The 954,587-nt window shown below is 38.0% G+C and overlaps 4 protein-coding genes and 2 non-coding genes across 6 annotated transcripts; 4 read left to right on the top strand and 2 right to left on the bottom strand.

Annotated features, from left to right (window-relative positions):
- Positions 1-16,779: 16,779 nt before the first annotated feature.
- On the bottom strand, positions 16,780-40,988 carry GPR180 (G protein-coupled receptor 180). Its single transcript, XM_063392302.1, has 9 exons — positions 40,744-40,988; positions 38,333-38,491; positions 34,934-35,128; positions 31,435-31,615; positions 31,192-31,241; positions 27,505-27,662; positions 21,221-21,412; positions 20,792-20,869; positions 16,780-19,136 (listed from the first exon to the last, which is right to left on the bottom strand). Exons 1-9 carry the CDS (start codon positions 40,889-40,891, stop codon positions 18,978-18,980), a joined length of 1,320 nt encoding a protein of 439 aa, XP_063248372.1. The 5' UTR covers positions 40,892-40,988; the 3' UTR covers positions 16,780-18,977.
- Positions 40,989-41,113: 125 nt separating this feature from the next.
- On the top strand, positions 41,114-59,298 carry TGDS (TDP-glucose 4,6-dehydratase). The gene is made up of 12 exons (XM_063392304.1): positions 41,114-41,459; positions 42,821-42,887; positions 43,268-43,336; positions 44,979-45,069; positions 46,013-46,155; positions 52,237-52,335; positions 53,165-53,224; positions 54,736-54,779; positions 55,045-55,210; positions 55,770-55,828; positions 57,742-57,839; positions 58,200-59,298. The coding sequence occupies exons 1-12, from the start codon at positions 41,383-41,385 to the stop codon at positions 58,298-58,300; spliced, it is 1,074 nt and encodes a 357-aa protein (XP_063248374.1). The 5' UTR covers positions 41,114-41,382; the 3' UTR covers positions 58,301-59,298.
- Positions 59,299-63,451: 4,153 nt separating this feature from the next.
- On the top strand, positions 63,452-63,524 carry TRNAF-GAA (transfer RNA phenylalanine (anticodon GAA)). The gene has a single exon. It is a non-coding gene; the product is annotated as a tRNA-Phe (tRNA).
- An 11,716-nt stretch (positions 63,525-75,240) lies between these two features.
- On the top strand, positions 75,241-92,893 carry DCT (dopachrome tautomerase). The gene is made up of 8 exons (XM_063393539.1): positions 75,241-75,541; positions 83,354-83,653; positions 85,055-85,155; positions 86,505-86,671; positions 88,253-88,432; positions 88,537-88,672; positions 90,092-90,293; positions 92,204-92,893. The coding sequence occupies exons 1-8, from the start codon at positions 75,241-75,243 to the stop codon at positions 92,383-92,385; spliced, it is 1,569 nt and encodes a 522-aa protein (XP_063249609.1). The 3' UTR covers positions 92,386-92,893.
- Positions 92,894-114,944: 22,051 nt separating this feature from the next.
- GPC6 (glypican 6) lies at positions 114,945-842,136 on the bottom strand. The gene is made up of 9 exons (XM_063392301.1): positions 841,695-842,136; positions 619,760-619,918; positions 442,442-442,833; positions 312,286-312,451; positions 185,991-186,121; positions 177,446-177,589; positions 125,495-125,631; positions 116,451-116,626; positions 114,945-116,015 (listed from the first exon to the last, which is right to left on the bottom strand). Exons 1-9 carry the CDS (start codon positions 842,080-842,082, stop codon positions 115,813-115,815), a joined length of 1,896 nt encoding a protein of 631 aa, XP_063248371.1. The 5' UTR covers positions 842,083-842,136; the 3' UTR covers positions 114,945-115,812.
- On the top strand, positions 323,960-324,143 carry LOC134549244 (U2 spliceosomal RNA). The gene has a single exon (XR_010080048.1). It is a non-coding gene; the product is annotated as a U2 spliceosomal RNA (small nuclear RNA).
- Positions 842,137-954,587: the final 112,451 nt, after the last annotated feature.

Below are 954,587 nucleotides of genomic sequence, written 5' to 3'. Positions count from 1 at the left end.
TGACACGCGTGGGCAGTAACTGCTGATCCTGAGTGCGGGAGAGCATCGGTAGAGGCTGCTCGTTTATTTCGGACTGATGAAGAGCTTACCTCTCGGGGAAAAAAAAGGGTGTCTATTAACTGTTTATTAATGCGTCTTAATAACCGAAATTATCTCAATAGCATAGAGCTCGGGAGTAAGAACCATTAAATCTGTTCATGTTTTAAGAGGGATCAGCCTGAACAGAAATCAATTAGCACCGCAGACAAAACCAAGCCCTTCTACAGACAAGTGTCACTGCATTTTCAGCATACTTCGGGAGTTAATCGTTAGCGCCGACCCCGTTCCTTCCTACGTTGAAACATTTCAGCATGAGGAGGCGCTGACAGCCCTCAGCGGGATAACCTTGGGAAAAGACCCCCTCACCAGGAGGGAGTTCTTTCTCCTTGGCCGTCCGTTTCACACCTGCTGAGGAAATCCCGCGCAGTCCCACCCCGCAGTTCGGGGCCAGCAGAGGAATTGGGCTGGGATACAAACGTGTCTCTTGGCCTCCGCCCCGCCTGCCGGGTGAGCGTCCCGGGGGGAGACGGGCCCGCCCCGCCGGGGCTGGACACGGGCTCTGCCGCCGGACCGCGTCCCTCGGCGCTGTTCCCGTTCACGTCGGAGCAGGTGGCGCAGCACGGCAGCGCCGGGCGCGTCCCCCTCGGGCAGCCCCAAGGGGCGGCTGCGGGTCGCTTTCCCGCACAGAGTGACTTTGCAGCCGGACCTGCCCCCCGACCCCAAGCCTTCAACCTTCCCCGGCTCTATCGGAGCAGCTGCCCGCGCTGTGGCAGCCTGACTACGAGTGTGCCGTCCGTGTCACCCTCCCCCCCGCGCCGCTGCTCGCACGACCCCCCCGTGCCCCGGGCTCCCGGGAGCAGCGGCCGCCGTGCATCCCCCGAGGCGGGCGATGCTGTGTCCCCGCCGATGCTCTGTCACGGCCCCGGCGCGCTCCTCTGGCTCCCGCCGTGGCTCCCGCGGCCTCCGTGCCAGTCCCGGCCCCGCGAAGGTCGGCCACCCTGGCGACAGACCGGGCTGACGCAGGGATTTCGGAGGGCAAAGTCGGGGGAAGCCGAGGGCAGAGATCCGTGGGTCTTTGCTGATCGCTGTGGGGTCGGCTGAGGGTGTCCGGACTGCATTCAGTGTCTCGGGGTTCCGCCCTAGCCCCGCAGAGACGGTGACCCCCGCCTCGCCCAGGGGGTGCCGCGCTGCCCCGACTGCAACCGGGGAACCCTCACTCCTTCAGGGGCTGCAGCCCGCACGGGCTTGGTTTGTTTCCTCAGAAATAAAACAAACAAACAAACAAACAACAACAACAACAAACCATCAAACCCCTGGTCCAGCCCTGTAAAGGAGTGCACACAACTTTGGGATTTCACAACTTTGTGGAACCTGTTGAGGATTTTTAATAGTAAAAAGTCATCATGGCAGCCTAAAACCGTGGGAGCAAGTCAGGAGAACTGCTATGGCAGCCTGGCAGCGGCTTCTCGGATCTGTTGGGGCTCCCCGCAGGTCTGATCTCTGCACTGTCAGCCCCTACCCTGGCTACAAGCACCTTGGACCCTCAATCACGCAAGCTCAGTTTCCCCCCTGCCCCTTGTGTGTCCCCCGTCCTTGCTCCTGCTTGGCAGAGTAGCTTTCACGCAGGAGACGGGTCTGCAGCTCCTGGCCATGCCTCAGCAGGGAGGATTTCCAGCTACTGCCTCCCTTCTGCTCCACCTGGCCATGGCACAGAGGAGGTGAGTGCCTTCCTCTCACCGAGGCACTTAGTGAGCTGGAGAGTGAGAGCCAGCGACAGGAGATGGAAAAACTCAGAGATGAAGAAAAGTGAATTTAAGGCATTCCTGCTGCAGCGGTTCCATATCTCTTATTAGTTACGGGTTAAAATAGAGACACTGTTCAGAGTGCAGAACTCCAGTGGATATTTCAGATCTGGGTCAAACGAGTGATTTCAGGCTCTGATGCTCAGCTTCAAAACGATGCCTAGCTACAACCCAGCTGCAGGAAATGGACATCAGAGGTATGTATTTCTGGGGAGCCTCCTTTGCAAATCCTGCTGTGGACTCCGTCAGCAGCTTTGGCCCCCGCCTTTCGTGAGCGACTTGAATGCACCTTCTCGAGTATCGGGCAAGAAGGTTTCATTAACACCTGCTGTTAATTGCCCAAGTCTGGCTGGTGGTTGGGCTGTGGTCATTTCTTGACGGGCCTTTCTTGACCTTGTTACTGTAATTACCGAAGAATAAAGGTATGTTTGAAATTTGTTTTTACGGCCTGAATATTCTGCATACAGGACAAATTGTACTTGTTCCTGCATCTCATCATCAGCATAATTTAACAATTAGCAAGCCAGCATTTGAATAGTTCAGGAACCAGTATTGCTGGCCATTATTGACTAAAACATTCATATAAACAATACCCATTCATATATATTTGCACAAATCAAAATCTATTGTCACATCCAGAAAAAATTGACTAAAAAAGGACAACACTAATTTTGATATTTTACTGTATTTTGAACATAACCTCAGCAATCTAAATACATCTGAAATTTTCTAAATGTAAAAGTAATCAGAAAGCAACAGCACCAGGTTTATAATGGTTACAGATAAAAGAAAATGGGGCAAATCCAGACTACAGTAAGGAAAATGGCATTTCTACCACAGATTACAGATTTCACCAGGACCAGAGGTTTTTTTTTTTTTTTTTTTTTTTTTTTTTTTTTTTTTTTTTTTTTTTTTTTTTCTGTTAATACCTTGCAATAAATTAATTCATTTCTGGGCTTCAAACTCTTTAGAGGGTCATAAATCCTGATGAAGACATGCTCCTTCTTGAGGTTGCACCTGGATCACTTTCAGGAACTTTTTTTTAAGCTCATGTGGAAGTTCCTTACTGATAATAAAGTGAAATGTTGAAGATGGTACTGGATTAAATGAAAATTTAGTCTTTCATTTGCATCTCATAAGTATTCTTGAGAATGGTCTTTTTCTGGCATGGACTAATGACAAATTTGGCTCCTGGATGACCAACTAGGACAAATTATTTAAAGATTACTACTAGAAACAATTGCTGGAGACAAATTTACTTTTCCCCCCTCTCATTTATTTGCTCTGGAATCCTCAATAGCAATTTATATTACATCGAATAAGATGTACCCAAGGCAAGTTATTTCTAAATGAGCAGGATATTTTACCTCTAGCTTGTGAGGAAGATCTCTAATTTTTGAGGGGCTCAGGTACAAGATTGTGAGGTTTTAGGGAAAGCTTAGTCTTTACGAGGCACTCTTTTTTAGGGTATTGCTTCCAAATGATGACTGGTTAAATTTTTGTGAATTTCCAAAACTCACACTTAAAAGAAAACATTCATTTCTCTTGTGCTACTTCTCTAGAAGGGGAATTAAGACTTCTACTGAAATATTTATTTATGATCAGCTGTGGAGAAGTAATGATAACCTCAGATCAAGTCTGCCTTAGTCAGCTGTTATTATACTTCTGACAAACATGCCTGTCCCCTGGGAACAGACCACAAAGCTCTGATAGAGCTGTACATCTAGTACCAAACTAGTACTAGCTACAGCTGCAACATGAGCTAATATCCCACCTTGCTAAATACCTCCTGTTGATGGCAGAAGATATTCCAACAACCTCCTCCCTGGGACGTGCCACCTGTGCCTGCTCTCTGGAGGCTTTCCATCCAGCTTGTTCAATTTATGGCCCATGGCTTTTTCTCATCCTCTTCAAAGTCTCAGCTGTCTCTGACACCTGTACCCACACTTTACTCCTTTATTTTATTATAAAGGCTTTATTCCTTTCAGGCTTTATAGAATCGCCTCTTTTACCCTCTTTACCATACCAATCCCTTCCCTGGTAACTTCAGAGAAGATGGCTTCATCTATCGCCTTCTCTAGACAGCACAGAACATCACTCTTCACTCAGATTCTGTCTTAGTTCTTGTTTTCAAAATACCTTCTCTTGTGCTGGTTTTAATGTACCAGCATTAACCCAGCATAGCTCAGAGCAATCTCCTGCCTTCTCAGGCTCTGAGCATTTCCTTCCACTGTCCTCCCTTAATTAATATTCCTACCAACATCTCTGAATCCTGACCTTCCCTTACTGTCCTTCAAACCAAACCCCAGTCAAGTTTTACATAATTTAGATTAATGTAAGTACCTTTAACAAATAGAATTTGTCTATTTTCCCTCTACTGTCTATTGTATAATACTGCACAGGTTTCTTTGGCCCATGTGACCACCTACTCTTGTGCTTTCCTTCTCTGCACTCCACACAGCTGTCAACAATTCCAGCACAACTGTTGTGCTAGCACTGACAACTGTGTGTCCTACAGCATCTTTTACCCTAACTATGGTGTTGCTATAGGAGCTTCTGCTTTTCCAGTACTTTTGATATCATCTTTATGGCTCATTGATTCCGTTTCCCTCTCAAGCATCTACATGAGCCCAGTTCTCAGGTAAGGAGCATCCTGTGAGGTTAGCTGTACACTGTGCTCCTAACCACTCCTTAAAATTGACTTCTCCAACTGTACCAGTGAAACGCTCAACAGAATGAAGGCAGTTGATGGGTTGGATGGTTGTTCATTGTGATACGAGTGATTATTTCCTCATCCTCTTTGCATGGGCCTCGTATCACACCAGGCTTGTTCACTCTCCAGTGCCAGGAAAGTGTCTCAGATTGCACACCCAGCAGAGCCAGCTGAAGAGCACAGTTTTCATTTGTCAAGACTTAAAATAAACATAGATTCAAGCACGAACACTATTTTATATATATTTATACATAACTTTCATATCAGTAAAAAATGTTTTTCTACAGCCTGGACATTTTTAGAGAAATAAATTCCTTTTAGAACATCAAAATGTAATGTTTCCAAGGGAAAAACGATATACCTTGCATCTTGCAGCCGCTGAGGTAAATGCTGTCCTTTCATGGGCTTCTTCAAGGCACTGTCCCCAGGCATCTGTGGAAGCTCCCAGAACATCTGGCTGTGAGACATTTCCTCCACCCAAACAAGCCCAGGACCATGGACCCCAAGGCATGACCCTAGAGCTTGGGCTCTGAATCCCAGCCCTGCAACAGACACTGGGGATGATCATAAAGATAGAGAGCCTGGGTTCAGATTAGTATTTTCAGGGCTGAATGCCAGGGAAGGTATTTTCCAGAATTTCACAGTGGGAAAAGATCTTCTCTGGGATACCACATAAGCTTTGTGGGACATTATTTCTTCTGCATTAAGATACATTATGAAACATGCTTGTGTCATGTTTAGACAAATGGACCACATATAGGGTTCTGACACACAGTGTTTGCCTCAGACCATTTAAGGTCCATTCCCATTTCCAAAGGTAACAGCTCCTTCCTAACCTAAGTCAAGATTATTTTGAGTGTTTTCAAGGAATTCTGACCATGGACATAAGTGCAAGCTCAAGTCCAAGGTTATTCTGCCTCTGGCTGGGGTCAAGCATGGGCTTTAAGGAAACTCAAGGAAGCTGTGAGACAGGGAGCTGAGAGTGCATGAATTCCTTCTGATGGACCAGTGCACAAGAGAAATTGATCACTGAATGGGAAGGCGTGCAGTCACACAGCTGCGACCCTCTCACAGAGTTTGGATGTACGGTATCAACAGATGCAGGAGGGGAAAAGAGACTCCCTTCAGCCCTTTTAGAAATATCTGTGCACAAAAGCTAAAGTTCTGTCACTTTGACATGGTCACCTCGCCTGCATTTTATCTGCAAGATAAATCTCTTTCCTACCTCTAGATTTTTTACAAATCCAAATGAAGACTTTCTCATCATCCTGCTGTCATTCAAAGAAGCAACATACCCTTGGAAAGCAAGGGCCTCCAAGGAATGACACTCAACCATATATAAATGTTGACTACACATATGTAAATTGTTATGTATTTAAATTATTTTCATTAATATATTGGTGTAAATAGTAATATCAAATCAAGATCTTGGTCTTGTGCATTTGTAGGATGTTTGAATTAACAGCAATACAAAACAAAATGCAAAATATTTGACATTACCAAAATGCCGTATCTGAAGATTGAGTAAATTGTGTCATTTTACTTAATATTCTTTACTCCTATCTGTTTATTTGGCATTAATTCTATTCCCTCTTAATTTTGGTGATCACATTCATCATTGATATCAACAGGAGAGGGAAAGGCATAAGCAGATGCAACATGCAGCACTCCTCTCAGAACTCCATATAGATGACAGTGTCCGTGTGCTGTATCTCCCCTGGGCAAGCCTACATTTGCATGGAGTTGTGGGTTATGGCTGGAAATGGGCCTAATTTTTGGAACTGTGTTCAAGATCTGTCCAAAACTTTTCCTTGGATTGGAAGACTCATCTCTGTGGGTCTATTCACATGATTGAGTTAGTGTTATGAGTCTTTCCCTCTGGAATCGCCAGACTGGGTTTTCCTCCTTTACCCAACTGCCCGTTTCCATAGTAAAGGGCTGCGAGACCATCTTCCCTCAGCCAGGTTTTCCTGAATTTGTCCAGAGATAAGCCGTTTTCAGGAGGGGACCACCAGAGAGCCCTACATAAGCACACTGTCAATGAGTGCAACCTCTTCTCTGTTACTAAACCAGCCTGAAAATCACGGTGTGCGTCCATGAGATGGTAAACCTTACAGAGAGGGAAGAAGAAACACTCTGACACACAGATCAGCAGTGATCTGGTAGAACGTGATTTTTTGTTGTTGTTGTTACTTAATGGATTGTTTTGGAGCTGGACCATTCTGACAGAACTGGCTAGGGATGAGGTTTTCACCGAAACTAGTTTGGGGATGAGGTTCTCACCAGTTATGTAAGGAGGTAAATGCGTGGGGATGCTGCCCTCGTGGGATGGCTGGCAGCACCTGGGCAGCAGAAGGGCCAGGCCTAACATCCCACAGTATCAGACTGTGTCTGCTCACCCCTCAGTCCCCGTGTCCGCAGGGCTTCCCGTGCTACAGAGAGCTCGCTGACTCCCCGGGAAGCTGCGGTGCGAGGCGACCACGGGCAGAGCCAGCGCGGGGGTCAAGGAGGCGGCCCCACGGCTGGAGCGCTCCGTCGCGCTGTTCAGAGCTCGGTCCCTCTGCTCGGGGCTTCAGCCCCTCCCGGCAGCAGCGGGGAGATGCCGAGGGCGGCGGAGGGGCCGGGTACCAGCGCCCCGGCCAGGACCCGCCCCGACGGCCGCCGCTCGTGTCCGCGGCAGGCGGGGAGCGCACGGGCCGTGCCCAGTCCCCGGGCGAGGGGCAGCCTGCTCCGGCCTTATCCTGAGCCTCACAGCGCCTTCCGGCCCAAATGTGCGTCTGGGGACGAGCTTTGAAAAGGTGACGGGGTGCGTGGACACGGATGTCTAGGATGAGACTTTTGTGCTGCCTCCCTCCTTGCCCCCGTTCCTGAAGAAGTGAGGCAGATCCGCCGAAGGGCTCGCTGGTCCAGCCCCTCACCCCCGCCTCCGTGGGCGATGTGCTGATAAGGCCGCGCCGGCTGCGCGCCCCACCGCCCTCCTGCGCGGCTGCTGCAGCAGCCCTGCCAGGGAGAGCTTCCACGGGCAGAGAGGTTCACAGTGTAATGAACGACTTTATCGTCGCTGGTATCTTTACAACTGCTTAGATGGCTTTTTAATTGTGGCTTAATGCATTTAATTATGACAACTCTTCCCCATTTTCAAGTATGATGTATTAATATTACAGATCATTAACATTGTTAAATTACTGTAATGACACAGAGTCCTCAGTGTCCCAGTTAGACAGAAAAAAGACCCGCTCTTCTCATTTGGCTCTTTTGTTATTTGCCTTATAGGAAATTCATGCACGATTCTTGAGTCTTTAAAGCACGTAGGAGAGGCTGCTGCTCCTGTTACTGCACCCTCCTTAAATTATTGATAGAGAAAATCCCCCACGTAAAACTTCCCGAGCCCGAGACACTGCACAGGAGTTAATATTGTCTTCCTAATATCCACTTCATCAATGTAAAAGTTAGAAAGCCTCAGCTCTTGAGCGGGTGCCCCCCCTCCCCTCCTTCATAATTAGAGCAGACCGTATTTAACATCTGCAAAATAGTCATGCTTATAAGGAATGAGAAATGCGAGAAGTTCCATTCTGTTTGCAATGGTTAGACCGTTTTAATCTCTTAACTTCAATATATGTCCTCTAGCAGGCTATACTTCTTGGATTTCATTTTTAGATCCTTAAGGCTGCATATATCTGTCAAACAGACATAATGAATTTAAAGTGCTAATGCCTAGAAGACCAGAAAAAACACTGAAATATATCCTCGGATGATTAAATTACCACCTCTAGCTACTTTACCTCCTTATGTCCAAACAGATTTCCCTTTTTACTTACCAAGTACCGGATCTGGGAGATGTGGAAGATGTAATTTCATGGTAAAAAAAAAAAAAAAAAAAAAAAGGAAAATGAAAAAAAAAAAAAAAAAAACAAACCAACCCAACCCCAAACCAACCCATGCACGGATCTTTAGACAAGCATTTTTTTTTCCTTTTTAAAAACATCGTTTGAGATATGTGCCTGTAAGATAGGACTTGCCACTGACTGGAGGTATTTTTCAATTACACCCGAGCTCCAGGGAAAGCCTGGGGTGGGAGCCCGTGACTTTGCAGCGCTCACCTAATGGCTGGGGAAAGCGGGGGGCTGAGATGCAGGCGCGTCCGACGGCGGCGGCGGCGGGAGCGGAGCTCCCCCTGCCCTGCCCTGCCCCGCTGCCCCTGCCCCTCCCGGGGCTGCCCCTGCTCCCCCGAGCGGGGCGCGGAGGGGCGGCCCGGAGCGGGTTTGGTGAGGGGATGTGGGCGCCATCTCGGCCCCGAGGGTGCCGCGCATCTGCGAGGGACCGGAGGCTCTGGGGAGAGCGGGGACGGAGGGAAGGCGAGCAGATTTGTCGCGCTTTGAAATGAAACGTTATAATCCCTCCAACAATCCTGTTGACTGTGAGCTGTAGCGCCGGGAGTACAACACGGCGGGGAAAAAAAAAGAAAAAAAGAAAAAAAAGATACATTGTTGGATAAACAGCTCCTTATAGGTAAAAACTGAATGGGCCAAATAGATGAATAAGGCGACACAATGGAAAGGGGGGGTGGTGAAAGGAAACGAGTCGGTGGCAGTGGAAGAAAAAGGTAAAAGTGAACAGAGGAGACAAAAGGAGAGAAAAGAAAAAAATGTAGATGAGTGAGACAAAAAAGCAAAGAGAAAAAGAAAAGAGAACAAGAGGGGGAAAGAAGTAATATTTTCCTTGATAAAAATGCACAAAAGGGAAGATGAACTTTGTTCTTTTTCTCTTTCTACTCTCCTCTCTCTTTCTGCTTTTCGCCTCGCAGCACGCCAGCCTAAGCTGAGAGCTGTAATGTCATTAAATTGCAAATGCTTTTTCATTTCCGACACACACTGTTTACTTATCTGGCAAAAACATATGTTGGAAGGAATCCGTTAAATTCTGCCCATTGCCTTGGGTAAAAGTGCAATGGAAACGGACCCACTGAGCTTCTTCTTTCTTCTTCTTTTAGCACTTCCCTTATCTACAAGACTGCTTCGCAGAAAACTGGCTAGTTCAATGAAAAATGAAGATACAGCAGGAGATTAGAGAAGAACACTGAGCAAAAAATTCCTGGAGAGAGGGTCACTCCATTGCAAATGATTTCACTCCTCTAGATCTGCATAAATTACTATTTTTAAGGCATCTCCAAAGTCTGTATATTTTTCTCACTCTGTCAAACATTTAATTTCACGCCCCGTGTTCTGAATATGCTAAAATGCATATCTCTGATGCACCTTTAAGCCAGAAAAACGAATGCAAAATTGAAGATAAAATGATGTGATTTGCACTACAAGCCTATTACTTGAGGTATTTACATATAGTTTACCTCTGCAGTTCTGAGAATGATTTATTAAAAAAAATCTGGATTAAGCTCGTATAAATATGTATAAATCTTTGTTTAGAAAATAGATTTTGCAGCTGTTGTGTCAAAAAGTTCTTTAAGATTCTGTGAAGAATTTTCCTTTCAACCTGCTTTAAAAAAGAGGGGGAAAGGACAGCATTTGACATCCTGCTTTGGCAGGAAGGAAAACACATACACACACACACACACACACACACACGTTCAGATATTCAGGATTTTTCTACAGATTCGTTTTGTTTGTTGTTTGTTTTTGTTGTTGGGGTTTTATTTTTTCCCATTTCACACTTATCTTCCTAAACTTCTCTGCTCACATCCTCTCCCCCTCACTCGCTGGGGCTCGGTGTCAGCCGCGCTCTGGGTTTTCCCGAGCTTGAGAAATAGCGGGTCAGGTGTAAGGAAATAATCGTGCGCTGGGGAAAAAAAATAAAAAAAGAAAAAGAAGAAGAAGAAAACAAGATATAAATCCTCGCGGGCCCCCGCAGCGGAGGAGAGGACGCCGGGCAGGCTGCTCGCCCAGCCCGGCCGTGCCGTGTCCCGCCGGCGGCCGCGGGGCCCGGGCCGCTCGCAGCCGCTCCCCCGGGGCTGCGGCCGCGGCCCACGGGCCCCCCCTGGCGGCGCCGCCCGGCCCGGCACGGCCCGGAGCGCCCCGGCTCCTCCGAGCCCCCCGAGCCCGCCGAGCCCCGCAGAGCCCCGCCGAGCCCCGCCGAGCCCCCCGAGTCCCGCAGAGCCCGCAGAGCCCCCCGAGCCCGCAGAGCCCGCAGAGCTCCTCCGAGCCCCCCGAGCCCGCAGAGCCCCGGGGACTCCGCCCGCAGCCGCCTTCCCCGGCGGACAGGCTTCCATTCGCGGGGACTTTCTTCCTCACGGAAGGGGGGAAACGTAGCTACAGAGCAGGGCGTTGAGGAGAGGTGTGGATGCTCACGGGCCCTGCTCGAGCACAGCCGTGCTTCATGGAATTAACCTGGATAGACTTCTAAGCCAGCTTTTCAGCCACCACGCCGCTTGCACTTCTTTCCCTCTGGAACACCAACAGCCGTGACTGAGGGTGAAGTGTGCAAGGAGTGAGGGCGTTTGCTTGGGAAAGTCTCATACTTGACAGGGAAGAAGAGACTTTTCAGATAACTCTAAGGTTAATTTAAGACTTGGCCACGAAATCTAGACTTTGAATAATACATGAATTGCAACAATTCCACCAGGATATGGTGACTGGGAAGCAGTGTCTTCCTGCCCTGGTTCTATCATCCTATTTTCATCTCCAGAACAGAAGCCCTAGGTTTGCTGCTTCCTCCAGCACAGAACTTACAAAGCCACAACAGCGACATCCACACACATGCATACTTGCCACACATTCTGGTCTCTAGTAAGAGACCTCAGAGATAAGAAACTGAGACTCACTGTCTACATATCTCAAGCTCAGTATCAAGCTCAGTAGTAGAAAAAGCTTTTTTTTTTTTTTTTTTTTTTTTTCCTTTGAAAATGATCAGCCCTTCTGGTAAGTGTGTGGCCATTCCCACCTTGGAAAGACTGGGCTGATGGCAGCTCTCAGCTCCTCTCCTGTCACTGAGCAAAGGCTTTGTGCTTTGTCCACTGTCAGTGCTGGGATGACAGCGGCTATTGACAGTGCCAGCACAGGTTGCTGACCTGAAGGGACAGAGACCAGGTTTGAACTCATCCCTTGCTCCCACAAAAGTAGAAAAGAGGGAAAAAACAAACATATTCAGTGCTTGAGAAGCAGCAAAAATCTTCCTGTATTGACACCATCAGTGAGAAGAGCATGGCAGTGAAGGGTCCTGAAGGCCATTGCTTCACATTTAAACAGGAGAAAAGTGAAGACAGGGAAATTCAGGGTCTTGAGAAGTGCTTTATTTTAGACAGCAAAGATCCATCTCACAGATTTCCCAGAAACAGGTCTGTTAAATATCAGGTATATAGTACCCAAACCCAGTTACTTCTAAGTGGCAGAAAGATGAAACCAAGATGTAGAGGACAACGAAGTCTCACACGTAACTCTTTAAATACATTGAGGTGGAGAGAAGCAAGGTCTCCCTGCTTCAACAGCAGAACTCTTGTTCCTCTGCAACAGTCCTTTGTGTGAGGGACACCTAGGCAGTGACCCCTCTTCAGACAGGGCTGCTTTGCTGAAGGCCCACAGGCTCAGCAGTCCAGTGAATTCCTGTAGCCCATCACCTCCATCTCACACCACTCTTCCAAAAGGAGTTTATTAATTTCTAATTCCCCAGCATATTCTGCTCTTTGTGTGTCAGGACTTTGGGTCTGTATCATCATTACTACACCAAGATTAGTGTTCTGAAGGTCTTAATTCTCACTGAAATCAGCTGGAAGTGTAACAGTTTGTCAGGGCAGTGATGGCACTAAGTAAGGTTTCTGTCGTTTGAAGTTGCTGTTATTTTGATGAAATCCCTCACCAGGGATGCTGGCTTTTTGTGAAGGAACAGACACACAGTGATGTTTGCATTGAGGGGACAGCTGCACACGTACACATGGAGGAGCCTTCAAGAACCCAAGCAGCTCTATGGAACAGGACGGGCAAGTGATCAGATCACAGCATCAAACAAATATTTGCAAAAGTGCTGCATTTATCAGAGACCTGAAAAGCCACAAATAGGGGCTCCAAGGGGACACATCAGTGATGGAGTGACAGATGGTCCATCTTCTCCTACCAGTTTGCTAATGAAAAGAGGGTGATGGAAATAACAGATAATCCTGATGATACCTAGTTTAAGAGACAGTACTACCCCATCCCTCACCATGTGGAGGATCAATGCTTTGTTACTCTAGGGAGTTTGTCACCATTTGCTTGGTCTTCCAGGGGTCAACAAAGGCTTCCTACCCCTGGCATGAAGGCTAGAGATGAGCAGCTACCATAGGTCTAGATGATGAAATGTATTGAAAGTATCTGTTGATGCTGCTCACCTTTTCTATCTTGCAAAATATAAATTGTAACCCTTCTCCAAATTCCTCCTAACTTCCTGGCCTGACACTAGCTCCAAGCAATTTTAGTTCCTTTCTATGAAAAAGCAGTAATGCAGCCCTGTCACTGGGAACTTCCCATGTTTTACACCAAACCCATTACCCTGTTGTGCTTCAGCACTATCTGACTGCAGACATTAATATCCCTGATCCGACTGAATCCTGTGTAGTCTGTCACAGGAATACACATCTGAGCTCTGGGTAGCATTGCCATATGCAGTGTAGGGAACCTTCCATATGGTTTATGAAAAGTGGTTACAGCACACGTGCAGCAGGCACTTTTCAAAGTAAAACAGATCTGTTCATTTTTATTTTCAAAATACCAAAGCAGTAAAATCATGTAATTGAGTAATCACTTGCCAAATTTCCTTTTTTTAATCTAATCTATTTTGAGTTACATCAGAGCCAAAATGCAAATTAAACTGGTAAGGTTCCAAGTTGTTTTTTTTTTTCCCTTCCCTTTTAGAAAACACAATTTAAGATAATCATAAGTAAAGAAATTTTAAAACCCCGTTTGTTTTGTATGCTGTAAACTTTGGAAAACATGTTTCAGCCTGAAGTAAATTTTCATAGGTAATAGGTTACATAGAAGTCTTATGCAAATTTTGATCTCTTCTTAACAACTCCAATGTTCATTTTATAAAATTTGATTTGAAAATAATGCTGTTGTTTTAGAAGAGGCTGGAAGGGTGAGAAACTTAAGCAGAAAAAAAGTATACACTAACAAGGTGCACACTAACCTTGATACACTCACCTTTGGCTGCAGTATCAACGAAGGAGAGATTCCTGAGATACTTTGCTTTCAGATTCCATTAATTCATTTTTGGAGTGGGTTGTTGCAGGAGCATTAGCAGCCAAACTCACTCACCAGGCTGGACAAACTCAGGAGCACTTGACCACAGGGTGACAGAGATCCTCATCATCCCACCAGAGCCTCCTGAAGTCACGCATGTCAGCGGATTAACCCGCTGAGAGATAAAGGCAGCCTTCCAGAGTACCCGCTGTGGAAACCTTCGCTCTTTGGGTTGCACATGTTCGGATTAAGTCTCTCCTTACCCAAAGGCAGACCTTGTGAAAAGCCATGTGACGTCCTTGGTTGCCTTCTACCACAGTGTTACCATCTGTTGAAAAAAATGGCACCCACTCCAGTCCTGTCTGTTTTCATGGCTTTTCCTTCCTCAAAAATACTTCCTTAAACTGGGGGCTGATTGTGATGCCTCCCAGCTCATTTTTAAGGCTGCAAAGGCATAACTTTAATTCAATTCAACTTTAAAATACTTCAAAGCAGCTGAACAATTTTGTCTTTGCTGGAACCCCCCTGCCCCTCGTGACACACTGCTGTTGTAAGGCAGTGGTCAAAGGGCAGGGATAGTCCAATCCTCAGCATGCAAAATGCAGCAGAAGACCTAGAGAAGAGAGAGGTGGAGGAATTAAAAGGCTGACAGCTTGTAAAAGACTGACCAACTTTGGAGTTGGCCTTCTAATGGGGTTCTGGCCTCTCTTCAATGTGCCTTCCCTGCCCCATCCCCAGCAGTGCCACCAGCACTCAACAAAGTTAGATGAACCTGCTTTGGTGAGGAAAACCCACTGAGAACGAAATTGTTTTTCTTTGGCTGCTGCTAAAGGCTGAATCTTTTACCAGTTTAACTCCTCAGCTCCTCACTCAAACTGTGAGTGAGTGTCAGTGCAAGGGAAGGAAGAGCAGTGTATAGCCAGGGGAACACAGACACTATTTTTGACAGCTAACAGCCCAAATTAGCTGCAATGTCAAACCTCACCCTCAGGTCTCTGATGGCTGTGGAGACTAGAAAGATGGCACAGAGGGCAAAGGAGAGACAGGAAAAGTGCAAAATCAAAACAGGCCAGGGGTAAAGAGAATACACACATACTACATGCAAAGCAGGGGCTGGACTGTGAGTGTTGATCGTGGGAACAGATGGAGAGATAGAGAAATGACACCCATTACACTCAAAATCATATGTATGAGAGAGGGGGAGAGGGGAGGGCAGAGAGAGAGCTTAGTGGGAAAGAGAATTTGCAAGGCAGGAAATAGATTTGCAGAAAATAATGGTTTAAGGAAAACTGGAATCAGAACTTATTGTTCAATGGAAAACCACAGCCTGGTTGGATCAGTATGGTTAGAAAAGAAGGATTCTTTGAGAACTGGCTTAATAGTTTCTTTTAATGTTTGACATTTGCAAGGAGAAGCTGGTCTTTGTACACTGTGCAGTCACACAAAGAGTTAAAAGGTACAGCTTAACAGTGTTGGCCAGCCCCATAAACGTTTTTTCTATCAATTAGAGGCAGAACATTGCACAGAATAAACTAAAGCCAAATCAAATAAAACTTCCTTTCAGTTCTGTAGAGGATCGAGATGCAAACAAAAAGGTTTTGATACTTCCATGGCTTTCCACTAGCACAGAAACCAGAAAGAAATATTCATTTAGATCTGGCAATAGACGTTTATCTTGTGTGGGAGGTCTTAGTATTGTAATATGTATTAGAAACTTGGTATTTTTCCAATCAAATCTTCCCACTTCCATTTACATATATTTAATTGTAAATATTCATTTTCCTACCTGAAACACTTGAAATAAATATACAATAAACACAGTCTACATGGAGGGGTAGTGAATAGCTACCCCTATTGTGATGAGCCCCAGAACTGCTCTAGCCTTCACTCTGCTGGTAAGGAGCAGAGCAGGATGAGCCCTCCTGAGAGCTTGTGGGGAGCGTTGCAGATCGAGTTGGTGACCTCACCCTTTTGTCTACTGCACTGAGATCCTCCGACCAACAAATCACAGCTGACGCAAACTGGCATCTGTGCCAGCACAAAAGGTGATGGCGGGCCAGGTGATGGCCTCTCGCAGAGAGAAGGGGATTTCTCCAGAGCACAACCAACCTCAATTTGCATTCTAGTCAATACACACTCCTACTCAGCAAGCACTGAAACACACAGGCAATAGAATGAGCAGACACGGTAACCCCAACTTTATGTAAAACAGAACAGCATAACCCAGAGAAACTCTCAGGTGAGATATTGTCCTCTGACTTAAACAGCGCTGCTCACCATGGTCAGCAGGGGCAGTGCTGCCTTCAGGGGGACCCTGCTTCAGCCCCGTGCAGCAGTGAGGTGTCAGGGAGCCTGGGACTGCTGAAGCTCTCCCCGAAAATTCCTGCTGTCGGCAGGCACAAACCCGCACGTCGTACAGACTGCGGCAATGGGTCACGGCAGGAGTGCTTCTGTCCACTGCACTCACCTAATGCAGACCCCATGTGGGGCACAGCACTCATTCTGCTCATGGATGCAAAAGCCCCAGTTTGTGACAGAATTTTTTTTTTTTTTTTTTTTTTTTTTTTGGTGAGAGAAAGCACATTTTAGAAGTGTTGTTTTCAAGTTGGGATGCATGGATTGAAGACAACTGGAAAAGGCTGGAAGCTATTTTTGCAAGATGAAGTTATGAAATCAAATTGATAGAATGGGTAACAATGTTGAAAAGCATGAACAAAGCAAGGTCTTATCAGCTGTTCTCCCAGGAGATGTAAGTTAGAAAGAAGAGAGAGACTTTTACATGCTTGAACCACTCCTCAGGCATGAGCAGAGGCAGTAAGTTTCAATGCAGACTACAGGTTAAGTATGAAGCTTTGTCCATCAGTCATACTTGAAGACTTCCCCCCTCCCCAAGATATCCTGCACCAAATTGACTAAAGTCATAGTGACACACTGCTACTGTGTGCATTAATTATTTAGTAAAACTAAACTGGTGAGCACTGGTCATCTGCTGAGACCTGGGCACCTCCTAAGAGACCCTTTATACCACTTACCATGAGAAAGTGACACTTCATTTCTACAGTTACATTAATAACAAAATTAAACTTTATTTTCAAGTAACTGGATCCAATGACAAACTAAGAAACTAATGTCACCTGTTGACTTACAGGGCAATGTGGGAAAGATGTAAAAGAAAACACCTTACGTTTTGTTCTTATGCTAATGAATCATGATTTGTTGTGGGGTATATTTATAAATGAAAAAAAGGTAAATGGTACCATAATACTGACCAAGTTAAGTCAGAAGAACGACAGGAAGAAAGACAGCACTTCTAGAGAATAAAACAAATGGAGAGCCTCTTCTGAAAGTCACATGGAGGTTTTTTTGCATAGATTAAAACTTTTATCATGACGGATCATAAACTGTAAAGTAGTACTTGTGTCTATCAGAAAATTCTATTTTAAGTGTGAATTTGAAGTCTTATACATGAGGACAGATAGAACTCTTTTACTACATTATTGGAGACTTATCAAAAACAGGATGCTTTTTTCTTGAGAAGATGAAAAGTACAGAGATAAAAAGGGAAATAAAGACTGAAGTTTGAACCAATAATATTTTTGTGTGGTTATCAGAGGAATGTAATAATTAATCTTTTAATCATTCTGAAGATTGTGTGAAATCATAATATCTCATCTTTTCCAGCCTCAACCTGCCATTCTTGATCTGAATTACAAACAATAAGACAGGAGATGATTTAATGAGCAACTTTGTCATGTTGCCATTTTGCCTTAGTCAAAGGCAAATATCTAGTTCTGCCTCTACACTGAAATGGAACAGACTTATGTTTCAACTATGCTCACAACTGAGGTAAAGATAAATGGAAAAATTAGGGCTGTTTTAAAGCTAGAACCAGTGTCTTCACATTTTCACAGAGACATCATCAAATACACACTGTTAAGAAGAAGCAAACACTGATTTACTAGAAAATAAAATCCATTTTGTGAAGAAACACACATGTATGAAGTCTAAACTAAGCTAAATCCAAAAAGAAAAAATTCACTCACAATGGCAATAGGTATGTTCTTATTATGAAAGAAAAAAGTGTCAGCATGATTTAATCATAGTCTATAAATAGGCACTTCAATAAAGTATATATTTACACTGGCTTTCTGAATGCTAGGGCATCACAAAGTAGAATGGCTTTATTACAATGGATGGAAGATGGCAACTACTTAGAACCCAGTGCCAACATGGATTATAACAAATCCAGTGAGTATTTTGTTTTTCAATTATTCATAGAAAATTTAATCCTGATTAAGTATCCTTGGGCAGGAATTCATGGGTAGTTGATGACTGAAACCAACATTTATTTGAAATGCTTCTGTTAATTTAATCTGTGTATATGGCTTAATTATGATTGAATCCTCAATGTAACAGAAATGAATTATATCAGGATTAAAATTCTAGTACCACATCACCCATTCCATTTTCTTTGCCTTTTTTTTCTCCTTTAAAAGATGCAAGGCTGCTGTTTTAATTACCTTTATGTTGCTATGTATTCTAAGCCTCAAAAACTGTTTAGACCTTGATTACTGGATGAAATTTTTAGTTACATTTGTTTTTTTAAAAAAAGGAAGATATAAACCCTATTTACATTCCCATTAGAATTTTAGCTAGTATGAACATTAGATGCAAAAAAGGCTTTTCTTTCACACCCATGATAAAGGAAAGTTTCTTGCAGTCAGTTGTGAACATTTGACACATATTTTCTAGATGATTCTCTCTCCTTTCTTTCCCCATCTTTTACACTGGTACATAAAATGCATTTTCTCTAAAGCATGGAAATAAAAACACCCTTGTACTCATCATAATGCATCACACCAATTTCACAACTGGCCTATTTTAAACTTGTTTGTGCATGTAGATGTTTTAAGAACTACATTTTATAAGACCTTTAAATCTAGTATTGACACAAAGTAAGGGTATTTTTGGTGTCCGTGAATGGGAGAGAAAAGATTAATTTGTACTCTTCTGTGACACAGCTCAGCACCACTTGTTAAACAGTATCTATAAAACTCTTCAAATTAGGGGTTTTCACACTCCACAATACTTTTAACACATTAATCTAGGAATCTTGTCAGACCAAAGGTCTGTGAAGTGCTTTGATATTATCACTCAGTTTTCCAGTGAAACCAATGTATCACACACTTGTGACAAAAATACCTTTGTATTCAAGTCATTATTGCACATTTATTACATCATGTATTCTTCCTAAACATCTCAGAAATGATGTCGATTTTTATGTCCAGAGGATACTGTTAGTGGCAATGTCACTGATGACAGTGAAGATACTTCCCAATATAGACTATGGGACAGAAAAAGTCTGTAGAGGATAACCATGGAGATGCACTGACAGAGGATAACACCTATGGTAATAATCTAGAGACAAGAAAAGAGAGAAAAAGAAATAGTAAGTGAAAAAAATCCTCTCACTAAACAAGACACAATAAATTTCTATCAGCATGAGTGCTTGAGGTTTAACTTTAAACTTTTTAATATTGCTGCAGTTACAAAAGATTTGAACATGCATTTTAAGTCCAGGAATCAGACTCTCACACCTGGGTGTTTTTAAATCAGTAGATAGCCCTGGGCAAGTCACATAACCCTTCTGGCAGTCTCTGTTCTGGGGAATTTCAGACTTGCAATTCACCACCCATGCAGTTTCACAAGCAGAGGTGATATTTAGATATTCTATTCTTACAACAAACAGAGTGAGAAGAAAAAAAAAAAGCTTGAAAACACTTTGCACTAGCACAATCATGGAGCAGAGGATAGTGATTTATCACTCTCAGTCAGATCTCTTTCAGTTCAAGTCTCTTCACCTGTAAAAGCTGTGTAAGGTTATATTTATCAAATACCTGAAGGTGTAACTCATTTCTGAGAAAGCACAAGTATTCAGTTTATGTACAGGCAGTCCTTTAAAATACATGTTTTTCCTAAATAAATATGGTATTTATTGATCATTTTATTGTATTGAGGTGCATTTGAAGAAGAAAACACAGCTGAATTATCATAGTGCAGGAACTGCAGCTGCACATCATGGTTAAAGTTGCTCCAATACAAGAGCAGAGCAATTGCAGTCCTCCTTTAATAAGCTCAAAATCTCAAAACACTGCAAAAATAGTACTTTACTGATCCTACCTCTAGAGACTGTCCTCCTGCCCTGAGGATGTTTTCATCAAGCAAAACAAAAAGTCTCTTTATTAGTAACTCTGGAGAAATCTTTTTTTTTCTGCCTAGATTTCCTTTTTTTTCGTAAACCAAACACAGTATTTGTTATTTATATTTAATAAAACATTTTTCTTTCCCTTACATATCCTCTACACAAATAAAAGCTCATTTTCTGAATATATTTGCATACAAATGCACAGATGGTTATAAGCATAAAGAAAAGAAGCAAACCCTCTGCTGGAATGAGGTAGTCAATCACCTGAGAATAGTGGTGAACTTCAGCTGAACATGGCAGGCTTCACACACCGAGTTCTCCAGTTCCCAACACATTTAGGCAATGGAGAAACTCAGTGAGTCTACCTTTGTTTTTAACTGTTTAGAGCTTACAAACCAAACAACATATTTGACAGACTTCTTGATCTAAAGAATACAGTTCAGCTACAGGTTCCCTGACCTATTTAGCCACATAAAGCTTTTAAAGGATGAAACTAAAAAGCAAACAACAAAAAAATCCACCGATTTATCTTTCTACTCCCTTTGTTAAAAGAATCCCCAAAGTGTTTTTAATTAAAAGCAAACAAGCAAACAATAAAACAAAACACCCCCTCCACATTTTCCTTTGACTTAATCTCCCCTCTCCCTCCCTTAACCTAGAAATGATTACCCTTAGATGATTCGAGCCCTGCATGTCTTTGTAAAATATGACTCACATTAGCATCAATGAGAGCTGTGTGACTAAGACTTTTCAAGTTGCTTTGGGGTCATAGGATTAACAGCCTAAGAGCATGAGTTTGCTAACAAACATTAAACATGAAGAACAACTACTATTCAAATTTCATCTCTTTTATCTTGCCTGTACATACCTTTTCTCTTTGATATTCTCTGAATATTACAGCAATGGTTGCAAGACATGGGTGGCACAGAAACCAGAGAACACAGGCCTAAAAAAGAAGATGAGTGTAAGTTGTAAAATGACTACATGCCAGCTTAGAAGAAAGAGATGACAGTTACAGGAACTACATTTACATTTCTGTCTATTTTATGAACCCATTGTTTAATTTTCAATCAACATAATGAAAACCACACAATGAAAGGTGGGATTTCTGTTTTAAAAAGCTCTATACTCCTTGTCAAATTAAAATGCCTGCTCAGAGTATGATGACAGGCTGCAGTGTAATCAAATCACACACTTTAACTCTCTTATGGAGGCAAAGAGTTTAGTGCTTCAGTCAACTGCATGCCACAATTATATTTACAGAAGAAGGGATCAGTTTGCTGGATGTAACCCTTACTTTGGCAAAGGTGATATAGAACTCCCTTTTCAGAGTGCTTCTCTCCACTGTGATAATCTGGTAGAGCCCAGTAGCCAGGGACAGAGCTAGGAAGACTCTGAGGCCGATGAGCAGCCCGCTCGCCAAGCCATGGTGTGAATGGTAGCTGTGGTGATTTGTATCTTCAAACTGCTCCCAAATTAACAAACAGCTCTGAAAGAGAACAACAGCAAAGTGCACTTCTGCAACTGGTAGGAACAGAGTCTCACTTCTTGGATTCTGTAACCTTTAGAAAACCTGACAAATTGAAGTTTCCTCCAATTTGGATAGAGGGAATGTAGCACCTTAGAAAAAATATCTGAATCACCAGCATGCTTGTCCTACTCTGCAGGAAGACCACTGAAATGATTTCACAGAGCTACAGGGAGGTGTCTCCTTTCACTTGTGATCCACAACCTGTAAAGCTTGTTTCAAAGGCAGGCGACTACGCCTTTTCTTTCAAAATCCTAACAGGATTCACTTTTCTTTTCAAAGATGGGGAAGTAAGAGGGTGGTGCTGCTGCCCCTTTTATACAATAGCCTTAAGGCTCAAGCATTCACCCAGGTTGAACTTAGATCTCCCACAATTCCCTTCTTTGCCTAAAGGATATCCAATTCACATCTCCCACCTCCTTGGAGAGTGCTGCAACTGCCAGGCTATAAGGTGTTCTTGGGTGGGCCACTCTCCACCCCTTCTATTGAAGCTGTGCCATTGTGGAGAAAAGAATTCAACATCAGCTAGGTCAGAAACTGTGAGCGAGCCTGACTCTGCAAACACCTGGCTCAGAAACCTCCTAGGGTCTAGGGAAGGGAGTGCCACAGCTTCCAAAAGCCATTCCAACATCTGGCCCAGCACTCTAGCCGACAGATAAGGACATAAAAGATAGTAACCCCTTCCTTAACTCCCAGCATTGTGTCCATCTGCTGTAGAATCCAATTTTCTGGGAGCACTGTGAGAAACAATATTGATATTCTCCAAGGAAAAACAGACTAACAAGTGCCTAGTTTCTGAATCTTGTGAAGAAGGCAAGAGCCAACCAGTTGCGTAAAAAAACGTGTCTCGCTGAAGAACACCTTTTGAAGACTTTGGGAATGCTAACATTATCAATTAGAATACATGAAGTTTAGACTCTCAGAGCATCATGTAGCAGCTCAATGGCATTTTAGAACCTGAAGGTACACTGGAATCCAGTCCACCTACTGCACATATCTAACTTGCGCTGAGGCTTCAGGTGCCTAATAAAGCAGGCTTTCTGAAGAAAGGCAGGCAAATTTGATTTATGAGTGTACTAGCTCTGAAGGCCTTCAGAAGCAGACACTGTATGGCTCAATTTAGAAATATAAATTAGTCAGATTCCTTTCTGAACACATTCAAAGGCTTTCTCACTACATAAAGACAAAAAGGTTACTAATATTAACTTTTCAAAACATGTGTAATTCACCTGTGCCTTCCAAAGGTGGGTGGCCTTGATTCTCATCAGTTGAGTATTAGAATAATTTTTGCTTCAAATATCCTCAGAGTAGTCTCCTGCTCTCCCCTTCCCTTACCTAGGGGGACACAGCCCTGTCATTTCACACCTGCTGTCACTTCAGTCACTCCTCAACCACCTGGATGGAAAATGGAATGATGGGGGAGGGTCAGATGTAAAATATGAGCGTCTTTAACATCCCTGACTACTAGCGCGCAATCTGACCAACAGGATTTAAATGTTCTCATCATAATGCTCAGAAAAAGAGTAACTTTAAGCAAATATCTTCAAATGATTGAGTTACTTGACTGAGAATTCTGTCAAAGAGTAAGACTGAAGAAAGACTAAACTGCTCATGAATCGCTGAGGTACAGCACAGTGCTTGGTAACATGTCTATAGCATTAGTTTTGGCATGAAATTGATGAATTCCTATCACAGAAGTTATTTCAGTCCAGTTAGAACATGCTCAGACAACAAAAAAGGGTTCTACCAGTTACAGAATCACTGCAGTCTTGTGAGCATTTTCCCTTTTGATATTTACATTTGGGAATGGCCAAAACATTTAACTTCCCAGACTGTACGTATTCTGCTTGAGAAAGTAAATGACCCCCTGAATCTAGGTACAGAATCTTCCCAACTCAAGCAAGCATATGGGGGGGAAGCCATATGGGCTGACAGAGACAGAACTATGCTACTGCTCTAAGAAGAAAATATCACTTGGATCTACTTTACCTTAAAAACCAGAGCTCATGAAGGCCTAAATTTTCCTTAGTCTACACCAAGAGTAACAGCAAAGAAGGAAGCCACTTTCATGGGAAGATGACAAAGAGCTGGAGTAAAGGAATCATGAGAACAAAGCCCAAATCCACATAGGATAATAGTGTCTGACAGCAGAGTGTGTTCTGGACCAGCCCTTTAAGGAGAGTAAACAACACAACATTAGTTGATCAAAGGCTGTGTATGGTGACAGGAATGTGAGATCACAGAAGTCCAGTTTCCTTCAGCTTCCTTAGATTATTCCAGTATAAGCAGAAGGCAGAGGAGTTAGACAGACGGAACTGTCAGTGCAACACAGTGTAAACTTGGACAAAGTAAACGCATCATTGCCCTTACTATGAGCTGGGGCTGTTCTCACCTGGGAAAAGCAGGATCCTATAAAAGAAAAAACTGTACTATTAAGTGTTTCTAGGTAAAAATGGATTAGACAATCTCTTCTCAAAGAAGAACAACTTTCATAGGCAAGAATGATATTGAAGTTAACATCTCTTTAGTTGTGAAATTAAAAAAAAAAATAATTGAGAAATCAAGGTCAAGGAACACTAAAGTCCCTTACCTTGACCACAGAAAGGCAAGTATCAGCTCATTTAGCTGCAATATTAGGAACAAACAAAAACATTAGACATCAGCCTGCTGAAGCAGACATCAGAGACGTCTTTTGCTGGCAGTGAGCAGAACTATGTTTGAGCTCTGAGAAGAAATCAGGGGGGACAATTCTAATTGTTATCCAGAAGAACGACTGTGCTGAGGCCGTAGATGAACTGGACAAGAGAGGAAGCTGAAGAGCTGACTCACACCATGCTATCTATGTCCAACATTCAAGTCACAACTGCTTCTTCATAAGATGAAACAGAATGACCATCTCCCAGTTTACATAATACTCTGTTCAAAATGCCTGACTTTACCTGTATATAATCCTGACCTATCCTGGCTCACAGCAGACACCAACTACTGTCCAGTACTGGCCTTCCTCTTCAAATACTAGAGAAATGATGGCCATGGGTATCATCCCGATGTACCAGATATACAAGCTGAACCTCTACATCCATATGAAGAAGAACCAGACACTCTTCCTCTATGTCATGAGGAAACAATTATGGTAGAACTCCTCCTTCCCTTCAAGATGCCAACACTGACTTTATGACAAGTCAAGATAATGTATCAATCTCCAGCAAAGACAGGTTCTCACGGGACAGATCACCCCTGAGAGGCAAGGGGAAGGGGGAAGCAAAAGGGAAATTAGATGGAGCAGCAAGGCAAACTAGCTGTTTCTGACCATATCTAGTACTCAGTTATCTGATGTCACACAATGCCAAAAAAATGGTTTAGATATAAGGTCAGAGGTGAAGCACATTCCGAGCACACCTAAGAACCCCTGCGTAGGGTGATGTCTAAGGCAGTAAAATTCTATGCCATTTGGATCAGGTTCAGAGCAGTCAGCTATCTTTCCAGATTCACTGCCTCCAGTCTGGTCAGCCCTGAAAGCTGAAACTGCTCAGGTCTATGTCATGGGGAGGGCCTGCCATCAATAAAGTTCTGTACAAGGTTTGTGCCTCAGCAGCAGAAAGTGGAATTTTTAATGAATGCACAGCAGCCTGGGAATCTTTTGTTCTGTGGCTGAAATAAGGAACAAGTTAAGGCAAAGGGAGATGCTAAATGGCAGACTTGTCCCTCCTTTGAGATGTTACCTCTTTGCAGCTGCAAAGACCACAAGACATTTGCTGACTAGGAGGCTGTGTCAACCTGACACTGAAGGCAACCCATAAACATAGCCCCAAAAATTGCTAGTGCTTCTGAAAGAACAAAAAGAAAAAAATCCATAGCATCAGTACAAAGAGGAAAAAAACCCCAGAAAATCTGCTGAGTAATTTTGAACGACTAGTAGGCAAAAAGGCTCAGGCAGCTTGCCAGTCAGAACTGCATTTATGTTTAAGAATAACATATTTTCTCAGGCTGTCCACTTTCTTGAATTTCCTGAAGATGAGATGAGGACAGGTATGGGAGAATGTCAATAAAAATGACATGGTGCAATCTCCATCTGCTACATTAGGTTAATGCACATAGTTTCCAGCAGCCTGCACAGCAAGCCCTCAGACCATCTCTGATTATCCACATAAAGTTTGTCCAAGCTCTGGCATAGGAGGAAGCTGGTTCTCCCATAAGAATCTCTAGGAAAGATCAAAACAGGGAGAAGGTTGTTCTATGTTTTTAGTCATTAAAAGGGCCCACTGATTGTTTACAGCAGGTCAAACACCCACGTCAATCTTGACAGAGCAGTGAACAACTGACTAATCCAGAGATGAACTCTCAAACTCAGCACCTTCAATAGAGGTGATAAAGTCTAAATCTTGTTTCCCTGAGCCCAATAGCTGCACTCTCTAATAATAAGAACAAATCTGGCAGAAGGTGTATTTCATACGTACTGAACCATGAGATGGAAAATACCCTCTCCAGAAGGAATATTCTTGGTGTGAGGGAAATGTTGCTGGAGACAGTAGGTACTGACATGGGGCTGCAAAACCATTTAGGCAGTGACATATTCCAATATCCACATTGTGTTCCTACAAGACTCCTGCTGAACCCAGCATTCCCAATGGTACCAGGAGGAGATGTAGTAGAGCTGGGCCTTACTGGTGAAAAGTAAAATAGACAACTTTGTACTAATGCTCCAGTGCTGCTCCAAGAGCCAAAAGATGGGCAATGAACCCATCTTGGGGGAAGCAGCTGAGATGTATGATGGCTGCCCCACTTTTACCATAAGTAACAACCAAAATAAGATCAAGCTTATTATACTGAGAGTCTTTTCTATGTATAGTAAAAGGAAACAACAAAAACTTTCCAGTCTCAAGTGGCAGAGTACTAACACACCCATACATATGCACAAGTGCAGAGGCATGAATGAAACTAAATACTTCAGAAGTCTCCTTTACTACCAGCATGTAAAATTTCTGGTGCTGGATAGGTTCATTCCACCTTACTTTGACACCCATCTTTATATTTCAACAGTCCCACTGACCTTAACAAGCCTTTGGTTATAGTCTTAATTATCAAGAAATGCCAGCTCCTAGCTATTCTTCATGTTCTAGAAGTCCACTTATTTAGTTTAGAAGCAGCACTAATTACAGATACTACTCAAACAGCACAAAAATCTTCAGTATAATCTCTTCCTCATTACTGTCTCTAGTTTCTCCCTGCCTTTCTGTTTCTCAATGGTTTTCAGATTCTCTTGTCTTTATGATGTGATTTAAAAAAATTTGTTTACAAAAGGCACCACCAGGGTTGAATGATTTCCATTACAATTTACTTTTAAGTTACTGGTTTACTTAACTTTCTAATTTATACTAATGGAAAATATTTGAATGAAATTATGTGTCAGACCATTTGTATATTTGCAAGACCAATCCTGCACATGAACCTTTCAAGAATTCCCTTCCTTATATTGATTGAAAGGACCATTAGACATTCTATTTGAGTGCTTCCAAAAGGAGGGCACTGATGATTTCCTTTTCTTCATGACAAAGACTTTGTCACAGCAGCTTTTCTTGTCTTTCCTCCCATGCTATTGGTTGTCAACCTGCATAATGTAGTTCAAAATGCCTCAGTTGTACTGATTACAACTACTTATAGGACCACATTACAAATCTGATCAATCAAATGACTGTGCAAAAAAAGTATTTTTTTTACTTTTTTCAGTCTAGGTTGTCCCACTAATCTGGTTTGCAGTATAATGCTACAAACAATTGGCACAATCAGGAGTTTGGAAAAACTGTGGGAACTTCTTAAGTGGTTTTACTGCTAGACAAAAACACACTGTGAAGCTACATCTTAAATTGTTAAAGTAAAGAGAAGGTGGTGTTACCTATTAGACATACTGGGTGCACATTATGCTGTGGGCTTTTTTCCAGTCTTGATACTCTCTCCCTCATAAAATTAAAATACAGAAATTATTTGGTTCACAGTTCTGTCATACTTAATAGCAGCTGTACACTTCAGTGTAAGAATGAATATGAAATACAAACCTGTGTAACAACAACTACTACAGCAATGCCAGTAGATGCTGGACTGGAATCCCACTGAAGAGGTCTGCCATGAGATTTCTTCATTCTGCCTATTGTCCAACCCATACACAGACTCAGCAATAAATACAGCATTTGTATCTGTGAGACTATGTCACAGCCTGTTGAAAACAAAAGAAAAATGAATACAATTACAACAAAATGAAAGTTTTGGTTTTTTTCCCATATCAAAGAGAAATGCTTTATATACCCGCAAACAAAGGATGGATGCTTATGCCTCTGGACCACTTTTAATTTTGATGAGTTAGATTAGATGGGATTGCTTTGCCACAACATGTGGCTATTTTGTGGAGTTTTCAGTGACCAAACAGATCACTATCAGCTTTCCTGTAGTTATGCAAGAACACGGGCATAGTGCCACATCATTCCAAATCCCACTCTTGTGTCAGAGTAGTCTGGGCTCAGGAGTCCATCTGCATAAACAGACTTATAAATGCTAAAGAACTAAAATCATATGTATGTTAATCATAGTGCAAATATGTAGCATGATGAAATGAACTCCTTTCTTTGCTCTGAGGAACTTTTGTTCAAAAATCAGATAGTTACATTGTACTTTGAATTAATTGCACTTTGTCTTGAGGATGTAGTAGCTTCCAGAAGAAAGCACATATATTTAGGACAAATTCCACTCTGAGATACTTAAAGGGGGAAATATAATGAATAACCCTAACACAAATTTCATTTAGATCAACAACTCCTCTGTTTTTCATTTTATTAAATGCAAAGTACTTTTGCCTCATTTTGCTATGTCCATTTTTACCTCTGTTTGGGGACAATTAACACTTACTCCATAAAGTTACATTCTTAATCAGTGTCTCAAACTTGTGTTTGAAGCTGCATCAGAACAAAGAAAACTTTAAGCTAGAATATATTAAAGCCTTTATTTGTAGCCTTGCTGCAGCACTACTGACAGCAGAAAAAACTGAAGATTTCAGGTAATTGTTAGCTTTAGACCTGGTAAGTTCTTGACTTAATGAACAATTTTAAAGTTGGTGTTGGAATCTGACTCATTGTACAGGTGTATCAGAGATGTAAAAGAAAAATTGATTCTTAAGCTATTCAAATGGTAAATTTGGTTAAGAAACTAGAGATTGGGCACTACACACAGCAATGCTTTCTTTTTCGCTTCATTAATATTTTAGTTAAATTAAATTTGTTCCTTACTTGTAATATTCACTTACACTATCAAGTACAAGAATAATATTTCTGTCACAAAAAAGCAAAGCTCTATTTTTATACAACTGGAGTATATTTTAAAATACAAATACCACATTTACTAAAAACACTCACTAGCACAGAAAATGTTGCCACTGTACAGAAATTAATATGAATACAAGAGAAGTGTGTGAAAAGAAGATCACCTACAATATTTCCCTGACACTCAGCAATACTAGCAAAAAAAGGGTATAAAACAGACTTCAAAATGTAACTCCTGGGATATGCTTGGTATTCTCAGAGTTTACATGCTAAATGCTTCTTAATTATTAAGACACCTTTGTTGTTTAGGATCTGCCAAGAGCTTTTAGTAAATACAAACTTGATAATTCTTTAATAAAATCAACTAGCACTGATTTCGGGGAAAAAATGATCATGGAATTATTTTCCAATGCTACCTTATTGAAAGACAGTACTCACTGAAGTAGAAGAAGAATTGTTACATGAACCAAAGACATGTTAAACCACTGTCACAAATCCAAACTAGAAAAATGACCGAATAGTTCTGTGTGTTCTAGGGAGGATTTTCTTTCTTGTCATTCCTTAAGATAACCTGCCCTATAAGATATAGCCAGCCATCATCTCTCAATCATATCATGGATACAGATACTACTCTCTTCAGTGTGGTAACAATTCAAGTGGATTCCCACATAAATTCACGTAAGACAAAAATCCACAACCAGCTTTAATCTTTGACATCCCACACACTTTGCTAGAAAGGAACATGAGTGAGAAAATTTTTAAAGATTACAACAATCCCACAATAATCAGGGTCAGTGTAAAGTCATGTTACTGAGCTGATACTATAATTGTCTGATTTCATCACAAATCATCTTTTTTGACTATTCAACGGACGTAATAATAGTCTTTGACTTTTCACATTTTATTCTTACCCAAAGTTAAAAAAACACCATTTGCAATGCTTCTGAGTGCCAGCATTATTTGTGGGATTTATCCGATTAGGTTAGATGGTTAATTAGACTGAGGATCAGCTCTTTATATGTGGTAAAGACTAAATTATACTAGGAAAATAATAACTGCTTGAAATAGTATCTGAACAGGTTTTTAGAAAGAGATTATGACCAAACTGCAATTAATAGAAATTTTAACACTTATTTTTAACTCAGATTTCTGTTGCCATATAGGAAAAATGGTACATCTTTCCCCTTCAAATTATACTACTTGCCATCAGCCATTCTTCAGAATTGTAATTCTTTTACTGTAATTCACTGAAGCTTTCCACATTTCTATTACTTCTGCTCTTTTACTGTTTACCAACTTCAGAGACAGAAAAGCTTTTGTAGCTGAATTTAAGAAATTCAGCTACTGATTCAAAAATAACATTCTTTATAATCTTTGCTTATCTAAATAAAAATGGGCTTTTTGACTACAACACATACACAAAAACAAATCTAACATGAAGCTATTCTCTCTGAAGTTCTGGCTGGATAGTTAACACTGAGGTGGAGTTATGACTACCTCCATATTCTCCATTTTATTTCATTTCATGAGATGAGAAGGAATGTTTAATAACACTGTTGCTGGAGCGGCTGCAAGGAGCTGACAGCTCAAATGGTTAAAACAAGAAAGAGGCAATTATTGTGGTGCCAGGTGCCATCAAGAGGCTGATAATCCCAACTGCAGCCTTCTAAATGAACTCTGCAAAGGGAAATATTTCTCTGTATAAGCTGTTACTCCCCAACACTATCATACCACTGCAGTACTACTTTCTTGGGGTGCTTCAATCCAATCAAAAGCAAATGTATTTGCTTGGAATGAACTCCCAATTCTTCAAATAAGGAAGGGAAAAAAACCCAAACTACCCAATAGCAATGGAGAATGAAGAATGGAACAAGATTAAGTTAGTGCATCTTGGAAGAGTAAACTATAGGAATTTAGCTTGGAATATCTATAGAGTGGAGAAAAATGCTTTGTTAGCACCAAACCTTCACAGAAGCATTTTTTTGCATCATGCTAATCATAAAATTTGTGCTGTAAAATACTTTTCCATTTAGTAGTTATTAAATTTGTTAGTGAAATGACAAATTCTATAAAATATGATTGAGTTTCCTAAAAAGCTAGACTTTCTAGATCTTACTCCACAGAACTCTACAATGTATTTTAAGATGTGCTCAGGTGACAGTCATCTCTTAAGTGTTTGTAGCAAGGACTCTTAAGACAAAACAAAAATCTTTGAAAAATCCTAAACAATATCACAGATGTGTAACTTCAAATACAGTTATTGCAAACACATAAAACAATTTTTCTTTCCGGAGGAGCAATTTTTAGTATTTTATACTAAAAATTCACTTACGAGATCCAAGATCATAGTATAGTCCAGCAACAGCATTTGCTAATGTATTATACAGATTCATGGGTAGGAATATATAAGAAACAGAGGACAGGCATACTCACATTCTGCCAGACTTCCCATAAAAGGAGCTCCTATCCCATCTCTAGAATAACTGAAAAAAACAAATAAAAACATTGTATTTTTAAGTGAGTGTGTCCTCTGTCACAAGTATATTTAGGCAATGATGGAGTTCAAAAGTAAGTCCTATACTTTGCCACAATCCCTCCCAGGCAAGTCACGCACTGATCTTTACAACACACTGTTCTTCAAGTCTCAAGACTGAAAGCAGAAAGGAGCAAAGGTACCTTGAGAAATGCAGGTAGTTGGCAAAAGCTGAACCAGCCTGCAACAGTAATGCTATTGTCAACACCTTTAATACACCATGCATAGGTCCACGCTTCCTAATTGTCTGCCACAGGGATTGTGCATATATGCAAGCACTTATGAAGTATGCTAGGACAAGCAGGAAAAAGAATTCATGTAATCCTGTGGGGAAAAAAAAAAAAAGAAAAGAAATACAGCTTAGTTTTACAAAGAAACATTGCTACTAGCAGCAAACAACAAAAAAGTGGGTTTTTTTAAAATACAATCATTGGGAAATACTTAGCAACTGTTATCCAAAAGTGGCAGTACAAATAAAATGTCTAAATCCTGGTCAATTTTATCCAAGAAAATCGGTGAATTTTATCAGAGAACTGATTATTATTTGATCTGGCAAAGTGTTTTTAATCAACAATACCTTTTCTGAGCAGAGAGGTTTGCAGCAATTACCAGACTAGTATAAAGTGATGCAGTTTCTTGGTAGACACTAAACAACTGTAGCTCATTTGATCAGTCAGAAATATATTTATGAAAGGACTCATTTTTAGCTCTTTTTGCTTGTTTGTTTCATTCTGAAAAGGCACAATCCGAGGTAAGAGAAACCCCAAACAGACTTCTATTTAATCTTTTAACCACTAGGTGTCACCCTTCCTCCGAATAAAGCAGCTCAAGAAGCACAGCTGATCAAGTCCGAAAACTTACAGATAAAGAAAAGTAGCACAGAAAACAGTAATTAGTTCTCACGCATTTTTTTTGCGCTTGTCTAAAAAAAAAAAAATTCCCAAACTTTTTTAGATTATTTATAAAACAGAACTCGTTTAATTTTCAGTCTGGCAGTAGTCTGGTAAAATGTTCCCCTAAGACCTGGGTCCTGGAAATCTTTTCTACTGTCTGTATGCTTTACAGGAGCTCCCAAAGGGTGAAAGCCAGTGAGACGTAAGCAAAAATGGGTAAACAAACATTTCCCACAGAAAACTTTTCTTTCTCAACCTCCCTTGAAATTTAGTGGTGCTCACAGAACCAGATTCTAAAAAAAGCTTTTTCTCCAGCAGCAAAATAACTCTGGTAAAAGCTTCCAGCCAGCTCCACCCAGAGACTGGGAAGAGCAAGTATACACATTACAATATCTGAGCTGAAAAACATTAGAACTGGATGAGTTCTGAACAGTAGCTAGTATTATAGCTCCTGTGACTGAAATTAAGTATTTTGGACATACACACAGGAAAATGGGAGAAAAAGAGCATAAGGTAATAAAGAGTCTCAAAAATTCCACTCTGCTTCTCTTGTACACCAATACATAAGCATGATTTATCAATGACAAAAGTATGTGCTTTAGATCAAATTTTTCTTTCTGCTTCAAAAAATGCTCACTGAAGTTGGCAAGGACTTTGTAGGGAAAAGTTATTTCTCACCATGATAAGTGAGAATCCTTGGAAAACACTTTAGGAAAATAAACTAACTTTTAACAAACACTAGGCATTTACGATAGAATGTTCCTTCCAACCATAGACAGAGTGTAGATTATTGGTTTGAGACTAAAAGGGGTTAGGAGAAAGCTACACTGAAAACCAATTATAAAAAATACAATTTTCAACCTGTCTCCTCTAGATTTCCTGACATTCAAGGAATTAGTTGACAGTCAAAGTAAAACATTGTTTGAAATATCTTACTTCAAAGCTCTTCAAAATACTACCTTTTCAGCTGCCTTTAGAAACCCTAGATTCCACTGACACCATGTTGTATGTGGAAGGCCTCTACCATATAAAATAAGATTACTTGCCAGGGATCAGAAATCATGCCCCATCATCTCTGAAGGCAAACATCTTAATCACAAGGTGACAGCCTCAAGTTCTTTTCCATATGTTCCTTATTATTCATTTAATTTTTGAGATGTCCTGTGCCAGGCCATAGCCTAAAGTAACTCAAGGGATGGAAGACCTAGCTAAAACCTCCTGCAGCTATGTAATTTTTAGTTGCCTAGATGAAATGAGCAAGAAATGAAGCCAGATCTTCTGTCTGATATCCTCTCATTCCAAGTTTCTAAGGAAAAATGGCAAAGATTATTTCCCAGAGACATATTAAAAATTAAATCAAAAAAGAGGGAGAATGAGAGAGATAAAATGCTCCTCAGCTCTTTGAAAGTAGACCAGTGCATGTAGTTTCAGAATTCATGGCAACAATACAGGTTTTAATTCTGACTCAATAGAGGTGTTCCTCTGCAACTCTGAAAGACATGGCATGTACAGCTCACCTTGCTTCCTACTTGTTAGATCTAAATACATACATCCAGCACATTTACACACCCCCTACTCAGCACATAAACTGTTCAGAGTTCTGCTTCCAAGTGCTCAGTCTTCCTACAAAATTAATACAGAGCTGAGATGCCTCTGTAAGGGGTCTCTACATCACTTTAGTGGGTCATATGATGCCCCTTGATTTAGCAATTACTCCTTTAGCTATTACTTGTCTTTGAGAGTAAGTAAATTAACCTAGAATTCACTTCTGAAGACCAAATTCACCAAATAAAAACTGGCAAGTTTGTAGAACTTAAGAAGTTAAAGAGAGAGGTTAAGTCTGATTATGAGCCTTAAAATCCAGATTATTAATGTGCTACTTTTTGCAGATTCTGCTAAATATGCCAGTGAATATTTTCATCCTTTCAAAAAACTTAGCTTTGTTCCCTCTATATTCTCTTGAGGCCACGAGTGAAGCAGGGCATTTGATTGGGAGCACGGCAATTAGGCTCATCCTCAGTGCACTGAGGTTCACTCTGTACAGGAAGGCAGACTGAGCCTACAGGGCCCTTCTCTCTCAAGAGACCCAGGTGAGTGACGTGTTGGTGAGGCCTCCCAGAGCAGTGATGCTACTCACTGCAACCAAGAGCACATTAGGCTACATTGTCCAAGCATACAATTTTATGTAGGCGTTTCTTTAGCTGCTGTCTTGAGTTTTTCTTCAGATGTTTAAAGATTTAAAAACACATTTCTTAATTATAACAAAATCAGGCATGATAAACCTAAACTACAGCCTGTGACTGAGACACTTCTAAAGACCTAAACATTGACCTGAAATCGTACTGGCAAAATGTTTTATCATGCATATACTCTTGTGACACAGAATCAAGTTACACACAGCTAAGGAATTTCACTAATTAATTGAAATCAGGTATTGAGTTCATATTTAACTGGAAGATTACAATTTCAACATGTTCAAAATACCTATCAGCCAACTACTGGAACACTGACTTTCCTTGTGAATCTACACTTCTCATTAGGCAAATTTTGGAAAGTCAGTCTAGGGAAACGAAAGGATTTTTCTGTGATGAAAGAAAATAAACTCAAGTTTACTCTTTGTAAAAACACAGAATAAGAAATATAAGAGGCTCTGCTATCCATTCCCCACACTCTTCTAAGCACAGTAAGTACTGATTTGAGTAATCAAATCCTTAACTTACAAATCTAATTTTAAGAAAAAAAATCTTACCAGATTCCCCTGCGCTAAAGTGATCTAACGGATTCCCTTCTGCATCTGGGTTTAGTAAGACCATTTCAAACTGAATATCCTCGGATTCAGAATAATTCTCTTCGCAGGTAAACTTGTCTACATAAAACACATACCATGTTTCTGGATAAGGAATCTGGGACACGGTCAGATTTTGCTCTGTGTGGTTCACAGTCACTTTGGAAGAAAACAAAAAAAAAAAAAAACAAAACACAAAAATAGGAGTAAATACTTGATTAGTTTGGTTTTAGAAAACACATCTTTGAATGAAGACAAAACTGAAATCCACAGCATCACTTACAGGTTATAAACTATACACAGTAGAAAACAGAATGAGTTTTCAAAGCTATCCATAACACCAGAGACCAGATGTCCAGCTTTTGTTTCAAATAGGTGTGGGGAAGGGTTGGTGAGGACACTGCAACTCCTCCCTGCTGGGAGGGCTGCCTCCTTCCAGAAGCCAGAAAGTGCAGACTACCTCCTTTGCTTAGCTCATTTTCATCCTCTAGTTCAGTAGTGACAGGATTAGCTATTCTGTACTATGCACCAGGTACTTCTGCAGCATAAAAAAATACCTTTGTGAAATTTATTTGATGCTGTTTTTGAAGAGATTTAGAGCACCAAACAGGAACAGCTGCATGTGAGCTCAGTAAACAACACCATGTATGCTTTAAAGGTGCAAACCAGTATTATTTTACAGGATCTTTCCCAAACTGTAACATACTAAATTTCAATTGACAGTTAAGAGCTGAAACCATGTGTACTCAAACTGCGTATTTCAAATCAGATTACATTTAAAAACAACTACGTAAGATACTCATGTTTCATCTGCTTGCTATCTTACCATTATTTTTGCCTAAAAACAACAGTTAACCAAGCCACAGTCTTTTCAAAACAAACTCTTGGTGCAAATGAAACCTGTAGCTCTCTATGTTTGGCTGGAACTGCAAAAAATGCAAGCACTGTCACATTGACTCCCGAATCTGAGTGCTAATCGGCTCAATCATTTCTCTGCAGGAGAAATAACAGAATAATTCACCTTCATAGGTAAAGATGACAGTGGCTAAGGATGAAAAAAAATTTCATTAAAAACCTACAAAACACTTTTTTTTGGTGAAAGGCCTTTCTAAATAAAAGAGCTGCAAACATACAAACTCATTTTCACTTAATATTTTGCAGACAAGATTTAGAACAAATTTCTAACTTGAAGCCTACCTGTGAAAAACTTCTGTGTAATTCCAATAAATGTGGTTCAACTACAAGAAGTTATTTTCTCTTCTCTTAAGGTATGAACTGAACAACATTCAAATCCAGAAAGAATTGTACTGTATGTGTCCTTGCAGAAACTGTCGCGAGGATTTGGACAACACATAAACCAGTATTTCATATGGTGCTTAGTCCAAATGAAGGGCAAACTGCGGCTGACAGGAGTGGCTTTACCCCCCATGTCACCTCTCAGCTGAGTTCTGGCATTGTGTTCTTTGCACCAAGAATAAGGATCCCACAGAGTGTGTTCAGTCAGTTTCCTCTCAAATCCCTAAGGTGACTTAGAGGTAGAAAAGCACCAGATTTTGCCCAAGATCAGCAACTGATTTTGCCCAAGATCAGCACCAGATTTTGCCCAAGATCAGCACCAGATTTTGCCCAAGATCAGCACCAGATTTTGCCCAAGATCAGCACCAGATTTTGCCCAAGATCAGCACCAGATTTTGCCCAAGATCAGCACCAGATTTTGCCCAAGATCAGCAACTGATTTTGCCCAAGATCAGCAACTGATTTTGCCCAAGATCAGCAACTGATTTTGCCCAAGATCAGCAACTGATTTTGCCCAAGATCACTCTGCTGTCATACAAGTCCTGACGGAGCAGAGAACAGTGAGTGCCCTGCTGGGACAGTCAGGAATGACAGCCCCACTGCCAGTCATTCCAACAGCATTCTGTGCAGCTCTGATGAAGTGCAAGGAAACCACATCCCTAGAAGAGACATTTGTGTAAGGTTACATTACGATAAATGTTACAGGAGATCAATCTGTTACTCTTGGGATTCTGACTGCACAAAGGAAATGTATTTAAAAGTGAAGCTGTAGTCACTTAAGACACATTTGAATGAAGTTTCTAATTTAATTTCTTAAAGGAAAATTTATGCTTTAAGTACCATTATGATCAAAAAATGGTACAAAAATTATTTCAGTCTGTTTGTCTTCTAGTTACATAACTCAATGCTTCAGTGTTTTACCATTCTTTCACATTTAGATGGGTACTAAAGTTAAGCTTTATCCCGATTAGCTCATCTTTGGTACTGTATTAAAAGTTTTCTAAAATGTTTTGTACATCAAAGCACAGCAGATTTGTGCTATCATGAAAATACAATTTTATTTTTATTTCCTCCACTTTGAAAAATGCCATTTCCATGGAACTGAAGAACAGGAGCCTCCTGACAAGTGAGAAATGTTCCTTCGTAAACATGAGACAAAAAGACAATCTACATATTCTATATTGGTATAACTCTTACCTCAAATATTAAAAACAGCTGAATGTGAGATTCAGTGACAAATATCAAGATATAAAAGTAAAAGGTGAAATAGCATTAAGTTATAATAGAGGCAAGTTATAAAGTAAGGCAGCATGATGGTGATTAATTTTTGCAGAAGCAAGACTTATTATGAGGTAGTGAAAGAGAAGGTTTACAGGTGCAAAATTAACCTTTTACTTTATACTTGGGCTACACACTCCCACCTTACAAGCATTTGCTTCAGAAGTTTAGAGGCAACTGCAGCAGGTTCCATCACTTTGCCTCTAATTTGTTTTTCATTCCACTGCAATGAAAGTCACAACTAAACAAGTCAAGCATTTGACTGTCCCAAACATTCAGATTCTTTAGTTCTTCAGTTTCTCAGTATAATGGTATTCTTTGTAAATTCCCTCACGTACTCAAGATAACCTATTTTACAGAAAACTTGAGATTAAAAAAAAAAAAAAAAACCAAAAAGAAAGACACTCCAAGCGGAGGTAAAAAAATAATCTCTGTACTGAATGACTAAATGAAAACTTCAGCCAGGTATGTACCCTTTCTGAGTTGTGAACATGTGAAAGCATGAAATGGAACTGGTCATAAAGTTTGGCTGTTTCCACTAAAGCCATTGTTTGTCATGGATTTCATTTTCCAGCAGCACATTAAATCGTAACTTGCAAACAAAATCTTCTGAAGTGATACAAATAAAGAAATTTTATTTCCTTGTAGTATTTTTATTTGCAGAAGGCCAAAGTCCTAGTTGATGCAAAGCCCAAATTCACTGAAAAGAATAGTCTGAACACACAGATAACTTAGCAGACTTTTAAATACACCAGTAACTCTGTAAGGAGAAAAAAACCAGCAACTCACTTGTCAGTTGAGCTTTAGAGAACTTCTCTGCACAGCTGTGATCTTGGACACTGTTCTCCAGCTTCTGCCATTCCTGTGCTTGAAAGAGGTGAAGTCTGGCTGCTTTTGCCACAGCCACTGCTGTATTCTTGATTCTGACACACAGAACAGCATGGTCACCTTGATATTGAAAAAAACAAATCAACTATTCTGTTTTGATGTCAGTTACAAACAAAAAGATAGTGTGGCACAGATTTTTTTATAAGTAGCTGCAATACAGCTTCACATTATCCTTTATCTTTTACCACTACTTCCTAATAAAAGTATTTATGGTCTTTCAAAAACAATTTCTATGTCTCTCATTTAAAAAGCAGTGAATGCACAATTCCCTGTGATGGTACTTAAACAAACCTTCAGCATAGCCCTAGTGTCATTAACCTTCTCTACTACAAACAGCCTTCCCTCCCCTCTCTTTTAAAAAAGACTTCCAGGTAATGTTTTTTCCCTTCCTCCCTCCCACTCCAAATTTTGTTTTCAAGTTAAAGACAATGCCTCAATAGTCTCAATAACTAGTTCAAAGTCTAGTATTTTATGATTTCTGTGGCATGATAAACACATCATAGGTGTAGCTCTTAAGTCTAACTCCAGAAGAACTTATGTGAATGGACTTCCACACTATGGATGGATTAGAGCTAAAATATGTTTTTATAGATGACAGATTTTAAACTGATGCAAAGAAAATCAAACTTCAAAAGTGTTCTCTAATGTGTCAATCTACCTGTAGAATCACAGAATGGCAGAATGGCCTGGATTGGAAGGGATTTAAAAGACCACCTAGTTTCCAACCCCCCTGCTGTGGACAGGGACACTTCCCATTAGATTAGGTTGCTCAAAGCCCCATCCAGCCTGTCCTCAAAAATTCCAGGGATGGGGCATCCACAACATCTTTAGGCAACCTGTTCCAGTGCCTCACTACTCCCACTGTAAATGCTTTTTTTTCCTAATATCTAATCTAAATCTACTTTCTTTCAGTCTGAAACCATTCCCCCTTGTCCTGCATCTTGACACAGAAATATTTTAGTAATTTTAAAACTAGCTCATCTGATAAAATTTATCTTGCCTGAGTAATTCCACAATCCTCAAACTTGTTTTCATAATTTCTTTCATATATTGCATAGACTTCTTTAAGCTAGAAGTATCCTAAATTAAAAGGCAGAACTTAGTGGAGAAAATAAATCAGTAAAATGATATATGAACTACAGTTTAGCTAAGATTTTGAAATATTAGGAGAAGGCTCTAAAGAAAGCTTCACTGAGACCCAAAATAGTTGTTGGTATTCATGCAGAAAGAGAAGTATTTCTATGCAAATATGCAACATCAATTTATAGAATTATATCTGAACACCTACACCACTCACCTTGAATTTTTACAGTTTTTTCTCAGATTTAAACACTGCACTTTTTTCCTTCAGATCTATTTAGAGCACTTCTACAATTAAGTTCTGGGACAGTGCTAATTAACTGCTTTCAAGTCACTTCATAAGCTATCTCCACCCTGTCTATCATTTCCCAGTCAGTGCTGGAAGGTCACACTCCAACCCTGTTTTGCTTATGTCACGTTTTCCTGCATCCCGTTAGATTTTGAAGCAATCCACACAACTGTTCTGCCATGAAGCTCAATGGAAAAGAAAAACAGCCTAAGCTACTGAAACGCTGAGCACATAGGAAAAGCAGGCTGAGCAGCACAGCCTTGCTGGCCATGGCACTCGGCATGGTTACACACGTCTCTTTCTGTAATGTAAAACTTCTCTAGCAAGCACAGAGGGTCACTGCTAGGGCTCTCTTTCAGCACGATAGTACTCAGGAATTATGCGTAAATAATTACTGACTAATAGTCAGAAATTATTACTAGCAAGGAGTTAGTAACACGAGAAAGAAAAGCCATTAGGAATAACCAGGTGAGAGTTTTACATCCTGATGCGCGGTGTCACCAAGACCACACAGCGACGTTAAGCACCGCTGCCCTTTGGTAGAGTTCCAAGAAGGAAGGAGCGATGCGTGACAACGCCTCTGTCCGCCCGGACACTCGGCCGGGAGTGTCCGCACCAGGCTGCGGGACACGAAGGGAGGCCCCGCGCTGCTCCCCTCCGTGACCCGCAGCGCGGGGCCGCTGCCAGCGCCCGGGGCCGCCCCGCCGTGCCGGGATCCCCGGCCCCGCCCCGGCGCTGGCCGGACAGCGGATCGCATCTGGTGCACGTCCCGCCAGAGGAGAGAAGCAGGAAAAGAGGGAAGGAGAGCGCGATGGAAGGACGGAGAACGGCGGGGCTGACTCCGTTTCCCACCCCGCGCCCCCTCGCAGCCGCCCCCTTCACCCCGGCCCTGCTCCAGGACGGCACAGCCGCTCCTCCGCTCTCCTGCCCTCGGAGCACCCACCGTGGAACTGGAAGCGCGCCACGGGCCGCCACGGCTCTCTGCGGGCGGCGGCGCTGGCGAAGCCGCCCCGCAGCGTCTTGCCCGCGGCGGGGCCCCAGCAGCAGCAGCCGGCGGCAGCGCTGAGCAGCCACAGCAGCCGCCACCGCATCGCCGGGACCCGCCGGACACCGGGATCCTCCTTCCCTCCTCCCGCGCTGCCCTCGCCGGGTCACGTGACGGCCCCCGCCGCGTTAGGAGCGAGCGCGAGGGCGGGGGCCGTGAGAGAGCCAATGAGGGAGCGCGCCCGCCCCTGGGGGCGTGACCGAGCGCACAGGCCCCGCCCCTTCAGCAACGTGTCCCGTTGCTGGGTCCGGCCGTAGGTTGAGAGACCGAGAGTTGCAAAAGAGACGGCCGTAAGTTGCCGCTGAATGCGGAGGCGAAACATCGGCCCTTTTCACACGCCGGGCTTCCCTCCGCTGGCGGTGGCCTCCGAGACGGTGGCGGCTTCGCTCTTGGAGCCGCGCGGGGGCGAGGAAGGCGATCTTTCAATGAGCCTCTTGCAGGCACTGCGACTCTGCCCGTGAAACCCACGGGCCCGTGCCGCGCACGCGCAGCCGAGGGGGAACGGGAGTGAGGGGCCGGTGCCGTAAAGCGAGGACGATGTCGGGGAGGGAGGGCGCCGCTGCGCCGCCGGTGTTCGAGAAGCGGGTCCTGGTGACGGGCGGCGCCGGCTTCATGTGAGTGAGCCTGCGGGGCCGCAGCGGCCGCCGGCCTCTTATCCAGGGGCGCGGGGAGCCGTGGCGGGCGGGGGTCCCGCGGTGCTGCCTCCCTTGTGCTCGTCCCGGGCCGGTTCCTCGGCGCCGCTGGGTCGGGCCGTGCTCACTCAGGGGCTGCTGGTGACTCGTCCCTGTCGTGGGTTCTGCGGTGGTGAGTGCTGGGGAGCGAGCTGGGAGGCTGCCCCGGCGGCGAGAAGGTGAAGCAGGGACCGCTCGGCGCTGGCCTCAGCCGGACGGGGCTGCCCGGAGGACGGCAGTGGGGCTGGTGAAGGGCCTGGAGCCTTACGGGGAGCGGCCTTGGGAGGAGGGAGCTGGGGTTGTTTTGTCTGGACTCTCAGGCAAAACAACCCTATCGCTCTCTTCAGCTCCCTGAAATAGGGGTTCAACCTCATCTCCCAGGCAGCGAATGAGAGGACTAGAGGACACAGTCCAAGCTGCCCCTGCGGAGGTTTAGGGTGGATGCTAGAGTTTATTCACAGAAGAGATGATTAGATATTGGACTGGGCTGCCCAGGGAGGTCAGGAGTCACTGTCCCTGCAGGTGGTCAGGACACGACTTGGCCATAGTCTAGTTAACAAGGTTGTATTTGGTCATAGGTGGGACTCGATGATCTCAGGTCTTTTCCAGCCTAAAGGGGATGCTTTGGGTTGAAGGTGGCAGGGCTTTGAGCCAGCTGCTATTTCCCGTGCTAACCCCCAGTGCTGTGGGCTCAGTTTGAGTCAGAGAAAAGGTGTGCTCTGTCTTAAGCTTGAGCCCATCAGTGTGCTTGGAGTCTGAAGCTGTGAGAGGGTTACATTTCTGTGTGTGAATAACCCCTGAAGGCTCAGAATGAGTTTCATGCACACAAGACCGTGCCAAAGAGGCAGTGCCACCCGGTTGTCTGGTTGTCACTCCTTACACCTAGCAGCAGTGTCAGAGACTTGAGTGATGGGAGTCACTGTCGTGGGTTAGGAGTGTTGACTGTTTGGTTCTCCCTCATATCTAAAATGTGAGCTTTAGAGTGCAAAAGTGTTTTACGATGGCGATTGAATGTGACTGTGGGCAGTGCTGATTTCTTTCATTGTAGCATGAACTTTAATTCTGATTAATTTCTTAACCATGTGCACTTATATATATAAAATATTAGGGTAATGTATAGAATATATATTAGAATAATGTTGGCGTGTTAAAATATCTTAGAATTTGTCTTTTGTCTGTCTTGAATATATCCCCTTCTTTCCCCAAAGACTTTTGAAAGTGCTGAATTTATTTGAAATTTGTCATCTCTTTATTACCTTAAAGCCAAGTGTATAATTGTAAAATGTTTTTCTTCTGTCCTGCAGTGCTTCACATGTAGTCGTCTCTCTTGTGAAAAACTATCCAAACTATCTGATTATAAATCTGGATAAGGTAATAGCTTGTTTTCTTTCTTTATATGGACAACTGTTTTAAGTGATTTATAATACAATCTATAACATGTTAAAATTTATGTTTATTGTTAGTTGCTAATTTTTATAGATTTTCCATTTGTTCCTCTGCAAAGAATAAAAGTCAACTGGTGTTCAGTAAAAGAATGAAGCTTTTGAAGCTCTAAACATCAGTTTAAGAGTTTTTGCAGTTAGGGTATCTGTTGGAGATTTGTGCTTTTAAGGCTTCACATCTGCTTGTGAATTAGGTTTTCTTTGAAATAAGTTTTTACTGTGTCCTCAGACTTTCTAGTGGTTAGGTTGGGTTTGAGTTAGCCTTTTTGCTTCCATGAAGCCCACTTTATTAATGTCTTGTGTCTTTAGCTCGACTACTGTGCAAGCTTGAAGAATCTTGAAACTGTCTCTGGGAAGGAAAACTACAAGTTTATCCGGGTGATAAAGCCTTCTCTTCCACAAAAAGTGACTTTTTACAGATTTTTGGTGTACTGCTTCCATGGTTTTGTCTTCAGACAGGAGATGGATTTTGATTTGTTGTTTAGATTAATATTCTGGCTTGCTAGGCTTGTGTGCTGAGGTTTCTCCTGTCTACCAAAGGCAGTGCTGGTGCTCATCTCTCTGTCTTGGCTTCTGCCCGAGGCTGCAGGACATCTGAGAAGTGCACCTCAAACAGCACCTTTTTCAGTGGTAGTAGATGTAAACTTGCGTTTTTTCTTAGATTCAGGCGAGGCTGGAAGCTGAACTTGCCCTCACCTGTTGGTGACCCCCGTGGGTGTTTATGTTTTTTGTTTTTTATTTCAGCAAGGGATTATCTCTGAGCTACTGGGATAAAAGTTGCATGAGAGGAGGGGGGCAGTCGGTGTGCAGACATGCACGAGTGTGCAGTTTCAGCATGACCAAAGGGGCTTCTTGGTTACTTTTCTAAGGTCTTGGATTGTTTCCAGTGTGCAGTGTATGTAAATGTACAAATGCCATATAAAGGCCTTGTTACCTGGGTGGATATTAACATTTAATTGCTGGGGAGAGCTTGGAGTTCCACAAGATACCCTTTAAACAGTCAGATCCCTACATGAAGCAGGGGAACAGTAACTAGGAATGACCTGGCTATACTACTTTTGAACAAGGGTAGAAATACCTTGTCACAAAATTTATATCAGTATAAATAGTTCCAACTTTTCACTGTGGGTTTTTTGTTTATTTGTTTTTTGGTGGTTTGGGGTGTGTGTTTGCATTATTTGTTTCTGGTTTTGGTTTTTAGGGAAGTTAATCACAGCTTAACAACCAAGCAGTTTACACTGACAGGAAAAATATACTGGAAAAGATAATCTCTGATGTGCAGCCTTTATGATTAGAACTGTAACACTGGTACTGAGCTTAGGAGACAGCAAGAAGGATAAACTCTCTAGTGGTAGTGTGGAGAGGAAGTCTGTTTTGGAAACTAGAACAGTAAATTTAGAAAATTTGACTAAGAGGGTGTATGAAAGATACATTTTAATCACAGCTTCTGTTGCTGTGCAGCATAGATATATACTAAGCTTGAATTCAGTTTCAGAAAATTCAGTAACTAGCTATTTAGTTCAAACTAATGTCTCTTTTTAAAAAATATGTCAAGTGAAAAATAATTCACCAGAATGAACAACAAACAGCAAAACCCTTGCAAGACATAATCTACTCCCCTTTAGTGGGAATCTGCTTCTCCTTTTGCAGTGCCACTAGATGTTCCTGCCTGCTCGCCATCCTGGAGCTCTTACTTGCTCTGGGAACTTGGCATTTCAGCCTCAGTGTTGGAGCTCCACGCTGTACTTTTGTTGTGTGTATTTCTGGACACATTGCTGTTTCTAATGTAGTAATAATATAAATTCTGAAATAAGTTTTGTTGAGGATTTTTTAAAAAATGGGTGAAGTGTTATGTATGGTCTTATTTTAGACATGGCATTGATAAATGGCCCAGAACTCAGTTGATAGTGCTGTTTGAATCCTATGTTCTCTTCACAATGGTTTATTATGTGACACTTGGTATAAAGGGGAGCTGGCTATTTTCTATCAAAAATAATTTGCCTTTTTTTTTCCTGTTTAGGGAGATATTTGTGAACCTGATTTTATAAAGCAGCTCTTTGAAACTGAGAAAATAGATATAGTTCTTCATTTTGCAGCCCAAACACATGTAGGTGAGCATTGCTGAATGTTTTGGTACTGTTTTCCGTGGCTGTACCTGCTTGAAATATATGCCAGTATACTTTTTGTCTTTTCCCTTCATATAAAGCAAGGATCCAATTTGTCTCCACAAATCACATGACTGAGTGTCTGGTGGCCTTTTTAACTCAGAGGGATTCACAGCCTTGATTTAAAAAGTGCTTCATCTAACTGTTGTCTTGTTTTCATTGTTCTTGTTTTCATTGCACATAAATAGTAACATACCCTTTTGTCTGCATTACATTTTTAAATTCTGTCTAGACTCACGTGTAGCTGACTGTGTACTGAGGGAGTCATAAAGACAGTGGAAAGGGGCTTTGTACATAGTCTGAAGTTTTTACTTAATTGGCTCCAGTGTCCCATGAAAACACAGTGTGAAAGCTGAGGGATTAGGCATAAGTCCCACTGAAATCTTGTCTCCATGCTAAAAAGAGAGAATGAGTTACAACGTGCCTATTTCAGCTGGCTGCTTTTCAGTATCACCGTTAGTAAGAATAATCCCCACCATACTCCATCCATCATGAGAAGAAATCCACAAAGAATTCTCCAGGAAAATACTTCTCAAAATTGTCAGATTTGATAGGCACATTTGATAGGTCAGGGGAACAGCTGTAAGAATCAAACCAGCTACTGATGAGTTCTTAGTCATGGGTCTGTATTGCTGCATCTTGCAACTGTCTTTGAATGACACTTTCCTTACTGTACTCAGCCCATGCTAGTTTAGATTGAAAAGTCCATAACCAACAAGCTTTTGCTCATGATTCCAGCCTCTTGTTGAGAACAAGGATTTTTGTCTTTCAGTAAGTGTAGAGGGTGCCCTCATTTAATACAGACCTTGCTATCCTGCAGCCTCCAAGTGGAACCTATAGCCCTGTCTTGCCTAAATTTAATCAGAATTGTCTGAATTTTTTAATGCAGATCTTTCATTTTGGCATGCCCTGGAATTCACCTATGTGAATGTTTATGGCACCAATGTGCTGGTTGCTGCTGCACATGAAGCCAACGTGGAGAAGTTTGTCTATGTTAGTACAGATGAAGTGTATGGAGGTAGCACTGATGAGGTGAGTTTGAAAATGCATGAGGATTTTCTGGTTTACCTGCTTTTAATAGTGAAAACAAAGTTGAGTCTAACTTTCCTTGGCCTCTTTAAGTATTTGACTTTAAGTAAGCACTGGTTGCTTCTAGAAAGCTGAATATCAAAATTGTCCTGATTTTTACTTCATAGCTTGTTTTATATTGAATGTTTATTGTGTACAGCAGTGAGATTTGGGTCATTGTTGCCTTCGATATGAGGCAATGGCGACCTGGTTTCAAAGAGTCAGCACGGCAGCTCGACGTCCTCGAGCTACTCGGGCCATCTGACACGCTGACACCAATGTGGTGGACGGCAAATGGCGGTTTATTGTATTACACATGGGGTTAAATAGTCTAAAGGGTCTTCTACTATGTCAGTGGGAGGGCAAAGGATCTAAAGGTCAGTGGTTGGTGGGAAGCTAATGGGGCTAGGAGGGGCCACCACCGAAGGGACGGGGGGAGGGTCCTTATCTTCCCGTGACATCACGTGATCTTCCGAGCGCCTGTCCCTAGCTATCACCCACACATCTCCCCCCCCCTTTTCACAAAAAAAATGAGGTAGTTAGAGGCATTGGAGAAAAGGGGTACAAGGTAGTAACTTGATAAAAAAAAGAAGGGGTTTGGAAAACTTGAGTAAATTCTGCGAAGCTGACTAGGCAGAACTTTGCAACTGGCAGTGTTCACAGTTTGGTTTACAACAATTGTTGCTGTCCTACAAATAGAATGTTGGCCCGTTCTAGGCGTGTTTGAATAAATGTGACCAGCTTGTTTAACAGGCATGGTCCAATGGCGAGAGCTAAGAGTAACATTGCCAGTGGACCTATCAATGTGGAAATTAGGGTGGTGAGCCATGGCGATTGATTGAACCAGGACTCGAACCAGCCCTGTTGGGCTTCCCTGTCTTTCTTTCTCTGAGCCAGTCTATCTCGGAGTTCTGCCATGGAGTCTCTAACGACTCCTGTATGATCAGCATAAAAGCAACATTCTTCTTTTAAGGCGGCACACAAGCCTCCTTGTTGCATGAACAGGAGGTCTAGTCCCCGCCTGTTCTGCAGGACGACTTCTGAAAGTGAGGAAACTGATTTCTCTAGGAAGGAGATGGATTTCTCGATCCTCTGCAAGTCCTCGTCGATAGTCACTTGTAATTGAGAAAGTCTTTGGTGTTGGGTCACGAGGGCTGAGACACCTGTGGCTGTACCGGCTGCTCCCAGGCTGAGCAGCATCGCGATGGTTACTCCTGTTATTATTTCTCGCTTGTGGAGCTGGCCCGGTTCCTCGGAAAGTTGACACACCTCCTCGTCTGAGCGGTACAAGACTCTAGGAACAATTAGAACTTGGATACAAAAATCATCAGAGTCATTGAATTTGGCCAGGGACACACAAGGACTCACCCTAGACCGTTGACAAACCCACATTCCGGATGCAGCTGGGATCACCTACTTATTGATCTTTTTGTCAGGTTTGACAACTTCGGTGCAAACATTTCCCTTCTGCTTGGCTAAAGTTGCACTGCCAAAGCATTTTCCCTGACCCGTGACTTGACTCAAGGTGATTCCTCTGCGGGGAGTGTCCCACTTGCACTGGTGGGGGACATCAGCTGTGGAATAACTGAATGGGATGTTTAGAGCAACTCCTTCATAGAAAGGAGGTTTAACATCGTAACAGAGCCAGCATGGATTGGTTAGGTTTGGGTTGGATTCATTCAGAGATGAAAAGGTAGCTTCTAGCATGCGGAAAATGGGATTCGGGTCAGACACGGCTAAGTGGTCTATCTGAAAGGCATCTGCATAGCTGGTCGGGGTATTGGTGACTTTTGTGGGCAAAGATTTGGGGTGGATTGTGCTTTTCCTTTTTTGTGAGTCTCTAATAATTTCTTTGGGTCCGACCGCCCGGGGCACTGGCGGCTGGAGTCTGATAATCTGTACATTCACCCATTCTTTTGGTGACTGGAGGACTACTGTCCACGTCCTGCCTGTGGCCCAGCTAGGGTGATCTGGTTGTAAAACAGTCATGTTATAATCAGTGCATGTCCGGCGTGTAGGGTCCTGATAATAGTTTTGATAGAACCCTGACCTGAAGAAGGGTTTGTTACAGCCGGTGGGTGCTCAGGAGAACTGTAAGAATTTATCGGGTTCCTGTGGGTCCCACCCATATCCTGATGGTCTGCTATCTGTAACAATGGTTTCACATCCCTAGTAGCCACAGTGGCCCTACCCCGGGTAGTTGCAGTGCCTTTTCCCTGGGTTGGAGGCTGGGCACCAGTAGGCCATGTACATGTGCATGAGATATGGGGCGTGGCGGTCTATCTTTGGTCGCCCCGGGAACAGATCGGTGATGTGGAACACAAAGGATGGGGTGCCCGGTGTGGTGATTTCTTTGAGCACTTTGTCATTTGAAAGGTGTTTCATGACCCACCTGAATGGTTGATGAGGATAATAGTCTGGGCTGGCTTGCATTCTGGCAACCAGCCCCAATAGCAAAATCATACAAAAGCATCGTTGTTGCCTGGGTCTCACTGGCGTGGGACACTTGGGTGCTCTCGGTTTGTTCCTTTTCTCTGGAATCGCTTTTACAATTGTTTGTATGTCTTTGGGATTTACTGGCGTGTATATTTTTTGTTGGTTGTCCTCTATTCTAGTAACCCTTACTGGGAATGCTTTCACTGTGGAAGCCGGTGTCCACTCAGCACAGGCTATTTTTATTTTTTCCCAGTCAGTGACCTGGGCTGGCTCATGTTGTAAACTCTTTTTGAAGTGGCTGAAAGCTTTATTAGGTTTCATTTTAAATCGTGTTGGTTCTGCTCTCTTTGTTTCTGAATCTCAATCACTGTCTGTCTGCTCTCCGGAGCTGCTGCTGCCGGTACTGTCTGACAAGGAGTCAGAGACACACTGCCAGCTCACTTCTGGGTTTGAGTGTCGTTCAGTGCGGCTCCGGCCCCGCCCCTCCTCTCGGGGGTGGCTCTGCTCCCGCCCCCCCTCTCGGGGGTGGCTCTGCTCCCGCCCCCCCTCTCGGGGGTGGCTCTGCTCTCGCCCCCCCTCTCGGGGGTGGCTCCGCTCCCGCCCCCTGGGCTTGCCCTGCCTCCTGCGGGGCGAGGTCTCTCCCCTAAATGCTGGCAGTGCTGAACGCAGCTCCCGACGGGACACGTGCTCCTCGCGCCCCTCCTGCACGTGCGTGCCTGCGGGAAACCGCGGCCCCGAGGCGCGCACGCGCTCCTCGCCGCTGTCCCGTGCATGCGGGTCTGCGGAAAACTACGGCTCCGAACCACGCGGGCGCTCTCCGCGGCTTTCCCGCGTGTGCACGTCCGCGGGGAACGGCGGCGCTTCCCCGAGCGTGCTTTCCCCACCGCTTCCCGGCGCGCACGCGCCCGCGGAAGCCCACGGCGCCGGGCCGGGCGCGCTTTCCCCGCCGCTTCCTGGCGCGCACGCGCCTGCGGAAGCCCGCGACACCGGGCCGGGCGCGCTTTCCCTGCCGCTCTCTCGTGTGCACGCGCCCGCGGGAACTCGCGGCGCCGCTCCGAACATGCACCCCCTCCCCTCCTGCTGCGCGCACGCGCCAGCAGAAGCCCGCGGCTCCTGTCCGAGCACGCATTCCTCTCCCTCTTCCCCGGCTTTCCCCTGTGCATGCGCACTGGCGCACACCCACGGCTCCGGGCTCTCCCCACCACAAACGTTCAGACCTCGCCCCTCCCCGCTGCCGCCGGCGCCATTTTCAAACCCGTACGGTGGCGGTGCCGGCCGCGTGCTCTCCTGAGCCACATGCTCGGCGTCTCTGGCCTCTTTGGCCAGTCCTTGCCAGAAAAATCGCCCGCGCTGCCGCGCCTCGGGTACCGAACCACCGATCGACGGCAAGGGGACTGGGGAGGGACCTCCGGATGCCCGGGAAGGCTCCGCGGGCGGGGGGGAAGCCGACGGGCTCGGGGTGGGGGTCGGGGGGTTCCCTGAGGGCACCGGGGGCTTTGGGCTCGGGCTCCGGGAGGGGGGAAGCGTGCTTGGCTCCCGCGGCTTCTCGCACTCGGATAAATCATTTTCAGACGCCGTTTGCGTGGTGGCCCCCACTCCCAGCTTAGGAGTGGCCAGCAAACACACACGGGCGGCACTCCAGGTCTCTTGTTCTTCCAGCGCTTTCCGTAAACTTTGCTTGACCCTCCCCCATGCTTTAAGGTGTTTCCCGCTCCCTGTGGATTCTGTATCTTCGGCCAGCGCGAGTGTACACCTCCCCCATACCTCCGAATGGAGGATTTCTACTGGGCGCTCTATCACCCTAAGCTCTAGTAATCTTGCCAAAGCAAGTTGTAAATCTCTGGGCTTGCACTCAATCTCTCACTGTCTGTGAATTACACTTACGACCTTCGCGATTGCCTCTATGAGTCTCGCTGGTCCGGGGACGTCTCCCCCGCCGAGGGTCAGTTCCTTTGGCCTGCCCCGGCCGCTGCTCCTGTCCAGGCGAAAAATCTCGACTCTCGAGCGTTTTTCTTGTTCCCGGGTTTCGGCACCAGAATGTTGCCTTCGATATGAGGCAATGGCGACCTGGTTTCAAAGAGTCAGCACGGCAGCTCGACGTCCTCGAGCTACTCGGGCCATCTGACACGCTGACACCAATGTGGTGGACGGCAAATGGCGGTTTATTGTATTACACATGGGGTTAAATAGTCTAAAGGGTCTTCTACTATGTCAGTGGGAGGGCAAAGGATCTAAAGGTCAGTGGTTGGTAAGAAGCTAATGGGGCTAGGAGGGGCCACCACCGAAGGGACGGGGGGAGGGTCCTTATCTTCCCGTGACATCACGTGATCTTCCGAGCGCCTGTCCCTAGCTATCACCCACACAGGTCATTAATAGAGATAGTATCAAAGCAGTGTATTACACAGGTTTTGTCCTGGAGCATTCATGAGACTTCAGTAATGTGCACAGCTTGACAGGCAGGGAACTGCTTTATATTCTAGCTAAAATACTAACAGAACTGTAGGTAGTGACAATTCAAACAGGAAACAATTCCTGTATTACTGTAATAAATATTCAGATGTTCCTTCTTGTTGTATGCAGATCTTTGATTTTTGAGAATTTATACCTGACCTTAATTCAGGAAATATAATTTAGCTCAGTAAAAAGGCAAATTATGCATGTTCATATTTTTAAAGGCATAAATAAAGTCAAGGAGCCTTTTGCCATAGTCCCTGGAAATATTAATGTACACCAGGAGAGTTTGATTCACTTTCTTGCTATCACAGTGTCTTTATCAGTTCCTTCAACACAACTTCCATCAGTAGGTTTTTATGACACCCAAGGATGGTTTTTTTTTGTGTGTAGACCCATGGCTTGGCTGATACCTTTGAGTGAAATTTTTCTGTCTCTGGGCATCGAAAAGAGAACTTGAATCTGTTTTTTCTTCTCTTTGTGAATCACACTAGAAGTTCTGGTAGAGTTTTTTTTGAGAGGAGGAAGACCATTTAATTCAGAGACAAACGTCAGACAAGAACAGTGTTTTAATCATGTTAAGATGATTGTTACCTATTGCACCTTGTGCAGTATCCCTCATTCTTTTGGTTTGTTTTTTTTCTCCCTTCAAGTGAGAAGTAGATTAAAGTGTCAGGATAGCCTGGAAGATACCTGTTCTGGAATTGGTCAGAATTGTTGAAGCCTTGCTTTGGAAGCTTTTGGGTTGTAATTCTACATTTTTTACAGAAATAAAGTTACAGAAAAATTTAATAAAAGACCCCTTTTATTTAGGACCGAAAGGTGAATTTGCTAGTGGTGGCCCAATTGCTCTCTGAGGCAATATGAACCTGAAAAATATTAAACCTACCTGTAGCAACAGTAATTATTTAATAAGATAAAAATCTGAGGACCTGTTGCTGTGAGGTAACTCTGTTACAAGTATAAAAATATTACTGCTGGTAATCTGCTGCCTCCCGTGTTCAATAAATAGATTGTCTTTTGTAATGGTCTTCTGTTATAAGGGGACTTTGTCAGACTGATGTGCTTAGATGTTTAGGGAATTTTATTTCTTTTGTAACTTCAAGGCTTATCTGGGCAAAAGAAATTGATTAATGCAAATTTTTCTTTTCATTTTAGGAATTCGATGAATCCTCACCAAAACGTCCAACAAATCCATATGCCTCCTCCAAAGCAGCTGCAGAGTGTTTTGTTCAGTCTTATTGGGAAAGGTACCAAGTAAGTCCATGGAAGCTTCAAAAACTCTAAAGCCTGTAATTAAGTGTCTGTATTATGTATGAAAGAAAAATCAGTACTAGTCCACACAGTGCCACCTCTTTCCTTACTGTTAGTCTTGTAGTTTGGATGTGTTAGAGAATTTCCTCCATTAAGTTGTGAAGATACACTGCAAGACAGTGGGGACAGGTCAGATGGCTTTAGTTTTTGTTTTTTAAATCTGAACTGTAGTATCTAAAAATGTGCTTTGGTAAAATGGTCAAAGAGAACATTAGGAATTGAAAAACCAGTGCTAAGCTTGCAGGAAGCACAGAAGTATTACACAGAAATAGAACATGCATAATTCAAATTGTATTAAGACTAAGCTTATAGTTAAAAAAAAAAAAAAGAAAAAGCCCTGCTAGTCAAATTTGTTTAAGCAAACACATTTAATATTTTGGATACTTTGGACTTCTGTTCTTGATATGTGATGTTTTTGCTATAAAGTGAACAAGAACAGGATGTTCACAGTATGTGAAACATATTGGAATAAGTAGGAGTAAACCAGCCTTCAGTCAGATACACATAGGCAATGTCCTGTGGTGGCTTCAGAGCAAGGGAGATTTCAAACATTTGTCACTTGTGGTGCTGGTTCACAGGCTGTGAAGGCTGGAGGCCCTTGCCTCTTTGACAAATATACAAAGAGCTTAATTCTTTAACGTTTGTAAGGGCTTGCAGATTTTTGGCTAAGCACTGTGCACGTGTTGGTTTGTTTACTGATCAGCAGGAAGCTACACATTTTTACTGGTGTATGCTTTCTTGTGTAATCACGTGTATGTTTAATGCTCTCCAGTTTCCAGTTGTCATCACACGGAGCAGTAATGTTTATGGACCGCATCAGTATCCAGAAAAAGTAAGTTAAACTGTGTTTTACTCTGAGCTTCAGTGTACCAGAATTCAGGGTTGCAGTGATGTTACTTTTTTATCATGTGCACGGGATGACTTCTTAGAAAAGCACTCTTGAAATGAACGTGTGATTATATGTTTTGATCTTACACTAACATGTCTTACCCTGAACACATATTTTTTGATTGTTGATAAAACTTCAATTAGAGACTTGTAGTTTAAATGATTTTTATGACAGCAATTTTCTTTTGTAATTTTTGTATTTTTCAAAGGATATTTTGACAGAGTTCCTCTACAAATTACATTAGCTCATGTCACATTCTGTAATTGTGAGTGTTTAATAACTGAGGGAAACATTTCGAGAAGTAAACTGAGGATACAATGTCCAGTATAGAAAGGGATGTTCCAACCTGCACAGAAAATAAGTAAGATGGAGCTACAGCATATGGAGCTATACATATAGCATAGTAAGGTGAGAAGTAGTGTAAAGTGACTTGTCTTTGCATGTGTTCATACACACCTTGCAGGGTAACTGTCTAAAAACTGGGGAGCAGGATTTTGCCTTTTTAAGTCAGTAGCAGAATCTGCTTGGTTAGTGAATGAAAATACACTGGTGAAATGAAAGTGATAATCCCATGTACTCTCTGGAGTTTGGCACTGGTGGAAAATGTAAGTGTATTTTACAGTTCTTTGGAGGTGTTTTTTAATTTAAATTGCTTTTCACCTTTCGTAGCTTTTTTTTCCCCCAATAAATTTATTTTCACCTACATATTCAGGGGATGTATTTGCCTGCTTTTGACTTACATATATTCTTCTTCACAGATCAAATTTTAGTTACTGCTGAAAACACAGCACTAGGCTACATGAATCTTTAGTTTTATCTAGTATTCCGCTCCTGTGTTTAAAGTGGGAGGTTAAATTTAATTAATTAGAATAGTTTTCTAATGGCTTCAGTTTAAGGACTTTAATAGTGGGGACAACTGTTCTGAAGTATCTGGTGCATTAGGAATGGATCGAAGCCTGTAGATGAACATAATGTAAATCTTTGTGCAGCAAGCACACAGATCAAGTGACAGTGTTTATCCACGTTACCTCAAAATTCTCTGTTGATTCACTTCCAAATTTAACTATTTTGACAACTCTTTGGTTCCAGATTTACTGCAGTTTTCTGGATGTTTAAACCTTGTTCTGAACTGTTGGCAATAATTATTTCTAGTTAGACTCTGGTGCACTGTTCTTTGCAAAAGTAATTGTAGTTCTTTTATTTTTGTAAAAATGTTACATTTGTAAAAGCCGCAAAGATAAGGTTTACAATACAATTGAGGCATCTAGTCTTACAAACAAAATCCTTGCAGTTTCTAGGCTTGATACATTCTTTCATTAGATTTAATAAAACTTAGAAGTATTTAAAGGATCTTACTAAAATACTTAATGCTACATAACTGTTGAAGTTCCTCATTCTTTGTAGAGTAACAGCTTCTAAAATAGTGGAGTAATTTTTTCTTGTTGACTCCTTAGGTTATTCCAAAATTTATATCTTTGTTGCAACAGAACAGAAAATGGTAGGTAACTCAGATTTTTTTGATAGTATTTGTTCTATAAAATTGTAATTGCAGTTTAAATATGTGCTAGTTTGTAAAATAATTACATAACTAAGTTCTGAATCACTTATTTTAATAACATGATTTCCTTAAAGTAAAGGATTGTTTGCATGCCAGCTACTTAAGGTACCTTCAGGAAACCATCTAACAGCAAAACTGAGTCCAGAAAATTGAATGCGTCTATTTGAGGACTAACAAAATTTTTTTGTCTTTTTCTTGTCTCAAGCTGTATTCATGGTTCTGGACTTCAGAGAAGGAATTTCCTTTATGCTGCTGATGTGGTAGAAGCATTCCTTACTGTCCTGAAAGAGGGGAAACCAGGGGAAATTTATAACATTGGAACCAACTTTGAGATGTCCATTGCCCAGCTTGCGAAGGAGCTAATCCATTTAGTGAGTAAACAGTTCTGATGCTTTTCTTTACCACTTTTCATTGCACATGTGAATAACTCTACAGACCTTCTGTAGCTCTGAAAGGGTTTAGGCTTGTGGTTGATGTTGGAAGACTCTTGCAGCAAAATGATGTGCTGGTGGCAGCTGGACTGTGTAAGTTTGCAGTATGGACTGTCCTGCATTGGACTCTGCTGCATTTGTTGTCCTGATTGAGACATATTCTGGCATCATGATTAATTACCATTTTTTTTCCATGCTGACTGCTTTACTTTTGGTCTGAGAATGTGGCACTATTAAAATCTAACAGTTTGATTAGGAATGTTCTGGCAGTACTCCGGATGAAGGAGACAGGTTGGAGTTGTTCTAGATAATTTTCATACTTTTGGAGGTTTGAAGACTCAGTATACAAAAGGCCATTTCTGTTTGTGGTTTATATTTTTTATTTGGTGGCGTTTTTTTCTTAACAAACTTAAATCTTGTTAAACCCCTCTATTTTTTTAAATACATGTTTAGACAGCCCAAGATGTGTGGGAGTGATCCTTGTTTTTCTTTTTGACAGATAAAGAAGACCAGTTCAGAGTCTGAAATGGAGCACTGGATGGATTATGTCAAAGACAGGTGAGGAATGTGGAGGACATGCAGGATGTGCTGCACATGCAGGATAGTTTTGTCCTGAAGGTTTTCTAAAATGCTTAACCAAATAGTTTTTTGTGGAAGTGTTTCTGCTCTAAAGGAGGGAACACTTCTGAGAGAGTAAGAGCTGTTTTGCTTCCTTTTTTTTTTTTTTTTTTTTTTTAAACTAGTGAATTTGGCATCTATGATCAGGGTTCTGTATAGAAAACAGGATTTTCCTTTATTATTTGGATCTGTAGGTCAGAATGAATGTCTTGAAGGGGAACATATAGTGCTAATCTCTGTCTTCAAACTTTCTTCACACTTCTCATTCCTGAAGTCTGCTCTGGGAAGAGGACAGGTTTTACAGAGCAACTTTCCTTCACTGTAGTTTGGACAGTTTATTCAGTGTACTTTATATTCAGCATCACTGAAGAGATGAATCCCATTGTCTCTCACTTAGCTTTAGTATTTTGCTGTTAATGTGACTAATTCAGACTTAGATGTACTTTGAAGTAAGACCCAGTCTCCACAGGCAGAAATATGTGCCTGTGGAGTGCAGTTAGCTTTTGATTTCTGTCTTAAGCTGAAGCTGCTATCTCAAAAGTAGACGTAAAGCTCTAAGGCACCAATGTTAGGGCAATGGTAAAAATGGGTAGCTGTTATACATATGCTTTTGCTGTGTGTTTTCATCCTTAATTTCAGGCTTGGTTTGGCTCTTTTCTTTTATATCCATTTCTTTACTGCAGCAACATTGGGTGTCTGCTAACTTTAGATATCACTCTCTCCAGAGTGATTAGAAATGACATGTCTACTGATAGCAGTTAAGTATTATGGCGTTTAGAATTCTCACTTGCTGTTCACATTGGGATTGTTATCATGGCAACTGAAGTGTATTTAAAAATGTGCTAACTTTTGTTTTTAAAGGGAAATGTTCTTCGGAGTGCTATCTCAATGTATTACAGGACTTTGAACAAATTGCCTTTGGCTCACATGATGTGAGTGTTCAGGAGTTCTCAGTGTAATTCAGTTTGAAATGTTTCTTCATGTGTATTGGGCCCTGTTTGCTAAATGTTTAAACATAAATGGACTTGGGAAAACTAACCACGTAGGAACACATGTTTCAGGGAATGTTGAAGTCTTAGAGAAGATTGTTAAATATAGCTAATTTATGACTATTTAATTCTATAATGAGTGACTTAAAGGTCATGGGGGTTACTAGCTACAGAAAAGTTAGTTCTGCTTCTGCTCAAGATTAGCATGTTATGCTAACAGTGATAAGTATTGGTTTGTGCCTGCACATGTACCTTGACTGTTCAGTATGCCAGTGCCAGTAGTGCAGGAATGCAAGACTGGGCTGCCTATGTGCCAGACTGCAGAAGTGAAAACTTCTGCCATGATTAAATATAAAAAGTATCTTTCATGTTGAATCTTGCAGCTTGGGATTCTACATATTCAGTATTACTAAGCTGATCTATCTAATGAGTCACTGTAATGAGGCTGCTTTGGAAAGCCCGTGTGTTTTAAATCTGAAGTATGTGTAAATTTGTGGGTTTTCAGGATGAAAAACGCAAATGCTGGTATTAGAAAACACTGGCTCTGTGTTGCAAATGCACTGATTTGCTCAAATGCGTTGGCAGTGATTTGGGTTTTGTGTTCGTTTTTGTGCCAGTAAAATACTAATTAATATTTATTCTAGTCACTTTCAAGTAGCTGACTGTACAAATTGAATTGTGTTGTTGTAGCTGCACTCAGCTGCCATGTAGTTTTTGAAGGCAATGCAACCTGTTCATGTTGATGGGAATTTTCAAATTTGAAGCATATCTAATGTTCCTTGGAAGACAGTGTGAGGTACTGCATCTCTGATTAATAAACTAGTGTAATCAGATTGTTTTTGCGTGTATTTTATACTTCATCAGGCCTACAAATGACCTCAGATATCCAATGAGTTCAGAAAAAATGCACAACTTAGGATGGAGCCCTAAAGTGCCTTGGAAAGAAGGAATAACAAAAACAAGTAAGACTGATCACTTTTACCCTGCTCTAGGAGTGATGAGAGGAGGGAAAGGGGGGGAATGGGTATAAAGGTTAGTTACTGAGAAGCTCAAGAGATTGAATGTAACACTTGAATTTTACATAAAATTGACTGCTTTCGAAATAGTGAATTTACATGACATAAAAAAGATAATCACTTTTTAGTGCTAGAGTAAGTTTTGTGTAAAGCACTTAAAAAGTGTAAACTAGATTTTTGTAATATTATGGATTAAACTCTTCCATGAAGAACAATTAGCAAGCTATTAGTCTTATATCTGTGGAATATTTGGATTTCCCTGTTATTTCTGGTCAGCTTGACTCATCAACATTCTTTCAATATTAGTTGAATGGTACAGAGAAAATTTCCACAACTGGAAAAACTCGGAGAATGCTTTGGAGCCCTTTCCTGTGACAGACCCCTTTGCCCAGCTCAGTGGTCCATAGTGTGGCACAGAACCTGGAGCTGTTTCTACCTCATATGGTCTTTTCTTCAAAGCCTGCAATCAAATGGCCACACCAGACTCCTCATGTATTCAAGATACGTGAACCATGATGAGTAAAGAACCACATTATGGCACAACTTTGGAAAGGTTTCAGCACTTTATAAGTTGAACTTCTTTGTTTCAGCTTTCAGTGCAATACTCTATTCTCCCTAGGTATTGATTTTAAAAAACTGTATGGAATGAAGAATATTTATAATGTTATAAATTAGTGTACTGAAGTAAAACCTGCCTTATTAAGAATAATTAACTGTGATTGCAGCTTTTGGGACTTGGAGTTACATTTATTTTAGTTCTGGAATTATTAATCTGTATTTGTTTGTTTTTTATATTGTAACTTGTCACTTCAAAGAATTGGGTTTTATTTTTAATCAAGTGGAGAAATTATATATTTTTTGGAGACTATAAATTGATTGACAAAAGCACCTGTATGGTTTCATCCATTTCTCTGCTGGTGCACTATTAACTTTTGTAGATGACTGATTAAACTTACCTACTCTATATCTTTAAATGCCTCTTTTTAAGGGGAACAAGGGGGGAAAGATGTCAAGAAGTAGCAGGTGTTCTCACTGAGATTTCCCGAAGCATTTCCTTAAACTTTGTCCTCTTTTTACTGTATTACTGTCTGTTACATGTTAATTCCCTTAGCTGCAATTGTAACAAACTTGAAATACTGGAACACAGTTAACATTCCAATGATCTTATTTCCTGTGATATGAAGGGTTCTTATGGAGAAAATTTTTTAAAACTCTTCTTTTACTGTGAATTGTGGGTTGGCAGACCTTAATCAATGCAGTATTTCACTATTTTTTCTGTAATAAACATTTTAAAGATAAAACAATGTTTGAGTTTTAATATAAAATTTGTAAAAAGCTCTTTAATTCTAGAAATATGTCAATGAATCTTGTTCAAAGTTGATTTAGTAATAAATATTACAGTGCACCCGGTTTCTCTTAATTAAGAAAAATACTCTGGAAAAGTAGATGGTGTTGGTTTTTTTTAAAAAAAAAATTTCTTAGCTCTTCCTCTATCCTGAAAAAATTACCTTCACTTTTTTGTCCTTGAGGTGATGTGGCAAACATAAAAGGGACCACTCTTCTTGGTTTTATCACTTCAGCTTCTGTAGTTGGCACAGTCCCTGATCCTCTGTGGCCCCTGGGCCTGCAAGCAGCAGGGAGCGGATGCTGTGGTGTACTCAGAAAAAGCTGTGTCTTTCAGAGGGTCTCAGAAATTGGGAGTTAGCTCTTGAAAGTGCTGCTAACTTCATCACACCTCTCGTGGTGCATGGTGCTGTTGATAAAATGCCACTTGTGGTTGGCCAGAGTCACTCTAAAAGAAGGCTAACCTGGAATTTTCTAGGCTTACTGCAGTGCCAGGTATGGGTTTTAAAGTCTTGGAGCCTGTTATTGAAGGTGAGTTTTCTGTGACAAAGTGGAATAATAATACTATACTTGAATTGTGTAGCAGTTGTATTTTTTGGGCTTCTGATACTTGGTTTGGGAGTAGAAGCCTCCATTTAGGACAGATAGAAGTTGCAGGACTTCCTTTGTAATGATCTGTTGCATACTTGGCTTAGCAAATGTGCTTCTGTGGATGAAGCACTGAAACGTCACTGTCAAACACACATTGCTGTTTACATTGAAATATTTCCTTAATTTTTATACCTTTCTTGATATAGAACTTCCTTACAATGTGCATCTTTCCTTATGATATCCATCTTACTGTGCTGTATTTTGCAAAAGTCAGTACCAGAAATAGCTGAAGTGCTGGAAAAACTCTGTTTTAGCTGTATTTGTGATTACTGTGACAGCTGCTTTGAGTGGGTTGCATGAAAATGTGTCTTTCACATCTTATACTGGAATACTGGCTGTGTTGTGTTTTTAAGAGCAGAGATTACAGATAACTAAAATATTACTATTTTAAATATGCATAAGCCTGAACTAAAAATATTTTAAGCTTTTGAAAATAGGTACAGTGTCTTTGTAACACTAAATATAGTGTTATGAGAAGTACACAGAAGAAAGCAGTAGGGGGTGATTATTTATTGAACAGAACTTTTGAAAGTTGTTCTTAATGTATAGATGCTGAAGATGCAAGTTTTGATATTTATGTGACTATCCAAAGAACTGATATTACCTGGAGTGGATTTTCAATAGGATCTATTAATTTTTAGTGGAAGCTGTTCTAGTTCATTTAAATGTTTCTGAAGATTTAATTCATCCAGTGTTTGAGATTTTTCTTTGTGTTACTACTTGAAAAAAAATATAAATAAATACATGCACATTTTAAAATATTGAAATATATATTTAAATATGGAGGAGGCTTTTGCTTTGAGCTACTTTGTTGTAGATCAGATTTTCTTGGCAGGTGAGTGATCTGGTAGGAACATTTCTTTCACAAGGAGATGTATTTTCTGTTAAAGAAACCAGCTTATTTTGTGTTAGCCTTCTGGCTTCTGTAGGAAGAAAAGGATAAAGGATCAACTAGTGAACTCTGTGATCAACGTGGAGAAGTGTGATGCTTTCAGGTTTTATTTCTCACTGATTTTACAGGGAAACATTCCTGCTGAAGGCAGAGGTAGTGATGTAGAATGCTGTGAACACACTAATCTTTCAGTCCATTCTCAAAGTTTGTGTCACAGAGCAAAGGCCACAACAGTAAGCAAATAAAAGGAGTAAACTTGTACGTCACTTAACTGCTAAAACTTTCTAAGGGCGAAGAGCTGGACTTTGGCAAAGGTTTTGATTGAGGTTCTATCAGGAACTTGGGAAGTTATGTGGCGATTGCCATCATTTTGCATCTCTTCTCTGGGATTACTGTTTTGAATTGGATCAGATCTTTGGGAAGCAGCTCCTAAAATCCCTTGTGCATTGGGAAGAACCAACATTACCACCTCACTGTCTTGGTGCACCACAGCTGCTATTCAGTGCATCCCTTGCCAGCAGCAAGGGAAAGGATTTGGAAGACATGGAAGTGGGCAGCTGAGGCAGGGTTGTGCAATCACAGAATCAGAGTGGTTTGGCTGGGAAAGGACCTTTAAGATCACCTAGTTCAAGCCCCCTGCCATGAGCAGGGACACAGAGCCCCATCCAGCCTGGCTTTGAGCACTGTCAGAGATGGGGCAGCCACAGCTTACCCTGGGAGCTGTGGCCTGTGGGGTGTTTGTGTTGTGTGTGTATCAGCTCCAGTTTGTGCAAGAGAGAACCCTTACTTTCTCCAAGGGTTTCTCTGTTTTGACCTGGCACTTGCTTAATTTGTGTGCTGCTTGTGTTAAGGGATGTCAGCTGTGGTTGAGGCTGGTTACAATGGCATAAGATGATGGACTAGAAAATACCTTTTGTTGTCCACTCTGTACTTCTTTAATGCAGGATAAAGATTGTGGGTGAAATTTGTTGGTATTTTTTGTTGGTTTGTGGTTTTTTTTCTCAGAATGCTCCAGTTTGCTGAAACTGTGTTCTTATGCTCATTAGGCACAAAATGGAAATACCTTTCTACAGAAGGAGGAACTTTTGATTCAAATGCCCTTGCCAAATTCTCCTGGGGGAAAAGCTGACTCTTTTATTAAATATGCTAAGTCTGAGACTGAATTGTCCTTCTCTTTTATTTAATTTGTTTTGCATTACCTTTTAGTTTTTGTTTTTATTCCCATTGCCATTTCCATTTCACCTGGCAAAACAAAGATTTCTAAATAAGAATCTGAATAACGCATTGCTCCATGGTTCCTCTGATTGTTGTGGTAATATTTGAAAACTCTTAAGTCAATAATGTTTTGACTTCTGTGCCTGCTGTGACACACTGGGAGTTTATCTGCACCAAAGATCACAGATTGTGTGAGCTGCGTCAGTAGGAGACATGCTTGTTAAGGGATTACATTCATCACTTCTCAGCTAAACAATTATTGCCAGTGGCAATGGAAAATCATGAGAAGATGAGATTTTGTATCAGTATGTTATTCACACACCTCTTAAGCACAAGTGTGGGTGGGTTTTTTTAACCTCTCCCTGATTTTTTTTTTTTTTTTTTTGAAGAGTTTTTGTTTTCAGTCACTAAACTGCTGCCTCAGTCCTCAGCCTTCATACTTCTGAAAACAGGTATTTGACTCCTGAAAACATATCAGTTCCTGGAGAACCCACAAATGTGAGACAACATGAGGAAAAATACACTCTGAAAATAAAAGGAAATAGAGTGATTTATGTTACTGAATATTCACGTGGCTGGCTTGGGCTGAGGCTGCTTCTTCCCCACTCGGAAAAGGAGGGATTTGTTGAATTCTTCTAGTACTGTGGAAGAGAATCCTTTTTATTTACTAACAGGAGGGAGCAGCAGTGGACAATTTTGCAAAGCAGCCTCTCTCCCCTCACAGTGTGCAGAAGGTGTGAGTAGGAGATGTCCCCACAGGTGGCTTTTCCTAAATAATGGGCTGTGCAAATCAACACAAACTTGAGATGTCAGTGCCCACCACAGGCGCCAACGTGGGCACTCCGGTGGATCCTCTACCTGCTCCTGTAGCCACAGGAGTGTGCAACAAGTTGCCTGTTGAAATCAGTGCCTGATCAAGTATGTGAATGTACACTATTTTTCTTATTACACTGCTTGGTCAGGATTTGTGATTTATGTGGACACAAGGAGCTTCTCCAGTGGAAGACCGTGGATGCAAGAAGGTGCAGGTGCCCTTCCTATTCATGCCTTTTTGTGACACCATCATCTCTGCACACAAGTTTGTCAGGCTTTAAAATAAAATCCTTGAAAACTGAAATCTAAAATACTGCCAATTTAATGTTCCTAAGTCCTATATAATGTTCTCTATTCTGTTCCATCCTCCAATAATCCAGGGAGCCACTGCCAAAACACCTTCATCCTGACATGTGCTATGCATAGATGTTTGTATAGGCATAATTTTGTGTTACTGCTGATTTGTCTTTGTCTTACGGCATAATTGGTTTTTTGCGAAGATCCATCATTGGCTCGTTTGTGGCATCCAGCGCCGCAGGACTAATAACATTTATTTTATTTAGATTATGGGGTGCGAGCAGCTGGGTGACAGGTATGGAAGAAGGGATTAGTGCTATCTCACCACACACACGGCACCACGGCAGCCGAAATAGCTCAGTTGGGAGAGCGTTAGACTGAAGATCTAAAGGTCCCTGGTTCGATCCCGGGTTTCGGCAGAAGCTTTTCGTTTTTTCCCGGCCCTGCCCGGGAGGTGGCGAGCGGCTGCTGCCGCCGGCGCGGCCCGCGGGCTCTGGGCGCGCTGCGGGAGCGGCCCGGCTGCCCCGGGGTCCTGCAGCGCCCGGGAACTGCCCTGCCGGGATCGTACCCACCGTGCCGCTCCTGCCGCAGCGTGCCCTGCCTTCCCGCCTCCCTTTTCAGCTGCTCTGAATTTAAGGTTTTTATTTAGGATGGAAGAAATGAAAGCGGCGATCTTCATTCCCGGTCCCTCCTCTGCCCTTCGCTATCTCACGGCGGCAGGGACGAGAGAAGAGAAAGTGAAACTGCGTGAGGAGCGGGATGACTGGGAGGGAAGGGACAGAGAGGGAAAGAGTGGCTCCAGGGGACTGGGACAGGGGCAGAACATTAGAGGTTGCTTCTTGCCAAAATGTGAAGCGCAGTTCAAAATTTCCCGGACTTCCCTATTCGTCTGCTGTCACTAGATGGCTGAAACTATTTTACTTCACAGAAAGCCAAAGGAATAGCTTCGAGGCCAGGGAATCTGATAATTAATGTCACCTAGTCTTTACCGTTCATCTCTTTCTTCCTGTTCCTTTCTTTGCTTGTAAACTGAGAAAAATAATTTGGATTTTCTGAACCATATTTTTAAGGAGAGTGTTTGGTTTTGATTTGAAGACATGAAGAGGCAGATAGTTATGGTTGTCTTTGGTAATTTTTTGCAATTTTTTCAAATATATACCTTTAATCTGGACCTGTCCTCTGTTTTACCTTTTCTTTGTGAGATCAGAGATCTTTCTTGGAACCTGGCATTTGGTAACTAAACTGTCAAGTGAGCACCCACCTTTGTTTTGGTAAGATGAAGGAATCACATTCTTTCAGTCTTTAAGATATTTTCTCCTGCTTTCAGGTAATTTTTTGGTAACATTTTTTACACACTGACATCAGAACAATACACAGAAAAAGGACTTTTAATATTGATGTCACCAGTGCAAAACACAGCAGTAAAGCATCTCCCTTACTTCTCTGTTCAGCATCTTTCATCTATTCATGAAAAGGTGTCACTGGTCCTTTTCTAATCACAGCATCACAACAAGCATTGATATTGAATTACTCGTTCAATACAAAGAGCACTCACTACAGACAAATATCTTACTGATACAAAGCAAGGGCAGTGTTATTTAGATCCTTACTGATAAGACATAAGGGGTAGTGTAAACTGCTTACATTACTATTTTTCCTAAAGATTTTTTAAGGTTTTGAAATAATATTGAGACTGCACAATTGAGTACTCAGGGACAGAAGGAAATGTTAAAATGATCACTTACAACTTCTCTGTGTGATATCAAAAATACTTTTTTTTTCTTTTTTTTTTTCTTTTTTTTTCTTTTCCAGAAGTTTTCAATTATTCATCAAAGACTTTTATGGTGCCTTGGGGGAGAATTAGGGAGGGATTAATTTCCTGCACATACATGCTCAAAGAAGCAAAACCACAGAGTGGCTGTTTACTTTTTGGCCTTTTCCACACTACTGAATAAAAGAGTCATGGTGCAAGCTTGGGTGTCGGACCTCTGACTCTGTGCTTGGCTTGTGCACTGGCACCCAGAGAAACAGCTGTGCCCCCGGTCATTTGCTATGGAGGGAAGAGCAGGACACAGTGGAGACAGCAGCCAGCTGGTGCTGCTCACCTGGGGGGCCTGCATGTGGCCCCAGGATTGCTTTTATGCACTGGTCTGGCAATACCCCCCCGTGCTGCCCTGGAGGTTTGCTCCCCTCTGCTTCTGAGTTCTTTGAGGGACAAGGAAGGGTGTGGGACACCCTCAGCCCCTCAAAGTGTTGGATTTTTAGCAGCAGTACCCAGGCACATGGATCTATTACATATATATACCTGGTAGTGTCGGAGATTTCTATTTTATAAGTAAAAATAATATTACCTGTAATGGCAATTCTGTTCTCAGAGCTTTTGTGATGGTACACAGAAATTTTGTGGAGCACCAAAATTCTAAAGGTGATAGCCATGGGGACAGTGAGAAGAAAATCTCATTAAAATGAAGAGATAACCTCAATTCTGGAATTTTTAAACTCCCGTCTGTTTGATTTTGCAGGCTTGATGCAGATTTCTAATGTGATTTGGCAGGTTCTGTGAAAATAACCTCAAGTCTTGCTGCTTTATTGCTTGTCACAGAATAGTCAGGCATTTCTTCATTCAATTGTATCTTCTTTACACAATCTTTTTTTGTTGCACTCTAGGCTACTTCTTGCCAGCAAACATTTCCATTTATTTTTCTATCAGCTTCTTCCCTCAAGATGAACCCCCTGCTAGGACACAAATACAGGCTGTCTAACCAGGCCTTTATGATTTAGTCACAAAGTTCCTTCTCTGCAACTGGGAAGCTTCTCTGCTAGTACAGATATACTTACATATGCTTTTTAAAATGTCCATCAAATACTAAAGTTGATACCTCGCAGGGATTCAGAGAAAAAAACATCTTATGTGTTTTCAGCCTAAGGCAAAGATTCAAAATCTGGTGGATTTGGTTCACATGCTTTTTCCATGGCCATCCTTGGCTCCTGTTTTAAGTGAATGAAAACTGGGGCACAAGGAGAGGATCAGGGAGAGGCATACCCCACATCCTAGCTTTGCTGCAGGCTGCAACAACTTGCAGTCACAGAATATGACAAGTAATGAAGAAGCTTAAAGCTGTACTGTGAAATAGCTCTATTTGGAATTTCTGACAGTGGTGGGACAAAGTTGCTGTGCTTGGTGTTTTCTGGAGGCTCAAGTTCAGGGGTTCTTCATGCAAAATGCTCCTCCTTTTCCTCCATGTCTCCCAAGCTGCATATGTACCTAATTTAAAAAGTCTCCCCCTGGCCCCTGAAGGAATTTCTGCACCTGGTATTTGTTACTGTCTTATCTACCTCTCAGCTGTAAAATTTTCTTGTCTTTGGATTAAAAATTGGGTTTGTTTAATAGAAAAGATTTGTTTCTGTCTCCTGACTGAAAGACTTCTGACTTTGTCTCCTTCACTGTTTACAGATATCTGGTAAATCTCATTGGGTTATGTCGTGTGACAGATACAAGAGATTTAGAAAACATGAGTCAGGAGTCACATTTAGGTTTTTTTATATTTTTCATAAGTGTGAAAAAGGCATATTGTATATGTGACTCTACGCAGATATTTACTATATGTAATCTGATAGATAGAAAAGTTATACTATATTAACATTAGAATAATGTAGTGAATGTAGTTTTGTAATTAACAATAAGTTATAGTACAATAGAAGCTGTGTATGTGTGTTATATTTTTTTGCTCAAGAAGAAAAATTCCTCAGCAGAGAGATAACATTCACAGAGGCCCCTAAACCTTACAGAGGCCTCTAAACCTTCTAGTGAAGAAGAATTTATGGCCTCTTATCCACAGAACCTAACTTTCTCAAGGACGTATGCTCTCATGTGTTCTTTTAATTAACAGAAAGCTTTTGTGACAAGAAACAGCTGAAAATTACTTGTTTTACGTAAGATATGAATAGTCATAAACTGAAGGCTTAAAAAAGAAGACTTCTCTTTGTTCTGGGCCCTTCTCCTTCCTAGCCTTTGTCTGGGAGGGAGGGGGGACAAAAGCCCGGGCTACCTTCTTTGCTCTTGTTGTCTCATTATTTGTCCTGTCTCTGAAAACTTTTTTTAAACTTTTATTATTGTATTAATATTTTTGTAACCAATTTTTATTCTTTATTAAATATTCATAAATTTCAAAAAACGAGTGATTGGCGTTTATCACAATAAGAAATCTTAGTTGCAGTCTATTTGGTTTCTGATCCTGTAGAAGAACTGGAATGGTATTTTTCAGTTTTCTGGGAAATAAATGCAGTTTAAAAATTTTCAGCTGATGATGCATTTCCAGAATCCAGTAGTTAACATTCAAGTCTTTTATTTCCCCTGTCCCCCTGTGAGTGAGCAGTTTAGGAGAGCTTTATCCTGTTAGAGTTCTGCTCAGGAACCTCATTTAAAGGAGCCTTCTTCTGATCCTGTTCCTTGGGAGTTTTGGGTTGTGGTTGTTGTTGGGGTTTTGTTTGTTTGTTTGTTTGCTTTTGTTTGGTTTTTTGTTTGTTTGTTTCCTCCTCCTTTTTAATTTTGTTTTTCTTTCCTATTCCAACCCCCCCTTTCCCTCCCCCTCCCTTTTTTTTCCTAGTGATTTATTCCAGAGTTCCTACTTTATGGTTTTCTCATGGACTCATATTCCATTGTAATGTAGAACTAGAGAATTTATGGTACAGTTACCAAGGCAAACTGGGGCAGTTAAGTGAAAACTTAGCCTTCAGTCTTGCTGTGATCATCAATGCTGTTTTTATTCCTCAGTGAACCCCAGGGGAAACATTATGGTTTTTTGCTTAAATGTACATACATCCTCTTGCTTAAAGCAAGGGAGCATTCATTACTTTGTCCAACAAAGTTCTTGGAACTTAGACCACATGACATGAGGGAGGAATACATTTTGTTCCATTTCATATTTTCTATTGGGATAAGTAGTAGCATTAGTATTTTGAATAAAAGTTGTGAGAGAAGAATATCTTCTGGAACAGGCTCTGGAAAGTTGAATGTAGGGTTCCAACGCAAACTACACTGTGACTCTGTGTGAAAAAGGCATATTGTATATGTGGCTCTATGCAGATATTTACTATATGTAATCTGATAGATAGAAAAGTTATACTATATTAACATTAGAATAATGTAGTGAATGTAGTTTTGTAATTAACAATAAGTTATAGTACAATAGAAGCTGTGTATGTGTGTTATATTTTTTTGCTCAAGAAGAAAAATTCCTCAGCAGAGAGATAACATTCACAGAGGCCCCTAAACCTTACAGAGGCCTCTAAACCTTCTAGTGAAGAAGAATTTATGGCCTCTTATCCACAGAACCTAACTTTCTCAAGGACGTATGCTCTCATGTGTTCTTTTAATTAACAGAAAGCTTTTGTGACAAGAAACAGCTGAAAATTACTTGTTTTACGTAAGATATGAATAGTCATAAACTGAAGGCTTAAAAAAGAAGACTTCTCTTTGTTCTGGGCCCTTCTCCTTCCTAGCCTTTGTCTGGGAGGGAGGGGGGACAAAAGCCCGGGCTACCTTCTTTGCTCTTGTTGTCTCATTATTTGTCCTGTCTCTGAAAACTTTTTTTAAACTTTTATTATTGTATTAATATTTTTGTAACCAATTTTTATTCTTTATTAAATATTCATAAATTTCAAAAAACGAGTGATTGGCGTTTATCACACTCTGTAATTTCAGATGCTATTTCAAATACTTGTCCTATCCTTCAGATTTTCTTAATGTGGTACACAGCCAGATCTGGATTTCCTTCTTCATATTTCTTCCCCTGTGACAGGGGCAATTTGTTGCATAGCTGAATCATTGAGATGAGAGACTCTGTCCTACCTATTGCACTTCACATTTTGTAAACTGGCATAAATCTACTCTGTATACATCAGGCCCTCCCCTACCATGGCCATTTAGTGACATTCATTTGGTATCAGTGACATTTAGAATTTCAGTGTTTGTCTGAAGTCAAACTAGTCACCCTCACGTCCTTTTAAGATGTACCTTTTAAGGTAGAGAAATTAGGACAGAAGACCTTGCCAAGATGCCTGTCTGAGAATGGAGTGTGTTGTTCCCTGGAGGTGCTTCTTTCCCTTCATAGAGTACTGGTGAACATCAGGGTAACTGAGATTTAGTTCTCTTACCTTCCAGATTCTGGCTTCCTTAAGTGAATCATAATTTATATTCTATGACAGCCTTTAAAGTAAGCCCAGGCTAGAAGCTGATGAAATAATTCTGAAGCTAAAACTGTCTTTGGATAGGTGGTCACCACAGCAGCAGTTTAATCTACCAGTCAGCATTGTGTTTGTCTAAATTATAAATGGCTTAGGATTATATTCATGTTTCTACACAATATGGACAGGAAAAAGTGTGCTTGTTTAGAAAGTAGCAGAGTCTCATAAACCAAAGGATGATACTCAGTCATGATCACTGAAGAAGTTTCTCAGACATCTTGAAATGAGGGAGTAGGATGAAAGAAAGATCTTACAAAAGAAATGGTCCTGCTCAATCATTATCTCTGACAGAAATGAATAAAACCACAGTAAAGCAACACCTGACTTAAAAGCCTAAAAATGTGTCTGCAAATAATGTTTATTTAAGGCCGTGGAAAGATCTGGCAGAGTTGACACTGGCATGTTCTGTACCAAAGCAGTGTATGAGTGTAGGACCTTCCTAGTACATGATTCAGCTAGCAAATGTCCTTAGAGAGGGGAGAAGCAAAATGCCAGCAAATTCAGAGCTTTGGATGTGTGTGTGTCTTTAAGTAGTGAGGAATTCCCACTGCAGTCAGCTCCAGACTTCTGGGAGGTGAGTTCAGCTGGGCCACAAGAAATCCATGAAGAATCTGAGGGATTCAACTGTATAAATGTAGACCTCTCATGCATATTGGGTACCTGCCACTGAAACCAAGGCTGCCTTTACAATAAATAAATATTTAGGCTAGGCCTTGCGTGGTGCAGTTCATCCCCTCTTAATGTGAGTTCAGAAAACAGGCCAAGTGAAATGCACCCTAAACCTAGCCATTTCTTAAGAAATAAGAAGATAGTACCCTGTGAAGGAAACCCTGAGTGACTGGTTAAGTGTAGATATCAGTAATCAAGAGATGTCTAACATCAGATGAGATAAGTTGTCTTCTCTGTCGCAATGAGACCTACAGGTAAGTCCACAAAATGATGCTGTGAGAAACTGGTGACACAAGGAAAGCTTGAGTAATCCAGCATCCAGACTGACAGGGTACGATTACAGCAGCCTTCTGGTTGTTGAGGAAAGCAAACTCATGGAAGACCATGAAACTGTCTTTAACTTAGGTTTAATTCCTGGCTGCATTCATCTGGTGTATTTTCCATGAGACCTGAGCAGATTGTTCTTCTCTGAGTTGCTCTTGTCTTCTCTTCTAACAGTGTGTGAACATGTTGAAGCATGTAAATTTGTTTTCAGGAAAATAATTCCAGGCATTAGAAAAGGACTGGATAAAGAATTTAAATATGAGAAGCCAGGAGATAATGAGACTGTTCATATGAAGAGGGTCTCTGTGCAATGGCAGGATCAGGAGATCTTCAGAGCTACTCAGACATTCCCAGACTTTGGCCTTATTCTTCCACATACTGACAGGGAGACAAAAGGTAAGACAGTGACAGGGCAATAGGTTGTATTGAGAGGTCTCAAAGATATAAATTTCTTAGGAGATTCAGGAAACCTAGAGCATGCACAGGTGTCTGAAAACCCCTGGTGCAAGTTTCCTTATAAAATGATCTTTCTTCTTGTTATCTCTAGAGCCATTATGAATTATCATGTAATTTGTTTTTTTCTTCTGTTGATATACTGGTTTCCATACCAGTTTATATGTAGAATGTTTTATTTTGACCAAAATTCTTTCCAAAATTCCAAAGGCTAAATACTTTTCTGGCTTGATACTAATCTGTGCTTGAGTACAGTAGAAGGCGCCTGAGAAACAATAGTGTCATTGAGAAAAAAATGTGAACTTGCTGCCTACTTACTACTCAGGAATTCTGTATTACTTGTGTGAAGTGTGTTTGGTGATTTTTTTGCCTGTACCTTTGAGTATTCTTTTTCTTTATTTCACTTGCCACAAAAATATGTGAATGTATTCACCCCAAAAATGTGTTGGCATATGGATATACTTCTTTGCCAGCCTTTGATGACAGGTTGAGAAGTTTTCTGTAGGGGGTCACCCTATGCATGAATCCAGACTACAAGGAAGCTGAATTACTGTTTTCCTGTACTTTCAGAGTAAATCCTAAACACTGCAATTAAAAATTGAACACAGTTTCAGTTGTGGTAGCTTGATCCAGTAGCTCAGATGTGTGCTGTGCTGGGTTGACCTTCTCTGGATGCCAGATACCCTCCAAAGCCACTCTGTCACTGCCCTCCTCAGCTGGATAGAGGAGAGAGAATATAGAGGAAGGCTTGTGGGTTGAGATAAGGGCAGGCAGAGGTCATTCACCAGTTACTATCACGGGCACAACAGACTCAGGGAAATTAGTATAATTTATTACCAGTCAAATCAGATTGGGACAGTGAGAAACACCTTCCCCTTATATCTCCCCCTTTCCTGGGCTTCACTCCCAATTTCTCTCCCTTCTCCCCACCAGCAGTGCAGGGAAACAGCAAATGGGAGCTGTGGTTATTCTATCCTGTCTCTTCTGTTCCTTCCTCCTCAGGGGGAGGACTCCTCACAGTCTGCCCCTGTTCTGCCTGGGGTGCCTCCTACAATCCTCCATGAATTTCCCACAGGTGTAGTCATTCAGGAACACACTGCTCCAGTGTGGGTCCCTGCAGGGTCACAGGTCCTGCTAGCAGCCCTGCTACAGCATGGGCTCCTCTCCCCACAGGTCCTGCCAGGAGCCTACTTCCCAAAGGGTCACAGCTTCCTTTAGGCATCCACGTGCTCTGGAGTGGATTCTCCCCAGGCTGCTGGTGGGTCTCTGGTCCCCTGTATACCTCCATGGGCCACAGGGTCCCAGCTGCCTCACCATGGGCTGCACCAGGGGCTGCAGGGGAATCTCTGCTCTTGTACCTGAAGCACTTCCTGCCCCTCCTTATTCTCTGACCTTGCTGTCTGCAGGGCTGTCCTTCTCACGTATTTTTTCTCCTCTCTTTGTCTGCAGTTGCCATTATACAGTAATTTCTTTTCCCCTTTTAAATCTGTTATCCCCAAAGTGCTGCCATCTTTGCTGATGGTTTCGTCCTTGGCCAGTGGTAGCTCCATCTTGGAGCCAGCTGGCTTTGGCTGTCTTGGACATGGGGGAAATTTCTAGAAGCTTCTCACAGAAGCCATCCCTGTAGCTCCCCATTGGCCAAACTTTGGCATGCAGGCCTAGTGCATGTGGATCATTTGTTCCACAGTTTGGAACGTTGGCTCATGTGCCCAGATTTGCTGCCTGAAAAATTCTTTGATGGTTCGGGGCAGTAGTATTGACACACAGCACTACCCATTTTTCAAGACATAGTGAAACACTGTAGTAAATAGAAAGTCATTCAGGATGCTAATTTATAAACTGGTATAGCGCTGATTCCGTGCAACTCCAACAACAGCTCCTTTATTTAAATGTGGTTGCGTGGGAAGAGCGGAGGAACTTCTCGATAGTGACACACCAAGGAATGGACAGTGCCTGCTGTTTTCCCAATGACTAATTGAAAGACAACTGTCTTTTTGTAATTTTGTTCAGTGTATTCTCCATGGTGTGTCATGCAACAGCAGACAACCACCATTGCTGGTGACACAGTGATGCCAGGATGTAGGATCTGTACATCCTTTTTCCGTTTGTCTGAGTGTTCCCCCTCAGCCAGGGAAGGCACTCCTAAAATGCTTTTGCATTGCTGAGGACAAAAGACTAGTGCCAGATCTGTGCCAGGGCTGCATGCTTAGTGTGCTCCCAGCATTGGAGAATTACATAGTTGGGATGGAAGGAAGTGATCATAATAAAAGCTACATGTGTGCCACTCTCCTACTCACAGTTTTATTTTCCCTGCACACGAAGTAATTGCCATGTCACCCTCTACCTGCTGTTCCTCTTCTCCACACTCCAGCTTCTCTGAAAACAGCAGGTTTCTCCTTCTTCATGTACTACATTAGAAGCCTATTTTCTTGTCTTACCTTATCTTGCCTGCCTCAGTCCCTCACCTTTCTCTGTGCTTACTCTTTCTGTCTCATATAAGGTTTCAAATAGCCGTAGGAACAATCCTATCAGTCTGAATTGAGCCAGCTTTGATTAAAATGGCTGCTTGGACAGATATTTTGCATATATACCCATCAGTTCAGAGGTTTGATTGGTTAGCTGAATCCTATCTGCATATTTTGATTTCATTTTGGTGATGCTGATAAGTGAGTGTTCACTTTGGTACAAGACATTGTCTAACACAGATTCAAAGACAGGTCCTTCACACACCAGAAAGATGCATTTTGGTGCTGAGTAGGATGAGGAGGAATGTTTTTCAGAGGGTTTTTGGACCAGTGTGTCCATTTATTACTCCTGAACTTCTTCAACACGTTTTTTCAGCAACTATTCACACTTTCTGTCTTTTTCACACATTGTGCCAAGAGCAGCAGACAAAAGCCAGTTCCGCGTAAGCTGAATCCAAAGTGAGGTGAGTTGAAACCCATTTCAGAATACATGGTATTGTTAATATGCTTAATGCCTCCATAAATGAGGTAGAATCATATTTCAGTTTGTCTATCCAACAATAAGTTTTTGATATAAAGATCTGAGAACCTAAAAGTGCCAATAACAGAGTCCATGGTGTGGATGAACTCTTTAGCTACATGATGGCAATAATTTGCTGCATAGATCAAAAACTTATTGTGTCAGAATGGTGAGGCTGAACATCCATGGAAGTATTGAGTAACACAGACACAACCATGGCTCTTTTCATTATCTATGCTTATAAAAATGGCTAAACAGCAGAGCTGGGGGAGGTGGAGAGGGAAGGGAGTGAAAGCTTTCAGTGAAGCAGGGGCAGTTGCCAGGTTTTTTTAGTATGATGGGCCTGAACTAATAGCTATTGCTTCAGACTCACAGAATCACTTATCACTATTTTTGTTTATTAATTTTAGTGCTCTTGAAGTTGCATTGAGGGCAAGAACTGCTGCATACTGGGAGCTTTTTAAAGATATTTTTGTTGTTGTACTGAACACAACCACTTAAGTGCATGTCTGGTGTGTGTATCGATCTCGTAGGCTGTCTCCTGCCAGGTGGGTAATAAATGCTCAGCTGTGACAGTTCTGAAAGTCTAACAGACAGACCACTTCTACAACAATCTCTGGTATAATGATGGGGAAAGGCCTACAAAGCAAATAAGGACCACTCACTCTTTAAAATCAATTAAATAATTTATTTTACATGTAAAAAGACTATTAGGAAGGAAAGCCTTCTCCACTTGCCACTCGGATGTTTTCAGTGCAAGCACTGAAGTTCAGCAGTTGGCAGGTGGAATCTCCATCCCAAATTTATACTACCACATTTATTAATTTTTGTTAATGGTGCTTTTCTATCCTCTGTGCTTCCAGTTAATTTTCCACTGCTACTGCTTTAATGGAAAGTATTGTCTTGCAGTGAATGAACTAAAAGAGAAGAGGCTTCCTCTTCTATTTATCATCTGTTTACACGGTTTTGATTAAAAGAATAAATGTGTTTCTCCAGCCACCTCAGCTCAAACAAGACTGTCAATTTCTCAAAGCTCATAAAAGACTTGGAGAAATAAATCTGAGGCATTCACTCTCCTGACAAGCTGCTGGAGCCTGCAGAACTTGCTTTCACACTGGCATCTTTTCTGCCCTTGATGTCATGTGCAAAACACGAGGATTTGTGCCGGGCTAATCCCTCTAATGAGGCTTTCTCCCAACCTCTATATAAACCCTACTCAAAGCCCTGGCTGCTGGGTAGGCACCACAGAGTCAAAGCACCCGTCTTTTGAGCTGTATTCAAGGCAATTAGAGGCTGGGATTAAACAAACACCCAACACCAGCATCCTCAGCAGCAAGAATTATTATCCTGGTTGGCCGGGGCATGGAGCTGTGGTGAGGCCAGGTTGTCCCACAGTACACATCTCCCTGCTCTTGGCAGTCAGGTCCAGCAGGGAGGCACAGCCTGCACCCCGCTGTAATGGGAGCCCTGGGGTGGCTCTTCTGGGCTGGGCTGGGCTACCTGAGCTGCTGCTGTCCCCCACAGGCACAGGCACAGTTTCCCCGTGTCTGCATGACGGTGGAAGCCCTGCGCCTGAAACGCTGCTGCCCGGCCTTGGGGACAGAGCCAGGCAATATCTGCGGGTCCCTGCAGGGCAGGGGACAGTGTCAGGGGGTGCAGGCAGACACTCAGCCCTGGAGTGGCCCCTACACTCTCCAAAATGTGGATGACCGGGAGCGGTGGCCCCTCAAGTTCTTCAACCACAGCTGCCGGTGCACAGGTGAGATGGGTGCTGGGGGGAGGGAATGGGGATGGAGGGGTCTGCTAACCTTGCTCCAAAGGCCAGAGACATTCCTGGTGGTATGAGGCATCAAGAAGGCTTCAAATATTAACATTATCCTAGAAGTTCTCCCATATTCATGATACTGTTAGTACTTTTTCGGAGCAGCAGAGTCAAAAAAGTGTTTTTTCTCATGTGAACTTTTGTGTTTTCCTCTTTGCCCATGGAACTGTCCCCATAGCCAATGATCCCCTTTCTCCATGAGGTTTTGGATCTTTCAGTGCTGCTTTCAAACCTCTATCACTGCTACTCAAGTGCGCTGGACCTGGATCAGTGTGCGTTGTCTGAAGATTTATTCCTCATGGACTAGCACTTTGCAGCATCACATAGCCCTGTGCACTGAAAGTCTCCCAGTGTCAGACCAGGGTGTTTCCCAACAAATGTAGTTTGTTAACTAAGTTTACATCTTACACTGATCCAAAATGTGACCAAAGAGGCCATCCCATCCTTTTCCTCCTCATTTCCAGCTGCTGCTTCTCACTGTGACTTTACACGGGCTCCTGAGTTTGCATGCTGGAGGTGAAATGGATCTGGGAGATGTGCTTGAAGGGTAACCTGGCCAGAGGGATAAGATTATAATGAGATCACTTCCCTAGTGCTAGCAGGAGGCAGTGAGCAGGAAGGTGAGCTCAGGGCAGAATAAGGTGACAGGGCCCTTTCTCAGCAACAGCCCTGGCTGAAGAGGGGTTAAAATGAGCAGGAACTGGAACCTCTGCCCAGACTTCTGTGCAGGGCTGGCAGGAGATAACACCTCTAGTAGGGTGAAATGCATAAACCAGGCACTGAAGTCTCTTTCTAGGCACATTTCAAATGAAACCTGGGATTTTTTGTTGAAAACATCAAATTGTTTGAATTTGCTAACATGAGAAGAGTAAACTGCTTTGCTTCAGCCTGATTCTTAGAACGAGCTGAACTGTTTTGCCTAAATGTATACCTTGGCTCACACTACCAAGAAAGCCCAGATCAATCTGGGAAGGCAGCACTGCAGAGAATTTCTGCCAGAGGTTAAATTTTCCAGTCCAGTTATCAACTGGCGACAGAAAGGTAATGGCAGATGACTTTAATGGATATACGGTGTTACTGGAACTCCTCAAAATAATAACAACAGACTTTATAGTATACATCAGTTTTTATCTCTTCCTTTGACTGGATTTCAAATGCTTGTGCGAAAGGACTTTTCCAGGTAGTTTGCAAAAGAAGAGAAATGGGATGCACATTTTTTTTCTTAAAGGTTCTTATATACCTCCAAAACTTAAGTCAGGTATCGCATACAGACACAGATCCTGGGTCAGAAGAACACATGGGCATGCACCAATATTTATATAGTTAAAGGAATTAGAGCATCAAAACCTGGCAGTAAATTGAAGAGCAGGTGAGACAGACATGCTCTGCATAGGCGGATGTTAATTTGCTTTTCCAAGTTGAGCAAAGCACTGGTATTTGATATTTGCAGGACTGGATCCTAAGTAACGTGAGCAGAATGTTGTGTCCTTTCCTTCAGCTTTATTTCTTCTGAGCTGGCTGCTCCCCTTGTCTCTTTAAATCCCTTGGATTCCTCTTTTTCCTTGCAGTTTTTTAAATCTAAATACACCAGTGATAAAACAGTAAGGGAAATGTATCCTCAAGAATGATTTTCAGAAAGTTTTCCTGGGTCATATTCTGCTTGAAGCTGTATGCAAAACCATTTCTGGGAGAATGCTAAGAAGTTCTCAGCTGTGTGGGATTTGAATTAGATCTGATGGTTTCACAATGCTGGTGGTCATGGCTCCGTGTCTATTAGGGGGATTTTGTGTCTCTTTTTCCACTTGGTTTAATACTCTGGTTGGTTGTCTGCATACCAGCTGTAAGTGGCATGACGTGTGGTATTTATTAGGCATCTAGAGCTATGCTACCTGTGTAACACAATGGTAGGTAACATAGGTATCAGAAATTAAATATGCTCACTCAAAGGGACATGGAATAGTGCACATCCCTGCTATTAAGGTGTCTTATTTTCCAAGTGAATGTTACATGAAAACTGCCTGTTTGGAATGGTTCCTGGATTGTGCAAATTCTCAACCCCACCAAGGCTCCTTCTAGCACTTTACCAATATAAACGGTCGTGTTCCATCTTAGCACTGTTTAATTTATAGTTTAGAAATGGTGTGCATGATACGCTGCAGGAGCTCCAACAAGCATGTAGCTGATTATTTGGTTAGACAGTACCAAGTGAACATGTCACATAGCTGATGGCTATATGGTAGGAAACTGGAGGAACTGTGAGGAACTGAGATCTTCCAAAGGTGGGATTCTGGAGTTTTCACAATAAATTTAGCTTTTTGCTAAAAACTTAGTATATAAGGAGAAAAGAAAAATGGGATCAGATTATTGTTTTTCCATTTCTGGGCTTCAGCAGATAATATGCGTTAGTATTTATTTAACTGAGAACAAATAGAACAAAATTAGAACAAAAGAAAGATCCAGCTTTGCTTCCCACTTTTTGCGCCAAGGGTCATGGTCAATAAGCAATTGCAGGTTTGTTGTCAGGATGCTGCATGTTTCACTCAATGTGTTGGTTGCAGCAAAAATGTCATCTCTAAAATATATGAGGTTATGGCATGAATGTAGTTGGAAGGTAGCAAAGAGTTTTTAGTTCTTGACTAACTTCAGTTTTGAATCCATTGGATGTGTTCTACAATACCTTTGAGTGCCCCTCATATTATTCAATTTATATAAATTCTGAAACTGAAACTAACTGATGACAGATGCTGACAGTGTGCAGTACATGTGAAAGGGAATGTGTTAATTTGTTTTTCAAGAAGGTGTACATATTGAATTAGACCAAGTGATGGATACGTGAGTCCAGCCTTGAATATTGAGACTTGTAGCTGTTTACACAACGAAGCAGTATTTCAGTGAGATAGTTAAATTTAGTTTAGAAGAAAATTGTTTTAGAAGATTTGTGAACTAAATGCTATTTTGAGTTCTAAGCAACAATGTTGTACTGCAGGGATACAGATCTGGTATAGAATTTTAAAAACTGAGTACAGAAGACTATTGTAAAAAGCCCCTGCAGTTTAGTCATGTGGTTGCTAGTACAGATTGTGACAGCGATTAAACAATGACGTAGTTTGAGTTCACTGAGGAGTTAAACATAATTATCAGTCTTTTTCTCTGCTTCCACTTTCTAAAGTTTACATATAGGCATGTGCATTATTTTTAATAGAAGTTTTTTGAGAAAAAAAAATCTTTTTGAATTCCTGGGCAACACATTCAAGCTGGGGACAGATGATTTAACATCTATTCTTTCTCAGTATTCAAACTGTCAGTTAAGCCATGTAGCTGATATGATGGTTATCCCATGAGGTAAAAATTGGGCTCTTGAAGTGGTTATAACACATGCTTCATTTACTTGTTGTAGGGTATTGTGTCTGTGGGATAATATTAAATTATAGCCATACCTTGATGACCCTATTAAATCCAGTGTAGGTACAGATCTTCCACATCCTACAGCCTGTGAGCATGTCCAAATGAAGAGCTAGAGAACAGAGAAGAGCTAACCATTTGTCCTACATGGTAGCAGTCCTGATCCCAGACTTGAGAAATTGCAGTATGCAGGTGTTTCAAATCTAATGTAACTCCTGTTTCAATGCAATAGCTAAAGAAGTCTGAAAAGGAGTCCTTTCTCCCCATCCAATAAATGTTGTGCATTAAAATGGTCTCTGTAGAAGGAGGAGGCACTGCAGCTGCTTGAATTTCATCTTGGTACATCGAAACAAGGCAGAAGATGGTAAGTGTTGAGTGGATTCATTTTTACTGAAGAAAAGTTGATGGAGTTATTAATTTGTGTTACATTTGGTGACTGCTGGCCAAAATGTTACGACTGGTGAGAGGTAGGAAATCCATGTGCTCAGGCAACCCCCAGGCTTGAGAAGCAGCTGCAGTGGTGTGTGATGACTGGTGTCAGCATACACCAGTGACGTGTATGAGCACATACCAAGTGTCAGGTCATAAGAAGTGTATCTTTCTCAGTGCCATGCCCATGGATTGACCCACTGGGAGAAGTAGCATGGCCACAGTGCCTACAGAAACAGCCAGATTCACCCAACTTGACCGAGAAAGAGCACACTAAGTATTGCTGACATTGGGTGTAGAAGACGACAGCTCCCAAGGCATGTGATCCCATCTCCAGACAGAAGGGTTAATGGAGAATACGCAGACGATTTTTTTGACCAGTGGCAGTACAAAGGACATTCCTGGAAACAGTAGAACAAGCCGGGATCATCCAGCAGTGATATGATCTCCTTCCTGTGTACTCAAATGACTTCCCACATTATATTCTCTGGTAACAGCAAGAGATGATAATAATCTCTGTTGTCGCTGGCAGAGCCTCAGGAAGGTTGTACACTGAGTTCCTATGTGTTAATCACTGAAGGTGAAAAAATGCTAAGGCATGAATCCTTGCATGTTCCTAGGGTTCCGTGTGCAAAAGGATCTTGGAAAGGTCTCACTGCCTTACAGAAAATATCTACTCTGCAGTATATCCTGCTATCATGAGATTATTTTTCCTGCTCTTGTAGAGCTGTACCATTGAAGTCCACAATCACTAGCATAGCAGGCAGGGAAGTTAAGATGTAAGAGACCAGCATTGCACAGTCCTGTCATGTGGGAAGTACACACAGCAGTAAATGAACTTTCTGGAAACAGTAATGCATGATTTCCAGATCAGTGGCTTGGACTCTTCTAGAGGTCTCTAGAAACAAATGCTGAAAGAGTGGTTTGTCTGGGTCATGAAAAAGGTGGGTCTGATTACTACAGTAATTTCTCTTTTAATTATGGGAAATCCCACAGACCTCCATCATTTGCTTGCCATTTCAGCTGCTGCATAGCGGCAGTCCTGTGATGCATGGAGTCTGTTGAAAGAAAATAAGAAAATGACAAGAAGCAAGTTTTGATATAATGAAGTGTTGTTGTTCTGTGTGTTTCTGACAATAGAACATTGCCAAATAGACATGAGGATGTGATAAAAATGTTCAATACAATCAGCAGAAATATTGCAGTGTGAAATGCCACTTTGCCTGGAAATCATCTCCTGTTTGCAAGTCTCCACTGCAGTTCTCCTCACTTAGTAAAAGCTCATGCCTCATTGAAAAGTGACTGGGGAAGTGATTGAAAGAATGGAGCCCTTGGATTCCTTCATTGATAGGGTGGTTAAGAGAGAAAATCCTGCAGAGCATCAATTGGATATAATTATCACCTGCCCAAGGGAAACAGGTGGCAAGTCATTGATCCACCTGGCTCCAGATACATACAGTTGGAGAAAACTTATCTTCCCATGAAGATAACTCATCATTTCAGGCTTTTGCAAATTTCTTCTCAGAGCCTGAGGAGGTGTATAGAGTATATCTAAAATACAGATATTCTCTGATAAAACTATTTCAGGCATCAAGACCTGTAGATTCAAAGGGCCTTTCCTGAGCGCGGAATGGGCACCATCAGAGCCTCAACAAGGGACCTAGAGTGTCTTGTTCTGGTATCAACCCAGACAACACAAACCTGGTCCTGCATTGACTTTGGTTGTGTTTGTGCTGTATTTCAGTGTGATGCTTATCCAGCACTGTGAGTAGAGGGGTCCCTTAAATGACTGAAGGAATAATTGCCAGTCTCAAAAGAGGTTGTTGACAGATCTTTTCATGGTTAATTCCTGCTTTTTGCTCCTTCTCTTAAGGATTGAATTGTACCTGAGTGTGAGGGGTCAACAGATGCTTTCCAGAAGTTCATGGTCCATGACTGAAACTTGAGCACTATACATGCCCTAATTAGGCAATGTTGCAAGATATTCTTGATATTTGTCATCTGGTCAGTTCAGGCTGGAGTCTGTGATGGGCCCTGATAGCTAGGCTGAGTCATGAAGAATGAACAACGCACAGATACTGGAATACATTGAACTGATAACAGTAACTGTACTGTTCTGATGGGACCCTGAGGATACTGTGATCAAATAAATCTTCCATGTTGCTTACCCCCTCCATATCCATAGAATCCACACAATCTGCTTTGCTTCATATAGCTATAACCTCTTGCTTTCTCTGGTGTATGTATTTATCCCCTTTGGCCAGTGCAGACTCCTGGCTTTGGCAGCTTTCCCTCATAGCTGGAACATGGCAGCTGAACCCAGCTGCTTCTACTTGCATCATGACAAAATGTAAGCCACTAATCTGGAAATTGTGCTCATGGGATGCCATTGGGATGTGTATGATACAAAACCTCATTGAAATCTTCATCCTTGTGGTCCCTAAACTTAGCACTGATCCTCAGCTTCATGACAACATGTAAATTTAGAGATCTCAGGTGCTCTGAAGCAACTGAAACCAACCTACAGTGGGTTGAAACTGCAGTAAGAGTCCTCATATCTTCTTGGCAGGTCTCACAGGAGTCCGTCACAGATGTTTACAGTTCAGCAGCCCTTACCCTAAAAGCTTGACATAAGCTTCAGAGCCTTGTTGGTAACAGCCCTTGTAACCTTGGGGGTGTTTAAATTTGGTAATAAGCCCTGTAGCTCCTGACAATCTGAAATCTTGCTTTGATGCTAACTATTGTTCTGGTCGTAGGCTCAAGTCTACAGCCTAGTGACATCTGCCCATCTGGGAATGTTTCATAAGACATTTCTCATCCCCATGTTAGTCCTGGATCTAGCAGCACCAGTGTGTGTGGTGAGCAGTGAGATTTTGTGGCATTTCAGAAAACTACTGGCGTGGTTGTCGTGGAATGAGTGTGCAGGGAGATGGAGGGGAGGTTGAGGACGGGTTAAGGAGTCAGTGCAGATTTTTGATAGCAGCATGGAAGTCCCAGAGGAACCCTGGTTGCCATTCTGCTCCCCACTGCCCTGGCAGCATTGCCCCATGTCCCACACTGCTGCAGCCTGCCAGCGCGCAGGCAGGGGTCAGGTGTGTGCTGTGGGAATGGCTGGTTGTTCCCTGGTTCCCCCAGAAATGGGGGAGCAAGGTGCAGCAGGGCCTTTCTGCTGCTGCCATGGCATGCAAGAGACCACGCTTAAAGCAAGCTCTGCTTTCCTGGGCTCTTCCATCTCATCAGAGAGTCTGACCTAATATCCTGGAGTGGACCTGATTACTTGCCTTAGGAGTGATGCCAGTGGGGAACAGCAGCACTGCAGTGTTTCTCAGGCTGGTATTGCAGCAGTATTTAATAATGCTTAAAGCGTGACCAGCAGCAACCCTGGTGCTTGTACTGGTTTGTGCTGGGCCCCAGATACACTGTTAAGAGGAACTAGTTTCACATAAGTTTTGTCCTTAAGAGAACCATTTTGTTTAGGGATTTTTTCCTGTGCTTAAGGATCCATGTGAACTGACCCTGTTTTGGGTTTGATCCTGGAAGCAGAGGAGTACTTGAGAGCCAATCGAGCAAAGCACTTCATCACCGGCTTAACCTCAATTGCTCAGCTCTCTGTTCAGTGAGAGTCCTCACGTGCCTGAGGGCTTTGCAGAGCTCTGAGCACCTCAGGGCGTCAAGCCCATTACCCAGCACTTCCCCAACTGGCTGAGTGTGATTCTTGGCCCCGCTGTGGCTCTGGGAATCGAGCCAGCCATCCTTCTGGTTAGTCAATTGGCAAAGCTGCCAGTCTGCTCAGCTGCTGTCCTTTCCAGGAACTGGCATCTCTGGGGAAGAGGAGCACTAATTCTTCATTCTTCTGCATTTCACTGTTAGTTTTCCCTGATTCATAATGCCATGACTAATTGTTCCCTCTTGATCCAGGAAACTTTGGTGGCTACAACTGTGGTGAATGCAAGTTTGGCTGGACCGGCCCCGAATGCAACAGGAGGAAGCCAGCAGTTGTCAGGAAGGACATCCACTCCCTGACAGCAGAGGAGAGACAGCAGTTCTTTGATGCTCTAGACCGTGCCAAGACAACAATTCACCCGGACTATGTCATTGCAACTCAGCACTGGAGAAGTCTGCTTGGTCCAAGTGGAGAGGAACCCCAGATTGCCAACTGCAGTATTTATAACTACTTTGTTTGGCTTCATTACTACTCAGTCAGAGACACACTCTTGGGTTAGTGCTTTCCTTTTCCAATGGGCTCTGCAGGTAAAGAAAAGGGTGAAAGTACCACTGCTGAACAAAGGTCCCAGTGGTAGGCACAGAGCTGTGGAGCAAAACAGTTGGTGGTGAGAAGCTGGTGGCCATCAGTACTCAAGGGAGATGTCCTTTGGACCTGCTATGCCCTGGTCTCCACACCCCATGGAAGCTGGAGCACACCAGTTGCACTCCTGGTGCATCCTCAGTCTGACAGGGAGCAATGCGCAGTCTTCACTTGAGTGAACTGAGGGGTGGGCAGGCAGCGACTAGCTTCACATAGATGTTCCCGGTCCTTAGCACAAGGTAGATGCAGTGGTGGTGGGAAAGGGGCTCTGCAGTGGTGAAGCTATAGGCCATGCAGAGATATTTGGGACCAGAGTGCTGTTGCTTTCTGTGCCTTTCAGCAAGTCACCAAGGATGGGATTTGCCTGACTCACCACAGTCACCTTTTAAAACCAGCCTAGCTTAGAAGTTTGGGTATCTAATCGCATATTTTCTCCCAAATTCAGATTCCTAGGCCTCCTTGCTTTTCTAGACAGAAGTACCTATACCGACCCCATTTCACAAAGCCTACTTCTTGTAGGAGGTGCACCAACCAGTATGGCTTTTCTCCCCGGCAGTCCCATGTGCAAGCTGAACAGCCTGTATCTATCTCCCTGCTGGAGGGCGACTGCTGCTCTGCTGTGGGTATCATTCAGTTTGCCCTCTGACACTGCTCCATTTTGCAGGGCTGAAGGAAGCAGCCTCTGGCCTAGCAAGAGCAAAGGTTCTTCAGGGGACAGGACAGTCATGTGGAAAGGGAAAGGGGAAACTTCTAGTGCTGCTGCAATGGTAAATAAACGCATATGTGGGTTGAAGGTTTCTAGAGTGATAAACAAATCCATATGGGGTTTGAAGCCTCTCACCTCTCACCCAGCAAAAGCACAATACAAGAAATAACAAGCACAATTTGAAGAAGGTTGGCAAAGGATTCTGGATTACTATTGGCACAGAAAACTCTGAGGTTCTCTTGATAGATACATGGTGTAAGTCTTGCAGCTGAACAAGAGAATGAGATAATGCACATATGAGCAAGGAGATAGAGTTTTGGAAAGTAAAATGGCTTTTAAAAATCAAAATCCACTAAAGTGAGAAGAAATCTTTGCAATTTCCAACTTTTTAGGGAATAGGAAGTTTTGATAAGCATTGAAGCAAATATCCACAGAGTTTGTTTTGCTTGTCCCAAGTTAAGTGATGCAGCTTCTGATATGTGGACTCTTTCAAAGGTGCAGAGATGAAGGTTCTTGTTTAACTCCACTCCAGGCAATAAAAGGAGGTGCTGTCTTTCTCTCCAGACTTGTCTGATGCCTAAATGCTTCTTTTATCTTCCCTTTGTAGGTCCTGGCCGTCCCTTCAAAGGTATTGATTTCTCCCACCAAGGACCTGCCTTTGTTACTTGGCATAGGTACCACTTGCTGTGGTTGGAGAGGGAACTGCAGGTTAGTTGAACAACCTTTCCTTTTCTTTGCACAGCTTCTCCCTTTTGCTCTGTCACTTTGTTGGGCCAGCCAAGGGTTAGCTACCTCCTAGGATAGTTTGTCACCCAAACTCCCAAGAGTATTTGCTCATTGATCATTTTCTTGTTTTGTTTTAAGTGAAATTAGTGCTTTCTGAGTGCTGAGGACTGATTGTTGCATCGTATGGCAACAATGACCATTGTGTCCAGGGAGGTACAAGCCACCGGCAGGGAAAACACAAGACAAACTTCGGTTTGTTAAGCACAAGGATCCATTTTATTTTCCCCAGGACTGGGGAGGGAAAAGAGGGTGAAGAGGATGACCAAGAGAGGGACAGGGCCTGAGTTGTGGGGTTTTATAGGGTTTTGTGGGGGTGGAGTTTTAGGGCTTGGGTCAAAGGAGGGGTTAACACAAGGAGAGTAAGAGCAGATTTCAGCCTCTTAGAAACAGGGGGATTCCACAACCATGAACAGTCATGTGAAGGTTATCATGGAGATTTTTTCCCTTCATCTCCACAACAGAGGATAGAAGATGTGAAGTAACAGTATTTATTAATAAAATTGAAGCAACGCCTTCATGTAAAATTTGGTAACAGATATAGTTGGCTGATGTTGAAGATACTGTTCCAATGAAACCAGCTCTAAATATTAGTCCCTTTAAATATGACATATTATACATTTAAAACATACATATATTTAGCAATATGCCTTTTAAATAAATACATGTTAATATGCCCGAGATTCAGTTGCAGAAGCATAGGCTCATTTCCATTTGCATGACTTCTAGATTGGCAGTGTTGCTGTATTTCAGCCTTACAGATCTCTAATGAAAATGTTTGCTTATCAAAATAGCTGCAGGATCTTGCTTGTGTGAAATCATATCTGGCAAGCAAGCACAATCAAATGCACTGTACTCCCCATTAACACAAGTTCTGATTCCTCCCCAGGGCCAGTTTCTGGAACGAAAGCCAACCGCATGCACAATTTTACCCATTACCCACTTACATCACTCAAAGCCTCTTACTTGCTTAAGGCTCAATTCATCTCTGCTCCTGCTCTCCTGCCTGATGTCTGAGTTGGCAGAAAGCCTAGCATGGCCAAAAGAAGTGCAGTCCCACAGTAGGGAACTAGGGACAATGTTTTTGCTTAGACTGATTTAATGCCACAGTCTTTTGGAAGGAGTTGGAGCGGCACTGTAAAATGCAGGTAGTTGAAATGTGAATGAAAAGCTGGATATTCAGTGAAATATACAGTCAAACAGCTTGAAGGAGTCCCTTTCTTTCTCTTTCCTTTGGAGCTGATTCCCAACTAATGCATTTCTGACCATTGCAGCGCCTGATGGGCAACGAGTCCTTTGCGCTGCCGTACTGGAACTTCGCCACGGGCAGGAACGAGTGTGACATCTGCACAGACCAGCTCTTCGGAGCACCACGGCCCGACGACCCGGGCTTGATCAGCCTGAGCTCCAGGTTCTCCCGGTGGCAAGTAGTTTGTAACAGGTAGGAGAGTATCCATGGACAAAATCTTGCTGTCATTCAGCACTGACAGCATGGGCTGCTCTCTCAGTGTGAGTGAGTGGCAGGAAAGGAGCCAAGACATCTTCTTTAAAACTGGAAATTGCCATCAGTTTATGTGTAGATGGTTCTGTATAAACTTGCTCATATTGTGGAAGTGTGCTTTTTAAAGATGATCCTTCTAGTACAGGATTTTAGTTGATATAGTTAATTGATATCAGCCAAAAAGTCTGAACAGTTTCCTTACTGGCAAGTATCTTTCTAAAAAAGAAACGCCTGTGTGTTGATTCTCTATAACATACACCCAACTGATTTCAGCAGCAGAAAAATTGTTTTGGCGTATAGGAAGCTAGAGATAGGCTGGAAAGTCTGCTACCGTATTTTGGATGAGAATTTAACCCTGATATATTTGATGCAGTTTGGGGATTGACTTTGAAATATCTGAGATTTCACATGAAAAACAGTACAGAGCCAGCCAGGAGCCTGCTGCCAGCTCCCTGTGCGAATGTGCTGACTCGTGTGAGAGCAGGGCTTTGACAGGGGCTTCAGATGCAGGATCAGGGTGCTGTAACATGAAATGCTGTTGGTTACAATACCCATAGATCATTCTTTTCTCAGCTCAGGGGCAGTGTGCAGTTAGTCAGACAGAGGTGCCAAAAGCTCAGGGTTTTTTCTGGATACCTAAAGAGATATTTGAAATTCCAGCTTTAGGCACCAGCTGGCTTTCAGTCTTGCCCATTCCTTTTCCTCAAAGTTAAAAAGGGCTTTGGTTTTTTTCTTGAAGACAGAAGTGACTAAACTTTAGCCTCACTAAGGTTAAACTGAGAAGAGCTTTTGTTTGCTTCAAAAGTTTCTGAAAATTCTATTTCATTTCACACTGAATAGATTTCTTTTTCACAAGTGTTACACTGTTTTTCTCCTCCTTCCCTCTTCCTCTCCCTGATATAGAGGATTTGCTCCCCATTAGTTACTGGGTAACCCCTGCAACAGCAGGTTGTTCTTGAAGGCCCCGAAAAAAGAGGATGCAATGCATTGCTTTTGTTTTTCCTCTAAAGAAGATGAGAGATGGCAAGTGAAAATCTGTTTTCTGTCATTTCTTGCATTTTCTCAGCTCACATTTCCCTTCACTTTTTCCCTTTTTGTTAAGAGTAAAAAAATAGTCCTTATTCAGGGGTGAAGGTTTGTCAGTTCAAAATTGAAAACTCTGTTTTACATTGCCTGACAAAAACTTCTTCTAAAGCTCTTGGGAGGGGAGAAGGCACGATGAGAGTTGTGCTTGCCTTTTCTAAAGCATCCTCTCTCTGTGTGGACAATGAACCTGGTAACTCTTGGTCTAAATGACTGATGGTCCACAGAGGATACAGGGCCACAGAAAGCCATGTCATGGTGACAGTCCTGCAATGAACTCATCTGTGGGAGTTGAACTGAGCTGCCCCAGCAGGTGTCCATCCCAAACCTCTGCTCTCGCACATGTACAGCCGAGGCCTCTCTAAACTGCATGAGAAAAAGCCAACAAACGAGTGCTCACCTTCCTCTGACTCGTGCTTCCCTCTGTTCCGTGCTCAGTTTGGATGACTACAACCGCCTGGTCACGCTGTGCAATGGGACTGACGAGGGGCCGCTGCGGCGGAGGCCGCCCCGCGGCTCCAGCGAGCAGCTGCCCACCGTGGAAGATCTCAGGAGGTGCCTTTCCCTGCAGGAGTTTGACAGACCCCCCTTTTTCCGCAATTCCAGCTTCAGTTTCAGGTTTGTCCTTGGGCTCCGCTAGATCTGGCGGGGTCACTGGTTTTGTTTATGAGTACATTTGTCAGCAAAATGTGGTCACTTGGTGGTGCTTTTGCCATCCGCAGGAATGCGCTGGAGGGCTTTGATAAACCAGATGGAGCCCTTGACTCGCCGATGCTGAGCCTTCATAATTTGGTTCACTCTTTCCTGAATGGCACCAGTGCTCTCCCTCATGCAGCTGCCAATGATCCCATCTTTGTGGTATGTCTTTTACCCCCAGTGTGACTGACAATGGATGAGGCTCAAAGACGCCTTTCTCACAAGAGATTTGCAGAACAATGTGAACAAAGTGAATTCCCTAAAAATAATTATTTAAATAGAAAAAGAGGAATCCCTTATCTTTTCTTGAACACTGTCACACCCGCATACATGTTGAATAAAAAGGAAAAATATCTCAGGGTAATTTATAAAATATAAAATAAGATTCTAGGGAGAAGAGCTGCCATTCCAAGTTATGCTGCCTTGAATCATTCAATTAAGTGGTATCTAAATCTAATGGCTTATATCACACAATTTTACAGCAACAAGATAAAGTGAAAGTGGGGATAGTTATTTTAAAGTGGTAGGTTGGGTGGTTTGTTTCTTTGTTTCAAAATTTACAAGCTAAAAGGAAGTCCATCTAATTTCAGGGTGTCTTGGGGTATAGAAAGAATGTGATTTCACTAGTGCATCAGAGTAGTGCTGCACTGCCATGAGCAGCACAAACAGCACTGAGCAAATAAAAAGCCCATAGCTGACTCTCCTTATACATCTTTCTCCCCTAGTACATTTATGCAAATTTATTCTCCTCTTTGTTAGATTAAACCACAGTGTTTACATTACATATATAAATTCTTTATATATTATATATATAATGTAGATACATTTCTTTCTTACCTTTAAGTTTTCAACCTTTTTTTTTGAGAAATTAGTCCAAATACCGATGTAGTGGTCCTTCAGATTGTTTCCTCAACAATTCTTTAATTCCTGCGTTAGTTTGTTTCTTACACAGTGAAATTCATTTCATTATGCTGTAATTTTTTAAAAAAAGATTATTTTCTATAGGATATTTTCCAAGTTTTTTCCAGGGTTGTAATTAAAAAACATGAGCACATCAGAAATTAGTTTCAGACATTTGTAACGTCTGTCTGAAACAACTTTCCTGCATTAGTTAATCTTAAATCTATAAACTCACCTGATAAAAGTCATGGGCACCTGGAGCTGCGGAGCTGGTGGCACATGCTCTAAAATGAGCATGGTGGAGTCAAATTTTCACACTTGTTCAGAGACAAGAAAGAGTAAAATAATTTTGAAAGGCACATTCACCTGAACTAGCTCAGCGGCTCCTCACCTGCTATGATTCACCTGCCCATTTGATGTCAGCTGATGTTAAACAGTCTGGAGAAAGATCTTGCTGTGAACAAGCAGCAACAAGGGTGTATAAAGCAAAATGGCCCATGCTGAAGATCTTTTTGTCTTCTCATGAGCATTCCTGATTTCCCATTCTGTATAGCCCATGTAAATTAGATCACCCTCTACTCTCTCTTTCAAAAGCTTCCTTGCGTGTTTGTTGAGTGTTTTAAAGGGAGTTGATTTCTGAAAGAGCTTAATGAATGTGCATGCCCATGCCTGGATTTGCAGGTTCTTCACTCCTTCACTGATGCCATCTTTGATGAGTGGATGAAGCGTTTCAAGCCCCCTGACGACGCTTGGCCTGAGGAGCTGGCCCCCATCGGGCACAACCGGCTGTACAACATGGTCCCGTTCTTCCCTGCGGTGACCAACGACGAGCTCTTCCAAAGCGCGGAGCAGCTGGGCTACGCCTACGCCATCCACCTGCCAGGTGTGTCCCGGGCTGCTGCTCCTGACCGAGTCACGAGACAGCGCGCATCTGCCACGGCACAGGCAGATATTAAATAAGGAACCTTTCACAAAATGCACAGATTTCTTCACCTGATCACTTCCCAACATTAATATTTGGGTACCTGGAGAGATGCACCTGGGTGTTTTTTGTTGTAAACCCCCAATTTTAAAGATTTTTCATGTCCATACCCGGGGTGTGCCTTAGTGTTTGTCTGTTCCTTTCAAATTACTTTTGACACAAATCAGACAATGACAAAATAGCAAGAAAGCAAAGTTTTTATGCACAAAATCCAAATTTTGCAACAAGATACTAAAATATTTGCAAAAGGCAGAATAATGAGAACTGCATGAGAACCATGCTTCAGATGCTTTTCCAAAGATTAAATCTGAGCAGCTTCTTTCTCCATTTCTGTATTACTTTGAGAGGCATAAGGTGCTTATCTAACCTGTGTGGGCAGGAAATTCTTCTAATTGCTTGCCATATATCTCTGGTTTTAATCTGTGGAGACTGTTTAAAGGTCTATAGATTGCAAAATACTGAAACCCTTGTCCTCAGGTTGCATTCATGCAGGGGAGCCCTGATTTGTGGAGGCATGCTAGCTGCTTCTGCAGTGCTTTTCTCAGGGACATCCCAGAATTTTCCCTGAAATTTTAAACTTCCCCTCTTACGGAGTTTACGTTTTCTTCAGTTCGGATTACTGTCCTCCTCTTCTGCTTTGCAAATGTGGATGCCCCTTTGGCATGAGGCACCCAGAGAGAAACACGGGTAGCTTGTGCTTATATTGCTTCTAACTCACACCTAAATAAATTGTTAGCTCTGTGCAGGAGTGTATCTATCCCTGCCTGCATGGCCTGTGTTCAGACAATATAGCTTTTACATCCAAACACTTCTCTTTCAGCTAAAAGGATAACTTGCTAATAGTACTTGAGGTAATCCCATTAGAAGGAAGCATATATTGACAGAAATAGAAATTAATCACATAGAAATAAACACATATTAATACATTACTGGTTCTTACTTGAAAGACGGTAAAGCCGAAAGCAATTAATTTTGGGACTTTACTAATTCTGGGGATGACTGCACTCAAACTTTTTGAAGACTGCAGATTGGGGCACAAGACTTTTAGTTGCTTTTATAGTCAGTGTGACATCTCCCTTAGCCATATGTCTCCTCTAACCTATATATCTAGATAACTTTTAAATATGTGCAGTTGTCTTGAGAGGTTTTTTTTTGGTGATTGTTTAGTTAAATGTGATTATTGCCATCTCAGTATATGTAGCATTCTTCATAAAAGGAAAGCAGGCAAGTTTTGCTTCTGAAAGCAAGACGAAAACACAAAATTCAGTTAAGTGGAGAAATGTTATTATAGGAATAAGCAACATTATCTTCAAAGACAGTGGTTCTTCAGAAATGGTTCAAAATCAGCAGATGCGGTCTGGAGCTGGCCAATACTAAGTAGTATTTTCAGTTAAAAGTTTGACAATAGGCTGCTTTGTGGTCTTTAGGAAAATCTGAGGGTTTTCTGTTGACCAAAATAGCTTGGAAGCAGCTGTCTTGAAATGTCTGTATAGAAAGAATTGCTTAGATCATTCATTTGGAGCCAATTAGATGAAAGAATGGTCTTTTTGTATTGTCAGTGTTAATCTTTCCCATTTCCAACACTTTAATTTGTATGAATTGTTGAAGTTTAAATTCAGCTGTAGACTTCTCTGGCAGGAAGCACCTCCAGCTCAGTTATGTGTTGTGTTATGAATCTTGCCTGTGGCCAGTAGGTCACTAAGGTGCAGAAGTAATTGTAATTATCAGCATGCAGGAAATATTATGTCTTCTGTGTAATTTGCAAAATTGAATTATGGGCTGCTCTCACTTCAGTCATTTCACATTTTCAGGTTCCCTTGAAGAAACCCAAGCATGGGCTGTCATGGTTGGAGCCACAATTGGAGGAGCACTTATAGCTCTGGCCGTGCTTGTTCTGCTGCTTGTACTTTTCCAGCACCGAAGACACAGAAGAGGTTTTGAACCACTGATGAATGTGAGCTTCAGCCCCAAAAAGTACATGGGAGAGGCCTAGTGCCTTCACTTTCTTTCTTTGCTTACTCTTGTAGGAAGCAACCTTGATTGTGTTACTGGTATCTTAGCTGAGACTTTATCACACACTCCTTTGGCAGCTGACTGAATTGTTCTCATTCAGGTTTTTCCCGTTATCTTGTGAATTGTATTGTGTGAAGTCTCTGGGTGCTTATGAGCAAGGCTCAAGTCAGGCTAGATTTTTCCCATTACTAAATGTTATCTGGAGTGTGTGACACATGTAAATCATCCTCTATAGATTTAGATCAAGACAGCTGAGAATCCAAATAGGAGAAAACCAGCTTGAATAACCAATAATTTTTCACCTCAATGTGTTCTTGATTTCATTTAGCAGCATTAAGATGTGCTGGAGGTTATCAATTCTAAGAGTATATTTGAATAATATATTATTTTACAGTTATCAACGAATATTCTGAATAATGTAGTCTTATTTTAAGGTTCAAAATGTTTCATGCTTTTTGACAAAATACTATAGGAACACCCTGGTTACAGTTTATTTCAGAAACATGATCAATTCTGAATGTTATTTCCAATAAAGCTGATGATGGCAATAGGTAAACTCCAACTCCTAAAATTTAAGATCAGGAGTTCTCTGACACCTAGAAATGCAGTTGTGTTTTACCTCTGTGTTAGGGACCTAGGACAGAAGTTGAATGTGGGACTTAACTTTTTTTGTTTCTGATGTGCTGTTCTATGAATATAGACTTAAACTTCCAAATTTCCTAAGTCTAGGATTCAGGACTCAAGGTAACAAGACTAAGTTAGCTTGCATTACTCAGGTGTGCAGATGGGGAATCAGGTTTGGATGTGGCAGTTACTAGACCCCATTCTAAACACTCCTTTATACATTCCCTATATATTTCTTCATTTAGGCAGAGATTTGAAGCCCATTTGTGTGGTTTTCCTGAGTTATCTTGGCACAGGTTTTTTTACATAGCAAATGACATCTTGAACAGATCCTGTCAGCTTTGGTGCTTGATATATTACATTAATGGAGTATTCAGACTTTGTGTATTGTGAGGTCTCAAATCTTATAAAACTTTTGCTTTTGTAGCCTTGAATAAAAACATCAGTTAGTAACAGTTTCTGGTATTTCTTTTACGCTTGCTCAATACCACCTATGTGGACTAGAAAGAAGATGGTTTTCAAATATACTTAGGTTATTTAGGGACCAGTATTAGCTGGTGCTGAAGACAATAGGTGAGGTCTCCAGAGATCTAGCCTACACATGTGTCACATTAGCTGACTCTGATCTGTGTCAGAAGGTAGCTAGGTCTGAGATCTCCATGTGCCTTACAAGACTATGGGTCCTCATACAGAATCACAGAAGACTTCAGGTCCAGATCATCTAGTCCAGTTCCTCTGCAATGAACAGAAACACCTTTACATCTGGTTGCTCAGAGTCCTGTTCAACCTCACCTTGAGTGTTTGCAAGGATGGGGCATCCACCACCTCCCTGGGCAACCTGTGACAGTGTCTCACCATCCTCACTGTAATAAATTTATTCCTTATGTCCACTCTAAATCTGCCCTCTTTTGTAATGAAACCATTACCCCTTGTCCTATTATAACAGGCCCTATTAAAAATGTTGTCCCTATCTTTCTTATAAGTCCCATTTGAGTACTGAAAGACTCTGCAACAAGGTCTCCCTGGAACTTTCTCCAGGCTGAACAAACCTAGAACACACACCAGTTCATGCTAAACACTAATTTAGAGAGCTGCTGTTGGATGGAGCTTGACACATTTTTGTCCTTCATGGGATCTGGGTGCCAAAATTTAGGAGGCACTCTAGACTACTATTTCCAAGGGTGGATGAGAATTTTCCTTAGGGTCACAGGGTCCCCAACCAGCTTCATCAGCCTGGAGGTTTGGATTCTGCTGTCCCAAGGGTTTGCTTTGCAAGCTGCCCTGGTTATGGACAAGTGACAGTGCAGTGGGATAGAGGAAGGAAAAAAAAGGGAGAAATGTAAAAAATGTAGCACAGCAGCTAACTTGTTAGAACAGATTCTGCCCTGGATCCTGTGGGTAAAGCAAAGGAGAGTTGTCCTCATCTGCCATGTAAACTGAGTGGTAAGATATTTTCCTTTCCAGAAGAAAAGCAATGAGGGGATTAGATTGATGCTATACACATAACAAGTACTAGGGTCAAAGACCCATGCATTCCTCTTTTCACTGTCTGGAGCTTAGTTTGGTAATTAGGGCTTTAAAACTGCGAGTGGACTTAAGAGCTGCTTATAAATATCTGCAGCTGTATCGAGAGCACCACCTGCCCTCTCGTGGCTTACTGGAATATTACTGGTGACACTAGAAAGCTCTTTTTCTCCCTCCTAAAAAAGTACAGTATTGTTCTAGCAACCAAGAAAAGTTGTGTACTTGGTGAAGGGAAGAAACACAAGTCAACGTTATGTGAAATGCTTCAAAACAAAGGAAATTTGGCTCAGGCACTTTAAATAATGGATGGAGGAAATCCTGCAACAAGTCTGATTGTAAAGGTTGGTTTTACATGTTTTGATATTCTATTCATTCCAAACAACACAAGATGCATTTTTTTTATTGCTGGTTTATGCAGGTGTTATTAAATATCTACTGTCTCTTGTTTCATAAGTTGTCCTGAGGCTGCTGGGGTGAGATGAAGAGGGGTGCTCAAAGGCTCCCACAGATGCCTAAACTGAGTAAAAGAATGCTGAAAACATAGCATCCCCAATCTCCACAGCACACAAAGCCCAGTACACCCTGGGATTTTCATCCTACAAATCAGTGCAAAGCATAACCTCAGCTGGTGCCCATAGACTACCTCTGCCCTTCACTATTCTGTTTCACCCTGATAATTAAACAGCCACCCAGCCCAACACAGGGAGGAAAGATGAAGGATCAGCACATCTGTCTTTGTGTGCTTTTGGCTCAAGGCACTTTGCTAATAGATGGGAGGTGCACTGCTGAATGCCTTCAAGCTGAGATGGGTGTAATCATCACCATTCCTGCTCCCCTTTAAAATAATTCCTACTGAACTGCTGCTTTCTTCTGAGAAAATGCACACAGAAGCTACAAATTAGATATTTGAGCTTCGGATAAGAAGTACTCAAAAACATCCCTTCTTCAGTCTTTTTTGTTAGCTAGACCCTTGCAGCTTTCAGCTTTGCATGTATAGCTTCTGAGTGGATGATCCTTCTGAGGAGTTAAATGCTCTCTGGTCACCAGTCAATTGCTCTCTCACCTGGCTGTACTGGATCTGTGGGAAGCTAATGCCCTTTCTGAGTCGCTCAGTAGATTAGGTGCCTAAATTTTGACACTGCAGTAGGCTGATGAAAGCCACATCATCTCTGTCAGTCATGGCCTGTGCTTTTGTGAAAATGATTACCATGAAAATATTCTTAAGGAATTAGTGGGAACTTGTTTTCTGAATTAAATCTCATTGCTCTCTGTTTAGCTAAATGCTTGAAATGAAATTGGTTTGCCCTGATTTAGGAAAGAAGTGACATGGCTATTATTAGCCTCATGGCTATTATTGTAAAATTTTAAGTTGCAATACCATTTTGGGGCAGACACATGCCTATGCTTGTGATGGCAGAAAAGAGAAAGAAATGAAGCAGATTGAAAGACTGTCAGCTAAATTTAGTAGAGAAGGTATACACTTTCAGAGCCATCAGCATGTAGGCTGATAGCTACCAGGAAGGAAACTGTTTTTCCTGAAATACTGGCTGTGCCCTGTTGTGCAGAGCATGCAGCCAGTGACGTGCCCTGCACACAGGTGCCTGCACAAAGTCAGGTTATGAACAAAGCTGTGTCTATGATCCTGCTCTGCTTCAGTGCTCCTGCAGTTGAGAGACAGCAGATATTCATAATCCAGGCTTTTTACTGAAACTAAGCTTTCCAAGACCTGGGTGGCCAGACAAAATGGTACCAATGCTGACCATCTTTTTTACTCACCATCTTCTTCTTGTGAAGCAGCATTCACCTTCCCTTCTATAGGCTGAAAGACCATGAACAGCAAAAGTATCTCTACATTGGGCTTCAAATTAAGACAACATTTAAACCATGGGACCATACAGATCAAAAACAGTGCTCCAAGACCAGCAGGGTATGGATGAAATATGAAATCTCCATTTATTCACCTAACTGCAGAATCTGCAGGTTATTTTGCTGGTCCTGATCTTCTTCACGAATCTCATCTGCACTTATGATGATGCAACTATTGCCATGTGTTCCCACTTCAGAAGTCTCGTTTGTCCTTGGGCCAGGACAGGTGGGTTTTGCAGGATAGTAACAAAGCTAGTAAATCTGACTGTGAGGGTGAGAAACCTCAACACACCAATCTTTTCAATAGAGACCAAATAAGCAGTCAAGTCTTTCCACATCACATAAGCCATCCCTGTTTGTCTCTCCTGCTTTCACTGTCTTGTTCTCTCTGTCCTGCTGACAAACTGATGAACCCTGGAGCAACTTCAACAGGCAGGAGGGAAAGAAAGTATGGGTGGACTGCAGCCATTGGCCTTGGCAGCACTTCCAAGTGCCTGAATAAAGGAGGCAGTCATGGAGTCTCCAGCCCTTATTTCTGTCCTCAGGCTTTCTCACAGACTAGATTAAAAAGATCCTTTCTAGCACCAGCGTTTTGCCTGTCATGGATCTCCTGTGGCTCCTGATTTTCTGTGGCTGTGTAGCAGAGAGTTCATCTGTCTGTTCTGGAAATGGTGAGTTATGTTATGTGGATTTATGACTAGCAGACAAATGCTTAAATGGTCAGTGGTAAGGCCACAAAATCTCCCTTGCAGCTTCCTTCACTGGGTGATTTCATTGCTGCATCCAGGCTGCTTCCAGACCTGTTTCCCTGCCATCCATCTCTGTTTGGTCTATTCTCTTATCAGATTTTTTTTATTTCTCACTTAGAAGAAGGTCTCCTGAGGTTTCATTCATTTTTTCCCCTCCCACATGCCTTCTACTTGAAAACACCTTTCAGTGGCTTCATATTTATGTGAAGGCATTATTGTTCAAGTGCCTGTAAGAGTTTCACCGTTGCCTCCTCTGCCTGAGTTAACTGAGAAGCTGCTAAGCACGTTAAATGCTCAGAAGCTGTTCTTGTCAGCAATAAGGCTGGTGACTGGCTTTGCTGGGGCAAGTTGTCACCAACTCCAGACAGAGCCTGAAGTGCTTATTAAACCTTTTCATTGGGTTTCTTTTTTTATTTTCACCAGAGACCTCCAAACTCCAGCCCAGTTTGTACTGGGCTGGAGTTTGGAAAATTTTTGGGCTGGAGTTTGGAAAATTGAGCAAATTTTCTCACTCTCTTTGGTGCTGCCATCCCGTGGTCAGGAGCTGCTCGGGATGGATAGACCTTGGCAGGGAGCTGCTCCTTCCCGTGGTGCTGCAGAGGCTGTGCGGGGCCGGGGCATCGCCAGCAGACCCGGCGTGCTCAGCCCTTGCAGGCGCACATCAAACCCACTCACAGTCCCAGGACCGACGCCAGCAGCGGGTCCGTGGTCAGCAGGTGCACGCCGTGCTCCCGCCGGTCCCCTCGGCTCGGTGTCCGGCAGGGCTGGGAGCAGCAGCCTCGCCGGGAGCAGCTCCGGGGCTCTTGGGATGCGGGGCACATCCCGGGGGGAGCCCGGAGCCGCGGCGGGCGGCACAGCCTGCTCGCCGTGCAGATGTGCACAGCCCTCCGTGTGCCGAACCCCGCGGGTTTGGAATGCAGCTCGGAGCTTTGAAAAATACCTCTTGTGAAGGCAAAGCACAATCCTTCCCGAGGAAAGAAAAAGCTGCACTTTTTAACGGAAGGAAAAGCCCTTCTTGTTTTCCTCCACATGTAATCCCAGGATAAGTTGATTTTGCGAAAGCAATGAGAGCATTTGTTTTAATACAGATTTTGTTGTTTTTAAATCAACCCCTCAAATAAAAATATTTGATCAGAAACATGGCACATATAGAGAGAGATTACAGAGCTCAGTGCTCATTTGCACTCTGTCTATCTGCTGGTAAGGAAGAACTATACCCTGGTGGCTGTGCTAGGACAGACAAACATAAAAATAAAAGGTATATTTCTACTTAAAGTTGAAAAGGGAGGAAAAAAGTGGTACTTTCTGTTTCAGTCTTGCCTATATCTAAATTTTTTAGATTGGTCTTGGGATTGCTAGTTGTGTTTTTGTGATGTATACTTGTGTTATTCAGACAGATGAATTTGTGTCAGCTCATCACAACAGCCTGTCTCATGCTCATTTTTGCTTTAGTTGCTGTCAGTCTCTCAATATTGCTATGGTTTTTATCTGGAAAGCACATCTCTAGTAGCACTTTACAAAATTGCTCTCTCTTCTTTTCTCTAATATTCCATGATTTATTTCATTTGGAAGCAAGGTAGGGGCAGGTTTTACAGAGCAAAGTGAACAGGAATGGGAATTTATTGAGCAACAAAATGACTACTTGGAATATTGCCTTTGCCTGAAAAGTGTCAGTAAATTCAGTTTGCAGCCAGGGAATGTCAGACTTTTTTCCTTCCATGTTTCATGGAATGTCTTGTGGAGCTGCTTGCCGTAGAATAGAATCCCTTAGTTTTCAGTGGTGCCTGTGGCATTGTTAAGGATCTTTGAAATTGTTTCAGGGAGGAGTCTCTCAAATATTTCAGTATTTCAGGGAACAACAGTTGGGGAAAGAAAAAAAACCTCCAGTCTGAATTTCTAGCATATTTGCATTGCAGTGCAGGATGGTCCCAGTTCTGTTTTCTGCTGGGAGGTGCCCAGAGATTTCACTTCTGTTTGTTCTTCTAGAGACTTTTCCAATCTCCCTCCTCTCTTCCACATTTTTTGCCTTGTCCTTTTGGCTCTTTCTGCCTTGTTTGTTAAACTTATCTATTAATATTCATTCCAGTGGGGGCAAATAGAATGATGCTTAAACCTAGGCTGTATTTTAAAGAAGACTCATAAATTGAATAGCACAAATAATTGTCCCATTGTCCCAAAACAAACTAACCATTTCTTTTGTGTATACTTTGCTGTTTTAAGTATAGTCAGGGTTACAATTGAAAGACAGAAGTTTTCAACATCTAATAAAGAGTGTGTGAAGAGTTTCTGTATTTATAGTTTTATTGATTGTTTTGAATTAATATCTCTATCAGAATAAATGCATTGTTGAAGAAAATCAGTAACCAAAAAAAAGAGAAACTTCATCACAAAAATTAAAATCAGGAGCCACATTAGGCATCTTCATCTGTTTCACTTTAAGGATATTTTTACTGATACTCAGCTCAAATCTTTCCTCTTAATTTCATTATTCTATATCTCTTGGACTTCTTTCATTTTACTCTCTTCTTTCTCCCATGCTCCTTATCTCGTAAAATAAACTATTTGAAGTAACTGCAAGTATCAAAGTTGTCTCCTTGCAGTAGGCTGGTCTCTTCTCCAAGCCCCTCCTATCCCTGATGCTCCCTCACTGCCCCGTCCCCGGAGCTTGTGGCTGCAGGGGCTGGATGCAGCCCTGAGCTCCCTCCTTTGGGCTGGGCTGGGACAGGTGAAGCTGATGGCAGAAGTGAGCATCACCCTCACAGGAGCTGCTCAAAAATGGGCCACCCTCTCTCTTTACAGGACAGCATCATTCCTCGTGCAGATCCAAATCCCAGGGAGGAATTTTGCATTTACATGGTATTGCAAGTACTCAACACCTGCACATTCTTTATATTAGCTGGGAATCTGTATCTGATGGCTCTCTGGTATGCCTGAGCTTAGCAATGCGTCAGAAAACATTTTCTCAGGCCACAATTTTCCCTGGATTAATGTCAATAGTCATTTGGATTTATTAGTGTTTGCTATAGACACTACACAAACATTCAGGTATATGGATATGCATTTCACAGATACAAATGTAATATTAGCTTCAATAGTGTATTAAACCAAGAGAGTGCTAATGAATTCAGCAAAGTCTCAGAATTTAGTATATCAATGTAATTTTAGTGCTAAAGCTGGTGTTCCAATATCTCTAAATTGTAAAAGAACCGACCAGGACCTTTACTTTCCATTCACATAAAAGCACCTGTTGTTTTCAAATGGTTAGATGGTTGTATTTTCACTTTTTAAGATACGTTCTCACATTCCATTCTCCTTGAATTTTATTTGCATTCTGATGAGACAAAAGAATTGAAGCAGACTTGCGATGTTTCATATAGTCATGAAACAAATATCAGAAGTTTGGCAGAGAAAATTGTTGTGATAGTATTTCTAGACTAAAGAATTCAGTCATGTTTGAATAGCCAGGTAAGTTTTTGACACTTAACAGAATCAAATCCCTAGCAATTCACATTTTCATTCTGTTCCAGCAGGATTTAAAGCAAGGCACTATTAATTAACAGAATCTTCTCATAGGTGCACAGGAAAGGAATAATAATTAAAAGAAGTTATGAGTTGTCAGATAGATTTTCCATGATTCACAGAAGACTGTATGCACTTCTTCAGGTAATATCTCTTCAAGGAAGTACCAGAACTTCAAATTGTTGATTTCACTAAACTCTTCTATGACAAGTGATTGTTTTTGCCTCATTAGGAAACAGGCACAGCAAGGTTTGTCTTCTGTTAATAAGATAAAGAGTACGACAAAATTATTAGGAGCTGGAAATCATTCTTCACCTTCTTCAGAGGCTGAACACCATAAAATATTTTTTTTTCCTCCTTGAGGATTCAGTGTTTTGGTCTAGGATGGGGAACACAGCAGTGCACTCTAAAGAAAGGAGTACATTTGCCAACCCTACCCAAACAATTTCTTCATGGAATCGTTTTAAAAAAGAGCTGGTTTCTCTCACTTCAGTGACAGACACGCCCAGAAGGTGTCAGGCTTCCTCTGTCTTGGAGAGCTGGTGTGGGTAGCCAGAGGCAGGCACTGCAGTGCCACTGGAGATGCTCAGCGTGCCACGCACTGGCTCCAGCCGCTGTCCCAGGAAGCCATGCATTTCCTGCTGCTCTGCATACTTGCCAGCTGCACACAGATACCTTGAATGCAATGCAAGCTGTGACTCAAGGAGCCTCACAAAAGTGTCCACTGCTCTTTGATATATCCTAGAAAACCCATGGCATTGGGACTAGAAGATGTAAACACAGGCACTGAACCAAACACTGCCATACCCAAAATGGCAACATTGCATCTATTTAGGCAACTATATCCCTTCTCAGGGGAGATTTAGGTCACCCAAATCTAGGTTTGTACCAGGTTAGAGTGGTATTCAGCTCACCTGGATTTAGGAAATTTGTCCTCTTGCCTAAACTTAGGCCTTTAGTTTCAGTCAAAGTTCTTGAGACCATCCCATCTGGACAACTAATTGCCAATCTGAAGGATGCAGGGCTCTGCAGGTCCTGTGTCCTGTCTGCTGGCTCTGGACAGACGCCTTGGCTAACTGAAACTATTCCAAGTGATGCCAGACAGCAATATGTAGGCATCTGAATAAACCCCTTACATTTAAAACCTAATCAACAGAAGCATTTTAAAGAGGCTGCACTGACGGTTTGAAAACCTAGTATAAAATCGTTGATTCCACTGAAGGAATTAGACTAAGACAAACTAAAAAGGAGAAAGAGACGTCTCTAATTTTCCAGATCCCACATTTCTTAAAGACCAAGATTGATTTACATTTTAAGACTCCTGGACCATGGGCAGTCTTATGCAAAAAAAAAAAAAAAAGGTTTTCAACAATTTTAATAAAATACTACCATTAAATTAGCTTCTAATATGATTGACTTACAACTAATAAGTAAAAATAACAATGAAGTATTGTTAATTTTGCAAGTATTTTACGTACGGACATAGAAAGATCTCACCTTTTGCAAAAGAATAAATAAGGGACTCCTGCCTGAAATTTATCCTTAGATGTCATGACTTTAGACACTTCCACAATGTTTTCCACTTTTCTGACAGATTTTAGGGGAATATGGCTGGCACATAAATGTAGTTGAAAAAAGAATGTTGTGGAATGAAGCCCTCATAAGTTATTTTAAAGATTCATTTTACCTCATGATTCTCCAGTAGCTGACAATCATAGGATTAGCACTGCTGGTCTGCAGAGAGCAATTTTTGTTCTGCAGACAAGAAACCACAAGACGTGAGGCAGGTACTTACTTCAGATATTTATTGTAGTCCATCAGAGAATATCAAATACCTGTTTTTAAACCACCAATGTACATTGTCTTCCTAGTGAGAATGAAGGGTGATGAGAATGAGAAGAATGGATGAACATTATTTAGATTTAACAAAACTTGGATAAAAATGATTTGGACAATTTTAAGTCAGAACAGTTATACTTTTATTCTTTATATGGGAAAGCAATCTAACAAAACCAATACCATAAAAATAACTCGAATGAATAAGGCATGTCAAAGTCTTCACTGAGGTGTCAATTAGATATATACATACAGTACTGAATATTAAGTAACAGTGTAAAAGATAGTCCCACACTTTATTTCTGTTGTAATTAGTAAGTGTCACCAATGTTGTTTGAGAGATAGACACTGAGGATATAAACACAGATTTAAATGGTTAGTATCAAACTTGTTAGATGCGCTTTTCCTGGTACTGGAGACGATGGCAAACTCTCACAAGCTTCACTGGGAGGAGGACCAGAGAGGCTGGGGAAGGTGTTTCTGATCCTCCATTGCATAGTCCTCACACAGCATAAATTACATTGTCCAGGTTGCTGGAACACTTCTAAACTTTGAATTTAAATGAGTTATGTTGGGAAGCCTTACACTCAGTTACCTCACCAAAAATAACTACTTCTGATCACCTATCTCTAATACTTGGATTAATGGACTGAGTGCAAACCACCTACTACAGCATTGTGCATGTATTTAAAGATTTCTAAGATGAAGATGGTAATGAATCATTCATAGAGCTTGTCATGCCATGATGCCAGACCAAGAATGCTCTTTACTGTCAACAGAGAGAAGTCAGAACAACTTAGAGTAGATGTAGCTACAGCTGGTGGAAAGAATGTATTTCTCTATTTCTGTCTGTTGATTGTACAGGCAGTTGAAATCTCATGGCACAGGGAAGCAGAGAGTTTGACTCTGCTTTCTTGATGTCACATCTCACAGCAGTTGCTGCAACTGGACACCTATAGTAGATGGTCTACAAGTGACTTTGTGGGTTGTATCAAGAAGTCTTCCCTGACGAGCAATCTGGTATTTTTTAGCTGAGCTGTTGCTCTCTCTTCACAGAGAGTTAGTGAATTGTGGGTTCTATATTCTAATGTTTTGCCAATTATGGCAAGAGTCATATAAAGGTCAATATACCTTGTTAACTCGGAAAATCTTTTTACTTCTTATTATGAAGACAACTGGAAAAATTGTGTTTTCTGACATTTTTAACACAACGTTTTTGTGGAGATTCATTGATAAGGAGTTCCGTGATTTTGAAAAGAATATAATTTAGATCTAACAATCAGAAGTGGACTCTCATGTAATGATCAGAATTTTATGTAATTGTGTTTTAACAAAAGAAAACTCTGGTTAGTAGTCAGTGACAATCAATTAGACTTTCCAACAAGCCATTGCAAATTTAAAATATGCACATGAATAAACAGTTGAATAACACTATGAGAGAAATAACTTGCCTTACACTGTCATCAATGGAAATACATATTCATTAATATATGTATACTATAAAGCAGAGAAACTAACAAGGTATAATCTGTCTGAAAAGCATTGTGTGGATAACATTTGCAGGCAAAAGGCAGGGCAAATAAAATTAATCTTTAAGAATGCTAGTTATTGTTTCAGTCTGTTACTGAACATTACAATCCTATTCTACCTCTCAGATATGTTGTAAGCACTAAAAAAGGATTTTACAGTAGGCAGCAAAAGAAGTATTGATTTGGAAAATAAAATGTATGGCTTTTTCAAATGCCTTTGTCTACTAACATAATATTGCACTGGGCAAAATTGCCTTGGCTGAGCAGCAAGGTCTTCTAATGTCTATATTTCAGGAAGATGCAATACAAAAAATGAGTTTAACAGGAGGATATTTGTTATCTGCTAGTAATTTAAAGGTATATGAAAGAAGCAGGTGCAGCTTTACATATATATATATACATATATATGCATGTAAATGACTGCTAGTACAACCCTGACAACAAAATATCCCTGCAGTCAAACTTTTCTTACTAATGAACAGAAACACAATGGTTTACATTGTAACTGTTCTGTCATTTCCAAATATCATCTTTAACATGAAAAACTATGAGAAAAACAAGCTTAAGAAACACAGAATTCATTATGAATCTTCAGGGAAGAAATGGTATTTACATTACTGATCATTGTTTTGTGAAAACCCCATTAGCTGTTGTGCACTGGACTTGGTAAAGACTCAGGGGGAAATGGAAAAGCAATGGGCTGAGCAGTACCATCTCAGATTGCCTGGAAAATGTCAAATACTTCCCTTCTTTTTATCCACAGGGAAATCTGAATGCATTTCTACTAATCAAAACTTCCTGGAGGAAAGTATGTGGAGAGGAAAGAGATGAAAAAACCCAATTGCTGCAGGGCTAATCCATTGGGTATTGTGTCATGTCATTCTTGGGTGATGGACAGTGGCAGTATGATTATAAATCTGTAATTCAGTTAAGGGGGGGCCAGATGATATCATTAGAAGCAAGAGCCACTTTCCATGCATTATGAATTGACTTTTTAAAGAAACTCCACCAACTAGGATGATGGTTTTGATCACCAGTATTTTACTCAACTCATTTTTAAGGAACATACTTCCATAAATGTAGAAAAGTCATCATTTAACAATTACTGTAACCTGAAAGGAAGGAAGTCAGGGTTCCAAAAAGCTTTGTGAGCTTCTACAGGGGTTTTTTTTGGTTTTTTTTTTTTGTTCTTTTTCGTTGTTGTTGTGTTGTTTTTTTTGTTTGTTTGTTTTTTTGGGGTTTTTTTTGTGTATGTGTGTGTGTGCAAATAAAAACCAAGGAATAATGAAATTCATATAAGTAAAGCCTCAAAATACCATCTAGGTTGCTGTTTTTATCTGGAAAGTTGTGGGGTTTATGTGTTCCTTACTATGCCATATTATGCTCTGCAGGTTCACTCTTTTCCAGTTATTTCAGAAAATTTTAACAACACTTACAGAAATAAGTTATAAACATATTTAAAACACAAGTCCCTGCCTGGGACTCTTCTCATTAGGTCTGTGTCAAGTATTGTGTTAAATGGACCCTTTCCAATACTGTCTTATAGCATATGAGCTTGAAATTTACTCTATTTGTAAAGATACATATACATTTGTATATGCATACATAAATGTGCATACAGGGAGAGAGGTGCATCCTCACATGCACTGTGTGCATATCCCATTCTCAGAAATGCAAAAGGAAAACTAAGTGGAAGAGCAGGAGGCCTAGAATATTGGACTGAAATGGGTGTTGAAATTCACAGCAAGGGCTCTTGGTTTCTTCCACATTTCAAGTACCAACCCCCCAAGAAGTAATCTGGGGAATGAAAAAGTATTTCCTCATTGTGGAGTCTCAAGAGATGGAGGGAGATACAGATGAAGCTGTGCTTAATTATTGTTCAGCTTTTAACGAGTTATTTCTGTCATACCACTCAGCTATTTTTTAAGAGGTGTGTTAGTGGTTTGTCAGCATTGACCTGTAGGTATGAACCTTGCTTTCTCTGCTGACCTCTTTTCACTGATGAAGTAAAGGCTGAGACTGACAAACAACTAAGTGCATTAATGATTAAACCCAAAGGGTATATTTATAGCAGTTCCTCATTCTTTGAGGCACTGCATTAATTTGCTTTATGTCCTTTGGCCATGTGCATCGTAATCCTTGCTAACTGTCTGAGCTGGCTTTAGCTCAGTGCACTGCTTTTTCCAGCCTTGCAAAGACATCTGGGATTTCAGAAAAGACCTGTTTGAGCTCCATCCCTTGTGCAGATGTGCACTGAAGGCAGTCTCCTTTCCTGTTTGAAATTAGGATAGTTTGACTGCTTCCAATGTCTATAAGTAAGAATGAAAACACTGCAGCATCAGGCAGCATTTAGAACAATGACTGCATGTGGGTTGTACGTCTGGTTACACCAGGGCTGGTTTGGCCCAGAAACAAAATCATTGTACTGTGACTTCTCCAGGTGGAATTCCTCTCCAGCCTCATCACTCCAGCCCTGGTGTGAAGAAGAGGCATCACTGGGCCAACAACAACAAAAAAAAGCACAGGAGAGAGTCTGGGTGAAGTTTGGACCTCTCGTCTCACTGGTGGTATCTACCTCCAGGCACTGAAGTGAGATTTCTACATGACAAACGTTGTCATCCCAGGCAGCCTGTGCTGGGAAGGGAGGTAAGCCCCCTCCCAGGTATGGAGGTGCCCATCTCTGCTGACTGACTGCAGAGATCTACAAAGACACTGTGCTCCCTCAAGTGCTTGGTGGGATGATCAGAGGCCCTAAGTCACAGCTGATTTTCATGAAGACAGATGACACAAGAGGAAAAAGAGTCAGTTGCAAAGGACTGAGAGGGTGTAGGCATTGCCCATCAGGAGGGTCTTGGTGCTCTTGGCACTGTCACCACTTCTTGCTTCCAAGCTCTCAGTCTACAAGTGGAAAGTGCATTCGCAGCTAATAAAGCAGAGCTTTCATTGTCTCTCTGTTATAGTCAGTAATCATAAGGCTGTATATGATTGCAGTGGAAAGAAAAGTCTAGTGTTGCATCCAAAGTATTTACTATAAAAAGCTATATACAGAAATAAATTCAATTGCATTAGCCCTACAGAAAGCGATTTAAGGCATTTTGCACAAAAAATATCAGATTCTGAGAAACCTATTTCACAAGCGTATCAAAACAATTGTATATATTTTTCTATTTCTGTCTATTTCTGTGGTACAATACTTCTCTGAAGTTACAAAGCCATAAAGAATCTTTCCCTTAAAAGTTCAAACTCTGCCTTGATATACTGCTATATATATTTATACACACACACTGCCATATGCTGCTAAAGATTCTATCTTTGTAAGTAGTGCTTGGAGATGGGAGAACTTGGAATTTTTTTCTAACTTTCATTTTTATTGGAAACTCCCAAATTTGAAGCTACCATTTAGTTTCAGGTATGAGCTACAAACTGGTTTTGGGTTTTTGTTGTGCCAGATTAAGCTGAAATGTTAGAACCAGATCAGTAGAAAAGCAGGTTTAAAGTTTAATAATATTTTTTCAACCGAACCCCACTTCTGTCTAAAACTAATTTTATTCTAAACTTGATTTGCATTCAAATATCATCCTCATAAATTCACATTTAGCTATGTTAGATAGTAATCTAGAAATATAGCATAAAAACCAGAGCTAACAATTTGCATGCTTTCAAGCAATGTTCATATGTCTGGAGTCATAAAAGTTTAACAAACATGTATAAATGTCAATTGATACCTAAATCAAGAAATCTGACCTACTTAAACAACCTCCTTTCTTTGAATTTGATCAATTCAAAACAAAACTGTTAGTGGAAATCAAATGATGTTGCTCATCAGCAAAAGAAAGTAACCTGGGGGGAGTCTGTCTATGAGTGTCCATCAATTGATGTAGTTTGATTTCCGTGAACATCTGAATGTGAATTCCCCATTTGTAGATTTATGTTCGGATTAGGCAGAAGTTGAAAAGAAGCACCAGAATATTTCAGACATGCAAATGCTTTGTTTTCCCCCCTCAAGTACACACACATGTTCACAAATCATTTAAAAAGTATTCTTGGATCCTCAAACTCAACTAATAGCATGGAGCTGAAATCTGAAGTCATCTGACTACTCTTTGGGCAACTTTTTGAGACTGGTCATCACTCTGTAACTCTTAAAAAAAACCTCCTAAGATCAACCAACTCCTTAGAAACCTTCAGTGTGATCTAAAGACTGAGACAATTTATCCATAGTTACATTACATGCCTACAACGTAATATATACATGTAGCCCATGTGTGAAGTAAATGAAATGAAGCCCACAATGTTAACATAAAATAAAATGAAATAAAAAATATCCAACACTAGACCTCAAAATAATCAGTTACAGAAGCAATATGAATTGTTTCCAGAAGTTGTTGCCCATTCAGTTAATCTTGCCATAGAAAATCCACAAGTTCTTTGGCATTGGCCTTGCTGGCTCATCAGCATATCACACAATAGCAAAACAGATAGTTCAGGCTATAGTTATAAGAAAGAAGTGGAATTTTGCCACAGTTGAATGAATAACCCAAAACTCAGTCTATAAGCTCGAGTTATAGATGGAAAAAAGAATCAGCAGGATTTCTGTCAGGTAATCAAGAACATACACCCATACACAAGCATGTTTAGAATAGAGACTAAAATCTAAAGGTGGGGTTTGATAAAGCCCTATAGAAACCTCTCAAATAAGTGAACCAAATCTTCCTGTTGCTACTTCCTCTGTCTGAAAATAGAAGCTTTAGTTTCTACCAAAGGCACAGAAATCTGGTGCAGGGAGATAGAAAATCCAGTGAGCTAAAAATGACAGAAAATACAGTTCAGCCTGGAGAAGAAAATTGTCATAGCCACAATTTTTTTTTTTTTTTTTTTTTGTAATGGACTAGCTGAAATGATGAAGTACTTATTTTGAAATATTTTCAAGGCTGGGATAATACTTTGAGGTGAGGAGTGAGGAGGGGAGGGATGAGAAGGAGCACTGTCCACTTGTAACCTGGTATTTGGGGTATTTAGGGGAACATGGGAGACTTCTAAGAAATTTAGAGAATTAATGGAATTTGGGCTTTTTCCAAAGCCTCCTCTGAGTGTCATTTTCAGGCTGGAGAAAAAAACTGACTAGATACATAGTGCAATTGAGTAATTTTTACAAGACATGTGAACAATTTTTGTGACTAAATAACTTTTTAAAAATGAACATGGACTACTGACACACAGAGATCTGTCTTAGGTAGTAAGCTCTTCCTCAGACTCTGAAAGATACAGAATTACACAGTGTACCAGGAAAATGAGAAGAGAGAGAAACCTTGCAGCAGACTACCAAGGCATTCTTGACTTGTGAAGCAATATTTGTGCCTTTGCTACGTCCATGAGTAGATGGTTATAATCAGGCTACAGTGAAAATTCATAGGCAGTAGGTTGAAAAGAAGAGCTGGACAGATGTGAGGAGCTGCAGCTGTCCCTCACCTGATTTTATTGTTAATCCCTCACAGTCATATATATCTGCTGGGTCTCACTGTTGAAGTCACTCTGCCCTGACTCATTCCTCAGCTGTCTTTTGATTTATCTTGGAAAAACAAACTCCGTTGTCAACAGGGACATCTTGCTTACCCAGGAGGGCCCTTGCTTCAGGCAATCTGTGAGGGGCTCAGGAAAGCCCTGGAGAGCTACAAAAGACCTGCAGGAGGTGAGAGAAGGAGAGTTGTCTAAATGGCTAGCTTCCAACTTTGAAGAAGTCAAATTTCTTTCTAACTTCCTCAATGCTTGGAACTGAAAGCCACATATTCTGTATTATTTTCATGGAAGAAAACCTTACTGATTTATGTTTTAGTGGGAGTAGATGTGTCTTCCCTGGAAATTTGACTTTAAAACATCTTCAGAAATGCTGACAGATGGACCTCCACTATATCTAAGATAAATAGTCGACATTCTGTACATCCTTTTTGCTAATGATAAATCAACACACTCTTTCCCTATTCCCTCTCAAGAAAAAGACAACTTCTCTCAGTAATGCAGCTGTTCTGGGTTTAATAAACAAACTACACACCATATGCTTCCAACTGCTTTACGTATTAAGCCACACAGATTTCTTGGTGCCAGAAGAAAGGAGGAAAAGAGAGAAGATTTTCTTTTCATCAGTGTGAAACAAAAGCCTTTCATGTGTGTCATATTGTTAATTATCAATGCTACATAATTAAATATAAAGGTGGAATAAGAGCTGACTGAAATACCAACCCATTTTCTTGAAATTACTTGATTTAACTGTGTAGACTTTAAGCTATGGACAAACACATGTGACTTTCTTGAACTCCTGGACAGTCCAGAGACCTCAGCTGTGGGGAAACCAGGCAGAAAGACTGCAACTGCTTCAGAGTAAAGGTTGAAAACTTGCAGGTGACAATGCTAATGTCACTTCTTCTATGGACAGTGTTGTTGTTTTATTAAGAGTCAGAAATAAACCACACATTAACAGCTTCCAGAAAAAAGGGGACTTATTTTTTTCTCCCTAGTTATAGTCAAAATCTTTGTTAACGCAAAGCTCTCATTTGCTTTGTCATGGCACCAGAATTTCACACAGGTCCAATGCATTTTACCACCTCATATGATGCAAAAGCAGAACCAGAAACTAGATACTCAGCTTCGTAGGAAAAGTAAATAGGTACTGTAAGTGAAATATTCATGTTATACTGGCAAATTAACCTCAAGTGATTGGTTGGTTGTATTGGTCAGCAGATTTGAATAGGAAAGACTGTTTCAAAATATTCTGACTAAATTAATCTGAGACCATCACTCTTGTTCAATGTTAGAACTTCATTTTAAAAATGAAGTTTTTCATTCTCCCTTATGTGTCCTATACTGTTTAACAGATGAGCAAATTGTTACTATCATAACATTTATTCTTCACACACCCTGTTACTATGGTACTCTGGTCTTTATCATTATTTTATCCAAAAAGGGCCATAATTACACATATTAATGTGATCCTCACAGTCCATCTGAGTAGTTGTAATGAAAACATTGCCATGCTCAGTGCATCACCTGCCCTATTTTCTTGAAAGTAGGCATTGCTGAGTCTATTATGTTTTGACAACATAATCTCAGTACTGACACTAAGACTTAGCCTTTGACTGCTGAATTTCCCTTTAAAATTATGTCTTTTTTCAAATTTATGTAATATTCCACTGTTGTTAACTCTATCCATTCTCCTCTAGCAGGTTTGAAAATTTGTGGGTTAATATAGTAAACAGAATTGTGTGGGTCTTTGAAACGTGTATTTCTTCTTAATATCCATAATGAAATCTCTAGAAACCTGCATAATCATTCTAAAATTTTCTGTATTCAGTTTGAATGGGTTATCTTTGGAAGCAAATTAAAAACAAAAAACACATCTTGCATCAGTGCTGTAATTTATTTTTTATGTTGAAGTAATAAAAGTTTCAGTGAATAAGTATAGTTACATTTGATAATGATTCAGAATCAGTTAGTAAACTGAAGGTGACTGCCGCCTGCTGAGACACTGCACACAGAGTCCACCTCCCAAGAACAGCTCCAGCTCACAGAATCACAGGATCATAGAATGGGTCAGGTTGGAGGGGACCACAGGGGGTCATCTCATCCAACCTCCCTTCTCAAGCAGGGTCCTCCCAGAGCACACGGCACAGGATTGTGTCCAGATGGTTCTTGAATATCTCCAGTGAGGGAGACTCCACAGCCTCTCTGAGTAATCTGTGCCAGTGCTCATTCACATGCACAGTAAAGCCATTTTGCATGGAAGCAGCTCAAACTGGTTCACACATCTGTAGGAATCATTGTTCCTAAAAATCCCACAGAACTGGGATAATTTGTGCATCTGAGGCTCAGATTTTCAGAGCTTTCCATGGACAGAGTCTACGATGCCTCTTAGGGAACTGGGATAGATCAATGGTTACCAGAACACCGAGGCAGAGTTTCCTTTCCTCTTTTGCAGGAAATCTCTACCCTCTTTTTTCAAATTTTTCTGATTTTTTTTTTGAAATGCCTAAGTTTGGCCAGAGTCCAGGTAGTCTGCACTGCATTTACAGTACTATGTACTGAGTCATCAGTAGAAAAACATGCAGTACAATGAACATGAAAAATTTGGGGACGATGCAAAAGCAATATTGAAATCAGTTAATATTGAAAAGAAAAAACCTCACAGTGGTCTACAGCAATGGTTATGTAATTAATTGCATCTAATTTTTTATTAGCCTCCACTTTAAAAGAACATTACATGTGAAGATTATCTAGATTGCACAGCATAGAGAATTTACACAATCAAAGGACCTTTCCTTGGGATTTAGCTCCTTTTTCTTGAATATGTAATTGTCTTCTTTATAATTTCTTAATTTATCTGCTGCTAACAGAAGAGAAATATTTAAATTATGGCACACCAAAAAAATACCTTAGAAGAAGAGCTATTGGATGCAAAGCATGTGCAAATAGAATCACTGGAAATTATGTAGATTCTTGCAATTATGAACATGAATGCTTTTTCTTTTCTCTCCTTTATTCCCAATTTCATTTTCTCTGTAGATTTAATAGCTCTCTTAACCTCAGAAAAATGCAATGAACGAAGAGTGTATTCAACCTTTAGGGACTATTAAAGAAATGTATACACAGTACCTCATGCAAAGGCATCTCTGCCACCTGACAAAATATCACCATGCATAGTAGGAAAATAAGAGGAGAAATAATAATGTGGAAGACATAAATTTCTGGCAGAACTCCCTCAAGAACAACATTTTGGCAAACATTAGGCTGGTGTGCTGTTTGAGCGGCAGTTCATAAGATCCAGTTCAAGAAGAACAGGGCCAGCTCCTCCAGTGACGATCACCTCCAGTGAACCCCTAGTTCTCAGGGATCTAGGGATCTCTTACTGCTTGTCCAAAAATCTATGGAGGTCTGCAAATAGATGGAAGCACCCTGGACACACACCTTGGCTGCACCAGCTGGAAACAGTCACCAGACCACCTACATGTGGGTTGAGGCTAACACAAAACCCTGATGAGTCTGTCAGCTCCTTCACCAGCAGTGTGGAGCAAGCACAACAGAGGACTTGCATCAGAGGGCTTGGACATTTTTGCCTGTCAATGAGCTTTCAGATCCAGAATAATCAGATGAAAATAGAATCAGTTACCATAGAATAAACACACAACCAGAAAAATCAAAATCACACTCCTCCTGAAACAACGCTGCTGAGGATGTAGAGAGGATGTGGATATGAATAGAAAGAGATGGATCAGGGGACATTTTTAAAGAGTTCTCCTTGTAGAAAGATGCATGTGCAAGTTCAGGAAAATATTAAAAGCAAAGACCTTCTGTTTGATACCTGCTGTACCAGGGCAAAAGAAAAAGGCTATGAGAATTGGCTTAAACTTCCTGGAGACAGTAAATGCTCAATCAGAAGACCTGCTTCATGGGGAACATTTGGAGAGGCAGGAAGCACTGCTATGGCCATGTAAGACCTGTGTGAGCTGTACACTTAGACAGTGACCTACTAATCTGGGCCCAGAAAAACAGACCGCCCGTCAGGGCCAGGCTGGATGGGGCCCTGAGCAACTGTATCTAGTGAATGCATCCCTGCCCATGGCAGGGGATGGAACTAGGTGATCTTTAAAGTACCTTCCAGCCCAGCCCATTCCGTGATTCTATGATTCCATGATGCTATCATTATATTTCAAATTAAACAAATGGGGAAGAAAAGGAATTGAATACAAGTGGCTCTAAACTTATGCTTTTTGTTATTAGACATACTATATAAATAGATAGTAAATACTTTTTGGTAAAAGTGCTTAAGTATACTTTATTCTAACGTGCTGTGTGTTTTCTATTTTAATTTCATGCCTAAATCGATAGCTAATTATAATTTGACAAGAAAAAGCGATTGCAATGGATACGATCTACCTGCTCGGCTGTTAAATTGGAATGTGGTTGGCTGGCTTTACAGTGTTACCACAATTTTTGTACACCATTTCCAGAGTCAACGTAAGAACCAGGAAATAAATTTCTGGCAAATCATTTCAACACCACGCAGAATTGCCCCAAAAATCCTTTGTCTGTGGTTGATAGAAGAAGGAAGATTTTGATGTCTAATTGTTGACACCTATTTGTCCAGGATTTAAACAGCTTCCATCTTGGGTTTTATGACCAGATGGAAATTAGGAAAACTCTATCCCAGACCATAACCATTTAGACAATGATTATTAAAGCAACGTATCCTTGAAGAATCTGAGTACAATTACCATCACAATTAACATCCATATCCTCTAGGTCTATCATACAAACTCACATGCCCCCCCCCCCACTCCACCAAATACACACATATGAGAGAGGTTTTCTCCACCAACCTGCAAACCTGTTAGGAAATGGACAACTGGATATGTAAAAAATTCTCTTCTTTGATTTTCATGCTCACCAGTCATTAAAGGGTTACTTTTCAGAGCAGCAAAATAAAGAAGAGTTGGTTGACTAAACATTTTTTTTCTTATAAAGAAGTGTCAACCCTGAGCTTGTAATTAAGAAGTTAAAATCTGTGATTTATATATATTTATATATATAAAAATAGATGATCATACTAAGACTAAAAAAGTGAAAGAAATCTCCATGTCAGTACTATATATTTGTTTGATCTGAAATTTTGTAGAAGAAATCCTCATGACACTGAAATTAACTGATATGAAAGATGTAGTTAGGTGTGAAACACTATTGATCTGGCCGCTGTTAGTCTATTAGAGAATTGCTGTCTTGGTAGGGTAATGGACATGGAACAAAAAGTTCTAATCAATGTCAGAACAGTTATAAAAGAAAAAAAGATTACATCACAAGAGATTATTTTCTATCTGAACCCCTGAGGGGTCAAGAGCGTTGTTTAACATTACTATCATGGCTGGTGAGCTCACAGTGGTGAGCTAAGTGGAAACCTGTGACAATTCTATAACATGGATAAATCTTAAAAGAAACTAGGTGAAATCGTGCTACTACTCATATTTTTACTGGGCTTTAAGATTCAAATCCTAAGCAACTGTAACATGACATTCTGAAGCTAGTGGAGCTACTACCATACTAAAAGATAAACTTATTTTTCAGTTTCTCTACCTTCATACCAATCTGATGTGGTTGGCAAATGGAGTGCAAGACATTCATTTTTGAGACATACTTTTTTAGTGTTGGGGAAAAAAATTCAGCCTTCCTTCCTTTAACAGTGATCATTCTGATGACCTGAATCATCCTATAAAAGTTTCTAAAGGAAACCTGGCTGTCAGTGAAGAATGGTTGCATTTTTTTGTTCCTTTCTTGTCTTTTTTGTTTTGTTTTGTTTTGTTGATATTCTGTTGAAATGCAGCAGCCTTGAGTCAGGCTTGATTCAGAAAGAAAACTTTCTTGGTTTCTTCCCCCGTCTTTTTTCTCACTGGGGAAAAACACATACCGTAAGATCCTTTTTCCCTTTTGCAGCATAGAAGGAAATGAAGCTCAGAAAGTCTCCTGTAATAAAGGGTTGAGAAAGAATTCTCTCAAGAGTGGATATTGTCTTCAGAGATATCTGAAAAAAAGCAGGAAGCAGTTCAGTCTGGCACCTGGTACTCTTTGGGAAAACTAAAATGGGAAGCAGGTTTTGCAATACTGCTGTCTTGTAGAAAACGGCAAGTGTTTGTGGCACGGTCCATTGTCCAAGAGTATAAGAAAAGAAGGAAGTTGGCTGTTTCTGTAGGTAAAACACAGTCTCTCTGACGAGACCCAGGATTATCTCCACCGTCTCTGCAGTACGAGACTGAGGAGGATGACGAGCAATGTCTGCAGTGAGCAGCGGGGCTGTGTGGCTGAGGCCTCCACCTCCCTCCTGTCCGAGTCGACGGGCGGCGCTTCGGTGGTGACGAAATCAAACTCGGTGGGGCAGATGTCATCTGTGCAGCCGCTTCCGCTGCCTGAGCCGCTGGTTTCGTCACCTGGCACAAAGGAGTGAGGGAAACAGCGTGAGTGCTGTAGGCTACAGCTTCCATCCCTTTTCTCCCTTCCACTTGGCACCCCAGTGGGGATGAACACATTGGGAATGAGGAGGTGTTGGTGGTGCTGAATTTCATTCAGCAAAACTTCCAAAAGAAACCCACTGTGAGTTAATTAGGTGATTAAATGCTCTTCTGAAAAAGGATCAGACTGCTGGCATTATGGAAAGCCTTCAGTGTCTGGATGCATTAAACATGAAGATAAGGAAGAGAAGCAAAAGAAACAATTATATAACTGGAATTGCATGGAACAGAAAAAGCCTTTTTATGTTGTCAGCAGCACAGAGCACAAAGACCACAGAAAGTCATTGCAACAGAGCCAATTTATAAATGTGTTCCAAAATTACAGTTATGTAATGACACTTAATGGTTTCTTACTCGTATCCTGGAAGTTGACATCATTCCCATTGTACGCGTTCTTCAGTTTGTTAGTCATGACACGTAAGGCCATGATTTGTTGTCGAATGAAGGTGTCTGGCCTTGTGATGTCCACATCTACTTCTGGATTGTTGATCTGGTTGGTCAAGCCATCGTTCATAATCTCAGGCAAATATCTATTCAGCAGAATGAAAGATTACTTTGAGATGCAGTAATTCCAGAAATAAACACTGTGCAGTAAATGATGTGCTAAGAAATTCAATGTGCTGTTCTTAAACAGATCCATTAAAACGGTTTTAAAAATAGTTTTAAATTTTACTGAACCCAATAGATCTCTTTAGTAGCACAGCTGCATGGGGAGCAGAAAGGATTTAAGTTTTTCAAGCTCCTAACTCTCCATATACTCCCCAGCAAGAGCAATGACTGTGTGAACTGTGGAAAAGGTTCACAAGCCAGCAGTAAGTCACCACATATTCATATCCTCTGCTGACATGAATGGCTGCACACTAAATTAAGCATCTAACAGTGCATTCTGCTGTTTTTATTTCTTTCTGCTTAAAAATATGAAGTCCTTTGTTGTATATAGCATATTTGTTGTTCTGAGAGAGTTTAGAAGCCTATCTTGAGGCATTATGGCTTTCCTAGTTAAAAAGAACACTTAATTTTCTTCTCCAATTCTTACTTGCATCTCTTTTTTAGACCACCATGAACAACATCTCCAGCCTACATGACATCCAGGTCCATAAAAAGCATTATACTTTTACCAAACTCCAGAATTCTCTTTCATTTGGTCATTATTCCTTTAAACCAGGCTATGCTTGCATGTCTTGTGTATTTTGTGCCTAACATTTAAAGTATGGCATTTCCTATCCATCCTCAAATCTGAGTGTTTTATTCAGGCTCTTACCTTATAATTCTTTGATTACTGCAGCATTCCTTTCTCTGACCTTGAGTAATGCAGTCTTAGGCTGCACACAGGCAGCAAATGTGCTTTTGCACATCTTTCTCCTACAATCATCCTACAGTAAAAATCTCCACTACCCTTTGTTAAAGATGCACTCTTTGTCCCCTGCTGCTCTTTGTCCTCAGGAAGCTCTCCTTGTAGGTGTTTGCAAAGCTACATTTGTTCCTGCATCGAATTTCTGTTAAAATTTATCCATGCATTTTACAGCTGCCAGGCTGAAAAAGGGTTGAGATTATGTCTCTTGGCTGGCATGTTACCCCGAGAAAATAGTGTATCACAGCTTCCCTCTCTTCTCTTGTCTGTCATTATCTACTATCTTTGTCTCATATTTAGGCTGCAAGGGATTTGGGGCAGATCTACATTTTGTTTACATTCTTTATAAGGATATGATCTATTTTGTAATTAGTTTGCATACCAGGCTGTCCTGCTGATGTTTGTGGGACTCCTTGTGTGGGTATGTGCTCAGAAAATAAGTAGTGATAGCACAGTCTAGCTACTAATGACAAACTTTTATGATGCCTGGTACCAAATATAGATTGAAAGTATTTCATGTCACTCTCACTTGTGCATGCCAAATTCTCTACCAGCACTGAAGCTTGGTGTTGATGACAGCATTGTTCATATTGGTCTGCAAAAATAAATATCTCTGAAAAAAAAAAGTGAAAGTAAGGGAGATAAAAGGACTTTCTCTGTTGAAGTCATGGTGAAGGGAAAATAAGCTCTGCATTGCTGCTGGAGGTTTACAAGACAACAGATGCTTTGCTGCACCAAGGAAAGGCTTAATCTCAGCATAACAGGTCCTCGCTTTGCAAGATGAGACTCATTTACCAGCAGTGGCCTTTGAAGGCTTACATGAGAATAATTCTGGGGGTGTGTGGACATCTAAGAACCAAACATGATTGTCAAAACACCCACCACCAAGGTGCATGTTCTGTTGTTTCACTAGTACCATGATGAGAAATAACATTGCTGTGGGGATCCCATCCAGACTCCTGTGGTCAGATACACTATGGTGAGAGCACAGAGCTCCCTGCCCCAGTATGGAAAACTGCATACCATGGTGTTATGAATCACTAAAGACAGAATAGGAAATAATTCTGCAGAGCTGCCTAGTGGCAGTAGGATGGAGACCTTGGCAGGCAGGGATGCTCTGGACTGCAAAGGAACAGCATCTCCATCTGTCACACGTCTCTACAAATGAAAGGGCTGCTGTAGATAAATTACTCAACCCAGTAGTAAATCAGTGATTTCAAGGTGCACTTGATTAAAAAAAGCAAGAATGTAAGAACTGAACTACTGGCTCAGAGAGGATGACTGTCTTGCTCCATATCCTGTCCGTGACGATGGCCATAGCTGTTAGTAGCTACAAGTGATCTGAATTGCTAAATATTTATGTGGATTGCTTTCCTTGTTTATGAAGGGTTAGCAGCTCTTTATTGCAAGCTGTCCATGAGAGCGAGTCTGAAGGGCAGCTCACAGACTTTGACTGATTTGTGTTTGATTTCATTTTGTCTCACCATCAATAATAAAAGAAGAATGTACTGACTTAAAGCAATTAGAGAGTGCTCTGGTGTGTGCATTTCATGAAGGTTCGTATTTTGCACTAGTGTGCATCTTATGTCCTTCTCAGGACCATCTAACTTTAAATGGGGCGGCCCATTCAGTGATCTGGCCAGACTGTCACACACCCTGCTTTATCTGCCCAGGATCTGGTGATCCCCAAAGCATTCCTGGGAAGTGTACCTCACTTAGGTGTGTAAGGGACATGTAGGTCACAAGAAATCCATGGCCTTAACACTGCCTAATCACTAGCTGGATACTCAAATTCCCTTGGCATTTAGGACACAATAGCAAAAGAATTAGAAAGGCTGAAAACAATTTTTTAGGTTTATACACATCCCAAATCTTTTATGTTCAAATGCAAATGTCTGTGCAGAAGCAGAGTCCCACTCCCACCAGACCTAGCCACCACCAGATCCAGTCACAGCTAGTCAGGAGTTTATTCATCAGTGGAGTAGGCACAGCTGTTAGAGTCCCATGTGCCTTTGGCCAAATGACTAGTTCATTATGTTTCATCTGCTGGGATTTCCTTGCATAAACATAGACAGCTGGTGCCATTTGAATGCTCTTAGTTATCCCTCCTCTTCTTGTCACTAGCTCTGAAAGGTGAGTTCTGAAGGGTGAGCTCTGAAAGGTGAGGCTGTCTGGATCATATCCACAGGCTTGAGGGGGAGGTCCTGGACATCTGGGGCATCTAAAGTTATAGTGTGTGTCCTTAGGCAGCTGAATTGAGTCTTGAATGCCACCTTAACCACAGGGTTGTAGGCTGTTTGGCACCATGCTGCCACTCCAGTAGGATTTGAATATCCTGTAGATATTCAAGGGTCTAATTTTGCAGTTCCATGAAGGTGCCTTGACTACTTAGACCATCTACCATAGCAGTAGATAAGTGTGTTCAGGCATAGTGGAAAACTGCCTCTTGGAGTAGACTGACAGGATATTTGGGCTTTTTTCGGATACCCTAACATTGTTGCTTTAAAAAATGCCCAAGCAATTTTAGTCCAGGCTCTGGTCCAGAGGGGAGGCAGTGTCCTGTGTCACACTCATCCCAGGTGGCCTAGAGTCTGCAATGACAGTACAACTGCATAAGCAACACCTTCCTTATTGTCTCTCCCTGCATTTAAGTACCTGAATTTACGAGTTTGAATGTGTAGCTGGATTCTGCCCTCATTTTTGAACTAGTTTACCTGCTTCTTTGGGAGGGGGGAGGGGAAGAAATCAGAAAAGTCTATATTGAATGCAAGATCTTTGGATAGTTTTCCTTTCTTTAAAGGACTGATGCAGATATGAGAACATGCAGCCCAAGGTGTTTTGTGAGTGACAGCCTCGGAGAGGCAGCCCGACACATGTTCTGCCAAAAGCATTTTGATGTGTGTGGGGTAGGGTTAAGTCACACTGCGTGGGAAGCCATGTCTTGGGACCATGATTTGACAGAAGATTTGCTGCTGGCTGGGCAAAGTTGTTGAACACAGCTGCTTTTGCTGCAGTTCCATAAGTTGAGACACCCTTGTGAATTTTAAGCTTTGCTGCTGCTTCTGCTCCCCTTAATGATCTATGTATAGGCCTGGTCATTACAAGAACTGTATGCCCATTATAACTGAAGTGCCAACCCTAATCAGTGTCTGTTCTTCACATCCTCCTAGGAAAGACAAAAAAAAACCCCAAAAAACCAAACAAACAATCAAACAAACAAAACAAAACAAAACAAAAAAACAAACAAAAAACAAAACAAAACAAAAAAAAAAAAACCAAAAAAAAAAACCAAAAAAAAAAAAACAAGAGAGAAGCGAGCTTTCTCAACCCTCTGAGTATAGAGAAGCAGAACAATACTGTTTGTTTCTGGTGTTTGCTCCTTGTTCAGCTATGTCAGGATTTTTGTGTAATTTACGTTGCTTTCTAAAATATTAATGCTTTCTGTTCCTCTTAGCCTTTCCACAGTTCTTGCTTGTCTCAGCAGACACGGCAAAGATGTCTTTTGGCACATAATAGCCAAGTACCACAAAGCCTATTTAAAACCACTTCTCTTTTCCCCCTCACTTTTTTTTAATTTTTTTTTTTAATAACCTGTTCATGTTCCACGGTGTCTGCTTCCTTTTCAAGTCTAAAAATGACTGATGAATCTTTCAGGTCATGTATATAAAGCCTGTAGAATTGACACCCCCCACACATAAAAAACCCCTCCAAAAACAAAAGGAGGAATCTTCTGATTTTTATAAAGGATCTGTCTTAAAGGAAAACATTGTCCACATTTTGCTGCCACAGCAGCTGCTTACAGTACAACTGGGGCATGCCACCTAGGCACTACTGGAGTTATTCCAGGTGCACAGAATTGTAGGCAATAGAGTACAAAGCACAGCACAGGCTTACTCAGGCTGGGCTGGGTTTAGACAGTCATGTCTGGTCCAGAAAGATAAGTGCAGTGGAAAATTGGCTTGTTTGGCTAACTAATTCACCTCATCTGATTCTGTTTGCTCAGGAGGTAATCCCAGAGGATATTTTCAGTTTAGTTTTTTTCCTCCATCTTGGAGAAAAGCTTGAGGAGACACAAGGAGAGGCAGAAAATGCCTCACCACCAGTTTGTTGGAAGATACAAAATAAACTAGAGCCATCAATTAAGAATAGTGAGTTTTCACACTTGCTGAGAAGTGGTTTATTCCCGTTTTCACTAGTGGTGCTAAACAGTTATCTGTGCCTACCTCCAGCTAAAGGACACTCAACTCATTGTCACTGCAAGCTTTGCTGGACAGCAGTGAGCAACTTTCTCAGGGCAAACACTGATCTGTGAGTCTTTTTTCCCCACCTGAATTTCACCAGAAATTAAAAGCTCTCTGCCACAGAAGTAGACACTCATAGCTTTGAGCTAGATATTGAAAATTATAAGTGTTAATTTTTCCTTTTATTCCTTAGCTTTCTCTAAGTTTTTCTTTTTGTTTTATTTTTCTGTCTCATATATTATTCTGTTTCTTCTTCTGTTTGGAGGAGTGATAGGTTCCTTGTGGAAAGGAATGCAGGTCTCACCTATTCCATGGGTTATAGCTTTTCAGAGCTAGGACTTATTAATACCAGTCTATAGCCCTGGTGAGCATAAGCACAATCACTCAGATGCTTTGGTTGGAACAAGCTGGCTGGGTTGGTTGGAGCAATTCAAAGTTATTCTCTTGAGCATCACAGGTTTCCATATTTGGTTGCTGTTCTTACTTCAGTAAAAGTCGTATATTCAAGGACTAATACTTTGGACTTGGTTTAAGTCCTAAAGCCTGACTTTCCATCATTCTTGGGAAAATGTCTTAATTTCTGAAGAATACCTATTAGTGAAGATGCCCTCAGGTCTTGTTAAGAATTTAGTTGCATGTAGGGAGGGAGGTAAATTTTCAAAGTTTGATCTTAATGTTGATCCTAAATAGCTTTCAGAAATCTGTCTCTGCACATCTGGCAGAAGATGTTAATTCTTTAAACATAAAATTATGTTCATGTTCTTTTGTGAATACAAATATGATGGAGAAATCCTGCTGAGCATCTCTCTAAAAGGCACTTTGTCTGAAGTAGCTATTATTATTACCTTTAACATGGATTTTTCAAAAAAAGAGATTCATCCATCTAATAAATATTTTCTCATTTCCACAGCACTTGGTTTCTACGTGATGTGACCTGATTAAAGCCGTTCTTCGTACAGGATCAGCAAGGAGCCAAGTGCACCCTTCCAGAACGCCAAATGGATGACTCTGTTGCCCCATGATTACTTGTGAATTGGCGACCTTCAGCGGGCGACCTGGTGTCACTGTAAATTAATCATGGCAGCAAAGTGATATTTAGGGAGTGTAATAACCACAAATGACCTTGGTGTAATGCCTCCCTCAGGAGAAAGCCAGGCTCTCATTCTCTGTGATCTCAGGTTTGCAACTCTTTCCCCCTGTAAAAGCAGCATCAAAAGGTGATGTGTAAAGTGAAACATTAGGCATAATGTCTATCTGGCAATTCGAAGTTTCTAAATCTTTATTTCAAAACAGGATGTGATAAAAACTCCAGCAACAATTTCCTTTCCCAATGGTAGCCAACACCACGTTGTCTTCTTAGTTACAGTATTAATGTCTAGGAAAACAGGAGGTGGCTAAATTTCCCTTTTTTTCAATCACAGGCTTTTGTCATATTCTCTGGAATTCAACATGCAGCTCCTCATATAGCACAGGGGTGCTTATGACAGCTGACACATTGAAGACAGAGATATAGATTTATATATGAACACTGGCCAGATTTTGCTATGCTCATTCTTGTGAGCTAGTATTTGATATCAGATACTAATCAGTCTGATCAAGGAAACCTTTATTTTTTTTCATGCTGCAGTAAAAGTCTTTGTCCATCAGTCAAGAGGTGATTTTGCATTTGGAGCTAATTATTTTCAACATTGTTTTTAATACTATTTCATATACAGCCATGGCATTCTGTGGTGTTTCTCTGATTTATTACTATTGCCACCACCTGAAGCATTTATTGAATTCTGTTATTAAGACTATGATGATACATTTCTTTGTGAATGGATATTAAACAGAAAGTGGGCAGAGGAGCAGTGGCTGGACCTGCTGAAATCGCATCTTCAGGTGATATTTTGAAACTCTTGCTCTACATGCAGTGAAACATTTGTGTTCAGTTACCAAGGAGATTATTAACAGAGGACTGCTCTCCTCTCTCCAGAACATTAATCTCAGATGGCATCAGGAAAAAACCCAGGTTTCTCATAAGATAAATTCTGCAAAAGAAGGGTGACAAACTGTATGCATAAAATTTACCTCCATAACTCCCAACAAATGTGGAAGCTGTGCCAAACCCTTCAGTGCAGGAGCAGAAGAGAGATGCCAAGTATTTGCCAGATGTGGTTCACACACTAGTGTTGGCCATGGAAGCCAGGAGGAATAGACAGGTATTAAGGGATTTGACTGCTCTTTTGTAGAAAGAGTAGCACACATCTCCTACTGACGCATGCATCCCAATGTGGCTCGTGGCATTTAGTTGGGATGCTTTGAAACTCTGTTTAATTACTGGTAGTGCACTGGCCTGGGCTCATGTATTTCAAAGCTCAATAACAAGAAAGGATAAAATAGAGAAAGAGAAACTGCACATTTTTATTTCTCTCTTCACACTGTTCCTTTATGATAAATTCTGTAATAGCCAGATGCTCCTCCTAGTATTTCTCTGAATCCCCAGGGCTTTCTCTGGATCTGGGACTTAGCAACTAAGCAATGGCTCATGCTTTTGGACAGATTTGCTCACATGCATCCAAAAGTGGATTCAAGGAGCTAGCAGTATCCCAAACAGCCCCCTCCTCTTGTCTGTAAAATGAATTCCTTTGAAGGGTATGTAGTAAGGCTAGGAAAAAATTATGTGCATTCAGTATGAAACATCCCCCTGTACATTGTACTCCTTATCAAAAGGATCAGGTGATGAGATGGTGGGGTGGGTGCAATCTATTTAGGCATCTGTCCATCCATACATCCATGTAAAATGACACTGAGCACGTTTCTAAGTTTTTTTCCTATCTTATTTTCACTGGTTTTATATTTTACATAGTTGTCTCACTTTTTTTTTCTATTGTTTGTTTGTTTGTTTGTTTGTTTGTTTGTTTTTGGCTCATTTTTATATTGTCTTCATATGTATCTTCAGGTAAAAGGAAAATAAAGGTTCCAGTCCCTGAGTGCCAGAAATAGTCACTTCTCTCAAGACTCAGCTGTCACCAGACACTCAAACCTCTCCACTCCTCATGTGTACCCAAAAGCATAGGAAACAAAGCCCCTGGCATGGTCCCCGAGCCAATTCCTCCCCCTCTCAGCAGGGATAATCAGATCCTCTCCTCTGTCAGCTGATGAATCCACACTGGGACTTTTGGAGACACCTGCTCATCTGCTGGCTCCTGCTCTGCTGTAGCCTGGGCCAAGTAAACTTCAAAATTAAAACTCACAGAAAACTTGTCACAAGCAAGGGCAGATGACCACAGTTATCTATGAAGAAGTAACAGAAGGTCAAATCTTCTACACAAGATAAGTAGGAGTGCTACATTTATTCTCTGGTGGTTATTCTTCATTCCCCGCGCCCCCCACCCCAGTAAATAGCCCTAGGCTTTGCCAGCCAATAGCAACTAGAGTTGAAATTCCAATTTCTGTTTCATCCCAGTATGATATCCCAGGAGTGCAATTGCTTCACAAGCTGTCAGTCCCAACACAGGGATGCTAAATGGACCTAAAGAACTCTTTGAAATCTCAGTATAAATTATCCTTCTGGAGCTGAACCAATGCACATTTTCTGCCTTCACATGCTGACACTCTGTGCACATTTACCCTGACTCACACTCTGGCTTTAATGGCACTTTGACAATAAGTAATCTTGGCTACAAGCTGCATGTGGACAATGACTTGTTCTCCCAATTTCTCTTTCACCCTCATGAAGAGTTTTGTGAAACACCCTCAGTTTCATGATTGCCTCAGGCCAGATGGGGTTTTGGACTGGGTGGGGTGGAGAGGGGCCACCTCACCTGGCCTTGGTGTGGCCGTTCCAGCAGTCCTCCTCGACTGACGGACCGGCTGTCACTCGCTCGTCCTTGCATATTGTGTAGGGCAACGTCGACCAGAACTTTTTAGAGACCTTTAGCTTTTCTTTAATGTCTGTTACCTGATTAAGAGACAAGGAGAGGGAAAACAGATTAAAAAACATCAGCTACACTAATTATAATGTTAAACAATACATTGTTTAAATTTGTAATGGTGATGATGGTGAAGGTTAAAAAAGCTAAAGGTGCTAAAACTTAATTTCCTGTGTTTAAAAACAAGACACCCAGCATTTGAGTTCAGAACATACAAACAATCAAAGTCACCTTTTTCCACAGGCAAGACATTAATAAAAGCATGTTGCATCTTGTGCTTCCTAGTCTCGATTTGTCTAAGGTTTTCTAAATATACACCTTTTTAAGAATTAATATGCCTCACAGTCTACTGAATGTGAATTCAGTTAAACAGTGTGCATCAGATAAACCTGCCAGCTTGGTCATGTCTTAGAAAAATATTATGTAGACAGCTACACGTGCAGATTCTAAAGAAATGGTGCAGTGCTGAGCTGATGTTGAACTGATTTGAGAAACATGGGCTGAATACATTGCAGTACATTTGGATCTCAGTTACAGTGAGGAGTCATGCAGAGACTGCATTCATCTTTGCTATTATGTGTAGATAAATATCTGTAGCTGAATACAGAATCCACATGCAAGAAATGTTGGGACAGTATTGAAACAGTTTCTTTACCTTATAAATTCCTTGAACAATAATTTAATTTGGCATGATTCAGGTGGCAAGCAGGAACAAACTGAAATTCCAGCATCAACTTAATAAATAAATGCTCTGGCTAAAATTTTTTCAGTTCTTGTTTTGTGTATGGTATGCTAGAGTGGAGAAATCTACAAGAACAGATAGAAAAACAACAAAGGACAGACTACAAAGGATGAATGCTGCCACTGTTCTTATGGAAACAGATGCATTTCACATTATGTTGTAATAGGATTTAGGGGAGCTTGTTGAATAGCTTTTAAAGGAAATCACTAAGCTTTGTTCTTTAAAAAACCAAGAAATAAAAGCTTTCCATTCCTCCATTCAATTTTGAGATTGTCTTTTAGTTGTTGAGGTACAATACTGTACTCAGCTTTTATCTCTTTTATCTTTTTTTCTCGGGATGTGATAGCTCTCCTTGTAACTGGCCCATGCTGCTTTGCCATGCTTAAACTCTGTGGAATGTCACTTTATAAGCCAGGAGATAGAAACAGCTGAGGATGTTATTTCAGAAGCACTGTTTGAATTTTCATCCACAAGAAATAAGTAGGGCAGTATTTTTCTGTATGGGTTGTTGACAGTGTTTCTTGCCATGATAGACACCTTATAAATCTCCTCCACACCCCTTGCCAAGCTCTAGCTGCTTTGCTTTCACATGAGATACTAGTGGCATTTGCAAGCCTTTAAAGTCTTGATAGGGGAGCCCTGTCAAGCCAAAAAATAAATTCCAGTTTACAGGCTGTGAGCAAGGCTTTGGCAGAAGTGGAGAGGGTCTCAGGATGCCTGCCCCTTTCTCATGTCTTTGGTCCATGGGACCAGGGTTTTTGGGGCGATAGCAATCCCTCTTCTTTCTTTGCTGCCCATTTTGAGGGTAAAAACCCCAAAGTCTCTACTGGGAGAGCTAACCAGCACAAGCAACTCAGTTAAACTGCCCATTGTTCATGGTGTGTAAATTCATCCTAGGACACGGTAAGAATAGAGAAATTCTATAGAAAGTACAAGGAAGAAAGATTATATGGTGGAGGATCCATTAATATAAGTTTGGTGAACATAAAAGTCAAAGGGATAGATTTTCTTATTATTGCTTTTGTCTGGATAACTATTTACACAAGTAATCTGATTGACATTGGTGGTGAGTAATTAGCTTTCAGAGCAATAACCTCATTGCTTGCTGGAAGTTATGTAAAGCTATTCAAAACTCAGATGTTTAGAGGTACGTTCAGATTTTGCCCATAGTCAAATTAGAGCTGGTGCTCTTGGACTTGCAGACTTCTTTTTTCAACAAGTGATTCAATACCTATTGGAAAGTGGTTTTCCCTCCAACCCTTCTAAGGGCTGTAATTTGGAGTAGAAGCCTTTTTTTTTCATAGAGGCCAGCAAAAGAATGGAGAGAGATTCTCACAGCTCACATGCTGCACATGCTCTCCAGATACACACTGAAAATCAAAATGAGGACTCCCATTCCCCAGTCTCTTCTGAAGCTATTAAATGCTGTCTGCATTCTCTATATTAGATAACAAATCATTAAATTTCCTTACAGATTTTTCAAAAAAATTGTGTTAAGGAACTGCACCTGATAAAGTAAGATGGTCTTACTTTACTCAGGATTGTTAGTAAATGGCAACCAATCAAATCTTAGAGGCATCCTCCTGAGGTGCCATTCCCATTTTAGAGCCTGGGGGGAAGCAGTCATTTGCATTACTCACAAAAGGCAGCAATAGTAAAAATGACTACAGCTTAGGGAAAGGTTACCATTTACAGCCTCTCAAGATGCCTCTGATTCAGGTGCATTTTAAATTTTTTTTAAATATCCTTCAGATATTTCCCTTCACAGCCCTCTCCCACCTCACACCTTCCTATTGCATTATTTCACCATGAAACTTTACATAACTTGTGTGGACTCAGTCTCTGAAGTCTTGCCCTTTCCTGTTGTCTGACCAGAGCTCTGTTAATCCTCAGTTTTTAGCACTGGAGTTTAAACAACAGTCTAACTGGTTCCTCTAACCTTATCCTGCAACTTCCTGGAAGTGCAGTGTGGTGTCTGATGATGGCTTTGCTAAAGGAATTCTGAATAGTGATTGTTCACTTCCTCTTTTAGGGAGTAGCCTGATGGCCACTTCTGTGAGATGAATATTTGGGCAGCCAATGACTTTGGAGTACTTTTAATGTAACTTTAAATGCAGAATAGAATTAGGAGATGTAATCCCTGTGACATGTTAAACTTTTGCTTGTGGCTTTCAGAGGCTTCAGTTCTGGAATCTTGTCAAGCATGACCACAAAAATTCTCTTATTAGTCCCCATGGTTACACATGTTCATGTGCACATGGTTTTGATCGCCATCAGCATTTAAAAACTATGTAACAGATGTACACACCCTTGAAAATGAGACAAAACCCACTAAAGACTCAGTTAACATTGCTTACTTATGATTTATGAAGTCAGACTACTGTATTCCCTAGTGACCTGTGGCCTTGTAAATGATTCCTTGGTATTTCCCATTCTTTGAATTAAAGATTAACTTTCAAGCTTGGTTAGGCTTCTGTGGAAACATTTAAATATGAGACATATGCAGTTTTGATATTTTACATATTTTCTTTCCACTTGCTCTGGCAGAGATTTATAAGGATTAAGATGGCTGGATATCTCTGGCTGTAGCTAGCCTGATTTTCCCTAGTTATCTTCCTGACATAGCCTTGATATTATACTGAAATACCCCTTTTTCAGCTACTTTGAAGGTGTGAAACTTGTTCTGAATCACAATACTTTCTCGTAAGAAAAAGATACAGCAAGAACCACACACAAAGAGTTAAATTTCTAATCTATTGGAGACATAAAAAAAAGGATACTAAAATAGCCTGTCTTGATCTATAATTGCTAACAGAAGAAAGGCATTACTGTGTAAGTGAGAAAAGTTAAATATTTGCATAATTTGCAAAGAGAAATTCATATCCAGAGTTATGGGAATGGTATAGCTACACAGCCTACATTAAGAAATACAGTTTATTTCATATTTCTGAATTTCTGAATATTTCTGAATTTCTGAATATTTCTGAATATTTCACTGACTTCTTACACAGCCAAGTCAGTCACTTGTCATGCAGCTCCTCAGCAGAACTTGGAAGAGCACCCATGAGCTCAGTCCCAGGCCTACCAGCACGGGCCCAGTTATAAGCTAAATCAAGCTGACCCATGTTCCTGTCTTGACTCACCTTGCATGCCAAAGTCATGAAGTGAACTAAAAGCAAACCCATCACTTTAGTAAGAATCAGACCCTAGAATTCCTTGCTTTATTTCAGCACATTTGGATGCAGTAAGAATTCAAAGTAAGTTTTGAATATACCATGTAAAAATAAAAGTGCTGAGTACCAGTTTCATAAGGCATGAAAGACTGCAGAAAGACCCTTGCTTGTGGACAGGCAGACAATTGCCAATGGAATCATTTTGCCTTAATTTCTGGTGCAAGAATGTTTCTTTGGCAGTGTGATAAAGTGTGTTCTGAAGCAACTGGGCACAAAAAGCAAATTTTAAATGAAGAGTTTCTAAAACAATTTTTTAAAAGTAAATTCCTTTTCTTTTTCTTTTCGTCCTGCTCTGCCAAATCCTCCCCTGTCAAGACCATCTCATATTCTTTTCAGATTTATCATCCCTACCTATATAATTCCTTCTTTCAAAGATAAAAGACTAATAGAAGATGCTAAAATTGTGTTCAAAGATGGTGAAATGCACACAAACCTGACATAAGTTCAATGTAAGACATGAAATCAGATAATATGGAGTCTTTATGTTAAGAAGAAATGTTTCCATTAAGCTCTTCCCTCTACCTGATGTTTTTGAATTGCATTTTTTTCTTGTTTGTTCTGCAGTTTGGGAACATTTTCCTTTTGAAGTGAAAGCATATTCAGCTTGCCTTTCTGTCAATACCTTCTCCTTACAGATGCTCAGAGATGTCTTGATACAAAATCCATTGAGAATTAAGTCTTTGTGACCTGGAAAAACATACGTTTCTGGTTGTTCATGGGAAGTGGCTTCCCTGGGGTACTGGGGTGCCACCCCAGATGTTGTACTGTGGGTTGTATGTGGCAGCAAAGACACTTGGCAGATGTTTCAAGTGCTGCTGCTGCTTCTGATGCTTCTGATGGGGTGATGTAATTTCAGGGACTTCAGGCCGTGTATGTAAAATGTATCCTGCCAGTGCGCCACACTGACAGAACAGCTTACAGACAGTGAGTGGAAAGAGTTGTGACATTTTGTCTCAGAGAACAGACATGAAAGCAGCCATCACAAGCCCCGTTTGTGTTTGTGCAGTTCCTTTAGTCACAGACTCCTTTGCCCTTTCATTCACAAGCAACATTTAACTAATGCCACTTCATCATTCTACATTATTTTCCAGTGAAGAACCAGACAAGTTTTTTGTTTGCCTGCTGCTTGCTTTGCCCTAGAAATGTCTAAGACACCGAGCCACTCACTCAGCACCCTTGCAGTCTTTATTAAAAATAATTTAGACCTTGTATAATGGTGGGCAGCTGGATAATGGATTTGTGGGTATGGTCCTTGAGCATCTGAGCTGCACGTGGAGTTGTGAGAGGCATGCCCTTCATCATGGGCATGGCCAGGTAAGAAGAACAAACAGTTCAGCACCATCTGATTTGTGTTCTGCCGTACCAGCAGAAAGCTGCGCCAGACCTTCATACATCGATTTATGTCCATTAGGGATTTAACCTGAAAGCATGCTAAGACTAACAGCCAACAATTTGTTTAAAAGGACTAAGTTAGCAAGCACATATTATATACTGTTTCTAACTAAGTTGTTATGTTTGTATGTCTGCTCCACATGTGTGTCAGAGTCAGGGCAAGAATCATATGTCACAAGCAGCTTAGTATAGGACAGCTGGGAATTTTAATTGGCACACAGTTTTCCCTGTAAAATGGGCTTAGTGAAAAGCAGTTAACTGAGTTTTAGGTGCTGTCCCCCAAGAAAGATGTGTCTCCTGTGTGTCCTTTGTTACTTCTCTCATCTTCATATAGATATCTTGGAGGCACTAGGCATTTATGTTTAAACAACTGAACTGGGCTCCCTCTATCTCATCCACCTATTTAGCTAAAGAGGATCTCTCTTAGAGATTTTATTAAAAGCGCCTTCATTTCTCCACTGATTAGATGTAGGGAACTTAGGCACACATTTTTGTTTAGAATGGCTCATTAGGTGCCCAAAATTTCAATGCACACTAGGTACTTCAGTGATGGTGACTCACTTCAATTATAAAACAAGGGAGGCACAACTTTATTTGCTCTATATGGAATTTTTTTTCCCATACATTATACATTTCCATACTTTCTCACAAAATAAATTTAAATGCCAAGCAGTTGCCAAACCACCATGCCCTTGATAGTGGATTATTTTCAGCTGTTCAAGCAGTGAGGCGTGTGCCACATGGACTCGGCAGGATTCGAGCATCGCGTTGCCCCAGCTGCCGGGGAGCACCCTGGATTTGGGGGCCCCTCGAGATGGCAGTGTTGCTCAGTGTTTGTGCTGCTGCCAGCCCCCTCAGCACACCCGCTGTGTTTCCCAGAGAATAAGACCGTAGATTGTTCCGCTGAATATAAAACTGACAACCCTGTTATTTTAAACTCGAAAGTGACAGGCTGTTATTTTAATGAGGTCTGCCAGTGCCAAGGTTAACCAAAGCTTTATTTTCACTACAAAACATTAAGGCTGTGGTTCTAAAAAGGGGGCTGTGAAATTTTATGGTTATTGATACTTTCTCAGGGCACAGAAATTCTGAGGATTTCACCCAGGTCTTCTTGCTCAACAAATGTTTTTTGGTTTTCCACCTTTTTTTTTCCCCCTGGCTTTATGACTTTAAATGGTCCAGAGCTTTACCAGTAACTGCCTGCTCATGATTCATGTTTCTGAATCTGCAGAAAAGCAAATGACAGCTCTTCTAATCAGGAACTAATGCAGAATCCCAGTTATAAAGCACAAATGAGTGCCTGGGTAATTTGTGAAATAAAACAAATGAGCCAGGTGACTTTAAAAAGCAAGACTTTTCTCATCAGAGTATTTTAAAGTAAAATGAAAGGCTTTTTTGCTGTCATTGTCTCCGAGAGCTATCACCTCTTTGACAAGAAAAAGTTAAGACCTTTAATAACAGCAAAGAATGGCTATTAACCTTACTGGAATTCTCAGAATAACACATATATAAGTTCAGAGAGTTAGGGTGCGTTCAGCTTCCACCCTAATACTCCTACACTTATGTATCTACATTCACATCACAATCCCCAGAAACCCAGCACTGACTCACTTAAGTTTCTAGTGCCATTTGAGACACCTGCAGCGATCTGGGCAAGTCCTGTAATTTGTGATTTATATGTGACCGCCCAGGGTGCTGTCTTGGATGACCTAGTTGAATTGTGTTTCATTGAGCTTTGACCCGAAACAGGCATTTTAAAACAATCCAGGTTGCCTACTGCATGTTTTTCCGGAAAATAATTTGCGGGTCTGCATGAGGACTGACATGACCTCGCAGAGGGCTCCTTGCCATCTGTGGCCCAGGAATGCTGGTGTCACATCGTGGGTTCTCTGGCAGCAGGGGCCACTGCCATTGCTCGTGTAGGGGCTAGACAGTCACTGCTCAGAGCTGAAAGCCTTGTGCTCCAAAACAGTACAAGTAAGGCAGGCACATGCCTTTGGCATGGCTACCCTTCTGTGTCTGAACCCGCACCCTACCTCCAGCAGTCTCCACAGCCCTGCAGAGAGTGCAACGGTGTCTCACACCATCAAACGCACTTTCTCTTTTAATAAAAACAGTGACTTTTTGTTTACAGTCAAATAGAGCCTGACACAAAACTCCTCCCACATTCAACATTCATTTTGGCTGGGAGAGACAAAGGGCAGAAGTCTGTCCAATGGTGGAGCAACCTGGCCTAAATGTCCTTTCCATAAATGTGTCGTCCTTTCCATAAATGTGTCCATTTAAACTCTACATTTTGACTCCCAGTAAATAAAAACATTGTTTTCGGAAGGTAGAAGGTACTGGAAACATCAATGCCCTGAAATGGAACTCTGTAGAACCTGAAACAGCTTTCCTCTTCCCTGCAATACCTAGGAGCAGTGCTAAAAAGCTGGTCTATAAATCTGATTCAAGCAAATCCAAAGCACTCTGAGGAATCAGCTTTTTATTGCAGATAAGTATAAAAGTAGCAACAGAAATATGTTGGAATCTTAAAGATAAAATGCCAGAGGTTTTTCTGTGGCAAGGCTAAGCCGTTAAGCACTGGTTCTTTCTGAACAGTCCTTCATCTCTCCAAGCAAAAATGTTAATAGCTAATGTAAACAATTACTAATAGAGTATTTCAAGCTTACATAGACTTTCATTTGTCCTGGAAACGTTCATCTGGTACCTGTAGTGAAGTGGCTGTTTCTTCTCTTAAAACTCAAGGGTTTAAAAGGACCTGCATGTGTTACAACAGAAAAATAGCTGAAGCCTCCCAAGAGCCATGAGAAGTGTGTGATTTCAAAGGGCAACAAGAGCTGGGATAGGTCCTTTCATAACAGAGCAAGGATAATTGTACTTCATACTTGCAGTAGCCTTACATTTAACTTCACTTCTTCTAGTAGTTACTTCTTGACATAGCTCCTTTTCTTTACAAACTGAAGAAGTTCTCAGTGGACTCTCAATGATTCAAAGTCAAACTTTTCAGGCCCTCTTATCCCAGGGGTACCCCAGGTCCCACAGACTCAGCCCAAGGGAGAGGAGCTGCAGAGAGTAAGGCATTAGAACAGCAGAGTGCTCTTCTCCACATCACAGTCTAGATTAATAATTTTGCCACTATTAATGTTCTGTGGGAACACCCCAAATTTGCAGCTGTACCATGTAAACTCCTGCTTGTTCTAACATCACGATTTATTCCATCCAAAATTAATGCCTGCTAGATTTTGTCCCCCCCTAACATTTCTAGTTGCCAGTCATTCTCTTCTGGAGCTTGGTTTCAATGGCCTGGATATTTTCCTTCTGGATTATTTAAATCCAAATACATACTAATCTGCAGTATTACAAGTAGTGAATATATACAGTCAGGAAAATACGAAAAGCCAGCATACAGGCTTTGTGACATTGCATATGCTCATTGTAATGATGTGTAGTTTTGTATTTTTTTTTGCCAGATTTTCTTTCCAGACTCTCCAAGAAAGATGCCACAATTTCATTTTCAGAGTTGTTTTGGAGATGAGAAAGTTATCAATGAATTGGTGTTAAATCACATGCAAATATAATTGTTAAAACATCTAAGTGAAAATCACAAAATATTGAGAATGAAAAAGGTAATGTTTTCAGAGACACAAAGTTATGTAAAAAGATGCTTCTGGCAGGGTGAGTTGGCTCAGCAGGGGAAGTGCTTACCAGGAAAGCAATGGGAGTCAGAGAGAGCCTTGTAGTGTCAATCTGCTATGTCAATATACTAATGGCTTTCATTGCCTTCTTACTGAGCAGGGGAGCTGAGGTGGAGTTGCACTCTCTTTCCTTTCATGATAGGGTTAAGTGCCCCAGTTACTGGATCCGCACAGAACAACTGCACACAGCTTCCTCACGGCTGCCAGGGACTCAGGCAGATGCAGATAGGAGATGTAGAGGTTGGGTGTGGGTCCAGCTATTGCTGGTGTTCAAGAACCACTCTAAAAGAGGGATGAAATTAAGTCCAGATAGAAGCAAAGTAATGGGGTGTTCTCATAAGATTTTATCCTAAAGCAGCAAATATCTTATGAGACTAATCAATTCCCTGTTTTTTGCCATGGCCGAGAGGAAAGTCATGAATTTAGATATTCTTTCAAAATTGGGGCTCACTCTAATCCTGAATCAGGAAATGGGCCTCTTCTTTGGTTCTCTTTGAAGCACAAATGTGTATCTGGAGTCCTCAGTCCGAGCCCTGTGACTTGGTGAGCAGTATGAATTTAAGGTGCACAGCTCACCTCTGCCATAAATTCAATACACTGCAAAACCATTTGTGCAATCTAATCTGGCCAATTTAAAGAGCAAACACTGATGGATAAGAATGAGCACAGTTTCCAGCACTTGAGGGATACTGTGTGAATTTGAATGAGTCCTCTCTCACAAAGAGTTTTTATTCCAAGTAGAAAAATGAAGAGAAGAAAGGAATACCCCATATAGATAAAAAATAATCATATACCAAGCAAATTATTTGAAATCAGAGAGTCACTGGATAAGCAAAGCATTCCCCTATATCTCTAGTACCATCCTTACAATGAAAACTCTATTTTCCCTTCTTGAATACTGCATCAGGTAAAAAGTTTCCCCATTTCTCCAAACACGTCTACCTAACAGTAGTGATAATACAGCACAATTCAAGCTATATTTAAATCAAGCAGGTAAACACAGCTTGCAACTAGGCTTGGTGTTACTGCTCGAGTATTTGTCGTGGCTCTTGGGCAGGCTTTGTAGCTTGCCATCCATCTCCCTGCCACCACAGGCATGCTGCTGGCATCTGGGAACTCTATGTCACCACACTGCTGAGGGGGATACACCATTTCTGGATGTTGCCAAGGGAAGAGGCTTGAGTCAAGAATAAGCTGTGTATGTAAACTTGATTTTGTATATTTCCTTTTTTTTTTCTTGCACTTCTTTTTCTTTCTCCACATGTACCAGCCTTCTTTCTATGCTTGCACCTTCTCCTTCCCTTTTGTGCTAATGCAAGAGGCCCCAGCATCTCAGAGGCTGTAGGGGTTGCATGGTTCTGCTGGGGTGAGGATGCTGTCACTGGGATATTTCCAAATACAAATGGAAAATGGGAATGTATCTGTTCTGCATCTTCTGCTGTGGGCTGTAAGGGCAGGGTGGGTGGTGAAAGACAAGCTACAGGACATGAAGGAATCAATTTGCAATGGATAGCTAGTGGTCACCTCACAAAGAGCAGTAAAATATTCTTGTCTCATTCTTCCCTAGAAGCCAGGGCGGTCCCTCCTGCTCTTCACAGCTGTCTCTGAGAACAAACAGGTACAGCCGAGCTGCAGAGCTGCCTACAGCTGGCAGGCAGCCTCCTGCCAGTTACCCCTCTTGATGGAAGCAAGTAGTTGGACAGAAGATCGATGCCTGCTCCTCACACACAGGAGCTTAAAAGCAGCCCAGCTCCTGTGCCAGCCCCTCATGATAGAGGCAGCTGTGCACTGGTTTTTTGTTCGACTATTTTTTCAAAGTGCCTACCCCACCTTTGTCTGCTGGTGCTTTTCAGCCACACCAGGCATTCAGTGATCACAGGTTGTGTTCCCACGGTCAGGAGTCTATCATAAAAATAAAGGCATTATAAAAGTAATGATTGCTGCAGTTTATTTGCCTCCAAAAGCTTTGAAATCCATGTTTCAGGGGATTTACTAATAGCCACAAAACCTGGAAAATTGGATTTGTTTTACTGTATGAGTAAAGACCGCAGATTTTAAGAAACGCAGTTTCAGAGGACTGGGAGTGAAAAATCTAAAAAATTTGCAATTTTGTCTATGAAAATATCTCCGAAATTCTTCACAGTTGTCCTAGGGTGACTTTATGATGCTTGTATCTCCAATTGTCTGTTCTGTTTGTGCTGTATATTGAGTTCTGTGCATTTATGATGGTTCTGAGAGAGAAGCAGGGAGAAGGAGAAGAGTGGAGTTTGTTTTGGAGAAATGGCCTGACTCCTCCGTGTGCCGCTCCTGGACTGTGTTCATCTGCAGCACGGACAGACAGCCAGACAGAGATCTCCTTTGCTTTTAGCTAGTTTTAGCTAGCTGAGGCAAAGAGGCTTCCTGGACTGGTGGTTTTTTGTTTTTTTTTTTTTTTTTTGGTGTGTGCGTGTGTGGTTTTTGTTTGTTTGTTTGTTTGTTGTTGTGTGGTTTTTTTGTGGGTTTTTTGGGTTTTTTTTTCCTTTTTGTTGTTTTTTGGTGGGGGGGGGGTTGTTTTGTTTTGTTTTGTTTTTTTTAAATTTTTCTTGGGACTGTTTAAACCTGTTTTGGACTAAAAAACCCAGAGAGACACCAGGCCCTCACCCCTGCGGCCCACTGGGGCCCAGGATCGCATTTCCAGTGCCAGAGGGACTGATAAGAGACTGAGCAAGCCAAGATACACCCACAGCAAGGACTTTTCTCCATTTTGCTATCTCTGGTCTCTTCAGAGCAACTAAAGGTTTTATTGTTTCATATTATTCATTCTTTATGCATGTGGGCATTTGGTTAAATAAATAGTTTTTCCACTTTTCTCTGAGGAAGTTCTTTTCCCAGACCAGTTGGGGGTGGGGCCGTTTGGGTTTGCCTCCCAGAGGGACCCCATTAGGGGGTTTCCTCCCAAATTTGCCCTAAACCAGGACAGCAGTGTAGAAAAAACTCAAAATGGGAAAAAAGAATATACAGCCTCACAAAGGGTAGTGTCATAAAGGAGCTAAAGATAATAATAGAAACATTCACATTTTCTGTCTATTTTTGTTATTTTCCAGTCAGGAGCTCTTCAGCAGACAGAAGAGATTACTCTCACAGAGTCAAAGCTACCATCGATGCTGAATGCATAAAATATAGGCCACTGCCTGAAGAATATTTTCAAGATCCCATAAGGATCCTGAGCTTCATAAACTCTTTTCATTTCTTATCCTCTTAATTGGAGTATTTCAAGAGTGTCATTTGAAAATATGGGATTTGGTCACTTGGAGTAGAAAAGGATCAGGAAGGTAGTGGCATGATGTAGAAGGATCGTGGTTACCCCCTGTAGGAGTTGGTAATGTGAGGAAAGACCAAACCCTGCCACCTCTGCACTGCCTGTGAGAGTAGAGACACAAGCTTGACAGAGAAGAAATATGTGTTTGGCAAGGGAGAGGGAAAATTTCCCTTCTAAAATATTTTCCTCCAAGGGGCTCAGAGCAGTTTGAGAAGTTAAACTATAAGGAAAAATTATGAGGATTCACCTAAAGTAAAAACTCACTTAATTGTTTTAAGCATCAAATCATTCAGCGGTGGGGATTATGTTATAATTTATAACACATTTTTGAGTCGCTGCAAATTTATTTCAGTAGTTCCTTGAAAATTCCCTGACAGTAATTTATGCAGGCCAAAGTCATATTCTGTCAAATGTGTCTCAGGCTATCATATATCATCTGTCCATCAAAGCCAATAACAGTAGACACAGGGAATTTGAAAGAAAAGGAAAAAAAATAATAGAGGAACAGAAATACTTTATAACGAATAAGATAACGGTTGGGATAAAAAAGTAAACAGATGAAAATGGGTTTCAGATAGACTGTTTTTCACTGCTCTGCATCTTTGCATACAAGAGCAGCAGTTCCTAGAGGAGATCTGGTGATTGTGGAGGAAAAGGAGCAAAAGTACAATTGCTCTCAAATGTACAAATGCTCAGAGAGGAGTGGCTTGACAAATTTAAAATCCCTGTAGAAAGAAACAGCCCAGCACCAGTTTTTCTTTATTTAATTGCTATGTACAACGACATAAAGAACATGAAGCAAGTGCGGTGTTCAGGGAAAAAAATAAAAGGAAAATTATATTTATTAGTGTGCCTTTTATTCTGCACTGTTAACACTTTGCTGTTGTGTAAAAAGATTGCCACAAGGAAGAACAAGAAGCAGGAGAAGTACAGAATTCTAATTGAGTTTTTCATGCTAATCAAAATACCATGATGATTGCTCATTCATTTGGCATTTCTGCTCTCCCTGACTCAGCACTCTGAATGGCAACATCCTCCTGTGATATTTCTGAGCAATGGTCTGACCTATGGGTCATCTGCCAGCAGAGCAAACTGTTGTTGAATACCTTGCCCTAAATATCAAGCAAGCAGTTTCATTCTCTCTGGTTCATATCTTGAGCCACAAATGGGCACATATGAGGAAGACAACTTATTCAGCAGCTATGAGAAGACTTGATGAGGTTCATATTTTTTTTTTTTGTCACAGTGGTAATAACTTGCATTGGAATATAATGAAAAATTCATTACTTCTTATTTTACTGGGATATTTTTTCCTTTTCAAATTTTATCTCTATCTCATTTTCTTCTTCTCTTTGTTCAGCACAATATCTCTTTCTTCTACTGTCTCAGTTGAATCTGTCTGTCCTGCATGGTTGGGGTAACCAGGAGATTGTTGTCTGATAACCAGCTCCCAGGGTTGTGATAGCTCCAGCTTTGGTCTGTGAACACCTGAGGGGAAACATGAGTGAACCCTTGCAAGCATGCAGAGATGGGAGGTGGCTTAAGAGACTCTTCCTTGGCACCCCACACTACAAGCCTGACAGTGTGAGCATAACTAAAGGGCAGGAGATTTGTTGGGTCAAAGCATATAGGGCTGTGAAATGCAGACACTGGCTTTTGTTGGGCTTTTTGTTCGCCAAGCGTGTCCATTTTTCAGGACCAGCATATCATTCCATATGTGTACATAGACATATAATTCCCCTATACTTAATTGCTACTGCATGCCAAAATCATCTAAGTCAGATACTAAAAAATTATATTTCCATCCAGTTTTTATACCCTGGTTTCCTTTCCCAGAAACCAGGAATTACAAAAGTTTTGTGAGGTGTACAGTTGAGTCTTGACATTCTGAAGCTGGTGCTAAGCCAGAGGTGTTAGCCCAGTCTGAGCATCCACAGCAGATGGATGCCGTCGTTTAGCCTTTTTCTGTGAAGTCTGTGTGAGAAAACTCACTTTTAGGTATGTCAAGTCAGCATGCAAGAGGTTAAAGCATATTAAAAAAAGTTTCAAGAAACTTTCCCTAGAAACTAAAGTTGCCTGTAGTCATAGAGCAGATGTACTTCTTTGGAACAGCTATAAATCCTTTGAGTACCCTAATAAATACACTGCACATTCATTGGAACAATGTGCCCCATGGATTTAAACTGCATCTTATCACTTTTTCCTGAAAATAATTATCACACCTATTAGAGGCTATATTTGGGATTTTTACCCTTATACATATATCTACATTCCTCTCTCTAGACAGATATTCTGCCATGAAAGATGTGTGCATTTGCAGCCTGATTTTCTCCCCAAAGAACAGAAATAACCCTATGACTATACACTGGGGCACTGCTTACAGTAAAATCAAGGTGCCCTTGAATATGGCTGGAAGCTACAGGCACTGAAAATCCTACTTTTAAACTCTTCCAGGAGCAACACAAACCTTAGCGAACAAAATACACTTTCTAAGTGTCTCTTTTCATATCAATCCATTGGATGATCATGCCGTAATCACAAAAAAAGTAGCTGAACAAGAATTTCAGAGCAGTATAATCTTGGTGATATTTCTGTTAACTGCTTTTCCAAAACACTATGTTGGTCACAGTTGCTACTTCGGAATGACTTTCTGAGAAACATCTTGACTGAAAAAAAAAATAAAGAAAGCCAAATGAAAGCTCTATACTTCAATATTTTTTAAAGACTTGACAAGCTAGATTCAGTGATGCTGCCTAGGTTGGATTCAGATTCTTGGGACACCTTGCAGATTATTTATTTTTTGCTTCTGAATCAGACAACAGCCAGGTATCTGTGCTAGGATCTTTATTTTTCTCTGAAATTAAAAAGGAATTCAGTAAGTAGAAAATATAAAAAACCCCTCAAAACCCTGGAAAAAACCAGACTGAACAACCTTCCATAAGGATAGCACAAAAAAATGAAAAATCCACACATTATTCTTACCAAAAAGAGAAACAAGATGTTATAATAATAGGGATGGGGCAAACAATGCACAGGGCCAGCTCAAGTGAGCCCAGCAGGCAAATTGTAAATAAATTCAATTACAGAAAGAAAGACATGCCTGATAACTCTAGGAATAGAACTAAAAATTCCTTTTGATGAATGTACAATGGATACATGTAATCCTATACAACGAAGAACAAAACTACTATGTGCAGACTAAATTCATATCATGCTGAAATTAATTTTGCATTAATTTGACTCCAAACACCAAGGTTGGTTTTGCTTGAACATGATGAGTGGTAGCTTGTATTGCAGTTCAGACCAATGTTACTTTTATCACAAACAGAATTTTCCCAATACAATACTGGGAGCAGATAGCTCTGGTTGTAATCCTTAGGGACAATAAGCTAAGATATATTCTCTCAGCAGACAGATGGTTTCTAGGTGTTCGCCTCAGCAAAGGAAAAGTACTATTCAAAAAATTAGCAGTAATCCATACTTGGGGACAAAAGCATCCTAGAAAATCCAAGAGTTATTTCCCCATAACAAGCAAAATACTCACAATTCATACTGACATCCTGCAGATAGGTGTGGATGAGATGCTTCACATAGAAAAGTAATGATACTGTGAAAGGCACAAATACTCAGGTTTGCGGGAAGCTTGCAGTACAGTAGTCACAAAATGATCTGTGTATTCACTTGTAAAAAGAAAACTTGTTTATGAACAGCAAAGACAAATGAAAGCATGGCTCCTCTACCAGCAGTAATATTCATGAAGAGTATTTTGAGCTAACATGGAAATACATCACATATAAATTAGCTATGATTTTTAGTGTTTAAAATTTTAAAAATGATAGCAAATGTAAGGCATATTCCCCCTTCCTCCTGCACTGAGAAGTCAAAACAAAAGTACTAATGTCTTTCTAATGAACCCTGTTTTGTTTATCCAGAATCCAAATAACAACATACACAGGCTGAGAGTCAGCATAACCCGCTGTGTTGCAAGAAACTTAAATCAAAACTGATATTAAATCAATGTCCTGATGATTTGCTTCCCCAGAGCACTCTCACTCCCACAACAGGAAGGCTGCTGAAAATTAAAGTAATAGTGCATCACAATACGCATTTAGATTAACTTTATTGGAGCCAGGAACAGATTTTAGCCAGTATTAAGTGCTTAATTCTCAATGACTCTTGTTTTTGGGGGGCATACACATTGTCCACAGACCATCTACTTTACATGAGATGTAAGTTACATCAATGAGTACACCAATCTCACATATCTTAGGCAGGAATGCTGTTGAATGTAGTGCTTTATATGGTCTGCTAAGGGAGTTGGCATGCTAAGTTCCAGGAAGACTGAGGAGAATTGCTGGCCACAGTCCTTCTATTCAAACTGGACACAGTGCAAGATAAAATAATACCAAAATTTCAAACATACTCCATTTGATAGTTCTCCTGTATTTGAAAAGATATAAATGTAAGTATGTTTGTATAAGCACACATTTTAAACCCTAGTATCAGTAATACTAGCCAGTAGACACTGAAGACAGATCTACATTACTTCATAAAAATAGGAAATGGCACAAGCATGGGACCTCAGGTGGTTCATGGTGCTAAATTGTTAACATGTTCCTTGGAACTGTGCTCAATCACTCCAAGTACTTTCTCCATTGCAATGTCCTGGCATGGCTTGGTGGAGAGTTCATTCCAGAGATGGCTACCAGCAGGCAAGGCACATGAGACTGCATATTTATGATATCCTATGCTCTGTACAGCTCTCTAATGCTATCCTGGCAGGCTTTGCCTTCTCTTGCACAACCATACATCTTTCCTGCCACGCTCAAGGGTGCAATGACACACATGCTCAGTTCAGTGCTGCCACATGGATGGATCACGCACAGCTCTCATGTTATTTCAGATTGTTTGAACTAGAAACACACACACACAAAATCAGTATTTTCTAAGACTACAGCAACACAATGTGTGACTCACAGGAGGTCCAGGACCGAGAGGTGTGGTCTGTGGGTGCAGGCAGTTTGCTCTTGTGGAAATGAGTCCTCATCAGTGTGGACAAGGCACAGTTTACATTGCATGGTCTCAGAATGCCAGGATCATATCCCTGTTCTCTATTTAGTGGCATCAATATACCCCTATGGGTAATCCAGGTTGATATTTGCAATGCGTGTGGAAACTCCTCTGCCTAACTTGATGGATGTGGCCCAGTTGCCCAAATGTTGCCATTACTGTTGGAGATGCCCCAGAGAATGCTACCTGGATGTCAGCTGTGGTTTCAGAAGGGTGCACGACCGCTATCACACTGAAGCACTGCTGTGACACAACCTTGTGCCACATGCAGGTGTCTCACATGAGCTACGTAATTTCAAATGGCAGTAGGTACCATATTCAAGCAAATGCATTGAGGTCTGTGTGAGAAATGAAAAAGTTAGGTGCATTCTAAATGCTGAAATATCTGATACCTATGTATCTCGTGCTTGTCTGACATTGATGAACAGCATCTGGGAAGTGCTTCTTTGCCAGTATCTCAGAAGAGATGGTCTGCAGGCTGGGTACAGACCACAGATGGACACAATTAGGAAAACTGGAACTGTGAAGTTCACAGATAATTGGAAATAGAAAATGTAAGAAAAATCATGCTTACTTAAGGCAAAGTGGGGTGAAAACTTAATTGCTGCTATATTTTAATTTGGAAAGGCTAGTGGCAGGAAAAACTATCTCTGTGAACTGAATGTATTTAGCATTTTTGTTTGTGCTTTGGGGTTCACACTTAGACCACAAGAAATTCAAAACTGTGACTTCATGCTCTGAACATCTACTGAATCTTCATTGTGACTCACCCAAAACCTAAGTAAATGAATGGAAATTTTTTATTGACCTCACTGAACTTATTGTTGGGCTCTAGGTTATTTTTTCTATGTACAGTTTGATTTGTGAACATTATCTCCAGGTTTGTTTTAAGAGGGTGTCTGAGTTAATGTGCCATGTCCACATTTGCATGCTTTGGATGAATGAGCAGAGGCTTCCTGCAAAATCACTGTAACAGTCTGCTCAGGCCTGCTGAAAAACAAGGCCATTTGCTGAGAAAGCTGAGTATAGTGTTATTAGCCTAATTGTAGGCTCTAGTAAAGGAATGTGGTGTCTTCTATTAATATGTATTCTGCATCTCCTGTTTACCTGGAACAAGAGTTTGTTAGTTTGCTCACTGATTACAAACTTCATTAACATCACTCCAGAAAAGACAGTCCAATCCAGCTAGAATGAGTTCAAATATACAGACAAATAAAGATGCTTGCTATATCCTAATATGGCTATAATTTCATTGTCTTCAATGAAAGTGCTATTCCAAGAATCATGAGAACCACAGAGGTTCCTGTGGCAGTACAGGCAGCCATGAAAGAGACCGCACATCTGGTGTCTCTGCTATGAAACAGCAGGCTGTCCTTATTACATTTATAGTTCAAAGCTCCTCATGGAGGGTTAAATGCTTTAAATACTTATGACTGATACCATAATGGCAGAGTCTATAATATCTAAATGACATCATCTTAGTGTTCCTCAAAACTGAAGGCATTCCAAAGTGACAGGTACCATAAAGCTACAATTTGTCAAAAACGGACAATATAATTTTTATGCTACACTCTTGTATCTTTTCTGCCCATTATTAGTTCCAATAGAATAGACAACACTGATGATGCAGTCACAATTTAGTAATGTACTTCATCTGCCTTCCAAGCCCAAGCAAATAAGAAACTTTTTTGGTAAGTTTTAATATCTTTTAATTATAACACTGAAACAATCAGTGTTCCACTGATAAACAGTAAAACAAACTTGGATTTGTCCCTCTTGCAGTGATATGTTTGTCCATACTGAATGTAAAAGGGGTGATAGTAAAGTATGTGGAATCTGCTTTCTAGGATTGTCCAGCTGCTCAAGCTCTCAGTTCTTACATCAAGTGCAAATCAAACTGTTGGCACAGAGACCAACAACCGAAGAACACCTGGAAACTGAAGGGAGGATGTCACCTTAAATGCTAACTAACTGGAGGGATGGGACATTTCTGATCACAGGCAGGCTCATTTACAGTCCCAGACTTTATCCCAAGACATTTCAATGCATTTCCTTCATGCTACAGAGTTCATCAAGGAGGATGTTCTTGTATTAGGATGGATGAGAGGTGATGGATAAGCCCCTTTCTGGGAAGATGGGAGGTTGCATTCTCATCAGCCAGGGAAAGGAATTAAAGCTAGACTTTCCATGTGCCTGTGAATGCTGCCATAACGAGCTTTGTCATGTTTGATGTCCATTTTGGAAGACAACCTCTGCTCGTGATTCAAGGTGATGCTATGGTGAACATATACAAATATATGATCCACATTATATGTGGAGGTGTTTCCTGGTGCTGATGGGTAAAACATCAAATATGTCGAGGAAGTCAAGATCCTAAATACTAGCCTGCCCTAAGCAATGACTGCCTATTTCTAGCTAGTGGCTCTCAGATATTTTCAGCCAACAAATCACTGCTAAAGTTTACTTTCCCATGGGTAATTTTTCTTCCTTAGAAACATATTACAGAAAAAAATCCTAATGGTATTGTTTTATATGTTTCTGAGACCAAGCTTGCAGTCTGTTGGTTTAAGTACTGGAACTTGTGTCACGTGTCACAATGAGGCACAAATCTGTCCCCAGATACAAGTAATGCTAATGCCTAATTCAAAGATTTGGATTCAGCTCTGGGCTCACTCAGTGCAATCACTCTTTTTGCATCTAGCTCTACAAGATCTGATTCAAAATGCACTGGCAGATTGCTATTGGCACTGGGCCATGTCCTAATGAACAGATAGATACACATAGCCCCAAAACTCTCATTCAAGTTGTATCACTGGTGTTTCCATTGAGCAGTACTGATGAGCTAAATTACAACAAGGATAAACATTTATTTTTTGAAAATGAAGACTTTAATACCTCATTGTTTGAGAAGAAAAGAAAGAATATAAACTGAGAGAGAGAAAGTACCTAATCTCAGTAAAAGAAAAGTTTCAGCCAAGAGTCAAATAAGGTAAGTGATTTGTTTTTAAAATCTCTAAAAGGCATTGGAGCAAAGCTTAATCCTTGGACACTATGCATATATTAACCTCTACAAAGACTTTGATCAAATCCTTAAATGTCATCAGCCCCCTTTCTGTTTCTTCCGGGCCATATAACATCACACACATCACGAGAACTGACCTTTATTGTTTGCAGGCATGCCTGAGGATATTTACATCATCCACACACAGCCCACAGATACCAGTCTCTGCTCCTTACAAGATCTAAATAACTGACACTGCATGGAAAGCAGAATTGCATACTCATACAATAATTTAGATTAGAAGGAATTCCTGGAGGTCATCTGGTTCATGGCTGCCACCTCCTCTGCACATCCTCATTTGGTTCAAAGCAGGGACATCTTCAGAGATGAGTCTATCTTCAAGTCAGATCAGGTTGCTCAGGGTCTTGCCTACATCAGGTTTTAAATCTCTCCAAAGAGGGAGGTACCACAAACTCTCTCAACAACAGTCTGATCTGATACTTAGTCACCTTCACTGCACAACAACAAAAAGATTTTTCCTGCAGTGCTGCTTGTGTCCACTGTCTTTTGTTCTTTGGCCATGGAGCTACAATGAGAATATGGCTGCATATCCTTAGTATATTCTTACTCATATTCTACTTCTTTCACGAAGTAGTTGAAGGCAGCAATAATATTCTGTCTTTGCTTTCACCTCTTCATCCTGAACAGCGCTTCTCTCCTTTCCTTGTATGCCATGTGCTCCAGCCCCCTGACTATCTTGCTGTTAGAATTAGTTGGAGGTTAGTATGGGAAATCCCCTCTTTCCTATGGCAGTGAATGGATTGCTAATTGGATAGAGAACCCATTTGATTGGACATGTGCAAGAACTTATTCTTTGTATCTGCCCTCCTTTTAATTATAAGAAAAGGCATTAGCGTGCAGAATTTTGTGTGTATGTATGTGAAAGAAGATAGATAAAAAGATACTCTGAGGAATGGTTTAATTTCAACAAAGACAGCCTCAAATTGCATTCCCTAACTTTTCATAAAACCAGTCCTTAAACTACACAGATTATCATTGGTTTGAAGCTTTTTTTTTGATAACAGCAAAGGAAGTAAACCTATGACGTTCACAGTCTTGCTAGCTACTGTACATTAAACCATAAAACATAAATATTGAAAAGATGTCATATACATATATATAAATGCATACATATATATACATAAATATCTGGGTCTAAGTCTTTTTGTTGCATGTCCTGGTTTGAGGGGAAATGAGTTTTTTTCAGGAAGCTGAGGTTAAACCAATCAGTGGTTAGTGTATCACATCCCCTTTATTGGCACCTTCCGTGGCCACTGAGGGGTTGGACACGCCTCTGAGGACACAAAGGGTTAAAAGCGAGGCCTCCCAGAGGGACTTCCTCTTTCCTGGCTCTGCTTTCAGCAGAGGAGCATCCTTCTCCTCTCCCCTGCCCAGGCTGGGTGGGAGAGGGGAGCCAGGTGGGCCTGGCTGAGGTAGGCCCGGGCCCCAGGGCGGGGAAAGAGAGAGAACGGGACTGGAGCTGAGCCAGCCCCATCCAGGATGGAGGGGTGGAGAACTTCGGAGGTGCTTTCCCTCCCTCCGTCCCGTCCCGTCCGCCCCCCCTCCCCATCCTGTCTCCACCCCCCCAGGGAGAAGGTGCCGAGCTGCTGCTGCGTGTGGGAGCTGCTGGAGCCTGTGGCCTTGCTGGGAGACAAAAGCTTTTAACTCTTTCTGAGGCAGAGGAGAACTGTTCCCAGACATTGATTCTCATGGCTGGTGGTTTCAGAAGAGAGAGGGACAGCCTGGGACCGAGATGATAAAGCATGATGGAAGAGACCCCCAGATCAGCTAGAGGTGAAGAGGAGTGGCTTTTGAGCTGGACTTTTCTTGCGTAATGTTAGCCATAGACGGACCCTGAACTCTCCTGAACATAAGTAAGTCTGTATTTGGGTGGATGCATTTTGGCTCAAAACCAAAGACTTTGTGGCCTGTTCTTGAAACCCTCGGCCCCAGGGGTAAATGGGGGGGACCTGAGTCCCAATATGAGAAGATGGCTGGTTTTTGGTACTTGGCCAAACATCCTTAAAAGAGCCCTTTATGCTGTTTTGGTCCATGGACAGTGGTGAGAGCACTGGACATGGAAAGGAGGGTGTCACCCTGGCAGACTGCCCCAGGCAGGGCCATGGGTGACATGGGAACAGGGAAGGATGGACCTGTGTTTCCTGTGGGGGATCTGTGGTGCGAGAGAGACTCGTCTCTCCCTGGATGAATTGAAGATTGTTTTTTTAAGGGATGATGACTTGGATTGGGAACCCAGGGTTGTGGAAGGTTTAAGCAAGTAGATGAGGGTAATGTGCTAGTGTTAACTGTTGAGCATGTAAGGGATGGAAATTGGGGGGAGGAGAGGAAGTGTTCTGGGAGGTTTTCTTTTCTGCTTTTGGGTGTTTGGGTTTTCTTTTCTTTCCTACTGTCTGTTGTTATGTAGTTTAATAAAGTTTTCTTTCTATTTCAAGTTTTAGGCCTGCCTTGCTCTGTTCTTGACCACATCTCACAGTGGTTTATTAGGAAAAACAAACACTCATGGGTGTACTGGCATTTGGCCAGCTTCAATCCATGACATTGCACCAGCAAAATATATATCTGGGGATCAAGCACTGAAGTCCAGTGTGGTCATCCATATGTAGATATATGTTTTTCTTATTCAGACTATTCTTTGAAAGCCTTAAAAATAATATTTTGCTGTTCAGACATGAGCCCTCTCTACCCCAGACAATAACGTTAGAGTCAGGTGAAGATGAAATGGTAACAGCTAACACTTTTTTCTGAATATTTTGCGCCTGATGTTTGTGTCCTTTTGTAAAGAAGCAAGAGACTGAGAAAATAGCTCCTCTGCCACCTTTCATGTCCCTATGAAAAGTGATAAAATCAAAGTGATAGCTAATGGTCAGAATCCTTTAAATAGCTCTGTCAGGCATGCTTGAGCTATCTGACTGGTTTTTATTTTGGCTTTTTGACTCATTTATCCGTAATGGTTTGCTTTTGCATCCAGGAGGAATGTGATGCTCAATTAGGACTCAATCATGTGGTGCACTGAGAGGAAAGCTACTTATGTGTTCAGTAATTGGAGGTCTTTGACATGTGTTACCTCTGTGTGCATTTCGTTTGGCACGCAGGGGTGCAAATGCACTTGCCCATGGGAGATGTGTCCCAGCAGTGCCTGCTGGGCAGGGGACAGAGACAGAAGTGTCATCTATAAAGAGCAGAGAGTGAAGCAGGTTTCTTGTTCCTTTTGTTTTAAGATGAAACAATTCGATTTGGAATTGGCTCCCTTGCATTTCCATTTGGAAGCAGAGAAGGTGTATTTTGGGACCTCACAGGACTCACTGGAGGGTCAGGAACTTTGTAGGCAAGATGGTTTAGAGCTACACAATGGAGGACCTTGCTGTTTTCTCCCATTATTTTTCCTCAGAGCCCTCAGCAGTATGGAAACCACTGGGGATGCAGATGTGAATTGACCTGGCCATTCATAAAAAAGGAATTCTGTCTCAGATGGCTGCTGAGCAAAATCCGACACATCTTGGTTGTGCTGTCTACTGAGGAGTTCATGGGTAGACATCCCCACCTCTGAAAAAAGGAACAGAATAATCAAACTTCAGGGCTTCCATTCGTACCCTGTGGAGAAGATACTTTTGGAGACTTCCAGTTGCTGTTGTCTGCGGGCAGCATTGGCATCACAGATAGAGTGCTCTTAGACCATATACTGGTATCAAAGCATTGGCTTTGGAGTAAATTTAGGGGATGGTTTTGCTTTTGCTTTTGTCTGTGACTATGTTGGTATTGATGGAGGAGTTGGGAAAGCTGCTTGTGCTAGATATTGAAATGCTTCTGTGGAGAATTTGTGCTCTTTCACATGTACAACCAATTGGGTCTCTATCCTAGTAGCAACAGATTAGTTGACTTGATGTAAGTAGGGCCCTGAGCAACCTGATCTGACTTAAAGATAGACTCATCTCTGAAGATGTCCCTGCTTTGAACCAAATGAGGATGTGCAGAGGAGGTGGCAGCCATGAACCAGATGACCTCCAGGAATTCCTTCTAATCTAAATTATTGTATGGGTATGCAATTCTGCTTTCCATGCAGTGTCAGTTATTTAGATCTTGTAAGGAGCAGAGACTGGTATCTGTGGGCTGTGTGTGGATGATGTAAATATCCTCAGGCATGCCTGCAAACAATAAAGGTCAGTTCTCGTGATGTGTGTGATGTTATATGGCCCGGAAGAAACAGAAAGGGGGCTGATGACATTTAAGGATTTGATCAAAGTCTTTGTAGAGGTTAATATATGCATAGTGTCCAAGGATTAAGCTTTGCTCCATTGCCTTTTAGAGTTTTGCACACTTTTCAGTAACCATGAGAGAAAAGTTTGAAATAATCTGTTTGTTGATTGCTAATGGTCCTTACAATGACTCTTTTAAGTACTAAACCAATTCCAAGTCTTGGGAAATACAGGTTGGCCACAACACCAGCTGATACAAGTGTAGATGCTTACACAAATAATATCCAAACTATTTATATGTTTGAAAATGTGTATTTTTAAAGACAAGAGCTCCAAACTAAACTTACTAACCTAACAGAGGAATTAGTGCTTAGTCACAATCTCAAACAGTTAATCAAAGTACTCAGTGTTTGAAATGTAAAATAGACTTCCCTCTTTGTTTCTGTGAAGAAGAATATTGGATAGGATTGATACAAGGACAAGATGAGAAGGATGTAGTTCCATTGTATCTTTTAGAGGAAAGAACACTCTCTCCATCTAAAATGGCCTTACAAAAATTAAAGGAATAGATATTACTTGATACTGCTTTTTAAAATTGGATGCAAGCATACTTACAATGGAGTGAAAATGCAGAGAATGAAAAGTGTATCTCAGAAATGTTCTGACATTTTTTTCTGACAAAATTCTGAAGGGATTCTGAGAAAAAGGAGGTCCAGTACACAAATTTACAGTGCCAAAAAGCTGAATAACCATTAAAGACTCTATGTAGCCATAGTGATAATAAAAAATATGATGTGGAAGGAGTGTACCAGGTTTATATGTGCTGCTGGATTTATATCATGCTTTAATCTTCCTTGACATGGGAATAATAATACTGTGATAATCATCATCTTGTCTTTTGTAACTAGAAATAAAATTTGAAAAGAAATTTTAAAAATAACTTATTCTCTACGTTTTAATTCCATATATGAATGAAATAAATTTCATGTGTGTTGGTAATGTCTTCTGGAAAATTCTACCACCCAGGTGCTTTACAGACATGAAAAGTCAAGAATTTTCTATTCTCTGTGTAAGCTACTTCTTGGAAGCCTTGGAAAAGTGAAGAGAGAATGAGCGAGCAGCATTTCTTGCAGGGACTGGAGAGAGTTCTCTGAGCAGTGTTAGCGTGCCTGGGGCTTCTAACTAGACAAGACAAGGTGTGTTAGTGCTTTAGTGACAATTGAGGTATTTAGGGGATGAAAGACAGCCAATCCCATGCATTTAGAAACACTGACAGTCAGGCCAAAACAAATGCACCTTAGTATCTGCAATACCCTGCATTAAGGTAGGATGAGTAGGATGAGACTGTTCTTATTAGAAGGGTTTTGAGTTTGTTGCTTTTTTATTTTTGTTAAGAAGGGCAAGGGAAATTTCTCTTTTGTTGCAAAGCTTATATGAAAATCTTGTTGCAAATGACTCCATTCTAAAAGAACTGAAGCCCTGTGGGGGAGCTGGTGGGTAGAGGTAGCTCAGCAGGGTGGTGGCTGTGGCCAGCAGATTGTACAGCAAACACAGCTGGTGACAGCAGCTATAAAAAATAAATCCAGCTCAAAATGGCAATATTTATTCTTCTGTGATATATCTGAGATTGTCTGTCTGTGTAAGAAGAGTGTTAGAAGAAGGAGGGGGTAAAGAACTGAGAAAAAATATTTCTGGTAGGAGAATTCCATGTGTCTATGCAGAAGCCTTGATGCCATGGGTCCTGAGGAAAAGCTCAGCAAAAGCCTCCCTAAACACTCCACTCTCTGCATGGGGGTGGTCACTGCAGCTGGATTGGAGTCCTCCTGCCTCTCCTGAAACATGCTGCCAGCCTAGCTGGGAAGGAGTAACTTTGCCCTGGTTACCTGTGTATGTTACTGGTGTGATGGATCTTCGCACATTGCTTGGTGTTTTTCACAACATTAAGCATTGTGCTTGGCTCTGATGACAAATCCTCAAAAGGAAAATCACAGGGTCTCACTCAGATTTACAGTGATAAAGGTTTGCAGTCCATTCCCTTTCTCTTACAGCACTAACAATAGACTTTTTTTGTCAGCTGTGTCAATTTTATTTTTAAAAATTTAAAAATTACTGCTGGGACCACCCCAAATACCTGTCAACAGCAAATGTGTGATAAGCATCAGTGGTTGCCATCACTACCTCAAACCATTTGAATACAGAGCTGACTTTCTACTTGCAGAAAAAATTCTTAATTACACTCCTTTAGCCCTCATTTTCTTTTCAGAAGACAGAGTTATGATGACCTTCTCTTCTTGCAAGGCTGCTGTATAAACCTCGAGTCTTCATTCATATTTAGCTGAAAGGAATTTCATCAAGTACTGTGCAACAAATCAAAAACCTGCAGCAACCTGAGGATGTTTTATAGTCAATCTAGCAAGACTCTGCAGTTTTCATAGGGAGTAGTAATATATGACCTAGACAGGACCCAGACAGGGGCTTGTGAGAAAGACTGTGCAGCTTTAAAATTGCTTTGGATGTAGGAAAGAAATATGGATAATCACTGCCACCTCCTGACCCAGGGTAGTCTTCGGAGAGATAAGTACACAGCTGGAGACAAAAAACATCTGGGAGCTGGCAGCTTTTGCAGCTGGGTCATACCACTTGAAGCCAAGATTTAAGCTGTATATATAAATAAAACTTTTGAACATTGCCTTGAGTGGAGATGAGGGGATGCCTTGTTCTCCCTCCTGGGACACGGGATTTTAAGTCTTTCCAGAAGAGAAGTGTCTGGAAACAGTGTTTACTTTTTAGGCTCCAAATGACCAAAATTATTTCAACAGTAAGCCTGTAAAAAATCAAGAGACGGTTTTGCATGGTTCTGAGTATGCTGTACTTGTGAGATATTTACCTCACTTCCCAGAGGTTCTCTGTTCTCTGTTTTAGACTTCACACAGAGTAGAGCTGACTCTGTGTAGTCTGTGTCACATACAGGCTACTCATAGCCACAATAAGCTGTGAAATATGGTACAATCATCCTGCAGAGCTGTATGTTTTGCACTTACATCCCCTCTGCTGCTAATGGCTGAATGCAAATGCATCTTGGGCCTGGAGTTAGGGTGTGAGGGAGAGTAATCTTCATCAAGATGCTAATCTCTCTTCTGTTACTTAGTTCAATTATCCAGAAATAATACAATCATACAATCATGGAGTGGGTTGGGTTGAAAGGGACCTTAAAGATCATCTTGTTCCAACCCTCTGCCATTGGCAGGGACACCTTCCACTAGACCAGGTTGTCCAGGTTGCCTTGGACACTTCCAGGGATGGGGTGTCCACAGATTTTCTGGGCAACCTCTTCCAGTGTTTCATCACCCTAACAGTGAAGAATTTCTTCTTATCATCCAATCTAAATTTCTCCTGTTTTAATTTAAAACTGTTCTCTCCTTGTCCTATCAAAGTCTGCCCATGTAAAGAATTTTTCTCCCTCCTTTTCTAAAATAAAAAATAATTCAAGACCTACTTGAAGAGGCACAGTCACCCCAGAAGACCTTTTAGGGCATCTGGATGAGGACTGGTGTGGCTGTTTCAGTGTTGCACTTCAGAAGGTGAGTGGGAGATGCACTGGTTGGAGTACACAGCTCAGCAAAGCCAGATGTGTCTCAAAGGCTACCCTAAAATCTACAGTGTGGACGGTGGAGCCCCCTGAACCTAGCCAGCTAGAAATGTCGGCATAGTGGGTATGTACCCACTCTGCAAGGCAGTGGTTGAACCATTGTTAATATATTTATAGCTATTGTTAGTATATATTATATACTGAGGTGTGTAGTTGCTATGGCAAGATGACACACTTTTTTTAGGCAGAAACAGTGGACTCAAATGTATGTTTCTCCCCTCAGAAGGCAATTTGGCTACTGCCATGATTTAATCCCAGCTGGCTACTAAGTACCATCAGCTGCTTGCTCACTTCCCCTCTGCCCACCTCCTGGTGGGATGGGAGTGAAATTGGAAAAAGGTAAAGCCATGGTTTGAGATAAGAACAGTTTAATATGTGAATAATAATAACAATTTTAAAAATATGATGATGAAAAGGAAAAGGAAAGAGAGAAATAAAATGTGACAGAAATAAGTGATGTACAGTACAATTGTGCATCACCCACTAACTTATGTCCACCTCATCCCTGAACAGTGATCAGCCCCTTCCAGCCAACTTCCCCCATTTAACATCTTGAACACAGTACAGAATAGTCCTTTGGCCAGATCAGGTCACCTATCAATGCACCTTCACCACCTACTCAGCACACATATTGAAATCATACTTTTAAGTTTCTTTGGCTTTGCAATCTTTTTATTTTTTTTTCCTTGACTCATCACTGGGATCCAGCTGCTTGAAACTTTGGTGTTTCTGTGACAGAATTTACAAGTACCTGAATCCTCTACTGGAATCAGCCCATGGGGATCACTGGGCAAATGACTTTTTCAAATGGTCTCTGATTTCCCTGCACTTAGTTTGTATTCCTATATGCCCACAACACTGCAGGCGCTTTGTATAAAATTAGGTCATAAATAAAGCCTGAAAAAACATCTCTTTAATAGTGACATAAAGTTCTGTGGTTATTGCTTCTCAGTGGTTTCAAAATCAAATTTGCTTTCTATATAAATAAAATGATGTGAGATTTTTAGCTAATTAGCAGCCCTCCCTTGAAACGTGAAAGTCAAGCACTTTATTTCTAACTTGGGGATTATTTCCTGCTCTGAATGAATTGCATTACAGGCACAATAAAGAAACAACTGAGCAAGCTCAAAATGGAACTGGGGGAGTTGGTGCCTACACAGAGCATGTTGATGAAACTTTCCATATCTGTCCCATTGGCTCCAGCTGGTGCAATGGGCTAACTAACAGAGTAGCCCCGTGAGCAAGGCTGCTGAAGACGATTAGCTGCCTGCAGATCACACCTGAGACAACTTGGGTGAACTGCAAAGCTCAGGTGAGGTGCTGATCAAATATTAGATCCGCATCTAAACTGAATGAGTCTGACTGTGCTCTGGGAGGTGGCAGGTGGCCATTCAGGTGTGATATAAGACCTTAAGAATCTCCTGCATGCCTAGCTTGCAATTATAGCCCCAAATAATATAACCACCTTTGCCTGCAAAAGCAAACACAACCTCTCCACCTCAATAAAACTTGCCACGTACCTCTGTCAGCTCAAGACTGGATTACTGTAGTGTACTCTATTTAGAGTGAAATATGGAATTCACTTGAAAAATGGAGTAAGCATGGGATGTAACCACAGCCTCACTGCTTACTAAGCTGAAGGCTATGCCAAGAATGCATTACACATTACTTTGGGGTTTGCTGTATTAATATATTAGCAGTGAACCTTTTATCAAGATCTATTCCAAATTTTGCCCATTCTGCTGGGAGGAATATTCTTTCTTTTCTGAATTAACAGCCCTTGATTTGTTGATGTTACAGACAGACAGAACACAGTCTTAACCTCTTGCAAAAAACTTTCTCTCATCACCCTGGATTTTTCTAGAGATGAAAAAAGGCTGGAAAATGACAGAGGGAGAATATGACTCTTTCTAGAAAAGATCTCAGGAGTTTGGCCCTGATGCAAGGGGCAGAAACTCCCTGTATCTGTTTGACACGGCAGTTTGGTGCAGGGTTTCCTGTGACCTGAATGGTACATACACTGAGGAGTGCCAGGTATCTGGGCAAAGTATTCAGAGGATAATACTGGGATAGCAGATGATAAAAGTATGGGAAAGTATGAGGGACTGGGAGGTCAGAGATAGTTTGACTTTGTGCCAGTCTTGGGTTATGTAGCCAAAAAAAATATGTATTCTATTTCATCTGTTGAAACCAGTTGGGGAGATTTTTTTTTCCTTTATCTCTTGTAACTCCAGGGGGGAGGGGGGTGGATGCCTTCTGTGAATGGACCAGCTGTTAAAACCAGGAGAGCATTGTTCTTTATCTCTTCCACGACTCATCCTCCCTCCAGGGGGATATCTGCTGTTAATGAGCCATTAAGGCTACCACATGACTGATAAAATCAAATCATTCCATTGTGAGATGCTCCACCCAGAGGGAGGAGCCAAGCATTCCTACCTGGATAAAACCTGAGATTCAGAACAGTAGAGCATCCTCTTCTCTACTGGATTCTCAGAGGAAGACTGGACTCACCTCACCACCCCTTCAGGATCATCTCTACTCCAACAGAACCACATCTGTCATCATCTATATTCCAACAGAACCGTATCTGTCACTCCAGGAGGACTTGTACTGCTTCCAACACCATGGCCAAGAGGGTGTCAGGTTGTATCTCTGACTCTGTCAGGGTTTTCTAGGACTTTTGTTTGCTTGCTTGTTTTTTTGTATGACTGCATTTGTATTTTTAATATTCCTAGTAAAGAACTGTTACTTCCATTCCCATATTTTTGCCTGAAAGCTCCTATTTGCAAAATTGTAATAATTTGGAGGGAGGGGGTTTTACATTCTCCCTTCCAAGGGAAACTCCAGTTTTCCCTGCCAGATACCTGTCTTTCCAAACCAAGACAGTGCCCCATCTGCTGGTTTTGGGGAATGGTTCCTTATATCCTTCAACCTATGGCCATGTCTTGGAGGATATTTATTGGTGTGGGCCAAGATAGCCATGGGGAATGAATCAGCCACATAAGCAGAGTGAGTGACCCTTCATCCAGCCCTTGATCACACACAGCCTATTTTTATTCAGTGATCCAAGTAGATCCATCATTTCCATATTCAGATGAAGACATAAATCCTCAGTTACACCTCATGATTGTGTGTGTGACAGCTAACCTTTCTTGCAACAGCAGCTGGAAATTTCTACCTTGCTTCTTCCTGCTATCTCCTCAGTTCTCTTAAGCCTTTTCTTTGCAAGAAAGTCTCACATTTTTTAGGTCTGGCAGGTAGTCATTGTTCCCATGCGCATGGCCTTGCATCTGGCTCTATCAAAATATGTTTTCTCTTAACGGACAAAAATCATAGGTGATCTAGATCGCTCTCTTGGGCTGTCCCGTTCTATCAAATATATATTGTGGAACCAGTCTGTGCTACCTGCGAAGCTCATACTGAGTTTTACCAACATAAACACTGAATGCTACAAGATCTGTGGTTTTCACAAAGTTCTACAGGAACACATGGTTATATAGAAGAATACAGTTGCTTGGAAAAATGGTAATTCCCTCTATTTGCTGGGATCAGTAAGCCAGCCAGCCAGTCAGTCCAGATACTTCTTTTTGAAATTGCAGGAAGTACTTATACATCTTGAAAAATCTGTCTCCATTCTTAATACTTTTAATATATGTTTCTCCTCCATGTTTTGTACAGGAAGATTTTAAGGCAGGATGCTGTACGTTGTGACTTAAAATACCAGGGATGCATTACTAAGATAGATTACAGAACTGAACTTTGTGAAAAACAAGAGCAGACAGAGATGTTCTGAGTTGTCATCTGCAAACGGTTGCCTTCACAGCATTGTTCTCAAGTTTTGGGGTTTTTTTTGTAGATAGCTGCACAAGATTTTTGCATTTTCTACAAAACTGCTCTTTTATATAGGGATTCTGACTATGTAAGCAGCTCTATGCTTAAAAGAAATGGTGTCAAACTGTTGCCATACTTCTTTTTCTGAAGTAATTTCTAGTGGACCATTAATTTCTAGTATATATTTTAATGTCAGATCAACCTCTGTCAATAACCCTTTTGATTTGCTAATTTTATATGCTTAATATTCTTATTTTAGTTTCTCTTTCATGTCAACATTATTTTGATTTACATAATTGAGCTATCTTCTTTAAAAAAATATAATTTTATTTATTATTTTAGCAGCCAAAGCTCTTAGTAGCCCACCTTACCTTGGGAGAAAATTTTACTGTACTTTTGCAAGCTCACAATATATTTACTTTTCTCACTCATCATCTGATAACCTATTGAATGCTCTTCAGTCCTTTTGTATAACTGGGCTAAATCTGACTTTTCAAAATCATCAGGCATCTGCATTTTTGTCCCTCTGCAACTTTATTTTCTAGTGAATCCTACACTATCCTCTCTAGAGAGTTAATTTCCGCACTCTCCCCATTTCACTGCATCTGTGGGCTAAGATCTCTGGACACTGCCTTCATGCCTTCACCATTCAGATGGTTGTTTTGTTGGATACTTTTTATTTGCTTGGGTTATTTTTTTGTTTGTTTGGTTGGTTTGTTTTTCTTTTTTTTTTTTTGATTTTTTTTTTAAGGAAAAGAAATACAGGACAGAGAAAGAATAATTGAGTCATGAGGGATCAAATAAAACTCTTTACCACTACTATATTCTGGGGCCTAGCCTGGTAGTTTTTCTTCAGTAGGTTAAGAGTGCCAGGAACATCCCTGGAGACACTGAAGATTGATTGTCCATACAGACAAAGTGTGAGATCAGTTGTGGGAACAGTTTTAGCATGGGCCAGCTCTCCAGACTGATTTTTTGGCATGATTTGGGAATTGTTGTAGGCTGGGTATCATGCTCAGAAGCAGTTTTCATGAGGTCACCAAACTTGGTGAGATTTAACACCATGATTGTTTCAAGTTCTCAGCTCATAATGTTTCTAAGGGGTTCCTCCTGAGTCAGGAACTCTGTGATTACATCTCAGACAGTGGAAAGAGCCACCCTGTTGGTGACATGCATACCATGGGCAAGTTACCTAAGCTAATTTACAATTCACTCATCAAAACCAGACCCTGCACAATACATACTTGGGTAAAGCAGTGCTGTCTAACAGAAAACATCAACAGTGTGAAGTGTGTTCCTCTAGGAGACACAAAAGCTACAAATGAGAAAAAATTGACACAGGAAGCCCTGTCTTATTTGCAGAGGAATGAATGGGAAAGAGGATGGACAAGGAGCACAGCTACATCATGGCAGTGAGAGATGCTTGAGATCACCCCAACCAGGCTTGTTATAGACCTGGTGCTGGATGGCAGAGACATGTCAACTGAATTAATTTGTCCTGTGGAGAGGCAGATCAAGAGCTGCAGAATGATGCTGAGATATCTTTATTGCTTCCAGGACATGAGCTGGCAGCTTCCCACACTGTGGCATGTGAGTGGCAGGGTTACACCAGCTCACCCAGAGCTGGCTTCTGACTTTTTAGGCTATGTTACTGCAGAGCACAGAGCTGACCTGTAACACATTTTTACTTGTAAAGTTCAAAATGGGAGGGAAAAGAGCAGTGATATCTCCCTGAGAGATCAGAAACCATTAAAGATTTTGCATAAGGAGAGGAGAAAAAATAAAAGGACTTGAAAGAGATGGCAGCTTGCCAATAGTTTACTCATGGACAGTAATAACAACTGGACCCACAGGGCTAAAACAGCAGCCACAGGATGAAGCCTTGTCACAGAAAGACTCTGCTTTCCTCTGATGAAACCTCAGGCTTCTGCCCCTCTCCTACACTGTTCAGGTCTATTTTCATTTCAATAAAGTATCATGGAAGTGTACTGGACATTAGCCAGTCTCACTCTTCCCAGCTCTCCCTGTTTTACAGTACAAAGCGCTGTGCAAACTCCCGAGGCACACAACTCTCCTGCTTGTTTTGTTTTCCTCCCTGGCACTTGTAAGCCTCTTGATTAGCTGGTGGCCACAGGCTCCCCCAGCCACCATTTGGGAACACTCACCCTGAAGGATGACACCTGCTTGCCTCCAGAAACTAGAGTCACCCTGGAGTGTTGCAGCAAAAGCTCCTGATGCAGTTTTTATGAATGACTGTGAATTCTGAAGCTTGAGCTCGGAGCCTGCGAATGCGGCGTGTTGTGGCTGAACACTGACAATGAGATGATGCACAGCTTTGGCCTTAAGTGAGATTTATAGCTAGGGGTGCTCATGATGCAAAGAAAAACAGGCTCTGTTCATTTCAAACAGTTAATTGCAGACGTTGTTCTCACTTGAATAGAGGTACAGGCATGGGATGTTAAAAAAATTTCTTTCCTGGGTGCTCAAAACTTCTCTGTTTAGACTGTGAAGTTTTCAGTCTGCAAGCCTGAAAAACTCAGCTATATGAACATATGTTGTTCTTATATGATAAAAATATATCTATGCTTTTATCACATGAAAACATTCAGATAAAAACTTCCCAGATGCTCCCAATGCCTTGGATTTAACCTAATATCTTTTCTGAAAATAATGTTCTAGCCTAGCTGTGATGCATTCCCAATGAACAGCTTGTATAGTTTTCTCAATAGTGATTTCACAGAAAAAAATACTTCAGTTTTTATTGATTTAAGTAGACATCAACTAAATTCTATAGGAGGGGACACATTGAATATGCTCTTTCTTTGGGAAAAAAATGTCCAAGAGATAACACACTTTCTAACTTGCAATAAATGTTACTTACCCATAATAGTTCATTTTTTTCCAAATTCAAGTGTAATTTCATGGGCAAATTCCCCCATTTTTAGACAATAGTTTTGAACAAAAATGTATTTGAGACAGTTTGAATGTAAATGTTTTGTGTGTGAGAAAATGTACATGTGTGGTAAAATGAAGTACAGTTGGATTTAATCATAGTACTTTTAGTAATAGTCCTTTTACCTTGACACATCAGGAAATATAGATAAAGTTCTACTAAAATGGAAATACCAGCAGTGCTTTTCTTCCATGACAGGTGACACAGAAATGTTTTTGTTTAAAGTATGATTTTAACCATTTTCCTTTTGCACAAATCGGCTAAGGTCTGTAAATGAGAAACAACTTGGGTTTTATTTTAACCAGATTCACAATCCATGAAAAAGTTACTGCCTCGTAGCAGTGTAAGAAATCAACCTAATTCTGTGTCAGCCTGCTGCTCATACACAGAGAGCTCCCTGTGCAAACACACTCTAGTAAGTGAAGGCTACTCACAGTGTGAAATCCAGAAGAACCATGAGCTGGCAGCTGAGAAGCCTTGTGTTGCAGAAAAACAATAACAAGAAAATGTTGTTGAATTTCTTGAGGTGTGTGGTGAATAACAGCACATAGTGCTTCTTTTCTTGGGGGAATATGAGTGAATTCAGAGTTGTCTTGTCTCAGCAGAGAGATAATTGCTATAATTCATTAGAGAGGCTAATTTCAATTTTTCATTACTAGAGCAAAACTTTATAAACTGTGTTGAATGGAATGGGAGCTTTTATTTCCTGAGGCTGCATATGTAATCATTTTAATTCAAACAACCAGTCAAACCAGCCTATGCTGGTCATTACATCTCCTGTCTTCCTGTCTTTTTGTAGTTTAATTTCTCCATCAACTCATGCCTAGTTTTACATGTTCTTTCAATTTCTCTGTCTTGAGGCATACAGTAAAGCAAACTTATTGGTGGTGGTTGGTTTGCACAGCTTCTACAGTCTCTTTCAGAACACACCAGCCAACATCTAACATTGATCTTACATTATTTATGTTTCAGCTGTGCAAAGAGAATACTGGGAATGACTTTAAACTATGTCCTATTTTAAGACAAACCTATTTATTTTCCTCATGCCCTTGCCACATTTGCTGATCAAAGCCACTTACATCTAAACAAGTTTTGTTTCTTACAGATGCTTTGCCTGTCTTATACTACAGTACAACTGCTCTTGAAGCTGAATTTATAACTCAGCTACTGTATGCATGACTTCATTTTGTGATGGAAAAGGCAAAGGGTAAGAACTCCACTGTAGGTTCAAGAGGAAAGCAAATCTGTGTCAAAAGATTTACCAAAAAAATCTACCCAAACCTACCAATAAAATCCCTACAGGTTAAATCATTTAAATCCAGGGGAACTTTACCATTCCAACTACTACTTCTTTAAGAATTTGCTTACAAAATGCAGGCAGACAATCTGTAAAACAGCAGAAATAAAGAAGACCCAGAAAGGTGCAAAGTAACACAGCAATCAGACTGCTCTCAGAGCAATCCTGCAGTGGTCTCCAAATGGGAGTGACATTCTCCAGGACTCTTGCTTGGACTATGCAGACCCACAGATGTATTCCAGCTTCTGCAGTGCTATGCACTAAAGCAAAGAAATACCCCGTGGTGATTATATTTTAAAGCTGCACTTTAAAGAACCACCCCAAAACCAACGTACTTCGTGTTTCTGAACCTTTGAAATCTGTAAAATAGAGCTGCAATTCTACTTCAGCCTCAGATAGCAGACTACGTAGGAAGCTTGCTTTACTGTATTTTTTTTTTGCTTATTTGTTTCTAGTCCTGACCAAACCCAGATAAACAGGAAACAAAAGAGAATTATCTTACTCATATCCTCTGTGTATTTTTCAAAGAAAATGTGGTTTGGTAGCCAAAGGTCAGGGTGGTTGGGATCTAAATTAATTTCTGACTCAAGTTCTTGGTGCCAAAGCTGTATGTTTGCACAACTCTTAGATAACAAACCTATCTTCTTGTCAGGAATCCTAAAAAGAATTGTATCCATAAAAATAACTAAGAAAACAGCATGATTTTTTTCAATGCACAAAACGGTTTAATTCAATGAAGTGTGAGAGAAAAGGTAGAATCACTTTTCATTTTATGTGAACTAGATTACTCATCCTCCTTTTATGCTCTTATGCTTCTTGGGTTCAATTATTTTCAGAAGATATAACTTAACTCACATGATCCCACAGATGGCTTCCAGCCCTTTAGGAAATGTACTATGCAAGCCAAATCTCTGTGATGTTTACACTTCCTTCTGAGGTGATTTTAGCAATTTTATCTCATTTATTTTCCTACTTGGGAAAAAACCTGGCAAACTATCAAAAGGAAAATGTGCAGATGAGTGCTCTTCATGGAAACAGGGTGGATGCTTAGTACCTTCCCAAGCCAGGCTAACACTGGGTTTTCTGATTAGCTTGTTGAAATTCAAATTCACCTGATGCCTGTGGATCCTTTCAGGACTAGTACCTCTTCTGATGAAGACTGAAGTTATCTCAAGCTGTATTCTACTATGCACCCCAAAGGCCAAAAGCTGGTGACCGTGCTGGTGAAAAGCATCACCCGGGTTTTCTCCTATGTGGATAAGCCTACACAAGGCTCATGATTTTGGCCTTCCTCCCATGAGTTTGCAGTGCAGGGTAGCAGCTTGCTGCCCTGCTAGCAGCCAGCATAGTGTGCTCCACACTTAAAACTGTGGGATATGTTTACCAGGCTGCAGTGCTTATGCAGCCATCCCATATGCTGCAGACCAGCAGGTGCAGGGCACTAAGCACTGTGTTACACTGCCCATATTGTCATGGCCTTTCATACCTGAAGCCTACAGGCAAAGTAAAAATTCTATGTACAGGGAGAAAGTCAAAACTGCTTGCCCTCTTTGGCTACTGGGAATAAGAGAGGAGAACACACTCTGTGTTTCCAAGGAAAGGTCTCAAGAGTTTTAGTGTTCCCTGAACCTGTGCCTGAGCACACAGCCAATTCCCAGAACTGAAGTTCCTGGCCATCTTGAACTTCTTGGCTTGCATGTTCACACATGGAGAAACAGGCTTCTCCCTAGTGTCCCCCTCCTCCCTCCAGTGCACCTTTAGTGGAAAATGCAGCACCTTTCTCTGTTGTCATAATCCATGAAACAAGTTTTGATCCCCACACTGGCCCATGAAAACCATACTGCTTTTCTCCTTTACAAATGAACCCCAGGCATAGACAGGTACTGTAAAAGACAAAACAGGTAAGTTCCTTCAGGTTATAAATGATGGCATATGAAAGGCAACTAGGACAATTTGATTTTTCTTTGCTGGGCTAACCCCTGCAAGACTGAGTGGAGAAGATAAATAGCTGTAACTAAGTAAATATGATAGTAGTTATATAAGGCATAGAGCAAACCATATGGAATATCAGAACCTTATTTAAATAAACATACTTTCTGAACCAGAATAATATTTGAATATTATGAATAGAAATTTTAAACACTTCTTACTGTGCCTCATAACCCCATTTCCCTCTGTAATTCCTTTACACCAATATATTATCCCTACAATTTCTATCTAACAGACCCTTGCGCCCTCGCCCTATCTACTTCTAGCTGAACATCGATCTGACTTTTAATAACTGCCTTAAGATCCGTAATTTGGAGTCTTTGCTCCATCTGATTTCTGATAAGAGGCAAAGCTTGATTAACTTATCCTGATAAGTTACTATGGCAACTTCCACCACTGCAGCAAGAATGGAGTATTCACAGGTATGTTCTTATCATTGCTCTTTCCCCCCAACTATGCAATTTATTCCATTAAAACTAAATGGTGAACTGTGCAAATGAAGTCTAAGTCTTGCTGGAAATCAGTCATTGGTCTGGATTATAGTGTGAGTATTACTTTCTTGTCAGAAAACACTTCAGCAAGCCAACAGCTAGAGGAGTAAGGTCTCAAAATCAGGTAACATTGCATCCAGAAGTGCAATAAATTCTAAAGAGAACCTTAATGGTAGTCCTGTTATGTGTCACTACTAATAATGGAAAAGCACAAAATATTCCCAGTTCATTTAGAGAATGGCTACCTGGATAAGTGCAAAACAAATTTGAGGTTCTAAACATCAGACAGTCTAGTGCTTCAAATGGGGAAAAATATTTAGGTGTGTGTCTAAACTTAGCTGTGTGATCACCATGTAGCATCAGAGCCCTTCCTGAAAGCCTGATAAATTAAATTGCATTTGTTGGAGAGCTTCCAGGGTGTGTGCGGGCTCTTTTCTGGATGCAAAGTTCAGCAGCTGGCTTGTGTCCTCAGCATCCATTGAGTACCTCTAGAGTGTGGCTCGTATCCTGTAGTGAGAGTCTGGCTTTGGTCACCCTGGTCTAAGAGGCCAGAGTTAAATTTTGTGTGGTTGTAAGACAGAAATATCTTGCTCAGATCTTCCTTTTTACAATGATGCCCTTCTAATCTCTGTTTTCTCTCTGATGAAGCAAATGGTTGAGAGCAGAGAGAGTGCTATAGCATGGGAGTGAGTGGCCTTGAAATGATTATGGTGTCTTTGCCATGGGGACACATTAAGGAACAAATGACATTGAAGAATATGTCCCTATATATCACTAACTATTTTCTAGATTTCTGAAAGCATGTTTACCAGCCATATTCTTTCACATTTTAGCACAGAAATAAATCAACATTACAACCTGTGGAAAATAGGATTTCTTAAAAGTGCTTCCACAACTAGCTTGAGAATTCCAGGGGTTTTGTCCCAGAACATTACCAAGTCAATTTTCAGCTAGTCACATTCCCAAGTGAACTGCATGTTTTACAGGCAGTACTTTTTCTCCAATCCATCTTTCCCCTATATGTCTATGTCTGGCTGATTTCATGACAAAAGAGATTTTTAAGGGATCTGATTTTGCCACATTGATTTTTATCAAGCAAGGGGTCACTTGATAAAAGTATGATGAATCTAGGCCTCTCCCTGAAGGCAGAAAAGAGCTGAGTTATACATTTTCCATTTAACAATGAAGGTCTTTACCTAGGAGAGCTAAAGTTGGACTGGGAATAAGAATCTGGATGGGATTGATACAGGAGCGATCCTCTTTTCTTTCCCAACTATGTAAGCATTATAATTTGGGATACATGGGTTGCAGACAAAAACAGTCATGGTTTTCCAGTCCCACCATGACATGTGAACATGCCCTGTACCTGACAAAAGGAGGATATTCCCAGTCTCTGGGAGTCTTGCACCCTGGGAAGTGTTCCATCTCTACTGCTCTGTACTTGGAGGTGTAATTTGGATTGCCTGAGCATAAGTGACATGGGGAAGACAATGTAAACTTTCTCCTCTTTCTCTTGTGAGCAAACAGGTTGCTATTCAGATTTTGCTAACTTGGGTAATACGAATATCACACTTTACAGGAACAGCTGATTTGTTTTTCTGGATCACTCTATTCCCATAGTGCAAATGAATGGTTAGAAAAACATAGAGGCAATGAACAATGGCTGGTAATCCTGCATCTTCTGCTTCAGAAGAAAAGGTCTGAAAGATAGACCTCATTAAAGTGTTGAAGACAGGAACAGAGTTTTAATATGTGTTCAATGCCAAGCCCAGTGTGACCCCTTCTTGTCAAACCAAATCAAGTAGAAATACCATCAAGGTGTATGATAGTAATATCCTAGTCTATCAAGACCATGAGCTTCAGAAAGAAGACTCTCTGAATGAAATTCATCTCACATGATGCCAGTGTTCCTGTCTGAGCTACAGACTTCTTCTGCAGACAATGGTGAGAAACAAGAACTGAAGAGTAAAAGTGCTACTTTAATCCAACGAAGATTTTTAAAGTAGCTCAGACCAACTGTGCCCTGAAAGTGCCTATTTTTCTCTGCTGACACCAGAGGACACATTATCTGTCTGGCTCTGGGGTTAGATACCTCCATTTAGTCAACTGGATTTTGTCTGAAGAGGGAATAAGAGTTGAAAGTATTTTTATGTACAAATTATTTCTAATATTATAAATGTTCCCTGATTTTTTAAAACCCATTAACATTCATTGTGACATCACAGAAAAGGAAGCTTTTCACAGGTTCATTTATTATGCAGTGATTTTTTTTCCTCTAAATGACTGATGCTTTTTTCAGCAGAAGAAATACATTATTCAAATTCCTGCTATTTCTCCATTTATATCACACTTTAATATAGGAGCACTGTAGGTATGTTATATTAAAAACACAATGCACTTTAAACAATTAGCTTTTTACTTTACTTTCTCTAGCAGTTACTTAGGTAACACAGTTATTATTATGTACTGGATATTTTTATGGCCTTGAATGTTTCAAGAGAAAAACAACTTTCATTCTGGTCTGTTTTCATTTGGGTTCCTATATAGTATTTATGCTGCCCAAATATATAATAGAAAAGGAAAATTCTCAGCATTTTAAACAAAGGTAATTATTCTAAGGACTATTAAGAGCTGGCTGAGTATCAGCAGTGTGGTTTGCTCCCATAGAGATGAACAGTAATGTCAGCTGTCCATCAGGATCTGGCAGTGCATTAGTCTTGCCTGAATTTAAGTCTATCAGCGTGGGTATTGACATGTCAGCTGGGTGTCTAAGAACCACCACAAACAGTGGAGACATGGAGTGAGGCTCAGCTGCCTGCAGACAGATATCCACTGCCTTTGGAAACCTTCCCTCTCTTCCAGAACAGATGTCACATAGGTGCCACACCATACCTGAGACCCTCATGTGAAGTCTCCCCTGGAAAGACTGTGACCTCTTGGTCAGTGGCATCTAGACAGTTATTCAGTTTGCCAGCTGTCCCGTTTTGGTCTAATTTAAGGTCTTATGAGTAGCTCCCAGCTCCCTCATTCAACATAGATACAAATTAATTTAATGCCATGTTGGAGTCATCTAGAGCATCCAGAAGATGGAAGAACTTCTGTAAGGCCTTTATCACATCTCTTACTTCTTTGCAGATGCCTAGACAGTTTAGGGCAGGACACTTATCATGACACTTGTGTTTCAGCAAATGATTTCTGTTTGTTACTGACCCCCTTGACTAGCTCTCCACTGCTACCATGGAAGATTTACAAATCCAGCTCCACAGAGCATCTGTATTAGAGACACTGAATCAGACAGAGAAAATTCCATTTCTTTTGTACCAGAAATAACATTTGCATGACACACATTCATACAGAAGCAGTAAGACCCAAGAAAACCAACAAAGACATGTACACGGTGGTAATTTATGATTGCTGCTGCCAGATCACAAAGCCACTGGAACATGGTGAAATTGTGAGCTCTACTCAGACCCCAGTATTAGAATTAAGACTACATCTGTCCTTAATTCTAATAGTCTTAGTCACTTTCACTTTGGTAGGCCTGTGTGGGGAGAAGTCAGGTATTGACCACTCAGAAGGAGTTAGATTAACTCAGCTCTAGCCCTCTGTAACCCAAATATCTGGTCAAGCCTAAAGTTCTTCATAGCTGACAGAGAGACATTGGCACTTCCACAGAGCTGTGCATGAAACCTCTGACAGATATTTACATGACACTGGCAATTACTCTCTGAAAATGCCTGTTTTCTTAACCAGCTGTGCAAGGAGTCCAACTACTCAGTCTTCGTCCTGTAGGCAGAATTCTCTGTTACCATGTACCTCAGTACTCAGCAGTGTCCAGAACAGGATCTGTTGAAGTGTCTTGCAGATATTCTCTCATTTTCCATGTTGACAAAGCATCTGAATTGGTAATATGCTAGCTACTCCTGTTGCCCTAATGTGGACCTGTGAGGTTGCTAGGGTCTACATCCAGACCTAGGATCCAGAAAATGCTGTTGGGCTTGCTCAGAGATGCACAGTCTTGGGTTTGTCCTCTGTTAACGATGGATACAATTTGATGCAATGAATCCATGGTTTTCCCTTCCCCAGTATTATTAATCATGGCATTCCCAGCAAACATCTGTAACTAGCGACTCAAGATTTAGTGTTTACATGCAGCTCTGCATTATAGAAACATCTTTATTGCTATGCTATCCAAACAACCTAGATTGATACACTGATATGATTGAGGGATGGTGAAGATTGAAGGATGATAAGAACAGAAAAAAATACAGGAAATCTTTCCTAATGTAAAATATTCAGTTTTGACTAAAGAAGGGTCACAAAAGGGTCACTATTTGTAATGAAGATAAACATTTTTATGCCTTGTATTCTACCTCTCTTTACCCACTGTAATACATATAGAAGTCCATAAAGTACCACTTTCTGTCTATGACATTAAAGAAAAACTTATGAGATGTTCAGTTTGGGAAATCAGTTTCAGTCTACTGTAAACTACTAATTTGTTCTAACTGGAGTTCAGCACTGCACACTCCTATTACAAGTTCACAATATAACCATGTGCTGCAGTCTAACAAAAAACAAATCAAAACAAAACCAAAAAAAACCCAAAACAACCCCCCCCCGAAAAAACAAACCCCAAAAAACGCCAAAAACACAAAAACAAACAAACAAATCTGCAAAGGCTGGAGAAAATGAATTGCCAACAAAGCATAAAACATATTTTTCTTTGGAGAGTGAGGTTCACTATTTGCAACTAATTTAGGAATTACCAAAATTTTAATTTCTCTCTTTGCATCTATACTTGTACACAACTGACTTTGTTGTGGAAAGATATTTTATGTTCTGTAGTCACTTGCACAAAAAAGGACCCCCTAATTCTCTAGTGGTAGATGAACAGATAATATATCACAAATCCATTTTTTATGAAAACTTAGAACCTGTTTGCTGTGCTTACCTTAACAATGCAAGAATCCATCCCAGTGTAACACCTTCCAGGCAGTGTAACAGCTAACACTCATAGCTGTTACTGTCATATTACTTGGAAGCATCTAAATGAGCATGGTTTATGCACTGCAAGTGGCAACACAAGCCCTCGCACTCATTTTTAAACCACATTTTTTTCCTAATATGATATTGAAACACTAAATGCAGAAGATGTATATATAGTTACTATCTTTCTTTATCATGAACAAGAACATCAAGACTTGACTTTTCCTTCTGCTCAGATTCATGCACAGACATATGAAATGAAATGTGATCTATCTTCCAGCTGAAAGAGCAGTGCGAATGTATTTCCTGCTTAGATTAATCTTCCAGAGGCTGGTAATATAAACTTTCTGTATATTGGATAAAAACCTCTAGTCTTTATTGAGCAGAAGCTAAAATATCAAATGGAAGGAAGTAGGTGAAATTTACGAGGTGAAATTTCCATTGAATAGAAGTTATGCAGCCTTCAAATTAACAATTTTCATTTGAGTTTAGATATTGTTCTAGGTACTTGATGATACCATGGCAGTGAGTAAGATTAGGAGTATAAGAGCTATGTATCAATATATCTTATAGACCAAAATCTCCTTTCTGCACATCTGATTCATAGAACCTAGCTCCAATGCCAAGAATTATGGTTACATTTAGACATCTACAAATTGGATCTCTGAATTGACCATCCAGGTTCTATTCATTCTCAGAGGGGAGAAGGGGGTAATTCAGATTCTTGTCTTCTCTAAATAAGTATTTAAAGTAAGCTCTGGAGATGCTGTCTCCATCTACTAGTAAAGGAAAGAAGTGATAGCTCAAACTTTGCAACACTAGAAACATGAAAAGCTGTGACAAATCCCACTTTGTGTTTATCTGGTTTGATAGGGCACAGATGTGCAAACTTTAGCCTAGGTATCTTACTTTTCTTTACTCTAACAGCCAAGTTCAACAACAATCACATAATTTTTCAATGTACAGCAAGCAAAGACCCATGACTGTGCCATTTCTTCATCTTACTGTTTGCTGAAAGTCTGCTGTGGATTCTATCTACAGGTTTTGTGTTCCCCACCTGTCTAACAGTGATCCATAGTACCATAGTACCCCAAAGACTTTCCTGGAAATGAGATGATGACTCTCAGTGGGCCTTCACACCCATCAGGTAAAAGAAGTTCAACTAGTACTAAAAAGTTCATTTTAGGTGATCCAGCAGGCACCATGTTCCATGAGACATCATTCTTCAGACAAGGCAGAAACTGCGTGCCAGTCAAGATTTGTGCATTTGCTTTGACACCCAATTAATGTAAAGATCTGTGGTTCCTGTCATTGTTGGGGGATGGCCTTTCCTTGCCCATGCTAGCCAGGGTCTGAGCAGCAGGCAGACCCATTCCACCTGAAGGCAGAAGCAACCACTGTAACAAAGCTCTGTCTTAGCAACCGCCTCAAGCACGTTCAGAATGCCATGCATCAGATACGGCAGCATGCACAACCATTCGCCTGGGGGAGGGAATAACATCACCGTTTTAAAAAACAGGACTCTGTCAGGTCTCCCAGGAGGGTTCTGACAGCCACCATCATTCATCCACCTTTGCCACCTAGAACTGGTATTAACCATGAGGGAAAAAATGACCCCACAGACTTAAACTTAGATATTGCTGTGAGACAGAAACTGAGACTGAACAAAACTTGATACTAAGCAAACACTTATTTTTGGAGAACCAATCAAAGCCTAAATCTAACACGAAATGACCACAATGAATGTGGTAAAACATATTTATTCATTTTGCACATTGCATCCAAACACCTAATAAGAAACAGGACTGTGTCTAAACATGCAAAACGTAAAACTGGAGGAGTTGTACATTTCAGGATTAAATGCTGATTAGCATCACACAGGGTTATCAAATCCAACAGCACAGTGTTTAAGGGTTTTGGGGTAGTAGCCTGTGGGAAGCCAGTGGGCTTCTAAAACACCTGTGCAAGTCTGTCATCTTCACCCTTAAGAGCGCGACCCAAAACTCCGGAGTTAGGATGTATTTTACAGGCTCATTGTTTGTATCCTATCCTATGGCCTCAGTATACAGAAGATATTTGGAAAATTAATCTTGGAACTTCAAAAACTCTAAGACTTATACCTTCTGGATTTTATTCAGGGGTCTCTTGATAAACATCCAATCCCAGAAAAATTGTGCCATCATGGCGTGTATTTAACAGTTCAAGATTGTGGACCAAGCAGAGTCTAACAAAACTGAAATGAAAAACTCCACTTTCAGGAATGCCCTGGAGGATTCCCTGGCCAACTCAGATCAACGTCTGAATACAGTCCTGTTACTTTTAGTCTCTTATAGGTAAAATGCACAGCAGATTATATTTTTTAAGGTCATATTTTCTTTTTCATGTAGTTTTGGAGCACTGGGAAAAAAGTTGCTCACAACTGATTTCTTAGGTTACCATCATGTTTTTTTACTGTAACAAAAAACATAGCATAGTGGAATAAAAAAGCTAAAAAGAGACTTGAAGTATATCGGGATTTATTCCTAAAAAGGGTAGTTCAGGGTATTTTCCTCATGGAAATTGAGACTCTGTTTACTTTTACTTTAAGGAAATCAGAAGGAACGTTAAAAGAACATTTTCCCACAAAGTGTGACCCAGTATATTCCCCTCCCCAGGGTAAAGAGCATAAAAGGTGTTCTTTCTCAGACAGGGTGCATGCTCATTCACTAATCTATGCAGCTACTGCACTGTACATGAATGCAAATCACCCATGAATGCCATGGCCAATTTCTCAGTTGCCTGTCTCCATAGTATGCATGTATATTTTGGATTCTATGTTTAATAGTGCATCAGCTCCCTGGTGAAAAATCAAGAAAACTTCCATGTCCTCCTGAAAGGAAATGTGGAATTATTTTATACACGTCCAGCCAGGTCAGGCTGCAGTATGTTCTCAGGAGAAATTCCAGCTGAATTAAGACAGTACTGCTGTACAGTGATGTGGTGGATACAGAGGTACTTGGGGCTCAAACACAGGAAGCAGCATGGTTGTATCAGCATGGTGCTCTCTGTAGACTAATTAGTCCTGCTAAGAAGCTGGACTATTAAGTCCATGCTAAATGCAAATCTGTGCTGTGTTCCTGCCTTCCCCCTGGGCTGTGCTGAATGAGCTCTGCTGAGGAAGGCTTTTCTGTCTGGAACCAGGGACCTCTAACAGCCACAAAAACTTATGAAGCTGTAAAGCATAAGGAGATTGGCCAGCAAGACAGGGGCAGTTTCAGGGAGAGAGCCCAGGAAGGCCTGGGAGCTCATTTCCATTTCCAGGCAAAACACTCAGAGCTGAATGCTACTGCAGTGTCTGCATTGCTCCACATGTCCTTGTGTGGTTTGAGACTATGGGGATGCTTACACCAGTTTTTGGTTTATTGGAGGAATACATGGCTACTTTCTGGGGATGAGGCATCATCCTTGAGGTGAGAGAAAAATACTGGACGGCAACAGCAGCTCTGGGCACTTGGCAAAATGAAATTAGAATGAAAAATTACAGAAAGAGTTGCTAGTATTTTAGCCTACAAGACACACACATGAAGTAAAGATGGTGAAGATGAAACTTAAACAAGTGTTTTGTCCAGCATTGTACAAAGACAAATGGGAATGAAGAGAAGAATAAGAATACCAAAGCTTACACCATGTTGCATTGTCCTCCAGATAGTCCTCTGGGAAGCAAGAGGGAAACAGATTCAGGGAACAGAAAAACAAAACAAAACAAAACAAAATAAACCACATGTTATACCAAACAGGCAACCACAGAGAAGATAACGAGTCTTTATAAGCGGTTGATTTTAAATGAAAAACTTTAGATCATGCTCTACAGAAGCAGGAGTGCTCAGTCACTAAAATTATTAAATTTTTTACAATTTTTTAACTTTACTGATCTTCAGGTGTATTTGCTAGATGCCTGGATTAGGATTGGCACTTTTTGGCACTTTGTGGTAGAGGGATATGGAAAGATTTCTCTGAGCTGTTCAAATGTATACCTTAGGATGAGATGAATTGTGCTTTATAAATATGTGATCATATAAATATGAATCAATTGCCTAAACCCATGCTTAGACAACTGAACAAAGGCCTTTATTTCTCTCTGTTAACAGTAAAAGTGACAGTCACTGGACTCAAATCATGGTAGCTGATTCTAGGTATCTGCACTATGGATTTCTATACTGAATCAGAAAAGTCCTCATTTTTGCTACTGTTACAGTCAGTATAAGGTGGAGTACAGATATCTAAATGTAGGCAGAGCAAATGAATTTAGCAGTTCTGAGTTATTCCATCTTACTTGCAACCAGACCTCCTGCAACCTTGTTTTCACCTTTGGACATCTTGAAGAGCACAGGCATCTCAAGGAGCATTAGGTGACAATATTTATGTACCCAAATTTCTCAAGGTGCAACCTGCAGAGAACAGCTGGGGCTCAGTTCTGTTCTCCCACTTGTATGCCTCACAGTGAACATCCTCTAGGGTTTTCTATCCAAACTTCAGCTGCCAGTCCAGGGGAGCACAAGCATCTCAAATTACTGTTCTATCTTCCAGCTCAGTTAGATGACTTAGATACTCCAAGGCATTTCAGTCTTGTCTATCTACATGTGGATATTCCAACTGAGTCTTTTATTTCCCTGTCTTTGAGAGATATCTGTGACAGATGGGGTGAATCACTCTCCAAAGATGTGTGTCTCTCTCCATTGACTTCAGAAAGAGCCTGACTTTGGGCCCAGTGCTGTGAAGATGTCATTGAATTGTCTGAGCATAAGTATCTTGAATTGCTTGAGCTTCTGAAGTGTATTCAAGCCAGCTCCCATCTGCTGCTCCAGAAGTGTACTGGTCTCCTTAGTCTTCTGCTGGTCCTATATTTCAGATACCTTAGGATGTCTCAGATGATGCTTTTCATCCATGCTTAGACAAGTCTCTCAAGCTCTACATAACTTCCCAAATACATCAGATACTTGAAAACCACATAAGCCACAGCTTTTGGGGGAAATTTAAAATTTTCCACATTTCTTATAATTATTTTCGATCTATTTCTTATTTGTTAAGCCTTACTTGTTACAGCTATGACAATAACACAGAGAAATCACTCCCTCCTTTTGAAATGGAATAGCTGGATTAATCACATAAGATCAGGCAAGGATGAAGGAGCACTTTCTCAGATGGGCTCAGTACCTGGTGATTTCAGCATGGGCTTCTTATGAGGGCTGCTTTGTACAACATACCTGATAAAATATGCCCAACTGAATTAAGCTTATAACTGGGGATATGAGCAGGACTAAAATGGAATTGGGTTTAGATGTGCTGCATTTTTGTATAGCACTGAGATGCAGAGCAAATATTTTCTAAACTTGTTTTTTTCTGCTGTCAAAGACAAATAAAAGCAGAACAGTTTGTCACTTTGAGGTTTTTGTAACTGTATGTTTGGACTTTGTGGTGACAGTTTAAAGGCAAGTGGTCTGACAGTGATTCGGGAACACAAACTCCAGAATAGACTTCTAAAAGCATTAATATAACACTGAACAGTCTTCTGAATCACAAGAAAAGGCTTGCTTCTTATATCTATAATAATCAAAATGGTCTTTAAGTGTTTGAAAATACCAACAAAATTCTAATATTGCAGTGTATTTATATGAAGTAAGCAACAGAAGACGATCAGTGTGTAGACAAGAAAACTGCTGTGCATATGGGGTCCTCCTTAAATCCTGTTAACAATGCAAGGGTTGGGAACATCCAATGAAGCTGGTCCTCCAAGCTCTGGCTATAGTTAATGAAGAGAGATACATCACTCAGAGAATGATTCAGCTGAGGTTCTAACACAGGTTAAACAGCGTTTCTGTGAGGCAGGACTGTAGCAATTATATCCTACTGGATAAAATTACCCAAGCTGGTGTGAGATGAAGGCAGTGACCTTTCCCAAGAGCTGCTAAGGGATTACAGCTCTGAAATAAGGCTGTCTGCTCTAATCCACATAAACTACCTTTCCTAGCTCCACTGAGAAGAGCAGCCATCTCTGAATTGAGAGATGGTTTGTCCCAGCCCAGAAGGAGACAACACAATCATCACTGCCATTTGAAGATGGATTTGATACCAACACTCATCATTAACAGACCATAAATAGTAATTATTTTAAATACCATCAGCAAGAACAGGAAGTAGGAGTTGGACTTGAACATTTTTAAAATTAACAGGAACAGTACTAAACTCCTTGAGTTTTTTTCTGAAATAATGCATGAACAAAACGAGTTAAATTATATGGAAATAGGTTCCCCTTTCAAAGTCTAGAAGTTATAAAGAATTTTCTGCATTGGCAACTTTCATTAGTTTCAGCCTTTACAGGTTGGCAGCATACAACACATCTCTGCTTTATTCAGTGTGCTGCTCAGTATTTTGCAAGTTTGTATTTTTAAAAGGATATTAATGTGTTCAGAAGTATTTTTCTTATGTCAATATGTAATGTATATTAAACCTTCCTTTTTCCTTACAAAAATGCCTGAAATATTCTTATATCATTACACTAATCCAAGCTGAGCCGTGCTTCCAGCCCTTCCCTTTTTATGCTCTTCCTCCCATTTCAGATGTTTGCAACCTTTAGATTTGACAAAGCATGATTGAAACCTAAAGGCTTTGGTGACCTTTCACTTCACCTTGGCCAATCCTACATTAAGACCCAGGCCTCTGCTCTGAGCAATACAGAAGGACTGGTTCTCTGAATTTAAAGTGAAAGAATAAAATTAAGATCACATCAAATATAGATTGAGTATTGCTAGTCAGACTTTCAGCCTGAGACGTTGCACTGCACTATGATCCTGCTGTGGTAGGTTCTACAATGGAGCTAAACGTCTTCTCTGCTTCTTTTAGGATAACCAGGCTACAATATTTTCAGAAGTGCAGAGAACTAACAAATGTTGCTTTTTGCTGCAGGGTAATCCCACGTCTTGGCTAGAAATGCCATGTTATTTTCCTATTGAGTTGCCATGAAAATTGACAGAATAGAGTACATAGAGTACAGCATAGACAGAAGTGATTGGAAAGACTTGGCACTGTGAAAAACTACTTGGACCATCACATGAATCTGATGAATGACGGTGTCAAGAAGAAACCTGGGTCCTCATCTGCATTGGTATATTTGGGTGCTTTCTTTGGCAAGACAGATTAGTGCTCTGCAAGTGTGCAGCAATAAGCTGAGGGCATGTGACACAGCCTTTTTTAATTCAGAACCTCTTCAGTTTTGCTCATCGGTTTTACCTTCAGATGATTGCTGGTACTAACAGCTGCAGCAATTAGCCCTCTACAAATCTATAGATGCATAGCAGGAACATTGAAGTCTGCAATGTGAATCCGATGATTGGTAGTAAAGAAAATAGTCTTATGTTGAAGTATTTTTTTTCAAAAATGATTGAATAAGTTAAGCAAGATTAACGATCACTAAGTTTTAGTTGATTAAAGTCAGTTGTTGAGATGGATGGAAATAAAGCAGAGGTAATTTTATAATTACAGAAGTGAAACAAATCAAAGTGCCTTTGCAAGGGTGTAAGTTAAAGAATCAGTTGATAAAAATGGCCTTAATACATAACTTTTTATAAAATAAAAAAATATAAAATATCATTGTAGACCACTTTTCATACATAATTTACACTGCCAAGTACCTGAAAAAGCTTATGTGGTTTTTAGCCTCTGGGAAAGAGTTTATTCTCTTCTAACAAGTCTGGTATGTAAAAACTGAGCCATACTGCTCTCCTACAGTGAAATTCTATACCTTTTCCAATGGAGAAAAAAAGCTTTACTGAATGTTGGAACAGCTGGCAAAGAAACTATAAAGAGTGATTATAAAATTATTAAATCAGGAGATGATCACCTTCTAGTATATAGCCAAGCCTTTTGTATTAATCTGAAAATGGCATATATTTTGCCTTACCAGCCTATCCAAACTTGTGCCAGCAGCAGTTGTAGGTCGCTCCTCTGGGTTATATGGTCTAAACCGGGTATTGAAGTTTTCAGGGACGGAACGGGAAGATCTCAGGGCAGGCGCTGGTTTAGGTTGGCCACATCCTTGGAAAACCTGAAAAAGACATTCTTGGTTATATGTTGATTATATGAAAATCATAAAAAAAGGAAAGCTGGCATTTAGTAGCCTCTTTATTATTTCTTTTGTGTACTTGAAACAAGATTTGATTGACACTTTTATACAGTGAATTGAGTGCTTGACCTGCATTAAAACCCAAGTTAATAATTTAGTATTATTAATCACTTGGTGAAGGTATAGAAACATATAGGGACCTTAAAACCCCCTTAATTTAATAAGGTGATTATTATGAGACATTAATTTAATATCTGAAAGCATCTTAATTGCTGTCTTTCCAGGAAGAAAAATGCACAAAAGGATGTCTTTTGTGGCAGGACATGGTTGATAACTCTTTCCAGTTTTGTTAAAATGTGGTATTTACCCAGAATCACAGGTCATCCATAATCCCCACCTACAGCTCCTTCTACCTTGCAATCTTATTTGCAGTCTTAGAGAAAAGGTCAATGATGAAACAGTCTTGTAACTGGATAACTTTCTTATTCCCTACCAAGCTCTCCCTAGAAGAGGGGTGAGGCAGACTGAGTGGCCAGCAGTGATAATTATTTTCTTCCAGTGTGTTTGTTTTCTGGGTATAGAAAATAATGTTTGGGATTATGACATTTTTCATATACTTCCATTTGGAAAAAAAGTTTCAGTATTGTGCATCTGGTAGGTACTAAAGGACACAGAGGACACTTTTGACTGCTGGATATCAAGCATATTTCCCAGAGGCATTTTTGCACAAGCTGCACATCCAAAAAGAGGCAGAGTATCCACAGAGTTAAAATTCTCAAGTGCTCTCATGAAGCAGAATCCTACTGTTTGCCTCCATACCAACTTTTTCAGTTTTAGAATCACCGTTCTGGTTTTGTGGTCACTGTATTTTGGCTGTTTCAACATTTTGCCTCCGTTCAAAAGAAAAACAATTAAATGTCAGAATTTCTCATAAGATATATTATACAAAACCCTAATGTCATACTGCCTTGGGTTCTAAAATGTAACCAAAAAATGTGTATTCTATTTTAATCTGTTGAAACCGTTTGGGAGATATTGTTCTTTATCTCTTGTAACTCTAGAGGGGGGAAGAGGATGCAAGCTTTCTGATAATAGACCATCTGGGGCAGTGTTTGTTATCTCTTTCATCGACTTTGTCTCCCCCTCTGGGGGATATCTTCTGTTAATGGGCCATTAAGGCTCACCAGTGACATGACACATTACATCATCTCATTGTGAGATGCACCACCCAGTGGGAAGGAGCCAATCACTCCCTACCCAGAGGAATGGGGACACAGGGACCCCAGAGCAGCTGATTTTCCACTGAATTCTCAGAGGAAGACTGGACCCATCTCGCCAGCACTGGACCCCTTTTTCCTACAGGATCATCTCTACTTCACTGCTGCCAACACCCTGACAACAGGGTGTCAGGTCATATCTCTGACTGTGTCAGAGTTTTCTAGGACCTTTTTTTTTTTTTTTTTTTTTTTTTTTTTACTACTACATTTGTATTTTTTTAATATTCCTAGTAAACCACTGTTATTCCTATTCCTATATTTTTGCCTGAAAGCTGCTAATTGCAAAATTGTAATAATATAGAGGTAGGGGGGTTTTATATTCTTCATTCCAAGGGAAACTCCAGTTTTCCCCGACAGATACCTGTCTTTCTAAACCAATACACATACACAGACTCTTTCAATGATGTTGTGTTTTGATTGCAGGACCAAATTACTCCGTTTTGTGTGGCTGTGTTGGTTTCTGTGGTCAGGTTTTGGTAGCGGGGGACTACAGGGGTGGCTTTTGTGAGAAGCTGCTGTCAGCTTCCCCCATGTCCAGCAGAGCCAATGCCAGTTGGCTCCAGGACAGACACTCTGCTGGCCAAGGCTGGGCCAATCAGATACGCCTTTGTGACAACATATTTATGAAGGAAAAAAGTTATTGTGCAGATATAATTGTGGCCAGAGAAGAGCAGAGTGAGAACATGTGAGAGGAACAGATCTGCAGAAAACAAGATGAGTACAGCAGGAGGGGCAGGAGCTGCTCCAGGTGCCAGAGCTGAGATTCCCTGCAGCCCCTGGTGCAGCCCATGGTGAGGCAGCAGAGCCCTGCAGCCCATGGAGGATCACAGGGATGCAGAGATCCACCTTCAGCCCATGGAGGACACCCACACCAGAGCAGGTGGGTGCCTGAGAAGAGTCTGTGACCCCGTGGGAGGCCTGTGCTGGAGCAGGGTCCTGGCAGGGACCTGCAGACCCATGGAGAGAGGAGCCCACTCTGGAGCAGCTTTCCTGGCAGGACTTGTGACCCTGTGAAGGGACCCACGCTGGAGCAGGCTGTGCCTGAAGGACTGCACCCCGTGGAAGAGTGACCCAAATCCACGGTGCAACTTCTGTTTCTCTCAGGGTACATTAAATTTACTCTCAGTTAGGTTTCCTGATGAGGAATCATTTAGAGGCCCCAAATGATTCAAAATTTGCTGAAAGAAGCTGATTCATATTAAATATATGTCCAGTCATCAGGTCTGCTTTGGCTAATAGTCCAGCAAGTCAGCTGTTGTATGGCCATTGGGATTTTTAATTTATGAATACTGTTTGGTCTGGTTTGAGAATGCCTGTTTTAAGAGTTCAAGCCTCCCTAGTCCTGAGGATTATTGGACAATAAATTAATTTTATCAACAAAGAAAAATGATTTTAGCTTATAAAACTCTAAACCTTTCATCAGGAAAGAATCTTATTTTTCCTCTGTGAAGAAAATTCAACTAAGATTAATATTCAAGATCTGTACATTATTGTGTAGGATACTATACATTTTAAAGGGTGAAATTTATATATTAAGAACATGAATTATACTTACAGAAGTTTACTTAAGTTTATTCTGACTCGAGATAAGTTACGCACTGAAAACATTATTGTTTACTTAGATATCGATGAAATCCCATATACTCAATTATGCAACTGGGTATTTGCCTACAGAGCAGGTGACAAGGATCCAAAACATACAACTATATATGGGAAAAGGAAAGTGAGGGCACGTCTCCTTAAATGCCCCAGTGTGTGATTGTTAAACTACTTGTATGACCATGTGGTGCAACTGCAAGTCTACATAATTTATATTTCATCTTTCTTATGATGTACTGAGAAAAACACCAACAGTGCCTTTGTGGCATTTATCTTTATACAAATAGTTGCAGCAAGTGGTTTTATAGAAACAAAATTACATACAGTCAGACAATAATGGAGATGGAAATGAGACAGTAATATTTGCATCACAGAAAAGAAATAACTTGCTTTTTAAATGACCTAACAGAAATGCAGTAAGGATACAATATTAACTAAATTAATTTTGAATGCAAAAGAGACATTTTTAAAATTTGCATCCTTGTATTAAGTGACAGAACACAAAATATAAAGATGATAGCTGATATTAACAAATGCTTCCTAAGAAGCACATGAATACTTTCTTTACAATGCTACTCAGAGGTATAGAACAATTTCTCGAAAAATACTCATGTGTTTCCTTACGCATGCTGTGAATTGGTAGCATAAGCCCACTCTCTAAAAAATTGTGGACTCTGTGCAGCCCATTTCATCTAAATTTAGAGAAGGAATTCCATTTGAAATTAAGAAAGCTAAATTTAGTTGTCATCCTGTATGCGTCTACATTTAAGCTATACAAAATATGGGAGATCAAAAACTTCCTCCTGTTTCTCTCTCATCAGCATCTACAGTAGTTTGGGATGTTCTGGGATGTCCGAGACACCTGGTAAGATTTTGTAACACAAATCCATTCCCCACTGAACTGCAGTTAAAGCTCAAATGGACCAAATCTCTATAGTCAGGGATATGAACCAAGCCATGAGAACAAGTCAACAGAGCCAGTGAAGAACTAAATCTCTTGAGCTGACTAAATGGAAGTATCTACTTCAGGACTAGGATGCAGATACTGTAGAAAAAAGAGCCCTTTTCCCAGGAGAATTTGAAGTTTGGAATTTTTACGGAAGACATAGTTTGTTCTCTCTGAAGCCTTGGGTCATGCTGTTATTTAGCCATGTGCTAGTGTAGTTGTTTCCAGTTGAGTGTCTCTATATGATTCTGCTCCATTGACTCTTCAGATAGAATAGCATTGATTTTTTTACCTGAAATGCCATTATATTTTTCCTGCACAGAGCTCTGGAAAGAACACAGATAAATGAAGAGGTTTTCTTAATCTGAAACTTGTGGACTATTTTAAGAAGGACCTTGGATGTAGTCCTGTGAAGATATCCTCCTTATAAATAATGCATAGGTAGCCTGCTATGTCATGGAGCTCATTCATCCATTTAGGTGAAGTAATTGCTGAGAAGCAACATATATTTATAGGTTAAAATGGCACATCCATCAACTCGGATAAAAGCAGATTTAAGACTCACTGTGGGGAAACTCAGCTATGGGATAGACTATACAAAAGTGAAAAAATCGGATCACAGCAGCCAAATGACTCCTACAGCAGTCTAACATACCCGTATAGGACCAGACTGTTGCAGAAAATAGTTCAATATGTTGTGTTTTGAGCAGCAATGAAGACGTGATTGTGCTGATGCAACCAGATTAGGAATTTTCTCTATTTCAGGAAAAAAAAGGATGTTATATGACCTTTTGTGCTGTTTTTTGAGTTTTCTTCCACTTGTGAATGAGCAATCCCTGCAGACATTATCTAGTAAACATTCATGTTTTTAAAATGGAGCAGACGTAGCTTTTACTTTTTGACTTGAAGCAGGAATCAAAGGTGTTGGGACTGAACGCCTTGTGGGAAAATTGTGAAGGCTCTCAAAACATGCTTGTTTTGGCCAAGATTGAAATGAGCATTTATATGTTATGACTCTGAATATGACTACCTGAATTATCTCAGGGAGAATGAGAATAAGGTAAATGTATGCTATGACTAAGTCTTGGATATGAGCTGAACCTTGGGAAACAATGTACAAAATGTACAAATTTTGCCTGAGAAATAATCAATATGTTGTTGAGCACTGAATTTGGCACTATATTGTTCAAATAACAAAAAGATGTCCCTGGAGAATAACAAAGAGATTTCAATAAAGAGGAGGTCTCAGCTGCTATAAGCAGAAATTGAAGGTAAATCTCCTGCACCCTGACTTCTGCCAGAGGCAACCTTCAGGGAACATTACTCTAGTCTGCGTAGACCCAGGCTGCAAGGCCTATTCTCAAAAGTTACTGATGTCTTGGAAGGCACCTCAGGCAGCCCAGGCTGATTGTTTCACACTCTCTGTGGTTTGGTTTGTGGAAGGTAGTCTGTAAAAATGGCTGCAGGTGCTAGATGATGAATCTGTGGAAACTGGTTTTGATGATCATCATTTCCCTTGGAGAAGGGAAACTTTGGGCATACTCAGAGCACATAGATCCTTCCAGCAGAAAGGCCTTGAGGTGTGACTTTCTATACCGTCGATCTTTGTTGACAAGCATCTCCAGTTGTCCCAACTGTCAGGATAGGACCTTCCCTGAGGCAAAATAAGGAGCTTGTGTAGTTGTCATTAAGGGACATGAGACTCGTGCAAAGTGAGCAGCCAAGAAGCCTAGAGATTTGTGGTCAGACCTCCTTGACAGCCAGTGCTGAATATAAACTGCTGAGAAATACCAAGAAAACAGAGAAAGGCTGCAGTCTTAACATAGAGGATCATAACACAATACTAGCACATGTTTAATGTGAACTGTGCTAGAAGAATCGACTATAATCATCACACAAACAAGAAAAGTTAATGGCCTAGGAACTGAGATGCTCCATTTTATGCAGTGAGAGATACAGGGATGTGTCTGAGCCTGAATGTCCTTGGTCAGCAGGACAAAGATGGAAGAGGTACATGTGGTATCTCTATAATTCTCTGTCTCAGTATTGATGTGCAGCCATCAAAAGAGGAAGACAGAGGGTTTGTGTCTTCTAAGGAAATGAAAGACAAGGAGCGAACTCAAGCAATAAGCCTTGACTCTGCACTGATTAATTGTTAAGTCATTGGCTTTTTCTTGGACTTTTGGAATAGGGAAATTTTATATAACTATTTGAAACAGGAGCACTGGATTTTTGATTAAACAAGGTCTGGGTTTTCTGCCTACAAAGAGGATGAAGGAAGTGAGAGCTCTTTGAGGAAGAAAGCTTTTGTTTTCATTTTTTCCATTCCTTTTTAAAAAAAGCCAACATTATATAACATGGCAGAAAATTCTACAGAATACAGCATAGAGTCTTCTCCCAGACATCAACCAGATTTTTAGGTAGAAAAGACTGCATGTCAGTGGTGAAAAACAATCTATGTGTATGTGGGTGTTGCATGCATAACATTATTAGTGCATCAACATTTTTCCACTGTAAAAAGGCATTGACTGACTGGTGGGAAAAAACCTATGATTCCTAGTCACCACATTTTTCAGTAGATACAGTCAAATAAAAGGTACAAAATTATCTGAAGAATGAGAAAATAGAAAAGATCATGATTTCAACACCCTGCTTGAAGCTCTCTGAGTGGCATCTCAGAATAATAGGCGAGAGTGGCTTTTCTCCCACATTAGGTCTGCAATTGCATTCCACACACCCCATTACTTCTGGTGAGGTATCTGTCATTTCCACTGGAGCTCTAAGTGGTCAATATGTATAAGGGGGAAAAATTAGACCATAGAGGATGGATTCAAAGTCTGCTTGTATATCATCTCTGCAGATCTGACCTGGCATAGGAGAGAGCAGCACTACCCCCAAAAGCATTTGCCTTTTTTTTTTGTTAAGGGTAAAGCATTTCCATGTTACATGAAAAAAGATGGCTATAACCTAGGAGATCAAGGAAATCATATTTCAGGAGAATAATGGTCTACAGAGAATATACAAGGGTCCCTCGAGGGTAGACAGCTCTGTTATCTATGAAAATATAATGAAATAAATTTTGCTGATATAATTTCTCTTCTGTTCTGCAAGATTAAAAAAATATTGTCTAAGGTTTCTCTTAGAGGAAAAACTTCTGCATTTCAAATGGCATTGTTATTAATCTTTACAGCAAATAAAATATTTTTGAGGGACAGGAGAAACAGCTCTGTAGCTCTGCTACAAACAAGTAGTAAGATAAGCTCATACGGAAACATCACTAGACTCTGGCAGGGGATGAAGCTTTCCAGCTAATGGAAAAACTGTGTAAAGCAAACAAGTAAAAAGGAAAACAAAATACACCTGGGCCTGGGGTGAGGTTTAAGTGAAAAGACTTTTTGTTTCTTTTTTGAGGTAAGGGCTGAATTTGCTGAAGCTAGCCTTTAATTCCCAGAATATCTGAGAGAATTTGGTTGTTAAACACCTTGATCACTGGTGCCAGAACAAAGTCTCATCCTGCAGGATGTAGACTGCTTTTAAAATCCAAGGAACATCATGTAGGTTGAAAGCAAAAGGCATATTGAAGGAAACTCTTAGCAACCTACAGCACTGGGGTCATAAAAAGCATCTAAATTTGGGTTGACAGGAAGAGTGTAAACCTCAGGCTCCTGCTTTTTCTCCCCACTTTTTTTTTTTTTTTTCCCAGCTACAGCAGCTTCCTTCCAAGCAATGGAAAATCACAGACTTGGATGGCAGTCTGGCCAGCACCTAACTGACTGCTGGGAGTTAAATGGGAGGAGGAAGCTCCTAATGCAGATAACTTGGCAAACTGTTGACTTTAGAATTTCAGCCACAGTGCACTGATGAATATTAAGGCAAAGCCATTAATTGTTGACAGTTGGCTCAACAGCACCTGCTAGTGAATTTGTAAGATCTTATTAACATGGGGTTCAGAGGTGGTGGTCATCTGTGTATACACACATGCATGAAAAATGGAAAGGAAGAACTTGGTATCGTTAGCTCCGTTTATCTTTGTGTCAGAATCCAGACAGAACTCTATCAAACTGAGGTCTGGTAATCAGAGACCAGCCAACGTAGTATTTCCCTAGAGTGGCTATTAAAGGAGGTTAAATGGAACATTTTGTGTATTCACCTCAAACACATTGTGCTTCAGTCTGACCTAGATAAATCAAAATGTGTTTGGAAGTAAATATGTAGAATCACAGATGAGACATGAGTGGAAGTTACCAAGTGTAGTCTGCAGGATATTGCTTACAGAGTTACTGCTGGTTTTCAGCACTCTCCATTTTCCTTAAATCTCTTACAGCTATTAATTTAAAGTTTATAAATGGTAGCTTTTCCCTTCCACTTCCTTCTGAAAATTTTTTAGCTTGTTTAACAAGGTAAGGAATTCAATGGCAGTCTGGTGAACTGTTGAACAAGCAAAAATAATTTCTGGTGGTCTGAACAATATTTCTTTAAGTCTAGACAGAAAAATTGGTGGAGATGCTTTTCCCCCCACTTGTGACATTCAACAACAGAGAAGGCACGACTCACACAGTACCTTTGCTGACACCTGCATGCTGTTTTCTTGCATGTTCATGATGGCTTCAGAAATCTTGACATCAATGGGATCCATGACTGATTCAATGTTGAATGGTCCCTCTAATCTCTCCGCTACCAGAAGCATAGCATCTGTTAAAACACAAAGCAGCCATTCCCTTAAAGAAGGGACACCTTTGGGTTCCTTGGGCACACCAGCCTTGCCAGCTGCAAGCACGGGTACCAAGCACTCCTCAGCAGGAGACTGGGGGGGATGTGTGGCAGCAGCACTGTGAAGCCTGCAGGGCAGCTTCCCAGCTGTCAAAAATATCTTCCCCTACTGCTGCAACCACAAAAAGATGAATAAAGACTTTAAAAGTTAGATTACTATTAGTTGCCATAGCATTATTGAGCTTGGGGTAAAATTATTTTACACAGCTTCTTGAAGCAGCCAGTGCTCTGGAGTGTACTTATGTAATCTCCTTCCCAAGAAAAAGCAGGATGATAGAAATGAATCTCTGGGGTATGTTTTTGGAGTTTGTGTGAGATGATGAAAATTTTGAAATGATATATCAGGGTGTTATAATTAAAGCAGCTGTTCTTTCTGACCTTAATGATATCATTTTCTTGCAATATGAACAGCAGATGAATATTGGATTTCTGCCATCGTATATAGGTATAAACCATGTTTGCCTTGCTACAGTTTCAAAACATGTCTGTAAGTTGTATGCAGAAATATATCTTGTTTGTATATTTTGGATTAAAACAAAAAAGTCTACTTAACTTCCATTACAGCCCCTCTGTGAAATAATTTAATCTTTTTATGTTCATTAACAAGTGAAAACCAAGCAATTGAACAGAAATTCATGGCAATAAAAAAGGTTTTGCCACAAATCAGATGTATTTGTCTATACACAGACACAAATTTATCATAATTTATGTGGCAATAGCCATGTGATAAACTAGATTTATAGTATATCCTTTGAACATCATATTCGATCCTTGTCTCTTATGTTAGATTTAAAGTTTTCAGCAACTAATTAGCTTTAAGTAGATGACATTTGTAACTTTAACATGATAAACAAAATTCTTCACATGTTCTCTTCTTTATACATCAGACTTAAGCTCCAGAAAGTACCAAGCAGACTTTCTTCTAAAACAGACCCATGCCTGCTTTGCTGTTGTAAGCACCAGTCCCTCAGCAGCTGTGTGAAGACCCCATAGATCTGACAGCAGTGCTTGTTAGCTTTGCACTTGGCTGCAAGTCACAGCAAGGTTTGTTCCAGCATGGAAATCTCCTTCCCCATAAAAGCACAAGTGCAGGGATGTATGGGAAGAAGTGGCTGGTGTCTCACTCTAGCAGTTAGGACACACCTCCATGCACAGCCTCACCTGAGGACTGCATTATGTTGTTTATATGCTGTCAGTGCATACCCAGAAATCCCATTGAAACTGAAATTGCTTGGCATGTAGCACTTAAGCACTTCTGCAAATTTACATCTAATATATCACAGTACTTTTAGGCTGGAAAGAGTGTAATGCCAGTTATTTGGAGTGAGGTGTATAGCACATGTTGCTAACTGTGAGAAATGGTGAGATGACAGGAAATTGGTTTCAAGCAGAGCTGTTATTTTGCCTGCACATTATTTTAAAATTCTTTAGTTTATATCCTTTCCAGTGGGAAATGGTGAAAATGGGAACTACCTCTGATAAAGAAGACAGTTTTCATACACACAAAGACACACACATACACTTAGAGATTACTGCTATAAGTCAGCTGTTTTTCCACATACAAAAAAAAATTACAAAGAGAATTTGTAAGTGTGGACTCCTATGAAGTATTTTCTTCCTCATGTTCAGAATGACTTGTATAAAACATTTATGCTTTAGTATTTCACTAAAGTAATGTGTATGTGTAAAGTATGTGTAAAGTAATGAGTAATGTGATGATCTTCATTCCTATGCACCAGTACTAGATGTTGTTAGGGTACAGGCTTGGGGGTCTGGATTTTGGTAGTTTACTTCAGGCAAAGGGTTAAGATTAGGGTTACTGTATAAAAAAGTATAAATATAGATTTTGTTTGTTTGCTTGTTGGTTTTGTTTCTTTTGATTTTTTTTTGGTGGGAGTAGACAACATTTTAAGTTAAGGACAGGTGCCTCTTTATAAGAGTCAACTTTTTTAGGCAACTAGAAGGTTGGAAAAGTGTAGTGCTAAGCCCTAGTACATGTTCAGCGACTGTGCTGAAGCAGAGCTCAGTAAATGCATAATTGCTGGATATCTCTTGTGAGAATGGGTAGTGGCTCAAGTCTACTTGCTGCTCATTCTGATGACATGGGGTGCTAGTTCTGAATTAAATCTTGAAGTGAAATCTCAGCTATGTGGCAGAAGAGAAAAGTGCACCATCTTTAACTGAACAAGAACCACAGTTTAATTTTAAGAACAGCCTTTCCTCAAGCAAAGTGCCTTCATCTCCAAAATAAATAGCTCTAGGAGATGCAAACTAAAAATGTGTTCCTGGCTTAGACAGTTAGCATCTCTAGCAAGATACCCTTTAGCTAATCAGCTTCTATATTCTGGACCTTAAGCCTATCCATAGACTTAGTCTTTATATATACATATGTATATGTATATGTATATGCATATGCATATATGGCTGCCAAAGGTGAGCTTTTTGTTATGTTGAGCTTCATTCTTTGATATACTATGGTATAAGTCTGATGATGCCTTCAAGAGCCAGGGTTCAAGCTAGGTTAGAGTCAAGTTTGTATTTCAATCACATGGGTTTATGCCATTGCTCTACATAAAGGAAAGGAAGAACATAGGAGAAAATGAAAGAAAACAAAAGAAGAGAGAAAAATCAAACAGAAAATCCCTGATTGTCCATATTTAATTTCTATCTCCTTCTCTGACTTGGAATAAATCTGGACCACTCCAGGCAGTTATTCATAACATAAGTCTGTGGAGAAGCTGCCCTGAAGCAGTGAGAGGCTATAAACCAACAGTGACACTTGACATTAGAGCCTTTTGAGCTTTTATTTAGTTAGATCTTGAGGATATGCCTGGGGAGCAAGGGGTTAAGGGGAAAATATAATTTGAAATATCCACACCTTTATTGATGAAAGGTACATCTTTGTATCAGCAATTGTATTTTCATTTTGGGGTTAGGATGTAGGATAGGACTAATGCTGAAGTAGGGGCCTATACAGGGACATATTTGAAGAGGAGGAGGATTCTAAATGCTGTGACAAGAGATGCTTGAAGGGCTAAAGTAAGGCTAAATTCTTTCTGAGGCTGGCTGACACAAGTTGTGCTTCCAGTTGAGGCTTATTTTAGGGATCAGCTCAGACTAGAAGTCTTGGACAATTGCACAGTTCAGATGAGTTCTTGCACAAATGGAAAATTAATGTTTGAGGAAGTATTTTTACTTCAGTTTCAGCAGCTTTTTGGGGCCATGGCTGACTTAGCAGTGACCAGGCTGCTGGGTTATTCTTGTCTTCTTCAGGTAGGAATACTACAAGCTCAGTCAAGCAAAAGAGGACGAACAAGTGCCATTTCTATGAATGCCAAAATGATTTTCTTAGCCTCTCTGTGACTGGGCTCTTCCTTCCATCCTTTTCCTAACCACCATGCTATTCCTAACTAAATCAAACATACCTAGGTGATACCTGGCAGCCATAGACTGAGAGAAGCCTGGAAGAACAAAGTAGTCTTATCATTGTGAGTGTTCCGGCCCCTTGGGAACAAACTCACTTCTGTATTTAACTAGCTTCATACTATAAATTTTTTGAGTTAGGCCTCAGATTTAGATTAAGACTGAATTTTTCATCCATAACATTGATTTCTAGAAAGAAACACTGTACACTGTTTAAGGTGAATTGCTCTCTTGGAAAATACTTCCTCAGGTCATTAGGTTGAATTCTCTTTTTCTACCAACCCTAACTCTCACTACAGTGATGAAGTTTATTGTTCACTTGTACAGTTCCAAATGAGCACATACATACCAGCTACCCTGCGCTGGAAATGAGTGAAACAGAAGCTGTTAGGTTGAATATAGTGAAAATCAGATGAAATGTAAGAAGCTGAGCTTTATGACAGGACAGTCAAAATGTTATAATGGTCCTCACCAGACCGCAGCTCTTCAAATCTATAATCGTGTAATTGTATAACAAGAAACATAACACTGTTGTCCCAAGTAATTTTTTTCCTTCTAAAAATATTGTGAATATTATTACATGAGAAGCTGCAAAGATTTCAAAATGAAGTTCAGAAGATCTAGATGCTTTAGTCTTGAAATCTTAATTCTCAAGAACAGACCCTTGACCTGGACAAAAGCCTAGTTGAGTTCACTGTAAATCTGAGTGGGCTTAATAATTTCTCAGTCACCTCCAACAGTAGATATTGGGAACTTAATTATTGTTTGGGGTAGAAAAAAATCTGAAAACTGGGTGATTGAGCCACCTGTTTTTTAATATCATCAATATACTTGGACTGTGTTGTTCAATTACATATGTTCTTTATTTTCTCTCTTTTATATTTTTCCAAATCTGCTTTCTTAGGTTCAGTATGTTTTCTTTCTCCATATACTACAGCATTTAGCAAAAAGCTGGCATCTAGCTGCCAGCTGAGGTGAGTGGATCAGGAACTCTGTTTAGGTAAGTCATTCTTGTGCTGTGGGCTTGTCAGGGACTTGGAAACAATAGACGTGACCCATTGCTCACTTGAGGACACAGGGTTGCCAATGGTCCTGAGAAAGTGCAGAGCACATGGCACGCCAGGGTCACCACCAGTGCTGCTGCTCTCAGCCTATCCCGGATGCTGAGGAGTGAGGGGGACCTTCCCAATGCAGCAACCCCCCAAATTACTGAAGGCCTAGGGTGTACTCCAAGAGCCCCAACATGTCTCTGCCAGCTGAGCACAGCAACTCTCTTTAACTGCTTTATATTCTGTTGTCCATATTGAGAAATACCACAGGTATTTGTCAGTGGTTTTTAGAAGGATGTTGTTTCATTTTAAGCAGTATATAATAAAGAGATTCTGAAGAAATTTTTGGTTTACTTAGTAGGTTTTTTTTTTTTTTTTTAGGTTTTATAGGTGCCATTTTAATGAGAAGCACATGAGAAAACTGACCATTATGCTAAGTGATTTGCATAACTTAAAAATTCAGAAGACCAGGTGTGAATTTCAAGATATGGAAATACTTTATGAGTCCTAGGCATCCCCAGGCAAAATAATGGATAGACTAACAATACAAACAGGCAAGAAGCTGCCTCTATTTCCTTGGAAATCCATCAAGCAACCCCCTTATCTCGATACCAAAAGTGATGAGTTCCTGTTTGTCTTGTATTTCTTTCAGAGCAGTTTCCCAGAAAACGTCCTAGTGAATTCCAGATCAAAATTAAAGGAGCAGGGACAATGACACTGATTTATGAGACTTCTAACAAGTCAACCCCCTCCCTCCAAACTAGGCTGAAGTACAAAGTTCTTGCAAGAACAATCAGTGCCTCCTTTTTATTGCCCCCTTTCTATTGTCAAGAAAATGCAAAGGGGGTCTGATAGGGAAAATTTGGGAGGCTGATAAAAAAAGGCATTTCTAGGATCTCTGTTAATTTGGCTATGACATCAGTTTTTTCTTTCATGCACGTTGTTGCTCTTCTACTTCAAAATTATCAGTGAGATTCCAGCAGTGGCTGATCTTCCCCAGGGGAATCCAAAAAAGAATCTATGGATGAAGTCTATAAATGTTGTTTCTTCATGGAAACAAAGAATGGCAGGATACTAAATTGCACATCCTTCACAAAACTGTAAGGTATATTTTGTTTGGGAAAAAAAAAAAAGAGGAAGATCTTATTTTAAATTCCCTATTAACAGTTGTCTATTTTTCTTCCAGGTATGTGGTCTTACACTTATTTATGGAGCACTGCAAAGTGCTTGTTCCTAAAGCTGCTGGTGGAAAAAAAAAATAAGGGTAAGTTTTTATTTGTGAAACTTCAAAGGATTTGTCTGCAGACAAGACCATGGATTGCTGATTAAATGGTTATAAACAGAGTGAGCAACCTGTTGCAGTTGACTATGACCTTGAGAGTGGCAATGACTGTTTTGGAAAAGGATAGAACTGTTGATATGCTGAGCTGCAAGGCAGGGATCATTTGGTAGCTTACCAACCTTCTGACCAAGGGCAAGGGGAGGCAGGAATCTGGATTGTATTTACTAGGTCGTGTAGGAAAAACTCAGTGAGTTTTCCATCATGACACTAAATATAAATAATGGTCATAAAATCTTTAGAGCGTTAGATGGTAAACTAATGAAACAAATTAAAAACTAAAAATTGAAAAGTGAAATATGGGTACATATTGACTTTTTAGAAACATAATATCAGTGGAAATACATCCCTGTAATACTCTGCCAAAACTTTTATTGCTAGATTATGATTTACTAAAAAAACTCAAGAACAGGAAAGTAAACCTCTACCTCACGTTTAAGGGAGGTGATAAGAACTCTTCTCAGGAAAATAGAATAAGTCATGATAGTGATGCCAAAACTCCTGTTTTCCTTAGGGTCCACGGTCCCTTTTTCAAAATATTATTCATGTAAAAACTCTGTATGGTTCTATCTTGATGGGGCTAAACTGACACTTTACAGATTTCATGAGTATCATTAAGCTCCACATACACTTTATAGTATGGCATAATGTTATAATTTTCTACTCCCTGCTTTATGTTTTGGTTTAGTGGGTTTTTTGTTAGTCTTGTTTTTGTTTGTTTGTTTGTTTTTGTTTTATTATTTTCTTTTGTTTCATGGGAGAAGGCATTTTTCTTAAAATTCATGTTGCACTTGTGCAAAGGGGATCTCAATATTTTTATTTGGATATTCAGTTAACAATAACCAGTTCAGCTTCTCTCTGGAGATATGCAGGGAAATGACTTGTCAGTCCTTGTCTGAGCAAAACATGAGAAACTACTGGATGTGGGGTAAGATTTTTCTGGAGGTAAAGATTATCACCATACACAGCTGAACAAAGCAGGGAGCAATGGGGAGAACATGTCTGGGCTGGGTTGTTTACATGGGAGAAAACAAGGGCAAAGAAAGATGGATTAAGGTGAGCTAAGGAACAAGCATGGGAAAATAGGTGGAAGAGGGCATATGAAAGAGGCCATCTGGAAAAACTGCTGGTCAGCAAACTTGTCAGCTGGCTGATCACAGCAGTCTGCTCTATATCCTCATTAAACTCTATTCTTAACCATTTTCTGGTTGAGAATCACAGCATGGTTGTACAGAACATTCTGTGTGTATGTGTGACATGCTGCTAGCAAGCTTCAAGCCAATGATCCTGCGAGTAGGAGACCAGCAGAAAGACCTGAAGTTCCTGCTGGGGACTTGGTTTAGTCTGGGTGCAGATTCTGAATGGTCTTGAGGTCCAGGCTATGGCTCAAGGGAGTTGGTTCAGGATGTGTGTGTGTGTATGAGTACAGGGGTCTGCATGCAGCTCCCAAATGAACTGCCACAGGGGCAGCCTGACAGGGATCCATTCACCCCCTTATCCCTTCCGAACCTATCACTTCTGCACATCATCCTTGAGCATGGAGTTCTTCAAAGGAGTAGCACAGAAGGGTGCACTCCTGAAGATGTCTGACTGTACCCAGTACAACCAAGACATGGAAAACTTTATTTGAATTTCTTTTCCTGCTGTGAGCAGACTCAAAATTTTATCTGCAGGAAAAACACCTTGATCACCTTGGCTATTCTAAAGTGCTCAATCACTCTCCTTTTAAAGCTGTTTCTATGGAATACTTAGCTATTCTGGACAGAAATACTGGTATTTAAAGTACATAGTTCAGAAGGGACGAATCCAGTTTTCTGCCTTATGCCTGAAGAGCTGATGTCTGAAGGATGATATAATGAAATTATGCCACAAGTTTTTTCAGGAGGCAGTGGAATCCAGAATTGTCCCTGCCAGGTTAATTATCAGCTAATTAAATGGCAAACTTTAAAAATGAGTGTAGATAATCAGATCTAGCCTTTTATTATCTGGTTCATTTAAAGGAATGTACAGATATAAAAATTAAAATGTCATTTTTGATATTTCTGATCAGCATAGCCATGTTGGTTCTTGACAGTATCCCAGATCTTCTCTCAAAATAAAATGGAAGAAAAGGACTGTCAACAGTATGAATAAACTAAAAGAATTTTTTATTACTCCTGTTGCGTTTGTATCTGTCTCTTACGTAGAGCAGCTCAAAAAATTATGATATATGTCAGAAAAGTTATTGACACGCAACTGTCATCTTTTTGCATCTGACAGAAACAAAATTAGTTTCATTGGGTGAACTGCATTTTCACTAAATTTTTTTTTGAGTATTTCATGTAGCATACATTTTTCTTCCATGTATTGAAAAAACAGCAATATACAATTTTTCTTCTTCTATGTCTTTCTACAGCTTTGAGGGATTCTAAATAATTTATACACGTTATTGGATCATATGCTATTTTTGTTCATGTCTGCAAAAAGAAAATAGAAAAGACTATGCAAAATGGTAATCCTTGTCTACTATTCTTACTCTTCCTCTTCCTCCAGTAGCTGCATGCAAGATGTTTCTCTGAACTGGACTTTTTGCTAATATTATTGCTAAAGTTGAGGATTCTGTCTGAATGTTTGACATGCATCAACTAATAAAACATAATACATTCCTAAAATATTTGTCTTGTTGTTTTTCCCATATGCCAAGAGAGCCTTAAATGGTCTCATTGTCAGTCACAGGAAATGTTAGTAAATAAAAGCCCTAATGGTGAATGCCTGTATGCTACCTTCCATAGCTAATTTAGATTTGTATTAACATAAATTAGTGTGCATAATTCTTTTAAGATAGGTGGAGTTTGGAAAAACTGAAAAAAGTCCATTTTTCTAACTCTTTCTTGATGAGATAGGCTGAAATGGTTGAATAGAACAAATCATAGCCTGAACTTTGCTATTACATTTAAATGTATTCTTAGTAGAAATGTCCTAGGTATATAGTTTGCATTATCTTTATACAGCCAAACACATTAGAACCTCAAAGATGTTTTCAACCATTCCAAAGCCCGTGCAGAGTTACAACCCAAGATATAAATTCCTAGGTATAAATTCCCTAGAGATCTGTGCAGAAAAAATTCAAAACAGCTTTGCTCATTCTTCCGACTTTTTGAATGAAAGCTATTTCATTGTCTGCTGTACATCACTATCAGAATGTATTTCCAGCTATGTGGTGTATTTTTCTGTTGCTTAATTTAACTCAACTATTTCTAATAAACTGCTTCATATAATCTTAGTTCTATTATTTTTTTTGTTTTTACATCCTTCAGACATTTATCATGTCTTTTAGTTTGTGCTTGGTCATAGTTTCCATGTTAATTTTCTTATTCTGTTTTCATAAGTGATTTCCTCAGGTCTTTTGCCATTTTCTTTATTTCCTGTAAAAGAATTCTCGAGTACTGTGATGTCTAGAACTAATTAAACTTTTAGAGTTGTATCTCATTAATTTTGTTTTGCAGAGGTCCTTTTCGTTATGTGTCTGACTCAAAAAATTTCCTTGATTCCCTTGATGTATCTGGTTTCCTTTTCCCCTTCATTACAACTGATTTATAATTCATATTTCCCATGTCAGTCTTGACATATTTTTCAAATGTCTCCTTATAGTCAGAATTTACAGTGAATATAATTTTTACACTGTTTTTTATTTTCTTCCCCACTTCTAATTCTAAATTTTGTGCAGTAGAGCTTTTTCCAACTTTGACAGAATTTATGGTACCATTTTTAACACATAATTAATGACCTGTCCATTGTCTCTTCTGGAAAATTGGCACATATTTTACTTTTATAAGAAGTTTATTTTAAAAAACTTTCAGTTATTTCAAGAATAACTTCACCCTTTAGCAGCACCTAATCTCTTAGCATAGAATCTTATCTTAGCATCTTATTATAGCATGGATTGGATTGGAAGGGACCTTAAAAATCATCAAGTTCCAACCCCCTGCCGTGGCAGGGACATTTTTCACTTGACCAGGTTGCTCAGAGCCCCATGCAGTCTGGCCTTGAACACTTCCAGGGATGGGGCACCCACCATTTCTTTGGGCAACCTCTTCCAGTGTCTCACCACCCTCACAGTAAAGACTTTTTTCCGTAATATCTAATCTAAACCTATTTTATCTCAGTTTGAAGCCAGTTCCCCTTGTCCTGCCACTACTTGCCCTTATAAAAAGTTTTTCTCCATCTTTCATAACCTTTCTACTACATAATCTTTCTGCTTAGTGTGGTAGAATCTATGACTTTAATGTCTGCTGCAAAAACCCAGTTTAAACCCTTTAGACTGGATGTTCTTATTGGCAGTTTACTGCCTTGTGGAAGGACACTGGTTGTCATTCTATTTTTTTTCTTTTCTGTGAATATTTTTTCTGCTTCATAGTCTTTGTACACCATTACATATATGCATCTTCAGTGCTGCACTGTCAATGAATTTTTAGCTATTCTTTGGGTTAAAAGAGTCCAATGGATGCCCATCTAGATGGTGAAAATACTGGAGATAACTTTTGCTCCAGAGATATTTTTAACAGACTCCACAGGACCCTAACCCAAGACTTCCGTGTTGTTATCTTTATAATAAACTGGGATTGGGGGTAAACAGTAAGGAGAAAATGGCCACTAGTGTCACTGTTCAGGAGAGCAAATATGAAGATTGACCTAGAAAATCTGAGAAGGACCTCATAATACTGAATGACTGAGCAATAAGATGGAATCAAATGATGAGTATACGAAAACAAACAAAAAAAATCCTAATATCTTTTAGGCATCGAAGGGTTTTGAGATGACCATTGCCACTCAAAACCAAGCTTTTCAGTTCATGCTACCATAACATTGTCTTAGCAATCATCAGAAAACATTACACTGAATATTTGGAATAACTCGAGAAGGAAAAGAGCACCAAAGAGAATAGGTTTATAGTTACAAATGAATCTACAGTAAAATAAGATCACAGATAGCACATTGCAGAAGAAGTGATAAATGAAAGCTTTAAAATATGACACAAACCATAATCCAACATCATATAATCCTGAATTAGAAGAATTACCAGAGGATGCAACAGTGGCCATCCAAATTGTGGGTGACATGGGGGCTCAGTGCTTATTCCAGCACAGGAAAGGAGATGTAGAATATGAAACCAGCGATCACATTTTATTAATTTCTTTAAGTTACAATAATGATAATTTATTTATTCCAAGTATATATGGCAAATTATTCAGTGTTGATATCTTTTCAGAGATGATCTCAGTTTCTTTGGTAAATTCAACCTTTATTTCCTTTGAACCAAAGAAGATCATTGCCCGTTTCATATGGGAAACCACAGTTGCTATTAAGGTCTGAAATACAGACTTCCCAGGTACCAGTGCCAGGTTTTTGAATAGACATCCTATGGGTAACATCTTTCCTGCTACTTTGTCAGTAAGATGACTTTATGCCTTTCCTTGCCATAAATAAACAATCAACCTCTGGCCATCTTTGCTGGCATGAATCCATCCCAATGGAGCAGCTCTTAGGGAGGTGTCACACATAGTTGCACAGACAAAATTGATTTTTGCCTTTCATTTTATTGATTAATATGGAAATGTACTGCGGATATCTCATTGCATTTAAAAGCCTGCCACTATGCAGAGAATTTTGAGATGCCTAATAGCATTTTCTCCCAGCAAGTCTCAATGCAGCAAGTGAAAACGGTGGGTTTTCTTCCCCCACTGATAAATGTTTGAATCCCAAATGAATGCATACATCAAGGCTGTCACAAATCAATGCTGTTGACATGACTAATCTATTTATTGTTTTGACATTCGTCTTGAAAAGAAAGAGCAATTTCTCTATGTTTTCCTAGCTGCACTAACTATGTTACTGGGATGAAACAGAACTAATCAGTGGGATTGGGGCAACATTGTAAAAATCCTACACTTGAGCTCCGTAATACTTCCAAATTATCTGTGTCCTGATCTTTTAAATGATTGGGAGATCAAGAGTGAAAATGTTTGTCCAGTCTAGAGAAGGTCAAAGTACTATAAAAAGTTAATGTTCATGACATGAGGCCACTTTTCTGATATGCTGTAATCATCATAAATATAAACAATTACACACAGCAGTGTTTTGCAGAAAATAAAAAGTCTCTTCCCACTACAACCTTCACAGAAGGAAAAAAATACTTATAATAGATTATGAAAAATTAAAAAATGGAACATTTTCCACAGAAAGATGGCTGTCTGGCTGCACATTGCTGAGGCTTCCAGGCCAGAGGCCAGGGAATCATTGTATTAATTCGCCCCCTAAAATTTTTGATTATCTAAAATGAACATTTTCCAAAAGAAAAAAACAACAACAAAAAATTCATCTAACAGCTCCAGTTTCATGCAATGGGAATTTATGAATATGAATTAACTCTATTTCCCCATAAGACTGCAGAATGTCATAAAAATGGACTAGGAAATCTAGGGAGGTATGGGGATGTTTTGGGATCAACTCCCTATAACTTCGATTTTTAACCTGTTCTGTTTCCATTCTAAACACTTAGTAGAACAGTCCTCCTGGCTCCCTGAAAACTATCTGTGGAGATGTAGTCAGCTCTGGAGACCTCTGGAGAGGTATTCCATCCTCTCAGTTTATTTACAGGTTAAGTTTGCTGTGAACTTATTCATACTGCATCCCCTCTCTAGGAGCTGCCTGGCTGAAGCAGCAGCTTTGTGCATTCAAGCCTCTGCACAGCTCTGTCCCACCCTCCCTATCCAACTGAGCTCCTCCTCTGTCACTGGTCTGTGCTGGAGACAAGCCTTCATGAAATTCCTGATCTTTGTGTGCATCCACTGAATCCAGCTCCTCTTCTTACTAGAACAACAAATGTTGATGAAATTCTGCTATCACTCACCCAGCTACAGCCCTGGGATAGGAACACTGATTTCACTGCATCTCTTCTTGCTCCTTCCAGACATAAGCAAGAACAGGGTGCAGATCCAGTAGCACATTAGGGAAGAAATGTTAGACTCTGTCTTGTGCTGTTGTACTCACAGTTTATTGCTGTAAAAAAGTAACACTGACTTCAGATTTCTCCTAATGTGATAGTGTAAACCCAAAAAATGTAACCTCTAAATGCTATAAGCTTTAAAGAAGACATTAAGTTTATTATTAGTACTTATTCGTGCCTAGAATAGTACACGATCCAAGGCCTAATAAGGTCACAAAGCACCTTTTCAACAATTTATTTTGAAGACTGTTCATTCCTGTTCTCAGATTTTTCTGAAAGAATCAATTTTTTTTCCAGTTGACTAAGTGTGTGGAAGGAAATAACTATTATTCCCATTTCTGCACTGATATCTGTGGACAGTACTATACAGAAATGAGCATGTTTTGGCACGACAGGACTAGGTGGTAATAAAGTTGATGATTTTTTTCCTATTAAACACAATAGCCATGCCAGTTCTGGCTCTGTTAAAAATATGGGTGAAAAAAAATCAGTGTTTGTCAAATGGAATAGGACAGTATCTCTGGAGCAAATTGTTTTCCATGGTTTCAGAAGAGAAAAAAATGTGAGAAGACAGAAAAAAGAACAGCAAACACTATTCTAAAAGTTGATACAGAAATGACTGCTTTCTTAAAAAAAAAGAAAAAAAATCCTGTTTACATGTATCATATTTTTCAAGGAAAAATTGGGAAAAATGGCATAATCTGACAGCGATTTATGCTGCACTGTACACTTGATTCTATTTGCTGTGTGGGGAAATCTTTTCACAGACACTTAACATTGCTGATATTCAGTAACTTAAAAAGGTCTTCCAAGTCAAGCGTATTCTGCTTCAGTCAAAGGAAAATTTAAGATGTATTTTTTTGTCCTCACTATTTCCCACAAGCTCCATACAGAAAGATAAGAGTAAACAATATAAATAATGATGATTAACTTGGTAGTATCATGTTCCTCTACCAAACAGGAAGGAAAACCAAAAAGCTTTTACAACACATCAGCCTAGCAACATTTTTTCACCTAAAGGAGGCAGATACTATTTACATACCCCACCCTCAGGTGGTCTCTCTGCACTTGTGAGACTCAGCCTGGAGCACTGCATCCAACTCTGGGGCCCCCAATGTAAGGAAGGCATGGACCTGTTGGCGTGGGTCCAGATGAGAGCCATGAAGCTGGGGTTCATCTTGGAGAAGAGTTAGACCCTAGAGCAGCTTTCCAGTACCTGGAGGGGCCTGCAAGAAAGCTGATAGGAAATTTTCACAAAAGATGTCATGATAGGACAAGGGGTCATGGGCTTTAAACTAAACAAGAGTTGGTTTAGAATAGATATTAAGAAGAAATTTTTCCTATTAGGAAACAAGGGTAGTGAGGCACTGGAACAGGTTGCCCAGAGAAGTTGTGGATGTCGCATCCCTGGAAGTGTTCAAGTGTTGTGGTGTGGATTTCTGCTTTAAGTTTTCAAGCTAGCTTTATATTTCATTTGTGTGTTATGATTTAAATTATACATGCCATTATGTGTCATTTCTCTGTACCCTGCCTCTGTTTCTAGAACCTTCCTTGCCAATCTTCCCTAACTCAATTTATCATTTGCTGTTTTATATCATTACACTGCTTCTGCTATTCCCATTGGATCTAGTTCTGTATTCCTGCCCTAGACTCCTCCCTGAGTGCATTCTCATTGGTTGTTTGCTTTGTATCGTCCCGTCTATAAAACCCATGGCGGGACATGTGCTCCCTGTCTTTGGGGTCCAGCTTTTAGTTGTCATGCTTCAGTTATACCTGTAATAAATCTCCTTAGTTTACCCCAAGACCCGTCTCGCCTCTGCTTCATCTCTGCGCCCCAAAGCAACTGCCGAGACCACCGAAGTCCAGAGCGGGGAGGAAAAGTCTCCCCGGGGGGAATGTGTCGCACCCCAATGCTGCCTTGTGCGTCCTGGGAAACGCACGCCGCAACATTCAAGGGCAGATAGGATGGGGCCCTGAGCACCCTGGTTTAGTGTAAGGTGTCCCTGCCTATGACAGGAATATTGGAACTTAGTGGTCTTTAATATCCCTTCCAAAACAAACCATTCTATTATTCTATGATTTTTTTTTCTGGAAAAGCAAGTTAGACAACTTCCCATTTCAAAAGTGAGTTGAACTAGAACAAACCTGTCCTTTTGGTGATATTTACTCAAACCATGGAAGAGAAATATTTACTTTGATTATTTCAAATATTTCTCTCTCTCTCTATGGAAACATAACAGCCAATAAATTCAACTTACCCCTTGCCCTAACTTTATTGCTTAACTTTTTTCATTTGTTTATCTTTTTCCTGCAAATATTTGTGTGCTTCATGTTACTTTACACAAATATCTGTAAAGGTTTTCCATTCATGAACAAATTATTTTGTCTGTGGTTCAGATGAGTTTGTCACATGTCCAAGATCACATTTTCTTGATGGAAACAAAATAGAAAAATTTTACTAAAAATGTCAGTCACTTAGATTCGAAAAAGACAATATAGGAAAAGACAGTCCTTACTTTTCTGTTTGATAACAATGAAACTCACTAATTTAAAATGGAAAAGGGTCTGGCAAGAAAAGGATTTGAAAAATTCCCATACCTCTATTACACATCTTTCTACAAGGCTTTTCCTTCCTCCATTCCTATTGGAAGGCTGGAATATCTAATCAAGGACTAGAAATACATTTGCTGTGAAGTAAATGGCCAATTATTAAAAAAAAAAAAAAAGGCACGCCAGATTTGCTATAATTCATACTTGTTGTTTCCTTTAGTGTAAATGGTTTGGTAGAACTGAAAATTCTCTTCTGTTCATAAAAGCTGTTCTTTAAAACGTACTGAATAAAGATTGCAGTCACAACATGATTTCATACTTCTGGATAGCTGCCTGAAGGAACAAAGAGGCACACAGGAGTGTTCATGTGTCTCCTCAGGCACTTTGTCCTGTCCTTCTGCTATCCTGGATGCATGAAACAGTCTGGATATACATGGTGTAGTGAAAAAGAGGACTTGGATGGTATGCATGGAGGAAGATAACTTCCAAGAGAGTCCAAAAATAAGAAAGCCTTGTCCCAAGAGAGGCCAACTGTGCTGCTCAAGCTCAGGATACAGTCACAAAATCCATTAAGTCAATGGAAAAAAGGGCTTATTCTCCTCCACACCACTGAGGACAAAATTTCATCCTGCTTTGTGCCAGCACTGATGCTCATGGAATAGAGAGACTGATTCAGGCAGGCACGGAGGTGGCTGGAAACAATCTCTGCTTCATTTTCAGCATGATGTGATCTGTGCAGAGCAGACAAAAAGATGGTGGGAATGGGAAGAAGCTTGCCTTACAAAAGGCAGCTTGCATTAGAGTGGCTTCTACTGTGTTCAGAGTGGTGTTGCCATCTCTGCCAGGTTCCCCAGTGGCCCCCAGCAGCCCGGGTGTTTGCAGCAGGAGGTGCCTGCAGGCCTGGACCATGGGGGCACCCAGCAGCACGCTGGGTGGGTTGGAAGGCTCTGACCATGGGATTGCTGCTGACTCCCTCTGCAGCAACAAGTGGGACCCTGGAAAAGGATGTGCATGCTGCAGGGAGAAACATTTCCAGGAGGATGTAGTGGAAACAGCACAGTGCAGAGAGGCTGCTTTGCTGAAGTTCCGATGCAGAGGACTGCCCTGGTGCTGGAAACAGCAGCCAAAGCCAGAGCTGTTACGGCAATGTGAACCAGCTGCAAAAGAGTGGCCACAGCAAAGGGTTGACAGAATGGCACCAGAGCACTGTGAGAACAGTTTCAAGAAAAAGTTCTAGACTGTTTCTCCTCAGTTAGGCCCTTCTGCTCATCTGCTATTCCATGGTAACAACCATGTGCTTAGAAAATTCTTGGGACGTTTTGAATGCCTCCATAGAACAATTTAAAAAGAAAATATCAACAGTAAAATGACATCTTGTTGTGTTAAGACGAATATATGCCTTTCAGTGAATGCTGGATGCAAAACTGATTTGTTTTTAAAACAAAAACATGCCCATAAATCTTTCTTGGTTTGAACAGTCAATGATATTTAGTTCTGAAGAAGCAGGAAAGTGTAACAATAAATGCTGATTGGAAAGGGCATAACAAGTTATGTACTGGCTTGTGTTCTTTTCAGCTCCCTAACTTTGTTTGCTTGAGAAAGTGGTGAGCAGGTTTTGATAGTAGATTAATGGTTTCTTCTAAATGACTAAAAACCAAAATGTGTAACATAGGAGACAACTGGAGGAATCTCAATCCTGTCCACGCTAAAGAACAAAACAATTATTTATTCATGGAGTCACAGGCCATTAAAGAAATATTTATCCCGGACTTTTATATTTTTTGTTCAGTTAAAGATAGATTTTTATCTTTACTGCCACTTAGGATACGTCTAAGGGTTTCTGATATGTGATTGCTTTGTCAAGCTTCATGCTGTTTGAGAGAATCTAATTTCTTAGATAAATACTGCCATTATGCAGTTATTTATCCCTCTGCCATTAGGGCATACTCCTTGATTAGTAGGTTCATGATTTGCTTACCAAAGAGATTGCACTGTGTTGTGCATGTTCTTGAGAATCAGATGAAATACCCTTGTTCACGTTCAGCTTCATTGTTTCACACTCAGCTCACCAGTTTATATCAATCACTTCCTCACATTGTCCCTGAACTCTTAGATAAGTCATTAATAATATTAATTTTAAAAAATCGGTCTTTGTGTGCTTTGCATTTCTTTCCTTTCCCTCAAAAGTACACAGCATCAATCTCCAGTTCCATCTTACTCAAACTACTGCTTGATGGCATAGAAAATAAGACAATGATAGCCCAGTCTGGAGTGTACAGCACCTTGTCTGTTCCTACTGGTTTCCTGCAGCAAGCAGGACACACATAGTTTAGAGGAAAAAAAAGGTGTCTGATGGCAATTGCATTTTTAACTCTTGGGTCATAGATTGAAAAAACTCCTAGATATTACTGGAAGGTTTACAGTGCATTTAATTTTGTTTCAAAATTAACAGCAATTTCCTTCACATCCCATTTTCCCCTAGATATTATGTGCAAATTGAATGAGGTCACCAGAAAGACATTTTGTTTAACAAGAGTTTATCTGAGTTTGATGCAAGAGAATAAATAGACTCTTCTCTTTTTTCCAGATGGGAGAGAAGTGTGAGAGGCCACATATGCAAGGCTACTGAATTACTGCGTGAAAGTGTTTGTTTTCACAGCAAAAGACAGGTGTCTTCCAGACCTTAAGCTTTCTATAAAATCCCTCTCTACAGTGCACCACAAGGCATGTGGATAGCAAATCTTTCTCTGTTGCAGATAAACCAAGAGAAAAATTCATCCAAGACAGGGAGGGAGGGCCACCCAAAGAACCACACATCAGCTTCATCTCCCAGAAAAGGGTTGTTCCACTCTTGTTAGTCATGCCAGCAAAGGAGCCAGGGATCTACTGGAAAATGCAGCAGACTGCAGAGAACTGCAGAGAACATGGATTCGGGCTGTGTTATGGGGATAAATGTCTTGCAGCTGTTAAGTAAACCATCTCTCTAGCCAGACCTGATGAATCCTGCAGCACAGAACTGCAGAACAGAGGGCTTGCCCCAAGTAATCTGTCTTCTTGTAACAGTTTTAAAAGCTTAACAACTTTGTTGTAATGCTTTTTGTATTTCATGTTTCATGCTGTCCATAATGCACTATTAATGGCACATGAGATCCTGCCTTCAGCTGTCACCATTTGTTTTAAAGAAAAAGATCACAGAATTATAATTGCAAAGTCTGCTCTGATTCATCGGTTACTTAAAATGTGTAGTGAAGGGTGATAAAATAATTTCTTCTTTATATTGACTTTGGTGAGACCTATTTTCATCATTTAGATCACTGAGGATTTGGCTGTTTACAGTATTTCTGTAAAGAAGATTGGAGCTTTGCCCATTTGGATGTAGATATACCTGTACTTTGTAGGGCTGTGCTTTGTGTGTGCACAACTGTTTACATACTTGTGTGCACACACACATACATCTGCCAACATGTGCATACAAATTTCAGAATTGAAAGTGCAAGTAAATAAACCTTTTAGACACAAAGATGAATATTTGTCTGCAAAACCCAGTATCTGTTTGCTAGTTCCTAGTACCAAGCTACAGCAAATAAACTCAAAAGCTACAGTACATTTTTGAATTTTCACAGAAACTTCCAACTCTGTAAAAACACGGGCTCAAAAAGCCATTTAGTGACTTTTTGCTGCTGTTCACAGTTTGGCTTGGATTTATTTAATGGAGGAAATATTATTCAATTCTTTTGCTAAATTTATAATAGATGAAGGACAGGACAAGATAGATTTATCCACCTTAAATATTATTGGCATATTCTGTATGTTTGCAGGGTCTGATTTTTTATGCGGCTTAAAACTGACCAGCACATGAGTCCAGCAAAGAAACTGAGCAGACGGCTGTGTTTTCATCCCTGGATAATTAAAGGATTTTGCAAATGTGCTTTTGACTTGTACATTATTATGATTTACAACTACTACCCACAGAAAAGGGAAAACACTACCGAAAATAACGAGATAAATTATTTAATGGTTTCAGCTTCATAATTTGCAAAATGGAGCAATTATCTGCTCTAGTTCCACACATTACAGAATGGGGCAGTGGGAAATCTCTCCAGTTGGATGGCAGAATATTCCCTATCTCATAATGGAGAAGCCATCTCTTGTCAACCTCCTGCTTAGAGCTGGGAGGAGTTGCCTGGTCCTGAGAACAAGCAAAAGCTCCAGTAGCATTAGGATCTCCATGTAGGTAGACTTGCTTGCCAGGGCTGAGCCAAATATTCCATGTGAGATTAATGTTTGCTCTAGCAAATGTGCATATGTGTGCAAATGTTTTTGTGTATATATGAACCCAGTCCTGCACACATAAATCACAGTCCCACAGAATAAAGTAGATCAACATCCAAATTAAGCTCTAAAATGGAGATGAAATCACAGAATCATAGGATAGGAACCTCAAGGATCGTCAGGTCTAACTTTTCTTTGCATTATCAGAATCTAAAGCACATGGGCCAGCATCCTCTTAGCAGTATCCAACTTTGGGAAATCCACCAGTCCCCTGGGGAGATTTTTCCTATGGCTGATTCTTCTCATCGTGTAAAGCTGTGGTCTTGTGTTCACTCAGAATTTCCCCAGGAGACATTTGTACCCATTATTCCTTGTCCTTTCCATGCAACTTTTGTAAAAAGGGAGTCCATCTTCTTTGTAACCATCCCGTAAATATTGGAATGTGGTGACAAGGTCTCCTCTAAGCCTTCTTTTCCCAAGGCTGAGCAAACCCAGATTTCTAATGCTTTTCTCATATAGCAGGCGTATTATATCTGGGACATATGGAGTTTTTTGTTTGTTTGTTTTGTTTTTGGTTTGGTTGTTGTTGTGGTTGGTTTTGTTTTTTAATTGTCAAACTAGTCTTTTCTATAAAGGCTGTTTTTGCCAGCCCTTTTGTTATTCCATCCAGTTGGGAGCTGAACAACACTCTCCAGCCCAATGTATGGCTCTCAAGAGACCATGTCCAAGTATGTGCAAAAATTAAGCCATTAAGTCATTATGGATGCTAATTAATAGCCATACTGGCAGGGAAGGGAGAAGAAGTCTTCACCTAACTTCTAACTGCTCACAGAGGTTTACAGAATGTAGAGTTCTGCATTTTTTCCCCTTCAGTGGGTTTTCAGTGTAAAAAAAACACTGCAATGTAAGGGGTGAGCTGAGCACTGATAGCCCTTGTGGCTGAGCTCCAGTGCGTGTCAGTGCGTGCAGAACCCTGGACAGATGGGTGTCCATTTATCTCCCACCAAGGCTGCAGAAGTTGTTTTATGTGATAGCAGAATATTAGAACCCTAACTATACACTTCCACCTTGATTCAGAACAAGGTACAGTTCTGGTACATTGGAATAATTCCAGAAATTACTCCATTATTTTTAGAAATGCTGGGGACAAAATGTAATGCATCAGTTCTGCCTATGAAAAACAATTTAGGGCCATGAAAGGGCTCATAGAGAACAGCTTCAGGGACTGATGGATTGCTTGTGCATTATCCCTACTGATTACTGAGCACTGCATCTGGATAAGTACTTCACTTTGATTGAAGATACAAGGTGCAGACTTTGATCAAAATGAATTCAATGCTTACTCTGCAACACTTTGCCAACCACAGGCAGAAGACAATGCAAGCAGGAACTGGAATTGTGATCCATGTACAATGGAAAGCAAGAGTTGAACTTGATAATGACATTTTCCAACCTAAATGATTCTGTGATTCTGTGAAGTCAAAAGTAAAACTGTGTAACCAAGACAAATTCAAACTGGTTCATTGGTAATAGGAGATTTATTCTATTTGCACTTTAAAGTTGCTAGTATTATATAAATATCAATTTTCTTCCATGTCTTTGACGGCATAGGCACAGAATAAGCAGGTTTCTTTAGCAATGAAATGAGAATTAGAATCTCAGGGCAGTACAAGCTGCTGCTGGGTGTTTCTCTTTGATGCATCACCCTAGGAGCCAAGCTCCAGAGGGGCATCCAAAAGGCAGGAGCCCTGGGCATTAGCTACGTCTGACTATTGACACGCACTGACTGGAAAAGCAAGTGGCTTCCTGCTGGCAGTGAGAAATGCTGTTCATAAAGTTGGGCATCTCTTCCTGGCCTCCTCTCCCTCACTGCTCTTCCCACATGCATCAGGACCATGAGCGGTACTGTGACTCTCCTGAGCACCAGGTGCAGTGAGAACCCAACCCCTCCCCAGCAAGTGCTCAGGAATTTCTTAGTGTTCCTCATGCTCCTCATGCATGACTGAGCCCCAGAAGCTCAAGCCCAGCTTCCCACATGACTGGAGTGACCCTTTTGTGTGTGAGGCTGTAACCTGGGGTGGCCCCGGGGCCATCACCCTCACCCAGCACGGAGAGGGTGTGGGCAGCCTCTGCAGGTCCCCATTCCAGGACGGCTGCCATGCAGTGCCTCCCTGCACACCCCTGCTGAGCCCAAACCCATCACACCTCTTCCTCCTCCCATCTCATCTCTACCTTTCTCTTCTGCTTTGATTTATCCTGCTTAAACTTATGTGTTGAACTGAAGCACGTGGGTTTAAAACTGGACTAAATCAGCATGTATATTAAAAAAAAATCACTGACACCAATGACTGCATGGGGCTATCTTCCTTTTATTTTAGTGGTCATCATTTAGCACTTATGCTTGGCTGTGCAGGTAAACCAAGTGCTATGGCTACCTGAGCTAAGTTAGCTAGATAGAAGTGCAGGGAGACTGCTGTGAGAATGGGCTGCTCAGCAAGGCAGTGGCAAGGAGAAATTCAGCTGCCTTCTTGATTTTTTTCTGTTAAATGATTTCTTTACTCACAGGCTAATCTATTATGCAAATTGCCAAGAGAAACCCGAATTTGAAAACAACACGTGCCCTCCTCCTTTCATCAGGTTATTTTCCTCTTAAAAAAAAAAGTTTTGCTTTTTTTTGGTTTGAAGAAACAGCTATTTCTGTGGAAGAGCTGCCGACACTGGGTTCCCAATAATTTCAGTTTTAACTCGTTTTCTTTGTCTCTGCTTGTATTATCTGTTACTTAAACATGGGCTAGGTTGAGAATTTAAAAAAAAAGTTGCAAACTACTTTTTCTAATTTTTTTATGTACCACCTTGCTTTTCTGCTGTAGATTCAGCTGCCTCCTGAAACTCTTTGCAAGAGATGAAACCTCTGCTTTTTTTGTTGTTGTCCCCATCATAAGGACAAACATCACATATAATTACTTATAAGAGTAAAATTGGCCTTTCTTGGATATGTTATTAGAATGATTGGTTTTGAAGGAGGATATGAGAAGCAGAGGCTTTGACTAGAAAAAATGGAGGTATTGCAAGGGAATATAGTACAAGGAGGCTTCTTTTCAAAATGGGTGCAAATTGTAGGAGACATTTTCTAAAAAAAAATACAAAAACCCACTCAGTAGTCCTTTGAAGAGTCTTAAATTTTCTTCATGCTGAAATATAGAGGAGAGAGATAGTAAGGGCTGTAAGGACTTTATCCAAGGTACCCAAGAACAAAGCTCCAGAATGTGCAGGAGCAAGCCTTGTTATTCATTTCATTTGCTGTAAAATGGGAATGGAAATTATTCCATTGCTGACTGAAGGCAATTTTGTTTGATCATACTTACTACATACATCTTTTTTTTAGGCAATGAAATAAAGGTATCTGAAAAATGCTACAAAAAGACATAGGATTTTATTCTAGGAAAAAAAATAAGAAGCCAAATCTCTTTAGCTCTTTTAGTATTTGAATATTAAACTGCAACCATTTTAGTTTTGAATGCATACATGAAATGCTATCCTAATTTAGGAATCCGGTTTGAACAGAAAGTTTTGCTGATCAGTGAAACAGTTCAAATTCAGTAGGTAAATTTATTCTGGCACTTTGGTTCAGATCAGGGTGATTCCTTTGAAGCACATTCCTTGGCTGTCCTCGCTTGGAGTGCTTGGGTTCACTCTGCAGGGTGGGCTCAGGACACACAAACTGGCTGCCTTTGAGAGGAAGAAGGATGGGAGGATGTACTTCAGGGTCACATTCCCTGCATTCCCAGCATCACTGGACACTGGTGCTTGGGACCAGGGCACACCTTTGAAATGTGTATGCTCTGAATGTGAATGTCAGGCCCTCTGCACCAAATGGTTTGCTTCACAAATCTCCTTCTATTGGTCCACACTTCCAACACAGAATGAACATTCTGCACACAGAATTTGACCTTCAGTCAAAGGTGAGGTGTGTCAGCAGAAGCCTCTGGAAGGAGATTTCTTCCTGCCTAAACCCAGACACCATAAGCAGTCTGGCAAGGTTTCTCCTTGGATGTTTTCAGAATCATGTTTTTCACTGTCTAGATCAGGCATATAACTGTTTATGCCTGGAGCTAAGTCAATACCTAGAGTTTGGATGCAAGTTGCAATGAAGTGGAATTCAGCTTCCTTACAGACTGAGTGGTGGCAGCTTTGCTTTTGAACTCCCTTTAATCAATTAACTATTTTGAGCAAATGTGAAAATGTAAAAAAAAGTGAATATGTTGATTTGCCTACAAACTTTTCGTTTGGGCACAACAGATCAATCATACAAGTTAGATTTTTCTTCTTTCTAAAGAAAAAATTCATGAACTAGAACTTCCTTTAGCATGTATTGATGATCATAGAATAAAACCCTTTTCAGAGGTTTTCACATCTTAATTTTAATTCACACTTATGTTTTATCAAAAAAAAGTTCTATATATGCTGCATTTTTAAAGCTGTCCTCAGATACTCTTCTATTTCTGTGGTGTCCTACTTCCCTCTTTCTCTCTCTCTCTCTCTCTCTCTCTCTCTCTCCCTCTCCTCCCTCCCTCTCTCTCTCTCTCTCTCTCTCTCTCTCTCTCATGTACATATAAATATTTTATGGAAAACAGATGGTCTGGTAAAGTTGCTATCCACTTAAAAAGGCAGAAGATAAAACAGAATGCATCATATTATTCCCTAACTTATGCTCATAAAATAATTCTATTAACATCAAAGCAGGCACTCAAAGCTGTAGGATTTACTTCCAAGTACTGAAGTGAGTTACCTACACAAAGCCTAAATCATAATTATTGTTCTAGGATGACAACTGCAGTTAACCAGGGAAACCTTGCAATAAGAAAACAGCGTGCAGCCAAATGCTGTTTATACATGATCAAAGAAAATGAATATTGGCTGAAAGGGACAATCTCTCTTCCTCAGCCTGTTCATCAAGAGATGGTGACCTTTTATTCTGCATATTGAAAGGTCTTTCAAGCTGGTGAATCTTTGGAGTGCAGATCTGTTGATCTTCTGTCGGAGAATGGATGATGGCTTGGAAGCCAACTTTTAAGCTCCTGGCATTTCAATAAAAAATGATCAAAGACTTGTTTCTTTCCTTCATAAACAGTAAGTGTATCTCTTGGTTGGTTCTAATCTGAGGAGCCACCCTGAAGGTAATTTAGTCTCTTTTCTCTGTGCAATACCACCTGGACATTCCCCTAAAAACCTGGAGAATTTGAAAAATTCGCTGTGAGAAAGTGGCCTCTGAAAATAGGGCATGCAACAAGAAATCATGACTATAATAAACTAAGTCAGTATTTTTTCCACGGTCAACTCAAATGTTACTTAAATTTGAATTTTCCATCAACTGCCTATGTAGAAGTTCATCAACAACATGCACTTATGAAGGGAAAGGATGATTGTTATTTTCCACAAATAGCTTCTCAGCAAACCCTTATTTCAGCATACAGACAAATGGAAACAACTTTTTCAAAGGGCTGTTGTGAGGATAGCATTAGGAGCTGAACAAACTCATTTTTATCCTTTAAAATTTTTGTGTGAAACAATTCCTGAATTTCTGTGAGCTTTTCATGCTGATGCTGGTTTTCTCCTTTCTGAGGGAAAAATGTATGGGATCCTACTACTGTAACTTCTCCTAAAATGAGAGAACTAATGTTATATGTTTGTTTTTGAGTTGTTTATTGATCTGACAAAGTGGACATTGACAAAACTCTTTGTATCAAGACTCAGTTCAGATTTTGAAAATGTATGTGATGCCTAACTCAGAATTTGATTCAGATGTGCTCTTAACAATTTATAATAGTACTGACTATACACTTATCAAAGAGCTGAGACCACACTTTAATCTTGCTGCAACTTCTTTTGAAGTTTTCAGCAGGAGCAGTTTTTCAACTTAAAATTTTAATCTTTAAAATAGCTGGTTATATGCTATTATTTTCTTTTTTATTTTGTAACTAAAGTCTTTCTGATGAAAAAGTAACCTGCAAGCACTTTAGATTTGCTTAAAAAAAAAAAAAAGTAGTGTTTATAATGTTTGAATCTGATTCATTTCATGCTGGTTATTTGAATACATTGCACTAGTGGTCCTCAGACACTTATAAGCTGGAAGTGTATAAAAATTTTAAAAACAGGGCTATTTTTCTGCAAAATATGGATTTTTGTGTCATTAAAAAATGCTTTACAAGCTCTTTGAGGCTACCACTGCTGGAAGAAGTCCTGTTGTTAATCTTAATGCCAATGAAAACATATTTAGAGACTCACAGCACTGACTTCTAGGACAGAGATTGTAAATGCAGATTTATATTGGATGATGTGATGGGAATTGGTGAACGTGTTTGTGTGCATGTACAACACCTAGGTTGGAAACTTATTTTATTTTAGTTGGAATGCAACAAAATAAATAGGGAGAAATTTTGCTGGTTCCTGTTATAATTTAAATTGAGGTCTAAACTAAACATGTTCTCATGAAAGAGGTTTTTGAAGGATGGATGGAGTACTCAATCCTCTATAAAAAAAATACTAATTTGAAAAAAAGCTGGTCTATATATCCAAAGGAATCTGCCTGCACTAGAGATATTTTTCTGCCTCTAAAATGATGCTGTTTGAAGTTCTTCTGCACAGACTTATTTGAACTACTTGGCTCTAGTTCCTCCCTGTGTACTCACTCTTAAGAAAAATATAAATTTTTTATATGCATGTAATCCTATTTTTCTGCTGAAATATTTGCATGTGAATGGTTTTGACTCTTTCACTTTGAAGAACACTTTAAAAGTTCTTTTTTAATGAAAAGCAGCTAGTACGACTTCTTGTTAGAACCAGCAGTTTGTGAGAAGGATAGGCCAACTTTACTTGAAAAAATAATGGTGAATTTATAATAGTAAATAGTGACACTTTCCTTGGCATAACTGATCTCTTATAAAGTGTCAAAATGACAAGAAGCACAACAGGATAACACCAAGAGCACAGGAGAAGAGACAAGTTTTGAACTAATATCAGAAAGATGGTAAAAGGAGGGGAAGCAAAGGGCTGTTCTGCATGGCTGGAGAGGAAAAGTAGAAAGTTCTTACAACAGTTCCAGGCAGGCTGTGTGCAAAGAGATCATTAATATTGGTTGTGGAGTTAAGACAGCTTGGATGAGATTTCCTAGGGTGTGAAAACAAGGAAAACAATTCTAAGGAGAGATTTGGTAGGAGTCACTTCTGACTGTGACAAGTAGTAAAGCAAGAATGGAGAAAATTTCAGGGGTCAGTGCCCTAACCTGTATACATTTATATCACAAACAAAGGAACTACAACTATAGATATACCTCCAGAATTAAATCTGCCTCTGTGGAAACAAATAGCTAAACTTCTGTTGTTTTTAAGAAAGCTGGTGCTTCATTTCTGGATAATATATGTGTGCAATAAAAGTAAAAAGATTGTTATCCATAGATCACAATTAACCACACAGGACTATTTTTATTTATTTTGTGATTCTGTGTTGTATGCCAGACAATCTAAGATAACTCATAAAATATATTTATAAAAACAAAAGTAAATCAGAATGTTCTTTAACCTGCAGCTCCTGCTTGTTTTATGAGATTAAAAACTACTAGCTAAAATAATATATTTTGTTTATCTTGCAGTTTAATTATCAAAAGCTATTTAAAAATCCTCTCACTACAAATGTTAAGTAACATAACAGTATGCATTTTATAACAGCAAGATAAGCAAAAACCAAAGATAAATGATGACACTGAGTATAGCTTTTTAATTACCAAATGTCTTTTAAGATGTCTTTTGTTTCTTGAATAGAAAGTTCAAAACAAAAACAAATCAAAAAATAAGATTAAAAAATTCATTGCATATAATAAATTTTAAATGCATTGCTACTATAACTTCCTTCCACATTATTTTTTTCTATGATTTAAAAAAAACCAACGAGATTTTAGGTTGAAGGACAAACTCTATAGACTCATATATATTAAAATAATAACACATTTATATATTTCTTACTAGATGTGGGCTTAAAAGCTCTTTGAAATATTCTTTTTTAATGGTAAAACAGAGTATTAATGGAAGCAGAGTATTTGTACATTAGTACTTGAAAAATTGTTAGTTTTTTGTTTCATTGTCTCTTAAATTGTCAACTAAATCATACACATTTTAAAAGCCTTAGACTACCTGTCTCAATTATTGGCTTCTTCATATTTGACTGGAAGGTCCCTGTTACATTCAGAGGACTTATGTAACTATAGGAGAAGAGAACAAATCTGATAGCATCTAGGTAACTGAAAGTTAAATGTCCAATAAAAGTCACAGCCTGGCTAAACTCAACTTTTACATAAGGTAAAGATATGTTTGCTTTGAGGAAATAATTCATATTCCAATGTCAGCATGCTTGGCCAGCTGGGATACCTCCTCTTTCATAATATTTTCTTTGCAGATGTCATGTTAAATGGTGGATAAAATATGGTCATCTTAAAAAATGTTCTCAGATATGTTCTTAGTAGTAATACAGCTTGCTTTCCTACAGGAACACTTGAGACAACTTGTTTCCAAAGCTCTTCATGAAATCTTCCTTTTATGCTAATGCTTTAACTGTTTTATAAAGCTGGTCTTCTTGACCGTGGCAAGGTTTTAAAAATAATACAGTAAATTTAGCTGAGGAATGGACAAAAGCACTAATCTTTCTTCCACTAGCTGTAAATCAGATCTGCATGTTAGAGCATTTTACTTCTGTACCAAAAAACCCCAACAAACCCACATTTAAAAATATTGTCGATATTAGAAACCAAATATTATAGATATACAGTAAAATTATGAACTAAAATAACAAAGAACAAGATCTGAAAAATGAACATACAGATTTCATAATGTGATGTTTATAACTTTGTTTAGTGTCTTTCCTCACTTCTCAGCCTAAATCCTGTCAAATGTGCTTAAATTTATCCTGACAAAAATGGTGTGGTCCTTATGTGGTTATAAAGACATCACCAAAAAAATCAAAACAGAACAAAACAAACTCAAACAAACAAAGAAAAATTGTGTTTAACTTGCATAATAGTGTGAAAAAATAACAAGTCTTTCATTCCTGGTGCCCATGAAAATGAAGGTCGTGTATGCTTGCCTCCTGGCTCCTTTTCAGAGACATACCATTCAAAAACTCAGAAACTTCTGATTCTTATGACTAAAAAATAAGCCTGGCATGATATCAAAAAGTTTCCAGGTTTTCTATCTTGCTTCTGTAAGTTTCAGACTGCATCCCATGTACACCCAGATAAATCTCAGGCTTGCATTTGGCCCCATTCTATCCCCTGGTTTACATGGAAGGGAAATTGAAGATGTGGTCAAAGGAGAGTCATGGTGCATTGCCACAGGTCCCCAGTCTGGATGACAAAGGTCTGAGCCATTATTTGTATGGTCTGGATTTGCTGAAGGGCTGACCCACAAGGTGAAGCTGCTGTGCAGCTGCCCAGTGTGTCTGCATGCCTCTGAAACTGCTGAGAAAGTCCTTAGGGAGAACAAGGGAGGACTATTCTCCAAAAGGTATTTCAGCCAAATGCCTACAAAACAGGGCTTGAGGGTTTAATTTATTTCTACAGTTGCTAATGCAAATATGATATTGCAAGGCTAACACAGATGTCCATTTCATGGCACAAAGTATCAGAAAGAAACAAGAAACAGAAATATATCAAGTTCTGTATTGCTAAATTGCTCTGGAAAATCTCCAGTATAACAACATGGGATGCTGACAAAGTTGGTGTTTCACTTCACTTTTGTCACTTAGAGGAGCTCTCAGTTTTCAGACTCATTAGAAAACCACTCATAAAATAGATAACTTAAAGGCTCTCCTTAGTGCACTGCACTCTTGACCCACAGCAGACTTCACTCTTCACTGCTACCCTTGTTGTGTAGTAGTTTTATGCTCCACACTAACATTCACAAAGGCACAGGTTGACATGTCTGCATGGAACCATGGGATTTTGACTGGTTTCTAGAGATGAAGAGATTAAGACACATTCCTCATCTCCATTTGTGACTTCCTACACTGTCCTTCTGACACAATTTTGAAAATCTAGGTAATGCTAAGTGAAACCATTAATGCTGAATTCCAGCCAGACTAAATCAATCCATAATTAATATTTTATAGTTTTACTTCACAGTTTCGTCATGTCATATTATTCTTCAAAGGAATAGGCTGTGGGGGTCTATTCTGTACCTTTACACAAGGATTTACATTGTTGTCTCCCACTACTATTAACAGAGGAAATCACATCTATTGAAATAATATCAAAATAGAAAACAGGATGGGATATAATGCAGGAGCGTTACCAAGTTTCACACAAATGAAAGCTGATACAAAAATACTGCTTCTCACTGTATACAACACATACATAGTTGCTACACTGATTTATGTTGCATTAAATACATAAGCAGGTGGTTTAAGTTTTGTGGACGCTTAAGAAGGTTTTAGGAGCTGTAAATGGCTGTATTAGGTCAGACAAAGGTTTACATAATTTACTAAGCTGTGACAGTGAGCAGCAGCAGATGTCTAGGAAAGCATGGAAGAGCAGGTCAGACACATACAGAGGAGCATCTTTTTTATTTCAAAGCCCTTATCTGATTTTACTTTAATGTGTCCGCTTAACCTCTTTTCTAAACTCATGTAAACTCTGGAGCCACACACCATCTGGCACTAAGGTCTGAGGCTCAGCCATGACACGTGTGGACAAGCACTTCCTTCTGCTGATTTGCTATCTGCTATCTGTTGATTTAATCAGATATTTATCACCTCTTGTACTATGAGAGACAGGAAATAATTTTGTGCACATTCCCCTTGCTTCTTGGGGTTTTATAGGTCGCTGCAGTATCTCTCTGGAGATGTTTGTATTCCAAGATGAAATGTGTTGGTCCACAGAGTGATTCCTAGCATGGAAGATTTCCTATTTCTCTTTGCTCTGTTCTGTATCATATTTAGCTTTACTAAAGCTTGTTCAAGATGAGGAAGCCAAAGCTTTACAGAGTATTTAACACCAGCTAGTATTTCAGCTTAGATGCAAAGCTGAGTGATAACTTACAAGCTTCTGAGCAAGGATCTGCTTTAGAATAGAGTGTGTAGAGACACAGTGCAACCTTTTTCTTTGTATTTTGCTAGCATTATAGACCTCAGGGCCAATTTATGTGAGCAGCTGCAGTTTGTAGCTAAAGCTTTTTGCTGCCTATGTGGTGAATTATATGTTTCATAAAACACATCACACCTTCAGTGTGGTTTCATATTTTATACTGTTGATGTTTTATTTAACTATATATTATCCAAAAGACTTTCTTCTCTGTGGAAGAACTCTTAGCACTGTCTGTTTATACTCTGAAAAGGTGGTGTCATCTGAGTTCATGGGGGGGAGGTGACAGACTAGTTCTAGAAACATATGGCTGTCACTCAGGATTTATTTTCAGATGATCTCTCATGTGACACTGGAAAACATATTTCATTTTTTGGGTCAGTCTTGAACATGGAAAGGTGACAAAGACACAACTATATTTGATTCTCTCTGGTATTTAAATCTAGGGACAGTTAGCCTCAATGCTCTAAATAATCCCAGTGACAGCAAGAATACCATCAATTTGCATAAACAGCCTCTCATGGCATATGAAGTCCTATTTTCTTCAATGCGATGCTGAGAGATTGTTTTGCAAGTGACAGGCTACTTTAAGTTACACCTTAAGATTTCCTTTGTCCAGAGGTTGTCTCACCTCACCTGCAACACCAACTTGAGACTGCACTGGAGAAGAACAAAACACAAAATTGTCTAGGTCTGATAAAAACAACGTATGCAGGCTCACCTCTTCAATGTGAGTGATATTCCATTCTGCAGGAGTGATATTCAGCAGGTAAAATACACCACTCTCTCTCCAGTTACAGAAGCCTTCTGTTCCAACTGGTTTTGATGTGTACATGTTTCAGTGCCACTCATTCACACCTTGTGTGCCCTCTGCCTCCTAGGGACTAGTACAGCTGTGAGAACAGCTAGGCCATGTAGACTGCAAACCCCTTGATTTGGGCACCAGGCAGTGGTGTCAGTGCTCAGCACACACTCCTAGTTGTTTCAGCTGACCTGAGAGCACTGGAGAGTACAGCAATGATTAAACACAAAAGAAGTTCAGCCTGCTTACACGGGGAGGAGGAACACAGGGGGTGCATGCCACAGCCAAGGTGACCAATGTTCTAGCCCTTGAACTGACTGAAGAAACAGGTAGCAATTGTTTTTATTACCTGAAGTTAGACTAACAATAGTAATGATGAACACCTTTGATACTCATACCTGCTTAAAAAAAAAAAAAAAAAGTTTAGGTCTACTTTAGATTCTACTCCAAAACTGCCATGTAATAAAAAAAGTGGCAATGAATTTTCAAAGTATAATTTTTTCAATATGCATATCCATCTTAAATTTCTATTTATTATTCATATAAAATGAAACTTTGAAATACCATTAAACGATGCTCAGTGGTAACAGACACAATTATGATTAACTGAGAATTATTTACTGCTCAAGTTCCTCAGATTCAAATGCATCACATTACCATATTTATTTACTTAAACTGAGCATTTATCTACTTGTTCTTAGCATGAGCTACAGAAAACTCAGAATATAAACTTATGTTCCTCTAGCTTATCAACCATTACAATTTAATTCTCATAATAGCTGTTTCTCATCCTGTTTTGAAGAACGCGTCATTAGTTTTGTATATGATGTTCCCTCCAAGCAGACGCCATTATGAAGTGCAACATTGAGATGCTGGTCTCAGCTGGACTGTGCTCAGGAGTACTTGAGTTATGAATTAGGCTTATCTTCAAATTATCAGGTTACTCTCTTGAAATGAGAATCCTGCCTCCTTCCTCCATGACAAGGTGTCCTGTCACTCTGATGGTATTTACTAGGATAATTTTACCAATACTTTTCTTTTCATGGATGCTCTTATTTCTGGGTAATATCTGAATTTCTCCCGCCTGGTGAGTTATGCTCTTTCTACAATGGCAGGATAATTATGCTTCTATGTTTCACTAAGCAAGCAAATGCTAAGCTTCATTAAAAGCATCCAGTAAGTAAGTGATATTGTCTTTGCATGAATTTTTAAGAGGCAGTGAGATGTATCTGTATTTATCTAAGAAAAAAAGAAAAAATAATAAAACTTCTCAGACTGAGAAGTCCTAATCAAGTCTGTGAAAGATAAGTTTTTCGGTCCTGTGTTTGCAGAAATCATAGAGTATTTGTGAAATATTTGGGGGTCTTAAGTATCTCTGAATCACACTTGGGTTAGAAATGCAACAAAGAAGGTCCAAGGGTGGTCCTAGTAGGGGTCCAGACCATGATCTGGCTCCTTGAAAAAGAAGGAACAGTAAATCTGGCTGACTGAATGTTTTGCATAGATTAAAATAATACTTAAGAACAAATACTGTCAAAGCAGTTTCAGCAGACTCTATTTGGGTGCCTGAAATTTTTCATTTGAATTCAGCATCCACCATCTCCCCATGATGAACAGGCAGTCTAACTAACCAGACAGAAGGATACCTTACAACCTTACTGTCAGTGAAGCTCTGCAGATTGAATTCAGACTGGCACACTCACACCTGGTAAGATGCATGGGCTCATGCTGGGATGCAATTAGCACATATATTCTCATTTGTTACTGTCTCTTTAATCCCCATTCCTTATTATTTTTTTTTTAATCAAGTATTAGGAGACTTTCTCAAAGATGAAAATTTTCTCCGTGCTTATTTCCCTACAGACAAGAATAACGCCCAACAGTAACCTGTGTTTAGTTGCAGGAGAAATATGGCATTTCTAAAACACAAGTAAGCTCTCCATGGTATTTTGCACTATGGAAACAGGGAAAGTAGACAGGCAAAAGAAGAGAATGCTTTCATATTATTCAAGAAACATCTACCTTCTTCTACAGCTGAGCTTGGACAGACTTGAAGAGACAGTGGATGTTCAGCAGTGTTTTGGCATTGTTTGTTTGTCCCTTTTGCCATTTGATTTAAAATTCCACTTTAGAGCACCCTAGCAAAAGCATTACTTACTCTGATTTACAAGCATCAAGTATTCCATATGTATTTTTACTGATACTTATGCATACGTATATGTGAAAAAATTGGCAGTTTTCTTATTACAAATATTTAACATTTTATATGTCTTTGACATACAAACAAATGCATAAAAGATGGGGGGAATCACAATTAATATTTTGTGACTGTATCTTCATCTGCATCTCAAAAATCTAATCTAAATGCTTCTATTTAAAAAAATGACCAAATTTCACAATTCTTATGCTTTCATTCCCTATAAGGATATGTCTGGCACACTGGTGTCCCTGTAGAATTCACTGACTGAATTGGAACTCTGTTCATGAATCTCATCAACAATGTTTTTGCTTGTTATTTTATATTTTCAGTTTTTTATTTTATGAGAAGTCAGAAGAAATTTTAATTGTAAAGACATTATTGAAATATGAATTTAATTTATATTAGGTGTTATAGAGAAAATTAGGTGTTTTCAGAGAAAAATTTCCTAGCCATCTCAACAGAGATATTTCACCTCACATATGTGGGTCATTGTATAAAAATTCTGAAATAATTAATAATTTATATGGTCTATGCAAACAATTAACCAAAATTCCTCTTTCCTCTCTTTCCCTTCAGAGGTCCACCTACCTATCTATTTTTCACCAGTCTTTCTTCTGTAAAGAGTCATCTTCAAACAGTGGGAGCCAAAACTCAGGCTATGGGGATTAAAAATCTCCTGAATTCCTTAGACATTCAGTTCACTAAGGAAATTTTTACCCACTCTTCACAAATTTCACTTGTAGTGCTGAGCTCTTAGAACACTGCAAAAACAGATGTATTAAAGACAAGCACTGACAATAAGCTGTTGCACTGTATAATTTATCTTGGAATATTAGACTTGAGCAGAATCAGCATAGAGTGAGCTAATACAGACTAGATTTATCAAAAAAAAAAAAAAGCACAAGAAAAAAAAATCTATGAGAATTCTTGTATTTATTTCTGCAACTGCACACATTTTAACATCAAATGGAGGATGGCTTGGCAGCAAGACAGTCTCTCTTTATGTGTGGATGACATGCACAGCTTTTCCCTCATCCACTCAGTGGCTCACCTTGCCACAGTCGGTGATCAGGTGGGTTAAGCAGGACCTGCCTTTCACATACCTGTGCTGGCTGGGCCTGACCCTCTGGTTATTCTGCATGTGCCATGTGACAGCACTTAGAACAATCTGCTCCACGATCGTCCCTGGCTCTGGTTATGTTATGGTTACAACTTTATGGTTAACAAGTTAAAAAGAGATGCTAAGTAGGCAGAAAATTTGCTTTCATATTAGTAAAGTTATAATCCCAGTGAAATACAGAAAGCCACATTTTATCCTACAAGCAGTTCAGCAAATTTCCTTGCTTTGTTCACACAGTACATATAGCTAAATCAAAATGGACACAAGATCAAAACACTGCTGGCTTTTATTTAGCATTTGGTACAACATGAGGAAATAGCCTTTTCTGAGCAGCACTTGTCATGCAGCCCCCATGAACCCATCTACCCCATGTTAAATGTAAAGTAGTATAGATTGTATATAACAACTGTGCTGTTCCTCTTCCCATTTTCCAAAAGCGGTGCCTTATCACATAAATGAAATCATTGCCCCAGTGTTTCAAGAAGTTTAATTAAATGTATCACTTCCAATAAATTCCTTGGGCAAACGGTCTACCATAGGGGCACATAAAGGATGTGAACATTAATTGCATTTGAGATTAGCCTTGTTGAATTGAATTCTCACACAGTGATACCCTTTCTGCTTAAGCCATAAATATCAGGCATTTTTACATCCAGCTATTGGCAGGTTTACTGTAAAGTAATATTCCCACTAGACTGAAAGTCTACATGGGAAAAAGTTCACTATAGCAAAACTACCTGCCTACAAATTGCCAGCAAGGCAGGCAGTGCCTCTCTCTTGATACTCTTTACAAATGCAGCATTTCCATTCAATATCATTCCATTATAACTTCTGTATCAGAGAACTGCACATGAATAAACCCTAAAGTTTTATAAACCATCAAAAATTTCTGGGTAAAAAGCCCCCACTAACAAAAAACAAAAAAAACCCAAAACAAAACAAAAAACAAAACAAAAAAACAAAAAACCAAAAAACCAACAACAACAACAAAAAAAAAACCACAACAAAAAAACAAAAAAACCCCAAAAAACCCAAAAAACCCCAAAAAACCCACAAAAAAACCCCAAAACCACAAAAAAAACAACAAAAAAACCCAACAAAACAAAACAAAAACCAAAAAAACCCCAAAACAAAACAAAAAAAAACCCACAAAACAAAACAAAACAAACAAGCAAAAAAACCCCCCAAAAAAATCCAAACCCAAAACCAAACCAAAACAAAACAAAAAAACTCCAAAAAACCCCCCACAAAAACCAACAGAGAGGCAAAGCAAGGACACCAGGTGAAAAAATCCAATTTTCTGATAAATTAATTAAATTCCCTACTGACTGAACACGCCCATGTGGGAGAGACTGAAAGACAAATTTGCTAATTAATGTTAATGCAGGGATTGGAACAATTAGAAGAATAGGTTCACAGCAGAACATCCCTCTTTTGCTCAGTTAGTACAAGCACGGTAACTAGATCTTCGCATTTGCAAGAGCTATTGTAAATTAAACAATTCCATTAAGCACAACACAAGTAATAACATTGCAGTCCCCTTGTGGAGTGAAATGTAAAACAAGTAAGGAATAGCTGTTCTTTCTGGGTTTATATGTAATTGTGTCCCAATATCCTGAGCATCACGGGAAAACCTTCAGGGATTAGTAGTAGTGTGGCACTTTGAATAGTCTAAAAGATTATCGTGTCTGAACATCTATTCAAGGAATATTCTAATAGAGACTTAACCATTTGCAAGTAGTTGACTATTATAACTGCATTTCAGCGAATATAGTTGTAAAATAGAAAATTGGATAAACTCACCTATATGGTATTACAGACTAATGAGAGATGGGAAAGCTCCAGATGAATTAAAAGTGGCTGAATTCCCTTCACCAGTGCTTACATTCACTACTGTTAATTTTTACAATGAGACAGAAGACTGGTGACCTGCCTGACTCCTTCCTAGTTTTGATAGATCTGTTTTAAAAATTAATTCTGGATGAAGTAAGATTCCTGGCCTACTCAAGGGAATCTCACAATATCAGTTATAATTTTATTGAGTTTATTGGTTTCTATATGAGAACTAACACAGTACAAAAGACGTTTGCCAGTTTCTGATGATCCTACCATTTTATAAATTATTTCTTTAAGATTATTTATCATATATTTCTATTTTGCCACCATGCTGTCTCTTAATTACTGATCAATATGACTCTAAATATAGAGCTACTCAAATGGTAGACTACAAGGAGCCATAATGGACTACTGGATAACTAATGTCTGTTTTAACAAGTCCGTAACCATGTATTTGCTATAGGAGGTACTTTACTATGGCTCCAAAGGAGCTATTACAAGCTATTGACTTTGAACACATTCCTACCCATCTAATTATGTATTAATGTTACTGCTGTTACTGTCACAACAGAGAAAACTGAAGTAAGACAAAAAGTTAAGAACTGAAGTAAATGCAGATTTACCTAGCATTGAAAATCCTAAATGAAATGCTTCTTTTCCACTGTTTACATGTTTCTTGGTAAAAAAACATAAAATTGGTGAGCAGTTGAGAGGCAGAGGTATGACTGTTAAAGCATTCTAACACTCCATGGATTCAGTTTCCAGTAAGGCAGACAGTTGTTTTGTTTCATTCTGCATTCCTGAACAGAGGCATCACACAATTTTTTCTTTTTAATACTGAGCTGAGTGAAAGGAGCAAGTTTGTTTTCTTTTCCCATCTATGTACCGTTGCACTGATTTTCAAACTAAATCCTTACTGAGAAAAGAGATTAATTTATTTTGATTTATCTGGGTTCAATTTTCAGTAATATAAGGAAATTGGAAGCAAGGAAATTTTCATTTATTCCATTTTACAGAGAAGAATTTGCACAGCTTCAGTCCTGGCTGCATGTAAAAAAGAAAGAAATAAAAGAAAGATGTAATGAAATCTAATAGGCGAGCAAAGCTAAAATGAAGCAACAACCCTCTCCAGATGAACTAAGTATCCTTCCACCTCCCCAAAAGACAGCAAGACCTGCTTTCCTGCATTCAGGAGTTTGTATTCACATTTATAGAAATTACAGCTACTGTCTAAGGCTGATAGTGGAAACAGCAGTGGATGTATCTGCATTTTGATCCCCCAGAGAGTGGGATCAAAAACAAGCCAGAGACAGTATCATTTTGGCAGACAGCCAGCTTCTAAGTCTTTCTCTGCCACATTAAGATTCTCATAAGAAATCTTGTGGATGATGATGAGGCCATCCGTACCTGGACATCTTACTTTTCTAACACATAGCAGATGTAACCTATAAAGTGGTCAAAAGAGAGTATTTTCCAGAATTCCAGTTGTAAACTTCATCAGAAGCCTGGAAGGCAGAATGCAGAAAACTTTTTCCTTTAAATAACCACCTCCCCTCACCTGCATGTAGTTTTCAGTACCTCTAAATCAAGTCTTTTACCCAAAAACATGCAAAAATCCATATGCAGCAGGGGAGAGAATGGAAAATAGAATTTTCTAGTAAAATTACTCAAAGACTTCCTGAACTGAAAATGAATCACCTTGACAGTTACAAAAACTTAAGTAACAGGGCTTAGAAATGTCCATAGAATACATATTCTCTCAAGCTGTATCATTCTAACCCTTACCCAGAATCTTAGATGGAATCTGTCTCACTTAACTTCGGGAACCTGTAATCCAGATGTTTAGAGCTGAGCTAAACTCTTTATCTAGGCAGTGGCTAGCTGTCATTTAGAGAAACAAGCATTTTGAAAGCACAATTATTTTGACTTATTTTAGCCATCTCTATCAGGATGATCTATATTATAATATAAATACTAAAAATAAGCATAATGTGCCCAGTAATGTGGATATAGTAATCCACATCTAATTTGATTAATAATTCTTCTTAAAACAAAGTTTAAGGCATGGAAAAGGCCACAAGTTACATATCTTAAAGAACTGCACAAAGGAACATGTAAGATAGAGAGCTTTCCAAATCTCCCTTAACAGCATCTCACCCTTAATTTCACTGAAAGGTGCAGCCCACAGATCATATTGTACAAAACCATAAAACCAAAACATACCCTCTCAGGTTGCTTAAGGGCCAAGCCCAGTTGAGTTCTGAATAGCCTGTCTGAGACATCTGTTCAAGTAAAAAAGTCTATTGCATCTGCAAACATTACAAAATGTGGTGAAACAGCCATAAAACTTCTGTTAGCAACAATATTCTGCAGTCCTTCATTTGATAAGGCAGCATTCAACATAAGAAAGAAGGTGAGGAAGCATGTATGTACACCACATAGACAGAACCCCAACAATCTCTTAGTACTTCTTTGGCATAGTTTGGTAAGCTACTTAGTTTGATTCAATGTGATAATATAATTAGGTCTTTCAATTCTACGAATTAAATGAAAAAGAGACAAAAAAGACAAAAAAATTCCTTAAAGAAACGTGAGGACAGGAGGTGCTGCAGTAATTTTTTGATCAATTTGCTAAAATAACAGGTGTTATGGGTACTCAGTTATGCCTAATTGAAAAGTAGCTAGTGATAGCTAAGAGTTCAGGCAGATAGAGTCTGATATACTCAGCTCAGTATTAAACCTACTGCTGTAGCTATATTTGATGTTTATTTCACAGAAGAAGAATGCATTGCAAGTGAAAGAGCAGGAAAGAATGAGGAATTGTGGCGTAGCTGCATATCTGGAACAGCCTCAAAGAAATCACAGATACTGCAAACATAAAACCACTGACTGAAATAATTAACTAATGAAATTTCATTTCTCATTTCCCTTCCTCTGCATTGTAATACTGCATGCCCTTGAACTGCCACCTCACTCACAAGTCTTTATTGCTGGAAAAATGAAGGAATGAGACACACAAGCATGCACTTTCTATTATATATGTTATGGGTGATTCCAAACTATGCCAAGTAGTCAGAATAGGGTTGGGAAAATTCTGCAAAAGCAACACACACACACACATATACACACACACATATATATATAAAAATCAGTAGCAGAAAAGGTTTTTGCAGTATCATCAAAGCTATAGCCAAGCTAGTGGGTACAGATAGAGTCATATCTTCATCCTCTGTGGTAGAATGGCTCATTGCTTTCCACTATATATCAGGAAGGGAAATTTAGGGCAGTTAGGCATGGGTGTTCTAGGGTGGGTAACATCACCGGCAAACAAATCAAACCAAAAGAATTTGGCCCTCATTCAGACAACTGAACCTTGTAATTGCCCCTTTCAGAAGAGTTAAATAAGGACACCCGATAGTTCATGTGCATCATTCCCCTCTCCTTTCATCTCATAGAAGCAGTTTGACCAAAACAGCTTTGTGGTGATTAGGCAGAGCAGAACAGTCCTGGCCGTGCTAGAGCCAGTGATCCCCATTACACAGGAATGGGCATGCTGTGAATATTACTAAAGCATGCTGGGCTGCACAGGATCACCAGCAAGTGGATAGCAAATGACAAAATGAATATCCAGTCTGAACTGAGAATCATACAGGTTTCTGTCTGAAGCAGTAGGAACTCAAAACCCCAAAGGAATTTGGAAAAAAGTTGCAGCAACTGAACTCACTAAAGGTTTAGCAAAACTATTCAAGAAGTCAATAAAGTTCTTACAAATCTTACAAACCAATCTACAAATATTAAGGCTGCAACCACAGATTTCTTTTTCAAATTTTTTTAGTTCTTTTCTTGTAATGCAAACTAAAGAACTCTCTAAAAGACCCTTGCCTTCATGTCTCCTTTTAAGCTCTTTTTCTGATCAAGTGAAACTCCACATTAGCAAGGATTGTGTTGTAAGGTGTCATAAGGCAGTAAAGCAATTCATCAGAGCTGAATTTATAGTAAATCAAGGTTGCATGGTGTTCTGTTCTTCCAGATCACCAGGATATCAGTAACAGTATTGCCAGTGAATGAAAAAGTGCTAAGAGCTATATATAAATGATACATTTCCCAGAGCTCATATGGAAGTCATGACACCTTTGCTAGAGGAACTGCTAGGTTAAAAAACAGTCCTTTCCTGGTTGTCATACTCTTCCTGAAAAATAATTGTCTGATGAGTCAAAATGGCTTTTTCTTATTATCCCTTCATCTAACTTTGTTTGTTCTCATAGAAATATTCCCAGTCAGTGGCAGCATTGTCTAAACATGAAGCTGCATCATGCTGGTGTCTTGTATACAGAATCCAAAGGTTTTGCTTTTAATGTCAGCATGCATGAGAAAGAGGATTTTCACAGTTGCCTTGAGTGATATTTCTTAAGGTATGTGGCTTTGCTTATTATTGCTTAAAAATAACTACATCTTTTGTACATTAATGCTGAATACGAAGTGTACCTTAGGCTAGAGTTTCACTGTGGTTTTTTCACCCCTTGCACGGAAATGCTGAGCAGTGCTTCATTTGCCAAAACCCAGATGCTTCTTCCTGCTCCTCCTGTAGCCAAATGTTTGATTCGGATGGGATTTTGCATCTGTTATGGCAGTTATGGGGATTGCAGGAACTCATTAGCACTCCAGCCCTATGTCAGCAGACCTCCTCTGGGAAAGAGAGGAAAATGAGTGCCCCACAAATAATCCACAGCAGGAGGCTTCATCCCTTCAAAGATATCAAGAGAGGTATCTGTAGTTCTGTAGCTATTTCTAAAAGCATTTCTAATATACCTATCTTTTTTCTTCACAAATATGCTTAGATTATCTTCTGCCAATGAACAAGTCTGATCACTGACTTCACTGGGAATAGAAATATTGGAACATAAATCAGGAGTTTATTTTTAGGGGATCTCTTAAGGATTTGATTTACTTTAACATGAGTAATCTGTCCTGCAGACATATAAAAAATAAACTTTGAAGGCTGCTCTTCAAACTTACACCATATGTACTGGCAAAGCTCTACTTTTTTTTTTTTTTTTTTTTTTTTTTTTTTTTTCTTTTTATTGGCATCTTCTCAGCACACCACCTTGATATAAGACCATACCCAACTCCTCTCCCCCTTGATAAGACTGGCTTGTTGTTAGAATGGATACTCTCCAGGAATTTAGTACAGTTGAATATTTGTTGCAACTTTATCACATATTTTCAGCATTGACATTTTAAACTAGCATGAAAATATGAGAAGAATATATTTGTTTTCTTTAGTTTCTCCAAAATTTATTTTGAGGTACAAAGGTGCTGCCATTTGGATGTTTTTAAGTACAAATAACACATTTGTTGCCTTTTATGCTGAATAAACAGGCCAAGGTCCTATGAAATGTCAGATGTATTCTTAGCAACTGAGACATTCCTCATAAAGGATCAGTGAATCTAAGAATTTTTTTCTTATTTGGAATTAGCAGCTTTGCCTTTCCAGTCAGTTCTATTCTACATGTACAGAAGTTCTCTTCTGTTCCCCTTTGAGGTCTGTTTCTTGACAAATTTGAGATAATTTTTAAAATTTTGGTGCCATATTCCCATGGAAACAGGAATTACACTGTCATTTATTGACTAGTTTTGAGAACAGTTGTCCGACCACCATCTCTCAAAAACCAGTTGGCTAGTTGTGCCACACCAAATAGGGATTGCCAGTAGGTACTATGAAAAGTATGTGTGTTCCCTGTTCTGAGATGAAAGACATTGCAAAGCACTTAAATACACTGCTGAGAATAAATAGGACCACTGAGGAGTGAATGGTTATTTTCATACACATGCAGAAATTACACAAGTGAGTGATTGTGTAAAGCAGCTCTGCTGAGCAGAGAAGGCTGTTCAATAATAAATCCAAGAATTATTTTCAGAATTTTAGTTGTTAAATGAGTGGCAGCATTTGGCCAGATTGTTTTTGGTTTGACAGTTGTGATAAAGAATCCATTTTGTTCCAGTCCTTGTAGCAAGTTTCTTCCACTTATCCCAGCCCATGAAGCCACACAGAAAATGACCAGATATAATTCATACCACAGCCTTATGAGAGCAGAGGCTTGTTTAATTTCCAAAACCATCCTGCTTCCTGTATTATTCCTGTAATTTAATGTAATGGCTTTCTTAATGTCTCACTTGGATTCACTTCAGTAAAATGTCCTTTATCCTCCCTCCCCCCCAGTTTCCTGCTTAGAAATTGCAGATTAATGAGAATTTACATGGATGAAATGAATTCTACTCCATGAACTCTCAACTATTTGTGAGTGGTTTACAAGTTGTGGGTTAGTTGAACTGCAGATGCAGGGACACCGAGCTGGCTTCTTGCAGAGACAAGTCTGGTCTGGCAAGAATTGTATGCTACTATAGAGTGCTGTGGGATGGTGGCTTTACAGTTTGCAGGGTCAAGTTGGCCCAGAACCAGTTTACAGAGCCTAAACTAAAATCACTTGGCCTCCCTGCATCATGAAGAGTCAACCAAACCACTGTGCACGGAGCTGGTCCAAGCCTGGCACGGCTGACTTGGAGAGGAGGTAGAGTTTGATGGGCACTGCATTATAGCTCATAGAGCTTTCCTTCTCCAGGCCTCAGTGCTGCTTTCTGGCAGTGCTCCTGCTCCAAGGGATTATTGCTTCGATGGAGAGTGGGACTGCTGTACAGAGCCAGCATTGATTCAGTTCTGTGCCTGAACTGGTACACACTGCTGGAGTGAGAGTCTGGGACAGAGACACCTGAAGGGCTCTGCTAAAGTCAGCTCTAGTCTGTCTGTCTTTTTGGCTACACTAGACATGATAGTGACCTCTTTATCTCACAATTCAATTCTTTTGTATATCTCAGGTATCCTCATCTTTTTACTTGGGGTCAGCTGATGATAAATTCCTTTCTGAAACAAGCCTGGGTTTTGGGGATACTTATAAACTAATATTTGGGGAAGAAATGCTTTTTCTGAGTAAAAACTCCAATTTTCCAGTTTCTATGACATTGAAAGAGCAGTGAGTGGGACCAGCCAGCACAGTAAGGGCTACCTCAAAGGTTTCCTTTGAGTTTTCCTGCAAATTGGGAAAAATACATGGAGCCTGTCAGCCAAATAGTGCCAGGGAATTTAATGGGAGACTGCTTGTTACCACAGACCAAAGAGATCCAGACTTAGTAAAACAGGCAGTGATATTTCTTGCCTGGGAATAGCTGTCTAGCACAGGGGTAACTTGAGGATGATTGCATAAAATATCTGGCCTTAGGGGAGCTAGTCATTACTGGTCTGGAGTCTACAAAGGGACCCTCCTTATCCCCGGCTCCATAGAGGGCAGCCTGCATTCCTCTACCCCAACTATGCATCTGAAGGCTGCTCAAGAGCCATTAAAACATCTCTAAATTATACTGTTAGCTTCTGAAAATAAGTTTAAAATGTTTTTGAAGAGAAGCATATGACAGGAGGTCTTTATTTTATGGAGTTCCTGGAGATAAATGGGTCGTGCCAGAGCAGACCCAGAGAAAGTAGAATACAACCTGCTGCTTACTGACTGCCAATGAGCATTACTGCCCATTTAGGAGCACAAGAACAAAAGACAAGCTAAATTATTAACTGCATGTACTTGAAAAGACCCTTAAAGGTTACATCTTACTGCATGAAACTCTTTCATCAAACTCCACATCAGCAGCTGTATGTTAACTCTTGAACTTTTGTGCTGTGAGGCTCATGCCTCACTTCTCTAATGTTGTCACTTTTCTGATAGAGTCTTTGGTGCACTGTTGAGAGAGCATTAAAAAACATCAGTTTATTCAAAACTAGTTTCGCAAAATTCAGTTAGTGAATGATGGATCCTACATAAGTGTTGAAAAAGCTAAATGACATATGAAGGGGAAAGTTTACATGAAACAAAGGTTAACATTAATTTAATTGTTACTTTATTAGAGGCTGTAGTATACATCACATGCATTTCCAGGGGAACAAGAAGCTTTGGGAATCTTATACTATAATGTTGAATTTCAGGTATTTCTGCAACAGTGATCTCTCTACATATATCTCGAGAGATCTGAGATCTCGAATGTGCTGCATGACATTCTTTCTCTTTGTATGACATAGGTGATCTTAGAAAATACCTCTCTAAAATGATCCCTTATTTTTCAGTTTTTTTTGAAAACTTTCTAATGCATATGTTCATGATATATATAGAAAGTTTTTTCCTTTTTCCTTCCTGTGGGTATATCCTAACGTTGGAGTAAAACTTATACCCCTTGAAACTGATGCATCTTGGTGCAAAGAAAAGACTTCTGGAAGGATTATCCACTCCTGATGAATTCAAGTTTCCAGAATTTTCTGTTCTAGAGTAAAGGAAATTCAGGGAAAACCCCAAATTAAGAAAGGCCTTTGTGACTGATTTTTCAGCCTTGTTCTTTCAGCTATCAACAAAAAACCAATTTATCCCTTCTCAGCACATAATCCTCATGCTGACTGTGAAGACCTAGCAACATCAAAGTGAATACCTGCTAAAGGTACTCCTAATCCTAAAGAGAAGGATTCTTTTGTCTGAAGCTTTGCCCAGTCTTTGTGCACTGCAAAGGCAGTACCAACATCTCTAGAAGAGTGCCAGGGCATAAATTCCAGAATCTCTCATTCTTTTGGCTTTGGTTTTCCAAAGCTGTGAAGACATATAGCACTTTAGAGGAGAAAAATCATTTATACAGGGAAAGCTGCTAGGGGAAAGAAACCCAAAGTAATTCAGAGAGCTTTTTGTTTTTTCCCCAAATATTTTTTGTGAGTGCTTATCATCCAGAGCAGAATCCCAGGGAAAAGACTGCTGTATTCATCTTCAATCAGACTGACAATCTCATTTTCTGTTTGTGAATATGGTAATAATGTATTTTCTCCTGGTATTACAATGGCCTTTTCTAAGAAAGCAGTGGTAAACTTTATCTGAGGCATGTTAATGAAGTCCTTCAACAGAAGACAGACTTCATAGGAAATTCCCACCTCACTTTAATTCAGCTCTCAAAAAACAAGAGGATGAAGCGCTATATAACCTTTTGTACTTTTTAAAGTTTTATTGTTAAGTTTTGCTTTCTAAAAACAGAAGAGAATGACAAATATGAAAAAAGCCCCAACCCTCTTCCATGTGTGAAGTTAGTTCACATTGGCTGTCAGGTTTCACTCACAAGGTGGTCTTAATGATGTCTCTTCTTACAAATCTCCTCTTAAAAACAGTGTGATACCCCATTAGAACAACTTATAAATGATATGCTTAACTACCTTCCATTGAAAAAATGGAGAGGAGTGAGAAGGCTGTCAGAGATCTTAAGGAGTAGTTTAGAAGTGCTTCTCTCTGCAGTGAGGAATAGGAATTTCCATCTTCCACAGAGACTCTAAATTGCTTTAGCCTATTGGAACTACTGTACAATTTAGATTGAGTGCACAGAGCGGAGTTGTCTAGAATGACTGGAAACAAATTGCACATTTCAGAAGATTAAAGAAGCTAGTTTCCATCCCCACTTGGGGGATCAATGAGGAGATGTGCCAGGGCGTGCTATCTCAAGGAGCTTTTGCTGCGCTGCTTATCCTCAGCTGCCTGGAAGAAGGCTTTGGTCACACTCTGGCTGGGAAGGAAGTTACCTTGCTCTTTTCCCTTTAGGTTATATCTCACCTGCAGTCATTGCACATACACTTAAAATATTTTAAATTAGTGGCAATCTTCAACAGCAGGGACCCCAGCACATGCTGACAGAATATTTTACTTTCCTTGATGGGTGGCTTTTCCCAGGCTGTTCCTATCTGTGCTACCTCAGCTAAACAGCTATCAGTGCCTGACAAAATTGATGTCAAATAGCTTAGTTAATTCCAAATTACCTCCAGACTGTGCTTCGGATATGCTGTTTATCATTCTTGAAAAGAAAAGGGAGTAAAAGCAGTTTATTAATGTAAATAATTCCATTTTGTGTAAATAATTTCTTAAACATTCTCCAAACAACAATGGACTGGAAGACATGTGGGTCACTGAGAACTGGTATTGCAAGACCCTTACAATACAAAGCTTTTCATAAAAATATAAGGCTGCATCTTCAAAGCAGTAAATTTTGTCCCCACTATTTGAATGAAGAGGAATTCCAGAATCTCACTGCTCTAATTTTGCAAAGTCTTTCTTTAAGTCCCAGAAAGAAATATTGTGCCATTAGGCAGCAACTTAAATTTCTACTTTCTTTCCTTATTCCTGTTTCCCAGATAATATACTGGTTTGGTCTGGCTGGGGTGGAGCTAATGTTTCTCAAAGTGGCCCATATGGTGATGAGACTAAAACAGTGCTGATAACACACCAGTGCTTTGGCTATTGCTGAACAGTGCCTGCATGGCGTTTGGGCTTTTCCAGTTTCTCATGCTGCCTCCCCAGTGAGGTGCTGGGGTGGGCAAGGGGGTGGGATGAAACCCAGCTGGGACAAAACCCAGCTGGGACATCTGATCCAAACTGACCAGAAGGATATTCCAGGCCCTATAACGTAACACTCAGCAATAAAAGCTCAAGGAAATGAGAAGAAAGAGACATTCAAGATCTCTTCAATGGCTTCTCTATTCACAAGTAACCACCACCTATGCTGAAGGTTAGCTTTCCTGGAAATGACTAACCATCTTCCTGTGGGAAGAGAGATAGAGATAGTGCTAAAGGCAATCTTGCCCCTGATATATTGCAGTGGTGTTAATTACCAAAGAGTGGGAACAGCCTTGCCCTCAGCTATGGGTGTGATAAAAAAGTGAGTTAGCTGATAGGGTGTTAGTTTGAGTCTGCTGGCTGTGCTGTGAGGAGGAGGGGACAGGAGGTTGGGCAAGGGACAGACAGGGTCAGGTGGGTATGCTAGGGACAGGAAGGAGCCAGCTGGAACTGTGCAAGGAAGACAGAAAAAGGAGAGAACAAGCTGGAGTTGTCCATGGAAGGCTTCACAGGATCGCTATGAGAGACTTTCAGATAACAAGGTGCTGGTGCTTAAAGCCTTCTTCAGTGTCAGTCATACCTCCTTTGTCATCTTTCTACTGCTGGGATGTAGGGAGTGAATAACTTATTTTGGATTGCTTCACATGCAGCTTTGCTTCACCTATTAAACTGTTTTTATCTTCACCCATAGTTTTTCAGCTTTCCTTCCAATTCTCTTTCTGTGAATGACAGAATGGGTGGGTGCTCAGCTGTTGGCCAAGGTCATTCAAGTACCAAGAGAGACAACAAAAGAATTTTTTTTACCCTCTTCCAGGCTTTATTTTTGTAACTCTTCTTAGAGCTGGAACATATTCAACCGTTCTCCACTGGGAAAATATTCCATTTTGGACCCTTTTTCCTGATGACAAACTGTGTTTCTTTCTTTTATTTAATTTCTTCCTAGTGAGAATATTTCTACTGGTACACCCCAGGGTGCAGTTTTCTTTTTCATTGTGCTATACGAATCCCACTTAGTTTCTGATTGCTACTCCTTCTGACTGTGAATAATGCTTAGTATTTCTTCTCTGGGCAGCACAGCTCAAAGAAAGGGAAAATGTTGGTTGTTAATGTCATTACAGGTGAATTGACTCTATTAAAAGTCAAATGATTTACTACTATTTTGTTTTATACTGGCATAGACTTTGAAGGAAACATTTTGCTTACTCATGCTTTTTGAAAGAACTGTATAGTGAGGTCAGCAGTCAAATCTCTGACACGTCAGTGATGCTTTGGAGAGAGCCAAGTATGAACTCTTCAACTGTGTGCTTCAGAATTTTAACTGTCAAATTTTGTGAAAAATGTTAAACTTAGAGTGGATAATATAAATCTTATGGTGAAGGGAAAAGTGTTATGTGGCTACTATGAACAATTATGAACTACAGCATGAACCACGGTTGCTTAGTCAGTGGGTCTTGTTGGTTGTGAAGGATTTGACCTGGTATGGTGTCTCAAAAAAAATGTACAGTTGAGATACCTCTAAATTAATCTAGATTTGTTTTGTCATCCTTTCCCCTCCCCTTAGTCCATAGAAAAAGACAGGCACTGCTAAGGCACAGTTCATCTCACCTCATGTAAGTGATTAAAACTACTCTTTTTTTTTCTTTTTTTTTTTTTTTTTTTTTTTTAGGAATACAGGGTTACTTCAGTCCCAAGATAAAACCTTGATTTAGCTGAAAATTCAGACATATATACATGTAGACACCTATGTCATGGACATTTAAGTTAAGCTGTCTGAATCCAGACCTTTTAATATTAGGTGACATGAATAGTTCTTTTGGATTATTTTGCCCCTTGGGAACATTTTTCTAAATAGTCTCCATTTCCACCCTGGTTTTTTTTCTAGTTTTTATTAGATAGTTTAATAAGCTTAAACTTAGAGTGTTTTTCAGATCTGAGGATACATCTGGTTTTTTTGACACATCAACACGAAATGGTAAAGAAAGGATCAAGAGGACCAGATTCAAAATGAAAAACTTGATTCTCTTTCTTTCTGCCTCCAGCTAGGGAGGTTTCTGAGTTCTTGCTTCCTGGAACATAATTTTTTCTTGCCCTGTACTCTAGCCTTTTAATTACTTTTTATCAGGGATGAACAGAATTTCTGTCAAGCCAAGATATTTTTTTACTTGATTAAAATAAAAAGGTCATATACTTGGGAAAACTATGGAAAGACAGTTTATGGGCTGTAGCAAGTGAGTACTACTGGTATAAAATGATCATCAATTACTCATTTTCAAACAGCTATCTCACTGGATCCATTCTACCTACTATATTGTAGTGCATTTATCAACTTAATTCAGGCAGTTAGTCATTCAATTTTCTTGTTTCATTATTCTGTATAGAGGGCAATTGTTTTTTGGAATTATGGTAATAAAGCTATATTTAGATATGATTTAACCTCCCACTCCTTTAGACATCTCAGTTAAGTGTGTAAGCTGTGATCCTATTTGGTGTTCTCGATACAGATGTTCCCTCTAGACTTGGGGGAAGAAGAAATGGAGCTGTCAGGGAAATTTGGACAATAGGAGGCCTCTGTGGAAAAACTTAAATCAAGCAGGTTTGGTTTTGGCCATGGTCATTACCACAGAGAAACATAACTGATTCACTGTTTTGAATTCTAGTTCTGGCAAATCTGGTACTACTTGAAATTTATTTTAAATCTTCCTAGTTTTACTCCATTTTTGAGGTTGAAACTTTGGAAGAATTTGGGCTTTCACAACTTCTGATGTTAGTCAAAGTTACATAAAGTATATATACAGCAAAACCCTGAGAGTTTGTGTTATTCAACTGTAATTTTCTACTGTTATTTTTATCAGGATGTTGGGCTCAAAAGCAGGAGAGAAATCAATAATGGCAAGAGGTCAATCTCCTAATAATTGTACCTACTACCTATAAATTTACCCACAAATTGGCTGCTTAAATGGCTGAATTTACAAGATAAATTTAGAACTAATTTTAGGATTCATACAGTCCCTTGCAGTAGGCTAATGAACTATTGTAAAAAGCAAGCATCAGAGTTGCAGTCCTCTAGCATGACAATTTCTGCCTTGAACCCAAAACACCTTTGACAGTTTTTGTTCCTTCTCTCAGCATCTTGCACTTATTATCTCTCTCCCACTAATTATTTTGTACTTTATCTTCTAATTGCTTCCAAATTCAAGAGTTGCCTTTTTTTTTCCTTGAGACTTGTATATGTTTTTTTTAATGGAAAATGTACTCTTAAAATTTTTCAAGTGTGCTATGAGCTTCATCACTGACCTTTTGTTTTTCAGCTATATTAATTTCATACAGTCCCTTGGCAATTGCCAGAGTGTATATTTTCAGGTTTGGGCTTTTTTGTTCATCAACATTAGCCTTCTTTATTTCTGGTGTATTTTTAGCTAGATTACATGCACAACCCTTGGGCATACATTAATTTATCTTTGAATGTTTTCCATTTCCCTGTGTGTCCTTTATCTCTATTGATTTATCCTACTTGGTTTCATCCTGTGCTTTTACGTTTTTCTGAAACTCACTCTTTGAAATTTAACATCCTTTTTTTTTCCTTTTGTGGTTTTACCTGTGTCCTAATTACCATCCTAATTAGGTTATGAACACAACTGCAAAGAGCCCTTGCACTTCTGCAATCCTTTTATATTTACCACACACAGATCTAGCCAAAGATTGATTCTTTTTCTACTAAATTCTTCCTTTTCCCCTACTGCATATATAGTATAGTTCTGTGCTTTAACCACATAATTAAACATCTCTTGATTTATTTATGTAACAAGACTGAATGTACTAATTCATAACTTTAACAATTTGCTGCAGATAATGTTGTGCTTACAAGATCTATATATTGCTACATGTTTTTTCCAAATTACAGTTGTCATAAATTTGTCTAGTTTTTCTTCTTTTCCTCTGATTTAATTGTAAAATCTAATAAATTACTTCTACTACGACATTTTCAAACATAAAGTATGTTTGTACTTTTATTAAGAAAAATATTACAACTGTATCTCCCTTAAAATATTTCTAGTTATTGGGTATTTTTAAAATTTGTCTTACATTGTTATTCAAAATCGGCTCTTTGTTCCAAATGACACTTGCATGAAATTTATCTCCTCTCATCCTCCTTTGACTTCCTAATTTATCACAGTTTATATCAATACTTTGTAAACTTTTGCAGCATTCATCTGATCAATCTTTAATTTTATCACATGCTTTTTTTATTTGCATGCACCTGAAAGTCTTTGCCATGGGGACAATGTCATTGTTGTTGCTGTGTACAGGCAAAATTAAAATTTTTGAGGACTATTCTGGGCTATTGTATGGCTTTAAAGTCATGACTATTTAACTTGTAGTCATTTATGCCACCATATCAGTAGGTAAATCTGAACACTTGATGCTTTAATGCAGATTTATCACAGAAGCATAGAATGATTTGCACTGGAAGGGACATCAAAGGTCATCTAGTTATGCACAGACACAGAAAACAAACAAACAAAAAAACCCCACAAAACAATGTTCATATCTGTTTCTGCCTCCTCATTTAGGCAACTTTCCCTTGCTTACAGCAGATGGGTTCTACAAGCATATTGTTCTTGCTGTTCAGCCTCTCCCTACTGTTATTTCAGGCTAATGTACTTCAACCACTCAGTTGTTAGCTCTGTCAGTTCGAAGTGAAAGATCATTACATCTTTGAAGACCAGAAAGGATTTAAAGAAACTGAATATTTTCTAATTTCATATCTCCATCATAGTTATGACTGTATGTGCAGAAAATGAACCTATTTCTTAGAAAATTATCCTATTGCATTTTTCTTCAGATTACTCTTTTTCCACCAATACCTATAGATTCTGAGAAAAATGGTTGGATTGCCTTCTTCCCATGGACACCAATTTTAACACCACAGTTAATGATGCAGTAATTTCAAACAGTTCACCTGAAACTTTATTGCCAGCTTTATTTTGCAACAACATTGTACTGAAGTTCAGGAAATACTAAGAACGATTTGAAATCTTGCAGTCCCTCCACTGCAAGACCCAATCCAGTCCTGCAGTAAAATATTAGTATTTGAGCTTTTCAGTGACAGCTTTGTTGTCTTTATTTCCCTTTATTACGACCTACTTCAGTAAGTCCTGTGGTAGGACTGGGCTTGCAGGTGTGTGAGTATGGCTACTAATGCAGTGACCTCTCCCAGGAGAGTGGGGTAACTCTGGGAGGTGAAGAGGGAAGAAAGCAGTCACATGTGTGACTTCCTCCTTGAAATCCTGCTCACACAACTTGGTTATATCGTCTGTCCACACCACATCAGCTCGCCCCATTTATGTTCTCAGTGCAGCTGTTTCTGCACTGTGTTCTGCACACATTTATATCTGTTATAATTGCAAGTGAGTTAGACTAACAGCCAAGTAACCTGCAGGCATTTCTGGCATGAATTTGTGGTCTGCATAATATTTCTTCTCATATACAGTTGTGCTTATTTCTAGAAGGTTTTAATTCTTTACCTCTTTGGGTTTTCCTCCCAGCAGAGCACCTCTTCAAGCATCACACTGATGGGGGGTTGAAAGTTTCTATGTATCTTGGTGGCTTGGTATCTACTAAGATCTTTCATCAGCATCTTCTTTTGCTCTGTCCTCTCTTACTAGCTCTAAACCCAGGTACTCTTGATCTTATTCTTACTGTGCTCATCTTTTCCACATACCCTTGCTATGAAATGCTCGTTCTAGGCACCAGGGAATGTGATAACTCAGTTCACAAGCTCAAAAAACTATACTCCTGTCAGATACTTCAGTTAATGTAGGTACTGTATGTATCCATATTTCTCTTTAACTCTTTCTTTAGAAATTAGCACAACCTGCCCTACTTGCAAACTTTACATTTTACCAAGTCTAAAGATATATAGTTTGTCACATTATACAACTCACCAGGTTGAAGTAAAAGAGGATGAACACAATATGAAGCAATTAAGGGCTTGTGAAGAGGGCCCTCATCACACCCAGTCAGACCCCTGGTGTAATCCAATTAAATTGAATAGTTCGAAGGGAACCCCAGAGGATTAAACACACTTACCCAAGCAAACCCATTTCCTACCACTTGAGGGGTATAGCTCTGAAAAAATGCTTCTTATTAAGTTCCTAAAATGGCAATTAAGGCTAAAGGGCTAGAGAAAGATAATAAAGCATTATAGGGATTTGGCAAACTCTACCAGCCTATACTTCCCTCTTCCCCCCAGTCAAGGCCAGCTGTTTTCTAATTAACCCAATGATAGCAAGGGGTCCACAAGAGGATATCTGCTGATTAGCCAAAGAGCTCCCTTTTCTCAATGCTATTAGGCCAGTGCCTCTGAAGTCCCTGTTTTACGGAAGTCTGCAGCCATCACTGAAGTTATGTCTGTGCAATCTGCAACCACAGTACCTGTACACAAGCAAAGATGCCCAAATTCCACTAAAGCACTCAATTTATGCTGGGCAGCGATAGTTATGCAACTGAAATCATGGCAACACAGGAAAAGCATCTTTTTCCCACCCTTTTCTCAGCTTGTCTCCTCTCTTCTGATCTCCCAATATGTTTTTAAATTCTTTTTCCAACATTGTAGTGTCAGATTCCTTAGGGAAACGCTCCAGGGTGTCTGAAGAGCACCTCAGCAGCCTGTCCTCATCTGTTCCCCATTCGGACCAGAATCAGTTGTCAGGAAATCATTTGCAGATAAAAATGTTTGAAAATGCAAGGTCTCCCCTGTCTTTCCATTTGTTTTAGATTTGTAGAATCATTGAATAGTTTGGGTTGGAAGAGACGTCAAAGATCATCTGGTTCCAACATCCCTACCATGGGCAAGGACATTTTTGACTGGACAAGCTTGCTCAGAGTCCCATCCAACCTGGCCTTGAACACTTCCAGTGATGGAACATTTTTGTAAGCTGGATTCACTTAGAGGAGCAGTCAATGGAGGGAATAGAAGTTATCCTTGCAGAGAAAAAGCTACTCTGGAAAACCATTTAGCAAAGCCAAGGTTTGGACTGCCCACTGGAAATACCCACAGTATGCCTTGAATTGTTAGATTCTCTACTTAAGGGTCTACAGTTAGGGAATCAAAGCAGTTTCAGGATATGAGCAATAAAACTAGTCTATTAATGTGCTTTTAAGACTCAGGTAAAGAAAATCCACAATTTATGTGAAAGGGAGAGAAATAGATTTGCCTATCCTTGGTATGATAAGAGGCATATTGGTAAAATTCGAGATAAGAATAATTTTGTCTCTCTTAATATCATTTTTATTTCTGTGTGTTTTGTGTAGTAAAAAGTAATGTCCTTGTGCTTTAGTAAAAGGGAACACAATCTTCAAACTTTTCTTCTTATTATTACTGGAATGCCTAAGCATATGGTAACACTTTTTTTGAGCTTATGTTGACAGCTGATCTTTTATCGACAGTTTAAATAGTGAATTTGAAAGAGCATTTCTTCACCCTGTCTGTAGTCCTATCTTCTAAGATACTTTCTGAAAATCTACCCTGAACCATAGGCAAAGACTGTACAAATAATAATAGAGCTGCTTTTCTATGCTAAGTTGATTTGATTTTGTGCATTTGATTGAACCATCCCCTGAAATTTCATATGCCACTTCTCAAATAACATCTTTTTCTTCCTCAGAAGTGCTATGACAAATCCTGACCCGATAGCTTTGCAAAATGCGTAGTGCCAAAGTTGGTGCATGTAAGTCACCTGGAAATGACAGTGATAGAGAAGTCATTTTATGAAATGCTGAAACTTAGTCCTGCTATGAAATTTCACTCACTTGACAGTGTTCAGGTGTCTGGTTAGCACAGTATCTTGTATTGCTTCAGTATATCCATGGATGGCTCTAAAGTTTATATTGTTGTACATTAGACATTTAAGTCAAGGTTTCGTAGCACTAAAATTAAACACCAAAACAGTAAGGAAATCAATACACTGGATTAAATGTAAAATTAATTAGGATGCAAGAAACCTTTGGGGTTTTTTCCCTTCTTAATGATATTTGTCTACTAATAGTTTACTCTTTTCTATTTACACGCAGTCAGAACTAAAACCACATAAATTCTTCTATTTTCAGTGTGAAAATTAAGCTCCTATTGCTGCTAATGACAGCTATAAATTAAAATAGATGAGAGCACATATTTTTAAAAAATATTCTTGGTGCGGTATATTAATCTCCAGGTTTAAAATTCAGGTGCCTCAAGAAATAACTTCAGTTATGATCTCTGTCCAAGAAGGTGAAATCACAGCACATCATAGATTACAAAGCTGGTGATAATTCACTTGAAGAGCTGCAATTTTTCAATCTTGATGCCAAATGTAAATCTAGATATGTCTTTCAAGACTGTGCATTTTTGGCAATGAAAAAGTTTTCTTGCACTAGTAAGAGCCCGTATAAATCAACTTCCTCCTGTGCAAAAGTATTGAGAGCAAACATAATTTCATTTCTGTTCTATAAAGACTCATTTTAAGATTTTTCAGAGTGACTATATCTTTAAAAAGAGCAATTACTCATGTATATTGACTAAAGGGTCACAACCAATCTGAAAAGTTGAAATTTTTTTTTCAACTTCTAACTAGAAAACATTTGCAGTTTTTACAGTTGATGTTTAATAATCACAATGCTACAACTCATTTTGCCTTTTTTTTATAGATACTTTAAATGAATTTTATAGATACTTTAAATGAAAACTTTATAAAGAAATTAAAACTTTAACTAGAAATATAAAATAAATAAGGCTATAAAAAGATAATAAAATAAGAGGGGAAAGAAGTAGAGAAGCAAATCAGAAGCTGACACTTCTATTTAAATTTAAGCAGTTTTTAAAGAAGATGAAACATACAAAGAAAGGTAGTTTGAGAAATAGTTCAGACAAAATAATTGTGTGGGTGCTGCAGACTTATATAAATAAAGAGCTAAAAGGTGGAACTATAGTTGTTCAATCACTGCATTTATGGAGACCAAATTTAAATATTTTCTTCACTAGTCATGAGATCAGTGAAGATGGTAAATTTGAATTAAACTTATGAAGGCATTTGACTTGATGTTACATGACACTTTAATTAAAAAAAATTTCAAATCTCTGCAAGGGCTATTTTAAAATTATTAAAGATGGCTAAATGGTAGGTCTCAAAATGTCAATGTAAATTGGAATCGTTCTTATTCATCAGAAAATCCTTTCACTGAACTCACTTAGGGACTGTTCTTGGCACTTGGATGCATCATGTATTTATCCAAGATCTTTAAGAAGCTTTACAATTATTACTGGTATTGTGGGAGGAAGACCAGAGCCAGGATGAATGCTAAAAAGGGAGAAGGCTAACTTTCAGATGGAGGAATCTGGGGCTTGTCACTCCAGCAAGATCCAAAGGCAGGACATGCTGTGGCACATCCCAGTCTCGACCTCCCAAGGCTAAGGACCTGCTCTGTCACCTGGGGAGCCTTTTCCTTAAGGAACAGCCAAGCAGCAAAAGGGGAAAATTATTTTTCCTCCTGATCTGCACAGTTAGGGTGTAAACCTACAGCTAGAATGAAGGAAAAGTTCCCAAAAAGGCACAGTTTAAATGGAATGTATTTGTGTTTCCTCTACATTTCTTTGGAGGCTAGAATGTTATTTTCTCTTTCGCAACATCTGTCCCCTATGGAAGAAGAATTAGAACGAACAGCAGCACTGGCCTAAAATAGAAGGGAAAGGATATGTAGCTTTTCTCTATGGGAGCAGTCTACTTAATTTCAAATACAGATGTATTCTAAATAGTATAGTGGCCTATATAAATGGTTATGGCAGAACATTACTTCTGTGTTTTTTAATTTTCTGATATTTGCAGTTGTGTGATTACATAGAAATAAATCCTAAGGCTATGACTATAAATCAGCAAAGTTCAGTTTATGTGAATATCAATATTTAAAACTAGTGTTCAGCATGTCATAGTTTTATTTTTTCAGCACTATGCAAGGTTCTCAAAAAACCCTATGACATCTTTAACGAGAAAGCATTGTAGTGTCATTTTTTCAGATTTTTGTGTTTGTTAAATTGCCTTTAATCTCAACACAATCAATAATGTTCTATATCTTATAAGACTTTATTATTATTTTAAACTAAGTCAATACATTATAGGGAGTTAAAGACTAAAAAGGAGGCCTGATGAAAGTTGCAGTTGGAAGTACCTTTGAGTGTTCAAAACCACAGAAGTATCAATTAATGTGTACGACTTTCTTTTCTTTCCAAATTGCTGCTGTCACTATTCCCTTCCCAGTGTTTAGGAAGTCGTTAGGAAACATATTCATCACCAACAGACAATTTGTCAGGAATACTGTAAGAGAGACAGTTTGTACTGAAAACGAGCAGAGACCACTATTGGAAACATGACTGTCACTGTAAACACTTCTTTTCCACTTTACAATAGCATAAAAGATGTGTTAAACCTGCTCTCATTGTTTGTGGGAGCCAAGAAAGATTCTGCTCTCCCTGGAAAGTGAAACTGCCTGTCCCAGCCTTGCTGTCTGCCTCTGGATGCTCTGCAGGGATCAAATGCCCCGGGAGCAGCGCTGCTCACTCACCCCTCTGATCACTCAGATTCTGTGAAATCAGTGTAATTAAGAGAGAGGTATTAACTAATTAACATATGGGCCACATCCTTTTCTTCTCTTATTACCAGTCCCTCAAGAAATACTTCAGGTCAACTATGAAACCAGCTGATTTCTTTTTCTTTCATCACTTGGAGACTGATCTCTTTCAGTGGAAAGCAGCTCTCAGGTGATATTTCAATTGTTCACAGGGCTAGCATAGCTCTGCTGCAGTGGAAGCTTTGCAACTTTCCAACAATGAGAGTGTGGTCAGGTTAGATTTAGATGAGTATGCCTGAAAATGATGATTGCAACAAAGCTGTATTACTTGCAAGAAGTTCATAATTTTATTCTCAGGATTAAAAATTAAAAATAAAAACCAAAAAACTGACTAACAATTTCTTTTAGAAGTGATATAGACATGCTTTGCTAGAGTGAGAGATGTAAGTGTGAAATTAATCAAGCAAAATTCAGCAGTCACATATATATATAAAACATTAGGTCAGTTTAAGCTCAATATTTACTTAGAAGCTTGCTTAATGGCTTTATCATTGGTAGTTTACTTTTAATTTAGAACTGTGTTACAGCAGCCTTTCAAATATTACTTTATTATAAATTGATACATTTGTGTCAGGTATAACTAGATTCTAAATAGCTTTCAAAATATTTAGAATCTGCCTTTTGGATGCCAGACGCTATGTGCCCAAGAAATGTAATATTTCACATATTGAAGAGCCTAGAACATGTACTACATTAACATGAATTTTGACTGAAGTCACCATGTACCTAATTCTTCATTATAATGATCACACAATAGATAAAGGCTCTGTAAAGCTAAAATTTAAATTTATTTTCTTAGATGGAAAATGAAATTGTAAAATTCTGGTCTACAAAACAATGTCAGAATTGACTTCTTCCAAAAGACAAAATGAAAATCTCTTCTACAGTAAGGTGTTTTGCAATTTAGACTCTTTGATCCTAAAGTTCTTGATCAAGTGCAAATTCTTGCTTCTGATGTGTATGAGTAAAATCACTGACTATTGCAGACAGTTTGACTTTGAATAGAATTACTTGGATGCTCAAATATCCTCAAGATTGGGTCCATCTCTTGTGAAATGGAAACCAAGCAGAGATTGCTATATGAAGACATATTTAATATGAAGTTATAATTTTTTTTTTTCAAATGATGACTTTCTTTATGGAAAGAAAAGTCCCCAAACTCTAAGAAATACCATTAAGAATTCAGTGTTTTAGAGTCTATTTAGATGGTAAATCAACATCGGTTCTTTTTCCTCTGAATATTTGAGATGCATTACCTGAGGGATTATTTTCTGTCTTTAGCAGCTGGATATATTTAGATTCATCTGTTATAAAGTGTAAATTCACACAGTTCAGTATCAGGATGCAGAAGATGATAACAAAGTGCTGCTTTAATAGATGATCCACAGGAATCCTAGTATCAACAGGCAGCTGTCACATTTGCATGCATTTCTCATACCCTGCCTGGATCTGAAATGGATAGCTGCCAAAGAGAATAAATTTGCTTTCTTTCTCATCTAAGACCTTCTCCTTGTTGGTAAATAATATATTTTCATCAGGAAAGCATGAATATGTAAAACCCCTGAAAAAGATAACATATGTATTTATATAATCACTCATAGCCAGCCATATTACTGCAATAAATTATACTATTTGGTGTAATAGTGAGAATAAAATGATGATCATAATGAACAGAGAGTTTATTATTATTACTGTTCTTACTGTTCTGGCACAGCGACCATATTATTCTCATTTCAGTCATATTTTTGTCAAGGCAGATGTTGTAAAAATCATAAACCTGATGATGCATCTTGCATTTCAGAATGAACTTCAGAGAAAGTAGTACCTGTGCAGGGGATACTAAAACCAGCAGGTGACCACTCTGCTTTTCCCTTTGAACACTAGACCACTGGTAATAACCTGACTTACAGTCTCCACTGCCCTAGTGTTAAAACTGTTACTGTGGTGACACATCCCAATGTCATGGAAGGGCCAAAGATACCCCATAGTCACATGTCTGCACCAACCATGAAATTTATATTCTTCTTTTGGATGCTTGATTAGAGTACTGCAACATTTTTCCAGACTGTAGGAAAGATAACTTTGTTTTTACTCTTACTTTTATTACTTGTTTACTCTTAGTATTTATTAAAAAACCCACTCCACTGCTAGCCTACACTGACATTATCCACCTGAAACTGGTCACAGAGTGAGAGAAGAACAGAGACTTCCAAGAGCAGAGTCACGACTCCAAGATTTCCTGAAAGGCTGCTCTGTGCAGCTACTCTCACTGGCTTTGCTCTAGTGAGAACCAAATGCCCTCTTAGTCTTGCGGTAAATTCACCCCTGAAAATTTTCAGTGAGCAGCAGATATTTGACTCTCTGCATAAATTGTTCCTGATATTATAGTTGTTCATACACTGGTTCAACGTGAGACTACAGTGTCACTTTGCTAAGTGACTTGTGAGCACTTGGTCATAAAAATAATTTGCCACAAGACCTTAAAAACTGAAATAAAATCTGCACAGAATTTACAATGCAAGCATCCAAATTTCCTTTACCAAGAACACCCACACACCCTACCAAACTTTTTTTAGATGGGAGGAGCTGTGAGCATATATCTATGAAAATGTATTTTAGGAATTTGTTATGCAGATAATAGTGTGCCCCAAAAGTAATTTCAAGGTATTTACCAAGCACACAAAGCCTCGAACCCTTCTACTTGCTAAATAACTGGAATGCAGATCTTATATTTATTGAGGCAGGGATTGCATCTTTATCCTGTTGATCTGCATATGAAATTGAATGAGTAGATGCTGTATGGTCTGATTGCAAATATGGTTGTTTTAACACCTCACAAGCAGGGAAAGCAAAAAGCACTGAGCATCCAACATTTATCCTAAGTCTTATCTTGTGAACTGATAGCATCATGAGACAACTTCTGACTGCTATCCTCAGGCATAATTCCACCACTAATTATTTTTCTTATTACCAACACTTGCAATTAAAATCTTTGTAATTATAACACCATGTTTTTAGAAAATAGTTTGCATTTAGTTAATTTCTCATTACTTTATTTATTATCTCCCTTTTCACTCCCTCCCACAAATCACAATGAGATGATCTCAGAATGTATTTTCAGAGAAGTTCAACTGGTTCTTCACTTGAAACCAGTGCTGTTGTGCTCCCAGGTCCACAAGGACACCAGTGATTTTCTTGTACCCTGTTGATGCCATCTGTTGAGTGCAGAGGTCCAGTCCATTGTAGCTGCCATGCCATCTGCTCTGCACTCCTGATCTGCTCCATGTGACATGTTGGGCAGATAGCAGGCTAGCACACCGAACTGCACTGCATGAGTATTTCTTAGATTCCCTTTTCAATATGCTTTCCCATCTCAGCAACATGAATTGCCTCAGATGGCTGCAGTCAACTGGTGAATCCTAGCAGTGACCACTGAGCAATTTAGAGGAATTGTTTTAGGACAAGTCATCACTTCTGAGATTTGCTATGAATTGAAGAGGTGTAACTTATTAAAATTGGTTTATTTGGTAAAGAAGGTTGTGTACTGACTTAGGCACTGTGCATTTCATCCAGTGTTAAGAAGAGGCCTTGCTTTGGTTTTGATATGCTGGACTTGAATTAACAGGAAGAAAATTTTTGGAAAATAACATCATATATGTAGATTTTCTTTTCTGTGCCTAATTGGCACCTAAACTTCACTCAGATTTTTATTCCTCCTGGCACATGTAGTGTATTTATTCCACTTGGACTCATGAAAGCCCACCAAGGCTGTGTCCCTATCCTTCAGGTCATTCCTTGCAGCCCTTCACAGACTGTACACGTTTTCAGTACTCAGCTGAACTTTTTTTTTTTTTTTTTTTTTTTTTTTTGCAGGACTCTACTGCTGCAAAGTGCTGGCTTTTCATAGGTTTTTTTTTTTTTTACTCAAACAGTCTTATCATTTGATGACAGAAATTTATCTTCCACATACACTGTCAGTTTTACTACATTTAGCAATAGTGTACCATCCGATGACTTCAGCAATGAGCTACCAGCTTGTGACTGTGCAATGCACTGGGTGTCTGGTCATCCAAGAATTTAAAACGAGTAAGTGGTCATTATCTGCACCCAAACTATATCCATGTTGTCAGTGTCCCAAATCAAGCGCAACCTGGACACTGTGAAGTCAGTGCAGGCATCTCATACCCGCCCACATGGAGACTGGTTTCATTTGGGACTTTCAGGCATGAGCTGATCTGTGCACACAGAGAATAGACCAGACTGACAGCACATGCACAGATGGTTTTATGGACATTTTGGATTCCTACCATTTTTTCATTAGAATGTTGGCATGTATAAACGCTTCTTATTATGGGCAAATACAGAACATAGCTGTCACATAAACCTTCCCTGGCTCCAACAGTAAAGGATACTGAGGAAGATTTTTTTAGGGCAATCTTATATTGCAATACTAAAAAAAGAATCTTGGTTACAACAACTGTCCATTTGGTGTTGTGCATATTAACTGTTTACTCCTTCTGGAAAGATTAATAGTTTGAAATTTGTGTCTGGTATAAAAACACCATCCTCTGCAAAAAATGAAGAATAGAACAGAGGAGCAAGCAGTTCCAGAGGCAGACACATCTCATCAGTCTTACCCATCTATCTCCATGTACTGTGAAGGCATCCAGGGTGGACACCTTAGATGAAACATCCAGGTTTTAGATGGCTGAAAAAATTTAAAGAGATGAATCCTCCTCTAGGTGGTCCTAGCCTTTGTTCAGCTTTGAGGCATAGGATGAAGAAATTAGAATCTGCCATTCAAACAGTGGGTTAGATAAAGTCAGAGCTTTTCCTCTTGGGATATTTATTGTTCCCAAGAGTTCCTGGACTAGAGCAGAAGTCAGACCATTGGCTGGCTCTGCAGTTGCTGTCAAAAGGTGCTATGCACCATCTCAAAGGTATGGTTCTCTTCCATAAGCACTGTGCAACGGCAGTGCCTGTGACTGTGCTCTTTCTCACAGAATTGCTCTGAGTTGCTTCTTACAAGGTATGTGGGAAACACACAGTGACTGACCCGTGAAGTTAATTAACTTCGCCAGTGATACCTGAAACTACCCAAATCTACTACCTTGTATTAGTTTGGTCTTCAGAAGGAACTGCATTAGACATTTTCCTCACTTGTTTGATTAAAAAAACCCTGCTATGACGTGTAAACTAGTACCTGCTGACCATCATCAAAGAACTATCTCTTCTGGTTTTGCAGTTGCTCTTCACTATTGAAGCAACTGCACTTTTTTATCAGATAGAAATTAAGTAGACCCCTTTGTGCAAGTCTTTCTGAAATGTCTATGAAAAGCCTATGCCATATTTTCTTAGAGAAAAACCCCACTGGACAGTTTAAACATTGTGTGGTGTAAACAAACAGAAAAAATATGTGTAAGTTTTATTTTTCTCCCTCTGAGATACTTCAGTGACAGTAGAAATACCTTCATTTTGAGCAAGCTTTTTCTTGTCATTCAAGGGCTTTTTGACTGAACAGGTTAAAAACCTGTTGGAAAAAATAACTGGAGGCTTTTTAAAGAAACCCCCAACTTCCTTTCCTTAGTACACAAAACTGCCCAAACAACCAACCCCCTAAGTTACTGGAAAAAATATGCAACTTCCACAGCTAACCCAGAAAGTCTGACAGCTGACAATCTTTCAGAGGCCAAATGCCAGATTATATCAGGAATTTATTAGGTGGGCACTGAAGAAGTGCTTCCTTTCAAAGGATCTATTCTCCTGGCATTAACTTACTGTTCTGTTTTTGCTGAATTGGGGAACCTGAAGAGACTCACTGCTTTTCTGTCCCAGGTCTTGCTCAGCAGGCTGTAACTCCAAACTCCACCATCCAGAGGCTGCCTGTGCCAACTCCTTGGTGTTAGGTACAAACCAGTGATCTCTGCAGGAGACAGTGGCAGTATGAAATGGGAGGAGATGTCAATCCTTCTGTTTAGAGTTGCTCTTTTTGAAGCCAATTCATTGGGATGCATTGCTTACTCAGATGTGAATAGATGAGCACATTTAAAGCCAGATGCCAGACATCTGTGCCTGTGCAATCCACCTGTCTCTGCTGCAGAAACAAGGATAATGGGAAAAACTACCAGACCTAGCAGCTTTTGCATGGGAAATGCAACCTCTGATGAAACATACTAATTGAGTTGACTTTGGCTCTAGCAGGTCTACTGGTACAATAAAATTTATATAGTTCAGTCATGAGAAAGTAAATTTAAAAGAGATTTTGAGGAAAAGCACTCACTGTTCTCTGTGTACCTGCAGAAGGGAATCTTCTGCAGAGTTCTGTGGTAGGTGAGAATGTAAAAGGTGTAGAGAGCAAAGATCCAGTTCTGGTCTCCTCCTATTGTAACTGGGAAAGGGTATAATTGTCAGGTTTGCGTATCTATTTTCAAATAATGACCAGTAGGGAGGCAACTGGGTGAATATGATATCTTGAAAATCATGCTCTATGGGCTTTCAAAGACCTGGTGGTATCTACACTTAGTAGGAAGAGAGTTATGCAGGCATTAGTACAGCTCAGACAGCAGTATGAGAGATGCAGGCTGAAAAGATGCTGGTTTGGACCAGAAAATTAGATTATCCTTATTTTACATACTCATCTACACAAACCACATGTTTTTGTCCTTTTTTTTCCTTTCCCTGGTCAAGTAGGGCAATTCAGGAATGTGGTTTGGGCCAAATGAATAACGAGAGCCAGGGAGGGAAAGATGTGAAGGCAGAAGCACCTTCTGTGGCAATTGCCTCAGGAAAAACAATGCCACTGAATAGGTGATAAATAGCTTGTAGTAGTGGAGCTGTCCCATGACAGGATACAAATCGAGTAATTTTTGACAGCAGGGAGCGGTGAGGCGTAACTTCCCTCTGGGGCAAGTGCCCTGCATTAAACTGCAGGAACTGTGCAGGGATGTGCTGAGCCCTCCCCTCAGCTCAACAAATGTCTCTTATGGCCAGGCCTGAGTGAGAAAATGCTCCTGGCATTTTCACCAGGCAGCAAAGTGGTGGATCGACCAAGATGTGAGCTAGTTTCCAGGTCCGATCCTTCTCCATAAGAATGGAGAGAGAAAAAGAAATGCTGAGCAGACATCACCTGAGGGAGATTGGAATCAGCTCCATCTGTTGTGGAGGGATGGGAGTCAGAAAAAGAATGGAAACAGGAAAGCTAGTGCAGGCTGGAAATTTTTACTAATATGTGAGATGTAGAGTGAGAGAAAAACAATCAAAGTGGTGGTGCTGCCAGACCCGTGGCCATTGGGAGGTGCATCTCTTGGCCACTGCTTGTAATGAAATAGCAAATGAAACCAGCAGTACCTATGTGCGCTGCTGTTAATGAGTGATACTCAAAAACTGAGTCCACTTGCAATTATGGGCCTCCCAGAGATGTCACTTATCTGTACTATTTTTGCTCTGCTTAGCCCCAAGACACAAGCACTCATTGGTTTTCTATTTCTCAAGTACCTAAAAAACCACAGGCAAGCCAAAGCAATAATTTAGTTTATTATATGGCAGAGGTACACTAGTCACTTGGGTCCTCTCTAATCACCATCCTTGGCAGTATTTATCTCATTTTTGAGATATTTTTGAGATAAAAAAGATTGGATCCAAGCTATCAAAAAATGTAGCACCATAGATCTTTGGGGAAAACAGATGCAGGAAACCTTAATTTTCTTACGTGCCCAGCTAAATGACCCTCAGATAACAGAGAAGGTGCGGTGGGTAAACATTTTCCTTGGTCAGGGATGACAGTCTTGCCTTTCACACTGAACTTAGCAACTGTTCCTACCTTTTTGCATCCTCTTATCTGCCACGGTCCATTAAATGTGTGCCCACCTGCCCTGCACAGACTCTTTTCCTTCAAGCAGCACTGACAGCCATACATCATTCTCACCAGAGAAACTTGTGCAGTGCCAGGCTGCAGGATAAGGGCAGCTGACTAAGGATCAAACTTAAACCCTGCTGCATTGATTTAACATACAAGCATGTATTTATCTATCCATGTAAATACATGATAATGCACACCAACTTATTTTTCTTTATGGATCCAGAACGTACTAATTTTATAACACATTTCTTTTTAAAGAAATGGATTCACAGTTAAGGTGTATTTGAGAGACAGAAATGTTTGGTGTACTGTACACATATGAGAGCCCTTTACAGCCCAAATCAACCTGGTGTAATTTCACAGCTGGCCATACTTAGAGCAGGAAGCTGGGCAAGACCTCTTGAGGTCCTTCCCAGTCTGGGTAATGCTGTGAAACCAGCCACACACAGTAGAGATGTTCATATCTTTCTTTCGATACCTCATTAATTTGGCAAGGACAGATTATAATTTCTGCTTTTCAATTTTACTGTATGTTGTAGTTGCCTGTCTTTGAATCAATCTTCTCAAACCTGTGTCACAGAATCTCCAGTGAAAATGAACAAAACCAAACTTGGGCAATCAAACATGTCATTGTACTCGTCCCAAACAAATAAAATTAACTTGGCTGGATAGTTTTGTAAGTGACTTCAGCTTTCACCTAGGAGGACAAATTTACTTAATGACACTTTTTTTTTTTTGTATTTACAAGTATCTCAGTCTGTTTACTGCTGTGAGGAATGTGATCAACTTTCTGGGAACATGACTCATAGGTGGAGGTGTTGGAAGCTTTCAGAGCTTGGGCCTGTGTCCACCTCACACAAAGTTAGGTACCTAATTAAAAGAAAATTGAGTTTGGCTGCCTGGACATCAAAGGGATTGGGAAGCAGCTCAGCTTGAGATAGCAATATGGACATACTTCTATCCTGACAGAAGGTGCTGTCACAATCACCAGCATATCTGCCTACCATAGATCTGAACTGAAGGTGAGTATTTTTAATGTGACACAAGTAAAAGTAAGTAAATTTTCTCCTGAGCCACTGAAGCAAATTTAGAAACAAATTGTAAGTACATCATATAATAACATTGAATTAGTATGTTCATTTCACGGGCAGTTAACCTTTACGTCTCTTTAGTAATTGATTGCCTTAATACTTTGTTAATATTATTAGTTTCATTAGTTTATGATCTCTTTTCTTACCTTTGGTCTTTTATTACATTAGGTCTATAAATTTTCATAGAATTGATTAGTCACAAGAATAAAGTTATGTTCTAACACCATTATGTCCTTCATGGAAAGGAAATACTTGTTACATAGCTCTCTTCACAAGGATAATTGAAATATAGTGATTACTAATTAAATTAGTATAGCTATGCTAGCTCTGTCAAAATGTTGTGATTTATAGTTTGGGTCAAAAACAAGAGTAAAACTAAGCTAATTTTTATAGCTATGTTATTAATTAATAATACTACATTTTAATCTTTCCAGTAATGTGTCATGACCTCTAAGTATTTCATATTATGCTACTCAATCATGTAGGAAGAAAGACAACTTAATGCCATATAAGATATAATATCCTGGACAAGGAAAGAACAGGTCAGCCCAAGCATTTAGTACTATATGGTTGCATCAGAATTTGAAAGTGAGAGAAACCCTGAAAAGTATCTGTAAGGAAGAATTAACTAGTCCATGGTTTAAAAAAAAAAGTGATTTTATAATCATTTTGAGATGTGAATGAAATAACATTTTCACATAAAAAGAAAGGCACACTGAGATCAGTAATCAGATCTATTTCAATGGCTTCTTTGTTTGTTTGTTGCTGAATTTTTATCATCCAAGGGGTCTGACTGGCTTAGTTAAATTTGGTTAACTGCCTTGACTCATTTAACATTGCTAGTGTCTAATATTGCTCCTTAATTGCAAATGAGCTTGATTCCAACACCTCCTAAATTGAATGGAAATGTTCCCAGTGGCTCTGGCTGATGCTGGAGCAGTTCCATGGTTTGTATCATTTATTAGGGCATTTTGTTTCGCATCATTTTAGAAGTCTGTTACTAAATTCAAACCTTTTTTTCTGCATTAGGTTTAGTACTCCAAAATTCTGTCACTACTAAGAAACTTTGTTAAAACCTGTAGAAATATAGCTTTACTTGAAGATTAATAATACAATAGTCTTGAAATATATTGTACAGCAGATATAAATCTTGAACAATCTGCTAGAATCAAATTTCAGAGCATTTCTTATTGACCACTTCAGCTTCAATGGACAATTTTCAAATCATCTTGCATGAGTAGTTACTCAACTTGCTGCAACAACTGGCTTCAGACTAGGATTGTGACTTGTTTGCATGTTACTACTCTATTAGAATTACAGAATCACAGAATACCTTGAGTTGGAAGGGATACACAAGGATCACTGAAGTCTAACTCATTGTCCTGAACTCAACAGCCCTGAGTAACACCACACACACAAAATATTGTTTTATTGCTAATCAGGGAATGGTCACCAAGTTATATGAACTGGCTTTCACTTGTTCTATATGAAATATAATTTTGATGCTGTTTTTTCCTGCTCTCAATAGCTCAGTAAATAAGATGTTTCTTGGAGTCTCCTGGAAAAAACATCTATTATCTAAATGTACCCAGTACAACGTAATTTGTGCTAATGGCCCATAAACATATTTGAAATATGACTGATTTAATTGCTGAAATTAAGCCTATTTCTTTCATATGCCAGTAAAAGTAGCTGCTCTAAGAAAGATTCTATATGTAACATAATGTAGACTTCTATATGTAACATAATGTAGACTCTGGCCCACAAAAGTTAATTCAGAAAAATTTCTATACCATCAGAAAGAAAAAAGCCTTAAATGTATGTATTACGATGTTTGGGCAGTGACCAATATAATACATAGCAGCTGTCAATACATGCTGTAGTAGGGAAAACTCTTTAAGTTCATGTTCATAGAATGTAAACATGTTTCACTATGGGAGCTTAAGCCACAATTCTGCCCAGATGGGCCAAACTTCTTTATATGAAGCTTTACTTTTTCATTCAGACAAAAAGAGATATTAAACATTTTCAGATATTATTCATGATACTTCCTTTTCTCAAATGAAAAGTTTATCTTGTGCCGATAAACTGATGCAATTTAGCAATAACTGATTATAAAGTGAATGTAGAAAACTGGAGACCAACAGGTAACTGATTTCATCTACACTTTTTGTGACTCTTCCCTGACTTCATTAGACCTACTTCTTGCCCATAAATATGGGATCAAAATCAGATTCAGAAATACAGTCTAGATTTAATTTGCTAATTTTCAAGGAATAGCTCAAAAACTATTGAAATTATTTACATAGTAAGAAAACCATAAAATATCTAGACTTAGATGTATGGATTTGCTTTTTTCTCATCTCTAAAAAATATAGAATAGTGTTATGGTTTTTTAAATAATTGTCATAAATGTTCTAATTTGTCTATGCTGCACATTCCAGGATGAATGCCTGTACTCAGATCATAGTGTTTTCTGAAATAACAAGTAAGAAAATAAAAAAAAGGAATTATTTTTTTAGGAAACAATATAAAGTTTTTGCTGTTAGTTTAGGAAACTTTTTATTTTCATCTAGTTCACTCTTAGGATCAAGTAGAAGATCTTAAAACCTAAACTTCCAGTGAACACTTCGGAACAAGGCAGTTGTTGTCACTGGGAGTTGATTGGCAAGGAGAGAGAAAACGTGAAGCTGCTGGAGGAAATTGGGCTTTTCCAGGTTAGAAATACATCTGTTCTGGCTGGGTGTGTGGAAAGGGTGACTGATTTGTGTATGAAAAACTCCCTTTCAGAACCACCCACTGCCCTGTTTGAAGATGCAGCTTTCAGGCACTATTTTAATTACTTGTTGATCCCTAGGGGAAAGGGCTTACATGTTGAGGAATACATCTGCTGCAGGTAGCTGGCTTGCAAGCTGCACATTGAGACAAGAGTTGAGATGCAGACTGAGTTCTGGGTGGGAGCCTGAGACAAGAAGCTGGGAGCTGCCAACCTTTGAGACAACACGGGACATGAAGATGGGTGCAGGCAGCCAGGTGAATGGACACTGAGAGACACAGCGGGAGCCAAAGACTCAGGAAGATGAACGAGAGTCTTGTGTGCTTGGACTTGGAGGGGATGAAAGCCCAGGGGGTCCTCTGCTTGAGGTCCCTCCTCGGAGGCACCAGCTTGGGCTGTGTCTGTGGTACTGTGCCGAGAATAAATGGATTTCTGGAACAAGGCATCCCAGACTCTGCTGGGCAAAACCTGGTCTGACTGGGTGAGTGGGGAGCCAAGCCAGGCTCCCGTCAGGTCACTGGAGCTGCCTGCTGGGAAGGGGCACCAGTCCCAGCAGTGGAAGTCTGGCCTTGGGGAGTGTGGCAGCCAGGGAGCCTGTGAATGGCAAGAGTGGGAAGTTTCCTTAATATATAGGTGTCTGCAGAGTTGGACGAAACCCAGATGGTGAATGGGATGGAAACCTAGCCAAAAGTGTTAGGACTGCACAGTTACATATATGTAGGCTTGTAGGTAAGCAAATACCCCCAGCATTCTTGTGCCAAATCACCAGGCCTCAAACCATTAATCTAAGTGCTGCCATGAACGTGTGAGTGAATCCTGTTACAATAGAGTTTTAATACTTCTAGTAGCATTTATATATATATTTTTAAAAAGGGCTTTTTGTCAAATATTGAGGTACATACATAAACCCAAAATAAATTATCTGGCTTGACTTTGTATTAAAAAGCCTTCTAAGAAGACACTTAAAACAATTTAATGATTAAATCAGAAAGGTCAAAGGATATCCTGCAATAACATTTTAAGTCTTCTCTGGTAATTTGTGGCATATTGTACAAATCTTCTCTGCTGCACTGTGCATATACACATATGTTCTGTAACATCTGGGATAAAGCAGCTTTTGCTAGGAACACATCAGCCAAGGGATTTCTGAGATAGCATAGTTTTGTATCTGACTAAGTGAATAATTTCTGCTTTCCAAAGGTGAAAACTAGGAATGATATTTAGTATTCACTAAATATTTCTATTTTTTGAGTATAATTGTCAGTCAGTAGAAAACAGTCCAAGTATTGGTACTATTTGTACCAATTTATGTATCAATATTATTTTATGACTGTGTTCTTGTGATTCAGCTGTAGAAGACCAGAAGCTCTGAGCTGACACAGAGACATCTGACTGAATTAAGGCATCTTTTGTGTTGAGTGATAGGATCTTCCCCGTGAAAACCTCTACATTTTATAAATTACACTTACAAAAGCATGAGCATGTCAAAGCAGAAAACACACTCTAACAAGTCTCTCATTATTCTGTACAATGAAGTATTTATTAACCTAAGGGACATTACTGATCCCAGTACTTTTTAGTGATTGCAACAGATTTTCCTGATAATAAAGAATAGATTTTTCCATTACATCACTCTATAACAAGCTCTGAAGAGCAGCTAAACTGTGGTAACTTAAATCGAGATCCCTGTTGTCCTGGCTGTGTTATTGCTCATGATAGGCATTTATCTGATAGAAGTGTATTCAGCTGGAAAAGCATTTCTCGGGCCACTGAATCCTTTCCTGTTGTCCTGTGGTCCCCCAGCCCTGATTAAGATAACACTGTAATATAACATCAACTCCATTTACCTTCCAAACCACAATATCACAACCCTTCCAAACACCCTATTATAAATCTATAAATCTATACAGTAGGAGACAGCAGAAGCCACAAGCTATAATGAGCCATAGGGGAACTCAAGGTCATCACCCATGTCTGAGAGGCCTTCAGTATGAGACACTTTGTTAGCTGACAGCAGTGGATTTGGGATAATGCATCCCCTAGAGGAGGCAAGAAAGGAGATGAGTTCTCATTGTCTGATATAATCTTCTTTCCTCACTCTGTTAACCTTAAAATTGGAAATAAGGTAAGGTGGCTTCAGACTAGGCTAGCTGTGAAAGGACACAGGGCAGTGGGCTGTGAGCAGACAGATGAGCTTCACCAGCTGGAAGCCAGTCAGAAAGGAAGTGCACTGGAAAGTTCATCGCTTGACAGACTGCAAATTAATTAAATAGCAATGTTGTGATCCAATTAAACCTTGTCCCTTGCATTCTGTGCAGATACTCATGTGCCTGGGAAAAAAAAATTAAGAAAACCAGAAGAGCTGCTCATCTAAGTATAAATAGAGAATAAAAAAGTGTAAATGGAAAACATGTCGGCACAATATTTCAGCTGAAAAAGGAGTAGAAAAAGAGTATCAAGCAAGTATTACATAATGTCTTCTCAGAGGAGAACTAAGAGAAACCATAAAAGCAACTTCTTCACCAGACTTCTTACCTGCTATGACTGTCCAAACACTAGTTTGCATTTGAGAGTATTGTCTAGCTCCAGTTTGTAGCATTCCTTCCATATATTCTTATGTAATGCATTCACATTTTCCTTCAGGACTTTTCCCCCCCTTCATTATAACTGTCTAAAGTTCAAAGAGCATATTTTTCCTTGAAAAAAAAGATGCTTGTGTGTCATGGTTTAATGGGGTGGGTGGTTAAACACCATACAGCCATTCATTCCCTTCTGCCCCCAAATAGGACAGGACAGAGAATGGGGACAACAACAACAAAAAAGTAAAATCTGCAGGTTGAGATAAAGACAGTTTAACAGGAGAGAAGCATGAGGGGAAAAGAATTTGAACACCCGCACTAATGCTACAAGATACGTGATGCACAACGCGAGTGTATTGTGTGAAGAGGTCCTGTGAAGAGAACTCACCACCTGCTGGCCGATGCCCAGCCAGCTCCTGAGCAGCTGCCACCGACCTGCTTTCCCAGGGTTATGTACTGACAATGATGCCGTGTGGTGTGGGGTATCTCTTTGGCCAGTTTTGGTCAGCTGTCCTGGCTGTGACCCCTCCCAGCTTCCTGTGCACCCCCAGCTGCTCCCTGGTGGCGTGGGGTGGGAAACCTTCAAGTCCTGCACTCTGTATAAGCACTGCTCAGCAACAGATAAAATATCCCTGTGTTATCAACATTATTTCCATCCTAAATCCAAAACACAGCACTATACCTGCTGCTACGAAGAAAATTAGCTCTACTGCAACTGAAACCAGGACATTGTCTCAATTTGGGCAAGGATGGTAGTGACTTTCAGGAATATTCACTTCAAGCTAGCGTTCAGCCACTTTATCTTCACACTGTCTGTTCTGGAACAAACGATACCAAAAAAAGCCTCTTAGACACAAAGTCCTTCTGACTCTGTAAAGAAATATCACTAAATTAGCCTTCAATCATCACTGGTGAAAAAGGGGATCATCAATGCAGAAAAACAGAACCATGTTTCAATGATTTTCCTAAATCTGGATGTCTCAAAGCAAAGGCTGAGTCCCAGTGATGCTAAGAGAAAACCTTCTCTTAATTTCAGACAATGAAGAATGTGGATATAAATCTGAGCTTTCATATTCTTCAGGGAAGAAGAGTGCAGGAGGGTAAAAAAGGTGACAAACAAATAAAATCTGCTATTTAGATCCTGGAAAACAATAGAAGAAACTAACAGAGGGTTTTAAGGTAGGGCTCCAGGGAGATCGTTCCAATTTTAACACTTATTTTGGGGAATAAGTCACTTTGGACCTAATTTTGAAAGCCATATTTATTTAAGCCAGCTCAGGACCATGATGCATACAGTAGTTACACACACCAACAGAACTCTCTGACTTAAATATCTGCCCTAACACAGATCTTAATCCACTAAAGCAACAGGAATTTAATGTAACTCAAGACCAGGACCCTGTTTTTAGAACAGGTAAACAGTTATATCTACTTTGATTCACCAAGGATTGAGAATGGAGCTTACTTTTTTCAGCACTCTGTGATTTTTTTACATTAAAAAGTATTTTTTCATCAGAAAATGAACATACCTCTCTGTACTTTGCATTTTTTGTAGGAGCTGGAAGGCACAAGCATTTTAATGAAAATCACTTCACTGAAGTCATCTAGCCTTTTAGGAAGCAGCATAAATTCTTATGTGTGAGAGTTTCTGAAATGAAGAATAAAGTAGGGGAGGATATAAAAATAAACAAAGGACAAACACTGATGTTAGATTTGAAGTACAATTAAAGCATTTTGCAAATCTAGATTTTGTACCTAGCATGGTTCCAAGAAAAATATCAGAAAAACAGCTCACAGGAAGGAAGTAGGTAGCTGAGATGAGGAAGGGATATAATAGGTATAGTCAAAGATAGAGTGTTTTAACCTAAGGGCATAAAGTTTTATAGTCTCCTAAATATCCCACTACACATTCTGATTTTGATGAGGCACTATCAAACACTCTGGCAGGTGAAGACTTCTATCAATACGTGGGTAATCTGACCCTTGGGATGTTTGAAGAATTCCTGTGGAGAGAAGTATAGAACTACTCAAACTCATAGAGAACAATTACAAGGGTTTTAACCGGGTGTTAAAGATTTCTGAGCTTGTTTGGTATCACACAATAAAGCTGAAACAGAGAATTTGAATAACAGCTTGGCAGAATACTGTCCTTTCTAATCATATACTCCAGGGGAAAATTCCCAGGTAGATGCTGAACTATTTCAGAGATGATGAAAAGCACAGAAGAAAGAGTGTAGCATAGGAGGACAGTTATATTTTTATAGCGTTATTAATTAGTAATGACAAAATAATGAACCTTTAGTTTATATAAAGTTATTTAACTACAGAAGAAAGAATCCCTGTCTGGCTGCACAAGAATTAAAAAGTATTTTCCCTGAATGCAAAGGTGTGCCTATAAATACATATCTAATCTGTGTGTCTCTTTGCTTAGTAACAATACACTAAAAGATCTAGCATAGAATACAGCCATAATCTGTTCAATTACAGTGACCTGATCAATGGGTTCTTCAGGGGAAATTCAGGAAAACACTGTAAACTCATCATCTCAAACAAGTAAGTATAAAAGTTTCTTCCCACATCAGTTCATCACACATAGTTGTGTGAAAGATATTTTACAGAAGAAAAGTGAGTTTTAAAGATATTTCATGCTTTATCTGAAACATCTTTTCTCCCTTTTCAATCAGAAGATAGAGTGCCATTTTCAGCCTAGTAGCTTATGAATCAATGGCAGAAAATAATACATTATTTAAAAATCATGCTCTTATCAATAGAATCAAAAGTAGTAATTTTTGTAAGTGAGAAAATAGCAAATCTAGAATCTACTGTTTTGCAATTCCCAAATATTGCATATTCCTATTTTTAAATTATCAGATTGTTTCTTAAATGGTTTCAATCTGAGTAGACCAGGCAGTATGGAAACCAGGCTGGTAAACATGGCAGATCTCACACTGATGATATCTTTCCTTAGACTCTTAGTCTGCACCACTCAGGCACAATCTTGGATGCCTTAGCTGGAATTTACAGATAAGTACATGTCTACAATGTAGACTGGCACTGATGCAATTAAAAACAAAAAGACAAAAAGCAAAAAAAAGTAATTTTGTACCTCATTTTTGCAAAGCAAATGATCTTTGTACAGCGCAGTTTACTTTCCTGAGTCATGTTGTCTCACTGAGAGGCTTCTCTGGCTTCAAGGCTCAGGTGGTGCTGCAGTGAACAGCCCAGTGAGCATGGCAAATGCTGATGGAGTCAGGTCAAGGGACTGCCTGCTTGCCTCTAAGCTTTATGAGATGGACAGCTTGTGGATTGAGTCAGGGAGCATTGATGTAAACTGTCCATTGCCTTGCTAAATCTGGATAGATGGATGATTTTTCTCTCTGGCAATAGCTGTCGTTCTGTGGAGTAGATGCACTTGCAAGTAATTTCCCTCATGTGGAAATGTTTGCTGACCTCGACTTCTGTGCAGAGTTACCACAGAAAAGAGAAGGAGAATCATCCCAGGCTATGAAGAGGCCCAGGTTGTTTGGAGAAGTTAGAAACTGCTGATTACCAGTGCATTACAACTCTCTGTTGATTTCAGAGAAGAAAATAAAGTCCCATATTGTGCATGAATAGACATGTTATCATAAATGCACCATTTAAAAAAAATAATACCACTGATAATCCTAGAACAGGATGCACTAGCTGGAATTTAGCATTGCATTGAAGCACAAATACAATTTAGTAAACTCATCAGCAATGGCTATGTTTGGCTTCTTTGTAGTGAAGTTTTAATGTCTAGTTAAATTACAGCTCACAGCCATAGAAAGAAGCTCTCTATTATTTGAATTTTTAGAGCCTTACTATAAATTGCTAGAGGTGAGTTTTACACTAACACTATAAAAATAAAATGGAAAACCTCTAAAGTGCTACAATCCAGAAATTATGTGCATTGTTATCACGGATCTCAAATGCAACTACAGATAATTTTAAACACGTGGTAAGCTTCTCATTAAGTACTTATATTTTAGGGAGCATAACTGCTCTAAATCTTATTGTAGTCACAGAGTAACTTTGCTTTGAACATTTATGTAGGTAAACCTAGTGCTGCTCATAGTGATATTTACTGAAGTGGGATTGTTTCACAATTTGCAACTCATTAATTCTATATATAACTCAAAACAAAAAGAGATTCTTGTGTAGCTCTTTAACTCAATAGCAATACACTACTATGAAATGTCAGCTATCAACAATTGTTCCATGAGTAGCAGAACTAATGAGGTCAGTGTGTCTATCAGTTACTTTCTGGCATTTCTCTACACCCCAGCGTGCCCTGTGCTGTATTCCACACCCTCAGTCTCTGTCTCTCTTTTCCCACCACTACCTGTCTACTGAATTTAATTGAAATGGTCAATGGATATTCCATCCAGATGCTGCTGAAGGCTGACTCTGATCTGACAATATCCCAGGAACAGCCCTCAAAGGAATAAGACATCCTTAAGGTAAGCCAAAGTTTGTGGAGTTTTTAAAATTTTAATTATGTAGGGAAAAAAAAAAAAATTAGAAGGTAAGAATCAAATGGCAGAACCACAGAACAGCTCAGGCTGAAAGGGACCTTGAAAGATCCTCTGGCCCAACCTTTCATGGGAAAGGGAGACTAGATGAGATTATCTAGCATCATCTCCAAAAATGCCTTGAAAATCTCCCTGGTAAGGTTGTTCCAATGATTGATTGTTCTCAGCATACAAATTTAGTTCTTACACCAAGATAAAACCTCTTCTAGTGCAACTTGTACACACTGCTTCTTGTCTTCTCCATGAGACTACTCATGAAGGGAAAGTGTCCATCCTCTTTAGGTGAAGATTTTAGTTGAAGGTTATTTTTAAATGTTTGCAGTTATGATCATTAATTTATTGCATGGTTTTTATTTTGTTTGCAAGTCGAAGAAAAATCCCCCTTTAGATCAGATTTCTGTCAGACATTTATATAAATGTGTGAGTTAGAGATGCTGTATCCTGATTTTCAGTTTATTATTTGAGATACAATTAAAATGTGCATGGTCAGTGAAACATGAGAGCACTAATTTGAATTCCAGTAATTGCAAACAAATTTAAAACTATGCAATAAATTAATAATAACTTTGACACTACATGATGCAAAGAAAAAGAAATGTCAATGTGGGCTTCTTGGCTACCTTCTCTAAAGGAATTTGATAATATTGGTGAAGGTAGGAAGAGACAAATCATACAGTCCAACTATATGTAGTGTTTTGAAAGGAATATTGATGCTATTAATTTTTTTCAAAAAAAATTATTGAATGAGGAGAGCATACATGAGTGGACTTCAGATACAGAGAGGGTGCAAAGTGTTAAAAAAAGAAATTAATCCAATGAGAAAAGGCTGCGGGAAAGCTGAAGAGAAATTGAGATAAACACATAATGCAGGAGGTTGACTAAAAAACACCTCTCAGCAGAAAACAGTCATACATTCCATGTGCCACCCTTCTATGCCGGGTACATGGAACAGGTCCCATCTCCTCCCTGGGAGTGGGGGAGGGTGCAGTGACACAGCTCTGAGATCAGGCTTTTCTGGTCTCAGAATTGTAATCTACCTGCCCAGGGCAGATGTAGAAAATACAAGCAGGAAAGTATTTCCAGATGTCTTAATATGCTTTTCTGTGTTCAGTTCTGAATCCCTTGATCATACCATATTTGCCTCATGAAGTCTTTGCCACAGAGGAAACCAGTTGCTTACCAACACAGCTGAACTACTTTGAAATGTTAAGATAGGTGGCAACCTGGGCTTGAGGTATCCAAATCTTAAGGGATATGGGCCAGGAGATGAGTAGAGTCAGAACCTTGATGCTTAAGTCGTTAAAGTAATTAGTGGATGGACCCTCCTGGGAATTTGCCCGCAGAATAGAGGAGATGAACAGAGCTGTCAGCTCCTTAAGGACATTTTTCTCAGAGCTCCCAATTCCCAAATGGAGGAAATCAGAAAAGGAAGATGGGAGATCAGCAGGGCTGACTAAGAATATCCTGGTCAAACTAAAGTGTAAGAAGGAGCCCTCTGGAGATTGACTTGTGCATACTGGTGGGTGAAAAATTTGACATGAGTTAGCAATATGCATTTGCAGCCCAGAAAAACTTGCATTAAAAGTGTGGTTAGCAGGTTAAGGAAGGTGATTTCCTCTATTCTTCTCTTTTATACCCCATGTGGAGTAGCCATGGTTTGTTTTACTTCATCAGAAAATGTCGTTCCTCCCAGAAAAATTCCTATGAAGAATCAGTTTGAGCAAATTCATTCAAGTGATTTCTTAGGTCAGCTTTCTTAGGACATTTTTTTCTTTGTTTTCTTAACCAATTTTTTGGTTTTTGTCTCCAACACCAGATGAAAAGACAGCTAATGTCTTGGACATTACAGCAAACGGAGGGGCTCTGAAAGGCTCAGGTTTAGCTCCCTGACCTACCTGGTTATTTTGAGTTCTGTTCCTCTGCCCTCTTCTCTGTCACAGCTTCTTATATTCCTCTACTACATCACCTGTGGTGTACAAACCCCTAACACTTATTTTGGTGTTGGAAAGTATTTTAGAAATGCTTTATTTTAAAATTGGAAGCCTTTTAGAAAAATGTGAAATATTTTTAGAATTTTTTATACTATTTACTTGCATAGGAGAAACATTGTCCATGCAACGGAAACACTGAAAACAGATGAACAAATTATTAAAAGTATGAATAATTATTACTTTGTGCATTGCCAAATACTAATTTAGTGACATTGACATATCTTGCATTAAACGAAAGTATAAATATATACTCAATGGGTTCCCAACCTCATTTAGACCGGTAACTGTGAATTACAACAATAAACTGCATGGCATGGAGCAATGAATAGTCAATACAGCTCTTGGATATATTGTTTTCCAAGCAAAAAATTAGAAGTGCTGCTGCTTTGTGCCTTTTATTTCAAATATCTTTTGATAAACTACACCTCACAGATATCAGAGCAAAAGCTAGTGGTAGAAACCAACCCCAAACATTTTACACAAAAAAAAGCACAATAGCTCACAAGTGAAGAAAGAGAACTGTGGGGCATGGAAAATAAAGACATTAAATTGGACAATTTGAATGAGCAATAAGTTGTAAATCCTGATTAGCAAAGACTTTGGGATGTTCTTGACTGAAGGTCATTATTTACTGTGAAAGATTCAATTCAATTTCAGCAAAATCACACAGAGCTAACAAAACCTGAAGTCACAGCTGCCTGAAAAGAGAACCATTATTATCTTTGTACTTTAATTAGAGGAAAGAATGGTAAGGTTGTTAAATACTGCATCAGTAATCTCAATTTTCTTTTGGAATCTGATGCAACTCCTAGAATATAAATCTGGTTTGAAAAAGGGTAATATGCAAATTAGAAAATGTAAAGCATGAATCATGTTTGAGTAACTGGGTATATATACATTAGTTATTTCATAACCATTTTACAGAATCATAGGATCACCAAGCTTGGGAGAGACCTTTAAGATCACCAAGGCCGACCATTAACCCAGCACTACCTCTGTAACATCTGAACCACTAAGTGATACCACCCAGTGCCAGACCCAGACACCTCCTAAACACCTCCAGGGATGGTGGTTCCACAACCTCCCTGGGCAACATATTCCAATGCCTGACCACCATAACAGTGATTTTTTTTTTCTGATATCTAATCTGAATGCCCCTTGTCTCAGCTTAAGGCCATTTCCTCCAATCCTCTCACTGGAGACACTTCCATAAGTTTCCGTCTCACAAGTCGTTTTTTTGATGAACTTTTACATCATGATGAAGTATTTTTCTTAAATATGTTGCTTCAGTTTACACAATTTCCAAGTAAAAACTACAATGCAGAACAGAAGTGCCAGCTCTGGCAGTTTTGGATGCTTGAGTCTCATTTAAGGAAGCTAGTCCAAAGTTTAATGAATGTATCTCTACAGTTGTGTCAGTCCCCATTTTTTTTTTTAATTTTGAGGTGACTTTCTGGATCTCAGAGACTAGTTGGGATTTGCAAATGTAATTTAAGATGGTCCCAAGTTTATTGCAACTAAATTTATGGAGTGAATTGTAGCAAGTTTGTAGGAACCTACCGAATTTAGGAATACAGCCTAGAAACACACCTCTCTCTAGAGGTGACTCAAATTTAAAAAAGGCTCCTAGGTGTCCATTCAGAAGCTTCAACAGGTTTTGAATTATGCATAAATAAACATGTATCTGAGATTTTGTCTGATTTCTGCTAGACAGCTTTGGAAATACAGATTTGCTAGGCACAACAGGGGTTTGCAGTGCATTTGCTGAACAAAACTGGAAAAGTGCAAGGTAAGGTAGAATGTCTGAAGATTGATTATCCTCAATTTTTGCTTCCTAAGGAAGTCTCTGATTAATTGCTATATTTTTTATTTAGCATAATTTGTCCGAATTCAAATGCCAGATCACTGCAATGGTCTCTTTATTGTAAGTAGAAAAGCAGTATATGAAACAACATTTCAGGGTACAGACATGCTTAAGGTTCTCCAATTGGATACACTAACCAATAGGGGAAAAACCTTCAAAACCAAGCAACATTTGAGCCCAGGATATTGGAGTGAGGGAAGGCAGCTCTTAAAAACAAGATTGAGAACAGTAATTAACTGTGTGTGTAATTTTGTTATTTATACTAAAGCTAGATTATAGCACACTATTAAAAGTATACTTTCCTCTTCAGCTGGGGAGTACAGGGGAGAAACTATTGCTTTTAAAACTTGGTTTATTTCTGGGCAGGATTGCTTTTGCTTTAAATATATCAATATTCAATAATCAATCATAAACCTCCAAGATTTCTGTATTCAGTAGTGACATTCAGAATCCACAGACCAAAGTGAAAAATTATTAATTACAACAAAACTAAAATGCTTCAATATATTGTACAAAAGGAATGTATCTTTTTACTTTCCTTTTGCAATGTTCCATTCTTTTATGCAAGGTCCTCCTGCGTAAATAGGTCCTGTTGTTGTTTTGTTTCACCTTGAGACCTGTTGCCTAATAGCACTATGTATGTAGGTCTGCATAACCAAAAGCATAAAGAAATTAGAGTGCCAGAAGCTGGATTATTTTAACAGTTTCTTCCAAAACTATCACACACAAAAAGCAAGTGGTCTCAAAACCCTGCTGAGAATATGAAAGCCCAGCAATTCCATCAACTTTTTCTATTATGTCATAGCTTTGTATTTCATATTCTTCTTTGGCAAAATAGTCAATTCCTCGTATTTTAAAATGGATTTAAATGGTTGTGGCTCTCTGTAAGTAATGAATTTAACCAATGGATATAGGAGCACCTGGTCTACAGTCTTGGCTCAGCTGAAGTAAAAAGAAAAAGTTCCTTTCATTCAGTAGTTTTAGGATTTTACTCCCAATTTGTAGGTAAATGATGTTCACATTGTTTCATGACACTGCCACATATCTATTAATTCTGCTTTTTAATATGCTGTTATGTGTGCTTCTGCTCTGGGACCCAAAGACCAGGGGGAAGCATTTCCTTTGCAGCAAGAAGCAAGGGATAAATCATGAAGAAGGAGAGAGGAAGCAAGAAGGCTTATTTTGGGGGGCAAATGAATGAGGGTTTTGTGCAGGATTGCCTCCTGTGGGAGGGACCCCATGCTGGAGCAGGGAAAGAGTGTAAGGAGTCCTCCCCCAGTGGACAAAAGAGCAGCAGAGACAATGTGTGATGAGCTGATCACAACCTGCACACCCCATAGCTGCCAAGAAATTTTCTGTAGATCATTTTGAAAGGATCACTTTTCATGGGTCTCAGGAGGACTTGTTCTGAAATCTATTACCTCAGCACAATGCCTTTGACACATAGATAGCTCTGCTGCCAGCAATATGACAGCTTGTGTGGGCAAGGGTTCCAGCATCCCATCACTGAGATTTCTATCAGGGAACAGGTAAATCTACAAGGAACCTTTGAAAAACCTCCCAAGCACTTCCAGCACATATAACTGAGACACAGGAAAGATTTATTTAACATGCTTGAAAATATGAAAGTTTTTTCCTTTCAAAAAAGTTGCAATAGCAATTTAAAAATTAAATAACTCTCATGCCCCAGGATGTTTATTGCTGAATTATCCTTTCAGGATTTTGCTGGATCCTGCTGTGCCATTTCTCTCTCTAAGAAGCAATTTCTTAAAGATTTCACCATTACTTTCCTGCTGCAACAAAAATGTGTTTACTTTTTACAACTTGAAAAATGTATGTATGTGCAGAACACCTACACAGGTAGTGTTTTTCTTCTGGGGCAGAGATCTGGAGTAGAGAGAAGGAACTCACTGCTTTCTTCCTAACATGAAATATTTACAGACTGGTTCTGTGAAGAGCAGCAGCCTTTCTCTAGGAAACAGAAGTGCTGTTTCTTGGTGCTTTCTCAAAATCTGTCCACAGGTCTTGCTTTTCAGCTCAAACTGCTGCACTTGCAACACCTGGGGGATATGTGTTGTGCACCTTTCTTTCCTTGCTGCAGATGTTTACTCTGCCCTTCGACGGAAGCCTGTCTGTAACAGCGCAGAGGGGGAGGCTGGCCACCCTCCCGCAGAGGACCCGTGTCTGAAGTCACGTGTGCTTCCCAATGGAATCGCACAGGTGGATCCCAGAGGATTGCTCAGATGGACAAACACCTCTGGACATGCCCTTGTCCAGCACTGGCTCAGAGCAGGGTCAGCTGCAGCAGGTTGACCAGCACCTTGCCCTGATGAGTTTTGAATATGTATCCATAGATAGAAACTGCCTCTCTGGACAACCTGTACCAGTGTTTTACCATTGTCATAGTAAATCATTTTCTTCTTATTCTTAAATGACTGGGTACCAGAGAGAAGAGCCTGGCTCCTATTTCTTCACTTCCTCCACTTTTGGGATTTGCATAGACAGACGAGTTCAGCCCTGAGCTTTCTCTTCTATAGGTGGAACAGTCCCAGTTCTCTCAGCCTCTCCTCGTATGCTGTGCTCCAGACACTTAACCATCTCAACATCCCTTTGCTCCGGTTTATCCATGTCTCCTGTACTGCACATGGCAGTCCCAGGTGGGGCTGACCACACACGGACCAGCACAGACCCCCAGGAGCTGCCTCACTGACAGCCCCTGGTGACCAATGCCTTCTCCTGGCTTATTTCCCTGGAGCAGCAGCCAGGGCAAGGATCCCACACACTCTGCCTCTGACGAGTGCGAGCAATCAATCTGACTGTCTTGCAGCGCCTGCAGTTTTCTCTTATGAGATTTTTTTTTTTAAGCTCAAATGGCAGCATTTCTGTTTTGTTCCAAACAGCAAAGGATCTGAACTTTGAAAGCTGCCAAATTCTAAGCAGAATCCAAACTAATTATCTTCAGACATTGCTCTCTAAGGCAATTCTAAGGCCTTTCTTCATTTGTTTGACTTGGGTCACTGGCACATAATTTCGAGTCAAAGGCACTGAACTTTTATTCAGCTCACTGAGGGCTCATCCTGACCTAAGTAAGTCAAATTCTGAAGATTAACAGATTATACAAATTTAGTTTGAGTTTTATTAGGCATTTCTTAACACTATACTTCTTCAGCTACTCAGATAGATTCACACTCTCAGAAGATATGGTAATTTGCCCTTCTGCTCAGGCATCCTTGCTGCAGATGTTGTGAGACTGACAAGTGCTTTTCAGTATAGTCCCTCAAGACCCTGTAGGTTTAAACTGAATCTCAGTCTCCTAATTTATATATGCTGACTTCAGGTTCGCTGTACATAATTATATTCAGCACCCTGCCACAAAAGGGAATCAACCCAGCCATCCTCTGTTAACTACATCGCTTTACGCTCAGCACACAAAATATGTTTTGTGGTATTTTACAGATGCAACATCTAGAAAAGGCAGCAGGAAACACTTGAAATGGCCAGTGACCCAAAATACCCTGGAGAACTGAAGTGCAGGAAGCACTTGCATCCTTTTATCTTGAATAAATGCTTTCCAATTTCTTTGCTTTGATGATTTGGGATTCTGCCAATGTACAAGTTATGAGATCTAGTCAATTGTCTAATATTATTGTAAAAAGTCTGTGGTTTTTTGAAGTTCAATGTATGAATGTGGAATTTTGCCGTTTTCTGAAAAGCTCTGTATCACTCCCCACATTAGGCACAATGATGAGTCATTAACCTTAATGAACACCCCGTCTACGCAGGAGTCAAGCTCAGGAGGCCAGTTAAAGGTAGAAGAATATTTCCCCCCACTTCCCCATTTCTATAAAAGGGAACAAAAGGTAAAAACCCCAAACTTTCTTTTTGAGGCAGCAAGACAAAGCAACGGCAAACTTTTTTTTTCAGGGCAGCAAGATAAAGCAACAAAGCAGGGAATCAGAAATTATTCACAGAAGGAAAAACAAAGGAGGCTTCTGGCAAGAGTGGAGAATCTGTGCTTCATGGTCCGCAAGCTCAGCTTTGGAAAGCCTCTGGCCTGTGGAGGCCCTGGGGGAGATGCTCTGAGGCAGCACAGGGAACACAGTACCTGAGCCCAGGCAGCAAAACAAAGCAAGCAAAGTTTCTTACTGCATCCAGGCTTTTTTATCACTCACCCTGTCACGCGAAAACCAGACCTGGATGCCCACTGAGCTATGAGTGGTCAGCTATGTAAAGCAAGAGGTAAAGACATATAAAATTATGCACCCTGGATTTCAACATGCTTTGCCCAACTGTCAAGTGCCAGTCTGAAAACAAGGGTAGAAAATCAGGCTCTGCGCCGTCCTAAAGTGCAGTCATAAGGGTGCTTCCTGACCCTTTTCATTTCAGCCTCCAATTTAAATAAGTCAGCTCCATCTTTGGGTGAAAAACAGAGTACCTGACCCAATTAAGAAATCACTGCCCAAGATAACATGCAATCTGCAAGCTGAGAAACAAAAAGTAGCACCAACAGTGCAAGCACTTTTGTAGAAGTTCCTAGGGCTGCTCACTGCTTCACATGGTTTCCCGCTGTTTCCATCCTGGCTTTATCAAAATGAACTAATTTCATATGGCAGACACAAGAATAATTTCCAATTATTATTTTCAATACTATTTCATCCTTTTTATTTTATAAAGGCACATTATGTATTTATACTTGATACCATTTTAATTAATATTTTTTTCTATTTAATCTCCAGCTCTGTTGAAATTATTAATGGTAAAACAATTATGAATTAAAAAGCTGTGTGAAAGTAAGGAAATTTAAAGTTTTACTCTAAATGTGGTTTTCTTAAGCCTGGAATTGGCATTTTTTATTAAATATTCATGTGGAGAACACATGGATAAGGAAAAGAGAAAAGCAGAATAAGCTAAGTGAGTGTGATTTAACATTATATGACAGGAAAGAAAAACAGAAAAGCCCTGCCAGGACAAATGGGGGCTTCAAACCCAAATGTTAGTTCCATATTACCATCAAAGCCAAACCACAGAGGCAAATAGTTTTTGTGCTGCCATTGCTTTGCATCTAGCAATACATGCAGTACAAAAAACCACTCTTGCACTTAGGCCTAAATCCAAAAATGATACTGAGATGTTCATATCCAATTGAAATTAATGGTCCATTTAAATTGGAGGGAGGAGGAATCTCAAACCTAATGCAATGTTGAAGTACTATACATAGAGAAAGGCATCTCAGGCAGTTCAGATATCTAGCACATTGGATGACGAAGCATATTTTTCCATGTCTCTTTTCCTATATTCTCTGTACTGGTAGTGGCATCCAGGGAGCCAGACACCTGAAAATCAGATATAATGATACTCTCTGGACTGAAGTTATTTGTGCAACTTAAATTTCATATGGTTGAGTGAAAAACACCGAGAATCCTAACCTGTATGCTTTGGTGAGACTCACTGTTAGGTTTGCAAAATATGGGGATTAAGGTCCTTTAGTACATTTCTTCCATGAATTGGAAGAACCATTATTTAAAAACTGCAGGAGTAAGGCAACCTTTGCGATGAAAATGAATCCAAAATTAATTAGAAAGGAAATTATCTCAAATGTGCTACTTTCCTGACTGAATACAAAGTTTGTATCAATCCTTCTAGGCACAGACATAAGGAGCTCTGAAAAAAGAAAAAAAAAATAGATGAAGCATAGTAGAGTGTTAAAATTGGAGCATTGCTTTCATACCCATGAGATTGCTTTTTCTTTAAAGTATTCCAATTATCCTGACAGTAAAAGAAAGAACAACTACATTAGTATCATATTATTTCCATAACAGCTATCTTCAGTCACTTCTGATCTGACAAATTTCTACATATATTTTGCCTAATAAGCTTGTTTTGGTTTTTTTTGCAACCCCCTTGATGTAGTGTAAATCACACCACAATTGTTTCACTGGAGGCTTGCTATATGCATCATCCTACGTGGCCTATTGCTAAGACAGAGCATGTGGTGAGACTCCACTGTGGCAACAGCTACCAGTCCATGATGCATGAAAATCCTCAACTCCTCAATGCTAAAGATCATTGTGTCCTAAATAGGAATTCTATAATCTGAACAAACAGAAATCCCCTGCTCTTTCTGGAAGTGGTGCAGTATCAGCAATTAGCTGCTGAGTCCCAGACTGTATCCCAGAAGATGAGAAGAACAGCTGCTTTGGCACATTAATGGCCACTGGCATTATATCGTTCTGTTTTTAATTTAGGCAGCATATTGTTCTTAATTCCCCTCCAAGAGACAGAGGAATCTACAAAAATCATCAAGAAAGTTCAGTCATCTTCATGAGTGCTTGTGAGAAGGCTTTTTTTTAACCTCACCAAACCCTACCAGGCATTTTCTGCAAGGAGTCTTCCCTAAGTTGCTGGCTGCTCTTATAGAAAGCTGCTTTTATTAAGATTCAGTCATCAGCATGGTACATGTCACACTGTACGATATCCTGGGTATATCTTCCAAAACAGCAGATTCCCAAGAGAGCAACAGACAGCATCTATCTATATGGAGTCATTATGTCAAAAGACTCTATTATTAATGAGGTAAAACTGACATTGTGTAAAAATCAATACACATCGTTAAGGAGATCTGCCTGGGCTTTCAGTGGTTATAAATTCACTTTTTCTCAGCTAATGTAAATACAAGTGATATAAATATGCTAAGCAGTTCAAAATTCTTTGATGAAAGCTAAAACTAATTTGTGTGCTATATCATTCAGTCTTCTTGAATGCAATCTTATGAGCTGTAGCAATCTTGACCGGAGTTTAAAGGTATCCAGTCACTGAAATGTTCATTAAGCATTATCTCAAGAGGCAGTTCTGTTTGCTAGAATGATTTTTTTTAATTAGTGAATTACAGAACCACATAAAAACCTTCAGCTGTCGTTGCCTTCTGCTTACACCACATCTTTCTGCTGCCTAAGAACTAAATTGCTCTGTAATTGTATGCTCCACTGCAAATAAGCAAAAATGTACTTCAGGAAAGCCCTAGTGGTTCTTAAGAGGGTCAAAATAAAGATGAAGAACCAAACACCTCACAGATTAATATAACCAAGTTTTCTTTTCCATGTTTCAGAATCTCTCAATGGAAGCTTTTTGTTAAGAAAAATGATTGTTGATACCTTACGAGTCACGTGAAATCAAAGTGGCCTTCACTGAACAAAATATCCCCCCCAAAGCTGCGTGTAAAAATAATGCAAACCTCTCAGCCTGTGGAAGATAGAGAAACAGTAATTCTGTCCAGGAATTGTGCATTTCTGCTTGATCAAGCACTAAACATAGACCTGTCCTAGTACTAGTAACATATTCCAGCCAGATTTTTGGGATGTCTTGTTTGTGGTAGACTCTTATGGCTTGATTAATCATTGCTCAGTATCAGAATGACTGATTCTTGCATTCTTGTTGTCAGATGAAGGAAAGAAGCTGAGGATATTTTACTGATAATTATCTATTCATCCATTTACTTTTGCCCATTTAATAAATGGTTCAAAACTGTAGGAAAAAAAAATTAGTAGCTTCCAGAATATAACTTCTGCCTTTTGGCCATGGAAGAAGTGCTTAGCTCGATAGACTATCTGAATGCAAAACCCCTCTCGTAATCTTGCCTGCACTACTGACTGTACAAGGTTTGAGCAAAGCTGTGACATCAAAACACAGATACCTGTTGCATCAGGAAAACAAAAATGTGAACAAACCAACCAACTCCACAACTTAGACAACATCCATTTTTTCCATCATTATCAATATACACATGCCCTGAGAGGAGAGTAAAGGAAAATCATTCACACCAATTTTCTGCACTGCTTCAAAATAAATATGCAGTGACTGCAGAAAAAAAACCAAATCACACCACACTACAAAACAGCAAAGCTGGTGGAATCAAATAAGAAGCTGATTAAAAAGTACATGATCTGTAACACTTCCTGACAAAAATGATGAGGGAAAAAGGAAGAAGTGCTCTAGCAGTGTAAAGGAGGAAGATTAAGAAGCTGGGGACCTCACACAGTTTTTCAAGTCAGTTTTTACTTCTTGGGACTTAGTGACAACTTAGAATGAAAAGAAAGCCCAAGAATGCCCCACAAGGAGAGCAGTGCAGAGGTAACACCACCTTGAGCAAATGGCACTTTTCCTTGCAGCTTTGAACATTCCTTTGCCAAAGATATTTTTAAAAAGAAGGGTGCTTTGTTTCATGAACTTAGAAATTCAGTGACTCCTCGCAGAAGCTGGCAGCACCGGGATTAGGAGAAAAGGATCCCAGTTCACCTCATCTCATCAATACCTGGAGTAGAAACATCCTCTTCCCTGTTCCGATCATCATTTTTTCTTTCATATTTTAATGAGTAATGACTACACAAAATTTTGAGGATGAAATGTAAACGATGTTCTAATAAAAACTATGTCACAGGTCAATAGCTTCATGGACATAGGAAGAAAGTAATGAATTGCTTGACTTCTAATATTTGGTTTAAACTACATGAGGGTATTTTTGAGGTCAGTTAAAATGATGTTGCATCTTCACCTCATGCATGTTTGAATTAGTGGTTACATAGCCTTTAGCACAAGTATTTTGAGATCAGCTTATTTTTTCCATCTCTGATACTGTACAGTTATGAAGGGTTATGTCAAGGAAACTTTTTTTGGTCTTCTCATCTGTCAGCAGCTGATGAAGATTCTTTAGAGCAAAACACAGCTTAGTGCAAGTTCTCATCTGCTGCTGTCCTTTCCCCTCATTTTTAGGCCTTCAGAAATAATGAAGAAGAATCGGAAAATCAGTACATTTTCAGAATTAAAGGTTAGGCATGAAGATATTTTGTATACACATGTCCTTAACAGAGTTAGTGTGTGTTTACTGTTACAAAAGTAACTGTAATATTTTCCTCCTTTGTCTCAAGCACAGTAATGGTATTGTACAGGATTTCTTTTGAAAGCTCATTGAATGCTGGGAAAGCTGTAATAACTTCAATAAACAATAAATCCGAGGAAAAGATTGCGCTAGTGAACTGGACTTCAAAAAGCATTGTCTTCCTCTTCTTTGTGGATCCTTTGCTGCAAATATCCATATACTATCTTTCTAGCACAGGTCTAGTTGTCATTTCCTCAAATAACCTAAATTTCACTACATACATTATACGTAATGGGAAAAAAAATATAGTCCTGGAATAAAACTGGAATTTTCTTTACTGCAGAAGACCTAAGAGAATCAAGAAGATTTAAACAAAACAGAAGCAACAGCCTTGGTCCCTACCAATTTAGTAGCATATCCCATCCAATAAATTCTATTTAAACTTAACTCAGACTACATAAAAAGGCAAATAGTAGATTAGGTCAGATATTTTAATGGAGCATTGTAATGATTAAACTTTAAAGTATCAATTATTTTTATTTTTATAGTAACAGGAATTGCATTTCTTATTTTATCACAGAAAGTAAAGAAACTAAGAGACAAAGACATTACTTCTAACAGCTAGTGTCCTGTGTCTGGAAAGAATCAGCATCCCATTAAGCAATTATTGTTCTCATTTGGGATCCTGATAAGCTCCTAAATAGTCTGTCATTAAGATATATACAGCACATCTCTTTAATAAGATCTCTTGATTTGATGAAGCCCTTATTAATATCATCGAAGGTCCCAGAAGAACACCTTCATTTTTTTTTGAGTGTTCTGTTCAAGATTACTCTGGTGTCATTGACACTGCTCTTGGTATAATTAGGCTTGTATGCAGAGTTCTCTTCTTTGGTTTTCAAGACAGCTTAGCAGTAGTATGCATGCACCAATGTCATGATGCTCCATTTACAGGAGCAGTTTCTAGCATGAAAAGAATATATTTCTTTTCATTTTTAAAGAAAAAATTAGCACAGATTCTGATTAATCCATAATTATCTAATGAGGAGAAATTTTAGACAATGTTTTTGTAGTAAAAGCATGCCACACTTTAAAAAAGCCTATTCTAAACAGCCCTTTGTTTCAACACCCATATCCTTTTGTTCCTCCTGTTCTTCTGTTACATGATGATCACACTGCACTGATACTTTGTATTGAGAAGAATAAAATGCACTATGGAATGCTCATTCATCAGGCTGGAGTTTGGACACCTCCTCTGCTGTCCGGTGTGAGACACAGATTCCATACATTGGTTAAGCACTATATCCCAGATAAAATCCTATAAGCGGATTGCTCGATTTGGAGGGGAGGGCAGAAAAATGGAAAAGCTTGAATGGATCAGCATATGCCATTTACAGATGCTAAAAGGAGAGGGACCTCTCTGACCAGTGCCACAGCTGTGATGCACAGAAGTGGCAAGCTGTCTGAAAGCTGTCAGGTGGACGTGACAGGGGCCATGAATTGTGGTCTTTGTGGAAAATCAGGCTGCTGATACAGGTACTCAATGCATGCTTTGGTAGCTAAGCAAGCACCAAAATTTGCCCAGCCCTTCCATCCACACGAACTCTAGAATTCCTATCATTTAATTTCACATGTCCAGCAAATCCTAAAAAGACTATTAAAAATTGCTTGCAGAGTATTGTTGAAAATCTGGCCATTTCTTTGTATATTATAACAAGGTTGGGACTGTTCTAGATACCTCTTTACCTCTTTATATTAGTTTTGTGATTCAAACTGTTACATTATGTAAAGCTTAAAATGCCATTGAAAACAGGGAGAACATGTGAGAATTTATAGTACCTCCACACTGTTTGATGGCAAAAATCTCTCTGGGAAAACACTAGGAAAAAAGCGTCCATTTTAGGATAACTGCCATGGTCCAAGAAATTTTTATAGTAGCAGTGATTCAAAAATGAATTAAAAGTTACAATGTATTCAGTGCAATTTTAGACACCATTAGTCCAGACAGTATTTGTGGAGTTATGCATGAAAAGCTGTTATTTTCTTACTGCTTATCATTCAGAGTTACTTTTGCATGCATTGAAAATTTTCCATATCCTTTCCTTCCATTTTTTTTCACTTACAAAGAAGTTTTCCACCAAGAAGAAAAATGCAAACACGTGTCCAATATTTCATTAAAATACTTAACATGAGGCACTTTTCTAATTCTCTTTGACATATGCAGGGCATTTGTTCTGTTCACTCCGCATAGCTTCCAAAATGTTAAGACTCATGCAAAAATGAGTAGATAATTTAGAATACAAAAAGACAACCTGCCAATCTGACATAAGTAAAACCTGGAAGAACTGCCTAAGTATGTCACAGCCAACACAGTTAACCCTCAGTATTGTAGCCAAAGAAATGCACTTCCTGGGCTGAGTGGCAATATCCCATTCCCACCAAGAGATCTTCTGGAAGACTGAGGGGAGACCTCACAGCTGTCTCTATCCTCCTCAGGAGGGGCAGGCACTGATCTCTTCTCTGTGGTGACAATGACAGGACTGAGGGAATGGCCTGAAGTTGTGTCAGAGGAGGTTTGGGTTGGATATTGGGAAAAGGTTCTTCACCAGAGGGTGGCTGGGCACTGGAACAGGCTCCTCAGGGACGTGGTCACAGCAACAATCCTGTTCAAAAAGCATTTGGACAATGCTCTCAGGCACATTGTGTGGTTCTGGGGCCAACCTGTGCTGGGTCAGGAGTTGGACTTTGATGATCCTCTTGGGTCCCTTCCAACTGAGGACATTCTACACATCTGTGGTTCTATGATGCCATGATTCACTGCAAATGAATGTCATGAAGGTCTGCTTAGATTGCAAGGACAAAGACAAGTGGCAACTGCCACGGCACTGTAGAAAGCATTATGAAGGATGGATTTAGATTCCTTCACTAACCCTGAAGCAAGAAAATTATGCTAGATTTCCTGAGTTCCCAGAGAATGAGTGCCTTAACTTGTTTTCTCAGCTCCCTGAGGCCTTCTCAAATGAAGTAAAATCCATTCAAATGCTACATCTGGCAAACGGTTAGGGTAGCTTATTGTATACGAACTAGTTCAACTTTTGTACAATTCAGTGCTATTTGTTGCCTTTATTATTGCTAAGAATATTGCCATGGTTTAGGAGAAAAAAATGAATAAGAGGCAAGTGATCACAACCAGTAATAGGAGCAATCTTAGTGATGGAATTTTGTCTTCAGTAATTCATCTGCAAAATCTTGTACTACCTCAGGTTTGGATTACTCAGTTACTTAAAAAAAACCTTCAGTGCTTTGTTCTTTCCTGGTGCTGTACTTTGTCTGAACATTTGCTCTTTTGCTGTTCTGCTTCTGGGTTTTCCTTTAATTTCTACCAGCCATACCAGAACAGCATCAAAGATATGAAAAATTTGCATTTTTACATGAGGGCTGCAGTACATCTTTTTTTCCTCAATTAATGCAAACATGTAAAAAAAATTAAAGAGTGCCTGTGCTAGAAAAAAGCCACCTCCAGTTGTTTTGCTGTCTCATTTCTATAAATTATTGTATGATTTTCCAAATTTCTTAAAGGTGTGTGTTTTACACCTGCAAGTAAAGCATGGAAATGAAATTATATACAATCAATTCATATGCAATGTAATATTTATATTGCTGCATACAGATTTCCTTTCCATTGCTGAGGCTGCAGATGGGACTGCAGGTTCACTGTTCTGACTGTTTAAGCAGATTAGTAATATAGTCTGCTACCAATTGGTCTCAGAAAAAGAGTTTTTCAAATGGAAAAAAAAGCAATGTAGGAGTTAAAGTGCCCAAGTACTATCAGGAAATCATAATAAATATATCCCTATTTTATTTAAATAGCTAAGTGTTCTGGGTCTGGCTGGGATGGAGTTATCTTTCTTGGTAGCAGTCTTTCTGATGCTGCCTTCCAGATTCAGGACTACAGCAGTGCTGATCACCACCCACAGCTTCAGCTGTGGCTGAGCAGTGCCTGCACAGGGTGAGGCTTTCTTCACTGCTCCACTGCCCCTCGTGAGGGGGCTGGGGGTGGCAAGAGGTAACACAGCCAGGGCAGCTGATCTGAGCTGGCCAAAGAGATATCCCATTCCATATTAATTGTGCTCAGCAATAAAACTGAGCATGCTTGGAGACTGGCTGGCACCAGGCTGTCAGCGGGGATGTGGTGACTGATCATCATTGCAACAATTGGGGTGGATTTTTTTTCCTCTTTCCTTAACTCGTCTTTAATTGAACCCCAAAATTTTCTCCCTTTTCCTCTTCTGGTTTTCTCTCCTGTCTCACTATGGGAAAGGGAATGAGCTGCTACCTGGATGCTTAGCTGCTGGCAGGGATCAAATGGCAACATAAATTAACATTAAACTAGGGATCCAAGAAATGAAAATTGCCACTCTAAATGGAATCACAAAATTTCTTAAGGCATCTCTCTTTTTTTTCAAATGCATTTGATCTGTAAATTTTAGGTCTCTAGCAGTAAAATAAATACAGTTAAAACTCCTTCATCTTGAGACTAGTAAAGGAAATTATAAGTTTGGGTTCAGTTTGACACACCATTTACAACTTGCAACACTGGATCTCTGAACCTACTTTTTAAAAATTAAAATGGACATTTCTACATTAAATAAAAGCTCTACTGGGAAGAATTCATGAAGTGCTAACAATATACCTTTGAAAAGGATTACTTTACAGGTGAAAGGATAAATATGTATTAGAGCTAAGTAAAGGGGATCAGGGATGGAAAGAGAAATGTTGCTAAAGCTACACTACGTTGCAGTTATATTAACCTAAGAGCTCTGTTCCCTTTAGTCCAATTCTTGGTGTTAGAGTTAGTTTATTCTTACTGGAAAAGTAAGTACTACAGTTTCTAGTGTTACAAGTTGGTCTCATGTTACCAGGAACTCTATAAACATTGCAGCACTTTTTAAAATTTTGGCCTGTGCTTTTAACAAGGTTCTCCATGGTGGTAGGAGGCCCTGAGCAAGTACTAGTTTACAATAGTGAAGCACCAGATGTTACCAGAGCTTTGATTTTGATTTCAACAGCTTGTCAAAATACACTGTTGTTGTTGCCAGTACTCCTGCTTTTCCCAGTGATACAAAAACATCTATGACTACTGGCACTTCAAAATAATGAGTGTGGTCACAGCTACAAGTTGGTTAAAGGAAAGTAGTGCTCGGCATACCAGCCCTTTTTCTAAGTTAAGAAACATGGTTTGCTTTCAGAAAACCTAGACGCGTCCGGGCTCCCTCCCCCAATAGTAAGTTTGCAGTTGGAAGTGGATTAATGCATGTTAACAAACACCCATTTTAATCTGTGATGTCATTATACAGATGTTTGCAACTGAAGAAAACGTTTTTTGGACTCACCTTGATTAAGATACATGTCTACCATGTTGCATTTAAGCAACTAAATATTAGAAACCTATTCCAAGTGCATCAACTGGAAAACCATGAGTGTTTTACAGACAGAGCGAAAATAGGGGGAATTTTCCACCAAAAAGCTTTTCTTTCTTCCATTTTTCCATACTGAGACAGTCCAAGAACTTATCTTGGACAGTGCTTTTAATTTCTGTGACTATGACAGGAAATGTTTGCCAGAGTTTGTAGGAGAGTGGTTCCAAAATCCAGTGGTCATTTCCAGAACTGTATTTGAAATTAATTTTACACATCTTACAGATATGAAAGGTGCACATGGACACTGTTGTAGAACATCGGTAAGAAAAGTGAAGAGAGGGAAAAAACAGAGAGGGAAAGCAACCATTCTGGATAGGATACTAAATAGAGCACTAGCAGTGATACAAAGGAGGTATGCAATATCGGTAGCACTGGAAAGCAGGGTTTACAGCTTTCCAGAGGAATGAAGACAAGTGAGTTGGAGAGGCTCTGTTTAAAGAAAAGAGCAGGCTGATCTCACACAAAATTTCCTTAGTTTTAAACATAAAGGGCAGCTTTGTGACCTTGCTAGAAATATATTTGTTTACTGCTAAGATCTATACTGTCAGAGAAAACAGTCTGGTGTAAATTTTTTGCTTATAGCATAATTTAATTTTACATTTCCTTCCTTATTCAGGAGGTAGTATCAAGCATCTACAGGACATAAAATATATTTGTAGCTGTCACACAAATGGCTGAAAAGGATAAATGAAAGTACACCATTGGCCTAAGTGTGATGTACTGACCCATGCTATCAAACTTGAAAAAAAATGGTTGTTCTCCCTCCATTTACATGTGTTGATTCTAAAATCTCTCTGCAACACTCTAAAAGGATGGTTCTGTGTTTGTTTCGTAAGAATATGTCATAAAGGTTTAAAGCTGCACAGGCAAAAACTTGAAAAGCAGGAAATTTTATAATTAAAGTCACACATAAAACTGTCAATATTCTGCTGCCCCCTGTGCACACGTGGTATGACCGTTTTTAATGCCATACACACACATTATTTTTCCCAAAGCAGGTCTGTTTCATCTAATGTGCACAATGTGCACAAAGATACTCCCTCAGGAAGTGGTTTAATATTTTTGTGAAATTATAAGTCAGCCTTTGCAAGCTTTTCAGCCCATCACTCATGAACCTCGAAGTCTGTGACCAATCATTTCATCTCCAATACAACATTATGTATTTCACAGCTGGAGGAAGAGAGACAAAGTCTTTTGTGGGCAACATATGGGCTCAGCAGTAAATGAAGGGTTATCATTTAGGACCACCTGACTGGCAGACGTGTTCTGACATGACACATTTCTTTCAAATGTGATGAACAGAAGGATGTTCAGATCAGACTGTAAGCTTGCATCCTGTCTCTGACCTTGGGGAGCCAGTAGGACAGTCAGTGAGAACAGGCAAAGCCCGTGGTGATATAAATACATAGTCTTTGTAAATATCGTAATATTTTCTGAAGGATATTTCAGTCTTGAATGATGTCTGACTCTGAAACCTCTTGATAGAGAAGAGATGAAATTTTTACTTAATGGCCATCAGTTTTCTTCTATTAATTGGTTCTGGTGCTTTTTGATAACATACAATTTCTCATGTCGTAGTAAAGTGAGCTGAATTTGTGTATGGTCTTTATTACTGTTGTGAAACTATGGAGATATCAAAATAAGTACCTGGGATCTGAGGACACAATGTAGAAACCAGAAAAAAATCATGGTTTACAGAATTTCTGGACAGGATGATGGGGAAATTGCCACCTTCAGATAAATGAAAACCTTCAATGAGCTTCCAGAGCTGAATGGGTGAAACTGAGATCAAAATCTGTATTCACCACAAAACCATGGGTGCTGAATCTTTTTTAAATCAGAAACTTGATTCACTATTCTGGCAGCTTTCACAGGGAAAAGACAGCTAAAGTTACTGGTATAGAAAGAAACACTTAAAAGGGGGTCAACCTAGAACATACCCTTAATTTTTTATTTGCTGTCACTGCTTTCTGCCATTTGGTGCCTCTTTATCTGGAGCCCTGAGGTCAGTTTGAGTCTGGATGCTAGATATTAATATTCATTCAGCACCAGACCATGCTTTTTGTTGGGATTATTGGCCTGGACAAAATTTTACTGAACGCAAATTACTGCTATTACATGAACACAACTACTGCATTTGAGCTTGGCTGGTTAAATCCAATCAGAACAGCTCTAACGCACCAAAATCTGTAAATTAATGTAATTATTGCAACATTAACATACTTAGCACACCTACACATAGTTTCTTTCCTTTAAATTACTTATTAAGATTTATATTGAACCTTTTTAAACTGCTAAAGCAAATGAAGCAGGGCTGCTGCAAGTTGTCCCTGGTCATATTGGCTCCCACACTCTGAACAGCACGAGACTCTCCTTTGGAAAGAAGTTTGTGATGAATAATGGTGGGAAAAATCAGATGGTATGAATAAGTTACATTCTGATGAAAAGTGGCTTGATACTTCTCATTTTGCAACTTTCTAAATATCCTTTATGTTTTTTTATATTTAGTTGATTCTTTTTCAAATAATAAGAAGAAAACCATGAATACAAGCTCCTTCTATTCAACCACAACAGCATTCCATAATGTGCTCATTAAAAAGCACCTGGACTGTAAACTGTGGACATGCCACTACTGTGTTTTCAGTATTGCACACAATGACCTCCTCATCTTGTTTCAGTTTAATTTTGTGGGAAACTGAAATATGCAACTAAGTGTTTTTATTTTTGTGCAATGCTTACTTTGTACAGCTGAAAAAATAAGCAATGTAATAAGGGGTACCAAGTACTTAAAATGGTTCCTGCCATGGGTTTTTAAACATTTGTTGGCTTTCCATGCTTGGTAATCCATGCTAATCTGGCTCAGTGCTTTGAAAACTATTATATGTTTTTTTTACAGCCCACTTGCTAGTATTACAAATACCCTCCACAGCATACGTGTTTTTATTTTATTGCACCTTTAGGCAAATTTAAAGCAAATTAAATGATATAATTATGTTTGATTAAGGTAGCTTGGTGGTATATTTGTGTCAACTAGTTCAGTGTCGATAATTCTTTGTTTTTTGGTTTCATTGAATATGTACCAGGGATAAATAGATCTCAGAAGGTTTTGTGTACTCTGCTCTGGAGATCTACTTTGTTCAATTTAAAAGAAATGATTGCAGTATTATAGAAAAAGAGGAGAGATGTGCACACCTCTGGTGTGATTTGCCAAGACCTGAATTACTCCTCAGAGATGCCCATCTGTCTCCCTTGATTATACAGAACATTTAGGAAAACTACGTGCTAAAACAGACTCTTCAGCCTTATACCTACATTGGCAGTAGGTGTTGAGGTTGAGCTGGTGGTGATGACAGGGGCAGCTTCTGTGGGAAGTGTCCAGGGGCTGCCCCATGCCAGACACAGCTGTCTTCAACCAGCCCAGTGCAGGGCACAGCTGAACCCCTCAGCTGTGACTGCTGAACCTCGGCTAAAGCAGATCCAAGGAGGGCTGAAAATGTCAGTCAGACAAGGGGAAAAACAGCTTGGCAGAGGCCAAGGTCAGATGAGGAGAATGGAAAGGATGTGCTCCAAGCACTGGAGCAAAGTTCCCTGCAGCCCATGGGGGACCCACACTGGAGAAGGCTTTTTCTTGAAGGACTGCAGCTCATGAAGATTCCACACTGGAGTAGATAAAACACATGAGAGGGAGGTATAGGCAGAGATCAAAACTTTTACATGGACCATAGACCCTCCCCACTCCTGTTGAGTTATTCCACAAAAAAATAGAGGAGTTTGGAGTCTGAAGCTGAATATGAGGAAAGGGGAAAGGAATTTGTTGTTTCAATGTTTCTCTTTGATTCTTTCTATTCAAATCTATTTAAATTGTCAGCAAGTTAAATTAATTTGTCACATTTGGGTTTTGCCCATGATAGTAATTGAATGGAAAGCGATTTCCCCATCTTTATCTTGATCCATCAACTTTTGCATCAGATCTCTTCAGTCCTAACAAGGAGAGGGAGTGAGAAAGAGTGAGGTGGGAGTCTGGCTGCTGGCTGAGGTTAACCCACCACAGTCCCTAACCTTAAAAGGAATGATGTCAAGTAGTAAATAAGGAAGAGAAGGCATGCCAGCAACCATTTTATGAAAAGTATTTGCATAATTTTTCTGAAAAGAAAAACTCTGTGCCTAAGATTAAGGCATGCATTAAATCATTTCACTATTATTTCTGATTCAACTACAATTAGGAAATACAGCAATTTTTTACTTCTGCTAAGGCATTATTTTCCATTAAACCTATTTGTGTGACACCCCACTGAACATGAGATATGCCACAGACCAAAGATGCAATATGGGTGTCCACAAAATCATAAAGCTGGAAGACTGACTTTATCAGTTCCTTACTGTTTTAATTTTCTTGAAAAACATGATTCTGACTACTAGTACATCTGCATGCTAGCAGAAGAAATAAATGAGTTTGTGGCATGGTTGGACACGTTCTACTTAGATTACATGCTGGCCTTGAAATCAGATGCTGTAAATAAGTGAGACAGCCAGCAGGACAGCAAGGATCCCTAATGTAACTGTATACTTAAATCAAAAATGCTGAAAGGCCAAAACAAGACCCTAGCTATAGTCTAGGTCACTGTTGCTCTCCAGGTTTCCAAATCAGCTGTGTCTGTTCTCTCTTTAGTAATGACACATGTTCTTCTACCAATATTTCTACAATATAAAAGGCATAGACTCTTTGGAACTGTGGTGTGTTAACAGATGCACAATTTAGTCAGGTTTCTTTTCCTTTCCTTGATAACCTTGATGAAACATATTGCTGCTGCAACATTCCTCTGATTGCCTGTCTCATTAAGTGTGTACTGAGGAACAAGTGACAGCACTAGCAAAGATGCTTTATGGTATAAACACACGAGTATTTAAACAAGCCTTTTTACGTGCTCCAGAAATGGTTATTTTCTTCACTTATTTGCTTTTAATTAAAGATGCATCCACTTACAGGGACATTCACCATCATGATCATCATGTTACTGGCAAGGAAATCCTCATTGTGAAAGTTCTACCCTTACTAATCAGTTCCTCCTGGGGCAATTTGAGGAGAGATAACTAGAAATGAATAGAAAATCAATTCCTCATCATGTGTAAAATTTAATGATTTCGAAAGTTTCACCACTCCATGTTGGGTTTGTTCTGAAACTTAATGTCACAAGAAAGAAAAAGAACAAAACCACCATGTTATTGAGTGCCTCTACAAATGATGGACTTCTGTCCCTCATATCTAAGTGCTCCTAAGAGAACACACACTGGTACAGTTTAAAGCAAAATCGCATCTTCCCAGAAAACATTTCCATTGTAATGAACTAACATACGTGGATTACAAACACAATAAAAATAATTCCATCCAATTCTCAAATGTGTCTGGTGGTAAATGAGGCTGTGGAGTGGTAGAATGGACAAGATGGGACTGCGTGTGTTCTACCCCACCACAGATTCACTTTCTAGGGAAGGCAGTCACTTCTGTGGTGAGGATGGAGAATCTTTAGGTCTGTGCTTCTAACATCTCATGTTCCTGGGATCAGTTTTGCTGTGAGAATGAAAACAGGACTGCTAACATTTGAAATATTTTATTTTAAAATACATAATCCATCTGCAATGCCATAAGGGTTTGTAGGAGAAGCAAGAGCAGATAAAATGCTTCTTAAGACAGCCTACTTAAACATTTCTCTCCATGCAGGCGCCGCACTGATCTTAGCTATTTGCACTCAGCTCTTCTTCCAGCTGAGTTTATCCGGTGAAACTGAGGTGTGCAGATTTCACATCGGTGATGTTTTTCGCCATTGTTAAGTTCCACTGAGGTTTGCCTTGTTAAGGTTATGCCAGGCCCTTGCTTTGCAGTGCACTCAAGTGCAAGCACCACCATACGGCTGGATCGGTAATCGTGCAGAGCCGTAAAGGTTTTATTGCCACCACGTCACCTGTGAGTTATGTAGGTCAGCCCAAACAAGTGGCAAAACAACTTTTACAGCAACGTGCGCTGCTGTATTTCAGTCATGCCACCCAGAGCAACATTAAAGAAAAAAAATTTAGCAAGCTTTTAAAATAAAATGTTGTTATTGAAATTGCTTTTATGTGACCCTCCACCTACAAAGTGAGTTGCCTTGCTTGTCCACAAATCCCAAAGATTTAGGGAACTCTTTGCCTGGGTTAGGCTATGCACATATTTAGTGCACATATTTAGTGAAACTATAATGCTGTCTACTTCTTTTTATGTTTGCTACCTTATCTTTGTTGCACAGTTTAGCTTTTAAGATGTGTAATTATATATCCATGCTCATAATGACATAAAACCTTACTTTGATTCCTCACAAATCAAAATAACTTTTTCTGCAACACTGTTATTTGCAGTTGGGCTTTAAATTTCACTTGCTGCCTTGAGCTGAAATATATGTGAAAGGAGGTGCAAGGTCATCTACACAGGATATTAACATTTTTACAAAACAGGAACCATTTCTACCCATATCACACTATGCTTCCAGTCCTATGGTATTAATAAACCCTGCTTACACATTGTAGTTATATCAAAACCTATTAAAATGCCAAGGATCACTTATTCAAACTGAGCTTTTATGGTTAATCAGGAAATTTAGCATTGATTATACTGCATCTGCTTTTAAATAAAGCAAATGAAATTTGCCCACTTAAGAATCATAATAAATCCTTCTGGGACACCGAGGGGAATTAGCATATTTAATTATCCTGCAGTGGATTCTTTTTTCACTTGATATTTAAGACATATTGTATTACTGCAAAAGGTGACTACCTGCTTTATGAACTGCACAAGAGACCTGGTGTGGCTATGAGGAAGGGGACTACTTTTATTTCACACAGCTACAGGATGACAAACATTTCCTTCCACCTATTCAAAATCAGAAAGGCAGATCTATCACCTTAAGAAGAAGCTGCGAGTCTGTGGCACAGTCTGCACATCAGGTGTGGTGTTTCATCCTGGCAGCAGCGCAGCTACTTTGTAGAAGTGGAGGTGGTTCATGGCACCCCAGCTCTGAAATGTGGGAGGCTGAGGGTTCAACCCATGGCCTGCTGCCTCTGGGTCTCCCTGCTCCTCCAGAGAGCTTTCTGTGTTGAGCCCGTGGTCATGGCCTTATTGCTCATTTTCACCCCCCTGAGGCTGATTAAAAATGAAGGAAGCTGTCTTTTCCTCACCTACCCGCTATAAAGAATTTCTTAAACAAGGAAAAGGGAGTGGAGTTTTTGCTGGTGATTATTTCTGGATTATTAATTACCTTTAATTACCATGTAACACCAAGATTAAAATGCATTCTAAAACTTGACACTTCAACCTTATTAGCTTACTACAAGAGTAGGGTAGTTTCTAACAATTCTATTTATCAAAGGTAAACCGCTTATTAAGACCTTCTAATTATTAAGGTAGTGTAATCAATCTTCAGTAAAATTCCATTAGAGAGAATAAGCCCTTGAGGAAACTGCTTGTGACTCTTATGAACTTGGCCAAGTCTGAAACATATAAGAAATCTCTTTTTGACCACTGTGTGTTTGAGGTTCCTAGATTAAAATTTTCTACCTTGACTCTAGAGAAAGAAAGGCTTTGGGCTGATTCTTTATATGGTTCTGGAGTGCCTTAATCATCTTGTATATGTTGATGTTCTTATTATTCTTTTTTTAAAAAAAATATTCCACAAGCAGATAATTTGATGACAGGGAAGATAATTCATAAATGCATTAGAAAGCACAGTTTTTCTCCCAATACATTTACTGTATAAATAGTTTAGAAATACTATTCTGCCTCTAATTTGCTTCTTTACAGCATCACCTGGCCATCATTCCCCTCATGTTACTTAATCTGATGGTGTTTTCAGTATACAGATGGACTTTTTTTTACTTAGGTCATCCCCAAATTCTGTAAAAGCTTTAATTTCATCCACATTTTGAGTTTTTCACGTGTCCTGCCCTGTATGGTCCATATTGCTGGACTGGAAATCCTTTCCATCTGCAGGGGTGTGACAATTGCCAGACTGGGATGGGAGGCAAACTGGGCTTGCAGCATTGTCCCCTCCTCACCCCCAGAGCCATGCAGAGCTCTGACCTGCCTCCCAGGCTGCTGGGAGATTGTCCTCTGATAGCCTTTCCTGTGTGAAAAGAAAGTAGCAGAGTTTTGGCTCTTAAAAATCTGTCTGGGAGAAGGAGTGGAAGTAACCTGTCCAGCGTAAAAACCATAGAAATAATCAGACTTAATTCTAAACAAACCAGTGAGTTCCTTTATCCCAGATGAACTGTGACTTTCAGAATCACAGCGACTCTTTTAAAGATTTGCTCATCATGGTGACAAGTTATTCAACAGTAAGATAAAATGTTTGCTTTTGATTTCTTTTTTTTTTTTTTTTTTTTGTATTATCCAAATCAGATTGTATTTCTTTTACTTTACATCAACATTCACAGCCTGTCCTCATCCCTGCCTGCTAGCATTTACCAGATCATTCTACATTTTTCCATCTCATCAACTTTATGCCTTTCTAAACCTCAGCAGATATTTTTTCAGCTTCATATAAGCCTCCTAATAACCTGACTCAATTTATTCCTTATAATTTATCCTACAAATGAATGTTTGTTTAGTCACCCTCAGACTAACCTTACAACAGCTTCCTGCAACTTTTGGTACATACACTTCAGCATTGTTAAGAAAATAAATGTTTCGGAAAAAGTTGAATGTAAAATGATACAGAGGCATATTACGGTTTGTGCTTTCTACAGCAAATTAAACATGAAAATTATCTTTATTTTAGTGGTTCTTTTAATAAGATTTTACAGAATAAATCTCCTGCTTCAAGAAGAAATAAAAAATGAAAATATTTTCTAATTCTCCACTGCAAGAAATTGTCTTATTTTTCAGTTGACTTAAAATACATTAGAATTTTATGCAAAAAAAAAATCTACAAAAGCAACAGACAGCAATCCTTTTAACTTGCTTCCATCACAGAAACTTATTAATAAAAAACCCATTAAATATTAGAAGAGGCTGACAAAAAAGGGATTGTTTTACAGGTTCTTCAAGAGAAATTCAAGTTCTATTTTACTATGGATAGCTTTGGCCTCTTGAGCCTCAGACATCTGGAAAAAAAATGCAAATATTTATTTAGTCCCTAAGTAAAGAGTACTTAGGAAGAGTATTTTGAATATAATAGTAAAATTTTGGGATACCAAAGGAGATTTGTTTATGCTTATGTGTTTTTATAAAAGCTTAAGGTTATTTCTGCTATAGAGCTGGGCTTATATTCCTGGTGTATATTTTTAAGTTTAATTAGAAAACTATTTTTGTAGTAGATTTTTATTTGAATGAAGTCAGTTCAAAGCAAATAATCTAAATAAGACACACATACAATAAACACAACACAAGAATTTCCATTCTGTGATAATCATACATGCTTTGAGTCATCTTGTATATTTTATAACCACATTTTTACCTTCTATGGTATAGAATTTAACTCTAGTTAAAGCCAGCAACATTACACTGCAGACCTCATTAATTAGGATCTCTCAGTACTGCATACAAATAACTGCTAGATTTCTGCAGAGCTTTGCTTGGTACTTCTACACCTATTGCTACAAAAAGGAGCAATTAAGAAATCAGATGTATTGAATGAGAATTGTTGGCAAGGTACAAATAGGTACCTTTTTATTCCTTTTCCCTTTCTTCACAGCTTCACTATATTAAAAAGCATGTGTTATAAGCAGGAGTGAAAAATTCTGGACATGTTACAAAATAAAAGACCAAGGGTTATGGTATTTTATCCTTTTGCATCCTCTGTCTTCATTTTATGAGCCCCAGCTGGTACCTGCATTCTTTCCCACTGACAAAGTGATGTATTCTTTCCCCAGCATACAGACCTCTTCAGCTTTGTCATTCATATAAGTAAGGTTTTCTTATAAGCCATTTTCTGCCAAGTTAATACACCAAAGCTTTAAAGGTGGAATACAAGAGCTTTTTAAAATGTTTTAGGGTACCTTCTTTCATACTGTCAAGAGTAACTGCAATCCATTTAAGTCAAATGCTTCATATAAAAAGAAGCATTTACAGCAGCAGGGTTGTTACAGAAGCAGTTTATTTTCTGTAATGATTTTGGCCCAGCCCTTTAGTTTTCAAGCATTTAACTCATAGACAGAAGTCTTAACTTTCTCCCTGCAAAGCATAAGTGACAGCTTCTCATGTCACAGTCCTCAAAGATTGAATGACTATAAATACTTATTCAGGCCTTGTTATTTGCTTGACTTGCTTGTAATGACTTAGTATTGTGAAAATGCAATTAAATGCTGTGACTTACTACAAAGTAATGGAACATACAATTGCCATGTGGTTTAATTTGTCTGTGGAATATGACCAGTGCTTGTAATGGATGCTATTATTCAGAGACAAATGTGAATGTAAAATCACAAAGTGCAGGTAATAACTGATAGTCAGAACATCCATTCTCAGGAATAAGATCAAAGAAATATTACTATTATTATCCAATCAATTACATTAGGTTTTGAGCTGTTCTGGCTTGACAGGCAAGTGAGGTCTAAATGCTGCCATTTTAACTGCAAGTATATTGCTTCAACATGAGAAGCTGGAGAGTCCCTGAGGCCCTGCAGATGCAGCCAGTCTGTGCGCCATTTCTGTCTGGGATGGACTGGAAATGTAAAGATCTTTTCCCTAACTTCTGACTTTCTTAGGAAGGATGAAGGCACAAAGATGTATTCTGGCACCTTGGCAGGAGGCACAGTACAGAGCTGTGCTGCAGAGCACAGCTACCCACAGCATGGCCCTAGCTTTTGCCACTGCAAAAATGGGCCTGATTTGATAAAAACTTCAGTTAGCAAATTGTTTTCATCCTTCTATCTATATACTCTTTAAGATTTGTATGAGTCATTTGGTGAAGGGGCAAAAGTGTTTAGAAATTTCGTATGAGATACATGGTCCTGCTTTTCTTAATCCCATTTTGTGGAGTCTTTGGTAAGGGTGGACAAAGCCCTGTTGTTCTCTTGACCAAGCACTGAAAATTTAAGTATGAATACTCTTGGGCTAAAACATAACTGTTTACATGTCAATTTGATTTCTGAACCATCTACATTTTGGGACAAATTTTTGATCAAATCTCTCTCTGGATACCTCTATTCATTATGGCATCATTTGGCATTAACCTATCCATTTCCTTTTAAAGGAATGATCATTTTACCTATTTCAAAATGTAAAAGTTTGGGTTTCATTATTTTTCCCCAAAGACATGTCAATTCATCTGTATTTATTTGTTTCTTTAATAAGCTCTGACTGTATACCAGATGGGGAATGACAGATCTGCATATCTATGCATCATTCTGACATCTTTAAGTCTTTTTATAAAAACATAAAGTTATATTTATGAGAGCCTCTAAAATGAAAATATATCACTTTAGGTAAAATGTTTACAGTTTGCTTAACCATGTTACAACCATTTCAGAGATCCCAAAATATTTATTTTCAATATTGAACTTCTTTTTATGGTCAATCCGCTCTCTTTCAAAGCTGTTCAATTTACACAACCAGTAAATTACTTTTCCGTAATTGCTGTAATTACAGTCCTCCTTGTGCTCACTCATCTCAGAACTGTGCTACAGTTCAAAATTCTGGTAACAGAAGACCTCATGTTTATTTAGGAGGTAACATAGAACACTCTGTAAACTAAAATATCTAATTGGGAAGCTCTCTGTAGTTAATATAATGTGATGTTACTGCGATTTAAAAGGCTGTAGCATCATATCAGTTATACAAAAAACTTTTAAAGACAGTATATAGCTCAATGAAACCTTGAAATGTTAAAATTTCTTTGTATTCAAAATCAGGCTGAAATCATGGCTTTAAAAAGTGAAAAGATGCTAATAGTGTGTGGGGGGAAAGGCATCCATAAAATCTAGGTCATTCCTACAGAACATGGGAAATCCACATTTCCTGCGTAACCATTTCTGGAGAGATTGTTAATGTAACTACTGAGGAGTGCACATTGTCTATTTGACATGAAACTTGTGCTTTATCTCTCTTGGGTAAGTTTCACTGAAAATGCTATTTCCTCCTGTGCACACACTCTTGTCATTGTGTTCTAGTTCTCCCTAATATTTATGCAAGAGCAACTCAGTTGTTTAAAGCATACCTATGAGGAAATAACATTTCATTATCCAAAATAGTAATATTATGGAAGATGGAGAGGACTACTTCTTTCAAAGTTATAGCCTTTTTTTCTTGTGCATTTAATGATAGTTTTAATTTTCAGCTCCTTCAGCAATGCCTTCACTCAGTTTTGCTGTCAGCACCAATTGTCCAAACCTGCTATTAGGGTTCTGAATTCCTTACCAAAAACACCTCAAAAACACAGGGAAAAAGGATTGTCTGCAGTTCTGAGACAGGCTAGAGCTGCATTTCACAGAGCTTTCTGCACTCTTGACCTGTATTCACAACTCCTTTGCTATTTTTTCATGGATCCAGTGAAAGGAAATTATATTAAAAATGGCATTAATTTCAGGATCCAGATTAAAGCTGATCTTGTGTAATAAACTGACACATTTACTGCAAGAAACCACACAGACTTTGATTGTGTGTCATATTTCACTATTCCTTCTAATACCTTTTTATTCTCTGCTTTCTTTTCATTTTGTTACTTTTATTCACGCAGCGGCCTTCTTAAAGAGAGATTTTGCCATCTCTGTCAGCTTTACTACATATCCATGCTTATCAGCCAACTGTACTAAATTCCATAAGAAAACTTCTTTTGGTATCATTTTCCATTATTTTAATTGTTCTTTTTCTTACCTATTTCTTAATTATTTCCAGTTCATAAACATGGTTAGGCCTTTAAGACATTTTCATTAAAGTCTTTAAAATATATTTGTCCTTAACATATAGAAGGATGTAGTATACACCATATTTGCATCTTTCAGTACAGTGAGAAGTCTTTAATGAGATCACTTGAAAATTAAAATAAAACAAAATCACAATTTCTTCATACTAGAGAATGAAACAATACAAATGACAGAAATGCAAAAGCAGAAATTTATACATTTTTTTTCTCCTTTTTAAAAGGAAACTTGCGAACTAGTTATCTAACAATTATTAAAACCAGAATAATGAAGTGGTGTATATAGCAAACATTTAAAGTATTTGACAGTTTATTTTCTCTAAGGAGATGCAGGTTTTTTCACCATTGTGCTGAATATAAGCTAATGAAGGACTAAAAGCAAACCCTTAAGACGGAGCAACAGGTAAGAGCTTTTACTCCCTGGGAGTGAAAGGCTAGAAGGACATCCTACTCTCTTACCCCACACCTCATCTGTCCTTCCTGTTATGAGCACCCACAGCTTTTACTTTGGCCCTACCATGCCTTGGATGGTGATCCAAGGGGCCAATAAACCAAGACAATTCAATGAGCACACTGAAAACAAAACTGATTTAAAACAAACTAACAAAAAACAAACAAACAAAACCCCCAAAACAAACAAAAAACCCAAAACCAAACCAAAACAAAAAAACCCCCAAAAAACCCAAAACAAACAAACAAACAAAAAGTAGCAGGCAAGATTATTTTATGCTTGGGCAATGGTCCTGTTCAGAATAACACCTTATCATCATCCAAATGAGTGCAAAGGAATAGGTGCAAATATACAGCCATGTGGAGTCAAAAGGATGGACAAGACACCTTTTCAACAATGGTGACCACAGTCATCTCATGTGAAGTTAGGATTTGCATTTCTACTTGAGTTGTCCACTACTTGAACGGATGCTGCTCTGGCTGAGAATTTCAAACAAACTTTCCCTTCATGGTTCATTTTCTACAAGGTTACTAAACTGAAGAAAGCTTAAGAAGCAGGTCAGCAGAATGGAAGAAGAAGGAACACAAGGCTTGGAACGAGTTCTCTGTATTTTGACAGCTTCCAGCTCTTAGACTGGCTCACAAGGACCCTTCACCTTAAGGATGTTTCTTCAAAATGCACCTAAAGATCTAATGATGAAGATGAAATTAGCATTCACTTCTTGTCCTAAATTATTTATTTCTGCTGTAGGTTGATATAGTGGCATGTATGTTACATCAGGTAGCTGATGCTTATCCCAGTTGAAAGCCTATCCTAGCTTTGTGGCTGGATTAGCTTCCTGCTGGTCCTGGACCCAGTCAGCTCTCCCCAGGCTGGCTGCCCCATTGCCGCTGGAAAAAGCATGGCAGAAACCCATGGCAGGGACAGAAATGTGACTGACCTGTTCATGGCAGCTGGCCACAGTTTCATATCTCTGTAGCATCAAATTAATCTCTTACATCACAACCTGGCTGATACTTCAATTGACATCGCTGGCCTAGGGAGCTGTTTTTCTCTCCCTGAGGCTCTCCTCCCACCAGCTGATTCCCACCCAGCTGCTGTCCCTGCTGCGTGCTGGCAGGGCTGTCTCTGTGCAGGATCTCACGCTCAGGGCCCGTGACAGGGCACAGTGGTACACACACAGCTGGCTGCCGAGCGGGGACTGCCTCAGATGCCTTGGGCAGGGAGAGTGCCAAGTGTGAGATGCCCTGACATAGCGTGCTCACACACTGCTTTCACAGGACTGGAGGTGTTTTCTATCACACCTTCCCACTCCGTGCCAGACCATATGCTCAGCAGAAAACATGGCACCAGCCCCAGCGCCCCTCCCATGCAAGACAGTAACTGCAGTGGCAGCTCCTTGTTCCTTCACCCAGCAGTACCCACAGATGGAGGCTTTCAGGCTCTCCTTGTCTCCTCTGAGGGAGCTCAGCTGTTGTTTTCAGGCATTGTGTTGGTTCCTGAGTATCAAAAGGTGACTGGGCTACAACTACACCTCATCCTAGTGAATCCCTGAGGAGGGTTTGGCAGTTGTGAGGAAAAAGGTTTAAAAGTTTTAAAGTAAAAATCTTAAAGTAAAGTAGGGGAGTTTTGGTTTTGATGAAGATAACTAATGCAAAGAATTGAGAACACAGAGCATCTTAGGGGGGTGTTTTATTATTTTTTGATGTCTCCTAGCTCAGCGCACATCCCCTCCCTTGCCATGGTGTCAGAACCCACTGGGTCACAGAGTGAAACAAACCAGAGACAAACTCAGCTAAGCACTTACTGAGAAAGTAGAAAAGAAAGTATATGTTGTTTTATAGAGATCAGCCCTCTGGCCTCCAGTGCTGGGACTGGAATGCAGGAAAGTGCAGGGAAGACTGTCATCACTGTTTCCTGAAGCAGCATCATTAGCTCAGCTAATAATGAAGCCACACTTCGGCAACATTCACAATTTTGCACAAAAAGCATTCAAAAATGCACATCTACTCCAGTGCTTGGGCACAATCTTCATTGGTCAGCAGCTGCTCAGACCCCATGAGATCTGTATCGTTTCCTTCCTATGCTCTTTTGGATCACTACTACAGATATCATGTACACAGTGAGTTTCTGCAGAGAAAAAAGTCATTCAGCTGTCTCAGGTGACAGCTTCCTAAAGACAAAATTACCTGCAGTGATTAGAAAGTTCAGACAGTCATGATAAATTCTCTTAGTGTCCACAGAAATCTGAAAATTATGGCCTTAAAAAATAGGAATTGAACAAGCCTTTTCAGAAAGTCAGCGATGTAGAGACAGAGTCTAAATCATTCTGGGAATCTTGACATTCCTTAATAGCGGTTTATGAGGATGTAAGCCCTAAACTGTGATACTTAATCTCTTTTCAGGTTTATACTTGCAGGAATTATACATATTGGAAATCAAATGGATTAAGACTGTTATTCAACATCTCTTGCTGTGTGTTTTGCTCCTTAAACATGTCAGTCTCTGTAGGAAGAGGGAAGATGGTATTCTGCTTGGAAATATCCATTTCAGCTTTACAGATGATAGATGTGGCTGGGCCATTGGTGAACTCAGGTTACAGGACCCACCCAAGAGCTCAGGGAAACACAGATAGCAAGCTTAGGCTCAAATCTGTGCTACCATTTTATATTGTAGTTAGTATATAAACCAAATTTCAGTACCTAAACTAAATAAAACTCAAACTGCACCTTAATTGCAGCAAAAACACGTGGCAAAGCATTCTATTGATAACTGTGTTTACTTTTAGCAATAAAGCTTTTTTTTTTTTTTTTTTTTTTTTTTTATGTGGCCTGGATTTTCAACCCATGCAAACCCCTCTTTTCCAGCAAGCTTTTTTGGGAAGTGATATATTGATAAAACAAGGTGCCATTCTCACTAGGCCAACAATCTTCCACTTAATGTTCAAATAGTAGCAAGGCATGTGTGGGTCATCATGACATTCCCAAATGACAGCAATTCACCTGACAATTTGCTGCAATAGTTAGAAAATCTTTTGTGATAATCCAAGCACTCAGTCTGGTCATACAGGTGACTCCATGAATGCCGTGAAAATTTTCTAGTTTACACATGAGAAAAACAGGATAAAACCTGCTGTTTTACTGGCCTATGATCAATTAAGGAAGAAACTGTGATTCCTAAAGGCTTGTTTTTTTCATCCATCTACATTTCTTTAACTCACTAAAAGGTGACACATAGTACTTGCTTGCTGATTAATTCTTTCTTTCAAACAATAGTTTTGTAGAAAGATGTTTTGGTTGGGATGGCGCCTATTCACATTCTTGGCACTTCTCTAAAATGTATGAAGGTATTTGCTCCATTTCCCTCAAATAAATAAACTACATCTGCTATTCTTCAAGCATCAGCTTGCTGTCTCTGCTGAAACACAGCTTTTTAACATAAGAACATTTTAACATTTTAAAATTTTGTTATTTAAAATGTGTAATGCACTTCTGGGAGCTCACTCAGCTCTCATATCCTTTCTTTCACTTAATAAGAAGTATAAATAAAATACGTCCATGTATATAAGGTGGAATAGCTCAACTCTGAACCTTTTCTCTTACCTTTCATAGACATTACATATATTCTCCTATTCATTATTGAATGGGGTCACCTATAATTGTTTGAATTTGGTGATCTTGTTTAAATGCTTCAGAGAAATATTCAGTCATCCAATAGAAATCAAACAAAATAATATTTCTATCTTATCTTTATCTTTTTAAATTAGAGGAATCTGACAGATAACCAAAGCTTTGAGTAGCTATGGAATTCAGACTCGAAGGAATTTCAATAGCTACCCGCTTTCCATTGAAAATATTGATATTTCATAACTAACCTATTTGCCTTGAATCCTAACTGTTCTGCAACGTGTTCTATGGCAGTATAATAGTTATTTATTCTATTAATTTCAACAGCATTTCAGTATAAAGTAATGAAAAGCAGAGACTGCACATCCAGTAACTACTAATTCAATACCGTTTTCACTTTTTATTTTACACTTTATATTTTTACAGGGATTGAAAAGCAATTTGGTCTACAGGAAAAGCTAATTAGTTTTTTCATATTCGTATTAGGGCACTTCAATACTTGGAATAATACTTTTATGCCTGAAGGTCTTTCAGTCTACCCTGAGAAATAATCTGAACTGGAGGGAAATTTTTCAGAAAATCTACCCTCTTCCTCTGAAAAAATCCTCTCCTGTAACACAGTAAGTCAAAGATCTGAGAGTCTTTTGTCTCTTTTATAACAGCTCAGCACATATGTGTAGGATATATTGAGAGTCAGTTTCCAAGAAAAATATGTCAGCAAGTAAACTGAACTGGAATACCAAAATAATACTCGAGATAAATGAAGACTCATTTTAGATGGAACTATTTATTTTGTATGGTATTTCCAGGCCTCTCAAACTTGGGTGTAGATTTATGGAAAGACATTCAAAAATTTGAACAAGAAAGACTTCTAATAACACACAGGTTTTGTGACCAGCTTAAAAACTGAAAGATGTATTACCCTTCCTCATAAATGCTTATTATTTTCATGCATAACAAATGCAATGTTTTTCAGTTTAAACATTTGTTTCAGAAGTCCACAGAGCTGAAAGTGACAACAAAATAGAATAATTTTAGAAAAATAAGCAATGAATTGTGGCAAGTAGAAACACATTTCCTACAATGCAGATTAAGTTATACTACAAGAATCCTGTGTGCCACATGCCTTGCATATTTATTTAGAGCACTAAAAAATGAAGAAGTAAGCAAAACTGGAAAAAACCTGCCACACACCACCATGAAACTGCATAGAGAGGCATCAGCTGGAAAGGATTGCATTCTTGTCACTTACAGAGCACTATAAAGCCACAAGACCACACAATTCGGACCATTTGGACCAAATAAGACAAGAGAACAAAATGAAAAGAAAATTCAGTGTCCAACACTTTGGAAATAGAGTTTTGGTGATTGGTGGAGCCCTTTAGCCTGTCCTGCTTGGACAAACCACAAGGCAGGTTGGAAGAGAAATACTTCCATGTCAGCTCTGTCTGGACTCATGCTTGGGTTTAGCATTGCCAGTTTTTAAACAAATGTGAATCCAACTTGAAACACTATAGAAGACTACCCTTACCCTATGCACTGGACTTTATTCAGTACTTCTGCTTTAGAATTCATGGCCTATATAACTAGATATTCTAACTATCAATTTTCTTTTTGTAAGGGGAGAGAATTCTTCCACATCTTGAAACTGACAGATTTGATGAGGAGCTTGGAGGTGCTTTTACACAAAGGAAAATAAATACTTGCTTTCTTCATATCTCAGTAACAAGTAGCTTGGAAAATGAAGTAATTTCAGAATTATTTCTTTACAGATACATTCAGTATAAGTGGAATTAGATCTTCATGTATTTTTCACTGACATACTTACATTAGCAAATTATTTACATCAGTTAAAATTCTGCATGCTGTCCTTCCTGATTTAGGCCTGAGTAATTTATAATCCTTTTATTATGGTTTTATAGAAAAGTTTGATCATAATGGAAATTTCAGAGGCTTCTTAAAATGACTTGCATATTACCATAATTTTTGAACTATTAATTTATATTTACACTCTTCAAAGCAGACATCAGTTGGACAACCAGGCTCTGTATGTATTTTTCTAGTAGTTACTTTAGGAAAAAAAAACAACCACCAAATATACGCTTGTATCAATGAAAGATTGAAAGATACTGTAAGAATATATTAATAGTATATGAAGAAGAAAATCAAACTAAATATTATGAGATGCCTCAGAACTGTGTAATAATTTAAAAGTGATTGATCTGGGTGCAGTCAACATGCTAAAATGAGAATATCGGTCATTATTATCTGGAATAGAAAATTTCCGTATTACCGAAATGTGGTTTTAGCCATCAGTGTAACTTGGAGCAGCCATCTCTTATTACTGCCATGGAAATATTTTCCTGACAGAAAGTCTCCCAGGAAAAAGTAGAAAGGAAACACAAATATTTCATTTTTCTAATTTTTAATGAAAAGCTAAATAGTAAATAGTAAATGTAGTACAAAGAGGAGAACCTGATTTAAAGTATGTTGTTGCAGATATCAGCAAAATCTCAACTGATAAAATATTAATGGATTAATTTTTCCTTTGTCATAAGAAATACATAAACCCCTTTTTTGAGTGTAGAAATGAAACACAAATCACAAATTGTAGCTAAGTGTGGCCAGAACTCGCATTCCTGTTCCTAAAGTAGAGAGTGTCTACATCTGTTCATTTCCTTCTTTTCATCACTATACAAAAATCAGGCAGCTGAAGTATAACTAAAGACCACTGGATATGATCCTAGATGTTTTATTAAAAGAGTTAAATCTACTGGAAGACCTTTTGTATCATTTAATCTGTGAAATAAAAACTAGAATCTTGTGAGTGCTCTATGTTTTATTATCTCACGCTCAGGATAACTTCTTGCCTTTTGGGCACCATCCATAGTCCATCACGTATTTTAGTGATAGTGTTCATCTTATTCAGCAGCTGAATTAAGTGCAAGATCTGTTGTAACCTGTACACTGAGAGCAAAGACTGCCCTTCATCTCATTTTATAACATCATAATGAGATGCACTGCTTAGTTGAAAAATTGGAATCTCTTCTGAGGTCAGCAACAAATATCCAGCAGAACCAAAACTGCTTTCTTTATTTTTCAAGCTGCTACTTTCTCCTTCACAGTTAAATGTATTTTAAGAGTTAACAAGACAAGACAGATAAAAAGGCTCTTTGCTGCTGCAAATTGAAGTCTGATATTATGAAGGTGAGTTCCTACTGACATGGAAAGTTCTGGTGGCTAAATGAAAAATACATGTTATGGGAGTTTAAACTCCCATAGGTTAGCCTGCAATATAAATGACATTAAGGGATGTTGAATGTTATATTACAGGGCAGGTGACACTGAATAATACAGAGAAATAAGAAGAGCAGAATTTTTCATATTACCTTCTAAACACACTGAAATTTCCCAAATGCATCAGAATGCTTTTAGATTCCACTCTAGCAAAAATGCTCAACGAATTTTGGTCATACCAGCTCTGTCATAGCACTCTGCCTCAGATTAGTTCTCTTGACTTTAGAAATGGTAAGATGTTCTGTTGATAAGGCAGAGCAAATGGAAGGAGAAAAATATTTACATTTCTCCTAGTATTTCCTGCTTCTGTTAAAACATTCTTTACAAGAAAAAATGGAGGGCTGACACATTACAAGAAAGGAATCCATAGGACCCTTATCAGAAAGAAATACTTCCTGAATATCCTTTTTAAAAAAAATTGTAATCTCTCTAATGGTTTCAAGTTTTTGCTCCACTAAATATGGCACTGATATGGACTACTACCTAGGGATCTTTATCACAGTCTCTTTGCCAAATTATGAGAAATTTATAGCTCAGCCTATAAGTCTTCACCTTCTTCTATTGGCTTATCTTTAAAGAGTGTTTCCAAACAAGTGACTGAGTCTAATCTATGCCCTTGTATATCTGTGTGGCTTCACTAAGAAAAAAAGAGAACATTTTGTTTACATTAAGAACATTAATATTGTGTTAGCATTACATAATATAATATATATATTATTATATATCATAATATTTAATATTAATACAAGATTATACATTTGAGCAGGTTTTGCCACATTGCTAATAATGTTTGGAGCTTTTGGAAGCATAACATGATAATATTTGTATTGCTCAAAAAAGACCTGAATAAGCAGTCAAAAAGTAAAGAAAATTCAAATATTTAGACTGAGAGTGTCTAAATATTTGAATTCTTTTAATGAGCTGAGTTTTGGGTTGACTTTTCATTTTCAAGAAATGTGAAATTGAAACTTTCTCCAAAATTCATGAACTAAAAAAGCATAAGGAACCAATACTAAGAAATCCCCAAACTTCTCATTTAACAGAGTCTGGCAGATTAGTTATAAGAAAAAAATCACTTTTTTTTATGTGTGTGTGTGTGTATGTGTGTATTGTTCACTTGCAGCATTAGGATTTATTTGTATGGAGAAATTAAGGCTAGTTGCCAGCACTACTTTGTTACTGTATTTCAAAAAGAAATCTGGGATTCTAAACAGATAATATGCTACCCAAGACATCATAAACAGATTAGCCCTCATCAAATAATGCCTTAATATTGTAATATAAAGCAAATCAATGTCAGTTTTGCTTTGACATCATTGTGGTAAGATATCACCTTTTATTGATATTGAATAATAAAATCAGCAAAGTATTTTCAGATATAACCATGTGTTTTTGATTGTTACTTGTAGAACAAATTTGCCCTGAGTTACATTTATCTCTCCATTACATTTGCCTGAATAATGGAAAACATAATTTGACATTTGTTTCTAATATGAAGTTTAGAGAATCTGAAATAGACAATAAATCAATTTATCAGAAAAAACACACTATTCAAGATATTACATAGTTTCAAATTTATTTCAGCATATGAAAACTGTTTCTTATTTATGTAGTTTTCTAAAGTGGATGCAAATTCCAAGATAAAATACTTTAAATGTATAAAATGGTGTCATGGTGCAACCAATACTTTCCTTGGATACATGGTTTTAAATGCAGCAGAATACAAGCAGAAACAAAATGCTAAAAAAAGGACAGAGAGATAAATTTTATTTCAACTACAGGTGAAATCAAACTGTCAGTACTCCTCTGGCCAACATTCTCATTATTGCACAATTTTTTTCCCTTAAAAATAGGGATGTTTGCAAACCTAGAATTCAGGTTATCTCAAATTTATCAATATTGACCAAGTCAAAAGATGATTTAACTTAAGATATGTTTTTAGAAATAACACAATTTTCACCCTTCTTACTGTAGTAACAGCATTGCCTCAATTAAGCACAGCCAAAGTAGTACGTTCAACCAATTAAAATGATACTTAGTCCCACCTGCTCTGAGTAAAATGAAACTCACATGTCCTTCATTTGGATTTGTAATCCTTAAAAAAAAACCCAAAAAACCAAAAAAACAAACAAAAAAAACCCCCCAAAACCCCACACCAAACCCAGAACTGCATGGAGCTGTATCTTTTTCAGGTAACTGAACTGTAAAAGCACAGCCAAGTTCTGTAGTCTGGGTGTGTGCTTCATTCCCATTCATATGCCAGAGAGACCTGCTGCCTCAAATCCCCCAAACCAGAAGGGAAACCAGATCAGGTAAGAGGCACAATGTTCTGCAGCTGGTCCCTCGCCTGTGAAACAGAGAGATCAGCACAGTGAAGTGCCTGAGGGATATCCCAACATGTAAACAGGGATTTAGCACTACATAAATGCAATTAATTGAGACATCAAATCCTCTGCTGAAGAAAAATCTCTTTTGAGGTGCTAATATACATGGGAACCTAGGACAGAAGTAGCAGCATTGTTTACTGCTCTCCTGGAAGCAAGGCATCCTTTGAGAAGGCATAGCTATGAACTTGGAAAAGTACAAAATGATAGTCCCAGAACCACAGGGTATTTGACCAATAAATAATGAATATATTTCCTGTTTATAGAGATATCTTATGTAACATCCTTGGGTAAATTCATAGCATTTTAAGGGCAGTGGCAAAACAGCTTCTCCAGCACTTCCCCTGAATCTAGACAGAAATTTGCTGTTCTCTGCAACTTCTAAACTGCACTCTACACACATTTCCCTGTGATGTGAAATAATATGAAGGAGTTGGAGATGAGGAATGAAAATGGAACTAAAAAGTCATCATTTGGGTCCAATGGTTTCATTATAAAATCTTTTAAACTTTTAAAGTTTTTGACAATGCTGATCAGTCTTGCTATGTTCAAAAGGAGCTGTAGTATCTAAGTGCTACAGTCAACATAGGGCCTGCTTAAAATGCTGAGTATGTGACTCTCATATCACTTCAAGTTTTGAGAAGCTTTTTCCTGCATATAGAGAAATCATACAGTTCAAGAGAATCATGTTCGTATGCCAAAGGCAGAATTCTAGAACGCCTGAATTTGATCCTGTGTTTGTAGCTGTCATATGACATGATGATGGGTGATGGGAGAGAGAGAGAGAATTCTTAAAGAGAATGGCATAGTTAATCTCCATATGTGATTTCCACAAGACATGTGAAAGCTCACGGTCCCAAGAGGTCTGCTGCTATCATTCAACTAAACATTGCATTTTCAGAAACTCAGAGTCCCTCTTTAGGAGCTGCAGTCTTCAAGAGTCACTCTGAGTGAAGCCATTAGCACCCTTCCAGGATGCACCCCCAAGTAACAATCTGTCAGTGGTGTCACTGGCAAGATCAGGCCAGATGAGTCCCAGCTCTTTTGATCCAGTAGCAGGAGCACAGTCCCCACAGTTCTACAGGAGGGAACCTCTTTCTTCAGTGACACATCCTAAAGCAAACATACAGGGCAATGGATGCTGTGAGTTGCTTGTAAGAATCTATATTGCCCCAGGGGGAGCACAGAGATTTGGCAAGGTAGGTAGAGTTTAAGCAGCAGGCAACTGCTGGTGCTATTTGCATTCTTCCCACAGTCCCACAACTTCACAGGGCTTCTCTCAGGCTGAATTAATTTCCATCTAAGGAACTCGACACCCAGGTTGGCTATCCTTTATACTTCTGAGGTACGAAAAGCAGTGAGAAATAACAAATACTGTTCCCATCTTCTACACATTATTTACCTTACTGAATGGTGATGGCCCCTTTATTTCAGGGGTGCTCCTATGTACTCTAAACCATCAGATCTTGGTATTGTATTTAAATTGTAGGCAGTGATTATATTATTTCTGGAAAACAAGAGGAAAAAATGGGATCATGGAGGTTACTGCTTACCAGAGAATTTAAAAATTATAATACTGCAATCTTTTAATTAGGCGTTGTCAAGTTGAATTTGCTTTTCATTTGTACAATTACATATCTTTAACCTGAACTGACATAATTGTTAACAGATGTTAAGTCTGTGTTTTTAGTAGCACTGCAAATTCCTTCATATTGCTAGCTATGCAGTACGGACACTAATGGGCCTGAAGCACACTAAAGTTTTTTTCATAGAAAAAGATTAGATTTACCTCTGCAAATCTTGTTCTCAACCTCTGAGCAAACACATTTGCAGTTGTATCACATATCACAGTACTCTACTAATTTTCCTTTGTTTTTGTAAAAATAAGCTAAAGTAGGGAAAAATAATTCTGAACAAGGGATCCCATGTTTTCATATGTAATCACAATGTGGCTTCACGCCCTTAGAACCATCCACCAAACCCTGATACTTTAACTAAGGGAATAGGTATTGGTGTATAATAGCTCCTATAGTCTGTACAGAGAAAAGACTTAAAGAAAATATTACTTCTGCAAACTCTGCAGGCACTAAAGTTGTTTCAAGAAGTAAATAGAAAAAATGAAAGGCGTTAGGTTAAGACAATTTTCCCTATTTTCATTCTGATGGTTGGCAAAGGCGGTTTCACGTGAGGTATCATGATAAGTTTGGCTGAGGAAGAGAGCGAGAAAAGATGATTCTAGCGTAAAATTTTAAATACTTTTAAAGCATATAGTAATTGAAAAAAAGGCTTTATATTCTGGGTTTGAGTTTTAGGCTGTCTTGACCATGAATTCTATCTGTTTTTATATGAGCACAAGATGCAAATTATGAACTTCTAGTGTTTTATTCAAGTGTCCATTCTTTGCTCATCAAACCAAAATTGATGAATTTCTGCCAGAAATTCTGAATTTGGAGTAATGGCACCCCAGGGCTGCAGGAATCTTTCCAGTGCCTCTCCATGGAGGAAATAATAGAACTTATTTTTGCTCCCAGAGCCTTTGTGAAAGGCCAACATATATAAAAAATAGTATAATTTCATATAGTGATTAAGGATGAGGGTGGTAGAGAGAAGATGTTCAAGTTCCAGGTAAATAAAGTTGCCAAAAACTCTGATTTAGCTTTTACTTACCGTGATTAAGCCAGAACAAGACTTTTACCTACTGAGCATTACAACAGACTGCCAGCCTTCGGTCTGTACCTTGCAAAGATATATAAAAGGAAAGATGGAGCAGATTCTCCTGGAAACCATGTTGAAACACATGGAAAACAAAGAGGTAATTTGTGACAGCCACTATTGCTCTATAAAGGGAAACTCATGCCTGACAAATTGACAACCTCCCATGACAAGGCTACAGCATTGGTGGGTAGAGCAGAGCAACTGACATCATCTACATGGACTCATGCAAAGTGTTTGACACTGTCCTGCGTGACATCCCTGTCTCCAAACTGGAGAGACATGGGTCTTGTGGATGGACCAATCAGTGGAAAAAGAACTGGCTGGACAGCTGCACGCAGAGTTGTGGTCAATGCCTCATTGCCCACGTTGAGCCCAGTGACGAGTGGTGCCCCTCAGTACTGGGGCTGATACTGCTCCATTTCTTTGTTGGTGACAGGGACGGTGGGTCTGAGTGCCCCCCAGCAAGTTTGCTGATGACACCAAGCTTGCGTGTGTGGCAATGCCAGGCTCACACCACTGTGGTGTGCTGGAGGGAGGGGTGTGCCATCCAGGGGCTCAGAGGGGCCTTGACAAGCCTGAGAAGTGGGTCTGCATGAACTTCACAAAATCCAGCCAGGCCAAGGGCCAGGTTCCGCACCTGGATCATGGCAGTCCCAGACACGCCTACAGGCTGGCTGGAGAGGGGTTGACAGCAGCCCTGCAGAGAAGGACTTGTGTGTGCTGGCTGATGAAAACCTCAACATGAGCCAGTGGAACCCTGGCCTGCATTAAAAGCAGTGTGGCCAGCATGGCAAGGGAGGGGATTCTGCCCCTTAACTCTGCTCTTCTGAGACCCCACCCAGAATGCTGCCTCCAGCTCTGGTGTCCCCAACATAAGGACATGGATGGTTGGAGCAAATCCAGAGGACCATGATGTTCGTAGGAAAACTGGAGCACCTTCCCTGCAGAGACATGCTGAGGTAAGTTGGGGCTGTTCAGCCTGGAGAAAATTGCTTTGAGACCTCTTAAAAATCACAAGAAAATAGTAGAGGATTACTATTACTATTACTATTACTATTACTATTACTATTACTATTACTATTACTATTACTATTATTACTATTATAGACTGATTTTTCTCTGAACCAAAGTGAATCTTGAAGAGACAGTTATTCTTGTAATAAGTCATTAAAAAAATCAAATCAGGGTGGCCTCTGGAAGCATTAAAAGGAAAATGCTTATCCTTGTGCTTGCACATGGAACAGAGAAAGCACAGAGACCTGAGGACTTTTGTAAACAGTAAATGAAGCTGTTTGCATATTTTCACCACTAAAACTTTCACTAAGACTAAGTAGTGTTGGGTAGTTTTCTGAAAATGATGTTGTTGCTCTAAGTGAGACTGCATGGTATACGCTGTCTCAGGAGAACTCCTAAAGTAAGTGTGAGTCATACTGATGGGAAGCAAAAAGGTATTCTTAAAGCACAACAAGAAGAAAGTTAATTAGTAATGCAGAGCAGTTGTAATGACAATAAGAAAAATAATTTTAACACTGGAAGGAGAGTATTTTCCTGAAGCCTTGCAGATACGATTTTCTGCTCTGGTGAAGCCTGGCAGGATGGTGGCAGTAAGAGGTGTCTGGCTCTCAGCTTTGCAGGCCTTGAATCCTGCAGTGTGAACACACTGCATGCTGATCTGCCTTACTACACAGCAGAGCTTGTCAAAGATCAAATACACTCGGAACAAATCCACTGGCTCTCCACTCTAAGCAGGAGGGTGGCTGTGGACATAAACTCTTGGCTCCTTTTCACAGACAGGCAATCTCTGCTACTGCACAATTCTGAAATGTTTTCCACAATCTCCTGCCTACTAAAACATGGTAGTGAGGTGGAGGTGAGTCTGATTTATCATTGAATAATTTGTAGGAAAAAAAAAGGCTTTTAATTTCTGCTATTGTAAATAGCCATGCAGTGTCAAACCTCCATGGATTGCATTTGATACACTACTATACATAGAGGCATTACACTTCATCACTAACAACAGCAACAAAACATTTATCAATTGCTCTAGATTTCCACAAAAAAAGCTCAGATGCAGTAATTGCTATTGGATTACTATCCAACTACCTGGATTTTCACTCTTCTGTTGTGCTGAATAAAGGATTGTCCTATTTGGCCCACAATCTTGCTAGATTTTCAGGTTTAATATCATCTATGTTTTTGTCTCAAGACAGAAGAAACTTAACTCTAATGCTAATTTGTGAAATAAATCCTCCAAAAATCAAATGAGTTATGAGCACTTTGCCATCCTGAACAAGCGATTAGGGCAGCTGTCAGAATGAGATGCACTTGCTTCCATGGAAATAATCTTTTTACACCTGTTGATTCTGAAGATGAATGAGGATACCAAGAGAAAGTATGGTGTCCACTGAAGTGGGCTGATTCCTCAGCTGACATTCTTGCTTGATAAAAAAGGAGTTGAAGGGAAAGAAATGGCCAATTACAGGGAAAGCTAAGGTTAGGGAAAGTCAAAGAATCTCAAGACAGGAACATGGACTTAAATACAGGTCAGTAAAAGAAAGAGTAGTAATAGTATTGCTAAAATTAAATGTCATCCTCTAAAATACAGGGGCTTTATATTTTTGTTAGTGGGAATAATTTTATCCATCTCTTCTGCTCTTGTGACAGAATGAACAGTGGGATGCCTGATTCTTATTGCTGTTAATTGGTATAGCTCCATGGAGAGAAGCATAATTTTTACAATATCTGTTGGGCCATGAGACAGAGAAAATCCCCTTTTCCCCACTCCACAGAATCAGTCAGCTCCTCCCTGAGGCAATCTCCTTCCTCAGCAGTACAGTTCCTCTGCTCATGCTTTTTATCTTGCATTTGCTAATTTTGCTTGAGACAGGTGCAAAGGAGATTATGATGGGTAACTGACAGGCAAAACATCAGAAGCAAGCTTTGCAAAATACACATTTTCAAAGTCAGTTTGATGGGTTTACTTTTAAATACCTCTTAAATATTTTATATAGATACCTGGAAGGAGCATTTTCCTTACAGTTTTATAATTATAATATGGTATTAAAGACTGTCTTCCTTTCTCAGGCAAAATTCTGAGTTGCAGATGATCTGCTAGAATGAGATGTGCTACATTTGGCCTTTATCACGCAATAATATAGGCAACAAAACACAAAAAGCCTATAATAAAATGTTACACAAAAAGGACATGGACTTTAAGGTGACAAAACCAGGAAATATATAAGAAACCATGTGTCATGTTGCTGCAGCTGTTTCACTTCTTACCGATTTTCACAGTATATAAAATCTTGGAAAGCACCAGATGTTTAGGGGAAGTTGTCCCACTCTCCCCAGCTTTGAAAGTAGAGGCAAGATTTATTAGTGCTATATATATGTGATTTCAGTCCTGACTCCTATATTTATAAACTAGGTGAAAGATGTAACACATCCTGTTGTCAAACAGCCCATTTACTTTCCTCTGCTCCTCCTCACATGCAGATCTTGCCTGTTGCTGGACCATTGTTGTAACTACAGAACGATACCAGGACATGCAGTCTAAATCACAGGATTTACTTAGTTACTGACAAATGTATCTGAGAGTTTTCTTCTAGACAAACTTCTGTCAAAACAACCTAGCAATGAACCAAGCAAAACTATTTTGCAAAGCACAGATTATGAGCTAACCAAACTATCTTGTGTATGAATATGCACTAACATTTGGGATTCCTGCCTAGGCAGAGACTGTTAATGCACAAAATTATCTTTTTTTTTTCACTAGTGCATGGTTCCTAGTACTGGAACAGGGATAAAAACTGTTCATGCGTAATTTCCAATCTTTCATAGCTCAGCGGTGCTGTAAAGTGTTGCTGTTCGTTTTAATTCAGTGAGTAGAAGTTTTGTGTTTATCACTAAGGGAATTGCATGTGTTATTAGAAAGCCTCTGACAGCTGTCAGAGACAGAGACAACTTGCCTCATTTCAGTCTTTCATAAAGGAAGGGCCCTCATCTTCAGCGAAGCTGTCAGAGGCCTGAAAAATGGGATAAAACAGAATACCTTTTCCAAACACATGAAAATCTCTCTATCTCCTCTATTTTCTTCCCCATAAAATTACAGAGGGGATGTTGTATAGTTAGAAGAAAGAGGCAGTATGATTTGATGTATTTGTACTGTATACTGCCTTGTCATCACTGACCTGCAGCGATAATTGCACAGTAGCCTGCCTGACATTAATAAATTAGCACTATGTTTTAACATAACATACAACCTTTCATGGAGGTTTTATTTTCTGAGAGCAAGAACAATCAAAAGCAGAGAGACATTGATGAAGACAAAGGCTTTGCAGCAAAGACTCTGAAAGTCTGAATCTGTAAGCATTTCCACACTTTCCAACACATCTCACCATTCAGTGAGAGTCTCAGGACTCTCACTGAATTTAAAGCACCAGGAAAGGAAATCTTCCCTTAACATCTCAAACCCTAACTTCCAGCTTTTGATTTAAACAGGTGCTTGCCTTAATAAAACCCCTGTTGTTTATTTTATTTCAAACATTTTGGGTTTTTTTCTTAAAAGGCTACATTATTTTTTGATCAGAATTAGTGACATTTCAGCACTTGCTTATTATTCAATGACAAGGAAAGTAGCTTTTGCAATATCCTTAATAGGTTAGCATTGTTTCCACATCAGCTTCCACTTAGCTTTCTGATAATGATCAGATTCTCCTTTCTACTCCAGTAATCCCATGGGTATCCCTCCATGCAGCACTGTTTCTGATGTCAACCCCTTCAACCAGTACAAGAGACTAGGAAGGCAAGTGTGTCTGCATCATTTGTTTAATATTGTTGTTTGCATGTTCTTTTTATAGCTCGCTCAATGCTCGTTTTCACTTTTCATACTCTGATTCATTTTTCATCCTGTTTTCTTCTCCCTATCCATCTTGCACTGCTGAGTAAAGCAAAAATCCATTAATGAGTCAGAGTCAAATTTTCAAAGTCACATTGGTCAGTGGGGTTTGAAATTAAGCAGAATGAGTTTCCTTATGTTTTATCTTTCCAAAAATAGAAAATAAATTTCCTTTCTTCAGCTGCAATAAAGGAAATTTTATCCCATTTTTTCCAGCTGCATTTATTTTTCTGAAATTCAGTTTAGACTATGTCTCTCATTAGTGTCTGGGCTAACTAGCTGTTCCATTTCTTCTACATTATCATCAGCCTTGTCTCACTGTCATCCTATCCTATAACCAAAAGCAACTTAAAAGTAATATTTCTTGTTATATGTTACTTTTTTGGGAGGTTTTTTTTTTAGTTGTCAGATTTGGATTTTTTGTGGGTTTTTTTGGTTGGTTGGTTTTTTGATTTGTTTTGCTACAGGATTGTAGCAAATGAGGAATTCATAATTTTTCATATATGTAACTTTTGAAGCTTTTTGACTATGTACTACCAGAATTAAGAACAGCAGCTGTTGTGATTTATGTTAACTGGATGTTATACAATGTTATTATCTTCTCAGCTGGCAAGAGCCTAGTTTTCCGTTGTAATACATACTATTTCTGCCATGTTAAGCTTGTTATCAAACCCTCAACCAAATCTTTCTCAACACTTCACACAGCATGTAATAATTCAGCTCAGGAGCTGTAACATCACACCATTCCTTTGGAAATATGAAATGTGAAACGTTAGGCTTAGGGCAGGGTGAGCAGTCATTTCTTACTGCAAGCCATGAAGTTCAATTAGAAAGTGAGCTGCATCTGCAGTTGCTTCATTCCAAATATTGACCAACAGTGTCTTCTAACCTCACAGAGCCCTGCAGAGATTCGATATCACCACAGTTTCCTTCCACTAATATTTAAACTCTTCTTACCTATGAACAGATTCCACTCAGTATCCAAATCAGCCTGATTTGCTAGGCAGCCCTTCATTACATTGAGGCAATAGTTGTTGCAAGGTTTCACAGTGGGAAGTCCTCTGCAGTAAGGGCAGTACAACATCTTCATTAACGCCCGGATGCACCCTGGGGTGGGACTGACCTGCAGAGTTTAAGGCAGGGAAAGAAAAAGAAAAAGGAGGAAATCAATCTCCTGTTCTGTGAGTTTCGGGATGGCTGAGATGATGCCTCTCAAGCAGTAAGTGCAGAAGGGGCAATTTGTGAGAAGAGCTCAACCCTTAATAACACCCTCCTATAAAACTAATCAATTCCTGCCAATTATCTTCATTTAGCACAGCAGCAGCTTTCAGGAATGTAAAAACCAACTCTCCCCTACTGACAGCAGTGCTTGCCTCCCCAGCCCTCCCACACACCATCTCCTGGAAAAGTGAAGGGAAAACATCCAGGGAATCAGGTGGGTAGCAACTGACTGATCCTAGCATGGAGGATCCTGAGGAGACTTCTCACTCTTCCTATGTAAGCTAGAACTGTCAGTCACACCAGCTCTTCTTTATTAAAACACAGTAAATCCAGGATAATCCTGGCGGTTTCTATAAATTTATTCAGAACTACACGATGACAAAAGGATATCATTCTGTTTTCAGACAAAAATACCCTTATTTCTTCTCAGACAAAATCATAAAGAGATAAGACAGAGGTTTTTTGGGTGGTTTTTGTTTGTTTGTTTGTTTTGTTTTGTTTTGTTTTTTTTGGTATGCTTTCAACATCTCAAGTGACAAAAAGCATTATGGACAATCTAATGCATTTCAATTTTCATATCAGCCTGGCACATGTGAACTTCTCTTCTGTATTTAACTGTCTAATCTCAGACTTTAAAAGTCATATGTACTAGCAAAACATACATTTTATTGCCAGAGTTTCTAACTTGGATTAAAAGTGCACACTAGGTACTACTCACATTAGCATCTTGTCACAGTGCAGTGGAGCACAAGTATCTCATGCTGGAGTGACAATCTAGAGCAATGACAAAGAGCTGCAGGTTCCTCAGTGATTTCAAAATTCCTGGACAGGAGATTGCAAAGAAATGGCACTCCTTTCACTCAACCTGTTGGTTTATGAATAAATGCAACGCTACTGGTATGAATTTGAAGGGATTAAATTATTTTTCCATAACCATGGTAACTTGTGCTGAAAGCATGAATCTAACTCTGCACCTTATATTGGTACAGGCTGAACTGATTGATGTAGTTTGTATTAACAGGATTGTACTAAAACTGTGTTTCTTTTCTTTTTCTCTGGAATCTCTTTCTCCCTTTTTGATGTTAAATCATTGATTTTTAGAGAACTATATAGAACATAGTCTTTACACAGGACATTTTTAAATTAAAATGGTTCTGAGATATAGCACATGCTTCTGAATATGCTCAGAAGGGATTTTTGTTTTAGCTTCCTAGGGAAATGCACTTTACTAGCAGAACACTGATGGTATGTGTGAAGGTATATTTATCCATCCTTTTCCAATAGCTTATGAACCATCAGCCAGTTTCAATCAAATTCAACTGAGCACTTCAGGTCTCAGTACATTAAGATCCTACGTTTTTTCTTTTAAATAGACAGCTGAGAGAAAAAGAGGAGAGAGGCTCTATTATTGCCTTTACTGAGGAAAAGGGTGAAACATGAGGTCAGTTCCTCATTCCTCATATCAAAGAATCCACATTGCAAATTATGTTATGAATGACCCATCGGTTAGAAAAAGCACAAGGGAAAAAAACCTTCCACCTTATTGAACAGCAGAAAATCCAAAGTCAAAAAAATGATGGACTTTATTATTTTCACTGCTCAGAACTATTTTTTAGAGTCACTTATCAATTGCTGTATGCCTCCAAACCTAGGACAGGTAAATTTTTACAAAAAGACTAGCATCAGAGAGGCAAGTAAGCAGAATATATATATCTACAGTCAACATCAGAATCTTCAAATTCACATTGAAATTGCTGCTTAAAGCCAGAGGTATTTCCATCTGGGACTACTGAGAGTTTTATCAGCTGGATTTCCTAATTCTTGAAAAACATATCTTAAAGAAAGAAGACCATCCCTGTCTTTACATTATATATTACCTTTCTTATATTGTCATTATAGAAGGCAAATGCCATCAATATTTATGTGAGTCTTATTTTATAACAAGAGCAATCTGAGAGGAAACTAGCTATCATGCTTTTCTCTGCCAGAGATCCAGATCATGTCCCAGATCTGCTAGGACAGGATCCTAAAGGCCAGTTAGAGTATCTATATACACAGGCCCTGTGAATCTTGAATTCTTGTCACATTGCACAACTGCTTTTACAGACCACTTCTGGTCTCACTCCACTGTGAAGTAATCAGGATAACTTCCAAGCACTCAAAAAGAATGAGCAGGACCCAGGTGTCTTATGTCTTGTCTGAGCGTCTTAATATCTCTCATAAAAAATGGTGGCATCATTAACAGCATTTTACAAGAAAGAAAGGTGTTCTGCTTCTGTTAGGAGTGAAATAACCTGTTTTTTAAGAGAAGAAGCCAAGAGGTGGGTCCAAGCAAAGGGCAGGTGGAGAAAGTTTTTACAGAAGCCTCTGTCATATTATTTATACCTGCATCTGACTTACCTACATCATCTTCTGACAAAGGCTAACACAAGCAGATCCTTGCTGATCAAGCTGGATGCAGCAAAACTTGGTTTCAGAATATGCTACACTGGTGACATAAAATACAAGCATAGACGAATCACTGTGCCTGCTGGCTGACATTCACTTTGCTTACTGCTCCCACCTCCTGCTTCAAGCTGGCCACATCCCACACTACCACATCATATTGGCACTACATCTCCTCTGGGTTCCACTTAGTGTCTGAGTGACTAAAATACACAATTATTTTGAGTGGTTATTTTTCAGCTCAAAGTGTTTGGAATAACAGGAGTCAGTAGTGCAGGCAATGGGAGTAAAAGGAAGCTAAATATAATGTTGTGTGCTTTGAAGTGAGACTGGAGGTTTCATAATGCTTAGACTATACCCTGCTCAGCACTGAAAGACGGCAGGGGGCCACAACAAGACAGATAGCTTCATGCAGGTCTCTGGAGGCAGTGTCTGTCCTGCCAAAAGTGTACTGCATGGAGATACAGAGGAGAAGTCCAAAACATGTGTGAAAAAGGCAAACAATTAAGCTGTGATCTGAGCAAGGGATGAGTCCTGCTGTCAATCCTGCTCCATATTCACCTGTCACCTAGCAGTTCTGATGTACTTTTAGGTATCCAAACCATGGCTCAGGGAAATATTACCAATAGCACATCTACTTTAGAAGTCTACAGGCTAAAAGTTTCATGCTGTATTACAGCTGTTAAGTGCCTTTCTGAACCTAGTCTTCAGTGAGCAGCCAGGTTTCAGTTCTCAGGTGGTTTTTCTGTACCTTTATTTTCAAAGAATGCAGTCAAGTCTTTTTCCTCCTTCAACAGCAGCTGAAGTGTATTTCATGCAAAAATTAATCAAATTTTGCTCTAAGATTCTAAAATCTTGATAAGAACCCAAATATAAAAAATATCCACTTTAGAGTGTGAGTATTTCAGAAAGCTATGAACTCATGAAATCTGGAGATTATCACAGAAATTTGATTTTCAACCACCTTCTTGCTGCTGGATAATGCTATGAAATGCCTTTTGAAAGCCCATTTGTCATTTCCATCCTGAAAAAAACAATAATCAGTCTCTCACACATAAGTACTTTTCTGCAGACCAGTCAAAAAGCAGATATTAATTTCATTCAGAGGTATTTGAAACCTCAAAATCTGCATTTCCTGAGGTGAGCTGTTCCTCATCTCAGGAGTTTTCAATGTTTTTTCTGTAAGCAATATTTGCGGACGGGTACAGCTTGACTTTTTTCTTGTCTTTTCAAACACATTGCAATTGGCTCTGCAATAATCACAGCAGAGAAATTTGCATGGACTTCAAAGTTTAGAAGTAACTGGTTCATACGTAAATCAAATAAATCAGTCAGATCACACTGAATGACATAACTGGGGAAACTGCTATAGAGGAGTCATTAATTATAGCATGCTGTCTCCCTGACTGACTAGGACAGCTTCATTTTAGCATCAGCATACGTGGAATACAGCACATCAGAAAAGTGCCTTTCTGAGCTTTGATTGAGCCTAGTAGCTTCAGGACATGTTACATTACTGCATTTTGTAACATTTTCTGACAGCTTCAGCTTTACCTAAATGCATGTTTTTGCATACATGCAAAACCCCCCAAAAGCAATATTCTTAAGGGCTTCATTACTGAACACTTGTTTTCCCCCTTCAGAAAGTCCAGGAGGAATAATATTTCATCTAGAAGACAGATTTTGCAATGGTGAACTTGCAAATATAAATAATTGAGGAGAGAACTTCTTTGGGTAAAAGCCAGGAAATTTTACTCTTGTAACATTGCATTTGCAGACAGCTTTATGTATTTGACCTGTTTTTATAATCAAAATCCTTGGCTTTGTCAAGTATATGAACATAAATTTTTTTTCTGATGCAAAACATCAGAGAAACTGTTTAAACAACTGGTTACCTTTAGAAGGATTAAATATGTTGAGACACAGTTACTCTTTTATTTACAGGAGATTTCTTACCAAAGTAGTTGGTATACATTGTCTGGTAATAAGGTAGGGGTGTTCTTCCAAAGTTATACTGAATGTACCTAAACTCACAGATTAAGTCCATATACCATACTTAGGTCCACATCCTGTCATTTTTTGGCATAAAATAAAATTTGTCAAATATGAGCAGAATGAATCACTACTGAGACCACATCAGGGAACACACATACATCCTATGTTTCCTGTGCATCCAGAGGAACTTCTCCCATTTGAAACCACAGAGTCATTCCTTAGCATGAAGACCTTGTGGGGGAAACTGCTGGGAGGAACCAACCAACCTAGACAATTGGCCAAGGAAATAGATATTCTTTAAAAATGCCTCTACACTAGAACAGCCTGTAGTTTGAAAGAGAAGAGGATTTTATTTTTCACAAGCTTTACAAATGCATTAACAGTAAAGCTGCTGGATTAAAAATGGAAATTTCTACTTCCTTCTCATTTGGTGTTTAAGATGAGGGTGAGGTATATTCCTGCAATCTCATGTAAATGGTCCATAAGTGGAGAGAATTTTGAAAGGAATCCCTGTATCTAATACCTATTTCCACTCAGCAAGCTAACGTGTGTCCAGCAAAGAATGGTGCACTGTCTGAAAAACTGAGGTACTGGCATCCTTAAACTGCTTTTTCGATCTCTGTGCAGTCCATCTACCTAATGATACGAAAATGATTACGTTTCCCAAGCATAATTTATTCATAGCCTAATTATCTCAAGAGTTTATGAAGGACTAGAGTCACAGAATCATGGAATACATTGAGTTGGAAAGGACCCGTCAGGATCATTGAGTCCAACTCCTTGGATGCGCAGCACCATCCCCAAGAGTCACACCATGTGCCCGAGAGCATTTTCCAAAAGCTTCTAGGACTCTGCCAGGCTGGTGCTGTGACCAGGACCCTGAGGAGCCTGTTCCAGTGCCCAGCCACCCTCTGGTGAAGAACCTTTTCCCAATATCCAACCCAAACCTCCCCTGACACAGCTTCAGGCCATTCCCTCAGCCCTGTCACTGTCACCACAGAGCAGAGATCAGTGCCTGCCCCTCCCCTTCCCCTCATGAGGAAGTTGTGACTGCAGTGGGGTCTCCCCTCAGTCTCCTGCAGGCTGAACAGACTGAGTGACCTCAGCTGCTCCTCACACGGCTTCCTCTCCAGGCCCTTCACTATCCTTGTGTAGTAAAATGCTTATGTTTGTGGCCAGGTCAGAGTTTTAACTTGCATACATTTGAATATCTTGACTGCAAGAAGTATCCCTACATTCTTTTACCAGAAAGCTAATCTGTGGATAACTCCATGGTAGACTTCTAGGGATTCCTGTCCCAAAATCCTCCACAGTGTAATTCTAGCATTTCTATCAAATATTCTATTTAAAAATCAAAGGAGACATAAGGATTAGTCATTCATGCTTGTGATTTCAGATGAGATGGAAGAAGAAAAACCTTTAATTAAGAATTGTATTCAATGTGCTAGTACTCAGGAAATTTCTCTTAAGCACAAACCCCTTAATTTCTGATCACCCATCATAACAGTGATGCAACCAGGATCAGACTGAGATGTATCACAAAACACGCTATATAGGGCACACAAGATTATTAGAAACCTTTGGATCACACATTCAAAGAGCATTTTCTTTAATTTCATCTTTAATTAACTTCAGGACAATGACTAAACTTCAGCCCAGTCAGTGACTATTTTTTGCCATATACCTTTGACATTATCTTCTCCACATGTTACAATTACTCCCTATTGATTTTTTGTTGCTTGTTTTATTACTGGGAAAAGCAGGTAAAGCTTAGCTGGTAATGATGGTTTTGTTCCTTTTGCTATTTCTTTTCTTCAAAGATCGGCTCACTGTTTGATCCAAGTAATTAAATTTTGGTTTTGTCCATATTTTGGCTGTTTTAATGAAAACTGTGTTATTGCTGCTTTGCTTTAATAGTCAAGGTATCACGAAAGTTCTTTTCAGTGGATTTCAGATGAAATTATGTCTGTATGTATACAATTAGAATTACATAGAAATATTCACAAGATTTTGAATGCTCTATTGATGTATTCTCTTAGCTTCAGACTGGCTCATCAAAGCTAAGAGCTCAGTTCACTGCTTTTATAGCACAATCTGATATAAAAATGGAAGTACTTCATCAGCCATATTCAGTTGGGAATTTATGTTGTAGAAGGTCAATTTGGGAATATTTGCTTATGTCAACCAAAAGTACTACAGCTTGGTACTAGTGGCTTTGACTTTGTGCTTGAATTATATTAAACTAAAAATAAAAAAACACAGCCCTTTAAGCAGCTACAAGATTCCCACAAACCTGGGACAGGATATGTCATTAATATGATCAGACAAAACATGGTCATCTTAATTTTAATATATTCATATCCCAGAAAATATTTTTCTAGCAAATGCATTGTTCAAGATGTTCATTAAATAATTAGAAAAAATTTAGGGCAATATAGTTGAACCATAGATAAGTTTTAGAATGTAACAAAACTCCAACACTTTACTATCTGATTACAAACCGGGCAGCACTAAGAGAGAAAATTTTAGCCACTGCACTTGTCCAACTGAGATGTCCTTTTCCAGTATCCATGACTTTGAAATCATGAGAAACATAGCAACTACCTTTCTTTCTAATGCCTACTAAAATTTGAGGCATTTTTCTTACTAATTTCATCATCTCAGTTATTTTACAGTATGTGCATAATTCTGGAAGGTATACTAATATTGGCCCTCTATTTAGCAGATGAGAAACCAGGAAACAGTACAAGCCACTTATAAAGGAATTGAAGTATATAAACCCCTAAAAGTTAAGCATTGGGATTTTTGAACACTGCCTATGGGCATCACTCTTACTCTATGATTTGATGAGGTTATCACAACATGCAATTGTGAAAGTGGTCATATGAAAATAAGGACTGGAAGTCTCTAAGAGATTACAGCAGGAGGTTGCACATCAAATAATAAATAACTGTTGGAGAGGTGTTTTGTGGAATTTCACAATTACCCTACAGAAGTCAAGAGCAAAAAAAGACAAGGACAAAATGTTCAGGTGTTTACTTGGGTGAGATTGAAGCTCTATTAACAGAGGAAAAGAATAGCCTCTCCTATTTTTAGGAAACTAGGAAAATTACTTATCAGATGATCTGAATAAAGAAAATCTAAATTTAGAAAAAACACTTGAAAAGTGGCAGTCACAAGATATTTTGTGTAAAGCTTATTTTGTAATCTCTTGATTCACTTTTGAATGACACTTTAAAGAATTTTTTTTTACAAAATAAAATGTTTGAACACTCAGATATAAATATTAAAATGTTCTTAAATCCCTTTTTACCTGTCAGAAACACAATTAAATTCAAACAAACTGGGTAGAAATGAAAATTTATTTGACTTAAAATCATGCAAGCTGAGAAAATACTCCAGGATACAAGGATTTACATCCCATGAGATATCACTGAGCTAAAAAATCTGCCCTGCAAATTTTGTGGAAGAATATTTATCTTTCTCATCTGTTTTTAGAGTAATTTTAATTAAACAGAATTTGAGGTACAGATTCCATCTGTTACTTTCCTAGCATTTCAAGGACTAAGACTAAGGTGAAATATCACTGAAATATTTTTTTCCATCCACTCCCAGAAGATGAAAAGTTTTCTATTACCTAGAAACAAAGAAGGAATATCGCAGCTGTTAGGCTTTCAAACCCCATCATTTCGTTTGGAACATAAACTTTAAGACACTCTCTTAATAAAAAGTAGCTACTCTGCTTTCTTCTCAGAGAAAAAAATCTAAACTGTCTCTCACTTAAAAGAAAGTGTCCTCATTTCTTTCAGCCTCATGCTCCCTGTGAGGAAAAAAACCTGCTGTAGAGAAGCATGTTTAGTATTGCCCAGGTACAAATCATAAATAGAAAGAGAAGTCCTTGATAATCTGGAAATCAAACCCCCAGATAAGCAGAAGGAAAAACTCTGAGAGAAAGAGAACTGCCACAGCAGGAGATAATGATCAAACCGTGCACTTAGACGTTTTGTGCAGCAGTATCTGGATGAGAAAGTGATGTGAAGAATGGTCAAAGTCAGTGCTACTTGCAACACCCACGAAGTTTGAAATGCAGACTTATATACCTGAGAGCATTCTTGCTGATTGCCTATGATTCACCATGCCAACCAAAAAAGCACCTGAGAAGAAAAGCAGTTCTCTCAGAGAGGGGGAGAGAGAGAGAGAGCAGAAAAACTGCTCTGATCACTCACAAGTACCTCTCCTTCACTGTCTACTGATGTGTGAATTCTTTCACTGACTTAAAAAGGGCATGAATCAGAGTGGTGGAAAGGACCGCGGGATGGCTTATTTGTGCAGTGTCAGCAACAACACACTCATGAGAAAGAAATAAATGCATACATAATACTGGCTATCTTGGTTGACGATAAGTTATGCAATAATTCGAGGTGACAAGTGACAACAGATTGACCCAACTTGTTCCTGCTCCGCTAAGAAACCTGGAGTCAAGATGCAAAAGACACTTTGAAGTTTACAGTAAGGTGGTCACTAAATGTGATCACTATCTGAATTAGCTGACAACGGCAGTCTCCTAGAAACAGCAGGTAAGGATATGTAGATTCCTTCCAGCTGTTTTCCCATGATGATTTGTCTGGGCTGCATATTCACAGTGACAAAAGGGTAGGAGCTGGGTAGATTAGTACTAAAAGGAGGGTATTTTTACCAGACAAAGAAATACAATTGTAGGAATAATGAAGCAGGGAAGTCCAAGTTCGATGGCTTTGTCTAGGAAACTTGTTAAGTTTCATCATATTCCTATATTGAACATTTTTCAGGTAAATTCAAATGGTAAAATTTCATTACTAGCCCTGGGCTGTTGAGAAAAAAGGCTTAGGAATATCCATAGAAATCAAACAAGATTTTTCAAGTTGCTCATGTTCTTGGACTTTCTCCATGAAAATCAGAAGACCAAATAAAGAGTGCTGAGTTTGAAACAAAACATTCACTCTGATTATTTGCAATAAGCTGGTCACACCATGTCAGAGACAGGGTAGGTACGAACCACAGTCACCAAGGCAGTGAGGAACGTAAAGCCTGCTTTAAAGAGGGACTGTTTTCTGATGACTCTGCAGCCCAGTACAAAGCTAGATGTTAATTTTCTGAGACACAATAGAATATAATATTTTCCTTATTCTCCTTTTTAATGTCATGATGTGAATTAAGAACAAGATAGACCACAACACACAGGACAGTAAAACAAATTCTGTATGAATCATATGCAAGTAAGGAGATTGAAAGGAAATATATTTAACTATTTCCTTAAATTCTAAAGGGAAGAAAGATGCCAGATCTTTCAGGTATCCCAACAAGGATCTATTCAGATACATAGCTCAGTTCCAATAATTAACCACAATGTCTGGGTTATATATTCATTATAGCACAGAAGCAAAGCTATACTTTAAAAATAGTTCACCATCTATTTATATTTAAGATCCATAAATGCCCACCACATTATGTGGGCCCAAGTCATCTGAGATCACCCTCCAGCTCCATGTTAACATTTCCTCCTTTATGGTCTTTCAAATACTCTTGTTAGGCTTTCAGAGAGCTACTTGTAAACATAAGTACCATATATAAAATATTTAACAGATGCTCAAATGCACCTTGGGATGATGACTGTGGTCTGGAATGACTTGTTTAGGGATGTGTGCCCACATTTCTGCTGAGTATCACACTTGCAGTTTTTAGAACTGCATAGCTGAGAGTAAATATTCATCATTTTATCAGGTTTTATTTCCCTTTTAATCCTTTCCTCGTAACTCCTTACCTATAGATACAAAACATAAAAACAGAAGGATCCTCACTAGTGTCTGTCCTACTTCCGAGAAATTACAAAAGAAACATAGGGAGGTGATTAAAACAAGAATAATTGGGGGAATTCATGTTTCTATGAACAAGGATTCTTCTCAGCATTTTGTCTCTGAGTTGCAGACTACAGAAAAACATGGTCCAAAGTACTAGCACTGGCAGACTACACGATACGAAGTCAAGTATATAATTTCCCAGAGAATGTTTTACTTATTATAATAAACTAATACTGTGTAAAAAAGTCAACTTTTTTCCTTCTTCACACTCACATTCATATAAACATGAGAAAACCTGAAATCATGTATGAAAAATGTAAAATTAGACACATTGTCTTTTCCCCAGTAGCAGAAGGGTAAACTGCAGCAGCAAATTGCCTTTATGATACCTAGTTTTATAATATTGTACTTTAGGTATTGTAATTTTTGGGAAATAATTCCAGTGGTAAATAAGGACATCATAGCATTGGTATGAAAGAAGCAAGTACCAAATAAAAGACAATTTGTCAAGTTTAAGCTGGTTATTTGTTCACACCTGCAGGAAGCAGATCAAACCTAATCTATTAAAATATATCTGACAATCAGATTTACTTTTTCTTTTATTTAGAGATAGACTGTATGTGAAATTTGCTACTTAATCTTCATTTAACTTACCATGAATTTTAAATTGATGTACAGACCAGAAATAGTGTCTGCAACCATATGGAAATATTTTTAATATCTTGTTCCTCATAAATCCTTAGCAGGTAAGATGTTATTCAGATTACTTTTTTGTTTACCCAAAATTGAGCAAGAAAATTCATTTTATGTAGAGCTGACTAGTATCTAAGATGCAGCAGATCTATAAATGAGAAAAATAAAAGAAGATATTAAGGTAGTAAACAATATAATCTAAGATTATTTTGTTTTGCTCAGAAATTTTGCCAGAGTAATTTAAACCCCAGCAATTTCAGTTATCTCTACGAACTACTGTAATTGTACTGATTTACAGTTCTTACTTTCTCAAGTGAAGAAATCATTCTTTTATGTGTCATCTTTTAGAGCTGTCAACAGCCCTTGAAAGTGCTGATCCTGTATCATCTTCAGTGGCCAGAAGTGCTCTGCAGCATGCACTGAAGCCCCTGCCCCTGATGCACCCTTCCCAGCTGTTGGCTAAGATCAAGTGCATCATCTTTTTTATCACTTTATTGTCTGATACATCCTCAGCTTAAAGATTTTATATTAAATGGATTTGGAAGGCATGGAAAGGAATAATTATTTCCTCCACTCCATGCATCAACCCAGATGTGCAGTGCTTCCAGCTATAGTGGTCACACTGTGACTGTGTGTCAGGATGTGATATCTGGCAATAAAACTACCCCGGTAGTGTGCTTTAATCTTATTTTAGGTGGACTCTTGGTCTGTCATGCTTCCAGATCTTCTGGTGATGCAGAAGATGGCCACAAAACCACCGCTCAGCTGAGGGCCTGATGGAGCTATTGCAGCTATGCTCTCCATGAACAACTCCTGAAATCTCAGTCTGAGACACAGTGCATATGGAGGAAGGTTTGTAACTGGGACTGCCCTTGTCCTGCTGGTCAATTCTTCCCAATTGACTGCCACAGTCTTTCTAAAAAAAAAAAAAAAAAAAAAAAAGAGCAGTCTTGATTACTGTTGACTGCACTGGTCCTGAACACACTTGCAACTAGACCAAGGCAAGGATTTTTGTATTTCTCCCTCAGCACACCAAATTCTCCTTTAAGAAAATGAAAGAAGCTCTACAGCCTGTAAAATAAGATGTCAGTCCTTGCTGGATGAAAAAAAACCCCATTAATCTTGAACCTCAAAAGACCACACAGATTGGAGTGAATGACAATTTGACCCATGTGTCTAAGTGAAAAATGACTGAAGTTATTGCTGAAGTTATAAGTCAGAAAATCCAGTAAAAGGAAAATATATAATGCTTTTTAATGGCTACCTGGCAGTAAATTAATATTTAAGCTATCCCATTGCCATTTGTCTTTATTTGATTAAGCCACCTGATTTGTAAAACATGCTGGAATACAATTTATGTACAGTGATATAATCCACCTAGTGGTCTGGTTTCCAGAACCACAAGGATAAACACTCTCAAACCATAAAGGCACTCTCAGTGCCAGATATCCATTTATAATGCCTGCAGAATGATGTCTCATCCTTAGCATCTCCGGTATGGATGAACTGTCAGCTACTCTACCACAACCTCTTTCCAAACCTTTTAAAAGTAAGGAAAGTCTGTCGTGTCAAAAACAAAGGTATTTCACAAGATGGGAGAGGTGCCCTTGGTGCAGCAGTATTATTCACCTTGAGTGAAGAAGACAACAGGAATACCACTGTGTATTCAGCACTGCTTTAAAAAAACAGCTTTGGCAAGTAACATTGGAATAAAAATGTACAAAATAATGTTTTGTACAAGTTACCTCCAGGAAATGGGTTCTTTACTCTAGTGAGCCCTTTACAACCCATCTATCTCGTTCCCATTCCTGTATCTTGTTCTACCTTTAAGACTCCAGACTGGCTGTGTGGACACACTTAAAAAATGGTGAAATCAGTGACATTGCTGCTGCTAGAGATGGAACAAAAATAACTGCTCGGCACCTATTATGATGAGAAAAAGTTAAAGAAATGAAAAAAAAAGAAGAAAACACACTTAGCCAAGGCTGAAAGACTGAAGGGAAACAGCTTCTCTTCCCACTCCTCTCTCTCACCCTACAGTTGTCAAGGGCACTGAAAGACAAGCTGAACCAGAAAGAATTTCACTATAGCTAGATTTCTTCATTCAGAGAAAAAAGCACTAACAAAGTGCTTTACATATTATCATTCTCATTTAAATGTATATATTCCCTCTATAGTAGTTGAAAATGTGAAAATTTTAACATTATTACTTATGGACAAAGGTGTACAAGAGAGAAAAGAAATTTCTTCGATATTACGGGTTTTACAGTAATGATCTTGCTATATTATCATTTAATGGCTAATCACATGCTACTGAATGAGCAAGCAAACCCCTTATGCACTGCATTTTATTTGTTTATTTTTTGGATACCTAAATACCAAGCAACAACTAGAGATGGTTATTAAAAGAAGCTATTTCATTACTTCCTCATCTAATAAGTTGATTTTTCTTTTTCTCTCTCTTGTAGAAGTTTTAAAATGAGAATAATGTTCCAAGGAGAAAAGGCCACGCTTAGAGCTAAGTCAGAGTCAGATATCTTACTCAGAGTACAGTACAGTCTTGCAGAGGCTGGGTTTGTTTCCACTACATGTTTATCTTTTATGATCTATAAATGATATAATTTTATTTTATTTTATTTAAAAGGAAAAAAATACAGTGTACAAAACAAAAAAGCAGTTGCAGCAATGAAGCTTTCGTAACTATGGTGGGATACAATGAAAATCAGATTAAATTCTGCAGATTGATTTTACTCATTGCTTTGATCAAAACTGAAAAAGTTGATTTTGCTCCCTGTATCTGATTAATTGGAATCACCATCTGGTCAAGGGAGGAGATTTTTCTGCTGTACTCCGAGTTGGTGCAGCCTCTCCTGGAATCCTTGGCGCAGTTTTGGGACCCACAACTGAAGAAAGATAGAGAGCTATTAGAGAGTGTCCAATAAGGGCCACAAAGATGGTGTGGTGTCAAGGGCAAGTGACGCAAGGAGTGGCTGAGGTCACTCAGTCTGTTCAGCCTGAAGGAGACTGAGGGGAGACCCCACTGCAGTCACAACTTCCTCATGAGGGGAAGGGGAGGGGCAGGCACTGATCTCTTCTCTGTGGTGACAGTGACAGGGCTGAGGGAATGGCCTGAGGTTGTGTCAGGGGAGGTTTGGGTTGGATATTGGGAAAAGGTTCTTCACCAGAGGGTGGCTGGGCACTGGAACAGGCTCCTCAGGGTCCTGGTCACAGCACCAGCCTGGCAGAGTCCAAGAAGCTTTTGGAAAATGCTCTCAGGCATATGGTGTGATTCCTGGGGTGGTCCTATGTGAGAACACAAGCTGGATGTGATGGTCCTTATAGGTCACTTTCAATTCAATATTTTATGACTCTGAATCTCTCACCAACCTTTTATGAAACTTTCTTCCACTGAGCTGAGTTTTTTTTTTTCCCTCAATAAAATTACTATTTATTTAAGATTCTTGCTCTGAACAAGGCTGTGTTTCCACTGGATTATATAAGCACAGAAGTAGATACTTCCATTTTCTAAAAATGACAAACGTAATCCTGCATTTAAAATGTGAATTTTGCCCATTTTTACATGGTACTTTTCAAACAGAATAATTACAATGACAACAGTTACATTTTCATGGCATGATAAGGTTGGAAAAAATGGCTCAGAGTCCAGCTAATAACATGGAACCACTACAATAATTCCTCTCTGTTGCTGGGTCTTCAAATCTGTGTAATTTGATAAAAATGTGGAGCTTGGTCCGCAACACAAATTAAACTTGAATTAATTACAAGGTTTTTTTATTAATCACAAATTTGCCAAACAGAACTGATTCAGAATCAAGAGAATCAAGATAATATAAATATTTGATATTGATAATTGATAATATAAAATAGAGAAACAATGCAATTTGAACTGTTCAGTGAACATTCCTGATATTTTGCAGTTGCTTGAGCTTTCCCATATAGATTTCTATAGCAAAGCCCTTGCTGTTGTATCTTAAGTTCCAATAAAGTACTCCTCAGCTTCTTCTAGGTCCCAATTAAGTTACTTCTTTTAGCATGAGCTGTAAGTCTAGTCTACTTCTAGAGATAGTAGAGGAAAGTAATTTAAATCACTCAAGAAGAAAAGGAAAACCATTCAAATGATTTTTTTAACCACATCTAGAGAAATTTTGGGTTCGCAATCTTCAGAGGCTTCTCTACCCAGAATTATTTGCTATCACAGACTGTTCTAAATAGAAGAATTAAAACACTGGGAAAGTGAAAGCATGTGAAGTACAATATATGAAAATTTTTGTGGAGTACTTATATTCATTCCCTACTTATTTATGGGCACAAAAGAAAAGTGAAGATGGAGCTGCAGACATCAAAATCAAGTGCAGTCTATTCTGGGAACCATTTATTGTGTAAGTAAAATGTAATTAAATAATGACTTCATTCCAGCAGGATCCCATGATAAGAATCAATAGGCAGGCCACTGATCTTGCATTAATTTGGCCTTACATTGTCACTAAATCTTGTCACAGCCACATTTTCATGACACCCTGAATTAACCTTGACTATAACCTACCCTATAAAACAGAAGCTTTTTTTACCTTCCTCTTTCCAAAGGCTTCAATGGCTGCTTCCTGGGATTAATGGTATTCAACAGAATTCACATATACGAGACATGCTATTCCATTTTAAAAAGTGTAACAGGTGTAACAAGCCTTGCCCAAAAATATCTTCCACATAGAACCATTAAATGAAACTCTTACGTGTTTAACCTATCTGAGCCTTTGCTGGAAAACAATTTCCTTTTACTTTAAGCCTTGCATATTTCTTGGAAGTAAATACGGCATTTTGATTTCAGTCATAAATCCAAAAAAGTGTTATTAAAAAAAAATTGAGACACAGAGAAAATTAACTGAACATGACTAACAGGCTGCAATTTACTTTCAAACTTGTGGCCCTGCTGGTCATGTGTATTTTTTTCATGTGCAAAGAACCTTCTGATCTTCTCCAAGTCAACAATCAGCAGCTGCAATACATTTTCCTTTTACGTAGATTGTATTTGCTGCCTCAGACTCTCTGCTCTTGCAAATACAAAAGGCTTCCTACTCCTTACAACTCTTTACAGATTTAGTAAAAAAGAAATGCTTCAGAAAATTTTGTGGATACTATTTTATGGGTTTAAAACCATATGAATGAGAACATAAAGCAGTTCCCTGTCCAAATGATACAGTAGGATTTATGGAGACACATCATTTTCACTTCAGGGTTTGTTAGGAAATGTGAAGCTGCAATGAATCCTTACCATTCTGGAAATACAAAATGTGCTCTTTCAATCTTGTCTAAAGATTTCATATTATGTAATTTCTTCTCTGGTGATACTTCATTAAATTGCACAGAAAACTCATTGTCTGCTCTCTGAAAAAGTCAATACAATAACTGGATCTTTCCATAAAAAGAATCACTTTCAGATTCTTTGCTTTCCTGGAGGATTAAAAGCACACTGGCTTTTGAAACTCAATGTGCCCTAGCTGCCTTCTTGGTCCAACATCCAAGGAGAGTCTTATCCTGCACATTACATCTCACCTTCAGCCTGGTGCTGGAACTGTTCTCTCTAAGATACTGGATTGTTTTCTGTTTTTGACTAAGCAATGGCATAGCCAGCTGACTACCAGAAAGGTGCCTCAGTTTTCAGACTCAGCATTTAGACTGTAAAGGCAGTAGCAACAGAGCAGAGACTAAGGGAAACAGAAGACCTTTGTATTTAATTACTTTTTCATGTTCCCGTATCTACATGTTGTGAAACATGGAAGTGCAAAACCTGTTGATATAATTTTTCACATCATAATATCCATATCAAGGAACTCATGAGTTTTTTTCAATGGCTTGGTTTGGATGGGACCTTTGGATAGGATCATCTATTTCCAAACTCCCTGCCATGAGCAGGACACCTTCCACTACACTGAGTTGTTTAAAGCCCTATCCAGGCTTGCCTTGAACACTTTTGGTGTTCCTGAATTAACCTGGCAATTAATAATAACAATATATGTATTATATATATATATAAATATAATAATAATAATTAATCTGGCAAGTTCACTATTCCACTGACTCACCACCCTCACAGTAAAGTAGTTCTTCCTTAGGTGTAATCTAAACCTACCCTTTTTTAGTTTAAAGCCAATTCCCTTGTGTTATCACAGGTCCTTGGAAAAAGGCCCTTTCCAGCTTTTCTGTGGGTCCCTTTTCGGTACTGGAAGGCTGCCCTAAGTTCTCTTGGAGCCTTCTCTTCTCCAGAGTGATCACCCTCCACTCTCTCAGCCTGTTCTCGTATGGGAGGTGCTCCAACTCACTGATCATCACCTGGCCCTCCTCTGGACTTGCCTAAGCAGGTCCACATCCTTCCTGTGTTAGGACCCCCACAACTGGACACAGTACTTACTCCAGGTGGGGTCTCACAGGAGCGGAGTAGAGGGGGAATTGACCTCCCTTAATCTGCTGATCTCCTGTTTCTGGTGAGAAGTGACAGAACCTGAGGAAATAACATTAAATTCTTTTGGGGAGGTTTGGGTTGGATATTAGGAAAGGATTTTTCATTCCATTCTTTTGACGCAGCCCAGAATGTATTAGGCTTTCTGGTCTGTGAATGCACTTTGCTGGCTCATGTTGATCTTCTTCTACACAAGCACTCTGTGTTCTTCTCAGCAGGGCTGTTCTTGAACCATTCTCTCAGGCCCAGTCTGTATTTGTGCTTGGGATTGCCCCAGCCCAGCTGCAGGACCTTTAACTTGGCCATATTGAGCTTCATGAAGTTCACACAGGCCCACTTCTCAAGCCTGTCAAGGTCCATCTGGATGACACTCTTTTCCTCCAGCTCACTGACTGCACCACTCAGTCTGGTGGTTTAATTCAACCTTCTAATTAGTAGGACTACTTTCCTTGTTAATTATATATTTTGCTTTCCAGGATTCAAGATCACTCAGATATGAGAGGAAGTAACGGCTCAACCAGAAACTGTACAAAATACACAACTTTATTCTTTTTTCAGAAAATCACTGCCAGAAAAAAGTGCACTTATTTCTGTCTTAATCTTCATTCATATGGATTAATGCCTGGGTTTTTATGACCAAAGAAAAGGTTTATCCTTGTTACTTAACTGGACAATGGTTCTATAAAATTTGGGTTTAGAGGTTCAATAAAAGCATGATAGTGAGTAGTAAAGCTTAATCTACTCTACAATATTATCTAACATCCATATAAAAACATACGAAAGCTTCAAGGGAGAGTTTGAGTTGACAAGTCAGCTTTACAATGTGCTTTTCCATTTCCTCACTGCCAGACATCCAAACAGAAAAGGACAGGTTTTCTCAGTACTTAGCTGACATTCCATTCTTGTAAGAGACCAGACAGGGCAACTAAATAAAACAAAGCCAGATGACATTGACATAATGTTGATAAACTGTTGCGTGCACTTTCATTGTCACAGCAGTCAGGGTATCCAGTAGCACCATGAAGAACCAAGTGAGAACAAAATGGATTTATTGCTACTAAAGAGGTACCACAAGAGTATTCCAAAAGGTGCATTGAAACCCATTTTATTTTTAGTTTTGACAATATTGTATGGTAGAGAAGATACAGATGGGGGTTGTATAATTGTACACAGAACTGTGCTAAGACTTAAAGAAAAATATTCCATGTTCCATAGTAGCAAACTAACTACCTTTTTTTTTTTCTGTAAGCTAATGAGACAGAGCTAATATCTGGTTGTCCTTCATCCCATAATACACTTATTATAAAACCACTATTCAAATTACAGTCACATCTTATTAGACAACAGATGGTCTTATCTAAATTGGTTGGTTAATTCAGGTTCATGATTTTGTATTAATAAAGTCACAACAATGAATCAAACCCTCCTAGAACTCTTCACGAAGTCAGCCATGTGTGGCAGCCAGTGGCTGCTATTCAGCAAGATGCAACCAACTTGAGGGAAGGCCACTTGTACTAAATATGTTACTTCAAATCCTTATGAATCCTCATTATTGTGCCCTTTAAATGCATTTCTTCTACCAGTGATAGGTGTCAGAGTCTATTTCCCCATTTTTATGTGTACACTAACTCCATCAAAAAGCAAAATAAGATAATTATAATAGGAAAACCTGCGAAACTGACATGATGTTTGACTTTGGTTTTACAGAGAAGATTTATGCTCATAATAAAGATTTCATGTCAAACAAGCTTTTCTAAATGTGTAATAATTCTTCTGCTATAAAGTTTCAGTTAACAAAATATTTTTAAAAAGATGAACAACAGACACCTGACTACAATAACTTTCTGATTGTCATATGTGGAAGTTTAAAGTTTTTGCAATATGCTTTTATTTTTAATCTGAGCATTTATGTGAAATTGAGCTCAATAACTTATGCTTCATAAACTCTATTTTAAAATTCACATTCATCTCCATTATCCTTGTTCTGAAGATACAAAACTGAACTACTCATTGAAAACAATATGGGTAAATCTGCCCTTTTCCAGGAAACATTAAGGAAGGCCCTAATTTCCAGTGTCTCATAAGCTCTCCTTCCTGCAATGCCTTTTTGCTTGTGGTCTGAAGATCAGGTTCTGAAATAGTAGTACTGGCCTCTTCACAGGGTTTACATACCTCTGGGGTCCCTTATGAGAGCTAGAGCCCTCCTGCAAGCTAACATGCAGTTTCCGATGCCTGGAAGCTATTTAAGGGGAGATTTCCCTGTGAAGCAAATACAGGAGCTGTATAAGAAGGCTAACCCATCACAACAGCTGATTTAAAAAAGCTGCAAGCCCATGACAGAAAACCTAGACACTGAAATGCCCCAAATGCACAGTGGCTCACTTTGCATGCAGCAGCCAGTGTCTGATTTATGGCACAAATTTGATGGCCCTGCTCAAATAAGACCAGCAATAAGCCTGGACTTTTCACACCTGAAGCAAAAAAAGGAAAAATAAGGCCAGTTCTTAATACAAGTCAATATTTTATTCGTGCTTAGGGAGATTCCAGACAGTGAACCAGCTGTGCTCAGAACAGTCTGCCCTGACTGAGGTCTCACTGTGGTATTGTCAGCAGTTTGCTCTGGTGTCAATGGACTACTGTTTTGAGGACCCTTTTCTCTAGAGTTAACATGACCTATTGCTGAAAGCTTGAGGTTGAACATACAAAGAAGTTAATGGCAAGAGTGGTAAAGTAAGTCTTCACTGGATCTGGAAAATACAAAAGATGTGATTGAAATCACACCTTCAACATCCAGTAATATTTTTTGATTCAGAGATAAGCAACCTGGAAGCAATTGCAAAAATAATTGAGAAATGCTAAGAGAAGATTCAGAAAAATGCCTAACAGTTGGTCCACCCAGAACTTCTGAGGACTAGAAGTATTAGAATCCCAAATGACAGTATCTTCCAAGCCATGAAACATAACAACTATGTTATACACAAATAACAAAAATTACATCTCATAAGCATCCTGTGCAGAACAGAAACAGCTGTAATGAAAGGGGACACAGGTTTTGAAAGAGAACTGCAATCCTCCTGGTAACACTTGCATGCTACAGGTGTGACAGGAAGTCCTCACACTCACAGAAGATGTAAACCACCAGAAGCAGCAAATCGTTTCTAAGAATGAAATCCTGACCCATGTGAGTTGAAGAGGAAGACATCATCTGGCCTCAAGGACCAGACTGCATGTCCATTTGGAAATTCATCTAACCTGTTAAAAAAGAGCTCTGCATTTCAGTAATTAAAGCAGAAGTCCCTCCTGAGTCAAATGGGAATAGATCCTGAGTACTTAAAAAAGCAGTGTTGTTATTTCTTAAATTCATGAAGATATAAAGATGCACATTCTAACCACCTACACCACCCCACCACTTTTTTTTTCTTTTGTGCAGATAACTGGTTTTCATTGACATAATGATTTATTTCCATTAGATTTCAGAAGCAAAGATGTCATGTGCATGAAAGAAAAGGAATTTTGAGCCCACATGGTACAATTTTTCATTTACATTAGACAATGCATATGACACGTAATAAAGAAGATAAAAAGGCACATTTCTTTGTTGAAGTGAAATACACTTACATTTCAAAGAAGAGAAAAAGGATTTGCAAATTTTGCACTTTGTCTGGAGGGTGCTACTGTATATATTTAGTTCTTCTCATTTGACAGGCCCAATTTTTTTTAGTTCTCTGGCATGATAACAGTTCCCCTCTAATGTTATTTAATTTAAATTTGATTTTCTTTACACTTGATGCCAAGTTTTGTGGTTTTTTGATTATCATCTGTAAATGATGAGGATAAGGTGGGTGTTAAGAGGAACAGATGATAAATTACAAGCTACCCAGAAAATTGCAGGTCCTAATTTATTGAAAAATTGAGGTCGGTTTAAAAAAACCCAAGGTTTAAAAAAGCCCAGCAAAATAACTAAGAACTTGCAACAAAGTTGAGTCTTTGACTAATTTCAAACTGACCAGGCATCTAACAAATCCTACTAAGTAGCAGGGAACAGACTGCTTTCTCTTTCTGAAATCTAGGTAAGTAAACGTAGGAATCAAAATTTGTGGTTAAGACCATCAGTCTTGTATAATAAAACAGGAAACACACCAACAACCCCAACATTTTCCATTAAGCAATTTTTATCTATTGGAAAAGACATTGACCGGTTTATAGAATTCAAAATTCTATAATTTAAAAGTGTGAGGAAAGCAAAACAAAGAATGACACATAGAAACACCCTAGACAACTGAGAAAACACTTCACAGAAGTATCACATAGAGAAAGACTACTTTAGTCTAAATGATTCTCTGCTCTTTTGTCCTGTAAGTGTACAGTGTCCAATGCAATAGGCAAATGCAGAGTCATTAACAGAATCAACAGCCTTGGAAGCTTTTATGCTTTTAAAGTGCAATGAGCTGTAATAAAAAACAGGCCACTATAACACACACAGATAAAATGTTTTTGAGTGGTACAACCAATTATGATGCCACAAATTTCATTAAAAAATCCCTGAAAAATGAGAGAAATAGAGAGGTAGAAGAAGAGATTGCATACATAGGGCGTAAATGATCAGTGACAGTAGTATGGTTATGTCACAAGAAGGAAAAAAGTAGATTTCAGAGAAGTGAAAGTGTTCCAGAGTTGTAGGGGTGGGTAGTATGGCTGCAGTGTGTGCAGGCTTATGGAGCTGGCTGGTTTTTGTCTAGCACTTCTTTCATCTGTTTTTGTCCAAATTAAAGAGCCCTGACCCTCTCGCCCACCCAAGTCCCTGAAACCAAAGGGATCTCCTGTGAAAAGCCCTCCTCAGGTTCTCCAGCAGAACCAAATCTTCCAAATGGTCTTTTTGACTACTCCTTCCTTGCTGTTTTCATACATCTTGTACACACTAAGAAACTTTTGGGGTGATGCATAGGGAGGTTAGTGGTCTTCATGTTTTATGTTGGCAGTGGGCCCCTTAGGCACCAGGCCTTAATCTACAAACATTTTTAGAATTATTTTCAAACAGCTAAAGTAAGTGTATAAAAACCATTTTCACAAGCACAAAGAAATTAAACCCACATGACAAAATTATTGCGAATAGTTTTCTTCATATTTTGAATTCATCCTGTGATGCCACAGTGATGACAGATGCCAAGCTTCTCTTATCTGTTTACCTTGTATCTTCACTTTTATTACACGATTTTTCTACCCTTTTTAGAATTTCCTCGTTCCTGCCAATACCTCATGCAAATGAACCACTTAATCAACCTTCTTAACTTCAAAGAATTCATTTTTAACATGTATTTCTCTTATTTTAATGCAGTTTCATAAACTACAATTTAATTTTTTAATTCAGTACTGGAAGTATCTGTGATAACTCACTCAACATACATCATAACATGATGTTACTATTAGTTTGAGGACAAAAGCAGAGTAGTTGATCCATAACATCATTTTTTCTTCCCCTGTGTCTTTACTAGGCTATTGGCTGAAAAGCAATTAATCTTCAAATAGCTGCATATAACTTCATACATGTCACATGATGATCAAAATAATATTGAAACATAAAATAAGAATCCTCCACCATCATTTCTTATTCTTGTCTTCTACCCTGAAGTTCTATGATTTTATCATCCTTCCTCTAAAAGTGAAGATTTTAGAATAAAAGATTAAGTAATTAAATGAAATTAGGGTTATTAGAATAATATAAAATAAGGTATGTGAAAATAATATGGAATGAACTCTCTTTTTATGAGTTACAAAAGACTGGTATGTTGTCTTAGTTGATACTCCTCCTTAACAAAAGAGGAGTATCAGCTTGACAAAATTCTCCAAACATTGACCCTTTTAAAGGCTAATCCAGCGATCAACTTTTTTTTCCCCCATTCTTGTTTGATTTACAAGAAGCAAACAGAATCTCCCTACAATCAGCACTGACATCTTGGGCTTGGGTAAGAAAATAAATTCTATCTCATCTTCAGTCTCCAGTGGGAAGGCAGACTAATAATGGCCATATTATGGTCCTGGTCCTGCAAAGCATTTTCTCCATGCAGACATCACTGCAGGATCCTGGCTCGTCTCACACCATCTGATGGCTGTGTGGTGGCCAGTGTGAGACAGGCAGACAACTTAGTCAGCTCTGTTCATCACACCACCACCACCACGTTTTGCATTAAATGGTGTTCTGGCTGGCAAACTAACCTGAAAAGTCGTATTGTGGATGCTGAATCTGTCTGCTACCCATGTCAATCTCCAGGAAAAGATCCCAAACCAACAGACATAAAAATTTTCACTGCTGCCTTCATTCTGTGACTAAACAGAGCATTTTATTTCACTGTGATATTAATATTGTCTCTATTTGTAACTATGTAGTTCTCTAAATGCTTATTAAAGCTTTGTTAAAATCGCTGTGGTTGATCTTAGCCAAAAATGGAAACAAACACAAGGCGTATTCCGTTCCTGGGGAAGAGTTATGTTGCACTGCAGAGAAAATATAACTGACACTAAGTAATTCTGAAGGGTTTTGCCTTTCTGTCCAAAAAGACAGACCGATGAGCCCTCTTCTACAGTGGGAATGTAAGTCTGAATTGCACGGCATGAAATTACACTTGCCTAAGCTTATCAGGGAAACCACCTGAAAATGACTTACAGCTCAATTTGCTGGGATAAAATAGCAAAGCATTCTGGGATGGTGAAATGAATCTTTCCTGCTTTGAAGTTTCTGGATAGTTTTTTTACAATAACCATAAAATAGAATAAAATAAACTGCAGATCAACCTAAAAGTAGAGATTTACAGATCTCTACCTGTAAAGTAGAGATTTATAGATAGATGGTTGTTTTCTACTATTTTCAAATTATAAATTATTCAATATATTTTTAGATAATTTATTGAAAATATATTTTTTCAGGAAAACTTCTAAAGCCAAAGACCAAAAACCTTTGGCTATCTAGCCCATGTTCTTGAGAATCCAATTTTTTTTTTCTCAGTCCTAATCCATTTCATGACTCTCCTGCAGGAAGAAGTAAATTCTTTACCATGTTTGGAAGGTTAGTGCAAAGCTAGATAGGAAGTTTTAGTTAAGATGTGGAGCAAAGTTTCCTTTTTTCAGTTATGTTTCCTACCTAGTTTTTATAACTTTTTGAAAATTACTAACCCACTCATCTATCTGCTTGAAATGTAGCTCTTTACATTAGACATTTCTGTTGAACATGGCTAGTAAACTCATGTTCATTTAGCTTGTTCTTTTTTCTTTAATATGTATTAATTTATATAATTCTATTTTTCATGAAATAGCTTTAATTTCAACATTTTTGCCTGGAAATTTGATGTATTTCTTTGTGTTTCCTTATGAATCCTTAGAAAAGGACTTTTTTCAATATCTTTCTATTAGCTCTAATTATTTCTCAGCTTTTCTCCTAGGCTAAGACACCCACACATTTCACTAACTGTCAACTCTGTCTCTGAGATGCTTTTGTAATAGCACTGACTTGGCTATCATAATAATGTCTTCTGAAACATCAATGATTTTACCTGAATTTGCTCCTCCTATTTCCTGTGCCCTTTCAGGAGAACACAATATTATGTTGATGGTTTTCATGTCCCTTGAACTTTTAACCACCAACCATATATAGTTCCTACTAATGAAATTAATTGTAAGCCTCATTTTAGGAGCTCGGAGATAAGGAAGTTTCCAGAATGATCCCTATTCCAGACTGATCCTAAAGGAGGAAGCAAATTCCTCCTTTCCTTCTACAGTGAAAGAGAGGAAGCAAATTTCACTGTTTTTTCTTGCAGACATGAGGATTTGGGGAAATTTTTTTCTTTGCTGTCATTGTGAGGGTATTTGTGTGCATTTTGTTTGCAGACAAAAGCACCTCAGCGAGTTTTACTCACTACCTATGAAGAAAAAAGAGACAAAATGAATCCTGAAAGACTTTGGGTATTTCCAAGAGATAGGGTGTTGGACTAGGGGCCAGCGGATCATACCACTGTTATGACTGATGCCCTTAGCCTAGGCAAAAAGAATCCAAATTGCTAGTTTCAGGTGAATAATTTCCCTTTCACCAAGTTTAGTGATGATGATGAAAATGTGAAATGCCACATCCACCATGGTGTCCATGCCAAGGCTGAGGGGACAACTCTGGAATATTGGAAAAGGTCTGTCTGATGTTCATGAATGTCCAGCTAAGCCACAGGTACCAGCACATACAGGGGGAAATAACTCTGAGGTGTTTTGATGGCATGTCATGTAAAATGACTAGATAATATTAATTACTACCTTTCCCACATGAAAGAAATCCGTTTTTTCATGGCAATCTTTGTTTCCTTCTTATTTAACTACATTTTATTGGAATGGAATGCTAGCTATGCAATTAAGATAACTTTTTCTATCCATCAAAGTCTTCGCCTTTTTTACTCAAACTGACACATCTGAAAAAGTTTAAATAAGAATCACAGGAAAAATAATCAGCTGCTGCTATCTGCAAAATAAAATATATACATTTGTACTAAAAAATGTTTCTTCCCTACAGTGCAAAGCTACAAATGGCAAAGTGAGATTCCATTGCAGAATGAAAAGGGTTCTTTGCAAGAAAACCTCCAAACCAAGCCCTAACTGAACCAAGCTAAATAACAAATACTTAAAACTTACTTGAAACTTTATCAAATATTAACATTTGTTGCAGCAGCCTGGGCTTTCTTTTTGTGACACTGAAACCAAGATCTTTTGCCTGTGCACACGCTTTTTCAGGCTGGTACATCATCACTGCTCCATGTGAGTGCTTCCCTCCTAAAACTGTAGTCTTGTGCTCCTAAGCTGCCATCTCCTGAAAGCAAGGCATTCACTGCTTCCTTAAGGAACATCATGGACTGTGAAAATCAAATCAGACATTGAAAAATGTGTATATTTTTCATTGCTCTAAACTGGAATATGTTCTGCCACCTGAAGTGTGAATTGCTGGGCTTGCATCACAGGACAAGGAAACCTGCATGTTGTTGTTTGGCAAAGCAAATGAGACTGGCAGAAATAATAGCAAAGCAGCTATGCATGACAATATCACCTGCTTTTTGTGCTAATCGTTGTAGAACTGCCAATTAAAACAATGCAAAGTAATGTTTAGATGTTGATACTAATTAGTGGCAGAAGAATAGAAAAGTAACCTCTTGTTATAAAGGTTGGTGTTATTGATGTTTTGTTCTCTTCTTCCAAGGGTCAGAAGCTTCTTGACAGTAGTGCAACATGGAGACTATCACATGCTGGGTTTAAGGAAACAATTTCTCATCCTATTTTTTCTATTTTGACCACAGAAGCAGTGAAATTCACTACTACATTGTATCTGGACGGTTGAATATGTTTACTTAGTAACAGAAACTTTGATTCTATAGGACCTCACCTCTGGTCATATTTTATGACCTTAAAAATGACTTTTAAAAATTTTGCTTCCTTTTCCTAATCAGGGTTGCCCTTCCAAAACAAAATCAGATTATAAGAAAAGTTAAGCAATATTAGACATGGTACACTGAAGGGCAAAATTCTATAAACAAATTCTACAAATGCCTTGAAAGAAAAAAAATCTAATAACTTCTAATTTGTTTGTTTCTACATAGAACAATTTCTCTTCTTATTTTGTGTTTGAAAAATCCAACTCACCCTTCAGACCACTCCAAATCAGGATGCAATCAGATCAAATTTCTATTGATCAAAACAAATGAATTGTCAGCTCACACAACTTCGACTGCAAGGCTGCCATGGAAAAGAGTAAAGAAAATGAATTTCTCTACTTAATGAAGTTTAAAGGACAATGAAGAAAAAGCTGAATAGGCTTCAATCAGAAGCAGTAATCCTAAGAGGACCACCTGATGGTTACATTTAATATACTAATGCTATTACAGTAAATGAAATTTTCTATTCTTTCCATAAAGGTCTTGCTAACAGTAATTAAATGTTAAGACATTCAGCCCCGTAAAGAAAAGCGATATAGTGAATCTATTATCACTAGAATCAGTGGAAAACTTTTCTTAATTAGTATTTGAATAGCAAAAGATTGAATTCTCACTACTCAGGGACAACAAAGCTGATCAGGTCTCTGTTAAATTGCATGCAATCATACCTTCTTCATTAGAGCTGAGAATTTCAATATAAACCACCGGTTTTGCTATGCAACAGGTGAGAGGAGTTGATGCTATTCAAAAGCTGGCCAGAGTTCATACTAACCCTCACCCCTTCCTACCCTCAGCATGTTTTACACCCAAGAGCAGTGAGTGACCTGTGCTATTAGCTCTGTGACCTGTTCCTCAGCCCCTAGTGCTGGCCATCAGGCAGTCTCTTGACTGGGAGATCGCCCAGGATTACGTGAGCAATGGGTCCTAAATGCTGAGAAAGCACTTCTTGAGAAGCCAAAAAGTGTTACAACTCTGGCTCTTCCTCTCAAACTGTGTCAGTTTATGGTTTTCAGTCCTGGAGGTCCCTGGCATTCTGTCAAAATGACAGGCATCACATTCATGCAAACAGTTCTCCAGTTGTAGAAAGAATATGTCAAAAACCTTGCAAGTATTTACTTTTTTTTTTTTAATATCTGAAGTAAACTCTTTACCAAGAGCAAGCACTAGAATTACACAGCATGGTTTCCAATAACGAATAATTTGACTCAGTCCATAAAACTAATTAAGATTGCCACAGCCTCTTTGGGATCCTAATGCTGGTTTTAATACTTGCTCATAGGATTTCAGAAAACATTCATTTGCAAAGACATTTATTTGCACATACAAATGTATATCAGCTAATTTAAGCACAGAAAGAAAAATGAAGTCCACTTACTACTTAAACTAGGTAGAAACTTAAAAGCAAATTCTTTCAGTTTAATATTTAATGAAGTCTTAAATCAAAACTGATGGGATACAAATATAACTAGGAATAATAACACATAAAGCATGTCAAAGATTGATATTCCTTAAAGTCTTGGCCCCAGCTCCATAGCATCTACCATTGTACAGAGGTACTTGACAAATATTTGAAGTAAAACTCCAAGAAATTATGAAATGCTAGATAAATACTGTGAATTTTCAAGTTTGCTGTGTATCAGCCCAAAAGCTCAAAATTTCAAACTCTGGTGACACGAGACAATTTCATTAAATAATGGATACTGAGGCAGAGTTTCAAATGTAAAAAGGAGAAGGATATACCATGGGAAGACTGCTGAGCATTAACAGTATGGTACTTCTTTATATATTTCACCCTTCTAACTGTGGCCACGGTGACACAGAGTTTCTATTCTGTGCAGATGGACAACAGGAAGTTTTGGTCCACTGTTAAAAATGAGGCTGTTGCTTGCTTTCTCAAGCGTTTCCAAATTCCAACATGGTAATAAAGTGATTATACTTGGGAACAGAGAAAAATGAACCTACACTAGTAAAATTTTGTGAATTGGTAGATAAACGTCATATAACAAACACATCTTTTAATCAAACATGAACCAGTGTGAGTGACTGCCATCAAAATACAATTTCTTCACCTGACTTCCAATCAGTAATGATAATCAAGATCTAATGAAACAGAAATGCCAGTGAATGCCATTGATCTACTTCTAAAACTACCTGAAACACTTGGTAATTTTATTTGCAAAGAGAGATGAAATATCGTTTGTGTAGTAAGAGACAAACCCTTCCTCCCCTTCCTTCCCACCCCAACTTACCTTTCAACATTTAAACCTAGACAAAAAAATATGGTTGCTAAAATTACTGCACGGTTTGCAACCAGAAAAGAAAATGAGAGAAAATATTACCAAGATTCTGCAACATATGTTCCTTCCACTCCTGTAACAATTTCTGTATTTAATTTTCCCATCTGTTTTCCAGACTGTAATGTCCTACACCTGCAGTTATGCCACCTCAGGTGGTATTAGTGCCACCTGATATTGCCTTTAATCAGGAACTTGGCTAAATCTTGAGTCAAAGAAGGTGCATTATGTCATAATCTAATGCTTTCAAAGAGAGCAGCTGAAGACCTGTTGAACATACTAAGTTTCCTATAATGTATTTCAATCAATTTTTAATTTCAGGTTAGGAGAGATTTCATGGCAAAGGATTTAGACACACTAAACCAGCACTTTTAGCTTACCTGACTAGGAGTTACGGAGCAAGGTAGGAAAGCTGTCTCATTTTAGAGTTGGAGTTAAAATATGACCATGTATAAGGCAATTTAATAATGATTAATAATGAAAAGCCCAGAGACACTGATATGTCTCTTAACATTAAATGCCTTCTTGTTCACACTTAACAAATATTTTGTAATACTAGTCCCATCTATGGATAACTGCAAGGATTTTAATCACCTTCAGTTTTAGCATTTCTATCACTGTGGAACTTGTTTCTGGAAAAATATCACAAAAATGGCATTCTGTACAATTTCTGGACAGAGCTGTACAAGAGCTACTTCAAGAATCTCTAAGCAGAATATATGGAAACAAAAGATTAATTCAAGTACACTGAGACAGAAAATCTTGCACATGCTCTACGGCTTCCCATTTTTCTAGAGCATTGAGAACTGCTCACTCTTCATAGAAAACCAAATCAAAATAATTAATTTCTAAAAGCAAGGGGCCTGAAAAAGAAAGGAGCCTATTTACAGTGCCTATTTCTGGAAATGTTAAGGTCTCCATATATAGCCCAACAAGCTTTGCAACGTTAGTTGATGGTGAATCTTGTGCCATTTGACATAACCAGTCTCACCCTGATTATTGTCATAACACTGCTGAGGAGGTGGATGATGGGAAAACCAGCAAGTTATTTCTTATGTCTCAGCTTTCAAGTCTGGGAGGACTATATACACACGTATATTTTATACAAAACATGATAATATAGAGGCTGCTAAACTTGTTTTAAAAGAAATATTTTCTTCTGGCTCAAGTCACAGGTCTGCATGGAGATCTAGCATTCTTGTTTGCTTCTAAATTCAGTGTTTTGACTGTGTTCCAGTTCCAATACTAATACAACATACTTTTAAGTGAAGATGAATGGAGCTAGAAGGGAAGGAGAACTACAATTTTCCTTTTTAAGTGAATCCAGACTGTCATATATCTTGGAAAAATAGACAAGACTTCATTCTGTCTTGTGCCTCTGATCTTAGACCAAACTGATCCCCACCACAGGAAATACCTGCTATATAGATGATTCACTTACCAACAGGAGAGAAAAAAGCTCCTATTTCTTTTCATTATTTGTTTCACAATCTCCAAGCTAATGAGACAGTAATTCCTGTCCTCCTTCCGTTTTTAATATTAAATAACAACCTCTGACCCACATCCTACCCACAAAAAAACTGACCTGTGATTACAACCCTTTGGCTACTCAGAAGTGCTACGTAAGTCTCCACAAATTGTGATACTTATGGCACCACTATGTAATATAAAAATTCAAGCCACATTTCCTTTTATTTTTTTCTCCCCAGAACCCAGGGAAATAGAAAATGCAAAAGAAAACTTCAGTCAGAATGATCAACATTTTGATGTCCTTAGAAAACTCAGCTGATGTTTGAAAGTAAATTTGAAAAAAGCCCTGAAGCTGCTGTAGTCAATAACTCAAAATTTGTACAGGAGTTCTTCAGACATCTGAGAGATTTCTTAAACAGGTTTTGTTAAAAATACATGAGTAGTTTAAAATACACACCAAGAAATTTGAAAAATCCTCAAATTTGGAAATCAGAGTAATGCAAATAATGTGCACTCAGAGAAATAACTACCTTTCACATTTGTCATAAAATGTGATTTCTCACAGACTACCTAGCATAATGTTAATGAAAATTTTCATTATTTGAAGAGCTAATAAAAATTCAGTTAAATCACTCATTCAGACTAAACTTTACCTGTAGTAAGTAAAATTTAATATTCAGGTTTTCTTGAAAGGCAGTCTTTCAGACAGCAAATACTGAAAAATCACAAGGTTTCACCTACAGGTGAGCAATTCCTGTAGCTAACAGTAAAATATATGGGTGAAGGTTTTATATTTTAAAATTCCAATTCATATGGGTAAGAAATAGTTGATTTTCCATAAAACAGTCATCAAGCTAAGGTCATGTGGCATTTCCAGTGCTGAGGAGTTTCTGCCTTATCATCACATCTGGTTTTATTTTGAAATTATAACCTTAAGATTTATATCACCTTTCCCCCTTGGTTTTCATGTATATGGGTTCATTTAGTTACAGACCCATAAAAGTGCTCTCAACTTATTGTGCTGTACATTGGTTTGAAAAGAAAAATCTAGAAGAACTTTTTCTTTGATGTACCCTTTGACTATTAATATTACAAATATTTGTTGGTGACACCCCTATCACTGCTTTAGTCAAATGATTTCCTATTGAGGTTACTCAACCCTTGGCATTATAAACATATTTCTGGATTTAAAGATCCTCCAAAGCAATCTTCTGTATACTTCTACTGCTTCTGTATGGTATCTGAAATTTGGAAGAGATAAGAAAAATATCTGTGACTATCTTTGGGAAAATCTGTTTGGATTTTACTGAGCTGCAAGCAGGGCAATGTTATTTATACGAGTCAGCAGTGGACTTGCTAAATTACTGGGGTAGGCATTATGAACATTCTGTCTCAACAAAATGTGTTTCAGTCTCATTGAGGTTTCTGTCGCTGTATATACATATGATTCATGTAACTTATAAACTTTATCTCAGCAAGAGCCTGGATGTCTGAACCAAAACTCTCTGCTGTACTGCAACAAGGATTGATATGCACCATAATTTTATCGCATACTGAAACCTTAAGAAAATGAAGCAGATGTATTTGAAAATTACCTGAAAATTTAGTCACAAATAACATTCTGTTACTTTGGAAAAAATAGATGGATCTATGGTAATGCTACTGATAACAGTCTATCTTTCTTTTAAGAAATAGGGAGAACATGACAAAACACTCTTATATTAACAGTGGGTAAGTAGTTTGCTGACTTGCTGATGTGTATTGATGCTCAATTTTGAGAAGCTTCTGATTTTTTTTTTTTTTTTTTTTTTTTTTTTTTTTTTTTTTTTTTTTTTTTTTTGTATTCCAGTGGGTTTGAGACAAAAGCAAAATTAATCAATTTTGACAGTATCTTTTCTGAGCCAGATTCTGTTACCCTGGATGCAGGTGCCTTTTTTAGCAAATGGTGCAATTGATTTTAATGGTATTAGTTGCCAAATAAGAAGCTCCTCAGACTAAATGGGATATCAGAAGTTACCTTCCACAACTGAAAACAAAACAAAAATAATTGATGACTACTAGACATTTCATATATCCTGAAATACAAAATGAAGGTTTTTTAAAAAATACAAATGCTTTTGTGCAAGAACAAATACACTTTTTAAAAAGTAGCCTTTTAGTAATTTCATTGATTTACTCTTTTTAGCACTTCAATAAACATGGATGAAATGACTTTTCAAAAAGCTACAACAGGAGGGGAAAAAAGGAAAAACCAAACTCTGCAATTCATAGTCTGAAATGAGAGTACACTTAAAATATACTTCATATGAATCAATGAATTTAAAAAAATGAAAAGAACTTTGCTTTTGGCTGGGAAAGTCCCTAATTTTTGTCTTTTATTCCTTAAAGAGATGTTTCTTGCAGAGGAATTGCTGTCAATGGTGTTATTACCAAAAATAACATCTCTGTAAACTGGCATCAGAGGGTGAACCAATTAGCACTATGAGATGCTGTGGAAGTTTAAAACCAAATGTGGCAATAACCATCTGGGAGACAAAATATTCTTTTTACCTGCGGGTCCTTGAACATGGCAATAAACATATGGCAGAGAGAGCTGGGCTTGTTCAGTGCATTCCTAATAAAAATCTAGGTGACAGAAATATGCCATGATAGGTGTCACAGAAACTAGTATAATGACCTTTCACATCTGGATGCCTCATTTCTAATTAGGAATGAATAAGATATAACAAGGTCAGGTGACACTGTCTAACACAGCATATTACTTGTATATGGATGAGACATTTTGATGAAAAACTTCCAAAGCATTTTTTGCCAATTACTTTACCTAACTTTGTGTGACAGCAGACTGTGTCCCCTTGAAAGAGGTTCCAGATGTGAAAGGTCAGAACTTTAATCCTGGAGTACGCAGCTTATTCTTTTGCCAGATCTTTGTTATCTCTATACTGATGTCAAATGAAACCCAAATTTGTTCCCTCCACTTTACAAACCTTTTGAAATTCTGCTTTCAAAACATGACACTTGTTCAAGCTGTTTACACCTCTCCTACAGCATGAGCACGTTTCACCAGCCGTAACACCAGATGGCCAGATCCTGGCTCCCTTATTCCGAGCCTATTTGTGCAGTCAGTCTCCCTGAAACAATATTTTTCATAATCAACTCCCTTAGTCTAGTTCCTTAGTTTATAGCCTCCCCCAAAAAACACAAGGTAAAAAAGGGCATTTCTAGACCTTTGCAAAGCACTTGAATGGTCTCACCCCCAAGAAGAGAAACACGTTCTGGAACACCACACACTTAAACCGAGGAGCTTATCTCTACCTGCTGGACCAAGCTCAAGCATGGTAAGGGAAACAGCTGCTTCTTTGCAAATCTTGACACCCAGGAGGCCAGCCCTGGCTGTGGGGAGCAGGTTTGAGCTGCCTGAGGCAGCTCCTGACTCCAGGCACCAGCAGGCGATTTCCAGCAGTGCCTGGTTTCATGTCATGAACCTTTTCTGGGGGTTTTGGGGATGTATTGGTGTCCGTTCTCTTGAGGGAACAAAGGTGCTACCAGGAAAATTCTGCATGAGCTGTTTCCTCTGATGTGGTGTCACCTGCAGTTGTCTGGATTTTATGGATCTCTTGCACTGGGCAGTTTCTGAGCAGTCTTCAGTCACCTTTTGCTGTGAGATGTCAATTAAAAAAACGAAGGGAAAGGGAAAGCGGAAGGGAAAGGGGATGGGGAAGGGGAGGGGGAGGAGGAAGGGGAAGGAAAGGCAGAGAGATGGAAATGGTGCTTTGAGAAACGCACTGGTTTGCTTTTAAGGTCACTCAAACAAGGTCATTATTGACTGACAATGATAATTCTTGCTCTTTTCAGACACATGTAGATTTAAAAAAATCAGAATATTGGCATGCTCAACTCTACCTTCTCTCTCAAATTCTGACAAATTTCTCAGATGCTTTTATTACAAGTTTAAGACCAAACACAAATCACCTTCATACACAGCTGAAAAGTAAATACATTTTGGCAGCAAAAGAATTAACAGAAGAGGAGAAAGATGATTTGATACATTGAAACCCACAGCACGTTCAGGATAACATGCAAAGGTTCATGGCTTTAGTGAACATTCTAGTGATATACACCAGGAATTTCTCAGACTCCCCTGGCTACCAGAGCACTGCTGACTCATATTCAACTTGCCATTAACCATGGAGACACACAGGCTTTAATATTTGCTCTGCTTTAACCAGCTAGAAGAAAAACTCTGGAACTGGAAGCATAATGCTGTCATCTCAACTAAATAACCTTTTGTTGTAAGTGTACCAGACAGCTTCAGGTGACACCAAACAAGAAGAAACAGCTCATGCAGCACTCCCATGGTAGCACTTACACTCCCACTTGAGGACAAACACCAAGGAAGATGTAACATATTAAGGAGCTCCCTCCACCGTATTTACACACAGCTACGATGTAAGAAGTGTAGAACTGGAATACTTCTCTTTTTAGATATTCAATTTTATGAATGAGCTTGTGCACAGAAATATTGAGCCACTAAGGCAGCTGTTTTTAAATGTCATGCCTTTTTTTAGGACTCCCTGCTTTTTTTAAGACTTCCAATATGAAGTTAAGGCTTTATAAAAATTACAGACTGATGCATCCTTGTTTCCTTTACATCCCTTACTGTCACACACTTCTGCCTACCTATTTTTACTTTATTGCTTTTTTTAACAGAGTAATAGCTGAAATTTGCTTTACAGGACCAAGGATTATAATCAGGAGGATGGTGAAGTGTCTGGCATATTGCACACACTGTAAAAATATTAATAACTGCAATAACTAGCATTCTGTGTCAAATTTCTACTTTATTTCAAGTTCTTAGTCAGTGTAAAACTGGATTTTGTATATTTGCCTTTAACACATCTCTATCTTCATTTCTTCTAAATTTTCAGATTTGAGATGCAATGATGCTGCTGACATGGTTATTCTGCAAATAAGTCTGCAAGTCTCAAAAGATTTGCCTGCCCTGACTACATAAATACAGATTAGAAAGAACTAGAAAAAGGCAGATAAGTTCACTGCCCCTGGCATTGGCAAATATGTCCCTTTGGGACATCCATTAAGGGAAATGTTATCTTTACAAAGCAAACTCGTGTTGTAGGCATACAGCAAAAGATGGAAATGCTACAGGTCAGACTTGAGCCTCTGTCTGTGGTGAGGCCCAAAGGTCAATCAGGAGTCAGTTCAAGTTCTCCCCTCTATGTCACCAGTGCTTTGACCTATTTCACTTTGTTCTGAGCAATGACAGTTACTTCAAGGATTAACCAACAAGGGAAGACTTCTAATTTCACACAGTCAGCACCCCGAGGAGGAGAGGTCATGATCCAGTCACTTTCCTCCTCCCAGCTCTACAATATAGGGAAAAAGCATCCTCAGCTGGTCTCAGACCACCACCTTTATTATGAAGATTTTCCTTCTGACATAAACAAAATTCAAGACATCAAAAAAAAAGCATGATGTTTGCCTTAACTCTTTATTTTTCTATTATCTTCTGTCATACTGCATTATCTTGCAATTAAATGATTACAATCATGAAGATACAAGATGGAGTTTAAAGAGTCATTCAAAGGCTATAAATACAAATATAGTCAACAACTGTTCTTTTCTGATGATGAGAATAATGGAAAGGAAAAAGAAAATTGATAAATGAAGCCTGATGATTTCCTGCAGATTTTAAAAGACTGATGTTAAAATATTCTTCTTTTGCAGATGAAGAAAACACAGACTTTTCTTTGTGCTTCATGAGACCAGAAGAGCGGGTTTTGTGAGTCACAGTGATCCACATAAATCATTCTCTGTTTCTAATAATGGTTAAAGCTTTCAAAGTGCCACAAAATGTAGTTCTAGTACTTGAGCTTCTACAAGGCTCCAGCCTCACTGAAATTGTTATTATGTTGTTATTAATGGCCTGTCTGGGATGTTTCTGTTTATGTGGACCAAGAGGGTGATGCACAAGAAATAAAAACATGGAGAAAATATTTGAAAATATGCAATGAAAAATCATTCAGAAAATTCTAAATTAAAGTAATTTAGAAATCTAAAACCCATTCAATTTTGGGAGATTAGGCTTCAAGCCACTGGAACACTCTTGGAAATTTTATTCAATGTCCAAATGGACCAGGCTATTGCTGGATTTTCCACAGAACTAGTGGTGAAACACAGCACAAAGACTATAAAACTCCAGTGCAGGGCTTGCTCTTCCTTTGGCTTTTGGAAATTCTTGGAGACAGGGATAATAATGCTGTACAGAGTGCCACCTGTCATGGTAGTAAAAGTCAAATCTGACTTACATTGAAGATTAATTTTAATCCAAACCTGTTCTTATGTATTTTAAAAAATAATATTTAATTTTAATCATTTAAATCAGTATGTCTGCCATGTTTCAAATCCCATTTTCCAATTAATACTATAAGAAAGAAGGAAGGATGCTGTATACATGAAGAATTAAGACCCTTTATTTTGGGTCACAATAAATATTTCAGGTTAATTTTTCCTAATTTAATCCTTTCTTTCCCCCATGAATTTTGTTAATATGCTGCCCCAGCTGACTATCATCACAAGACCTAGCCACAATCATAATTACTCCAGTTGATCAGAAGACATTGTACAGAAAATGGTATACTGTAATGATAGAGATGCCAGACCACCGTAAAGGGTATTTTTGATGTCACCCTCTGCTGTAGAAAGGAAAGTACCATATCTGTTTTAAATCTTCATTTGCATTTTATGTATAAAACTGTTGTTTTACATAGTAATAAAGTGTCAGCTGTAAGGACTAGTTCTTTTATTTATTTACAAAAACTATACTACATATTAAACAAGTACATACTCATTTCTACTCCTAATGTAGATGGTCAGTATCTTTACATACCTACATTTTTTTTTTTTTGGATTCCCTTCTTACATCATATGAGTGCAGAACACTGCCATTAAAATCCACTAGCTTCTCCATAGCATTCTTCTTGCCTCAGTCAAATTTTTCAACCTCAGTTTTTGTGTTCTCTAAAAATTTGCATTTAGTTTTCACTGCTGCAAAAAGATGTACCAGTCAAAACACCTCAAAGAGCAGACTACTGCTATGGTTGTGACGTAGAAATGGCTATTCAGCCCTTAGCCTGTGTGTAGAATGTGACAATAAATGTACCTAATACTGTAACCTCTGATCTTGATGACCTGAGACCTGGATGGACAGCAGAATAGTTATAGCTTACCAGAATGGATTCACAGAATACTTACTGACTTCACTACATTAAAAAGATTATAAATGAAGTGGTCCCTTTTCAAAAGTCAGTTGCATTAGGCAAAGAATTCGAGCAAGGGTTCAGGCTACTGTTTGGATTATTTTACTCACCATCCTGAAATCTTAATACAACACAGGCAGAGAAAAAAAAGAAAGAAAACTCTGTTCTCTTTCCAGTATATGGATCCCATTTAATAATTTGGAATGCCTTATTGATAAATTTACAGTACCTTAGTACCTTATCTGAGGGGGGGTGGGTTGGGGTTGGTTGGTTGATTTATATCCTTTCAGTCATTTAAACATGCTGTTGGAAATTTGTGCAGTCCCACAGAGAATTTGTGATTCTTGATGTCACCCTGAAAAAGACCTGGAGAATTAAGCAGTTGTACAACACCAGACAGAGAGAAACTGAACAGGTCTCTGAGATGCAGAGCCTGAAAGGCTAAGGTTCAAATCCCACCATCAGTTTTACAAAGGGTATTTTTTGCCTCTGCCTAATGACTTTATCTTCCTTATAAAACAGAAGAGCTACAAAGCTAAGAAGCAGTGAATGTATTGTAAATCTCTTATTCAGGCAGTGGACAGTGAAATTTTGGTGCCTCTGAGTTTAGATTCAGACACAGCAGGGATTTGCATTATTCTTCAAAGTTACAGTTAGTTATTCTTCAAAGAAGCCATGCATCCTTTTGGTTTCTATGCCTCTCCCTTGTGTTATTTCAGCAAATCTTTGTCAAAATCAGTTCTGTTAGGGGAAAAGAAGAAATAGATCCACAAAAATATTCTCATCATGGAGACCAAAATACCTTTACATAGAAATACTTCTGTGGAGTGAGCAAAACTGCTTCTCTGACAAAGCGTATTTATTGTATTTCATTAGATGCCATAGCTGAACTCCACTCCTAAAGATCTCTCTGGCATTTTTCAAGTCTGGAACTCCACCACTGCATGTGCTGAGTATATCTGGTCTTGCAGTTCCCCGTTTTACTTTTGTTAACAGCACAACATAGGAAAATTCTCTACTAAAGCTTAGCTTCCTTCACATTTCAATGTCAGATTTGAAGTTCCTATGCTTGTGATTTCCTTATTGTATTCCTTTACTTCCAGTTGGGGAATCAGGAAACACTTGGTAATAATTATTTGCAAAAATTACCAGAGAGAGTAGCACAGAGCAAAAAAGACCCAAAAACAAAACCAAAAAGCACAAGGCATAGAGAAGAATGAAAAATTGATAATGTGCCATCTAAAATGATCAAGTTGTCAAGGATGACACTGATATAAATTCCCTTGTTATTGCAGATGAACCAGTATAATACCAGGGGACTGAACATGAGCCAGATTTGATTTGTCAACTTGTTGCTATTATTTTGACAACATTTCAGCAAAATTGTCACATCTGTCGAAATTCTGTTAGAAAATTAGACGCAGCAAAGAACACGAAGCAGCCTTATTTTCTCCTACTGGGTGTGCTGGGATTTTCCTTCAGTGAGTCATCAGCCAGCAGCAACAATGAAGTGTCACAACAATCACAAAGATGCCATCTGGTTAAGGGAGATGATCCAAGAGTAAACATGCATCTTCCTAAGCATAAAATCCATCAGCATAAAAAAAAAATAAACATATACACACACAAGTGTGTGGTTTTGCATCTATCTATTGCAGCAATTCTTGCAATGCTATCAAAACACCAAGATATAGCAAGTACAAAATTCCCTGTATGGATTTCTATCATCAGCTAAAGCCACAGATGATATTACTTGAACTTTGTATCATGAGAGCTCATGACATTTGGAAATACAAGATATGTTTTTCATCACATGGTGCCTGTTATACCTGGTCCTTGTAGAAATTAGGCTTTAATAATTAGAACGCTGCCAATTTCTTTTAAAGTATGTTTAACAAATACAGACACAATGCATAGCTCTGCCTTGCCAGGAACTCCTCCAGAAAGCTAACAGACTACAGGATGATTACTACTAGTACAGTAGTACTTATCTAGATGATCTTTAAATTCTTTTCCCTTACTACGTATGTGGAAGTTCTTGTTGCATTTGAAAGTAAACTGTTAAGAAAATCTAGTTCTCTTTGCCAATCCTGGAAGCAAAAATGAATGTCCAAAAATGTAAAGTTTTCATCAGTGTGGTTCTAGAGGAATAGAAAAAACATTTCCGATGTATTTTCTAAATTAAAAATGACAAGGAATAAATTAGGGAAAAAAGTCAATGATAGTTTCCAAACATGCAAAGTAAAGCTCAAGGAAACATTTGCATTGCAATTCATGAAAATATTGACAATGAAAAGATTCTTACTAAAGAGGTAAAAATATAGATTACCAATATAGAGCCCTCAGTCTTGTTTAAAACAAATTTAATTATGTAATGAATGAATAGCAATACAAGTTTAGAAAGAAGCTTAAAATTATTTTTCTTTCATTTATATAATCCAGATCTTTTAAAAAGAGCATAATAAAAAACAATGGTCATTAGGTGATAAAAAGTGCGCTGTTTCTAGCACATACTCACTCAATCTTTAAAAATACAGATTACACATACTATCTGTAATAAATTAGCACAATGGACCTTTTGAAGTAATTCCAGAAGCACTGGAGGAATCTACCCTCTCTGACTAAAGTATATATTTCACATCTCTTCTTTTGCCTTCCTTTAGAAGGTAAAATACAGTTTAAGTTGTTGCAGCAGTCCTCTTGTTAGAGGGTACAACTGAGCCAAGAGACAGACTTCTTGTTTATCACAGCATGAAAAGGCTCCTGATTTCTTCTTCTTTACAGCTCAGCCACCCAGACTCCAACTATTCACTGACTCTAGCTACAGCAAGCTCCTGCTGTAGGTTTCCCTTGCAGCCTCTGACTGCTGGTTATTTCCTGCTAAACTCTGACTGCAGGTATTGGTTTGCAGACTCTGACTGCAGCTTTTACCTGGCTAGACTGTGACTGCAGGTTCCAACAACAGGCTCCAACTGCAGACCCACACTGACCTCACAGCAGTGATTCTCTCTCCTCAGAACCCTTCTTCTTCATCATTCACCCTCACTAGCTCACCAACTCCCTTTTATCACAGTTATATTCATTGACTGTAGCTGTGACTCATCAGGGGTGAGGCTGTATTGGTAATTAACACAGCTGTTACTGATCAGGGGTAAATGTATTCCTCCTCCTACGTACTTATGTCACTTAACTTGGGGAATGCACCTGTACAGCCAAAAGGAGTTCCTCCAAAAGCAAAAATCCCTGGAGGAGTGGTTTAATGACACCTATTTAACCTCTCTGCTTTGTGCTTATATTTAAACAAAAGGCTTAGATATGAGCACAACCAGACCTAACAAACTTTTACCTAAATACTTACTGTGTTTCCCAGGTGATTGTCTAATACAGCAGGAAATAAATACTACTGTTTTTTGCTAAAATTGTCTAAAATATATGCTAGTTTTTCTATCTGTCTTTCATCTAGTATTTAACTGATCTGTGGCACAGAAGTGGAAAAATTATACTCGCCTTCATTTGGATATAAAGTGAAATATAAACATATGTGCTCACATGGGGCATATAGCATACAGCTGAACCTTATTGAACACCTTCCCCCCCACCCCCACCCCCCAAAAAAATACCCACCAAAAACAAATCCAAACCAAAACCACCCAAACCCTGAACTTGTTAAAAAGGCATTTTCTGACTGTGTGTCCTACTTATATTGCAAGTGGGTCAGTTTCTCTTTCAGTACCTTCTGGTGAAACTTTTAATTTTTTTCCTGGATGATCACTCTTCTTGATGTAACTGTATGCTATGATAGCAATTGCTAACAAAATACAATGCCACAAACTAGTCCTTTTACATCCAGCATAATGATTTTCACTCATAAAGAGATTGATTACTAATGATTGATATTAATGCAATTTAAATTTTGAGATTACACCTGATGGTTTTATTAAGATCAAATACATTTGCCCCACGTTAATTTAAAAAAAAAAAAAAAAAGAAAAAGAGAAAACAATCCCTTTGAGTCTGGCTCTGAACACATGTACTATGAACTAAGTACTATGAGCATATAGCAAAATTTAAGCCTGTTTATGGTAGCTAATGGTACCTAAGCCCCACTTGTTCTTGCTGAATTTGCTGCCCAGGTTGCTACAGAAAATATTTATGATTGTGGTAAAGTCAGCTAAAAGAAAAAGATCTTCACGGATTAGAAATTTAGGAGTATTTATCATCAGTCAGATAGTGCACACTAGGTCAGTTTCTGTCTCTTGCTCTCTGCCACATGCACACAAACATGCAGTTACACAAACATGTTCTGTTTTGAAAATTCAGCCCTAAAGAATTTAGGTAGAAAGAAGAAATAGTCATAGATATGATGAAATATACAACGATTTCTTCACATATATACAATGCCTTCAACAATAGGCTACAACTCTAACACTCACCTCCCATAAACAGACCAATATCAAAACCAAAAACCCATCAAAGTGTAGTCTTGAAGTAAACCCACTGGAAATGAAACACATTTAGAAAAAAAAAAATTAAAATGGAACACAAATCATGTTTTCAAATGTGTTTCATCACTGGAGCTCGATGAGGCATAACTGATGACAGAACTTAGTGTTCTGTATTCAGTCATCAGAACTATGGCATTATGTCTGTCTCTTCATTGGGAGTGAAGATGAGTGTGGAATGAAAACAAAGCTTCAGATCAAAATGAAAGAGAAGTGATATCACATAGATAAACTTGTCTTGGACATGTCAGTACTTGCTATTTCATTTCTCTGATATGAAGGATGGATGAAGTAAAACCAATTTTGGTTGTCAAGGGCTGCCACAAAATGGAGAGAAACAAGACGAACAACAAAAAGATGTCAGAAATAGGTCTATCAATAACACTAACTTATTTTACACATACACAGTAAAGCCCCATCCAGCTTCCAATTTCACATAAATAAAACACCATTTCATTTCTGGTAGTTACTGTAGTTGCTGAAGACATGTAGTGCTTCATCCTCCTTCTCAAGCTACAAGAATCACCTATTTGAGGATCTTAACATTCAAATACTACATCTGTATGGTCTTGAAATTTTTAATAACTTGTAGTAAAACATTCTTAAACTAGGATCCAAATGACAGGTTTTTTGAAGAACCTGCACAAAGCTGCTGTTGAAGGCAATAGAAACTTCGGCTGCTCAGCATCTTTGAAAGTCTGTTCATATAATTTTATTGCTCATTTAAATATAAGTCCTGCAAAAAGTAAGAAGACTGTCCAGGCAAGAATACAAATAATCTGAAAAAACCTATACAGGGTTTGGGAATTTATAGAAAATACATTTAAATTTAACACATGATATGAAATATAGCCATAAATACTGAAGACAACCCTGAACTGAGCTGTAAGAATGAGTGAAGTTGTGATAGAAGAAAAATTAAAGAGCCTGTAAGAGTAAAAATGGGAGTGTAGGGAAACAAAGAAAATCCTTACTATGTGGAAAATCTGCTGAAATGATGTTTCTATAAAAATTCTAGTGTAATAAAATACTGTCCTTTACCTTCACAGTAAATCTTATTTTGGAAAAAGTATAAGCAAGTTGTTATTGTATAGGCCAAGAATCTCTTTAATTGTTGTTTCATCAATAATTGACTAAGTAATACTGAATTGGTTCATGAATTAGATCTATATGGAATAGGTCTTTAATATCAGTAAAACACCTTACAAGTTACAACAGAGAACATAATAAAAACTGAAATAGCAAGGAGTGTGGGAAAAAGCATGTGATTTATACAGAATTGCAATAAGACCAACTGAAATAGCAGAGACAGCCACACACAATCTGATCTTCTACCTCCCTACACTATGTGTTCATACTGATTTTCTCAGCAAAAGGAGTATCAACAGCTCCAATCAGTACCTGCCAAAGTGATTCTGCTAAGTATTGAAATCTTGCCCAAAATGGTTTGATCCAGTTGAGTTGGTAGGAGTGATAGCTGGCCTGGCCTGGCATTCTCCTTCTATGCTGCAGGAAACGAAGCCACTCTTTCAAAGGCTTTTCTTTTCCTGGTTTGACGTTTTCTTCAGAAAATAAAAGTAAGTTTATTAAATCATCTGCTCTCAGAAGAGATACAGAATATGACTATATATCAAAAGCAAATGCGCATGCAATAAAGGAGCTCAACCAAGAAACTCTCATGATTAGGAAAAAAAATCATTCTTACACAGAAAACAGGAATATAATATAAGACATATATCTAAAGGGATAAGACTTCATATTGTCCTTGAGGATCAGGAAGTGAGGCTGGTTTAAAATGTAACTACTACAAGGGGAATAAATTACGTGATTAAGAAGTATATGCTGAATCACTGATGCTGTTTGCTCTTTCTGACTAGGTCACAATATGTGTATCCATCCTATGCTGCCTAAAGAAATTAAATTCAGAAGTTCCCCTTCCATCAGAGTGAGCGAGAACAGTATTTTCTTTCATTCCTACAAGGAGAATGACTACTGCTCCAGAGACCAAATAAAGCAGTGCTGTCAGAAGAGTGTCCATTACTCCAATAAATACAATCTATTGGGCTGGTAGCTGCCTCATCTTTCATTAGGTCATGGAAGGAAATTCAAAAGGCAGCAAGTGCAGCCCCTTCAAATTTGAAGGCATAAGAACCCACCATGATAGGATATTTGGAAGAGATTTAGAAGCTTAAGGAAGCATAAAAAGCTATTCAGACCATTTTGTTCAACTTTTTTTCCAATTTTCTTGAAATAAGGTTGTCTAATAACTGTCACACTCCACCTAAATTGCAGGATCAAATATGAATCTTTCACACGTGAACAAGCACAGCGGTCTTGGATTTTTTCTGCTTTATCATACGCTACAATCTAGTTTTCCTTCCACTGTTTTGTTCAGATGAATGGAGAAAATATAAGGACAGATGAAAAATGTCATTCTTCAAGAAACACAATTTGGAAGGGAATTAGTAAATTGGACAACACTAGCTTTAATGTGAATCTCCAGAGATTAATTCTCTCTGTCCTTGCAAGTCTCCCTTTTCCCACATATTCTCTTTCACTCTTTGAATTTCTCCATTTTCAGCTAAAATATTCTCAATACAGAGTGCTTCAGGCACATTGTATCAATGCTTCTTTTTGCCAATAAAATTTCACACACTAATCAAGAAGAATTTTAAATAATTTCCTGTTGACATTTAGTTCAAGGAAACACAATAACTCTTCTCAAAAAACAAGTTGGAGGAGATGTTGAAATAGATAATAGTATTTCAGCGTAGACAGCGTAAAATGGAAATGAGGCAACTTCATGGGACAACAAAGTGCAAGCAATCTGTATTTCTCTTTGCAAAATCAGTGTGCTGGTACTGCACCAGAATTCTAAGTGTTAATTCAGGCACCTGAAACTGTCTAAATGTCAAATGAGAGAGAAGGACAAGTCCAGGTTTGATATATCAGTCGTGTATTAGGACATCTAAATCAACTAAGAGAAAATCTCAAGACTCTTCTCCAGGCTAGACACTATTCCAGATTAGCAATTTGTTAGGGTCTATGTTTTAGGACTTAAAAGCATTTGAAAGCATATCTTAGTTTTTATTGTTGTGTTAGTATATTTCATTAGCTTAATGCTAAAAATTTAGCCTGGAAAAGAAACCACCATGGATCACAGGTCTTTCATCTCAGAGGCACAACACTATTTTGGAAAATAGCCTATAAAGGAATATAATTTAAAATTACCTTTAGACAGAGAAGTATCTTAAATATGGAAGTGCTTACTTTCTACTGAATTTCAGTTGGACTGAGACCTTACCAAGTTGTTGGGGTATGTTTGGATATCTTACTCAAATTTAGGATTTTTCCAGTGAACTAACTTTTCCATTGGGAAAGCCTGAGTTATCAAAATTGAGATCTCTTGCTTTGGGTGATTATACTGCATCTGGCTGGGATGGAGCTAAAATTCTTCACAGTGGCCTGTGTAGTGCTGTATTTTGGATCTGAGACTGAAACAGGGTTGATAATACACCAGCTTCAGCTATTGCTGAGCAGTGCCTACACAGCATTGAGACATCATTTGTTTCTCATGTCTCATCATCAAGTAGCCCAGGTGTAGGCAAGAGGGTGGGAGAGTGACACAGCCAGGACAGCTGATCTCAGAGCTATTTGGAGACTGGCTGTGCATCACTTTGCCTGTGGCATGGGAAGTGATTGTCTTTTCAATCTTTGTGTTTGGTTAGGGTTTTTTTTTTAAATATTTCCATCACCTAATAAATTGTCTTTATCTTGACCCAAAAGCATTATTGATTTTGCTCTTCAAACTGTGGTTCCCATTCTGATTGAGGACTAGTGGATGAGTGACTAAATGGGTGGTGAATTAATGGCCAGGGTTAACCCACCACACTGATAAAATGGTTATAGCAAGGACATTTTGAGGGCAAAGATTAGGTTTTGTAGTAAAATAAAAGCAAGAGATTATTCCTTTTCCAGTTAGTTCTGACAATCTCTCTCTTGCTGGTGTTTTTCCTTGTTAATACCTTCAGCTAAACACTCATTAGTGCAGAGAAAACATAGGATAAATTAATTCTAACTCTTGGAAGCTAGAAAGTTATCTTGAATTGAGGAAGTAAAGGCTCAAATGCCTTTTTAAGGAAAGGGTTCATTAACTATCCAAGGTGGAATAGTTCCAATGGGAGAGATTGCAATTTCCCTTCCTCCCTGGTTATGCATTTCATTGGGAGTGAAGAAGGAGTAGGCCAAAGTACATGGACTACAAATCAGTCTTTCTCATTCATGTAAGTTCACTGGCCATTAATCTAATGAGAGGATAAGATTGGAGAAAGTTTTTTACATCTTGAAACTTTGACTTCGCAGAAAGCTATTTGTTCTCCAGCTATATACTCTGTTATCCTTCAGCAAAATATCTCCCAGTTCCTTTGTAGGGATATTGAAGCTTCATGGGATTCTTTAGAATGAAAGGTATTATAAAACAAAATAATTACATAATTATCTGAACATAAAATACTCTTACTCAATTCTTATTCAATTGAACTTTGAAAAGTGCAAAGGACAGAAACGTGAATGTCCTTGGACCTGGATGGTCCTTGCATTCAAATTTAATTTTCTTTGAAGGTCTTTCTTTTCCCTCAATGTCCCTCTATTCAAAGTTAATTTAAGACATACCCTGCTGAAATGCAATGGAACAAGTACTATCTCTAATGGTGTCTTTGAAAGTTATGAAATACTGCATAGCCCTCAGCAGTCTTCAGTAAATCTATTTTACTGCTCCTTGTAAGATTTATCATGCTTTGCTTTGTCTAAATAGGTATGTGAAAAGCTGAAACACATGTACACAGAAGTGCTCAAAACTTTGCATGTCCTGCAATCAAAATGTTCAATGGTAATAATCCAGCCAAGTACATGGAGTTTGCTTGACATACCCAAGTAAACAATTTAGACTAAAAACAAATCAACAAAAGCAAGGAAATTTTAACTGAATCTCACAGAATCAAAACTTTTATATTGGGAATTAAAAGTTCACTAAGGAGACAAGCTTACACAGATGGGAATAAAATATTTTTTGTATGGTTATACCTATGTAAGGCTTCTTAAGAAGGTAAATATTTCACAGAATCACAGAATGTGCTGAGCTGGAAGGGACTTAAATGGATCATTGATTACTAAGTCAGTTTAAGGTAATTTATATAAATTAAGAGTAAAATGAATGTGTGCCTTTAGACATTCAAAGATACACTATCCCCACTGTACACTTAGACCATATTCATGCTTTGGTGATAGAAGTGTTCAATACTGAATACCACCATTTTTAAGAGTAGAAAAGATCTGAGCTAATATTTAATGAAAATGCAGCATGAAATGGGCAACAATTTAGAAGTGATCTGGATAATATTTTGATCTACATAAACAAGCTGCTGATAGTCAGCCCTTGGATAGAGATTAAATAGTCAGAGCTTTCTGGGTTTGATATTTATATAAAACATGCTGAGAATACCTAGGTTGTCTCTTGGGTTTGCATGCTATCTGAACCTTTGCTGCAACAAAAATATTCAGACTCAAAGTTTTATCTGATTATCTGGACTCCAGATTGTTCCACTTTATTTTTTCTCTTCTCAGGCATTCTGTCTTGTCCAAAGAGAAAAGAAATGCCTCAAATTATATCAGGTATTAGTACTGAAGCTATTAACAATACATAGAAATATTTTATCATAATAAACTATGTATTGCACAATACAAGTGAAATACTTTGGGAAGAATATTGACTTACATTTAAAGGGCCCGAGAACAAGGCTTGTAACAATGGGGAATTCTCATTGCCAGAAATCTAATGTAGTGCTGTCATTTCTTCATTGAAACATACGATCTGTATTAAAATACCAACTAGTATGAAATAGAACTATAGAGATGCCTTAAGAAATAACATTGATACAGTTTAGATTTTATCATATAAGGAAATTTATGATACTTTCCTTAATGTTATTTTCTCATCACTTTTGTTGATGAGAACAACCACCTTGTAGAGCTATTTACACAGGAAAATTGAACACTGCTCTTTTAAGTTGAAAACAAAGTACTGTAAAGTAACCAGCTGTGTTTCTGACTGCATGCTGTCCCATTCCTTTAGTACCAACAGCATCCTACTGTAGAGTTTCTAAATGAGCCCTCGGCTGGGAAGGGATGTCCAAGGGTCTGATGTGAAGGCAACTGAATGAAGCAACAGCTTTTGGGGCTTCTAATGAGTAAAGAGCATGTGTGTACTAGAGCACCAGCTTCAAGACCTAAGGCATGTTTTATTCATACACCTGGACAGAAATGCAAAACAGCATCTGCTGCCTTGTTTCTGTCCTTTCCCTTTTCCTTCTTGTCTTGAGAAAAACAATATGCTGCAGCTCCTGGGCTGACAAAGCAGAAGTATGCTGGACCTTTATTCAGTTTCTGCGAGGGGGGGACATGAAGGGAAAAGGTTTCTTTTTTTCCACATTGCTCCAATTGTGGAAAAGCAGAGCTAGGTCATGCATTACAGAAGAGATGATCCCTTGAAGCTCTGTGTAAAGGGCTCTGTTGAATACAATTGTCAGTTTGTGGATGTCTATGATGAAGCACCATCAGTGCTGATATGTACTTAGTAAAACTGCATGCACAGATAATGCCCTTGAATTGCTATTCAAGATGCCAATGTTAATACAAATCTGGAATATTTCTAAAGGGTAGTAAAAATGCAAAATGAAATAATTCAGCACACTTCAGGTGACATCTCTGTCCTGTGTAATTTACCACAGGAAATAAATCACTGAGACAGAAAACATATGCAGTGGCAAAACATGGGCTCTTGTCACATCAGTTCAGCATCAATCCATATCTGTCTAATTAATTCAGGCCTATATTCTCTTCTCTTTCTCACTGCAAACTTTCTGTTGAAGAGTCTTTATAGATTTTTCAGAGCCCATAAAAAGCTTTATATTTTGAATAGCAAAGTTGGTAGACATCTTGCTTATCTAGTAACATGAGTCTATCTTATGGTTTCCTAAATATGTAAGAAATCTTAATGCTTTTGGCTTTAAAGTTATCTATAAAATTATACACATGGCCTTTTAAGTACACCATGTTGTCTGGAGCATGGAGATACTACTGACACAGCACTGGAGGATCATTCAAGTGAAAATTTGTTTTAGACTTCTATTGACTGTGAACACTTTAGGCAGTGCTTTCTCCCTGATGGCTTTTTCATGATTTCCCCATTGAATTTTTTCCTTAATACATTGGGGTAAGTAAATAAGCCATTTCATTTTTGTTTTCCCTTCCGTGAAATGCTTCCCAAGTAACTTGATTAATGTTCAAAACCAATATTTGAGCAGCCACATAATGTAATTAAAATTTCATAAAATAGCTATAATCATCCTAGCTTGGTAATAAGCAACCTTATTTATCACACAAATGATTTCTTTGGATTTTCAACAAGCACGTTATTTAGCTAACTAAATAATTTTTTTCTGCAGGAGGCTTGTGTTTTAAAACAGACAATTGAAATCACAGCCAGAATGCCTTGCTGTACATACCCAACATTAAATCACAGGAGGTTTCAGCTATGTGCACATTGAAGTTAGCCTGATTCATCCAGGAAAGTGTGCTTGACTGAGTTCCATTTTAAACCTGTCTGCCCAAACTGCTTTTGTTTTTATCTTGAATTGATACTAAGTGCACAATGATCCAGTATAAAGGTAGAATGTTATGTGAATAGGATTTTTTTTTTAGTAATGTGCAGCACTGTATGGCTATCTTTAACACCATATGGGCCTTTGCTGCCAATAATAGTGACTGTGATATCTGCTATATGCTGAGAACCTTAGATCTTGAAGAGAAAGGCATTTTAACTGTTTTTATTGCTCTTTACATAATCTCTATCTCCGTAATGTCCCTACAGACTAGTTCGATTTGACACTGAACGATTTAAAGTGCAGTCCTACTTTAAAAGTGTTTTTGCAAAAACCTGTTAGCTATTTGTTATAGCCCTATGATTTCCAGATCAAATTTTCTTAGCTTGCTGACTAAAATGTCATTTTTTCCTATGCATCTGTTCTGCAAACCTTCCAGCAGTCTGGAAAGTAAACTATGTTGTTCCTTATATGCACAATACAATCTGAAAACCCTTCTGCTGGGGTTTTCAGAAAATGTTTCCTTCTGGTACAACTGTGAAAGACAAAGCATTGCTTTCAAATCCTGCCCTCATTTACCTCCCTCCATGTAGCCTAGGGCCCAGAGTGGGCCTGGAAAGGGACGACTTAGTACTTGTTTGAAGCTGTAACAGAGAGGACGCTGCATATTTAACTGTTCATAGTTATGCTGATGACATAAACAGTAGGAAACTGTAGAAAACTTTCTACTGCTGAACACATTCAGTTCTGTAAGGACGACAGTATTGGAAAGGAAAGATGATTAAAAAAATAGTCAATTTTCCAGAAGTATAACCAGAAAAAGCTGTAGAGTGAAATTGTCCCTGTACACTACAAGTTTTTAGGAAAGATGTAGAGTTAAATATTATTCCTTGGTTCAGTATTACCTAAAGGAAGCTTTTCCTTTGTGAAAACACCAGTTGCAGCAGCTGATGATTTGTGACATTGTGTTGCAATCCAGGAGGAACTTGGAATATGACCAAAGGGCGTTACAAATATTCTGCCTGACTAATTATTGAACCTTCCTCTGGGTTCAAACATCCCAGTGTTTGCACAGATGATGCCTTTGTTCATCCATCATTTAAAATGTCTTGTAGCTGGAAAGCTAACAACATTCATAAAAGACCATTCATAAAGCCTGCTGGTGGCGGGGGAGGTGGAGCAACAGTTTCCATTTTTCTAGTCTTTTAACTTCTTTGCTGCTGACCGTGATTATGAGCACTGTGTATCTACAGCCACTGGGAAAGTCATATTTTTTAGATAGAGTAGCTCAAATACTTTAAATCAAAGCAACAGTCAACAGACAAACCTAGTTCTGCTAAAGAAAACCAGCTCCTGTCGAGCTGGAACTTGTTGGATCACACTGCTGCTTTCACTGTGTCTTTGCAAGTGGAAACTGGAAAGTTAGGAAATGAAGGAAAGAGGGAAGCATGCCCAAAATTTAACTTGATGTGGAGCTGGGATGCAGACTAGGTGTGCAGATTAGGGAGATGCTGGGTTCTGTCCTCTAGCTTTATTTTCACTGATTACCATAACATCAAGGAAAAAATTAGGTATGGAGGGACCTCTGGAAGGCAATCTTAAAAAAAATGCCCTGCTGTATGCAGAAGGGAGAGGCTGAACAGGACTCTGTCCATGTTAGATACAAGTTCTATGGAAGCTTGACTCCAGGATCAATGCCCATTGATCTCAGTGGTTCCTTCTCACTCTGACCTCTGTGAATTGCCTGTATCTTCTTGAATTAGTAATCAAGAAATCCTAATATTTTCCAGGTCTTCTGCAAAGCTCCTGGAGAAAGGAGACTAGGTTTAAGGATTGGTCTTAAGTCTCATAAAAATATTCATAATTTCAACAGTTACAATAATCCCTGTAGTTTGAAGTATGCCACTACAACAAAAGGATGATATCAAGAAAAGTATCTGAAATTTCAGTATTTATTTTCAAAGACTGCTTTGCACAGAATCTTGGACATCAAGCTCAAAGCTTCAAGAAGAATATTCCCTTCAGAAAAAGGGGAGGCACTAAATTTCTTATCTTCTCTCACAGTGCCTTTCTTCTACACTCAATTTCCTTTCCTTTTTCAGGAGCATTCTGATTAGCATTTCTCTGCAGAAAATCAATACTTATTTCATAAGAATGAAACTGACTTTGAATTTTAAATGGAAATTGAACCTTACAAAACTTTGATTCTTCAGATATGAATCTGTTAAATGGACCCCAATATGGACTCCCAAAAGGCCTGTTTCTACCCACATTTAAAGAATGATGTGCACAAAAACATGGAAGGAAATTACTGGAGAACTCACACACTTGCAGAGTAGATGAGAATTATCCATGAGTAAGTTCTGGGAAAAGACTAATGCTGTGTTCAACAATAGGTAATTACTGAACAGAATCCCTCCTGATGTTCTTTTCTGTTTCTTATTTGAATGACAAAAAATTGTATGCAGTATGCCTAGTGTGTGTTAAATGCATATATGTGTGCCTGCCTAAGTGCACAGGTCTGCACCTGTCAGATGGGGAGTCTTTATGACTTCTGTGTTGAAATTCTGTTTCTGAAAAGAGAACAATAGCCTGCTAAAATAAAATACTGCTCAATGAAAGATATATTAGACACATGATTTGTTGATATCTGTGTAGCTATCTCAAAATGTTTGCTAATTTTGGAAATGCATGTGCTGACTGTGGGAGCTGAACACACAATTTTCACTGGCTGCAGGAAAATGGATTTTAGGATTTAATTCTACCTTCTGAAGATCAAACATAATCAGTGGTGCAAACAACCTTGCTCCTGCATACAACCTTATTGGTCAAATGCTATCTACAAGTCAAAGCAAAAAAAACCCCAGCCCACGTTTATTAGGTTTTTAGTAAGTGGATATTGTGAAGCAGAAATTACAGGGGAGTGAACTGCTTCATTAAAAGAACAGGAACAACATAGCCCCTCTTCTATGACTATATGATTACAATGTGTTTCATTAAGCTTTTCCTTTCATATTTTTTTTTCCTTGGGAACATACGTATGATCTCATCTCTTGACATATGATCAGAGAATCACAGAATCATTTTTGTTAGAAAATACTTAAAATAGCATCGAGTCCAACCTTTGACTGAATACCACCATATCAACTAGACCAGTGCACTGGCACTGGTCTAACTGGCAGATCTTCCCTGGCACTGAGATCAGACAGACAAACCTGTATATCCCCAGATCCTCCCTACAACCCTTCTTGTAGATGGGTGTTACATTAACTAACCTCCAGTCAGCTGGGGCCTCCCTGGTTAGATGGGATTGCCAGTAAATGATGAAAATCAGCCCAGTGAGTCCTTCTGCCAGCTCCCTCAGCACACCCAGGTGGATCCCACCCAGCCCCACAGACTTTTGTGTGTGTGAGTGGTGTAGCAGGTTGCTGACCATTTTCCCTTGGATTATGAGGGCATCATTCTGCTCCTCACCTCTGTCTCCCAGCTCAGGGGGCTGGGTACCCCTGAGAACAACTATTAAAGACTGAGGCAAAGACGGCATTAAGTGCCCCGGCCTTTTCCTCATCCTCTGCTGCTATGGCTTCCCCACCTCAGCTGGAAGAGAAAATCACCTGCTCCAACTGCCTGATCACCTCAGGCTGAGTAGAAGTTAAAATGTATTACTAAGGGCCTTGTCCAAATGCCTCTTAACCACTGACAGATTTGAGGCTTCAACCAGCTCTCTAGGAAACCTCTCTGGTTCCAGGTTTAATCACCCTCTTGCTACATACAAAGTCCTGCCTGTAGGAAGGAATAACCTCATGCACCAGGATACACTGGGGTCTAACAGGCAGAAAGCAGCTTTGCAAAGAAGGTCCTGTGGACCAAACTGGATGTGAGACAGTAATGTGACCCTGGGGCAAAGATGGCCAGCAGACTTATGGGCTTCATTAGGAAAATCATTGCCATCAGGACAAGGGACATGACCCTTCTTCTCTAATTCTACCCTAGCTGTCTACCTCTAATTTGATGAAAACAAAAAAAAAAAAGAAAATTAGTCAAGGGAGCTAATATTGTCAACTACACTTTCCCTCTCAATTTGGATTGTAAACCAGTTTATTCTGTGCCTTCCTCTTATCTATTTTTTATATCTGACTGAAATATGAGACATTTTCCTTATTTCTATCACATTTCCACAATTCAAACTAGAAATTTAATGTATTATCTCCTTCACCTTCCTCACTTATGTATAAATGTTTATCAGTTCCTCAAAGACCTCTTCACCCTTTTGGTTTTGATTAAAATGTTTAATTCTGTTCTAAAATATGGGTGACAGTATCTAAGAAGAAAATAAAAAACCTGGCAGAGAACCACGGAGTCATACATTACTAGTGATACAATCATCAGTCTTTCGATAATTCAAATACAGAAATCTATGTTCACTTGTGCCCAAGTAACAAACCCATACCTTGGTCTAAGCAATTTGACAGTTTCTGACCTGCAGATGTTAAAAACCATGTATGAACCAATAAATCTGGCTATTAAAAAGAAAAAAAGCTGAACTGAAGCTGGGATTTTATTACTTCACTGAATCAGATCATTAAAGTTGAGTTATAGCCCATAACAAACCAAAAGGATGAAATTATGAAATGCTTGTTCTTTGCCAAAAAAAATTAAAGCACTATGGGTTTATTTTTATCTCAGAAAGTCAATGCTCGTTCACTTAGCAGCTTTCCCAGATGCAATGAAAATTTAAATGGAAAGCTCTAGGCAGTATTATTAAATGATTTCCTCACTCTTTGATAAAGAAACATGCAGAACATAGATATCATAATACACAATATCTATAGAAAATGCACCCACATAACCTCAGTGGGACAGAAATGGGCTGAATGGAGGAGAAACAGATAGCTGTCTGTTGCAAGAAATTTAGTTTCTGTCACTCCAGCCTTTGAAAGAAAACAGAGTAAACTGTGTTTGAAAATTTTGTCTACAGTTAGCTTCTGTTTTTTGAAAACAGACTAAAATCTGTCACTTGTCCATCACGTTTTCAGTGGAACTTCTCTAGTGAGACTTTAATCTATAAATCCTGTCAAGTATCACAGGATCTTCAAACCTATATGAGAAAATACACATGACCAGACATGGAAAGGAAAAATTTTTCTTCTTAATGGAACCTACAATCTCCTGCTAGAGTTTTACTGCACTGGTGCATAGGACACACTGTAGAAGGGAAAGCAATAGGAAGGAAACTACAGAAACTTGACCTTGCAGTAACTGTTTTCAGTATTCCTCATGCCTTAATTTCAAAAACAAATTTCTCATATATGGACTTCTGCCTGCAGTGTTATCTAGCAGAATATGACTTAGAAGTAGTAGAATAGACTTTCCAGTAATATTATTTTTTATACACGGCCAATTACAGTGAACTTGGGCCTAAAAATCCTCTTCACTGTAAAGGAACTGATAAATCCATCAATCTGGTGTAAAGATCATATCATGCAGAACATTTTCAATTCATGCTCAAAATCAGGAAGGAAGGTACACCCCAACCTCAATCATAAGGTCCCAAGGTCCAAGTCCGTGCACTCAGGCTGAAAAGTGTAGGGGTTTTCCATATTAACAAGAGAGCATAAATAATGAGATGTGAAATACTTGTACAGTTCATGGGAATGATTTAGACTAGCAATACCTGTCTTGTTAGTGTTTTTACTACAATTAATTTATAGTGTCCTATAAATTAGTGAAACAAAGTCTGAAAAAGGGAGATTCGAGGAGAGGAGATTCGAGGAGATTCAAGGAGATTCGAGGAGATTTGAGGAGATTTGAGGAGATTTGAGGAGATTTGAGGAGATTCGAGGAGAGGAGAGGAGAGGAGATTTGAGGAGATTCAAGGAGATTCGAGGAGATTCGAGGAGAGGAGAGGAGATTCGAGGAGAGGAGATTCGAGGAGAGGAGAGGAGATTCGAGGAGAGGAGATTCGAGGAGAGGAGAGGAGATTCGAGGAGAGGAGAGGAGATTCGAGGAGAGGAGAGGAGAGGAGAGGAGAGGAGATTCGAGGAGAGGAGAGGAGAGGAGAGGAGAGGAGAGGAGAGGAGAGGAGAGGAGAGGAGAGGAGAGGAGAGGAGAGGAGAGGAGAGGAGAGGAGAGGAGAGGAGAGGAGAGGAGAGGAGAGGAGAGGAGAGGAGAGGAGAGGAGAGGAGAGGAGAGGAGAGGAGAGGAGAGGAGAGGAGAGGAGAGGAGAGGAGAGGAGAGGAGAGGAGAGGAGAGGAGAGGAGAGGAGAGGAGAGGAGAGGGTTATCTTTATCTGTACAAGAATTTTTTCTTTGCAGTTCATGTTTGGATTGTAGTTTAGTCCTGTGCATGTCCCAATAGACATGGGGCCAAGGTACATTTTTTTAAATATTTACTTGTATGTCAAAGATTCAAAGCAACTGCACAGAACACATGTACCTTACTCCTTAATGCATCAGGCTACACAATTTAGAGGTAAAACAGTACCACTGAGAGGACTGCAAAATATTTTAGCAAATCTCACATGCTTGTATTATGCAGAAATTCTATTCCCTTGTTCAAAACTGAAGGCTTAATTTCCTCATATCAGCTTCAGTCTTTTAAATTCTAAAAAAAGAAAAAGACAAAAAAATCCACCACTAGAGAAATAAAAATAAATCTGTCAAAACAAGGGCAGAAAAAGCAAAGATTTTTTTTCTTCTTTAATTGACGAGTCTCTAACACAGACATTTTCTGCTTCGTTTATCTGTGGCTGAGCTATAAAAAAGCATTTCAAAGTGTTTTCAGTGACCTGTAAGAACAGGATTGTAAAGTTTAATAGTCACAGCATTTCAGGACCTTATAATACTCTGTCACCCAGCAGGGTAATGTCAGAAAGGGACAGTTGTCCTTATTCTTATGGAAGGTGTAGCAACTGTGATAATTCCTCCTTAAAATGGTTTCAGTTCCCATGATTGCTTGATCCCTGGGCAAGATAGCTGACAGAAACGTTACATTAGACCGCTAAATGCTTGTATTAAATTCCAAAAGTTACTTTTTCATTAGGAGATATATCTGTGAATAATTTTCGATAGGTTCTTAAATTCTGTGCATGTTATTTAGTAAATAGTACCAATAGTCCAAGTACATTATGAAAACAATTTAGAAAATTCTAAATTTTGTGGTTTCTTCTGCATCTTAGCACAGGGGTTTTTGTGAGTTTTTGTTTGTCTCTTTGCTTAGAAACTAATTTTAAATTAATTGAAAAAAATACTTTGAATTAAAACCTTTTGTTATTAAAAAAAAAGCCAACTCTGAAAGGAATTCATAAGAAGAATCCATTTGAATTAAAACTAGGTGGTTTTTCTTTTGGCTCAGTTGCTTACTTTTTTTCCCTACATTTGGTGTATAAATATAAACAATATAAGCTTAAAAGTACCCAATCCAGTCCACAAAGCAGAGAAATATCCTTGAATATTCAGTGTTGCTAGCAGTAGTTAGATATTATGGTACAAATTGCAGAACTCAAGTCTGGGCCACTCAATTTAAAACATGTCTCTCTTTGGGAAAGAAAAGGACAGAGAACATCCATTCCTCAGAATGACTTTTTCACTGCCTTTGCTGGTTTGTGGTTTAACATTTCCATGCATCTTTAAAAACCGCAGGCACAAGACTCAGGCAAACTAAACACACAAAACATACCAAAGTCGATGTTTTGTGATTTCTTGCTTGCTTTCAGGGTATTGCAGTTAATTAAACCTGAAGCTTTTCTAAAGTGATCATCCCACCCCAAAGTTAAGTACTCTATTTTTGTGTTTGCTTGGAATAGTCCTCCCAACACATTTGCTTGTTAAGTTTGCAATGAGCTAACCTGTCAGTCAGAAGACAGGTCATACTCCTGGTGGTTCACAGGCCCAGAGCAGTAGAAAAACACAAAGTATATGGGAAGTCTCCTAAATGGTTTATGCATCAAAAGTGCAAAACTGCTATCCCTGCAGTTCCTCACACTTCATTTGCTAGCCCCATTTCCACCTTACTCCACGACACTCCCTGAAAATGTTTCCCTGTTCCTGCAAAGCTGGTCAGCTGTGCCACAAGAGCAGAAAGGCAGCCACCTGAGCTCTCTGGTTTGTGAAATAAAAGAGGGCTAGGGACTGATGTTCCACGAGGCTTGTGGCTTCAGCTACCTTCCCAGCTCACTGACAAGAACTTAGGACAGTAGCTTTTGCAGACCAGCCTGCAGCTGGGGAAACTGAGGGTATGGAGCTAGGAAAGTCAGGAGAGAAATACTAGAATAGGCTGTCTGCAGGAACACTCTAAAGGTTCAGCCTTTATCACACCTTCTGTTCCTTTGCATTCTGGTGCCAGCTCATTGTGAACATTTAGGTGGTTAAGCAACTGCAATTGCTATGAAGCATTTGTATTGATAAAATATGCTAGAAAATGGTTGTCTAGAGTCATGCATTGGGCATACACTGCCAATGACAACTTTTAAATTTTAGCACATGAATTTTTGAACTCAATTTTCTGCCCAGAGAATGTAGCTGCACATGTGGGAATTTTGTTGTTGCTAGTTTGTTTGAGTTTTTTTGTTTGCTTGGTTTGTTTTCTTTTTCTTTTTTGGGGGAGGTTGGTTCTGGTTCGGTTGGGCTTTTTTTAAGGAATCCTCAGATTTAAGAGAGGTGTGAGTGCAAAGAAATTTTTAGATGGGCAAGCAAAATGATTATAGCAGAGAATTTAACTAACCAAACAATTCAGTAAGGGGATGAAAAGAGTTATTTAAATTACATTTCTAATCTTAAATACTAAATTAGACATTGCAATAGTTTGATTATGAAATATGAGTTTATGTAAACAAGCCTACAGAATAAATGTAATATATATTAAAAAGAGCTAAAATAGTTTATAAAATTTAATTTAGACCATGAATAAATCAGTAACTTTTTCCTAGATTTGGAGAATTGCCTGCCTTCAGTCTACATGTGCTAGAATTATTGTTCTTAGGCAGTTTCAGTTTATTAAATAAATGAATTAGCTTGTTTTGCCTTCTTCCAAGGCCCTTGAATTCTATTGTTTGACAACTTGACTCCAATACAAAGTAGCTTTTCAAAGAAAGAAAAAGGGAATTATGAATTATAATTTTGAATTATGCTTTTAAATCAGATGTAGAGAAAAAGAGTTTGTCCATTCCATTGATCAAACTACGATCAGAGTATCTTACTCTCACAGGCTTATGCGCCAAAACTTCAAATTATTTTGCCAGCTTCCTTACGAATTTTGGGGTGAAAATCCTCTCTAATTTGATGGAGTAGCCCATTGCTGTAAAGCAGCTTCAATTAGGGAACCTTTTCCTGTGCTTCTCAGGATATAAGATTTTCTGATTTATATCTTCACTTTATACAAATAATTTGAAATTAGTCAGTACTGTTATCCTGAAGAAATAAACCAATTGGTAAGATCACATTGTTGTGAAAATCCCTTCATAAGCACAGTATAAGAGTGATTGTATAGCTTGCCCTGATTTTCACATCTGAGCAATTCAAATATTGAGAAACATATTTCTCATCTATATGGACTATTGGGTTTATGTTTCCTTTTCCAACGTTTTGATTTAATAAGCATGGTTGCTGAATTCTGTTATTGAAAAATGGTAATTCAGAAATAACTCTTTTTTTGACTGGAGGAGTTCTTGCACTATATAGCAATGCACACAGAAATCTAAAAAATTCAAGTTATAATAATACATAACACAATACAGCTGAGCTGTATAGAATAATATTCTGAATCTACTCTCAACCACCAGAGTGGATACTGCCACTTCAGGAACTATGATGGTTGGGACAAATTTGTGGTACTGAAATGAACATATGATGACTTTTAACCTTCTATTTTCATTTTCAAGATTATGAATCTGCATACACTCCTTTTTTCATTATTCTATTTTTCCTGACAGTAAAGTTTTTCAACAGAATTTTTCATAGAGAAAAATGAAACTACAGTGTTGCAACATCATTTAAATATTCCTTGGCCATCACAGGTAAATAATTGTAAGTTTTATGTAAAATAACTACAAATTCATTTCTAGTCCCATATTGTTAACAGTGTATCAATTTAAATGAAACCAAATCCTGCAGTTGTTCCTTATTTTTATTTATTTTAATATTAATAGCATGAACTCCAACCATAAATCAAGACCCTGCTGTAAAAAAAAAGACATGGAGAAAAAAAGAGAAGAAAAGAAATTATACAGATTGAGCATAATAGGAGAAGGGACATAAGCTGTTGTTCAAAAGAAGAGAAACAAAAATTGGGACGAAAAATAGACAATAGAAATATGCAGCACATGAATAGCACAGATGATGACAATTTTGCTGTTTCTTTGTGGACATCATTTCAGCAAAATGATGAAAGATGTTTGCTTTAGGATGTTGGTAATAAGAATCAAGATCAAGAACAATGATGGAGGCTGTCAGTGAGACAGCTGTCTGTTTGAAATGACCTGATGAGAAGATGGGATAATTTATGAAGTCAACAGAAAGCTTATTTTAATTTAATTAAAAGGGAGATCCAATGGATAGCCACCAAGGGAAATATGAAAACCTCAAAAACGGAGGAAAAAAATCCTTACAGCATTGTGAAAACATTAGCAGGACTGCTGAGCAGAAGCAAAACTGTATTGGTCAAAGCCAGAAAAGGATGACACATGATGTTGGGAGCCTGGATAAAAGTATGTTAATGCAAGAAAAATGGGTTTATTTGGTATAATGTAAAATTACTCTAAACTATTTGGACATGTTCTGGAGGAAATTGCAAACAGAGACTGATATCTACAGTTCATACAACACCTTCTAAAAGGAGAGAATGCTGCTGCAGAGATAGGTAATGCAGGTAAACTTAAGAACAGATAATGTTCTTACCTGGAGGTATCAGAGAAACAAGGTTTTAGGTTGAGTGGAAGGAAACAGGATTGGTATTGATAGTAAATTACATGCCTTCCCAGTAGAAAAAGAAATGGTACATTAGATTACTGTTAGATGAGATTACCCTGAGGTATGGCATAGTGGAAGGGGGGCATGGACAGACTCCACAGATCCTAGAGGACCTTCAGCTAAAATGAGTATATTGGAAGGGAAATAAAGAAGCGAAGAATAACAAAAAAACAGAGACCTGGTAGCAGAGATTGAAAAGATTCCAAGAAGAAGAAGAAGATAGAAGTGCTAGGAGTGAGGGAAGGATAGAAGGTAAAAACTAATCCTTATAGCATAATTCAGCTTGGAAAAATCATTCTCATGAAGGTTTTTTCATTAGAGTAGGATAGAGGTTACAGGAAAGAACAGGGCAATTGCCATGCATGTACTCTGTGATCTTACTTTACTGTCAGCATTAAGTGAGATTCAGCTGCTCAAAAATTAGACATCTAATTGTGAGCGACTTACCTCAGGCTCTCTTTCTAGATAATTTATCAGATCTATTTTAAGAGATAATGAATCACACTCTGGAAAGAGCTTCAATTGACTTGAAGTGGAACATAGACAAAGAGCAATTATATGCACAAATTAGGGCAGAAATCCTACCAAAGATTTACGTAAATCTGGCTTCAGGTTATTGCTCTCTCCTTTTCCATGTGATTACATGAGTTGGCTTTGACTATAATGTCTGTGGGAAGTGGACTAAGGAGTCTGATTTTTTTTCCAGTATTAGAATTTTCTTTTCACCAACCTAAGCACAGGTTTCAATAGCTACATTATTTATTTCTATACCCTTGGTCTGGCTCTCCTAATATTTTTTACCTGCCTTTCCTCTTCACATAAGGAGTGGCTATAGGGCAGAGGGATGAAATACCTGTTGTGCACAAGAAATCCTCAAAAATAGTGATACTAATAAAAGAGATTTTGTAACAATATGTACATTAAGCTATTACTATCTTTTATTTTAAAAACTATCTGATCACCTGTTGCTGCAAAATTCACCCAGGTCTGCTTCGGGTGCCTTGAACTGATCCATTTTGGACACCAAGGCACCTCTGTGCATAGCACACTGAGCAGTAGCTGTTGCAGTGCCTGCAAATTTTATGAGCACTTAAGGGGCTGTTTCCTACATTATTTTTTCATTATATACCATTTTTGTACAGAACTGCAATGATTTTAACTGCATAGCAGTGATTTTCCTAGCACAGCACAAGTCTGACACCTGAGTACCATCATATCAGCATTGGTCCACTGCACAAAGCATCAACTTCTATTATTAACTGAAACTGTCATATCTGTTTTGCTTTTATCTCTGCCTGATCTGCACCTGTACAAAAAAGAAAGAAAAAGGCTCTGAACATTGCCCCTATTGCAAATGAAGGGCTAAGCTTCAGTGTTCCTCTCACAGTTCTGCTGAAGGGTTGGTCCACATGACAATCAGAAGACATTCAAAGATTTGTAGCTTTTTTAAAGCTAGGATATTTCTATGCAGCATGTGTTTACTCCAAAATTCTTGGGTTTTATGGTCTAATATATTCCCATTATTTTGTTCATGGCACCAGATCTTCCTTCAACTAAACTTTTCTTTTTGCTTGGCTTAGAAAACCTAGAATTTTCAAATCTAAATTAAACAAAAAAAATTTACTTAAGGTTATGACAGTTTCCATACACTCTTGCAATTATTTGAACCCAGTGAGCAAGAAACCATTGCCTTCGTATTTTTTTAGAAATCATCAAATTTAGAAAGTGAATCTTGTGAATCTATAAAAACTTACCAACAGTGGTAAGTCTCACTGATGCAACCACTCATTGATATCACTTTATATTATCAAGTATTTGAAACAACCTTGTGTCTATGAAAATTTTCAGAGCACCAGTACTTTGAAGTGTGGAGGCTGTAAAAATGTAGCTTCATCTTCAAATATCTTCAAACCTCTGACTGAACTGTGCAGCCTTTAGTTAAGAATGTCTTTTTCATTATGACTGTACCTTTTGGTAGAGCTGTAGAGAATCTCGATTTTTGGCTTTTAAATTCCATATGCAGTTCTTTTTTGTAACATTCTCCTAAAGTAATTTTTTTTTCAGCAATATAATCCAAATTTCAGGCTTTGTCTTCTGTGTCTACAAATTTACTTTCAATGTCAGAATAACAACATATTTCAAATGGGTTTATGTTGTATTTATAAGAGCTTCATTTTGAATGAAGAACTATCACATATTGTGCAGCTGACAGATAAATGGAAACAGCATTATTTTCAAAAATGTTGTAATGGCCTAGGTTTTTCTGACAGGGAAAGGAAATTGAGCATCTGAACCAAACAATAGTGGAAAGCAAATACTTTCCTTCTGTGCCTCTGATTTCAACAAGCTCTTGCCAAACTAATCTCAGCCTCACTGTACTGCATGTAAGATGTGTGTGCACACTCAAATCTGGCTGAAGACCATTCAAGAACAGCTTCATGCAGCAAGTTTGTCTTTGAGAGGCTGAGAACATGTTGTGTAAGGATCAAACTTGTAACAGAAAACCACAGGGTTGCTATCAGTGCTTCCAGAAAATGAAGGAAACTTAGTAGGTAAGCAATAAAAAATCTGTTGATTATACTCCACGATGGAGTATACAGCCTACTCACTGATGGCTGGTGTATAAGATTAATTAGTAAGAACAAATCAAGTTATTTTAAACCAGTCTTTAGATGGTAAGTTTTTATCCATATATGCATTTTTATGACACATTTCTAGTGTGAAACTGTAAGAGGCGCTAGTGAGCAGTTACCTCATCTCTACTTTCTAAAATCCTATAAGATTTAACCTAACACTGGACTGAAGAGGAGTTTCCTTCACAGCAATTTCAATGGGGTCAGAGTCACACATCTCCAGAGAACATACCTTTATGACACCATGTAAAGGTGACTTTAGCTGTGTTTTCCTGCCAAATCATGAAATGCTTTGGGGAATACAGGTGGTTATGCACCCAGGCAGGTGGGTGGAAGAAAGACGATGTTGATTCAAATGTTGAGTCAGCTTCTCTCATGCACTACTACAGTACACCCACATGCTCAAAAAGGCAAAAAAGCCCCAGGGAGATTCCTTGGGATATTTTTTTTTCTGTGACAGTAAGTAAAGTGAAGGTTGGATCCTGAAGTCCTAGTGACTCATATTTATAAGTACAGCACCACAGCAAATTGACAGATTGCATATTCATTTGCAACTATCCCAAGGGACAATCAACTCTACGGCAAAAATATTATCTAAGGATAAGGACCTTTATTTAGGACACACCAAGCCATCTGTTCTTGTGAATTACAAATTAAAAAGTGACAACAAAAATAAAGCAGCTAATTTTTACAAACGAGATTTGCAAAGAACAGAAATAGTTTTTACTTTTCTTTGCCTGTTTGTTGTTTTCTACAGTTGCAGAATGGCACAGTGGCCATGATACATTCTTTTGTCTCTAGGTTTTCTTCTCTCCTGTCCTTCCTTCTTGCCTCATATCTTCTGAACAGTATGTTACTTCTTTCCCAGTTTTACACATTCAAGATTGTACAGCAATTTGATTTTTTGACTTTATCTATGCAGCATTTTTGCCACTAAAATGTTGCCCTCAATTTCACAAAAAATACATATATTTCACCTGTCAGGTGTCAGCCTCTCAGCAGATGCCATCTTGCTCCATCACTAATGATGATTATAGCAGAGGTCAGTGTCAGATACATACTGCCATTTCACTGATGTGATAAAAAATGTGCATAAAAAGCTCTTCATTTATGCATTACAAATTCCCTCCTAATCTCACCAATTCCACTGTACAGTTGTAAAAGGAAAGCATCAATAAATTTGTTGACTACAAAGTTAATTTCTCCCCATCAGCAGGGATTTCAGGCTGTGTATGTTCTACTGACAGTGAATTTTTGCAGAATGTGGTATTTCACCCCTGCGATTCAGCAGGTAGCCTCATTTGGGTTCTAATTGCAGAGTATCAGTATCTGTTCAGTTTTTATCCTGAATCATATCTTTTCAGGCTCTTGTCCTTATCTGACCTTGATAAACTGATTGCATTTGTGAAGCTTACAATATGCTCTTTAGACTCCTTTTCAGATGAGTGATTGGTTGAGCAGTTGGATACAGTTGGTTAATCTTCCTGTGCCTTTGGGCAAGAAATCATCTCTGCTGAAAGCTGCTGTGATGAAAGTTAGAAAATGTTCAGTTTTACTGGGGGAGGAAGAAAAGGCAGGGAATGGGGGATCTTTCAGTGTTCTCCTATTAATATTTATTTTGTGCTATTGTTGTATCTTCCAAAGAATTTAGTGTATATTGTTCCCTCCAGAATTAGGAAGCTTATAGGAATACGTATGGTAAGTTCTTTACTAGATTTTTCTGTCCCGGAGCGAAAGAAACTGTAACTGGCAGCTCATAATATTTATTCAAGGTATTGCTGAAGCAATTTCTCTGAGTGGCAACTCTAGCTGATAGAAAAGATATTTGACTATGGCAGCAGCTAACTTCCACACTTGACATAATAAATTACTGGGCTTTATCTCTGATAAATTTAGATTTCTCTTTTTAAATCTATAGAAAATGTTGAGACTAGATTGTCACAGAACACCACTCTAAACAGTGCTAATAATTCTGAGAAGAACAGGAAGGGGGATGAAGAAGCCAAACCTTGTGTCAGGTTTCCACCAAAATGGTAATAGATACCAGTGGAGACAGGAAAAAATCCAAACATCCCAGGAAACTGTATTGTCACCTGTATCTTCATTGAGACACTGGAGTGTCTTGATCTCTTATATATGTTGGCAACACTTGTTTAGCTTCTCAATAAAAAATATTGCCAGATGGTAAGTGAATCAAACTCTTCTTTGTGCTTTGTCATTCAGGAGCTAAGACGTATGGATGACATGTCGAATGTCTCTGTAGAACTCCTCAACCAGAGAAGAATTATGGGCATCACCCTGGGCACAGACAGCTCTCACTGCAGTGCTACCAAGGAAGGTCTGTAAATTCCTGGTGGACTAGACAAAGTGAGTTTGTTACTGTGGATTCAGTGGGCATCTGGGAAAAAGAACACAGATAATTTGTATTCACATCTGAGAGCACTGCAGGAAAAAAGCCTGCATCACCACCAGCTAAAACAATGATGAAAAAGAACCACTCTCTAAAACAGTTCTTCAGCAGTCTCCTTTGGAATTAATGTTGAAAAAGGATTTGTAGCAGCAAAGATGAGTGAGGTCCTCTTCTTCGGTAGAGGGAAGTATCTTCACAGAATGCTTTCTGTTGCTAGTTTGAAAAAATCCACAAATGTGTTAGATATGAAAAAGAAAAAGAGAAAGAAGTAGACAATTAGCAGAGGGTAGTCATACATCTGCCATGCTGCTAGGCTTGAACTGCTACACTGGGGAAAAAAATGCAGTAAGAAGGTGGCAATTGAGATGAGTGATTCCTGCCATTCACAATGAAAAATGCTTCAAGAGACCTCATCTCTGCCAGTATTACCAATGTCTTATTATCTATAATTAGTTTGTGTAGAAATTCCATAATCATAATTTTAATTATATATGCATGTGCATTGTAATAATAATATTTGAGGGGACAAAAAATAGTCCTACACTGCAACTGAAAAACACAATAATACCAATTGCAAGTTGACCTTTAGCAAGTAACTGCCTCAGCAGGGCAGGTCCATCAGCTCCTGGCACCATGGTTTTGTACTATTTCAGAAGCACAGCACTACTACTTACAAGCAACTACACATCCTGGCCTTCAACATGCTGGGTGTTACATCACTAGTGCTTGACTTTCACTCCCCCAGAGAAGGCTGAGGCAGCTGGACCCACAGGACTACCAGGAAATGGTGGAAGATGCAGAAGGCAAACAGAGATGTAAGTGGAGAGGAAAGAATGCTTCAAGAGGAAAGGATCACGGCACAGGTTATAACTGAGGGCCAAAAATTTACAAGAGTTTGTTTCTCAAGAATATCTGATTTGTGGAAAATTCAGGGATTGTACAGATTAGCATTTATTATGCTTTTCCCTAGATTGGTATTATAAAGACAAATATCCCTTTGCTTTTTTTAAAATTAACAACATACGCTTTTCCCTCTGAACTTCAAAACATGCCACTGCATTGGACCACAGCTAATTTTCCTCAAAATACTTTAAAAAAATTTTGATTAATATTTAGTTGATGATTCCTCTAATTAATTTAGATATATTTTACAAATACCTGCAAATTTTTTAAATCAGTAACTTTGAATACTTGTTTAAGGCTGCTGGTTACCTGCTCATACACAAGTGGTGGTAGCACATGCTTTCATTAGATATAACTAAAACCATTCTGAAAAATGTATTTGATAAAACACTGATTACTGGGAAAAAGCATCAGGACAAGAGTAAGATGAATTATCAGCCTGTTCATCTGGCAAAATACAGCAAAATCTTCCAACCTTACATTTAAATATTAAAGAAAATAGAAAAAAAATCCATCAAAAACCCTGCTCTTGCACTACAGCAAAATACTAGAAAAATGCCCAAAGTACCTTGCCTTCTTGATACAGCCATCTTTTCCTTCATCAGCTGTGCTCTGCAGCTCAACAAACTTCACAGCCACGAAAGGGAAACAAACATGAAGGGAAAGCATGGAGATCTCAGTTAGCATGAAAGCAAGATGAAAAATGGAGCATTAGAACAGCCAAAATAGATAATAAGAAGGTCTGTTGAATGTCTGGCTTTCTGCTTGCTGAAAGAAGTGGAAGCTTTAATTATGATTCATGGAGTCATTAATTTTTTCTATGCAGGAAAGTTAATGGAATAATGATTTTTAATCGCTGTGGGATGATTCCTGATGTGTCTAAACAAAAATAGTACTGATGATGTATAATACATAAAGAGCATTTCAAGAAAAGGAGTCTGGCTGAAATGAAAGGACACTTAAGGACTGAATGTTCAAGGATGCCTTTTACAGTTTCAGTTCAGGGCACAGGCACTCAGGACCTCAGTCTCCCAGGATCACCACCAAAGTGCAGCTGAAAGGCCACTTTTGCTTCTGCCCACTTTACATGAACATAACAATTTGTATCAATTATTTTGATCCTCTCTTTCCCCTCCATAACTGCCTGAAATGTGGTGACTATAGCAGGCCTTTCTGCCCTGGTGATGAAAACCATGTCATTAGGGGCAGACCCTGCCTAGCTGCAGAGAGCCTTTAGACTGAAGCACACTGGTGGCAAAGTACCAGCCAAATTCAACTTCACTGATTTATTTTAGCAGTCATCTTGTGTTCTTCCTGTTCTCATTCAATTTAAGTCGTTGTAGCTAATTAAAATAACATGCTAACTTTATTTGGATATAAGACATAATATTTTCCAAAATGAGGTATGATTAAAATATATGAGACAGCTACGGAGCTCTACACAGAACAGCTCTACAGCCTGCTTATATTTCCTTGCACTGTAAAATCTAAGCTGAGTCATTTTCTAGCTTATTTTTTATTCTTTTTATTCTCTTGTGGAGCTTGTGATATATATTACTTTGTACTGATTGTTCCCATAGTTTTAAGTCCATCCTCCCTTACTTCTATCCTCTCCCTCCAAACTTCTTTTATTTGCTTTATGGAGCAAAACAGGTTGCTTGACACAGTAAAATTTGCCTGCTGTTTCTAGGGGTGCTTAAACTTTTATCTGTTTATTTCACTTGAGTGTCAGACCATTGTTCCTCATTTCTGATGTCTCCAGCGTAAATGCCTGCATCTGATCTGGTCAATGGAAGGTCCAAGCCACCTCTGCAGCATCTCATATTTTTCAGTTTGAACCACTTACATCAGGATTATGCAGACAGCATGGGGAAGAAGAGGAAGGATTTGCAAGCCTTCATTACAGCCACTGCCCCACCCTGTGCTGGGTACTGATGAGAATCAGTGCAACCTGCACAGGACAAGCACAAACACACTGGGACCAGCTCGCATCACGGCTTGACCAGTGCAAGCAGGTTTGGAGTCTCAGAGATTGAGACGAGTATTATTTGCATTACAGAAAAAAGCAACAAACCCAACCCTTCTTGGTTACTTCAAGCACAGTTTTAAAACAGGCAGTAGTCAAAAACACAAAAAAGAAATAATCTAAATTCTTAAATTCAGTTCAGTTTCACATGAAGGCAGAGTTGCCACTGCACTCTCTTCCTTTTGTATATGAAGTTATGAGATTCCTTAGAATTGCCATTTTGGCTCTAGAGAAATCTCACTAGTGGTGACTGCCTTGTATTACAATAGATCTTCTGCTACTGATGTGCAAACATGCTCAGTATGCTCTGTGACTCCTGATTTTGCTGGCAAGTTAGAAACCCTCACCTTTTCTATGAACTAAGTACTTAAAGTTTAAAGGTGAAAATGGATGAAAAGTGTGGTTTAATCACACTGTAGAGTTTGTTTATTTACAGTGACCTGAAGATAGTCACTGAGCAGCAATCAATGAGATATTTAATTTCCAGAGGACCTCCAAACAAAGCCTGCTAGCTCACTTCTACTAATAAAATTATAATTTTGAAATCCAGCTGCTCTGTTTTGTAAAACAAACTCCTAAAAATATTGCCTGTAGAACTGAAGATACGGCCGTTATGTCACTAAGGGTGACATACTATTACACAATTGAGATAATTATTAAAATATTTATTTCTTCAGAACATTTCTAAGGACAGAGATTCCACAGCCTTCCAAGAAAACCTTTTCTGGAGCTGCCCTCCATCATGAAAAGAAAAAATTTCTAATCCATAAGTAAAATTTACCATGTTGCAACTGTTTTTTTTTTACTTTTGCTCTACTGTGCACCTTTAAGAAGAGTTTAGCACCCTCCTGCAACCAAGTGAGTATTAGCAGCCAACAAGAGAATCCAGCAAAACCCTCTCTTCTCAAGACTGAACAAACAACACTCTCTCCATCATATCAACAAACATAGTGGGTGAAACAGACAAATAAAAATGAAAGCTAATGAAATATTTATTTTTGCACTCTTGAATTAAAAAGTGACCAGCTGGAAAACTACTGTTCTCAGTGAATAAATGACTGTGCCCAGAAAAATAAATGACCCTGCACATTTTCAGAACCAAGTTTGTCTTCAAGAAAAATGCATTTCAATTTTTAACAGTGAAGAAGAAAAACTTCAAAAAATAAGTAGAAATTATTTAGTCAACTAATCTTGTAAACCAAATACTGCTTGTAGATTAAGTCACTTTATTCCTTCTCAGAGGTTATACTTTGTGAAGACAAACTGCAGTAGTAAAAAAAGAGAAAATTTCCTTCCTTAATTGTCACTCTAAAACATTTTTGAGTAGTTTAAAGGCACTGTAAATATTTTATTTTAAACTCCTAGATCTAGTAATTGATCATACCAGTGCTGGTGCAAAGGAGATAATGAATTTTGTAAAGAATATTATTTATTTTTGTTTGTTTGCTTGCTTGTTTTCTTCCAGCCAGAGCAAAAAGGTAGTATACCTTTACTGGACACATATAAATCAGCACTGACATGACCAAATATGAGGCTTTATAGATGGATTAATGGCCAGTTAGAAGCTTCCCATAGGAGCACCATACACAGGCTAGGACTAATCATACAAAGGCTAAGACCAGAAAGAATTCTGGTTTCCCCCTATGTGCTCCTTCATGAAGGAAATGAAACTTTAGTACCTCTCTTGGATTTGTGTTATATCTGGTTAGGGGGCTAAATTATCTCCAGCATAAATAGCATCTCCTCAATGGACACATGTCAACAAGAGAAGAGAAATAACTGATCATGCAAACCAAACTGCAGTGCAAAGACTTCCTTTGGGGTTGAACTATGAGAAAGAAAAATAAAAAATAGAGATTACAGAAAACATTATTAAGACAGAACTATAACTATCTGATTGACTGAAAAGCACACAGGAGAGGTGAACACAGGAAAAATATGAATCTAGAAAAAAAGAGTTCATCAATTTAAGTGGGGAATTCTAAACTAAAAATCGAAAATTCTATTAGGTATTGCATAATTCACTTTTTTATCTATGAGTGAAGGTTTAAAAGTGGAAACTTGCGAACAACAGCAGCCTTTATGGAAGGAGCCTTGATCTTCACTCATACAGAACTAGTACTACCATTATTTAATCTTCATACTGTTTTGCTCTTTATGCGTAACACATTCACTGTAACACAAGTTTGTGCAAATGTTCACAAGAATAAGCTGTGTCATAAACAGATTCCTACAAAAGTAAAGTTATAGTTCACTGGCAGGAGTTATAGAAGACTTTCTGCTGGATTTCTCTGAAATCTGCTTGTAACTTCCACAGTCTAGATTTGTCAACTCTCCACTTCCGAAAAATGTATCTATTGTTACCTTGTGATTAGAGAGGGAAGGGACATTTTAGTATGGTGAATCCTACTTGTTTTAAATGATAAGATGAATTGTTTTTCCCGCATGGGAGAGTGTTAAGGACAATTCTTAAATTTTATTGTTTTTTCCAAAGAGGACTAGTATCCTCAGTGGAGTACATTTTCACTGTACTCCAGTGTAATTAGACCTTCCAGGTCATCAAGAGAATGCTTGTCTGTCCATAGGCATAGGAAGGAAATGATTCATGTCTTTAACACTCTCCTCTTTCTCTCCCTGATTTTAGTGCTGCTCATTTAATGTCCAAGATGCAATGACAGCAAGGAAAAGATCAATCCTATTAACACCAAGAGAAGCAAACAGAAGAGAAAAGCTTTTCCAAACCTTTTAGCAGAATTATAAGATAAAGAATACAATGGGGAATCAACTCCAGCCCTAGTGGAACTGCATAAATAAGCACTAACATATAGTGTCTATCTACGTTAAAAAAAAAAAAATCAGTATTTTATATATGTATAAAATTATATACAGATGAGACAACAAAACAAACAAACCTAGCAGTGTTTCTCTAACTGATATTAAGGCTTCATTTGAAAGTTCTCCTTTCCATAGATTAATAGCCTCAGAGTGTGGTGCAGCTACTTGTGCTGCTCCTGGCTCTAGAGATCTCTGCTCCAGGATTCATCAGGCAATACAAGCTTAACACCCACCTTTAGGGTTTCTTGCCTTACTCAAAGAAACAATCCAGACAATTTACAGGGTAATCCCAGTCCTAGAGTGCATTTATAATATACAAGAAAAGATATTTTGGCTTTAACACATGGGAAAAATCATCTCAACTCAGCTGGGAATGTGATGGACCATCCAAGCAGATACAATAGAATGGCTAAACCATGTAAGGCATAGATTAGGTGACACTGCCACATCCAAGATGGCAACTGAAGTGATTCTGGATTCCCTGTTCTCTCATATTTCCCATACCTAGTTTCATAAAAAGAGCATAGCCCCAGAATTTGGTGGCTCTTTGTGCTGTATAGACTCTCTGCTGACTGATTTCTTTTTTCAAGGCAACAGAACAGAAAGAAGCAGCCAATGATGATATTTGATTTTCATCTATCTTCTGTATGCCACAGTATCTCTCACCTTTTGACCCAACTGATCCAAGTTGTTAAGAAAATCCTACAGTCAGTAATGAGGACAGACAATTCCTTTTGCTGAAAGGTCAAACTCAGAAACAAATCCAGCTTCTAGTTTTCTGAAATGCAGGAATAAAGCATTCCTTTCACTTGACTTTGACCCCAGATCTGATCTGAGAGAATATCTGCAAGTTCGGATTGGTGTAAGAGGCTTCCAGCATTCATGATTCAAGGGATCTACAAATAGCCCCAAATAGGAATCCTCTTGTCTGTGCATTTAAAAGTATTGAGAGAATCACTGATTCAGTGATAACACCAGGTACTCATTTAAATGCTGCAGTTAAAGCTGAACTTGCTTTAGACTTCATCTGAGCGGTTTCCTCCTTTATAGGTAGGATAGTATAAAATATATATATTTTGCCTGAAGTGCATATACATTTCCATGCCCTAAGGTACAGAGATCCAGGAAGGAAATGTGTGTATTAGCCTGCCCTGAGATCTAGGGTGTATGGGCTGAGGGCAGAGAAAAAGAATCTTTGCAATAATCAGTGTCGATGCAGTGGCCATTATCAGGAGATGCTGTATCCTCCCTTCTCTCTGGTATAGTTAGTGCATATCATCTCATCTAGGGCAGGTTTCAGCCTTAAGTTAGGCTACAGGTATTCTGCAACATAATACTTAAAGCATTCTTGAAGATTTGGGGTCAAGTTTGCCTGTTTGCAGTCATAGTCCAGCTTTCTAAAAAGAACCGACCTGGCAGCAAATGGCAAAATATACAGAGGAAAAAATACTTTACAAGATCTGTAGATAAGAGAAGAAGTGTCAGAAGGAGAAATCTTATTCCCTTCAAGCATCTCATTTCAACGGAGACAGACAAGGACAGAATACACAATTACTTCCTTGTTTCACAATACAAAACACACCACTTGAGGGTAACCATTTGAATATGACTTGTTTCCCCTTAAGAAATTATTATAACCTTTGAACCTTTAGAGTCTGCACACAGGCACTCTTGCAGATAGCACTGTGTGAAACTTCACATATTGACAAATTAGAATGCTGTTTTTGGCAAGGCAGTGATATGTCAGGTTAAATCTAAAACTAGAGAAAACAGCCTTTGGTCTCTGTCTGCAGGTATAATCTACAATCTGTGTGACCAAGTCAAAATGACTCAGTTTTACTGGCTTTCCAGCTCCACATTGATCTTTTAAATAAGGATACATGAAAGTAGAGCAAACTCTTATTTATAATGGTAAGTCTTAATATAAAAGCAAAACTGATGTTGATTGAGATTAGAGACCATTTGGAAAGTTTGTTTAAAAGTGTCCTTGTGGGACTCAGACCAAAATCTCACCAGCCCTAGGGTAGCAAACACATACTGTACACATGCAAGATAATGATCATATTCCCATATGCACTTTTTGAACATCATTTATTCAGAGCTGAAAAACACTGCATCACAAAAAATTCAATTTCAGCAGTTAACTGGCTGTATGCTTTGTGAATTCTCATAGGAGGAAGGTGGTACAGTTGCATCCACTTCTCTGAATGGATTGCAGTCCTGAGCATTCAAAAGTACTAGATTTATACCAACAATTCTGGGGGTTTTCTTGTGATCCCTTTGTTCACTGAGAGGTCAGAACTCCTTCAGACTGAAATATAAAGTAAATGGAGGAAACTTGAATAATTAATGACTTGAAACAGAAGTAGTCAGTGTTTTTACAAACCCCTTGACACCAATTTTAAATAAAAGGAATGCTAATACTTGGGGGGGAAAAAGTTTCTGAGGTCCTATTAAATGTTTCAAGCCACAGATTTAAACATCTGGCTAGAAGAGTTCATATTTGAGCTTGGGGGGATCAGGTTAAACAAACCAGTCCCTGGGGACTTGAACAGAGTCAGCATACTGCACACCTGAGACACAGCGAGTCCTAGGAAAGAGGTTCCTGGAGAAGTTCATATGCTGATACGCATATGTAAAGCTGAAAATGAAATACAAAGCCTGAAATATGCATTAAAGAGGAACGCATATCTATTATTATCAGTACCTAGCTGCCTGCTACTGACTGCAAAAACAGATTTCTTGCTCCTGCCCCTCAGCCTTCAGACACCTCTTCCAGGCAGAAATGAGAGGTCCATGGGCAGTCAGGGGAATTGGGAATACTGAGGGCAATCAGCTAGTCATGTCCAGCCTACGGAAAAAAATGGAGAGCAAACCCCACGGGACAACAAAACTACCAGAAAACTGTAAAACAGTAAGGAAAAAAAACCCCAAGCCCCGGAAAGAAAACCTCATATTGATGAATACCCAAGTGTTCATCCACATCCACAGTTTTTTACTTCCAGTCCTTTCCAACTATTTCAACCTCCAATTACTTTTTCTAGCTTTTTAAATTTCCAGTACAGGAAAATAAGTTGTCTATTAAAGTCTACAAAATATATTCTTAAAGTTTGCCTCTCTAAATCTTTCTCTTCTTTCCCAAATGTCTGAAAACCCTTGTCTAAAACTAAGTAGTATGCTCACAAAAAGTTTATGCCTTTTGGATATATACTGATTATTGGTTTTGAGGGGATTATTCTCTTCCACTTGCAGATACTGTTTCTCTTCAGTGTTGTGTCACTTCCCCTATTGTCTTCTGTGTTGCATGCAAAACTGAGCTAAAAGATATTGAACAACAACAAAAAATACAAACAGAAGACCAATTGCTTCGAAATGCTCTCATTAAAAATATGAAAACCAGAATCCAAATCGACAACAACAAGAAAACCACTTTCCCCTCAAAAATCCATTCATAATTATGTGCTGTAGTGGTACCATGCAAATCCAAACAGATAAAGATGTGGCTCATCCAAGCTTTATACTGAATTATTCTGTAGGGCAGAAAAAATCATAACTATTGCCTCATGCAGTGCAGTGAAGTCAAATCAATCCTGTGGAATAAGGCCTTAGGGTTACAGACGTAAATTGTTTGCAACAGACCTAATAGATCTCTCCCAGCCTTTTTATTGTAGATATTGCTGATTGATTTGCTGTATTAAAGTGCAGCAGAGATTGTTGTCATACGAATTAATATTAACTAGTGAATAACCAGTATATATATATATATATATCTATAAATGCGTCACAACCTATTTAAGCCACTGGAAAGTCCTCCCCTTTAGTTAGATCTGGTGATCTCCAAACACATTATTTTAAATGAGAAAATGATAAGCACTGTACAGAATGAACTCCCTGATTTATTTAATGTCCTTTTAATGGCTTCAATTTACTTTTTTTCTTAAATAAATGTCAAGTTCAGTTGAAGACTATAAGTCTTGGCTACTGTTGGCCACATTTTTTGTGGTTAAAGTTACTAATAAAATGTTAATCAAGCTTATTTGTTGCCCTGCACTATTAGCTATTGCTTCAAAGCAAACCTCCTAAAATTTAATGACAGGTTTTGTGCAGTCAAGACCTCCTTGTGGCATTAGAAATTACACTCACTTTTTCTTCCTCCTTTTCTCAGATTGCTAATTCCATCAGGAGTAATTTATTCTAATTAGAGTCTGTGTGTTCTGAAACTGTACTGGTTTCTCCAGGACAAGTTAAAACAATATTGTCTGGCTAGTTGCTATGCCCCTATCAACTTCATAAGCAAACTTTAAACCTGAATAAATTAAACCTAGAACACAGCATTTGTCAGACTGGATCAGACAACTGGTCTATCACAGTGCCCTGCCTGCCACTGGCAATGATCAAACGCTTCATGCTCTCGAACAAGACTAAGTATGCCTGATGTACCCAAGGCAATATTCCTCGTAGCAGAGGGAAAATTCCTTCCTGGCCTCCGTAGGTGATGGATTATTTCCCTGAAGCTTAAGATTTTATTATGACTCTGCTTTTGCTTCTTTAACTAAAGAAGTAATAGATATCAAGTCAGAAATTCTTATATGTAAAACTGGAGACATGCTGCTTATTCAACCTGATTCTTCTTTCCTGATGTTGAAACAAGGGTTGCGAAGTGGCTCATGCATAAATTCACAGAAATCAAAACCACTCATATCAGTGTGTGCAGGATCTGAGGACAGTCTGTGGCAAACTGTCATCTGTGCCTTCTTCTGTAGCCTTCACCGTGTCCTCATCAAGTTTACCAAAGGATTTCTTGTTCTTTTGGTAGGGTAACAGCCCCACTTCCCACTCAAGAATATAAATTATTCATTTGTTATTCATTTGTCTCCTTGTCATTTTCCATAGCTCTGACTGCTTTAATAATGTGAGGGTTTTTTTTTTTGATTTGATTTTTTTGTTTGTTTGATTTTTAGTCCTGGGTTTTTTTTGTTTTTTTTTTTTTTGGCATGTAGAAACTTAATAACTCCTCATTAGACTAAGGCATTCCTGGGTGATACTATTTATTTTATATCATCTTTGTGAGAAAATTGTTTCAGTCACAGCAGCATTTGCCTTAAAATCATGGGATCAAAGTTATAAGACATAATGAAGCAAGAGAGCAATATTATTTCATTCACAGTGTGATCATTATGACTTTATCACTTTCTGTCTTTTTTTAAAATTTATTTTCTTGTTTGAGAAAATGCTCTGTGGGTTTCTATGTTTTTAGCTAAACTGTCACAAACAGCACAGGTAATGTCAAGCAGAAAACTCCCACAAGAAAGCTTTTTCCCTAGAAAAGCCATTCTCTCTATCCTTTCATGGTTTCTCATCTTTCAGATTAAAAGACAAAAACTCAAACCTTACATAACAAACCCACAAAAGATCAGTTATTTTCAGTTATTTTCACCCGTGAACCATATACTCGGTTGAATTTCATAGGCATCATGCTGCTCAGGGGCAGGGTGTCTGCATCTGCAGAGCTCTGGATTTTAATTGCCAAATCATGCTAATTAGGCAAAAAACCTTAAAGACTGTTATTAGCAAATATCCACCTCATTGCCCACTCTCTCATCCAGATCATTAGCCTATATGTACTGTGGCACTGACCTAAGCCACATCATTGATTTTTCTCCAAAACTGTTTCAAAATTGCTTTGTTCTCCTTCCTTTCCCTTAAATATCTTTCTGTCTTAAGAAATAATTTATTATCTTTATTTTTTAATTTTCCTTTGTACCAAAAGTGCTTTACAACAGGCTTTATAGTCTTATTTGAAATAAAAATCAAAAGCAATTATCCTTTTGATCCCACCTGTATTTTTCCTTTTAAATAAAACACTGAAGAACACATGGTCCATTAATCAAATTAAAAGCAATGTTTTTTGCTACATACACTTAGTACAGTATTACACTATATCTCTAAAATTCTGTTAGTGTCCAGTGATTAAAACAGAAACAATGCCTTTTGTTCTTCAGTTTTGCCTTATACCTTGAGCTACTTAAATATTGACTTTCATTTCAGGGTTTATGTTTCTGATCTGCTTTTCAGTTGAAGTGCTTAAGTCTGGACTGGGGAGAAGAACACTTCTAAAAGAAAACTTAAAATAAGAGTTGTCACTCCCCTATTTTTGCTCAAATAATGCACATATAAGTAGGAAGTTTAAACGTTTGGTTAAGAAAAAGAGAAACAGCTTTTAAAGACATCTCAATAATAGGTGCAATTATTCCATATAAGAGAGTTGTAATTATGACTGGTCCAGAAAAGAGAGTGGTAGTGGAAAGGCCATCAGTGGGGTATTTATAAAGAAGAGAACAATATTTCAGAATGAAATAGCCCTGCATTGAAACAATTGCAATGCTCCATAAAATCACTGGAATTGAGCAACATATTAAAAATGCCATGTATCTCTTTTTCTTATGACAAGAAAGTACATCTAACTTTGAAGGATAATGGCATCTTTTATGGCACATCCTTGGTGCACACAGTTGCATCACCTTCAGGAGTGCACAAATTCACTTTTAAAAGTTTGAGCAGGGCCTTGAAAAATAGATTACACATTCAGTGCACCTGTTGTAATTCTTACAGGGGAGAACAAATAATTTGTAGTATTACTGGATGAGGCTAGAATCATTGAACTTATGCAGGTGTTATAATTTGCATTAAAAAGCTCAAAACAGATGTTAGGGGGTTTCTTAGCATATAAAGAATGCAAAGCATACACATTTAGGCTTTCTCTTACATGAATAACTTTGCTCATATACATTGGAATATGTCATCTGAACGAGTACTTACTATGTTCACAAGCAATTTTTAGGTCAAAGTTTTTATGGAAAGAAATTTTTTCTTTCTATGTCATATCAATGCAGAAAGAAAGAATTTCTGCATTGATATGACATAGAGCCCATAAATTTTTCCTAAACTCCACTTTTGGGGATCCAGATTTCAAGAAAGTAACCTCCAAACACACACACTATGTATTTTAAACAAAAAAGAAACATATTGTGGTTGATAAATATATTTTTGAGCATGTCAAGCAAGCTCAAGAGCAGTCACATAGCTCAGGCAGTAAGTTTTCCCTAATGCCAAATACTTATATCTGAATGAATGTGACAAAAAACCCCAAAACAAAACAAACAAAAAACCTACCAAAACAACAACAACAAAACCCACCAAAAAAACCACAAAACAAACAAAAAACCCCACCACCACCAACAAAAAACCACCACACCAAACAAACAAAAAAACCCCCACTCAGTCTAGCAGTTACTCAGTCTAGCAGTTATCTTTGTTATCCTTGACAGTCACAAGGACCTTTAGGCAAGATGCAGGAGGCCACATCTTAAAAGCACTGTCTGTCTTTTGTGAACCCAGGATCGTGTTACTGTCTCTGCCTTGGTTAGAAAGAATAGTGATTCCACACACTCTGCACACTCTTTAATAAGGAATGAACTTAATAATGATGTGAATAACAAAACACAGCAACAAAGACAAAATTAACAAATCCAATTTTGCAGAGTTTTAGAACACCTAAAGTTTTGAAAAGACTTAGTTTTTAAAAATCTCAGTCAGTGAAACACTCAGCATGTCTGAGTGTAATTTAGCTCTCTTGTTATCTTTGGTTATTAGCTTGATGGAAGCTGATGTATGTTAGCATCTTGAAAATTTCATAGTTCGTGCTGTAGCACTGAACCACAGAGGACATTAATTCACATGGTGACTTTTGGAGCCAGACTATAAAACCTCATAAATATTATATATTCCATTATTTGCTTCTTATAAAGGGGATTATCATATGAAAACCCAAATATTGGCTGCATGTAGGGAAAAGGAATCAGAGTGTGCAAAGGACAAAAGTTTGTAAATTTGGGAGACTAAAGAAGGAAGAACATATAAAGGTGATATTTCATGATTTGCTGAAGGCAAATCATAGTCAGGCAGAAAGCAAGAGCTCTGACTTGGTGGATGATTCCCATCATAAACTGGAGTGACTCTGTGACCACAGAAGTACTCTTCCTGAGCGCAGCCCTGGTGAAAATCTCAGAAAATCTGGGTTTCCCAGTGGCACTGCGCCTCGCCTCGGCACGCAGCAGAGTGCTTACATGGGGCCACAGGCTCTGAACCACCACTGGCCAGCCCAGCCAGCCCCGAGGTGCACAGTGAGCACTGGCTCTCTGCAAGGAGGCACGGCCTTGCCTGCCAGGAGAAGGTGAGCTCATGTAGGGAAGGAAGGCACTGCGTGAATGTGGGAGCCCTTTCTGTAGCTTTGTTACTGGTTCAGGCACTACTGGCCTCTAACCACTGCCTGCATGTTTAATGCAGGTACTGACAGCGGTCAGATTTTAGGCTTCAGGCACTGCTAGAGTCTGTGTGAAGGACAATTGAGCAACTTTCTCATTCTGGCCGAGGAAAATCTTAAGGAGGAAACCATAACAATCCTTGGGAAGTGAAAAACCATCAGCAGGCGGTGTTTTTCCAACGTGTTTACTGGCAAAGTTGTCTACAAGGAGGTGTAGGCTCTGAATCATATTCATTGTACCGAAGTACCGTATAAAAGGAAGAATTAGAAGAATAAAGATTGTTCTCATTTTTGCATCATGCCAAGAGTCAATGTCATTATTCCATGCCGTCTGTAAACCATAATAACAGTTTAACGCTCACAGGTTAATGCAAACAGAATAACCTTCTAGCCACTCAAAATTCACACCCTCCAGAAGATATATCATCATTAAAAGAGTAAGATTCTGTAAAAGTTGAACAAATCAATCTGTAAGTTAAGCTCCCTGCTTGAGTGGAGCATCTCTAAATGTTACCCAATCATCTGGCTATTAATGCAGGGGTGAACTGAGCCTTAGGACTTCACTCTCAAATAATAAACTTCAGAATACCTACAGGCAATGTGAGTGTGTGTGTGTATCAGTCCATGAATGTCTGTCTCTGTATACATTTACAGTTGAAAAATAGTTCATGTTCCACTGTTTGCTGATTAATCTCAAATCAATTAAGAAATAAGCAACAGAATATGAGTTATTTTTAAGTCTGGTAGACCAGTCTCATCCTTCATTTGGTCACAATTCCACCAATGATTCCAAGAACCACTGACTTAAGGAATTTTTTAATATGTTTATTTGAGATTATTTCTTTTTCTTATCATTTCAAGTACTGAGGGTATTTGATTATCCTTTCCTGAGCTGTTCAGAGAGCATCATTATCCTTTCAGATGATAATTCCCTGCTTAGCTGACTCTATCACCTTCAAAACTTTATTTGAGAACTTACCTAATTAGCCTTTGAACCACTAATTGGCTATTATCTACAGATCTCTTTGCTTTTTCTTGCACAGAACATTTTGTTCCTTTCATGATGGGAACACAGAAATTGCCATCCTGGGACAAGACAATGGGTCACACAGTCTCATATCCTCTCTCTTACCAGAGCAAAGACAAGACCTCTCAAGCAGGTGTTCAGCACCCCCAGCCTGCTCCTGTCATTATCTCATCTGCAAGGCTTCCACTGAAATAAAAGGCACAGAACATTTCTCCTTTGGCTGCAGGTGTGCATTGAACAGATGTCTTCATTGAACTGTCCATGGTGACATTTTGTTTTTTTTCTCCGAGTGATTACAGCTAATTCAGAACTTAATCACATGTACAAACAGTGTAGATGTCATTCTCAAACAGCTCACATGTACTGATTTGGGTACCGTGCCCCTTAATGCTGCTAATTAAAAGTTGGCTATGCAGGAATACATCTTCTTGTGAAAAAAGGAAATTTAAGTGTTAAATTTTTTCCTAACCAAGATGTCTTTTTTGATTTCAATGCAAAACTTGCACTTTTTAGGCTTAAAAAAAAAGTAAAAATATTTTATCACTACAGCCTGATATATTTTGCTTTATTTTAAAAATGAACATCTCTCATATTTCTTCAATGATAGACCGTAAGAAATGACAAATCATCCTCTTTGAAACATTTCAAAAGCTTGATTCCCAGTATTGCCAACCTTATCCATTTTTGAACTAGGCTCTAGAGACTTGCAACCCACATAAAAAAACCCCAAGACTTTTAACAAGAGTTCAATGGACTGCTGAAATGAAGAGTGAATGGCCTTATTTATCCACCTTCAGATATTTAAAAGTCTGAGTTATCCCTCTGAAAAGATAAAACAAAAGAATAATAGTCAAGCACAGCTCTTTATTTCAGTAATAAAATAAAGGGAAAGAAGAAAGAGGGGTATGCTGGAACACTGAACCCCACAATTCAAGACGTGTACAGACAGGAAAGGATGCAAAGAAGGGCCATGAAGACCATCAAAGCACTGCAGAACCTTCCCTATGAAGAAAGACTGGAAGAGTCTCCTCCATGAAGACCAGAAATGTAAGTCAGGACCTCATCACAGTCTTTGAGCATTAAAGGGCAAAGAGGGCAGAGGCCCTGTCTCCACAAGGAGCCACCTGGAAAACACGTGGGACAACAGGTAGAAGTTACACCAGGAGAAGTTTCATATTCACATAAGAAAGAAATTTTTACAGTGAGAAGAGTCAGTCAATGAAACAGCCTCACGAGGGGTGTGGTGGAGGCCCCATTGCCAAAGGTTTTCAAGATCTGATTGCACCAGGTGCTATTTTATCCCACCTAGGCTCCCTTTCCCACAGATTTCTGGACCAAGTGACTTACTAAGGGCCCTTTCAATGTGGGCTTTTCTGTGATTGATTCCATGATTCTAGGAAAGAGTAATGGAAAAGAGAGAAAAAATAAGATTAAAAGAGAAAAAATAAAAAAATAGGGGGAAGAGTAACATATTTTTCCAAGTTCCAATAGTACCAAGTGCAGCACTGCGACAGGCTCTACTCAAATACACAAAGTTCTCCAGAACGCTCCCTCCATGCAAAGGGTGAAATGACTGCTACCAACACTTGGGCTTAATTTGAACTCTAGATAAAATAAAATCTGAACACCTTCTGGTTGCCAGGGCTCAATAACTCCAGAGACCTTGATGTAGTTTCTGTAGGTCATTACACTAATTTAAATTCACAATGCTTTCAACTCTGCTTTGAATGCAAAGTACCTTGCACTCATCTGTGCTGCATTTCCTTTTCTATGCTTTCAATAGATAGTTTCAGTTATTCCCCTCTCAAGTACCTCACAATTCATTCTCTTCTTGACTACCATTTTCTTCTCAAAAGAATGCTGAGCTACCCTAGTTTAAGATTAAAAATAAAGAAGCTGCAGGACTAAATTTAGTGACCCAAGTAATTAAAGTGGTATCTCTTGGATTAAACTGAATTTGTTTCCATTTATGATGTGGAAAATGTTGAAGTTAAGGCAAAATAAATTAATTTCACCTAAGTAAAACTATATTGATGTTTTAGCTGTCATTATCACTCCATGCACGCTCTTGGTCTCTAGCATATACAAAATTATATGACTTGGTTTGACTAAAGGTCAATTCAGCTCAGCTGATCTACCAAGTGGGCAAAAAGTATCTGAACTGATAAAACTTCAGCCAAAATATAAAGCCTTTTGTATGTGGTCTTCACTTCTCACGCTTTCCCATGCTTTTTTTATGCAGTGTGTTTCTGCATAAAGTCAATCCTATACCTGAAGGAGGACATGAGATAGTGAGGATTCTGATGCTGGTGTTTCAGGTCAGACATCCTAGGACCAAAATAACCCTGCCCAAACCTCAGCCCCTATTGCAGTGTTCTGGTATGACGACACAAGGATTACTGCTCTCTTTAGCTTGAAAATCCTTGTGAAGATTTATCTTCCCTGCCCCATGAGGGCTGCGTCCATGGCCTTTAACCATGTCTGGAAACAGAAGACAGGCGTAAAATTTTCAGTATGTGTCTTTCAAATAAGGAAGATTGGCACTTTTACCCAGGTCCTCTTCAAAATTACTGTCAGGCTGGAAAAATGCTAGACTAGCCTGAACAGAAAATACAGTCTCAAACACTCAATAACAGAAACACTGATCCCAAAAGCCTTCAGAGTGAAAGTATGTTGAAAATCAGGTGGAAAACTCAGCAGAGGAACAATCAGGTTTGGTTATCAGAGCTCCTAAGAAGCCACCCTTTCATTAGCAGAATCCTAAAAAACAAGTAAAGAAATACCCTCAGGAGCCTCATCTTTTCTTCAGAAAAGCGATGACAAATGTGAAAAAAACATAGTAAGAAAAATGGAGAGAAGCATCTCTGAGCTATTTGAACAGCCAAAAAAGAGAAATGGCACAGAGAAAGTCCATTGAAAAAAGAATCAAAATCAAATGAGGACTAGAAATTACCATTGCAGAAGTGAAGATTTGAAATAGCTTTCAATAAAACTTTAGCTTTTATCTTCCTTTTCCTTTGCTTTCTTTTACTTTCATGCCTGCATTCTTTTATTACTTTCCCTTTTCTGTTTTTAACTTATATTTTTCTCCAAATTCCCTTCTCACACCATTGCATTTCATAACAGCATGTGTTGATTTCAGCTACATATTCCTTCCCATCACTACTTACTGGTTCCCACACTGTGTTCCCTGTTAACAATGGGATATTTCTCTATCTAGCCTAATGAGAAAACAAAAATGTAAAATGACATATTATGCTACTTGCAACCTCTTGTGCCACTGAATAAGGACAGGCTAAGCATACAAATTATTTTTTAGAGGGCTTTAAAAAAAATGCTTGTCTAATTTTTCTCTTCCAGCTGTTGGGTTTTATCCACTTAGAGGAATTTCTCAGAGCACATATAGCAGTCATACACATCCAGCAAATAAATGAGCTTTGAAAAGAGTCCCAGATACAATTTCATACAAGCATTACTTGGATTGTCAGACCTCTCCCTATGAATTGTTTCTGAATACTCCACTTCTGTGGGCTAACAGTGTTTTCCATCAGTTTTAGCCAGACAAATAAAAGATGCCTACTTTCCCCACCACCAAAACTATAATTCTGTCACCACAATCTCCTCACTTTGTGAACTCTGTGAATAGATAGATACATGTTTTCTATTATATTATTCTTTCAAGTACTGCAGTTGAACTAATTCCTTTAAAGGTTTTCTTTATTGAATTGAATAACTGAATTGAATTGAATTGAATAATTGAATTGAATAATTGAAACAAGCATTTGTTTCAATTCCTGGAAGAAAGCAAATTATACTTTAACACCTCTATTCTCAAATGGTCTCCATAGTAACATATACGACATAATTCTCATTATGAATATTTTTATTTATGATTTACAAGACTGCAGTCCTTAGAGGAAGGGGTTTTTTGTTAAAATATACAGTTAACAAAATTGGAACATTTTTGGTCACCCGAACATCAGAGTTTTTTAAAGCTCTCTTACACAAACAAGATTAACCTTTTGTTTTTCAGCTCTGCACAGTGTACTTTACTGCAAGCACTTTGGTTTTAATTACTACTTATGTGTGCAAAGTTTTGAGCAGACTTTTTTCAAAACCTACCATAAATATTTGAAGAAATGCAGAAGATTTTAAGATGGCTGCCACCTGTGTCATATGAAATACCTAACCATTTGGATGTTCCATATTTTAAAACAACTAAATAACGCTAGAACACTATATGTACATGTGTACGGTCCTAGCAACTACAATTCCTCATTGTTTCTGATATTATAATATAGGAAAACAATTTTGCTTAGGATAATCTCAATAGATTCAATTACAGTAGGCTGTTTTGTAAACTTTAGAAGACTATGTATTTTCCTTTATTGTAGTCTTGCAAGAAAATATTGCCACAACTGAAAGAATAATTCCTTTATTTAATTCTATGATCTGAAACAATTGTGACTTTTACTTTGCTTAAAGGAAGAAAGAAGATGTGCCCATGTCATACAACTGCCTCACTGCAAGGTGGAAGCATAAATTGCTGGAAACGTGATAAAATGCAACGACACATCTTGTGGGTCAGTTGTGAGGCTAAATAATTTCATTTTAACAGAGGTAACTCAGATTTATGACATCCTTTGAAAGGGATATGGAGAAACTCATTACAAATTAGACATGTTAATGCAACTATCCTTGTACTTCTAAAACTTAGCTCCTAATTTGAACAATATAACCCCCCCAAAACCAAAGATATCTGCAACAGACTACAAAATGTGCTTTAACTATGTCCCGTTCACATGAAGGTTGAGCTGTCTTAAGGCCACATTTCAACTGACTGAAAACTTGAGAATGAGTTAAAGGAAGGAACACATAGCACTTCTATGTTGTTTAACATGCACCTATTCCTCCTCCATATGAAAAACCACTTTTGATAGAGTTTTGAGGGGCTGTCTCCTCCTATCGACTATTTGGGGTCTTCTGGTCTGCCTTGACTGTCCCAGTACCAGTATTGCTCAAAGTTGGTATTCAGAGAACATGAAAGGAAATTTGTTTGTCGGCAAAAAGACAGGAGATTATTGCATTTTTCACGTGTTACTTACTGGAAACAGAAGCTTTTTCCCTTACTCACCCCCATCTGTCCCTGTTGTTCTGAAGTTATTTACAAATAAGTTGAAAAACACTTCACCAAAGCATTTAATGTTAGAGCTTACTTGCATGCAGAACACACAGTACTGAATGAGGCACAGAAAACATTAAAAAGTGAAAAAAAATGCTATTGGAATTATGGTGTCATCTTCAGAATCTGACAAATTGCCAGGTGTATGAAACGTTTAGACACTGGTGGATTATTTGGGATATTGCCACATGAATGGCAATAAAATCACAGGGTCTCCAAGACAAGGTTTGAATTTTGATTTGATTCCAGAAAAATTCTGGCAGGAATCTTATCAAACTGCAGTTGATTTCCTTAGTTAGAATTTGGCTTGTAAACAAAGAGAAGATTTTGCCATTTATTCCATTCCATATTTTTGGATTTCTGTGCCATCTCCCTGATGATAACTTCTCTTTTTCCTCACTCACAAACTGCTCATTTCTGCAGTGGCACCTGGGATGGATGGCAGACTAACAAGAAAAATACAAATGCTAGAAGGGAATAAACCCACAAAGCCTGTTGCAAAGTAATGGTGCACAGAATTTCTTGTGTCTGGACATCTTTAAAGAGAACTCACACCCTCAACTGTCCTTTTTTTTCCCAATATGTTTAATTTCTCTTCCTTGGAGTAAAGGCTATGAAACTGAAGTAAAGGCCAATCAGTTGCTGCAGTTGTGTGTGGTGAACTTACCTTCTACTACAGCTGTAAAGTAAGAGAATTTGAAGATGATCAGTGTGAAGAGTGCTGAGAGTCCATGCACGTCCCTCACATTAGTACTCAGACACATCTAGGATGCTTACCTTTTCTACAATGTCCCTGATCCTGAAGTCATCTTTAGGAGAACATTCATGGGAGACAAGGTAACTTTAAAACTTTCTTTCCCGTATACTGTTCAGGAATTTCTCAAACATTCTCAATTTTGACTCAAAGTTGTAGAATGTTTAGCACATTATTAAGCTGATGAACTTAAGGATCTTGTTTAATTCTGCCAGTGAGAATAACTGTATGCACAAAGTACTCCCTGGGACGAGCCTTTTGGAGTTGGACTTCATGGCAAAACCAAAATACTTTGTCCCTAGTAATGCTAAAGGATGACTTTCACTGTTTGTTTCTTATTTTCGTTTCCATGTTTTGCATGTTTGTCTGCATGTTTTCAAACGAAATGTGAAGAGGAACATGGTCTTAGTTTTAAGAGTGTAAACTGAGAGATATTCTGCCTGAGCATAAATAATCTTTCTTTTTTTCTTTATAGCATCGGAATGGAACTAAGAATCTGGTACTCAGGCAATCTACCATCCTCCTTCTTTTTTAAAGTAGTTTCCCTCAAATTTCATGGTTTTAGTCACCTACTCCACATGAAGAGATAAAAGGTGCTCATAGGAAGAGGAGGGATTAGCTTTTAGTTGAGTGGTAAAAGCACAAAAAATATCTTTTTGCATTTTTTAAATAATAACTGCAAATTTAATTTGGGATGTGGTAGTTTTGATCTTTTCTCCTTTCTTAGAAAATATGTAAGGCAAAAAAACCTGTTTTCATAGACATCTAGAAATATTCTCCACTCCCAAGAAATGTACACAAAAAGAGTTGATAATTAAAAAAAACACCAAAAAACATTAACTATGGAGAACACATTTCAGTGCAATCTATATGCAGCAATCCACTCTAGTCTCAGTCTATAAAACAATTAATTGTTGCATTATCTTATTGAAATCACTAAGTCAATGTTGGCTCTTAATATTAGACTTCTATTAACATTTTATTGGCTCAGGGTCATTAACAGTTTCTTTAATATGAATGTTTATGCCACCCAGTCACAAAAACCTGCCAGCATCATTGCAAGCACCCCAACATCCACTGAGCAGCAACTGCCTTTGGTTCACTTAAACTGCAGAACCTTCACAAAACCCTCACTAAAAATAAAAGAATTGCAAGACACCCATTTGTTGCATGAGATAGGAAATTTACAAATAACAGCACTTTTGCACAGCCAGCCAAAAAAACAATCTCTGCCAGCCTGAGATGTGTAAAGAAGTCATCTTTTCAGTTGGACACTGAGGTGTCAAAATGATGGTCAGAAATTTTCTGCTAAATTCCAAGGACAGAAGGAATTTCAAGCATGAGAGAAAAGCCCGACTGTCACAGGCACCTATGGATTTCTCATGAACAGATAAAACATAGGCTTTATCTTACAGTTTTATCACATTTTCCTGTGCCTTTGGGATTGTGCAATGTTAGCACAGTTTTATAAAAGACTCAGTGGGATGTCATGATTCTTTCCATTTCACTGGGGAACCACAGTGCTGGGAAGAGAGAATGTGATTAGTGGAAATTCATATCTTTATTCCTGTTGAGTAACGTAGGGGTTTTTGCCTTAATGTGATTTTGAATTAATATCTTTCAGGGAGTGCAGACAGGAAAGAAACTCGCTTTCTGGATTAAAAGAATAGATATTATAGATGAAATGAAGAACTGAATGAGGATGTAGATTGGCAATATGCTAAAAATCATGCTGTCCTTTTCAGATTCTTCTTTTAGAAAGGCTAAAAAGAGGACAACATGAAAAATATTGGATCTGCTGAAGTAAGACAGTAAATAATATGGCAACTTACCCTTCACAAGGTTAGTTCTCTCGTGATATTTGAGAGCAAGGTATGTTTGGGAACACACATAAAATTATTTGATGGTCTCAGTTCAGTAAGTCAGCTTCTTTTGTTTCACTCAAAAAAAAATACAGGTGCAGATTGCTGTAGACTTGAAGTTGAATGACCAGCAGGTCAAGGGTCATTAAGCTTCACTTTAGACATTGTGTTTTCCAAGTGTAAAAAAGAAATATCAAACCACGACTAGACACATGTGTTAGCAAATGTGGTGACACTGATTCTACAGAAACTTTTGTGGATAAGCAAATGGCTTCATCTTCTACTGCTGTTAGTCTGACACTCTTTCAGAAGCGCTACATTTCACTCCGGGAATGTTAACACAAAGCTGACTCAATCTGTAACCTTAAATGATGCAATTCTGTTCCAATGAGGGAGAAAAGAATGTTCTTGAATAACAACACGCTGGATTTTGAGAAACAAACACCAGATTGCAGTCCTACCCGAGTGCTGTCCTCCAGACCTGGTGCCAGTAGGTACTAACGAGAATTTCTAAAGTGCCAGTCCAGTGCACCATCCATCAACACAGCAAAACAACTTCTTCACTGCAGCTGACAGAAAGTGAAAACAAGTGTGCTTTCCAATCCACATCCTTCTAGATTTCCTAAATTACAGCAATGTCAGATACATTTTAGATGTTTTCTGGAACACATGAGTCCCACCAGTTTTGTGAGAGTTCTTTCACAGACTGCTAAGCACATGTTTTTTCTGGCACCTATTCCAGGTGATAGTACCAAACAGGGGCCCTGTTATTTCATGTACCACCTGCAATTATATCAAAGGTACATGGTAACCCATGCAGTGCACTTTGCCTCCCAAAAAGTGTTATCCACAGTTATAAGACTTCTTCCCAAGAGATTATATTTCAGTCAGAGTATCAAGTCCTATGTGTTATTTAAACATGGAGCTATAGTGCTCCACGGTTGACAAACATACAGGTGTTACTCTTAATAAGGATTGATCACATGGTTAATTATCAGTTACAACTGTGTACATCGTGTATTTCAATAAAAACAATGGCAGTCATTTTATTTTGTCGTTCTCTTCTGAAATTACTAATACCATAAGTTAATGATTTGATAAAGTTGAGATTGCTCATATAACCAGATCACAGCTGCTCTGGTAATGAGAGCTATAGAGATATCTATAAGTAGGCTATCTAATTAAGTATTAGCATATCCATTGCAATATCCATCATTATGCTCTAATGCTGTCCTTCCCAAATACTCATTTTGGGAATCCTTGTTAACATAATTTGCTCTGGAGCTCACCTGCAAAATGAAATACATTGACACTTACCTAGCAGGAATCTCAGTGTAGTATTTGCAGGTTCTGCTGGTACCACCACAGGGGGAAAAGAAGTGGCTAACTGCACAGCAGGGGCTCCACTGCAGATGCTCCCACTGATGCCTTGACAACTAGGAGCCCTCAACAATTGTGAGTCAGTTCCCCAAAATCACACTTATATTTATTCAACAGATTTTTATGTTTTACATTTGGGTAAAACTCTGAGGGCTTTGGGGGTATTCCTCTTTGAGTTTTGGAATCTCTGGGTCTTAGAGTGGCCAAAATTTGTGGTTTGGGGTTATTTCCTCCTCACCTTCACCCATTAATTACAAAGGTTAAAAAAATATTTTCAGGTGAAAGCTAATATTCTGACACATAGGTCAAGAAACAGTGGATTTTTAGAAAACACACCAAGGGCAGAAAAGGGCACACAGAGAATAAAATATAATTCAGAGCACTACAGGAAAAAAATATCAACAAATAGTTTTTTCAGATACATTAATGGTGAAAGGTAGCGTGGAAATAACATCAGGTCAATACAGGATGAAGTGTCCTTGCAAACAGGGACAAGGCAGAGGTCTTTAGTGCACTCTTTGCCTTCATCTTCGACCATGACTGCAAGAAAGATAAACTCTCAGCTGTTCCTGAATTTATGTGGGATTTACTGCTCCAGCTGGATCCCTAGAAATCTATGAGGTCTGACAGGATTCAGTGGAGAATCCTAAAAGAGCTGGCTGATGTTGCAAAGCCTTTCTTGACAACTTATGAGCACTTTTTGGAATCCAGAGAGGTCCCAGCTGACTGGAAGCTGGTAAACGTTGTCCCAATGTTCAAGAAGAGTAAGAAGGAGGACCCTGGAAACTACAGGGCCCCGAGTCTCACTTCAGTGCCCAGTAAAATCATAGAAAATATTATTCTGGGAGGTGTTGAAAAACACCTGGAGGGCAACAGAGTCATTGGTTACATCTGGCACAGCTTCCTGTTTGTTGAACCTGACCCTTCTATGACAGGAGAATCCACTTAACTGACCAAGGGTCGTCAGTCCTTTTTGGACTGCAGCAAAGCTTTTGATACTGTGTCTCATAGGATCCTCCTGGACGAAATGTCCAGCACACAGCTGGATAAACACATCATGAGATGGGTGAGCAGCTGGCTCATGGGTCAGACAGAAAAGGTTACAATGAATCAGACATCAGACAGGTGACCCGTCACTAGTGGGATTCCTCAGGGTTCTTCAAAATACTGAGTAATGACTGGGTGCAGGACTCAAAAGGACACTAAGCAAGTCTTATGACAACACTACTAGGAGGAGCTGTTGACTCCTTCAAGGGCAGTGAGGCCCTGCAGAGAGACCACGACAAATTACTGAGCTGGACAATCATCAACAGCATGACATTTAACAGGGCCAAGTGCTGGATTCTGCTCCTGGGATGGAGCAACCCAGGTTGTCTGTGTAGACCAGGGAACCAAAGGCCAGAGAGCAGCCCTGCTGCTCATGACCCCCAGCCCTGGGGTCATGGTTAATGGCAAGACAGATGTGAGTCAGCAGTGCCCTGGCAGCCAGGAGGGACAAACATTCCTGGGCTGCATCAGGCACAGCAGCACCAGCTGGGCAAGGGAGGGGATTGTTCCTCTCTGCTCTGCACTGGAGCAGCTTCATCTCGAGTGCTGGGCGTAGCTTTGGGTGACACAATATAAAAATGGCATTAAGCTACTAGAGAGTGTCCAAAGGAGGGCCACGAGGATGGTGAATGTTCTGGAGGGGAAGCCCTTTGAGGAATGGCTGAGGTCAGTTGGTCTGCTCAGCCTAGAGGAGAGGAGACTGACAGAAAGCCTCATTCAGTCTTCAATGTATTCATCTGGGGAAGTGGAGGGGCAAACCCTGATCCCTTCGGTCTCTTCACCACTGACAAGATTCAAGGAAATGGCATGGAGCTGGATAGCTTGTATAGGCTGGATATCGGGAGAAAGCTTTTCTTCCAAAGGGTGGCTGAGCACTATAAAAGGCTCCCCAAATAAATGTTCAGAACATCAAGCCTATCTGTGTTCAAGAAGCCTTTGGACAATACTCTCTGGCACATGGTATGACTCCTGGGGTCTCCTCTGCAGGGAAGGAGTCGGACTCAATGATCCTGATAGATCCGTTCCAAATTGGCATATTCTATGACTCCATAAAATAATGGTGGGACAAGCTAAGGCAGAAAGAACCTGGGTACAGGAATGGCATTGTGGAATTGCATTTTATGGAAATGGTTTGCTCTGGCTCACCCCTGGAAAGTGTATGGTTTATCCCAAGTCTGTACCCTCCCTACAGTATCCTGTATCTGTAACTCTATTGGCTGGAGAATGTTACCGCGCCCCTTTGAACCTCTGTGATAAGGGTGCAAACGCAGAGGGCTCCTCCTCTTTTGCCCTGGTGGTCTCCGGGGACTGCTCTCTCCCCATCCCTCTCCCCTTCTCCCTCTCTCCCCTTCCCTTCCCCCTCTCCCTCAGTGACCATGCTGCCTTCCTGTGTTAAGACTCTGAATAAACTCTCATCCCATCAGCACCTCAGCAGCCGTCTGGAGTCTCTTTGCCTGCCAGCACGGGAACACCCACGACCCTAGAGCCTGGGGGGCTCCCGGGGAACCCTCCCTGGGATCCTCCCCAAAATTTAAACTACAGCATGGCATGGCACTCTGCCCTGAGATTTTCTGAAGAAAAAGGAACATGACAGCCTCAAACATACCACCTCATGTGAAAAAAGTCTTCAAGTAAAAAGAACTTTAGATTTTATAGTGACTTAATTAAGAAATATCTTGGAAGTTTGGTTCTTAACTAAATAAAAAAACACTTAGAGGAGTGTTACACCCTAATTGAAACATAAAGATTGATTATTCAAACTGTGAGCACAGCCCATCCACAACCAATGGCACAGGGTCTGGATGAAACCCTAAGTTTCCACAAAAAGTGTAACTGAGTAGTGTCATTATTGCAGATATTTAGGCACTACGTGATGTGTGAATCACAGGTTCTACAATACACAAGTGATACAAAACACTGGAGACATAAGTTTTCCCCTTTCCAACACTAACCTTCACCAGATTAGAGAAAGTACTACTGGTTTTTTTTTCTCTTAATTGTTCTTCCTTGTCTATAGTTTTCCTGCCTAATTGCTTTACCAGTTTGTTTACCACCAAGGGTTTAGACAACGTAAGCAGAGACTTACAGGCAGAATCTGTCGACAACTGTCATTGAGGTGTATGAGCAACACATATGCAGGGAACAAGAGATCTGTGAAGGTGTTTAGTGTCTTGGAAATGCAGAGTAAGAGAGGTGGTCTCTGAACCCAATGATGGGAGAGAGTCATGCCTACCCTCCAAATGAGGAAGAAGCTAAATGGGGGAGAATACAACAGATGCAAGGACTTTTCATTTTATTTTAAACAGAGACTTTGTTTTTACAGAGTTTCTGACAATTTGGTGAGAGAGCATAGTAAGATTTGATATGAAAAGACATTCCTTGGCTAATTCGTATTCTCTGCTTTCTGATTGACCACCCAAATGGCCTGGTTTATCTGCATTTTTGTTGCACGTTAAATAATGAATAAAGTAAGTGTTTAGCAATACAAAATAGCATTAAAACCCTGGAGGTTGGTGAATAATGCATTAAGAAATGTAATTTCATTAGTAGAAGGTTTCCTTTTTATTATATAACATGCTCAATAGCTGGATGAAGAATAGAAGAGTGCATGACAATCTTATTAATAAAGTGAGCAGAATTAAGGGAAAAGCTATAGAAAAATGAATTACTGTTTCTGCAATTTCAATGACTGGTCTTGCATCACAAGAATCTCTTAACAGTGAGTGTGCTTAGCCAAAGATATCCCCAGCTAGCAACTGGAAGCATCAAATCAAGCAAAAGAGAATCTTTGTAGATCATCCGTAAGAAGTCATTGAGAAAACAACATTGGTACAATTTACAAAGGATTCGGTATTTATAGACAGAGCAGTAAGTTCTCAAAACATTACACTTACTCAGAAAACTACAGAAATTAATGCAGAAAGATGGAGCAATAATGGATTGCATGGATGATCTGAGGAAGAAATTATTTTGTCAGAAGTTCCACAATTGGATAGGTGCACTAAGCAACATTTTCTTCGGCTGCATAAGGTGTAAACCATGTAGAGTGAAGGAGAAAAGCAATTTAAAAGCTTCACTTGTCCATTATGCAAGAAGTCAGTACTGAGTCACACTCCAAATGCATCATCTTGGAAAAATTTCACGTCCCAAAAAGCACAACACCTGTCATCAAATACTTGCAGAAAAGTATTTTATCATAATTCCATATATTGTTAACTTAATCTATCTCGAAGTTTGGTTTAGCACCTACCATTGTAGCATCTTAGAGATATATGGGTACAATGTACCCAGTGTCCAGCCATCTCAGCCTGATGACAGAACACCTTCCAACTCAAAAAAAGAATTCATGTTTATGATACACCTTAGAAGGATGAAAAAGGAAATCTGGATCTAAGAGATTCATTGCACTGGATTTCTTTTGGTATTTTATAAGGAGGGGAGACTTTTAAAAAATTCTACTTTGCAGAATTTTCACTCAAATTGATTTTACAAAGAGCCACAAATTTAATTTAAAGGTCATGTATGCTTCTCCCTTTGCATATGATCTGTTTTTACTGTTGCTTTTGGGTTTCTTTCCATTCTCCAAGGAAAGCTTGGCTGGAGAAGATAAAAAAAAGGAAAGTAAAAAAAGGTGTAGGTACAAAATGACTAGCAGAAAAAATATTTTCCAACCATAGTCAGGTGACATCTGAGTCCTCTTAAAAGTTAAGATAGAATTATGGTGGCATTATACTGCAAATGGAGTCATATTAGGAACTGAATCTGTGTGTAAAGGAATTACAAAAGTAAGATTCAGCTTTGGGGTTCAGACATTCAGCTTAAAATGTCTTACCACCCATGTGTCTGTTAGAGCAGTCTGTCCAGGCTCCTTTAAGAGCCAGAGGAGGACCTGGTCAATACTGCAGTGGATGGAGGCTGCAGACATACTGAGATCACACTAAAACAGACACTGACAGCTGCCCAGGTGAATGGCTGCCCATTCCTTTGCCTGCAGAGTACAATGGGACAGTTTGCTTGCATGGTCTGGGCCTCCCATGCAGTCACTTGATGTTAGGGAGAACTAAATTCCTTTGACTTTCACTTATGGTGATGTGACAACCTGGCTGTATTTGATGTGCTCTTTGATATCTCAGCAATCCCTGGCATTGCAACATTTTCTAATAAAGTAGTTCATTCAAGAAAGTTTAAATATTTTCCACTTGTGCCATTAGAATGTTCATTGTAGGTCCATACTGGATGTTTGCAAGACTTACATCTGTATCTGTGTATTTATATCAGGACCAGACTGTCTCCCAGTGCTAATGTTCTAATATAAACTATTCTGTCTTCATCAGACATCATTTTTTTTCACGAGTTAAGGATGCAGAAGATGAAAACTACTATGCAAATAATGTTTACTGAGAGGAAACCTGGGTCAGATACTCTTCCAATAACTGTCATCGCATACAAAATACAGATGTTTCCATCTGCTTTGTTACTTCTAGCTAAATTTGTATTATTTAGGATATTACAAGTCCAGCATGGATATGATTTCTAACAACAAGACACAGGTGTTCCCTTTAATTCCCTCTTCCACTATTTGCTTGACAATGCAATTTACTTCAGCTGTTGGCTATTATTGCTGTGGGCAGCCTAATGCTATAAAGCAAACATAATGTATAAATTATATTTTGGATCTGCTGAAGAAAACATCCTTTTAAGATGTGCCTTTTAAATAAAAATACAATTTTAAAAAATATTTCCTGTTTTCTACCTCTTTTTTATTACGTAAATTGAACCTGGAACACAAAATTCGTATTTTGTCTGACTGACAGTAGTTTGACTGCTATGCAATGAAACACTGCACTTTTCTAATATTATTATTTTGAAGCCAAGCTGAAGCAGCAGTTCAAGACCCTTCCTAACTACCCTGATCTCTGGAGATTTGTCAATTATTTAAATACAGAGATAAAATAGAGACATTAACTAAAGCCAAGAGGGCAAATGGTCTCTGAGATGTGAACTACAACTCAAATAAAAAAAGGAAATAAACCATGTAGAAAGTAGGCAGACTGCTGCTTTTTTTTTTTTTTTCTGAAGAGATTAACAGAAGCTTTTCTGTTCACAGCATAGTAATTCATAGTCTGTTCCCATTACTCTCTTCCATGGAGCTCATTTACTCCACAGTCATTCCTCCCACAGTCTTACTGAACAAATTGCTTGCAACAAATCGGTCGACAAACGACAATTGCTCCATTTACAAATAACACTGTAATATTCCATAATTTGAGGAAGACTTTGCCTAAACTTAGCCAAAAAATTCAATATAAGGGATATAATTAGGGGAAAAATAAAATAAATTATTTCTTTTAATTCTCTGACCTGAGAATTTTAAATATCGCTAAGAATATTAGTAGTCTTCTGTTAAAGAGTCATTAAAAATGAGAAAGATGAGAAAAAAACAACCAGAGATGTTGCTGAGAAACTGTCTGGGAAGTTGACAGTAAAACCACCACTCCTGAGGGTATAATAAAGGTTCTGTTGAGGAGGTACAGAGCAGAGCCAAATCTCACACTGTTTCAAGAAAAAATAAACTTCAGTCCATTTCCTTCTCAGAATCATTTGCCTCCTTTCCTCTACATTTTTGAATCATTACCACGCTCAAACCAGATCTTAAACACAGCTGTATGGAGTCAGGTCTGCTTCCAAAAGGGAAACCAGCCTTGAAGAACCAAAGCTGCAGTTCCTTCCTGGTGTAAACCAAAGGTCACCTCTAGCAAATACACACATTTCCTGAGGCTTGGCTTTAGTTAATCACGATGGATAAAATTTAAATATGCTCTTTTGTCACATAAAAAGCATCAGAAGGTATCATAATCATAGAACAAGGCTCATATTCAGCTGTAAAAATGGAAGAAAGGTGAGCTGCATTGTTAAATGTGTAATGACAGTGCTATTTCCTTCTGTGATATCTCCACATATTTGAAAAATAATACAACATATTTTTTTTCAAATTCCAAAGATTTTTTCAAGAGACTACTGCATTTAAGAATGTAATAAATTCTCAGGTATCATAATATCTGACATGAAGTCTGAGATATCCCTAAATACCTTATATGAAACACTTCCTGGAAAAGAAGGGAATACTCCTATTAACTAGCACTGACTGTACAGTAAGCACCATTAAAAGAAAATCATCAAATTAAAATTGAATCAGTTTCAAGAGATGAGTTAAAAGTAGTTCCAAGTACTGCATCTGCCCATTAAATACCTGGCAATGAGCCTGATCTAGAGGAGAACTTTATACAGAAATGTTATTTTTTCAAGCATGCAAATAATATAATTTTCCTCAGGTTTTTTATGCTTACATTTAGAGCCACGTTTTAAAATAAATCCAGATCAAGGACAGACAGTAAAGAGAGAAAGACACAAAAAATTTCCCCTGAGAATGTTTTTCATCTTTGTTTTGAACAAGATCTCTGCAACTAAAGGTGACACTGAGTAGCTGGGGAAACCCACTATATATATGAAATGCTGTCACACATGCTAAATAAATAGAAAAACAGGTGAAATATTTCAAGCTCTATTACCTTATAGCTATTATATCTTAACGCATGCCTTTAAACAGAAGAAATACTTTGAGATGAGGTGAGATTTCAAGTTGATAATGTCTTCAAAAACAAATCTTAAATCTATTAATATATGAAGCACTCATGTCAGTAACACAGTACTTCCCCCTATCTAATTAGACTGTTAAACCTTTGATAGTCATACAGACAATAGACATGTGTGCATGTTTGTCTATAATGAACTCATACACTCGCATGCATGCACATGGAAACATCTGCAGTAAAGTCCACGAGGATCAGTCATTTGGTTGCCAACAGCTACCATTCCTGAGTCCCTTACCACATGCTTCAGGGGTGTCCTAGCTTTGGCAGGTGACCAGAGCAGCATGAGCCTGCACATCAGTGCACTTGGAGTTTTACATCTCACCTCATCCCCTCCCCAGGAAACTGTGCTTGGAGCCACCCTCATTATTCCTCAGAAAAACCTCTTGTGAGACTGTGTTTCCCCAAGCTTGTGCTTTCAGCCAGAGCTCTTTACTTTATTTCTGTCAGTCACTGACTCCTCTGTGTAATCTTTGATACTCTACTGGGGGTTCCTCTACTTATGTTATTCCATGAAGTGTGAAGAATTCATTGTTTTCCAGGAGATCATGTTCCTACCCAGCTGTGTTTTTATTTTCATTAAAGCTGAGGGAGAGTCTCCAGCTGCAGGGAAAGATGAAAAATAAATCAAGAAATGGTATTCCAGCTTAAATGTATCTTGGAGGTCACATTCCACCTATGCAGTGGCCACAGCAGTGTAACTTCAGATCCTGTGGCAGTTTTTACTAGCTACATCCTAATAATCTCTGCTAGAAATAATTTTCAGGCTTATTTCATAGGTCCAGTGCTGCTTGCGCTTGATCCCAGTTCTTCTGCTTGTAAAGTTTCACAGACTTGAAATTAGCACTTTTGTGCAGAAGCTTCTCAAGAGAAGATTTAAAACACTTCTAAGCACTTGCAACATCATGTTTCCTGGCTTTATGTGACTCAATATAAACCAGAGCTAAACGCAGCAGGCCAAAATCTCTGCCAGTGTCAGTCACGTCAGGTCCTTTAAAATCAATGGAGCCACGCTCATTTGTCTCTGCACCCAGTTTTTACTGATACAGAAAAATGGTTGGTTTATAAATACGCAAAATTTGTAAATTAATAAGCTCATTTTTCCTTAATTTTGACGCCACATTGGCATCAAAGATAGCTGGGCTTAGTGTTCCAAATGTCACAGGATGAACAGGATCCAATCAACAAGTAAAATAGAAAAAGTTTGCAAAAAATTATTTCTAAGTTGGTGAGATCCCCCTCCAGATGGCAGAAGTTTGACATTCAGTGAGTAGACATGTGAGTGACAATACACATATGTTAAAAGAAACCATCACTGGAACTGTTTATTGTCCATAGTGGACATGAACCTTGCAGTCTCAAAAATTATTTTCCCTTTACTCTTTACTGGCACGCACTCTCGCCGTGTCACCCAATTCAGAGAACAGAAAGGCTGGGACTGTCAGAATTCATTACTGCCCACCATAGGAGAAGATCAAGCTCTAGACCATCTCAGGAAAATGAATGTGTACAAGTTAATAGGACCTGATGAGACACATCTGAAGATCCTGAGGGAACTTGTAATGAAGCTGCTAAGCCATTAGCCGTACTTGAGAAGTCATGGCACGCTGGTGAAGTTCCTCTGATGGGAAAGGAGGAAATATAATCCCATTTTTATAAAGAAAAAAGTACAGTCCAATCAGTCTCAGTTCTGTGCCTGGCAAGTCCAAGGAGCAGAACGCCCTGGAATGATGGTAAGGCACAAGGAAAACAGAGGTTATAGGTTGATGATGGCCAACATGGCTTTACCAAGGGCAAATGGTGTTTGACAAATTCTATGGCAAATTTCAATGGCAGTGTTACAGCACTGGTGGATAATGAAGACTGACTGACGTCATCTCCCTGGAGTTGTGTGAAGCATTTGACATTTCTTTGCACAACATCCTTTTCTCTAAAATGGAGAGACAGGGATTTAATGGATGACTTGGTGCCCAGGTGGAGACCGGTGAGGAGCGGCGTGCCTCGGGGGCCGGTCATGGGAGCAGCGCTGCTGAACATTGTCAGTGACACGGACAGTGGGACTGAGTCCACCCGCAGTGAGGTCTGCAGATGACACCAAGCTGTGTGGAGTGGTTCGTACTCCAGGGGCAAGGAATGCCATGCAGACTGCCTTGGTAGCTTGGCAGCCTTGACAGGGGAACACCTGGACAGGTGAATTTCAATAGTAATGGTGAACTTCACTCATGAAGTTCAACAAGGCCAAATGTAAGGTGCTGGGTTGTGGCAATCCCAAACATGGATACAGGCAGGGTGATGAGCAGATTGAGAACAGCCCTGCAGAGAAGGACTTGGGGGTGTTGGTAGATGAAAAACTGACCCAGCAACGTGTGCTCACTGCCCAGAAAGCAAATCAGCTCCACACTGCATCAAAAGAATACCAGCAGGTCAAGGGAGGAGATAATCTCTCTCTACTCTGCTTTCATGAGACTCCACCTGGACTACTGAGTCCAGCTCTGAGATTGTCAGCTTAAGAAAGACCTGTTGCAATGAGTGCAGAGAAGGGTCATGAAGATGATCAGAGGGCTGGAGCATCTCTCCTAAACAGCTAGGCTGACAGAATTAGGGTTGCTTAGCCTGGAGAAGAAGGCTCCAGGGAGACCTTAAAGCACCATTCTAATACCTAAAGGGGACCTACAAGAAAGATGGGGAGGGGCTCTTTCGGAGGAGGTGTAGTGGTAGGACAAGGAGTAATGATTTTAATCTAAAAGGGGGCAGACTTAGATTTTAGGGAGAACTTTACTGTGAGGGTGATGAGGCACTGGAATAGGTTTTGCAGAGAAGTTGTGGATGAAAGTGTTCAAGGCTAGGTTGGATGGGGCTTTAAGCAATCTGGTCTAGTAGAAGGTGTCATTTAGTCCAACTTCCCTGCAATGAGGAGAGGTATCTTCAAGTAAACCAGGCTGCTCAGAGTCCCATCCAACCTGACCTTGAATGTTTCCAGCGATGAGGCATCTAACACCTCCCTAGGTAAACTGTTCCAGCATTTCACCACCCTCATAATAAAAAATTCCTTTCTTCTGTGTCCTCTGAACCTATCCTCTTTTAGTTTAAAACCATCACCCCTTGTCCTGTCTCTACAACTCCTACTAAAATGCTTGACCCTATCTTTCTTAGAAGTCCCCTTTAAATACCTAAAAGCCTCAATAAAGTCTCTTCAGAGCTTTGTCATCTCCAGGCTGAAAAAACACAAATCCCTCAGCCTTTCCTGACAGGAGAGGTGCTCCATCTCTCTGATTATTTGCCTGAGTAAGTTCCTTTCATAATTTCATTGTGTATCTTTTATTACTTACTAGAAGGTTTGTTTCAGCAGAGTCGTAATGACCATGATGTATTTCCCATTCTGCAAATAATACATCACATTCTGCCATTCCTGTTGAGGCAATCGGCTTTGCAAGTAGCACTAATATAACAAATGGTCATATAATGTTACTATAATAATTTACTATTCTTCATGGGATAAAAAAAAAAAAAAGAAGAAGAAGATAAGCTGACTCAATTTGCTCCTGATTTTCATCTCCTCTGAGAAGCTGCATTTTGAACTGTGTGACAGCAGTGGACAAAGACATTACCTATCAATCAGGCAGTCCCATTGACCTTGAAGAGAAAGAAAGAAAGCCTGCTATAACTCCAGGTGCAACCCACTCGCTTTCTTAATAGAGAAAGAGCAGCTCCCCAGGACACATGATTTCCTCCCACTACTTTAATCGAGGTAAAGTGGGACAAACAATGTTAACTGCCACCTCCAGTGGAAATAGATGTTTTGTAGGAGGAAGGAATAACAGGATAGCAACACTACATTAGCTGCCTTTTCTCCTTGCGCAGAAAGGCAAAAAATGATGAAGTGAGACCAAAAGTGTTTCACACTGATACTGTAAAAATAGTTTTATCTTGAAGTTAAGAAAGATTATCTTCACTATTCTTCTGACTGAAATAAAGTAGCTTCAATTTTGTTAACCTTAAAAAAAGCACCAGGCAGGAACCTGTAAATAGCACAGTGGTTTTGAACACAGGATAACCACAAAGAATAGACCCTCTCAAAGCACTTGTACAAAATGATCAGTGAGGACAGTAGGATTAGTTTTTGGAAAGAGGATCTATTGCCAATTGACCAGATGAAATTCAGAGAAGCAAAGTCTGTAGTTTATCCATGGATAATATCAATGTTTTCTGATTTCTTAACCAAGCTTGACAACCTATACAGCATGAGGAGAGTGAAACTGTAGCAGAGAATAGTGATACTGATTTAAACTCTGAAGTGATATCTGGTGTTTGAAACTAAAAGCAGAATCCAGCACTTGAGAGTGAAGTTAATTCTTGAAAAGTCCACAAGAAAGAAATTTAAAAGTTGAACTTCTCTAAGTGAAAATATATGTAGAAAACAGGAAAATAATAATATTCATAGTTCAAAAAGTGATTAGGGAAATATTAACTTAAAGATGATATTAATAGTATAGACACTGGAAGAACCAAAATCAGAGAATCAGTTACTGACTTTAGGATGCCTCACTTGTCATAAAAGTCACTCTGATATTTAATTGGAAAAATATATTAATGACCAATTACCAAATTGAAAGAAACAAACAGGAGAGAGGCAAAAAGTCTTAATTAAAGAGGGCTGCCAGAAAGGAAACAGAGGGAAGGGCAAGAAAGCATTCCAGGAACATAAATTATTCTGTGTCAAGGGACATTATGTTGGAAAAATAATGTTTTTAGCACAGCTTATTCACAGTGTGAAAGATACTTGCCAAACTATTCTTCAATTGCAAACACAGGGTTTGCATTCAAGGGCAAGAGGCAATACAGTGACAGAGAAAATACCAGAGGCTGGAGATAAGGCTGGGGGTACAGCTAATGAAGTGGGTAAGGAAAAGGATATTCTCAGAGGATTCAATGTCCAAGAAAATTCACATGAGAGGAGGCAAGCATGCAAAAGGGGAAGAGGGTGGTGGTTAGAAAAAAATATGTTAAAGGGAGAAATGCCCTGGTTGAGAACTAAAGGCTGACTGTTGCAGTGATATAATTTAGATAACTATTTATATATATTTATAGTTTTATAATATTTATACAGTACAATATATTTACAGTGGGCATAGTTTGGGCTTAGATCCTATTTTGTAAAGAGTCCACATCATTTGACTGCTAGGCACTTAAGCATCTATGTTGTAATGTCTGGAGACAACAAGGCAAACCTGCCACCCAGTCAAGCTCTAATACACAGAGGAGATGCAGTCTCAACTCCAATCTGACCTCAGCTCTTACCTGTCCTTTCCCAACAGAGAAGAGAACATGGCTTCAGCAGCATTTCCATTCATGGGAGACAATTGCTAACTGCCTCTTTAATCTGAGGCTACTGCTTAAAGAGAAAGGTCTCTCAGGCACAGAGCCGAGGTGGAGTTCACCAGGCTCCTGTCCTGGAAGGGAGCTAATTTTGAGGCTGGTACCTCAGCCTCATTGTGCAAAGGTCTTGTTCCCACACTGCTCCTGAGGACTAACCAGCAACAAACCCAAAAGCTTTAACAGAGCCATCTGGAAACAGAAAATTGTGCAGGTCCGAGCTGAAAGGCAACAGTTACTAATGGTTGCCACAGCCCAGGGAATCTGCTGCCATCTGCCTCCCTGCTGACTTTGGATGCATTTCCACCTGGTAGGGCCATAGCCCACAGCTGAACCTTTGCTGAAAAGCAGGATGTAAACAGAGCCACATATTAGGATAATGAAACAAAATTAGTGCTCCTGTGCTCCTGTCCAGAGACAGCTTGGGAGTGAAGGGTCCTAAGGTTATATAAGAAAGTTCAGCTTGAACCTAATTAAGGACCACTGCAATCACATCTTGCAGTATTAAGGCTTACCTGGTACTGTTTCCATGTCCTGTGGTGGACAAGATGACAGCACATGGCAATTCTGCTTTTTAAGGTGATGGTGTTGAAAATAAGCCTCTACAAGCTCTGTGACTAGTACAGACCAAAGTTTTAAGCTTTATTTAAATGTTTGGAGGGATTTCATAAAATTGGTCAGTGTCTCTTCCCTACATTAACATTTATTTCAGTAGAACTACTTTTCAAACTTCCAAATGAAGAAGAAAGTAAACAAACATGTAATGATCATAAATGTTCTTGAAATTATATTATCTGAGTACTTTAAGACAGTTATCTATTTGCCTTTCTCCTACCTTGTGTGGATTACTTAAGAAACACCCTGTAAAGAACAAGTGGTCTTTTACTTTGCTAATATTCAATGACATATCAAATACTTGTCTTTTAAATGCATTGGAGAGTAACTGTTTTGAAGCCAACTGCAGGTTTTTCAATAATTTCAACCCTTTATTCTCTTTTATAATGAGTAGAGGACTGAAAATTATGTTTGGTGTTGCACCTAGAGGAATCACAAAACCTTTCGAGAAGTCTGCACGCAACTGGTTATTGAGTATTTCCAAATATATGACAATTCAGTGTATACATTCTCACACAGAACCCGCTCTCTGTCTTGCTTTCAACCTAAAAAAAATTCCTGCTGTTTCTCAGCAAACAATACAAATATTATAATTTTTTAATGATGGAATTTCTTTTTAAAAAGGATAGGCAAAGAGACAAAGTTTTACATATTTCCAACTCAGGCAAATGCAACAAGATGTTCAACTTGATACAGTATCACACACTGCAGTACGGATTACATTTACTTTTAATAAACTAGATGATCTTTCATGTCCCTTCAACTGAAATCATTCTGTGGTTCTGTGTATTTGCAAATGCCATTTACATAAGTCATTTTAATATCCTATGCAAGCTTTTCAATAAAAAAAATGCCCCATTCAAATCTCCTATATCATTACTGGTGCAAAAATAAGTGACCTGGTTTTTTGAAGTACCAAGGATGGCGTAATTTATTTCAATGCTCATAAGGACTTTCAGGCATACATTTAGGTTGATGTTGGTTTAAATCTTAGTGTCATAAATTCAAATTATTTTTGTAATCTGACATTCATAAATAGCAAAATGTTCTTCCGATTCAAATACCCATGTCTGACTAGTCACCAGTGCTAAATGCATATTCAAAGTATCTTTTAAACTAATCTGCTTTCCATGGAGACATCTTTCTAGAACAGTTGACTCTATAATCATTCTACCCTTTTAACTCCAGCATGCAGCTTGTGCACCTAACACTGAAAGAACTGACTCAATGAACAAGAAATATGCCTTGTACCTTAGCACAGGGGTTTCTCAAGTATCAAAGTGATTTTTCCAACAAAAACAGTTTTTTAACCAGCCCCCTTGAAAAGGGGAGGAATTTGAATAAAGCCATTTCCCATTTGACTGAAACATTGGAAAGGTTTAAATGTACTGAAAGAGGAGCTATTCTTCCATTTCATTCAAGAAAAGGTTATATCAAAATCAGAAAGTTTTTATTGTTCTAATGCTTTTTTTTTCAGAAGGCAGTACACTTTCCAAACCTGTGTATGCTTTGAAGCTCCCAGCAGGGTATTCTGCTGTGTAAATCCAGGTTATACTCTGCAGTACAGCTCCACAGCTCCTGTTCAGTAAACAGGAAGGCCCTACATCTTATCACCAGGCTTACCCTGGGGATGAGGTCTTGGAGATTATGTTCTCCATGATCTAAAGAACTATTTTACATTATGAAATTAAAAGCAATAGGAAGGGATTTTTTTCTTTCATGGGTCATGGGCACAGCTGTTAAAACCCACTCAGCCTGGATGGAAAACAATATCCCTGAATTAGAAACAACATGAGGCATAGGCTTTGGTTTGACGAGACATGGTTTGTCCTGCTATAGGTATGCAGACAAAACAAGATGGAGATTTGTACCACCACACATAAAATCTGTGAAACAAAAATACGTATTTGTATAGTATCCAACACATGGGGTCTGTAGTCTAGGACTGAGGTCTTACAGATTATAAAATTACAGATTATCAGCATTAATAGAGTTGAGAGAGTTAGGATTGTTCAGAAAAGAGAAGAAAAGGCTCTAGGAAGATCTTAGGGCAACCTTCCAGTACCTAAAAGGGGCTTAAAAGAAATATGATGAAACACTTCTACAGGCAAGTAGAGATTGGACAAGGAGAAAAGGCTTTACACCTAGCATAAGTAAGGCTATATTAAATATCAGGAAGAAATTCTTTATTGTAAGGGTGATGAGGTACTAGTTGCTCAGAAAAGCTGTGGATGCCCTATGTGGAAGTGTTCATTGCCAGGCTGGATGGGGCTTTGAGCAGCTTGGTGTAATAGAAGCTGTTCAGGCCTATGTCAGGGGTGTTGAAACTACATAATCTTTAAGGTCCCTTTCAACCCAACACATTTTGTATCTCTGTGATTAATAATAATATCAGGCAGTCTACACAACTTACATACCTTCTACAGCATTACATGTGAAATTGTTCTGTGAGGGTCTTTCAGTTCCCTTGAGTATGGGATCAAAATGCCACAAAAATTACTTCAGGACAAATGTCCCTCACTGAACCTATTCTGTGCTGCCTTATCTAGGTGCTCCAAGTGGGGCCATACTATTTAGCAAATTAGTTTGATCAGAGCAAGTTTTCACTTATTAAAGTTCAGTATTTTCCCTTTATATTGGTAGAATTTTAAACCCAGAAGGGGTCATTGCAGCCATCTGATGTCAAGACTAGCAAAACACAGCCAAAAAATAACTAGGTTAAAAACACAGCAGAGCTTTTTGAGAAAGCTATTTCAAAAAATATCCAATTTAATATTCAAAACTTCAAGTGCTAGGGAGGCCATCATAGCCTTTGAATAGCTGTTTCTATGGATAATTACCCTCGCAATTAAAAATGTGTGTGGTGAATAGAGCCTGAATTTGTGTAGTTTCAGCTTCCAGCCAGAGGATCTTTATGTGTCTTAGTCAATTAAGAGAAAGCCTCTTCCATCATCAAAATGCTGTTCCACACTTGTGTGTGTAAAATCCATTATTAAACCACCTTTTATGCATTTTTTTTTCCCGAAAGAAATAACTTCACTCCTTCACTCTCTTCCTATGGGCCATATTTTAATTACTTCTAAATACTATTATGACATTCTTCATCACTCTCTCAGTATCTTTCTTGGATTGTGGACCCAGAAACTGGGAACATTTTTTCAAATCAATCTAGGATGTGCTCAAATATTTTTCAGACTGGACTAAATACAACCCAGTTGCACCAACTCATATCTAAGCAATATTATCCTTTCATTTTATGATCAATTAATGTTTATTTGTCAATACTCAATCCTTTTTCATCTAGAGCAACCTTTATGAGTCAGGAAGTTGCTAGCTGCTATTCTTCAGAAATAGAATTCAACTTTCTGCACTTTCCACATAGGAAGGGAGTGCCCTATGCTCCTTCCCAATTTTTCTCTGTATTTTACAAACAATCATTTGAAAAGCTGCGTTTCTTTCACTACACCCGTGCTGTCATAAGGTTTTTCTCTTAAAGATCCAACTCTTCTTCCAGGGGCAGCAGACTGATTTTTATAGATAGAACAATTCATAATTAATCAATAAGAATTCTAAGTTTTTAGCTTGGCTTGATGTAGGAGAAACAAAACAAAGAAGAAGTCAGAGTGGACGTATCAGTCAAAACTAGCTTTATTCTAAGATCCTTTCCCTCTAATCATCAGGCTGCTGGTTCTCAAAACACCCCAGAGTGGTTCTCGTGTTACCTAACTGTTCTGGGAGAAGAATGCTCTGAGTCTGTTAGGTGTAAATACACAAATAATTTCAAAACAAGGAGAAAGAGAACTTCCCAAAGTATCAAGTCAGCTTGCAAGCCCTAGTGCAATTAATACAGATCAGAGGTATAGGCATGGCTGTACTCCAGATAGTTTGGAATTTCCTAAAGTAAAGTTTACATATTCTAGATAAAAAAAAAAAATCTCTATCTTCAGACAGTAATTAGTGCAATTAGAAAATCCAGATGCCCAAAGAATGAGCAATTCCATGTCCTAATTTTTAGAAACTGAGTAGTTCAGAATGCAGGGAAATCCACTTCAGTGGTGTCTCAAACCGAACCACCCAAATCTCTACCTGTTTTAATATTCTTAGCTTTAATGGCATTTGTGTAATATCCAAAAGTGAACCTTAATTTTGTGATTGCAATGTCCCCTGGTCCCAACCAGGACAGAGTTAATTTTTTTGCAGTAGCCAGGAGGGGGCATGGCTGTGACACAGAGGTTTTTGTACTCCACCTCAGGTCACAGACAGGGGTGGGGTGAAGGGAGCCTCTTCCCAGGGGAAGGGGTCTCTTCCAGTCAGGGTAGGGTGGCTGGGTTGGGCTCCAAGGTGAGCATTTTACATGTGAATCACTCTCTCTCTTTTGTATTCATACTGTTGCTGTTAATATTCAATATTCCATATTTTGTATTCTCTCTGTTATTCATAGTGCTGCTGTTACTATTCTATAACTATATGTTATGAGGTTTTCTGACCTCATTGCTGTTTCCAGTAAATTGTTCTTATCTCAACCCATAACCTTTACTTTTTGTGCCTCCAATTCTCTTTTCCAGCCACCCACAGTGGGATGGGGGGACAAGGAGAGGGAGAAAGCAGCACCATGATTTTAGTAGGAGCACTAAATTGGAGAACACCATTTCTAAACCATGACACAATGAAAGAGCAAAACCTTGTGTTAGAGAGATGCAGGCTTCTCTCAAACTCCAGAAAAATCTCATTTTTAACAAAACATCAGGTTACATAATTCAATCATGTATACTTTCAATCATTTTATTGTAAGTATTATAGTGGTCCCAATTCTTGAGCACGCTAGCCACAAAAATGTTATACTTTAAAATAGGAGAGATTTACACACGATAATCTGTTTTTCTTTTTATCTATATAATAAAAAAAGAAATACAGTTTATCTCTAATCCTTACTAATCTGCCATAACAATGAGCATGACAGCACTCTCTGAGTACTAATTATTTAACATTACTTCTGATAACAATGTCATCTTGCACTGGCATTCTAAAAGCCATGAATCACTGGTTGTAGAAAAAGTACTTAGTCTTTCTATGTGTTTTCTGCTAAATAGTAGTGAAACACTCCAAAAACACTGTGTAAAAGTAATAAATCTTATTCACTTTAAAATGGAAAAATCTTTTTCTGCAAATTCAATATTCATATTATATTTTATTTGTGGAGACTCTGGCCCTGATTTAGAAAAGTATTTAAGTGATGCTCTTGGTTTTGAATTAGTACCTAACATTTAAAGATGAGTATGTTTTTAGGTCTTTTGCCAGGTCAGAACTAATACACAAAGTCAACTTACTGACACGTCACCAACAGTAGTAGAACAGCAAGTACAAAATACCACAGAATGCTCACTGGATAGAGCAATAAAATATGTTTTGAATATTCAGGGAATAAGGTTATTAAGAGATTCTTCCATTTCTTTTAAGCTATAACATAATCTCAGACATCCACCTGAGATTCATAATACTGTTTAGCATTGATTGTCATGCCTGTCCGTGTGTAATATATTGGTTCCTCATATGAATAACATCATCAGGATCTCTTGTATACAAGTGCAATTTTCCAGGGAAATAAAAAAAAAAACCCAACCCTACAAAAAGAAATTTGCATAGCCACTGAATACAAATAGGATTAGTGTACAGTTAAAAAGAACTGCATTCAAGAGGAGTCAACAGTGCTTGCAAGATGTTTAACAGCCAGCATCTGAAGTAATGCTGAGATGCAGCTGCATCTGGATCATTTTATAGTTTCTTTGTTCTTAACAGGATTCTCTCCTACTAGTATTTTATGTGCAATTAATCAGCCTAAGACGTCTTGTAAACTCATCATAACAGCATTTCCATCTATGCAGTGGATCAAGAAATGTACAGAAAACTTCATCTGTCTCTTAAAAAAAATAATAATTGACATCTATAATCCTTTCTGTGTGAGGACAGTGTGGAAAATGCCAAAAAGCCATACTCTAATTTGCTTTAAAATGTTTCCAGAATTATTCACAGGCATGATGTCTCTCCTGGAGGAGCATTCAGTGGTCCAGACAGACAAGGATTCATCATGATGGGAGCAGAGAATGTTTAACCTTCCCATTAGAATGTGGAATAGGTACCTTCACACAATATCACTCCCATATCTCCTTGGGTGCACAGCCTCACTCCCTGCAATTAGCACCATCTCTGCTCCCTGAAATAAAGGCCCAGAAAACTTGGCAAACAGTGAATGCTAATTCTCACAGTGAGTTCACCTCGTGAGCTTAGTAATGTGGACTGACTTTATAAAACAAAGGGGCATAAAACTGAACACTCCCACCTACTGAGATTTCAGTTATTTTCAAAATATTACAGTCCTGTGGTTTTTAAGCCTGATTTCTCATAACCTTACAGTGTGCTGTGTGCAAAATGCTGACAGTATATTCTTTCCCCTTTGTAAATTTGTTGCTTCCTGGAATGCCCAAAGATTTCATACTGTTGGCACGGTGTTTGTGAGAACTCTGCAGCTGGAGAGACTGCACTCCAGAGATCCTCAGAGCAGCTGGATGAGAGCTGTATTTCGGATTTGTCCTTCCACATGGGGTTCCCGTGTACTTGCCCACCCTGCTGTGAGTTTTCTCAGCCCAGCTGGCAGCCAGCTTATTGTGCACCACTGCTCTGCTGGCAGTTACAACACAAAGCCCAGTCAAAACCCAACATGATGATCCTGATAACATTTTGCTGTGAAAGGACACAGAGGTGCTGAAAACTGGCACCTACTATGCCCCCCCACCCGATTATTTTCCCCCCTCAGGATCCAAGGTTACTCACCCTTGCTAAAAAACAGAAATCTAGTTGTGCATAAATGTGTAAGACATTGTTCACTCCACATGGTGACAGAGGCCTATTAATATGAATTAATTTGTGCCACTTTGAAGGTTCAGTCCCTCATCTCTTTTTATTTATCTGTGTACCTTGTCTAAAAGTACCTGGGAAAAAATGAGTCAATGAAAAAACCCCAGAATTAAAATGTTCCAACACTATTGAACAGTTGGGGTGGTGAGGGCACTTTCTTAGGCTTTTTCATAATAAAACTATGTGAAGCCAGTAATTTAAAACCAACCTCAACTTTCATATTTTCTAACAAATACCATGTCACAGGGAAAAGAGACTTTGTCAGCTGCCCAGGAATAAATGGAGGTAGTATTTAGAAAAGGTCAAACAAAATTGCCCTAAAAGCTGTGTGATAAATCAGAATTCATTTCTAGTCCGAAAATACAGTATGCAAAAATGTCATCGTGGTATTAGCATTCCAGCCAGCTCTATGCATTCAGTATCTGGCAAGAAAAATCAAAGACCAGTCTTTTTCACTTTTCTTAGCTCTACAAACTGCACAGAAATATAAGAGAATGAATTAAATTTTATTCCTGCTTTTAGGTCTCCATAACTGTTCAGTGTAGCATCCCAATCTTTTTGCAAATGTACCATTCAGCTGGAGACAAGACAGAACTATGTAGCAACCCTGCCTCAGTAAATCTTCATATGAGCCAAACTGAGGTTATTTTAGCATTCAGGTTTGCTAATTCAAAGCTCCTTCTATTTTATTTTAGGAGATCTGTTAAAATATGAGAAATAAATCTATGAAGAAAAATTAATTCAGAATGTCTCCTGACACATTTTTCAGATCAAAATCATATTTTTAAATGGTAGCTAAGTTTTCCTAATATATGCTTTTCATTGCATTATTTTATTGCACTATCTGATTTCCTGCTTAAGAAAGGTATGGTCTGCACTCATGACTATAGGCAAGAGTCACGTCATTCATTTCTGTCCTACCTTTTGCTCTGAAAAGACAGTGGGTATGAAACATTCATTTATTGACTTTGAGAACAGAATTGTTCACTACTGACCACATGAGTGTGGGTAAGACAGATAGCTTCTCAGAGTATGGGTAAGATATGATAGCAAAGCCAAAATTGTTCAGTATATTTTCTGATTTTTCAATTCAAAATATCCCTGAAAACTGCTTATCTCCATGTATTCATGATATCAGTGCTGTAAATATTGTATGGAGAATTACTCTTCAATTTAGACTTATTTATGGGAAAGACAGCAGGCAGTGTGCATAGAGACTTCTGCATTTAGCAATAAAGAGAATAAAGACTTCACGCTTCTGGCCAACCCAAATGAGTTGGAATCAGTCCTTGAACGTTAGCAGCTGATATTCATTTGTGATCGTTTTGCTGCCGAGGTGCTGATTGTCTATGGATGGCAGCGTGCCCCTTGCAAGGTAACGTGCCAGTTCTCCAGGACACAGCTGCCAGTCAGCTGTGGCCTGAGGTGGTGAGAGTACTGCACTGCCAAGGCCACCCCATCTGTAGGAGGAACATTGTTTTCCCAGAGAGTGGCGTGCCAGTGCCAGGTGCCCAAGCCAAAATGAGCTACAGGAACAATAGAAGAGAAGATGATGTGGTGGTTTCAGGCACTTTACTCTGCCAGAGGATGAAATACTGTAGATACCCTGAGCAGCCCATGAAGAGCACTGGTGTCCAGCACATCCAGCAAAAGGCACAATCTTCAAGCGCTCATACACGTGTATTCATGGGAGAAAACTCTCTCAAACACTGATATGCTATACAGTATAACACAGGATTCACAGGTCACATTTGCTTGAGTAAAACTTCTAAGCACATGCTGTGACAGATTATGGGATACTAGGTATCAAAAAAAGGCAGTTGATACAATATTCTCACCTTAGTCATTTTTCCAGCTCCTACTGGTTATGACTTTTTCTGCCAACCAAAGTAATGTACCCTTTTATGTACTTACATAACTTTTATACATAACTCTTTAAAGTTGGATTTTAAAAACCTTTCCAGCAATATAAATTCTTAAGTTGCACAGACACGAACTACATTCCCAGGACACTTAATACTCATGCTAATGTTATGCTTTTAATGTAAGTGCTACAAAGACCTCTGTGCTAATTGCAGTGTTAACCACGAGCACAGCAAAAAACAGCAGTAAAAAGATGAGTAAAATCTAAGCATACCCAATGTGATCAACAAGTGAGGTGCTGCAGCAGTACTGCGTAAAACTCATGTCTTGAGCTTGATCTATTTCATGACTTACCTACAGCTTTCCTACATGTGATTTATATCCATACTGCTGACTGAGTAACTGAGCTTCCAGTCAATAAGCCATCTAAATTTTCTTGAGTAACCAGATCCTTTCTTAAAAAAAAATAAAATAAAACAACTTAATTACTGGGCGAGTCATCCAGTGTGTGGAAGAGCAACAGGGAGAATGTGAGTTACAGACTATGATGAACACAGAAAATATATTACTAAACAGCTTTCATGACTAGAACCACATACAAACTCTATGTCCTAGCCCTAATCAGGATATGTGATGAAATACCATTGCAAGTTGTACAAGTTACAAGATTCAGGACCTTTTTCTAACACTGATAATTTTCTATTTGTGTTGATGTCTGCATTATTCAGTAGTATTTGCAACCAGAATTTAGGAAATTATGTTTACAATTGACTTATTTACAGACTGTGTATTTTAATTAGATAATTTTATGCCTGAGTAGTTAGCCATGTATTTATATCTCTTATGTAAAAGCAAAATTCTTCAGCTGCTGACCAACTGACAGCAGGTTCCTCACATAAATACTGTGATTAACTCATTTACAATTTACAAAACTTAGCATTTTCAGAAATACTAATTTACATAAGGAAAATTGGTCCACTTTTACTCAAACATATTCAACAGTCTATTTTTTATTATTCAGTCAACTCTATTAATACACCAGAACACTAAACTGCATTAAAACTGTAGATTTGTTGCCTTTAAAGTAGCAGATTTCTACAGAAAATCATTACCTTGGTCTGTTCTTGTTTGAGAATAATTTCCACAATGACTAACCAATAAATGATGAATAATAAAATGTCATTAAAAATTGTATTTACGTCATTTAATTAAGAAGGAGCAGCTTTAATGTGAGCACCTATGATAAAATCCTAACAATCTCAAATTTAACAGCTACAAAATACTATATTGCACTTTAATATTGACAGACTGGATTTTTTCCCCATCTAATGCCATGCATATAGATAAAGAATGTAAAGAAGAGTTATTTTCTTCTCTATAGTTGGTAAATGTCCTAAAGTTAATCGATGTGACTGGAGATGAGCACTGCTTTTTGGACATGTTACTTGAAGATGTCTCCACATTGCTTATTTGAAGAAGCCCATGACAAATACACTCCAAACATACTTTGGTATGTTGGTACTAAGGTATCTTGGTTCACCAAAAGTAAGAATTATCTGAAATTCTGTTACATAAGGTAATACACTTTGGCTTAATGAACCAGACTAGCTGGACCAACCTGAGGGCCTACAGGTTTGAAGAAATGTGATTCTGAATAAATCTCTACAAAAATAAAAGCCAGTTAAGGTCAGCTTTCAACTACAAGTCTTTTTTTCTTAGCTTAGTAAGGTCACTGAGAATTCTTTTTTCTTTGATGAAAAACATGCACTAAAACTAGAATAAGGCATACAAAATCTGTATAAGAGAAATAGGAATGCATTTTTTCCCTGTTATAGAAACAAAGAGATAAATCTTTCAATTTGTGTAATTAACCTCCAGCTCAGAAAGTAAGATTTGGTGCAATGTAAAGTTTTAGTCCCTTGAATAAATGATTCAAGCTATATTACTGGACACATACAGTATTATCAGACCAATGATACATTTTCTGAGTACTTTTTAGTCCACTACATTGTGAAACAGTATGACTGATAAGGTGTGGAGATGAGACTATGAGATCAAACAGGTTCTTCCTTCTCACAGTGTGGCCAAGCTGGTGAAGGCTGTTACCTCCAACTGCAGCTCCATTTTGAACACTGTGAAATGGTGGCTGATATTCCACAGGCTACCATCTCCACAGCTCCCTGAGGCAAAACAGGTTTCTCTCACAGTAAATCAGGTTACAACTTTCTCACTAAGCCAGAATACAACTTATGGAACAATCTCAAGTCAATTTTCTCATTAGCTGAACCACATGCTTTGAGATGAGATCCATTACAATCTCCAAGCACATCCCCAAAATGGCTATTCATATTTACTGAGACGCTAACTCCTTTGCCAGGTTCATTTCATGTTCTGCAAAAAAGGAAAACCCAGCAATCTATCAACTATTTTAAAACAAACAAACAAACAAACAAACAAACAAACAAACAAACAAACTAACTAACTAACTAACTAACTAACTATCTAAGACCCAACCCAAAACCAAAGTAAACAAACAAGCAAAAGAAACACCAAAAGGAAATTATGCTCCCAGGGTGAAAAACAACCACTCTCCTCAAAGTGAGTAATATTCAAAGGCAAATCTACCTGGTAAAATGGAGCATAAGTATTTGGAAAAGACAAAACACCAAGGCAGAAATGTACAGACATTCAAGTAACTCATTTATCTGCACAATTTATCTGCACAATTTTTTTAGAGCGCATATTTTCTTTAAAGTATCTTACCTTCAGAAAAAAATTGCTCATACAAATAGCTCAAATTACACCTGTTTTCAGATCCTACCAGCAGCAAACACTACCAGTTGAATATTTATAAGGGCAGTTCTTGGCTGCTTTATGGCTGATACATGCCAAAGTCTCTTTCTGACTCCCTTCATTCACAGTAAAGATGTGAGATTTTCACTTTTTCCTGCTGTTACTGCTCTCTGACCACCATTTCAATTGAGGTGATAACTCAAAAATCCTCCCTTTACCTCATGCCAAAAAATCAGAAAATATTTTTGACAGCAATCACAGCAAAATTAGTCGTGTTCTAGGATATAGATTCCTATCTTTGTAAAAGAGTAAGCCAATAATATTAAAGTTGAAAAGGATTCTATAATCAGACATTGCTCATCTCCAAAGGTACTAACAACAGTTGTAAGTTTTTTGCCTATTACATTTGTAGTTATGTTTTGATGCCACCAGTTTAGAAATTCTTTTCTATAGTGATTACTAAGAAAATCAAATTGCAATTGTCACAAGTATGCATAGCAGCTGAACTCTGTAAACCATATACTTCCTCCCCTCTTTTGTCATGTCACCTATTCTTTAAGTTCCAAGGTCTCCTTGTTCCAGTTATGAATAACCTACATACACCTGGAGCAACACATTAAAGTAGACATTTTCTATTTCGTTTCAACAGCAGTCCCACTTTCTAAGTTAATTATGAAGCACCACATTTTACATATAAAGAAATTCTGCCTTATTTAATCTTTATCCATCATCTGCAAAGTTAGCTTATGATCACTGAGATATTGAATACTTGGATGAATAGGGTTTATAAAAAAGAAAGTATAATTTTGAGTTTAATTATATATTTTTTGGTAAGAATAACTTCTGTAGGTCTATATGTCAGGAAGAAAATAACCTTCTGGGCTCTTAAGAAGTGTGTGAACACTATTCTTGACTTCTCTAATGAAATCCTAAGCATAATAAATAAATATCAACTTACAGAGTAATTTAAAAACATGAACTAGAAGTCCATTAAAAAAAACACAATTAAAATGCACAGGTGTGTCTTCTACAGTTGTGCAAAAAGGAAAGGAAAGAATTTAGGACTTCTGTGACAAATGGAAAACACCTTAGGCAATTCCCATCTTGCATTTAGAGGAAGTTTTGTTAAGTTCATGGGGTGTCCACATTATTGGGCAATTTTACCTTGGACTAGTTAAAGGCCAGTCCATGCATTAAATGGCCTCCAGTGGCTCTCTGTTCCCTCTCCTTTGCCTGTGAGAGAAAGCCCACGCTAGAACATGACTGAGCATGCACAAGATGTGATTTTCCTCTGGAGGTGCCTAATTTTCTGCAGAGATCATAGAAACTGTATCAGGTCACTCTATTTTTAACGTAGTTACTCAGCTAAGTGGCGACCCTAGGTGATATGAATTTCTGGCTATTAAATATTATCCTTGATCTTAGCTTCCAAGAACATCTTTTCTCTACTTTGTCCCCATCAAGCTTTATGTTTCTTAGCAACTTCTCAACCCATATAATACTCTCTGAATTATAAGCCCTTAACTTTTCTTGCTAATAAACACATTTATAAGCCTTTTCATCTGCCAAAGCTTTCATTCTTGTCAACCCCCATCCATTTGACACTTTCACATTAAACATAGCATTACATTTGAGTATCTTAGAGCATCTAGGAAACATTTTACTTCTGAGGCTTTTTGGATCATGCTGCAGATATATTTAGGTGAAAAGATAATAGTGGAAAATGGTTCCATTAGAATACATTTGTTAATTCTCACTGTTTTTATAGGATATCAACTTAACAGCGAAGTATAATTGACTCACTGATAGAAATGAGCAAGAAAGTGTGACTGAACAATGTTTCAGCTTTGACCCAAAAAGGCAAAGCTACATAAAACAAAATCTACATGGTATACAAAACCTAAAGGAATTATCTGTACTTGTTGATTGTATTTTTTCCTCTGTATTAAGATTGCCTTCAAAAATACTGGACTAAGATGTGCTTTCTGTGATCTATGTATAAATATATCAACATATCATGAAATATAGATAAATACCTATCCGGTGCTAAAAATACAGCCATTACAAGCTCAAATAGCAACATTTGTATGCCATTACCTGCAGTTAATTTGGGTGCTCATCGGCTCATATACACTTTGGTCCCCTCTTTCTGTTAGTGTTCTGAAATATATTGGATCATAAGCACAGGTGAGTGAAACAGCTACAAGTTTATTGCGAAGGAAGATTGTCCAGTTCACCTCTCCTACAACACAGCAAGTTCTCCCACAGCTTCAGCTGCCAACATGACACCTGGGAATCTGTGTGAGTGTGTGTGTGTGCGTGCAGGAATGTGAAGACAAGACAAGAGACAGAACTGCTGAAGTGGATTATCACTTGATGAAGCACTAAGCTCAACCATTCTCTAGGAATCTGTTTCCTTGATAGATACTTACTCCTCTTACTAAGGACTAATACACACTCACCAGGAAAATAACTTTGATAGTAAAAAAGAAAAAATAATACAATACATTTAGCTAACATGCTTTTTTCTCCTGCTAGGTGACAATTTCTTCCATGTCATATCTTAGTCAGCAGCAAGAATAACTTAGTGCTTTACACTCCCCAGTGCATAAGATCTACCTCACAACATCAGCACTATTAATACAATATATCTGTCAAGGCTTAATAATTTTGTGTGTGTTTGTGTGTGTATAGAATGATATAATCATAGAATTGTTTAGGAAAAGATCTTTAAGATCATAGACTCCAACCATTAAATTAACACTGCCAAATCCACCAGTAAACCAAGTGCCTGAGTGCCACACCTACCTGTGGTGACTGAACCACTTCCCTAGGCAGCTGTCTCAATGCTTGGCAACCCTCTCCATTAGGAAGTTTTTCCTAATAGCCAATATAACTTTTCCTTGTGCAACTTGAGGATATTTTCTCTCATCCCATTACTTCCTACTTGGAAGAGACTGACCCTCACCTGGCTACACCCTCCTCACACTGAATCTTGAATAGAGAATAGGCTTACATATAAAAATATGCATTGTAGGAATATATGTATATTCACAGCTTTTCAGTACTAGTCTTAGTGTAGAAGACGTTTCTCCCAAAATCAGTTTTAGGGAATCAGACTGAAAATATGATATGGCCATAAGATGCTTTCTTTGGGGTTAGGATAACAGAAAGACAGTTGAGCGATTTTGGTATTAACATTTCACTGTCTGGGTCTCTACTCCTCTCCCTTTTTTCTTATTTTGAATAAAATTTATTGTATACATTATTATTTCTAATATTTTTTATATATTTCTGTGACTATAGGGAAGAAAATGTATTTTCATAATGGTGGAGACTAGCAGCCAGTTTCCTCTGTTAACTTCAGAGACTGCAGGGTATAAATAAATCTGCAAACATTCTTTGCCCAAAATTTTAACTCTGATTTAAGTGAAAAACTGAATTGTATTATTTTCCATTTGGCATATTCTAACATTTTTAAATGTGGATGTTATACAAAAAATTATGTAACAATAAAAATGTTGCATTAAGAGATTTCTTTAACCTTGCACTTATGGCCAGGAAACATTCAGAGGGCTCACGAAAAAACTCCAGTTTTGAGGACCAGCATGAAAGTTTCTGACACCAGTTTGTCCTGTGTTTTGGTTTCTCTACAATGTCCTTGAAAAGAAGATGTGCACTGTTATTTACAAACAGATATGTGCCGACGAAAGATAGACCGTGCTTATTTTTCCTATAAAACTACACCTTATTCATGTTGGGTAGGTTTCCAGGTTTTTTCTGAACATGTTTTGGTTCTGTCTTCCTATACCCTGTGATATCAATTTACTTTAAGATCTCAAGGACCAAAGGCAGCAGTATGCCATGAGCTGTCTCTCTGCTGGATTTCAAGCTAAGTGTTAACATAGCCACTACTTACTCTAAGAAATTGTCAGTGCAAATTCAATGCACTCAGTTTGGAAGAAAACAGATTTTTTCCCCATTCATGCTACCCTTTGCATAGCAGCACACAAAATTAAATGGCTGTTTCAAATAAATAATGGTTTGAATGGTACTCTAATATTAATATAATTAGATAAAGCCAGCAACAATAAAACATAGATTTAGCCTGAAGAAATCAGACAAATAAATACCTCTAATAGTTCTTTCATTGACTAGGAAATAGGCAGGTATAAAAGGCAATGTGGCCAGATCCAACCTGATTTCCACAGAAGTTCTTAGACCTAAGATGGCAGATGAGCTGAGCAGCTTTTCCATACATGTTTCCATGGCTCCTGGGCTTGAGCTGGTGTGAGTTAATGGAGCTTGGATGCCACAGACCAAAGTAGGTCAATTATTGCATTCTCCAGACAGAGATGACTGAGCACTTAATGCATATGCAGTCACTTGTTTTGGGACATGTCTGAAAAACAAGGTTCATAACAGCTCACTTGGTGTTCCACGGCATCTACAGAGAGTGGTGAAACTCCTGAATCAGCACAGTGCTGGAGGGAAGAACACAGTCTGTCATTTCTCACTTTCTGATACTTAAACACTTAAGGCTACCTTTGTAAAATTCGGGTAATATCTTTGGCTGCTTGGGCTTCTCTCTAACAATTAGATGTATAAAATCTCCATTTGAAATAGGACAGTTAGATAGGTATCTTCACTGTGGAGAGAGCTGCTGATGGTTCTGCATAACACCTCAGTATGCAGAGAGCTTGCTGAGGAAATGCGAGTGCATGAGCCCTGCTCAGCTTTGTCAGCTTGCCAGAGGTTGCCTTATACACACACACTCCTGGATCCACAGATAATGCCAGCTCATAAACATGAATGAAAGGACCACGGGATGAAGAACAGAGCAGGCATGTGTAGATGCAATTCTGTTGCTTTTTGATACTGAAGTTCACGGAAGTGGGGGTAAAGTGGAGAGTCCATATGTGCTTCCTGAAGAAATCCAGCAATTTCTTCACTGGTGTATTCATGTAAAATTGCTAAACATTCTAAAAGCACAGATCAGAAATCAGACTTGCATAGTAATGGAACAGTCCAGGATATCAAAACCTCTCTGGCAGTTTTAAAAGAAAAAATCATTTTCAAGATTGGGGAAGTTGTTTGGAGGCTAAAACTGCACTTTGTAGTGTTGGGCAAGTGCAAAGTCTTTTACACCAGTGGCCAAAGGATGCCAAATCATTATGAATGTCAAGCAGGCATGTCTTGCATGAAAATCCTCACTCTATATTCTTAATTTCTGCTCTTGGCCACTTAAAGTGACAAGTGTTCATCTGAAGTCAGCTATATCCTCCTTATTCAAAGCTCTTTTTTCCCCCAGTTTGGTCTAGCACATATAATTTTTACTCAAGAACTCAATTCTGCTCAAAAGGTTAAAAATAAAACAAAAGGAGAAGGAAGAAAAGAGAAGGAGAAGCAAGAGCAATGATGTTCTTAAACATGTGGATGGAATGAAAGTGACATTTTATCTTTTCCAGAAAAGATTATAGAAAAAACTCAGCAAGCTTGCATCATAACATCTCCCATAAGAAGCAGACACTGAAGTATGTAGATAAGTTTAAAATTTCACAGATGACCAGAATTATTTTCCTGACAATTAAGTTCTTCATTTTGTATTCCTACATTCATATCTTTTTTTTTTTTTTGCCTGAGATATATTTTGAGATGCAAGACTTAAGCAGACAATGAAGCCAATTGTAATTGATTCCTGAATAACCGAGAATTGAACTTAGATCCACACTGTTGATTTCAGATTTAATTATCTGAAAGTCTCAAAGAAATTTTGGCTCATTCACTATTTTGATGATCACTTCGTTGTCTGCAACACTTAAGCAGATATGAATTTAAATTCCAGTTAGTATTCCTGATGCATTTTAGGTAAATCAGATAGTTTCTTGGCTAATGTTTTCCATAGAAAGCTGAAGGCCATAAAACCTATTAGAATTTGTTTTCTGCTTCTGGCTCACATGAGAAATAAAATTAATTGCTTTTCTCAGATAGTGATTGAAAAACAGTGCTTCCATAGGCTGTCTTCAAAACAGAATTAAGGCATTCTGTAAAAAGAATCATTCTAAAAAGTCAGCAAGTTGTAAGATGGTCTAGATCTTGCATTGCTTAACCTTCAGACTTCTTAAATCTTCTTATTTCCATTTGATTCCTCTGAATTTTCTTCCACTCTCCTACGCTAAAACAGCAAAAATGTAAAACCTGCTGTAAGATTAATTACACAATATCTAAACATAGCGGGGTCAGCAAGCTCCTAGATGAGCTTTGTTTATTCACCTTTATTGTGACTTGACCATGTATCATGATATGCATTAGGATACATCCTTTTTTCTAGGAATGCCTCTGAAAAAGTTCTAAATTTTTTCTTAATATATTTTATTCAGGTGCCATATCAACATTCTTTTGTAGGTGATAAATACATCGGATGTGAGAATTCTGAAGGATTGTGTGAAAAATGTGCAATCATTCAGCAACCCTTCACAAAACCTTGAATAAAATAATTAATTTTCTAATGGGTCATGACAGTGTTTAATAATGTTGTTAAATCAAAATACTCTCATTACAACTCTTAATTTATAGCTAGATGTTTCATGCAAAGCTAAACTAAAGACTATTTGCTATGCAGTAGGCATTGAGCAAAACCCAAAACAAAAACTGAGCAAAATAATCATAATCAGAAGATCTCTATTTATAAATGATATAAAAAATCCAAAAAGACAGGACTGCTTTGGATCCTGTGATGTGGCACACAGTAGGAATAAACCCAAACAGCAGACGTACCTAGAGGAATAGTCAGCAAGACTGACTGTCTACTGAGCAACATGACTCAGTTACACTTGGGTTATTAAGTTCAATACCAAGGAGCCTGAATGATATTTAAAGACCTATGAAATGGAGAGGCCAGGCTGGATTATATCTCACAATTCTCATAGGTAGGACAGAGACCAGAACTTTTGTAGACCTCCTACTGCCTTTCTCGTTTTGTTGAAGCTGCTGTTTCATTTTAGGCCTTTTCTCCTGAACTGCTCTTCTGGAACATCTGATGAATCCAGTGCACACAAAGTAGAAAATAGATCAGTGCACCTGCAGTATGTCTGGGATATCTGGAAGGCATCTGTTTTATTTTTCCATGAAACACGTGCAATTAACTAGATCAGTTTATGTGCCTTTTCTTTCCAAAAAAGAAGGAAAGATATTCAGCACAGCTGAAGAACCTCAATTCAAAGGATACTTCCCAGAAAGAATTCAAGTGTGGATACAATTTACTCCTGCTTTTGCGCCATGGATACATTAGAGCCCTGAAACTCCCCTGGCTGGATAATCCTTGTACTCCCCACCAGAGGAATACCAAGGGAGAGGAAGAGCAAAAAAAGAATGTGGCCCCATTCATGTCACAGTGTGATCCCACTCTTGTAAATATATGTTAACTCAATGAAAACTCACAGAATTAATGGCCCCAAAAAACCCTAAAACAACAGGAGGAGATGCAATCATAGAAGCTATGCTTGCTCAGCTGGTCTGCTCCTGAACCAACAGTTTGAACTGAGGATTAAAGTTTGCTGGAAACCATAGTCATTCTAGATCTCCTTTTCCTCTGTGGCTTTAACAGGCCAAATCTCTTCAGCCAATGAAGTTAAAATATACAGGACACATAGCTCTTTATCTGTCACACCCTGCAAATCACATTTTCCAGGCTTAAAGTACAATTTGTTTTGGCTTTTAATTACCTGACTTATCACCATGTCATATTTCCTCCCCCCTGCAATAATTACATTCTGAATCACTGTGTCATTCAATATTGGCCTTTATTTATGCCTCTCACAAAATGTTGAATGTTTATTTATAAACCATGAAAAGCACAGTTTGTAACAATATTGATTCAGTGCTTTAGAAAAGCAGTGGTCTGGCATTCTGCAAGTAGAAGTAATCACAGGCAATTACTAGAGACTGCTTTTCACTACTAATCTTGGGTTTAACCTTATAATTGTATTACTGAATTTATTTCACTTTGCTCATGTATCACCAGGTTCCTAATAAGAAGTCTGATATTAACATAATTTAATAATATTCAGGGGATGAATGGCTTTAATTGGTTTAAAAAGAGGGAGATATATAGCCTATGCCATACAATGAGAAAACTATTGTAACAGCCCCTTTTTATTTCGTAATAAATGATAATTAATATTTAAATGCATTAATGAAATAAGTTCTTAGTGGCTGGGTCACAAATCTTTGATGTTTATGCCACTAACAAAATCACTAACTGCTCTTAATGATGCCCCTGAGCTAAGCTTCACTTTACTCCTGGTATAAAAACTACTTTGGTTGCCGGTAGCATGAATTATCAAGTGTGAAAGTCAAAGCCAAACTCAGAACAGTTCTTCTTGTCCTTATCCCAGTATACAATAGGAAGAAAGTGCTCAAATTCAGACAAAAAAACCTCAAACCACAAAACGGCCAAATGTAGAGAAAAGCAAAACTAGCAAACAATAACTAAACCCCTAGATCTCAGTCAATAGAAGTATTCTGAATTCCCTTGCTGTTCCTAGTGAAACAGGTTTAGTGCAGTAGCCAATGGAGATGTAACTTTCTGCCTGGCATGGAGTCAGAGCTCAGGGCAGCACTGGGGTAATGGCTGTGCTTTTGGACAGCACCGACCGCTTGGACTCCACTATTTCTGTTTCCTACTAAACCCACATGTTCTCAACCTGAATTCACCCAGGTTACACACGGAACCAGCACAAGTCAGAACTGAGAAGTTAGGCTTGTGAAACAGGAAAAAAGGGCACTTTTTTTTTGGTTTGTTGTTGCGTTTTTTTGTTTGTCTTTTCCTATTTTCTATAGCTTTTCATTAAAAGTACATGGAAAGAAAATATTTCCAGGAAATATTTCCTTTGGTTGGGATGCTGACCTGATGGGATAACACCCATGCCAGAGCATTGGCATTACCAACTAGTACAATATTTTTGGCAATATTGAAATACCCTTAGCTTCACTCAATCCTTCCTTGGGAACTGGTTCTTTTTTTTTTTACACATGCCATGTTTGGTTCAGAATTCTTTCTCATTTAATGAAAAAAAAGCCCATTATAATTAGCTTCATAATCATTGTAACTCACCTTTTAATATATTTGGGAAAAGTATCTCAGGAATAGCATGGTTCTGGGAATCCTAGATCCTCCTGTTTAAAAATTTTAATTCCCCATGTGTTTTTCTGCTTACACCTCCCTGCTACTCAGTGACAGTTCAAAGGGATTATTACAATAACTGAGAATGCTTTGTTTAGAGCCAGAGAGAATAACTTATCATTATTTTCTCACAAAGTGTCCAGAGCTCAGATACAGTAAAAGATGAACATGAAAAGTATGCATACGTCTTTTCTATCACATTATTGGTAATCACAGCTAAGAGCAACTTCAGAAATATTTTCAGCAGCTTCTACAGCTTATGGTTAGATATTAAATCACAGTTTGTCAGGAAGGCTTGGTTTTTTGGTGTGGTTGTTTTTTGGTTTTGTTTTTGTTTTTTTCTTGTTTTGGTTTTGTTTTGTTTATTTATTTATTTTATCTAGGAAAAAAGTAGATAACAAGTAAATTTAATAACAAGAATGTGTTAATATGTTATATTTTTACAGAGGAACAGGGAAGGACAAAACTTTTTTTTTACCTAATGGTGTCAAAACAGAAAAGCCAGGTTTTCAGAAACTAACAAAGTACTGAAAAAACAGAAAGTAGAAAATTTAACTAATTATTTCTGAAACTGTAGTTCAAAATGTCTACAAACATCTACTACCTAGATCTAACATCTAAATAGTATACTTTTTTAAGCTGTAGCTTAAAAAAGTATACTATTTGAGAAGCTCTGCTCCTATACTGACCTTTAAAGTACTGCCACTGATGTAAAAACTAAACAGACCTTCTGACATACCCAAAATGGCAATTCTGATGTGCACATTGAATATTATATATTGAAGCTGCATCATGCAAGTTCAGACTGGACATTAGGAAAAGGTTCTTTTCTGAAAGGGTGGCTGGTAACTGGAACAGCCTCCCCAGGAAAGCAGTCATGGAACCAAGCCTGTCAGTTCAAGGAGCATCTGGATAAAGCTTTTAGTCATATGGTTTATTTTTAGTTAGTCCTGCAAGCAGCAGGGAGTTGGATTCTGTGATATTTACAGGGCCCTTTCAACTCAAGATATTTTAGGAATTCTTCTATATTAACGAATAAATTGATTTAAATTAAGAATTAATTTTCTGACTTTAAGAAATAATTACTTTTTGATCATTTGCCTATACAACTTTCTAGAATATATATAGAATTTAGCAAGCTGGTCCATTTGAGCCAGTGGAAATATACTGCACTGAGTGGAGATTTAAGCAGCATAGCAACATAGCACTGACAAATTTAATGCATTAGAATGAGAAATAAAAAGATTTAAAAATCTCTGAAGATTAAAAATTGTAATTAGACTTAGAGATCATGACACTACTGTTCAACTAAAACAGCGTAATAAAACTTCAGGCAGATGGAAGCAACTATGTCTTCTTGCAGCTGAAATATAATATTACAAAAAAATTACAAAAATAAGATGTCCTAACCACCCAACTGTCTAAATGTGACTTACTGAATTATAATCTCACTGATAAGCAAATTGCTGAACTGCAAAATCCTATTGTAAAAGGAAAATATTTGCAATATGTGTTGCCTACTTTGAGTGTGCTTGAGCGCACACTTCATCAAAAAAAAAGGAAGTGTAGCTCCTTTGCAAGGAATACATGGACTGCATTGTTTTTACAACCTCTCTGAGGAAAAATCTTCAGAAAGGATTTGTCCCTGACATTAGAGAGGGAACAAATCCTTTGTGTATGACCCACCACCTCCTCTAGAGAAATGGTCCAGAAGACAATGAGACAGTAAAGGCCTGAAGGAGATGTTGTTGCCAACTTTCTTATTAGTTACGCTCTTTCTCATGGTGTTTAAGGCGTAGGCTCAACATCTTTTTATGTCAGTTCAGTGAAATAATGGGTTCACAAACAGAAAGCAAAAAATCTTTTAAGCTTGTGATGTTGCAGGTAGAAGATCCCCCTCTGTTACCAGCCAGCACAGAGAATGGACAAAGGATTTTATAGAAGAACTGCAACAGTTCTTCCTTTCATTTTCTGTCTTTATTCATTTCTCTTGACTTACCCAGATGTGGCATCCTTATCACAGAATCTCTCAATATGAGAGTACAATGAGAAAGAAATCTGTGCTGAATCTGGAAGACTTTCAAATTAGCAACAAAAGATGTTTACCTGCCTCATTTTTGGCTTCAGTTATGTGCTAACTCTAAGAAATGGTTGTAGTCTCTTAAAATTATGTTTAAAGAAAAGGATTTGTCATTTTCTACTGTAGATAAACCAGCATAAAAGTCCACAGCTATGATATGACAACAAAATATTCATTCTCAGAGTAATCACAGTCTTTCCACAAGACAATCATTAATCTTGAATATTCAGTGCCACTTGGGGTTCTTCATATCGGCCTCACCAGGCTGCATGTAACACAAAGTCCTTAAGGCCAGCAATTGTTTTGCATATGCTGTGGGTATGAATACAGCCACCAAGTTTTTAATACCAAAGACAGTCATGCAATCAAAGCACATTCTACATTTAAGCAAAAAGGTTGATTTTATTAATTATTTAACAGGATCATAGGATAATGATCCTAAAGAAATGTGACCAGCAGGTCACCTGTACTCTGCTCTCAGAAGACCCCACCTGGATTAATAAATCCAGCTCTGGAATTCTCAGGATCACAGGAAAGATGTGAATCTGTTGTACAGGGTTGAGAGGAGGGCCACAAAAATGGTCAGAGGGCTGGAGCGCCTCTCCTATCTTCATAGGGATTTGAGGTTGTTCAACCTGGAGAAGAGAAGCTCCAGGCAGATCTTATTAGTAACACCTTCTAGTACTTAAAGGGCATTTAAAAGAAAGATGGGGCTGGGATTTTTATTAGGGTCTGCTATAACAGGACAAGAGGAAATGCTTCAACTCGTGCCCATCATATCACACCATGCCCCACTGTGAAGAGTTTTGCTGCATTTCTCTAATAATCTCCCTAGAGGCACCAGGAGCAACTGCTAAGTGCCCTCGAAGTAGCCTCTTCTCCAGAATGAAGAAGCCCCAGTCCCACAGGCTCTCCTCTCAGGACATGTAATCCAGTCCAGATCATGCTGGCCTCCACTGAACTTGTTTTATTTTATCAATGTCTTTTTTGTACGTGAAGGGCAAAAAAACTGAACACAGTGTTCTAGATGTAGTCTAATGGAGTATCACAACATGTCTATAAAGCACACTATCAGGTTTGTGTCTTGCACCACACACTGAACACTTTTAATGATGATTGCAAGTGTTTCTTTCATTTATAAAAGAAAAAACCAAACAACGGAAGCACTATTGAGCTACTGTTATCATCTTCTAGTGACACTATGGAAAGACCCACAGTATGATTGCAGTGCTAGCAGTTCTCATTACAGGATCATAGGATCATTCAGTGGTCTTGTTATAAACCCTTTTCTTGAAAGGGCTCATGTACCCAAAGCCCAGAGACTGAGAAGAAAACATTTCCTGGATATGTGAGAGAGGAGACACTTGCACATTCTGTGCAGTCATGTACATACACAGGGAAGTGGCATCTCAGTAGGCAATTCAGACCTTAATCTGTGAGGGACTCACAAATTATGCATCTATTACATGAATTACGTAGTTTACTCTCTGCAGTGTGATCCAGCAAGCCCTAATGCCTGCTGACAACAGTGACATCAGAGCTCTGTACTTTAACTTAAAACCTGACCCACGGGGACATCATTGCTCTTCAGAGGAAATCTGGGGCTGCAGGTATATTCATTCTGCACATTTGGAGGGTAAAAAGCTGCATCTGCCCCCAGATAGACTAGGCAGCCTGGGGTTTCATGACAATATCCTGCCACCATTCACAAAGACTGCAAGAAGTGACAGTGCCAGGAATCAAAGAAAGGAAACCCCGAAGCTCAGGAAGGCATTTGGAGGAAGAGACTTTGGTTCTAGCTGTCTAACAAGGATCACATACCTCATCTACTCAATTTTAAGTGCAAAATGACCTTTTTCTCCCATGCAGTCTCCTAGACATAAAATCAGGCTCTCCTTTCCTGACTACATTTCTGGCTCTGTGGCTTCTTTGTAATCACAAAATATCACATAATACAGGTTAAGAAAAGTTTAAAAGCCTCATCTATTTGAGTGCTTGAGTTGCAGTCTGCTGTACAGTGTATCAGCTCTACCTCACCTTCTGACTGTGATTTAAATGAAGCAAATGAGGCAGTCCTCTTGAGGCAGAGTAGTGGCTTAGCCTGATAAATACGGGAAAGTACTGGATGGGCCAAGCATCCAAATCACTCACACACTTATTGTTCAGAAGGGAGTATTTGAGCATTTGACAGTGGATCTCATGGGAATATTTCAGAACTGAAGGTCCAAACACACTACGAGGACTGTGAAATAGTGAGATCACAGAGGAGGTAACTAGCTAGAACACCAATTCGGAAAAATATACCTGTTTTTGAAATACTGTATAAGAGAAAGCCATTCAAGCACATTTGTGGTACCCAGATGGGTTATTTTTGCCTATGTTCTTTTTCTTTAATTATGTGAAACCCTTAGGGATTATAATTGTCATAAATATTTGCATAGATAAATAATTAAAACTAAAATAAATGTGAGTCAAACCATCCTTTGGGAAAGTTCAAGCTCCAGAGGTGTCACTGTTTGTCTATTTTTTCATCAGAAACATGACTAGACATTTCTAACAAAATCCATCACCCAGCTGCATGATGAATGAACGCTGTGAGGGCTGTACTTTCCTAATGAACAGCAGAATACATTTGCTCAGAAAATTTAAATTCTGATCTAATCCCCATCTTTTATATAAGTAGCCAGTTTTGAATTACAAACGGCAATCACTACCACGCGAGAACATTGACGTATATTGGTGTTTCACTGTGTCCTAAGCACAGAGAAATGCCTTCCAGTCAGTATTGCCTTAATATCCCCAGAAGGAACTGAAAACACCTATTTACGAGCTTAGGATGAGTATATCAGCAGACATAAAAACCAACCAAACACACTGAAAAAACTGAAAAAACGTAGCACACAGACAGATTTCAGTTGTCTGGCAAGTTGAGAGCAAATTCAAGCTAAAAAAGCCCCACCCTGATTAGACATTACCTTGGATACTCTGTTGGCAACCTCTCTGCCTACTGTCAGCCCCTGAACAAAGGTCCGTGCAGCGATGAACGCTCTGGTCACTTGGACCTTCAGCTTCCTGGGAACATCTCCAAAGGGCTTCAGCTGGTCCGTGTACTTGCTCACACACTCCAGGTAGTCCTCGCTGAAGTGGTACTGGGGGTTTATCAGCTGGAACATGCGCTCCAGCAGCCGAGCCCAGAAGTCGTTGAGCATTTCCTCCAGGTTGACGTTGCCTCCCGTGTAGTAACGCTTCAGCTCGGTGAAGAGGTCCTGGAACACCTCGGAGTTCTGCATGTACAGCATGCCGTACGTCCGCACAAACATGTCATTCAGGGACCGCTCCGCGTTCTCCAGGAGCTCCCGGAAAAACTCTGCAGGGAAAACAGGCAGCTGTTAATGGCCACAACAGTAGGGCACCAAGGATCTTCTGATTGCATTCCTGACTCATCGTAATTTGTCTTAATAGGTTGTTACCACAGCACTTTACTAGTCAAATTCATCATCTGGATAGGAAATAGCTTTATTTAGAAGTAAAGAAAAAAAAATATATATATATATAAACTGTATAAACTGAATTCCCTATCAAGGTCGAAAGATGTAGAACCTATAACACTGAGCAGAAAAACCCATTTAAAAGAACTTCAGTGTGGGTACTTCCACTTCTTCATGTACTGTTTGAACATAGAAATCCCTGTCCTTCCACAGCCATTATACTAAATCTTCTCAGCTAGAAGTAAAGTCACTAATATGATGATTTAACTGAAAATTTAACGATTTTAGAATTTAGACTTCACTTTGATCCAGTCTTTACAATAAAGAAGTAGACCACGGAAATAAATCTGAATACTTATTTGCATATATTCTTGAAGAAAACTTGAAAAAGACTTGCGTAGAGATCAGAAAAATCCTTCTTAAAAGTGTCACATGTCTAGGTAATGGTAAAAAATTGTTAGTATTTTCAACAATTTTTTAGTCTACTGAAGAGCAGTGCTAGAACCCTCCACCAGTCATGCCACAACCATCCTATTAATTCCAGTCTGTGCTAGTGGTTTATTTTGGAGATGCAGGCATTAAGGTTTTCTTGAAAGTGTTCCAGACAACTGCTTTGGTGCCTTTTATCTACTGAGGCCTAAACCATAAGCTATTTCTAAATTTTGGCTTGTGGAAATTATTCTTACTGGAAACTGAGCCCATGGGATAAAGTAGAAATATGTAATAATCTCTTCTGTTCAGATGTTTTAATTTCAGTATGGTACTTAGGATTTCCCAAAAAATTCAGTGAGCATGTACAACAGTTCTTTAAACCCAGCTGACCAAAGCAGGCATAGTATCTCCTGGTTTTCAGAAGATTCCATCTTTTTACAGGGCTTGCTGTCAATCTTCTTAAACACCTTTGGAAAGGAGTCCTGTAACTGCTGTGGCTTGTAAATAAGGCATTGCAGACAGCAAACTCTTTGGCAAAACCTTTGGCAAAACCTTTAGCAAAACATGTATTTGCCGCAATTAAGTGATTTGCAGTGAAGCAGGATTCATCAAACACCAAGTCTGGGATACCAGATTCTTAATTTGTGGTCACTGCCCATAAAGACATCTGTGTGTGCTAACTGCAGGGATGTGCTGACTTTTCACACTCTTGGCTAATGCTATGATGTGAATACTCTTTTAACACAGGGCCCTGCTATGGCTACAGTGACTTATAAAAATGTAGAACCACTGCAATGCTAAAGAAAGGGCAGAAATTAGGACTAACTAAGAAAAAAATCTACACTAAATTTGAGGGTTTACAACTGTGATCAGATGAAAGCAGAATCCACTGAACATTGTGAGTCAGCCTACAAAGACGCAGTAAGAAAAGAATCTCTTATTTTTGGCAGAAGTTGTGCAGAGCTGCAGCCTTTGATCTCCCAGATCTCCTGGAAAGGGGTTGTTATGAAAATGTATACACAGAACACTGAGAACATACTTGCTACATCAAAACATTTATTAAAGAGAAAATATAGTCTAATAAATATATCAATGTCTAAACTTTCATTAAAACTGCAGCTCCTCATAAGGAATAAATTACATTCGGAAAAGAATATGCTTTTGCCAAATAGTTTATATAGGGAAAAGAAAAAAAATAAAGGAAAAAAAAAGGAAATATCCTCCTACCCACAATAAAAAAATTATTGCCAAATGTAATAATTCTATGTCCACAACATATAGGCTTCTGTTTAAGAGAAAAGTGAAACAAAGCTGTTTTTCACTGCCAGCCCTGATCTAGTGGTGTCTTTGACACCTAAATCACCATGATTACTATTTTGTACATTCAGCATTTCTTTTTCTAGAAATAATGCACACTGACTGCGCTGCTGAATACATCTAATTCTCTAGTCACACAACCCAGAAAGAAAAAACATGGCAGAGAATCTGGGGCTCAAATTAAAATTTGTTTTAAGGCTGGAGCCAGGCTTTTCCACTAGGGCAATTGAATGACAACAGGAAAATACAGCCACAAAACGAGTGAATCCAGGCTTCTTGATTTTTTTCTCATAAGCCCATATATGCTGGGAGGCTGCTGTAAACAACTCACATGCTGGCTCCTCACAATCCGTGGCTATACTGGGAATATCACTCTTTATCTTAAAGGATCTTGCCACTGCGTAAGTCAGTCACAGCAAAGCTTAACTGAGTTTGCTGACAGCTCCTCTTGTCTGAGATTATTAGCTTACTCTTTCTTTGTGTGGGTGCATTATTTAGCAGTCTCAGAGTCAGCTTGTTGGAGGCCAACCAAACTTTTCAGGGAGGGGTAGATATTTATTCTCTGCTTGTACAGCATCCAGCACGATGTGGTCCAGGCTGGTCACAGTCTTTATTTATACTGTGGTACAAACATTTCCAGTAACTCTTCTAGACTCATGCTAGTCTCAAATGTGATGGCATACATATTAATTCTGTAGGAAAGCTAAACAGCAGCGCATTTATTTTATTTTTAGTCTTCTTACAGGCCTTTAGCCTTCTAGAGCTACTGCTAAAGGTAAATTATTCCATTAAAAGTTGGAGTGTTAGGCTTTTGTACACTTTGACACAAAAGGCAGTTAGTTAAGAGAGCTATCTGCATCAGTAACCCCATGCAGGATCAGAATAATAAATCAACAGCAGCTACAAAATTGGATACCTTTTCAGTTCCAGACAGAAAGAGCTCTCCCATGTTGTGCTAATTTCTCAATCAACTCCCATCCAGCAAAATGAATGCTGCTGTGAAGGATTGCTTCCTGTTTTAGTCTGTAAATCTCCCATATATCAAGAAGGTAGTCTGCTTTGCAATGCTTATGTATAGAAACTGTGCCATGGCATAACTGAGTACTTGTTCACTTACAACTGTAGAAACTGAGTGTGCTTCTGCAAAGTTTGAATTTTGCCACGGTCTTCACAGCAATGTAAAAATCTTATGTTCATTGCAAAGATGATATTTCATCAACTTGCAGGTAGTTTTTGAAAAATAATGTAATTTTTCAGCTTCAAGTAAAAGAATGAAGATGAGATAGACATTAGTCATGTTGCTTAATGTGCTTCTGGAAGGCATTCAAGTACTAGGGTGGGAGAGGAGAATCTATATGAGACAGAGCTGTGCAGTGTTTTAAAATATGTTTCTTGTGATATTTTTTTGCTGCCAAAAAGGTTGTCATGAGCAGTGCTAATGTTAGAAATAATTTTTCCTAATTTTAAGTGATGATTCATTCATATGGCACTGTATGTCCTGGGTATGTCTTTTGTTGCCAGTGTGTTTTTATACAGATTTCATTTAATTAACCACAGGGTCTCAGGAAGCCTGTTCACTTCTGTGAGATAGTTGAAAAGATAAGGCACACTGAGATACTGGAAAGATGGAGAGAAGATTGCTATTGCAAGCCATTACATGGTCTGTATATGCTTAAATGGTGGATTTCCACTCCATGGATCACACTTCAGCTAGTTTTCATTTTTAGACACTATTAGTAAACTTAGGATGCAAGATAGAGAATAACAGTCTGCAAGTGAAGTCAGAATTGTTTTAAAATATTTTGGCCATGATAAGACAACTCAGTCACAAAGTGAAAGGGCAGACTTGCTAGAGTTTATTACTGAAAGGTAGGAACAGCTCGCAGATCAAAAATAATGTCTTGTTAGCTCTCACAGTTCTTTGCCTACTGCAAGTTGACATTCTGACTCTATTTTGATGTAGGTAAACTGGTGTCATAATACAATTCAACAGGGAAGCTGATCTATTTCCAAAGTGATAACTAGTTGTCACCATAAGTCAGTGGATCAAGATTAGGGACAATATTGCAGCACAGCTGATGCAATAATTGCTTTTAACAGAATATATGCACAAATACCTAGAGGCAATTTTTATAGACACAGATTTGTATTATGTTGGAGTGGATATTCTATGATCGTTCACAGCCTGATAAGTTCCCTTGCATTTTCTTTTCCTCTGTCATTTAAGCAAAAACAATGTCTGACTGTAGGACAAAGCTAGAAACAGTTTGTTTTCTAATTCCTGAAACCAAAAATATATTCATGAGCCCCAAGACCACAAAGAAAATTCAGTTAATTATCATATATTCTGCACAGCTTTCCTTTTTAGCAGAACTTGAGACCTGAAGCCATACTATGGTGCACCTCATACACCGATTAAGCAGTCTCACTGTTAGGTGAGGAAAAAAACCAGCTCAGCTGCACAGGGCTCTGGACAGTGATATATGCCTGATTTTCCATGGGCCTTTGTAGAAAACTGCTCAGGGTGACATCCTGACTGCATCTATCCTTGACTAACACCCAAACTCTACTGGCAGTTCCCAGCATAGCCTTGTTCTCCTGCTTGTGGGGGCATTGCTTTTCCAAGGGCTCTAAGGATTTAGATATGTAAATTCTACAGTCTTTACCATTCTACCATGAGGCATCATTTACTGTGAAGATGTGGACATATTTACACCCTATGCAGACTTGGTGTACCTAATTTACTGCAAATTGTTGAACTTCCCAGTCCTAATAAGGCTGATAGTAAGAGAATATTAGAATTCATTTAAATGGACTATGCTTTTTGAGAGAAAGATTCTTTGAGGGTTCTTTAGGTACAGATACTTGCATTCATTACAAATATCAATGTCAGCCTTTTCCTGCATCCTAATTCTGCCTTTCTTTGTTCAGGAAGCCATTAATGAAACAAAAATGTTTAGGTGAAATCTTCATCTTTTTTGCTGCAAAGGCTTTCTTCTTTTCTTTTCTCTTTCTTTAAAGATATTCCACAATGACATCAATTTCTGAAAGTTGTGATTTATCTCAAGGAAATTCATATGAAATTAACCTCTGTGGGTTTTATGCCTTTTCATTTTCCAACTGCTTTACGTTTCTGGAGACTTTCTTTAAACAATAACTAACCTTACAAAGCAAAAAGAACTCAATTTACCTTCCTGATTGAGAAAAAAGTTGTTGTAGGAGAATATTTATAACAGATGATTTTTCTCCCCTAGTTTTGACATTACATTTGTTTTCTATTCAAGAGCAAACAAATTGCTTGCGTAAGGCTACCAGTGCACTGGTATTACTTTTTAGTCAGTCTGAATAACTAATTTTAAAATTCCCTTATAGATTTGACCTTTAAAAACACTCAACAGTCACAACTGGGAAACAAATTTCATCTCCCATTAGAAAAAACAAAAGCTGCAGTGTGATGAGATTTGTTGAAAACTGCTCTCCTTTTTAACTCATTTTGAATATATATACATTACATTTAAAGCCAAGAAATACAAGTCTGATAATTAAATGTGCCCTATAACTTCAAATTTCAGAATAGGTGATTTATTTCCTCCAGTTATGTTTTGGGTATGTGTGAGATTACCCAGATGTTAATGAATAGCTTTCTAGACTGTCCCAGACCTGTAAATATCACAAGATTAAAAAATCTCTTGGATGCTACTAAATTGTTTAGAAGCCAGTGCAGTCTCAAAAGTTGTAAGTAAAGATGAGAGTTTCTTGCCTCTTTAATCCCTCCATTTCTCAGACTACTGCAAACTTGGTAACAGCAGATATTTCATTGTGATCTTCTCTCTGACTCCTGTCCAGAGTCTGTGACTCCTCCTCCGTTCTGGGTGAGGATATTGCAAGAAAAGAATGGGATACAGGAGGAGAGGAAACCACTGAGGCTTCACAGAGACAATGCAAACAGGACTGTCCTAAGCTAAAATGAGGGACATGAGAATGAGGAAGAAACACAAACACATCTGTGATGGGCTGGGTGGGACAGGGTGGATCCAGTGAAGGAAAATAGAAAAAAGCTCTGCGGCTTTTTATACATCAAATGCCATTGTCACAATGGGAACCTAATTTGATAAAGAATTCAAGGCATTATTTAATGCCAAAGCACAAAGGAGCTATTGTACAAATGAACACTAGTATGGAGCTAAAGGACCTGTCACCTACTCAAAGCTGATTAGAGGCATTGATAAAGGCTTATAAGACTTTATTCTGTAATGCTGAAATCAATAAGAAGATTATCAACAACTTCAGGGGATGCAGGTGCAACCTTCAAATGCAAAATCTACTGCTTTTTCATTGCAAAAGGTCATTTGCCAACACTTGAGTATGTACGAAAGCGACACTTCACCCTGCCAATGATTCTATACAGACACTCCTGCAACCATGTGAAACACATAAGTTTCACACAAGGAATATTAGATATTACATATACTTTTTAAAGTCTTTACTGCACTCTAGAATATCAATTCTGTTGCATGTGGTACCTTCCACTAATAATATATCCTTGGCTATAAATATGAAACCTGAAATTCCCAAGATGTCCTCAAAGAATTCATTGAACTTGGAGCAATAACAAAGAAAGAAAATGCTAAGAATAAAAACAAAGCAATGAGATAGTTTTACACATAATTTATATATACACCAATAACTGTCCCTGAAGGTTCTGCTTTCATGATCAAGTGGAAAATGCCCAAGTGAAGTACTCATAAAACGTAAGCAAAATGTTACATGGCGTCAGAAGGTTACATTCCAGAATATTTATGAACAGGCAATTAAATGCTTACAGAAGTACTATTGCCATGAATATCCATGACCAAAGAGAGAGATGTAGCACTTCATGGATATCTGTGAATTTCAGAATGATGAATTTTACATCATATGTTCATAAAAATGCATAACATCTCATGAAAGATTCACGAGTCACCACAGTTTCTTCTGAAAAACATTTAAAGCTTTCATGAAAATATTAACAATATATAAACTATGGGACTCAGTGCAACAATTGTTTTAAAATATAGAGACTGTACCATTTTCGCTATGTATCACTAGAGACTATTAAACACCCAGTTCAATAGTTAAAGAGATTTACCATCTAAAATTTTGTATGAAGATTCCCTGCTATGCCTATAATCTACCACCATCTTCTAAATGTATTAAAAGTTTGTTGAGTCTTAGTACAGGGAAGGGTAAGGTGGATCAGGAGGCATAGGTGAAAATTAACAACAAATTGCCTTGCTACAGTCTAGATAAAATTTAATTTGGGATAATTCATATATTCTGTCAAAAAAAAGAAAAAAAGAAAAAAATAAGGAAAAAAAAAATAAAAGGATGCAATTTTTTGACAAGCAAATCTGAAATCTGGAACCAGAGGCAGTATTTCCTATCACCAGACTCACTCCTGTGCTGTTCAGAGGTCACAGGTGTTGTGCTGGGGAGGAAAGTGGTCCCAAAGTCACATCTTTGTGCCTTTACATCTGTTCTCAGAGCATACAACTTGAACTGACTGCGAGAAGGAGGCACACATGAGGAAGGAGGCTCTGGCTGGCCAGAGAAAACACTGAAACCTTTACAGACTTTTCTTTATCATGGGGTCATCAGCCACAATTTGACAGCAGTGACAGCGGGCTTTGCAGGCAGAAATCTCAGCCTGGGTTTAGGCATGTGTGGCATTGAAGAGGGCGTGCTCACCTCTTTTAGCATGGTGTCTTCTTGGTTTCCTTCCTCCCACTCTAAACAAAATACTACTGTGCAGAACTGTCATTGAGGTATTTGAAAACAATTTCTTGAGCATTACTCAGCTTCAAGAAAGAGGTGTTTTCTGAAAAATCTAGTGGATTAAATCCATTCAGTGAAGTACCCAGTAGGAAGTGCAGGTCTGAATTCCAGTGTGGAAAGGTGGGGTTTAAACAGGTCAAACTGGCTGCATCACAATATCTTTAAAATTAGAACTGCAGCTACTTTCATGTCACAATTGCAAATGTAGAGAGATAAAACATATTTGCACAGTTGTATCTATATAATGTAACTGCTGTAAATCCATTGCAGTTTGCCTTTCAATCTCATTTCACCTTTTCCCCTTTTTGAAGAAGGCTCATTTTAGTATTTAGAAAGGAATCAGTTTATTCCATAAAACCCCCAAATTCTTTAGATGTTTGACCTGAGACAGATACCACTGGAATAGCTGCAAAGATTTCTATTTGAGCTAACCAGCAGAAGCCTGCTGTAAGAGCAGATTTAAGCTTGACTTCTTATGGAAATTATCATGTACATAAATCAATTTTGTATATAAGTCTGCAGCTTAAGAAGTAATAAAGTCATGTTGATGGTTTTTCCAGACACCTCTGAATGCAGCTAATAAATTCTGTTATGGTTTAACACTACTAACAAATAATATAAAACTACCTCCAAGAAAGTTAACTATTTTGAGGTTATCCAATTTTTGTACACCTGCACTCAAAGGAACCCCAGGTACCATTAAGGTCAAGCAGTACTAAATCCCAGCTGGTTTCCCAGTTGTTTCTTGACTATTTGGACACTGAGCACATTACTATTTATTACTAACATAATGTCAATGTGATTGAATTTCTTGCTTGTAAATTGTGCCGCATGTTCAAACTTCACTGAAGCAACAAACTTCCTTTTAGTTTTATGGTAGCAAATTAAGCTAACTTAAATGTTCTTGGTTTGTTAAAGGAATGATTTTACTTTTCTTTCCAATGCAATAGTAGGAAAGTTAAGGACCAGCAATGGTCCAAGAGACCAGATTTGGGCAATCAAGGACTTAAAACAAGAAAATGTATAAAATCCCAGATTAAGGATAAAATTAAGGATTAAGGTTAAGGATAACAGAGTTGGTCTCAAATAAACTACAAATGTAAAAGAAAAAATACATTACTTTTAGAAGAAAACGGTCTTTCAGATCCTGCATCTACATTCATGTGCTTGTAGAAAGACCTTAGGTTCCCTAAGGAGCTTTGTGAAGTCAATAAACTTTCCTACCTGGTTGTTTCAAAGATCAGGGATTAAAAAACAAAGTCACTATTTTAATAGCTTTAAGGCCAACACAAATCTTCATCTACAGACATCAGTTCACTGGATCAAGATGCTGCATGATTGATTTTTATCTGACCTACCCTCTTAACATAATGGTTTTTTTTTTTCTCTTACAAGGCTGTCTAGTGGGAAAGCTTTTCAGTCGGAAGGAAACTTAGATATAAGATACAGCACAATGAACTGAAAAACCAGCTTTACAAGATTGGTATATATTTAGGGATATGTTAGATTTTAAACAATATAATCTACTTTTTATTTGATTGAACTACACAAGAGTGGCCTTAAAACTCCTAGGCCAGGTTTATTTGAGGAATTGTTTCCATTTATTAGCTGCTGTGTTGCATGTGATGTTTCCACCTAAATGGGGATGTCCATGTAGTGACACCAAATTTTCGTGCTTCTGCTGCTGGTGTGCTGGTAAGTGGCTGAACATATTGACAAGGATATTTCAATAAACCCACGAGCTGTTGACTCTCTAAACAAACAAGTAATATGCTTGACTGCTTCCTAGGGTTTTGTGAGAAATAGGGTGACTCAGTGGGAGGAAGAGCTTTAGAAACTATTTCTGGATTTTTGTATAGGGTCTTTACTTATTTGTCTGTTGGTAGGGTTTTTTTGTGCAGAAGTCACTGGAATTCCAGGCCTTCTTCTGTTTACTGCTTCTTCCATCTTCTCTGCAATCTTGAGACCTTATTGTCTGCCTTCTTTGCTATAGAGTCCTCATCCCTCTCTCTCAGACATATGTAATCCTCACATTACAAGGTTTTTACCTGAGAGCCTGATGGGGAAGCTTACATACAGGCCATGGTTTACACATTAGTGCCCAATGTTTCCTCCTGAGTTGGAAGTGGAGACTCTGTGTCGTTTCTGGTGAGAAGGTCTTCCCATTCAGTCCACAGAACTGTTGCTGGACATTATTTCCTTGTGTAATATTTGGGTGTTACTCCAGCTTGTTTGGCCACAACACTAACACTGTGGTGTGGACACTTGGGAAGAAAACCCCACTAACTGCTTTGCTCATATAAACCTTGCCAGCTTAGAATTACAGCCCTGTGAGGTGAGATGTGAAGAACAAGCTGAAAAGCTGATCAGTCCTTCTGGGCAGCAGGCAGTGAAGGGGCCAGGGTGGCCTGCGCTGACTAAAGGCCTTGTACTTGTTTTCCTGCACTACACTACTGCAGAAACCTTAAAATATGGGAGGATAAGCACAAATTAAGGTGAAACGGGAAAGCAAAACTAGAGATGACAATAATAGTTGGAGAGAAGACAGAGAAACAGGGAAATGACAACTGAATGAAGCAGACAAAGTGATAAGAAGAGAGCTCAATTTTAGTTTTTCAGAGGTTTCTCAGACACAGTCTATCAATGCTGCCCAAACCATCACCCTTGAGCACACAGGCAGAACAAGGGTCTCAAAACCTGAATGTCCAGGCTACAAACATTCACTTCAGATACCCAACCAAGGAACCTTGTCATGAAGCCTTGCTCCAGCTCTGCCTTTATGTTCTCCATGGGGAAAGAAAGGATTTAGATCATACGTCTGGCCTGGGCTTTAAATGGGGGGCTCCCCTTCACATCTTGCAGGAGCCTGTCCCCTATATCAACCCCACTGCATTAGGGCCAGTATTTTCATTTAATGCATGTACAAATATATGTCTTATTGCTTGATAATGTGGTTTTAGGTCTTCCATTACTGCATTATCTGAAAGACTAAAGTTTTTAGTGGTTTGGTGAGACACAGAAGCAAAATGAATGCTTATTTTAAGAGATTGTTGTAAAATATTTTATCCAGTAACTTCTTTATTAGTTTCCTTAATGTATATATGCTTCGTCATTTGGGAGAAACATTCAGACATTGGACAGAATAAGGGTCAAAAAGTACAGCTTGAAGAAATAGGATTCCTTTGAAAAGGACATAAGAGAGAACATGCTTTCTGTTTTTAATTGAGACACCATTCAACATTCTTTAATGAGGACCTTAATAATTGTGGAAGGACTTTCAAACTCACAATGAAACACTGATAACTTCTGAAAAATTTAAATGGTAGGTATGTTACATGTTAGGTGAGACTAATTACCCTGCTCCTCTGCCATAATAATAAACTTCATAAGTACATTATAATTTTATGTAGCCTGGATGACCTTATATTTTAAGTGCTTCCACATTTACAAACCATATAATTAGAAATGTGTTTCCAATAGGTGACTTTAAAATTAGGGGTCAACATTAAATTGTAAACCCATTATCTAGAAAATATTCTCCATTTTCACTGAAGGAGCATTATTTTATTAGTCACACGTTCCTCTCTTGCAAAGAGCATATGTTCACTCAGACTTGCCCATAATATGTACATATATAATACAATTCAATTGACTTTTTAATGTTTTAATGTCACAGTAACGGTAATAGGTGTCATACTGCCTACCTAATACATATTTACTCATGAAAAACATTAATTAATATCATGTCTTAGGTATAGTGTATACTGTAAGTCCCTTAATACAGTAAAACTCAAGGAGATGAAAATGCAACTGTAGAGAACACAGAAAAATCTTTTTTGTTGATTACACAGAAAAAGCAGCTTTATTCTCTGGAATCAAGACTTATACTGAAATATTTCATAACACCATGAATACCCTGCATTTTTTTCTTCTTGTTGCTACTACCTGGTTTTACTTTAAAATTTACCTCCTCTAAACATTTTTACTTATTCTGAGGAGCCATCAAAATTTGTATACCTGTCACAGGCTCTGAGTAATTCTAATCTACCTGAAAGTCATGATTTCTTATACTCTGAGCATCAATATAACTTATAAAAAATGTAAATTTATTGTGGCATTATTTTACTTTGCTTTGTTGATTTTTTATGGGGGGGCGTTTGTTTGTTTATTTGTTTTTAATTTACTACACTGTGGATACTTCCTAAGAACTAAACAGGTTCCTACTATGCAGAGCAACTATTTGTACTGCTTTAACATACCTCTGTCTCTGGAAAATCTCAGACCTACCCTCTATTTCTTTTTCCTTTGTGATGTTATGAAGCTTGACAGGAAATAAAAAATTCAGTCTCACGTTGTTTTGCTGCTGGCTGATACATTGGCATCAGGTCCAAAGGGCCTCTTGTTATCCTTCAAAGCCAAATGTGAGAACATAAATACATGGTCTGCTCTGCATGGATAGAAAAGCCAGAGGCACAAATCCAGACCCACCAAGAGGAACTAAAGGATTAGAAAAATATACACATTTCTATACTTTGAATTACTTCTATGTTCTTGAAGCAATGTATAGGCCTGGACTTGACAATGAAGAATTTAATCATATTTCTTTTTTTAATACAAGAAGTAAGGTCGTCACTGTTATTAACATAATCACATATATAATTCAGAGCATAATATAAAATTTAGAAAGTTCAGGCAAACAAGGATATGGAAAAAAGATTCCTGTTCACTAAAGCTTTTTTCCCCAAATGTCAGGTAAGCTTTAAAAAGACATAAAAGTAGAGAATTTTTTTTAACAGATGTAGGAGAGGGAGAACTTCTGAATTAATAAAAACAGAACAAGTGACTAATATTGCAGCTTAGTAGGCAGCAGACATTTGGGCAAGCTGATCTGTGACATGGAATAAAAGGATGGGAATAAGGTAATATTGCTTCATTTAGATTATTGTTAATAGATTTAAATCTTTGCTGATATTCTGCTCCTTTTGTTTCTGCTCTCCTGACCTGGATTATATGTGGTCTATAACATGAACCTGCTTCCCTGAGCATGTTTACCCATCTTTCTTTGAACTGCTGATGGTAATGAATCTCCTTCCTCCAGCCCCAACTGCTGCATTCAGTTATCATCAAGCACAGGCATCAACTAGAGCTCTAATCTTCCTCTGATGGATGGAATACTAACCTTTCACAAGATTAGAGGCACAAGGTGTTCTAGAGATAATAAAATTCAAATAGGTTTATTTCAAAGGGCAACTCAATCTCGATTTTGTTCATGGGTCACTTGACAGATCATTTGCCAATGTAGTTTTTGTGTCCTTCTGCATCTGGCTTCTGTGCAGTGCTCCAGCTATTTCATATTAAGTGGGCACCAACAGGCAGAGTTCGGCAAGGGCCTGGCTTTAGCAAAAACAGCAAGGGACTCATTCAGCATGGAGCTGGAACTTTACTGAAATTCATCTCTGAGGGCGGTGCTTGGATGGTGGGAAAGCTTTTCTTTGCATTTTCAGGAATGCACCGAAATGACAATCACGATAAGCGTCTTGAACACTTTGAATTTTAAACTCCTGTTAGATCAAAGAGCAAAAATCTTGCTAGCATCATGACAGCCAGCTGTGCATTATATGCAGTAGCTGTAACTTAAGAGATTTGTAGCTTGCCAGCAACCATTTTTAATGTGCTTGTCAAAACCTTCTATGCAAAAGTGTTTACAGATCAAATATTTAAGTCAGGTATCTACAGGCATGAAGATAAAGCTCTTACAGGTGCTAAAAAAAGATTCCTCCAGATGACAGCTGTGGTGTTACATACAGGAATTAGGACCCCATGAAGGCAAAATAGGTGAAATTTACTGCAACTTTTATGGTTGTAACTTGTCCTATTAAATATACCAATTGACCTAGCTCTGTGGTTTAATAGAGCAAAATTAAATTATTACAAATAGCCTGCTTAGAGAACAAATATTATTGAAGCCAGTGAGCATAATGTCTGGACTTCATTTAGGAGAAGGATAAAAATAATTAAAAGGCCCATATAAACCAGACAGCTAAAGCTGCAGGTGTATGAATTGCACACAAACTACAGCACATCAGTGAGTTAGCCAGGAATTTGGAGTGCACAGATGCAAGCAGCTGGACTTCTCTCCAGGAGAGGGGAGAGGGGGGGAGGGAGAGAGAGAGAGAGAGAGAGAGAGAGAGAGAGAGAGAGAGAGAGAGAGAGAGAGAGGGGGGCGGGGTGGAGAAAAAGCATCATAAGCACACACAAAGAGAACCACAGAAAGCCCACAGAAACTCAGAGGGATGTTTATACTCCAATCCAGGACAGCACTGAAAATAAGGATGCTCTAGGAATTTAAAAAAAAAATTGCTCAGAAATATTAAACCCTGTCTTTTTCTTTCTACAGAATTGCTTCTTGCATATTTTTAATAGGGGTGAGAGTTTAGAACAACAAACCCTTTGGAGGTAAGATTGCGTGCTTTCAGTTTCCCAAAACAAGGATGACCACACTGTATTTAAAATTCAGGGGCTGATGAGTTTGCATGGTAACTAAGTAGGACAGATTTCATGGCATATGCATCTAAAATGTGTACTGGACTAACTCTGAAAGGTGGACATTGAAAATAAAGTTAAAGGTTTTTTTACTGTATTTAAAGCCTTGAAATTACATGAAAAATGTATTCTCATTTTGATGTTTAGGTGTGACAGCTCATAAACTAGTCTATTCCTGGAACTGCAATCATATCTCTAGAGTCTATTTACAATGTTTAAATTTCATAATTGAGTGAGTGTTTAATATTTCAAAACTGTTTCTGTTTTCATTAAGTTTTCACAGAGACAGTTCACTTGTCATTGTTGTCCTTTATAGTAAGTAGGTCTTGAAACTAATTTTATAATATAAGTTCTTAAAAAAACCCAGAAATAACTGACTACATAAGAACCCTGTGATCGATTCAGGAACTTATGCATTTATGTTTTTCTTTCTCTTGCCCCAGTGCTAGGAGTTAGGCATTAATTTTCTGGAAATATATGCAAAAGTATTCTTTAGGCATGCAAGGTGGAATCCATACTTGAGGATTGAAACCTTTTAGTTAGAGGATATGAATTTTTCAGGTAATCATCTGTCTTTGCCACTTCACTACCAACTCTATCAACCTGTATGTAATTTTGTACCCATAATAGATGCAAAATGTGCTATTAAATTGCCACAGGATCATACAGACCAGAGAATAGAGAATTAAGTTCTGTGTTACCTGAATTGCTCACACAAAAGGGGACTACATCAAATCAGGACCTTTCAGGAGTATCAAGGCTCCCAAATCAGCTGCAGTGAGGATATGTGCGACGACTAAGAGCCCAGGCTGCAGGCAGATGCTGCAACTCTCCATCAGAGAGGGGCTGGGATGGAGAAAGCAGAAATGGGGAAGCAGTCACTGTGATCAGCCTGTCAGACTAATCCCCGACTTGCCTCAAACTTTTAATTATGGAATTTCCACTGGTATGTTTCATCCTGATAGCATGTCTGCATACAAAAGCCTTTGAAATCTTCAGACAGTCTATGTGGGAGAGATAAAAAAGCTGAAGACACATGCAGCCGGACAGGGGAGTGTGACTGTGGAATAATTTTATGTCTTGAACAGAGTGTGTTTTAAAACTTGGAAGATTTTAGCTTTCAGAAAAGCATCATTCAAATAAACCAGGTGTTTCTTCTTCCAAGTTTTACACATAAAGAAATAGCATTTTACTGCAAATCAAAATATGCCACATAAAAGTACCAATACTAGTCTGGCAGGCTGTCAGGAAATATAGTATACCTGCAAATAAAAAAAATACTGAGGAGCTCATCCTTTGGTTCAAAGCCAGGACCAGCTGCCTGGAAGCATGAAATCTAGCATCAGACCTAGTTCCAAAGATAACTGCTGAGCTGACTGTTCAATAATCGTTTTTTATAAAGCCTGATCTGCAAGCACACACAAAGAAAAGTCAAAGGACTTAATTTGATTTAAATGCAGCTGCCCTAATCACAGAGAAACAACCACGATAGTCAGGAATAGCCAGACTAAGCTTTTTTTCCAAAGAACAGCACTTGGCCTAAAACACATAACATTACCCTCTTCATCATTAACTTTGAATTTTGCCTTCGTGGGATTAAGTCAGACCCCTACCATTATGTTAATGTAGCTTTTTGTGGTTTAATTACAATGTTTCCTCTAGAGTGTAACATAATAACAATTAATCAGCTAGTTCTTAACTTCCACAAAAGGAAACATCATCTGTTATTATCTATGCTGCTATCCTGCCACAATGTCAGCAGAACTAAAAACAATTATACCACAAAAGCTACATGTAAAAAGCGTCTGCAGCTAAAACAAATGAAAGCCAAAATCTCATCCCTGAAATTGTCCTTTGTTCACTCTATTTTACAAGAACAGCACAACACTAAAATTATTAAAATTAATACCAGGCAGTAGGGAAGTCCTAGCAACACACAAGGCTAACTGATGCAAATTGTAGATGGAAAGTCATCTAAAGAAGCAAAATTTGAAGCTGATGCTATTTCAGGATTTACTGCCTTCTTCCATGATATCTAGATGTAAACTCTCTGGATTATTTTTAAGTCATGCTTATTTTGCAGAGCCTGATTATATTTGGCAGAAAAAATCATTAATGGATGCAGAAAGTAATCGATGTGATAGATTAAAATAATGCTTTTGAAATACATGAATGTGAAATTCAAGAAATGAGTTAATAAAAAAAAATGGAAACAAGAGATTGGACATTCCCAGCAAATGAAGAAACAAAAAGTCACTGTGGGCATTTAGCACTTAAAAATATGAAAGACTCAATCCTATCAGCAGTGAAATATTCCCAGGTTAAAATTCACTCCACAGTGTGGACTGGGTACAGAGATAGAAAATATTTTATGTAGCTGAATGGCAGTGGGAAATGAGAAGTGAAATTCTGCTGCTGTTGTTACTTTTCTTCTTCCAGAGAGTAGTTTTCTCTAGGGTGCTGTTTGACTCTTAGAAGTCACCACAAAAAGTGGCAGTTTGAGTCAACAGATTTGTTCAATGACAAAATATGTTCTTAGCACATTTTAGTCCTGTTAGCCCTGAAGCAGTAACAGGACAGTGGGGCAAAGAATGTACTAGCAACTTTTGTTAGGCACGAACAGTCTCTCCCTCCCTCCCTCAAAAAAAAAAAAAAGAAAAAGAAAAAAAGAGAGATGGTTGATTGTAAGACATAGCTGGAAAACGATGGGGATTCCCAGGAAATGCTTCCCAATCCTAGGTACAGCTACTTCTAGCAATGTGTATAACATTACCTGTGCAATTATAACATCGTACCTGTGCACGCAGTTTTATAGTATGTTTAATTATTTTAGAGCAGTTGTGGTCTTTATCATTCATCATATTTCATTTTCTTGATTACGTATATCTAACTTTTAGTTGAGTTTTTAGAACTCCTGTTTGGAACGCTAGCAGATACCTGTAATGGATGGACCTTAATTCCTGCCCTGTTGTATTCTTTTATTTTAGCTACAGTAAGGTTCAAAATTGCAATGTAGCTACCACATTTTATTTAATATTCCCTAACATTAACTCTGGTATTACAGATATAAAATCTAGCTACAGTCTTTCTGTGACTGTGACTATCATACCAGCTTTTCAAAGGTAACCCATTCTCCTCTCTGCTGCACAAGTCACATAGAAAGATAAATTCCAGCAACAGCTATCTCTTCATTCATTAGTAACAAACACCTGTAGCAGCAGGAGCCACATGCACTTTAACTGGCTTGTTTTTGCACCTTTAAATTACTTGTCATCATAAAGAAATGACAGCAGTTCAATGAGAGAAGAGTAAAGCAGCATGAAGGCTGAAGCCATTTCCAGTGTTTAATTGCCATTAAAAAAAAAACCTAACAAGTGATTAAAAAGATAAATCAAAAGTTTGCAGAAAGACTAAAGCACCCAGTCAGTTTTACAGTTTCATTTGAGCTACAAGCATGTTATACATCCATTTACAAAACAATGAGCTCTTACAGTTTATGAAAGTTTAATCTCTTGGTTTATTGCTTTAATATATCTAACATTGGTAAGGTTTACTTTAGAATGAACTGTCTGACTATATGATGTTGATGTTAGTTTTTACATTCAGTCTGCAAATGGAATGAATAACAATAATTGTACTAATGTATGAAACAATTAAAGTAGGGGTAATTGCTGCTTCTCTCATATCTGCATGTAAAAATAAAAGAATTAATATTTTATCATTTGGCAATGCTTCTTGTTAGCGCAATATTCTGAGATCAGTTTTTTGTTTGGCCACAGCCATTTGAGCAAATGCTGAAAAAGTTATGCAGAACCAAAATGCACATTGCTGGTGAACTTGTGCTTAAGGAAGCTAATCATCTTAGGCTCACATGTATGATAAAAGTTTGCTCAAATAATATTAACAACAGAAAAAAACCCCAACCCAAACCAAAGAAACCCAACCATTTTTCTTAAACTAATAACCTCATAATTTCAGAAAGTAAACAGACAAATGAACAAATGGGGATTTGATGATAAACTTCTTCTCCTCAAATGATATGTTTATCCTAGACTGAACTACAAAGTGACAGAAATTCATTATGATAAAAAGTAATTGTTATTTGTAATTTGTTATTAAAGAGGATTTTAAACACAGGTTTAAAAAGCTCAGAAAACAAACTGTGCATGAGCTTTCACTGTTGTAAATAATCCTACCATTTCTGAAGGAAACAAAAAGCCATCCTGAAAACGATTCCTTTTCTGTTTCCTACCTTGTCTAAGAACATATTGATCTTGGCATTTGAATTGATTTTTATTTTATTTTTTATCCACCATTTCAGGAAACTGCTAATGACATGCTTTTAAATTCCTGAATGTGTTTTAATGATGTGATGTGGGAGACTGTCTCTTATGCACCTTGGGGACTGGCTTGGGGGAAAAGGGAAGATCAGAGAAGGGAAAAAGGAAGATGCTGGTCCTCTGAAGTGCCAGAACTGTTTCCTACCTTTCAAAGCTGTCAGGTCTTTTACTCATTTGCTATTTCATTCTGCTTCTCAGCTACACATCATGTCCTGCAACCTGAATTTGGTTATCTTCAATAGATGCCCTGCAAGGTCAGCAGCATGAGCCAAAGCTTCCACGGTCTCTTCAATTCACCATGAGGACACAAAGCAACCATTGCAGACTTCTGGCAAGATTTTTTATCCATGTGACTACCAAGATGGAGTTTCACTTCACCTTGTCTCTTAATGAAATAATGGAATTATTATGTGTGGTTTCTGGACTAAGAGTTACCTCGGCATAGTGACTCATATACATATAGAGAATCAGAGAATCATAGAATGGTTCAGTTGGAAGAGACCTTAGAGATCATCTAGTTCTAATCCCCCTGCCATGGGAGATCATATTGTATTCATTCTGAGTAAAGTACAGGTTTTTTTCCCATGAAAGTTTGCTAAAAATGTTCATAATACAAGAGGTGCACAAATAAAAGGAAAAAGAAAAGCATTTAGAAAGTTAAATACAATGTTTATACTAAATTATAGAAAGAATATCATTCACATAGTTCTTCTGGAGCTGGAAGACTGGAGTCCTAAAAGAAAGATTATAATCATTACTATCCAAACCAGTGAAAAACACCATCAATTGGGAAGAATTATGATTACTTTTTTTGATAAGCATGTGACTGATTCTTTCCACACAGGAAAAATAACCTCCACAAAAACCCATGCCACAAACAAACAAATAAACACCAGGAATCCAGGAACTGAGGAAGAGGCCCAAATCAGCCTGAACTGTGCAGAATCACAGAATAAAAGCAATTGATTCTTTCTCATTTCCCACTCAGTGTGACTCCTAACAAATAACTTAACCCAGTAAAGTCAGTGGTACAAGATTATGTGGTTCTAAAACTTTGGGTAAAACAGGTAATATTCTACTGGTCACCCTAACATTATTGTATACCTTCCATGCTGTGCTCCCATGGGTGGATGTTTATGCATATACTAGAGACATAACTTTTAAAATTAGTATTATAATTTTTTATAAACACTAATGTACTTAACCACAGAAATCTTTAGTAAATGAGCATAAAAATGCAGAACTGTGCATCAATCAGAATATTTCTTGATATTTTTCATAAAACATCAGCAATTACTAAACCTATGACTAGGTTAAAATAGACATGATTGCAACTCATTGACATATTTTAAGACTACTGTTCCTTGAGATCCACACTTGTAAACTTGTAAAGTGCATACCTGTTTGTGACAAAATAAATGTAGCCGTGAAAATCTTAAACTGACCACCCTGGAGTAACATGCATTCTAGGCCTCTCCTAACTGGATAGACTAAAAAAAATTAAAATTAATTCCTTTCCACGGAAGTGCCTAAATGGCAAGAACATGGGTTTTTTTAAAAATACATCATCAGAATTTCCGACTGATTTATTTCTAGATTGTCATTTTTCTTCTTTCATCATCATCAATAGTGCTTTACATCTTTATAGTCAGTGACTGGATGTTAAATTTTCATTGGGTTCTTAACCTCTTATGACTCCTCTTTCCTTTTTCATTCTGAATGTTTATTTCCATAATACAGGATACAAACTATTAGGTATTTCACTCTGGTGAAATACCTAATGAGAGTGATAAAGAATAGAATTTCTCTATGTGCTTGTCTGTTATAGCTACAAAGAATCCAGCTTACAATGACCAGCTTGTAAACAAGAAAGAAAGCAATGACAAATTTAGCAGAGGTAAAAGCTTGTGGAAATATCTTTGGTTTACTGATGAAACTAGCAAATAATGCCCAAATTTTCCTTTACCTTCCCCTTTCATGTTAGAATTTACCCATAAAGAGGGTAGATTTAGGCATGATTATTAGGAAGAAATTCTTCACTGTGAGGTAGTGAGACACTGGAACATGTTGCTCAGAGAAGCTGTGGATGCTCCATCCCTGGAAGTGCTCAAGGGCAGGTTGGATGGGGCTTGGAAAAACCTGGTCTAGTGGAAAGTGTCCCTGCCCACAGCAAGGGGGTTGGAATTAGATGATCTTTAAGGTCCCTTTCAAACCTAACTGTTCTATGATTCTGTATTTAGCTAAAGTAAACTGTGCTGCAGGGGGAAGAAATGTGCACGTGTGCCCACTTTCACTGTCAAGGTATAAAGGTGTGTGAAGCTTGGGCTAATTCTGCACAGCTCTCTGATATGAAACCCCTATTTTCATTACTTTGTCACAATTCATGACACAAGGGCACAGATAATGTAGTATTCATTTCAACAAGCCTGTGCCTTTACTGCAAGGTAAAGAGTGAGCTTGGGAAAAGGTTTGATTTGTGACTTAATTATTTAAAAGATTGGTTTCACGTCACCTAACCTGGCACGCTGTTAGTGCCGATACCTGTATCCAAATTGGTCACAGTAGAGTCCCTGTTTAGTTAGTGAGTTTAGTTAGTGCTTCTTAGAATGCAGCTGTAGAATGCAATTTAGAGTCACAGAAACTGCACCCTGAAGTGCCTATTTGTCTTAACTGACTGTAAAAATACCAAGAGTGAAAAGTGCAGATGTCCACAATGTACAGGGTCATGTGAATCCCACTCAGTGTTTGCTCTTCCTACTTGAAAGCTAAGGTGTGATTATCTGTCAAAGTCTTCAGTCCTTTTATTTGATTTATCCAGAATGCTCAGATAAAACTTGGCCTGGTGTTAAGCGTCCAAGCTAAGTGTTCCCAAATTTTCTCTTCCAAGGAAAATTAGAAGCTGTTTTCAACTATGGGAGCTTCAGGAGCCTTTGTATATAGGAAAAAAAAAAAACCCAAAAAACAAACCAACCCAAAATGTTAGCTCTGGCAGTTGTTTGTACTTTTCATGGCATTACCATTGGGATTTTGATTCTGGCAGTCACACTTACAGTCAATGTTTCTAAAAAATGACAAATCACAGTCATGGAAATATGTCTCAGGATGACAGGACAATTTGCAAATCCTAGGGGATATGAAGGGCATGTAGGCATGTGTTAATTCGTTTGATTTACCAACAAATCTCCTTTTGTGATACCAGCTATTTCAATACTGCAGGGAACAGAAACATTGTTTCTAACTTCAGGCTAACTATTAGGTTTGGGATTTTCCATGAAACAGACCTTGTTGACCTGTAACTGGAAAATATAGTAGGTGATAGCAGTTTGGGAAACAAACTGTCAAGGAATTGTTGTGCTGGAGCAGGATTAAAATAAGGTGAAACTTGTTGTACTGGAGTTACATTTGTGTGAAGGGCTCTAGCAGTTGCTGATTTGATGGCTGATAAAGAGAAAAGAGTCCCAGTAGGCAGCAACAAGCTGGTGAATCACAGCTGCCTCCTGATGTTCATTTGATTATAACCACAGCTTATGAATGTCATAATTGTGCAGGGGTTATTTGCTAGTTAGGGAATCTGGTTTTCTATTAAAATAAGGACAGGCAGAAAGGTCAATTGAAAGGAATGTGCAACACATGGATTTAATTTATCTATGGTTGTCTTCTCAACACTTTGGAAAGAAATAATAATAACAAATTAAAATTATCAGCAAGGGACTCATTGATCATTTTCATGTGATCATTGGTATAAGCAAAAGAACAGAGAACCTGTCACAGCACAGGACTCTAGAAGAGCATGTCATGCTTAACCTAACATTATGAAGGTTGGGTTGAGGCCAGATATGATTGCTCTCCAGTACATATGAGTGTTAAACACCAGGGAGAAAATAGAGGTATTTAAGATAATGGATAATAACAAAAGACCATAATACAACTTGTCTATGAATTAGATTATTTCTATTAAACAGAATAGAGAGCTTCTGCACAAAATTTCCAATAAAAGCAACTGGACAATAAAGCTGAGGAAGAAGGGAAGTTTGATCTGCAGGTATGGAAGACCTATTGTATTTGATTTGCATTGAAAACTGATGAGTAGTATCTATATAAAATATTCCATTACAAACGACTAAAAAAAAATTTTTCCCCATTAATATAGTGATGATTGGAAAACACTGTCTACACAATATTACACACATAAGAGAAAGAAAAACTATTTTTTCTGTCTAGTTACCTTTCCTCAAGTTGGGAGAAGACAGTAATCCCTTAGTAGACAAAACCAGATTTTTTTTACTCATTAAATTGTAATGGATGATGTATTTTGTTTATTCCTCTAAATATTTATAACTATTTTTAAGATAATTATTTGCCTATGAGAACAAGAAATATGCATAGAATAAAATAAAGCCAGTCTTCTAACTAAAATGGAGCCAGTTTTCTAACGTATTACTTATGATGTTAACACAGACTTTGTTTACACTGATAATTGTCCTTATTTTACATAACATGGGGTATGTATGTATTTTACATAACATATTTCACATATTTGGCTCACAGAGAAAAACAAACAAAAAAAACCCCCAAACCAAACCAAACCAAAACTACAGGAAAAAGCTCCATGTGTTTTTAGGTATAACTGAGGCAAAATCTGTTTTGGAAAACTTACCATTTCATAAAATATTCTGTCCAATTACCAACTAGTTTTTCAGTCAGGTTGCATTGCACATTGCCTTTTTTTTGTATTCTTTTGTATATGAGAGTCAAGATTACCTACCTTACAGTATTTACTCAGGACATTTTCTGCCATATTTTCTATCTGCCAGTTTCTTCCCAATTTAGCATATTGATGGCATGCTCAACTGGTCTCATCTATATCTCGTAGGTGACATTGGGATCTCACTTTCCCAACCAAAACAGCACTACTTTTAAGAGTTAATACTTGTGATAATCTAGTAGATTCCAGAAGAAGGGAGTTTCTGTCTGGGGACACTATTGTCTACATTTAGATATTTTATTCTGGATCAGGCATACCCTTTCAATGCACATGCCCTCACCTTCTTTCATATGGCAGGATGGTCTTGCCTGACTGTGCAACTAGATTCCTTTGAAATAAGAGCAAACCAGAAGATGTTCTCTGTGAGCATAACTAACCTGCTCCAGCTGGTAACTGGATCTCAGCCAAGAAAACAGCCTTTTGCTTTTTTTTAGCTATGTGTCTGAATTTGTGTATTTCAAGTACATTTTTTTGCTGGAAGATATAAAGTTCCCACAGTATGCAAGAAAGAAAGAAAGAAAGAAGTTGCAGTAGCAAAAATCATCATTTAGCTTCAGGAACTGTGAAAAACATGTGTAATTAGGATTTTACAACAGTGTGATACCCTATGAGAAATCAACAGCAACTGTGATGCAACATCTGGTCCTTCCAAAGACATACATCCCAAAACAAAAGCTACTAAGAACTAAAATGTAGACAGAATAGCAATGCACAAGAAGAGGTATGTATTAGTTCCTGAATTCTACATTTGTTTGTTTGTTTGTTTTTAGGTTTGGTTGGGTTTTTTCCCTATAGTACAAAGTCAAAACTTAGCATAATAAATGTCTAATCCTATGCAAATTTTCTCTTTTTGAAAAATATTTTTTTGCTTGGTGATGTGTGGTACCTATTTTTCATTACTAAGTGTGTCTGACACACTACCCATGAGAAACCAAAAAGCCTGGATCTTTGTGTGGCTAAAACCAGAAGCACTTAGGCATCCCATGTAAGCAATGGTGGCTTAAAATTTAAGGAAATGGTGATGAGTAGTGATTTTGTCTCAGAAATAAGCTGTAACTGTGGAAAGGTCTTTTATGACGAGATTCCATATGTTATTTCAATTACTATTGGGTCACTATCTTTGGAGAAGATAGTGACTTGCTACCATACATAGTAAAAGTGTGTGGAATCACAGTAACCAGAGAGGAAAAGGATGTTTCTGTACACTTTCTTAGCATGTATTGACCATAAAAGGTGACAACTCAACCCTTTAATGCCCGTAGGTATGAAAATCCCATTAAATGCAGCCTTTCATATTGCTGTCCTTCAGTACTATACGACTATTTCTATTGCTGCCTGTGGCAAGCAAGTACCCCATCTCATTTTACACAACACCAGAGAAAAAGAGTATCGGGCACTCATGTAGCCTCAGATGTAGGTGTCCAGTGCTGAAATCCTAGTTCTTGCTTTGACTTTCTCTGCAGCTTAGTGCACAATCTCCTGCAAACAGAGACAAGTAGTGTCTGCATTCTGCTTCAGCAGTCGCCAAGGTGCTGAAGGACATTGACTTTTCCTAAAGATAAAGATGAGGAGGCTATTTGTTGGCCCAGCAGAGTGGGATGTCTGCTTGCAAAAGATCTATACGTAACTTTATAGATCTATACATAACTTTATGCTTAGATCCTCATCAGCATAATGGGGCTAACCAGACTCTATGTGCCTCGGAGAGGATTTGAAAGCTTTAACAATGTAGCCAAGCAGTCTATGAAGTACTTAGGTATTACAGTGACAGATATCATAAAGTATACTCCAGGTAGTTAAAAGTTAAGCACTATACAAACATTTACTGTAGCCAAGCTTTAATATTTTTAATATAGCTTGAGGAAGGAACAGCAAACAAATCTGGGCCTTGGAGTAAAATGCAGCATCACCGCTTATGTCTTTCTTCTGTTGTAAGATCTAACAGAATTGGATTAAACATTATCAATTGCTCTTTAATCTTGGTTTTACAAGGTGTTGGTTTCTTCAACTGAATTTAAAGGATTTAAAACTCAAACCTGTTATCCTTAATAGTGATTCTAAACTTCAAAGCTTTGAGGAAGGACGACAAAATAAGATCTGCTGCGTAGTTGCTGAGATTAGAATTCTCAGTGAGTATTTATTCCTGTCATGTTCAGACAGACCTATATGGCTACACGCTGGGAAACACGACATGCTGTTTGTGTAATTGAAAACTGAGAATTGAACAGCTAACTAGGAACTTTGGCTGTCCGGCTTGAAATTAGGTGTATACAACAATAATAACACACAGATCTCAGGTTCAGCTGAGAAAACAGAAAGAATAACATAGAATACTTAGCCCAGTATTTTTCTGTAATGCTGCTTAAAATTCCTGTGGGGAAATAATGATCCTGCCCTGATAGTAATCTCCTTTTCCATTACTCAGTAACCAGATGCTAAAAGTGGTTATTTAGGACTTTTGTTCTTATTAAAAGGGGTTAACTGTACTCCAATATGGGGGGGAATTGTTAGCATTAGCAACAAAAAACTTCAATGACATGGGCTTCTTTCAAGAGTCCCTTTATTTATTAAAAAAGCAGGAGCTGTTGCAAGAACCGCAGGGCTCAAAAAGCACCAAAAATCACTTTGCTTACAAAGCTAAGTGTGTTAGCTAAAACTGGACACACAGTCCACTAAGTGTCTCAGTCACCATATCTACCAGAAAACTTCTTTTTCCGTTTTTAATTTGGATTGTGTTAGAGATGCTTCTCTGCAACTTCTAGTGCCATGTTTCCTGAGTGAATTTCTTTTAAAATGGGTAATTTTCCCAAGTTAGTATCACTGTCCTATGAGGATTTCTCAAATCCTCTGAAAAGCATCATATTCCAAGCAGCTCTGGTAGGCATAAAATGGGCATTCCTATTTCCACTACAAAGTTTCAGTCCCAGGCACATTCCCTGCTATGTACAATTCCAACACGAAATCTTGGCATAATATCAATCCCCCCTTCTAACTTAGGAGTATCCAGACTAGATAAGGACCTATCCCAGGTTTTCAGTAAAATATTCAAAAAATCTCACAGCTTGAAAGAACTTGTTTAGTTTTAAGGGGTGAGCTAGGGAGTGTAGCTCCAGAGCTACCACAAAAAACACCTGAAGGGGGTGGTTGTTGTTATTATTATCAGTCCTTAGTCACAATTGCATGGCTTTCAGTGAGGGATCAGATTAGGCATAGAAAAGATAAATGCTTCTCTGGGACCTGCTGGCCAGCAATTGATGTGAAAAAGGGAAAACCAGGCCAGCAGCAGCAAAGAGCTGTGTGCTCCCTCTCTGGTCATGGCGGCGGGTGGCAGAAGGCAGCAAGAGCTGACTTTTCACATGGATGTTGCCTAGGAAAATTAGTCACACTCCTGTTTCAGTATCTGACTTTGGCTGCTTGTTCAAGTTCTCCAGTTACAATGCAGAGACATCAAGCCTTACCCTGAAGGCTTTGCATAGAGGATAAGAAAAACAAAGGAGGGAGAGAGGAAGACAGTGGGAAAGAAGACAGGAGAAAATTGGAAGTGCAATGTGACATGTGAAAAGAAACCAACAAAAAGAAAGAGTTAAAGGAAATTTTAAAACCTAGAAACAAAGACTTGCAAAATATTAAAATTTCTTTCAAAATAGGCATTAAACCCCTGACTAGCTGGATTTTTTTCAGTTGCATAAATTTCTTAGCTCTTTTAATCACAGTAAATCTACAGTGTGGTACAGGAACAGGTAACATAATTTGGCACAGATTCTTAAAGTGAGACTAGAAAAATATTATGTCCTTCAGTAAGAGAAATAAAGGGGTTGCTAGTCTGTTGGATATTGCTTCTTTATTTCATTTCTCAAAGAACATTGGTCTGGTGCTGAGATATCAGTTTTTCCGTATCATAACCTCTGAACAATCTTCTATACTCTGCAAGGTGTTATTTTACAGAAACATAAACAACATCTCCAAATAAAGAAATGTGATGGAAAACATCAACAAAACCCCTCAAACCATAATAAGACAACAACAAAACCAACAAAACCCAGCCAGCCAAACAAAAAGCCAAAACCAAAACCACCCAAAAAGAACCCCAAGCAAAACAAAACTAAAAAACCAAACCAAACCCAGAACCAAAACAAGCACCCAAATCCTGAAAATGAGTCTCAGAGCTTTGTGTTATAGTTGGCTGCATATCCAGATCACTTCTATCAATCATCATATATTATTAAAAAGAAACCTAACACTTCACAAGAAAATAAAATGCCTCTCACTGCACATTTCACCAGTATTAGAATATTCTCCTCAGTTTCTGAAACCTTACAGGCATGAAAGGCTTTGAATTTCTACCTTTGTCAAAGTTCTAAAACTTAAGGCCTATTGTTTTAACAACTAATTTCTGTGTATTTTGTGTAAATATGTTTTCCCAAATGTCTTCAGTTTTTTATAATTTCATCTTTTATAATTTAATTTTTGAGCTTGTTCAGCAGTCAACAAAATATAATTTGCATTATGACTCTTCCCTCAAATTCCTGAAAACTAACCTTTTTCTTTAAAAGAATCAATTTATATGTAAATTATCACACATATTTCTATAGCCCTAATATTTCTCCATGAAAACCTTTTCAGCATGGAGTCTCAGTATACCTGAACCCACTGAGAGTGCATTGGTTTTGATAATTCCTGTTTTCTTCCTTTCACCAAGACTTCCTGAGTGAGGAAAACCAGCAAAATTACCAAGGCAAAAAAACCCAACAACAACAAACACCACACCCAACAAAACATTCCATTTTTTTTCTTTAATATAAATACTACTGAAATATATGTACAGGAAGAAGTAAAATGGACACTAAGCCTCCAAAGTAGTTAATGATACTGAAACCTATGAAATAGGAAACACACAAGAGTTCCCAGTTGCACATCACATCCCGTATCAAATGCTGGATGACAATGAAACTTGATAGCAAAACCATCTAACCAAGTAACCCTGAAATGAGCTCCCATGGCAGTGCATTCAGAGATGTTCTCTACTGTGAAGAAAAGCGCTGATTTCTTTGATTGCAACTGTTCAGATTCTACTTTCTAAGGATTTGAGAACTTACAGGGATAGAATTTTGAGTTGTGGTAAATCACTAAGAGTCCACTTCAAGATAAGATATAAGGTTAGAATTATGTGTGTTTTTTAAATATAACCTTCAATAACAGTACAAAATGTACATTCCAAATAATTTAATAGAATCATAGAATAATAAAATCATAGATTCATAGAACGGCCTGGATTGGGAGGAGCCTTAAAGATCATCTAGTTCCAACTCCTCTGCTATGCTGTCTAGTGGAAGATGTGCTCTGAACATCTTCCACTAGACCAGGTTGCTCAGAGCCCCATCCAGCCTGGCCTTGAACACCTCTCGGGATTGCACAGCTTCAGCTTCTCTGGGAAACCTGTTCCAATGCCTCACCACCCTCACAGTAAAGAACTTTTTCCTAATATCTAAGCTAAACTTCCTCTCTTTCAATTTGAACCCATTAACTTGTCCTGTCCCTACATGCCCTTTGGAATACTCTCTCTCCATCTTTTCTGTACATTCCTCTCAGGTACTGGCATGGGACAATTACGTCATCCCAAAGCTTTCTCTTTTTCAGGCTGAATATTCACCATTTTCTCAGTCTTTCCTCATAGGAGAGGTGCTCCATCCTTCTGACAAACTTGGTGGCTCTCATCTGGACTTACTCCAGCACGCCCATGGCCTTTTCATGTGCTGAGGGCCCCAGAGCTGGATGCAGTGTCGCAGGTGGGGTCTCACCAGAGCAGAGCAGAGGGGCAGAATTCCCTCTGTCACCCTGCTGGCCACACTTCCTGTGCTTCACGTTTCACACTTCACGTTTGGGCTCTGGGCTGTGAGTGCCATGGTTAGGTCATGTCAATGACCCACCAGGATCCCCAAGTCCTTCTTGGCAGGGCTGCCCTGGATCTGTTCATCCCCAGCCTGTGTTGTTACCCGTGGTTGCCCTGACCCAGGTGAAGCACATTGTCCTTTGAGGTTTTGTTGATCCTCGTGAGATTCCCATGGACCCATTTCTCAGCTTGTCTAGATTCCTCTGGATGGCATCCTGTCCTGCAGGTATGTCAACTGCATTGCTCAGTTTGGTACCCTCTGCAGCCTGGCTTGGGGTGCACTTGATCCCTTTGTCATTAATGGATGTATTAAACAACACTGTTCTGTATGTGGACCCTCTATAGATTTTTTTTATTTTTGCCACACTTCAAGCAGCTCTTGAAATTGACTGATTTTCATTCCACATGTTTTGTTATCTCAACTTTTTCAGAAATCTTCAAGCACAAATATGCTGCTCCTATTACTCTGTTTTAAACAGAGCCACTCACAGACAACCTCTACTTGTACCAGGAATAACTTCCTTTATTTGGTTCTTATTTATCTGCCCCTAATTAAGAACATGTGACTGTAGTTGAACCATATAGCATCTCACATTGTCTACTCACCACTGAAATTCTGATCATGAATTACAAGTCACAGCAATGGTGCTATATGTAGCTGTAGCTATTCTGTCATATCTGCCAGTCTTGCAGGTGCCCTAAGGGACCTCAAATGGGCACAAATGGCCAAGAAGGGCACCTGAATCCAGTCTCAGCTCTCTTCTGATTAAACTCAGGACACAGATACAATGTCGCACGTAGACACCAACTCCTAAATACCTAAATGCAGACACAGACAGTATAGAATTGAACATCACCTGGAAAGGTGGCCCATCTGTGTTTTGGGAAGGGGGGACTGACATCAGATAGCAGGTGAGGAACAATTGCATTTTGCATAATTTGCTTTACCATTATTATTATTGTTTACAACTATTGTATGTTATAATAATTATATATGTTATAATAATTGTTTACAATTGTATACAATTATTACAGTATTTTAATTTATTTTGAATTATGAAACTGTTCTTATCTAAACACACAAGTTTTACTTTGATTCTGCTCCCCACTCCACCAGGGTGGGGGGAGTGAGGCAGATAAAGGTGGGGCTGAGTGGTGCACGGTGTTTCATCTCCAGCTGGGATTAAAACAATGACAACTTGTCACCGAGGAAAGTTTATGGTGTGAGGTGATGTTTTAGGTACTCATCAGTCTGAATGTTTCCCTCACTGCTCTGAGTCAAGTCCCAGCAGAAAGAGATCCACAATGCTTGATATAGACAAGAACTGATATGAGCTGCAAGAGCAACAACCATTTCTATTATATTACTGTTATGTGATACAGCATTTAAAGTACATTAATCTAATGGGTTCAGTCTTGGATGTCAATATGTTTGTCTGCCCTAGAGTATTCAACTAACTTAAATATTCTTTCTTGATATGTGGTTGGTAATATTATAAAACATCTATAGCATCAAAAGGTAAAGTCATAGAGCAGTATTTTCTTTTCAAGGTTCAAACTGACTGTTCTTAAAGAACATCATCATATAAAGTGCTTGGCAGTGGCCTTTTTCAGTCTGCCTTTTCATTTCATATTAATTTCTTTAAAATACATTTAAGGGGGTAAGAAGAGCAATGAAATTAACTTTGAAGAGGTAACCTACTTAAAAGGGAGTTGTTTCCCCTGGAAGCATTTCTTTGTAGTGTCTTCCTTATAAGTTCTTCACTGTCAATGTGCAAAAAAGCTAGTTTGATCTACCTTCAAAAGTAACACTGAATGACCTCTACATTGCAAGACCTAAGCAATCAGCAGAATGGCTCCAAGTGAACAGAGATTTTCATATTCTCATCAGTAAAGTGGGCAAGAGAGGGAAAAAATAACTTTAGTAACACATTTCCATGTCTTAATAAATACACACTATAAAGTCACAACTGAGTGATATACTCAGGAACAGTATCCACATTAAAGAACACCTGTTGAATGCTTATCATGGCAAAGCATTTTTGAAAGATAAGAAAGGGTGCTAACTACTACTTTTTGGTTAGAATGTGGTCAGGTCCCTCTCAACACAAATTATGTTTATTTCTAGGATTTTACTTGAAAATAATGTCAGCTATTCAGGCTAAAATGTAAATACCTTTAAAATGTACCAAGTATGAGCAACTACTCTTTCTCAAAAACAACCTAAAAAACCTAATTCCTTAAAGAAAATCCTAAGTGCAGGCAAATTGCCTTAATAATGAGCACTTCTGTTTTTCAGCCCTATGGAATACAGACTGCACTGAACAGAGGCTTTTTAAGGGCTAGGTCTTGTGGAGAGATCTGAAATCCAGCTGCTCACAGTGGGAGGAGTGGCACCTCCAGTAAATGATATGCAAAACACATATCCCAATTACCTTACTCAGCAGCAGGTTAATCAATGGCAAGCCCAATGGGCAGTATTCATCTGTCTTCTGAGACACCTGAGCCAAAGCCGGAAGATTGAGTATAAGAAATCTGGAGCTGAAGTGGGATTTCTGACACCATTAAACATTACATGAGAACCCACAGTTAGGAGAATGTTTCCCACAGTAATGATGCTGAAGAACGAAAGAAGGCTGAAATGTCAGTCCTTTCTTACACCTCAGCCTTCCTGTACATAGGTTCCCTCTCTGGTTTCTCTACAACCAGAGAAGAAACACCATTCCACTGGTATTGGAACACCAATATCCTCAGGACCTCAGCCATACAGAGCTGTACCTGTGTATGCCAAAGTAGGTGCAGGAGGTAGGCTTTTCTAGGAAAGCACTGCAGCTATCAACAGTTACAGCAGAAGCACCATGATGTGAAGCTGAAATCACCACGGCCTTTTCGGGGGAACCACATCCCATAGGTTGCATCAGGGATGTTCCACAATTAACCATTAACTGCATCTTCTGGTGATTTGGAGGAGTACCTGTGTTTTGTGACTGTGATTTGGTCTGTGCAGTTTTGAGGGGTGTGGAAGTGCAAAAGCTGAAGGCCAGAAAGTAAGGTGTATGTGATGGCAGCTCTATTTCTCCAAGTACAGGGCAGCAAAATCATGTAAAACCTCAGAATCACAATTTCAAATGCACTTGCTTAAATACTCTCAAATCCTTTTACTGGATCTTGGTTTAAAAAAAAACCAAACCACCTTGCAAAATTTGGATCTGGGGCCTCTGACAATTCATATCTTTTATAAGTGGGCACAGTGTGCTATAATGCACTTCCACGAGTGAGTTGCTATCTTCAAGGAAAAATCACTTCCTTTTGCTCTCCTTATTTTATATGACACCATCAATTTAAAAAAGAACTAATGTGAAAAAGGACTAGTTTAAAAGAGTACTATGAAAGTTCAAAAGGCATAAGCTGTTCCTCATAAGTATAAAAAAATTTATCAAAATTTTGGAGCTTCTTAGTCCTCTTAGACCCTCTTGACCTGCAGTACAGTCACTGGAAATGTCAGCCAAAGAGTACAGTCTTTTATTTCAAAAGTCTGCTGCCAAACTCCAGCATCTTCTCCTTTTTGTCTTTTGGAATGGCTCTAGACATATTTTGCCCGCTTCTCTGTATTCCTGGAATATCACTTTCATCATGGAAGTTCAGACAACTTTTTAGTATAAAATTAAGATCTAGTGACCTTTATATTTAAAAATATAATCTATAGAATTCCATACCTCTATTAACAGGTCTGTCTAAATGCTTGAATTCTCACCATGAGTATGCAAAGATTGAAATGAATACTTTAGTTTACATGAAGTCCTCTATTACAGATGAGTCAGGTTCATAGGGTCTGAAGTTATTTACAAGTTTGAGAGCACCTTTCACTACTTCCTAGCAATGTACAACAGCAGGAAGCTGATTTGTTGAATTGAAAATATTTTATCTGGACTTAGTCCAAATGGCTCAGAGGCATATCAGAGCCAGAGAATATACACATTTCAGAACTTAACCAGGACAAAAGCAACACTTTGTTTCTGCACAATAAGTAGTTTTGAAGTTCATTCATGAACAAGTACACATAAGATTCTCGGCTGCATAAACTCTTTCACCAGCTAACAGTTGATTGGTAGCTGCAGACTAATTCCTAGCTATGATTCATAGTCAAAAAATGCAAATACGATACAAACTTAAAACCCTCTACCAAGAAATATTTCTGTATTTTTTTCTTTATACTACAAATAAATACTATATATGCAGAAAGAAATATATTTACAGTATATGGCTCTATACTTTTAGAGAGGAATGGAAAAGTATTATTTAGTCTTAAATTTCATATTGGTGCAAACCTAGGAGAGTAGCAACTGGACATATATGGATCTGGAAACAAAAACAGTTAACAGTAAATGCAACCAAGGAGCAGGGCTCTGTAAGAATCTTGCAACAGAACTGGGAGTGGTAAAGGGAAGGGATCATCCTGCTAGCAGCTATTTCCTAGAGGATGGAGACTTTATTTCAGGTCACAGGTTTTAAGCACCTTAGAATGTGGCCATGAGAAAAAAAAGACGAAGTCCCTAGTAAATAGAATAGATTAGCCTATTTCAACTGGAAGGGACCTACAATGATCTAAGTCCAAATGCAGTTTGCATAGCTGCAAGAAGCCTCTTCCTTTTAATTCGGTGGAAAATTCCACTCACAGAATGGAAAGCACTTTGAGGAGCTAACCAAAATTTGAACTTCTTTGCTACGAATATTAGTATAGGCACAGCATGACTAAAGAAAAAAAAAAAAAAGCAACAGCAAACAAAATGTAGTCCTATTTTTTAGATAAAATAAAGGTTTTGTTTTCCCCTACCATGGGACTGCTCACATTCTACTCCTCACTATCTGACTTTGACTTTCTCATAGAATTAAATTTGTGTTCTTTTTAATTATTAGTCATTCAGAGCAGTCACTTAATTTAGTTCTGAACTAAATGACACTGGCTTGTTTTCACCTTAATACTATACTTTGCATCTGATATGTGATAGTTACTCCATGATAACAACCCAACTTGTGACAGTGAAGTCCTAAATTATATTTACAGTCTCTGCTAGAGAGAAAATAATTACCAGAATAGCCCTAAGACTGTCCTCTTCCACCAGAACAGTGTACCTGCATGAAAATGTGATGTCTCAACAATCACCTGTTTTTACAGAATAGGAAAGAGTCTTCTCACAGAGGTAAAGCATTCAATATTCAGTTTTAGTCCTGTTTTTTCCTTTTCTTTACTTTTTCAGAAATCCCTGAAGACTAGTTTCCTACAATGAAAAGTGAAGACAGAAAAATATTGAAAACATGTAATTTTGTCAAAACTCTCTTGTTAAGTTAGCAATACAAATGACAGGCTGTTTCCCCAAAACTTAAACAGCAAAAGAGCTGGATCTGAACAGTTGTATTAAAATTGGTTACTTGCAGTATGAAGACCACAAAGCTTCCTGCCTTCCTTATAAGCTTTCATAGGGTGGAATCCCATGGAAAGGACATTATTCACAAACTACAAACCTAAAAAACTGCTATTTTGGATGTAGCTGCCTCTCTTGAAAAATTAAGCATTTGTACAAGATTTTGCTTTCTGCTTTGACATCTATTTTTGTTTAATTCTTCTCTAGATCCTGATCAAAACCTTTATGTACAGGACCTTTGTGTCAATGACACACAGACTGCGAAAGCAAAATAACTGGAGGGATCCTGACTTTTCAGAGAGAAGGTTGAATTTTTAATTTCTTCCTCAATCAGTGTCCAAGAAATCTTAAAACCAAGTAATTACTGTTTTTCCTGGCAATTTTTATTTTAATACTATATTTTCACCATCTCAGATCCTGGGCCAAACAATAAAAGATCCCGGAAAACTGTGGAATTTTCTGATTCTGCTTGCAAGTCAAAGGTCACCTCCAAAAGATGGCTCTGAAAGGCGATTCTGAAAGCTTTCTCTCAGTTATTTCAAACTGAAATCTGAGAAGTGGAAAACAAAAGGCTTTGTGGGTAGCCTCAATGTGAAAAAATTACTGTGTATGCAGGTCAGAAAATCAATGTAGCCCACAATTTACTGCTGTGAACTTTCACTCATTTAACTGTTTTGTGTTCAGATTGAACATTCATTAGGGATGCTTCACCGAATAGAAAGATTCCTGTAAATGTATGGAAAATGAATCTATTCTTTCAGCAATTTATATTCTTACTAGTTGTCTATGTAGAAGCTTATTCATTTACAGGTGAAATACAGTCAGATATTAACAATGTTGTGATGACACATTTAATTTCTCCTTAAAGTTTCATCTTAGCCTGGAGGGCAGATAAATACTGCTTTTTCAGGACCATGCTTCAAATTTGTTCTTTATCTTGTAAACCATAGTGATCTCATAACCAACAAATTACACTTATTTAACATCTGAATCCTACAGTCTCCAGCTTTTACCAGCACATACTGTCTTAAAAGGAGTAAGTCAGACACTAAGATAATCAGATTTTCAGTGAGGCTCTCTACTGACCTCAGCATGTCTGTATTCCTAGGTGAGAACAACTGAAATTCTTCCACTGACCTACCACACTAAGCCAGGTGCTTTTGTGAACATTGGCAGCTGCTCCCCTTACACTTCTTTCTCCCACTTCTCTAAAGAGAAGCTTTTAACACCATGGGTTGCCCAGGGAGAAAGCACTGTGGTTTTGACTCATTCAGTGTTCTTACACAATCCTCTGCTGATGCCCACTGTATCTCCCCTCTCAGAGGTCTCTGTCAGCACTACTCCTGTGCATAACCTTACACAACCAGCGTGCCAGCCTGGTTCTCTCACCATGCCCAGTGCTATTTCAAATGAGGAAAAAACACCCATGACTTTCTTGTATAGAATAACAATTTACTGTGCTGGGGATATTCAGCCACAGGCATACAAAATCTAAGGATTTAAGTTCTTTCTACTTATATTTTTACTTTTCTGGGTCAGTGTTTCTGTTAAAAATGCCTCAGATCAGCAAAGCTGTGTCTATCTGTGAAGCTGGTCAGTGTGGCTCCTGCAGAATCCTCAACTCATTGAAACAAATTACAGTCTCAGACAGGTATTTTCTCCTTTTGGCTTAATAATAGCATAGGTAGAAAACAAGGGGAGACAACAACAACAAAACCCCAATGCACAGCTACTGAGCTTGTCTTTTTCCACAGCTGTGCCCTGTTTCCGTGAAGGCTGCAGTTTAGCTTAGAAACTTACTTCAATTTGTAACGTGTGAAAGAGTAGGATTTCAATCCCCCTTTCCATGAAAACAGAATCTCAACTCCAGAGTTGTGGCCTAGCTTCTATAATCCTTTGGGTTTATATACTTCTACTTTTCTAAAAAGAAAATAATATTTCCCTTCAGCGGAAAAAAACTCTGAAAAAAGTTCCTTAATTTGAAATGTAAGAAAGTGTGGTGATAGAATTTGAAGAAAATACGGATGTTTTAGAAAAAGAAAAAATCCAAAATTTTATGGTGTTTTTCACTAATAGTAATCTAAAAAATGCTGAAGAAGAGACAAAATGCAGTATACACATAAAATGAAGTGAGCCTTCAGTGAGGGAGTCTTCATTGTGACTGGTGTCTGTGTTTTTGTGTTGCTGAAGCACCTTTGTTGTGACCTTTTATTTAGAAAGTAATTAAAAATACACTTACAGGATTGAGTGAGTTGGCTGTTTGTCCTGAACTCATTCACAATATGTTGGGTTAATATGCCAAATTGACATGGATGCCCATCCACCTGCTACAGTAAAACACAGCTTTTTTGATGGGAGATGCAGCTGATGTGTGACAGATTTCATCCTCCAGTGCAAAGGTAAACAGCTTATTTTAAATTCTTTCCAGCTGAAATCTTCTAACTGGTAGAAATGGCTAGGATCAGCCTCCTAAATCTCCAGTTATAACTCAAAAGAACTAGTTTGACTTAGCACAAAATGGGATCGAAGCACTCCTAAGTCATGCAGATGGGATTTGTCTCATCTACCTATAGATCACGGAAGACACCTACCACAAATTTGGTTTTCTGGAGCTTTTTGTTGTTGTTTGTTTGTTTGTTTTGGTTTTTTTGTTTGTTTTGTTTTTTGTGGGTTTTTTTTTTTGTTGTTGTTGTTGTTTTGTTTTGTTTTGTTTTTTGTTAGTGAGAAGTAGGAACTTTTACAGGGCTATTAAAGTGCTTTGTACCAGATCTCTACCTAAGAAAGGAGGAGAATGGCACTCTAGAAGTACCTATTCTTTTCCTATAAAGGAATCTTGAATGACTACTTCAAATACTGCCAACACATTAGAGATGTCTAGGTGGATGAGAGAGTTCTTTCCATGGATTTTTGTTGAAACAGAAAAGAGAGCTTTTGAAATTTCCTTCTACACTTCCTTGAGTGAATGAGTATTTACAGTGTCTTTCACAGAAGAGTCAAGCAGGTTAATTTGAACAACTGATTTCAGAAGCTGCTTTCACTTCACCGGGATTTCGCTACCAGCACTCTCCAGCTGACACTGGGGACTAGAAACTTCAGTTGCTGACTCTCTGGAATTGATTTCTCATCTGCTGCCTCTACTCTTCATGCACTTGTCTTCAGTCTTAGCGTGCACCTCACTGTCATACCAGAGTATGCAAAAATATCTTAGTGTAATTCAGAATCATCTATAACTGTACATATACATACCTCCTAAGCCTTTTGTATTTGGAAGACAATGTCTAGAACCAAATAAAGATGGTAGTGCCCTTTCTTCTGTATCATTACATTCTCTTGTATTACTACAGCAACACTTCTACCTGTTAAATTAGACCTGAACAAAGAGTAAAACTAATTATAAAATAAATATGAAATGGAGAAATATGATTCTCACAATTTTTTTGGAGTAAATTCTCTTTAAATTTCTGGCTCTGGCTCTGCATGTATGACTAGACTTGTACTAAATATGTACAGACAGAATGTATTTTAAAATCACATGCAAGCAGACAGTTCCTTCCACCAATATAATACTGTATTGGCAGCTCAGGAATCAAAGGGAATCTTGGGTAATGATCATTTAGCGTCGCTTTTTGTTTAGAAATGCATCTCTTGATTCAACGAGGGGAAACAGACAAAATGTGATAAATCTCTGTGTTGGTTTTATTTGGCTTAGGGTTTTTTTTTTATGCAGCCTTCAAATTGATTTATATCATTACATTCAAATAACGTGGTGGTGGCAGTCTTTGTTGCAAAACAAATGGATCAAATTAACTATCCTGTGTACTACAACTCTGGACAACAAAGTGCCAAACAGTACACGGGTGGGTTCAGCACTTTTAAAATGCTTTGTACATATCTTAATGCTTACTTCAGCCACTGATCGATTAGACTATAGTTATCATGTAAGAGGACTGACTTCTTTACAAGGAAAAAGAAGGAAAAAAGCCCCAGCTATCAAGTACCTGGACCTCTATTAATACCACCTGAGAAACACTCACTATAAATGAGAGCCTGAAATGAGGGACAAAGGTGAATTTTTTCAATGCTAGTAATTAATTCTTGCTTTGCATAGGGTAATTGAGGGCAATCACAGAATATTGCATGTCATTTCATTATTGGGCCATCAGATGGACTTCTACTTGCATACCCTGGTAAATGTGTTAAATACCTTGGCTGCTGTACCCATTTTGAAGAAAAAAAGCCTCCTTAACCTACCTGCCAGTCCCATTCTCCTTTTAAATGTTGTCATTTCCCTTTCATCTTTTTTTTCCAGACTTAAAAAGAAATAAAGAAACAAAATGCAAAACCTCATGCTTTGCTTTCCTTTAATATAAAAAAAGTATCAGAATAAAATAAAAACATTCTGGAACAGCACTAAATGTGAACTTTTGTTGTAATGAAATTCCCTGCCTGGGATGTTCATGCTGTTGTGGTCACTGCTGTCATAACCCTTAGCTTCCTTTTCCTATGTCTGTGTAAATCCCTTATCCATCTGCCCAGCACTCAAAAGTAGGCTGTGATAAGTAAGAAAGGTGGCTAGTAGACAGGACTAGAAAAATATCAGTTCTGTCTTGAAAATCAATAACCAAGTTGCTCATTTCTTCATTAATTCCACGAACCCCACTACAACATAAAGTGCAATTCCATTGATAGTTTAATTCACTTGTTCTGAAAGGTTTGACACACACATTTTTAGACAGACCTTTCTGTTAGTGATCCACTCAGTTGTGATACTTTCAAGGCCATCATACTTTGGTTGACTGAATATACACATAGATTTCTCCAGTGTAATTTGTGAGGCATAGAGATATGCCTGCTTCAGAATTTTGACACAAATCTTATGTCCAGTGTGACTGAGAGTACCTTCAGTTAAGTCCTACAAATTATTTTATAAATATTTCTAAATATTTAAATATATATAATATATATAAAACATATATTTTATAAATATTTATATTTATAAAATTATTTTAATTATTACAATTATATAAGTATGGGTCTTTAAAATACATCATTATACAGTGGCACCAGACTCACCACTGGCACCCACCTTTCAGGAGTTTAAATGAAGAACATAACTTCTGTAGATTTCTTGTACAATATGGAGTTTCTGCAATCTGCTGAAATATAAGGTCTGAATCTCTGGAAGCGCACTTCTTTCTCCTCATTGACTTCGTGGGGTTCTAGGGAAACGGTTTTCTGACTTCCATATACTGGAAAGATGCCTAAATTACTTAGAATTAATCTAGGCTCCAGTGCATCAATGAAGATAATAAGGATTCCTATGAGTAAAGTTCTTCTAAAATACATATAACATAAATACAGTGCTTTGCAAAGTTTCCATAATGTTTACAATGTCGTGCTGTGCTGTTCTCTTTATGATCATGCCAGAAAACAAGTGGTGTCATCAGAGCATCATACTTGATATCACAGACAATGAACAGCAACATGAGGATAAAGTAGGACCTTCTTTACCATTGCAACACAGGAATTTGTGTCACAAATTTTTCAAATAAAGTGAGCAATATTTGAGTCCATGCTCCCTTTGTGCCAAACAAATGGTGCAGCCTTGGTCACTTGAGATCATAGAGTGACAAAATATCCTGAGTTAGAAGAAAACCACTAGGGTCATGGAAGGCCAGCTCCTGGCCCGGCACAAGACAACCCCAAGAATCATACCGTGTGAGTTGTCCAAATAATTCTTGAATGTTGTCAGGGCCACTTCCTGCTGTCCCAGCGCACAAACATTTCTTAGTATCTAACCTAAATGTTCCCTGACATAGCTTCAGGATATTCCTCTACCACTGGTCATCAGAGAGAAGAGATCAGTTCCTGTCCCTGCCCTTGTGAGGATACTGAAGATCACAATATGGTTTTCCCTCAGTCTGTTCTTCTCCAGGCTGAACAAGCCAAGTGACCTCACACATTCCTCACAAGGCTTCCTTTGGACTGTTCACCATCTTCATGGATCCTTCTTTGGATGCTCTGCAATACCTTTATATCTTTTGTTATATTGTGATGTCCAAAACTGCTCAGAGGACTCGAGGTGAGGGTGCATGAGCACAGAGTAGAGGAGGACATGCAGAGATTTGCATGTTTGTGAAAGCAGCAGGTAAATTCACACTTAGGAAAGAAGTTAAAAACCTGTTGTACCAGTGAAAGCCATGGTCACAATACTCTGTTACCACTGCCACTAGCTCCTCATCTGGGACCTTCCCTTACCTGCAGCAACAGACTTTGAACAGAGCCTTTGCAGCAGGCAGCAGTCCTTCTCACTGAGGACAGTCCTCATCAGCCGAGTCGTTGACACCTTCAGTTTGGGCAAGAATAGGTAAAATAAAATTTCATCAAAACTTTCACAAGGTATGTCCACCATGAGATGGATGGTTTTGCATATATTGCACCTTTGCTGGAAGTATGTCACTGTGCCGCTCGAGACCTCTGCGTCGCTGCACCTCGGACTAGCCCAGACACCGTGTACAGTGACAGAAGATCAGCCAGCGAGCAGCGCAGGCTGGGCTGATTCTTGTAGGGGTTCTTGGTTTCCGAGAGAATCTTCTCAGCAGCGATGGATAACGTGACACAGACAGAGACAGGGAGGGAGGAGACTGTTGAGGTAGTGACAGGGTTTATTGCACCTGGTCACTGACTCCCAAATCTGGTGGGAGAACTCAGTGACCCGGGATTTTATCCGGATAGGAGAAAGAGAGTGGTGAAGTACAGCAACCAATGGAAAGTGTCTTTGGGGCAGTTACACAGGCGGGAAAATCAAATTGGACCAACTAGGGATACCTGGGATGGGTTTCACAACGGCGGGAAAGATGATGGACAAATAACGGCCCGTTACATAACAGCAGCAGGTGCATGCATTAACACAACTGAGGGAGACAAAGGAATGCCCACGAGGCTGAACAGGGTATACAGAACTAACTATTACAATAAACTTAATAAACTTAACTTGCTCACTGCCACAGAAGTATATAATTTTTTCCTGCTGAAGATGTCAGCTTTACAGATCCCATTAAATGTATTTCTATTCTCAATGGGTTTGGATGGCTTGATTGCAGATCAAGCCATCCAAAATTGCAGATTGCATTCTGATTTAATTTTGTATGTACAGCTGCATATTTACCTGCTGTTTGTATATTTTACTACATGGAATACAGTTTGATGCATATTAGCAAAACAGCAGGATGTAGGTACTAACATATTTGCCTTAATATCTGATGACAAAAGAAAATTAAAAAATCAAAGAAACAAACAAACAATCAGACCACTCCAAACTAGCTTATTCCTGTAGTCTTTCCATGTCTCACAGGGCAGTTTGAGAATCTAAAAACCTCCACAAATTGGAACAAAAAATGAGTTCATTGTTTTTAGTATTAGCAGCAGCACATTTGTTTCATCTTCGGTTAAAACAGCATCCATTTGTTTCATATTATGTTACAGGTCTTTTTGTTTTTATCTAGATTCATGTAGATAATTTCATTATTCAAATTAAAACAAAAAAAACCTAAATAAAAACATTTTAGCAAATTTCCCAAAAGGGAATTATTTTGCAAAATGATTAACGTATCTTACATATCATACATTACATATTTTGATGATTTCAATAATAAGAAAGAGAAGTGAATTAGTTTCATTTTCAGCACTAATCTCTTCTATTTGCTTAAAAAAATTCACAGTTTTGAAGATGTCAGGGAAGATTAACCCACCCCATTTATCACAATTACTAGAGAGGAACATTTCCTTGCTATAACTGACTCATTATTTTTTTTCCATGTACTGATGGCTGTTCTCCTCAGGCCTCACTAAACCTTCCACACTGTTATTCTGGTACCTCCAAATAGAAGGTATTATCTAAAATGATATCCTGTATTCTCCACTATAATTTTTTGAATCCTTCATTCCCATCAGATGAATTTTCATGTGCTCCAACAATACATTCTCATACAATACTAATGTATCTTTTCCCCAACATAGTAATGGCTTGGATTTCAAAATAAACTGCACCTTTTTTGAAACAGAAAACTGAATTAAACACTATATGTTTTTCTAGGAAAGAAAAAATTGCTAAAACTGCTATTTCTAAAACATGACCATAATGTGTGTTTATTTGTCAAATGGGATTATGTTCTTCCTTAGTTATGCTGACCAAAAGGGTCTTTTGTTTGAATGTATAAAAAAGAAAAACATTCCTTGATCTCTTTAGATTTTCAGACTGTGAGGTCTTATAAAACCGTCATACCCCTAGTACACTAACTTCTGGGATAGACTCTTGTTAATACACTGCTGAAAGATTGTTTTAATTTATTTTTAGACTTAAATCTGTCATGAGTGAAAAACAGAGGGGCAGGGGTAAGACTCTTTGATTCAAATGCATTCTATATCACGGGGATTTTTCTGATGCGGTAGAGAGGTGTGTGTCTACAAGAAGAATGCAAACAACTTTCAAAGCATCATCATCTCTAGTATGTCTCTCTTTTGTAAATTATACAAGAAATCGATACTGAAGTAAGGCTGCCAAAATTGCCTAGTAGTAGCACACAAGTTCTCTAAATTAATCACAGATTTTCGATCATCCCATCGCTGGAGCAGCGTCAGTAGGGAATAACCAAATAGTTTGGTTTGTCGTCAGTTCTGAGAAATGAAAAACTGGAAAACACACCTATCAAATGGACCTTGAATACAAATCCTTTCTGAGGACCTGCACATTATTCTCAGCCTGACAAGCCCACCTTGGCTGAAGGATTTATAGAGTGTCTGCTTGCAGCAGAGGCAATGGAGCGTAATTACCTGGATTGAGTATTGCTCTAAAATAGCACAATGGAGGATAACATTTATGAATCACAATGGGTATGAACCCTTCCACACAGGTGGGTCATGGAGCTGCTGTTCAGCAGTGCCACAAAATAAAGGAACAAAATGATCCACAGAGTATTGCAAGCCCTCTCCTCAGTCTGAGAGAAATAAGAATAAATTACCAGAATTTTAGTTGAAACCTAGACTCTAAACTACATAACTAATTGAATATCAGCATTAACCACATGTTACTGTCAATTTTTTCAAAAAATTGTTTAGGAGAAAAGGGACAGTACCTATTACTAAACATTTATTTCCCTGATGTCAACATAACTTCTCAGATAAATGCATGGATATTTGTGAAAAATGTGAGATGATTAATTCATGTTCTTATGATAAACTGGAAATTATAAAGCTGTATAAATTTATATCAGGTAAAAGTCTATGCTTCAGGAGGTTTCTGCAGCAGATGGTGAAACTGAGCACCCTGAAAATCAGGCATCTCCATTCAGAAGGGAACAAAAGACTTTGCAGCCTTCTCAAGTATTGGGAGGGGACCTGTTGAGATGAGCCAACTCACACCTCGGGAGCCATTTTCACAGACCATCAAGCAATATCACCCATATCTCGAACATTCATCAACTATAAGGATCCATAAAAACTGAATATTAACACATGGACTTGGGAGGGGAGCTCTTTTTCAATCCGACCGGAGACGAATTTGGGTTTGAATAGCAACCAAGAAACAAAGGGAAGTATGGGGAAATATTGCCAGAGGCAGAATAAAGAGTATAAAAACCAAGCCTCGAACATGGCAAATTTGTGAACCCAGCTAGAGACACCGGCTGCCAGGTCCTGTGTCTCTGGGGTCACCCTTGGCTCAACTTTTCCCGGGAGAACTTCTGTCAAGTAAGTTTCGCTGTTTGTGGGGTTCGTATTGTTTTGTTTTTATTGTTTGAAATTGTTATAATTTGATTCTAAATTTTGTAATTTGGATGTTAATAAACCAAACTATTGAATTTGGCAATAAATTTGTCCTGGCGTTTATAACAATATTGATACGTTTATGCATACACATCTGCACACAAATATATATATATATATATAAGCACCATTTAGTAATTAAGAAATTACAATTCAGTCATTATAAATGCAATTTAAAAAATCCTCCTCGTAGTGTTCTTTGAGATCACATGGGAGAGACTTATCAGATATCTTTTACTAGTGTTCTTGCATAGGAAGCAGTGACAAAAATAGCCTGGGAGGAAATAAATATGTGCCCTTCAGCAATGGCCAGAGGAAGAATACTGGCAGCAGCTCAATCTGTCATTTGCCAGAGGTGTGGTGTCTCTCTCACATAATAAATAATAAGTAATGATATTACTGAAAAGATTGGATATAATTCTTCATTTGTGAGAGTAAAAAGAGCTATCATCTGTCCTTGGCTCCACACAAATGATCTAAGGAAGAGCTTCACCTCCTCCTTCTTGTTCTCTCTAAGTAATAATTTCACATGTAGAGAGACAAAGAACATCACAAGAAAGAGATGATTTTCAGGAAACTTCAATAAAAAAGATGATTAGACACTGTATGACTGGGAATAATAAACAGATGTACAAGCAGTCTGATAAACTGATTGCATAGCTTCTGTCATTTGCTTATACTAAAATATCAGCGTTCAATGAGGAAAGGTAAAGAAACCAACTGCTGTTCTTAAGTTTTGTGGTCACAACATATAAGATTGCCAGAAAGAGCAAGTTAAAAATGTCCTGAAGAGATCAAGAGACTACCTTAAAAAATAAATGGTGGGGATCAACAGGGGTTGAATACTCCAGCTGATTTCCTGAGTTTCTTTTATTTAGCAATATAAATATCTTTGATACTGATGGTTATGTCTAATAACATTGAACAACAGTATGCAGTACTGTGAAAAAGAAAAACTAAATGTATTTTTCCATTTATATAAAGTTGGGTATTTCCCAAACAAAACAAAAAATTTACTGTGTTTCAATCCAAATTTGATCACAAAATTAGCATTATCCATGGACAAAAAATATGTAAAATAAAATGAAATTGTTTTTAAAGAAATGGGCTCAATTTATTCTTTTTGTTAACATTAATTTTGATTTGAAAGGAGAGAAATAATTATAAAACCAAAGTAATATCAATTAAGAAATTATAGTTTTATTTAAAAATATCTTTTCTTTCAAATAACTTTTTTTGAAGTTAAGAAAAAGAGAGGATCCACTCTTTTAACCAAAAAAAAAAAGCACTATACTATACAACCCACTATGACATCTAACACTATTAACTACATAGAAGTCTTCATTTTCCTGTTTATAGGGCCAAAGCTCCTAAGAACAAGAATCACATTTCCCAGTAGAAGCTGGGATGTTGTAGGACTTCCTCCAGCCCTTACTTTTCGGTACCAGTGTAGCTTCAGAAGCATGAAATGCTTGTAGCTCTCTGGACCAGCAGTGGCTCCTCACTGTCCCCATACTGAGCTGCACTAATGAATCACTGTTTGGGCTAGCCCCAGCCATCCTCCACAGTGTACTAAGTTCATACAGCTGGTTTGCCCCAAAAGGAGTGGGAGGACTCCCACAAGCTGTTATTGGGCCTCAGCTGCGGGGGCTGGAACGATTACCCAGAGAAGCAGCAATAAACAGCTGTGAAAAGTAAATTCAAACTGTTCCAGCTAGATCTTGTTTGTTTCTGCACTAACTTAATCAGCATCATCCTAAGCACAGGTGAGTTCTTAGGATTTCATTCATCCAAAGACTGGGGAGGCTGGCCTGACCTTTCTTAGTCTATAGAACACAATGAGATCACAGTCTATTGCTTCAGGGGAAAAATAGCGAAAGATTAGTTTTATGATGAAGATTTAATAGATTTGACATGGCCAGAGGGCATACCTGGTTTCTAACTTTCATCTTCTAGCTCGCTTTTTCTTTGCTTTAATAGTGTGCAACTATAAAAGTAAATTCTTGCTTTTTAAAGTAAAGAAAGATGTGAAGCTGCAAGAGCAACAAGTTGCTAGAAGTCCATTGGAAGATTTTGGAAAGAAACATGAATTCCTTAATTCATACCCTAGAGAAATCCCAAACCTCAAAGTTTCAAGACCTTGTTTGTTAAAAGCACAGAGAAACAATAAACCTCAGCAGGGAGGAAGGAGCAAGTTGTGAAACTTTAACAAGATCTCCAAGGAAGCTTAGACAAAAAGGTAAGAATCAATGTTGCTAAGACTTAAAAAAAAATACCAGAGGTAAAGTTTAATTTTTATGAGCTACATCTGAACCCTGGATAACCTGGCCAAATTCTTGAGTTCTCAACAAAATACCTTTCTTTAATTGGACAGGTTTAAAAATACTAATATTTTTTAAACATTCTATTAATCAGAACTTAGAGAAGCTGAAGTAGAACACAACATGTTATAATTGAAATAACTGAATTCTGTATAGTCCTGTATGTTCTTTTATTGTTACTGCAATAGTTGATCTTTTTTAGTTATCATTTCTTCCTGCTATGATTATCTCTTACTTTATGAAGACTGTAACTCTCTCACATACAAAATACATGAATCCACTATGCAAATACCCCTATGTTATGCATACTTGCTGAGTTGAAAGAGTTAATCCAGAAGGTTTAACCATTTCATCATTCCAGTGAAAGAAGTCTTTTAATTCTTAAAATAAATTTAGAAAATTAAATGTGCATGTAACGTCTAAAAATAAATCCTTTCCTCCTTCCCACAATCCTCCCCCAGCCAAACCTACCAGTGTATGTTGATTTGTTACCATCAGTACAGCTAGCAGGACCATAATATTTAAATGAGGGAAACCAAAGACAAAAATTATCTATTCCTTGTAATATATTTTACATGCACTTAAGCTCTAGGAGTTTGCCTGGAAATATAAAGGTTAATGCATTCAGAACCAAACTTACAAAAAAGTAAAAAAATCATATTGTACTACTACTGTAGGATCCACTAAATATTTTGTGACTGGAACTTGGCAAAAAATATCTTTGTGCTTTGCTGGCAAATTGCATCAAAAAAAAAGAAAAATCTATTTGTACTGAATACTTCATTAATTTTTAATCAAGGAAAAATATAGTTCATGTTGAAAGTAAGATCTAATTAAAAATTAACTCTACATTTCAGTTAAAAAATGAAAGAAATTCAAATGAAAAATCATCTTAGAATAAAGATTGAAAACAATTCAAGCCAAAAAATTTTCAATTCAGGACCAGCCCCCAATTCTACGTCAACTAAATGGCACACTATCTTATAGAGAAGAGAATTAAGTCAAATCCATTCTTTCATGTATACTTAAGCTAAATGATAATTCATTTTAAAAATCTAGTTTTATTTTATTTTATTTGTTAAGATGCTTTTCCTGGAACTCTGTGTACAGAAAATCCTATTTACTCAGACAGGAAGGTTGGTTTAGAAAACTTTTGATTAAATTTCCATCCAAATTCCCATAGGTCCTAGGAGGACTTCTGTATGCATTCAAATTTTAGAAGAGTAGAAGGTAGTTAGACTCCTTCTTTACTCAATCTCTCCAATTTTTCTTCTTGCTTTTAGATCTGTGAGGAAGTCCCACTAGCTTATGAAGAGTTAAAAAGAATTTTAACATAAGGCAATCAGTACAGGGTGTCCTAATCCACTCAGGCTGATGGACAGTGGCTCTGATTTCCAAAGCCCTGATAAGATTTTCAGACGGTAGAAAGGATCTGCCACTCCCTGTGATGGTGGATAGCCTCATCCTTGGGATTCAGCAATAGCTAAAGGTTAAAAACGCATCTTTTCCCTTCTTAGTCACCAGTGGCTTCTTACAGCACCTAAGGAAATGAAACAGGGGTCCAAAGCAGTATTGCCCACACTTGCAAATGGATTTCCTCGTGTAAGACTGGAACATGGGCAGCGCAATTAACAACACTTGGAAGACTTTTCCTCTTACATTTGCATTTTTGAGAATTGCCTGAATCAATATTGCTTACTGCACTGTCAAAATTGTGTATCCTCATGCACATTAGACATTCTTAGAATACTGGATTTCTTGATTTATATGTCATTTTAGAAACTTGATATGATGGAATTTAAATGCAGAGAGACACAACAGCAGGAAAATACATTACTGGAGCTGTAACAAGTTTTGTATCTTTTTCTTTAAAAATCATCTTATAGGCAACCTATTTTTAGGTAACTCTCTTATCATTTTTTATGCCAGGAAAATCATGTTTCCCCTTTCAGTATTAGACATCTGCCTTCTAAACAGAGCAAATATTTTTTTTCTCCACATCCTAGATTTTAATCAACCCAACATTTTACACTGTTATTTAGAAAACACTTTGTTCAGCTACTCTGTAAGGAAAGCAGAGGAATGCATTGCTTTCTTTCCCTGCATGGTCTTGCATTGATGACTGTAGAAGACCTCTATCCTTTCTCATTTCACCTCTCCCTGTGCCAAATTTTTGTGACTCAGAGCAATTGTAGATGATGTTTCTAAGCTCAGCTACCCAGACAATACTCTAAGTGGGTGAAAGATTAATTATTCCCACTGAGATCAACTATGTCAGGATAGCAAAGGCCAATTACAGACAAAAGCTGTCATGGAGTGGTCATTTCCAACCTCCTGCCAACGCCAATCCCAAATGCAAAGGAAATCAGCTTCCTGCTGAACCGAATAAGCACTAGTTTTGGTACATCCCAGGTAGCCAGCATGCTGGTATCCCTTTTATTCATTTCCAGAGCTGAAGAATGTGCTTTGCCGAGCTGCATGACTCATCCTGCAGTGTGCGGTGCCTAGAGCAGTGGCACTGCTGGGTGGGAGGGCAACAGACGGCTCATCAAATGCGTCTCTGCTACGCGACGCGAGCAGAGGTTGTTGAGTAATTGTGACTTCAAAAAACCCTCTTTTGCACACTGCTTGTTGACAGCTGTTATTATGACATTTAATCTATAGTCATTATTCGGGGAAGCAGCTCAGCCAGGATCCAGCAGTCAGTCTGCTAAACCCACTTTGTGGATTACCTCGAGCTTTAGTTCCCAAAATTCAAGTTCTTTCATACTGTGTTGCGTGAGAGCAGAGTAAAGATCTTGATCAATGGGTGTCAGCAAAAATGCCTCAAACTGTTAAGAAAAGAAGGAGAATTAAAGTTGGGGGCATAATATGAGCCAGCAGTCCTTATTAGAGCAGTCATTGCTTAAGGCTGGAAACGCGTTGCGTAGGAACCCTTATTAAATGGACTAATTTTGAACAGTGTCAAATTAAGTTGAGTTTAATTTTTTCCTTCTCAGGTATCATACAGTACTATTTCCACATGAGTTAACATCTCCACTCCTACTGCCATCACTGCTCTGATGACTGCAGGATGTGTCATTTCCAGCCATCCATATGATCTGAATAACACCAATGTTTCTTGTAGCCTCTGGCTGGCTCAAGTCCAGTTTTGTTTTCCCATTCAGAGATACTCCATTTGATGAAGATTTGGATCTTATTTATTAAGTCTGTCCCCTTTTGAAGAATGTCTATACTGGATAAACTTATTAAGGATAAATTCAGTAGGCAGGGGAGTTACTTGGGACATTGATGATTCTGATTCAAAAAATAATATCTGATTAGACACATGAAATGGAACAGTTCCAGCAGAAAAACCTGGAAAAACTAATCCAGAATAATGAACAACCTTCATTCATGGCACTCCTCATGCTGGAGACCACAATCTTATTCATGAAATCTGGTTTCTCTCTCACTACTGGTTTTGATCAGGAACTCCACTGTGGAGCTGAGGGCTTTGCTGGCAAAAGCCTTTTTATAGTGGCACAAACCAATAATGAGCTTTGATTAATTGGATTTTCCAGCTAAAATAAACAAACAAAATTTTGTCATGAAGCTCCTTCTAGTACACACAAAACAATTCCTGGACCAATTCCATCCCTAACACTAAGACCAGATACAAATTAATGTATTAGAGTTTACTGCACTGATTTGAGCATTAATTCACAAATTTCTGTAGCAGGTTTGAAAGGTACATTGCCCCGTCATAATGTAACATTACCCAGTAGCCGTGTCACTGCAAGTATTTATCTTGGCAGTAATTGTCACAGTCCTTGAGATTGGGAATAATCTATTTTCCTATTCTGGATCCTGAGAAGAGAGAGACAATCACCTAAAATTCCTTTTCAAACCTGACCACTTCTTTTTCAAATCCACACTTGGAATGCAATACCTACTTGATTAGGGATTCTTCAGCAGTGCAAGCCAGGCCATTCACTGAATAACAATTAGCTGAAGAAAACTCAGTTTCTGTACAGATTAACCTTAAAATACCATACTAAAATGAAGTTTCAAGATGCAAATGCTGTATGGTAATGGCTGAGCTCCTCAAAAAAAACCCCAGTCACAAGATCTTGCACAGCTACAGGTTCTCTCTTCTGTAACTAATGTGGGGTTTGTTCAACATAAAATCTATGCCCTTACAACCTTGACTTTCTCACAGAGCACCCAAGTGAGATTTTAATATATGTCTAATAGAATGAAAGGTGACTGCAGTGTAAATGAACAATAGTCAATTCTTTATGCTTATCATAATATGCAATAATTTGCTCAGGAATCACATAAGATTTAACACTCAAGCTCAGTGGAAGAGCTCGTAAACAAGGAATCCATTGATTCACAAATATTTACAAGTATCAGTGTGATGGGACCAGGTAAACAAATAAAAAGCAAACAGAATTCTGTCCTTTGGCAACTGGAATGCTAGATGGTAAGAAGCAGGTATGTGTGATTTAGGGAACAGCCATTTGATTGGAACTAATTACTAGAAATAGTGCCTCTATTTTACAGTATTGCTGTGGCGAATTTCTATCAGTTGTATAGTGGAAACCCAAGCCTCATGTCAATTCAGAGAATAATTAGACAAGCTCCCTATTGACAGGCACAGCAGTGACTCAAACAGAAGTCAGGAAACAGAATTGCTGTTATTCTTCCACAAGAACCAACACCAAGCCTGATGCTATGAGTACACTCATGAATGCCATTTTAACTTTGAACATCACAATTTTATTCACTGCGTAAGGTTCTACAGAGCCACATAATACAGTGAAATTCAATTTCAAGAAGTGTAAATATTTTAAACTTACAGAAATTACACTTGATGTGAAATGGGTAAAACGCAAGAGGCTTGTAAATAAGGTCAGTATTTCTGGGGTATATCTTAGTAGGAACTGGGGAAAACAAACTGGCAACAAATTGACAAATATTTGGATGTGTAATTCAAGCCAAACAATGGTTTGATCCAGCAAGCACTTCAGCCAATACAGAATCTGTATGTGTGAGTTGCTGAGCTGAATTCAATTAAATGTTTTCGGGCATTACAGATTTCACACACTGAAGTCTGAAGGACAGATGTCACCATTTGCAATATAATACTGCTATTTTAGGGCAGCTTTTAAAATCCATCACAATTTGCAATGTTTAATACTTTAATCAATTAATGAAACCATATGGATAGATTCTACTGGGAGTCTGTTTCTCTTAATACACTTATATCTGCCTTGGTTTAACTTAGTGGTAAAATGACTGCAATTTTTAATGCCACAAAATATTTAAATGAATTTTAAAGATGATAATACTGGTCTAGATGCTGAAGTGATCCAGAGTAACAGAGTTCTGATGCTTCCAGCTCCCAGCTGAAAATATTTTCATGTTTCACAAATATGTGTGTTCATAAATTACTGACACATAACACATTAATTGCACAATACTACTAAAATGCATTATTTGAAAGATTATTTTTCAGTGTGTTGAAGAGAGACATAACTCTTATTTCAGTGTTTTTTTACATTTTTTCTGCCTCCTTTTGTGATGCATGATATGAAGTGAACACCAAGGTACTATCCTTCAACAAAACCAAACCAACAACAAAAAAAGAAAAGAAAGGTATTTTTAGCTCTGAGCAGCTACACATTAATACAACTAGCATGTATTTATACTGAAATGTGTGAAAGATACTGCTCTACACCAGTCGTGCACAATACAATTGTTTCAAAGAAATAACGTAAGTATTAAAAATGTTGAGGTTTGTTTTCCATCTATTTATAACACCAAAAAAGCATCCAATAAGATTTTTGACATCTTTGAAAAGTTTTTAAAATTTATGATGAAAAGTAAATTATGAATTATGGTTGTTATGATTCTGTCAAAATTGTGAGGCATTTACAAGTACAAAAATATAGACCTACTACAAAAGAAGACATAAGCTGAGGCTACTGTGGCAAGCTGAAGCTATGAAAAAATGCTGATTTTTTTTTTTTTTTCTTTGTTATAATTCTGAGTGTTAATCATTCACAGCAGGAGGTTGTTTAGTGGTGTGATGGTTTGTTTCGATCAAAACTGTCACAGAAAGAGGTGATTTCTTCCAAGCTAAAAGAGCAAATTAATTATACATTCCATTCATTAATGGACACAGATAGACAGCTTTTCTGTTGGCTCTTACAGAAACAGGAATAAGCTATTACTGTTTTTTTCTTTTTTCCCCAAAATCTGTTTGTATATATTTACTGAGGTAATAAATCTTGTAGTGAGCCAGAGATTCAATTTTTTCATTCATTTCTCAGAAATGAGAAAATCTGGAATTACTATTTACTTTAAGGATAAACATTTTTCTCTATGACCTGACTTCTGTCTCTTTAATTTTTGACCCTGGGCATTCTCTTTTTTTTCATTTTTTTAATAAAGATAATTTTCTCCCTCAAGATCAATCTTTTAAAAAACCCAGTTAGAAATCCTTATTTATCCTTGGACTTCACCATGAATCTCTGCTTATAGATTTCACCTTATTGTCCACAAATCTTACATGTCTCCATAAAACAGAAGAAGTCAGATTGATACCTTAATAACCTGGCACTTCAAGTTGTTGAGATTTAAGGCAGTGATGCACAGGAAAATAGAAGGACAGGGCGCTTCATTGGAATGAAACATGGATGATGCATCTTTGCATGCTTCCTTTATCATTATTGATTTTGCAAAGGGAATTTAATACTGCTTGCAGCTGGAGACACAATATCAAGGAGAGCAGAAAGATCAAGTGCATTCCTAAGCAAGTCTCAGGCTTGGGTAGAGAGGAATTTGATCAATTGAGGTTTCAAACACAACAGGCCTAGGGTGTGTTTGGGGAACAGCAAAAAGCTACATTTAATCCCAACAGGCTCTTAATCCTGAGAGGTTCTTAAAATGGTCATGAAACATCCTGTCCAGAAATATTAACTTTTTTTTTTGTATTTTTAAAATATTATTACAGGTACTAACATAATGACGAGGAGTATTATACATACCCAAGACCCATTGCATAAAATGCTTACAAGTAATAGAAACAAGAATTCAAAATGCCAAAATAATTTTTAAAAATAAATAAAGGATTTTGATGTTCAATTTCAGTCTCTCACTGACTAGTAGTTGGAGAGGAATAACAATTAAAACATTTATTCTATGCTACAATTTCAGTCCATCCTCTGATAGTTTCTTTATAACTCCTGCAGGTTTCTATTAGCTTTTTTCTTCTCTGCAAATAGTAGTCTAACTCTTCTATGCATTTTAGCAAGCACTCTGGACTTGCATGCAAATAACCTCTCCAGGGACCTGTGGGGTATATCATATAAAGTAACTAAAAACTTCTTCATCAGTCTACCTCTGTCTCCAGTTGACAAAGGGGGTTCTCTCACATTATTTGATGAGAATTCCCTGCTGTTTTCAGCAGAGGAATTATAATGACAATATTTTTTCCTGTATTTTCACCTGTCAAGGCAGCAAGACCTCTTGCAGGACTTGGTGGCTTGGTGCTTCGGAGTACACACAGAATATTCCTCTAGGTGTCTTCTCCCCTCTCAATTTTAGCAGTAATTCTTCTGTTGGCATACTTTTCTGTCTTGAATCCAATACCTAGGGGCTGTTACTATGCTGGGTTTATGTCATTTTACATTGACCTAATTATAATGCTAAACTTGAGCTTATTTTTTGTTCAGTAGTTTCATCTTGCTTTTGGTTGGATTATTTCCCAGTCTTTCAGAGAGACTACACAGGAAAGGGTGTCTACTCCAGCTTCATTCAAGTGAAGCTGTAGAGAAATTCACAGCAAAGAGCTAAAGGAGACCATATTTTTGAAAAATTATTATTTTAGTTGTCCAAAATAACAAAAATCCCCAACTCATCTACTTGCCTGAAGTAATTTAAAGTCAGTTAGCAATTACAATATGAAACCAAAGCAAAATTTTTCACATCTATCACCAAATAGCTATGACATGAGTCACTTTAAACTGATAAGAAATACAGCATCTAACAAGTGAACAAAGGAGGGAGTGTACCAGTCATACAGGTTTTATAATTTGATAGGAAAGGAATGAGAATTACCCAGAGATCCTGCCACCTCCTGGAGTTTTCTCTCTCTTTTCTCCTGTCCAACCTAACGTTGCTCTTACTCACCCTCACACTTAGAAATTACCTGATCAGATCAAAACCAGAAAAGCATATAGAGGATTGCTTCTCTTTCCCTGCCTCAGTCAGATCTCCAGCTTTATTTGAAAGGTGACACTTAGTGAACCTAAGTTCACTTGCTTTCCTGCATCCTTTTCATATTTACTTCATAGTTCTCGTCCTCAAACCTTTCCTGGTGTTGCAGAGCCACACCAGCAACCCTGAATATGTATTCCATCAGCATGAAAAACACTGCAGTGGAAAACACATGTAAAATTACATGCAAGTAAAACAAGAAGGGAAAGAGAGTAGACCAGAGCTCTGTACAACTGCATTCACCAACTCAGTGACTACATTCACCAACTCAGTGACTTATTGATGTGATAAACAATACAATACTAAAAGAGTAGGGATTTTCTTCATAGACTTGGGGTCTAGAAACACCCAGCATACTGGGTTTTGTTTCTTGCTAATGGCTGAGATCTCTCTTTTTCAGCTACCACAGCTACATGCTCAGTGGTCACACTTGGTTAACAGGTAATGTCAGAACAGATGTGTATAGCAGATTATGGGTTCTAATCCGTTTCATTGCAAGTCTGCTAGCCTTAGCCTCTCAAAATGTTCTGGTTTTGTTCTATTGCAATAAGCTTATCGCTAGAAAGGCAGCTAATGATAATATCTCAGAGTTTGACACTAGCACAAGTTTGTCAAGTGTCAGACTAGCTGACTGGATTGTGTGTAATACCTGTCTTTCTTTGAAAAGCAATGATGTGCAATTCAGCCCTCAGCACCGATGCTGTATTTTCTGCTCTGTTTCTCTCACTTCTGCATCTGTTTGATTTATTTAGTCTTCTAGGAAAGTAGACAGAACTGGAGTAGTGAATGCTGCTGTCCTTCTCAGCTAACCTTTTACAGTTATGACTATCAGCATTACTACCTAAAATATATGGAGTAGAAAGGATTTTTTTATTCTAGAAAATCTGTAGGACATCAGAATGGCAAGACTTGAGGGGTTTTTTTTTCTTTTTTTCATGTTTAATTAAAGGAGAAAGGTGGTTTCTATGATGGCAGCTTATCACAAGAGCCTTGGGTCTTGGTATTTGAATCTGAAGTGGGTGTAGCTGCTCAGTTGTGTGGGCACAGCTGTGTGAAAAGTGGTTTGATGCTGAGCCCATTCCTGCTATCACAAACTGTATGGCATCTTCTCATGTACTGGGGACTTCTGCTCTGTGTCTAACAAGTGTGCTGCCTATAAAGCTGTTAAGTGTTTTGCAATATATTAGCATGATGAGGGCTGTAAATGCCTCAGGAAAATCCCCACCAGCTGCACTGGGTTTAGTCTTTTTATGTTAAGACTCTTCAGCCTTACACAGACTAGCTTGTGCCTGTAGTCAGGTTATGCTCCTATATTTGTGGTGGCTCAGGTAGTGCACCCAAAGAGAAAGCAAACCTCATCTGGTAAATGCAGATTCACAAAATGTGTTTTGAAATGCACAATGTAACAAAACTTTACATACTTCATTAGACAGATCAATCAATGTTCTCAGCTCTTTCTGTCAAGTAGATGTGGAAAGAGAAAGTCATGGCTTAATTTGGGAAAAAAAGAATATTTCATAAGACTGGTTTCAAAGCCAAACCAGATCAAACAAAGCAATAAAACTGATAAATAAAACTAGGACACTGATATATCTGGAAAATACTTGAAGGCTGGAATGCTTTCTGTACAATGTATCAAGAGCAACATGTCCTTCACAGCAATTAAGAAATCAAACATATTAGCCTGACATACACTACTGTGTTTTGTTGTTGTGGCATTCTTCTGATGAGAACTCCACAGGCAGAAATGTAGGAGGTAGGATCCATCTTCCACTTGTGATCTGACTATAAGAAAAGCAGTGAAAATATGCACACTTACATAAAACCCTATAATACCTACTAGAATCAGAGGAATCTGTGCTGAGCTTTTGCAGCTCATGCTTCTACTCATACTTTTGAATTTCTCTACATATTTTCAAAATAAAATTTAAAGATATTTTGCTTAATGGATTTGGGGATTCTAAAATGTTTCAGGAGGGAAATTAGGATGAGGAAACTGCTAGTTGCAAGTGACAATGGACTGTGTGATCACTTCTGTAGGGCAGTGGGTTCAAAACACTATCTGCAGGCTTTAGCATGCAAGCATGTCATGAGTGTATTAGCTGATGTACAGCAACTGTTCTCCAAACCTATGGCAAAAGGCAGGTAATTCAGTATCCTTCTTCTGATATCACTGAGAGTAAAGTGCACTAAGCCTGGAAGAGCCTACACATGTGTTAGCAATGAGATGTTGAGCCTAATTGTTTCTTTGTCATTTTTAAGTTTTGATAAGAAATATTCCAAATAATTATAATGCTGATTTCTCTCCCTTTGTTTGATGGTATTTCTCCAGACTGGCTGTGTGAGTGACAGCTAAAAACTGCCAGATAACCAGGAAGGTCTAAAGAATGGAATATTTCTGTCTCATATTTCTTCAAGGCTTGCTACCAGGGATGTGAAGTGCACATTTTAATACCTTCTTCCTGCAAACACTTATGCACATGTTTAACCTTTTATGTGAGAATAATCTGCAGTGTCTTACTGGAAGTAAGTATAAGGTCGTATGGATACGATGATCTAAAAAGATCTTTAAGGTCCCTTCTAGTCCAAACCATTCAACAAGTCTGTCATATGCAAGTCACTTTAACAGCTAATTTTCTCAAATTTCTTCTTATGGAGGAAATGACATGGAAAATGGGAAGAAGTGTCACTACTTTCTTATTTCATTTTCCCTTGCATTTCATGAAACCATTAAAATCTTCTGAAGTTGGATTACCAAAAATATCAGCTAAAAATTCAGAGCCTGAAAATTCAAAGTATAACTGGTAGGGTTTTTTTCTTCCCCAAATGTATCTCATAAACGGTGATGTAATTAATGGTTTACATAAAATGTTAAAAAAAAAATATTACCAAATATATGGTTTAATCTACCAAAATGGTGCAGTTGATCTGTGAATATTTGCAGGTTTTCACATATATGGAAGACTGCATTTAATCATAATAAATACATTTCTCAGGCGAACATTGCCACAGAGTAAGATTTCCTTTTACCTTAGCGCAAGGAGAACATCAGATTATCATGTTCTCCCTACTTTCATATTTCTACCTTACCCACTTCTCGCTGACATTCAATGCAGTTTCTAAATTCAGCTTATCTTTCTGTGTGCTTAAATGTACTGCTCTTCCTTTTCTGCTGAGACCCAAGAAATATGATGAGATGACTCTTATCTCGAAGGATCTGCTCTGCACTCTGTCTCTGAAACACAACATCCCAGTGGAGTATTGGATTGTTTATCTACTTGCACTCAGGCTTATCTTTCACATCTCATAATGTAGTACATTAAAACAAGGCTGTTGCCCCATTTGTTTGTTACTGTTTTACCACTGGCAGTGCCCTGGTCGTGTGTTGTGCAATGGTTGCACTGTGCTTTCATAAGCATACATCTTCTATAATTACCATGAATAATTATATAAATTCTCCTGGTGCTTAAATACCTCCAGAGCAGGGGCCCTGACTATTCTAGGCACTGTACAAATGGTGACAACTGAAATATTAGTAAAATCATAAAATCATTTGGGTCGGAAAAGATATTTAGAATCATTTAGTCCAACAGATAACCAGGGACTGACAAGTCCACCACTAAACTGTGTCCACAAGTGCCACATCCACACATTTTTAAACACCTCCAGAAATGGTGACTCAACCAGTTCCCTGGGCAGTCTATTCCAGTGCTTGGCAACTCTTGAAGAATTTTTTCCTAACATCCAGTCTGAAACTTCCCTGGTGCAACTTGATGTCAATAGTTGAGAAAACAAAAAACTAAGGAGTAGGCCACAGTCATAACTAGACTTCTTACAGAAAGAAGCCTGTATTTTAACTGTAGCAATTAAATTGCATTACCTTATATACTCTAAAAACTCCATCATTTTAGATGTGTATTATGCATCTTTGAAGTGTATGAAAATTTTTGTAACTTTAAAATGCAAATGTATATATATAAATACATATCCTTGGGCATAGTGTATTGTTCTGACCCTTATTTGTTGGCAACCAGGCAGATTTCTAAGTTTCCAAGGCAGAATAATTATTGCATGTCTATACAACCCTTTGCATATTTTGAAGGTATTATGCTAATACTGTCTTTTAGGTACTGGCTAAAGTATGTCCCCTTATCAAGAACGGGCAGTATTTTTACTTTTTAATAACAGTCCAGAAAACCTGTTTTCTGAAGTGCTATTTTGTAGAAGTTTTGTCCTTGAAAATAATCATCTAGGATATGAGTGACTTCTTACAGGCTTAACTGAACAAAGAATAATATAAGCATGAGCTCTAATTCTTTCCCAATTAAGAACTTCTGTGAAAAAAATAAGCCTCAAAAATACTTCTTTGGCTTTTTAATCATCACTAATAAGATACAAGCTCCAGGAAGATAATTTAGACAGCTTTTTATAGAAGGTCATATTTTCCTACAATCTGCTAAGTCTATGGACAGGACCAATGTACCTGGCATTTCATTAAGGTGGCTATATTGGATTAGACCACTTCTGAAAAGTAAGTGACCCATTCCCCACGTTTGCACATCACATTTAAACTCCAAAGTGCGATTAGGAAAGGACAGAGCTGCAGTGCACCCAGGCAGTGCAATGGGTGGGTTATCTAGGAGACCAATGAGATGAGTGAAACACAGTACAAGTGCTGCCCATACCAGAAAGCTGCAGGGAATTGTTCATGGTGACTGATTAGTGTGATTTCATATCCTTCCTTTCTCAAGTCCAAGATTTTTTATCTCCAGACCTTAGCATGAAATAAGTGAAAGAAGCCTTGGTTTAACTTTGAATGACAAGTTAGAATTTTCTTTGGTGTAGGGAAGTATTTTGTTTCTGTGTTACGGCCACTCATACTACATGCTGACTGGTTCAGGTGTGTGCAGCTAACACGGCACAAGGTGTGCATTGCTCCAGCTGGAGACTTGGACTGGGAACACCAGTCCCAGGGCAGGGGAGCAGTGACAGCACTGATGAGGAGGATGGCTCTCCTCTGAGTAGATGAATAAAGTAAAAAGCTCACCAAAGAAAATGCGTTTCACTACAGAGCAGTCAGGTAAGCAAAACTATAGCAGGACAGGTGTGCTCTAGAGCCACCGAGGGCCCACTCAGGCAGGGAACTTGCAGTAAAGCTGAGGGATTCCTTCGCCCAAAGAGTGGAACTTTCCTCTCAGCAGAACAGACATATATTCTCAATAAACAGAGAAACTGTTTCCTGGAGTCAGAATTCAGCAGTCGTCATGATATTCAACTACGAGTATCAGAACTGTCAGATTCAAGTCGTAGCTCAATCCCTTCTCTAAACTAAAAAGAAATTAATTACAGCCCTACACAAGAGCCAAAAAGAAATCTTTACAAATTTCACCTTACATGAGGTACAGACATGTTTCCTTAATCAGCCATCGCATTCCATGGTTCCAATATCAGAAAGCATGTAACTTTTTGCATCCCTCTGTTACACATGCATTATCTACAGGGAAAATATTAACATCAAGGGTTAAAAATGGTTTGCTGACATCCAGCTGTGGTTTGTTTTTTTTTTTTTTAACTCCTGCTAAAATGATTATTATTTCATCCCCATTGTGCATGTTTTTACACTTCTAGAACTGGGAGCCTCATGGAAATCCAACCCTGACTTCTGAATGTGTTTGCAGTTGCAGAACTCTCCTCCCATCCTGTCCTGTCCTGTCCTGTCCTTCTCCTTTTGAAGGCACCAGCAAAACACACCGGCAAATTTTTCAGTGACATGGAGAACAACTGCATGGCCATGGCTTCTGCCTTACTGGCTCCTTTTTACAGCAATGCTACGCTTCCAGAGCTGGAGGCATTTGTGTGGAATGAGAGATAGTGGTGCTTGTTTATTCTCTACACAGTACGTTATGACTAGTTTATGCTTTAAGATTACTAGGAAAACTTATCAGAGAGCAAATGACAGATTGCTGGCTTGTTAACATTCCCATTGTGTAGTCTCCTGTCTGACAGTGATTCCCTTACACTTGTTTTAACAAGCTGTATAAAAATCTCCCTTATGCAAATTGCCGTAGCAGTAGACAGCAGTAAATTGTGCCTGGAGTGACCCACGTGAAATCCAACTCCTCAAAAGCTGTTCTCTGTACAAGAGCACTCATCTGCTCTATTCTGCAAAGGTTATCACTTCCATCTTTCTACCAGTGGATTGTGGCAATCGTGAGAGGTGAAGCAAAGGAGAGGTCAGTGATTTGACTCCTTATGCAAGTTAATTGTCTTAATCCATTCCTGGCAGTGTCATTTTCTAAAGCCCATTTATCCCACCCAGGGATAAATTGTAGTAATGTCATGAAAGCAAATTAATTCTATCAAATTTGCTAGATCTCTTGGCAGCTAACAGCTAAGCAAACAAGAGATGTCTTTCAAAAGCTCATCTTCAGTAATTTTACATTGGTCTGCTCAAAACAAAGTGTAAACAAAAATAACTGGATATTAGAATTAAACATTTAATTTTAAACTTCAGTCTTTTTAAGGGTGCCACCTTTTTTTCCTCTAGTTTAATAAGACCACTTAGAATTTCTGAAATTGACCTCTCATAATTTTACATATAAAAATATGGAAACAGAAACATTATACGTCTCTAGTAGTAAACATTTCTGTTTCTACCTTCCTTGAGTCAAAGTAAAGACTGAATCTCTGATATCTACACAGAGTGAGAACATCTCGTCATTGGAGCTTTTGGCTACTCCCCTTCTCATTTAGATATTTGTTCCTTGAGTGACACAAGGAGACAGAGTCTTGATTTCCAAGCATCAACATTTTTGGCAAAGAAATAAACAAACCATGATGAAATGCTCTCTTTTGGGGTGGCAGAATATCAGTGGTATTGAGGCCTGTATCTGTCCCCTTCCTGACAAATGTTGAGCAAAGTATGCAGTAGAAGGGCTGCACAGGACATGAGCAACCCTTGTAAAGAAGAAGAAAATCCCGTTTCAAGGTTGGAGATCTCTTCTTTAATGGGAATAAAGTTACTGCCACTTTCAGCATCATAGTGTTGTATGAGCAAAGTGCACTCCAAAGACTTACCAAAGTTAAAGGCTCTCCCCTCTCGAAGCCTTATCCTTTATGACAATGAGTATTTTGAGTTGTAGCAAATATTTTTATATAGAGTCTATTTTTCATTCCTTCACTCTTCATTTGAAGCAAAAATGATTTAGCAAAAAGGTTGGTCAAAGCAGGGGTAATACATTACAGGGCATTGTTAAATAGTTTAGTAAAAATACATGATACTGATAGGACATTTTCAGAGTGGGAAGTGTACTCAGAACAGATGTGAGGAAAGCATTGCAGTAAATCTTTAAGTAAATGCATTTCTTACAGCTTTGACAGCTTCTGGGTGAACACCAGAGAGAGCTCTTTAATATAGGGGCATTTGCTGGAAAGCAAACGTATGGTATGGGGAGGAAAAAAGTCACAAAACTCTTTCCCTTTGACAACAACTTGTTTTCTCTAAAAATATAAACTTCTGAATTTGAGAAATGGTGAAATTAAGAATATGTAGATAGTTTTGTTTTCTCTTGCTGGTTTTCTGTGGCCTCATGACAAATTGCTACTACATATTTGCATAAAATATAATGAAGCTCATCCACCAGACAAATAATATTAAGGAGTGGTGTTTCATAAAAAGACAAAATGTGCTTATTAGAAAGCTGTTTTCACTTTCTTCTAGCCTATCTTCTTGTATGTATGTCTGTACACTGAGGCATACCTTGTTATCCATCTATTAAAATTATAACTGGTGTGATTGCCTCAACATTGGGGAGATAATGACTTAATTAGACTGTTGGCAATAACAGTCATCTTTTTAAATCATGCCAATTAGCATTAGAGTTTCTTCCCTCAGGTGTCCCAGGGATCCCTTTTGGCTGCCTTTATTGCTTGAGATAAACAAAATCATTGTTTTTACCTATATCTCTGATAAATACTTCTTCCTTTTTTTAAAATTTTATTATTATTCTTATTGTCATTGTCATAATAAGCTGGAGTTGTTGATTGCAGTGTGAGCTGGTTTCAACTGGGATAGGGTTGATTTTTTTCACAGTTGCTTGTATAGGGCTGTGTTTTGGATTTGTGCTGGAAACTGTTGGTAACAAGGGGATGCTTTAGTTATTACTGAGCAACGCTTGCACAAAGCCAAGGCCTTTTCTCTTCTCACCCCACTCATGAGGAGGCTGAGGGTGCATAAGGATCTGGGAGGCGACAGAGCTGTGACAGCTGACTTTAAATGACCAGAGGGATATCCCACACCATATGGCATCATGATCTGCATACAAAGCTGGGGGAAGAAGAAGGAACGGGGGATGTTTGGAGTGGTGGAGTTTGTCTTTCCAATTCACCACAAGCCGTGATGGAACTCTGCTTTCCTGGACATGGCTGTCCATGGGAAATGGTGAAAGAATTTGCTGTTTTTCTTTGTTCGTGCACAGCTTTTGCTTTACCTATTAAACTGTCTTTATCTCACCCCATGGGTTTTGTCACTTTGACCTTGCTGATTGTCTCCTTCATCCCACTGGTGGGGGAGTGAGTGAGCAGCTCTCAGGGGCTTATTTGCAGGCTGAGGTTAAGCCACAACACACTGCCAGCTGCAAACACTCTTGGAAAAGAGACTCTTATCCCAGCAGTATACCGAAATACTGAGTTCCTAAGCCTGTAAAGTGCTGCTACCCTTCATCCTGACCTCAATTTACAACAGCATACTGCCATGCTATTTAATAAAGTGTTCTGGAGTGTGTTAAAGCACTGTGCTGTATTTTCTTCTTTGGTATTAAAAGTTGACAGTAAAAATTATTAATAGTAAAGTTTCTGAGACATAAATTTGAGGTATAGTTTGGCTTGATCACTGACCCTCTATCCACACATTGCAGGCAGTTCTTTGTGTAACTGGCTTTTTTGCAATAGGAGGCAGAGCTTGTTTTCTAAACAACTGGTGCTTCACCCAGCATGGCAATTCAGAGCATCTCAGAAACAGAATATTTGCCATACCACAAATAACACATCAATATGCATGTTTTTAACAAAGAAAAGGGAACATTAGAAGATAGACTGATGATTCAGTTAATTGTGGGTTATTAAAAATGGAAAGCAGTGTACTGAGACCAGTGTTTTGGAAAGTGTGCAACAACAGTAGATATTAATGGACACAGCCATTGAAAATATGTGAGGAATGAATTTTGGGTAAGGACAGGAAAGTACACCATGTCACTTTTATTTCCGCTACCACCTGAGATTAGGATGGATGTGTGACTTGCTGATGTCAGTTTTGCCAGCTAATATAGATATTTCATCAATATAATGTACTTCATCCATGTCAACAAATTATTGCCTATTTTCTGTGTTTTCAAAAAAGTCCTGTTAAGAACAAAGGATCATTTTAAATTTACAGGATCATGATGAGAACTCAGAAGGGATTGGATCTGATCCACTGTTCTACATACCAAAGTTTATGTAGATATATGGTAAACTTACATGAATTTTGACACACATTCAAGTGGAAAGAATAGGAACAAAAATTAAGTACCAGTGTTGTTACTATAGGTTATTTAAGCTTCTGCCTTTTTAACTCAAGTGGGATACAAAAATGAGAAAGGTCCCAATGAAGACCAATCTTGAGAAGGAAAAGTTTCCCATTCTACAAAAAAAAGAAACCACAATTCCCCACCCCACCAGTTCTCCTTCTCCATTGTGCTGAAACCTACTTCCTTTGAAAGTCTCTGGATGCTCAGATCCATTAGACTATGGAAATCTCATGAAGAGCAGGATGCCAAGCTATAAACTTGGTGCTCTAAAACACAGAACAAAATTAGTTGCAAGACACGCTTGTCCATGTATCAATTTTCAAAAGATAAATTCTAAAGTATTTCATAAGAATGTCCCTAAAGTCAGAGGTATGACCAGGATACAAATGCAAGCTCTCAGTAGCCATGAAATAAAAGATTTGAGTTTATGTCACCCACCATCTCAGTAAATGTTAGATTTTGGTTATTTCTCCTATTCTATTCCTTTAATAATCTCTTCTCACAGCAACACATATGCAATGTCACTGCTTAACCTTTCATAGCAGCTTTATTTGATATGGCAGAAAGTCCAACAGTATCATGTGTAAAACCTCACCTCAGCCCATGTGTAGTCTGATCTCCAGTTAAATCCCATTAGAAAACAGGAATGCACCAGCTGGTTGCAAAGAACAGCTTGCTTGTTGCATGCTGGTTTTCTACAAGAACACATTGGTGTCTTGTTAAACCAAGACTGTACTAGTGAAAAAGACTGAAAGAAACCAAGTGAAGAATTTTTCATGTATAGTATATATAATGTACTAATATATAATATTAGTATTATACTAATACTTTCTACCTCACTTTCACTAAGTTTTTTTAAGATAAAAAATGACAAAGGGAAGTGCTAAAAGCTGCTCTACAGTTTTTAAGCTTGGTTATTTTAAGCCCCTGTAGCTAATTGAAATTTATCGATCTGTATTGTAAGTGCTGGCTGCTACAGAAAAAAAGTAAGAGAGATTCATGCGCCATCACAGGATCTTTATATATGGTTGCACAGCCTTCACATCAGATCCATGAAGGGACTTTTTCAAGTCATCCCTATCCCAACAAAACCCTCTAATGCCCAAGTCTGAGGTGGGGACCAAATACCTTGCAGAAAGGGAATATGGAGACCAGTGGTTTCTGTTACCTGTTGTTCTTTCTTAGTCTGCTCTCTGAAGATCTACCAAACAACCAGGAGTTAGGAGGCTGCTCAGGCTGCATATTCTAAATCCAGAGGGCTTCCAATGAATGTCATTAGGCCTCCTCCCCACGGGCAGGGAAGGGCAAAATAGAGAATCTGGGGAAGGCAGAAGAACACAGTTGCCAAAAGCATGGAAAATGAGGAGAACTAGAGGTGGTAGAAGAAAACCTTTTTTGGGCTGGTGCAGCTGTACCAGAAGAAATATTAAAGAGAATCTGTGCTGAAGATTAATTTTGTCATTAATTGCATTCACCTCCTGTTATCTTGCTCTCCACTGTGGAAAAAAAAAAAAATTGTTAAATCTTGCTGTGAAGCCAACCACTTCAAGGTCAGTGCCCCAACACAGGTTTCTTGCTTGCTGCCACCAGGGTTTTAAGTTAATTGGACCTGACCCTGAAAGTCTGTTAAGTGTTGAGGCATGTGTTCTTTGCAGACTAATATCCATATTGTCCTGATGTACTCACAGAATATCTAATGAACAGGATAGGGTATCCAAGCTGGGCAGTCAGTACACTGCCTGAGCATGGCATGGACCTTCTGCAGTGAAGCACGCCCTGACTGGGGGAGCTACAGCATCCAAACACCTTCCTTTAGGAAAAAGAAGCTTCCTGCTGGCCACAGCTGTATGGCCCTGATCTGGACTGTGCTTATCCACTATATTTACAATCCTGTCAGTATTACTGAAATAACAAATATACATCAGACATGCTAAAAATTAGAGTATTTCAATTATTTTTCTGTATGCAGGGTTGTCCCACAACAGTTCCACTTAAGAAACCAGACAACAGGCAGGAGGTCAGATTTCAGATGTGACTGTGGTCCATTCACAAGATGACAAATACTAACATCTATGCCTTTCACATCCGTATTAAGTTGTACGCTTTCAACATGAGTGGGAATCACAAAGTGAATGCAAGTTATAAATATTTCATGTAAGTAAAATCAAAGGAGACAACCCTGTTGCATTCAATTTTTCTCTTTTAGCTCTTCTAAATATACTCTCTGGTATAAACAAAATCAGATAATGCTCTCTGCTTTTACTTGGACATCTGAGGATGGATGATGAAGTTGAGATATATCAGAGTCAGCCTATTTTTTTTTCCTGCTATCTTATTGGATGCTCTGCTTTACAGGCCTTCACTGAAGAACAAACAAATTCTGATATTACATACAGGTAGTGACCACTAAATGAGTCTGAAGTCTGGATAAAGTTTTGCAAGTAATATACTACAACAACTGGCAACACATGCTTGTCCTGATACAACATTTTTGTTCCTTTAACTTTTCCTTTATTTTACTTTCTGGAGTAAGCTACTGTACTGGCAGTCTCTGTACTGATTTCTGCAGCAATCTTCACCGGCAGAATTTTCTCACTAGATCGACAGGCTCCAGTTTTGCACTGTGAACTGCACATTCAAATGGGGGCACTAGGTCATTGTCTTCCTGCTTGTGAAAAGACCTTCAAAAGAGCCTGGATCTAGTTATTCACCCTCAGACAGCCAACTTTTAAGCTAGCTTGCCTATGCAGGCAGTAGGTGAAATAATCTTTTAAATACAAAGGGCAGCATCCTCATCTGCTGAAACTTCACAGGGTGCCAAGAGAGTTTCTTCTCAGTTCCCTACTGACACAGAGCAAGTCAGGCTGAGAAACAGAGGGCACAGCCTTGACTCCAGAGGTTCCCTGGATTTCCCTTATTAAGGATTAGCCCTGCTTTAAGCTTGAAGAGTTCAGAAAATAATCAAGAATTAACACAAAAAAGTTCTATGAATTAAAGGAAGAAAAAGTATTAGGCGTGTTTTGCAATATTTAATGTGTGCATTCACCCACAGAGACCATCACAGACTTCATTAAATAAATAAGCTTGTGTACACTGTGTGCCAATTAATGCATTAATCTGCAGAAAGGATATGGTATTTAGGCTGAAGTCTCTAGGCTTCTAGAGTTTGGATGATGTAAGCTAATGATAAATTTATACCCAATGCAAACTCATCTACACTCATTATAAAAATGTTCTGCATAACTTCTTGAAACTTCACAGATAAAACATATTTTACAATTATTATGGACGCAATCATGAATTGTAATTTGATTTCCATTTTCTAATCTTTTTAAAATCAACTTGAAAGTATACACTACAGGTACCCAGAATAGATTCTGAGCCATCCTCTAGTTTCAGCTTTCATAACAATTTTCTGTTTTCATTGGGAAACATTTTAGTTATAATTAAATCACATGCTTATTTAATGCAGGAGAGGTTCTACAATAAGGCAAAGAAGTTCTAGTGTTATGGTATTCTATAACAATAAATAGAATACATTCTCCATTAACCCTATTTTAAATATTCATTTCCTACACACAATACTATGCTAATAATACATGTATGTAATTGTCATGGGCATGCAACTTCTAATAGTAAACAACACAAAAACATTGATACGTAAGGAGATTCAGTTCTCTAGTCCAATTTCCTACTCAACAAGGTCAGCCATGAGGTCAGATAAGGTTCTGGGGCTCTGGGTTTTATCCAGTCTTTATCGAGGTTTTGAAAATCTCCACAGATGGAGAGGCCACCAAGATTTATGTAATTTCTTTTAAGTTAGACTGAAGAAGAATTATGGAAATAGGTTTAATTTTTTGACAATTCAAAGCATATTGATATACATTTGAATTTGCAGATTACATGAAAAGCAGAAAACAAACATTCTCATATCTAAAATGGGCCACAGTAGTATCTTTTTACGATAGGAGTGAACAGTGTTACACAGAAGGCTTTGTTCAAATCTTGCCCTGTAAGTTATTACATCTCAAAATATTATGCCCTTTGGAGACAATCATCAGGCCCCTCTGCACCTGAACTTTTCCCATCAATACTGCAGAATTAAGTTATCTCATTATCATGCAGGGGTGTTGGGACTTGTACTTCATTAGCATCTTCAAGGCATTTTGTCACCTTCAGGAGGAAAGCACTGGCAACAGCAGCAGCACCATCTCAAATATACAAATGAGGTCACACTGCAAGGGAGGATTAATGGCACAGTTGCACTCTTACAAATGATAGTAAATATATCTTAATGAGAGTTGGCAGACAGACCCTGCACTGCAGGTAAGAATGGCCCCAAAAGATGATATGGAAGACAAAATATTAGAGGGCAGAAATAATTTTAGAAGTCAGAAGAAAAGTTGAAACTGGAAACAAAGATCCCACTTCCAGCCTAGTGCAAGGACATGGAAGAGAATCTACATAGCCTCTGTGCCAGTGAGCAATTTCTGGCACTGCAAACATAGATCTGCCCACATTCAGTCAAAATTACAGGCTCTGAAAATTTATTTTTTGTACATTTAGTAGATGCTTAGAGTCTTGACTTTTAAGTTCTCAGGTGACTTGGTCTATATGGACATGGCACAATGCAGAGTTCCTCAGGAATTCTTCAACTTCCAGCTGAAGTTCAAGGTTGCAGTGGGTAAGTGTGGGTGACTTTGGAGGACTCCTTTGTGTAATGCTCTACAGCAGGCAGTAAATTAATTAGGATTGGTTAGCTAGGTTAAAATTTATATAAGTTAAATTGGTTAAGATTTGTCTCTTTACATGGCACAATAATCATGAAATGTGCAAGCACACTGTGTATTTCACACACTCCTTGCACCAAAAAGGATAAGCTCTGAAAGGGTCCCATGGAGAAATGCCATGCTCTATTATGATCTGCACTGCAGACTTCCATTGCTCTTTGTTCTGAGGGTTCAGGAACTGAAAGGAAATCTTGCTATCTGCATACAGTGCTACTAAGTCAGGTTTCCAGAGACATCACTTCATGGCCCCATATGCTTTATGTTTCTGATAATGCAAGACTCAGCTTCAAGAAGATTTTACTCCAGACCTGGGAAATATGAAATTAAATGCTCAGAGAATACGCAGATCAGAGGATCCAGGTCTGCCATTTTCTTTCACACACCCTAAATGCTAGATTTTTGGACTTAATGATCTTAAGGATTTTTTCCAACCCAAATGCTCTTATGATTCTATGATAAAAGACATCAGATGCCTCCTCTGACATAAAGGCTTTTTCAAAGGAATGAGTGAAGCAGTCATTTTGAAAGGCATAGATTATGTCAAATCAAATGATTTCAAGCCTGTGATCTTTGGGAGATGTCTATAGTCAGTTTGCATGCAGTTCAATGAAAATGTAATCCCACATGTTGTTTTAATGCTACCTTGGTTAAAAGTTAGTAATTATCATCTAACTATAATTTTATAAAAACCTCAGGACAAACAAAAATTGCATTTCACAAAATTGGGGAAACTTAACATAGATTCTCAGTCTGCTTGCACATAAACCAGAAAACATGAATTTCCAAGAAATAGCTAAATCAAACATTATAAGTAAAGTGACAAAATATTATGTTTCTGCTAATTTCGGTCTCATGTTGAAGTTTTCTTTAGCTTAATGAAGATATTTTTTTCTGGATAGGCAGTAGACTTATTCACAACGACTTAGAAAAAAAAAAAATCTCTGATATTCTGTTCCACTGTTTGGTACTAGTACTTTTGCTTTAGCATGATATCCACTTCTTGTGGGTCCTGTGAGACATGCAATATGTGAATGTCGTACTTCCACTGATAATTATCTTGAGTATCTTCATTCTTTCCTCTACTTTTCCAAAACCAAAATCATGGACAGATAATAACCCTACTTTTAATGCCCGGAATATCCTGAGTGGGAAGGGACCCTTAAGGTTCAGCTCCTGACTTTGCCTTCTTTGAAAGCTACCCATTAGAGATCATTTTTCCATAGGAAAGTGAGCCTGTATGTCAGCTGTATTTTTCTGTCTGTTATTTAACCCCAAATACTGCATGAGAAGGAAACACACAATAAAGGGCACATAATGAGAAAAAAATATACTCAAAACAGACTCTCCATTGCCCTCTTTTAGGCACCAAGTTGAGGAAACAGTGCGAATTGAGAGAATTGAGAGGAGGATGTAAGGAGTAAGAGAAGGGAGATGAGGAAAGCCAGAAGTATCATTGCAGATGAAGGTGTCACCTGCTACAGAAAACACTTCCTACAAAGTGCTATCTTCATGTTTCCCTGTTTCAGCCAAAACCACATTTATTTTTCCCAGGCTTGAAACCACGTGCCAAAATCAATGCATTCTACAACAGCAGTGAGTAAGAAACATATAGGAATGTTTCAAAGATGGGAAAAAAAGAATTAACAAACCAGGAGTTTCAAGTGTATTTCCCCTACAGAAATAAGAACAATAAGAGAAGTGAAATAGAAATGCTCAGGTTTGAAATGCTTTAGTAAAACATTGTTTCAATTTCCACTCATTTACCCTTCTTGAAAAATTCCAGCCTAAATTCTAAATAACTCAGAATTTCAAAATGAAGAGTTATTTTATTTTATACCTGACACGGCTTTCTAGTGAAAACTGGCCCCACTGACAAGTAAACATGCAAATATTCTAAAGTTGTACTTGAGATATGGCGATTGGCATTGAACTGCTGCTAAGTTAACATTAAGTATAACTAAATGCAGTTGTTTCCATCATGGAGCTGACTGCTATTGCCCCCCTTGCAAACAGGAAATGACTTCATGGAATCAATCCGTGACTGCTGACAACTTAATGGAGACGACTATAATGTAATTCTGTCTCTACACAGCACAACTGTTCCCTGAAGTACATTTTCTATTGATATTTTGTAAAAATGCCTTCCATCCAGTATATTTCTGGATGTGCAAAGTGTGCTTTTTCACCTGACAGCTTCATGATGAAGTTGCATGGTGTCTGACATGGTATTTCTTAATGTTTACAAGGCGACACACGCAAACAACAAAATGAAACCTAATCTTTTAATGAATGCCTCTTGCTAACATGCCACTATCTCTAACAGTAGTATTTGCTGGTTTCTTTTCTTGTAGATTCCTTTATTACAGGTTCTTCATTATCTCTATACTTCATGTGGAATCTACTTAGAGATGAATATATATTTGACCAAAGGATATAAATATCCTTATATCCTTAAGCAACCAATAAAAAGTCTGACTCTGGAGAATATTACATTACCTGTTCAAAAATACTATGTAGAAACAGTAGTTGAATAGGGAGTCTCATTTAGATACACACACACACAGACACACAAATATATATGTAATTATATGTAGAATTGGGAACCAAAATACAGCCAGGTAGGAAAGAGAAAACTGCTTCAACATTGTAATTTCAAAAGAAGCAAACACAGAAGTTCCTAAAGATGTCTCCTGAAAATCTATCCATCCAATCAGCTGTTTGTATTCACTTAGTAAAAGTCACCTCTGCCCATAACCAGTACTCTCATTAACTATTAACAGCCCAAGAAAAAGGTCAAGGAGCAAGTTTCCAAGATATTCAGGATAAATTTCAAATCATCACAGAACATTTACAAGAGATATGAGTTTCTGCTTTGCTAGAAATAAGAATAATAATAAAAAGGTTCCTTTTATTTTACTTTAAGATCAAAGCAAATGTACTGTGAAAAAGGACTTCAGTACAGCATTATAATAAAGGATATTTGCCTTTTCAATCTTCATTTTACAGGCTGCTTAATATTTTGTTAAATGAAAACCGACCCTAAGAAAAAAACCTCCTAAAAACAACATGTCCTAAACTAAATTAAGATGGGTGTAATATAGCATAAACCCCTGTTCCTGTTATCTCAAGTTACCATGGAAATAAAACATACAGCACATATTAATCCCATGGGCAATTGCTGAAGAACATCTTTTGAACACTTCTAAAAGCATTTAAAGAGACTGAAAATATAAACTTCTTTTCAAAAACTAGCTATAAATGAAACAAAGAGCAATGAGATGATAATTACTTAATTGATTGAATGGGTTTTCTATCTGTCAAGAACTCCTGCAAGCCATCACAATTGCTGTGTAGAACCAAATGGTACAGTATTAAATTTAGAAGAAGGAGGTAATCACTTCTTTGTCCTCTGAATTTCTCCCTAGCAGTTCTAATTCAATAAAACACTTTAAAAATCTTTAACATTAAGATCCAAACACTTTCAAAGGTAAGCTTCCAATTTGGAATACATTTTGCCTCTATCCTATGTGTAATTCCATAGAGTCATTCTTAATTATATCCCTGACTTACCTGTTTTGTAGAACTGTAGATGGATGGTAGATAAAAAAAAAGAAGCTGATCTGGAGAGTACAATCAGGTTTCATGCCAGGCAGATGAGAGCATTTCAGTATTTATGTATTTACACATATGTATTTATATTTTACTTAAGAGGCAATATATATCCAGGTGGTGATGAAAGACAGCATGTGAACCATTATCCGACAGCACTTGGCCATCTGTGCAAAGCTATGGTTTTCTTTAGTTAATTTTATGCTCGTTACTTGTAGTGATAGATGACAAGAATTAAGTTTTCTGAAATTCTGTTATGTATGGACAAAATTAAAGAACAATAACCAATAAACAAGTTAGCTATGGCCTAAATGACAACCATATGGATAATAAGATCTAGCATATGATAAGGAAAATTTTCAGTGGGGTGAAATGTAATCTGATGTCTATTAACAAGGTGTATTTTTTCCCTCTCTAATTTCCAAAACAAGATAAGGAAGCTTAAACGAGATTCACTCACAGTGTGGGCTGGTCTCCAACTGCTAAGCTCTGTAGGGCATATGCAGGGCTAAAGTGTCTTCTAATTACTTTTGTTCTATTCTGGTTTTTTTTTTTTGGTTTTTGTTTTTTTTGTTTTTTGTTTTTTTTTTTTGTCGTTGTTTTGCTACAATTTCCTACCCATGGTTGTAAGTAACATATTGAAGTTTAGTAAATGACATAGCAAACATATTTCCTGGCTTGAAGGCATGATATGTATTTTTGATTTGCTCCTGACCTGACTTCTGAACTGTTTGTCTGAAATGGGACCAATGATTCAAAGAACCATGAAGTTTTGCCACATTGACTGATACTGATCTAATTATAAATTAACTGTTTCCTTACTGAGGAATTTCTAAGAGCTGGAAAGTACTGAGTTTTCATAATATTTTAAAAATATGCAGCATCTTAGAAATAATACTGGTATTTAGAATCAAGTTTTTTTCATTCAGTGAAACGTATATGAGACTTCAGAACTTAGAGAGATGGAGTTAGACTATGACACTGGTAAAAGAAATGTAGGAAATAACATAAAGGAAAAGCCTGCTCTTATGCCTAACTGGTTAATTCAATGGCTAACAGATACCATCTTCATATAATTCTAGTCACGAATGACTAGAACTTTATTTTATTATCAAGTATGGCAGACAACTCTCATTAAAAGATGCAATGTATTTATGAATTTGTATTACTGTTACATAATATTTACTATTACTTGCTGCTTATTACATCTGAAAAGGCCTTCAGTAGTATGAACAAAGTTAAGTATACAAAAGCCAACTAAGAAATATGCTGAAAGATATATTCAAGGAAATTCCCTAGTCAAAGAGGGGTGATGCATGTGCCTTTTTCCTTTTATAGACCAATGCCAAAAGAACCTGGAGCTCAGAAAAAAATTTGAATTACACTTATTTAAGAGGCGCAGTCTAGTAATGTTAAATTCTGATTGAATTACAGAACAAATGTGAACCAGAAGAAATTTTTTAAAAGCTATGAGGTAGTAGAGGAGTTTCATACCCTGAACAATTTCAGTAAGGAAGTGTAGTTTCAGAAAACTCTGTAGTAACAATTCCAATTCCCTCAAATATTCCAGAAGTGTGAAAGCAACAAAGGAAGACCTTCAGTGAGTTCAGCAAGGCGCACAGAAATTCATGCTATTTTATCTTCATCTTTGAAATTGTATTTCAAAGTCAGAAGTTAAATACTATGGTATTTGTTGTATAGTCAAGTTGTTTTCACTCACTTTAGCATACAAGGCCATTTGAACATACAAGGCAATCTATTTCCAAATAAAGCTGTGCTGCAGCCACACTTCTCAGGTTTCTGAAACTCAGAATGAGCTTAGAAATCCTTGGAAGTGGGTCTTGCTTTCCACTAAATTCCAAGAACTGGTTTGAGGCCTTGCCATAGCAACTCCCTTGGTGCCTTTTAGGAAGGGGCAATCAGAGGGTGATCCACAGTGAACCTTTTTGTCAGAGCACCACTTAGGTATTGGCCTAGGTGAGGAAAGCTATCTAAAGCCTATTCTTTTGTTTTTGGGGAGTTTTCATTAGGAAGATAAGCAATATGAAGATCTACCATCAATACCTTCCAGAGAATACTGGAATTTCATTTGCTATTGCTTAGAAGAAACTCTTGTTTTCCAGTTGTGAAGATACAGCATTTGTTGTCTTTGTAGTCGGGCTCTGTTTGCCATATGGTGTAAATAGGATTAAAGAAACTGGAAAGATCACCTTGCTATTCTGATGTTATGATTAATGTTATTGGACCCATGGGGAAAAACACTTATATGAATAATATTAAGTAGTTTAAAGCTGATTATCTGTTGATTACAAAAGAGACTAAAACACTGCAGACTAATTTAACTGCAAAGATAATTGTAAATAAAAATTGTATGAACAATATTTTTTGTTATCAGAAAAATAAACAGGTGTGTTTTCTTGACTCTGAGCTGTCTTAGCAAACAGGAGCTAATTTTTATCCTGCTACTTCCAGTCACATAAAGACCATCTGTTCATTCTTTTAAATTCCAGTCAGTGCTATTGACTAATCTTCTACAAACGCTTCCTCCAAGCTTTGCCTGCATGGGAGTTCTCCTTTGATAAAATAAACCCAGAGGAAATATGGCTGCCTCCTTGAAGAAGCTAACTGCTCTCCCCACTCAGGTGTCCTTTCCAGCATCCCAAGGCACACAATATTAAGATACTGCTCTGAAACTTGTGTACTCCTTCTGCAGATATATTGCAGCTGTTCTTAAACATTCCTAAAAGGTGCGTCAATAAAATGGATGGTTTGTTCAGTGAGCATATAGATAAATAATTTACAAAATTAAGGAGCAGTATACTTCTTCAGGGAAGAAAAAACTGTACTTTTAGTTTAAAGACTTCTTCCACAAGCCCATTCCCCCTTTCTTATGGAATGGAAATAAATAAATAAAAAACACCCAGGAAAAGATCATGTTAACATGAAAAGAATGGTATACATGTAGTGGGGAATTTGCTAAGGAAAGATGAGGGGGAAAAAATAGCTGCAGAATTCTTGGCTTTCTTTTGAAGCACATGTCTGAAACTGTTTAGTTTGATCCACTATTTAAGAAAACTCAGTCTGCTCACTGGTAAAAAAAAATCATAAATTAATGAAAATATCACCTGCATCGATGAGAGGAATGTATTCTGTTCTTGACAGATGATGATCTGACATCATCTGCTTGCTCTAAAATTATCTCTCCACTGTAATAAAGCAGCATCTTTGTAGACAAAGAAGCCTCTGTCACTAAAGCAAATCCATCAAGAATCAAGAAGTGTTAGGTTATGCCTACAAAATTTGTGTTGCTCTGTTACATTGGAGCGATAATATGACATTGCTGATCTATAATCCTGATGTACAACAGTTGCAGAGGTTGGAAACAAAACCAGTGCAAATCCTCAGCTGCCTTCTGGCAACAGGTGCACAGCAGGAAGACAATTTATTTTGATGACTGGAGACTGACATTATTCTGCATATTTGACAACTAAAAAATCACCTCTTTTTTATGCAAAAGACCAACTTGTCTAAAAAGAACCAAACAGACATGGCAACTTCTGAAGCCCCTATGCATTTTGTTTGCAATCTACTGTTCAATCTATATCCAATCTTTACACAACTGAAGATTTGGTTGATCTTCAGCATTTTTTGCTGATTTCTCCAGGCAAGAAATGGTCTTGCTTTAATAGACATTAGAAATTTGCCACATAATTCCCTTTAACCAAGAACATTTTAAGGAAAGATTTGCCACTCAAAGAACTGAGGTTATCAATGTTTTTTAGATTGTAGTTACATTTTCTATAATAAGGCATACATGATGTTAAAAGTTTTAAAACTTATCTTTTACTGGCTGCAATAGTTTTGCTCTGGATTTACATACCACCACCAACATAGCACGAATATTAGAAAATTTTTTACTTTTTGCACCAGAGCCAGTATTGAAATCTTTCCAATTTTTAAACTGATGCATAATTTAAATTTCACAATAAAGCTGTATTTTTCAGTATTTATTTGGACTTAGAAAAGAACACAGGATATTTTAATTACTAAGTCAAATACTTAAAAATACACGATATACAAATGAAAAGTACAATAAGAAAAATATATAAAATATATTAAAAATATTATGTGTATGTAAAGACGTAAGTAAGTAAACCTGAAGATTTTCAGTGTTTTTGCTTAAAGGATATTTGCCACATAAACTTCTTCTTTTAAAATAATATTTCAAAAGACCTTTGTACTTTCAGGTGCTAGATCCAACTGTTAATCATCCCTGTGCAAGCTATTCTAACCCAATGTGTCTTCAGACTGCAGAACCGTTCAAACTATGTTTGTTAAAAATGAGGAGGACATTAGCATATCTCTCAGGAGCACTGCTTAACCTTAATAACTAAGCTGTTTGTTGAACCTGAGACCACATCAGGGGTTTATCTGTACATTTGTTCCAATAAGATAAGATTCAACACCTGAGACAGTGCAATTGGAAATTTGTTTTTTAATTTCCCATTCTCAAGCAAGGGCAAACTCTCTTCTGCACAAACACAGAAACAAAGCAGTTACCAGCAGACTCCCTGTATATAATGTACCCTGCAAAGGAATACTTCTGAAACAGCACAGGTCTCCCAACAGGAGAAATCCAAAGAGCTATTGTAAAGGACTGTGTAAAAGCCCTTAGGAATTTCACCTCCATACAAAATAAAAACCACACAGAACATATAGCAAGAGAACCAGAGCACCTGGAGTGGGGCTGACCTCAACTAAACCCAGCTAATAGCCTCCCCTGCAGCAGAATTCAGACAATCCAAATTAGGCTTTTACAGTACAGTAGGATTAATTCCACTGAGTAAAAAGAGACAATACCTACTCTGCTGAATAAAACAAGGTCACAGAGAGTCCTCTGCCCTTAAGGACAAGTGGCATAAGCTGACACACTGCATAACCCCATCTACTGGTTGTCATCTGGCTGCTGTTCTTTTTACATTACACTGCTATTTGTAGGGGTGGGGTTTTTCATTTCAAACTGTGTGATACAGCACTGATGTTCCATCAGCTAGAGTGACATTTTTACAGCAAAGAGTGAAACTGAGGACTGTAGTGGAAGGTGTCCTGGTCCACACCAGGTGGGTTGGAACTAGATGATCTCTAGTGTTCCTTCTAACCCAACCATTCTGTGTTCCTGATTTGTTTTCCAGGTGCAAGAGGCAGCCTGAGGACAGGTGGGACACTTCTGGTGTTGCCGTGGGATTCATGAACTGTGTACCAAAGCCAGGACGGGTGCAGTCCTTCTCATACCATGCATGGGGAACTGTCCCCCAGGCATTCTCCACAAACAGCTCTGGGGCACTGTCTTGCAAAGAAAGGACTACGTGGGATGGGCACAACCATGCCAGGAAGGAGTGATAAGGATGAGCAGCACTCCAGTTCTCACATCCACCCTAGGGCCATGCTTTACATAGTACAGACACAGTCAGTAGTCAAAAGTACATACTTGGGTAAATCTGGTGGGTAAATCAATGAAAAACAGAAGCAGGAAGAAGTTAGAACTTTTCTAAGAAACAAGTAGATATGGGATGCTTGAAGAAATAGAGTGAAATAAAAAGACACAGATACTTAGGAAAACATACGCAAAACAAATAAATCAACTCCCAACATTAATCAGACTCTAAATCAATTTATGTCTTCTATGAGAGTCTCACATGTGCAATACAGAATAAAAAGAGGTGCAACTAAGCCCTTTAGTTGACAGTGACACAAGGTCCACACGTGCAGCATTACTAGCATTTGCGATGTTTATAAATGCAGACAATTGTTTGGATCAGACCTTGTCATTTTTTATACATGCTTTGTCTGTCCTATCCTCAGTCGTTTGAAGACACTAGTTAAGTTTAGACTGGTATCAATGTTTTCCTGTTCTACATCCTGAAAAATCTGGAAACTGGTAAGAGATTATATTTTATCTCCCCTTTTTCCTTTTCAAAGGAAATCCTCCTAGATAGAATTCTCTGTCTCTTTTTTTTTAAATTGATTTAGTTTCATTTAAATTTTTTCTGGTTCAATAGTAATGGACATCTTGTAGTTGGAACACAACTGATTGCACATTTTCAAATATGAAGAAACGAGACAAAATATGCAAATGAATAAAAATTATAAGTTATTTTTATTTTCAGTTTTAAGCACTGCTGACTGTTTTCTTAACAGTACTCTTCTCCATTGCCATTACAGACCTGCATACAGCAGTCTTACAGTCCCCTTTGCATTTAAATCCCAATAAAAATTATAAAGTGGAAATTATCAAGGTAAGAGCAGCTTAAAAACTTGGTGGTTTGCTTTATTTTTTTTTTTAAACAGGAAATACTCATGCTTCTGTAGTCTCTATGCAGTTAATCTTTTCCAAGGCTCCTGTCAGAAAGAGAAGGGGTGAGAGACATGCACAAACTGCTACAGTGAAATGCACAAAGGGACACCTAGCAGAATTCATGTGCTCATATGTTTATGCACATGTATACACATCTCTCTGCCAGCCTGTCTGTCATCCATCCATCATCAGACTTGCTCAACTCTCCCCAGTCATGCCTTAAATTTTGTTTTTATTTATTAGTTTTATAGTGCTGGTACCACACTGGTAGATCAATTTCTAGAAGACTTTGTAGTGGCACTTCAGAAACCTTAAATGCTCTCTACTAAGTGTTAACAACCCCCTTTTGTGAAATCCTCATACTTGAAGTTGTGGAAGCTATTTTCAAAACAATGCATAGTTAAATTTAATTCAAGTTTGAAATGACAAAGGAGAAAGGGATCCAGAAGCCTCCCAAATGCCACTCTATTGATGCAGCAGCAAAGGGGTAAGCCATCTGATGAGCACAGTCAACAGCAGTGCATGTGATACCAGCTCCATAAAATGTCACTTTCTGAACATGCTGTCTTGATAGGCACAGCTTTCACCTTTCAAAAATTTGTTTATTTAGTAACCTTCAAAGCTGGTCTATGAAAAAAAAATCTCTTTGACTGAGGATTACTTGTCCCATCACATACATCAAAAGCTTTTCAGGACTCTCAGGACAGCTACAATTTGGAAGTAATATTTGTGTATTATAAAAAGGTATAAAAATTTAGGAAAGTCAAGTGATCCTCCAGAATTCATAAGGTAATTCATAACATCTTTTCTGTAGAATTGCCTAACCTAACATAAAGCATTTGGCAAGCGTCAGGATGGGAAAGGGAAAGGGAACAAGTTTTGTCAAGGAAAAGAAAAACTCAAATCATAAAATGGTCTCCAATGGCACAACATGGTTTGGAACTGAGTTTAGTGCTACCCTGTTGAAAAGTCCCATCTGAGAGCTTTACACTTTTTGGAAAGTTAGTTCCTTTTCCTGCATGGTGTCAGTCCCTAACAAAAGCAAAATAAATTTAGTTCATTTATGTGTGTAAGGCCAGAAATATGGTGCGGCATGGGCAGCAGTCCCTGATTTAGGCATGTGATGGTTCACATATCCTGTTTGGGAAAAAAGAATACAAGGATACATTTCATGTGTACTTGAGTGCAAAGCAGAGGTGTACAGACTTCCCTAAACCAGAGAAGAATTTCCTGGCATGCTTTCTCTTAACTTACTTCTAATTGAACTTCAAGTCAGCTTTACTTTAAGCACCTTTACATATGTTTTCTTCAGGGGAAATATCTTTCTAAATCAGGATATTTATAAATACTATGTTTCAAGCTCATATGGTAAAGGGTCACCTTAATTTAAACTTCTTACTTTTAAAAATGTTTCCTTTCCACAAAGTCATTCCAGGTAGTTAATAAACATGCTCGATGAGTTAAGCTGTGTGTAAAAGAAGAGTTTATGACTTGCCCATCTATTCCATTAATCCCCAATTATTCAGAGTTTTCCAAGTCTCAGCAAGAGAAACATTTCTGTCTCCGGGAAATAATGATTTCTTTCCTTTCAAGCACACTCACCATATTCAGGAGGTTACAAAACTGTATTAAAGAACCTATGCTTAAGAATGAGTAATTTCCCTGGATTACATGTTCATTACAGACTGTTCAGAAACTCTTACACCTTAAGCCTAGCAGCAAACTGCTGCATGCTTTTGAATACATTTTCATAGACAAAAATACCTCAGCCTCAGCTATTAGAATATTAACAGCATAAGATTAACATTTTTAATATAAATTTTAATAATTAGGCTTTCTTTCTTAAACTTGCCCTTTTTAGTAAAACAGTTCCCAAACCCACCAATATCTATAGCATAAAGAAAAATAATTGTGTATTGAATATAAAAAGAACTTTAATCGTATTGTAGTATGCATACAGATGGCTGACCTAGTAAATAATAATAATAAAAAAAGATTGTTACATGGAATATCTAAAGGACTCTGCTCCCCAAGTTGTATTTTTAGAGATAACAAAGAAGACACACAGAAGGCTCCTTTCTGGTAAAAATTTCCAATCTATCTACAGCTGGTCTACAGCCTCACAGTCCATTCCTGCACACAAGAACGATTTCCTCAAGTGTTTCCCCTGGTGGTGCAAACCCAGGCTGAGCCCTGTGAGCCCCAGCTGCAAGGTGCCTGCAGGGTGCCCTGGCAGGGGCTCTGTGCTGGTGTGACGTGTGTCCAGGAGGAGCAAAGGGGGCAAATGCCACCTTTGAAAGCAAAGAGGAGGGTGCTCAGTCCTGAGGAGACCAGGGCAAATCAAATCCCAGGCCTTCCCTTCAGGCTCCAAGGTGTTTAAGAGAAAAGTGCATCTACGCTTCAGTACAAATAATAAATGATGGACAGCATATTTCTTCATGAGTACACTGTCATACATAGTCCATAGGGATTCACAAGGAGGACAACAGGAAGAATGAGTGCATCATGGACACAGTTTTCATGTTTATGTGTAAAAGGAACAGGAGCAAATAACTTACTAGACAGCCTGATGAAGGTATTTATAGCTATAAATATTTTGGGGTTCATAGACAGAATAACCCTAATTTTAAAATAACTCTTAACTGAAATTTTTCAAATTAAGGTCTTTTTTTCCCATACCAATCACGCAGAGAGCAGCAAAATTTTCCTAAAACAGAAATAAGAAACCAATTCTACTCAGGCATAATTGAAGTAGGCAGCAACAAGCTAACCTAGGGACTCAGCTATTTACTTTTCTTTATTATTCTGATTATTGTTAAAGCCCCTGTGAAAATATAAAGAGAAATCAATGAGTATAAACTGATACACAGATTAATGAAAGTGCCTCTTTTATTCTTCTATATATTTATAATACACTGTGTTCTTGTACATACTCAAGGTTTTCTCTTAAGATTTAGAAAGCCAAGAAGAAATTCAAAGAACCGGGAACCATGACTTGGGTTTGGGTGTGGGGTTTTTTTAATTATTATTTTTTAATTTATTTTTCTTTTATTTTATTTTTGAGAGTCATTGAAATAAGGATGGAAAATATTGCAGCATTCCACATCTACTGATGGTGGGCCCAAGCATTTGTCTTTTGTGGATATGGAAAGAAAGAAAGAAAGAGAGGGGGAAATTAATAAGCAAATGCACAGACATAAAAATTCTAACTATGAAGAAAGAAATTTTATCAGTTTCCCACTCTCATAAAATACTTTCAGTTCACATGCAATTTCAGTGAATAAAGGTGATCTACTCTTAAAGCATTCTCATTTCAAATGAACCATTTATTGAATAAATTCAAGTTCTTTTTAATTTTTCATTTATCTGCAAATAAAGTTCATAGTTTTAAGCTGACATAAGTATATATGTGGACATTTATGAAAAAAAATGTCTCTGCCGATCAGATTATGACCTTTATTCTGTGGCATGCAACAAAAGTGTGCTGTTCTTTCTACTTGTGTGATGATGGCATTGCACCACAAGACAGTGCCACAGTTCTCGGGCTGCTAAACGAGAGACAGAGAGAAGAATTTGGGTAAACCACTGTGGGTGTGAAGATTACTGCGAGCATATAAACACATTTTTTGTGGTTCTAAATGCAATTTACCTAGGACAACTTGAAAGAAAATGTACCTATCTAGCTTCTAGGTTGAGAGAATCTTTTTTTTTTTGCTTCAACCAAATGTAACTATTTTTAAAGTTACATCTTGTGACTTCTAAAATTTAGGACAGATCATTGTGTCTTATCCACAGTTTCTGAAAATTTCTGTATTCCTGTATTCTACCTGTCTTTATCACTTCTTCCCTTCCCTTTGCAGAGTTTTAATCCTTTCATTTGTACGTTTCAAGGGAGTAGCTATTTTTTTTAATTTTTAATTTTAATAACTTTATCAGCTCTAGCCCATTCCATTATTCTCTCCGATTTCTTCCACAGCAGTTATAAGGTCTTTTGGTCTCCTCTTTTTCCTGAATCTAAGCAATTAAGTGTGAGCCAGTTAAACACCTCACATATTCTTTAAGTAGATTCTCTAGCATTTCTCAGTGAACTTATCCAAAACCATGATCCCATTTCCTTAATCTTTCTAGCTTTCTTTGAGGTTCTACCTTTTTTTTTTTCCTACATAGCCTGAATAATTCTGTATCACCTTCAAGTATGGAAATCTTTCTTCTAAATTACTAGTCAGACATTACCGAGGTTTTTCCTGAATCTTATGCTTGACATCCTACTACTAACAGCCACTTATGAAGAATCTCATTGGAGTCTCTTTCAAAGTAAAAATGAATTACACCATCAAGTTTCTCCTCATCCACCACTTCAATCTATTAAATGTTTATAAACAAGTAATATGAGAATATTTGGTTTTGTTTTTCTCCAGCACAACAGATAGCACTCTGCAGTATAATGCTAATATTTTTCATAATTTCACTCTCCATTAACATTTCAACTACTTGAACAGGGCTTAATTAAGATACACTAATTTGTTACCAGAAAAAAATTACAAGTTTCATATATAATATTTTCTGAAATAAATCTTTTTTACTATAGATAACATTGACATACACATAAAACAGAAAAAAAAGAATATACTGTGTTACAGTTGATCACGAAGTTGTTTAATTTGTGAACTCATGCTTTGTCTAGTGGAATTTAAAGATAAATAAATGAGCCAAGGCACTAAGCTATGCATAGTACATATGCAGTAACATAAAATTACGAAGCAAAAGAGTGACATCTGAAAATTATCACTCAATCAGAACAAGGCAGCCACTGCCCTAGACATGTTTGAAGGAAAGTCTACACAGCCTTCCCCTCATTTTTTGCCTTCTAATCAAAATCTTTTGTATACAATGTTTTTAAATTGTTAGTAGAGAATTTCAAGGCAGTTTTATGGTAATCAGTGCTGATACATAGGCTGTTGCTTAGCACTGTGTTTAAGGAGCAATATTAATAAACTGGCTAATGTTAGCCCTACATAGCTAAAAGAAGTACACATTTTTACATGAATTTTGAAGCTGTTGCCAAAACCCTGCCATTCTTGATACAGTGATGAGACCAATGTTCTTACTTCCAGAGAGATGATTTTCTGTCTAGATGTCTAAGGGTTGCTTCTGGTCCAGCTTCCATAGATAAAACGAGTGTATAATCAGTAAATGAATCTGGTGAAACTTTCATTGTTACCTTTGATAAGCAAATGAACACTACTAACAGCAAAATCACAGGTGGAAGGGATAAGTCACATTTACATTATTATGAATTTTTTAGATGTCCATGAAACTGACATTTCAGTCTTACAGCAAGAAAAAGAAAGAGTTCTTCATGCCTGCCACATTTCTAGACTTTTACAACCAAGCTTTGCCTTTCTGTCTAATTACATATAGATATATATAGATATATGTACACATTTGGGTCATGTGATTTCTGTGATATGCTCCAGGGAGTGACCCTTCCCCTAACCAAATGAGTCCTGAATGATTCAAGCCCATCCTACTCCTGAATTAGTCTGCTTGCATCTTCAGGCTATATATGATTTGGCTGTAATAGGTATTTCACAAGCCTTTTCAAGATACTCAGCACACCATGAACAGCATTTCCCTTGCTGTGTGACACCAGCTGTCATAAAGGACTTATCTGAGGTCAATTTAATTTCAGGGTATGAGGGACTGTAGGAGTATTTTTACAATTCTTTAAAAATTAATATTTCTATATGGAATGGACATGCTAAATGGCTTCTTTGGTACCTGTCAAGTTTTTGATTTGATGTCTGGAAGCTGAAAGTAATTGCTATACACCAAAAAGCATGGCACCCCTCCTGGGCTGCTGGAGCCATCCTTGGGCCAGCCTGCAGAGAGACCTTGCTGGTGCCTGTCTGCAGACAGACACAGCTGGTTCAGTCCAAAACGGATTCCAGGAGTGATTCTGCATGCATGAGGTGTGAACAACCAGGAAGAACAGGTTTCTGGATTGAAAAATTGAATGATTCAAACTGACAGTGTAGATGCAGCTTCTGTGACAGCAGCATAAATCCATAGCACTGGCATAATTGATTTTTCCTGTCGCACATCCCTCCTGCCTGATCTTGAAGGAAGGCTAAAATGTGTGACTCCAATCATAATTAAAACCCTATAAAGTAATCCTCAAGACTTCATTAGAATATGCAATAAAATATGTATGTCTATAATTTCCTTCTCATTTGGAACAATGACATATCTTCTCTTATGCAATTTACACAATACCTAAAAACTTGCTACTCTTTTAAAAATAGGGTATTATAAATAACGTTATAACAATATTTTAGATTTATTAATCTTATACATAAGAGTTAATATTTAATTTATAGCAAAGTTTTATTCATTCAGTTATGGTTATGGAAAGCATATCAATGCCTGTATCTATCAGCATTTTACACCTTTTTAAGTGTTTTTTCCTCGGAAGAAGGATAATGACAAACTGGACCTGTGGGGTAACCATTAAAAGGAAAGAGAAAATCAGTCCTCTGCTGTAGAAATATCTATCAACAACTCTGAAGAGCTGAGAAGTTTATATTCAGTAAAAGGCAGGCAACTAAAATATTTTCAACATTCGTGAAATTTTGAAGTATTTTCACTGCTTGTATGTAAACTATTGATAATGCAGAATGAAATGTGTCTAAGAAACAAAACATATGATTAATTGTGCTGACAGCTTTTTAGCTTAAAAGCAGATGCAGATTAGAAAGAGATATTTACATCTCTCATTTTCTCTTGGTCTCCAACATCTTTGTAGACATCTTGGGGCATGTACAAATTTCTGCACATCAAAGTAAAGATGACATTTAGAAACCACCAGGAAAAAATGTTTGTTCAAGCAAAGAACTGAAAATGTGCCCTTCTAAAACTATCAGCTAAAAAAATCAATACTATTAACTTGATTTAAGTGAATAATAAGATATCAAAAACAATCAAGAGAAAATGGAGCACACAAAATTAGTCTTGAAGTCACAGAAACACACAGACTATAAATGTAAGGGAAAGTTAAGTGTTCTAAAATTTGAAAAGTACAATTTCATGGAATTCTGGGACTAAAAGAATATAGATATTTAAGAAAATTTTGAAAATCAACTAACACAATAAAAAATGAAATATTGTATTGCATTGATCCAACTGACATTGCTTGCTTTGTTTCTGTAAGCATCTCATGGATCAGAAATGAGGGACTTTTGAAGACTTAAGAAGATATGCTAAATGAACAATCAAAAATTAAATCCTGCCAAAGAACACAGACTGAAATACTTATTTTCTAGTCAGTTTAAAACCTGAAGAATACCCTTTCTAAAACCACGTCTGGAATGAATATGACAAGCCTGTAATTCAGAACAATTTTAAAATAAGTTTTAAAGGAATTTTAAAATGTCTTCCTGTAATTAAAGTTTAAATTAACTTTCTGCCAAGTTGGCAACAGAAACTATTGGCCTTTTCCATGTTGATTTGGGAAATATAAACCATCTAAGTAGGAAACGGCACTATTTATTACAGCAACTGGATCCTGAATGTTGTTCCAGTGTGGAGAAGTTGGAACAGTTCCTTTTTGTTTCAAAAGGGCACAAACATGGATCCTTCCTCAGGGGTCTTGAACACAGCCTATGTCTTAACATTAGTACCTTCAGTGGCCCTATTGATTTTACTTTAGAGGATAATGTATGGTCCACATATATGCAATAATAATTTACAACAACAGCAAAAACTCAAATGGGTCTCTGGGTGGGTCACATAAAAACTAGTGGATCCTGGAAGATGCTTAACTGTTTTGGAGAAATTAAGAAGAATATGTTTCTGGTGTCACCAGGAAATTGAAATCAGATCATTTGTCCTACTCTGTGCAGCAGCAGCTGTGGGTTGCTAATTACAAACACAGAAGGCAATGCTGTCATAGTGGCAGAGCCCCTGGATGGCCTGGGAGCATAATTTTTAACCAGCCCCAAATTTCACAGTAAGTGTAAGGACACAAGAGCTACTTTGTAAATGTAGTGTCTCCCTCTGGATGTGAAGAAAACAAGGAAGAGTGGTATTCAGCAAGCCCTGTGGGTTCCATCACACAGGAGCTCACTCCTGCTCAAACAAGGATGCAGAGATGCCTGGAAATTGTGTGGTATTATCTGTTTATTATTTTCATTTTGCGATCAGCCTGGAAACTCAGCCATGCACCTTTCACGGTCTTCAGGGTCTCTGAAGCAAAAACTGAGCAGCCTCCAGTCCTAAGCCATGCCAAACCCAGAATGTTGATAAAATCTGAGCAGTTACCAGCAAAGGTCACTGACTGCTGCTAGATGGTCACACCAGGGGTGGTGATGTCTATAAATCTGTTTCTCTTTCTGACTTCAGAACACCTTCAAAGCAAAGGCAGATACGGAAACCTGGTTTTAAATTGTCCCTTTTTTTTTTTTTCTCTGCCTTTCCCCAGATTTCCCGTATCTGCCTCTGCTGCATGTTTTCACAACAGCTTGGGACCACCGTTCTTGGCATATCAGAGCTTCTTGGCTGCTAAACATGATCATGTTGAGCGTAGTCTTACATGAGCTGTAGCAATTTGTGAATGTCCTAGGTATGAAAAAGTCAGAGTGGTACAAAAATAGTTATTTTTGGTAACATGTTCCAGTTAGTTTTGTGACATAAAGTCACTGAAAAATCTAAGTTAAGAATTGATGGTCAACTTGCTAGTTCTAAACTCGTCACATAGCAAATCAGTTTGTTGTACTTCTTTCTTTCTTACATATTACAAGTACACATATGACCTTGTGTTTTGGTATGTTAAATAATTAACATGACTATTTTAAGAGAGAAATGCTATATTATGTTATTTTGCCTGACACAGGACACATTTCATTTTCAGACTTTCTTCATTTTAATTTTGATTTATGATTTTAAAATAATGTATGGCTCATACAACAATCTGAAATCTGTACCTAATGGGCTTCAGGAAAAATTGTGGTGTCTTCCTAAATGTGTTTCAGCAGCTGTCCACACAGCAGGAGGAACAAGTTTCCACATTCCAGTAACTGCTAATTACCACTGATGCACAGCCCTATCCTATGGCACTGCCACCTCATTTCAAAGCTGTGCAGGAATGGCTGTGGACAGGACCCAAATGGGAGTTGTCTCTGCCTTTGGGGGGCCATCGTGGGTCCATTGAGTCTTAACTGGGCACATACCTTTTGCTGAAATTCAGTTGTTTTACCTAGTGTGGGTAACAAGGTCTGGCTTCAGAGTTCCACTTGATATTCTATAGATGTGTCATCTGACTCACACATGACCTTATAGCTCTTTCTAACATAAAGGTATTTTTTCACTCCAATAAACATCCTACCAAGGTTTCACATTTAATACTTTACATTTGTTTACTAGCAGTCACATTCTTTGGTAGAAAGCCTTCGTTTGCAATCCAGAATGACACCATCAGCAGGTAAAAGTCCATCCTGCACTGTCTTTCTCTTTTAACAGCCCCAACATGGAGCAGTCAAGAGTTATTTTGCAATTGACATTGACATAACTTTGCCACAAGCAACTGAAGCAATTACAAGACCTGGGATGGGTGCAGCTGAAACACCTTGATAAGAAAGCAATGAAAAATGACACATCACACAAACAGAATGGTTTCATCAGTGCAACACTAAATCAACATGTATGTTTCTGGCACTCCTCATTCTTTTGATAATGGAATAATCAAAAAGAGAGGAGGACTGATATCCCCAATTTTTTCTGACAGACTGGAAATGAACTAAAATAAAACATGCCTGTGCACTGTCATTTGGCTGTATTTTAGTGAAGACAGTTTCAATTTAGTGCTCCATAAAAAACTTCATATTCTAGTCTGGCTTGCCTGTGTGGCTGGTATAAGAAGACAATCTGTTTGTTGAATTTTTCCTTCATTCCATTAAAAAACCCCCAGTATTTACCATGACCACTAAAATCAGGCAGGACATCACAACAGCAACAGAAGAACAAATGAAATTTGGAAAACAGGTTCCTGATATTCTGTCCCTTGTGCAGACTGTATACCTGAAGAGTGGTGAGAGTTAATGAGAGGAAAACAACACTGACCACTTGGTCAGAAAAGGCATCTCTACACCACAGAATGAGCTGTTTCTCCTTTCTATTAAAAGGATTAAATCTATCCACAAGAAAGCATTTCTTTCTGGGTCACTTCTGTAAACTCCAGTTCACAAAATAATTTGGTTATTTGTTAATTTCTCTTTCCAAAGTTAACCACAAGTATCATTATATGAGTAAGCTGATTTCTCAGAAGACAATTAGGATTCTTAACAGCTCACTGTATTTTTTCCTTTTCACTTTCAGTATCAGTAAAGTCCCTTTGATAGCATATCCAGATGAAATGTCTTCTTATCCTTCAAATGTTATCACATATGACAATTATTGGTGCTTTTGTGAAACAGTAAGGTGTTTTATTTTAACATAAAAGGCAAGCCTTATTTTTAGTATTTCCATCTACTACCAGGCAAAGAGATCTTCCTATTTATGCAATTCTATTACTGCAACATTATGCAGTGAAATATCAGCTACAATAAATAATGAAAACTTTTTATTAGAGAAGATTTCCAAAGGTGTGAGTAGCAGAAGGAATACACAATGGCACTGGCAAAGTCATCCTTTCAAGCAAGGATAGAGCCTGATAAACCGAGGCAAAACTAAACTATAGAATCTATTTACTGAAGATAAGCATTTAAAAAGTGAGTGCAAGAGAGGGGCAAAGCGTATAAAGTAGTTTCAGTAAAAAAACTGAAAATCTGATCCAGTGTGTAAATTATCTTACAAGTTTTCAGGAAAGAAACCAGCGAAATATTCTGGTACTATAAATTTCTTCATAACAATATATTTACATGTTTTTTCTTTTGAAAGCAAATATTCATGTTTTTTAGGCTATTGCTATTTCAATAGGAAAGTGCATAGGAAACACTGCACATATTTTGATTATTATCTATAATAAGGTATTTTCTCACTTATTGAATTTTGCTGCTATTAAAACAAGAAAATAAGAAAACCTTCATCCTTCTCATAAGGAGAGTAATACTTCAAAAGCAAAAATGTAAGGCATGGAAAGGGCTATAAACAAAGCTTGATAAAACTTTTTAAAGGCTAATATCTGCTATATCTGTCTCATAACTTCTTAACTTACTGAAAAGACTGATTGTGATAGGAAACTTTAGCATCACTGTCGGCTCTGACTACAACAAATTCAGCCAGAAACTATATAGATTCTCATATTCACTTTATTTATTTGTAACCCTTTTTATATTTACCTCTGTATACAAAGCATCTATTGATTTCTGCTGAAGATTCACTCAGCTGACATGCTCCCTGCTTGGGCACTATGCAATATAAATATTAGATCTTAGGACTGGACAAGACACAATCTCTGTCATTGTTTATGACATTAACAGTTACAGCCAAAGACTTTTTTCCTTTAAAAAATGCTCTTACCTCATTGGACCAAACTGGTGTATAGGATTTATGAGAAAGAAAGTTAAAAGGAGGTGTTGAGAGAATACTTAGCATCAGAGATTAAAATCATTTTAGCTATCATTTATTTCCAAGGCTTCTTTTATCATCATTATCATAGTTCTCTTTTATGCAATGATTATGATAACACATCATAGTTTTAGTTCAACCCCCTGAGGTTTACACTCACCAGAAAGACAGCTTGTTTGTCTTATCAGTGGTAATTTCTTCAGTATGACAAGCAATGTCTAAAATGGCCGTTTATGCTTTTGGGAAAAAACAACAGCAACAACAAAAAACACCAACAAAAAAAATCCCCCTAAACTTCATGACAGACACTGATGTAAGAGGTTGAGATATTTGAATTCAAGTGCACAAAATCTCTGCTGGACTGTATACAGAACAGCAATGTTTTCCTTTACAGAAAAGGATCCCAGGAAATTATGTTAACTACACTCAGCAAAAGAAAAGCAAATCAGCTTACAGTGAGACGCAGGTAGATAAACTTGGAAAGAGCACAGTAAAGGAAAAAGAAAGAGGAAAGCCTCCATCCTGTGATGGAGAAAAAGAAACTCTCTAATATAAACAATTGCCTTAAGGGGTAGCGCATGCCCCATTTGGGATAATTTATAACCCTAAATTCTGTAAGTCTGATCACTTTGCTCGTGGCATAATTTTCAAGGCTGCCTAACTCAAGTTTGGAGATGAAAGTGATAATACATATGAAAATTAGTATGGACATGGCTCCTACTCATTTGAATGGCCTTAGGGCACCTAAATTATGCCTTGGGCATGCAATTTCCAGTGAATAAGGACATGTATGCTACCCACTTAAAACTAGTAACCTAAACTCTCCTCATACTCTCTGCAGACAAATAGATTGATCTAAAAGGAAATTAATTTCTTCTAAAATAAGAGTTCAAATTGGGAAAGGCTTTTAGACATACCAGCCTTAAACTTAAATTCTTTACCTGAATAGCTCAAATAAATTTGAAGAATAACACCTCTAGATCAGATAATACTGGAAATAAATTATCAATACACTCATAAACACTATTAGGTGATCTGGAAAGAGTCTTCCTCAGTCTCTTCTGATAAAAGCATGCTACTCTTCATAAAGATGATACCACCCCTGAATCAAGTACTTCAACCCTGGGAAGATACGTGTGAGAATATGGAAAATAGCCTAGTCCTAGGTTACTTTAGCATAGCCAGAAATCTTTGTAAACAGAGAAATCATCCTTTAGTCCAAATAGCAGGTGAATAGTCCTTTACCACATTTTTATAACAATTCCTCTATTTTTCCTACCTTTTATTGCTTTTTAATATTATTAATATTATTATGATTGCAGGCACTCAGATTCACTCAAGTTGACCCATCTGAATTGTTTGAAAGCAGTATCACATTGACACAATGTGGTACAGATATTTTGCTTTGAAAATTTCTTTATATATTCTTCTTAATTTGAAGAAAACCTAACATACATTTTAAGAAAATGTTAAAGTATTTATCATTTTTATAAGCACTTTGGCAAACACACAGCAGGCACGTTATCGTTATACAGTTAATTAGCTATTTTGATGCCTACACTGATTATTCATTATCACGTTATTTCCAGGAAAGCTCAGATCCTTACAATATGTGCTAAGAGAGAATCTATTTTGGTGATTTAAGATGGGATTTCTGACCTAAGATATGTGCAATGTAATTTATATCTGTGCTAGTCACTGTAGGATTCTTGTATGGTTTATGGGGAGAAACAGGCAGTGTAATCCTATAGTCAGATTTAGAAGAATATTTTAGGATGCAATGAATCACACTTGAGAAGTTCTGTTGTTGTCCACAGATTATAAGAGGAAGTAAGCATGACTAACTCAGATGCAGACATCTATACTTTAGATATCTCTGTTCCCTTACATGAATTCACCCACAAGTGCTGCACATACACATTTACATATCTGAGTGTTATTCCAGAGCTGCATAAATCAACCCAAAACATTTAGTCTCTTAATTAATGAACAGAGAAACCCTATTTATTTTTCTTAAAGCAGTATTTCATCATGCATTGATATTCTAATCTATGACAAACATATTTGTGAGCACTCAACTCATCCCATTTCCTTTAGCATATCTGTATTTTTGAACGGAGCATGGTACAGAAACATACAAAACCTCCTTAAAGGAGACTGATTAAATGAAGCTGCTGCAGCACCAGCTCAAAAAAAGAATAAATATCTGAACACCTAAAGTCCCAAAAGGACTCTAAATTCATTAGCATGGTCCTAGTTAACTTTGCTGTCTAGAAGGAGTTTTGATGAGTTTGGATTCAGTTGTATACCAGCACAACTGTATTGCTTTCAGTTGTGGAACAAGTTTAGTCAGTTCGACATTGAAGTTCCCTGCTCCATAATTAATTGTATGGCAGAAGAAAGCTTAGTGACAAGCACAGCAAAACATCCCACTGCACCAAAACCTAGCAAGAGACAAATCCTTCAGATGATACAGCCTGTGTTCATCAAATCTTTCTACACTCCTAAACTAAAAACTAGCACACTCGAGACCTCTACTTTTACTTCTCCAAAATTTATTTCACCTTGGAAAACAGAGAATGCAGTTTCAACTCTAAGTTCTTCAGCTGGAAAATTCATATTGTTGTGAGTCAAGATCTGTCTGAAGAAAGTTAACCAAAAGGGAGAGAAATTTATGAAGCCATCAATAGCCAACCTTATGAAGCCAACCTTAGCATAGCTCTAGAAAGCTTGGCTTTGGATAGATGGAGGATACAGGGTCAGCTGGGACGATGCCAGAGATGAGGGAAGGGGAATGGTTTGAGTAGCAGTAAAGGAAGTAGCTCCTCTGACCTGCTCTTCACTTGATGATGAAGGTAGGCATGCACTCTGCATTTACATGGGTACAGGATGCATAATCCAGACATCACGCTGCTAAGTCTGACCTAGCTCTTATTCTGATGCCATTTCCCCTTTGTGTCCCTACATACAGTCAGCAGAGAGGGATGCCTTTTTGGAAAGGATATTTCTGCCATTTTGTGTGTCTCTTTGTTCCCATGGACTTTGTGGGATTTAGCAGTTTTGTATCTAGCAATTATTTGCTGCTATTTATTTGCCTGTTGTTGTTTTGCATGTTAGGAATCTATTATTTTTTTCACTTATGTCTACTTGTATTAATTCCAAATTGGTGAAAAGGGATTGGCTGAAAAGGGGAGGTAACTCCTTTTGGACTGCCCACAACTTTAAATGGTCCAACACAGAAACATACTTACATTCATTTTAATCACAGCTTAAAAGCATGGCAGGAAAGAAACCATGAGCTTTTCCTCAGTAAATGAAAAACTAAACTTTGTAGTTTAAAAAGGATACCTTCAGTTCAAACTGCTGATACAGACATATGGTATTTGTCTTTTTAGAGAGTATTTTCATGATTTTCAGTAGATATAACTTGCACCTGTTCTATTGTATTTTGACAAGACCTCAGAAGTTTTCTCTATATTATACAAGACCAAATTTAATTTGAAGAGAGAAATCCATATAAGCAGATTTAGAGAGGTCTGTGGTCTTCAAACTTGCCATTGAGTCTATACATCTGAGCAATCAGGAAGACAACTTTCTCAGAATAAATAACAAAACACAATTTAATCTGGTAGAAATTAATTGAAGTTCATAAATTCATGCTTTTATATTTTATTAAATAGATTTTTTAAACGTTTTTACAGTTAAAAAAACCCAAACAAACCAAAAAAAAACCAACCCAAACCCCAAATCCACCTCCTACTGCCGTATTTAGACTGAAAATGCTCACAGATTGTATAATTAAAGCTTGCATGAACTTAATTATAAGACTGTTTAAAGACTTCAATTACTTCTAGTATATTCTCTGGTCTCTTGAAAACTTTGCAAAATATATTCAGACATTTTATGATTTAGTCTCTTTTCCTACACTTCTGGCATACACAGTGTCTTGACAGTCCCTTTACCTACAGTGACTCTGTACATCATCTCAAGATAAAAGGAAACTCAGAAGTATTTCAGAAGACCCTATTTTAGAAAAATGGATTGAGTGTTAAAATCGCATGTTTTACATATATAAGAAAAATCTTTATCTGCAGAAAGGCCATGGAAAACCCCCTCTCTGTTTTTACCTCTGAAAACTCTTAGCTCAGTAAAGTGATTTGTCCCATTCGCTTTCTCTGTGATCACTGCGTTTGTATTCTCAGTAGCTAATGTCTCACGATTGGTAGTCCAATTTTAAATTCCCCTTCACTCCTTTTTCTTATTGAGCCTTCATACAGTGCATCATGATTGAAAGATTTCTTTATCTGCATTAGGATTTCAAATGAAAGCTATGCAGATGAAAGCAGACATAAAACAAAAGTGATTTGCATAAGCCTTTCTTTTTTTTTTTTTTAAGAAATTTGATGGTGAAGAAGAAAAATTTCACTGTGCAAAAACCCCACTTGGTATGAAGTCAATTCTTTCAAGAATCATAATGTTTTCTATAATTTGGGTTGGAAAACAAATTTTTTGGTGGCAAAATCAGCAGCGTGTTGTTTTCTTTTGGAAGCAGAGAAAAAAAGTAAAAGGTTTGGATTATACCTCCTGAAACTTTGTCCAGAATGTAGGTCCCTGTGCAGTTTTGTCATGTATGTTACCCATTTCTTGCCATTGGCTTCGGAAGCATTTCTAGGGATCCTTTCTCCCACAGTCAAGCCACTCTTTCATTATAAAGGCAGGCTTCCAATGCCATTTGAGACACCCTGCAGTATCCTGAATAGACACATGGGACTATGGTTCAAGATCTACAAACAACCCCTGGAGAAATATCTGGTGCGACAGCACGTATCAAAGAACAGATCATGGGGCATTTGATCTTGTGGTTAGGTAACTGAACTGTTTCCAGATTTTCAATTACTATGACATAATTAGATTTGACTTAATGCAAAAGTGTGCATTAGACACCTCCATCTATCCAAGTAGTGATGTCTTACCAGACTGAAGAAGCTGTCACTTAGGTTTTTAGAAGCAGGCTGCATTGTCACAGAGGTGCACACATAGATGGCTTCTACTAGAGCATCACAGCTCTATCAGTATATTTAGCCCCTAAAAAATAGGGGATTTGCTTGCATTATGTATATATCATGATATAACTTTCAGAATGTCTAACAAAGCTGACTGCGGTTTTCCTGTTTATCAAGATGGATTTTGAATGATCTTGTAATAAAAAACACAAATCCCAAAATTTTGTCATGTACAACATGCTCTTAAATGCATTTTGAAGTAAGATGAAGTCTTATATTTGTAATTGATTTTTATGTTTGGTTTCAGTAAAAATCAGAACTTTAATTTGTAGACATGGAAATTTATTTCCAAGGCATGGAATTTCTGCTGGGTTTATGTATAATCTGGTATTTGGATTTCAAACTTCTGACACCCGGCTTCACTCATAATTGACATGCAGCACTTACATTAAGCAGTATATTCTTCATATACATTTAAATTTAGTCTCATGAAAAGTGGGGTGGACTATGATTTCAAGTGAACAACAAATGATAGCATTCAAGAATAAAATGAAGTTGATATCCACAAAAGAGGATTTGATTTGTATTATCAAAGCATATAATGACAACATTTACACTCCTATAATTTTTCTATCTACTGTGTAACTGGATATAGCTGGAAAGGTCAAATATCTAGTCATTTACTGTTCATAACAAGAATGATGTAGTAGCTGCAAGGTCCCATCAAACTAAATACCCATGACATTTTCATTTGAGTCCTGGCAGTATAAAGACAAACACTGATTAAATTAAAAGCCTACTGTTATTTAGAGCACATGCTTTTAATCTGAATAAAGAGGTCATACAGATTGTCCCAAAATATACTTAATGATAGAATAATCATATATACATCATCATCTCCTTATCACAGTCAACAGCTGTCTCTTGTATTTCTCCCTAGGTAATCTGAAAATCAGCACACCTGTATCTCCCTGCCAGAAAAAGCACCACCTCTCACAAACCACCAAGAGCTGCAGCATGCTCCTTGTGTATTAAGCATACATTTTCAAACAGGTTCAGGAGGACACAGTTCTGTAGGGATGGTATTATGCAACCAGATTAAGGGACCTTACATTGTACCTTTTAATGGAAATGAATCCTACAGTACCTATTTTAAGTACTTATTTGCTGTTTAAGAGAATTTACTATTAAGCCACAGATTACTGAAAATCTATTATCAGAAAATAGAATCCAATTTTCACTTTTTAAAAGAAATTCAAAACTCAATCTAATCCTGATTTTCATAAGACAGTTACTTTTCCTGTAGCTGTAAAAATATTTTACCTTCAAACTTATCTCTGTGATCTAATTATAACTCCTTCTGTATAATGTGGGTACTCTATGATGTTCATGAGGTATGGCAGAGCCCCACAGACTCTCATTTATGGACTGATGGAAAAGTCTGTCACTACAATAGATAATGTAATTGCTTAACATTTTGTGTTATTTTTCATAGTTAGACAAAAAGTCTGAGCTGCTGCATGACACTGTCTCACATTTCAGCTGGTTTAATTAGCAAAAACATCCCAAAGGAATGAAATTATACGCAACAGGGAATGTCTTATTTCAGTCAAAAATATTCAAGTGGCTGAAATATCCAAATTAGAAATGTTTTTTGTAATACTATTAAAAGTCCTTCCCATTTTAAAATCTTTTCACAAACAAATCTTGAAACTTATACTCTCTGCTCACTTCCTACATTGGCTGAAAGCAAAACAGTAGTAAATATTTTAACACTTTAATAATTTCCAGACCCCTTGAAGTATCAATTAGCATATTAATGCAATGGTTCATTGGTCTTATTCAAGAAGTTAAGCTTCTAAATGTCTAAATCAAAAGCTTCCATTATATGACCATGGGAAGACTGGTATTAATTGCAAAGGAACAGGGACTGGAGTGGAAAAATGCAAACCCTGCATTTGATTAATTGTTCAGTCAAATGATTTCAAAGGTCTCTTGTCTTTCTGTAATTAGTCTAGCAATTAAAAATTGATCTATATATTGAAAATTATATTTGACTTCATAATTATGTTTTAATCTGCTAGTATCCTATTCAGAAAGATAATTTAATTAATTTCTACATATACTCATTATTATGTGTGCCTGAAAACATTCAGTATGCTTTCACTGAGTTCTCTCAAGAAAAAAAGAAAGCAAGAAAACAGCAGTAGTTGTTCGTATTTGGTGGGCAATAGATTTTCCTGTTACAAGAACTCAGTGCTGGGAAATAGCATGGGTGGAAGTAAGAGAGAACTGCTGGGTTTTCTTGATTTACTGGCCAGCACAAATTGGCTACAGTACCCATAAAAGTAATGCAGTGTTCCTTAAACCCTCGAGTTGTGGAAATCCTCATGAAACTGATGAGTCTTTGGAGGAAGATTATGAAACTTGGCTGTCTTTGGTTACACAAAATGCTCTACATGTCACCACTACCCCACAGGCAGGAAGAGTGCTGGCCAGTTCTCTGAGTGCACAGCTGTGTTTTTCCATAGAGGCTCTATGTTGGCCACATCTAGCAGGTCTTCCTGTCATTCAGGGCTACAAAGCTGTGCATAAGAGATGCTCTAAACCCTGCAGATTAATCAACTGCACCGAAACATTTTTGTCCTGGGCTACAGAGGAGAGATCAGGAACAGTGAAATGCTACCTGGAAGAAAATTTCTGAGAGTATGTGCTGTTCCAAGCACAGTACATGGCACTTGCTATGATGAGTACGTTAGCAACACAAAAGGCAATGTCAGTGTTTAAAGCTTAAAAGTTAATTTCCTGTAGCAAAGGAAGGGATGTAGTAGAGGAAGGAATTTTTCTTTACATTAGTGTAGCTGCAGGTTATGAGGCTAGTGCTGCTATTGAAGAAGTAGAAGGTCCTTTTGCAGGCAGAGCTACATAACAAGATTTCTTCCAAATGGAAACACCTGGCTCTGCCCTGACCTTTTATTACAATAGTTTTGTCATTGATGACTGAGAAACAAGACAAAGAAGTGTGCCCATACGGGTCTCCGTTCTCAACAGAGGTGAACACAGAATTGTACCTGCAGAAAATGGTGATTTGCTTTTATTAAGAGAGATGGGAAAGGCTTAGTAGGCTACCAAATCTAGCCAGTTTTCTAACGTGATGAAGTGTACTCTAGACTGTACAAAGAGCATCCTTAAGACATCATAGCCCAAAATGTGCAAATGTAAGATGTAAATGCACACCAGCACAGCTGTGCACAGAAGCACAGAGGGTGAAATACATCCAGATACTAGGGAGCCTCACAAAATGAAATCACAGGTGATACAGAGTCAAGCTGTCACGGTAGCAACAGCCAAACTTCCTCTGTTGAAAGGTGTCCAAGTACTTGAGGTAGGGATGTGCACTGTCAAGTGATGTGACTGGCAAAGAGACTACCTGGGAAGAAGAGGAGGTTCTGGGAAGGCCTGAATATATGAGCCAGCTACACTGCTGATATGAACATTAGGGTCCCTCTGAGGCCAGGTGTAAAGGCATAAGTAAAAGGTCAAGGAAGTCATGTCAACAGACACCAGATTGTCTTGTTGCTATTAGTCTACCTTCTGATTCCACTTTGGACCGTTCAAAACAGTTTTCTGCAAGAAGTGGTGTGGGAGGTAGTGAAGTCACAGGCAGTATGGCTGTGAGGCAGCCCATGTCACTTGTTCTCAGGGACAAGAAGTGCTTCTCTTTGATTCCGCCATCTTGGTCTTTCTGTAAGGCCTGACCTTGCCTCCCCCGAGCCAGGTTGGCACAGTCTGGGCCACATCATCATTTCTCACCAGTCCACCACTTGTCAACCTTGTTCTGTCCATAAACCTGATAAAGAAAGGCCTCAGTTGACTTTGATAGAATTTGACTAAATTCTATTCTCTTTGAAGCAGTTGACCAACTGCTCATGGGGTTGTCATTTCACAGTTTTAAGAAGACATCAATCCAGGATTCTTTAAGTTTCTAAACAGCTTGTGAGTGAACACATGATTCACTGCTGGAAATCAATTAACAAAGATGCTGAAATTGCTCTTCCTCCTCCTCCTCCTCTCCCCCACTAGCAGCAATGAAGTTCAGAGTTTTTAACACATTCATTCCCTACAATAAGCAAAGTATCAGCTCTGGCTTCATGTCTCTCCTAAGGATTTTTGTCTAAATGACCAATCTTCTTTTAAGTCAAAACCAGCTACAACTCTCTGGCCAGCACAATCTGTCTTAAAGGTTTCTCTAGTTAGGAGTGGAGAACTCTTATACGAGGAGTAAAGTTGCATTACATGGATGAAATAATAAAAGAAAAGATAAATATAAAAGTATATTGCCTCTGTGACAGCTTAGTTTACCGTAGAAGTTCAGCTCCTTGGAAGCCTGTGACCATAATAAAAATAACAGCTGGCAGATAAATAAACCAGAAAAAGTTATGTGAAGAGTAATTCATGAGAAGGAATCTATCCCAGGAACTAATTAACATGAAAAGCTTGTGACACTGCTAAACAGCAGTAGTTTCCAATAGCTCTATGAAGTTACCAAATCTTTCAACTGGTAGGAATTTCTAAGTTCTTTCTGTAAGAAAATTCAAAGACACAAATTGAATTTTCTTCTCTTTTTTTCTTTTTTTTTTTTTAATTCCCAAGTGCTTTTTTCCCCCTCAAACCCATGAATATAAACTCTGGTTCATTTCTTCAGATGCTACTTACAGAAATGGGGTCTTGGGGGAACTAGACAGTTCTCTGTTATCTCATCCTATCCTTTATTGGGTATTGGATCAGATCCTTAAAGAATAGAGAAAATCCAATACTGTTGCCAGAACTAACCATTGTAAAGTACCAGATTAAAAAAAAAACAAAATGCAGGATTACATGTTTAAAAGAAACATATGCCTGATATATAAACATACCTGATTAGTCAGCACCAACTTATTCTCTGTTTTCAATTGCCTAAAATAAACCTGCATAAAATTTTAAACGTATCCTTCAAGTCCCTATCTGTGTTAACCTACTTCAGAAACTGCCCAGGAAAGCACCATATCATAGTCAAATATGCTGAAACAAGAAATTATTTCTTCATATATGCTAATCATCCTCAGAGTCTTGTCATGTTCCTACTATCTGTACACAATTTGCTTGATGTAGAATTTTAACAACAAGCATTGTTGGTTTCAAAGGAGTTCAGCATTTGGTGTTTTAAAGAAGCTGTAACACAGAAACATCTGTACCAATCTATTTCAAGAGGAACACTAATTTTATCTCCCTTACATCCTGCAGGAACAAACGGCTACAGCTCAGTGTACTTGCTAGACAAATACAACTGCGTTGGCCAAAAGTCTGAATTCTCTACTATGTTTGTTTGCCTACTATTTCAGGAATATAGTATAAAACAACAGCAAAGACAGAAGCAAGACATCTGTAAATGGTACTGGCTGTCAGAAATCTTGACAGCTTCCACTGACCTATAGCATTAACATATCAACTTTTCACTTTTTAAAACCTGAACTGTAAAGAGCAGTTTCTGCACTCCCTTTTGCCAAATGATAAGTTCCAGTCAGCCCACAGGGGAAAAAATGACAGTTACCCAAATTGAAGGTCAGTGCTTAACTCTGTAGCTTTGCATGAACACGATTCAGCTACTGAATATCCGTTCCTGTTTTCTCATCCTAAAGCCAAAGCACATAAATAAAAAACCTGGTGCAGATATTTGATTCTGTTATCTTCTGTCAACTATCCTTTTGACTGACAGAGGCACTGTGTTGATGAAACACACAACTGCACTGTGTCAAAGCCAGCATTCTTCATTGAGCTGATTCAACTGCATCTAATCCTCTTCACCCACCTGTGAGATCTTCAGATTTTCTTCTTCTCTCCAGACATCTGATGAACTATGGGGATCAGACCAAGTGGGAGATCATTTCTACTATTAGTATTAATTACAGACAGACTTGAGCCAGCTGAAGCTATCTGAACCTTCGAAACACAAGTGGATTTCAGAGGTACTTCTGGTATACCGTGCGTTGCCACGCGAGATGTGTTTCATTCCTGTTTTTCTGATACCAGAAATATTCCAGCTACTGATGACTATATATATATATATAGATGTATATGGGGCATGTGGTGTAGTGGGGTTAACACAGAAAATATGTAGGGTTTTTGCTAACTTATTCACAAGACATGTTATCACCCAGCTGGTATGCACCAGCACACATCATGATGTCAATCTGCTGCTGCTGTCCTTGGTCAGCAGGAAAAAAATGTAAGCTCACAGTTGCATTAGTTAAAGAGAACATGAAAATAAACGTAAAAACCAATTCTGGATACTGGTGTGTGCATGTTGCACTAAGGGCAAATAAGAAGGAATTGGAAAAAGAGACTGCTTTAAGTCATGATTTTTAAATCTGAGGTCAGATAGCAAGCAGATTTGCAAAAACTGTGTGGTTCCTCCTTGTGTGAATAAGTCTTACAAACAATAAGCATCACATTTTCAGTACACCAACCTGCTGACTTTAGTTTCTGAGGGAAAAAAAGTTGCACAAAAAGTTGTAATTTCTCATGAAGAACAGTTTAATATGTCAAAGACCTCTGGCCAAAGCTATCCTTCATTTCATGTTGTCTGGACATAAGTATGTCCCCATTTCCCACTAGGTGATATATTTTCAAGGAAAACTGCATGATACTATGTAAATTTACTACATCTGGTTTGATGTGTGCTCAAGGTCATGTTGGTTCTTTTTGACTTAAGGGACTAGTGCTACAAAAGGGCTGAGTACAGGAAGAAAGATGCATTCAAAAGGGCAAGTTAAAATAGAAGAATAAATGCTAAGAATGATTTTAAAGTTAAGAGGTCTCATCTTCCATAAAAGATAGAACTAAAAATCTTTCTAGATGTTTGAATATGTAATTTTAGGATTTTTTTATACGACAAATGATCACAAACAGTGGATTCTTCATTAATCTTCAGCATCATTTGATTGAACAAGGACTTTCAGTTCTGTACTTTCCTTCTGACTGTACATTGCATATATATAAAGCCTATACAAACAGCACAAAAGTGTGAGCATTCTCTTAGGTGAAGCAGCACATAAACTGAGAATATGAACTTTATTTTTGTACAGAGTAAACAGCAAATCTATTTGCCATCAATATTTACTACTACTCAGCACTGAGAGAAAAATGAGGAGGCTGAAAACTAAGCCAAACATTTCCCAGTGACCGTATTTTGAAGAGCTGGGATGATGAATCAAAGCCCTATGACTCTGGTGGGGGGGAAGGAAGGGTTTTTACATTGCCAAAACATACAACTTCCTGTAAAGAGTGTGTAGGGTGTTATACCATTTCCACAGAAGAAAATAAGACCAGCAAAAGGCAAGTTCAACAACAAAAAGGTGTCAATGATTCTGAATTTATTAAAAGTTAATGGAAAGGTACAGTTTTCAGCATCACTAAATGATGCTTCTACATGCTGTTATTTTGCCATGGAAAGTAGTATTTCACTGTATTTCTGTCAGTTAACATCTAAATCTGCTGATACTGCTAACAACATAATCATACTTGCCCTTATGCACTACAGAGCACAGCTACAAGAGTAAGTGATTTTGGTGACTGCTGCAGATCAGCTGTCACCTGGAGAGAGAGTGCACATCACTAATTGATGACTAATGATTGCAGAATCAGTCAGAAGGGCTTTGGAAACGCAGTCCATAGCCCAGAACTCCGTTCAGTCATGCCTGCTTTCTTTCTTCTCTTTCTTATTTTTTCATTCTTTTCTAAACGTCAAAAATTTTACAAAACAGAGGGTGGAAGCTAAAATGTTGCATGCTTTTTGAGGAAACTTCAGAGCAACTCTTGCCCTCATCAGCCCGTTAAAAATCATTACCTGTGTTTTTATTTTGATTTATCTATTTTGTTTGATTGAGTTTTGTTCACATTGATTTTTTTTCTTATTTGGAATGAAGATAAGGGTATATCCTTTTAAAAAACTATATTATCACCATATAAACAGAGGTATTGATTTCACTGTAAATATCTTGTTTCCTCCACAGGCATGGAAGAAATCAAAGGATACTGTCATCTTTGTGATGATGATTTAGAAACTCCTGCTAATGGATAGTGCAGTGAAATTACATTTTCTCTCCCTCTTCCTCTTTGTCTAAGTACTATTAACAGGTGCTTGATTTCTTCAGTAGGGAGAAAAAGGGCCACTATATGAATGCATTAATTTTTTATCATCTGATTTGTTTTCTTCTTGTAAAGCTATGGTTTTCGCAATGATAAAAACATTCCTAGCAGAAGAGCACTGTTAGGGAGCATTGCTATTCCTTGGTAAATACTAAGTTGATTATCACAAGAATTTAGATGTGTTTGCTACACATAAACATAGCTCTACATCACCTATTTTACATATATTTATTTATTCTACTGATGCTTTTTACACACTTTATGTGGAACTAAATTGTATGAACATGAAATACATTATTACAGCATAGAACTTCTCAGAGGACACAGTATCTTATTTTTTTTTGTCCTGATGATAAACACCTGTTTCACTGAGAGAATGACACTGATCTGAAATCAACACAACAAAGGAGCATTATATTAAGGTCCTAAGGTGCTAAAATCTTTTGAACTCTTAAGCTCTTTTAAACTCTGATCTGACTACAGGCAAAATGCAAACTAAAGCTTCATTTTGTATTAGTCTGTACTTCATTTATGCTACGCACCAATACAGCCTCTTGCTACCAAAAGGGAACTCACAAATCATATATAAAATTGTATAGTTAATTGCTACTTTTCACAGCTGAGAAAAATGTACATTAGTTAATTTTATGGGAAATTTGCTATATCAGTTACTCTCTGCAATTTTTATCACACCTCCGTTGATTATAGCATAAAGTTGGTATTTCAAAAAGTCATGAGAGGCAGCTAGCAGACTGCTTTAAAATTATTCAAATGTCAAATTTCTGATTTACTGTAATGCAGATGCTAGTTTTAAAAGTTGGTAGAAGAGAATTTTTACACATTCATACATTAACAAGCAATACTTTCTACTTGTATTAACAAGAGATAGCACTATATAGCACCTTGAAAACAGGACACTGCTGCCTTCAATGTTCCAAATATTCCCAATTCAGTGTTGACAAGACAACATTACAGAAGCCCTGCAAAAGCTATTAGTCTACAGATATTTGGTAGGAACCCTTGCATATTCTGAATCCAGCTAGCAAATGTTTCCAAGGGAGCCAATTGCACCCATGGGAAAAGAACTGGGGTTACTCCACACCTGACCTCATTCATCACTTACTGACAGTGGCCTAGATAAAGTTTGCAGTTTTTCCTGTAAATGCTGCTTTGGGAAGTATAAATACACCAGGTGTGGTGATCAGTTTCAGACTAACCTATTGTTTCAAACCAACAAATAAGGTATATAGCTTTCACCAGTTGCACGCAGTACATATGAACATACAAAAAATCAGAAAAAGAAATCTACATAAGTGATGATGATTACTTTGTTTTGATCCCAAGCATGTGGTTATATGCTTTCATTATAAATTTCACCTGCATTATGTCCTGGATCTGTGCCCTCAAATCTTTGAACTGCTCAATTAGGACATCCTTGGATGTTCTGATTTCCTGAGATACTAACACTATTTAACTATATAGATATACCAATAACTACAATACAAAGATTTAGTAATGACATATTTACAAATGACAATAGGAACAAAATGTGTCTTTGCTCAGTTCCCCAACTACAATGCTGACTGAAAAAAAAGAATTTTCTCTTTTCTCTTACCTCCTTAATAACCCAGAAACTGTTAATCCAGTTTCTTATATAAAGGAAGTGGAGTCCTTCCCACACTAAAGGAAATTAATAGCAATTATATTTATATTCTTAGGCTAATGCCCATCACAATGTTATCTAAGTATTCTCCAAAGATTCAAAGTGACATATGACAAGAAGTATAATTTCCAGTTTTCTGACTCAGTGTCTTCTTTGCTGATAAAGTATTTTTAACTTGCTTTCTATTTCCTTGTGCCTTTTTACTTCTATTTTTTGTGCATTTATATTTAGCAAGTCTTAAAGGAATAAAAATAGAAGAGAACACTACCCGTTTTTCAAGGATATTTTTGTACATAGATGTTCTCCATGCACAACTAAAAACACTTAAGCTATAGAAAAAATATGACTGCACAGGATGTGAAGGCAGCTTGCCAAACAGAATGTATTCAGTTAGAGGTGAGACCCCGCATGTGTTAAAATTTTAGCTTGTTTAGCCACTTGGTGCTAAAGGTATATAAGCAGATAGAAACTTTTTGCTTCTGAAGAATTGTGAATACAAGGTTTAGTGTATGAAATGAGTTCAGACTTCCTCCTTGCATCCTTTCATGTCTCCTTATAGACTACCTTGAAATACAGAATCATAACCACCACAAATTACATACTGCTCCTCCCTTGCTATCTCCTACGCTCCAGATTGTGGTCCCAGAGGGACAGATAAAGTAAAATACTAGCCACGTTTTACTCAGGATCTCACCACAGAAGAAAATTGTCGCGGTGTGTGCTTTTTCTCTGTCCCAGGGCACACAGCGGGATAGGGGCACGACACCTTCCCCTGGGAGCTCTCACCTCCCCACCCAGGGACTCCGAGGTTCTCGGCAGCGTCTGCCTCGGGCGCAGGGACGGAGTGGAGACGAGACGGGTCTTGGGGTGAAACCAAGGAGGTTTCTTAAGGATGTTGGCAACTGAAAAGCAAGACCCCAAGACCCTGAGGAGGGCTCGGGGAGTGGGTTTTATACAGCAAGCTTAGGGGAGGGATAAAGGGAGAGGTAAAGCTACAGCAACCAATTAGGGTCTATACATTAGCGGGTAAAGATAGCAGAGACCAATCCAGAATATGTGGGATGGGTTTACACAAGGCGGGAAAGGTGATAGACAGATAACTGAAAGTTTCATAACAGAACAGGTGCCTGCATAAATTAACATAAGCTGAGGGAGACAAAGGAATATTAATGAAGGGGGTAGGGGTACATAGAACTGGGTTTAGGGCACATAAAACTGGGAAATGGGGTACACAAAACTGAGTTATTACAAAAAATATAAAATCATAATAAACCTAAAATAATGCACCGCCACAGAAAATGAAGATGGAAACTGTACTTTGATTGTACAGCTTCCTCTGTGGGAAATAGGGAAAAGTGTGACTTTTATGCAGCACAAACCACATCCCTTCCACCACACAGAGCAAACATTTCTGACACATGAAATGTCAGAGGGACAGGACTGCTGCTCCTGGAACATCCTACCCTGTACATCAGCATAAATGGAGCATATATGAGCCAGATTATGAAAATGGTAAAAGAATAGCTTTTCCTGAAAATTCTCAGCATATAATTAACTGTATTCTAATCTGAACTAAGCATCCCTCAGAAACTTCAGTATGATGCCACTAGGCTTGTTAATCTCTGCCTCATTACAGGATTAAAAAATGGTGTTGTGATTTTCTTTACAAACTGCTCGGTTCTGGTTTGTTTTTGTTGTTTGTTTGGTTTTGGTTTTGGCTTTGTTTGTTGTTGGTTTTCAGTTTCTTTCACGTTAATTTTTATTCAGTTTCATTTGAATAAGTGGTAATTGAAAGAAGCAAAAGCCATAAAAATATTTTCTTCTTAGATCTCACTTTGCAAAGTATTTTTTTAATAAGCACATCCAAAAATGCAACACTTTTGCCTACTTACTCACTATTTATGTGGCAGTGTTTATATGAAACTGCTATTTTTATTTTGATTATTCTTAGCCTTTTTAATCAGCCTGATTTCACAATTGTTTGTCATTTTGTATTTGTGACCTGATAATTATCTTTTTGTATACTCATCTTTTGTATTGCAGGTTGGACCTTAAATTTCTGTATTCTTTAAACATTCAGAAATTCATATAACAATTAAACTCATCATGTGACAGTAAAGACTTTTTCTTGCTCTCATGTTTTTCTTTTACAAGATGTAAAACCTCTTCTACAATATTGGAAGGCTGCTTCTTTTATTTTCAGCTGATAATGAACTATTACATCTAAAGTTAATGTGTGGCTCCGTGAAAGGAAAAACAAATCTTGAGAAAAATATATCAGAAAAGAATTTTAGTGAAAGTTAAAGTTTGGGAGATAAATCTCTATAATAAAAACAGAGCAATAAATATTTTAATAGTATTTTAGGCAAAGATGTCGTATATGGATACAAATCATTCTTTTGATAATGTCATTCCTATGTGAGATTCAAGTTTCAAAAGAATGCATTGGTGCACGTTGATTAACAACACAGATTTGGATTAATCTTTGCTAATTATACTTTTTCTCTGACTGATGGTAGTCACCCAAAACTGATCATGTAGGCTCGATATTGAGTCAAGAGAGAAAGACTGACACCTCCAGAGCAATTTTATACTATTGGCAGTATTTGAGAACCTCCTTTGGAGGAGCAGAAAGGCTTTAACAACATTTAGTGTTTAATTTTAAGGCAGTAGATTGAAAGAATTCCCTGACATCTCAGATCAAAATGTTTTCTTGATCGTTTCCCCCGGACTTAGTTGATTAGATGTCTGTGGCAACCGAATGCTAAAATGTTTATCTTATAAAACTTAATCTTTAAAATTGAAGGGAAACATCCCCCTCACCACAATTCTATACAAGGAAGGTTTGCAAAAGCTAACAGCTCCTGAAGGCAAGCACTCCATCAGGCTTTAACTATCCAAAGCCACACTAACCACAATGCACTGTTGGGTTAAACCTTCCTTCTACTGCTCTTAGCAGGGGCTACAAAGGAGAAAAAGTAATTTCAATCATTGTGTTATACATGGTTTTTGCTTCTGTACTGGAAATATTTTGTAGTTACATAGAAGATTTCATTCTTTAGGACTAGCATTTGAGGTCTCAGGAGCGTAAGGTTCTTCGAAATGCGTAAATGGGGAAAAATACAGAGCAATTAAATTAACTATGAATTTTACTTCTAATGAGGCTATAATTGTATCCTGCTCATCTTTTTTGAATAATCATTGCCAATTTCAAGTGGAAAATAAATACAAAGACATAGAATTAAAAAAGTAAATAACAAGATAATGATTCCTTATCTGTACTAGAGCTTAAAATGTGATCTGCATTTATTTTATGTATAAGTGAAGGTAATACAATTGTTTAAAACTGTCTTGTAATCAGAAAATCAAGATACAGAATTAATAAGTTGAACTCCTTTGTTCCCAGGTGCTTTTTACCAGCTCAAGACTATCAGCAACACACAAGTTGTGTCAGCCAGCAGCTAAGCTCATAAAAGGGAAAATATGTAAAGAGAAGTACTGCTTACAAGAATTCCCTTCTCCCTACAACAGCTGTGATTTTCAACAATTTCCAATCCATGCTAATAAGTAGATCCTTTAAAAGTGTTGATGGTAGCAATGGAAACAAACAATAATTTGTCCAGTACCAAATTATTATTATAGTGCTAGGTTGAATTGTGCAACAAGTTCAATGACAAAAAAGTATTATAAAGTACAAACCAATTCAAAGTCTCCAACCTTTTCAGCAGAGAGAGACATATATTAAAAATTTTCTTTGCTTCCAGCGAGCAATGCCCATAAAAATATCATATGCTAAACTACTAGAGGTCATCTTCAAATGCCAGAAATAGTAATATTAGACCCTGATGACAGCTTCTATGCTTCTCTTGGTGTATAAAACATTACAATATAATTCATACTTGTTATTTTAGTGAGATGGATCTTACTCTTCCTATTTGAATGTTACAATACAGAAAATATGAATGAATTGCATTTGAACAAGTTGTAGCTACTAACATTGGTATTGTTTTAGAACTGGAGTAAAATTTTTACAACAAGTTTCCTCTAAATTACCTAAATACTTGACTTTCATAGCCAGTTATTTTTAAAGTTTCCAAGCTTTCAATAATTCAATAATTTCAGTTATTTCAATAATTTCATTTTTGCTTGTTTTTCTGGATGCAAATCCTACAGTTTATTTATACTTTCTGACTAAAAGAAGGAATATGGCTAGTACAAAGAAACTGCAGAGAAAGAATGCAGTATCATTTACTTTTTGGCTACTGAGAAAAATTCTACCACTTCTTCATATTTCCTTTTCAAAAGCAAGGTCATAACACTATAATCACAACAGTAAGATAGCTATGAAGTCCATCTTCAAAACTGTCTTCTCTTTCAGGGTGGTCAAAGACGTTTTTGTAATTTTTGAAATCACCAGAGTGGTACTAATTTGTAAATCCTTCCTTACTGTTGGGAGAATGTTCTGGGTGTAGAAAACAATGTAATGTATGAGATTCTGCTTACTAGTATGCCATTAACTCAAAGGGAGATTTTCTCTTTAAAACCAGAAAGCAAATTTGGAATAAACTCAGTCTAATCAAGTTATCTTTGCACCTTCAAAAGTCAATATCACACCTTCAGCTCTCTGGGAAGAAACATTTCCCTTTACTATCACCTCATCTCTCATCATCAACTGACAATTCATGGAACGCAAGCAATTCCTGGGGGTTGTTTCACTGCTTTTAATCTCTGGATATTGTGGCAGCCTTATCTGTGAATTTTCCTACATTGTCTAGGTCCTCAAAACCTTCAACATGATTTCAGCATAGATTTTGATTGATATTTTAATTTCCTTTATTAAAATATAATATATAAAGGGAAAGGAATCTTTCAACATTCCGACCAAAAATGAAATTATATCTCCATCATCATAGGGAGCTAACTTCCTATTAATACAATTGTATTTGACATTTCCATTAAAAAATCTTCTAGTGTTATATTATTATGTCTGTGACAGCTCACTGTGGGTTCTATGGTTACATACTGATTTTAGATTATCACTTTACTGCATGTATTTTAACATACATTAGAGGTTCTCTTTAGAAAAACATTAATTTGTTTTTGCTCTAAAGGGGTAATGAAAAGATATTTACTGAATTCAATTAAACTTTTGCATAATAAGTGTGATGCTTTTAATTTAAAGAAATTTAAAGAGTCTCATGCTTAAGGGAAAATTGAAATCAAGCTCTAAAGTGGTATAAAACATTTTGCTAATTTTATTAGCCAGTTAAATGTAGGCTTTTGGACAATGTAAAGGAATACCTCTCAAGAGACACTATGAAACACAGGAAGCCAGGCATAAGTGAAAAAGGAATCTGCAAGGAAAGGCACTAGACTGGCCAGATAAAATCCCAGAAGCAGCTGAGTTTTGCTTAAATTCTCAAGAATATGATTTCTGTCATGTTCCCATCATAAGACACTTTTAAGCACATACACCAGCACAGAAAAAAAAGTCTTAGGTTTCAAAATCATGAGACCTTTATACGTTATAAGAATATAATTTTTGACTTTGGCGACAACATATGATTTCCAGTAGTATCTTATAAAGCAACTCAGAAAACAATTTAAAGAGTGTTAACAGTAACATTACAAGGTCAGGAAGGTATCTCAATAGCAGAAATTAGTTTTCATAGAGTATCATTAATACACAAATTATTTACTCAGCTACATGATATATTGTGTCTGGGAGTTTGACCTCTGCATTGCCATCTGCTGATTGCAAATTTTGCAAAAAACACTGCGCCAGCCTCAGATTTTTGCTTGTTCAGAAGATTATCCTTTCTACATTATTTAACTACCTGTCATTTGACCTTGTCTTGAAAATCATTGTATGCTTCTCATGTCACTGCATTCACTGTTGACAGCTGGTGTTTATCACTAGAAGCTGTAGGGGGAAAATTACTCAGTGTACAGCCTAGCCCACTTACAAAGGCAGGTCAAATAAAAAATAAATAGAAATGAGGAGTCCCTAAATACCAGCAGCTAACACTTTGCCAAATGGGGGAATGTACAGCGGTTAGATCAGGTTGCATTGTACAGCTGCTGTCAGCATTCCTACTGCTCAAGAAAACAGCTGAAGTGGTACCTGTGGTTTCTACAGTGCTACCTTTAAAATATGTCAAAATGCAGCATGTTAGTCTGCAGTACAGCTATTTTCTGTGGTGGGCTAAAACCTAAACAAGGCAGTGAGTGATCACTGTTTGTCCCATACTTGTAATCATCCATTACTGGCAACTGTCAAGACGAATTCAGGGCTAGACAGACCTCTGTGCTCAGCCGTATGGCTTCCCCTCTGTTGTGATAAAACACCTGTCAGATGCAGGAAGCAGCATCAGGATGGGGATGGGGGGGACATCTTATTTCAGATGTGAAATACAATCCCAGACCTGGCCAAGCTTGCTTAAGTAAAACGACACTACATGTTTTCATTCAAAGGCATCAGCTCTTGTATCATAGACAAATACAGGAATTTAGCCTTTGGTAACTGCAGATATACTTGGTTGCAGCTCAGTGGGCATCCAGCTAAGCTCCTGCCAATTTTTTTGTACCGATGACATGAGCTGCTGGAGTAGCCACATGTCAGTGAAGGTACAATAGATGAATATATTTAGCTTTTATATTTACGTATTTAGTTTATTTTGAAAACTCAGTGGTGTTGTGTAGTAACAGAAAGGAAAACTTTTAAAACAGTTTCCTTATATTCTTCTTCCTTTACTTGGGAGGTCCCTCTCCTTCATTTGCACTTCTTTAGAACCTGTTGATCCAATTTTACCTCTCTATCATCAGAAAGAACCCTATGAGTGCAAATAAAAACCTACTAAGTGATTTAATGCAAAGACGGCTCCATCCTCTTATGTACCTGATAACAGATCAGAAGGTTGTTGGGAAACAATGTGAAGTATTGCAAAACCTTGATCTAAAAGAATATAAAACAACTTATGTTCTTCCATAAATGCTCAATCCGTGATGGCTATGTAGTTCTTTTTTTTGACACAATAAAGCTTTTGACACATTGAAGAGAGTGTGAAATGATATTCTCTCCAAGAAGCTTTAGTCCCATTTTCTTGACTCATCTTGTTTGTTTACATTACACCTGATTTAGACTTTCAAACTGTTCCTGACACCGTGAAGCCTGCCTTGCTTCTACAGAACAACAAAAGACTAATTCTATATCCAACCATAAAATTAATTAGGCTTTATGAAAAATTCTTGGATTATCACACAAATAATTAAGCTGGGATTGGCAGGCATTACTCTGAACATGCAAAGCTGCAAAACTGCAGAAGGTGTGCATTGCATGGCTCATACAGCACTACTAACTGTGAGGGGCTCAGCCACTGAAACACGTAATCCTGTGTATAACAATACTCACCCAGCACTCACTCCTAGCTGGTAGAACTAGAACAAAGAAGGGATAAAGAAACGATTGATGAATATTCTTGCACATTAAAAGCTAGTGGGTTCATTTACACGTGACTTTCAATAGATTTTTCAATTTTGTGGACTGTGGCCTTGTGGAAAGTGAACAAGTTGCACAGAAAATACAATTCCTGTTGCAGGAAATAAATAGAAATTTTATTTTTTTTAAATATGCTTATCTGAATAGCACAATATTTAGAATGATTCTGTGTATTCTGTCATTGAATACGCCAGAAGTATTCCGTAAGAGAGAAAATAGCTATTATTAACAAGATTTTTAAAATATCATTGGCAGAAACATCTTGCTGCCTTTTCATTTGCTTACAGAAAAGAAGTCTTGGAAGCCTGCGTTGCTAGCAAAAATTTTGCATTTCATACAATGCTTCAAACATACTTTTAAAAGAGGAAATAACACTTGTATGTTTCCTTGAAATCAATTTAAGTCTTCTCAAATAACATTTTGATTAATTACATGTAAATGAATTCTATGTTTATAAAGAGATTTCTTCAGTTGTCAAGGTGATTTTTAATTAGCATAAAATGGGAATCTCTTTCTTGGTTTGCATCAGCACTTATGATGCTACTGGAGAAACTACGGCTCATCTTCACAAGGCTCACTTAATGCTTTAAGTATTTATGTAGTTTATTCAAATATAGAAATTATGAAAATAAATACTACTGAACTTGTCTAGTTTTATGTATGAAATATGAATTCATAGCATCTAAATCCATGTTGGATGGATCATGAGCAACACAATAAAATTTTAGTTATTGTTCCTGTATAAACAGTGCCTAGACACAGCAGCATCACCATCTGAAAAGTTCAAGTTTGACCAGACAGCTTCAGCTTCCTGACAAAACCTTCAAATGTCTTGGCTCATCCTCCTAGGAAACTTTCAACATGAAATTATTTAATTCAGCTAAAAAAAACCCCATCTGACATTTGATAATTGTGATATTTTCTTACAAATATGAATTCAATTGTGTTTTAAACTAACACAAGTAATAAAGGCAGATCTAGAAGCACATGTAATTAGATGACAACATTACATACTGCTGAGCTCTGCTGATCAGCAAAAAGCAGTCATTTTTTTCTATGTATTTGGGCTATAATTAAAAAGGCATGTGGGATGAAATTAGCAAGTACAAGGGAATTTCTGTCTTCTTCAGCAGACCAGTATTTCATTCACTTTTCTTTCACTGGGTTTAGATTCCCGTGTCAGTTCCAAAATCTGTGAACTCTCCTTTCAGTGTCCTCTTCACAGAGGTTTAAGACTTAGAGGCCAGAAAAAACTTCTATAGTCATCTGGTCTTTTCATAACACAGGCTATAAAAAAGTCATACAGTAATTCAGGAATTAAGGGCTTCATTCCTTAGGGTTATTGTATGTGTCTGAGAAAAATGTCATGGCTTGAATTTGAAGTCATGGTGTAACTACCATATCACTGAACACATTTTTCCCAGAGCCTTCATGTGAAAGTATATTACCTTTATCTAGACTGATTTTTTTTTTAGCGAAGTTTCACTTTCCATGTACTTGCTATTTTTACTTCTGCTATATTACAGAGCTGTTTATTGCCCCAAAAAATTTGGATCAAATTCTTTTGGCAACTTAGAATGAGACACTATTCACTTTCTATTTGTTAAACTAGAGAGCTATTATAAATTCATAATATGAGAGATAAATCTGAATTTAACCATTCTTTTAATCCTCTCATAATTCATCTCCATCAACAGCTTTTACAGCATCATCATCATAACTGAATGTACCAACAATGTCACTGATGGTGAATGCTAAGTAATACTCCTTCTGTAGTCCTACACTGGTAACTAATTTTCAAGGCTGACCTCAAGATCCTTTTCAGTGTCATTACATACAAGGATACATCTAGCAGGAACAACATTAAGTGTTAATTTTAAGGAAGTTATAAAATATATTTAGCTGCACTATAGCAGATAAGTTAACTTCTCAAATAAAACTGCAGTTCTAAGATCAAAGATAACTGATCATTCCATGGTTATTTCTTCTCTTTATTTTGTATTTATATTTTTTGTATTTTTTCTCCTTTTTTTTCCCTGTTTCATTTTCTCCCAGGTTAGGGAGAATAATGAATTCTGAATAATAATAGAATCACTGAATAATGTAGAAACACATGCCCCATTTCATAATACACCACTCTTGTAACACCTTAATTAATCAAATGCTTTTTCAGAATTTGTAAGTACAATAAAATGGTGGAGTTTTTAAAATAAACTGCATTTTTAGGAGGAATACTTCTTGGAATCCATGCTTTTTCTTTGTCAGAGCAGCCTTCCCTCTGAAACCATCCTGCTACTGCAATGCCTTCTTCTCCCTGATGCCTTTTACAGTTGTACAATGACAAATTGCCATTTGTACAGCAGCATCTCTATAGAGGCATCTGTGTAGCCATGAAAATCTGACTGCAGGATTATGGTCCAGTTCCACTATTTATTAATTATTTTTATTTTTTCTTGCAGTTGTTTGTTTTTTAATTCCCTAATCTCAACATTTTTGAAGAGCCTTCCACAAAAGGAAATAAATGAAGTGATTATGTCTGTAGGCACAGCTTTTTAGATATGTCACCTGCTCTAGGAAATGTTACCTATCAAACAACAGTAAGATGACAGCCTAAGAGGAGATTTTGTTACCTGTATATTAGATGTATTATTTCCTAAGGACATTACGTATTATTTCCTAAGGGAAAATTTACCATCTTTAATTCCTGCTATTAGAGTATTAAAAGACAAGGAGATCCAAGACAATTAACATGCTGAAGCTCAGTCTGAGCCAGGTTGTGGGAACCACTGTGCAGTGAGCACCCCTGCAGTATTTTCTCATTCTTTCTTGTATGGAACTCGTATGGATAGTATACTCTGGACTTAGAGAAAAACTCTCTGTTCGTTTGCTTCCACCAGCATACAAATATATCCTTGGCAACCCTTTCAGAGAACTTATTTTTCTTTTAAACTGGTTAGAAATGGTTATTGATTTTTGTATTTTCTTCCAGTACTGTTTTATGTGATATACAGAAGTTAATTCTTGCATCAAGCACCACTAAAAATCCTTTATTATAGATTCTTTCCTTAATTACTGTGTCACAGCTTCATGTTTCCTTTTATACTCTTTCTTTAGCTTAACAGCACTTGAAGAATTTTTTTTAACAATGAAACTGCTCTAAGAGAAGGAGTGAAACTTTTCCACACCCTGCCTACATCCCAGTCAGCTTTTGTTCCCTCTTCTGACACCTGCTAAGCTTCACTGTTACATGAAAGGTGCTGGCACACATTTATGCATCACCAATCATACCTGTCTGTGTTTGAAACACATTCTGAGAATTCCTAAGGGTAGAAGGAGCACTGAGTCTCTGGAAAGCATTTTGTTTCTCCATCAGACATCGAGGGGTATTTATGGAGTATAAATACGGAGGAGATATGAGCCTATAAAGATCCTGCTCTGCACAGGCTGTAAGAAACTAAAGCAGACTGAACAGTTTCAGGGAGCCAGTTGAAAGAAGGCCCTCTGCTCTCTGACACTGAGATTCCTTCAACTTACTGTATGTGGTTGGTAGCTCTCCCATGTGCCTAAAATACCAACAACAACTGAACCTCTCAGGAAGTTGGAGCTCAGAAAATTACTCGATAAATCTTCCAGTTACTCATCTTCCTTTTTGAAAATATAAGAAGCATAACTTTCTTCATATACTTTTAGGGTGATTGGAGAAAAACAAATCTTTTCAGTGATGTATTTATGTATTAGGAAAAAGAGAAAACAGAACATAAATAAAAAATATTTTATCGAACTTTGTTTCAAATACTAGAATATCTGTATGTTAGAGTCAATAAGTGCAGCAGTTCATTTCAGAAGCTGATTTCAAATACATTTATGGTGCAGTTGAGCAATGGGTTCTATAAATTAAAGGAGAGTAAATAAAAATTTCAATAAATGGACTGCTAATGCCTATTATTTTAAATAGATAAAAAAAATATATAGATAGGAAGGCTGCAGATACTGATCAACATTCATTCCTCAAAATTATATTTAGAATCTTTATCTTTGCGTTAAGATGCCATTCAACTGTAAAATGCAATACACAGAGGTACCTCTGTTAGTTTTTATCAAAGGAATGGTGAGTTTCCAAGTATTTTATAGTCTTTGGGAAAAGAAATGAGATGCCAAGCACATAAAATAATGGGACATTTTTCTTTGAAAATTCCCCTTTCCCCTTCCCTTTTCTTTCCTCTTTCTTTTACCCTTACCTTATCTTATTGTCTGTAGAAGAAAACAGGTATTTCATGGCCCTCACAAGCAAAGAAATCAAACTTATGGGACTTAAAAAGCTTTGAGAAATCAAACTAAGTAAGATGCTTGGGAAAATACAGTATTTCAACAGACAATTATGCCTTCCGACGTTTGGAAGTCAAAATTATGTCTTCCAAAAGTCAGTGTTAAAACTAAACCATAGGAAAATTAAACAGAGAAAACCAAATGGCTGTTGGTGGGTTTTGTTTGTTTGCTTGTTTGGGGTTTTGGTTGGGTTTTTGTTTGTTTTGTTTTAATTAAAAGCTCACAGGGCAGCCTATATGGAATCATATTGATAATTTAAAGCAAGAAACAAACAGATAATCCAATTCAGTCAAACTGCTGGAAATAAAAATGTCCTTGAGTTCCTCCAGATCTCCCAATTAAGTTTTGAAGGCTATATGCTCAATGTTATTAAAACAACCAAAGAAAAAATGTTTTATGTATCACCCCCATTTTTATTCTGAGTTGCCATGAACAGAATCTGTCTCACTGAGTGTAGTAGTGTGTTGTCTTTAATCCATTTTTAAACATAAAGACTTTTAAGGTCATTGTTAATTACAGAAAGGTCCCAATTCTTCCTAACTTGAGGCTGTGGATGCATCACTGTGGTTAAGCAAATTTACCTGTTTGGATTAATATAAATATTTGAGAATTAGACTAGCTTATCCCCCTGGGTTTCCATCATTTAACTAACATATATTTTCTAGGCAGGAAGCAAGATAAAGGTCTTTCATCCAAAGAAGCAATGCTGCTAATAAATCAACTAAGAGAGGCAAACTGTTAACCTGTTATTTTCTTCACAGAAGTATGAAACTACCAAAGGGAATAAAAATAAATGTCAGAGAAGGAACATCAACAGTAGCATTATAAGGACAGAATCAAGGAGAAAGAAAATGTCAAGGGAATGTTGCACCTAATATACTCCCTTTTAAATTGCTTCACTACTAGAAATTGGGCAATTTAACAATAACCTTAAATGAATATGCAAGAAATCTGACTGTGGGGAATTTTGCCCTTCATAAGCTTCACACTAGATATTCAGCACAATTTGAAGAGTGCTCTTCTATTCTGAATCTATAACCTCACAGATAAGAAACTGTCACCTAGCCATTGCCTTTCCACCCTGTAAAGTCACAAAATACTGTGGAGTCTGTCCTCTCTTCAATGAACTCCATTTGGTTTGTGATAAGGCGTTTTATATTTCCTTATTCCTCAGTGTCATGGCTTTGCAAATTGGAAACTCATTTATATTGGACAGTCCTACCCAGCCACAGAGAATGGGTTTTACCTTTATTTTGCTCTCAGTACTAGTGAAAATAGACATATATCTTAGCAAATATTTTCCTGTGCAAACTCATTTTCAATGCTCAGTGGCAAGATTTACTTCACAATACAAATCAAAATTCAACCTTAATAGGAAATTACTGGTTCAGTTGTGGTTCCAAAGCCTTTCTTTCAAATATTCACTCAGCCTGGCACATATCTCTGGATGAATGTCTCATTAGTCCTTGCCATTGCTACTTGGAAAAAAAGCTGACTAAAAGAAGTGAGCTTATGGAATGGAGGGAAGATAGCAAGACTAAACATACTTCTCTAGCTGTTGTGCTCAAAATGGAAGATTCAAGACTCTCAGAGTCTTACTCCTAACAAGTCTTGAGCCAATATTCATTTAACAGCAAGAGCTTAAAATACAAGAAATACAAGAAAATGTCAGCTGGAAGTCTGTGGTGCTAAATCCTAACAGAGAAGGAAGGTCAATATAATATTCTTACCCCAGATATTTCTCATGGATGACAGACCTATATATTCTTCTCCTCTGAATGATTGCACACTTTTGCTTTGACATTTTTACACTTGTGAAAATACAGTTCTACAGTTTAATAAGTTCTACAGTTCCTTTTAGTTTAATTAAGCATATGTGGAAACTGGATTTTATCTAACTACAATAAAACTTGCATTAATTTGCAGAGACAAATGTCAGGTAGCTTTTCCTCTCCAAGCCATTCCACAAATGAAGTAATTTGGATCAACTTCAATAGAGGATTGATGAGCAAATTTCCTACCATGGTATTATGCATAAGTTAAAAGGAAATGTTTTGTGTTGAACAAATAAACAAAGAACATTTTAAAAATACAGTGTGGAGGGGTTTTTTTCTTTCTGAAACTTCAGAAAGGTTTTTTAAATATTCATTGCCATGGATACTAAACCATGCAATTGAGTATCTTTCTTCCAAAAAATATGCTTCTTCTTTGCTATGTCTGATCTTTTCCACAGTGGTCATTCTTCTGACCAAGTTGATTGCTACAGTCTGTACCTTCAATTACCAAGAAGGAAGTGAATCAGGTAGCCAGGAAAATGTTCCCATTAATGTTATGTAAGTCTGGCAAAGAGTGGGATTCTGTAGAGAAGAGTAACTTCCAAGAGATCCCTTACTGCTCCACAGTGTTTTAAGATGCACTGCTGGGTTCTCCACATTCCCGTAAAAGCCAAGCCAGGAAGTAAAATGATTATGCTTCAGTAACTAGATTTTTCTCGTTTTTTCAAGGATATGTTCAGCTTCTCAGAAGCATTATTTTTCATACAGCATTAAAATACTGCCTTTTTCTTAACTACATGTACAATAAAATAAAATGGACAGTTCATATTTAAATAAAAAATACCTTGTAAGGAGAATACTAAGAATGAAATGCCTTTAAAATAAAGTGCTCTCTTAAAACACTTTCTATGAACACCTAGAGACCAAGTCATAAACCACAGTTCCCAGAGTCAATCTGAATTTGTTTTTATGTTCAGCATTGTTCAGCGTAAGTAGAAATCTGCAAGAACAGTTTAGTCCATTATATTTTTCCCTACTCTGCTGTATAACTTGCTTTCAAAAATCATTATTATTTTACAAAAACTATCATTTTCCATCATTATTTGATGAGGAATCTTTCTGAATATAGTTATATAGTGGCTTTTCATCAATCAGAATTTTATTTTGATCCATCTGACCTCTTTAGGTAGCTTTTGAGTTGTGAAATACTATTAAAATAATTACTTTTCTGGATTTATTTGTAGAATTTTATGTAAGCAGCAGTTAATGCAGTTCAGCTAGCAAAGTTGTATGGACAGAAGCCTATTTTGTGTGAAAGGATATCTAACAAAAAGAAGAGGTTTAGCTTTAGTAGGAACAAGGATGAGCAGTAAAACTCTAAGCCATTTCTATCTAAAACTCCAGGATATTTACTAACATTACTGGCTCAGACAGACAAGGTATATTTTCAGCTGCAATGACTTCTCATATGCCTCATATCCAAAGGCAAAACTAAGGCTTGAGTTTTCATGTTCTGTAGAAATAACTAGCAAAAAACCCCGAATCAAACCAAGACCCGCCCCCCCCCAAAAAAAACCCAAAAAAACAAAAAAACAAACATACTCACCATTCCAACAACATAAAAAAAATACCTATTGCCTTACCTCTAAGATGTCAAAGTAATGTCACCAGCAGCACCACGGTGACATCAGTGGGTTCTATGCTATGAATGTGTTGTGGAATTTGCACTGAAGCAATGTTAACCTTGCCAAAATTAATATAGGAGCATATGGTTCCCCAGCCTCCTGGCATTGCCAGAATACACACAGGAGGAGGAACTGAGCTAACCCCAGACATTGTCAAAAGTCTGGATGAGCCAACATACACTAGCACATTTACACCTGGATTCAGAGACCCTAGCAATAAATGTCAGGGGTTTGGAAATCTTCCTGAAACCTCATCAGACTTACCCAGCTTTACAGTTGTGAAATGAAAAGAAAACATGAAAGGTCCATAAAGGTACTGAAGAGCTGTGTTAAATCACATTTGTAACCTTTTCCTCTCCAAGGAATTAATTAAGTGTTAATTCTCTATCACACACAGGTTCCCTGAAGAACTACTTTCAAATTTGGAGCAGCATTTTTAAAATTCCCTCTCTTACTGAGTAACTGTGATCCCCAGCAAGATTAATTTCATCCAGCAGAACATCACGGTACGTGAAAATGAGGACATGGAGGACAGGAGAGAGCATGCAGATTTAATGCAAGTCTGCAACTTACATTCCCTTTTTTTATTTATATTTGCAGTATCTTTCTACCACCTACTCCTCATGCTAGATACACAAGAGGGAATCATGAGGCCACCTCAGGTTCTTTTGCAAAATATTGGGTGGCTGTTACCAGCAACTGCCAGGAGAAGAGTCCTTCCATTCTGTATTGTTGGCTTATCATAACTAGGATGCTTGACACTTCATATAAATGCCCCCCAAAAAATCAAGATTGTACTGGTTAATCATCCCTTCTCTAGGCAAAGAATGTAGACTTTTTTCCCCTGCTTTTGTTCCAAAAGGCAATATTTGCCACAATGAAATCTTGCACATCTCATCTAAATAATCTTCTTCCTTTGATGCACTCCTGACTGCACACTTTTCCTCCTTTGGCATGCTGCCTCGTCTCCCAACTGTTTCTTCCCAACTAATGTCTAGCACAGGTCTTGTGGTGTCACATACAGCTTTATAGATGAATATTTGCACTGCATTTGAGGTCTTGAGATCTACTGAAGGCTCAGATATTGCCAAGAGAGAGACCTAAAGGGCAGACTGGATATTTAACTGAACTTTGGGGCCTTAAGCTCTGTGATACTTGAGTAGATTCACTGTGCTGTAACAGGAAATAGTTGCCACCTCTCTTTCTACCAAGACTTACACATCTGATGCTAGCAGCACATCTCTATTTCGTAATAGAGACAACTCTCTTGCTTCATGTTTCAGTAACTTTAGGGATTTGTGGCACTTTGCTAAGCTGATGGAAACACATTTCTTTAGGAGTCACTTAAGCAGCCTTTAAATAATGTCCGTATGCTGCCTTCTTAATTAAAGAAATAACAGTTCATTTAAGAGTGGATTTGTAACAGAATGGTTATTACTCTATTTATTAATTAAATTTATTTTTTTAAATTTCAATACAATATTTTCTGCAGGTAACATATTCCTGTTGACTACTTCCCCTTTTTTACAATATTGTTTGAATTATGACTGTATCACTGAAAAAATGAAACTCAAACATGACAAAGATTTGAATATTAATTCAGCCATTTAATATATTTTAAAATTCTCTGAATTAAACTCTGTCTCTGTCTCACTGCATCCTGACTTACATTTCAACATACAGGGTACACAGCACACAAAATAATGAATGCATTAACAAATTTCCTGCTAACATACAGCAATGTAAAACAAATGCAAATGGAATTTAAAGGTAGTCGGAAGAGACTTCCCTCCTTCCATAAAAGAACCTAAATGAAATACTGATGAATCTACATTTCTCTCACGCACTAAGAGGGGTGAGAGACATGGATTATATGATTAAAGCGGGAAAAAATTCCCCAGAACAACTGGCTAGTACCAAACATAATTTAAAATAGTGTCCAGTTTTCCAAGACTTTTGAAAGAAACATTCTAATACAACCTGTAATGAAGAGTCAAAGATCAGAGCTTTAGAGTGAGATTTTAGTCTACCAGGTTTAAGCACAATGAATGCTCACCACAGACACAGGATTAACACAATGAAGTATTTGATTTTGATTTACAAGAGGCATGAAATGCATATAACATTATATGGGCAGAAGTGCCCCTAAACAGGAAGGTACATTTCCTTAAGGAAATTGTAACTGAACTTCAAAGATCATTATTATCTTTATAGTTTGGATTCCTTATGTCACATTATCCATACAGCTGGAACATAGATGAGGCTCAGTCTACTACTGCTACTTCTTACTCTACTGCCTGAAGCTGAAGCAGTTTGTGTCACTGGAAAAATGCTGATGATCCTAATTCATTTCCAACACAGTTATAGCTGATCAGATGGCAGATTGTTCTGTAAGAAGTTAGAAATATGCAGAATCCTATTAATCTGCAGTATGCACACCCCTTTGTGAGCAGAATGTCATAGTTACGTATTCAAGCACTCAGAAGTTTGTCAGAAAAATTGCCTATGCATATGCAACTTTATAGCCTCTTTGACACATTCATCATGTTTTAGTTACATGATTAATTATATTTCTTCCTCTAAATCTTTAGCTGTATTTATTGCTATTCAAGGTAGTGGTTTTTTGTGCTTTTCTTTATTCGGTGTTTGTTTGACCCCATGCCTTATTTAGCACACATTACTCAAAGCTTGAATTGAAAGTAAAATTATTTCCTTCAGGAGTGTTTCCATGGTGGGTTAGCTATAGTGAATGAATGGTAAATGAAAATTCCATAACTAGAAATTCCTAAGATTCAATTTGTTACAGCCATTTTTCAACTTGAAAATTAACAGTTGTACTAAGATACCTACTAGGTTTGGGTATATAGTTTAGATCACTTGAGACCTGACTTCTTCATATACTAATTTATAACAATGTCATCATTCAGAGCAGTTCTAATTGATTTTATTTACAACTGGAAACACAACAGTTCTTCAAATCTCACCTCATATTTAGGTGTAGGTTCCAGGAATTTCGTTTCTCTTCCCTCCAGACTCTGCCATGCTTTACATCTTTCTTTCTCTCTTTCCCCTAAGAGACAACTAGTTTACCATCTCTTGTCTCTTTCTGCTCTGTAGGCCTCCTCTTCCAACAGAGATGGTCTGAGAGATATCTGAGAAATTGTACATTCTCAGAAATTGTACAAATAGTACAAATTCAACAGGAGTATTCAACTTCAAAATCTTCTGCTTCAACTTAAGAATGGAAAAAGAACATATCTTCCTGAAAGCTTGTCTAATTTTTCCACTTAGAGAGATACTACTTTTAACACAGCTGCTTTAATGATGGTATCATCCTGTTTCACAGTCATCAGTTCCATCTCTAGTGTTATACATCTTCTAACCAGAAATAAATGAATCAGACATCCTACAGAGAGCATTTTCGTTCAATGCAGCCTGAGAGAACAAGGCATTGGATAAAGGCTTCTGTTAAAAATGTACATGATCATAAAAGCATAAAAGACTGTATTATCATTCATGTGTGCAGACCTTAATTTTAGCATTCCCTAATGCTAGGTATTCTAAAACCTAATTCCAAATAAAAATCCAGTAGTGTCCAATGCTATAGTTTTATTAAAGTGTTTTCACATTTATGTGTAAAACATATGTTACACAAAGTATTAACACACCTATACTCTCATTCCTGTGTTTATATTGGCTAGCTGTGAACATAAGCACATCTCACTGAATCACCTCCAAGTATATTTAAATAGATATTTTGGTATTACCATTCTTATTCGTTAGTATGAAACACATTGTCTTTTGAATTAATAAATAAATAGCAAATGAATTAATTTAAAAAGGAAGTCAGAATATACTGGTAAGTAGAAAGAGGGAACTGCTGTGTCAAAGAGGGAACTGCTGTGTCAAAGAAAACAACCTAACTTCCTACATGTAGCAGAGACTTGTTTTCCTGTATAAGAACTGACCACACCAGCTGACAGCCAACCTCCTGTTAGCTCTCTCCTGAATTTATTTGCTGCCCACCATCTGTTATTGCCCACCACCATCTTTCCCCCCAACACTTGTGATTTTGCTTTATATGTGGCTGTCTGGACTTCTTAGACCTCTGAAGGTACACAGACCTGGCAGATTAAAACTCCTATATTTCTCCTTTAGTCATATGTAGATTCTTGTTTTTTCTCCATAACTATGCATTTTCCAACCAGTGCCCCAGCCACTGCCAGTGGGAAGGAAAAGCTGTTGTATTCCAAGTGAGAGCTTTCTACCTTTCCTGCCACAGGAAATCCCCTCTCCCTCCATGTCACAGGCTGCTAATGTGACTGCTTTTTCACAGATGCAATTATCCTTTTATGTTAGTATAAATAGATCAGAGCTTGAGGAAAAGAGGGGAAAACAGTAATTAGGATACTGCAAAGGTTAAAGAAGAGGAAATTTTTTTCATTAAATGTTTCCCTTCTGTGTCCTGCAATAGTCACATAAATGCCATCTGCAGGGCTCAAGTCTGGCAGAAATCTGAGCCCTGATGAACCCCACATCTCCAAGTGTGTACAGCTGATATTTTTCAAGTGGGATAGCAACCAGGGGTGAAAGGGCTGTAAATACCACTGCACTGATTTCTGTACATGTGGCAGTGATGGTTGATGAGGCTGGGAAAGACCATGCTGCTCTGTGAAAGCTGAGCAAGCCAGAGGATGAAGAGGAGGCTGAACAAGAACAAATTATCTTGTTAATCATATCCTAGTTAAGCAAAGCTAGAATGGCATCTTTGAAATTTGCATAGATGTCTGCAAGCAACTTCTGTCCCCATTCTGGTGGTGAAATTCTGTTTGGAGGAGTCAGAATTGGACTGAACTTGTCCGATAGGAAAAAAAAATACATTGCCACACTTGCAGTCCAGTATGAAAACAAGACAGACTATGAGAGAAATAAATAAATAAAAGAAAGAAAGAAAGAAAGAAAGAGAAAGAAAGCAAGAAAGAAAGAAAGCAAGAAAGAAAGAAAGAAAAAGTTCATCAACTGTCCAGCTGGGAAACACCTCCAGATCACTGCAACTGTTGCATATTGTAAATTATCTTCTATTTTGAGACAAAAATACTAGATAATCAATCTTTTCGATTTCCTGTATCTCAGAAACCAAAAAAGTCTGTCAGACTGTACCAGTCAAACTGTACATGTTTTAAGAACCAACCCAAAACGTGGTAAGTGATTTTGTCTGATGAATGCTTACTATTACATCATAATTTATATCTTAGCTGTTCTCACTACTAAAACCACAGACTTCAAGGGCTTTCTTCACAGTAAGACGCTTTGACACTTCACAGTACACACTTTGTGTGTAAGACACTTGACGTGCTAAAAACTCATTAAAAATCTCCAGCACACCTTCAGCATATCTTCCATAAATGTAGTCTGGAAAGACAGGCTGGTGTCAGTTTCCTAAATTTGGATCATAGGCTAACTCTACAGTCAAAGTTATAGCTGCAAAACACTAAATCCAGCTGGTAATGAGGACATTTAAAAGAAAAGTCTGATGCATGCATGCTTGTATGGGAAATAGTCACGTGTGGTAAAAGGTGGTCAGAGAGCCACAGTGTACCAGGAGCACTATTGTGGAAGCTTTTGTAAGGGGGAAAAAAGAGCCACTTTTAAGTCTATAAGAAATTTTACAGAAAGCTAATGCAGAGACTTTTTGAACAGGTGTAATGTAATGAGACATGAATAAGACAGGATTTAAGCTGCTGCATTTGTTATTAACCGATTCTCAATATGGCAATATTTTGAAGGTGAGAAAATGAAACTTAAGAGACACCAAGCACCAGATTCTCAAAGATAGATTAAAACCCAAAGCTTTCAGAGGGAATTTTTCACACCTAATACATGGAAATGGTATATTGAGAGGATATTGAAAGTTACTGGCTGGGAGGGAACAAAGCTGCTGCATATGCAATGGACAAAAAGCTGTTTGAAGCAGAGCAATGATTTCCAACATCTATTTCAAATCTGGAACCAGGTGACAGGTAGGCAAGACAAACAGCTAGAATGAAAGAGGGTGTTAGCAGCTGCATTCATCACTTACAATCAGAAAACCTGGATCACTTGCATAGGGGACAGATTATGTCATATTTCAGGATTAGAGATAGAAAAATAGCAGGCTGAGAGTTCACCCATGCATTTCCTGTGGAAGCACATATTATAATACAGGTTTTGGAATTCAGATTGGTACATGATGACAAGACCCTTTGCAATAAATGAGCTAAAGCTGGCTTTAATTTTGCCTCAGCTTTATATCAGCTTTAGCCGAAGTTGCTGGATTCAGTTACTGAGTGAAATGCAATATATAGAAATTCAGACTAAGCTAACACTACCCTCAGCTTTAAATGATGGGATAGATTAGTTAGCCCTAGTTTAGGCATCTCCAGATTGGGGTTTTAAATCTCAACAAGTCATTCTAGTCTCAGTTTACAATCAGCAACAAAGGGAAATTAATTTCAAGTTAAGAAAGGCATCTGAGAAGAGTAAGATAAATTACTCTCTGGAATGTTTATCTCTGCTGACTTTAAAGAAACCATGGGAACTGGCTGATATTTACACATATATGCTTTGGAAGTTGTCAAGGCTGGGCAGATTAATTTCTCTTTCAAAGTTTTTTGTTTTCTTGTTTTGGGGTTTTTCTTCCCCTGACTTTGTGTTTAAAACATGTGGAAATATTTCCATTCTTGCTACTAAATTCTACACACTCTTAGAAACAAGTGAAACCCTCATTCATTTTTCCTGTTCTTTTAAAAATCATTTTTGCTGTGTCTTTCCATCATTAAAATATATATAAATTGTAAATATAATTCCTGTAGCTGAGAGAAAAAAGTACTATTTCCACACATAAATATGTCAAAAGGATAAACCACAACAATTTTAGAGCTCAGTCTAGGAAATGCACAGAAGAAGAGCCTCTCAATGAGCCTGGAACCCATCATGGGAAGGCGGAATGTGATTTGCATGATGTCAGCAATACCTGAATCAGAAACTTCATGGTGAGAGGTTATCTTCATAGCATCTGAAATAGTATTTTTCTTGTTTTTAATTATTTCTAAGTATTTTTAATATATCCTTGATACTGTTATAACATACACAGATAAAGATTTAACTGGGATGTCTTTCTTCCAGAAAAGCAGCCTGCAAAGACACACATATCACATACTAACAAGTAATATTCCTCTGCCTACATATGGAAGTAAATAATTCCAAGGAAGAAAGATTTGTAATAACATCTTCTTTTGTCCAGTCTTCTGCAAATCTAGTATTAAAACAGACTTACAAAGGAAAAGAATGCCTCAGCAATGGCCTGATTACACAAAAGTTCCCTGGTCATTGCTGTCACTCCTCTGTCAGTCAACAGGCTCTACAGCCCAGTGGGTGAGTTGGATATGGGTTTCAGTCTGAACTGTCACTTTCTGTAACCTCCCACACTTCTGGTACTTGTCACTTTGTTGGAAAGACTAACTACAAATAGATATTGGTTTTCAAAACAGATATGGCATACTTTAAAGCTCTCTTGCTGGTTTTTTGACCATCAAAACAAAAACTCCCTTCTTTTACAAGAGATAGTCATTACTGTACATTGATGCTCTTAACACTGATATAATTATCTAAAGATTATGTTACACTAATAAAAGGGAGGATATAAGTGTAGCATAACTGTGCTTGAAGGTGCAACAGGGAACTACAGAATTACTGGATAAATAACCAAAACCAAGATTCAAACAGAGGATGCCAGTGCTCTTGCTATTGAACACTATGGGTAATGAATAAAAGAAGGGATCTGTTCAGATCAACAACGGGTACATACCACTCCTTAGGCCTAGACAAGCTGTGGACAATTTTTCCATGGCAACCAATTAAAGTACCACTAATAGTTCTAACAGATGGATGCTTATTAACTCATCAAAACCAGGGACCCCGTATTAAAGTTAGTCTCACAATCAAAACTGATGAAAAGGAAATTCTTTTTAAGTATGTAAATCAAGTTGGCAAACCATAAAGTGAGAGAGCAGATACAAAAGATGATACTTGGGCTAAAGTGCTCCTCCAGTCACCATTCTGTCTCATCTTCTGAGATCTCCCAACTGTCTAAATAACATAGCTAATATTTATCTGGACTACTTTTCTATTATTTGATAGTTTATAATTGTTATTTTAAATCTTCAAGAATTCTTGATTTAATGTTAAGTTACATGAACAGAACCTAGTTAGGAGACTGAAGACCCACATCTGTTTCTTAAACAAAATCTTATCTTGAACCTACATTGACTTTTTTTTTTTTTTAATCTCCAGCCCTAATCACGTAGGGCTGCACATCCAGCATTTACTGATGCCTAAAAAGAAGGAAACTAACCTACAGTGAGTTTCTTTAAAAAAATATTGTAGTTTCATTCTGTAACCAGATAAACTCATGTAACTCCTTATTTGCACACCCAGATCATTTATCATTAATGGACTTTGTGGAAATTATTATGGAAAACAAACTTAATAAATGAAAAAAAATTACCCAAGTATAGGAAAAAGCCCCTCTGATATTTTTATACAACAACTTGAGATCATGTGTTTCTTTGTTTATCCAAAGAATTATCAGGAAATGCAGAAAAGATCAGACTATTACTGAAAACGTTCTGAAATATTACATTGTAAGGCACATTTTGGATGCATTTTTATTACAAAATGGGGAAAATAACATACAAAATTCCAGCAACACACATCACAGGCATCTCAGTTGTAAAAATCTTTGTCTTTTTTATTAATGACATAAGCAAATAATATTCAATGATATTTCATTTAAAATTTTGTAAAGACTCAGAATTATTTGCAGTACTGTCACATTTCAAATACAAAGTTAAGTTTTTTACTCCATAAATAAAATGCTGCATTTGTGTGATTACTACACAGCACTTGCAGAAATAAAAGTCAGCACTTTAAAGTTTGTGGGTTTATTTCTCTGGCACTTAATATATTAGCATGTATGGGTGACTGTCAGACTTTATGGCATTTTATTACATTGAAGCAAGAGGCAAGAAAGAGAGATTCTGAAATGTAAATTTGACAACTCATTGAAAATTACCACTACAGCTTTGATTTTTCAAAGTATGTTTCTTGTTGCAAATGAAATTCAAGAAAATTTGAAAAACACCAAAGAGAACGCTGTACGCTTTTGACATTTGAATTCTCCCCAGTCAAGTATAAAGGTACCCCCCCCACGCCTTATTGTTGTCTGTTTAAATCTTTCATAAAAGATTAACTTGCAGTGTCAAGGCCACCGGCTAACATCCATTTTGACACTGATGAAATTACCTGGAGTGACGCAGTCTCCCGAGGCACACTGTCACAATTAATGAAATACGAAGGGACCAAAGAAAATTTCCTGGCTCTGCATAACAGAGCAGGGGAAGAAAAAGGTAAAGTAAAAAAGAAATAGGAAAACCCTTTGAAAAATATGAGTGAAGACATATTTGCCTCCAAAGTAATCTTCAAACTCCACAAAAGCAAGACGTATTTGCCAACAGTCATGGTCTAGAACAGTGTGCATACAGCCTTTCAGCACTTCGGTCACGGTATCATATTCTAGAAAGGCAAGAGCAGTAGATGGTAAATGATCCTGGCTGTGTTAAAGAAGGAAAAGAGCAAGGTTCAGGACCACTTCTCCTTGCCAATACCTAAGTCCATCTGGCTTTCTCAAATCTCTCTCCCAAAGCAGTCTTCCTTTTTATTGAAACTGAGTTTGCCAACAGCCATCACACTCAAAAAAATGACAAATAACTGTTTATTCTAATTTCTTTACACAAGGGCTTTTAACAGCACCTGAGTCAAATGGAAAGTACACTAAAGGCAGAGGGCTTCCAGTAACTCAAGAGGACTTCAAAGCGTATGAAGTAGCACCCTTATGAGTCCTGAAACCAGAGTCTCAGGAGACCTTCATTATAAAGGAACTTAAGGGACTTTCCCAGCAAGAAGAGTTGTGTTCATACAAGAGAAGATACAGACATAAACTTTTGCAAAGACACTGGCATAATCTCAATGCTATGGGCAACTCCGCTCTGGTTTCAGAATCTCTTGTTTTTAATGAAGTTATTGAGGCAAGAATGCAATGTTAAACTCATCCTTCTGCTAGAACAAGCAAGGGAGAAAGTGAAGGTGTGAATCCTGTCCATTTGGTTAATCTTTTCTGGAACAAGAATGAGTGAATCTGTGCTGCTGACCTTCAGTTCAACTGCTAAAAAATTTTCCCAGCCATCATATATATATACATAGATATATATAAAAGAATGCAGAGAAGAGACTAAAAAAATAGAATGTACTTTTTTCCTGCCTTTTCCCTAGCCATTTATCTACGACATTTAAAAGATTATTATCATTATAACTTCAAAGTCCTATATCAGGCCTTTATCAGCACTTTAGTCATTTAGAGATACAGAGTTTGAAGTGTGCTAGTTGTAGTTACTGAACATGCATCTCTGTAACCTCCTCGAGTTTGCCTTGAAGCTCCCCAGTCCTTTGGTTACTTCTGAGCACTGCATTGCCCCTCTTTATATCCAGAACCTTCACCACAGTGGACTTGTCATATTGAAATATTAATTTTGATAATTTTAGGATTCAAATGAATGGTGGGTTTTCCAATTATCACTTTTAGCAAATAAACTACCTTTCATGCTTTTGTTACTAATATTCATTCCCTTAAATCCTTTAAAGCAATTGTGGGTAATGGGAAAGAACAACAACTGCAAAGAAGAGCAAGTCTTCAGCTGCTGTGTACAGTGCAATTCAGACCCATACTAAGAACTGTGTGAGACTACTGAAAAATCAGTTTCAGTCCTTATACTTAGTCCTTACAGGAAACAGAATTTAAGCTATCATTTTAGAAACTGGAAAAAGAATATTCAAAGTGACTAAGGAACAGGCTTAAGAGCAAACTTTTTCTTCATTCTAGTTGGAAATATCATTCCCAACATAAAAACTATGAATCAGGATTAAAAAATATAGTTAAACTAAATATTAAGTCACAACCCATTCATTTATGTCTAACAATTACAGATTTTAGGTACTACCAATGGATCATCATGAATTTAAAAAGAAAAAAAAAACAAGCTTCTGATAAGCTGCGTTCCATTATAGTATTTCCTCATCTGTAGCACTTACAACAAACCTAGGCAGAGAACTGAAGACAACTTCTGGGATCTTTTTATCTATTGTGCTATATGAATACAGGCATTGCATTACCAGTGCTTCAAAGAGCTCTCCTAATTCCAGTGGCTAATTACAACACCCAGTGAGACATAGCACTATCCCAAAAGTATTATTTTACCCAGAGCCGCCAGCATCATTATCAGAGATTTATCAGTAACTAGAATATATTCTAATACTGTTTCAAAACTTCCAGCATTTTGCACAAAGAGTATTTAATTTTTAATGTAAGTTATGTTGTTTTTTTACCAAATGATAAAATACAAGCAAATTTAGAATAAGAATTTCACAAGGTATTTCTATATACTGATTTCTAAATAAATTTTAGTGCATTAACGATTACCCAGCTGTTATGTTTCAAAGAGGACAGATGATTTTAGATGCCCTCATTTTAACTAGTTAAGTGTTTGCCATGAGGTCTTTCTGCACCATTAATAGGGTGTCTCTTAAATTCAGTGCCCAGCTGAAAGTCTGTAAGCCTCTCTTGGAGTACTATGCAGTTACAGTACCAGGAACCACACCAACAAAACCAAGAAAAAGCAACATACAATTTGGTTCTCAAATGTAAGAGCATCTGATTTAATGAAAATGTTGCCTTATTAGAATAGAGGAGGATTTGGGGAATTATCGACCTGTCAGCCTCACCTCTGTGCTTGAGAAGGTCATGAAACAGATCCTCCTAGAAGCTGTGCTAGGGTACATGGAGGACAGGGAGGTGATTTGAGACAGCCAGCATGGCTTTCCCAGGGGCAAGTCCTTGCTTAACCAAGCCAGTGATCTTCTATAATGGACTGATCACATCACTGGACAAGGGAAGGGCTACAGAAGTAATTTACCTGGATTTCTGTAAAGCCTTAAAGGGCTCAAATTGTAGGTTTAGACTAGGCATCAGGAAGCTGTTCTTTCCTGTGAGTGTGGTGAGGCACTGGAACATACTGCCCAGAGAAGTTGTGGATGTCCCATCCCTGAAAGAATTCATGGTTAGGTTGGATGGGGCTTTGAGCAACCTGATTTAGTCTCCTTGTCCATGGGATTGGAACTAGATGGTCTTTAAGGTCCTTTCTAACTCAAGCTATTCTATGATTCCATGATTCCAATAACTACAAGATGACCTTCAATCAGTACTCCCCTGCAAAACAGGTTTGTATCTTTTAAAGGACCTAAGTTATACATTAATTTTATATACCCTCACAGTACTGCCCTCTGCCATGAAAAACCTCCCAATCAAGTTTAACTGAGCATTTTTAGTGTTACTTATCACTCTTCTCTGAAATCTATTTTTATGAAAGTAGCTTAAGCTACAGAAACTAATCCACAAAAGAAGTCCATGTATCACAAGAAAATTTCCTGCACTCTGCTTTTTCCTAGACTAGAAAGCATCTTCTAACTTTACCCAACAGGATTAGAGGGATAATTGCCCAAAACTAACAAATATTAATGACATGAGACCATTACGGAGTAAAACTTTTCAATTTACATTCTAAGCTAACATTTAAATAGTTGGACACCTTAGTCATCAAAAGCTACATGCCCTACAGCCATTCAGGCCAGACTGTAACACCTTTCAGTCACTGCACAGAATGTCACTGTAGAAGCTGTACAGTTGAAACCAAACAAATGCTACATCTCAAAGAGAAAAGCCAACTGGCAAAGGACAGACATCCAGTTGTAGTCAGAAACCATTTTTTCATGGAACAGTCTACTACTGTTCTCTCTGTCCCTTAAGTGAGACCTATAAAATACCTTCAACATATGAGTCTGGAAGCTAAAATCCATCATTATACTGGACAGTAAAAGTTATGGACTGAATGAAGATATTGCACATTCCATTTTTTCCCAGTGACACCCTGCCAACTAGCCCTGAATGTTGTATAGGCATTCACCACCTGCTTCTGTCAGTTCCATGCAGAATAATGATCTTCCCATCTCTGCTTTATTAACCTCCCCTTCTTTCAGCAACTGCCATACACCTTTTTCCCTCAAATCGCTTTACAGATTAGCAGAACGATATAACCAAACACAACATCTTCAAACTGGTAGCTAATTTTTCACTTTCTCTTTCTGGTTCACATCTAAACATATTTTAGTACCCCACTTCAGCTAAGTCAGTCAATCTAACAAAAGACACTTTTTTTTTTTTCTGGTTAAATTGTGATGACATATGGGCACACAGTCCCATAAAATCTTCCTGAATTGCTTTAATAAAAGATAATAATTTGCAATTAGCTCTGTTCAGGGTAAAAAGTTAAATGGGAATTCAAGATATGATATGAAGTACCATGAATGATGAACAGAAAAATTTATTTTTCAATGTTTTAATATACAAAAAAAAATCTCTTTTGCAAAATATATTATGCCGAACTATGTTTATATTGATTAGTCTGGACTCAGGGGCAAATACTGAAAAATGCTTGGAACAAAACACTTTCACTTTTTTTTTTAAATTTTTTGAGGTACCAAATTAAAAAAAAAAACAAACAACAAAAAACAACAACCAAAACCACACTGAAATCACTGGGAGTTGTAGAAGAGTTCAAGGCCAAGCTGGATGAGGTACTGAGCTACCTGGTCTAATGGAAGGTGTTCCTATCCATGGTAAGGGTGGCTAGAACTAGATGGTATTTAAGTTTCCTTCCAACCTAAGACATGCTATGTACAATTCTGCGACTCCACAATACTTGTCAACTCTGAGAATAAAATCCTTATATATTTATTACAGTTGATAACATCTTCAGAGTAATTTAACTATGTTTTAAAAGTGACATATCAGATGAAAATAAATAAAACATCTGAATCTCCATTATCAAAAAAAAAAAATAAAAAATCGTAGCACCAGCTGTCTCCAGACAAAGTCAGATACAAAGTAATAACTTTCTCTTTGCAGCACCTGTATTCAATTTCTAAAGTACATCTGTCATTTTATTTTTACAAAGTCTAACAAGATCAGTTCACAGCCATCTGTGTCTCTCTACCTTGAAAGCAATTCAGATTGCGTTGCTTTAAAAAATACCATTTAAAGCAAAACAATGCAGAGCAGAACAAAACAATTGCACAGGATTAGAGATGACATTTTGAAGTTCGTTATAGCTGACAATAGATATCTCCTTACAAATGTAAGACTGTTGCACTTGATGCAGGGCTTGCAGAGGACACCCCAGTCTCTTTTCAGCAGCAGGTCTCTTGCATCACCACAGAGTTAAAGCTTTTGGAAGGGTTTACACATTTTTGACATCTCATGGTGCTCACATACTCTTTTATTTAGTCATCCCCTGCTATGAAAGAGATTGAGAAGGCTTAGTATAATCAATGCTTCTATTTCCTGAGGATCCCTGTAGTGGAAAGTGAGCTGCCAGAGGAGTCAGGCTTTCTATAGCAGAAGTCTCCAAACAGAGATTCCAGCCACAGGTAACTGGGCTATAGGTTGTTTCTAAGTAGAACAGGCAAAGAAAAAGCAGAAAATGTACATGCTGATAAATTGCTTAGGCATGGTTTTCTAAATTCCCACTTAAGAATAAAAAGTCCTTAAGACTGTGTATCAAAGCATGATTATTTAACAAAAACTAAATGAATAAGGATAAGCCTCTGAGTCTCACTGGATCTATTTTCCCTGCCTTGTATAAATAAAAGTCTACTTTGATCCAAGTCCTTCACACATGGTATCAAATCACATCTGCCAGAATAGCAGGAGTTTGGAAATATAACAATGTGTGGCATCAGAGACAGAATTTCTGATGCAGAAATTAGGACCAAGGGAGAGACAGCCCATTAATTCAGTATTAAACGGAGCCAATTTAAGGGAATGAAAACAAAACAGAAATGGAAAGTTATCAGATCAGAGCCAAACAATGGATTTATTTTAGTCCCTCTGTAGTCAAACAGAGGACTTATTTTCCCTCATTTTTACAATAAAAAACTTTCCTATAAGCAATGAAAATAAGTTGTAGTCTAATTATAAAAATGACAGTTTTTGTCTAAAGACAGAGGTACACTTTGTAAATCAGGCAGTTTATTACAAATGCCAGTCAGAGTCTAAAGTCACCTACAGATAAGCAGCTAAGTATAGCTGAATCCCATCTGTACAATGGAGGGAGCTGCTGTTAGGAACCAAGCTTTTGCACCAAGCTAAACTGAGTGCCAGAAACCTCCGGACACACGGGAAGGTCCAAATCATTACTACAGAGTCCGTCTGCGAGACCACGACAGACTTCAAAGGAACAAAACCAGCAGGGACACGGGAGCACGGAAAACACTTAGCCAATCAATCAAAGCCAATAAATATGGGAAAGGCAAGGGACTGTCGAGAATCTGAGGCACTTTGTGCCAGGTTAACTGCAGTGAAACAGGCAGCAGTTTGAAATGACGAGTGATGGATGGGTTATAAACACATTCCAGTCACTCTGTCCTGGAATGTAATGAAACCAAAGACTATTCCAAGTAGCAGCAAAAGGAAGAGAATGTCTGAGGTTAGAATTCATGCTGCCAGAGACTTGGAATTTTGACAGTTCCTTATGGCAGCAAGTATTTGTGAAGTAAAAGACATAGATGTCTGAACCCCCAAAAAAGCAATGTCCTTATACACAAATCTATATTTATGCATATCAGCATCTGATTTTTGTTTTCTGCTTTCACAAGTGCTCCACCTTTATTTCAACTTTTAGAGTCTCTGGCTAGCACAAAACATTATTCTTAGTTAGCTGACACCATGCCACTGACAATGCTACTATAAAGGCCCAAGTCTATCAGGAAACATAAAAAAACAGAATGTGCACTAAACAGTGTACCCAGGTATCAACATTTTGTTCAAACACAAATTCTTTTCTTCTCTCTATAAAAATCACTGGTATCAGTGATCTTCCTTTCCAATACCTACTCAGAAAGTCACAGTTCATTTCTCGTATGTTCCCAGTGAAGATTCAAATCTTTGCTTAAGTACTTTGACAGAGAATGCTACAGCAAATACAGCCAAAAGTGAAGCTGGCAGCACTGAACACCTCATTCGGTGGGAAAACAATCACCTGTCCTTCCACTCCTCAGCCTGTGCTCTTTAATTATTCCACATTATCACTCAGCTTTTTAAATAGTAACATTCCTGTAATGAATAGCAGTCTCTTGCCTTTTGGAGCTTTAGTGTTTTGATTTGATTATTTCTCAGATAATAGAATCTTGGGTTATTTACACAGTAAATAAATATGTGAATTTCACTTATATTGTGTATGATGGTTTGCCTATTTTTGTTGTGAATATCTTAGTAAATTCTACTTAGGGAACACCTGACCTATCTAATTTCTTGACAAGATAACACTTTTAAGAATTGTAATTACTATTTTTTAAGTGTAGCTATGTAACGCTGATTTTATTGTTTTTTCTCTTCCTGTTTCTAAATACTCAGAGGTCATAACAAACTTACTTATACTTACAAACTACTTGCTATTATACGTCAATTCAGGGTCACTTTCAGATTGTGAAGCTCTTGAAATGTTATCCCTTCATTGACATATATATTTAAAGATTTCCCACAGTTGTCCAAAGTGTCTAGGGTCCTTCAATATGCCCTTTTATCTGAGATATTGGCACGACCCTGGTTGAAGCAGTGCAAGATCTATGAGAGATTCGTGTCCTCCTGGGCTGGCAACTTAAGGACAGGGAATCTCACATGGCAAAAAACCCCAGACATGAAAGGTAAGATTCAACTCTCACATGAAGATACCCACATTTGTTTAAATGCCCTGGCTCCCACTGTCATCATCAGGGATGAAAATTTTAATTCACTCGCCTGAACCTAAGTATTGAGCATCATTTGAAATTTGGTAATGTACCCCACCCCCAGCTGCTACTCCAGAAGTTATTTAAATGCTGTCTTATACCTGGCAGCCCTGGAAAAGCTGTCCAGAAAGCCTACAGTGGCTTCAGGAACACTGAACACCCAGGAACAAGAGGGTGTCCTTGGCCAAGTCAGTCAGGGCCTTGAGAGGTAATTCCTGATGTTGGTTCAACTACCAAAGCAGTGTCTACTGTGATGTCAAGTATGGACATTTATTGACACCAATAAATAGGTTGTTGGGCTGTATTGTCTGTATTTGCTAGAGGTCTTTTGACTGGGATGGGAAGTCAGACATTTGGCTTGCTTGTAAACACCTGAGCAGTACTCAACTAAATTTGAGCATTCTAGTTTGTAACTGAGTCCCACCCAAGGAATGCCATTCCCTAAACGTAAGCAACTCTATCCTTCCCCAGGAGTGTAATATAACTTTGGTGTCAATTCAGGTGACTAAATAAAGATGTCTAGTGTTATTTGGAATGTTCTAGTGTTATTTGGAATCAAGACATGAGGCACTATGTCATGAGCTATACCAAGGCCTATGCTTTTCTGAAGTAACAGCTAGAAGGTGAAAAAGGTATCCTATGGTATTTCAAATGGTAGTAGGTGACTATATGTAGGTTATTTATTTAAGCCATCTACATTTTATTTTTAAGTGTGATCACAGATGTTTTAGTTTAGAAGCCCCCAAAAATCATGCATGGCTAGTTGCTGAGAAGTGAAATGTTCCAAAATAAAGACAGATACCCTATAGAGAAAGCCAGGAAATAAATTTCTATTTATCCTGACTTTCAAAAAACTGTTAAGAATATAAGCTCAATTTATTAAAATACAAGAAACAGAACCTCAAATTTTCTCATTTATTATGAATTAATTGATCTAGAATAATTCCTTATCCATTCTGAAGGACATGTTAGGACCTCAAACATCTCTTGAGATTAAATCTACAATTGGATGAGCTCCCTCCGACTAACACCCTGCCCATTTGCTACCTTGCATCACTTTACACAGATGCATTTTGTTCAGACACTCTAAAATTGCCTCTTTTGGAAAACATAGGTTAATTAGTTTCTTGCATACTCTAGCTGAGCTGCAACGACAGGCCTAGTCAACAAGGAACCCATTCAAAGCTCTGTGAAACAATTTGTAAGTACCACTTTGGAACTGCCTTAGAGAATTAAAGTGAATTAAAACAAAAGAGCACTAATAATAATGAAGAATTTTGCTAGTAATAAAACATATTCTGTTAAAAAACCCAAACAAACCACAAAACATCTACCAGCTAAAACTAAACTGCACTGAAGTTTTTGACACACTCACTTCATATCACTGTAACATTTTACTGACAGAATAGTTTTTCCCTTGGTCATGCATTTTACTGGTTCTCAATGTTATAACCTTTTAAGAAATTAAAAGGTCTGCATAATGGGCACTTCTTGATTTCTTATTCTATTTCACCCCATTTTGAAGAGAAATCACCCAACCAAGGGTTTCAAATGTGGCAGAAGCACTTGCTCCCTCCATTCCCAGAGGCTTCAAGAACTTTCTCAATTTCACGCTTCTGTGCACAACTTTATTTACACTAAAACCATTCTGTTTTGTGCTTCAGAGAAAATACTTCGTCTTGATCTCCCAGCAAATCTTGGCTATATTATCTGAATACTCTGTTAAGCTTTGACTCTTTGCTATAGACTGCAGCTGACATATCAGGTGAAACACAAGTGAACTGCATAATAGAAGTTAATGTCCCGTCAAAATGGGGTCAACAGCATACAATCAAATGTGTATATCATCTGCTCACATTGTGCAAGCTTTTCTTCAAAACAGTATTTAGATTTGAAGTGGATGCTCTAACACAAATATTTAATATACACTGATGGGGCTCTGCTAATTATCTTTTTGAAATAAAAGTTGGTGTCTCAGAGAGACACTTTCAACAGTGTCAGATTTCAGGTTAATAATAATTAAATTTAAAAATAGATATTTATTTTTTTTTAAGATTTTAAAAGATTAAATTTTTAAGATTTTAAAATCTTTCTCAGCAATCTTTATTTCTGTGAATAAACACAAGTAGAAATATAAAGCCAAATGCTACTGGGGCTGCTTTTGACGTGCTTAATTACACGGTCTTTTTAAAAATTACTTTTATACTGTTTGTCTTTGTAAATTATCAGCTCAAATTCAACCATTCAGCATAGTGTCCCCATAAAAAATCTTCAGGCATATATGTGAAGAAATAGATTTTCTTCTTGAAAGATAGTTTTTTAATTCAGTAAACACTGCTGAATACCTATCTTTTATGCAGAATTTTGAGCCTCTCTTCAAAGCTCTTATTTAAATAAGTTAACTACTTAGACACTTTTCTAATGCAAATTGGCATGAATTGAAAGACACACTGAAAAGCATTTTTGCTGCATGACATTCAATGTTAAATGCACCTACTTTGTACTTCTGTGGAAATACATCTTTTTCCTACTTCCCTGTAACTTTTCTCACAAGAATTTAAATTATAAGATGAGAGAGAATACTTGTATTTCAGTGTGATGGAAGGAGGACCTGGTTCAATTTCTGACTTTGCTTGTTCTGACCCAGCAACAGCTGTTTCATTCAAATGAATCAGACAAAAATCTCATCTATATAGAAAATAATAGCAGAAAATTACAATTGTAGTACCAAATACTGCTAAGAAATCTTCATTGCTGTCCATAAAACTGCATTTTCTGAAGCTGTTTGTCCAAATTGAAAACACTGATGAAAGTCCTACTCAGTCTTTTAAGTACTAAGAGATCACCAAATGACTACACACTTCCACCTATGTACAGCTGTACCTGGAATTCTGGATCTCTTATAGCAAGTTCATTTTGCACCTTCACTATCACAGAATGTTTTAGTGAACAACAGCCAAAAAAAAGCATTAGTGGAGATAATAGTATTTTACATTTAAAGTTCCTTCATAATAAAATACCTTCCAGTTTCTTGTTGTGATGTGGAAATTTTATTCAAGTGTCTATAGTTGCCAAAGACTTCTTATAAAAAGTCTTTTAAAAACTCTTCAGAAATTGTACTCTTCTTATGACAGAAGAGACAGTTGCACAAATCATCAACATTAAAGCACCATGATCACAACATCAGAGAACAGCTGAGGTTTAAATGGACTGCTGGAAGTCAACTGGACCAAGCTCCCTCTTCAAGCAGGACCATCTGGAGCAGGTTGCCCATGACTGTGTCCAGACAGATTTTAAATTTCTCCAAGCACAGTCACCCTACCACCTCCATGGGAACCCAATGGCAGTGCTTTGGTTACCCTCACAGTCAAAAACTGTTTCCTGATATCCAGAGGGAACCTCTTCCCTTCTAGTTTGCACCCAATGCCTCTAGTCCTGCTGCTGAGACGAACTTGGCTTCATCCTCTTTGTACCGTCCCTTCAACTTTGCACAAGTTGATACGACCCCCCCCCCGGACCCAACGTTCTCTGCTCCATGCCAAAACAGTCCCAGCTCTCTGCTTCTTCACATATCTCCAACACTCCAGCCTTTTAATCATCCTAGTGATTCTTCACTGGACTTGCTCCAGTACGTCATGTCTTACACCTCCAGGGGCTTGTCTGCAAAGTTGATTTCCATCCAGTCCTTTCATCCAGCCTGTACTTCTCCACGGTGTTTTTCTTCCCCAGGCACAGGGCTTTACACCTGTGTTTGTTGAACTGCATGTGATTCCTGTTTTTCTTTATCCTTCCTAAAACAAATTACAGTGGGATAATACTCTGGAGAAATACAACCAAAAGGTCAAAACTATCTGAAAGCTTAAACTTCTTGGAGTTTAAGGTACTATGGCCCTTTGAAATGGCTTAAGGGATTTTACTTTGTAAACTTTCAATGTTTGTGAAATTTCTTCCTTCAATATCAAATCCATGCCTTCTTCCTACTCTTATCCAGAGGTGAGACTGTCTAAATATGAACCTATATAATGAAAAACTTGAGTTAAGCAATGGAAAAGGAACCAAAATCCCATATGTGCAATAGCATAAATCTTTGCTTTTTTAACTTTTACTTAAACCCTTTTTAAAGAAAAAAAAACTTTTCTCAATAAACCACTGTGATATGTTTAAAACCACTCCACATCTGTAAATTTTTCGTTTTACTTTTTGCTTTCTGTATGAGGCCAAATGGCCATCATTTTATTATGTCATATAAACCCATATGAAAACAAAAAAAAATGTAAATATCCATCATGTTACAAACTTGCATCCAATTATAAGAAGAAGAAAGAAGCTACACTACAAATCTTCAATATTTATATATGGTGTGCTAAATTGCTATATTCTTTCACATCTTCCTTATATCAATCTAACTCTATGCTCTGACTTCACTGCCTTGATCTACAGACCTCTCTGTATCTCTGAAAGTGTTTCTCCAACATTTGCTGTTAGTTGCCCATTGAGCATCTGCTAATTTGACATTTATTAGTGCAATTTTAAAAAATCTTTTTCCATGTCTCTGTACTGATCCCAAAAATACAAAAATAAGATACATTCTTCTTCAGAGGAGTCAAAACTGGACAACAGTCTCTTATCTTGTTTACCTGGAAGCCCAGGATTACGTTACAATAAACATTTTCATTTCTTCATTTAGCAAAGTGATTATTCTATTTGATGGGGGATTACCTTTCCAGCCTTGACCTTGTTCAGGTTTATCTCTAACTAGCTTTAGATCTGTAGTGGCACAAATATTTATCATAATGTTGACTCATACACACACACACACACACACCCCTGTGATTAAAGGATAGTAACAGCAAGCAGTGAATTCTGTATTGATTGAACACCATCCATGGTTTTAAAACATGAATGGCACAGAACAAAGTATCTCTGGCTCTAGAATAAAGCATTATGTAGAGTGGTGCAAGCACAAGATGGTGGCATTGACTGTGAAGGTGCTGATATAGGAGGAGGATAAGACAGGCCCCAGACTCACAAATCACCCATGGTTTGTTCCTGGTCACTGCAGGGACACAGTCTCAAGATCTGTGCAAAGCTGACTTCGGCTCAAGGGCAACAACAAGCAAAGGTCAGGAATACCTGTGTGGAATCTTATATACAGATTTGCCTTGGGAGCTAGTGAAGGAAGAAAAAGCAAGCAAACTCAACAGAAGATTCAGGAAAACTTGCAAGCAAATATCCTCCTAAGAAAAAACAGGAGCATGGAGGGAGCATTGCCCAGCACCAGCAGTGGCCTTCTGCTAGTACAAAGCTGTAATGTTGATGTCACTCTTGAGGAAGATGAGTGCTGATTGCTCTTAGAACCAGAGGAGCAGAGGAAGGGTAAGCATAACCCCAGGAAAGAGAGGCACATTTGCACATGAACCCATACTGGGAGTGTAACATTTCAAATTGTATTAGTATTGGGCTATTTTTCTATGATTGTGTTCTTTTCTCTCCCTGGAATATCAACAATTAACTGGTAACCTTTGTGTGGTAGACAAGGACAGGCGCCGCGGAAGATTTCGGAATGTAACGGAAAGGCAGCTGGGACTCTTCCTCCCCCTCATCCACAGAGATAAGCAAAAAAGTCCCTCTGAGGTATGCAGCTCCTCCTAACTTCAGTAGTTTTCCATCTCCCTACTAACTACTAGACCCACCGTCCCCTTGTGACGTAGCGAAACCCCTTCGAGTATTTAACCCCCAGACACAAGCTAATAAATCGCCATTTTGACCCTCCACCATATTGGTGTCAGCGTTTGTCTATGGCCCGAGGGGCTGGGGTGAGGCTCAGCCGCCGTGCTGTCCTTTGAGACCAGGTCGCCTCGCCTTCTAACTGAAGGTGACATCTTTGCACTATGCTCACAATACATTTTTGGCTTGGTATGAAAGGTGTGAGTTTACCCATAACAAAATTTTGCGTAAAGCACTAAATCTGTTTAAAGGGAGTAAAAGCTATAAGCTGCTTTTCTTCGAAAGGCTGTTAGAATAATGTTGGCCACATAGGTTTTGAGGTAGACACCGTATCCTTCCACAGTCTCTTTCCAACTCCTTCACATATTTTCTTGCTCTAAACATCTTTCTGCTATGATTTTCTGTACCTGCTATTTATATGTCCTCTATTTCAATATTTGGAAATATTTTACATTCAATAACACTAATTCTCAGATTTTTTATCTTTCCCAGAGAAGCTCTGAATTTCCTTCTAACATCTTATTGCCCAGATATCTGGAAAATTGACTTTGGGATTCAATCCCTGACATATTTGAACAATTTTGAAACACTGACCCATCAAATTGGCAAACTAGTTCAGCATGCTAAAAGTGGCAAAATGTAAGCACTGGATTCAGCTTTCTTTTGTAAAAAATATAGGATTTACCTAAAGAAAAGCATTCTTTGAATCTTTGCATTTCAGGATGACTGCAAAGTAAATGACTTTACTCAGAAATAAAAGGAAAAAAATGTTTAATTCAAAGTTTTCATTTTAAAGCTATCAATTTCCAAATTCATTAAAAATTTACAGAAAAAAGTACACTGTTCAACTGATACATCCTCTCCTCACACATTTTGTCTAATCAGCTTTCAAATAAAGGGAAAACTATAAAAGTGATAAGAATAGGACAGGACAGACTAGGCCAGAATTACACCTTTCATCTTCAAGGAATGCATGCAAGCAATACTTTAACTTTAATCACCTTTCCATAGCCCACTGATTCCTGTGAGATAAAAGTGCATGCTTAAGCAACACAGCATCCTGTCCTAGGTCTTTTTTGTCCCTGCACAAATCAAAACATCTTTAAGCATTGTGTTTTCCCCAACTCTGAAAGCTCTCTGGATTTCTATGTAACATATTCTTAATCTGTGGATTAAAACAAAATATAAGAAAAAATATCATGATATTATCAACATCATTATGACAATAATAAAAATAATCCTGGCAAAAATACCATGGAAAAATACAAAATTTCCATTGATTTCCATTCCACTCTTCATGAAATGGAAGAATGTTCTCTCCTGGTGATGAAAATAAAAAACAGGTCATCAACGTACTCAAACAGCAGGCCAGAAGAATATTCAAATACATGTTTCCATCAGAGTCTAATTATTTTTTTCTGTAAAAAAGTTATTTAATATATTTATTTATCATAATTTCATAGCCATGGGAAGAAAATGGGAAGAAAATGACTTGTCAATATTCTAATCTGCACATATTTGGGTATTACATGAGCAAGTTTATAAAACAATAAACAGATAATATATTAATTATTGCTGTTCCCAGTGAAAATGTAATCATAATCACTGGCACTTAGTGCCATATTCCCAGACCCTGCTTTTGAAGGACAAAGTAGAGCCCCTCTGTCTAGAAAAAATGTCTGTAGAGATATTTCATGGATGATTGGAGGAATGTGGGCTATGTCAAGTACAAGTTACATTCTGAAAACAGTGTTTTGAACACATTTTGTTAGATTTGCCTGGGCATTTTTGTCACACAGAAATATTTTCATTTTCTTCTTTGCTAATGCTTCTCACTGTGATATGTCTTGTTTTTAAAACACATACAGTGTTCTTCAGAAAAAAAACTTTACTCATTCCTGCAACTATTTTCAATAAGCATAGCTCTACAATTAATTTATCAAAGTTTTTCCAAAATTAAGATTTCTAAACACAGTTTGTCAGAGTTTCAGTTTTAGGCTGGACAAAGTTCTAGTGACTTCACTAGGACTGCACTCATCAAAGAACTAGCATATGGAATATTGACTTGTAGAGGACCCAGCTGCCCAAACTCAGCATTATTTCAGGCAGTGTGGTATTCTTCCTGGCCTCCAGCTACCTTCCCAGAAAAAGGCAACTCTCCTGGAGACCTTGCACTCACTTCTGTGACCCTGAGCCCAGGCAGTCTGCTCTCTATGAGACAAGACTTGTTTGCCTCAGCCTGATGGAGAAAAGTCCATTAGCTTCAACATGCAATACAAGGAAAGCAAAACCAGAGACAGCTGAGCAATTGCTAAGCAATTGTTTAGCAGATGAAGGACTTGAGAAGAATAAAATCTGACATAGGAAGGTATAAATCACAAAGGCAAAAAAGCAGAAATGGTAACCCAGCAATGCTGAGTATCAACCTGTCCCACATCTAAATGCTGAGTGGCCACCTGAGATAGCCAGTTTGGGGTATCTCATTGCAGGATCATGTTAACATCTAGACTAATAGATCATTAGTCCCAGTTATCTGTTTTGTATATCAGTCAGCAAATAACTGCTTTGCACTCATAAATTCTGTGCATCACTCTTTGGTGTGTCTCTCTGGGTCCAAGAGAGTTTCACAGAATCACAGAAAGGCTTGGGTTGGAAGGGGAAATTGTCTATGTAAGAGGAAAGAATGCCTGGACATAGTGTCTGTCTAGTGTCTCTAGTGTCTTGACATTCCTCAACATGTTATGCCTGGTTTCCAGCTACCATGTCAGAATACTGTAGATTGCCAGTGTACTTGGGGTTCATCTGTCAGAACCATAATGATGTGACAGATAATCTAGGGAATTTCAAATACTCCAACTGGACAACTGACTTGACTCTGTCCACCTGCTCCAGGTTACTTGCACAACAAAAACATTCAAAAAGCATCTATTTAATATTTCTACTCTGAATTCTCTTTGGAAGATCTTACTTTCCTCATTAACTATGTTGAATTTTAGGGAACATTAAGTTCTGCATCAATTACTCTAAATCACCAAATGCATCTCTTGGAGCCCACACCAAGAAAAATATAAATGTAGGTGCCTCCACAGTGAGTGTCTAATAAAGAGTCTAATTCAAAACGCCCCAACACATCTGTGACATCCTCTGGGAATGTAGAAACCTCCTGTTATATTAAATGACGATCTGGGAAGTTTATGAGTATCAATTCAATTGCCGAAAACCAGTTGCTGAAGCCATTGAGATAACGGAGAATGTATCCTGGAACACACAGGACATCTCACACAGAATTTGACACAGGCAGGTAGATGACTGTCCCATATTTCTATGTGTGTTTTAGTAAGTTGTGGGAACCTTAAAAATCCCCTCAGGGAAATGTCTAGGCTTGCTAGAGTAAGTTATGCTCAGAGTAAGTTATGCTCAGACAAACAAAGCAGTGGATCTGTACAGCTACTCAGTTTATCCACTGTACAGCTGAAGAAACGACAACATCCACTGATGATTTTGGCTAAACTGCAAGCACGCAGTTCAATTTCTTTATCACAGGCAACTACTGTCATTTGAAATGCATTACTGTAATCTTCCTAGCCTCAAGCTGTCACATCAGAAGAATGTGGGTCTCCAAAATGTCCTGTGCCTGATCTTCCCATCGCAATTAATGAACCAATTCCTGTCAATTGCAACAAGCCTGGATAGGTGATCTCATGGAACAGACCAACATGGAACAAATCAGACTCATCAATGTCTCTAACAGGTCTTGTGTCATACCTCCTACTCTGATTGGTAAGTTTTGGGTATTCTGGAGGGTTTATTTTCCCAATGAAACTGGGCACTGATGCTTATACAACAGATTTGTGTCTCCTTTGACTTTACTGGAAGTTCAGATAGCTAAAGCTCTACTGGTTGTGCCATTGAATAAAAAGTTTTTTTACCATTAATATAGTTTCCTCAAATTATGCGATAAAAGGTGTTTCCAGGGAGGTGGGGAATGTGGGGGTGGGACAAAACCAAAAAGCTGCACCATAACCCCACCTACCAAGTATTTTGATGGCCCAGTTGAGTAGAAAATCAACAGTGCACATTCCTAGACATACTGTCTTCTGTATGCCTTCTTCACAAAAAGTTGCATAATTTCTTTGTAAATTCCTCTCTAAAATAAGTCTAGCCTATATACGGATTCATGGAAAAGAAAACTTCTAAGAATACGAAAGAGTTTAGCTTCTTTGATCTTTGTCTTTACAATCACAACATCAGCAACTAGGAAAAGGAGATTTCTTCACACTCCAAAGAGAACGAAGACTTGTAAGGCTTGGTTACGAAGCTGGAAAGTTTTATTTTGCATGAATTGCTCTCCTCTGCCTTTCTTACTTCCCACAGTCTTGTACACATTTCTACAGTATTTCTGCACAAGAAACTACCTACATAAAATTAATCTTGATGACATCATGTGGTGCTAGTTAGTCAGAACATTTAAGGAGGATAAAGCACTTTAGCCTTAAGGACTCTTAAAATGAGAATCATTTATTCTCTGTTGTCTTCCGTGAAATGGATTCTTGCTGTTACTAATGTAAAAACCTGCTGCTAAATGTTTTGACTGTACATATTAGCCAGCTGGTGGTTCAGTTCTCACTATTGAGTTGCCCAGAACTGAAATAATTAATTTAGCTAAGAAAAGTATATTCTGCTGTACCTTTTGGATTTGTGACTGTAATCTGTAATCACCAGGGAGTTTATTTGGATTTGCAATAATACTGGAGTTGGTAATTTATAACAGAACGGGAGCTCATTAAGTAGAGCTTATGAAGCTTGAAGTTTTTCAATAAGTTGCAGAACTTTCTATAATATGGATGCTGTTAGCAGCTTACAATTGGCTCAAACATTAATCTATGTTATCCTAATAAACTGAAAGCAAAACCCATGGATTTGAAAGGTCCCTTTCTAAGCACAGGTGTCCTTAATATTGTCTCTTCCTACCTGTATAGCAAGAAATAATTCAAAAGTGTAAGTATAAAGACCCCTGTTATCTGTAAAAAGACTGGACTCAAATTCTCAAGCAAAAAGACTATTCAGCCCCAAGAGATCCACTAATGCCAATTTTTGTAACTTTTTACTGCATAATTGTTATTTGTTTTTGCTTCTGCTTACTCCTTGCAATAGGCTTCTAAGAAATATAATGTGTCAACATTACCTGACACTTGAAAACTGTAGTCAGTCAAATATTGCTATTCAAATATATTCATTTACTATTTCATTCAAACACTGGTTTAGATTTTCTACAGGAATAAGGGGAAAGTAAAGGAAAAAAATTACATACAAACCAGAGATAATCATATATACTGCAGTTCCCCAAAAGACTGCTAGAACAAAGAAGAATATTTGTGATACAATATTCATTATGACGCACACTGTTGATTTAGCTTTACTTTTTCATTTGTTTGCTTGGTTTATTTTGTTTTGTAAAACTTTCCTCATGGTCCAGTGAGGTATTTATCTTTCTTGCATTAGTAATGGACCTCTCAGATATCCAATGGAGCCAGATGCTGATCCACTCATCCTTGAAGAATTCAAAAGAAATGGAGGATACTCTTACAAAGGCTCTCAAAGCTTTGGCTTTGAAGAAGAAGAAGAAGGCGGCTTTGTTTTCTAAATAAAATGTGCCTCTACTAGCAGGAATGGGTGGTTGACTCAGTGATTTATTGATTTCACATTAAAAGGATGTGTATTTATGAGGCTTGGCATATGACAGATTCAGTACTGGTGCCAGATGAAGAGTTAAAGGGAGTAGACAATCATATGTCACTGTAAAACAGAGAAAGTGAGAAAGCAGTAATGACATCAATGGTAATCCCTCTGAAAGGCAGCTGGCTTTTGTTATTGTTATTTTACAACAGTGAAGTATTTTATAGTTGTGCATTGCTACACTTTGTGTTTTAATGACACTGTTCTATATTTTTTAATTCAATGCTAGTCTGTTAATGCACAATTATTCACAGATGTTTAATTATTGTTTACAGATGCAAAACATCAAATTTTAGCAACTTCATTCTTTTTAGTACCAAAAAGTGGTTCTTGAATCATTAAAGACAGGAAAAAGGTATTGGCAGCACTTAGCAGTCTCTTTCAGCCCAGGTGTATCATGAGTTTAATAAAGTTACTAAATACAACCCCAGTTTAAAAATGACAACTAGAAAACACCAGGTGTGACTGAGTACAGCCACTGAATGTGTATCACAACTAAGAACAGAACCACAGAATCACAATGTTGGAGAAGATCCTTAACAGTCACCAACCATCAACTCAGCACTGCCAAGGCCACCATTAAGCCGTGTCCCTAAGAGCCACACCTGCACATCTGACAAATACCTCCAGGGATGGTGACTAGCATTTCCCTGGGCAGACTGGAAAAAAGGCTTGACAACCCTTTTAATGAAGAATTGTTTTTAAATATCCAATGTACGTAACCTGGCACAACTTGAGGCCATTTCCTCTTATCCTGCCACTTGTTACCTGGGAGAGGAGACCAACCCACCTTGTTACAGGCTCTTTTCAGGTAGTTGTAGAGGTTGGAAGGGACTCTCCCCAGCCTCCTTTTCTCCAGGCTAAACACCCCCAGCTCCCTCAGTCAATCCTCATAAGACTTGTGCTCCAGAGCCTTCATCAGCTTTGTTGCTCTTTGGATGCAAGAAAAGAGTACTGAAAGTGGTATATTACTTTAATTTCAGTATACCAGAAACTATTACTGAAGCATCTTTTTTTTATAGCAAAAGGAAATCAGAAGAAGAGTAGAGCAGGACCATTTTCTTGCTCTTGCATGAGTCCTCTTTTGGGTTCAAAAAGTCAAAGCACTTACTTCTTTAAATAAAAATGCATTAAAAAAACCCACAAAATCAACCAATGGAAAAAAAAAAAAAAAAAAAGCTTTTCTAGCTCAGTGTGCTGACTCCAACATCAAGTAAACAATATCAGATGTCTAGAACAAGAAAAATATGCAGTAATAATTAATTGGAGGGATTTTGGGATTAAGACAAGCAATGTCCTTGCACCATACTGGTAGACATTCCAATGGCAATTTCCTTGATAAGTATCTTACATAACAAGGGCACTGAACATTCATACTTTCATGTCTCAAACAGGATCCAAAATGAAATTAAAGACTTACAGAGTTATGTTCTGTTCAAAAATTGCTTCTCATAAATAAAGATGTTTTGAGCAACTTAGCTTTTAGACTAGTTCAAAAAATTTATGTTAAAAGATAAATATAGAGAGAAGCTGAATTATTGTTTGATAAAGTGTTTATCCATTTTACCCAATAATAGCATTTTGATACTGAATGAACTCGGAGATACTCTTGGGGTCATTTTTCAAAATCTGCATTTAAATAAAATATTCTGGTTTACACTTCATTCAGTATTAAGTGCATGTAATAACATCATTCTTAGATGAGAAAATGAAATTTTCCTGTGGTGATGTTAAAGAAGTGCCATTTATATGCAGATTCCAGCTTTTACATTAGTGAAAATGCATTATTTCAAATTTGAGCAGGAAAATAAACATTGTTTAAAAAAAAAAATCCCCCAAAAAAACTCAGGAAGAAGAAATGTCAGGTGTAGTCAAGCATAAATTACCTTCCTAGTGATGAGCAACCCCACCTTCTCAAGAGGGTTCATTTTATTGCTGTTTTTTACTGACAGGCAAAAAAAAAATCTTAAAGCATCCAGTTTGTCTTCTTCTCATTACTTTCCCTCCACCTCATCCTTACTGCTTATTGCTCTAAGTTATTAATCCTCCCCTCCTCCATGGGCCTCTGGGATCATACCTTACTCTCTCTTGGTTTAAAAGTAGTATCTAACTTCCCCCTCTCCATCTTCCACAACATGAAGAAAGGCACGAAGATAAAAATCCCTGGATGCTGCAGCTCTTAAATGCAGCTCTTGAATCCAAGCCTCCAGCACCATGGATTCACTGCAGCATCCTCATTATGGGACTCCTTGGTATTCATATAATTATTCCACACTTTTACACCTTTCCCACTCACCAACCCAAACCAGAAATGTCAATCCACTTCTACTATGCTGTGTCTGCTATGTGGTGGGCAAAGCCACCTGACACACCTGACCACCCCACAGACAGCTCAAAACCCCTGTCTACTGTGTTTTGAGGTGCTGTGTCTTTTCTTTTGCCATTTGATCACAGAGAAAGTGCCTTTTCCATCTGTGTTGAAGATAACCATCGTTCCCAGGTTTTCAGTCCATATCTCTCAGTCTGCTCTTGAAAAAGCTGATGGCTCACTTCAGTTATCGATGTGGAGAAGTCTGGTGCCATTTGAGGTGTTTCAGCACATGCAAGTTGTCCCCACAGAGCTAAGGAGGCTTACATGAGATCTCTGTCTCAACCATGCCCTTTTGAAGAGGAATCTGAAGGCCAGGAGGAATAATTGATGGTGTTTCATGGGGCATGAGGAGTATTTATCAGAAAATGTTGCTCATAAAAAGACATTCAGCAGATGAATCAATTGTTGAAATATAAAGATATGCTATTTTTTTGAACACTGTCAGATTGATCCTTCTGACTGTATTGCATTTGCCTAACCTCTGCATGTGTCTTGAGAATGCCAAAACATCTCAGATGGCACACATGTTTGCTGCCAGGCGAGTGAATTCCCCCCTTGTAATTCAGCGTGTGCAGCCTGGAGGGAAATAACACAGAACCTGTAAGGAAAGAGGCTAACCATGGGCACTTCTTTCTCAAGAAAATAGTTCTAACACATGTGATTAACTCTGATAAACATTCAGCATAACATCAAACAGCAGATAACAAGACAATTTAATTACAGTGTACTTTCCTAAATACAGTTATTCTTTAAAAATCCCCAAGAATTTTCCTTGAAGGCCAAAATGCAAACATTCTTGTAAATATTCTGTCACTTTAACAGAGTCTTGTCATTGTTCAGGGGTGCATTTCCAAACCAGTGGAGCAAAAATTTCCCTAAAAACTGGCTCATTTTCCCCCACATTCTACACTACTCATGATTATGAGTAATGTAGAGGAATGGAGAAACGTGATGTGTAGGTACCTCAAGGGGATTTGATTTTTGTGTGAGAAGAGTCTGTGATGTTGAATTTTATAATGTTTGTTGCTGAATGACTCTGCCACTGTATGCCCTAAGTACTATGGACAATGACCATGGATAGTTCCAGCCAGGACAGGGCTTCTTGCTTTTTATGTCACGCTTTCCAGGGGTAAGAGATTAAAGTACCATTTTAGAAAGTATGCTAACCTCCCTGGTTGTGTGTGCTGCAGAGGAACACCTTAATGTGGTTAAGCAGTAACTTCCAGTCAAACTACCCACAACAATATGTAACAGTCCGAAAGGGAAGGGGAGATGGACTTGAGACTGGGGCATTAGTCACAGAAAGCACCCCAGATATTTTAAAAGTGGTAAGAAGGCAGAAGCTCGGTTGACTTAAGTCGTAAAACCAGTGTTATAAACCCTGACTGACCACCTTGCCTCTCATGAAATACTCACTTATCATTTTGTCAGTTATAGTATGGATGCCAAAATATTCAATGTCCATTCTGGAGCACAAGGCTTGTGCGGGATTATTCTGCCATTCCCACAGGGCTGACCACCCTTACAATGAACAAGGGCTCTTCCTTGTACAGGAAGAGCCGAATTCTCCTGACAGAATGGGCTGGAGAAGCCACAACAGTAATGTTTAAACTCTTCAATACTTGCCACCAGCACTGCTCAGAGGCATCTCATTTGACTGAAAATAGAAACATTAAAATAATATAGAATAGACTTATTCTATGCGTTTTACTGAAACAGTTGTACACAAAAAAAGACAACTAAAAAACAAACCACAAAACTCAGAAATTATTCATCCGGAAAACACTGCTATGCAGAAGAGATAAACACAGATTCATATATGCATGCTGCAAAAAGGACTAAGTGAAGAGAGATTTTTCTCTGTAGTGAAAATATAAGTCAATATGAATGTAGACACTTCCTGAGTATCCAAAACATGGGGTTAACCCAAATACACACCTGCATCTTTTTTTCCAAGAAAGATAAAGACAAGTACCTCCAGTGTGGCATCCAGAATGACTCTACAGAAGCATTACTACATTACATTCCCTTTACTGTCACACTCAAACATTTTACCAAGAAGCCAAATGCAAAATAGAGAGGCTTGTAGCCTTTAGTTCTAATATCTCAATGAGTTAAATGGGAATGGGACATTGAGAGTAGTGTTGTCTCAGAGGCAGAGTTATTACTATTTACTGAAAGAGATGAGAAATTTTCCTTTATGAGAGATTTACTTGTAGCAATCTCTGTGTTGCTTATACAAAAAGGTAGAACAAAACTGCTTTTATCTGGCTGTTTTGTAAAATGCAGTGTGAAAAGAGCTAAGAGTTGCTCTTTCACATTTAACTTTGTTTACACTGTCACTGAATATGGCATTTATTTCAATGATCTGAAACATGCAATAACTTTCAGGCCAAGAATTTCTCTAAGTTTAGTTTTTCAATTCCATGCTCTTCAATAAAAGTGAAAGACAAATGTGGTCATATTTGTACAATGTTATTTCACAATAGCCCCAAGTTTCTGCTCACACATGCATGCAAATGACTTGGGCTGCATTTTGTGCAGTAAGGATGAATTATAAAGGGTGAAAACATGCCTGCAATAAAAAAAGGCAAAAAACTAGTCAGTCACCAAATCAATTAGCAAATTTTAGATCAACCTCTCCTCTTTTAAATCACAGTTCTAATGAAATCGGAAAGAATAGGAAACCTGATACCTGATGATCTCTTACTTCTCTAAAGCAGATGGCTTCATTATCATTTGTGATTGAAAAAGCTCAATGATCAGAGATTTCATGAATATCTGGAAAGAAAAAAATTGAAGGGTTGCTGCTATATCTGTAAAATTAGCCTAATATCAATTTTCTGTTGCATTAAAATCTGAAGGGAGCCAAGATTGTATCTTAGGAGTTTGAAAATAGTGCTGTAGCACTGGCTATTCTACTGTAGATCAAAATAATCTCATTATATGTCCCATGTATTTGGGTTCCTTCATTGTTCTCAGTCACATATAAGGAGAATGTGTCTGAAGTCTTGATGCATTTATTGCTGGAGTCCAGCTGTGATAAAGAGCCATTAAAATCTCATTGGCTGCATAATGTTATACTTAAAACACAGCAGAAGCATTTTGTACCAGCCAGATACATTATAATATCTCTCAGACTGGGGAGCCTTGATAGTGCTCAACATAACAGAGGCTAATGCGTTAACTGGAATGTAAAAGACTGTAAGAAAATAACCAGAAAATTAGTATTTAATCCATTCTCTTTCTGTTAAGTGAAATCTACATCTGGAAATCCAACAGTGAGATACCTAGTACTGTGATCCCTCAACCATTTCTGTGAGTATGAGAAGCAATTTCAGAATCTGAAATCTCCTGATATATGCACAAATATAAGTGGAGTAATGTCTCCATACACCATGTGCATAAATAAAAACTAAATAAATTAAAAAAAAAAAAAAAAAAAAAAAAAAAAAAAAAAAAAAAAAAAGCCGGCAGAGAAATTAAGGTAGAGGACTCTGAACATGGAAGGAGTGACATGTCCTTAAACATGAAGAAGAAATAGCTTCTATTATCATGGGATAGTGGCAACATCATTCTTACTGGTTGTGATCGCTCTGATATATTGTGATATCGCTGTACTTAACTTTACATACCTGTGTCATGCATTTGAGAGACTTCACCTTCATTTCTTGTACAGTCAATAGAGAAAAGGAGCCACTTGTAAGATGTATTCATCTAACCTGTTCTAAATTAGGAAATATGCTGTACCCCTAGAGTTCCTATTTCTCTCCACTATCAAGGGAGTTGAGACAATTTGCTGAGATTAAGTCATCCACACACTGGCTGTCATCCCCATTCAGGGAAAAAAATAAAAAAGAGAGAGAGAAAGAGATGAAGAAAGGGAGAGAGAAGGAGAGGAACCAAAGGTACAGAGGACAGGACAAGGAACTAAGCTAAATGGAAAAGGTCTAGTGTCAGAAGGGTGACTGTGAGAGACTCGACAGCTAGTGATTAATGACTCAAATATTGGACCACTTGTAGTAACCACTCAGGTTACTCCCCTCCCAGGCTCAAAGACTCATGGGGACATTTTCCACCTACCCTCAGCAAAATATAAACCCTATGGACCTGGTTTTGGGTGGACTGTTCCATCATTTCATGCCCAGTCATTAAACACTGAAAAGACTAGAAAAGGGCCAATGTAATGTTGTCAGAATTTATGGGGTGGTGATTTTTCTTTTCCACTTGATCTGTTTCTGTCATTCTCTTTCTTTCTCAGTTCTTGTCTCTCTTTTCCCCATCTCTCTACCTCATATTTACAGTAAATAAAAATCTGTACTATTGACTTTGGCATATGGTCTCATTTGTACCTTAGTTTGGGCAGAGACATCTGTCTATTAATTTAATAATTGGATTTTAACACTAACCTTTAAGTCCCATGTAATAAAGAAAGAGAATCATCAGGAAGGGGGAACAACAGCAACCAACATAAATACCTTAATTAATCAAAAGTGATAGGCCAGTGTTTGAACTGCTTCTGGGAGAAGTATGGGCAGGTTTACCATGATAAGCCTTTGGACCGAAGTTCCAATTCCTGATGACAGCCATTTCCCTTAACTTTGTGCCATGTAAAAAGTTTGTCTGTGTCACCACCTGTCATGGGTTAGCACTGGCCAGATGTTAGTGCACCCATGAATATATGTTTTTTCTCTAACAGCTCCTGTGGGATGTGATCAGGAACAGAGCAGAGCAGGCTTAAATCTTGAAAACAAAAAAACCCACCAAAACTTTATTAATTACATAAGAACAGGGACAGAAATATTCTTAAACACACACAGAGACAGAAATAAAAACTTCTTAGAACATTTCTTCTCCCAGTTTCTACCTCCCCACCCATCACTCTTCACAGACCAACCCCTGGGTTTTAGATCAAACAATCACCACTCAAAAACAAACTAATCTTCAATTCAGCAAGGGAGAGAGAAGTCTCTCTCGCACCACAGACTGTTCCTCAGAAAACACGAGTCCACCCCTTATGTGTTTCCATGTCACCCATAGCACCGCCCGGAGAAGTCTGCTAAGGTGACACTCTCTTTTTCCTATGTCCAGCGCTCTCACCGCTGTCTCATAGGCCACAACTACATACAGGGCTTTTTAAGGATGCTGCATGCCGAGCTCTCCCCTTTTCACCCAGGGGCCAGGGTTCCAGGAGCAGGTCTGCCCTGAGGGCAGAGGGCGCCACCTCACCCTCCCCCTCTCTTCTCTGCTCGCTCCAACTCTTCAAGTGCCAGTCACTGTAGCAAAAGCAAGGGGCAGCTGCATCCACCCAAAAATGCAGTTTATGTTTAAAAGAGACTCAAGTTCAGTCCATGGCTGACATTATGCAAGAGAAGTCCGGCTCAAAAAGCTACTCTCATTCTTCCATCGAGTTCCTTCCAATCATGCTTTATCATCTCAGTCCCAGGCCGCTTCCCTCTCTCCGAAAACCACCAGTCATGAGAATCAATGTCTAAGAAAAGTTTCTTTCTGCCAAGCAAGGGTTAACAGTTTCTTCTCAGCAGGGTGCAGGCTCAGGCACTCCCAGGATCTGCAAACCCCCACGTGGTTGGGCACCTTCTCCCGGAGTTTGGGGGGGAGGAGGGGGTGAGCACACACAGAAGGCACTTCCACAGTTTTCCACCCCTCCATCCTGGACGGGGCAGCTCAGTTCCAGTCTTGTCCCCTCTCTTCTTCCCCCCCCGCCCCGGGGGCTCCGGCTTACCTGAGCCCGACCACGTGTTTCCCCTCCGCCACCCAGCCTCGTGGCCAGGCGGGGGGAGAGGCTGGAGACGTCTCTCTGCTGAAACCCAGATCCGAAAAGAGGCCGAGCCCCTCAGACTCCCGCTTTTAACTCTTTGTGTCCTCAGAGGCGTGTCCAAACCTCCGAGTGACCAACCCAGGTGCCAGCAGAAAAGCTGATCACTGATTGGACTGCCCACATCCCCCTGGAAAAATTCACCTCCCCCCCCAACCACGACACCACCGAGATTGCAGATGAACACTAAGGGCCCCAGCACTCGTCCCCCAGCATGCTGGGTACCCTCTCTTCAGCAGCTGCCTTCTGGCCATGGAGCCACTGATCACTGCCCTTTGAGCCTCATAGCCCAGACGATTTTCTACTCACAGAGCAATCAGATTAGGCAGCCAGGGTCTCCTCAGCTATCAAATGAGAACACGGTGGGAGACAGTGTCAAAAACCTTACCAAAGTCAAGGTATATTACCTCCACGGCTCTTTTCTCATCTGCAGAGCCAGTCATTTAGTTGTAGAGGCAATCAGGTTGCTCAAGCATGATTTGCCCTTGAATGCCTGCCGTGAACACTCGCAGTGCCTGAATGCAGCTGGCCTCACAGTCTTTTAAATTTAACACCTGCAAACTGACAATCTCAGTCCTGCAAGGCTGTTGAACCCCCAAACTGATGTTGAAATGACACAGCCAACACCTGCTGCACTTCAGGACATCCTAGCTTTTTATTCTTTTTTCCTTTGCAGAGTGCTGTTTCTAGGGATAGCAAAAGTCTCTGAAGATCGTACTTGCAAATTAACAAACAGCAACAGAAATACTAAATTCTTGAATATCTCCACATCTCATTTTTGGGAGTGTCTTTTTATTTCCAAAACCAAGCCTTAAAACTAAAAAAACTAACTTGAAACTACTCAGTAATAAAGACAGAAAGTGTTTTTAGAGTCATTCAGATATTCAAAATATTAGTTATAAGATATCGGATTAAAAGCATTTCTTACTGCAGTTCTCTGTGAATGGTAACAACTGTTCATATTTACAAGACTATATAGTCATACACAATGGACTGACATCTGGGACAGTTTTCCAGGTCACATAAAGGTATATCCAAGTAATTACTATTGGTATTTTTGTTCATGCTACCACTTTTATTAAGATATCCTTCATGGAACATTTTCAAATAGTCTCATTGTTTCCATTTAAAGTAGTGTCAGGGCTACCTTATAAGACACACATTTCTGTCTTTCAGAGGCAAAGAGAAACAGATCAGTAACCGAACAGTAAAGGTCAAAGCATAAATCAATCATTTCACTAATAAGCCATCTTCAAGCTGCACAAGGAACAGAAAAACATTGAGCTTCGTATTTTCTGCACAGACATTTCAAGAGAAAAGGCTGAAAATGACATCTGATTCCCATCAGTCCTCTGAAAGCAGGGCTTTAAGATGCTGGATAGCTGAGAGCAAAGTGCTGTAACAGGCAGGTGCTAGGCCAGCCAGCAAACTAATAACATGTATTTAATGGTGTCAGTCGAAGGAAGAGATGTTTAGGTGTATTTGTAGTATCTGCAAACAAATTTCCTATCATCTTCATCTGTTGAAGACAGAGCATGTATGCATTTTTCCGTATTTTGTTATATGCTTGTTTGTATTTCTTTTTCTTAAACATTTCTGACAATAGGACTAGATGACCTGTGCTTTGCCAAGTACAACTGTGCTTTTGTCTCTGGACTCACTTGTGGTCCTAAGGAGAGGAAATGGTTGGCTTTTCCTTTTCTATTCTTCCTGTAAATATTTTTGTTTGCTGCTTTGTCTTATGTAGGTATGTGGACATCCTGAGTATGCAGTCACAACTATTTATATCATGTGAAGAAAACAATTAATGTAATAGTTAATTGTCTCAGATAGTGTCCTTCTCATTCAAAAAACATTATTCAGCAACAGCTACCACTTTTCAGTACCTGTGGTATGTGGACACATTCCTAGAGAACAAATAACATGTCATAGTTGGAGAAGAGGGAGAAAGAATAAAAGCTTGAATCTGCTCTTTACTAAGTGCATGTGTTGATAAGCAATACCCTCCTTCCACCTCTGAAATTTATGGGAAAAGCTGGATCTTGGAAATCATGCACCTACCAGAAGACAGCAGTATAAAATCTCTCTTCAGGTTAAAAGGCAGCTCTCTCTTGCCTTTATGAAAAAGACAATTTCTAGAGGAGTAATAATTAGGTACCACTGATCTGAACTTTTCACTGTTGTTAGAGAACATTGGTTTTCCAGTTCTATATAGTAATATGGTAAATATAAAGAATTTGTCAACTGAGAAAAATTTCTAAAAGAGAACCTGTATTTGAAGTCCTTACCTACAGAACTTATAGTCAGGAGGTTCTGCTGAGCAGATAAGAAGTGCTGAAAAATATGTTTGACTTCAATATTCCTAATTTACAGTTAGCTCACTACAGAATGGTGTCTTGGTGGCTTGGGCAGAATTCACTGGCTAAAATCAAAATCCAGCCAGTCCTAGTGAAATAATGCATTTATTTGTTCATTGTGGACAAAGTTTGAGGAAATCAAATATGAGTAGACTTTTACTGTTTTGGAGATATATTAGGCACTTCAATAACCAGAAATAGAGTGGTCAATGCAGTAATGGTACTCATGGAAACATTTTTAGTGACAGACAACCTTAAAAGTTTTCATGAAAACTGAATCTAAAAAGGCTGCAAGTCTACTGCAATTTGGTAACAGATCTGAAAAAAAAAGCTTGCTTTGTCTGATGCATAACTGGGGTTCAATGATCCACTTCAGCTGTGGGAAGCTGTCATGAAGTTGCAGAGCAGAAATTTGATATGAGAGAAGTGTTGTTTTGAAAGATCAATGATGAGAGGAGGTTATGGCAGAATTTCAGCAACCTAATTAGAGATGTTAGTATTATATCCCAAAGAGCTTGTGTCAGACAAAGAATAGGGTTGGGGTTTTTTTGAAAATGAATCATCTAATAATCACCTGGATAAAGGACTAAGCAGCACAGTAATTAAATTTGTAGATTATTTCAAAACGGGAAGTGTTATAACTTATATAGAGGGAAAACAAAAAGCCTGTAATGACTGAAAATAAAAATTGACATTCACTAGTGAAGTAGTTCTAACTGGAAAAATGCAAGTGAATGCCTTGAGACTAATGAGAAAAAATTCAACAGGAATACCTGTGGGAAAATTACCTAAATGTAATGTGAAGGTGTAACACTGTTGCAGCATGGAAAAAAATCAGTTTCATATCATAAAGTAAGAGATATTGTACATGAGAAACCTCTTTTATGGCAATATGGTGAATTTGCTATATTGTGTATAGGTCTGGACATTTCTACAGCAAAAATCTGAACTGAAAGGTATTTACTAAAAAGTAATAAAAAAGCCTATGAAAGAAATTCAAACTTATGAGAGAAAAAAAAAAAGAATGTTTGCTTACAGCAAAAGCTTGGATCAATGAAAATTAAGAAAAACTATGTCTTTGTCTAAAACTTTTATGTCATTACCATCAAAAAAGTTGGGGTACACATAAAGCCTGAGAAAATGCAGATGAAAAACAGACTTTGTTCCATGTGCAATTTTATCACTACCAACTTTTGTGACATCAGGCAAGTCAGATTGACTTTAGATGCCTCAGTTTCTTTATCACTTCTATAATTATATGAACATTATAAGAATTTCATTTCATTTCACAGAGAAGTTAGACTTTAATTATTAACTATCTTGATTTACATTATTTTGAAAAATAATGTAAGAGAAAATGTAAATAGAATGAAAATAAATTGAATGAAAAATATGTCTGAGATATTTTTATATACAAAAGAACTGTCAAGATCCGGGTAGGTTTAACTGTTTGAAAGTTAGCATCCTCGTGGCTCAAAGATTTAGAGATCTGTGATTTACATTCTCATTTAACACCTATGATTTCCATCTCCGTCATTCTGAGAAAATGATCTTTTGCATATTCATCCTTCTGTGAATAATCTGTATGAAGTTTTTCTATGTGACTAAAGAGAATTATGTATTTGGTTAAAATATGACAATGCAGTACAGCTCTGCAAAATCTGACTACAAATTTTCTTTTCAGCATGGTGTTTTGAGTCTAATTTCAGGAAGAAAGGTTGAAGCAGATGCAGAGTTGAAAGGAAGCCCTGTTGTTCAGAGAATGAATATACAATTCATAATGGTCTTTTTTGATAGTGGACAGGCAGTAGATAGTAATAATCAGACCACATTTATTTAGCTACTGAACTATAATTTCTAAACCTGTTTTTGACCTTTCTTCATATCTCAACAAAGAAGAGATGAAGGCATTGATAGGAAATCCTGACAATCCATAAGCATGTTCTATACTCAGCAGTTAAAGTATTACATATAGATTTACAGCAGCATCAAAAATAGTTCCATTTCTTCACTGTGTGACTAATCTCAGAAGCATGCCTTCATAAGGAATGTGGCCTTGGAAGTGCTCTACTGTCTAGACATTTCTAAATCAATCTCTAAATTCCCTCCCAAACGACACTGAACTCTTTGGAAACAAATTAGATTATTTTCTTTCCCCTAGTCACACAAACTGGCATTGTTACTCCAAACTTTGAGCTGCCCCAGCCCTGGTTCACTTCATACTTAAGTGGCAAACAAAGAAAAATGAAATTTATTTGAAAGATAACTGTCCTCCAAGAAGGAGCAGCATAGTAACATATAGCATAACAAATATAATAAGTATAACAAATAACACTATTGTCTTATTAGAAATTGTGGGCTGTTCCCATTGTAAAGCACAGCACATCTATGTAAAACCTAGATCTATTTCCTGAAGAGACTCCAGGTCAATGCCCCAGCGCCATGCGAATGTGATACTCCATTAACTCAAACATGTTTTGCAAACAGAAGCTGAGAAGAAACCTTTTAGCTGTTGCAGAGCTTGCTGCAGTTGTTCACAGATGGTCTATTAGAGAATTTGATAGTGTGCTGTTTTTCTGGGTAGTCTAATGAAGTCTTTTAAACAGACTAAGTGCTAAGGCATTGGTGGGAGCAATGTCTGGCCCTTTCCTAGGAGCTTGAAATCTACACTGGCACTTTGATGTTTCTATGTCACAGCTAAACATAAGCACCTACTTATTGACTCCCTCCTTCTCAAAATTTTGACCTCCTAATTTTGCTACTCCCTTGACAGTGTTTTGCTCTCATCTTCAAGAGTTACTTGCTACTAAGTTAGCTAAGAGTTACTACATGGACAGATCACTCAATTTTCACCACTGTCTTTTTATCTCTTCCATCCCTTTCTTTTAGCTGAAGGAGCCACAGCACATTTTTGCTCATGTTACAAGCTAAGCCAGTTTAGCTGGTTTAAAGTTGGCTGGTGCTATGCATGACCATCACAGTAAGGTGGCCTTGTGGTTGACCCTAAGCTTCAGCATCTGTAAGTCTTGAACAGTAGAAGATTAACTATAACCAGACTACACACATTTAGCACATTAACAAAGGAAATTTCAAGCAGGGGCAATATCAGGTCTGAGAAGCAAAAGGAGATGTTAAATAAGAATTTTCAAAAACTCTTCACAAGTTTTAGGCAAGGAAAACAATGGTCATTGGTTCAAACAAGAGTAACTTCAGGCAGTATCTTATAAATCTTTGCAAGCAAAAATAATTTTAATTTTTCCTTTTTCATTGGAAGTTTATTATTTTAAATTACTTCTAATATTTTGATCTAAAAATGTATTTGTTACAAGATGACTTGTTTTTCCCTTTTATCTGTGCAGCCTTCAGCCATTAGAAAATTATCTTACTACCTGTAGGTCTGGTAATGATACAACAACTAAAATGAAAGATCAGTATTTATCTCCTTATGTAAAATTATCAGCACTGCACAAACTCACAAGCAGTATTATCACTTGAGTCTTGAGAACTGCAAATCCCCTGTCAAGGGATACCCTGTTTTGCACAACCCACCTCTGCACTAGGGATGCACAGATGATCCCTGAAAATGGTCACTGGTTTTGTCCTTCTTCCCCCCTAATGTTGTATATGCTTTTATTCCAGAGATTACATAAAAAGCCTCTCACATCACTGCTATTCCAAAATTAAATATGGATCACAGTTTTCTTGGCTATGCCTAAAATATCAAAAAATAAATAAATAAAATACAGAGTATCAATAAGGGCATTGTCAGTCTGCCTATTAACACAGTTTCTATTTAGGGAATTTGCAAAAAGCGTCATTAGAAATGCAAATTAAGGAAATTAAGACATTTAGAAATTTTAGTCAAACCAGGGAAGTGCTATTGTCTTTATGCTGTGCTAAGATTGTTTCCTTTCAAGCTGTGTATTTGAAGGCCTAATTACAGATACTCGCATTCTGCAGTCTCTTCCGAGTTGAAGAGGAAAAGCAGGTGCCAGGCAGGGGGCAGATTTATGTCCTAGATAATATTCCATAACAACTACAACTCCCTGCTGGTAAACAATCCTCAGGCAACAGCCGCCTACCCCTGTTCATACCTTTAGACAATTCACCAGATCCTGACACTTTTAAACAAATAAATCCCCAGGCTGCAAGGGCAGCAAAGCCCTGTGGATTGCCCAGTGAGAGACCTTTGCTGAGGTGGCCTTCAGGTTTCAACATTTACCCATCCTTTCATGGGACTAAAGCCACCCTAAAATTACAGTTAAGTCTCATCTGTCCTTTTCTCACCTCTGAACTTCCCTTCCTCTTCTGCATGACTCTTCTTCCATGCACCTCTTTAAAAACAGATGAACAAAACCAGTTCCTCCTAGGCACAGCACTACAGCAGTGATAAAGTTTCAGCAAGCAACTTACTGATGCGTCAGTAGAAAACCAGATCACGCTTGAGAAACACACCTCTCAGCAACATAGCTACATAAATCACAAGCATAGCCCAGGTGAAGGTGAGGATAAGGAGTTTCATTTCAAAGGGCTTTTTTTTTTTTTTTGTAAATGGTGGGCACAACATTGCTTTGGCTTGTTGCATTTAATTTTATGAATTAGCTGAAAATGCAGTTGATCCCCAGTGCAAAGTCCTAGCATTAAGCCTATATATACTTAGGCCCAGCACAAGCTTATCCTTGGGCTAAGAACAGAACAAGGATTTCTCTAGTTTTATGTAGACGTGGATTTCCATGCATATGAAAGAAAGCAGTTCAAAAATCCAGTCACATTAAGGAAGAGAATGTAAGATTATAAGATGCCAGAAAATCCAAATAAATCACTATGCTTTTAGGGTTCCCTTTGAACAGTTGAGCATGATATTATCCTGGCATGTACAGAACTGTCTCTCTGGCTCTTGTTAGAATTGGTTGATTATTATTTTGAACAAATAGTAACATTTATTTCTTTTCAAAGAATTATGTAAAATCTTAGAAAAAGAGAATTCAGGTACATGTAGATTCCTGAGACCAGTAGTACCCTCCTTCCCTCCACAAGCAGCATTGCTGATTTGGAAATGTCTTTCTGGTTCTCTTTCATTTTCCAAAATCTCTGTTATTTTCCATAATATTTTGTTTTGGCATAAAAAGAAGTTGTTGTACAAGGGCATGCAGACAGGTGATCCAGTGATCTCGTATGTATGGAGATTATGTGACACTGAAACTGCTAAAAATATTAAAGATATGCCCATATTTACTCAAGGAGTGTGATGCTATAAATGTGGGGTTGAAAGTCTGTTGTAGGGTAATTTCTAATCTAAGCTGTGTAGGTTCTTAATTTAAATTTTCTTAATGTTCACTTGATATTTAATTTCTCACTGCTATAAAATTAGACTGGAATGGTTCAGTCTCTATACCTTTATTTAGACTTAAATTCAATGTGTGAATAAATAAATCACAACTTTCAGAAGCTGAATACCAATATGCTTACAAGTACACAGTGGCCTTTTAAAATGTCGTATCATGTATGCTTTGGTATGAAAATAGGAAGCTAAATTCCAAATATCATATAGGAAAAGGATGTCTCTGGGCATTGAACTAAGAAGCAGAGTAATTTCAAAGCTGCAGCTCTCCACTAGCTGTAGCTCACTAGGCAGCAGATCCCAGCTAGCTGGGTTTGAGTAAAGCCCAAAGTAGATCCTGAGATGTCTGAGGCTCTGGGATTCATTCCTCATAGCCTAAAAGCATCTTCAGCTCATGGTGTGTACTGAAACTTCATTATTCTCTAGAAGGTGAGACAAGGTTCCCCCTGCAAGTTATTATGAGAGATTAAATTAATTTTTATTTACTTGTAGGAGTGCCAGAAAAGTTACGCAGATACATACAACAGTCGATACTGAAAAGAACCACTGCTTTCTTGGGAGCGTTTCACATTTGCTTGTAAAGCTGACCAAGTGTTAACATTAGAAACTTGTAAAAATTAAAAATGCAGTGCTGATGTTTTTCAGAAACTCAAAGAACTTCACTGTACCATAAAATATACTGGTGGAAAAGATTTGATAGTAATTTGTTTCTTCATTTTTTATGGCAACACATTCATTTTTCAGCTGAAAATAACCTTTAGCATTCATTTGAAATCTTTGAAAATATCTGATTTTAGTGAAATTCAAAATTAAATCTGTATAGTATTTTGTTGACATGAAATACATATTTCAGCTCTAAATCTCGCTTCTTGCTTTGATTCAAGATGTTTTCTTCAGAAATTATTTCCAGGTTTTGAAAAGAAAAAAAACCCAGACTGTCTATATTTGCTTAGTCTCAACGGCACTGTAGACTTCCTAGTCTGCATACCTTCACATGCACTCATTTCTTGTTATGCTTTGAAAGTTTGCTGCATTTTTCCTCTTCAGAGATTTTGCTCCAAAAACTAGTTTACATCAAGCAGAAATCACCTTGTCTTCCACCTACCAAACTTTGGTTCAACTTTTATACAACAAGCTTGTATAAACTGATGCCTTCCTTAAGGTGTGTATCACTGTGAAACTGCCTCAATGTCAGAAGAAGGAAAAAGGAGATAACAACAGAATTGATTTCCTCAGCACAGTTCTAGCATCTGTGCAAACCAGTTGCTCTTATCAGGGTAAAAATTAATTTGCAAACGTTGTACCCAGTCTCTGATGTTAGCATTCAACAAGTACCTGCTGTTGCCTTTTCCTGGACATGATCTTGCTGAGATTTCATTGACTGAAGATGTCTTACGTATCTGAAATGAGCTGTTTTCACCTCCTTCCTGCTTTACATATGTCTAACATTTTCACTATGAGTATAGCTCCTCAAGAGCAAGGACAGCGTTTTAGCTGCGAGTTGATGAATTTCTTACCTCAGGAATAGTGAGTGGCTTCTAGATGCTCCCATAATAACACAAAAGAAGTATCAATTTACAGTAAACAATTTCACCCAGGAATGTTAAATTAAGAATTTGCCATATACTAAAGAAGATATATTTCAGGCCTTAAGGTTTGGGTTTCTTTTTATTAGAAAATTTGGTATAGATTCAAAGCAGACTTCAAGCAGCAATGGTGTCCACCATCTGTCTCTCCACCAGTGTGACGATTCTTCCACAGAAGCTGCATTGTTACCCCTCTCAGACCGTTCCCGTAAGCCATGTTACATGATTGCTGTTTAGCAGACAGCTCACGACAGAGTATTTTTGGTTTTCTCTCTCTCTCTGTCCCCCTCCCCACCACCCTTTGCCAGTTCACCTCCTGCTCTGTGTTTTGCCCTTCCAATATGTGCTGTTAAGGACAGGTAACTGACCTGTGCACTGCTGAAACACTTGACATTTTAGTGCTGTGTCATTCTGAATGCATAAAGCACACAGGTTACAACTAGAAGAAAATTAAAGACTTTATTTCTGATAAAGCTTATAAACCAATATATATGTATCCCAGAGTATACATGTGATGCATATACAATAAACACATTAAGCAAAACCATTTCAGTATAACTTTGAAAAGATGAGAAAGCTGAAAATAAAGATTCCTACTTATGTAAAAACCTTAAGGAGTAAATGAGTGGGAACTGCATCAGAAATATTCAGAAAAATAATCCACAAAAAAAAACCATTATGGAGAATCAATGAAATTTAGAGTTTCAAGGTATTTAGGAAAACCAGAATATTTCAATAATATAGATACCATGCATTGTTTTAAGTTCAAAGTTTGCAGAAACACCTGAATGTCCATGCACAGTAAACCAGGCAAGAAACATTGCAGTATGGATAATCTAATGGGGTTTGTGTCTTTGTGACCAGTGTTTGTTTTACCTGTGGCATCCTAGCCAGCAGAAACTTAACACCAGCTCAGTCGTGGCTATGGTGTTAAACTAAGCAGCTTTGTCAGCCCTAACCAGCACTCAGTGGGGCTGCCCATGCAGAGAACCATGGCTACTACTTTCTACCAGCACCCACACAGACAAGTCAGATTACACCCTGGGAGTCTAGGCAGAATATTTTTATTTTTACCTCTCAGCTGTTGGTATAGAATGAGAGATAATGTAAAGCAAGTGGGGAAAACTTGAGAAGCAACACCTCTTTGCCACATCTTTCCTATCTCCTTCATTAATTCTGGTAGCTCTGATTTATATATGCAATTTTCAAAGTTTCCACTAAGTAAAGCATAAGTGGACCTTCATATGCCTGTTGTTAAGTTATCTCTAAAAGTATTCCTATGGCACCTAGGCATTTAGGGATATAGCTCCCTTCTGTCCCTATCTTACTGCTGAAAGTGACTGTCCTCCCAGAAATACTCCTACCAGAAAAAGTGACAGTTCTCACAGATACTCCTCCCAGAAAAAAAGACACTTCCATCTTTCTCTGGTAAACCATAGAGCAGAGGGAAAAGAAGGAAAAAAAGAAAACAAAGTGGAAAAAAACAAAAAGGGGAAATTGAAAAAAAGGAAAAACAAAAAGAAACTAATTTAAAAGAAATTCTAAAAAATCTTAGGTAAGCAGAGAAACAAAGAGTCATTAAATAATTTTTCAGTATACAGGAACCTTTTCATGATACACTAAGTTTCCTTTTAATTTCCCAGTTGTTTGAACACACAGGCAAAAGAATTAGGGAAAGAAGGTCAGCAAAAAGATAACAATGCCTGTTTATTACAGCCAAGAGATTAATCTAAGAAATAGTATTTCTGCGTTTAATGAGGGTTGAGGACAACAAATGAGAAATTATAAAGCTACAGTTCCTATTATCCAAAGTGCTGACAATATGTATGAATACCCTTTTTTCATAGCTTGGGTTTTATGTACAGTGGTTATTTTTGATTCTCACAGCATGATTTTTGTCCTTGCTGTGTGACAGGTAAGCACCTGCCATCAGAGTAAGAATCATGTGGGGGAAAGAGATTCTCCGTTGGACAATTGCAAGAATACATCAGCATTACGGACTTGAGGCTGAGTCTATTATTAATTCTATTCTTGTCCACATGCATCTGAAGCATCTTTAATGGCAGGGGGTTTAGTATTTGTAAAGCAGTAATTTTACTTATGGGTTGATGTTTTAAAGGATTGGACACTTAGAAAACAAAATTCATCATAAAATATTAAAACCATACACTGTTCAGAGCTTCACTGAAGATTAAATGCCATTGGAATTCAACAAGATAGTGTTTTTTTCAATCAGCATAAGATATTGACTGACCTCTATAATGCCTACCTGTCTCAGTATTGCAAATGTCTCTTCCCCTACAGAATACTAAAAAAGAAAAAAAAAAGAAAAAAAAAGAAAAAAAAAAAAAGAAGACTATGACTTCTGCAAAAGAGCAAAAAAAAAGCACAGAAGAGAGCCTCAAAGGTGTTTTAGATGTTTCACTCCTTTATTCTTTTCCTTGGGGTGGAATTTATCTGAACAAATGTGTAAGTAAGTCCAAAGTATAGGCATCCATGTCATAACTAAGTACCCTTTCTAATCCATATAGAGAAATACGTACTCCAGGGAAAGATTTTTTCAGATCTATTTGAGGCGTAAACTTTACACTAATGTGACTTGCACCCCTCATTCCCTGTTGACTACTGAGGGAACCTACAGGAACATTCAATATCATGGATATCAAACTGTCAGCAAGGCAAATTCTGCTTTGTGTTGCATGGGAAAAACACCATATCTCTGCCCTCTCAAAGTCTGACTGGATTTGGCTACCTAGACAACATGCTTTCTAATGAGCTCTATTTGAGAGTAGCTGATGCCCACCCACTCCAGCTCAGGGTAACAGCTTGCTCTTTGCTTTGCAGCTTCATCAATTTGATGCAGCTGGTTAGGATACTACTGCTCCTCTGACCAGCTGCACTTAGGAAATGAAACTGAGGAAGAGCAGAGCTCATCCAAATGCAGAAAGTGCATTTCCAACTGTGGGGAGTGTGCAAAAGATGTCCAATCTCAGAATGTTGCCTTTCAGTACTGGACTTGGCCAGGTTACAGGAACTAGCATCCCTGACCAGAAACTGTTCTTATTACTAGGGAAATCACTCCTATCCAAGTTTTGTAGGCTTGTTACCTCTCCTCTTTTGGTCAATTAAACAAAAAAAATTGCTTTAATGTAGTTCACAAATTTTGACATAATATGTGAAATAGATAAACAGTAATCTCAGGGCAAATCTTACAGGATTAGAGCCTAAAATTGTTTGCAGGCAATAAAGGTTTCTCTGAGGCTTTTATTAGCTCAGGTATAGAATATTTTATTTTCAAATTTGTGTTTCCTGTCAAGTTTAAAGTATGGAATCTCTTATTAAGAATCTCTTTAATGCTTAGAAATTTGTGCCAGATGTCCATAGAAGGCTTGCAAGCCTTTACATGCTACAAGTCAACGGATGCTCCATTTCTTTAAGCCTTCTATTTGCTCTAAGGTCTGAATTTTGGCAAACACAGAAGTTATGTAGTGTGTTAAACCACAAGATGAATTATATGTAAACTGTGGCCCTGCTAGCACTGTTACAGCCAAGCAGTTGTGGATTTTAAAAATCCACCTGTCCTGAAGTGGATTTTGCATTTGATGTGAAACATGTTGCAAAGCAACACTGAAATGTTGTAAAGGAAACAAAGTAAAAATAAACAAACAAACAGTCTTGGGTTGAAAAATGTAACCAAAAATGTGTATTCTATTTTCATCTGTTGGAACCGGTTGGGAGATATTGTTCTTTATCTCTTGTAACTCTAGGGGGGGAGAGGGCGGATGCCTTCTGTTAATGGGACACCTGATAACGCCAGACAAGGCAGTGCCTTCTTATCTGTTCCTCCACCCATCCTCCTCTGAGGGACATCAGCTGTGAATGGGCCATTTAAGGCCTCTCACATGACTGATAACATCACCTCATTCCATTGTGAGCTGCTCCACCCAGTGGGAGGAGCCAAAGCCTTTCCACCAGGATAAAACCAGCAATCCCAAACACCAGTTCAGCTGGTTTTCCACTGAATTCTTGGAGGAAGGCTGGACTGATCTCACCAGCACTGGACCCTTTTCTTTCCCTACAGGATTATCTCTACTTCACAGAACATCATCTGTTACTCCAGGAAGACTTATTTGGACTTTCAACACCGACAGAATAGTGTCTCTGACTCTGTCAGGATTTTCTGGGACTTTTGTTTGTTTGTTTGTTTGTTGTACTACTGCATTTTATTTTTTAATATTCCTAGTAAAGAACTGTTATTCTTATTCCTATCCCCATATTTTTGCCTGAAAGCTCCTAATTGCAAAATTGTAATAATTTGGAGGGAGGGGGTTTTTACATTTTCCATTCCAAGGCAAACTACTGTTTTCCCTGATAGATACCTGTCTTTCCAAACCAAGACACAAACAAACAAGCCACCACTATCTTGCCCAGAAGGAAGCTCCAAAATATCTGGTAATCTAGCTTTGGTATGGTGCAGCCTCAGACATGACAGTACTGGAAAAATATAAGTATGTATTTATTTAAGTTTCCCACACGCCAGAGAAGCCTCCTGCTTCCCAAACAGGTCTGTGGGAAAGGCAGTCCTTGAAGACTTCCTGCTTCCAGAAACCAAACAACTAAGCCAAAAATCTTCATGTGGAAACCATTTCCTTTTGCTTTGGATACATGGAAAGTAAAGCATTAAAAAATATCCTGCTGGAAATCCATCCTTTGCCTGCTGAATATGACAGCACCAGGTACAAGTGGCCTGTGTTGCTGTATTCCCCCTCCTCTGCAGAAATCCACAGAGGTCAGTGAGCTTAGAGGCATAAGCTATAGCTCAAGGTAGGCTGGCAGGCTGTACAGCAAAAGTAGGAGGAAGGGGGAGCAGAGACTTACACTGGCCATGCAACTGAACTTCAGTGTATTCCAGCTTCAAGCACCTCCATTATTTCACTTTTCACACTTCTTTTTGCCAAGTGTAATGAGAGAGTTATACCTGGCCATAATAGTTCATCCCTTTGAAAAGTTCTGACTTTGTTGGAAACCAACTTCACAAAACACTTTTTTTTTTAGCTCTAGTATCAAGGAAAGATTCAAACCTGCTATTTTTCTCCAAGTTCTTTCACACAGTGTGCAAGAAAAGGGAATACAGCGTGTCTGGGATGTTAGCTATTCTTGTAGGTATGATTATGGGAGATCATCTGTGAAACTTTCTTTGCTGCCCTGTAATTTACACCACTACTGCTGGTAATGACTGTAAGATATATATGAGCGTCACTAATGGGTATGGATCACTGTTCTCCTAGACTGCAAAGAAAGGGAGCACAGGGAATGATGGCACTGTATGATAGATCAATGCAGCTGCAGATTGGTCCTTAGGCTATTCAGGTTATTTTCCTTAAAAGGCATCATGCCTCACACATTCTGCTGAAGGCTATCCATATCCATTCAAGTTCATGACAGCTATTCTTCGACATTCCTTCATTTTTAACACCACTGCTAAGACTGCTAGGGTAATTTTTAATGAGAATGAGGAGAGAGTGTTTTTTATCAGGTTCAGATCTATTTAGCTTAAATTAAAACTCTTTGTTATATTTTTCCCTATATTTATTCAAAGGATCAGTGAGAAAATGTCACTGAGCAGCTACTTGTCTCCTCATTAACATTCATGACAAAACCTTCCGGCCGGGCTGGTTTCATTTGCTGATGGAGCAATACTTAAAAGAAATTGGCTTGTGTGTGAAACAGCTGCTCAGCAATGTCACTATGCAAGGGAACTGGTGATAATAAGATGATACTATTACAGCTATACTGGGAGCATAATATATTTTAAGCTGCTTTGAGGTATACAGTAGAGGTCCAAGAACTGGAGCATGATTGCTTGTCTGTTGTTAGGAATAGGAAACAGCTGACCATTATGTGTCTGCTTATATGGGTTAGTCTTACACAGCCTAGAATTAAGAGGAAAATTCATATCTGCTGGAATTCTTCACTTCCTGTGTTTCCTATCTGCTGGAAAGGCTTCTTGTTTCTTTTCCTAGTGTCTGGAAGTGTATGTATGTCCCACTGCCAAAACCGGTATTGCACTCTTGCTAGGATCATTGAGCACTTCTTGTTTCATAGGAACTTTTCTCATGTCAAAGCTTTATTTATTTGGCAAGATTCTTAGGAGTAGATTCTATGGATCCTCACACACCTTTTAGTGAAATTCCACATGCTGATTTTGCTTGAAATGACCATCCAGTATGTCAATACAAATGACAAATGACAAATATGCAGATGGCAGCAATGCAGATGTAAACATCTGCACATAAGGCTCAGCCAAGAAACAACTAGCAGCTGGCATTATGTTGTGTAGTGACTTATGAACACCACTTGTCTAGAAGGTGGAAACTGAATGAAAAATTATTGTGTCAGAGCTTTGGTTCTGAGATCTTTGAACCTCATATACTATGGGGAATAAATGAGTCTAGAAGAATGGATCAGTCAAAAGTCTCAATACAGTGACAGCCCTTTAAAATTGTGAAGTACAAATGAATAAGAAATGAAAGCTTATAAAGGGCTTTAGGATGCAAGAACTGACTGGCAGTTAAAAGAAAGGTATAATTTTTCTCATCACAGATGGTTCCAAATCACCTAGTAATTTCTAAAGTTCTCTGTTACAAATTTCATCCTTAGCTTCTATTGCTTTCAATTATTACAGGAATTTTTTTCTTGTAGAGATTTAGAAGTACCACACTTCAGGTGAAACAAAAATATAAAACTGACACAAAAAGTATTAGGGACACTGCCAGCAAGCTGAGGGAAGGGAATCTTCATCTCAGCTCAGCATTGATAAGGGCATAGATGGAGAGTTAGGCCCAGGTCTGCACTCCCCAGTACAAGAGAGAACTGGTGCACTGGTGCAATCCAAACAAAGGGCAATAAGATGATGAGGGGACTGGACTACCTATCCTAAAAGCAGAGGCACAGAGAGTTGGGACTGTTCAGCCCAGAGAAGAGAAGGCACAGGAGATCTCATCAAAGTGCATAAATATCTAGTGGGGGGATATACAGCCCAGTGACAGCAATGGGTACGCTCTAAGAAAAATAAAGCAAATCAGGAAATTCCATGTAAGTGCAAGAAAACACTTTATTGTGAGGATGTAGCACAAGTAGCTCAAGTAGCTCAAAGATGCTGTGCAGTCTCTATCCATGGAGGTATTAAAAATGTGGCTGCACATGATTCTGGGTGACCTGTGATAGCTGAGCCTGCTTGGAGCAGGAGGATGACAAAGCCACCCCTATCACATCTCAGCCATGCTTGGATTCTGTGATTCAGGGTAAGAATGCTTGGCTCATCAAGGGCTAAACAGACAACGTTCAACTTACAGCACACTGAGTTTCCTTTTAGATTAGTTCATGAATAGGAATCTGGGAAAAAATCCTGAAAAGGAAAACAGATCTCAAATTGCCTCTCAAAATGGAAACCATAACATCATTCCATCTATGCTTAAGCATATGGTTGCGGAGCAGAAAACAAATTAAGAAAGGCAAGGCTTATGAAGGTCAGATCAAAATTCAAAAGAGTTCACATACCTCAGAAAATCTTATGTTGCAAAACTCAGCATTACCCTAAGACATCTAGTACAGCATTAAAAAATCCCTGTAAAATCTACAAGATATCCCTTTAATGTTCTTTCAACAGTTCTCAAAATTATATGAATGTCTGAACAAAAAAGAGCTTGGCAGCAACTATAGTTAAAATTAACTCCTCAAGGGAGCAACACTGATATCTATTTCAACGTTACTTAGATATCCATACATTCTTTTAGTGCTTACATGTGCTGCTCTTGACAAACACAGGTACTGTGCTAAACTTCCATAAAATCATCACAATTGGCTGTATCTGTTTTGCTATTTGTGGTGTACTAGCATTAAATAGCAGAATCATGTATCAGAATTCCTTTGTGTAATTACAGTACCAAATTAAACAACAATAATAAAAAAATGGATTATACTTGAACACTTAAAACATAGACCTTAGCTATCAATCTTAATAATTCTTTATATTGAAAAGCATCATCGTATTTTAAACTGCAAAAAATCTAGCTGATTTTACACTGGAAGTCTGTAAGGTGAATATATTTTTCCATTAATGTTTTTGCCCTTCTGGAAAGAAACAGTTTTTCCATACAAGTGAATAAATTTTGAATAGGTTTAGAAGAGCATTGAAATCCTGAAAGCATACACAAAGTTCAAATGTTCTCTGATAAGACATCACATTTCAAATTCCCTTTAAAACATCAATAATAAGATAGAAGAAGCAAGTTAGTTTTTTATTCCCTTAGTTTCTGTGGAGCAGATCCCAGAGTGGAGTATTTACACCCAATCAGGAATGTTCAACCATACCTTACCGTCAGTATTAAGACACAGAACTTGAGATTACTGAAAAAGCTGTAATGTCCTCAAGTTCAATGCAATACAGAAAGGCCTGAAGTTGACAGAGAATTAGCAAAGTGCTGTCTGTCAATGACCCCAGTGTTTTCAGTGTGCTGCATGGTCACTGAACACCAGCAATCACCCCAGTTTCCTTCTAAAAAAAAAAAAAAAAGCTCTGTCTATGCCATAGATGGTTTGAAATGTCTGTACTGCTTGCATACTTGTGGAAAACTACACACAACTTCTAGATTTTTATTTTTTTAGAACCTTTGAAGACAAGTAATATTTTTAAAATCCACTACAGTAAAAAAATTACACTTTTACATTAAAAAGGGAAGTCATCACAGTTCAGAGTCATCCCCACCTTCCAAGGACACTCTCTAAATTACATTAACATCTGATCAGCTGCAGGGGACTTTCCTCCAGCTCATCCTCATATTACACTTTTTCCATTCCTTTGTTTTTTGTAATTCATTTTTGCTTCTGTGTCACATAGAGAGAATCAATACTGGGAAAAAATCTTTAATTGGATAATAATACAGAACTACCCTAAGGAGTTAGAGACATATTCACTTCTTTTTGAATGGAGACCAAAGAGTTTTGAAGCAAGCTTCTAGCTTCAGAGATAACACTTCCACCATTCCCCTAAAAGTGTGCATAAGATCCATCATCAGGGGTTAGTCAGCTTTACCCACCAATTTGCAGGCTTTGCACCTGTATGCAACTCTGCAATTCTCTTTGCAATGCTGATTTACACCTCTCAGTGCCAGACCCTTTTCAACTTACGCATATGCAGAAATGCTGCATAAAAACAGCTTATGTTCATTATCAAAGACAAACTTAGCAAATTGTGACACCGTAACCTTGATCTTGAAAAGATCTTATAAAGGCTGATCACAAGGAAATAAAACCCTCAAACTGCTCTTTTCTGTTCTATCTAGGTAGAAAAGATGTGTTCAGTACTGGTTAAGTGGTTTGGATGATAATCTCTCTCAAACACAACTTGAGGCCTTAGTGTTTGGAAGCCAAAAGCCCTCTTAGAGCCTCTGTACATCACAAGAAAATTATGCAGGAAAAAAACAACAGCCTTAAGGCTATAAAAAGGCAGACTACACAAATACTGCTCTGCAATAACAAAAAATCATGGGAGATCCACAGTTCATTTTGCAACAGTGAACATAATTACAAACCTAAATTTTGCATTTGAAACTGAGACAAAAATTATAAACCTCTCTATGCATATCTAATCTCTTTTTTCAACATTAGCCAAGCCTGCAGGCACTTAACAGTCTGATTCTTGATGTCATTGTAATTAAAGGCAATACTCACAAGGCTGATAAGCATGCCAGCTGTAAATTAACCCTTACCTTAGCCAAACTGACAACTGCAAACGTGGTATCTAATCATAAAGAAAAGAGCACTAGAATTTATTATGGATATTATGGATATTATGGCTTTTAAATCCCATAACCTTGAAAATAAGTAAATGATATCCAGCCTACCGTCAAACTTCTTGTGCCGGGATACGAAAGTCGTGCGTACAAAGTGACTTGTCTCCTCCACCAAGTTTTCAAACTCCAGCTTGCTCTGTTGGCTTAACTTGTCCTCCATTTCTGAGGTGCAGCATGTATATTCCTGAGGGCAGATTCTCAAATGTTCCCCTGGAATCACAAGAAAGGAAGGAATTAGAAATATCTGAATACAGACAGAAATTTGCCAGAACCAAGTATATGTGATGGCTCTTCAGTTTGGGTGGGCTACCCAAGGTGCTTCTTAAGGCTTGACTTAAAGAGCTTGACAGGAAACATCTTGAATTTGTACCAACAACTTTGCTATAGCTGGGTATTCCTCGCAGGGGCGAGGAGACACACTTTGCAGTTGTTTTGATATTTCAAGAAGTAAAACTGCCTCACACCCAAAGTGTTCTCCCGCTCTGAAGAAGCCTTCCACATTTACTGAAGGGTACTTAAAATTTGAAAAACAATTGCTTGCTTTCTGTTTGTATTTAAATTGCCTGGAGAAATACAAAGCGATATGACCTATTGCAAGTCATTGGAGACGTCAAAAATTGCAAAACAGAAATTATGCCTTTGTTGTCAAAACCTAAAGAACAGAAATTACACATTTCTGTAGACGGGTCCCGTTTGCCCAAGTGCACCAAAACATTCTTCCCTTCTCCGCTTCCTTCCCTTCTGCTTAAGTGTATTTTAATGATTATGTTTGGGTGGCACAGGTTTTCTTGGGCAGCATTTCTTGTCAGACTGAGCAAGTGCTCTGCTGAATAGGAGAAAGCAACAAAGAGTTTAATTAATGCTTATGTTATATGGAAATGCAATGTAAAAGGTAACGAAAGTCTCTTATTTAATTCAATAGATTTATCTCTTGAAGCACTCTGCCAGTTCTTCTGACAATATTGCTTTCTTCAGTACAATTTGCACATGGAAACCAATTCTTCAGCTCATGAAATTAAAATGGTCTGTTATTACATAAAATGTGAATTTCCAATTGACACTGTACTAAGGGTGTCAGAAACATTTAGCTTGGTTTGTACAAAGGCAGAAAATCCTACCATTTCCTCTTGAGAAATAAAAAGAATGATCTGCCTGTATGATTAAAGTTACTTGTAAGGCAATGAAAACATTTAGCTTTCTGTACACCAAATCCTGATTAAAAATCCCTCTGCAAATCTCTTAAAGGTGCAAATAAAATGATATACAAAGCCCAAGGGTTAAATAAATACTGGGGATCTGATTCTCATTTATATCGAGGCTCCTTTCTACCACTGCTGAGCCATAAAGAAGACTTAAATGCAATTTATACCTACTTTAAGGCTGCTTTTCACCATTCTTATTATGTAGTGAGGAGAACCAGGCCCTAAGTTTTATGCTCCCCAGGGGTATAATACATTTAACTGCTGCATCATTTTGAAGACAGCATCAAAAAGAGGTTTGCACATGCTTAGAATAAACATTGTCTTGAGTTTGCCCTCACCTTATTTCAATTTGTGTTTCAGTTCTTGAATGAAGTATTTTAATTTGAAATTTACTTATTCCTCAGCCCTGACTCCTCACCCCATCTTAATTTGTTTTTTTCTGCAAGAGTTCCTAATATATGAATTGTAATGTCATGAGGTTTCTTTTAGCAGTCTCAAGACTTTTTAAAAGCTCACAGCTATACATCTTCAGAAACCACCATTTTGTTATTACCAGTTACTGTATGGCAGTATTACCTACAAGTCCCAGTCAAGTTCCAAATGAACCATGATATAAAACTTTGTATAAACCTGGGAAAAAATTATATCCCATGACCATCAAATTAGCGTAAGGATTGCTTCCCATGTCTGCTACACCCTCCCACCACAAGAAATTAATTCCTCTCCATCCTCAAAGTCACACATCTAAGCCATAAACAACACATACAGGGACTGGTGAGCCAGCTGCTGTCAAACATAAAAGATAGTGGCAAACTAATGTTTGCCTTACCCTCTACATCTCTGTCTCATTAAACTGCAAGTATTCAACAGGTAAGGGAGGTACCATAACATGAAACAATAAAGGTTATTTCAGTATCAGTAATGTGAGTTTTTATTAGATGTCAGAAAGACAAGTAAAGCTGAAATATTGTGTCATTAGAAACAGTGCTGTGTGCTTGATTAAATAAAAAAATATCCCATCCATAATGTCTGGAACCCCTTTTCTCAATAAATCCAGGGGTTTTTCTTTATTGAAAATACCTACTTTCCAAGTTCCAGTCAGAGTGGTAGTTTATGCTTTTTATTATGATAATGTCCTCTAGTGCCATTGCAGCTAAGAATTTTTATAAAATTCGCTTTTCTTTCCTCTCTTAATCTAAAGTCCTTATTCTTTTTTGCCTGGCTCTTTTTCAGAATTGTCAGGCTATAAGCTGGACTAATGGTAGTCATCATGGCACTGTGCTTAGTAAGTAACAGCCATGAGTCTAAATTTTTTAAGAGACTGTATTATGCTGAGTGTTATGACAAATAAAATTCTATTGAACAGCCATTTTTGGAGAAATAGTAATGTTTTGTTTCTCTAATTAATTTAGAGTCTTAGTTTTGCTTTGCTACAAGTATTTCTCACTTTGATTGCTACAAACTCCTTCAGATTCCTACTGCGTTGTCTTCTTATACATGTATTATTAAGTTTCTTCCTTTTAATTCACTAGTTATTCCTTCATTCAGGAGGCTCTTGACTCTAGGAATTCACATTTATCAGAAACACTCACGACTTCTACATTAACTCATGACCCCACTGCTTTTTTCTCCCAACAAATGTCTTCCCTAAATAATCTATACTTGTCACCCACCATCATCACAAAAATTTTGTTTTACAATAATGAACTTTTTTCAAAACACATTTCTAGTTCTTCTATCCTCCCTGTCCATATATTCCCTGCATTTCTGTAGAAAGAAATAATAATGGAAATATTGTGCTACTCTTCATATTCTGTTCTGAGATTTTTGCTTCCTTCTCTTTCCTGCACTGGAGGATCAGGCCAGACTACAGATAAAGCAAAAGCATTTTCCACTGGTCCACACAATGGAGTCTTTGTATGCCTAAGATGTTCAAGTTAATTTTGTAGAAATAAAGTTTTTAGAAATTTTTGCTCATAAGCCCTGCAATGTTTATACTGACCACGACTGCACTTTCTAGAAGTTTATAACTTGGACAAAAGCTCATGTACTTTCCTGGGAATGGCAAATGGAAACTCTCTGACAAAGTAATTTCTGTATGCTTAATCCTTTTTTTCCTTTTTAAAAGCATGATTCTCATTTTGTGCTTGTTTTTATCAAACTTCCATCAAATGTCAGAATTGCCAGCTCAGTAGTTCATTCCTTGTCAAAAAACCAAAAAGGACACACTGCTCAACATAAAAGTAGGGGGTTTGTTTGTTGGGGTTTTTTTGTTGGGTTTTTGGTGGGTTTGTTTTGTTTTGTTCTGTTTGTTTGAGGGTTTTTTTTTGTTTTGGTTTGGTTTGGTTTGGTTTGGTTGTGTTGTTAGTTTGGATATTTTTAATTAAGGGGTGTGTGCTTTATTTTGGATTTTTTTCTTCTTTTGTGCAAATCTGTGACCTGAGAGGGTGTTTGTATTGGAAATAATTCTCCAGGCTAATTTGATTGTGCTTCCTTTGATTTTTTGAATTGGATCATTTACCATTTGCATTTTGTAAAACATTGTTCTATTACCATAGAAAGAGTTTAATCACTAATTTGTGTATTTACATACCTCAAGTATTTTGCAGGCTGAAAATGTGCTCATAACTAATGTACCCATTCTTGCCCTGGGAAACTCCATATGGTCTAGGTTCTTATGCTAAACTTAGCAACGATTTTTATGGCACAAGTGGCATTGGTTATTCCTGACTAGTTTTTCCTTGCTGGAAATGGTGTCTCCCCAAACAAGTTTGACACAAATGTAGTTATACTGCACCAGCATTCTGCCAGGCTGAACAGCTATTAACTCAATATTCCCAGCGACCTACCACAACTCTTCTAACCACTGTTTCCAGCTGAAGATGCTGACCTACATATCTCTCCTCATGTGGCTTATGTTATATAAATCAAATCAATTGCCTACTACAAATTCAGCTACCAGTATTCAATTTCAGTTTTATTACAGCTGTAATCTCACACCTGCCTTCACATGATCCAAATTGGCAAGTTTTGCAGTTGAAATTGGCAATCCTGCTAGCAATGCTTCTTTGAAGTGTGATAAAGCAATTTATAAAGAACTTGTTTTATATTCAGATGTATTGCTGTTTGGTGTCCTTAAAACGTGCTACAAAACTCAGAAGTCTTTAAAAAATCGCAACTTACAGCTCTCAAGCTGAATAAATGCTCTTACTGTGTATCAAAATGCTGGAACTGATCTGAGCGTGGTAACTACTTGCAGAAGATACAGTCTGAAGGATCAGTAAACCCTATGGAATATAACATGGCCATTAACAATTTAACCACCAGATTTCCTGAACACCTTGGCTACATTATTAAATGGAAGTGTTATCACATAACATATTTAACATCAGGAAGAATTTTTTATGGCTCATGTTGCAAGCTTAGCAATTTTGGAAGCAATTCTTTCTCAGGCAGTCAAAATTTTATAGTTCCTATCCTAATCATAAATTTAAAATCCTGACAGTGGTCTGTTCACAGAATGGTAGGGCTAACTGTATGACTGGGGAGAACAGAAATAGTCATCGCCCTGCTTCATAAATCCAGCAATGAATAAAAATTATTAAATAAAAGGGGTAAATTAAAGGTGTGCTTTCAAACTTGATCACCTTGTATGCATCAACAGAGCCTAAAAGAAGATAGCTCCACGTTCCTCATCTCGCAGGTTATATTGATGTCATTTGGCTTTGTCATTAGCTGTGCTCTTTTAAACTTGAAATACTTGCTTCAGACCTGCCCATATGCAGCCACTTGTGGAGAAAGCAGTGGAATTTATTAACAGTATGGACTTTAGAAAAGACAAGTATCTAGTCCTGCACCTGGAAGAGAACAGCCGAAGAGCCTGGTACACGTTGACACCTGTGTGGCTGGGGAGCCGCCTGGCTGAAAAGGATGGGGGCTGCTAGAGGACACCCAGCCAACAGGAGTCAACAATACCCTGCAACAGCAGATGTAAATCTGATCCTGGGCTGCATCCCCAGGGACATCACTAGCAGAGGTAGAGACATAATCATCCCACTACACTCAGTGCTTGTCAGGCTGGAGCACCATGCCCCATTCTGGGCCCCACAAGTCAGGAAAGATGCAGACTGGAGAGGGTCCAAAGGAACAACACCAAGATGATCAAAACACTGGAGAACCTGCTGTGTAAGGGAAGACTGAAAGAGTCAGTTTTTTTACCCCTGGAGAAAGAGAAGGCTCGGGAGACACTCAATCGAGATATTACAATACTTAAAGGGAAAGTACAAAGAGGATGGTGCCTCTCTCTTCACAAGGACTCACATGGAGAAGACAAGGGTCAAAAGATACATATAGTACCAGGAGAAGTTTTACCTTGGCATTAGAAAAACATTTCTTAAAGTGACAACAATCAGTCACTGGGCAACCTTCCCAGGGACATGATGGATGCCTCATTGCTGGAGGTTTTCAAGATTTGATTGGATAGGGTGTTAGTTAACCCCATCTAGTCTCCCTTTCCCTCAGCACCTGAGACCAGATGATCTGCCAGCACTCCTTTCAAAGTGGGCTCTTCAGTGGTTCTGCCATTAGGTACGTCAGAACTTCCTACTTCTCAGAATTATAAAGGACTGGAACCACTTGTCTTCTGTTTCTAAGTTAACATTTCGCACCCAGTTTCCTGTATTTTTTTATTATTTTAAAAGAGTATTTAAAACCATGATAAACAGAGTTAAAAGAAAACCCTCATTCAACTTTAACCCTTGCCCATTGTTTTGAGATTTGGATCATTTTCAGTATGGGTGATGATGTTTCTGAATAACTACTTCTTTAAGTTTTCAATTTAAGCTCTCTGGAGAAATCAGAAGTACAGGAAGCTCTTAATGATCACATTATTAATTTTCTGTTAGAGAAAGCTATACTTCTCCAATACACTTACACCATTCTGCCACATCTGCTAAGATAGTGCTGGAGAAGAACTTGACTAACAATCATCTTCAATTTAAAAAAAAACACTCAAACAGAACTATCATGTTTTCTGCATTAACTTATTTAGCAGTTAAAAATAAATTGGAAACATGAGTTTTAGCATTTCAGGCAATATTCAAATAGGAAAAATTAAAATATCATTTTGTTGGACAAAACCCTGCTCTCTATCCAAAAAGTCCTAAGGCTCCTTCTGACTTTGTAATTATTTTCTCTGTGGGGTATAACAGCCCTGCAAGCAGCCTCTGTAAAACTGCACCTGACATTCAAGTCACAGACTGAACTTTCCTACTCAAACTAAAAGGAAACAGATTATGTTTTAAATTAATTCCATCGTAATATTGGCCTGACAAGTGATGACAGGAGCAATATTTGCACAGAAAATGACAGCTGGAGGAAGGGAGGGAAACCTGTCTGTAACACACAGATCGTGCCATCAGACACAGCTCTCCAAATTTTAATCAAAGGAATTTTGAACCTGAAAACATGTCTGGTGGACTCCAATAAATCTGTGCAACTACCCCAAGAAAGAAACTGACTCATTTGTTTGCCTGGACTCAAATCATTTTTGCTCAGATTCTTTTTGTTCCTAGAATTCTTTGAGGTCAATTAAAAAATGAATGCCTTCCAAACGGACTGATAATTAGTTAACAGTCTCTTCATTACAGGTCCCACAGGGAACATTCATTTACAAGAAGCCCTGACCCTGTTGTCCTTGGGAAGATTTCAGTAATAAGTTACTGAAGCTGAGGCCAAGGCTAACTTGTTCAGACTAAGACTATACAGATGCTAAAGAAAGAACTGAAGTCCCTTGAGTATTCCTGACTAAACTACTAGAGGCAGTACCACTTCTCCAACACTCAGGATCATTTTATTTTCCAAGCGTACACAGTCAGACAAATTGTTTTTTGATAGCACGGTTTGTGAGAAGAATCTTTAGTTGCCTTTGTATTCCTGGCTTTGTGCTCAGTGCCTTGTGGACAGTAAAGCAAGGCTGTGATTCAGCACTGATAGTTTCATCATCTCACTGGCTATGTGGCTGCAATCTTCTGATTTCAAAGCACGCTACCACCTGGGAACAGTGGCCAACTCACGCTCCTCCTCCATTGATTTTTGCTGTTTATTATGTCCCCTACTATAATAGCAGAAATATCTTATTACCATTATGGTGAGAAGTAGAATACAAGCAGCATATTGCTTTGCCATGACCATAAAAAACAATGCAAGGCAGGCTTTAAATTTAATCCACCCTCAGAAGAATTATGATTAAGATAGCAGGATGAGATTGTACACATTCATGTATTTATAAAGATTTTAATCAACATTCTTCATGTAAAACTGAAATCCAAAGATGTGATTGTAGCACACGGTGTATCAGCCAGATTTACACCACTTAGGTCATATACCTACCAAAATAGTGTTGCAGTAAGAGAACCTGATGGACTTAGCTTCCTGGGACTGAGTATGCTGTACTGCCCAAACCAGTCCTTTAGGGAGTTATACCATTTCTAATATACATACATCAAAGCTTAAAGCTGAATGAGATACAGTCATGGCATTTGATTGAACTGCCAAGTGTATTTTAAGGCTGTGCAGATCCCTTGCTAATCACTGTATTGTCACGCATAAAATCCATTTTTCTAAAATACTAAACTTTACAACAACTGTTTAAGAGTCATTAATCAAAGTGCTCTTGTCTTATTCACAGGGATTCAATCAGCCCAATGAAACCTTTTTGTGCTACCACTAAACAGATTAATCTAGGTGTTTTGTCTTTTGATTAATGATAACATGCTTTCCTGAAATGCCAGTCACAGAAACAGCTCAGGAAGACAAACATGATAAATGTTGAGTTGGTCATAAGTCATACACTGTAATGGATACACCAGTGGTAAGACTTTGGTGCCTGTGCCATAAGCTCTTTATTGAAATATTTTCCAGCCTAATCTCTTTCTCAGTTCCTCAGGAAAAAGACACTACAAAAAGGGATGCTACAATTTGTAAATATCTAAGACTTTGAGATCCTGGAGTGTGTCCAGAGAAGGGCAACAGAACTGGTGAAGAGTCTAGAGCACAAGTTCTGTGAGAAGCTGCTGAGGGGGCTGGGGCTTTTTAGCCTGGAGAAAAGGAGGCTCGGGGTAGACTCTCTACAACTGCCTGAAAGGAGGATAGAACAAGGTGAAGGTTGGTGTCTTTCCCCCAGGTAACAAGTGACAGGACAAGTGGAAATGGCCCTAAGTTGTGCCAGGGTAGGTTTAGACAGGATATTAGGAAAAATTTCTTCATGGAAAGTCTTGTCAAGCCCTGTAACTAGCTGCCCCAAATAATTCTAGAGTCACCATCCCTGGAGATATTTAAAAGATGTGCAGATGTGGCTCTTAGGGACATGGCTTATTGGTGGCCTTGGCAGTGCTGAGTTATCAGTTGGTCTCTCTTCATGGTCTTTTCCAACATAATGATTCTATCATTCTAGCAATGAATTTGAGAAGGGTACTTCAGAGGTCCTGGCAGAGCAGGCATGACATCGTCCTTGACTTTGAGTGGTTTCCCAGCTTGAAGGAGGACACAGGGCAGGTGTGTCCTGCACTGCTGATGCTGCAAGCTTGGGAATGTAGGCAGCTCTGCAGTGTAACAGAAAAACCTGTTTACTGTGTCATGGTGTTTTTATAATCAATATTTTCCAGCAGAACACCATTTGCTCTGAAAAAACTTTTAGATCACCCTAATTAACAGAAACTATGCTTCCATAGTATCATCCAGCCACAGTAATCACTGCCAAAAGGAAAAAGAAAGCTTTTGAGAGGATAGCAGCTTAGCCACAACAATTTCCCTCTTCCACTATTCCCAACAGGGTTTGAGATTGAATCTATTGTTAGCCCTACAGAGTGGGCATTTTGTTTTTTTGTTCATGTGGGAGTTTTTGTTTTGGTTTTGCTTTGGTTTTGGTTTTTTTTTCCCCCCAGATTCAGACACAAAACAAACCTGAACAATTTCTTTTTAGCTTTTTTTATTATTGTGCTTCTCTCGACACCCTCTATGGACTGCGATACTTGGTAAGGGTCCTTCAAAAATCAATAACTGAATGTTTCTTCAGGTGTTTTAATGCTGAATGTTTGACCTTTATGATTAAAGATCATCTTGAAAGGAAATCCCCTATCTGTGTCTAGTCTTCTCTTACATAATCACATTTTTGAATGGACAACTTTGACTGTAAATTAAAAGGTTTCAGTGCACTTTTATAGACTTAATCAAAGCATTTAAATATAGAAGAATAAAGTAACAAGCTATACTTGTTTTACTAATCCTTTCGAGAATTACTTTTACCTTCTTAATATACCTTTTTTTGGGGGCCCATTTCTTCAGTATAAATCACAGCTTTTGACTGGCAGCCACAGCAGTGACCAACCTCCCATTAATTTGTAGCTATTAAAATAAAAACCCAAAATACCTGAAAAAATAACCAAACTTAAATTTATTTATTAAAGGAACATAATCTTCAGGGTTTGACAGGCATCATATTTTCCTTGAAGAAGCTTAATAATTCTTCTTCGTTATGATTAAACGGGCTATTTCTTATAAAGAATACTAGGCACTCTTCGGTACTATTTACTCTGTGTACTTTGGCTGACCTAACACAGACGGATATTACCCAAAGTGAGTACTTGTCTCTTGGAGAAAATTTTTTTCAGATGTATTGCAGATTGAGCCAGAAAGAAAGCTGGCAAAGACTATGCCAGTGTCCTTTGTGCTTTTTGCCTTTAGTATAAATAAGACTGTAAGGCATTTGTCTGAATTCAGATCACCTTCAGTACATTCCTGTCCGAGTTCCTTCTCTCAGAAGCTACACAGAATAAAGTATTCCCTGGCCGTTGCTGCATGGATGGAGCCAAATTAAGGTATCACAGTAATGACAGACAAAAATGTAAGGAAGTCTCTGAGGATGTCTATACAAACCTCAAATGACTGCTCATCTTATCCCAAAAACTGTTTAAAAAACCCTATAAAATACATCAATCCATGCAAGCCAGCATTGCAGATGCAGATATGAAGTTTTATTATTATCTCTGATGGTCTAAAAGTAAGGAATTCTCATTGCCTGGGGAAGGGCCTAATGCCTCCCCTGGGTGCCTTGGGTTAAATAGCTTGAACTTGCCTTCCTTCACTCCCTTCTCCTCCTCTTTAGAGCCCTGCAGCCCTGCCAAGGGGCTCTATGATTGTGTCATCTGAGCAAAAGTGGTGCTCATTTACACCCCTAATAGGGAGTGACTGTGATTATCTATAGAAATCTCTGCAAACAGCAAGAATAAATCTGTAAAGTAAAAGCTGGGTCAACATGTACATAATTCCAATATGAATCATGCACATTTAGGAAAGAGTAATATTTTGGGGTTTTTTGTTATAAACTATGAGCTGTATTTCAACCCCGAGCTCAACAGCAGCAGTAATAAATATATTACAGCACTTTCTTGTGCTCTGTTGGAGTAATATATGCCTAAAATGTTGGACCTGGAATACTGTTGGTTTTTTCACCTTAGCAAAAAATTGTAAAGAAGAAAATAGTTCTGTCTATTTCTATTTATTTAAGTATTAGTTTCTAGTAATTTCTAAAGTCTATAAAGTTGACATTTTCATCAACAGTATTGACTTTTACTGTCCTTACAATTATTATTTAAAACAGAAAATGTCCTAATAAAACTCACATTATCCTTTTCCTTATCATTGTCTTTACTGATTATCAAAAGTAAGTAATATACACTTTATTTTCCTTGTATATCACAAATGGAGTCATCATAAAAGATGACTGACAAGTTTCAGTTAAGGAATACATCTAGTAAACTACACATAGAAAAACATCAAATTGTCTTTCTCAGTCTTCACAGAGTAAATGTCTGCAAGTAAAGGTAATGTCTGCAATTACCAAGGAGAAAAAGTTATAGTAAAATGTGCAAAGCATCTAAAAGATCTGCACTCACTGCCATTTCCACATGTGTTTTAAGTTATGCAAAACTGTGTCACAATTCTTGAATGTCAACCTGCGAAGTCTCTGTTTCCTGGTTTGATTCATGGGCAATAAGGAGACCCAGGAGATGGAACTTTGCTCTGAGGTGGTGATTTACACAAACTGGAAATAGTATGGACAAGTTATGAACACTTGCATGACACTGTACATGCAATTAAAAGCGTGGGTGACAAAAACATTTTTTTCTTCTTGTGAAACTGTTGAAAGCCATTCTCTGAAAAACTGGAGTGGTTGCTTCTGTGACAAAAAGTATCAAGATCAGTCTGCTTATAGAGGACTTATGAGATAAGGCAACAAATTACATTCTGCAAAAGAAGTCATCAGCAAGTCAGAATGGTTTTTGAAAAAATCATGAACAAAATATACACACCTGCCAGTAAATAACCTCTTCACTGAGCTGGCACTTTTCTAAATTACAAATTAGGGATTCATGATCCTAATAAATACAATATACTACCAGTTGACAGGTTTCACAGCATTTTATGTTTCTGAAGGAGATTTATAGGTTTATAACGAGGAACAATGCAATGCAGGTGCTATTAACTTCACTAAAAGCTATGTGCAAAAAAGGAAAAGCAAATTCTTTATATCTTGATTAAACAGAAAATATCAAAGCTTTTGTAAAAGTTTTTTCTTGTCTACTGTTTTCTACAAAAAAAGTCTATTTCAAGGCAATTTCTAAGCAGTGTAATTAATGTGGTGCAGCTCACAAAATGCCTCATGAGTATTATGTTTAATGAATATTCTTTTAAAGTTTATGGCTATTTTCTATGTCCATTCAGTGACAGCAGTTGCTGAACTGCAAGAGTAGTTTTGAGCCCTTGGTGGAGATGTTTCCAACAATTTTCTGCCAAATGTAAATTCAACTACTTGAGTGATTGAATTATCAATGCCAATCTTCGCTGATTCTACTGTTAAAAGATTAATGTCCTAAAGGGAGACTCAGATTACTACTAGCATTCTTTTAACATCACTTTAGGAACACTCCAAGCCCCCTTCCACAGAACAGAAAGCTTTTGAAAATCTATACAGCACATTTAAATAGATTTAGCCTTCTCCTCATAATATAGTTACAAAGTATCTAGAGCTGTGGTGGGTTGACCCTGGCTGGATGCCAGACACCAAGACTGCCCTATCACTCCGCCCTGCAAGCGGACAAGGGAGGGTTTATGAGCAGAGATAGGGACAGGACTCACAGGTTGCCAGTATGGGCAAAACAGACTCAGCCTGGGGGTATCAACTGAATTGATCGCTAACAAAATCAGAGTAGGTTAATGAGAAGTAAAATATATTATAAACACACTTTCCCCTAACCTCTCCCTCTTTCCCAGCTCTACCTCCTCCCCCCAGCAGTGCAAGGAGATGGGTCCAGAGACCCCTGCTAGGACTGTGCTCCAGCACTGGCCTCCCACAGGTTCACAACCTCCTTTTGGGCAGCCATGGACACCTTTTGAGCATTCTGTGTGGGTCTCCTCCACGGGCTGAGGATGGACCTCTGTATCCCCATGGACCTCCATGGGCTGCAGGGGCTCAGCTGCCTCTCCATGGTCTGAACCATGGGCTGCAGGGGAACCTCAGCTCCAGCACCTGCAGCACCTCCTGCCCTTCCTTCTGCACTGATCTTGGTGCCTGCAGAACTGTTCCTGTCACATGTTCTCACTCTGCTATTCTCTGGGGCCCATTACAACTGCACAAAAAAATTTTTTCCCCCTTCTTTCCTATGTTACCACAGAGGTCCTGCCATCCTTCCTGATTGACTCAGCCTTGGCCAGCAGAGTGTCTATCCTGGACCCGACTGGTATTGGCTCCTCTGGACATGAGGGAAGCTTCAGGCAGCCTCTCACAGAATCCACTCCTGGAGCACCCCTGCTACCAAAACCTGGCCAAGAAAACCCAACACAAAAGCTAAATTCTATCTTAATGGAGTTATCATACAAAATTCATGCTGCACAGTCTCAGACCAAGTTCTAAAACTGCACAAAAACTAATTAAAAGCAAGTCACAAAACAGCTATCTAGGCTACTCTTTGCTGTCATTTAATAATTCACTAGTATCTGACAACTCATAAAGTAACTACCACAGAATAACATTACTTCCTAAAAAATGAAAGCTACACACAACATCAAACATAAACTCTTAAATGATGATGACGACAGTCTTTTGCATCTGAAAGTACCACTAACCTCTATGTGATGACTTACACACCTGAAGTCCTTACTCCATAAAAACTGCCGATTCATTAGTGTCGCAGGTGCCTCTCAGGAGGCGGTCCCGCCCTGCCCAGGCCGGCTCAGACGCGGGGCCAGCAGCAGGCGCGGCCGGCGAGCAGCGCAGGCCCGGCCGATCCAGCGGGGCTCGGTGCCCGAGAAACGCCGAGGGCACAGGGGGCAAGCGGCAGGCGATGGCGGAGAATGAAGGGAGGAGCCCGCCGAGTAAGGCCAAGGGGGCTTATCTGAGGGGTCAGGCAGAGCCTCCCCACCTGCCAAGGACTGCTCTACCCGAACCTATTTTGCCTTTTTGGAGACACCCCTTTTCTTGGGGGCGGTACAGAGGACTATCAGGAAGGGAAAATGGGGGTACAAGGAACAAACCATCTTACAAAGAACTCAGAAAAACTTATAAAATATAAAGAACTCATCAACACGCCACTACAATTAGGACAAGTTGCTGGAAAATGTATTTGTTATTGATATTTGGAGTTTATAATTGTATTATTATTCATAGATTGATTTTTGAATTATTGATTTTCCTTTTATACAACTCCAAAAACAGGACAATTTGGGTATGATCACAAGCTCCACACTCATAATTTGGACAAACAGGATATAAACATGCTGGCTTATAGTTAAAGTTGTATTTGGTATACAATGAAGTAGTATGATTCATGTATCAAATGATCATAGTCCTTGATGAATTTTCCCTATTACAACCTATAAATGTGACTATTTACTCACAATCAGATGATAAATCAGTTGAGACAACCTTAATGTATTGATATTGAAGATTTCTAAGAAAACAGCAAATTAGCACCTTTACTGTCTTCTTCATCCAAGTGATATTTAAGAGCTTCCAGAGCAAGAAACTAGAAATCCTGTGTGATTAAGTTCCTGCTGAAGTTCCTATAACAATCTGAAACTATTATTACTATTACTACTAACATAAAATTCTGTTCAAAAGATTTTAAAAATGGTAGCCCTATAATAATAAAGACGTAAGCACATATGCTAGTGACAGAATCCTGTAAGGTCCCACAATATTTTTAAGTTGATTTGCAATATAGTAGATCTATGAAGAAAAAATAAGTAATAAGTAATTCATTAAGGAATGAATTCTAGAGTGAAGATAAAGAACTGAGCTCCCTGCATTTTTTAAGGTAGATGCTGCATACTTCATGTCAAGCTGAAGATCTGTGAGTACAGACTGCAAAGAGAAGCAGCAAGCAGTGATTTAATGCAAATTTGATACAACACTCAGAGTTGAGACAGCATCTAAGACTTGTTTGACAAGGCACACTCAAAATACAAAATGATCAAACTGAAATTGTGTCACTTCTTTTACGAGCAAATCAGTTCTCTGAATGTTGCAGAATACCCTTTACAAGGGGCTGTATCATCAGAACAGATTAATTAGAAAAGTAGAAGTACTACAGGGAACAACATTCACACCCATGGAAATGGGACTGATCAAAGAAATACAATGACAGTGATGGCCCTGAGTGACTGCATCTTACTTTATTAAATGTCCCCATGGCATGGCATGATCATTTTTGTACTTTATTTCTGGTGCTCAGAACTGAACAAAGTTCACCCCTTTTGTTTCATGAAGTCTAATATAATCTTCAGCTGTGATCTGCCTAAATTGCCCTTTTGCAAGTTTGAATGATCCCACAATCCTCAAAAAAAAAAAAAAAAAAAAAAGGTCAAAAACAGTCAAACGTCATACTTTCTTTACTTACCCACTTACTCAATGCTTAAGTTTGCATAACTATGAGGCTCATCTGTGACCCAGGACAGGACTGCAACCCTTAGATTATCTCAGTTTGATTTTAGATAGAGTAATTAAATTGTCAAACAAAGGTCTAGTGCTTTTGAAATATGAGAAGGAAATGGGGACTGAAAGAAAGGGAAATGAAAAGAGAGAGACAGTCAAAGTGTATTAATAATGAGGGCATAAATAATGTAACATTTGTCCAAAAAGAACCATATCATTGTTATTTTAATTTTCATAAGCTCTCAACTAAAATAGAATATAAAAGCAAATCACACTAATTATTTAGACAGAACAAAACCTCACATTTTTTCAGATGCTCTGAACTGAAATAATGTCACCCGAATAAATGCACTAATAATGCCACAGCGTTACCTTATTATGGGACCACAGAAGAATGAAGGTTAAAGAATATGAAGTGTGGGATCATGTAGGCAGTTTCTGCTCCTGAAGAGGTAATGTGAGTATGAGCTTGACTATACCACATTCTTTGGGGCTGTAGATCAGCCCCTTTGGTTAGCAGTTTTCTGGTTAAGCCAGGCAGGCAATCAGAAAATATCTCCCTGTCTTCTAGAACTTCCCAAATCAGACATGGTTCTTAAGAAAGTACAATCCAGTGTCAGGATGAAGGGTTTGGCTCTTAAAGAAGCTTTTTACACTTGGAGATCTCCAGGGAGCAACAGTTGTCCTTCCTGCAGGTTCACTCTGCAGCACACACCCCCACAAACACGTTGTAGCTGGTAGTTATGCTTTCAAGATTTTGCCCAGTGCTGCACAGCTTTGCTGTGAATGCAATACATTAGTATTTTTCCACGGAACCCTTGCTTCTACAGCAACTTTGAAGAGGTTATGTCAATTAGCATTTTTTTTTTCACGCCAAAACCCAGCCAAAAGAGGATAACAGCAAGCTTGTATTGCTGCATACGGGTGACAAACCAGACATATGGAGTGTGAAAAAGAGAAGTGAAATCATTGAAGAAGAGCTAGCAGATAACTCTTCATACAAAATTTAGCCTTTTTTTTGAAACAATGAAAAGTAAAAAAATGTGGTGATATTTTTCTAGATGTAATGTGTAGCATCCCTGATTTCTAGAATTCATTTAAACAATCTCATTCAGATATTTTGACTTTAATGACTGATGCTTGTGCCTTCAGTTGCACTTAAATCTGTATTGCTATTTATCAGTGTACCACAATAACAAAATCAAAGACATACAACTTCAAATATACAATAAAATCTTTATATCCAGTCTTCCTTATTCATATTGCTGTACCTACATACGCCTTCAATCTTCAAAACTGACTATTCAGTCTCACTGAAATCTGCCACATGGGCTAAGTTCAAGGACAATTAGTGTTTTAAAATTATAAGTCACCTAAGGGTAGCAAGCTGGAACATTAAAAATATGAATTAAAGCTCTATTTTAGACAGACACCCAAAAAAAATCCATCTCCAGACACCCCCCCAAGCAACTGAGCAGTTAAATTACAGTTGAAGCAACTAGGTCTTCATAAAAGATGTGGGAAAAAACACTACAGTTCATCCTACAGTATTTTAAAATAATATACTTAAGTACTGCTGCAAACTAAAATTGCTTTTCCATGATCATAATTGTACACCTCGGAGAAATTAAAATAAAGACAGGCGTTTTCACTGTCAGTCCATGGTAAGGAGAGTGTCTTAACAAGATGCAAAGATTTACATGCTGGTGTCAGCTGGTAACAAACATACAGGTTTTGGTATTATGTCGTGGCAGAAAACCTTCAGGGGACAATGTTACAAGTTTCATCAAGAATTGATAGGAGAAAATAGAGGTATTTTTCTTCCCAGTACACTTTATTTTTTTACTGAGTAATATTTAATGCAAATAGAAAGAAAAGAGTTTTCTGTTCTGTATCTTCAGATCAATTCTGTAGAACAGACTTCAGATATGATGATTGGCAGGACCTGAAAACCTGAAAGTCCTGAAAGACTGAAAATCTTTTTCTCTTACCAGTTTTCAAGATCTGAAGCATTATGAATCCCCTTCTGCACAAATATTTTCCATATGCATTTTGCTTCTTATGCCACCTTGGAAAAGTTACCTTTCTGACTCATGGTGCTGTTTCCATTTTTCTTTCAGAAAACACCAACAGTTTGTATATTCACTTGGGACTGGTCTGCAATTCATTCTAAGCAATACATTTAAATAATAGGCAGATCTGAACATTTTCAATGCTTTTTAAACTTTTTTACTTCTGACTACAACGAGCTGTCTATTAAAGTGGTACTCTACTGGGCTCACCTCTATCCATGTAACGTGTCTCATAAATATTCAAAAACTTGTTTTGATGTTGAAAATTATTTTATTGTTCTTGTGTAATCCCACTGTCCTTGAAAGAAATGAGTGCATCATACTTGCAAAGAAGTTTTCAAATATTATCTACCTAAAGTTTTGTATTCATTACACATTAGAGGATCTGGATTATTTCAATTTAATTGACAGGTAATTCTCAGAAGTGTTTAGATAAAAGATTAGTTGGGATTTTTTGAGACGGTGTCATAAATGATAAACTTATATCTATGAAGACTTCCATCTTCCCAGAGCAAAGTGCAAAGATTCATATCAAAGCATTTTTGTCAAGAATACAAGTGCAAAAAGTACAAGCTAATACTGGTCCAAAGTTATAAAGAAAAAAGTAGCGAGTAGAAGACCTGTTCAGTTTGCAGTGTATTAAAATGGGTATTTAAATGATTTTTAATTGTCAAACAGAAAATAAAAACCCACATAATTTTTCAATATAATTTCCTTCGTGCCCTTAAATGCATTATGACAAAGTCAATTTACTTTGTATTTACTGCAAATTCCTTCACTGGAAGGAGGACTTTGATAAGCATTCAGGAAGAAATGAATGGTAGGGGAAAAAAGAGCCTCTAAATACACTAAAACTAAAATTTAAAACCACAAAACATGCTATCAACCAGGAAGGTAATGAGAGACTATGTTCTCTTAAAACATATCTGAAAAGAAACTTCTATTGCCCAGCTTGAATACACAGCACTTGAGAAGGTTATGATTTCATTTCTTGATGGTTTGTGAGCCCATACAATTTGTGAGGTACTCAATTACATTTTTTCTCTGGGAACACACTCAACAAACACTCAAACACATGCAAGTCCTGTTAGTTAAGAGAAGAACATCTCCCCAGGTATAGTGCAAGAGTACTGTAGGGAACCCCACACAGTTTAAGAAGTTCCCAAAGCTTCCTTGACACTCCTTTCCTGCAGTGGGAATCATGCTAGATCACCAGAACTACTAAATTATGTCTCAGTCAGTACAGAGAAAAAAATACATTTGTGTTGTCATTTTGACAACCAGTTCTGTAAAAAAGTCTCGAAGTTAGACAATATTTTTAATTTCATTTATTTCTCCCTGTAAATTATGTGTTAACCTTGATATAAAGCTTAGCAGAAAAGCAGAGACTTGCTTTTACACAGAAATAAGAACATTTATTTTCTGAGAACTTGCTCTTTCTCAGGAATTAGGTGATTGTCCATGTGTTTATTTACATTGGCATGGTGAGAATGCAGAATTACGAATGTCAAAATCTAATGTGAGCAAATTTGCACTACAAATGCAAAGTACTGGCAGCTGAGGGAAACCTACATATGTTCTTCTTTCAGTTCATAAGTGTTTACATGCAAACCTGGATATTCTCAGAAGAACAGAAAGTTCTATCAGTGGTAAACTGTTGGCATTTCTTAGGCACAGTGGTGCATAGCTGGCTCATCATCTAACAGTACAGAAAGAAACAGTGAAGCCCAAAAACCTGTCTATTCAGTAGATGATAAAAAAGAAAAGAGACAACACCATAAGGCAAATGTTTTTGTGGCAATAAACAGCACTCTACTGGCATGTTTAAGTTTTGGTCTTGAAGGATGTACTCACTATTTTGATAATATAGGATAAATTGTATAAATGAAAACGCTGAAAAGAAAGAAAGACATATGGGGAAAATGCTAAGAAATCATTCCTCCCAAATAAATAAATTTAAGGTACATGCTAGTTACTGTGTGCTAATCCAATGGAAACATAAAAAAATTCTCTGTAGACCTATATGAAATTATCTTTGGATAGTCATAAAAAGTTAAGAATAATATTTTGTCTTCACTCATCTGCTATAAGGTTCACTATAAATAAATTCTAAAATTTTATTTAAAGTTAAATTTTTAAATAAGTCAGTTAAGAGAGTTTCACAGGTTTTCTCTCTGATATTACATAAAGCCCAAAATTTTAGTGTTTGCCTTGATTTATTTTTTTAATAGGAGAAGTTCTGCTTGGTGCAACACTACTCCCAAGTCAGATCCCTTGAGCATGTTTAATTTATTTTACTTACTTGCATTTCCTTAACAGGTGTGAAGGCAACTTTTCTTCCATTAAAGTCAATGGTACTTTGGCACTGACTCCCAACATCAAAAATAAGAGTTGCAGTGTAACTTAAAGCAAATTTTGAGAACAATTTGAAATTATTTATACTTTGTAATTTATTGCTACATGGCCATTTTTTCCCACTGAACATTTCATTTTATTTTAAAAAGTTTAACAATTTCATTTTACTTTATGCAAAACATGGTAAATTACAGATTTTCACTGAGTATTACACAGAAAAAGACAGCTCTTGAATAATTAATTTTTAAGCCCTGTTTTGAGATAATATAAATGATGATATGCTAAAAGTCTATCTCATTGCTTGTAACCACATCTCACTGTCAACACTGTTTAAATATAGGACTAAAACTGTATTTTCTTATATTAGACTTTCTTCTGGTAGATCAGTGCAGAGCAGTCTGCACATAGCACTTGACTGAAAGTTAAATGTTCTTATCCACAAATTTGTACTATCCCAACAAAAGAGTTATAGATTAGGACTTTGATTTGAGTGTTGATGATGGAGCTTTACAGCCAAACTGCAAAATGACAGAAGAACTATTTTTTTATATATAACAGAATAGAATATTTTTAGAATTTATGACTAATTGTATAAATAACCTCTGAATATTTAGGAATTTTCAATAAAAAAATGTGAAATAGTAAGATTACTGAAACAATATTTTGAAATTAAAAACCATACACATATTCCAAAACCAATTCTATGTAGCTATCAGTTACCTTCTAAAACCTTCTTTTCCTCTGCCTGCCAAGAAATAAAATAACATCCATGTTAGCCAAAGGTATTGAGTAACAGTGTTGTTCCTGATTATTGGTTATTAGTTACAAAGAAATCAGATCATATCATATATGATAAAAGAGTTTCAAAAAAATCTCCACTGGATGAGGGAAAAAAGTGCTTTGGATAATATAGTAAACTGTGATTCTACACATTTTAGTACACATGTTGTGAAGGGGCACTGGTTATTACAGAATAAAATATTTGTTTTATGGCAAAAACAGTCTCTGGGATCCTGTATATTCAATACTTTGCAATATGGTATTTTCTCTTTATGAAGCATGCTTCTACATTATCTTAAAAAAGTATAACTAAGAAAAAAGTGTCCTTTTATGCAGCATAAATATAGAAAGCACATTTTTACATTTTTCAGGTTTGTGCTTTGATTATTCAGGTAAAAGAGAATGTTCCACAGGCTTAGAAGTCGAATCTTCTTTCTGGCACTTTGACCAATTTTGTATTGCATCTAGAGCTTACCAGCAAACAGTGCCATTACTTTCATATGAGGGCATTAGAAACAACAAAAAAAATTTACAGAATTACAAAATACTGTTTTCTTTTCCTGACTCAGTTCTAAACACGTGTAGAAAAAAATACACCTTTACAAAAATCTCCTGTGCAGATGTCCTTATTGCAGAATCAGTGTCTATTTCCAAAAGAGGCCTCTGCCAGTTATTTGGTTGGACCTGTAGACAGCTACTACTTCTCTAATATTCTTTCTTTATTCTTTGAACAAAGGACATTGGTCCAGGAACAGAAAAACTGAAATTTAGTTGCAATCCTTCTACTCTGATCTCAACTCTTCAGAAATCCACAAAGTTGCATATTTGCTGTTGTTAATGAAACAGCAAATTATTGTTGTTTTTAACATTCACATCACTTGTGGGGTGAAGAGGTCAAGGACAAGCCAAAAGAAATATATAGGCAGGCTCAAATGCATTTTTACATGGATTGCTCTCTACCTCTGATGTACATATTCTCCACTGACACAAACACAGTGGACTTCAACTTGATCTATTGTTTTGATTTATAGTCAGGAAATTCTCACCTACTTTTTATCCTGAGCTCCACACATACCTTGTACTGGTCTATGAAGAGATCTTGCACAATGTTTTCAGCTTTTAAAAAATTAGTTAATAAAGGTATTGTACTGTGCAACTTATTCCCCATTGCAAAAGAACAGTCCTTATTTATGGAATATCTTTGTCTGCCACACTAATACTCACAAGCAGAGGAGGAATTCTAGGTTTTGGGGCCGTTTGGCAGAGGCTGAGCTAATGGTGTTCAAATTTTATAGCATCTTTGAACTGTACAGTACATCCCAGTTCTGAGAGCCTCAGAGGGACTTCAGGGATTTAAGATATTGTAACGTTAATGTTTTTCCTTTATTTATAATTTCTCCAAGAGAGTTTTTCTAAATGCATCTTCCTGCTTTGGGGATGCTGAACTAAACCAAATAGATTTGCACAGTCGTTTAACTCTTCCCATCTTGCTCTTCTGAACAATGAGGATTTTGCTTTCCTCAATATCCAAACCGGTCAGGATATTACAAACACTATTTCCTCTGCATGCAGCTTTTTATTATAATATTCAGCTTCACATGATGATGATGTCATAGATGTAATCTAAATTCCTCTTTGATTACAGAAATATGTGTTTTTTGAGGGCTTTGTGGATGTATACATACATACATGTGTGAACCTATGTGTCTTTAACCATGTATATGCGTATATTCTCTAATTAAACTAGCATTTCCTATGTAAGTTTTTGGTAATTCTATCATCAAGGTTTTTAAAGCAGCCTGAAATTAATAAGTTTCCTAGTAGAAGGAGGCAGAAAACTGATGCAAAAGTGGTCCATTAAGCACTGTTTGGAGAAGATAATCAGTTCATCATAACATCAATTTCTCATTACCACTATTAAAAGATTTTAGATTTAATTAGGGCAATAATAAGCACATTGAAACATACTTGCTTATTATGTGCTTTTCATTCATTACTAAAAGAACAAATTGTAATTCCATGACAGATTCAAGCTCATTGCCAATCATTTTTCTGTATTAATACTGTCAGACGTCAAGTTCAGTAAGAGAATTTTGACTCTCAAAAAGATTTAGTATTAGAGACTCAAAAGTACTTGACACAAACAGAAGTATATGACATGTATTTATATTTTAAAAAGCTTGATTTCTCATTATCAAAAACATTTTTCTGTATCCAAAATAAAATTCTACTGGTAGCATTTTAGTACTCAGATTAAATTGCAAATTTGAGTTATAGAAGCACTCTAACTCAACAACTGCCAATTGTAGCTGCCAATAGGTCTGGTTAAAGTAAACCCCAGGTTTCGTACTACTGAAGCAGGGCATACCTTTCAAAAGACTGATTAAAGCTTTCAGGTTTGGGTTTCCTTTGCTAAATTTAATAAGGAGCTCAGCTAAAATAAAACAAAAAAGGTGTTTTCTAATGAAAAAAAGACATCCTTCAACATTTTCTACAGAAAAAAAGAATTTCCCAAGGTTCTAGATGTATCTTTCGCTATTGTGATTTTGTATGTTGTGGCTTTTTTTCTCCAAATTTTTCAAGCAGTGCAAAACAATTAGTGCAGATGATTGGTTTCTTTTAGAGTTCTCAACTAAGAGCTCCAGCAAACTACTATGAAGGCTTTTGTTAAGGGATGTTTGGGGCTTTTTTTTCACTTAAAGGCTTTCATTTCACTTTTTCCTTCTTCATAGTTCTTTGAACTTCCCTTGTGAGATCACTGAAAAAACCAGCTTTTCCCTCAAGAGAAAAGCATGTTATGCAAAATTCTCCCTTTCTTATTAGCACTATGTTAACTAGTAACCTTCAGGGCAGGTTCCCAACTAGCCTAGATTCCATTTAAATGGAAAAAAAACCATTTCTTGAAAGTATACCATTTTTTCTGTAGAGTGTCTACAGAATATCAAATATATCAAAGATCATGCTTTACTGTAGGAACTGTATTTCTTTACTTGGCAGCTGAACAAGAGAAATATTAGTTTTCCTTCATTCATTCCTTTCATTTCTCTGGTGGGTTTTTTTGCACAGTATGTGTGATTCCCAGGTTAGATCAAATCTGTCATGCAGTTTTCACTGACCTATATACCTACTTTTACTGAAGTAAATGTTTGACAACAATCGTAATCGTAATCATAATCATAATCATAACTTAAATCATCCTTCAGGTGCTGGGCAAATTGTTATCCAGCTTCTTTCAGTGAACCTTTGGCATTTTTGAACATTTAATTTCTTATTCTTTGCCACAAAACAATGGAAATACAGTTGCTCAGCCATAGTAATATTGTGATAAGTTTTAGGCATGACATTCACATATGCATGCATTAAAAACCAAGAATTTCTTAATTTCCAGTGACCAACAATTTGTTAACAACTCTTCTCTTGATATCTGCAAAAGATAATGTTCCTGCCCTGTGTCCTATATTCTCTGTATACCAGTACAGAGAATATATATACATATATATATTCTCTGTATTGGTATACAGAGAAATAGGAATATGGTAATTTGGTTTATTTTCTTTAATGAGAGGCTTTATCTCTTTGCACAATATGCCAAACAAGTTAACTCCCTCTGAAAGAGTCAAAGAATGAGATTATTCCTTGAAGTTTGTACTGAAATGTTCTTTCAAAATAGCTCAAAATAGCTGAAGGCTACTATTCTGAAAATCACTATCAATAAAAACTGCTGTTTTCATCACAGATAAATTAGTATAACAATTAAAAATATTACTCTTACAGCTATATTTTTGGCCATTTGTATTATGGTTGGAAACCCTTCAAGTTATTACTTAGATTACAGATTTTTTAAGACAGCGATTATCATCAAACTTTCAATTCCTGCTGCTCCCACATTTAGAGCAAAGCTACAACCCTGCATGTTTCAAAACCCATACATATTACAAAATAGGGACTTCAAATAATTTCCAATAATTTCAAATCGTTAACTAAATGTTTGCTTGAATCACCACAATGGAGATGTAATAAGACTGTGTAACAAAGCATTAAGAGTGGGAAACATTCATCAACACTAATCACTTGCTGTAAATTTTTTGTCAACAGTGAGCATGGTCTGAAATATAGTAGTCGGTAGGAACAAAACAAATTGTGACTGCAGGGGTTTGGGGATCTTCTGCACATCAAGTCAACAAGCCCATCTGCTGGTGAGCTGGTTTGGAACTGCTCTTTGGAGCTGCTGAGAAGTGTCCCTGGTTATGGCTGCTCTGAGCATTGCAGCGCGCGGCTGCGAATGGCTGCGTTTCAAAGCAGGGCTGAAAGAACAGAACGCATCCCTCCGACTGGCCCTGCAGCTCTGCCACTGCCTTCCTGAGTAAAATGCTGTAACAGCCGTGCACCATTTCATCATCTTGAGTGCTAGCTATGCTTCAATTCTGCTGCAAACTTGACCCTCCTGAAAGACATTTTGAAAATAATTTTATAACCCCAAACATTTGAAAAGGCAAAAAGTTCTGACTTTTGTGTCAAGGGTTGGGTTGTTTTTTTTTTTTTTTTTTGGCTTGGTAGGAAATCAAAATGAAACTCATCTATGCAGTTTCATGTTGAGATTTTGTAAGCATTCTGTATATGTAAGGCAATGAAAAATATAATTTAGGCTAATTATTCTTGACATTTTGAAGTTATGAAAATACTGAATTTCAAAAGAAATTCTGCTTATGTGGTATCATGCTTATGTGATACCATGTGGTATCCTTAATGAGGATGAATGTAATTCTACAGCACAATAACTTTGTAATTATTTTGTAATTAAAAGGTCTACTCCTCTGATGACTTGTACTTACACTTAACACATAATTAGATGTAATATAATTGATTACATAAAATAACAGAAACTGAAAGAAAGATTAGTGTTGAGAAGCAGATAACATAAAAAAATATGTACTTGAAAATACACTTTTTTAAAAAAAGAATAGTCTCAGTGGTTACTCTAAGACTTGCATTGATTGCATGTTGGTGCTTGGATTTAAAGCCTTTTTTGAGATAATTCCTTCCTCATATAATGCACTTTTCTTCTTATTAGCAGGTGAAATTAGGATATCCCCTCACTGATCGACCCCCTTCTCTTTTGCCATACCCTGTGCTTCAAAATACTTGAGCTGTCCATCTAACATGACAGTCTGACTATTTCAAGTACATTTTTTTCCATTTTAAGTGTTGGGGACAAAAGGGCAGCTGTTGCCCACAGGTCCCCCACAACTCTCTTGTATGGACATTTCTGTGCTGTGACAGCAAACACTGCTCCTCTGTGCACTCACTTTTGGACAGTGAGCATTAAGGAAGACTTCTTTCCCTAATGATGAACTGTTCTATATCCTGAAGAGGTGACAGCTATGGAGATGTCTGTATGGCAGCAGCATAGTTGGTTCCTCTGTGGATCTTCTCTAAGACATCTAACTACTCCTACTGCTCCCTCGAATCTAAGTTTTCTTCCTGCACACGATTTTTTTAGAAGTTCTATAAACACTTTTCAGAAAACAAATTAGGTCTACCTCCTGAGATCAGGGGTACCACTCTCTTCCAGAAAAGCAATGTATTTGAGCCTAACTTGATGCTCTGGATTTTCTGTTTTGGGGATGTTTTCCAGTCTCAGATAATAGCAGTCCTTCACTCAACTCAGCAGAGAGCTACAGAATCTTTTAAACATAAATACATGTAATTCTGTCCACAGTATTAAGGTACATGACTTGTTTTATTGCCATTGGTTGTATCAGAAAAACCAGTGCAAGCCAAAATATGACATGGCTGGGTTGGTATAAACACCTGTACCTGGATGTGTTAGTAAACTTTTGCATATACAGTTGTTGGGAAGATGAAGAGATTGATTTAGAATCACACACATTACAGTCACTCGAGGGAATAATAAATTGCTGTTCAAGTGGCAGTACAGTCCCTGTAAGAGGCAGACAGGTCTTGCTCAGGTTATGAAAACTTTGGATCAAGAATGGACAAGCCTGGAAAACACTTTGAGGAAAATAACTTGGGGGTATTTTGTTCCTTTTCAAGTCACTTTTTGCACAAACAAGGAAGCAGAGACATAGTAGTAGAATTGCTTCAAGCGACAAGAAGATGAGAGAGGTTTTCCTGTTGTGTTTGCATAAGCAGATGGCTGTTCTTGATGTGTTTCATTGGAAACATAATCAGTGCATTGCAGAGGCATGCAAAGACACAACAAAAGTGACAGAGGAGCAGCTGGGCTTTAGGACTGACATCACTTATGAAACTGGGGTGGCATGGCTTGAGATTTATGTGAAAGTCAAACTGTCAGGAGACTGTGAAGAACAGAGGCATGTAATTAAAAAAGCATGTGTTTTACAAAGCAGATTTAAATGGGAATTTCACATTACAGGATGTTCTTCATCAGATTTTTGTAAGGAAAAAAGAAACACATCAAGAAAAAAAAGAAAATATAGAAAAGAGTTGTTCAAGAACATTTGTGTGATGTTTGACATACCAAGTATCTCTTTTTAACTTCTTGTAGCATCTTGCTACAATACTGTCTGGCACTGGGATTATATATTGTTAGACGAATGGGTATAACATATATTTTCCCACAAAGCTGATTTTCTTTCGATATGGATTGCTGAATTTTTTCACACAGTGGCTTAAAATGGGAAGAAAACACACAAAATCAAAATATGGGGTTCTTTTTAATTATTATAGCTGAACATTCACAGTGAAAGAGCAATTAGGATTTTTACATCTTTAAAAAAACACCCTGATACTTCGGCATGAGTGTGCTTACTAAAATGTTATCTTTAAGCTACCTTATGAAAGCATTTCAGTCAATTTGTCATGAAAAAAATCAATGTGCTTATACCATATGCAAACCCTTATTTAGAACATGATAACAGTTCAAGCAGAAGTTACTATTATGCAAACCAGAAGCAAATAAAAAAGGAGTCAATTTACTATGGCAAAGTAAAATGAGATCACAGAAATTTCATCTCCACACAAAAAATATTTAGATGTCATCTGACTTACAAAAGTATTCAGAACAATTCTATTTACAATTCTATTCTGAAACTACATAAACAAAAGATTAATTTAAACATCTTTTCAGAAGTATCTCTGAAAAAGCACATTATATTTCTGTTTCCTGTTTAAAAATTCTCACAAAAGACCTCTTCATAACCTGACGTACACTGCATGTTACTACCCCCCAAAACCCCATTAAACCCAAATGATACTTAGATAAATTTGTGTGTGTATATTTTTGATTTGTGTCCACCACAGCAAAGGCTATCTTGGGAACATTAATGCAAATTGCAAATTACAGACAACAGAAGAACTGCAAGCCAACACTCTTGGCTCACTTTGCCATGCTTAATGTCACTGCTAGGCAAAATTAAGAATTCCACAGTATGTCTGTAAACAGAGATTGAAAAATTGACATGATTATACTGTCAATTCAGATAGTGTTAGTGCTGGAAAAAAATATCAGGACTTAACAGAGACTCTGGGAACATCAGTTCCTTGCCTGTTTCTCTCTTCTTTTCCCGTCATCTTAGCTAGAATATAAATTACCACAGGAAGATCACATGTTTAAGCATGGACACAATGGGCAAACTTTGGGAGTCATGACAAAAGGTGTTTTTTTTACTGAAAAAGAAATGAAGGGCTCAGGATGGGAAGTGCAAGTGGAGTCTGTGTCTGGTGGGGCAGAACACCCAACCATAATGCAGCAGTAGTGCCCTCACAGCATTAGTGAAGCGTTTCATCAGGAGGGCAGGCACAATCACAGCAGCACAGCAGAAAAACTTGGATTTTATTTAGGGCTATTCTCACTCCCGCAATAGCTTGGCTGTAATTCAAAAATGCTCTGATTGCCATTTGGTATAGATTACCCCATGACCAAGAAGGTAAAACTCACAGAGCTATCTGTTTATGCCTATACCACAATATACACTCACTTCCCTGACACCAAACTTGCTCTGAAAGTGCTAGAGAACTAACAGCAATTGGCACTTTGCTAAAGAGAAAGGAAAACCATCCAGATTATACACTACATTTTTTCTTAAAGCTACGCAGCACCTGAGTTTTAAGAGCATTATATTAAGTGTCATATTGCTCTAACTGACCTGACTTGCAGCTGTGACTGCTGGGCACTTCTGCAGCCATAACGCTGACATTTCCTAACATTTGAGCATGTGGCTTTCCAGCCTTTCCAGACCTTGTTTACAGGAGTCTAATGCTCTTTTAAAAGTCACTTTTTTGCCGTATACCAACAAAGGAAAGTAAATGTCACATACGCTTTATGAAATCATAATGAGCTCTGGACTAAATGTTAGATGCGCTGGACGTTCAAGCTAATTATCAGTTGGTTTTGCAGGATACATATATGTTTACAAGTAAAGTGGAGCAACAGAAGAGGATCAGATAATCAAAACAGATGGCAATGAGGCCCCTGCTATGATATATCTGGTACAGGAGTTTTACCTCAGATGAGATGAATCCAGTTCCCTGGACTGAGTGCTTGCACCAAGGACATGGGAACTGACTGACCCAAAGGACTGGTCATTGGTAAGAACTCCTACTCTCTAAAAAGGGGTGGATTCTATTTGGCTTCTCAGACTTTGATGAAGGGGTATGCTTGGAGGATTTTATTGCTTTCCTCTGAAAATACAAACAGCTCTGTGACACAGCTCTCTGATGTGCAACACATGGGGATGACCTGTGAGCTCTGCCCACAATTTCAGGTCTGCCTCAAAGCAAGTAGGGAACACAGGCATAACCTAGCAGAACCAATTGTGCAAGAAGGATGCCATTTTTAAGTCTGTTTGACAGATATTGTGCAGAGGAATATTGTTTTTTTCTTCCACATTCTGAAGGAAATATGTGACTTTAGACCTCCCTTCTCTCTCCTTTCCATTTCCTTACCTTTAACATGCTTGAATACATCCCCTTGTCATTTTTACTATTTCTTTAGTCTTGCAAATTGCCAGTTACCTGACTGCCTCCTGCCACTTCTCCTCCACTTTGTCCCAGTATTTGAATGAGGCTTCCACTCCACACTGACCAGGCACCAAGCAAAGGAACAAGAACAGGATAAACCCTCATTTGTAGAGACGGACTCCAGGGTTCCACAAGCGGAGCAGAGCAATTCACTCATTCAACCCTGCTGCAGCACTGTCAGAGAGGTCTTGTAGTGGCAAAGGATTTGACTTTTGCAGTTCAGTTCCCAAGGAGACAATAAACTTAAGAAGGTGATAAAAATGTTAAAAGGAATGGAATATTTTCATACAAGGAGGAAATAGATAAACTAAGGCTCTTCAGCTAGGAAAAGAGATTACTTAGGAAATTGTGAGGCAGATCTGGAGGATGACAAATAGCCGAGAGAAGAGTAGGGAACACTTACTAGCTATGTGAATCCACATCAGTGTTTTGCTTTGATCTGGAGAGCACTTGAACCAAATATCCTCTTTGGTTCACACTACAGAGGAGCGTCAATGAACATTAAATAGATTCCTTTAAAAGGAAAATAAACTGAAAGATGCACTCCATATACTCACCTAAAATGAGTCAGCAGCCACTAACAGCTGTGCATGTAACTAGACAACTGTTAGCTTGATGTAAAATCCCTCCAAATGCATACTGCAGGCTATCAGATCATCAGCACAAATCATTTCATTCTACATACTCACTTTCATTCCACTGTACTACTTGCTAGGGAATGCATATCCTATGTTGAAAAACCAGAAAGCATCAAAGCAAACAGTGACTTTTAAAAGCAGATATTCTGTATTTGACTCACTGGTACCTTTCATTTGGGTAGCAAAATTTTATAAGGGGGCAGGAGTTATTGGACAAATAAGATGTCTGCAGAACATACTGACACAGATGCAATTTCCTGCTCAGAAAGCACCCAGATTCAGCTTATCATCAAATCAAACCAGTGGACAGGTCATTCCATGCTTGTCACATTACTGTACCATTGTTGTCAAGCACTAAGCCATTTTCTCTTTCAAACTGAGTACCTTGAGTTCAGTTCCAAGAGATCTGGGAGATTCAGAGTTCCCTAGCCACTTGATTTGCTTAGTGGCCATAACTTGCAAGATGACTTTCCAGTGGTCCCTAGCAAACATTTCCTAGCACCCTCAAGGCAGAGCAAAACGCCATCCACCAAGTACAGAGTTAAGCAAGTTTTTCAGTGTTGTTACATGACTCTACACCCAACTGAATAGCTCCTTGAACACAGACTGACATTTTGGACTCACTATGCTTTTATCAACAATCACAGGACCTGTTTTCTTCTGGAAAAAAAAAAAAAAAAAACGCTTTTACCTCAGGTATTTTTGCCTTGTTGAGGTTCTATATGTGCTTAAGCCTTGGGTGTGCCACTTTAGCATTTTGGTTTGGACTGGGAAGGAGATTTTTGAAGAGAATATTGCAGTCTCTGCACCTGTGATGCTTTGGTTAATGTCATGTATCAGACAGGAGGCACAGTTTGCACTTCCTTCCAAATTAACTGCAGCAAGTGAAAAATTGCACTCCAAGACCTTATCTTAAGTATCTGAGACAAACACAGTCCACAGAACCATTACAGACCAAGTGAAATAAACATCCTGAAGATGCCTATAATGTAGACATCAGGTCCTCAGCAGCGGCTATTGCACTCCACAGAGCCACTCTTACTGGACTGCACTTCTTGCCAACCAATAATGAGCTGTTTTGTTTTATATTGACTTTGATAAAATTAATAGAAGGAAAAAAGGAAAAAAAACCCAGAAGGCTCAAAATGAAATTAGTGATAGGCAAGTTAATGATGAATACTGTCTTGGCAATGCTAGAAGTCACAAATTTAAAAGGCACCACTGACAACCAGGGCCAGCAATTACGAATTACAGACAAGATCCCAAGGGAGCAATTAAAGCATGTGTGAACAAGCTGGTTGCAATGACCAAACATTTCCTAAATTTGAATCAAAATTTGGTATACAACTGAAGAAAGAATATATCTTATCTTTACAAATTAAATTTAATTAAATTTAGTCAAATTTAATATATGTTACGGTTTGGCCTAATCTTTTCATGTTGTTGCACCAGGAATTGAGAAATCAAGATCTAGTACATATTCAGGATTTTATACTTTTCAAATCAAAAGCAGCTCACATTATTACCTCTCTACAAGTGCTCCACAGCCAAACATGCTCCTAACAAAGGCGTGACTGCCAATGCAGTCAATAAGCTGAAATTTGTTCCACATTTTAGCTTCCTTGGTAAATTACATACAGATTTCATGAAAGAAATCTGTTGAAATTTGAGGAAAGGAGAATGAGAATCCTCCATGAGGATTAGAAATTTTACATAGCCTACCCATATACATTGGTGGGAATGCTGAGGTTTGTTCCTCTTAAATAAATCTTCTGGTCTTGTAATTTACACAGAAACTTGGAGAGATGTTTTAAGCCAGTTCAGTCTGAAAGATGTAGATTTATAGTCATTAGGTGCTGCTACAAAAACTCCAAGACTAGAAATACAGCCTTGTGCTGTGGCCAGCAACAGGGGAGGGAGCCTAGCACAGCCTAAACTGCTATGATTTTCAGAAGTTTGTCTTTAATGCCTGGTTCAGAATATAAATTTGCACAGATGAAACACAGATGATTCATGACAGCTCCTTTCTCCCACATTTTTTAGATTCTGTCTCTTTCCAGCCTCCATGTTTCACTTTGTCTTTGTATTCTCGGATCCCTGGGACTCATTCTTTGTGCATGTCTGCAAAACATCTCCTACAACTGGAGCTGAAGCTGTACTGACATAAGAGCTGGAGACTAACAGGGGTACAGAGGAGCAAAGATACTGACAACCGAAAGGAACAAAGAAACAGGAACAAGTTAACCTGACTGCAATGTAAATTCCTCCATGTTGGGAAGAGGTTCCTTTACTGTTCAGTGGAGTGCTGAATACGATTCTTTCTCAAACAGCAAATGTAATATTCCTTTGCAGCTGCAGGATGCAGTGTATTTAAAGCTGGATTCCACACATGACACAAGATACGTTAATTACACTTGATCAGCCAGTTCAGTTAATTGTTAAAGACTGTCACTGAAAGCTTTAATTCCCTAATATCTGTTTGCTAAGCTCACCTGATCAAACAAAACCTCAGACTTCATCTCCTCTTGACTTACCCATTTAGCCAAAGTAATGCACAGGACATCAACATGATTTACTTTTTAAGTACAAATAAATCATATGCACTTGGGAGTCTAGATCTCAGGCTTCACAATTAGCGTGTCCACCTACTACAGAGAAACTGATGCTTTCAAGAATCTGATTGCTAGTTCTAATTTAGTAGCTTTATCTACTTCTCTTACTGTTTCAGCTCAATTGCTGCTTTTCCATGCATCAGAATCATTAGTGGTCACACAGAGATACTTGTCTCTGGGTTAAAATGTCTGCAAGCTGTCGAAGTGCTTTAGTGTAAACCTCTGTGATTGAACGTTCAGTGGGGCTCTCAGCATACAAGAGATAGGCCTGCCAATATTATTTACATACGATGATAAATGAGCAACATTACTCATTTTAACCTACAGTAAGAAGTGCTTTTGGGATGCTAAATAGGACTTTTTTCCCCCTATTGCAGTTTTCTATTAAAGTGTTCTAGTTTTACTTTCTTTTTTAATTTTTTTTCATATTAATTTTAGGCTTATCACACATGAAGAAAACCATATGCTTTCTCAAAAAAAGAAAAAGAAAAAGTCATTAACCTGAAAAAAGGGATTAAGAGAAAAACACTTTTGAATGTTTTAATCTGCAGCAAGAGGAGAGAAATAATTCATGCCAGCAGCAACTGTAGCTCAGGGATTTTTTTCTACCACTTCAGAATATATATTAGAAACACTTCTGTTCACTGTATTACAGATATTCTCTGTTTTGTTTCTTATTATCTTATTAAAGAAACTTACATAAAATTATGGGGGAAAAAAGGTTTGATGATGGACAAGAAAAGTGTTCCACATGTTGCAGAAATTTGGAAAAAGACATCCTTTTTAGAAACAATTGTGCTTTAATACTGTATTCCTTATCAAGGATATTAATGGTAAGATAGAATATTTATTTCTAAGAATTTGTTTGCTTCTCCAGTGGCTGCTGCACCTGAACTCTTAATCAGGTTTGTACCAGTGTAATTATTTCCACAGCAACCAGTATAGGTGTCACAAACAGAAGATTATGACTTCAGTATACAAAAGAGGAGCAAGAAGATTAAGTTTTAGAAACAGCTTGGGGGAGGGGTGCTCTTATTTAATTTCCCTAGTACTAAAGAATGCAGGAAAATAATCAAATACTTACAATCATAAAACAGTTTCTGAAGAAAAGGCATACAAGCACTTTTCATGAGAAGTAGAATTATTTCCAACCAGTAATAATTCTATTATGAAATCTAGAGTGGGATTTAAGTTATACATCAGATACCTAACATACAGGCTATGGGTGTGTGTGTGTGTGTGTATGGGGGAAAATCAGCTGCCTAAATGTAGGTACCAGGCTGCATCTGAGACATCTTGGCATGCCTGGGATATCTGCATGAGCTATCAAATAAGAGAGAAGACATAGGGGAGATGTGTAACTTCTGAATTTGCAGCTAAAGTCAAGTAGGATGTAGTAGGATGTTTCAGCCAGTAGCAGATACCTGAACTGGACACTCAAAGACCAAAGTCCTGAGTTAAAAGGGTGTTGGGGATTTTCTAGCATGTATCAGTAAAACCTGAGTATTTATGTTAGGCATGTGAATTGAGTTCCTACAAGGGGGTGCTTTAATCACAGTCTTGTTCCTACCTTTAAAGACAATTTAGAAATTTAGAGACATGCTTTGTTTCAGTGACTGAACCTCAGTAAAAAAACCCAACAAAACGAAAATATCCCCAAAAATCTAACAACAAAACATCAACAAAATGAAACCAACAACATTTTATCAAGGACCTTGAGGAAGTTTCTGGCTGCTTTTAGAAAAAATTTTGATGGCTCTCTGGAGAGAGATTAGTCCTATCTGAGCATGAAAAGCATCTGTAAGCAGGGGTTCAGATTTGGATTAAGGAGATACAAGAACACTGAAGATCAGTCTGCATTGATTTCCTAAGCGCCAGCCTATCTCATCGGTACTGGAGAAATCAGAAGGGCTTACTGCATTTACCAGGTACCTATCAGGCAGCTAACATCTTTAACAGAGGGACAAGTAATCAGGTGAGAACACAGAAAGAACTGAGGAGGGAATATCTGTCTTAATTAGATGTAGCCAAATTGACTGAATCTCAGGAAATTTGTCTCAGAGTACATGAAACACTGACTACAACTATGTCAGAAGCACATGTAGTTATCTTTCAGAATTTTGAGAGGACAATGACATTTCAGAAGATTTTAAAAGGTCAAGCATAACCTTTATCTCTAGCAAGTGGCAAAAGGAGGAGACAAAGAATTATAAACTAACTACTCAACTTATGTTCAGTACCTGAAACAATATTGGAAGGAATTAAGAATTTTAGAAACTGGGTAACACGAAGATGAACAGCAGCTAACATATTTATCAAGAACAAATCCAATTCCATGTTACTTGCAAGAATAAGGACTTATAAAAAACAAAACAGCAGAAAATACACTAACTTAAAAAATATTTTGGCATTGCTTCAAGGGACATTTTGATAAGTAAAGAACGTTACAGACAAAGCTATTCTAAGACCCGTTCAATATCAGTTTCAGAACTGCACTCAGGGAGCAGTTATCAATAGTTCATTGTAGGACTGGAAGGTACATGACAATCAACAAATATAGATGAAATACTACATCAATAGTCTTCATACTTCATTGACAACATAGCGACAGAGCAGAAAATATATCTATTGACTTCACAGCATCAAAATGAAAAAATGGTTCAGAAAACAAAACCAAAGAATTGACAGAGTGGTCTGAATGAAACAGGATGGGATTCATTATGGAAAAAACAAAACTCTATGCAATGTTCTTCAGTGAGGCACAATAAAAAGTTGAAAAAATACTAGATGGGAAACAAGTAGCAGGGTGGCAGCTGTAAAAGGAAAAATCTAAGGCATATAATGAATTCTCAGGTGACAGTAAACTGTCAATGCCAGCTGAGTGGTAAAAGGCTATCATACTGAGACATATAAAGAGAAATATTTTTGCAAGTCACATGGAATAATTCTTTTGGATTGGCAAAGCCTGTTCTCTCTTCTGAGTCTAGTTTTGGGCCTTGCATTTCAGAAAAAAATTGGCCACTTAGAGAGATCCTACAAGGTAGCACTCAGATGTCTAATAGCCATAACCTACAGAAACAACCAGATTTATTGTTCATAGAAGAAAAATTACTGAAGCTGAAATGTAAGAATAATCTCCAGTATTAAGAAGCAGTTGTAAAGAGAGAAAATAAGCTACTTTCCATGTTTTTGGTATATAAGAAGAGAAAAAATGGTACTTCACTCCAACAGGAAAAATTTAGTTAAGAAATAGGAACATCCTGTAAGACTCAGCCCATTTGAATAAAGGAATAGATTGTCTGTGGAGACTGTGAAATCATAAAAGGTTAGATGTGCAGTTTTACAAGTAATAGGACTCTGTTGGAGCAAAATGGGAAACATGAACCTTTGAAGTTCCTTCTTGGAGGCTCGGGTTTCTGGAGGGGAAACTCTGTTAATATTTATTTCTTCAGCTCAATAGCTCCAAAGCAAGGAACTGCACTTTTATAATCTTAGTTCCTTATCTTGAATTTGGGGTGGAATTTTGTCTATTCCAAATCTTATCTAGTAGGTCAGTTTATTATTATTTAATATCTTGTTTGTATCATATTTTTGGTACATTCATAAAGCCTTAGAGGAGTGTTTAGTGCATCACCTGTAACTTAGATTAGGCTAAAAGACCTCTTAGAAACAAATCAGATAATATTTTCCAAAACATCTTATGGGACAGAGAGAAGAGATGAGCAGAATTTGATGGAGTTGTACTCATTCACTGAAAATGAGAAGGACACATGAGAATGTGAAGGACACAAACACTACATTCCCATTGACAGTTTAAAAAATTTAGATGACAACTCCATGTTTATATGTCAGGAATCCTAGAATTTTTTCGTTGCACAAACTTATATTCGAAAACTTTGCTGCATACCTAAACGCACTCCAGCACTGGTTTTAAATCCAGCCTAAAAAGGTACTGGCATTTTACTAAAATTCCTGGCATAATTGTTCTTACATACACGCTCCTAAATATCTTTTTATTGTATATCTCGGGATATATTTTTATATATATATATATATATATATATATTTTTTTTTTACTCTATTAGATCACAGCATTACAGACTGACTTTCCATTAGTTATGGTTCTATTGAAGTTAATAGGCATAGTGTTACCTTTCTTGTTACTTTGTTACCATTTTACTTTAGTGTTTTCACATTTCCCAGTTTAATGTTGTAACTCACATTCTTTATTCAATATTTATTTGTTGCTTCTTATATACCGTCTCCTCTGGAAGATGGAAAAAACACTAGCTCTCTTTCATTCAAATGTCTGCACATTTGTAAAGCTTTGGGTAGAGTGACTCAGCCCATAAATATCCAGAATGTTTGAAAATCATTGGGCATTTAATATCTATTTATTAAATTGTAAAGGAAGTTTTCCTTGAGGTAACAAAGAACTCCACCCAGTACTTCTGCAAATGGTCTAGGAAGGGAAACATAATAGTTACAGACAAAATACTGTCAAAGCAGTTCTTTGCTCTATTTCAGTATCATCAGATGTTTAATGATCTGAGAGAGAAGATAATGACATCAAATATTGACATCTGAACTGCTCCAGTAGATATTAGTTTTCTGTATGCTATTTTGGTCTTTATCACTCACCTTCCCAGACTTATTTTTTAATTGTTATTGGTTACTATGGACTAGGACTAAAGAAAACGTAGCCAATGAAAAAAGTCCTTGACTTGGCAACAGAGTCCAAAATTAATGTCAGAGGTCAGGATTAGCTGGAGAAATGCTATCCTTTTGAATACTCAGTATGAAATGATTTGAGGGAAGAAAAGGTATGGATCATTCATAAGGCTGTTACAATATTCTGCAAATGTCAAGACAGGACCTATGTTAAGTGATGGTTCCCAGCCCCCAAGACCCTTCTCCAAAACCATCACTGAGCACTGAAGAGTAAGAGATGCAATCGGAAGCATTAAGCTGACATGTTCCTAGATTCAAGTGACTAATTCAAGTGCACCATCCAAAATTAGCCCATTAGGCTTCCTGAACTCAGAGCGTAAAGCTAACTGCATAAAGTACACAGAAGTCTACAGTATAGGAAGTATATTAACACAATTTCATTGACTAAACCACAATTGTTGATTTTAGTGGCCAAAGCAAAGAGCTGTCGCGTTGCATATTTCTTTATTAAAGACATATTCAGACATACTCACAGTCTGTGGATAGACTTTCTTAACAAAAACAAACAAACAATTTCCCCCCCCAACCAAAACAAACAAAAAAAATTCCCCAAAAAAACCCAACAAAACAAACGCCCCTCCCAAAAAAGCCCCAAAACCCCAAAACAACAAAAAACTCAAAAAGAAACAAACAAACAAGCAAAAAAAAAACTCACAAAAAACAAAACCCAAACCCAAAAAAAGTGTCTAAACAAACAAAACCACAAAAAATACTGCTAAAAAGCAGTTCTTTTTTTATAGGGACTAAAGAATATAATTTCTTATGATCATCCTTTGAGAATGCAACAAGGTATGGCAAGAATAAGACCCCAAATAAATCAGAAATAATATGCCAAACAAAAACGTTTTGCCCACTTGATTAAGGAAAGAGCTAGAACAGATTTAGTTCATTAAAACAGAAATCCCAAACGGGACATAAGCATTCGGGTGCCATTTTCTGAAATGTCTAAATTGAAAACTAAGCTCCTCAAACCCCAGAGAGCAGTGTTGCCCAACACCAGCAGTTCAGGACTTCCCCAGGCCTCTGAGGTACCACAGGTGTGTTTCCAGCCCCACAGCCTCCCATTCTGAGCGCCCTCGGACTGCAGGGTCTGAGCAAAGCAGGCAGGCAGGTTTCTGACACAGGGATAACCACTGCTGGGCTCACAAACTCAGTATTCCTCCTGTTACGTTCCTTAAATGGCTGAAGTGAATATGCGCTTTAAGAGGTGCTTCTTTTTCAGTATTTAACTGGATAGTTACTCCAGGTGAAAGAGAAGTTCAGTTCTCTACCTCTGCCCGAGGCAACCTGATCCAAATTCTTTTGGTACTCATCCATTCTGGATACATCTCACCTATATTCAGCTGCACAAACGTTCTTAATTGTCAACGTCAACACCGACAACAGCAATCTATTCTCAAGGACCACTTTAGGATGGAGTCCTTTAACTTATGCTATTTCTATTTCTTTGTCATCAGCTAACTCTTCCTATTAACCAAATTACTGCTGAAATCTTTAATGGCTGTTTATTGCCTGAAGTTTAGTGAGTTGAATTCAAGACAGGATATTTAGTGCCAAAAGTTGGTTCTCTATCAGTTGCTCCTCCCAAAACTATCTTCTGTGGAGTAGCTTGACATGTGTAAGACATATAAAATATCTTATGTAAGACAGATAACAACAGCCTTCAAGCATTTGTGTTGCACCAGAGTTTATAATACACAGGAAATCCTGTGGAGAAAAGGCTACTGATTTGAAAATACTTAGACAATTTTAGAAAATTAGAGCTTATGTTTAAGTAAGTGTTTATGAGCAATACTTGTAATTTTTTCTTATGCTGAAACGATTGTTTTATTTCTCATACAGGTGCATACAAAAGACTGCTGTGAAACTAATTTCTATTGTTTACAGATGACTATTTTTGCATGCTATTTTTGTGCCTATTGAATATCCTTTAAAATAATTGTAAAGCAAAAGAACCATTAAAAATAAAGCAACATAACTCATTTTAATATTGCTTTTGAATCAAATGAGTGAAGAGGGCTGTTAAACCCTGTTGTTGTTCTAGCAGCATAATACATACAGATCATCTAAGTGGTAGCAAAAAAATTAAAAATTTAACTGTTTATACAATCTCTCATAATCAATGGCTTCATTAATGGTTTACTTAGGAAGATAATGAAAGATGAACCTATAAAGCAGCTGATCTCAGCAGAAAGGTTACAGCACACTTACGATACCAATCAGGAGAGATAAGTACGTTCATCCCTTAAGACCTCTACTAAGATCTGGATTAGTAGCTTTTGATACTTTTCCAAAAATGAAGAACAGTTCAAGTCTTGCTAGTCTTTATAAGCCATGAGACAAATAAAAGTGAATATGAGGATAACACACTTAAAAATCATGTCAATCCTTCAGATTATTTCTCTAGAAAATAGATAGCATTCTTTTAGTGAGGGCAGAGGGACAAAAATCCCAGGATAATTATCTGCTTTAACATTAGAGTCAATACCTGCCTTGAAAATTTCCTAGGTACTCACTCAGCATTTGTGTTTTTTTCTTGTAGAAAAAACAAAGAGTGCAATGCCTGCATCATTCCTAAGAGAAAACTACTGGAAATTTAATGGTTTCACCATTATCTACCACATGTACTTGATACAGCTGTGTGTTAGCTTCTCCCTGTGCTTGTGCAGGTTTACACAAACGAGTGAAATCAAAGAACCAGTGTGTTTAGATTTGAGTAAGGTGGATACTAAATTGCAAAAAAATGAAAATAGATTATATACTTTAATATGTAAAATTACTATCATAAGAGAATAAAATGAACCCACATTATTATTTATTTAAAAAAGAAACTCTGCTTACACTATTTTTTGTTATCTTTGGGTGTGAATTTAAAAAAACAGAGGACACGTAAAATACGAACTCAATAACAACATTTAAAAGCATCACTAGTAATTTGGAGTATTGTGAATCTTTCAACTCTGAAGACCAACTGATTACAAATAGTCCTATTTATTTCTATTTTTTTGTGACAGCTATGGTTATATGATCACTTTCAATGACAAGGAAAACTGCACCTTCATGCAGAAGAAAAATTATAGATGCTGTGAAATTTTCAGTGTCGGCTGCTTTTTCTTTTCCTCTCTTCCAAATGTGAAATTACATCATAGTCTGTATAATACAGATACTGTTCTCTCAGGGAGAGTGTGAATAAGACACAATGCAGTTTGAGGTATTAAGGAGGTAACAGTGCTTTGGAGGATATGAAGAATTCAAGATTTTTCTCTCTGAAACAGAATCTCTCTCTGAAAACAGAACTATTGGTAGCAGACTGAAGGACTATTATGACTTTGCTGTAGAAGAAAATAAGGTGGTTTTAAGATAAATTAATACAAACTGAATGCCTAAAAAGTCTTATCTTAAAAATGCATAGTTTCTCAATGGTGGGGTAAATATTCTTTATCAAAACAGCAAAACCATGTACTTCTGTAATCACATTAGACTCTCTCTCCAAAAGGAAATGAGCAGCGGATTGGGGAACTTGTTAGTTGACAGAAAGGTATGAAAGTTAAAATGCTTTTCAACATCCAAGGAATCCAAGGAGGGATTTAGACTGGAAATGCTTGGATTTCTTCCTGCGTATGCTGCTTATAGGTATATGAATAAAGAAAACAAAACATAATCTATTTTAAAAGACTAACATGTAAGAACCATATTTAGTTTTGGTTTCAAAGTTAATTAACGTCTAACACTATAAGGGAGCCAAAAGCAATGGCAAATATTTCTTGAAAGGAAATAAATATTCTAATATTATCTTCTTCCTCAATTATCAGTCTTTCTAATACCAGCAGTTTTCAGGTGTTACCTTTGCTATTAATTCATGTTAAGAGCACTTACTGCTACTACAGTAAGATTTTCATCAGCATGAACACAGATTTCTGTTCCAACAGCTCTTCATATGTGTTTGAACTTGGAAATTAGGTTACTTTTGAGAAAAAAAAAATCCCTAAAGTATGCCTAAAGAGTTATGTTTGCTGCGTATTATGAAAGCACTTATAATCTTAGATTAAAGTTGAAAATAACTTGAGGAAGAAAATGATGAAGGGGTATTAATCTGCATTTACACTTAGGCTATTTTAATGGATTATTCTTTATAATAAATTCAAATAAAGAAAGTGCACAATGAAATGAAGCAGGAACACATTGACAAATTAGATTTTCTAAGCCCTGCATGCATTGTATAGGGATGGACACATCTTTGGAGCAATATATCTTCCTGTTACATCTCACAAAACCCATGCAGATCTAACTGAATATCAAAGCCAGTATTATTATAAAAACACTTCTATTTAACCAGTTAGATTACTTACATAAATTCAATTTTGCATTGTAGAGTAAATGAATCTCTACAATTCAAGCTTCTGTTTCACTAATAATCTGATAAATACACTACTAATTTCTAGTTTCAGCCACAAGGACTTGAAAGTCTCATTCATGCTCAATTTAAAATCCTGGATTTAAGTGCTTTAGGGTGGCTTGCCATGATTACCTATCCCACCAACTACTGGTCTTTTTCTTCCTGAAATGCATTTTCCTCTTGGATCTCTGCCCAAATACTGTTAGGAAGCATTAGCTCCCAAGGCAGGCCTCATCCTTTTCCAGTTAAATAGAATAAGAAGTGCTGATTCTACTATTTTACTGAAATCCTCACTATATTGCTCTTTATTTTATGGCTTGTCTCCGAATGCTCCCTGACCTAAGAACTTGCTGTTCATAAAGTGACGTGATTGCTCCTTTCACACAATTATAAAGGAACCCAATAACCCTGTTACTTTTACTTCCACTTCACTGATCTGAACACTGTTTGAATGTAAATGTGGTAAGCTAGTATTTTGTCAGACAGGCTGGCAAGAAAATATTGTTTTATCCACAAGGAAATGTTTTGATTTTTTTTCCAGGATTTCTTTATGTGTGAAAATGACATCTGGGAAGTGTAGTCAAAGCAATTCTCTAACATATTTTCTGTTTAATATAATTTTCATGTTATTCTTGATTAATAATTCCAGAAAAAAGATGTGTAAATATTTGAATACCAGGCGAGTTCCTCAAAATGATGATGTGTTGCTTCTGAATTAAATGGTGAAACTCACTCTGAACTGATCAAGGACAAAATGCTATTTCTGGTATAGCTATACCACTGGTTTTTTGTTACTATAGCCATGGGATTCCAAGTAATGTAGGTAGTTCAGTAAGTGTGGCTCAAGATCCTATTAAATTTCAGGTGTTGATCTCCAGTGAGATATCCCAGGCATCCCTACAGACCTGAGATCTGTAAAATAGCACCCCTCTTCAGCCCTCTGATCCTACCTGCCCTGTGAGGGCAGTTATACCAGTCCTGTCTTGGTACTGGGTAGAGTGCCCAGCATCTGTGTGGCTACAACCACAACACACAGCTGTGCTACATTTTCAGGGATGAAAAAGAAAAGCTGGACACTCACACACACTCTCCATCCCCTAAATCTCCTCTGGGGTCTGACAAATATGTGCATCCATCATGTGGTTGCAAGAAGTTAGAGTAGTTCTCAGTCTTTCAAGGTACGTGAAAACAAGCCAAGTTCCTCAGCAGATCTGACTTTGTTGACTGAGCAGATTTGCCTCCTCTTGCCAATGCACACTGGGACAAGTTACCCCACTGATTTCTCCCATCCAATCCCAGGTTTTTTCAGGAAGAAACTTTGTATTTCTTTATTGTGTTCGTTTTGTGATGGTCTCACTTGTCTAGCAAGAAATATCACTATCTTGCACAGTGTCTCGTATGACTACAGATCATAAAACCTATGAGAAAGAGAAACAAAAGGCTAATAAGGATGTATATGTCTTGAGGATGAATGTAAAAAAAAATACATTTTAGAGTCATTTTTGGAAGAAATAATATTTTTAAAGAATGCTTTGAAAAAAAAAAAGGTTATAAAATGTATGGACTAAGAATAGATGCCAGACTGGCCTTATATCTAGAAAATAAATTATTTAGAAAATATTAATATATTTTGGAAAATATGGATGTATTTTTTCAGACTTTCCTAAACATTATATATAATAACACTTCAGAAATCGTTAGTTTATTTAAAAATGTTTGGCATTTATTGCTACAATAATTCAGATGGACATAAAACTACTTCAAGGGAGGAAAGCAACATATTTTGGTGGAAGGAAGTTACCCATAAGTTCCTTAAGAATATTTTAAATAGGGGTTTTGGCAAAAAGAACAGAAATACACTAAGAAATGTTTTTTGAGAAACAAGACAGGAAGATATGAATACCATGGAGTGAAATGTAAATCTTGAGGAATAATAGAATTAGAAAAAAAGGTAACACAATTAGGAAATAATGTCACTGAGAGGAATAGCAAAAGGTATGACAGAACCAGGTTTGCTCATGGAAGAGAGGATAACTGAAAAAGGCCAGCATAATACAGGCTAAAACATGCATATGTTATGTGTCACACTAGGTATTTGCAAAATTGAAGTCTTACTGCGACTTTGTAAAGAAGAATATTTAACCTTATCTAGAATACTCTATGCATAATTCATCATTTACAAAAATAAAAAGATGAATGCAAACTAGAATAAGTCTGAAGCAGTGCTACCTGGATGAAAGAAGAGGGTTTAGAAGAGAATTTTTACTTTCATTTATATTTAATCTGAAAATATGAAAGCCTTGTGAAGTTTATGGAACAAGTCCCCACGGATCCATTTCCAAGCACATTAAAGACAACAAGGGACTGTGAACAGCCACCACAGAGCTACAAAGAGCAAACTGCACTTGACCAACCTGATTGCTTTCTGTGAGGAGTTAACAGACTCTGTGGATCATGGAGGTGGTGGGAGGAAGCACTGGAGGAAATTTTTTTATTTTAGTAGAGCTTTTGACAAAGTCTCCTTGTAGCCAAAGTGGGCAAAGATGGTTTGGATGTGTGAATTGCAGGGTGGATGAAAAACTGGTTGTGCAAATTAGAATCGAGGCTAATAATTCAAAGTCTAACAGGCAACCAATTTGGGGTACTGTTTCTGAAGAGCTGATTCTGAGGCTCATGAACCAACTGAATCAATCAATGAATCTCTGTCAGTGATGTGAATGATTGTTCAGAACAAACCTCCAGTACATTAACAAATGACAGGTGTGGGAACATCTGATTCCTTGAGGTCATAAAGAGAGATGGAGGAAGGGCAATCATAAACTTCATGAAATTTAGCAAAGACAAATAGAAGCTCATGCACCTTGGGATGAAACATGCAACTGCAGCAGCTCTGAAGATGGCTTCAGAGATGGTAGATGACATGTTCACACAACAATGCCTATTTTGCACTAAACAGAATTTTAGGGTATCTTAAAATTGGACACCATGTTCCTGATGGTTGCAGAGCAGTGGGAATAATTATTTTCCATACCTGATGCCATGCAACCCATATTCTTCACAGTATACTTGAAAAGCCTGTTCTGGCAGGTTACAACACAGTCTTTGTGTCATTTCAGACACTCTCAGTAAAAAAAACACATGCATGCCCACAGACAAAAAAATAAGAATTGTATGCTAGGGCCACAGAAGAACCACACAGGGCTGAGAAAAGACTTAGCTACTCTGCTCTGAAAGGACTATTGCAAAACTGGACAGGAGCCAGTCTATGAGGTACTTAACCTTCAGAGCCTTAGGCCATTAGAGTAAATGGGAGACCTAGAGAAGTTATAAGAGCAGGGGCAATGTACAGCGATACTTTCCTTCAACTCTTTTCCAACTGTGAGAAATGTACTCGTGTTTCTCTACAACTTTATGCCCAACAATTTAATTGAATGTCAATAACTGTTTCTTGTAAAATAACAATAAAACATGATGACCCACAATGACCTGGATATTTTCTCCGTATCTTACAGAGATCTCCAGCATCTCCTTTGACCTGAATCAATCATTTCCTTGCAATGTTGAATACTCTTACTTTATATAATAATCCTGGTTGCATGGATGTCTGTACTTCTGATGATCTTTTTCCAAGCACCTTTGCACACTTACAAGATTTTTAGGGGTATTTTCTTGGTGGGTTTTTTTTGGGTGGTGTTTTGTTTTGTTTTGTTTTGTTTTTGTGGGGAAGATTGTTGGGGTGGGGTTTTTTTTAATTTTTGGGTGGGTTTTTTTGTTTGTTTGTTTGTTTGGGATTTTTTTTGTGCTTTTTTTTACTTAGATATGAGCAGAATTGAATGGAATGTTCAAGATGAAGGCAAAACATTTGTTTGGATACTAGTATTGTGATGCTTCTTTTTGACTGGCCATTCTTAAAAATCCCACAGGTTTTGTCTTTTTAACAGCTATTGAGAAGTGAGATTTGACAACTGTCCTCTAATAAACTCTTTCCTGAAAAGTAATATCTAATCTATAGATAATCATTGTGTTCCTACACTCTTATTACTACATCATGTTACAAGTAAAATATAGATTAATCAGGTTTATTTTAATTCCATCACCCTTCATTTGAACAGATCAACAACCCAATCACTTTAGTTTTATCTGCCTTCTGCTACCTTTTTTAAAAAATTATTTTGGTCAGTCATAGAGAAGTTAAAAAGCACAAGTTTCATAAACTTCATTCCTTTGGAGAAATTGACCATTTAACTGACTTTAGTCTCCAATTCTTTAAAAAGTTATGATTCACCTAAAAAACCTGAAAACGACTGAGAGAACTTTTCTTATTGAAAACCAAGTATATTTGACACCATTATAAATACACCCTCTGTGATCTTCTGCAAACAAAATATAAACAATTCTCTATGATGATTACACATATTTTTATAACTTCTCTTCCAGTAGTGAAGTCAGACAGGTCTATAATCACCTCAGCCTTTTAAGGTCACCTCTAAACAGTCATTTTCCAGTTGTCATCTTCCATTACTCTGGAATTGGGGAACTCTAACCAGGAGAGTATACAATTCCTATTAGTTTTTAACAGTACTTTTGGCTTGTAAAGTTAAGCCAGTTCCTTCTAATTTCATCCCAAGAAAGAAAAACAGTAACATTAAATAAAAAGGAAAGTCATTTAGCCATGAACTGGTGTTCTGGTACCACTCAACTGCAAGTCAAATTTTCTTGCTTTTGGTTGTATTTTCCTCTGGCATGTTTTTCAAAAGTGTGTAGAGAAATATTCCAAAGCAGAACCTAACCAGGAAGTAGTAAAACCATAATATACCTAATTCTAAACAAAAATTCATTCATCTTTTATTTCTTATTTCCTTCATAGAATCATTGAGTGGTTTGGGTTGGGCAAGACCTTATAGATCATCTCGTTCCAACCTCCTAGCCATAGACAGGGACACCTTCCACTAGACCAGGTTGTTTAAAGCCCCATCTCATTTGGCCTTGAACACTGCCAGGGATGGGGCACCCAAAATCATTCTTTGTTCTTTTCCATCACTTGAGCCTCCTAAAGCTGGTACTCCCTGTTTATCACAGTAGAAATAAACCAGGCTACTCCCCATCAAAGAGTTTGACCATACCCCCAGATGAGGCAGGAGCATTGTGTTCTTGCAGTGACAGAGTATTTGCAAAATTATTTTCTTAGCCTGGGAGACTGATTTATTTGCAAAGGAAATTTCTTGAGTCAGCTACATCTCCTCTTACTGATGATGGCCATGTCACCTCTCCTTGATCCCAGCAGAGTACTCTGTTCCACTACATCAACTCCTGGGGACACAGGAGAATAAAGCTCAGTATCTGTTTACCTACCAGACTCCTTATTCTTTCTAAACAACTACTTATAGTCACAGTTCAGATTTCCTAATACCCTGGTTCCCCGGAATACAGCCTCCCAATCTCAAGGTGATGTTGCTGCATTAACTATTCAGCTGTTCTCTTGTGATATTGATGTCTTCAGCTCTCTTTGTGTAAATATTGTCCATGAGAAACTTTCACTTATTTAAACAAAATTCAAACCAAACCAAAAAATAATCTTGTTACTGTGAAAGAAAAGCATTTCAAAGCACAAACACTCTTTTTCATAAAGTATTTTTACTACTGAAAACCTGAACACTGTTAGTATATGTTGCTTTTGAATCAAATCTCTGCTTTAACACAGAGTGACATTTGAACGGATTCCTTTTAATGAAATAAGACTTCCAAATATATGAGGTAAGTAAATCAGCCCTCTATAGGAACACATGTAGAAATTATCATTTTCAAATGGATAAACATAGGAATTATTAACTTTGACATATTAAATTATGGAATATTAATAACATTCCCCCTCAAATACACAAATATTCTATTCTTCTCCCATCCTCTTACCTTTGGAAAGGAAAGTACTGCAAGTACTACCCTTTAAGTCACTACCTTATCCAAGAAACTTATTTTCTGAATTAAAATTGTACCTGAATTGATTGTCATAAAACTGCGGTTGTTGGAAAAATATTTTTCAAACTTCTCTCAGTCTGAAGGGATGGAATTCCTTGTGAAGCATCTTTTCAATACTGAAATTGGTTGGCTTGAGGTTGACAAGTTTGTTTGACTTTTGCTTCTAATTATACGTCGTGAACCACAATTATATCTTATATAAGATTATATGTCCAGCTGGCATTGGCTCTGCCAGACATGGGGGAAGCTTCTGGAAGCTTGTCACAGAAGCCACCCCTGTAGCCCAACCTCTCACCAAAACCTGGCCATACAAACCCCACAGAGCATCTTTTGGTTCTCTTCTACCAGATTTACATACCTATATATGTACATCCATCACTGTCGTTTCTCTGTAGTTAATGGAGATAACTTAGTTGCTTTTAGAAGTTCCTGACTGTCTCTCCTATCTACAAAAACATAGCTGACAGTTTAGACAAACTGAGTAATCTAAATGGATTAGAGATTAGATGAACTGAAGCACAGTGCTCTCTTCTAGATAAAATGAGAAAAATATGTCCTTTTGAACATATGCTAGTGTGAATTTCAATCATTCCTCACTGCTTCAGGCCCAAAGTCAATACTTCCACAGACAGCAAGGGCCTCTGCTGATCTCAGTAGTATTTGAACCAGTATTTTTTGCTATGTAAAACACCATAATAATTCTGGATTCAATTGCAATTCAAATTGATCCCATGTTTATCACTGCTGCAATATTACTCTGAATTTTCACTAACCTTTCCTAGATTGGGAAAAATCTAGTTTAAAGGATTCAAGAGCCTATTTTTAAGTACAAGCTACCAGGATCAAGGTCTTAAATTGTTTTTTCCACTGACCTTCCTAATGATGACTCAATTAATTCAGAATATCAAATTCAAATATTAATGCACTGAATTTAGTTTGGCCTGAAGAATAAAAATAATTATTCTCCATTATGTCACTATAGATTAGCAGTAACTTTTAATGAACAATTTATTTGATTAATTTTGCCCTTTTCTCTGGTCATGATGGCTTCATACTCTTCTAAAAGTCTGAGCTACAGAGAGTTCATAATACATTTCTTGTTGTGCTCTGAAAGATTTATGACTGATTTGGTATTTTAGTATTTCTGCTTTGAACCAATTTTGACTAGAAGTTTACATTATATTTTATGAATGAAGGAAATAGCTTGTGAAAAATTAAAACTGCAGAATTTCCTTTTCTGGAAATAATGCGCAACATTTGTACACAATTCACAAATTGCATTACACTTCTTTGCAGTTCAGTTGCAGCAATAGTTAAAAATGAGAAATATCTAGTTAGAAATAAATGTTTCTGGCTTTGTCTTTTTTTAAGAAACTGAATAATTACTACAAATACCATTATGTTTCCAATTATTAACAATATGAAATAAAAGTGATAATGGCAAGCAATTACCTTGCTTCTATAACATAAAATGACCTGTTTCCTTTCATTCTTCCAAAGAATACAGAGACTTTTGTTTCCCAGGATAATAAGAGAAAGTAGCACAAAGGCACAGAAATTCATGATCAGAGTTCTGGAAACTATTTCATCATGGAAGTGTAGCAATAAATTGTATTTGAAAATGAACAGAATTCAATGGCAATATCGAAAAGAGTTCTTATTCTACCCCATGCCACTGTACAGAGAACTTAACAGAAGACTAAATTTCACATACACTATTTACAGGTTTCTTTGTTTTTTAATATTTTGCAGTCTTTGAGAACTCAATTGCAGACCAAAAAATGCCAGCACCATCAGTACCAATATCCAGCAAGTGCCAATACTCAGTAGGAATGTACTGACAAATTTCTGGACACTTAAATAAAATCACAGAGTCTTCATAAATTTTTCGATCAGAAGATGCTATGATCACAATGTGCAGTACTTTCTAGTAACCAATAAATCTAAAAAAAAAAAAAAAGAAAACCAAATGTGTATGACAGCTTTCATAAAAATTATGCAACATCTTAAAATGGTAAATATTTTGACAATGTTTTAATTGAGAGCTTTATTTTATGAACAAACATATTCAGATTTTATCACCTTTCTCAAACTAAAACACTGGCAAACTCAAAACATTTGATATATCTGAAATGCAAAAAAAAAAAATTCTCTCAGCTCTCAGCATGATTTACTTGTGCTATTGTTTTGTAATCAATGGGATATATACTGGCAACACTCTAATGCGCTCCAGAGTACAAAATCATACTCATGTAGGGACACAAACTCTCTGTTTTGTGTGTTCCATGAATATAGTACTTAAACATATAATGTGTTGATTAATTAGTTGTTGAGTTGCTGTTTCCACATTACAAATTGAATTACACCTATCTAAATTTCAAATAAATTTAATGGGTAAATCCTTCCATAACACCTATTTTTTTAGAGCAGGAAGGTCACATTTCAAGGACATGGAGTAGTAACTTCTTTCTACACCAGAAATCTGGTGGCAAGTCAAAACTCAGTTCTTTTATCTGCACTAATCTTTAGGGTTTCTTTTAGGCCCCTGAAATCTGTGATGTATATGGAATTGGACAACACTTATTTTAATATTTGAATAGTCACTAAATTTACCAACATAAATATATGCAGGCTCATATGCATATGCATACACTAATACACATAAATATACACCCACATACACACTAACGTATTTTACATAATTTTTTCTTTTAAAGATTTTAGCTGTTTTCAAATAAAGTCATGTCTCTGTAGAAAAGTCAAGACCCATCTGAAGCTCAATCTGAAAATGTGCAGGAAAGGCCACAAGGACTTCTAGAGGTCTATCAACAGTAAATGAAATTGTGGGCCTGCTGCCAAATGGGAATGGGTATCTTGAGGCACAGGATATGGCAAAGGCTGAGGTGCTCAACACCTTCCTTACCCTGACAAGCTGATCTTGGCAAGACCAGCCTTCATTAATCCGTGCCCTGAGACCTATTGGAACAAGGAAGATTGGAACAAGGAGGATCAATCCAGGGAACATTTAAACTGAATAGACAGGGACAATATCTGTCTGGATGGGATACAGCCGTGAGTGCAGATGGCTGCCACTGTTCAAAACCTCTCTCAACCTTTTTTAAGGTTAGGGCAACACAGGGGGCTTTCTGAGGCATGGACAAAAGCAAATGTCATTTCTGTCTTCAACAAGTGGAAGAAGGAGGACCCAGGGAACTGCCAGTCTCTCCTCAGTATCTGGGCAGGTGATAAATTATCTTGAAAGCCATTTCTAAACAAAGGAAGAACAAAAAGGTGACTGGTTGTAGTCAGCATAGATTCATGGAGGGGAAAGCATGCTTGATCAAACCAATCACTTTCTACAGTGAAAGGACTAGAACTCTGGATGAAGGAAGAAGAGTGATGTATTTTATCTTAACTTCAGTGAAGACAGGACCTGGATGATGGGACAGAGTGCACCCTTAGGAAACTTGCAGATTATACAAAGCAAAGAGGAATATCTGGTACACCAGATAGTTGTGCTGCCATCCAGAGGGACTTCCACAGGAAGTGGAAGTTAGTCCATGAAGAAATGGACAAACAGGAACCTTATGAAGTTCATCAAAGCAAAATAAAGTCCTCTTTATGGGGAGGAATAACTCCACACACCAGTATAGACTGGGGCTGGCTGGCCAGAAGCTTTTTAGACAAGGACCCGACAGACAAGAATTTGAATCGGACCAGCAAGCAGTGTGCTATCACAGCAAAAAAAAACCCCAACAGCTTCCCATTATTATGAGTGTTGCCAGCAAGTTGAGGGAAAATGACCTTGCCCTCAGCTCAGCCTTGATGAGTCCACACCTGGAGTGCTGTGTTGAGCTCTGATTATTCAGTACAAGAGGGGACATGAAAACACAAGAGGGAGTACAGCAAATGCTCTCAAAGATAATTAAGGGATTGGACCCTCTATCATAGGAGGAGAGGCTGAGGGAGTCACAACTATTTAATGGGAGAAGGAAGGTTCAGGGTGATCTTCTCAGTGTGGATTAAAGAAGTAAAGTAGTAAAGAAGTAAAGGAGTAAAGAAGACTGAGATGAATACTTTTCGCTGGTGTCCAATTGTAGAACAAGAGGCAAAGAACACAAACTGATACACTTTAAATAGTAGAAAAAACTTCTGCTGAAAGGGTGATTGGAAGAATTGGTCCAAAGAGGTTGTGGAGACTCCAACCTTGACATTATCCAAAGCCCAGCTGGGCTTCATCCTTGGCAACTTGCTCTCGTTGACTCCGTCTTGAAGCAGAGGCATTGAACTAGATGGTCTTCAGAGACTCTGTCCCACCTCAGCCCTTCTGCAATTCTGTAACATATTGAAGCCACCAGTAATTTAATGCAGGGAATTGCTGCTGCCACCAGAGGTGTAGTTTCTCTAGCTTGACTGTTTCAACAGCAAGAAAAGAACCTTACATCTTGAAAGAGTCCCTAGCACAAGCATATATGCACAGTTACGTGTGGGGTTATTCTCTGTGTGTCAACATGAGTAATCATCTGAGCAAAACCTAACAGTATTTCTTGTAAAAAGGTTTTTAAAAGTTAATGTTTTTTCATGACCTAGGACTATCAGGACTTTAAAAAGTGCTGATTTACATCAGAAGCTATTTTACATCAGAAATCATTCAAAATTTCATTTTGAAAGGAGTTTTAAATATTTTCTGTATCTCTGAATTGTTGTAATTTACTCAAAGATGCAAAAGAATCATTTCTTATTTCATTAAACCTCAAGGATATTTTTTTCTCTTTGTTAATCAAATATCCCCTGATCTAAAGCAGCAATCCTAACTAGCATTTTTAAGCCTAATTATATTATTTTAATGGACTTCGATATATAGATGCTTCAGTAACTTAGTGTAATTCACCCAGCTTGGTTAGGAAAAAAGAAAAGGAAACAAAGCCTGCTTTTCAATTTCATTATACTGCCTTGAAAAGAAAAAATAAAGAACGATCAAATTTATGTACAGTCTTGTTACAACTGAATATGTTAATTACTTTTTATCAAAACAACTTGGTGTTACTAGGAAACAGAGTTACAAAGGCCACAGGTGGTAATGAAAGAAGGATGCTTTATCAGAAGTGACTAATACTGCTTGAGTTGCCAAAGTAACCAGATTGTCTCCTAAAAATGTATACTTTGACATTCGCTTATCAATGCTACTGAAATGCAGGTCTTATCATGACTGCATGGCAAATTTCATTTCCATATAAGTGATGAATATGCAGATTCTTCCATTATTTGAACATCCCATTTATTTCTTTTTCATGCATAGAAGAAAAGAAATGTTTCTTGTGGGTAAATTTCACCCCTTGAAAGCAGTGGCTTCCCTGATTTCTCTTTTGAACAGTTTTACTTTTGGGTCTTGGGTGATTATGCAGTAGTTTTGCTTTGGATTGAGGCTTCTCTCAGTTTCTGTTTCCTTTACCAATTTCTTTTTGCTGTATTTTCATACATCTCATTGCCTCTTTTAGCTATATACTGCTACATAGATATGAGAATACATCGTGAATGTGCTGCTTCACAGTGGATCAAAGACTTTTGTTTCATATTTGTTTTATATCAGTATTGCCATAAAATCTCAGAAAATCGTTTGGATCTGAGTCACTTAAGTCTTTATTGTATCTTTAGTTGCCATTTTCTTCTCTGCAGTAAAGACAAATGTACACTTTTCTTAGCTTTCTCCTACAGTATTATAGCAAATTATTCATGTTCTATATGTTATCGCAACATCTACACGGCTGCACACAGGGCTCTAAAAAGGGAAAATGCCCTTTTCTTGGTCCCTTGAAGCAAAAGCAGGCTACAAGAAATGCCCTGGCAGCAGTATGGTACTTTATAATAATGTATTTCTTTATTGACTCATATTGTATATGCAGCTGGTCAGTAGATCCCTGACCAGGAAGTGCAGCATTTGTGCAGGGACTCACGGAGTAGGAGAGAGCCCATGGCACCACATGACAAAAGTACAAGTGTAGTGGTAAAGAAACACAAGAAAATAATCAAAACAGAAGGGCAGGACTCTCATGTTCAGCGCCTGAGATCTGACAGATCTGAGCAGCATAAAGCCAACTATTTTGACTTGCAAAAGTTCTGTTCTTGGCACACATGTAAATGACTACCAATTGAGAGAGTAGAAAATTATATCCTACTTCCTTTGTTGATACAAAACAAAAATATGACTTTCTCATCTTTGGAAACTGGCCATGAAAAATGTCTGCATAATTTTCAGCAACACAGGCATCCAATTTCATCTTGGGAATAAGTGACTCCCAATAGTTCAGAGCAGAAAATCAGAATGTTTCTCATCTGTTGAATGCTGTAGGTTGTTCTCAATACAAGGGATGATCTCATCAGAAATTCAGCCAATGAGTAATGGAGTTCACCAAGAAAAACAGTTAAATTTCCAGGTAAGGCTTTTCTATTAAATAAAAAAATGTGCAGTACAGATTGTCTAAAGAGGTAAGCTTTATCTCCTTTAATTACAGACACCCAAAAGTTAAATGTCCACATTTGAGTGTTTGGATACATACAACAAGGAAAAAAACTAGCCTTTGCCTGAAGGCAATTTTTTTCGACCCCCACAGATACCTATTTCAGGATGAGATGAATTATTCTCTGGAAATACCTCTTCCCTGACTGTAAAGGGAAGCTGAGAGTTCAAGCTTGGACACTAAAATTACAGCTGCTTAAATTATGGTGCAGTTATTCATGGTGACTGCAAGGTACAGGACTGTTCAAACAACTGGCACTTGATGTGAATGTAAAAGCACCAAGCTGCAACAGCCTATAGTATGTGGATATCACAGAAAGTAAACACTAATCTTGAGAGAAATTTTATTATATATTAAAAAGTTCAAGAGCAATTTGAATTATAAATGGCTGAAAGAGCAAGCCTGTTGTACAAAAACCTTGTATCAGTATCCAAATTTTAAAAGCGGTATCAAAACATTAAAAAAGAGACATAATTTCCCCTGAGAAATCTGTCAAATTTTGAAGACTTTAGTCTGAGTATGATCTGAAAACCTTTTTGCTTCATTATCATTTTGATATAGTTCTGTTGAATGCAGTGTAAATGGAACTACTTAGAGAACACAGGACTCCTCAGTATCTCAGTGTAGTCAAGTCCAGTTTTCCTCAGTCATTGTTTTTTCATTAAGTTCAGAAAAGTTAGTCAAAGGCTGAAATTGAACTTGCAGGTCAGTCCCTGTCTTCTTCATGAAAAATCGTGAGCAGACTGAAGGTGCAGCAGAAAACTGGACTAGGTAGGATATTAGATCTCCCTGTGCTGACGTACTAGCAGAAGTAAATATTCAATCAAGCATCAGTAAAAATCTCAGGCTTTCCATTCATCCCCATCCCATGTATCAATATTACTAATTTTTGGACATGAAAACAGATTGAATAATTGCAATTTGTTCTTCTGGAATTCCTTCTCTCCCCTCTAAATGCTATGTGCTATATAAAAGCAAGATATTAATTTAATTCTTTTTATTATGGTTCAGATCCAATTGGAATTCTTTTCACAGAAGGTTAATACAATCTTATAAGTTTTAATATTCTTCTTGAATAGCTAATTCTAATGCTTTACAGTTAAGGTGCTGGACAAGAATGCACCAGAATCCAGAATATTTTTGATTCCTAGAATGTTGTACACGTTATCCTATTTGAAAATCCTGACTGTGACTCACAATAGGCTCCCAAGTGGGCCACTTAAATCAGCAAAACTGATTAGGTTGGAAGCATTAGTCTACTGAAATAATTCAGGAAAGCTATTCTACCTGAATATTCTACTGAGGGAACTTTGTTACCCAAAAATTATCCCAAGGGATTTAATCTCTTTCATGTGCACGCAAATTTTCCCTTACAGTGCTTGCAAATAATGGATCACTGTGAAGTTTATGTTTACTATGAATTACGGACTTCAAAACCAACACGTTATAAAAGTACCACATCAACATTTCTGACTCAGAACAAAAATGCATGCAAAATGTAAATATAAACCTATATGCATAAAATGGTCTGGGGATAATATGTCTGCCTTCTTTGAGCTGTCACACAATGTCCAATATTAACAGTTAAAACATTAAGTTTGTATGTCAATTGAAGTACATATTGAAAAAGTTTTATAATACTAGAAGAGATGAAAGATAACAGGGCTTGTATTACACAAGAAATAGATGCAGACTACTAGAGCCTGTATTACATAAATTTCTTATTCAGCTCCTTTTTATTGTTGTTGCTGTGCATAACACTGCAAATGAAGATGATTAATATTTTAAAGGGAATAAGCAAAAACCAGATACTGGCTCAGTAGTACTAATCTCTCACTGCAAGACCTCATGTTTAACCAGACTACATGTGTACTGTGCATAGGGCCCTTACAACCTTTCCTTTTCTGCCTTGCATTGTTTTTGTTATTAAATAATAATAGTTCCCTAAAGTACCCAGTGGAACAAGGGTGGTCATGTTGTTAAACATGCAGTGAGATGCAATCATTGCACAACTTTCTAAAGAATTACCCTAGGCAAAAAATTTTGCTCAAAGTCAGTGAGAAGTCAAGGGTAAAAAAAAACCAAATCAGATCCTACTAATTTGATGTCCCTTCCTCCCAAGTCATTCAGCTCCATGTTATCATACGGCCTATTTGAAGCCTCTCAGTTTTCCATAAAAGGGATCCTTTATTGGTTAATGTGGAGTGAAAATATTACTGTACTTGTTCTCAAGCCATTTCACTGTGCTGTCACCAAGACAAACCAAACCACACAAACAAAAAAAAAAATCTTTCACATAGACTTTCACAGTAACAAATGCATTATTGTCATCTGCTTCGCATGCCTTATTATTTTGCCTGAAAAATTTCCAATGCCTTGGGAATTTGCTTAAAGGAATACGTGAATAGAGAAAAAGTGTGTTCGTCTCTCCATTTGAATACAAATTCAAAGTCACACCCAAAAAGCCCACATAGCTACACTACTTAGTTCCTACTAATACATACTTCTACCATGAAAACAATCACAGTTAAGTTTAAATATCACTGATTTATGAGGTCAAAGGTTTGGGCACTCAAATAAGTCTCAAGTCCATCCTGAAGTGAGACTGTGGCTTACTGATTTTTCAAGAAGAAATATGGTATCTGGGGTGGACAAGAAGTGCTCTTAGTGACAATGAATTCTCTCTTAGAACCAAATATAGCATTCTTATCCACCTCTCATTTCTCAGTGTCTGTGCCTTCATTGAAAGGCTTCTGTCTAATCTGCACATAAATTCCTACTCCAATGCTTCAACTGCCCTAGTATTCGAAAATTTGGGATTCTGAATGCCTATTTAATTTTTCTTTCATAAATTTTGAGAACTTATTTGAATTTATTAATTTTTTTTTTTTATATGCCAAGAGTTTCTCTAAACTGAGAAACTTAAGTTTCCCTCACCTTTTCTCAGAGGTTTTAAGAGCATAATTCCTATTGCTCTGTATGGACTGTGTGCAATTGCTCTTTCTTGGATGTCTTCAAGTCTGGACAAAATGTCCCTACGTCACAGTACAGGAATATATATATATATGTATCTTTTCAAAAGTGTTTCTGTCCATCCATCTCACTATGTACTTTGGGATTTTTTAGCAATATCATGCCATTTTTGACTTCTGCTGGTTTTGTTATTAAAAAACCCCTTTGTCTTTAAAATGCTACATAATCAGCCTTTCCCTAGCCCGTATTACAGTGCTATTTCTTCTAGATTACCTTTTTTCATTTATATTCCCCCTCTTTTCTTCCCAATCGTTTCCACAACCATTTCAGAATCTTTTCCTTTGATGTCGAAGTCTCAGCTGTGTGCAGGTTATATCACTGGAAAACTGAATAAGTATTGCTCCTATTGTCTCACCCAAATCAATACCATGAATATTAAATAACACCAGACATAGCACAGACGCTGCAGAGCCCTTCCAACACATTCATATAAACCACCACTGGAGTGCTGATAACGACTCATTGAGAATGACTTTCCAATCAAGGTTATGTACAGCCAGATAACAGAGCTGATAACCAGTAAGTAAACAAAAATAGGATAAAAGCCCAGAATGGACCTCATGTGACTCAGGCTGTGTTGTAAATTTATAATTGCATGCAGCTTGACAGCACTATTATGTATATATGTAAGAGAACATGAACAGAGAAAGAATCTTTCTTATTCAGAACACTAGTCACTCTTACAGCATGAAAAATTATTTTCCAAGACTCTCTTATTAGCAACATCATGCATTATACAACAGCACTGCTTGTTCAGACTGTTTTTCTGATAAGAAACACTGCATTTTAAAGAGCAACCTCTATTTTAATATTTAATACCTCAGCATATCTAGATCTCCAAAAGTAGCAAGCTATTTAGGCAAGTAGTGCACTTCGTGTAATGTTAAAAGCATTTCTGGCATTTTATGTTATCTCCTTTTTAATGACTGTATTTTCCTAACATTAAAAATGAATTAATATCTTTCCTTAAGTAGTCTGCTGAATGCTGAAAGAGTAAATCTGACAGGGTTACTCATACCTTGCCTGTACTATAGAGACCTACACATCAGTTTGTTTTTCATACTGTTGAAAGAAAATGGGTTTGCTTCAAAACTCAGTATCTCCAAAGCTTATCACACTTATGCCTGGGCACCAAGGAGAAAAACATACACTTATTATCTTCAAATTTCTTTAAACTAAACTGTCAAATGCTAAGTTACCACTGCTCTTGCTGGCATTCAAAACCAGTAAGGAGTGAGCTGTATCAATTCTTCAGAATTGCATGTGGTCTAAACTTTGCAGCAAGGAAACCCTCAGAGTTTCCTTGTGCAGTGCAGTGAAGTCCTAGGAAGGCTATTAAAACTGCCAAAACAAAGGTGTCTTTATTTTAGCCTTGTCTCTAACACAAGTGATTTCATTTTCCATGTTTCTTCTATTTTGCTTTTCCTGAAGTTTTTGTCTGTCTCTTACAAGTATATTTTTCATTCATTAAAAAACAAAAGCAAAAATTCATAGAATTCCTAAGGTAAAACAGAAATTCTGGGAGTATAATCAAATATTTTGTACTATATTTGTGTGGTTTCCCATTTTTACATATTTTCTCCTCATATTCACTGCAGGTTATGTATTGAGATCTGAAAAGCACCCCTTAATTCCAAGCTGCTAATGGCTCTGTATTTTATCAGCCTTTTTCTCTGAAGTCCATACATCTCAAAGGTCCAATTTTGCAACATTTTGTTAGACAAAAGTCAACATTACTCCACCATTCTCTAACAATTAGAAGGATTTAGTCAGACAACTTATCTAAAACCTATTCTAAGAAATAGTTGTCAATGACAAGAGAAACAATATGGGAGATTCTATCAGAGCCAGATCAATAGTAAGAAAGAAATTCCCTGACACTTTTTTTACATATTGGGAAGTTCATGTTTTCTCATAATTTCTGACTGACTTCCTAACTTTCTTAAGAAACCTATGATCAACTATAACCTATGATCAACTATAGCTAGAAAACCACACACTAGTTTTTTTTTTCATCAACTTTACACTCTGTTCTGCAAATGATGGCAGTGTTTAATGGGAAAGAAATGATCCACTGATAGCAATATATTAAGGTGTTCCCTAAACTGTAGCTAAAATGGAATAGATGCATTTGCAACAAAAACTATGCAAAATAATTGCAGAACCCTGCCTCAAATTAATACCTAAGGATTCAAACACAGATCTGCTTGCCTTTTCTTCTTCTGAGTCCATGTGTCTTCACATCAGAGAAAAAAGAGAAAATCTTCCCTGACCCTGGTATGCAGCGTGCTAATAGCTGTGCAGCAGTTAAGGCCTAAGACAAAAGATTTTTCCTAATGTTCTGTAATCCACATTCAACTTTCTTCAAAATACCTAATGCCACAGATTCAGACAGTCTAACTCTATTATTCTGCTCATTTCTTAAAATGCTTGCACAACAATAGAATTCATTACTATTTTTGTACAGCTACAAAGAATTTTCCATTTTCCTTTGTATTTACAGACCAACAGTTCACTGTGTAAACCCAAAATGTAAGAGACAAAAGGGTTTTATGGTGCATGAATGGCAAGATCAGTTGTAGCACCTATTCTTGGAGTGAATGTTTTTTGTAGGCATATTATAGGCTCTTTGAAAATGCTGTCCCCCATTATACTGAAAAGAGGCTTTATTTTAATGGTTATATATTGGTTTTCTTTTAGAAGCAATAAGTTCCTTCAACCACATGATCTGTTATTCTCATGCATGCTGACATTTCTAATGTAATATTGTAATATTAAATAAAGTACAGTTGCCTATTCATCCTACTCACTGGAATTACTTTCTGGAAGCAATGACAAGTATTTCACAGTATTTCACAAACTTCCTCAAAACCATCTACATCGGCTTCTAAGAAAAGCAGCGATTACTTGCAGTTTTCCAGACTTACAAACAGTGCTTCATTATCTTGACCTAATAGTCTCCAGAAACTTCCCCATAAGGGAAAGCAACTATTTCTCATACTAGAAGCATCACTATAATTAGACCCCTACTGAGCTGTCCTTACCCCAAGGCTCAGTCAAGAAATTATGTCTGGAAAACAGCATTTGATTAGGATAAACTTATAAATTCATTATGCAGGTCTCCTAGCTAACATTTAATGTGGATAATTCAAACTCCTTTTCATAAGTTATTTAATGAGACAATAAGTATCCTTGGGACAGGTTATTAGAAGTTCCCAGTAACACATTTGAGCTGGTATATGTCATATATATGCCTTGGCTCTGTGTTCAAAAACAGGTGTTTGAAGATAGACTGGGAATTAAAGCCATCAGAGAGCATGAATATCTATGTAACTGTAGCAACGAGGTTAATTTAAATCATAGAGTGGTACCTGAGTGATTCGTGTACAAATCAAATGAAAAGGACTAAGATTTCCTTCTAAGTATAATCTTCCCGTCCTTAAAAATAAAAAAGGATGACTTTCTGCCTGTGACAGACTCGCTACCAACGTTCCTGAGAAAATTTAAATTAGCATTAATAAGGAACAAATCTCAAGTGATTCAGAAAACTGTTAGGGCTTAGTTCTGCATCTCAGAAACCATGAGGCATATCCTTTTGGAGCAATTTCTGAGGCACCATACACGGGCCTGCATTGATTCATCTTTCTGATGTCAAAGAAAAGCAGCAGTGAAGGCTGCTTTGCTACCACCTTACATAGCTCATCCTAGTTATTCAAGACGTAGGTGTGGAAAGAAAAGGATTTCTTCTGCTCCTTATGAAGGCTGGTTCCCCTCCCACTCTGCAGCAAACATCTCTGTTACTATGTGCTCCTTCCTGACTTCCATCCCATATCTCTGAGGTGGAGACGGGCACTCGGAAGAGCCCTCTCCAGCGGTGTAGCAGTGGCCTTGCCAGTCAGGTATTTGGCACAGCCATGCCCCTCTGACAGCAAAGAATTCCCTGCCAGCACAGTCAGGAGTACCATGACACTCTTTGAGGACCTGTACTGCTTGATGGTGACATTCCTACCCCATTTATGCTCCTCTAGAAACACATTTGTCAGTCTGAACCTTCGGATGGGCTGGAAGGATTTTTTTTTCCACAGTGGTGATTGGCATTCATGCCTGGAAGCCTGGTTTCAACTTGCTGCACTGCAGCAGCCCCTGTATGAGAGATGAGAGCAGCTCAGGCAGGTCTGGCAGCTCTGTTTTGAACATTTGTGTTATTCCTACCACTTGGTGGTAATAGTGCAAGCAGATGGGAAGCCCTATATTGGTGGGTTTCTGCAAATGTATGCAAATTAAGACTAAAAAATACCATCTAAGGGTTAGGAAGGTCTTGCCAGGAAAAAATAGCTCCTGCCAGGAAGAATGAAGCTCTGTAGAAAGTTCAGGACACTTGAAGAAAGAAGAAAATGGGTAAAAACATGGAAGAACCTCAAAGCAGGACACCTATGGACCATTTTCCTTTCTGTAGTGGGATGTATGGAAAAAAAAGGACTTAGGAGTGGCACAGGGCAGCCACTGCACCCATCAATGTGTTGTGTGAAGCAACACCTTGAGGCAGAGAACTGAATATAGAGGTGTGATGGCCCCCCTGCCAGAGGACAGCTCCAGACAGACCTAACTTGTCATCACTCATGTAGCCAGAACCTAAAAGATTAGACAAAATAGTTTTTGTTCAAACTTTTTTTTTTTTCTTTTTGTCCTGGATGATAAATGGATGTCTGAATGAGTGGTTTTATATTTATGTAATTCTGACTGAGATTTCACTCTACCTGGAAACACAGCACAGAGCACAAGAACTTACATATCTTCCTTCCTACCAAAAGGACAGGAAAACTTCAGTGACAACAGCAACACAATCAAAGGAGTGATAAAACTCCCTCTCCAAGAGTCAGATGAAGTCTGTCTTCCCCTTACTGATCCTCATTTTTCCAAGTGCTCCAAGAAGCCTTGGTGAAAATGAATTTACTCAGCCTCTCTGCCTCTCACTACTACCAGATCACTTTCCTCATGGCCTTCCCACAGTTGTCATGGAAGTGTGGAAGGCTTGCACGGTGCATTTCACCTCCTCCCACCTTGAGCAGTGACGTGGCAGCACTCTGCATTCAGGAGACAGTGAGAAGTTTTACATATGTAAACAGTCACTTCCCACTTATGTGATGTATTATTGTTATTCAGAAAACAGCCAAGGACACTGAATCTGAAAGTAACTATAATTCTACCATGCAAGCACCATAACTTTATACTGTGAAGTTACCTTAAAAAATATGATTGGAGTATTATGTTTCCATGTTATTCTCTTGCTGGAACACAATAAATTCTTGTCAAGCCTGCTAAGATTGGAGGATTTTATTCAGCTAAAGCTTAAATCAGCCTGACTTATGCAAAATTTGAGAGGGATGAGAAAGGTGCCCTTTGCCATATCTCACTGCTACCTCATATACCTTGAGATCAATGTGCCTTTCAATATTCATTGTGTCAGGCTTTATTCTAAATCCTCCCAGGTGCAGCAGGCAGTGGGAGTGAGAGCAGGCACAGTACTGTTCCACGTACCTTCAGCTTGGAAAATTAAGTTAGAGATGATTTGTCCATTACCATTTGCAGACCTGCAATTGCAGCTATTTTTGGTTCTAAGTATTTCTGTGCTCAGGCAATTGTCTTCCCTTTGCTATTAGCCTTTACTCTGCTTGATCAGGCAGCCTGTCATTTGGTACCTTCGTGTTGCTTTCTCGGCCTCACAAGTTTTGATGGGCTTTTATAGGCAGAAAGGTCTCATCATGCCTTCAAAATGTGAAATCCACATCTGCTAACTATTGGGGGAGGGAGGTCCAGACAAAATGGATAGCTGTAATTGCCAGGAGAAGCTTTATGCCTTCAAATCACAACTGGATGGCTTTGTGACATGTAGTGTGCACAGTTTGCACCTGAAATTTTAATTAACTGAGTAAGGAACAATCTGTCATTCATACATGTGATGAAATGGTCTCACATTAAAAAAAATGGATTGCAAATGAAAAATAAGGTTCACTTTTACCATGAATAATTCCTTTCTTTCATCTGGAAGCCCTGCTTAATACCTCCCTTGAAAAAAAGAAAAAAAAATCATTAAAAACTCTGATGCTCTGTCTGCTTTCTTTATGCTTTACAATTTCTGAAGGATTTTTCCAAGGATGATGAGGGACAAGATCCTTGTTAAAGAACACTTTGAATCTCATCCAACAAAGATGACAATAAATCTTCAAACCATTTCTGACCATATGTCACAACTCCTGAAGGCAAATGAAGGCTTTTACAGCTTTTAAATAATCTTTGGCAATGACAGCTGCTAAGACACTTACCCTCCTCCCCGCTCTTTCGTTTCTCACAAAAGGGAAGGAAAAGTTGTGCTTTCATTTACTCTGCTTCCAGAGTCACACATCATGACCTGGGTTAACTGTAAATTACACATTAAAAACAACATGAAAGGTCTACTTAATGTGTGCAAATTGACAAACCTGTTATAACAAAGCTCATGCAGTTTTCAAAATAAAGATGCTGCCTTACATTCCTAAACCATAGTGCTTTTCAAGGGCAAACTGTATTTATGTTGGTGTTTCTAGTACTATCAGTCACAGACACAGAGAAATAAATAATTTTGTTAACCTCTGTACAGGAAACTAGCAAGGGCTGAATCCTATAAATCACTGTATTTACCATACTTAATAGTATGGTTTTTGCATCCATTTTCTCCTGTTGAAAGACTCAGATTAATAAATCAGAGTGTAAAACAGGACCTGAATTTAAAGGAAACAGCAATCCTTCTGACATCAATAGAACGTTTGTCTCCTTACAGAAAATCTTGTGAGTTATGCAGATCAGTCTAGCAAGCCTGGGAAAGGGATGCTCTGAAACAGAATGCATTTATCCATGGGCACATTTTCTTATATCATAGGTTTCTAGATAGAAGAAAAAAGCATGCACTGCATTTTAAAATATTTGTAGTGGCAAACAATGTATACAAGTGTCCTCAGCTGGACTGGTTGGTCTTCAGTTATTGAAGATGGGATTTCTAGAAACTGAAGGCTTCATCAGTAGTGAAATGCTCTATTTATTGCATTTTACTTATCTTAAAACTACACAGGGAATCCAAATACAAAGTGCATTCTCTGTTCAACCACATAACCTAGTTTTTTACATTTCTTGGAGAACTCCAAGAACTACAAATCAGTCAACTAATTTCATAAGCACATACATTTTCTCAGTATGTGTAATAACCTATGTGACTCCCATGAAAAATCTAGTAACAATTTTCTAAATATTCTTTGTCATATTTATCTGTTTCCAACATCAGCTTTAAAACAGTAACAACAAAACAAGAAAAACCAAAACCAACCAACCCAAAGCCCACAAGCATTTGCTATATTTTTAAAATCTTACATGACACCAGGCTTTTCATTATTTGTTTTTATTATACTATAACAAATATCTCCTATTTACTGTTGTGAATGGATGCACAAGTCAATGTCTTTCAAAGACCCCTGTGTCTTTAGGAGCCAAAGTTCTACAGGTATCAAACAGTGATATCCTCAGCTGATATTTGTGATATTTGTATCCTCAGCACAAAGCTTGATATTTAAAATAATCTTTGGCACATACATGCTTTCAGAAATCTAGCCACTGAATTTTGAGATTTTTAATTTCACAAGTCTGATACCAAGTTGCTTCAAAGCATGGGTTGTGTGAGTCTGTAGTTGCCTATTCCAAACTGGGCTTTCCCATTGGTGAAAAAAAGAGTGTCTAGGAATAAGGCATCTATTGATTGTTGATTATGATAAGCTAAAAGCAGAAGAGAGATGGCACCTGGAATGTATTAGGGGATTTATGAGGTGGTAGGATGAACAACTTGGAATTTCTGCAATGACTTTACATATCTTATTTGAGGCAATCCGTTGACTCTTTAATTTTTTTCAAGAAAGAGAAGCAAAGAAGCACCTGATGAATGCAGTGGTGGCTCTCACCTTAGATGGAAGATCTGCCCCTTAAATGGAAGACCTGGGTCCAACAATCTCTTCAGCCAGAAGAATATACCTAACCCTTCTACTTTCCAAGAACACGCCTATCTCAGTACCATTAAATTACAATAATGCTTTAGGCCTATAAAAGATGTTACAAGTACACCTAGTTGCAAATTTATACATATATCTTATACATCTCTGCAGATACGTTCCTGTGAGTTGCACTTACAACTGATGTGTTTGGTGACACAAGTGTCTTCACTTCCAGGACACAGTGAAACACATGACACATGTCAAGTATTTGCTGACCAGACAAGCAGAAGCCGGTGTCCATATGCCTACGTACTTTCTATGGTGAACAAAAAGCACACATGCTTTCAAATCCAGCCAAGATTCTCTGAGCTGTACTTCATACCCCCATTAATTATATAGGAGAAATGGGAAGATCTGGAACTGGAGCAGTTTTTAAGGAGAGAGGCAAATAAATAATTGAATACTGCACTGCTTTGGATAGCTTCGACATTTTTTGCCCTAAGATATCTCTTTCAAGCTTCAGGGAATTAATGAGACCACTGATCCATCTATTACACCTTCTTTGGGGGAATACAAAAAAAAAAGGAAAAAAACCCGCAGGATGGAAACATCTTGTAATTTATTCCCTTCTACTGCTTCTTGACATCTTCCCAACTGAGTGAAACAGTAAAAAGCCTGTTTAAAGACATGAATTTAAAAGTTTATTTATTTCTTTCACTGGATTACATGAAAATATTAAAAGTTTAATGCCAAACATTCTCCGAAAACAGTTTATATCCACAGGCAAATTGTCTTAAATACATATATATGTTTTAGGTAATACTCAGTTTTTATCTAAGATAAACAACTTTTGATGAGTTATGCTAAATCATAAAAGTTACAGGAATGAACCATTTGAAAGATAATGAGTCCATATGATTGAATTTATGAGAAAGAGCAGGTCAATCTAAATTTAGTCAAAATTCATGAACTGTCCTTTTTTCTAACTGAGCTTGTACTCAGGCTGTGACCTGAGAACATGCACATCCTTCTATCCAGTCCTTCAGAGTCTGAAGCCCTCTCTCACATGCTGGGAGATTAAATTTCCTTCTCATTTAAGGTGAGGCAGGTGAAGGAAGAACTGATAGGTGCGTTTTGTAATGTTGGCAGTAATTTACTTCTGATGACCAAAGATGCTAATTTAGTAAAAGTGAGTTCCTAGATGAGAAAGCAGAATCTCAAGAATGCCCCTCCCCTCCACAATCTTCACAGCCAACAAGCTGTCTTCTTGAGCATTTTCCTCAAATTTACATTCTGAAAATTCATGCCCATGGCTTCAAACATACTTTGAAATATATATTTCTGAAAAGATGTTTAGGCAGCTCTCGCACTGCCCCATTTTTTCCAATCCCTAGTCAAGGAAGCAGAGTGTACCCAAGAAAATACTGTGAAGGAGCTGTCCCTCCCTCATTAAAAAAACCCACCAAGATTTCCCTTAAATATCACTGTGCAATATGGAGGAAGATTTAAACATTTTTAAGCTTTCAAACTGTCTAGTTCCAGATTTTGCAGGTTTCTTTCCACTGTTGTCATTTAATTATAAATGCTGAAGCTTTTAGCAGCACAGAATCAGTTATATTTGGTTATGAATGATTAAGTGTGCATGAAGTTTTTACCAGCACATTAATCATCAGGTACAGAAAGAAGCATGACACTGGTTAAAAATTCACTTCTTTACTGCCCATGGGAAGTGTAAAGTCTTCACATACAGTCAGAGATTTCTTACCTTTATGACAGACAAAGTGCCGAGTAAGATGCATTGAACTTGCATCCCACTAAAAAGTACTTTCATTTGGTCAATGAAATTAATTATCCATTGACAGCATGAATAGCAGCAGCAGAAACAACAGCACTGCAAAATCAGGTTAGGAGTTTTAATTATGCTGTATTTGATGCCTGATACTGGAACCTAAACCACACACTGAAGAACAAACTCGTCTTGTTCTAGTTTTCGAGAGAATATGGGTATCTCCATTCTTCTTTCTATATACCTGCCTAGCTCTGCCCAAATTGCCCACTCCTACTCTAATGTGGTTCAGTCAAAATGGTTTTGTACAGGAGAACTGCAGCACATAGAGACTCAGGGAAAAGTGAGGCCCCTCTGTGGAAAGTTTTGAAAATACACTTAGTAAAGGGCTGTATTTCTATTTTCAAGTATGAACAACTGTAAGGACCTTTGCAGTTTAGGACACTTGTGAACTTTCTATTACTTTCGCATTAAAAGAACCTTCCAAAAAGTCACCCATCTCTGAGTGAGAAAGTCCCTTTCCTGGCTTCTGAGATGCTAATTTTCAGATTGGGACAAGTTATGCCTATGTGTCAAGCCTGAAAATAACTTGTTGCAAAGGTAGGTTACCGTAAAAAGTGTCTCCAGCAGTCTGGGTTTTGTGTTCAAGCCTTCCTTCTTCCCCAAATGAGTGACAAGAATTTTCACGTGTCTCAGCATTTTCTTTAACTCAGTTAGCGTAGAATAAAAAAACCCCAAAACTTTAAAGCAAATATAAAATAGAAAACAGTTGCAAATGTTTACAGTAATCTATATTTAAGTTATATGAGTGAACACCCAATCTAACAGATTTTTCCGTAAATCCAGCTCCCTGTACATCAGATACAGGATGTAGCTCAGGAATCCTGCTGTCCTCCATTCCCACTGTATGTCCTTAATGAGCATCTGTTCCTACTTAAACACACTGGGTTTATAGACTATTTCTCTGTGTGCTCTCTTGGAGTTATATACACATTCACTTCTTCCCAATTCCCACATTTATTTACCTCTTTGACTTATTGGAGAGATGATTAAGGCAGCCCTCCCATCCAAAGGAAGTTTGTCCTGCTGCTGTAGAGATGGAAACACTGCAGCAGAACACTGTCGCTTCCTGCGCCAGCGTGACCCACTAAAGGCCTTTACATTTATGAATAATTCCATTTCCAGCCTGTGCAAAAATGCCAGACCAGAAATTTCACTGACTCTACTTACATTTATAAAACCAGATGCTTTTTTTTTTAATCATAACTTGGAGATTATCAAACATCCTTGATAAAATAAGAAAACAAGACAAACGTGTTTATTTCACTACATGATCTTATAGATAAATATCAAACTCAAACTAACCCTGCTGAGATGGCTGACCCTTAAACCTATCTTTGGTAGTTAGTAACTTGTAAAGTGGAAAGTTTAGTAGTGCCACCAGTTAGTTAGGCAAGATGCACCGGAAAAACCCAAAACCAGCAGTACTAATTTGAAAACTGCGGAAATCCAGACTAGCATTTTGCAACATGCAAGCCTCCAATGCAGCGGGAAGCATTCTGTAAACTCCAAAAAAGAAGAATATGTATATAAGTATTCATGTAGGTTTTTAGTCATTTGTCTGCACCTCTTGTTTGTAACTTGGATATAGAAAGAGTTTGTCAAAGATCTTACATTTTCATGTGTAAAGTCTAAATAGGGAAATACAAAAATATCCATGGCTATGACCTACATCAGCTCTTTTTCTGATAGACTTACTATTAGATAATCATGTCTGAGTTTCTAAAACAGTAGAAGAAATCTGCAGAGTAGAGCTCCAGAAAAGCATTAACAGAAAACATGGAAACTTAAGTAACCAACAAGAATAACATTATAGATCTTTATGCAAAGTGACTGAACACTTGTAAGAAATTATTCACATAAGATATTAAATAGACCCTTAATAGTAATCCTGATGATTATTCTTCAATGGACGGGTGATGGTATTTGAGGAATCATTATTGCTTTGCTTACTTGGATGAAAACATTTGGTTTTGCATGAAAATATGCTAAAGTATGACTATTAAGCAATTTCAGTAAAAGCAATTTTTGTGTTCTACCAAAGTAACCATATAAAGAATAATATAACCTAAGAAAGTTTACAGCAGCACCAAATAAAAATGGTATGTATAATGATGATGCAAATTAATGCTATCCAGCAGAAACTGGTTACTTTAGCATAAAATTAAAACCCAACTGTGTTTTCTTTCAGCCTCTCCCTGCAGGACCAGCTATACCTCCTTTAAAGTGAACTTTCAGGATAATAAAGCAATGGAATGATGAATATTCTAAAAGGTCAACACTAATTAACTACACTAATTTATTTTACATAGAAACAGCTGTTTGAGGACTTTTTTTCACGTGTGCCAGCAAAAGTTCCTCCAGCAAGATTTCTGTGACAAAACACTTGAAGAAAGGCAGAGTAGAGGGCTTTATGAACACTACAGCATGTTTGGTGTGCACGTGCCTATTGTGTGTGTCTGCATATTTACTCATAGACATAAATATGTTAAGTTTACTCAGATCATTAGTTTAACAGTGTCAACATTTGCAAAGAAAACAAACCACATCCCCAGACATACACCACCAGTCTTGAAGGAAATCAACCAGTGGCCCAGACGTCGTGAAGTCAGGTTCTGCACTGACTGAATTGTAACCTGCAAGCTTCATCTGAACACTTCATATAGTTTTAGCTACAAAGGAGCTGCTACTACAAATGATCCATCACCTGATCAATTTCTGTCTTAAAAAATGGGGCTTTCCACCTTCAAATGGCCTGTCCATGAATGACAAAGAAAATTAGTTCCTGGGCATGTGTGAGTGCATTGTGGGCTGTCTTTTATATCAGTAATTCAGTTCACTGCAACAAGGTTCCAAAGAGCAAAGCACTTTCTGTTGAGTTTTTGGAAGCTTTGACTACACATTTATTCTAGTTCATTCTTGTGCCACACATTGGATTCGCAAAGAAACATCTGGTTAAGCTTCATCCCAAAACCCTTCACTTTCTACAATCCAGCACTGTTTCTATGATCCATGCTAGGATCCAAGAGGCAGTAGCTGTACCTTGCTTTTTCTCTCTTTCTCAACTTCTGTCCTTTTCTGCTCCTTATTTCTTCTTAAGGCTGGATGGGTTAGAGTTTGCTAAGTCAATGCTTTGTGAAATACTTTGTTTTGATTGAATGTTTGCTTTAAATTTTATCAACTTCCTGACCTTCTAAAGTTTGCCAGTAAAGTTTGCTTTTTAATCTTCTGAGAACATTGTTGTGTTTCTCCTGTGTGTTCACCTCAGGAAAAAGTAGTACCTTAAGACCCTTTTAAACAAACACTCTAAGCAAGAACCTTTTAAAGATGCAAGAAGCTATGAACTTTTCTCTTGATATGTGTCTTACACATCTCCATACACGAACCCTTCACAGTTCATTCCAAAACTCAGTACTGCTTGAAAAGGAATTAAGAAATAGTTTGAAAAAGCTTCAAAGGTGCTAAGTCTGGACCCAACCTTCTTTATGAATTCATAATTTTTCCTTTGCTTCCTCCCAGACACAAAAAGATTCTCTCATCAATTCCATCCTGCAATTCTTTTGGCTTTCCAAGTGACAAAAGACTGGTTAACAGCACCCAAAGTCTAGCTGTCCATTAAAACTTAAAGAAGATATAGTTTGATTCTTGAAAAAGCAAGCATTTGTAATTCACCTTACTTCTCTTACCGTAAGCTTTATAGAGTGGTTTGATTGTTATCTGTACAAACATTCTTGAAAAAAAAACCTAGCAGTTTGAAAGCTGAGGCCCCAAAACAGCCACAAAAATGGCCAAGGTTTTGGAGCAGCTCTCATGTAAATAAAGGTTGCAAGAGATGCGACTGTTGAAGAAGAGAGGATGTCATCCATGTATGGAAATACTGGAAGGGAGCATTTAAAGAGGACAGAGCCAGGCTCTGCTCAGTGTGGTCGATGATGGGACCAGAGGCAATTGGCAAAATCTGAAGCATAGGAGGTTCACTCTGAACATGAGGAATGACTGTCACTGTGAGGGTGACAAAGCACTGGTACACGTTGCCCAGTGAGTTTGTGAAGTCCCCATTCTCAGAGTTCCTCAGAAATCAACATGAGCTATGTGCTGTAGCTGACCTTGGTTTGAGAAGTAGGGTTGGTGTAATCGATCTCCAGCGGCACCTTTGAACCTCAAAATTCTGTGATTTCCTGAAGAACTTTCTGGGATTCATGTGAACTTTGGCCTTTTCTCTTTTCTTTCATTCCTGTTGTCATGCAAAAGGGTGTGAATTTTCTTTCTTCAGCAGAAGAAGGCATGTTCTGGCTCAGGAAACGATTTTGATTGATAACTCCTGTTTTCAGTTGATGCAACTCAGGCCCCACAGTCTTTGCTATAGGGCAGCTATTCCTGTGGGTTTATCAGGAGTTTATAGTACTAAATGTTTTTCTTAGAGCCACTGGCATCTGCAGTTACACAATTACATAATCCCTGCAGTTTTCTTTGAAGAAAAGATTAATCAACTCAGTTGTATACAGAATTTGCTATTTTGCATTTTAATTCCCTAAAAAGGAAAAGTTTCTCTTAATGGTCCAACTTTTTAAAAATTGTTCTAGTTGACTGGTAGTCTGACTCTGGAGACAGAAACTAAATGCCCAACTTCACCAACACTAGAACCCTACAGCTGTTAACTCTTCCACTGAGACCTTAAAAAACTTTTCTGCAACAAGGAACACCCAAATTCTATCTGCAAATAAACTCATTTAGAGCAATAGCCTTTAGCCTTTTAGCATGAGTTTTCTCTCCTTAGCTGGAAAATCTTTCCCTTGCTTTGCTGTCCTAAGGACTATTATAGTTGTTACTCTGAAAATACAGTAGCTCAAGCATTAGAATTAGCTTAGCATGTTGTGTGTCTTGAGGCTTCTGTTATTTCCTTACTATTTGCAAGGAACTAGCAAGTTTAACGGGAGTTTTTGGAAAAGAAAAACAGCAGGCAAACAGCCAATATTAATTCTTGCTATACTATGAGCATATATACGAAGGAAGAATGGATTTTGCCTCTGCAACCCACTGTTTATTTTGGAGGAGGAAAGTCCATCTAAAAAATTACCCCAAATATTGAAGAAATTAACTATTGTTTCAATTTAAGAAAAAATAATTTTCCTAAAATATTGCTTTTTCTCCCCTAATTTTTTTGTACTTCACATCTGGCAAAAAATGCAAACAAAACCAAAACATAGCATTGCTATAGATTGTTCAGAGACTAAATAAGTATTCTCCTTAGATGATCACAGTGGGGAGTTTCATATTTTTCAGACATCTAGTTGGCAAAATAACAATCAACTTATTTAGTTCATATATAATATTTAGCACTGTCTTTTAGGCTGACTAGTCAATAAAGCTTCCATTTCATAACAACTGAAGGAACCATTAAAATGATATAAAGAGGAGAGACATGATATAAAAAAGCCTAAAATTCCTTCTTTTTTTCCCCTTTGATGGGAGTATATGCCACTGCATTCTTTAAACAGACAGAATATGAATCACTTCCCAGAAAGCTTCTCTTTATTGGATAAAAGTATAAATAATACCAGTGCCAAATCTTAAGGCAAAAGGAAAGTAAGAGTCACATTCTTCTTCAGAAAGAATATCTTCTTCCTAATGAAAGCTATTGAATTTAGCAGCTAAATGTCAAAGAACAGAGAAAGAAGAAGAGAAAGAAGATTTACCATTAAAATCTCCAGACAAAAAGGACATTTTCATCATTCATTTGAACAAAGGGGCTCTACTGTTTTCTTAAAATCTGGCTTTTCCAGAGAAGAGTATTTTTATTTATATATCACTGCAGTGGCCAACATAGTAGAAAAAGGAACAAAAATCAACTGTTCAGTGTCATGAAAGTAACTGTTCCATAGTTCTTTTGTGTTCTCAGTGGAGAACAAAAAACGAAAGGAAGACTGAATAAATGGCAACCCACAATATTGTTGAGTAATTCAGTTCAAGAGATAGTTTGGAAGCTCCTGAATAAAAACCTTATGCTTGGTTTCATAGTGTAAATAACCTCCTCTTGCTCATTTTTGTGTGGTGATGATGTCTTGAATAATTTTACTCTTGCGTATAATGCTGTCTTTTTTGACACCTCTTAATCTACACACAACTGTAAGGGATTTACAGGGATTTCCCCCCACATACACTACCGTTACAAGTCTAAGGACCTTTTGATATCTGTAACTGTCATGAAAACACTTATATAAAGAGTATAAATGTGTAGGTCTTCTTAGATCTCTTTCTACAAATCCTTAACTCAAAAAAACATTTTGGTAATTTATTTCTTTGTATGAGTGAAAACCAGTATAAAACTTTAACTTCCATAGGAGGATCCAGATATTAGGAAATGGAGTCTCCACCACTAAATGGCCTTGTGACATTATAACTGAAACTTGCAGGGTGTCAATACTACTTTCACTTCCGGATGTGAAGTTTAAGCTCTAAAGAAAAGAGTAAAGGTGAATTTGATGTTGCTCTGGTTGCTTCAAGTTTCACAGACCACAGACTAGAATTCCAATAACCAATCTTTTCCCGAAACAGCTCAGAATAACAGCAGTGGGAACACTCCTAAAGCTGGTAGGTAGATGTGAAAAGATCACCTCAAGACTGTCATTTATTAATCTATCAAATGCAGAAGCATTAAATCCAACTACAATTCTAAACATAAAACCAGAAAACCCAAAAGCTTTGTGGTGTTCAACCTCACTGTTGGGAGGAAAGGGTTAAAACTGGAAGATTTGGTGAGGAGAAGGGAATAGTTTCACTCAAACTGACCTTGCAGCTGGGAATGCTAAAAATTGCTATAAATAAAAATGCCGACGTGGGAAAACTCCATTTTTTTATGCCTAATGTGGTTTATCCTCTGCCTGTTTTGAGAAGCAGAATTCTTGTGGAAAGCTAACACATTCTCACAGACATGTAGCAGCCTTCTGTTATCTTAGGGCAGGCTGTGGGGCCCCCTCTCGTTGCTTGCTGCTAGGATGAACTAAGCCTAACGTAGCCTGTGTCCCCATATGTGCCTGCTGCCCAGAGTTGCTAGCAAGGTAATAAGGAGTAGAAATAAATCTACTCCTCACATCTTAGCTCTGGCTTGATGGTTGCCTTGGCTACCTGTATGTGCTGATTCACACACTTGCACACTTCCTTCATATCATGAAGCCAAAACTATAAAAATCTGAGCAGCACTGTAATTCTGCTGTTCATCTTCTCAGGTATATTTCTACAGGAAATCAAGTTGAGGTTTTTCAACAAATTATGAAAGCCCAAAATAAATTCTAGAACCCCCTTTTTTCCCTACAGATTTAAACTAATTATGTTTAAAGCTGAGTTGAATTTTACTCATATTTTGTCAAAAGATATTTTCTCTAAAACTATCTGTTAACCTTTCTTTTTCCTAGCCAGCATTTTTGATATGTCAGATTTTCTAGGAATATTATTAGAAAACTATACATTTGCTTGCATTCCCATTTTATCCAGCTAGCGTTAAAATTTGCCCAACAAAAGAAAGATGTGGAATTCTTGGAATGAGTCCAGAGGCCACTGAGATGATCAGAGGGATAGAGTACCTGTCCTGTGAAGACAGGCTGGGAGAGTTGAGGTTGATGATCTAGGAGAAGACAAGCCTCCCCAGAGATCTTTTAGTGGCCTTACACTTCCTAAAGGACCTCTACAGGAAAGCTGGAGAGGGTCTTTTTACAAGGACAAGGGAAAATGGCTTTAAGCTGAAAGAGAGTGGGTTTAGATTAGATACCAGGCAGAAATTCTTTACTGTAAGGGTGGTGAGGCCTGAAGCAGGTTTCCTAGAGAAGCTGTGGATGCCTAATCTCCAGAAGTGGTTAACCCCCGTCAGGATGGGGCCTTAAGCAACCTTGTCTAGTAAAAGATGTCACTTCCCACAGCAGCTCGTATTGGATGATCTTCAAGATCCCTTCCAATCCATTCTGGGATTCTATGAGAAAACTTCCTTTCAGGTGCAGAATACAACAGCTGCACTTACGATCTTTGGCCTGACTGTAAACTCTGAAATCTTGAAAACCTGCTGAATACACTCAGATAAAAGGCTAAAACTAAACTAAAAAGTTATTCAAATCACCATACTTCAAGTCACCTAAAATGATAAGGCTGAGGAAATCAAAAGGTTTGGATGATTTTCCTCTTTGGTGCATTTAGTGCATTTTACAAGTCTACATTGAGTTTTGCTACTAACAATCAGGAACGTTTTTTTTCAATACCTAGTGTTGCTCTCTGAACTGCTTCAGAATCTGTCATTTTGTCCTTAAAGGAAGACTCAGCAACTCAATGTACAGCCTAGGTTCACTGCAGTCACAGATAACTCTGTTGGCCAGGATTTTATCCTTTATCTTCAGCTTTTACATTTATTTTAGAGAACCAAAGGTATGCCACTTAAGTGACAATGTTGAGAAGTTAAGGGGAAAAAGAAAAATGTTACATGTAATTAATAGCTATCAGAGTTAACAGGCCATCTAATCCCTGTGACTGAAGACACAGTAAATCTGTAAGTTTTCATTTGCTGGGTGTCTATTAGGACACCCAGCAAATAAAAAAACCAGAAAACATTGTACCATTCTTAAGCATGCTACAGGCATTTTGCTACTTGTTACTTCACCTTGAATTTTTATAAAGAAAAACTATTCCTGAGATACAGTGAATGAGCTTTGCTGCTTATTATCACTAGGTCATATTTATGTGCCCTCTGGACACAGCATGTTTACCTATTTCCTCTATTTGCAAGTCATCACAGTTGAAATCAAGAATGAGGCCGCACTTGTCCAGCTGCAACATTCTACTCCTCTGGCAAAATGAGGATGTCTGAAGAGATAGTAATTATTCATGACACTGTTTACATCTTTCATTTCTAGGGGCTATCTAATCATGTCTTCCAAGTAGAGTCTCATGAGTGACAGGTTAGAGAACTTCCCCAGGTGAGCACACAAATAACCTCAGTAAGATGCTAGAAAAAAAAAGTTAAAAATGCTTTTCCCAGTTAAAGCATGAAATACAAATATCTTCCCAGTTCATCTGGAACAATCAGGATAGTGTAAAAGGCCTGACACAGATCATGAAAGATATTTTAGCTGCTGAGATCCAGGAGACCGTAAAGTCTGTCTGTATGCTTTCCTCTGGCAACAAAGCATCATTATTACTACATGTGATCTACCCTTGCTGCTCTCCAGGAGAGCTAAATGATGGTTGTCTACAGGCATCCATAGCATTTTCTGAAGCCACGAGAAATAATGTAAAAATATAGCATGTGGTGAATCTTTCAGACCTTGTGAGGTACATTTGACAACATTTCAGGCATCTCAGAACTGTTCTTCAATGAAAAAGATCAGTGGAAAAAATAAAAACAAATTTATGAAAACTCACATTTTTTGCCTACTACACTGTACACATATTTTCCTATCTCTCAGCCTTGTCCTGCCATTCCAAATGAATTAATTTCATTATTAATTATTGCAGCAGCCCTATTGTTAGAGGGTAGAAATGAGCTGAGACAGACTTCTTGCTTATCACAGCATGAAAAGGGTCCTGGTTTATTCCTCTTTATAGCTCAGCCATCCTGATTCCAACTATTCACTGACTCTGGCTGCAGTAAGCTCCTGCTGTGGGTTTCCCTTGCAGCCTCTCACTGCTGGTTATTCCCTGCTGAACTCTGACTGCAGGTATTGGTTTACAGACTGGGACTGCAGGCTCCAACTGCAGGTTGCAACTGCAGACCCACACTGACCTCACAGCAGTGATTCTCTCCACAGGATCATCCTTCATCGTTCTTCCTCACCAGCTAACCCCCTCCCTTTTATCACACTTCTCTTTATTGACTGTAGCTGTGACTCATCAGAGGAGAGGCTGTATTGGGTAATTAACACAGCTGTTACTGATCAGGGACGAGGTCACCTCCCTCCTCCTACAATTAATAATATACAGAACCATTCTGTAACACTTTTTTTTACACATGACATTCCTCTAATGGTAATATCTTAGTATATTTAGTATAAAATCTCTACAAAATAAAATATTTTAATCATTATGTAAAAATATTTTACATCATAATGTAAAGTTTTTGCATATATGAATAGACTTAAGTTTAGAAGGATTGTGGAACCTGTTATTTGTATTTTACTCACTGAAATAACCAGGAATAATTTTGTTTGTCAATAGAATCTCTTTCTTTCTGTTTTTTTAAACCATGTCAATGAATACAACAATATAAACAATGATGACAATCTGAATGATGATGGAAAATTTTGGAGTGCTCAAAAAACTGTGCTGTTTAGTTGACTGACTGCTTCTCTACAATTAAGGTGTGTTCTAAAATGACCTCAAATGGACCATAAATTCTTGACTTTCTCGAATATCTATTACAGTTACATTAATTATAACACATTTCTGTGTTTTAGACCCTTTACATTTGCTACAAAGTTTTCTGTATGTAGATTCACAAATGGTTTAAACTTGAAGACCTTTAGGACTGACTTTTTCTGATTCATTACTCTCTTTTTTTTGCCTGACTCTCTTTCATAAATTGTCATGAAGGGGAAAAGTGGGAAGGACATTTGGAAAAGATTAAAGACATTAGAATATTTTGGTTTGAGAGGAAACTTTAAAATGTTGCTATTTTTATATGCAGATAATTTTAGCTGCTGTTCCTGGGACATGTTTTCAATTACTGTTGTGAAGGCAAACTTACATCATCCTAAAAGGGGAATGAACCAATACTGGTGTCCATGAAGCACCTGGAGTTGGAAACACCGTGTTTGATTGACAGGGAAGGCTAAGCATGCATCCCTGGTTGACCTGTGCACAGCCTTTTTGCAGACGTTGCAGGAGGCTGACATTTGCATATTCAAACCCCTAATGAATTAGTGGAGGAAAATTATGTACAGAAGGCTAATTGAGGAACAGCTCCTAGTACACAAAACATTCAGGAGAGTCAATGTTTTCTGTCAGTTTTTAACTGAGAATGGATACGAATTTATACACGGTTCCAGATGGCTGAAAACAGAATTTAAAGGAAGAGTAAAAATAAAAATATAACTGTATGGTTTGCAGTCCAAGATGTAGTTTCCAGTTGTGTTCAACTCAGGCCATGATGACACAAGATGACTTACAGTGCATTGTGAAGAGTCCATCTGCTTCTTAGTCAAGTTTTACAACCTGTGCTGAGCTCTTGATTGCTAAGGACAAGATTAAGATGACCCAACAGCTTTAAAATTATTCACGATGTATTGTCTTCTTTAACATTAACCTAAAATCCTACTTCTAATGGAAAAGTTAACATTCGAAATACACTGAAATAGAAAATAAATTTTTAATCTAAAGAGAAAACAAATTTTTAATTTAAAGATGCGGCACATAAAGCTACCATCTAACGAGACAGATTTTTTTTCCAAATAAACTTTTTTTATTACAGTCTAGACTGAAATAAAATAAGTTAAGAAAAAGAAAAAAAGATCATCTTGTAGATCTGAGACTGGGAATATCTGTTTATGTAATTTTTAAGGGAAGATAATGAAATAAATATCCCCTGGTTGATTTGAAAGAAAAAAAAATCAATTTAATACTATGCAGAGTCAACCCATATGTTTTATTACCCTTCTGTAGCAACTCTAACGTGTCGCTAGCCTTGGGGAACTAGACTAAATAAGTGTGCAGTAGACATCTCCTTACACAAATGAGAGAAGAAAAAAAGCTAAAGCAGCAATAAACATTAATACATTTGATTAACACTTTGTCCTGAAGGCATCAGGGACAAACATGCACGTGATGAAGTTCTAAAGCAGCTCTCTGCACTTAATATTTCTTATAATATTTCTTATAATATTTATGACATTTCTGTCTTGGGGTGATTTAATGATAGTGTATTCCCTGATGGTCTGCGTTATGCCCCAAAATGGTTGCTGTATCTTTAAGGTGGGCACAGGGGGAGCCTTGGGGCTCTTCAGCAGACATTTATCCCTGGCATTTTGAGGTGTTTTTCCTCTGGCATGTGTGTGTGGTGGTTCTGGACAGTTCAATAACTAGCATTTATTTACCATATCATGTGGGCACTCTATTTGTCAATATACAGTTGGGGTTTTTTTGTACTTTCATCCACAAGTATTTATTCCTTATTGGTGGAAAGGGATTGTTAGAACCCTTTTTTAGAGGAAACACTCATTACAGAGTGTTTTGCTCCTAAACTTTTCTCTAAACTGAGACAATTTCGTATAGGGAAGGAAAAATATTTGTAAAAAATCTAGTAATTTACATTCACACAGTAACTCGCATAATTTAAATATCACCTCCATCTCTTACCAATGCATGTTTGAACGTTTTCTGTATGACCTTAGCTGGCCCATTTTTTGGTACTCAGGAGAAATGAATCACTATATAAAGGTACCTGATTACCTGATTTCCCTGAACAGACAAAAAAAACCCCAAAAGACCCCAAAAAACACCCAACCAAAACCAACCAACCAAACAAACAAAAGCAAGTGGATATTCTGGATCAATTTTCAGCATTGTTCGGGGTTCTTTGATATTTCCATTAATGACTGGAAGAATCAAATTTCTTCCCCAATTATTATATTGAGGCTGAACCTCTCTGTCTCTCAGGTGCTGTAAAAAAAGGGAAACAATATTCCTGTTTATATATAAAATTGAAGCTCATCAGGATGAAAGAATCTAAACCAGTTATAAATGCTATAGGCCTAAAGCAGGCAACCTGAACAAATGTACAAGAAACCTCAGTCCTTTTCAAAGTAGTGTCTACCCAATATTTCTGTAATTTAACTGCCTGACAATTTTCTTAGTTTTCCCAAGCATGATGTAACTGTATTCCTTTTCCTTATCTGTTCTTAAGTTCTTCCATCATGCCTATCACTGTGATAAAAATTGTTCTGTATAAAACCAATACAAACAACACAGAGCACCCCCAAATCAACCAGATGTATCTATGAGCAGAAAGCCTGACCACAGATCTGCTCCTGGTAAAGAGTAATGCAATATGTGTCAAAATAATGCCACCTCAGGTGCAATTCAGCTCCAGCTTACAAACTCCAGTGCTGGATTCATCTGCCTAAATCTGCATGTAGTCCTGACTGAGAGGTCCTGGAGTGCCTGGGTCAGGCACAAATGTGACAATGAGGAGGAGAGGAACAATGTGAGCACCAAGACTTTCTAGACTGGCAGCTGGAGACCAGTTATGATGTTCCAGGAAACTGAAACGGCATTAGACTGCATATTTGAGTGCCTGACCAACATCTTACACACATACATCATATATGTGTGTAATTTTTATACATATTTTATACATATGTCTATGTATACATTCTAAATATATTTCAATATGTACACATTTTATAGATATACCTAAATATTTTACCTTCCCTTTCCATTAGTCATTTTATCTAAGTTAAACAGATAAGATAGATAGCAAGCTTGAATGATTGTTTTTAATGGAATAAGGAAAAGCAAAAAAATTAGCAGTTGAAAATAAATACTGTTCAGTACTGTCATAAAAAGTTCAATGAATAAAATATTTGCTGCTCTGTTACAGCATGTATGGTAATTTCATTTGGCATATGAACCACTGAGGCATAAAAAATATTGAAGGATGATTTTTCAAAGAACTTATTGCATTGGCAGTTCTGTAACAATATTACAAGGCAAGAGGTCTTCAGAAAGTAATATGCTGAGATAGCATTTTTGTGTCAAGGCATTTTAATACAATTATGTTTGTGTAACTGCTGTGATGTCTTTAGAACCAGACTGTATAATGTCTCTTGATTTCATGCTAGTATTTCTTCTAATCAGTCAGTTGTAATCTCAAAACATATCACCTTCCACTTAATGGGGTTTACTTCTTGATTTAGGAAAGTATATTTAAGTATATATATCTGTAGTGGCCAGGAAATGTGTATATAATATATATTATATATGTGCATGTGTATATATAAATACACATATTTCAAAAGTAGGGAAAATTATGTATAAAGATTGAACTCTTATATCATATTGCTTCTTTTTCTTTCTGATGAACAACGTGTACTTTGAGGTGATCCACCAGTCTGCTGTAACATGAAAGGAAACCCAGGTCTTTCAAGATATTTTCATTCTTTTTAAGGATTTGCTTGTTGTGTATCTAGTTATGCTATCACTTTACAACTTACAAAAGGAATCTGATAAGTGCTATTACAGATTAAATAATTTCAGATACGTAGTGCATTTCTTTACTGTGTAGCTAAATTACCGCTGCTGACACAGCTTCAGTGACATTTTGTCATGAATGTGGCTAAAACTTATCAAAAGTCTTATCAAAAGTCTTTTTATGCCAAGCTTTTCAATAAAGTGCCAAGTTTAGACAATGCTGATAATAGCTAGTTCACTAGGATAGGTACTATATTTTACTCTTGTCCTCCAAAATAAAATACAAGACTGCTTATGTTAGCATAGAGATAAAGCTGTAGAAGGTCTGGGCTTGGGCTCTGACTATTTGGCTAGTGCAGAAAGGAAATAGTGACTCAGATTCCGGCTCTGCAGCAGAATCACAGTCCCAAAACCTTGTATGAGGTCACCTGCAACATCATGTGTCTTACTTAGGTCACTGTACCTGGGCAAAAGTGACAAAACATTTCAAAGATCTGTGCTTCAGAAAAAAACACACCAACTTTTCCCAAACCTCTACAAGATGTATGGAAGCTAGAGAAAAAAATCTCATGAATAGTCAAGCCTTGATAATTAAAAAAAAATAAAAATCTACAAGTCATGTCAGGTCTTTTGAACTCTCTCGGTTATACATAACAGTCATTATTTTGTGATCTAATTGGATATTCAAAGACAGGATTTTCATTAAGCAAGTAAACAATAATGAGTTTAAAGAACAAACACACTTTTAACTGTTATCATTAACACATTTAGCCTTTCTCTTTGAAAGTCAGTTACTTATAGAGCTGGTTTTCTCACTAAGTCACTCCTTCCATTAGCAAAATCTTGCCCTTCTATTGTACATTTTATGACTGAAAATAGTTAGAATAAAGCAAAATTATTTTCAGAATATGAGCTTTGAGACCTTTGATAAAACATCTTTTTCTTAGAATTACCACAATTTCTTAAATCTAACATACTGTGAGCACAGCAGTATGTTCTACTATTATTCTGATTTAATGTCTTTCCAGAAATATTCTTCAAGATCATGTTTGTCTTTTTCAGCTTACAAGCATCAGCAGAGATGCTTTTATCATAATGCCTTTGCCACTCCATTATGAGTATTAATGTCCTTTTTTTCCAAAAACGATCACTGTTATTCAAATAGATGACCCCTAATTTGATTATCTTGCAATTTCTATATTAAATAGACTATGTAATTTTCTATAATTACAGTAGATTTGGTTATAGTTGCTGAGGTGTGTTCATATGGTTTTGTTATAATTTCATTTTTAGATTAATGGTTTTGTGTTATACAAACCTCTGATGCTTTCCTAATTAAAACCCTTTCAGGTAAAATATGCTTCATTACACTTATAACAAACACATTAATCCATCAGGATTACCTGATAGTCCAATGTTCCTCGACAACCAACAATTTGTCTGGAGTATTTTTAAAGCATTAATATGGAACATTACAACTGAGGTTTACAAATGTCATTTAAAAGTACAATATGCAGCAACTGAATCAGTACAATATGAGCTGAAACAATTTTCAGGCGTTGCTCTTATAGTTGTTTTGACCAAAAAAAAGCTTATTTGCAGCTGGGCAGTTGACGTACACTGATCACGATAGGAAGATGTCAGCTGAGATGGCTGAATTGACAACAAGCAGGTTTATTTTAAGCACAACTGCTACTAATTCTCTGAAAGAAGAAAAATGAGCACTAATGCTCTGGTAAAACATGGCACTACTTTCCAGTTATTTATGACAATGGTCTATGTTTCTGTCTTTGGAGCTGTGTGCAGCCTAGAGAGACAGAAAAGTTTTGGGTGGTTTTGTGCCCAGGGAGCTCAAAGCATTTCTAATTCACATGACTAGCATCCTTCCTTCACTGAGGAACCAAATACTCACTGAGGAATATCAGGAATCAGCAAGGAAAAGAGTGGATTTGAGAGACCTGGCTTCATGTCCTGGAGACTCCTTGGTAATACCCAACTCCCTCTGAGCTACCTGTGGGACCAGAAGCATTCCCAGGGCCCTGGGGGTCCCACCAGAACAGCAGAGGCATCAGCACATAGAGACAGTCTGGTGTGCTGTCTGCTCAAGTGTGTTTGTAAACCTACCCAGCAAGCATGACTTAGAGATTCCAGAGGAACAGTCTACAGCTTTCCTTCTGAGGCAGGGAAAAAGCTGCCAACCAAATTTTAAAAAGCTCTTCACCCAGTGAAGCTTGCAAGGGAAGCAGTACTGAATATAAGAATGCCATCCCACACATATTCAGAAATACAATTTTTACAGTATCTCTGCTTTTTTCCCTTAAAATTTACCTATCATTTACAGATATTTCAAAAGTTCATGGCTTAATGTCATTAATGGTTTGAGCTTGTGAGGCAATTCATGTTTCCTTGTCACTGGAAACTTCCTTTGGTTATTTCTGACCTCTCTCCTGGAATCAACTGGTACTGTCTGCTATGAAAACACATCACAGCATCTAGCAACTGCTTGAAATAGGCAGGGATGTGCACAGAACAGTTGCAATCTCATTTATTCCAGAAAAAAGCAGAGAGGATCACAATATGCAAGCAGTGGGGTATTTTTTTCTTCCCATTAAAATATATATTGCACTCACAGTCTGAATAATAACTTATCAATTTCTTTGTACTTTCAGATTTGTTAATAATATGTTTAAAACAGAATAATAGAGATAAATATCTTTAATTTTCTACTTCATTTTGCCTTCAGAATACTCAGGCAATCTGCACCTTTCTTCTTTTTGCTACTAATTCTTGACACGTCGTAATCTGAATACAAAACTTGAGCAAGGAAACCATTTAAATGTTTAGAAAGACCAGAGAAACTTAGAAAGAAGAAATTTTAAAACTGCACAGAAGCACAATCTTTGAGAAGTGAAATTGCACCCAGATTCACCAGCCTAACCCTCAGATTCACCAAAACTGCATTTTAAGAGAAGAAACAAACTTTCATTTGGACTCACTGTCTAACACAAGACTGCACTGAAACCTCGGACAGCAATATGTACTTGCATTGGCTAATTCATCCGTGTGTTCCTCAACTGAAATTTGCCCATCTATCTTTTGCATATTTTGGGGACCTGCTTTTTTCATCTGTGTTTTTACAGCACCAAATAAAATTGGATCGTGATGCTCAGTTCATGCTATTAAACACTCTGAAAATACAGATACAAATTTAGTATACTAAATAGTCTTAGAAAATGAGGTCAGGTTTCCCAATGGGTTTTTAAAAAGGGAAAAGGGGTTTTGGGAGTGGGTAATAATTTCCACAAAACAACATTTTTGAACAAGCATTTCAACAAACACTTGCTGAAGAAGGAAAGAAACCTCCCTAACTACCCTGAAATACTAAATGCATTTTGACCTAAAGTATCCAATTGGCCAGGACTTAAGGGAGATGAGAACCCCAAAGCAAAAGTAGAAAGGAAGAAGATACCTACACTTTAAGGCATGGACACTGTGAGATCTTTTGCATCCCAGCAGACACCTTTCCCCTTTCTGAGCCCCCATAAAACAGAGTTTGAGCATCACAGTTTGGGGAGACACCAAGAGAGGATTTATTGTGCCATGAAAACAAATGGACATTTCACAGATACTAATTTCTATGCATTTTTCAGGTAGGCACTGTCCAAAGTCATCAGCATTGCAGTGTTGGAAGAAGATGCAGAACCAGAGTCTGAATATGAAGGGTTTTATTGGACCTTACTAAAGCTTGTAATTTATGATACCAGCCTCTGAGATATGAAATGTTTACCTAGCCTTTCCTCCTTTGATGTCAGAGAAAAAATATCTGGATGGATTTTAAATTGTATTACTCCAAATAAAGTAAAATGGAAACATGAAAACAACCTTAGATAAATTGCTTCAATGACCAGTTAAACTTCACAGCATAGCAAATACTTTACAGCCGAATTTGGTTCTCTGACCCATTGTCTGAGAGTATCTTTCTTTTTCTCTATTTTCTAAATTTCAAGTGTACATTTTTGACTTTTACAGGAAAAAAAATATTAAAAATTAAAAGTACAGCTTCTCCTGGATTGACATAGTTGCTTCCAAAGAGCTTTCTTGCCTTACACTCACGTTTGTATTCTCAGAAACCTGTTTTTCTCCCTCTTTTTTTTTTAATGGTTTATTGCAAATACATATGTATAATTATATTAAAATTACATGACAATCTCTTGTTCTTTATAAATCCATGTTTTCTTTTTAAATACACAAATGAATGGCTACTTCAAAAGCACATTGATTTTTATTTCAGTAAGTCTTCACTGTACTTATATTAACTTATCTGAATATCTGCCTTAACTAAAGCAAGTTATAGCCACATTCTCTTAATATTGAAAGCAGAGCAGCAGCTCACCTTATGAGGCAGCAAATTAAAGTCAGTTCCAGCCCTTCTCAGTTCACGTTTTTTAGAGCAGGTACTCTCCTGCTCAGTGTACTCCATGTTTACTGTTGTGCTCTGGAAACTGCAGCTACACCTTCATTTACTGTCTCCTCCATCCATGGCTAATTGTGTCTATCCATCTTGCTGTCTGTAGCAATCATCTTCTAATTTCTAGCGAACTAACTTTCTCAGAAGCCTTCATTGCATGAAATATGATTTTAGAATTCTAATCTGAAAGTTTCTTTTTTGTCCATTTTCTTTTCACAGCTCCTGTGACTACTACATTAGTCCAAGCCCTCCCAAAGCAAGTCCAGATGGACACATGAAATGTCAATTGTTATCACAATTTGTTGAAAATGCTTGTACCATGACTTTATGAATTACTTTATATATGCATCATGCCTTCTTTAACTCTCAAGTGTACTTTAGAGTACTTATGACTAAGTACTCAAATATTTAAGAACCTTAGAAGGCTTATCATTATTTTGTTGGTCCTGCAGTGGCAAGTATAAAAACACATCTAGAGGCCTAACTACTGAGGAAAACTCCGAACACGATTTTTTTACCAACCTTTCTGAAGCTAGCTGCACATGTCCTCTACTAAAAAAATGCAAAGCAATTACGTCCTCAATAAGACATTTGATTTTCACATGTGCTGTAAATATATATTATTCCCATAGTGTTATGACAAATAATTATTCAGGCTAATTCAGAATTCATGAATATAAGGTACTTTGCCTTATTCATTTTTCTTTTGAGATGACAAGGTCTTTCATCTTTTGAGATGGCAAGGTCTATGACTGCAAGCTGGCCTTTGCTGTAAACTTACTTCACTTTTATATTTTAATCAATAATGAAGATTACATAAAACTTTAAGTATTATTTAAATCAACAACTGCTACCACAATGAATGTATCTAAAAGTTTGTTAACAAATACTTTGAGTTAAAGGATATCCTGTATTTTCCACATTATAACTGAGATACTTGATTTAAAGCCAAAGACATACAGAGAAATCTTTTCCTGAAAGTCAATCCCAAGAATAAGATTGTTAGTTGTTCCATGTTCCATAAAATCCATGTCCCTTTACCTTTCCCCTTTTTTAAAACACATTTTATATCTTCTGGAAACCAGATTTGCACTTTTGTTGCCCAAGGGCATACTAGAGTTGTTACTGACCAACTGTTGCTTTCTCAGTGTCTGCTCCTCATTTAAGTCCCCACAGGGACATATTTTTTGACTCATTTAAACACCCCTCTGTTCCCAGCGAAAACTGAGAAATGCAGTTTCAAAATTCTGTAGCCTTTTCAGTACATCACTCAGGTTTGCCCTTCTTCCTAAATAATTACTGTGGTATCTTCCTCTGGATCATGTAGATAAGGAGTTCCCGTTTAAATTCAGCAAAAAACAAACACAGGTAACAAAGGTCACTTCAACCTGAAGAACCAAAAGACACAGGAGGAAACCTTGACACAGTCGAGCAAAGCTACATGAGCCACTCTATTTAGCCCTATAAGCTGTACCCAGCAATGTCCAAAATCAAACTAGATGGCTCAGGTAAGCATACAGGGAGACACTCATAACACTCAGTCATTCCTCGTGTTCCTGCAGCACACAGGTTTCTCTATCCTGGGATGACACTTCTGCATTTAGAAACTCTTGATGAAATACATTTTTCATCAACTTTTTAATGAAATCGCCCCTTGCAGTCTTGCACAGTCTTGGTACACATAATGGCCCATGGCAAACAGTTTTACAGTTTATAAGGTAATCCACAAAGAGCAATCTCTTTCTTGGTTTATCTTGATGTTTTCTTTGATTGTTGTTGTTGTTGTTTTGGTTTTTTAGATTTTTTTTAATCTTTAACATTTATAAAGACCTCCTTTTGTCAGTGAAATCAACAGGCTCTCCCTTTTTCCAGTCCTGGAGGACAGATGACTGGGATTGTAGATGTGGCTCCTTTGCTCTATGCACTGCACTTTGATGTTTTACCACCAGACCTTGAGCTATCGCCCTTCTCAGGACACATCCCAAGACAGGCAAGGCAGCACTGACCATTCCAGTATGAAAACAGCACTTTGCTGAGCTGCAATTAGCCCTTCACCTTACTTCAGGGATTTCAAGAAACATCCATGAGACAGTCATTGCACCCAAGTACACAGGTCCCAGGGCATAGGTGCCACTTGTGCAGCAGCAACACACTCCTCCTGGTCAAACTCAGTGGGCACACAAAGGCTCCCTGTGTCCCTTGTCTAGAGAACAAAGATCTCTTCGTGATTTAGAAAGAAGATCTGTGGAAATTGAGAGATGGCTATGGGGGAACTCAGAGAAAATAAGGCTGATAAAGGTTCTTCCTTTTACTGATCACGTTGAACTGCTCTACTCTCTTGTATCATTTTACAGCTATTTCTTGCACAAGGAACCCAAATAATTTCCAGTTTTGACATATAATCACTGAGAAACATATTGGCTTTTTTGCTTTCAGTATTTCCATTTACATTACACCTTCTGGAATTGCAACTTTTTACATTAAAATATTAAATTCCTTTGCCTTATTTTTCAAAACAATGACTTCTTTGTAATTTTAAACACCTTCCAATAGTCTGCAAACACACATGAAGATGGTCTTGTGAGATTCAGCAGCTGGGGAGCAGACCCAAATACCTTTTGAAAATGTCATGTTACTTCCTCTGGCAAATGTACAGATGATTATTAGTTTCTTACACCAGGCACATAACTTACATTATATGAACTATCCCCAGTGTACTTACACGGCTTTACCTTAAAATCATACTGAGACTCATTTCTCTCCACCTATCTGAAAAGAAAACAGAACCTACTTCCAGGTCTTGTAAAAATTAGCATGTGAGCCATGATATTTTTCAGTTTTGTTTTTACCTTTTTATTTGTGCCAGGGTCATTAGAGTGAAGCACAAAAGTCTTTTGCTTTAGTATATGAAAATCTTTTTGTCAGTGATCACTTGTACTTTTTAGACAAGCCAGTCCATATTCTGTATTCCCTTTGAAGAATTTATCTTCAGTGCCTACTCACATTCCCCTCTCATTCAGCACTTTCTCAGCTTTCATGGTTTATAAACCACAGAGATCAAGTGACTCCAAAGGAGACACCATTTCTACACCATGCAGGGTGTTCCAGCTATGCTTTGGGTTGTGATGACATTGCAAGTAGCACTTCTAAATCTGTGTTTGCTTCATGATGCCTATGTTTCAAAAAAAAAAATCAAAATACTATTTCAACATTATTTCAGTGAATTTATTTCAGTGAATTAATTACTAAGCAACTCTTTGAGAACTCTTGCTTTTAATGCTTTGTATTAAAAGATATCAGCACTGAGTGACACTTAACAAGAATACAATCTCTAACACAGCAATGTAACAACAGGATTTTTCCTGCTACTTTTCCAGTAAACAAATATGCAGATTCTCCATCCATATGTACCTGACAATACAACAAGATATATCGGTCAGAAAAAAAAAAGTGCATACGTTTTCAAGAGAACTGTTAAAAACAAATACTATTTGTTCAAAGTCTGGGATTCACTTAAATAACATGACAAAATATCTTCTCATCACAATTTATAAATTGTGACAAAAACTGGGATGCAGACTTCCAATTTACTTAAAAAGACAGAGAGACATGGTTTTTTAATCTTCATAAAGCGTAAGTGAATCATATGACTGCGTTTAAGCCATTTTTAATTTTTGAAATATCTGCCATCATGAAAGCATTTATTACCCTTTTGAGGTCAGTCAGTTGAGGAGGTGGGAATACAAAAAACCAGTTCTACTTCCAAAGAATAAAAGGTTAAATTTTCAATATTGAGATCTCATGATACAATTAAATTGAAATTTATAAGCAACAAAAGAGACTCAGAAATTCTATCAAATCCATAGTATTAGAAGAGAAAAAAAAATCTAAGAGTGCTCTAACAGTAATGTAATAGCAGGACTGATGAAAACTGTTCTATGAGCCCGAGTGTGAAAATCAATCATTGGCATAGTGTATGAAGTAAGCTGAATGAACTTCATTTAGTATTCACTTTAATTACAGTTCCACACCAGGTCTCTGGGCTATGAGCTCCCTAATATGTAACAACCTCTTTCACCAATAAAGCTCGCTTTATGAAGAGCACAATAGGTAGATCTCCAATAAATGACAGAGGCATAGGCATTTTTTGTCAGATTCTTACTTCTGTTAAATGACATGAACTAGCTATCAGAACAATTGTGGGTATATTTGTGTATAAAGGTTGTTTCATCCCTAACCAGTTTCATCCCGCCAGTTTTTATTGCATACAAAATATCATTGTGAAAAAAAAAAGACTTTTCTTTTCTTGCTCATTTCTTCACTAGTCTTATTTTTTTTTCTTGGAGGAAATTTATTTCTGGTCTTACTCTTGATTTCAAATGGTGATCACCTGTGGAAGACCTACAGAATGTAACCTATACATTATTTTTAAAGAGGCTTTCAGTTGACTACCCAGACAAGCTGTTAAAATTGGCAGATGGTAATAAAAATAGTATTTGAGCAGAGTGTTTTGGTGCTCCCACAATCAATTTTGTGGTCAGAAACCTATTGATCTCCCTGAATTGCCCAGGGAATTAATAAACATCTGCCTCTTCACTCTTCAATGGATGTGCTCTGTTCCCATCATTAGTTAACACTCCAATGGATAGATTCCATATAAACACTAGAGCCAGGTGCACCTCTGTGATACCTCTGGAAAAAGAAGAGTACAGCACAGAAGAGTAACTAACTTTGTTTGCATGCAGTAGGAACTACAGAATATTTGTCCTTTTCTCCTTCAGCACAGCAAGCTTTACCTTCTTCTCTATGTCCACTGGCGTGCCGTGGAGATGGCAAAACTGCACAGCCAGACACTGCCAGGCTGAATTCTCTTCAGTATTGCACCAATGGAATAAATTTTGCATTATCCCTTATTGCCTACCACTGAATTTCCCCCAAAATTTGTGAATTTGACTGAGACTTCTGCTATAGTTTAAACTCACGTGGAACTTAGCAAGTGGACTTCTGACACTAGTGTGGAAACTGTGTGACTGCATAAACCTCCTTTCACAGGTCTCTAAAATCAGGTTATCACCTTAAACCCATTAAGATTTTACTACAATGAAGCAACAAATGCATAAAGTTAGATTTTTGAAGGTAGCTGAAGCTTTTAACAGACACAAAAAATACTGCTACTACTAATATCCCAAGAATATTGTGAAAGACTCTCTGCCTAGATATCATTTTGCATTTTTTTTGTTATTTGTAGTGAAACAAAAGAACATATTAGCTAACTGAGGTGTAATTGCATCAGAGAGTTATTCTGAACAGCTTAATAGTGCAGTGTGGATCTTACTTAAAGATATGGTTCTGGAAAAGCTTTAAGAACAAAGGTAAATTAGCCTTTGAGTAGCTTAACAGAAAAATAAATGTTAGCCATAGGCTGAATTTTTCCCATTACATTATTTGCCTTAGTCTTCACACACTACCAAAGTCCAGAATATGATGGCAGAGGACATGATTTAAAGGTTTTGTCCCTCATATGGCTGCTGGATGAAAGACCTCTACAAGCAACAGTTACACACAGAAATAAGGTTTGCTTAACTAAACTCTTCTCACAGCAGAACATAATTTACAAGTTTCTATAGCCCTGTAGCTATATTTTGTGTGTGTTGTATTCTTGGACCCTTTCCTTTCTTTCCTTTCCTAACATTGTGTGCTGAGAGATCACACAGTCAAGCATAATATCTGCATTACTGGTAAGATAAATGATAGCTTTTATTTGCAAGCATCAAGCATAATTGGTAAATAAGATGAATAATGAGTATAGAAAATAGTAGAGAGAAGAGAGAGAATGTTCAGCAGTGCAGTGTAGGCAGTCAGTTACTTTTTCATATATAACTTCTGATTAGTGCCTTAAAGACCAAATGCCTGGTCAGAGACCTTTTTTTTTTTCTTTTTTTTTTTTTTTTTTTTTTTTTTTTTTTTTTTTTTTTTTTTTTTTTTATGTGCATGCCTTTGCCTCAAGACGCTGACAAAGTAGGTTTTAAAAAGACAAAACATGAGGTTTTTTCCCCTACTTCTGAGAGTTTGGAAAAAACCTCTGCACAAAATCTGTCCCAGGCAGAAATTGCCCTCAGGAGGTAGACCTAATGTCTCATTAGCGATTTCCTTGATTTCTCTTGTGTTTTTAGATTTTTAATACTTGGTTATTTTAAGAGGTCTTTGGTGGAATTAATGTAATTGCAATTTAATCCTCACTAGATGTATTGAGATCTGCTAATTGAACATTCTGGGTAAGAGCTCAATTTTGTGATTCTAAAACTAGGAAAAAACAAGCACTGCTTAATTTTCATTGCAGTGTAATGACAGCTTTGTCTTCAGTTTCATGACTAAAATCCTTTTCCACATTCTTCACTTCCAATCAACATCTGCTGTAACTGATTTCCCTAAAAAGTTTTGCATAAAGATTTTTAAGGTTTTTAATGAAGTAAACTAGTTAGTTTGTTAGTTAGTGGCTAAAAATACTTTGATATGGAACTTCAAAATGTCTTTAGAAAATGAGGGGTTTTAAAATTTTTTTATGTCTTGGGAAAAGCTGCTCACCAGTTTTGACCTATATTTATGAATTCTTTCACCAAGCTCAAAATGCCTATTAAAAAACAAATAAATTAAGCTTTCCAAAAACTTTGGCTTAGTTACAGATATTACTAATTATATACCTGTGATTAAATTGTTTTCTATTTCCATATATTTTTATGGTATAGCAAAACCCAGAAGTACACCAGAACAGATTTATATTAAAAATTATTTATTTCAAATGAATAAAAGATATATCTTTATCACTAATGTTATGAGAATGATTACTTGTTAGAATAAAAAAAAAAAGCTTGAAATAGTCTGATAAATAAAAAGGTGTCAATAATAATTGTCATCATTTGCTAGAATGGGCACGTTACCTTCCCTACTTTTGTAAGAGTGTTCAAACAGCAATGTCATTTATAAATATATCTGTCTTAAATCACTTTATACATTTTCCTAGAACAGCAAATAAAATTATTCAAGAATCATATTGCACTCACATCTTAAACTTCTACCCCACAGTAGTAAAGCCATATGATCCTGGACAAAGACTTCTGGCACTACTGTAAAAATAAAAATTCTTTAGTATTTCCTTTAAAAATTATCAGTAAAATGGAATATTAATCTCTAAAATATTTGAAAGCTGAGTCAATTTAAATAGATAGCTATTTTAAGCTTTTCTCTTGAATTATGAGAAAGATTTCAGTAAGATCTATAATCTCAAATATAACAACTAGTAGTTTAGTGGGATTTTTTTCCTTGCTATTTCCCTATACAATTAATTAACTACTAAACACAGATTTCCATAGCACCATTTTGAAGTTTGCTTTTTTAATGGTGATTCCAACTACTTGTTTCATATCTCACCATTCTCCAGTGATGAGAAAGCATCTCTGAAGACAGTAGGCATAGCATTAAAATGACCCACGTTATCTTCTTGGCCTCCCAAGATCTCTGCATGGCAATCTCTACACAGCCCCTCTGAGCACATCTTGGCAGAATTGCTGACATCAGAAATGGCCAGAAATGGTGGTGAGACACCTCTACTCTGTAAATACTGAAGTAGACACTATTTGTTTCTGCTGACATTTTACTCCCTTCTTGAACAATGAACTACCCTGTGTTTCAATTTTTCGTAGTTGCAGCATTCTTGCTGCTATTATTGGCTCAATTATTCGCAGTGATATGAGGAAATTTTTTTTACAGAAATAAGTTTACACTTTAGCCCCAAGTCAATGACAGACATTAGAAAATTCAGGTGTGTGTCTTTGAAAATATCAATCCACTCTTGACCAAGTTATTGCTCAGCTATAAAGAAATGAACAGAAGGATGCCATTCATCAAGCAGTGATTAATTAACTAAGCATATCTGACTGCTCATATTGGCTGTATTTTCACGATAGGAGCACAGTTCAATTTATGTTATTGTCATTTCTTTCCAGGAAGTTTTTCAGCTGTAAGTCGGCAATCCTCCTCTAGGCACTTAAAAGAAATAGAGTTAGCAAGCTGTTTATCTGAGATAACTTTCTGCTTCAGTGAGAGGAACCCATTGCTGCTGACCAGTGGCAGGTCTTGCTTGTGTTTTCTGCAGTGCCTGGGTGGACTTGCCAACAGAGACTGGAAGGACTATAACATATAATTCTGGTTTCAGTGGAAAAGGACAAACCAGTCATTCAGTATCCCAGCAGAGGGGACGAGAGTGATGTAGAATCTGTGCATAATCTCAGAGTCACTAATTTTACTTATGCATAAACATGAGTACTAAAATAGGACAGGCAGGTTTGAAGGACAGTCTCCTCTAGGAATTTAAACTCTACATTAATACCCAAATCTCAGGAACATCTCCACCCTAGATATTCTGTAATAAAAAACAAGCGCAAAAGCAAAATTTAACTCCTTTTCATAGGATCCCATGATAATTCAGTTTGGAAGGGAACTTTAAAGATCTGTCCAACCACCTGCCCAAAGCAGTGTCAGCTGCAAACTGAACACTCCTGGCCCTCAAGGATCATTCTTTTCCCTCAGTATTAATCAAGAGTTCAATTCACTTCCTTCCACATATGTGTCTGGTGCATGTCCCAGGGAACCAAACCCGCATGGCCTCCAGCTGCTGATCCCAGGAAACTGTGTCTCCTAAATGTCAGCAGGAACTTACCTAAATGCCCTAAAGTTGAATCTACACGACTACAAAGGGCTGCACACAGACTCCAGTGCCTCTGTGTTGCTTGATGTGCAAGGTGTGTGGAAACAGCATGCAGAGAGCATCATGACCCTGTGTGCTTCTCTCATCTGAAAGACTAATAAAAAGTGTAGTGAATAAATAAATAGATGAAATATTCTTTGAGATAAGGAAATAAGATGTGGTGGGTTTTGCTGTTTTATTTTGTTCATCTGAACACTAATTTCTATTTGGCCAGACAGATTGTTTCTTCTGAGAAACTCATAATATACTATAATAATCAATAAGTAAATATTTGATTATTATAAGAGGATATTCCTATTAATTATTCTCATCACTTATTCCATTTTATTCCTTCTTTTTTCCTCCTTATTTTTAAGTATTACATTTATTACTAATTACATACTATGTGTGGCAGTTTCAACATGGCAAGTCAGTGCTTCTTTCATTGATTATAATTGCCTTCCTCATACAAAGGAGCAAACACGCTTACTGAAATTCAACTAAGTAAAGCATTTATTAATAGTGAGCTATTGTCTCAACCCTGCAAATTTGCCTTTATCAGCTCGCAGGATATAATCACCACATTTGTGTTATAGAATCACAGAAATATATAATCATTTTAGGTGGGAAAAGGCCTCCAAGATGATGAAGTCCAACTGTTAACCCAGCACTTCCAAGAATATTTGTACAGTGTTTCCAGTTAAGTATTACCTGAACCTTTTAATCTGGTGATGTTAGCCTTATCTGCAACACTGGATGCAGATTCACAATGTAAACTGCAGTAGGAGTAGCAACAGAAGAAAAATCTGTGTCTTTGTTGTCAATGTAACTTGTCATTTAAGCAAGCCACGTGCAAGCCTCTATGTGTCATCACAAGTGCCATGAACAGAGGTGGCTTTTATTAAATAAGGATATTTTTGTAATTCTCAGACATCTCTGCAGTGTGTGAATCTGCACATGTTTTTGGAAAGGGTTGTGAAGAGTCAAGGAAACACCAGAGGAATTTTATAAACCACTGGATGCCTCAAATAAACAACTATGTCATCAGGAAAAGCAGAAGCAGGCTGTGATAGCAGCTGAACACTCCCTTTGTCTGAACACGATCTCCACAGATTTTTGTGCCCAAATCTGCAGCATGGCCAAATTCTGAGCAGAAGGATCAATTCTCTTGCAAAGGTTTTCACTGATTTTTCTAAGCACAGAAATGATGGTGGAAAAGGTTGTCTACACTGGCATTACCCCTAGGGAAAACCTAGGAAGGATTACTAACAAAGCACCTGTTTCTGAATTCTACATATAAATAATCTTCCTTCCTTCCTTCCTTCCTTCCTTCCTTCCTTCCTTCCTTCCTTCCTTCCTTCCTTCCTTCCTTCCTTCCTTCCTTCCTTCCTTCCTTCCTTCCTTCCTTCCTTCCTTCCTTCCTTCCTTCCTTCCTTCCTTCCTTCCTTCCTTCCTTCCTTCCTTCCTTCCTTCCTTCCTTCCTTCCTTCCTTCCTTCCTTCCTTCCTTCCTTCCTTCCTTCCTTCCTCCCTCCCTCCCTCCCTCCCTCCCTCCCTCCCTCCTTCCAAATAGCCAGTCACTAATGTTAAAATTAGATGGTTTCCCATACCCCAAAGTATAAAAGAACTCAAACAAATATCTGAGAAATCTTAAAATTTTCAAAAATTTTCTTGAAAATTCTGAGAAGTCTGGTTGAAAAATGCTTGGGATTCTTGGTTAGAGTAATAACTGTTAAAGAGAAGTATGTTCCTATAATTCATAATTATTTAGTAACCTAATTTATATTTTGATGGTTCAAAAGAGAAAGAGAAAATTTTCACTTACCAAAGCAAGAAAGAATGACCAACTTATTTTTATTTTTTTTCTCAATTATCTTTCATAGGTAAATTCAGCGTTTTCTAATAAATTCTTTTTATTAAAAATAAAATTGGGCAATTTTCTAATCATATCTGGTTAACTTTAGGACATAATTAGTAGTACTATGTAGAAAAGGGGAAAAATCATATTTTTCTCTAAGAATATTTGATTTAAGCAATTTGCAATTTATAACTATTCCCCATTTTTGACATCTTTTTATAATAGTGTTGCTCGATAGGCAGGAATCATTTATAATGTCTGCCTTTTGAAACCTGTGTTGCACTGCATTTTTTCCCAGAACAATAACAATAAAAAGCAATTATGAATATTCACCAGCATTTGTGCTTATCTAGAAGGTAGAAGTATTTAATTTCTCACAGTATAATAATGCTAAAATTTTCAATTTAATTTAATTTAAAGTAAATTATAGTTCGGCTCTCTAATGTCATTGTTTTACTTAATGGCCTTAATTCAGGCCCGATGTTCAGATTAGTAGCTTTGATTATTCTGTTTATATCAGCAACTGCTTCCGTTTACATACAAAGGACTCCAGAGCTTGGGGAAATAAAATGCATGATTCACTACACTTATCACATTAGATTATTATAAATAGGGAAATGATGTTATTAGGATCAAAGCAAATGAACACATATTTATACAGATAGCAGATGCAAAATATTAAGACTGCAGTTCAAAAATAATTTTCTTTGGAATAACTTTTTAAAGAAGAAATAACTTTGGAAACTTTCTAGTTTCTTGCTTTGTGTTCCACTAAACTGCATGAACTTGTGTATTCAGAGTTGAAGCAACTTTTTTTTTAAGTTCCTTTGTTTGACTAAAACATCAAAATAAGAAAACTAACCCGAGCATGTTCTAGAAAATGCTTTTCTGTTTCCTTTTTGCCTAGTGGACAAATTTTTCTTTTTACACATCAACAGCCACACACTTCTGTTCATTGCCTTCATTCTTGATAGCTGCTTTACACCAAAACTTCAGACTAAGCTTGATAAACACTACTAAAAGGTCACAGAGGTTCCTGATTGCTAGTAAGAAACTGCAATATGCCCATGGTGGCTCTAAAATGCTACATTAAACACGCCTTACCATCCACTGAGGATCTTTTCCAAGATACTGCTTTAGCAAAAATTTTAAGCAGATTTAAGAAAATTTTAGCAGACCAATTTGTATCCCACTGCTGCATAGTAGTTGAAAACCTGCTAGTACATCTGTAAGAAAATAAAGTGTTTCAAAATTAACTTACTATTATAATTAATAATTTTAAAAATACCAAAAATGCATGGTAGAAAGCACTGGCAGAAGAAGAAGTAAAGAGCTGGCAGTCATTCTGAAGATCGAACTTCAACATCCCGAGTACTGCTACTCATTCTCTGATACTATTTTAAGCAGCAGTGACTTCTGCTTTAAGAGTCAGTGGCTTTTTTCCTTCTTGGAGTTGTAACCAAAAATCAGTCCATTTCTCATTAATCTTTGGAGGCTGTGAGTCTACCACATTCCTGTAACAACATTTAATTCCAGTTTCCTAGGTAATATTCCAATAACTGCAAATAGTTAAGTTGGCATCACCAACTTGAACAGTCAATTGGGACAAGTCATCTGAGGACTAGTGTGTTCTTTCAAAAACTAAATTTGGCTTTGACAGAATATTGAAAGGTTTTGTTAGTGTAGTGAAATGGGATTATAAAATAATGTCGCAAATGGTATTATCACAGATTCACAGAATTACAGGATTAATTAGGTTAATTAATTAGATTAGTTAATTAGGGAAAGAACTTTAGATTATCAAGTCCAACCTATGACTAAACACTGTCTTGTCAACTAGACCATGGCATTAAGCGCCCTGTCCAGCCATTTCTTGAATACCTTCAAGGACAATGACTCCACCACTTCTCTGGGCAGCCCATTCCAATCACCCTTTTCTGTGAAGAAATTTTTCTTGATGCCAGACATAACCCTCCCCTAGCACAGCTTGAGCGTATGTGCTCTCATCCTGTCACTGATTCCCTGGGAGAAGAGGATGACCCTCATCTGGTTGTAGTTGTAGAATGTGATAAGGTCTCCCCTGAGCCTTCTTTTCTCCAGGCTAACCAACCCCAGCTCCCTCAGTCACTCCTCATAGGACTTACCCTCCAGCAGACCCTTCACCAGCTTTGTTTCCCTTCTCTGGACTCATTCCAGCACCTCCTTCCTGATTTGAGAGGCCCAAAATTGGACACATAATTTGACATCTATGTATGACTCAATACCTGCAGCACAATCTGTGCCTTACAAGTGAAGGGTTCGTTTCCATGACGGGTATGTATAGCCTAGAAAGCCAAAAATGTAATTGTGTTTTGAAATGTCCATCAGAAGTGTCTGGATAGTTTACAGTGGAATTCAGATCATGTCTTTTTGTGAAAATGAGAGTTTACATTTATACTGGATGGGATATATTGGGAGCTGGCTGAATGAGTGATGCAGTGCCTCTTACAGGGAGAAAATGCTGAGGCTACAAAGCTGAAATGTCTGTAGTTTAAAACAGAGAAATAATAAAAAAATATATCCAGGAAGGTATTTATCATTAGTATGATTGTCTGTTTTCTTCTGCCTTGTTTGCTTTTAAGTGTTGCTGTATGGTAAAATATATTCCACAAACCGCTTATTTGAACTTGGAGCTCCTAATTGTAAAGAAAGTCTAGATGCAAATGTCTATAGGGCACATCTAATACAGAATAGCCTTCAAACCTCTCCAAAGTGCCGAAGAATTTTAAAAAGTACACTTCTCCTTTGTAAGGTGAGTCAAAAGTGATCAGAGTAGTGGCTTCTCTCAGTATTTTCTTTCAAGGGCAAAGAAACAGAACATAAACAGGAAAAGATTGCAGACAGAGGAGGAAGTGTTGCCTGAGAGCTAAAGGGCAACAGGAAAAAAAAAAGCTTCAAGTGAGGTGTTTCTATTCCTAAAGTTCAGGTAGAAGTCACTGAACCACATACAAAATGACAACAGGTTTAATATGTCTGCCACTTGTTAGACTAATAAAGCTGAATTTGAAAAAAATCCTGTATGCATACATTTTTTAAGAGGTATTGCACTATTGATGTAGTAGGAGCAGAAGGACAGTAACCTTCATTAAAACTGGGTTATGTGGTCATCTGCATAGCTGTTGGCTGCAGTGCAATGTGTGTTTTCTGCAAAAAAAGACTTCAGAGAGAGCACGACCTTTCTGAAGAATAGACTGGTATCCTGCAGAGCCAGGATCTGTGGTCAAGAATCAATAGAGGCTTCTGGAGGTGTCTCATTTGGTTTAATGGAGAGCGAGCGAAACAGCACGCTGAGCAGCACAAATCCATAAACACTATTCAAATGTCATTTAAGGTGCCTTCAAGGTTAACAATCATTGCTATCAAATAAGCTGTCAGAATGGCAGGAAGCTTTCATTTGCCAAGAGGTCTAAGGTCTAATGCGGTAATTAAACCCAGAATACAAAATAAACTGTTCCCATGCAGTGTACCAGTGAGCTGGAGAATCCTAATGAATTGTCAGCATTGCTGCTGCTAATGGCCACAAAACCTTTACTTCTGCTCCAGCAGCTTTGCCTTCTTATGCACATGATGCATTAAGTGCTTTACCATATTTCTAGCACTGTTCCTTCACAGTTTCCCAACAAAAATTCAATAAAAGCAGTACATTTTTTGACTTGTCACAACCCGTACCTAGATGAAGCACATCCACTTTTCAGCCAGCTCAGAGTGATTTAGAGGCTGTAACACTGATAGGAAGAGAAACAAGTGTTACAGCACAGATTGCCCTCCTAAGTGTTGTATCTTGTGAGTCTGAGTGTGGGAGTGTTGGCACACTGTGACTCTACAGGCCTATACAACCTTGAAAACACATTAGGCACCTTCTCTACCCTGGTAATCACACTGGTCGTTTATGAAAAGGCTACAAAATAGCCTAAAAACTACTGCTGCTCTTTCCCTACTATATTTCCTGGGAGGAAAAAAAATCCAAACAAACAAACAAACAAACAAACCACCCCCAAAACCAACAACAATAACAAAACACACTCACAAAAATTAAAAACATGCCACCTCTGCTATATAAAATAGGACTGCTTGGTGAATTCCTGAATCTAAAGCTGCTGGTAATAAAGAATAACATCTTCTGTAAAGTCAAGTCCAAGCGCTCCTGGCTGCCCAACAGCTGTCAATGGCAGCAAGGACTGGTTGGTGTCTCCTATGCCCAAACTCCAATCATCACATTCACTGAAGGGCCAGCAACAGGATACGGGCTACTACAAAATGTCTTAATGCTTTAAGGGTGAAGTACCAGTAAATAAGCCTTTGCTGAGGCTTGTTTTGCTGCCTATCATATTTACATTAATAAATCAGGCTGAATTTCCAGAGTGTCACAAACCTGGCTACAACCCCTAGGAGGACCTTATTTTCTCAGAGCTGAGGCAGTGCTATTCAGTGATAGAAAGGGACACTGAAAGGATTTCTGAACCTGAGACTTGGCTTCATAGACCTAAAAATGCACACGGTATCCAGACACAGTTAGCTTAAAAGCTTTTGTGATTGAATAATTGAGTACATTCATATTGCAAACTACGAGAGGGCAAGGAGAAAGCTCAGTCACAGGAACTCTCAATCCCCGTTTAATTGCTTAATTGTCAGTTCACTCCTGGCTCTGGTCGCATACAGAGCACTTGATACAGCAATTGGGTTTAGTCACAAGACTGGTGGATATCAGATGAGAGTCTAACAAATACCCTGAAATACAGCACTCCAAGAAAAAAAGAGCTTTCATGGTTCTGGTATTTGGCCTAATAAACTGTATTTGCCCTAGGTCCTAAATCAACTACAGCATTATTTAGTTCTTCAAGAATTTATTAAAAAACAAGAGGAAAAAAAATACAATATACTGGATTAGACATTATATTTCTCTGAAAGAAGCAAAGTCTCAAAGTTGGAGAATGTTAAGCTTTTAGAGAAAATGATTTAATAGTCTCTTAACTGTGGAATATACAGAGCAATAATTCTGACAAAAGGTGACTTATCTTTCTGGGACACCTATCAAAATGATTGTGCAGATTAAATACGTGCTCCAAACTGTATGCATACTGGCACTAAAATCACGAAATACTGCTGAAAATGTCCAAAATCATCCCCTGTGTAACTCTATTGAAGCCAGGGGAATGATGCCTGGGAGACATCTGTCATGTTTATAGGCAGGTTTCAATCTCAGTGACATCAGAACAAAGGCCCCTGGCAGCAGGAGCTCTGCCAGAAGTTCTCTTACAGAGGGAGCAAGTGCAAGGCGTAGGCACAGGAGCCCCATTACTGACTAATTCAGGCCCAAAACGAGATTGAACCAGAGTTAGTAGGAAAAGTTCAACCTCCTGCCTCTTCCCTTCATATGATACATCCCTGTGGGATCCCAGGTGGGTTTCAAGGTTCCTCTCCTGGTGTGCCTTAGAAATATTTGTGCCGCCTACCCTACTTCCATCAACTCAACACATGTAAATGTCATGACTCAGATCAGCCGTATACGGGCATGAGGTAAAGAAAGAAATAACTGGTCAAGCCATTACAATGTCCAGTTATTTTTCATATAGTTCCCCTCTTTCCATTCCAGTTAGAACACATTAAATAGAAAATGTAAACCAAAATAAAAATGGAGCTCTAAGTAAAATAAATCACACATTAGTTTCATATCATTTGGGCAAGAGGCTTGGAATTTCTGTCTAAAGATTTCTGATGATGCCTGGTTTTGAGTGACCATTAGGAAGTTAATGATAACAACTGCATATACATCCAGAGTTGCTCCCATTGTACTGTTCCAGTGAGAGGAAATTATATCTAAAATGATCTGATAACTTAAAAAGTGCAAGATAGAAGTATGATGACAGTAACTACTGCACATGCTTTTACCTCACTCTGTCTCTCCCTTAGTTTGCTGCTGAGCACTGAAACAACTGGCCTCTCTTCCTATTTCCTTCACCTTAAAATCACTGTGCAGGCTGAAATTCTTAATGAGCCCTGGAGTGGAAAGGAGAAAGTAAAACTGTGCAGATGCATGGATTCAGCAAAAGCAATGAAGATCACAAAAAATGGATGTCACAGATTACTGTATTTAATAAGACAAACAATAAGACAAAACTAACGGCAAAGTAAGTTGGAGAGTTTTTTAAATACAACTGGGAAAATACAGTAAGTGACATTCAAATGAAGAAATACTTATCTAAAAGAGATGGTTAACAAGCACAGTGGTTTTTATTTTTTTTTTCCTGTCAGTCTTCAACAGTGGGAGAGGAGTTGTATGCTCTCTTAAAGACATTTTTCAGGAACTGATCCTTAGAAACTGAAATCCCTAGGGAGAATCTTAAGTGCAGCAAATCACTGAGTGCAGATCACATACTTGGATAGCTCTGTAAAAAGATTGCTCACAACAAATTCGGTTATGCCATGAAGCCACAAATCATGGGAGGAATATAAGGGCAACATCATTACAAAGGAGATGTGTCCATAGTTCCTGAGACAGGACATTGGAACAAATTAGAGCACTCCTTGCACTTACAGTTGTAAAAAAAACCTAAAATCAAACCAAACCAAACCCACATTTCTTGACTCGTGCAACTATCATGAATTAAGGGCCCTATTTCATTGAAAGTCCTTTTTGTCTGTCTATTCAGCACAAGGAAAAAATTCTTTTTCCTTTGCAGTGAGTATATACTGTACTGTAGATTACAGAGTCAACAGTAGAGTGCCTGCTTCTTTTCAGAAAAAGAGGCAAACAAAATGTGGCCTAGCATGCAAAAGAGTATTAAAAATCATAATCTTTTGAGAAAGCAACTTATCAAGTAAATAAGAAAATAAATTGAAACCCTGTGGTATTTAATAAAGACAGTTCTTCTGAAAGAGACAGTTAATGTCAATATGCTAAGTAGATCTATTCATTAGTGTACTGCGAGAGAAAGTTGACTAAATAGCTGAAGCCTGCAGGTAATCATTTCAGTTAATGAAGTATGGAAGATTGTAAATAACTTCACACAGATTTGCACAAGATAGGAGACTAAATGAGAAACACCAATTTCTGGTAAATGATCATTTCTATCAAGAAAAAAATGCTTAATTCTTCTAGCTTGAGATAGGACATTTATCTAGAAATTACATTAAACTTATCAGTAAACAACATATGTAAGTTAAAAAAAAAAAGTATATTTTGTGGAATTAAACTGTATTGGTATGACTGTTTTACCGAACTTCAGTGCAGTTTCAGATTTCCACAATTTTTTAAAAATGTAAGAGAAGAATTTGAAGGATCCAAATTTCATATTGATTTTTGTTTCCGTTTTAACTAGTTAACAAGTCTTTCACTGACATTGTTTGCCATAAGATTTTTTTTCAGTAAAATTCGCATGCTCTGAGGCCCTTTTCTCTGTAGCTTGTTTCGGCTTTATGGTATACATATAAAGATGCAAGATAACACAAATGGGATTGAAAACAAACCCTATATATCTTCTTCATTTTATTAGGAAATTGGTTAGGAGAAAAAATTGCATAAAGGAAAACTATTCATTAAGGATGTGAGAGACTGGAAATAAACACTAATATTGTAAATGTAACTCCCAAATATCCAGTGAATGCAATACTACTGAAGCCCCTCCCGTTCCCTATTGTTTTTTTTTTTAAAAAAGGATAAGAACATCACATATATACTTATATGAGAGTTTAGTTACTTAATTAGAATGTTCGTGTTTTATTATCACAACAGATGTAAAAGCCCCATACTGTTAAAGCAGTAATTCATATATTGTGAGTTATTTTACTAATTGGGATCCATCTAGGTCACAAGACTCCTGTATCTTTGAGAATTCAAACATACAGATGATCCACCACAGCAAGCCTTAGCATGAGAGTCCCCAGGGCACATTCTAAAAACACTTCTATTTTTTCTCTGCAGTGATAAAGAAAATACAAAACTTAATGTTTACATCTAAGTACAAAATGTCTGTCTGTTAAAAATTACTGTCTCTGTCAGCTATTACTAAGCAGGCCTAGGGCAGACAATCTCCTCATTTGAGAATATCAAAAATATTCCTAAAGCCAGGTGTGATGAAAAGTTCTATTAAGATAACAAATAGAAAGCTAAGTAAACCAAGTCATATATTTTCAAGGCTTTTCTCCAAATAGTCTGAACTCCAGTATCACTGATGATCGAGGCAGTCTTCCACATCATGGTTATCTTTGTGGGTGATCATGCATTTATGACAGGTGATCCAAGGACTCAGAACCTGTTGCCTGGAAGTCCCAACATGACCTGTTATACAAACATACAGTAGTACAGAAAAATGTGAACTGTATCAGAAAGCATGGTCTAAAAATTTGTGAGAACAATTGAACATTAAGCAATAGGGAAAAGAAATTAGGGGAGCTAGAGGATTTTTCTCCCAGACTCATATTTAGACAAAATGACTCTAACATGGAACTCTTACTTTGGACTGATACACCCAACAGTACTTCAGACTGAACAGTCTCTCTTTCCATTTTTAGTGTCAAGCAATCAAAGTTCTGTTCTCTGTTCTAAATAAATGGGTGCATGTGGGTTGCATGCCAGGACAAATTGTGCCCTCAGTCTCTCCCACAGAGACAGAAAAATCCCAGACAGATTGCTTACATCATGCCTTGCCATCAATATCACCTGCCCTTCTAACTGTACCTTCTCAGAGCCTGCTAGTTGTACTGAAGGCATGACTAAAACCTATTGTTCTCATGCCCACCCATCAAGTGCAGTGAGAGCATGAGTGTAACCCTGCAGCGGGCTTCCACAGGCACTGCAGAAAGCAAACCCTCAGGTGAAGGTTACACACACCTGGGTGATGGCAAATAGGGGTGGCAAGCAGCAGGTGGTTGAGTGCTCGTACTGCTAAGGGGGCTTCTGCCAGAGAGAGCCCAGCTGGGACACCAGAGCTGGGGCAGCATCAGTAGGAGAGTAATATTTCTTCACTCTCCAGCCAAGCAAGTCTTAGCTGAACAATCTGGGAGACACATGAAATATGGAGGTCTAGAATGCCATTCTTGCAAAGTCACTGCCGAGGTCAAAATCATAATTTCCGTAATCTGTCCTTTATGTTATTATTATGCAGGTTGTTTTTCACCCTGGTAAGTTACCATTCTTTCTCTCTATAACCTGGGATGCTTCATGGAGAGCTGTACCCCTACTATCTCCCTAACGTATCACTGTATGGATAAAACGTTAAGAAAGAAAACAGTGGGATTCGGGAGCAAGGGGGGGCTGTATCACTGATTTGATAGACTCAAAAGGTTAATCTTCAGCTACATCTTGTTCATTAGTTTAAATATACATTTAAAACATCAATGTGCTTTAAAGTACTTTGTCAGTACCCATTAAGAATGTGCATTGCATATTTCAGCCATCTTGATAGTAATAGGTGCTGAAAAGCAGGCAGTGTTCATCTTTTTAATGAGTGGTTTTCCCTCTGAGTGCACTATGGGGCTATGATGCACCATAAAGTGACACTGGTATGCCCTGTGGACATGCAAGAGCAACCCATTCTGTGAAAATCAGGCAATTAAAAGGCATAATGTGTGAGCATGACTTCAAAGCAGCTATTCTTTCAGGTCTTGATTGCAAGCCCTACTTCTTCCCACTGATATAAGGGAGGTGAGGAGGTCTAAGAAGATCTTTCTAATACTGGCCACCTACACTGGAACGTGGACAGCTGAAAAAAAAGAAGCCACTGTAAGGCTATTATTCCCCCTCTGATACATGATACACTTTTTCACATCATTCTGCTAACAGAGCTCCACTGTGCAAGTAAATATCCTGCAGCAGGTAGATTAATTGCATCTGCCAGTTAGGGACAAAACTACATCTATTCTGCTAAACATCCCTGTGCCCCAGGCCATGCAGTGAATAAACTTCTTGGTTGGGCTGGAAGTACAACAGCCTGCAGTCCAGTCCCACTTGCTCATGCCGTCTTTTTGCCTCTTAGAAATAATTGTTTGGGCTTTAAGATGTTTCAGTTTGAATACCTGAACTAACAGGAAGGCTGTCGTGCAATCTGTCAGCACAGAACAGTGTGTACACAGCATGCTGCTCAGGGAATGAAGGATAAGGCATCAGAACATATGGCGTGTTTCAAAGTACACGGCCCGCTGGGATGGCGTAGAGGACTGTGTAGGGCAGAAGAAACCAAACCTGGCATGGTCCTGGCTGAGCAATGATTTGTCCTCAGGAACAAGCAACTCCTGAACTGCACCTGGGCTCACCTTGGAGGGAGAAAACACTTTGATTTGCTTCACCAGAGAGCCTAAGAATCAAGCAACATATCACCACTTGACAAAGAAGATTTATTTGACAATGCCAACACATACAAGGCATCCTTTCCATTGAACCAGTTGTGTTAGTCATGCATCTGTTCTGCCAGCAGCTCTAAAACATGAGGGTAGGAACAGAGGGTTTCACAACCAAGGTCAGGGACAGCAGCAGGGGAATGGTGCCACAGTAGGAAAATTGTGGTTGCTGGTAATGATGGCAATGAGCTTCACCCAATAGCTCCAACATGCTCAAACTCTTCCTGGGAAAATGTCATCTCCTGTTGCCCTTAATCATGCCCTATGGGAGTGAGTGTATGTAAAGTATGTAAAGGAGCTGGGAAACTGGAGCATGAATACCAGCAGTCCACTGCTCTTTATTTTAAAACAGAAGTATCAAAAAAACAACTCAGTGCCTCTAGCAGGGGTTATGCACAGTGCACAGCAGCACATGAGCACCTGGATTCTACTTTCAACATGGGGAACAGGAGGACTGCCAGGCTTTTAGGATGGTACCTTCTACATGTTATAAAAACACTGTAATGCAAAACAACACTTGAAACTCAAAAGAGCTTTTGCCTCCCACATGCACACATGCTTACACACACGTGAGTAAGTGTAATGTTAGCAAGGTCATGCTGCACCATGTGGGGCTCACACATGATTGGCATGGGCCAGACCACCCTGCATTCCTCCTCTGAAGAGCTGGGGATGCTTCAGGAACACATGCATTTACCCTTGCAGATGTAGCCTACAAATGACAACAGCTGAACAAATGAGTATGAGAAAGATAAGCTCAGACTTGTGATGACTTGGGAGTGTCAGATAATGCCTGATCATATGTTTAGGGATTTCTCTTTTCTTCTCCCATTACTGATTTGATCATTTGCCACCAGGTGAGCACATTGCTCGCTGAGGAATTGCTCTTCTTCACCAGAACTGAACACAGAGGATAACAACTTCACAGATACCTTTTGGCAACTGTTTGCCACAGAGAGTTTGGGATAGAATTAAAAAAACACCAGAACAACCTTTCCACTGATAACTCATGGTTAGCAAATGACTGTTGCTTGTCCTTTGGAAGTTCAAGTAATTTAAATTTTAAAATAGGTATCATTCTACCTTTGACTATACCTCCTATTGCTGTTCCATAAACTGCCCTAAAGGCTATCTGTAACATCACAAGAAACCTCTGCTACTGCTGCTAGAAATGGTTTAAAACCCTGCAGATGAAAGAAGAAAGACAAACTAGAAGAAAAGCAGAATGGAAATGTATGCCTCAAAAGCCAGTGGTTGAACGAAATGTTTTAAATGTCTTATAAAAGAAATAAGGTACTTATAAAAGAATTAAGTACATGCTGTGTAGAAATATCCAATTGAAAAGTTCACATTAATTCTTTCTTCTTAATAAATCAACCCAGAGAAACAAAAAAAAAATAAATAGTACCAGAATCTTTGTAATTCACTGGATGAGCTGATTATTTAATAAAATGCTTGGGACTGTGTAGAAGATTTGGTATATCAACTTCATTAAGAGTTCATGTTATAACTATGGAGCATTGTTGGGCAGGAAATATATCTATAAACAAGAATATTTTGTGTATCTGGAAACTTTTTTTTGTTGTTTCCAGATGAATGTTAGCAGAGACTTACTTAGCTAGGATTTTTGAGAATTCAGATTCTTTCAGCAATATTTTAACAATGCTACACTTTTCAGGAAGGAAAGCAGTACTTGAATTCTGAGAGTAAACCTTATAGTGAATAAACAGACATTCATTTTAAAATCCTCCTTTTGATAAATATTAGGAAGAAAGAGTTACTTGGTATAAGTGCACACAGTTGTACTGCAACTGTCAATTTATATTTTCTTGTGTAAATAGTATCAATGTCACAATAAGATCCCATATGTTTAGACTACTGAGTGGTAGCCGAAGTAACATCAAGAGAAGTACATGACTCAGACCTGGCCCGCCCTAGGTGACCATTTGAAACCACTGTCTGACTTGGTATCTGAAAACCAATTTTTTTTTCAGATACTTTCATATTCATCCGTGGGTTTTAATTTTCTTTCTCTGAGACATTTGCATTTGCATTTCCTGGTAAGGAAATTGCATGCCTATAAAGTGGATCAAAATTCAAGGATTAATTTCACTTGGAATAAATAAAATACATTCCTCAAACACTCCTGTATCACAACACATCCACAGGATATGTGAATTACATAAGAGTACTGGTGACATGAGCTTCAGAAATTGTGTCTTTACATAGAGATGTTTTTCACATCTGATATACACTGTCTCCTAAAAAAGGATCTCCCTCTCTCCCATGTCTACCTTCAGAACACTGAGCAAACCTCTTATTTCCACTTTCTGAGCAGCACTGGTTCTTTCAGGATAAATGTCCCCTGCATTCGCAACAGGATGAATGTATTGCTGTCAGTCTCTTTTCTAACTTACCATATCTTCTCATGCCTTTTAAGTTCACATAATGCATTATTCAAAGCAAGGACCAAGCTTTTCTTTTGTGTTCAAGATGTCTATTACACTTCAGGAAATGTATGAGCAACAACTGCTTCCTACAAAGTCAGAAGCTTGCAGTGTCAAACTGGGATGTAACAACTTAGCTGACAAATTGGATTTTACAAACTTTTATGAGGTCTGCTTTGGAGTTGAAACTCTGGAAGAAAGAGTCTATTTTACCACAACTCCCTGTATTTTACAGTAATGAAGGAAAAAATGTCACCAGACCTTTAGCTTCTGAAGAGGTGTGGATTTTACTGTTTTCTGCAAGTCTCCAGTAAGACTCTGTGGGCTGCTAGCACAGTCACTACACAAAATAAGGTTGGTTCTCCTGAGCCACACTTCTATAAATTTTATTCCTGACAAGAGGAGCAAAGGCAACAAAAAACAGTCTAGGGAGATGTACTAGAAAACAATAAACATCATATTAAAAAGCTTGCAAAAGGAGAATTACCCACTTTGAAGCACACAGCCTCTATCATACTTGCACCCACCTTCTATTCAAAGGCAAATAAATTCTCCATGACAGCTCCTAATGGTCTCCACAGTTGTTCATTGAACTTGCCCTCAAGTTACAGGGTAATAAAGAGATAACCACCCTTAGCTGACTAAATGAGGAGGTGGCTCCTCTCATCAAAGCCCATCTTTCATTACTTGCCCTTTTCTTTCGTTCATCCAGTGAAGTAGTATTTCATAACTACGACTAAATCACTAACAATTAATGGCCTAATACATCTTCATTCCAGTTAAATCCCTCTGTGGAGCATCACCGTGGTAATGCTCCAAAACTAAGTTATAGTTTGATTAAAACTCAGCAATGTAGTAATAACAACAACCCTTACTTCAACTAAACATATGGAGGCTCTATCCCTATAACATCATGCTGTCAGGCTTCTTTTTCCAGATTATTAAAATTTTTACACAACATATAATTGCATTTCTGCTGAATGCCACTTTTCCTATTTGTCTGTTATTAGCTTGTTAAATTTTAGTCCCCCTCATACGAGGCCACCTACATAACATCCTGAAAATTTGAGAATTACATCTGTGAATACATGTTCTGACCTGCTTTCAGCTTGATATCCCCACAAAGAGGAATATAATCTAAATTTATTCTATACAAACAGACAAGAATTTGCCTGGATAACCATATTGCTACAGTGAATTTCTGCCAAAAATAACTATTAAATTTGGATTAAATACTATATTATTCTGTTCTATTTTCATATATGCAAGCTTCTTTAAAGGACTTCGAGTACAAGCTGGGGATCTGATCCTTCTAAATTCTGAAGTCAAAGATGATATGTCCAGTTTTTATGGGTGCTGATGTCCACTGCACTTCAATGTCACTTCAAAAAGGCTCTCAAGGCACTGAGCACCAGCCAAAAACACAAGAGATATTGAAGGCAACCGCATAGCCTCTAATCTCACTGGACACAATTTTCTTACCACAGCTCTCTTAAACCAGTTTTACAAAAGTGATGAAACTCCTGTTTAAAATGGTTATTACACGATTATATATTGGTATTGCCTTACATGTATAGAAGCTGACTTACTGTAAGCAAAAACCAAGCTAAAATAAGGCTAAAGTCAGGGAAGTAGAATAAATAGAGGGTTAAAATCATTACAAATTCCTCATATGAAGAAAGGAACCTCCTTATGCACAGTCCTTGACAAAGGAAAATAATGGAGATGGCCAGCTCCTTCTCTCCAGGCATCCATTAAATGAGATTTTTCTATTTCATATAGTTAACAGCTCAACAGGAAATTTAGAGAATCAAAATCTACACTGCATGATTTCTAAAGTGGTAAACTACCTGAGAAATCAAATTTCACTAAGCCTTGCTGATGCTGATTTTGTTCTCATGTTGATGAAGTCAGAATGTTGATGCTGATTTCACTTACCCACACAGATCATTGATTTCACCACATCCTCTGCATATTAATGGCAATGTGATCAATTACAAGTACATGTTCTAGCTAATAACTTTTGTGTTTTCCTTTAATTAGTTAGTATGTGAATAAAGATATTTTTTAGGCTTTCTGCAATTAATATTCTATTACCAGTGGTCCCTTGTGAAGGTAAAAACTAGACCTGTTTATAGTTCAGGTTGGGAAGATTTTCATGTATATATGCTTCCTTCCACACAGACACCTCTCAGCTCAGGGAGTTACAAAGGTATTTCATTGAACTGACACATGAACCATGTTTTATTTATTCTATTTTGTCAACTATTTGACATATGTTGTAAAAATAATTCTGAGAGCAAAACCACTCAATTTCCTTTCTCGCTTTTTTTTTTGGTTTTTTGTTCTTGTTTCGTTTTTTGTTTGTTTTGTTTGATAATTTTGGGGTTTTTTGTTTGCTTGTTTGTTTTTGCTGTCCTCCTCTCTGAAATACCAGACTCCTTTTTGTACAAGAGTAACGGGGCTTGCTATATCGAACTTTTAAGGAAAATTAAATTAGACAGGAGAAATTTTTTTTATTGGTAGATGCTGATAGCTTTGTCATTTGATATAGCTTTTCTCAATATGTTTTAAATCTTGACACATTTTGTAGCCAAGATAATATGATGGGACATTTGTTTCTAATTTACAGTTCTTTTCTGTACTGTTTATCAAACATGAATGTCTCTAAAACTCCTTGCAATTAAAATATCCTTTTCATTCTACCTTCTATTACATGAACTCACATGAACAAGGAAAAGAATATTGCTCTAAATTTTCCACACTCTGGGAGTGAGTACACTCCTTAATGGTGTTAAGGAGTATAGGCTGGATTAGATGTACTGGCTAATCTTGTTTTACTGACTGTAAAACATTGTGCTGTAAAATGTACATATGTTGGTTATTAAGATGTTTTGACAACCTCTAGATACATCAGAAAATTTATTAAAAAACCCTTCAAACGAACAAAACCAATAGAAAATACGAGTCATTAGGAGGCATTTTTGAGTCAGTTCTGAGGAAATGCCCAGACTGATGTTCTGTGTTGCTATAGGCAGATTCCTTCATGTCAGATATGGAACTGTGGTCTTGGTTGCTTAATCATTAGATGGTCCTGGAAGACTTTTTTTGAGGAATTCAAGCAAATAAAGGCCCAGGATCCTCATAAGATTCCAGTGCTGGTCATGACATTATATCTCTATATTTTTTCCCTTAAATTGCAGCTGGGGAAAAAGAGTCCATATTCTTTCTAATGCTGATAGGGAGAAAAACCAAAACCTCACTGTTCTCATGCTGCTAATGGGAAAGGATGTAGTGTTTCTAATTCAAAAGAAGTGTGTTTTGGGCAGTGCAGGACAAGTGTGAGGTGCTGCTTTTAATCAAGAAGAGAAAACCTGGGTTTTTTTCATATAACATATTTATATTACTCATTTACTTTAGAAAAGCAGCATGCATTTATCATACCAAGCCAAAGCAGAAGGAACAGCTAAGATTTTGCAGATTCTTCATAAAAATCATGTAACAATTACAGGTCCGATAATTCCTGTAGAAGAGATTTAATTTTACTGTATACTTGTCGTGGTTGCGGGGGGGGGGGTGAATTTTTTCCAGGGGGATGTAGGCAGTCCAATCAGTGATCAGCTTTTCTGCTGGCACCTGGATTGGTCACTCGGAGGTTTGGACACGCCTCTGAGGACACAAAGAGTTAAAAGCAGGAGTCTGGGGGGCTCGGCCTCTTTTCAGATCCCGGTTTCAGCAGAGGGACGTGTCAGGCCTCCTTCCCCTGCCCGGCCACGAGGCTGGGTGGGGGAGGGGAAACACGTGGTCGGCTCAGGTAAGCCGGAGCCCCCGGGGGGGGGAGAAGAGAGGGGACAGGACTGGAACTGAACTGCCCCGTCCAGGATGGAGGGGTGGAAAACTGTGGAAGTGCCTTCTGTGTGTGCTCACCCCCCTCCTCCCCCCCCAAACTCTGGGAGAAGGTGCCGAGCCACGTGGGATTTGCCGAGCCTGGGAGTGCCTCAACCTGCAGCCTGCCGAGAAAAAACTGTTAACCCTTGCTTGGCAGAAAGAAACTTTTCTTAGACATTGATTCTCATGACTGGTGGTTTCGGAGAGAGGGAAGCGGCCTGGGACCGAGGTGATAAAGCATGATTGGAAGGAACCCGATGGAAGAATGAGAGGAGTAGCCTTTGGAGCTGGACTTCTCTTGCATAATGTCAGCCATGGACTGAACTTAAGTCTCTTTTGAACATAAACTGCATTTTTGGGTGGATGCAGCTGCCCTTGCTTTTGCTACAGTGACTGGCACTTGAAGTGAGTAGCGAGCAGAGAAAAGAGGGGGAGGGTGAGGTGGTGCCCTCTGCCCTCAGGGCAGACCTGCTCCTGGAACCCCGGCCCCTGGGTAAAAAGGGGAGAGCTCGGCATGCAAGTATCCTTAAAAAGCCCTGTATGTAGTTTTGGCCTATGAGACAGCGGTGAGAGCGCTGGACATAGGAAAAAGAGAGAGTCACCCGACTTCTCTGGGCGGTGCCACGGGTGACATGGGAACACATAAGGAGTGGACCTGTGTGTTCTGGAGAACAGTCTGTGGTGCGAGAGAGACTCCTCTCTCCCTTGCTGAATTGAAGATTAGTTTTTTTGAGTGGTGATTGTTTGATCTAAAACCCAAAGGTTGGTCTGGGAAAAGTGATGGGTGGGGAGGTAGAGACTGGGAGAAGAAATGTTCTAAGAAGTTTTTATTTCTGTTTGTGTGTGTGTTTAAGAGTATTTCTGTCCCTGTTCTTATGTAATTAATAAAGTTTTGCTGGGTTTTTTTTTTGTTTTCAAGATTTAAGCCTGCTCTGCTCTGTTCCTGATCACATCCCACAGGAGTTGTTAGAGAAAAAACATATATTCATGGGTGCATTAACATCTGGCCAGTGCCAACCCATGACAATACTTAAAGTATTTGCCAGCTCTTAGAAGAAGTACATTCCTGGGGTTCACGTCTTCACTGCTTTTAATGTAGTGAAAATACTGGATGGATACTTAAAATACTTAGGGGATAGTCACTCTAAGAGAGCAGGCAAAACTGAATTTGAGTAGCAGATGGAAATCTTCCTTTGTTCAGCTACTTTTAGGACTACTGTATCCAGCAGCTACTTTTCTTTACTGCGTGTGTCATTTCAATACCTCTTCAGAAGCATTGCGTGCTTTCCACCAACCTGGATGTCCAACACAATTCTCCAGGAGCTAATGAGAGCTAAGAAGTGAGTTCAATTAAAACATGCCACTTTGAGCAGCTGACACATTTTTCAGCAAAACTTTGGTAATTTTTCTTTGAGGAATATGAAGAAAAAGGAGAATGGAATTGGAAGGCAAAGTTATGCTATGGCTCTGGATTCAGGGTCAAGGGACATGCCCTGGCCTGAAAGGCACCTTAATGCTGCTGAAGAAATTATCCACACTGTCCACATGAATAAAGGACCTGGGTCAGTTTTCACCCTGAATAAAATCTAGTACCTTCCAGCATTTCAGATAGCATTATTCCAAATTCCAGAAATACAGAGAGATTGTGTGTACCTTCTATATATATGTGTCAGCAATGAAATACCTCAAGGTTTCTTTGCATCCTCCGTGGGTGGAAGTGTCAGGGTAGCAGGGAGAGCCCAACCTTGCTACAGGAGATAATTCCTACTAGAATCAACAGACAATCACTGAAAAGCACACATATACACAGACAGAGAGTCTTACTTTGTCACCTCTACTTAGTTATTTCTGTCCTGAATTATTTTTAATGGGTACAACTCCCACCCTTTTGCTTTCTGTGTAGGTCTCCGTAGTATTTGAGGGTTATAAGGACATAAAAGTCATCTGTGTAGTTTCAAGTACTTGAGAAGAGAACAAATGCATTTTTAAAGCAGAAAAATCTGAAGCTTGTTATTCTAGAGGTAAATTGTTAACCTTTTCACTATGTAATGGTCCATGGAATTGAAGAAAAGAATAGGATGTGGATCACAGCTCCTTTTATTTTTCTCTCTTTATTCTTTGGAGATTCAATTCACCTCAGATTACACTAAAGTTCTTCCTCTGTCATTAAGTTTCCCAAAAATAGATCCTACGGTTTAAATATCATTTACATCACAGTCAAAAGAACAATCACATAAATAAGAATTTATGAATAATTAATTGCAGTTGCTGTTGCATTAGCACAATACTATTTTTAATTTATGGGGGCCACAATGGCATTTTTACTAACCTAACAAGGGGCAAGTAGCAATTAAATAAGCACACTGATTAACTGATGAGTCTCTGCATAGGCATACAGAGATTGACTGATTGATGGATTGATTGATTGATGGATGAATCCCTCCGCTGTGATCATGCCACAGCATACCTGAACAACAAGGAAACCCTTGTGTGACAAACAGTGTTTTCAACAACAAAGGGATTACAGAAGTATCACAAATATAGAGAAGTATTGTTAATGCTATTTTTGCTGAAAGGGAACTATTTTGCCCTCAACAAAAGGGATGAAATCTAGACCCTGTTTGCAGCTGCCATAATCTGCTGAGCGCTCACAATTCAATGGGGAGAAAAGAGCTGTGCTGAAGTGCTCCGGTAATGATCCTTCTGCTTGAAGAGTAGCTGAAACTTTCAAAACACTCAAGATGTGCCCATTTTTACACTCCCAATAGTGAAAGGAAACACAGTGTTTTTCGTCTGAAAATGTCAGATAAGATACGTGCTCTGATTTTGTACCTCTTTTCTTGTTTCCCTACCTAGATGTCTACTAATTCATACAGCTCCATGGAAACAGAACAACTGACTAAAAGCAGTTAAAGACTGGGGAGAAGCTACAAAAGGGAATTTGAAGGAGCAGCTTTTGGTTTTGTCCTTCTTTCAGGTAGCATGTGAAACTGATACTTAAAATGTATTTAAAAGCAACAAAAGATAAAAGCATGGATGTCCATTTTTTCTATGATAAATTAGGCTTGCATTTCAAAGGAAGATATTGCAGATGAAAGCAAATGGAATTTTCAATCAAAATTCAGTTCTCATTTGGCTTGCAGAACCAAAACTTTCTGGAGAGATGAGGTGTTGCTTTTAGCAAAGTTACAATTGTCTGTGAAAGGGGGCACACACACACCTACAGCAGTAAGCAGCTGGTCACAGAGCTCATATGTGATGTTTGAGACAGGTTGATACTGTTGCTCTCCTTGATTCAGACATATAACTTCATCTTTATACTCTTGTTTTCATTCCAAAGATATTGGTTTTACTCCAGTGTAGTACTGGGAAAAGCTTTGAAATATCAAAGTGTCTTTAGGAGTGCAAAATTTCTTTCTTCCTTGCTTTGCTTTCAAGACTTAAATATTATTGTCGGGGTTGCGGGGGAGGTGAATTTTTCCAGGGGGATGTGGGCAGTCCAATCAGTGATCAGCTTTTCTGCTGGCACCTGGATTGGTCACTCGGAGGTTTGGACACGCCTCTGAGGACACAAAGAGTTAAAAGCAGGAGTCTGAGGGGCTCGGCCTCTTTTCAGATCCCGGTTTCAGCAGAGAGACGTCTCAGGTCTCCTTTCCCTGCCCGGCCACGAGGCTGGGTGGGGGAGGGGAAACACGTGGTCGGGCTCAGGTAAGCCGGAGCCCCCGGGGGGGGAGAAGAGAGGGGACAGGACTGGAACTGAGCTGCCCCGTCCAGGATGGAGGGGTGGAAAACTGTGGAAGTGCCTTCTGTGTGTGCTCACCCCCCTCCCCCCCAAACTCCGGGAGAAGGTGCCGAGCCACGTGGGAGTTGTGGAGCCTGGGAGTGCCTGAGCCTGCACCCTGCCGAGAAAAAACTGTTAACCCTTGTGTAGCAGAAAGAAACTTTTCTTAGACATTGATTCTCATGACTGGTGGTTTCGGAGAGAGGGAAGCGGCCTGGGACCGAGATGATAAAGCATGATTGGAAGGAACCCGATGGAAGAATGAGAGGAGTAGCCTTTGGAGCTGGACTTCTCTTGCATAATATCAGCCATAGACTGAACTTGAGTCTCTTTTGAACATAAACTGCATTTTTGGGTGGATACAGCTGCCCTTGCTTTTGCTACAGTGACTGGCACTTGAAGAGTGGAGCGAGCAGAGAAAAGAGGGGGAGGGTGAGGTGGCGCCCTCTGCCCTCAGGGCAGACCTGCTCCTGGAACCCCGGCCCCTGGGTAAAAAGGGGGAGAGCTCGGCATGCAAGTATCCTTAAAAAGCCCTGTATGTAGTTTTGGCCTATGAGACAGCGGTGAGAGCACTGGACATTGGAAAAAGAGAGAGTCACCCGACTTCTCTGGGCGGTGCCACGGGTGACATGGGAACACATAAGGAGTGGACCTGTGTGTTCTGGAGAACAGTCTGTGGTGCCAGAGAGACTCCTCTCTCCCTTGCTGAATTGAAGATTAGTTTTTTTTGAGTGGTGATTGTTTGATCTAAAACCCAAAGGTTGGTCTGGGAAAAGTGATGGGTGGGGAGGTAGAGACTGGGAGAAGAAATGTTCTAAGAAGTTTTTATTTCTGTTTGTGTGTGTGTTTAAGAGTATTTCTGTCCCTGTTCTTATGTAATTAATAAAGTTTTGCTGGGTTTTTTTTTTGTTTTCAAGATTTAAGCCTGCTCTGCTCTGTTCCTGATCACATCCCACAGGAGTTGTTAGAGAAAAAACATATATTCATGGGTGCATTAACATCTGGCCAGTGCCAACCCATGACAATTATCTATAGATACAGAAAAATTTTTATAACTGTTTATATAAAAATTTATATATGATCTGCTTTTTATTCTCAAATTACCAAGACAAGGTATTACAAAAAAGAAATTCATGCTATGAATATTAATCTAAACTCTATAAGTTTATACTCTAAACTGCCTATTAAAGATAGACCATATCTTTATTCTAACATTCTACAGATTATTTGGTATTTGCTTTTTATTTTTTACTCAAAAAACTAACACAATTTCTCAATACCAAAAGTTGTGCAGAATACCATAGAAATAAAACAAATGGTCTAGCAGAAAAGACTAAAATTCAGGTATGAAGGAGGGGATGAAGATACATTTATTTAGTCATCAGAGCAGACGAGAAGATAAACTAATGCAGGCAGCTCCTAGGTCCACTGTTTCCTAGTGTAATTGGAACCATTCAAACATGTCTCTTAAAATCAGATGTCCCTTCAAATTCAGATATACTACTCCAATACCTACATCTATACCTGGAGATCAAGGGAGAGTCATACAAACTAAATGAAGTGCTGACAGGGAGGTAGCTGGGTTATTTCCACTGCTGTCAACAAGGAGGAAGGCAGTGTTTCGCTAATAGTAATTAGATCTTCAGTAGGTCAGTGTCTGGAGATGTGTATCTGGTTCCACTTTTTATGGGGATAACTGAGGGCCACATTTCTCACTTCTATACAGTTTTGATCACAATTCCAGAATTATTTAGAGATCGGTTGAGGTTGGAAGGGACCTTTGCAGATCATCTTGCCCAATTTCTAAATTCTCTGATAGGTTCTGCTTAGGTAAAATGACTTGGGAATGGCGAGCTGTTCCCTAAGCTCTGTTTCCCTGACAGCTGGGACAGGTGCTGAGCAGCTCCTGGGAAGGAGAATGCTGAAACGGGAGATTCAGGGCCGAAAAACCCCCGGCCACTTCCCTGTGCAAAGGCAGGTGCCAGGCAGAGACGGACACTGTGCTTCAACAGCTCTGCTGGATGGTGTGAAGGCCTGCCCATCTCTGAGGCAGGGTGATTAAAAAAATGCAGAGTGAAGCAGAGGCAGCAGGCAACAAAGCAGCCAGGTGGAAGAATGGAATCTGTGAATAAAAGCACATCTCCTTACACACTGCGCTTCAGGAACGGTACTTTGACACAACCCTATTTATTTCACAAAGGAAGTACAAAGAAAGATTCAACCTCATTGTCATTTTCTCCTCTAACACAAAGGATCCTCGGGACTCTAATTACTAGCTAGCTTCTCACATCAAGAAAGGGAAATGCTGGTAGGAGACATGGAATTTATTTTTAAGAAGATAAAATTGTGAGCAGGTTTTTCTGATGAACCACAAAAGAGCAGATGCCAGCATGTTTAAAAAACTCCAAAACAGACACAGTAATTTTAAATAAGACTAAAAGACAAGAGGTGCAAAAGGGGATCAAAGCAGCATCTGGTGATTTCTGAGAAAAAGAGAAGCTGATTTTTAAAAGAGTTAAACCTTTGTTGGATTAGCTGTTATCAAAGGCATCAGTAGAAAGGCATCAGAGGAACTGAAGTGACCAACAGACTGTCATAACTTAAAAAGTTTTCTGTGAAGTAACTAATGCCAGTCAAACTTTTGTTCTGAATTTGCTAATGGAAGTGACCTATAACTTGAACTTCAAAGCTCAGAAATCATATTTCATGAATACAGTGTAAGTCAGTCATCTGGATACAAAATTGAGCTTGCCATAGTTCTTTAACAGAATTTATATTTATAAAAGACATCGATTCATAATATACTGACACTCAAAGGAAGAGACAGGAGGCTGTTCCAACTGAAACATTGTTGTTTTGGGGTTTTTTTTCCCTTTCATTTCATTCTTTTGCCAGAGGAAGAGCTTTTGAATTACAGCCAGAACAAATGGTTGTAAGGATCAGGAATGGGGCTCTTAACAGTCACTCCTAATCAGCTAAACATGTTAGACCTCTAGGGCACAAGGCAGTCTCCAAAAATTTGCCAATACTATGCAGATCTGGCACAATCCTTCTAATAGATGTCTCTGTCTAACTAGTTAATTTGAGTTGGCCAAAGACCAAGCAAGAGAATAAAGCTGCTGTCAGGCAAGAGAAATGAATGTGAAGGCTGAACTGACAAATTCAGCACGGTATACTCGCTACCAGACTATGTGCACTCAAAGAATTAAATGAAGAAACACTGGATGACTTGCTACTTTTAGCCTGGTTAGTAATGCTTAGACAAAGCTTATGTACACTATCTATACTAGAAGCATCATATTTAAAAATTATGTGAGGCTATTTACCCATCTGCAAACGGAATGGAAATGGAAATGGAGCCAGTTTGTTTTGAAGTAGTGATTCACAGTGACTTCACCCTTACAAAATGAACACTGAGGTGGTACAAAATGACTGGATGCAGTGGATCCCTGCAGAAATCAAGAGCTTCATGTATTCTAGTCTTACTAGTGTAGATTTGAGTTTGCCATACTTGCATCGGTTTCATCAGAGACTGCAGAAAAACCACTTCTGAGCAGTTATGAGCAGAGAAAATTCATTCCTGAAGACAACTCTTGCAGGTGCTTCTGTTTTAGCATTCTTGCTTTTGAGACCATTCTAGAGCTGAACAAATGCTCTAGAGAATGAAAAAGAGCACAGGGAAGCAGTGATTAGATTTGAGTGTAGAATTTTTGTTTTGTTTGCAAGATTTTTGTTGGTTTGGATTGTTGTTTTTTTTTTTTTGGGTGGTGGGCTTTTTTTGGGTTTTGGGGTTTTTTTGAGAAGAAAGTCCAACACAAGACTTTCATATGGAGTGCAGATTTCTGGTTTTCCAGAAGTATTGAGTAAATGCTCGAGATCTTTCTTGACATAACATGCTGAAGATTCAGTTTCTCAAAGGTCTTTTCATTTTAAATGATATGAATGTATTTTCTCTCTCCTACTTTTACAATGTCATCAAGACTCATCAGCAAGTTCTTGCAGAAATAAGAAAAAAGTGACTTGTTAACAACATAATATTGTCTGTCTTTTTAAGGGCTTAGTATGAGACAAATTGTAACATTTGGATGCAAAATTTTAATGATTCATGACACTTTAGGAGCAAGCTTAAAGCAGAACTAAATATTCAGAAGTCTTATCTAGGAGTAGGTGAGAGGAAGCTCTGTTTAGGGCTATGGGTTCTGCCACCTGCAATGAAAAAAGTGTTTGAACAAAGGAAGTTACGAACTTGTATTATGATTTAAAAATTGCTGGTGACTTAGTCCTTCCAAAAGCCAAACTCAGGCTTCAGGATAAACACATTTTTCTGTTGTGTGAAATGCTAACAGAAAGTTGATTATGAAGACACAGACTGTTATCATTAAAGATTTTGCTGCATTCAAGGTTATTAAACACTAATTTATACAACAAGCTTTCAGACATTTTCGTCTAGCCTGTCATCCCTATGCTACCTTATAATCAATAGAGATAAATTAGCTCCTCCAGAGGGTTATTAATTTTGTCTGAGAAATGTGAGATGATTTAACAGCTTAAGACAGAACTGATGTAAGAAGAGTGATCTAGATCTTTCTACATCATGGCTCACAATAAAAGAAGTGTCAACAGAATTGCTAAATTTTCACAATGACTGAGGAAAATAGGAATTTTACAGAGGCCATCAAAGGACTTCTGTGCTTTCAAAATTAGGTAATATCCTGGGTTTCAAGTCCCACTTGAGTTTAATTCTCAGGAATGCAATGCCACTGGGCATTCAACTTGAAATTCCGATTCAGATTTAACAACATAAATGACTTAAGACTTCTTGTCTAAGAACAAAGTAACAGATTCACAGTCTGTTGATGATCTTTGGGAAAGATCAGGTCATTCTTTATATGCACGTATCAGATTAAGGTGTGTAATCAAACTCGCCTATTTCTCAATTACAAAAATCTGCCCAGGTAGCTCCTAACAGTCAGACACCTATCAGCGTAGCTAAGGTCACAGAAAATTTTAGGGAAATCCTCCTGATTGGAAAAACATTAAAGTTAACAGGAGAATGTATTTCTCTTTATATAAAGAACATTAAAGAAGAGCTTATTTCTGACTTAGATCCTTACTGGTGTTTAACCAAAATGTCATTCTCCACTGTGATGCTATTACATCTCAATGAGAAGCTTTGGAAGAAACTGATATTTCACTGAAGCTGTACATCAGTGTATGTGGTATATTGCAAAGGGAAATGTGCTCTTTTGCATTTAAATGGGCAAGGAGATGAAAACATTAAATTGAGGTTCATTACAAACAAACATAAGACTGTCCATTTGTTATAGTTTCTTCCCCTGACTCAGCTGATGAGCAACCAAATCGCTAATACAAGCTTGATACCATTTGATAGGTTTGTGCCTTTACCACACTTACAGAAAGATGTTGATTTGCATCCTGCAGAGTAACTAATATTCTGTAGCTAATTGTGTGCACTGCCATGACAGAACATCTAAAGAAGGACATTACCACATACATCTCTGAGGGAATAGGAAGATACTTCATTTATAGCCACCCATCTGTCTAGTCACAGCAGAATTACATACAAACACAATGCACAGACCACTATGTCCTTCAGGAACCACTCTCCCATCACAAAAGCCAGGCTCTCTGCACAACTCGATTCACTGTTCACCAATTCACTGTGTTGCAAGATTCTGTACATTGCATGCTTGGTGACAGGCACAAAAATCTGAATTAGAGAATTGGAGAGGAGAAGATAAATGCAAAGCATGATATCAACATAAGGAGAAACAATTTAGCTTTATTTTTTTTTCCCAGTACAGTATTTATGTTGCTGATGTCGCCCAGTGGGACATTGTCCTGTGAAAGTGAAAAATACTGCAGAGGTCTTGTCAAAATGCAGTTGAGCAAAGATGAATGTTCTGCTGGAGAACAGAAAATAAGTTTCTTTTTAGATTTAGATGACTCAGAGACTCTCAACAGCAATTAACTGTTGAGAATATTGATAACTTATAATTTATCATAAACATGAAAATAAAGGGAAATGTTATCATGCTGACTTCTCAGTGGCACACTCAATAAACACACCTTTTTTTTTGAAGAGTCAGAGCACGCACTCTACTCTATAAGCAAGGGGCTCCACAGGGCATCCTTCCACCACGCTGCAAATCACTGAGGTCCTGAAGCTAATGCTGACCAAGCTCCTGTATCTGCACCAGGCAGCTCAGCATGGTGCACATGTCCTAACAAAAATGTAACATTACACCTAAGACAGAAGATTTCTCAGCAGGAAAACATGTGACATTATACAAATGTGACATTATACAAATTCAGTTGCATTGCTTTTAAATTACTTAGTTGTATGTTATATCCCATGACTCCAGAGCTGGTGTGAGATGTTGCCAGCTTCAGCATTTCTGCAGTGGCTACCATTATGCAGTATAGTTGTACAGTGCTGTCAATACAAGACTACATTAGGAAAATGGAAAAATATCTTTATTGCACTTGAGATAATCTATATTTTGAGCAACTGCCCTACCATCAATTAAAAAACCCAAAGTTTCTTCTGTTCTATATGCTGACATATTTGCTTTGGTGTATTTGCAAGTGTAGATGTGTTTGTGGGAGGCATTTTCATGTTTATGTCTCCAGCAATAAGTGTCAGATCAATTCCTATCACCCTATATGGATTTCTGCTTTATGCAGTTTTAATCTACTCAGTGTCTTCTTCTGGCTGGTCAATCCAGACCAGATTTCCTCCATTTCTTTATAAAAAAACAATTGTAATTTCATTCAAACGTTATTACTCCCATGATGTTATTTAGTGAAAACAGCTTTACCAAAATATACACAGGCAGAAAATAAACCCCTAATTTTTGCTCATATTTCCAAAATTGTCATGACTTTTAGGAACTGACTATACAGATTCATCAGTTATACTTCAAATGTTGTGCCTATAATGTGAATATTTTTGATGATCTTTGTTTAGAGAAAAAAGTTCTGTTCAATAGGAAAAACCATCTTAGGTAAAACTAGAACAACACAGACTTTGGTCTTCCCTTTCCAGTGGAAAAATGGGGGAAAGAGTGTGAGAGAAGAAGGAGTTGTTCAAAGAAAACCTTTTATCACACAAAATTAGTTGAATAAACCTTTAGAGACTACTGTGCTAAGGAGTTGGGGAATGAGAGATTTCCACATGACCCAAGGGAGGGAGACTCAGGAATCTGTGTCAGGGAAAGCTGTTGTCTGAGTTTTTGGACATCCCAACAGGGGAGCAAAGAAGACCCCTGAAAAGAGATGGAGAGGTTGAAAATAGAAGGGGAGGGGTTTAAACAGCATTGGGAGGAAGGATTCACACACCGAGCTCCTTGGTTTGGTGTTGGACCACCAAGGGAGAGAGAGGTGGGAATAGATGAAGGAGAGGTGGGAAATCAGGAGATGCTGGACTTCAGCAGGATAAAACCTGGTGGTGAGGTGGAGGGGTGCCACAGGAGGACCCCAATCATATGGAATAGGGGAGGAGGAGGGCAAAAAATTAATGCAAGGGGTTCTTGCTGCGGGCTGTGAACTTGCAACTGCTTATGAGACCTTTTTATCCCGTCTAGGAAATGTGGAACATTCTGGAAACATTTTGTACAAAATGTTGCATAAGTGGGCCAAAAAGATTTAATATTGCTACACTGCCAGTCATTAGTACCTATACAAAAATATCAGTCGTGGAAAGAGCTTCCCAGACCAGTATGTTCTGCCCTAATTCAAAAGATTTCAGCAAATAAAGGAAGTGTTTATACAGGTTTTATAAATGTACAGGAGTATATCCCTAGTAATAGTGAAGCATATATGAGAGGTACTTGTTTCAAGTACATAATGTTTTAGTTTAGATCATGCTACTTCAGCAACAAAATTAATTAGTGACACAGCAGCAAGAACTGGGATCATCTATTCAAAAATAAAAATAAAAAATTACAAGGAGACTGGTCACACAAAACAACACAAAGAAAAGTAAAACAAAAAAATGTACAAAGTTAGAGAGGCCTTCGGACCAAAAATGCAGGCACAGTTGATTGCTTAAATATATCACAGACATACTCTTATGCAGATACACTCTTAATCTAGGCAAAAACATGTGGTAATTCCTATCAACTTATATTCATTGGCAGACTTTGTGTTCTTTCTCTGGCATACAAGCTACAGCATTTCCCAGGCATATCAGCTAATTAGGAAGAGGTCAACTTTCCAGGTTATGTTAAACTTAAATTTTGTTCAGATTAAAAAAAAAGCTACTGCATCAACTAAAATTGTTGACAGCAAGGCATGCACTTGACCAGCACTCCTCTCTGAGGATGATTCAGCTGTGGCATGTTACAAGCCTGTTTCTGAAGCTCAGTGTAGTAAATAGGAATTCACATTCCCCGAGGAATACAAGGCTTGCAAGATACTTTTTGAGATAACAAATATTCCATATGTGGCATCTTGTCACCAATCTAACAGTTCAAGATCCGTAATTTTAAGCAAATGGAAATTTTTAGGTTTTCATAAAATCCCATATAAAATGTGGGTCAAATTTCAGTAGGAAGGCAACTGCCTGAAATAATGTTGTGGTTTAACCCCAAACAGCAACTAAATCCCATGCAACCATTATGTCAGGATGGGAGAGAGAATTGGAAGTGTAAATTTGAGAAAACTCATGTATTAAGATAAAAGACAGTTTAATGGGTAAAGCAAAAGCCATGCAGAGAAACAAAGCAAACCAAGAAATTCATTCAGCAGTTCCCACGGGCAGGCAGGTGTTTGGCCATCTCCAGGAAAGCCAGGCTCCATCACATGCAACAAATTACTAGGATGAGAAAAGGCCATCACTCCAAATGTGCCCCTTCCTTCCCTCTTCCCTCAGTTTCATGTGCTGAGCATGATGCCATATGGTAGGGAATATCCCCTGTGTCAGCTGGGGTCAGCTGTCCAGCTGTGTCCCCTCCCAGCCCCAGCCTGCTCACTGCTTGGGGTGGGGTGAGAGGCAGAAAAGGCTTTGGCTCTGCGTAAGCACTGCTCAGCAACAGCTAAAATACACCTTTGCTTTTTGTGATCACAACACCATTTTGGTCACGAATGCAAAACACAGATCCATATCTGTGCTACTGTGAAGAAATTTAATTCTACCCCAGCCCAAAACCAGCATAAAGAATGGACATTTTATTCCAAAGTCGACATTCAAGACAAACAAGGAGACTTGCTCTCAGTAATGTAACAGCCCTAAAAGACTTCACTGCTGTTTCTCACACTCACAGTTTTCTGCACCCACTAGGCTGATAACTAGCAAAAGTCACTTAATTTAGCAAAAAGAACTTCCAGCCATTATGTAATTAATTCCTTAAACCTGAGGATAGATCTCCAATAATGCCAGCACAACTATTAGGAAAGGTGTTCCTTCCCACAGCAGAGAGATTGGAACTTAGGATCTTTAATGTTCCTTTCAACCCTGGCCACTGTATGATTAAGAGCAATTCAGAATTTTCCCTTAAACCAGATGTTCCTGAGGAAAGAATTTGATGGGATATTGAGTCTTTTTACAGTCACTAAAAATAGAAACACTGTCACATTAGTGAGTAGAATGGAAGAAGCCAAAGTGTTTTAGGTTTGCAGAAGGACTGGCCATTTGCCATCATACCTGGCAGATACTAGGTAACAGTTTGCAGGAGATTTGAAGGAGCAGAAAGCCCTGACTGTTGCATTTCCATGTCCCTTCCTGTTGAGCCACCTCCCCTGTTGTTCTTCTGGGGCACAAGCTATGAAAGTTTAACTCCAAGTGTGAAGTTCAAGTTTGTCCACCGTTGCAACAGTGGTGCAGCTGGATGTCACAACTGTGTCTTCGTTCACACTCAGCAGTGAATTCCTTGAGAAGCCCAGGACTTCCAAGACTACTCTTCTACACAGATGAGCTCATGGACTGGCTGGAGACAAGGGACTGACTTCAAGCTAAGTGACTGATCTTTGAGCCACCTTCTGTCATAATTAATTATTTGACTGAAAAACTGCAGATACATAAGCTGTCCATGTGGGAATTTTAAAGGGATGTAGAGATTCCCCCAGGCAAATCCTTCAGTGCTTCATTCAATTTGTGAGCTTAAATGCCTTGATTAATGTCCTGAGTATAGTGTCCCAGTCGGATCCGACTGGGGAATCGACCCAATCATCTGTAGGTAAGCCATGTGAAAACAGCCTGTAGAAATTTGCTGCAGACACAGAAATGGAGGACAGTCTTTTGCACATACTTTTGCAGTGGTTGGAAGATGTTTTCTACATCATTTGAGATAGCTCCTGAAAATGCACCATGCATGCACTGGGGTTGCCAAGTGCCAAAAGCCAGCAGAAGAGTGGTTTGGGGAGACTTGCCAAGCTGACCATACCCAAGGCTCTTGCAATAAGGACTCCTATTTCCACCCAGACCAGTTCTTTTGGGTGATTTCATTCTGAAGGCAAGTATTACAGAATGCCACAGTCCAAAGTTTGGTGGGGCGTGGTTTTTTTGCTTGTTTGCTTGTTTCCTTGTTTTTTGTTTTTTTTTTAAATAAGTATTCTGTCCGTTATACATGTCACAATACTTAGCATCAAAGCACAGTCATTCAGAGAAGGTGTGGATCTTGCTAAACTCTCCAAAGAGCTGGGGGAGAGTGTTAACATTCTTTCTCCCACCGCACATGCAAGAAGGATGTGTTGTGGTAAGGAATCACAGCAAGACGGGAACTGCGGAATGACTAACTCTGTTTCTCACCTCCCCATAGTTTGTGTTTCCAGAGAATCCATAAAACTGTAAGATCATATACAGAAAGAGTAGGCAACATTGTGTTTAAAATCCAGCTCAAATTTGGAAACCGAGAGCTTAGTAGTATTTGTTAAACAAGATTCAGCACAAAGCTAGGAATTGGGAAATGGCAAATCCTGCATGACATCTGCTAACAAACGTAATCTCCCTAATTCTGCTTTACTCTGTATTGTTAAAAACCCCCAAACCTTAAAATCCAATAAAGTTTTTTTTTTTAGTCCTTCTACTCTCATTGTTAATTTCCAACTGCATTTTCACAGAGCCATCAGACAAATGTTTCCAAAATATGAAATCTGAACAATTGAATTAAGTAACAAAGCTCCTGTCAGTCACATCAAGTTTGGAAGTCTCACTGCTCATAGCAGTGACCATGTCAGTCAGTAAACTTCAGTGTATGTAAGGTAATCTTGTCCTATTTAGGTATAGGTCAAAGGGAAAAGTTAAGAGACTCTGATATTTATTTAATTTCGAATTATCACAAAGATCACATTTGAATCATAGAGATCTACTGTGTCTTATCATCAAACCTATGTTTCTAGGAAGAACTATAAAGAGCAGACTCATAGATGTATACACTTCCTAAATTAGCACTGCAGTACTGAGTAAACCTCCAACAAGCAATATCAGCTAATGCTTGGGAGAACTCTAGAAGCCAATAGATCAATCCAGCTGCTTAAAATATGCAGCTTTGCCTTTTTGGATTATTAAATTTCACCTAACATATTAGTCTTCTTTATGCTTTTCTGTACCTGGAACTCCCAAGCAGTCAAGGATGCTTCAGTCTGGATGAGAGATAAAGAGAGAGAGAGATATAATAGAGGTCTCTTGAATTCTCAGCAGTTTGAAGAAGGTGCATACAGACTGTTCATTCTTTTTTTCTCATACAGGGACTAAGGGAATGACTTACTACTAAAACAACCAACACCAAAAAACACAACCCCAGAAGAAGCAAGTAAGGAAAACAAACATAACTTGTATCACACAGCAAATGAAGTTCAGAAAGTACTTGTAAATTTTTACAACGTTTCAAAATTGGCAGGAAAAATTATTGGACAAAATGCTTGGTTTGGAATCATTAAATACAAACCTACCATTATGGCTTAGGAAGCCCTGGAAAATTTTCTGTGCAATGCTGCTTCCAGCTTAGATTCTTCCTTGGGTTGTCAATACCCTCTTCCTAATTTGTTCTATTCAAGATATGAATTGGCTGAATATTAGACCTAATCTGATATGCACCTGAATATGTTATTATGACATTGTCCTGTGCTTTAAAATCACCATGCATTTTAAAACTACAGATCTTCTGGGTTTTGCTATTTTAAACTCACTATCTTTGTCTAATACATACAGAAACAAAATAAAAATATGAACTATTTCTATTCCAGAACTCACATGTGAAAATCTCAAAGGGATAATGGATACATCCTATAACTAAAGAGATACACTGAACTGGGGGGAAAAAAACCACCAAAAAACAACAAAAGCCACACCAAACCAAAACCAAACTAAACCCCAAACCAAAACAGTCTCAAGCATCAGATATCACATTTTTAAATATGTATTGCCAGCAGCTGTAGCATCATCATCAGCTTCTCTTCTCTGTGGTCACTGAACAAGATGTCTTTTCCTGAAAAACGCTTTACTGAAAATTATAGAAATATAATACCATGCAAACAAGAGGGTTGATTTTTAAGAGCTTCTCTGAAGCTTAAATAATCACTGTTAAATTTGTACACAAGGTATAACAAAGAAGATTCATATTAGTAAAATTGAAGATTCTAATTTGATATCAGAAAAACCTGTATTTTGTATTTCTAGCAGTGGACTCATCAATCCACTGCTTTCTTCTTCCTACACATAATACACTCACCTTCTAAAAAGGAATCACTGATATTATATGTTCCATTAAGTATTTTTCTTTTTTCCTTGCTCTTTTTTTTCATTTGGATTACTTTCTCATTACTGCTTCTTGATTACCTCTCTCCCATATTAAAAACCGCTTTTTAATGAACTATCAGCTTACCCAGGAAATCCTGCAATATCACTCTGAGTACAGCACTTGCATTTGTACTTCACAAACATCCTGACCCCTTTAAATGGTTCTTAAAAAAATAAACTTTGAATAAGGCTTCACTCAAAGTAGTGATGTTCAGGGGGGAGAAAAAACTTACATATATACTCATTAGAGTGCTCCTTCCAAATATATTTAAAAAAAAATACAACTGCAATGGGCCCAAGTTAATGGATTAACAACAAACACAGGAAATAGATTAATAATAATAATAATAATAACAGTAATTCTATTTATTTATGGAAGTAGTGTGGCTAGGGAGCACTGACTTGTAGAGAGATACATTGAACATTGCAGATTTGCAAAACTCTGCACAGGAATTGTTTGTGGAGAACCAGCCTGTGAAAGAGTGTTTCAGTAAGAAATTAAACTACACATTTACTCTCATTTGTTAACATGCACCATCCACAGCAGTGCAATTGCATTTCACTGTTGCCTTTATGTATTTATTAGTGTGCTGAAGGCAAAGTATTTACAAAATGTTTCCATACACATTGTATTAAAAAAAGAATAAAAATGAAGAAGTGGGAAAACCTTCAATTTGCCATGTCAAATGAGAGACTGATAGAGCCTGGAGATGCTGAGCCTTTGCACAATTTCTCATCTATGAATTCCGGACTAGGTAATCAAAAGCTACACAACTCATTCCTGCACCTATAACCATCCCTGTGGCCCCTCCAAGAAGTCGATTCCACGTACTGGTCTCAACATGATTATTTTATTGACATTGCTCTGCTGAAAGACTTTTGCAAATACCATCCAATTTTCCAGCTCTTTCTAAAAGATCAAAAGATGCACCTTGCATAGTAGACAGGAATTTACACTGATGAGTGCCTATTGTCTTGAATACAAATGCTGCTCACAGTGTTTGCCCAAAGCTAAATGTGTATGACTGTAATAACTAACTGCAGTTAGACCCTGAAAGCAGACTTGTATTGGAGATAAAAATATGTTTGTGCAGGAGAATAGCTTTTGCTTCAACAACCCTCAGGCTAAGATCTTCAGGGCCTCCTTATTAGGGAGGATGGCACTGAGCTTGAAACCTGTAATTCTAAATAAAGCAGCTGGAAAGGGCATGTAACTTCTGGTGGGAAGCAGTAACAAGTGTTCTAGGCTACTGCTGCTGGTAATAGACCCTGCAGGTCGAGATACATTTCTGGCAGAGATCTGCAGGTAGCAAACCATGGGTTCATATATGTTGTGGGAGGCAAGTTAATGGACTTCACAACCAGAGCACAACCTGGCAAGGACACTAACTTGTATTTTTTCGGGCTTTTTTTTTTTCGAGTACAGAAATAAGTTCATATTGTGCTAAAGCACCCAGACAGTGTCCCTTTCTCAGTCACCCTATTTTATATCCTTAACTGATTAAGCTTTCCACATGAGCCAGGTTGCTGGTCTTTCACCTAACAGTCACATATTGAGGTCATCAAAAAAGCTGATTTTATCATGCTACTCACTTGCACAATATGTTTCAAAGACATGAAATTAATTCATAGTATTTCTTCATAATTCTGCTAAGGAATAAATTCTTTTCAAAGATCTCTCATAATCTCTCATATTTTTGATAATAAAAATAACTTTAAAATTACTCAAAAAGAAAAGTTGTAGGAATTTAACTGTCATATGCTCACTAAATCATCAGTACATACAGAAAAAATATCACGCTTACTTAAATAAAACGAAAAACTGTATTATGGTCTCTGAGATGCATAACACATATAGTTGAGATGCCAGGAACAAAAGGGTGAAAAAAAATCCCAACAAGATATGACTAGCAAACAAGATACTTGATTATTTCAAGTGACAATGCAAAGCATGTCCTTCTTGAATAACTTACTGAAAACACCATCTCCTTCACAAGGTATGCACAAAAGTGTTAACATGCTCTCATGTACAAATGTATCTTCACAGTGATTTTAAGATTGTGTTATATATGTCAGATCAGAAAACAGCAATACTGGAAACAACATTTAAGCACGTGGCCAACAATGAACCTACAGTGATTCTCACAGCACCACAAATATGAAAATAAATTGTAGGCACCATAATGTTTTGAGGCAATTTTGGAGGTTGGCTTATTCTCATGTCTGATGTAAATATTTTACATCATTATATTTCATTTTGAAACATCTAATTGTACTGAACTATAAAGCAATTCACAGAAATATACATTTTTCAAACATTCATATAATTTGAATATATGCAGATATTGTAAAAATATATGTAGTATTGTAAAAGTAGACTTCTCTTTCAGCACATTCACTGTAGAATAAAATAACTTCTTTTTCTATTCTTGTTATTAACCATTGCAGAACTATTTTATCGTGCAATTTATTGCAGAATTATTTTATTTTTCATTATAAGTTCTGATTTATTCTACCTAAAAGCATCAGTCCAGAGAAAAAAATCTAAAAAATCATACAAGAGGGAATGCATAAAATATTTTTAAATATATATTCTTTCATGGCACTAGGAAAAAAAAAAGTTAAAGTATTTAGTAGCTCCTGAATAGGCAGAAATCAAATAATCATTCAGTTTTCTTGATGGAAATTACAATGCAACTAAGTTACTTCAGAAGACAATTTCACTGTCTTGTCTGATGACCCATACTGGGTTTGGGTTTTTTTTTTTTCCAGATCATTGGTTTTAATAGCACTTGATAGTTTTTGTGACCGCAAGACAAATTAATTTGGCTTGTCTAGATCTATTTGCAGTGTTTTAAGTGCTTCACCTGTATAGGCCCATATATTTAAGCCACATCCTAGAATTTCAGTAAGTTGAAACTTACTGAAATTGTAGGATGTGGCATAAATATATGAAACTTAAGGAACAGTAAGGTGGCAGACAATTTTCTCAAAGCTTATGTTCTGTTTTAAGATGGATAAATAAAAATACAAGCAATATCTAGCACTTCCACACCTGGGTGATTCTTTAATAATGTGATTTTACACTTTTCAGAAAATCTGCAGAAGCAATTAAACTCACCACATAGGAGACTTTTTTGTGTTGGAAAGCTAAGTTTCGTTAATGAAAGAAACTGAGAACTGCTTATGATAGCCACGATTACAGTGCAGTAGAGAGAGCCTGAGAATTCAGCACCCTTCCAAACCAAAGCAGTGTTTCAGGGGGTTAAATACTCGGAGTCAGGCTTGCATGGGGAATGTTTGCAAATGGGATGTGCTGAAATGGCTGAAGCAGGGAATTATGTCCTGGCTGTGCACTCCTCTTACAGCTGGAAGTTACGCAGGGAAGAGCAGAAAGGGAAACCTTCCCACTCCACTGGTGTTCACAGTCCTGTGTATTTTCTAAGTTAAAAGTAACAGTACTTTTTACATTAGTAAAGTTGACTGTTAGGTATGGTAGCAAAGGAAGAAATAAACATTTTTAGTCATCCTGGAAACTATATGTGAACATGAGCCAAGGGCACTAATACCCTCCTACAGACCACCATTTTGGCTCCTGTAGGTTATAAAATAATGCAAAAAGGGCATAAGCAAACACAGAATGCCCCAGAATTACAGTTTCAGATCATTCCACAAAACTGGAAAGCTGCCTGCCTTGAGGAAACAACTTACATGTGTGGTAAGAATCTTCACAGGCTTTGGCAGGTTCTTTGCTGCCTGTAAGGAGTTTCCAAGCGATTTTAGGATTTCCTCAAATTGTAGGTTAGCAGTTTTACAGATTCTGTATACAGCAAAGTAAAATAATTGCTTTAAACAACTCAAAAGCCCTCCAAGCGAACAGGCTATAACTGCCATGGTGTTAATAAAACAGCTAGTTATATATCAAGCATATTCTGTGAATAAAATATAACCGAATGTTATCAACTTGCTGAAACTAATTTTAAGTGTTGTCTGGCAGCTAACATAAAAATACCCTAAAACAGGCTGAACACAATGAAAATGATCCAGTATTTCCAAAGAATGACCTTAAGACACATAGAAATAAATGGGTCCAAATACCATTTTTCTTGTATGTACAAACATCTACTAGAGGATCTTCCAATAACTTACACAGGAGGTAGAAATTATCCATCCTTTGTTTGTGACAGCTTCAGGAATTATTTTGCAATGCCTGCTACATTGCATCACTGATTTTTATTTCTGCTATTGGTAATGTATTTTTCCAGCTACACAGCTTGCCTTGCATTCGAATGAGCGAAGAATTTGGCTGTTGTATTTTTCATGATCACTTAAAGAAGGTCATGTTATTCATATAGTAATCTTTATTCCCTATATATTTTCTTAGTCTCACTATATTTGCTTTCTCCTTACTTCTACTGTTACTGCCTATAAAAATAAAGATTCCTACACTGAAATTACAAAAAGAGGGTTTCTTTAAGAACAAATGAATCCCACAGCATTTCAAGCTTTTTGTGTCCTACCATATTTGTGTCTCTCATTCTGATTCCCAGTTGGGAATCAGAATACTGAAGTTGGCAGTCTGGCCGTTGGTGGGAGAGAGGTATTTTTCAAACGCATTTACTGGTCAGAATGGTGTTTCCCTGTATCAGCTTACTTAGGCCAAATGTTGTATATGTGAATACAACTCAGCTAAAGCCAGCCCTCTTATTTCACAACCGAATTAGTATTTATGCAAGTTCATACCAAACCAAATGAAACCAAACCAAACCAGACTTCTGACTGCATTGAGGGCCTGATATTTTTGGGCCTTAGAGACTTTAACCTGCTGGTAGCCGCTAACTCCTTTCCCAAGGGAAAAGTTTCTTAGGAAAGCTTCTTCCCAAAACAATCTTAGCAAAACAACTATCCTTTCCCAAAACAACCTTTCTCCAGGTGGCGTGTTGCTTTCTGGTTCTCAGAGAAAAACATTTTGGCTGTTTCTCTAGTTTGACCAATGGGATTGGGGAGGTTCTGTTCACCAATCATGTTAAGTCTGTATCGGAACATCTTAAAAATTAGACAATTAAATTTTTTTATGCCTTTTGCCTTCTGAAATATTTGGAGCCTTTTGTCTCTTGTTCGTGTCCTACAGCGACATGCATTAGTCATATTAATTCTTTGAAGCAGTGGGAACCAAGTCAAAATTGGAAGTGTATGGCTTCAAAAACCTTTCATAATTCCTGTGACCAGATTTATCAATACTGAAGTGAATTTGGTAACTTCACTCAAGTACAAGCCCACCTGTTATCAACGCCATGGATTAGTGCTCTTTCTGTCATACCTTGCTCAAAAGGGATTGATTGGTTTTATGGACTTAGCTTCTTTAAATTTAGCTCACTACAACATTCACTGAAAAAAATGCAGAGTATCCTAAGCAATTCTTAAGATATTTTATTGGACTGTCAGTATATCCTGACTTCGGGAGCAGTGGATACATCTTTGTTGTGATTGAGCAAAGACGGCACAGCAGAGTTCCAAAAGCATCCATCACCCTTCACCTATCCAAGTCTTCACCACATAACACTTTCAATGAAATACATTGAACTTCCCTGTCAAAAAAAGTAATTACAAAAAAAAAAAGATCAACTCCACCAAAATAAGACAGAAGGAAAAATTTGCTTTTATATGAGATTCAAGGACCATGTGCTCAGAAAGCACATTAGATGCTTCACACTGTAGAATGTTAGACAGTAGAATAGACTTGAAAGCCAGTCAGTTTAAGAAAAAGTAATGAGCTTGCTTTTGAAAAAAAACCACTCAGAAAGTCACTCCTGAGAAATGATTCAGCTTAAGTTTTAATAGATTTAAAAAAAAAATAAAACTATCTGACTAAACTGAAGTTACTTAAAATGACACACTCAAAATCTCTCTCTAAAAAAAAAAAAAAAGGGAGAGAGAGATTCTTTCTATTTTCTTTCTATTTTCAGACCAGAGCAGTATGATGTGTCTTACATCATTCAACTGTTTAGGGGTTTCATTCTAAGATCTGAGATTTGAGGAACAGGTTTTAAAGTCCAACGCTAAAATATTGATTCTCAGACCAAATCCTTGAAATCTGACAGGAATTTAGCTGTGTAACCACAGTTATTAAAGTCCAAAGCTACAAAGATATAAAAAAAGAACATGCAGTGACACAATCTTTTCCATAAGAACTATCTCTCACTTTCTCATCTTTCACAGAAAAAAGCAACAATACCCTTATCTTTTGTCACCATTTGAAATCTTGTCTCTTCTGCCTCTTCTGAACATGGCAAATCATAGTAAGTGAAAAAGAACAGTACTTTATGAAAGCAAATCATGCAAAGATAAATGGAATGAGTCAACATCATGAAAAGAAAGTTCTCTGCTGCAAGGAGAAGTTAGGGAAGACCCCAAGTAAAGTAAATGTCAGATTCCACCTGTAGCTATAATTTCCATAGAAAAATGACTGGCTACGTCAGGCTATGCCCATCATCAAGTTTACTGAAATGTGAAATGTAATGCTGCCTAAATCACAGAAGAAATTAATTTAAGAAATATTAATCGAACACCAAAAACAAAATCCCAAGACCTATAAATTGCTGGAGGCTGGGCAACTATCCAAACATCACTGTATGCTCTCTAGAACTTCTACTCTTCCTTCAGTGTCTGAGAGTGGTGGCTCTCAGATGTTCAGTATTATAATAAAAATTCTTTTCAGATGGATCCAGTGCTATCACTCATATGTTCTTATTGCCCACAGAGTTATTGTTATTATTATTATTATCATCATCATCATTATTATTAATAATAGTAGTAGCAGTAGTGTACTTAACGGTGCTCTGGATCCTAGAGCTGCAACAGTTGTACAAAGGAAACTACAACTTTTCTGTTCTTCCTTTCCAAGGAAACTTAAGCTATTTTCCTGTACTCCTCACGGCATTTGAAGACAGAAGACCAAAATGGTAACTTTTTTAGGCAGAGTCTATCTGTCCAAATGCTCAGTCATTTCAGTTTGATAAAAGCCACAACAGAAGCAAGTCCTAATCAGCCACCTCCATTCACTGATGCCATCACCTTAAATATTTTATCACTGAGGTCTTATTTTTCTCTAATTACACTTAGTGTCTGTAGCTTCTCTTGCTCAGCATAAGTTCTGTCCTTATATTCCATGGACACAACCTTCTCAGGAAGATTCTTTATGTTTTTTCTTAGCCAAAAGCAAAATCAATGCTTAATTTTCACCCTCCTAATCTTCAAATGCTTCTGGCATAAGTTTTTTTCTTGAAATACAGTCATGTTGTAGCTTTTGAGATCACTCCTTTTGGCTTTTATTCCTACTTCTCTAATTTTGCTTTAACAAAACACCAATACATATCAAGAAGGTCTTAAGGTTCTTAACTACTGGCTTAAAATAATGGCTCAAAAGAGAACTCTTAATTTTACTTTCTGGCCTGAGAGATCTTTACTTTCTTTTCTCTCTATCTGTGAATAACTCTATCCTCCTCACATATAAAGCCTATCTCAAGCAGTGGGTCTAGTTCCTTATACTCAGGATGTATCTTCACCTTGCAGACTATTTCACCAAACTTTTTAAGAGATGTGGCCCTTCCCATCCAAACACACAACATGTGAATTCCTCAGATTCTGACCCTCTGCCTTCACTGGTGCCACTTCTTTTTCTTCATCCCTTATAAGTGCTGTTTCACTTGCTTATTCACCTCTCTAAAACATACCTTTTCACTGTAAAAAACAAAAATTTATTAAAATAATTACATGCACTTTACACTACGGAAGGAAGAGTTTGAACAGTCCATTTTCATGTATCTCAAAGTTCCGTCCACTAAAGTCCTAAAGCCCATATGTCAATTTAACAGAAGGGCAAGATGTAGCAGAAATGGTCATGAAACAGATTTTTTTTCTTTAGGTTTAGTAATCAATCCATAAAATCCTAAAATACTGTGGAGAGGAAGGGTCCCCGTGAAAACTCTCTGACAAGATATGCAACATAAAATCTATCGCTCCTATTACAGGCAATCAAAATGTTTATAGTCTTCCTTTAAGTACAAATTCATTCCTCTACTAAGAGCATAAAGTGAAAAGTACAGATAGAAAGCACTACTGGAATATGATTGACTGGATTTCTAAAGTATGCAAATTAAAAACTTGGGTACCTGATGGCATTCATGAGAATTCAAAGTAACTTTAAGAATTTAGTGAACTTTTTCCCCCTCAGATCACCAGAAGTATTCCTTTCTTGCTGTCTTCATGTATAAATATGAAGCAATCATGTTTCGAACTAGTTCTAGGTTAGTTAATTTATTTTCCAGCTTTCCTGATATAGTAAAAACCAAAAAGTATCTTCCCAAACTTGTAGTCAGACATGATCTTTGACTGTAATCCCCATAGGTAATAACCAAATTGTCCTCAGAAAACCCAAATTAAAATCTCATCAGCTACTTAGGAATGGGTACACAAGAGCATTCTTTGAAAAAAAATGTAGTTACATTTATGATCTGACTTCTCAAATAGGATAAATATCCATGGTCTGACCTACTCAACACTTGGCCCATGGACAGCTGATGCACATATCTCAGTGTGGAAAAAGAGCTCTAGCACAGGAGCTAGGTGTGGCTCATTGACAGAGCTTCAAACTAGCTTGGAAGAGGGAAAGGGACAAAACCAGGCTCGCCAGCGCTGAGCGATGGGGCAGTGTGACAAACAGGCACTAATGGGATCCCTTCATCTGCTTCATGAGGTGGGCCCAGGGCTGCCCAGGGCGGCAGAGCACTACATGGATTAACGTGTTTTACCTGTCTGGCTGAGGAAAAGGCATAAAGGCAAGCAGGGACAGTAAGAAAAAAGAATATGCAGTAATCTCTTTCACTTTCCAGCTGAATCTTACTGTATTTAGTGCTGTCATTCAGCATTACTCTCCCTCATCTGTCTTGTTGAGACAACCATAGCCCTCTTCTTCACTCTCTTACTACTTAAGTTAAACTATGGCTTTATTTCATCTCTAAACATTTGTGACACCTTAAGATTGAATCATGGTTATTCACATCAGCAGTATGAAAACTGCAACACGTTGTGTTGCCACACATTCAACTGTTATGAACCTTAGAGGTATCTCTTAGATTTTAGATTCATTACTGGGTTATGGGATTTAAAATGGTATATTTATAAAAAATAGTGTGGAGACTGACAAGGATATAAATTGCTTGTCCTCTCAAAGTGGATAGCTACCATTGTGTCTAGGAACCATTATGACTCAGTAATGACTACCTACATTATTTCCCATACATGTTTGCAAAAATTGCATTCTTAGTACACAGACTCACAGGTGACATAAGTGGACATAGAAGACATTAAGTCTGTTGGCTGGAGAGACTTTTCAGCAGGTCATCAGATAGGAGGGTAGTGCCCTTCATTCAATCAGAGGTGACCATCAAAAACAGGAATTGATACCTGACTCATCAAGGTTATTTTTGCCCCCTCAAGGAAATGTTTGTTTCAGTTTCTGTTTCAGCTAGAGGAAGAGTAAAACTTAGTCCTAACAAAAGTAGAAGTTAATAAGGCAGGATGAAATGAAGGAGAACGAGTAAATCTATCCAGATGCCTATTGACATTCAAGAAAGATTAGCTATAAAGCTAACACTTCTGCTAGGAATCAGTTGTCTCCCAAAAGGAACCTGAATGGCATCTGGAAAGTATAATCCTCTATGTAATGCACACAGACATAGAGATATCTTTTAGTTTTAATGCTGGTTATCAAAAAACAGAACATTTTTTTTCCTTTCACTTACCAATCAGTTTTTAGAAACATTTACAACATGCAAAATAGACAGCACGGGGACCAACTTTTTTTAACATTTTCAATTTACACAGATTTCAGCTAGGCGTGCTTGCCAGGATTTTTCATCCAGGACTGCTTAGCAGATTTATAAGTGGATATTGTGACATGCTAACAAATGCTTCATCTCTTCCACACAATTTCAGAATATCCAAAATACAACAAAAAAGTCTATCCTTACCAAATACCTAGACCTGCTTCAGAGCTTCCAGCAGTTGGGTTGAGGGATGAAGACATGGCTTTTAATGACTACAAAACAGAGCTTTACACCAGGAAATCCAGAGCAGTCCAGGAAGCTGGTCTTGGACCTCTTTCTTAACAGATGGATTAAGATCTGCTGACTGCATTTCTATAATCATGGGTTTAATAATCACAGAATCATAGAATGGGTTGGAAGGGACCTTAAAGATCATCTAATTCCAACTGCCCTGAGCCACTTCCCACCAGAGCTGGTCATTCAAAGTCCCATCCAAGTGGACAACATATTTTGTGCTTGAAATAAAACTACATTGATATGTTGGTAGGTTCAGTGAACTGAGTATTGTGAATGCATTTCCACAAATCCCTAAAAAAAGAGAATTGATCTCACAACACACACACACAAAAAAAAGCTTCTCGTATTTTACAAATGAGACAAAACTGAATCATTAGTTAACATATTTGTAAGCAGCTTTCTGTGTGATCATTGAATTTTTATGTAAAGCTGTTTAGCTTTTCTGTAAGAAGTCTGCAGAAATAATACAGTTTTTAGCAGTAGCAGCAAAAGCAAGCTACCAATGACTGTCAATAACATTTCATCAACATTTATACACTACTAATGCAATATTTCATCAATGCAAAATGATGTAATTGCTTCAGATGGCTGACCTTGAAAACACTAGATGTGAATTTCTGATTTTAGACAGTAATTTCAGAAGCCATGCAGTTGCACAGTTCCACCAAGGACTTCCAGCATGACCATTGCTCATGATTGTAGTGTTATTATTAAATTGATACATGTACTGTCAGAGCTAAACAGAAGATTATAGGAAGAGCAAAACTTTGCTTGAGATCCACAAGCTACAGATTTTGACTCAGCCATGATAAACACTCCTTAAATGAAAATGAGCAGAAAAGTAGCAGGCATTTTGGAACTTATTACTGCAACCCCATTCCAAAATGCACTGCAAAAGGACAGCATGCTTTTTAACAGCACTAAATTCAACCTGGAAGGGCAAGGCAGACCTTAAACTTCTCCCTGAAACCTGTTCTGAAAGCCTGGACACACACTTATCTACGAGTAAAATGGCCTTATGCTTCCACTCAGTATTTCCAGACGGAAAGAGAGAATCAGATTTCTTTTTTTTTTATCAAGCAAAAATTTGCACAGGGCAGCAAGAATTCAGAGGACAATTGAAAGAGAAACTACATTTATAAAGTTTCAAAAAGTGTCAAGTATTTGAAAACACAGCCCTTATTATAAAAAGCTACCACACTATTTCCATGTGTCATCACAGACTGTACAGTTTATAGGCCCTAATTCAACTCCCTGCAGTAAAAGCTTCCTTCAAAATTGGATTCAAAGCCTAAAAATTAATGTCAGCATTTCTGAGAGATTCAGCTCTCACAAAGGCAGATTCTGTGAAACTGGAAGTCAAAACCGGAAACTGAATTTCAGACACAATCCTGAGATACCAATTAATAGACATTTTTATAAACAGGCTCCAAAATAAATCCTCTTCCTTCCTAGCAGACCTCAGCATTACCTTGGTTACGCACATTAAATTGTGCATATATTTTCTTTTAATTGCACTGTTAAAATTATTTCTCCAAACAATACAAAATGACTGAAGCAGGAAGATAAGTGTATGTTGTTTCAGCTATCTGCTTCCAAACCATAGGATTTTTTGCATATCCCTTTGTTTAGCCAGCTACATTGCTTACAGATTAATGCATAAAGCAGCAAAAACCACAGGCTGACCACAAAGTACTTGAAATTACAATGAGCTTCTTTTTTTTTTTTTTTGCTTTTTTTAATTAATGAAGATTCACCTGCATGCAGTCAAAAGCAATCTAAAAGAGATTTAAGCAATTAGCACAGCAGACTTCAATAATGGAATTCAGTCCAGTTCTCAGAAGACAGAGTTCCTGTGTTTGTCCATGTTCCCCACACTTTTGAGATTGTTACTTGATCTGGATTCAAACTCTCTTCAAACTCTTGTGCTAGGGCCACCCTCTGATTCCCAGCAAATCCTTCCCTTTTGCAGCCAGCAAGTTGATTTTATTTCTTCAGCTGTTCAGAAAGATTGTATAAGATCTGCTTGAACAAAAGGAATCTGATGATAATTTTATGAACATAATGCAAATGCTAATAAAGCATCCCTGCTGTTCTGGAAGACTTTAATGTATTGGTGCAGGAAGATAAGGGGAGAAATGCTCCAAGACATTATGCAAACTCAACAAAAAACCCAAGAAAAGTGTCCATGTGTAAATATCTTCCCTGATATTAACACCCATTTGCTGTTCCTTTACAGCAAATGCAATCTTCAATGAAAATGCTTCTGTTTAGCATTTAGCATCTTCTACAGAAATTAAAATCTGCTCAAAGTGTAAATGTTTAAAAGTCCAGAACTTACAACAAGCTAGACTTCAAAACTTCAGAGCATGGATAAACATATTTTGGAACAGAAGCACAATTACGTGATTACGAACAAAAAGATTCCTGCTTCCAAACTGTTTTATGTACATTGCATAGAAATGCCTTCTGAATTTTTTTTAAATAGTCATGAGGACCAGATGACAAGAACGTTGTTCTCATTCTCAGTGGTATGTAAACGTTTCAGAATATACTAACCTTGTACATTCTATCTGCATGGTGTACCCATAGGCATTATTTTTTATAATTTGGTTTGGGCTGTTTCTCATTTACACATTCAAAATAAGGTATCTCAAGTAAAAAGTTATAAACTATCAAAAAATATATTTTATTTCCAAAAACCAAATCAGCTTGGCGTTTTGGAAAGCGTCTTTCAAACCCTGCCTATAAAGAACTAGAAATTAAAATACGTGTGCCCATAGTTTTTCTCACAAGCTGCCCAAAGTACAGCTAGTTAAACGTTCTGATATCTCTATGGTATCAGGAGCATAACCACTGGCTCTTGCATAAAATTCTCAGAATTAACACAACTGTGCTAAATCCCACAGCTCAGGGAAAGAGGAAACCTTTGGCCCACAAAATAACAAGCACTTTATGAAGAAGAACATTGTTATTATGCAGTGACAGCATTCAATTTAACTTGGTCTCCTGATCTAGAGGGCAGTACATTCAAAGATCACTGGCATTTCACAGACATGCAAAGGGAAAATCAAGAACAGATTCTTGAAAAATCTTTATCTTATTTTGCAGTATGTAATTAGAATGCATGAAATTTCAGAGTTGTCTCAAACATTATTTCAAGAACCAAATGATTTGGAAGTGTTTTAAATTAAGTGGGAGTTTCCTGTATGTTTCCCCTTTGATTGCTCCCTCCTCTCACTTTCCCCACGTCTCAACTAATACAGTGCTTGTATTGAGACTTACTGTAGCATGAGCCTGATTTTGATGCAAAATCCTCCCTCTCCAGGATATAGAGGAGGACTGTTTGTCAGGGTACTGTAGAGCACTGCTCTGTCCTCCTTTTGATTCTGTGAGATTTTTCAAGTAAAAAAAGAAGACAATCCCCTCCCTTGTTAGATCCTGTATTTATTTATGGTTTTTTTTCTTACTCTGAAACTTTATTCCTAGGTCTGCATATCTTGAGAAAGGTAGCAAGAAATACGTATTCGAACCCACAGCTGGCATAAGAAAATTATTAATTATTTTTCTTGCTTTTTAGTCACGGTATTATTCCAACCATTCCTTAGAGCATAAAGAAAGACAATTATAATTAAAAAAGAAACTGTTCCTCACACACTAACTACATGTTGCAGAAAAGCTACAACTTAAGTTTATATTGAAAAACAATGAAAAAGTAACACTCAAGGACAGATCTTTATTTCAAGGGGGGTTTTTGTTGCTTCTGGATTTCATGAAAATACAAGATTCTATTTGAAGAGCCGAATAGCTGTTCCAGCTCAAATCAAGAGACATTGTGAAATGGCTAATTATTTCATGAAAACCAGTCGAAATTAGAATGTCCAGACAATAATTGCATCATCCTTCCCCTTCACATCCAATTCCATTTGATTTTACTGAAAAGTAAACTGTAAGACTTAGCAGCCAAATCACTGCTAGTTCTATGACACTCAAAAAATAATAAGTATCATCCACTGGGTTTACCTGAAGAGCACTCAGCAAAAGAGGCAGCAGGATAAGTACAGCACAGCTTTGTGCCGTGGGGGTTGAAAGGGGTTACCTTGTGATAAATTATCGTTGCAATAAAATAAAGCAGGAAGGAAGGTGCCTATAGCATCACTCACCAGCCAGTATTCTTCTTTAGTGTTTCTTTTTGCCTCTTACTGTCTCCAACTGCCTGAGAAAGCTTTACAAAAATGGAAGGCAGATGGGCAAAGTCTGCTTGACCATTTGTGGAATTTGGAAGATTTTGCAACACAAAGAATGCATCCGTATTACAACCCCAACTGCTGAAATCATAAAATTGATGTATGTTCCCAAAAAGCCTACGTTTCATTTTTCTCCTGTTAACAAATTTTTTAGGATTGATCTTTTTCCTTCCAGAATACAGAGTAATGCAACGATCCTTTTCTTGGATTTCTTTATGTGACCATTCACCTTACACCAAACCTCCATAAATACCGTGTACCTTCATTTGTCCTGTTTTATGTGTGCTATTATCAGTATGCATTTTGTGCAGCTGCAAGTACATACAGGACTATAAATGCCTGTGTAATGTCAGCACGTCTGGCCTTTATGAGACGTTTGTCACTCCATCACATTTGATATATGTGGGTTGTCACTATACTAGCAAAGTCTTGTATATTGCACAGAACAACTTGTGACTACTGAGCACAGGGCTCGGCTGCACAATGCAGCCCTTAACGCTTGTATCTGCTCCCTATTTTAATGCACCTGAAATGATGATGAATCTAAGCACAAACACAGGGACTTCCACTTATCACCAGTGTGCTCATACCTGTCCACTGTCACTGAGAGAACTTCTGTGTCCTCCTGAACTGACTGGTTTGTCAGCTAAAAAAATCAACAAAATAATATGTTTTGATAAAAATCAAACTAATGTTAACACACTATGCACCCCAAAAAGATTAATCTTAGCAAGGAAAGAGCATTGACAACATTTGTCAGTTTAAACACTTGCTGGCAATAGCTCAGCTTGTTAACAGGCAATGAAAGACTGCTCTATTAAGCTCAGGGTGATGTTAAAATGGTTTCATATAAGACAATAGCAATTTTCCTTACCACCAAGTGAGGCTGCCTGTTGAGAAAGGCCATGGCACGCTGCAGGTCTTTGCTATTCATAGGTATTGATTGTAATGAGGAAGGCATTTTATTGCTATCCAACATCATAGTGAATTACAAGAACAGCTATGTTTTTATTAAGAGCTAGGAGTCATATAAAAATGACTTAGACTGCTGCTTAATTTAATGGCATTTCCTTTTAATTTTAACTGAAGCGATGTTCCATACAAATAATAAAATATATTACATAATCCTTTGGTTTTAATTTAAACCCAGACTTTGAAAGGGAGAGAGTTTAATAAATGCTACCTCCTAGAAATTATCAAACTACCACTTCCATGAATAAAATCTTTTTCCTGATCAGGACTAGATTAAGTTTTGATGCTTAAGTGAAATTCTGAGTTCCTGGAAGTCACTCAAGTGTGTGTGAACCTGGCTTCACTGTATATTGCAAGAAAAACCTACTGAAGCATAAAAGAATAAAAAAGAACAACAAAAAAGAGTGTCTACTAACAGAGAGGGAAATATAAACCTGGTTAGTGTCCAAAGGTGAAGAAAGAAGTGGCTTTTTGAACTCATTCTGTATTCTGCAGGCTCCAGACATCACACTGCAGAGCAGTATTTTTTTGGGGTTTCAGTGTGGCCAGTCTAACATAAACCTCTGCTGGAGGGATGTTTTAAACTCTGCAGTTTAAATATCCTGCTAGACAAAACTTGGCAAATTCAGGACAGGAGATGAGTTTTACTCTATTTCATAGGGCAGTTGTATTTTAGTGCCCAAATAATCCCCTCTGCTAGAGGTGGGGGATCTCTGGGGAAAGGAAAGCTCAAAAAATAGGTTCCTGGTGGAAGCAGCTAGTTCCAGCTGCTGGTTCAGCTGTTATTTGCCCTTTGCACACATATTTCTTGAGAACTTGTCAGGAGTGCTTTAATCCTTTGCATTCAATATCCTCCTTCGATTATAGTGCAGATTTCTGTTTCTAGAAAGGACTCAACCAAGTCCACAATGAAAGGAAGCCTTTTCTACAGAAAGTTACAACATCCAGAAGTGCAGAGAACTATACTAAAAGATAAGCCATTCTTGGTCACTAAACAATGGTAATTGATCATTTCCACATTTAATATGAAGTAATCTGTTTTAATTAAGTACCTTTGTATGATTTCAAAGGAATGTGTTGGATTGCACCTCTGCTGATGCAGTTTAACTTCAGTGATTCCACTTGATTTAGCAGAATCAGACCAGTGTAAGGCTGTTGCAATGAGAATGTGAAAGAGGGACCAGCAGTCTCCATAAATTAACAAGCTTCAGGGTCAATCTCATTCTTTGTATGGCTGGATGTGCATGCTGGTTTCTCCATTCATTAGTGAGCAAAGAGATACTATGCATTCAAGACTACTTGCACAGTTTTCACTAAGTTATCACTGTGTATAAAAGTACATAGTCTTGGGACTGGTAAATAAGATTTCACCTGTATAATTGTGTATTCTCTCATTCTTGTTCCTGTCATCACAGAGAAGAATTTACAGGAAAGAGTTGGAAAATGTAGAGAATAAAAGTTTCAATACCAAGCCACAGAGTCTGGTGTCCCAAATGTAGCTACAATGATCAACATTCACGAAATCTGAGCCATCTAAGTTTGAATCTTAATGACCTGAAGTTCCTTCTAGGGCCAGTAAAGATGGATATACACATCTTCCTCAGAGCATCTCAGGTGATAATTCTCTCCTCTAATGGTAGAAAGCTCACAGCAAATACCCTTCTAGACACAGTGACTCAAGGAGGTGTCTTAAGTTAAGGATGAGAATGGCATGTGTTGGCAAGAGTTAAGAGTTTGTGTTTCTTTATCCATGCAGGTTTGATACTAAAAATATATTTTAAATATTGATTTGTATAGGAAAAGGTGAAACAGCATTTTCCCATGATTAAAGAACAAGACTAGAAAATTAAAGATCTTGATTTACTCTTCAATTATAAATTACTACTCAGTTTAGTATTCATAAATTACTAAATAGTAATGTACTATTACTATTTACTATTAAATAGAAATTATTATTTACTATTTACTAGAACATATTTTCTTGATTTACTATTTATTATGTAACTTTTTTTTTTCATCACTGCAAAAAATAACTTAATCCCAGCCTTTATCAGTGACAATCTATGTACATTTAACCATATGGTCTCTCAGACCAGATTTCAAATCCCAAACCCAAACATTTACCACTTCAGGAGGGCAGAAGCTGTCCCCATCCAACTCCTGCCCCACTGCTGCCTTGAGCAGAGCTGGGATAAAGGGCAGTTTCTTTAAAGGTCCTTTTTTCCCTTAGTGCATAGTCTCCTCTGGTGGACTTTTCAAATATCCTTACTGGCACAAAAGAAGGTCCTCCAAGGCAGCATATAGTACTAGACCCCCTCACTGTTATCTCCACCTTCAGCATTACTAGCACTAGAGAATTATCTATACACAGCAGTTTTTCTTCCTGCAGTGTTATTTCTATTGTGTAAGACATTCTTGCACAATTTGAATCTATGGAAATGCACCCTGCATAGCAGAAGGCAGATCAGCCTCTGTTTTTTAATAAATGATCACTGACAATTAAAATTCCTGGTGACAGGTGAATTACTGTTAAAATCTATGACTGATTTCTAGCAGAAAAATCTCGAACAGCAGGGAGTAGAGCAGCTAGTACAAAACCTTATTAAAAATCAAGGTAATAAACCTTTTGCAAATATCAATTTTAATTATTTTTTAAATTACCTTTTCCTCTTCCATCTCTTTCATATGGCCCAATCATGTGAAAAGTTAATCATATTTTATAATAAAAAATATTTACTGCTTTTTTTTTTCATCATCTTTAGTAGAGTTTTTCAACAATATGAGCCATTACACTAAAATGGGAATTTCTTCAGCCATCAGTGCACACAGCTGTTTCATAGTTAAACTGTTTCCATCAGCAGAGGTTTTTTGCTCAAGTACTGCAGATTCTGGAGCATGATTTTGCTACAGGGCTTTTATTTATAAAAACCAATTTTTATTTTCTAACAATATCTGTACAATGACTGGCTAATATTTTTGCTCTTAATAGGCTTCTTTACCAATAATTTTTGAAATAACTGAAAACAATAAAAGAAAGTTTCTAAAACATGTATAAAGAAGTTGTGGAAATGACGTGCCCTGCAGAAAGACATGGGAAGAGGAAAATTCTTCTTAGAAGACCAATGTCATTTATTTTCATCTTTTCCTCTCCCACAGGTTGAAAGAATTTGGTCAAGAAAAGGCTTTCAAGGTCCTTTTTTTTTGTGAGCTGAGATACAGACCACTACATCTTCATTTTCAGAGGTGAAAGATGTAGCAAATTTTTGCAAGTGATTTGCTTAATGGAAGAAAAGGTGTCCTAAGGGCCACTAAAAAGTGTCACAGAGCAAGATAACATAAGAACCTGTGGATGCTTACAGTTTTAAGTTTCAGTCATCTCTCTTTCTTTCCAGAAGTCCCTTTTTACTTGCACTGTAATGATCTTTAAATGGGTGGTAATGAAGAATAATGTACTCTGTGATGACTGGAATTGGTCATCTCCAGCTTGTGAGTCACCATGGACAGAGTGTATATTAAACAGTTCATCACAGTCAGGGGTTTAATTCTAGCTCCTCTTATTTATTTGCCTGGAGTACATCCTGCTCTTCCTGCGGCTTGGGGAGACTGACCTGCTCAGAGGCAGATAAAGGAGTAACTCCAGACAACAGCTGTGTGATAGCTCTGACATTTGCAGGGGCTTACTGAAAGCACTGAGCAGCCTGGTCTTTATATCATTTTTTTCCCACAGCAAATATTCTTTTTCTAGACCGGACATAAAGCCAATTGTGTGTATCTTTAATACATATTGAATACATATGTGCATGCAACCAGACAGATATAGACCAGTTTCTTCAGAAGAAAGGCTACTCAATTTAACAAATAGGGACTTAGCATTGCCCAACTAATGCATTTTAAATTCCTACTCTTGGTTCAGCTGCTTTAACTTTCAGCCACAGAGCTCCTTAGCAGCAGCTGAGGATGGTGGGTTGCAGCCCCTTCCCTGACTCAAGATGAAGGCTGCAGCAGACATCCAGCACTGGAGCTGTTAGCACTGATGGCAGTAGTGAGTGTGTGTAGATAGATAGATAGATGGGTAGATAGACAGACAGACAGATAGATAGATATGTGTGTGTATGCTGCCCAGAGCACACGTGAGCAGTGGGGGGCCATATATACAAGAGGGCATTCAATGGAATGCTGCAGCAAGCACGGACCACGGCATCCTCCCTCCTCATCTCAAGCAGCTCCCAGGAACTGGAGGATTGACTGGTTTGATGCACTAAATGAAATGTCTTCACAGACCTCAAAAACTAATGAACCTGGGCTCACAATCCCGTCCAACATGCTCACAAAGTTCAGCAAAAAACCAGCTTGAGATCGCATGAGGCAGAAAACTTGCCATTTACAGAATGAGTTTATCAGAACTGATGTTTTTTTCTAGTAAAAGCTGTTGTACATATGAGCTCAATTTGATGCTGCATTGTTTAGTGGCAGACAGAGATAATACAAAACATAATGCAATTTACCGCTTCATTTCTTCATAAAGTCTACCCTGAAACATTTATTGCTCCATGTTACAGTAGAGAAGGAGTTTGGCAAAATGAGTAAAGTAGGGAACCTAGAAAACTATAAATAGTGCTCTCTGCTTTCCTAAATAGTGTTTCACACTATACCATATCTGACCTGAGTAAATTGTCTAAAATTTCTAAACTACAGTTAGTCACCTTGGACTAGACCTGTATTTATAGTTTAATCTATTGATGAAGTGGACAGCTCAGTCTGCTCTGTCCATGGACTTTGATAACAGAAAAATTTTAAAAGGCGTAATCTTAAGCTTCTGCTTTTGTTTTTAATTAGAACCTTGAAAGCACTGAATTATGCTCAGGTTTCTTTTCAGCTGTCAATCACATAAGATTGACAACTGCACAATTGAAAGCAAAAGATTTTAAAACAAAGCAACACTAATGCTTTATGGGTTTAGTCTGCTTTCCAACTTTTTCAATTGCAAAAGCCAGATCCTGTTACTTCAGCCACAAAACACAGAGCACTATGTATATTCTTGCCTACACACAAACTGTAGACTTCCTTTCAAATACTGGAGAGAAAAAGATGATAATCTTTCTGTTTTCTGGGCAAAACAACTGATAACCTCTTCTTTTTGCTTCTCTAGTAGCCTCCAGAAATCCCCTTAGTGACTTGCCAAGCATGAATTTTGGGATTGACTATTTTTATATTTTTCCTCCCCTTCTCACCCTCAGTTCTGGAAAACACATTTCTCTTTCAATTACCTCTGTTAGAAATGGTGGCTATTTTAGCTGTTGCAGTTAATATGCATTTTGGGATACCAGCTGGTGTCTCTGTAGAGTACTGCACTGTGACATGTGGTAGATGCAAGTCAGATTAAGGTTAGTAATCTTTCTTCTGTATTCTGTTGCACAGAGTAGATCTACCTTTAGCTAGTCTACAAAAATGGACAGAATTCAGACAAATGCATACCCTTCCCAATTCTCTAGAAATCATAAAAGACAAAAGATAAATGATGACCTTAGAGTAAAAAGTGTCACTTCACAGGAAGACCTCAAACTTCACTGAAGATTTTACAAAACAGAAATTGAAACACATACTCACAAAGACTTAAATTTGCACAATCCAAGAGAGAGTATTTTCAGTAAGATGTGAGAATGAGATAATCAAAAGAAGGAAGTAGGTATAAAACCAACCTGCAACCATAAAGATAACCACTTGCAGCTACTACCACCACTGTTCCTTTTGATTTCAGATGATCTGAATCTACTGCCCATTGACAGTTGCTCAGTATGAAAGCAGCTGACCCTGAATCAAAAGGACAATTTTCACAGTTTAAACATCCATATTGACCCTATGTGTCTTAGTTTCGAGACAAAGCTATTCAAAGCAAAGCAACATTCAAAAGCCCATGGTTGATAACTTCTGCAAAAGGTAGGCAATTTAACTGTAAATGCCTCACTCCTGTTGGTTAAACTTACCACCTCTTTATGCACAGGCACTCACTGACTTAAATAGATTTACATTAATTGATCCAGCAACTCCAATTAAGTTCCAAAGCAAACCACAAAGGACATTACACATAGATTTCAATTTGTTCAGTACGGATGTAGAATCATCCCCAGATCTGAATCACGTGCTCATACCTCTGTAGCTCTAGAGCTAACTTATAACCAAGTCATCTTTACTGTGATGCTCCCAAGCTCAAAATACGTATAGGGACATTTCAATATAATGGTCAATTAACACTGAAATCCTTTAAGTACTTCATCCATATTAATCCCAGCTGAGTACTTCATGATTAATTTTATTAAAATGAATTCCAAAGGAATTATCAATGATTATGTTGTTATTGTAGAGCAACAGTATTATTTTTATGTGTTTTTGTGGGGGTGCCTGGTCTCTGTACTGAACCTTTGAAAGATTTTTTTAGAGACAGTGGCCAGCCTGAATTAAATGAGGTGTGATACCTTAATGTCTAAAATTCAGTGATGTCAATCCAGGCCCCAGAGTCTAACCTGAGTGTCACTAATCTGACAAAATTCTTCTTGACTGTACCACTGAGCTTTTTCTTTCCCTTCGTAGTTCTCTGCATATCCTGCTCAAAGATTTTTAAAAATGTTCAACTGTCTGCATGTGCATACATTCTGGAACAGGAAAGTGAGAGGGAAGTGCCTTGACTCACCTTTTTTCGCCTCCCCTGGCTTCAAATATGGAGTAATTAGAATGGAATGCCCTGTCTCCTCTTAAAGAGCATGGTGGTATTTAACCAAAAAATATGAAATAATACCTCTTTTCTAAATTTATCATTTATTTTGAACAGAGATTGCGGAAATCTTCAGCTGACAACTTTCTTAGTTAACTGAAGCTATAGTACAGTTATCTAAACCTTAATAAAATTTAAGAGCACCAACAAATGGTATCACTTTATTTGATGCACTTTTTTCAGTCTGAAAGTAAAAATGCAATTTTTATTTTCACTTTTATATTGTATATCTGATATATCTTGGAAATACACTTTGTTCAAGATGGCTGTAGTATGAAAATAAGACAAAAATAAGGCAATGATATTATATATGTAGAAGTCGAAAAATGTAAACAATAGTCTACAAAACCCACACATATAGAAATACCATTTTAACAGAATTAGTGATTCAGTTAGTGAAAGACTATAATGATGTAGAAGGTTATTACAGGCTCTTACTAATGGTGAAAATTCATGCTGAAAAATTTGGGTTTGCATCCACCAGAGAGAATTTCTAGGATTATCTATTAAGATTTGATAAAAATTTGGGGCCCTTAGCATTCCTCAGGAATATATTTTAGACAACTCTTGACTGAAAACATTATGAAAGCTGAACTTTTTTTTCTTAGTTATTAAAAATATTATGATGCTGTAGTCTGAATTCAGTATCTATCCACCAGGCATAATTGTTCAAAAGGAGGACAGGAAATACTATAATAATCTATAAATCAACATTTTATGAGGGTAGGATGAAAAAGTACTGGATTCTAAGATTTGGAAAAAGTAGGAGCATGTTTTGCTAGAATTGAAAAGCTTAAGCTCTACCTCTCTTACAGCAACAACTTGTAATAAGATCAAAATTAAGGACATTATCTATATATGTAATTTTCTCCTATTTACCTTCATAATGAATTATGTGATGTAAAAGTATTCATTTACATTACTTGAAACTTTTCTTAAAAAATAAAATGAAGAGTTATCATTAACAATCATGGAGATAAAGTCAATTACTCTAAGAGAGAAGCTCAGGTCATCTAAAGTTCAATTCTAAACATGTTTGTATTTGTATTTCCATCAGGATTTTTTTCACTTAAAATAAGAACTTGCCTTTGCCATCACAGAATTGTGGTGTTTAGTGGTTTGGTGTTTTTTTAAATGTATAGATTTTTGAATTCTCACCCATGTTGCTGATTCTGCTTATCCTTCTCTCCCACTGATTTTGGCAGAAATTTCATTAGATTAGTCTTTATTTCACTGTCCATGCCATTACTAAAAATGTGCAATAGTACAAGATTGAGGGCATATTCCCACAGGACACACATCAATTTGACTGGGAAAAATACATTATGCACAGCTTCCTGACTAATTAGATGATCACATAAAAGAACGTAACTTTTTAATGCTTTCTTATGAAAATGTCATGTGAAATAATGTCAGAAGATTTACTTGTCAAGACAGATGACATCTCCTGGTTCATCACCTTCTCAAGAACTGTTATTCTATCACAAAAGGATATGGGACTGGTATTACACAATTTCTCCTTGATAAATTCATTTTGGCTATAACTCATCTCCCCGCTATTCTGCAGGTGCTTACAGTTAATTTGATTTATTTGTTCCAGTTGTTTGGGGGTTTTTTATGACATTTAAATTATGCTGATGGGTCTGTAATTCCACAGCTCTTCCTTCCTCTCCTTTATAAAGGCAGGCACTGAGTCAGCTCTTCTTGAATTATCTGAAACCTTCTCCATTCTTCACAACAGACAACTGCTAATGGATCTTGAGAAGGATTCATCTAGTTACTTAAATATTGTATAATAAACTTCATTAAAACTGGATTTTCAAATATGTATTTTTTCTATATATTCTTCAAGGAAGCTCTTTTATCATTCCAATCTCACATCTTAGCCCTTTCATAGGCTTAGTAGTTGTATTAATGCACAGTAGCTCCAATTAAGGAAAAGTGAGAAAGATATTAAACATTTTTTCAGGTTTAATACCATTTTTCAATTTATTCCCTTCCCTGTTTGATAGCATATCAACCTTCTTATTTACCTTGGTCTGATTATTCATGTGTTTATAAAATTAATTGCCTTTTATGTCCTTTTTCTTATGCATAACTCTGTGTCGTGGCCTTTCCAGTTTTGTCATCCTTCCTATTAGTGCTATTTCATCTACACTAATTTGGTAATTTGACCTAGTTTCCACTTTCTGAGGGCTTCTTGGTTTTTTTTTTGGTTTGTTTGTTTGTTTGTTGTTTTGTTTTTTGGTTTTTCCCTGGGCCTTAGGCCACTGCAGTCAAGGCTTACTTATGGGAACTACTTCTTAGGCTTCACAAGCACTGAGATTATTTGTGTTTCTCCCTTAAATATAATTTCTAGGGGGAGCTGCCAGTGCTTGTAAATGTTTTTCTCTTAGATTTATTTGCAATGAGATCTGACTCATCACCCCTACTAGTTTGTTCTCTTATAATTTATTGGTTTTATTATGATCTGCACTTTCTGTTTCTTGATGTAATAAATCATGTTATGTCCTCCCTAAGCAGGTTAAAGAAAGTGAGAGCAAACCCCCTTCATATTTTCAACTACATTTTCCTGCTGGCTGCCTTCAAAGAACCACAGAGAGATGGAGGCTGGGAGGGACCTCTGGAAGGGATTAGTCTCAAGCTTCTGCTCAAAACACCACTTAATGGAGAAACTGGATGAGATTGCTCAGTGCTTCAAGTCAGCCAACTTGAAATTCTCCAGGGAATAGACTGAAGTTGATTTCACCACCTTCCTGTACAGTTTTTTCTCATACTGTAAACCATTTTTTCTGTAAATTGTTGTTATTACTTACACTCTGCTGAAATCTTTTGCATTGCAGTTTGTGACAGCTGCTTTTTGCCCCTCTGTTATGCACTGCTGAAAGTCTGTTTCCTCTGTAATGTCCTAGAGGTAGCAGCAAACTGCAGATGCATCCCAGAATCATAGACCCCAAAATGGTTTGTGTTGGAAGGCACCTTAAACATCATCTAGTTCCAGGCCCCTGAGCAACCCGGTCTAGTGGAAGCCCTCCCAGCCTGTCAGCTGCCTTTCCTCCTCTGGTTTACCTTGCTTCCATCAGTTGCTTAACAGGTAAACTAACATTCATTCCTGTGCACAAACACTGGACTTTGTACATTTCCAAGGCAGGCTTAGAAGGGAAATAGGGATACTGCAAAGCATCTACTCCCAGCACTGCACTTCAAAACACTTTGAAAATTTCCTCCAGGCAATTGCAATACCTGCCAGGGGCTAATATGTTTAGGATCTGTAATTAAAATATTCCTGTTATAGCAAAGAGAAACTTAAATTTCTACCTAAACCACGAGTAAAGTAAGAAAGAAAGAAAACTTTACTATTGAAATATTTTTGTTAACACATAACCTCTATGGCATAATCCCACATGAAGGATGTAAAAGTGAGGCACACATATCTAAAATGTTTAACTAGTTTGCAATATAAAGATGGGGTTTTTTTCTTTGTAAAACTAAATATTTACTGCTGCACTAGAACCAATGTAAGGGTCTATAAGGCCATGATATAACTGGGGATTTTTTAGGAAGCATCATATAAAGTTAATTTTTTCTTCCTCCACATACAACTCTAAGTATTTTGCAAGGATTTTGCCAACCACTGGAAATGAGTAAATAATGGAAGTCAAAACAAATGACGGGGTGAGACTGCACCCAGCAACTTGAAGCCAGCCTGTGATGTTGTTGAACTCCCTGTCTGGATATGGTGCATCCCAGAGGGCTGCCCACCCTACAACCACCACCAACTGCCAGACTGTGCAAACCAGCATCTCCACAGACAAAATGATCTTTTGAAACCGCTGAATACAGCAACATTAATCCACTTCATCAGTCATAAGCCACACTTTTCCACTACAGCTCACAGCATACAAATCAGGACTGAAGCCCAACAAGACAGCCGGAAAATGTCCTTTGAACTGCACTGGTGTCGTGGTTGCGGGGAGAGGTGAATTTTTCTAGGGAGATGTAAGCAGGCTAATCAGTGATCAGCTTTTCTGCTAGCACCTAGATTAGTCACTCAGAGGTTTAGACACGCCTCTGAGGACACAAAGAGTTAAAAGCAGGACTCCATGGGGGTTCAGCCTCTTTTGAGTTCTAGTTTCAGCAGGGAAACATCTCCTCTCCCCTGCTCAGCTTTAGGCTGAATGGGGGAGGAGAGCCACGTGGCCGGGCTGAAGACAACTACGTGGCGGAACTGAAGTAAGCTGGGGCCCCAGGGGGAGAAGAGAGTAGACAGAACTAGAAGTGAGCTTCCCCATCCAGGATAGAAGGGTAGAAAACTGTAGAGGTGCCTTCCGTGTGTGCTCACTCCCCCCACCCTCCAGGAGAAGGTGCCCAGCCACCTGGGAGTTGGGGAGCCTGGGAGTGCCTGAGCCTGCAGCCCCCTGCCGAAAGCCAGAAACTGTTAACCCTTTCTGAGGCAAAAAGAAACTTTTTTCTCAGACATTAATTCTCATAGCTAGTAGTTTCAGAAGAAAAAGAAAAACAGCCTGGGACCGTCATGATAAAGCACGATTAGAAAAAACCCAATGAGCAGAGAATTAAAGAGGAGTAGCTTTTTGAGCTAGACGTTTCTTGCATAATGTTAGCCATAGACTGAACTTGAGACTCTTTTGAACATAAACTGCATTTTAGAGTAGATGTGGCTAGCTTGACTTGCTGCAGTAGAACAGACAGAGAAGAGAAGAAGAAGGTGTGGTAGTGCCCTCTGCCCTCAGAGAAGAAACCCTTAGCCCCAGGAGAAAAAATGGGGAGAGCTCAGCATGCAAGTATCCTTAAAAGAATCCTGTATGCAGCTTCAGTCCATGGACAGTGGTGAGAGCGCTGGACATAGGAAAAAGAGAGTGTCACCCTGGCAGACTTCTCTTGGCGGTGCCACGGGTGACATGGAAACACATAAGGGGTGGACCCATGTTTTCTGAGGAACAGTCTGTGGTGCGAGAGAGACTCCTCTCTCCCTTGCTGAATTGAAGATTAATTTTTTTTTAGTGGTGATTGTTTGATCCAAAACCCAAAAGTTTAGTCTGTAAAGAGTAATGTTTGGGGGGTAGAAACTGAGAGAAGAAATGTTCTGAGAAGTTTTTATTTCTGTCTCTGTGTGTGTTTAAGAGTTTTTCTGTCTCTGTTCTTATGTAATGTAATAAAGTTTTAATGTTTTTTTTGTTTTCAAGATTTAAGCCTGCTCTGCTCTGTTCCTGATCACATCCCACAGTAGCTGTTAAGGAAAAAACATATATTCATAGGTGCATTAACATCTGGCCAGTGCCAACCCATAACAACTGGTCTCTCTTTTTTTTTCTTTTTTTCCATGAATGCTTCTCCTTCACATTTTAGAAAGGTCCTCAGAATTTGCTAAATGACAACAGTATGTTTTGGTTTGTGTCTGCTTGTACAGGTGCTTTAAAATGTCTGTAAACATTAATTTCTCAGGAGAAACAATAAACACAATACAAATAAAAAAATTCAGCCATACTTTAAAACATACCAAGAAGGAGAGTATTAATTTACCTTCAGATGTCCCTTTGCTGTTTTATTTCTTAGTTTGCATGGAGTTTTAACTCTTGAAAACAAAAGCGATTTGGGTAGGTAAAAATTTCCTTATATGGATGGTAACTCCTGATGTTTGACCAAGTTTTCTCAGGTTCAATAATAGAAGCTCATTCAAATATTTAAAAGAATCCAACTTCTAAGTCTCAGCAGTATCTACTCAATCTGTAAGTAACTCATTTAATCCCAAACATACTTTAACAACACTGCTCAGTTAGAAGGAAGCATTTTCACCAGAAGTAAACCAATTACTTGGAAAAAAAAATGGAGAAGAAAATGAAAGTGTAGTAGGGAAAGTACTTTTCTTTCTTTTTTGATCTTTGTTTTTCAAGCTTTATTCAGCTGCACAAGGCAAATGCAATAATAAAGGCTAATTTCCTGTAGCAATCATCGTCAAAAGGATTTAAAATTAATGCATGTATTCTGGAGCCATACTGATAAAAAGGGTTCAAACAATCCCCATTATTTCAAATAACATTGAAAAATGAGTGGTTTTCAACTTATTTCTAGCTATTCATTTTTGACTAACATAAAACAAGCTACTTCAAGTACTACTATCTTTGTGCAATGTATTTATATCAATATGATTACTATCTTCTGTGAAAGGTTTAATATCAACATACATGTAATTACTGGAAATGTTTCAATTTATATTAAGAAATTAAACTGTAAGATCAGCAACAACTGCCTCAACTAAATCAAAAGGTTCTTCCCACAAGCCACATATAAATTTTCTCATTTATTGAAGTTACATCTCTTTCATAGCAAAAACTGAGCCACTCAGCTTCACTTCTAAAATTATCCTTATCATCTTTGCTGACTGTCTTTACAACACAGGAATTATACATCGTTTGAAAGGATCTCTTCCGAAAGCACTTAATACTTTGTAGAGGTAAAGAATAATTAAAGTCAGAAAAATAGAAATTTATCTTGTATTAATTATTTCAATCTTTTGCTTCTGTGTGACAACCCCATACATAAGACATTGCAGTCTAACAATAATTCAGTTAAGTTACCTATACGTTTTGTACACAGTTGTTTCCCCATATAGATGAGGCAATAAAATACAAAGTGTATTTCTAATACCTAAGCCAACTAATTTTTATTGTTAAATAGTGTGATTGCAAGAAATTAACGGAATAATAGAAAATCTTTACCAGTTGATCTTAGCAAAACATGTAAGAAAAGAAATCTGGAGTGAAGGCTTCTTTATCTACTTTTGAGGAAAAGAAGAAAACATGCCAAATCTCTCTAACTATACATATGTATATTTTGACACTGTGAGAAAAAAACAGTCCATTCATGGCAAATATTATTTGTTTTTAAATAGCATCGGGTATCCTGACACATGTTAAGTCTCCAGACACAGACACAAGGCTTGCAGATATGACACAGATATGACACTAGGAGCAGCCTACCCTGCTTGGACACAAGATCTAGCATTTGGAAGCCAGGCAGAAAACACAGGACATCTCAAACAGATGAAATGTCTGCATGGTACAAATGAGTGTAGCCCCAGATCACAATGTGTTTCAAAACACATTGAAAAACAACACGTGAAATGTTGCTGGTGTTTCTTTATTGAGCTGCAGTCAATAACTACCCAAGTCTGTCCTGGACCCAGCTTGATCCAGCAGTGGTGCAGAGGAGACTTGGCTTATACAGTGCTCACATGACTCTGGGGAAGGTTCTATGAAATTGTGCAGACAACCAGGATGCCACGTGAACCCGGTGAGCCTAATAAGTCTACTGCCACAGCCCCAAGTGTGATACTAAAGAAAAGGGGGGTTAAGGGCAGGGTGTCAAGTATAATACCAAATGATCAAATGACAACAGCCTGGATGCTCAGCAGAATGACAGGAAGGGTCTGGGGATTTAAAATGGCTCCCTAATGTATTGGTCATCACCACCTGTACATGCCACTGCTGCAGAACAAAAGCAGAGTCACTTTGGCTTTGTTAACTAACAAGTACTTCATATGGAAATACTTACTTCCTTCTACTTATCACTGGTGGACCTTTTCCAGAAAACTGTCAGTGTTTTGGGGCAAGTTAGCCTAGACAAATTGAAGAGCCCAAATGAAAACAAGAAGACGCTAAAAGACCAAAACCTGCAATTTTAATGAAATAAAGCCAAATGAAGACCACAAGGTGCAGCTGAGAGAAGTGGCAGCGGGGAAGGAGCAAGGGGAGAGGTGTTTAGTAAAATAGGCAGAAGCTGGAGTAGAAAACACAGTGATCAATTGTTCCTTGTGACCATGGCAGGTAACAAGAGATTATCTTAATTTGCAGCAAAGAAGATTTATGTTTGATCTCAGGAAAAGCTTTCTCACTTTAAGAACAGAATATACACCAGCATCTGTCACATATGGATGTACTTGATCCTGCTTTCAGCAGAGGTGATGAATTAGATGATTTCTTCAAGATAGTTTGAGCTTGAGATTCCTGTGATTTAACAATCTCAGCTGCCTGAGAAACGTTTAAGTTGCAATATGAATATTTGCTTACAAACAACAGATTCTATGGCAAAATAGCCAAAACCCCAAATTATATGATACCAATAAGAGGTACTAATAACACAACATTCCTGAATTACAGATGCAAAGCTTTTGAAATACTGTTCTTTATCCCATTTCCAATCCTGTGAGCCATTCTACCTCATGGCTGTCTGGATGCATCAAAGCAGAATTTCTGTTGAAAAATATTTTAAGTACTGTCATCACAAATGTTCAACTCATGGAAAACATAACTATGAAGTTTATTACGGAAGTCTTATAAACTGTTATTCCTGTATGGATGGGATAAACAATTACCCCCTTCATTGGAGCTGCGCATAATTTCTGATGTGCTTTCTTTCACTTGTTTATTACTGCAGTAAGTTTTTGTCCAGGGTGGAATTTCCACAAAGTATCTTAAATATTAGAACAGTATCAAATAAAACTCATATATTTTCCTATTCCTCTGAGAGAAAGATGATGGGGGATTTAGAGTACTGGAGTTTCTTGAATTTAGTGGGAGCAGCAGCTGAGGTCAGCATCTTGAGAACTCCTAAAGGAGGAGAGTTTTTCAGGAGTTACTGGCATAAATTAGGCATAGTGTTGACTGGCATGTTTTTTCCACAAAAGAGTAGGTTAAGAAAAAAGGCATAAAAAGCTTTGGAAGGCCAAGACCTACACAGTATAGGCTAAATCAATATTAAGGAAATTAATTTGTTTTCATATGTGCTATTTAACTAGAGACCTGCATTGTACCAGAGGCTGGATGTATACAAGCCAACAGGTTCTCCTCTCTGTCCTTGAACATCTTCTAATCCCTTTGTAGATTGGTGCCAACCAAGTAGACTCTTTTCTCCTTCTGCTTCAGGGCTGAGTATGTTTTAACTCCTCTTGTCATGCACGAACTCAGAAGAGAAATAATAATAATGAAAAAGCCATGTTAAAATCTCTTATCTTTCTCTCTAGGAATAAGTATTGTTTCTGAGTTGCCTCTCTTTTTCTCCTGCCAGTATTTCTGTGCTTCTCAGGTGTTGCTGCTGGCCACAGGCCAGCACTACCACTGCCCCTGCTCTGCTGAGGAACCAACAGTCATTAGTATAGATGATACTCTTCTGCCAGTGGATCAGCACATTTCCTCTGCAATAACCTAAATTTAATTCTGAAATTCATACCCATATGGAAAGGAAAGTACGTAATAGCCATTTTACTGCCCACTGCCAGCAGCTAATTGCACAAATATACATGCAAAGCATATATACACACCAGCAAAATCTGTTAAAAGATGTATGGTTTATTGGTATTTCCCAAACCATTTTGAGAATTAGAGTAATAAGTATAAAATAAATTACATATTTTCATCTTATCAGACAAAATTAAGATCTGCTTTCTACCATATTTGTCATCTTCTTTCAGGAGGAAAGCCTATTCATTTCAGTAAAATGGCCTGAGAATTAAGGCAGCATTCATCCGAAGCAGAGGAAGTATTCAGCTGTTAATAAAACCAACAAGCTTTTATCAATGAGATCAGATGCTCTTTTCAATCCTTAACCCAATTTATCATCAGGGCATATATGAACAAGATCCATGCTTGAGCCTTCACACAAATCAAGTGAAGAAGTGCACAGTCACATGCAAATGATTATTAGGAAGCACATCTGATTCTATAAAAAATATTTAGCCTTTGATTGATGTTGGGAGAGGGGGTGAGAATGATCCCTAAGCAGGTAAATTTTTTATTCAGTAGCCCAGACTGCATGAAGAAAATTTTATTTGTATCCTGTTCATTAGTGATATAATCAAGAAATAAAATTACAAGTAAACATGCATTTAATATCCTATAAATTTTTCCTCCATCAGAGAGCACCAGTCTTTTAATTTCAGTTCCCAAAGAGTTTTGTGCTGAATATTTTTGTTTGTATTAAGGATTTGGGGAATGTTCTGTTTAGCAGGCATAAGTGCTCCACAATGATTTCTCAGTAAATAATAGTGCTAAAACATAGTCTTTTTCATAATCTAAAATAATTGTTCAATTTGTAATTCAATTAAATAAATACATCTTTCCTATTAATAGATTAGTCACAACAAAAAAACTGGTTATTATTCTGTAATTCATTTAGAGAAATATTGACCTAATTTAAGGTTATGTAATGAATAAAAGCACACAAAAATAAATAACATATAAAAAAGAGTATCTGAATAATCTCTGAAAGCCATTTCCATACAATATTGTTTTGCACTTTACATATTCTATGTAAATATTCCCCAAAACTATGTATGAAGCATATTACAGCCACCGGAATGTCACACTAATCACAAGAAACCACACTATTAGACACCACTGTTTACTCTTCAGACTTTGCCTTGCTGGATCAAAATCCTATATTTTATGGTAAATATAAGGTTAATAATCGGCTTGCTCTTGTAGAGCTTTCTGTTTGTGGCTAGTGTGTTATTTCCTATTTCAACATTCATTTGTTGCAAAGGATTAGTTAGCCACAAACTGGTTTTATATCTATTTTCAAATATATATGCTGTAAGGGTTTTCAAAATTGTTAGTTCTTCTCTTGTCTTTTACTTCAACTGAAAACTTCTCTGGGATGCATTATAAATGTTTCCTATGTTAACTGGATCCTAGATAAAGGTCTGTCAAAGACCCGCAGTGTCATAATTTATGTTATAAATTTATGTATGTCATTTATATATGTTACAATTGATATAAATTTGTCAGCTTACAGTACACAATAATGCAAATAATAGTGGTTTAGAAGATGATACATCCATCAGCAGTCAGAGCAACATGCATATAGACAGATGGACAGATAGAGAGAGGCAGCCGCTTGAGCACACCTCAAATGAGAGGTCTCTTAGGAGCTGTAGGCAGACGAGCTCAGGCTACCAGCGTCAAGGAAGATGCAATGACCTGTTCAAGCCAGGTGCCACATGAGTCACACAAGGTGCAGTACCAGGAGTAGAATGGTTTTACCACCAGAGTGCTGCAACTGCAGCAACTGCTACAATCTGCCTGGGGAGACCAGCAACAGAGAACTAAAGCTTATCAGCTGGGGCACAAAACTGACCCAAACAAGGCTTCAGACTGGTGGTGCCATGGCTACATGCTGCTACGCAATCTTGTACAATGCTACCAACTCGTGCTGGGTCAGGTTCGTGTGGAAAATCACCATTCCGGGATTCTGTGACTGTGAAAAGACCCTCAGTGGTGCCCCGAAAGCAGTCTCAGTCTTTTCAACAAGTAGTAGTCGAAAATCAGTCAATAGGAGTGTTTATGATAAAGATCAGTACTGTAGGACTACAGAGATCAAGTGGAACAATCTGTGATTCTGCTAAAAACTGGACCAAATGATCTTTTGAGGTCTCATCTAACTTGTGCTGTTGTACTATTCTCTGATTTAAGAGACAAAATCAAACATGAACCATAAACGTCAGGTTTGATTTAGATACCTAAGCTCCCTCCCAACCCAGAAGCTTGTCATATGGCAACCAGGCGGCCAAGGAATGTCCAAATGAAACAGAGAAATAAGTAAGACTCCACATCCATCTACTCCTTTTTCCGAAAGCTGACACATCCAGTCTGATGAGAAAAGCAATGTCTACATCAGCATTACAACCATTTTTCTTGGCATGGAAATAGCTCCTGGAAGATGAAGAGCACAGCGTGATTTGGACAGGAAAGCAGGCCATGCTGAAGAAGTAACGCTGCTACTTCATCTTCTTCATTGCACAGAAAGGCCTCTTGCCATTGAACAAACCTTAATTAAACATGCAGCTAGTTCTGAGGAGCCGAGAGGCAGAAAGACAAACCCAGTGTGATGAGGTACAAGAGAATCCTTCTGGTAACTTCCATGGGTTTTAGCTCATACCTTGTTTATCCTGGACAGCCAGGAAGACCACAGAGAAGCTACGTGGTTTTTTCCTTGCAGAAGGGGTTCTGATGATTCCCAATAGATGAGAAATATTCTATAAAGAACCCTTAACCATTGATATATGAGGTTTTACCATAGCTTCACACTTAGCCAGAAGACATTTTGAAAATTGCTGCTCTTGGAATTTGTCAACTTGGAAAACAAAATTAAACTCAACAACTCGTTGAAAAAATTTCAAATTGTTGGACATGTCTACTAAACTAAATTTACTTTTAAAACATGATCTTTCTGGTATCTACGTGAATACATGAATAGCTTTGCCAAGAAGCTTAAGAGCTTTCCTAAAACATGTTTTGGTTCACAGTCCCTGTTTGAAGAGTATGATTACTACCTTATGTAATATGAGATAGTATCACTGAATTTGTTGCATTTAGTTCAAACATTCTAATTTAAAATACTCCATATAAAAAACACTTCTTTATCTCAAAAAAGTATGAAAAAAAGAAAAGTGACTTAAAATAAAAATTAAAATTTTCAAATTCAAAGCTAAACATGTCATTTTCTCCACATATATTTTGACACATGGCCGGCCACAAGTTTTCAGAAGATGCAAGTAATACAAACTTTGCTAATTTGTTTACATTCATACTGCATTTAAATTCATATATACATTCTTGAAAATCAGGAGTTTGTAATCTTTTACGTATTCTGGAAAACAGTTTGGATGTTGATTTAGCTCCCTATCCATGCTCTGTCACTTACTCCCTAGTGCTTCTATGTCTCAAACACTTCCATTCCATTTAATAGTAACTTCCTTTTGCATTCCAATCATATTTAAAGTATTTTACGAAGTAGGCTTAGGTCGGAATTAAAATATTACAACTTTACGTTATTCTGTCATTAAATGCAGGATCTGCTCAACTCAATCAGTCCTCCCATAAACAAGCTAAAAACTGATGTTCAGAAGCACTCATCTTTAAACAGAATTTTTAGTAAGAAGTAAAATATCTCCTAAATTACACAAAAATATAGGTTATGTATGTCTATTTGCCTCTATTTATGCAAAATATAATTTAGCATTAATGAAGTGTCATGAAGCTTGAAATGGGAATTTATCTGTCCCAATATTTATGGGACAACACATCCACCTTTAAGGAATTCATCATAGGCACTTTTTCCAGTCACAGAAGAGAAGAAGATATCCCATCCTAACGCTGACCAGATCAGCAGAGATCAACTGGAGCAATCTGGAATTCTGCTAAAAATGAGAGGTGTTTATTTCTTTCCATTATATGCCATTTACAGTTCATCTCTGATGCAGCCATCTAAAGTAAGGTGAAAAGATTTCTTTTTGGGTTCCTGCTTCTTTGTCACCATTACTGCTCAGCCAACAGAAGGTGGGCTTCTGGCAAAGGTAGTGTTCTTCTGAAGAGCACTGTAAAGACTAATACACCGGGAATAGTTTGTGAAGATAGAATTTAAAATTTAACCCACTTAGCAGACTATAAGAAGAAAAATCAAGTCTTCAACTTACTGTCAGTTAGTTGCTAGTAGACTTTCATCCCTGCTAAAAATGATTATATTTTCTGAGACTTTTAGACCTTCTGTTGCAAGCTTTACAATGTAGAACATGAAACAGGTAAACAAAGGTATCCACTGAACAACAGTTGATGGACCTAGCATTTTCGGGGGAGAAAGGAAAATAGGTAAACTAAGAAATGCATCACCAATTCAGAAAAATCAAATTCAACAAAGTAGTTCTTTGTTGACAAGGAGTAATAGGAATTACTTGGGGGACACAATTTAGACAGACCAGGAACCAGGTGCTAAGCAATAATTTCACTGATCTTTTCTTTCTAAAGGGTCTGTAAACAGGGAAAAGCACAATCTGCTTTCTTACTGTCCTGCAAACCTCCTTGCATCATAGGGCCTCACAGTGCAGTGCTCTTGGAAAGTCCAAGGATTCTCTGAAGAGCTATTTCTTAAAAAGCAAAAAACCCAAGCCATAATAATTAATTTCAAAATATTGTCTTTGGAGAGCTTCCTGTGAAACATATACAGTACACTGGAGGAAGTGTAGTGAATAAATGGAATGAAATGGTAATTAACAAGTACACTTTTTCCCCATCTGTGCTAATAAAACATAATTAAACCCATCTTATCTTACAAAACATCATCATTGATAATGCTTCTGATTTTACTTCTGTCAGAAGTTGTCATACTCTAGGCTTTTAGTATACAACAATGACCACATCATTAGATTTAATTACCCTACTTAAAACCCCTATAACAAAAGCTGAAGACAATCCTTACAAGAAGATTCAGCATTAGCATTAAGAGCAAAATTATGTTTAAGAAGTGAGGAAGGATTATAAACAGATAACCTAGTAAAGCTACTGATGGGAAAATCCTGCTTGAGTGAAAAGCAAATGATCAAAATTCTCTGTATTATCTCTTGAGAGAATGGAGAAAATGCCAGTTATCATTTGAGACCATGGGCTGTATCCTGGTATAAACAATTATATTACTGATGCTGAAATAACCTAGCAAAAGATGAAAATATGTATTTTGAAGCACAACCAGAAAATATGCTATAGCACATGATTGGTTTGGGTTTTTTTTCTCTCTAGATTAAAATTGAAGGGTTTTATACCTTTTCCCATAAACAAACTATTGTTCTCAGCACGCCAACTTAATGCAATAAAGAAGACGATTAAACATGCAAACTATTCTACTACTCAGTATTGCATATATATTCAAAAATCTGAAATTTAAAGTTTTTAACAGAGGACTAAAAAAATCTAGCTTTGTCTTATGATTTTTTTCAAAAGATACTTTATATGTAAATACAAAATCCTTCCACAGACAAACTGCATAAATATAGGAGCATGCTTTAAAGAAACACACCTAAATTATACACAAGCACCTTCAAAAGAGATCATTAATAATAATTTTCCACTGCCATACTGATAAAGCAACATCATAGTCCTCTATCAATGTGAACCTGACTTAGGACTCCTCACAAAGCTGCAAGGCAGGGCTGAAAATCCAATATGGCTATTGTCATGATGAAGAAACAGATTTTCAAAACTCCTCTGTATCTAAGGCCCATCAAAACTGGCCTTTGCTTTCTGGTAATTCTGGCAGAGGAAATCTACAAATATTGAGAAACAGAAAAGATTGTTAATAGATAAAAGTTTAGAAATACTGTTTGCCTGTATTTTTTTTTTTAATTAAATTTCAGCATTAGTTTCAAAATCTCTTGTGAGAGTCATTTGTTGCTCTGTGATTAAACAACCCCAAATTTCCCTTTTTCTTGTAATTGTGAAATTCTTCTAATTTCCCTTTTTCTTCCAATTCTAATAGTGAGCATTTGCTTCATGGAATATGGCTGTGGCCAGCACAACACAGGACAGTAAGAAGAGGAGAGTAAGTCTGGACATGTGGGATGTACCTGTCACGATGATTTCCCTTTCTCTTCCATTCTTGCACATAGCATGTCACCCCTCATCTCACTCAGCCATTTCCTTGTCTCTTTTCTTTAGTTCACCAAACACTACCTATTCATACCACTTCCTCACCTCAAAAGAGCAAGGTCAAAAACTAAGTAGAGATAAAAGACTGAGCAGAGAAAGGGTTAATTCTGGCCATCAGAACAATTTTCAAATAACTGCAGGGAGCAGAGGGAAGAACAGGTATTTCCTGCATCAGCACAAAAAGGAATATACTATTTCTGACTGTACCGGGGTAGGTCCCAAGGCTTGTGTAGATGTGAGAGGCTGCAGGAGAACAGAGTGGGCATCTGACTGCTGGCTAAAGTTAACCCACCAGCTCATGCATAGTCAGGGTCACCTGATAATGTCACAACCTGAACTAAAATATCCAGAAGCCCCCAGAAAATCAAAGAAAGGATATTTAACAATGTTAACCTCAATTTTGCCCTCTTTAATAATGGGGTCAGAACATTTCCACTACAGATACTGAAGAATGGTTTTTAAAAATCATGGGAAAATAAATCATTGCATGAAATCAAGAGGAGCGCATTAGGCATAGGCTAAAAGAAAACCACTCCCTTACATATGGTTTCCACTTTAAATCTGATACTCATCAAACAGCACTTGCAAACTTCATCACATCTCCTTTGCTCAAGAATATTTTCCTTAAGTGCCTCTCTGTTATTGCAGAGTTCTGAATCATTCCTATTTCTACTTTGTTTTCCATCCCAATTTATACATGTCACACTACTTTTATCAGTGATATGGAATCTTAGTACTGAAAGTGAGACATACGTAGTTCTTCACTGATACACATTTAGGTGTCTAAATAGGAACAAGTTCCCACCATTATAAACAGTTATGGACAGAATTGTATACTTCAATACAGGCATCTAAAATAATTTGAGAAGCTGTGTGCCACCCTTAGCATTTGGCACGGAGATGATAAAACACAGGCTCTGCAAAGACCTGTAAGCTTCATTAGCATTTATTAGATTCGAATCATTGGGATAAACTGGGCTATCTCAGCTATGACTCACAATAAAAATTCTGGCCCGGATGTTCTTGAAGACACAGGGGAAAACATGGTTCCACAACTCCAATCTCCAGCTGAGCCTTGTCACATTCACTAGCCCTACATGCCTGCCTCAGATATGGCAGGACAGCTCAAATAGTATTCGACACCTAATCTGAGGTAACTGAGTCCAATTCTACTCTTGCTCGTGAAGCTCACCTGCAGACACTCATATTTAGGTGACAATAACTTGAAGCCTCAGGCTTCCACATTCATTCACAACAAGCTCCTTCAACCAATCCCCTGCTCTTCAGTATATTTGTACTCAGTGCTGTGATGGAAGTTGGACAACAAACAAGGCATATGCTGAACTGAAAAACTTGACATACAACACAAGTAATTCCACTGCTCTTTAGGTGTACCATTGTACAACTACTGCTTTTTCCAGTAACTACCTGTCTTTTCAGGAGGGCAGCCTTAGATTATTTTGAGGCATACCTGCAAGCGCTTTTCATAAGCTGAAGTCAACATTACTTTAATTCATCATTTTCTGGTGTTATAAAATATAGTACTATATTGTATGAGAGTTTAAAGTAATTGAACACAAGAGCCGAAAGTGCCCTTGGCAACCTTAACTCTGGAGCAGACTTTTGGACAGCTAATGTAGACTTGCTAAGAATCACAAATCAACACCAGGCACAGTAAAAGTGCAATTTTGCCAAAAGGTAGAGGTATGCAGGACAAACTCTCTTGCTGCTTCTGTTTGTTTTTTTTTTTTTTTCTCACTTCTTGTCTGTGCACAGTACTAAATAGCATTTCAGTTGACAACCACACAGCTCACCATCTCAAAACCCAGAACATGTTCACACGAGGAGAAGCAACACCTCAAAAACTATTCATTACCATAACATCTTAAGACACTCACAGGGTGGTTTTACAAATCAGCCAGCCATCTGGAATCACATCCATTTTTATATAAATTCTGCTCATTCTCTTGCTCATTATCTAGTGGTTTAGTTTTTAGTCAACAGGTTTTTGGTCAACAGGTAGAGCTAGCTTTGCAGAGAACAAAATGGTACACAGATGCAAAACTATCTAACAAGCAAGCAGGAAAATGAAGTTTCAGGAAAAAAGGCTGTGGCAAGTGGAAGTGCAGACAGAAGAGATAAAGTACAGTGAGAACTGGGAGAAAGATGAGACATGGCAGGAAAGGAGACCAATGGAAATGAAACTAAACTGAGAGAGAACTCTGTGAAGGCAGAAATGACAAAGTTTGTCAGAAACTGTGTACTTCACCAGAATAGATGCAGCTATCCTACTCATAGCATCTGGGTAACTGAAAACACTGGCAATGGCTAGAATGGCAGCCAAAAAATGGCTGAGAAGCCAGTGATCCAAGTTCATCCAAGATTCTTGAAGACAGATGACAACAGCACTCAAAAAAGTTACAGGGAAGTACTGAGTGTATGAATAACACAACAGTGACAGAAATCTTGACAGAAACTTAGCAAATGCAAAGCAATTTGTTGATCATATCACTGTCTATGAATTACATTTATAACTCTGCTTTTAATAGAAACATTCTGAGAGAAGTAAACTACAGAACCAAAGGGAACAGAGATGAAAGATGGAGAGATGAAGCCTTCCTACAGGAAGATGTAGGTCCTTTTTACTATTGGCCTATGTATTTATTATTTCTGTTCTTGATACTTTTCAAGGTGCACCACACTGCTATGAATTTACTGGCTTTAACTGGCACAGGGACTTTGTAATGGGAGCAATAACCCCAACACACATCTGGAGGATCAGTCATACATTCACAGAATCATTTAGATTGGAAAAGACCTTTAAGATCACTGAATCCAAATGTTAACCCAGTACTGCCAACTCTATCACTAAACTATTCCTAAGTGCATCTACATGTCTTTTAATACCTCTAGGGAGGTATTTAAAAGTCACACGTTACAACTGTCAAAGGTATATTTTTCAGGGGTCAGTGTATTTCAGTTAAATATCACCTTTTAATTAATTAACTAAGAATGATAGCAAGCTAACATCCTGAGATTTACAACTTCTTAAAACATCAACAGGTTATTAGAAACATAAAGATCTATTATTTAGTTGTGCTGTTTCTGTTCATACATTTAATTTAGATCCTGAAATACAGAATTCAGACTGACAACATTATTTTTCCATCATTTACATTCTCTTAGTGTATCTCCACAAGAAAAATGGAACTTTTAGAATATTTCTACAAGTGATACATCTATTTTCTTTTTCTGAAAAATAAGGAAATGGAAGGGAAATACTGACCCACTGTTAAACAAGAGAGGTGAATTAATCACCAACAATGCTGAGAAGGAAGAGGTTCTCAACACTTTCTTCACTTTTGTCTTTACCTGCTCTGCTGGGCCCCAGACCTTGAGACCAAAGATCTAGGATGACACAAACACAGACCTGCTGTCATGAAGAAGGAGTTTGTGAACTGCTGTGGAAGCTTGTCCCCTACAAATTGAAGGGCCCTGACAATACTGCCCAACAGTTTTACACTTAGAACAATCAGACACTGGAATAATTTCCCCAGGGAAGTGGAGGATTCCCCAGCATTGGGCACTTCCAAGATCCAGCTGAACAGGGTGCTGGGCCATCTGGTCTAGATGGTGCTTTTGCCAAGAAAGGTTGGACCAGATGATCCATGAAGTTCCTTCAAACCTTATTCTGTTATTCTAAAATTCGATAAAAATGTAAAAATTTCTAAACCCAAACCTAGGGGAAAAATTGTATCACGTAAATAAAACTTATTTAATATATTTCTTAATTCATAAAATTGTTTCTTTAAATGAAGGAAAAGTACTAAAACCTTAATACTTTTACTTCTTTTTAGTTTTGTAAATAAAGTGAGAGGCAAGAATACAACACCACTAAAAAAAATGTATTTCAGAGCACACTGAGACTAAGAGAGTTCAGGATGTCAGGAGTCAAGCTTCACTCTGCAAAGCACTTCAACATCTGCCTAATTTTAACCCCTTGCTTTGGCTCCACCTGCTCCAAATAAAGACATGCTTATATGCCTTGTTGCAAAGAACTGATCCAAAGCACACAGTTAAAAATTAATATGTTAATCATAGATTATAAAGCCACAAAGATCTCAGTGATCCTCTAATCTGACCTGCTGCATAATAAAGGACAGAGGATTATCCTGACTTTTTTCTAGTTCCTCATTCATGTGCTTCCAAATGCTTTTTTCAGGGCTTAGAAATCCTTTTCTTCTTCAAGTGGAAATTGTTTAGAAGATATTTAAGATAAGTTTTGTTCCCTTCTAAGTACACAGGAGCCACTTTCAAAGAAAAAGCATTAAAAATCAAAATAGTATCATTAGTATAAATCAGAACAAATTAACCATGGCTCTTTGTGTCTTACTTTGATATTTGAAGAACTTGCCAATTAGATGCTACATATATACATACATACATATATATACACACACATATATATACACATAAAGGTTTATATAGATATAAACTATAGATTTTCCAAACATTCATATTTCAATTTTCACATAGAAGGGACTTGGATTTATTCTGTTAATTACTTCAAAATAATGTTGTTCAAAGGATATGCAGGGCTTTTCTGGGTACAAAAAATGCGCTTTCTTTGCTAAGAGTGCCAAACTATGTTGATATAGAACACAAAGGTATTAAGGTATTGTCAGTCCTGATGAGCCCAGTGCACCTGTTTGGCATGTAGCCATCCTTAATGAAATAGGAAGTCTTCTCAAAAGAACTGCTTATCTTCATCCTGCTTGTGGGGAAGACAGCCAAGCACAGTTAGGATAAGGAGCTCCAGACCTCTCACTGTACCAGTAGCAATTATTGCTTTGATAATAAACAAAGACTGAATTGTAGCAAACATACTTATAAATTAAACATGTGCATAATTTATTCTTGGTGGACTGCAGTAGAGGGGTAGAAATAAATTTTAAGATACTGCTTTAGCTTTACTTAAAAACTGTATGCATACTGAGTTAGATACTCTACTACTCAGAATGTCTAGAAATTCGTAACCTAGGAAATTTGTAACCTAGGAGTGACTCAGCTGACCAAAAGTAACTACTTTAGCTGCCTCCTCTGGAGTTTTGTTCTAAGGTTTTATAGCAATCCAAACTACTCTAATGCAGCTGATGCAGGCAGGACACACATAACCTGCTAAACCAGCATCTGTAAACCATCAGGGCATCTCAAATGGGACCACTGCAGCCACTGAATCATATTCAGTGTGTTACCTTTACTGTGGCCCAATTAGTACTCCCAGCCATACTGACTGGTTTGCCTAAAAGTGTGCTTTCTATACAAGAAGCCTGGACCTCTGGTTCACACTCAGATTTCTGTTCTGAAGCTGAATAAAGTCTTTATTGACTCTTCAATTGTGTGCTAAGAGGCAGGGCAGAAAACTGAACTGCTCCTGGCAAGGGAAGATGCCATATGCACCAGTGCATGCAGAATGTACAAGGGTACAACAGAGGCTTGGTACACACACCAAAGTACTGGGGATTTGTAGTGGATAGTACTCCTTAAAACAATTTGGGAGCTCTCTACTTGTACTCACTACGCCTATATTCCAGAAGCTAGTGGTTTCTTTCCCAGCTCAGTCAGATCCGACAGGGAAGTACAGGAAAGCTGCTGACTTGATAGGAAAGGTGGGTGTCTTCACACACTGTGGGCTTTACTATCTTCTAAAAGGTAAAGCCATACCACCTTCAGGGACCAGCCATCAAGACACCATCCTGGTCCTGCATTTTGGTGCACCATTTTGCTAAGCACAATGACTTGAAATACCATGCACAAGTCAAATGTCCATTTCAACAAGTCTGTTTCATTGCAGTTGGGGAAAAAGGAAAACCTGCAGCAACTCTAATCAATTCAAGAAAATCAGTGTTTATTTTTATACAACCAAACCAAACAAAGGGGATTTGAGAGGTTAAATTCCTTCTGTATAGTTCACAGGAACTGAAATGATGAATTTTAACTTCCCTCCAGTTATTGGAAGCAACAGTTGTGTTCTCAGTCTCACATCAAACCAACAGAGATGCTGGCAGATCAGTGTTTGCTGCCTACGAGCATTAACTGCAGCCAACAACTACTGTTATTACACTACACAATGAAAGTAACTGAACTGAACTTACATTTATAGGCTTTTTTAATTGGCCTTGCTAGGGGGCATTTTTTGTGTCTTTTTTTTTTCTTTTAAACCATAAGACACAAGTCATGAGGAAGTGAAAGCTGACAGGAGATATCAGCCGTGTATTTATTTACCCTGCTACCACTTCAGGTAATACAATCCTCCTCTTCCCCCAGTGTCATTTCCTCTTAATCATGTTATAAAATATGTTTTGTATTGTACAGGTCAAATTGAGTCTGAGGTAAAAATAAGTAGAAGGGGCAGAAAGGGATGGGTCAGTGCAATGGGTCAATACTTCCAGAGTAATTGGTTCTTAAACAATGTAATTTAAATTCCTGGAAAATCACTAGAATCTCCAAGAAAAGCCTGGGTTTGACATAATTGGACAGAAAGTATCACAAAAAAAATAAGTATAAGGCATCAGTCTTGAAACTAGATTTGCTGCATTTTACTTGTTCACCTTTCAGAGATAACATCATTTAAAGCAATAACATCTACATAATATCAGGTTTTAAATATTAAAAAAAAAAATTCAGGGTTGCAATTTACACTTTGAAAAATACTACTTGCACACCAAGTAGTATTTACCAAAGAAGATTGGAATTTTTTTTTTTTGCTTAAATTGGACACAGCAGAGGTTTCTGTTTAATTACATGTTTAAAGTACATAGTCAGATTGAGTAAATGCAATAAATCAAATGTAAATAAAAATAGAGCAATAGAGTAATACAATTCTAGAAATAGCAGTATTTATGAAAAAAAAAAAATCCCAGCAAAATCTAGACCAGCATATAACTAGAGTACATTTCAGCAAGTATGCTATGCCTATGTAAAAACACTCACAGTAATTTGTTGAAACTAAATTCATGATGGTATACCACAAAATAACCAATTTAAAATTTAAAATTTTACCTTGGCTTTTCCCCCTTATATTATCAAAAGTGAATGTATTTATTTCTTCATTACTATAAAAGTAGACATATGAAACAAAGGAGCATTTAATAAAACACTGGCCTTTGGTGCCAACAGATCAACAGTCCTTTTCTTAACAGATAAAAACATGGTTTTTCTTCCGTTATGCCTCATATGCAATAAAGGTTTTAGCACAATTTCATGATTAGGACATTCTGATTTTTAACTTTTGTTTATATTATTTCATCCCAAAAAAACTACCATCTAAGAAAATACAAAAAAATGTAAAAAGAATAGATCAGAGAGAAGAAACCATGAAGAGATTAATGCTGAATGAAAGATTTTACAAGTCTTGTAATGAATTTGAAGACAATAATTTGAAGTGCAAAGGATGCTTTAAAGAAGAGATTTTCTTTCCTGATAGATACTGTTCTTGAGGAACAAACACATCAGGAAAGAATACTATGTTTGAATAAAGGTTAATAACGCTAACAGTAGGGATGAGTACTGGAAATACAAGATCATTCAAGTTTGCCAAGATTAATCCCAGATCAGGTATGATACATGACCTGTCCTAGTTTTCTTGCAGGTGCTGAAAAGGGGTGCAGCCTAGAACTGTGTGGGTGTGGCTATATTGCTATTCTATACCACCCACTCACCCCTGGGGCACAGTTTCGAGGGGAAGAAAAGGTGAACACACTCTGGAAGTGGCACCTTTTTATTCCATTTTCTTCCGAGGGGAAGTTGCAGGACCAGCCCTGCAGACTCCCTCCTTCTCCCGCTGCTGCCCATCCTTTCTTCCCTCGGGACAAGCACAGCTCCAAGTGGCACACACAGCTGAGCCCAGGGGAGCGCCGCGGTACCAGCGCAGGAAACAGCCGTGGGGAACGGAGCGCGGTGGAGACAAACCCAAGCCAAGGTGAGTGAGAGGAGCCAAGACAAATATTGCCAACCACAGCCAAGCCCCGTAGTCCAGGAGCAGGTGCTGCAGCATGGACAAATTGGCTTCTGGGAAGTTTGTTCATCATTGTTTTTCACTGTCTCAGGCTCAGGGACAGGGAACACGAGCCATGTCCTTTATCTTGTCTTTGTCTTGGTAGCCACACAGAATTAAGTCATAGGGTGAACACCTTTTGTGTGTAAAGTACCTTCTCTTTTGTATACTTTGTTATTAATATTATTGCTGAAACTGTGTGTTTCACAACCAATTGCTGTTTGTTTTCAGTAAATGGTTATCTCAACCTATAGTTTCTGCTTTTGTCCCTCTCTCACCAGAGAGGGGTGAGGAGAAGGGGAACAGTTTATTTGGAGTTCAATTACCACTTGTTTTTTTAAACCACCACAGACCTAATCACAGAATCATATAATTACAGAATTATACAGGTTGGGAAAGCCCTCCTAGAACTTCAAGTCCAACCTTGACAATAACATAGGGCATTACATTGAGAAACACAGTATTTGTGGCCTCCTAGGATTTGTTTCAACAAGCTTCTCTGCCGTGAATTGAAGAAGGCATCTCAGCAACATTCTCCATGGCACCCATATGAAGTACAAGAAGGGTAGAAGAGCCCTGTATGTACACCTCCTTCATCAGTCTCTTCTTCAGCCTCACTGAAGCCACTGCTGTTTTGACTACAGGACCAAAAATACCTGCTATATTTGAAACTCACTATAATCTGAAACCGTGGATGGCCAGTAAACTACCATATGAAGACAGAAGAGAACACTCCTTGGGCTCTTAATTCCACCAACTTTTACATGCATTTTACATCCCAAATAAGGAGACTTATATTACCAGAAGTAACTGCAAAAATTGAAACAAAACCTTTTCTCATGTAGACAGCTAAACTATTAGCATTCTACTCCTGCATTCCTCTCTGTTACTGCTGATGCAAATCTCGATACGTTGATAGTCCTGTATCAGTTTATCTCTGCCCAGAGTAGTGAAAGACGCATTTGCTTTCTTGAAAGCACATCAGTAAATTAAGCATATATGCTTAATTTACATCACTCAGTTACTTTGCTCTGGAAAAGCTCCTAGCTAGGTCCATGGGCCTGCCCACAGGTGATACAACACTTCTCTTTGTTCATTACCAATAACACAAAAACTCGTCTGCATGTTCTTTTACTTCTTCCAGAAGACTTTTAGAGTGCAGTGATGTAACTTACTTCCACAAAAGTAATGCTGAATGCTCCCTCAATTTTATATTTCTCCACGTCTCTCAATTCCATTATCACACTTACCAGTAATTTGCCTGCTCATCTACTTGGAGCAAAGTGCAAACAAGCACTCTGCAGTTTCACCAATGTCTGTGTCCAGAGCCTTCCCTAATATGGCTGTTTCTATACTTTTCTGTTTTAATACAGTATTCACCTTTGTTAGGTTTTTAAACTGTTTCCAGCAGGTCTCTTGAGAATACTCTCAGTCTCCTGGACAGACACTCTGGATTACTCAAAACATGGAATACTTCAGCTTTTTTAAGCAAAAGAAATTGTGGTTCTAGCTGCATGGTTATATTTACACTTTGCTCTCTAAAAAAACCCCCAAACTAAACATAACTTAAATATTCTTCCTAAAAAGACATGCAACATATCTTTATGGAGACTCCAGCTTCACTCTGGGGCTCAAATGGATTAAGGAAAAAAAAAAAAAGAAAGAAAAAAAAGAGAAAAAAAAAAAAAAAAAAGCAGAGAGAAATGCATGAGGTTATTTTCCTGTGCATAATTATGAGTGATGACTGAGTAGCTGATTAATCCAAGTACGAGTACTCTCATATTTCCATGAAAGAGCAGTACAGAATAATATATGTTATGGATATGATCTAAAATTAAAATTATAAAAATAAAAAAAGACTGTACATAGCACATACCAGTTCTCTTTTCTAAGCATGAAAGGAATTAGGACTTTTAAAAAAAATTTTAAAGGGCATACCTCGGTAGAGGCACAGCTTTTTTATTTCACATAGCAAAGGTCAGTTACAACCAAAAAATTCTTAACTTGTGTAAAACTTAAAAAAATAATTTCTCATACAGAAACTGCAGAACAATTTTGGATCACCTCCCATGAATACCAAATATCTACCAACAAAAACAATACTCCCCACCACTATGAAAGACAAGCTGATGACCCAGGACTGGGAACAGAGCATTTGTACACTGTTTTACTTACAATTTGGACAGAAATGCTCACGTTACCTTTAATCCAGGTGACCCTGGAGCAACCGTAGTGAAGAAATTATAACCATGAGATCTGCACTGCCAGGAAAGCCCAGTAAAGATCCCGCTGGTCTCACAAAGCTCACATTAAGTCTCATGCCAACACATTTAACATACAATAAAAAAGACTAACGTTTGCATGAATTGTTTTACTGTTTATTTGTGGGTGGTCTTGTGCAAGGCCAGGAGCTGGACTTTGATGATCTTTGTGGGTCCCTTTCAACTCAGGATACTCTATGAGTGAACAGCACAAGACACCACACAAAAATGCCTGGTAGCAGATGCTTGCATGTGCAAAGTGATGGAAAGACAGAAAAAAAAAAATTACTCAGATGTCAAAAACTAAAATTGACACCACCAGAATAAGGAAAAATTTACCATAGTTTATGGCCATTAGAACATCTCCAGCTCTTCAGCCTTCTTCTTCTGTCCTAGTTTCTACTAATGTTGTTCACCTAAGGGGCTCCTCTTGACAGAAGTCACTAGGGCCCTATAGTAAGCATTGTCTGCCTAATTAGAAAGATTGAGTTCCTCTGGTTTAAGGTTTGTATTTTACTTCACAAGTGCAGATGACTGTGGTTACAGAGACACCATGATTTCCCATAGCTCACTTGACAGGCAAGAGTTACAAAGCTTCAGTGTCTTGATCCCCTGCCATCATCCGGGCACAAAAGATTCAAAAAACATAGCTAGAGATCTTTTAACTATGTGCTTGTCTTCAAGTATTTGCAAACTAGTGAAAAATTAGAATAGTATAGATGAGAGACCATCTTAATGTGGGAATGACAGCATTTTCCAGATTAAAGGGAAACACCAGCACATCATTATTTCTTGTTACTGCAAGACAGATAGGACTTATTTTTGGTTGCTATGTAAGAAATAAGTTTTTTCTTGTAAGTGCTGACTTCTAAAGTTAACTTATCATGAGCTTCTATAAGGTTAACTGATATTTAAGATGTACTCGTTTGTATGTGTACAACTTTTAGTTAACCTAGACATAACATTCCCCAAAAGAATTATATTCTGTATTCAAATCCTAAAGTCCTTACAGTTTTTATCTGCAATACTATATTTCGACAGGAAATTCTTCCCATATCTAATGAATGCTTCAATATTGAGATAAAAATTCTTGCTTCTAGTAGCAAATTCTAAAACAGCAATACTCTATAATGTCATCATCAAATACAAAGACTGTTCTCTGTATAGAACCTGCAAGGTCATTTCACATCATAACTGGTTATCAATTTAGTATCAGCATTTAACTATCAAGTGCTGATTTTAATTGGGAAGTTAGTTAATCATCTGGCAGTGTTTGAACAAGCTGCCAGGCTCATAAAGACAAGAAGGAGCTCTCCAAGAGTTAAAAAAAAAAAATCAGTAACTTATTCAATATTTGCCAATGTTAAAACTTTATTTTACACAGTCTAACAATTATTTAAGTTTAAAAGAGTATATTTTAGGTTGGTAATAATATATAAATCATTGGGGAAAACTCATAAATATTTCTGCAACACTAAGACTGAAAATTTTGAAAACTGTGAAAACCATCAGAGAGTTCTGGATGCAGATTCTTTGTATTAAATTCAGTTATTCAGAATGATAGCAGTATTCTATCTTCCCATGTATCCCTTCACAGGCTGTCATGTTAGGTTAAATCCGCCACTTTATCCCAAGACTAATCTTGGAGGGAAAGTCTATATACAGAAAAATTTATTTTATTAGAAAAGTGGTGTGCTATTTCAAAATCTGACAGTAATCATGTTTTCTGTAGACTGACACTTAATTCCAGCACTGCTGGTGCTGCATGGTCTTGTGAAGCGGGAATAGAGATGCAAGAATAAAGGCAATGATGCTGTGACTCTTGCATAACTTTTTAGCTTGGCAGAATACTTTACACGGGTATATTTATTGCCTTGCACAAGGGAGCTCTCTTTGTGACCAAGAGAAGCAAGAACAAGTCTTTATGTTTAAGTGATCTCAGACCATCACATATAACTGATCCAGTTCAGACATCTAAAAGATGTCTAGCCTCAGCCAGTCATGAAGTATTTCTCTGCGTTTAGTGGAAATATCTTTAGCTCATGATTCATACTGAAGTAAAACCGAAATCTGAGGTGGGATGAATCATACATACTAGATGTCCGTCTTTTTCTCTCCACTTCAACTACTGTTTCAGAGAGGATGCTCACCTTTTAGGTGACTCATCATGAAATCCAGACCAGAAGATTAGGAGATGGCAACATGATCGTGAAACAAAAGAAAAAAAAGGCAGCCAAACAAAAGCTACGAGTACCTTAGGAATACCTGGACCAGAAATCAAACTGAAGAGTTTGTACTCTTTCATAACGCATCCTGCTGGGAATACTTTTGCCTGATAGCCACATGGGTTGAATGGATGTCCTCATTTCAGCGAAGGACAGGGTGAAGGGGCATGATGGGGTGGAGCCTGGAGCCCTGTGGGCACAGCCAGGATGCTGTGTTATCTGGCAGCATCTTGTGTCATGGGCAGGAGAAAGGGATTCTCCCACTTCCAAGAAGAAGGTGCATGGTGCATTACAATTGATCACGTAGGGCCTGTCCACCACCGTTTTTCATTGTCGCAGGCTTGGTGAGCGTTTTTGCATGTAAATCACCCTCTCCTTGTAATATTGTTGCTTTTACTGTTCTTTTTCTTATGTCATTGCTGCTTCCAGTAAACTGCTCGTATCTCAACCATAATCTCTGCTTTTTGTCTCCCTCAGGAGGGTGGGGGAGGAGCAGCTTGTGTCTTGGTGTGTCATTCCTGAACCAGGAAAATGGGGTAAGCATGAAGCATGAAATGTAAGTGAGCAAAATGTGCTCACTATTTTGAAAATATGATGGTATATTTACAAAAGGGACTGCAAAATCTTCCTACTGTGGTAGATACCGGGCATGCTTAATCAGGAGGTAAGACCTAGTAATACAGTGTTTTAACATGTGTCTAAAATTCTCTTTGTCCCTCATCATATGCATTCCCTATATTTCTCTGAAAAGCAACCAACTATTAACAAAAAAGCTTTGAAGGACTGTATTTCCATTTAAAAACAGGTTTGCATGAGAAAAATGGTGTCTTCTCACTAAAGAATTCCCAATTTATTATACTTTTTCATTTGAAGTATCACTTTGGTGGGGATAGGTAAAAAATATTGCATTATTTAGTACTAGTTTTTCAATAAGGCTGTTAAAACTTTCTGCTGGGTTTCTGAACTCCCCCTGGAAAACAGGAGTTTGAAGACAGAGTGGTAGAGATTAATGGTAGCTAAAAAATACTGGTTTCCAAAGGATTCGGGGAATTACTAACAACTAAATTAAAATTCTGCAAGGCAACATCTGAGAAAAGCATTTCCATGTTTATTAAAAAACGTCAACCTGTATTACGCTGAATACATTAAAAAATTATATCGTAGATCAGTGCTGGAGGACATGTGACTATCAAACACAAACTGTGCAATATTAGAGCCACCTGTCTCTCCTATTCAGTCTCTCTCCAAAAATTCTTAGAAACCAGGAAAGATTTTACTAATACCAATTTATACATGCATATCCACATGTTAAAAGCAAGTTCAAAGGAGCTGGAAAGTGGACTAGTCATTAACAGAAGCCTTTTAATAATCTTGTTAAAACTGGTATATTTTGTTACTAAGAGTGATTTGGCATGCAGTAATTTTACAAATGTCTTTAACGTGTAAGATACAAAAGATTTTTTATTGGGGTACTACTCTGACACTTTTATAAGTGTATAAACAGAAAATGAAATAACAGCAGTCTGCATAAAGGAAGAACATTTTTTGTTTCACTTCTCTCTGTTAAATCTTGGTAAACCTATGATAAGTATGTCACAGAAAGCAACTAATTACCATGGTAAACCTTTTTAAAATTCAAAAACTCTAAACCTATAATAATCCTAATCTGAACAGCTAACCGCAATGTGAAGCTATTCTAATGTGTATCCAATTATAATCAGCACTATGATAATGGCACTGTCATTAATCTTCTGTGCTATTTCTCATTATTTCTAGAGACACTGCTAAAAGCAAATTCATGGAGCTATTTAATGGAGATGGGAAGTTTCAGTCTTTATAGTGCTCAAAATTTCCTATGGCATTCTTTATTTTCAGGAATTTCAAATTTCAGCAATAGATGTTCAACAGAAGAAAATCTTTAACCTAATATCTGGTTGAGGTCTGTTGTTCAAGTATGCAACAATTTTTCAGATATTCCATTCCAGACTGAAATCAGATCAGAAAAGGCAGAAAAGATTTGCTATGCAATAGCTTTACAAATTTCTTCTCTGGTCTCATCAGATAACTTCACACTCTGGAGCAGCAGCAAACTGAAATGTGTCAACAAAGCTGCTTTTTGTGGTCCCTAAGAAAAAAACTACTGCCTCTGAACAAAACACAAACTCTTCTGAAAGATTTCTCTCCTGACACACACTGTGGAGATGGATTTGACACCTAGATGCTCCAAGAAGTCCCTCAGTGCCCGAATGTGCCCTCATCCAAAGCCACTGTGGGTAATCAGGACATTAGTAGGCCTGTAACAATGGAAGACAGAGCAAAAGTTTTAAATTAAAAGAGAGTTGATTCAGACTTATAAAAAAAAATAAATTGATAATGAGGTGGTGAAGACTCAAACAGGTTACCCAGAGAAATGGTGGATCCCCCATACCTGGGAACATTCAGGCTATCTACATCCAACACATCCACCTACATCCTGGACCTCTCCTTAGGTCTGGAGAGAGCTTGGCTCAAAATGGTCATAATTTTCCCTCTCCTCTTCCACGTGTGGAGAACCAAGGACAAAGATGCAAATAAACTTAAAATATTAAGGAGATTTCCAAAATAAAAACTGTCAATGGGGAAAGAGTGTTACCACAAAAATGCAAGGCTTTTTCTGCTCTTGCAGCTTGCTCTCACACTGGTAATGGCTGCTTCCTTTTCTTTTGCCCTTTATCCAGGCTCTGCTGAGTAGAGGGGATGACTTCTGCTTGGCCTCTGTGGCAGTGCAGGCTGGTAATGTGGACACAGAAAGCACTGGAAGAGCCTGGAATAAACAATGGTCCTGTAGTAATGGCTGCCTAAGGACCGCAGTCTTCCAGTGCCTTGTGGTCCCACAAAAATCAGTGAGGCATGTATAATACAAACGGCAGTGACAGCCTGGCTCTACACTGAAAGACAGTCTTTCAGAAGACCTCTTCGAAGATTTAAATACAGTCAACCTGGCATTGATTCAATGCGATTTTTTTTTTAATGCAAAAATCAGGTTTCAGGATTGGAACATAATGTTTTGAAATGCAGTGCTGAAACAGTTAATATATTCTGCATTACAGTCTATCATCCAAAGAAAATATGTGAGGGAAACAGTTGTTGACCTTCATTTATCAACATGAATTTAAATGTTTTTTAATTTGTTTTCCACACTACAACTGGCATTTTAGAGGAAAACAACATGTGCCAAGAATATCTACCTGAAATTCATTTAAAAAAAATATAAAGATGAATTATTGAGAAAAAGAAAAATGTCAGGTTGAACTAATAGAAAAAGTTTGGATAAGGAGATTGAGATCTCCTCAGAAAACAGGGAAAAAAAGTGACAGGAAGGGAAGAGAATGAAGAATAAAATGCTGTGGTTAAAAATATATGAAATAATATTACAGACAAATAGGGGCAGATGTGATATTGACAGCGTCACTACTTGGAGGAATTTCAAGCCTGTGGATTTGGTGGTTGGTTTTGCTTTGGTTTGTTTTTTTTTTAAATTATTCTTAATATAACTATTAAGACTGGAAAGATACTGATCTTTCAGTATGTTCTCACTTTTAAGATAAAATACCATTAACTAAGTAAAACTAATTTCTGGTCTTGTTCTTCATGGGATTTGGAACATTCAAATGAACCCATCAGTATGTTGGGACTAGCAGACCAGACTTCCTGGGTAGCTGTTATATTGCATGAATAAAGGCAGGTTTTAGCCTACACAATACAGTGGAACTGCAATTCTTTTAGCTGTGATTAATTCCACCAACTGTTTACACCCCGTAAATTCAAGAAGCAAGATACCAAACCAAGGGAAGGGTTGTTTCAAGACAAGCTCTTAGGACCATAACACATATCTGCAGTTCTACTTTAATATACTAAAGTTTATGTATTTCAGTTCAGTATCAATAAATGGCATGCCAGCCCATTAGAAACTGCACACCAAGGGAATGCAATCCCATAAGAGCTGAGTGATAAGCCTGAAAAATTACACACATAGTGATTTGGTAGATGAACACACTTGTCTCTTAATGGAGACAAATAAGCAAGGACCTGTAATCTTACAGTAAAGTTTAAAAAATAATTAAAAATGGCACACAGATGAGTAAATGAATAAAAAGAGGCATGTGATACTTCTGCACAGTGCTAGTTTTCATGGCTTTGTTTCCTTGGTACTGGAAGCCTCCTGCCCTCAGCTGTCCTCCTAGGAGCATTTCCTACCTCCTTAATCACATCTTAAATTAGACTGCAATGAAGCAGCATTGCTTTCTGATCAGCATCTCCCAGCCCTCCAAACAGTGGACCCCTGACCATACAGAGTGTAACCAGTGGGCACCAGCAAACTCCATAAACACGTGCTTCAATGCACATACCTTCCTCAGGTGATGATGGCAAATCATTTCTGGCTGCAAGCCAGCGTGGCATTGCCTCATATTACTGCACCACAAGTCCTTGATCAACCACAGATTTATTAGAACAGTCAAAAAATTCAAAACATTACCACTTCTGTAGCCTTTAAAAGTTATGTACTTCTTTCAGTACATACTGTTTTGCTTATCTGTATTTTTCCTACTGCACAGTGTCTACACTGCAAGACATGGAAAAAGCTTTCATATCACACAGCTCATTAGGGGCTTAAATGAACCAGTTTTAGATGTATGATTTTGACCTCATTACTGTCCTCAATCAATGAAATAAAAATGGCGGCTGTCATAACATCATCTCTTGGATACATTGCTGTGGGAATCAGCAATCAGAGTCTGATCCTCAGATGGTAAAACTGCTGTTGAATATATTTGCTAGTACTAAGCTTGATTAAATAATAATAGAGAAAAAGGCTTTTTAGAACTCAATAAGCCAATCAAACTATCTCTGAGCAAACTGGAGAGAAAGATATATCCTACCTGCATCTTGTCATAACCTCGGTCCATTTGCAAAATGATGTAGAAAAAAAAGAAAACTCTTTCCTGACACAGTTCCCATGCCACTGCCTAAACACATCTTAACATGCTTGTACATGACACACTGCAAATGTTGCAAGGAAACTCACCATGTGTCTGAAGTTCAGCTCTGAAGGTGAAACATACACCTTAAGATCAGTGACAAATGTTTGAAATACTCCTTGTATGCAGAATGAGATTATCTCTCTTTTTCACTTTTCCCCACATTCATGGCAGTCGCACACTTGGCACAGGATGAGCCACACTCTGGAGATGCCCCTTTCGCTCCCTGCCTACAGAAGGAGCTGAGGTAACTCACTCGAGGCTTGATGCTTAGCCCTTAAAGCAGCTGCACTCAGCCCATCCAATAACAATTAGGTGGGTTATCTATGGCTGCATTCAATCTAAGAGAGTTTACATTTTTCAGAACTTTATACTTCCGAATGCATTACTATATTTGTATATATTGATATATTTGATATTTGATATATTGATATATATTTGTATATATCAAACAATCATTATTTGAATTTCTAAAAATATAGGGCTCATTTCAGTTTACTAAGCCTTTAGTTTGCATGTATTTGTGGGTAGTAAGCTGGTCTATGTACAGCTTGCCTGTTACATGTACTGGACACAAAATGTATGTTAATTTTGTGAGACCTGAGTGACCAATATTTACCCCAAAGACTCAATAATTCACTACCAGAAAGACCAGAAGACCAGAAAAAAGATTTTTTACCCAGAAAAAAATATAGAACCAATTAGTACTTAGACAAGTTTCCATCAAGCCTGCCAAGCCAAAGGTCTCCAAATTTTGCAGTGTTCAAGTTAAGCTCTTCTAATTCATTGATTTATTTGGGCTTGGCAAATAGACTTTGGCTGCTTTTTAATTCAGTTTCCTTTCTGCCATTAAAATTGTGGTAATTTTTTTCCTGAAAATATGATGTGAGATGTCCACAGTCATGCTATTATATAATTCAACACTGTTTTGTATGTAATATTATTTTGAGGTGAAATTGTTCTTAGCAGTTCCTATTTCCTGAATCATGCATCTCTATGGGACGCTGAGTTTTGAAAGGTCTTTTATGATTAGGCAAATATTCCTTCTTTCATTTTGACATGTGTATCATATTAAATTCTACAACCAAGGCTTCTCTTTGCTGCAGTATAAAACTGGAAGGTTGTACCTTGGATTTCTTTCCTCATGTACTTCCAATTAATTTAATAATGTTCCCTGCACACCTGTAGAGAAATGGAGCTTTGAACAGAGGAAGAGTGCAGGCAGAAGAAAAGCCTTATCTGTATCTTCAACAGCAGGTAGGGAAGAAAAAATCTTTTACCTTTCTGTAGTCCTCTTCCCCCTTCCTTCATCTACTTTTCCTCCTCATAGAGGCATGTAACAAGATGTCAGCCTTCATCCATAGGAGACAGCATGGAAAGGTTTAGGCAGAAAAGGCTCTCCATAGCTGGATTACTCCTACCTACTCCTGGTCGGGTGAAAAGCTTCTTTCTAACAGAAGGTGATGTGTGATTAGGCATACAATAAAAGTAATTTACCTTCAAGTGATTTCTCTTGAGTATACTCAACTATCTTATGATCTACAGCATTAAAATTGGGAGGGGATTTTTTTTTTTTTTAGCAAAAGATAAAGCTGACTTTTTTCCAGGCTGTTTTTAGCCTGGTTTCCTATGGAAACAAGACTGAGCAACAATATAACACAGTCTGTGTGTCCTCTCCTTGTAATTTCTGAACTAAGTAGTCTGATTTCAACTAAATGAAAGTGACTGAGGAGATAGAAATCTCAAAGATAGTTACACTCTTATAAATTTTGAAAGCAGCAGCTGCTGGAGAGAAGAGAGACCAGGATCCCTGTATTAACATGCAGGGTGCTAACAATCTTATCAGCCCATTTCTGCTGTCAAGTGTGGCAGCCAGCACACCATCACCAGAATATATGCATATTCAGAGATAAAAGAAGACCTCTATAATTCAATTATTAACCAAGGGACATAAATCCACAAGAAACTGGTCCTCTTCAATTTTCGTTTTTCTAGGCCCGTTCTCTTTTAACTAGACAGCCAACATACCAGGCTGGTGAGGGGGAAAAATTAAAGAAAAGGGAGGAACAGTTTAAATGAAAACCAAAAGCATACAAAATCCATACTGTAGCAAAAGAGAAGAGTAAATAGGCAGAATAGGGAGTTTATCAGTTATTATAAGGATGGACAGCTTTTAAGGTTATCTCCTACATTTAAATACACTTTTACCAGGTTCAGAAGTCCTAGACGTACACACACACACACAGACAAACACAGATACAGGAAGGAGATTATGAGCATCACATTTAGCTGCAACTGACTAACATATTGAATGATTCAGCTTTTTCATGCAGATAAAAATGACATAAGGCTGAAAATCATTTTCACTTTTTATATTCCACAGCCAAGGAAACACATAATGGTTAAAGAACTGGGACTCCCCCACCAAAACCATTTTTACAGCTCTTGAGTGATTACTTTGAGATGGTCTAGCATAATGCCATATTATCTATGGCATAATTTCTATGACAATTATCTATGCCATAACTTCTCCTTGGCTGTGTCAAAAATACTTCAAAAAAGACCACCAAACACTCACTGATTCACTGTCATAATCCATGCATTGACTAGAGAAAGTCATATGAAAAGTTATTTGTCACACAAAGCAGCATAATTTTTCATTATATATCCCATGTTCTGTCAGTGTTTACTATAAATAAGACTGTTCTGTTCCAAGATTTCACAAGAAAAATACAAATTCTGAGCTTTCTGCCAAAAATTTTCAAAATCTAGAAAGTATTTCTCAGCTAGCAGCTCCTGAAATATAGTTAATGTTTGATCAATACCTATTAATTATCAAGGGGAAAAAAATTAAAGAATGGAAAAAAACGACTTTCATTTTTGCAGCCACTTTTTTTTTTCTTTTGTCAGATCTCTTTTCCCTTGCATCCCCTCTGCTCATGCTGGGAATCAGGTGTGTGCTGCCAGCAGGACTTGTTAATTCAAGGAGCTGCTGCTGTCCAATTAAGCTTGCTGCTAGATCACAGACAGCCAGACACTAAGGTACCTAATTCTCCTTCCTAGTTCAGCAGTAAATGCAACACCATTAGAGGCATAGTCTAGGTATTAAATCACTCATTTGTAGGCACGCTCTAAGGTTAATTCATGTCACTCCAAATGGAAAAAAAACCTGAAAGAAGTGAAGAAGGATATCAAGCACTTAAATTAGCCTCAGTAAAAAAAAGAGTTGCCATTAGTAAAGAAAGTAATCCAGAAGACCTGAAATCAGATGAAAGTTTACTCAAGCAATCTACTTTTACTATTTGAAAGTTCCTGGGTGCCTCAAATGCCCCTTTAATACATTCGCAGATATTTCCCAGGTTTGGGAATGCTGAGAAGCCAATATTTAGCTAAAATGAAACATAAAAATCAAGTTCATAATCTCCTGCCCACCTTCCATGAAAAACTCAATTCATTAGATATTTTTACGACATACTGGATCATGATCAAGCACATCTGAAGTACAGTGTTTACCAACACTTTTTAAATGTAACACAAAGTGTTGGTTCCCCTTTTTTTCAGTAACTGAATGTAGCTGAGCCTATTTTCAATTTGTAGTCTGCAGGCATTATACAAGAATACCTCTTATGGGGTAATCCATAAAGAATAACTTGAAGCATCGCAATCATCAATAAGACTTAAGTTTGCTATGGATGGATAGACATCTCAGCCAGAAAAGCATTTTAAAAAATTCAGAATCTTTATTCAGTAGATATACTCTGATTCAAGGATACACTCAGGATATTTTCAGACATAACAGTTCAGCTCCTTCCTTTGGCTACTGCAGTTAAAGCCCCTGTCTCCTACTACTCTGCAGGTTATGCAAAGCATCAGGCTATGTGACCTGAGAGAGAAATCAGGTATAGGACACACAGCCCCTTAAACTGTACACTGTATTATGACAGAAGTAGATACTCAATCCAGGCTGATGGAGGATCCAATTAACCTCACAGAACTGCACTGAAGTAGCCCAAAAGTAGCCAGCAATTAGCAAAGGAGACCCATATATAGCCTAAGTGTTATCACTCTCTAGATCTCTACAGTGATATAAAAGCAACTTTCCTGAAATGAAGAAACTCCTTCTTTTAAAAATGTGCTTGAGACCATTTTTTTCCTTCAGGCAGTACTGGTAAAAATCCATCTGATGTTTTCAGGTCCTCTACATATACTTGTCTAATGGATTCACTGCTTCTTTTAGGTGGGAGAGCTGAAGCTTTATCTGCAACATCTAATTTCCCTGTAAAGTGTCCTCACAAATGGGTTGTACATTACTCTGGCTGGGAAAGAGTCCCCTCCAGCCTTTCCTTAGTCAAGAGGAGAAAGAAAAAAAGAGTATGATTCTGTAGCTTTGAGGGTAGAGCAGCTGTGTGAGAGAGAAGTATGCTGCAGATCCTTCTGCGATAAGTGTTTATGAAATGTATTCAGTCACTGGTTAGCATAAGGAGCTAGACAGATCCTAGAGGCAGGTTTAAAACCCTCCACTCCTTGTCTGCCCCTCAGCAGCTCTGCTGCCTTGCACTCTGTTCTCACCCTTGTAGCCTATACTTTCTCAAGTACAACGTAAAGAACTGCTAACAAAATTTCTAGTCTTGACATTTAAATATTAGTCAGTGGCTATGCTCAGCATCCAGTAGCCAAATCTTCCTTTCATTTGTGGGTGTTTCAGTTTCTTGGGTTTTTTAAATTCCTCTCATGACGGCAAAGGCAACTTTATTTCCAGCCTCCTTAAAAAAGCCATCCAGAGAAATAGATGACATAACAACATTATAAAAGAGACAAAATTAGCAGTCATGAGAAGTACAGAAGGCTTGGAATAAAATATATATTTGCTGGGAATAAAAGCAGTGGCATTGCCAGTGGCACTTAAAAGAGTGATCTGCAGGCAGGGTTTTCACAGACCCTCAAGCCTGTAGGATACTCAGTTTAACTTGCTGCGTGTGGATTTGACCTTACTTAGAAAGGAAGGTTAGCTGAGAGATGGGTGCTGATGTGCAGTCCACAGCCAGCATCATTCCTCATGATTAAACAACAGGTTTACTGAGAGCACAGAACCTGCTCTGCACTTTGTGGATCCCATTTGAGCATCGGAGCCCGTGTGTCTAATCCTCAGTTAGAGTATTCTCCAGTCTAGAAAGAGCAAATAAGGAGAAAGAGCATGAACAACATTAGAAATATTAACTAGAAAGCTTGTATGTTTATAAAATATTTAAATACTTATTAATATGATATTTTAAACCCAATATATAATGCAGGAGATAAAATACTTCAGGTAGTGTGGGAAGGAATTAAAAGTAGAAAGCACAGTGTAGTGAGGAAAGATGCCACCACTACAAAATCTATGTAACAGGGACCAACTGCTCCTTTCATTGTGTGATGCATTTATTATCTAGGACTTGATGAAACCTAGGGTCTCTGACCAAGGCTCCAGGTTTTATCAGGCTGGAAGAAACAGCAACACATTCATGCAGCTTTTATGATGCACACAGAAAATGAGAGACAACAGTTGGATCCAGCAGTCAGGAAAATGGAATTTAAGCACTGACTCAAGAGTTACTGCACCCTAGTAAGTATGTTTCCTTTGATAGTATTTTAATCAAGTAAGTGTTCTTGAACTTGGGCAATACATCTGCTGTATTTCCTAAGCTATCATACACAAAGATTCTCAAGCTGCTATAATTTATAAATGGACCTCACACTGTCCTCCCAGATATTATTAAATCCAGCAACAAGTGGCCATTCCACTATGCACTCCACTGCCTCTATAGCAATGACCACATTTCAAGTTAGAAAAAGGATACTGAGAAATTAAAATAAGAAAAAAAAATCACAAATGAACACACAAAAGCAAATAAAAACAACCGAACCAGGAAAAAAATCATAAATACAGCCCAGGGCTGCCCAAGAGATGAGGCTCAGGAAGAAGGAATGACAGTCTGCAATATTTTGAGGAGGCACAGTGAGCTTTGTGTGATGATACTAATAATAAATACAAATTTAGAGAAGACCACAATTTCGACTTTTGCCCAGGGCTCTTTTGAATGTCTGTATGCCCCTGAATGTCTAATATGGCAGTGGTTTTATTCTGTATGGCTAGTGATCTAGTACCATTTAATTAAAACAATTACATTAGAAATTCATTTTCATGAAGGAATAACACGCTTTGCTTGTTAGACAGAAGCAGACAACTGAAAACTGAGTTGATTTATCATGAATTCAATTGCTAATTTTTAATTTTATGACAGTCCTTGGATGCTGTGGTAACTTCCATTTCTGCACTGCTTACAGAATGCAAAAATGCCCCACGACAGACTAAGGGCATATCAGTAGTGGTCACACAGGCTTTTCTTGGGAAAAAGACAGCCCAATCACATTCTTCCAGGGCACCTGAAAAGCTCACAGTTTTAGGGCAGATTTTCAAAAGAGAAAAGAGAATTACTTTTGTTCCCACAAGTTTTATGGAGGTCCCCAATAACAGCTTTTGAAAACTCCATCCTGAAAGCATAGCTTTTAGGTCACCAGTAATGGTTCATCAATCATTTCTTTCAAAGCCTCTCAGCACCTGAAAACCTTTTCAAGAAACTACTTTATATAGAGACGTTGCTTTTTTGGGGAACTACACATGTATATGAAGGGACAGAGTTTTTTCCTGTTTAAAAGCAGTGTAGTCTACTCACATTGAGCAATCGCAGAAAATGCTGTTGAAATTACATATATTCTCTAGCGGTTTTGAAAGGGATCTAAAGGTAGACCTAGGGTACGTTTTGTCCCGTCTTGTTGCAAAAACCTCCATTAGATCATCATTTCAATTTTGTACAAAATCTTTGTTCCTAAACAGTTTTTGCTGGTGGAGAAGGAAGTTTGCCTTTATTTGCCGTGTTTTAATATCGCTTGTCCGTTGGCATTGCCATTTAAAGACCCACTGGCTGAAATTAAAGCCTTCACAACAGTCATGCAATTCTCCTCCCCTACTGCAATCAGCTGAACTGTACCACCATCTGCCTAACCTAAATAAATACAGAGGGGATGCAAGGTGGGTTTCCCAAGTGCCTTATGACATGCACTGACTTGATGGACTCAATGATAAGGGTCTTCCTCATATATTCTTGGACTTCCCAGTTCTGAAGAGTTACCAGACAAAAATGAATGAACTTTTATGACCTAATTTACTGAACCATTACCAAGAAATACACAGAAGCAAAACAGTGGCTGAAGATGAGGATTCTGAATTGCTAAAATGATTTATCAATATTCAGAAATATGGAAAGATACAACACTTGCATCACTGATAGTAAATCAAAAATTTTTTTTCTACATTTATGTACATTTCACAAGTTTTTACACCTTCAGACTTTCTTGATTTTGCTGTTACATTATTTTTTTTAATTTATTTTTCCAGTCTGAGATTTTGCACTCATTTTAACATTTTGTTTTCTAAGGTGTGTAAAAGCCAAAGATATATAATCTTAAAGACCTAAAGAAACTCCAAACCCACGTATCATACTAATGCTAAAAACCTCTGTTCAGTCATTATATTTTTCATACAAAAGAAAGAGAGGCACATTATTAAGTCCATTGACCCCAGGAAAATCCTTTTAAATTGTCTTAGCAATGGTTCTGTTATGAATTAAGCACACCTGTCTCCATCAGGCACTGCTCTCTTCACAGCTCTGAAGTAAGCAGCCACTGAAGCATTACTCCAAGAACCTTACATAGAAAGTAAAGTAATCCTTTCACCTCTTCCTCAGTGAGTAAACAGAGAGAACATTCTAGCTCAGGACAGCAGAGGAGGAAAGCAGTAGCTTTTACCTGGAGACAATTTCTTCCATGGAAGCAAACTATAAAGTTCCTGCAGGTAAGCTTTAATTCATAGAGGGAGAGAATGTATTCACTACAAGCAAGAGCAATGAAATCTTCAGAGAGGCTGTAAGAGGCAAGGAAGATTGCTCTTACAAAGCATAGTCTTAATTCTGAATATAATTAATGTATCATTCTGTATTTAGGTCCAATTTTCACAAATTTGTATTTTAAAGACATTCTATTTAGTCCATAAAGCAGAAACACTGTCTGGGTGACCTGCAAAACAAGAAGAAATTCCTGATGAAGGAACATGGTACACATCTACTGAAACACTTTAAAGAGTCCAACCCCACAATGGACTATTTCAAGAGCATCCAGGGAATAAAAAATATATTTTTTAGAATGGCATATTTTAAGAATCAGCACAAAAAAAACCCAAGCAAACAACAACAACAACAAAAACCACAAAAAAACCCACCAAAACAGGAAAGAAGAAGCATTTTCCAACAGTTTCCTGTCAAAAGGGAGGAAAATCTCTCCAGCACATTGCACAGAAATAAAGAACATACTTAAAGCTGAGCTAGTATATGGCAGAAGTTTTAAAACAAGCTACTAAAATTCTGAGATGTGTACAGCTTCCACCGCCCCTCTACCCCCCAGGAATTTTAAATCTTGTCCAGCCTTATAGCAAGAAACCAGTCTAACGAGATTTAATTTTTCTGATCTCAGTCCCATTACCTGACCTCAGACACTTCACTCAGTTTTTAACCTCACACTCTTCTGCAGCCACCCGTTGCAGCATCCACCCTGCTGCAGCAGTGTGTGAAACACTGTTACACTGAGAACACATCACTGTACCACAGTCCCTATCACAGGCATGCATTTTGCTGCTCACAAGTTCACTGCAGCTAAAACCCATTTCTTCTCAAAGAATTTATGTACTTGAAAATTGGTAATTTCATTACTAAAGAAGATCCATCCTCCACACTTAACTTGCTTTCAGTAATGGTCAGTGAAGCACTGCACCTGCGTCCCTTAAGAAGTGTGGGAAAGAGCCAGCTTTGATCCTACAGCAAACCCTTTGCTGGTTTCAGGAATCAGCAAGGAACTCTGCCTGCCTGCTAAGAAAACTGCAAGGGACCAGCATCAGAGAAAGAGACAAGAAGATCTCTCTCTAAAAGACTTTTGTTAGGAGAAAGAAGGAAAGAATGAGGAGTTTCTCATATATATTTCTCTCCTTAAAAAAGGGTGTTTAGCCATTCATTTTCTCAGCTTGATGAGTGAGGTCCTTTCTACTGTGTCTGATCTGTGGCCAGAGGCATCCCAGGTAAAAATACTATCCTTTGATAATCCTATATCACAGAAACATGGGAATGGTTTGTGTTGGAAGGAACCTCAAAAACCATTTAGTTCCAACCCCTCCTGCCATGGACTGAGAGGTCTTCCACAGGACCAGATTGTTCAAAGCTCCATCCAGCATGGTCTTGAACACTCCCAGGGATGGCGTTGCTGAAAAAGTTGTATTTCTTTTTAAAAAGAGCCCATGCAGCATTGGGGGGAAATGCTGAAACCTAACCAACAAGAAGGAAGATTTAGTCCATGAAACCGATAGCAGCTAACAAAGCAACCTGAAAGTGATGTCCATGTGCTACAAAAACAAATTAAAGTTTAGGACTTGACCTTCTCCAGTGATCTGAGACCTGGGGGAGGAGGTTAACATAGTTTAGAAGAAGGATGCAACTCTGATAATGGACAAAAAGAATGGAGAATTTATGGGCAACATGGACATTTGGCAGGACTCCCAAAACAAGGAAGAAACTCATCTGAAATCAGCTCCAAGTGGGGAAAAGGTAATTCTGGCAGGGGGGATCTGCAATCACCAACCCACAGACCACTGACCCAGGAAATCCACCAACCCAAAAGATGAGAGAAACTGAGCGTGCAAACTAATTAGCATGAGAAGTAAGAGAATCATTAACCAATAGAAGATAAAATACCAAGTACCAGGGGAACTTGTAACTTGTATGCAGTGAATATTCATTCCAGTGAACACTAATTCCAGGAATATTAATTCCTTTGTTTGCTAAAATGTATAAATATTTAAAACTTTTAACAATTGGTGTACATACTGGGTGGAGCAATCCTCATGTGCCTCAGTGCTGAATAAAGCAATGTCAGCTTTCTAACCTAACAGTCTGGTTGGAGAGTACTTTCCAGTTTTGGTAACAACAGGACATCCACAGTTTCTCTGGGCAACTGTTTCCAGTATCTCACTACCATCAGAGTAATGAATTTCTTCCTGATATATGATTTAATATACCAATTATCAACCAAAAGCCACTCCCCTTGCCCTATCAGTACATGCCCTTGTAACAAATCCCTTTCCAGCTTTCGTGTGGCTCCCCTTTAGGTAATGGAACACTGCTTTAGGGTCTTCCCAGAGCCTTCTCCAGGTTGAACAACCCCAGTTTGCTCAGCCTGTCTTCATAGAAGAGGTACAATTTGATGATTCTATACACACATATATATAGGTATATGTAGATAGATAAATATATACACACATGTATGTATGTACATATGTACATATATATATTCATATGCAAACCTACAGGTATCTATTCCTAAGTTTCAGTGACCAATTCAGAGTATTTTAACCACAGAATTATGTGGTCCTGCTGGCTAGGACTAGGACTAGGACCTGGATATTTTAGTTCAGGACAAGTGTTTATACAAGGGCTGTCTAGTGGTCCCAACACCCTACAAATTGGGAGTGTGAAGATTCCACCTATTAGGGATATCTGGTCCCATTCCATGACCTCTTTTACCCTCATAAATATGGGGAAAATGAGGATAACTGTTCAAGAGTGCCTGAAGAATGATTTTAGAATTATTTTAGACTACGAACAAGGCACTATGAGCTGTTTTCATGAGCTGGTATTAAAGAAGTTGCTGAGGACTAAGCTGAGAGAAGACTCTGGAAATGAACTGACTGGATGCTGATCAAGGTCATATTTACTGGAAGGCAGAAAAGAAGCCTAAGAAAGGATAGATTGCAGGGGAAGTGTTAATACTGACAGAAAAACGAAACAAACAAACAAGGAGGTGGATTTCCTCGCAAGATTGAAAGAGCATTCAGCTGATGTCACATGGGGAGAGGGGGAGCACTATCAGGATGTTGAGGAAGGAGAATAAATTTCAGTGCTAGGGGAAAAGATTTAAGGCCACGAAATCACCTAGCAGTGTTCTTTCTCTATGTATTTGGAATTTAGCATTTAAAATAAAATAAAATAAAATAAAATAAAATAAAATAAAATAAAATAAAATAAAATAAAATAAAATAAAATAAAATAAAATGAATCAAAGCATCAATTATACAATGCATAAATAGCATCTTGCTCCAAGACTATTTTAAACTGCCTTAACTAGACTCCTTCATGACAAACCTTTCTGGGATAGGCTAAGACACATCCCTGACTGCTGTACTAGGATACAGGCAGGGCACAGCAATTGCTTTCCAGTAATCTCTAGCAGGCGTGGTAGCTTTTTAACTGGTTTGTGCTGCGGTACTTCTGAGAAAGGCTCACCTAGAGCCAGATCACCATGATAGTTCTTGTAGTACCTTCAGGGCTGGGTCTCCCTTTTACTCCTTTACTATGTCTTATGACATACATAAGTATTTAAAAACCCCTAGTAGGTGATGACCAGGTAAAAAGATTACATCTGTCAAATCTGTCAGAATTACTTTGGGAAATAATCTTTAAAAATACTGGGTTTTATGGCACATAATGATAGTGTCCTTGATTCAGATAATATTGTGCTTAAAGACTAGGAGGTAGAAGATAGAATTTTGCATCTTTTATGTCCTCATCTTGTGGAACTCGTAATTTTTTATCAGCACTTCAGATGTGGCCACATAAAAACACACTGAAAGCAGATTATCATTAATTCTGGCTAACAAAATCCCCAGCTTAACATCTGCATTATTGAGTAAGGATGGGAGGTGGAAGTCCAGGGGAAGAAATACCATACATGCAAACCATGTAGCAAAAACTTCAACAAAGCAAACACACCACAGTTGGATATTGTCATACAATTTCCCCAGATACAAAGAAAGCAGATATACAAGTTTCATACATTTGAGAGTTGCATATGTCTTCTACTGCCAACATTTCAGACACTTAAAAAGAATTAGAGTGATGTAGGGCTATTCAATTTGCCTCACATACTTGTGGGTTTTTTTTTAATTAACAGGTTAAGGTATGGAAACCTGAAGTTATAGAAAACCAATGAAATTTCCCTTTCTTAGAAAATCATAAGCCTCTAAAGACTGACACAGATTGGTCCCTACAACTAGAGGGCAAAATGAAACAAATGATACCATGTCTCACTCCCTGAAGTTTTGCCTGGTATCAGTACTTTCACAGCTAAGTTAATTCAATGCTACCAAATAAAAAAAGAACTGAGGAAAAAGAAAAGTATTTCTAATACTTCAGAACATAAATCTCTATATTTCTATACAGCAATTCTAGAATATTCTGATCTGAGGATTTTTGTTGCTGAAGAAAGAAAATCTCCTGTTGCTGAAGAAAGGAAATCTCCTTACTATACAAGTAAGCACAGTTATACACTTCTACCTTCCATCACACTGTGGTCCATAAATCAACCGTGGAGCAATTTTTCACAGTTATGAGCTTGGAAAGATTTATCTTGCTTGGAAAGCAAGTTCCTACTCTAGTATGAAAATTTGAAACAAACTTTCTATATAATACACAATTTCTGTTTTCCTCTGCCTGGTATGACCAATAGCAGAACAGTAAATTGCTGTAGTGGTAGCCATGTATTTACTGCCATTGATCCCCAAACAAAAGTCACGACTCCTCTGCCTCAGACTGATGGTGCTGTTACAAAAGCTCTGATGCTTACCTGAAAGGAAGAAAGCTATTTGCATTTACTTTGAAAATGAACGTCAAATTAGTTATAGCGAGTATCCATCTGAATTAATAACGTGATCCCATTTCTTTTTTGGTAAATGCTTCTAGCTTCTAAACGTTTGTTTGAAGACCGTGGCCACACTTCTCTAGACAAACAGACCTCCTTACAGTGGTTTCTCGGGAAAGCTCACTCTGTCTTCATGGGTCTAAAGGAAAAACGTTCCAAGTTTTTAGCTTTTCTGGTTTGAACTAAAAGGAGCAACCCTAAGACCAAACTTAATACTTGCAATTCTAAGAAAAAAAATGTTTTTCTTTGAATATGCTTGGAAGACAAGGTGACAATTTCACTAACTACTCCTGCACTAACTCATGTAGCTAAAACAAGTCCTTCCCACTGGTCTTCTAAAAACTATGTTTCTGTTTATTTTTCATGGTGATTAGTGCACAGTTCTGGCTTTTCTAAAAAGAATTGCATTGCTTATGCCTAATCATGATTAGGATGAATTCAGCTTCCTGTTTGACAGAACCTTTCTCTGAATGAAGAATAAAACCTCAGTTAGCCCTTAAAACAGTGTTTTCTAATTCTTCAGACATCTCTGATTCCCTCTCCTGTAACTTGGACTGCACTCCAAACTAGTCTAGAACAAGTGAAACCACATAATACAACTGGTTTTATCAGTAAAATCAAGCTCTGTGTCAGAGGAAGGCTGCAGATGAAGGAAAGGTGTTTTTTCAATCTCCCTCAGAATTTAATAAACACTAAGAGAGGAATCCCAACCTCTGTAGCAGATATACCAACAGGAGTTTGCCTAATGAACCAAATAAACAGAAAATTATTGAATGCATGATAGTAAGTCTTGTCGCACAAGTTACTACTTCTCTGGAGGAGTAAATAAAGTTTGCATAAGATGCAACTGATTTGCACAGAGCAGTTGAATTTCCAAAAGCCTTCTTTCAGATAGTGTACTTAAAAGAGCCTTAGACCTGACTATCATGGGAGGAGAGGCAAGAGTGTCTTATGGCCTGGTAACTGGCTAGCAGACAGGAAGCATGTCAGGAATAAAGTGGTCATATTCCCAACAGAGAAGGATGCATTCCCATCCATGTCTCTCAGGTCTCGTGACACTGAACTTTATTTTTTTGCAACTGAGAAATGAGAATGGTAAGCGAAGAGAAAGTCTGATAGTAAAGAATCAACCACAAAAGGAATAAAACTGCCTTTGAAGAGCTGTATGAGGATCTTACAATACTCAATCACTTGGCAAAGAAATAACAGATGAAATTCAAAGTAGTTACTTGCAAAGTACTGCATATGCAGGGCAAGAAAGGACAGTCCTAACCACAGACAGTCAAGGACTGCTGTAACTTTCATTAATATTGATCATCAATTTAAACCCTTTGATTACTGCTCTTCATACCCAGTAGCTGTTAAAAACAAAATATTATTTTAGGAATTATTAAGCAACAGGAAACAAGACCAAAAGAGAAAATTATTTAGTAGGTAACCTTACAATGCAAAATATCTGAACAATTTCAATAGGATGGTATGCTTAGCAAAGGTATAGAGAAGACCACAATGAGTTAACTTCATCTTTCAAAATATTAAATAGGTTAAGAAACTTGAATTAAAAGAACAAAAAGACAGATAGCTTTATATTTTATTTTAGGAATACTGTTTGCTGTATGCATGTCTTGGAGTAAACCATCTAGTTCTGATTAAGTTCTGCCTTTCCAGGATATCTGCCTATATTCAGTTGTACATGATTATAGGGATTAAGGATGGAAGCTAAAGGGGAAAAACATATTAGAGTGTTTTTTTATTTTGTTTTGCTCTGTTTGTTTGTTTGCATTTTTGCCTCTAGTATGCTCCTTGAAATCTGCTGGGACAGCAGCTACTACAATTATGTCAGGAGACAGCGGAGGGAGATGACAGAAGATGAAATTTTTTCATCATGCAGGGAAGGCACAAATGGAATTAGATGTGGGCAGCACACACATTTTAGAATTATAATTTGGAATTAAGCCTTCAACATGAAAGCTCTGCTTCTGGGAAACCCATCTGAGCTCTCAGTTTCTGTGGAGACAGGTAAAATTTTGAAGGAGGAGCATCCATTGTCAATGAGTGACACCTGTTACTGACAGCACATTTTTGGCTGATGCAAGGTTGTGGTACTACAGATACAGGCAGCATTACATGCTGCAAACTTCACTGTAATGAAAAATGTTCCCGAGAACACTGAAAACAAAAACTTAACAAGGCTGAAAGAATAATAGGGGAAAAAGCTTCTTAAGCAGATATGTGAAATGGGAAAACTGGTAATCAGTAATACAGGAGAGTTTTGTACTAAGATAAAGGTATTAGGTGAGGGGGATCACAATGTGGTACGTCTCCTAAACCTTGCCAATTGCTCATCTCATGTAACTCATGAGATGCATAGCTCAGTCATAGCTGCAACCTCACTAAACAGCAAGGAGAAGGAGATAAGCCAGGCTTCTCTCTCTTGGAATTTTCAAGGAAGTTGTGAACTTTGCAATACAATATCCAAAGCAACCCTCAGAAGGAAAAAGAAACAATAATAAACTACTCAATAATAAACGAAGAGTCTAGTCTACTAAATCTTTCCAAGAGAAACATTTGAAATAAATGAACGCTTTAGCTTTCAACTTTGAAGAACTGTTCTCATTTTCAGGGAGTGTTTAAAATTAGTCTGTGTCCCATATGAACCTGGCACTTGAATACACTTAGAGCAGTACTTCAGCAGCTGCCACTTGATCTGAACAAACTGTGGTCTTCCCCTCTCTGGAAGAGCTCAGATATAAACCAAACATTCGTTTTTCAACTGAGGCTTGCCTAGTCTTTCTGCTGACAAGTCCACCCCACCTGCAAAGCCTGTGTTTACATAAGTTGTCTCTTGGGCCCTCAGTGACAAACACTCTTGCAGAACATGCTTCATGAAGAAGAGAACTTGTGAGTCAAATCCCAAACCATCCTCTTCCTGCATTTATGGACCTGAATCCAAGTCACATGCTCAAGAGAATCAAACTCTACACCAGGTGTTTGGGGTTTTTTTTCCTCTAAATGTCCTTCTAGGGTTCCTCCTAACCTTGCTAGGGCAAGAATGGCATAGTGTATCCAGAGGTGCTGTTTTGGGTATCATTTGAAGCACATCTTCCAACCCTATTAACCAGTCAAAGTCACAGAACACTTAAGTGTGTATCTGATCTCACATTTTTCAATAAATGCCATCATGTTTCCTGTCCATTTTAATACAATTCCATTAAGCTGCTACTATATGAATACCAGGAAAATTCCTCACAGTACAAAAGGTCCATAAAGAACTTCTTTTAAAAGGAACCAAGATGTGTTTTGGGCAGAAAAAAGACCCAAGGGAAACAGAAGCACAGTGAATTTTATACAAAAATCTGACATGGCAATAAGAAAGTCTAAATTCAGGGACCTGCACTGTAACTTTTACGTGCACCTAAGCAGCCTTGTTTAAGATCATGAAGAAAGTTAGGAAGAGAAACATACAATAAAATCACACCTACTGTCTTGCATGCATTTGCATCAAAATGGTGGATGGTATAGGTTTAGTGTGAGTGAGATTGGATAGTGTTCGGTCTGTAAGACAAAAGCCCTTTTTTTTTGCCAAACTTGGAAAGTGCTTAGTGAATGGAGATGAGAGTAGCAGCTAGAGAAAGGAGAATCTCATGAGTATCATGGCAAGAGCACTTCCATGGAGTAGCATTCTTCCTCCCATAGGTTCCTGTATCTCAGCCAGACTTTCACAAATGATTCTCCGTTTACATTAATCACTTTCTGGTGTCCAAAAACAGACACAATAGAGCCTGTTAGGCAGAAGATCTGCTTGGAGACTGCAGCTAAAGCTAGTAATACTCTGAAAATACAAAGTGCTGCATACTTTTAACAACACAAGCTGCACATCTGAATCTTTGAAAATGTATTTCTTTCTCACAGTGTAGAAGGAAAATAATTGCTCACAACAAATTATGAAAATAAAAGGATTTAATTAAGTTTCTAGATATAATAGTTGTAAGAGAAGAGGCTATAAGAATATTTATAGCTTATCTTCAGAACGGAATTTGAATTAGATCTAGATCTCTAGATAGAGAAAATAATTAATTGTCTAACTACAATAAGTGATCCTGTATGGAGGATTTGTGCATGTGTATACTTCTAGGACTATCTTTACTCACAGGTAGCCAAACAAAGCTCCTGCAACAACTGTAATTATCTGGATGTTTAATGTTTGATGTTGCAATTCTAAATTTCTAATAGTACACAAGCATATTGTCTTTATGTTCTTTCCCTTGATCTTAGCTATGAACTAGTATTTTTTAAGTAGTTTTAAGTAGAAATATATGCTACAAATGATGTGAGAATCACAGTTATAGAAAAGTACATGACTGAAGTCTGCACTAGTCCATACTTGATTTATTATGGCCTTGAACATAAGAAATGTACTCATAAAGTATTCTTTCAATGAACTGAGATATCTGTGTTTGCTGGGAGGGAGAAGCAATACCTAAATTGACAGTGAAACAAGATTTACCAAACAGCCTTTGAGACAACATGCTAGAAAAAGGGAGTTAATGCTAGTAACAATTTAGCTGGTCTACTTAGTAGTCCTAGTACAAGATCTTGCACTAGCCTAGTGATTACAAACAGCGGAAGGAAAGTGTGGAGAAGGGTGTGTTCCAAAAAAACAAAAAAAAAGGAGGGTTTTGCCTCTTTTCTGTTTCATTTTTCTGTAATGTTATCGTGGCTTTCTAAAATAATAGTCAAGAGCTGGATTAGCACAGATGGGGTGCAATCCCCATCGCATCCTGCCCAAGGGAGAATAACTCACTGGAGGGGACTGAAGTAAGAAGCGATGCACAGCTGCTGCCTGCACTATTTTATGATATAAACAGTTTGAACACTATTTATATCACCTACTTTTAGACACCTAATATAAGCCTTCGATGCCTCAAATTTAGGCACCTTCCTGCAGCAGCATGATTCTGACTGCCTCTGCTGAGGATCCAGACTCACCCTGTAGCTAAAAGGGAGAAAGCTTTGAAGAAATTCATGCTTGCACCTACAGAAGCAAGCAGAGCAGTTCAATTGAAGAAAGTTATCTTTAGGGTAATGCATGGCTGATGAGAAACTGACAACCACACTATACTTATTAAAGGGTTTGGATTTATTTTGATCTGGGACTAGGAATTTGATTATCTGGAAGTGATTGGAGCACATTGTTTGGATACTCCTAGAAAAGTCCATCTTGTGTTCTCCAAGACCACTTTATAATGTGAATCCAAGCACAGCATGAAGAGAGAATGGGCAGTTTTACTTCAAAAGCACGTTCCTAATTCATACCAAAATCCTAATGCAGGTATGTTCCCTGAATGCTTCCAGGCAATGATATAGAACATCTTAATTAGAAGTCTTCCATTCTCCATTTACTACAAGTAACTACAACATGAAAAAAAAAGACACATATATATTTTCTTGTCATGTACTATAACAAGAAAAAAGAAAACATAAAGACCATAGAAATCTATATATTTCCAAGGGAAACTGCAGGGCATCCATACACCAGAATACTAGGCTTATAAACCTGATTAAGCAGATGCCTAAATCCAGCTTGATTCAAAATGCCAAACACTTTTTTTTGGGTGATGAACATACACGGGACAACAGCACTCCTCTCTCATGGCTAGCAAGTTGAAGTGTCTGCCCCAAAACAGCCAATACAACTGCTTGGGCCAGGGGAGCTGGTTTGTATACGATTTTATAGAGGTCTTGGGGTTCTCAAGAAGACATTGCCTCAAACTTCTCTCTAAGATTTTAGTATCTAAATCCTTCATAAAGTCATAGGACCTTTTGGAGGTCTGCATATTCATAATTTCTGGATTTGCATGCAATAGAATACTTCCAGTATAGCCTTCACTTCTGAGAACAACACCTTTCACTTCACTTGCTTTTCTGTTTGCTAGAATCACACATCACCTCATACACTGAGACCCTCTGATGTCACATATATACTAAAAAAATATTGTTTCACAAATGACAGCAAATTAACAGCTTTGCTTTAATAACCTCTAGATAGATAGATTAATAGACAGATTGAGGGATAAATATATAAATATGCACCTCACAAATAAGATACAGACTCGTATCTTTCATAAATCAGTTCCAAGTTTTTCAAGTATTTGGTATTAAGATACCAAGAAGGTATAAAAAAATTCCCTAAACTATCCTAAAATGGAAGCATCTTGGAGCCTGGCTCTTTGTTCTTTCTCACGTAGTCACGTTCTTTTCTTAGCTGGAACATATATTGTGAATAAAAACCTTTAAAATTGTCTTTTCATTGTGGGATCATGAAGAATTTATATTTCATGATTTCAGTCCTTGAGAAATGTACTTGATTGAGAGTGACTAATTATGAAAATCAAAGCAACAGCAGGGAATATTTATTGAAGGAACTAATGACAACTATGAAGTTCAAACACAAGGAATACTGTCAGAAATATTCCAACAAGTAAGTACTTGTGCCTGATGAAATTTTGAAAGCAAATAAAATTCTACAGAATTCATGTTCAAAAAATGCAAAAAAAAGAATAAAGACTCACATCTGAAGGGAAGCTACCACATGACATTTCTTCACCTCCACTTCCCTCCATAGGCTGCTGCACATTGTTATGGAGCACATCTTTATTTCCTCACTCTCCTCTTTATTTCCCATTTGCTTTCTTTTTGATCTTATCACCAATGGCCTTTAAAGTACATTTCTTTTTGGATCCATCGCTTTTACTTGTCCCTAGCATCATACAAAAATACAAAGTAATCTCTGGTTTTATCAAACCAACATCTCAGCCCAAATTCACAGACTCCTCTCTCCTGGTTTTTTATCCAGCTCTGATTCTGTTAAAAGTGAAGCTTTTTCTACCAGTATCTGCTCATGAATTATAGTGTAAGAAATAAGTTTTAAGCAACAGTCATCACAATACCTGGTTCATTAAGTGTATTTATTTCATTTATGTCCAGAATCCACATCTCTGGTAACTACCAACTTTCTGTAAAGATAAGTGGATTTTTCATTTTTAATAAAACCTTTTTCTTGCTCTACAGCATGATGTCAAAGAAAAAACTCCAGGCTGTTCTGCCTACCTGAGTTACTAAAATAGCTTGACCATGTGGGGTTTTTATATCATGATTATAAAGGCAAATTAGTCACGGGTAAAAACAGTGGCAAGGAGTACCATCACTATTTACATACAGGATCATGAACAATTTATATTTCACAAGTTTAGTCCTTGAGTCCTTACCACTATTTAATGTTAATCCCAGAATATAAAGTAAGCATAATTTTGTTGATATAATACTTTTCACATCAGGTTATAGTCTCAATATGCTACCATGTTAAATTACATTTTATTTACACTGCTAAAAAACCTGTTTTGGTGTTTATTTCCTAATTTTGGATTTATTCCCTGCTACTAAAAGCACAGTTAACATAAAAAATGTCAACAAACAAAGTTTGTGCCTGTTGGCCATGTGCAGGCCAGTAAAGGAGATTAAAGCAGCAGTAAATTTATCAGTTAGCCCCATGGTGCCACACACTATATGCTTCCTTAGTCCTGATTTAGACTGAAGTTGCATTTACCTCTGGTAATGTTCCACACTTTCAGGTAGCAGCAGCTTATTCCATGCATTGCTTTGAGACTGTACCCTTCTTAATTTTTTTTATTAAAAACCCCTTTTTTTCTCAAAGCCTGTGTATCTGTTTAAATCAAAACAAAACAAACAAAAAAAGGCAAACATTTGGCAATTTCTTATTAATTTTGTATTTAGATTTCATTATGTTGATTCCTTTTAGTGCTATTCAATAAGATAAAAAAGCTACTGGCAATGCTAAATGTCCTTACTCTAAACTTTGTGGAGTAATTATGAAATAATGACATTAAAAATTGCTATGCTAATGAAAAAAATAATTTTCCACTCTCCAAATACAGTATCACACTTTTCATCGTAAGAGTCAATATCACGGTAAATGGCAGATAAGCAGTGCTCTGCTTGGAGCTAGCTTATATTCACTGCAATTTTGTCAGGCTTCAGTCTAGAAGACTGCCATTTTTCATTCCTGTATTCTGATGTGGATTTTGACTTTTCTGGCTGTGGCAGAGTGGCAAAGGCAGTGCTTTTCAGCACATCCCACCACTTCTATCTCACGGCTGCTTTTTTCTTGTTTTGTCCTTTGCCTCTATTCTTCCCAAAGTGTTGATGACTGAGAAGCATAAATACATCTATACTGCTGTTTGCTATTAATATTTCTCTCTCCTCTAAAAGTGACAAAGAAAAAATGCAATAAACCTCTCCTTCCTAACATCTTCATTTGAAGTCATGTCCTACACCCAAATCCAAAGCAATCTAATCCCTTCTTCCACTCCACACAGTATTAAATGACTTCCTAAGGCAACAGGCAACTATGTAAGTCAGGTCAGGTAGGGCATCCTGACTCACCTGGACCACACCACATCATTTGTAGGTGGGCTGCAAGGCACTGGTGCCTGGAGTGCAGCCACCTGGACTTGAGATGCCAGGGAAGCTCACTACAGTAATGACCCACAAGAAGGACATGGATTTGCTGGAGCACGTCCAGAGGACAGCCATAAAAATAATCACAGGGCTGGAGCACCTCTCCTGTGAAGACAGGCTGAGAAACTGGGGGTTGTTTAGTCTGAAGGAGAGAAGGCTTCATGGAAAACTTACAGCAGCCTTTCATTACCTAAAGAAGGCCTATAGAAAAGCTAGAGAGGGACTATTTACAATGACATGTAGCAATAGGACAAGGGGGGAATGGCTTTAAACCGAAACATCTAATCTAATCTAATCTAATCTAATATAATCTATTCTAATCTAATCTAATCTAATCTAATCTAATCTAATCTAATCTAATCTAATCTAATCTAATCTATCATTAGATTAGATATTAAGAAGACATTCATCATTTTGAGGGTGGTGAGACACAGGAACATGTTGCCCAGAGAAGCTGTGACTGCCCCATCCCTCAGACTGTCCAAGGCCAGTTTAGATTGGGCTCTGCGCAACCTGATCTCCTGAAAAATTATCTCCCAGATGATTTTTATGTTGCCTTCAACACAAAATATTCCATGATTTATTAATTACCCACCTCATGGCAGAGCGAGGGGACCACTGTGAAGCTGTTGCCGTCTCCTACCTGAAGCCCTCACAGAGATGCCAGACCTGCTGGCTCACAAAGGATGCCTCTGCAGCTCCTGTGACTATATGGGAATTTTAGCAGAAAATTCCTGGGGCCTCCGCTGTGGCAGGAATAAAGATGGACAGCTAGTGGTTTTCCCTTTTTAAAAAGAAACTTCAGTTTTAACTGCAGTTAAACTGGGGTTTAACTTCCAAGATTTAACAGTAAAACACTAATTACGGATAGGCTGTAAAATCAGATTTTGTAAACAAGATTCTGATACTGTCCAAATTTAAGCAAAATTGACGCATTAACACAAAAGATTACTTTAGATATTATGTCTTTTGTTCCAGCAGATATTGTTAAACTCAGCCTGTGCTTCTTTACTTTTACATAGCTCTGCAGAAGCAAACTTGTGTGCCTCATGCTTTTGTTCCCCACTGCTTTGTTCCTTCTCAAAGACTGAACTGACTGGACTCCTCTCCATATCCCCAGGAGTTTCTTACATATGGTTTAACTTTCAAGAAAATGATCTCCCAAAATAAATAGTTCAGGAAATAAAATTCTGCACAAAGAAAAGTCCAGCCCTTCTAAAATCCAACAGTTTTGACAGGCTTTATTCAGAAAGTGCTCCAAGAAAAGGCTGACAGAAAATTCACTTAAAGGAGGCTAAATCCTAAATATAATAATACCACACTAAATGATATATTCTTTTGAGTAACTGGCAGATAAAACTACAGTCTGAAGTTGCAGAAGCACAATACTAAGAGCAAAAAAGCAGGAGGGGTAGCAAGAGGAGAGGGGGCAGGACCAGGTCATGTACATATACGAAAAAAAATCAACAAAAAGATCAAGCAACTGGAAAAAAAGTAACATGGAGTAAAGCTGTTGGAAATTTACTGTCAGGTTATCTTTATAATAAAGGCAGCACAATTCAAATACTAACTCCTGGCAAGGACCAGAAGAAACAATAAAGGTGGAAGAATTCTAGTAACCTAGTCTGTGAAAACTAGAGGACACTGAGTCAGCTACTCATGAGTGCCCAAGGAGAATGATTTCTTGATGAGATTGTTGTATCTGGTATGAAACAAACAAAAAAAGAAGTCAAAGAAAGAAACTGTCCCCCCAGCATGCTGTGCCCAGGGACCAGGGTAATTGTGTACAGAGGTTGAGGACTGCTGGCAGGATGGGTGCAGAGGCAAGAGCATTTTGAGACTGTATCAAGCTTTTTGAAATGTGCCAAAGAGGGGGCTGCAGAGATGCTAAAAACCTAGGGGATGTTCAGGGAAGGACCAAAGGAAGAGAAAGGCAAGACACTGACAGGAGGGACTTTTAGAAAGACATCACACAAGACTGGTGCAGTTAGTCACTCAGGAACACACAGTCAGATAAGTGATAGAAGTGTCATGCACAATTTTGAGTTCAGCACTAACTAAGCCCCTATAAAATTACTACAAAATTCTTAGGAAGAGAGTTTTGATCCTGGTTTTATTTTTGGGATTGATGGCAACAAGGAGAGAATTTATACTGAAAGTGAAAGCAAAAAACCAATCTCAGAAAGCCTTGTAAGTCCACTTATCAGTATTCCACCAAATATCCACCTCCTCTGTCATGGTTATGTCTATGTAACTGCACAAGAAATGCTTCTTTAGTTCCTACATCTTCCTACATTAGAGTTCTGCAGCAAGCTGAATGTAGATATGCCCTAATTTTCCCAGCCCACTCTGCATCCTCCTTTCTCTCAATATCAACTATATTAGTTCTCTGTCTTTTATTGCTTTTCTCATTTTGTTGTTACACAGCTCCTCTGAAAATTGCTGTGTAAGTCTTGAATGAATATAATATCCTGAATTAATATAATGTCATAAATGAATGAGAATATAATGGTGTTAATCACAAAGGAAAGCTGTTCTCATTTATTTTAACTGTTCCCTGAAATAATCTTGCCAAAATGCTTTTGGTCTTGTTAAAGTTTCATTTTAAGTACTTACTTCAGTTTGTATTTATATGCTGCTTAAATTGATGTTTGTGTTGTTTTTCACCTGAGAAGACATTTGAAAAGGAGGAAGAACTCACTTGAGAGGGTCAGCAGTGTATAATTGATAGATTAATCATGTTATGTATATGGAATTCATCAGAACTTAATTTCCTTAAACTTCATGATATTTGGAACACTTCTTGCATTTTTGATGAGCAGCCCAATTAAAAAATAATGAACCTGTTTTTTTCTAAAATTGACTCATTATCTTGGTGGTTTCCAACAGCAACCTAGAGTTCAATTTTATATCAAATTATTTTGTGCCTGTTGGCCAGCAATACCTTTGAAACCTTCTAAGGTGCTTCAAAAGTCAAACAATTTCCCCAGGAGAAAGTTTTAAAGCTGCTACTTTTCCCAGTACCAAGTTTATATCTAGGCTCATAAAGAAAATAAAACTTGTAGTGGAAACAGACAGAACCCACAGGATGTTCAAGACCACTCTCCTGTAGCTTAACCTTAGTGGAACACCTCAGGAGAACAGCTTCATCCTCAGCAGATAACACCAAGATTTCTGCTCCTGACTCTCCATGGAATATTTTTGTTTGTTTTTACAGTATTATTCTTCAAATATTATTATTGTTAAATATATATATATGTTTATAGAACACAAAATGTTAAACCCCTTATCAGGGTATATAAGGAACCATTCTGCATCACCACTCACTCCCACTAAATGGAAAATAAAAACATCTTCCAAGAATGTTTTCTGTTTCATGCACATGTTTGAGGAATGATCAAACCATTTTTGGAACTACAGCATACCCAAAACTCAACTTCAACAATAATCATGTGTACTCCCAATAGTTAACACTGATGTGCTAAAAAACAGGCACAAAACAAAACATCCTCTCTCTCTCAATGAACACAGAATCACAGAATCATGGAATTATTTAGGTTGGTCAGGGCCTTGAAAGTTATCTAGTTCTGAGCCCCCTGCCATGGGTAGCGACACTTTTCACTAAACCAGGTTCTTCGAAGTCCCATATAGCCTGGATATGAACACTTCCAGGGATGGAGCAAACACAGTTCTCCTGGGTTACATTTTTCAGTGCCTCCCCATCCTCACAGTAAGGAATTTCTTCCTAATATCTAATCTAAACCTATCCTCTTCCACCTTAGAGCCACTGCCCCTTGTCCTATCACTGCATGCCTATTGTAAAACGTCCCTCCCCACTCTCCCACTATGTCTTGTTATCATGCAATACTATTTACACACAGTGGAATTACTTCAAAAGGAGAGATCACGTGCATCCCTCTAAAAAAGGGCCTTGAAGATGTTGTCCCAAAAGTTGGAGGGAGGACTCAACTCCCTCACTCATCAGCAAGCATCACACACAGGGTTTTTCTCCCACATCACATTCACTGTCGATCACTCAGTTGTTCTGACCAACTTCCCTCATGCATTGCATCCTGCAGTCTTGAACACCTGTATGAAAAATTATCCTGCAAGGCAGGAAGCTGCCTAAAATACGGGACTGTATCAGTAAAAACAGTGATGGCCTAACTCTTTGTGGAAGCAATAAGTATTTCAGCAATAACAAGTAACTTTAAAATTGAATTATCTGTTATTTTTTCTTACTTTGAAATGAGGATGTATGTATGTGTCTGTGTAGCATAAATAAGAAGTGTTCTGGAAAGAATGGAAAAGAATGATTTAGAAGAGAGAAGTTCCCAGTAAGAAACTGAGAAAATGTTGAGAGCATATTCTATAACTTGCCTTTGCAAATTAACTCCTCACTGTTGAAAGACATACCTGCAGCTCACTTGTAAAATTAGATCAACCAAGACACTTTTTCAACAAAAATTTGTTTAAATATTTGTTCCTTTTATATCTAATGCAACTTGGTAAGTGCCTTTGCTCCAAAGGGTTCCAATGATTAGGTCTTGCAGATCTCAGCAGGGTGAAATAAAAATGAGACAAATATTTGTGGAAGAAATATTGGTCGTGTTTACCAATTTGCCTTTCATATGAGCATGTCAAAAATACAAATATGTATTAATCAGAAAATGTGTCTGCTAGCAGCTAGTATCAACTTCCCAAAATGCTTATTGTTGAATATTTTAAACAGCTCATCTCATATTTGCCCATTTCAACTAATTAAGATTTTGCCACCATATCTCTATATTGGATTAACATAAAGTTACAGACACCTTAAGATCCATTTTGAGAAGTTTTATTTTGCTACATTAGTCCTTTTCTTATGACTCATCTGGATAGTCACTGGGTGCAACAGGTTGATCGGCTCCAAACATCAAGCATGCCACAGAAAGGAACAAAAAGATGAGCACTTAGGTAACAGCCATTAAAATGATGATGATCCTAATTTTCCAATGCCATTACTCTTTCTAGAAAGGTTTATTGTCTGTGCTGTACAATAAATGTAATAATGATGGTGAAATAGCTATAAAAATAACCTAAAAGTTTATAAATCAATAGCAAAGTGACACACATGATTCTTTACCCAACTGAAGTTTATGGGCTGATATCAAATTTGTTTGCATTACAGAATAAAATCTGGATGAATCCATTCTTAAGTGTAGAATTTGTTTCATCTTGAGTTAGCATTTTGCTCTTCTTGCAGTTGAAAAGGACAGGGAACTTCTGCAGGGTTTCCTCTTTGGTCAAAACCAGATTTATCTGGAGGTCCATTAGGCATGGAGGTAATGGCTGTGACCATCCTGTCACTGAAAAATGGATATTCTTCTAGAATACTCAAAGAAGAAAGAAAATCTAACAATGACAGGAAAACTACGCAGCTATTAAAAAGACAACTGGATCTCACTTATAATCCAAATTTGTAATCCACTCGTTATCCACAGTGTTACATACACCTCGGAATGTGATACAATCTCAGCAGACTTTTTGAATGTAAGGAGCTGTTTGGGTACAGAGGTTTATGAATATATACACATATCTCCACACACTGTGGATGTAACACTTCCATGTACTCCTCTAGGTTGAAGAAAGAGAATTAGTCTGCTGGGCAGACTGTGAGAGGAGCGATTTAAATAGGTTCATCAGATACAGAAAAGCTTTACTTCAGCAGTGATCTGTATTTATATGTTGAAGTATTCACCAGCAACCAGATTTTGGTATACAAGGTGGAAAGATTTTGTGGTTTGACCAGTTTCTGTAATGAGCATAGACTGTGCTCTAGACAATGATTTACAGTGTCCAGCTGGAGCTGCTTTAAAAAGCAAACTCAAACTCTAAATTACTAATTAACAAGGTACAAAATGATCCATCAATTACTGTTGAGTCTCACCAGGATATGAAGCTGGCATCTTTTAGAAGGACAGCTAAAAAATTAAGCAGCAGATTTATTTATGTTTGATGTCTATGTAACAAGAAAGGTTTAAAGAGTACATACATAACTACAACATGATGATTTTGTAAGTCTCGTGAAGAAATACTGACATAAATATAAAACAGAACCTCTTTGCAGATAGGACTGTTCCTTCCTTGTATTTCTTCAGTGCTTCTCACAATAAAATTGCAATTTTGAATTTTGATCATTTACTGCTCTATTTACTTTTGTAAAAAAAAAAACCCTGCAATTAGTTCTCAATCTAATTCCTTCATCAGCTGCATTCAATGGAGACAGAGAGGCAAAAATCAGGTTTGAGGGGGGTCTTTTACTCAAAAAACTAGTAACAGAAGTGTGCACGTGCCTCAGAGCCAATCTGACTACAATCAATTCACACATGGCTTTTAGTATGCTGTCTCTGTAGCTAAAGAAGAAAGAGGCTTTGCAGCTCTCATTCAAAGAACAGTACAGGACTTCTGAAGATCAGCCTTAAGAACAAACTAATCACTGTTTCAGCATTCAGTTTCAGGAAGTCCTTTCTGGGAGTCCTTCCACTCCATCAGCCATGCTACATGGCAAAGACAGGTGTTTGTCTTTTATCAGTGAATATTAGTTACATTCCAGGTATTCCATTAACAGTGCTTATTGCCAGGCCATAGCCAGCACAAAAACCATCTCTTGGAATAGCAATGGTCAAGGAATGTTGCTCCTGCTTGTCACCAATGCAATAAATGAACATGCCATTCTTTTAAATACCTTCATTTTTAAATTTGAGTTTGACTTTCTGCTCAAAACCACCTAAACCTCTGTTGAGCCAATACAGCTTACTTGGCAATTTTGATTTGTACTATCTGTCCTCCCTGCTTTATTTTGCAACAGGACTGCTAGCCAGTCTAGCTAGATAGCTGATAGACTACTTCACCACTTCACTACTGTTTTATTAAGGAAGGTTTTACTGTGAGTCATCTTTGGCATCAAATTTTTGAAACAGTTTTAAATACATGCATGCTCTGCAAAGATTGGACCAGATGACAATACTGTAACTCGCAATGACTCTAACTGTTAAAGGGAAAATAGCCTGAGTGAGAAACTGTTCAAGAGGTATTTTCCATTTCTCTACAACAAAGATAGTGCTGTCAGATTAAATGATATATAGTTATTCTCATCCACAAAGCCTGAATTGCTCACATGCAATATTAACTTATATGTTAAAGCTGTAAAGCCCAAAGCTAATATTAGAGAACTAAATATGTATATTTTGTGTTTATGATGTGAATCACTTCTGTGTAACTAAAGAAGATGAAGTTGCTGTTTGTATTTACAGCTCCTTTCTCTCAGAAACACTCCATCAGTTTAAGAGAAAAGACAGAAGACAGATCAGGTTGAGCCACTGGACACTGCTGTTCATGAGCTCTTGCCTTTGATTTGTCACTGCATCGTTTAAGCTTCTTAAGGACTCATTCAAAAACAAGGGTACTTAGAAACTGTTGAACATTTAGAAATTGTTCAACAACTGAAGTCTGATGGCTGACAATTGGACACTTAGGACGTACAAGGAAGCATTTTGCCACTGCTTTTAATAATCTCTGTTTCAGTGCTACTGTGAGCACTACTCTAAGGTCAAAGGTGCACAGAGTTGGGAGTGGGCACCCTCAGGTGTAGAAAAGATCTGAAACATGAAAACAACAATAAATAATGGTATACAAACACGAGGTCTAACAACCTCATCCATTTACCTCCTAACCCCAAATTCAACATGCCATAAAATCAACAGACACCTAAACTGATCACATTAACTATTCACACACTGACATGGTAACAAACAAGAGTTTCCCTAAGGTAGTAAAATTCCCTCAGTACTTTTTCTCATCCCAGGCAAGTGTTCAGCTCCATCAGTTTTGGAGAACAGATGACTTTGCTAGTAGGGCCTGTAAAGTTGATGGTGATGCAGTTAGAAAGGCTAGCACAGAAGTGGGGATAATAGTCAAAAATGTTCAGCTGCTAATAGTTCCTTCTGAACTATACTGCTAAGAACACTACATAACCGCCATGCTGCATTTCAGTGACACATGACAAAAGATGGACGATCTTTCTCTAGCACTTTCAATAGAATTGTAAGATATCTACCTCAAAGACACCATCGGATTTCAGCCCCATGTCTCATCATGACTTCAAGTACTACTACATACCACCTTGAGCACCTTCAAGTTCATTTTTGGTGGAGTTGCTATCAGATCAGTTTTCAGGTCAGCACCTCAAAGAAACATTTCCTGAAGATGAGAAATCTGAATCCTGAACTGAAAAGAACTTACAGGAAATGTACACAGGATCTGACAAGAGCCTCTTTGGCTATGTGACCATCAGTCACCACTGCCATACTTTTTGTGGGATAACTGCACATAAAGATTTCTTCCCCACTGTTATGCTTCACTTCTTAAAATATAAATTCTGTTTAAGAAAGCCATTTTAGTTTCCTGTATTAATTTCAAAGACAAACTCCAAGGTCATCAGGGATACCAACAATAACTCAAAAGCCATCCACAGACGTCTGACATGAGAACCATAGTGAGGCATTTACAGCCTGTATTTTGCCATGTCTGGAGTACTTCCACATATCTCCACAGTTCTCCAGCCACAGCAGTACCCACATACATCCCCCCACTACGGCAATCTGATACCGAGATGTACGAAAGCCTCACCCCCGTGCATTGACTTTCCCCAAGGCCTACTCATACAAATACCAGAAAGATGCTCCTGCAGTCTCTAGCATGTTAGAAACTCAACACACAAGCCAGAGGGACATGGCTAAAAACATCAGATAAATATGTTGCTACCAATATAAGCACTTCAAGAGCTGTGCAGACTGGCAAAGAAACTGGTTTCTGGCAATAGAGAAGTCTAGCTTTTGACTTACTGGGCAGGTTATAGGACCTACTGCTTAGTCGAGCATCAAGCTTGAACTAAATGGATTTCCCAAACAGTAGGATTAGCATGGTTGATTTAGCCTTTGATCTTTCTGACATATATGAAGCGAGTCCCGTGTAGTTTTTTATTGTGCATATGTTTGCATTCACGTGTTGGTCAGATGCGCCCATAAAACAAAGTCTCAACCTGGTTTGCAAGCACCTACTCTGGTAATGTGCAACTTCTCTAGCTCTTTCAGTCCTTAAATTTGACTTTGAAGCCACTCCAGGCAAAAGCTGTAACTTTACTTCTTCATGCTGCACACACAAGCACACGCAGAGATACTATGTGTTACTCTGTAAGCAAACTTATTTAATGCCACTACACAGCATCCCTTGAAAGTAGTCCACACTTCCACTTATTCTGGGGAGATTTGCCCTGCTATTTTAAACCCAACAGGTCAGTGAGCAGGTTCAAAGCTCCACTGTTTGTCGAGCATCTGTAGAAATGCTTCTTTCAGGAGGAAAAAAAAAAAAAAAAAAAAAAAAAGCAGCTCGAGATGCTTGGTACCCTTTACATCTGCTGCTCAGCTGGAGACACAGTTAAAAGGCCATTAGAAGCACAAGGTGACAGACCTCGCAGGCCAGACGAGCTCGAGAGCAATTTGCTGTTTGCATTAGGAGTATCAGCCCTGGCTGCTTCTTTTTGATGCACCGAAAGCAGCTCCTGTACCCAGCCCTGAAAATCAGGACCAGGACGGGTGGCCAGCAGGTCTCCACCCCAGCTCAGAGCTGGGGCTGTGCTGCAGAGCCTCTCCCTGCACATTCAGGTTTCACAGTGCGTGGAGGGGACAGCAGCCCTGCCAGCACTACCCACAACCCCTGGCTTTGCCCACAGGGACTGGCTCTGCTGGGCAGGTGTCACAGCAGGGCCCAAATTGCTGTCACCTGTGCAGTCAGAGGGAACCTCTTCCAGCACATCTTTGGCAGCACCTGCCTCCAAATGCCACGTGTCTCCTGTGCTCTACAGTCGCTCGACAGAATAAAGTGCTGCTGCTCCACTTTGCTGGAAGGAAAAGGTCACGTTAGCCAAAAGAAACTCGTCGGAGGGAGCTGGTGGTCTTTGAGACAGCCTCCTGTAACAAGAACTAGAAATGTTCTTATTAGGGAAGCTCTTTTTTTTTTTGGATGTGCACTGGAGCTCTAGAGAAATCAGAAAGAAAATCTTGATTTCAATAGGTTTCAGGCCTTTTTTACATACAGAGGAATAAAGTGCTATGATTTTTACCAGCATATGTTTTCTTGCCATCTGCAGCATATTTTAAATTCCTTTTGCATCTTATAATGTATTCTCTCTCTTTAGCATAATAAAAATTTTGCCTTTAAACACCAACCTTTATATGCTGTTCTTAGGAATTTCTGAAGAAGTGTTAATTCTTTTACACATACTTAAGCTGCTAAAATAATTATGCCTGGTAGCATGAACAGTCAAAACCACAAAATGGGGGTTCCCTTCACAGGGAGATAGCACCCCTTAACCAGGTACAGAAGGGGGCATACAGTCATAGTTCACCAGAAAAGTAATCTCATTTTTCTAGTAATGGGAGTGCTGACACTTTGATACCATAATGGAGTTTTAAGCACCAAGTCTGTTATTTCAATTAGGAATTTTAATGTAATTATGAATTTTTACTTTACTAAGCAGAAAGGAAGATTAGCATGCACAGTTTTCTTACATGTATCATGGGGAATAAGACAGAGATCTCCAAGTGATAGTGCAAGATGCTCAAGTCATTCAAAAGAAATGGCAGGTCGTAGTTTTAAAGACAAATTACCAGAAAAGCTTTTATTGTTGATCGCTTGTTATAAGATTTGCCATTTGCAAGTAATTGTACATTCAGCTGAAACTGACCTTTTATGAGAGCCAAGTGGTAATATAAATGAAATGAATATATTCTTTATTGCAGTAATATAAAAAGAATGGCCTGAGCTTTTAACATAGTGCTTGACCCCTGGTGTCTGAACACCACCTAATCTCAGGAGTATTTCACAACAGCATCTGATGAAACAAGTACTAATACAGCTTTAGAACAGTTTAACACATTAGCACTTAGAAGTGTAGAAAATATTATAGCTTTAGGTATGATTTTGATTATAAATCAGACTGACAACAGAAAGAAAAGAGATTATTAGAGACAATATACTGAAGTTCATCATTGCATTAATTATTAAAGCATTGCCTTTTCTATTTTAAAGTCCTTCTTTCCAAGATACTGTAGCATAAAGTTACACTGGGAAACTCCAGATGCTGAGACTTAAAATTCTCATTCAAAATTGAATTATTTATAAGCATTAAAAACATGCTATTTCTTCTCAAAGGCCCTGATCTTACAAGCATCACCTTTAGGTTTTAGATGTGCAAATGGAAGTTTATTCCCTTTAATGGCCTCAGTCACATACAAACCAATAAATATGTACAGAAGTGACAGCAAAGACGGGTCTTAGGAAAGCTGCACTTCCTCCTACCTACATGCACATGCCAATTTATTAGCATGCACCATGCACCCACAACTGGAAAATAAGGGAGGCCATAAGAAGAGGTGACCAGAGAGACTCTTGATGCTGCAGTTACTGAAACTGCAAACAGAGGTGAGAGAGGGTCACACACAATGAGGAGGATACAACAGTGCTAAAGCAAAAAGGAAGTATGAAGTTTACAAGAAATTCCATGTCCATCTTCACTGCCATCATGGAAATCAGGTGTGAGTTTATGTCTAATGGCCCAAAACAGATTTTACATTTTGCAGTGAATATAGTATTTATTTTAGTAAGGCTGTTTCTTTTTTAACACTGCTAAGGCAACCACACAAGGTGTCTGTGAACCCCTATCTACCCCCTGGTCTACAGGCACTTTCTCCTGGTCTACAGTCACTTTCTTCATGCAGCTCTCAGTGAGAGAGAGTTTTACTCTCAGCAGCAGTAAAAGAAGGTAACAAACTTGTACTTGGATACAAGTACAAGTACTTGGACACAGACTCAGTCAGGAGCATTTTCCCTATTCTGTCAATCTACTATTGCATTCTGGAGTACAAAAGCAAAATATTCAGAAAGAGTATCTTGGGAACATCTGACATGGATGAATAGCTCAACTGCATGGGTGACTACTGAGGTATTATGATGATGATGATGATGATGATGATGATGATTATTACTATTATCATTGTTATTATTACCACTTAGGAGCTACAAGCAACTCTACGCTTGCTCGCTTCAGTCAACGCCTCTGTATTGTGCCAGTATAAAGCCTATTCATTAAAGCACAATTTCAAGTGACTCCTGACCCTCAAAATGAAGGGTTTGCTTCTGCCGTCATTTCAGTTACTTTGACTCTGGTGACCCTGCTGCCAGATTCTCACCTCGTCCATCATCTGTGCAGGAGAACAAAGTTCACGTGCTTCTTGCACAGCAGTTAGAATTCATCGTTACTGCTGGATGCTTTACCAGAGCAGTTCTAGTCTTTATCTAAATAAACTATTTCTCAGCAAATAGTAAAAACCATCAAACAAACCAAACAGCAACAACAACAACCAAAAAACAAATCAAAACAAAACAAAACCCCAAACAAACAAACAAAACCCAAAAAAACCCCCCCACAAATCCCAAGCAAAACCACAACACACAAAACCCCCACACCCTTCACCTTGAAAGTGGAAAGGCACAAAGCATCCACTACTTTAAACAGTCAGACATTCGCTTTCATTCAGAAAACTCTGAGGCAAGGGCACAATCCAACTTTAACTTTGACGTTTCATTTTCATGGCTTCCTCTAAGACGATGTAAACTACTGAAGGCATGGTTGGAGTTAAACAAGTATTGCCAGAAGATATGTTCTAAGATTTTTCTCTTATGTGACGACTTTCAAATGACAGATTTTCCTACAGCAAAAAATTTCCTGCAAACTCCTCAGGAGCTCCGCTATCACTCATGAATGTTGGGTCACGGCAACCTGAGCCTCACAGCAGAACTCTTTTTAACGCATAGGGTGCTCCACAGCAGCTCTCAGAGAGGAGCCTTTTACAAGGACGGCCCAGCACACACTGCAAGCTCCTGCTACCCGCCCTGCATGTGACTGATGCACAGAATTAAGCCCGCAGCAGCATACCAAGTATACTTCAAATTTTCTTCCTCTGCCCCCCATTCCCAGGTAAAGTTCCCTTATTGAGGACTTACTTTGCTAAACTATGTCAGAACACAACTTTATGTGCTGCATTCCAGTGGAGGTCACAGCACCAGAATGTGGTGATCAGACAAGATGTCAGACACAGAAGGGTGATTACAAATATGTTCTATACAATCACACAGAACAATTTAGCATTTTTGTAAAAGTAAACAACTGTAGTCATATTACTGCCAACTTCAACATACTTCACATGCAGCAAAATACTGTAGGAAAACTCTCCCTGACAGAGCAAAAACTGACAACTTTTTAAATCTGTAACTCCTACTTTCTCTGTGCAAAAGTGAGTGACAGTATAAATAATGTTACAGAAGTTATCTAACAAGTCTCTTGCACATCAACAGAGATGCCACCATGTCCACAGTTTCTATAATTTAAACAGATTCTTCGCAGCTCTTTACATCAGTACATACACACTTTGCCTCAGCACATACACACAGCCTTGAGTTCATCCATTTCAACAGTCATAGCTAGAAAACAGCTTTTAAACAAATGACAACAAAAAGCATGACTACCTTTAAATCAAAACACATAAACTACACTGTGTATTACTGTTTATCACATATTATTAAGACATGGATGCAAAATCTTTTAAAAACACATTTGTTCAGAAATATGACTACAGTAAAGTTCTTTGAACTCCTTAAAACATGAGCCATTTGACAGATTACACTTCTGTAACACTAACAAATTTCTTCCTTAAGCAAGTCAGAATGATGGAAAAAGCAGAATTAAAAAAAAAAAAGAAGAAAAAAGCTTCTCAAACCTGTACTTTGATTGCTGTAACTACACTTCCAACATCACATCATGTAGCAGATACAGAGCTTCAACAAAAGCCCATGTGTCCATTGCATGAACAGCAATTACCCCACCTTGCAGCACTGTACAAGAACAGCACACTTAGAAATACAGTTTAAAGCAATCCTAGTCTTTCAACAACTCACTTGTACAGCTACAAATAGAACTGCTCAAAAGTTGATATACCAACTAGCAAAAAGGAAGATAAACCACAAAAAACCCAAACTACTTCAATGAGAAGCTCAGAAAAAATAACTCATATCCCCATAAATCATGTACTTAATCATAAAAGCAGATTTGCTTGTGAAACTTAGCAGGAAACTGTGGAGTAATTTTGGATTGACCTACTATTAAATATTTAATTACTCTGAGTCTTTCTGTACTGATACATGTCAACAGAAACTTGTAAATGCTGGGCTTACTTAAAAATTGCACGTCGACTTTGCACTGTACATTCAGAAAATATATGAAACAATAAAACTTCTCTGCAAGCTGAAAGCAACAAGTGTTTACCCAAAGTTATTAGAAGTCTGAAATTTACTGGAATTTCTTTTTTTTAATGGAACAGAGGATATCCCATCATTCTGTCTGAAAGCAGCTGGTGTAACAGTGAGCAAAGGGAAAGCATAACTGCATATTCAAAGGATCTCCTGTGGCTCACAGGAGAGATTTCATGATTTCATATAACTGATGAGCAACCTGAATATAAATTACAGGAAAAAGCACAGAAAGACCAGAGAATCAGTAAGCCTGAGGGATGAAGGTGCAACATGGAACAACCTTCCCCATATCTTTGTGAACTACAGCCTCGCTGTCCTGAGATTTTCCACATTTATCATTCCTCATGTAAAGTGCTAAATGTTGCACAGTGAATAACTGTGGCATTATTTCACCTCAAGGAAGATAAATCTACTGCTTCCAACTTTCAAGAGGAAGCAAGCAAACCGAGGAGCATTTAATTCACTCTACAAATAGCAGGACCTAACAGCAAAGTGCCAGTGGCAAAGCATAAACCTTTTTTGAGGGCTCAAGCAGTCCGATTTAAGCAGCCCCGGCTCATATCTTCACGTATAATAGCTCTCTTTTTGCGGTGCTCTCTGACTGCTAAATGAGTTTCAAACGTATTTTTATTCATTCAGTCTTAAAGATGCAATGCTGATAAGGTTGTATGGAAAAGTAGGGAAACAGAATTACAACAAAAAACCGTTCCCAACACCTTCGTGGGCGGATTGCGATATAACCTGTTGTGGGCATGTTTCAGCAGACGGCAGAGCCAAGTAACAGGCTGCCGGGCGGGCGTGCGTGGATGTGTGTGGGTGCCTCTCCCCGGCAGCCGGTGCCTCTGCTCGATCCGTGCTGCGGCGGAGGCGCCCGCCGGCGCCTCCAAGGGGCGACCCGCCCGGCCCGGGGCCGCGGAGGGGCGCGGGCCTGCCCTCCGCGCCCCGCTCCTCCCCCGCCGCCTCCTTCGCGCCCTGTGCCCGCGGGCAGAAGGCGAAGTGTTTCCCCCAGCACGGGGCGGCAGCGGGGACAGCCGCCACTGCGGACCTGCCCACTGCCTCTCGCCGCTCGGCTGCAACTCTCAAGAAGTTTCAGCCAGCGAACAGAAACGCGGCTGAGCCTGCCTGCGTCCCTGTCACTCTCACCCTTTTTTTTCTTCACCCCCCCCACCCCCTTAGTTTCTGTATTTATTTAATCTTTATCTCCACGCACACACACGCTCCTCGGGGAAGCCCCGGGGTGCCTCCCGGGCCGGCAGAGCCGCTCCGCTCCGCTCCGCGCACACACCGCCGCGACCGCCGGCCGCGCTCCGCTGGGGCGTGCGCGCAGCCCGGCGGCGGCAGCCCGGCCCCGCTGCGCGGCCCCTGCCCGCCGCCCGCCGCGCCCGGCCCCGTCCTTACCTGCGATCTCCTGGTAGGGCACGCTGGCCAGGCTGAAGCCCTTGGCGCTGTACGCCTGCCGCACCTCGCCGCAGCTCCGCGCCTTGCCCTCGGTCCCCGCGGCCGGCAGCACCGGCAGCAGCAGCAGCAGCAGCAGCAGCAGCGGCGGCGGCGGCGGCGGCGGTACCGGCGGCAGCGGCCCCGCCAGGGCGCAGCGCCGCGCAGCCCCCCGCGCCGCCGGCATGGCGCGGAGCGCGGCTCCCGCGCGGCGCGCAACTCCCGCGCCGCCGCCGCCGCGCCGCGCCTCCGCCGCGCCCCCCGGCTGCGGGGGCGGCGGCCCGGGAGCCCCCCGGCTGCCCAGGCAAACTTTTGCGAGGCGGGGGGGAGATGGGCGCGCACACACACACATGCGCGCACGGCGGGGGCAGGAGAGCGGTCGCCTTGTCCCTCCGGTTCCTTCTCCAAACGCAGAGCGCTCGCCCCACGCCAAGAGGAAAAAAAAAAATAAGAAGAAGAAAAACCAAAATCACAAGCAGATACCCCACAGCCAAACGAAAAAGCCAAAAAAGGCTAAGGAAAAAAGAGGGTAAAAATCTGTCTGTAGCTTGTGATGATTGAAACCGCGGGCGCGTTGCTGCGAGCGGAGTCCCGGGGCAGCGTCAGCGCGATCCGCCGCGGAGCTGTGCCTGCCGCCTCTGCCAGGCTGGATGGAGACGGCGGGGGAAGCAGCCGGCGTGGGGATGGACTGGACAGCGGCTCGGAGCGTGCCTGTGTGCCTCTGTGTGTGTGTGGTGTGCGTGCGTGTGGTGCACTGGATGCGTGTGCCTGTATTTACGGGAGCCGGGGAAACCTCTGCTCCGCGCAGCGCTGGAGCAGCCTCCGGAGCCAGGCAGGGAGAAATCCTGGAGACAAGACACAGCGAGGAGAGCCGCACATGCACACACGCACACACACACATACACACACATACAGAAACGTGCTACACATTGCATCGCCGAAATACTGAATACAGGAGCAGAAAGCAAATCCTGGCGTGGATCGCTGTTTGCTGGCAGAAGGAAGGAAAAGCACCCTCAGCCCCGAAAACTTCCTCCTCACCACAAATCCAGCTGCTCCTAGACCCAAAATTACATGCTAGCGACACTTCAAAAGGTACTACTCCTCGGCAGTTTTGCTCTCTCTAGTACGGGGTTGGACTGGGCCTCTTAAATACTTCTCCCCCATTAATTATTATTTGTTGCACTCATAAATACCTGATCTGACAAAATGAGCATTAATCCGTCGTCTAAAGGAAAGAGAAAAGGAAAGATGTTTCCGTGCATCACACAAAAAATGAGAAAACAAGAAAGATAGTCCTTGACCTGAATAATTCCTGCCAACCTGGGAGAGGAGAGCAGGGAAACAAAATCATAAATTTCCTTTCTGCAAATGAGCATCTGTAAAAAACTGAATGGGGGAAGTGAAGAAAATTCCTGGAAGGTGAATTGGTTAGGGAAGGAGTTAGGGAGGGAGAAAAATATTTCTGTAAAGTATTCAATAGCAAAATCCAAACTTGCAGTTTTAAAGATATTGTGGTGTTTTTTATGAGTACTGTAGAGAAGTGTGATAGCTTGTCCGAAGTACAGAGAGAGATATGTAAGACACAGGATGAAATGAAGAAGGCCCAACAGAAGAAATAAAAGGCCATGAACTTGAAGACTGACTTACCAGCGAGGAGCCACAGAGCAGTATCATGACACCACCATAATTCAAGATACTTTCAAATTTAGACAGAAATTATTGGGTGCCAATAGTGCTGTGGTGTCACATTAGCTGCAGTGTTCGTTCTGGGTCTGGGCCAGTGCACGCAACCTGGTCACACCTGGCTCCAGAGGTTCCTCTTGCCTCCCTTCCTGTTTTACCTCTCCCACATTGTCATTCCTTCTTCTTCCCTCTCCATTCCCCCCCATCCCTGACCGAGTGATGATGCTCTGACACTGCTTGTGCACACAGTAATCAGTGTTTGTGTGCATTGATTGTAACAGTGTCAAGTGCTATCACCCAGCCTCTTCTGCCAGGGGACAGGATGCAAGTAGACCCCTCTATAACAAGCTACAAATAGAGAACTCAGTGTCTTACCAGCCCACTACAAATAACAAGCTGTTAGCAGGTGTTAGTTCTCTGTATTTGTGAAAAGTTAGACAACGTTTGTATTTTTACTGTGAGAAAAAGTTTTGACAGATCTGTATATAGGATCTCAGGGTGTGTGAGACACATGAAAGATACACTCAGTTCACCTCAAGATAGGATCAGAAGAGTATTACAAATGTTACACATACCTCATTTCTTCTGGATTGCTCCAGCTGTCTTCTATGCTGTGGTCAAAGCCAAGCACTAGTTTACCACATATTGAGCATGACACACTCCCCCACAATCCAATCTTCATCGTTTCTCCAACCCATGGGAAAGTCAGTTGACACGGCTTCAAATATGCAAATAAGAAAAAAAGCAAACTGTTTTGAAATTTACAAATCATTGTAAAAGAGCAAAAGTGATCCTGTGATTAATTCAGGGGTGCCTCTAGGGAATTATATTTTAAGAAAAATGTAAATCTGCCAGAAAAAAATTGAGCATATTCACCCCTGCATTTTTTGCAAATATCAGTTGAATTCATACCATTGTTAGTATAATTAGCACTTTTACATAAGACAATGACAGCATGATATAACCTTTATATAACATGGGAAACTTGCTATGGGAAAGCCAGCCTCCTTTGAAAGTCAGATTCCACCTTTGAATCCTGCCTCAGATGCAAGTGGCCTAGACAGCCAGTTGTGTTGCAGTCCTGAATGTGGAAGGAATGCCTGAAATGCCTGAAGGAATCTCCCAGGAGCTCATGTTTAAATACAGGTATTTCAATGGCTTCAACACATCTCCTGCTCATCACATGGGAGAATCATACTGTGTTCTCAGTATGCATGTAATTAATTTTCTACAAAGTGGAAGAGCTCCAAAGAAAGCCCAGGTCGGAACGCACTCTAAGCCAGTGGCTTTAGCAATCCCTTAGAAACATAACACCTTCTGCCAGGCACATCATAGGCACAAGCTAAAAGCTCTCTTATTTCAGGACTGACCTAGGAGGCTGTTTGAGATGCTCACATCGATGTGAGCTCATGATCACCCATCCTTTTTCAGCTGAACCTTGTAAATAAAACTATAAAACTGGTGTGTTTCACAACTCATGACAAGACCTCTAATTTTGTTTAAAAGTCTTCCTTCCTTCTCTTTGACATGGTGATTAGAGTTTTCCAACTTAAAGAATTCTCTGGCAGAGATGGACTTGATTCTGAGTTCCACACAGAAAAGTGGAGCAGCAGCCAGCATTATTTCCTTCATCCACGAGAATACTCTACCTCACATGGCTGAGGCAGTTTTGTGGTGTGCAGTAAAGGACTTATGGAATCTCTAGACAATAAGGAAAAATAAGTATTGAATTGCTGCATCATTTGCAAAACAGCCATCATCTTGAGCTCTGAATGATTCAAGGACATGGTGGAAAAACATGATTATAGATCTTAAACATTATAGTGTGTAATACATAAGCATGAGATTGAGATTGTACAAGGGATTTTTGCTCCTTTTTTCATGTTTTTGAGTTATTTCCCTTTAGAAACAGGATAAATGATGTTACTTTGAAAGATACACTGATTTATTTTCAGGTGTTATCAAAAAACTCTCCTTGTTGTCATGGGTATTAAGGGGACTGCTTAGACAAAAGCATCTTTCACCTGACTTGACAATAAAGATTTGGCAAATGTCAAAATGCTCCATAACTCAGCTTCACAAAAAAAGAGAATTTGACTCCTCCGTTCTCCATTAAACCTATGCACTCTGTAGATTTGCAGTTTTCACATAGTGGATTTCTAGCAAGAATGTTTCACTGGTTGAGGAAATGATCTCTAAGATACTCAGATGTCCAATAGAATTTCTGTTGGTGAAGTGGCCCTGATGTTCCAGCTATTTCTGCAGGCAAACAGCTGCCTCTATATGCACCACCAGCCCCTGCACCACTGCAGAAGCTCTGGGGGCAGGAGGGTTTCTAGGATCTTGCCTTAATTTTAGGGGAAGATCCATCCACACACGGGTGCCAAAGTATTTATAGTGCAGAACACGTCCTTGATATTGAGGATCAAGTCACTCACAGTCCAGGCCCTGCACACCAAAAGGGAAATCCAAACATGCTCCTTTTACTGTAAAAAGGAGGCACTTGTTCCTTCTTTAGGACTATAGTGTCTACTCCGGGTGGATGTTGTTCTTGAAAAGCCTAGAAATGGTTAATTGCATGGTAATGAGGTAGCACTTTGATGGAAACTGAGTTATGAGTTTGTCCCAATAAAACTTTCCCAAGAGCAGTTCAGTGAAAGCATACATTGCAGCTTCAAAAGGTACCTTTTAACAGATTTTTCATGTTCTGTCCAGAGCCTTCATAGAAAAGCTATCTCCACTTAGCACAGACTGCTCTTCCTTATCAGTCTGTGCTAGAAGGGAAAACTTTGGGTTTTTTCCTTTGTACTGAATGGTATTTGCTGCAAAATTAATGCAAAGCCCAGTTCTTTCCAAAAAGTGAGTTCCAGAGGCACAGGTGTGAAAAACTCATCTTGCTCTAGAAGTTGCACTCAAAAATAGAATTGTCAACACAGCTGCTAGGTAAGCCCTCTTAGAAAAGGTTTTCAGATTCCTGGCCAAGAAAACAGACCTGCTAAATATGAAGAATAATGAAATATGACTAGCTTTCTTTCTTGTGAAAATTTTCAGAGACAGAAGGCAAAAAAATTATCTAAGAAATGGAAATATGCTCAGTTATGCATAATATAGGAGGCTTAAGCTCCCATAAAAAAGGTTTATAAGTGGTAATCAGTGATGTCATATTAATTACAAGCAATAAGCAGTAGTGGTTGCTCTTGAAATCTGCAGGCTATGCTATTTTGGGCAAATAGCAGCTTTTTATATTAGCTGTTCATTTTATGAAACCTTTTGTGAACAAATACTAGAAGTTTATGTACAGCAACTGAATGGGTAAATCAAAATATCTGGACAGAACCATTGCTCTTTTCAGGTGAGGATTACAGCAAACAATCCAGGGCTGTCATTCATAGTAATAATTTTTTAAAAATATATTTTTTCTGTCTACTCATTTAAGGTAGTGCTATTTAATCTGCCTAAACCTGGATATATAAAATACTGAACTACAGAGTACACTGAACCAAAATCACAGAGTTAACACTATTCGATTTGCAATACGTTATCACTAGGAAAAAACCTTGCTTTATTTAGACTGTAGTCCTGAGTAATGCAAAAACCCACAGGTATTCAATGGTGACAATTTTCATTCATTTTTTTATCAATTTGCAGTATCATTTTTTTTCTGTTCAGCTGAAATTTAAGGCAATAATTTGCAATAGACAGAATATGGACATTATTTCTGATATAAATGTAGAGCATAATATATGCATTAAAGCTGTGAATGTAAGGTTTATAGTTTTTAAATTACCATTTCCGAGCAATGTGTTTAAAAGTATATGATATGTTCTCTGACAAAGATCAAAGGGCTTAATATATTTTGTAAGTTACAGCTATAATGATTGCATTTGCAAAAGCTGTAATTTACTGGTCTATTTCCATAATGAATGGGAGCCTAACGAGTCACACAAGCTGATACATTCAGCAAAAATACGGGACATCTTAGACTTGAAATATGCATTATGATAATAGCTGCAGTTTTACTGGAGAGTAAATTTTCTTTTATTTCTTGGCATGCTTACCTTGTCAGTCTTCTTGGGTTTTTTCATTTTCTAAACAAAAATATATTTTAGGAATATCAGCAAATGAAGGGTGGGAGGAGGTTGCAATGGTGCATTCATTCCTGTACACACACATGTTCTGGAAGGCTGTGAGAGAAGAAAAGCCACATTCTTGGGTAAAGACAGGCAAGAAACCTGAGGACTAAAGGAAGATACACCTCAGGCACAGTAATATAATCTCACTTTCTTGGTACTCTAAACAGAATTATGTCATCACGTTGTTGTCATGCAGAGGGCATGACATGCCATAATCAAAATAGAATACTGTATAGCATGTAAGAGAATTGCTACCGTGGTATCTTTCCTGTGGATGTTTAATACAGATTTACATGGGGAGATTAGACAAAGCAATGGAAAAGAAATTATCTAAGAATCGCTAAATACACAGCTGACTTCTGGCTCAGGAATAACTTGAGCAACAAAATGGTCAAGATGAGAGATTATCTGTAGAAATTTGCCCTTTCCTGTACTTTCCATTGGAATGTACTTTGGGCCTCTGTTGGAGAAGGAACAGCCTGTTAAGCCTACCCTCTGGTCAGAGCCAATACAACCATTCAAATGTTACATTCCTAATTTGGTTTTGATCTTAGGTACCTAGAACAGAAGATAACGTAAATATAAAGTAAATGTTTGTCTATTTGGATCTGGAAAAATGTACCAGTTTATAAAGTGCCTTCAATGAATTCAGACCTCCAGCAGGAAGCAGTGCAGAGCTCCAATGAATGTGCATGCCGTGTAAATTCCTCATAAACCTCCAGTTTACCAACTACACCCTGCAAGTGTTACAGAGATTGTCAAAACCTATCTGTTTTCCACTTCCCACAGTCAGTGCAGTTCACAGGAATTACCATATTCTACAATATCATTGACTTGACAAATACAGTCACTTCCTTCTTAAAGTCTGTTTTGCTTCATGCAAAAGCACAGTTCCTCCCTCTCATCCCTCATTTTCAAGTCCCTCTGACTTATTACTGAGTAGTATTTCATGGAAGGGAAACTTTCTTGAGTCCCAAAAGTATTTTGTAGTTTCAGTCAACACAGTTCACAGTTCTGTTTGACCTTTAAATGGCAAAACTCAGAAGGTTTTATTAATATCAGTGTAAAAGTCGTAGTTTTGTGGGTTTTTTCTGTCCTCAGGACACTAAATCTCACATATGTTATTAAATAAAAGGATTGCTTCTCCTTTGGAAAGCTCACAAAACTCTCTTTTATATTTACCTGCACACTGATAAATAATCTTACCTTCCTGTTCTTCAAGCTACAAATCCAATCTTAGGGAGGGAAAAAAAATCTTTCGAAGTTTACCTCACTTTCTTCAGAAAACTTTTTGCAGATATTACGAAGAAAAGGACTATATTCCTTAATAATGCTCATGTTCAGGGAGTTCTGTTGATTTACAATTCTGATACAGAAAAATCAGTTATGGGTATTGATCTGCCCTTATTCAATTCTTTGTTGGTTAATTTAGTGGCAGCTGGCTTTTCCTGTACTGCTTCAGCGCTGCTTTGTAGTTCCCAGCATCTCCTTTAACTCTTCTGTGAATCTTAGATATTGTATTCAGCCTCCCTCCAATCTTCAGATAGTAGCTGGCTTTAATTATGAAATGTGTATTTGTTAAACAACTCAGATGCTTTATTTTTATTTCCAGGCTCACAGGTTTTAGGAAAATGCCTTTTTCTCTGGAGATTATTTTCATTATCCTCACATGAACCCTTCATCAAAATGCTACGACTTATCTTCCTTTGATAATTTTCACTTCTGTCAGCAAAATTATCATTAATTTAACCACATCACCACCTTTTTTTTTTTTCCCAGAGCACAGAGTCTTACTGTTAAGATTTCAAAAAAAGTGCTAAAAGAGGGAAGGGCAGGAGTTTATTTGCAGAGAGCAGAAGCAAAAAGAAAGAAAGAGGGACACTTTGATTTCCCACTGCAGTTTCCTCTGCAGCAAGTACAAAATTGTGACCCTTAAAAACACATCAGTTCCAAAGCAGATAAAGCACAGCAGAGAGATTGTGGGAACCCAGCAGATAAAAGGATGAATATTTGTATAGGAGCCATCAATATACCTGCTTCTTATGGATGGTTTGCTCCCCAGTGACACCTAAGGAGCATAAGACCCCGTGAGCATGTAAGGCAGCATGACAGGTGGCCAGTTGCCTCCAGGCAGCCTTTGAAAGATCATTTGCCTAACCTGACAAGGCACAGATAATTGACTAACACACTTCAGTTATCTGACAAAGTCTTAGGGTTGTGTCTTCCTGAAGACAACAGGGTTCACCCTTCCTTCCCTAGTAAAAAGAAAGTGCTGAAGAGAAAGCCTGGAAATTCATGGCTGTGGAGTTGCTTTCAGCCTCAAATCTTTGAAGATAAGCTTCCCTGCAGTCAGAAAGTCAGGTATCAATTCCTTAAGAAAAACAGAAAAAAAATGTAAAGGAGATTTTTCTGTGTTATCTGTAATTCCAGTGAGAGTTTTGTACATGAAGATTGATGAATATGCAAAAAGTCATTAAGCCTATTTGTATTGTTTTCCATGATTGTTAGAAAAAAATTTGGAATTCTTACACTTCAGTATTGCTATTTTCAGTAGGGGTGGGGCCAGATGACTTTCTGAGGTCCCTCATAACATATATTCTTCTATAGCTCCGAGTCCTCAATGTGGTTTTCTAATTTTTGGGCAATAAATAAGGCTCTACAAAGAAAAAAAAAAGCTCAAAATTTCCACAAAGAACTTGGCACCCAGCTCCATATTTTTTTGTTCTTCCATAAGAGAGGTCTTGGCTGTAGGAGTTGTGAGCATGACAGCAACGGCTCCTTCCTTGTGTCTTGTGGAACTGGAACAATGAAACGGGCTTGGGATGGCTGAAACTCACACAGACTTTTTTTGAGGCTGAGCAGAAGAACAGTGCAGTGACGTCTACACCTAGAATCCAGTCTTTTGTTGTTGTTTTTTTTTTGTTGGTTTTTTTGTTGTTGTTGTTTGGTTGGTTCTTTTGGTATTGTTTTGTTTTTTGTTGTTTTTGTTTTTTGTTTTTTTGTTTTTTACTTTTTTATTGGATCCTGTTGTCTTTCAGCACACATGTAGTGACTGGACTCTTCTCAACTCAAGAAAAAGCATTAGCTCCTACCCTTCTTATGCCTCCTTAATAAGAATGTTGTTCTGTCTGCCTAAAAAGGCTTCCTGCTACTTGTTTTCAAGTTAAAATGAGTATAAATCCTATCACAATAAATATTTGCAAAATACACAGCTGAAAAAGCTCACAGTTTTTAAGAGTGCCTTTGGAGACCTCCTTAGAAACCACAGGTATCTCAATGTCAGTTTAAGTGAGCGTTGGTATCTTGGCACATGCACTTGTCTTGCATATGCAAATCCTTTTGTAAATTTGTTATTTCCAGAGAAGAGTTACAGAATAGTCTTATGATGGTTTTCCTACATCATATACTTTTTTTTTTAAATGCAAACGTCAAAAAACAAAACAAAACAAAACAAAAAAGAAACCAAAACAAAGCAAAGCTTGAAAAAACAAAGCAAAGCTCTTCCAGAAACCACGAGTTTAAAAAAAATCAAAATATTCCAATCTCAGTAGAACTATGGCAATTGATTTCCTCACAGATACTCTCCCTGCTTGTAATTTACTACATGTATGCAAATTGCATATGTTTAAATGAATATGCTAAATGTTGCATAGTTAGTCTGGCCATGTGCAGTAGATCGTATTTGGGCATACATAAACCATCCATGTGCAGAGTCCTTTTGTCTGGATCTCAGATTTACTGAAGTCTTACGACTCCAGCTGCTGAAAAATTCCAGATCAATAGCCAGAGGAAAAAACTCAGATAAGTAATAACAGGCAAAAACATATTGCCAAACGATGGATAGTAACGACTAGAAAAATTGACACATATAGAATGGACTAATGCACCTTTGATATCTAACCAGACGATAGAACAGAATATGTGAAGAACAAAAATGAAGGAAAATGCAATAAGATTTCTTGCTATTGCTAGAATTTGCACATTGCTCTTGATAATGAGTCAGTGCACTCTTTCAGATTATTTGAAACCAGTGTTCCAAACCAGACCAGCCGTTGTGTCTGGTAGGGAAGAATTGTCATGCCCCTAATCCCCAGGGCTACAGCCAAGAGCTTTGAGGAGCCTCTGAAGTTGTGTTTGTCCGTGTCCTGTTTGAGTCTTAGTAATTCCCCTCTGTGCATCAACTCAAGGACTAAATCTGCATGCAACCTAAAAACTTCATACCATCTTGTCAGAGAAGCTTAGGGCAGAGCCTCGCTGCATTATATCTGTAATCTACAAGTCTGAACATCACTTGAATACCAAACCACGCACACATCTTGCAAAAATGCAGGGATTAAGCAAGAGACTTAATAACATAAGTCAAAACATCGGGGACGTGTAAGGCACATGCAAATATTTAGCTGAAGAGCACATTTCCATACCCCTTATGCTATCTGTCCACCACATGATCTTCTCATTTTTTTGTCAGTTGGTAATAAAGTTACACTGGCATTTTGAAATACAAGGTGATTACTGGAGTGAAAATGAGCATGATGAATACCATGCAGTGTACATTTTCTGCTGTGGTGGGTAAGAAAGATTTCAGTCACTAACTCCATTGTCATCTTAAATTCATCCCTGAAATACCTTTGCACAGCTTCTAGAAATATGTTTATGTTGTCTCATAAAAGTGGCAGATCATTTGAATTTGAAAACCGCAACTTACTTCATATTTTTAAAGTCTATGTGGAAGCAAGCACAAATAACATGAGAAAGAATTCTGCTTTGCACCTGCAGAGATAGTGTAAAGTTTTTGAATATTAAAATATATAAGATATTGTTTTAAAGATAATTAATGACAAAGTATTGAATACTGCCTTGAATACTGCAAATATGCCTGTAACTGTCTATGTAGAAACTATGCTCATCTCTAAGAAGTTTATGCTCAAATTGTTAGCTTAAATCATCAATGATAAATTGAGATAATATCAATGATAAATCTGGAGATTTTCAAACGTGTTCTATATATGATGCATGTATACTTTATATTATGATCTGAGTTTGGGCATTTGTTACATAGAGAGATTTATTACTAATTTTTTGGCTAATAAAGAAGTCAAACTTGAGACATGTATCCATTTTTCTTTCTCTGAAAATCCTTGACAGTTGCATGCAACTTTTATGAAAAGAATCAAAAGAGTTGTAAGTCAAAATCTCATTTACCACACTTAATACATGGGAGTTTGATTTGATTTTTTTGTTGTTGTTTCTTTTCTCCAAGTCTTACAAAAAAATGAGAGAGGAAAAAGAAATTTTAGGCTTAAGAAAACAGAAGGAAGTAGGATGGTTTTATAAATGGTGGGGAATTGTGGTTTTATATAAAGTTTATATATTGTAACCATCAGGATAAAAAAATATTATTTATTAATTGAAAAGCAAAACAAATGTGCAATATCTCTGTTAAATGAAAATAATTGATCACTTTCTAGAAAGGCTTTAAGTTATGTGGTTGAAATGTTTAGTTACAATAAAGTTATAGTGTGGAATGGTGCAAATTTCAAATTAGTGTGCATAACTCATTTGTCTACCAAATGATTCCATGGTAAGAAGTAGAAGGAATACACACACACCAAAAGATACATCAAGTAAATAAAAGCAAGTTTTAAGAAACATAGTTTAGAGGATATCTGTTTCACTAGTTGGGTTTTTTTTTTTTCCTTTGCAATGTTTATTAATAATTGGCCACTCAGTTCTGCTGGGTAGTGCTGCAGGTAAGGAAGATAACAGCCTAAAGTCTTGATGAGAAATAATCACCAGATTTTATCAATAGACTTTTAGTCCCCACCTATATTTCTTCATAGTATCTGCAATTTTATTGATTGCATTTCTCTATTTATTGCAGAGTCTGTGATTAAAGATCCAGCTGGCAAAGGTGACCAGTGTTAATCAGACCCTATCTCTCCCGACAGTGATCACTGCAAAAATATTCTCAGTGTAAAATAACCATCAGCCCTGTACCAGGGAAATATTTATGAAGGTATTAGTTTAGCAGTAGGTGATATGTTCTGCAGCTAGCAAATCTTGGCTAAAGAATTAGCATTTGGGAATTTTACAGGATAGTTACTGTATCCTAAAGGAACTGGGATATTTAGGCTCAATAGGGGAGGATGATGTTTACAAAGTATCTAAAAAGGAAGACAGTGACCTCAGTTTAAATGATTGCTAGCATAACTTTATTGACATATTTTACAACCCCACACTGTGACCCCATATATTTCCACTTCACCTTACCTATTAAATCACAAAATACATCTAAATCTCCAAATGGTCAAATCCAAAATATTAGTGATTTTAACTGATGAGTGAAGCCAGACATTTTCACCTAAATCATCCCACAAAATTAAAAACGGATAAGTCTTTCATTGTGTAAAGCTCCCAGTATCTGTTATCTGATCTTGTACTTTGTGAAGGAAAAGACTCCATGTAATGTATGTGGAACTAATATTCCTCCTGGGAGCCACCCTTTGTCATGTCAGAGTTATCTCCTTTTCTGGATTTCTTATATATGGTATTCTGTGAATGCCACAAAGCATAAGGTACAGAGCACACCTGTTTCATCAACATCAGCTTAAAAAACCCCCAAAATTGCTTTTCTTTTCAGAAAGAAAAAATCTTTTTAAAACAAACTGTCTTAAATTCACTCAAGATGCAACTTCTCACTGAGGAGTATGCTGATGAAATGAAATGTTGACAGACTAATAACAATATTCATTTTAATATTACAACTGAAATTATATAAAATGAATATTCACAGCAAGAGATCAAAGCCTTAGACAACAGGAGGAAAATGGAGAAAAAATATTTGTTCCTCAGAAGTAATATTATACAGGATGGATAAATCCTTTTCTTTACTAGACCTTAATAAAAAAACAAAGGAGATAATCTTATTTGGAAAAAAAATAAGCTTAAGCTAGATGTTCTTTTGATTCAAGTTTTAGCATCCTGGAAATAGAAATGTTCCTCTAACATATTTATTACTAGAATATGTTTTTATCATCTTAATCTCTGTGATCTCTGAGAAAAAAAAAAAAAAAAACATTCTGTGGGTGGTAAAATAATGCCATTTGAGTCACAGCATATTTTGGCAGATGCTGGAAAAGGACAGTTTTACTGACAAATATTTACCTATTTAAAGCAGGCAACAAGAGTACGTAGTATTAAATCATTTCAATTTCATTACTCATCTGAGATGGTTTAGTACACCAAATCCCAACTTACAAATAATTCAGAGTTCCAACACAGGAACAAGTGTCAATGATTACATCCTATCTCTGTGATACGAAAGACACTGAATGTAAATTTTACAGTGGCAACATTCCTCCTGCTTTCACTTTTTTAAGCCTTTATTTGCATATAACTGAGCTGTGGCAGAAACTGCCACTGGTAGTAGTCCTCTTTTTTTTTTCCCTCTAGAAAACAGAATTTCTCATATGTATGTGGTTTATCAGGGTGGATGTAAGCCTCTTTTCTCTCCCTGATGCAGTGAAGTCTTCTGACATGCTCACAGCGAGCAGGTGAGAGCATCAGTGACTGCAAACATTCCCCTGCAGCAGAACACTCCTGGCATTGTTTTTTGTACCTGTTCAATCCAAATACATACAAAGTGATTGTCATGCACAAAAAAGAGTTCAATGTCCTTTCTCATACTTTTGCCTGGCAGACACAGTATGCTTTATTCTGGAAGACGTCCCACTTTTTAATGTCTTTTACAAGAAGTGGTTTTTATTTTCTTCATACTGTGTACACTTTACAAATACAAGTACAGACAGAACTTAAACAAATACGGTCAGGTATAGCTTTTTAGATATTTAAATCTTTCTGAACATCTCTTTGTCATCCTTCCTGAGCATCTAATCATATATCTCACTCTGCCTCAAGACGAAGATTAATTGAAGGTGTTGTCATTACTTCTACCCCCTTTACTTTCATGCTCTCATCCACCCTGTGAATCACCAGCATATGCTGCTCTCTCAGCTGATCTCCTTCTCCAGTTTCATAATGTCACAAAACAATTTTTGCTCACGCTTTGGAAAAAAAAGAAGTGGTGGCAACACAACAATGTAAGAACAAGGAAAAGGGCTACTAAGCCTGCAGGTGGTGGGACTGCATCCCATTTTTCTACCCAGGAAAACTTGGGTGAGAATACAGACTCATGCATAGGCCCCGTTGAAGAGAATACATGTTCTTTAAAGTAAGGTGGTTTTCCACACAGAGCCAGCAAGTCCAAGCTCTTCTTTTGTCAACAAATGCCAAGCAGTGGCAAAAAGTGATATCCAGTAGCCATTATAAGGGGAGAGGGAACAATTCCTCTTCCCACCCAGCTCTGTACTATGTTTTCTTCTCCTGCCCTGGGTGGTCTGGCAAAGGGAGCATCCATAAACTTTTCCCTACAAGGCAGCATCTGCTGTAACCTCTCTGGCTGCAGCTTGCAGTACCAGGTTGTATTAATGTGCCACATATAATGTGCTAACCTTTTCAGAGGTAAAGATAATAGTTAAAATAGGTTAAAAGATAGAGTAGTACTTATGTAGATAGTACTTATGCTTTACAAAACAGATTTTATCAATTAATCAGTTTATGAAATATGGTTTTACAAAGCATTCCAGTAGGTGAAGTGTGATAATCAGTGCATTAAAAATTTACAGGAAAGATTTTTTTAGAGAGATCAGTGATCCCAAATCAGAGAACTTGTCATACATCTTTCCACACCTACTCCTTATTATCCTAAACAGTAACACTTCCCTTTTGTCTGCTGAGAATAGACAGACTTGAACCACCTGGTCAGCCTCAGGTTCTCTGCTTTTTGAGACAACACTTTTTCCAGACAATGTTCGATACTTTTTGGGGCTGGGATTTTTTTATCTTATTCTTATAATTTGGGATTCAAATATGTGGTCAGTACAACAAAACAAACAAAGAGACTGTTCACTTACCTGACACAGTCTGACATGATAAAACCTTGACTCAGCACTTGCAATGTTTCAGTCAGTAATAAGAAGATAACAGAAATGGGTTAACTCACTAGGCAGTACATAGTGTAAAAATACATTGGTGGTATAAGACAGCACACAGCAGCAAACCCTTGAGAGAAACATCAGTAACTCATTCTTGCCACAGCAGAACAATATTTCAAATCAATTTACTTCATATCCATGTAACTTTTTATCCTTGACTGTATTGTGAGGTTGTAAAGACTGTCACTTATTGACATAAAATACGTTGTGGATTCAGTTAAATAGACTGGGGGGATTTAAAAGATATAACCAGGATACTTTGAAATACTTCCTTTTACTGACAGTTCAGAGTTGATCTAGTAAATGGGGAGATGGAATGTTAATCAAGCAACAATGAAAAAATATGAGCTGACCTTAATAAAAATCAGTAGGTAAAGTTATGAAGCAGTTTAATTAACAGAAATTTAATATTAGCTGATTCAAATAATTTACCATGCTGACCATTAAAGCTTATTTCAGTAAAGGAGAGAAAGAATTAAAAAAGGATGCAGTACAGCACAAAACTTTAGCATAATTTCATGATTTTTCTAAACCCCTTTAGCTAATCACATATGTTCAAATGAATTTCCATTTTCCATTCACACAACAGGATTCAAACAGCACAGAAACTTTGAGGTTATTGATGACCTACTTGCATAATGCAAATTCTGTAAAAATACACAGGATGTGTAATGAGCAAAACCAAGAACTTGATTTTTCATTGGGACAGGTAGGAAACCTGGAAGCACCGAGCTATGTTTTTCATGCTTGTAATTGCAAACATACCTTATTAAATCGTGTCATTACACCAAGTAACGCCTCTCAAACTTTGTAAATCAAACACACCAATGATTTTTCTAAAGCTCAAGATTCGCTCTGGCTGCCACATTTACAGCCTCCCCAACATATACCACGTCATAGGAAATAACTTATCAACAATTAGACAATTCTGCCTAAATTCCAAGTAAATGAATGTGTACAAGCCACACAATGTATGCATGAAATTATCACGCTGAAATAAGGGAATTAATCACTAATGGGTGTCTCGTGTTTTTAAGACCAGAGGACTAGCCAAAAAAGTTATTTTGGATTTCTTTTGTCTTTTTCTCTTGAAAGAATACTTAATAGATGTGTTTAAAAAGCTTACATGTACATTATTTCTCATCTACGCAGTCTTCAAGTTTTATATAATTCATTTGAATTTTCTTACTTTTTTTTATTCTTCTTCTGAGCAAATGAAATGAAAACTAAGGTGGTATAAAATGTGAAGTTAACATTATTGTTCTTGCTTCATTAGTTTTGACTCATGCTTCTCATTCAAGGACCAAAGCACTTTTTCTGGCTTTCAGACACATAGTTCCTATTTCATATCTAGGAATCTCAGTATCTCAAAGCCTTCTAGAAATTCTCCTTTCAGCTGCTACTCAGGGGCACTCATGACTCTACTGTCCACACTCAGATGCAGAACATTATTTGCTGGCATAATGGATTTGCATTCTTGAGAGCATTTGCAATCCGACAGACATGGGTAATTATAGGAGAAGGGAAATACAGGTGACCTCGTCCCTGATCAGTAACAGTTGTGTTAATTACCCAATTCAGCCTCACCCCTGATGGGTCACAGCTACAGTCAATGAAAATACGGGTGATAAAAGGCAGTGAGTTAGCTGGTGAGGATTATGAAGGAGGAGGAACCTTGGGGAGTGTGAAGAAGAGAATCATGGAGAAGGAGGATCCTGGGGCGAGAGGATCACTGCTGTGAGGTCAGTGTGGGTCTGCAGTTGGAGCCTGTTGTTGGAACCTGCAGTCACAGTCTAGCCAGGTAAAAGCCTGCAGTCAGAGTCTGCAAACCAATACCTGCAGTCAGAGTTTAGCAGGAAATAACCAGCAGTTAAAGGCTGTAAGGGAAGCCTACAGCAGGAGCTTGCTGTAGCCAGAGTCAGTGAATGGCTGGAGTCAGGATGGCTGAGCCTGTGAAGAGGAATAAACCAGGACCCTTTTCATACTGTGATAAACAAGAAGTCTCTGTCTCAGCTCATTTCTACCCTCTAACAAGAGGGCTGCTGCAGCAGGTAATGACAAGTTCCAGGAATGTCTGGCAACCTCAGGATTGTCAGGGAGAGTTTTAGAGGACTGACTGAAGGTCTAACCTGCCTTGGTTATTGTGCTGCTATGTACTATCCTGCAGCAACCTTAAGGCCGGAAACAGGACAAAACTCAGAAAGCATTATAATTTAGCATCAAAAGAGAAACCAAAAACTACATGACTAAGACATTTGTAGTTCCTCCAAGGAGTAATGGGGTTGTGATTTGGCTGGATATTTTCCTTGGGTTTTTTGTTGGTTGGTTGTTTCTCTTTTAAGTAATATTGTTTAAAAATCATGAGAAATGTAGGTTTCTCTCTTATTTTAGCATATAATGTAGAAAAGGACTAAAACCTTGTATTTCTAATAAATTAAACCACGACTAAAACTATGGTTAAACATAACAGGAAATATTAATCTTATTGAAGATGACTCTTATTCTACCCTTTTAGTATTTGACAATATACTATTCATCTTCTTATTCTGGCTTCAAATGCTTTGGGGTTTTTTCCCTTGTAGCCCAGGCTGAAGCTTCATGGAGGTACTTGTGGGTTTGGAATAGCATTCTCCAACTTAGTAGTCCTGCTGAAAAAAATCCCATGCCATCACTTGCTTTCTCTTCTGCTCCAGCTGGAGGCACTAATGGCAAAGATCACAGGTTGAAATAAGAAGAGTTTACTGGAAACAGCCATAAGATAGGAAAACAAACAGTAACAGCAACAATATTAATAACAAAAGTGTACAAAAGAAAGAATGTGGAGTTCCCCCTACCACAGCTGTGCCACTCAAACTGCTCCCTCCAGTCAGGACCAGTGTTGCCCCATTGATCCTTTCAGCCCTCTTGCTCCACAAGGAAGGAGTTCTGCTCTTCTTGGAAAAGAGACAGAGTGCCATCCCTCAGCCCCTGGCAGTGACATAAGGTGATAGCAAATAACAGTAGGGTCTTGGCCATTCCCACAGGGCTCCAGCCTCTACCTCCTCACAGCTACTGCAAAAAATTCACTCTGTCCTTGGCTGAAATCAGGACACTGCTGAAGACATAAGACAACTGGCAGACCAATAAGCAAGCTGAGACAGTTCTCCAGAGATAAGTCTTTACACAACAGATGAATGTTAAATATATCTGCTGCAAGAAAAGGCATTGCTTATTAATAAAGCCAATCCGAGGGCATCTTAAAATCCTTGCTGCAATTTTATTCCAATAAAACAATCTCCATTTATTTTAAACCAAAGCAATTTTAGCTTTTTTCATTCAACATTAAACTAAATGAAAAATCATTAGTAAATTATACTGATAAGACAAGATAATAGCTTCTTTATAAACATGGAGCTATTCCACAATTCCACATGGAAAAATTATTAACTAGAAAACTAGTTTATTTGCAACATAATTGCCAAAACCTGATCATTCTTCCATCACGTCCTGCCCCTCTGAGTATTAGTCCATCAGAAACAATGCAGCATACCTATTAATTCAGGGACCTGTTCCTGCTGAAAACTTTCCTTCTGAAAAAAATACCGGCAAAAAGAAGCAGTCTGGGAAAATTTGGGGCAAGGGAAGAAGAAACAGGCAGATGAGCACAGCACTTCTGAAACACCAAGACTGAAATGCCATGGTGCTGTGGATGGTATTAGAGGGAGCCCATGGAATTTTCAGGAAAGCAACAGGAATTATAAACTGAAGGTTGAAAAAAAGGCTGTACAGAAAAACACTTCTGATGTTTTTAAAGGCAAGAAAAAAGTCAAAGACTAGGATGATTCATGCTTAATTGTCCAGAATGGCATATGAACTAGACTGGGCAAAAAAAGTACATTGTCTAAAGAATAAGTTCACTTTAAGGAAAGATAAGGTAGGGCAGGCATGCTTGCCTTCTTTTCATGTCCTTGGAAAACCTTGTTTCTGCTGGCATTAGGAAAGTGGTCTCATCAGTCTGATCCAGCATCCCTGCAGAATCTCAGGGGCCAGACCCAGACCATCACAGTAACCTCGAGGATGAACAGTACAGGACAAGAGATGATGGAGAAGTTCTGACCCAAAAATAACAGAACTGTGAGATCTTGTTGGGGTAGGCAAATCCAGGAAACTTGACACTGAGGGATGTGTACCTGGTGCCACTGCATACAGTATTGGATGCAGCTTAGCCCTGTGCAACTAACTGTTCCATCTCTCCAGCACGATAAAGTTGCAAGTTGCTTTGTATCTGTGAGATGCAGCAATAGCCAAAAATCAGGAAAAGTTACTTATTCAGACATAATGATTCTATTATTCCTGGGAAAGCAGTGAGATATCCCATAAACCCACAAGATAATGTGACCTGTGTATCGATGGAAAAAGGTTGCACCACATGTAACAGAAGAATTGAGTTATGTTAACTTGCACCCACATTTTTAACTCTGGTAACTATACACAGGGAATCTATAGAAATTCTGTCCTTGCCATTTTCCTTTTGATTTGGATGTCAATAGGAGAATACAGCAAAGTAGGCTGTTACTCCTTTTTTGTTATTTTATTGACACTTCAAATCCCCTGAAAAAAATCTCTTTGCTGTTTTAATGTTTAATAGTTGTAAATAATTTATGTACTCCTTTTTATTTTTGTTTTTGTTTTCATGTGTGTTGCCTGAGGACAAAACTCAGAGTTATTATTGCTAGTACTGGGAGAAGCAATCTTTTGGGTATGATCTTTGTTTTCACTCTCTCTGAAACCCTCTAGCTCATTCACTGCAGTGATGCTGAATGTGAGGAAGGTACCTGTCAATCACCCAAGGATTTAAATCTATCAAACCCCTCTTTTTCGCTCACACAAATTTTAATATAGTCTTGCACTTTCTTTTTGAAAAACACGAATATAGAGATATACAAAAGCACAAAAGTAGAGGGAAAAAAAGGGAGAAATTCAGTTTTCAAAGGCAAACACAGCAGTGGGGTTAACCTGCTCCACAGATTTCTCATTTATGAGCATGTGAGAATATAAGACCAAAAGGAGGCTATTTATAGTGCTGAGAGTGCTCAGGACTCCAAGATTTCATTTTCATCTGAATGGGTGCCTCACAGCAGTCAATATCCAGGGAATATAATCACAGAATAATCCATTTTGAGGGAATTGAGCCTTATCTTTGAAAACTTCAAACAACAATGCTTATTAGAACACAATTCTGTACGGGTACAGTGTGAATCTTAAAAAAAAAAGGCATTTTATTATGGTTAAAAAAAGGAAAAAATTGAAAATATGCTCAAGTAACTATACTTAGCCTCATGTATATTAAATTAATTAGTATTTTTGTAATCTTTTGGGAAAAGCTGATAATTGGAGCTACATTGTTTATGCAAATAGTATCCAAATACGCAAAATGGACATCACCAGACTATAAATGAAACTTCAGCAAGCTGATTAGTCTGATCCTATCTTTAGAAAACAGTAAACATCATTAAAACATTCACTTTATGTTTAAAAAATGATAATCTTTTTCCTTGTAATATTTGGGGACGGAAAATTAGTCAACATAATTTTAAAACTTTGTTTTTCTCCCATTTGGAATTAATTTTGAATCATTGGAAATTCTTTGACAAAACCCATCTTCCAAAGGACAAGCACAGTTTATTGTTTAAATAAAATAAACCAAATCTTTACAGCAGCTAGAAGTCATCTGTATTCTGAGTTCAGTATGTAATAATACCCTCCCTTCTGAAGAAAAACATGACAAAATATCTATATCGGAATAATTCTATGGTTTAACAGAATAAACTCATCAGGAAATATTCACACAAGTTTGTTAGCTTATTTACTCATTCATTGCCTTTAGATAGAAGTGCAGAAAAACTGGGAGATAACATTTTACTCAGCTATGAATTTTTGTACATATGTGTTAAATTGTGTAAAGAGTAATGGCCTTGGCTGCTGAATCTTGAACTTTGTATAAACTGACTGCCCTTCAGAAATCAGTACAAAATCTTCATTTCTTTCAAGATTGGAATCAGAACCTCAAAATCAAGACACATTATTGAAAATTGAAATTACTATACTGTTGACCTTCAAAATAAAACTTACTTTCCTGCTTTCCTATGTCTATTATTTTAGTTTTATAAATTTCCTATTCATCATAAATCATAAAATTTAAAAAAAATTAAATATACTGGAGTAAATACATCACATCGTGATTTGGAGGAGTTGGGGAAAAATCAGCATGCCCGAGTATGTTTAAGACAGGGAACAATCAAAGAGCCATGCAAACTTGCAACAGCAGTGTGCCACAATGAATTGTGAAATTCAGTCTGAGTGCCAGTAGCTGGTTTTGGGAAAATTATCGATCCTAACTGTGAGAACTGCCAAAACTCTTCAACGAGAAAAGTGCTAAGCACAGCTGGGTCCCCTTCCTGTCAAATGTGTAATTTCATCAATGTAACCTAGGAATTTTGTTTTCATTTTTCTAAGAGAAAATGGAATGGGTTTTTCACAAAGCTATAAATAGAAGGAATGATAAACCAGTATGCCAACAAGAAAGTTGTTCCTTCCTGTATCTGGCCATTTTATATTTCCAAATAGAGCCCCAGTGGTATCAGTGGATACCACTTTCTTTCTCAAAATTACTTCAAAAAGTATTAATTTTAAAAAAAGTAGTTTGATGTAATAATTCTGCATGCTTCTAAGGTTAGCAGATTTAATATAGAGTGGAAAATTGTGCATCTCAATAAAGGAAAATAACAATTAAAAAAAATTTGAGTGAAAGCAAATAAGCTACACCTTATATCAGTTTTCATTTTCCTCAGTTCTGGAAAACAAATTAGTTCTGAGTTTCTGGGGTTTCGCTACTCACAGTCCAGCATTGATTTTACTCCTAACTAATACTTAAACAATTTTCACTTGAGAGTGACTTATTTTCAGACTGTCAGCCTAACAGGAATTGAATTCATGTTTTTCTTTATTTTTTGTGCAGTCTGCATATGCACGTTCTATTTTTAGAACAAGAGTGTTTTATTTAGACATCCATGAAATGTTGCTATTTCAGACATTTTTTTTTTTCATCTTGAACTTTGAAAAAATCCCAGACTACCTGCCCCAAATCAAACTGAGGGTGGCAGAGATCTTTTCCTATCTAAACATGTTTTTCAGAATGATTATGGTACTTGAGAATTTGGAACAGAGGATCAATATTACTGCCATTATATTTACATATATCTTTGGAAAACATAGCTGCTTTGAAAGACACAATAGGCAAACAGAGAATAAAGAAGAGAATTAGATCTAAATAGGTTTCCTTTGGGGATTATGGGATTTAAGCATTAGAAACTTCAATGCTGCTAACCATTTCACTACTCTCTATCAATAAAACAACAAATAGGAGTTAAAAAGGCAACATGGCAAGTAATAATACTACAGTAATTAAAGCTCTCATATCTAAGAATGTGCAAGTGTTTCTCTACTCTGACACTCATGCAGTGTTACAGCTGCATGATTTGGGATGAGAGTATTTGACTGCCTTTCCATAATTCAAGTACCCTACACTCATACTGTCCAACCTCACATAGCATATCAAAGTACAAACAGGGAAAGCATATCAAAAGCAAAGATCAGCCTCTACTCTGGAAAGACAACTTGTCCAAATAAATTGCAGTTTATAATGAGATCATGTTTATACATAATGTGCAAACCTAGGAAGGATCAATAACTCCATTACACTTGGATCTAGAGGCATAGAAATAAATACCAGAACCAGAGTCCACTGGCAGCTTTCTGAAGTTCACAGTGTCAGTGTCCAAGCACCAGACCAGCTACATCCAATGTTATTAACTTCAGTTATGCTCCAGGAAAATGAAAAATATACAGATGCTTACTAATAACTCCCTTACAGCTTCTGGTTTCTTCAAGCAGCATTTCTCATCCCCATCTCTCTCCCACTCTGCCCAGTCTAGTATCCTCTATGATTTTTGATAGTGGGCTTTTAGATAGCCTTTAGATAGCCTTAGATGGACTTGCCCTTTCTGCCTGCCTGATTTGTCAATGAGGCTCAGTAGCCCTCTGTAAATGTGCACCACTGAGAAGAGATTGATAGGGTGAGGTGCCAAAAAGCTTTTATTGAGATCCTGACATTGGTCACAAATCTCTACAACTGATAGCACCTGAGGACTTCATCCAGGCAGTAGAAGAGGAGCCTTCCTTTATGTTAGAGTTGGCCAGACTGACTTGACAAACCCGCAAGATCTTTTACATCACTCATAGGAAAGATAGAACCAGACCCTGTTTCCTGGAAAAAAAAAAATTGACACATAAAATTACAAGATAGTTATTTTGTAAATGTCCTAGCTAGACTTCTTCTTGTAAGACTGAAAGCCCCCAGTGAGCTGATGGAGGATCAGGAGAACATGGCACTTTCCACTTTTCAGGACTTTTGTTCACAAGATAAACCATTCAATCACAAAATAAAAAGCCTGGATTCTATTCCCTGCTCAGGTTAAATGAAATCAGAGCATTATCTCACAGTGAATACACTGATTAACTTGTTTTCTGGTCCCTGGAACTTTATATTCTTCAACTGCCGCTGCCCCTTCAACTTTATATTCTAGACTGCCACAGCCTTATTGTACAGAATGGAAACTAGTTTCTGTCTTGATGCTTTAATAGTAGCTTTAAGATGTGGATTTGTCACTCCTTAGTTTGAAGGAGGGACAGGAAACTAGATCACCTACATCTGTTTGGTAAGCTAGTGGGTATATTCATCCTTAGAATTTTTTTAAAAAAATAGTTTGCCTTTGATAAGATCTGTGTACAAGACATGTTTAAAGCCCTGCTTCTTTTATCAGGCTTGCAGGAATCTGAAGTGCTGCTGCTGCTGTTTCAAAGACAAAGTAGTGCCCATCTGAAAGCGCTTGTAGAGGTGGATAACTTTATTTTGCACCTGAGTATTTAAATTTTCCTTATACTGATTGAAGAGAATAAACCTTTCTTGATGTTGGTCCAGATTTGTCTTCTTACTCACTTGTTTCTTGTCCAGCTCATCTTTGTCAAAGACAAACACACATGGAACAAATAGGTCAGTGCTTTGTTTGACTGTCACAAGATCATTTTACACTACTTCAGATTTACCAACGGAGCAGTAAAAAAGGACGATTTTCTCAGCTATGTAAATTCCTTAAAAGCTTACTGGAATTGCATATAAGATCCAATGAGAATTGTTTCAAATATACAGAAATAAGAGAGTTAACATGCTTTAGAAAATTTTACTATTTCTTTGGGAATAATCTGCATAGAGAGAAGGAATTAAAATCTGCAGAAAGTGCTCATCATGCAATTGCTAGCCAGTTAAGTCAGACTAGAGGCAGTGGTGTTAAGAGATGGGTAGTCAGTGATATTCATTTACTGATAGTCATTTATTTTTCCCACTTTCATGATAACTAAGGCATCAAATGGAATGGAAAAGATGCTCAGTCTTTGAGCTTTCAGATTCTGATGGGAAGAAGTTTTCATTTGAAAACTATCTTCAGAAACATTTATCAATAGTATAAAAAACATACATGTGAAGTTGAAGAAATCATGAGGGGAATTCTTACTAACTTACAAGTTTTATTACAAATGATTATTACAAGTTTTATTACAAATAATCTCAACTTTCATCTTTGATGAAAGTTGAGATCAAATTAAGAACTTATACCTTCCAGTGTTTTTTATTCCATCTGAAATAATTAGTTAACTGGCATCAGGGAGAGTGTGTGGTGATTTAAGATATGTTCTGCCATTGACAACAATGCTTCTAAGCTCTCAGCCACAAAGGAAATGTGAACCTCCACTTTTAAGTTGAATGTGTACATGAAATTGATAACTACTGTAAGGTTCTCACATGAAAAACACTGTAAATGCAAATATAGCTTCTTTTTTTAAATTGCGGTCCCCTTTCTACCTTTTCCCAAAAGAGAAAGAAGCAAAGAACCTTCCCATAGACCAAATTTTACCAGGCTTCCTCTAGGCTGTCTATTTCTTGCCAATTAAAGATCTCAGAGGTCTCGCTGACAAGTCCAGAGTATCCAGTAAGTAAAGGAGAAACAATTGATTATTATACTGTTATGATAAGTTATTATAATATTTAAGGAGAACATCAGAGCCAAGCGATGCAGACTGTCTTGCCTCCAGACTGCTTGATTCTGTCTCTACAGCAGTTTTGTCTTGCAAACAGCTAGCTGGAGCAGTCCATAAAAGACATGAAGGAATGGTTTAAAACATAAGTGCCACAGATGATCAAGGGTTAAGTCATAAGTTCTGTCCTGACAATGTTGGTTGGCATTGCCCAGTATTTTGACCCATGTGGCATTCAGAATGGTGCCAAACTTAAAAGCACCAACCTTGTATCAAAATTTGGCCTCTGGACAATGGTAGGGCCTAAACCCAATAGACAGCGCAGTGTTAGAGAATTTAGCATTTCATTTTCAAGTATCTGGCATATTCAATGGATCCATATAAGCAACCCTTCCCAGAACCATAACTAAAGGACTCTTGAAGGGCATGGAGCTACAGACAGTTGCTGTCAGTTTCTGACAGCTATCCAGAATTTCAAAGATCTGGTTTGTCCTACTGGGCCTCTAATGAAGAATCACAGTTTTTAGCCATGTGTTGGCATGAGAACTGGAGAAAATGAGTGTGGCTGTGGCCCTTACCAGTGTCTGCATGTCTCAGTGTGGTCTTTGATGGACTGTCCTAAGGGGTCTTTGGAGCTGAAACTCTCCTCTCACCCACACAGTCCATGTTTTGGTGCTTACTCAAAGCCTAGATATGAGACTAATTTAAACTTGAGTGCAGGTAGTCGTAACAAAAGAAAATAAGAACTAAGCTGTGGCTTCTTGGCAGATTAGGGCCACACAAATCATGTCTGACACTATTTTCTCCACTCTTTTGCTTGGGCTCTTATGGTTATATGGCCAGACAAGCAATTTCTTCAGGCAACTGAATTGGCTTAAAAAATACTTTTTCCAGGTTAGTTTTTGACTGACCATTCATAATCGGATGGCTAGAATCCCAGAGATGAACTTCTTTTCACTGGGATGACTGACAAAGAGCATAATTGCTCTGTAAGGTGCAGGCAGTCTCTGGACAGAAAGATCTGTTTATTGCATCGAACTTTCTTGAAAGCTAATTTTGAGGTAACAGACCTAGGAAAATGAAAGCATCGGTTTTGACATCTGAAGGTAAATTGTTAAAATACCAATATATGGAAGACTATGCAGCTAATTAACTTTTACAGCCAATATATAGGCAATTAACTTTTTCACATTTACCATATGTTTATCCTCCTGCAGGGAGTATTTCCAGGAGGAAATCATAATGGGAAATAGCGCTGCTTTTATATGGGAATAAGATCTGTTGATGATAGCCACAAATTCTTATCTAGCTCATGGTATCTTCAAGAGAAGGTGCTGTTGAAACCTAAGAAATGAAATGTAGGAATTCAGCAAATAATTTCCTGATTTCACACTGTTCATTTTTATGGGAGGTTAACTATAAATAGTCCTTTGTCTTTTCCTTAGAACAACTCAAAGCAGTCAGTATCAGCAGTACCCAGGAAAGAACAGCACATCAATTCAACAAGACTCTAGCCAAATTAATTGCCACACAGAAGTGCAGTGTGTTTCTAAGACCCCAGATTGCTCCTCTCAGGAATAACTATGTATTAACTGTCTATTATACAGTAAATGTACAGTTCCAGGTCATAGCTAAGCTTTTGTTGTTGTTGTGAAAAACTCAGGTTTTGGGGTTTTTTATGTAAAAACTTGTCCCTTAAAATATTGATAAATATCTGCTCTTACCACACAACTAATTGTGGCAAATATTTCAGTTCTAGATAACTGTTATACTACTGGCTAGTGCTCCTGCAGTCCTCTTCTCTTTACTGTAACTAGATGACTGCAGTCATCTTGCAAACGTCTGAAACTATTAAATGAACAAAAACTTTTCTGCCAGCTCATAATGCTGTCTTCAAATTATAAAACTAAAATGCATCAATTAATGTGTTGACTTCATTGTCTGCTTTTGAACTATGCACAGCTCCCCAGGTGTCATTTTGCAGTCCTAGTCTCTCATCAAAAGAAGTGCTAGAACACACTGAAGTCCCCTTTTTTGCACCTGTGCTAGCAAAAGATGGTTGCCCAATGCAGTCGTGAGGGCCGTGAGGGTGCCTAGTGCTTTCCCAGATGTGCAGCTGGAAGATGCTGGACTCCTGGGTCTCACAGTGCCTGCATGGCTGCAGCACTGCTCTGACGGGGCTTGCCGGAGGGAAAAGTTCTGTTGCCATTTGCCAAAGAGCCCTTGCTTCTCTTGTGGTGACAGTGGAAGGAGAGACATTTGCTTGGGTGTTCAGGTGAGTTCTCAGAACAAAGCAAACGGAATGAAAGGAGCAGCTGATGAGGAATGCCGTGGTGAACTGGTTGTTGTTTTTCAGTATCCCAAGTTGAACAGTCAGTGCATAATTAAATAAGACTTGCCACAAAAGGTGCAGCAGTGTCTGCACACTGGGCTGATTTTATTATCTTGTTTTACAATTTATTGCAACAAGATCACTTATACATTTATTTGATTAACTGTGACATTTATCCTGCAGTAGCAGTAGCAGAATATTTATTGGGAGAACAAAGAATAAGAAAATGAAGGATTATCTTAGTTATGTCTGCCATAATCTTTGATCCTAGAATTGAACTATAGTATTAAAAATACTATTTAAAATATCTGACATGGTTTCTGACGAAGTATATAACTCTTAAAATACTAATTTTACAATTAACAGTGTTAAAAAATGTGAAATTTTCTGATTTCAACACTATGATGTGACAATGAAAATACAATATCTAAGATATCATTTTTAAAATGTTTGTTTAATACTAAATGTTTCTCCAGATAGCTGTGTGAAATACATTTATCACAGTCCAAACTGCTGTGCCTCCTCCCTTTTGTTTTTGAAACATGATAACTATGCTAATCTGATGAATCTATACTTTCTTTTTGTCATATGAAAATATTAGTTTAATTTTCAAGTTATTGAGCTCTTTCTGGTTTTAATGGAGATAAATATTCAAAAGAAACAATGTGTTAAAATTCTTAATTTAAAATATGACATATAAATTATTATTTGGTTTGAAGACAGAACTCACCCTGAAAATATATATTTTAATGTTTTTATTTAAATTAGTCTAAATTAGCAAATTATTTTGACTACTCCAAAGTGTCACTTCTTACTGAATTAAGTATTAGGCACTGACATTGATCATATATCAACATATTAATGCACTATTTCAGAAAAGTTCTTTTCTGTATCCTTTATTTAGAATGTTGTCTAAATATTTCATTTTGGAAAAATAAATTCTCAGTTAAGTATTTAAATTTGAATGTCTTGAAACCCTTCATGATAGAAGCCTATATATCTTTGTCGCCTAGGATTTTCTCAAAGCACACTCTTGGATAAGATTTAAATCCATAATTTTCTTGATAAATTGCATAAATAATCTGGAAACTGATCCTGAATTCAAACAGGGCACAGTTCTCCAGATTCTGTATTACTTCACCAAAATAAGAATGATAGCCTTGGTAGCATTATGCAAAAATATATTAGGGTGTAAACTCAACAATGGTGACTAACTTAATGCAATTGCAAAAAATGTAATTATGGTTATTATCAGGAAATATAAAGAGAAAAACTGTCCCAATGGAACAGGATGTACTCCTTTTTGCTTTTTTTGGTAGAACTCTTTTCTGTGTGGTCGTGGCAGAAATGATTTCCAGAGAGTCCAGAATGCTGCAGTTGTAATACTCCTTTAATGAAATGCTCCTGTAATGCAGTGCAAGCATGCTAAGGTACAATTTTGAGTGCTAGATGTGAAAAAAACATTTTCCATCTGTTTTGTACACACACTGTGATGAGTTTGATTTTAATTTAAGAGATTTACTTTACAATATGAAAATGTCCCAATTTAAACACTGAGGAAACTACAAAATCTGCATTCTGGGACTTTTAAAATACATATATTGGTCAGGGACTTTAGGTAGGGTTTATGGAAACTACTTCCTATTTCAATGGAAATCAAGAACAAAATCAGAACTATTTCTAGATACTTGTAACCAAATTTATTGCCACACTTTTTGTCTGTGAACATCTTTTAAAATGTAGCACATTAATCACATTAACAAAACCAGGCATTTAAAACTGCCTTGAGACACACTGAGAATAATTTTTGACATTTAAGTATGTGCTTACCCTTTTGTTCCATAACATTTACAATAAGCTTATGGTTTTCTCCTCAAGTTTCATATCTACAGTTACATAAAAGCAAAAGGATTTGTTAGTTATGCATTTATTATGCGTGTTTGTTAATTAATCTTCAAAATAAGATGGCAAGGAAACTGAAGGTCTGCAATGAAGACGTTTGCAAATTGGAATTGGAGCTATCAGAGAACAACTCTCTATATGACATTCAAAAGCGCTCTTTTTTTCAATTTTCTAAGTTGATTTTAATGGCTGTGTCAGAATAAAACCTATCCATCTATCAAAAGTGACGGTAAGAGAACTGAATTAGTCTTTTGTCATGAATTTTCCAAAATGAACTGAATGAGAACTCAGCAATCATGGATGTTAAGGCCCAGACAGAAAATACAATACTCAAATTCCAAGTCCAGGAGTTGACTCTTGTTCATTTGTCAAATAACTTGGTACAGTCTTGCTTTAATGCTACATACACTATTTCATTATGAGATTAACTCCTGCAGTTCTCTGATATGGCAATTTTTTCTGGCCCAAATATTCTTGATGTTTGTTGTCTCAAATAGCAATTCAAGACTTTCCACAAATAAGGTAAAGAATTTAAAAAATATATTTTTATACTTGTGTTTAGGCAGAAAAATATTTTGCAAAAGATAGGAATATATCTGCAGATGACCATTCTGTTTTATTTTCACTGACATAATACTCAGTCTTTCAGAACAGAGTCATCTGTTGCATAGGATGTGCTACAAGTGTTGATTCATTTTACATATTTAGCAAATATCCACGTTCTTGCTGTCAAAGTGTCCCTAATGGGCACTTAGCTTCTGAAATAATTCTTCCACTTCACTTTGAGATTGTGTCCAGCCCTAAGTATTCAGCTGCATCAAGAGCTTATTCCTGTGCTCATTTATTTAAAATCAGCTATTAATGATAAATTTTTAAATTATGTGTTTGTTAATCACAAACTGATTACAAATGTGTTTGTCAATAATAAGGAAGCACACCATGAATGTGCATCCTTTGTCTTCTGTTACGTGGAAGATACACAAAACGCACTACAACTTCATTTAGGGAAGCAAATGTTAAAGTTAACTTCAGAATAAAATTAAATATAATCCCCAAAAGTCATAGAATCCTCAGAAGTCATAGAATGTGTTAATCCACAGGGAAATCCTAATGCTGGATTTCTTTCTTGGTACATGTAGCAGAAGTATGCATTTCTTATGGTCTGTCATTTGCTCATTTGCACTTGGTTTGACAAAATGAAGAGATTTTAAGTGTTGTTGTATATTCTTTTTTCTTCACTCCAATAAGATTTGACAACAGAACTGCCACTCTTCTTTACATTTGTTTCTGAAATTCTTCCATTGACATGTCATACTCTTCATATGACTTCTGCTGAAAACATTCCTCAAAACCTAATACCTTGATTTAATATTTATTACCTTCTGTTTCCTCATTCACAGCATCACAAAAGCGCAGAATTTTTAGGGTTGAAAAGGACTTCTGAAGATCATCTACACCAATCCTCCTGCCAAGGCAGGGCCACTTAGAGAAGGTTACACAGAAAAATGTCCAGGGTTTTGAAGGTTTTCAGAGATGGTCTTTGTGACCCCCCACCTTGGCAGCCTGTTCCAGTGCTCTGCCACCCTCAGTGTAAAGAAGTTCTTCCTCATTTGAGGTTAAACTTCCTGTGTTTTAGTTTATGGCCATTTCTGGCCTGCTCCTGTCCCTGGGCACCATGAAAAGAGTCTGGCACCATCCTTTTGGCCCACACCTTTGAGATATTTATGTGCATCGATGAGATCCCCTCTCAGTCTTTTCTAGCCTAAACAGGCCCAGATTCAGCAGTCTCCCCTTGTAAGAGAGAGGCTCCAGACCTCTCAGCATCTTTGTGGCCTCCTGCTCCAGGAGTTCCTTGTATTATTCGAACTTTCATTCGAATGAGTTTGCAGATTAGGCAGGACTGTAGAAAAGAGTCTTTAAAAACGATAGAGGTGCAGAGCTTTTGCACCCAGATTTTTTCTTGTACTGGGGGCAATTATTGTTTTAGATCTGCACACATTATATTTATCTATTTTAATTAAGAACTAATGAACCTAGATGTAGTATATTTAATCTTTTTTTCAACGTATATTTCTCTCTTTTACATACTTCGTTTTTACTTATTAGCTTGATCATTGCTTCTATTCTATGACTTTATAGCAGTTCACTACTTAGAGACTTGATACATCAGAATTTTTTCATATTAAATTTAATGTAATTTTAATGTCGTTATTTATAGGTGTAGCATTATTAAAGTTGTGGTGCAATTAGTACAAATAATTTACACCAAAGGCTATTTTTAATGTAAATTAGGCATGTCAGAGTTGTTCATTTTTAAAATATATAATACACAACAGGAAACAAATCCTTGAGTTTGATTTTTCTTCAGTGTTATTGTGCACCAGCTTTCGTTTATTTCTATCATTCATTTTTGAATTAGTTGTATTTCAATGATGATAATTAACAGTTATAGACAATTTGAAACAAACATTCCTAACAATGCTAAGAAACAGAAAAGTTTTGAACAGTTTAGTGGGGGTTGCTTGATGTATTGATGGGTAGGTATTCCAGATAGCACAAAATGCAGTTCAATGTATATATATAGTTTCTCTGAAGGACAAATAGCTTCTATTTGAGCTAAGAATGGGCGGTCAGATAAGGGTCTCAGAGAAGCTGAGAATTTGCAAGAGCACTTAAAATTAATATTTTTGGCCAATCCTCCCATTTTCAAGGCAAAAAAAGATCATTAATGAAAGTGAGACATGAAACAAATGAAATTGAGGTGTTTACTTGTTTTGTTTTGCAGATGGATAAGAAAGGCATCAGCTAAGAAACATTATACATAAGAAATGTGTAAGTAATAAAGCCAGCCATCTATTTATTAGCTATAGCTGGCATTATATCCACTTCTCTGGCAAAAGTTGTGTCAGTTATATCCTGCCATGCAATTGTATTGCTTTCTTCCGCTGCCTTTTTGTACATTTAGGTTTCATTATTCACTTCTGATCTTTTTATTGACCAAGTGACCTTCAAGGCTCATGGAGCTGGCGGAGGCAGTTGGGCTGAAGTGGGAGCTGGAGATGAAATGCCGACAGGGGCAGACCTTGGAGGCACGACTGGAGCCTTAATGGGCCGGTGCCAGGGCGGGCTGCGCTGGCTGCATGACAATTGCCGAGGAACCGTGCAGAATGCACAGTCTCAACATTTTCCTCGAGGTGAACCAGGAAAGTCATTTGAAAGCAGCCTGGGAAGAGATATGGCTTAGAGTAGAAATGAAGCCTAAATCTGGTCCAGGGCGTGGATTAATGCGAGGAGGAATGCATTGCTTCAAGGCTGACCGGACTGTCCCAGGGATCAAATGCCAGTCAGCGTTGTAGTTGGGCAGCTGAAGCTACATCTACAATGCTCAAGAGAGAGATTAAAGATAAGTAAAGTCTGATTTATGAATTCAGTTAGGGACATGGTTATTTATAATACAACATTCTTGTTTGATGTTCCTGTCTACATTTAATTTTATTTCTGATAGTGATATCTCTTGTTGCTGTTATTCTTCCAAGCCAGGCTCATTTTTCCTTTCCTAGTCATATATAACATATTTTTGCAAGGTTCTGCTTAGACATAAATATTTTCATTTGGTCCATGTCCATTTTACTTAAAGGAACAGCTACAGACATGTTCTACAGAGGTAACACTGAAGTGCTGCTGTCTTCTAAAAGTAGTTTCTGATATCATAACAGGAAGTAGTTTAAATGATGCATATTTAAAATATAGTTAGCTTAGTTCTAAATCACATCTTTTAATAGTTTAGCTTTGTTGGCAAAATTCAAAACTTCTCTTGGTAGTTACTAGATGCCAGTTAAGGATTATTGCAGAGAGAATGCCCTTTTAAAATATTATCTGAGGATGGTTTGCACCTTGATTGAGGGATACTAAGAGGAAGGTGCCATATAATGGAAATTTTCAGATGCAGTAGTTTGGCAGAAAAAGAAAAAGAGACTGCATTTATGGGAAAAGAAAGTGAAGCTATAAAGATCAGAATAAAAAGTAACTGGTTAACTTGTTTAAATAAATTATAAAAAAATTTATTTATAAATGTTATAAATGCTTTCAGATCTGGGCAGCTTTTTTGACTCTCTGGCTGTAATATTTCAGGGCTGTACATATTTCTGAAATTTAGATGTCAGGGAAAAGTTCAAATACATGAAACAAGTTCTCACTGTGTAGAAAGTTAATGAAACAAGGCTAAGCTAGCTAGAGTTACTTCAGCATAAGCTCAGAGCCTCTATACAAGCAACTATCACAAATCAGGTGAGATGGTTGAAACTGCTCCACCACAACTTGTTCATTTATATAAGCCTTTACTGTGCCTTGAAATCTGCTGTTCTGATATAGTAAGCATCATAGGTTGTAAATGCATGATTAATACACTATTTCCCTGCTATGTTTTACTGTTCAATTTCCTCTGCCTGAACTGCATTAAACTACTGCATTTTAAAAAACCCCACTCATACTCATGGCTGAGTTGTGCTGATTTTCATTTAAAGTTCTTAACTGATAATTATTATTTTGTTCAGCATTAGATTATTGATGTGTATGTACAGTAGCACTTTATGTTGCTATAACATTGATTATTGATAATAGGTCAGCCTACAAGTAGTTAATTTAATACTCTTTACATGAACCCACATTTTTATTTTATACTTTCTTTAGCAAACACACTGGTAAAGTTTCACATACAAGTTTTATGTAACTAGTCACTAGGGGTAGAGGTCATTATTTTTTAACTCCCAGCTTGCTGCCTGAACAAAGTTTAGATCTTTAGGACATACCTTCTTTACAATGTTCTGATGCTGTTTACTCAGTGTCACTTGTGTATTTTCTGCTGCATGGCTTTGTTAGACTTCATGTGAGCTTCCTTTGAGCCTGCCTGTTTTACCCTAAGTACCAGAGGCTAAAAAGCAATTTAGGCTCCACCACTTTCACCAACATAGCTCACTGAACTGCAACATAGCTCAAGCAAGATCATTTTCCTTAAGTGATTAGATTGTTTTAAATGTCCTGAACATGGGTAGTATTATGAAAGGGAAGACTGGACTGCCCTATAAGAAATGGTCCCACAGAGTTTACATACAGTCTGCACTGCCCACACCTCTGTTTCCACCAGGAGTGTCTGAATTAATATAGGGCTGTGATGCAGCTCATCAGACTGGTGTCTTAGTGAGAAACTAAAGGTGTTGCTTGTGTGCCTCGGGGAAGGGATAAGGGCTTTCAGGTATGTTTGAGACTGCAAGGTGTCCTTGGATTGTGCTGGAGGCTGTGAAGAGGGGAGGAAAGCAACCCTAGTATAGGTTTGTCCTTATGGTGTTGGGAATTAACTATATCCCTCTTCCAGCTCAGGTTTAATCTTGGAAAAAAGCTGGCTGGTACAGTGAACAGTGAACTAGTGGGGTGTTTTGATTATGTGGTGGGATAATCAAGAGCGAGTGCTTGAGTTTGCTCTCCAGCCTCTTGTGCTTTCCCATGTAGACAACATGTAGTTATTTAGGATTCAGGAAAAAATAGGTAGCCTGAGTCATGCTATTAACCTACTACCCATTTGTAAAAAGGTCTGAACTTTGCCTTTTAGGCAAATATAATTATTCCTTGGTAGCTTTGACGTGCCCTTTCACACTGTTACAGAGATTATTACTCTCATCCCTCTGAGGGTCTAGGTGAGACACAATGCTGCGGCCATGAACCAAAAAGTAACAGATCCCAAGAAGGAGTTGCCACAGTTTGTTTACCATTTGGTAAAACTCTCTGATATTTAATAAATAGACTCCTTTAATAAAGGGGCTCAGGATCCTCTTCTCCTGCCAAAGCTGGTCATGAAATCACAGAGCCTCTCTCTTCCTCTTTCTCCTTCATCTCTTTCTCCTTCTTTTTCCCGGTGAGGTTTCTGGAAGATGTTATTAACAACTCTGTTACTTTGTCAAGCCCTGGGAGACTTTCTCCAAACTGCCACACCTGCAAAGAAGCTGGAGGAAGCTGTTCTGCCTAGCTTCAACCAGAATAGCTTATCATTAAAATTAGACTGGCATTGTCCTTGCCTAATAAACACAGAACTGACAGGCTGTGGTGTATTACAATGTGTGCTGCTGCCTTCTTCTGTAAAACAGATGGTTTTTAAACACCAAATGAACAAACAGCCTTTCAAAGGCAGATTCCCTTCACAACATAGTGTTTGTTGCCCTCATTAGCCTCTCTGATATTACCTCACTGAGATACATATATGTAATATACTTAAGTTATTACATATACTGGTATAATCTGCTTCATAACTAAAATGAACCAGATTATACCAGTAAATTCAGCAGACTCTGGGAACTGTCAGGAGAGGCTGAGGTCAGCTGTAGAGCACAGCACTAGGAAGGATGAATCACTCCTATCCTCCCATTTATCAAGGCTGATACCCATGACAGGCTGAAGGAGAACCAACAATTGTGGGAGAATATTTAGCCCACAAATTAAACGAGAATTTTGAATGTTTCCCATCCTTGCCTAAGCTTCAAAAAACTGCCTTTCCCCCACTTTTTCTTTTGTCAATACTAATAAAACACCAGCCTAGGTCCGTAGCACCAGTCTAGGTTTGTTTTCAGCATTACAAACTTGCTTTCTGATTAGAATTTGAGAATTTTTTATTTAGTCTCAGAAATACATGTTAGGTACTTCTGTAAACCTTAGACTTAATAGATGAGGAAGACTTGAGCTTAAATACTGTAATGAAAGGAATTTTGGTCAGTCCTTTCCAGTGCAAATAAGACCGAGTGATCAAATTCTAAAATGCAGTTACACTTGATCTTGACAGGACAAAGGATTATGGAAACTGCTGCTCACGGAGTGCTGCCTGGAACATCTATAAGCATTCAGCTGCTTGGCAAGGAAATACTTTGTATCATTAAAACTGTGGAGTCATGGTATGTATGAAACTTAAAAGAAGGTCCACAGAGCAGGAAAAAATATTTCAGATTTTAATTTCTAAATCTTGCTGCAATACATGCTGGTTTGAATATTATGCAGTTGCAGGTGAATCAGGCAAGAGGGAAATAATTAACAGATTCTTTGTTTCTTTTGACCTCAGCTTCCCTGATGCTGATTAGGGAAGTTTCTTCTAGGGTAGCAGACTAGGAGCTGTCAGATGAAAAAAATATTATACACAAACATGGCATAATTATTATGTTACCAGTCACACAGTAACACGCCCTCAAAGGAGAATATATTGCAGTATTCATTTACAAGATCTTTTAACAGTCATGTATGATAAATGTAATTTTGATTTGGTCTGGTATACTGTTTTGTCTTGAGACGATAATTCTTTGCAGTTTAATTTTATTAACTTAGCAAGTTAGAGAATGGTGTTCTGGATCCACATAGTGAATTATTCATTGCATTTCAAATATTAAGTTGCCATCAAATGCTTTCTGATCTGCATTACATAAAGTCATGCTGAATCTCTAATGTCTGGACTGCCTGTGTAATGAGGAACCTCTCAGACAGTGTTCAATCAAAATACACTTGAGAGAAAGCAGACACAGTATTTTGATAAGCATCACAAATACCCTATAGTGTTATTTTGTTTGGGTTTTTTTGTTTCCTAAGCAGGAAGAATCCAGAGATCACCACATCTCTTCTTTTTAGGACTACATGCCCAATCATAAAAGTTTTGATTTTAAAGCTATTACAATGAAAACATTAGGTGAATTTCTAGGGCTGCTATTACGGGTAAAGCTGTTAAAATAATTATATAAACATCTCTAATTTTATCCAACAAAAAACATACTCTCACTATTCTTTGTAAGAAATATGATAATGTGTTCAAAAAGCAAAACATATCTGTAACATGATCTTAGATTGCAATCAGGAAAGGTGCTCTTCACCACTTTTTGTGTTCTCTGAGAATATTAAAAACAACAACAACAACAAAAAAGAAAAAAAAAAAAAAAAACAAAAAAAAAAAAACAAAAAAAAACAAAAAAACAAAAACAAAAAAACCAAACCAAAAAAACCAAACCAAAACAAAAAAAACCAAAAAACAACCCAACAACAACCAAAAACCAGAACTCATATTACTAAAACCACTACTTTTAAAAGTTTAAAATATATGGAGATAAATAAGAAAGTTAAGTAAAATGTTTAGGAAGTCTAAGTTAGAATTGTCATTTTTTAGACACTGACTGAATTTATTCCTTGTTGTTTTAGCAGACATGCTGCCTTGCTTTTTTTGTTGTTATTTTAATGTCTGAGTGGTCTGATCTCTGTTTTTTTCTCCACAGGCAACAGTATTGGAAGACAAAAACTTGCATCATTCAGGTGCACCGGATGTTTTTGTTTTGCTGCTTTGTCCTGGGCAGTCTGGGAGAGAAATTGCTCGCAGAGTAAACCTGCGCTTCGTGCTCTGCATTCAGCTGTTTCCACAGCCAGTTCTACATCACGGAGCGTTCAGGAACAAGCACGTGTCCTGCTGGCACGCTGTGATTCCTGGTGCTCATGCCTTTGGATCTGTGATTTGGTGTACAGTCGCTAGGTGGCACGTGGCAATGAAGGAGAAGTTAGCACGGGGAAGTTCTGGTGAGCACAGCTGGCACTGGGCGCCTTGGAACAGACAAACGTTAATGTATTGCCATCTGCCTCTATTTTATTCACTTGTTGGACAACAGATCACACTTGTCTACTGCTCAACATGCTTTTACTCATGGATGATACCAAAATCTGTTCAAATATTTCCTTTTGACAACTTCATGAAAAATCATTCTGTGTGCATGTTTGTTGTAGAAACAGTTGCTTCCTCCTCTCTCCCATCCTCTGCCTAATAAAAGCAGACACAGTCTGCAGCTTCTGAACAACATAATTAAAGTACATTTTTTAAAAGTGATAAATTAGGGAGATACTGTGTGTGAGGGAGAAAGAGTAGATGGAGGTACCAGTACTCTAGTGCATAAATAGCCATATTTTGCTGTTGAACTGGTATGATTTAAATAACATATTATTATTCCAGGCATTAAACCTACAAAAGAAAAGTTTCTGCCCCACCTGTACATGCAATTGAAGGAAAATGGATCTGCTAGTGATCTGAGTTCTCTATTACAGAAATCAGTGTAAAGGTGGTAGTTCTGCAGACAGAGGCATGGGTAGCATACATCTCCCTATAAAAATAAGTAATAGCCAGGTTAAAAAATTGTATCTGTTCTGTCTGTCAGCCTTGAAAAGTTTCTGCTCATGATCTAGATTGACACTGATTATACAAAGATCAGAGACAAAGGTGGATTTTTGTAATCTTAGTTGCCTTAGTTCATTTAAAAGTGTCAGAGGCTGTGGTAATATATGCCAAAATATGTGGGGAAGCTGTGGACTAAAATTTTTGGTCATGTATGCCGTCCCTTGTTTTAGGAAAAACAGCCTTCTGATTTCTAAATTTTAAGCAGTATCGGTTTGCAAGTAGCCTATGGAAGCCAGTAGTTTAGCGATGATGTCATCCCATCCCATCCCTTCTCCAACTACCCCTGAACACTCTCTTTGGAAATCTTTAAAGACACGAGAATCTCAGGTGGTGTATGGGTGGAACGACATAGATACCTTTCCTGATTTTTGTTTCTTTGTTTGCTGCCACACTCATTTGCAGGTGTACAAGTTCCAAGGCTGTGAGATATACAGGAGATCTGAATTTGGGGAAGTTAAATTTTGAGGTACTGAATGCATAGTCATGATCAATTCTAAAAATTCCCTGGAGAAAAGAGGCTCAGGGGAGACCTTATCGCTCTTTACAACAACCTGAAAGGAAGTTATAGTGATACAGGTGTTGGTCTCTTATCCCGAGCCCCAAGTGATAGAATGAGAGGAAATAGCCCCAGGTTGCACCAGGGGAGATTTAGGTTGTATATTAGGAAAAACCTCTTCTCTGAAAGTTTTGTCAAGCATTGGAACAAGCTGCCCAGGGAAGTCACCATCCCTGGAAGAATTTAAAATATGTGGAGAAGTGGCACTTAGAGACATGGTTTCAGGGTAAACTTGGCAGTTATGTTAACAGCTGGACTCGATCTTGGCACTCTTTTTCAATGTAAAGGATTCTATGATTGTATGACTCTATGATTCTATGATTTTGTATCTTCTCTCTGCAGAAGTTCTCATCCCTTTTGGGGGGCTCAGACAGGCTAAGAGGCAAAGGCCTGCCAACAACCCCCAGCGGATCAGCTGGGAGTTGAATTTCTCGTGCATCCTCTGTGATCCAATCCTTTTCTGTGGACTATCAGAATCAAGGAGGATATTGTCTGGGCAGCAATGAGTTTCATGTTAGCCCCTACAGCCAGCCCTTTCAAGGTATTACTAATGCACAAAAGGATTATGAAAAAAGAACGTGTCAGGGTTTGTCCAGTTTCATGGTACACCAATTCTTACCCATAATTTGGTGTTTTCTTTTTAAGCACAAAATAGGGTTCATTTTCTTTGGGAGCCACTTGTATGTTAGAGGGAGAGAAATGTCATATGAATTTGGCATCATTAAAGAAACATATCAGATGATGTCTGAAGACATAAAAAAAAAAAGAAAAATGTAACTTCCATTAGTCAGAGAGAAAGAAAATACTTGGAATTTAAGCAGTCAACTGAAGTAAATGATTATGTCTTAGTACAAGCCTTGTCATTAGCGTAGTATAGCAAAAAATGAATTAAATGTTCTTCCTTTCTGGATAATTTAATTGCAGAGCAAAGAGGTCACTTAAAGTTAAGCATGAGATTCATAAAGCATAGTCCTGCTCTGCCTGTGTTGAGACATAAATTACCCCCATGTCTGTGCTTTTCACTTTTACTTGGGCTGTTTGTGTGTAGTTATTTCTGCTTATGCTTGAACTGATACATTTCATTCTGACCATGACCTTGATGGCTGCCCTGGGTTTTTATTCTATACTATGTCCCAGTTTTTGGAGATGGCTAAAATTAAATTTCTCTTTAATAAGGTAATCTGTCTCAGCAGACATTAATTATCTACTTAAACTAGTATTTAATCACTCTTAATAGGACTGCAAATATCTTCATAATATAGTGAGGAATAAGAATTTGTGAAGAGAGAGAAAAAGAAAAGAGAGATGCCTTTGTTTGTCACTGCAAACATTGCATCTGCAATCAGGAATGTATTTCAAATCCAAATAAGTGAATTAGGATGTCTACATTTGATTATTTGTCCAGACTGTCTTCATAGGCAATGAGTTTGATTCAAGATGCTTATTTATCTCTATTAACTCTTAAGTAAGCATTGCAAACTACTTCAATTGTAGTTGTCTAAACTTAAGTGAGATGTATCCTACCCACAAGGACAAAATGTTTCACTACTGAAAAAAGCTTCTTTGTTGGTAGATACTCAGCAAGAGCAACAGCCTAAGCAGAACTTGTTTCAAACTCACACAGGATCAGATATATACTTCTTAGCTTTGGATGTCTAAATTCAAGCAGAACATTTTTAGGAAGAATAAATCTGTTTTTGACACTTATACAGGGTGAGCTGAATCACAGCACAGAGATGAGAACAGAGAGATATGTGCCATTTTATTGTCTTCCCTTATAAGAACCTTACTTGATGTGCACTGCAATGGTTGCTTGAAAGGTGTTTATCTTCAGGTGAGCAACAGTCCTGATTATTTTGACTTCAGTTGTATGAGAATTGATACTTAGCAGCAGTACCAAAGGGAGTAGTTCTGATATTGAGCTCCCCAAGATTTGAGCCCCTAAAGATTTGGATCAAGCCCTGCACGTGTTTTTTAGTTGTTAATCAGTAGATATAGATGAGCAGTTGTGATAAAACAATTACACTGTGAACAATGTATACTCTGCTAATCATTTGTTTTAAGGAAGAGTGAAGACAATCCCAAGATGAGTGGGCCCTCTGGATGAGAGCCACCAGGAGTGTGTGGTGCAGTGTGGAGCAGAACTGATCAGTAGCTGAGGAAAGCTAAGCTTGGAAGGGTGAGTTTGCAGCCACTAACTTACTGACTGACAACTCAAAATGGACCCCAGACTCAAATGGAAGAAAGAACTGCATGTGAGGACCAATTAGCATAAGAACTGAGAGATATAACTGGCAAATAGTGGATTGAGTGCTCATTAATAAGTTATGTACCCTGCAACCAATAAAGGCTGATGCATTTGTCTGTTGAAGTGTATAAATAGTGTAAGATTTTCATGATAGGTGAGTTAGCCATTTATTGGTTACCACCCAGCTTTGTTCCAGCTGGAATGAAAAACAGAAATACCTCTCCTTGGTGTGTGAATTTGTGCTGCCCACATTTGGGACAATGTCTCCACCATTGTCACAGGTAGTTCAAAGAGACAGAAACATGGAGGTAATTCAGTGGAGACTGAAGTGCTTCTCATGCATATTTTTAAGTGTTTCCAGCATGCAGTGACTTGAATTTGTACTTACTTCAATGTAATGTTTCTTGTATTAACTTTTACTCATCTCCACTGAGACAGGCTCGGGTTTTATTATATTTATTTTCTATTCAGCTGATAAATTCTTAAAAAGTGTGCCTTTTGGCTGTAGTGAAAAGCAAAGATAGTCCAGAAGGAGCTTTGATATATAGTAATTTTGAAGTTTGTTAAAATTTAATATTTAGAAGTGAAGTGATTGTCTCTGATATAAATGTTAACACAGGAATTTAAAAATGGGACAGACTGGTACTTTTAATACGTTCATTTTCACAGGTCTTGTTTTGACTTAGGGATACAGCTGATAAAACAGCCAAGAATCATATATCACATTGTATTTCTCCTTTCCATATACATTATTCTTAACTTTATGGTCCTATTTTTTTCGCAGTTACAGTCATACAAACAAATGCAGAGAATTTAGTCCATTGTTTTTCTTTTCATACTCTAAAAATCCCTTCTTTTATTCAAATGCTGTTTAATTACTTAGAAACTGACTGGGCATTAGATGTTTGAAGCCACTAAACAAATCAATGTTCATTAATAAACAGAGAAAATGTCATTGTGCTACATTTCAATTAATTGACCTTAGTTACTCATGAGCATTATCTCTTTAGAGAAAGATTATTTTTTGATGTGCAAGGCTTCCCAGTATTATCCATCGTTACACACTCAGATTAACAGATCTACTCCAGACAAATTGAGATATTAATAAAGTTCACAATATTGCCATAAAATAAAAGCATTACTGATAACTGAAATTTTCACTTGAGATTCTTTATGAGAATATGTTTACTGTTGGACTAAATGGCACACACAGAGACACACACACAAATACACCCACCCACCCACACACATCATTTAAAGAACCGTGTTAGAACAGAATGATGTCTGTCTTAGTATTCCTGACAAAATATTTCATTTTAAAAACATAGTTTTGTTGCTTACTACAACGTTCTCCTACTGATAAAGGTGTAAACATCCTATTATAAACAAATTGAGGTACACAAAGAGCTGCATAATATAGGAAGTCCTACACCAATTAAATAATTTAGTTAACTTTTAACACCATTAATTATATCCTTTACATGTCTTAAGACTGAAGTGTGATTTACATGGTATTTTATTAGATGATATCAAAAGGATCATAATTTTGTAATGTGTATTATTTCCTGTGCAATTAAGAGTTTAAATATTCTAAATAGGATATAATTTATATTGTAAGTTTATTCTGTTGGCACAAAATCACCTTGCTAATAGAGCTGAGCAAAAATGTGCAGTAGGAGCACTTCAGGATGTCAGAATGCAATTGTGTTTCCAGCCAGAAAGAGAAGCTCACTTCTGGGCAGCAGGGAGTCCTAGTTGATGCAGAACCAAGAGCTTAAAGCTAAGTCCTTGACTGCTGCAGGCCTGACATTTTGCTTCTGCTTCCCACAGCAGGTGGCTGGAAGCCATAGCCTGATGTGGTGGGACACATGATTATAACCTGTCTGGTTAGGGTGCCTGTCTGTCAAGCAAAACTTCCCAAATTTTGCCAGTTATGATACAGTTCCACTGGACAGGTATTTTAGTTGGTGAATCATGGATATAGCGACCTGGTGAATTTGTCATGTATTTTATCTTGTCTGCAGGAGCATAGATATAACCAAATGTGAAAAATTCTATGCAAGTGACCTTGCTGTTAGTGAAATGCTTTTTTTCTGAAAGTAATTAGTGAGTGTCTTGACAGGATATGCTAGCAGGGAAAAATATGTGTGGAAAGCTTTGTATCTGTATTAGAGACATGGATTATTAAAACTGCTTATATACATCATACATTCCTGTATTTTCATATAAATGCACAATTGAGTGCCACTGGAGAAAAATCACTTCCATCTGAAAGCAGCCTTCACCTCTCTGTGTGCAATAGCATGCATATTCAGTGCAGTCCCAAATACCTGTATCACTGACTAGAGATACATCTTATTCCCACTGTCTCAGAAGAAAACAACATCCAAAGCAGAGCTTTTCAATCTTTCCAATCATGAAGGAAAACACTCAATGCTGCTCCAAGTTCATAAAATCACATTGAACACAAATTTTAGATTATCAGATATCTTGAAAATATTTGCCATAAGCATATGCAATTAGTTTACACTTGATTGGATCCTCTGGAAATGGAAGCTGTGTATTTTTTCAGTACGATACTGGTTATTTGGAAAAAATATACTCACAGTCCTGTTTCTCTCTACACGACTGGAATAAAATTGCAGAAAGACTTGACAATCTGAAGCAAGAAAATTCCATGCTTCTGAATGAGTCCTGTGTTCTAAAGCACTCTGTTCTCATAATTTTGAAATACCCTGGGTTTATCCTTTCCTTTCAGTCCATGCTACCTTTTCCTTTTCCCTTTGCAGCTCTGTCCCTAGAGCCAGCTGTCACACAGGGCTGCCTGCATTAAGGAACCACTGAAGATCCATCCCGTGATGTGACATCATCTAGAGGCATGATTCAATTAAGTGAAAGGTCTTCTTAAGGATTAATTTGTGCTTAGAGACTCTGATCTTCATTTCTTCTTTAATAGCCAATGAAGAGAGACAAAGGCTTCTCATCTGCTAATTTACTCTATAAAGTTGGGCTCTTCCAGGGGATGATTCAAAGCAGGATCCTGTCCTTCTCTCAATCAATTATACAAGGGACTGGACTTTGTTAGCACTACTGAGATATTCCCTGAGGACTTGCCTTTTTACAAAAGTGAACACACAGTAAAATATGTAAGAGACTTGTCAAAAATCTTCCCCTGATTCCAGTCTTCATGTACACTTCAAGCTTTTCTCTTTTCACTTCTTATTCTGTGAGATATTATCTCAAATAAAAAAGCAAAAGCTGCTTGTATCATCGCTGTACATATTCATTCTTTTGTTGTAAATAGGTGTCAACTTTTTACTGGAGAGAATCATTCAAATTTAGGACAATTAAGAGGAAAAAAATCATTTAAAGGAGGAAAAAAGTCAGTGTGTACTGGAAAATTATCAACCATCTTAGCCCACTCCCTTCTCTCTTGTACTGGCAAAAGGATTTTCATACAGCAGGATCATGTAAACAAGCTTGTATCACTAAACTATCATGGGTTCATCTCCTTGTCCATGTTGTTTATCTTCTTTCTCCATTTTTCTTATCAAGTCTAAAGCAGAGTAGTTAGATACAGTTAAAAATTGCTGCAGAATCAAAACCTATGTTTTAGTTCAAGCCAGATGTCAATTCCTTAGCCCCGAAGTACTTTGCCACATTTTTTTTTCTGGTCTTCCCAATAATCAGAGGAATGTGATTTTTTACAAGTATCAGAATATAACATTCTGCCTCTACAATTCATAAAAATACATAACTCCTTTTAATCTAAAAATGAATGGTGCTTTTAAAAGATCAAATTACTTTAGATTATTTGTATTTTTCAGCCTGGTAATAGCATTGAATCACTTAGGCTAAAAGATGGATCATCTTATATACAATATACACACACAGTTCAAAATTAAAGATACAGAGTGCTAAAAGTTTTAATTTCATGGAAACACATTAGTCACTTCAAAATAAGGCACAGATTTTTCAGAAGTGATTAACATTTATTTTAGACATGGTTCACCATGTTCCAAGGTCAATAGAGTCACTTCAGAAAATAAGGCTTCTTTCAGAATTGTTAGCCTGTGCCCCTCTCTTGTAACTATCAGTTATGCACAGCATGAAAAAAATGACAATTTTTTATTATCATGTTGTTTTTCTTAAGATAGCAAGGGGATAAGTTCAAAGGTGCTCTAAGTGAACAGCTAATTGCATATCAACTCTCTCTACCAGCAGAGACTGTGTAAATGGAGATTGAAGGAAAAACAGATGATCTACAGTTCCACTAGAGAAGTTCATTGAACAGTTTTTATCTGAAAAAAAGAAGCATACATAACATTTGGTGTGATATTCCAGTCTCACGTAACTGGTATATCACACCAAATATAGATTTTAAACAAGCACCTTATGAATAGTATTGTTTAATTAAATTACTAGATTTTTTGCCCTAAGAAAAATATATTTTCCACAAAAACTGTGAAAACTGTGATTTCATAATTCGTTGTTCATTGGAACAATTTTTTTTGGAAATAGAACCTACTCCAAGACTTGGAATCAACCTTTAAAACTTATTTGAAAGAAAGAGGTCATGATACATTGTTTTAAGCACCATGACAAAATGTTAATATAAATGTAAAAGAAAAATTGGAAAAATTTACAAATATCAAATTTATCAGTAAAGGTGAAATCTGTCTCACTAAGTTTTAACCCCCTAAAAATGGAGGTTTATTTTTTTTAAACTGTATATGAAGGCTTAACTTCATAAGCAAGGCACAGAGAGATCATCCATATTTATGTATCCCACCTAGTGTATCTGATAATCATTCAATCAGGAGGATTTTCATGCTGTTTTGAATATATTTGGTCTGCTTTTAATAAATATAAAGGAAGAACAATTTCAGGTGTCTAGATGCCAGGTGCTCACCAAAGCAGCTCTATCACCTCCCTCCTCAGCTGGAAAAGGGAAAGAAAACATAACACAAAGCTCATGGATTGAGAAAAAGGAGAGATCACTTGCCAGTTACTGTCACAGGCAAAGAAGACTTGGAGAAATTAGCTTAATTTACTGTCAATTAAGTCAAAGTATGAGCTTGATTTACTGTCAACTATATCAGAGACCAGGAATGAAATGGGCTGCTGGGGCACAGCTGCTTCACCATGGTCTGCACCATGGACTGTGGGGGAATCGGCTCCAGCATCTGCAGCACCTCCTGCCCAAACTCCTTCGCTAACCTTGGTGTCTGCAGGGCTGTTGCTCTCACATATTCTCACTCCTCTGGCTGAATTGCACAGGGTTTTTCCCCTTCCTAGATATGTCACCCCAGGATTGCTGACAGGCTCGGCCTTGGCCAGCAGTGGGTCTGTTATGGACCTGGATGACACTGATTCTGTCAAACGTAGGGGAAGCTCCAAGCAGCTTTTCACAGGAACCTCCCTGCTACCAAAACCCTGCCACAAAACCCAAATACATTCCATCCTTTGTCTCTGCCTTATCTCAAATTTCTCATGTTCCTGTTTGTGAGCCAAAAAGGACAGTGGTATGTTAATTTTGGCTAGACCGCTAATGTGCGCTATCACTGCCTTCCCCATCAGGGCAGGGCGGAGGAGAAAACATGGGAAATACTTCATGGTTCAAGATGAAGGCAGATTGATAAAGAAGAAACAAAAGCTGTGTGTGGAAGCAAAAAAAGAAACAATCCCCACAGCAGGTGATGTCCAGCCAGTTGTCTGGAAGCAGAACTTCAGTGCACATAACCTTTGTCCTGGAAGTCAATTGTCGTAATAGCAAATGTCACCCCTCCTGCCTCCCAGTCTCTCTCCTCCTAGTTTTTATTGTTGAGCATACACCAGCTGGTATAGAGTAACTCTTTGGCCAGTTGGGATCAGATGCCCTGTCTGTGTCCTCTCCTAAGATCTTGCTCAGTCCCAGCCTCCTGGAGAGAAAGGTTGGAGATACAGCCTTGGTGCTGACTGTGCAAGCACTGCTCAGCCAAAGCCAAAACACTGGGGTGTGTTACCAACACCTTTCCAGATACCCCTCCAAAGCACAGCAGGATGTGGGCTGCTATGGGGAAAATTAACTCCATCTGTCAGACCCAACACAACAGGTAAAAGACAAATTGAGAAAAAAGCATTTATATTTTACTGAAGCATTACTCTTGGTGGCTTTGTTGCTTAACAGAAGGTGGTTTAGACAGTTCAAAAGAAGTAACTTCATTTATATTTAGGGTCTAAACATCCACTGTATTTATAGACATTCTATTTTCTAAAATATATATTTAGCCTTAAAAGGTATCAGTTGTTTTGTTGAGGCTGTTGGTTCAAATATTTCTTAGGTTAGTGAAATAAATTTGCACTAATTTCTGTTTTCCAGCCAGATGTCTCCACCAGACTATGGAATCCTTAAAAATTTTCTCATAGCTGACTTCAAAGCCTGAGGTAATTGCTTTATCACAGCAGGTTAGGAAATCTATGTCTGACACAGGGGTTGAGTCCTGAAGATAGTACAGGCTTATGTTTTATGCATATTTTGAAGACAAATTAGCTTGTTTCAGGAATTTTGATCTCAAAAGATTTAGCTCTTGAAAATATGGATGTTCCTTTATCACTCATTCCAATTGATGCTTTTGTTAAACATTTTCCTTTATCAGAAACTCTCTTGCAAGAATCCTACTTGCCTTAAAAGCATCAGCACACAGAATATGAGAATAGTGAACAATCTTTTGGGGACAAAAGAATAAAAAATACCAAAGGAGATTTTACTGTTTTGTTTTGTGAGTCTGCTCTTGTTCATTGAACTGGATGCATCACAGTCATTTTGAGACTCTTTTTGTCTGTTGAAACACAATAAAAGTCCTCCATAATTTTGACATTTGGGAAGTCCCACGCCAAAATTTTTTAACTGGATGCAGATATACCAGGTCTCTAGAATCCTCCTTTCTCATGTAAGCCTGAGAGCACATAAAGAAATGAATTAGGCAAAGGCACTTGAGCAGTGTAGCAGTCCTCAGCTGGAGAACGAGTTCACTGCTTACCCAGCCACCATTCTTCTTTTACCCATATGATGTTGTGAGATCTCGAAAAATTGCTCTGTGCCTGACAGGGATTAAAAAAAAATACCACTATGTTAAAGAAAATATTACAAAAGAAACTTTAAGGCAATAAAATGCAAAAGCAGATAATCCTTGAAGTACTTCCTGAAGTTTTTCAGTGTCTCTTAGCTAATTTAGGAATGTGCGCTCTCTCTCATTTTCTTTCTAATGTATTTAAGCTGAAGTATCCAACTTGTTGTTACACGAATTTGATCCCAACTTCTCTGTTATTGGGCTTTTGGACAATCCTACTAAGTTTCTTTATTTTTCAGGCTGTGTCTTCTAGCTTTTTTCACCAGTATTTCCTGATTTACATTTTCTACGGTAGTGTCTGATTTGCTTACAATCTTCTCAAAGTTTTTAGGCTGTTTTCTCACTCTTATCTTTCTAAAGACATGTTTGTGAAACTGTATAGCTGATGTCTCAAGAAACAGCAATTTTTTAATCACCATAGAAGACTTCAATATTAATTTTGCTCTAAATGTTGTATAAAGACCTATCATCATTCAACAGATGGTGAATTGGGAACAGTATGATTACAGAAGTATTTAACTTCCTAAATACAGTGTTGGAGAACAAATGCAACTGATAATGGTATTAACATTGAATAGTCTTGGCTATTCAGATCTCTGACAGCTGGCAGATTTCATTGCTAAGTCATTAAAAATCAACAGTGCTAAGTTTATACCGATCTGGATATTCTTGTGAGCATTTAATAGAGAGTAACCTTTAAAAAGCCAATTTAAATTAATTATATGAATGAAAAAGGAGTTCTGTAAATGTTACCAAATATTTTTGGTTTGAAGTGGTCAGATTTCAGCAAATTTAGGGAATTAGTGCTAATGGAGGAACTAAGTGTATCGATTCACAGAAATTCTGGGACTCCTTGACATTCAAAAAAATGATTGGAGTCCTACAAAAATTTTGTGGAAAGGCATGATGGCCTTTCTCCACTGAAAAATCAACTATAAGGCTGTCAGGAGTACACTTGGAAGGAGAAATGAAGAAAGCACTAGCTAGAAAAAAAAGTGGTACATGTAGGTATAAATTTTCTGCTTTAAGTCCCAGTTACACTGCTGCAAATGGAATAAGTACAAAACCCCAAGGCCATTGTAGTTTTATAAATATCCACAAAAAAAAAAAAACCCCAAAAAAACCAACCAAAAACAAACAAACAAACAAAAAACCTAACCCAGCTTGAAAGACCTACTTCATACACCAGAAACAGTCCAACTGCATTAGCACTGCACTTGGCCAAAGCCCATGTACTGGCCCCCTGCATTTGCTCTGAGGAAGACAGCATAAAACATGTGTGGAACAGCACATGGAAATGTGAGCATCCATGCACAGAGTCAAAGCTAAAGATGCAATGTCTAAAGTCAGAAACGCTTGACCATTTTTGTCATGGGACCCTGAAAATCAGATATCTATAAGATAAATATGTGAAACATCTGTAAACAGGTAACTTACATTGATCTATAGAGTTAGAAGAGAAATTAGTGGAAAAAAAAAATTAAATGACCAATCTCAAACAAAAACCTAACAGACAAAACAACCAAGAAAACAAATCAAAAAACACAGTCCCAAAATCCCCACAAACACTCTAGTCAAGCACAAGCCTAATCAACCGACTTACGTAGCACGCAGGAAATAGAGGCATCTCAACACAATCATCCAAATGATGATTATTTGCAACAATGAGCATTACTGCATCTGCTGTACATGTTTTGATCTTGGTTGCCACTAATGTTAACTGTTTACCCATCCATTTTTTTATGAAACCAGGATAATTCGGGTAAAGTAGGAAGATAACGAATATAGAACTTAAACCTGAATTTAGACATGAAGATTTTGGAAATATGCATCTTCTTTGGTAACTTGTAGAAATGGGACAACTGTTTCTTATTTTATTGTATTCAAGCCTCAGTAAGTGTAATTCTCAAAGATTTTTGTCTTGACCAGTATATTTAAGTAAGATACTACCTGGATACATTCCAAACTCAACATGCATTCACAGAGATTAATGATTTTCATTTGTATCTGCTGTCATCCACTGTTTTTCAAGGAAGTAAATCATTAAAGATATCCAGGTAAAAGAGGAGATTGAATTATCCCTAAACTTTTTTATTGTAACAGAGCAACCTCTTTGGTAATAGAAATAAATTAAAGAGATCAACGAAAATTGGAAATATTGGTCACAGAGATTATATTTTTAAAAGTTACAGTGCCAAAAACTTTCTAGTTCATATTTAAATCAGATTGCACTCATTACAGCATAATAATTGGCTGTAATTGTACCAAAGAAAAAAGAGTTCAAGAATTAATCAGATGAAATAAATAGTCCCATAATTTCCCAATTGTACTTTCAGATTAGTATTATCTTGTTTTTAGGTAGTATCTAGACAAAACCAAATAAAATTTAAAATACATAATAGGAAAAAAAGAGTAAAATTCTGTAAGTTAAAAGATAGCATTTTCTAAATAACTCTGATATTCAGCTACTTTGGATTATGTAACAGAGAAACACCCCATAGGTAACAAGGGCATGGCAGAAATGGGTGCACCATTGAATCATAGTGGGAAGTTCCTCTGTTCTCAGTCCTGTCCCTACTATGTGTGCACTTGGTGAGTCCCCTGTGTGCCCTGAACATTCAGACCCAGATCTCTCAAAGCACCCCAGGACACGAGAGTAAAGTTACTGCTAAAAATAAAATATGAGGGAGGAAGAAATTTCTAGACGTTGTGGGAGACAATTTGCCTAGTTCTTTGTGATTAGGTAAATGTTTAACTATTTATTTGTTCATAAAAGATCAACTAGAACAACATGAACCTATGTGTTAAATGTATGCCTTTATTGTAAAAAATCCCCAAACCAAACCAGCACAGAGAAGCTGAATGCTTTGTTCAGGATACCATGTTCATAATGGATAAATATGGGGGTTCACAAAGTTGAGCAATTATGTTTACATATTTGTCCAACTTTTAAAACCATTTAATGTTTTCTTTTTATACTGCTCCAAGGAGATAAAACTGATACATTGCATGCTTAAAAACTTTAACATCTAATTTTTGTGTGTATCTTATCCTGCTTACAGACAGACATTTAAAATGCAACTTTTGTTGTACAAACTGCCCGTTTTACACCTTTTCCCAAGACATTTGCCTTGACTGGCAGAGCTGCTGCTAACTCACATGTGAGGTGAGGTTGAAAGCAAAAATAAGTTTCCTTGTACCAACATCATCAGCTGGTCTACATAAACATTGTCCACTCCGCTGATTTGGTTTGAAACATTCTCAGAGAAATATGGAATAATTTACAGTATCAACCCTTGTGTGAACTGAATGGCAGTGCACAGGAGAGCCAAGTACTTACATGAAAATTTTTTCATAGAAAATAAAATTAATGTTAACAATATGATGTAGAGGAGATGGGAAAGCATTGTATAGTTGTGGGTAAAGATTCTTTCCAAACTTGCTACAACAACAAAGTCCATGAAAGCATTACTCAGACTCACCAGATTTCATAAAATCAATTATTTTAATTTCCTATGTTCTCATTTCTCTATTACTACCTAAGAATGTGAGCTTCTAACCAAAAACAGGCAAGAAAACATGACATTAAAAAATTACTGGATAGAAAAGCTTTAATACAGAAATCAAGAAGGCTGAAGGCAAAAGTAGAACTTACAGAGCTGCTTTTACCTTGTGATTCAGAATGATTTTTGAGTGCCAGAGCATGACAACACCAATACCAACAGCAGTAACAGATTTTTTTTATCCTGAGCTGAGAAAACAAGCACAGATCTTCAATAATGGGTTAAATGAAAAAGTAGTAGTTCTGGTAAATCAGCAGGGAGAGAATAGGTGGCCTACAGTTTTGGACAGGTGATTTAGCCATCTGCCAGGTAGTCCATTGAGCACTCCTCATTTCGTTGTTCAGGAGCTGCATTTAAGCTCTTGCCCTTCTTCACCTGTGCAAGGAAAACTTCCTCATCTAGGAGAGGATTGGTAAGAGCAGAAGTAGTGGCTCCTCTGAATGTTCTTGCCTCTGCCCCCTGCATTGGTGCCAAATCCAAAAAGAGGTGGACAGAACAGTGGGCTGCTGCTGGGGAGGAAAGTGTCCACAGTACGTGAGCAAAAGGAGCAGAGCAGGAGCACTGACTGTCCCCACGGCCAGACGAGTCCTGCAGTGGTGGTGATGTCTGCAGGATGCAGTCTGAGGTGTGTGCAGGAATTCGGGTCAGCAGGTTTGCATGGCCACACCTAAGGCATGGCTCAGGCAAAGGCCACAACTGTGGGTCTGAGCAGAGCTGCAGCTTCAGAGCTGTGGGGCAGGGTCTGCCAGCAAGGCCTCTGTGAGGTCCTTCCACCACCCAAAGTCCTGTCCCAGAGATGTGTTGGCAGCTGCACCACATCAGCACTGGCTTTGAGCAGTCAGCCTGACCTCTAGAGGGGAAGGGGGCTACAGAGCCCCTGAGCAAACTCAGCCCCACGATGCTGACGTTGGCCTTTCCCAATAAGGCCATTAACGAAACACTGGCTCATGTTCGTGTGAGGGCAATGAACTCAGGGCAGAATTAAAGCACAGGAAGGGCACTTAACCACAGTAAGTAGACGGTACTGACCTTCTGCTCTCATTCTATGAAATCCCAAAGAAAATCCAAGCAAAGGACTCGGAAAAAACCCCCACCCAAACCATTTACATTAAAAATACTATGATCTTACGAAAAAAACAAAAGCAAAAACAAACAAACAAAAAATGCCCACCAATAAAAACCAAAAAACTAGTAAAATCAAATTTTATAATAGAAATTAAACATGTCAAGTAAGAATTTAGGCTCTTTGATATATTCATTTTACCTACAGTTGTATCTACAGGCTGCTCGAAAAATGTTACAAATCTCACATAACTACTGAGAGGTGTATAAACCAGTCAAAAAGATCATTTGTATTAACAAATAAAATGCTGAGATAATGCTATCAAACCAGATATTCAGCTTTGTGTTTAGATTTAAAGTCAGAAGTGTTTCTCTAACTTCCTAAGACAATACCCTTGTCTATTAGGTCTGAATTTGCTATTAGAATCACCTTTGCTAATTAAGTCTACCTTTGCTATTAGGAATGTAAAAATACTCCAGTGCTTTTACAGTAAATTCGCAAACAGCTGCTAAATTTTACTGGTCTTCATGTTATAAACCTATTAATTTATAAACTTATTAACTTACAATTGTTTCCATGTTTTTATTTTAGTGTTCATTAATAACTCTTTTTGCTGTTGTGAAGAGTGTAAATTACTCTCCTGAACCTTTCTGTAAGGCAAGTAGAGATCATGGAATAGTTTAATTACAGACCATTGTTATAGGTATAAATGGTTCATTTCTGAAGTGCTAAGTGAACGATAAATTTAATTCAGTGCAGAATTGGAACATCAAGATCAAATGCTGAATTTATCGAGGTAAAGAATTTTTTGTTGTTGTTCTGAGGACTTCTAATTGCTGGTAGAAGTTAATTGTAATTATTTAATCCATAAGGCATCTCATCAGCTTCCAAACAGCATTCACAAGAAACGCTTTGTTCTCAGTTGTCCCTGTACAAGTAGAGTTGCACAGGCTTAAATGGGTACTGTTTGATACATAATTTTTGTCTCTAATTTTCAAAGGTGTGTACTTCTTTTTTTTTCAGTTGTGTAAAATTTTTACTGCAGAAAAAAATCTGTGCATGGTTTTCCATGAAGTGGCCAATGCATATATTTACACAAGACCCTGCAGATTTGAATGGAACCCATAGGAAAAAAAAAAGTGTTTAATTTAAACTGCCCATAAAATTTCTTTTATGGTAATACTTTTCAGTGTATGGAATTATAAAGGATTTAAACTCTTAAATCTTTTTTTGAAGCTACAGTTATTCAACTATTTTAAGTGCATGGCAAAACAGCAGCTAGGAATTGCTTTAGATGCTTTAAGGGATGTCATTTTTATAATCAGGGAGCATGATGCCCAGCCTGTTGTTGCCACTCCAGAGGCACAGGCCTGCACACATCCTCTGCCTTCATATTTGTCTGCCAGCAATGTGCAAATGTTTCTTGTAGTCTCACGTGACAGCAGTTGTCGATGTTTAAACATATTGAATGAGATTCATATTCCTGAAAAATATAAATTTAAAATTAAATACTGCATGGCATTCCAAGAAACAACTGGGAAACTTTTATAAAGGTTTCAGTAGCTGCTAAGCTATTTATTGCCTGAAATTATGCATGCAAAAATCTATTACATGATCATCAGTATCACATTTTTCTATTATGTATAGAAATCCCAGTGTCTGGAGCAAAAAGTTATGAGCTATGTTTCCAACACCAGCAGAATGAGAATGATAGTCTGTCAAGATGAAAATAAATCAAAACCCCATAGTTAACTCTAGAAATGGAATCTTTATTCAAGTAATTGTTATAAGAAATGAGAGACGGAGTATTGAAAGTGAATTGTGAAATTTTACTGCTGCAATTCAAGAAAATACTGACTATCTTGTGTACAGAGATTGTGACAAGAACACCATCCAGAAAACTTTGATTAGAAGATAAAAATCAAAACACTCATGCACGGCTGGCATTGTGTCTGCTCAGAACAGACAGATAATGGAGTCTAGTAAGGTCTAATAAATAAAATATAAAAGATGCTGATGGAATGGTGATCTTAGAGATACAGGCACATGAAAAAGAAATAATCTACATATTCTTGAGAAATTACTGAAGCATAATTAAAAATCTGTGTGGTTGTATTCATAGGGAACGTATTAGATGAGTTTTTCTTATCAAATTCATATTGCACAGTCTGGAAACCAAACTTGCACTAACAGTCCTTGATTTTCAAGATTCTCCTTAATGTGGCACATTAGGGAACCAAGAGCAATGTCCATCCACAGAATTGGCATTTCTACTTTCTAGGAAGAAATTGCATTCAGCGATACTATCACACTATGGCATAACACTGTCATTATAGCCAATAGAGGTGTCAAGTGTCTCAGATGAATTGACTTCAGTCCAAGCTTCCAGGGCTTTAAAGACAAGCTTACAAGAAGTAATACCACAGTGTTATGAACACCTCAGCTAGCTCTAAACGATGCAATGTGACTGCACAGTGCAGTGGCATACTCTGAATGCAGATTTACGCTATGTTAGACCTTGGAAGCAACATAAGTACTCTCAGGCAACCCCTGGCAGGCATAGGCACAGCACAAAGGTGCCTCCAGTTTCAGAACCAGCTGGGACACTGCCTCTGCTGACACTGTACTATGCTGTGCAAATACAACTTATGCATTCTCATGTGAGGAGCTCTTCAGGAGGACACTTCTGTTCAGCTCTGTTTCAGAGGATGAATGATGTACAGTATATACTCTTTGTGCTCATGTGCTTTAAAGTTGTAGCAGAAGTTTCCACAGACTTCAAACACCAGGAGCCACTGACCTAAGGACAGCTGTTCCCTTTTCCTTTTGTCCCCAGGTTCTAAAATGACTAACTCAGACCTTGTTGTCTTTTTCTGTAATCTCAAATCTGGACCTGAAATGCAGGCCATAGCAACTGAGTGTAAATCTTGGTGTACTTGAGATTTTATTGATGTTAAAATCCTTGAAAAACCCCGTGAAAAAAAAGCACCTATACATCTCTGAAGAAAGATTTGAACTTTGTAGAGTGCTAAGCCTTTGCTAATTTAAAGAGTGTTGATAAGCATTCCATAGTTATATATTAAAAATAAAATCAGTATTATCTAAACTACTACATTAGTTAAATATAGAGGAGAACTAAAAAGGCCCCATTTTTTAATCTGTAAAGACAACATGAAAAAGATGTAAGAGAAGATACAGACTGACTATTTACAGCAGTAAATAAAAATTTTACTACAGAATTCTATGTATTGTATTCAAGACCATACATTTTTTCTTAAAGGCAATAATTTCTTGACAACAATATATTAATTTAACTAGATGAATACTACAGTTAAGTGCCTCATTAAATGACAGTCTATTGTATATTCTATCAGCCAAAGGTGAGATTCATTTCTCTAACTAGACACATTCATGAGGTGTCTGTCACTAGGTGATGATTTAGACCTCAGAGGTTTGGTATTTAGACTATCATCTTTAGGCCAGGGAGAGATCAGGCAGCTTCCTCTGGAGAATGCTGCAAATCCTCCAGCTCAGGAAGGACCTTCCACACCCAACAAAAAGGACTGATTTATCCCAGATTAAATATGAGAGTGGCGAAGCACTGGAACAGATTGCTCAGAGAAGGTGCGGATGCCCCATCCCTGCCAGTGATCAAGGCCGGGTTGGATGGGGCTTTGAGCAACTTAGTCTAGTGCAAGGTGTCCCTTCCCATGGCCAGGGTGTTAAATTAGGTGATCTTAAGGTTCCTTCCAACCCAACCTGTTCTATTTACATTCTAGCTTTGTGTAGTCTAGTCTAGTCTAGGCTCCACTATTTATGCTCTAGAGAATGAGTATGTGTCTGAAACAACTCACAAAGATTCTGTTTCCACATTTGGTATATCAGCTTTCCCTGGAGGAGTCTCAGTCTCTTCTTTCCCCTCCTAAGGCAGTACTCTAATAGTGTAGTTTGAAGACTGAACTTTCCTGTTCTACTTTTGAAAAGCTCTTTACCTCTGTAACCTGTGATACAAGAGATATTGAGCCAGAGATGAGCAACAAGGAGAGAATAACTAGTTGCATGGTCTGAGTGTAAAACAACTTCTGTACTACTGGACACTACTGTCTGAAACAAAGAGTCCTTAGTGAACAGGCATCAGAAGCCAGATCTGCGAGTGAACCTGTGGCAGGAGTGTCAGAAGACTCTCAAGAAAATAACAATGAATATAACAGCTACTCAGGCCATAAATTTAGTCTAGAGAAAGGAAAAAAAAATTCAAGCCAGAAAATCTCTTACTTACTACCCATGTGCTACATTCAAGTTCATGTAAGTTCAATCACCAAATTGTAATAATTAAGTGTATATGAACTGAAGATAAAACAGTCATGCCAAGTCAAATAAATACAAATAGTTAATACAAAACACCTGAAGTCAAAGGCAAACAGGCAGAAAATTGAAAATCGGAGTGAATAAAGCAATGAATTGGAAGGAATAAAGCAGTCCCCTTTAATAGAACCATTGAATGTGAACTGTAATTGTAGACAATGAGGGCAAAATGCTTGAACTTTCCTAGAATTATTCCAGGGTTATGCAAAGATTTAAAGAGCACAGTTGCCTGTCTCAGACACTATTACTAGAGGAGGACTTTGGCATGAGATAAGCACAGAATGGAGTAACTGGATGGCACCAACACTGGGCCTGGCTGAGGCAAGGTCTGGCTGGCACATCCTGGGTAACACCTCCTGGCAAAAATTCCCACTGTGACAAAATGTGTAAAGCAGCAACTGCTCACATGCATATCGCCAGTCAGACAAAGATTACACCAAGTTATGGGACAGGTGGCACCTGCAGGCACTGAAGCCTCCCCACCTGAATATGTCTTCATGGATGCCTGGAACATGGGCTGTCAGTTCAGTCACCATGACGGGAACTTGAGATAAGATAAAGGTGGTACTATTGTCCGAGTGTTATCTTAGACCTGGGGGAAGGTTAACAAATCCGGGAGAGAAGATTGTATCCCTGACAATGGACATAAAGAACACAGAATTTATGGGCCACGAGGAACGCCAACTCAGCAAGTGAGTGCTGAAATGAGCTGAGACTGGGTAAAAGGTAATTCACCAGGAATGCATCACGACTGCCGAGCACAGACCCACTGACTCAGAAACCCACTGACTCACAAGAAGAGAAAAACTGAGCATGGGAACTAATTAGCAATAGAAGTGAGGGAATCATTCAGCTAATAGAATAAGAGAAATTTTTGGCCATTAATTCCCTTTTTTTCAAAAATGCATAAATAATGAAAAGTTTTGAACAACCTTAGGACCACTACCACCAGGAAGGCCAGGGTGAGGAATTGCCAACCATCTTCTCCTTGATAGCTCTCTCTCTTTCCCCCCTCTCTGTTTTTTTTTTCTCTCTCTCCCCCTGTCCCCTCTACTTTTATATTTCTTTCTATCTCTCTACCTCACATTTACTGTTAATAAAATCCATACTATTAGCTTCAGTATATGGCCTCATTTGCCCCTTAATTTGGGCAGAGATATCTCTCAACTGGATCTTACCAGGATACTTTACAGGCTTAAAATTAAATGCAGCATATGAGAAAAAGCTGTTTGTGAAGAAATTATACTCTCTTGAATATATAGGTACAAGGCTGTATATCTGAGTATAATGATAATTATATACAAACACAAACTGACATGTGCAAATTTTGTGGATCAGACCAGAGTATCTCTAATAGCACCAGAATCTGTCACTTAAGGGAGTAGAATGTCAGGGTTTTTCCAGCAAAATTGCATTTTATTACCCAAATAAGTCTAAAAATTCATCTAAATCTTAGCATTTACGGCACGATTTAGATATATATATACACACGTATATATATATATATATACATCTTACATATCTTTACATATACTATATAAGTAAATTGTGGAATTGCATTTTATGGAAATGGTTTGCTCTGGCTCACCCCTGAAAAGTGTATAGTTTATCCTAAGTCTGCACCCTCCCTGCAGTGTCCTGTATCTGTAACTCTATTGGCTGGAGAATGTTACCGCGCCCACTTTGAACCTCTGTGATAAGAGTGCAAACGGAGAGGGCTCCTCCTCTTTTGCCCTGGTGGTCTCCGGAGACTGCTCCCTCCCCATCCCTCTCCCCTTCTCCCTCTCCCTCAGTGACCATGCTGCCTTCCCGGAGTCGAACTCTGAATAAACCCTCATCCCATCAGCACCTCAGCAGCCGTCTGGAGTCTCTTTGCCTGCCAGCACGGGAACACCCACGACCCTAGAGCCCGGGGGGCTCCTGGGGAACCCTCCCTGGGATCCCCCCAAAATTTAAACTACAACAATATATAATACAGACATATGTAGTGTGTCCCGGTCTCTATGTATCTCTAAGTATGTTATATCATGCCCATTATTTCGCCCTGTTGTCACATATCCAATAAAGTACACACTTTTGGTAACTGAGAATAGAAAGATATGAAATATTATAATTTCTTATATCATTCATTATAGTAATTTCATATTATTCTTCATAATAAATTCAGTTTATAGTACAGAGCACTGTTACTGACAGTGTACTTAGACCAATGGCAACAGGTCCAGTGTGTCCTATAGAAAGCAATGGAAAAGAGCTTACATTATATGGACAATTCACTGTAAACAACTTTCCAGTATATCAAGGTACAGAAAGAGGCATCTTGATAACTGCATCACAGATTAACACCCCTACAGTAACCAAACACTATTTAATTCTCCCCAAACTCCTTGACATCATCTTTGAATGAGGGTTAATAATCATGTAATTTTACAGCCCTTCCAAAATTCAGCTTGATCCTTCTGTGGCTCACAAATCTTGTTCCTGCCATCTGAGCTTTTTTTCCCAGGCAGATGGAAGGGAGAAAGGGTTCTTAGACATTTTCAAGTTGATTTCTTAGTCTTGTCTCTCTGTTGAAATTACACTCAAAATTTTAATCAGTAGAGCTTTCATAGCTGAGGGTGTGAAAAAAAATCTCACTTCCTACTGACACTGTTATGTTAGAAAAAAATACCTTATGCAGAGACATTTATGCTGACAGAGTCTTTGTCATACTTAGTTTATGTCACTGAGAGGATTAGTGAGACTATGATGGCAGAAAAGCACTTTCTGCTGCCATGCTCTGCATGTACACTGGAGGCTCTGCTGACAAAGCACTTGGTGTAACCAAAGCAGTGATTGAAGGCATCAGCTCAGATTTGTTTATGTCTCTCCTCTGCTCACATTTGATGTACAGTCAGCACCACGTTAGTTTTAACCTGCTGTGGGTGCTGAAGATCTCACACTGCAAAGGTGAAGCATAGTAACTCACAGGATATAAAAATTAAGACATAGCCTGAGACTAGCTTGCCATCCTAACTCCTGTTATTTTTCAAGGATCTCTTCATTCTCCTAGTCTTTGGACAATTTATGCATGATTGTCTCTATATAAAAAGCCAGGAAGATGAAAGAGAAACAAGATTCTTTTAAGTCTCTAAAAACATGTTCACGGTATACATTATTGAAAGTAAAAGTTGTCTTTTTAATGTACTTTAGTCACTAAGTAAACAGTGAATCTGATGTCTTTTATCTAAGGATTGAATTGACAGAGGCATTATAATACATCCACAGTAGTACCTGAAACACATTACACTTTGATTACTGCCAGGATTTTGGGCTAGCACCTTTAGCACCTTTATTTATTTGTGTTGAAAACAAGCTCTCAAAATTCTTGCAGTCACACATAATTCAGTTTCAAACTTCTGGCTTCCATCTCCATTTCTGTGATTTTCTTTTTACTTAAATTAAAATTCTTCATGGGATTTAATATTAGGGCTCTCCAGACCCCTCAGGAAACTATGTTAGTTGTCCACTGCAGTTAAAACACATTATTATTTGCTTTTGACAATCCATTAGAAGAAAACTCTTTCAATAAACTTATTAACTTAAATACTTCCTGCTTGACATATAAGCATCTTCTGCAGTTCTAACAAAGATACAGTTGAAATGCCTATGTAAACAGACATTCCCTTTCTCTCCACACTTTCATGTGTGTTCTTCCCCAGGAATCTGACCCCAGAAAATTCTGCATAATTCTTTTTTTTTAATGGAAAAATTTGAGAAAAATCAAAGGATATACAGATATGACATATTTAAGTTTATATATATATATATATAAAATTAATGTAACTCCAAATCACTGTTAGTCCTACATTTATGAAATGAATTTAAGCATAGCAATTCTTCTGAACCTTCAATTTATGTTTGCATTGAAAAGACTTTCATATTATTTAATTGACTGAAATTAGTTCCTTTCAAACAAAGTATTAACTGTAGATTTGAACCTCTCAGGTACCTAAATCATCTCAAAATAAAGTTAGATTATGAAGCTTGAAGGAAAGCCCTCAAAAGACCTCATATAAAAAGAGGACATTTTGGTTCTAAACCTGTCAATATGTCCTGCTACTCCTTTTAAACTGACTTGCAACTAACTCCTCTCTCAGTACAGCTGAGCAGTAGGGGCCAGTGAAAGTTCAAGGGAAAGAAACGACCCAGGGGAACAAGAACTGACCAGTCCAAAACATTGGTACATTTCCTTTTATGTACAGCAGCATTGAAGAGTTTGTCCTAGCAGACCATACCTTACTCTAAATGATCTGAACAAAGTCAACAAAGAACCTCATAGGAAGGTGCCAGTAAATCCAGGCAGTTCATGTAGTTTGTGGTCATTAGGTGAGGGAAGTTCAGCACATAGAAGCATTCTCCTTAGAAAGCACTTAGAAGGGGTTTCAATGACAAAATCAGCTCTGCTTTTTGCAGTAGTTAATCTCTCAACAGGATGAACAGTCAGATCAGTTCAAGAAGCACTTACATTGCTGTGTGTGTAATGGAAACACACCTGCACATGCAACAAAATGACAAATACATTGCAAACGTGAATTTACAATATTTTCTATTTCACTGGACATTGGCCTTGAAACCAGACACTCAATTCTGTCAGTGAAAATCATTAGTAAACAGCTAAAGCTGTTGTTTATGGTGGGGACTGCTTAACAGATTTTTTTTGTTCTCTGTTTTATGCTCTTAACTATCCAACTCACCTATACATCACAGATACTTTGTGAAGAAATGTTAAAAACTGTACTTCTTAGGTGCAGATAATAAAGGGAAATATGTTTCAGAGAGAGTAATCAGCAAACTTATTTTTGAAGCTTTGGGCTGTGTTGCTTAGATGAGATGAGAGGAAGATTTAGATTGCAAACCAGTCCTAAAAACTGTCTGTTTTTGCTATACAGCAAAGGTAAACACCTGTGAGCGAGTTCAATGCACAGATGCAAATCAGACTACATATGAATTTCTCTGTTATGATGAGTCTCAAAGGGGATTCATTAGAGCTCAATTAAGGAACAGCTTGGTGTAAATTTTCTTCTTCCATTTACTTGCTTATGTTTTTCACATATGCTGCATAGGAGAAAAAGAGGTATCTGTGAATTCTAGAAACTATGCCAGTCTCACTTTCACCATTTCATTTTATACAACATTCTGTTTATTTTTCTCTTGTGTATTTTTCTTATAAGGGTGTACTTTACCTACTAGGTCTTTATGGCAGTTTGTTAAAAAGAGAAAAATCACAATTGCCAACTTATTCCTAAACTCAGACCTTGGTGAGGTATGTGAGTATTACATGGTAAGCAAAACTGAATTATTTGGAGACTTCCTGGAATGCACAGCAACAGAAGAATAGAAAGGCATTTATTTTTTGTCTTATTTTTAATGATGAACACAAGCATAATTACAGATAAAGAAAAGATTTATCCAAGTGAAGTATTATTTGGATGTTTGAGAAGTGTGATCTTTTTGGTCATTTGTCTGTTCAGTCATTTATCTTTTGTGACCTCCTAGGAAAGCAGCAGTTCAGTGCCTTTAAGGCAGGGTGGTGAAAACTGGCTGTAATTACTGGTGACAAGTGTTATTTGCTTTACCTTGTCCTGAAGTATTTGAACTGTAGCTTGCAATTAAAGGTACTGAATAGTAATTAACTTTTACCTTGACTGTTGGTGTGAAACCTTAAGTCAATATAGTACAACAAAAGAGTTTAATAAGGCAAAAAAGCCCTTTCTTTCTTATTACCAAAGCCAAATTAACCCAGAGGAAATAAAAGGTCAGAAAGACTTCTATAAAACAGTAAACTAACAGCACTGAACACAGTTGTTTCTTTTCAACTTCACAAATAGATATTTTTTTGCAGAGTTAATTTATATGCACATCAAATGGGATATTATTCAGTATAAATGCAAGAACAAAGTTTTGATAGGAGTTTACGCATCTAAGGTTAAAGAAAAAGTTTGATACACAGTTTTGTAGTGGACACAGAACTGCCACAACCTTTTTTTCAGAAACAAAACTTTTGGTCTGACATTGCTGATTTGTCATAATTAGAGAGTGAGGAAGTATTCCAAATGGAAATTCTGAGTTTTACACGCAAGTATGTAATGTTAGCAAAAGAATGGACCCTTAAGTCTGTAGAAAATTAATCTTGTCAAAAAAGGCATAAAAGACACTAATCCAAATCTGCCACAAATATGCAATTTAGATAAAGGGTGAATGCACAGATGTACTGTAAGGTGAGTCCAGGAGACCAACAGGAGGAGGTAGACCAGCAACAGCCATATGTCCTGGGCATTCAATTAATCCTGCCTGCTCCATCATTTTCCAGTTCTTATTTAAGCTGCCATAAAAAACTGAACTTTCCATTAGTGTTGAGGAAGACAGTAGTAATAGAAAGAGATTTATATCCTCAATTTAATATGCTGTATTACTTTCTATGGTCTGTTCATTACTAGAGTGTAGGTAGGTCATCCAATCATTATCACTCAAGCACCCATAACAGTTTCAGAGAGGCATGTTCAAGTAAGGCTGCTCCTACTGAATGAAATTATTTGGTTTACTCTTAACTAGACAGTGATGGTGATGGGAAGATACAATACAAGCAGATCAATGGGGTTTAGTATTGTTGTGCAAGATAGTAAACTCTGTCCTGTACATTGGAACAGCATAAAAATGAAAGGTGCTTAAAAGGGAAAAAAAAATTCATCACATTCATCATGTTTTGAAATCTCAAGGGCAGATCGAACTTAAACTTAGCTCTTACTTTCTGGGTCTGAAGGATTTTTGAAACTGTCCACTTCTCATTAAAGAAGACAAAAGAATGCTATGTAGAGAAGGGAAAATAATCTCCCTTTATTATGCCCAGTTTCTAACTCACACAATATTAAAGAAGGTACTAAAAGCCTGTACTAAAGCCAGCCAATGCAATGGTGCCTGCCAGGGCACATACATATTTGTAAGTAGTAGTCTTGAGTTTCAGAGGATTTGTCAGTGAAGTAACAAGTCTGGCAGCTCTCAGTAGTCCTGTCACAAGACTCTGCACTCAAGTCTGCCCTTCTTTCAACTGTGCATAAGCCCTGAATTAAGCAGGAAACCGTTATTGATATAATTTTCCAGTTGAACAAATTAGTCTTATAGCTCACTTTCCTTGTAATCATTCTCCTTGATTTGCATTATGTAATTTGTCTTGTTTTGCTCTGATCTTTACTTTATTTCCAGGATGGCCCCTTGTGATTTGTGTTCAATTAAGCCATAAACTCCTTGAAAGATAAAATAGACTTTAGAGTAACAAATTCATAAGGTTATTTACTTGGAAAGGACCTCTGGAGGTCATTTTCTCAAAAACCCAACTCAAAGAAGGACTAAATTTCCCAAATGATGGTAAGATAACTGGTTTTTAAAGTAGCTCTTCCCAAATTTATTATGGCAGCTTCCATAATGGAATCCTGATTTTGACTTCTCCCTGTCTTAGGTTAGTTCATCTACTGGGTGGGCAGAGGAGGAATAACTGAATTCTCAAAAAACTTTAAAATCATTATTAAAAATGCTGTTGAAACTAGAGAGATACAATTAAGATACACAGTTTTATAGGCAGTTGTGTATAAAACTTCTTTTAAAAAAGCAGTTATGAGGACAAAATGGTTTTGTTCAGCTTTAATTCTCATTACTGATCTACAGCTGACTATAGACCACTTTTTAAGGCTGTAGAGCAACCTCTCAAAATCTGAGGCCCACCTTCCTTCCAAGTGGAATGGGGTTGAAGCTAAATAAGGTAGCTTGGACTAATTTTCCAGTGTTTCAGAGAAAAGGGATAATTTTTAGGTTTATAGTGTGCTTGGAAAAAATCTAACATGATTATTACCTTCCAGATTCCCAGCCCTTCTCCAAACAAGACTGAAATGTCTGTAAATTTTTTCAAGCTGTAAAATGAAGTCTTAAGAATATCAGCGTAAGTTCCCTTCAGAGGAGAGGATATCTGCAGAAGGCACATACAATGCTAATTTAAAAACTATCAAGCAGGAGTCTTGAAAAATACCAATGCCAAGAAATCTTAACTCAGATGAGGAAATAATACAATGAAGTTATAGGACAATTACAAGGAGAAAGAAGAGAAAAAAACAAACTGCATCTTCTAAAATGTGAGGTTTTTTGTTTTGTTTCCTTTTTTTTTTTTTTTTAATTGGGCCATTGAATCAAGTGCTGTGCACTTGCTAGCAGTAAAAAAAAACATCAGATGCTGACTATAACCATCTGCTACAAAACAGCTGCAGGTACTTACTACACTTTAGTTGTGGTGCATATTAAGTGATGACTATCTAGCATAATGAATAAAATATTCACTTCCTATCTACTTCAAAATACACAAGAAATTCAAAATATGAGCGGATACATTAAATTTCATAATTTGATAATTTAAAATAAAAAAGAAAAGAAGTATTTTTTGCTTTTAATCCAACAGATACAAGACGCTGTTCAGCACAAATGCTAGGAGATACAAATAAGGAGTTCTAGGCAAAGTGATTGAGAAGTTTAATGTAAAGTAATTGAGAAGATCTCCATGTTTAATGCTTCTTGTAATCTTGGATCTGTAATTAACAGTATCTCAATTTAGATTTCATTACAAGGAAGCTTTTTTTCTGCAAAAGAGATAATTTTAATAACAGTTTTGGTTATGTTCTATTTTTCATCCTACTATAACTTTCGTCTTAAGGATCATTTTGTGTAGTGTGAGTAACACAAACACTATGCATTGTAAGGGCATTAAATGTAATGTCTTCAATTTTAAAACAGCTGTTTTGTGTTCACCTTTATAGAGAAAGTAAGGCAACTCCCAATGTGGACATTCTGCAAAGATTTAGACACCTACATTTAAGTGTTTATTTGCAAGCTAGTATCCAAGATACCACTGCATTTTTAGAAGATTTTAGCTTTGATTCAGGTGCCCACTCAAAGGCTCTCAGTGCCTTTTGAGATGTCACACACACTGACAAATCTTACGCAAGGTCTACAGATGTTCCATGTCCTTTGCAGGAGTAAAGGACTAATAGAATAAAGTATGGTATTTGAAATGGTGTCAGTCATCAATGGCTTTTTAACTACTTTACAGCCAATAGTCTACAGAATGATGCAACTGATGAAATCATACCAGCTCCCTCTGTACTGGAAGGGTAGGTGCTTAAGTGAATAATAGTTTAGATTATGATTTGAGGGCCTGTACGCAGGCACCAAGTACCATTTTGAATTCATAGGCCTTTCAGCTATCTACACAGGGCTAGCTCATATGAGGTCTATGGATAGCTCATGCACTTTGTGCTGGTTTGAAAGCAAAACCAGTGAGAGACTCCAAGTCAGAAATACAATTTAATAGGGGAGAGAGAAAAAAAAAGTAAAAGAAAAGAAAATAAAGTGATAGTACAAAAGACCACTGACAGAGTCAGAATACAACCTGACACTCTATTAGTTAGGGTGGTGGTAGCAGTCCAGATGAAGTGGTCTTGTTGAAGCAGTGATCCTGTAGAAAGGTCTGGTAGCTCTTGTCCTCTGGGAATCCAGTGGGTAAGGCCTGCTGTGCTGTCCCAAATCCCAGATTATGTCCAGGTGGGAATGCTTGGCTCCTCCCCTGGGTGGAGCATCTCACAATGGCTGATATCATTCTATGAGTCCTGCAGTGGGTCCTTGATTGCCCATTGAACAGAGATGGCTCCAGAGGGAGTTACCTGTGAGTCATGGGCAAGGCCTTGATGGCCCATTAACAGAAGATAGTCTGGAGGGAGGGGGCAAGGGAAACACTGCCCCACCTGGTTCCAACAGCTCCTGAAGATGTGATAGAATACATACTTTGGGCACAGCTTACATTGTAACCTAGGACACACTTCCAAAGAAGTCTGTAGACCAGGATGACTATCCCAAAGAAGCTCCAATGGCACTTGATGTCTGTTTGGTCAACTGAATCTGACCCTAAAAATACACGGTTTGCATTTACAAAAAATCTTTCAATACTTGTATCTTAGAGTTAATATCACAGAATCTGCTGAATTCAAAGGGACCCACAAAGATCATCAAGTCCAACTCCTGGCCCTCCACAGGGCATCCCCAAGAGTCACACCATGTGCCCAAGAGCATTTTCCAAAAGCTTCTTGGACTCTGTCAGGCTGCTGCTGGACCACTTCCCTGAGGAGCCTGTTCCAGTGCCCAGCCACCCTCTGGGTGAAGAACCTTTTCCCAATATCCAACCCAAACCTCCCCTGACACAGCTTCAGGCCATTCCCTCAGCCCTGTCACTGTCACCACAGAGAAGAGATCAGTGCCTGCCCCTCCTCTTCCCCTCATGAGGAAGTTGTGACTGCAGTGGGGTCTCCCCTCAGTCTCCTTCAGGCTGAACAGACCAAGTGACCTCAGCTGCTCCTCATACAGCTTCCCCTCCAGGCCCTTCACCATCTTTGTTGCCCTTCTTTGGACACTCTCCAAGAGCTTAATGTCTTTTTTGTATTGTGGTGCCCAAAACAATATTCAAGGTGAGGCTGTTCCAGGGCTAAGTAGATTGGGACAATCACCTCCTTCAACAGGCTGGCGATGCTGTGCCTGAATATGCTACTGCATAACACAGAATATATTCTTAATATGTTAACATAAATTGTCTTATTTATAATGGTTTTCCATACTGATTAAACGGGATTAATTTTGATAGGAAATTAAAAAAAAAACCCTTTGATATAGATTTGACTAAGCATAATAAAATCTTTATTCATAGCCAAATGAGTGTAATGCAGTGTAATAAACAGAATTTCAAATGAAATTAATAAAAAGTATTTGAAAATGAGCAAAATATTCTCATAGCTGACAATTTATGTCAAAATTTTTTTACCTTTTCATGTGGTCATTGCTTTTATGTATATATATATATACATAAATAATAATTATGAAAATATCTTGAAAAGTCATTATGAATTTATTTGGCCTACTAATCTACTAATATAAATGAAGGCAGATGGGGGTCATGGTGGCCTTCCAAAGATCTTATGAATGGATTGTAAGATGGTTTTTTCTCTCTCCTACATTGCAGCAATTAAGAAATCACTTTATGAAAAAGTCATTATAAGGGTTTGAAGCAAGGGAACGTGACAGGGAAATTCTAGACTTCATAACCATTTCACTTCATTGAACAATACTTCATATTTTGCTAAGGTGAAAACATTTTTTGTATCATACATTTCTTATGGAATTGAAAGGCATCTTCACAATGAGTCCAGCTACACTCCCCAGCAACTCACATTTTTTCTGAAGAAACAGAGTGAATGACACAAATTTGACTTCCCTCAGAATAGTCCTTACAGTTAACTAAAGAGAAATAATAATAATAAAAAATCTATAGTTCATTGACTTGTGTCAAACACAAATGTGGTTAATGTTCTTAACCACAAAATCACAGAAATATTGAGGTTGCAAGGGGCCTCTGAAGGTGATCTTGTGTAACCTCCCTGCTCAGTCAGGGTCACCTAGAGCCAGTTGTCCAAGACTTCAAACCAAAGTCACAAACAGAAATAAAAATCTTATAAATACTTTGTCCTTACCACCTGAGATCTAATTTTGCGTTTGAAAATTCTGTAGGACTTTTGTTTTTCTTATTTTTTTTCCTCATATTTTGACAGTGTGACTGCAGTAAGGATCATGTTTTATAGAATTACAATTAAAAGTTTCACTGAAGAGCAACATGAAAATCCACTTTTCCCCAAAACAACTGTTCAACTCTTCGAGTTCTATAACACTTCTCTCAGCCTTTCTGCTGGTTTCTAAATGTTCTCTGGCACCACAAATAAATTTTTAGTGATTACCAAGTAACAAAAATGTCAAAATACAATGAAACAAAAGCATATTGAAAAGAAGCCCTAAAACATAAGGCCAAAACCCATGTGAAACTTTTGTTTTCAGACTAATTTTTCATTCTTTTTTCAGTATTGTAATCACTTCATCTCTATAATGAGCTCTATGGGGATTTTAACAGGGAATATTTCCTTCATGTCAAGCCATTTCTTGCACAATGGTTAAAACTGTACAAAAGCCCATCTCATAATATATTGAGTATAGAATGAAATAATTATTAGTTTCCAGTCATCTATGAATTCACATGAATGTCAATCTTTCTGCTAACCCTCCTTACTTTGCTATAAGGATACAGTTCAGTTTCCATGAAGTCTGTAAGAAATATCATAGATTTCATGGTTGCAAATACGCTTCTAAACCTGGGATCAGGTGTGATACAATATGAATGAATTTTTGAAACCCTTAGTACCCTCAAAGAGACCATTAATATCTTGGGACCAGGTCACAAAGAGCACCTATTTAACTGATCAGCTTCCATCAAACCTCAAGAGAAAACATTGTGAAATACCTGCATGTGTATTTGTGTATCTGTGTGAAGATGAGCAGTACACAATAACAATTTAGCAGAACACTAATATTGGTCCCTTGTTTCATCAGACAGCTTCTAGCAAAAAACAGAATAACTCCTATAAGTTTAGAGCAGTCAATGTTACTTGTGACACTTCATCTGAATAGGACTAATCAGAGGAGGTATAGGAGTAGCCAAATCTAAGGCTATTTCTCAACTCATGATTTCTGTATTATCAGTGATCTTAGGATCCGAGCAAGTGATTAATGAAACAGTATGTGTTCACATACAGGCAATGAAACAATTGAAATGGAAAAATGTAAAATAAAATTTGAGCATACTATGTCAAGGTTTTTTCAAATGATGTCGATAAACCCCATTTTTCCAACATTGGATAAGAGAATTTCTGTATTTTTAGAACAGTAATTAGCTTTCTGATTAAAAAAGGTTGTGCTTGAGAGGCACTGGTCTAACAATTGTAGTGTGGTGCTTCTGTAGTGCCATCTTCTAATCTCATATGACCTTTCTGTTGAGAGAATAGCATCATGAAATTTTCATATTGTGAATCCCTTGATGTATAGCTTTTATAGGAAAGACCTTGCAGTTCTGCACCATTTTTACATGTTTAGTTTACCAGAGGTTCCGTTTTGTTCATAACCTTGCTGGGATGATAGCAACTTGTTGACTGTTGCATGTCTCTCTGCTACCTACTCTGATTTGTCTACAGCAGTGTAAGGAGCACACTGAATTATTCAAAAGGTACAATCTAACACATATGAGAAAGCTGAATAAATGCCAAGTGTGCATAACTTCATCCATTACCTGAGAAACAACAGATGAAAATATGCTGTACACAGTGAAATTACTTTCCTCCCATGTTCCCTAAGACAAAGAGAGAAAAAACATCCAGCAGAGTACATATCTTGATTGAGTAGAAAAGGAAGCGAGCTAAACAACCAAGGAAAATATAGCTGGAATTTTTATGTATTATATTACATCCTCTTTGCCATCCCTGTATGCCCTTGTGAATCAAGGTCCTGCAGAATACTGACTAAAATTACTTTATAAAAGTTATAATCATGAGTGCTGAGCTAAGGGAGAAATGAAATGAATTACATGATGATAACAAAGATTATGACTATCATAAATTATAATCTCAGTAGGACTGAGCCACGTAGGATCCAAGTTCCAAACCTAAAAAACCTATATTGTTATTTAACAATAGTCCCAGAATACTTCAGTGCCCCTCTTCATAACTGAAGGCCCCAAAGCATTATTAAGTATCCTAATGGCTACGAAACCCAGATGGGAGGTACTCCTTTAACCACTATGAGTGTTTTAAAATGAATGACTCTTAAATGTAGAACACAAAACAGAAGGGAACATAATCCAGGGCTCCACAGCCTGGGAAAGGATTTTAAGCACTGCACTGTGAACAGAAGATCCCTCTTACCTTGCAAATCTCTTCTGCTTAGCATTTGAATGCTGCGTTTTCAACAGGAAGTCTTCTCTATGCTTGCCTTTCCTTTACAATCTTTCAAACTGAGTGTGGAGTAGCAGAAAGATGACATTATTTGGGTGAATTTGGGTTCCACAAGAACACAAGAAACCCTCTCTCAAGTCAAACCAATTGTTAATTTTGGCCATTAAAATTTGTGTTTTAATCCAAGAGCAGTAGAGTTGTCATTTAGAAAGAGTGTACAGATCAGCCCGTTTTGTGCAACTAGTCATTCCCTTATACTCCCCCAGGATCCCCCTGTTGCATTAAAGGGGCTGAAGAACACTTCCTTGCCCAATTGCTGCAAGGAGTAGCTGTTATTGATGAAGGCCACTTTGTTCAGGAACTCTAGTAACACACTCTGACATTACTAAATCCAGACTGAATGTTGTCTTAGATATGATCTAGCAGACATTTCTGTGACAGATCCTTATTTCAAGAATTAAAAACTCTGAAACAGCCATGTAGAATATTCAGATAGAGCATATTTAGTGTGGCTAGAACTGTATTATGGACCTTGCTGTATTTTGTAGTATGAGTAGTAGCAGTGAGTTCCAAAGCATTTTAGACTCAGATTATTAAAGATACCAGCATAGACAAGTTATGATATGATAATTTAAATACTGGAAGAAGCCTTTGTTCAAAAAGTCACAATAGGAGGTTAAAAAGACAGAGAAATATAAAGGAGAGGGAAAGGAGAATAGTAAATTCAGACATGTTTGCGTAAATTCAACAACAAAAGTAAAATATTCCTTCCGCAGTCATTTAAAGTGATTTGCAAGTACATCAAAAACAATTATAATACAATGAAGCCAGCTGAAATAATGAGAGATGTACCTTCCCTTTGTAACATGTTCTAAAGTGGGCAGATGTATTGTGTCGTTGTCATGCAATCATTTCGGGTCCTGTTTCATTTTCAGCATTAATTTCATTAAGTGATACCCTCTAGTAGAGTGTTCTACACATAATGAGACATGAGGACAGGACTGCAGTTCTAACAAAATGTGACACTTCTGCAGGCTGCTCAGCAGAACTTGCTCGGTGAAGACACTTACCAGTATCCTCTTCTAATAGAGTGTGTCACATTCCTGACAAATCAAGGATGCATTCTGTTGGAAAAGAAGTGCTCAAGTGTTGGAATGTCATACTTATGACAGGGCAACTCTGTGGGCGGTGTGATTGCTTTCATTTACCAAGTCCCTTGCCTCAAACTGACCTTCAAGTTCTTCAACATGTTAGTTCAGTTCCAGTACATTTTTAGAAGCATTTGTTTGTCATTACAGATATAATGGTGCATATTGTCAAGCATTTACCCTTTTATTGAACACAGTCAAGAATTTTTGTTATTTTTATTTCTGTCAAACCTGTAATAAATGCAAGTAGGCTTGGAACTTTGCTTTTCTGACTGGAAAGACCATATATTTACCAAAAAGTTTATTTGTTTGGAAACATGTCTTTTTCTATTATTAGTTCTAAACTAGTGAAGGTATCTGAATATATCAGTGTTGCACAGTTTGCAAAATAAGTTAGCCCCACAAAGTTGTGCTGTGTTCTCAGTTGTCCAAAGCTGCTAAAAGCTGAGATACAGAACTCAGTTGGGTTGGCCTGTGATAGAGATTAGAAACTACATTGTCAAGTTGCAATTCTATGTAAAGCAAAGATAAATATATATATATTAATATCTAGGATGTTGGTTCAGAATCATTAATTTGAATGAATCAAATGTGGAGGATGCACTCCATTTTTTAGTACATAATTCACTGAATCTTCTCAAACTGTTCAAGGAAAAAATTTAAAGGTGCAATTTTTTTTCCAAGGAATGGGAAGAAAAAAATCAACAAATTCTTTGTATTTTGCTTGTGGTTTTCATATTTTTTCTAGCTCTGAGGAACTATAATGCTGGTTTCTGCAATTACCTTATCCTCCAGAGTGATCCAGTTATTGTGAGGATACTCTTCTAACTCTTTCTGATTGCACTGGCAGTAGATGTTTTTCTGATTCAGTATACGTGTGTCCATATCTCAATTTGAGACATATATACATCCAAGAAAGGATCTCTTTAAAATTGAGATTAGATAAATCCTTAAAAAGACATGCTACTAGAAACAAAGTAGATTTAAGGATAAAATGAAAACAAGTTTCTACAGTTAATGTCATATTTGTGTTTCGTTCTACTTTGCCATGAAATATGAATATTGGTCTCAGGCAGTCTTGATTTGTATCAAGCACTGATGTAAGCATAAGATTTTTTTTTAACTCTTCCAATTTTAATTTCAGATACTCATAAGGAAAACATTTATGAACTGGGGATCAGAACACAAACCACTAAGCACAAAAATGCCAGTTATTTAGTTTGGGGGTTTTTTTAACTTGATTTTGTAATATTTTTGCTTTATTTTCTTCCTATAAATAACAAAGAAGGGTCCAATAGTTGATTTCCTTGTGTACTCAAATTTTGTATTTAATAATATCAAATTATGGATGATACGATGTCTAAATTCAGAGCAACACTCTTCAGAAGCATTTAGCTTTTCTCCTTAATTTCTGTTGATTTTTCCTCTTACTTTGTAAAGAATAACACTGTGTGATGTTAAAGTTTCCATTTGCATGTCCTACCCATCAAAACCTGGGATCAATATAATGAAGTATTTAAAAACAGTAAAACAGCTGAAATATTCTTGAATAGAAGTAGGTAATCTTTATGCAAATATGCATCTTTATGCAATGTTTATTTAGCATTACCCTTAAAGAGAGCGGAGTTTTACACTTGGTTTCTGAGAAGAAGCAAACAAAAGTCAGAAGTGGCATAGTTGAAGGCGAAGATGTGTTTACATATGTTCATAAAGTAATTTTGTTTTACAGGGTCTCAAAAAGCTGGATTCAATTTCCTAAATGTAGACTCACAGAGTTCTTTCAAGTACACATCTGCTGCTCCTCTCCTTAAATGATTTTATCTCCATGCTAGTATCTGCAAAAATATTAGAACATCTATAATGACATAAGTCGCCCACTCTTAAAGAACCAAATTGTTTTTTTCTGAGTTGGAAATAAACACTGAATATATAAGAAATATGTCATAATGGAAGTGCAAGAAAGAAAAACATCTGTAAAGATTAATCAAAACATTCTGCTTCAGTGATTGCTAAAGCATTTCTTCTCAGTTTTGGCTTTTATTTCTCACTTTATAAATTCATTTATGTTTTCATATTAAAAATACTTTTCTTCTGAAGACCAGAAAATAGATTTTAAAAAGCCATAAAATTTTAACAGTCATAAATTTATTTTTACCCAGAAAATTCAGTGACATTTTTACCAAGAGACTGTTTCAATAAATCATGACTTCCTAAATTGAAAAATTTCATATGAGAGTTTGTGACTAATTCCATTTATGATATTTCTTTCAGATGTCACAATATACAGTACTTCTATAAGATGCAAAGAAGGAACTTCTATGTCATTGAGCTGGTATTTGCTATATTAACCTACACATCAGCTGCTTGTTGTAAATCTCAGTGTAGTATGTTGGAAATATCCACTGGTAACAGGATATTTTTTAACGGAATAATTATTATTACTTAATTATTTAATTACAAAAAGAAAAAAAAAAAGTTTTAGTTTGGTTGGTTGGTTGGTTGGTTTCCCCTAAAGACAGGTGCTTTCTTCCTGGCTCCTGCAGTGTTTTTCTACCTACTGTGGGCAGAAGAACACCTTGATATACTACTTCGCAATGCAATTTTTTTTTTAAAATTTGCCTTCTGTAGTTCTCTATAAAAAGTTGTTTGATCTTTCCTGACAGGAAGTAATTTCTTTCAGTGTGCCAGGAAGTGAGTCATTGAAATAAATCTGTGTGTTCTCAGAACACATCAATTTCAGAACACAAAATTGTCATAGATCCTTTGAAAGTCTTGGTGTTTCAAGATTTGGGTTAAAGATTATCTTGCTTTCTATCCTTTCTTTTGCACTGGCTGAGGGAAAAATCATTAAATTGTGGAGCCCAGCCTTACTATGGCTGTCACTTTCTCCCCAAAATACCTCAAAGCTGAGCTATATGATTACTTACTCCATGTACAGGAGCGTTCTAAACTCCTGAATAGAGCATTGTAAGTTCTTTGTGGAGAGTTCTTCCCAGTTCCAAATCCAGTGACATTCTAAGTGGTCATATATATTTATCAAAACTCCACTCTCTCCTGCTGTTTTTCACAGGGAAACCAAAAATGCAGACAGAGAAGGAGACAGAGCACTTAGTGTACCTGAGGCCTAAATAGCTTTGACAACACAATTAAGGAAACACTGTTCACCATTAGAAACACTTTCTTCTTTTGTTACAATAGCAGCAGGATTTCCAAGTATCTATCAGCTATTTTGCATTTTTCGAACCTTTATATTGTTGTTTCCATCTTTCAGACAGAGGTCTGGGGTAAAGCAGAGGTAAATGGCTCCTTGCAGACAGTTGTACCACCTGTGGCAATCACTGTCCCCTCAATGATGTGCTTCAGGAAGACATCCTCATTCCCTGAGAGCCTTGGTTCAGAGCACTTTGCTTCAATTCTTTTCCTTTTAGGTCCTTTCTAAAATGAGACTGACATTTCTTCGTGGGAATTGCTCCTACCTCACAGATGACCCACCGGCCCTTCCTGCTCCCAAGCCTCCCAAGAATATTCCTCAGCACCCTGGGTACTCTCTGCCTCCAACGTAACCAAGTCATCTCCCAAGTCCACAAAACGTCAGAGAAGGATGTGTCAGATGTTCAGAGGACCACATACCAAGCAGAGTCTGAAGGCAGGAAACACCTCATAGGAGGATATGAGATACAGAAAACCTTCAGATATTGATTTGCCTCCGGTTTTTAACTTGAGAGGTTCTGCCTGTATAAAATAAGTCAACTCCATTTTCCAGCCTAAAAAATGTGCAGAAGGGAAAACCTAGCAATGGAGTTGCTACGAGACATAACATTTTTGATACATGAAATACACTGAGATGTATAAGCAAACTAAATATTTTTGGCACTTAGATGAATAAAGTGCCAAAAAATCAAATACATAGAGAGAAGAAAAAGTCTATATGTAATGCTACTTTCTTAAAAATTAGGTCTATATGTGATTACATTGCTGAGTTATATATGATTAAAAAAAATTGTTTTCCTTTAATGCATTGTGCAGATTCTATATAAAATTAAATAAATTATTACATAGGTATACACATTTTAGTGCAGGTCCTTAGGAAGTAAAAATATGAAAGAAATTTCTTCTAGATTGCTTCATTCTGGAGGTGAGGAGGTTCTTGAAATGAGCTGAGGTACTGACACATCTTCAGATGTCCAGATTTTAACTGATTATTTTATTCCAAAAGTCCATTAGAAAAATACCTTCTCAGAAAAATCTTTTTTTCCTTACCAATATTTTGATTTTTTTAGTTACCCGTGGCATACAACGAAGAAAATTTAATTGTCTTATGTTCTGATCACATGTTCCAAAGTTATCTGAAAAGGCTCATTCACAGAACAAAGTAGAACTTCCTGAAATACTGGTTTCACTTTTGCAGCAGCTCTGAAGATCAGACAAAATGCGTCAGGAATTCCTGCTGTATTGAAACCTATAGACTACAGGGACTAATGATGAAATCAAGAAGTTAATGATGCCCACTGATAAGAATTTTCTTCATTTTAATTCTAGTTCAAACCCATGCTTAATCTTGAAAGATGATGAAAAGGACTTTCTTTTGCACTTTTCCACAAAATGTTTCTGCATAAGAGGTTTTCATCAAAACTAGCATATTGTAGGAGACTTTGTAACATGAAGCAGAAAAAAGATAGGCTTTTCTTTCAGCTTTACTATCTACTTCAGGAAAAAAGAAAGGGAAATCAAGCTTTTATATTTTATCATTTTTTAGCTTGAAAAAGTTTTTGATAGGACTTTTTTCCTGAATCTGAAATAGCTCCTGAACTTTTAGCAGGTTTTAATAAAGGAGAACTTCATTGTAGCAGTGCAGTGATCAATTTAAAGGATTAGGGTCCTCCCATATACATTCTCAAATAGCTTAAATATGATATCTGTGGCTACTGGGTCTTGTAAACCAGAAATACAAACTTACAAATCAAGTTTCTGTTTTCTCTCTGTCTTATGGTAACATATGATATTATGCTAAAAGTTAAATTACTTTACCTATAATAAAAGGCAATTGGCTTTTACCTTACCCCTCAGAAGGTTCTCACACAGATGTTTTCACCTTGTTTGCAGGGTGTGGTAGGAGGTACAGAGTTTAGGTACTGCTCCCACCCCTGTCAAACAGATGCCTAGGCATGGTTTGCCCATGGTAAAGCCATATGAGCTGTTCCTGATACCTCGTTCTTTCTACGCCTTGCCAAAGTTTCCTAGAGAATTTAGCCCATAACCTTTCCAGGTCTTGAGGTGAGTCTGCCTTTCTGTCTTCCCTAAAAAGGAGTGTGAGTGATGTCCACCTTTTTTTTTCCATACAGGGAAGGCAGACATCACTGATGTTTCTGTTTTTGAATGCCTTAGATTGTTAGAGTTTTGCTTTTAAAAGATAAACCAGTGTCTTAGACTCTTGCATGAAACTGCAAGGCTTTTTCTGTAGATGTAACAATGATAACTTGTAAGAAGGGCAATCAGGGTTGTGATTAAGGGTTCAGAATACTCAGTGCTATGAATGCTGTTTGCAGTAACTGAAGAACTGCCTATACTTGAAGACAAGGAGGCATACCAGGAGAAGAAAGGTAACTATAATATTGTCTTCAAATATTTGATTGAATGATAAGTTTTCTTATATGCTTACAGTATTGGAGCTGGGAAAATATATGAAGAACACATAATGCCTATATTATTTTTAATGATTTTTAAAACTTCAATCCAATTGATAGTTCTGTATTGGCCTCTGGTTTCCTTATCAGCTGTTTCTCACAAAACTTCATATGTTTTCTGAAAACAGCTGTAGGAAGAAAACTTCTGAATTACACTTGAAACTGAATTTATGTGTAAAATAAATTGCTGCTGCATATATTCATTTGCACCTAAGTCACCTTACACCTAAGCTGTAAATAGAACAAGTTGTAATCAACACGACTTGTCTCAGCACACGCAGTTGTACATAATCATAAAACTGAGATTACTGTGTGTATTAAAATGGATAAAAGGGTGCATTGTTATCTGAACTACTTGCATTATTTTAAAGCAAAAAAAAATTCTATTAGTAACTCTTTGGCCAAAACTTAGCCACTGAGGCTCAAATTCTCGAAAGGGCCTATTCAGTTGGAAACTATAGACTAATACCGATTTGAATGAATTAGCCTAGAATTAACTTGAATTAATTTAATTTGAAATCATGATCTTTGAGTTTCTACTATGTTCAGTTACAGAGAGATTTATTTTGCAAGCTTTCAATATTCCAATAAGAGACACTTGCTTAGAGAACCTTATGCAAACCCTGAGAAGGGGAAGATAGTATGTCTACATGATAATTCTGGGAGCTGCCTTCTTGTTCCTCCCACAAAAGTGGGATTTTTAACCAGTGCTATTTGCAGTCTACAGTAGGCTATCACATGGCAGCAGCTCAAATAAAAGATTTCAGTTCTATTTCTTTGCTTCTGTCCAAGGCTGAGAAAAGCAAGAGCAAATAGATAGTGTAATGAGATAGAATGCTCTGAAAAACACAGACATTTATAGAAACAGAAAGAGGAACAAAACCCAAACAATTAGTTCATTTGTCTAATTACTTTTTACAAATTTCCTTCTTAGTACTAATCTCTCCTGACTTATGTTTTGTCTGAAAATAATAAAGTGGCAGTTTCTGCAGAATAAAAAAAAGTAATCTAACATTGTATTAAATAAAACGGACATATTAAAATCAAGTAAACTTAGAATACTTGAAGTATACAAGTAAACATGGAATACTAGTAATTTTAAATGCTTTAATTTACTTTTTACTATTATATTTTTAAATACACCTTTCAATAAAAGAAAAAGCATTGAAGTTCCATGAAATCTCTGAAACAAAGAAAAAGACACAAAGAGTTTTTTTTCATAAATAAAGCAGTTTGATTAATTGAATGCTTTTTGGCTATCTTTCATTAATAATTAGATATATATAAATTATCATTTCAGTATGAATATTATTTATTTAAGCACCTCCATAGCAACAGTTATCAGAGTTTTAATAGGTATGATGTATAGAGCACAATATTTATTTAATTAAATATATATATTCAACCATGAATCATTAACTCGGTATTTAGCATTCAGCTTCCTCATTGACTTCAATTAACTAAGGTCTTCAAAGATTAAATGTTGAGCTTTAGTACTGTGCCACTAGCTTTAGCTGTTTCTCTGGTGGGAGTAGCTGCAATACAATCCCTATGGAATAGCTGCAATACAATGTCTTACTTCTGTGCTTAACGACCTGTCCTCTCAAAATCTGAGATGAAGAAACAGGTGATTTAAAAAATGAAGTTTGCTCCTCTCCAAGGGATTTCTGACTCATGTCTGAAGAATTACTGATTTGAAACTGCTGTGTAACCAAATGTTTCCATTATTTATTATGCCTTCTTTAATTTCTTGGTCTTGTAAAATACTGGTTTGTCTTTGAGTTAGAGCTTTTTAATTTTGACCTTAATGGCCATCAGAACATTTGCCAGCAGAAATCACGCATGAAGATGCATGGTTTTCCTATGTGAACTACACCCTTGAAACAATTTTTGAAGAAAAGTTGAGTTGTCCTTTAATATTCAAGTTCATCAAGCTCTTGTGCCAGAAAACTTAGATTATGTTTATTTTTTCACTTCATATTGGTTTTCTAATTTAATTTCCTAGAAATTGAACTCTCTTGAGCTCTCTTGGCCAAGTCTTGCCTACAGATCATACCATTGTGCATTTAGTGGTCTAGGTTCCCCTTTTCTACCCAGAGAGCTGAAGAGCCAAAGGCCATATTTTCTCTTAGCATCAGGTTTGTGTTCTCTTCAGGCATAGTCTTGGAAAGTTTCACCATCAGCTAAAGAATGAGCATCTTGAGTATCTACCCACAATTATATGGGATGATTCCCTGCCCAGCCATCTGAAATGACTGGATAGACATTTTCTTGGCTCAAAATGACCAAGTTATCACCTTGAGTTTCTGTCCAGTAACGAATGTAACATAGGAAGAAAGAAATTTTGCCATTAGAGATTATACAAAGCTTGATCAAGTATATAAATGTTTTTAGTAGGAGTCAGATGTAGTAAACAAAGTTGTCAGCATTGTTAATTTTTTTCATATTTCGTTTTGTTGATGAAGGATTTTTTTACCCATTATTGAAGAGTAAAACCCTGTACCCTCAACTAATATTAGGATCTAAATCAAGCTTTTCAATTTTCTGCAGTTGTCTGAGCTCTTTGCAGATCTTCTGATATGATACATGATATATTTAGTATTATCAATACTAAATCAATGCTATTATATATATATAGTATAGTATATATATATATATATATATATATATATAGTATATATAAAATACTTTATTCCTAGTCAATACTTGGTGGTTTGCATTATAACCACTGTTTGAATTGGAGTACTATCTGGGATATAGAACTGCTAGCAGTTTTTACCAAAACGTTGGGGGGTTTATATTTTTAAATTTTACTTTAACAGAGGTAAAAATTACAGAGGGAGAGTCAGTTAAAATAAATAGGACAACAGAAACTGTATCGTAGATTATTATGATTATGAGGGTCTACAGTCTAAATATGATTTTATGAAACATCCATAAATTATTTTGTAAACCCCTTGATTTCTTGCTGCATTTCTCTGGATAACTGCTACTGTTCACAGGAAAGTCATAGAAATCCTACAGGAAGACTAGATGACCAGACTGATTTTTTAACTCTATAAGTATATGGCTCACTTAAGTTGTCACAACAACAAGAGATCATAGAATAGCCTGGATTAGAACCAGCCTTACAGACCAGTCTATTGGCCACTCCTCTGCCACGGGCAGGGACACCTTCCACTAGAACACGTTGCTAAAAGGTGTCGCTGTTCCTAACAGGGGGGTTGAAACAGACAATATTTAAGGTCTTTTCCAACACAGATCATTTTGTGATTGTGTGATTCCATTCTAAAATTTATGAAGTCTTATACCTCATAAAATACACCAAACATTCACAATCCCGAAATCTTACAAAATGGAAGTACTCTTGATTTAAAGAAATAGGACCATTAAAATTAATTCTGATTTGTAAAAGGGAGCCTTTTTTAGTTGTTTTCTGTTTTGCATTCTGTGTAGACTAGTACAAACATTTTATTTAGTAATAGTTAAGATGTGCTATAAAAAAACCCCATTGCTTCAGTGTTTAATACCAGAGCTAAATTTAGAAATAATGAAACTAGCCTAAGCTATAGCGCTTCATTAAACTTTGGTTCCAAGGAGTCTGAGCTATTCTAGCTTACTTGCACTGAAATTAAAGGAAAATTCAAATTAAAGTTGTTCATATATATATGTTTGTAAGGAATAATTAATTCAGCTCTATCTACATAGCAATCAGAAGAATAAAAGTATACAATATTCCGAGCAGTAACTAACTCAGCATAATTTGTTCAAAATACTTTGTGGGACAATTTCTCCAAGAGTTTCTGTGGCATGTGTTCATTTTGCAATAATCAAGCATTTTTAACCCCTGTTCTGTTAGAGAGAGTGGTGAGCAGAATGTCTTTCTGGTAAACAATCCAAGATGAAAAGACTGAATATTTTTTTTATTTGAATTAAGAACTGCAGATGCATTCATGCCTACACAGAATAGGCCCAGACATAAAGTGAAGAAGTTTTGGAGCAAGATCAGGAGGGAGATAACAAGACTGTTGACAAGGTTGATCCATGCACCATGGGGAAAAATGGTGAAAGAATGAGGAGTGTTGATCCTGGAGAAGAGAGGCTAGGGGGGACCTACAAGCACCTCAGGCAAGAACTAGAGAAGACCGAGCCAAAATTTTCAGCTGTGCTGATGGAAAGCAGGAGAAAACAGACACAAGCTGTAACACAGCATAAGAAAATGAAATAAAGTCTTTCTATGTAAGAAAAAACAATGCCATAAAAGGCTTCCCAGAGAGACTGTGGAACCTGCATATTCAGAGATATTTAAAAATCAACTGGACATGGCCTGCTGGATGTGCTCTGAGTAAGAGATTGGACTACATGACCTCTGGAGATCTTTTCTGACCTATATGAGTGTGACTTCATCTTCCATGCAAGAAGAATCTTTGAGAAACATGGGAGATTTTAATTTTATTCCCTTTCATGTTGCTGTGGATAAGGAAAACAACTGTGGAAGCATCAGGCCAAAATGAGACATTGACTACTCTTTTGCTTATGCTTCCAGTCTCTCAAAAGATAAATAATACAAACCAGATTCCATGTAAACTGCTGAAGATCTTAAAAAAGGTTCAGAGCAACTCCAGATTAGCAGAAGAATTCTGAACTGTCAATTGCTTTGCAAACAAATGGATTAATTCCAGTAGGCTGGATCGAGGCAAAATTCCAACTACACTGAGGTCAAATGTAGTAGGTTCAGCCCTAGGTAACAACACAGACTGTCTACCCCTGAGAAAATGCCTGATCTGCTTTAAAATTCTCTCATTGCTGCAAGCATTTTAAGAACTGCTCAAGTAAACTGGAGCATAGATTTTTTTGAGGTGATGACATGACTTGTAGTCTGTAACCAACAGAATTAGCAGACTGCCATGCACTGAAGCAGAATACCTGTATATCCCACAACGCAGAACTTGCAGTATCAAGAAGAGACCAAGATGCAGACCCTGAGGAAGGAATAATATATCCCTCACTGATGCTTTAACTCCTAAGTAATATGAAGGAATCTCTTTTACAACCATAAAGAAACAAACAAACTTTTTCCCCCCAAGCATATTATTTCACTTTGAGATCCAATAACTTCTGGAATTTCTGAATTTTAATCTCTTAGAGGTGTTTGCCCAGATTTTTCCATTTGAGTAATCTAATTTAGGTGCTTAACTCCAAAGCATTCAAATATCGAAGCTATTTTTTCTCCATTTGACTTTATGAGAAATCTAGGCAGAAGAGTTAGATTAGCAGAATCTCTATGGCTCACATTACTATCAGCTTTTCAAATATGGTAGTACCTAATTTTGGAGCATGAAATGGACTGCATAAAGTTTTCATCACCTTAGTCCATTCTTATATGCAGAAAAAGAATTTTTCAATAAGAAAATTTTTTACTGATGGCCTGCACTGAAATCTACAGATTCTACTGGAGAGAAAGAGTAAATATGCAGTTGCAAAATCACATCTTTAAGTCTTGATTTTGAGGTTCAACTCCAAATTTAGTTCAGGTAATCCTGCGTAAAATCTAATTGAGGTAATTTTTCATACTTTTCATGATTACTAGGTAATTTTAAGAACTTTCATAAGCTAGTTCTCTCTGTTTGTTTTAGAGTTTGGTTTTACAGGTTGTGCTGAACTAGGACATTGCTTCTACTGTGATTTTTTCCTGTGTAAGACTTTTCCGCCCATAGCCACATTTCCTTCTGTCTTCTAGCACTAGTTACTGCAACAGTGCACCCATTGAATCCATCTTCTTTCAGAAAAAAGGAAAAACATTTTTCTGATTTTGAGTAAGCTCAGCTGCTTTTGAATCTAAAAAGTCTAGAATATGTCTCTTAGAATGCAGCAACTTTATTCCCATTTAACTTTTTCAATAGAAAAATATAAATGAGATTGGTAGCATGATTAACACTATGCCCTCAAGTATACTTTGATGTTTTCTTCTGTGTTTCTGAAGTTACTGTTCAATCTCAAATTATCCAGAGTTGTATCCAGGCCAGACTTCTGCAGGGTTTCATGGGGATGGTGGTTTTGGCTCTTTTTTTTCTGTAAATTACTTCCCTATTGCTAGCAAGTCATTCCTTTCTCTTTTCCTTCTGCATTCCTGAGCAACATCTGGAGAACACAAGAGTCTGGATGACTTCCAGGTTTTTTTTCCTATATGTTTTCTTCTTATGGCACAAGTAAATGCAAAATCAAAGAAATGGAAAAATCTATATTGGATCAGATACTAAGGAACAATAAATCAACCAAATTTCCAAAAGAGTTCTTATCTCTTTTGCATTTGCCATATTGCCCATTTAAAGGGAACAGTTTTTCTTTGCCCATCTACCATATTAATACTGTGAATGGCATTCCTGGGAGATAAAATTTAACATAAAAACAACATTTCAGAAGAAGAGAAAAGTACACAGTACACAAAAAATGTTTTGTTTTCAGGAACAGTGATAAGTCTACACAAATTAATCATCTTGACTACTGTAATTGCACCTTGAAGTCCTCTCCTGAAGAAAAGTTTGGAACTCCTCTTTCATCATCTTGAAACTGTACATATGAATAGTTTTAAAGAAAAGTTTGGGAAAGAAGAGTCCTGATGTAAAATAGCACCTGAGATATCACTTATATTCTTTACCATTAACAAATTCAGTTTACTTGCTATATTCCTTATTTCATTCTGCAGTGCATTTCTGAGATACACATACCTTGTCATGTTTTCCTTCTGTAATGTAACTCTCACTATAAATTGTCTTTGGTGCTTTAAATATCTTTTACATGATGACATCTATTTTCACTAACAAATGCATTTTCTAAGTTTGTAATTAATAAAAGGCATATGCATTTGTATATAGTTAGTCACAACCTCTACCCTGCTTATCAGAACATTCAATGATTCATAACAAAGGATTCAGAATCCTGTATTCATATACAGCTGCTGCAGTATATAGATAACTCCTCAGAAATTAATGTGGAAATAAAATCTTCAGGTTCAGCTTCTTTCTGTTCCTTTCAAATTGTAACAGGCATACATAAATTCCCATTTGACTATAATACCTGCAGTTTGAATTATATTGCTAAAATGATATTCTATCCATGTTATGCTATATAGCATATGCTACAGTTTTCTTAACCTTGAAATGCACCATACAGATGTCTTATTCCTGATTTTCCTCTCTAATGAGGTCAGTGTCTTCTACAGTCACAAACAGTACATGAAATAACATTGTTAGATGTATGCTAATAATGTGTAGAATTAGAAACTGCATTAGAAAGCAGAAATAGAAAGAATCTTTCCCTTTCCTCTTCTTCCCCTCCCTCCCTTCCCTTCCCCTCCTTCCCTCCCCTCCTCCCTTCCCATGCTCCCTCTCCCCTCACCCTCTCTTTTCTTCTCTTTGTCTTGCCCCACCTCACCTCTTGCCTTAGTCATATTCCCAGGGCACAGTTTCTCATTACTTGTCCGTCATTTCAATATCTTAAATGACATTTATATTGGGGAGATGAAATGTAACTTACAAACTACATTACCAAAGAAGAGACAATACACAGCTTTTTGCCCTATTACATTTTTCTCCTGTCTGTCTCTGTCCCTAGCCCTTTATCTTTTGATTGTTTTGATATGCACGAGCCTTCTTAAGGGTAACGCAAGTTGTTCTACAAATCGTTGGTTCCATCAATTTTAGCCTCAGGTTCAAAATGCCCTCACAGAATGTGATGTGAAGACGAGATCAGAAATTGATTTGAATTTAATTTAAACTCCGTGACAAGAAATGAACGATGTTTTGAATCAAGTTCATCCAACTGTTTTTTTTTTTTTCTTTTCTGTTCTATTAAACATCTCCAAAAAAGACTTTGGATTTTATCTTTATTGGAGGTTACTGAGTTTTGAATTTCATGTGTGCATGCATGTATTATATTCAGTATATTGTTCCAAAATGTTTAAGTATAAAGTGCTTGTGACTTTTGTCCCTTTATGGTTTTGGAGGACTTTATTCTCTGGATTAAAGATTGTATTTTCACATTCAATTGCTAGCAAAAACAAAACAAAACAAAAAACCCACAAACATATAGTGGACTTCATCTTCTAACAAGGATGATCTGCACAGAGCAAATTGTACTTGAGGAGATTAAATTATTTTCTTCCACCTGTATAATAATGAACCTTACTCTTGAAATGACCCTTTCAGTTGCAAGAAATAGCTCAAGGGTTAAAGAGAAGATTTTAAGACAACCATTGGCAATCAGTGTGTATTGTAGCTAAAGCAAAGTGTGTTATTTAAGGTGATTCATAGGTAAAACTCCATAAATGGTAATGTAACCTGAAATGTGGGACTCTGTTCTGGGTATCATCCAAGCACAAATATCAGAAAGGCAGAATACACAATAAGATAGCCAGACTTGCAGCTTATTTCCCATGCCAAATGACCTGCTACAGATGTGTGAAAGAATGGCTGCACATTCAATATCTTGCTGCTTCCTCAGCTGTTAAAAATCTATGATTTGGAAGTTCTAGGATTTCTGGGTATTGCTGTACTTACCAGGTGTTTTTACTGCCATTTCATGACTCCCTCTTGGAGCTGTCATGTTTATTTGCTGACACTCATCATCCTGCCCTGCATGTTCTTGAAGCCAGAGAACATAAACATCACTGGAAAGCAATTTTCAATATTATTTTAGACACTCAAATCTGCCACTTCCAGAGTTCATCCAGTCTAAACTGTTTCCCTAATCTACTCCTGCAAAGACAAATTGTCTGTCTGCTTCTTTTCAAATAATCTTTGGATTCCGGGAAGAGGAAATCAGTAAACCACCGAAGCAGAAAGACTGTTAGACTGGAAAGATTTCACAAGTAATGAGACATTGTTTAATTGCGGCTTTGCTATGGCAAATTTGAAACTGTAGATAACACCACTATGTCTTGTGCTGCTTCTATCCACAAATCTTTAATATTTGCATAGAAGAAATCTTGGCTGCATAAAAGGCTTTTTGAACTGTATTTCCCATTAATAAATCAATTGTAAATGGAAAAGGGTCTTTCAAAGAATACAAATTTTGGCACTATTAGTAAGGAAACGGAAGTCTCTTGCATCATTTTTATAAAACACAAAATCTCAGCTTCAAAGTCTTTGCTTATACTCTTTTCTTAGTTGACTATGAGATGAGTTATCTGTCCATTTTTCATGTGCTGGTCATAAAACAGCATTCCCAAATTTGGATGACTTCCCAGAATTGCATTATACTGTGACAGTGTAGCTCAATTTTCATATATTTACATGTTTCACAATATGGGCTGGTGTGTTGGAAAGCAAAAACTTATGAATTGAGGTATTAAGATTGTGTGGTATAATTTTTATTATTTAGGGAGAAAAAAAAGCAAGAATGAAACAACTGATTTCATTATTTTTGGCTGTAAAATTCATGTCAGGATTACCTAAATAGTTCTACATATGTTAATTACATATATCAAGGTTATCAGTTGTACAGCAGAAAAAAGGATGCTCTTGTTAGGTTTCCTTAACTGGGTTTGAAGATGAACAAAGAATTTAATAAGTCTGAAATACTTAGCTACCAATAGACTATGACAACAGTCCCTATGCATGGTGTACACTCAAAACCTGTATTCTGCTAATGCAGCATTATATTTGTCCCTGCTATGCAGTGGTGTGCTGGCGTTGGCCACCAAACTCTAGTTTGGCAGGAGTTAGTTTTCTTCGCAGTAGCTTGCATGGGGCTTTGTTTTGGATTTGTGCTGGAAAAAGTGTTGATAAGCCAACTCTGCTCTAGCTATTGCTGAGCAGTGCTTAGACAGAGTCATGGCCTTTTCTGCTTCCCATGCAGCCATGCAGTGAGAAAGCTGGGGAGGGAAAACAAAAGAACTTGGGAGGCAAAACAGCTGGGACAGCTGACCCCAGCTGACCCAAGGGATAATCCATACCATTGGATGTCATGTTATTAAATCAAGGGAATATTAGTATAAAAAAAGTAACAGAAGTGTTTTGGCATCTGATACTAAACAGTAGATAAATATTAGGATAAAAATTATGATAACTGTGCTTCATTGAATAGGACAATTTTGGGCCTGGACACAATTATTTTTCAACTAATCTCATTACAGCAAAATTAGGGATATAGGTATGACATTGATACAGTGTGTCCTCCGTTAAATGTTTTCTTACTTCATAAAAAGCATCTGAATATTTTTCACTTTTATGCTTCTAGGAGACTTTCTCTGGGGAAGCCTGCACTGCAGAAATACCATAGAAATTTTTTAATTTTTAAATCATTACTTTATTAATAGGAGACAGTCCTTGGACTACAGTTCTTGACTGCATTGTAGCACAGATTGACTTATATTCTTTGCTACCCTATATCCATTACTTGCTTGTTTTCAGACTGAAGGTAATTAAATCTGGAGTCTGAAGTGCTCTTGCTCTCACTCTTACAGTAGACCCAAAGTGTGTATGCAGAGAAATCAGAAAGCTTTGGCTTTTTTTCAGCACTGGTCATTGTAGCTTTTTGTGGCTGTCACCAGCTTTGCTGTTGTTGCATTCCCAAGCCTTGTATCCTGGACAAGCAGGCCTGTAGTCCTTTAACAGAGATGATCCTGTGCTACAAAAATCTACTTTGGTGTAACTAGGAGTGCAGGAGAAGGCTTATACACACTAATAACTTGTTCTAATATGTGGCTGCAGTATGGCTTGGGTGTTCACCAAGACACAGGAACCAGAGAAAAGCTGTCTTTTGCAGTAGTATATATATGGCTTTTATTTGTCTGACAGATATGGAATTTGGTAATGAACTAAATGAAAAGTTTATAGATCAAAGCTTTTATCACTATAACATGAGCAGACATAATTAAGATACAGAAACAAGGGTCATGTGCCAAATGATCTCAACCTTGAATGAGAGAAGAAAATTTTAAGAAATATCCCATGATACAGTTTAGCTTTTTTAGCTTTTCTTTCGTGATTGCCATCAATAGTGTCACCTGTGTTTGTTACTATATAATACATAATTTTTTTGGTTTTTTAGAAGATCATTATAGATCACACAGATCACAGCTCCGATAATTCACAACTACTTCTTCGGAATTTTCCCCATTGAATGTCTGCTATAACCTTCTGCTGTTTCAGTAGGAAAGGACTACCTTGTGTGTATTCCACTTAAGATTCTTTGTCTTCAGCACATTCTTCATTAAACTGACTGATTTGTGTTAAGCAAAGTAGCTAATGGATTCAACAAATGATGGAAAACAAGTAAGTAGTTTTCAGAAACATTCGCTATTGAACAGGAGACACTGATTCTTTACATACAGCATTGTCAAAGTTCTGTGAAACAAAGCTAACACAACCAGAAAAAATTAGGATGTACACGTCCAGCAACATAATCACAGGTGAACAGTCTGAAAGCAGTGTGAAATGATTGTCCATATTATGGCTTTGTTGGGTTTTGTTTATTTGTTTGCTTATTTGGGTTTTTTGTTTTATTGGTTTTGAGTTTTTTTACTGGATAAATTACCTTAGAAGTAATAGAATATTAGGGAAAGTGATTGGAAAAAAGCCATACAAGGTGAAATTGCACAAGCATTTCTACAAAAAAATAAAAAATATGGGTTTGCCCTTCACACTAGGAAAACTCTCTTTTCACCTTTCTGTCCCCAAATGCAGTTTCACAGGTCATTCTGATCTCTATCATCCTAGACATAATCAGTTTCCAAAATGATTTACAGGGATCACAAATATTTATCAAAACCTTTTTGCTGTGTAATATGAATTATTGACAGGCCCAAGGCCCACCATGCTGGTTTTTTCATTCAGAGCAAACAGGTGGTGATGTGCTTATGTGTGTAGAGAGCAGACTGGCAGAAATGGTAACAAAAAGATGAGGATGTTGAGAGTGTGGTTATAAATATTGAAATAAAAAATGAAATGACAGAGGGAAGACTGTCATACAGAATAAGGAAAAAAAGAAGTATGCTGTAAACCAAACATTAATTTTTTTTGTTTTGTTGGAGTTTTTTTAAAGTATGTTACAGTTTGTGAAAAATAAAACCAAAATGATTTTAAAATTTTCAGCTTTAAATAGTTGCAGTGTAAGAGGATCCCTTTTAGGGCTGGATCCATAAGGATTATGGAGCACCAGGCAAAATCTAGCCTGTACAAATAAAGCTTTATAAGACTTTTCCTTTGGCTTTTGCTGCGGCTGTTTCTATAATGACCAAGTTAGGTGCCATTCACTTTGGTTGGTGTACCACCATTTTCAGCCATTCCATCTGGTACTAAATAAACTGGGCTATTATGATTACATCTTTTAAGGAAATAAATCTATATTTATTTTACTCTTCCCTTTTCCTGTTGTTGACGCTCAATAAAACTGAGGAATTCATCACAAAACACTATAACCACCTTATTTCACAAGAAACAAGTTTGAGTGTTCTAATTTTGCATCTTACATGTGTTTTAGAGATTGTTTCCCCTCCCAGTGATTTCCTACCATGACAGATGTTTAAAATGCACATTGGCATTCTTATTTTCCATTTCATGCCAAAAAAGCTGGGGTGTCTCTAACAAAACAACACACAAAAATTACAAAGCTCTATTCTGCAAATACTATGTAATCATAATTCAGTTCTTCAGACATTTCTTAGTGCTGCTCATTAAGTTTATTATCACAAATGAAGTTTGTACAATCCTTGTTTTGAATGCTGTGTTGACTCATGTATAATAGAGTAAGAAATGTCAAATAGTGATGTGATCCTATGGGGAGCATCTTTTTACTTTTGAAGTAATGCAAATAATATTCTGTGTTGCATTAAATTAGCATGAGGCTGATAAAGGGTAAAACCTATCAGCTGTATCCTCCTCAATTTTGCTGTTCACTGGTGGTGCTAGCAGTTGCTGCAGCAAGTTCAGAATGATATACTTGATGAAAAAGTCCTTTAATAGGAGCTCTACATCTAACAATCATGTCATGCAAAAAAATCAAGAAAATTTAAATAATTAAAAAAGTCATTTATGTATTCATCTTGATTAAGTGAAATACTAAATATAGAAGTATTGTCAATCTTTAAACAATATCTGTCATAAGCCATCTGCATCATCAATCAGCTTTTGCAAACGACTTATTTTGGGTATTTTTGTTTAGGCTATACAAACTTGCTTTTGTAAATTTTTGTGTGGTTTTTATTTGGGTTGTGATTGTTTGTTTGTTTTAATTTTTTTTTATTTTAAGGTAAATTGCATGTAATGAGGGATGAGATATACTGAAGGATGTCCACAGATTAAAAAAATTAATTATATGTAAGGATCACAACTTGTTGTCCATGTTGGGAGAAGGAAACATCTATATCCCCATGTCATGATTTCACATGGCAGGCAGCTAAACACCACACATTAATTTTCTTACATCCTGACCTCAAAGAGATATCAGGAGAGAATTAAAAAAAAAGAGTAAGATTTTTGGGTTGAGATAGACAGTTTAATAGGACAGAAAATAACTACTACTACTACTACTGCTACTACTACAGCTAACAACAGACAGCAACAAAGGAATTATACCAAAGAGGTGATGAACAACACTACTGCTCACCACCTGCTGACCAGTGCCCATCCTGACCCTGAGCAGCAGCTTCTGGCCAACTTTCTCCCTAATTTATATGTTGCCATTTCCTGGAGAATATTCCTTTTTCCCATTGGGGTCAGCTGTCCTGGCTATGGATCCTCCCAACTTGTGCCCAGCAGCCTCCTCTCTGGCAGGGCAATATAATAAGCTGAAGAGCCCTTGCCTTAGAGTAAGCACTACTTAGCAACAACTAAAATATCAGTGTGTTACCGTTCTCATCCTAATGAACACAGCGCTGTACAAGTTACTGGGAGGAAGATAACTGTACTCATACTGACACCAGGATACACAGCTAAATAAAAACCATCATCCAATTATTCTTAACTTCCTAGAATCATAAACTAGTTGTTCAAGTTTTTTTATTTATAATTGTTTAAGTTGTTCAAGGCTTTTTATTTATAATTTTTTACCCTTACTGTCTGGCTGGTATGAAGTATCAAGGCCTATTTTTCCCTGTTCTGCCATGTTTTGGGTAAGAATAAATAAGGTTGTACTTTTCTGAACTGCTTAACTTTCTTTAAAAACGATACCAGCCTACACCACCGAGCATTTATAAGGTTGGTTCCTGGCCTGTCAAACTCACACCATTTTCCTCACAGTGGAAATAGGAGAACTGTTTCTTGAATATACTAGACCAAAGCAGGAAGCACAAATAAGCCCTCCTTGCCCTAAATATCCGTAAGAAAACATATGCTTACTTCTACATGTGTCCATAAATGTGTGAAACAATGTTATTATTGGTAGTAATTTCGTCACTGTGGATAAACAACTATGGTATTTTCACCATGCTTGACACTTCCTCTCAACTGTCAGAGTCACAGTCACAGAATCAAGGAACCACAAAAAATGTGCTGAGTCAGAAGGGACCCTCTAGGATCATCGAGTCCAACTCTTCCCCTGCACAGCACTGACCCAAAGAACCACACCATGTGCCTGAGACCATTGCCCAAACGCTTCTTGAACTCTATCACGCTTGTCTTTCAATTCAGTATTTCTGGAGCCCAGAAATTTTCTCTTCGTATCCACAGCCATATCATTCAACATGTTAATTCTCTTTGAAAGTTGTCTGATAAAATAACGGAACGAATTAGGGTTGTTTCCAAATAGCCCAATTGTACTATTTCTCAACTAGTCATCCTGATAATACCAAAATATTCCATCTGCTTTCAAAACTTGGTGAACAATTTGGCAAAAGGTACGTCTAATATACCTGATACTAGCAATATTTCAAATAAAATTATATGAAATGCCTCCTTTCTTCCATGTGACTTCCAAGTTTTCCATTTTTTAATTCTCCTGTTATTTAACTTTTCCTGCTTATACAGCTTGAAAGTCATTGAGCTATTTATCATTCACTTACTACATCTGTGTTGTGGGAACCCGTCTACCTTTTTGTTGTAACAAAATGGAAAAGTGTATTAGATTGGTTTAGATTAGATAGATGACATGCACTTGACTGTGTACAGAATAATTTGGTTGTGACTTTATTTGATCTAAATGAAGTGAATATACTTATCTTGATCAATCAGACTGAATAATAATGATGCACTTTACAGTGACTAAAATCAGTTTTCCCAGAACAGCAACATGTGATTTGATCCTCCAAACCAGACTGGAAAAAATGCTCCACTGCTCTTACACCTGACAACTGTATTTTCCCATGTTCAATTTTGCAAAGCTCAAAAGGAATTCTGGAATTGTCTGTCTCATAAAACATTAACTAGGTCTCTATCCAGGAAAATTTTTCCACTATAGTGTTCCAAAAAGTGTAAAATAAAATGGACAAGGAAAATACAGTGATTTGAAGAAACAATCATATTCACTAGAGATTGTGTATAGGCACACAGGGTGCAATGAATTTTACTTTACACTCAATTTAAATAAATGATAGCTGTTGTAAAGGAGGAAGAAACTGTCCTAAAATATTGACCTAATGCATAAGCCTGATCTCAAATTGCTCTGAATTTAAATAGAGTTCACTTTGGGGCTTACTTTAAACTACGTTCTGACAAAACACCAAACAAAATCACATATTCTAGTAAGAAAAGTTTCAGGGAAGGAAGGTCTACCAAATGCCAGCTCTAGTCTTGTTGAAATATATGTATGAAAAACAAGCAAACTCATAATATAAAATTTACCTTTCCCCAAAATGCACTTTAAAACATTTATAAATATTAAAAATTGATGATATATGTTAGGAATTGATACCTGGCACAACCCCATATTTTTAAACAATTCTAGATGATATAAGTGGGAATTGTTACAGCTAAAATCATGATGATGATTAAATTACTCATTTAAGTAATTAATTATTTATTATTTGATAATATTTTGATTAACTATTCTTTCTCCTTCCTGTTTCTTTCTCCTTTCAGCTTTTTCCTCATGAAACCCCCCTATTTTTAATGGGGAAATATTACAAACAAGAGCACTTAGAGCAATACTATCCGTACCAATACTTAAAATAGCAACATTACTTAATGAGCATCTGAAGAGACCCAGTGGTACCAGACTGGTATATCAGTAAGATGCTTACCTTTTACAAAACAGTTTTCTCCTAAAGTACTCTAAAGTGCTGTGGTGTTAAAGTTTTTCAGTGACTGTGTTTATTTACTAAGAATGCAGCCCCTTTTTATATTCTTTGAGACCTTTATAAATGTCCTGTAAGGACATCCATTTCTTTAACAGGGTTTCACTCAAAATGTGGAGAAATTGTTCCCTTCTTTTTCCTTCTCCTCTACTGAGATGACCTACCCTACCACACTGGTGATGTGCCCAGTGTCTAATAGTACATTGAGTGCAAATGTCATATCCAAAAGACAAAGTCTCTGTTCATGGAAAATAAACATGAATTCCTCATTCAAAACCCACTGAAGCACTGAAATCCCGTGAGAGAAGAAAAAAAAAGAAGAAAAAATACTGATTTCAGTGACCATGGACTAAGCCAAGACATGCAAAAAATGTATTCATTGTAGTATGCTGTATAGAACATTAAGGTACATTCATTGCAATGAATGCAAGTAATGCACAATGGAAGCCCATAACAGTACACTTAGCTGGGAGAACAGTTCTCACAGTGTAAGTGGGGTTGAGGGAGCAGTTTGACAAAGGAGAAGGTCACACAGCAGATTGTTATCAGCTTGCTCTTGCAACACAGAGTGTTATTTAATAGAACGTGCATGGTGGATTGTGTCAGGACAAAGATTCTCTGATTTTAACAAAAAGAAATAAAAATGAGAGATGACAGAGAAGGTGGAGTTATACAGAGTGCTTCAAAAAGAGTGAATGTGAAGTTAAGCTAGGGTAATCAGCGACCATATTCCAGAAAGATAAAAAACAAGTTTTGAAGAACAAAACAGAAGATAATTTTACTGTCAGCATGTCAGATTTCTAAAGATAGATGTTGGTGGAAAGATTACAGTTCTAAAGACAGAAAATAGGTGCACCATTTAGAGCTTTAGGTGTAATGAATTTTCCTCCCTCTGGTTTTGAAGGAGCTCTGAAAGATATTTGTACTACATTCTACTAGGGGACTGATATGATGAATGGCAAATGAAACAAATTATAGGTAACACCAAGTTCTTGATTCTTGGAATAAAATATTCAAATAGGGATTTAAAAGTTTTCTATAAGGCCTGACATTTAAGACTGCAGATTTTGTCAAGTAGCTAATTTCCCTATTTAATATAAATGAAGACCTCAAATTCCACACATTATGCAAGAAATTGCATTTTAGATGAAGGTAGAGATACATCAGAACACCCAGTGTCCTGTAGGGCTGTCAGTGTACATCTTTGTGTGTGTACATTTTTATCTCTTCAAGAGCCAGAGACGGTAAGTGTGCTGTGGGTACCAGTTGACTGAACAGACTGCGGTGACAGCTGATGTGTTCACTCTCACTTGACAGTGAAGCAGTTAGATTGACTGATCTCTGAAGGACTCCTACAGCTACAAATCATGAGGGTCTAATTTCACGTCTTTTAAGATCTGTGTCCTCAATTTTTCAAGCTACAACCTACCCCATTCTAAGATGGGGATATTGTGCCTTTCTAGGTCTGAAGTGCTGCTCCTGTAAGCAGCTGGTGCCAGAGAAAGTGGCACTGAGAGCAAAACCATGCATTGATTTTTAGTTGGTTGAATTTCCAAGGGATCAACAAATTTACCTGCCTCCCTGCTTGCCTAGCCAAAATGTAGGAGGCAGAGGGAATGTGCTGCTGCAGATACGGAGGAGGTTGGCACTTTCAGCAGGACACTGTCCCCCGCTGGTTTGAGGCACTCAGGCAGCCTCACTGCCAGTGGGGACAGGAAGAGAGCAGATCACACTCTATCACATTGAACAAGTATGGAAGGGAAAAAAGGGCAAATGAGGTAAATAGTACAACAAAAATAAAACAGCAAAGCAAATGCCAGAAGTTGGTGTATTTGAACAATGTATTGAGAAAAAAAATTGTGTTATGCTTTATTGAAGAGTAACTACACAAGGGAGTCCATGTATGATGGGTGGATAGTAACCAGGAACAACTGTTACAGCTGCAAGTAGAGGCAAGCACAAAAGATAATGTGACACAACTTGAAATCTTTTGGTAAGGAAGCCTTACAGAGAAAAAGGAACAAAAGGAAAAAAAATCTGTTTTCTTTATGTTATGTACATCCAAAATCAAGACATATCTGCTGTAACACATATCTTGCTACATTCTGATAAGCAAATAAAAGGAAAGGCAGAAATAGAGGATTCCTTTTACAGTGTAACAGAGGCATCCAGAAGCATTGTAGGGGAATTCATGAACATGAAGATACAAATACCAGTATTTGTACCAGATCCATGAATTGTTACTACCTGTTTCCCTTGTCTCTTATTGTTATTTTAAAATCAATTGTATTTGATTGACTTGGCTTGACTTTTGTCTTCTACTATAGAATAAAATCACATTACCTTAATTTTGCATATTGTACTGATAACATTTATTTTCTACTAAAGAAAGGCTTGTACTGACAAAGGTGTTAATCTGTAGTTCTTAATCGTAAGATCAACAATGTATAACAGACTTGATGTCATGTAGTTTTTTATGAAGCAGGTGCATGCACATAATTTGAATATCTGACAAATTGGAATTTTCATATTAAAAAAATTAGTCATGTTTTTCAGATGTCGTATGGATGGGGAGCTGCCCTGTAAGTCCTAAATGTGATAGCTGTTTAGTTTGATGGAAGTCAGTGAACACTCTGTGTAATAATCAATTTCTTTGTATTTTTCCACTTCTAACTTTTGTCTTTACAATCAGAACACAATTTTTCCTTCTAAATGACACTTGAAAGAGAAAATATTTAAAACACAAAAAGGAAGAAAAACCCACAAATACTACATACCTTCATAGTTTGCAAACACCACTTTTTGTTTTAAATTTAATTTTTCAAGATCTCATACAGACAGATATATATCAGCAGAAAAATAGAGTAAGCAGAAAAATAGAGTAAAACTGAAAGTAAATTATACAGATAATAGAGATTAAGGATCTCTCTGCAAAATGTACTCTGTCCTCATTGTTAGACCCAGATATTTTCAGAATCAGGAAGCTGTATTTGAAAACAAACAAACAAATAACTTGACAGAAAATTATCCTTAGATAGATTTATCTAAGATTTATTAGGAAGACCTTTAATATGCCATGCGGTCACTTGGCTCTTCCAAAGAGCACAGATCTGTGGATGAATGTGCTGAAGTGTTCTGAGCAGTGGAAAAACTGATGCCACCCTGGAGAAAGAAATGTTTCCAGTATTTTTCACTGGTGTCACGTGATGCATTTCCAATTAGTCCATTTTGGCCAGGTATGCTTTCAGTCAAATCAGTGGTCTCCATTTAGCTTGCTGTTTAGAGGAATCTCCAGACGTCTTGGTTACACAAAATGGAGAGCACTTATAGAGTTCACCATGCTATCTTGATGCCTAGAGAGGCTGCCTGGAACAGTCTAGACAGAGTTAAAGGAATAAAGTAGGTATTTGTTGAAACTCTATCAAAGGATACTCCTTGGTCAGTACAAGAGCCCAGCCGTGGCTGTACCCAAGATGGATACAAGATGGATGACCAATTACAAGTTTTCACACTTTTATAAGTTTTGGTCCATTTACATATTGGGGTTAATTGTCCAGTTACAGCTTCAGGTTGTGAAGTTCCATCCTCCCAGTTTGCTCTCCTCAGTTCCCTGTTGTTTATGCTTCTTGGGCCTGAAGCTGCAATGACATCCTTGGTTCTCAAGCTGGAAAAGGATTGTTTTGTCTAACTACCCTGTGAAGAGAGCTTTCTAACACTTCATATGAAGTTCAGAGTTATATACCAATACAGTACAGAATCTGGAAAATATGAAAGTTAAAACTTAAGGCATCAATTTAACACAGCTTGCTTGTCTCAATATATTCTATGCAGGAAATTCAAACAAAAGTATTCACAAACATTTTGAAAGCCTTTAATCAAGTCAAGAGAAAGCAGGCAAAACACATACTGCTTAACATTTTGAGCAACAGAAATTTTCATTTTACTTGAAAAAAGATAATAAAGGAGGATTTTAACCTATTACCCAAGGATAAATGTTTTTATTGAAGCATTTTCTGCCAGAATTTTGTGCTTCCCTTTCATTAGGGAGCTATAGGATTTTATGGTTGCTTTTTACAGGAGTTTGGATTATGAACTATAATACATATGCTAAATTCACCCTCAAAGTATTAAATATAGTCTTACTTGCTCTGTAACAGCTGTTAGACTTTATTTTGTATTATTTAAATGTCTTTTTTATTGCAATATGTTCTTTCAGTGCCATGTTACCTCACATCCTGCAACATTAGCCATCCACTGTAGATCTTAAAGGGAAAAATGTAAGAGGTGATAGTGAATTCTTATTAATAGACTTATCTTGCCTCTGAAGGCAGCAGAGGAAATGGAGGTGTACTCCCTTCTCTTCACATGTGTAGAGAAAATAAAAGCTACTGTTGCCTATAAGATGTCATTAGCTTTGAAATCAAGGAAATAATTGTTTTGATCAAGTGGGGATTGGTCCACTTTACTACATCTCAAGTAAAAGGAAAAGAGGAAATGGCATGTGTTGCATCAAGGGAGGTTCAGATTAGATATTAGAAAAAAAATCACTGAAAGAGTGTAAGACATTGTAATAAATTGCCTGGAAATGTGACTGAGTCACTGCTTCTGGAAGTGTTCAATTGATGTCTGGATGTGGAACTTGGGCATTGGGTTTAGGATTGAAGAGTGGTGTTAGGTTGATGGTTGGACTACGTCTTGTGGGTGTCTTCAAAACTTGATGAGTCTACAATTCTGTGAAATGCACTATCAACCAATAGAATTTATTGTTCACAATAACACCAAAGCAAAATCTTAACAAAATCCAGAGAGTGGGATGTTTATATGAACAATATTCTGAAATAGATGGTCAAGAGAAATGTCTCCTCTCCTCTCCTCTCCTCTCCTCTCCTCTCCTCTCCTCTCCTCTCCTCTCCTCTCCTCTCCTCTCCTCTCCTCTCCTCTCCTCTCCTCTCCTCTCCTCTCCTCTCCTCTCCTCTCCTCTCCTCTCCTCTCCTCTCCTCTCCTCTCCTCTCCTCTCCTCTCCTCTCCTCTCCTCTCCTCTCCTCTCCTCTCCTCTCCTCTCCTCTCCTCTCCTCTCCTCTCCTCGAATCTCCTCTCCTCAAATCTCCTCGAATCTCCTCTCCTCAAATCTCCTCTCCTCGAATCTCCTCTCCTTGAATCTCCTCGAATCTCCTCGAATCTCCTTGAATCTCCACTCCTCGAATCTCCTCAAATCTCCTCTCCTCAAATCTCCTCTCCTCAAATATCCTCAAATCTCCTCTCCTCGAATCTCCTCTCCTCTCCTCGAATCTCCTCTCCTCGAATCTCCTCTCCTCGAATCTCCTCTCCTGTCCCCCATCCATTTTCTCAATTTTCCTCTCCTTCTCACACTCCCTTCTATCCTCTCCTTCCTACCCCTCTCTTTCCTGCTCCTGCACCTCTCTCATTTATCAACACCTGTTAATGCATTTCACAAAAAAAAAAAAAAAAATCCCTGGAGATATGGTGACTTTTCTGGTAAGCAAGAAAAAACATTATCAACTGAACTTTTTGGCAGAGATGGTCTCTAAATTTAGACTTAACCTGTTCCAATAAAAAAATCTATTGCTTAGTAGGTATCATTAAACTCACATTATGTTTGTTATACAAGCTGATCTTGACTGTTTAACAGAGTGAGATTTTTGGAGATACAACACAGGATAATCCAAATAACTCTATTTGCTTGTTTCTATTCTGTCCTAGTACAATAGTTACTCAATATAAAAAAACCCTTCCTGCCACTAACTTTTATATTCTATTTTAAGGGGATTATGATTCAATAAGAGTACTAATAGTTGATAAAAATATGTCTTACAGAAATAAATGTTTTATTTAACCTTTGAGAAGATATTTGTAATAGTGGTGTTTTCAGGAACACTTTTGTGTTTAAAGTTGACATGCCATTAGCTCTTTTTCCTTTTCTCAAGGAATTAAATTAAAAATCACTTCAAGATATTGCAACAGTTTTGGATTGCCATGTAGACTTCTTTATTCTTCATTTCTATATCCAAGCAAACAGATTTCCTTGACTCAGTATTTTGGAAAAGTTAAGCTTTCATCTCTTCGATGATAAATATGAATTGCAAATATTAATAATCCTGTCACAAAAGCACTTAGAGTTATGACACTTTTACAGGCCGTTTTCATAGCAATTGATATTTCCCTAGAAGCAACACTGTTGAAATTTATGAGCTATTGAATGAAGAAAAATAGCCAGCAAATTAGCAGTAATATAGAATTACTGTTAGTTTTGCCACTGGCAAATAGTGTTTTCAGTACTGGCAACAGGCTCATTAGCCTTTGTATAAAGCATCTGTGATACTGAATCATATCCTGGGGCAGCATTACTTTGTAGTCTTGCTTCAAGCAGAACTTTATAAGTAAAAACCTTTTATTATTTCTGTTTTGTTTTTGTTTATTGTGGTAGATTTGGTGCTTTTTATATTATGTTTTGGAAAACAAAACGAGATGCTCAGATCTTCAGATTGTTAGCCAATCTTACTTGTCAGTTGTAAATTGTGTCTGAAACAAGCAAGAAGCTCATCAATCCTTTGGAAATGGACTGCTAATGTAATATTTAAGCCATTAAACATTATGACTTTGGTCATTAATTTCATTAGCAAAGATCTAAAATGCACCAACCTTTGCTTTTGGATCCAGACCATCTCCATTAATATCCCTTGGAAATGTCTTTGGGGTTTTTTTAAGTTTACAGTTAGTAGCAAAAAGTGGAATTTATATGCGCTCCTGTCAAATTGGATTTGTAACAAAGCTAATTGTTGGAAGATGGAAGGCCAGGTTTCTGATTTTTTTTTTCTTTTCCTGTTCCAATCATGGCTTCATGAATACAATTAATCTAAAATCCTATTCCTAGGTCATTACTGCTGTGGGGCTGATGTAGCTGCAGAGTTGGCTGGCTGTAATCAACAGATTGGAAAAAACTGCCTTCATAGATGCAGTTAGGTCCATGCTTTTTATTTAGCCTCTAGACCTTGGAAAGGCAGGAAATTTTTTAACCTTAACATTTATCATTAATTTAATTTCCTTGCTTCATCATCATCATCATCATCATCATCACCTTTCTAAAACAATTTTAATAATTAAAATTATACTTGGAATTCCTTGTGGTCATTAAAGCAGTGTTGCTTCTCTCACTCCTGCTGGACACCTGAGGTAGGGACAAGTCTTGTTATTTACTATCCAAAAACTTCAGTATTTTATGTAATTTAATCATCTAAGTTCTTTTTAGAGAAAGTTGAAGAAGGTGTGCTTCTCCAGGGACAGGTTTTTTTCCTGTCATATAAGGTGGTATTAAAATGACATGTATTAAAAATGTTTCACAGATGACTAAGAGAATATTTGGACAAGATTGGACCAAGTTTTATTATGCTACTTTTCTGTGAATGGTATGCTTCCTTTGAGTAAGACAAACCAGTCCAAATCACTGATATTTTGATATTTTGGTGGAAAAGAAATATGAGTTTTCCTTGTAGAATTGATTTCTCAAAGTCTTTTCAAAACCTCAGATTTTTTATCTGCTGAATAACTCAAAAATTATTAAAGTTAAGTCTTCTTAACTTCACTGTTACCTAAGTTATTACTCCCTCTCTGAGAAAAAGAAGGCAGAAACAACCACTAAAATTTAAGATGACATTTCTGTTTTGTGACTATGGACTTTCTCACTCATTCATTTTTCAGGCATGACAATGAAAAGTCATATGCCTTTGAAGGTTTGTATACACTGGTGTTAGAACAGGCAGGCTGTGTGGGCTGCACCTCGTGCATTGGAGGAAGCCCAGTTTAACGGTATCTAGAAAGACTTAGTGTGTATGATCCAGTGTGCATAGGTTTGGGAGCCAGAATTTCATACTGATCCTGTTGTTCTAAGTTATTTTCAAAGGAAGAAGAGGATAAAGTTTCTTAAAACTTACTTTTATTTCTCAAAAGCCTTTTAGGTGTAGTTGGGAGTAGGATAATATTCTGATATTCTAAAATGTTCACTCATTCACAATGCCCTAACATAAATGTAGATTGATATTCAGAGGTAGAGAGAAACATTAGAATACTTTCAAAGTTTTAATTAAAACATAAAATATAAAACAGATCAGGAGGTATGGTACAAATCCAGAGTAGAACTAAATGCACACTGTGTTAAGGATTATATTTAATCTCCACCACAGGCCCACAATAAATAACTTCAGTCTTTTCATGGGAGGAACCACCAAATGCTACATACTTATGTTAAAAAACATAATCAGTCCAGTAAAATCGCAGACCCTACACATAACATTTTAGTAACTTCATACATCTTCATATTATTAGGACTTCATAGAACATATTGCAAGTTATGGGTACAATAATTTCCAGTCTGTGGAAAAAAATGCTACAACATTCTTCGTGGCTTTCTGGATGCTGGATTATGGAACTTCATAAATTATTCTTTTCATCATCTAAACCTGGACCATGTGCCTGTATGGCATCAAGGAGAGAAGACAGATTCTTCTCTTAGAGGTGATAAGAGGGAGCCTTACAGGAGTTTTTATCTACTCCAGGTTGTCAGCACAAGAAACTACCTATTGCTTACACTGTGCTATGGATTTTCTATTTCAAGTTGAGTCTTTTTATGAAAAAGGGAATATAAGGTCTCACAATGTACTCACTGTGTCATAAAGGGTAGGGCAACATTAAAAGGAATATTTGAATTTGACAAATTCAATTCCGTTCAGAGAATCGCTGTTTTGAAGCTTTTTGAAAAAATGAGATACAGCCTGAAGGGCAGAGAAATAAAGGGCAGAACTAAGTTTGTTTTTAACCACACAATCTGAGAGAGTTTTCATGGACATATATCATATAGCAAAGATATAATTTGGTGAAAAGCCAGTGTCAGGATTTGATGCAAAGCCATTTCAATACAATGTGCCATAGATCACAAATCCTCAAGAGCATTTTGTTTAAACCATCTAGCAATGTTTGAGAAATGATAATTACTAACCTTCATGAAATGTAAATTTAATTTTGCCTTAGCATTTGATAGCTTTATGGGTCTTTTCTACAAGCCATTTTTTCTAAATGTGTCAGAGTGATAGTTGTGAGTACTTAGAGAACGCAATTGCATGTCTGAAAACACTGTCCCCATAATACAAGCCACCACAATGGAACTTGAAATAAACACATAATGCACAGCAGGAAAGGGTTAATTCCAGGCACAATTCAGTTAAAGGTTTGGTTAGCATCCAGATAAAAAATTCCCATTGTGACAAGCTGTTGGGAAAGGAGGAAAGTGCTTATGCACATGCCATCTCTAGTTATAGGAATGGCATCCTCACCCCATGGATACCCAAGACCTGGGCTGTACAAACATGGTACCTCCAGAAGAATGACTCAGGGACCAGCAGAATGCTGGTGGTGATATATTTAATTAATCTCTCTACCCCTCTCTCTCACCCCCTTCCTATTTCTTTTTATTTCTCTCTCTCACACTTACTGTTAAATGCAATCTGTACTGGTGACTTTGGCATATGGTCTCATTGGCACCTTAATTCGTGCAGAGGCGTCTCATCTATTCAGATCATAACAACAGTGCAAAAATCTAATGGCTTTTATCTAGATACTGAACAAACACCCACAGCAGCACTACAGGCTTCCTGACATTACCCTGTCAAAGACTTTTTTCAGATCCATTCTGAAAGAATCAGTGAGAGAGGCTGATGCCGTTCAGCTGCTGCTTGTTCAGACCTCAGCCTCTTTGCTGAAACTGCCAATCAGTGTACTAGTCACAGAGTGCCTAAACCTGCAGTGTTCCTCAATGTAGTCAAGCAAAAAGCTATCAAATAAAACAAACGGTTATCACCGTGGAGGCCTAACCAGAAAAACAGACTGGGGACACAGATCTGGGTGCATCAGAGCTTGCAGGGCAGGAGCCCTGCCCCTCAGTTTATTTGCCATTATATACCTGTGGCAAGGTGACCATGGATTGGAGAAGGGTATCGCCACCTCTCCATCACATTGGCCCAGGAGGCTGTTATTCAACCTCCCCTTCTCTTGGAGAAAGAATTCATAACATTGCCAATATTTACAAAACATGGTCCTGTGTTTACAATTCACCAGCGTGAGAAACTGCACATTTCTCCTTTAATATGAACGCTCAGCAAACCAGGAAAATTCATGGCAATAAACGGTGGTGCTCCTTATTTGTCTAAATGTGCTAAAGCTGAAATATCTCCTAATCACCTTATCAGTTCCTTTGCTCCTGTGACAATATTCCCTGAAAAAGTTGGGCATATCACAGAATTAAATTTGTCCTTCTTTTCTAGTGTCTCTGATAGGATAGAGGCTAGGATCGCTGGTAAAATATTTGTTATCACATTAATAAATGAAAGTAGAGCAAAAGTGGAAAATATCATTATGATGAAGAAGATAGTGTATGGAAACAGAAATGCCAAACATTACTGCGTGCAAAAATATATATGATGGTTATATATAGAGTGTAACCTATCTAGCCACTTAGCAATGGATGAAAAAAAGGGTTTTTTCCTTCTGAGACTGAATAGTGTCTGACCTATTTGAAATTCTGAAATGTTATTTGACTTATCCTCAAGGGTTTGATACCTATGTAATAATGGGTTTTCTAAACATTTACACAGTCATTGTAGGAGAAACAGGAATTGCAAGTTGGGTGCTGGACCATGGAGTTGGAAAGCAGCTGTGAACAGGAATAGTTGTGACTGGGAAGGATCTCTGATCCCTGACATGTAGCTCCCCACCAGATGAGTCAATCCAAATCATATAATCACTTCCCTAAACATATCCAGGTCTATATGAAAAACACAATGTTTAGGTTTGGGGTTTTAATGTTTTTCCCATTTGCCTCATCAGGAAATCTGACAAATAACTTCAGTTCTCTGAATTAAGATGACTCTTCTAATTTCTCATCTCAAGTCAATTAAAATTACCAATTGATGCTAAATAAAGCATCTGTATGGAAGCAAAGACTGAAATTTGCATACCAGCAATAACATCCTGTACCCCATGTCACGACTCGTTTTCCCTCAACAGAGTAATTTTTTTAAGCATTAATTTTTGAAGTACACTATTCAAGCCTAATAACACTGGGATACGTCTTCAGTAGGCCAAGAACAAACTTACAAAGAAACAGATCTACTCTGCAGTTCTACAGTTGGATTGGAAAAAAGTGCTAAATTTGACAAATACATAGAATAATAAATAAAATTAGCATGCAAAAAGAGCAATATGGTATAATGTGAGAGAGAAAACAAAATGCTTATACAGTTGTGGGGATGAACTATACACATACCAGTTAGTGGTTATACATCTGTGCTTTCATCTGTATTGACAGAGAACAGATAGCTTTCATACTTGTGCAGGATTTAAAAACAATTTGAGTAACATTGTTTTGCATGTTAATTACTACTTTTGCCCACTGTTGTTTGAGTTTTACTGGAAAAAATAAGAACAATAGATATTGACAACATTGGATCTTTTTCATAGTCCTTTGTATGGCCTTTGATGGCCTTTGTAACCAGATGTTTTCATGCACTGATAAGCAATGTTTTTTGTTAAAGACTGGTACATGGGCTCCTGATTGAAATAGCTATGAAGTATGCTATTGCTTTAGAGATGAAAATACAAAAATAAATATTTTTATCATCTTTCTTTCCTGAGTCTTCAGCCAGTTATATGTTGCCTTTTGTTTCTAAAACAGAAAGAGTCTCTTCTGAAATCATCTTATGACTTAAAGGAGAGCAATAATTTGTTAAAAAAACCCGCCAAACCCAAAAAAGATTCTGCTTCTGATCATTACCTGCTTGTTTACATATAGAGGCAGGTGTATAGACATCACACAATTTTACCTCTCTAATTTCAGGTGAAAGCAGTGCTTGCCTAGAGTTTCAAAGTTCAGAGCTCTGACTCTCATTAAAAGAGATCTTCCACTAGCTCCAGAGAAATTATTGGTTCTTCTGTCCTGGAGATTTCTGTCTTTTCAGCAGTGATATGAGTGTTTGTCCTTGCCACAGCAATTTAGACCCTAATGTGTTTCTGCAAATTGCTAGGCTGTAAGCTGTAGCAACTCAGGAGCAGACATGATACATTCTAGGGGGACAACAATAGCTTTTAGAGGCAATAACATAAAAGCTTCTCCACCATCAGAGCTCAGAGACAGTGAATTTGTTCACAGAGAGTATGAAATTTCACTGTCTTCTCTCTAGACTGTGTCAGGAATTTATCTGGGAGCAATTACATCGAAAATGCAGAAACCACTTAAGAAACAAGAATGAGATTTGTAAGGATGTCCATCACAGATTCCTAACTATTGGAATAACATCATGTTGGAGGGTTGTTGTTTTGGTTCTGGTTTTGGGTTCGGTTTGGTTCAGGTTTTGGCTATGATTTTATTGATCAATAAGTAAATTTTTCATCAATCACTAAATATGGCTTAAAGCTTTTGCATTAAATTAAGATACAATCAAAGATAAAATCCTATTAGACAAGAGCAAATTTCACTTGCCTATGGTACAGAATGGTTTATTTTCTTTATTATTGCATATCTACATTTGAAACAGAACCGATCATTTCTTAGATAAGCAAGTATGTTCATGGTTTTATAAACTCTCAAATACAATTTGAAATTCTAGTAGTTTTCCAGAAATGCATAGAGAGTCCCTTTCCCTAGCTTTCTTATATTAAAAGGAATTGAACACTTCCATAATTATTTTTACTTAGTTTGAAGGCTACTTAGTTTCAAGTTTTAAAGAGTTTTAGGTCCGTGTTAGTGTAGAAGACAATACAGTAGATCTAGATGGTGCCTGAGTATCAGGCAGTGTAGAGGACCAGTCCTTCTAGGGTGAGCATTCAAATTCCCTGTGCAAATAATGAAGAAAGGTAACACTTTAGAACTTTTTGTTCTGGAAGGAAAAAGTTGAAGGACTTAACTGGATTGAATCCCATCATAAAAATATTTTTTTCTCTTGTAAATTCACCTATTAATTATTAGAAATCCTTGAACTAATCTCTTCTTTACCAGAAGAGGCCTACACGATCCTAGATTCCTTTCTCAGGATGAGAGGAATCACACTTTCAAGGTAACCCTTTGATCCTGATGGCTCAGTTGATCTGGCCACGCTGCAGCAGGTGTCTCAGACCACCCTGGTGTAAATAAATGTGTGGCCTTGGAATATGGCATTGCCATGGCTAAAGTAGTCATTGCTGGCTTTGTGTGGAGTTTGCAAACCCTCCAGACAGGCACTCCTCAGACTGACTGTCTGAATGTCTTTATTGCCTGCAGCTTTGTTTTGCTCACTTTAGCTGTGACAAGAGGGTTTGTGCCTGACTAACATGATGATTATGGCAAATTTGGTTTACTTTCATTTATCTTTGCATGAGACAACAATAGCTTTATATAGATAGCAGTAAAAACCAGTTATTCCATGTAGAATGAGTTATTTATGACTCTAAGACAATGTTGCAACACAGAATAACAGAGGCTTAGGGCAAGAGCAGAGAACTGCAGACACAGATTGTGGTGTAGAACCACAGACATGGGATGCCAAAGGACAGGGAACAAGGGTGGTACTGGAGACCCCATAGCTATAAACAACAGACCCATGGTCTTTGATGAAATGCGGCTCTGGAACAGGAAAAAACTGGTTGTAAGGGTAACAAAGAGAACCAAGAGCTGACATATATAAATGGCACCATATCTATTGGACTTAAATGTAATCTGGGGCAACAGATAAATTATGAAAGACCAAAGATATAAAAGCATGTTAGTAAACATAATGACAAAGTCAATCCTGAAGTGAGAAAGAATAAAGCATCAGTGTCACACTCCTCCTTTCAAAGGACCCCAGATGCTGACAACCCAACAACCCCTCTTCTGCAGTCTGAAATTGCCAGTTTTAAGACCCATACAATGAGTGGAAGGCAGACTATAAAATTATTCAAAAAGATAAAAACTATGTAATTTCCTCTTTCCCATGATATTTAGATTATTGAAATGTTGAAATTTATCACCAACTCGCATATTGCATAATTTTTCCTAAGAGTCACAGAGGTAAGGGTTCACAATACAAATCTTTATTTTCTAAATTAATTTATTTTTTATGGCGTACATGTAACCAGGAGAGAGCAAAGAAATACAAATTGCTATTACCTGCAATTTTGTGATCCTTCTCTGAAAACAATCTTATTGTATTAAGGGTATCAATGCAATTTTGCATGTAGATAATACAAAGTCAAACTATGTTTACAGTTATATATCCATGGATTCAGTAGTATCACAAATGTCTCAAAGAAGGAGCTGGCTCATGTGCTAATTTCCAGTCTGGCATTGTTCTGAAACCAAAAAAATAACATATTTTTATAGCTTGCTAAAGATGTACATGACAAGCAACCTTAATGCTTCAGGATGATTTGCTTTTTACCTTTATGAAGGCCTGGTATTCTTTTTTTAGTTGAAAAAACTGATTTTTTTTTCAATACAGAGGGTGAAAATGATAGGTTTCATGAACACTTCTGTTAGCCAAAAGTCAGGGATGTAAACAGACATGAAAATTATTTTTGACAGCCATCACAAAGTTGTTAGCTATACTTATAAATAAAGTGAACTGAAAGTAAACAGGAAAGCACATTCTGTACAATACTATCCCCTAAAAACAGATACAGGGGACAAAAGAGAAATGACTCATGGTAAGGCACGCTGGCATATGTATTGAGCAGTACATTTTTGCCCATCAGCAAAAGAGATCTGTTACACACTTTTGTGTGTAGCATGAATAAAATAAGAATTTACTATGATTTTTTTAATGGCCATATCCTGAACTTTAGATACTGAAGCATGAATCCTGGCACATAATGCAGCTATGAAAAAACTTTACTGTATGTTATTTAAGTGGTTTTTTGTCCCTTATGTTGTGTCCACCTGCTACAAATACGTGGCTAAAATTCCATGAGCACTATGGCCACACCATCCTTTGTTCCAGTGGCATTGCCTTTGAAGATGCAAGGTGAACTGGATCAAGGAGATCCTTTGAGTCAGAAATACCCCGACCAGTTTCACTGCGTGATCCTGTAAACTCTTGTACCAGCTCAAACGGGAAAGAGTGACATTGAGAGGAGCTGGAAAATCAGAAACTGCCACAGAGAAAGACCTCCATGTGACTCACATTCAAGAGACTAACAATTGATTTGGACTGCTTGAGAAACCTGGAGAGACTTCGTTGTGACACCTAAATTAGGCATGCACAGCAGGTGATCTTAGCACAGCCCTCTGCACTGTGAGGGGTGATGAGATGCATCGACCGAGTCCTCCCAGCCACAGAAGCTCAGCATGAGCTTCCTCCTCAATGTGAACTGGAAAAGAGCCTCATGGGGTACCAGGTATACTGTCTGCAGCATTTCACATTAAAAAGTACTGAAATAAATAGAAAGACAAAGTTTCTAAATGCCTGAAATGTAAATATTTTCTCACAAAATTTGTTCATGTATCACCAGAAAATAAAAAAAATTAAGAGCTAAAATTTAATTAATATTTTGCTGAGATTTTTCAAGAACAAAACCAGGATTTTTCTGGAGTCATTAGCTTTTTTTTTTAGTGTAATATAGTTAGAAACAACCTTTATTTTAATTCCTTTATAATAAGCTGTGACTCAGAGCACATGGAAAAGCACACCATTTTCTAAATAAAATTAATGCTTACACAATTGTTTCAAAGAAGAACTGACTATAAAAGAAAATAAGGATAGCTTCAACTTCAATTTTAATTCATTATCCAGAGAAGATGATATAAAAATAATAAGGTTAACCTGAAATCTTCAATAGGTTAATCTAAACCCTGTTATAATCTGAGCAACAATATTATTTTAGCATATAAATATACAGGTAAAGGGTAGCAAAGGAGTTTTATGCATATCTGTCTATAGAAAGAGAAATAAAAAGATAACCTTTTACATAGCTGTAATTATGCATCATCTTTTATTAGTCAAGTAAGGAACAATGATATTTGCTTTCCAAGGAAACAGGTGCTTCTTTTTGTCTTTCACCTGCTACACAGAGGAAAAGTTGTCACCTTGAAAAGTTTATTTAAGGTGCTAGGACATTAGTTATGAGAATAAGTACTCCAGTCAGTACCTTGTCCCCAGGAGATACAAGTACATTTAAGAAGACAGGTACATCTACAGAAAATAGAAATGGAAAGTCAAGAATTATAGAATCATTTGGCCTGGAGAAGAACCTTAAGATCCTCCAACTGCTAACCCAGCACTGCCAAGTCTGCTGTTAAACCATGTCCATAAGTACCACACCTACATGTCTTTTAAATATCTCTGGGGATAGTAATTCCACCACCTCACTGGGCAGTCCATTCTAATGTGTAACAACCCTTTCTGTGAAGAAATTACTCCTGATGTACAATCTAAACCTTTCTTGGCACAGCTTGAGGCTTTGTCCTCTTACTCTGTCACTGGTTGCCTGGGAGAAGAGGCCGGCCCCCACCTTTGTACAACCTCTTCTCTGGTATTTGTAGGGTGATAAAGTCTCCTCTGAGCCTCCTTTCCTCTAGGCTAAATGACCCCAGATCCCTCAGACACTCCAGAGCCATCACCAGCTCCCTTGCCCTTCTGGACACACTGTGGCACCTCAATCTTTCTTGATTCACCTCGGGCTTCCTCAAAAATCTATAATGGACAATCATCTGAGGGCTGGACCCAAGGAGGCAGCAGGCTTCCCTAACAAATGGGTGTGTGCTACATATAGGGCCTCTCTTGAGCTCAGGGTAGAAGAGGAATATCTTGATTTTACCAAATAAAAATGATATGGATTTCTGAAATGTTGTATTTTTTAGAATTACTCCTTTCCTGGAAGTTTATATAAGTAACGAGACTGTCTTCTAAGAAATTACTCCATATAAATCTCTCTTATTTTGTGGTTGCTATTAAAAAAAAAATGTACCAAGACAGGGTACACTACTCTAATATTGCAATTTTAGTATGGTCAGTCTTTGAGTGAGTATCTGTCTGAGAAATAGTGCACTTTGAGTGCACTATTATAACAGTTATAACACATGAAAAGATTATTTAAAAGAAGGCAAAATAAAGCTAAAGTCTTATTTACCAAATGTTCTGGGAAATACAGAGAAGATTTAGACTGTTAAAAATGCCCCAGTCTAAACAAATGAAAGAAAACAGAGGAAACAAGACCTACATGTCATTTCTGAGGAGCTCAGAGGCAGCCCTGAGCAGCCTGTGTGACCTCATGTTGGGAAAAGCTCCTGCATGCCCAGGCAATTGACCCAGGTTGACTCACATACATATTGTGTACAGTCCATCCTTTTATGTGGATGCAGGTGGTTTTTCACTCCTTTAGCACAATCTCCAACTTAACCTTTTTTTCCCTGTTTCTCATCTTGGCTTCTCTAAAACATTCTTCACATTTCTCTTCAGTGCTATTCCTCTTTCCATTGTTTGCTTTAGCATAGCACAGCAATACTGGATTTTTTGGTCTTTTTTTACCCTCCAGCTTTCCAAATGTGGAGCTATACAACATTCTGCAGGTTTCCATAGCTTCAGGCAGCACCTCTCTTGCAAGGTGACCTTGGGACAGATCGTCAAAGAGCCTTGCCTCCCTTCTCCGTGCTCTGACCTCTTTTAATGATTATATAATAGTTCTTTAAGAAAATAGAATATTTCTTTGTAGCATGGTAGATTTAATGAAGAAGTTTTGATGCAGCTTGGCAGTAACATGAGTCTGAGCAAGGATGTGGAGTGTGTGGTGATGCCTGGAGATAGATGGAACAGGAGGGTGAATGAGGTCTCATGGCAGAGTAGTGAGTGAGAAATCTCCAGACCTGCCACTATTACTCATGTTGCTACTGGTTTGTTCATAAGTGTCTGGGAAGCAGAAACCTAATTTTCCACTCCAAAAGAAATCTTAGAAATTATTCTGTGTAGGTACAGTGTTGAAGATAATGGGAATAGGCCAAGAAAACCAAAATAAAGGAGTATTACAGATTAGTAATTCACACACAGCTGAGGAGGCCTTAGGACTAATTACTATCAGTATTTCAAAATGAGGCTTGTGTTTCCCAGATTCCATGGAATAACCTACTATTCCTGGACTACCTGTCTTGAACAACACACAAAAGTTAGGAATGGAAACAAAGTGCTTCAGTATATAAATAAAATTCTGAGTAATGAGTAATAGTGGATTTTTTTTCCTGCACTTCTGTGTCTCCCTTTCAAAGCTTTATTCCATTTTCATTGAAGTGACTGATACCGGCCATTGTTTAAAAAAAGTTGCCAAACTGGACTGATTACTAGTGTGAGTTGACATTACAAAGGAAAAGAATGAATTCATATTTTCTTCCCTGAATTACCAATGTCATAATTTCAAGTAAAAAAGATTGATTTACAAAATCTGCAAAAGAAAAAAGAGGTCAAGCAAAATGTGTACACTGGCACACATGCCTAATAATGATGTTTATCTAGGAATG

Source organism: Prinia subflava, chromosome 3 (genome assembly GCF_021018805.1).
Source record: "Prinia subflava isolate CZ2003 ecotype Zambia chromosome 3, Cam_Psub_1.2, whole genome shotgun sequence".
Classification (NCBI taxonomy): Eukaryota; Metazoa; Chordata; class Aves; order Passeriformes; family Cisticolidae; genus Prinia; species Prinia subflava.
This window is presented reverse-complemented; position numbering and strand designations above follow the sequence as displayed.

Excerpts from the sequence above, each read along its gene's own strand:
- GPC6 (XM_063392301.1), bottom strand. The coding sequence starts at position 842,082 with ATGTGTGTGTGTGCGCGCCCATCTCCCCCCCGCCTCGCAAAAGTTTGC. Across the intron at positions 442,834-619,759 it reads CCGGCACAAGAAGTTTGACG|AGTTTTTCCGGGAGCTCCTG; the intron begins GTAGGCTGGATA and ends TTTTCCCTGCAG. Across the intron at positions 177,590-185,990 it reads GCATGCAGGTGTCAGCAAAG|GTTTTCCAAGGATGTGGCCA; the intron begins GTACTGTGTGAG and ends TGTCTTTTTCAG.
- DCT (XM_063393539.1), top strand. The coding sequence starts at position 75,241 with ATGGGAGCCCTGGGGTGGCTCTTCTGGGCTGGGCTGGGCTACCTGAGC. Across the intron at positions 88,673-90,091 it reads CCAATGATCCCATCTTTGTG|GTTCTTCACTCCTTCACTGA; the intron begins GTATGTCTTTTA and ends CTGGATTTGCAG. Across the intron at positions 90,294-92,203 it reads CTACGCCATCCACCTGCCAG|GTTCCCTTGAAGAAACCCAA; the intron begins GTGTGTCCCGGG and ends TCACATTTTCAG.
- TGDS (XM_063392304.1), top strand. The coding sequence starts at position 41,383 with ATGTCGGGGAGGGAGGGCGCCGCTGCGCCGCCGGTGTTCGAGAAGCGG. Across the intron at positions 55,211-55,769 it reads CGAAGGAGCTAATCCATTTA|ATAAAGAAGACCAGTTCAGA; the intron begins GTGAGTAAACAG and ends TCTTTTTGACAG. Across the intron at positions 55,829-57,741 it reads ATGGATTATGTCAAAGACAG|GCCTACAAATGACCTCAGAT; the intron begins GTGAGGAATGTG and ends ATACTTCATCAG.
- GPR180 (XM_063392302.1), bottom strand. The coding sequence starts at position 40,891 with ATGCGGTGGCGGCTGCTGTGGCTGCTCAGCGCTGCCGCCGGCTGCTGC. Across the intron at positions 31,242-31,434 it reads AACTACCTGCATTTCTCAAG|TTATTCTAGAGATGGGATAG; the intron begins GTACCTTTGCTC and ends TGTTTTTTTCAG. Across the intron at positions 20,870-21,220 it reads TCTATATCACCTTTGCCAAA|GCCTGTGTTCTCTGGTTTCT; the intron begins GTAAGGGTTACA and ends CTTCTTTTTTAG.